Source organism: Nycticebus coucang, chromosome X (assembly GCF_027406575.1).
Source record: "Nycticebus coucang isolate mNycCou1 chromosome X, mNycCou1.pri, whole genome shotgun sequence".
Taxonomy (NCBI): Eukaryota; Metazoa; Chordata; class Mammalia; order Primates; family Lorisidae; genus Nycticebus; species Nycticebus coucang.
Genome location: NC_069804.1, coordinates 10,356,891 through 11,510,323, shown reverse-complemented (window position 1 = coordinate 11,510,323; position 1,153,433 = coordinate 10,356,891). Strand labels below are relative to the sequence as shown.

Genomic DNA, 1,153,433 nt, shown 5'->3' with positions numbered 1-1,153,433 from the left:
TCTGTGCTTACAGGTCTCTTTCCACTTAAGTAGCTCGAGTGAGTGCAGGTGTTCCGGGGCCTACGCTGCCACTGTTGTCAAATTCAGTGCTTTCTTCAGGGGAGCCTTAGTAATGTGCCAAATGAACAATCTGATCATTCCATCTCATGGCACACATCACAGGAATGCTTTAGGCATATGACAGAGGCAGGCCAGCAGCGAACTTGGTGCTCGCCCAATTTGTTCGTTCTCTGGAAAATCACAGGGCTTGTCTACATTTGGAAAAAGTCTTGATACACAGGTACAGGCAGGGAGGGGGGGTTAAGGGTTGGAGAGGATAAAGAGGGGAGAGATGCAACAGCAGCTTCGCAATCAGAGCAGGTGGCTTTGTGGGCCATGGAAACTCTTGTCACAAGTACTAAACTCTGCTGGGTGCAGGTGAAAGCAGCCATCCATAAAGCAAAAATAAATGGGTGTGGCTGCACCCCAATACAACTTTAATTTACAAAAAGAGATGGCTGGTTGGATTTTGCCCACAGGCGATAATTTGCCTACCACTGAACTAGAGGAATAGGTGTCAAAACATGACTTTACCTTTTTAACTGTAGATATCATCATCTGAACTGGGATTTCTTGCCTTCTCAAGACATCGCAGAAAGCAGGTTGCTTTCAATATGCTTTTGTAATAGTTAGGCAGATTTGCACAGATTGAACATACTGATGTAACCAGCAACTAGATTTCAGTTTTTTTTTTTTTTTTTCTGGGGCCAGGCTCGAACCCGCCAACCCCGGTATATGGGGCTGGCGCTCTACTCCTTGAGCCACGGGTGCCACCCTAGATTTTAAATTGGATTTTTCCATTCTATATTGATAATACATCAAGTAGTTTCCAGTTTTTTTCTTTTTAATTTTTATTATTGAGATAGAGTCTCACTCTGTCACCTTGGGTAGAGTGCCATGGCGTCACAGCTTACAGCAACCTCCAAGTCTTGGGCTTGAGCAATCCTCTTGCCTCAGCCTCCCAAATAGCTGGAAATACAGGTGCCTGCCACTACATCCGGCTAGTTGTTTTTTTTTTGTTTGTTTGTTTTTTTAGACAGAGTCTCACTATGTCTTCCTCGATAGAGTGCTGTGGCATCACAGCTCACAGCAACCTCAAACTCTTGAGCTTTAGTGATTCTCTTGCCTCAGTCTCCCAAGTAGGTGGGACTACAGGCACCTGCCACAATGACCGGCTATTTTTAGAGATGGGTGCCTCCTTCTTGCTCAGGCTGGTCTTGAACCTGTGAGCTCAGGCAATCCACCTGTCTTGGCCTCCCAGAGTGCTAGAATTATAGGCGTGAGCCACTGCACCCAGCCAGTTTTTGCTATTTATTACAAATAGTGCTGCCATAAAAACCTGAATCTGTGTCTTTCAGTAAATACATAATAATGGTTTTTATTTATTTATTATTATTATTTTTTTGTAGAGACAGAATCTCACTTTATGGCCCTTGGTAGAGTGCCGTGGCCTCACACAGCTCACAGCAACCTCCAACTCCTGGGTTTAGGCGATTCTCTTGCCTCAGCCTCCCGAGTAGCTGGGACTACAGGCGCCCGCCACAACGCCCGGCTATTTTTTGGTTGCAGTTTGGCCGGGGCCGGGTTTGAACCCACCACCCTTGGTATATGGGGCCGGTGCCTTACCGACTGAGCCATAGGCGCCGCCCAATAATGTTTTTTAATACCAGGGGTATGTTCTGAGAAATGTGTTGTTAGGTGATTTTGTCATTAGAGGAACATCAGAGAACGCACTTACCCAAACCTAGATGGTACAGCCTCCTGCACGAGGAAGCCGTCCAGTACAGCCTGTCACTTCTGGGCTACATGCCTGTATAGCATGCTACTGTACAGAACTCTGTAGGCGATTGGAACACAATGGCAAGTATTTGTGTATCTAAACATCTAAATGTAGAAAAGATACAGTGAAAATATGGTATTGTAATCCTACGGGACTGTCATATTTGAAGTCCATTGTTGACCAAAACATGACTGTATGCACAGTGTTAGGTCCATATCTCAAGGAGGGGTGGCATTGCTGAGACGCTTACAGACTGTTTTCCAAAGTAGCGTGCTACAATGGTATATCCCACCATGCTACTCCAGAGTTTCAGCTTCTCGGTACCTCTGCCATGTGGTGTTTCCTACCTTAGTCATTACAGCCCTTCTGGTGGGTGTGCAGTGGCGTCTCACTGTGGTTTTTATCCTCGTTTCCCTGATAGCTGACACAGCTGAGGAACCTCCATTGTGCTTATTGGTCATTTGGATATTACTGTTTTATAAAGTGTCTCTTTAGGCCTTTCGCCCATTTTCCCTCTTGTGTTTTTTGTCCTTTTCTTAGGATTTTAAGGAGTTTTTTTTCCTGAATTCTACCTGTACTGTTGTGAAAGAGGTTGTTTGCAACTTCATAAATAGCCAAAAATAACAGCAAATACTTATCCTCTCTCACACTTTCTGTGGCTCAGGAATTTGGGAACAGCCGATTGGGCTGGTTCTGGCTCAAGATCTCCCAAGAGACTGTCAGATATCAGCTGGGGCTACAGTCACCTAAGGACTTAACTGGGGCTGGTGGATCCATTTCCCCGGTGGTGCGTTCACGTGGCTTGTAAGTTGACACTGGCTGTTGGTAGCAGGAGGCCTCAAGGGTTGCTTATGTGCCTTCACAACACAGCGGTTGGTTTCCCCGAGAGAGAGAAACCAAAGAGGGCAAGGCAGCTAGCACAATGCCCTTTGTGTACCAGCCTAGGAAGTCAGACCTTTACTTCCACCATATTCTACTGGTCATACAGACCACGCGGACTGAACTGACAACCCGTGAGCCTGAATGCCATGAGGGGAGAATCCTTGGAAGCGAAATTACTCAGAGTTCTCCAGAGGGACAGACCAATAGGAGATATATATATATATATATATAAATTCCCTTTCATATATAGATACATATATGTATGCCTTTCATGTATCATGTATACATACACACACATACATACACATATATATATATATAATACATGAAAGGCAATTTATTAGGGGGAATTGGGCTCATAGGGTCACAAAGGTGAAGTCCCACAATAGGCTGCCTGCAAGCTGGAGAACCAGAGAAGTGGGTAGCATAGGCCAGTCCAAGTTCAAAAGCCTCAGAACCAGAGAAGCCAGCTGCGTAGATCCAAGCCTGAGGCCTGAGAAACCTCCAGAGGCTGCTAGGACAAGTCTCAGAATTCAAAAGGCAAAGAACCTGCAGTCTGATATCCAAGGGCAGAGGAGAAAAAGGCAGCCCAAGAAGGGAAAGAGACAGGTAGCAAGAGCCGTCTCCATAGCCCCCTTCGTCCCCCTGCTTTGTCCTCGCAGGCCCCTACCTCCACTGACTTACATGGCCATCTCCTCTGGAAACCCCCTCACAGGCATACCCAGAAACGGCTTCACCAGCCACCTAGGTAGCCCTCAATTTAGTCAAGCTGACACTTAATGATTAACTATTACAGGGGCAATCTTGGAGGCCGGCTACCTCATGAGTCCTTTGTCACATCAAGTCATTTTGAGAGGGAAAAAAGGGAAGAATGAGGAAGAAATCCTTTGGGGTGTGCCTTCAGTCATGTGCAAACGCCTTCCCCTTCATCCCACGACTTAGCCATTCTTCAAAACTCAGTTCAAGTCCCCAGGCATCACGTTTAAGTACTTAGACGTGTGGGGTGACCTGAGAGCCCCCCAGCGGTTGCTGGTCTCCTGCAGTATTCTGTTTTACTAAATCATGCCTGAAATCCTGCTTTCATGCTTTTTAAAATAAGATTTTAATCCTCTCTTGAAGCAAGCATCTTGGGGAGGGTGTGATGTTATGATTTGCTATGAGTCATTCATCCCTTAGTTATGACAGGGTCATCCAAGAGGTGGTTTTCAGGTTAGGGAGAGAGGCACCAGGCTCCCAAGCTGACCAGATGAGGAATTTCTCAGCTGGATAAAGGGCAACCTGGCATCGGGGCTGAGGCTAAGAAGGGCCAAGGGAGGTGCCTTGGGAGTAAAATTTAAGGAAGCACTTGCTGCAGCGTTGTGTAAGTACAGGGTGGGTGGCTAAGAGGGAGCGCCTCATTATCCTAGGGACCTAGGCCCCACCTCTGTACACATAATCATGGCAACAATGTTAATGAGAACAATTTTAGCTTAAATGACATGCTACTGCCATTTTTCAGCAATTCCATATGGTTCAACTTAATATCATTTACTAATTGTCAGGTACTTTGCTCACAGAATTATTAATCCTCTCAACCACCCGTGCAAAATAGACATGGTCCGTGTGTCATGGCCAAGGAGAGTGAAGCTCGTCAAAGCTACAAACTGGGTCCAAGTTCACACAGCTGGGACGAGGTGAGAAATCCAAAGCAGATTGGCCTAAGTCCCACCTCCAGGCTTTTCCCCTCTCCCCACCCTGTATGTGTCTATAGGAAGATAGAAATTGACAGCTATGGGTGTGGCATATCTTAAGCCCATCTGAGCAGAGGTTTACTCTATGACCTGCGATGACCCATGTTATGCAAACGTATTCATGCCACCTCTTAAGTGAAGCATAAACATTTCAGTGTTTGCAGAAGACAGGCAGAGGCAGAGGGAGCTGATGAGACATTCTCATGAATAAGTAACTGCTGTTGAGAGAGATCTTAATAGATGAGGCAGGGTGGATCTGTGTCCATAGCAAGCTGCAAATCTCTAAATAGAAATTTCTATTTCAGGGCCAGCAAGGTAGTCTAGTTTTTATCTATTTCTTGTGAAAAAAGAAAAACAATTTTTATTTTTATCTTTTTGTATGAGGAAGTGATTTTATTAATAAGCATGGCTAGTGTGAAATTCCTTTTTCGCTGTGGCGCCTGTGGCTCAGTGGGTAGGGTGCCGGCCCCATATACCGAGGGTGGCGGGTTCGAACCTGGCCCCAGCCAAACTGCAACCAAAAAATAGCCGGGTGTTGTGGCGGGCGCCTGTAGTCCCAGCTACTCGGGAGACTGAGGCAAGAGAATCATCTAAGCCCAAGAATTGGAGATTGCTGTGAGCTATGACTCCAATTGGAGATTGCTGTGAGCTATGAGGCCAATAAAGTGAGACTCTGTCTCTAAAAAAAAGAAAGAAATTCGTTTGTCAGTCCCAAGAACCATTGCAAGTTTTAGCCTGCAAGAAAAGAAATGCCTTTTTTTTTTTTCCAGTGGAAGCACCTATCCTTTGCTTTTGGGAATGAATCATATGAAAGTATAAGTCAAAACTGCAACATACCAACAATTTCATATGCTACAAACTAATAACACATGGTTAAGAGCAGGGCCAGAATCTACCCAGAAGGAAAGAAATCCTTTTATCATAAAGACACTTGTACTAGACTGTTTATTGCAGCTCAATTTACAATCGCCAAAATGTGGAAACAGCCTAAATGCCCACCAACCCAGGAATGGATTAACAAGCTGTGGTATATGTATACCATGGAATACTATTCAGCCATTAAAAAAATGGAGACTTTACATCCTTCGTATTGACCTGGACGGAAGTGGAAGACATTATTCTTAGTAAAGCATCACAAGAATGGAGAAGCATGAATCCTATGTACTCAATTTTGATATGAGGACAATTAACGACAATTAAGGTCATGGAGGGGGGAAGGAAAAGCAGAGAGAGGGAAGAAGGGAGAGGGGTGGGGCCTTGGTGTGTGCCACACCTTCTGGGGGCAAGATATGATTGCAAGAGGGACTTTACCTAACAAATGCAATCAGTGTAACCTAGTTTATTGTACCCTCAATGAATCCCCAACAATAAAAAAAAAAAGAGCAGGGCCAGAACTTTTTTTTTTCTGCAAAGGGCCAGATAGTAAACACTGTAGACTCTATCAGCCATCTGGTCTCTGTCACATTATTCAACTCCATGAACGCAACTATAGAAAATACATACATTGGGCGGCGCCTGTGACTCAAAGGAGTAGGGCACCAGTCCCATATGCCGGAGGTGGCGGGTTCAAACCCAGCCCCGGGTGAACTGCAACCAAAAAATAGCTGGGCATTGTGGCGGGCGCCTGTAGTCCCAGCTACTCGGGAGGCTGAGGCAAGAGAATCGCTTAAGCCCAGGAGTTGGAGGTTGCTGTGAGCTGTGTGATGCCATGGCACTCTACCGAGGGCCATAAAGTGAGACTCTGTCTCTACAAAAAAAAAGAAAAAAGAAAAAAAGAAAATATATACATTAACAGGTATAGCTGTGTTCCAATAAAAATTTATTTACAAAAATAGGCACTGAGCTGGATAGGTCCTGCAGACCATAGTTCACAGACCATAGTGCTAACAGTCAAGTGTAATTCAGTTTCTTTCTTTGCTTTTGAATATTTTAATTTTGGGGGGGTTGTTTGTTTTGTGGTTTTGTTGCTTTTCTTTTTTTTGAGACAGAGTCTCACTCAGGCACCCTGGGGCTGAGTGCTATAGCATTATAACTCACAGCAACCTCAAACTCTTGCTTTCAAATCACCTGATACAAGCGCCTGCCACAACGCCCAACTATATTTTTTTCCTTTTTTTTTTTTTTTTTAAGAGATGGGGTCTTGCTTTTGCTCAGGCTGGTATTAAACTCCTGAGCTTAGGCAATTTACCCTCCTCGGCTCCCCAAAGTGCTAGGATTATGGGCATGAGCCACCCCACCTGGCTTTTTCTTTTCTTTTCTAAATGCTAAAGTGAAGTGATGAGGGTAAAAAAAAATCCTAGATAGTGTAAAATTTCTTCGAAGGGCAGAGAAATGGTTTGGCCACAGTGTGCACAATTGATAGATGGAAGAGCCACGCAGTCTCATAACAAGCTCCAGGCTTCAATTTGATATTTCAAAAATAGAACTTGTTGCTGGAACTTCTCTATCTTTAAGCATTTGGATGTGATGTTAAGTAAATATCATGGATGAAAGATGTCATATGTCCGATGCTATTACTAGGTAATACATGAAAACCTTTGATTTATGTGTATAACCTTTGATTTTATATATGCAAATAAGAACACTGTGTATGGGGAGTGAATGCTGAAAGAATAAATAAATGCATGAGTAATATAGCCATACCTGAATGTATTAGATAGAGCAGCAGTCTCCAGCCTTTTTGGCACCAGGAACTGGTTTCACGGAAGACAATTTTTCCATGGACTGGGGATAGTGGGGATGGTTTGGGGATGATTCAAGTACATTATATTTATTGTGCACTTTATTTCTATTATTATTCCATTGTAATATATAATGAAATAATTATACAACTCGGCATAATACAGATTCAGTGGGGAGCCCTGAGCTTGTTTTCTTGCAACTAGGCAATCCCAGTGCTGGCATCACTGTCTCAGCTCCAGCTCAGATCATCAGGCATTAGATTCTCATAAGGACCACAAACCTAGATTCCCCACATGTGCAGATTACAGTACATCTTGAGTTCCTATGAGAGTCTAATGTTGCCGCTGATCTGACGGGAGGTGGAGCTCAGGTGGAGATTCAAGCAATGGGGAGCAGCTATAAATACAGAGGAAGCTTTGTTCACTCACCTGCCACTTACCTCCTGCTGCATGGCCTGGTGCCCAATAGGCCATGGACCACTACCAGTCTGCCACCCACGGGTTGGAGACCACAGTACTAGAGGATACTAGTGTGTGTATATTGTTCCACATTGGCATCACAATGACTGTCACCAAATAGGATTCCTGATCTGGTGTCCCTTTTGAAATTTAGGCCAATCTTTTGGCCCCTATGGTAGTTCATTTCTCATCTATAAGATAGAGAGGTTAGACGAAATCAGAGGGTTGCAAACGTGGATGCCTCCAGGGGCCTGGCTGATAATATAATGACTAAGCATGGTATAAGATAGCAGTTGGTAAGCTGATTGTGCTGCTACATATAATCTGCTTTCTTGTGCTGCCTATTAGAACAAGGTAGAGGATAAATAATAATGCTTGCACGGTTTATCTTTGGCCCGTGGATTAACATCCTGTGATCCTAGGAATTTAAGCAGGATTTGTCCACCTCTATACCATTGACGTTTTAGGCCAGATAATTGTTTGTTTGGGGGACTGTCTTGCACATTACAAGATATTTAGCAGCATCCCTGGCTTCTGCTTGCTAGATGCCAGGAGCATTTACCCCTGCCCTTAAATAGTAGCAATCAGAAATGTCTCTAGACATTGCCAAGTGTTCCCTAGGAGGCAAAACTGCTCCTGGGTGAAAACCACTAATTTGAGGTTACTATGAAACATGGGTTTTGAGGCATGGACTCTATCAGAGCTACTCAAAGTGTGATTCATGGACCTAAAGCCTCAGCATTACCTGGGTGCTTGTTAGAAATGCAAGCGCCTGGGCCCCACCCTGTCCCTACTGATTCAGACTCAAAGGGATGGGGTCAGGAATCAGGGTTTTAGCAAGCCCTCTGGGTGACTGCTGCTCACTGAAGCCTTACTGGCATTAGAGTAGATTCTTTGGGGATCTGTTTAAGTTCTTCCCTCCTGAATGGAAGTAAGGCTATATGGGATGACCAGGATTCTAACTGCAAGGTGGAGAGCAAAAGGTTGGAGAAAGATAAGAAACAGAAGTGCATTTGGTTTTTCATCAGTAAGAAAGAAAAGGGAGTGGAGGCCTATATTTTAGCAATATTTGATGAATGGTCTTTAAGGATTTCAAATAACATGGATTTTCTTTTTTTTTTTTTTGTAGTTTTTGGCCGGGGCTGGGTTTGAACCCGCCACCTCCAGCATGTGGGGCTGGCGCCTACTCCTCTGAGCCACAGGCGCTACCCTAACATGGATTTTCTGATATAAACTTTATTGGCCATCTACCTGTGTACAGTGGTCCCCCCTATCCTTGGGGAATAACTTCCAAGACCCCTAGTGGATGCCTGAAACTGTAGACAGCACTGAACCCTATATATGCTATGGTTTTTAATACATATATGCCTATGATAAAGTTTACACTGTAATACAAGTCATGTGACTTCCGTCTCTCTCACTCTCATTCAAACAATTTTGTGTACTATAGTCACCTATTTTGGGACTGTTGTTGACAATAGGTAATTGACACCATGGAAAGCAAAATCTCCCAGAAGAGAGGATGGCCATATACTATCTAGTCTCTCTTAGTCCATTTGGACCACGGATCTATAGTGAGTAGGTGTAAGCACATATAGTGAGACTAAAATGGAGCCTGTCAGGCTAGGGCAGACGTGACACAGCTGGCCTGGTCAGTTGAGGTCCTGCCTGACCTTCACCCCCTGTCTCCCATTCAGTACTGTCTTTTTTTGTTGTTGTTGCAGTTCAGCGGGGGCCGGGCTTGAACCCGCCACCCTTGGTACATGGGGCCGGCGCCTTACCGACTGAGCCACAGGCACCGCCCTCAGTACTGTCTTGTAAATTTAGCTCCCACCCTAAAGATGCCTATCTTGAGTAGTTTAAGTGGATTGATTCAGGAGATTAACTTTTAAATTAGTGCTTTCAATTGCTTTTGAGTCATGGGTTCTGCTGATTATTGTCTGAGGGTAAACATAGTCTTCACTTTGAACTCAAATGTATAAAACTGTAATTTTGGAAATGAAAGAACAGAACAATCTTGGAGAGGCTACTCTCACTGTTCTCCAGAATCCCGGCCTTTTAACAAATAAAATTTGGTGGACCTGTCCCCACCATCTCTGCATATTGGCTGACGGGGATAGGCGGTGGGACCCTCTTCGTCTGTCAGGCCCCAATCACAGTGGTTGCCACTCCAAAACAAAGCCCCTCCTCCACCTCGTCACTGTGACTCCTCCACCTCTGCTTCTAGTGCCAGAAACTCTTCTCTTCACCCCCTTTACAGTAAAATATGCCTCCATTTTTCCTCCCTCAACCAGGAATGAACGCGTGACTCCAGCCAAACCTGTCAGAATCTTCCTCTGATTGTTCAAACTAGATGTAGTGGACTGGCTAGAAAGAATGACTTCCATGCAGAGAAAAAAGCAGACGGGGAAACCAGGAAAGCTCATGGCATTGGAGGTGGTTCCGGTGCTCCTACATCCTTCCTGTGGTCTGAGCGTGTGAGCCAATAAATGCCTCCTCCTTTTGGTTTGGGTTATTTGAGTCAGTTTTCAGTCTCTTGTAACCACAAAGTCCTGAGTAATACCCAGCTTGGCAACAGTAACCTAGCAAACATGATTGCCTAGTACCTACTAAAGATGGTGACCTGGCTAAGCGCCGGTAGCTCAGCGGCTAGAGTGCCGGCCACATACACGGGAGCTGATGGTTCGAACCCAGCCAGCCCGCCAAACAACAATGACAACTACAACTAAAAAATAGCTGGGCACTGTGGCAGATGCCTGTAGTCTCAGCTACTTGGGAGGCCGAGGCAAGAGAAACGCTTAAGCCCGAGAGTTGGAGGTTGCTGTGAGCTATGATGCCACAGCACTCTACTGAGGGCAACAGAATGAGACTCTGTCTCAAAAAAATAAAAATAAAAATAAAAATAAGGACTGTGACCTGGATTTAAGATTATAAAATACATTATAAAATAATCTAAATCCATTAATTTTCTTTAGATTGACAGACCTTCATGAATATTTATAATGGCACAATGCTAAAAGAGATTTTGAATAATATTATTTTAATTTAATTATGATTTGATTATGAAAAACACTTCTCCTCTATGTTCATCTTCACATTGACCTAGAAAAAATAATTTCCATATTGTTTAGATCTTCTTTGTTTAACAACTAGTCCCCACCAAATCACTGGGGGTGGGAAGAGTTGCTAGATGTGTGCGTGTGTGTGTGCACGTGTGTGTAATAAATATTTATTGAAGGACAGTTGGCAAATCTATAAAGAAAAAAAGAAGAAAACTTGTTTCATAATCCTCCTATTCAAAGATAATCATAATTAATATTTTTTTCTTTTTTTTTTTTTTGTAGAGACAGAGTCTCACTGTACCGCCCTCGGGTACAGTGCCGTGGCGTCACACGGCTCACAGCAACCTCTGACTCTTGGGCTTACCCAATTCTCTTGCCTCAGCCTCCCGAGCAGCTGGGACTACAGGCGCCCGCCACAACACCCGGCTATTTTTTTTGTTGCAGTTTGGCCGGGGCTGGATTTGAACCCTCCACCCTCGGCATATGGGGCCGGCGCCCTACTCACTGAGCCACAGGCGCCGCCCATAATTAATATTTTTCTGTGTCTTTGATTTTCGTGCCTTCTGTATAGAAGTTTTACAGTCTTATGCACTTCTGCTCTAAAAGGCATCAAACATACCAGGATGTGCCTATTAGGCATGTAAAATTCTGGTGGTGAGGCCAGGTGAGGTGGCTCACGCCTATAATCCCAGCACTTGGGAGGCCAAGGTGGGTGGATTGCCCGAGCTCACAGGTTTGAGATCAGCCTGAACAAGAGTGGGACCCCAGGGCAGCGCCTGTGGCTCAATGGAGTAGGGCACCAGCCCCATGCCAGAGGTGGCAGGTTCAAACCCAGCCCCGGCCAAAAACTGGAAAAAAAAAAAAAAAAGAGTGGGACCCCATCTCTAAACAAATAGCTAGGTGTCGTGGCGGGCGCCTATAGTCTTACCTATTTGGGAGGCTGAGGCAAGAGAATTGCTTGAGCCCAAGAGTTTGAGGTGGCTGTGAGCTAAGACACCATGGCACTCTACTAAGGGTGACAAAGTGAGACTCTGTCTCAAAAAAATAAATAAATAAAAATAAAATAAAATTATGGTGAGTTCTTTGCAAAATAACCTACTTGTTCTATAATTTCTAGACACTTATAGTCTAAAAAGGGGTTGCAAACTTTTGCTGTAAAAAGTCAGGAGGTAAATATTTTAGGTTCTGAAGGTCATACCATCCTGTCGCGACTATTTTACTCTTGCTGCTGAAGTGTAAAAGCAGCCATCGACAATATTATAAATAAATGTGTGTGGCAGTGTTCCAATAATACTATTCACAAAAAGGGGCATGCCAACTCGGTTGACAACCCCTAATCTAAACAAAACCAGCAGGTCAGCATTTTAATGGTAACCAATAAAAGAAATCTTTTACATTAAATGACTATCATGTAACTTGGTAAGGAATAAAGAATACTATAATACTCTATAGTATCTTATAATGCCACCATGAAACGAAAAGAGAAATGAATGTTATTTGGAATAAAATCTACATCCTCAAAAGTTCTCGCATCTTTAAGAACATATATGTGCTAGGAAACGATTCCAGGACAGTAAGCCAAGGATTGTCTTAAGGCTCAGATTCATAGCCAAACTAACTAGAACTTGACTTACATACATCTGCCAGTGAGGCCAGCTAGCTGTATTGGTACTCTGTGAGACAAAGGCTCATTTTACTAACATAAATTTCTTTCTGGGAAAACTAAGGACAAAGAACATCAGTGAGGGGAGGCGCCTGTAGCTCAGTGGATAGGGCGCCGGCCACATACACTGAGGGTAGCGGGTTCAAACCTGGCCCAGGCCAGCTAAAACAATGACAACTGCAACAACAACAAAAAACATAGCCGGGTGTTTTGGCAGGTGCCTGTAGTCCCAGCTACTTGGGAGGCTGTGGCAAGAGAATCGCTTAAGCCCAAGGGTTTGAGGTTGCTGTGAGCTGGGACGCCATAGCACTCTACCCAGGGTGAGAGCTTGAGGCTCTGTCTCAAAAAAAAAAAAAACATCACTGAGGCCCGGTGAGGATGAAGCTCCCGGAGGTGACTTTGACAGCACTGGGTGGTCTGTCCCATTTCCCCTGGTTCTAGAGTGACGAAAGTGAATAGGAACAGCCCCACCCTGGATCAATTCTGGAACTCCTTGCCAGTTAAGATTTTTTTTTTTAAACAGGTCACAGAAAGATTGCTATGAGTCACTTGTGCGCTTGTTGCTGGAGTCCAGCTAGCAAGCACTGGGGCAAGGGCAGTTTATCCCTGTGGCTTCTTTCAAAGTGAAGAGATGATCCCCATAAACTTGGCTCCGGGAGCCTTCCTTTTCCCCCATCAGGGCTAACTCATGGGATGTATTGTAGCCAAGACACCCCAAAAGCTAGCTCGAAAAGGGAAGGTTGTAATAATTGCTTCCCAGAGGTAGCAGAAGTTAGCTTGAGATTTAGTCTGGGGAACCTGAGGGCACGCTTTAGGAGTGGGAAGAAAGCTAAAAGCTGAGGCTTCTGGGAAGGGCAGGAGCTGAAAAGATCAGGATTTGGGGTTTGGGACTGAGTTTGAGACCGAGCAGAAAAAGTCTAAATAGTGTATGAGTTTGCTCAGAAGGCTAACCCAGCAGAGATCAATTAAATACCCCCATGGTGAGGGCAGGAGTTTGGGTCTCAAAACTTAAATGTGCATAAGAATCATTTGAGGGCCGGGCAGGCTAGTGTCTCAGGCCTATGATCTTAGCACTCCAGGAGGCCGAGGTGGATGGATTGCTTGAGCTCATGGGTTTGACACCAGCCTGAACAAGAGCGAGACCCCATCTCTACTAAAAATAGAAAAAAAACAAAAAAACAAAACTGAGGCAAGAGGATTGCTTGAGCCCAAGAATTGGAAGTTGCTGTGAGCTGTGATGACATCATGGCACTCTACCCAGGGTCACAGCTTGAGACTCTTCCTTAAAAAAAATCATTTGAGGGTCTTGCTTAAAAACAGACTAATGACCACCACCACCACCCCCCTTCAGGGATTCAGATACAGTAAAAGGTAAGATGGTGCTTGAGGATTTATATTCCAGGTCATTCTGATACCAGGGTACTTGAACCATACTTCTCTTTTTTTTTTTTTTTTTTTGGTGGTTTTTGGCCGAGGCTGGGTTTGAACCCACCACCTCCAGCATATGGGACTGGCGCCCTATCCCTTTGAGCCACAGGTGCCGCCCTTGAACCATACTTCTATGAAGACTGGACATAAAAAGATAAAATTCCGTCTTTCCCCTGTCATACCTATAATTGCCACAGGGATAGCTGGGCCACCAACTTGGGCCTTTTTATTTGGGTTTAGTATAGTAGAACCTCTGTGAGTTGTGTACTCCAAAGACTGTAACAAACTAGTCAATGTCCGGAGGTGGTCACCATAAGGCACCAGGCCTCCTGCACTGCTACGTACATGTGCGTGTCTGGTCTCTGAGAATGAGGTCAACTTAAGGAGGTGGTCTATGTAGGGAGGCGATCAACTATGGGGGGGTCTACTGTATTTTTTTTTTTGTAGAGACAGAGTCTCACTTTATGGCCCTCGATAGAGTGCCGTGGCCTCACACGGCTCACAGCAACCTCCAACTCCTGGGCTTAGGCGATTCTCTTGCCTCAGCCTCCCGAGTAGCTGGGACTACAGGCGCCCGCCACAACACCCAGCTATTTTTTGGTTGCAGTTCAGCCGGGGCCGGGTTTGAACCCGCCACCCTCGGTATATGGGGCTGGCGCCTTACCGACTGAGCCACAGGAACCGCCTCTACTGTATTTTTAATCTTAAAAGAATTAGCTTTGATTTTCTTTCCAATGATGTTCTGAGGTAGGAATTTCTTTTTTTTTTTTTGAGATAGAGCCTCAAGCTGTCGCCCTGGGTAGAGTGCCGTGGCATTACAGCTCACAGCAACATCCAATTCCTGGGCTTCAACGATTCTCTTTCTCAGCCCCCCAAGTAGCTGGGACTACAGGCACCCTCCACAACGCCCGGCTATTTTTTGGTTGTAGCTGTCATTGCTGTTTGGCCGGCCCAGCTGGATTCGAATCCGCCAGCTCAGGTGTATGTGACTGGCGCCTTAGCCGCTTGAGCCACAGGCGCCGAGCCTGAGGTAGGAATTTCTACAATAACTTTAAACTGAGCTTCACAATACTTTATATATGGTAATAAATGTCTGAGCTCATAGCACTTAGATATGTGCCCAGATCATCTGAGCACAATGCCAGTTGCCATTGATTTTGCCCGATTACATCACATACTAGTGCAAAAAGCAAAGATTTATAGAATCTAGCAATCCTACCCAAATCTCCTGGGTCTTTGAGGACCAGAACAACTTAGGACTAGATCAGAAGCCTGTGTGTCTGAAACATAGAATGGATGTGATATTATGGTTCAGCAGCACAGCCCCAAGAAGAGGAGAAATCATTCAAGGTAGGATTAATATGATTTGAAAGCATAGAAGGGACGCCTGTAGTCCCAGCTACTCGGGAGGCTGAGGCAAAAGAATCGCTTAAGCCCAGGAGTTGGAGGTTGCTGTGAGCTGTGTGAGGCCACAGCACTCTACCGAGGGCCATAAAGTGAGACTCTGTCTCTAAAAAAAAAAAAAGAAAAAAGAAAAAGAAAGAATAGAAGGGAAAAAAGATACTATTGAAAAGACTGGGCGGCGCCTGTGGCTCAGTCGGTGCGGCGCCGGCCCCATATACCGGGGGTGGTGCGTTCAAACCCGGCCCCGGTCAAACTGCAACCAAAAAATAGCCGGGCGTTGTGGCGGGCGCCTGTAGTCCCAGCTACTCGGGAGGCTGAGGCAAGAGAATCGCTTAAGCCCAGTAGTTGGAGGTTGCTGTGAGCTGTGTGAGGCCACAGCACTCTACCGAGGGCCATAAAGTGAGACTCTGTCGCTACAAAAAAAAAAAAAAAAAGAAAAAGAAAAAGAAAAGACTAAGGTTTGCACAGCTGCTGGTCCAGCTCACAGAGTTTAGGATCAGAAAAACCAAACTCGGCAAGATTTACACCAGCAGAGAAGATCCAAAAGGGAGCTGCAGCCACTTGAAGGAAGCTTCAAGCAAACTGAGAAGATGTGGTTTTCTTTTTGCTTCACATCACCTAGACCTTGGTCCTTCAGGTTCACAGAGGTTTTAGGGTCTGCAGAAAAAAGTATAGCCTCATCTTCTGGGTAGACATCAAGTAGAATCAGCCATCTCCAACAGGACTCTGGTTTGCCCTCAGAACTTAAGGTAAGGATTGACTTTGATTTTGTCATTATCATTCAGGAACATGGGAAAGGGCCTAGCAATAAGATTCCCATAGCCACACATCTTAGATCTACTTCTGCCTGACATTTTGTTGCTCAAAGTGTGGGCCATTGACCAGTAGCATTAGTATCACCTGGGAGCTCATTAAAAATGCAGAGGGAGGCCAGATGTGGTGGCTCATGTCTGTAATCCTAGCACTTGGGGAGGCTGGAAGGATTGCTTGAGCTCAGGAGTTCATGACCAGCCTGAGCAAGAGCAAGACCCTGTCTCCTCTAAAAATGAAAAATTAGCCAGGCGATGTGTCACACACTTTAGCCCCAGCTACTTGCAAGGCTGAGGAAGAAGATCACTTGAGCCCAGGAGTTTGAGATTGCTGGGAGGGGACCTAGGCTAATGCCAAGGCACTTTGGCCTGGGCAATAGAGTGAGACTTTGTCAAAAAAAAAAAAAAATGCAGAGGGAGCAAGATGGCCAAATAGAAACCTCCCGTAATTATCCCTCTGTGTAAACACTAAATTCAGTGACAATCCACGCAAGCAAGCACCTTCAGAAGAACCCAAAATCAGACAAACAGTTCAAAATATCTGTCCTGAAGAAGCTCAATGAACTTCAAGACAACACTGGGAAGGAATTTAACAAAGACATTTAGCAAAGAAATTGAAATAATTTTTTAAAATCAAGCAGAAATTCTGGAGTTGAATTCCATCGACAACTGAGCAATGCATCAGAGTTTCTCAATAGAATTGACCCAGCAGAAGACAAAATTGGTGAGCTTGAAGGCAGGCTATTTGAAAATACACAGAAGGGAAAAAAGAAAGAATAAAAAAGAATGAAGCATGCCTATGAGATCTAGAAAAGAGCCTCAAAAGGGAAAATTGAAGATTTATTATCTTTAAAGATGAGGTAGAAAGAGATTGAAGAGAGGGAGACAAGATGGCGGACTGAAGCCAGCTTTCAACAGAGGCTCCCGTCCAGAAGGAGAGTTAAGGGACAGGAATTTAGTAAGTATCCTGGTGGACTTGAGCCTCACCAAGAGAGAAGGTTGAAGAACGCACATCAACACCGCTGAGGCAAGCTGTGATCACAAGGACGCAAACAAAAGCTGAGACTTCAAGCCAGAGTAGAAGTTGCAATAGGATGGAACAGAAACCAGCTGAAAACAAGACAGAACCACTTTGCTCCACCACACCAGACAGGGCCCCAGTTTCTCAGGCCACAACACTGTACGGGCCCTCGATAAAACCCCAGGGGAAAAACCAAAGGGAGTAAAATAACCACGGGGCGGAATCAGCGGAAAAACTCTGGTAACATGAATAACCAGAATAGATCAACCCCCCCCCAAGAAAAGATACGGCAGATGTGATTGAAGATCCCATTCATAAACAACTGGCTGAGATGTCAGAAATCGAATTCAGAATTTGGATTGCAGACAAGATTAATAAAATGGAATTAGGAATTCGAGGAGAAATTCAAAAGTTGTCTCAAGAATTTAACGAATTTAAAGACAAAACCACCAAAGACTTAGACACACTGAAGCAAGAACTTACAGCCCTCAAAGATATGAAAAATACAGTAGAATTCCTCAGTAACAGAATGGAGCAAGCAGAAGAAAGGATTTCTGACATTGAAGATAAAGTCTTCGAATGCTCCCAATCTCTCAAAGAGGAAGAGAAATGGAGAGCAAAAACGGATCACTCACTCAGAGAACTCTCAGATAATTCGAAAAAAAGCAATATAAGAATTATAGGGATTTCTGAGAACGATGAAGTGGCCTCCGAGGGCACAGAGGCCCTTCTGCATGAAATTATGAAAGAAAATTTTCCAGACATGCCTAGAGAATCTGAAATTCAGATAGCAGACAGCTTCAGAACCCCAGCACGATTCAACCCCAATAAGTCATCCCCCAGACATATCATAATTAGCTTCACTAAGGTTAACATGAAAGAGAAGATTCTCAAAGCAGCCCGGCGAAAGAAAACTATAACGTACAAAGGTAAGAATATTAGAATAACTGCAAATCTCTCTGCTGAAACTTTTCAAGCCAGAAGAGGCTGGTCATCAACTTTTAATCTCCTAAAGCAAAAACACTTTCAACCCAGGATCTTGTATCCAGCTAAACTGAGTTTCATCTATGATGGAGAAATTAAATACTTCAATGACATTCATATGTTGAAAAAATTTGCCATAAGTAAACCAGCTCTTCAGGATATTCTCAGACCTATCCTCCACAATGACCAACCCAATCCTATACCACAAAAGTAAACTCACTCAGAAACTTCAGATCAAACTCCAACTTCCACACTGGTGAAAGGATTAAAAATGTCCACTGGACCTTTGAAAAACTCGACACCCAAAATTCTACCAGACTTATCAATACTCTCCATCAATGTGAATGGCTTAAACTGTCCTCTAAAGAGGCATAGGTTAGCTGACTGGATACAAAAACTCAAGCCAGATATTTGTTGCATACAAGAGTCACATCTCAACTTAAAAGACAAATACAGACTCAGGGTGAAAGGATGGTCATCCATATTTCAGGCAAATGGTAATCAGAAAAAAGCAGGTGTTGCAATTTTATTTGCAGATACAGTAGGCTTTAAACCATCAAAAGTAAGAAAGGACAAGAATGGTCACTTCATATTTGTTAAGGGTAATACTCAATATGATGAGATCTCAATTATCAATATCTATGCACCCAACCAGAATGCACCTCAATTTATAAGAGAAACTCTAACAGACATGAGTAACTTGATTTCCTCCAGCTCCATAATTGTCGGAGATTTCAACACTCCCTTGGCAGTGTTGGATCGATCCTCCAGAAAGAAGCTGAGCAAAGAAATCTTGGATTTAAACCTAACCATCCAATATTTAGATTTAGCAGACATCTACAGAACATTTCATCCCAACAAAACTGAATACACATACTTCTCATCAGCCCACGGAACTTACTCCAAAATTGACCACATTTTAGGTCACAAGTCTAACCTCAGTAAATTTAAAGGAATAGAAATTATTCCATGCATCTTCTCGGACCATCATGGAATAAAACTTGAATTGAGTAACAACAGGAATCTGCATACCCATACAAAAACATGGAAGTTAAATAACCTTATGCTGAATGATAGCTGGGTCAGAGATGAGATTAAGAAAGAAATCGCCAATTTTTTGGGACAATGAAGACACAAACTATCAGAACCTCTGGGACACCGCAAAGGCAGTTCTAAGAGGGAAATTTATAGCACTGCAAGCCTTCCTTAAGAGAACGGAAAGAGAGGAAGTTAACAACTTAATGGGACATCTCATGCAACTGGAAAAGGAAGAACATTCCAACCCCAAACCCAGTAGAAGAAAAGAAATAACCAAAATTAGAGCAGAATTAAATGAAATTGAAAACAAAAGAATAATACAATAGATCAATAAATCAAAAAGCTGGTTTTTTGAAAAGGTCAATAAAATAGATAAACCTCTGGCCAACCTAATCAGGAAAAAAAGAGTAAAATCTCTAATATCATCAATCAGAAACAACAAAGACGAAATAACAACAGACTCATCAGAAATCCAAAAAATCCTTAATGAATATTACAAGAAACTTTATTCTCAGAAATATGAAAATCTGAAGGAAATTGACCGATACTTGGAAGCACGCCACCTTCCAAGACTTAACCAGAATCAAGTGGAAATGTTGAACAGACCCATATCAAGTTCAGAAATAGCATCAACTATACAAAACCTCCCTAAAAAGAAAAGCCCGGGACCAGATGGTTTCACGTCAGAATTCTACCAAACCTTTAAAGAGGAATTAGTACCTATATTACTCAACCTGTTCCAAAATGTAGAAAAAGAAGGAAGACTACCCAACACGTTCTATGAAGCAAACATCACCCTGATCCCCAAACCAGGAAAAGACCCAACAAGAAAAGAAAATTATAGACCAATATCACTAATGAATATAGATGCAAAAATATTCAACAAGATCCTAACAAACAGAATCCAGCAACACATCAAACAAATTATACATCATGACCAAGTTGGTTTTATCCCAGGGTGTCAAGGCTGGTTCAATATATGTAAATCTATAAATGTAATTCAGCACATAAACAAATTAAAAAACAAAGACCATATGATTCTCTCAATTGATGCAGAAAAAGCTTTTAATAATATCCAGCATCCCTTCATGATCAGAACACTCAAGAAAATTGGTATAGAAGGGACTTTTCTTAAACTGATAGAGGCCATCTACAGCAAACCCACAGCCAATATCATACTGAATGGAGTTAAATTGGAATCATTTCCACTCAGATCAGGAACCAGACAAGGCTGCCCATTGTCTCCATTGCTTTTCAACATTGTAATGGAAGTTTTAGCCACCGCAATTAGGGAAGAAAAGGCGATCAAGGGTATCCATATAGGGTCAGAAGAGATCAAACTTTCGCTCTTCGCAGATGATATGATTGTGTATCTGGAAAACACTAAGGACTCTACTACAAAACTCCTAGAAGTGATCAAGGAATACAGCAGCGTCTCAGGTTACAAAATCAACATCCATAAATCGGTAGCCTTTATATACACCAACAACAGTCAAGTTGAAAAAACAGTTAAGGACTCTATCCCATTCACAGTAGTGCCAAAGAAGATGAAATATTTGGGAATTTACCTAACAAAAGACGTGAAAGATCTCTATAAAGAGAACTATGAAACTCTAAGAAAAGAAATAGCTGAAAATGTTAACAAATGGAAAAACATACCATGCTCATGGCTAGGAAGAATCAACATTATCAAAATGTCCATACTACCCAAAGCAATATATAATTTCAACGCACTCCCCATTAAAGCTCCACTGTCATATTTTAAAGATCTTGAAAAAACATTACTTCGTTTTATATGGAATCAGAAAAAACCTCGAATAGCCAAGACATTACTCAGAAATAAAAACAAAACAGGAGGAATCACACTACCAGACCTCAGACTTTACTACGAATCGATAGTGATCAAAACAGCATGGTATTGGCACAAAAACAGAGAAGTAGATATCTAGAACAGAATAGAGAACCAAGAGATGAATCCAGCTACTTACCGCTATTTGATTTTTGACAAGCCAATTAAAAACATTCAGTGGGGAAAAGATTCCCTATTTAACAAATGGTGCTGGGTGAACTGGCTGGCAACTTGCAGAAGACTGAAATTGGACCCACACCTTTCACCATTAACTAAGATAGACTCTCATTGGATTAAAGATTCAAACTTAAGACACGAAACTATAAAAATACTAGAGGAGAATGCAGGGAAAACCCTTGAAGAAATTGGTCTGGGTGAGTATTTCATGAGGAGAACCCCCCGGGCAATTGAAGCAGCTTCAAAAATACACTACTGGGACTTGATCAAACTAAAAAGCTTCTGCACAGCTAAGAACACAGTAAGCAAAGCAAGCAGACAGCCCTCAGAATGGGAGAAGATATTTGCAGGGTATATCTCTGACAAAGGTTTAATAACCAGAATCCACAGAGAACTCAAACGCATCAGCAAGAAAAAAACAAGGGATCCCATCGCAGGCTGGGCAAGGGATTTGAAGAGAAACTTCTCTGAAGAAGACAGGCGCACGGCCTTCAGACATATGAAAAAATGCTCATCATCTTTAATCATCAGAGAAATGCAAATCAAAACTACTTTGAGATATCATCTAACTCCAATGAGACTAGCCTATATCACAAAATCTCAAGACCAGAGATGTTGGCGTGGATGTGGAGAAAAGGGAACACTTCTGCACTGCTGGTGGGAATGCAAATTAATACATTCCTTTTGGAAAGATATATGGAGAACACTCAGAGATCTAAAAATAGATCTGCCATTCAATCCTGTAATTCCTCTGCTGGGCATATACCCAGAAGACCAAAAATCACAACATAACAAAGATATTTGTACCAGAATGTTTATTGCAGCCCAATTCATAATAGCTAAATCATGGAAAAAGCCCAAGTGCCCATCGATCCACGAATGGATTAATAAATTGTGGTATATGTATACCATGGAATACTATGCAGCCTTAAAGAAAGATGGAGACTTTACCTCTTTCATGTTTACATGGATGGAGCTGGAACATATTCTTCTTAGTAAAGTATCTCAAGAATGGAAGAAAAAGTACCCAATGTACACAGCCCTACTATGAAACTAATTTGGGACTCTCACATGAAAGCTATAACCCAGGGCAGCGCCTGTGGCTCAAAGGAGTAGGGTTCCGGCCCCATATGCCAGAGGTGGTGGGTTCAAGCCCAGCCCTGGTCAAAAACTGCAAAAAATAAATAAATAAAATTTAAAAAAAAAAAAAAAAAAAAAAAAAAAGAAAGCTATAACCCAGCTACAACTTAACAATAGGGGGAAGTGGGAAAGGGGGGGGTAGAGGGAGGGGAATCGGTGGGATCACACCTGTGGTGCATATTACAGGGGTATTTGCGAAACTTGGTAAATGTAGAATGTAAATGTTTTGGCGCAGTAACTGAGATAACGCCGGAAAGGCTATGTTAACCACTGTGATAAAAATGTGTCAAATGGTTTATGAAGCGAGTGTATGATGCCCCATGATCATATCAATGTATACAGTTATGATTTAATAAAAAAAAAAAAGAAAGAGATTGAAGTAGAAACTTTGTTCAAAGATAAAGTAACAGGTAACTTTCCAAATCTAGAGAAAGATATCAATATTTAAGTACACACATGTCCTAGAACACTAAGCAGATTTAACACAAACAAGACTGCTTTCACTTGGGAGTCCTATTAAGATGCCGATTCTGACTCAGCAGGTCTGTAGTGGGGCCCAAGAGTCTCTATTTCTAACAAACTCTCAGGTGACGTCAAAACTACTGTTTCCTGGACCACACTTTGGAAATTAAATATGTAAGGCATCTTTGGCAACTATTCTGCAACACATACAAATGAGTTTCATAAAACTGTTCTCATAAGAGTCCTTTATTATCAAATAAATGTGTAAGGCAGAAGAAAATTCACTAAGTGATCTGGGTGGAGCCCAAACAATGCAGTCGAGCACAAAACTTGCTGATGGAATAGTTTGGTATGAAGGTAAATGTTAAACCATCTGAGAATGGATTTCATTTCTTTTAAGCAATGTTCCAAAAATACATTTCACGTAAATATGTTTTTGATAAGGTTCATAGAGCAGATTTTTCGAGATTAGTATCACTGATGAACACAGTGCTAAACATTTTCTGTTGCCAGATAAGAGGAGATCCATATATTTCAACCATCAAAAAGGACAGGCTAATGCTGGGGTTTGAATATTTGTCTCTTTCAAGACTCGTGTTGAAATTTAATCCTCCTTGTGACAGTATTGAGAGGTGGGGCCTTTAGAGGTGATTGGATAATAAGGGCAGAGCCAATTCATAGATTGATAAGTTAATGGATTAAAGAGTTATCATGGCACTGGGACTGGTGCCTTTATAAGAAGAGGAAGAGAGACCTGAACTGGCACATTCACCCCCTTGCCATGTGGTACCCTGTCCTGCCTTGGGACCAGTGGTAAGAAGGCCCCCACCAGATATGGCCCCTTGACCTTGGATTTCTCAGCCCCCTTGACTATAAGAAATACATTATTTTTCTTTGTGATTTACCCAATTTCAGATATTCTGTTATAAACAATAGAAACCAGGCTTGGTGCTCATAGCTCAATGGTTAGGGCACCGGCCACATACACCAGGGCTGGAGGGTTCGAACTCAGCCTGGGCCTGCTAAACAACAATGACAACTACAACAACAACAAAAATAGCCGGGTGTTGTGGCGGGTGGCTGTAATCCCAGCTACTTGGGAGGCCAAGGCAAGAGAATCGCGTAAGCTCAAGAGTTGGAGGTTGCTGTGAGCTGTGACGCTCAGCACTCTACCGAGGGTGACATAATGAGACTCTGTCTCAAAAAAATAAATAAATAAAAATACAAATGAACAACTGAAAACAAACTGAGAGAGATAGCATTGAAGGCATCTTAGGAAATTTAAAATGCCAATCCAAGACAGGTGTTTGGGTGGCTGGTATCTGCATAGCTGTCACATAGGGTAGGCAAATCAAAAGCACATCCATTGTATTAGTCAAAGTTCTTCAGAGAAACAAAACCAAAAGAATACATTATATATACATATATAAGAGGCGATTTATTATGGGTACTGGCTCACATGATTAGAGAGGCTGAGAAGTCCCACAGACTGCTGTGAGCTGGAGAACCAGAAAAGCCAGTGGTGTGATTTGGTCAACTTTGAAGGCCTAAGAACCAGGGAAGTCAATGGTGTAACTGCCAGTCCAAGGCCAAAGGCCTGAGAACCAGGGGTGGAGTTGGGGGCAGGTAGGAAGTGGCACACTTATGTAAGTCTTAGATCAGAGGGCCTGAGAACCAGGAACACCAATGTCTAAGGGTAGCAGGAGATGATGCTTTAGCTTAAGTCGAACCTTCCTTGGCCTTTGTTTGATCTGAGTCCTCAATAGTTTGGGTGATGCCTACCCACATTGGTGAGTGTGATCTGATCCAAATGCTAATCTCTTCCAGAAACACCCTCATAGACATGCTCAGAAATAATGTTACCAGCTATGTGGTCATCCTTAACTCAGTAGACACATAAATTAAACATTATGCCTATGGAAAGGGTCAATAGCTCCCCTCAGCAAACAGTTTTAGACTATTCCAACCTACAGATAAATTATAATAATAACCGACTTCTCATATATGGGCCACTTCAAGTGCAGAGAAACCCTACAAGATAAGTGTTATCTGCTATGCTAGGGAACATTTTGTGCTGAACTTCACCTTCAAGGTTATAAAACCTTTGTATGGGTAGTCAGTATAACTTAGCACTTAACTGAGTTCCACCCACAGAGGCAAAAACTGAGAAATGACCCAAAGAAGCTACAAACAACTGAATGTTTTTCTTCCTACATTTCTCTAAAAGTGCTAGAGCTATCACAACTGTCAACTACAGGCAGAAATGTCTAAAGCCTGCCTGTTCCCCAGGGAGAATACTGAACTGAGAGACCCAGGCTTCCAATACAAAGGAGGAAATAAGCAAAAAATAAAAAAGGATTATCTAATCAGTGAGAGTAGATCCATAATTAGGGGAGATAAGAGAATTTCACTTTCTAAAACTGGAATGGACTATGGTCTAGGAACCAGGGGTGTCCCACCTGTGACCCACGGTAGCATTCAGATTGTTTGAGGACTGTTTTGCTTATCTATGGTGTATCTATCATGAAAAGTATATGGAGTATCACAAAAAGTATGCATGGACCTTTTTCTGCTACTCGGCTGTTGTTAGTGCTTGTGTATTTGTGTGGCTCGAGATAACTCTTTTTCCAATGTGTAGCAGAAGAGAAAAAAGGTTGGACCCCCTGGTCTAACCAGATGGCAATATACTAGAAAGTAAAATAGACTGGCTACAGCACTCCCTGATGGAATTTATGTAAAAGTAATTCTAAATCTATACCTAGCCTGTAGATAATTCAAAAACTAATGAGGGCAAAGGAAACCAGTGGGGGTAAAGAGAGTGATTGTAGAGACAGGAAAATATCAGAGGGAAAGCAGACTAGGACCAACTTTTAGACAGAATTAGATTCTTAACATTTAAAAAGTTTTATCTGTCATGATTTTAGATTCATTAGTACTTAAAAAACCTTGAAAATTCTTTAGCATGATGAAATGGTGATGTTTCTCATCTAAAATGAGGATGCTCCCATGTTTAGGTAATTAATGAAAAATATGGTTACAAGTTTAACCTAAGGATCAAAGTGGTCTCTATAGGAATGGGCAGCTTCACCAATAGAGGGTCAGTCTGGAGTTTCATGTAGGAATCATGTTCTTTGGGGCTTCCCTCATGACTAGCTTAGATTTCAGCTTTTGGGTCTTTTATGTCTGTTTCTACTCATGAAAGCATTGTCTACCTTCCAAACTGTGATTTGCTATCATCTTTCATCCCAGTCTCTTTCTTATCAATATATATTTTTATTTTTTAATTTTTATTTATTTATTTATTTTTTGAGGCAGAATCTCACTTTGTCACCCTTGGTAGAGTGCGGTGGCATCACAGCTCACAGCAACCTCAAACTCTTGGGCCTATGCAATTCTCTTGCCTCAGCCTCCCAAGTGGCTGGGACTACAGGCGCCCACCACAACGCCCAGCTATTTTTGTTGTTGTTGTTGTTGTTGTTTGGCAGGCGCAGGCTGGTTGGAACCTGCCAGCTCCAGTGTATGTGGCTGGGGCCCTAACTGCTGAGCTACAGGCACCGAGCCCAATATGTACCTTTAAAAAATAATATTTTAACTTCCATCTTAGTAGGATTTTGTGATGAGTAGACATAAATGTGGGTGTTCAATCTACTGTGTTTAACCAGAAGGCTGGTATATCTATTGACTTTTATCTGAACGACTATATTTTTACTTCCTAAGTTTTACTCTATGCGAGTATTAATTGCAGTGTTCTCTCTGTCTCTTAATAGCTGTTGTCTCTGGCGTGGGCTTATGGCATGGCTTAATCACATTCCACTTCAATATGTTTTCCTGTTTTACCATTTGCTTTTGTATTATTCAACAAGTATATATTATTTTTGTATTATAAAAAAAAATTTCTCATCTTGGAAAAATTAATGCGGCAATGGCATTCATTCCTTGTGGCTGTTCAGTGAAGACAAAACAGTTAAGGAAGAAAAGAAAATAGGTAAGAGAAATGAAATGGACTTGTTATAAATGTCAGCATTGGAATTTAGAGTGTCATAAAACAAAAGGAGAGAGGTTTCTTTTGTTAAGATTTTATGTTACTAGGCTAGATTCTGAAGAAAAATAGTGTATGTATATATTTATATATATATTTTTTTCCCACTGGTTTTGAGACAGCGTCTCACTCTGTACCCTGGGTAGAGTGTGGTGGCATCATAGCCCATAGTAACTTCAAACTCCTGGGTCAAGAGATCCTCTTGCCTCAGGCTCCCGAGTAGCTGGGATTACAAGCTCCAACCACTATGTTTGGCTAGTTTTTTTCTATTTTTAGTAGAGACAGGATCTCACTCTTGCTCAGGCTAATCTTGAACTTCTGAGCTCAAGCAATCCACCCACCTCGGGTCTCCCAGAGTGTTAGGATTACTAGTGTGAGCCACCGTGCCTGGCCAGAAAAATAACATGTATTAATTAACAATTCACTGACATTTGACTAAGTGCAGGCACCAAGCGAGGTCCTAATTACCCATAAGAAACCCAGTGTAAATAGCCGGGCATTTTGATGGGTGCCTATAGTCCCAGCTACTTGGGAGGCTGAAGCAAGACAATCGCTTAAACCCAAGAGTTGGAGGTGGCTGTGAGCTGTGACACCACAGAACTCTACCCAGGGTGACAGCTTGAGGCTCTGTCTCAAATAAAAAAAAAAAAAAGAAACCCAGTGTAGTGGAGAAGAGAGACAGGTAGATCATCCATTGCACTGGAGATTTATGAGCACCATGGGGCAGACACAAGCAAGCCTTTGCTCAACATAGAGACAAAATATTAATTCTTGTGGTGTAGGAGAGGGTGGGGGCTGGGTTAAGAAAATCTTCAGAAAAGTGATATATTTGAAGTAAACTTTTTACCAACCCTTTGCCATCTAGTCAGTCTGGGAATGTGCTGGAAATAAAAACAATTTGTTTCATTTTCCTTTTTCTTTGTTTTGATTTTCATTTTCTCTTTTTTTAATTGAAAAATAAAAATATATGATTTTTCTTTTTGAGACAGTCTGACTATGTTGCCCTCGGTAGAGTGCTATGGCATCACAGCTCACAGCAACCTCTAATTCTTGGGCTTAAGCGATTCTCTTGCCTCAGCCTCCCGAGTAGCTGGGACTACAGGCACCTGCCACGACATCCGGCTTTTTTTTTTTTTTTTTTTTTTTGCAGTTGTCATTGTTGGTTAGCTGACCTGGGCCGGATTCGAACCCTCCAGCCTTGGTGCATGTGGCTGGTGCCGTAACCACTGTGCTACAGGCACCGAGTCAATATATGAATTTTTTAAGCATACTTCCAAACACAGAATGGGGGTTGAGGAATGATTTGCTTCTCCATTCTGACATGAATTTCATGGCATTAAGGGTGAATTTACTGGTGTGTTTAACTTTCTGAAGAGTTCATATGCTGGCACAATACAAAACCAAGAAGGTATAATTGTTATACAGTGAAAGTCTCCCTGACATTCCTGTATGCCACATCCTGGTCCCTGCCACCCGATTCTATCCCCAGGTGAGTACTATCCTTGGTTTCATATGCATTTTTTCCTCCGAATTTCAAGAAAACAAATATGAGTGTTGATTCTTATTTCTCCCTTTTTTATACATTATTTCTGACAAATATTAAGTGTGGCCCAACAATATTGATACCACCTGGGATTTAAATTGACAGTAGACTTTTAGTTCAACATCAAAGACTCAACATCCACCTTTATTTCTGATCTTCCCTTAGACCTCCATTAAAATGACAGTAAAAGAAGAAAACAATGTAACTTTATTAAGATATAGAGAACAGAAGAAATGAGATGAGTCAGCATGAAGTACTGTGACAGGTTTTATTATTTGTTTATCACCATTTGTTCCCTGCCTGTACTTGCTCTGCTTCCCTATAGGTAGAATTACTCCTCCACTCCATGTACTTGGGCTATGGCCATTGGGCTGCTTTGGCCAATGGAATGTGAGCAAGTCCTACCTGAGACATGTCTGAGCAGAAGCATTATTGCACTTCTGTCGTTTGGTTCTTCTCATTGTGTTTCTGTCCTTCACCAGGAGAATAAAATTCCCCAAATGGTGTCTGCTCTTAAGCCCAAGTGCCAGAATGCAAAAAGACAGAGCCACGCCCAGCACAGCCTAGCAGAGCCACAGCTCTCACGTAATTTAAACAAAAGATAAATTCTCTCGTAAGCCATGGAGATTTAGGGGGTGTTCATGACTGTAGCAATAGCTCACTAATACAAATTGTGGAGTGGTTACTGGAAAAAGCAAATATCTAATATCTAGAGTTTCACTAACACTAAATCTAACTCCACAAACAATCACCCCACACTCCACGATGCAAGTCAACTGTCATCAAGCTCTACCTCTGCTCACAAAGTTTCTAACTTTATTTTCCATGCTTTAGTCTTAAATATGAACATGCAGACAAGGAAAGTCTGCATCAGGAGTGACAGAAACCAAAACACACAAAGCAAGTTGTAGGAAATGAAGATAAATCAGGAAGAAGGAAAAGTTTAAAGAAATTAAAACTCGGGCGGCGCCTGTGGCTCAGTGAGTAGGGCGCCGGCCCCATATGCCGAGGGTGGCGGGTTCAAACCCAGCCCCGGCCAAACTGCAACAAAAAAAATAGCCGGGCGTTGTGGCGGGCGCCTGTAGTCCCAGCTACTCGGGAGGCTGAGGCAGGAGAATCGCGTAAGCCCAAGAGTTAGAGGTTGCTGTGAGCCGTGTGACGCCACGGCACTCTACCCGAGGCGGTACGGTGAGACTCTGTCTCTACAAAAAAAAAAAAAAAGAAATGAAAACTCATATTCATAGAACCCCAAAAGACAGTGTTTATACATGAAACAAGATCAAGATAGCATATTAAAATAAACAGAAAAATCTTCATATAGCCCAAATGAAAAAAATCCAGTAAAAAGTTTTAGGGGATAAAGTCGAGGTGATCTCTCAGCCACACTGCCCTATTGACAACCCCGTGGGAAACCACTGACATTATCTGGCGCCCCAGGAAGTTGTGCAACACAGTGGTCCAAAGAAGAATAAAACAGAAACAAATGGAAAATGGGAAAGTATAAGAAAAATCTGCTTAGTAGGTCCTATCTAATAAATAGAAGTTCTTCTTAATAGAGACATAGGATGATAGAAGTCAAAGGAGCAATGGCTTAAAATGTTGAAATTATTATTTGAGACAGTCTTGCTCTGTTGCCCCAGCTAGAGTGCAGTGGTATCATCACAGCTCACTGCAATCTCAAACTCCTGGGCTTGAGCAATCCTCCTATTTCAGACTCTGGACTACCTAGGACTAAAGGTGCATGCTATCGTCTCCAGCTAATTTTTCTATTTTTGTAGAGATGGGGGTAGTCTTGCTATGATGTCTAAGCTGGTCTTGAACTCCTGGCTTCAAATAATCCTTCAGCCTTGGCCTCCCAAACTGCTAGGATCACAGGTGTGAGCTACCACACCTGGCCTCAAATAAAAATACTCTAACTGGCCAAAGTATCTATCAAAAGAGTGGTTTAAATAATAGTATCTACAGAAAGAAAAACACTCAATATATTTCTCATATAAATTCTCATATACTTTTCTCAAAAATATGATAAATAGACAGATATGACTGATAGATATGTTATACCAAAATAAGAGAATAAACAAGCAAACAAAAATGACAAAGAAAGGAAGGAATCTGTAATATGTTGGTTCTATATCTCACTATGTAATGGCATGCAAAAACTATTGTGGTGCGGTGGCTCATGCCTATAATCCCAGCACTCTGGGAGGCTGAGGCAGGTGGATGGCTTGAGCTCAGGAGTTGAAGACCAGCCTGAGCAAGAGTGAGTCCCCCGTATCTACTAAAAATAAAAAATACTAGCTGGGCACAGTGGTGCACACCTATAGTCTCAGTTGCTTAGGAGGCTGAGGCAAGAGGATTGCTGGAGCCTAAGAGTTTCAGGTTGCTGTGAGCTATGATGATGCCATGGCACTCTACCCAGGACAAAAAAGTGAGACTCTGTCTCAAAATGTATGTATGTATTATGTGGTCAGGAATCCAAAAGAGGTACAACAAGGATGGCTCTGGTTTCCTCCATATCTGAGGTCTTCCCTGGGATTATTCAAATGACTGGGAGTAACTCAAATGGCTGGAGGCCAGAATAGCTAGAGGCAGATCTACTTGATTCCCCGGTCTGACACCTGGGTCAGCATAGCTGAAGGACAGGCTCGGGCAGAACATCTGCATGAGTTCTATATGTGTTCTTTTCAGCATAGTGGTCTGAGTGGTTCAACTTCCTACATGGGAACTAAGGACTCTTAGAGCAAGTGTTCCCAGTGAACAAGACAGCTTCAAGGCTTTCTATGATCTAGCCTCAGAATTCACATAGCATCACTTCTGCTATTTTCTATTGTTTGATGCTGTCACAAGCCCACCTGATCGAAGGTCAGGAGATGTAGACACCACCATTGATGGAAAGATTGTAACAGAATTTGCAGTCATATTTTGAAATCACTGTATGTGGGATCAGCGGTTTAGGAGACCAAATACACAAATGAAGGAGGAAGAAATCCTAGGAGGATAGTCATGTCTACACTAAATCTTAGAAGAATTAACTTAAATTTTCAATAGTGTTATGACTAAACTAGCAAATCAAATATTTCTCTTCCCCAAAGCCATAACCAATGTAATAGCTTTCTGTTTGGTCCTCGAGTCCAGTTGCCTAATATGCAAAAGGAAAGTGTTTTATTTAATTTCGAATATCCCTTCCTTTCTCCTATTGATGTAATTATAAATCCTATTGGTTTTTTTTTTTTTTTTTTTTTGGCAGTTTTTGGCCATGGCTGGGTTCGAACCCGCCACCTCTGGCATATGGGGCCAGTGCCCCACTCATTGAGCCACAGGCGCTGCCCCCTACTGGGTTTTAAACAGATTTTCAAGTCAGAAGGAGAAGCAAATCTTTCCTAAACCACCCCCTTTTTTTTCTCCTCTCATTCTAGGCTGCTGAGAGGGTGGGAAAGGTGGAAACCGGAATGCAAACTCTGGAGAGTCTCCACTGTCAACTGAAAGGTTAGGTAAAGAGAGGAGAAACATAAGAGCATTTCAGAGGGCAGACTTCCGCTGAGAGCAGGAAGTGGAAGGGTTCAGAAGTTCAATGCAGTAGGACTTCAGAGCAGGCTCCCTGGAAACATTATCACTTTCATCGGGGATGTATTCTTCATAATGAGAAACAGCTGCCCTCTCAGGGTTCTGCCCCAGTGGAAGCCAGAACACACCGTGATACACACAGACGGTCAAAAACTGCTTTTGCCTTTAAAGCGGGACAAGGAAAACTTTGTTTCCCCTGTGAGATTCCAGTGGGATAAAGAAGTCTGCCCGCTGGAGGCTGCCGATTGCTTCAGGCCACGGCCTCACTGATGCCAATGCCCATTGTTCTGTGTTGTCACTTGTCTTCAGTAAAAGTGAAGTTCTCGGTAATTAGAAAGGTGATGATGTCATGGAGGGAAGGGCCAAACTGCAGGCTTTGCACAAAGCCCCAGGCTGCAGCTGCAACCTACATTGTAATTTTAAATTTAAGTCCAAATTACAAGATAGCATAACCCAGCAACAAAGGGGCTTTCTTCTGCCAGGGCCATGCAGTAGCCAAAAGACAGGCTTTGCAATGTTAGAATTCTCCCTTCCTTCAGGAGAGAAATTTTATTTAAACCTGGGAGAGTGGGTGTTTCTGAGAAGGAATTGCATAAACTAGCCAGGCACGACCAGGGCAGGCTTTTGTGTGGCTTGGTTAGCTGATGGAAAGCAGCTCACTCAGAGCAAAAATGGGTAGAAGGGTGTTGATTTCCAGCATCTACCTTGGTTTTCTACCTAGAGTCTTTGACAGCTAAAACTCAAAAGAAAACCCTAAGATTAAATAGACCTGCTCTTCTCCTTTCCTCTCCTTTCCTTTCTTTTTTTTGGCCAGTGCCCTAACCCCCACCCAGCCACAGGTGCTGCCCCCTTTTTTAATTTTTTTGAAACATTCTTTCTTTTTTTTTTTTGAGTCTCATTTTGTCGCCCTCTGTAGAGTGCTGTAGCATCACAGCTCATAGCAACTTCAAACTCTTGGACTCAAGCAATCCTCTTGCCTCAGCCTCCCGAGTAGCTGGGCACAATGCAATTTTTAGAGATGAAGTCTCACTCTGGCTCAGGCTGGTCTCAAACTCATGAACTCAGGCAATCCACCCACTTAGGCCTCCCAGAGTGCTAGAATTACAGGCATGAGCCACCACACCTGGTCTTGAAATAGACTCCTGCTATGTTGCCTGGGCTAGAGTGCCATGGCCTCAGCCAAGCTCAACAGTAGCCTCAAACCCCTGGGTTCACCCAATCCTTTTGCTTCAGTCTCCCAAGTAGCTGGAGCTACAGGTGTGCCACAATACCTGGCTAATTTTTCTATTTTTAGTAGAGACAGGGTCTTCCTTTTGCTCAGGCTGGTCTCCAACTCCTGAGCTCCAGGGATCCCCCAGAATGCTAGGATTACAGGCCTGAGCCACCTCATCTAGCCCATACTTTTTGGCTTTCTGACACATGCTATTTGGGAACAGATAACCTGAACTCTGCGGTAACCCTGTATTTCATCTGGTCTCTGGGCCTCTCTCCTCTCATGGGATAAATCACTCCTAAAGACACACCTCCCAAACCAAGCTACCTGTCACCCTGCACCCCCCCATCCCCAAACTCGCTCCTCCCACTATGTCTAATCTTCTCTAGAAACCTCGAAGTAATGTTAGATACTTTCTTCTTCCCCTTTTCAACGGACTCACCAAATCCTGGTGGAATTATTGCTTGAACTAGTCCCCCCTTCCCATGCTCTTTTTGCATTCCTATCTTCTGTCCCTTGCATTAATTACTGTAATGGCTACTTTTCTGGTAGACTAGTCCTCAAGCTCACAGGCAAAGCAGTCCATGTGATAATTGGCATAAAGTCATTGTCAATAATACATGATAATAACACTATCATGATTACGAATGTATCACCTGAGTCTCACGACCCGATGAGAGAGACGGTACAGCAGCACAGGTTACTATTATTCCCATTTGACAGATTTTTAAAAAACTGTTAATTTATTGATTCAATCAAAAAATTTTTTAAACAACCCCCAATACATGCAGTTCAGGGTTAAGTATAACATTTGTAGCACATTGAGTCTCAACACAAAAATACTCATCACCTGTAAAATCCCATCACATCTTTTCCCAGCCTCTACAATACCCAGCTGGGGGTATTTCCATTAATACATGCACAGAACTCGAAAGCATGGTGTTACCGGTTTTCTTGGTCAGATGCTTCCCTGACACTTCTGCTCCCCCCACCCCACCCTGGGGTTAGTTTTTGAAAGGCAGGACAACATTCAGTCTTAATTTATTAAGCTCACTGACAAACTTTGGTTTCTTGGGTGTTCATGTGGGCCCTGCTTTTGCTTTCAGAAGCGTTTATATTTAAATGCTGTGCCTCTCATCAGTGATTATCATTACCGTAGGAGAGAAGTTTGCTTTCTCCCGTGGGTGCTCACACAGTAACACAGGTTTCTGAATTTATTGTTTGATTTGAACTGGTATGAAAGGAGACTGTTAACCAGGCTCTCTCAGATCTATTTCAATGCACATATAAGAATTCTTCCAGGCCAGGCGCAGTGGCTCACGCCTATAATCCCAGCACTCTGAGAGGCCGAGGAGGGTGGATTGCCTAAGCTTACAGGTTCAAGACCAGCCTGAGCAAGAATGAGACCCCCATCTCTAAAAATAGCCAGGTGTTATGGCGGACTCCTGTAGTCCCAGCTTCTCAGGAGGCTGAGGCAAGAGGATGGCTTGAGCCCAAGAGTGTGAGGTTGCTGTGAGTATCATACCACAACACTTTACCCAGGGCAACAAAGTAAGACTCTGTTTCAAAAAAAAAAATTTTTTTTCCAGTTGTTGCTCACGTCCATCCCAAAGTAGTTGGATAAGCTTCCTTTCTTATCAGTGCAGCACCCAGGAAGACCTAGGTCCTTTCCCTGAGTAGGCGCAGGCTGTGAGACCTAGGGCACCCCTCCTTCTGGGACTCAGCACCTGACTCAACAGCACCACCTCTCAGCCTCACTGGAACCAACCCAGGGGGCAGTGCCCTCCCCAGAGCACGTTCCAAAACATGAACTTGGTGTCCTCTAATTCCATCCCTTCAAGAAGTGTTTCCTCCTCAAGATATACCTTTAGGTCATTTTTCTTACTGGTTCCTTTCACATTTGTTAGATTTTTTTTTTTAGACAAAGTCTCACTACGTCACCCTGGGTAGAATACCATGGTGTCACAGCTCACAGCAACCTCAGACTCAAGCGATTCTCTTGCCTCTGCCTCCCAAGTAGCTGGGACTACAGGCGCCTGCCACAGTGCCCGGCTATTTTTTGGTTGCAGTTGTCATTGTTGTTCGGCAAGCCCGGGCTGGGTTTGAACTCACCAGCTCCGGTGTCTATGGCTGGCTCCCTAACCGCTGAGCTACAGGCGCCGAGCCCATTTGTTAGATTTTGAACCAATTCAGTTCCATAAACATACGCTGAGCATCTTCAATGTGTCGGGTCCAGGGCCGGAGTGGTATCCAAGAGGACGGGACAGGCACAATGCCTGCCCTGCCTCATCTAAAGTAGACATTTACAAGTATTAAACCATTGAGAGATATGTGTGACAGAGGAAAGACAGGGTGCTGCAGACATGTGGGACCCATGGGACACTTGCCTTAGAAATCAGGCTCCCTAGATTGTTAAGAGAAAGAGCACACTACAGACAGAAACCGAAAGGCCCATCTGCGAAATCAGAAACTTTGTTCTGATTGCCAGCTCTGCATGCTGGGAAGTCACGTGATCTGTCTCTCCCACAGTTTCCTCATCTGTGACAGCGACAACAAAAATATTGATTGTGAGGATGAAATAAGTGGGAAACATTTGATAAATGCTACCATTGTTTATGTTGTTATAATTAAGAGCTCTTATCAGAGGCACTCATATTCCTTAACCTCCAGCTGAGCAAAGACTATAGCTAGAATGGCTTCTACAGGGCGGTGCCTGTGGCTCAAAGGAGTAGGGCACCGGCCCCATATGCCAGATGTGGCAGGTTCAAACCCAGCCCTGGCCAAAACTGCAAAAAAAAAAAAAATAGAATGGCTTCTACAAGGAATATTGGGGCTCCGGAAACTAGGTGCATAAATCTTGAGATCCTACCCCTAAATACACTTGAGGACCGCTTTCAGTTTCACATCAGATCAGATTTTTGTTATTCATTAATTGAATAATTATTACCCTGTTTCCCAGAAAATAAGACATCCTCCGAAAATAAGACCTACTTACAGGAAAGATAAGAGGTCCCCTGAAAATAAGACCTAGCGCATCTTTGGGAGCACACCTTAAAATAAGACTTATTTTCGGGGAAACAGGGTAATAGTCTCTCTACAATGTGTGAGTCATGTGCCAAGTCTTATTCAACTCTCATTTCCCTATGATAACAGCACAGTTCCTAGGACATTTTAGAGATAAAAACACATGTTTAACAATTTAAAATATCTTGCTTCAGTCTGTGAAACCAAACAAAATTAAACACAAATGTCACAAACTACAGAAGTTTTTTAAAAAAATACAGCTCATACTTCTCAGAGATTCCTACAGTCCCACCTAAATGTTTCCAAGGCCCTAAAAGGAATTTTCCAGAACATGCTGGGTAACGCATTTTTCCTAGTGGAAGTAGCCTCCTTTGAGTTTGAAATTAAACTAGATCCTAATATCACTAACACCTTCATTCTCCTGTTTTCACATTCTTTAAAGTTTATTATTTTATGATATTTTTAGTAGTGGTATATTTATCATATACAGTGTTTTAGCTTTAAGAGTATAGCAGAGGAATTTTAAGTGATTGGTAAACAAAGTGATGAACTGAGTGATCTTACTAACTAAACAATTAACACATCAAAACAGCTAGTTTCTCAGAGCTAAAAGATATGGTTTGGCTTTATGCCTGCAGCTGTTGTGATTCAAATTAGTTTGACAAGTGATTTCAGGTACTTCCATCCTGGGTAGGCTGAGCAAAGGCTGTAATTTCAAAAACATTTTCACATGAATTGAAGAATAGGCAGAACCTGTCAGTTGACCAGGCAAGGCACTGTAATGCTCTGGTCAACATGCAGAGGTGGTGAACATAAGAAACTAGGCCTACTGGCTTGGCATCCGTTGCACAGTGGGTATGGTGCCAGCCACATGCATCGAAGTTGGCAGGTTTGAATTCGGCCCGGGCCAGCTAACCAACAATAACAACTGCAACAAAAAATAGCCGGGTGCTGTGACAGGTGCCTGTAGTCCCAGCTACTTGGGAAGCTGAGGCAGGAGAATTGCTTGAGCCCAAGAGTCTGAGGTTGCTGTGAGCTGTGATGCCATAGCACTCTACCCAGGGTGACATGTGACACTCTGTCTCAAAAAAAAAGAAACGAGGCCTATTGTACTGATACACACATGTGATGCATGTCCAGTTCATGAACATGACGATAACTTAAGGAGGCAGTCAGTGTAGGGAGGTGATCAACTATGGAGGTTCTACTGTACAGGTGAAAATCAAATGACACCAGTGAGGCCCGGGCTGAATCTTAGGGCTAATTAAACAATGGTTGGTCGGCCATTTTCTCTCAAGGGAGGCTAAGTTGCCAAAGGGATCCAAGAAGAGTTTAAATCTTAGATGTGGTCTAGACCTCAGTTGAGTGGCGTTTCTTGGATTCTTGATGTGGATGAGGAATGGGGAGAAACCCAAGCAAAAGCGAATTACTGGAAAGCAGAGCTAGGAATTTGTGTTTGTCAATCAATCCTTTTAACACATTATATTTATTTTTAGGGTGGCAGTTAATCTTATTGTTGTTTACTGATTACAAGAAAATACGAGAATTTGTAAAGTACAGAGAAGCAAAATTTAGAAAATTAAGGGTGGCGCCTGTGGCTCAGTAGCAGTGCCCCGGCCCCATATACCGATGGTGGTGGGTTCAAACCCAGCCCCAGCCAAAGTACAAAAAAAAAAAAAAAAAATAGCCGGGCATTGTGGCAGGTGCCTGTAGTCCCAGTTACTGGGGAGGCTGAGGCAAGAGAATCAACTAAACCCAGGAGTTGGAGGTTGCTGTGAGCTCTGATGTTATGGCACTCTACCAAGGGTGATAAAGTGAGACTCTGTCTCTAAAAAAAAAAAAAAAGAAAACTAAAATTGCCTGCCACCAGAGATCAACTAGAACAGACATTTGGGCCTATTTCCTTTTCTCCTCCCCCACTTCCTTCTGTCCTTCCCTCCCTGCCCCCCATCCATCTATCCATCATCTGCAAAGCTCTTTGTATCTGGCTATTTAACTATCGTTATATAGCTATACTAATTTGTTATATAAAATTTGCATTGTCACTACTTTTTAAAGATGTTTGACTTTTTTTTTTTTTTTCAGACAGTCTCACTCCATCACCCTGGGGTTGAGTGCCATGGCTTCATCATAACTCACAGCACCTCCAACTCCTGGGCTCACGCCATCCTCCTGCCTCAGTCTCACAAGTAGCTGGGACCACAGGCGCCCGCCATAATGCCCAGCTAGTTTTTCTATTTTTAGTAGAGACGGGGTCTCGCTCTTGCGCAGGCTGATCTCGAATTCCTGAGCTCAAGTGATACAACTGCCTCAGCCTCCTAGAGGGCTAGGGTCACAGGCCTGAGACATTGCGCCTAAGATGTTTGACTCTTAGTTCTTAATTTGCCACCTTTAATCCAGGGGATTTTTTGGCTTTGCTGGGCAGGGTGGCTCATGGGAATTTATGGCCTTTTATTCTCTGTTTAAAAATTTCTTACAATCAAGAATTAAGTGTTTTTCTTTGTTTAACTAGAACAAAAACACAAAGCCATGCACATCTGAAAGGGTTTTCACCAAAGATTTTTTTTTTTTAATTTCTGCCTGCACTATTATGTCCCACAGCCTCCCTTTGCTCACTGTTTGCCTCATATTCTCTCAGATGTGAGCCTCTGGAACCTCCTTAGATCTCTGAAAGATTGTTTTATAGGACAGGATTAGAAATGACTCTGTTAAGATCCCTGTGGAGGCATCTAGAAGGGATGGCTAACTTATAATTAATAAGAACAGGCTTGTAGTCCCAGCTACTTGGGAGGCAGAGGCAGGAGAATCACTTGAGCCCAGGAGTTACAGGGTTGCTGTGAGCTGTGATGCCACGGCAGTCTACCCAGGTGACAGCTTGAGGATCTGTCTCAGAAAAAAAAAAAAAAGAACAGGCTTGGCACCTGTAGCTCAGCAGCTGAGGCGCCAGCCACATACACCATGGCTGGTGGGTTCGAACCCAGCCAGGGCCTGCTAAACAACAATGACAACTGCAAGGAAAAAAATAGCTGGGCGTTGTGGCCAGCGCCTGTAGTCCCAGCTGCTTGGGGGACTGAGGCAAGAGAATTGTGTAAGCTCAGAAGTTGGAGGTTGCTGTGAGCTGTGACGCCATAGCACTCTACCGAGGGTGACATAGTGAGACTCTGTCTCTAAAAAAAAACAAATAAGAACAATAATTAATGGTGGTTAATATCTTGATAAGTGTTTTTTTATTGTTACTGCTTTTTGTTTTTGTTTTTAACATTCATGAACTCAGGGGCGGCGCCTGTGGCTCAGTCAGTAGGGCGCCGGCCCCATATGCCGAGGGTGGCAGGTTCAAGCCCAGCCCCGGCCAAACTGCAAAACCAAAAAATAGCCGGGCGTTGTGGCGGGCGCCTGTAGTCCCAGCTACTTGGGAGGCTGAGGCAAGAGAATCACTTAAGCCCAGGAACTGGAGGTTGCTGTGATCTGTGTGAGGCCACGGCACTCTACCGAGGGCCATAAAGTGAGACTCTGTCTCTACAAAAAAAAAAAAAAACATTCATGAACTCAGCCAGGACTGGTAAAAAGATGGTTTGGATTGTGAGTCAAAGTGCCTTGAGTTCTATTTCTAGTTTTGTCTTAACTATTACCTTTTATAAGTACTTAAATAGTCTGGGCCTCAGTTTTGCCATATATATTAAGGAAAGGGGAGGGGTTGATGAATAGTGAACCAGATGCTTGCCAAAATTCTTTGGAGATCAGCAATCTCATCATGTTATGAAGGTTTTGATGGCCTCACATTGGATGGGCGTGGAGTCATTATTTCCATCAAAATTGAATTTGCCATTGGGAAACCCTTAGATGGAACCCGCCCCATGCTAATTTGGGGCATGGGTGGAAATACAAGATCTGATTTCCCCTGAGCAAAGTCTGCTAATGTTGTTCCTCTATATTTCCTTGGCTAAGATAAGCTGAGTGGAGTACATGTGCACAGATAAGGATAATTTATTACACCAGTATTTCATGGGGCAACTGGCACCGGGTGGTACTGTCTGAGCAGTTCCAGTCAGGACTTTTAGAGGAGGAGGAAACCAGCTCGCACAAATGCCTTCACCCATGTACCAACTAAGGGTCAGCCAGAGTGATTAACTTGTCCAAAATTTGAACATTAATTCCTGGGACTGCAGGGCCAACGCACATTCCAAAGTAACCCACTTTGTCTCACTCTACTGAGTCAGAGGGAGAGAACAAGAAAAGAGAAGAAATTACAGGGAAGGAGGAGAAGCCAGTGAAGTGGAATAAAGGCCTTTCCGCTGCCCGGCCCCATGGCGGAAGTCATCTTACCACAGGTCAACAAGCTCCTTTTCTGTGTCCCTCTGCCACGGTCCATTGCCTTTCTTTTGGGGTTGTCAGGTTTTTCACAGCCTCCAGGCTTCCCTATAAGCCCCCCTGGTACCCCATTCTGGTGAGCAGCCACCAGTGTTGCAGGTTGCAGAATCACCTCTTCCTCTCTCTTGGCTGGTCGAAGCTTCCTTTTCCCTATAGCGCTCCAGCTAAGTGGAAAGTAATCTGATGAAATGGACGCACGCTAACGTGTGAATGCCTGAAAGGTCCCCAGGCTAACACTGGAGCCTTGATAGATGAAAATCGAACAAATGTCATGACAAACAGAGCAATTGAGTGAAACAAACAATTCTGGCTGTTGAAGGAAGGTGAGATATTTGGGGACTGAGAAATGTCAGGAACCGGTAGCGGGTGGATGTTCCAACTGCAATTCCACAGCCATACAGGATCAGAAAGGGAAACTCAGAAGGCCCCTATTAAGTCAGGGGTTCCTATGTAGGAGAGCATAAAATAAGGCTGATCCCACGCGGAAAGACAGAAGCCAATAGAAGTGGTCAGAAACAGCAGGCATGCCTCTGAATTTAGGCCCCCAAAGGCCTCCTGCTGGTGCTCACTCAGAGACCAGGGCCCATGAAGACAATGTCTTTCCTGCTTCCCAGGGCTTGTGGCTCTGGGCCTGGACACTCAGCCACAGCTGTTGGCCCTGCCCCATATTTAGAGTCGGGGTTGGGAGGGAATGGCTTCCTATATTAAGTCCAAGGAAAGAAAACAATTGGACAGTGCCTGTGGCTCAAGGAGTAGAGCGCCAGCCCCATATACCAGGGGGTGGCGGGTTCAAACTGCAAAGAAAAAAGAAAAGAAAAGAAAACAATCATTCCACCTGCAGCCCGAATGGAGGTGTTTCCTCTAGACATCATTGTTACTGACATAACCTGTCCACAATGATTAATTAAGCAAATCTTGAGACATGCTTTCCTGCCTCTTGTTTAAAAGTTATTCAGAATCAGGGTGGCGCCTGTGGCTCAGTGAGCAGGGCGCTGGCCCCATATGCTGAGGGTGGCGGGTTCAAACCCAGCCCCGGCCAAACTGCAACAAAAAAATAGCCGGGCGTTGTGGCAGGCGCCTGTAGTCCCAGCTACTCGGGAGGCTGAGGCAGGAGAATCGCCTAAGCCCAGGAGTTGGAGGTTGCTGTGAGCTGTGTGATGCCACGGCACTCTACCGAGGGCAATAAAGTGAAACTCTGTCTCTACAAAAAAAAAAAAAAAAAGTTATTCAGAATTTATTCCCTACTTCCAGGTGAGTTACCAAGAAAATTTCTTTTTTTGCAGTTTTTGGCCAGGGCTGGGTTTGAACCCACCACCTCTGGCATATGGGGCCGGCGCCCTATTACTCTGAGCCACAGGTGCTACCCTCCCAAAACAGAATGTTGAAGTGACATATCCAAGGCCTGGCCTGATTGACTGGAGGGTACGAGAATCTTCTTTCGTAATATTCTTACTCATCTCTCCATCTGCCCCTTTACAAGTATCTAAAATTTCCAGAATTGAGAGTCATTTCTCCATGTCTTAAAAAGTCCTTTTGTAGGGCGGCGCCTGTGGCTCAAGGAGTAGGGCATCGGCCCCATATGCAGGGGGTGGCGGGTTCAAAGCCAGCTCCAGCCAAAACTGCAAAAAAAAAAGTCCTTCTGGGTGGTGCCTGTGGCTCAAAGGAGTGGGGCACCGGCCCCATATGCTGGAGGTGGCGAGATCAAACCCAGCCCTGGCCACAAACTGCAAATAAATAAATAAATAAATAAAAGTCCTTCTGTAAAAGTCCAAACCTTAGGGCAGGAATAGCAGTTGCAGCTTTTAGCAAACTTTCATGTAGTAGGCTATTCTTCCTCATACCCCCTTTTTATGAGAGGGAGAGTCTCACTCTGTTCCCAGGCTAGAGTACCATGGTGTCATCATAGCTCACAGCAACCTCAAACTCCTGGACTTAAGAGATACTCTTGCTTCAGCCTCCCAAGTAGCTGGGACTGCAGGCACCTACCACAACACACGGCTAGTTTTCTATTTTTTAGTGGAGATGGGGGTCTCACTCTTGCTCAGGCTGGTCTTGAATTGAGCTCGAGGGATCCTCCAGCCTCAGCCTCCCAGAGTGCAGGAGCCACAGCAACTCATGTCCTTTTCTGAGATCATTAGCAGGAAGCCAGGCTTTCAGGGAATAAGGCAGGAAAGAGATGCCTCACCCCATTGCAGGAGGAGAAAGGAAAAGTCTGCAGGTAGGAATTTGCCAAAAACAAACCTCCTTCTTTGAGGCTGGTCTGGCTTCCAGCTGGGTAGAATGGCAGCTTGCAACTTCATTAATTAAGCTTCCTCTTAGGAGTGTGTCTTAAATACCAAGCAATAAAACAGTCTGGGAGTGGACGTGTTAAATGCAGTTGAGGTTTATTTAAACTTATGCACCTTCCTCACTGATTCTTTTACTTCCTCTGTCCCTGAAACATAAGCAGCCCTAAGGACTGGCCCCAGGTCCCCTTTCCTGGGCTTTCAGTGTGGAGCACTCTCACCTTTTCAGCTTTAAGGATGACAATCGCGAGGCCACACTCCCAAATTTCCCTCTAATCCAGGGGTTGGCAAACTTATTATTATTGGGGGGAAGCTAACTTTTCCTGTAAATGTCCAGATAGTAAATATTTTAGGTTTTGTGGGACATATGGTCTCTGCTGAAACTACTCACTTCTGCCTTGGCAGCCAAAGATAATATGTAAATGAATAGGTGTGGCTACGTACCAATAAAACTTTATTTATGAACACAGAAATTTGAAGTTCATGTACTTTTCCCTTGCCACAAATTACTCTTCTTCAAGTTTTTCTCTAACCACTTAAAAATGTATAAACTCTTCTTAGCTGGTGGGATTTAGAAAAGCAGCCCTGTTTACCCCCATTCTGACCACCTTCTTCAAGTTCCAGGTCTCCTGCTGTCAAAAATCCCCTCACACTTGTGGTTGCTAATGTAAAGATTGCCCTGTCTTTATGCACCCTACAAAGTAGCTGTTCTCTTGACTCTCATTTCTCATAGGATACCAGAATTTTCTTTTCTTTTTTTTTTTTTTTTGAGACAGGGTCTCACTCTATTGCCCTAGGGGTAGAGTGCCATGGCATCATAGCTTACAGCAACCCCAAATACTTGGACTCAAGCCATCCTCTTCCCTCAGTCTCCCGAGTAGCTGGGACTACAGGCACCCCCAACCCCCATGCCTGTTTTTTTTTTTTTTTTGAGAGACAGATTCTTGCTCTAGCTCAGGCTGGTCTCCAACTCCTGAGCTCAGGCAATCCACCTGTTTCACTCTCCCAGAGTGCTAGGATTACAGGCATGAGCTACTGCTTCTAGTCCCAATACCAGAATTTTCTTTTCTTTCTTTTTCTTTTTTTTGAGACAGAGTCTCACTATGTCCGCCTGGGTAGAGAGCTGTGGCGTCACAGATCACAGCAACCTCCAACTCTTGGGCTTAGGTGATTCTCTTGCCTCAGCCTCCCACGTAGCTGGACTACAGGCGCCTGCCACAATGCTTGGTTATTTTTTTGTTACAGTTGTCATTGTTGTTTAGCTGGCCTTGGCCAGGCTTGAACCTGCCAGCCTGCCAGTGTTTGTGGCCGGTGCCATAACCACTGTGCTATGGGCACCGAGCCCTGAGAATTTTCTTTTTCTTTTTCTGAGATAGAACCTCAAGCTGTTGTCCTGGGTAGAATGCTGTGGCATCGCAGCTCACAGCAACTTCCAACTCCTGGGCTCAAGTAATTCTCCTGCCTCCACCTCCCAAGTAGCTGGGACTACAGGCACCCGCCACAACGCCCAGCTATTATTATTATTTTTTGGTTGCAGCCGTTATTGTTGTTTGGCGGGCCAGGGCTGGATTCGGACCCGCCAGCTCAGGTGTATGTGGCTGGCGCCTTAGCCACTTGAGCCACAGGCGCCGAGCTTCCAGAATTTTCTTAGAGTCCCAAATTGGAACTCTGAGGGTCACTTGGTTCCCATGTGTCATCCATTCTGCAAAACCAGCATCCACATACAATGCATCCAGCACCTGTCCCTGTCCCCTGCTTCCAAAGTTCTGTATACCCAAGTTAATTCTTGTAAAGCAAGCTTTTCACCAAAGCACCTCCATCATGGTGTCTCCGACGTCTTGCACACACTAACCCGGCCTGCAGCACCCTCCCCTTGCACAGATGCAGGTTTTCCTCTGAGAGGGGTTTCTATTTTCACCTGCACTATCTCCCTACACTGAGTTTCTGTGCAGACCAAAATAACTCACCTTCAACAGGTGAAATTAACATGGCAAGGGGCAGGGAGGAGGCTCCTACCTCTGTGACTTTGCTCCCGGACTTCTCCCCCATGAAATTCTTTCTCTACATCGATGGACCTATAAAAGGGCTCATGACCAACCATACTGAGACACCCCTTTGAAACCACTGTTATAAATTGATGAAAGGGTACAAAGTAAAAACTAAAGGCCTCCCCCCCGCCCTGCAAAGGAGCAGACTTAGCTAAGAGAATGAGAATAGTCAGCCATTGCTTCTCTCATTTGCTTGATAATAATTAGTGTTGCCTCTGTTTGCTTCTTTACCCTGGAGTGGTTTTTGAGATATCTTCCAGGTCCTGCATCCCAGTAAGGGACTCACCCAGACCAAGGAACTGACTCAGCTGGTCTTGGACTCTCCACTCAAGGTTCTGCATTCCGGCATCTCACCTAGGTAGACAGCAGCCCAGACCAAAGGACGAATGGTTCCACCCCTAAACCAGCCAATCAGCAGACCCGGACTGCCTGATCTTCTGCCAACAAAAACTCTGTCACTAAAAACCCTGTCTCCCCAATTGTTGGGGAGGCAGTTTTTTTTTTTTTTTTGTAGAGACAGAGTTTTACTATATCGCCCACAGTAGAGTGCCGTGGTGTCACACAGCTCACAGCAACCTCCAACTCCTGGGCTTAGGCGATTCCCTTGCCTCAGGCTCCCAAGTAGCTGAGACTACAGGCACCCGCCACAACGCCTGGCTATTTTTTTGTTACAGTTTTGCCAGGGCTGGGTTTGAACCTGCCACCCTGGGTATATGGCGCCAGCGCCCTGCCCACTGAGCCACAGGTGCCCCCCAAGGAGGCAGAGTTGAGAGAATTCTCCTGTCTCCCCACCTAGCACTTTCTATGACCCCCTCTGTCTCTGAATAATTGGCTTCCTCTTGGGCAGCAGGCAGAGGAACCTGGCTGGGCAGCAGCACCTTCACAAACACTGGGGTGGCTACCATAAAAACACTCACAGTAACTAGTGTTTGTGACAGGTGCCATGGATCACGCCTGTAATCCTAGCACTCTGGGAGGCTGAGGTGGGAGGATTGCCTGAGCTCAGGAGCTCAAGACCAACCTGAGTAAGAGGGAGACCCTGTCTCTACTAAAAATTAAAAAAAAAAAAATAGCTGGATGTTGTGGCAGGCACCTGTAGTCCCAGCTACTCGGAGGGCTGAAGCAAGAATTGCTTGAGCCCAAGAGTTTGAGGTTGCTGTGAGGTATGATGACACCATGGCACTCCACCCAGATCAACAGTGAGACTCCGTCTCAAAAAACAAACAAACATGGGTGGCGCCTGTGGCTCAGTGAGTAGGGCGCCGGCCCCATATGCCGAGGGTGGCGGGTTCGGACCCAGCCCCGGCCAAACTGCAACAGAAAAATAGCCGGGCGTTGTGGCAGGCGCCTGTAGTCCCAGCTGCTCGGGAGGCTGAGGCAGCAGAATCGTGTAAGCCCAAGAGTTAGAGGTTGCTGTGAGCCGTGTGACGCCACGGCACTCTACCCGAGGGCCGTACAGTGAGACTCTGTCTCTACAAACAAACAAACAAACAAACAAACAAAACAAGTGTTGGTTAGGATGTGGAGAAATTGGAACCCTCCTCCACTGCTGATAAGAATGTAAAAAATGTAAAATAGTGAGCTGCTTTGGAAAACAATCCAGCAGTTTCTCAAAAGGTTAAACACAGAGTTACCAATATCCCAGCAATTCCACTCTAAGATATATACTATAGCAAAATGAAAACATGTCCACACAAAAACCTGTACACAACTGTTAACAGCAGCATTATCCATAACAGCCTAAAAGTAGAAATAGCCCAACAGCTGATGAATGGATAGACAAAATGTGGTCTATCCACAAAATGGAAGATTATTAGGACATAAAATAGAATGAAGTCTGATACATGTGCAGACAGTGTAAGTGGATATTGAAAACATTATGATAAGTAAAAAGTCAGACACAAATTCCCACACATTATATCATTCCATTCATATGTCATGTCCAGAATAGGCAAATCTCTAGAGCTGGAAAGTAGATTAGTGGTTGACTAGGACTGGGATGGGGGTGAAGGGTGCAGAGAAAATAGCAGGTAACTTGCTAGTGGGTTTAATGAATTATCCAAAAATTGATTGAGGTTGGCTTGGTGCCTGTAGCTCAAGCGGCTAGAGTGCCAGCCACATACACCAGAGCTAACCGGTTCCAATCCAGCCCGGGCCTGTCAAATGACAATGACAACTACAACCAAAAAAAAAAAAAAAAATTACCGGGTGTTGTGGTGGGCACCTGTGGTCCCAGGTACTTGGGAGGCCGAGGCAAGAGAATTGCTTAAGCCCAAGAGTTGGAGGTTGCTGTGAGCTGTGACATCACAGCACTCTACCGAGGGTGACACCTTGAGACTCTGTCTCAAAAAAAAAAAATGTGATTGAGGTGATGGCTGTACAACCCTGTGAATACACTAAAAAAAATCATTGAGTTGCCTTTTAAATGAGTGAATTGTACAGTATATGAATTAGATACCAACAAAACTTTTTTTTTTTTTTTGTAGAGACAGAGTCTCACAGTACCACCCTTGGGTAGAGTGCCATGGCGTCACACGGCTCACAGCAACCTCTAACTCTTGCGCTTACGCGATTCTCTTGCCTCAGCCTCCCGAGCAGCTGGGACTACAGGTGCCCGCCACAACACCCGGCTATTTTTCTGTTGCAGTTTGGCCGGGGCTGGGTCCGAACCCGCCACCCTCGGCATATGGGGCTGGCGCCCTACTCACTGAGCCACAGGCGCTGCCCAACAAAACTTTTTTTTTAAAGAAAGGTTTATGGCCAAACCAGATAATTATAATTTGACCTTTAAAGAAGAAGTGAAGTATTTTGTAGCTACATTATAATCTGTTTCATCAGTTGGCATTATAGCCTACCTTGTAATTATTTTCTGCCTGTATTTCAATTACCCAACTACACTGTAAACTCTCATATTTTCAAATGTAAGTGCTCGTGTTTGTTGATTTAATTCAGAACACAATGCTGAGTAATCAAAATAAAGTCAGTAACTTAAGTTTCTGGAAATAGTGGTGATAGGTTATTGAGTGTGGACGTGTCAAACACAGCTCACAAGCTACCGCGCAGATGCGACGTTAATGAGGAAGTGGGAAGGAGAACAATCTGGAGTTTCTTTGGCAAATTGATATGCCTTGCGCTTGCCATTGCTCACCCCTCAGACAGGGATCGCTTGGAGTGGGCTAGCTTTCTAGCCTACTGCAGAACAGAGTGCCTGGAAATTAGGGTATTTAAGTAAATGTAATAAGCAATAAATACCGTGCCAGTGTGGCTGCTAGCTTGCTGCTTACTCAGCATGCGGGTCTCTAAATTCCATTTGCAAGCAGTCTTTTTCTCAAAGTTTGTATTTGGCACATGGTTTCTTGAAAGATGTCAATTAATAAAATGCAAAAGTGTATATTCAACCCATAGTGACTAGCTCAGCAAGAAATTAAGTATTTGGAAACCAATAAAATCCTGTTCATGTTTAGCATGTCCTCTGGAGAGCATCTGTGATCCATCCATAATTATATCCAAATAAATGTTCCCAGCACATGGATTAAAGTATCTTAATAATATTCTAGGGTCCCAAAAGACTTTCTACCCCAATACTATTCAGAGGAAAGATGCAGCAATGTATTACATTACTGTGAGGTTTGACTACAGAGGAATGCAGTGGAAAATCATTTGTCTTTCAAGCATCTCAATTTGAATGACCTAATTCTCAGCAAGTAAAAATGCAAATTCAAAGCTATAGATAGGCAAAGGAGGGCCCTTCAAAGGCCACCTTGCCTCAGACTTGCTTTACAGCCTCATTTTCAAGGTTACTCAGCTCCTGGAGGGCCGCTCAGAGCCTGGGCAAGCTCCCCAAAGCCAGAGCGCCCACCTACAAGCGTGGGGCCATAACTGTAGTTAGTAAAAGCAGCTCCCACTTGCTTGGAGTAGCCTCCTTTTGTTTTGTTCTTTGGGAACCCATAATGGTGGTGACCAGTGATTCAGAACTTGGAATCCTAGCTGATCACATTGGCTTTGCCTTTGAGACTTAGTTTCCTCTTGCTGCTGTAACAAATTACCACACACTCCGTGGCTTATAAAATAATAGCACGCATTTGTTATCTCGTGGTTCTGGAGGTCAAAAGTCAGAAATGGCTTTCACTGGGCTAAAATTAAGGTATCAGCAGGGCCAGTTCCTTGGAAGGTTCTAGGGGAGAACCTTTTTCCGTTTTACAGGCCACCAGTGTTCCTTGGTTTGTGGCCCTTTTCTCCATCTTGAAAGCATATCATCTTCCAACTCCACCTCCCTCTTATAAGGACCCACATTGGGCCCACCAAGGTGATCCAGAATCATCTCTCCATCTCAAGATCCTTAACTGAACCACATCTGCAAAGCCCCTTTCCTTGTGTAAGGTTGCACATTCACAGGGTTCGGGGATTAAGATGTGGACATCTTGGGGGGCCATTACTTTGCCGCAGAGACAACACAAAGAGGAGGAATCCTTGAATCAGGAGCAGCATCACTATCATTATCGTAATCGTGACCATCGCCTTTGAACACCTACCATAGTTCATCATTTCACACCACCTTAAGCTACACTGGAGTTAAGTATTTACAGACGACAATGCTGAAGCTCTGGGAGCCTTACTATCCTGCCAAGTATCCCGCAGCTCTTAACCCAGTCCCTTCCTATTGCAGAGCCCGGGATTTTAAACGCTATCAGTGAATTTCCTGGTCACTGCCACCACTCCTGTCCGGTGCTAGCAAGCACCTTATCCTCACCTTCCCTCCTTCACCTGTCCAGCCTCTTGGTGAAGCTCTGGTATTGCTCCCTGGTCCACTGCCCAACCAATGCCTAATAATTAGCTCAATGGGTAAGGGCAACACAGGATTTGCCTACCTGCCTGCTTCAGTGTATGTGGGGAGGGTCAGTCATGTGATACTTGTTCAGTGCCCACTATGTACCAGGCCCTGGCAACTTGCCAAGTTTACCTGAAACCATTCTGTATATCACTGATACCACATACACAGTAGACTTTTGATTTTAGTAACACAACTTGGGCTATGCTTTATGTTTTAAAACAAGCAGGTTTTTTTTTTGTTTGTTTTGTTTTTTTCAGTTTTTGGCCAGGGCTGGGTTTGAACCCTCCACCTCCGGCATATGAGGCTGGTGCTCTACCCCTTTGAGCCACAGGTGCCGTCCCAAACAAGCAGTTATTCATGACCTGAATTTCATGCATACTTAAAATGAAGACGAAGACAAGTGTAGAAGCTGAAGATTCCGTCACTGTCTTTTCCCTACCCAAGTCAATATTCTCTGATTTTTACCTGGTTTGTTAATTTTATGTAATTATAAGTAAAGATCCTTCTTGATTTCCAAGGGAGAAACTGAGGCACAGAATAGCTATTTGGGCTCGGTGCTGGCGGGTTTGAATCAAGCCCAGGCCAGCTAAAAAACAATGACAACTGCAACAAGAAAATAGCCGGGCGTTGTGGCAGGTACCTGTAGTCCCAGCTACTCAGAAGGCTGAGTTGAGAGAATCACTTTAAGCCCAAGAGTTTAAGGTTGCTGTAAGCTGTGACGCCATGGCATTCTACTAAAGGTACCATAGTGAAACTCTGTCTTAAAAAAAAAAAAAAGAATAGTTTTTTGATCCAGCAAGAGGAAGAAAAATAACTCAGGGAGAATCCAAGTCTGCGGTAGATACTTCTAGAAACCATGAGCCAGCTCTGATAAATGTCCACATTTCATGACTTAGAAATGTCTGGAAAGATGAGCTTGTCCCGTATCTGTGACAGATCACTTGAATTTGCCTGTCTGTTTTATTTGGATTATGCCTAAAAATCCTCACAATACTTAAAAAAAATTCTAAATTGCCACTGTCCTGAGATTGGGTGCATGAGGCTGCTGAGTCAAGACATTGTTTATTTTATAGATGAAAGAGACTTGAGTATGTCTCTCTATTAAGTAGGAGAGACAGAAGAGAGAAAGCAATTAAAAACAGAGGAAAAACAATAGCCACAAATTAGAAACAAGTCTACCATCAGAAAATGGATAAACAGTAAGTGTCACATCCATAAAGCAGAACACAGTTCAGTAATAAAGATGCACAAACACTTCTGCTCACAAAATGGATGACTCTCAAAGTCATTACGAAAGGCCGAGACACAAAGGAGTATGTCCACAGGAGTCCGCTTACATGATACTCTGGAAAATGCAAACTAATTTACAGTGACAGAAAGTAGATCAGTGGTTGCCTAAGGTCAGAAGCAAAGAGGAAAGAATCAACAGCAAAGGAAACTCTCGGGAGGTGACGCAAGTATCGTCTTCATGATTGTGGTGCTGGTTTCATAGGAGTCAAAAAGTCAATAAATCGGGCGGCGCCTGTGGCTCAGTCGGTAAGGCGCCGGCCCCATATACCGAGGGTGGCGGGTTCAAACCCGGCCCCGGCTGAACTGCAACCAAAAAAATAGCCGGGCGTTGTGGCGGGCGCCTGTAGTCCCAGCTACTCGGGAGGCTGAGGCAAGAGAATCGCTTCAGCCCAGGAGTTGGAGGTTGCTGTGAGCTGTGTGAGGCCACGGCACTCTACCCGAGGGCCATAAAGTGAGACTCTGTCTCTACAAAAAAAAAAAAAAAGAACAAAAATAAAAAAAAATAAAGTCAATAAATCATGTACTTTAAACAGATGTTGTTTATTGTAAATTAATTATATTCCAATAAAGTTGATTTCAAAAAGACAGAAGGAAGCTCCTTGGGGTGCCCTGGACTAGATGAGGAAGCTCTCTGTTGGGGGGGCCTAACCCAGCCACACATGAACTCTTTTCCCTCTCCCTCCTCTTCTCCTTAAGACAAAGATGCAAAGGATCTGGCTAGCCCCACCCCCCAGAAGTTCCAGCCAAAAGATCCCAACTTTCCAGGCAAGCTGTGGAATGTGCCCACACACTACAGCCCCACATAAAAGGGGCAGTCTCTAACTACCCCTGAGCCAGACGTCACCTTTGCACTGCCCAGGCAGGTCATCCTCCCCTTTCAATAAACCTGGCCTGAACATCTCTGCTCCAGTCTGGTCTCTGGGCACCGCCACTTACACCCTTCACCCTCTTCCACTGAGAAGGAAGGGAAGGAGGCCAAGGTAGGCATGGTCACAGGTCCATTCACAGATGGGGAGGTGGTGCAGAGAGAAGAGGGTGACCAGCCACCATCTGTTAGAATGCATCTCAAAACCTCCCCTCCCCAGCAGAGTCTCCTGTTGACATAAACATGAATGTAGCTCACCGGAGGAGGTCTTCTCACTCCCAGAGACTCACACTGCCACAACTTAACCCACAACGCGCGTGCTTTCCAGGCAGAGTATCTGCAAGCTCTAGGCTCCTTTTCCCTCTACACGGTGTTCTGTCACATGGAGTCCCTGAGAACTCGGAGGCAAACTGGCTGATGTGTTTTGAATGTTGTCTTCTTTGATTTCTTCTAAGTGGCTTTTTAAAAAATGTCTTTTTGTGTCCCTTTAATCACTGGCAGTTCCAGAAGCCATAAGAAGGTGGGAGGAAAGGCTTATTCAGAAGGCTTCGGGCTGAGAGGAGGGCCTGAAAGACAGGGCTCTGCCAGCAGCACCTCTGTGGTGATGGACTCCTTTATTCACCCACTTACCAGAGTATATCAGACAGAATTTTGCAATAACAAAGACAGAGCCATAGCAACCAGACTACAAAGAGAAGCACAGGCTTCTGGAAAGGGCTCTGAGTCTCTGAAGAGATGTCAGCATTTTACTGCTCCCATTTCTTTCTGTGTTTGTTTCCGTTCTGTAGCCACTGGAGATAGGCTGTATTTTTTTTTTTTTTTACACACCCCAAAGCTAGGGAAATTTTAATTTAGCATAGCTGGGCACATGAGCCTAAGGCTGGAATTCTTCAGCTAATGGAAGTGCTAGATAGAAATTGTTTTTCTAAGTCATGAAAAATATCCTCCTTAGAACATATTTTCTTAGCGGTTATCTAATATCTGGTGCCTTTTTATATTAACAACAACCTTTTTATCCTTCTGAAAGAAAAACAGAAGTTATCAAGGAAAGGAGCCAAAAAAACTTTCTCTAATGTGGTCTAGTTCCCTGAAAATCCTTCGCTAGAAGTGAGTGTCTCGTGGAAATTGAAAACTGGTCTGGGCCAGCATGGTGGCTCCTGCCTGTAATCCTAGCACTTTGGGAGGCCAAGGTGGGAGGATTGCTTTAGGAGTTGGAGACCAGCCTGAGCAAGAGTGAGACCCCATCTCTACTAAAAATAGAAAAATTAGCCAGGTGTTGTGGTCAGCACCTGTAGTCCCAGCTATTTGGGAGGCTGAGGCAGGAAGGTGGTTGAACCCAAGAGTTTGAGGTTGCTGTGAGCTATGACGCCACAGCACACTATCCAGGGTGACAGAGTGAGACTCTATCTCAAAAAAAAAAAAAAGAGAGAGAGAAAAAAAACTGATCTGGGTCCTCGCCCTTGCATCATAGCCCCTGCAATTCCTCCACTGTAGCCATTTGGGTTTTACAAAAGAATAATGATGTGAGACCCTAAAAAAATATGCAAAATGTGGCTATGGCTGTGAAGGTAAGCACACGGGCCTGCAGTGTCCATGTGGGACCTGCCCCTCTGATGAAGTAGGTGCCTACTCTTCCTGACTGACCACCAAAACACTCATACACTCGATGTTTAAAAGTGAACAGGCTACCGAAGGAATTGAAAGCAGGAACACAAATACTTGTACGTGTATGTTCATAGTGGCACTATTCACAAGAGCCAAGGGATGGCAATAACCCAAATGTCCATCGACAGATGAATGGACAAATGTCGTCTACCTATGTGAGGGAAGCTTACTCAGCCATAAAAAGTACTACAGTGCTGATACATGCCCGATAGCCCTCAAAGAATTATGCTCAGTGAAAGAAGCCAGGCACAAAAGGCCACGTGTTGTATGATTTCATTTCTAGGAAATGTCCAGAATAAGCAGATCCCTAGAGACCAAAAGCAGATTGTTGGTCACCCAAGGCTAAGGGCAGAGGGGAGTGAGGAATGACTGCTAAAGTCATATGGTATTTCCTTTCGGGGTGATGACAAAGTTTTGGATCATAGATAGTGGTGATGTGACTCATACACTGGGAAACTTTATGTTATGTGAATTTTACCTCAATTAATAAATATCTGTTTTCTGGCTCGGTACCCGTAGCACAGTGGTTACGGTGCCAGCCACATGCACCAGGGCTGGCAGGTTTGAATCCAGGCCCAAGCCAGCTAAACAACAATGACAACTGCAACAAAAAAATAGCTGGGCATTGTGGTGGGCACCTGTAGTCCCAGCTACTTGGGAGGCTGAGGCAAGAGAATCGCTTAAGCCCAAGAATTTGAGGTTGCTGTGAGCTGTGACGCCACAGCACTCTACTGAGGGTAACATAGTGAGAGTCCATCTACAAAAAAAAAAAAATCTGTTTTCTTAAAAATTGCTGAAAATAGATTTGAAGAATTCTCACCACAGAAAAGAAGTCTGTGAGGTAATGCATATGTTAATTCGCTCAAGATAGCCATTTCACAATGTATACATATTTCAAAACAACATATTGTACATGATAAATATATACAATTTTTATGTGTAAACTTAAATAAATCTAAAAGTCAAAATAATTTTTAAAAAACTTGTAAAAAGATGGGCGGCGCCTGTGGCTCAGCGGGTAGGGCGCCGGTCCCATATGCCAGAGGTGGCGGGTTCAAACCCAGCCCCGGCCAAAAAAAAAAAAAAAAAAAAAAAACTTGTAAAAAGAACTTTCCCTCAAAAATAAAATCTTCTCAAGTCAAAATAGGCAGTAGAACCTCTATAAGTTGACCACCCAAGGGACTGTGACAAACTGGTCAACCTACAGAGGTGGTCAACATAAGGAACTAGGCCTACTGTTCTGATACATATATGTGGTGCATGTCTGGTCTATGAAAATTAGGTCAAGTTAAGGAGGTGGCCAATGTAGGGAAGAGGTCAACTATGGAGGCTCTGCTGTAACGTACTCAATGCAGTAAAGAAAATGACAATAATAAAAGCCGACTGGCAGACAGGTGGATTTAATTCATTCTGTTAATACTAAGTGAGCTTTCTGTCTCCACCAGAGGAGGAAAGACAAGCAAACAAACTTCACTGCTGTGATAAGGACCGGACAGGGCTGGGGCGGTAGGCAAAGTTAGGAGAGCTGCTCCTCCCAGAGCGCCTCTAGCCGCCTCGTAGAAGACAAATATTGACAACATGCCTTGCACTGAGAGGCCACACCCTGCTCCAACTTGAATCTCAAGGAAAAGTTAATTAGAAAGGCATGGCAGAATTTGGTTAGGAACTGAAAAGAGTGATAAAGAACCTAGTAAATATTTACAAGGGCTCAGGAATGGAAAAGTTCTCAGAGGCTGGACTCCATGAGGCTGAAAGCACAGAGGAGGTATAAGTTCTAACTGAGACTCAGGAGTCAGGGTTTCCAGTCTCTGGGTGGCTTACTACTTGCCTGTGAACTTGGCCATGCCATGTGACTTTCTGGGTCATAGCTTTCTTTGCTAAGTGCTTCCCAGACTGAGCTGGCATCACACATGTCTGTGGAACATTTAAAACACAAAGATTGCCTTAGGGCTGCAGAAAAGGCTCCTTAGGGATGAACCAGTGGTTCTCACACTTGTATCCCCTGGGACTTGTTAATCCTCAGAATGCTGGTCCCCACTCCTGAAGTTTCTGATCTACTAGGTCTGAGTGGAGATCTGGAAATTTCCATTTCTAACAAGTTCCTGGTGAGGGTGGTGCTCCTACACACTGGGAACCACTGAGGAGAAATTAAACTAGTCATTACCAAGCCTGGTTGGTCATTAGAATCACATATATATATATATATATATATACATATATATATGTATATATATATATATATATAAAAAACACAGAGCCTCAAGCAGTTGCCCTGGGTAGAGTGCTGTAGTTTCACAGCTGACAACAACCTCCAATTCCTGGGCTCAAGCGATTCTCCTGCCTCCACCTCCCAAGTAGCTGGGACTACAGGCGCCCGCCACAACACCCGGCTATTTCACCTGGAAAATATTTACTAAATAGGTACCAGGGCCCCACTCCATGTCTACTGAACCAGCAGGCGTCCTTTGGCTAAACCCTTCTGTCTAGCTCTGGGTCTTATGATACTTCTGGGAGGTGGCCTGGGGTTGGGCTCTGAGGTGAGTGGGACTTGGCAGCTGGGAGGGAAGGACACTAGAATTCTGCTTGGGCCCAAATGAGCAGGAATGAGCTATAATGATGGTCCCCAGAACTATGACCCAGCTCATCTTAGACGATATTTATTAACCACTCGTTGCACTCATTTAGCACCTAAGAAGTGAGGGAGGGAGATAGAATAAGAAAAGTGGCTTTTGCAAAGAGATGCTCCGGAAAAGCCCGAGGAAATTTCACCAAAAATTCCAGTGTCAGTGCTAGTCTGCCAATGTTTATTCTTGTATTCTTCGTATTTTTTCCTGAACTAAGTCTAAATAATACTAAGAGCTTTTCAAATAAAAATATTGTGGCATAAATTCCTAAGGAATGAAATCCAAAGTACGGAAGTCTCAGCATGGACTGTCCTCAGATGCCATTTCACGAGTACCCGGTAGGAGGATTGCTCAGCGAATATTTGTTGGTGGAAGGGAATGAGGGAGCTGATTCCTTCCCTCTAGTTATGGCTTCGTAATCCAGACATCTTACAGCGCCAACACAGACCTTCATAGCTGATCGTACCTAGAACAACTCGGGCTGATTCTTCAGATGTTTGACTTTGGGGTGTCTGACCTCAGAACATCTGCTAGAACAAAAGCAACAGGCAAGAAGGTCTTGTCCCTTCAGAAAAAAGAAAACAAGCTGGGCCTGGTGGCTCACACCTGTAATCCTAGCACTCTGGGAGGCCGAGGCGGGTGCATCCCTTGAGCTCACAAGTTCGAGACCAGTCTGAGCCAGAGCCAGACCTCGTCTCTAAAAATAGCCGGGCATTGTGGCAGATGCCTGTAGTCCCAGCTACGTGGGAGGCTGAGGAAAAATTGCTTGAGCCCAGGAGTTTGAGGTTGCTGTGAGCCAGGACACCATGGCTAAATAATAAGAAGAGAGAAAGTGAGGGGGCAAAAAAGTGAGACTCTGTATCAAAAAAAAAAAGAACTTTTGTTAAATCAGTAGATTTTAGCTGCTTTTGTCCCCCCCCAATAATTATGTGAGAAGATGGATGATTGATTTGCTTCGCAATAGTAACCATCTCACTATCTACACGTACCCCACAACATCATATTGTAAGCCTTAAATATACACAATAAAACTTATTTTTTAAAAAACAAAGATCTAGGTTTGACTCTTGGCTGGATCTCAGCTGGCAGGGTGACCCCAGACCAATAAGTGAAGCTCTTCCAGCCTTTATTTCTGTATCTGAGGAACGTGAATGAAGATGTCCACCTTAGCCATGTCTTACCTCTCCAACTTTCCTCTACCAGCTTAAAAGCAAAGGCTGCATTTTCCTCTCCAATTTACCTGCTGAGCACCCCAGTATGCTCATGAAATACTTGCAGAACTAGTGTTCTGTGTGTGTGGTTTTTGGCCGGGGCTGGGTTTGAACCCGCCACTTCTGGCATATGGGACTGGCGCCCTGCCCCTTTGAGCCACAGGCGCTGCCCAGAACTAGTGTTAGAAGAAAGAAAAGGACAAAAGAAGACATGACTCTGGAGTTCAGGAGAAATGTACGAATCAGAATTCTTTTATCTCGTGTTCTTCTATTTTGTATTTTGCTGGCCTGAGGACAGAAGACACAGCAATGTTTGTGAGTGTCAGCAGGGAGAATGATGTTTGTGTAAGCTAGTGCGACTCCAGGGAACTTCAGACATCCATTTGCCTGTGAGCCAGCCAGAGAGGCTTGGAGGCTCACGGCCTTGTGTTGTCCATCTTTGAATGCAAAAGGGACACTTGCTGGTGAATTATGTTTTCTGGGTATTAACAAATCCTCCGAAGAATGATGTGATGTGCTAACATGTCAGATGGGATTGTTGTGTTTATTACAGGCCTCTGGAAGGTAATTATGAGAAGACTTCGAATAAATGCCACAGACTAGACCATTTCCCTGCCTTCTCCTGTCAATAGTCCCAGGAGAAAGTTACTATGGCAAACACTCCCTACTGAAACAGTAGTCAAGTCTGCAGCCCTGGAGGTTTCAGTAGCAACGCTATTGTGCTCAGAGACATGGCCTTCTGGGATTGTGTCCAAGCTGTAGAAAGACAGCTTGGTATGGGGGAAAGAGTATTTTATAAACAAAACTAAAAGAACGGGGTGTTCATTTACAGCACTAGGAAATGAATCAACAAGGGCTGTGACTTGGTTGGATCCGCACAACTGACTAACTTTCAAGCTCTGATTTGTTGAAGAATACAGATGTTTCCCAACTTGATGGTTTGACTTACGATTTTTCAACTTTACCATAGCAGATCAGGAAATTATTATCATCATAGTGCATAGAGGCCGTTGTGTTTTTCATTTTCACTGCAGTACGCAATAAATGTCCTGGGTTCTCCTACACTTGATGATAAAATCAGCTTTGTGTCAAACGGGGACCTACCCTTTGTCAGTTGAGGAGCATTGGTTCTCCTACAGAGAAAGTGTCATTTTCGGGTCATTTCTTGGCACTTTGCATGACAAGTAAAATGTATTACAATTACCCAGGATGCAGGTAATATGAGAAGCACCACGGTCATTTTAAAAAACAACATTTCATATAAGAAGAGTGTTTCTAAGAGTGAGCGCAAATGTAAACTGTGAACTTGGAATGATAATGGTGTGTCAGTGTAGGTTGATTGTAACAAACGTGCCTCTCGGGTGAGGAATGTTGATAGCGGGAAGGTTGTGTGCATGTGGTATGTGATATATACGTGATATATGAAAACTTTCTGTGCTTTCTACTTAATTTTTCTGTGACCCTAAAATTGCTCTAAAAATAAAGTTTATTAATTTTTCTTTTTAAAAAGAGAGTGTTTAACCAGAAGATTGAGAACGTACATCTTAGTATAGAAATCACAGAGCTCGGCGGTGACCAGAAGTTTCAAACTTTTGGACTGAGAAATCAAAAACACAAAGCTGAATGGGGCACACCACCAGGATCTCTATTAGTTGCACCCTCAAAGCCACAAATTAGTTAGGGCATAGTCAAGACTAAAACCCATCTCTCAACCTTGACACTGCCTCGTCAAGTTCACTTTTATAATGGTGATACCTACCATTCTGCCATTTTTTGCAAAGCATTTTCAGAGTTGTTATCGCATTTCATGGCAGATAAACAAGGGCAGATATTCGTGTGCCCATTTTATGAAAGAGGACAAGGGGGCTAAGCCGATGATCTGGCCCAAGGCCATATACCTGGAAGCAACATAGTTGTGACTAGAACCTTGTTCTGTGGGACACCACCACCTTTCATAGGTCAGAGAAGGTTTCTTTTCTCTCTCTTTTTTTTTTTTTTTGCAGTTTTTTTGGCCGCCGCTGGGTTTGAACATGCCACCTCTTGTATATGGGGCCAGCGCCCTACTCCTTGAGCCACAGGCGCCGCCCAGAGAAGGTTTCTAACAGTGAGTCACAGTCTAGCCCTTGATGTCTGCTGGGCACAAGCTCATTGTTGGTTTGGTTTTATTCTATGTCCCTCATATGCTTTGACAGGACCTCCATTTGAGCAGGGACTTGCTCAAGGAATATTTAAGTCTTTTGTTATCTACCACCAGTTCCCGTGTGCAGTTTCTAGTTTCCATTTCTAACTTTTAATACCCACTCTTAGCAAATAAGAAAAAAATAGTCTATTTTTATCAAATGACTCAGATGTCTCTGGGAACGTTTACAATGCCTGGAATGTCTTGTTTTAATAATTTCCTGATCTGCATGCAGTAAGGCATTTTAATGTAAGAGTTAATATGTAATTCCTCATCGTTGCGGAGTTTAAATTTGACTTTACACTTTTTTTGCATTTAAATTTAATCATAGTCAATACTCAAGTGAGCTGGATTTTCTATAACTTCCTCAGCTTATTGCTTATTTATAGGGAGCGCTCTTGGCTTATCTCCCACGCCCCCCCACCCCCCCATTCTCTTCAGCCTCAAAACCTTTCTTCTGAGCTAATGGTTTCCTGCACTGGTGTCTGGATATGCAGAGCCTGCTCCAATGTCTGCCATGGAATGTTCTTGTCTTTGATGAGGTCATCTGCACAAGGGCATTCTGGAGTTATGGAGTCAGAAGATATTAGTTCCAGACCACAGTCCCCCTTACATTGGCCTCGTAATCTTGTAGCAAAAAAGAGCGTGGGTGTTTAACAATTTGCATGCCCTTGGACTTAGCAATTCTACTTCTTACATTTATTATAGAGAAAGAATCTGCCCAAAGGTTTGGCTGTAAGGATATTTACCAATGCAAATTTTTACAAGAAAAGAAAGTGTTTAGGGACTCCTCAGTGGACTGAGCGTTTGTGTTTCTCCCCAAATTCATATGCTGAAGCCCTAACCCCCAATATGATGGTATTCAGAGGCAGGGGCCTTTGGGAGATAATTAGATTTAGGTGAGGTCATGAGGGTGAGGCCCTCATGATGGTATTGGTGTTTTTTATAAAAAAAGGAGGAGACCAAAGCTTGCTCGCTCTCTCTCTTTTTCCGTCTGTCTCTCTACTACACGAGGGAGGATACAGCGAGAAGGTGGACATTGGCAAGCCAGGAGGGTGCCCTCACAAGGACCCTTGATCTTGGACTTCCCAGCCTCCAGAATAGCGAGACATAAAGGTCTGTTGTTGAAGCCACCCAGTCAATGGTATTTTGTATAACAGTCAGAGCTAAGACACGTATGATAAAATAGTAATTTAAAAATAATAATTTCACAAACCAGAAGGCTTGTTAAATAAAACACAGATTGCCATGCTCCCTCTACACCCCCTGAATTTCTAATTCAATAGATCTAAGATGGGGTCTGCGAATATGAATATTTCTGCCAGGTTCTAAGGTGATACTGATGCTGCTGAGAGTTGGACCCTATTTTGGGAACCGTTGCTACACAAGTGTACGTAATGACAGTCTTCATATCACTACCCTTAAAAGGCAGTTTGTGGGACAAACAGTACTTTACACCTATTTTTGTATATCAGTAACAGTATTTTAAAAATTGAATGGTGGTTAACGAAGTTATCGTTGAGTAATAAGATTAAGTGGGGGGGGTACGCAGTGTCTCCCCCATCCTCATTTGTTGCATCAATTCAGACCCCACAGACCTGGGTTGAATTCATCCCTAGCTCACATCTAATGCATAAACATGAGCAAATTAGCTAGCCCACAACCACCACAAGGTCTTGGCCGACGCACAGATAGTGACACCTACCTCAAGGGGTGATTTTGCCTATTAAGGGAAAGAATGTAATATTCATTTATTTCATTCACTTAACAAATATCTAAGAGCCCTTGCACCCCTTACTGTGCCCTGGAAAGTAGGCTGGGAATTGGAGGCCAAATGGTGACTACTCAGTGTTTTGACTTCATACAACTTCAAGGTTATCGAGAGGAAAAGACACACAACCCCCTCATCCCCTGTCCCTCAATGAAAGCACATCTTAATCCGAATTTTCCCAGTCACTGGTTTATAGGGGTCTTTTCTGGATTCATTTAAGGAGCCAGTGACTCCAGTAGAATTTGATCTAAACTTCCAAGGAACAGGCTTGCTCAGAGAGACGGAAGAGCCCCTCCTGTTCCTGGGGCCTGCAGGGGGGACCCTGTCTCACCCTTGGTAAAAAGACTATCCCTGCTTTACAGAGGGCTGCAGGGAATTAAAATTTCATGACAGACAGTCCCTAGATTTCCTCATGCAATGCGAGTCTTACTTTTTATTGAATTCTCCATCCACAGCCCCTAAAGTGAGAATCCCACTCCCAAGAATCCCACTCCCAAGAATTCCGCAGTAAATGCCTTCTCTGCCATAAATGACGGCACTTCAGGCACATTTCTTGATATGACCCAATTTAAACAAAAGATCGAGTGCTGGAGATACTCCAGACATGTCTTTGAAAAAGCCACACAGCACAGGAGAGCACAGAGATGTCTTGCTAACAGAGAAAGAGTCGTTGGAGCTGTGGTCACAAGGAAACTGGCCCCCCAGTGGGGAGCAGGGGAGGCCCCAGGATATGGTTTAACACGGGCAGAGCCTCCCCTTCCGGGGCACTGCCCTTCTCGACCTCCCTCAGGGCCTGACCTCTGGCTTTATCTTTTGATGATGCTGGGTTTCCCGACTCGGTGCCTGGGAGGTGAGGTAGCAGGCCGGGGATGTGCTTTTCTGCCCTCACTCCATCTCTAGGCCTCTAACTATACACAGGAAGGAGGAAGGGGAGGAAGCTGGATCGGCCCTTACAAACAAAACCCAAGCCATAAAACTCCAAGAGCAGAAAAAAATGAAATAGTTACTATATTATAGACAGAGATCATTTTTCACTAGGAATCTTAGTCTTTATATTTCCTGGCCTTTCTTGAACTTCCAGAAGAAAGTTGTAAAAATGCTCACCAAATGTCTTTGTGGAAGGAAGGAAACTGTTCATGAGACAAGGGTCAATAAAAACCCAGGTGGCTGTAATACTATGTTGTTTTCATTTCAGGTACTGTTAATATCAAGGGGAAAACTATGGTGAAAAGGGCCCTTGCAAATTTATGAAAGGCAGAGTCAACTTTGCTACAGGACTCTAGTTCTATAGCAAATAATTAAAAAGATAACTAGCCTAAGATAACTAACCCATTTTTTATATTGATGTATAATTCACCTACCATAAAATTCACCCTTTTAAGGCTGAGTGAGGTGGCTCACTCCTATAATCCCAGCACTTTGGGAGCCCAAGGAGGGAGAATCTCTGGAGGTTAGGAATTCAAGACCAGCCTGAGCAAGAGTGAGACCCCCTCTCTATGAAAAATAGAAGAAATTATCTGGGTGTGGTGGCAGGTGCCTATAGTCCCAGTTACTTGGGAGGCCGAGGCAGGAGGATTGCTTATGCCCAGGAGTCTGAGGTTGCTGTGAGCTATGATGCCCCGGCACTCTACCCAGGGGGAAAGAGTGAGACTGTCTCAAAAACAAAACAAGCAAACCAAAATCCACCCCTTTGATATGTACAATTCAACGATTTTTAGGATGTCCATAAAGTTCTACAATGATCACCAGTTTCTAATTTCTGAATATTTTCATCACCCCCCACAAGAAACCCCATTAGCAGTCACTGCCTATTCCCCTTCCCCCTCCCACAAGAGCAATGACGAATTTTAAGGCAGTGAAACTATTCTGTATAATGCTGTAATAGTTGATACATATCATTATATATTTGCCCAAACCCATAAAATGTACAACCCCAAGAGAGAACCCTAATGTAAACTATGAACTTTGGGTGATAACGATGTTTTATTGTAGGTTTATTGATTGTACAAATGTCCTACTCTGGTGGAGGATGACAATAGCAGGGCAGGTTGTGTGTGTGGGAACAGGGGGGACATGGGACATCTCTGTACCTTCCTCTCAATTTTTCTATGAGCCTAAAATAAAGTCCATTTAAACAATTTCTGGTAGAGTCCTGGGCACTAAGAGTGTGCTCATAAATACTTGCTGATCACCAGGCTATTTTCCTCTAACTTTTGGGTCTCCTCCCTGCAAGGCATTTAACCTCAAAATGCCATGTTTATATGTGAGGAATCTAATTAAGGTGTATCAGAACCATTATTTTCGTTCAGAGCCCTGGGATCCAGAGCTCAGTTGCCTCTCACCAGTCTAGAACTTCTCTTCCTCATCTGAGATCGGGGAATTAGCCTAGGTCATCCCTTTCAGCTTTCACAGTCTGCGAGCTGGACGTGGTTCTACACAAGTCAGGTAGGAGGTCAGCCCCCCAAATGTGACCTATCCTCTTCTGTTTCCACCCCAAGAACATGTCATAGCCCAGTAACCTTATTTTTTTTTTTTTTTGGCCGGGGCTGGGTTTGAACCCGCCATCTCCGGCATATGGGACCAGCGCCCTACCCGCTGAGCCACAGGCGCCGCCCAAGTAACCTTATTTTTTAAATCAAAATGGAGGGTTTATGATTAAGAAAGGATTTTTTTGTATTTGAAAAGCTGAATTCCCCAGCATCATCTATATCTGATATAGAAAAATGGGAACATGTAGAAATATATTAGAAAGAAAACTAAAATCTCTATGTATCCTTCTCACTCAAGATAACCACAGAGAACAGTTTTGGTGTGGTTTTCTTTTTAGTCTTTTTTGAAATTTTTGGAGACAGAGTCTCACTCTGTCACCATAGCATCATTGTAGCTCACAGCAACCTCAAACTCTTGGGCTCAAGCGATCCTCCTGCCTCAGCCTCCGAGTTGCTGGGACTACAGGCACCTGCCACAATGCCTGGCTAGTTTTTCTATTTTTTTTTTTTTTTTTTTAGGAGAAACAGGGTCTCACTCTTGCTCGGGCTGGTCTCGAACTCCTGAGCTCAAGCAATCCACAGGCCTCAGGCTCCCAGAGTGCTAGGATTATAGGCGTGAGCCACTGTGCCTGGCCCCGAAATTATTTATTTTCAAGTCTATCTTCTTTCCTAGACTATAAATACCGTATGTTTTACTTTTATTTGTCTTCCTAAAGCCTGGCATTTAGCAGGTGTCCAATAAATGTTTGATGTGATAAATTAATTAAGTTTGCATGGCAGAGTATTTTTGATTCCAAAATATTTCTATAATTTATAGAAATAATAGGGCAAAGTGCTTGGAAACAGTTGCTTCATGTCAAGAACAAATCTTAGTTTGGGAAAATAAACACATGCTTAATCTTGAATAGCTGGGCGTTGGAAGATAATTTTTAAAGAGTTTATTTTGCGTGTAGGGGGGAGGTTATAGAGGCCATTGTGCTCACGCATGAAAAGCCAGAGACCAGAATTGAGAACCCTGGGCTTCCTTGGAGAGGGTGGCATTAGTTGACTCATCAAACTCCAGTAGACACAGCTCTTCATTGCTTCATGCCCATTGTTCAACTGCAAGTAATTGAAAACCCAACTGGAGTGGTTGAAACCTAGATGGGTTTTTTCTCATGTAACAGAAGTTGGGCACTAGGCAGTTGCCAACGTTCAGATGGAAGGGCACTGCCTCGTCGTGGCTGGGCTGGTGCCTCTGCAGTTCTCTTGCCCTTTCCCTCATTCTTAGGGTAACAAGCATCACTTCTGCATTGAAGGCAGGAGGAAAATGGGAGTAGAAGAGGGAAAGGCCACACCAGCTGGCTCAGTCTCTTTTTATCAGAAAAGCAAAAGCTCGGAGATGACGTCTGCTTCGGTCTCATTGCCAAGAATCAGGTCACAAGGCCGCTCCTAGCTACAAGAGGGTTTAGGGAACAACCCGGCATGCTACTTCTGCAAAAAGAATTCAGGCCAGGTTAGCGTGGAAGAAGGAGATGAACAGATCCTGATATGCAGCTAACAGTATTTGTCGAACACTTCCCTGCTGCCCCACAACTGTGTGTCTCTTGGTCTGAGCTGGGAGGTACTGTCTGTAAAGCACCCTTGTCAGCTGGTGTCCAGAGCAGGGAGCTTCCCTAATGATGATAACTACGTTTATTATAACTGGCCTTCTTAGCACGTATTTTTGTTTGGTTTCAAACCAATCCTGTAGAGTAGGTAAGTTAGGTCTCGTCATTCCCACTGTACAGAAGGGAACCAGAGCCTCAGTGCAGGTACGGCCGCAGGTACATGGCGGACACTGTATTTGAACTGAATTCTTGTGCCTTCAAAGCCTGTAGCAAGAGTGGCATTTCTGTTTCTGCCTGCTCCACCAGCCCCGTGTGTTGAACCTTTGCTAAAGTCATATGACTTAAAATGGTAAGAAATCATCAGGGTCAATTAGAGTGGGCAGCCTGCGGAAGACAGTGAGTCTGTGTGTGCTTTCCTCTGCCCAAGCTGGCCTGGGGGCGCTGGGGTTTGTTCCTTACAACATCCTAAAGGGCTTTCTGGCTGCGAGCCTGGGCTAGACTGAGGAGCTGCAGCCAGTCACACCGCTCACGACTTCAGATTACAGTAGAACATTGACGATCCACTGCAGATTGCTGACTTATAATCAAGCGAGGTGCTGGCAGAGAGGGGGCCACCTTTGCTTTGGGTACATAGCAAAAGCTCGCTTTGAAATGGATAAGGACAGATACTGCACTTGAGCTTGGCCAAAAGTCCAAGAAACGGTTTTGCTTTTAGAAAAAACAGTGCTTCAAGATCTCCATTTTGAAATGTTGGCCTCTTCCTTTAGGTTGCTGAAGCTTTGGAGGGAGTTAGAAAGGAATTTCAGTGACCGAGGCCAATAAAACCCCTTCCACTGAACTATAGACAGAAGGCCTTTGTGTGGCCCCAGTTGTAAATAAGTGAAAGGATGACTGCACGTTCTGCAATGTCATGCCGAAGAACTGTCTACCAAGTCCGTCCAAGGGTATGGAGTTCTCTAGGGAAATGCATCTTGGTTTGACTTGGTATTTGCCATTGATTACGATCTGAACTCTATGAAGGCCGATGTTAACTTGTAGTCTGATAAATTCCAAATGATTTTTGTAAAGAAGAGTTGCATACTTTCTGTTTGGTTAAAAAAAAAAAAAAAAGCAAACAACCCAAGAGTTACAGGTTTATTGCCTTGTAGACCATAAAACAGTTGTTTATGTGTGCGATTGTATTTTAACATTTTTTGCCACACTGACTATACAAATAGACAGTCACACACACACGGCAGTCTCTCCTACATGTGGGTTTCCTCACGAATGAATTAAGTATGTCTTTGATATATGTTCACCGTACATTTGTACAAAGGTCATGTTTCTAGCTTTTTGAAGTTTGCTTTGGCAGTGCCTTGGCAATTCTTACAGAGAGAATCAAGTGTAGATTAAGGAGTTTAGCTATGTGAAGATTATAAAGTGCAAAGAGAAAAATCTCACTGGGAGTATATGTGCTATTTAACTTGATCCTTGCCTTCAGCTGTTCATAAACACTGCCTAGAAGCTATTCCTCACAGTGTATTGGTGTTGGACTCCAGAAGAAAATCAAAATAAACAAAACAATGCAAAAAGAGAAAGCCTTATGCAAACAAATAGATGAACACAGGAATTCCAATTTTAGAAATGAAATGGAATCCGGTAGGGGTAGCCACGCAGACAGCATCTTTCTTGCTTCTAAATTATGTCTCGCTGCAGATATTTATTTTTTTACCAAGCCCAGAATCTATTTTCAAGGCCATGTGCATTGGATGAAATTTCTATTGCAAAGAAAAATAAGCTACATCCAGTATATTTCATCCCAGTCTCCACAGCAGTCCTTTCCTCCCCTAAGGCAGAAGACGCGCAGTGTAAAGATCCAGAAGCTAATGACCTCAAATGAATGCCAGCCCCAAGTGGCCTTTGCTTGTCCTATTTGATGCCTCTAGAGAACAAATGGGGACTTGCTTGACTTGTAGGTTCTAGAAGCAGTTGCTTGGGACCTGGTAATAAGGAATCAGAATTGTATTTCTTTCTTTTTTTTTTTTTTTGTAGAGACAGAGTCTCACTTTATGGCCCTCTGTAGAGTGCGGTGGCCTCACACAGCTCACAGCAACCTCCAACTCCTGGGCTTAAGCGATTCTCTTGCCTCAGCCTCCCGAGTAGCTGGGACTACAGGCGCCCGCCACAACGCCCGGCTATTTTTTGGTTGCAGTTTGGCCGGGGCCGGGTTTGAACCCATCACCCTCGGTATATGGGGCCGGCGCCTTACGGACTGAGCCACAGGCGCCGCCCTGTATTTATTTCTTTATTTCAACTATCTTGGTAATGAAGCTGACAGAGTCTGGTGAGGCAGAGGAGTGTTTGAGAAATAAACAAAATATGTCCAGCTATTAATTGTGTGTGTGTGGCGGGGTGTGTGTGTACAAGAGGGCTCCTATTTGAGGCTACCCTGCAGTTTGGGCACTTCCCTTAAACTTAAACAGAGATAATTGAAGATTCATTGCTTTGTTGGTAAATGTGTTATAAGAATAGTAACCACTTAGACCACATGTTCACATGAGTTCCTGCAGTCCCTGACCACATGTTTCCACTGCCAGGCAGTTGCCTGTGGGGAGACTGGGAGTGTCAGGACAGTTGGTTTGTTTAATTCCAGTGGTGTTGTTCTTCCTCGAAAGAACCCCTAACCTACAGGGTTTCCAGGATGGCCCACCAGGTGGGCCACAGGAAAGAGCTCTGGGAATAATCTATGTGGAGCTTCTGTTCCAAATGCTACATACAATTTACAAGTACCTATAAATAGTAAATCCTCAAACGCTGCTGTCTTTTATGCCTGCAATCCATTTACTGTCTCTGTCATCTTCTGGACCCTCAAACAATCTGGCTTTTGTTCAAAGAAAAAGACTATGAACCATGTATATAATCATGAGATTTTTTTTTTAATCATTGGTGTTACCTAACATAAGGCCTTTCGTCTCTCTCATTAAAAATAATATTTTATGTATTACGTTATATTCCTAGACACCAACTGGTAGGGAATCACAGATGCGTCGGGGAATCTTTGAATTGTGTCTGTCTTAAGGCAATGGATTTGCTGTGTTCTCCCCGATGTCCTCAAACCACTGTCACACCAACACATAACTTTATTTTTAAAAGATAGCAGATTGGGGCGGTGCCTATGGCTCAGTGAGTAGGGTGCTGGCCCCATATACCAAGGGTGGTGGGTTCGAACCCAGCCCCAGCCAAACTGCAAACAAAAAAATAGCCGGGCATTGTGGCAGGTGCCTGTAGTCCCAGCTACTCAGGAGGCTGAGACAAGAGAATTGCCTAAGCCCAAGAGCTGGAGGTTGCTGTGAGCTGTGATACCACAGCACTCTACCGAGGGCAACAAAGTGAGACTCTATCTCTAAAAAAGAAAACAACGATATCAGATTGGTCCGACGTTACTGACATTACTCCTTCTACCGAGCCCTCACTTAATTGTGATAACTGCTTTTTCTATTAGGAGTTCTGAAACTAGACCTTTGGTAATCACGTTACACTCTCATCCACTAATATCCAGTCGTCTTCTGGGGCCCATTTCACTCTCTCTGAGTCCTTGGTGGAGGACTAGAGGGCTCAGATTAAGTTTTTTCAGATGCCTCTTATCCAAATAAGGAGACTCAAAAATATTTATAAATATTAGCATTTATATGTTTCGGCAATATTTGAGAAAATCAAACTACTTTCAAGTGTGTCAAATGATTCTCACCAGAACCTAAATGTTCTCATTTGCCTCCAAAGGTAATATTTCCATATGTCTCTGTTGAAAGCTTCCTTCTCTTGTCTATGGACATGAGACTTTCCTTGTTTCTTAGGTTTTTTTAATTGAACTGACTATTGGTTCTTTTGTTTGATTTTCTAATCTAGAATATAATCATTTTGCTCCTAATTTTCTTTTTTTGAGCAATATTTTCTTCTTCTTTTCTTTTTTGTAGAGACAGAAGCTCACTTTATCGCCATCAGTAGAGTGCTGTGGCGTCACAGCTCACAGCAACCTCCAACTCCTGGGCTTAGGTGATTCTCCTGCCTCAGTCTCCTGAGTAGCTGGGACCACAGGTGCCCGCCACAACGCCCGGCTATTTTTTGTTGCAGTTTGTCCGGGGCCGGGTTTGAACCCACCACCCTCAGCCTATGGGACAAGCACCCTACTCACTGAACCACTGGCGCTGCCCAACAATATTTTCTTTAAAAATTGATGGATGGGGGCAGCGCCTGTGGCTCAGTCGGTAAGGCGCCAGCCCCATATACTGAGGGTGGCGGGTTCAAACCCGGCCCCGGCCAAACTGCAACCCAAAAATAGCCGGGCATTGTGGCGGGCGCCTGTAGTCCCAGCTACTCGGGAGGCTGAGGCAGGAGAATCGCTTAAGCCCAGGAGTTGGAGGTTGCTGTGAGCTGTGTGAGGCCACCGCACTCTACAGAGGGCCATAAAGTGAGACTCTGTCTCTACAAAAAAAAAAATTGATGGATGGGATAAGATGGCTTTGGGATTTGCTAGATACCTATAGTATGCTGGAAAATAAAAATCTTGTTTTGAAAAACAGCTTTTAACCATATTTTTCTTAAAATGAGAGAATCAATGATATAATTATTTCTGGCATAACTTCTGACTCCTTTTGCAATATCATTCTTTGTATGACCTAATCAAGGCAAATAATGGTCTACATCCTTTCCCCACAGCCATCCCTCATGCAGCATAAAGTCACCAGGGGCAATTTGATTTAAATGATCCAGGAACCAGACTGTCGGGGGAACTTCCTACCCCCCAAAATCTCCTGGCAGTGTTCTTTCCTTTTCTAGAACAGTAAAATGAAGGGGTAAAAACAAAATGAACTACTTCCCACTCTGGCAGTCGTACTTTTCCAGACTTTTGAAGCACAGGACAGTCACACACGCTGGAATGCAAGCTCCAGGGAGAAAGTGACCCTCCCCTTCTCCCTAGCTCCTAGGCTGCTCATAAAAATGTAGGTGATCAGTAAACAGTAAATGTTCAATTCGAGAGTGATAAGCTGAATGACATTGTTTCATTCCTGCTAATTCTCTCTCTTTTGGAATAAGACTGAGTTGGGACAGGCTTCTTTGAGATGATGGGTATGCTAATTACTCTGATCTGATCACTGAACATCATATGTATTGAAACATCAGTATGTACCCATGAATACGTAAATAATTATTTGCCAATTAAAACATTAAAAAAAGAACGGCTGGTACTTCAGACTGAGTCAAAATGAAAGAAATAAGATTAGTTGTTCCGTGTACCCCCACAATTCCCTCATACAAGAGCACTGGTGGTCAACTGGGAGCCATTTTGTCCCCAAGAAACATTTGGCAATGTCTCAAGACAATTTTAGTTGTTGTCCATGCTCCTGGCATTTAGTGGGGAGAGGCCAGGGACTCTGCGAAACATCCTGCACTGGACAGGCCGGCAGCACCCCTGGCAAAGAATGATCCAGCCCAGGGCATCGATAGTGGCTAGGGTGAAGAAGCCTGCAGGAGAGGAAAGGGCTTTGCACACTCAGCAGCCGAGCACATCTGTCAACTGCTTTCTGTGTTGGTTGAGACGTTATGGGAATGAGGGTCACCACTACAAGAAAAGCAAATGCCTTATTCCTTGGGCATGGTCTTTAGAGGAGAAATTCACAGAAATTCCTGTGGGCATGGCAGCGAGAAGTTACCCAAGCTGCAATGGAACGGTTCTGGGAACTTTGTGGTAGGGTCAACTTCATCAGAAAGGGCGCTCAGGGAATACCCATGCCTCTAAAATTAGTCTAAGCCAAACACCAGAAGACCAGAAGGGTAAATCGGGTGCAGTCAGCACCGTATAACTCATCCTGAACTAAACAGAAAGGACTTTGGTATCATGTATGTCCCTGCCTGCCCCCAGCAGGGCAGCGAGTTGACAGTTAATGGGCCATTTCTCTGTGTTATCGCTCTTGTGGACAGAAATGTGAAGAGCAAAGCTGAAGGGCTTGGAGTTCTGAGCTAGAGTTGCTTACAAGCAAAAACCAAAACCAAAACCAACCACTTGTCTGTATTTTTGAATATGACCGTGTTTCTCTTTCGATCAAAGTATTAATCATTGAAAACAAGCAAAAAGATGCCAGTGGATGCGTCTCTTTATTCTATATGTAGTTTTAAAACTAAAATTATAAAAAAGGTCTACAAATTGGCACAACGACAGACATTAATAGCTCAGCCCTTGTGACATTGCGATTTGCTCACTTGGCATTCTTCGTGCCCTGTCTGTGTTCTTTTCTCCAGAATGTTGTGCTTTTATTGTTAAGCCACCCGGAGATGTCCTTGATCAAGCAGGGTGTTGTGACATAGACTTGAATTCTTAAAAGCACTACCTACCCCTCCAGCCAGGGAAGCGGGGAGGAAGGTCAGGGCAGAGGAAACGCCCAGGCCAGAGATCTGAGGGTTTGTGTGGAGCCATGGCTGTTGCCTCTGCCCTCCCCAACCCTCTTCCTCTTCTGACAAAGCCCTTGTGTCTCATGGTCCCTATTAAAGGAACAAGAGAATTCCATCCCATTTTCCCATCTCTTGAAGGAGCAGAGTATTGGGAGTGGTTCTGAGTCAATGTTATTTTTATGGAGTACAAGGCTGTTCCAAAAGTGAGTATGATTCAGATGTTTCTTACTGACCCGCTCCCAGAATACACTGTTGGGGCAGAAATAAATCAATCTTATGGGATCAAAATAGTTTAGTTTATGGTTAATAAACTTATTCTGTGTATGCAATCTGTCAGGTCAACAATTAGGTGATGGTTTTACAGAAGTCGTAAAACAAGAATCTCAAGTCCAAAAGCCCATGTGCTGTATGTGCCTTGTTTTAAGTTCCTGCTACTAAGGGGAGGGATAATGAATGAGGTGTTTGGACTAAATTGATTTTGTGACTGTGGAGAAATTCCTACGGCTTAGGCTGTAGAGGCTAAGGGGCACATACATGGTGATGGTGAAAAGGAACGTGTGCCTGGTGGGACCAGAAAGATGCAAAGAAAAATAAGTTTAGTACATCTAAAGGAAAGTAGAATAATTATACATAGCTGAAAAGCATACATGCATTGTTGAATATGCACATTAGAAAGATAAATTCTGCATTTAAAACAGTTTCTGGGCTCAACTGTAACTTGAACTTTACCTAACAAACACAAACAATGAAACCTAATCATTGGTACCCCCATATGGATCTGAAGTAAATTTTTTTTTTTTTTTGGCCGGGGCTGGGTTTGAACCCGCCACCTCCGGCATATGGGACCGGCACCCTACTCCTTGAGCCACAGGCACCGCCCCTGAAGTAAATTTTTTAAGAAATGAATGTTCATAGCAGCTTTACTTATAATTACCCAGAAGTGGGAACAATCCAAATTGTCCACTAAGAGGTGAACAGATAAACAAATTGTGAAATATCTGTATGATAGAACTTGAATTAGCAATAAAAAGTGACGAACTATTGAAATTAAAAAAACAAAAGCCGTTTCTGGGCTACCCATGGAATTCACCCATGAAACAAATCCAACTACATTCTTTTTTTTTTTTTTTTTGAGACAGAGTCTCACTATGTCGCCCTGGGTAGAGTGACGTAGTGTCACAGCTCACAGCAACCTCAAACTCTTGGGCTTAAGCGATTCTCTTGCCTCAGCCTCCCGGTAGCTGGGACTACAGGCGCCCGCCACAACGCCCGACTATTTTTTGGTTGTAGTTGTTATTGTTATTTGGCAGGCCCTGGGCAGGGCTTGACCCCACTAGCCCCGGTGTATGTGGCCAGTGCCCTAGCTGCTGAGCTACAGGCGCCAAGCCCTAGCTGCATTCTTGTAGCTACAAAATGAACAAGCCAAAAGGGTAAAGAACTTTGCTGCAAGCCCTTATTAGCATCATTATTACTAGAATAAAAGTTCGTGGTTTAGGACATTTCCGTGAACTGCATTGGTCAGAATATATTTCTTTACAAAAAATTACTACTTATATTTCCAAACACTTGCTATGAATATGGTCTCATTGGGGCTAAAAATAAATAAAGATGAGGGTCCACTAAAGGAATTCAAACAAATGGGAAAACCTCGCTATTTGAAGTTGACGTAGGAGGTTGATGGTTTCACATTTTCACAAACTAAAGCCCTAGGAACTGAGGATATATTATGTACTGAAGGCAAATATAAAAACTCATTTGTAGAATACTAAGAACAATCCCCAGCAAACAGCTTTGGTTTCTTTTAAAGCTGTCATCACAGAGCAGGTACAGTGACTCATGCCTATAATCCTAGCCTTGTGGGAGGCCAAGGCTGGTGGATTCTTGAACTGAGGAGTTCAAGATCAGCCTGAGCACAATTGAGACCCTGTCTCTACTAAAAATAGAAAAATTAGCCAAGGGGGTGGCGCCTGTGGCTCAAAGGAGTAGGGCGCCAGCCCCATATACCGGAGGTGGTGGGTTCAAACCCAGCCCTGGCCAAAAACTGCAAAAAAGAAAAATAAGCCAAGCATGGTGGTGGATATGTATAGTCCCAGCTACTCGGGAGGCTGAGGCAAGAAGACTGCCTGAGCCCAGGAGTTGAGGTTGCTGTGAGCTATGATGACGCCAAGGCACTCTATCCAGGGCAACAGTGTGAGACTATCTCAAAAAAGAAAAATAAAAAATAAAGCTGTCATCACAAACGCAGGAAATCTGGAGTCTATTCGACATTGATTTTTAACAGTAGGCTTTATGAGAACGCTGTATCTGGCTGTGCTCACATTACTCCATACACAGAAAGGTTTACAATCTATGGCCTGCGGGCCAATCCTGGTTTTGTACAGCCTACAAGCAGAGAATGATTTTTATGTTTTTAAATGGTGGGGAGGGGGGAAGGAAAAGGAAAAGAATATGTCATGATACGTGAAAATTCATTGCAGTTTGAAGTCAGTGTTTATGAATAAAGACTATTTGGGACACAGCCACACCCAATTGTTTACAGATTATCTCTGGCCACTTTTGAGAGCAAAGGGCAGAGTTGAGTCATTGTGACAGAGACTGTATGTGGCCTGCAAAGCCAAAAATGTTTTCTGCCTGACCGTTTACAGATAAACTTTGCTGACCTCTACTCTTAATATGCAAAGACCGGCTTAAGCTGAAAGTAAACACACACAAAAATAATATGGAGAAACAAGGGAGAGAGGGGCGTGCTGCTCATGGATTTTGGAGCCTCTGCCACCGGTCTGCACCAGCTCCCCAGGCTGCCTGGGCCACATCAGTTCAAAGAGGACAGCGCCTGCTCTCAGAAATGTCGTTATTTCTGCTGCGTTAGTTGTGCAAAGCTCAGGTGTGCAATTTGATACAGTGATTGAAATTAGTTCTTATTTTAGCTGATTTAGGTTACCTAGGTTACACAACACATCCAAGCTAGCTGGAATATATGTATCCATGAGAAACAAATGTATAGGAGGAGGGAGCAACCAGTTTTCAGAAGAAAGAGACATGTTCTTTTCCTCGTTGGTAATGAGCTCCCGGGTGCTAAGTGAAAGGAAGGAGGGGGTGGGCCTTCTGTGGATCCCAGCAGGCCCTCCAATCAGGCCACAGGGTATAAGCTGCCATTAGCTGTGAGCTTTGGCAAAATTTAGAGTTGCCTGTTTGTACTGATACTTTGAAATCCCATGGGGATTTTGGTACTAAACTCTCATGTAACTTCACAGTAGTGAGAGAATGATAACTTTGGGAGTTACCCCATGATAGCTTTGGTGATTTTTTTTCTGCATCTTTTTCTTGGTTGAACTCTGATGAAGATTCGCTTCAAGGCATCAGCAATGCCACCAGTTAGAGTCCCAATTCCAAGTGGGGTCTGTGGACCAGCAGCACCGCTACCCTCACAGATCTTGTGAAAAATTCAGAATCTCAGGGCCCCCGAGGCTGCTGCATCAGAATCTGCATTCTAACAGGATTCCCTGACTGTCTGAATATACATTTAGTTTTGAGAAGCTTTGGTTGAAGAAAGTGCACCGGACTTGGGGTCTTAGAGATCTTGTTTCAGAATCGATTGACATGAATTCACTGGGGGCCTTGGGCAAACTTCTCACCAGCTCCTTGCCTTGGTCTTCTCACCAAAGGGCTGCCAAACTCACTGCCTTACGTTGGGCTGCTACAACAAAATACCATTGACTGGGGGGCTTAAACCATAAAAATGTATATTTATTTATTTATTTATTTATTCATGTATTTTATATATATTTTTTTGAGACAGCATCTCTGTCACCCTGGGTAGAGTGCCATGGCATCATCATAGCTCACAGCAACCTCAAACTCTTGGGCTCATGAGATCCTCTAGCTTCAGCCTCCCAAGTAGCTAGAACCACAGGCAGCTGCCATGACGCCTGTGTAGTTTTTCTTTCTTTCTTTTTCACTAGAGATGGTGTCTCCCTCTTGCTCAGGCTGGTCTTGAACTCCTGAGCTCTAGCAATCCACCAGTTTCAGCCTCCTAAAGTGCTAGGATTATAGGCGTGAGCTACCATGCAGGCTAAAACTTTATCTTTTGCAGTTCTGAGGCTGGAAGTTTGAAATCAGGGTGCCAGGATGATTGGGTTGTGGTGAGGGCCTTCTGGGCTGCAGATGGCTGACTTCTCCTGGTATCTCCATGTGGTGAAAGGGAGCAAGAAAGCTCTTTAGGGTCCCTTTTACAAGGACTCTGCTCCCACTTATGAGGGCTTTACCTTCAAGACCTATTTTTATCTCAAAGGGCCCACATGCTGACTGCTAATGCCATCAAAGGGCCCATATGCTGACTGCTAATGCCATCACATTGGGAGTTAGGATCCCAGTATATGAATTTGGGGAGAGGGAACATAAACAGTACTTTGTAACCACCTTCCCCAACTTTTTGAACAATACTTTCATTGTCAAAGAAGACAGTGAACATAAAGCTGCTTGAAAAAGTATGACCTAGTAGAATGTAAATGTTTTGGCACAGTAACTGAGATAACGCCGGAAAGGCTATGTTAACCACTGTGATAAAAATGTGTCAAATGGTTTATGAAGCGAGTGTATGATACCCCATGATCATATCAATGTATACAGTTATGATTTAATAAAAAAAAAAAAAAGAAAGAAAAAGTCTGACCTACTCTATGGCTGTGAGAAATCAGAAATGTTAATGGCTAATGTCTATAAACCCTTAACCACGATCCTTGTTCTGTGCTGACTTCTGAAGATGGAGCTTCCCTTTCACTCTGAGACTCTCTGATAGCAGCAGTACTGTCATTCTTCCCTTGCATATGAAGAAACTGAGCTGTAGAAAAATGAAGAGCCTTGCTTAAGGTCACATACCTAGTTAGTTGCAAAAGTGGAATTTGAGCCTCAAAGGCATGTCCTTGTCCCTGCAGTACACTGCTTCTAGAATACAATATTGAAGAGTGACGACAGATGAAGTTAGTATCACAGATGGCAGTCTAGAAATCACTGCAGAGTGAGAATGAAGCCTTGGCATGTTTTAAACTCTTTTAAAAATATATACAAACAGGGAAGAAAACATGAGCAAATAGAAATTTCCTAGAGATTAATAGCCCAGAGCACACGAAGCGACTTGAATGTGTTTATCAAAAATGGCAGCCAACTGGTTTCCATTGTGATTTTGCTTCCAATACTTACGTGTGAACTTAACATACACACGAGAGGCAATGAGATTTCCAGTTTTGTATCTATGAAGCTCATTGTATTTCTTATTTTCTAATATGTATAGTAGAAGTTGCAACTGAAGGAAGGTCTTAAGAGTTGAAACTGACAGAGTTGACTAGGATCTCACAATTCACTTGTAAAGGGTTGAGGGGTATAGAAATGTTTTGTATGTTTTGCAGGGTCTATCTTGATCCCTTTGGCAGCAGAAACATAAGGTTTCCAAATAGTTCTAAACAAATGTGCTCAAATTTGGAGACTTTTTGAAAACCTTGTATTTCTTGGCTTTGAGCTAATGTTTATATCTTGCTTACTTTGTGCTGGGAACTGCTCTAAAACCTTTTCAAATATTAACTCAAATACTAACTCTCTCAATAACAATTTTTGACAGGCATTATTATTATTATAGATTATGAGTTAGATTAATTGGATCATTATTTAGCTGAGGACTCACAGAGAAGTTAAGTAACTTCCCTAACATCACACAGATAACTTATGGTAGAAGTGGATTTTATTTTATTGTACTTTTTTTTTTGAAACAGAGTTTCATTTTATCACCCTCAGTAGAGTGCCACAGTGTCACAGCTCACAGCAACCTCAAACTCTTGGGCTCAAGCAATTGTCTTGCCTCAGCCTTCTGAGTAGCTGGGACTACAGGCACCCGCCACAATGCCCAGCTGTTTTTAGAGACAAGGTCTCGCTCTGGCTCAGGCTGGTCTTGAATCCATAAGCGCGGGCGATCCACCCGCCTCGGCCTCCCAAGTGCTGGTGGAAGTGGATTTTAAACTGGTTTCCCATTCTATGCTCATAACTACTACCCTAAAGAGCCTGCTAGGAAAACTAATTCTCAGGGATACTTTCTTATTAAACTTTGGTTATAATGTGGTTTAAAACGTCTGTTTAAAGAATAATCTGGGATGATGCCTGTGTCTCAGTGGATAGGGCGCCGGCCCCATATACCAAGGGTGGAGGGTTTGACCCCAGCCCTGGCCAAACTGCAAACAAAAAAATAGCCAGGTGTTGTGGCGGGAGCCTGTAGTCCCAGCTACTCAGGAAGCTGAAGCAATAGAATCGCCTAAGCCCAAGAGCTGGAGGTTGCTGTGAGCTGTGACGCAACAGCACTCTACTGAGGGCAACAAAGTGAAACTCTGTCTCTGAAAAAAAAAAAAAAAGAATAATCTGAAGGCTGCATTCGTAAAACATTGGTGCTTTCGTCTAAAAGGTAAAAAGGGGCGGTTATCATAGCTTTAGAGAGTCTGTGTGATTAAAGACTATGTAGACTAAATCATTCAGCCCCCTTCTTAGTATTGTTCTATAGCAATGGTGCTCAAGGTGGGGGCGATTTTGCCCCCCAGGGGGCGTTTGGAGACATTTTTGATTGCAGTGATTTAGGGGAGCAGGGCCGTTGCTACTGGCATCTAGTGGATTGAGGCTAGGGCAGCTGCTAAATGTCCTTCAATGCACAGAATAGCCCTTACCACAGAGAATTATCTGGCCAAATGTCAAAAGAGCTGAGAAAACTTATTCTATGGGTATAAGAGTAGACAGCATTTGTCTACTAGTTAAGAATATACACAAGGGAGGCTGGGCTCAGTGGCTCACACCTGTAATCTTAGCATGATGGGAGGCCAAGGCAGGAGTGGGGTGGGGGGGATTGCTTGAACTCAGAAGTTCAGGACCAACCTGAGCAAGAGTGAGAACCCACCCATCTCTACTAAAAATAGCTGAGTATTGTGGCAAGTGTCTATAGTCCCAGCTACTTGGGAGGCTGAGGCAAGAGGATTGCCTGAGCCCAAGAGTTTGAGGTTGCTGTGAGCTGTGATGCCACAACCACTCTCCCCAAGGCAACAGAGTGAGACTCTGTCTCAAAAAAAAAAAAGCATATACACAAGGATCACAAACTAGAGGAGTGGGTGCTAAATGTTAGAAGAAACAAACAAGTGGACAAATGCAGTAGACCCTCCATAGCTGACCGCTACACTGGCCCCCTGCTTAAGTTGACCTCATTGTCATAGGCCAGACATGCAGCGCGCGTACGTATCAGTGCAGGAGGCCTAGTTCCTTGTGGTGACCACCTCCATATGTCGACCAGCTCATTACAGTCCCTTGGGTGGTCAATTTACAGAGCTTCTACTAGAGTAACAAAAGCATGAGGAATGCACCGGAATGAAGACTGTACAGGGTAGTTAAAAGCACATGGGATGGCCAGGTGCAGTGGCTCACCTGTCATCCTAGCACTCTGGGAGGCTGAGGAGGGTGGATTGCTTAAGCTCAGCAATTCCAGACAAGCCTGAGAAAGAGTGAGATCCCTCGCCTCTACTAAAAAGAGAAAAATTAGCTGGGCATGGTTGCAGGCACCTGTAGTCCCAGCTACTCAGGAGGCTGAGCACAGAGGATCACTGGAGCCCAAGACTTTGCGGTTGCTGTGAGCTATGATGCACAGCACTCTACCCAGGGCAACAGAGAGAGAGACTGCCTCAAAAAGAAAAAGAAAAAAAAAGTATGCAGGATGAGTACAAACTCAGCCCTCATTGTGATGCTAGGGCTGAACATTCCAGGCCGAGGTTCACGAACAGATTAGAGCCTGTTGGGCAGAGGAAGGAGCAGCCTGGGTTTGTTTGGTTTGGGTTCTGTTTTGTTTGGCTGCTAACTCCCAGACATCTTTTGAGCTCCGGCTTGCCTTATTGCCTGCCTTATGTCTCGGCCTTGAAGGCATTCCGTTTTTCACCCTTTAGGATCCCAATGGAAACTTCTGGAAAACCCAAGTTTATTTTATTTTTTTGTTTTTTTTTTGGTTTTTGGCCAAGGCTGGGTTTGAACCTGCCACCTCTGGCATATGGGACCGGCGCCCTACTCCTTGAGCCACAGGCGCTGCCCAAAACCCAAGTTTAAGCTGAACCAGAACTGTGAATTTTTCAATGCAGAAAATCTCTGGGGAGGACAGAAAGACTCAGCAAAATGTGATCAAAAGTAAATGAACTTTTAAACATGTTCAATCCTGCATTAGGACACAGTATTCAGATTGAGAAAAATGATGGCTGATGGAAAAACTGTGCTTTATCTGGGACCATTAAAAGCTTTAAGGAAGCAAAATAGAGCATCAAGGTAAGGAGCTAAATGGTAAAAACCAGAGAAGCTTCTCCATTCTTCCCATCAGTTGTTTGAAAGCAAATGGATGAAAAGATTATTAAATTCTCTGATGCTAAATATTCTCCATGTTCAATTTGTTTTTCAGCCTCCAAAGGGGAGAAGTTAAGCCCAAAGGGTTTTACAGTGTAAGCTACAGATGGAAAATGGATGGGCACGTGGCTAACCCGCCTGTGTGTCGCTGTGATGACCTGTTTGGGTTGTTGTCATACATATAACCTCCTCTTCAGCAGCTGTTTGAATTTCTAGATGGAAGTTTTAGGGTTCCAGGTTTTCTCTGAATGTTTACATTTCACAGGAATAGAGAAAAGGTAATTTGCCACATGAGTCCCCCAAATGGGGGTGATCTTTGAAGCCTTCCTTCCCTGAGTTCAAATTCAAAGTGTGGGAACATGCACCTTTGAGGAAAGTGGGAGTTTGCTCTATGAAGCTATCATTTTAGTGAAACCTTGGGTTCCTCTGGGTTTAGTTGCTTTTTTGAGGATTGGGATGGAAGGGTTTGGTGACAAGGCTAGGAGAGAGAAAGAGTTGTCATCCATTCTTCACCTGACCCCCACGGCTGGGAGTTTTGGTCACTGTTGCTCATTTTCAGAGTGCGCATATAAAGTGCTTTGTGATTGCTAATGGATCCTCTTGGCATTCAAGAAGCATCACTGCATGGAAAACAGCCTCCTCTTCATGGGCAAGACATGCGTCAGAGCCATGAGGCTGACAGCCTTTCTGCTTTTTCCTGGGAATAATTCTGGATCCCTCAGAGAAAAATGGTGGCCTACGAGACTCGAGTCCACTGCATGTAACATTTGCAAAAGACAGTTTCACAAAACAATGGAAATTGGCTCAGAATTTTGCATTATCTCAACTCAGGTTTATAACTTGTCTCTTTTTAGTTTAAGGGAAGTATGAGTAAAAGTTGTTTAAGTGAGATCCTTTTCCTCCTAGAGTGCTATTAAAGTTCTTGGATTTTCTGGAAGTGAGGTGTTAACCCGATAAACACATTCAAAATCCTATAAAGAACTGCCAATGAACTGCTCTCCGGGGCTGGAAAAGAAAGTCAACTCTGCAGAAGACTCTGCATTCCCTGTGCACCCCGGCCTTCCAAGCCCAGGGTTTCCTTTCATGTCTAAATCAAACAGCTCAGGGCTCAACCGCACTTATACAGGAAATCTTGCATCTACCCTAACATTTCGGAGAATTCCCAGTGCCTTACTTCCCTCCTCCTGGAGTTGGCCTGCCTCTCCTTGTCTCCTCCCCACTCCTGCCCAGGCTCAGGCACTGTGAGTCTTCCTCATCCTAGGTCATATCAGGGCTTCTTGACACCTTTGGAGTAGCCAGCTAACACTCAGTTCACACAAAGACATTTAGCTTAGCTCCTCATTTTCTGAGTGAAATCCCCATATTCTTGACCTTAGGAAAAGGAAGGAGAGGAGAGAGGATAACTCAAGGATGTTATTGTCATAGGTGAGTTATAGCCTTTTGTTTCACTGCCTTAATCTCCCTGGTAAGACCACGCCTGAAGGGCTCTATCGGGGCTGAACCATTAGCCACATGAAGTTCTGGGCCAAAATTTTGAGATCACACATTTTCTTTAAGAACTTTAATTGCTTCCTGATGCCAATCACATCCTTATAAAAAGGAAAGGTCTCTCCCACACATGAAAGAAAGAGAGAGAGGGAGAAAAGAAAGAAAGAAAAGAAAAAACTCCCCCCTCCTTTCAGATGAATTCCCAGGGAGCAACAATTAAGCTTTTGAACAAAGAAATTAAAGGTTTTCAGGATAATAGGCCAAACCCAATAGAAGATAAGTTTCCCAAGGATAGGGATCTATCTCAGTCTGATCCATTTAAGTTTGTATCCTCAGCACCTTGAACGTGACTGGCATATAGTTGTACTCAAGCAATATCTGTTCAGTGAGTGACTGAATGAGAAAATAAATGGCCAATGAATATACCGTATTTAAAATTCATTTGTTGGCTGATAATTGAGCTACTAGAACAAGCTGGAATCAACAATATAGACCCTACAAAGGCCTGTCACTTGCTCCTAGTGAGCTTTTAATTGAGTAGGGAAGACACACAGACAAATTTCTTTAGTCAAAGGAAGACCTTGGAGTTGGCATGATATAAGCCTAGACAAGAAATAATGGCAGAGCAGGGTGGAACCAGTGGGGAAGAGGAAGTAACTAGAATCTCTCTCACTAGAGAAGGATTTCCTTTAGGTTACAGAAAAATAACAATCTCTTTGAAACCACATTTTCCTAAGTCATTATCATTTGTCCAAATGGCGCATCCTTTGACTGGTTTTCAATAGATATCAATACTTTAACCATTGTTTCTATACTGGACCTGCAAAAATAAGCTGTACTTTAGCCCACTAAATACTTTTCCCAAAGCGAAAGGCCAACAGACAAGTTCATAACAAAGTGATGACTAGATTGTAACAAGTCTAGTCTTCTATCCAAAGAGAAGCAGCAGCTTTTAAGACATAACCTCTTTTTTCTTGAAGAAAGGAAATTGCTCTGGCTCACCAGGTGAGGAAATAGATGCCCTCTCTTATTACCTTACTGAGCTAACGCTAACGAGCAAAGCATAATTCACAGAAGGGAGGTGCTGACTGCAGGTGACGGGCAACGTAACCCCGTGCAGTCCCATGATGGGCCCCACAGCGTGGGCTTTGAAACATACACAGCTTCCTTCTTGGTTGCTGTTCTGCTCAGAGCTTCAATTGCAGTTCTGTTGTCACCTATGGAGGAGAGTAAAAAAGAGGTCTGGGGACACATTCTCAGGAAACTGTCAACAAAGAAAGAGGCAGAAGTCTTAGAGTTTAATGTAGAGACTTCCAGCGAGTCCTTGTGATGAAGCCTGGCTGAGAGGCAACCAGGTTTTCTGTCAATCAGGTTATCAAAGTCAAAATAAAATATAGAAATAAATCCCAAAATTTAACATTTTATTTTGAGAAGCAAGAATTACAATTCGGGGCATACACAGAGACTGGGTGGTTTTCGTATGTCAGAAGAACAAAGAAAAGGTTGGGAGATTTATGAGAAGGAAAAATGTTATGTATTGTTTGGAAAGAAAGCCCCTTGATGCCACAGACACTTTTGGGGGCTGGCAAGCCCTGACGGGTGAGTGAGGCCGGTGGATAAAATCAGTCTTGGAATTTCAGCAGCTTTTGGGTCAAACTGCTCTTAGGGCCGCTGCAGGCTGTTTGGGCAGCCCTGCCCGAGCAGGCACTATGTGTCCTGGGTGCCTTTTCCCCCAACCCCTTGACTCTTGATTTAGTTGGATGTGACAAAAATGACTCAATTTGTGTAATCAACTTTCACAAAATATCACCCTCCACATGTGGCTACAAACTGGTGGCACGGAGCACCGGACTAACCAGTTGTCTGTCACCATGTCCTAGGGACACCTTTTGTTAGTCTTTCCTGGCTTCAGTGGGTCTGGACATTCACTAAGCAAAGAATAGCACTCTCCTTGCTTTTCTGGTTCTGTTAAACATTCCTTCCAGGTTACAGAAGATTTCCAACAGATAATCCTTCTGCCTTTTATAAGGCTTCCAGCAGGTGACCTTTGATCTCTGTCATAACACAGGCACCACCTCTTCAGGTACATTTTCACCATGCCATAATGGCTTTAAAAGAGGCCGCTTCCCCTAACTTTGTGCTGCCGCCATTTTCCATTTTGGTGGCAGCCCATCTGCTTGCAGATGTTCTTAACACATCTCTGCCATTAACTCTACTCGGCCTGGTTCTTTGTGGAACCTTTCCACCTTTCGACATCTAACCCTTTTCTAAATAGATCTTAGTTCATTTTTAGATGATTATAGCAGCATAAGTCTATTACAAACGTTTTAGAAAATACAAGCATAAAATAGAAAATAAAAATCAGCTATCAATAAAAATCCAGTGTAACCTCTGCTAACTTTTAGTATGTTTTCTTTAATCTTATTCCCAAGCATCTGTTTTGTTTAAAAAAAAGTTGGGGCGGCGCCTGTGGCTCAAGGAGTAGGGCGCCGGTCCCATATGCCGGAGGTGGTGGGTTCAAACCCAGCCCCGGCCAAAAAAAAAAAAAAATTAAAAAAAATAAAAAAATAAAAAATAAAAAAGTTGGGATAGGGCAGCGCCTGTGGCTCAAGGGGTAGGGCGCTGGTCCCATATGCCGGAGGTGGCGGGTTCAAACCCAGCCCCGGCCAAAAACCAAAAAAAAAAAAAAAAAAAAGTTGGGATGGTTTTTTAATGTAGATCCTTATCCTTTTCTTTCCCACTTAGTAATAACATCACTGTTTAAAGGGTGTTTGAGGAATCTGATGACATATATAGAAAGGGAATAGGTGATCAACCACAGGGACAAGCTGATGACTGGAAGTCAGGGGGGACGATTTCCTGGCACCTCCGAGTCCCCGGATAATGCTTAAGCCTCAGGGCACAAAAATGAATGGATTTATGTGAGAGAAGTTTTACCCAACTCACCAGCCAGCCCCCAGGTCCTCTTCCACTGGCTTCCTGATCCAGGCTGCTTCCTAGAAGTCAGCTCACAGCCACACCCTTCCCCATGAACTTCCAGTATACTTCAGAGTGAAACTATCCAAGAAGCCTAAGAGGAGTGGTCAGAAGAATGGATCGAGATGCACTTGGCATATTTATAATTTTTCAAACCTTCCACAAGGACACGTTGCAGATGTTTTCAGAAGTAGTGAGGATGTGAAAAAATTTAAAGAGCTTGAACTCGCTGTTCTGATTTTGTTCCCATCTTATAGTTTAGAATTAATGGACAATTTGAGGTATCAACCAAATCTACTCAAACATGGCCATGCATAAGCAAATCCTTTTTATGTTTAATAATGGAAAATATTAATGTTTAATAATGTTTATTATGCTACAAATTCTTGGGTCACTTATAGCTTCAAATAGCTCCAGAGGTTCCCCCAACTCTCCCTCTTTCTTTTCTTTCTTTTTTCCCCCCTTTTTTTCTTTTTTTTTTTGCCAGTTGGATATTGATTAAGATTTGGCTTCCAAAAGTGTGGATTTGGAGACACTTTTTTCCTGTAGGGTCTTTGCCCTGTATAATGGAACAAGTACAAGGGAGATAATGTGATATATAACGACTTATTATGAGAAAATATTTTACCCAAGTATTACTTTGTTGGGGAGCAGTGAGGATGGAATAAAGCTACAAGAACATGGAACAGAGTCATGAGTACTTTTTTTTTTAGGTTTATTTTTGTTTATTTATTTATTTATTTATTTATTGCAGTTTTGGGGGGTTTTGGGGGTTTGCAGGGCTGGGTTTGAACCCACCACCTCCGGCATATGGTGCTAGCGCCCTACTCCTTTGAGCTACAGGTGCCCCCCCCCCCTTTTTGTTGTTGTTTTTGGCCGGGGCGGGTTTTGAACCCACCACCTCCGGTATATGGGGCCGGCACTCTACTCCTTTGAGCCACAGGTGCTGCCCATGAGTACTTTTTTTTTTTTTTAAATGGAGCTAACACAGTTCAGTGTCTACCATTTTACATGCAATGTTGTCTGAACTCATTTAATCCTCACAGCACTGTAAGATGGATCTTATTATTATACCCAATTTAAAGATGACAAAACTGAGGCACAGAGAGATTTAGTAACTCAGCCACAGTCACAAGTAGACACGGCCAAGATTCAAGACCAAGTTGTTCAATTCTATTATCTCTGCCTCTAACCACTGGGATACACTTGCTTGTTCATAGACTCCTGGGCTATAAAAATGTGAAAAGCATCTCTGTCTGCTTCATTCATCCAGCTACCACTCAAGAAACATTTATTGGATGGGTGCTAGGGCTCTTTCCTATAATCCTAGCACTCTGGGAGGTCGAGGTGGGTGGATTGCTTGAGCTCAGGAGTTTGAGACCACCCTGAGCAAGCATGAGACACCGTCTCCACTAAAAATAGAAAAACTAGCCAGGCATCGTAGTAGGCACCTGTAGTCCCAGTTACTCAGGAGGCTGAGGCAAAAGGATGGCCTAAGCCCAAGAGTTTGAGATTGCTGTGAGCTGTGATGCCACAGCACTCTACCAAGGGAGAGAAAGTGAGACTCTGTCTCAAAAAAAAAAAAAAAAGCAAGCAAGAAAGAAACATTTATTAAGCACTTACTGTTTGCTAGGCATTGTACCAGATCCCCCCAAAATAATAATCTATATAATTTAATGCAATACCTGTCCTCAAAGTTGCATTTCAGTCGGGGAGACACATAAGACAATACCACTTTAACCTTCCAACAGAAAAGGCTCGAGCAACTCTAGGCAGATCAGAATCAACATTATTTCACTTGGGGAGTAAAGTACAGATGCAAAGATACAGACTTTCCTCCACGGAGTGTAGCTGACTACCTGGCCCATCATGAATTAATTGACCCCTGGAGGCAAGTGCTCTTGGGGCCTTTGTGCATCAGGAAGGATTGTGTGAAAATAATTATTCTGTGTCAATTTTAAATAAAAAAGCTTAAAAAATAAAAGCAGCCATGAATTTGAACTGTGGATGTTGAAAGTGGAGGGAAACACAGAAAATCCCTCCCATAAAACTCAACAGAATCATGTACAATAAATGAGCCTGCCTGCCCCTGTTATTTTTAACTTTTTTTCCTTTACATTCAGGCCATGAGCTGTAAAGGGAACCAGGGATGTAGACATATGTCATAAGAAACTTATTGAAAAAACCTTCAAATATGTTCTATTTTTCACCAACACCAAATACTCCCGTCCACTCTTCTTTCCCTGTAAGAGCGAGACCTGCTTTTGGAATCCAACTGCTCTTCCTGATTTAGGTTACACCCCAAATGGCTGCATGATGCCAAATTGATGATTTTTGTTTATGATGTCTCCTTGAAACATGCCACATAATTATGCAATCGCATCACAGCGAATGTGGTTTATTGGGAGGCCTCCCGACAGAACTGTTTGGCTAATCATTCTCCTGGAGGATCTGTCTCCTAGGATACTTCTCATACCCATTTGTAGCAAGGAACAAATACAGAGCCAGCCAGCTTTTCCACCCAACCATTCACTCTCAGTCTTTTGTACATTGTTGTAACTAAGGAAAGGGGGGGAGGGAAAGTGCTCATGGCAGGGTTTCTTTAAAAACATCACAACTGAGCAATTACTAAAGGTTACTCAGAGCCAGCAGATGGAGCAGATACGATGGTCTCCGATGAGCTTTTTGGCTGATGGTGAATCAATGCTGAAGTTAAGACCTGCTTGCTCTTATTTTAGGAAAAACCGAGGCCCTTTTCTCCCCACTTATACTGGGAAGGGCAGGGCAGCATTTGGGCTTATCACTAACTCACTAATTTTTCCTTCAGCCCATGAAGCCTGATCTTTCCTGCAATCAAAACATGATGAAAAGGCTTAGCAGACTATTGGAAAAGTATTTCATTTTCTTTAAAGTTCAACCTGGGAGTGCATTCTACTCCCGATTTTACAGAACTCTGCTAAGCACAGAGGGCATTGCTTGGTTCTACTGAAGGTATAAAAACTAAACACAGCACTTTTTCTTGAAGAGTAGAGGGAATGTATTTGCTATCTGTCCTTTCTTGGGCCCCATTTCCTGCCAGTTCTTTTATCAGGCCAACATTTGTAGACACAGTAAGTTCATTTGTGAAAACTCTGTCTGGCTTTGGTCTGTCATCTGTGTTTTTTTGTTTGTTTGTTTATTTGTTTTTGTTTGTTTTTTTGAGACAGAGTCTCACTTTGTCACCCTCGGTAGAATGCCATGGTGTCATAGCTCACAGCAACCTCCAACTCTTGGGCTCAAGCGATTTTCTTGCTTCAGCCTCCTGAGTAGCTGGGACTACAGGTGCCCACCACAACGCCCAGCTAGTTTTTCTATTTTTCTATAGTAGAGAATGGGTCTTGCTCAGGCTGGTCGTGAAATCCTGAGCTCAAGCAATCCACCAGCCTCAGTTTCCCAGAGTGGCAGCATTACAGACGTGAGCCACTGCGCACGGCCTTGTCTTCTGTGTTTTTAAATATACTTGAGTTATTCTACTGCCATTCTATTTAGTAGCCACCCACATTTGGAGTACTTCCACCTTGAGTGGTAGACATATCTTTTTTTTATCCCCATTTGAGAATTTGTTTTAGAATTTAGAATCCGTGTTTTAGGTTTCAGGACGGGCAGAGATAGACACTATTGATTCCCAATAAAGCAGTCTACATAATTTTCAATGCCTGGTACAATGAAAATGTGTATATATAGAAATGACACTCATCAAAAATCAAGTAGGTGGGAGGGGGGAAGAGGGGCTGGCTAAACCCACACTTAATGGGTTCACTGTACAATGCTCACTATCTGGGTAATGAATGGGCACATCCGTAACTTTGACCCAAATGGTACAAAGACAATGCATGCAATGTATGCAACCAAAATGCTTATATACCTGGAATATTCTGAAATAAAAACAAATAAGGAAATACATAGTATAATAATAAACGAAAATGTGGGGTCTCTTGTTCAAAAGTTGTTGAGATTTTCAAGACAGTGACAACAGAGCGTTAAATCAAGCACAGGGTCCTTCTGAGTGTAGGGCTCTTCTGAGCTCTGGGCCCTGTGACTGCAGAGGTTTCACATGCAGGAAACCAGCCCCAAATCTTCATTATTCACAGGCAATTTGAAGGTTACCTAGGCCCTGTGTTTTCCCTTGTCTGCTTTCCTACTTGCTGGCTTGGAACAAATCTCTGGCCCTTTGGAAACTGCTACATTAATTATGGACTGGGAAAATAAATGATATCAAATGAAATTTATTAATTCGACTACCAGCTAGAACAAAAGGCATTTGATAGGGGGATAGGTAGAGATACTAAATAGAAACTTCTCCATTGCCTGATTAATTCATTTGTGTTCAGTGTGAAATAGGACAAAGTGAATGGAAGGACAGGAAAACCACTAAAATGAAATTCAGATCCTCAAAAGTTGAACATAGAGTCACCATATGACCCAGCAATTCCACACCTAGTTCTATACCGAAAAGAATCGAAAACAGGGACTCAAACAGACTCTTGAATACCAATGTTCACAAACAGCACTGTTTATAATAGTCGAAAAGTGAAAACAGCCCAAATGCTGATCACTGGATGAATGGTCAAATAAACGCTGGTATGTGCTTATTGGGGGAGGAAATGTAATGGCTCCTCAACCTTTATAAGTTCATATTTCGACTGACCCTGTAACAAAAGACGGATTAACCAGAGAAAAACTGGCCATGTGGAGTGGCTCATGCCTGTAATCCCAGCACTCTGGGAGGCCGAGGCAGGTAGATTGTTTGAGCTCAGGAGTTCAAGACCAGCCTGAGCAAGAGCTAGACCTCATCTCTACTAAAAACGGGAAAAAACCAGCGGGACGTTGTGGGGGACACCTGTAATTCCAGCTACTTGGGGAGCTGAGGCAAGAGGATCTTTTGAGCCCAAGAGTTTGAGGTTGCTGTGAGCTGTGATGATGCCACAACACTCTACTGAGGGCAACAGAGTGAGACTCTGTCAAAATAGAAAGAAAGAAGAGAGAGAGAGAAAGAAAAGAAAGAAAGAGAAAGAGAGAGAGAGAAAGAAAGAAAGGCCATTTATTAACTTGTGCAGAGCATGTCATGCAGGAGAAACCTCAACGACAAGTCACTTACAGCAGTGGCTTAGGACTCTGGTTTCTGTAGCATCTTCAACAAAGAACATAAACTCCAGAGAAGTGACAAGACAAGGGAAAGCAGTTTTAGACTTTAAGAAGTCGGAAACTGTGGGAAGGAAAACGGATGGAGGGAAGGCGAGGGAGGAAGGCTCGTTCATAGATTCCTCTGCTACCTCTCCGAGCTGGTAGGAGTTGTCTCCAGTAAAGAATTCCTATCTTGGGCGGCGCCTGTGGCTCAGTGAGTAGGGCCCCGGCCCCATATAACGAGGGTGGCGGGTTCAAACCCAGCCTCGGTCAAACACCATCCAAAAAATAGCCGGGCGTTGTGACAGGCGCCTGTAGTCCCAGCTATTTGGGAGGCTGAGGCAAGAGAATCGCGAAAGCCCAAAAGCTTGGAGGTTGCTGTGAGCTGTGACGCCACAGCACTCTATGGAGGGCGGTAAAGTGAGACTCTGTCTCTACAAAAAAGAAAAGAGAATTCCTATCCTGTCTTTAGGCAGAAAGGGGAGAGAGTTGAAAGTTTTTCCTCCTCCATTTGCTGCTTCCTAGTTGTCTTTAACTCAAAAATACTTATGTCAAAGAGGTGTATTTTGGGCTGACACATTCCGGCTTCCCTCACTTACAAAGGAATCATAAAAAGGAACAAACAGGGCGGCGCCTGTGGCTCAGTCGGTAAGGCGCCGGCCCCATATACCGAGGGTGGCGGGTTCAAACCCGGCCCCGGCCAAACTGCAACCAAAAAATAGCGGGGCGTTGTGGCGGGCACCTGTAGTCCCTCTACTTGGGAGGCTGAGGCAAGAGAATCGCTTAAGCCCAGGAGTTGGAGGTTGCTGTGAGCTGTGTGAGGCCACGGCACTCTATCAAGGGCGATAAAGTGAGACTCTGTCTCTACAACAAAAAAGAAACAAACAACTTGGCACTTGAATAGCATGGGTTTGAACCACATGGAATGTTGTCTTTTTTTTTTTTTTTGAGACAGAGTCTCATTTTGTCGCCCTGGGTAAAGTGCCATGGCGGCATAGCTCACAGCTCACAGCAACCTCAAACTCCTCGGCTCAAGCGATTCTCTTGCCTCAGCCTCCCGAGTAGCTGGAACTACAGGTGCCCCACACAACACCTGGTTATTTTTACAGAGTCTTGCTCTGGCTCAGGCTGGTCCTGAACTCCTGATCTTAGGCAATCCACCTGCCTCAGCCTCCCAGAGTGTTAGGATTACAGGCGTCAGCCACTGCGCCTGGCAAACATTTTTTGAAGAATTGTGACACTTTGAAAAAAACTCACAAACCAACTATCTAGATATATTTCTAGATAGCCTAGAAATTAAAAAATTAAGAAGCTAGGTATGTCATGAATGCATAAAATGCATGTAGATACTGGTTTATTTTATCATTTACTACCATGAAATCTATTATAAAAGTTAAATTTTATCAAAACTTATGCACAAAAACACTTACAGCCCGTGCATGATGCCATTAGCAGTCCAGAGAACATAAGCAACTGTACAGACGCAGTATTCAATCGGAATTTCCTAGAATTCTCTGCAGCACCTACTGTACGGCTGTCATAACTTTGTAGCCACCTCTTGGTGCTGTTACGGTGAGCTCAAGTGCTGTGAGTATCCTCTTAAAACGCTGTGTGACTCGAATAATCCCTGCATGAGCAGTTCATCTCTCCAGTCAATTGTAGATTTACTGTGATCTCTCACAGTTCTGCGTATTTTTCATCCTATTTTGTGCAATACTGTAAACCTTGAATAACACCACAGGACCTGGGTGAAGTGCCACTCGTGATGCTAGCAGGGCTCCCAAGAAGCAGAGAAAAGTCATGGCATTACAAGGAAACGCTGAATTGCTGGAGATACAGCAGATGGAGGTCTGCAGCTGCGCTTGCTACTATTCTATGGTAAATGGATCCAGCATAAGAAATAATGTAAAAGAAAAAAAAAAGAAAAAGAAAAGGACACTGTGAGGCTGGGCTGTGGCTATCCTAGCAATTACAAAACCTCGCACTTTTTGTGAAATTCAAAATATGTGTCAATTGGGCAGCGCCTGTGGCTCAGTCGGTAGGGCACCGGCCCCATATACTGAGGGTGGCGGGTTCAAACCCGGCCCTGGCCGAACCGCAAACCAAAAAAATAGCCGGGCGTTGTGGCGGGCGCCTGTAGTCCCAGCTACTCGGGAGGCTGAGGCAAGAGAATCGCTTAAGCCCAGGAGTTGGAGGTTGCTGTGAGCTGTGTGAGGCCACGGCACTCTACCGAGGGTGATAAAGTGAGACTCTGTCTCTACAAAAAAAAAAAAAAAAAAATATGTGTCAATTGACCGCTTCTGATATTTGTAAGGATTCTGGTTAGCAGCAGGCCATTAGTTGTTAAGTTTTTGGGGAGTCGAAAGTTCTATGTGAGGCCAGGCACACTGGTTCACCTTGTAATCCTTGCACTTTGGGAGGCCGAGGCGGGTGGATTGCTTGAGCTCAGGAGTTCAAGACCAGCCTAAGCAAGAATGAGACCCTGTCTCTAAAAACTAGCCGGGCGTTGTTGCAGGCATCTATAGTCCCAGCTACTTGGGAGGCTGAGGCAAGAGGATTGCTTGAGCCCAAGAGTTGGAGGTTGCTGTGAGCTGGGATGTCACAGCAGTCTCCTGAGGGTGACAAAGTGAGACTCTGTCTCAAAAAAAAAAGTTCTACACAGATTGTTGACCACACAGGAGAGTAGGTGCCTCTAACTCCCTTATTATTCCAGAGTCAACTGTATTGATACCTGCTACATGGATGAGGCCTGAAAACATTATGCTAAGTGAGAAAAGCCAGCCTCAAAAGGTCACATATTCTATGATCTCATTTAATGAAATTTCCAGAATAGACAACTCTGTAGAGACAGAAAGCAGAATGATAGTCGGAGAGGTGGTGGTGGGGGTAGGGAAATGGGTGGCGGTGGGCAATGAGGAGTGATTGCTAATGATTTCCCTTTGGGATGAGGAAGCAGCCATAAGCAATCTGCAAATGATTGTGCCTGGCTGTGTTACAATAAAACTTTATTTTGTGAACAATGGTATTTGAATTTCATATAATTTTCACATGTCATAAAATAACATCTTTTTGTTTTCAGTCCTTTAAAAATCGAAAAACCATTCTTAGCTTGAAGGGGCATATAAACACAGGCAGAGGGTGAGAATTGGCTTGAGACCACAATTTACCGACTCCTGTTCTAGAAGGAAAACCATCAGCTAGGGGAGAAATTGTTGGGAGAAAAAGTAAAGCGTATTTTTTTACTCAAAATTTGGAGTGGAAGATGAGGGGACAAACAGTATTTAATTCCTCTCTCAGGTTTTGTACTGTGAGGGGGAATATTGCAAATTCCCATTTTATGTGGGCTGTGATTATGGATACAGCAAAAGAGGACTTCCACCTAACAGCACTGTGGGACGCTTTTGAAAACACACACAGATGCTACAGTTTATTTAAACAAAAAAGATTATAGACGCCAGCAACAACATAAATACCCTGCAATCTTTTTATTTTAAAAATATAGGGCGGCACCTGTGGCTCAAGGAGTAGGGCGCCGGTCCCATATGCCGGAGGTGGCGGGTTCAAACCCAGCCCCGGCCAAAAAAATCACACACAAAAAAATATATATAATGTAAGTTTAACTATGTTTAAAAGATCTTCAGAGGCTGGGCACTATGGTTTATACCTTAATCCTAGCACCCTGGGAGGCCGAGGTACATGGATCCCTTGAGCTCAGGAGTTTGAGACCAGCTTGAGCAAGAGTGAGACCCTATCTCTACTAAAAATAAAAATTTAGCCGGGCATGGTGACAGGCATCTGTAGTTCCAGCTATTGGGGAGGCTGAGGCAGGAGGATCACTTGAATCCTGGAGTTTGAGGTTGCTGTGAGCTAGGCTGACGCCATGGCACTCTAGCCTGGGCAACAGAGTAAGACACTGTCTCAAAAAATAAATGAACAGGGTGGCACCTGTGGCTCAGTCAGTAAGGCGCCGGCCCCATATACCAAGGGTGGCAGGTTCAAACCCAGCCCCGGCCAAACTGCAACAACAATAATAATAATAAAAAAAAAATAGCTGGGCACTGTGGCAGGTGCCTGTAGTCCCAGCTACTTGGGAGGCTGAGGCAAGAGAATCACCTAAGCCCAGGAGTTGGAGGTTGCTGTGAGCTGTGTGACGCCAGGGTACTCTAATGAGGGCGATAAAGTGAGACTCTGTCTCCACAAAAGAAAAAATAAATAAAAGAACAGGCGGTGCCTATAGCTCAGTGGATAGGGTGCCGGCCACATACACCGAGGCTGATGGGTTCAAACCCAGTTCGGGCCTGCTAAACAACAATGACAAATGCAAACAAACAAAAAAAAAAATAGCTGGGCGTTGTGGCGGGCGCCTGTAGTCCCAGCTGCTTGGGAGGCTGAGGCAAGAGTATGGCTTAAGCCCAAGAGTGTGAGGTTGCTGTGAGCTGTGATGCCACAGAACTCTACCCAGGGTGACATAGTGAGACCTTGTCTCTAAAAAATAAATAAAAATAAATAAATGAATGAACAAACAAATAAATAAATAATAAAGTAAGTAAAGCAAAAGAACTGGAGGAAATACTCTGATAAATTATAGAAACAATTTTATTTATCCATTCATCTGTTGATGGACATGTGGGTTGTTGCTACTTGTTGGCTATTATCGATAATGCTGCTGTGGACATGTGTGTACAAGTTTTCATGTGGACATATGTTTTCATTTCCTCTCTAAGAGGAATTTCTGGGTCATAGGGTGACTCTATGTTTAAACTTTTGAGAACTTGTCAGGCTAAAGCTTCCCAGAGTGGCGGCACCATTTTATACAGTCCCATCAGCAGTTTATAAGAGTTGTGACTTCTCCTCACCCACACCCACACCCACATTTGTTATCGGCTGCCTTTTTGATTACAGCCCCCCCCAGATGTGAAGAAATATCTCATTTGTATTTCCCTAATGACTAATTATGTGCAACATCTTTCCATGTGGGTATTGGCCATTTGAATAGCTTGTCTGTAAACATATCTATTTAGGATTTCGTCACTCTTTATAATGATTTATTTTCCGACCTGCTCACTTGTTTATGACCTACCCCCCACACAGCTCGCTGCTAACTTGTAAGTTCTGTGAGAGCCAGCACCATGAGGCCTCTGTCTGGCGCATGGTAGAAACTCAGTAAATGGGGCTGCTTGCGTGAAGGTCTTCCTTACCGTGCCTGCAGAAATAGTACAGTCCGGTCCCTGCTTTCTAACCAGAGCTCTCCTCTCATCTGAACTCATCAGGTTGTTCTACAACCCGCTCAGACTTTTATGAGATCTGACTTGTGCTTAACACTTGGACCTGTGCCATGCTAGAAAACCTCTTTGTAATCTCCATATCAAAAGATTGGCTTTGCAAGGAATGCTCTGTGTTCTTAGCCCACAGACAGAGCATACTTGCCATTCCTCGTGCTGTTTTGCTTATAGCTTCATAGCCTGATCCCTATGGATTCCTTAGTATGCGAGAGCTGAAGGAAAGTGAGAAGATGAAAAAGATATTCCAAATTTTTCTTCTTTCAGATTAATGCGGCTGTAAAGAGAGGGGCAAGCTTGAATGATAATGTTCTGTTCTTTTCCTGAGCTCCTCTGGGCCACCCAAAGGAGCTCTGAGAAAATATGGGGTGTCCCAAAAGTCACCCATAAAGTTGCCATACATAGGGAAAATGGGAAACTGTAGCTAAATGTGCCTTTATTTACAAAATATTCATTGTGAAATTCTACAAAGAGGTGGCCAATACATAGAGAATATTTTGTAAATATTTTGTATAATATAAACATTGATGTAATTAAGTATTTATCATCAAGTGGAGAATAGAAGACTGCAAAATAGTGTGTATTCTGTCATCCCTTTGTTTCAGAAGTAAGTGGGAAAATGATATGAAAATACATGCAAACTCTTAATGGTGCTTATCTAAGAGCAGTTGAGATAATGGATAGCTCTCACTGTGCTTTCTTCTTACACATCTTCATTTTAACATTTTTCTGCAGTGAAAATATGTCAGTTGTGTAATTTCTTAATGAAATAATCATGATGTTCACCATAGAGAAACCCTGTGTCCAGGGTGAGCCACTGGTAACCTGTGATGGAAGCAGAGAAGCGCCTGATTTCAGCTCAAGTCTCCTCCCTGTCCCGCCCACTTTGGCCTTGATCTGCTTGTGAGTGGTTCTTTGCTCCACTTCCCACCTACCCCAGTCACAAGTGAATTCTCGCTTCCTTGACATAAAGTTGATACTCTAATTGCCAAGGACTGCTGTTTCTCTCTCTACAACAGATCAAAGTCGTTAGTGCAGAAAATTAACTCTGTATTTTGATGACCAGGGCCACTCTTTTCTACTGTGGAGTTACTATGTGCTACTGCACAGATCCAGGCAACTGGTGGAGTTCATGTCTCTTACAGCGCTGCAAACGTGCCTTCTGCACATGCCTGAAAATTCCCCCTGCCCTGGGTAACTGCAGTGGTTTTATAAACTTCCTTAACTTTTGCCATGAGAATGAACACTGTCCAATATGATCTGACCGCAGCAAAGTCCCCTAGTTGCTCTCTTATTGAAAAATCATCCATTGCTTCTCTCCACTCTCCATCACTACTCTTTTGAGGATGTAGAAGTTTAAATTGATCTGTACTTAAATTATTTGAAATAATTTAAATATCCAGCCAAAAAGGAAGAGCTGAGAAGAAGCAGGACAGCCAGATTTTCAGAGCTGGACTCTGATGCCAACGATTCGAGGTTGAAACCCGGATGGCATACCTCAGTTTCCCTATCTGTGAAACAGGAGTAATCATACTACCTATCTCGCAGGTATGTTGTTAGAATGCTCAGAACAGTGGGAGCACAGAGGACGCCTCGTGGCACACAATACAGCCATTACAATGGGTGACACAAAGACACACACTTACAACACACACTTCCAAATTTCTTTTTTATTAATTAATTATTTATTTAGTTAGTGTGTGTGTGTGTGTGTGTGTGTGTGTGGTTTTTGGCCAGGGCTGGGTTTGAACCCACCACCTCCAGCATATGGGATCGGCGCCCTACCACTTTGAGCCACAGGTGCCGCCCCACACTTCCAAATTTCTGTTGCCTTAACGCTGAGTCACAGAAGTAGATTTCAGGATCTCAGGACAGCAGCTATAATGCGATCCCATTGGAAATAGACAAGGATCTCGTACATATGTGCATCTATGGAAGAATATACACTGATATACTGACAGTGGCTTTTACTAGGTGGTAGGTGAGAGGTTGTGGCTCAGAACCGGGGTGAGGGTCCCCAAGAAAGGAGAGGAGGCCAGTCCAGGACAAGGAAAGACTTTAATAGAGGAAAAAGGAAAATGGAGATGCCCAGGTGTCGGCTCAGCTACCACACAGGTGCAAAAGGGTTTTATTAGCCTCATCGGTGTCGCTGGGTTGGGGCAGTGAGCTGGGGGAGGACCTCCTGGGACTCTTCTCGAGTGCTGTCAGGATTATGGGCGTATTCTTACGAGTATGGTCTAGGCTGTGGGTAGGATGTTTCCAGGAAATTGGGCCTTGGCCTTGAGTCACCCCAGGAATCTAGGGAAGGGATTTTTGGTTTCTGACCTGATTTTCTAAAATGGCTGCACTCCTGTCAGGGTCATGAGAATTCCTTTCCCACAGTAGGGTTTTAATTGTTTTTATTAATTAATTGGTCTATTTTTCTTTTCTGTTTTTGCAGTTTTTGGCCGGGGCCGGGTTTGAACCCGCCACCTCTGGTATATGGGGCCGGCACCCTACTCCTTGAGCCACTGGTGCCGTCCAGTCTATTTTTTATTTTATTTTCTAATTCTTGCAAGTTAATTATGCATTGAATAATGTTTTTTTTTTTTTTTGAGACAGAGCCTCAAGCTGTTGCCCTGGATAGAGTGCGGTGGGATTACAGCTCACAGCAACCTCCAACTCCTGGGCTCAAGTGATTCTCCTGCCTCCGCCTCCCAAGTAGCTGGAACCACAGGCACCTGCCAGAACGCCCAGCTATTTTTTGGTTGCAGCCATTATTGTTGTTTGGCTGGTCTGGGCTGGATTCGAACCTGCCAGCTCAGGTGTATGTGGCCTGCGCCTTAGCCGCTTGAGCCACAGGCACTGAGCCTGAATAATGTTCTAAAATAATGAAAATAATTCTCTCTCGCCTCCTTGAATCCTTCTGGGTTTCAGGTCCCCTTTGCGTGGGAAGTACGAAAACACCCATTTTGTTAGGATTGTGTTGTTATGTGTTTGCTTGCCTGTTTGGGGGTGAATTCTATTTACAGAGTGGTTAACCACCTTGGTTTTAGTCCTCTTCCAAATGCCTTAAGTATCTGCACCCATGAAGGATTAAGAAGGCACCCAGACCCCCTACCTCCCAGGCTTCTTTGAGCCACCGCATCTTTGACTAATTACCATCGATCCATTGTGCTTACCAGAGCCAGATGCCCTAATTGCTCGAGAAGATTTGTTAACTAGCTGTGATTTTAAAATAAGTCCACCACAGGATTAAAGTAACAGATTTTTTTATTTAAAATTCTTTCAGTGGAGGGCAGTGCCTGTGGCTGTGAGTAGGGTGCCCGCCCCATATACCGAGGCTGGTGGGTTCAAACCCAGCCCCAGCCAAACAGCAACAACAAAAGAAAACAGCCGGGCGTTGTGGCGGGCGCCTGTAGTCCCAGCTACTCAGGAGGCTGAGGCAGGAGAATCACGTAAGCCCAAGAGCTGGAGGTTGCTGTGAGCCGTGTGACGCCATGGCACTCTACCGAGGGCGGTAAAGTGAGACTCTTTCTCTACCAAAAAAAAAAAATTCTTTCAGTGGAGAAGTACCAACATGTTTGAACAATAACATTTGATTAATTAACATAGACAATCAGGTTAGTCTCACTTGGTTTCTATCTGTTGATAAATCATAAAGGCTGTATTTATTTATGTCAGAATGGTTAGCTTGTCTTATTCAGGAAATGGATGTTTCGTATTACAGAATCCAAATATCTGGATACTTGGCTCAGCGCCTGTGGCTCAGTGGTTAGGGCGCTGGCCACATGCACCGGGCCTGGCAGGTTTGAACCCGGCCAGGGTCTGCTAAACAACAGTGACAACAATAACAAAAAAGTAGCCAGGCATTGTGGCAGGTGCCTGTAGTCCCAGCTACTTGGGAGGCTGAGGCAAGAGAATCACTTAAACCCAAGAGTTTGAGGTTGCTGTGAGCTGTGACGCTACAAAACTCTACAGAGGGCGACATAGTGAGACTCTGTCTCAAAAGAAAAAAATCTGGATACTTGCATTTTGTAGATGTTGGAGCTCGGAGAACAATATATACTCCAAAGTATGGTACTTTAGTATGCTGAGCACTTTTGAATTGGAAGACCTGAGAAGCTGGCTGGGAACCAAGGAGTTTCTAACCTTCCTAGTTTCTCCCTCCAAAGCGCGGTGTGGGGGGATCTCTCTCTGGAAGTTCCCTTATCAGACTGAGGGGAGCTGAAAGAAGCAGAATTCTCTTGACCTCGTTGGGGACCTAAGGCGGCCACACAGGAGCCCTTTCTCCTTCTCCTCCTCCCCCTCTCCTCCTAAGACAAAGACGTAGAGGATCTGGCTAGCCCCACCCCCCAGAAGTTCCAGCCAAAAGCCCCTAACTTTCCAGGCAAGCTGTGGAACGTGCCCACCTCCTACGGCCACCTTCTCACTGCCCAGACCGGGGAAGCTGAACATCTTTCAATGAAGCTGAACATCTCGTCTGCGGCCTCGTCTCTGAGTGCTGTCCTTTACACCTTTCACCTCCTCCCCCAAGGAACTCATCAAATAACCAGGAAAGATTAAACCACCCGAGGAGAGAAAAGACGGTTAAGTCCTTTTTTCGTCTATTCTTCCGAGGGCAGCTCTGCGAGCTTACCTGGGAGACTTCATCTGCATCATAAAACAGCCTCTGTTCACTGAGCACTTCTACTACTCACCTTCCTGAAATTTGTTGCCACCTCCCCTAGAGCTCAGGGGAACTTTGTTCCAGGACATTGTGTGTCCTGGGGGCTCTTTAGATTCTACTGAAAATGGGTTGCTACCCTTCAAAGTTGCTGGCTTTCCCGCTTTCCCCCTCCCCTATGAAGAGTGTGCTATTTAAGCTTTGACCTTCCGGCCCTTCTTTGAGTCTCATACTGTTTGTGGCTCCCAGGTACACGTGCACCTTAATTTGTATCCCTTTTCTCCTGTTAATCTATTGTCCGTTTCTTCAGCAGACTCAAACATTCAGAGGGGGAGGGGAAAATTCCCTTTGCCCCTACACAGTGCTTGGGGGTTTTGTTGCTGCTGCCTGTGTTTTCCTTTTTTGCCAAAAACAGTAATGATCCATAACATTCTTCGTGGATGTGTTTGAAAATAAATCAGAAAAGTTCTTCCTTCGTCCAGAAAATTATTGTTGTAAGAACAAAGACATTCCACACATCCCTGTTGAAGGCCAAGATGACTTCCTGTAGGAACAGTGGACCTGGAAAACAGTGGACCAGAATCCACTGTGGCACACGGCCAGCAGGCTCGACTGTATGACATAAAAAGAAAAGGTTATTATTCAGGTTCAAGGTTAAAATTTGGTTGGTATTTTTTATGTGCCAAAATGTATGTATTTAGTTGTCAGTTACCTTTTCCCTATAGTTTCTATTCAAATAAAACATCACACATGAAAGCCACTTTTAAAAGCTATGTTCCAAAATTAAGACATGCCTATAATAGCAGAGAGAGAAATGGATGAGGGAGAGCCAGGCACAGTGGCTTACGCCTGTAATCCTGGCACTCTGGGAGGCCAAGGCCTGTGGATTGCTTGAGCTCAGCAGTTTGAGACCAGCCTGAGCAAGAGTAAGACACGGTCTCTTAAAAATAGAAGGTGTCGGGCGGCGCCTGTGGCTCAAAGGAGTAGGGCGCCGGCTGCATATGCCACAGGTGGTGGGTTCAAACCCAGCCCCGGCCATAAACTGCAAAAGAAAAAAAAAAAAGAAGAAGATGTTATGGGGGGGGTGCCTATAGTCTCAGCTACTTGGGAGCCAAGAGTTTGAAGTTGCTGTGAGTTGTGAAATCACAGCACTCTACCCAGGGTGACACAGTAAGACTCTCAAAACCCAAACCTCACAGTTTTGGAGGCTGGGACATCCAAGGTGCCAGCAAATCTGGTGTGTGATGAGGGTGAACTTCTTGGCGTTCAGATGGCTGTCTTCTCATTGTATCCTCACGTGGTGGAGAGCAGAAAGCAAGGATGAGCTTCCAAGACTTAATTACCTCCCAAGGGCCACACCTCCTAATACCAACACAGTAAGGGCTGGGATTTCTTTTTTTTGTTGTAGAGACAGAGTCTCACTTTATGGCCCTCGGTAGAGTACCATGGCATCACACAGCTCACAGCAACCTCCGACTCCTGGGCTTAAGCGATTCTCTTGCCTCAGCCTCCCGAGTAGCTGGGACTACAAGCGCCCGCCACAACACCCAGCTATTTTTTGGTTGCAGTTCAGCCTGGGCCGGGTTTGAACCCGCCACCCTCGGTATATGGGGCTGGCGCCTTACCGACTGAGCCACAGGCGCCGCCCCGTAAGGGCTGGGATTTCAACAAATGAATTTGGGGGGAACACAAACATTCAGTACATAACAGATCTTAACCTATAGCCAGAGTGTTATGCATTGGACCAAAAGCCAATGGCACCTCCTATCTCCTAATCCTATTGTCCAAGATAGTGGAGGTGTCAGGAGTGAGGGCAAGAAACAACCCCAATTCTCTCCAAACGAGAGTATGCAATAGGACACTGGAAGAACAAAGAAAAGGGAAGGCAAGATTTAAAAAAAATTACGAATCATATATCTGATAAAGGACTCTTATCCAGAAGTATCTAAAGAACTCTCACATTCTAATAATTAAAACAAACAACTCAATTAAACAATGATCAAAAGGTTTGATCACATACTTCTCTAAAAAGGAGAAGCAGACGGAAAATAAGCACATGATAGATGTTCAACATCATTAATACATACAAACTAAAACCACAATGCGGTGCCCCTACAAACCCATAAGAATGTCTACAATTTATTGTTTCATTTCATTTTATTTTATCTTGTCTTATTTTGTTTTATCTTATTTTATTTTACGTCGTTTTAGAGATGGGGATCTCACTAGCTTGCCCAGGTTGGACTCAAAACTCCTGGGCATGAGCAATCCTTCCACCTCAGCGTACCAGGGTGCATGCATGTGCCACAGCGCCTGTTTAAAACATTTGCAATGTTTTAAACAGCTGACAATACTGCCAAGGGTGCAAAAGAATTAGAAATCTTATAAATTGCTAGTAGAAATGCAGAATGGTTCTGCCTCTTTGGAAAACCATATGGTGGTTTCTTACAAGTTGCTCAGAACACAACATAAAACTCATCATTCCCACCTCTCAGTAAGTTACTCAGGGACAACCCCCTGCTCTATCAATAGGTATAGCCAATGTATAAACAAACTTTGTTTCATCCGTACCATGGAATACTACTCAACCATAAAAAGAAACAAATACTGATAGACACAACACCAATGAATCTCAAGATCATCACGCTGAGTGAACACAGATAGAGACAACAAGCCAGATGTTATATGATTCTATTTATGTAACGTTCTGAAAAAGGCAAAACTAGAGGAACATAGTCATTGTGAATAAAGCTGCCATGAACACCAGTGTATTCTACGGATCTGTGCTTAGTTGCCAGGAATTGAGGGTGGTTAGGAGGGGATTGATTTCAAACAAAACAAAGGTATATAAATCCGCAGTATCTTAATTGTAGTGGTAGTTACATGACTATATTCGTTTCTCAAAACTCGTAGAACTATATGCATAGGCTCGGTGCCTGGAGCTCAAGCGACTAAGGCACCAGCCACATACACCAGAGCTGAGTTCGAATCCAACCCGGGCCTGCCAAACAACAATGACAAATAGAACCAAAAAATAGCCGGGCGCTGTGGCAGATGCCTATAGTCCCAGCTACTTGGGAGGCTGAGGCAAGAGAATCACTTAAGCCCAGGAGTTGGACGTTGCTGTGAGCTGTGATGCCATGGCACTCTACCCAGGGCGACAGCTTGAAGCGCTGTCTCAAAGGAAAAAAAAAGGAACTATATGCATAAGAAGGATGAATTATACTATAGGTAAACTATACCTCATTAACTTGGACACTAGCAACAACAAAAGTCTATGATATAATCTGTGAGTCCAGAAAGGCATTTGCAGTAATATATTCACCATTTCCCAAATCAAAACTTAGTTTTGCTAGGGGAACTAAAATTAGAAAAAAAAGTTTCTATAAAAAGATATATTGTGGGACGAATCCTTTCCCCCACTACTATGGAGGCTTCTGAGGTCCACAATGAGGGGTTCTCCTGACAGGTGCACTGACCTGCATGATAAGGAGGTCTCTGCCAGAGTTCATGGCCATTTCTTCCTAAGCAATCTTTCATGCCCTTTCGAATAAGAAATGAGTTCCAAGTCATGACGGATCCACTAAGTTATACGTTAAAACAATTCATATGGAAGTTGGGCTGCTGGAAAGCAATGTGGGAAATGTAGGGCCAATCGCCAGTCTGTTGTTTACCAACCCCACTGGGAAAGCTAAATTCTGTTGGGCAAACAGTTCATTCAATTGTGTCTCAGAACAAACCGACAAAGAAGATCAAGTAGCAGTGTTTTGTTTTTGTTCAGAAAACAACTATCTGCACGGCAGGAGAGCGGTGGAAAAAGAAATGTTTAAAAACAAAAATAAAATGAGAAAAGAAAGAAAAAGATATTGAATCACCCCTCTGTTTTGGTTTTCTGGTGCCAAATACTAAAACCTGAGTGATTGGCATTTCTTATTTGCCGACTCAGACTGTTTGCCATGAAACAATTTTTTGTCCATGGATGGGAAGGAAGATGCAAAGGACCGTGTGAGGATTTCAGAGAAATCAAGTAAAGGCTGAGACACGGATGGAGCAGAGAGATCCCGATCTGAGAGTGTCGTTTCAGATTCTGTAAGAAAGGACCAGGAATGTATCATCGCACCAAGCTGCCACTCGGTGATCAAAGTTTTAAATAGCAGAAGGGGTGACCTGTCAGTTAATATAAAAACAAACACTATGCACCATTAGAAAAATCGTATGAAACGCTATTTGGGTGAAAAGAATATTACTTGTCGTGAGTAATGGCTGTCATAAAATACACATCGGAGAAAGACAAGCTGGACATTTCTGTCCTTCCTTCAGCATACTGGCCTTTCATGTTGTGCAGAGGTCTTCAAACTTTTTAAACAGGGGGCCAGTTCCCTCAGACCATTGGAGGGCCGGACTATAGTTAAAAAAACAAACAAACTATGAACAAATTCCTATGCACACTGCACGTATCTTATTTTGAAGTAAAAAAACAAAACGGGAACAAATACAATCACGCCGCCTCATGTGGCCCAAGGCCGGCTGCACTTTGAGGACCCCTGCTAGGGCCTTAAAACAGCTTTTGCCTCTCTAGTCACTTTTGCAAAGCTGTTTAGAATTTCAGACTCCGGCAGGCGCCTGTGGCTCAAAGGGGAAGGGCACCGGTCCCATATGCCAGAGGTGGCGGGTTCAAACCCAGCCCCGGCCAAAAACCACACACACACACACACACACACACAATAAATAAAATTAAAAAAAAAGAATTTCAGACTCCAGTGGCGCTCAAGTAAGGAGAAGCTGGTATTCAAGAACTCACTTTTAAAGGGAGCTGGGCAAGGCCTTTCTTTGTACCCAGGCCTCGGGAGAGCTGTGCATTTGCAGGGGAGTCTTCAACTACGAAGAAGACACCAGAGAAGGATCTGATTGCCCTCGTTCTATAGAGTCCACATCCTTCTTGCTGCCTGCAGTTGTCATTTCAACCAGGATTTCATAACACAGCAAATTTTCTCCTTAAAATATTTGTTTTCATAGAGATTCTGTCTGTGTAAGCACCGTGGTCAATCCCAATGGCAGGAAAGTCAGGGTTGCGTGAGTGAGTAGAAAATGTCCATGTGTGTTTGCCCTGTTCTTCACGCCCAATGCCTGCCCCTCAACTTTCTCTATTGCTGATTCAATCAGCCACCTAGGCGCATGCGGTGGAAGGAAGCACTCTATTTCCAAGAAATTAACATAATGGATGGAATTGGGTAAATAAGTACAGAAAGACTGTCATGTCTTAATTTTTTTCTAAAAATCCTTTTTCTCATATCCAAATCAAAAATCTGTTAAGTTAAATAGACACCTCCCCTATGGCCCAGCCATTTTTGCTCCTAGGTACATAACCAAGAGAAATGAAAGCACAGGTCCATAGAATACACTGGTGTTCTCAGCAACTTTATTCACAATGCACCCAAACTGGAATGACCCAAATGCTCATCACCAGAAGAACAGAGAAACGTGGGCGGCCCCTGTGACTCAAGGAGTAGGGCGCTGGTCACATATGCTGGAGGTGGTGAGTTCAAACCCAGCTCTGGCCAAAAACCAAAAAAAAAAAAAAAAAAAAGAACAGAGAAACAAATTGTGGCATATTTTTCAATGGAATAATACACAGCAGTTAAAAAAGAATAAACTGCTGATACACACAACCACCTGGATAAGTGTCAAAACATTATGTTGAGGGCGGCGCCTGTGGCTCAAAGGAGTATGGCGCCGGCCCCATATGCTGGAGGTGGCAGGTTCAAACCCAGCCCCCCTGGCTTGGTGCCTGTGGCTCAAGTGGCTAAGGCGCCAGCCACATACACCTGAGCTGGTGGGTTCGAATCCAGCCCTGGCCCACCAAACAACAATGATGGCTGCAACCAAAAAAACAGCTGGGCGCTGTGGTGGGCACCTGTGGTCCCAGCTACTTGGGAGGCTGAGGCAAGAGACTCGCTTAAGCCTGGGAGTTGGAGGTTGCTGTGAGCTGTGATGCCACAGCACTCTATCCAGGGCGACAGCTTGAGGCTCTGTCTCAAAAAAAAGAAAAAAAAAAACAAACCCAGCCCCCTCCAGAAACTGCAAAAATAAATAAATAAATAAATAAAAATGACATTAAAAAAAATTATGTCGAGAGAAAGAAGCCAGACACGAGACTGCATTCTGTACAATTTCATTTATATGAAGCTCACAAGCAAGCAAACCTAGTTTATAGGAGTAGAAGTCAGAACAGTGGTTCAGTGGGGGTGTTAGGAGCATGGGGGTTAATCGACTGGGAAAGGAGATCAAGGGAACTTTCTGGAGTGATGAAAAGTGTAGATCTTTATCCAGTTGGTGGGTACAAGCAGTATCAAATTTTACCAAATTTTACACAGGTAAAATTTCATCAAGCCAGACACTTAAGATGTGTGCAATTCGCAGTATGTAAATTACACCTCAATTTTGAAACAAGGAACTGAAGGAGCTAAGAAAATTTCACCCCAAAATATGATTCCTTGGTATAAAAAACTATTTTGAATTAAAGGCTATTCATAGTCAGGAAACTCTGAACAAAGACTTTCCTCTATCTACCTAAAATCTTAAAGGGCTGCTAGACTCCTTATCACATGCTAATAGACCAGGCCCTAAGGTCATTTGAAGCACAACTAACCTGTCTCTCAGGTTAGTTTACTAATCAAAGTGTTTCCCTCCGTCTACCCATCCCCCCTTAGCACCCACTTGCTACACGTGTACTTTCCAGTTGCTCTCTCCCCTCCCTTCTAAAAGGCATCTTTAAAAGTCTCTGACCATCACTGAGACTCTGGGAAATCATTCTTGTGGTTCCCCCATGCGCATGGTATTTGGAAATAAACCTTTCTCTTATTAATCTACCATAACTGTGAGTTGATCTTTTCAGCAAACCTAGGGGAAAAGGACAAGTTTCCATGAGACTCCCCTTTAGACTCCCTATCTAGCTGTCATAGGGCTGACAGAATGCGTGAGGATTACTGTTAACAAGCATCAGATTTGCCTTTTTTGAGACACAGGCAATAAAGAGAACTAAGTAATGTTTCTCATAGTCAGGATGGAGGAAGCACACACTAACCGCTGATGGAGACCTACTGTGTGCTTGATACTGTGCTGGGAGCCTTGGGAGATGGAGTCCCTGCTTCCCAGGATCTCAGTCTAGTACTGGATGTAATGCATGTACATAAATGATAAGAATTCAAGGTAGAAAGTGACAGGTGACTCAGATGGGTTTGAACCAAGTGCTGGGAATGTCATATGATTTGCACAACATTTGGTGGAAACCATGGAGGAATAGAGGCAGAGGGGAGCAGGTGCCACACTTCCCCAAGAGAGGTGCTTCAAAGGAGGGGTAGTGAAGGTGAATGTATCAAGGGAGGTACAAAGGAAATTTCTAACCCCCTCTGGTTTTGTCTGTGTGGAAGGGTTTCTCCCTCATCCTCAATGGATCCATTTGGGAATCCATGGAGTGTCAGGATAGTTTCCCATAAATACTGTAATAAATTACCACAGCTTGGTGGCGTAAGACAACAGCTGTTTATTCTCTCACAGTATTGGAGGCCAGGATTTTGAAATCAGTGTCACTGAGCCAAAATCAAGGTGTGGGCAGGGCTGTGCTCTCCAAGGAAGCTGTAAAGGGAGCATCCATTCCTTGCCTTTTCCAGCCTCCAGTGGCTGTCCACATTCCTTGGCTTGTGGTCCCATCCTTCCAATTTCTGCTATTGTTACATGTCCTCCTCCACAGAGCCCGTGTTACATACCCCTCTAACTCCTGACAAAGATATGTTTGATTGCATTTAGGGCCCACGCAGACAATGCAGCATATCTCCCTGTCTCCAGATCCTGAACTTAATCTGCAAAGAGCATCTTTTTTTTTATATAAGGTAACTTTCACAGGCTGCAGAGATTAGGATTGGCTATCTTTGGGGCCATTATTCAGCCTGCTACACAGGGTCTGCGGCATGTCGATCCTGGGGCCTGTAAATGGAGGCAAACACTGACCTCTCTCTTTCAGGAAGAAAGATGCAGTGAATTAAAACCCAACCCGAGGGCGGCGCCTGTGGCTCAGTGAGTAGGGCGCCGGCCCCATATGCCGAGGGTGGCGGGTTCAAACCCAGCCCCAGCCAAACTGCAACAAAAAAATAGCTGGGCGTTGTGGCGGGCGCCTGTAGTCCCAGCTACTCGGGAGGCTGAGGCAAGAGAATCGTGTAAGCCCAGGAGTTGGAGGTTGCTGTGAGCCGTGTGACGCCACGGCACTCTACCCAGGGCCGTACAGTGAGACTCTGTCTCTACAAAAAAAAAAAAAAAAAACCCAACCCGAGTGCACGGCTCCACCTTCTCTCGTTCCCCTTCTGCCTAGTCGAACAGACTGCTGGCTTCCTGGTGGCAGAATGACTCTTTGAAGGAAGTCTCACAGAGCGCTTCCTCCGAGCTCTCTCCAAGGCAGGGTTTCTTACCATAGTGCTGGGGGCATTTGGGGCAGCGCCATTCTCTGTGGTGGGGCATGTGGGGTGCAGAATGTTTGGTGGCCTCTACCCACTTGATGCCAGTAGCACCCGCACCTCCCCAAGCCAGCTGTCACAACCCAAAATGTCTCCAAACATTGGCACATACCCCTGGAGGGCTGAATTACCCCCAGGTGAGCCCCGCTGCTCTCCAGAGTGCAGTGGGGCCTCTCTGTAGTCCCTGGGGAGGCTGGGCTGCCTGGCCGCCACCTCCTTCCTTCTCTGGGCCTCTCCAGTGTTCAGAACACAGAAGGAGCGTGTAGCTGGGTCTCTGGTCTAGCCCCTGCAGAGAGGTTCCCTAAGATGGGAATGAATGGGGTCCTGAGTGAGGGGCTCAGCCGGCGGATCTTAGTTCCCCCCTGAGCAGACAGTCTGGGCATGATCTCCTGGGAGCCACTGGAACTCACCTAGCCCCAGGCCTGGGACAAGCTGGACAACATTTCAATTTCCTTAAGGTCCCGAGAGTCCAGGGCAGTTGGCATTTTAGACATCAGGGACCCTGGGGGCATTCTGTACTACTTCCGGCCTCTGTTCTTGGCAGTTAGCCTAAGAAAATGTCCCAGCAAAGTAGAGTGAAGCGGTGGAGTGTGCACAGCTTTGGCAGCTGACTGCTCAGCGTGGGTTCTTAGGCCTACTCCCTAAAAGCTCAGGCACCTTGGATAAGTTATGTGATCTGTCTCAGTTTCTTCATCTGCAAAATGGGGATAGAACAGAATCTCCATCGTGGGGTTGCGGTGAGAATGAAAAGTAGTCAAGACATAGGGATTTAAAAAGAGAATGAGTTTTATCATATCTGTGTCCTGGCTCCCTACAACATGGGCTCTTCCTCCTCAGGTAAGCCTGAAGCAGCAGCTCTAAACGATGCATTGATTTCCTGGAGTCTCTGAGAAATGAATCTCCTACACATCACTGGGAAAAGATAATGCTACGTGTGGCCTTTTCTATTTTTCTTTTTTTTTTTTTTTGTAGAGCCAGAGTCTCACTGTACCGCCCTCAGGTAGAGTGCCATGGCGTCACACGGCTCACAGCAACCTCTACTCTTGGGCTTATGCGATTCTCTTGCCTCAGCCTCCCCAGCAGCTGGGACTACAGGCGCCCGCCACAACGCCCAGCTATTTTTTTTTTTGTTGTTGTTGCAGTTTGGCCGGGGCTGGGTTTGAACCCGCCACCCTCGGCATATGGGGCCGGCGCCCTACTCACTGAGCCACAGGTGCCGCCCCTTTTCTATTTTTCAATAGCCCCAGGATCTCATAAGCCTCTTCTGTCATTTTTGCACAGGGCAAAACTAGTTGCTGTTTTCTACGTATTTTCATGTAAATGGTACAAAGCCAGAAGCTACAATTGAGTGTTTTTTTTTTTAAGATAAAAGTAAAAATAAGTTTTCTATATTGGCTCCTTTCTTTGTTTTGAAGCTACACTGTAAATTCCCAGGCAGCCTCAAATGTCCAAAGATAAGATTTCTTTTATAACCAGGAAAGAGAAACATTTCTCAAAGCCTTGCTTTTCAAGCACATATATAATACATTTTGTTGGATGAAGCAAGATTACAGCCAAATATGGGCACAATGTTCTGAGAAACCTCCAATGCGATTGGCTCTCAACTTAGCCCCAAAAGAAGAAAATTGTGGTTTAAACTTCACCGCCCCAGGAAGTCTTGAAAACAACTGAAGGGTTTTCAAATTTGTTCTTTATCGTATAAACCAGGCCCAAGCCCGCTGCTATTGGTCGCTGGAGGGGCCGAGCCTGAAGTCGGGGCTAACATTTTCAACCCTCGTTTGACCAAACATAATTAGAGGAGAAGCTGCACCCAGTGTCAGTGACATTTGAGTCTCAAGAGCTTTCAATCCCAGCATTGGATTGAATTTCAGTTTTCTTTTCTTGCCACGCTACCAATTTGTCCTGCTGTAAGCCGACCAGCTTACACACTCTGAAAAGCCAGCTACAGTTCAGCTGCTTTTAAAAGACCCATTGAAAGCCCAGCGCTTGTAAAAGGTTGTGTACGGGTAGCTTCAGCTGTCCCCTCTAAGCGATGGCCTGAGATGATAAAATGCTTTGCAGCTTAAATTTCCACCAAGTGTTTTAAAACATTGGTGTTTGTTTCAGGCCTTGTGTAATGCTTTGTTATCGGCAACACAGGCCTTCTTTTTGCTCTTGTGATCAGATCATGCGTCTCTTGCACAACCAGCCCAGGAGCTCTGTAAAGATGAAGACTATTAACCCTAGCCTTGTTTCACTGGAGACAACCCAAGGCCTCATTAGATAGCATCTAGAAGACACAATCTGGGCCTCCGAGCCCACAGCTGCACTTCCCTATCAATCATTTGCACATGCTGTCAGAATTCCTCTCTTCCCAGCCTTTGATAAACAGGAATTCCACCCCAACCACCCCTTAGAAGCTAACAGATATTATTTCTCCAGTGGAAAAACAGACAATGACCGAGTCAGCTCTGGTCAGAATCAGAAGAGAACCAGGTTTGGGTCACCTTTTGTTGCCTACTGTATGTTGTGCACCCAATGACCTCGAAGATCAACTTCTGCGCTTTCCTTTTTGCAATAACTAAGCACATACGTGTGCACCATCCCCTCATACAAACCTCAAACCCCATTAGGCTGTCACAAACCTTGACTTGAATAGAGAAGTGTAGGTGTGGAGACATAAGGGAAATTTTGGATGAAGTATATGTTTTCTTCATGTTCAAGTTCAATGCATTTTGTGCTGGCATCATTGTTAAAGGTCAGTGGTTTTGCCAACGTGGTCATTTCCTTCTAGAACAACTCTAGGAAAAACCCTCAGCTCTGCGATTGACTACTTTTACTCTTGGATCTTTAAATCCCACATATGGAGCTGGTCTTTGCTTTCCGCTCCGCCTTGACACTACATGGTCACTCCCACTAGTCCTTGGTACCTAGGATTCTATGATAATAAAGGAAGAAAATCTGCTGTGACTATAAATTGGTGTAGCCATTTTGGAGGTCAGTCTGGCAATGTGGGTCAACAGACCTACTGATGGTGAAAAATTTAACTCTAGGATCACATGTTTGGTCCATACTCAGAGATTCAGGCTAACATCTACAGACAGATACATTTATTTCAATATTGTTTACCATGGAAAAAAATTATAGACCTCATAAATATCCCTTAAGAGCAACTTAAGGCTCCGTGCCTGTGGCTCAAGCGGCTAAGGCACCAGCCAGGTACACCTGAGCTGGCGGGTTCGAATCCAGCCTGGGCCCACCAAACAGCAATAGCCGGGCGTTGTGGTGGGCGCCTATAGTCCCAACTACTTGGGAGGCTGAGGCAAGAGAATCGCTTAAGCCCAGGAGTTGGAGGTTGCTGTGAGCTGTGATGCCACAGCACTCTACCCAGGGCGACAGCTTGAAGCTCTGTCTCAAAGAAAAAAAAAAAAGAGCAACTTAAAAAGCTTACCTGGCATGTTCTCACATAGTATAGCTGTTAAAAATCATGTCGTAAGAGACAGGGGCATATAGCTAAAATACCACATAATATAAAAAAAAGATAGGACGCAAAATCAAATATCCAGAATAACCTAAGTTTGTAAAAACTGGGACATGCTTTTGTGAATACATGTAGAGGCAAAGAAAAAAAATATTGGAAGGAAATACACCAAAATGTTAATCCCAATTTGTCTGGCTGAGAATGAAGTTCAGAAGGGTTTTGTGGGGTTTGTTTTTCATCATTGTGCTTTTTTATATTGTTCAAATTCCCTACAATTATTGTTTTTATAATGAAAAAATTCATTTAGGAAGATACCCCACCTGAGTTTGCGAATCTTTAATTAATTGACTAATAACATGAAATGGGGGCAAGAATGACTGTCCTGAGTTCCTCCTGTACTTTCTCCACTCTCCTGCTTATCAGGGGGTCATCACGATTACATCTAATGTGTGCCATACAAAAGCCACCACTTTGCCTCTCGGAGGGCGGCTGGTGTCTGGCTGAGATGCCCTTCTGTTTTCTTCAGTTAACACAGGGGAAGAGAAAACCTTTAGCAAATGCATCCAACTCAGAGCACATTTAAGCCAACTGTGCGCAGAGTGCAAGGACAGGCCCTGGAGGCCCCGCAGAGTACCTATTTTGGGACCTGTGGCCATGGCTATAGTCATCTTCTATCGTCAGGAAACCGCTCACTTGATCAGGGTATTTGACACCATTGGCCACTGGGTGACCAGATGCTGTATTTAACAGTACTGAGTATGTGTTCCTTATCATTTACAAGAAAAGAAGCCTCAGCCATTCCTCAGGGGATACCCTGAGCTATTAGCGAGGTCTGATGTGAACGTGACATGAGACCATAGCCTCCTCCATACTCTCCAATTAGTCTTTGCCTGGTACTGGGGTCAGCAGGACAGGATGCAAGCCTTCTAACCTCACAACCAGCCCACTCATGCTAATCCCATCTGCTCCGTCCTGGAGAATCATCTTGCTATCATCAGTCACCCACGTTCCCCTGTCTTGGACCGATGCTCCCTTGGAAGTCCCCCTGCCAGACCACAGTGCTTTAGCCCTGGAGATGCCCCGACTCCTTCCCAAGGCCTAGCTGGCACAGTCCGATAAGGTCTACGCTGGCTTCTCTCTATTGCCTTAGACCTGCACACCGGTAGAGATTTACAGACGTGAGGTGCTCATGAATACCTTAAGAGACAAACTATAAATCCTCTTTCTTCCTCCTATCTCGGACATAGCACAAAGACACCGAACGCTGTGCGTCGCCTCTCACTCCTTCTCATGAGCCACATGAAACAGGAAGCTCCGGGGGCTTTCTCACAAGCCCGCCATAGATGGTCGTGGTTTCAGTGCAACAGTCAGGTAGATTTTGCAGCTGGAAACATTCACACAAGACATCCTTTGTGGCTTCTCTCCAACTCCAGTGTTAGTCCGATGCAGTCCCTTTTACACTTTGACAAAAGCCATTTGATTTCTGACACTGTATTTATTTTTTCTTTATTGCAGTGTCTGAAGGTACCACTCAAAGGATGACAAACTGCATCCAGCTGAGGAAGGGCCTGGGCGTAGGCCCTTCTCTCAGCGGCTCTTAAAGAATCCCTCAGATGGAGCCATTTTCCCTTGAGTAATAATCCCTCAAGCTTCTAAAGGTGCCATTTAGGGAAGGAAGAGCCTCACTCCACTAACGTAGCTGCGTGATGCCTTCTGGGAAATGAGGCTAAAAGTGCTCTTAGCTGCCTTCTGTTAGTAATCAGGTCTCAGTACGAATCGATGTGATTTCTCACTGCAGAACAGGCATCAATCGTGGAGAATCTGAAAGGACCTGAAGATCACGTCTAAGATGCTCAGACTGTCGGTGCTCTTGGGTCAAGCTTTTCCCTTCCAACGCAGATGAAGTTTCCAGTTCAAAATGCATGTTTACAAGCTTCACAAGCAGGTTCCACTTCCATTATGAAGAAAAAACAGAGACAAAAACCTCTTGCACCATTAATTTAAACTGCAGCCATACTGTAAGACTTCAAGATGACGTTTCTTGCACAAGGGTACCGTAGATAGAGGGGAAGCCTTTGTAAGTATTTATATGTTTCCCCATTGAGAGTTTAAAAAAACTGTTTTTTTTAATTTTGCACTGAGAGTTGGCAAAGGAAGTAGAGCTGGGTCACAGTATCTCAGATGGAGGACTATTTCTCTTACTGTCCTTCCATTTTCTCTATTTCTTATTTTCAAAGTCACTCACCTTAATAAACAATCCAAGAGACACTTTTAAATGGACAATACGCAATTTTTCAAATTTGACTTAAACAGTCCATGTTTGATTACCTAACTACAGTGGCCAGGGTAGCCTGCCTCCTTAAAACTCATTAATACTCTGCCAAACATTTTTGTCATCAAACTAACTTTTCTTGCTAAACTGTTGCTGAGACAAAAATCAATCAACAAATGAATGAATAAATAAAATGGGTCTGGGGTTAATTGCCCTTTGCTTTTACGTTCCATCTAAATTCAAGCCCGAGAAGAGAAGGGGCAAGACAAAGTCCTGAAAAAAGCAAAGCCTGTGAAACCATTTTCAAAATGTCACACACAGCTGCAGAAGGAATAATTTAGACAGTCAAACGCTCTGGAGGGTAGGCAGGCGCGGTGGCTCATGCCTGTAATCCCAGCACTCTGGGAGGCCGAGGCGGGTGGGTTGCCTAGCGCCTGAGTTGAAGACTAGCCTGAAAAACAGAAAAACTAGTGGGCATGGTGGTGGGCACACGCAGTCCCAGCTACTCGGGAGCCTGAGGCAGGAGGATCACTTGAGCCCAAGAGTTTAAGGTTGCTGTCAGGGTGACACAGCGAGACTCTGTCTCAAAAAAAAAGTTCTGGAGGGGAGGGTGTGGGCAGGGGAGTAAGACAGCTTGAGAAAGAAGCAAATCCTGCCTGCCCCCGACCTTCCTTCAGGCATGGTATGGGTGGCAGCCTTCCCTGCCAGCTGGCTGGTCATTCCACGGGTCAGCTGCAGGCAAGTGATTTCCTGTAGAGGAGAAAACCCACAATGGTGGCTTTTGCCCCAGGTCCCTGTGCTTTTGTCCTGTGCTTTCTCCTTTTTTCAGCCGTCAAGTGGCTCTCAGGGAGAGTACACCAGACACTGATACGCCATGCAGTGTAATCTCTTTTGCATATAGATTTGCTTGGAAAATTCTAAATTAATTAACATTAGCATTCAGACTGGCACTAAGAATAGAGGTACTATGGCCTGAGTGGGCTAAATGGCCCAACCTCAACTATTACAGAATAACAAGTAGATGTATCTGGATGCTGGAGAAATCATGAATTCTCCATCCCAGAGTTCCTGGTTTCATTTGTTCTGATGAAGAAAAGAGGGTCTTAATTATTTGCAATCCTGCTCCAGCGGATTCTAGTAAATGTTCTCCTCTCTGGTTTCACAAGCTATCACTTTACTTCTAAATAGGTAAAAATTACTAAATTCAGACTTTTGGCACTTTGGTGGAAATCTCAGGATCAGCCTGTGCTTAACTATTTTTGAGCTATTGTTTCTTTAGTTGAAAGTGACCTTGGAGGTCAGAGCCTTTGTTTTGCAGAGGAGGAAACTGAAGACTGAGGTCATACAGATAAGCAGTGACACCCATTGTCCTACCAGCCCAAATCTTCCAATTACCCCAATTATTGCTCTTTGTACAAAACTCTCCAAGCCAGAGGTAGGACTTTCTGTATTGACCTTCAGTTTTCAATAACACTGATTAAGTTTTCTAACTAGGAAGAACAAGCAAAGTTCGGTTTCCTCTTCTGGCCAACAAATTTAAAGACCAACAAGCTCAGGGCTACTGAAACAGGTAATGCTTTATTGAACTTGAATTTTTCTGTAATTACTGCCCTGCATCAAAAAGACAGTTTTAGCATAAATTCTAGCCTTTTCCCTTAAATCAGAGCAACAAAGAAGCTAATCAAAATAAAGCTTTTTTTAAGCTTTTTTGGGTTTTCCCCTCACCTGTCATTTCAACTTAGCCAAGAGACGTCAATGCAGCTATAAATTTTTGTTATTACAGTGGTTTCAATAGTTTTACTGGGCACATAATAGCTTCCAGAGAACAGCAGAAATTGCAATAAAACATATTTCAGGAGATTGCTTGCAGAATTGTTTTCTTAAAAACGTCATGCTTACATTTATTCAACGATTTTCTGTGGGATGGGAAAGAGGAAGGAGGAAATATTAGTAATTGGGTTGCCTGGGTTTTGTTTTACCAGACTCTTGCTCTGGTTAATTCCATTGGGGACCTTTCCGATGGGTTTATTATTTAGGGCATGAGTTAGGATGAAGCTCTCTCAATCTCGGGACTGGTGACATTTTGGGTTGGACAACTCTGCATTTTCAGGGACTGTCCTGTGCAGGGTTAGTGGCATCACTGGTGTTTACACATTCAACGACAATAGCCCCACCCCTCACCAATCATGGCAACCAAAAATGTCTCTAGACTTTATCAAATGTCCCCCCTGCTAATTTGCCTTCTGGTTAAGAACCACTAGTCTGGAATGATTTGGAGTCTCCTAGACAAGTTTCATGGCACATCATAAAAGCGTTAAAAGGAAACGAGTTATACCTGTCCACTGGTTTTATGTCCCCAAGGACATGTGGAAAGTCCTAATGAGGATGCCTGCCTCACCCTGTCACCAACCCTCCTTCCAACTCTTCTTATGAAAGTATGAATAGAGCCTATCATTTGAGGGGTTCAAGTTAATCATGGAAATCCTTTACATCAACATGCTTTACACTCAAAAGAAGTCATTTTTCTTTCACCATCAGGCAAATGCCTGCCATTTGTTACAAGATGTGGGTGTGCATGCATGGGGCTTCTTAACGCCAGCATCTCATCTTGGCTAATTCCTGAGCTGGCCAGTTCTGCCTCAGAAATGCAATGGTTTCCCCTGTGCTATGAACACTCTGTAGCACAACGGTCACCATCAGTACGTCATGCTAGTTTTGCATTCTCTAAAATTACAGTTGGTACAAAAAAATCCCCCCTTCCCCTCTGCTTCTTGAGGTTTTCTTTCTTCAAATGGAATCCATGTGAGTGTGTGCCCAGGTCAGGTCAGAACAACGGAATGTGTACTCAGGAAGCATTTCCCCAAGCAAACTGACACAGAGAAATTCTTTCTTGTCCAAAGCCGAAACTTTGTGCTCAAAAACTCTCTTATCAGAATTCTGCAGTCAACGTAACATACCTGGTACGTTCTGGTACCGTGATACTCGGCTTCCTCGTGCTTAGGCTAAACAGAAGCACACGGTCAGCTTTTTTCATGCCAACATTGAGAGAAGGGTTATAGCATTTCTTGTTTTTGCATCAAACAGCGTGATCTCCAGCCACAGTGCAGATCCAAATCAATACAGACACCCATTTGCAAAACGCACCACTGTAAGCACATGAGGCTGTTTTCTAATCCTAGAGCTCCTTGTGCAAGGTCTGTGTGTAAGAGTCTGCGGCCTGGCTTTCTGAAAGCAACTTCCTGCTCGTGTACAAAAATATTTCAGGTGGCGAGCTATTTCTAAACTCTTGTCCTTTCTTTTCTCTCTGTTCCTCTTTCTTTTTCTTTGTCAGACTTTCACTCCCCCTTGCAATAGATCCACTTGTCTTGCTTTAAATCCTAGCACAGTATCTGTGTTCTTTGACCCTTTCAGAAGCAACATCAAGGCCTTGCACACATTTGATAAATAAATGCAACTGCAGAAAGAGGTTTTTCCGTTCTCTCCTGCCCCCCTCTCAATAAAGCTGGAGTCACAACCCAAACCGTCCCCAGATAAAAGCAGATCACTCTATTTGTTGAAAGAAATGCCTTCTATCTTCTCTCAGTAGAAAATAGGGGGTTTTTGCTTTGTTTTTTTGAGACAGAGTTTCACTCTGTTACCCAGGCGAGAGAGGCGTCAGCCACAACTCCTGGCTAGTTTTTCCATTTTTAGTAGAGACGAGGTCTCACTTTCGCCTGGGCTGGTCTCAACCTCCTGAGCTCAATCCTCCTGCCTCAGCCACTCAGTAGAAAATGTTTACGCTTCCACCGCCTTCCACAACTAACAACTTCCATCACCAAGTGCCTCCTCCGGGTTCAAAACTCAAGCTGCTTGTGATAAAGGAGAGAAGTTTTAACTTCAGCTTAAATATTTTTATGCCTTCAGAAAATACAAACATCAGCAGAGAATAGAAAGCTGTAAAGGTCCCCTATTGTTATCTGATTTTATAGACATTTAGAAAAAATCGACACAAATTCAGCCCAGAATGCAAAAGCATTAAAGTCCCCTTTTGCGGGGGATCGGGGGGGTGGAGCTACATTCCAATGGCTGAGAATGAGAAGGACTAAGAGAAAAAACAAGGTAAATAAGTAAAAATACACAGTTTGTTACAAAGAAATAAATCAAGAAGAGTTGAATAGAGTGACACTTGGAGGCTGGCATGATTGGAAATAGGATGTTGAGAATGGGTCTCCTTGGGAGGTGACATCTGAGCAAAGACTTAGGGTACCACATGGGTATTGGAGAGAAATGTCTTCCAGGCACAGGGGACAGCCAGTGCAGAGAGGAGTGGGGGCTTGGGAGCATGACTGGCACGTAGGAGGAACTGAGGGGACCAGGGTGCCCAGTGAGGGAGTGGGGCAGTAGGAGGGGTCGAGGCCAGGAGCTAACAGGGCCACTTCCTGTGGGACTTGGCCGGCCTCTGTAAGGATTTCCTTCTACTCTAAGAGAAATAGGGAGCCATTGCAGGCTGTAATTAGCTAATTAGTAGTAGTATTATTATCATTACTGATGTGAATTCACAAAACATAAAATGAACAATTTCAAAGTACAAAATTCACTGGCTTTTGGTATAGTCACAGCGTCGTACAACCACTACCTCTATTTAGTTCCAGAACATTTTCAGCCCCTCAAAGGGAAATTCCCATCCCATTGGCAGTTATTCTTCCTCTCTCCCTCCCCCGGCCTCTGAATTTGTTCATTCTGGACATTTTATATAAATGGGATCATACAATATGTGGCCTTTTGTGACAGGCTTGTTTCATTCAGCATAATATTTTGGAGGTTCATCCACACCGTGCTATGTGTCTGTACCTCATTCCTTGTTATGGCTGAACAATACTCCATCGCATGGGTATACCAGGATTTCGTTACCATTCACCAGTTAATGGTCATTCGGGTTGTTTCTACTTTGGGCTATTGTGACTAGAGCTGTTATCATCATTGTAGGTTTTTAAGTAGTAAAAGGACATGACCTCACTTCCATTTTATACAATACCTACATGGCTGTTTTATGAGTCATCTAGTCACCAAAATTAGTAAATCATTTTAAAATGACAAAATAAATAAGATGATAAATAAATGCTTGTTTAGTTGGGTTCACAGGGGCCATCTCTTTTCCATGAGCGACCATCTGCCTGGCTGCTTAAAATATCCCCTTGTTCCACCAGAACCATTTTTTAAAATTCTGTAATTCTTTTCCCTTCTACTGCTGATTAAAGGCCAATCAACTGTTAAGTATAAAGATATCCTCAGCATCCAAAGAATTCATGCTTCCTGATAGTAATGTAGGGATTTTTAAGAAAAATGGGCAGCAAGAATTAAGAATGAAAAATCTCCAACCAAAAGGGGAAATCATTTTAGGTTAAAAATACAGATGAACTAAATGCATCATGGGGTGCTGAACTGGATCCTGGTCCCTGAGCTTCTGAGGGCAGAGTACCCCTGACTCAAAGCAGGATTCCATCGCTTAGCCTCATTTTCCCTCCTTTACAAAATCATTCAAGGGCCCAAAGCTGTCAGGCAGTGCGGGGTGGCAAAGCTCTAGGAATAATAACACATTCTCTCTTCTGCCACAGGGCAGCCACAAAAACAATATGGGGCCACAGAAGCAAGCCCTTGGTGTCCAGGGAGGCCAATTCCCATGCATCAAAAGTCTCTCCATGAGTTTGAAAAGAGCGCCTGGCTCTCTGGCTTCCCATCACCAGCCAGTTCTGAGTCACAGATATCATGTGGGTAAGGAAAATTAGGGGTCTTCTGGGTGACCCCTTCTTCCCACTCTGTACTGTCTGGTCTGCTTAGAAAGGCTGTAGGAAGGCCAAGCACAGTGACTCACGCCTGTGATCCTAGCACTCTGTGAGATCAAGGCGGGTGGATCACCTGAGCTCAGGAGTTTGAGACTGGCCTGAGCAAGAGCAAGATCCCATCGCTACTAAAAATAGAAAAACTAGTTGGGTGTTGTGGTGGGCACTTATAGTCCCAGCTACTCAGGAGGCTGAGGCAAGAGGATCACTTGAGCCCAAGAGTTTGAGTTGCTGTGAGCTATGACACCATGACTCTCTACCCAGGGTGACAGAGTGAGATTTTGTCTAAAAAAAAAAATAAAATAGAAACAAAGAGCCACAGGAGAAAGAACTCCCTGTGAAAAAGAACTCACTTGACTCACCTGAAAGCTCTTCCATTTTCCAGCAGGGAGCCTTCTCCAGATTTCTCCCCTGCCAATTGTGGCAAAGAAACCGGAGGCTGGAGCAGACAGAATCTGTGGGATTGATGGCCTCAACAGCCCCTCGCCATTAGCTCCAGAGAAGCCGGGCTTCAGGGCTTATCTCTGTGATTCTGGGAATAGCCAGGCGCCCTCTTGGCTGGGTGCAGGCAGAGGGGAGGCTGTGCAAGGGGAGAGATGAGGCCACAGGCTGGCTCCATACCCATACATAAACGCTGGTGAAAAGGGATCTCAGAGGAATTGCAAAGAATCGGGTCCCCTCCCCGATTTCCCCAATTTGGAAGAGAGGAGCTTTTAAAGGAATGAGCTTTTAAAGGTCTTGGCACAGGTTGAAAGTTTGCAAAATAAAGCTGTGAGCGCCATCCCACAATCAGAGCCGCCTGTCCTACCCCTGCACTTGTTGGGTGAAATGTGCCTCTGAGAAGTGCAAATACATGGACTCCACTGAGAAAAAAAAATTCAGCTTTCTTGTGCCCCTCGGCCTCAGCCCGCTGCATCCTGTGCCTGGACAGTGTTCCCTTCCTACACTCCACCCCTGCTCCACTGGCCTGGCCAGTGTTGTTCCAGCAAGCCTCAGCTGTAGTACCAACTACTCAGAGGAATCTCTCTTGCTTTCCGCGGCCCCCGCCAAAACACTCCACTAGGTTAGGCGCCCCTGCTGATCATCCTGTATTGGCTTTCTCAAAACCTCCATCACACTGTACTCTAATGTTATACCTCCACCATTAGCATGGTACCTGGCAAGGAGGGAGCAGATATTCAATAAATGGGTTTGGTTTCTTGAATGAATGAATGGATGGATGGATGGCTAGATAGATGGATACATGAGGGTATAAGTAACAAATGCCTTTTCCATACGTACAATACATATCCCCTTACAAAACATAAAGATGATAGGTAAATATCTGTTTGCAAGTCTCATGGTTCTCCATGGAAAATATTATTTTTTTTTTTGATTTTCGTTTTTTTTTTAGAGACAGAGTCTCACTTTGTCGCCCTCAGTAGAGTGCTGTGGCGTCACAGCTCACAGCAACCTCCAGCTCTTGGGCTTAGGCGATTCTCTTGCCTCAGCCTCCCAGGTAGCTGAGACTACAGGCGCCCGCCACAATGCCTGGCTATTTTTTCTTTGCTGTTTGGCCGGGGCCAGGTTCAAACCACCCTCAGTATATGGGGCTGGCGCCCTACTCACTGAGCCACAGACGCTGCCCCAGAAAATATTATTTCTTTTCATTGTACCACAGTAAAAACAGCTTTACACCTATTAAATGACTTACCCACCAGTGATAAAGTCAGGTTCTAGTCCATGGAGATACTATTATGAGTATTTCCAATTTCCAAGTTCATTTTACTTGAAAGAAATATTAGAATATTAACCTTGGAATCATGAATGTTAATTTTGTGGAGAATATACAATATAAAAATATATAATTTTTTTTTTTGAGACAGAGTCTCACTATGTCACCCTGGGTACAGTGCCGTGGCGTCCCAGCTCACAGCAACCTCAAACTCTTGGGCTAAGCAATTCTCTTGCCTCAATCTCCCAAGTAGCTGGGACTACAGGCGCCCACCACAATACCCGGCTATTTTTTGGTTGTAGTTGGCCTGGGCTGGATTCGAACCCCCCTCAGGTATGTATATGGCTGGCTCCCTAGCCGCTGAGCTACAGGCACTGAGCCAAAAATATAGAATTTTAAAGTTAGAAGAAACTTGCATGCTCATCTATCTGGTCAAACTCTACTATTTTATAAACAAGGAAACTGAAGCGCAAAGTGTTTAAGTGACCTGTCCAAGGTCACCTACCTGCTAATTAAGAGTCAAGATTAAAATCTAGGGTTTTCAGATACTACATTCAGTATCTTTTCTACAATATAACTAAGATGATTGGTTTATAAACAGATGCTTGGAACACAGCATATTTACATTTGGAGACTGCCAGTGTTTGTAAAATCGTTCATGCCCATACTTCCTGGGATTATTCCTGTTGCAAGTAGTCTATGCCATTTTAAGAACATGGGGTCCAGGGTGGTGACAGAATTAAGAGCTAGCTCTGGCTCGGCGCCTGTAGTACAGTGGTTACGGCGCTGGCTACATACCCAGAGGCTGGCAGGTTTGAACTCAGCCCAGACCTGCTAGACAACAATGATGACTGCAACAACAAAAAAATACCCAGGCGCTGTGGCGGACACCTGTAGTCCCAGCTACTTGGGAGGCTGAGGCAAGAGAATCACTTAAGAACAAGAGTTTGAGGTTGCTGTGAGCTGTGACAGCATGGCACTCTACCGAGGGTGACATAGTGAAACTCTGTCTTCAAAAAAAAAAAAAAAAAAAAGAGCTAGCTCTGAGGTCACATTACCTGGGTTCAAATTCTAGCTTCGTGACCTGAGGCAATTCACTGAGCCTCTCTCATGCTTCAATTTGTCATCTACAAAATGAGTACCAGCCACCAATTTACAAACTGCCAACTTATCAACAACTCACACTTATGAATGGAGGCTATTACAGGTAGTAGGTAAATGGACCTGTTTCAGCTTACATACAAATTCAAATTAAGAACAAACCTTCAGAACCTAGCTCGTTCATAACCTGGGGATTTCCTGTATAATAATTCCTACCTCAGAGAGTGGCTATGAGAATGAATTCTTTACTACTCGGAAAGTCATGTGGCGGGTGCCTGACTCATACGAGGTGCTGACAAATGTCAGCTTAAATGGTCTCAGTTTAGAAAACAGGTGATTTCATACATAGGAGATCTTGGTTAGTCCACATGAGTTGATGATAAAAGTGACTAGAAAGAGTCGTGTGGAAGCCTTCTGGGCACTAGTAATTTTGTTTTTCCTGAACTGGTAAGTTACATCGTTATGTGCAGTTTGTAAAATTCCACCAAGTCATCCCATATAATTATCAAGAACTGTGAAGATTCTCAGATTTGACTCTACTAGAAAGCTGATGAGATAGCCTTTTATAGTTTTATGGATGCTGACAGAAGACATAAGAGTCCTGGGTCAGAGACAAAGGACTTGGTTATTCAGAACAGATATGCGCTTCATGTTCATATTAGTGCCCCTTGCGCCCTAAGTTTCTTGGGGGCAATATGAAGAGTCCCAGCTGAATGCTGCACATGCCGTGGGTTCATCTCATAGATGAAGAACTGAAAGTACAGGGAACCCAATTTTTTTTGTTTTTTGTTTTTTGCAAAAGGTCAAAGTTTATTTTTTATTTTTGTTAGAGACAGAGTCTTACTTTGTCAGCCTCGGTAGAGTGCCGTGGCATCACAGCTCACAGCAACCTCCATCTCTTGGGCTTAGGTGATCTCTTGCCTCAGCCTCCCAAGTAGCTGAGACTACAGGTGCCTGCCACAATGCCCGGCTAGAACCCAAATATTTTTAAAATAGGCAGATAAGCCTGCTTAAGCCTTTGCCGTGGAAAGAAACATCTTTATTATGTTGGACTGGCTTTAGTGTACTTTATTATGCTAGACCAGCGGTTCTCAACCTGTGGGTCACGACCCCTTTTTAACAATGAAAACACATTGCGGCATTAGGAAGGTTGAGAATCACTGTACTAGACTGAGTTTTGCTCTGGAGGGGGACCCTATCTCTGTGTTGCAAGGCTATTCACTATGAAAACATTCTTGAGAGTTCAGAACAAATAGAGTCTGTGCTTCTGATTATAACCTGTGCAGGAAGGTGAGTGACCCATGGAAAATGATTCACAACAATATGTGCATTATTGTGACGTATGTCATGTGCCAATAAAAAGCGTTTTAAAAGTACTACATTAAAAAACATGCTGTTCTATAGCCAAATACATTAGGGAAAATTGGCATAAACTTTTTTTTTTTCTTTAACCATTGGACTAACACAACCTTTTGTGTGGTAACATGTACCATGGATCTTCAGGAAAAGGAACACAATTTGCAGTTGTTTCTGAACATTCAGTGCTTCTAGAACCCTTCCAACACATACATAAGAATTACCTAAGGGTCCAGTTAAATGCAGATCTGGATTCAACAAGTCTACAGTGTGACCAGAGATTCTGTGATTCTAACAAGCTCCCAGAAGATCCTGAATTGGCTCATAGACCACTATACTTTAAATAGTACTTCCAGGAAATCCTCCTTTTAAGGAACTTCTCATAAGATGGGGGCTCTACCAAGCATGCTGTGAAATTAAAGTCTCAATCCACCTATCATGTCCAATCTAATATGGGGGAAAACTATATAAAATTCTTTTTAGTTTTTTTAGTCTTTTTAGTTTTTTTGAGATAGTCTCACTGAGCTGCCCTGAGTCGAGTGTCATGGCGTCACCACTGACAGCAAACTCAAACTCTTGGACTCAAGTGATCCTCTTGCCTCAGCCTTCCAAGTAGCTGAGACTACAGATGCCCACCACAACACCCAGTTAGTTTTTCTCTTTAGTAGAGATGGGAGTTTCCGCTTTGCTCAGGCTAGTCTTGAACTCCTTGTAGAACACACTCCTGAGCTCAGGCAATCCACCCACCTCGGCCTCCCAGAGTGCTAGGATTATAGGCATGAACCTCGACACCTGGCCCATCATATTAAAATTCTTAAACAAAAACCTCAATGATTGGGCGGCGCCTGTGGCTCAGTGAGTAGGGCGCCGGTCCCATATGCCGAGGGTGGCGGGTTCAAGCCCAGCCCTGGCCAAACTGCAACAACAACAACAAAAAAACGCTCAATGATTTTTAATTCAGGTCAAAGCTGATTAAACATAAAATGTAAAAATACTGAAGTACTCAGGAAAGTTCCAAAATGATGGAAGTATTTCTTCCAGTATAGACAAAAATCACAAATGAGGGCTGATAACAATGAAATTCTGATTTTACAATAAATGATAACTTAAACCACTAAAATCAATTGAATGTGATTTTGTGAAATAGATGAGGCTGATAAGGCCGTACATCGACAGAGGCTGGAGACTTAAAGTAGCTGGTAGAAGTTTTCCTGAGCTTCATGTAACATAGGTGAATGCCACGAGCAAAAAGCTGGGTCCATGTGGCTTTTACACAGCCCCTAGGCAAGACAGCATCAACAGTGGAGCAGAAGTGACTCAGCTGCACCTAGTTCCATGCTCATCTTCCTTTAAAATCTGTTTCACAGCCCTGGCTACACTTTAGAATCACCTGAGAAGCCTTGGAAACATTCTTGATCCTCTTCCAGACCAGTAGACTCAGAATCTCTTAGGCCGGGATCCACGCATCAGTAGTTGTAAAAAGTCTCCCCAGAAATTCGGATGGGAACTGTTACTCTTAATCCTCTATCGGGCTTCAGTGAAGGAAGTGAAAGCCAAAACCAAGTGTATATTGAGCATAAATCACCCAGATACACCTGCTTTCCTCTCTTCCGCATCTCTGATTCTGCTGCTGCACTAAGCACCACCACTCTGAGAAAAGAGAGCAACAAGAACGTGGTTCATTTCCCTCCAGACCTCGCCCATGTCTTACCTCTCTATCGCTCGTATTGGTGCAAATGACGGATCTCATTTTTAGAAACAAAAGCACAGAAAACTCCCCGTGTAGGACTTTGTAGGAATTTTGACCAGGTGAAATTGATTTTATTTTGCCTTTCCATAACTTGAGCATTGTATTATCTTAATTATTATGACGGATAAAGGAATTCTACAGTATCATAATGTACAGTTAAGATTTCTGGGTTTGGCTCTGCGCCTGTAGCACAGTGGTTACGGTGCCAGCCCCATGCACTGAGGCTGGCAGGTTCGAGCCCAGCCCAGGTCAGCTAAACAACAATGACAACTGCAACAAGTAAATAGCTGGGCCTTGTGGTGGGCACCTGTAGTCCCAGCTACGTGGGAGGCTGAGGTAAGAGAATCGCTTAAGCCCAAGAGTTGGAGGTTGCTGTGAGCTGTGACGCCACAGCACTTTACCAAGGGTGACATAGTGAGACTCTGTCTCAAAAAAAAAAAAAAAATTCTGGGTTTGAGTCACAACTTACTAGTCTGTGTGACCAAGTTAGGTAAGTTACTTCACCCCACTAATTCTAGTTCATTCACACATGAAATGAGGGAATTTGTAAAGTTCAGTACTGGGAGGAACATTAACAGCACGTAATTGGCAAAAATGACTGAACACAGCTTCCCAGCATAACAAGACCTCCATGAATACTAGGTATTTTTATGTTGATTTAGTATAATCCAGTGGATGATCCATAGATGGGTGCTCCTCTGTGGACTCTTTATTACCCATCCTCAGTGAGACATGTAAATTGAGAGCAAATGTTTAGACACTTTTACACTAATTTGATAGAGTAACCATATGTCTATCAAATCTAATAATAAAATTCTTGGGCTTGCATTTTGTATGTATTTATTTTTTGTAATAACTTATTTTATGAGATTATTGGCCCATGGGCTTGTATTTTTTTATGCCTTTTAATTTAGTCTTTCTAATAAATCATTTATGAAAGCATCTTTCCATGATAGATTGGAGATTAAAATACTGGTTCTCCACAGAATTTGAGAATTATTAATTCAAAGATAAATTTATGAATACTGTATCATAGAAATGAATGGAAAACACATTGTAGCTGCTTTCTGTGCTATATAATAAACTACTACAAATGTAGTGGATCAAAATCACACCCATTGGGGCGGTGCCTGTGGCTCAAAGGAGTAGGGCGCCAGCCCCATACACCGGAGGTGGCAGGTTCAAACCCAGCCCTGGTCAAAAACTGCAAAAAAAAAAAAATCACACCCATTTATTATCTCACAGTTTCTGTTAGTCAGGAGTCTGGGCATGACATGGCTGGAGTCTCAGCTCTGGTCTCAAGTGGCTGAAATCAAGGTGTTTGCTGGGCTGAGTTCTCCTCCAAAGCTTGGGGACTTTCTGATCTTATGTGGTTGTTGGTAGAATTCTGTTCCCTGAGGTTATAAGACTGAGGGTCCCTTTTTTCTCACTAGCTGCCAGCTAGGGACCACCTTCAGCTCCTCAAGACAGCCCACAGTTCCTTGTCAAGGGCCCTCTCACAGAATAACAGCTCACTCCTTCAAGACCAGCAAGAGAGGGTCTCTCACTCCGGGCCTCTGAGATAGAATCTTCCATGGTGTAACCAAGGAAGTGACACCCTATCACCTTTGCCATATTCTATTGGCTGGATGCAAGTCAATTTCCAATGGTGCTAAAGGGAAGAGAATTATACAAGGATGCCAGTCACCTGAGGGTGTCTCCACCACAGTCATCTAAAAATAATCTTATTTTAATGGAGCAATTCTTCCAATAGTATGCTGCCAATCACCATAAAAACAAAACTTGGCAGCAAAAAGCATCATCCATTTATGAGGAACAGATTAAAAGAATCAAAGAGAAATTGGATAATTTGACGCTCATATAACATCTGACATAAGTAAGCCAATCTATTCATTAGTCCTATAAAATTTCCATGGCATAATTTTCAAGTAATACACAAAAGGAAAATGTCACTTTTTATTTCTACCTTTTATGTTGCTGAGGCCTCTGAAATCATGGTGTGTATGGCACGTTTTTCTGCAATTATTTTCTGTTAAATGCAAAGTCCAGCACAATTGCCCTTGAAATGAGATATTTAATGATGTGAAAGCTAATGATCATGTTATGGTGTTTCCCAATAAAGATCTACTTATCTCCACAAACTGCCTGAAATAGAATGCAGTGGCAGTGAAAATTGCTTAATAAACCTCTTTTAGACTAGGCTAATTTTTATAGACTATGGGTTAATTTATAGGACCTTTCTCTAAAAGCCCAGCTCTCCACCTAAATGTGAGTGTAAAAGTTCTAAAGGGCCTGGCCTGGTGTCTGTTAGAAGCAGGATTGGCGTGCATGCGGACTGGTTTTCCTTCACTAGAAGCCCTATTTTGACAGCACAATGGTGGAAGAATGTATTTGCATGCATATAAAGAGTCCCTAACAGTTTCAAGAACTTTTAGAAATGAATGAATAAGTGAATGAATGAAAAACGTGTTAGTTACTTCAACAGAGAGAAAGCCTACAATAATAGAGCTCAGGATTTCACGACCAGACGGAGCAAGAGTGAGACCCCGTCTCTACTAAAAATAAAAAATCTAGCTGCGCGTGGTGGCACTTGCTTGTGGTCCCAGTATTTGGGAGGCTGAGGCAAGAGGATGGCTTGAGCCCAGGAGTTGGAGGTTGCTGTGAGCTGTGATGATGCCAAGACACTCTACCCAAGGTGATGGAGTGAGACTCTGTCTCAAAAAAAAAAAAAAAAGAAGAAGAAGAATATTTCCTACAAGTAAGTTGAATATCATCAATCCATCAAAATGTAAAGGTACATTTGTGTATACTTACATACTTAATTATTGAGATACATAAAATATTCAGATGTCCTTAACTTCACAAGCCATGACTGAATTTGAAGCACTGAATCAATAACTCCCATCACAGACTCAGTGTAGTGAGGTAGCAAATATGAATGTTCCCATTTTACAAGTGGAGAATTTGGCACTGTTCTCCCAGGGGTCCACATGGTTTGTGTCCTCCATTCCTTTCTGAATCAGAATTCGGCACCGGAAATGGACCATAATGGTAGAAATCTATAGATAAAATGCACACCCGTCACTAGAATTACTCAACACGAGCAGTCTCTTAACAGCTCACTTCCAACTTACAGAGCTGAGTCATCATCTAGAAATTGAAGTCCACAGAGGCAACTTCATTCTCCAGAAAAAGTCTCCCTCCCTCTCCAAGATATTCCTTTCTGCTCTTCTTTTGAAACCACTGGCCTTATTCAAGAAATACTCATTCAAAAAGTATGTGATGAAACTGGAGAGCATTACCTTAAGGGAAATAACCGAGGCACAGAAGACACATATTGCTTCTTCCCCCTTGTACGTGGAAGCTAAAAAAATGCGAGCAGGGAGGTAGAGAGAATGGAAAAAGAGATAACAGGACGGAGGGCGAATCAGGTGGAGGAGGGAAGATGGACAGAAGTGGGTTAAAAGGTATACACTACATATTATATACCATGTACAAAATGTCCCATGTACCCCATAAATTTGTACAAATTTAAACAATAAAGTGGTTGCAAGGAACAAAAGTGTCTCCAAGTGGTTTAAGATAAAATGAAGAATGTATTGGAAAAAAGTATTCAAGTATTTCACAGAACTTGGGGAGGCTCCTCTGTGGGCCTCTCCACATCAGCACGGTGTGTCTGCATACAGTCAGACTTCTTACTGGCAGCTGGAACAAAATATTCAAAAGTTTTATGGAATGCAAGGGCTGGAACTCGAAGATCGACAGACTCCAAGGATACTCCCCGTGGGCAGCATCGTCCGCATTTTCTCTCCTCTCTCTCCACCCACCTCTTTCTTTTTTCTCTTTCTGTCTGATTTTCTCTCTCTGCTTGCAGTGTCTAATTGGCCACCCAAGTCACAAAGATTGACCAGAATCACTTTGTCCCAATTCTGCCTTCCTGGCAGGGAGGATCTGACTCGCCCAGATGACAATACCTCCCTGCAATTGAACAGCGTGTAGTCACTAAAAATATTCCTAGCACTTTTAATAAAATGCAAAGAGGCATGTCCTACAATGTGATGGGAAATGTGCTAAAAACCAATTGTATTTATCCTATGAGTGTAACTCTGCTAAAAAGGCTTTGAGAAAAGATACTAAGAAAACATTTTAAAATAGAATGGGACATCTCAGTTATCACTTGCTGTTGAATAACAAACCCCAGAAAACTTAGTGTCATAAAACAATAACTATTTATCACTTCTCATGATGCTGTGGACAGACTGGTCTCAGCTGGGTAGTTCTCTGCCTCAGGGAGCATCAGCTGAGGTCACTAATTCTACGGTTATGCCTAGAACTGGCATAGCATCACTCCTGCAGATTTCTAGTGGTCAATGCAAGTCAAGACATCAGCCCAAGTTCAAGAAGAGACAGCCTCCACCTCTCACTGGCTGAACAGCATGTGCTTACCGGGAGACAAGAAATCCATGGCAGCTGTTTACACCACCCAGGGATAAAGACCTTGGTATTTGGAATTCTAAGAAAGGGGAGATTTTTCTTGCTCCTTTTTGTTCTTCTGTGCTTTCAAATTCTTCAATGAGCACCATTTTCCTAACAATAATTTAAAAATGGTGCTGAATTTATAATCCTACTTTGTTAAATGATGCCAAGTTGAATGTCTAGAATAAACAGGTTAAGGGGAAGATGTTTCTATATATTTTAAAATGCGACACTTGCTGGGAAATAATGCCTGCAAGAAATTCTTGGCTCTGCCTTTCTCCAGAGTAATAAAAATAGTCAAATGGTAGGTGAAGAACAAGGGGGAAAGCATGTTTCTTGCTGTTGGCTAAAAATAAACCCCTGCCTCCTTAAGTGCTCCGCTTCCCAGTCACGGGGCTCAGTGTGTGACTGCTGCCCCTTGTTTTGTGTGAGGGTACAGCCTACTACCTGAGAACAGACCGGCTTGGCAGCCCAGTGGCTGTGAGCTTTTCTCTACTTAAGACCTTGCTTCTGCAGAACCCAGCTAGCAGTCACTCCGGGACCAGAAGGCTCCTGAAATGTGATGTCTGTTGACAGCTGCTCAGGAAAAGCACTTTCATGTCACCTGAAAGGCGCTGCGTATTCTTTGCCTGCACCAGCCAGGCAGCCACATCGCTTGCCCTCCAATTGTTTTGAAATTCACAGGGATTGGGATCGAAAGAGCTCCTTTCAGGCAGGCAACTTCTGCTCTCTCTCCTTCCCAGCTCTGTCTCCCACACCAGCCTCTGTGCTATGGAACCTCCAACCCCCTCTACCACCTCCTTCACCCTGCAGGAGAGTCCCCGACCGCAGCTGAAGCTGCTCCCTCTGTCTCAGACCCTTTCTCCAGGAAGTTTCTCTTCATCTTCAGGTCAAAGTTTTCTCCTCCATCCCCACGTTCTCCAGAGTTTTGCTCCATAAGTGTGCCCTCAATGCTGGAACTGCGAAGAAGGCTGATTCTAAATCCCTGCCCTCAGGGAACACACAGCGTGGGGTGGGGACACTCCTGTATATGGAGTCTCTGTTTAGGCTGCTGTGAGAGCCCTGAGGAGGGGGCACTTAGTCCAGCCTGAGCCTCCAGGAAGCCATGAGGGCAGAGTCCAGCACAAGCAAGGGCACAGAGCACAGGGAACCACGCAGACTGTGAGGGCTCCTGAGACTACAGCCCATCACAAGCTGCACGAGGCCAGAACAGAATGTGCTCATGACCTTCACAGCATTCAGGCCCCGCGGAAGGCGGACTCTCCTGTTTGGGGTCCCCTGTGCCAGCCTAGGGCTCACGCAGAGAGGAAGTTAGGTATGCTTCAAGCCATACTCAGGAGGACCCCTGGGGACCACCGAAACACAATTTGCATTCCTCTGTCTCACTCTCTTACAAGCCTACAGTGGAGTTTTCTGGAAGGTACAGGACGTATGTCAAGGGACTGAATACACAGCAGATAGCAAATCCAGCTGTCTTCTGCTAAGTTGGACTTTAAAGAGATTTGCAACAACGGAAGTCATTGCCACTCTTTTCACTACATTTTTTTTTTTTTTTTTGTAGAGACAGAGTCTCACTTTATGGCCCTCGGTAGAGTGCCATGGCGTCACACAGCTCACAGCAACCTCCAAATCCCTGGGCTTACGCGATTCTCTTGCCTCAGCCTCCCGAGTAGCTGGGACTACAGGCACCCGCCACAACACCCAGCTATTTTTTTTGTTGTTGCAGTTTGGCCGGGGCTGGGTTTGAACCCGCCACCCTCGGCATATGGGGCTGGCGCCCTGCCCACTGAGCCACAGGCGCCGCCCTTCACTACATTTTTTTAAGGACTACATTTTTTAAAAACTAAAATTAGGGCTCAGCCTCTGTAGCACAGTGGCTAGGGCACCAGCCACATACACCGGGGCTGGCGGGATCGAACCCAGTCTGGGCCAGCTAAACAACAATGACAACAACAACAAAAAGTAGCCAGGCATTGTGGCAGGCGCCTGTAGTCCCAGCTACTTAGGAGGCTGAGGCAAGAGAATCACTTGAGCCCAAGAGTTTGAGGTTGCTGTGAGCTGCGACGCCATGACACTCTACCCAGGGTGACGGTGAGACTCTGTCTCAAAAAAAAAAAAAAAATACAAATACAAATACAAATAAAATTAGGTCAATATTAAGTCCATGCAGAGGACTTAATATTGTTATGTTTAAATTAACTAATTAACAAATATTTCTAAATTTTCCAAATTTTATTTCTACTGTCATAAATTTTGAGAGATTTAGCTCCTTGAATTGCTCAATTAATGCTAAGAGTATAAATGAGGTGGGAGACCAAAACTTTGGGAATCACTGCTATGGTCAGCTCTTAAGCCAAGTCTCTTTCATGGTTCAAATCCCTGATCTTCTAATTACTTTTTTTTTTTTTTGCAGTTTTTGGCAGGGGCTGAGTTTGAACCCACTACTTCCGGCATATGGGGCCGGCGCCCTGCTCCTTTCAGCCACAGGTGCCACCCTGTTTTTCTAATTAATGAGTGACTTTGGATTAGGTTCCAAGCTTCTCTATGCTTGTTTTCTCATCCATACAACTGGAATAATAATCAGAACTCCGTTGGGAGGATTGAAGGAGTCCTCCAGGTACAAAACTTGGGAAAGGTGCCCACTTACTGTTCCAATTAATTCAGCCAATGAACACTCATAGACCCACCATAGTGCACCAGGCACTGTGCTAGTCTCAGTGATATAAAAATGACTGATTGACAGGCATGTTCCTTAAGGGACCCACAGTGGGGAGGAGGAGACCCAAGGACACAGATCATGTCTGTGTGGATTTGGCCAGGACCTGCAGAACCCCGCAGCCAGGACTCTCAGCAAAGGAATTCAAACATCGTGTTCCAGTAAGATGCCTCTGAGACAAATCCCTCAGTGAGTCCAGAATGTTCTGAACTTGAATATTTGTCAAGAATGTTTATAAACTTGAAAGGGGGGCTGGCTAGGAGTCTGGTTATCGGGGGCACTCCTGTTCTGACTTGCTTTAACAACTCATTCAACAAACAAACATCTGCTATGTTCCTGGCACTCTGCAAGTACAGAGGGACAGCAAGATGGTTAAGGTGCACCCTTGCCTTGAAGGAGCTCCCAAAGCTGAGGCGACATACTCTGACTGTGGCTCTAACCACAGAAAATGGGTAAAAAGAGGTGCTGAAGCCACCCAATTTCTCAGACTCCTCTTCTCCTAGGAAATGAGTATGGTACTATGCAACTGGACACATTTTTTTCCCCCGATCTAACATCCTAGTACTTGATTCAAATGTTACAGATCCTCTTAGAGATGGGTTTGGAATTTGGGAGTCACTGTCATCATCATTAACGTTAAGGAGGTTGTGCTATGGTGAGCAATAATATTTCTACTATGTAAATGAAGAAACTGAGACTCAGGGGAGGTTAGAGCCTTGCCCACAGTGAGGCCTGCCTCAAGAAATATTAGTAGAAGAGTTCAAAAGCAGAGAGGGCTTCAGGCCTCTTCGGAGTTCAGGAGAAAGATGTTTTTCAACATGAATGAATTTTGTAAATTCCTATTTAGGATTTAAAATTTAAGCTCACTTGGCTAGTAATTGCTAATAATTTCCCTAGCTCTTATTACCACATTTTCTCCTTTGTGTTTTCCCCTCTTAAGATAAAATTTGCATAGGTACCCCATGCTATCTAACACAATGTTTTTGCCTTACATATTTAGTTCATTTCTTCAGATAACAATAAACACTAACTTTATTGTTTTAGCATAACCTCAAATATAAGGTTTACACAATTAGGCATAATAGTATTCAAATTTATTTTAGAATTTGGACTTTAACATCCTGTACCTTATAATCGCATCGTTGGAATTGTCTGCAATTAGCTAACATCTATAGAACTATGCCAGAACTTGATTTTATCTGTTCCCTATATGCAGAGAAACATCTGAGCTATCACTTATCCTTGCATAGGGAACATTGATTCTAATTACTTGAGTACTGTATTTCCAGCTTAAATGTCTGTACACCAGTGGGAAGCATTTTGCTAATGTAATGCTTTGATAATCAGCCAAAGCTAAAAGAAATTTAGGTCAGTCAAATGTAAGAGAAGCTAATGTAGGGTTTTAGGCTGTAATTTTCCTTTTATAAAACAAAATCTATAAATTCAGAGACAACTGTTTGGGACTTAATTCCAGCCCCCGCCTCATTACTGACTGAGTCTCATGACCGGGTAAAGCCTTTCTTCACCTTTCATTATCTCTATTTCTCCATCCCAAGTTGCCATTATACTTGACCAACAGTGGCTTACTCTTTTATAAGTACTAGAAGGTTCTTAAGGTAATGTCTTAATGTTAGAAGTGCTTGAGTTTTTCATTCTCACCTACTTAGCTGTCATGATCAGGGAATGATGAGTTCCACATAGGCACCTTTTTCACAACTCTAAGTTCTGTCAATTTTTGCCTCTGTCTCGTGCCTGGGTCTGTATAGCCCCTTGTTCTTGCAAATTGCTTCCGATCAGCTGCTTCCCATTTCCAGTGGCCTGAGTAATCAGATAATCAATCTTCTTGAAATTATTCATAAAATAAGAGTAATCAAGGTCAGAGTAAGTCAGCTTGAAGAGTGCTATAAAGTTTAAGATCTCAAAGGCAGACACTGTATCCAGGGAGATAATAAAAGTGACCAGTCTGGTTATTTCAAGATCAATAAATCATCGGTTTCATTCTGCAAATATTTATTGACCCAAGAGCATGGTTGAACTTAGATAGACTCACAAGATTGTCTCTCTCTATCAACTCAGGCTAGCCAACCTCTTCATCCTCTCCTTGGATGATTCATCTTAAGTTTCCTTCTGAGGCTCAAGATACAACCTCTGGGCCTCAAATAAAACCACTTTCTCCCCTCTCACCCCAAAGCACACGTCAAGATTCTATCTTCATTCCATGTCTTAGAAAGCAAGCTGGATGACACCATGGAGGATGCCTATCTGGGAAGGGAGCCTCCTGGGTGGACGAGACAGAAAGCAGATAAGGATACAAAAAGATTGACTATGGAGGCTGTGGGGTGAAGGTATGAGGCCACACTTCCCCTACTCAGTCTGAATCAGAATCCCTGTTTGCTAGGCCCCACTGTTAGCACAGTGGTTACGGCGCCAGCCACATGCACCGAGGCTGGTGGGTTCGAACCTGGCCCAGGTCAGCTAAACAACAATGACAACTGCAACAAAAAATAGCCGGGCGTTGTGGCAGGTGCCTGTAGTCCCAGCTACTTAGGAGGCTGAGGCAAGAGAATCGCTCCAAGAGTTGGAGGTTGCTGTGAGCTGTGATGTCACGGCACTCTGCTGAGGGTGACAAAATGAGACTCTGTCTAAAAAAAAGAAAAAGCGAGAGAAAAGAAATTCAGATTCAGAAGATCGGGGATTTAACCAGAAACTGCAATTTTAATTCATACTCTGGGGGATTCTGACATAAGAAACTTGAAGACTACTCTGGTTCCAAAGCAGACTGTGCTTGGGCCAGCCTTGCAAGGGAGCGAGGAAGGAGCCCTCGCTCTGATTCCAAGCAGCATTTGTATGAAAGCCAGAATAATTTGCTTGCTGAAAAAGAAAACATCAAAGATTGAATAAAAAGCATGGAAGTATGGAGTACTGTAACCTCATTTGATGAGAAAATTCTGGCACCAAAGAGAGCTACCAGATTCACTTCCAGATTTGAAATGACACCAGAAAGATCAGCATGCCATCTGGGAGAGGGGTTAAAAACAAAGTATCTCACAGGGACAGAGAGTTTGGGAGCCTTTAACACATTTAATAGCACAAGAGACAACTTGAAGGATCATGCCCTCCCTCGGATGGAGCACATTCAATTTAACACAATGACTTTAGGTCAGGCGGTTCCTAGCTCAGAAATAATTCTTAAACAGCATATCTCTCTTTGGGGATCTTCACTCAGGTCCCAGCAGCAGCATCCACTGTCTAGGGCTCAGAGTCCCTCCAGGATCCACCCAGCTGCCACCTGGGGCATAACCCAGATTTCCCCTTGCTCATCCCCCTTCCCCCCCCGCCCATCCCCCTTCCCCCCACCCATAGTCCTGTCCTTTCAGAACTGCTTTGTCAGAGAGCTGTCAGGGAAACAGTATTTGATACATGTCCCCGGAGCTACGTGCTAACTCCCCAAAATGTGAAAAGCAAGTAATTCCTTAGTCTAAAGGAACAGCCTTGATCGCTTTAATTTTTTTTTTTTATAATATGCACTTTTTTTTGAGACAGAGTCTCACTATGCTGCTCTTGGTAAAGTGCTGTGGCGTCACAGCTCACAGCAACCTCAAATGCTTGGGCTTAAGCAATTCTCTTGCCTCAGCCTATCTAGTAGCTGGGACTACAGGCGCCCGCCACAATGACTGGCTATTTTTGTTGTTGTTGTAGTTGTTGTCATTGTTGTTTAGCAGGCCCAGGCCAGGTACAAACCTACCAGCCCCGGTGTATGTGGCCAGCTCCCTAACCACTGAGCTACCAGGGCCAAGCTGCAGTTTTCTTTTTTTTCTGAGACAAAGTCTCACTCAATCGCCCTGGGTAGAGTGCCGTGGCATCATAGCTCACAGCAACCTCAAACTCCTGGGCTCAAGCGATCCCCTTGTCTCAGGCCCCACCCCTGCCCTGAGTAGCTGGAACTACAGGTACCCACCACAATGCCCGGCTAGTTTTTCTATTTTTAGTAGAGATGAGGTCTCACTGTTGCTCAGGCTGATCTTGAACTCCTGAGCTCAGGCAATCCACCCACCTTTCTCAGTGTGTACCTCGATGCCCACGTGGCTAGGAAGGGGGAAACCTGTCCCTAAGCATCAACCCTGAGAGCAGATGGTCAAAATAAAGAGTCTTCTGGCCACCAGGAGGACAAAAGTCTTCCCTACGTCATGGAGCCCAGACTTCAGTTTGGCTAAAGCCGGCCCAGATGACCAGTGAGTAAACAATCATGTTGGTGTGTGCAGAATGGCTCGACCCAGCAAGGCCGGTTAACAGTTCTGTTTAACGATTCGAAACTTAATGTATCTCCAGAATGTTCAAAAAATTCGAGAGCATAAATAGCATTCTACTTCCCCTCTCCTCAGCTACTAATATTTTTTCCAGATCAAGACACTCTGCAAGCTCAGTGTTGGGAGCGGATTTAAAATTGATGCCACTGATGTGTTAAGACAACGTTCTCGCATTTTTTTACTGTAGAGACTTTTGAATATACACAAAAGTGGTCAAGATAATAAAATAAGGCCCCAGTAGCCATCGCCCAGCTCAACAGCCATCAGTCCCTGGCCAATCCTGCCCCACCCACACCCACATTCTTAACCCCCACCCACTACCAGACGCCTTACTAATTGTCATTGGAAAATATGTTAGTTCGCGTGTCTAAAACAGTGCTTTCTCAACTGGGGGTGTTTGGCAACGTCTGGAGATCTGTTTGGTTGTCACAACTGGGGGAGAGGTGCTATTGGCATCTAGTTAGTAGAGACCAGGGCTGCTTTACACATACGATAATGCACAGACAGCCCCTACCCCTGACATAGAATGATCTCAAAATGTCAATCGTGCTGAGATTGAGAAATCCTGTTCTAAAAGATAGAGGCTTTCTAGAAACGTAATTGCAATGCCATTATCACACGTGAAAATAATAAATGCTATGATATTTTAATAAAGTGTGAGTGTCCAGGACAGGAATTGGGTCTGTCACACTTATGATTTTTATTTGAAAGGCAGAAAGCCCTCCATGGGGATATGTATTAGATCTTTTTTTTTTTTTTTTTTTTTGCAGTTTTTGGCCAGGGCTGGGTTTGAACCTGCCACCTCCGGCATATGGGGCCCGCTCCCTACTCCGTTGAGCCACAGGCACTGCCCCAATACGTATCAGATCTTAAAGTAGTTTGCAACAGTTAACTCACAGGGTGTTGGTGAACTCATCTGTCCTCAAGCTTCTTCAAGAATATCATTTAGGGTGGTGCCTGTGGCTTGAGGAGTAGGGCACCGGCCCCATATGCTGGAGGTGGTGGGTTTAAGCCCAGCCCCGGTTAAAACTGCAAAAAAAAAAAAAAAGGAATATCATTTTTAAGACTCTGATTTTCAGATGAAGCCAGTGGGAAAAAAAGAAGTTCTGCTCCATAAAGTTGCTCCAAGTCCCCTCTTCTGCCAGCCCCACTTCCAGTCATACAATCTTTAAAATGTATAGAAGATTACGGTTGGGAAAGAAATCAGAAATTACCCGGCCCCACGTTCAGCTTTCAGATGAGCATTCTGACGTGCAGGGGCTTCTCTACTTTTCTAATATAGCTGGTTTCTCCTACATGTTTACAGAATTAACCAAAGTACTTTTATTTCATCTTTTTTCACAAAAGAAAAATTCATAAAAGAGATGTGAAAATATAAAATGTTAGAAAATGACTTACTATTTGCACATTTCTGGATACTAAGAAATCAAAAATGATACAAATATGAATCTTTTTTTCCCTTCAAAATCCAGTGCTTTCTTTTCATTTAGGGCAGCAGATAAAGCGTGTGCAAAGATCCCGGAGCGAGCAGGAGGGACCCGCTGGCCGGATGCACGATTTGTGGCAGCGAGCAGTGATTTGATGGGCAAGAAAAGGTGGGAGAAGGAGGATCCTGAAATTCAGAAAGAAAAGTTAAGTCTTCCTCCTAATGACGCATACAGAGCTCTGGAATACTGTTGAGGAAGCAAATGGGAATAGCCAGGTTAGGGTTGGGATAGGAGGGGTTTGGGGGAAAAAGTCATGTCCCCAAAAGTTAGCAATGTAGGGAGGAAGCCTTCCCATTACATGGAGGGGGATTGATCACACGTTGTCCAAAAGCATCCAGAGGCAAGCACTGGGGTGACATCTGAGCCTTACTGCCATTGCTGAGAACCTTTAAATATGTTAGTAACAGGAGCTGAGTAGTTAATCTGCTGTTTTTAAGGAGGTGCCTTAAAAAAGAGAGGCATAAATAAATCATAATGTCATTCCAGAAACAGAAGTGGAGACCTCAGGGTGGTGATCAGTTCTCATTTCTCCTCTTTATTTTTGTTGGGGGGTTTTTTAGCTAACAGGCATTGAACTCTCTTTCTTGAGACAACTCCCCAGTGTGTGGGTGTCTGATAGGAGATTCCCCAGGGGGAAAGCCAAAGGACCTCAGATAGTTCCCTGTTCCAGTGTTCCTTAAGGCTGTGGCTTACGCATAAGCCCTCAGCTCAGCCAATCAGAAAGTCCCACCTAGGACTTTCTGCCTTGAGAGACACAGGAATGAGACCCCCTTGGTGGCAGTGGTGAAGGCAGAAGCCTGAGGTGTGAGGAGACCCAGGAGTGGTTGTGCCTGCAGCAAAGCCCTAGCAAGAGCACAGTATGATCTAGCTTTGTTCTTGGTCATCAGATCTACATTCTTATTTTCTGAGCCTGACCTTTTGATTTTCTGATAATTATATAAATTACCTATGTCCTTCCAATCTATTCCTTTTTTTTTTTTTGCTTGAGTTATCCAGAGTTGGATTCTATAATCGATAAATAAATAACAATTCCGATGATCTGTGTCATTGCAGAAAGACCATTCAATGGGCAGATGATACCTGAGTCCTGAAGAATAACAAATAATAATAATAATATAGAGCCAGGCTTCGCATCAGTACCTATAATGCCAGAGACAAGGTTTATTCTTCTACATCGACATGTCAGATAAGCAGATTCACAAAAGTTTTCTAAATAGCAATCTTAAGAATTTGTCTTCTCTTCTCTTATTTTCCTGAAATCATCAAGCTTGTCTTCACAAATCAAAGTGCGGTGTGTATGTGAAGAGCTTCGCACAATCAAGGATGGGGCAAGAATCTAGTATAACCATCACATGCAGTTCGTCACTGAGTGCTATAAATAGAAAACGTCTGCTAATCTGTTCACAGAGACTATAAAAGAAAAAGGGGAAGGCGGGGCAGAGAAAGAAGAGCATGCGCGCAAAAGCTCTATTCCAAATGAACGTAACACCTCCGTTAACACAGGTGCCTCCCCTCCTAGACACTAGCACTGACTTTCATGTGCCATAGGTAAAATACACTGAGACCCCTGGGGGGAGGGCAGCTTAGCAACAGATCATCAGATTTTTAAATAGACTCCAGTTGATCCAGTTCTTTTATTTTTAGGAATCTGAACAACTGAGAGATGATACAAACATACAATGTTTATATCAGCCAAGAAAAAAAAAAACAGAATCAACATAAACAGCCATCAAGAAGGAGCTAGTTAAGATAGAATATCTCATACAATAAAATACCGTACAACCATGAAATGAGGCAGATGTAATAATGTACAAAGAGCCCAAAGTACATCATTAAGTTAAAAGAAAGGCAAGGACAGGTACATCGTATGATCCTATCTTTTGAAAACAAAGAAATCTCAGTTGATCCGCTTCCACTCATGGGGTTGCTGAGGAGGCAACCAACTGATAGCAGTTACATGTTTATAAGTACACAGTAGTCAAAAAATATTTTTTTATGTTTGAAAGTTTATAGAAGGTAGTGTTAACATCCCTTTGAGCAATGGGGCTGAGGAGGAGTGAGCCGTCATTTCCTTATCCGGAGTCCATATAATTTTTGGAATTTTTCTTTTTAAATCAACAGTGCTGTGATTGTTGAAGGTAGAAAAAGTTTTTTGTTTTTTTTCGGCCAGGGCTGGGTTTGAACTGCTACCTCCAGCATATGGGGCCAGTGTCCTACTCCTTTGAGCCACAGGCGCCACCCGGTAGAAAAAGTTGACTTGTGCCTGTAGACTATTCAGAAAAGTCTTCAAGTGAGTAATTATTACTCACAATTAGTGAGATGAATGGATTATACTGACTTAGAAGAATATTGATTTGAAATATAATTACCACAAAAGCTTGATAACTAGGATCTATAGAGAACTCAAATTAATCCACATGAAAAAAGCCAACAATCCTATATATCAATGGGCAAGAGACATGAATAGAACTTTCTCTAAAGATGACAGATGAATGGCTAACAAACACATGAAAAAATGTTCATCATCTCTATATATTAGAGAAATGCAAATCAAAACAACCCTGAGATATCATCTAACCCCAGTGAGAATGGCCCACATCACAAAATCTCAAAACTGCAGATGCTGGCGTGGATGTGGAGAGAAGGGAACACTTTTACACTGCTGGTGGGACTGCAAACTAGTACAACCTTTCTGGAAGGAAGTATGGAGAAACCTCAAAGCACTCAAGCTAGACCTCCCATTTGATCCAGCAATCCCATTACTGGGCATCTATCCAGAAGGAAAAAAATCCTTTTATCATAAGGACACTTGTACTAGACTGTTTATTGCAGCTCAATTTACAATCGCCAAAATGTGGAAACAGCCTAAATGCCCACCAACCCAGGAATGGATTAACAAGCTGTGGTATATGTATACCATGGAATACTATTCAGCCATTAAAAAAAAAGGAGACTTTACATCCTTCGTATTAACCTGGATGGACGTGGAAGACATTATTCTTAGTAAAGCATCACAAGAATGGAGAAGCATGAATCCTATGTACTCAATTTTGATATGAGGACAATTAATGACAATTAAGGTTATGGGGGGGAAGCAGAAAGAGGGATGGAGGGAGGGGGTGGGGCCTTGGTGTGTGTCACACTTTATGGGGGCAAGACATGATTGCAAGAGGGACTTTACCTAACAATTGCAATCAGTATAACCTGGCTTATTGTACCCTCAATGAATCCCCAACAAGAAAGAAAGAAAGAAAGAAAGAAAGAAAGAAAGAAAGAAAGGAAGGAAGGAAGGAAGGAAGGAAGGAAGGAAGGAAGGAAGGAAGGAAGGAAGGAAGGAAGGAAGGAAGGAAGGAAGGAAGGAAGGAAGGAAGGAAGGAAGGAAGGAAGGAAGGAAGGAAGAAAAATATAATTACCATTATATGGGACTAAGTTGTAATCTCTTGATTTTTATGATGTTTTAAGATTATCTTGGGAATTGCTATGGTGAATCTTAATGGCCAAACATTATCTCTGTGTCTTAGTTCCTTCTGTGTTGATGAACCTGATGGATTCAAAGATCAAGTGCATGCATGCATCCTGACCCACTTGAAATCTGAGCAGAATAAACTGGTGATCCACAAATGGTTCAATACTAAATACTAGTAGTGTCTAACTGGCTACTGATCAATTATTTTAACATATAAAGAGGACAGCAAACTTCTATGAATAAAGCACCTTTAGAAAAACATTGCTGGCATGGCCTTAGGTAAATATAGAAAATCTTCTTAACTAAAATATCTTAGGAACCTGCTAGTGATTAACTACATCACTAAGAGGTTGATAGATATTTAGCAAGTTACAATGGGTGTGATCACCGCAACAAGGGCAGGTGTTCCATTTCAGCTCAAGGACTTTCGGAAGATGTTACCAGGTTTCAGAGTTAGCTGGCCCTTCTCTTGAAGTACCGGCTGAACACCTTTTACCTTAAAATAAATAGAAAGCTCTGTTTTTCTCTTGAGGCCACCTGTACGGCATCACAACTCCAGATCAGGTCTCTGAGTTATACAGATCTTGATAGTTAATGTAGACAGGAATGGCCAGGCCAAGAAAATGCTTCTCTCATAGGAGATTCAGGAGTGGCAAATTAAAGAAATGGCACTAGCCTGGCAAAGCTATCTATGGATGTTTGTCCATGGCTGGTGGCTCAAATGTCTTGAATTTAAAAATCAAACAACATGCTCACCAAATCCAAAGTGGAAACCTTTAAGGTACTCTGGGTCTAAAGCCCCCACACCGCATAGAAGTTTGCTATCCTCTTTATGTTTTAAAATAATCGATTACTAGTCACTTAGAGTCTACCAGTATTTAATATTGAACCATGGAGACTCCACTAACTCTTGCCTTCAAGAGTCCAATTTTCAATTTTTTTTTGTGACCAAAGACCAACCACGTTCACTTTAATAATGGCTGAATGAGTCTCAGTCCATGGCTGAGGAGGCAGAAGCCTTGTTTTTGGCAGAAGCCAATTCCATAGTTTTTTTAGAAATCAAATTCACACCAAATGATCTTGGGAGCCTCTCTAGTCAGCAAGTTTTCCATTCCTTCCACGGATGGTCCCCACACATTCTGCACTGAAAGATGCAGTCAAAATCTGCTGTGACCCTCTGAGTTGGCCCAGTAGGCCCACCTTGGAAAGAAACTATCCATCTATCCGTCTTGAACGTTACTTGGAAGAATTTTCAACCACTACAACAAAGCCAAAGTTGTGAGTGCGTATAGCAATAGCATGCTGGGTAGTCCAGGAGTGTGACTTTGGCCTTGGAGCTAATTAGGCCTTTTGCTCTAATTTAAAATAACATAGGGGATTAGGGGATGAACAGGGAAGAATAGGATAAGGGAAGTAGATTATAGCACCAGGAAGAGGCACCTTTTCATGTGCAAGAGGGGCAAATGGGAGGAATTTTGATGCCAAGATGCATAAATATTGGTTGAAAAATCAGTGCAAATCTCTTTCCCTTTCCAAAACTTCTGTTTCACCAACTTTGTGTGTTGCCAGTGATGACCTTAAGAAATACCCTAGTGTTGTGAATCTTTTCTGATTTCTCTATAATTAGTTGCTAGGATCAACAAAGAGGAAATTAGGAAACTTAATTTAATTTTCAGCAGGAATCTTAATGGCATAACAAAAAAAAATAACAGGGGCAAGGAGCAGAGACAAAACAATGGAGGGGGTGCTTTGAGCCCTCAGCATCCAACACTAAAGCAAACAAACGCACTTGGAGCTTGTCTGGCCCTGGAAAACAGCCATGTTTGTCTTTGAAGCCCTCAGTGAGATTGTTGAAATACATCTTCAAAAACAGGAAACTGTGTGATTTTGAGTTTCTGGCAACCTCGCCCTTTCTTGTGAACTACCAACCAGACTATGAGCTATTAACTTTGATTCCCACTAAAATAGGACAGAGGCAGAAATAAAAGTATTTCCTTTTCACTTAAATCTCTAAGTTTGCAGAAACAGCTATGAAGCTAAATCACATCTTAAATCTCTAAGTTTGCAGAAACAGCTATGAAGCTAAATCACATCTCCGCATTAATGTGCCCAACAAACATTCCTGAAATGAGGCCTGCGTGAAGCACAGAGATGCATTTAGCTTTAGTTTGGGGTTTGTAACCAGAGTGGGGAGGAAAAATTCATCTCGGTAAGAGTAGAAAGTGGTGACTGGTTTTGCATTAAAATAGTATAAATAGTACTTAAAATTCAGTGGATGATGATGGATATAATAGATAATTAGCGATTCCAAGTAACCACATCTGTTTTGTCAGACAAGAAAGCAAATGGGCCTAACAATGCAATGGAATGCTTATCTTTATATCAAGGGAGTTGACCTCGAACAGTGGTTGACAACCTTTCTTTATAGAGCCTGATAGTAAATATTTTTGACTTTGCCAGCCAGACAGCCAGCCCGGCGGTGCAAAAGCAGCCATCGACAATACATAAATGAATGGATGTGGCTGTGTTTCAAACGAAACTCTATCTACGAACAGAGGAAACAGTCCTGATTTGGCCCAGGAGCACTAGTTTGCTGACCTCCGATCCAGGGGATTGTACTTCATTCTGTCTGACTATAAAAGTATAATTTTGAGAGACAGAAGAGAAAAAAACCAAAACACTAGCTGTTTGCTCTCTCTCCCTGGCCACTGAATCCTTTTCCTCAGCTTATATTTATTTATTTATTTTTATTTTTTTGCAGTTTTTTTTTTTTGGCTGGGGCTAGGTTTGAACCTGCCACCTCCAGTATATGGGGCCAGCGCCCTACTCCTTTGAGCCACAGGCTTATATTCCTTTTCCTCAGCTTATATTCTTCCCTCTCTGTCTCCATATCTTCTATTCATGGCAATCTGGCTTTTCTCCACGCTGCAAAGACCTAGGGTACCCTCCTTATGGTCAAAGTTTTGGGTGGCCATCCAAGCCTCATCCCGCTTGATCCTTTTGAGGTCTTTGATTTTACTGAATTCTCTGAAACCCTTAAAACTCTGTCTTCTTCTGGTCTCTTGACCTAGTGCTCCAGACTGTCCTCCTCCCTCTGCCTGCTGTGGCAGTCTGTAGTGCTGGCTCCTTTTCCTCCATCTCCGCCAGGGTCAGTGTTGGCCCCTTCCAGGCCCATTCTCCATAAGCACCCCTACTCCCCCAGCAACTCTCTCCTCTCTCATGGTATTTCCTTGAGATCTCTTGAATAACTATACCTTTATCTTCCTGTATTTCTCAAGTTAAGAATCTTAAAGTCATCTTTAAACCCTCACCTGCAAACCATTATATTCCCACTTCACCAATTGCCTCTCACCTTGTCATTAATTGGTTATAAAATGTCCTCACCTACCACTCTCTCTACTGAAGGACCCAGATGGTGTCATTTAGATGATTAAACAAAGCTTTCTAAAAAATTGAAACTACGGTTCAGCGCCCGTAGCACAGTGGTTATGGCACCAGCCACATGTACCGAGTCTGGTGGGTTCCAGCCCAGCCTGGTCCTGCTAAAAAACAACAACGACAACTGCAACAACAACAACAACAAATAGCCAGGCGTTGTGGCGGGCGCCTGTAGTCCCAGCTACTTGGGAGGCTTTGAATTTACTGAATCAATTTTGCAGGCCCTCAAGAGAATCACTTGAGCCCAAGAGTTTGAGGTTGCTGTGAGCTGTGATACCACAGCATTCTATCAAGGGTAATATAGTGAGACTCTGTCTCAAAATAAATAAATGAATAAATAAAAGTTGAAACTAGATGCTAACAGAAAAAAAATCTCTTTATTTGAAAAGAGCAGAGCAGGGCAGCGCCTGTGGCTCGGTGAGTAGGGCGCTGGCCCCATATGCCGAGGGTGGCGGGTTCAAATCCAGCCCCGGCCAAACTGCAACAAAAAAATAGCCAGGCTTGTGGCAGGCGCCTGTAGTCCCAGCTGCTCGGGAGGCTGAGGCAAGAGAATGGCGTAAGCCCAAGAGTTAGAGGTTGCTGTGAGCCATGTGACGCCACGGCACTCTACCGAGGGCAGTAAAGTGAGACTCTGTCTCTACAAAAAAAAAAAAAAGAAAAGAGCAGAGCAGTGAAATGTAGACAGATGATATCCAGGGTTGCTGGACGACTTCTGTGGGCTATAGACACCTTTCCCGTCGTGGGGCCCTTCCTCTATCAAAAAAAAAAAAGTATTAAAATTGTATTTTAGGGTGGCACCTGTGGCTCAAAGGAGTAGGGCGCCGGCCCCATATGCCGGAGGTGGCGGGTTCAAACCCGGCCCTGGCCAAAAACTGAAAAAAATAAATAAATAAAATAAAAATTGTATTTTATAACTCTGTTAGTATGAAGACAAATATAATCCATGTTGGGTTATACTAATTTTTTTTTTTTTTTTTTATAAATTCTACCCTCCATTCCTGGATAAAGCCCTGGGAATTCTTTTTATACTAATTTTTTTCTTTCTGATTTTTAAGAGAAATTGAAATAATTTTGCAGGTCCTCAGCTCTGTGACTAGTGGAAAAGTCGGTCCTGGGGATGTGTGTTAGATGCTGACCAAAGCACCAAAATTCTGTTTGAAAAATCTTATCATGTAAAACATTTTCTGTTGGGGCGGCGCCTGTGGCTCAGTCGGTAAGGCGCCGGCCCCATATACCGAGGGTGGCGGGTTCAAACCCGGCACCGGCCAAACTGCAACCAAAAACTAGCCGGGCGTTGTGTCGGGCGCCTGTAGTCCCAGCTACTCGGGAGGCTGAGGCAAGAGAATCGCTTAAGCCCAGGAGTTGGAGATTGCTGTGAGCTGTGTGAGGCCACGGTACTCTACCGAGGGCCATAAAGTGAGACTCTGTCTCTACAAAAAAAAAAAAAAAAAAAATTTTCTGTTTTAAGCTGTTTATCCTTTCTTTAAAGAAAATTGTAATGTTTACCAACAAGATTAGAAATGTCAGTCTGACTATCAGAATTATATTCATCCATATAATATTTGGTGACACTACTTACTAAAGTAAGAATCAAAAAATATTGATTTGCTCTATTTGTGCTTTGATAACAAAATGAAAGCCAGCTATTACCTCTTTTGGTTACCACTAGGGAAGGCCTCAATCTCAAACAAAAATACTCTAGATCTTTCTTTCTATAAATCCCTTGAATTTGCTGCATCTTATTCCAATTCATTTGATTACTTCATTGGCTCATCTAGCAAGCACTTATGAAATGCAAACCTTATGCTAGGAATTGTGCTAGGTAGGGCAGTACTCTATGTAAGTACAGTTAACTATTTTAATTGTGACATTTAATACTAATTAATAGGCCTATCATTAGCTTATTCAGAAATAGCCGTTCCCATGTGGTCACCTGAATTATCCATGATGACAAAGATAACCTCTGGCTATAATTATGCAAAAGGGACTCACACTTTACCTTAATATTTTATAGATTGCCGGTGGGGTGGGGGAGGGTGCAATTACAAGGAGCACTACCCTGTTTCCCCAAAAATAAGACAGTGTCTTATTTTAAGGTGTGCTCCCAAAGATGCGCTAGGTCTTATTTTCAGGGGACGTCTTATCTTTCCTGTAAGTAGGTCTTATTTTCTGAGGATGTCTTATTTTCGGGGAAACAGGGTAGTATGCCTTGTGAATGATTAGGCTTGTATGGCGTATCAATCCCATTCTGCCAGAATAGGAAGATAAAGAATGTGTTAAGCTCAAGTTTCTCAAACAAGGGGTCTTGAGAAACGTGATGATTTTATTAATTTTATATTAAAGCAATGCAGACCTATTAGGGATCTGAGGCAACTTGTCTCGGGCTCAAACCCTTAATTAAATGTCTAACCTTGTGTAAGGAGTTTAGTTTTCAAATTTAGAATCTCTCTCTTCAAGATGGCAGAGAGGAGCATATGGCCCTGTCTATAAAGTGCCTGGCACTAGGGGGACACTCATTGACGTGCACTCCTCTTTTTCTGGAGCCAATCCAACCTGAACATCAGCAGTTGACTCAGAAATATCCTGGAATAAACTGTTGTGCAGTTGTCTGTCCTATTTGGGGCATGTGCATGGTGCACATGAAAGAAAGATAGCAAACAAATGACCCTGGCTAAGAAAGCCCTAGCTAATCAAATAGTTACCTCAGACCAGTGATTTTTCAACTGGTGTGCTGAGGCACACTGGCGTGCCTTGAGAGGATCTTAGGTGTGCTGTGAAAAATTTTAAAGAACATTAGTTAAATTATTTTCGAAAGAAGTTTAAAGCACAGTAAGTATATTCTTCTTTTACTCTTTGTTTTGATCAACACAATTTAAGTGTGCCGTGGAAGTTAAGCTATAGGTTCAAGTGTGCCATGAGATAAAAAAGGTTGAAAAATACTGCCATAGACCATGGTGTCTAAATCTCAGCACTCTTGACATTGGGGGCCATATTGTTCTTTTTTGTTTTGTTTCGTTTTCAGAGACAGGATCTCCCTGGCTCTATAACCCAGGCTGGAATATAATGGCACAATCACAGCTCACTGTAACCTCGAATTCCTGGGCTCAAGTGATTCTCCCTCCTCAGCCTCCTGAGTAGCTGGAACTAAGCACATTCACTGCCACACATAGCTAATTGTTTTGTGTTTTAATCTTTGTAGAGATGAGGTCTTGCTCTGTTGGCCAGTCTCAGATAATTCTTCCTTCTGGGGGCTGCCCTGTGCATTGCAGGTTGTGTACTAGCATCCCTGGGCCTCTGGAGACCCACTAGATCCCAAAAGCACTCCCACCTAAGATGGAATAAACAAAGATGCCTCCAGATGTTGCCAACTGTCTCCTGGGAGGCAAAGTCACCCCTAGTTGAGAACCACAGATTTAGATGATAAACTTCAGCCCTGGAGACCAACTAGATCAGGGGTCCTCAAACTGCGGCCCGCGGGCCACATGAGGCGGTATGATTGTATTTGTTCCCATTTTGTTTTTTACTTCAAAATAAGATATGTGCAGTGTGCATAGGAATTTGTTCATAGTTTGTTTTTTTTAAACTATAGTCTGGCCCTCCAACAGTCTGAGGGACAGTGAATTGGCCCCCTGTTTAAAAAGTTTCAGGACGCGGGCAGCGCCTGTGGCTCAGTCGGTAAGGCGCCGGCCCCATATACCGAGGGTGGCGGGTTCAAACCCGGCCCCGGCCAAACTGCAACCAAAAAATAGCCAGGCGTTGTGGCGGGCGCCTGTAGTCCCAGCTACTCGGGAGGCTGAGGCAAGAGAATCGCTTAAGCCCAATAGTTGGAGGTTGCTGTGAGCTGTGTGAGGCCACGGCACTCTACCGAGGGTGGTACAGTGAGACTCTGTCTCCACAAAAAAAAAAAAAAAAGTTTCAGGACGCCTGACCTAGATTGTCCTGAGAACAGCATGTGGATGTGCCCAGTCTCTAGCCCAATAATCACATCTTAGATTTCTAGATGTTTTCAAAATGAGCATTTTTTTTCTAACATTATTAAAAATTTCAAACATACAGCATGGTTGAAGGAATTCTATGGAAAACACTAGGCTCTTGGCTTGATGCCTGTAGCACAGTGGTTACGGCGCCAGCCACATACACTGAGGCTGGCGGGTTTGAACCCAGCCCGGGCCAGCTAGAACAACTATGACAACTGCAACAAAAAATAGCCGGGCGTTGTGGCAGGCACCTGTAGTCCTGGCTACTTGGGAAGCTAAGACAAGAGAATCACTTAAGCCCAAGAGTTAAAGGTTGCTGTGAGCTGTGATGCCACGCACTCTACAAGGGCAACATAGTGAGACTCTGTTAAGAAAGAAAGAAAGAAGGAAAGAAGGAAGGAAGGAAGGAAAGGAAGAAAAGAGAGAGAGAGAGAGAGAGAGAGAAAGAGAGAAAGAGAGAAAGAGAGAAAGAAAGAAAGAAAGAAAGAAAGAAAGAAAGAAAGAAAGAAAGAAAGAAAGAAAGAAAGAAAGAAAGAAAGAGAGAGAGAAGGGAAAGAAAAGACAAGACTCATGTTCCCGTAACCTAGATTCTACCACTGAGCTTTGGCTACGCTGAACTTACTTATCCTGTATCTATCCATCCATCTGTTTCTCTGTCTAGTCATCCAAGTGGTGCATTTCTTTCAGTTAGTTCCCAGTGAGAGCAATAAAGGAGTGAATGCTTTTTAAAAATCAGTGTCATTTCTACATTTGTTACCAACCATTATTATTACTTGTTAGCCATGTCACGTAACAGGGTAGAATAGTGTGTACAGCACATGAGCAGGATAGGCCTTCAGTTGTTAGAAAACTAGTCTCCAAATTACTATACTTATCCGAATAACTCTTGAGACATTGCCTTTAAATTTGCTTAAACATTTCCTGTGGTCTTTGTAGATAATCTCTAGAGGAAAAAAAAAATTGTTAAGTGACCACGGTCGCCCTAAAAGCTCTGGTTAGTTCACAAAACCTATGTGAAAAATGCATTTTCAAGTCTTTCTGCTTCCCCAACCCAGAGTTGCTTCAAATAGACTTCCTTCCTTTACAAAAGCTTAACGATTTGTATATCGAGTTGTTCCTTTCTGAGGGACATCTCACAAATACTCCAGCTGTGAAAAGAGATAAATAGCTCCATCTGAAAGTTCAGAAGAAGAATTTCCTTGGGGTTTTGTAACTTGGACACTTGGCGTTCTAAAAAGAATGCCTTGTGCCTGTTCAACATTGCAAAATCCTTTTCAGCTTGGTTCTAGGAGGTTATGCCAAATAAGTAGCTCTGTAATCCTCACTCGTCTTCACCTGACATCAAATCCCACTTTGTGATGGAGAATTGTTGCTTGATTTGACATTGTTTTAAAGAAAAATGAGCCAGCAATGAATTCTTAGCTGAATACCACGAGTTAGTGTGTGTGTGTGCGTGTGTGTGTGTGTTTCCAATTACAAACAGGGCTTGTTATAGTACTTACAGCTGAAACCCTTGATGAAGCATTTGAAAATCATATTTACCCCGATGGGATATAAAATAGTAAGGTTGGCTGCACAAAACCCTCAGCAAGATTTATCTTCTTTCTTAACTGTTACACATTTTAACGTTGAAATAGAGGGAAACCTGAGGTAATTACAGCTTAAAATTGCCCAAGATGTCTCATTGGCTAATTTGAGTACCAAGTGGATTGTGAGGAAATGGGACAGCTGGTGGTGATTAGTGTCTGGAATTAAGGATTCCCTTCAGGTTACTGAGAATTCTCAGATACAAAGGAGGGCTGACCTGTTGGGGGAAGATGACTTCCAACCCAGGGATGGAAATAATCTACCATGATCAATCTTGACTTTAAAGTTGTGGTGGTTGGGCTGTAGGCTGGGGTGGTGACCTCCAGGGTATAACCGCGTCTGTGCTTAACTCGAAACCAGTGTTGGGTGGTGGGAGTTGTTTAGGCTGACAAGGGAGCCAGAGTGATGGGGGAACCTGGTGAAAGAAGCAGGCCCAGGTGTGGACTTGGCTTCCCACACAGAGATGGAGAAAGCGCTGGAGACATGGTCATTCCTGTTGTCTTTGAGGCCAGGACCTTGATGTTTCTGACTCAACAAAGGGAGATTGGGCACTGCACATTTTCACTGGTCCAATGCCCAGTGGAACATGAAAGGCCTGGATAAATTCACTGCCATTCGTAGCTTTGCTGCTCTGGAAGGTGGAAAGGGATTCTGAAGAGTTTGCAGGTAGAGAAAATGGGCCTATGTCTATAGCTAAGGGGCTTTAGGTGGTTATTCCTTCTTTCACGATGTAAGACACAGGGCCTCAGTGGTTGCCAGAGACACTTGGCTGTGTCCTCTGGGCTCCAGGGCACTTCTGGAGACCGGGAAGGTGAAGGTGGGGCCTGTGAAAGAAAAGAGCAGGTGAAGGAGGAGTGGGAAGGGGTGGCATAAGGGTTTCCTGCTTTTGATGGCCCTGATGGTGGTTTCCTGTTCTTTGTTTCTTCCTGAAGTGATGCAGTTCACATGACTGTGAACTCAGTGCCAGAGTAAAGCAAGCCCGAGTTGCAGAAACACATAGAACACATCTTCCAGAACATTCTGCCTGCTTCAGGCCTCTGGCAGCCATTTGCTGGGCAAGTCTTTCACTTCGTTATAGATTCACTACAGAATGCTGCAATGCCAGGTATAAGTGGAGGAGGATGGTGCCAAATTAACTGCCTGGAGGCTGTGGCAGGGTCTCCTCCCTGGTACTCAAGCCCAGAGACTTGCAGGTCATTTCTAAAAATAAAGAATTAATGCATCCTTAAAGATATCTTAAAGCAGCCAGTCCCTACACCACGTGATTGTTCTCATTCATTCTATTGTCACAGTAAATACTCTCAGCCTTCATAACATTTTGACCTTTATTTTAATGAACCTGAACCTCTGGAAATTGTATCCTGTATTACCCTTGGAATATATCTTAGTTTTGTGCAAAGAAAAGCATCTGACATGCAAAACCACCCCACAGAGCAAACTGGAGATCAGACCGAGAGTGAAGCACAGTTCAGAGTGTTAGCAAATCAAGAGAGTCAGTCCCCAGAACACCAAGACTGATATCTGACATAACCCAAAAACTGTAGAAAGGATCCATCCATTGGTCCTGACCAGCTAGCACATGGTCTCAAAGTGAAACATTTCGAACTCTTGAATTTAATATCATGCTAACCACAGGAGCAAAATTTATCCAGAATACTCAAAAAGGACAAAGCAAAATATTAAATGGCTCTTGCTCTCAAGGAATATTATTAAAGAACAAAGAAATATTTTATATCATAGCATAATTTCTGTTACCATTCAAATTTAAAAAGCTTTATCATCTCTGTGTTCTTTTCCTGTCTCAATCTCTTACACGTATGATTTATATTTCAGGTTTATACGTTTACTATGGAGATGAAGAAAGACGCTACTGGTAGTCTACGCTTTGAGAAATATTTTCCAATGACAAATCCTTGAGATTTGAAAAGCTCTTGGTCTCACCTGATCACAGTCTGCGCTGGCTTACTAAATTATTGGCATTATTTAATTCCTTTATAAATTAAGACTGGCTGGCTCACGCTTGTAATCCCAGCACTCTGGGAGGCAGAGGCAGAAGGATCGCTGAGCTCAGGAGCTCAAGACCAGCCTGAGCAAGAGCGAGACCCAGTCTCTGAAAACTAGCCAGGGTTGTGGCTGTGGCACCTGTGGTCCCAGCTACTGGGGAGGCTGAGGCAGGAAGATCGGATGACCCTGGAGGTTTCAGGTTGCTTTGAGCTAAGACGCCCCTGCACTCTATCTAGGGCAACAGAGTGAAACTCTGTCTCCAACAACAACAACAACAAAAAATCAAAACCAAAAACTGTATCCTCCTCTGGAGATTCCTGGGCATGACTGGCTTTGCTCTGCCTTTCACTGGAGGCCCCTTCTTTTCTTTGGCTCACCTTCTGTCGCCCTTCCTTACTTGCAGATCACTATGGGAGGCAAGTTTCCTTTGCATGTCATTAACACTTTGTAATTAACCAGGAAGCCAAAGAGAATACCAAATGTTCCTTTCCTATCACAGGGTGAACAGTGTTGTTTTTTCTCCTGAACCCCAAGCAGGAATTGGCTGGGATATGATGGCCCCACTAATTTGCACAACAGCCACTGAAGCTCTTGACAGGTCACCCTCAGAACTCAGAAAACTTTTCTTTGCAATTCATCTATGGCTAATACCTTTCTGCCACAGAGCTTATTAGGCTGGCAGCTTCCTCCTCAAACATAAACCGTGAAAGGAGCATGGGTTCACAGGGGCAACAGTGAGGCTACCGGGAGGCAGAGTGCAGGAAGTCCCGGGCTTGGGTGCCAGACAGACCCAGATTCATGGATAACATACACTTTTTTAAAAGAGTCACGTTGAAAGTATAATTTACATGTAAAAATTTCCCTGTAAAACCTGGTATTTGGAATTCCACTTTTCTATAATCCATGGAGGAAATTGTGCTGTGCCCAGAGGCAGGAAACACAGATCCTTCCCCCTCTGCCCCGCCATTGTGGCCGAACAGCTCCAAACTCCACCTCAGCTGTGAAATGTGGGAGTTGAATCAGGTGACAGAGAGGACCCCTCTGCATTATAGGAAGTTTATAGTTTTACATTTTAAATAACTGAAAAAAACAAATGAAACAACTTGTCTTCCCTAAAGATTTTCAAGATTTCCTGATTGAAGGTTAACTGTTGAAAGAACTAAGCTTCTACAGCTCACACTGTTGTTTTTACAGTTGCTGCTAGAAGAATTTCTAGGCATGTTGGTATAAACAGTTCCCACCCTCAGTCTCCACTCCTAGACTAAGCCATGTCCTCTGCTCCTCTGCCTCGGTCACCCCAGTCCTCCAGTCGGCCGAGGCAGTGGGAACAGGAAATGAAGTTTCTCAGAAAGTTCAGGCTGCCTTGGACAGGTGCCAGATCACAGTGGCGCAGAAGTGCCAAAGGCCGGCAGGGAGGGATCCTGCTTCTAGGGACAGAAACTCTCCGTTTACCCACCTCTCTCAAACCCACCTAAGCTTAAATGCAAAAACATGGCCACGGAGAGGAAAGTGGCCAACATTCTTTGGTGATGGATTTGAGGCCCTGTGTAATCAGGTTTTGAGTAAAACATCCAGGTCAGGTTTAGCCAAGCTTTCAGTTCGTTCTCCCTCTGGTGTCTCTCCCCCAAACCAAACAAACGAGCGTTGGAATGAGCAAGGCATACCCATTCCTGAGCCCAGGTTTTATCTGGAACTGGGATGTGGCATTCACCAGCGCCACGCGCCCAGCTTCGAGCTGGTGGAGCGCTTTCCCCAGGTCAACCCCTGCGGCCTCATTCCCATGGTCAGGGGAGGAGGGTGTGGCAGCCCTTCAGACAGAAATAACTTGGAAACAGGGTGGAGAGGATGTATCCAGCATCCCTAACTCCTGGCATTTATGGCACCCTCATTTCCTTTTAAGTCTTGTTGGAAGTTGATTTTCATAGGGCCCTTGTGAGTTTGAAAAAATCACAGCATAGCCTGTATTCAATCCAATTTGTGGGGACCAGTGGGAATGTGGGCCGCATCATTAGGATGACATCCGATGGTCCTTTACCCAGTTCTATTATGTCTAAATCACACGTGTCACCGTCTAACATACTATATCGTGTTTGTTTTTATTGTGTGTGTTGTCTGCGTCCTCTCATTAGAATGTAAGGGTATGAGAGCTGGGATTCATGTCTGTTTTTATTTATTTATTTATTTTATTACTGTTTCCCCCAGCACCTAGAATAGTGTCTGGGACCTAGTGAGAGCTTAATAGATATTTGCTGACCAATTTAATGAAGAAATGAATGAACATCCTCTGATAAGAATCCATTTGAAGAGATTTTTGGGAGAGGGGGTTAAATCTCTATGTAAATCAGAAGAAGTATTTATTATTTATTGAGTTTTGTTTGTGAGTCAAACAAAAACAATAAAGCACAAAGACATAGAATTAAGAATGTGTCGATCCACTGATCTATCCAGAGAAGTAATAATTAAGCACCAAAAAATAAGCTGTATGGACTACTAAGGAATACAAAGAAATGAAATATTGACACTTGAAGCACCATGATGACTCAAAATTATGCTAAGTGAACGAGAATAGGCTAAAAGGAAGGTCTACTGGATGATTTTATGTATCTAAAAACATAAGTCTACAAAACATAATCTACAGTAACAGGAAGATGATCAGTGCTTGCCTGGGTACTGGGAATAGAAGGGGAGGGACTGCCAAGGGGGCGTGAGGAAACACAGAGATGATGGATATGTTCATTATGTTGATTGTGGAGAAAATTTCCCAGGTGTGTATAAATAAAAACTCACCATATTGCACATTTTACATATGTGAAATTTATTGTATGTTGAGGACTCCATAAAGCTGCAAAATGCAAAAAAGAATACATTTCAATGCATCAATCGAGAACTGCCCTTTAAGTGCCCAACAGGCAATTGAGCTAATTATTTTGTTTCTCATTTTCCTTTTCTCTACCTCATCAGGATCTCAATAGAATTAATCAAGTGGGCACTCAGTGAATGGGTGAAGGGCAGTTATGCTCATCCTGATGTATCTTAGATTTTTTTTTTTATTAAATCATAACTGTATACAATGATATGATTATGGGGCATCATACACTCACTTCATAAACCATTTGACACATTTTTATCACAGTGGTTAACATAGCTTTTCCGGCGTTATCTCAGTTACTGTGCCAAAACATTTACATTCTACATTATCTTAGATTTTTATTTCAGCAGCAAAAGTATCACAACTATGATTCATGCACCTTTTGCTTCATAACCTGCTTCTCCATCTCTATTTTTTTTCAGAACTACCTTGCATTGTTTTATTATTCATTCAACAGGTATTTATTGTACTTCTTTTTGAATCTTTTTTAATTTCTTCTGATCTTCTTTGAATTCCGATCCTGTCTTCCAAGAGATCAGGTATCTGACTCCCATCCTTGCAACTTTACCCTTCTCTCTTCGTAAGCTTATCTTAGTATCTTGCAAGACAAGTTATTTCTTCCAACATACAAGTCATTGGTAAACTTATGAAGAACACCAGGCCAGAGAAAGAAGACAAGAAAGGATTTCCAAAGCTGTCTCCAAAGAAAGCAACCTCTGTCATTGAAATCCTAAAGGTTTGCTCCAAGCTGGGGTCTCAATCTAAAAAGAATGTCAGCTTCCACTGCACTGGCTTTCCCCTTGTTTTCCATTCAATCAATACATTTGCTCCAGGTCAGGGTGACAGGATTTGTCACAGCCCGAATAATCGTTTAAACTGAGAAGAAACGTGAGATGTTGATCTCTGCTTGACATAAACCCATATGGCTTTTCTGCTTAGCATTCTTTCTGTGTAGGTGTCATCTTTATTCCAGATGGTGCAGTCAATTGTGTTTAGGCCATTCTCATGCACATTGTGGTTTACTAGTTCAAGTTCACGCCCTGGTTGTTTCATCACTTGGCTTGTCTTCTTTTTTAGGTGCACTTGGGCCAGTTTCATCCCCACATCCTTACCTTTTAAAAACATGTAAAAATCATCTCTCTCCAAGGAGCCTAGCTGTTAAGAAGACAGTGGAAGCCCTCCACTCTCTGAGTTCCAAGTCCTAAGTTTGAGTCCTGGCCTTCTGATCTTCTACCCCTCAGGATTGCCAACGACTGTCAGAGCCTCAGTTTCTCTATCTGTAAAAGAGGGCTGATAACACCAACCTGTATTTATTAAAACATAAGATTTAATTGATACCAGCCCACATTTTATTAAAACATCAAAAATGAGTTGTACCCAATACTGCGGAATGTCCGAGCAAGGGGTTCCTTTTGCTCTCCCGGGTAGAACAGAGTTCAGCTATTTGCAGTAAACCCCATTGTGATTAAGATCCTAAGTTCTTAATTGCATCACTAATTCTGTTTGGATTTGGGGGGGTTTTTTGTGTTTTGGGTTTTTCTTCCTGCTTTCCACTTGGATGTGTGACCGAGCCTAAGGGGTCTTGGCCGGAGAGATGTAAATCACTGATGTGGTGTGCTAGAACAACACTGTTATCGATCAAATTATACAAAAGGCCGCTGGGGCCTGGCCTGTGAAGCATTTCATTAATTGTGTTTAATCTAAGACAATGGGGAAGTCTGGTGGTTTCCTTGGAAATACCCGAGTTCAGAGATTTAGGTCATAGATTTTCTGCAGCTTTCTTCAGGGGAATTAAACATGTGTCCAAGCGATTGAAAGTCTTGTGTTCAAGTCAGCTTCTGCATACCTCTAATCACTTACCAGTAACCTAACTAGCACCTTACAGCAGTGAATAATGCAGTCCAGATTGAATTGACTTTGTAGGCAAAATGGCTTTCTGTGTTCATTCCTGTATCAAGAACTCTCTCTCTTCTTTTTATAGAACGGCCTATAGTTGTGATCTGCAGAAGATGGCAAGGGTGACTCTCACGATCTGCTAGACTGTAATCTCTGCATCTTTTCATTTTTAAAAGGAAGGTTCTTAAAGAAGCCAAAGTGAGAGGGTGGAGCCAGCTCCATTTCCTGCCAACCCAGCTTCTCTCCTAAATGTGGCCAATCAAGGGACAGAGGCCACCCTTTCTCCTGGTTGCCAGACCCACTCTCAGTACCTGTGATGTCCTGAGAATCTAGTTTTCCTTTTACACAAACACACGTGCACCATTCTAAATTCTTATCAAGCTCCAATCAACCTTCATAAATGACCATCCACATAGGAGTTGAGAAAGTCTTCTTTTGCAACAGAAGGCAGTAAATCAGCCCACTTTGGGTTCGCAAACACCCACCAGTGGACATGACAGCAGTTCACAGAGATCTGAAGGGGTGGAAAACTCATTAGCTGCCTATTGAATTCAAAGGAAGACAAGCGTTTCCCTCAAATGTACGGGCCTGGGAAATAGGTTCCCTTTCACATGTCCATAGCTACTGGTCATGCTCATTGTAAGACTGAAACCAGGCAGGGGAGGGAAAGAGAACAATTTGGATGAGATGTGGAAAGAGTAAAGAGAAGAGAAAAAAGGAAAGACCCTAATAATGCACTGGATAACGTCCCACACAGAGGAGCGAAGCAGGCTTGGTAAGCAGCTGGCTAAGCCCCCAGAACTGGTGGATTTGAACCTTGGTTTTGTGTAGTTGCCAGCACCATTCAGTGACTCGTGGAGACCCTCAGGGCATTATAAGCCCCTTCCTATAATGCCATGTCCACACTCCTCCTCTGTGAGAGGTGAAGGCCCATTCCTTATCAGCCGTGAGGAGAGGAAGTTTGTCAGGGAGCACAGCAGACTCCCCCTTCCAAGATTCCAGATAGGGCCCCAGGCAGGGAAGCCCGAACACAGGAAAGGAGCGGGAGAGGGCTGGGGGAAGACAGAAATGGTACTACTGGGCTGGTTGAGGCTCTGACTACACAACAAGGCTGGCTAAAAGGGGGAAGATACAATTAAAAGGCTGTCGCTGTCTTTTCTTTTCTTTTCTGAGACAGAGTCTCACTTCTGTGTCCTCAGCTTCCCAAGTAGCTGTGATTTATGTAGGGAGTCACGTCATGGAAAACTGAGGCCCAAACTACTCCAGTACTGCAGTTTGCCTCCTCGGCCACCCGGCGCTCTGTGCCCTCCGACAGATTACATGACTTTTCTGTGCCTCAGTTTCTTCTCTGCAAGATGGGCACAATGATACTGAGACTTCAGGGGGCTTTTATAAGGACTAAACGCAACCAATGGCACAGATGTCACATTCTTCAAAGAGAGCAAGAAGGTCTCCTGGTTATTACATTCAGTCAATAAGAGGACGTGTAAAATCAGAGTCAGAAGATCTGAAACAGACCTTAGATTCCAACCCCTCATTTTAAAGAGTAAGGAAACTGAGGGCGGCACCTGTGGCTCCGTGAGTAAGGCACCGGCCCCTTACACTGAGGGTGGTGGGTCCGAACCCAGCCCCGGCCAAACTGCAATAAAAAAATAGCCGGGCATTGTGGCGGATGCCTGTAGTCCCAGCTACTCGGGAGGCTGAGGCAATTGCCTAAGCCCAAGAGCTGGAGGTTACTGTGAGCTGTGACGCCACAGCACTCTACCGAGAGTGACATAGTGAGACTCTGTCTCTAAAAAAATAATAATAATAAGGAAACTGAGGCCAGAACACATGCATGACACATAGCATTTAGATACTGAGCTGGGTTATCTCTATATAGACTGAACCTTTTATGATGTTTAAAAACATGTTTTCAACTACATATTTTAATGACACCTGCCCTTGCTACCGATTAATTTAGTAACATAAAAGAAATGACTTTGATACGCAGTTTCTCTACCCATTTTCCCAGAAAAATGATACATAATTGAGTGAAAAGACAAGTTGGTATTTTAGTGTTTCTTCTACAGCATTCTAGCTTGTACTTAGACAAAGATGGATAGATTTCAAAAAATAGACCTTTGGAAAAGTCTCATCCAATTGATTATTGCTCTGTGATTATAAGTTGGTAGAGTTTTTTTGGAGTTTTCACTACCAGTTATGTATGACATGTAAAATGATTAAACATTTTGAATGGGCAATTCCATTCCTGGAAATGTATCTTTTTTTTTGAGACAGAGTCTCACTTTATTGCCCTCGGTAGAGTGCCGTGGCATCACAGCTCACAGCAACCTCCAACTCCTGGGCTTAGGTGATTCTCATGCCTCAGCCTCCCCAGTAGCTGGGACCACAGGCGCCCGTCACAACACCCAGCTATTTTTTGTTGTAGTTTGGCTGGGGCTGGTTTGAACCCGCCACCCTCGGTATATGGGGCTGGCACCCTACCCACTGAGCCACAGGCGCCACCCTGGAAACATATCGTGTGGAGTTTCTTGCATAGATGTATGTGATAGCATTCTAAATTCTCCCTAACTTCAAATACACTTCGGTTATCCTATTTTAATATATGCTCAGCATTTCCTTCTGTTTCCCATAACTCATCTGACCAGTGTCTTTTACTTGGGTATTCAGTTTATTTAAAACTTTCTCTTGGCTACTGTGAAAATTCTTATGGGGAATCCTTATATAGGTAGCTTATCTGAAAAGAGAAAAATGGTGAGGTTTTGTATACCTTATACTAGAAAAGCCACAATGTCCCGTGGAGAATAAAAGAAATGCATAACTAGGCGGCGCCTGTGGCTCAGTGAGCAGGGAGCCGGCCCCATATACCAAGGGTGGCGGGTTCAAACCCGGCCCCGGCCAAACTGCAACAAAAAAAATAGCCAGGCGTTGTGGCGGGCGCCTGTAGTGCCAGCTACTCGGGAGGCTGAGGCAAGAGAATTGCCTAAGCCCAGGAGTTGAAGGTTGCTGTGAGCTGTGTGACGCCATGGCACTCTACCGAGGGCGATAAAGTGAAACTCTGTCTCTACAAAAAAAAAAAAAAAAAATGCATAACTAGTAAGTTAATAAAAAGCCCCTGCACATTGCCTGCTGCCCTCCCCTAAAAGAGAGAGTTACTCCAGGGTACCGAAAGGCACTCCTAGCAAATACAGCAATCATCCCAGGATTGGCTGAGTCATTCCAGCTGCTGGCCTGGCAGGAGCTGATTCTGCCATGATTCGTGGAAAGAAAAATGTGCCCCTTGGCTCTGATTTTTAAAATCCCCCAGGGATGAGCACATGAGGAGAGTTTACTGCACAGGAAGCTTCCTATGTTCTTAGCCCAGGGGACAGAAAAAGGAAAAGTAATGTGGCCGAAACAGGGGCAGGGGTAGCGAGAATTGGGGGTAGGGATGTCAGGGGTCGGGTCTGTTGTGGCATTTGTCACACAACATCCCAACTTGGAGATTCTAATGAGACAATTGGCGCTGAAGGTGACAAGTAATAATAAACCTCTCTTTTCCGCACGGAGTTTTGAACATGTTCATGTCCCCAGAATTGAATCCATAAGTAAACCCTGGCAATGGTGTTTCTAGGAACTGACCCATGTAGCAAAATAAATGTAAAATTCATTTTAGGACAGAACTATTGGTTGTAATCCGTAATGTCAAAGTGTGAACTACTTTTGGGGGAAAACAGAAACAGATGGGTCATTTTGGCCTACATTGTGTCAACTGCTCCATAAATTGTGCCATAGGGAGACACACAGCCCACGCAGCCCACTAGGGGGAGAGGATGGAGATTATTGGGAGACACAAGTGTGTGGAAATAGCCAAAATGATTTTTGACATATAGACTCGTTAAGTCGAATTTATCAAGTCAATTAATCAATTCACCCTTTGGATAGATATTTTATATCAACATCTCTCTGCCAGTTAACATAGAGAGAGTGGTAAAAAACCTTTTAAACAAAGGTCATTCTTTATGTTAGTCATAAAAATGAAATTGTGAACAGAATCTATATTATACTAGTTTTTAGCAGAAAGAATTTACGGCTGGCAGCCTTAAGATAGCGTCTCCTTCCTTTTCTTTTTGTTTGGTTGTCATGGGAGGTCTGTGTTTATGAGGACATTCTGAATGTATTTGCTACAAGGAGCTGCTTCTGATTTCTTAGACCAGTGTTCTTCTGAAGCAAAAACAGCTGAGAAGGGATGGGTTTACTAAATGTGCATTAAGCAAAAGCACATTTCAAAAAGATTTTGATTCGATCAGAAAGATGTTTATTGGAGATGTAGCAAACCTCTGTAGGAGGTAGCAGGTGGAACATTTTAATTCTATTCAAATGACTCAGAATTTGAAAGTCTACCTGAAGCTTTATCATGTTGGAGTGTATGCAAAGTCTGACTTCTTGACGCCCTCAGGGAGACTAGGGAGAGATGAAAATATGTGTGAAAATTGTCATCTGATGGCCCAAGAACTCTGAGAGAGAACTGGGTTTCTCAGAAAACTAAGCATACTTTCTAAGCATAGGAAAAGACAAGTGACACAATCCCTAAATCCCACATTGCTAAACCCAGGCAGCGCAGCCAAGAAGCACATGGCTGTGAAGTCAGATGCCCTGACTCCAGTTAATCTTTCTGGCTGTCAGTTTCCTCATCTGTAAAATGGAAGACAAAAATCCCTACCTTAAAGATTGCTGAAAGGATTATGAGATGGAGTATGTGGCCAACTTCAGCCTTGAGATAACTGCTCGGTAGAAGAGGCCTTTTTGTTTCTGTATAACCTCTGCTCCTCTCCAGGTCCAATTTCTGCCAGACCCTAAGTGGCTTTGCCCTGACGCATGGTCAATGAAAAGCTTTGGGGTGCCAGTCAACGTGTGGCCATGAACTATTCCAGTCCACTGCTGCTTGATCAAATCATTCTGACCATTGGTGGGGATGGTAGAAATTCATAGTGATCATTTGCTATTGTAGGTTGTTCCGTTAAGAAAAAGATTATTAATTCAATATGCTATACGTTTTATCGTACACTACCATGCAGAAGGCACTTTGTCAGATGCTAGGGAATACATGAAAAAGTTACATATGGTGAAAAATAGACCAAAAATATTAGACCAGGCATGGTGGCTCATGCCCGTAATCCTAGAACTCTGGGAAGCCAAGGTGGATGGATCACCTGGCTGAGGAATTTGAGACCAGCCTGAGCAACAGTGAGACCCCCATCTCTACTAAAACTAGAAAAACTAGCCAGGTGTTGTGGCGGGTGACTGCAGTCCCAGCTACTCAGGCTGAGATAGGAGGATTGGTTGGAGCTTAAGAGTTTGAGGTTGTTGTGAGCTATGACACCACAGCACTCCACCACGGGTGAAGGAGAGAGACTCTGTCTCAAAAAATAAATAAATAAAAATAATTATACAACTACAACAGGATGTGATTTGGGTCCTAAAATGGAGGGAGAAAGATTAGAATATTGATGGCACGTCCTAATACTGCAAGAATTCACCTGACCAGTTCTTTTTCTTATGTTCCATGAAAGATACTAATGTTATTGACACAATTATATTAATAATAGCTAAATGCATTTAGCACTTACTATGTACCAGACATTGTATTAGGTAGATGCTTTGCATACATGACCTCAATAGTGCTCTCAACAACCCTTTGAGACTAGCATTGTCATTCCCATTTCAGAGATGAGAAAACTGAGCCTTGAAAAGGTGAACTCACACAATCCCTCCCAGTGGAAGCAGGAATACTGCCTCTGGGATTGAAATCTGACTCTGACTCCTACTTTCTTTTCTCTAGTTCATGCCACATCAACAGAAAGGAGATGCTTAGGATGCTGGTACTGGAAGGTACTTGCCATCTGTTCCAATCTCCTCTCTATAAGGCATGGGAGGAAATCCTATTTCTAGGCTGAGAGGGAAGGCAATGAGCGATGGGTGAAAGGCACTCCACAGAGGCCTGCTCATGGTTTTCCCCCTGGAAATGCTGAGAATTGCAGAACATTTCCATGGTACCCGGAATATATCAAAGAACAGTCAATATGAATGATCTTCAAAAGTGATGTTCAATTCCACCGTGAGCTTGTATCAGAGAGAAGCCCCAGAGGTTGAGTCCAGTCTGTGAAAAGCCAGGAAAATACGCAACTAAGTGGGGCAATAGAGTGACCTTTCCCTCAATAAATGGATTATGGATTTCTTTCTTCTTTTCTTTTTAAGACACAGTCTCACTATGTTGCCCTCAGTAGAGTGCTGTGGCGTCACAGCTCACAGCAACCTCAAACTCTTGGGCTTATGATTTCTCTTGCCTCCGCCTCCCAGTAGCTGGGAGTACAGGCACCCACTACAACGCCCGGCTAGGTAGTAGTTGTCATTGTTGTTTGGCAGGCCCGGGATGGGTTCGAACCCACCAGCTCCGGTGTATGTGGCTGGAGCCCTAACCACTGAGCTACAGGCACCAAGCCAACAAATGGATTTCTTCTTTTTTTTTTTTTTTGTAGAGACAGAGTTTCACTTTATTGCCCTCAGTAGAGTGCCGTGGCGTCACACAGCTCACAGAAACCTCCAACTCCTGGGCTTAGGCGATTCTCCTGCCTCAGCCTCCCGAGTAGCTGAGACTACAGGTGCCCGCCACAACGCCCGGCTATTTTTTTTGTTGCAGTTTGGCCGGGGCTGGGTTTGAACCCGCCACCCTCGGCATATGGGACCGGCGCCTTACCCGCTGAGCCACAGGCGCCGCCCCCAACAAATGGATTTCTTAAGTCTTCAGCATGAACTTCATCCAGAAGACATGAAGACACAAGAAGATACACTAATTGCTACCCTAAGTCCCTGCCTGGGCCCTGCACCTCATCATAACAGGTGAGGGTCCTGTCTTCCTTTCATTTCCCAGGAAAGATCCTTAGAGTTGAACTTTGAAACTGTTCTCTTGCAGAAGGAACTCAGACGCCATGTTCCCTGGACACCAGAAAGGAGGCAATACCGAGTAATGTACTGGTCCCAAAAGCCTGCCCCAAACTGTAATCACTCGACCTGAGATGAAAGGGAACAAGGCAGATCTGTTCTCATTTTGCCTTTTTCTTTTTATTTCCTTGCACATCGTGTCCTATCGTGAGAAATGTGCCTATGGTTTCAGTTCCAGTGTGGTCAACAGGCAGAAAGCTAAGGCCTTGGTACTGAGAAAGAACGAAAGTCTGGGGGCAGAGTCCAGAATGACACCCACTTTGATGAAAGCGACAGCATTCACAATAGCGAGGGGCCTCTTCTGAGATTGGCGCACCCATTTGCAGGTGCCTGCAGTGGGGAGGAATCTAGATCATTGCATCAATGCAAATGTTCCTAAGTCTTTATACTGAAGCTTCTCAACAGGACCAAAGACTTGAGATTTGGATTTGAGAGTTAATCTTTGCAAATATAAAGCTAACATCTGATTCCTGCCCTGGAGTACTTAGAATCTAATAGACCCATAAGAATCTAAACCCCAAAGGTCAAGCAACAATGGGAGGAAAACCGGAGTAGCACAGACTTTTACTGCTAGAAGAGTGGTGTCCTCATATTTAGTATGACACAGTGGTCTGTGAATCAAAAACATGGGATTTAATCTACATTTTCCTAGTGCAAAATTGAACAAGTTTGTTAAACCATGCAGCATTTCTGGTTCAGATTGCTTAAATTTATAGCACAGGCAAAATATCTGATATTTCTTCAAATAATTTTTTTTTTTTTTTTGCAGTTTTTGGCTGGTGCTGGACTTGAACCCACCACCTCCGGCATATGAGGCCAGTGCCCTACTCCTTTGAGCCACAGGCACTGCCGTCTTCAAATAATTTTTTTTTTTTTTTTTTTTGCAGTTTTTGTCCCGGGCTGGGCTTGAACCCACCACCTCTGGCATATGGGGCCAGCACCCTACTCCTTTGAGCCACAGGCACCGCCCTCTTCAAATAATTTTTTTTTTTTTTTTTTGCAGTTTTTGTCCCGGGCTAGGCTTGAACCCACCACCTCTGGCATATGGGGCCAGCACCCTACTCCTTTGAGCCACAGGCTCCGCCCCAAATAATTTTTAAAAAAACTAAAAACCTAGCGAATGTCCAGGGAAGGAGATGGGAAGGATCCTGGATGCTGGAGTGGCTGCTGCAGACGCTTCCTGAAGGATTACTGTGGGCAAAAAGGCAGGGAGAGAAACTTCTTCCTTCAGGGGCGCCTGAATGCCAGGTGCAAATGATATCATAGGGGTTGGTGGGCAGTGTTTCCTGGGCTTTCAAGTGCCCCTTTGATGACTGGCCTGTACCTTTTATTCCTCTCTCATGAACTTGCATCCATTCTGTCTCATCAAAACCGTTAAAATGGATAGAGTATTGCATAGTATCAGGGACTGCTCTGGGAGCTTCACATATTGCCTTATTTAACTTTGATGCCAACAATATGGCATAAGCACCGCCACTCAGCCCATTAAAGATGAGAACACTGAGGCACAGAGATGTTAATTAACTGATTCAAGGTTGCACAGTTAGTAAAGGGCCCAACCTGGATTTATTTATTTATTTATTGGAGACAGAATCTCACTCAGTTGCCCTGGGATTGAGTGCCTGGCATCACAGCTCACAGCAACCTCAAACTCTTGGGCTCAAGCGATTCTCTTGCCTCAGCCTCCCGAGTAGCGGGCACTACAGGTGCCTGCCACACCACCCGGCTATTTTTAGAGATGGAGTCTCACTCCTGAACTCCTGAGCTCAAGCAATCCGCCCGCCTCAGCCTCCCAGAGTGCTGGGATTATAGGTGTGAGCGGCCACGCCCGGCCCTCCAACCTGGATTTAAACTCACTCAGTGTGATGAGAAAGTCCAATCTCATCCCCCTAACCTGAAAGACCTCATTACTCAAAAATCTAGGTTTTTGAGTATCTAGCTAGTGAAATATCCACAAATTCTCTAGTTGTTTACTGTGTTTCAGGTGTGTAAAGCTAGCCACAGTCTCCCCCATCCTCGAAAGGAAATAAAGTAGATTATCATGTCTCCTACGAAGCTAAAAATGTTGTTTCTCAATTACTTGCCTGACCTTCTGGAGAAATCTGCTGCGAAGACAGTTTTCATGGCATTTGTGGCAAAGTTAGATGATAAGAAAGACCTGAACCTAGTTCCTTTTCTTAAAGGACTAGGCTGCCTTTTGCAGCCCCTGGCTGTGCGGCGACAAGTCATACAAGCCATAGGCAGTCCCTGGAGAGGACTTTTTCCCTTTAAGCTGTTTTCATCTCCAGACAAATCGAGTATACATGGGAATCGAGACTATGCAGCATGTTCGGTAACATTATATGTGAAAATGTATTCCCGCAATGCAAAGAAAAAAGCCTTTATCACATCTACAAGAGCGTGGGTCGCAGCCTTCTCCTTACATCAATTTCACTGTGCAGCAGAGGTCATTAACTTGTGTAATATGGGGGAACCAAGAAGGCCACTTCCTCATATAGCACAAGAGGCTGCAGCCACCATCTGTTATGAAACAGCACCGAGCTTCACAACAGGAAGTACGATTTGCGGCCAGTAAATAAGCCCTTTCCTTCCCTTTCAGTAGGCCTCCGAACTTCCTTACCCCAGTTCCAAATCCTTTTGCAGATGCTTACTTAGGAATTCAGACTTTTCTCTCCTTCTCTTCTCTCCTTTGGGGGTCAAAGAGTGTGGCTTCCCTCTCGTTTCACGCTGGAAGTAAGTCAAGGGGAAAGCTGTGGTACCTCTGTTCTCAGGGAAACCTTGAAATCACAGGGGGGAAAGGCCCACTTGACCGGACCCATCTTTCTTCTCAAAATATTTTGAGTTAGAATCTATCAACATCACTTTGGCCTTGAGTCAGAACTTCCCTTTTAACCTACCCTTGCACACTCTGTTCAAAACCAAACCAGGGAGCCTGAACCAGGCGACAGTATTTTGTGTAAAAGTCTCTGTGAACATAAGAAGAAGTATGAAAAAGAAGTCTGGGGAGAAAAAAAAAGAGAGAGAGAGAATTATTAGGCTGGTCGTGGTGGCTCACACCTGTAATCCTAGCACTCTGGGGAGGCCAAGCCAGGTGGATTGTTTGAGCTCAGGAGTTCAAGACCAGCCTGAGCTAGAGCGAGACCCTGTCTCTAAAAATAGCCGGGCATTGTGGTGCCTGTAGGCTCAGCTACTTGGGAAGTTGAGGCAAGAGAATTGCTTGAGCCCAAGAGTTTGATGTTGCTGTGAGCTATGACACCATGGCACTCTACCCAGGGCAACAAAGTGAGACTGTCTAAAAAAAAAAGGAAGAGAGAGAATTATTAGCAGTTTGGTATGCATCCTTCCAAATCTTTTTTTTTTTTTTGGCAGTTTCTGGCCGGGGCTGGGTTTGAACCCGCCACCTCCTGCATATGGGGCCGGCGCCCTACTCCTTTGAGCCACAGGTGCCGCCTCTTCCAAATCTTTTTTTTTTTTTTTTAAAGAAGTCTGGGGAAATAGCAGCTCTAGACCAGCAACTACAACCTGTGCCAGACAAATGGAGGGAAAATACTAATTTGTGACTAATGAGAAGAGGAGCGAAGGAGGTTCTTAAAAAAACGGGCAGCTAATAAACATTTCATCCCTACATCCAAGAATGTGCTGTTACCACAGAATTTCTATCGACAGGTATATCAGTTTTCTATTACTGCTGGGAACAAATTACCACACACTAATTGGCTTAAAACAACATACAGCTTTTATCTTACAGTTTTGAAGATCAGAAGTCTGATATGAATTTCACTGGGCTAAGAGCAAGTTGTAGGCAGGGCTACATTCTTTTCTGCGGGCTCTTGGTAAGAATCCATTTCCTTGCTTTTTCCAGCTTCCAGAGGCTTCTGCCTTCCTTGGCTCAGGACTCCCTCCATCTCAAAGCCTGCAATGCCAGACCAAGTTCTTCTCGGGCTGCCATCTGTCCGGTTCTCTCTTCCATTTCCCCATCTTCCATTTTCACTTTTTAAGAACTTTCGTGATTTCCCTGGGCCCACCCAAATACTCTTGGATAGTCACCCTATTTTAAGGTCATCTGCTTAGCAAGCTTAATTCCATCTGTTACCTAAATTCCTCTTTGCCATGTAATATAACAAGTTCACGGGTTCTGAGGTTGTGGACACTGTCCTAAACTGAGGAACCATGGTTTTCTTGACCATGACAAAGAAATATTTCTTTTTTTCTGGTAGCAGAAGGTTTGTTCTCTATGGTGATAAGACTCTTATATTTACTAGAAATTCAAATGCAAGAAAGTACATTTTTATGATACATGAAGTAATATAAACAATAGCCGCAGAGAGAGGGAAGGAGGGAGCAGGGTGGGGCCTTGGTGTGTGCCACACCTTCTGGGGGCAAGACATGATTGCACGAGGGACTTTACCTAACAAACATAATCAGTGTAACCCGGCCTATTGTACCCTCAATGACTCCCCAACAATAAAAAAAGAAAAAAAAAACAATAGCCACCCTTTACTGAGTATTATACCAAGCAATGTACTCAGCATTTGTTTGTTTTTCAAAATCTTTTTTTTTTTAGAGACAGAGTCTTACTTTATCACCCTCGGTAGAGTGCTGCAGCGTCACAGCTCACAGCAACCTCCAACTCCTGGGCTTAGGCGATTCTCTTGCCTCAGCCTCCCGTGTAGCTGGGACTACAGGCACCCGCCACAATGCCTGGCTATTTTTTTTTTGCAGTTTGGCTGGGGCCTGTTGAACTCGGCCACACTCGGTATATGGGACACGTGCCCTACCCACTAGAGCCCTGCAAGTTAGGCAGGGCAGATGAAAATCTTCTCATCTGCAGATGGAAAATCTGAGGCTCCAAACAATGAAGGCTCTCTCCATATTGAAGTCACACTAGCTTCCCCTCAGCTATGAAAGTCACACTTTCTCCCACCTTCTTAACCTACGGGGGGCTACCCTGGGGCTCTTGCCGACTTCTCTTGCCTTTAAGTGAAACCCACCTGCCTCCTGAGGCCTTGAGCTAAATGGCTGGAACACGGAGTCATAGCAGCCCCACTGGGCCCCGCCAAGATGAATAATCGACACATTAAATAAATGACTTTTCTATCTGGGCACTGGCATGCTACAGGGTTTTTTGGTATTTTCTTGAGCTTGAACCTAAGAACAAAGGCACTCTTTGGGGGAACTCTTTGCTGTAAAATCAAATAATTCAACTAGCTGCTACATAGGAAAAGAAAGATCAGGGTTTCTTTCTAATGAGCACCAACTGAAAAGCTCCCCCCATACATATAGGCGCGCACACAATTCTCCCAGTATTATGAGTATTATGGTCCTTCTCTTCATCATTTTTTGGAAACCAAGACATTTCTCTGTTCTAAGCATCTACATCTTAAATGATCAGCTCTGTACCTTGCAGTATTTTCCCTTTTCTTTCTAAGTCAAGTTAAGTAGGACTCTGTTTATCATCTTCCCAGACTTCCCTCTCCAAGCCACTTCCCTACCTAGGAAGGACTTCTGATTCTCCTGGCCTCTTAGCAAATATGTCCACAATGCGGGGCCAGGCAGAGAAAGCTGTGCCTGCTCTTTACTACTTGAGGACATACTCACCTTTAGCTCTCTGAGGCAGTCAGGCCAGAGCCCTACGTGGAACAGGTGCTTGGTAAGACCTGTTAGAGTGTCAACTAGGTCAGCTCAAGTGCAGATTTGTTAGACAAGAGCATGATACTCTTGTAGCATGGATGAGCTCCTGGAATAGAGAAAGCACACTAATGGAAAAACTGGCAAAGTCCAAATAAAGTCTGGAGTTTAGTTAGTAGGACTGCACCAGCGTCAATTTCTTAGTTTTGACAAATGTACAGTGGAAACGTAAGATATTATCATTGGCGGAAGCTGGGTAGATGGGAATTCTCTGAATGATCTTTGCAACTTCTCTGCAAATTGTAATTTATCTCAAAGTAAAATATTTACTCAAATAAAAAGCAAAGCATGCTAGTTTGCTTGAAAGGAATTGCAATGTTTTAAGATAAATATTAACAGTACAGTCAGAAAAATGGATTAAACTTTTCTCTGCCCCTCCCTTCTTCCTCCTCCTTTCTGGGGTCAGCTCATTCCAAGGTGCCATAGAATGGCTCTGTCAGTGACTGTCCACTTACATACACCACATCTGGAAGTAGGGACCATTAAAAGGACAAATGACTTAGCATTCAAAGTGACAGTGGATAAAGGCCATTTGAATTAAAGGTAAAAAGGATTTGTTTTCCTTTCTTTTCCCAGATAATCTCCCTTGGTGTTTGCCAAGGTAAGATCATAGCCTCCTATAGAAACCTTGGGCCAGGAGATAGCTGAGTTGCCCTGGGCATAACCCAAAGGCCCTCGAGCCTATTTGAGGACACACTGCTTGCCAGCAGCACTTGAACCCTAGCAGGCTTATCCTTGAGCCACTGCAGTGAACTCTGAGGTTTGGTGAAGAGGGTGTTTGCCTTCTCTGTTCCCATCTTGGGGGCTATTATCGAGCTGGAGCTGATATTGACTGAGGGAACTAATCTTTGTTCCCTGGAATGGTTTGCAACTTACTGGGGTCATGGAAATCTCTCCAGTAACTGATAAAAGTGTTTGACCTCTGCTTGCCACCTCTTTAGTTCAACGTCAAACAAAAGAGACTGGCGGGAATTCCCAGAGTGGTGCACAAGCTTTTGGGCCACACTGAGTGGTGGTCCAGAGCATTCTATTTGTCCTTCCTAACGGCCCTGGGGAGACTGCAACTGTACCAAGGCAATTGACTGTTTTCCTGAGTGGTGACAAGTCTTGACTATAGAAGGAATAAGGCAGCCTAGACTATTTTGATAAATGCCTGGAAATCCAAAGTCAGAGATCTCCCACCCGTTCACCACCCCGTCCTCGCATCCTCCACCTGGTCTCACTGAGATAAGGCCAAATTGTGCAAAGTCTCAACACATAAGTGTGAAAACTCAGCTATGCCAGAACTGGTTTTGCTTCCACAGGAGTAATGGGAACTGTCACAGCTCTTTGTCCACTTTGGAGATTTTTTTTTTTATTATTATCATTGTCACCATTCTCATTGTCACTATTTTCCTCCAAGAAGAAACTGAGTTTGCAAAAAGACTTGAGCCCAGGTCTCCCAAGCTTAGTTAGATCACAGTGTGGGGGCCTTGCTTTTCCATCCGGAGCTGCCGTGTTGAGTCCCTAGAAGATGCATTGGCGTGGTGCAGTGTCAGTCAAGGCTGTTGACAGTGAGAAGTCCTGGCAAGCTGGCATGTGCACCTGTAAAGAGTGAGACAAGGGAGGTTTTGCACGGAGTGTCAAAGTAGGCCCACACTCTGCAAACTGAACCTGCAATCTGTCCCACTTGTTCACAGAAGTCCATTCTTTTTTTTTTTTTCTTGCAGTTTTGACCGGGGCTGGGTTTGAACCCGCCGCCTCCGGCATATGGGGCCGGCGCCCTACTCCTTTGAGCCACAGGTGCTGCCCCAGAAGTCCATTCTTGAGGACAGCTCAGGCAGAGCCCCTAAACAAGGGACAGTGGCAACCCTTTGCAGAGGAAAACCCTGCATGGCATATGTTATTTGCTATTTTTATTTCACGGCCAAGGTCAAAACCTTTCATTTGCAGACACAGAGCAAGTCACCCTTGTGGCCAAGATTAACGTGCAGGCATGTCGGTTTGCAATCTGGTGGGGAAGGCAGAGCTTCCAAATTTATTTGTGCCCACTTCTCACCTCCTGAGTTATCATGGGTACATTCTTTCTCTTACGCATGCTGTATGGCCTCAACTGTCTCTCAAATCTAGGAACTTTATCCAGCCCTGGCAGGGGGCTGAACTCACTCCCGGCCTCAGACATCTGGTTTTCACCCAGATGATTACATGCCTAACGCTGTAATTCAGGTTTGCACTGGTGTTTCATAATGTTTTCCTTTCTTAAGCTGGATTCTTCCAAGAGAGGGGAGTAGAGCAATGGGAAAATGAAGAAAGAAAAATGCCAGCTTTAACTCAGGCTTCTTTCTCAGTTGTGCTCAGCACACTGGAGCAGAAGCACCTGGTCCTTCCAGACTCCAAGTGTAGTCTGTGCAGCAGTGACCTCAGCATTGCCTGGGAGCACGTTACAAATGCAGACCCTCAGGGCCCACCTAGAGCCCTGGAATCAGAGTGTGCATTTTATCCAGACTACCAGGTGGCTTTTTTTTTTTTTTTCTGAGACAGAATCTCACTATGTCATCCCTAGTAGAGTGCTGTGGCATCACAGCTCACAGCAACCTCAAACTCTTGGGCTCAAGCGATTCTTTTGCCTCAACCTCCCAAGCAGCTAGGACAACAGGTGCCCACCACAATACCCAGCTAGTTTTTTTTTTTTTTTTTTTTTTTTTTGCAGTTGTCATTGTTGTTTAGCTGGCCCAGGCCAGGTTTGAACCCATCAGCCTCGGTGCATGTGGCCGGCGCTATAACCACTGTCCTACAGGCGCTGAGCCTACCAGGTGACATATTAAATTTGGAGGGGTGGTGCCCTAGTCAGGGAGGATAGGGCACCAAGCACAGAGCAGAGGAGCCTGTGTGGCTGGAGGAGTCATCCACTCATAGATTAACCCTTTCTATACCTTAGCAACCATTCCTGCCAGTATGGGAACGGTGTTGCACAATTCATTTCATACTCGTAGAGTATTAACCAATCACAGAGGAGGAAGAAACGTTAGCCTGCCAACTCCGACTGCAGCAAGCCTAGTGTGGCGGTACGAGGCAGAAATAGGGGTCAGCTGAGTTTTATTCCCAGCAGGCCACTAGCCATCTGGGGTCCCTGGGCCAGTCATCGCATTCCTCAGTGCCTCAGTTTCTTCATCTGCACAGAGGGAGAAGGGACACTAAACCGAGCCATCACACGTTCTCTAGCCCTTTTTCTAACTCTCTTTTCACTTCTTCCAACGTGTCTGTCAACACACCTGGTGTCATATTCCCTTTCCTTGCTTATTGCTCTCTGAGAAACAGATGTGCTCCAGGGGACCCAGTATTTAAACAGAAACCCGATTTTTCTTTCCCCCAAAAAAGACCCAAGGAAAGGTTAACAAAGGTACTCATGGGCACATAAATGACATCTTTCAAAAAACTAGATACAGAGACTGCAGGCCTACAAAATGCCTTTTATAGACTCTTTTAAAATTTTTCTTCTTAATTTTTTTGAAAAAATAGAGACAAGTTCTCACTCTGTCACCAGGTGGAGTGCAGTGGCACAATCACAGCTCACTACAGCCTTAAACCCCCGAGCTCAAGTGACCCTCCCTCTTCAGCCTCCTGAGTAGCTGGGACTACAGATGCTCCCCGCCACATCCAGCTAATGCTTTTTCTAGACTCTTTGCTTTTACACGATGCAAAAATCATTACAGGAATAGCTTTAGTAGAATGGTTACACTATTAAAATTCAGGAATGGCCAAAAAGGGGGAAATTCCACTGTAATAATGTCCTATGTTACCTCTTTCATGTTTACATGGATGGAGCTGGAACATATTCTTCTTAGTAAAGTATCTCAAGAATGGAAGAGAAAGTACCCAATGTACACAGCCCTACTATGAGACTAATTTGGGGCTCTCACATGAAAGCTATAACCCAGTTACAACCTAACAATAGGGGGAAGTGGGAAAGGGGAGGGTGGGTAGAGGGAGGGGGATCGGTGGGATCACACCTGTGGTGCATCTTACAGGGGTATTTGCGAAACTTGGTAAATGTAGAGTGTAAATGTTTTGGCACAGTAACTGAGACAACGCCGGAAAGGCTATGTTAACCATTGTGATAAAAATGTGTCAAATGGTCTATGAAGCGAGTGTATGATGCCCCATGATCATATCAATGTATACAGTTATGATTCAATAAAAAAAATAAAAAAATAAAAAAAAAGAAATAATGTCCTATGTTTTTCCTCATTAGTTTCTCCAATTTAAATCCTTAACATTTCTCTCCATCTTCTCTTCATGCTCCCAAGCTGCATTTTAGACGTCTTGGACTTCCTGATTTGTTTTCATATTTCATTTGAGGGCTAGCATGAGAAAGCCTTACAAAAAATCGCACAGATGACATTTGCCTGGAGCCCAGTCAGAGCTTGAATGAATTTCAAAGTTGCAGACACATTTGCAGACAACATGCTCAGAGCCCCTGGCCTTGCTAGGGGCTGTATGAAGCAATGGCAGTGCCCCACGCACTCTCATGTCCAACTGGAGTGCTAGTCATCTTATAGAGCCACTTGGGACACTTCCTTGCACGAAAGCCCCAATAGTTTTTCCTCTTGGTACCGGCTGTTCCAGAAAGCATTGAGATTGGGAACAAACCTCTCTGCTAACAAGGGCTCAGTAAAAACCTCCATCTCAGGAACGACCCTGAGATGCGCAGATGGGGCAGCGGTAGAGGCAGGTGGGTTGGCAGAGGGCCACGTGGATTCACGCGCCACCACCACCTTCTATCTCTCTTTGTTCAATAATGCCTGTCACACACGGTGGGGGTTTCTCTCTCTTTTCTTTCTTTTCTCCTTATTCTTAGTTTTTCTTTTTTGGCAGTTGAGCTTTGATATGCTTTGTTCCAAAAGGGAGTCGCCAACAGAAAGGGGTTGGGCATTCATTGCTCATCCATCCTCATGGCTGTCTTTGTAGGATTCTCCTACTCACTCACTGATTCATATGAGAAGGCATTTAAATTCAAAACTCAGTATGCCAGAACTGAAACTATGTGGGTTTCAGTTCTCCTTACCTATTTGCCCTTCTTTAAGAACTAGGGATCCCTATTTGGAGCTGTGCGTGCATGCCAGGAAAGAGGAATCCGTCCCCAGGGTGCTATGCTAGAAATCATGATGAGGCTCAGTGCCCGTAGCACCCTGGTTATGGTGCCGGCCACATACACTGAGGCTGGCAGGTTTGAACCCAGCACAGGCCAGCTAAACAACAATGACAACTGCATCAAAAAATAGCCAGGCGTTGTGGCGGGCCCCTGTAGTCCCAGTTACTTGGAAGGCTGAGGCAAGAGAATCGCTCGAGCCCAAGAGTTTGTGGTTGCTGTGAGCTGTGACGCCACGGTACTCTACAAAGGGTGACATAGTGAGACTCTGTCTTAAAAAAAAAAATAGAAATCATGATGACATGGTTTACCTATTCATCATAGAACTTTAGAAATGGAAAGGACCAGAAAAAGTCCTGGAAAGAACCTAATCTAATTGCATCATTTTATAAATGAGAAAGTCAAAGGCAAGGAGAATGACCTGCCCAAAGTCACGTGGTTAATTACAAGCCAAGAGTAGACTCACATATCTTAGCTGCATTTGGGTGCAGTTACCATCGTATGTCTAAACTTGGATCTACAGTTCTTCAACCAAGTCAGAGGAACATGCAATAAAGAAACCCTGGAGCAAGTCCCTGAGCCTCCACTTCTTTTCGAAGAGGCAGCATGAATCAGGACATTGACTCAAAGCAGAGTCTTGTTAGTCCTTATGTGGGGTGGCTCAAGTGATTCCCAGCCAATTCTATGCAACCACAGTGATTAACATTCAACATCTGGCAGCCTAAAGAATTGAGGTTGTGATGAGGTTTGAGAGCCAAGTCACTTGGGAAATTTTCACTGTGGAGGTAAGGTTCTGGGGTCATCACCAATTAGATGAAGAAACCCCTTAAAACCAGCTATGAGGAAGATGCCAGTGACTTTACTGAATGAGGACAAGTTCCAATCTCAGGATTTTCAAAACAAGTTCATACCAGTCACATGTAAGAGCAAAGCAATAACCGTGGAGGAATCCAGAGGCTAGCCTCCACACTGAAAACCAAAGGATTCTTTTCAACAATTTTTAGAATAACTTGTTGACAAGATGATTGTAAAAATTATGATGAAAAGATATTAGAAAGAAAAAACAATTTGCAAGCAAGACTGAAACATAGGTAGAAAAGGAGTTACTGGGGCCATCTTTTTTCCCCAGTAGCCAGTGGGTCAGGCCTACACCTTTTTTCCATCCAGCCAAGTGGCCCTAAGATTTCTCTCTTGAGGAAACGGATTTCTGAAGCCTTTATGGTTGAACATCAGGAAACTGAAGGATCCTGCAAAGGTGAGAAAAGTGAAACCAAGTGAGCTTCAAAGAATGAAGTCTACAAAGACAGAAGCAATCCACGAATGTTTAGTCAGGTTCTTATTGAACACAGCACCACATATTTGTTTGAGAGGGCAGTGTAGTGTCTCTTCCCAGGCCAAAGAAAATCAAGTGTCAACCAAGAAATAGATGAATAGCTCGTTTCTGAAGCATTACTGTGTGGCCAGCCCTTTGAGAGATGAATAGATGGCTTAATTCTCATCCTCTAAAACTAAATGCAGTTAGAAAACAAGGCAAGGGAACATCCATCTGGCAGAGTGAAGTTAACCAGAGCTTTGTACCTGTGTGTGGGTCTCAGACTCTTTGGGGCTTCCAAGTTCCAAAAGGTATCAAGAGATTCAGTATCAAAAATGTGTTTTCCCCACCACATGAATGCAGTTCTTTATCTGGAAGATTCTCTCTTTTCCAATAAATTTCTAATTTCTAAAAAATAATTATAGTATCTTGTGGGAGGACATAACAAATGAGGGTATAAAAGAGGGGCTGCTTTTTTTTAAAGTTAAGAATCATTGATATTGATATAAGCAATATAAAGGGATAATTCAAAGCAGGAAAGATTAAGAGATTTTCGTGGACAAGAAAGGCCATAAAAGATTTAACACTTAAACAGGAGGGTCTTTAGCTGATTTCTTTACGGTCTCTTCTGGTCGCAAAGGTTCAGTTGGTTTTATAATGGTGGTTTAGTTAGCAGAACATGTAAATAAAGGTAAAGTTTGGAAGAAGTAAGAATAGTCCAAATCTATACAATGGGTTTTTGTTTCCAGCTCAAATAAGAAGGAAATCCAATTTTTTTTCCTACCGAATTATTTCACCAAATTATACCGAATTTTTTAACCATATAATGAATTTACATGCAGAATTCACAAAGAGAAATATTTTTACAACTTCTAGATCTCAATTTTCCAGTTCTGAGATGAGCAAAACATTGTCACATTCATATTAGAGACCAGAAGTACAGTTTAATTTAATAAATCCCCACATTTTATGAGGTTCTTTGAAATGTTTCTTTCTAATAGGCCTTAGAAATGCAAATGAGTAACAGGAAGTAAGAGAGAACTGCCCTGCCCCTGCCAAGGGAAGGCAGATTTTCTCAATAAATCTCCCGACTCATAGAAAACAGAAAAAGGAAGACCTCAGTGAGGTACAATCTTCTAAACTCTCTCTAATTTGGTCTCAGTAGGGCAAATACAGTCATACAAGGCTTCAGGAGGGGGATGTGTTCTACAAAAGTTATCTTTTTTTAATTTTCAGATTAATATGAGGGTACAAAGAATTAGATTACACTGTGTTTGTCAGTCAAAGTCCAAGTTGTAGTTGAGCCCTTAATGGGGGGTGGGATGTATTCCCTTACATTGTGCTCTTTAGGTGAGAGCTTCCCCTCTCCCCTTTCCCTCCTCCCCACTCTGTGTGACCACCACAGTGTCCTTATGCAAACCTGCCTGGTCTAGCCCCATCTCCTAGGCTACAGATCCATACAGAATGTTACTGTCCCCAATGCTGTAGGCAATTATAACACAATAGTATTTGTATATCTATACACAGAAAAGGTACAGTAAAAATACAGTATAAAAGATCAAAAATGATACGCCACTTACCACAAGTGGCGCTTACAGGACTAGAAGTTGCTCTGGGTGAGCAAGTGGGTGGGTGGTGAGTGAAGGTGAAGGCCTAGCACACTACTGTGCACTATTGCAGACGTTACGAACGCTTCCCTCTTAGCCTACACTAAACTGATTTACAAAAAAATTCTGTCTTCTGGGTGGTGCCGGTGGCTCAAGGAGCAGGGTGCCGGTCCCATATGCTGGAGGTGGCGAGTTCAAACCCAGCCCCGGCCAAAAAAAAAAAAAAATTAATTAAAAAAAAATAAAAACCAAAAAATTTCTGTCTTCAAAAATAAATGAAGCTTAGCTTACTGTAGCTTTTTTACTTTATACATTTTTTAATTTTTCTTAACTTTCGACTCTTTCCTAGGAACAGTTTAAAACACAAACACAACCAGTGTGATGAAAATATGTCAAATGGTCTATAAAACCAGTGTATGGTGCCCCATGATCGCATTATTGTACACAGCTATGATTTAATAATAGAATAAAATAAAAATAAATAAAAAAACAAAAAAAAACAAAATAAATAAAACACAAACACGTATTGCAATGAAAAATATTCTTTCTTGGCAGCGCTTTGGCTCAAGGAGTAGGGCGCCAGCCCCATATGCCGGAGGTGGTGGGTTCGAACCCAGCCCTGGCCAAAAGCTGCAAAAAAAAAAAAATATATATATATATATATATATATATATTTTTTTTTTTTTGTAGAGACAGAGTCTCACTTTATGGCCCTCGGTAGAGTGCCATGGCCTCACACAGCTCACAGCAACCTCCAACTCCTGGGCTTAAGCGATTCTCTTGCCTCAGCCTCCCGAGTAGCTGGGACTACAGGCGCCTGCCATAACGCCCGGCTATTTTTTGGTTGCAGTTCGGCCGGAGCTGGGCTTGAACCTGCCAACCTCGGTATATGGGGCCGGCGCGTTACTGACTGAGCCACAGGAGCCACCCTATTCTTTCTTTATATCCTTATTCTTGAAGCTTTTTTTCTTTTAGCCTTTTAAACCATTTTTTACCTTTTAAATTTTTTTGTTATAAACTAAGACACAAACACACACATTAGCCTAGGCCAGCGGTTCTCAACCTGTGGGTCGCGACCCCTTTGTAACAATGAAAGTACATCTCGGCATTAGGGAAGTTGAAAACCACTGGCCTAGGCCTACGCAGGGTCAGGATCATTACCGTCACTGCCTTCCACCTCTACATCTTGTCCTCCTGGAAGGTCTTCTGGGACAACAACATGCATGGAGCTGTCATCTCCTAAGATAACAATGCCTTCAGGAAAACCTTTAGAAAGAGCTCCCTGAGGCTGTTTTACAGTTAATTTTTTCTTCATAAGTAGTAGAACACTGCAAAATAATGATAAAAGTATAGTATAGTAAATCCATAAACCAGTACCATTGTCGTTTTTACCTTCATCAAGTGTTATGTATTGCCCATAACTGTACCTGCAGAGAGCACTACTGACCCAGGATCTTGTCATTCAAACCTAACATTATCCTAAATAGAAGATGCATCAGTTTAGAATAAGTAGAGTGTGTGTGGGGGAAGCAGAAAGAGGGATGGAGGGAGGGGGGTGGGGCCTTGGTGTGTGTCACACTTTATGGGAGCAAGACATGATTGCAAGAGGGACTTTATCTAACAATTGCAATCAGTGTAACCTGGCTTATTGTACCCTCAATGAATCCCCAACAATAAAAAAAAAAAAAAAGAATAAGTAGAGTGAACAAAAATATTTTTCCTTCATATCCTTATTTTTTAAGGATCAATACATGCTAACTCTACCATTTCTGTTTGTCCAGGACACAAAGAAACGAAATGCAGCTTCAATGACTCTCAGAGCTCACACCTGGCTTAAATTTTAAAATCTTTAAGGTGGGTGGGGCGGTGCCTGTGGCTCAAGGAGTAGGGCGCCGGTCCCATATGCCGGAGGTGGCGGGTTCAAACCCAGCCCTGGCCAAAAAACCACAAAAAAAAAAAAAATCTTTAAGGTGGGGTACTAAAGAAAAGGGGGAAGAAAGCCCTTCAAAACAATGGAATGGAAACCCAAAGGCACTTTATATTTTCTCATTTTAGGTGAGATTTTAAAAATCACTGTATTTTATATTGTCTTTTAAAAGTTTACATGCAGGCATTAATACAGAGGAACTCTAATAACAGAAGTTTGTGTACTTAACCATGCATTCTACTAAAGAGCTGGAACAAATGGCTTTAAGTCAGGGGTATCTGAGCTGAAGCCTTGAAATTTCCTATCTGCCTATCTGGAAATGATTTTTCACTCTTCGGAGCTCTTGGTTTTTATTTGCATGTTTCTGCTCAGCTTGCTGCTGCTGCAGAGGTCAGGAAGAGGAAAGTACCGCATGGCCGGGTCCTCTTCATCTCTTCATCCTGGAGAAATGGCTGAGTCGGCTCCTGGGACGGGCTGCTGCTTCTGAACCATTGTGGGTTTGTCAAGCCAGTCAACTGAGAAACTCAGTGCTGCAGTTTCAAACACCAAATTCAATGTCGTTTTGTTTTGTGTTTTGGCTTTCATTTCATAGCCAAAGAACAGGTCTACTTCTTGCCTGCTATTGGTAACCCTTTCCTAGCCAGCCTTTTCTGCTCTGTCTGGAAAAAACCAGCAATGCAGACCAGCACAAAAGGTTTCACTTCCTTTTGAACCTTTATTGAGCTGAAAGAGCAATTTGAAAATTGCTGTTGCTAGGGAGTTAAGAGTCACTTCCTGGCCACTTTTGTCAAGAAAGCCCCTGTGGCCCAACATGTCTTCAAACAGAATCAAGAAGCACTATTTATTATGCCTTTCATGAAAACATCTAAATAATGTGGGTTTTGATATAACATCCTTTCCCTACCTTTCCAGGGACTCCAGTAGCTGGAAGGGTGATGCAACCTTGATCCAAATGTGTCTCCCTCTAAGGTATTAGGTGTGTTGGGACTCCACCCGTGGGCAAGTTGCTTCCGTGGCTCCAGCCATGCAGAAACGTAAGACTAACATTGCACCAGAGCCCGGGAGTATTCTTCTTAGCAATAATACCGCAGCTGGTACAAAAAAATACATAATAGTTTGGTTATTCGTTCAAGAAAAATGCCACAAATGTTCAGAAGGTGGGGAAAGTGCCCATAAAATAGTATTACAGTAATCAAATGTGAGAAGTTGCTAACACAAGACATTTGCTTTCAGATCTCCTTAGCATAAAGCCATATTCCCTGGCAACACAGACCCCCAGTTACATCCACTTCTCTCCTGGCTTCTGAAAAGATAAATCTTGGGTGTGATGTTGAGCCTCAGATAATAATAAAGGGATTTTATCCTGTTTTGCCACTGATGACTAAAAAGAAAGTAAGATGAATCGAATCGAGAAAAATACAGCTGTTGACCGTGGAATGGGCAAAGCGCCCTTGCAGGAAGTGTGTAGGTGAAACCAAACACGTGGTTCAGAGGTGGAAACTGCCTCTGACTGGCTGCTTGCAGTTTTGCCTTCCTGAGAACAGTTGGACTTGATTGTTTTTTCCTCTATTAGACACGGAAATGATCGTCTAGGTTAGAGAGTTGATTTAACCCCTTAGAAGCCTTTGGTTTGGCTGTTGTTGAACTGGAAGTTAAAGTAACCACATGTGTTGAATTACCAACCAATCTGGTCTCACCCGTGTTCTCTTCTAGAATTAGACAACCAACTTTTCCAGAAGATGAGTGAGGTGTATGCTTAGCAATTCGGCTCTTACAGTCTCTTGGCTAGCGCTGTAAATCTTATATGGCCAGAGCTCGTCAGGGACACACACTGGAAATGCTTCACAAATGAGTGTTGAATGAAAGAAGTATGCTCATGGTTCACCCACCCCCACCTCTCTATATAAACACAATAGAAAAAATGTAGTAGTACCTGGGTAAGTTGAGCACCCATGGGACAGTAACAAACTGGTCAACATACAGAGGTGGTCACCATAAGGAACTAGGCCTACTGTACTGATACGTACATGTGGTGCATGTCCAGTCTATGAAAATGAGGCCACTTAAGGAGGTAGTCAGTGCAGGGAGCTGGTCAACTATGGAGGTTCTACTGTATATATATGTATATATATATAAACAAATAAAAATAAGGACAAATAATGAGGCCCAGTGTGTGTCTACATATATTTCCACAATGTCCAATACCTGGATGTTTGAAAACTTCTGGATGGGGCGGTGCCTGTGGCTCAGTGAGTAGGGTGCCGGCCCCATATACCAAAGGTGGCAAGTTCAAACCCAGCCCCAGCCAAACTGCAATAAAAAAAATAGCCAGGCGTTGTGGCAGGCGCCTGTAGTCCCAGCTACTTGGGAGGCTGAGGCTAGAGAATTGCCTAAGCCCAAGAGCTGGAGATTGCTGTGAGCTGTGATGCCACAGCACTCTACCCAGGGCAACAAAGTGAGACTGTCTTAATAAATAAATAAACTTCTGGATGGTTGCCTCATTTATTCTATTTTCTGCCATTAATGATAAAAGTGGGACGATTATATACAAGGATTCTGAGGGAAAGCAAGACATGACCTACGGACCCTACAGCCTCCTTGTTCTTTAATGCCCTCTAAAAACATTCTGTGAGAATTTTGTGAGAAACTGAGCAAGGTCTGGATCTGTCACTTAAGATGGTTCACCGGTACTTGACGATGAGACCCCGAATGTTGCTGTACATGGGTGCCATTCTCTTACGTGCTCCCCCGCCTCCCCCACACCCCCATATCCCACCTCCACACTCCCACCCCTCCTTTTTCATAAAGCTTTAGAATAGTTAGCTCTTTGATTCATTCTGACAAGGACAGAATAGAGCCCCAAGCAGGAGCCTTTTCAGGAATTCCGGGGCGACCGTGTTACTGGAGCTACTACTGTACAGCCCTTGCTCCCAGGAATTTTCCTTTCCCAGTGTCCCCAGACACCGCCCACTGCCACACCAGTCCCTCTGAAGAGGGTTTCTCAGCAACCGGGCCTTCTGCCCATCACCAAGCAAGAAGCCATTCAGGGGAATGGGATGACAACAACGGGAGACAAAAGCCCGCTCTGTGTGCACTTCTGCCTGCCCCATTGTTGGGAGCACGAGGCAACTTGGGCTTGTGCATTCTCTGCATAGCAGGAAGTCCGCAATCAGGGGAAATTGTTTCTTTTTATTTCCAAAGATATGAGCAAATTTAGAGTGGTGTTTGGGGAAGGATTTCTTGTTTAGGGGGTTTTTTGTGTGTTTTTTCCTCCTCCCCTCTATAGAAAAAATGCTTAATGCAGGCTTTCAACTTGAAGCTAGGAGGTGGATAAGAACCATTTCGCAGTATGGAAACTCCAGGTCCTGGATTTGATATTTGCATTTCTCTTTGCTACATAACACTTGATCAAGATCTTTGGCAAGTGTTCTCCCCTTTGACTTTCTCTATTGGTTTCATATTAACAGACCTTATCTTACAGGGGGGAAGAGGGAGGGGCCACCCGGGCAAACTAAATGTTTGCATATTTAAAAAATCCTGTGGGTAACACTAAAGTGAAAGAAATAATTTTATTAAGCAAATAATTTGAGTTTAGGAAGGTAACAAAGTCACAATCAATACACTAACAATTATTAAGCAAGTACTTCTGCCCCGATTTAAAATCTAACTGATATTTACTGAATGCAAGTTCTGTTACATACAGTACCTCATTTTGTCTTAAAGAGCCATGTACTGAGCTAGCTTGTTATTTTATTTTAAAACAGAGTCTCACTCTGTGCCCTGGGTAGAGTGCCATGGCACCACAGCTCACAGCAACCTCAAACTCTTGGGCTCAAGTGATCCTCCTGCCTCAGCCTCCCAGGTAGCTGGGACTACCGGTACCCGCCACAACGCCTGGCTATTTTTTTGTTGCAATTTGGCCAGGGCCGGGTTTGAACCTGCCACCATCAGTATATGGGGCCGGCACCCTACCCAATGAGCCACAGGTGCTGCCCCAACTTTTGTAAGTATCATCTTATTTGATTCTGTTACTAATCCAAAGTGATGGGTGCTAAAATGCTAGGATGATGTTAGGACGATCTGCAGTTCACAGTGGAAAGCACTAAAGCATAGAGAGGTTAAGTCATTTGTGCAATCACATGGCTCGAAGGTAGGAGAGCTAAGATCCAAAGTTGGCCCTCTCTGATTCTTTTCTTGCCCATAGTGTGATGCCCCCAATTTAAAGATGGTGCCTGTGATTTCAGGCCCTTAGTGGTACGTTCTGATTAGGTTATGTTATTTGACAAAGGTGATAGATTTCACTCCCTTGATTATGGTACATTCTACAGAAAGATTGAAATAATTTTACAAATGTAATTTAGGTTCCAAATGAGTCAACTTTAAGTAATCAAATGGGAAATTATCCTGAGTGGGCCTGACTCAATCAGTTGGACACCCTTTAAAATAGGGCATAGTTAGACTGTGTCTCAAAAAATTTTTTTTTAAAAGATGAACACACAAATATAAACAAAAATGTATTAAGGATTTATAAATGATGTACATGAACTACTATACCAAAAGATATACCAAAATAAAACATTAGATGCATACCTAGACAAATCGAAAATGACAAAGGGTGACCACTGTTCTTAGCCATATCCCTTTCTATTACTGACAATCTACACCCTGCTCTGTGGGTTATAACAAGTATTGAAACTTTAATCTCAATTATCTTCTTCCAGATAGACTAAAATATCTATAAAATTAAGGTTTTATAAGGCAAGCTTTTTGAGAATCTGACCATAGCATTTCTAGGGAGCCATTAGGGAGAGATACATACTCAGCCTTTCATGAGACCCTCAAAGTATGTTTTCTTTGAGTCACTAGACATTCAAAGGTCACTCCCATCACTTCCTACTCAGACTAGAATTGCAGTTAGGTGTCCATCATCCATCAGTCAATCAGTTGATGAGTAAGATTGCCTCCTGGTTGCACAACTGTGTTTGTAGGAAGAGACGCTACCAGTCCAGGAAGGGCACATTTTGGCAAAATGTGAAATACACCTTCAATCTTTGTGCTTGATTCTTCAAACTTCCCTGCTATGCAAAGTTCAGGTTTTTGATCTTTGTTTGGTGCTTAATTTCCAGATTTTTGTTCTCCCTGCTCATGCAAGATGCTCTGTTAGAAATTATATCACGTGAAAAGTTAGATTTATATTCCAAACAAGTCCACTGTGGTAAATTTTATGTGTCTATACATATCACTCTGTGCCTGAGTTTTCATTCTGAAAAATAACTGTCTTTACCAGGAGCAGCAAGCTTTTTATGAAATTGACCACATAGTAAATATTTTCTTCTTCACAGGTGACCTTGGGTCCACTGTGGCTACTCAATTCTGCCATTGTAAGAGGAAAGCAGTCATAAAGAAGCAGTAAATGAATGAACGTGGCTATGTGCCAATAAAACTTTAATTATGGGCGGTGCCTCAGTGGGTAGGGGTGCCGGCCACATACACCTCAGCCCAAGAGTTTAAGGTTGCTGTGAGCTGTGTGTGACACTAGGACACTCTCTACCCAGGGCACAGAGTGAGACTCTGTCTAAAAAAAAAAAAAAAAAAAACTTTATTTATGGAACTTTTGAAACTCTATTTATCAAATTAGAACTTCATATACTTTTTACATGCCAAGAAATAATATTCTTTTAATTTGTTTTCAAGTCATTTAAAAATATAGATACTAACTCTTAGTTATCAGGCCATGGAAAAACAGGCAGCTAACCACGTTTGGCCCTTAGGCCAGATTTCGCTGCTTCCTGATTTATAGAGAGATGTTATTAGAGTTATTGAATTAATCATTGTAAGAGATTGTTCTCTTTTTGGAATAAAAAAAATCTATGGATTAAAAAGTAGTAGTAGGTTAGCCGGGCGTTGTGGCGGGCGCCTGTAGTCCAGCTACTCGGGAGGCTGAGGCAAGAGAAATGTTTAAGCCCAGGAGTTGGAGGTTGCTGTGAGCTGTGTGATGCCATGGCACTCTACCGAGGGCCATAAAGTGAGACTCTGTCTCTACAAAAAAAAAAAAGTAGTAGTAGGCATATAGATATGTATTAAATTAGCAAAAGTGCTCATATGGTGTTCAGATTCACAGATCGTGCCTCCATCTTTGAAGAAGAGATTGGTTTGACTTTTGCCAATGGATTTGGTTCTGTGTGGTCCTTTCACTCAGCACAATAAACTCAATGAACTGGGATGCACCTGTGATTCTTGCAATTGAAGACCCAGGTAATCAAATAAAATTACCACAGAAGTCTTTTATACTATTCTCATTTTATTTATTTAATTATTTAGAAATGGAGTCTCATTGTATTGCCCAGGCTGATCTTGAAGTCCTAGACCCAAGCGACCCTCCCCCCTCAGCTTCCCAAGTAGCTGGGACTGCAGGCACTTGCCACCACACCTTGTCAGTATTATGAAAACTGGGCCATGTGATAGCAGAATCCTTAAATGTGATCAGTGGCAATCAGAAGTGACCCAGCCATATTCACATGACTGTTAAGATAATCATGAGCAACTCAAATGTCTGTTTTTTCCCTCATTTATTGCTTTGTAAAAGTCCTCATTTATTGCTTTGAACACAAATACAGTTTAATCTCTGATACAGATGAGCTTGGCATCCTGCTGACATCATGTTATAAAACAAAACATTCTAACTTTAAAAGACCTAAAGATTGGATTACCAGGGTTTGCATATTCTTACCAAGACATCCCCGTAGCCAATGGGAAACACAGCAAGTAGCAATTCCATTTCTCAGAGTCCAAATTCTTAGGCACTAAATTATTATATGTATAATTTTACCTTTTGCAAATATCAAAAGGAAGAGAAAAGAAAGAAAAAGAGAGAAAGATGTAGATCATTTTTCTAGAACTAGATAGAAAAATGGTGTCATCATTTTGTGTTGCCCTAATGGACTGTTAGGGCTTTGTTTGGTTGGTGCTTGGCCACACCATTTTTATGCCTCTGTACCTATTATGGTGCAACATATTGATGGATAATGTAAAATCAGGGGTATCCACTTGGGTGGTCTGGCAAGAATTCAGTTTAAAATAAATATAAGTTCTCTGGAAATATCTACTCTGAGAAATGAGCTTTTTAAAGCTCATTGTTTGTTTTAATCCAATGGAAAAAAGAGATAAAAACTGAGGAGTAAGATCTATACGAGAGGAAAAATATTAAGACCATCAAATGGAAAAAGACAGACTGGAAATGAACTAAAGGTCAACTTAAGACTTTCAGATTGTCCTGGCAAAAGTCCCCTTAAAGTGAAGGATTAACGCTCAAGTAAGGCTCAAGTAAGGCTTACTCAGTAAGGCTCAAGGAGAAATCTATTAGTATATGTCTTAATTGTGTTTTCAAATACGATTTTTTATTTTATTTTTCATTGTATTAAAGGGATAGATGATTATATACGTATGTGTGTGTATGAATACACATGAGTATGTATGTCTCTATATAGATAAGTATACATACTCATTTGGAAAAATCAAGTCCAAAGAAGAATATACAAACTATTAATAACCAAACTCACCACCCAAAGATAACTGATGCCTTCTATTTTTAAGAAGAGGTGGTGTTAGGGAGTGTTATTTTCATTGTTACAATAAACACTTCAACCTTTTTTAACTGGATGAGTCAAATAAGGTTAATAACTCAACATCTACCTAGGCAGATTTGGAAACCCTATTCTAGAAAGGTTATGACCTGACTTAGACCACCCAAATTCTCACGTATCCAGTTAGGATAAGAAATCAGTCTTCTAACTCATAGACCAATTCATAAAGGGCAAAAGATTTCAGGCAACAACCATAAGCAAGAACCAACATTTGTACTCAGCCCTGAAAGGACTGCAATTTACAAAATACCAGCTTCCAGGCAAAAGGAGACCTTGACGCCGAAAAGAATTAGTGTTCCTTAAGTTTTGTAGCTCTCTAATTACAGAGAGGATTTTTAGACTTGCCCCTAGAGGTTTTAATATTGCTACCTTAATTTATAGCTGTTCTTTACTTTTAATAGTCAAATGAAAGGTTTAATTATAATCAAGCAAGTCTTCATCCAGGAAGATAGCCTTGCTGGCGCACCTTCAAGAGAACATGTGCTTTCAGTTAGTGTCTGGGAGGCTGGGGCAGGGAGGACAGTGAGCATTTTCCCACCCTGACTCGAATGGTGTACATTTGCACGCAGTCTCTAGACAAAGCTAGAGCTGAGACTTTGACTATGAAATCAAACAGAATTAACAAACCTATGTCAAACCTATAGTTTTGATTTTTAGCTGCATTATACCACCTACACTAAACACCCGGCCATATCTTTTTACAAACGGAAAACAGGTCTTTACTCTGTTTTCGCAATAATAGGACACCAGGAGTAACGAATTATCTAAACAAATCTATGTTGACTACTCGGTATCCCATTGAAAGATGTTATCCTTTTGTTGTTGTTTAGGTTCATTAAATAAACTTGATATGGGAGTAATTTTATATTTACAGAAAATTTGGAAAAGTAGGACAGAGTTCTGTCCATTGATTCCCTCATCCAATTTCCCCCATTGTTGACATCTTTCATCAGCAGAGTACATTTGTCACAAGTAAGAAACCCACAGTGGTATGTTGCCATCAACAGAACTCAAGACCTTATATCCCAATTAACAAGTTTTTGTTCAATGTCCTCTTTAAATATCCTCTTTGTGTTTCAGAGGCCCCACCTCTCAATATTGCCACATTGTTTTGGAGGGGACAAACATTCAAACCACAGCATCAATAGAGGTGTAAAGTCTTCAAGAGGGGTTAGGACAAGATGACCAACAGACATCACTTCATAGTATTCCCACCATCCACATAGGTATTTGTTATTTATCATCACATGTCAGATGCAATTCGCCCCTAAAGCACAGACAATAGTAAGATGTAGTAAAACAATTAGGCAGTGATGAGTTTTGAGTATTTACTACCTTTACTTTTTTTTTTGGCAGTTTTTGGCGGGGGCTGGGTTTGAGCCCTCCACCTCCGGTATATGGGGCCAGCGCCCTATTCCTTTGAGCCACAGGTGCCGCCCTACATTTACTTTTAATGTAATTTATTTCACCATAAATTTATATGATTTAACTTTTTAATAGTGACTGTGTTTAATAACCAGTTCTCAAATTTCCAAAAAATTTCACGAACCCCTCTTACTACTGATGCCATTAATAGAAAACATCTGGAATGATTCATATAAAACTGTTAACGGTTGCCACCTCTGGAAAATGTGTCGGAGGTTACAGAAACTTACCCTTTTTCTCAGTCCATTCCATATTATTTGACTTATTTTAAATAAACAAATATATGTATATTCTGATAATAATTTGCAAATTGAAGACTACTATGTTAGAAAGATGACTTATAGTACCAACTGTATAATGGGATGGGAGATTAAAGCTATACACTTGTTTTTGCATGTATATTAGAGGCTAAACAAGAAAATAATAATTTTAAAAATTACCCAAAGAAAGCATGGGAAATACGTCAAATAGGTATATACAGGGTGGCCATAAAGTTCACGTTCAATTTTAAATTGCACACTATTTTAAAGTGCACAGGAACTTTATGGACACCCTGTAATTTTCATGCCACGTGCGGTGGCTCACTCTGGGAGGCCTACATGGAAGTATCACTTGAGCCCAGGAGTTCAAGACCAGCCCTAGCAAGAGGAAGATCCTGTCTATACTAAAAATAGAAAAACTAGCTTGTCATTGTAGCCGGCACCGGTAGTCCCAGCTACTTAGGAGGCTGAAGCAGGGAAGATTGCTTGAGCCCAAGAGCTTGAGGTTGCCGTCAGCTAAGCTGATGCCACGGCACTCTGGGCAGCAGAGACTCTGTCTTTAAAAAAAAAAATATATACATATGGGGGGGCACCTGTGGCTCAAGGGAGTAGGGCGCCGGCCCCATATGCCGGAGGTGGCAGGTTCAAACCAGGCCCCAGTCAAAAACTGCAAAAAAAAGAAAAAAAAACACTTTAAAAAGATTACCTACTACCCTCCCCCTCCCCGAAAAACAAAGAAAGTTTTTCTTATTTATTATTACATATTGGAGAGTCTTTGCCCTTCTACTTCAAGGGAGAATAAGTCCCCTTGAAATCATAGGCTTTTTCCTTGTTTTCATAACAAACTCATGGCTGGAGTGTCTTTAAAATGACTTTGTGGGTGAGTCATTGTTCCAGTATGTGGCTGTGTTAGCACTGGCATCAAGACCCAGATAATCTAGGAGCACAATTGTTATAAGCAAATAACAGTACTTGGATGAAGATATTTTTTCCAGGTAGAAAATGGAAAAGGGCCAGATATCCTTGAAGCTGTCTCCCTTTTCATGCCTCTCTCTCACTAGCGCTAGGAAGGTGTGTTTGACAAGCAGAACCGTGGTGTTTGCTTAAGGCTTACTGAAACGCAGTCACCTGACCGAAGTCAGACTCACAATTCTGAAGCCACGTCTTGATCCTCAGAAAAAGAGCAGAGACTTCTCCCTGGGGTGCAGTTGCAGAAATGACATGCTAAAGGCCACGCCCAATTACCCCAGTTGTGTTTAGTTTTCCTTCAAAAAGCAAATGTTCCTTATGTAGCAGGAAACTGAAAAGGTTCCACCTCTACCTTCCCAACAACACCTCAAGCCTTTATTGTAACCATGTAGAAGTAATGACGGTAATTTCTCTACCAGATCACGGGAATTGAATAATACTTGTGGTCGATCAAAGTTAATGTTATTAAAGATCTACTTTGAACTGAATGTGACTGTAATTTATACATACGTATCTCTATTCTTTTTTAAAATCACAGCCATAATGTGAGAATGTTGGCTGCAAATAGGCTCTAAGGTGACTCCTAAAGATTGAAATGACAGCACAAGTTTGCCTCAGCCACAGCTAGGATTCCACTGAACCCCAGCTTGGGTGACAGAGCAAGAACCTATCTCTTAAAAAAAAAGTCTTTGAAAGTATTCCTTGTAACATGGCACCTCTATAATGTTGAGTCCGATCTAGGAGAACAAGCCCGGAAGCTATTTTTATTTTTATTATTGTTGACATAAAGATTTTCAAATTGTGTTTTCATTAGTTCGTGCATACAAGGTGGAACATAAGAAAATGATAAGCCGGGCGGCGCCTGTGGCTCAGTCGGTAGGGCGCCGGCCCCATATACCGAGGGTGGCGGGTTCAAACCTGGCCCCGGCTGAACTGCAACCAAAAAATAGCCGGGCGTTGTGGCGGGCGCCTGTAGTCCCAGCTACTCAGGAGGCTGAGGCAAGAGAATCGCTTGGGCCCAGGAGTTGGAGGTTGCTGTGAGCTGGGTGAGGCCATGGCACTCTACCAAGGGCCATAAAGTGAGACTCTGTCTCTACAAAAAAAAAAAAGAAAATGATAAGCCATGTTAGAAGAAATGATAGAGTTAAAAATTCACCATTTTTGCTGACATCAGAAATAATTGATTCAGGCAAAAATCATCAGTAAATGCCAAAACTAGTAAAAGTTTGAGAAAGACCAGGAGACTTGAGCCTCAAAGCATCACTCCACAATTTACTTACTAATTACAAAGGGAAAAGTGATGGCTCTACAAAGCAGAAACCTGGTGGCAATCACTTAGAGAAGTGATCAAAGTTCTCATCAGTGAATGGGGCAAATTGACAGGATGTGTCTCCTGACGTGAGGCACAGGAAGGACACAACACCCATAACTGGTTTTCCTACCCCAAATCATCTAACTCTAACCATGAAAAAACCGGGCAAACCAAACTCAGAGACATTCTACAAACCAGTTGATTTATATTCTTCAGAAATGAGAATGCCTTAAAAGACAAAAAACAGTGAGGGATTGTTCTGGATTAAAGAAACATGCCAACTAAACGCAGTGCATTGATCCTGGATGGGATCCCAGATGAGGGGGGAAAGTTCTGTAAAACACAATGGAACAACTGGCACAATTCAAATATGGGATTTATATTAAATAATAATCCCCCTGTAGTTTTTTTTTGACACAGAGTCTCACTATGTCACCCTCAGTAGAGTGCTGTGGCATCACAGCTCACAGCAACCTCAAACTCCTGGGCTTAAGCGATTCTCTTGCCTCAGCCTCCCAAGTAGCTGGGAGGACAGGCGCCCACTACAATACCTGGCTGTTTTTTTTTATTATTGTTGCAGTTGTCATTGTTGTTTAGCAGGCCCTGGCTGGGTTCGAATCCACCTGCCTTGGTATATGTGGCCGGCGCCCTAACCACTGAGCTACGGGTGTTGAGGCAATCCTCCTGTATTTATGTTAAAATTCTTAAATTTGATCATTGCACTGTGTGGTTATGTAGAAGAACGTCCTTGTTCTTAGGAAATAAAAGCTGGGGTACTTTTAAAGTTTCAGAAAATGGTTCCAAAATTATGAAAAGAAAGGACGCAGAGAGAGAGAGATTGTGCAAGTCTGATAAAATCTGTGAAGCTGGGGAAAAGATGTAGGGAATTCCTTTAACTATTCCTGCAACTCTTCTGTAAGTTTATAAATGTTTTTTAAAGTTAATAAAATGAAAGACATGAAGACTTCTTGGGAGAGGATGTGAGTAGGACCGTATTGTATGTCTATGTTGAGACGCTGGCCTCTCTGGGGGGCCTGGATTGCAGGGACAAGAGGGGTGAAGGTTAGAAACTGAAGAATTCACCTCCAGTCTGTAGGGTGAAGACAGATACCAAAGGAGGTCAACAAAAGACCGAGCCTGGGGGAAGAGAGACAAGGCGATGAGAGAGGCTCATGGGACAAAACAGTCAGAGATCAGAGACCACAAATGTGGTGAGAGAGGAGAAGGATTCAGAAAGCAGAGTGTGGCCTGCGCCATCAGAATCTATCAGGAGTTGGAGTAAAGTGAGAAATGACAGTACATTGATTGGCAAGTGAAGAGGCTGTTGCAATGCTACAGAAGAGCAGATATGGAGCACCATGATGTCTGCGGTTCCTTCCACCCACACAGCATCCTCCTGCATTAGGCCATCCCCTCCCCCTCTTGGCAGGTGAGAAAAGTGAAGCTCATAGAAGTTTGAAGTTCATGCAAAGTGGCAGGCCTAATAGTGCCAACTTTAGAGGTGACAGCATTGTGAAGTGTATCATTTTCATCTGCTAGCACTCGGGAACCTGGGGGAAGGAATAGAAAATAGCCTCGTGGGGTGGATTCAGGACTGGGGTGGGTAGGACAACCTCAGTAGGGCATAGGAGGAGAGGGTTCAAAAGCAACCAGGATGGACAGATTGATTTGGAGTGGCAGCTGGACAGAGGGAAGAGAGGAACTGAGGCTATGATCAGGCAAATGTGAGTGACTCGTACATCACAGGCCAGTACACATGCACACTCACGCGCATACACTCATAAATAACTCAAATAGAAATTTGAGCTTTCCAGTTGGGCGCTGAGTGGTTTTTCAGATCACATCTGGTGGCTCTGCGGATTATAACAGAGAACATGGCAGCCCCGAGGGAATGGACCCCGATGGTGTCATCAAGAGCATCTGGAATGAGATTGTTGATAACTTTGATGATACGAATTTAAAGGAGTCTCTTCTTTGGGGCATCTATGCTTACGGTTTTGAGAAGCCTTCCGCTATTCTGCAGAGAGCTATTATTCCTTGTATTAAAGATCCAAAAGGTAATTCTGGCACTTGGAGACTATCTGGGAGCAACTTGTCATGCTTGCATTGGTGGAACGAATGTTCGAAATGAAATGCCAAAACTTCAGGCTGAAGCACCACATATTGTAGTTGGTACACCAGGAAGAGTGTTTGATATGTTAAACAGAAGATACCTCTCTCCAAAATGGATCAAAATGTTTGTTTTGGATGAAGCAGATGAAATGTTAAGTCAAGGGTTTAAGGATCAAATCTATGAGATTTTCCAAAAATTAAATACAAGTATTCAGGTTGTGTTGCTTTCTGCCACAATGCCAACTGATGTGTTGGAAGTGACCAAAAAAATTCATGAGGGATCCAATTCGAATTCTGGTGAAAAAGGAAGAACTGACCCTCGAAGGAATCAAACAGTTTCATATTAATGTTGAAAGAGAGGAATGGAAGTTGGACACACTTTGTGACTTGTATGAGACACTGACCATTACGCAGGCTGTTATTTTTCTCAATACAGGGTGCAAGGTGGACTGGCTCACTGAGAAAATGCATGCCAGGGACTTCACAGTGTCTGCTCTGCATGGTGATGTTGTGCCCAGATCTTGAAATCCCCAACAAAGACCACCAGGGAGCCAAGTCCAGTGCAAAAAGAAAAGGGCCGTTTACTGCAAGTTCGAACTTGGGCTCCCAGGGTCTCCGCTACAACGGATCCGAGCCAGGAGCCCCGAGCTCTGGAGCAGGGGGTTTTTATGGTCCCGTGCAGTGGGTGGGCGTGCACAGCTTGAAACAAAGGGGGCGCTTCTGGATTGGTCAGGTGGGGGGGTCCCTGATTGGTGGGCAGTTGCCTTATGATTTCGGGGAATTGCCTGGGCTTACCTGGAAAGTTAAACTTACTGAGTCAAATGGTGGGGGGGAGCGAAACTTAACTCTTAAGATGGCGCTGGTCTGGTTCTTTGAGTGACATGGACCAGAAGGAAAGAGATGTCATCATGAGGGAGTTCCGGTCAGGGTCAAGCCGTGTTCTGATCACTACTGACTTCTTGGCTCGTGGGACTGATGTGCAACAAGTGTCTTTGGTTATAAACTATGACCTACCTACCAGTCGTGAAAACTATATTCACAGGAGTTGATAGCATCAGTTGATGGTGAGATGGCACTCAGAAACGGCGTTGACGTAATTTAGGATGTGGAATCATAAGCGAAACAGCACACTGTTTGAATAAAGAGCAAGTCGAACTGGCAGAGGGGGTCGATTTGGGAGGAAAGGTGCAGCTATAAACTTTGTTACCGAAGAAGACAAGAGGATTCTTCGTGACACTGAGACTTTCTACAATACTACAATGGAGGAAATGCCCATGAATGTGGCTGACCTTATTTAATTCCTGGGATGAGATGGTTTTGAATGCAGTGCTCACTGTTGCTGAATAGGTGATCACAACGTGCATTGTGCTTCTTTGGGAATATTTGAATCTTGTCTCAATGTTCATAATGGATCAGAAATACAGATTTTGATAGCAAAGCAACATTGGTCATGAGCTCTTGTGAGGAAAGTCATTGGCTTTATCATCTTTAGAGTTAGACTGCTGGGGTGGGTATAAAAGATGGGGTCTGTAAAATCTTTCTTTCTTAGAAATTTATTTCCTAGTTATGTAGAAATGGTTGTATTAGATGTTCTCTATCATTTCATAATATACTTGTGGACTAAAAGATGTAAGTGCTGTATAAAATCAGCCAATTATGTTAAACTAGCATATAGGCCTTTATTGTGTTTGTCATTAGCCTGAATAGAAAGGCCTTTAAAACTGATTTTTTTTAGAAAGCATTTGAATGCATTTTGTTTGGTATTGTATTCATTCAATAAAGTATGGGTGATGCCTGTGGCTCAAGGAGTAGGGCGCCCGTCCCATATGCTGGAGGTGGCGGGTTCAAACCTAGCCCCAGCCAAAAACCAAAAAAAAATAATAATAAAGTAATTAGTGCTAAGTGTGAACTGGACCCTGTTGCTAAGCCCCAGCAAGCAGTCATATCCTAGGTAGGGTTAAATCCCCAGTAAAATTGCCATATTGCACATGTCTTAATTAAGTTTGAATGTTAAATAAATTGTATATTTACTTTAAAAAAACCAAATAGAAATTTGATTAAACAATACTGTTATCATGCAGGGAAGTCTGGTAATTCCTATCTCTTTTTTTGGTGATTTGTTTTGCCGTGTTTGGTTTTGGGGTTTTTTTTTTTGTCATTATTATTATTTGTTTGTTTTTAATGCTGGCAAGAATCAACTGAATTGATTTCCTGAGACATGGCCTGTGGTTTGAAAAACACACTCTAGGGTGTGGCAGCGCTGGAGCAGGGAGTAGAGGTTAGAGAGGAAGCCAGCCGTCCGGTTCAGATTGGCTACATCTACCTCTGCCCTCCTTGGCTAAGCCTGGGTCCCTCACAGTTTCCCTTCACCTGGTCCTGTGATGTCTAACTCACCCTCGTAAATGAGACCCTACTTGGAAGCACCTGTGACACAAAGAAAGGTGGCAGAAAGCCAAGTCACAACTGGCCTTGGCCAAGCCAAATGCCCAAGACATTCTAGACAGGCACAAACATCAACATGAAGAAGTGTCAGCTTCCCGGAGAGGAGAGAGAAAATAAACCCCAGCTGTTTCAAAAGAACGTGGCCACAAGTATGGAGAAGCGTTCTTTGGGACAAGTGGTTCTTAATGTCTAGGTCCTTTTCTTTTTTTTGGCCGGGGCTGGGTTTGAACCTGCCACCTCTGGTATATGGGGCGGACGCCCTACCAGCTGAGCCACAGGCACCACCCTGTCTAGGTCCCTTTCAATTGACCTCACTAGTTTCTAATCTGAAGACTTTGTTCTTTGAACCGTGGGTTGAGGACCTAAGTCAGTGGTTCTCAACCTTCCTAATGCCGCAACCCTTTAATACAGTTCCTCATCTTCCCCGGCTCACCACAACATGAGGAACTAACTGTATTAAAGGGTCGCGGCATTAGGAAGGTTGAGAACCACTGACCTAAGTGGGCTTTTTTTTTTTTTTTTTGCAGTTTTTGGCCGGGGCTGGGTTTGAACCTGCTACCTTCTGTATATGGGGCCTGTGCCCTACTCCTTTGAGCCACAGGCACCGCCTTTTTTTTTTTTTTTTCTTTCTTTCTTTTGGTATCCATCTCTCCTTTTAGGAAACTTCATGAAAAGAAGCCCTAATAGGGTGAAGGCTCCAAACATTAGTTGCCAGTATTTTTTTTTTTTTTTTAGATGTCTCAAGCAGTTGTCCTGGCTAGAGTGCTGTGGCGTTCTAGCTCATAGCAACCTCCAACTCTTGGGCTCAAGCAAACCTCTTGCCTCAGTTTTTCTCTCAGTTTCGCTCAGTGTGGTCTCGAACTCGTTAACTCAAGCACTCCACCCGTCTCGGCCTCCCAGAGTGCTAGGATTATAGGAGTGAACCACTGAGCCCAGCTAATATGTTTATTCTTGATGTATCTGCATATGTGTTTATGCATCTCTGTTATAACATGGAACTTACACAGAGAAAGTCAGTGGAAGCTTAGGGGAATACCTTAGGCATACACATGTGACTTCGGGAGACTACATTTGTAACACACTGGAACTCACAATGTTTTCACCGTCTTAGCTCAAGTTAGAAATTTGAAACTCGTTCAGGGTTCTGTATTAGAATCCTTTAAAAAAAAAAAATCCAGTTTAGGGTGGTGCCTATGGCTCAAAGGAGTAGGGCACCAGCCCCATATGCCAGAGGTGGCAGGTTTAAGCCCAGCCCCGGCCAAAAACTGAAAAAAAAAAAATCCAGTTTAGGCTCGGCACCCATAGCACAGTGGTTACCACGCTGGCCACATGCACTGAGGGTGGTGGGTTCAAACCCAGCCCAGGCCAGCTAAACAACAATGACAACTACAACAACATTAAAAAATAGCCAGGCATTGTGGTGGGTGCCTGCAGTCCCAGCTACTTGGGAGACTGAGCCAAGAGAATTGCTTAAGCCCAAGAGTTTGAGGTTGCTGTGAGCTGTGACGCCACAGCACTCTACCCAGGGCAACATAGTGAGACTCCGTCTCACAAAAAAAAAAAAAAATCCAGTTTATAGCCGGGTGTGGTGGCTGACGCCTATAATCCCAGCACTTGGGAGGCCAAGGCTGGTGGATTGCCTGAGCTCACAGGTTCGAGACCAGCCTGAGCCAGAGTGAGACCCGTCTCTAAAAATAGCTGGGCATTATGGCAGCTGCCTGTTGTCCCAGTTACTTGGGAGGCTGAAGCAAGACAATCACTCAGCTCAGGAGTTGGAAGTTGCTATGAGTTGTGACGCCACGGCACTCTACCAAGGGTGACAAAGTGAGGCTCTGTCTCAAAAAAAAAATCCAGTTTATGTTCTTTTTTTTTTTTTTTTTTTTTTTTGTAGAGACAGAGTCTCACTTTATGGCCCTCGGTAGAGTGCCATGGCCTCACACAGCTCACAGCAACCTCCAACTCCTGGGCTCAAGCTATTCTCTTGCCTCAGCCTCCCGAGTAGCTGGGACTACAGGCGCCCGCCACAACGCCCGGCTATTTTTTGGTTGCAGTTTGGCCGGGGCCGGGCTTGAACCCGCGACCCTCGGTATATGGGGCCGGCGCCCTACTGACTGAGCCACAGGCGCCGCCCCAGTTTATGTTCTTTTTTACTTCATTTTCTTTTCTTTCTTTCTTTCTTTTTTTTTTTTTTTTTGCAGTTTTTGGCCCGGGCTGGGTTTGAACCCGCCACCTCTGGCATATGGGGCCGGCGCCCTACCCCTTTGAGCCACAGGCACCGCCCCTTTGTTTTCTTTTAATATCGGGACTGGCCTCTCCAACTGCTTACACTAGTATATATACTTCCTTTCCCAGATGGTATTTTCTACTTGCCTTGAGGACGCTTCAAATTGCTATCCCAGCACAATTGTTTTCTTCTCTGGCCACCTGTGTCATTCATCTCTGTAATCACAGGAAATATGTAAGCAATTGCAAACATTGGCTGTTCCTTCCATTCCATGCCTCTTTGTCTCCACGCACAGCTCCCATAAGTTTTTCCATATTACTTCTTAAATCATGGAGTAATCGTCTGATTAATATAAAAAAAAAAACAAAACTTCAGGCTGGGCGCAGTGGCTCACGCCTGTAATCCCAGCACTCTGGGAGGCTGAGGTGGGTGGATTGCTTGAGCTCATGAGTTCAAGACCAGCCTGAGCAAAAGCAAGACCCCTTTCTCTACTAAAAAATAGAAAAACTGAGGCAAAAGGATCACTTGAACCTGAGTTGGAGGTTGCTGTGAGCTATGATGCCATGGCACTCTACCCAGGGTGACAATTTGATACACTGTCTCAAAAAAAGAAAAACTTCAATGATCCTCTGTCCTCCCACAAACCCACTTGTTCGGTAAAATGTCCCTGCCCACAGCGCTGATGGCCTGACTACCTCAAGCAATGCTTCTGCTAGAAGACCTATTGATGACAATTAGTAGTGGGTTGAAATAGGCCCCAAAGATCTGCCCCTATCAAGTCCTTGGAACTTGTGAATGTTAATATTTGGAAAAGGGCTTTTGCAGATGTAATGATGTTAAGGATCTTGAGATGAGATCATCCTGGATTACCCAAGTGAGACCTGAACCCAATGAGAAATACCCTTATAAGAGACAGACATAGAAGGCCAAGTGAAGCTGGAGGTACACTCTGAATTATGCAGCCACAAGCCAAGGGACTCCTGGAGCCACCAGAAGCTAAAAACTGGAAGCACAGATTCTGCTGAAAGTCGTTGGCACAGCTCTGCCAACACCTTGCCATCAGGCATCTGGCCTCCAGAACTGGGAAAGCATAAATTTCTGTTGTGTTAAGCTTCTAAGTTTGCAAGAATTTGTTACAGCAGCCTCAGGACCTCACACGTGATTGAAGTCCAGCTTTTAATGTATAAATCCTAATACAAAGTGCTGCAAACCTCAGAGATCACACACACACAAATGTAATCTTAACCATTTTGAATCTATTAATCCTCTTTCCACTCCAGTATAAAAACTGGTACCAAGTGATTATGAGAAGTGTCGGGATGTGGAGGTGCTGCAAGCCCTCTTGCTGAAATGGGGACTGAGAAATAGCGATACCAGTCAGATTTCTTACCTTCTCATACTATGTTGCTGTAACACTGATGGTCTTAATCTGCTTTTCCAACGACAAGAATGGCCAGTTTCTTCTTTGCCCCACCTTCCCTATAGCTGCATTTCTGAATAGAAAGAGTCTACAAGCTGCCTTCTGTGAATGAAATGATTTTACTTCTAAAATCTCCGAGTTGCCTAAGGGTCACTTTCAAATGTCTTAGCCAGTCACAGGGGCCCTTCACAAGCTGGTTCCACTTTATGTTCGCTGAAGTATCTTACCTGGAAAAAACAGAAGCTGGGGGAATTATTGTTGGGTAAAGGAAGACATGGGGCTCATCTCATATGGCTATTCACTCACAAGAGTCTGCTTCTCCCTTTAGACAAGACCAGGCCTAGGCCTTGTTCATCTTCCCATTTCCAGCAACTAGGAAACAGCCAGGCACACAGTAGGTGCTTGATAAATGCTTGTTGAGTAAAGAGGGACTCTTTGTACCCTCAAAACAAGACATTATTTCAGGTAGAAATAATCACATGGCATTGTGTGTGTGTATAGCTCACAGCAATCTCAAACTCCTGGTTCAAGTGATCCTCTTGCCTCAGCCTCCTGAGTAGCTGGGACTATAGGTGCCCACCATTATGCCTAAGTTTTTTTTTTTTTTATTTTTAGTAGATATGGGGTCTTGCTCCTGCTCAGGCTGGTCTTGAACTCCTGAGCTCAAGTGATCCTCTCGCCTTGGTCCTAGAGTGCTGGGATTATAGGCATGAGGCACCATGCCTAGCTGATAATATATATTTTTTGATCTTATGAAGTATGTTTGTTTCTATATTGAGGAAACACTATGACAAAGTCTCTGTGTAGTCAAAGGTACTCATCACTTACAGAACTCATGTGGTAACAAAGAAAGGCATAATTTTCTGTGGTTTGACAATAATGTGACAGAAATAGCTCCAACTGCTTTGAATAGATCATGAACATAACTTGTCCCTCTTGTTGAAGCTCCAAGCTGTGTGATCCTACTATACAAATGGGACCCAGTCCTTAGCCAACCAAGTGCTATACACGGGTATCCTCATGCGCTCATCATGTTGCTAGCCTCTCTGAGGGATTTCAAAATTCGAGGGGTCATTTCTGTCTCCAAAAATCTTACAGTTGAATTGGAGAGAGAAGGCCAGCAGGGGAATGGGAAGGATTTAGCAATGAGAAGTGTTGCCAGGCTTTGTGGAGGGCGCCTGTAGTCCCAGCTACTTGAGAGGCTGAGGCAAGAGAATCACTTGAGCCCAAGAGTTTGAGGCTGCTGTGAACTGTGACGCTATGGCACTCTACTGAGGGCCACAAAATGAGAGTTTGTCTCAAAAAAAAAAAAAAAAAAGAATAAAGAAAGAAAAAAGGCAACACTAAAGCAAAGAGTAGGCCTTTAGCTTTATTTAGAAATTCAAAGCCCTGGCTCTGCTCCTGTAGCTCAAGTGGCTAAGGCGCCAGCCACATGCACCAGAGCTGGCAGGTTCGAATCCAGCCTGAGCTTGCCAAACAACAATGACAGCTACAACAAAAAAATAGCCGGGCGTTGTGGCAGGCACCTATTGTCCCAGCTACTTGCGAGGCTGAGGCAAGAGAATTGCTTAAGCCAGGAGTTGGAGGTTGCTGTCAGCTGTGATGCCACAGCACTTTACCCAGGGCTACAGCTTGAGGCTCTGTCTCAAATAAATAAATAAATAAAATAAAGGCCTGAATACCAACTTCTAAAGAAAAGGAAAGAAAGAGGGCGGCGCCTGTGGCTCAAGGGGTAGGGCGCCGGTCCCATATGCTGGAGGTGGTGGGTTCAAACCCAGCCCTGGCCAAAAACCAAAAAAAAAAGAAAAGGAAAGAAAGAAAAGAAATTCAAAGTCCCTAGGTTCATCATGTGCTCTAAAAAAGGAACAGAATAATTTTAGAGTTAGACGGAAAGGGCATCTTGTAACTAATGGGGGACACAGAAAGGCAGGGGCTACTCAGTTATGATTGTATCTCTGGGGCAAATGAAATACCTGGCATGTTCTGAGCAATCGATATCAGTGAACTAATGAGCCAGTGCTCTGGCTTCATAATATGGAGTTGGCTATAAGTATTGATTGAAATCAGCACAACCAAAGAGAGTGGAAAAGTTAATGTTCAAAGCTCTTTAAATATATTTTTTAAATGGTGTATTTAAGATTGTGCTATCTGGCATGACATTCGCACGTTCAAAGGGACTCTGAGGCAAACATGTTAAGTGAAGGATCCATCAATTAAAGGGAGAAAGTGTATATTAACAGCCTAATATGTGTCCATGACTATGCAAGGCCCTTCTGCACCGGAAGGAAGTATGCACAATGTATGCACACAGGGAATGCAGCATTAGCATGCATGCACCTTGCCCACAAAAGCCAGGAGATGGTACTAGCACGACAATGTGACTAGAGAGAGAAAAGTTTATTCAAGTGTTCAACCAGCTGAAAAATGTAGAAAAAAAATATATATATATATATATTTTTGCAGTTTTTGGCCAGGGTTGGGTTTGAACCCACCGCCTCCGGCATGTGGGGCCGCCGCCTACTCCTTTGAGCCACAGCCGCCGCCCTAGAAAAATATTTTTATTATAAAATTATTAGAAAAATATTTTCTTCTTAGCTTATTTCCTTATATATCTGTGCCTTACATTTGCAATTTGTCCCTTTCTCATTACATGCAAATAATAATCTAGTTGAACCCCGTTTTGGTATGTTTAATTCTCTTAAATTGCAGTGCAAGCCACTCTTGAAAGTGGAATCTAAAAGAGAATTTGGAGGTGATGATGGGGAGAGTATTCTTATTATTCACTGCCAGGCAGTGAAGCCTACAAGGGTAAATGAATCGTCAAAGGCTGGCAACGTTATTAAACAATGTTTGAAGTTCACATGCTTGAACTAAGAAAGACTTGAGGTTTTTTTACTTGTATTTGTTGGGTATAATGTTGCTTCCAAAACGCACTGCTCCTTCTAATAAGCACGAGATTGGCCCTGTACGCTTAGAAGTAATACAAAATTATTTTATGTTTATGTCCTGAGGAATTAGATGTTTCTTGGGGAGAAATGAATAGATCTTTCTTGTGCATTTTCAAGGAGGCAGTATCTAATTCTGTTTATTTATTTATTTTTATTGTTGCAGTTTGGCCAGGGTTGGGTCGGAACTCACCACCCTCGGTATATGGGGCAGACACTCTACTCACTAAGCCACAGGCACCATCCACAGTATCTAATTCTGATTACAATGCATGTGAGAAGCCCCACACAGCCGAGATGCTCAATGTTTGTTAAGATTCTGCACGCACCCTTCGCATCCCCATCCACACTCAATCCTTGCACACACAGCCCCAAAGCTGTGTTGTTCTCCTGCAAAAATAAAATAGCTTTAAAATTCCATCCATTGGAAGATAAGAAATGTGGCTGTAACGGCTGAGAAATTTGCAAGGTTTTAAAATGTAGCCGGCTCAGTCCCCACGGTTCTTTAGTGAGCCTCTCTTTATTTTCTGTTTGTGCTTTGCCTTGATCAATTCAAAATTTTGCAGAAGTCCTGGACAAAACCGTGTGACCCTCAGCACTTAAGTTCCCTTGGCCTGCTTCCTCCTGGGAGGTAGGGAGATGGGGAGGGACACAGTCAAAAATGTCACTGCTATGGTCTCCTTCAGTCTAATGGTAAACCTCACATCCCCTTTGTATTTGTGAAAAACACTGCCTTCAAACCCCTACATAGCAGGAGCATAAGTTCCCACAGTAATTCATAAATACCCCCAATCCTTCTGGGAAGATTCTCTCTTGGGAAAAATAAAGAATTCCCCCATCAAATAAAAAAAAAAATGTAGCTTCTCCCATCCCATGCAGCAGCCAAGTGTACAGAGTGTGACATGGGCCGAAGCTTCTGAGTTTTCCCAGCCCACACAGCAAGCAGCCCCAATGCAATCATCACCAGATTTTCAACTTCTTTTCTTTCTTTCTTTCTTTTTTTGGCTACGTTTTAGCTTTGTCCTCTCAGGAGAAAGGTCTTCTATCACTTGATCTCATGAAACATCCCTCCTTAAATGCTCCTTTTTGAACTCAGAACACTGGAGTTGTGTTCATTTCTTAAAATCCTCTTTCATCTTAGCATTGTTTGAAAAAGGTACACAGTTTAAAAAAACAAACAAACAAACGACGTGGCACTTGTTTCCCTGTCTGCCTAGGGCATTTTCGCGGTGCCCACGCCCTTCCTTGCAGGCAAGAAAAAAAACTGCTGGGCTCCAACACTAGACGGCTCGGCTCGCAGAACCTTTCGTGCTCTCTCGGGTCTTCGCCGCCTCAGGTTGTGCGGCAGCCTCGGTCGCAGCCAGAACACGCCCCCTCCCTCGCAAAGCAGAGCAAGGCTTCTAGCTGATTGTCTAAAGCACAGGTAAATGGTTTCCTGTGCATTTCTCGAAATAGTGTTGAGCAAAGGAAATGAAATCAACCTGTTTACTAATCAACAATTCTCACTCCCCTACCTCTTCACTTATTGAGTTTTTAGGGAAATAGGTTTAACCTCTTGCACATCCCCATTGCAAATATTAGCTTTGCAGAGATATTGGGAGAATAGTACTCTTAAATCCTGTTCTTTGTTTCAGCTTAATAAAACTGGTGCTTATTTTTAAAAAAACTATGTGCGCCTTTCCTTACAGAACTGAGGAATTCATTAAGGACCTTGGCTAAGGTGAATCTTTCCCTTTAAAAATTGCTGTTATTCCCATCTCTTCCCGCACACCAAGTGGCCAAAATTACGGACTTTGCTTTTAACCACCAGTGAAAATTAAGTATTTCGAATGATTGTGGTGTTGTCAAAGACGTAAGACAGGAAGACCTGCATGTGAGCCAATGAATTCCCGCTGGATTTAAACTTAATACAAATTTCACCTGCCAGTGTGCCTTAAAACCAAAGGATCTAGGAAGTATCCCTTTAATTCAAAGGCTGCTCATAGAAATGAATTCATTAAATTTAAACCTATTAATGGTAAATGCATTTATCATTTGATAAAAGCGACTTCAAATATCAAATTGTAGATCAGCCATTAGACAGTAAGTACAAGCCCTAAATTCTTTTAAAGCAGCTGTTTAAATGTAGATTTTACTTTTACTAGACTGCTTACTACTTGTCAATACTAATTGGCTAATTAAGTTGATTGTGAAACAAGATACTATAAATTATCAACCTTCATTTTCCTAAGCATTTGCAATAAATCCAGGGTTGGCTTATCAGAACTCTTTAAGAACCGCAAATATATTTTTAGTAAAGCTTTTCATACAACACACTAGGGATTCAATCAGCCTAAAAGAATGATCTCCCAATTACCCAGTATTTTACCAAGCTGGGTGAAACCCACTTCAGTGCCCTTAGGGGATTTACCAAATCACCAGATGTCTGTTACTTATTGCTTGCTCCCCAGTGGACCAAGAGTAAGGCTCTTCCTCGGTGCTCCTTCCAAATACCAAACAAATGACACCAGCGAGGTTTTAAAACTTTTTATTTGCATTAATAAAAAAATTGTGCATTCCAATAATTAAAATCATTTGAACGAAAAAAAAAAAATGGCACTCAGATTAAACTGCATTTTACAGCCTGCAAGAAACCCTGGGGCCAGCTTAGTTTTAACTTTAGATTTCACTGTCGTCCCACCCCAATTCTTTCTTCACCAACATGCAAGTTCTTTTCCTTCCCTGCCAGCCAGACAGGCAGATGGTAGAGGCAGGCGTGGCCTTCGTTGTCAGTAGTTCTGGATACTTTGATGTGAAAGGGGCAGCACAGTCATTTAAACTTGATCCAACCACTCTGCATCTTACAAAGTTAAACAGCTAAAAGAAGTAAAATAAGAAGGCAATGCTTGTGGAATGTACAGTGCATATCGGCGGCGCTCGCCTCATTACGACTCGCCTGCTTGCTTCTCCTGTTCGATCGCTGTGACAGGAAAAAAAGGAAAAAAAGATGGTGGGGCTAAGTACAGCCTAGCATAAGGTTGAAAGAGCTTTCTTTTAAAACATCTTTTCAAGTCATAAACATTCTCCAAGTGCATCTAGGCATTCCGTAATGAAATCAAATATACTGAATGTTAAATAGACAAATGTTTGTACATTAAGATTGCATGTTATTTAAATTTCCTATGACTGAATTACCAAAGCCCCGTGTTAGTTGGCCGCAAAACAATTTTTAATTAACCTTTCCAAGCCACATTCATCACCAACTGTCGGCTCCTCCCCCGCACCCCCTCCCGCGGCTCGTCGCTCGCGTCCGGCCTTTTTAAAGATGGGGGGTGGGTCGGAGCTTACTTTCTTTGGAAGGCAGTGGATTCTTCTCTTGCGTTTCCGTCTTCTTCAATTTCGACTTATCGAATTTCTCGATCTCAGCCATATCGGGTTTGTCAGACATGGTCGCGGAGGAAGCTGCAGGGTACAAAGCCAAGGGTGAGTGAGAACGCGCCACCCGCCCCCGCCTCTCCATCTCCAGCCTCAACAGCCCGCGCCTCCTTCCACACGCATTCGGGGCTTAAGATCTTACTTTTCCTACAGGAAAAAAAAAGGCGCCCCCTCCCCTGAATATTTCAAAACGCTGGGGACCAAAGAGCGAAGATCCCTCAAACCGAATCTTTTGGAATAAGAAAATCGACCGTTACGGGTTGTTAATTGCAGTGTTTCACAATTAAAATCTGGCTAGAACGAAAGATTAGCAAGTCACCTCCAAGTTTAAGTGGGGAAAATCGGATAAAAATCCTTAAAACGGAGCCGAGGTCGCAAAAAGCGTTTCCCTGCTCTAGATGAGGTCCCTCCCCAAAGCTGCGAGCCCGTCCTGCCTCCCCTCCTCACAAAGGCGGCAGCTGCCACCGGGAGCTTCCGACCACCGCCCTGGCGCTTCCTCCCGGTCCCTCAACAATGCAGCCGGCGGCGCACAAAGCTGCGTCCGCGCGCCGCGCAAATCAATCCTCATCTGCACGTGGGGGCGACCGGAAGCCTCTGCCCCCACCCACCCGCAAGGACTTCAGCGACCCTGAACCTGGACAGATCCAGCCCTCCAAACCTCCGGGGGCCGGGGGAAGCGCCGGGCTCGGCGGGATGTGCGCCAGAACAAAGGAGCTTTTCTGTTCTGATTAATCACAGCCTCAGAAGCAATGTAAAATGCTTCCGCGGGGTGAAAAATGAGAGAGAAAATGTCCCCTCTTCGCTGCACGGCAAAACGCCAGTTTGGGTTTTGTTCTAGGACTTTTTTGTCATTAAATCCCTAACCCCGTTACCCAGCGTCTGGAGGGTTTAGCATCCCTGTTCCCCAAGGAAGCTTCCCTGGGAGAACTGTTCGGGCTCAGCTTTTAGGCTGCCGTGACAGGAATGCGGATACCGCAGGGGCGAGCACAGGTACGCGACGAACTGGGAACTGGAGGTAGGAGGCAGGGGCCCTGGGGGCTCACCGGAGCGCGATGCGAGAGCTAGGAGAGTCCGATCTGCGCAGAGGCAACCGCCGAATGCCGGGCGGGGCGCAGCGAGAGCCGTTATATGTGCGCGCTGCTATGTAAATGAGGTGATGTCACCCGCAGTCCCGCTTAACTCCTTCGCGCCGCGTCGGGGGATGGGCTACCAGAGGCCCGCCGGGCGTTTGGGGCGCCCTGCCCCCACCCCCAGCGGGCGCAGCATTGCTCCCTAACCACAGCGATGGCGAAAAAAAGAAAACGGGCCAAAGCCCGCCCTCCAGCACTTCCTACATAAGGCATTTTCCTCTTTTGTTTATTTCATTATAAAGAATTTTTGTAATAGCAGCGCAAACCTACTTTTGGGAACCAGAACGTGATAACTGAGGGTCCAGGTGGCACCTAGAGAACAGGCATTCCTTTACTGCGAAACTGGCTTTGTCTACTGCAGACATCCCAGTGCAAGGGCGCGGTGTCCCTCCCTGGAGGGCCGTTCCCACTGCAGGGCGCGATTCCTGTGACTCAGCTTTCCACCAGCGGAGGGCACGCACCCCACCCTGGTCCTCTTTGTCTTTCTCGCGGCTTTCACCTTGACTTGGCGGGTGGGCAGGCACCAATACCGGATTATTAAAAACACTTTCATCACTGTGACATCCAGATTTTTTTATCGCTGTAATTTTTGCAACTAGTCCAGTCGAATAACCATGCTGGGTGTAGGGTAATTTATCTGGAATAGATAGAGTACAATGCCTTCTTCTTAGCAAAATAAGTAAGTTCAAGCTCTGCTATGGACTTCCTGGCTGGCAATGAGGAAGTTCTTTTCTTTGCTGTTCCTTATTTTTGTACATTATAAAAGTGATTGCTAAGGAGGCCTGTGCCGAATTCCAAAGACTACAATCTCGCTATCTCTAATATCTTAAGATTAAACTGAAAAATCAAACTCCATCTTTTGAAGGGAACGTTTTCAGTACTAGGACGTCCCGGAAGTGTATCTGGAAGTACGGGAGATTCAGGTAGAAAGGAGTGGTTTCCAAATGGCACCTAGCTCTGTGAGTACCAGTGACCCACTTGCTACCGAGACTTACAAACACCATGCCTTGCGCCTGCAAATGGTATGTGAAAGGCAAGAGACCCACCGGTTAGAAAGAAACCTAGTTAGGATTATTTCTAAGAAACGCAAAGCAAAATATTCCTTCTCCTGCTCTGCTTCCAGAGAAACGTTTGCATGAACCCCTCGCTAATCATTTTCATGGCCGAGGCTTTTGTCTCACTGAGGATTGGAGTCAACAGTTGTCTAGACCCGAATATATACCACTGCTGGGCACATTCAGCTCGGACTTCCCTGTTTCTTCATCTGCTTGACTTCCTTATTCCTGGGGAAGAAAGGGCCGGGGGTAGGCAAGTTCAAGTGACCTTCTGGGCCCCAGTTAGTGTTCTGCTGGGTGACTGACTTCCTGCCCTCACAATGGGGCACAGGACTTGCTGGTGCATGCAGTGGATGTCACCTATCTGGTAACAACACATGCCCCTCGCCCCTGCCCTGTGTTGACTCTCCTGGGACTCCACTTTATTGATGAAACACAGGAAAGATCTTGCAGGGTGATTTTCCGCCCATTCCGCTGGCAGCTGCAGTGGCGCGGACACCTTTTCTATCAGTTCTGCCATTCCCCTGCCCCTCATTTGGCTGTTGTGAAAAATCCTTTCTTTCTTCCCAATGGCTCCTGATGACAAAAGAATGCCACTATCGTCTCATTTCTTCTTCTCCCAAGAGCTTTTCCTTAGAAAAGGTTAGGCCTTACAGAAGCAGCGTCTCCAAAGGCGATGGAGGAGTGGAAATTTGTAAACGTCTGGAGTTGTTTGGTAGCAAGCACCTTCCTCTCTGCTGAGGTATTGGTAGGGACAGGCAGGAGGGTAGACAGGGAGGAAGAGAAAGAGAGGGAGGTGACTTGCAGGTCACCCGCTGGTCAGGAGAACTACAGAGAATGGAAAGAGTAGAGTGAAGTAGATACAAGGAAATGAAAACAACAGGAATGTTCTTAAAGATTGTGTGATTCTGGTGGTGTGAGTTAATCTTCCTGTGCTCTAGTTTTCACATCTGTAAAATGGGTTCATTGCAGTACTTAACCTCACAGAGTTGTTGGGAGAATAAAATGCTTGGGAAAGTACATGACAATTAGTAAGCTCTTTGTCTTATTAGTATTATTTAGGATGGAATATTGAGAAAAAAACAAAATAATAAATATTTTAGTGTTTGGAACTAATTTAAAAATTTAGATGTCTTGATACTATTTCTCTTATGAAGATAAATTTATATATTTTTATTGTGTGTTATTTCTTTATAATTAACATAGATGCCTATATATTATTTTATTTTTTCTCTTATAAAGTATTGTTTTTATTTCAGGTTGATGTGAGGGTACAAACGTTTAGGTTACACTGTTCTCATTTCTCAGGTAAAGTTCAAGCTGTAGTTGAGCCCAATGTATACTCTTACAGGTCTACTTTTTTTTATTGTTGGGGATTCATGGACGGTACAAGAAACCAGGTTATACTGATTGCATATGTCAGGTAAAGTCCCTCTTACAATTGTGTCTTAACCTTAAAAGGTGTGTCTGTGTCACACACCGAGACCCACCCTTATAGGTCTACTTTTTTTTTTTTTTTGTAGAGACAGAGTGTCACTTTATGGCCCTCAGTAGAGTGCTGTGGCCTCACACAGCTCACAGCAACCTCCAACTCCTGGGCTTAGGCGATTCTCCTGCCTCAGCCTCCCGAGTAGCTGGGACTACAGGCGCCTGCCACAACGCCCGGCTATTTTTATAGGTCTACTTTTAATTCTTTGAGAATTCTCCTTACTTCTTTCCATAGAGGTTGTATTAGTTCACAATGCCACCAGCTGTTCAAAATTGTTCCCTTCTCTCCACATCCACGCCAGCATCTGCAGCTTCAGGATTTGCTGGGGTTAGGTAATATTTCAGAATGGTTTTGATTTGCATTTCTCTGATGATTAGGGATGATGAATTTTTTTTTTTGCAGTTTTTTGGGGGGCTGGGTTTGAACCCGCCACCTCTGGCATATGGGGCCAGCGCCCTACTTCTTTGAGCCACAGGCACCACCCTGGATGATGAGCATTTTTCTTGTGTTTGTTGGCCATTCATCTGTCTTCAGAGAAGTTTCTGTTCAAGTCTCTTGCCCACTTCAAATGGGATTATTTGCTCTTTTCTTGTTTAATTTGAGTTCTCTGTAGATCCTAGTTATCTGTTATAAAGTATTGATACAGATGAGATCCTTTGGTAGTTTTGCAGTAAATAAAAATAACAACTGTTGTTTCATACTTTCTAAGAGCTTTACTTTTTTTGGTGGTGGGGGGGACAGCCTCAAGCTGCCACCCTGGGTAGAGTGCTGTAGCATCACAGCTCACAGCAACCTCCAACTCCTGGGCTCAAGCGATTCTCGTACCTCCACCTCCCAAGTAGCTGGGACTACAGGCGCCGACCGCAACACCCGGCTATTTTTTGGTTGCAACCATCATTGTTGTTTGGTGGCCCGGGCTAGATTTGAACCTGCCAGCTCAGGTATATGTGGCTGGCGCCTTAGCCGTTTGAGCCACAGGTGCCAAGCCCTAAGAGCTTTACTTTTGTTTTCTCCTTTTATTTCCACTGGCTCTCCTTGAGGAGAGGTTTACATCTGGGGAAACTGAGGCCTAGAGATCTATCACTGGGATAACTCAGCTGGTAGCCACTCTGTTATACATGCTAAGAGGCACAAAATGTCATCACTTCATCTGCTTACTCTGCCTAGAATCACCAGGAAGACTGTGAGGAGCAGGCTGCTTTGCTTTCCTCAATGTGCCTGGTAAGTAGTAGTTGCTCAATAAATAGTTCTCACACTGCATTAACTTGACTTTCTAAAGTGAGGGATGTACTTGAACTTAGCACTTGAACCTGTGACTCCAATTACCTTGCTTTCTTTTTCTTTTTTTTATTTTTTTAGAGACAGGGTCTCACTTTATTGTAGAGTGCTGTAACATCACAGCTTACAGCAACCTCCAACTCCTGGTCTTAGGCGATTCTCTTGCCTCAGCCTCCCAAGTAGCTGGGACTACAGATGCCCACCACAACACCTGGCTTTTTTTTTCTCGCAGTTTGGCCAGGGCCGGGTTCAAACCTGCCGCCCTCAGTATATGGGGCCAGCACCCTACTCACTGAGCTACAGGCACCACCCAATCACCTTGCTTTCTTCTCCAGATAATTAAATCCTTGTAGCATTAATGTACCAGATGTCAGAATGTTCTGGAATAATTTCCACCCTAGAGAAGCTATCGCTTATAAGTGGGTTAGCATGTGCTGTGCATGACGACTGTTGAGGTAGGAATTTTCAATCTCAATTTAAAAGACAGAGGCGTGGAGGGGCAAATGAACTGCCCACAAAAGGCCCTGGACAACTCCAGCATGCCTGGTGCACTCTGCCGCAGGGCTCTCCAGCGAACGGCGAGTACAGAACCTGTGTGGCACCTGCCCTGCCCCCCTCATGTCACGGACCATAGCTGCCCATGAAAAAGTGCCAATATAGCCTTCACTGAAGGGTGGTCCCCTTCCAAGCCTGTGCCCAATAGAACCAGGAGAAAGTGCCAATGGATACTGTGTTTTATTTTGCTTTCCAGGGTGGGCCTGGGCTAGAGTTGTGTGCCTATTTTCTAACCATGGGGAATAGTTGCTGAACTCTGAGCTCCTGAAAAGCATTATTTTTAACCTATTTAATTTTGTGCAGAGGACTTAACAGAAGAAGAGAAGGTAGAGGATGGGACACAGAACAGGGACAACAGTGAGGCTCCCAACTCTGCCTGCACCAGCCCCTGCCCGCCTGTCTGGGTTTCAGGGCCTCCTCCCTTCTGCCCCTCCTGCCTGCAGCCACGTTCCCCTTTGGCCCCTGCAATCTCCACCTCTCCATCCTGACTCCCTCCCAGCAGAGCCCTCCTTCCACTGATTAGAATCTAAATTCCCTTAAAGACACTGCCGAGACCCTTGATGACAAGGAGAGGAAAGGAGCAAGGAGGGAAAGGATATTTACTGGACTAGCTCTATGTTGTACTCTCGGTTAAGCCCTTTATTATGACACCTGACTCAAGTCTCACCCTATTAGTTCCCACCTATATAGTGGGTACTAATATCCCCATTTTACTGCTGAAGAAACTGAGGTATGGAGGAGAATGCAAGCGACCTGCTGGAAATCAGACTCCTGGGTATCTCTATCAAGTCCTTCCATCAGGCCCATCTCAGCCTGCTGTTTAGCTGACATGCGTCTTTCTCCAGGACTCCCACCCGTGGCAGCCCCACGTGGTGCTCAGTGCAATGGAACAGAAGCCCCCCAGCAGGGGGGGAAGAGGGTAGAAGTTAACAGGAAAGCAAAAAGGACAGGAAGAAACCCTGGCACACAGTGAGTGCCACACTGCCGATCAGCTTGTTCACTCGTGGATCTGAAGGAAACAAAGAGCTAAGAAACGTAAAAAGGGATCCCCTTCAAGGCAAGCTCCCTGCTGTGGCGCGAATTCTCCTCTACAACATCCCCTCCAAGTGGTTACTCAGCCTCCACACAGCCAGGGGAACACAGGAAGGCCGAGTTACCCGTGGGCAGTGAGCAGCTTAGTGTGGCTGGTGCTTGCATGGAATGAGAGAACATGCCAAGAAATAACGTAAGACAGGCAGGGGCCAGGTTGCAGAATAATGACAATAGCAACAACCATGGCTGTAATCCTAGTGATAAAATAACAGCAAGCGTTTCCTCAGTGTTTTCCAGGCACAGCTTTCCCCAGCACATCTCCATAATCCTCACACAGCCCTGCGACAGAGGCACCAGGGGGTTCCTTATTTTGCAAATGAGGGAATCCTAGAGCAATTAATTAACTCACCCAAGAACTTACAGTGAAAGCCAGAGGCAGGGTTTGAGCTTAGACTGGCTGGCTCAGAAGCCACATTTAAACACAGATATTCTAATAATTTTTCATATACATTAAAAATTTGCCTGCCTCAATTTTCAAATTGTTTCATGACAGAAATTCCGTCTTCTTTTTGGCCTCCTCCTATAGAGCCAATGCACTGGCAAAAAAAAGGAATTCTGTATCCTGAATGCTGGTAGTTTTCCTCAGATTTTCACTAGTTTATTTTATTTTTTGAGACAGAGTCTCACTCTGTCGCCCTAGATGCAGTGCCATGGTCTCATAGCTCACAGCAACCTCAAACTCTTGGGCTCAAGTGATCCTCCTGCCTCAGCCTCCCCAGTAGCTGGGACTACAGGCACCCACCATAACACTTGGCTAGTTTTTCTGTTTTTAGTAGAGATACGGTCTCATTCTTGCTCAGGCTGGTCTCAAACTCCTGAGCTCAAGCTATCTAGTCACCTTGGCCTCCCAGAGTGCTAGGATTACAGGTGAGTCACTGCACCTGGCTGATTTTCACTATTTTAATATTTTTCCCAGTAGTCATTCATATTAGAGTAGTTGAAAAAAATTAGTAGGTTAAATAACATTTTTTTTTTTTGTAGAGACAGAGTCTCACTTTATGGCCCTGGGTAGAGTGCCGTGGCCTCACACAGCTCACAGCAACCTCCAACTCCTGGGCTTAAGCGATTCTCTTGCCTCAGCCTCCCAAGTAGCTGGGACTACAGGCGCCAGCCACAACGCCCGGCTATTTTTTGGTTGCAGTTTGGCCGGGGCTGGGTTTGAACCCATCACCCTCGGTATATGGGGCTGGCGCCTTACTGACTGAGCCACAGGCACCGCCAGGTTAAATAACATATTGAAAGGGAGAGGCGGCTTGGCGCCTGTGGCTCAAGCGGCTAAGGCACCAGCCACATGTACCTGAGCTGGCAGGTTCGAATCCAGCCTGGACCCGCCAAACAACAATGATGGCTGCAACCAAAAAATAGCCAAGCGTTGTGGTGGGCACCTGTAGACCCAGCTACTTGGGAGGCAGAGGCAGGGGAATCGTTTGAGCCCAGGAGTTGAAGGTTGCTGTGAGCTGTGATGCCATAGCACTCTACCCAGGGTGACAGCTTGAGGCTGTCTCAAAAAAAAAAGAAAGGGAGAGGCTCGGCGCCTGTGGCTCAAGCGGCTAAGGCGCCAGCCACATACACGTGAGCTGGCAGGATCGAATCCAGCCCGGGCCCGCCAAACAACAATGACGGCTGCAACCAAAAAATAGCGGGTGTTGTGGCGGGTGCCTGTAGTCCCAGCTACTTGGGAGGCTGAGGCAGGAGAATCGCTTGAGCCCAGGAGTTGGAGGTTGCTGTGAGCTGTGATGCCACAGCACTCTACTCAGGGCAACTGCTTGAGGCTCTGTCTCAAAGAAAACAAAAGGGAGGTATTACGTATTCCCAATGGTGTTCTGTATTAAAAGTTATAAACCTTTTATTCCATTGGGAAGCAGAAATATCATTAGCAACAATATGCGTATATACTTTAATGTGCTGCTTCTAGGGTATGGAAGCTTTTGTATAAAATATAGTCCCCAGATTGTCAGCAGAAGATGGTCAATGGCTCTATGGTAAGAACAATGAAGTACTGGTAATAGACAACTGGCTTAAATTTGAGGGGAAAGCCCAGGCAGGCCAAGGTCAACCTCCTTGTCTGGCCCTGACCCTTCGGCCTCTCCTGGGCAGCTGCCCCGGGCCTGCATTCGGAGGAGCCTTGTGCTTCTCTTCATGCTCTGCTGCCACCATTTTGAATTTTTTTTTTTTTTAGATTTACCTTTTATTTCATTTTTATTGATATATAATGGCTGTGCATATATTTTTTTTAATTGTTGGGGATTCATTGAGGGTACAAAGAACCAGGTTACACTGATTGCATTTGTTAGGTAGATTCCCTCACATAATTGTGTCCCGCCCCCAAGAGGTGTGTCATACACCATGACCCCCATCACCCATTCTCCTTCCCTCTCCTCACTTCCCCATTTCTCCACGCCCCCCCACCATGTGCTAAGTCATCAATTGTCCTCCTATGAGAATTGAGTATATTGGATTCTTGCTTCTCCATTCTTGTGATGCTTTACTGAGAAGAATGCTTTCCATCTCTATTTTGAAATTCTTAATAATTTTGAACAAGGGACTGATAACAGGACAAGTGGCATGTGGCATCCCAGCTAGCTGGGTGGAGCTGAGGGGGGCAGATCGGCCACCTCCACCTTGGCGGTGTTGGTGCGGTGGCAGTGAGCAGAGGAACCAGTGGGCTGGAGGGTAGGCAGGGCCCCCCACCCCCGGCAGGAGGCTCCAGTAGCTGGAGGGGACAGACAACTGCTGGGGAGACACCAGCACCTTAGGTTTCCCTCCCCTTGCACTTATGGCTGAACAGGGAGCCCCCCCTTTCCTAGGCCTGGTCAATTTCATGTAAATTTCCTAGGCCTGGGAATGAAAGGGATTGTAGCCATTCATTTGTGACCCAGATATGTTCCAGACATGTTGTCCCAGACATGCTAAATGTAACTACTAAGGGTCCCGAACGCACTGTCCAGACACGCTAAATGTAACTACAGAGAGTCCCAGACGCACTAAATGTAACTACAGAGGGTCCCAGACACGCTAAATGTAACTACAGAGAGTCCCAGAGGCACTAAATGTAACTACAGAGGGTCCCAGACACGCTAAATGTAACTACAGAGAGTCCCAGACGCACTAAATGTAACTACAGAGGGTCCCAGACATGCTAAATGTAACTACCGAGCCCCACCAGACACGCTAAATGTAACTACTGAGCCCTGCTAAATGCAACTACAGAGGGCCCCATGCCCCATGCAAGCGTATTTTACCACTAGATAAGGAGCCCAGGGAGAGAGAGAGAGCACGAGCTTTTCTCTCTCTCTCCCGACCTGGGTTTTCTCTCCCTGCGGGGAGCTTTGGGGTCTTTGTATTCTTTTCTCTAAATAAATCCTGTCTTACCGCTGATCTGTGCTCCGTGGATTTATTCTTCGAATCACCGAGACCAAGAACCTGCTGAAGACGAAATTCCGGTATCAGGACCCTCCATTTTCATTTTGCACTGTCCCTGAAGTGATGGAGCCAGCCCTTCTCCTCTCAGACTCTCATTTCCTGGGTGCTTCCAGTGCCACTGTCTTTCCCTGGGGGCAGGATGGGCCCATGTCCTCATGTGCTCCTTCCGGGCCTAGAGTCCCTTCCCAGACTATGCCTACCAAGACTTCCCTGGTATGGAAACTTCCCATTTATTTTGGTGCAGTTGAGAAACGGGTAGCAATTTTCAAAAGGACTTTTTATTAGGAAACTAGAGGAAAATAAATTTTCAAGCACAAAAACAGATGGGCTTTTTTGTCACATAGAGTCTAAACGTGGAGCAACTTGACCAGTACAGCTTTGGAGGCTGCAGGGCCTTGGTTCCCTCACCCAGCCCAGCGCCCCCAGGAGGAGGTGTGCACACCACACCAAGCTTCCCAGACCCCTGGCTCCAGTACAGCCAGTGGTACCAATGCCATCGCTGAAGGAATTCTTTTCTCCCTCAGTTTTCCAGCCAATCAAGGGCCATCCTTTTGCCCCGGGCTGAGCCGTGTTTGTACACAGACATCTCTAACTTCTGTGAGAAAGGAACTTCTCTACGGAACCCCAGTGGCTCCTTTTTGGGGTCCTTGGCTGTCTTGTCCTGACTTTGCAGCTAAGATTTTCAGCACTCTTGGACGTTTCTCAGGCTCTACCCACTTCTGTGTGCTGGCATATCAGCCAGAGTGTCCACTCGGGGGGGTTCGGCCTCTTCCCCTGCAAAGCTTCTGTCTGAGCCTCCTTGCCATTGGAGCTGGTGATGTGGGGCTGTCGCCACCTTTTACTAGGTCCCATGGGAGGTGCACACACCAGTTCTCTTCCTTCCTTTTGTCTGAGGAAGGCCTACAGCCCTCAGCTTGTGCATTGAATTGAAGGGTATGTACCAAGTACCAGCACCTCCACCTGCTTCCCCAATTCTCTCTGACGCCTGCACTCACAGGAGTCTTGGCTGGGAAGAATTCCACCCCGAGTCATTTCACCCTTATATTTACTTTGCACCAAAGGTAAACATTAAAGACACAATTTTTAGCAAGGCAAGAAAAGGAAGATATCATCCCTCTCACACAATCGCAAACACAGGGCAAATGAAAGCAGGGAAAGAACACTCGAATTTCAGTTTTAACTGTGCAATTAATAACAATTGATTATCTGAGTCGGTAAAGACAATCTGAACCACTGAGATGAATAATTCCCAAATCGCACATCGGCTAATTGATTCACCTGCAGATTTTAGAGTTAATCATAGTCTTCAAAAAGTTAAACATTGCCTCACCAGATGACCCAGCAATTCCACTCCTAGATATATACTGAAAAGAATTGAAGGCAAGTATTCAAACAGCATTGTTCACAATAGCCAAAAAGTGGAAACAACCAAACATCCATTGATGGCTGGGTGGATAAATGAAATGTGATCTATCCATGCAATGAAAAACTCTTCAGCCACAAGAAGGAATGAAGCACTGATACATGCCTGGCACGGAAGAACCCCCAAAGCATGATGCTAGGTGAAAGAAGCCAATTGCAAAAGATCGTAGGTTGCATGATTCCATTCATGTGAAAACATCCAGAATAGGTAAAGGCATAAGTCAGGCGCTCGGGCTCCCACCTGTATTCCTAACACTCTGAGAGGCTGAGGCGGGTGGATTGCGTGAGCTCAAGGGTTTGAGACCAGCCTGAGCAAGAGCGAGACCCCCTCACCCCTGTCTCTAAAAATAGCCAGGCATTGTGGCCGGCACCTGTAGTCCCAGTTATTCGGGAGGCTGAAGCAAGAGGATCTGCTTGAGCCCAGGAGTTTGAGGTTGCTGTGAGCTATGAGACCAGAGCACTCTACCCCATAGAGTGACTCTGTCTCAAAAAAAAAAAAAGGTAAATGCATAGAAAGTAGATCAGTAGTTTCTGGGAGCTAGAGGGTGTGAGGAATGGGGAGGGAGTGATTAATGGGCACAAAGTTTACTTTGGGGGTAGTGAAAATGTCTTAGAACTAGATAGATGTAGTGGTTGTACAACACTGTGAATGTACTAAATGACACTGAATTTTATCCTTTAAAATGGTTCGTTCAGGCAGCGCCTGTGGCTCAGTGAGTAGGGTGCGGGCCCTATATACCGAGGGTGGTGGGTTCAAACCCAGCCTCTGCCAAACTGCAACAAAAAATAGCCGGGCATTGTGGTGGCCTCCTGTAGTCCCAGCTACTGGGGAGGCTGAGGCAAGAGTATCGCCTAAGCCCAAGAGCTGGAGGTTGCTGTGAGCTGTGATGCCACAGCACTCACCGAGGGCAACAGAGTGAGACCCTGTCCCTAAAAAATAATAATAATAAACTAAAATAAAATAAAATATAATAGTTTGTTCTATTTTTTTTTTTTTTTTTTTTGGTTTTTGGCCGGGGCTAGGTTTGAGCCCACCACCTCCGGCATATGGGACCGGCGCCCTACTCCTTGAGCCACAGGCGCCGCCCCAAGTTTGTTCTATTTTATGTGAATTTCACCTCCATAAAAAACAAACAGAAAGAAAAGATAGCTATAGTCCCATTTCCTCACTCCCAGTATCTAATTATGAGGAGTGGGGTGAGGGGAGTCAGGAGTAGAGTGAGATTCAGGGGTACTTAACCCTTTTTGTGCCATGGTACCCTTTGGCAGTTTGATGAAACCTTTATACCCTAAAAAAATAGGTAAATGCATAAAATAAGAAACCTGGGGTCACAAATGAAAACAGTTATGTTTGCGATGCAGTTACCAGAGGTTTTTAAAAATGATGACGTAGCTGGCTCGGCACCTGTGGCTCAAGCTGCTAAGGAGCCAGCCACATACAACTGAGCTGGCAGGTTCGAATCCAGCCCGGGCCCCCCAAACAACAATGAGGGCTGCAACCAAAAAATAGCCGGGCGTTGTGGCGGGCGCCTGTAGTCCCAGCTACTTGGGAGGCGGAGGCAGAGAATCGCTTAAGCTGAGGAGTTGGAGGTTGCTGTGAGCTGTGATGCCACAGCACTCTACCCAGGGCAACAGCTTGAGGCTCTGTCTTAAAAAAAAGAAAATCGTGATGTAGTAATATATATGCTTCCTTGTGTGTTAAATAATACCATCTAGTAATCAGTCTCCTATCCACCGTAAGTTCAGAATAGCTATCAGCATTTGATATATACATATTACCAGATATAAACATATCTGTGGTTTCTATGGTTGATACAAACAGCGGAACTGCTAAGATTACAGTGGTTCCTTGACTACATGCATACTTGAAAAAATGCTAACATTTAGTTAGAGGTTAATGAAAATAAAGACGTGATTGATTTTTTTTCTCTCTAAGTTCCCTGGATTCTCACCAAAGATCTCTTGGCTGTCTGTAGACCCCAGACTAAGGGAATCGTCTTTTAAGCTAGAGAAAGTCACCAACACAGTTCCTCAGAGAAAAAATGGAGGAGATGGTATGGTTGTTAGTGAACCCAGCAAACCACTGAATAACTAATTTACCATTTTTACCTTTGCATGCTCCCGTCCTGGCCTAAATCCCACAGTCTATAAGGATCTGTGCACCAGCTCAGAGGAACTAGTAAGTTGGACAAGAGTTGAGGAAAAAAAAAAAAAAAGATCGGCTTACAGGTGTCACCTTACATGTTGGCACTTAGTAATTACTTACATAATACAACTCAGATTTATCTAGCATTTGTGAACTTTGCCAAAACATTTTCTCATATTTTCGTGTCACTTCATCCTTAAAGTACCTTTATGCAGATAAAGGGGCTGGGTCTTGGTTTCGGTATTTTGCAGAGGATGAAACTCAACACAGAGAGGTTAAGCGACCTGCACAAGGGTTTTCAGCTGGTTAGCTGAGCCAAGACCACAAACCAGAACTCCTTGCTTTCAACTGTGGGGCCATGGTCCCCTCAGCAGGATTTAGGGTGCTAGAGCTCACAGGGTCCACACTTCAGGAGGAAGGGTATCTATCTAGGATAAAATGGAGCCAAATTCAGTCATTTATGAAACTCAGTCATCTCAGGGCAATATTTTACCCAAATGTAGAATGGTTTATGGATTCTAGTGAAACTGCCCATATAGACTGATGACGGGGTACAAGGTGAGAACTAGAGGAAGGGCCCCAAAACTCTGTGAAGGAACAGATCTAGCTAAAATAATGATAAAAGTAATCAAACCCTGTGAAGGAATAAGCTTAGCTGAAACAATGATAATAATCAGCTACTGTCCCCTCGTTTGCTTGATAACAGTCACTGTCCCCTTGTTGGCTTCTCTATAATTGCTACTCCAGAGGGCACAGGTAGCTGTAAAGATTTTTAACTTTTCTCTGTAAATAACATTACCTGTTCGGAACCCAGGGGTAGTTTTTGAGGTATCTTCCAGGCCCTGCATTCCAGTGGATTGGACTGATCCACCCAAGTAGATGCTGGGGAGCTGTTCCAGGGAGAGGTCAGTGCCAATTCCAAGGCCAGTACAGCTGAAGCAGGAAGTGCAGCAATGATCCATAGAAGCCAAAGGGATAGAATAGCCTCAATGTCACACTGAGTAGAGTGCTCTGGCATCATAGCTCACAGCAACCTCAACTCTTAGGTTCAAGCGATCCTACTGCCTCAGCCTCCTGAGTGGCTGGGACTACAGGAGGCAGCCACAATGCCCAGCTAGTTTTAGAGACGGGGTCTCGCTCTTGCTCAGGCTGGTCTTGCATTCCGGAGCTCAAGTAATCCACCCGCCTTGGCTTCCTGGAGTGCTAGGATTATAGGCCTGAGCCAATGCACCTGGCAGACCTTTTGTTTTTGCATAAACTAGGAAGCCACTGGTAGTTTGCAATCCGAGAAATCCCGGAACCTGATTTAGGTATGAATGGGAGCACTGCGCCCGCTGGGCTGAGAATAGCAGGGAGACTCCTTGGGCTGCCATTGTAATTCAGGTGGAGGCGGGACCAGGAAAGGACAGCGGGATGATGAGTGGCAGGTGCTGGATATACTTTGACGGTAGGGGCAATAGGTTTGCAGCAACTTGGATGGAACTGGAGACCACTGTCCTAAGAGAACTCTCTCAGGAATGGACACCCAAGCACCACATGCTCTCACTAATAAGTAGGAGCTAAACAAAGGTTACACAGAGGCACAAAGCCATCTAAAGGACTGAGAAACCAAGAAAGGGGCTGCATAGGGTGTGTGTGAGAAAAACTTACCTACTGGCTACAACGAACACTGTTCTGGTGAGAACGCGCTAAAAGCCCTCTACAAAGGATGCATGGAACGAAAACACTTGTACCCCCCTTCATCAATATTTTGAAATTAAAAAAAAAAGAAGGCAAACCCAATAGCATGTGATGATCTATAGGATGTGGAGGGGGAGAGAAAGTGAGGAGTCGAGGTTGAGAGCTAAGATTTTGGTCTGAGCAATCAGAAAGATGGAGGGGCCCTCCACTGAGGTGGAGAAGACTGGGCAAGACGGCCAGGTTCTCAGATGAGACATAAGACATTTGATTGGCCTGGTAGAGTCCAAGTGTCAGGAGACATTAAAAAAAAAAATGTTTCTCTCTCTTCCTTTCTTTCCGTCTTCCTTGCCTCCTTCACCGAGAGGACACCATAGGATACAGCTTTCTATGATCTTGACTTCCAGTGAGAAAGAGAGGCTGCTGGGAAATGAATGGGCTGTGGGTCATTGCTTGGCACCTACGGGGGTAGGTGGGGGTACCTTATGCAAGTCAGTTGGGTGAAAGAGATTTAAATTTTGTACTAACGGGAATTAGAAAAACCAAAATAAATTATTGTTCTGTATACACGAATGTTAGAGCTTCCAAGAGAGAAGAAGATGGGCATGAAAGTGGAAAATAAAAGAACAGAATTAAAGTGCTCTGTGTTCGGAGACAAGTGTTGTTTGGGGTTTTACATTTCTGCAACTTTACGGTTTTGATTCCTTTATTAATTAGGGCCCATTTATTATTTAGTTTATAGCATGCACCACGATTGGAGTCACCAGAATGTTTTAAACTTTCACTTTACAATCATTTCAAACAGAGAAAAGCTGCAAAATACAGTGAAGAAGTCCTGTATACCTTTCACTTGGATTCACCAATTGCTAGTAATCTGCCACATTTGTTTTATTACGTCTATTTACCTACTTACCTATTTTTTCAAAATCATCTGAGAATAAGTTGTGAATGTGACACCTTTTTACCCTCAAATACTAGGTGTGCATTTCCTAAGAATAAGGTCAATCCTCCAAATAGCCACAGCACCATTATCAGTAGCAGGAAATGCCACATTGCTACAACACTGTCATCTTATTTACAGACCCTATTCAAATTGTGTCTATTAGCCTGATAATATTCTTATAACAATTTTTTTTCCATCAAGGTTCCAACCTGGCATTTAGTTGTCATGTCTCATTAGTGCCTTTTAATTTAGAACTTTCTCAGCCTCTCTCACTATTCCATGACACTAATATTTTTTATTATTATTTTATTTATTTATTTTTGTAGAGACAGAGTCTCACTTTATGGCCCTCTGTAGAGTGCCGTAGCCTCACACAGCTCACAGCAACCTCCAACTCCTGGGCTTAAGCGATTCTCTTGCCTCAGCCTCCCGAGCAGCTGGGACTACAGGCGCCCGCCACAACGCCCAGCTATATGACACTAATATTTTTTAATACAAAATTATCCACTCTGTCATCATTCAAATATATGGAGATTGTGGCTTTTTTTTTTTTTTTTTTTGAGACAGAGCCTCAAGATGTCACCCTGGGTAGAGTGCGTGGCATCACAGCTCACAGCAACCTCCAACTCCTGGGCTCAAGTGATTCTCTTGCCTCAGCCTCCCAAGTAGCTGGGACTAAAGGCATCCACCACAATGCCCAGCTATTTTTTGGTTGCAGCCATCATTGTTGTTTGGCAGGCCCAGGCTGGATTCGAACCCACCAGCTCAGGTGTATGTGGCTGGCGCCTTAGCTACTTGAGCCACAAGCCCCGAGCCGTTGCTTTTTTTTTTTTTTTTAACACTTTTAGTCATGTCTTTTTTTCTAGAGTTAACAGTATATTTTATGAGATATCTTAGATTTATACATTGCAAATATGATTTTTTGCTTTTGCTTTGTTTTTTACAGAGATAGATTCCTGCTCTGTTGCCCAGGCTGTAGTGCAGTGGCCCAGTCATGGCTCACAGCAACCTCAAGCACCTGGTTCAAGTGATCCTTCCTCCTCAGCCTCCTGAGTAGCTGGGACTATCAGCATGGGTTCAACCACTCAGCCAACCAAATTTTTTTTGCCAACCAATTTTTTCTTTTTTTTTTTTTTAGAGACAGAGTTTCACTTTATCACCCTCGGTAGAGTGCTGTGGCATCACAGCTCACAGCAACCTCCAATTCCTGGGTTTAGGCAATTCTCTTGCCTCAGCCTCTCGAGTAGCTGGGACTACAGGTTCCTGCCACAAAGCCCAGCTACTTTTTTGTTGCAGTTTGGCCGGGGCTGGGTTTGAACTCACCACCCTCGTTATATGGGGCCGGCACCCTAATCACTGAGCCACAGGTGCCACCAATTTTTAAAAACTTTTTTTGTAGAGACAAGGCCTTGACATGACACTCATTTTTTTTTGTTGTTGTTGTTGTTTTGTTTTTGCAGTTTTTGGCGGGGGCTGGGTTTGAACCTGCCACCTCCAGCATATGGAGCCAGCGCCCTACTCCTTTGAGCCACAGGCGCTGCCCAACACTAGTATTTTTGAAGAAGACAAGCCAGTTGTTTTATGGAATTTCCCTTGATTTTAGTTTATTTATTTATTTATTTTTATTGTTGGGGATTCATTGAGGGTACAATAAGCCAGGTTACACTGATTGCAATTGTTAGGTAAAGTCCCTCTTGCAATCATATCTTGCCCCCATAAAGTGTAACACACACACTTTTGTTTTGTTTTGAGACAGAGTCTCACTTTGTGGCCCTCAGTAGAGTGCTGTGGCTTGACAGCTCATAGCAACCTCAAACTCTTGGGCTTAAGCAATTCTCTTGCCTCAGCCTCCCGTGTAGCTGGGACTACAGGCACCCACAACAATGCCCAGCTGTTTTTAGAGCCAGGGTCTCATCTCAAACCTGTGAGCTAAGTCAATCCACATGCCTTGTCCTCCCAGAGCGCTAGGACTACAGCTTAGGCCAGCGCACCTGGCCCAGTGAATGTTGATTATAGCAAACTGAAGAAAGCTGCTTAGAATAAAGATCTCCCAGAAGCCACAATTTTCCACTTACCCAGGAAATATTTCTCCTCTAAATGCATAAAATTGTGCTGTTATATTGTGTCAGGCATTATACTGATTAATAAATACCTGAAACTTTAAAAAAAGATACAATTTTTCCCACAAAGTAGACTCATGATAACTTACCCTGCCCCAAGAGGGACTTTTTTAAATGCTAGAGAATGGGGCTGGTCCCCACTGGTGAGAATAAAACCCAGCAGGGGGTGGTTGCTCAACCTGCTTGCTGGGCAGAGCAGGATCTAATTGCATCTCAAAGAGTGGACCAGAAAGTGGGGGATACCCTCCTGCCACACCCGCTGGCACCTAGCAGGTGTTTGATAAACATCCGTTAGTTGAGGGGACTATGCTTTCCACCCATCCTGCCAGGGAAATGGCCTGAGCAGTATCGGGGACCACAGCTAAGATGAACAACACCGGGGATCTCTACTGAGCATTTGTCAGAGCTGGGTGCCACCAAAGCGAGTGCCTTTCAGTCCCTCTCACAGCCTGGCTGGGTAGGTATAGTCAACACCCCATTTTACAAAGAAAGGAACTGGGGCTCTGAGTAAGCCCAAGGTCACTGAGCTAGTAAGACCAACCATTTAATGGACAGCTTTATTTTTCAGCACTTTTTTTGGTATTTTTCTCCCTCAAGCACTGGCAGCAAGCAAGGAGAAGGTGAGACGGCATTTACTGTAGAAGCTGTTAATCTGCCATTGAACAGGGAGGTTGGAAAAACATGGGTGTTTACAGTCACGTGCTGTATAACAACTTTGTTTGTCAATGACAGACCACATAAAAGATGGTGATCCCATAGAATATAATGCTGTATTTTTACTGTATCTTTTCTGTGTTTAGGTATGTTTAAAATACTTACCATTATGTTCCAGTTGCTTACAGTTTTTGGTACAGTAACACGCAGCACAGGGGTGTAGCCCAGGAGCAATGGGCTACATACTACCTAGCCCCGGTGTGCAGTGGGGTATGCCATCCAGGTTTAAGTGCACCCTGGGATGTTTGCACAGTGGTAAAATTGCCTAGAACACATCTCCATTGTTAAGCGATGCGTAACTATATAGATTACATATACATACACATATATTTTGCTTTGATGAGAAACACACTAACATTTGTAGTGATGGCCATTGTGCATTGCTTTTTTTTTTTTTTGTAGTTTCTGGCCAGGGCTGGGCCTGAACCCGCCACCTCCGGCATATGGGGCCGGCGCCCTACTCCTTTGAGCCACAGGCGCCGCCCTGTGCATTGCTTTTTTGCATATTCTCAGTAACCCCCATGAACTTAGTCTTTGGGTGCTCATTGTACAGATGGAAAAACTGAGGCTCCAGAGGTCACAGTTGGCAAGTGGCTGAGTTGGCATTGTATCCAGTTCTATCTGGTTCAAAGGCCTCTAAGACCCTCCCTCCTCACTGAGCCAGGATTCAAGCAGGAAGATGGCCCTGTGGAGCAGGCTTTCAAATGCAAATTAAACAATGAGGACCTTTTTGCTTCTTTCAGACTGACAAAAATGAAAAGGTTGAGTAATGCCTCCAGTTGGCCAAAAGCAGGGAGGGAAACACGAAGGCAGCTCTCATTTACCCTTGTTGGAAGGGTAAATTGGTAAAGACTTTTCAGAGGTACCAGTGGCTCTCACAATTAAAGCAGCATTTCCACTTTAACCCAGCGCTGCCAGCGTCAGGATTGTTTTTCTACAGCCATACTTGGACACTTACACAAAGCTATGTTATGCACACATACCTACACATACACAAACATCTATCTTTTCTCCCATACCATTGCAAATAAGAGCAAAAGCTAGAATGAACGAAGTGTATGTTAATTAGGAGATCGGATACATGACAGACTACCCGCACGATGGGAAACTTTGCGGGCCAGAGAAAGATGGAGGCGGATTTATTCATGATGTTATGGAAGGATGTCCAAAGTACCCTCTTCAATGGAAAAAAGAGAACCTCATGAATATGGATGATTCCTTTTGTGTGATTAAAAGGAAGCTGAGGTGTACAGAGACAATTTCCAGAAGGAATTTTAAGAACTATTAACAGAGCTTACCTCTGGGAAAAATGGAGAATGCTCTACCATTTACATTTTTCCCAGCAGCATGTACCACTTTTAGAGTTTAAAATGCGTTAAGTATTATGTTTTACTTTCATCTTTTGTATATTTAAAAAATATATTATTTTTACATTTTCCGGCTCAAGAAGCGTTTCACAAAACCAACACAAAGGCAGTTGAGTCTGCCTTTGAAAGGAACAGAATGTGACCCTGGGCTTGGGGTTTCTTTAGTAAGAAAACACCTCTGAAAGGAAGTGAAACACACCACAGACGGGCTGGGCGGAGTGGGGGGGCTTCCTGCTTATCTGCAAGTGAAGGAACTTGTATTCTTAAAGGTACAGGACAGTTATTTTTCAAGTCTATGGCTCTTAAAATTCTAACTCAAATTGACTGCAGACTGGTCTGCACCAGACTCCATTCTAGAACACAACTGAATCAATCCATGGGCCCCGCTGAGAGCCAGCCTCACTTAGGGGGGCTGTCCCTTGCACAGTTTCCTGTGGAATGTGAGCTGGACATTACATTTTGGTGAACTGGATCATATTTTCAGTGAGGTAGGGAAGCTGCTGACAGGGGGTTTCTTTAAGTAGAGTCACTGTGGCCAGATTGAGCCACTGTAAAAACATACATTTGTGCGGGTCCTTGGCTTTTTAATTTTGCCACTGCTTTGTGCCGGCTATCCCATTCTGGCCTGTGAGGGTGTGATAGGGCAGCCAGCATCCCATCTGTAATGAAGAAACCGGGCACATGGTAAGTGACCTGCCCACAGTCTCTGGGCAGGAAGCAAGGCCCGAAGTGGGTCCCAACCCTGGCAGGTTGGCTTCTGTCCTGCTGCTCCAGCAGGGGAGGAACCAGGGTTTCCTGGGGTTTCATCATCCTTCTGTCTGAATGTTTTTGTGGAAGTAACTTTCCACTGACTGCTCCTAGGCCTCCCTCAAGAGCAAAATGCCAGTGGGGTGCTGAAGAGGGGCTTCCCCAAAGGAGGGGTCATTGTGGGCAACACAGAGCTTCTGGCCTCTCAACCAACCATGCCCACAGTCCCTGTGCCCTCTCACTTCCCTGCCTGTGCAGCTTCCTTGCATGGAGATGAGATGGAGTTGCACAGAGAAGGGTCACACAGAGGGGACATCTGCACCTGCCAACTGCCTGTTCCCCACAGGAATTGCTGGCCAAGCAGGTCCCCAGAAGCATAGCAGAGGCGCCTCACACACCTTCAATCCCCCGAGGCCCGGGCTGGGGAAGAGGAATGTGGAGGCCAAACCCTTGCCCCTGGGTCCCTGGAGGCCCCCGCAGGGCTGCAGGGCTTTGAGGCTTCAGGGGTGGTGTGTCCTGTCCCCTTCCCTGCATTCCCCAGCACACCCTGAGGGAGAGCTGCCTGAATGTGACAGGTAAATAATAAATAGCTTTCTGGTGTGATGTATCCCATGCAATATTTGAACATATTTACACTACAAACATCATTTTCTTTCTCTGAAATTCTAAAAACTGTCCATCCAGACCACCCCCCACACTCTGCTCAGCAAGTCTCAGGCCTCTAAGTTCTTCTAGGGACTTCTGTCAGCCTTGTCCCAGGTGGGTCCTTGGACTTACGAGAATGGGGAGAATGGGGGGGGACAGTGGGAGGGATGCGGTGGGGAGAGGGGAAAGGAAAGCGAATTTCCGAAGAGAGCAGCAGTGGAGGAGGCAAATGAGGGCTCAAGCTAGGGGATAATGTGGACCCCAAGGGCAGATGGGAGCCACCAACATGACAACCGGCCTGTGCCCATCACAAGCCTTTGTTCAGACAAAGTGAGCAAAAGCAAGACCTCCCTGAACTCCCTGAGGCCTCTCTGGCTTCGCTGAGTCCCTTCCTGTGCATCCTCCCTGGTGGCAGTGGCTGCAGCCCTGTCTTCTCCCTGTGGCCCCTCAAAGGCAGGACTGAGCACCAGGAGCAGGATGGAGCCAGCCTCTGGAGCGCAGAAAGCACAGGCGCTTCCTTGGCACTCAGCGCCATCAGCAGAGAACTCCTGAGCCCTCCCAGTGCTAACATGACCACGTGGAACCTACCCCCTCCCTGCTTTACAATCAACTTGATTGAGGTACAATTTACATAAAATGCATTCGTTTTAGGTGTACTTTCAATGACTGTTGATAGCCACATGCGCCTACTATCACCCCAGAAAATGTCCCTGTCTCCCAGCCAGCTTAGAGACTGGTACTTAAATGGTAGCCCACTATGTGGAGCTTGTCGCCCTGAGGCAGAATGCAATCTTCACACCCCCACACCTTGGAAAGTGTCTTGGTGTGACATTTGTCCTGACATTCATGTGTTCCTGCTCTCCCCATCAGGGTGGGTCTCCTTGATGGTGGGCCTGGGTCTTATTTCTCTTTGTGTCACCAGATCTGAGTAACGGTAGCCCAGTAAATAATGCTTGTTGAATGGTTGAGGAGCACACTGGTGCGGCAGGGTCTGAGTCATGGAAAGTGGGGACAGTGTTATTAATCTCTTCCAAACAGGTGCAGGCTTAGAGGTCCGCTTCCTCTCTCCCTCATAGCCTTGCTCACCTTGGGATAGGTTGCACTATTCTGGCAGAGACCCTGTTTGTCACCAAGTAGGAGGAAAGGCCCAGGAGCCCTTCTTTCCAGGTCACTAGGGCAGTCAGAAAGCTTGACCCAACATCATAACTGGTGTCAATGGCCAGTATTTTCATTCCCATTGGGAATAAGTATGTAACACTGACGATAATAATGGTCATTTTATATAGATGTTTCTGATCTTAAATGTCATTCAGGATCATTGTAGAAAATCTGGAATGTATGACAACTGACACTTGTGACCTGCTCAACGCATGTAGGGGATTAGTCTAAGCATTTCTCATTTGAATGAGACTCATTCATTTTTTCTTTCTTTTTTTTTTTTTTTTGCAGTTTTGGCCGAGGCTGGGTTTGAACCCGCAACCTCTGGCATATGGGGCCAGCGCCCTACTCCTTTGAGCCACAGGCGCTGCCCTCTTTCGGCTCTTACTAAGCTTGAGAGCTGAATCCGGGAGAGGTTTGGAAGATTTATTTTCTTCACCTTCTGGTTTTTGTTTTGTTTTAATTGCACTGTTTGTTTCCTCCAGCGCGTACAGTGATTATTACTGTGTGATATAATTATGTGCAAGGAACACAATCAGAGAACTGATTATGCCTCTGAAAATTGGAAGGGACTATTTGGGGGCAGAAACCCAAATTGAGAAATGACTGAGTTTATAGGCAGTAGCAGCTGTTCTTTTTAGGAAGTTAAGTCCATTTCTTTTATTCAAAGAGTTTCTACTTCCTGAAGAAAAAAAGCTGTTTGCTGTGTACTCAAAGGCAAAGCCTGTGTATGTGATGACCCCCCTCAGAGGCCTGCCGGGGTGGGCCTATCAGATGCTCTCTAACAAAGACCCCAACAGATGCTCTCGGGTTTCAGGGATGGAGGTGGGGTGGAAGGCCACCCCCAAACAAAAGACCAGGCCAGCAGGCCCAGAAGCTTTTCCTTTTCTCCCTGCCTCACTTTTCTGGACTGTAGCCCAAACTTACCATTTCAACTTACCTAGAAGTCATTCACTTCTCCCCCACATCCCTGCGGGGGGCGGGGGGCAGAGTGCTGTAGTAATAGCCTTCCCTGGGGTGCCTGCTCTAGTCTGCTCTGTCACACACTGCCCCTAGGGCCAGCACTGACTGTGACCATGTCGCCCCTGCTTTCCAAGCCTTCTAGCTTCTCCTCGCCACCAGCAGTGCAAAGGGCAAGGGCCTGGGGTTGGCCTTCAGGGAGGGTCACAGTCTGCAGCCAGCACTCCCACCAGCACACTTCACCTTCCTCCCAGCAACCAGAGCTGTAGCCACAGGGCTTATCATTCCTTCCTTCCATTCCTCTACGTGCCTGATGGTCATTCTCCTCTTCCCTCTGCCAGGAATGCCCTAGTCTCATTTCCAACCTCACAATTACTTTAAGACACAGCCATGGTAGCATACATGTTAAGACAGAAAGGTCTGGAATCGGAATGCAAGATTTTTATACTAGTTCTGCCTGGGGTGTGCAGCCTGCACAGTCACACGGGGCTGGGTTTAGGGGCCCCAGGCTTAGGAGGGCCCCGGGCTTACTTGAATGCTCTGCTACAGCCATCTGGAAATTCTCTATTTTGAATAAAGGCACTGGGTTTGCAAATCTCGTAGCCTGCTCTGATTCTGACACCGACTAGTTGTGTAACTATAACATAAGGATGACGATGAAGGGCTGAGGATAGGGCCAGGCACCTTGGATAGGGAGCTGTCACTGTCGCCGTCTCACACAGGAGGAAGCGCAGGCTCAGTGAGCCGATCCACACCCACAGCGGTCACATGACAGAAACGGTGACGTGGCTTACTTTCACTTCCCATGAGAATGTGAACTTTCCTACGTAGCCCAGCCACGTGGTCACGTCTGTTCTCACTGTGTTATGTGGCAATATTCAAAGGTTGCTCTTACCTCTTTTTTAAAAAAACAGAAGTCTTGGAACTAAGTAGAGCATAGAGCGAGTCCACGTACTCCTCAAACGTGAGACGTGAGAACAGGAAATAAGTGACTGGCTTAAAGGCCCAGATCCAACTGGGAGCTTTGCGGAGACAAAGATGCCGGCAGCAGAGCCTGGGGCCTCCCGGAGCCACACATTCTGTACGCCTGCCTCTCTTTTGTCTGCAGTCGAACGCTCCTTCCTCTGCCAAGAACAAAGACCCTAACAGATGCTCTCGGGTTTCAGAGGTGGGGGTGGGGTGGAAGCCCCTGCTGGGAGCTGGTGGGAAGGCGGGCAGCCCGGCTCTTTCCCGAAGCTCCCAGACTGCGCCCGCCGCAGGAAGCCGGATAGGGAGCCAGAGGTGCTCTCACGGTTCCTCAGCAGCACCATAATCTCAGCGTCATCATTATGCCAGTCACTGCCGGTCCCATTGTACCAGTTCCCTCTTGCTGCTGTAACAGATGATGACAAATTTAGCAGCTTCAACAACATTCATTTGCACATTTCATTTTAGAGTTCTAGCGGTCAGAAGTCTCGCTAGGCCAAAATCAAGGTGTTGGGAGGGGGACATATCTTTGCCTTGAGGCTCCAGGGCAGAATCTTCCTTCTTGCCTTTCCAGCCTCCAGAGGCCATCCAGATTCTGTGGCTTGGGGCCCCTCCTTCTACCTCCAAAGTCAGCAGTGACACATCTGACCATTCTTGCCTAGTAGTAGCGTTTCTCTCTGACTCTCCTCTTCTGCCTTCCTCTTCCATTTCTAAGGACCTACGTGACCACCCTGGGCCACCTGGATAACCCGGGACACTCCCCTATTTTAAGGCAAGCTGATTAGCGATCTTAATTCCACCTGCAATCTAAATGCCCTCTGCTGTCTAACTGAACATACTCACGGGGTCCAGAGATTAGGATGCAGGTATGACGGGGAGGCTGTTACTCTGTCCACCACACCCATTTTATAGCCTACTTGCAGGGTGCCCTTGAGCAATTTGCTCCAATCTCTCTAAGCCTGAGGCTTCTCATCTGTAAAACAGAAATAATACCCATTCTGCCCGTCACAGAGTTGTCCTGAAAATGTGACAAGATAGTACATGTAAAAATGTTTTACAAATGGCAAAGTTCTATGTGAACACAGATGTTCCTATGGGGGAAGGGCAGGGGATGTCATCTTTTGTGAGTGTCTGCTACAGCCTGGGTAGGTACTGTAAGATGGTTTAACCCAGGTGGTGTACATCTCTTCCCAATTTCACATTCAGTGATGTCACATTGGTGTCTTGAGATCAGCCATGGTGGGAGTATCGACATCATGGAAATTGGCAAACACTACAAATCAGGGTTTCCCCCTCCTCTGAGAACCAGTTGTTAAACATTTACCAGCACACGACAGGTGTATTTCATTTATTTAACAAAAACCACCTGAAATGGATTTTATTCCTTTACAGTAGAAGTGGGCAAAGTGAAGCTCAGAGCCAGCGATAAGCCCACCTAAGCCTGCACAGCTGGTGAATGTTGTTGCCAGCTTGTCACACTCCACCACACCACCAAAGCCATTCTACACTTCCAACTCTGCCTGTCCTGGAGAGGTATGGTTAGTTTAAGTGTCCAAGAGAATCATGGGACTTAACAACATGTTCAAAATTGTAACCACCATGCCTAAGGTGGCAGATGGCCATTTTGGGGGGCTGTGGAAATGTGGTTCTGTGGCTTACCTGATTCACTGCCAATGTGACCTAAATTCTGCTTGAAGCCTTCCATTCCAGCGCTGGGGCAGCTATGAAAACAGTGAAGTCACCATTGTCAACTCCAGAGGCTTAAATGGATTGTAACTGAAGAAATGGGCTGAAAAATAACAAACTTGCTTTCTGTCTCTAAAACTCTTTTTGGAAACTGAGACCTGCATTCTGGCCTGGGCAGTGGTCAGGAGGGGCAGGGCAGGGATGTCTTTTGTTCTTTGGAGGACAGAAGATGGGCCTGGGGGCTGATGCCTGGCTAGCTGAGGTAATGAGGTTCAACAGAGATGGGACACAGATGGTAGGATAAGAATCATTAACTGTAGTGGAATGAAAAATAGGCCTTCTCTTTTTAAAAGCACTGTGTTTCTGCATATGGGCAGGAAAAATTGGTATTTGAGACAAATAATCTGCCATTTTTCCTCGGTTGCTGGCAAAGTTATAAATTTCCCGTTCCTTCTTCTCAAAAACCACTTGTTCTTGGGTTTTTCTGATGTGGCCTTGTGAACAGGTAAGTACCGAACTTTTGGTAACAGGATTTGGTGTAAACAAATCACTAGCTCATGCAAAGGTCAAAGTGCCACATGGCTTCCTCTTAGAAGTCCTGGAAGTGCTTGAAGACACAAGTGCTTCATTCCCGATGGTTCAAGTAGGTAGCAGGCTAGCACTGTTGACCTCTGGGAGCAGAGTTAATGGTGCCAATTAAAACTTCCCTCTGCTTTATGCTTAATTTTCATCCGGTTCCTCTTTCTGTAACTGTGGGCTAACTTTTTCTTATTAGATTTTGGGTTTTATTTTACCTTGTGCCTAAGGCATAAGGAATCTAAAGCAGTGGGTGTGAGGATTTAATTAACCAAGGAGCAAAGACCACCCATCCGACCACAGTTCTCAGCCGTGGCAGCACACTGGAAGCGCCCAGGCACCTTTCAAAACTCCATCTGCCCAGGTTGTGAAGTTTACTTTCCTTATTTCCCACTATGTATTTCTATTTCTTGGGTTTTCCTTTGTTTCTAAGTGGTTTGTTTGGGGAAAGGGTGGATTCGGTTACAAACGGAGGCCCTGGCTCCACAGAAGGTGAAAGGCCTCAGGGCGTTTCCTGGTGGGGGTTTCAGAGAATAAAGAATCCCCAACCTAGAAAACCAGTTCTCCCAGGCTCGCCAGAGAGCCACGTCATCAGCAGCCAGTAAGAAACTGCCAAGTGCGGCTTGAGTTTACAGGTTAAGGTCTCAATTGATTAAACCTAGAATTGCTGGACAAATAGACAAACTGTTGCGTTAGGTTCACCCAAACCACCCTTTGTGTGGCAGCCCTTCCTCCGTAGATCCAGTGTCTTTCCTGTTCTCTTCGTTTCAACACATTTGCTCGGTGGCCGTTGTAGGACTGGGTGATAGATTTGAGTCCACAGGCAGGACAGAAGGCAGGCTTCAGGGAAAACAATGCCGATTCCATACCCTGAGTGCCTCGGGTCTAAAACCGAAGCCCGAACCTGTGGGCAGACTGTTGCTGCCACCTATTGGCAGAGATGGGTGTGGACGCGTCCCCTGGTGTAAATCCCCGTGGGCCCCACCCCAGGCTATTGGCCGCAACTCACTGGACACCTCTTCGAATATGTCAGATGCGGGTGACGACAACAGGGGGCTCCATTCTTCTAGTAGTTTACTTTCTCTTTGGACCACGCTCGTGGGAATTTTAAATGTGCCTTCCTTTTGTGATCTTTCATAAGTCTGTGGTCAGAAAATTATGATTGTGCATTCAGGTTTGTGCCTAAGTTGAAACTTCTGGTCCCTGGAGGCTGAGAAGGTTTGCAGAGGGTCCCGATAAGTCACAGGGGCAGGAAGACCAGAAGCCAACCTGTGGTGGTTTAAGAGCCTTTTGGCAGGTCTTTGCTGAAACTATGGTCCCTCAACAGGCCTGGTACATTTGGCGCTCTAATGGATGTCGTTAGAAATATATCAATCTGGTTTTAAGATATTGTCCTCAGTAAATAAACCATGTAGACCTCTGGAAAGATTAATGTGCCCATCATTTATCTAATACACGTGTTTATCAGATCACTTTCCCGAATCTTACTCCACAGACATCTATTAAACCGCTGCTGAGGAATCCACACTGTGCTCGGGGCTCTGGGGACGCATGCAGGAGTAAACTGTGGTACTTCAGGAATTCACAATCTTCAGCTGCTACAGAGCTTACAGAGGAGAGCGATCAAGCTACTGACTACAACAAAGACAGAACAAAGCAGTGCCGGATACGGGAGCGAGGTGCTAGCAAATGTGGAGGTGGCAATCATTGATTTTGAGCAGAGTACTTGGGGGAATGTTTAGACCAGTGGTTCTCAAAGTGTGTTCCAAACCAGCAGCACTGGCACCAGCCGTCTGGGATAAACTTGTCCAGTATGCCCCAAACTGTGTTTTTTTTTTTTGCAGTTTTGGCCGGGGCTGGGCTTGAACCAGCCACCCCTGGTATACGGGCTGGCGCCCTACTCCTTGAGCCACAGGTACCACCCCCCCAGACTGTTTTGACGAGCCCTTCACATGCTGCCCTCCAAAGTTTGAGAGCCACTGCTTTGAAGGAGCTAAGAAAATTTCACCCCAAAATATGATTCCTTGGTGTAAATATTATTTTGAATTAAAGGCTATTCATAATCAGGAAACTCTGAACAAAGACTTTCCTCTATCTACCTAAAAAAAGGGAGCTGCTAGACTCCTTATCACATGCTAATAGACTTGGCCCTAAGGTCATTTGAAGCACAATACCTGTCTCTCAGGTTAATTGACTAATCAATCTGTTTCCCTCCATCTACCCATCCCCCCCTTAGCAACCACTTGCTGCACAGGTACTTTCCCCACTCTCCCCCCTCCCTTCTAAAAGGCATCTTTAAAAGCCACCGACTATCGCTGAAACTTTGGGAAATCCTTCTTGTGGTTCCCCCCATGTGCGTGGTGTTTGGAAATAAACCTTTCTCTTATTAATCTACCAATAACTGTGAGTTGATCTTTTCAGCGAACCAACGTAGGGGAAAAGGGCAAGTTTCCCTGAGACTCCCCTTCAGCTTCAAAGAGAAGATGATGTGACATGTGACATAGAGGCCTGGAAGGCCAAGAAGGGTGGTAGGGGCGTTTACACCACTTCTCCCTTACATCTGTGTGGTCATTTACACCCTGTTATCTCATTTGACCTTTACAACAACAGGACATGAGATAGAAGTGGATCAAGTTTAGGTTTGGAAGCAAATACGGACTGGGTACCCATCCTTACTCTAGGGAGGAGCTAGCGGAGTTCAAAGCTGTGTGAGCCTGGGGAAGACCTTTAGCCTCTCAGAACCTGCCTTCTCATCTGTAAATCCTACCAGTCATATTCACTGTACGGATTTGGGGTAAGAATTCCATATAATACGGAGACTTGGTGCTTGTTAAACGGCTACTATTTCTCTATATTATTTTTTATTTTTGTGAACTCCTAGTGCCCATGAGAAAACCCAGGCTCCATGGTAGAGCTGAGGCTGCGGCATGGGTTCCGGACCCTCAGGCCGGGCTGACTTCCTCACTTCCTAGTTTTCACCGTGGAGGAAGCCTTTACTAAAGCCTGCCTGCTTCTCCTCAAGTTGTTTGCATGTCTGGCATTAGCATACCTGGGACTGGAGGATTCCACTGGTTTTGTGCAATGGCAGCCATCAAGAACTAGAATAGAAGTAAATATGTGTCTTGAAGTATAGAGAAGGCGGAGTCACAGGAAAGCACCAGTGAGCATCTGATTTTCTTCCCTAGCCACTTTGGGGGATAAATATACATAAGTCCTCTCGTGTTCTTCCCAAGTTTAAGGACAAAAGTGGGCAACCTTTTATAACTTGTGGCCACTGAGAATTTAGTAGGTTTTTTCCTTTCCATGTCCAGCACGTGTGCTGCAGGATGTGCTACTGGCATGGAGCCGGTGGAAGCCATGGACCCTGCTAAACAGCCCAACATACGCCTCAGCCTCCTAGTCCCCAGGAGAGAACAACCTAGTCCAAAACCTTAGTTATGCCAAGGCTGAGAAGCCCTCGCCACTGCCTCAAAGTCAACATGATGAAACTCAAGGCCAGGTCTCCTGGGTTTGTCTGGTTCTATAATTGATTCCTCAATGTTCTCCCAACTCTTTCAACTCAAAGCCTTTAGCATTACCTAGAACCTTCCCTGAGCTTTGCTCCATAAATCCATCCAGTCTCCAAGGTGTGTGAGTCTCTGCCCCATAATGTATTCCCGATTCCTGCCTTCCTTCCCATTCCCACCCGTCTACTCAAGGACTACTCCTGTCATAGCGCATCATCTCCACGAGATCTGTACTCCTCAAGCTCGGGAAACTTGCATTTTCCTCTTCCAGTCCTGCGCGTCCAGCCACGTGCCTAGTGAGTAAAATATACACGGAGAAATATATAGGAATATACAGCAAGGAAGATTTCTAGCTCCTTATAAACACAAATTTCTAACACTTCAACACAAATGTTTACATAAGACCTGTCTCTTAGGCAGCGCCCGTTGCTCAGTGGCTAGGGCACCGCCCACGTACAGCAAGGCAGGCGGGTTCGAACCTGGCCTGGGCCAGCTAAACAACAATGACAACCACAACAAAAAAATAGCTGGGCATTGTGGTGGGCCTGTAGTCCCAGCTACTTGGGAGGCTGAGGCAAGAGAATCACCTAAGCCCAACAGTTAGAGGTTGCTGTGAGCTGTGATGCCACTGCACTCTACTGAGGGCGACAAAGTAAGACTCTATCTGAAAAAAAAAAAAAAGATCTGTCTTTTAATGAATATGTTATTATGGCAAAGAGTTAAACATAGCTCATTAAAGAAGGAGCAATAGGATCACAAATTTTAAGCTTTCTTCTGTAAGTTCCACTCTGTTATCGCCTCCTCTATCTCTTAATCTGCTTATGTTTCACTCAAACAATAAGTCCTAGAGACAGAGTAGGTAATTTGTGGGTTCTGACAGCCAACGGACTGCTCCTATCTGCAGCTTTCCCCAGTCATGGCCTTGTTTCTTCTCTGCCCCGTGAGCACACTCACACCCCTCCCCACTTCCCTTTCCCCCACCTGACGTCAAACCACAGCTCCTAGACCTGCTTACAGTTAGCTGCTGATGTGCTGAGCTGAGAGAAGCAATACCTCTAAGGGAATCACCCAGATTTTCTCTTAATTGTGCTTTTTTGGTGTGATGATGCTTTTTGGTGACTCCACGATTGTGTTGCCGCCCAGTCAGGTTCATCTGCCAGCTGCCCAAGAGGAAACCAATACCAGGAGACAGCAGGGTTCCCAGCAGGGAAGGAGTTGATTCTGCACAGCACTAAGATGGGAGGAGTTTCTCAAATCTGCCTCCCCCAGAATCTGGGAGACATGGGCCGCGCCTGTGGCTCAAAGGAGTAGGGCACCAGCCCCATATGCTGGAGGGTGGGGGTTCAAACCCAGCCCCAGCCAAAAACTGCAAAAAAAAAGAATCTGGGAGTCAGGGTTTTTAAGGATAATTTGACAGGCAGGGGGTAAGGTAATTAGGTTTGCTGATTGGCTAAGTTTGGGGCAAAATTACAGGAATCTGAAACTCATCTTCTTGTGTTGCATCAGCTCCTGGGGTCACAATTCCAGTGGAGGAGTTGGTTTCTTGGCCCAGGGCCACTGGTGTGGGCAGATCAGCCAATCCGCTGGAATGTAGGGCCTGGAAGGTGTCTCTGGAGAAAAGTTAAGAATCTTTACAACTAACAGCTTTGCAGAGAAAGTTAAGAATCTTGTGCTAAGAATCTATCAGCTGTGCTACTCCAGAGCACCCATTATAGAGAAGCAAACAAGGGGACAGTGACTGACAATTAGGGAACAGCGGCTAATTACCATTATTTTTAGCTAGTTCTCACCTTGCACCCCTTCACCAGTTTGTAGGGGTGGGTTCAATTATAAATTGGATGTTAGGAAAAAACCCTTAAACAGCAATAGAGAAATTATTGTGCTACCATTTTCCTTATTTCCTTATTTTGAGGACTCTGTCTGTATAAAGACACTTCTCCACAGGTATCTATATGTGTACGTTATATACACATGTACACATTTCATATTGGCTTCCAGTGTAAACAATATCATCTCTAGAGTATGCAACCTTGGTAAGATCTGGTTTGCTGATTCAAAGGTGGAAATTGTTTCAAAGTCAGAGACTAATTGCTTTAGTCATTCCCAGTGGATTTAATATCTTTGAAGGTATAATACTCCCTAATAAGTCACGAGAGAGCTCATTCAGCCACAGCAAAAGTTAGCCTGGGCAATGGAAGTAGTATGTCTGTTTTCAGTTTATGTCAAGTGCTGCAATTAGCCTCTCTATGTGGCTAATGAAGCTGTAGCAATGACTATTAACTTCTTCACCTTGTATCAGTTTCATTATTCACTGCTTTGGAATGATGATCTGCTTTGTTATCACACTGTTCTTCAGGAGGACTAATGTCCTGGTAGAACCAGTTCAAGGAGCTCATCAGCTGGGTATAAAGGCCTCCAGGGGTGTGGCCTGGATATTGTTTTCTGTTTTTTGCTTTTAAAACACAATAATCCATCTCAGAATAGTGACTGTCAGCATACACTGGGGACTCACCAAGCTGGGTAAGTCTCTCTCAGACCTTCAAATCAGAGAGAGAGAGAGAGACAGAGAGAGAAACAGAGAGAGAGAGAGAGAGAGAGAGAGAGAGAGAGAGCCCACGCGCATTAGTTCTCAGAGATATCCTGCAAAAAAAGAAAAAGAAAAAGAAAGAATGGAATCCATGGCCAAATAAGTTTGGGGCACAGTGCAATACAGTTCCCTTTTGGAGATCACAAGGCATATTAGAAATATTGTAGTAGCCAAGAAGTTCCCAACCTGTTTGGGCTCAGGAGCACTTTTCAGGGAGTACTTACTAACATGGTGTGGAATTAGCTTGTGGAAATTCTGCTCTGAACGGTGCCATAGAACCTGGCAAATGATCACATGCTGACAGAGCCACACCAGTCTTCCATGGCCCCAATTCAGACCCCTGTTGTACCATATCTGTTTTGGTCCATCCCATGATCTCTACCCAGATGTGCTGAATTCAGCCACTTACTTCATGACACCCTCCCTTGTTCTTCTTGGTCTATGCACTGCTTGCTTGCTTGCTTGCTTTTTTTTTGAGACAGAGCCTCAAGCTGTCATCCTGGGTAAAGTGCCATGACATCACAGCTCACAGCAACCTCCAACTCTTGGGCTCAAGCGATTCTCCTGCCTCCACCTCCCATGTAGCTGGGACCACAGGCACCTGCCACAACGCCCGGCTATTTTTTGGTTGCAGCTGTCATTGTTGTTTGGTGGGCCCAGGCTGGATTCGAACGTGCCAGCTCAGGTGTGCGTGGCTGGCGCCTTAGCCACCTGAGCCACAGGCACCGAGCCTATGCCCTGCTTTCTCTGAACCACGGCCCAACATTGTATGAGAAGGCAAATAATTCTTGCCCAGGCTCAGAGTCCCGTGGAACCAGCAGTGTGGCACCCAAGATCATTAGTGTTCTGTAGTATCCAAGGGACAGCCAGCATGCTTGTCCTGGGAGAGGGGAAGGGGCAAATGGAGTGAAGAAAGCCCGCCCTTATGCATAGGTCCTGCCGTGTAACATTTGACACTGTGACCCACTCATGTTGCATCTGTCCTAGGGTGCAGCTGGAGAAGCCTACCTCAATGTTCATTTATTTCTTCCTTCATTGTCTGGAAAAGTATTTACTGAGAGTCTTCACTGTGTATCAGGCATGGCACCGAGTACTGGGGACAGAGTGACAGAATAAAAGGCACCTTCCCCTACAGACTAATGGATGACACCTATTGTAGCCGCTCTATTAATTTTTCTATCATTTCTGCAATAAAATTTGCAATAGATGCCTCGATCCGTAAAGATGTGGTCTGCTGAGCTTCTCTGGGAGGTTTCCTTGAACCCTGGCCTCAGTCCAACAAGCCTCCTCTGTGTCCTCCCAGCACCCTCAGTACATAAAACCATTTCTTCACTAGACCATCCAGCCCTCGGGAAAGAGCAATGCAGGTGTCAGTTGTCTTTTCTAAAAAGACCCTGGTTAAGTGTCTGACAAAGACATGAAGGAGGAGGAGAGGTCAGTGTCCACTTCCTCGGAGGTATATCAGCTCACAGGCCATGAAAAGCAATGACTCAGAAGTTATATGAGGGCAGGTGCCATGGCTTTTGATCCCTGTTGTATCCCCAGGGATTGGTACTCAATAAACACAGTATTTCTAAAGAAGATAATTAATGAGTGAGTGATGAGCGTGAGACATACTTATGAAATGTGAAAACAAATCAGCAAGACCTACAACAGCCACAAAAAAAAAACCCTCAAAAAAAATTGCAATAGATGCTAAGAAGATAGTAAAGGGGGCAGCTGAGTGAGATTTAGAGGTTAGAAGAAAGCTGCTTTCAGGCACATTTCACCTCTCTCTGCAGGTTGAGCAGGAATCAGCTAAGTAATATTTGGAGAAAGAGGCGCCTTGGGCCAGTAGCATGTGGACAGGTGTGAGGCCCAGTTTGGAGTTTGGTGTGTTCTCAGCAGGAACAGAAGACAAGGGGTGAGGGGTGAGAGGTCAGGCTGGAAGGGTATGCAAATGGGAGGTCAGAGAGGGCCTGTAGGTCTTGTTCAGGAGCTGAGATCTTCAACTTAATTCAGAAACCACTCTTTTTTTTTTTTTTTTTTGTAGAGACAAGAGTCTCACTTTATAGCCCTCGGTAGAGTGCCGTGGCATCACACAGCTCACAGCAACCTCCTGGGCCTTCTGGAAAGTTCTTCACACACACAGACAGTGGTTGACAGCTGTCACACAGATCCTCCCGTCCACATCCCCTAGTTCCTTTCCCTCTCTTACCCCACAGAAACAGGCTCCCCGAAAGGCCTGGTTTTGAGAACAATGAAGAGGGGAAAAGAGACAGGTCACCCATGAGCCACCGGCTTCTCTGAGGGCAGTCATTTGACTCACTGCCAACTGGTGCATGCAATAGGTGCTCAGTTGATTTTTGTTGATGAACAGTGCAGAGTGTCTGAGTAGGAATAAGCTGCATCAAAGGAACGGAGAGTTCCTCTACGAGTCTCTACTTGCAGGAAGCCCTTGATTCAGCTGGTAGTTCTAAAATGGAGGTAGAGTTCAGTACAAAGAAATTCTAGCATTCACATAAGAAGATGTTAGACAGATTTCTAATATCTGTGAAGCTTATTTCCCTAGCTTTATGAAACTGGGTCCTACATCCATCCTTCTTCCACGGCAGAGATCATAGTGGTAAAAAACAAACGCGTGAAGAAGCAATGACACGCACATCTGTCCCAGGCCACATGTCAGGTCTTTCTTGGGCTTCTCACTTCTCGCTGCTGAGTAACACCCCCTGTCCCATCATTACCCAATTGATTAATCTCATCAAATTAAGTAAGGCTTATATCAGGGATTCTCAACCCATGCCTCCTCACGGGGTCTCTCACTCTTCATTCTGTGGCCCTCCACCAGTCAGTTAGAGCTTAGGAAATTTTGCCTTGGTAGTTTGTATTATAAAAGCAATGAATATGCCAACGAGGCCTTCCTAACCCAGTCTCCTTCTTCCTAGCAAACGCCCACGGTGCCAGGAGAACACTAGACATTTACTCCCCACTTGTTCTTACAGCATGTTTGGACTGGCAGGCCGAATCTTTGCCAACGTGTTCATTTCTTCTAATTCCTCGAGAAGGAACCTCAAGATGGAATCCTGAGATGGACGCAAGGGCAACGATGGACTTTTTTCTTGACTCTAATCCTTCAAATCCTTGAAATCAAGATGTCAGTTAAAAACAGTAAAAAGAAAAAGAGCCACCACTTCTCAGGACAGTTTGGGAGTATCTATAAATTTTTGTGTTATTGTTATTGAGACAGAGTCTCACTCTATTGCCCAAACTAGAGTGCTGTGGCATCAGCCCAGCTCACAGCAACCTCAAACTCCTGGGTTTACACAATTCTCCCGCCTTGGCCTCCTGAGTAGCTGGCACTACAGGTGCCCACCACAACACCTGGCTAAATTTTCAATTTTTTTTTTTTCCTGAGACAGAGTCTCAATTTGTCACCCTTAGTGGAGTGCTGTGGCTTCATAGCTCACAGCAACCTCAAACTTTGGGCTCAAGCGATTCTCTTGCCTTAGCCTCCCTAGTAGCTGGACTACAGGTGCCCGCCACAACGCCCGGCTAATCAATTTTTTTTAGTAGAGACAGGGTCTCACTCTTGCTCAGACTGGTCTTGAACTCCTGAGCTTAAGGGATCTTCCTGCCTCGGCCTCCCAGATCCCAGAGTGCTAGAATAACAGGCATGAATCACCACGCCTGGCCTAGGCCTAGTGTTAGCATCTTTTAAAGGAAGTATTATTTTAAAATGACAATAGAAAACAGAACAATGTTGACTTTCTCATGGGCAAGCCATAGGTCTGAGTTTCTCCAACTAGTATCTTAAATGAGGAATAAATGAGTTTCAGAAACAAGCGTTTTTACTAACCACTGATTTTACTGTCTTCCCTTTATGAAGACATTTGCTGAAAAAGTAAAGCTGTTTGTGACTTTTGTTAACTTTTGATTCTGTCAATAGAACACCACTAAAGTGCATGGGCTTAAAGGATTTTTAATTACTCATGCTACTGAAAAATATTCATTTTCATTTTACCAAAACAATCAGGAGACATACGAATGAACTTCTGCCAGACAACAATTAATGTGGTCTGCACAGAGATGTTGCGGATGTAATGTGTATGTCCCTCCTAAATTCATATATTGAAAGCCTAACTCCCAATGTTGATGGTATTCAGAGGAGGGGTTTTGGGAGATGATTAGGTCATGAGGGTGGAGCCCTCATGAATGGGATTAGCGCCTTCATAAAAGAGACCCCAGGGAGCTCTCTCATCCTCTTCCCACCATGTGAGTACAAAAGGGGAAGTCAGCAGTCTGCAAGATGGTTAGAGGGTCCTCATCAGAACCCAAGCATGCATGAGCTCTGATCTCAGTCTTCCAGCATCCAGAACTTGGAGAAAACAATTTCTATTGTTTGTGAGCCACCTTGTCTGGTGCTTTTTTAGAGCAGCTGACACTGACTAAGACAGGGATGAGCTGCAACTGCCTCACTTTTCTTTTAGGGTGTCCCCTCATGGAATGAGCTTGCTTTTAGATATTTGTTACTATGCCTCAATAAGTGTTGTGCCCAGATCTCGAAATCCCCCACAAAGACCGCCAGGGAGCAGAGTCCGATGCAAAAGCAAAAGGGCCTTTTATTGCAAGTTTGAACTTGGGCTCCCAGGGACTCCCCTGCAACGGATCCGAGCCAGGAGCCCCAAGCTCTGGAGCAGGGGGTTCTTATGGTCCCTCGCAGTGGGTGGGCGTGCACAGCTTGAAACAAAGGGGTGCTTCTGGATTGGTTAGGTGGGGTGGTCCCTGATTGGTGGGCAGTCGTCTCATGATTTCGAGGAATTGCCTGGGCTTGTACTGAGTGAAATGGCAGGGAAAGTGAAACTTAACTCTTAAGATGGCGCTGGTCTGGTTCTTTCATAAGCACAAGCATAAATATCTTTCTATAAACTCGCCATGGTCCCAAAACAGGGTTCAATGTGACAAAACTAAGTTGTCCTTGGCAACTTGTGCTGCTCTCCACTTTGTCCATGGTAAATCACACTATGACACCCCATTTTGGTCAGTTCTTCAAAAACACATATTTAAAGATAACTCATCCTGCAAGGTTAACTAAGAGGCTGTGCTTCAGGAAGGATGGTGATTGTAGGTTTTTCTTCTTTGCATTCTGAAGGGACTTTCTTTTCTGTTTTTTTTTTTTTTGTTTGTTTTTTTGTAGAGACAGAGTCTTACTTTATCGCCCTCGGTAGAGTGCCATGGCATCACACAGCTCACAGCAACCTCCAACTCCTGGGCTTAAGCAATTCTCTTGCCTCAGCCTCCCGAGTAGCTGGGACTACAGGCGCCCGCCACAACGCCCGGCTATTTTTTGGTTTGCAGTTCAGCTGGGGCCGGGTTTGAACCCGCCACCCTCGGTATATGGGGCCGGCGCCTTACCGACTGAGCCATAGGCGCTGCCCGGGGACTTTATTTTCTTATGTTCGAATAATTTCTAACTATTCTCAGGTAGGTTTCACAAGATTCCTCAAGATTCATACCTATACTGGGGACAGAATACTATGGATGTATACAGATGAACCATGAGAGTGGTAGAGGGAGTGTCAAAGTTATTTCATTTGGGAATCTTGCATAAAGGGTACTGACAGGGACCAGGTGTGGTGGCTCAGGCCTATAATCTCAGCACTTGGGAGGCTGAGGTGGGTGGATTGCCTGAGCTCACAGGTTTGAGACCAGCCTGAGCCAGCGCGAGACCCTGTCTTTAAAAAATAGCCAGGTGTTGTGGCAGGTGCCTGTAGTCCTAGCTACTCAGGAGGCTGAGGCAAGAGGATCACTTGAACCCAAGAGTTTGAGGTTGCTATGAGCTAAGATGCCACGGCACTCTACCCAGGGTAACTAAGTGAGACTCTGTCTCAAAAAAATAAATAAATAAAGGAGGGTACTGACAGCTACCCTGTTTCTCCGAAAATAAGACGGTGTCTTATTTTGGGGTGTGCTCCCAAAGACGCGCTAGGTCTTATTTTCAGGGGACGTCTTATCGGTCCTGTAAGTAGGTCTTATTTTCGGAGGATGTCTTATTTTCAGGGAAACAGAGTAGGTATCCTGACTTCATGTTTTTTTTTTTGTTTGTTTGTTTGAGTCAGAGTCTCAAGCTGTCACCCTGGGTAGAATGCCATAGCATCTTAGCTCATAGCAACCTCCAACTTTTGGGCTCAAGCAATCCTCTTACCTTAGTTTTTCTGTTTTTTGTAGAGATGGTGGTCTTGGTTTTGCTCAGTCTGGTGTTGAACTCGTGAGCTCAAGCTATCCACTTGCTTTGGCCTCCCAGAGTATGACTTTATGTTTTCTGAGCAGGAAACCAAGGTAGAATTAATTTCTCTATTAGCAATTATTTTAATTTCACAGCTTCTTGAAAATTGCTTCCTCTTTTAGTTCTAATGAAGATTAAACAAATATTCTCAAAACCCCCAGCATACTCACCTAATAGGCACAATGTAAGGGTATATGCCCCAGCACATCTACAACAGAGATCTTACCTAAAAAGCACAAACATTGTAACCTAATTGTTTGTACTCTCATATTAATCTGAAAATTTAAAAAACCCAGCATAGATGGTAATTACTTTTACACTATGGATCTGTTTCTCTACTATATATTTATCATACACTCATCATGTAAAATGAGACATTTTTATTTATTTATTTTAAGATTTACAGCAATGGCATTTAACAAATACTCTAAAAGCTTCTGATTTAGCTGCATACTTTAAAAAAAAGATCAAGAAGTAAGACACTTAAAACACTATTTGTCTCAGCCTTTAAATGACATCTAAACCTTAAAAGTCAAATATTATAGCCAATATTTGTACAAGTAAATGTAAAAAAGGCTAATGCAACAACAGCATGCTATAACCATGTCACCACAGATTGATGATAAATCTAAACACCAGCTTAATATTAGAACCACTACTTACAGTGGCAAAACTTCTTAAATATTGAAAAGAAGGTGTTCCTCTTAGGCCAGGTATTAAGATGGTTCATGATGATCCCCACCTCCCGATATTCACACTCCATAATCAAGATGGCAGTCTGTTCTTGATAGCAGTTCAGGGAAAATGGTTGATGACCAACTGACGCAATCACAGTCCACCATCTTGGTCTTCATCTGTTTTCCCTGACTGAGATGGCCACTCCCATGGAGCTGGCAGGCCCTGTGGTTTACTTCTAACAAATAGAATATCTTTACTTCTTCTTTTTTTTTTTTTTTGTAGAGACAGAGTTTCACCTCATGGCCCTCGGTAGAGTGCCATGGCATCATACAGCTCACAGCAACCTCCAACTCCTGGGCTTAAGCGATTCTCTTGCCTCAGCCTCTCGAGCAGCTGGGACTACAGGCGCCCGCCACAACGCCCGGCTATTTTTTGGTTGCAGTTCAGCTGGGGCCGGGTTTGAACCCGCCACCCTCGGTATATGGGGCCGGCACCCTACCGACTGAGCCACAGGTGCCGCCCAGAATATCTTTACTTCTAATGAATAGAACACCAAATGATGGGCTATCACGTCTCTGATTATATGACAAATGATTGTGACCTCATCTTGCTAGCAGCCTCTCTTTCTTGCTGGCTCTGATGAAGGAAGCTGCCTCGTGGGAGAGGTCTACATTGGCAGGGAACTGAGAACAGCCTTTGGCCAACAGCCCAGGAGGAACTGAATCCTGAAACCAACCACCTGGGTGTGAACTTGGAAGTAGACCTAACCCCAGAGATGCCTGTGGCCCTGGCCAACACCTAAATTGCAGCTTCGGAGAGACCCGGAAGCAGAGGACCCAGTTGTGTTGTGTCTGGACTGTAGACCCATGCAAACTGTGAGCTAGCAAATGTGTGTTGTGTTAAGCCACTAAATTTGGGGGCAATTTGTCACATAGCGATAGCTAACTTAGAAAGGTCATTACTTCACATTTTTATTACAGTGTGAAACCATGACTAAATTAACAGCAATTAGTATTGGTTAATGGAATCAACATACAAATTATTATACCGGGAATCATTTTCGGTTAAGACCACATTTTTCAGACTTTGCCAAAACAAGCCTTCTGCCTTGGGGTTGTCAGGCCACCGGAGGATGGAGCTCTTACAGATCCGCTGCCGCAGCCTCAGGTACTGACAGTGCTGCAAGACGGGCTCCAGCAGGATAAATACGATCACGTCCATGTTCTCATCCATTAGCCTCTGCAAGGCCAAGTAGAAAGCTGTTTTAAAGTTCCAGCTTTGGGCAAATTGTTTGGTTAAAATAAATATTGTTTTCTTGCTTTGGTTGATGCTCTGCATGAGGTTATCAATGATGGCCAATCCTGGGTCCCAGTCCCTCTCCTCTAAACAAAGGAGAACGTTCTTTTCTTTGCTCTCTTCGAGGTGGTAACGCAGCTCGTTGATCACCCAGTCGGTAACAGAGGCATCTTTGGTGTCATAAGAAATGTAAGCATCGTAGAAAGTTTGGGATGTGGAAAGAGACCTATAGCCTTTTACTTTAGCTAAACACATGTGATAGATAAACCAAACATCCCAGCAAAACAAATGGTGAGCCAGGGCACCCAACATAACCGTGGTGGTGATAAAGAACGACAAGAAAAATAACACCACCGCTGTGGTGTCTGAAACACAAGTTGTTAGCTCCAGACTCACAATACTCGCCCCTCTCTGATCCCCGGGACTGACACAGATGACATCTGTCAATTTAGGAATGTTCACGTGCAGATTTTCATCCATCCACATTCGAAAATCTCCAATGTCACAGGTACAGTCAAAAGGGTTTCCATGGAGTTCTAAAAGAGTTAAATTGGTGGTGGTCTTTGTCTGCAGTGCGGATTTGTTGATCATCTTTAGGGAGTTGAAACTTAAGTCGAGGTGCATCACACTGCTGACTTCGGAGAAAAAGCCGAAGGGGAGGTAGGAAATCCTGTTGTGACTCAGCAGCAGTGTCTGGAGGCAAGGTGGAAACTCAGACAGGCTGTTAGATAAAGAGAATAGCTTGTTGCCATGTAAGTCAAGCAACTTGAGATAACGAAAATGCCAGAGTAATGTCCAGTTAAAGAACTTCAACATATTATTATTTATACGCAGTTCAGTGAGATTCCTGGGAAACATGTTGAATGCATCATGTCGGATAGTTGTAAGTTTATTGAATGATATATCAAGCCGTGTCAGATTTTTGAGGTTTCGAAAGATGGAGAGGTACCTTTCATCTTCAGCATTCCACAAAATGTCGAGGCGATTTCCACTGAAAACTAATTCTTCCAGGGAATTGCTTTGCAGTGTATAATTTTCTGTTAAAGTATAAATGCTGTTGTGGCTCAAGTTTAAAACTTTGAGGTTTTTTAACTTTTCAATAAATTCTAGACGATGTGTTACCCCTGCTATTCTGAAGTAGTGTGAATTATAGCTGAGATCTAGAACTTCTAAGCTGTCTGATAACTCGCTGAGAGCATTCACGTTATCGAAGTCCAGTCCATTGTTCGTCAAATCCAAGTATTTGACTCGACGTACGTCTGAAAATTCAGTTCCATTTAACACTTGAGCATTGTTGTTTGAAGACAGATTTAAGCAGGCGATGTCACCAAAACCTTCAAACTGCCTTTTCCCAATAAAGAAAATACTGTTCAAGCTTAAATCCAAGGCTCTGCCATATCTTGTACATTGTGGCTTTATTAAAGGTTCGGTTCTATGATAAAAATTTAAATGTGGGTCAAACCGAGTATGAATCGAACGTGGTTTGAGGACGTGACTTTGGAAAGAGGACCTGTTTGCATAATTCTGCCTGAAATCATTCACAAGGGGTAAAATTCTGTTTTCTGACAAGTAAATAATGTTCAGTTTGGAGAAATTTTGGAAAAGAGTAAAATCAACTTGCTTAATAAAGTTGACACCCAAATTAATAGTTGTTAAGTTTGGAAGGCCCATCAGTGGCTGGAAATCTTCTCTCCTCAGTTCCTGGAATACATAACCTCTTAAATGCAATGCCTGGAGAGATGAAAGTTTAGAGAAATTGTTGGAAAGATTAATGTAGTGTGCATATTCGGTCTTTACATAGTTATAAGATAAATCAAGTATCTCTAAATGGGGCAGCTTCATTAAAAATTCCCCAGAGGCTATTTCTGTCACTAAGTAATTGAATTCAAGATGCAGCACTCTTAGATCAGGCATATTTTCAAACCAGATTGCAGGAATCTTAGTGAGGGAAGTGCTAGAGAGGTTTAGGTATTGAAGTTTAGTCAGGTTTTGAAAAGCAGAGTCGTTTATCTTAATTGAAACATCTCCTGCACAAGGCACGCACGGGAACGGCGCGTTGAAACACCTCGGACAGTTCCCGCTTAAATCCAGCACTGTTAAATTGATCAGGCCCTTGAAGTCTTCTGGTTGGATGGTTTTGATCTGGGTGTTGCTCAGGTAAAGCTCCTTGAGGGAAGTCGGCAACTTTGCTGGTACGTAGAAAAGAGGATTGAAAGATAATGACAGGATCTGCAAATTTGTCAGGTTTTCAAATGTTCCGTCTTCTATGTCAAACTTTTTATTACAAATGTTAAAATAGCAGTTCCAGCCCAGGTAGAGTCTTTCTAAGCGCTCAAGTCCTGTAGTATGACTTTTATTTATATTGTTTATATTGTTCTGAACTAGACTAAGTTCTCTCAAAGACCCTGGCAAATGAGTGGGCATTTTGGATAACTGCACATCTTCAAGCAACAGCACTGTTAGGTGTGTGAGACTGGAAAGTGCCCCATCTGTAATACTCATGCCATTTTTATTCATGCCACGATTTTCGTACTGATACTGGACATCGGGGTTGTGGTTCAGATTTATTTTAGTGAGACTTTGTAGCCCTTGAAATGATTCATTCGTTATGCATTTGATGAAATTGTAAGATAGGTCTAGTTCCGTGACATTTTTGTCCACTGTTTGGGGAACTTCTTGCAGTCGACGACTGCTGCAATCTGCAAACACAGAGTCATTTTGCCTTTTCTCATCACAAGGATAGCTTCTAGAATAATTTGCGTCAGCGAAGAACTCCCAGGAACCAGAGATTAGCAGGAAAAGGCAGGTCAGAATTGAAGACTTGAGGGACATGTTTTCCTAAGGAAAATCAAAAGCAGAAGCACAGTATTAGAGAAGAAGTATTTGCCAGGTGTTTGATGATGACATTAACAATGCACCCCACACTTGTATGGATTGTGAGGTGCTAATTCTCTTAACAATTTTAAATAAATTGCATCGAAGTAGGTTCAGAATTTTACTTCTTTACTGGGTTCAGCTTAATAGTGCCCAAAGAAGTTGAAGATGAAGCTATCTGCAATTGTGATGATGAGAAACATTTTGTAGATTTGGGAAACTTTTGTATCATCCAAGATCTTCAAGGTAGAGTCATGTCTACCTTCTATACAACCATATCTCTCACCGGTATTTCCCACAATGTTTCTAGATTTCTATGGTGATGTATGTGGTGCTCTCTTATTTCCTTACGTGGGAGGCAAGCACCTGGAAAGTGGGTTCTTGATGCTGGCAATAATAACACACCGTCAGCTTCATACTAAGTGCTTCAGAAATATTTCCTTACCTGAGGCAAGAGAATCGCTTAAGCCCCCAAGAGTTTGAGGTTGCTGTGAGCTGTGATGGCACAGCACTCTATTGAGGGTGACATAATAAGACTCTGTCTCAAAAATAAAATAAAAATAAAAATAAATATTTTCGTACCCACACTAATCCTCACAGCGACACAGTGCCGTAGGTTCTATTATTATTCCTATTTTGCAGATGACAAAGTCAACTTGGTAACTTTCAAAAGGATGGTACATCGTAGTGCTGGGGCTTAAACCAATCTGGTTTCAAAATCATCTTTTGAACCACTAATTCCCATGCTACACAATCTCCTTTGGAAATTCTGTGCCAGAGCAGCGTCTAAAACGTAGACAACACTCAAAATACTGTTTGTTGAATGACAACTATACCTGTGTCCCTTATCGTACAAACATCACCATTTGTAGCTATTGGTTTGCTAATTTTGAAACTTCTGTAAGGAAAACATGGTGCTTTCGTAGCGTACCTGTTTCTCAACAAACAGAGGGCTGCAAGTCATATTTCTGGTAACCAGGCAATGCAAGAAACAGAGTAACATGGCTGGCTTCATCAAAAGTTGTGATTAAGAAAATTCTCAAGGGTGGTGCCTGTGGCTCAAGGAGTAGGGCACTGGTCCCATATACTGGAGGTGGCGGGTTCAAACCCCGCCCCGGCCAAAACTGAAAAAAAAAAAAAAAAGAAAATTCTCAAAATCTTATTTCATGGGATATGGAGCAAAACCTTTTCTAAACTAGATTTTTTACTCTATCCCACATGTGTATTTATTGTGAGTCAACTCACATAAGTGCCTTCTTTTTAAATTCTACGATTAAGGGCTGGTGAAATGCCCCCCTTATATATCACACCCTTACTATGTTATAAAAGATTTTTATGTGGATGTTGATTATTCTGAGGACCAATAATTATTGCCCATTTGTAACAGCTAAGGAAAAACCAGCTCCTTGCCTGATGAAAATTAAAGTAGAGCAGAGTTCCCAAGCATTTTCAATTCCTTATAGTTATTTTCAAATACAACACTTAATGTTTAACTTATTCTAAAAGAAGGCCCTGTTAGCTCACACCTGTAATCCCAGCACTCTGAGAGGTTACTGTGGGTGGATTGCCTGAAATCAGGAGTTTGAGACCAGTTTGAGCAAGAGTGAGATCCTGTCTCTAAAACTAGCCAGGTGTTGTGGCAGGCACCTGTAGCCCCAGCTACTAGGGAGGCTGAGGCAAGAGGACTGCTCGAGCCCAAGAGTTGAGGTTGCTGTGAGCTAGGATGCCACAGCACTCTACTGAGAGTGACAAAGTGAGACTCTGTTTCAAAAAATAAAAAATAAAAGAAGGCCCTGCTTTACCTGGTGTGGTAGGTAGCATTTTAAGATGGCCTCCATAAATTTTGTCCTGTATTACTCCTGTGATTGCATTATATTATATGGAAAATGAGAGATTACTAGGATGGGCCTAACCTAGTTTTATGAACCTTTAAAAGTAGAGTTTTTTTTATTTTTTATTTTTTTCCTGGCTAGTGGCAGTAGGAAAGCCAGAGAGATAGGAAGCATGAGAAAAATTTGATGCATTATTGCTGACTTGAATATGGAGGGACTCCATGACAAGGAATGCAGGCAACCTTCAGCAGCTGGGAGGGGGTTTTGCTGGCTGCTAGCAAGGAAATAGGGGAGGGAGGGGGTCGGGGGTGTCAGTCCTCACAAAAACTGCAAGGAAATGAAGTCACCTGACAACCTGAACAAACTTGGAAATGGATTTTTACCCAGATCCCAACTTGGTTGACACCTGGATTTTAGCTTTACGAGACCTGGAGCTGAGAACTCAGGCAGGCCTGCCTTGATTCTAACCTACAGAAATTTAAGCTAATAAATGGATATTGTCTGAAGCCTCCAAATTTGGGGCTATTTGTTATGCAGCAATAGAAAACTAATATGTCTAGAAAATATGTGTTATAAGATCATGGCTTGAAAACACACAGCTCCTGTGAAGGAAGCCATGGGTCTTCAGGGTCAACATCTATTTGCACTGGAAAACACAGGTACACCAAGGGGACACAGACGCTCATGCCTGCGATGAGAGTCAGAGGTGGGAAGTTGCCGCAAGCAATGTTATCTTTGCTCAGGTACCTGAGCAAATCCAATCTTACGCGATTTCCAAGTCTGAACATAGCTAGATTTGAAAGTCACTTCCATACTCTTCCATACCTTGATTAGCTAATGGGCGGTCTGGGGAGTCCATTTGGCCACCCTTATAATTTATGGATTTGCTCCTAGACTAGTGGGCAAAACAGACATGACTTAAACACAGCAACATTAGAAGATTTCAAAAAGAGGTATATGATATTGTAAGAATCTAAAAAGAGAGGGATTTGATCTATTTGTGGAGGCTGGGGGAAGACGCCCCTGAAGGCATGAAACCTGAGCTGTGGTTCAAGGTTGAATAGGCAAGTGTAAGACACAACTAAGATGTCAAAGGAATGTTCCAGGCAAATGGAGCAGCATGTGCAAAGGCCCTGAGTCCATTCCTCTGAGTTTCCCAGGCTGTGCCTTCAAAGAAGCCCTGGGACAGGAATCCAGAGAGATTGGTGTGGGCCTGAGACAAGGCACTTCAGGTTCAAGTTCTCCAAGCTGGTTGAAGCCTTTCCAGAACTGCTTGCAGTGGCAAAGCCCAGAGTAAGAGATAGGGCCAAGAAGATTGAAATGGCACATAAGAGGTGATGGATAAACATGTCACTGAAGTTCTTATCTCCATGTTGCCACATTCAGTGGACATTTTTCAGTCTTCATCTTATTGAACACATAAACATAGGGGACTAACTGAAAGCCAAGGACTTAAGAAAAAAATATTTATTTAAATTGCCAACTAAAATGTGTATGTACTTACAGTGCACAGCACGCTATTTTGTAATATGTATTATGTATATTACATAATATTAGTTATATTAGTATAACTTCACATACTTACATGTATAGAGAGCACTTAACGTTGACTCTCTTGCCAATTTTCAAGTGTACAATACCTTGTTATTAACTATAGTTATTAGGATGTACAATAGTTCTCTTAAATTCATTCCTCCTGTCTCACTGAAACTTTGTGTCCTTTGGCCAACATCTCCCCAATTTCCCTTCTCCACAAGAGTAGATTTCTATCTTTATCTGAGTTTGAAGGTTTTAAGCAGGGTAGCACCATGCTTCGATTGATTCTGCAGTGGTCATTGGCAAGAAGGCACAGAACTCTAGAGGGGATGGGAGCTTGAACTAGGCTGATGGCAATGGAGAAAGAGAGAAATGGAGTCAAGAGGTACTTAGGAGGTTCATTCACAGGACATAGCTATGGGTGTATAAATGGTCATGGGGTTTGTGAGGAAGAGGAATGCATTCAGAGTAACTTCCAGGGTCCTGATCCTAGATAGATGGGTGACATTGACTGAGAAAGAAGATTGGTTGTGGGGGGAGGATACTGGCAATTAAATTTGACGTGTTGATTTTGAGTTGAGTTTGTGATATTCAAGTGTAGATGTCCAGTAGGCAGTTGTGTATATAGGTCTGAATCTCAGAGGAGAGTTCTGATAGCAGAATGAATTTGGGAGTCACGGTCATTAAAGTCATGGCTATGAATGAGATCATTCAAGGCAGTGTGAGGCATAAAGGATCTTCCACACTTAAGTTTTAATAATTTTATTATTTTATTTTCTTACACTGAAAGATCTTATCCCACTAGAATTGTTTTGGCATAAAATGTGAGATGTAGACCAACATTGTTTTTTCTAGATGGAGATTTGGTTGTCCCTGCAATATATATTGAATAATCTCTTGCTCACTGAATTGATAAACTCCCTGTATATCATATACTAACTTTTCTGTGTATTTGCATCTATTTCTAGACTCTTTGCTCTGTTTCATCAGTATGTTATTATTTACTACTTACCATAAGTATGTAATGTGTATATGCATATTAAATATTACACATTTAATATGTAATGATTTTTCTGTATTAATGAGAAAAAATAACCCAATAGAAAATAGACAAAAATATATTAATAGACCATTCACATAAAAAGGAAACATAAATAGCTCTTAAACATAGGAAAAGATATTCAAACTCTATTAAAAAAATTATGCTGCAATACCCTTTTTCCACTGATTCTATTGTGTAGGTGAGGATATGGGGAAATGGGTCCTCTCATATTTTGCTGGTAAGAGTCTACATTATTATAGTGTCACCTCTAAGATAGAGAACAATATATAATATCAATCAAAATTGGAAACGTATACTTGAGGTCAACACTTTCAATTCTGGAAGTAGAGCCCAAAGACATACTCTCACATATGTAACTAGCAATGTACAAGGATGTTGAATGTAGGGCTGTTAGCAATAGCAAAAGATTGGACATAATCTAAATGCCTACGAGTAGTCATCTGGTTAAATTAATTGTTATATTCACACAATGAAATACTATGTTGCAATTAAAAGGATAAGGCAATTCTATATTCATTCATTAAATATTTATTGAGCAGATATTTTATTTCAGGAACTGTTTTCAAGTTGCAGATACAGCAATGAAAAAACATTAAAATAAGTGCCCATTTTGAACCTACTTCAAAGATAGGATGTCAGAGGGTAAAAAGTACTATGGAGAAAAACATAGACTAGAAGGGGGATAGTTATGTAGAATGGCCCTCAACTAGGACTTGTCTGATGTGTTTTGTCATGATTAGATTGGCCTTGTGGCTTTGGGGAAGGAAGACCACAGAAGTGAAGTGCCATTCATACCAAGGGTACATGCTATCAACATGACTTTCACTGTTAATAGAGACTTTGATCGTCTGGCTGAGGTAGTGTTTATCAGATCTCTATTACAGTTTTTTTTTTCCTTGAGACAGAGTCTCACTTGGTTGCCCTTGATAGAGTGCTGTGGCATCACAGCTCACAGCAACTTCAAACTCTTGGGCTTAAGTGATTCTCTTGCCTTTGCCTCACAAGTAGCTGGGACTACAGGTGCCCACCACAACGCCCGGCTATTTTTTTTTTTGTAGAGACAGAGTTTCACTTTATTGCCATCGGTAGAGTGCCGTGGCGTCACACAGCTCACAGCAACCTCCAACTCCTGGGCTTAGGCGATTCTCCAGCTTCAGCCTCCCGAGTAGCTGGGACTATAGGCGCCCGCCACAACGCCCGGCTATTTTTTTTTTTTTTTTTTGTAGAGACAGAGTCTCACTGTACTGCCCTCGGTAGAGTGCCGTGGCGTCACACGGCTCACAGCAACCTCTAACTCTTGGGCTTACGTGATTCTCTTGCCTCAGCCTCCCAAGTAGCTGGGACTACAGGCGCCCGCCACAACGCACGCCCAGCTACTTTTTTGTTGCAGTTTGGCCGGGGCTGGGTTTGAACTGCCACCCTGGGTATATAGGGCCGGCGCCCTGCTCACTGAGCCACAGGCGCCGCCCTATTCTTTTTTTTTTAGAGATGAGGTCTCGCTGTGGCTCACTCTGGTTTCCAACTCGTGAGCTCAGGCAATCCATCTGCCTTGGCCTCCCAAATGCTGGGATTACAGGCATGACCCACCGCGTCTGTCTTTTTTTTTTTTTTTTCTTTTGAGATAGAATGTTACCTAGGTTGGAGTGCCATGGTGTCAGCCTAGTTCACAGCAACCTCAAACTCCTGGGTCGAAGTGATCCTCCTGCCTCAGTCTCCTGAGTAGCTGGAACTATAGGTGCTTTTCACACACCTGACTTCTTTTTCTATTTTTAATAGAGACAGGGTCTTGCTCTTGCTCAAGCTACACTCAAACTCCTAAGCTCAAGGGATTCTCCTGCCTCAGCCTCCCAGAGTGCTAGGATTACAGGTGTGAGGTACTGCACCCGACCCTCTGTTACAATTTTTAACTATATATTAATAAATATTAATTTTTAAAAAGGTCTGTGAGGAATATGTCAGGGTGAGGCCAGATTCCATTGCCTTCCCTTCTAGTGCTAAACAGAGTGCTGTTGGTAGGTGAGACGTCTTTAGGTGGATACTTGAGCGGGTCCAGAGAGTAGGGGCTGTCTGTGTTGACTTGATAGTCTCAAATTAAGGCCTCAACATTTAATCTCAAAGGCAACTCTCCAGCTCAGACAAAGCAGAGCAATTAAGGAGATAAGCCTCTAGGGGCCGCTAGAGACCAGGAGAGGAGCCTTTTGAAATTCAGAATGAAAATGGCATCCGGGAGTCTAAGGCAACTTAAAATGAATTATGGGCCATGAAAAATTCCTGAACACGAGTTGACAAATTCCAAACAATCTGAATTTGTCATAGGAGGAGAAGGAAATGGTGAGTAGGTAGCTAGCAAGGAAGTTGAGGAGAAAACTCTAATTGTTCAACCTTCTGTAATCCATGTAGGACCTCCCAGAATTTGAATGCATTGCTAATGCTAATGTGCCAGCAGAGGGAACCTCAGCCCCCACCATCCACCTGGATCTTAAAGAGAGGGCAGAGTACAAAAGCAACAGCTGCACATCCTCAGCCAAATTCTTCCTTTCAGCCACACCCATAACTCAGACTATCAAAAGTTGTGGTTCCAAAAGGATATCAAAGAGACTCTGATCCCAGATGAAGTGAGAAGGGTACCAAGGAGAAGTCAGCCCCATGATGGCAGAACCAATGACTAAAAGTTATCCACGCCAGCTGCAGTGGCTCACCCTGTAAACCCAGCACTTTGGGAGGCCAAGACAGGAGGATTACTGAGGCTGGGAGTTTGAGACCAGCTTGGGAAACATAGTGAGAGACTCCCACCTTTACAAACGATAGAAAAATCAGCTAGGCATGGTGGCACGGGCCTGTGGTCCCAGCCACTTGGAAGGCTAAGGCAGAAGGATGGCTTGAGCCCAGGAGTTCAAAGACAAAGTGTGCCACTGTGCTCCAACCTGAGATGACAGGGTAAGGTCCTATGTCTTTAAAAAGAGAGAGAAACAAATATGCAAATAAAATAGAGAAATGGCAACTCTGCAAATAACTCAGGGAAATGGCAACTCTGCAAATAAAATAGAGGAAAAAAAGTGCAACTATGCAAATAAAATAGAAAGTGTGTGTGTGTGTGTGTGTGTGTGTGTGTGTGTGAAAGAGAGTGTGAGTGACTTATGTTTGTTGACCCTGACAACTGAGTGCTGCCATTAAAGCAATTGTAAAGGAATAGAACCTTAAGAGGCCAAAAAAGGCATAAGAGGAGACACGAGCAAACAAGAGATATCTACAAAGTCTAGAAGACAGAAAGCAGGTGGATGAGCACGCGTTACTACAACAGAGCAGACGTAAGGCCAGTCAGAGAAAAGTCCATTAGTACCACAGAACCTGGGAAGGACGCAGGAACCAGAGGCAGCAGGCACCTCAGAAGGTGCCTGGATGGCAGATCGACTGAGAGTCTGCATGAGAAGTAAGACCCTGCCTCACCTCCTCCTGAGATTTATTATTTTGAAAGGTGGAATCTGAGAGCCTTGGGCCCGAGCAGAAGCAGGGGTGACTGCCCTACAGAAAACACAGAGGTTAAGGCCAGTCTTGGCTGGACACAATGGCTAGCGCCTGTAATCCCAGCAGTTAGGGAGGCTGAGGAGGGAGGATCACCTGAGTCTGGGATTTTGAGGCTGCAGTGAGCTGTGAGACTTCCCTACAGCCTGGGCGACAGACGGAGATCCTGTCTCAAAAAAAAAAAAGTCTGTTTGTATAGGGACGGACTCCACCCTCTTCTCTGCCTCAACTCTGGGAACTGAGGGACACCCAGCTTAAAACGTCCTCGGGGCACTGGCTGGTCTAGGTCTAGGACACAGAGTCCGTGGCAGCAGGGTGGGGCCGGGTGAAGCAAGGGAGGTGCCAGCTGCTTGTGAAACATTTGAGTGGGCACGGAAAAAGTTAGTCATCAAGATGACCACTATTCTAACACATTAAAAGCCATGATGAACCAAAGATCAGTATTTTAAATAAAAGCAAGATACCGCTTCACCTGCCTCCCCCCCATCCCGGTTCTGGAGCCAATAGAACTTTATTTGCTGGAACAGGCAACTAGCCTGCAGACTATAGTTTCCCAACCTGATTTTTAGAAATATTATTTATCTTGATTACTGAGCTTTTGTTTTATTTATTTATTTATTTATTTTTGAGACAGAGTCTCATTTTGTCAGCCTCAGTAGAGTACTGAGCTCACAGCAACCTCAAACTCTTAGGCTCAAGCAATTCTCTTGCCTCAGCCTCCAGAGTAGTTGGGACTACAGGTGCCCGCCACAACGCCCGGCTATTTTTAAAGATGAGGTCTTGCTCTGGTTCAGGTTGGTCTTGAGCTTGTGAGCTCAGGCGATCCACCCACCTCGGCCTCCCAGAGGGTTAGGATTATAGGTGTGAACCACTGCGACCAGCCTTGATTACTGAGGTTTTGGATGCCCCTTGCCCTTCTTTAAACTTGGCACCCAGATGGAGTGCCTCACTCAACGCTGCAGGACAGAGAAGGTGTCCAGATTACAGTGGACACAGGCAGCCCCTCAGTCCAGGCCAGGCCCTTCGGCTTCAGCCCTGCCCCTGCAGTTTGAGCTTCTAAGCAGCTCTTTGGTGACTCACCCTTGAGATTGAACAGCCAGCACTGGTCGCCTAAGGAATTCATCCAACATAAAAAATGGAGATGGGAACGAGCGGAAGGGGATGGGAGAGGAGGGGAGGAAAAAAAAAGAAAAGAATAGAAAAGAAAAGAAAGAAGAAAAAAGAAAAATCAGAGACGCAGTAACCGATAGAATCAGGCCTTTTGGCTCCCAGGAGAATGGCTTATGGTTTATTGTTTTAATGCCAGTCCTGTCTCAATCCCCTCTGCAATTTTAAAATCCCAAAAGGGCTGAGCAGCAAAAGATTTGGTGTATTTGTGTTTTTCGGCAGCAAAACCTGATCCGAACTGACCTACGGCTACTGCAACCTTTATTTATCCACTTAGCATGAACCTTCTTGTTCCAGTGAAGAAATATGCAGGTGGGTGATAGCTAATTTGTGTTGCCCCGCAGCCACGGGAGTGTTCTGTAATATAGCATATATGTACCATATTATCTTGCTGAAATATGAACTCTGAACTTTGGCTCAATCTGGCCTATGGGTTTCAGATAAGGGATTGTGGATCGATACTTAAATCTCCCCCACTGGGGACGCATCAGCAATTTCTGAATTTGCCTTTGTATATCCACTAAATCAGAAAATAGAACATAATTGTCAACAGGGCCAAGTTATGACTTTAATGGGCCAGAGGCACGTTGACCTTCATGGGCCCTATCCTCCATAAAAAAGTAGTAAAATTTTATTTTACAACTACATTGGTGTAAAGATGAATATAATCCAGACTGGATTGTAGTCATTATTTTCTTGGTTTTAAAAGAAATTAAAAACTTTGCTTAAAGTGTCATGGTCCCTAGGCCTTGAGCCTTCTGTGAGAAGAGAAGCCAACCTGGTTGCCGATGTGATCTGATGGAGCTCAGGTCAGGCTCCAGGCGACTAGTTCAGACAAGAAGGAGATACTTTGGAAGGAGGGTAAGTATTAGACTGGGAGCTGAGGAAGTGAAGGACCAGGATTAAGTGGAAGTTGCAGAATAGAGGATTAAAAAAAAAGAGAGGTTGCAGGTTAAATTGTGTCCCACCAAAAGGTTAACAGAAGCCCTAACCCTTGGTACCTATGAATGTGACCTTGTTTGGACTTTGCAGATGCAATCGAGTTAAAATGAGGTCGTGCTGAAATTAAAGTGGGCCCTAATCCACTGACTAGTCTTCTTATGAGCAAAGGGGAATTTGGACACAGACATACTGGAAAGAAGACCACGTGAGGACACAGGCGGAGATTAGGAAGCAGCAGCGTTACGCTAAGGAACACCACCAATCGCTAGGAGAGGGGCGTGAAACAGATTTTCGTTCTGACTTCCCAGAAGGAACCAACTCTGCCTACAACACCTTGATACTCAAATTCTGATTTCTGGAACTGTGAGAGAATAAATTTCTGCTGTTTGCATCCACCAAGTTCATGGTACTTTGTGATAGCAGCCCTAGCAAGGCAATAGAGGAAGAGCAGAGAACAGGCTATTGAGAGCTGTTGTTCAGTGGAACCCACTGCAGGGCAAGTTCAAGCTGCCCAGAAAACCCCTTTGCCTGATACACTCACGTGCTCACTGTTAGGAACACCCCGATGATGAGGATACCTGGGTCTCACTGCTCCAGCTTTCTTACTGGGGGCTGCCTGGGAGCACCTGGAGAAACACAGAACCCATGGGTTTAAACAAAGAGTATGAATCGTGAAACAAAAGAGATCCACCTAACTTCTCTCCTGTCAAATACAGCTGTCACTACCGAGGAAGCCGGTATTTCTATTTTCCCTGCTTAATCCATTCTTTGGTTGGGTCCATGATGCAGAGCCCTCCAATTCTCCCTTCCAGGTTCTGAGGAACCAAAGGGCACACCAAAAACAACCTTTCTCAGTCCTCACCCCAATCTTCCCTCTGAAATTCGACCCCTATGGACACCAAACTCACATTTTCAAAAGACCAGTGCACTTTATTTTACAAAAAAATTTTTTTATAGAGACAGAGTCTGATTTTGTTGCCCTCGGTAGAGTGCTGTGATGTCATGGCTCACAGCAATCTCCCGCTCCTGGGCTTAGGTGATTCTCTTGCCTCAGCCTCCCGAGTAGCTGGGACTACAGGTGCCCGCCACAACACCTGGCTATTTTTTGTCACAGTTTGGCTGGGGTTGGGTTTGAACCGGCTACCCTTAGGTATTTGGGGCTGGAGCCCTACCCACTGAGCCACAGGCGCCGCCAGACCAGTGCCTTTTAAAGAATAGCTTAGAAAGTTCGTGCTTGCTGAGGACTCACTGAGAGTTGGCCAGCCAAGGAGCAGAGCACCCTCAGAGCTCCCCACGGGGGAGGGCTGTAGGCAAAGCAGAGATTGGTTGTGTGTGGGCACAAAGGCAGTGATGCCACCAGGTGAGGCTAAAGAAAACACACACAGTGGGCAGTGAAGGTGTCTGGGGAGGCCTGCCCTGCCTTCCAGGAGGAAACAGCTTTTTCATATTTTCAGACCCCTTTCCTAGGCTGCAGGCAGCTGTGTGCAGACATGACCCTCGTCAAAGGCTTCCTCCAAGGTCTCCTGGGATGTTTTCTGCTGCTGCTCCTAACGCGGAGTGTCAAGAAAGCCTATCGATTATAAAACGCAATCAATCCCCTGGTTTAATGACTCAGTGGTTTGTGCACCGTGCGGGACTTGACCAGAACTGAATTTTTGCCCAACTGGAAATATTTCTGATTTTTAATGGATTGTGATTCATTTGCAGTTGACAAAATTTACCACTGATTCATGATGAAAGGAGATTAGTTAAGAAATGGTTATGAAGATGAGATTGGTTACTTTAGATGAAATTTACAATTAATAATAGATACTTTATTTTCCTCGCTCAAAATTTGATGTGTTCACTAACGGTTTTGCAAGACACAAGAAAACACAACCAGATAGAATACATCTATTGGTGAAGAGATGGGTTCTGATTTAATAGACACAAGCATATAAAATATTATGCTCTCTGGATCCAGGAATATATGGCATGGAGCATTTGTTTAATCATCATAAAAATCAATGAAGTGAGTGTTGTCATAGGCTCCCACTTTGCAGACATGAGATCTGAGGCTCCAAGGGGTGAATCTCCCCAGGGTCACTCAGATAGGTGGCAGAGCTGAAGCTGAGCCTAAATTTATTGACTCAAGCAGTCAACAAATTATGTGGACTGAAGCCAGGGGCTAGTTGGCTGTGATCTGGTTTCAGCCGAGACCTCGTAGCCATATCTGAAACCTGCAGGATGTAAATGCCGATGGTGAATTTTCTACCTTGCCTTTCTGCATCAATTAGGCTACGGCAGAGAACCTCCAGATTCTCTGTCATTCCATAGAACCATAGGGAATCCATTGATTTGAGATGCCTGCACCAGCTAGCAGCTCTTTGAAGCTCCTGTGACATCAGCGCAGCTTGTGTTTGCTAATGCCGATCCAGAACCACGGGTCTTGCATCTCAATTGACTATAGGTGTATAACCCTGAATAGTCATAAACTGGGCCTAATTGTTTGAAAATAACAAATCCCTCAATGACATTTACTATCTCAGTTGAAGTCAAAAGATGCCCATGGGGATGATGTTCCCTTCCTTCTTCAATGGACCCTGGAGGACACACTAAAATGCACTTACAAATGACATCCGACCGACTTGCAAAGACTAACCATGGTTAAGGATATCCTTTAAGACACACACTGATACTCCATGGAAGTCTGGAGTATCAGTTTTTCAGATAATATATACTTGGAACTTTTATTTTTCTTTCTGAAATCAAACCAACGTGGCCCATGAATAAGCTCCAGGGCTTCCCAGAGTCTTCCTACTGCTCTAAAGAGCAACTGTGCTCTTTAATGAAAGGACAAAGTAACAGTTAATGTTCTAAGTCACTGGGTCTTAACTTTGGCTGCACATTGGAGACAACTGGGAATTTTAAAAGCTACAAATGCCCAGGCACACGCCCAGAGATTCTGATTTCATTGGTCTGGGGTTCGGCCTGAGCAGTAGGACTTTTTAAATATTCCCCCTATGATTCTAACGGGTAGGCAAAGCTAAGAGCTTCTTCCTGAGGCGAGAAGTCAGCTAAAGCCTTGACCTCTATTGGCCACTGATGGGAACAAGGAAGGCATTTTTCCAAGTTTAATTTGATTTTATTATTAGTCTATTTTCCACATTCTTCTAGTACAATTATACTACATATTGGCTATCAAAGCGGTTTTCAAATATCAGGTAGAAACATCATGTAGAAATATGATAACCTGATAATTGTATGTACAATTCCACGTGTGTCGATCAGTTGACCCAATTCTATATGGGCCACTGTAGTCATTTGTGAAGCATCATAAAATTTTAGTGCAGAGTTAATTTGCCTTCAAGATTTATAATGAACATTAAGTGGTGTAAAAAAAATTAACTTCAAAAAACTTAAATATACATTATTGTCTAAAATGACTCCCAGGACATTAATAAGCACTAAATGAGTGTGGGGAAAAATGGAAAGTAAATTTTGGATGAGACTCTCTTGAAATCAAACTTTTCAACTGGTCCATAATCCTCATCAAATTTTCTAGAAAACATACCATGTAACAAGAATTGTAAAGTTTATTTGTTTTTCAAACTGACAGTTTTTGACAACACCAAACACAGGTCACCTGCTATATCTAGACGCTGTAGAATGTAATTATAGAAAGAGTAACGTTACTTTAAAACTCTGAACAAGAAAAGTAGCAACTACTATTGACCTTTAAGCTTCTAGTAGTATGTTAAGCTCAAGCTTCACTGGTTCTTGCCTCTGACCCAGTATGTGAGGGAGGAGAGTTTGTCTTTTCCCACAGAAATAGCAAAGCAATGACATTTCCCTCCCATTTTATCTCCAACCTTGTTTCTGGCAGGGTCTGAAAGTAATATTCCAGTTCAATGTCTGACTTGGAATTTTCATGTTTACCAGTTCAAATGAATAAGTTCATCACCACGTTTGATTTTCTTTCTTTTTTTTATTTTTATTAAATCATAGCTGTGTACATTAATATGATCATGGGGCACCATACACTTGGTTCATAGATCGTTTGACACATTTTCATCACACTAGTTAACATAGCTTTCATAGCATTTTCTTAGTTATTTTGCTAAGACCTTTACATTCCACATTTACTAGGATTCACATATACCCTTGTAAGATGCACCGCAGGTGTAATCCCATTAATCCCCCTCCCTCCACCTCCCTCCCCCCTCCCTCCCCTCCCTTTCCCCACGTTTGATTTTCAAAATCTACTCTCATTCCTTGATGCTAATGTACACACACATTGCAGATCACACTAGGCTACTTTACGTGCATTTAGAGTTGTTTCAATACTAAGTTTTAGACTTACTTGCCTGTTTATTACTATCTTTCTTTCTTTTTTTTTTTTTTTGTGGTTTTTGGCCGGGGCTGGGTTTGAACCTGCCACCTCCAGCATATGGGACCAGCACCCTACTCCTTGAGCCACAGGCGCCGCCCTATTATTATCTTTCTTTACAGCATTTACTACCAACCCAGATTTGGGGGCCAGAAATCATTTATTTTGTTGGAAAGCTTTAATAAAACAAAAGGAGTGGCTTACCACTTTTCTGTTGGTGTCCTTTCTAATTTCTCATTCCATAACTCACAGCAGCCTCGAGTGGTACCCTCCGTGCAGGAGGTGGCTGAGAAGAGAAACTGGCTAACTTCCTGAAATAGGTCACTTTACCAGCAGCAGAACCTAGCATGTGGTTTGCAGAAGTTTATGTGGAAAGAAGGGAACTTGTGATTTCTTAACTGTTGCCAAATCATTTATTGACTGTGCTTTAAAATCGCGAGAAAGTTAGTTACAAAATGATTTGTCTATAACCCAATCCAGATGTATACGGTGTGTTTTTGTGAATTTGAGCTGATCTGTGGGGTAGGGGGAAGAAAATGGGGACATTTTCCCTTTTATTGAGCAAACTTTAGTGTATTCTTAAAAAAAACAACTTTAACACAAATTTGTACTCAATTTAAGATTTCCCAAACTCATTTTTTGTGTATAGTTCACAGATGTGGGCAAATAACGCAGGCGTTGTCTCATCTCCATTGTACATGTTTCCAAGATAACGCATGACTCAGGTAGGTGTGAGTCTCCCTCCAGGCTGTGGCTGCAAAGTAGGTGTCTTTCTCCTGGGTGTCCCTGCATTTCACCCGGCACCTGGCATGCAGTACAGGCTCAATAAGTGTTCAGTGAATAGGTGATGTGCATTCATGAAGCTGGAAAATTTAATTTTCCTGACTTGATCTGCTAAGTGAATTAGATTCCAAATTCTTAGAGTGAGGGCCTTAAAAGAATTAGCCAAGAGCAAAGGTCAACAGACTGCAGCCTTAAAACCAAATCTGGACAGGAAGCGATAAAGAACAGATGTGCAATGTATTTTGATGATATTGGAATTTGATGATATTGGAATACTAGCTCTAAACTCCAATTATGTAAAACGTTACCACCTCCACAAATGATTCCATTTTTCTCATTATTAGACTGCAAAATGTTATTACCACCACAAACAATTTCATTTTTCTCATTTTAGACCCTTATTACAAAAAACTACCCTCAATTATTGTATTTTTAATTTTATCAGTTAAATAATTGTGGGAATGTATTTTTCCCTTACTATGTAAGTGCCTACATAATACCTCATATTGGCTCTTGGCCTATAAAACCCAGAATATTTACTGTCTGGCTTAATTTTTTTTTTTTTGAGACAGAGCCTCAAGCTGTCACCCTGGGTAGAGTGCTGTGACATCATAGCTCACAGCAACCTCCAGCTCCTGGGCTCAAGCAATTCTCTTGCCTCTGCCTCCCAAGTAGCTGGGACTACAGGCACCCGCAACAACGCCTGGCTATTTTTTGGTTTCGGCCATCATTGTTTGGCGGGCCCGGGCTGGATTCGAACCTGCCAGCTCAGGTGTATGTGGCTGGCGACTTAGCCGCTTGAGCCATAGGTGCTGAGCCTACTGTCTGGCCTTTTACAGAAAAAGTTTGCTGGGCGGGCTCACACCTGTAATCCAAGCACTCTGAGAGGCTGAGGCGGGTAGATGGCTTGAGCTCAGGAGTTTGAGACCAGCCTGAGCAAGAGGGAGGCCCTATCTCCAAAAATAGCCTGGTGTTGTGGCAGGTGCCTGTAATCCTAGCTACTCGGGAGAGAATCACTTGACCCCAAGAATCTGAGGTTGCTGTGGGCTATGACTCTATGGCATTCTACCAAGGGCGACAGAGTAAGACTCTGTCTCAAAAAAAAAAAAAAAAAGGGTGGTGCCTGTGGCTCAAAGGAGTAGGGCGCCGGCCCCATATGTCAGAGGTGGCGGGTCCAAACCCAGCCCCAGCCAGAAACTGCAAAAAAAAAAAAAAAAAAAAAAAAGATAGCCAGTGTTGTGGTGGGCGCCTGTAGTCCCAGCTATTCGGGAGGCTGAGGCAAGAGAATCGCCTAAGCCCAGGAGCTGGAAGTTGCTGTGAGCTGTGTGAGACCATGGCACTCTACCGAGGGCGACAAAGTGAGACTCTGTCTCTAAAAAAAAAGAGAGAGAGAGAGGGAGACGTAATGCATTTTATCTTGCCTTACACCCCTAGGATGGGAGGAAATAACATTGGGGATAGGGTGGGTAGGGGCGACATTTATATATGTACAGACTGTGGAACACTTTGTTGGGAAGGATAGCCTATCAACAGTCACAGAGTGGCTCTTGTAGCCATTCTTGTGTTGACCTCTAACAACCAGTCCTTAAGGCAATTCAAGACGAGATGTAAGGTTTGGGAAATGATTCCCATGCCATCGGAGTGCAGCCCCCGCCTTTGCGGGAGAAGCATCACCATCATGAGTTCAAAGACCTCAGCCCGTGGCCTCCCAGTTTCGGGGTTTCCCTTGAAACATTTGCTCAGAAATAAAGTAAAGAAAATAAGGAAAAATGACCTCCAATGTAGACTAAATGATGCTCCTTGGGACAGGAGAGTTTATCAGCCTTCCCAGAAAAGCCAGACTTAGGTGGTCTGACTGCTGTGCCACAGTGTCAGCCAACTACAGACCAGCCATTTGGGATCACTTAAAGCATGCTTGTGTGTGTACATATATGTCATCATATGTATGTTATATATAGTGTTGTGTACGTGTGTGCGTGTGTACATAGACACATACAGTCTAAGGCAGTGACTTTCAACCTCTGCGCCATGGCATTTTAACTCCAGGCAAGTCAGCTCTGTGCGTGCCTCAGGGGGGCCCAGGTCCCTTAAGCCTCTGTAGGAATAGCAAGCCATTTTAAACTCACACTGAGTTCACTTTGTGTGCTTGATGTAGGCTATGTTTATTTCTAAATATTATCCTACATAGGTGTGCTGCGAAAAAATTTAAAAATCATTAATTAAACTATTTTCAAAAGAAATTCAAAGTCCAATGGGCATAGTCTTGTTTTTACTCTTTTTTTTGGTCAACATAATTTAAACATGCCGAGGAAGTTTAACTATTAGGTTCAAGGGTGCTGTGAGATTAAAAAAAAAAAAAAAAAAAAACGCTGTAAAACACTGGACTAATGTCTATGCTGGCAAACTCATAAAAAAGGGCTATGTATCACATCAAATGAGACGTCTCAGTTTTTCCCACACAACCAGTATCATAAAAGATGAAATGAAAGTGGAATCGGGTTGGGAAGGTCGCTGTGAGCTGCAAGCTCCTCCCACGTGAAAGGTGGCCGGGTGATCCTGCCTCTGTCCAAGCCCAGAAGCAGGCCGTGGTGGCCAGGTCTGTTCCCCTGGCCTGTCCTGCACTGCCCTGCCAGGCCCAAAGTCCCAGGTAATCTCCTAGACTAATTTGTCCTTGTCCTTCCCACTACCATCCATGCTGACACAGATCTTTTTTTTTTGTAGTTTCTGGCCTGGGCTGGATTTGAACCTGCCACCTCCAGCATGTGGGGCTGGCGCTTTACTCCTTTGAGCCACAGGCACCGCCCCATGCTGACACAGATCTTTATAATCAAAACGGAGATCTGTCTGCTGGGAGTGGTGGCTCCCACCTGTAATCCTAGCACTCTGGGAGGCCGAGGCCCATGGATCGCTTGAGCTCAGCAGTTTGAGACCAGCCTGAGCAAGAGTGAGATATTATCTCTACTAAAAACAGAAAAACTAGCTGGGTGTTGTGGCAGGTGCCTGTAATCCCAGCCCCTCAGGAAGCTGAGGCAGGAGGATTGCTTGAACCCAGGAGTTTGAGCTTGCCCGGGCTTTCTACTCAGGACAACAGAGTGAAACTCAACTCTCTCTCTCAAAAAAAAAAAGGAGATCTGTCATTAATGGCTCCTGTCAGGCAAGTCTGCCAGTCAACCAGCAACGTGCACACCCCAGACACACTAATCACTGGCAGATGAACCTCTCCGAGCCTCAGTTGTTTTTTATATGATGGTTTACAGGATTAAATGTGATCACACTTGTGCAACTTAAGCACCTGGCACAAAGTAAGTGACAGGTGGCTTCACTAAGAACCTATCTAACAGAAGAGAGTAAACCATCAAACAGAAAGTGAGAGAAATGAAGTCACGGCACATAATTACCCCCCTGAAGGGAAAACTCACAATACAACTGGCCCCTTTGTTTTATTTAATTAAAACTCCTGGGCCGGGCGTGGTGGCTCATGCCTGTAATCCTAGCACTCTGGGAGGCCGAGGCAGGTGAATTGCTTGAGTCATGAGTTCGAGACCAGCATGAGCAAGAGCGAGACTCCATCCATAAAACAATAGCTGGGCATCATGGCAGGCGTCTGTAGTCCCAGGTACTTCAGAACCTGAGGCAGGAAGATCGCTTGAGCCCAAGAGTCTGAGGTTGCTGTGAGCTATGACTCCACAGCACTCTACCCAGGGCGACAGGGTGAGACTCTGTCTCAAGGAAAGAAAAAAGAAAAGAAAAGAGCAACAACAAAAATCCTTCTGTGGCCTAACTTGTTATCTCTAAGAGTTCTTTCTCAGCCTGTAAGAGCGCTACGCAGGGGTGTGAGCTCCCTGCTCTAACCCTCTGCCTCAGTTCTCTCCAGCACCAGATTCCAAGGACTCAGACAAGCCGGAAAGAGCACCTGCAATGTTTCACTTCGGCTTCTGTATCAGTCTCCTGAAGCAGAGAGAGAGAAAAAAAAAAGAAGCCATATTAATCCTTGTAAACACCAGCTGCTTTCCCTCAACTGCCCAGCACTTCTTTCTCTGTGCCATGTGGCCTTTCTCTCTCTCTCTCCGCCCCCAACTCCTATTTCTTTCCTGGGAAAATAAACTTTGTCTTCTTTCTGTCCTAATTACTGTGTGAGAATTCGTTCTCCAACCTGCCATGAATACCTAGTAAATTTTCACCCTAACAATAAGCATTGATTAACAGAGCTGATATTGTCATTACTACTATCATTGGCTTTTTTTTCTTTTTAAATTTTTCTTTTCTTTTCTTTTTTTTTTTTAGACAAAGTCTCACTCCCTTCCCCAGGCTAGAGTGCTGTGGTGTCACAGCCCACAGCAACCTCAAACTCCTGGGCTCAAGTGATCCTCCTGCCTCAGCCTCCCCAGTAACTGGGACTACAGGTGCACACCGAATGCCAAGCTATTTTCTTCTATTTTTAGTAGAGATTATGTCTTGATCTTGTGCAGGCTGGTCTTGAACTCCTAAGCTCAAGTGATCCTCCCGCCTTGGCCTCCCAGAGTCTAGGATCACAGGTGTGAGTCACGGAGCCTAGTCTACCCTTGCTGAGACTTCACTCATTCTTGGACTGTTGCCCACAGTAGGCCAGGAAAACCACTTTCTGGGGCTATACCCAGCCCTGGACACAGCCCTTTCTTCTCAAGTCAATGACCACCAGAGATTTCATAAGGCAGCAAATGGCTTCCCCATGTCTGGGCTGTCACAAGGTGCCACATAAGGAAATAATGTGGAACTCTGGAGAAGGCTGAAGGCCTGGGAAAACACCAAGGGCCTGGAATCAGTCATTTATCATGAAAAAAAGTGAAATCAGTGCTAAATACAGAAAAGCATAAAGTGGAAGGACTCATATAAGAAAATCAGATAAAATAAAATTTTTACATTTTTACATTTCTAATTATGATGGGTACATAATAGCTGTGTGTATTGATGGGGGTCATGTGATGTTTCCAATACAGGCAAACAATGTGTGAGGATGAAATCGGAGTAACTAGGGTACCCATCACCCCAAGCATCATTTAGCATTTCTTTTCTTTTTAAACCACACCAACCACTTGCACAAGATCATTTCTTTGTGTTAGGAACATTCCAATGCCACTCCTAGTTATTTTAAAACATATAATAAGTTATTGTTAACTATAGTCACTCTCTGTATAAAGAGCTAAAGAACTCAATAGGAAAAATCTGATTTAAAAATGGACAAAAAAATTGAATAGATGTTTCTCAAAAAATAGGACACACAAATGGCGAACAGGCACATGACAGAATGCTCCACATCACTAATTACCAGAGAACTGCAAATCAAAATCATTAGGAGACATCATTTCACCCCGGTTAAAATGGCTTTATCAAGAAGGCAGGCAATAGCGGATGCTGACGGGGATGTGGGGAAAGCGGAACCCTCATACGCTGTTAGTGGGCGCGTAGATTAGCGCGAGTACCATGGAGAACAGTACGGAGCTTCCTCAAAAACTAAAAATAGAACTACCACATGACCCAGCAATCCCACTACTGCTTATCTACCCCAAAGAAAGGAAGTCAGCATGTTAAAGAGATAGCTGCACTCCCGTGTTTATTGCACCACTAGTTCACAATAGCCAAGAGAGACAGCAACCTAAGTGTGTCCACCAACAGATGAATGGACAGAGAAACTGTGTTACATAGACACAATGGAATATTATGCGAAAAGAAAGAAATCCTGTCATTTGAAATAGCATGGATTGAACTAGAGGTTAGTACATTAAGTGGAAAAAAACAACAGGCATAGAAAGACAAATTTTACACATTTTTACTTGTGAGAACTTAAAAAAGAAAAAAAAAATTAGGCCAGGTGCAGTGGCTCACATCTGTAGTCCCAGCATTTTGGGAGGCTGAAGCCAGAGGATTCCTTGAGTCCAGGAGTTTGAGGCTAACCTGGGCAGTATAGTGAGACCCTTCTGTACCAAAAAATTTAAAAGATCAGTTAGGCATGGTGGTGCATGCAAGTAGTCGCAGCAACTTGAGAGGCCGAGGCAAGAGGATCACTTGAGCCCAGAAGATGGAGGTTACAGTGAGCCACGATGATGCGGCTGAGCTCTAGCCTGGGCAACAGAGCTAGACCTTGTCTCAAAAAAAAAAAAAAAAGTTGAACTCATAGGGATAGGGTTTCTATCAGAGGGTGGGAAGGAAGGGGAGGCTAAAATGGGAGTGGCTAACAGGTGCAAACATACAGTTAGATAGAATGAATAAGAACTAGTATTCAGTAGCACAGTATGGTGACTACAGTAGTTAAGAAGAAACCTTTTTTTAAGTAAAGGACTTGGATGAAGAAATGCACAAGAGGTTTCCTTTACACAAGGCAAATCTGATGCCGTCCGTTCTGGTTTTGAATTGAGATAGACAGTTCCTGAGGAGACAGGCACTGTGGACTCATGTCCAGGAGCCACACTGTGGCCTTCCTTGCCCTGGCCAGCACAGACACAGGGAACGGGGCCACAGGTGCTTCCTGGCCTCCGCCTCCTCCTGCCTCCACTTGATTGTAGCCCCGGAAATCTCGGGAGCTTGCACTTGTGATCTTTGGGGTGCTCCTGACCATTAGCATTTGGAGCACAGCCTGTAGGTGTCCTGTCCATCTCAACTGGCACCCACTTTGCCACGCTCGTCCCCACATGCCTCTTGATCATCCGCAGCTCAGATCCGGTGGAGTCTTCTGTACCAGACACCCGGCTAAGGCCCCACCCACTCAGAACTCCCATTCTTCTCTGCTGTGAATGACAATCCCCATTTCCAGAGGAGGAAACAGGCTTGCAAAGGCTCAGTAATTTGCCCAAATTTGGCAGCCGAGCTGGGATTTGAACTGAAAGCTCTGCGGCACCTGTCACATTCTGCTTGGGATATTTCAGTGGTTCCACCTTACATTCTCTACCAGACTGTAAACTCTTCAAGCCCATGGGCTGTTCTATGCATCCAGCCCAGTTTTCTGCACATGTCAGTTGACAAATGTTGGTGAAAATGAAAGGGAGACACGGAAGATGATATTGGTAACATTAAGAGAAGTTTTGTTATTTAATTTTTTTCTGATTGTAATATTATTATGTGGTCCAAAACGTTCAAGTACAGAAATGTATAACATATGAGATAAATCCCACTCCTCTGAGATAACCACTATTCACAGTTTGAAGTATGTTCTTTGAGATTTTCCCCTTGTATATAGCCAAATCAAATTACGTATGGGATTCTTTTGTAAAAATGGGATCGTATGACATGTGCTATTCTGTACCATTTGTCCCACCTAGGACTCTGTTCTGTGTAGGTAGATCTGTCCTCTTCCCCCTTTACAATTTATTTTTATTTGTCTATATTCATGAGGTACAAGTATTTTTGCCACATTGTTTTATTGCATCGTGGGGAAGTCAGAGCCTTCAGTGCGTTCCTCATTGGAGCTATTCCCTGAGGGACGGCAACCAAGGCGGACAGAGTCTCCATGGGGGAAGAATCAACGCGGTTTTTGTGAGATGGTGAGGTTATTTTGATGTAGAAAGGAGGGAATGTGAGGATGCGCCCATAGTGGGCCTCAGATTTCTTCAGGGCAGGGGAGGTTAGGCTGTGTGTTGGGGTTGGGGCATCTGGTGGAGAGGTCGGTCCCAGAGGCTGAAAATGTGGGCGAAGATTTTGAGGACAACCACTTGATCCAAATACATGAATGAGGGCTCTCTGAAAAGCAAAACAACAGGGCTCGGCATGGAGGTGCAGGTTCCTGAAGACATTCCTCTCATTTAGGCTGCTTCTTCATGAAGCCTCTGATTGGATTCCTCACAATTTCTAGGACCCCTTCCACCTTTCCTCCCAGTGTTCGCTCATCTTTCCTTCTTTTTTGGGGGGGGACAGCATCTCACTATGTTGCCCTCCGTAGAGTGCTGTGGCGTCCCAGCTCACAGCAACCTCCAACTCTTGGGCTTATGCGAGTCTCTTGCCTCCGCCTCCCAAGCAGCTGGGACTACAGGCGCCTGCTACAATGCCCAGCTATTTTTTTTGTTGCAGTTGTCATTGTTGTTTAGCAGGCCCAGGCTGGGTTCGAACCGCCAGCCCTGGTATATGTGGCCAGTGCCCTACCCACTGAGCTACGAGTGCGAACCTTTTCTTTCCTTCTAATTTTCTTTTTCTCAAGTCTAAGTCTGCATATCTCGAGAAGCAGTTCTTTTAGCATTCTAGAAAATGATTTTGTTTCTTTCTTCCTGCATCTGTACCCCAGAGGACTTCAGAAACACCCTCATGTGTCAGCAGTGACTTGAAGATCCTCCCCAGAAGCAAAGGAAATAGTAACGTGCTGCCACCAGATGGCGCTCACCGCTCAATATTTCAGACTTCCTGATCAGGCAGGTAGGTAAGTTTTGTGGGCTAATGCATAAGATAAAATGAGCATACAATTTTAAGCTTTTGTATAAGTTAATAAAATGTCTAAAAGTTGGCAGCGCCCATATCTCAGTAGGTAGGGAGCTGGCCACATACACCAAGAATGGCGGGTTCGAACCTAGCCTGGGACAGCTAAACAACAATGACAATCGCAACAAAAAATAGCTGCACATTGTGGCGGGCACCTGTAGTCCCAGCTACTCAGGAGGCTGAGGCAAGAGAATTGCTTAAGCCCAAGTGTGTAGTCCCAGCTACTTGGGAGGCTGAGGCAAGAGAATCACTTAAGCCCCAGTGTTTGAGGTTGCTGTGAGCTGTGACGCCACAGCACTATACTGAGGGCGACATAGTGAGACTCTGTCTCAAAAAAAAAAATGTCTAAAAGTTTTTGGCAGTTTGAGGCAAGGAAACTCGTTTCCAAATAAAAACAACTTTTATTCACAATTTGCCCTACAGGTATCAAAGTGCTTAAGATTTAAGAAGAGCAAGCACCATGAAACACTAAGTTCCAAGGTAGAGAGGAGTCAATTTCATAAATGATGAATGATGTAAAGTCAAGCAGGGCCTAGAAATCTGTAGGTGGATCCTGTTGGCCAGTGAAGCTTGAGAACAACAGAGCAAGTAGCACCAGCTTCACCTGGGCCTGGCTCCTTAGAGATGCAAATTTGCAAGCCCCAGTTCCAGACCTATTTAATTAGAAAGCCCCTCAGGTGATTCTGATGCTTGCTCAAACTTGAGAACAGTTGCAATAGAGCAATGATTCTGGAGTAGTGGTTCTCATCTTGGCCTGCATATTGGAATCACCCATGAGCTTTATGAGATTCTTTTTTTTTTTTTTTTTTGGCTGGGGCTGGGTTTGAACGCGCTACCTCCAGCATATGGGGCCAGCGCTCTACTCCTTTGAGCCACAGGTGCCGCCCCACCCCTGAGCTTTAAAATGTAAAAATTCTGGCTACAGCCCAGACCAAAGAAATTAGAATCTCCATAGTGGGGCCCAGGCATGGGCCTTTTTAAAGCTTCTCAGGTAATTTCAAGGGGCAGCGAAGCATCACTGTAACAGGTCGGGGAGTTGATATCTAAATCACCAGGACTGTCTCACAATAAATACTGTATATACTCCCTGTAGGACTTCCTGGTGTTATCCTCACCTTGAAAATCTCTGCAGTTATAACCCTTGGTATTAATGGGATAAGGCTGTCTTCCACCTGCGTGGCTGATAGTATGGGTCTGAGGTGGAGCCTGAGATGCTGAGCCTGAATTTCTAATGAACTCCTAGGGGGTGCAGAAGTTGCTGGGCCAGGGACCACAGTTTGAGTAGCCAAGTCCTTGCTTAACGTGTCCATTGCCAAATAAGTCTTCAACCTCGTGTCTCCTGTTCAGCTGTCTTCCTTGAGCTCCACAGATGGTGGACACCAGCTGACAAAACCTCTCCAATGAGGTATTGGAAGGCTCCCAAGTTCAATGTAACTAAGATGCACTCATTGTCTCCCACCTTCAAAGATGATCATCTTTCAGTGGCGTCTTGTTCAATTAACACATTGGTCATATCTTACATGAGTGACCTTCCTCAGGGAAGCCTGCTGCCTCCACCTCCCCCCAGCCTGACTTGGCTCTCTGAGGTATCACATGAAAATTATATAATTTTACACAAACCTCTTCCTTCCTTCATCACACTTGAATCTCCTTCAGTGCAATAAGCTGATTAATGGGTTTCTGAATAAGCTCTGGGAGAACAAGGACAATCTCTACTTTTGCTCACCAGTTGTGTCCTCACCCCCCAGCACTGTGTTCCCCTAGTGGTCATACAATAAATAGTTATTGACTGAGTAAATATAATCGGCAGCTTCTGAACGGGCCATCTACACATCGCAGAATACACATTCCATGGTTACACCAGACCATCTCAGACATGCCTATGTTATAGAACCCAATCTGTAATAGTGAGTCTTAGAAATTTTATCTTCAGCCCCCTGAAGGTAGGGACTCTATCTTCTGTAAGGTAGCGACACAACGAGGGGACACTTGTAAACTTGTAAACACTTGTAAACTCTATTCTATAGAGAAGAGTCTTCCTCAGCTCGCGACAAGCATGACGTTGTGTTTTCCAGAGCTCATGTATCTGGATAGACAATTTAGTTGAGAACTTGCTAATTTGTTGTTGATTCAGAAGGGTCCTTTAGAGGGACTTTCCCCCTACATTTCAACATCCCTGCCTGAAATGGGGAAGGACGGGGTCCCGTCCTTCTTCCTCTTTCCCCTTCCCAGTGTGGCTCATGAGAGACGGAGTGAGCTGTGGGGTTGGCAGCAATGGGAAACGGTCCCGACTCCTGCTGGCTCTCATTCTCGGGGACAGCCCGTCACCAGCAGAATGCACCTTTTCTTTGCTTCTGCTGCCCTGAGGTGAGCTCTCTTTGCCAGAGAGCCCTCGCTCTGGCTTGCAGGCTGCCTACGTATTCTTTTTCCCTGTGATTGAGGGGCGGGGTGGGCGAGTCGCAGGACCACAGGGCCCAGCCAAGGCCACGTGACTCAGTCCATGCTGGTCTTAACTGCACCTGGGTCCAGGGGGAAATCACTCAGCTGGAGGGCAGAGCAAGTAACTGGCTCCCTTGAATCCCAACAATTCTGACAACTCCACCCTTCTAACTGGAATTCTGAGTTTCATGAAGGCTGGACTTGGCACGACTTTGGGGGCCGGTGCCTCTGATGAGGGGACAAACCCTGTCAGCACATTCTCAGAGGAAACCACTTCATACTTTTGTATCAATATATAAACCAGTGTTTTTCAATCCTTTTTATCTCATGCACACTTGAACCTATAGTTAAACTTCTGTAGCACACTTAAATTATGTTGATTAAAAAAATTTAAAAATAGGGTGGCGCCTGTGGCTCAGTCAGTAAGGTGCCAGCCCCATATACGGAGGGTGGCGGGTTCAAACCCGGCCCTGGCCAAACTGCAACAAAAAAATAGCTGGGTGTTGTGGCGGGCCCCTATAGTCCCAGCTATTTGGGAGGCTGAGGCAAGAGAATCGCTTAAGCCCAGGAGTTGGAGGTTGCTGTGAGCTGTGTGAGGCCACGGCACTCTACCCGAGGGCCATAAAGTGAGACTCTGTCTCTACAAAAAAAAAAAAAAAAAAAAAAAATTAAAAATAACCCACACTGTCTCTGAACTTCTTTCAAAAATAATTAATGATCTTTAAAATTTCTCACAGCACACATGAGATCCTCTCATGGCACACGAGTGTCCCATGGCACACGGGTTGAAAATCACTGATACAAACCTTGATATGGTCTCCCTCAACAGGACTTTTTAAACGGATTTTTATGAAAACAGGTTTCATGTGGAGGAATTCAAACTCACATGTGACAGTGGAAAGCAGTTACACCCAGAGTCAGGGGGACACTGGGAGAAGGGGAGCCTGGCACCAGAAGAACTTCGGGGTGATTCTTAGAGGTGAGGGAGGGCTGCAGGGTTTTGTGCAGACCCGCCTTTGGCAACCCTTTAGCCTTTTGGACTTTCTTCTTCTCCTTCTCACGGGATCACAGAAAAAAGCAGAGCTGGGGAAATCTGGGAACTCGGACCAACGAGAAGGGGCTTTCTTTAGATAAGTTTTAAGCAGGACGTGGTCAGTGTTTTTATGGTAGAAAGGAGATCATGAAAAATGAAAAATTATATTTGAAAAATCCTACAGAGATGAGCTTTGAGGATCTGGGACATTTCTGACATATCCATAGACTTAACTTCATAGAAAACAGGAGTAGAAAAGAAATGGTGGAGAATATGTAATGAATGGAAGATCTAAAAAAATAAATGTTGCCTTTTATTTTTATTTATTTTTTTTTTTTGTAGAGACAGAGTCTCACTTTATGGCCCTTGGTAGAGTGCCGTGGCATCACACAGCTCACAGCAACCTCCAGCTCCTGGGCTGAAGCGATTCTCTTGCCTCAGCCTCCCGAGTAGCTGGGACTACAGGTGCCCGCCACAGCACCCGGCTATTTTTTTGTTGCAGTTTGGCCGGGGCTGGGTTTGAACCCACCACCCTCGGCATATGGGGCCGGCGCCCTACTCACTGAGCCACAGGCGCCGCCCTGCCTTTTATTTTTTGAGATGGAATCTAGACTGCTGTGCATCAGTCTAGCTCACAGCAACCTCAAACTCCCCAGCTCGAGATCCTCCTGCCTCAGCCTCCCAAAGTGCTGAGATTACAGATGTGAGCCGCTGTGCTCGGCTCCAGTGTTGCCCTTTAAATAAATGCAATCAGTGTAACCTGGCTTATTGTACCCTCAATGAATCCCCAACAATAAAAAAAAAAAGTACACAGGGGGTGGGGGGCAGGGCGGCACCTGTGGCTCAAAGGAGTAGGGTGCCGGCCCCATATGCCAGAGGTGCCCATATGCCAGAGGTGGTGGGTTCAAACCCAGCCCCAGCCAGAAACTGCAAAATAAATAAATAAATAAAGTACACGTGAATATAGAACATGAAATGTTGACTATCAACTTTATACATAGCAATAATGTTTTTATTTATTTTATTTTTATTGTTATTATTTTTTTATTAAATCATAGCTGTGTACATTAATGCGATCATGGGGCACCATACACTGGTTTTATAGACCGTTTGACATATTTTCATCACACTGGTTAACATAGCCTTCCTGGCATTTTCTTAGTTATTGTGTTAACACAATCATATTCTGCATTCACTAAGTTTCACATGTACCCTTGTAAGATGCACCCCAGGTGTAATCCCACCAATCACCCTTCCTCCACCCAACCTCCCCCCTCCCTCCCCTCTCTCTCCCCCTTCCCCATATTCTTAGGTTATAACTGGGTTATAGCTTTCCTATGAAAGCCATAAATCAGTTTCATAGTAGGGCTGAGTACATTGGATACCTTTTCTTCCATTCTTGAGATACTTTACTAGGAAGAATGTGTTCCAGCTCCATCCATGTAAACATGAAAGAGGTAAAGTCTCCATCTTTCTTTAGAGCTGCGTAATATTCCATGATGTACATATACCACAATTTATTAATCCATTCGTGGATCGATGGGCACTTGGACTTTTTCCATGACTTAGCAATTATGAATTGGGCTGCAATAAACATTCTGGTACAAATATCTTTGTTATAATGTGATTTTTGGTCTTCTGGGTATATGCCTAGTAGAGGAATTATAGGATTGAATGGCAGATCTATTTTTAGATCTCTAAGTGTTCTCCAAACATCTTTCCAAAAGAAATGTATTAATTTGCATTCCCACTAGCAGTGTAGAAGTGTTCCCTTTTCTCCACATCCACGCCAACATCTCTGGTCTTGGGATTTTGTGATATGGGCTAATCTTACTGGAGTTAGATGATATCTCAAAGTAGTTTTGATTTGCATTTCTCTGATGATTAAAGATGATGAGCATTTTTTCATATGTCTGTAGGCTGTGCACCTGTCTTCTTCAGAGAAGTTTCTCTTCAAGTCCCTTGCCCACCCCGAGATGGGATCACTTGTTCTTTTCCTGCTTATACGTTTGAGTTCTCTGTGGATTCTGGTTATTAAACTTTGTCGGAGACATAACATGCAAATATCTTCTCCCATTCTGATGGATGTTTGCTTGCTTGACTTACTGTGTTCTTGGCTGTGAGGAAGCTTTTTCGTTTGATCAGGTCCCAGCAGTGTATTTTTGAAGCTGCTTCAATTGCCCGGGGGGATCCTCCTCATAAAATACTCGCCCAGACGGATTTCTTCAAGGGTTTTCCCTGCACTCTCTTCTAGTATTTTTATAGTTTCGTGCCTTAAGTTTAAATCTTTAATCTAGTGAGGGTCTATCTTAGTTAATGGCGAAAGATGTGGGTCCAGTTTCAGTCTTCTACAGGTTGCCAGCCAGTTCACCCAGCACCATTTGTTAAATAGGGAATCTTTCCCCCACTGAATGTTTTTAATTGGCTTGTCAAAGATCAAATAACGGTAAGTAGCTGAGTTCATCTCTTGGTTCTCTATTCTGTTCCAGACATCTGCTTCTCTGTTTTTGTGCCAGTACCATGCTGTTTTGATCACTATCGATTTATAGTATAGTCTGAGGTCTGGTAGCATGATTCCTCCTGCTTTGTTTTTATTTCTGAGTAATGTCTTGGCTATTCGAGGTTTTTTCTGATTGCATATAAAAGAAAATATTATTTTTTCAAGATCTTTAAAGTATGACAGTGGAGCTTTAATAGAGATTGCATTAAAATTGTATATTGCTTTGGGTAGTATGGACATTTTAACAATGTTGATTCTTCCCAGCCATGAGCATGATATGTTTTTCCATTTGTTAACATTTTCAGCTATTCCTTTTCTTAGAGTTTCATAGTTCTCTTAGCAAAAGTGTTTTTAAAAAAATTCCCAGGGCGGCACCTATGCTCAGTGAGTAGGGTGCAGGCCCATATACCGAGGGTGGCAGGTTCAAACCTGGCCCCGGCCAAAATGCAACAAAAAATAGCCGGGCATTGTGGTGGGCGCTTGTAGTCCCAACTACTTGGGAGGCTGAGGCAAGAGAATCACCTAAGTCCAAGAGCTGGAGGTTGCTGTTAGCTGTGACACCACAGCACTCTACTGAGGGTGACAAAGTGAGACTCTGTTTCTAAAAAAAAAAAAAATACTAAAAGAAAAGGATTTCAAATATTCACCATATGAGGAATACCATGTATAGAATCAGTCTTTTGAGATGATATAGTTTATTACATGTCTAAAGCAAGAAAAAGAATATAAACTAATATATATATATATATATATATTTTTTTTTTTTTTTTGGCCAGGGCTGGGTTTGAACCTGCCACCTCCGGCATATGGGGCCGGCACCCTACCCACTTGACCACAGGTGCCACCCATATATATATATATATATATATAAACTAATATTTACAGAGCACTTGGTAGATGCCAGACCCTATGCTCAGTACTTTTTATGGATTATATGACTTGGATTTATAACTAAATTATGCAGGACGTGGCCATAGACTTATCAGCGATTCAAACACACACACACACACACACACACACTTGCATGTATGTATGCATTTATACACAAACATACATGGACAGATACTTGGTGCTATATAGAATATGTATGTGGGGCCAGGCACCGTGGCTCATGCCTGTAATCCCAGCACTCTGGGAGGCCAAGTCAGGTGGATTGCTTGAGCTCAGGAGTTTGAGACCAGCCTGAGCAAGTGCAAGACCTCGTCTCTATTAAAAATAGATACATATGTGTGCATATGTGTGTGCCTATGTATAGATCAGCAAGTGAGCACTCCACCGTCTCTGAATTAATCAACCTTGTCTGTGGGAAGTGGGCTTAAAACACCCACGCTTCCAGCTTATCCAGTAACAGTTTTCACGAATTGACAGCCAAGCAGGATGAAAATGGTTGGTAACCCTCAAACTATGTATTAAGTTACAGCAGGCTTCAAAGATGCCACTTAGGAGCCGGAGAGGGGCTGGGGGGCAGGGCGAGGGAATGGTCTGTGGCTGGGTGGTTGAGAGAGGGCTACTGGTTGCCATTGACACACAGTTTAACAGTAGGGGCCATGTTCTGCGGGAAGAGGAAGTGTGTTGTGGGGAAAAGAGAGTTCCTAACGCCGGATTCTTTTTTGAGACAGAGGCTCACTATGTTGCCCTCGGTAGAGTGCTGTGGCATCACAGTTCACAGCAACCTCAAACTCTTGGGCTTAAGTGATTCTCTTGCCTCAGTCTCCCAAGTAGCTGGGACTATGGGTGCCACCCTAACCTGGGGTTCTTCACCTCCATCTGCAAGGGAAATACATGACCAGCCCCATCTTCAGAGATCAAACCAAAGCAATGGAAATAAGCGATAGAAACCAAGATTCAATAGTCTGTAGTCATGAACTTACCTTTATGTTGCCCTCTTGTCAGTAAACAACATTTAACATAACAACCCAACATATGTCTGTATTAATCCCCTGGGTATATGATAAAAATAGCCACAAGCATACTTTCTAAGAAATGATTATCTCTGTTCATACATTTTCTTCCCACATTCCACTTTGGACACCCAGCTAAGTTTCTCAGAAGTAGAACAGCAGCACCCAGGAGGGACCTCCCGCTCCGACAGGTAGCTCTCAGCACCATGTACGGGGAACCGCAGTCACTGTCCACGGATCCAGGGAGATATTAGGGAAATTATTAGTAAAGACACCCTTTTACCCAGAAATGCAAGCAGCACCTCTATTTATCCGGACTCTTGTGACAGTGATTCCATTGGCCACCTGCCCCTGTCTCAACCTAAATCTGGCCCAGTGTTCTTGCCCAAATTATCTTCACATCTTAGCCCTGAACAGAACTTCCAGTCCTAAATAGTTAACTTACATCCCTCAAAAAAAAAAAAAAAAAGTGCCCAATGGGAAACAATTTGAGTTCAAGTGCATTTCTATTTCTGAAAGTGGGTTGAGAGTGCCAATTTATATGCAAAAGGAGAAAGAGAAATTTAGCGGGGGTGGGGGGTGGGGTGGGGACAGCAGGGGTGAAGGGAGGGGCTCAGGTTTTCCTTGCTGGATTGATCCTTGTATTAACAGTCCCTGGTGTCACAAAGGAACATGTGGTGCTCCCTAAACTGCTGTGCTTTAGATGTATTACAGAAATGCAGATTCCTGGCTCCCAGAGATTGGGATCTCTGGTGTGGGGTCTGGAATTCACTGCTTTCCAAGCTCCTTAGGTGATTCCATTCCCCAGTTAAATTGGAGAACCAATAGACCACTGGGACAGAGCTAAATCAGTTTTGGGTGGGATCAGTTACTTCCTCTGTGACCTTGAGCATTTGACTTAACCTCTCTGATCCCACTTCACATCTGAGTTAATCCATCATCTTTAAGATGGAGCCACTATTAACAATACCAGCCTCATAGAGGTGATGCAAAGATTTAAGGGAATAAACGAAGCATTTAATTTGTATTTGCTGCTCAGTGAATGACTTCTTTTCTCCTCCTCCACCCTTGGGTCAATGACATTGTCAGGATACCACTGACTCTGTCTGGGGCCCTTCTTCCTGCCGTCCTCCTCACTTTCTGCTTGCCTGTCATTTCCAGTGTGGGCCTGCCCTTGTGAGTAGGAGCACAAGTTGGGATTACTTTAAAATTCATCCTCTCCATTTAGAATGTGCTTCCTATGTTCTGTTTTCTTAAGTGGCCTGGAGAGTTGATCATCTCACAGATGAATCCATCCTGACGTGTTAACGGATGGGAGTAATGTGTTAGAAGGATCCAATAGGGTTATAAGTTAACCAAGGATTTCAGTTACGATGTTTCAGTCCAAAGGCAACTGAATCAATGGTGGGAAACGCAGGTGTAGAAGAGGGACAAGAGGTACTTAGTGCATGTCACCTGCTACTAAGTCCTGCTTGGTAGGACTACATTTGGATCTGGTCCACAGATGTTGCCATCATCCCAGGGACAGTGGAAGGACAATAGCTTAGTTTTGGGGTAGGGTCAACTCCTCCCAAAACAGCCCGAGGTAATCTTCTTGGCAGTGTGGTTCCCCTCATCAATGGGCCTCAGATACGGGTTTGTAGAGATATTATTAATACAAACTTTTTTTGGTCAAGACATCAACTCATGCTATTTGTTGTTAGAAAACCCCCTGGAATCTACGTCCCACAGCATCGCCTTGGCCAGTGAGAAGTCAAGCAGTGTCATAATATGTCACCAAGAGCAAAGTGGTGTCCTATTTGGTTGTCTCTGTCTAGCCTTAGCCCTGGGAGTTGCCACCAGCCAGAAGAACATTGAGAGCAGTTTTTCTGTAGAATCCACTGCCTGCCTCATCTTTGCTCTAGGCATGTCCGAAAACTGTCACAAGGCCTAGGACTTCCTCTTTCTCTCAGGAGCCTACCAGACTATGTCTGGAGGGTGTTTGTTGTGAGACACTGCAACTCAAACCTTCTCAGTGATTTTAAGTTTGAGCTTTTTAAAAATGTTTAATGAATATACATCCCCAAGAGGGGACAAGGGTAAGCACAGAAAGACATGCAACCTCTGAAATAGCATGACAAGTACAATAGAAATGAATCTCAAGCCAAGATTAGGGGAATCTCAAAGGCAAAGCAATGGGCCCTATCTAGTTTCTTTTCTTTCTTTCTTTCTTTTCTTTCTTTCTTTTTTTTTTTTTTTTATAGAGACAGAGTCTCACTTTGTCGCCCTCGGTAGAGTGCTGTGGCATCACAGCTCACAGCAACCTCCAACTCCTGGGCTTAGGTGATTCTCTTGCCTCAGCCTCCCGAGTAGCTGGGACTACAGGCACCTGCCGCCCCACTTGGCTATTTTTTTAATTGCAGTTTGGCCAGGGCTGGGTTCAAACCCGCCACCCTCCATATAGGGGGCTGGTGCCCTAGTCACTGAGCCACAGGCGCCGCCCCCCATCTAGTTTCTAGTCAACTCCCATGCCTGAAAGTTGAGATAAGTAGAAAGAACATGCATTTGAATGTGGCAGAGAGTCCAGCCAGTGTCATCCAGGGAAGGTTTCACTGAGCCAGTTGTAGAAGGCCATGTTCACCGAAGCAGGTGGGGGTTTACTTGGTGTATCAGAGGGAGATAGGTTTTAAACCAAGAGCGCAGACAAAACCACCAGTGCCAAACAGCAGGCTGCATCTGCAACAGCGCTGCCTCCTTTGATCCTTCCTGTGGGTGTTTAGACCAGAAAGGAAACTGGGGGGAGAGGGAGGCAGAAGAAGAAAGGTGGGGAAGAAGAGCTGGAGCAGTGGGAACCTGCCCTGCCGTGATTTCCTTCTCGCCAGCATGGGTGGCCCTGGCCAGCAGGGCCCTTTCCACGCAATCTCACCATGGCCTTGGGACTTTTTCTCCTTTTTTTAAAATTTAATTTAATTAATTAATTAATTTATTTATTTTGTGTGTGTGTGTGTGTGTGGTTTTTGGCCAGGGCTGGGTTTGAACCTGCCACCTCCAGCATATGGGTCTGGTGCCCTTCCCCTTTGAGCCACAGGCGCCACCCAGACTTTCTCTTTTTAACCCTCCTCCTCCCCTTCGCTATGTTGGTCCATGGGGCAGTGCTCTTGTTCCCCTTTATGACCAAGAAGGAGATCCTTGGTCATAAAGGATGGGAAGGGATCTCTTGATCCCTCATGAAATGGATACAGTTTCTGTCTTGGTATTCTGTAAAGCGCATCTCTTTTTGAGAGTCCTCAATCGTGTTCCTTGGTGGTGTCCCTCCCACATGGCTACTGTCTTCAGATGGTAAGAATACAGAAACTGCCCCAAAAAAATGTATCCACATTTCCCGCAAGGGAAAAACTGTATTAAAATTGTAATACTCCAGTCACAACTGACTTCTGCAATGACAAGGGATACAAGATACCATACACAAGGTAACAAATGTCATCCGTATCTATTGAGTAGTACAATTTTAACACAGGTTTTTCCTTTCCTAAAATGTGTATAGATTTTTTGGCAGCCTTGGTAGTTCCCAGTGTTTCTTAGGGTCAAGGGCTCCATCTTACAGCAGATGCCACCGGCAGCGTGTGCCATGGCTAACTACTCCTGCGGCATGGCACTCCGAAGCTCCAAAGAGAGGTGCACGTCCATGGTTCCCATGACCAGTGTTCCCACTCACTGAGCATGTGCAGAAGGGGAGGAAACCGACTAACTTCAGCTGCATTTTTAAATTGGGCCATAAATAACTAATGGGATGTGAAACTTGGTTCTCATTCGCCCAGGTTAGGATGAGAAGAAGGAAGGAAATAAAAAGTCTGTTTTATGGTAGGGGAGAAGGTGTCATAAAATAAAGTGCGTGCCCCCAATCACACACTCCTTGCTACCCCCATCACAGCTTCCTGTCACGTGCTCTGTATTCCCTGGCTGCCTGTAAGACCCCGTCTGGACCTAAAGGGGCGTCCAGACACACAGAGCTGGAAATAGATGCCGGGATGGAGCAGAGGGAGCCCGATTCAGGGATGGGCTGTAATCAGACTCGTTCTCTGTCCCCTCAAAAAGGCTGCAGAGACTAGTTTTCCCTTTGGCTCAGCCATAACCTTTGCCTTTCCCAGCGCCTCCCTTGGCTTAGATCCTAAAAATGCCCCAGTCTTGCTGAGGTGCTGTATCTGAGAAGGAAGGACGCACCCTCATCAGGTCCAAGGTTGAAAGGGGCTGGGAGACCAGCCTAGCTGGTGGAGCAGGTTTCATGGAGAATCTGGGAGTCCCTCCTGGGACAGTGCCCACCAGAGGCTGGTCAGCAGAAAAGACCTACCTTCACAACATTGTGGGCACCTCAAAGTTCCAGTCTCCTGGTAGCCTGGGGTGGTGGCTTTTGATCTGAGCCATCTACAAACAGCTTGAGTCCTACAAAACTCCACCAAAGACCCTCAGAAAGACAAAAGAGTAACTTGGCAAGATGATAGAGAAATTAAAAAAAAAAACAAACGCAGCTGTTGGTACGACCTTGGTTATTTTTCTACTACCAACCACTATACTTAACCTCATGTCGAAATACTCTGGGGTTTCTGAGTTGCCTTGTTTTCATTTTCCCTTCCTCTTAATCAATTTCAGAAGATGTTTGTTGTCTTCAAGTGATTCGTGGTTTTATAAATCACCAAAACAGCTCAAATTTTATGTATTTCTGTGTTTTAATAGAAGAAACTTTACGGTGGCCAAGTGCTGATTTATTATGACATTATCTTTGTCTTCAATAAAGAGGGAACCTATTAAGTACAACAAAGTTTACAAATGTGAAATAGTTGACTCCGGAAACTTAATTACCTCTCTATGCATTCTAGGGATTAATTTGTGAATTCATGGCCCTTATTAATTGATTAAATGTCCTTTGGAAATAATTTATATGGTGTATTCATGGCCATACTTAAAGAAAAACCTTTGGCATTTCCACATATGACAGAAATACAGTGTCTCCAAGCTAATGCTTTAGGATCTGAACCCATGCACACCACCTGCTATCCCCCAAACTGCCTCTACAGTCACCATATGTAGGACAAATGGGAAATTGTGGCTAAGCGTATCTTTATTTACAAAATATTCATTACAAAAATTTTACAAAGAGGTGAGAATATTTTGTAAATATGTTGTAAATGAATATCGTGTAAATGAAGGTACGTTTAGCTACATTTCCCCCTTTTCCCTATGTATGGCAACTTTAGGGGAGAGCTTTGGGGAACCCTGTATTTTACAGATGGCACAGACACATTTGCAGATAATTTCTTTCATGAAATAAAGCAAATTGGTCAGGTTTCTAATGTTGAACTTACATGAATGTATACCCATTTGAAAGTATGTGTGTCTTAAGAATGTCATTATCTTTTCTGTTGTTTTTGAATATGAAAGCTGAAGGTCAAAACTGAAGCTTTGTCGATATTAAGGCCTGTAACCTCAGTTTCTCCCCACCTCAAAAAAAGGGAAAGGAATCCACATACTTGTCTTTCAAATAATTGTCATACCTGATAAAATTGTAACTAATAAGTACATGTTCTTGGCGTCCACCTTCAGGGCTTGCCATGAAAACCATCTATGTTGGTGCATCAAGGTTGTAGATATTTAACATTTATGGCATTACTCAACAAAACATCGAAAGATCATTGGATGAGGGAACTTTACTTTGGTTATAATACTTTGCAGTGCAAAAAGAAACATGTAGCAGGCAAATTACCATCAAAGGGGAAGAGGGTCGCTTTGTATAAAGGCAGATCATTTAAATGTTTCTCCATTTGTAAGTGGACCATATCTATTGATGATAAACTTGGTCCTCGCTGTTTTCCTATGGAACCCAACAGTAAGCCCAAAGGAAAAGAGCCAGAGGCACCACCAACACTTGGTCTGCACAGAAGGGGGCGCTAGATGATACGGAAATAATTGTTTGAGTAGTTAACTTGTTTATTTTTATTTTATTAGTATTTTTTTTTTTTTGAGACAGAGTCTCACTGTCACCCTGGGTAGAGTGTCATGGCATCATCATAGCTCATGGCAACCTCAAACTTTTGGGCTCAAGCGATCCTCTTGCTTCAGCCTCCCAAGTAGCTGCAACTACAGGCATGTACCACCACACCCGGCTAGTTTTTCTATTTTTTTAAAGTGGAAATGGGTTCTGCCTCTTGCTCAGGCTGGCCTTGAACTCCTAAGCTCAAGTAATCCACCCACCTCGGCCTCCCAGAGTGTTAGGATTACAGGCACAAGCCACTGCACCTGGCAAGTTAGCTGGGTTTTTATTTCACTAAACTAACTCTGGTACATTTTGGTGCCATGCAGATAGAGCTTGAGCATTTTTTACCCTATTTCTGAACATACCAGTACTTCTTCAGGGTAGAAGAGTGGTTCTTCTCAATTTCATAATCGTGTGTATATTTAATTACCCAATTACAGGCGAATCAGAGCCCCAGGTTTTCTGCTTGTACCTTTCTCCCATTTTATATGTGATCTGAAGGGAGAGACCCAAGTGCAAATGGAGACAGAGAGAGATGAGAAAGAAGACCCAATGCATCATATAAATCCTATCTTTCTAACTTCTTTGTCAGGCACTGGTGACTCCCTTGTAATATGGGCAATCCCAGCTCTTTGGAGAATTTGAAAACACTCTTTTGGTGAGACATTTATGAGCAAATCTAGGCAGCCAGGCATATCCTCTGTAAGCTAGGCAGTCCCTCTTGCCAAGAACGGCTAGGCTGTCTCCTTGAACACATGACTATACACCACATGATTGTCCGTGGCCAGGGCATTTTTCAGACACTGCCAGAAGTACGGGTGAGCCTGTGGGTTTGTTGGCCACTCAAGGACAGAACTCCCACAGAGCCTCTTCCGGAGCTGGAGGAACTTGGACTTCTGAAGGGGCTTCTCAAGGAATATCAATATAATCACATCTACTTTTTCATCCATGAGCCTCTGATGAGACAAGTAAAATGCTATCTTAAAATTCTCAGTCTTTGCATACTTGTCTGTCATCACAAACACTGTCTTTTTGCTAAGCTGTATGCTCTGGCTAAGGTTTTCCAGGACCGGCTGCCCTGGTAACCAGTCCCTTTCTTCAAGACATAAGTTAAAATGTTTTTCTCTTGGATCTTCCAATTTGGCCACCAGCTCGTCCAAAACCCAGTCTGTCACAGCTGGGTCTTTAGTGTCGTACACGATAAAAGCATCATAGCAAGAGTCTGGTGATGTCAGACGCTGATACCCCTTTATCTTGGCCTTACAAAAATGGTAACTGTACCATACATCCCAGAAATAGAGGTGACTTGCTGTTGTAACCACCATGAGAAAAAGAGCTGCAGATACAGAAAATGAGAACAGAATCAGGTTAGTCAGATCTAATTCACAGGTATACAGATCCAGAGAGACGACACTCTGGCCCTTGTGTGCTCCTGGCCCCACACAAGTCACTTCTGTGGCCAGGTAAGGAATAGTCACCTCTGTATGGTTAACCCACCAGACAAACCACACAGCATCACAGGTGCATAGAAATGGATTATTATGCAAAAGCAACATCTCCAGGTTGTTGAGGACATTTTCTGGGAAGCTACTCTTTTGGATAACTTGGATTTTATTTGAACTGAGGTCCAGATGTCGTAACTCAAAAGCATCCTGTAGAAAATGCTTAGTCAGATTCCTGATTTGATTATGCTTAAGAATAAGTTTCTTGAGGCTTCTGGAACAGTTGGATAATCTCTCAGGGACAGTCGTCAGGTGGTTGTGGCTAAGGTCCAAAGTTTCCAGTGTCTTCAGAAAATGGAGATTTCCCCAATTGAAGGATTTTAGCTCATTGTGGGCCAAGGAGAGATTCTTTAGCTTTGGGGGCATGCTATCAAAAACTCCAGGAGGAAAGAAGCTCAGAGAATTTTTAGAGATGTCCAATTTCTCTAATTTTACCAGATTCTTGAAGAATTTTAAGTATCTGTTATCACCATCTCGCCATAAAATATCCAAGTGATTTCCTCTGAATTCCAGAGTTATAAGCGATTCACTCTCCATGGTCCTGCTGGTGGAGGTAGAGATGTCATTGTCATTCATCATCAGTTTCTTCAGAAACTTTAGGTTCTTGGTAAAGTTTAGCATGTGAGTAATTCCTTCTGATTGAAAATAATGGCTGTTACTACTTATATCTAGGACTTCCAGTTTGTGAAGCTCCTCAAATGCTGTTGAGTAGAGTAAATCCAGCCGGTTGTTAGAGAAGTCCAAATATCTCAGCTCTTTTAAAGGCTTGAATTCACTGCCATTGAGAGTTTGGCCAATGGTATTTCCCGACAAGTTTAGGCATCTGAGGAAAATAAGATTGTCAAAATCAGAGGCCTTGACAAAAAAGATATTATTTCTACTTAGGTCCAAGGTCGGCCCATACTGGTGGCACTCGTCATCAAAAGGCATGATAGAAGGAGTCTCTTTGTTTTTGAACCTGCAGCTCCTTGCATACTCATCATATCTGAAATAATGTAATGATTCAAAGACACGGAATCTAGGACTGTCTGCAGAAGTTCTGGTGTTAGAGCTGAAGCAAACTTCACTTGAATCTCCTGAAGGTGATATTTTATTCATTGAAAGATCTATGACTTTCAGTCTGTCAAACTGTTTAAATATGCTGAGGTTAGCAATTTTTATAAAGTTAGTGCCAAGATCAATAACTTCAAGATTTGGAAGATTTTGTAATGGGGAGAGGTTCAGGCTTTTCAGCTCTTTAAAGACATATCCTTTGATCCGCAAAATTCTCAGGTTTTTCAGTAAAGAAAATGTATCTGACAGATTCATAAATGCACGATAGACCTGAAGCTCATAATTGAAAGATAGATCCAATTGGACCAGATTGGGAAGAAAATGCAAAAATTGGGCCTCTCCCATTTCTCTGGCCAAGAAATTTTGGGAAAGATCTAGTTCCTTAAGGTTTTTAATGTTCTTAAACCATTTTGGGGGCACATACTGAAGAGAGTTACTGTGTAGACGTAAAACTCTTAATTCTGTCAATGCATCAAAAGCATTTAGATGGATCTTTAGGGCAGAACTGTTTTCACAGGGTGTGCAAGGAAATGGGACATTATAACAACGAGGGCAATTTCCACTTAGGTCAAGAATTTGCAATTGTCCGAGGTTACTAAAATCATCTTTTTGGATATTTGTAATGATGTTGTTGTAAAGATAGAGTTCTGTTAAAGTAGATGGCAAGACGGTGGGAACAGCTGTCACATTGTTGTCTTTCAGGGAGAGAACTTTTAACTTCGTCAGGTTTAGGAAGGCATCTTTTTCGATTGAGTATGAAACATTACAAGGATTTCGATAATAACAATTTTGGCCCAGGTAGAGTATTTCTATGTTAGCCAATCCTGTTAGATTGTCTCTCATGATGGAAAAGATACTGTTGGCCTCAAGGCTCAGAAGTTGTAAGCTAGGTGGAAGGTCCTCAGGTATCTCTAGAAGCTGGTTTCCATCCAGGTAAAGGGATTTTAAAGAAGTGAGTCCACTAAAGCTTCTGGGTTTAATCTCCAGCCTCCTGGTACATATGTTGTTTTTTGACCCCAGTCGAATAGGTATACAGTTGCACCTGAAATCGATCTCTACCAGATGGTCTAGTCCGCGGAAGGAGGCCGGGGAGATGTTTGGTATGTGGTTAATGGTGAGGGTGATGTTTGTGGTATTGGCAGGAATACCTCCAGGAATTTCCATCAAATTCTTATCTGTGCAGTCCACAATCACATGTGGAGAATCCACATTGACAGTACAGGGCAGAGTCTTAGGAAACCATCTAGCCCCAAGGAATTTGGAAATGATGATTATGTTAAACAGGATAAGAAATTGTCTCTTCAATGTCCGCATTGAAAACACCTGAAATTACAAGAAAGAACAGATTATTGCTCTGAAATATACCAAGAATCGGAATAGAAAATGCCTATTTGCTGCCTCTTTGTCTATGTTTTTAAAATATGCAATTCTCAACTGTCTAAACAGCACCCCCATCACTATATTTGCCAGTTATTTGTGATAATTTAACTGCATATTTAGCATTTAGCATCTTAGCTTTTTAGCAAAATAACTTCTAAGATGGTAGAAGCAGCATCTTCCTATTTGTTGTTATATAGAACACAATGGTAGAGCCATTGATTAGCTGCCAAAGTCTGAAATTTGGACAGTGAAGGAATGTTAAAATGCAGACACACCTAGGAAGAACAACACGTTAAGACTTTAGTGCAATTAATGTTTACTTGGTAAGCCTGCCGTGGTACAAATTATAAGAGTTTTTTAAAAATAATATTTGAGCCTCAAAATAGTCTAAGTAGGGAAATAAAGGAGATCCATTATTCCCATTTTACAAATGAAGACATAGCTCAGCGATATCAACTGATTTGCTCAAGGTCACTCAACTAGTACAAGGCATTTGACTATCAAACATCACTGCTGCCATTCTGGCTCTGACCTTCTGTAATCTGGCTGTCTTCTTGGATTGTTTTTGGAAACCATCTTGGAAAAATCGTGAAGAGGATTTTCGGATGAGCATTTGCTTTACGCGTCGGGTTTACCTTACATAAACTTAGAGAGAGAGAGAGTAGCAGAGTCAGGGCCCTGCCTGTGTGATGCAGAATCACAGGGACCATATCATCGGTGAGCAGGGTGCTTACGAGCGTGAAGGGGAGGCTGTTGCTGATTATGCCACGAGTCTCTCAGGCAAACTGGGGTGTATAGGAACCTGCCCATACAGGTGATACTTGGGCATCCAGGTTTAGCATGACAGACCCTGGGACCTTGAGGCAAAGACCTTAAAAGGGAATATGAGAAGCACCAAAGAGCTTTGATAATCACCATATGACCTTCAACTGGCTCTGCCTTAGAGAGTGATTTCACCATGGACTTGCTCTCAAGTTTCAAGATTGCTATTAATATTTTATTCCAGAACACTCGTTTCAGTTTAATTAGTACGTATACATGGAATGGTCCAGTCTGGGTCTCTACCATGGGCTTCTTTAGCTCAACTAATGCTTTTGTCCTCCCAGTGACTGGATCAGCCAATCATATTGATATCTAAGAAACCAAACGCCTACTGCCCTCAATTCCTCTAATGGGAGATAAATAAGCAATTTTCCCTCAGCTTTCTTTTTTCCAATGCAAGATAGCTCAGAAGCATCTCAAAAGGCTTTTCCAGCTATGTTTACATGCTTAAAGTTTGTTGGAGTTAGAGGTACAAAGTCATCTCCCCCCCCCCTTTTTTTTTTTTTTTGAGACAGAGCCTCAAGCTATTGCCCTGGGTAGAATGCTGTGGCGTCACAGCTCACAGCAACCTCCAAATCCTGGGCTTAAGCGATTCTCTTGCTTCAGCCCCCCAAGTAGCTGGGACTACAGGTGCCCGCCACAACACCCGGCTATTTTTTGGTTGTAGTTGTCATTGTTGTTTGGCGGGCCTGGGCTGGATTTGAACCCACCAGCTCTGCTGTATGTCTCTGGTATATGTGGCTGGCACTTTAGCTGCTTGAGCTACAGGCACCAAACCTTTTTTTCCCTTTCGTCACCCTGTCTCTTCCTTACCATCTTTGAAACTATCCACTGAGTCCCACTTACCTCCTTTGTTCTTTGCAGCATTCCCCTTGCTCTGCCGTTTTAGCTGACGCAGCATCAACTGAGATTTCCTCCACCCTTGGTCCACTACCAAGCCTCATCCTTGTCCCAGGTTCTCACCCTCCTAATCCACTCTGTTCCCAAACCTTAATTGATCGCTATCTTATTCCGAAATCCTTAAAATGATTTTCTTTTCTTTTTTTTTTTTTTTGGCCGGGGCTGGGTTTGAACCCGCCACCTCCAGCATATGGGACCGGAGCCCTACTCCTTGAGCCACAGGCGCCGCCCGATTTTCTTTTTTTAATTCTATTTTTTACAGCATGAGCTCAAGCTTTTTATCATGCCTTGCAAAGTCTTCCAACCATTTGTACAGTCCCTGATAATAGGATTTGAGACCCTGACCCCCACATCTGTAAGACATGGCGGATTCATGGATCTCACAATTAGAAGATAATAGGTAATAGGCTAAGAGTGATGTTGCAGAAGAGGGAAGTGAGTTGTATTCCAGAGGGGGCTGAATGGGTAAAGGCCAATCATGAACCAGGTACTCTCTTCCCATCCCATTCCCATGAACTCAGATGAGACCCTGGAAAGAAGTGAGAGGATCCTTGAATCACCTGAGTTAAACACATGAAGTGATTGAAACAGCAGTCATCAAACTGAGTTTCCCCAGGATGTGCCTCATTCAAGTATTTTTGCAATAAGGGAAAGCAGAGGCTCTAAAATGAAGGAAGTTTAGTTGAAGAAAAATAAAGCCATCTTAACCAGTGGTGTGCTCATAAATGTTTAATGATAGGCTTTTCCTCTCATCCCCCAAAGCTCCCTGATTTGTCAAGTCCTGTAGTATTCGTCAATTTCTGTAGTGCAAATATTCCCAGCATGGCCCATTTTGAGCTACTAGCATGACATCACTGGTTACAGAGTTGCTCCTGCAAGACTGCAAGAACTGGGGCCAGCACATCACTGCCTAAACAACTGAGATAATGATTATGAAATTCTTAGCATCGACACACTGACATCAGTTAGAATGTCAAATTCAGCAGAAAATTTTTTTCCTGCTTAGTTTTCAACTTTTTCCCCTTCACTTGTCTGCTTTTTTCCCCATCTCCTACCATCTCCCTACTCCGGTTAGTTGTTATGTCTCACCAGGACCATGCAATGGAGTCCAAATCTGTCTCCCTGCCGCCCTTTCTCCTCTACAATTTGTTCATACAACAGCATCAGATCATTCTTTATAAACCTGAATCGAATCAGCTACAACTTCCCATCACACTTCGAATGAAATTCAAAGTCTTTACCATTGTAAATATCACACATGTTCTGACTCCAGTCCTATCCCTCTGACCTTGAACCCTCTTTCCCCTTTTTTACATCAGCCATCTGGCCTGTTTTCTGTTCTGCATTCGAGTCAGACTTGTAACCACCTCAGTCTTGGCACTTGCTGTTTCCTCTTCCTAAATTCATCTTTCTTGTCCTTTTCCCATGGCCAGCTCATTACCACCCCTTAGTTCTCTGCTCAGGTGACACATCCTCCAGAGAGGCCTTCCCTGACCAACTTATCTAAATACCCTCCCACGTAAGAATAGTGACAATGACAGCGGTAGTAGTTAACTCAAGTAGCACTTGCCATATGCCCAGCACCATTTTAAGTGCTTTACCTACAAGGTCAGAAAATTAAGCGCAAGAACTCATCCTAGAAAAAGTGCTACGTACTTCATTGCTGAATACCACTACCGTCACTTTTGAGGTGCACCATTTGTCAGTGCCTGGTCCACCCTTCAAAGCAATTTTGGAACTCTTTTTCTGGAATGGCCATCAGAGCTGTCATTATACAACACACAAAAACATGCAACAATAACGAACGCCACTCAGCAAGACACCGCCACGCATCAACACAAACGTAGCTGCGAGACACTCATGTACCGAAGGTACGAAGCCTTACAGAGTCCTTTGGACTGTGCTGCCCATGTAAGCACAAGGTGGCAAGTTCCCGAACTTAATTGTCATACTCTGTGGGTCATTTCAGAAAAAGAGTTACAAAATCTCGTTAAAGGGTTGGCATTGGCATCGGTGCACAGCTGAGTTTCCCCAGGATGTGCCTCATTCAAGTATTTTTGCAATAAGGGAAAGCAGAGGCTCTAAAATGAAGGAAGTTTAGTTGAAGAAAAATAAAGCCATCGGTGCACAGCTTCCCAAGGGGAGTACAAGGAAGTTGACCAAGGTGATATTCAGCAATGAGGTTCTAGCCCTTTTTCTAGGATGAGTTTGCAAACTTAATTGTTAGACCTCATATATAAACTCGTTTAATCCTCACCATACCCTCATGAGAGGGGTACTATAGACCTGCAATCCTTTATCCAAAATCTTTGGGGCTAGATGTGTTTTGGAATTCAGAAATTTTCGGATTTTAGAAGGTCATATGATGCTTGTACCTTATGTTATATATATAATACCTATCAGGGCCTGGGGCAGCATCCCATAGTCAAAACACAAACATTTCTGAATATATAGGATTGTCCACTCTCAGTGGGATTAAAAAAAGAATAAATAACTCATTCAGCTCAGGTCAAGATTCACCTCCAAATGCATTGCCATCATATCATGTTTGCAATCAATTGAGTTAGGACAAAGCTTTCAGTTTGGGGTTTGGGAAATTGTTTGTTGTCTCCATTTCACAGATTAATCAGCTGAGCCCCAGAGAAGTGTATGCATCCGGCATTAGACTACCCTGTTTTATTTCCTTCATAGCCCTTAGCACAATCAGAAACTCTCTTGCTAATTTATATACTTATTTAATGTCTATTGCATGAGAATGTATGCTCCTTGACAGCACCATTTTGTGTGTCCTGTGTAAAACAATGGCTGGTACTTAATTAGAATTCCATTACGTTTGCTAGATAATGAATGAAAGAACGCATGCATGCATGTGTGAATGGTGAGTAAAGCAAACTATTCTAAAGCAAGTTCTCCTTAAGAGTAGGTTCCTTTGGACTATACCCCCAGACGCAACAGGGGTCACATTTCTATCTATTCTATCTGACCAGGGATGCCTTGGTGGCGGGTAGGTGGTTTGTGGGTAGGGTTTAAGATGCTCTGTTTTTTTAATGCCCAGTTCAAATCCACCCTCTCCAAAAAAATCTTCTGGGATCAAAGCAGACAGAAGTAATTGCTCCCTCCTCTCATCTCTCATTGCACTAATTACACATGAGGTAGTAAAAAGAACTCTGGGTTTAAGGGTTGGAAGAACAGGGTCCTAGTCCTGGCATGGTAGAGCACCACACATGTACCCCTCTGAGGCAGGCTCTGTGACTAGGAGAAGACTATGCCAGAGAGTGATGGCCACATGGCTCATGCCTATAATCCTGGCATTTCAGGAGGCTGAGGCAGAAGAATTACTTGAGGCCAAGAGTTCAAGACCAGCCTGGGCAATGTAGCAAGACCCATCCCTACAAAACAAAAAATAGCTGGTCATGACACCTCGTGCCTGTACTCCCAGCTACTTGGGAAGCTGAGACAGGAGGATCACCTGAGCCCAGGAGTTGGAGGCTGCAGTGAGCTATGATTGTGCCACTGGACTCCAGCCTGGGCAACAGAATGAGATCCTGTTTCTTTAAAAAAAAAAAAAAAGACAGACATTGAACAACAATATGGCACACATCAAAGAGCCAGATAACCCTCTTTGACCAAGATAATGGGTCTGGAACAGACAACTCCCCAACAATTCCTTAGCTAGGAATTATACCAAGGATCCCACTGACTCATGTTCATTCTTTCATTTGACAGATATGTATTGGACACCTACTAGGACCAGGAGATACGTAGTCTCTGAAAAACCATTAGGTCTTTCCAGACAAGATACTGACACTTGTATACGTGTTGCTTAACTGTACGTTGCTCTTATTCCATAGGGTATTTTCTGATACTTCCAGTTAATTCTTTTCATATCCTAATAGAGACTGATATATTTCTCCCAACATCTTTTCCCCCTTTCTCTCATCTCATGGTACTAGAACCTCCATTTGTAGTTGGGCATATGCCACTCTAAAAAAAATTCTATTTCCCGGACTCCCCTGCATCTAAGCATGGCTGTATAACTAAGATATAGCCAATGGGCTGGGAGGGGAAGTGAGGCATGCAATTTCTGGGACACGTCCTTAAATGGTGGGGTTGTTCCTCTTTGTCCTGTCAACTTCCATCTGGCTTCTCATAATGTTAATGATGTAGCCAAACATCATGGATGATGCAAGTGAGGAAAATGTGCTAGGATGGTGGAGCAACAATCCAGATCCTTCCTTTTATTACAGAGCAGAGCAGAGATAATAACTCTGAACTGCTGACTTTCAGGAGTTTACAAGAAATCAGAAAATTGTTATTCTAAGCCAGTGTTAATTGGATTTTTTATTGCACAACTGCAAAAGTGATTTTAACCAGTATAGAATCTGGAAGTAAGCCAGGTGCAATGACTTACACCCATAAATCCAGCACTTTGGGAGCCCAGGATGGGAGGATTGCTTGAGGCTAGGAGTTTGAAACCAGCCTGGACAACATAGCAAGACCCCATCTCTAAAAAAAATTTAAAAATTAGCTGGGTGTGGTGCACATGCCTGTAGTTCCAACAATTCTGGAGGCCAAGACAGAGGATCACTTGAGCACAGGAGTTGGAGGCTACAATGAGCTATCATCATGCCAGTACACTCCAGCTCAGGCGACAGAGTGAGGCCTTGTCTCAAAATAAAAAGGAATTTGGAAAGAAATTTCTGACCATGAGAGAATCTAAAATATGTGATGCTAATGTCACCAGGCTAGGGGCAAGAAAGATATCAGAGGTTGGCAAGCTGATGGCTCATGTCATGCCACATAAGATATTTGATAAAACTGTCACCTATGCTATCTTGGAGGCCAGAACTCCTGCCAGCTATGACTTTACTCTTAGGGAAAAAGGCTGGGCAATGTTCATAATGGTGATGCGTGTTGGTGGCATCTTACTGTTTTTAGCAGTCTTATGAGAGATATGATATAGGGCTGAAGGTAGCCAGTTCACAAGCAGGGATGCAAGGAAATAGAGCTTTGCTGAGAGAGGTTTTCTCTGCCTGTAGCCCTGAATTCTAAGTTGAACAAGACTTTCTTGCAGAGTTGAGAAAGCCAACTACTATACTTCATTCCAAACTAAAGCAGATGTAATGGAGTGAGCCAAAGAAGCAGCCCTAGAAGAAGTAAGTGTGCGCCCGCATGCATTTTCAAGCACTTTCCATGAAGCATTTCTGGCAGACAAGGAAAGCCGGTCCAGGCCAGGGCAGAAATCTGGTTGAGAATGTTGCCTTCCCCTTGATTCATGCAGCCTCAGGGTAGCTGATTAGATCGAGAGATGGGAGCATTGACAGAACACAGAATATTTAGACTTAAAATTGTCTAGAGCTGCTCTAATGGGATAGCCACCAGTCACATGCAGTTTTTAAAATTTAAATTAATTTAAATTTAATACAATTTTAAAATTCAATCTTCCCATCACACTAGCTATATCTCAAGGGCTCAAAATGCCGCATTAGGTTCCTGTGTTCAAGGGTACAGACGTAGAACATTTTCATCATCACAAAAAGTTCCATTAGGTTCGGCGCCCGCAACTCAGTGATTAGGGCGCTGGCCGCATGCACCAGGGCTGGTGGGTTCGAACCTGACCCGGGCCTGCTAAACAGCAGTGACCACAACAACAACAACAACAACAACAAAAAACTAGCCAGGCATTGTGGTGGGGGCCTGTAGTCCCAGCTACTTGGGAAGATGAGGCAAGAGAATCACTTCAGCCCAGGAGTTTGAAGTTGCTGTGAGCTGTGATGCCACATCACTCTACTGAGGGTGATGTAGTATCTCTTTAAAAAAAAGATACTCATGTTCAAAGGTGCAGAGCTGCTGAGAAAAAGGATTATGAATGGTCTAGAGACCAAAGGTTGGCAAACTTTCTGTAAAGGGCCAGATGGTAAATATTTGGGGCCAAATTGAGGATATTACATAGGTACGTAACCATTTAGATTGTAACTAACTAGAATGCAGAAACTCATTTTCAAGGAGGAAAGGGAAGTGCAGGCGTGATGGAACTTGCCTGGGGTGAGACCCGGGGGACTGAGGTACAGAGCTTGCACTCTTAGCCTCTTGAGAAGTCAACTCAGCCACCTCCCCCCACAGGTAGCGAACACTCTGAGGTCTGAAAACCTTGTCTTTATGTGCACTCCATCATTATAGTGCCTGGCAGAGAGTGAGAGCAAGATGAATACTTGCTGAGTAAATCAAGACTTTGAACTTCAAATCCCCTAGGAGACTCATATTAAACTATTGTAACCAGAGAGGCTTTTTCCCCCTGAGGATCCGATTGTGATAAGGGGATGAGGAGACACCAGGAAAGGCTGGGACCTTTAAAGGCAAAGTGGGAGTGGTGAAAGTGCCACAGAAGAAAGGGAAATGGTATTGCTGGAAGGGCACAGGAAGAGGGGCTGCAGAAGGAGTCATTCATCATCCTTGTTCTCGGCAGCTCTGCACCTCTGAACATGAAACCGTAATGAAAGCACAGAGCTCATTTGTCTCTCCTGGGAACAGACACAGCCATGACGGGGCTATCCTTGTCCTTTGCTCAATAGATGAGCCCAAGTCCCAATGGCCTTTGGAATGCTCTATGCCGAGCAAGATGTCTCTTGGCTGTCCACGCCGGCTATACAGGAAGCCCGGAACTCAGAGATACCAGCAAGTTTGCATTCCAAGATCCATGCCAGAAGGAAGAGAAGCTGCAGTGATAAAGTTGGGCTCTGCTCAAGGGCAGAAGGGGAAATAAATGAACTCAATGAAAAAGCCTTTCTCGGGCGGCGCCTGTGGCTCAGTGAGCAGGGCGCCGGCCCCATATACCGAGGGTGGCGGGTTCAAACCCGGCCCCGGCCAAACTGCAACCAAAAAATAGCCAGGCGTTGTGGCGGGCGCCTGTAGTCCCAGCTGCTTGGGAGGCTGAGGCAAGAGAATCGCTTAAGCCCAGGAGTTGGAGGTTGCTGTGAGCTGTGTGAGGCCACGGCACTCTACTGAGGGCCATAAAGTGAGACTCTGTCTCTACAAAAAAAAAAAAAAAGAAAAAAACCTTTCTAAATGTGTCATTTAAAAAGAAAGTATACCTTTTAGGCTCCCCAACTTAAAAGATATTTTTTTTTCTTAAAAGGTATTTTTGAGAGGATGGCTTAAAAATGAGAAATCTTCCTTCATTCCAATGGAAATTTACTTAAGTGTGGAAAGGAAATTTCCCCCTTTCAAACCATTAGGAAGTAACTGCTTCAGACTTAAGCTGTGACTTTATCTTTAACTAATGTTATTTTAAAATGTAAGAGCTAAGCATTAAGCCAGGTCTGTTTTTTCACCTGATATAAACAATCCACGTTGTTTTGTTTTGCTTGATTTTTGGCAATGATTGCCTGAAGACATGCTTATTTCAGTAATTTGATGTGTACACCATGCCAAAGGCCTGGCTTTGGTAATGAATCATAGCTAATTACACATGCAAATATACTGGGTAAATTTGGATATGCAATTAGCAAACTAATTATGGTAAAAATGGGAATGTGTGATTTTTGTATGCACAGGTGTTTCTATTCTCTCAGTAAATCACCTCTTTAGTTAAAATGGAAAATGTGGAATTCAGATTAAGTAGCCATTCGACGATCATTTTTTAAAATAAGGACTGCCTTTTATTACTTATCGTGTGTCAGATGCTAAGGCAAACACAGGAATACACCAATGATCCCTCACACTGAAGTCATATGATCAAGGCCATTGCCATAGTACTGATGAGGAAGCTGAGATCAGAGATGCAATTTCAAACTAAGATTTGAATTTAATTTTGGCCAATCATCTTCAAGTTGCCTCACAGTCACAGCAAATGCACTTGGTATAATATGTGCCTGCATTTTGGTTCATTTCTTTTTCAATTAAAAGGCTCTTACTTACCACTAGAATATTTCTATTTTGTGTTATTGAGGGTTTGGGGGGGAAGGGAGATTTGTTGGTTGTTTTCATAAGAAAAAGTTACAAGTATTTAAAAAAGGTATGTTTTGAGTGGGACCAGTTTTAGGGATGATATATTTCTTATGAATTGCATCCAATGTCCAGCAATGCTACATTAAGGCAGTTTGTGAGTTTATAGATTTTAAGGCGCATGGAGCTTTACCTTCATAATAAAGAATTATATGCTCACACAGTCATTCAACAAACATTATTGAGAATCTACTCTGTACAACGTATTGTGCTAGACAAAGTAGGGGAATGATGATGAGTCGGACACCATTCCTTCCCCTTTAGGATCCCAATAGTTCCGCTGCCTCATCATCAGAAACTTTGCACATATCTCTTGAGCAAAGATTCTCTCTGCTGTCAGGAAAATCCATAGTGAGAAAAATAAGAGATTGTGGGGTGAGACCTAAGTCAGGCCTAAAGGTAGCACTGCTTGCCTACCCTTCAAATAAAAGCGTAAACATCTCTTCAAGGTGGGAAAATCTATCCCTTTGGATGCATTATTTTGATGGCGGGGCACAAGCATATATTCAAAATTGAATTCTTCTGATTGTAAATCAGTACTAGATTCCCACCAGAATGTTTACAGTTGCAGAGATACGATTACTAGTAGGAAAAAAGTATTTACTAAGCTGTCCCTAATTTCACACTTTGCAAGTAGCCTTTTTATCTTCAGTACTTTGCAAACTTGTAAAAAAATATCTGGTTACACGTGGAGGAGTGAAAAGCATGGGTATTGAAACAGGAAATACTCAACAGCAGAAATGAGGAAGTGAGGGGAAGCTGTTTGTGTTTGCAACAAGTTAGACTCAGGAAGACCAGGGTTCGTCTGACTTCTCCGATTACTTATTGTGGAGGTTTGCATCTTGTGAACTGAACATCAGACCGGGATTCAGCTTCTCGGTCTACTACTGAATGAATTCTCCTAAACCTTGACTTTCCAATTTACAAACTGATGTTGAGCTAACTGACCTCAGTGCTCCTTTTCTCTTGCCCTTACCCTAGGGAAACTCTAGGGAGTTTCAGACTCCCCTGAAACTCATCTGCTGGGATCTGTCTTCAGCTGGGAGTCTTCCCAGGACCCCAGAACTTTGGGCTGCTGCTGTTTCAAAATGGTGTAAGCAAAGCTTCAAAGCACCAGAAACCTAAGGAGTCTACCCAGGGAGGGAAAAAACGAGTGCATCTTTTTATGCCGTGCATATATATCTTCAGACAAGACTATTTTATGAGTTTGATTCAGCTCTCTGAAATAGTAAGAATAAGAAGAACTAGATGACAATCCATCAATTTGGGAATGGTTAGAAAATGGAAAACCACCAGTAGTGGAAGGGCAAGTATTCCTTAAAAGAATGTGGTAGAGACATAGGGGCTGACATGAAAAGCTGTGCACAATCTACTATTAATTGATAAAAAATAAAGGGGATTGTTAAAGTAGTACCAAAATAACACATAGCATACGGTGCTGTATGATGAATATATATGTGCATAAAATTGCACACAAACGTTATAGCCACCTTGTATTTGTATTTGTAGAGAAAGGTGGGGAAGAATCCATGAGAACCCTTTGACAGCAATTTCTTCTGGGCAGGGGTACCAAGGGAACTTCAGTGGGGAGAGGAGAGCTCTTGCTTTGATGCTAATCTTTCTCTACTCTTCTGTACAAAAATAGGTATTGTTGTTTTTTTTTTTTTTTTTTGTAGAGACAGAGTCTCACTTTATGGCCCTCGGTAGAGTGCCGTGGCCTCACACAGCTCACAGCAACCTCCAACTCCTGGGCTTAAGCGATTCTCTTACCTCAGCCTCCCGAGTAGCTGGGACTACAGGCGCCCGCCACAGCACCCAGCTATTTTTTGGTTGCAGCTCAGCCGAGGCCGGGTTTGAACCCGCCACCCTCAGTATATGGGGCCGGCGCCTTACCGACTGAGCCACAGGTGCCGCCCAAAATAGGTATTGTTTTTATTGAAACATTGACAAAAATCAAATTGTGGGGCAGCGCCTGTGGCTGAAGGAGTAGGGCACCAGCCCCACATACCGGAGGTGATGGGTTCAAACCCGGCCCTGGCCAAAAACTGCAAAAAAAAAAAAAAATCAAATTGTAGAGGAAATAACACCTCATCATGCCAACACGAAAGGAAATTGTGGAAAAGGAAAAATTCCACAAGTATTTATTGATTCCTGCTACACCCACAGGGACTCTTCCCCGACTTGAGACATCAGTGAACAAATCCCTGCTCTTTCAGAGTTTACGTTTTCCAAAGAATAAACACAAACATGTAAAACTACTATAAATGCTATCAGATGTTAGGTGACCAGGGGGCAGAAGATAAGGAATGCGGGGTGGGGTTAATTAGGGCGGTCAGAACAGGCAGAATTGTTCACAAAAGGAAATTCATCTTGCCAGGAGAGTATGTGAGGCCCGCGGAGCACTTTTATTTTTATTTTAACAGTGAGTTAAGAGAGAATTTGCTCCTTTTTTTTGCCTCCATTCTTTTACTTAGCCAACCGGTCAGAAAGTGGCGCACGGGGTACCCCCTTGGGCTCTGACACGTGGCCTTCGGAGAAAGACAGTCCCAGCCCTTAGCTGCTCCTTCCATCAACTTTCCAGACTACAAAGCCGAAAAAGCCAAGTTGCAGAAGTTTCAAAGGAAATGTCAGAATTTGCATTTCTGGGGCAGGGAACGCCTGGACCAGAGCCGTGGAAGCCGGGCTGGGGGAGCCCTCTGCCTGGCTGCCCAACACGGAGGCAGGGAAGAAGTAAGGAACTGGGAAGGGGGTGGAGACTGCTGGAAACTCTTGAATTTGAATTTACCGACCGGTGGCCCTGTTGATAGACAGCGATTGTTTTGGTAACTAGACTTGTGTTGTGCCCTCTCCCTAGGCTGGCAAGGCACTGTTGTCATTAAGGGAAGTTGCCTAAGTGCTGTTTGTTTCTTGGACCGAGCCTCTGGTAGGAATTTCCCCAATAGATTTATGACCCACTTTTTGTGAATTTTGAAATATTTCTAATTATAGGCTAATCTCTGTAAAGTGTAAATCCCATGAACATCAAAGTTGCATTTATATAATAACAATTCAAGTACAAGGATGCAAACCACTTACATTTTCTGAAAAAGGAGAGACTTGTCATTTCCTTCCTATTATTTTAGCCCCACAGATTTAGTTTTCAAACCAAAAGAATAAAATGATATAAAGTACTGTAACATAAATTAGGAACTCAACAGCTATTCTGCATCACAACAGTCACCCCAAACCATAGGTATTCCATCTTATTCGTCCTTATACACTCTATCTCCTTGTTTTTGTAAACTATGGATTGACGGCTCGGCGCCTGTGGCTCAAGCGGCTAAGGCGCCAACCACATACACCCGAGCTAGCAGGTTTGAACCCAGCCCAGCCCTGCCAAACAACAATGACGGCTGCAACCAAAAAATAGCCAGGTGTTGTGGCGGGTGCCTGTAGTCCCAGCTACTTGGGAGGCTGAGGCAGGAGAATCGCTTGAGCTCAGGAGTTGGAGGTTGCTGTGAGCTGTGAAGCCACAGCACTCTATCCAGGGCAACAGCTTGAGGCTCTGTCTCAAAAACAACAATAACAACAACAACAACTATGGATTGACATCCTTTTCCTATAAAGATTTCTCTTTTTTTTTTGAGATAAGAGTCTCACTTTGTCACCCTCAGTAGAGTGCCATGGCTCATAGGAACCTCACACTCTTGGGCTCAAGCAATTCTCTTGCCTCAGCCTCCTGAGTAGCTGGGACTACAGGTGCTTTCCACAATGCCCAGCCATTTTTAGAGATGGGATCTCACTCTGGCTCAGGCTAGTCTTGAACTCCTGACCTCGGGCGATCTACCTGCCTTGGCCTCCCAGAGTGCTAGGATTACAAGTGTTAGCCACCCCATAAATACTTTAGGCTTTGCAAGCCATATAGGCTCTGTCACAATACACAACTCTTTGAGTACTTTGCCATGATGGTGCAAAAGCACTTAGAGACAATATGTAAACAAACACTTAAACAATAAGACAATCTATGAACATTGAAATTTTGAATTTAATGTAACTTGTAGATGCCATGAAATAGTAATTTTGCTCTGATACTTTTTCAACCATTTAAAAATATAAACCAATCAGCTTGTGGACCATACAAAAACAGGTGGCAGACTGGATATGGCCCATGTTTGCTAACCACAGCTCTAAACTTTCATAAGCTTCTGAGATACAAATTATTTGGGGTACAAAGGGACTGGCTGGTTAATTCACAATGATGGTTTTTAATTCTAGCACAGCCTTCCAAATTTTTAAGTAATTTTTTTCCAAATTTTTAAATAATTTGACTAGGTTAATGTAACAAATGGATTCTTTAATAACCCTTTATTTAGCCATGAAGAAACTTGTTATATTTAAGAGCAGAATGATGTCTCTACTTTTAAAATTGCTTAACTGCTATTAACACTGTGGCACGTTCCCTTCTAGTACTAATCTCCCATCCCTGCGTCTATTTCACACAGCGAGCAGCTTTTTAGGAATAATCTGGGCTTTTCAGTAGAAAGATCTGATTTTCAATTCTTTTTCTCTGGGTCGGGTGAGATGTCTCACACATGTAACCCCAGCACTTTGGGAGGCCACGGCAAGAGGACTGCTTGGGGCCAGGAGTTTGAGACCAGCCTGAGTAACACAGAGCAACCCCATCTCTACAAAAGTAAATTTAAAAATGTATCTGGGCACTGTGGCATGTGCCTGTAGTCCCAGGTACTTGGGAGGCTGAGGCTGGAGGATCGCTTGAGCCCAGGAGTTCGAGCCTGCAGTGAGCTGTGATCATCACACTGCACTCCCTTGTTCTGTCACACTAGATGAAGCTCTCTGACTTCCGTAAATCACTTTACCTCCTGAGCCTCTGATTTCCTAATGGTAGAATGGTTATAATGCAGAGCTGTTTTGTAAAATTGACATACGTAACATGCTCATGTAAGCCATCATCACAGATCATCCAACATTTAATAAGCATCTAGCACTTGTCTAGAATGTGCATTAAAAACATCGGGAATATATGACATTTACCAATTTGTAACTTGCTTTTTACATTATACCATGAGTACTTTCTTATGTTACTCAGTATTCTTTGTAAAAAAAAAAAAAAGAAAAGAAAAGAAAACATGATTTGATGGCTATGTAGCACTCCATGCAATGGGTATAGCACAATCAATTCGCCCCTCCCCAGCATGGGGCATGTGATATTTTCTTTGCCCTGCTGCGCAGACTATGTTGGTAAATAGTTTGCCATGTCCATGGTCATTTCTTTAAGAAGAATTCCTAGAAGTGGAACTTCTAGACCAAAGGTATCTGACATATGATTATTAATATGGTTGAGTATTTTTCCTGTGCTTTTTGGCCATTTGTATTTCTTCTCTTTAAAAATGTTTTCATGGGTTTTCTTAGAAAAGATACACCCATTTCGGGCGGCGCCTGTGGCTCAGTGAGTAGGGCGCTGGCCCCATATGCTGAGGGTGGCAGGTTCAAACCCAGCCCCGGCCAAACTGCAACAAAAAAATAGCCGGGCTTTGTGGCGGGCGCCTGTAGTCCCAGCTACTCGGGAGGCTGAGGCAAGAGAATCGCGTAAGCCCAAGAGTTAGAGGTTGCTGTGAGCCGTGTGACGCCACGGCACTCTACCCGAGGGCGGTACAGTGAGACTCTGTCTCTACAAAAAAAAAAAGATACACCCATTTCCCCTCTGTGCTTGAGTAGTAAGTGATCATAGCCCAAGCCCACCTTTATTGCTCATCTGTTGAGTAATGGCGTGTGCTCAGGGGTCCCAAGCACATTTTCTGGAGCCAGGCTGCCCGTATCCACTCAAGCTCCTTAACCTCTCAAAGCCCCAGTTTTCTGATTATTACCTAACAGGCTACTTTGAGGCTGAAGTAGAAGCGTGTGTTTCAAGCCCTCAGCGTGATGCTTAACTGGTAGTATGTGGTCAAGAAATGTGAGCTCTTTCTCATTCCCACCATGCCATCCTACAACGGGCAAGGACAGATGTGGGCATGTGTTTGTATTAAAACAGACATCTGGGTTTCTAGGAAATGAAACTGTTAGCGGCTGTTTCCTTTGCTGCAGCCCCACGCTTAACGCTTCATTAGACCTTAGACACGAAATAAGCCTGGTGGCCAACATTCAGATCTAGAAAGTGTCTGATTTAGGTGACAAAATAGTCGCAGAAAGAGGCCACTGATGCTGGTTTCTGATTAAGTTTTGGCATACCTCATAACTCACACATCAAATCACGTCCAAAGCACTTGAAAAATATTCTGTCATTTGAGCCTTATAATGTAATGGCACTAGAAGGCACTTGGGGAGGTATCCTAATGCTCCTTTTACAGTCAGAGAAATTGAGTTTCAGAGGGCTCAGATGACAGGCACACAGTCCGTCTCCCCCACCCACGGGTGACTGGGAGAACCAGCCCTGACAAAGACTCTCTGGACTGAACTTCAGTTGGGCTCTCTTAAGCTGCTGGGCCTCAGCCGCTGGGCCTCATAAGGTTCATCTTTGCATTGCCTAATTTGTGCAGGAATCCTGCTAAGTCATTTTATCGAGAATTGCCCCCTGTTGGTATGTGATCAAATTTCCCATGCCCCACCACCCTGCAGGTGGCATCTCATCACCCTGGCCTGCCTTCAGCAAGAATCCTTCTGGGTCAGTTCAGCTAGAATCCCCCTCAGCCCTGATGTTTCTTCTCAGTCATTTTCCATCACTGACTGCCCCCACCCCCCCCACCGCCCCTTGGTCTGTAAATCCCCACTGGTCCTTGCTATATTGGGAGTTGAGCCCCGTGCTGCTCTGAAGTCTCGTTCCTCCTTGTGATGGTCCTGACAGCAGCGCTTTAACTACTGTCCAGCTCTGGTTCTCTTGGACATCACTCCAGTCCAGGCTTTCCCCACCCCACCCCCAGAGCATGTCATATGCTAGAAAAGCACAAGTAGCTTCAGCAATTCAGTGATTCGTTACGGCTTTAAAGCCAGAAATGTGGGATGAAGAAGTGCGATCCCTGTCAGCTCTGTCCCCAATTCAAACATCTGCTCCTCCTCCCTACAGCACGTATTTAGCTCTTATAGAATGCCCCATTGATGAATCTTGATTATAAAATATGAAGCAATTTCCCCCTAGCAAATAACCTCAGTACAGATTCTTTAACATGACGTTTGCTGGCTGGTTTGAGTTCTTCCAACAAAAATTAAAGATAACGCTTTTTAGGGATCTCTTAGCTGTTCTTACCATTTTTAGTCTTCTTCCAAACTGGAATATAGAGGACTGATTGAAGACAGCAGAGGATGAGAAGTGCCAAGATCAGCTTGAGATGGGCCCAGTAGCCTCAACTAAGATAAAGAGAACACATCAAGCTTTACATTTCAAAGACAGCAAAATACTGGAGTGTAAAGCCATGCTGGGAACATTGCTTGAAAATGTGTTTGAAGCATCTATTTATAATATTTACTTCTTCAAAGTTAGATAGACTAGAGATATACTCCACAAATTTTTCTAATGTTACTGAAAGTCTAACTCTATCTTCGAAGAAAAGTGACATTTTAGACTACCACATTTTTTCTTGATATTCTAAAAATTTTTTCTTTTTTGCATATGATTTGGGTTTCCACTCCTCTCTTTCCCACTCCCTTATGACGGCACATAGATCTACTTACTTAAATTATCCAGCTCGTTCCAATGTTTAAAATACCTTTCTCGATGGCATGGAGTGAGCCTGTATCTGGAGGCCTCTGAGATGAAGAGATAGGCAGCGGGAAGTGTAGTCACAGAGACTCCAGGCTGCCAGCTCTGGAGTTTCCAAGTACAATGACAAGGTGGGGGAAGGGGGAGGAGCGTGACTTTTTAAGCCACCCCAGATATGGAGTTTGCAGAAACACCAGGTTCCTCTTATTTCTACCACTGGGGCAATTTCTGGTCTAAATCCCAACACCCTAATAGATCATTCTTCCCTTTTTTATAGCAGAGTTTCTCAATCTCAGCACTTTGTTATGGCGTAGACTGTTTGGCAACATCCCTGCCCTGTACCTACTGGATGACAGTAGCACTGCCCCCTTTTTTGTTGTGACAATCACAGATGTCTCTAGACATTGCAAACTATCCCTTGAGAGGCAAAAACATCCCAGGGTGAGAATCATGGTCCTATGTCTAGTCTAGAGACAGTCTCCATTTACCTGATTTTGTCTTACTTCCAGCTGGAAGGGACTCCGGCTTTTCAGCAGTGACGAAACTACCAGTTGTTCCCCTCACTTTAGTTAAAAAGGGTCAGCTGCACTTGCAGTCTAGTGCAGTATGAAGCCTGGCTTCTCAAAGCTTGGGCCCCAGAGTGTTGTTCCTTCCTTAACTGAGTATCGGGCATTTTGTAGGTAGACTCAAAAATTTGGAAAACGCAGACTTCGGCATGAGGAAATCTGCAGATAACAATCAGGGTTACTATATAGTGCATTGAAAAGTCGATGGTGCCCAAAATCAGCCCAAAACTACTAGGTATAATAAAAAGTAACATTTACTGAGGGTTTGTTATGAGCCAGATACTGTTTTAACTGCTTTATACCTATGATCTCATTAAATAATAAAAAAATGAAGTAGCTATCTTATTACCCATTTTTTACACATGCCAGAATTGATACATAAAAAATATTGGGCTTGCCCCAAATCCCGTAGCAAGTGACAACCAAACAGGCAGTAAAAATCAAATCCCTCTTTACTAAATCACTCTGCTATGTAAACAATACATAAAAATCAATAGCTGTCTCACATATAAACAATTACTGATCTAAATTGGTAACGGAAGGAGAGAGCTCATTCAAAACAGGGAAATCAGAAATGCATGGGACAAAAATTGACAGGGAATTTGGACCCAATAAACTCGACTTATAAAGATGGCAAAGAGGATGTGGGCTATAATGTTTCACCTAGCAAGCTAAAAGCTTTTGCTTTGCCCCACTAGATCCATTCTCCCAGACTTTTTTTTTAAGAGACAGAGTCTCACTCTGTTGTTAATTTCCAGGCAAGGCCTTCCATTGGTCAAACCCAACCACAAACTAGAGACCAGTGGGCTGTGGATGAAGCTCATATAGCTCAGCCTCCAGGCATGCAGAGTGGGATAAAAGGGCTGAGAGAATCCAGACACTGCGATACGTATCTACAGTCCCAGCAACTTGGGAGGCTGAGGCAGGAGGATCACTTGAGCCTAGGAATTTGACGCTGCACTGAGCTATTATAACACCACTCTTCTCCAGCTTGGGTGACAGAGCAAGACCCTATCTCAAAAAAAAAAAAAACCTCTGGAAGAAACCATAGATAATTTTTATAATCTTGAAATGGAAAAGTTGTTCAAAGTATGACAAGAACAGCAAGCAAACAGGAAACCAATGACAACAACCCCAGAATCTTAAAGAAAACATTAACAAGTTTTACTATATAAAAAGAACTCTGCTTACTCATCTGTAAAGTGAAGGATCAGTAAAGGTAAATCCAGGTCTTACATGGTAAGATCCTGAGAGATTATATGATGCGTTTAGCATATCAATTATGATTTCTTGCATTGTCATCCATCTTTGATTCATATCTCCCAGTTCCTCAATGATATTACAGACCACTTGAGTCAAGAACATGTCATTCTCAGTGATCATAGTAAGTGCTAAAGAAACTGTTCTTTTTTTTTTGAGACAGAGTCTCACTATGTCACCCTCGGTAGAGTGCTGTGGTATCACAGCTCACAGCAACCTCAAACTCTTGGGCTCAAGCGATTCTCTTGCCTCAGCCTCCCAAGTAGCTGGGACTACAGGCACCCGCCACAACGCCCGGCTATTTTTTGTTGTTGTTGTTGCAGTTGTCATTGCTGTTTAGCTGGCCCAAGCTGGGTTCGAACCTGCCACCCTCAGTGTATGTGGCTGGCGCCATAACTACTGTGCTACAGGCAGCGAGCCAAGACATTGTTCTTTATAATGATGAAAATGAAAGTGATCATGAAAATAAGAACAATTCAATTAATTAGGTCAATTTTGAGAGGAAAATTGTTAGGCAGATTAATCAATTGAAGGGACCAGACATCTGATTGGATTCATTAGCTGTTTGAATTAACCTAGGAATTTAGTCAAGTGCAACTTGGCTAGCAGTCAAGCATCAATAAAGCCTGTGTTTTCTTATTAAAAAGATACTTAAGGCTCAGTGCCTGTAGCTCAGTGGTTATGGCACTGGCCACATGCACTGGGGCTGGCAGGTTCAAACCCTGCCAGGGCTTGCTAAACAATGACAACAATAACAAAAAAATAACCAGGCGTTGTGGTGGGCGCCTGTAGTCCCAGCTACTGGGAGGCTGAGGCAAGAGAATAGCTTAAGCCCAAGAGTTGGAGGTTGCTGTGGGCTGTGACATCATGGCACTCTACCAAGGGCACCATAGTAAGACTCTGTCTAAAGAAAAAAAAAGATACTTAATTCAATATGGTAGAGTCAATAGCAGAGTAGTTATTGATTTCCAAACAACTAATATTATATCATTCTACTTTAATTCAATTATATTTTTATACTAGTTTTTAAAATAAAATATTTTTCCCATTTTTTTTGAGACAGAGTCTCAGTCTCACTTTGTTGCCCTGGGTAGAGTGCCATGGCATCACAGCAACCTCTAACTCTTGGACTCAAGTAATTCTCTTGCCTCAGCCTCCTGAGTAGCTGTGACTATAGGCACCCACCACAATGCTATTTTTAGAGGTGGGGTCTCGTTCTGGCTAAGGTTGATCTCGAACCTGTGAACTTAGGCAATCCACCTGCCTTGGTCTCCCAGGATGCTGGGATCACAGGCATGAGCCACTGCTCCTGGCCACAATATATATATTTTTTAATCTAAAACAATTTCAGACATGGGCGGCACCTGTGGCTCAAGGAGTAGGGCGCCGGTCCCATATGCCGGAGGTGGCGGGTTCAAACCCAGCCCTGGCCAAAAACCAAAAAAAAAAAAAAAGAAAAAAAAAAAACAATTTCAGACATAAGAAAAGTTGAAAGATTTGCACAGTGCAACCTGTATCCTAGCTAAGGTCAGCAATTATTAACAGGGAGACACATTGGTTTTACCTCTTTGTCTATGTGTGTGAGCATATATATACATATATATGAATATATTATTCATTAATCCTTGGAAAGTTAGAGACAATATGACATTTTACTCCTAAATACCTAAGCCTCCATCTCCTAAAATAAGAATGACACTTGAGAGAGTTAATAATTCATCTCATATAAATTCTGTATTTAAATTTCCCCAATTTGTCCTTAAGCAGATCTATCTTATGCTAGCAGTCTCAGGGCTGCTACGTTAACCCTTTTCTGCTCAGATACACACACACACACACACACGTACGTACATATGTGCATAGGTGGATATGGAGTAAAAGTTTTCCCCTCTCCTTATAGACCATCCACACAATCGCACCCTCGTCCCCACTCCCAGCCCCATAAGAAACCATTGTTAGTAGTTCCTTGCTTATCTTTCCAGAGTTTAGGCATACTAGCAAATAAAAGCATATTCTTATCCCTCCCTGCTGCCCCACAGAGGGTTCTTAGCGTATTCTCTGTCCTCTCTTGCTTTTCCCATTTGGAGTTCTTTCTAGAGCTTTATCTAGGGAGCATCTGCATTCTTTTCTCACAGGTAGAAAATATTCCATTTCTGGATGTCCCACAATTTACTTACCCATCTCTTTATTAGGGACATTTGGGCTGTTTCTAACCTTTGGTATTACAAGCGCTATGTAATGAATAACCTTGGACCTCTAAAATACCTTCCTTTCAAGAATTAGTTGTGGCTCTAGTGAACTATCTTGGTCTGAGTGATAACAGAAAATTCTACATAGTTGCTCAAGTGCCCTGTAGGTAAGTTAGCTGGAGAGAAATCACCCAATGGAGAGGCTAGAATTCTTTAATTAACGTGTGAAAACAGACTTCTCATTGGTTGGGGCACCTTATACTTTGTTTTCTAAGTCTCATTATGTTTCTTCTTTCCTGTTAGATGGAAATTAAGGGATCAGGAACAGCCCTTGGGTAGGTAAGATTTAGTGTAGGGTTGCTAAATTTTAGCAAATTGGGACATGCTTCTACTACAACATTATTCGCGGTTTATCTGAAATTCAAATTTAATCGGATGCCCTAGCTCTGCCATCCAACTCAGACAGACATGAAAGTAGTTCAGTAGAAACTTAGGATCATACATACTCTCCCAAAGCTGAAAAAACACCTTTTTACTGATGGGAACATAAATAAATCTCTCGAACAAATTGCTCGAACAAATTCCTCTTAATGCTGTGTTCCTGGGAGGTGGAAGTATAAAGTCTCAAGTTTCTTTTCTTTTTTTTTTTTTTTTTTTCCGCAGTTACCCCCAGTATATGGGACCGGCACCCTACTCCTTGAGCCACAGGCGCCGCCCAAGTCTCAGGTTTCTTTATTCTAGCTGCTTGCTTTGAGTGAACACGTATCAAGCCCACTGTCTCCCCAGTTCCTGCTGGCTGTTTCTGCTCTCAGACGCTGTAAGTCACTGTCTGCTTGATGAAACGAAGGGAGAACTTCAATGACAAGCATCACAGTATCTTTATAACAAGTCCAAAAGTTTTAACCTCTTCGGTTTGGATATAACCATGGACATTTTTCACATACTTGATCTTAGTCAAAAGGCTGAGAAGCAATCAAATGATAATTTTTTATTAGAAATTTGCAGATACCTTGAGCTTGATCTTTGTAAATGACATATGGAAAAGAACACAGCCTACATTCTCCTTTGTATATGGTATATTTTTAGCATTGTAAAGCCCCAGAGTCACAATTAACCTTGTCTTTTGTTTCTCATTCCCCTTTTAAAGTGAAATATGAAGCACTTCACTGCTTAGTTCTTCTCTAAGTTTCATTTTACCATGAAATGAAAGTGTTCTAAAGATATTCTTGACAGGATATGCAAATTAACATAACAAAAACCTGCTTTCGTGTGAAGCCCCATTCCAAGTACAGATGAGTCCAAAGGATGAGATGCTTCGAGGAAGGCCCTCAATGCAAATACTGGAGTAAGTGACAGAGTTCAAAAGAGGAAAGGCTATTTACGGATATATTGGTCTCCAAATGGTTCTGCCTGCCGTCTTGGAAACTCAGAAGCAGTTTTCCGGAGGTGGGCATTACAATCTAGCTCGCCATCTGGTCTCCATAGACCTGTAAGGATTCCTTAGTAGTGAAGTAGAGTGGTAAAGCACTCTTCTGGGATTCAAGAGACATGGCTAGCCAATAAGAATGTTCACTCCCACCTGTCCATGCCTTCATTCTGTTTATAATTTCAAGGAGTTAGAAGAGCCCTCACTCATAATGTTTAAGAATAAAATACCTTCGAAGCAGCTGTTTTTAAAACCTAATTTGCCCATAAGAAATCGGATGCTCAAGGAAGTCATAAATCAAGTAATAAGTAAAACTGCGCTATAACTCATGTCATGATGCCACTGCCCACATTCTTTCTGTAGGTCATTTAAGCAGCCAGGACCTCAGCAATTTGACCAGATAAACACAAAAAGCTCTTGAGTTTGTGATTCAAAGGATTTCTTTTCCACATTTAATGCAACTATTCGTGTTAGCTGCTGTTGTGTTTCACTCACCTAATGCTGTGTAACTAACCAGCCCCAAATTTATCTGCTTAAAACAGCAACCTTGCTCGTGATTCTGTGGTTTAGCTTGGGCTTTGCTGGGCAGTTCCTGTTGGTCTCCCACGAGGTAGCAATCAGATGGCTTTGCTCACGTGTCCGGTGCCCAGGTGGAGAAAAGTGGGACGCTGTGACCTTTTTCTTTTTTCCTTTCCACATGGCTGGCTTGGGCTTTTTTCTTTTTTTTTTTTTTGTAGAGACAGAGTCTCACTGTACTGTCCTCGGGGTAGAGTGCCGTGGCGTCACACAGCTCACAGCAACCTCTAACTCCTGGGCTTAAGCGATTCTCTTGCCTCAGCCTCCCGAGTAGCTGGGACTACAGGCGCCCGCCACAACGCCCAGCTATTTTTTTGTTGCAGTTTGGCCGGGGCTGGGTTTGAACCCGCCACCCTCAGCATATGGGGCCGGCGCCCTACTCACTGAGCCACAGGCGCCGCCCATGGCTTGGGCTTTTTTCATTGTCATTAGATTCTAAGAGAGAGCATTTCAAGAGAGACAAGCTCCAATGACCCATGCTCATCATATCTTTGCTTCTATCATTCTTGCTAATATTCTATTTATTGGCAGACAAGCTCCAATGACCCATGCTCATCATGTCTTTGCTTCTATCATTCTTGCTAATATTCTATTTATTGGCCAAGCCCAAAATCAATATGGAAGGGCACTCTACTAGGGTGTGAATACTGGAAGGCATGATTCACTGGAAACCAGCAAAGTAACAATCCACAACTTGTGGAAAAAACAAAAGCAAAGAAAAAAAGAGAGAGAGAGAGAGAAACCATTTTACCACTTGCAGTATATACAACAGAAATGTAAAGGAAATATTATTTAAGCCAAGATCTTATTGTTTCAGATTCTTTAAACACTATTGGATTTCAGACATATTATGGAAAGCCTCTGAAAGTCACGTATTTGAATATTAAATGACATGGAAAAATGATGTTGTAAATGCTAAGTGTAAACAAAGTTGTTTTAAAACAAATGATTGTTTGGAAATACACCTCATTTTTCACCCTTGTTATTGCTGGTTATTTTCATTTCTTGCCCTTACATTTATCAAAATTCTGTCAGTGGACACATACTATTTTATAATCAATAAGGTACTTTTGTAATGGAAAAGAATCTAAAAATAGTATTATAAGAATAGGTGCTAGGCGGCGCCTGTGGCTCAGTGAGTAGGGCGCCGGCCCCATATGCCGAGGGTGGCGGGTTCAAATCCAGCCCCGGCCAAACTGCAACAAAAAAAATAGCCGGGCGTTGTGGCGGGCGCCTGTAGTCCCAGCTGCTCGGGAGGCTGAGGCAGGAGAATCGCCTAAGCCCAGGAGTTGGAGGTTGCTGTGAGCCGTGTGACGCCACGGCACTCTACCGAGGGCGGTACAGTGAAACTCTGTCTCTACAAAAAAAGAATAGGTGCTAGGGGGCAGCGCCTGTGGCTCAGCGGGTAGGGCGCTGGTCCCATATGCCGGAGGTGGTGGGTTCAAACCCAGCCCCGGCCAAATTAAAAACAAACAAACAAACAAAAAAAAGAATAGGTGCTAGGGTAACAAGGTTTGAGTATATCTCTACAATATTATTTATATTTCTATATTGCTTTATAGATTCTATAAAGTAAAATATTTGCAGTTCAAATAATAAAGCTCTTACAGAAATGCAAATAAAACAACACCCCAGAGTTATTAAATTATCAGATTGAAAAAAGGAAAAAGATTATCAATTCATAGTTCTGGCCAGGAATTAGGAGGTGAGAATGCAAACTGATACAACATTTCTAGCAAGAATTGAAATAGATCAGGCTTTAAAATGGGCATTGCTCTGATGAAGAAATTCTGCTTGTAGAAATTCTAAGAAGAATTTTTTTTTAATTCTCCAAAATGTAGGTATTGACTTGTACTGATTTGCAGAATTAATGGTGGTGTTTGTTTCTTTATATACTTCCCACCATTCTTTACACTTTCTTTCTTTCTTTTTTTTTTAGAGCCAGAGTCTTACTTTGTCAACCTCAGTAGAGTGCCGTGGTATCACAGCTCACAGCAACCTCCAGCTCTCGGGCTTAGGCGATTCTCTTGCCTCAGCCTCCCAAGTAGCTGGGACTACAGGTGCCCGCCACAAAGCCCAGCAATTTTTTTGTTGTTGCAGTTTGGCCAAGGCCGGGTTTGAACCCGCCACCCTTGATATATGGGGCCGGCACCCTACTCACTGAGCCACAGGTGATTCTCAACCTGTGGGTCACGACCCATAGGAACTGTATTAAGGGGCTGCGGCATTAGGAAGGTTGAGACCACTGTTCTAAATGTAGTATACCCAAACTGATATACTTTAATGTTTAGTGGAATCAGCAGAACTTGAATTTCATGGCCATGACTTCTGTTTTTTTTTTTTTGAGTCTCTCTTTGTCATCTTGGGTAGAGAGTGCTGTAGCATCATAGCTCACAGCAACCTCAAACTCTCTTGGGCTCAAGTGATCCTCTTGCCTCAGCCTCCTGAGTGGAGCTATAGGCACCTGCCACCGTGCCCAGCTAATTTTTTTTTCTATTTTTAGTAGAGACAGGGTCTTGAACTCCTGAGCTCAAGCAATCCACCCACCTCGGCCTCCCAGAGTGCTAGGATTACAGGCCTGAGCTACGTCACCCAGCCCCATGGCCATGACTTTAAACTGAAGATTCTCAATCTCATTTATATGTTGGAACAGAATCATTACAGAGTTCCTGATGCCTGACACTCAAAGATTCTGATTTAACTGCTCCGGGGTGTTGCTTGGGTATTTGAAATTTTCAACACTGTGCATTAATTCCAACTGACAGCCAAATTTGAGACCTACAGGCATAGGCAAAGCTCTCTTTGCTGACCTGAGTTAAATTCTGACTGGTTAACCTGAATTCCCTTTTCCTTCCGCAAAAAAATTTGTCTAATTTCCAGGACCTATTTTAGTCTCTCAAAATGGTTGCCTGCTAATACATATGTTCTTTTGCTTCCACCAGTTGAGTTAGTTGAATTTGTTTCTAAACCTTTTACATCAACTGTATATTTTCTTTTTTTTGTCATTAGCATTTATTTTATTTTATTTTTTTTATTTTTTATTGTTGGGGATTCATTGAGGGTACAATTCATTTATTAGGTAAAGTCCCTCTTACAATTGTGTCCTGCCCCCATAAGGTATGTCACACACCGAGACCCCACCCCTCCCTCCTTCCCTCTCTCTGTTCTTCCTTTCCCCCAAACTGTATATTTTTCATTGAAAAGAAGAGACAGAGTTGAATGTTTTGGAAAGCAGCCAAGGTCAGTTGCTTTAGAAAACAAAGACTATTAGGATAGTTAATTTTATATGTCAACGTGGATAGGCAGTTGTTTTGTTAGACATTAGTCTAGATGACGCTATGAAGATGTTTTGTAGACATGATTAACATTTACAATCAGTTGGCTTTTAGTTACTCATGATGATGTGAGTGGGCCTCAATCAATCAGTTGAAGGCCTTAAGAGCAAACATTGAAGTCTGCCTTTCAGAGAAAAAGTAATTCTACCTCGGGTAGCACCTGTGGCTCCAAGGGGTAGGGCGCCGGCCCCATGTGCCGGAGGTGGCAGGTTCAAACCCAGTCCTGGCCAAAAAAAAAAAAAAAAATGTAATTCTACCTCAACATAGAAATCCTACTTGAGTTTCTAGTCTGCCGCTCTACCCTACCCATTTCAGACTCAAGATTTCATCAACCTTTGTAGCCTGTTCTGCAGATTTCGGACTTGCCAGCCCCCATAACTCTTTAAAATAAATATATATCTATACCTCTAGCTATATCTATCTCTTCTATTGGTTCTGTATTTCTGGAGAATAGACTGATAGAGCTACCAAACGATGTATGGGTGAGATAATTATAAAGGGAGAAATATCTGGAAGGATTCTGTAACTCAGATTATTGTGTCTATGTTTTTAAGTTCTCACTCTCCTTTTTTTAAAAAAAGAAGATACAGGTAAATAATAGCCAATATATTCCAGGTGTGGTTTATGGAAGACAAGTAATCAGCATACCCTTATTCAAGGGATCTTGGCTCTACATTAAAACAATTGGTAAACATAAGTTGTAATTGCCAAGAACTATGAAAGCTTTGAGATTTGACCCCTACTTATAAGCTAACAAGTTAATTTGCACAGTTTCCTGGAAGCTGGTAGAATATGAGACTCCTGGGTCAGAGACAAATGACTTTAGTATTTATGGCACAGCAAGCATCGGTTCCCATCCCATGGAGTGGCCAAGGCAGATTCTGTGTACATAATGGATTTGCATCACAGCTGGAAAACCTGAGCTTAGAGAATGCAAACCTCTTATAATGGGCTGCAAGCAAACCTCCCTAAACTTGGCCCAGAGGAAAACGTTATCTTTATTATACTGGACAATAAACAGATTTGCCACCTGCTCCGGGGGTAGATACTGTCTCTGTCTTCCAGCACTATCCACTATTTTCTGTTCACTATACAAACATCCTTCAAAGGAAATGCAGGAGACCCATGTGGAAATGTCTCCCCCAAATAAGTCCATTTATATAATTCAAGTTGAAACAAAATGCGTAAGCTGTATATAGATCCTTTTCTTTTTTTTTTTAATTTGATTCATAATATGTATCTTTCTTTTTTTTAAATTTTTTATTGTTGGGGAGTCATTGTAGATCCTTTTCTAAAAATGACTCCCTGATTTAACTGACTTTGTTGTTTAACTGACCAATGGTGTTGAAAGAATGTTGTTAAATAAAAGGGCTTCTATTTTATATTTTCTCTTGATTCCAACTTCTTTCCTAAAGATATTACTGTTTAAAGGTGATTCTACCTCACTAAAATCATTGGAAGCTATTTAAACATTAAGAAGTATTTGTTGAGCTCCTTATTATAAGTGATTTAAGTGCTTTTAATTTTAATAATATTGTTTGACAATAACTATATTTTCATCAATGGAATATTAACAATATAGGTGAATTACCTTATACTTTCTGTGCCAAGAAAACTAGCATTGTCTTTTTCTTTCTATAAAACTGAAGCATTAGGGGCAGCGCCTGTGGCTCAGTCGGTAAGGCGCCAGCCCCATATACCGAGGGTGGCGGGTTCAAACCTGGCCCCAGCCAAACTGCAACCAAAAAATAGCCGGGCGGTGTGGCGGGCGCCTGTAGTCCCAGCTGCTCGGGAGGCTGAGGCAAGGGAATCGCTTAAGCCCAGGAGTTGGAGGTTGCTGTGAGCTGTGTGAGGCCATGGCACTCTACCGAGGGCCATAAAGTAAGACTCTGTCTCTACAAAAAAAAAAAAAAAAAAAACTGAAGCATTAGTAACAACTGAAATATCCCAAGCAACCACAATAGTACCTGGCCATTATGGTTGTTGGGTAAGTGAATACAAGTATTAAAAACTTTTATTCCAGGTACATTTGAATCTTCAGATACTTTAGAAGCTGGTACTCTGGTGCATCTTACAAGGGTATATGTGAAACTTAGTAAATGTAGAATGTAAATGTCTTAACACAATAACTAAGAAAATGCCATGAAGGCTATGTTAACCAGTTTGATGAAAATATTTCAAATTGTAAATAAAACCAGTGCATGGTGCTCCATGATCGCATTAATGTACACAGCTATGATTTAATAATAAATTAAAAAAAAGAAGCTGGTACTCTAGATGGCCACCAAGTTGGAATAACTCTTCAGTGGATTTACAAGATTTAAGCATAATCAAATTTGAATGTAACTTACCAAAGTAAGAACAATTTTTATCAGAGAAAGAAAAGATCTTCTCCTACACAATGGACAGGGATCATTATCTTAGCACCTAGCATGGATTGAACCATCCAGGGTTACCAGATTCTCCTGATTTGGTAATGCAGGTGCTGCTAATCTAGGGCCGCACTTTATGAACCGCTACCTTACAGATTACCATTATTTTAAAAATCTCTATTACTATTGTTACTTTGGATCTCAGATTGACATGACTATCTGGAAAAGGACAGGACAAATGCAGTGAGAACAATGAGGTCCTTTTTTTTTTTTGGAAGAAGGAAGAGGACAAGCAAATTAGCAGAAGCCAGTATTCCGGGTTCTGATGGAAGGTACTGTGTTGTATTTTGTGCTTTTCCTTACCGCTCTGAGGTTTAAGGATAAACTTCTTCACTGTTATTTGTTGGTGATGAGAGTCTTCAGAGGTGACCTGGGTTAGAGGAAACATCTCTGCTTAAAGAATTAAGAAGCTGGCCAGTCACAGTGGCTCATGCCTATAATCCTAGCACTCTGAGAGGCTGAGATGGGAGAATCACTTGAGCTCAGGAGTTCAAGACCAGCCTGAGGACTAGGAAGACCTTGTCTCTACTAAAAATAGAAAAACTAGCTGGGCGTTGTGTTGGGTGCCGTGGTCAGGAGGCTGAGGTAGGAGAATCTCTTGAGCACAGGACTTTGAGGTTGCTGTGAGCTAGGCTGATGCCACGGCACTCTAGCCCAGGCAACAGCGTGAAACTTTGTCTCAAAAAACAAACAAAAAAAGAATAAAGAAGCCCCATTTTCTAACCTCAGCGTTTCCTCTAAGGAACAGTTTGACCTTACTAAGCCAGTCACTTTGTCTCTTTGTGTCTTAATTTCCTCATCTGTAAAATGAGATGGGAATCATTCAGCCAGGAAAGTTCCATCTAACTCTGAAAGCTTATCAATTTCATGACCTTTAACAGGAGACAGAATGGACTCTGTGATTTGACCACAGATGACTCTTGCCATTTTAGCATGTAAGAGTGAAATTACTTTTCGCATAATGATTTATCTTTCTTCTGGCCTCTAGCAGCAGGATGAAAAATAGCTAAAGGGCCAGGTAAACCGTGGCCTGCACAGTGCATCAAAAGATCTCTCACGATCACAGTTGAAGTCAGTCTGAGCCTCAATCACCTCTTTCAAGGTGCTGTTAGTATATCCATTTCCTGATTTCAAAAAATCAAAAAAACATCGTGACCCATTCTAAGGTTGGAACTGTGCCTAGAGGAAATTGAAGGAAAAATAATGACTGACTCAAAATCCCACTCCCAGGTCATAGCAGATGCAACGGTTGGTGCTTGTGGTCCTGCATAGAAAGGGTAATGCGATTATTTTGGCAGATGGAACCGGGTGTGTTCAGGGTGGGATGGCCGTAGACAATGAGATTATTGTAGAATAAACCTTATGTCATACCAAAAAACCGGTGTGGAATTTTTTAAAGTGAGGTATGATTGCTGTTGTCTTATCCACTCTGTTGTAAAATACTTTTCTACTTGTGTTTGGGCCAGGGTCTGGGATGAATCGACTCTGTAATTCTGGCCTAAATCTTCAGGAAATAGGATTTAGGAAGAATATCCCGGTTAAGATAAATCCATCCAGGGGTGATTTTGACCCCAGGGAACACTGGCAATATTTGGAGATTCTTTTGGTTGTCACAAAGTGGGGTGGGGCGTAGGGTTACTACTGGCTTATAGTGGGTAGAGGCCAAGGATGTTGCTCAACATCCCACAGTGCACAGGAACACCCCCCTCGCCCCCGCAAAGAATGATCCAATGAAAATGTCAGTAGTGCTGAGACTAAGCAACCCTGAAATATTCCAGCAGGTGGAAGCAAATACCCAGAGGGACAAAGGGATGGGAGCAGAGGGAATCTATCCCTGGGTATCTGACCCTAGGGAAAACCAGCTTGGGCTGGTTCATTCAATCTCCCTCCCTACTCTCCTCCTGTTCAGCTTCATGTCTGTCTCCCAGTCTCCCTCCCCAGCCACCATTCTGAATTTCCTCCATCATGGATCTTGGGGAGTTTATTGGGGGATAAAATTGGCTCAGAGGATAATACATAAGAAACTAATAAATGTAGGGGAAAATGTTCAACAGCAGAAGTACACCAGAAAGGGGAAGAAAACTATGGGGTATTTTGAAGGAAGCTTTCCATCTGCCATGGAAGAAAGCATCAAAGTAGTTCAGAGGACTACACATATAAATGTTGCATTTGATACATCTCTGATCCAAAACGTTCATATGATTCAAAAAACAAAGAAGCAAGCGGGAGTTTTCTGATATATTCAGGTTCCTAACTTAAGCACACGTAGCAAAACATCTCCAACCCACAAGGGTTGAAACTGTGTTCACGGCTGCACCAAGGCAGAGCAGTGAGAAATTATTGACTCATCTAAAACTACTCCTGTGCCAATTGGTATTTCTGTGAATGATTTTTAATTCATAGAACTTTTTCTGTGAATTTTGTATTGTTAAAGAAAAAAATTATTCCTCACATTTGTTAAAGACACTAAAGAAGACTTGATTCAAGGGAGTGTCTTGTGAAGAATGTGGGGACCCCAGACTGTGGTCGGGTCTTACAGTGGGGAGAGAGATTAGGCTCATCTTGAACAAGGACCAGTGGGGATTAGTAACTGAGGAACAGGGTGGGGGTCAGTGGATGGAAAATTACTAAAGGGAAACATCAGGGGTGAGAGGGATTCTTGCTACATCAACTCAGAATTCTTGCTGAAGGCAGGCCAGGGTGATAAGATAGTGAGGGTGGCCAGACACCAAGAGAGGGACACTTTCCATAAACTGACATAGCAAGATTCTTTTAAAAAAATTAACTAACTAATTAATTTGAGGCAAGTCTCACTCTGTTGCCCAGGCTGGAGTGCAGTGGTATGATCATAGCTCATGGTAGCCCTAAACTCCTGGGCCCAAGAGATCCTCCTGCCTCAGCCTCCTGAGAAATTGGCACTATAGGTGCGTGCCATCACTCTGGACTAATTTTTCATAGAGAAAAGAGTCTCACTGTGTTGCCCAGGCTGGTCTCAAACTCCTGAGCTCAAGCAATCTACCCACCTCAGCCTCCCAAGAATGCTAGGATTATAGGCGTGAGCCACTGTGGCCTTTTTAGTCTTATTTTTGATCAACATAATTTATGCTGTGAAAGTTTAACTATAGGTTCAAGTGTGCTGGGAGATAAAAAAGGTTGAAAAACACTGTTATAGAGTGACGCTAATTTAGTTTTAGCTCTCAAAATGTTTCCATAATTCATAGTCAGTCTTAGCTCTGTTGCAAGAAAATACATTTAATACTCCTTATCTAGGGAAAATCAGAGAATCATGTCCTGAGACACAGATGGCCAAGCCCTCACAGATGTCAGAATCTCTCCATGCATAGAGGGACGATGTTATCAGGGAACGTTCTGGATCCTCCACCTTCTGCCTGGACTGTCCCTGGGGTCTCTGACAAAGGAAGCTGTGCCAAAGGACTGGCAAGCAAGCCAGGTATTGAAGGTACTTTCTAAAAGCACCCCCCTTTCTTCCTTTCTTATTTTGTGACTATGGCTCTTCAGTTTCTATAGTTAGATGAACGTAGATGTTAAAAGACCCGTGGAGCTGCAGGTCCCCCGCACGTTGGCTGGGTTTGCCACACAGCCTGCTGGTTTTTTTCTTTTGCAATTCCTCACCAAGGTGGATCCAGAACTATCCACCTTAGAAGAGAGAACAAGGATGACCAAATGTCCTGGTTTGCCCAGGACTGAGGGATTTCCTGGGATGTAGGACTTCCAGTGCTAAAGTCGAGGAAAGTCCCAGGCAAAGCAAAAGGAGCTGGCCGCCTGGTGGGGGAGCAGCCATCTTGCCTCATGGGAACCACAGCTTTCAGCTAGAACTCTTCCAGCTGATTATCGTATAGAAGCCCCAGCCTGTTAGGACTGCTGAGGACTTCAGCAGTCATCTTCCCTCTCATTTTTGCAGAGAGATGCTCAGACTCAGGTGTAGACATTTGTTCCAGGCCACACTATTTGCTAGTAGCATATCAGGAACCAGAATCTAGGTCACCATGCTGCCAGTTTAGGGAACTTCCTGCTGCACTACATTTTCCACTTGCTCATCTTCTTTTTTATCATCTTCTTAAAACATAAAATTAGCTCAGCTGGTTTTTCTTTTGGCCACGGAACTCAGTTGTTGGAAGAGTGTTCTTCCCGTTTATATGGGCCACCACTTCTGCTTGTCTTTGTGAGGGGATGGTGAGTGAGGGCTAGGATGGAATCAGGTTGCTGTCAACCAACGGCCTCAGTGGATCCCAGGCTCTACAGTCACGTGACAGTTGCTTGTACTTGTTTCTACAGTCCTTTGGATTTTTTTTTTTTGCAGTTTTTGGCCGGGCCGGGCTTGAATCCGCCATACTTGGTATATGGGGCCGGCACGCTACTCCTTGAGCCACAGGCGCCGCCTTGGAAGTATTTTTTTAAGAGGCAGGGTCTTGCTTGTTGCCCAGGCTGGTTTTGAACTCCTGGGCTCAAGTGATCCTCCTGCCTCAGTCTCCAAGTAGCTGGGACTACAGGTACCACCACTACACCAAGCTCGAAATCTTTTCAACATGCGACTATTTCTAAATGCTAAACAATGCACCTCTTCTAAAGTGGCAGGCAAGGGATTATGTTCCCCTCTAGGCAGAATACCTAGAAAATATGTGTCATCTTGCTTTTTCATAACATACCTTTTTTTAATGATACAAAAGTCACAGGAAAAAGTTCTATGAATTCTTCCAAAGGGAAGACTCAAGAAGCTTGCTCTAAAAGTCAAAGTTAACGTATAAACCCATCAACTCTAAGCACTTGATAGATACCATTTCTCTCAGTCCTCCTTACACTCCCGTGAGAGGTAATATTATCCCCATTTTATACACAGGGAAACTGAGGTACAGAGGGGCTAAGCAACAACCAAAGTGGTTCTTGATTTTTTAACTCTGGTGACAGTGTGTCCTTGAGCATCCTGCTCTTTCAGAAGAGAAAATAGAGCTCAAAGCCTGCGATAAAGCAGCCCCGCTGAATGTGGTCTCGGAAAGCAAGGGCAGGAGACAGGAGGAATGTTTTCCGGAGGACAGGGACAGGAGTCGATGACTATTTGTTGTGAAAGGAGGGACCCTAGAGACTTCTGCAAGTGGTTTTTCTTGTTTCTTGGGTGGTTTTGTAGAGGCAGGCCTTGCTATGTTGACCAGGCTAGGCTCAAACTCCTGGCCTCAAGTGAACCTCCCACCTTGGCCTCCCAAAGTGCTGGGATTGTGGCACGAGTCACTGCACCTGCAGTTTAGTTCCATGCAGTTTAGACAAAAAGATGTGGTGATGGGTCTCAGCCATAGCTCCCGTCTTCACTCGGTGTCCGGGTGCAAATACATCACGCACCCTCTGCAGTCTGTGCTGGAACACAGCCCTGGGCTTCTGGGAAATTCTGCCATGAAGTACCATCTAGTGATGGTGGTCCCTGCACCAAGCCCTGTCTGACTAGACCCTCTGCATGCGTGCCTCTGCACCTCCTGGGCTGCCCTTGGAGGTAACCAGTGGATTAGGTAGGATTTGAAAAGGAGACCAAACACTTCTGAAGAGGCGTGACAGCATTATTCAGTGCAATGGTAAAGCTGGTGAAGTGTTTTGGGGTTCCACCTCTCCTTCACTTCCCCTCTGCTTTTCTAGTACTTTCTACCGTATTCTCACACCATAATCCAAACATTTCCTTTGACAGAAACCTGGTTGTAGTTCTTCAGATTTCACTGTGACTTTTAAGGTATATTACCACCCTCACTGCTATCCATACTTTAAAGCTGAGCTTCACTGGTGGAATATGATTATGAATTTACTTTGTTCCCCACAGGAGTGAAGCCAAGTATTCTATAGGGGCCAGGAATCTTTCTAGGTGCTTCTGAAATCAAAGCACATGAGCAACTTTTCTGCAGCCTACATTTCAGTTTGGTCTGCTCCAACAGATGGACATCGAACGTGGCTACTTGGATGTGTAAATACACCATGCAACCTTTGATTTTACAGGAAACACCTAGAATTAACAACTTGGATGCCTTATGTGGCCCAGCTGTTGTGCTTTGGGGACAGGAGATTGCTAGTAAGTCTTTCCAAAAGAAATACCTTCCAAATGGAGAAGAACTGACTTCAGCTAACGCCTGACTTTTCTGTAATTTTGCATGCTGGGTTATAATCGTAAAGTAGCAAACATTTTCAGGGACTGCATCAACACATCACTCCGTCAACACATCCACAGTGAGGACACAAACTGTGAAAGGAAGTTGTCAGCAGGATTTTATTGAAATGTTTTAGTACAATGTTGGAGGATCTTAAAATCCTATACCTAAATCAATACAAGCACTGCAAATGGTATATTCCTGAATCTAGTTGACATCGTATTTAACAAAGAAAAGTTATCATCTATTAGTAGACTAATATAAGTTGGAGGCTAAACAACTTTGGTATATTCATCTCTCTGGCTTCCCTTTCTAGCTACATATATGCCAAGCTCACCCTCCTTCAGTAGAGTTCAGCAAGACTGATGTATTTGGTAGCCTCAGGTTTTCACCCTGGAGCAGCAAGGAACGAGAGAGTTCTGGAACGCCACTGCTCACAAGGCAGGGTTCATCAGCTTTGTTGAACTCCCCTTTTATGGCTAATTCCAGTGTAATTAGTTCATAAAAGCATTCAGAAGTATTTTAAAATACAAAAGTAGGGCTAAAGACTGATAGAAACCATTGGTTCTTAATTCAGAGGATGCCAATGCAAAGTTCTGTATCTTTTTTCTATCTGAAAATCATTATTATAAAACTAGCTCTATACATTCCTAGACATTAAACATCTTAGATAAAAATCATTACCTTTTACTAAATCAACTGGCTTTAGTCCCGTCCACATATGCAACTTTACAACCACACCTTTATTGCGTATAAGCATAGAAATCCCGAGAAATACAGACATCATACAATTATCAAAAATAAAAGTTACATCACATCAAAATACACTCTTTACACATCTCAAGTCAACTCTTTTTAGATAGTCAATCTGTATTGCACAGCTGACTTTACTAAGCTACACTATCATTCTTTCTCAGAAGCCACTTTTAGATACAGCAAAATGTTAGTTTCTGCAACAACCAAAACAACATTATCTAACTTCAACCTCTGCCAGAGTGAAGTTTAAAACCCGAATGACTGCTGTTTAAGTTTGTTAATGACCTATATAGATTCGATTTTTCCCCCTACAGAATTTAGATCAGAGAAATGATTCTCTATCACTTTTAAGATTCAGTAGAAGGGAGAGAGTGTTGTTGATTATTCCCAGGCTTTGCCTATGAAGGCAAATCCTCTTCTTCCAGGGCTGAAGAATTTAGCTTATTGTCCACCAATGTGCATATAATAAAATCCACAAAGAGCTGATCCTTGACTTCTGCCACAGAGGAAGGATGTTGTGAGGGTCACCTTATGGAGAATGCAATCTTCAGGGAGTCTGCCCTCCATGGACCCTTCTGAGCCACTTTTTAAACATTATCCTACTGGAAAAACTAATGTTTCAATGTACTCATTTGTCTTTTTTTCCCACAGGCTAAATATGGTGGGAAAACCCATCTTTTTCACAGAACAGCTTTAGTTAAAATAATCAGTTGCCAGAGACTTGCTACTTTCGAATAGAAAGAGGAACACCGGATCAAAACTAATAAAATAATGTTTAAGAATGCGCTCATAAAAGTCTCTATTTATTTATGTCAAAAGCAAGATAAAAATTAGAATAGGAAATGTGAGGGGATATAAGGAAGTCTTATTTCAGTGGATATCTACGACTGAAATTACTGGGAAAAATGTAAAGTAAAAGTTGTAGCTAAAAACATGATGTGTAAAAGAACACATTAGGAGATGAGGCTCAGTCTAAAGAATGGTCCACTGGCATGGACAGCAGAGAGCATTAACATGACCAGGAGCTCAGAGACTATATCCCAAAAGTTTCCAGATGACAGCAATTGCTGAATATAAATTTTGGAATTTCAGGTCACGACATTTTGGGTAAGTGATGGTTATAACCTGCTGCAGAGTGGTAATTAAAAACAAAAAGATACAGAACTGCATTGCCTCTGCTATACCTATTGTTTACCAGAAAATAAATGTATCAGTGGCCATATTAAGCTAAATAAAATTTGGTCCAAATTAAGCACAATAACCAAGATGGTTGCAAAAAAGAAAAATTCAAAATTCACGGTATTATAAATTTTCTATGGTTTACTCCAAAGTAAAGGGCTAATTCTACCCAGGGTTTTACCCAAATGTCCATAGGCATTATCATTATAGTTAATATATTTACACAGAAGGCTTTCATCTGAAGTCACCTTTGGTAACCTCGGAATAGCAATGAAATTATATATTTGAAAGTTGTTGCCTCAAAGTACTGAGAGAACAAAGGAAAAGATCACTTGTTAGAACAAGTGAGGATGTCAAAAACGTTTTTTATTTAAGATAGTTCACTTAAAGACCAAATAACCACCACCTTCCCCAAAACACTGGAAAGAAATGATCTTGAGCTTTAAAAGAGGAAACAATGAATCTGAGAGTATACGAAGATCTAATGCTTTTGCCAGTGATTATCCTGTCATTGCTGAGCCCTAAAGCTAAAAAATCAGACAAACAAAAACAAATCAGAAGTCAGCGTGGGCTTGCTGGACACTTCCCGTTCTGGATTTATAGTGGGACATGGCTGAACAGGTAGGACACGGATTCCCCGTTGTGTGTCCTTCGGATCGCCTCTGCTAAGATCATGGAAATGTCAATGACCTAAAAGCCAACAAGAAAAACAGAAGGGAGGGAAAAAGTGAGATATTTAGAGTTCTTTAAAAACTGAAAAGTTGGTTTGGCGCCTATAAACTCAGCGGCTAGGGTGCCAGCCACATACCCCAGAGCTGGCGGGTTTGAATCCAGCCTGGGCCTGCCAAACAATGACAACTACAACCAAAAAATAGCCGGGTGTTGTAGTGGACGCCTGTAGTGCCAGCTACTTGGGAGGCTGAGGCAAGAGAATCACTTAAGTCCAAGAGTTTGAGGTTGCTGTGAGCTATGACGCCACAGCACTCTACCCAGGGTGACAGCTTGAGAGGCTGTCTCAAAAACAAAAAACAAAAAGTCTGAAAGCCGAGAAGCAATTTCTCCAGCACACAGGATGTATTACTATCAAAACCTCTCAAGCCCTTTTCTTTTGAGGGCAGACAGTGTTGGGGTCTGTCTTCAAATTACAACCCGTTGAACCAAAGCCATATGGGATCTAGGAAGCGAAATTTTCAGTGCAGAGACTCAAAGGCTTTTTGGAGTATTAACCAGAGACAATTTTTTTCCTAGGGGCATTTATTGTTTTTAATTAATTTTACTCAATCATTATATGTAAAGTTTTTCTGTTTCTGAAAAAAAGGTGACTGTGTCATTTGAGAGCACAACTCAGGGTCAGCTACTTTTGTATAAAGAACAGATAGTTAATACAGTACAGCCTCTGTAAGTTGATCACAGAAGGGACTGTAGGAAAGAGGTCAACATGTAGAGGTGGTCACATAAGGAAGTAGGCCTACTGTACTGCTAAGTACATATGGTGCATGTCCAATCTATGAGAATTAGGTCAACTTAAGGAGGTGGTTAACTATGGAGGGGCTCCTGGAGTTTTGGCTTCCTGGGCCAGATAGTCTCTATCACAGATACTCAACTCTGCTACTGTAGCCTGAATGTAGTCACAGGCCACACATAAATGAATGGGTGTGGCTGTGCTCCAATAAAACTATAGTCACAAAAACAGATGATGGGCTGGATTTGGTCTGTGAGCTGTAATGTATCAACTCCCAACCTAAACTACTGCTACTCAGGCATGAGAATATAACTTCCAGCTCTCTGTGACCTGTGGACATCCAGTCAAAAGGAACAGGAAGGAAGGCTACTTCCCCATCCTCCCCTTTTCTTATTGTGCTAAAACAGACAATATAAAAATTTGCCATTTGAACCATTTTTAAGCATACAACCCAGTGACATCAATTATACCCCCAATGTTGTGTAATAATCACTATTATCTATTTCCAAAACTTTTTCCTCATCCCAAGCAAAAACTGTACCCATTAAATAACTCCCCCTTCCCCCACCCCAAGTCCCTAGTCACTGCCATTCTACTTTATCTGTATGAATTTTCCTATCCTGGTACCTCATGTAAGTGGAGGCACAATATTCTTTTTTTTGTGTCTGGCTTTTTTCTACTTAGCATGTTTTCCACATTCATTCATGCTATAGCATGTGATAGAATTTCCTTCCTTTAAAAGGCTAAGTGATATGCCATGGTGGCAACAGAGCACACTTTAGTTGTCTATCCATCTGTGATGGACATTTGGGTGTGTCTACCTTTTGGCTATCTGAAGAGTGCTATTATGAACACTCATGTACAAGTTTTTTATTTTTGGTTGCCCTAGGCAAGGGTGCCTTGGCCTTAGCCTAGCTCACAGCAACCTCAAACTCCTAGGGTCAAGTGATCCTCCTGCCTCAGTCTCCTGAGTAGCTGGGACTACAGGCGCCCACCATAATGCCTGGCTAATGTTTCTGTTTTTAATAGAAACGGGGTCTTGCTCTTGCTCAGGCTGGTCTCGAACTCCTGAGCTCAAGGGATCCTCTTGCTTTAGCCTCCTATAGTGCTAGGATTACAGGTTGAGCCACCTTACCTGGCCCACGTACAACTTTTGTTTGATGTGTTTCCAGATTTGGAGAGGATATACCTAGGGGTGGAATTGTTGGGGCATATGGTAATTCCATATTTAGCTTTAGTGCAGCCTGTTCTGACTATTTTTCTATTGTGATTTTATCCACTCACTATTTCTAAGGAGGAATCACTGACCTCTGCGGCCCTGGCCTTTCTCAGACATCTGACGTGGTTTATATACTGTTGTCATGAGAAGCTGAAACCTCTGCCAGCATCTGCCTTAGCAAGAAGCCCCCCACATAGAAGATTCCACACTATTCTTAAAGATCTAAAGTAGGTGCCTCACTGCAGCACAGACGGTACCTGAATCTTGGCGCAGTGTTTCATTTTGTCCTCTTGTGGAATTGTGTTTGTGACAACAACAGCCTCAAAAGCAGCATTATTTATTCTAGAAATAGCTGGCCCAGAAAAGATCCCATGAGTAAGGATAGCATAAACTTTGGTGGCTCCAGCTGAGAGTAACCTATAAAATAGCAGAAGATAGTAAATTGTAAGCGCCGTGAATTCTTGAAATACTCTCCTCTAGTACGTATGGTAAAAGCAAAAGTGGGTTCCCTAAAGGAGAAGGCAAAACAAATTGCACTCATATATATTAGCCTAAAATAGGATCTTTTAAGATCTACTTTAGCAAAACACTTTGTATCCCATTAAATAAGGGATTTTCAATCTTGGCATTTGAGCCCAGATAATTATTTGGTATGTGGGCTGTCTTGTTCATCATAGGAAAATTCAGCAGCATCCCTGGCCCCATAGCAACACCCATTCCCTCAATTATGACAAGTAAAAATGTCTCTAGATGGTGCCCAATGTCCCTCTGGGAGCAAAACTGCCCCTGGTTGAGAACCACTGGTTTAAACCAATATAGTCAAAGTAACATCATTGTGGCATGTAACCAATATAAAACTTTATTAATAAGACGTTTTACACTCTTTGTTTCATACTGAGTTTTAGAAACATGGTGTCCATTTTACATTGGTCACATTCCAAGAGCTCCACAGCCATGCTCCCATAAAGGACAGTGCAACTCCATATCCTTCAGAAACCCATGTGGCCAAGACAGTTGGCATGAAGACCAAGCAGAAGGAAGGAAGGGCCCAAAGAAGCCGCAAGACTCTTTCCTTCTGTGCTCAGTGTCAAGGAAAGCAGCTCCTCTGACCCTTTCTGAAATACTCTGTAAGCTGAACTTGGAAAATAAAAAGCCCATGATTTCCTTTCTACCCAGAAATGAATGGTAAAGATGAATAAATGGCTTAGAATCTCCTTCGATCTAAAACTCCACTGCCAAGCAACCAGTGATAATTAGGAAAGACAGGTCCAACTTCTAAAAGTAGACACGTTTCCCTGTCCAAGCAAAAGGTCCCAGCGCTTTCCCCACTGCCCACATACTTGTCCGCAGCATGGCAGATGGTGCCACACGTGTCAGCCATGTCGTCCACAAGGATGGCCACACGGCCCTTCACATCACCCACCAAAACCATCCGGTCCACTTCATTCGCCTTCTTCCTCTCTTTGTGGATCAAAGCGAATTCCACGTTCAACCTGTCTGCAATTGACGTGACCCTGGCAAAGACGCAAATGAACATGTTCATACAGTCAATGAAAAAAATCTTTCAAATCAATTCTTTAAAATTATATTTCGGGGATGTAGCAAGCAACCACACTCAAGACAGTGAGAAAATCAGGTCTTACTTGCTCAGCTACACATGGTCTGGGGCAGGCTCTAAGTGACCCAGAGAGAGAAATATGCTAGTAAGGGCCTTGCATTTGTGGTTGCTGGAAATGAATGTCAGCACATCCTGGCTAAATTACTGGCTAAGAAATAGACATTTAATTTGTTAGTATTTGTGAGTACTTTTAAAAATCCCAGGCATCACTTAAAGCATGGTAGTTATAAACTACTTGCTTGGTTTGTAGAAAATAAAGGGGACAAAAGTCCTGGTTAACACCCCCACGCAATCTGTAGGCTTGTGAGAATGGGCTTCACTAGGCTGGAGGCCTCAGGAGACTCTGGAAGCCTTGAACAGCTCCTCTGCCCAACTAAGGCGAATGCTCAAAAGTCATTGATACAGACACAGGGGTACACATCAGTCCTTCCAGCTACTCAAGAGGTTGAGGCTGGAGGAGTGCTTGAGCCAGGAGTTTGAATCCAGCCTGAGCAACACAGCAAAACCCCATCTCTAAACAAAAGAAAAAAAATCATTGGCTCAGGAGGGTCTGAGCTGGCAACAGGGAGAGAAGGTGGGCAGGCGGGACTTGTTGGTGAGCTCTAAGAATCTTGGATTGTCCGGTGAAGAGTGCATTGATAAATTGATTGACTGATTGAGACAGAGTCTCACTTTGTCACCCTCGGTAGACTGCTTTGGCATCATAGCTCACAGTGACCTCAAACTCTTAACCTCAAATGATCCTCTTGCCTTAGCCTCCCGAGTAGCTGGGAGGACTTACCGGTGCCCGCCACAAGCCCGGCTAGTTTTTCTATGTTTAGTAGAGAAGGGGTCTGGCTCTCGCTCAGGCTAGTTTCTAACTCCTGAGCTCAAGTGATCCACCTGTCTCCGCTTCCTAGAGTATTAGAATTACAGGCATGAGCCATCATGCTCAGCGTAAGAGTAGATTTAAATGGCAAAAATTATTTCAAAAATAATGCTGTAGATATAATGTGACATTAAGATTTTCCTATTCCTGGCTGGGCACGGTGACTCATGTCTGTAGTCCTAGCACTTTGGGAGGATTTCTTGAGGCTAGGTGTTCAAGACCAACATGGGCAACTTAGACCTTGCCTCTACAAAATACACAAAAATTAGCTGAGTGTGGTAGCGTGTACCTGTAGTCCCAGCTACTCCGGAGGCTAAGCAAGGAGGGTTGATCACTTGAGCCCAGCAGTTCACGGCTGCCATGCACTATGATCATACCCTGTACTTTAGTCTGGAGTAGAAACAAGTAGGACCTTGTTTCTACCAAAAAAAAAAAAAAAAAAAAAAAAGCTGAGTATGGTGACATGTGAATGTGAATGTAGTCCCAGCTACTTGGGAGGCTGAGCCAAGAGGATTGCTTGGGTCTGGGGATTGGAAGCTGCCATGAGCTAGACCACAACACTGTACTCCAATCTGGGCAACAGAGCAAGACCCTGCCTCACCCCTCTATTCTCCCCCAACAAAAGGTTTTCCTATTTCAGTTTTCAAAATAACAATCATCATTATGCAATTTAGATGAAAAAGCGTTTGAGGAACCCATATATACACAGCCTATTTAAGATGCAATGCATGGAATATACAACCTCCATACATTATTTTTTAAAGTCCTGGTCCTATGCGCTGTGTCATCCCCGTATGGTGATCAGGAGTGGTGCTTCCAGTGTGTTCTAATCAAGGACAGAGGGGGCAAGTCTCTGGGAGGAATCTACTCCTCCCAGAAGGGAAGGGGACTGGTGCTCCAGGCTACCCTTCCCTATTTCTGAAAACTTCCAACATAGCCTATATATATATTTTTCAACTGTGGAAAAATATATATGGAATAAAATTATCTTCTGAATCACTTTGAAGTGTACAGATCAATGGCATTAAGTACAAGCCCAATGGTGTACAACTATTACTTGTATCTAGTTCCAGAACATTTCATTATACCAAAAGGAAACCCTACACCCACTAAAAAGTCCCTCCCCGTCTCCGCTCTTCCCACGCCCTGCCAAGCACTCATCTACTTTTTGTCTCTATGGATTTGCCTATTCTGGACTTTTCACATCAATGGAACCATACAGTAAGTGACCCTTTTTGTCTGGCTTCTTTCACTTAGCCTAAAGTTTTCAAGGTTCCTCCATGTTCCAGCATGTATCTGTACTTCATTCCTTTTCAAGGCTGAGTAACAGGCCGTTGAGTGGATACGGCACATTTTGTTTATCTGTTCATCTGTTGATGGACACATGGGTTGTTTCTACCTTTTGTAAGATGAACAGTGCTGCTGTCAACATTGGCGTGCAAATATCTGTTTGAGTTTTGAAATATTTGAGCAAGTGTCTGTCTTGAAGACTTTTGGGCAGGCTCCTCAGAGAGGAATTCCTGGGTCATACAGTAACTCTGTGTATAACTTATTCAGCTAACATTTTAACGGCTTCAGCTACCTTCTTTTGAAGTCTTAATGTTCTTTTTCTACATTAGAATTAGCAAAGACATTTGCTATCTCAAGCAAGAGACATACAGGAAAATGAGACCTAAGGGAAAGCCAACTTTATTCCGCACAGACGGAGCTCCGCTTCCAGATGACATTTCTTTGAGTTCTTTGGTGCTCTGGCAGACTAGGCAGCCTGATCATCCTTCACCATAGAAAAACTGCATTGCTAGATTACCCTATCAGGGAGCTGTCTCTACAAACATATCACCAAGGTGGAATGATAGCAGGGATCGTCAGAGGCAGAGGATGTAGAATGGGGTTGTTCTGAGAAGCTGATACGCAACGGAGTGCTTGCTCTGTGGGTTTCTGAGGACCCCTGATGATTACAAGCTTCTATTTTGTTGGTAGAGACATGGGGGATGAGAAAGCAAGCCTAGGGCCCAGCTGACACAGGGACACCAAAGGTTCTTCCTTCAGAGCAACAAGGAATGAAAAATAAACCTGCTGCCCACATGGGAGCAGGATGGCTGCTTACCTGTCACAAACTCGATGCTGAGTGGAAGGGGTTAGTTCTCTCTCGAGAGTTCAAAACCACATCTTGGCTCTCCTGAGGGTTGTTCGTCCAAATTCCTATTACGTGTGTGATGAAAACCCTCAAGTGGAGAGTTTAATTTATAAGGGATACTTTGGATTAGCACTCCAACGTAGCTGGCAATGACAAATGCAAATTCTCTCGGAAGGATTATAATGATAAAATTCTAATGAATTTGAGGATTTCACAGAAGAGAATCACAAGGCTCCAAGGCACCAGAAGTGACAGCCACCAGAAACAATGTAACCAAATCATAATAGCAAAGAAGGAGATGCTGGAATTAGCTAAAAAGGAGCCGAAAGTGATTGAAAATGCCTGAAGAGCGAACAGTATATTTAGAAGACAGAGATAAAGACACTGTCCAGGACCCAGCCCAGAAAACAAGAGAAAGGTACTAATCTTCCGATTTAATACCCAAGCAATTGAAAGAAACTGCAGAAGACCAAGAAGTCTTACAAGAGGCAAAGGATAAAGACACAAAGACGTATTTCCTAGAAAGGAATAGCAATCAGACTGATGGCCAACTCCCCCAGCAGAAGCCAAAAGTTAGTGGGATAGTATCTTCAATGTGATAAGAGAAAATAACTGTCAGGAGGGCAAAATAAAGATGTTTTCGGCCGAAGTATACAACCAGAGAATTAATTTCTAACATACAACTTAAGTAAAGGAAAATGCAACTTAAGTAAAAGGAAAATGATAGCAGATATATCGAGATGTGGGAGGAGGAGAAGGTGAACGATGATGTTGGCTAATATGTGGAACAATCTGAATAAACTGTTGATTGTATAAAACCATAATACTAATGATAATGTCCGGTTGGTGTAGGAAAAAAAAAAACTATACTTGGCCATGGTTTTTTTTTTTTGTGGTTTTTGGCCAGGGCTGGGTTTGAACCCGCCACCTCTGGCATATGGGACCGGCGCCCTACTCCTTGAGCCACAAGCGCCGCCCATTGGCCATGGTTTTAAAGCACACAATAAGATAGTGGTAATAAATCCAAATATGTCAACAATCAGGATAACAGGAAAGGGACCAAACTTAAAGACTGTTAGGTAAGAGAACAAGACACAGATTTCAGATGTCCAAATGTCCTTGGAAGCAAAGAGAAGTGTTATTCTGATGACAGCTATGTTTCTCCTAATCTTAAAAAAAAATCATCCTTTAGGTGGAATAAAAACCATGGTAGCCCTAGCAGATACCCTTCATTTCCAAAGTTGTCTAGCTATCAACTTCCCTTACATAAGGATTTAATTGAGAAAAAATTAATTTGAAGGCTGATCTAAAAGTTTGCCCCAGAATAATCTTAAAACATATACAGTACTACTATTTTACATGCCAATTTCATAAAAAGATAAGCCATTTAAACGCCAATTAAAGAAAGCTAATTTCACAAATGGTACTGACATATCACACTGAAATCTTAGGCAGAAAAAGCTAGAACAGAATAAGATTTTATATATATATATATATATATACACACACACACACGGTTTGGTTTTTTCTTTTTTTCTTTTTTTTTTCCTTAATCAGGCCCAGGCGAGGTTCAAACTCACTACCCCTGATCTGCAGGGCCAGCGCTCTAACCACTGAACTACAGTGCCCAGATTATACAGTTTGATTTTAATTTCTTATAGCACATTATTTAGATTCTTTTTTCTTTTTCTTTGAGACAGAGTCTCAAGCTGTCGCCCTGGGTAGTGCTGTGGCATCATAGCTCACAGCAACCTTAAACTCTTGGGCTTAAGCAATTCTCTTACCTCAGCCTCCCAAGTAGCTGGGGCTACAAGTGCCTGCCACAACGCCCAGCTATTTTTTTTGTTGCAGTTGCCATTGTTGTTTTAGCTGGCCCAGCTGGGTTTGAACCCGCCAGCCTACGGGTGCCGCCGAGATTCTTTTTTCCTTGTGTGTGCTGTGCATGTAGGTACTCTCCCAGAAGGGACAGATATACAATATACCCAATTATTCATAGTGGTATCATTGAGAGACAGAAAAGATAGTTAAAATTTTCTTCTTCCTGGCTTGGCGCCCATAGCTGGCCACATACATTGAGGCTGGTGGGTTCGAACCCGGCCTGGGCCAGCTGAACAACAATGACAACTGTAACAACAACAACAACAACAAAATAGCTGGGCCTTGTGGCCGGTGCCTGTAGTCCCAGCTACAAAGGAGGCTGAGGCAAAAGAATCGCCTAAGCCCAAGAGTTTGAGATTGCCGTGAGCTATGACGCCATAGCACTCTACCAAGGGTGACATAGTGAAACTGTCTCAAAAAAATTTTTTTTCTTCTTTTTAACTTTCCAAATTTTCTATAGAGCATATCTATAGATCATACAATCAGGGGAAAAAAAGATAAATCTGAATTATGCAGTCTCACCCACTGCCCATTCTACTTTTAGGCTGGTATTTGCTATCTCAGCAGTGGTAGGTATGTTTTCCTCGCAGCTTCATTTTCTTTCTTTCTTTTGTATTAATATTAAATCATAGCTATGTACATTAATGCGATCATCTTCATTTTCAATTAGCAGTCAACTCAATCAAGCTTCAAAGACAACCCAAGAGTGACCTCCTGTGGTGATATTAAGTTTTACCTGGAATGACTCAAGCCTTGAAGCTTTATTTTTTTTAAAGCAATAAGCTCCAATTTGTCAAGATATTTATAGTACTTTCTTTGACAAAATATGACTTTTTGTACCAAAGAAGCTGCAGACGACACTGTTGAGTACATGTACTATGTATTATTACCTGCAGGCTGTTCTGAGATGGATTGTCAGTTGGGGAACACCCCACCCTAGAATGCCAGGATAATGATACAGAGCAGAAATGCTGGGAAAAACGAAAGGTGGCAAAAATTCCACCATGTACCCCCAGCCCCCCCAAAGCTTGACTTTCCTGGCAGAGGAAGAGGTGGGCTGAGTGAGGACTACTTTGCAGGGGGTCTGAACAAACCATCTCCAGTCTGGCCATTCACTCTGGTGAGTTTATTATGTATTTTTTAAAAGTAGGAGCCGGCAAACAGCTGTCTATTTGGAACTGGGAACTCAATATATCATCAGAGATGTCATTTCAAATCAATAGGAAAGAAGTCAATTATGTGATAGAGTTCTGGAACAACACGACGTGGGGGGGAGTGGATTCTTATTTCAGTCTTTATTACAAAGTAAATTTCAGATAGAAGAAAAATGAGAACATTGAGAAAGAAAAAGGCAACCATAAAAACCACCGGAGAAGCATTTTAAGAGAAGGTCGAATCCTTTATAAACCCAGAAGCCATAATGCGAAAAGACAAATATGACTACATAAGAAGGTTTTAAAAGTTCTGCAGAGAATAAAAATATAAAAAGGGCGAAAGAAAGGAAACACCTGGAGAAATACTTGCAACATACCCAAGAAACCATGACTACGCAGAACTCCTGACAATGCAGAGGAAAGGCCTGCAGCCCACAGAACAGGTGAAAGGGATGAACAGACCTCTGGGGGAAATCAGCGCTCCCAAAGGGCACTGCGGCCGCCTGAAGTAACAGGGGGCGATCCCCGCAGATCACTCACCTGCTTCATAGAGTCAAACTGCCTGACAACCCACTGTGTGAGCGAGACTGTGGACAAAGTCACTGGCGTCTGTACCTGATGGAACGTCAACTGGTATATCTTTTTGGAAAAACCACATTTTGTCACTGTCCATCAAAACTAAAATGGCTTGTGCTCTTTTACTTGGCAATGCTACTTCTGGGAACGGATCCTACCTGCACGTGTGTACAAAAGGTCAAAGCAAGTACGCTGCTGGAGAGCTGCATTTAGGAGCGCAAACCATAGTATGCACAGGTGGGCACCAGCACTGTTATTAACAGGAATTACAATATATGCACACAAGGGGACATTACACATTTATAAAAAAAAACATACAGCAACTCCACTGCACAGCCAAGGAATCGTTGTTGACATAGAGCAAATAAGTTTTTTTTCTTTCTAACCTAATAAGTCCCACAAGTTTTCGATGAAGGGTGGACAGCACATTACCATTTGTCTAAAATAAATACAAGAATATGTGTTTAAATAACATAATTCTGATACTGGAAAGAACAGTAGTGTCTAAGGAAGCAAACTGGGGACAGTTCCCTTTTGTGCTGCTTGAACGTCTGCTAAGGGCAGGTATGGTATTTTTAGACTATGTATATAAAAAGTAGGGTTGGTGTAGGAAAACACCATACAAGTTGGTGGAGTCTACTATTCTTGGGCTGATTAGCTGCCAAAGTAACATTTTCTAGTTAAAAAAGGAAACATGTGAGACACGAAGGCCACGTATGATGGATTGATAGACAAAGTCTCAAAAAGGCAGTTCTGTAGGGACAGAAGGTAGATTTGTGGCTGCCAGGGGACAGGGCAGGGGGCAGTAATGGGGAGTGACTGCTCATGGGTACAGGGTTTCTTTTGGGGGTGATGAAAATGTTCTGGAATTAAATAGTGGTGATGGTTGCACAACCCTGTGAATGCAGTAGAACCTCTCTGTAAGTTGACCACCAAGGGGACTGTGTCAAACTGCTCAACCTATACAGGTGGCCAACGTGCAACCTACTGTACTGATATGTACACATAGTGCATGTCTGGTCTATGAAAATTAGCTCAACTTAAGGAGGTTGTCAGTGTAGGGAGGTGGTTAGCTATGGAGGTTCTACTGCATACAAAAAACCCACTGAGCTCAGCAATTTAAATGGGTGAATTTTAGGGATCTGCATTATAGCTCAACAAAGCTATTACTACAAACCTTTAACCCCTTGGCCAACCTCTAACCTTCCATTGGGCCACTGCACTTGCCACATTTGAATGTAGATTCCACCATGTGACTTATGGAAGTTTCCAAATACGATGTAGGCATTACTAGTAGAAATGACTCCAAAATGTTGCTCACATTTTTAAGCAGACAACACTCAGTGTGACGAAACCGCAATGTCCCGGCCATGCTCTCCACCCCATGGCTGCCCATCTGGAGTCTTTACAAGATAACTTTCCTGCTCCTGTCTTTTATTCATTTTTATCTCCTTGTAGTCCACGGCCCTGTCCAACTGCTGCCAGAGGCCCACCTCCAGCTGCATGGCCCATTCTCCCCCGTCCTCTGTCCCAAGCAGCCACTGGATGGCAGCTCAGAGCAGAATGGATAGGACCCTTCTGAGAATTGGGACCCGTACTTCCCCAAATGGGCATTTGGACCACTTTCTGGGCTACTCCTAAGCTTCCAGGTTTGATTCAGGTTGTTGGCTGGGCTTTAGGCAGATGAGGGCTAAATGAGGGAAAGCTTTTGATTTTCAAGTCATCCCAAAGCTTGATAGCTGCTTGTCACCCTCATCGCACGTGTATTTGCACACATTTTTGAGCTCCCTTCCTTTCTCACTGGGCTGGAGTGCAGCGGCCTCTCCTACTTCTCCCTTCCTTATAGAGGCCCCTTCCTGGGCAGTAAAACTCGAGTCCTCCTTTTGTTCCTTCCCAGATACCATCTGCAAAACTCTACAAGGTCACTGAGGCAGCAGGCCTCGGCTTGCAGCAAACACGGAGGAGCAGATCAGTATCCTCTTACCGTTGCCAACTCTGCTCCTGAACACCACATGCCCTGACTGCTCGTCCAGTCCTGGAGCCTATTTTCCAGGAGCTTTAGACCGGCTGCCCAGCACTTCTGCGCTGAGTGTGCCACCACCACTGCGCTGTTCCTACCTAGTTTCCTTTTAAACTTGCCGATTTCCTGTCTTAGCGCTTGTGCTATTATCCCACGGTATTGGCTGCCGCCCTGCTGTATGTACATGCTGGTTCCGCGTGGAGTGTGCCCTCTTGGTTCTCTACTGTTGGTCATCAGGCACCAGGTCATGCTCTGCAGAGGCTCTGCAGCCTGGGACCAGCTTTCATGTTAATTTTCTAGCAGAGGGACCACTACCCCAGAGGGAGAATGCATCTGTTCCCCTGCTGGCTAGAGGTCTGCCTTTCAGCTCCCTTCACGGAGGCCCCCACGTGGGCATTCAACCCAAGCCAGCAGACTCTTCCAGGATCTGCTGGGCCACCAGGGCACGGCCTTCAGCCCCTTCTTCATTTCTTGGCCTCAGAGATCTCCATTTCCTGGTATTGTAAGCACAGAGATTACCTTTTTAAAAATTTTACTCTATTTTGGCTACCATTTCCAAGTATTTGTAGTAGGAAGGCCTAGCTCAGTCAACTGTGCTATTAATTAAAAGGCCTGCACAGTTCACCTCATTACTTTTATAACCAGAAAACATTAACTTCAAAAAAGCCCATAAAACATGTCTATTCTTTGCTGAAAATAAAAAATTATACATATGGTGTGTACGTTTTAAGGATGACAGGTTTCTACTCTGGAAGTGAGGCCTCTAACTCTTACTTGCTCCTTAGCAAAATCAAAGTGGTAAGTCCTTTAAGGAATGCTTCCTTATCTAACGCCCAGGGAAAAGAAAAGCCAATCGGCACACATAGGAATCTGCACAGAGCAGCTGTGTGATACCTTTTGGCTCCGCCCGCATCAGGTGAAACGATGATACAGTTCCTCCACTCCACGATATTTTCCCGAATCCACTGCAGGACAGCTGGCTCCGCGTACAAATTATCCACAGGAATATCGAAGAATCCCTAAGGGAGACACGAGTATCATGGTGCAAGGTTTTATTTTATTTTACTTTTTTTTCTTTTTAAAATGACACTCACTAGGGCATATGGTTTAAAAATCAATAATCAACACTACATTAAAGAATGTTTGAATTTTTGATTCCAAAGAAGCCATTATAACAGACTCCCTTTTGTTAATTTTAATAGAATTAAATGAAAAGACAGGCTACGGGGCATATTTCAGTTTAATCCACCTTTGGGGGCAGGTTCTATTATCTTGTGATGGCCTATATTCTGAGGAATAGGGCACTGAGGGAAAGGTTTGTTGTTCCTTAAGCATCTATTACAAACCAAGTACAGCAGCACCTCTATACTCGATCACTTCTGGATCACCTCCTTAAGTTGACCTAATTTTCATAGACCAGAAATGCATCAGATGTACGTTTCAGTGCAGGAGGCCTAGCTCCTTATGCTGACCATCTCTGTGTGTTGACCAGTTTGGTACAGTCCCTTGGGTAGTCATCTCACAGAGGGTCTACTATACTTCATGTTCATTACATATCACAAAGTGGGCCTGGTAGAACTTGGTCTGTTTTAGTGACAAAGGAACTAAGTTATGAAGAGGCTGAAAAATGTATATCACGACTCCGCCATTGTAATTATTTTCCAGAAGTTGAGATAAAATTACATACTGTTTACTATCAAGAAGCCATTCTGATTTCTTCAAGACTGATTGGAAGCCAAGTGGTGGTAGAGACAGGAGGTATTAATCGTTACTTCCAAGTTCAGTAAAGACAAAAAGTCAAGAGGAGCCACGTATGAACTCAAACACAAGTGATGTTACCTCCTTCTAAAATTATTTCACAGAACAGAGAGTTAAGACTTAAGCATCTGCAGAGGATGCTGACACCTGTATCTGAGAGGCATGCAGGTCCATGGTGATGATGTGATCCGCCCCAGCCACCGAGAGCATATTGGCCACAAGTTTTGCAGAAATTGGAGCACGACTCTGAAAAATACAGACACAGAATAGGGAAAGATGGATACTGTTAGATTCCTGCCATGAAGATGTACATGACATAGAGAAATCACAGGAGGAATCAACGAAGCATAAGGACGAGAATTCCTCATGCTGCAACAAAGGTATTTTCATTCCATTTTGTTCGGCAAACATTTGTTGTTTCTATCGCAAAACGATGTGCTTGACACTAAGTACACAGAACAATATCAAAGAACCAAACAGACATTTGTATGTAACATCGTAATTTGTATAATTAAAATCAGGGTAAATGTGTAGAAATAAAAAGTACTGACAGAGAGGTGATAGCAGAAAAGACAAACTTTAAAGAGGATGGTTGTGAAAAGCCCCTCTAAGGAAACTGCTTTCAAGGTGAGGCCAGCAAAGGCAGGGAGAAGAGTGTTCTAGAAGGATGGAGGTACGAGATCACCAAGACTGCAAGACCCTCACGTAGCCAGAAGCTCAAAGAAATCTAGCTATTAAAGGAGAATTCATACACTGACCTTTGGAAGCTAGTGCAATCAGAAATTAAACAAAAAGCAGGTTGGGGCAGGTGCAATGGCTCACACCTATAATCCCAGCATTTGGGGAGGTGGCTGAGGTGGGAGGATCACTTGAGGCCAGAAGTTCAAGACTAGCCTGGGTGACAGAGCGAGCCCCACCATCTCTACAAAAAAAATAGAAAAATTCGGTGGGCATAGTGGCATGAGCCTGTGGTATCAGCTATTCAGGGGGCTGAGGCAGGAGGATCACTTGAGCCCAGGAGTCTGAGGGTGTAGTGAGTTATGACTGGGCCACACCTAGGCCACAGAGGCTTTGTCCCAAAAATAAACAAACAAAACCACCAGGTTGAAGAAAAGATACTTTAAGGGGACAGATAATTTAACATGTAGAAGCACTGTCATTTACTGATACTAGATCCTTCTAAACATTTCCAAAATTCTCTATAGCTTTAGGTACCACATCATATAATACAGATAATAAAACAGGTCCACATCAAAGAGATCCAAGAGACTACAGACCTACGATTACACCTAGATAGATTTCAGCATTTTGCTGTAAATAACAAATAGCCACAAAAAAGGAAAGGCAAGGTTAAAAAAAGATTCCATTCAAAATATCAACAAATAATGATCCTCCTACCCCCCCAGAGTGTATATTCATGTAAAAACACATAGGAAGGAACTCCATCAAAATGTTAACAGATTATTTGTATTTTCTCTAATATACCATTCTTTTTGTTAAAGGAATATGTATTACTTTATAATAAAGAATATGTACATAAATATATATATATATATTTAAAAACAAAGAAAAGAATGAGAGGAAATACTCCAAAATCTTAAGAGATATTTCTACACAATGAGATTATTGGGGACATATACATCTTTCTTTCTTTCCTTTCCCTCCCTCCCTGACTTCTTACTTTTTCAATCTTCTCTACTTATAGAGCATAACTCATGTTTTTATCTTTTTTCTTTTAATTTTTTTGAGATAGAGTCTCATTATGTTGCCCTCGGTAGAGTGCCATGGCATCACAGCTCACAGCAACTTCCAACTCTTGGCTTAAGCAATTCTCTTGCTTCAGCCTCCCAAGTAGCGGGGACTATGGGCGCCCGCCATAATGCCTGGCTGTATTTTGTTTGTTTGTTTGTTTGTTTGTTTAGCAGGCTGGGGCTGGGTTTGAACCCACCAGCCCCGGTGCATGTGGCTGGCACCCTAACCGCTGAGCTATGGGCACCAAGCCAACTCATGTTTTTATCATTTAACTTCCCCATACTATGTTCCACATTGACTTTGGGATAAAATCAAATTTTCTTTGCTTTCCAAAACCCTCTGGCCAGCCTGGCTGTAGCCTGCTGAGTATTGCTGCTCTCCCACGTCTTGGCTACAGGATTCTTCCCTGTGGTTGGATTGGGCCTGCTCTCCCTCCTCTAGAGAACATTTTAAGCCTGGCCATTTCACCCACATGCCCTCCTTGTCCCCATTCCATCTCCGCCTCTGCCGTACCAATGCCCTTGATTCTCCAGATGTTTCAATCTCCCAGTTTTAAGGTACTCTGAGAACTACAGAAATAATCTCCTTTCTAAAGGGACAGAGAATTGGTTAAGCACTTGGCCCCTACCATTTGAGATCACCTTGTGGCTCCTGCCGAAAGACTGACATTAGGAGGTATTATCTGTACAGATGTCACAGTTCATAGCTAGACTGTATGTCCCTCAAGAGCAAATACCAGTTTTGGAGATTTTTCACATCATCTGTAGCACATGGCTCTGCACCTTGCATACAAAGGGTCTTCAATAAATATTTAATAACAGAGTCTCTATAACACCAAATTTCCAAGGTTTAGTCATTAGCCTCATTGATTGAGAGAATTATTTCATCTGACAAAGTTCCAGGATAATAAAAAAAACAAATTGGTCACTGCAACTTCGGTGTAATAGAATCTGACTTGCGACACTATCAATTTGAGGCTCATTCTATAATTTTATAACCAGCTGGTAAGGTTTGAATGTGGTCCCTCTAAAATCCAGGAGTTGCTGGTATGACAACATAAAGGGGGTGGGGGGCCTGCAAGAGGTGATTAGGCCGTGAAGGCTCCTCCCTCGTGAACAGGATGAAGACTCTTCTAGAAGACTGTCGGCAGCACTCTGCAAGCTTGCCCTTCTGCCTTCTGTTGTGGAAGGACAACATCCTCCCCTCCAGAGGATGCAGCACTCCCAGACATCAAATGCCAGAGCCTTGGTCTTGCACTTCCAGCCTCCAGAACTGTGAGAAAAGAAATTTCTGTTCTTTATAAATTACCCCATCTGCGGTATTGTGTTAGAGCACCACAAACAGACTAAGACACCTGCCAAAAAATCCTTTGTTCTCCTCTCTCCGGTGGCACCAAACATTTCTTACTTCTGGGTTCCAAACCACAGGGGTCACTTCTAAACCCACGCTTTCTGATTTCCATCTTCAAACCTTGTTTACAAATTCGTTTTTTGTACTGGGTTTCAGAGTTTGGCTCGTTCCCAACTGAATCTCGCAGGGGGGATGATTTATAAGTTACCTGACTTTATAGAGGAAAATTAGTAGAGCATTTAAACAAAGGTAGACTTAAGGTACAATAGCTAACAATGAAACTTCCAGCTCTCCTAGTGAAAAATATATATAAGTCAAATGTTTTGCAAGTCAACTCATTCATGACAAAAGATACTCAGGATATTCCAGACCTTTTCAATGCATCAAATGCCACCTTATTAAAAGCGTAAATTTGACAAGCATTATCAAAAACTATAAGGTCATAGAAATTCATGTCAGAAAAAATAATTGTTAATTTCTCTGGTTCAGAAAAAAAAGAAGTAACTTTATTGAAGAACATGACCTTGAAAATGATTCTGAAAGAAAACAAAAAATCCCAAAGCTACAAGTCCTCTACCACCTGCAGATGTAATTATTTCACAACCTACTGTTTTCACCAGGAAAGGGAACTAGCAATTACTGAGTATCTACCACAGCAGGGGCCAGCAAATTACAGCCCACGGGCCAAACTCAGTCCTCGGCCTACTCTGTACAACATAGCCACACCCATTCATTTATATACTGGCTATCGCTGCTTTCACACTGCAGTGGGAGAACTGGATGGGCAAGGTGGCTCCTACCTGTAATCTAACACTTTGGGAGGCTGAGAGGATCACTTGACACCAAGACATATGGAGACTCTGTCTCCATCAAAAATAAAATTAAAAAAATTTACCAGGCACAGTGGCTCACACCTGTAGTCCCAGCTATTTGGGAGGCCAAGGTCAGAGGATTGCTTGGGACCTGGATGCAGTGAACTCTAGTTGCACCACTGCACTTCAGCCTGGAAGACAGTGTGAGACCCTGTCTCTAAAACATTAAAAATTAAAAAATAAAAATAAAATGGGAAAATTGAGCTGCTACAACTGAGACCACTGGCCCACAAAGCCCAAAATACTCAACACCTAGATCTTTTCAGAAAAAGTTTGTCCACTCATATATTATTATATCCTTGGAGACTTCATCAATAGTAGCTAATACCATCTTTAATTTAAAAATGAGAAAACTAAAGACAGAGCATTTCAGTAACTTTTACAAAGGATAAAATGAGTAAATAATGGTGCTGAAATTCAACCCTGAGCCCACTTCATTCCAAAGTTGTAACTCCAGAGCTCAGAGCACTTTGCACCATGTCTGTCGGAAATCAGTCTCACTTTTCCATGTTAATGTCACATTTCATTGATGTATCATAAGGAAACATTCCTTCATTGTCACAACTTGTCCCCTGTTTCTTGTACATACAAATACCCCCCCCCCCATGAAATTTTCCATTTGTGCAGAGCTTGCTTGAAAAGCAGCACAAGGTATAAAATAAAGGAAACAAGCTTTGAATATGGGTAAAAGGCTCTAGAGTTTTTGGGCTTCTGGGCAGGTAATTCTACGTAGAGCAATTACACAGAATTCCATTGTGTCATTAGAAGTCAGAGGCAATACAGTTCTAAGGAAAGGAAAAAGGCCAACAGGAAGTCTGGGAGGACTGCCCAGAATACTTCCTCTGGCCCTGGAGGAAAATTTCTTTCTGGGACCAGAGATCAAGTGTAGGCCATGGCTTCCTATCACATTGAAATACCACATGGCCTTCTGTCTGCCTAAGTGTATCCCCCCCACCCCCGCCCCAACCCAATCATGCTTGGTCTCCTCATCATTCACCGGTACCAACAAATGGTGGCGTTTGTCCAGAGCCTTGTCCAGGGCAAATGTCTAAGGTGCTTATGTGACCTGCACCTAAGCATGGTTCAAAGCCAAGCCACTTGATCGAAGGGAAGAAATGAATAGCTAAAAAATTAATATCAGCAATCTAAAAAAATACAAAGGCATACCTCAAATGATAGATAAAATTAAGAACTCTTTTAACAGGTTTGGGGAAAAAATGTAATTGTCTTCTTACTATAATAGACGTCACACTAACTACACAGACATGTCAGAAATAATGGTACCAGAACAATCTATGTGTCTTGGTCACTTCCAAGGCTGGTCTAGAGGCTGTACAGACCTATATGAACAGGGTGGTCACGTCAGACTCACCCAGACTTCACAAGGTAGACCCTTGTTTCCTGTCCCAATTATTCATAAAGCCCCCTTTCAAACCGCAATGTACCCTGGCTTAGATAATAAATAATATGACAGCAATAATATCTCAAAGCTTGAGCTGTCCTCAAAAGATTCATTTCTTAACACATCAATGACTTCCTTTAAGGCTCCTGCAGTTGGCTGGATGGTGGCCTCAAAGATTATCAGAGCCCAGTCCCTGGAACCTGTGCATTTTACCTTATTTGGAAAGAAGAGTTTTTACAGCGGTGGTTAAGCTAAGGGTGCCGAGATGGAGAGATTTCCCTGGATTACGCAGGTGGGCCCCAGATGCTATCATGTGTGTCTTTTAAAGACAGAGATTTGACAGAGACAAAAGAGCAGACAGCCACGTGAAGATTCAGGCAGGGAATGGAGTGATAGGCCACCGGGAGCCAGCGGAGGCAAGGAAGGACCCGCCCCTAGAGCCCCCAGAGGGAGCACCATTCTGCCAATCGCTTGATTTTAGACTTCCAGCCTCGAGAACTGTAAGAGAACATATTTCTGCTGTTTTTAAGCTCCCCAGTTTGTGGTAATGTGTTGCAGCATCCCTAAGGAACGAACCCACCCCAGTGTAATTCCTTTTCTGTCCATGTCCTCTAACAATAGGCCACGCAGCCTCCTGGCCCGCCACCCGTGCCCTCTCTCTGGTATCAGCTCTCTCACCTCTGCGTGCTGCCGATAAAAAGCCTTACCTCTTCCAACAACAGTTAAGCTCAGAAAGTCATGGAATTAACCGTCTGATTGGGGGAAAAAACTAAAAGCAGTTACCATGTTGCTACCAAGAAACATACTTTACAGCGATCTAAAAAAGGGTGGAAGGAAGAAAAGAAATGTGTTCACAAAGGGCCGAAGCGAAAAGCACACCTAAGGGTCTAAGGATAGGAAAACTGGTAATAGCCAGTTAGACAATGCAGTTCCACAAAACAGCTAAAGCTGCCAGGGTTTTCAGAAATCTGTGGGGCTCTTCTTCTTAGCACAGTAGCTGGGGACACTGCTGGCAACTAAGGGACAGAAGCCCACCACACCCTCTGCAATGCCAGGAGCGGGGACAGACACTCCTCTTTCTCTATATTCCAAAGGCATCACTATGAATAAAAGTAAGAAAAACTGTTCCAGCTCCATCCATGTAAACATGAAAGAGATAAAGTCTCCGAAACTTAGTAAATGTAGAATATAAATGTCTTAACACAAAAACTAAGAAAATGCCAGGAAGGCTATGTTAACCAGTGTGATGAAAATGTGTCAAAACGGTCTATGAAACCAGTGTATGGTGCCCCATGATCGCATTAATGTACACAGCTATGATTTAATAATAAAATAAAAAAATAATAAAAAAAATTGAAACTACAATTTTTTGGGGAAAGTCACTGCAAATTGGTATGTGTGCACAAAAAACGTAGGGGTCTCAGTATTTATATCAGTTCAAGAGGAACTTGGGGTGACAAATCACTTAATGGTGGGGAAGGGACCATGTAACGATTAAAAAAACAATTTACTAATGAAGATCCAATCTATCAAATCTCTTAGAGCTAAAAACAAAAAGCAAAACCTACTGGAAGTCAAATAACTTCATAAGCCTGGGCACAGTGGCTCACTCCTGTAATCCCAGCATGCTGGGAGGCTGAGGTGGGAGGATTACTTGAGCTCAGGAGTTCAAGACCAGCCTGACCAAGAGTGAGTCTTCCATCTCGACTGAAAACACAAAATTACCCTGGGGATGGTGGCAGCACCTATAGTCCCAGCTACTCGGGAGGCTGAGGCAGGAGGACTGTTTGAGCCCAGGAGTTTGAGATTGCTGTGAGCTAGGCTGATGCCACGCACTCTAGACTGGGTGACAGAGTAAGACTCTATCTCAGAAAAAAAAAGGAGAAATAACTTTATTAAAAATATGGCTATGGTGAGAATTTATTAAACCTCTTGTCATATGCAAGAGAAATAGTGACAGAAAATTAGCTCCTTTATGACATGGACAAAGAGGAAGATGCTAAATGATCCTGTGGAAACACACACATGGGAGGAGTAGCTTTGACAACAGATTTCGCTGATAGGACAAAATTTTAAACATTGAAATTTAGCAGCTAAAAATACACATAAAACTTTAGAATCAAGTTTAAAATAAAAGAAGTTGTATAAATAACAAGTGGAAGGACATGGCTCCACAGTGACATATGTAATTTCAGGTTTTGGCGGCACAAGCTCAAGTTGAAGTCACAAGGTCACACACACACACACACACACACACAGACTCCAATGCAGGGGTCAGCAAACTGTGTGCCAGGGGCCAAATCTGGCCAGCTACTTGTTTGAGTACTACTTGGGAGCTAATAGTGGCTTTTACATGTTTAAATGGTTGAAAAAAGTCAAAAGAATAACTTTTCATGGCACATGAAAATCATATGAAATTCACATTTCAGGGTCCATAAATCAAGTTCGTGGGAATACAGCCATACCCACTGATTGTCTGTTGCTGCTTTACCTATTTCTATATTTAGAAATATTAACATTAGGGTCAGGTACAACCAAGTTGAGTACTTGCAACAGAGGCTGGACATCCATGTACAGAAAAAATATGCTGACTCTTCTAACATAGGCCAAATCATAAGTGCTGGCTGGTGTTGTGGAGATCAGATTTTAAGTGAAAAATTAGCTGACTAGCCATCATCAGCACAGGTGAATGGAAATAACACCAGAAGAGGCTGAGGTTAAAATTCAGGGGGACCTTGCTCTATAAATTCAAATTTATGAGATTTTTTTCAGGTATTAGGGGGCCATGATGTTTCAGAAATCTGCATTGTTTCAAAAACAAATCACAGAGCTCAATGGCACTGTGTTAGAGAAAACTTTTCTCACAGTTTCCAAATGCCAAAACAGCAGTGTGTCTTTGAAACTAGCAGGATTCACATGGAGCCTGACTGACCATCTACTCATAAGATGCAGAGTAGACAACAACTCAGAGTGGAGCCCTGTAGTGGGTCAAAAGGTATTCCCTTAAAACTCATGTCCACCAACAACTTTAGCATATGACCACATTTGGGAAACAGGGTCTTTGCAGATATAACCAAGGTGAAGACCAAGATGAAATCATTGTGCATTAGGGCAGGCCCGAAATGCAATGATGGTATCTTTATAAAAGACAGAGGGAAGAGGCCACGTGACGACAGAGGCAGAGACTGGAGTAATGCAGCCACAAGCCAAGGGACATCAGAAGACACCCGCAGCTGGAAGAGGTGGGACGCACCCTCTCAAGATCCTTCAGAGAGAGTGTGGCCCTTTCAACCCTTTTTTTGAGACTTTTGACCTCCAGGGCTGTGAGGGAATAAATTTCTGCTCTTTGAAGCCACGCAGTTTATGTAACTTGTTAGAGCAGCCCTAGAAAATTTCCTTTAACTTTGCCCCAAACTCCAACTTCTCTGATGCACCTGCAAGGCAGAGATCACCATATTCTCCTCAATTTCTTCTGGAGACTCATAGAGCCTCTTCCAATGCTAGTGTTGCTAGAAAAATAACAATGTTAACTCAGTTCTTTTTGATATGCTAAAAGGCTCTATAATGGCATGTTTTTTTTTTTTTCCGTAGAGACAGAGTCTCACTTTACTGCCCTCGGTAGAGTGCTGTGACATCACACAGCTCACAGCAACCTCCAGCTCTTGGGCTTACGTGATTCTCTTGCCTCAGCCTCCCGAGCAGCTGGGACTATAGGCGCCCACCACAACGCCCGGCTATTTTTTGGTTGCAGTTTGGCCGGGGCCGGGTTTGAACCCACCACCCTTGGTATATGGGGCCGGCGCCCTACCCACTGAACCACAGGTGCCGCCCAATGGCATGTTTTTTTAATTAAACTTTTTATTTTGGGAGAATTGTAGATTCACACCCAACTGTAAGGCACGATGCAGGAGATTCTGTGGACCAAAGACTCAGTGAGTCCCTACGGTAACATCTTGCAAAACTATAGCATAATATCACCACCAGGACACTGGCACGGACTGACACAGTCCAGTGATCTGAATCAGATGTTCCCCAGTTGATTTGTCCTCATTGAGAGCACATACATGTACATTGAGAGAGTGTGTGTGTGTGTATGTGTGTGTGGTGTGTATATATTTAGTTCTATCCACCAGAGCAAAGACACACAACAATTCCTTCACAAGAAGGGCAATGAGAGTATTTTGATAACCCATATATTTTACCTATTTCTATATTTATAAATATTAGCCTTAAGGTCAGTTCAAAGACAAACCTTTAAAAAAAAACACAAGGTAAGGCAGTATATTCATTCCATCATTAAAAGAAAAACCTAGCATGTTCTAGATAGTCTATTCCAAAGGATAGGAGAGGGGAAAAAGTTGATAGTGACCAGAGCAGGTTTCGAAAGTAGGACACACCTCTCCTACCTTGTCCTTTTTATCTTGTCGAGCATATGGAAAACACGGGATCACAGCAGTCACCCTGGATGATGACGCAATCTTGCAGGCGTTGATCATGATGAGGAGTTCCATCAGGTTGTCATTAATTTCTCCACAACCGCTCTGGATAATGTAGACATCTTCCCCCCTCACACTCTCACCAATCTCCACGCTAGGAAATGAAAAAGGCCGCTGATTACAATTAGAGCATATGTGATCCTAGGGGCCCCTGAGACCACTCCAGGTTCAATGATCGCCAAGACGACTCACAGGACTCAGCACACAGCTGCTGTCGTGGCTGTGAGTTATTGCAGGGAATGGACAGAAAGCAAAATCACCTAAGGGAAAAGGTGGTTGGGGCCAACTTCGGGGAAACCAGGCAGAAGCTTCTAAGAGTCCTCTCCTCGGGGTGACTGAGGTCAAGTTTAATGGCCCCAGCAGTGAGCTGTGACGTGTGTGAAGTGCTGTCCACTAGGGAAGCTCCTTAGAGACTCAGCAACTGCAGGTTTTATTGGGAGCTTATTGCATAGGCACTCACTGTACAGGGATGTCCAACCTGCCACCCACCGGCCACATGCAGCTTACTGGAGGTCTATTCTGCTTATCTGTAGTGTTCAGATCACAAAAGGTATACACAGACCTTTTCTTTTACTTATCAGCTTTCATTAGTATTTGTGTATGCAATGTGTGGCCCTAGACACTCGTATTCTTCCAGTATACAGCAGATAATAGGGTGATACCACATCCCAAAATTCCAGACTTGTAGGCATTCGGCATAAACCACATTATCAATTATTCAACAGAATGTGGACGTACACGGGAACCATTCTTACCAGGGAATCATGCGTGGGAACTCTTACACAATCTAAGTTCTCCGAGACAAGCCAAAGGCCAACCTTGCAAGCAGGCCTTTCTAAATCTCAGGCCTGCTATGTGAATTCTTCTGCAAAATACTGTATTTAATCTTACTTTTTAATTTTTTTTAAAATTATATGTGCACATTGCTTAAAAAAATTCATTCTGTAAGGCTTATAACAGATAACACAGCTCAGAGGCAACTAATTTCAACTCTTGACATGGCTTTTAGGTATTTTTCTAGCTCAGTTTTTTTTTTCTTCTTCTAAGACAGAGTCTCTGTTGCTCTGGGTGGAGTGCTATGGGGTCATAGCTGACAGCAACCTCAAACTCTTGGGCTCAAGTGATCCTCTTGACTCAGTCTCCTGAGTAGCTGGGACTTACATATGCCCACCACAATGCCTTGCTTGTTTTTCTATTTTTTTTATTTTTTGAGACAGAGCCTCAAGCTGTCATCCTGGGTAGTGCCATGGCATCACAGCTCACAGCAACCTCCAACTCCTGGGCTCAAGCGATTCTCTTGCCTCAGCCTCCCAAGTAGCTGGGACTACAGGTGTCCACCACAACACCCAGCCATTTTTTTGGTTGTAGCTGTCATTGTTGCCTGGCAGGCCCAGGCTGAATTTGAACCCACCAGCTCTGGTGTATGTGGCTGATGCCTTAGCTGCTTGAGCTACAGGTGCCGAGCTGTTTTTCTATTTTTTTTTTTTTTTAAACAGAGATTGGGTCTCACTCTTGCTCCTGCTGCTCTTGAACTCCTGCGCTCAAGCAATCTACCGCCTCAGCCTCCTAGATTGCTGGGATTACAGGTATGAGCCATTGCACCGGGCAGCTCAGTGGTTTTCAACCTTTTTTGAACCTATAGTTAAACTTCCACAGCACACTTAAAATTACGGTGACCAAAAAATAAAAAAAAAAAGAGTAAAAATAAGAATGTACTTATTGTGCTTTGAACATCTTTCAAAAATAATTTAATTAATGATCTTTAAAATTTTTCATGGCACACCTAAGGTCCTCTCATGGCACGCCAGTTGAGAATCCCCGCTCTAGCTCATATGAATGCATTGCTGCATCTTGAGTCTTCATTTTAGGCACTACATATTGACTTCTCACTATGGAAGGTGCGAATTTAACTCCATTTCCTCTGGGTCCCATCACTTTTGTGCTCCCTTCCCATCTCACCATCATCCCAATATAGAACAACATTCACACTCAGGACTGACTGCCTCATCCGAACTATAAATGCCGCTCAGAGCTCAGCCGCGTGGTAAACTTCAACCAGTGTTTACATTTTCCTGTATGTACAACTTTTCTTTTGTTGTCCCTGGAGGTAATTATCTCACCTTTTTTTATCTACTGAGTTTTCCAAGTACTGAATCCAGATTCCACCCTAAGCACTTCACTAACAATCTAAATCCCACAAGGTCAGAGGACACTCCATTGTCCAGCAGATGTCCCTTCCAGGGCTGGGTGGCTGGCCTGGGTGATCTTTCTGCCTGTGCACAGCTGCGGCGCGGGGGATTCCCTGCACCCCTCTCCTGCACTTGAATTCCCATTTTCTGTATCCTCTTTCTTGGTACACTTCCTTGTTTGGCTGGTTGGCATCCTTTTGTAGCTTCTAAAGAAACAGTAAATAAGAGCTAATTTTTTGAAAATTCCATGTCTGAAATTTTCTGCATTTCTAGCTATAGAATTCAGGATGTTCCCCAGGAGAGAGCCAGCCCATCCCTGGCATATGCCCTGCACGGGAAGAGAAGAAAAACAGTGTGCACAAGCAGGTCCTTCAAGAGCTGTGTCAGAACCAACAACATGGCTAGTTCTACTTGGGCTGGTTTCAAAAAGGCAAATTTGTTTCAATGGTTGATATCTGGAACAAGTTGAGTATAACAGGGATTTGGTGTTTTCTTATGCATGGCTCTTATCCTGAGATGTAAATGTGGAAAACTGCACTGCACTCAGCTAAATGAAGCCTCGTAGAACTACACGGACATACAAAGGTGTACACCTCCTGAGGGCAGTGAGCCACCCATTCATATTTGGTGTCACGACTTTGTATCACCTCATAGTCACTCAAAAGCTGCAACCCCCAAGAACCCCTTTCCACAAGCGAACTGCAGGTATTTTTCACTGCAAAGTGCCTTATTTGTTGCAGTATTTATGTAGTTTTTAAAAACATACAAAACATAGTGAAGTGTTTTACCATTTTTACAGGTTGTGTATCCCTAATCCAAAAATCTGAAATGGTTCCAAATTTGGAAAGATTTTGAATGCCAACATTTTTCATTTGAATGCTCAAAGGAAATGCTCATTGGAGCATTTTGTATTTCAGATTTTTGGATTTGGAATGCTCGAGAAGTAAATACAATGCAAATATTCCCAAATCCAAAGAAATCTGAAATTCAAAATACTTCTAGTCCCAACCATTTCTGATAAGGGATACTCAACCTACATCATACTAGCTTGTTTTAATGTATGTTTGAATGTTGTGCCCAACTCCATTTTCCTCATAAGCCCCGTTTTTTAATTGCACAATTTTGCACAGCATGGTAATTTTTAGGAATATGTTTGTTATATTATAGCAGAGTTGGCTGTAAATGTACTCATCCAAAAGTGAAATACAATGAATCCTATTTTAAAATTACAAGTGAGACACACGAATGATCACCCTTCTCTATCAGATACCCAATAAAATTGTTTTATTAAAAGAGCCACTTATGGGCGGCGCCTGTGGCTCAACGTGTAGGGCGCCGGTCCCATATGCCGGAGGTGGCGGGTTCAAGCCCAGCCCCGGCCAAAAAAAAAAAAAAAAAAAAAAAGAGCCACTTATAGCTAAGGAAAGTTTAAAAACATATCAACATTTAAGATACCCACATGGTAGTCTCTCTGAATCAACAGCAGCTTATTCCCAACTTCAGATAGACTAATCAGAAGACACCAAAGTTTTTCCAAGTTGGCATATTCTGAAAATGAGCTTTGATAACATTCAGTCATGCTTTTACCTACTCTCTACTATGGATGAAAATGGTACAACATCAGCCTCTCAGGATGAGAACCAGAAAGAGTTCTATTTGCCCTCTCCATTTCAAGTTCTAAGGCACTAAATGTAACTCCTTTGTGAACACAACATCAACTGTGGGATGGATTTAATTTGGGAACTGCTGTGGTTTGAACTTGTCCCCCAAAGTTCACGTGCTGGAAACTTAATTCCCAATGTAACAGTGTTGAGAGGTAAGACCTTAAGAAGTGATTAGGTCATGCAGGCTCTGTCCTCATGGATGGATTAATACTGTTATTGTGGGAAAGGGTTTGGTATATAAGCAAGCCTGGCCTTCTCTTGCTCTCTCAATTGTGCTCTTTTGCCCTTCCACTCTTCTGCCATGGGATAACTGCAGCAAGAAATCTCTCGCCAAATGACAGCTTCCCAATCTTGGACTTCCCAGCCTCCAGAGCTATGAAAAATAAATTTCTGTTGTTCCTGAATGACCTAGTCTCAGCACAATATGGACTAAGACAGAAATAAAGTACAGTATTATACAGTATAGGAGTCAACAAATACAGGGCACAGCCTGTTTTCATACAGCCTGTGAGCTAGTAAGAATGACGTGATTGGCAGAATGCCTCCTAACAATGGCTAAGCCCCAATCCTTTGAATATGTTAGTTTATACACCAAAGGGGAAGTAAGTTTGTAGGTGAAAGTAAGGTTGGTAATCAGATATCCTTAACAGGAAGATTGTCCTGGATTATTTAAATTTGACCCAATGTAATCACAGGGTCCTTAAAAATGAAAGGAGACAAGAGGTAAGAGCCAGAGAAAAAGATGTGATGACTGAAGGGGCGTGGGTCAGAGAGAAACTTTGTTGCTGGTGTTGAAGGTGGAATAAGGGGCCAATGGTGAAGGGATGTGGGGCTGTCTCTGCAGACTGAAGAAGGCAAGGAGGTAGATTCTCCTCTGGAGCCTCAGGAGGAAATGCAGCCCTTCCACTCTATGACAGACTTCTAACCTGCAGAACTGTAAGACACAGCAACAGCACAGCCTACATGTGGCCAGCAATGCCTCAAATATTTATGATCTGGCCCGTCAGAGAAAAACTTTGCCAACTCCTGGTCTTATGACTGTTTATCCCACAAGATAGATTCTTTGGCCTGTTTTTCCTCAGGAGCCTCAATCCTCATGTGACTAGCAAGTCTAGGGGAGGACAGAATACCATCACCATGGCAACATTTTTTCCAAAACTAGCCCTGCTTTTGCTCAAAAAGATAGTCATGACTATCTTTGGTCTAGGTTTAAAAACAAACAAACAAAAAAAAACACCTGTAGATAGAAGGCAGCATCCATTTTGCTGTTCAGCCAGAGGATCTTTACTGACCTCCAAATAAGAAGGCCGAAGAGTATAACTGACTTAATAATAAATGGGTATAGTAATTAAAAGATGGTCCCAGATTCCCTTTAATACTTTTCTCATCAAGAAGCAGGATCTAGTCCCCTGTCCTGGAATCTGAGAGGGTTCTGTGCTTGACCAATAGAATGTGACAGAAGTGATAATGTGCCAACTTCCAAGCCTAGGCCTTAATAAACTGGAAGCTTCCACTTCTTGTCTTTTGGAACACTTGCTCTTAGAACTCAGCTTCCATGATGTAAGGAAGCTCAAGTAGCCCCAGGGTGAGGTCCAGGGGGAAAAGCAGCTAAGGTTCTCAGCCAAGTTCTCAGGCAAAAGCTAGTATCAACTTACCAGCCATGTGAGTAAGCCATCTTCAAAGTGGATCCTCCAGCCCCCCTTGAGCCATGGCAGCTACCAGGACATGAGGTATAAATGAGCTTCCCTGCTGAGCCCTGCCCAGACTGCAGATAAGTGAGCCAAATAAATAATTATTGTTTCAAGCCACTTAGTTCCAGGGCAATTTGTTAACACAATAGATAACCAGAACCCTGAGTCTCATAGTACAGCTAACGATTCTGCCAGCAGGTTAACCAACCAGAGTAAATTGTTCAACAGACCTGACAGCATCATCAATGTTGTCCTAAGATATCACCATGGAATTTCCATGGTCAATAGTAAAGATGAAGAAGACCTCTCCCTGTGTATCTGAAATGATTTAGAGATGAAAAGCTAAAATCAGGAGGCTGTATGTCTGATTAAGTACCTGTAGTGTATAAAAAGTATAAAATGAGAGGACCTACAACCAGGAGACCACAAACTAGGTTTCTGCTCCTGGCTCAGCAAAAGATTCAGAAAGGGTCCCTTACATGGATTGAATCGATTTTCTCTTCCTTTTGCTGTTCAGTTTCTCATCTCTAGGACCACGAAGTAAAAACTGGATTACTAGTGCAGTATCTGATATAGAGAGGACTGCCTATAAAAGAAACCAACCACTATACCTATACAGTTCACAGAAAAGAAAAAAGCTAAAAAGTTAACCTTTTATATTCTCCATACTAAAAACATAAAATATAGCTATATAAGCATTTCCCAGACTTTATGCTGAGTGGGTTTTGAGATCTCATGATTTCTAATTACCAAGTGATGGTTCTAATACTCAAAACCAAATAAAAATGAGTGTGCTTTAAAACAAATTATACACAATCATACTGCAATGTCTGAGTGAGTTTTGCCTAACAGCAAATACAAGGATTTTTAGCAGAAAAATAACACTGACTTAGAAATAGACTGCTTTAGATTAACCCATGCTCTTTAGCAAAGGATCGTGCTTCACTAAGAACCCAGAAGGGCAACACACTTGCTTTCCAAATCCACTTTACCAGAAATTTCTCCTTATATGACAATATTTTCTTAACAAAAACTATTGTTCTTCTCATGTTCTTAAAGCCAGGGAAACCTGAACAGGACTGGCAGAAAATTGCAACATTCAAACCTGGCTCTATCCTTCCCCAGAGCCCTGGCCCACCCTCCCAGACTGATAAAACTCTGAAGCTGAAGTTCTCTCGGCAGGAATACCACCTGCCACTCGTTCACGTTTCTTCACTTCTATTATCATTAGTCATGTAACTGGAATTTGCCACCTGGAAGAAATCACACAGGAGTCATACACATAAATCCTCTGACTCACCAAGAAATAGTATCTTGGCCATCAACATTAATATTAACTCCTCGCTAAGAAATTTTTGTCTAACCAAATAAAATCATCAAGACTTCCTCCTATGTTTTCTTTCTTTCTTTTTTTGTAGAGACAGAGTCTCACTTTATGGCCCTCGGTAGAGTGCCGTGGCCTCACACAGCTCACGGCAACCTCCAACTCCTGGGCTTAAGCGATTCTCTTGCCTCAGCCTCCCGAGCAGCTGGGACCACAGGCGCCCGCCACAACGCCCGGCTATTTTTTGGTTGCAGTTCGGCCGGGCCCGGGTTTGAACCCGCCACCCTCGGTATATGGGGCCGGCGCCTTACCGACTGAGCCACAGGCGCCGCCCCCTCCTATGTTTTCTTTTAGAAATTTTAGTTTTCAATTTTACATCTAGGCTTATGATCCATTTCAAGTTAATTTTTGTAAATGGTGGAAAGTACGGATGGAAGTTTATCTTTTTGCATATGCTATTGTTCCAATAGCATTTTTTGAAAATGTTGGTTGAATTGGATCTTCGCCAAAGATTAAAAAACTATTATCCTCGTTTAAAAAAAAAACTATTATCTTAGTAACTGTAGATAGTTAACTGTACAGACATTTGAGGAAGAGCGGAGAAAAAAACGAGACCAACTTGAAATCAAAAAGCTTCAAGGACCCAGGCAGGTGGAGAAAGAAGCCCCCAGCTTAGCTTGTTAGAAAGGCCACTACCTGACCACATCCAGCACAGACGACCACTTCTGGACTTCGGAAACAGGTGTAAGTTACACTCGAATCATGGCCTTGCTGCTAGACACAGCAGTCACAGAACCACCTAGACGGAAAAGCCATCACCTTTGAAACAGCTAAAGTAGAGGAAACACAGGGGAGCCCAGCACGTGCGCCCTGTAGTTCTCAAACTCTTTCGAACCTTTGCAAAACCGCACACTCTGTAAAACGCAGTGGATGCATCCTGGCTGCTCAGGAGAGTCACCTGGAGAGCTGTAAAAAAGCTGATCCTCAGCCGGTTGGATTAGACCTTCTGGGGACAGGCCCGGGAAGCAGCGTATGAACCTTTCCCAGGTACAGCTGGTGCGCAGCAGGGCTGGGGACGTGGGCGGAACCTTTGGCTCCACCGACCGGCCCGGGGTTCAGCCTGGCAGGGACGCGGAACTGGGACCAGCAGACCCAGGGGCGGCCCTCTACCGCGCGTGGCACGGATGAGGTTCCCGCCAGTTGCGCCCACTCTTCCCGACGGTGTGTGACCTCCCAAATACCGCCCTTCCGGGCTGGGGACGCCAGATCAGGTGGCGCCGCGGGGAGGCCCGGAGCTCCTTGGGGCTGCCGGGTCGCTGCGGTCACAGAGCGGGAGGTCCTGGCGCCGGGGGTACAGCGGACGTGCACACCAGACGCGCGGGCGCCCCTCCTCGGCTCCCCCCCCCACCCGCGCGAGCGCGGTGGCGCTGAGGCCGCGTTGCTGCCGTCCCGCCCCGGAAGGGGGAGCGCGGTGGCCACCGAGGTAGCCCGGGCAGACACGGTCCCTGGCCCGGCCGCCGCGCACCCAACGCCCTTCCCCGCCCTCTACCAGCGCGGCCCCACCTGGTCTCCTGGTTGCTGAACTTCTTGGTAACCACTTTGCCCAGCTCCAGGCCCAGCCGGTCAGCCACGCGCTGGGACAGGTCCTGGTGCGAGCTGCCGCTGAAGAGCACGATGTTGGGCATGGCTGGGCGCTGGGCTCCGAGGGGCGCGCGGCGGAGGCAAGGCGGCGGCAGAGGCGACGGGGACAGAGACGGCAGCTAGCGCTGGAGCGGGAAAGTACGGCGGCTAAACCTAGGCAAGGGGCGGAGCGCCGAGGAGAAGCCGGGGGAGGAGCCGGGGAGGAGCGCGCTGGGGGCGGGGGGGTGCTGCCCGCGCAGCCGGGGCTGTAGCCCGGGAAGCCCTGGAAGCCCTGGGTGGTCCCGCAGCCTTGAAGAGTCCTAGCTCCTTGGGAGAGCGCCAAGCACTATTCTTGACCTTTTGACCTGCGTGGCAGGGGAGGACCAATGAACCAAAACTAACTGCGAACAGAAGGAGAGTGCAGGAAGGGGTGATGGAGGCGCCTCTCAGTCGGGAGTGACCCCCCACAACCCGGAACATCCCAAACCCAGTGCAGACTGGTGTTCAACTACAGGAAGGGTTTGCCAACTATGGCCTGGCCCGAGGGCCAGGTCGGCAGAGCTGTATTATGAACGTTTGCGTTTAATGTGATGGTAGCGTACACCACCCTTGAACCCCAGTTAAACATCACCGTTGAACCCCAGCGAAAAGAAATCCCCCCCAAAATTCCTTTTCTGTCATTGGTAGATGTGTTACAAATAACTGTACTGAAATATTTCGGATTATGTCTATAAGAACATGGTGAAAATAAGTTTTCTCTCCTGGTATGTTAAGTGCAAGAGAGAAACAATGTCTTCCCTTTTGCCTCTTGCCTGCAAAGCCTAAAATATTGACCATCTGGCCCTTAACAGAATTTGCTGATCCCTGAACTACAGAGTATACTGTGTTCTTGAAAAATCCAGCAATGCCAGCCACTGAGTCCTGGTCACAGGTAGAGGAGAAGTGTTGCCTGTTGGATCAAGCCAACTCTCCCCAGATCCCTCATTTTTAGGTAGATGTGGTGGTCATTGGGCCAGCTTCACAACCTCCCACCTTTCTTAAGGGCCTGCCTGATCCCAGAAACACAAATCACCCCAGACAGTCCCCCAGGTTCAGTCACTTCATATTCTTGGAGTCAGGTCCCCTTTCTCTACCTCTTGAGCTAGAAACCAGCAAAAAGGTTTTTGCAAGAAACTAAGAGACACAAATGGCTGGGTTTTACTAACATTTGCCAAGAATTGCCTCTTCTTCAACAGCAAAGCCCACTTGCAGTTGAATTGCAGCCTACCCTAATCTGACTTCGTATTATTGGTATTTGGTAGGTTATTGGGATTATTCATATCATTGGGAATTTCCATCTGGGTCCTTGCACTTTGTGAATTAGGTTACCTTGCACATCAGGTGTTTCTTTTCTTTTCTTTTTTGAGACAGAGTCTCACTATGTTGCCCTCAGTAGAGTGCTATGGTGTCACAGCTCACAGCATCCTCAAACTCTTAGGCTCAAGCTATTCTCTTGCCTCAGCCTCCCGAGTAGCTGGGACTACAGGCGCCCGCCACAATACCTGGCTATTTTTTTGTTGCAGTTGTCATTGTTGTTTAGCTGGCCCAGGTTGGGTTTGAACCTGCCAGCCTTGGTGCATGTGGCCGGTGCTGTAACCACTATGTTACGGGCACCAAGCCCAAGTGTTTCTTTAACTCTCATATCTGCCTGCCTACCCAAAAGTTGTTCAAAGCAACAATTTCAGCAGCATTTCTGGCCCTTTTTCATTCTGCCTAGAGAATATGTATATGCCCTACTACGTAAGAAAACAAACAAAGGCTCGGCACCTGTAGCTCAGTGGTTAGGGCACTGGCCATATGCACTGGGGCTGGTGGATTCTAACCTTGGCTGGGGCCTGCTAAAATAACAATGACAACAATAACAACACCAAAAAATATAGCTGGGCACTGTGGCAGCTCCTGTAGTCCCAGCTACTTGGGAGGCTGAGGCAAGAGAATTGTTTAAGCCCAAGGGGTTGGTTGTGAGGTTGCTGTGAGTTGTGATGCTACGGCACTCTACTGAGGGCAACATAGAGAGACTCTGTCTCAAAAAAGAAAAAAAGAAAACAAACAAAAAATCTCTATCTGCAATGGTTTATTATCTATGTATTTCACTGTTAATTACTGTAGCAATGAGATTTATACTCAATAGTATGTCTAAAATTTTTATTGAAAAAGTCTGCTGATGCAACTATATTTAAACTCTCCTAATAAAATTTACTATCGGCATTATTACTGTAATTCTTATGTCCTTAAAATTTCTCTCGTAGATAAAATTGACTGATAACGGACTTCCTCTAAATAGAAACATTCTTCTCAAAAGCAAAGTGGCTTCCTCTTAGCATGCTGGGGCCATGGATTCTTTAATAACAAGGCTGATGGACTATAAAACAGTATGAGTTTAAAGCCCCTGGGCTCCGGATGGGTCAATGGATGGTGATTTGGAAACTAGGATTAAATTGTGACAAACCATGACCTTGATAGCACTGCAGAGAAAAAGCATCTAGGTTGGGGCAACTAATACAATAGCAGTTGGTTCAACAGTTGATGAATCACTTTGCTTACATGCTGAGTGTAATATGCCATTGGGATGGATGAGAATATTAGTGGGAATCATTAAAAGTCATCATGAGCAGCAGACTGGTCAGAAAGCTGTCACTGGTAAATGTACAGGCTTAAAAGAGCAGCTACAGATTATTTTATTTAAGTGTGAATTTCTCTCCCGAGCCCCTTTATCCTTGCTCCATAGGAGCCAGGTTGTGAGGAAACCTTGGTCTAGAGCAGGTTTCTCAACCTCAGTATAGGTGACATTTGACCTGGGTAAATCTTTGTTGTGAGATTGGCCTATACATCATAGGATATTTAGCAGCCTCCCTGGACTCTACCTACTAGATGCCAGTAACACTTATCCACCAGTTGTGACAACCAAAGGTGCCTCCACATATCATCAAATGCCCCCCAAAGGCCCAAATCACCCTGGGTTGAAAATCATTTGTTTGAATGAACCCCTGGTCCTTTTCTCTTCCATGTGGGACTTTCCTTGTGGCTGCTTGGGCTCCCTAACAGTATGGCTGCAGGATTCTATGAAGGAGTGTTGCAAGAAGATAAGCTTCAATGAGTAAGTGCTTACTTATCAAGGCTCTGCTTGTACTCTATCTGGCTTGCTAATGTCACATTGGCCAAAGCAAGTTACATGGCCAAGATCACCATGGCAGGGGACAACAGAAGGGCATGAATACTAGTTTTGCCAACAGTCTACCACAGTGCACTACTTCTTAAATGAAATGTGAAGTTAGAGGAGCCTCCAGGAAAATGGAACACATGTTCAAAGAGTCAAGATTCAGAATAGCTCTGATCTCGGAACTACTATAAAATACCTATTTTTTTTATCTTAAAATATTTATTTTAAGATAAAATTTTAATGAAAAAATAAAACCGATGAGATAATTTCCATTATTGACTTCTATTTTCATTAACTGATGGATGAAGATGAAATAGAAAAACCATAGTTTGAATTTGTGGAAAGTTTCACATCTTGTATTTCCCACACCATCTAGCCAAGTTCTTGGTATATAGTACAAGCTATAAATATTTGCTGAATGAATTTATTCCTAACTATTCTAGGGCTGAGAAATGGAAGAAATGGCCCAAAGTCACATGGCTAGAGGAAAGCAGCAAAGGAATTAGAATGTGGGTTTTCTAGCCACATCATCTTCTCTGAGAATGGTGCTGTCCAAAAAAAATATAATGCAAGCCATATATGCAATTTGTATTTTACTAGACATACTTTTAAAAAGTATAAAGAAACAAGTAAAGGTAATTTTAATAATACACTTTTTAAAATCTAATATATCCAGAATATTATCACTCTAATATCACATAAAATATTAATGAGATATTTTACATCTTTTTGTACTAAGTCTTCAAAATTCAATGTATAGTTGATACCTACAGCACATCTCAATTTGGACTCACTATACCTGAAGTGTTCAATGCTCACATGCGGCTGGTAGTTGCTGTAATAGAGCAAGATGTTCTAGAACAGAGGTTCTCAACCTGTGGGTCACGACCCGAACGACCCTTTCACAGGGGTCGCCTAATATCAGTTATTTATATTACGATTTATAACAAGTAGCAAAAATTAGTTATGAAGTAGCAACAAAAATAATTTTATGGTTGGGGGTCACAACATGAGGAACTGTATTAAATGGTTGCGGCATTAAGAAGGTTGAGAGCCACTGCTCTAGAAGACTGTTTTTTTCGGGGGGAGAGAGTCTCACTTTGTCACTCTCAGTAGAGTGCCATGGTGACATCATAGCTCACAGCAATCTCCGTCTCGTGGGCCCAAGTGATCCTCTGCCTCAGCCTCCTGAGCAGCTGGGACTACACGCGCCCACCACAATGCCCGGCTATTTTTAGAGATGGAGGTCTTGCTCTGACTCAGGCTTGTCTCGAACTCAAGAGCTGAAGCAATCCACCCAATTCTGACTCCCAGAGTGCTAGGATTACAGAAGCGAGCCACTGTGCTGTCCAAGACTGGTTCTTAGCAGCAACACCAAGACACCCTGATGCATCCATTCTCTTGTACATTTTTATTACAGGTGTGAAAAAATAATTTAGAAGTCATTCCAAAATGCTAATTGTTATAAACGCTTTACATTAAAAATAAGTCTAGATGGATTCAACTTTATTCCTCTCTTAGAGATATTTCCACTCCCAATCAAGTATTTTTTTCTGATTTTTATTTCTATACTTTTACCTTTTACTTTCTATTATTTAAAGAAAATTCAGAAACAGAGAGGAGATTATAATGAATACCCATGTACTCATCACTTAGATTTTGCAGCTGTCAAAGTTTTCCCTTATTTGCTTCACCTTTTTTACTGAAGTGTTTTAAGGTAAACTACAGGTATGATATATTCACCTCTAAATTCTTTAGTCTATTTCTATAAAAAGATAAGGACATCACACCAGGTACAAAAATTAACTTAAAATTGATCAAAGACCTAAATGTAAGAGATAAAACTATAAAACTCTCAGGAGAAAACAGTATAAATCTTCCTAACCTTCGATTAAGTGAAGACTTTTAAAATATGGTATCAAAAGCACAAGCAACAATAAATGTGTATCAACCGGACATCAACAGAAAAAAATTTTGCGCTTCAAAAATGCCAAGGAAGTAAATGATAGGCAGATGCAGTGGCTTATGCCTTTAATCCCAGCACTTTGGAAGGCTGATGCAGGAAGATCTCTTGAGTCTAGGAGTTCAAGAACCTGGGCAATATAGTGAGACTGTATCTCTACAAAAAAAAATTTTTTTTTAATTAGCCAGGAATTATGGTGTGTGCCTGTAGTCCCAGCTACTTGGGCAGCTGAGGCAGGAGGATTGCTTGAGCCCAGAAGTTTGAGGCTACATTGAGCCGTGATCACACTACTGTACTTGAGCCTGGGACAACAGAACAAGACACTTTCTCTAAAGGAAGAAAGAAAGACAACTCCCAAACTGGGAAAAGATATTTATAAACCATGTATCTGATGAGGAACTTATATCTAGAATATATAAAAAATGACCACAACTCAATAATAAAAAGACAATCCAACTTTATTATTTTTTAGTTTTTTATTTTGAGACAGAGTCTCACTATGTTGCCCTCAGTAGAGTGCTGTTGCATCACAGCTCACAGCAACCTTAAACTCTTGGGCTTAACCAATTCTCTTGCCTCAGCCTCCCAAGTAGCTGGGAGTATAGGCACCCGCTACACGCCCGGCTATTTTTTGGTTGTAGTTGTCGTTGTTTGGGAGGCCCAGGCTGGGTTTGAACCTGCCAGCTCCGGTGTACATGGCTGGCACCCTAGCCGCTTGAGCTACAGGCGGCGAGCCCAACCCAACTTTAAAACAGGCAAAGGAGTAGCCTGGACATAGATGTTTTTAGCAGCCTTATTCGTAATTGTTAAAACTTGGAAGCAATCAAGATGTCCTTCAGCAGGTGAACAGGTAAATGAACTGTGACACATCCAGACGACAGAATACTACTCAGCACTAAAAAGAAATAAGCTATCAAGCCATGAAAAGACAGAGAGGAAACTTAAATACATGTTACTAAGTGAAAGAAGCCAATCGGGAAAGGCTTCATATTATGCGATTCCAACTGTATGCCGTTGTGGAAAAGGCAACGGTCCAGAGACAGTAAGAAGAGAAGTGGTTGTCAGTGGGGAGAAGCGAAGGAGAGAGGAACAGGTGGAGTGCAGAGACTTTTAGGACAGAGAACCATGCGGAATGATACTATTAAGGAGGATCCGTGGCATCATATACATGTCAAAACCTACAGAATGTACAACACCAAGAGGGAACCTTAGTGTAAACTTGGACTTTGGGTAATAACGACGTATCAGTATAGGTTCATTGATGTAACGGATGTGCCACTCTAATGGGACAATATTGATAGTGGGGGAGGTTGTGTGAGTGTAGGGCAGGGGGTACATGGGAGCTCTCTGTATTTTCCATCCAATTTTGCTGTGAACCTATATTTGTTCTAAAAAGGTAAATCTATTAAAAAATGAAAAAAGGTGGATAAAGGATATGAATAGAACTTTCTCCAAAAAAGATATACATGGGCTAATAAACACATGCAAATGCAAATGCAAACCACAAGGAGATATCACTTTACACCCACTGGGATGGCTGTAATCACAAAGACAAGTAATCACAAATGTCACTGAGAACGTGGAGAACTTGGACCTATCAGACACTGCGGGTGGGAAGGGAAAATGAGGCAGCTGCTTTGGAAAACAGTGAGCAGTTACTCAAACAGTTAAACGTAGAGTAACCATGTGACAGCAGCTCCTCTCCTGGGTACTTACCCCAAAGAACTGAAAATAGGTTCTCAAATAGCCAACACGAATGTTCTCGGGATCACTATTTGCAACAGCCAAAAGATAAAAACAACCCAGATGTCCATCAACTGATGAGTGGATATCCATGCAATGGAATATTGCTCAGCCTTAAAAAGGAATGAAATTCTGATACATGCTACATGAAGAAGCCTCGAAGGAAGGCAGACACAAAAGACCACCTGGGGCAAGATTCCATTTATACAAAATGTTCAGAATAGGCAAATCTATAGACAGAAAGGAAGTTGAGGATTGCCTAGGTTTGGTGGGGAGGGGAGGGGAGGATCAGGGGATGGAGAGTTGACAACTAAAGGGGTGAGGGTGTATCTTTGGAGGCATAATGAGAATGTTCTAAAATTGATTGTGGTGATGGATGCACAACTCTTTGTATATACTAAAAGCCTTTGAATTGAACACTTTAAATGTGTGGATTGTATCTTAATAAACCTGTTAAAAAAAGAGATGGACGTTTTTCTGTATGACTCCAATGCCATGATGGCATTTCTTTTTTTTAAGATAGAGTCTCACTTTGTTGCCCTCAGTAGCGTGCCCTGGTGTCTTAGCTCACAGCAACCTCAAACACTTGGGCTCAAGTGATTCTCTTGCCTCAGCCTCCTAAGTAGCTGGGACTACAGGTGCCCACCACAATGGCTGGCTATTTTTAGAAATGGGGTCTTGCTCTACTCAGGCCGGTCTCGAACTTGTGAACTCAGGCAATCTGCCCACCTCACCATGATGGCATTTAACATATTAACATGTCAGGTTATCCTGCTATTAGGTGATGTTGACATTGATCACTGATTTAAGGTGCTGACAGCCTTATTCCTCCATTATAAGGCTGCTTTTTACCCCTGCAAAATGCAAACTTCTATCTATCTTTCATGTTTACAGATATTAGCTGGAATTCTTCAGTCAAGAAGAGCTTCTCTTTATCTTCTGGGGCTATTTGGTTACCCTAAAATATAATTTGTACTAGGAAAGCGAGACAAAAGTTTCATTTTCTTCCTTTTCTTTACCAGTTTTCAGAGTAAGGAGCCTGGTTTATAAAGACTATTTCCCATGGAAAGGAACTGGGGATCCTTGGTGACTTGGCCAATTCCAGGTCTGAGGCAGGAACAGACATTGTGACCAAGATATCTTGCCTCAGGTATATCAAAGATGAGAATGAATATGTCAGAAAGATAAGGGTACTAGTTTAAAGCAATTATTGATCAAAGGTAGGACAGCCTGAACATTAACTATTAATGCAACAGGCTGGGCACAGTGAACCACACCTGTAATCCTACCACTTTGGGAGGCTAAGGCAGGAGGATCACTTGAGGCCAAGAGTAGGAGACCAGCCTGAGAACACACTGAGATCCTGTTTCTACAAAAAATACAAAAATTAGCCAGATGTGGTGGCACATGCCTGTAGTGCCAGTCACTTGAGTGGCTGAGGCAGGAAGATCATTTGAACTTGGGAGTTCAAGGTTGTAGTGAGCTATGACGATGCCACTGCACACTGGCCCAGGCAACAAAGCAAGACTCTGTCTCAGAAAACCAAACCAAAACAAAACAAAAAAATCAATTCAACAATAATTGCTTGAAGTGTACCAAATATATAAAAATCAATGAGTTCATAATGATACTCCATAAAATGAAAACCTGAACAAAAGTAAACCTCACTTGAATTCAATGAATATGAATATTAAACTCACTGCTTTCCCAGAAAATTGGTCACTAAAGACCAAGCTTTCTTGAGAGATCAGCCAAAGGTGGAATTATATCTATTTCTCTTGGTAATTCCATGTAATCTAGTGTTGTCAAGGGGGGATCCTGTTCATGTGAGTTATGGCAGTCACTTTTAGAAATAAGATCAAAGAAAGTCTGGTGGCCTCAGTCAGCCTCAGATAGCAGGAAGTGGCATACATAATTCAAACAGAGGACGAGTCAAGGCAGGATAAGTGGCACAGGAATTCATAGTGAGGATACAGACACAAGGAAGTTTTATGACGATAGACATAGAAAGTTCTGAAAAGGGGTAGAGGATTTGCATTGTCGGGGAGGAGGCAAGGTAATTTCTTTGTATTTATTTATTTTGTTCAGATTAATATGAAGGTGCAGACTATTAGGTTACAATGTTTGTATTTATTAGGTAAAGTTGTAATTGTGCCCTGTACCCAGGAGGTGTGCCATGTATCCTTACATTGTGCCCAGTAGGTGGGAGTACAGCAATGCCCTTCCCTCCTCCCCTCTCCAGGGTAATTTGTGACAGGAGGAGTAACATAAAGTCATTGACATTGGATTGAGCTTCACTTTAGTGTGAGCCAAACCCATAGAGAAGGGGAGGATCTTATCAAGTGAGGACCAATAACAGCAAGTTGCCTCAAATCCTTTTTGGAATAAGGCAGTAATTAAGAGAAGGGGTAGTAACATTGTACACGTACTAATATTGCACCTACTGTATACAACAGGCCTTCACAACAGCCCTGGGAGGTCAGTCTTATTACTCTCATCCATCTTTCATAGGTAGAGAATCTAAGCAAAAGAGAGGTTGGGTAACCTGCCCAGGGTCACACAGTCAACTCTTAACTGCTGTTCTTTCTTGCCTCCCACTTCGCTCTCTCCTGTAAGCGCAAGCAGTTTAAGAAGGCTTTCAATGTTAGGTCAACATGGTGTAGAAAGAGTCCTTCTTCCTTACAATTATGTTTTCTGCTTCTAAATAATCCCAGTAACACAATTTTGATAAGGATTATTCCACCTGGCCAAGAAATGTTGGAATGCCTCCAACATGGCACGATCCTGGGCTTTCTTATTTTTATTCCTTTTACAAGCTCTCCTTGATATCATCCAAGCCCAAGACTTAATCCTGATGATTTTTATGTTTATGTCTCCAGCTCAGACCTCTCTCCTGAGGGTACAACTTTAACATCCAACTCTACAGACACAAGTTGGCAAACTATGGCCCACAGCCTGTTTATGTAAATAAAGTCTTACATATTTACATACTTATTTACATATTATCTGTAGCTATTCTTTCTTCTGGGGTAGAGTTTAGGGACTGTGGTAAAGATGCCCTGACCTTGGAAGCCTATATACAGGCAGTCCCTGCGTTACAAACATCCAACTGATGTACAACTCACACTTATGAACGGAGGCTATTACAGGTAATAGGTAAATGTATCTTTTCCAACTTACATAAAAATTCAACTTAAGAACAAACCTACAGAACTTATCTCATTTGAACCAGGGATTGCCTTATTGACTATTCAGCTCGTTAGAGAAAACACTGGCCTTCTCCAATAGGAAGGCTCCTCCTCCCAGCCACCCACCCTTCCCCAAGTACATTGTGCCTCTGACCATCCAGCTGATGAAGTTCAGTATGTGTGAATCACCCTTGACTCTGTCTTTCCTGTCACCCTCGTGTCCCCATCCCATCCTGAGGCTGTTGGTTTGGTTTGCCAAATCTGGATCTCAAGCCTGCCCACTTCTCTCCATTACCGTGGCCACCAGCCAGCCCCTGCATCAGCTTCCTCATGGGTATTCTTCTCTAGGTCTTTGCTCCCCTCCAATCCCTTTCCACACTGCAGTCAGAATGATTCTTTAAATCAAAGCTAATGAATCACTCACTCTCTTGCTTAAAAGCTATCAGTGGCTTCCTCTGATTCTTGAAAATCAGGCCTTTTTAACCCTCCCACTTCATGTGATCTTCCCCCACTGACTTTTAGCTTCTCCTTTTTAAGGTACATGAAACCTTTCTGGCCACAGGACCTTTGTACATGTGCCTTCAATTCTCGGGAAGCTCAGGATGACTCCTCCAACACAGTCTTGGCTCCTTTGATCTTTTAGTCTCAGTTTATAAAGGTCATTTCTTTAACCTCCCTCCATACAACAATTCTCTGTCCTCCCTCCATCCTCAACCCAGTTTGTTTTGATCTCATGGCTCCAAGCCTTGACTGCCTTTATAGCGTTTATCTTCGTCTGTAAGTATCCATTTGTTGATTTTGGTTGCATGTTGACTACCTTTTCCATTGGAGATTAGAATGTAAAGCAACACTAAGGTCAAGGATAAATCCATCTTGGATGCAGCTTTATTTTCACAGTCTGGCATGGGGTTAGCCAGACAGTAAATTTGATTGGCAGATTTTAGGACCTCTGTTACCACTACTGGAGCATGCAGTTGTAGCACAAGTAAATGAATGAATGCAGTGTGTTCCAATACAATTTTATTTATGGACTCTGGAATTTAAATTTCATTTAATTTTAATGTGCCATGAAATAGTATTATTCTTTTGGAGTTTTTAAACCATTAAAAAATTAAAAAGCCATTCTTATCTCCAAAGCTGTACAGAAATAGAGCAGGTAGGATTTGGCCAGTAGGCCATAAGTAGTTTGCCAACTCCTCATCTAGCATATTGCTTGGCAGATTTTCACAAAATTATTATGTTTTTGAAATAAAGAATCCATGCAGGCAAGAAATTAAAAATTAAAAATGGTCTCTAACTGAGTCTCTTTAAATTTGTTTTCAGAGAGGACACAGCGAATGGGTAAAGGAAAATATGATTATTTTTGCAATTGACGCGATCAGTGCAGATAGCAACCAAAAGTCCGTTAACATTTGGCATCTTCCTAAACACCCACTTCTCTTTATGCTGTGCAGACATAGCCACCCTCATTAATATATTAGCTATAAAATAGGAATTAGAATTCAGTGACCCCAGTAACATTTTAGAGCAATGAGAGGTAATTCCAACAAAGCATGCCTTTCTGGTCATTGCATAATAAGGCATGTGCACGCACACACAACTTTTTCTAATTTTACCACTATTTTTTGTTTCTTTGGATTCTGAATTGTCTCGATCTTTTTCTTCTCTTCTCCCGGAATATTGAGGCACTTTTCCTAGAAGGAAGTGGTAGTGAACCAGAATTGCACCCAGTTTAACAGTGTATGTGTTCTTAGTTGTTTTGTTCTTGACTTAGACCTTAACCACTATTCTCTTTGCCCACCATTATCAGGTCTTTGGAGCTGCGATTGTAACATTATTTCTTTTTACTCTCCCATGTTCAATACCTTTTGCTTCTCAGGGATCAGAGATGCCAGCTTAAAAAAATATAAACTGTGTATCCTACCTAACTAATTTAGGAAAGGTAGTGAGAAATGCTGAAATCAATATTTTCTCGGTATTTTTTAAAAATACCGCTTATTTCCAAAAATAGTGTTTATTTGAAAAAGAGAAAATGAATAATTTTTGAAGACTTTTTTCTTTTTTAAAATTGATCTCTAAAGGAGGTGAAAGTCCTGCAGCATGTACTTTCGGAAGGTTTATCATATATAAGAATCTGATTGATGACTACAGTTTTTTAACAAAAAATGTTCTTTTCCCTGAACACTAACTTATGATAACAGCTATCTACATATCAATGCTTTAAAACATAATGTGATTTTCTTGATCTTTTGAAAGAAGAATAATGTGACCTTATTCAGGCTTGATAAAGTCTCAGCTCAAGTGTCTTTGAGGAAAAAGCCATGCTTAGTAAATGATTAACTACGTTGGCACTCCTTCAAGGTCACATTGTCATAGGTAAGAGAAGGACTGAGCCAGCCAGCATCAGGAATTTTATTTTAAGCACACTCCTCCCTACTGTGTAGACCCTCAATTCCAAATGTGTCAAAGACAGTCAATAAAATAGATTTAATAAATACCAATATTGTGTGAAATATAAATAAGTTAAATCAAATCAGTTTAACATTTTAAAAAGGTGGTTCATTAATTCATTCATTGATAGGACCCTGAGAAAGAAGCATGAATCGTTACTATCTGCCAAGCTCCTTGTAAAGTTACATTTAATCCTTACAACAAGCCTATTGGATATTGCAAGAAATAAGTGGTGGGTAACAATTTGAATTCTCTTCTCTGTTTCTGAATTTTGATTGTTTTTATATTGAAACAAAGAGGATGGTCTAGGCCAGTGGTTCTCAATCTTTCTAATGCGGTGATGTATTTTTATTGTTACAAAGGGGTCGCGACCCACAGGTTGAGAACCGCTGGTCTAGGCAAAGAATTTATACACTTGATCTTAGCCAAAAGGCCGAGAAGCGATTAGGCAAAGAATTTATGACTAAGACCCCAATGGCAATTATAGCAAAAACAAAAATAAATGGTACTTGATTAAATTAAAAAACTTCTGCATAGCTGAGGAAATAATCCATAGGGCAAATAGACAATGTACAGAGTAGGAGAAAATATTTGGAAACTTTACATCTGATAAAGAACCAAAATCCAAAATCTACCAAGAACTCAAACAAATCAGCAAGAAGAAAATGAACAACGCTATAAAAAAGTGGACAATGGGGGGCGGCGCCTGTGGCTCAGTGAGTAGAGTGCCGGCCCCATATGCCGAGGGTGGCGGGTTCAAACCCAGCCCCGGCCAAACTGCAACAAAAAAAATAGCCGGGCGTTGTGGCGGGCTCCTGTAGTCCCAGCTACTCGGGAGGCTGAGGCAGGAGAATCCCCTAAGCCCAGGAGTTGGAGGTTGCTGTGAGCTGTGCTGTGAGCTGTGTGATGCCACGGCACTCTACCCAGGGCCATAAAGTGAGACTCTGTCTCTACAAAAAAAAAAAAAAAAAAAGTGGACAAAAGACACAAAGCAAAGTTTTTCAAAAGAAGACAGTCAAATGGCCAACAAACATATGAAAAAAATGCTCAATATCACTAATCATCAGGGAAATACAAATAAAAGCAGAATGAGATATCATCTTACTCCTGTTAGAATGGCTTTTATTAAAAAGTCCAAAAACAATACATGCTGGCACAGATGCAGAGAGAAAGGAATGCTTATCCACTGTTGATGGGACTGCAAATTAGTATAACCCCAATGGAAAACAATATGGAGATTTCTCAAAGAACTAAGAGTAGACCTACCCTTGGATCCAGCAATCCCACTATGGAGTATCCAACCAAAGGAAAATAAGTCATTTTATCAAAAAGATACCTGCATTTGAATGTTTACTGTAGCACAATTTACAATTGCAAAGATGTGGAATCAACCCAAGTACCCATCAATTCATGAATGGAGCCATTTGGAAGGAATTGAAGGCCATTATCCTAAGTGAAGTACCTCAAGAATGGAAAAACAAATGCCACATATACTCTCTAATAAATTGGAGCTAACTGATGGGCACACAAGTATACAGAGGGAAGTAAAAGTCATTGAAAATCAAGTAGAGGAGAGAGGTGAGAAGGGGAGGGACAGAAACCCACCTAACAAGTACAGTGAACACTATTTGGGTGATGGGTACATGTATAGCCCTGACTTAAGGCATGTAACAAAAACATTTGTACCCCCTTAATATTTTGAAATTTTAAAAAAAAGCATAGAAGATAATTGCTCACTCTTTAATATTGGATAGGGCGTGCTATGTCCAGGGCACCAGTGGGATTCTAGACATCTGATGATGTCTGTGGGTGATAAATATATTAACAATGAGAATGGGTATAAAATTAATATAAAAATCAATACATATGTAAAATTATAAATGTGCTTCTTTTTATTCTCTATACTAAGGTATACCAATCCAAAACTGCTTGTCAAGTAATATAAATTGTTGCATATTGCTTACTGAATATTCTAATAATTTCCAAATCATTTCTTCATTTTTAGAAATTGTTGGTGCTATGTTTTGTTGGACATAGCTATGACCAGCTAAATGATGCTTCTGTCTGAGCCATGATTTGCCACAAGATGCCACAGCCAACTCACCCACTGATATGCCCCTTATCATTATTAGGGCCCCGATGTCAGCTTTTGGATTTGTTGTTTTCCAGGGCCACCAGGTAGAATGCCCAGATCTCAGGTGGTTGAGCCTTCTGATACAAGTCTATGTGGCATGGACTCAAGAACTAGGGCTCTGCAAACCATGGGCCAACAATGATCCCTGCTCCACACTTCTGGGTACCCTATTCAATGCCCATACTAGGTACCCTACAACAGCACTGCCCTCACATCCCATGGCCCACCTTTGAAGCTGTCAGAAGGCCATTTTGTCTTCTTATCTAATCAGCAGAGAATTCATGTTATTTAATAATAGCAACACTATTTCAGTTTCTGATGAACCAAAAGCAAATTAATAAAAAAATTTCCAGCCACTTTTCTAGCAGAGATGCTAATATATTTAATATCTCTATAGTTTCTGAGTCATACAGTCACCAGCATACCATAAATCAATTGGTCATCATGTCATTCAATGACTTGGCGATTACCTTGAGCTAACAAGTTTATACAGAATGCAAATTATTAATTATTTTTAGCACTAATAACAGTTATATTTTACTGTGTACTCCTTAGTATCAGAGTAGATAAATTTCAAGTTGAAATGTAGGCAATCACTAGTAGCCATTTTTGACCTTTAAAAATAGCAGTTTCACATGGTTCCACTAGGTAGTTCTAACAACTTGGCAGCCACTATGTCTGTGAAATATACTCCCTGATTTATATAATTACTCTACATTTTTATCTCAGCCAGTGGTGATTTTGTCCCCTAAGGGACATGCGACAGTGTCTGAAGACATTTCTGTTTGTCACAACTTGGGAGTGCTAGTGGCATCTAGTGGGAAGAGGCCAGAGTACTCCCTTTAATGGACAGGACAGCTCTCATAACAAAGAATGATCCAGCCCCAAATGCCAGTAGCACTAAGAACCCTGCTATAGGCAAATTTTATAGACTAAACGGCCACGTGTGTATATGTGTTGTCATGGCTTAGGTTGTTCTCCCTTTTATTTGTGCTTAACTTTGCTTGGAAACATTTTCTATTTTGTTAACTTGGTGGAGAAAAAAAAAAAAAAGAATTGAAAATCAGAAGGTGGGAATTTGGCAAACCACAGACTATAAAGAAGCCTTACTGTGATTATACAATATTGAAGTAAAGAGGACATAAATGAGTAATGGCATTGTCCACTCTCTGTCTCTCCATGAAATTCCGGTCTGTGACAGTTTGCTCTCCTTAAAGATTTTCGCCTCAATCCTACCTTCCCAGACTCTCAGACCTGTTCACATTGGTTCAACAATTGTCCTAAGAGATGTTATTCTTCCTGGCGTTTTTACCCCCCACCCCCGTGCCTGAACCCAGTTGCGCATTCTCCCTTAGTTACTACCAGCCCATTAAAGTCATGTTCTTGGAGAGCTAGCTCAATGTGTGTTTTATGATTTAATTGATGGGATATATTTCACATCTATTATTTTATATAGTTTATTTTCAGTAAACCTTTTTAGTATGGAGTCATTTTAGATGGACAGAAAAGTTGCAGAGATGGTAGAGAGAGTTCCCACACAGCCTTCACTCAGTCTCCCCTGACATTAACATCGTCCATAACCCCAAGACCTTCATCCAAACCTGAAATGAACATTGGTTTGACACTATTAACTACACTCTAGACTTGATTTGAATTTCACTACTCTACCACTGTGGTCTTTTTTTGTTCCAGGATCCACTGCAGGATACCACATTGCACCTAGTATATATGTTGACTTCTTTAGTGTTTCTCTTAGAGAAGAGTGTTTGAAAGACTGGCCTTTGTCTTGATTTATGTTTCAGGTAGAAATGCAGCCCCGAAGAAAACTTTATGTATTCTAAGCCACAATAAGGAAACCAACGTCTTGCAGTTCTGTCTTCTTTGGTCTGAGTGGTGATGTTGTGTTATTGCCTTTAATTTGTATGTGTTGTTAACTGCGAAAACACTGCGTTGAGAATTTCATATGAATACCACATATTTGACTTCTCTTGAAAAATCTGGCAAAACTGATCCTACCTGCAAATCTAGCCACAATATCTGCTCCCTTTGCCTGGGGCAGCCCTCTCCTCTGCCATCGGCTCCAACTGGCTCTAATTTATCCACCTGGAATACAAAGGTCCACTGTCATTTTTCATCAGCACTGTAATAGAGTTTGCTGTTAGGCCCTGCCCTAATCACACTTTTCCATTGTTCTGTGCGTCTTGCCAGCTCTGATTTTGCTTGTATGTCTCTCAGCCTTAGAACTTGTTTAAATTAGAGGCCAAATAGCTGCCTGTCTCCAATTACCCTGGGCCTATAATGCAGCTCAAGACATGCATGGGGCTGGAGAAATTAATTATCTTCCTGGAGAGGGAGTGTGCTTTTACTGTTGAAGCAAAATCAAATGGCATATCAAATAGTTTTGGATACATGTTGCCTTAATATGGAGGCTATGTTTTGTTTTTTTTGAGACAGGCTCTTATTATGTTGCTCAGGCTGGAGTGTAGTGGACAGACCATAGAGTGCTGAAGCCTTGAACTCTTGGTTTCAAGCAATCTTCAAGCCTCAGCCTGCAGTCTGGACTACAGGCATTGGAAGCTATTCTGAACTAGCTTCAACAGAGCCTTACAGACAGGGTTGAGGTGGGGGATAGAGACCCATATGTCAAAGGATTTGTGCTGTTCTTCGTGTCAAAGGATCTGCTTTCTTCCTTGTATTTTCAGAGAACTAAATTAAACAAAACTCCAACTTAACAATGAATAATGCATCCCTAAGCAAACAGCTAACAGTGGAATTGTCTAAATCTAGATGTATGCTTCAGATACTGTTGTTGGCAATTTCCATACGAATTGTACCCACATGTGGCTTGAGTTTGAAGGTTTAGCTTAACTTCCCCAATAATACTTACTTTAGAAACATGTTTATACTGTGTTTTCATTTTCTTCCGGAGAAAGGCTTTTATTGTATCATCATTGTTTGGGGTATAATTTAAATTTTTATTGTGTATTTTCTCTACAATTTAGACAAATTAAAATATGGAAAGTTTATGGGTCTCGTGGTAAAGTATTTAGAAGGGAAATAACTAGAACTCACTATTTTAACTTTCTAAAATAGAGCAACTTCCAGAGAACTTGTCTTTCCTTAAGTTAAGGAAATTTAAAAATATATTGTCTCTTGGTTAATGTATCAAAAGTATGTTGAGATCATGTCTTGTTCATTTTTATTTTTGGATAACAACTGGCTTGATAAATTAGTGTGTGAGGGCAGTTACATTTCAAAGACAAAAGTTTCCAAAAGCAAAAAGGAAAACTGGGGAAACTTTTAAAGATAGAAATAGATTTTTCCTATAAATTCATCTTTTCATAGTCCCTAAACCGTTTAATCAAGGAGAGCAATTTGCATGTGCCTGTTATTTACAATGATGAATTATAAAATTGTTTCTCAGCTTTCTTCTAGAAAAAAAAAATCATAAAACCATGATTGGTTCTAATGTGTATTGCACCTACATTATGCATTCTCCAAGCACTGAGCTAAGTGTTTGCATTCCTTATTTCAATTAATCCTTACAAAAGCCAGAGAGATAAGAATTACTATCCCCATTTTACAGATGACTACACTGAAGGGCAGAGAGAATAAGCAACTTGATTAGCTGGTGAGTGGGAGAGCTGAGATTTGAACTCAGAATGCATGATCTCCCAAGCCTGTCACCTGAACTGCACACATTGTCCCAGCTAATTGCTATGGCTTTATGTCCTGTGACTCCTATGTGATAAAAAAATAGGACAGCAAAACTGTCTTTCTGCCTCTGGCTACCCCTACCATTGACGTGAGCAGGAAGCAGGATAAGGGCTCTCTTGGCCCCGGCACCAAGGTTCTGATCAGCTCTCAAAGGCTTGGAATTGGAATTGTATAATTTCCAGTTTGTGTGACTATTTCTCTTTGCCCTTCCAAAGAAAATTGGGCCCAGCTTGAAGATAAAAAGCAATGAAATGATCAAACTGAACATACTAACAGAAGGTTAAAATAACCAGGTAGATTTGGAAGAATTACATTAGAAATCCAGGTGCAAAAGCATATTCCAACCCCCAAACAAATCTGAGCTTCCAGGCAGCAAAAGGAGGCCAAGAAGCGAAAAGTAGTCTTTAGGATCCTGGATGTTGGTTGGGTGCGGATGGGGGGAACCCCATTTGAAAGATGGCTTTTGGCATTTGCTGAAGATCAGTTGCAGTAAAAAAACAAAAGAACCTCTGGCCATGATGCGTTTAGCACCTCCATTCTTAAGACGTGAACAGTTCTCTGTTCTATAGCAGGACAAGCAATCTGAGCAAGCTTCCCTGCCGGGGTGAAGACCCCTTCCCTCCCAGGAGCTGCGCGTGATCCCCAGCTGAGGGGAGGCTTGCATGCACCAGTAAATGCACTTCAAAGGCCATTTGAAACACAAAACTGATCATACATGGTCTGACAACTAAGTTTGGGAACTTGCATTTAGTTGGCAGCACTGTACAAACCGCTCTGTAAGGTTTCATAACGTTGGTATATCACTGTTTCACAGCTGTGTTCATGTCGCCATGTGATGGTGTCTAGCCGAGTGGCGTTCATTATTGTGGGGGTGTGCTTTTGTGTGTCCTTGTGAGAATGCTGGCTCTTGAATTAGAGCAGCAACAAATATTTGTAAATTTCTTGTTAAAGTTGGCAAGAGTGGAAGTGAAACTAGGGACATATTAGTCCAGGTTTATGGGGATAATGCCATGAAGAAAATGGCGGTGTACACATGGATTACATGTTTTTCCGAGGGGAGAAAAAGCATCACCGATGAAGAAAGGTCAGGGTGGCTGGTATCAAATGAGCAGAACTGATGAAAAGATTGCAAAAATTCATTGAATTGTGCATCAAAATCATTGGCTGACTGTGAGAAGCATAGCAGATCAAGGAAACATCAATAGAGAAATAGGAAAATCTTAACTGAAAATCTTGGCCAAAAACTCATGGTTCTTTCATCACTACAATGCACCAGCTCACACAGCACTGTGAGATAGTTTATAGTCAGTAAACAAATAACTGTATGGAACACCCTCCCTACTCCCCTGATCTGGCTCCCAGTGACTTTTTTCTTTACCCAGAGATAAAGGAAATATTGAAAGGAATACATTTTGATGACATTCAAGTACATCCAAGGGTAATACAACGAAGGCTGTAATGGCCATGCCAGAAAAAGAATTCCAAAATTGCTTTGAAAGGCAGACTAGGTACTGGCGTCTGTGCAGAGCTTCCCAAGGGGAGTACTTCTAAGGTGACCACAGCGATATTCAGCAATGAGGTATGTAGCACTTTTTCTAGAATGAATTCACAAACTTAATTGTTAGACTTCGTATATTTGAGAAGAGGTCAAACGTGTATTTGAATATGAGGGAAATTAGTGTTTGCTCAGAAGCATAAAGGCAAGTATGACATTGAAGGTTCATAAAGGCTCCTGATGTGTGTTCAGAGGATTAAACAGTCTGTTCTTTCCATTAGCTGCACTTTCTTGTGTTTAGGGCACAAGGCGTGAAGTTCTCTTGAATATGGATGAGCTGGAACAAATCTTTTTAAAGAATGTTCTCAGAGAAATTATTTTTAAAAAGAAAAGAAAGATGTTCTTCATATGATTGGGGGAATTACCTAGAACCAGCATGAAGCCATCCCAGGAGAAATAGCACTGGCTTTGAAGTGAAAACCATTACGTTTGGCTTTGGGGTCCTTCAAAACAGAACTGGTGGGTGACCAGCCCTCAAGTTCAAAACACAACGAAGGCAGGCATCTCTATTTCTTCTGAAACACCTAGTATCAGGGCAGCCGCTCTTTGTCTCACAAACGAGGGGCTACAATTCACGTCACTGTCCACATGGACAGTGGTGTGTGCCACTGGAGTTGTGCAGTGCACAACCTGTGTGCCCACACATGGCAGCCCCAAGGCAGGGGAATCTCAATGGATTTTGCAAAGTTTCTCTTTCTGTTTTATTGTCTGCTGGATGGACAAGTATAAAAATATAGAAGCAATGACTTGGACAAATATTTCAGTGTGCTTGGCTTTAACCCAAAAACAATTGCCAAAAAAGATAAATATAGAATTGGATTTTTAAATTGAATAACTTAAAACATAGAAAGCGAGTTGGTATCTTAAGAAGTCCTGTGGGGAAGTTTTTCATAAAGAGAGGAAGCCTTTCACAAAGTAAATAATCATCTCATATAATTAGAAGCATTTAGATTTTTCCACATTTCATTTGCTTCAAATGGAGAACACCGCGGTGCATGGATCCCAGCTCTGAGTAGAAAGCAAACAAGAAAGCTCTTTTCTGCTCTAGCCTGCAGCGTCTGCAAGGTACTACTGTGCTGCCTCTGTTTCCTCCCTTAGAAAGTGAGATAATCGGTCAGCAGCGACACTGTGTGGGAGAGGATGTGGCCTCCATGCTCTTTATCGACTTCTCTACACTGGTTGCCTCAAATAACCATCTAACCTAGGGAAGAGGGCAGGCTTGCTATGCGGACTTAGCTTCCAGCCAACTACCCAAGCCTTCTAGCCCCTTGCCACCCCCACACCCTACCAGGTAGAAATTTAGGAGCCACCAGGCCGATGATTGTACTTTTTGCACAGAAGTTATGCTTACTGCACAAGGATCAGATGAGATAACCTCTGCCAAAATGCTCTCGGATATTTCTTTATTTTTTCTTAATTTTTATTAAATCATAACTGCATACATTTATGGGGTCCAATGTGATGATTTGATTTACAATGTGGAATGCTTACATTTAACTGATTAACATAACCATCACTTATTTTTGTGGTTAAGACATTTATAATATATTCTTAGTGTTTTGAAACGTACCCTTGCATTGTGTACAATAGGTGAGATCCCACCAAATACCCTCCCTCCACTCGGTTTCTCCCTCCCCTCGCCCTCCTCTCCTCTCTTTTTGTCTGGACTATCTTTGTGTTTTATCATTTGTATGAATGTGTGATTATATATTGATTTCATAGTAGTATTGAGTACATTGGATACTTCCCCCCCCATTCTCGAGATACTTTACTGAGAAGAATATGTTTCAGCTCCATCCAGGTAAACATAAAAGATGTAAAGTCTCCCTCTTTTTTATGGCTGCATAGTATTCCATGGTATATATATATACCACAATTTGTTTATCCATTCATGGGTTGATGGACATTTAGGCTGCTTCCACGACTTGGCTATTGTGAATTGGGCTGCAATAAACATTCTGGTGCAAATGACTTTGTTGTAAAATGATTTTTGTTCATCTGGGTAGATACCTAGTAATGGTATTGCGGGGTCAAACGGTAGGTCAGCTTTTAGTTCTTTGAGAATTCTCCATACTTTCTTTCCAAAGGGGCTGCATTAGTTCTCAGTCCCACCAGCAGTGTAGAAGTGCTCCTTTCTCTCCACATCCACGCCAACATCTGCAGTTTTGGGATTTTGTGATGTAGGCCAATCTTACTGGAGTTAGGTGATGTCTCAAAGTTGTTTTGATTATTTGCATTTCTCTGATGATTAAAGATGATGAGCATTATTTTCATGTGTTTCTAGGCCATGTGCCTGTCATCTTCAGAGAAGTTCCTATTCAAGTCTCTTGCCAGCAAAGAAATAGGGTTGTTGGCTTGGCACCCATAGCACAGTGGTGGCATCAGCCACATGCACCAAAGCTGGCGGGTTCGAGCCCAGCCTAGGCCAGCTAAACAACAATGACAACTGCAACAAAAAAATAGCCAGGTGTTGTGGCGGGTGCTTGTAGTCCCAGCTACTTTGGAGGTTAAGGCAAGAGAATCGCTTAAGCCCAAGAGTTTGAGGTTGCTGTGAGCTGTGATGCTACAGCACTCTACTGAGGGTGACATAGTGAGACTCTGTCTCAAAAAAAAAAATAGGGTTGTTTCTTCTTTTCTTATTGATTAATTTGAGTTCTTTGTGGATTCTAGTTATCAGACCTTTGCCAGAAACATATCCTGAAAAAATCTTCTCCCATTCTGAAGGCTGTTTGCTTTACTTGCAGTGCCCTTAGCTGTGCAGAAGATTTTTAGCTTGATCAGATCCTAGTAATACATTTTTGGTTTTGCTTTAATTGCCGGGGCAGGGGTCCTCCTCATAAAATATTTTCCCAGGCCAATATCTTAAGGTGTTTTCCCTGCACTCTCTTCTAGTTTAAATCTTTTATCCAGTGAGAATCAACTTTTGTTAGTGGTGAAAAGTGAGAGTCCAGTTTCAGTCTTCTACAGGTTGCTAGTCAGTTCTCCCAGCACCATTTATTAAATAGGGAATCTTTTCCCCAGTGTATGTTATTGTTAGGCTGATCAAAGATCAAATGACGATATGTGCTTGGGTTCATCTCTAGGTTCACTATTATATTCCACATATCTACATCTTTATTTTTGTGCCAGTACCATGCTGTTTTGATCACTATAGATTTATAGTATAGTCTGAAGTCTGGTAATGTGATGTCTGCTGATTTTTTTTATCTCTAAGTAATGTATTGTCTATTCGAGTTTTTTTCTGATTTCATATAAAATGAAGTACTATTTTTTCAAGTTCTTTAAAGTATGACATTAGGGCTTTGATAGGGATCGCATTACATCTGTAGATTGCTTTGGGTAGTATGGGCATTTTAACAATGTTGATTCTTCCCAGCCATGAGCATGGTACGTTTTTCCATTTGTTAGCGTCTGCAACTATTTCTTTTCTCAGGGTTACATAGTTCTCATTATAGACATGTTTCACTTCCTTTGTTAGATAAATTCCCAGATATTTTATCTTCATTGGCACTACTGTAAAAGGAATAGAGCCCTTGACTATAATTTTCAGCTTGACTATTGTTGGCATATGTAAAAGTTACTGATTTATAAGTATTGATTTTGTATCCTGAGACACTGCTATGTTCCTTGATCACTTCTAAGAGCTTTGTAGTTGAGTCCCTGGGATTTTCCACGTATAAAATCATGTCATCTGTGAAGAGTGAGAGTTTGACCTCCTCTGACCCCATTTGAATACCTCGATCCCCTTCTCTTGCCTAATTATGATGGCTAGGACTTCCATTACTATGTTGAATAGCAGTGGTGATAATTGGCATCCTTGTATAGTTCCAAATCTGAGTGGAAATGTTTTCAATTTTACCCTATTCAATATGATATTGGCTGTGGGTTTGCTGTAGATGGCCTCTATCAGTTTAGTATATTTATTTTTAAAAATTATTTCCCCCAGGATCTGTATGTTGCAAGAAAATGCTCTTGTAAACTGTGAAGTGCCATGCTCACGTATGATACCATTGCATGGACGTAAACACAGATCCCCATACATGAATGTCCATTAGAATCATCTGGGAGCTACAAAAGTGCTCATGCCTGGGCCACTGCCAGGGATTGTGATTTAATTGGTTTAAAATGTGGCCTTGGCTTTGGAAGCTTTAAAAGATCCCCAGGTGATTATAATATGTAGAAAAATTTTGGGACCACTGCTGTAGGCCATTTTGCCTCCTTTCTGGTATTGGTCCCTTTTGTCTGTGTGATGATGATGATGATGATGAAGATAATGAATGTACTTAGAATAATTCATGATAGTTGTCCTTCTATGAGTTCTCTTAGAAGAGATTCTTATTGATTATAACACACTGATGAAAGAGCTTAGCCATGAATATTATAGGATGTCTGTTTTCTTTCATTTCCTTGTGTGCGTCACATGCCATATCTCGAAACTTTTAGTTGAAGTAAATTTTACTTTTGCATCAAATATTTTCGAATATCTGCTCTGCATAGGCACTTTTAAGAAAATTCACATCGCAAGAATCAAGTATTTGAGTCCTGGGCAAATATTGGTACAAAGGAGAAGCTGTGTTCTTAATTTGGCCACTAGATGGCAGGAATTTTTATATCAAAATGAACCCAAATCCAATAAATCAAAGCATTTTTACTATAAAAATAAATGAATGGCTCCTAGGTGAAGATGGGGTAGGCTTAGGTAGTATTTTAGGAGAAATGGCTGTAGAGTTCCCTTTTCCCCTAACTGCTTGGGAGGCTCTAGGGCCATCAGGACCCCAGACTCCTGGGGTCTCCATCTCTCCAAGTGATCAGGAAAGGCAGGACCCAAACCAAATGGCAGACCACTTGGATTACACCAATTCCAGGCCAATTTACGTGACACTGGGGAGAATGAGTTTTGCCCTTCCCCCAATCCATAGTTTCTTCCAGGCAATAATGCAACTAGTAAAACCAGAAAGGAAATGTGGGTATGCTGCTGCAGGATTTATGACCCAATCAGTGGAGGGAGTAAGAGAGCTGTGGAACTCTAGGCGAGGAGGTGCATCAGCTCAGGTGTACAGACTGCATCAGCTGGGATTAGAATCGTCTTCGGGTTTAAATTGTTACAGACATATGGCTTCTTGACTTTTTCTACATTTTTTTTTAGCCTCGGGACAGGTAGGCCCTCTCCCTAAGCCTCAGTACTGGGGGAGACTGTGCCTATTTTAGGCCTCAACTAAAATGCCCACCCCCAGATTTTTAGCCCACTAAGTTATAGACTGAAACTGTTCTTCAATAGAAATGCTTCACACTTTGAAAGGCTTCAGTGGGAGGATTACTTGAGATCAGGAGTTCGAGACCAGCCTGGACAGCATGGTGAGACCTCCCCTTTACCCCACCCTGTCTCTACAAAAAACAAAACACAAAAATTAGCTGGCATGGTGGCACACACCTGTAGTCCTAGAAACTTGGGCATCTAAGGCAGGAGGATCGCCTGAGCCAAGGAGTTTGAGGTTACAGTGAGCTATGATGATGCCATCATCATCATCATCATCATTGTAGAAATGGGATCTTGCTATGTTGCCCAGGCTGGTCTTGAGCTCCTGGCCTCAAGTGAGCCTCCTGCCTTGGCCTCCCAAAGTGCTGAGGTTATAGGTGTGAGGCACTGCACCCCGCCTCAATCTCTGTTTTAAACCATCAGTGTTTAACTGGTAAAAATAAAAACTAAGTTTAAAAAAAAGCAAACAAGAAAAAAATGACTATAGAATCATAAAATGTTAGATCTGGAAGAGATCCCTTCCAACTGCATTGTTTTACAGGTGGGAAGACTGAGTTTCAGAGAGGTGACATAGCTTGTCCCAGGCCTGGAGGTAGTGGGAAATGTGGGAGTATGACCCCGGCCCCTGATCCCGCTCAGTTCTTTGTCTACTGCTAGCTGTTAGCTCTTTCTAATCTGTCACTTTTATCTAGGTGACTCATGAAACATTAACTTACTTTAGTAAAGTAAGATAGATATTTATAAATTAAAATTCTCATGTGACTAGGGTTAACACTTCCCAAATTGTGTTATTACTGTATATTTTCACCTCCCCTATTTCTTTGCCTGTGAGTTTATGCCTTAAAAATACATCCCAATACTTTGCTTGAAGGAGATTTTGAATGGGGCAAAAACAAGCACTATTTGAATGGGCCATCTTAACCTGGAAGTCCTTGTAAATTAAATTGGTATTTGTTTTGACAGATACCAAAAGAAACTGAAAATTTGAAAACCTGATTTTTCAAAACTTACATGGAGCCCTTTGAAAATGAGTTGAATTAGCTATAGTATTCCATCTTCTTTAAATATTTTAATAAATCTACTAGAAGATTTTTGAATTAGCACAAAAATCTCTGTATTTGAATGATTTTTTGTTGAGATCTATGTAGCAAATGATGGAAAGGATTGGTGATAATTATCTGGCAAGAAAGTGTTGGAATGTTTTAACTTTCATTTAAACAACCAATTCATTGAGCCCAGGAGAAATGTATTTTCCATTTAGTTCATTCTCACAAGCCCATCGCAATGATGGTTTTCATAAATCTAGAATGTTCTTAGAGGCAACACTGAGGTTCTTTGATGGACTAAGTGATGAGGAGGAAATAGGTATTGCTAATGATTTTCAGCCAACATAGGATCTCTTTGGACCTTGTACATTTTTCAAAAACATCCCAAGTTCTTGGCTGGGAAAAAAAAATACTGTTCCTCCTGTAACAGGCCCCACTATTTCTCGTACTTTTTTGTGAGGAAATCGGTAGTCCATCTAGTTGAAAATAAACCTGACTCTGAGTCTTTCTCAGATGTATGTGTGCATTCTACAGTGCCCTCTCCCTCCCAGATTTCACAGCTGAAGCTTGTGACACACTTAAGGCCACACTTTTGAATACCTGCTTTTACAGTAGCGGTTCTTAATGTGTAATCCCTGGACTAGTAGTATCAGTATCGCTGGGGAACTTATTAGAAATGTAAATTCTCGAGCTTCCCCCAGATATAGTGAATCAGAAACTCTCAAGAAGGGGCCCAGTGTTTTAACGGGCTCTCCAAGGGATTGTGTTGCACACCCACATGGGAGAAGTACAATCTTTGAGGACTCAGGGATAAATCGACTGCTATTTTAGCACCTGGTATAGTGTCTGACATATGGAAGATACTCAATAAATTTTTCAGAGATGGAACCTAAGAAAGACTCACTTAAGACCCACAATATTGGAAAAGACAGCCTAATGGGCATAGTATATCTTTCACCTTTATGAGGGATCAAGAGAAGAATCCATCATACAGACAGCTGGTGACTCTTCCATAACTGTAGTTAAAGGTGTTGCATGACTTTTCGGCCAAGTGTCTTTTATTCAGTGTTGTGTTGTGATAAACGAGCTTAGTTTGGGAAGAAGTCTGTCTCTGCAGATAAATGAAAAAAAAAATTTCATAACCCAAGGTTTGCCATTTTGGCTTCACTGTCAGGAAATTTAGAGCTGTGGAATAATTCTCTTCTGCCCTTGTCCCCTTCACATGGCTCTCTTTATTCCCTAATTACCCCCACTGCACCTTTTGCTTGATCATGTGAGTAGCTTCAAAGCCTGTGGACATAGACAGGGTATAGATTTTAGATGAAAAGGTGCATGAAGGGCCTCAGGCAGCTTGGAAGCCAGGCCCAGCTAGTAGAAGCTATGGCTGCAAAAGTGACCTTTGATCATTCAGCTTGTCTCTCCAGCTAGGGGGGCGACTGGGCCCCTTCTATGGGTAGATCGTGCCTGTGTCCTTCACATCCTATGTTAAAGGAACTTGAATGAATCCCTGGCCTGGGACTCTTAGAACCTTTTGAACAATTATATCCTTGTCCTGTTGTGACAGCCGAGCAGTAGTTTAAAACAAAAATTGCTGAGACGTGGTGGCTTCAAAACATGTCTGGAAATTCTTTCTTTGCCTTGCTTCCCATCAAGAGCCATTGAATATTGGGAGCCTTCATCACCTCCTTCTGATGAGCGTGCAGCTGGAGGTGATGCTTTGTGAAAACACAACTGGGCCCTGGCTCTCATCTTGGATCACACACCCTGATGCAGTCATGGGGAAGAGAACATGGGGAAAGACCACAAGGGGTTAGAGAGTGATGCTTGAGGATGCTCAGCTTCTCCAGCCTCCAGCTCTTTGAAGCTTCTCGGCCCAAGCACCAGACATGGGAGTGAGGAAGCCTTTGAGATGACTTCAGCCTCAGCCACCATCTGACTGTAGTCACATGAGGAGCCTGAGCAAGAACCATCTGGCTTACCGGGTCAGTTCCCCAAACCATGGGAGAGCATAATAACAAATGAGCGTTGTTTTAAGGCACAAGGTTTGGGGTGGTTTGGTATGTAGCAATAGATAACTGTCAGAGGAGCTGAACCTTTTCTGTCCCTTGGCTTCCATGATCACACTGCCCAGGCTTCCCTCCCAATCTGTGGCTCCTCTTCTAGACATCTGCTTGGGTTCGTCTTTCTCTGCCAGTCCCTCAGATAGCTTGCTTCCTCAAGGGCCTTTCCTCTTCTCTTTGCATTCTTTGCCCTTTCTTTGGATCGCATGACTCCTATTACTCCTATGACTCCCATCATCTCAATCAGGGCAAAGCACGGTGGCAAACAGTCAGTGCTGTGGACAGAACACTGACTTGTTCAGGTGGCAACCCCTGATCCCAAGGTTGGTGGGCTTTTGCCTCAGTACCAGGAGCTGACTTGTGAGTAGTCTAAATTACTATAGTCACCCAACCCTTTGGATATTAGTTGGTTTGGGGATGGGCATTTCTTCACATTCTGACTAATGAGATGAAAGGGGAAGTTTGCATGGAAGTTTCCCTTTCCATATAAAGAGTTTTAAAAAATTTAAAAGCTTTGGCAGAGAAGACTTCTTTTTTTTTAAATTAAGTCATAAACACATAGATCATGTATACATGGATGCCTTTATGGGGTACAATGTGCTGATTTTATATACAATTGGGAATGCTTACATCAAACTAGTTAATATAGCCTTCACCTCATTTACTTAATTATTAAGATATTTATACTCTATACGTAATAGATTTGACATGTACCCTTACTTCTTGACTGTCATTTATCTGCACTTGTTCCTATACCTGAAGGTTGAACAGTAGCTCAACTCCTAAAGCAAAAACCCAGCATATTAAAAATGGAGGAGCTTCAAGATAGAAGGAACTTAGTTTCTTGATAGCATTATCACCCCATTCTAACTCTTCCAACTTCTTTCCTCTGTTTTTTTTTTTTGTTGTTGTTATGGGAGAAAAATAAACTTCATAGGGGCACTGCAGTGTTCTGTCCAAATTTCCTTGGTGACTTCTCCAGTTTTGGTGCATGTTGCTTCTAACTGTTCATGCCTGTGACCTTCTTTTGAGATCTGCCAAAAGGCTACTGCCACCACGGCAACTAGACAAGACACATCACAGCATCTATCCTCCTTGAACAGCTGCAGCTACTAGCTGGTGGGGACAGAAGTAGGAAATCCTGGCTCCTGTCCCTCAAAGCAGAGCAATCGCTAAGGTAAAATTAACACCCCGGAGCTCCCCAAGATTACAAAAGCAACTGGAAAGGGAGTTGGAACGCTGGCAATCTGTCTCCAAAATGGACACTCTTTTCTTTTTGAACTCTTGATGACAGACCATGTATTGAAATAACAGAAAACCAAGAATAAAATTGCTTGCAGATTGACCAAGATCGAATTCACATTTTTGTATGTCCCATCACTTTCAAACTCTTGTCAATACATACATTCAATTTTTATATATTTGCAGTAAAATATTTTACAGCATTTTATGTGTCATATATGCTATGTAACTTACGCTATGTATTTCCTTCCATCTACTGGTCTTCTACCCCAACCCGGCCCCTCCACCACCCCCATCACAACCCTGCAAACTATCTATTCCCTGACCTATCTCCACTCTTCATAAAGGAAACTAATTTTAGGAATGGTAGAATGGTATAAGAGCATGAACACCAAAATATGAATTTTGGCTTTGCTACTTCTAAGCTGTGCAATTGCTTAATTTCTTAAGCAACTTAATTTCTCTGTGTCTCAGTTTCCTCGTCTGTAATGTTGGAATCATAATAAAGGCATTTATCTCATAGGATTGTTGTGAGGTTGAAATGAATATTCTTTATACTGCCCATGGCAGAGTGCCTAGAACATAGTAAGTGCACAATATGCTTACTATGAGTAGTACGTTTTACTCTGATAGGTCAATGTCAACTCAACTGGATATTAGGCTCTTCCTCTATAGTTCTTTTCTCTTAGTGGTTTATGGGTTTTATTCCACTTCCTTCCATTCTAGTATTGTTTATGAGATGTTTGATGCTTGTCTGATTCTTCTGCCTTGGTAAGTAATGTGTTAGTCTGTATAATAGTTATAATATTTTCTCTGTACCTTTGAAGCTCAGGAATATTATCAACGTGCTGCATGGATGGAGTTGGAAAATATTCTTCTTAGTAAAGTATCTCAAGAGAGGAAGAAAAAGTGTCTAATGTACTCAATACTTTTATGAAACCAATTTATAATTACTCACACTTTTTTATGAAAGATAGATCATAACTATAGTCCAGGATGAAGGAGAGAAGTAGAGGGGGATGGAAGGGGCGGGGGGGGAGGTTCGATAGAGGGAGGGTAAATGGTGGGACCACACCTATGGAGGATGTTGTAAGTCAAATCTACCAAGTATAGAACATAAATGTCTTAACACAATATTTAAGTAAATGAGGTGAAAGCTATGTTAATTAGTTTGATGTAACCATTTCAAATTGTATAAAAAAATCAACGCATCGTATCCCACGAAAGCATAAATGTGTTCATGATCTATGTGTATACGACTTAATAAAAGGAAAAAAAATAAAATTAAATAAAAAAAACCATGCTGCTAGGTAAGTGCCTTTGATTTTCATTAATCCTCTCTGGACCTCAATGAGCCCCTTCCTGTAGATTTGTCTTTCTTCATACTGGGAAAATCAGTCTTTAATTATTTCTTTAATTGTTCACCTCCTTTGAGTCCTTTTCCTCCTTCCTCTTGAACTCTTGTAACTTACATGTTAGATTTTTTTCCATCTCTTTGTGTATCTTATCTTGTTCCTCATAAATTCTCTTTTGGCATCTTTTCTCCAGAACTTTTTCATCTTCATAAACTGAAACTCTGCACCCATTAAACAATTTACCTCTTTACATAGGCACCATTCTACCTTCTATCTCTGTAAATTTGATTACTTTGGGTATCTCATATAAGTGGAATAATACAGTATTTGGCCTTTTGAGTCTTGTTTATTTCATTGAATGATGTCTTCAAAGTTCATCCACATCATAGCACATGTCAAAATTTCATTCCTTTTTAAGGCTGAACAATATTTCATTGTTTGTATATTTCACACTTTTCGTTTATCCATTTGTCTGTTGATGGACATTTGAGTTGGTTCTACTTTATGATAATTATTTGAAAATGCTTCTATGAGCATTAATATACATGTAATCTGATCAATTTCTGCCTCCAGTTCTTTCAGGCATATACCTAGAAGAGAAATTGCTGGGTTATATGGTAATTCTATGTTTAGTTTTTTGAGGAACCATCATACTGTTTTCCAAAGTGGGTGAATCATTTAATATTCTCACCAACAATGCATAAGGATTTCTCCTCATCCTCACCAGCAAAATTGTTATTTTCTGGGTTTTGTTGTTGTCTGTCTTGTTTTTATGGATAACGGCCATCCTAATAACTGTGAAGTGGTATCTCACTTTAATTTTGACTCATGTTTCCTTAAGTGTTTGGCATCTTTAGTCCACTTATACAGAGGCCACTGATTCTGTTCTAATTGGTTCCCAATCCCCTCTTCTGTCTATTGAATTTTATTCATTTAGCCATTGAATATCTGTGTGCTTACTATGTATAATGAACAGGGATATCAATCAGTGAACAAAACCCACGTATCTTTTTTCTAACAATCAGGAAACACTTGTTTTGTTTGGTTTTAGTTCCAGAATATTTTTTTCTAATGCTAAGTTTGAATGTCTTTAAGTCTTCTCTTTCATCTTCTATTTTTGGTTGGTGGTCATCTGTCTCTTCTATTATTGTTCACTAGAGCTGCCTGTGCTAAGTTTTCTGTTTGGTCCCTCTCCCTAGTTACCGCAGTGGTCCATTCTCTGAGCGTTCGCTTTTTCCAGTCAGGTGAGCTGTTGGTGTCCCTCTAGGGATAGCAAAACTCAGTCTCCATTACTATGGGGTAAACTTGACCCTTCGGTAGGCTTTTGGGAGAGAAATCCCTTCTCCTTTCAGCTCTTCCCAGTTGCAGCTGTTAAGGTCATTCTGCTTATTGTTTCTTTGGTTTTCTCTCCTAAGGAATAGGAATGACTAGGCCCACCTGAGCAGCCAGAGCTCACTAGTTCTTTGGGAGAAGAGTGAGCCGTTGTCCTTCTAGGTTAAGGCACATAGAGGCAGCTAACACATTCCCCAGGGGGATTCACGTACCAGCAACTTAGAACATTTAGTTATTTTTATTACTACTACAGTCTTTATTAGAACATATTGTAAGCACTCTGTTCCTGATAAAGAAAATGTGCCTGAAACATTTGCGAAGCTTGCCCTAAAATGGAAACTTGGTGATTTGAAAATTTAACCCATCGTTTATATGTATAAGTTCTCTCTAGTCTCACTTTTCAGTGAGAGGGAGTGAGCCTTCAACTGTGGCCATATGTGGTGCAGAAAAAGGGCGAAACTAACAATGGCAGGAGAAGCAATTAAAAATGGCTAGTGTAGGGCGGCTCCTGTGGCTCAGTGAGTAGGGCGCCGGCCCCATATGCCGAGGGTGGCGGGTTCAAGCCCAGCCCCGGCCAAACTGCAACCAAAAAATAGCCGGGCGTTGTGGCGGGCGCCTGTAGTCCCAGCTGCTCGGGAGGCTGAGGCAAGAGAATCACGTGAGCCCAAGAGTTAAGAGGTTGCTGTGAGCCGTGTGCTGCCACGGCACTCTACCCGAGGGCGGTACAGTGAGACTCTGTCTCTACAAAAAAAAAAAAAAAAAAAAAAAATGGCTAGTGTAGAAGTTTTAATTTTGTGTCTGGGAATAGAAGTGATGTAACTGAAAGTGACATAATCAGAAAGGACTCCACAGGAAGGGGTTAGTACATTTTTGTAGTGCCCTAGTATGTATCAACTTTGTTGGGCCATAAGATGCCCAGACATTTGGCTAAATATTATTCTGGGGATCTGGGACTTGCCAGCCTCCATAATCACAATAGCTAATTACTTACAATACACCTCCTTCTATATATACACACATCCTATTGGTTCTGTTTCTCTAGAAAACCCTAATACACACTCTCTCTAGAGATAGCTAGAGTCTGGTCTTCAGCCAGCTGACCCCATCTTTTGTCTCTTGGTTCACTGGAGAAGAAAATCCTATGCCCGTTATTTCCTCTAGGACAGCAGAATCTATTTTCCTTGGTTTAAAAAGAAAGAAGCTTGTAGCTGGGCACAGTGGTACACATCTGTAATCCTAGCACTTTGGGAGACTGAAGAAGGATTGCTTGAGGCCTGGAGTTCAAGACAAGCCTGAACAATATAATGAGACCTTGTCTCTATGAAAAAATGGAAAAGTCAGGTGGGTGTGGCAGGACACACCTATACTCCCAGCTTATTAGGAGACTGAGACAGGAGGTGGGCTTGAGCCCAGGAATTTGTGGTTTGTGGTTGTAGTGAGCTATGATGATGCCACTACACCCTAGCCTAAGTGAAAGATCCTGTCTCAAAAAAAAAAAAAAAAGAAAGAAAGAAAAAGATTGACCATCACTCCCAAATAAATAAATAAGTACATTTAATTATAAATTATATACATGTACTACTTCATTAATAAATCAAATACAGTAGAACATCTATAAGTTGCCCACCCAAGGGACTGTAACCAACTGGTCAATATATGGAGGTGATCAACATAAGGAATTAGGCCTAGTGCACTGATACGTGCATGTGGTGCATGTCTGGTCTATGAGAATGAGGTCAACTTAAGGAGGTGGTCAGCTATAGAGGTTCTACTGTATATTACATATATTTACCTACAAAGTAAATAAATGGACCACTTTTCATTTATACGGCAAATGCATTATAGAAAGAGGAAAAATATATAAATACAGTTTTCTTCTTCCATTCCAGTCTTGTATAACTCCTGGGAAGCTTGCATCCCATTTTATAGACAGCTAGCTTAGAGATTCTTTTTTTTTGAGACAGAGTCACTGTGTTGCCCTCGGTAGAGTGCTGTGGTGTCACAGCTCACAGCAACCTCAAACTCTTGGCCTTAAGCTATTCTGTTGCCTCAGCCTCCCAAGTAGCTGGGACCACAGGTGCCCACCACAACACCTGGCCATTTCTTGTTGCACTTGTCATTGCTGTTTTAGCTGGCCTGCGCTGGGTTCGAACCTGCCAACTTTGGTGTATGTGGCTGGTGCCGTAACCATTGTGCTACAGGCACCAAGCCTAGCTTAGAGATTCTTACCCAATCTGAGGCTTTGGATGCTTCCAGGCTCTGTTAGCAAGTCCAGAGCTCTAGCGAGGAAATGAAATGGGAATTAGGCGAGGAAGGAGCTCAGGGTCTCTGACCGACACCGCCATTGTATCTCTTTACATTTTATCCATTAGAGACCAGTGGATCCCAAACCTAGCCAAAGTAAGAAGCTTGGGCATATATATTTCTTTCTTTGTTTTTTTCAAAATAATTTTCCAAGTCATTATGGTATTTAGCCATGTTGGAAAACTGCTGGGCTAGACTAGGCTTTTTTCTGTTGACTTGTGAATGGCCACAGCTTGACAGGAACGACAACTCAAATGCATTTTTACAGCAAGAATAAATAATAAAACCAGGAACAAACGTTGATCTATGCCCAAAAAAGTTTAAGAAGAAATAATTTTATGATAGATACATAATTGTGTGTGATCTCGATTTTTCTTTCTTCTATAAATCTCTATAATATCTCTATAAATCTCTTAAATTTGACTGAGATTGAGTTTTTTAATACTTTCTTAGCTGCTCAAGGAAGAGATGAATACAACTTCAATTTCATTGTCACGCTTGAGCATAGCAGTATGTGTGTATGTAACACAGGCAGTACCCGGGTTATGAACAAGGTGTGTTCATAGTTCTGTTCTTAAGTTGAATTTGTATGTAAGTTGGCACAGGTGTATCTACCTATTGCCTGTAGTAGCCTCCATTCTTAAGTAGAAGTTGTATGTAAGATGGACGTTTGTAACTCAGGGACTGCTTATATGTATTTTCCTACTTTGAATATCTAGGCATTGCCACTAAAACTCAACATTTTTATCTATAATTTATTTCTTTCTTTTTCTTTTTTTTTTTTTTTTGTAGAGACAGAGTCTCACATACCACCCTCAGGTAGAGTGCCGTGGCATCACACAGCTCACAGCAACCTCTAACTCTTGGGCTTACGCGATTCTCTTGCCTCAGCCTCCCGAGCAGCTGGGACTACAGGCGCCTGCCACAACGCTCGGCTATTTTTTTGTTGCAATTTGGCCGGGGCTGGGTTTGAACCCGCCACCCTCGGCATATGGGGCCGACGCCCTATTATTTATTTATTTATTTTTTTAAATTAAATCATAGCTGTGTACATTAGTATGATCATGGGGCACCATACACTTGGTTCATAGACCGTTTGACACATTTTCATCACACTAGTTAACATAGCCTTCCTGGCATTTTCTTAGTTATTTTGCTAAGACCTTTACATTCCACATTTACTAAGATTCACATATACCCTATAATTTATAAGGTAGATATAATTAATTTGTATATTTATTAGGACAATTTCCTAGCTGACAATAATAAATTGCTTTGTCCTAAAAAATAACTCAGTGTATTTCAGAGAATTTTCAACACATCAAGTCAAGTATCTTGAGGAAGAGGCACCATTTTTTAAAATTTGCGCGAAGGTGTTATCTAATGGCAACTCTAGTGGTGACACGGTTAATGATGTAGTTGTACTTTAGCTACTTCTGCTACCAAGTTCCAAGCTCTTGGCCCTGGAACATCTCCCAAATACAGTATTCTCTCTAAGGAGTGTGGTCACAAGCCCCATTCATTTATTTGACAACAATTTATTGAGACTCTCCTATGGGGCCAGCTCATTGTTCTACTAGATTGGCCTTGTGATCGTCTGGAAGGCAAGGCCACACATGCTCCTGCAGGGCTCGGGAGCAAACTCAGGGAGACCCACCTTGGACTGAGCAGAGAACCCCACCAGATGTCTTCCTTTTCCTTCTTTGCAGTTATTCAATCTCAAGGAAATCAAAACGATGAAGCCCAGTAACAGCGGCACAATAGTGAGAGAGATGTGTGGCTCTCTCACACGCACCTCCTGCGTTTTGTCATCATGATAATGTTGGCACATAGTCATTTTGGTCTCCATTTTAAATGTAAGGAAGTGGAGGCTCAGAGTGCTTAAGTGGCTTCTTGAAGATAGCATAACTGGGATTTGACCCTAGGTTTCTCTGGCTCTCAAGATCCCAATTCCAAGGTTCATTAGTCCCTCACAAGGAATAACTCTCTCTCTCTAAAGTTTCTGTCAATTGAGGGGTCTGGCTTCTTCTCACAGTTGATTAAGGAGCAGAAGTGGTTTTAGGTCACTGCAGGGTTCTTTTATTCATTAACCACCATTCATACACAGCCTTTGAAGGCATTCGGAGACTGGGGGAAAATTATTGCTCTTAAATGCAGAATGACACTGCCAAGTAAAACTTAATTAATGTGTTCAATTAAACGGCTGCAAGATTTAGTATGCCAGCTCTATGCATTGCTAAATTTGGAAAACATAAATTTGGTGTCTAATAATTCACGAATCTTACAGAAACTTCTGTATATTTAAACACAATTTATAAATCAAAATTTGTTCTTCCTGAAATCCTTGAGTGTTCAGAAGAACTAAGAAATTATGGCCAAAGGCTAAATAAAGGAATGATTACACATAACTAAATAGTTTCAAAAGGAAATTATAAAAACTATTATAAAATATAAATGTATGTTTAATGTGGGAATATGAGTGATTTTAAAAATATTTTACTTTGCAATATTTTTGCTATAAAAATTTATAAACATATGACATAGTTGAAAAATTAGTGCTATGATCACCCATATATACATCAGGTAGACTCAATAATTGATATTTTTCATATGTGCCATAAACAAAAATCAAAATCTCGGCGGCGCCCATAGCTCAGTGGGTAGGGTGCCGGCCACATGCACCAGGGCTGGTGGGTTTGAACCCAGCCTGGGCCTGCTAAACAACAATGACAACTGCAACAACAACAACAAAAATAGCTGGGCAATGTAGCGGGCACCTGTAGTCCCAGCTACTTGGGAGGCTGAGGCAAGAGAATCACTTGCAAGAGGGACTTTACCTAACAGTTGCAATCAGTGTAACCTGGCTTATTGTACCCTAGATGAATCCCCAACAATAAAAAAAAAAGAAAAAAAGAAAAAAAAAAACTTTAACAGACAAAAAGGTAAAAAATAAAAAACCCAAGAGTTTGAGGTTGCTTTAAGCTGTGATGCCACAGCACTCTACCCAGAGTGACAGCTTGAGACTCTGTCTCAAAAAAAAAAAATCAAAATTTCAGAACCCTTTCCCCGCAACTTCTTATACAAAAGAGAAAGAAAAGGCCTCAGGCACCTGTGAAGAACAAGTCTCATAGGTCCCATTCACTAGGAAAATTTCTTGCTGGCCTCCCATGAGCAAGGACATGCAAACTGTAACTTTAGATCTGCAGGCTACTTCTAGCTCTTAAAACTAAAGTCTATTTTGATTTCATGCTAATAATGAATTATAAGCTTTCTTTATAAGCACAGAATAGAGATAAGACAGGATCAGAGATTCTTCCACTCACCCAGTGACATTTACATAATTGATGCTTCTTTGACTCCTTTTTTCTCCCCTAACTTATCCCTCTAACTTAAAATGGGGGATCTTTTCTTATCCTATGTAAAAGGTAGATTTTCCTGGGTCTTACAGGAGTGTAACCATTTTGTCTCACTAATCTCTGTCCATTTTTTCTATACACCTTTTAAAAGATGTTTATTTTTCTTTATTTTTTTTAAAAGAGGGGGGTCTCACTCTGTTGCTCAGGTTGGAGTACAGTGGCTTGATCATAGCTCACTGCAAATTCAAACACCTTCCTGCCTCAGCCTCTCAAGTAGCTGGGGCTATAGGCACATACTACCATGCCCAGCTAATTTTTCAAGTTTTTATAGAGACAGGGTCTTGCTGTGTTGCCCAGACTGATCTCAAATTCCTGGCCTCAAGAAATCCTCCTGCTTCAGCCTCTCAAAGTGGTAGGGTTACGGATATGTGCCACCATGCTCAGCCTCCGGATGCCTTTAAGTGCTAAAACTTCTAAATTTCCCTTTGGAAAAACAGCCACAGGTTTGTGTATGGTTCAAGTTTTCCCCAAGTATGATCAAAACTTTGGCTTAATAAACCTCCATAGACTGATATTTTTGCCTCAGTCACTTATTTTGGGTCAAGAAATGGTGACCACATGAATGGACACCTCAGAATAGAGCCATTTTTGACTTGTAGCAATTTTTCCCATTGGGGCTAAGGTACTAGCTAGAAATTTAACCAATAGCGAGTTTTGCCAAGATCTAAAGGTGGCTCTGTTGCCACCCAATCAGGTTCATTGCCCAGTGCCCAAGAGGAAGCCAATATCCAGAGACAGCAGAGTTTACAGCAGAGAAAGAGTTTATTTCACATAGTGCTAAGTGAGGAGATGGGGGAATTTCTCAAATTTCCTTCCCTAAGAATTTGGGAGACAGTGTTTTGAAAGACAGTTTTGTGATTAGAGGGTTAGGTAATCAGGGTCTCCTAACTGGCTGGTTTGGGGGTGGAGCCATCAGTCCTTTGGTTTGGGCCACTGCCTGTGTGGGCCATCCAATCCCCTGGAACGCAGGACCTAAAAGATATCTCAAAACTACCCCTAGGTTCCAGATGGTGTTATCTATAAAGAAAAGTTACGAATCTTTACATCTTTACAACCGACAACTATGGATAGAAGGCTAGGACTCTTTATAACCACGGCTATGCGTGACTCCAGGGTAAAGGAGGGAACAGTGATTATTATCCAGCAAATGAGGGGACAGTGGCTGATTAGAATCATCATTTTAGCTAAGCCTGTTCCTTCACAGAGTTTTGGGGCCCTTCCTCAATTTGTAAGGACCAATTTATACCTGTGGTTTCAGCTCCCTCCTGAGGTTCCTGGATCTCCCAAAATCTTTGGTTTGAGAACCAAGGTTGATTTTGCTGGGGAATTGCTCTAAGGAGTTTTTCTCAATTCCAAGAAAGAAGGCAAACTCCCTGCTTCAATGACAATGGAGAGCAGGATTAGCTTGGGGCCCAACTCCAAGTGAGGAGCTGGTGTGCGGTTTCATTTTAGAATCTAATAGGTGAAGGTGAAGGTTTACTGTCAGCTGGCTGTAACTTCTCCTATGCTTAGGGATCGCAGCAATACACTAATTCTGATTTTGATTTTCATCTGTCTTACGTTAGATTTGACCAGCTCTTGGTCAAAACTGACAGAAGTTCTAAATTATGAGGAAGGAGGTCTTTAAAAGTGACTAAAACCCATACAGTTGCAGTATACCAGCTGGTTAAAAGAAATACAAATATTTTACCCCCAAATATATTTCTTTGACATATTCCGAGATGGCTGCCACAGAAAAAATGCTACAAACCCGTCTTTTGTGCGGTAAATTTACATCTGTAGAGAATCTCCATTAATTCAGCCAGGACTTACTTTTCCCGGTCAAGGAAAGATTAACTGCGAGTCCAACACCTGAAAAGGTTTCAAAAGTAACATGTACCGTTCTCTCTGAGGACCACTCCCGATGTGGCTTTTATCAGCATAACGAGACCACCTCTGCTCCCTCCTTTTTCTCCTTCCCAGACCTGTTTGTTACTTTTAAACCCTGATTCCTCAAAAACCTCTGTACCTCACCGAGTTTTCATCCTATATGCTCCTGTGAATACATGTTAAAAATTATTTTCAATGTTTTTCTTCAATTAATCAATCTGTCTCAGGTCAGGGATTTTCCGGTGAACCTTTAGGGGAAAAGAGCCTTGCTTTCTACAGTTTGAAGCTGCTGCTGTTCTTCTAAAAGACTGCAGTAGAGGAAACCCAGGAAGCTGATAGGCTGGGAGAAAGGGTAAGACTTTCTTAGCAGTCAGGCTCCTGGCTTTCCTCTCTGTACAATCTGGTTGAACAGAAGGTAAAGATCACTGTTTACAAGGTTTTGATTAATGGGAGAAAAAGGATTGCGTGACTGGTCTTGGTACAGTGACTCTGGTATACTTTGATACCTTATGTGGTGATTTCATCTCATTTGATGCCTTTTCTCCCAGAAATGGCCATCTTTTTTGTCTTTGTCTTTCTGTGTTGTTCCCTCTTGTTTTTTTTTTTTTTTTTTTTTTGTCTGGAAGAGTTCGTTTTGTGACCATGTGGGAGCCCTCCCTCTTGGTCTCCATCCACCATCTGGAGGCTACAATTTGCAGGTTCTCTGGCCAGCATAAAAATGGCTGTGGACCTGAGATTTTTTTTTTTGTTGTTGTTGTTGTTGTTCTAAACATGGCTAGCTTTCAGGCGTGTTTATCATAAGAAATCTCATTCATAAGGCGCTTTTGTTGTCTTAAATGTTGTTGCTCTCTTAGACTATTTCTAGGAGAATGAGAGAATCTTTGGGATTGCTTCTTCTTTGGACACTTAGGAATAAGTATATCATCAAAAATTAATGGTCAAAAGATGGGTCCTTTAGACTCCTAAATGTTGGGGGGACCTAACGCAACCCTACATGAACCCTTCCTTCCTCTCCTAAGACTAAGGACCCAAAGGACCTAGTTAGCCCCACCCCAAACTCCCCGAAGCACTCTGAGCAAGTCGTGGAATTTGCCCATCCCCAACAATCCATATAAAAGGGGTTTCTAACTGCCCCTGGGTGCAGATGACATCTTTGCACTGGCCACCAGGTCACTGCCCCGTTTCAATAAACTTGACCTAAACTTCTCCAATCCCTCCCAGTCTCCTCTGTGGGTGCCACTGTTTACACCTCTCACTACATTTTTGAAAATGAATTTTAGGGATCCAGTATTCTAAATAGTTGCCTGATACAGTTGCCACACAACTACGTTCATCTGCCCCCTTTCCAAGACAAAGCAATATTCAGAAACTGCAGGGTTTACAGCAGAGAAAGAGTTTATTCAGCATAGTACTAAGTAAGGGGTGGGAGATTTCTCTCAAATCCACTTCCTGAGGAATTGGGCGGGGACAGGGTTTTTAAAAAAAGTTTGGGGGGCAGAGATGTGGGCAGTCAGGGTCTGCTGATTGGCTGGTTTCAGGGCAGAATCATCAGTCCTTTGGTATGGGCTGCTGTCTCCATGGGTCAGCTATGGGAATGCGGAGCCTTGGGTGAAGGGTCCAAGATCAGATGAGTCAGTTCTTTGGTCTGAGTGGGTCATTCAATGTACTGGAATGTGGATCTCAAAAACTGCCCCTGGGTTTCCAACAGGTGATGTTATTTATGGGAAGAGTTAAGAATCTCTACCCATAAATGGCTACCACGTGTGCCCTCTAGCATAGCAATTACAGAGAGGCAAACAAGGGGACAGTGACTATTATCAAGCACATGAGAGGACAGTGGACGATTATTGTCATTGTGCCGGCCCAGCAGGGTTCTCTTCCTTCACAGAATTTGATTATTATCATTATCTTAGCTCAACCTGCTCCTTCCCAGCATTTTGGGGCCCTTAGCCTGTTTCTCACCTTGCTACCCCTCCATCAGTTGTAAGGGTGGTTTTATTTTTATTAACAGAGGAGTTAGATTAAAGGAAAGACACATAATAATGTGGTGGCTAGGTTTAAAAATTCTCTTGGCAAAATTAAAGTCCCAAATCTGACCTAAAACATGAAAGTCCTTTGTATGCTTCCCTGGTGGGAAGAGATGCCCTGTGGGAATAACAACAAAAGCCAGTTAATTTTGTGGCTCAGGGATTAAGATTCTGCGTGTGGACCCTAGCAGCCTGGGTTCGTGGATTCCTAGCCAGAGAATAAGTCTGCTTTGGTTTGATATTGTGTGATCCTTCTATTGATTGATCCTTTCATTTCTGGAGATAGCCTTTAATTTCCTGTTTCCTTCTACCCAGGGTAGGCACACGAGGCTTTTGGGCTTTTGTACATAGATGGCAGCTGATAATCTGGGACCCTAGAAAATATGGCTGGCCAGAAATGTGTGTTGTACATCATTGGTGGCTAGCAAAACTTTCCTTTCTTTGAGCTGTCTTTGGGGCAGTTCTAGATACTATAAAACTGTTTCCACCTCTTTGGAGACGCTGCTTGCTTCCTTGATTAAGTTATAACCTTGATTAAGGCTTATTGGTTTCACTTGGAAGGGCACCTTTAGTTAAAACATTGAAAAGCAAAAAATACCAGGTTATCTGTCCCAGCTGAGGTCTGTTTCCACCCACTTTTACTCCTCCCTATTTCTCCTTCCTCTTGGCAGTCATTCGGTGGTGCCATGTAACGAGGAACCTGGGATGAACGTCTAATGACGCAGGCCCCTTAAAGAATTCAGAAAAACGGTGCCACTTACGTCCGTTTTGGAGGTTTTCTGTTTTACTCTTGGAGCCTGAAGAGTTGTGAATAGATTCCTGTCAGGTATGAAACTCTGCTTTTTTTGATACCATGTTATCTGATCGCTTTGGCTATAGGGAAACCAGAAATTATTTTGTATTGAGAAAAAGTTTGACCTTGGTGAGTGTCATGGCTAAAACCTGCATCCCTGTCTCAGGCCAGTGGTCAGGAGGAACAGGGAATGTCTCTTGTTCTTTGTGATACAAGAGATAGCTTAAGTGAAATGTCTGGGTGGCGTTCACAAGATCTTCTTAGCTGAAGATGGGATTAATCCAGGTGGAGGGCATGGGACTGGTTTAGCTGGAGATGGGATGAATCTAGGCATTGATTTTGTATCCTGAGACTCTGCTAAACTTATTTGTCTATTTTGGGAGGTTCTTGGCAGACTCTTTGTGGTTTGCTAGATGTCAGATCATATCGTCAGCAAAGACTGATGGCTTGACGTTTTTTGTTCTCATTTGGATACCCCTGGTTTCCTTCTCTTGTCTGATTGCTCTGGCTGGGACTCCCAGAACTATGTTGAGTGGAAAAGATGATGATGGGCAACATTGTTTGGCTCTGGGTCTAGGCAGGAATGCTTTTAATTTTTCCCCCGTCCAGTATTGATGTTGGCTTTTGTAGTTTTGAAGTATGTTCCATCTAAGCCCATTTTGTTGAGAGTTCTTATGAAAGGGTACAAAGCTTGGGTGCTTTCTCTGTGTCTAATGAGATGATCGTGTGGTCTTCGTTTTTGCTTCTGTTTGTATAGTGGGTCACATTTGTGGATTTGTGTGTGTTGGACCTGGGGTGGAGCCTATTTGGTCAACAGTGGATTGGTCTGCTGGTGTGCTGCTGAATTCAGTTTGCTAGAATTTTGTTGAGAGTTTTTGCATCTGTTTGGGGAATATTGGCCTGCAGTTTTCATTGTATCCTTTTCTGGCTTTTGGTATCCAGTTTATGAGCATAGCGTTTTTGCAGGATTCAGGGATAATGTTTTGTGTTTCTGTGGTACCAGTTGTAACATCTCCTTTTCCATTTCTGATTGAGCTTATTGGTGTCCTTTTCTGTTTTTGGTTAATGTAGCAGGAGGTCTGTCACTTTTTTTTATCTTTTGGTGGATTCAAATAAGATGTATTACTCAATACTTGAATTTTTCTGTTCTGTACGTAATATGTCCATGACTTGCCATGTGACATGGGGTGGGCCTTGGGCTCTGAGTTGAAGATCAGAGTCTCTCTTCTGCTTCCTTTTCATAGGCTCCTAAGCTGATCAACCTTTTTGACCCTTTAGAGTTCATTTCCTCATATGTGAAGTGGGGATAACCACAGAATTGTTTGGAGGATTTAAATCGAGGGTAATTGAGAATCCCCTTTGTAAATGAAAACATTATAAGCATTGTGAATCATTAAGATAATCAATTAAGACAAAATAACAAGACCTGGAAATGCACTCTGTCCTCTCTGAAGCTGTGGACAAAATGAGTGACCTATCCCTTTGTATGTGTTCGTGGGAGAACTACCTGAACAAGACCCTTGCCTGGCTTGTGATCTGGGTGGGAGCAAATATCGCCTCTGTTTCTGGTTAAAAGCCTGCATGTCCCTGCAAATGTGTTCATTTTACTCTAAAAATAGTACTTTATTTTATTAGAGCTTAGTGCATGGCAGACATCCTTCTAAAGATGTCAACTCACGTGTGTCATATGAAAAGTACAATGGAGGAACTGTTTTATCCCTGTCTTACAGGTGCCTCACCCCAAATAGCTGATGGAATGTGGTAGAGCTTGGAAAAGGAGGAGAAATGGGGTTTATTATTCCATTAACCAACAAAGTGATTTTTAATACAAAAATTTTAAAATCTAACAAACAAATACCTAAACACAAAGTTTTCTTTTGTCAATGAAAAACTGGGTCTTTTATCACTGTAAACTTTATTTATGAAAGTAAGGCCCTATAAGAACATGAGGGCATGATAAAGAGCAGCAGTAAAACTACTTACCTGCAAAAATAATTCCGCCTGTCACTAAATCTGAAAATTGAAACAAAACCCATCTCTATCTCATCCTAATCGCATATTCTTCTCCAGAGAGTCCCATTAAGCATTGAATTATGCATCTTTCATTCCCAGTGCTGCTTGGTGGGGTGCTGTATTCTAACGACACTTCAAAGCAGCTAAAATTAGCAAATTAGCATAAATCCAGGTCCTAAAGGGGTATTTGGAGCTCAAGGTTTATTACTTTTATTCATTCAACAGTAAACATTTAATGAGTACCTGCTATTTGCCAGGGGTATCTCTAGTTGTTTGACAATAAATATAATTAAAACCCATCTCTGTCCTCAGGGAATGCATGCAGTGTGTGGTTGCCAGGGTACCAAGCTACATTGCTCTGCTTAAGAGTAAAGGTCTAGTGAGGTGGGAGGTCAGAATTGCAAGAGTGGGGAGCGCTCTGGTAGGTCAGCAGAGCAGGGGCTGCTTCAGTTGAGTCTTTAAAGTATAGCTGTTTTATAGAAGGAGATATCAAAGCTTGAGAGGTTTGGTCATTTCCCAGTGGGTTCGAGACCCAGAATCAGAAGCCAGGTCTTCCTACCTGGAAGATACAGTGTTCTTTCCTCAATAATGTATGGAGGCATCATTTAATATAATGGGCCACCAACTTACTCTCACATGACAATTCCAAGCTGCTCCAATTTGTTCACTTAATATGACCTTTGCAAGTGGTAGGACTCTGACAATTATGGATAAATGAGACACTGATTATAGTGGTTTCTGAGTAACTCTCAGAGCAAAATGTAGTCCCTGCACCAGGAGTATCAGCCTCACCAAGGGACTTGCTAGAAATACAGATTCCCTGGCCCCACCCCAGGGACACTGAATTAGGAACACTTGGCATGGATCCCGCCCACTGTGCTCTCCAGGTGATTCTGATGGAATTAAAGTTTGACAATTGCTATCTCACTTTCACGTGTGTCTGCTTGTTGACCAGTTGTCCAAATGTTGCAGCTATAATTCATGCATTTATCTGATGGGCATGGGGGACTGGGCTCTTGTTATTTTATGTGTGTGTGGACCAGAAGCGTCACATGACCTAGGTGTTTCTTAGAAATACAGGATCTAGTCAGGTGCAGTGGCAGGCACCCATAGTCTTAGCTACTAGGGAGGCTGAGGCAGGCGGATCATTGCGGTCAGGAGTTTGAGGCTGCAGTCAGCTATGACAATACCACTGCACTCCAGCCTGGGTGACAGAGTAAGACCCTGTCTCTTAAAAGAAAATTAAAAAAAAAAAAGGAAATGCAGAATCTCAAGCTTGCCCCCAGACCTCCCAGATCAGAGTCTTCACTTTAATAAATACTCAAGTGATTCATAAGCACATTAAAGCCGGAGAGGCGCTGGGCTAGATAACATTCATTTCCAAAGTCCAGGTTGTATAACTATGAGTTTGAACATGGTCACAGATCAAAGTGGATGAAAAGTTAAATAACCCCCTGGCTATAGCTATTTCATCACTATGTGAATATAGAAAGAAAGCTGTTGGCATTTCAGCACAATTTTTTATAAAAAGAATCAAAACACAAAAAACAACCCCATTTATTTTGGTGTCAGCTGCTCATCAGGTATTATTTTTATTTATTTATTTTTTTTGAGACAGATTCACTCTGTCATTGTGCCGTGGCATCATCACCACTCACGGCAACCTCTGTCTCTTGAACTCAGGTGATCCTCTTGCCTCAGGCTCTGAGTAGCTGGAACTATAGGTGCCCACTACGACTCCCCATTAGTTTTTCTATTTTTTTTTAATTTATTTTTATTAAACCATAGCTGTATACATTAGTATGATCGTGGGGCACCATACACTTGGTTCATAGATCGTTTGACACATTTTCATCACATTAGTTAACATAGCTTTTGTAGCATTTTCTTAGTTATTTTGCTAAGACCTTTACATTCCACATTTACTAGGATTCACAGATGGGATCTCACTCTTGCTCATGCTGGTCTCAAACTTGTGAGCTCAAGCCATCCATCTGCCTTGGCCTCCCAGAGTGCTAGGATTATAGCCAGTGAGCCACCACACCCGGCCCTTCCCGGTATTGTTCTAAGCACCAAGAATACAAATGCCTGTGAGATGCAGGTATTCTGCTAAGCAGAACAGACTAAAAACCAAAACTAAACTCTAATACTGGAACAGAAACATTGATAAGACACACGGAGCTCAGAGGAGAAACTATCGCTCGGGAGTGCAGTTGGAGGGGCAATCATGGAGGGCTGCCTGGGGAAGTGACCTCTGAGGTGTGATTTGAAAAGCACAGGACTTCCATAGTTAAGCAAAGAGGAGGAATGACAGCCCAGACAGAGGGATTCCTTTGATCAAAAGTACAGAGACACGAAACAGGTTGGAGTGTTCACGGGAATGAGAAGAGTTTTAAGCAGAGGGAATTTGCATTTCAGAAAGATCGCTCTGAGGCAGTGGCATCACCCTTAAAATCCGGGGGCCCTTGCAAAGTGTAAATGATTCCTTGTTAACAGAAGGGGCAGCCGTTTTTTCTCTGGAGATGAGAGCTTTAGGCCTAGAAAAAGGGAAGAAAGAAGAGAGGAGGGAATTGTTTTTGTTTTGGTGAAAACAAAACCTATACATGGATGGGTTTAAAAAAAAAACAAACGTAGCTTTATTTCACATGCTGTACGATTCTCCCAATTAAAGTATCCAATTTAATGGATTTTGTGTGTATTCATAGTGTTATACAGCCACCACTACAATCATTTGTAGACTATTTTACTCTAAAAAGAAAGCCCAAACTCCCCAGGTGTCTGTCACTCCCATCACGACAGCCCTGGGCACCCACTGATCTACTTCCTGTCTGTATAGGTTTTTCTATTCTGACATTTCACATAAGTAGAATCGGGCAGTATGTGACATTCCGTGTCTGGCTTCCTTCACTTAGCGGGTTTTCTAGGCTCCGTCATGTTGTCGCACGCATCAGAACTCTTTTGATTTATGGATGAATAATAACATCCTGTATCATGGGGCAGATTGATCAATAGGAGAAAAGGCTTACAAACATATTTAATGTGTATCGGGGGCCTTCAGAATGAAGACCCAACCTTCACCTTGAGGTTACAGAAAGAATGGGGGCCCAGAGCATGGCCCGAAACAGGTTAAGGTGGCAAACCAGATTTTAGTGGCCAGACAGGTCGTGGGAGGGAGAAAGAGGCTTGGGAGCAAAGGCAGTCTCCTTATGTAGTTGAAGCCTCACAGGTAGCAGTCCTTGGGAAGAATAGATGGTATTGGTCTCTTTTCAGACTCCAAAAGGTGTCAGACTCTCGATCTTTCCTAGATTCAGACAGGGAGGCTCTCAGAGATTTTCTGCACAGATGCAAATCTCCTCCACAAAAGATAGGTTTTCAGCTATTTTTATATTTCCAGCCCTTCTGAATACACATCTTGAAATGTGTCAAAGGAGGTGTATTTTAAGGGAAACTATTTTGGTTTCAGAAGAATGGTAAGAAGGATCTGCCCATAAGCTGTAGGCAAGGTCTTTGGACACTACAAAGCAACTGGTTTTGTTTCTTTTAGGGGAAAACATCCTCAGCGGTGGCTATTCAGCCATTACTGTTACTTCATTTACAACAATAGCACATTCATGGGAAAGTTTCCATCCAATTCCTAATTGCATCACTAAAATAGCATGCAAGTGCAACAGATTGTGAAGTATGTGTGTGTATAATATGTATACATTGGTCAGGTGCAGTGGCTCATGCCTGCAATCCTAGCACTTGGGGAGGCTGAGGTGGGTGAATTGCTTGAGCTCAGGAGTTCATGACCAGCCTGAGCAAGAGCGAGACCCTGTCTCTACTAAAAATAGAAAAATTAGCCAGACATTATGGCGGGCGCCTGTAGTCCCAGCTACTTGGGAAGCTGAGGGAAAAGGATCTCTTGAGCCCAAGACTTTGAGGTTGCTGTGAGCTATGATGACATCATGGCACTCTACCCAGGGTGACAGAATGAGACTCTGTCTCAAAACAAGTATACATTGTCTTCTAGAAAAGATATCTATAGATCTTGGCATGGCTTAAATTCCTTAGAGAGTCTCAGATTGCTAATCTCATTTGTATGCATGAAAAAGAAAGTAATTATATGTCGAGTGTTAAGGGGGAGTGGTTTGGACCTGTAAAGGAATCTAGCTAAGGGGTTTTTCAATGTCAGTACTACTGAAATTTGGGGCTAGATAATTTTTCTGCTGGGTGGCACTGTCCCGTGCATTTTATAATTTTTTAGCAGCATTCCTGGCCTCTACTCACTAGACTTGCCTTCTATTACTTTCCTCCTCGCTTTATAAAGTGTTGGGGTTGCTGTGAACATTTTTGGGAAATGGTTAAGTGAAGCTAACTCAGGAATACATTTAGCCTGGGCATAGTGGGATATATTTATGTGATTCCTAGTCGCTTTTGTGTGCAATTAAGTTATCGCTTGTCATCCTGGTGTGGGAATAGCTTCTAAGAATACTGCTATCACCCACTCACTGAGTTGACTCACCTGGTGATGTGACACGAAATGGTAGGAGCAAAAGTTCTATCTCAACATACACTACACCTGGAATCAAAGTATGTAATTAGTCAAGGAGAAATAAAACATGGAATGTGGAAAGCCAGAAGCTGGTCTGTGGGAAATCCTTCCAATTATTTAAATATGGAAAGTCGGAAGGATATTTTGTCCCTACTTTCAGCGACTCAAAATGGAAATTCTCCCCGTTGGAAATAAACTATACACTGTACAATTTTTTTTCTAAATGATTTGACACAAAATATGGACAAAGAAAGCATAAAATTTATGCTGCACCAATGAAGCCATCTACAAGTAACTGGTTAATGAGTGCTGTCATCTCAAAGAACATTTGAGATTAGTTACTGCACAAAAACCCTTGAAAGGCCCTCAAATTTTATAGCTTACATAGAAAAAACTTGATAGAAATTTTCCAAATTTGACAATTCTAAAATTATACACAATCTTACTGGTAATGAGTTGTACAACTGAAAGACATTTTTTTCCTAAGGCATCAACGGGCAATTAAAACACAAAAGGCTACAAGATTGCAGACAAAAATGGCATTATGGCGGTCTTCCAGGCAGTTAATTAATAAAAATCTGTTTTACAAATGATATTTACGGTACCAACTTTATTGAACTATCGAACTTTGTCATGATTTATTTCTCATTCTAAATAAATACATTTGCACCTACTTTGTATTTTCAATTTGTATTATACTTTTTCATAAGGATGCATCAGTTGTATAAGCTTCAGGTCCCACAAAACTGAAACTGCCATTGACCAGACCCCTGAAGCTTTTGCCAGTCCAGTCACTGAGGAAGAATGTCGGAGGATGGGTTCTCTTAGCTCCAGCCTGGCAAAGACCAAAGATCCAAGGGCTTTTACAGAGCTACCAGGATCTGTGTTGGAGCTCTCCCAGCATCCCCTGCTGCCTGAGCCCTACCTCGGCTCCCTCCCTGCTCGCGTGACCTTCTAGTCCTTGACCAAGTCATGCTAGGTAAATGCTCACACCGCTCAAGAGAATGGCTGAATCAGTTGACCAATCTGACCAAGATGCCCTGTTGGAAGTAGTAAGAAGGACATCTAGAAAGGTCAGTAGGGGCCAAATGGTAGAAAACATTGGAGACTTTGTACTGTGGCCTGAAAGTAATGGAGAACCACTGTAAGGTTTTGAGTAGAAATGACCATACACAGATATGAAATATTTCAGTGGAAGTGTTTTGATTATGCCAAATTGTTAATAGTAATTATTACCTAATATTACCTAAAGTGGTGGGATTATACATTAATTTTTCCTATATTAAAATTTTTAGAACTTTCTGGATTATGATACATCTGTATTTAGTTGTATAAGATTTTTAAATTAAGTCATCTTGACCCAGGTTACTAGGGAACTTGTTTTATTAACTGTGCTACTGTTCCTTAATAGTTTTCACATTTGGTTGATCAGATTAATAGATAAAATGACCCAAGGGATTATAAGAGCATCAGTTGTAGCAAAATGTACACCTACATCAAGTTAAATCTGAAAAATTAAGTTTGTTTTCTTTTCTTTTTTGAGACATATCCTCAAGCTGTCGCCCTGGGTGGAGTGCTGTGACATTACAGCTCACAGCAACCTTCAACTCCTGGGCTCAAGCGATTCTCCTCCCTCCACCTCCCAAGTGGCTGGGAGTACAGGTGCCCGCTACAATGCCCAGCTAGTTTTTGGTTGCAGCCGTCATTGTTTGGTGGGCCGGGGCTGGATTCGAACCCACCAGCTCAGGGGTATGTGGCTGGTACCTTAGCTGTTTGAGCCACAGACTCTGAGCCTGAAAATTAAGTTTTGCAAGACTAAATCTGATTTATTTTTAAGTGAATGTGTTCTGGATACAAGGAGTGATACAAGGAACTTTCTGAGGAATTTGGCAATTTTGCTCAAAAACAGTCACTTCAATTGTAATTAGAAATTCCATGCCTGGTGAGGTGGCTCACACCTGTAATCCTAGCACTCTGGGAGGCTGAGGCAGGTGGATTGTCTGAGTTCAGGGGTTTTGAGACCAACCTGAGCAAGAGTGAGACCCTATCTCTAAAAAAAAAAGGCTGAGCGTTGTGGTGGGCGCCTGTAGTCCCAGGTACTCGGGAGGCTGAGGCAAGAGAATCGCTTGAGCCCTAAGACTTTGAGGTTGCTGTGAGTTATGACACCTTGGCACTGTACCCCATGGCAACTGAGTGAGACTCTGCCTCAAAAAAAAGAAATACTAGAAGTATTTATCAAATATCAACCATCATTACATCTTTTATTCCTGTGTTGCCTCAGTCACTTGTGAACACCACTCCGCCTTCTGCTCTCCACTCTCAACGACTGATCAAAATATCTTTCTGGATTCAGTTAGTCTTTCCACTCTACTATTTTACTTAGGATACTTACAGGCATGATTTAGAGATATTTTTATATGATTAAATATTATAATTATAATGTCTTATTTCATATCCATTTGCTTTAACAGTATGAATACTACATAATAGAAAAATAATTCTAAAATACAGAGGAATCCTTCACCCCTAACAACATGAATGGGTGAAACATACAGGCTTGGTTTCAAGAGTAAAAATTCTTTGTTCAAACTATAATTTAGTTCTCCAAATGTAATTCTCATTTAATAAATCTGAAAATAAAATGGTAGGTTTATTCCCTTACACGTTAGAAAATGCAGTTGACATGTATTGTTCTGTTTCCTTTGACCCCATCTGCTCTGTGGTTATAGAAGGAATCAACTTCATAGTAATTAACCATACGTTGGCTGCCCTTGTGTCTAGGTAGTAATGTGAGACTTTTCTTTCTCATTAATATCTCACTTACTTTTCCCTGGGAGTTCTTTTTTTTTCTTTTTTTAATTATCTTTTTTTTTTCATTAAATCATAGCTGTGTACATTGTCCCTGGGAGTTCTTGATGATGTCTCACATGAGTTCATCAACAGTTTTGCCCAGAATGTGTGATATCCGCATTTTCTTCTGCCTCAGTTCATCCATGTAGCGATCTATTCCTTAAAATAAGCTGATGGAGAGAGCCTCAACCTTTTCCCCATGTCCACATCACCACAGTGGAATCTGTGTTGTGACCAAGGGCACGTCTTCCAGAGAGTCCCAATGGACCACAAGCCAAATGTATAGAACTTAGAAGTGATGGAAATTGCCACCTTCACTCTCTGCCACCCTTGGCCATCTAGGCCTCAGGGTGTGCTGCTTGTCCTGCAGGATCTGACCAGACATTTGATGTTGAAGGAATTGTCTACACCTATGGAGAAAAATAAAAGTGGATTCTTATCTGACTTCATATAAAGTGTATGTCAGATGGATTGAAGACCTAAATATGAATGGTGAGAGTAAATAGAAAAGTATGTGGGAGAACATATTTTCACAAAGAATTGATGAAAAAATTTAAACCAAACCTTAGTATGGAAATAATCAAAACCAACAATTTTTAACCTTATGATTTATTGTTGTTATTTTCATACTCAGGCTTTCTGTTTTATGAGAGAAAGTAAGACCAAGTTTACAAATGATGGATTGAGACACTTAGATCATGACTGGGGCACCTCTACATATTCCAGTGGCCACATCGTAACTCAAATTGTAAAAATGTCTAAGTAGGGCTCTGTGTGCACTATTGAGGATTCTGTGAAAGCAACGTAGTTGGTATCCATGAAAATACGTAACTATGTAACTAATTATTTGATCTATTTCATGGAACTACTAGATAATGGTTATAGGGAAATGGAGGGAAAAATGATAGAAAATAATGCAACACGAGGGAAGATAGGAGCCCCCAGAAGGAAAAGATCCACTAAATTCCAGTCAGAATGAATGAAAGAAAATGCCAGACTTAGAGACAATCTTGTGAAATTGAGACAGCAAGTAAACGGAAGAAATGAGTCTCCGTGAGAGAGAAGAACCCCTTAGAGCAGTGTTTTTCAACCTTTTTAATCTCATAGCACACTTGAACCTATAGTTAAACTTCCATGACACACAAATTATGCCAATAAAAAAAAAATTAAGGAAAGGCTATATTTACTGTGTTTTGAAATTCTTTTGAAAACAATTTAACTAATGGTCTTTAAAAATGTTTGTGGCACACCTAAGATCCTCTCATGGCACAGCCGTTGAAAAATCACTGCTTTGGAGAAACAAGAAAAACTTAATAAACTGATGCAAAAAGATGATGGGGCAATGACATCCAGGTCTTCAAGGGATGCAGTTTTAAGCCTGGAATCCTATACACAGTCAGATTATCAATTAGGCATATGGACAAGTAAAGGTATCTTTAAACATATAAGAACTCAAAAAGGTTATATTCTACATAATCTTTAGGAGGAAATTCCTCTATGCAATATTGGGTACAGGAAACTGTAGGGTTTATTCTAGGCTGGAAAGGAAAATTCTAGGATGGTGTTTATGGAGGTAAAAAGAGGTTCGTAGTAGAAAAGGAAGTCAAAAGGCTTTGGCAGGGAGGCATGTGCCAGGAAGAGCTGTTTTCATGGAAAAGCTCACATGACTAAGATGCTGGATCACATTGAGGCTTTGGTGAAAGCACATGTGACCAATTAACGATGGGTTGCAGATTTTTTGTGACACCTGCAATTGAGAGGTGGCGTCTAGTTTTCCTTTTCTAGTCTGGTCAGGTGACTCAGTTGACCAATAAAGTGTCACGGAGCGACTTTCCAGACTAGGTCGTAAGAGAGAAAAAATTGTTCTTTAAGTACCTTTCTTTTGGGGTGGTTTTTAATACAGCAGCAAATATACACAACTGCATGTTTTAGAAAGAAAAAAAAGCTATAGAAACTCTAGGAAATTAAAAAAAAAAACAACCTAGGAATTTTGGCATAAATACAAAGGAATCAAAATGTAGGTGATTTTGAAAAAATTATAGCATATGTGAGGGTCTGGCGATTAAGTTTACACACTTGCACGTGCTTATGTTGACAGCACTGTACAATTTGGCAGGGTTTCATAACTTTGGTCTATCTGTCTCACAGCTGAGCTGTGTTCATGTTGATGTGTGGTAGCAGTATCTTGCTGAGTGGTGTTCATTATTGTTGCACGTTTTTGTGCGCTGGACAACAGCTCTGATTGTTGTTCCAGAAAGAGTTCCAAAATGGCTTTGAAGGGTGGACTAGGTGCTGGTGTTGGTGCACGGCTTCTCAAGGAGAGTCCTTCAAAGGTGACCATAGTGATATTCAGCAAGGAGGGATGTAAAACTTTTTCTAGAATCAGTTTGGGAACTTAATTGTCAGGCATTGTACTTTCTTTTGTCTTATGAAACTTCTTCCTTGATGTTTCATGATGCTGACGGTCTAATCTGGTAAGAGCTCTCTTAAATATGTCTGCAGTCTGCAATCATCTGTTTTGAATTATTAATCATAACCTCTCTATAGATTTCATTTTTTAGGGCAAGTTTAGCAATTTCATTTGCAGGGTTAGAACAGAAAACAGTCATGGTTCTTTAATTGTATGTGTTGTTAATTAACACGGTGATTCTCAAGCTTGAGAATGCTTTGAAATCACCTAGATGACTTGTTAAATCCAGATTGCTGGACTCCACCTCCAGAGTATCTGATTTATTATTTCTGGGGTGGAGCCCAGGAAATTGCATTTCTAACAAGTTCTTAGGTTACACTAATGCTGTTGGTTCAGGGTCCACACTTGGTGAAACACCACTCTAAGATAGAATGAATTTGCAGTAAACTCAGTCTTCATTCTTTCCTTCTGTGCATAGATTTTTTTGTTGTTGTTGTTTATTTCACTCTCTAGAAGAGCTCTAGACAATTATGGGTTTTGAGAAACCAGTTTACTCTGCTGTTTTTCTAGGCTGCAGATTACAAAATTTTAATCCCTAAACACCATAGAGAATGTTACTTTTTTTTTTTTTTTCTTTTTCAGACAGAGTCTCACTATGTCACCCTGGGTAGAGTGCTGTGGTGTCACAGCTCACAGCAACCTCAAACTCTTGGGCTTAAGAGATTGTCTTGCCTCAGCCTCCCAAGTAGCTGGGAGTACAGGTGCTTGCCACAACAACCAGCTATTTTTTTTGTTGCAGTTGTCATTGCTGTTTAGCTGGCCCAGGCTAGGTTTGAACCTGCCAGCCTAGGTGTATGTGGCTGGTGCCCTACCTACTGAGCTATGGGCGCCACCTGAGAACATTACTTTTAATAACAATGTAAATGCAAAGGTACTAGAGGCCCGAGAGAGGAGGAGAAAGTGTAGTAGTTGGGGGAGGGGGTAGGGGTGGAGGGAAAGTAAAATGGAGTGGGGGGAGCCGGTGCAGAGAGTTTTGTTCCATAAAGGGGGGGAGTCATGGAGATTGTCTAAAGATAATTGAACTAGAAGCAGAGATGTAATTAACATTTAAAGCTAAATAAATAATCATAAATAGAACTTAATACCCCTGTCAAACACTGGTTAAGGAAAGAGAAGGAGAGGTAAGGGTGACATAAGTTAGTAAATTCCTTATTTTTCAAGAAGGCAGTCCATAAAAATCATCTTAAATCGGTAAATCAAGAAATTAGATTATTTAGAACTCTGGAGAAAACACCAGAAAAACTAAAAACAGAAATTGATGAAATGGGTTTTCTCTTGGAACTGGGACTGAGAGGAGGAAATGGAGACAGAGACCGTTGCCTTTTGTTGTAAGTTCTTTGGTAGAATGTAACTTTAAAAAAGATGTCAATGGAAAAGAGCCCAACTCTAAAATAATTTGAAGAGGTTTATTCTGAGCCAAGTATGAGTGACCATGACCCAGAGTTATGCCCAAGAGGCCTTGAGCAAGTGGTCTTGCAGTGGTTGGGTTACAGTTTGGCTTTATACATTTCAGTGAGACAGGAATTACACATAGTCATAAATCAATATATGGAAGGCATTCATTGGTTTGGCCCAAAAAGGCAGAACATCTCACAGTGGGGGATTATAGGTTATAGGTGGGTTTAAAGATTCTTTCATTTGTAATTGGTTAAAGAAATGAAGCTTTGTTTAAAGGCTTGGAAAGTTTTAAGGAAGTCTGCTGGTCACAGACAAGCCACAGGATATATATCAAGACTCTAGTGATCTGTTAAGTAAATTGAGGACCTGCAGGTGGGTTTAAACTTTGTCTTGCATAGCCTTAGGCATGTTAATGACTACAAATGTTATCTTCAAAAAGAGAAGGAGGCATTAAGAGGCATGTCTGATCGCCCTTCACATGGCCAGCAACTCATCTTTAGGGTATTTCTGGAGGCCTTTTGGACAAGAAGGGGTCCATTCAGTCAACTGGGGCTCAAGATTTTATTTTATTTTAGTTCACAAATACATGCTGATATTTCTCTGATTAAAAACAGTTAAGCCAGCTACTTGGCTAAAAACTACTGAACAAAACTGCAATGCTTGATTCTGACTACCATACATGATTTAGGGCAAGTTATTCGGACTCTCTGATCTCAATTTCTTAAAAATTGTGAAGATGGAGTGGCTCCTGTGGCTCAAAGGGGTAGGGCACCAGCCCCATATGCCAGAGGTGGCAGGTTCAAACCCAGCCCCGGCCAAAAACTGCAAAAAAAAAAAAAAATTGTGAAGATAATTTCTTGCAGGTTATTCTCAGAAATGGATGCAGAAATTATGTAGGAAAAGCATTTAGTGCATTATCTGGCACATTGTGCCTGAATAAATATTAGCTATTATTATCATTAATGTCATTATGACCATCCTGACAACAGACTGGAGACTGTACGTACAGGAGTGCAGAGTAAAGGCAGACTACAGAGAGGACAGCCAAATCTCCTCCCTGTAGGTATTTCCGGGTGATGTGCTACACGACATTAATTTTGGTGATGTGCAAGTATGTGTTTGCCTTGTTCCTTTCTCAGAAATCAAAGGCGTATATAGAAGGAGTGCTTCAGTAAAGTCCGATTCAACGATTTAGCTTTTTATAGCTTTAGAAAACAAAGAGAATAAAAGATCTTGGAATCTAGAAAGAAATCAGTCCTGTTCCATGCTTATCTTTTCTGGAGCCAGTGTAAAGCAAACAGTATTGTTTCAGAGTACTCTGGCCGGGAGTTCCAAGTGGGACATGTTAGGAAGCTGAATTTGAATGCATGGGCTCTGCTTCTAGTTGAATCACTTGGGAGCAAGCAGCCTGATCTGACCTCATCCTCCTGCGCCATAAATACTTGAAAAAGGCGTGGCTGTGCTAGTTAAAGTTTAGCATCTTTAAAAATTCATCGGCCAGTTGAATTATTTGATCTAAACTGATTCCTAAGTCATAACTTGACTCTAAAATGAGTGTAATGAAGAAAGTCACATTGCCAGAAAAAGTTCACCTATGGACTTAGCACTAATAAAATTCTGACCTGCATGGGTCAGTACATCATAATTATTGGAGTTTCCATCCCTGGTGGAATGGAACAGGCACATTAACATAGAGATATTAATATGTCTGGAGCAGTCATCCTCAAACTTTTTAAAAAGGGAGCCAGTTCACTGTCCCTCAGACCATTGGAGGGCTGGACTATAGTTTAAAAAAAAAAAAAACTGAACAAATTCCTATGCACACTGCACATATCTTATTTTGAAGTGAAAAACAAAACGGGAACAAATACAATTCACACTGCTTCATGTGGCCCACGGGCCGCAGTTTGAGGACACCTGGTCTAGAGAATGGGCCCGGGCCAGGGCAGAGAAGGCTGAGGGCTTCCCATGTAGCATTTAATGACTCGTGTTACGGCTGTAGATCCTGAAAGCTTTTCAAATCTATATTTCAATGGCTATCCTATTTTGCCTCTCCAGAGAAATACGTGATCTAGTGAGTCTGTAGCTAAGGGAAGGGCCTTGGTGGGCACAGCAGTTAGTCCCTAAGGTGGGTACCCCATCCCCTGTGATTCCTTCCCCCTGGTGTTCATGCCCTGTACAGCTCTCTCTCCCTTGGAGTGCAGGCAGGCATGGCCTGTGACCTGCTTCTAGCCCGTAGCATACGGCAAAGGTGAGGTAATTTTGAAGATGCACTTAAGGCCCCCCATAAATTAATTTTTAGGTAATCAAAAGGGAGATTATCCTGGATGGGCCTGACTTGATCAGGTGAAAACCCTTAAAGAAAGGATTCTCTATGCAGGATTGATAAAATAAGCACTGTTGGAGATGCCCAGTGGCAATGAACTGTGGGCAGCCTCCAACATTTGAGGGTAGCAAAATGCCAGGACCTCAGTCACACAGCCACAAGAAAATGTACTATTCCAATAATCTGAATAAGCCTGGAAGCAGACTCATGCCCAGATAAATAAGCCTTCAGATGAGAATGCAGCCCAGCGGAAACCTTTATTGCAACCTTGTGAGACCAGTTAGGCTGTGCCCAGACTCTCGACCCACAGAAACTGAGATCATAAGTGCTTGTTGTAAGTCACTAATTTTGTGTCAATTTGTCATATAGCAATAAAAACTAATATGGAGGGATGGGTTAGGGAAGTGCCAAAATTATAGAGGGGAAAGAAGACAGGAAATAATGGGTAGTGGAGACAATTTAAATTCGTTTTCATAAAACTCTGGGCTCATCTCTTCCTTAATTCCTTTCTACTCTCTACAGTATATATCTATTTATCTAATCAATCTAATCTTTCATCTATTGGTCATCTATCTATATTTAATCAATCTATCACCTCTATTGATCATCTATATATCTAATCTATCGGGATGCAGAATGTGTTGGGCCACATCTGAGCAGACTTGAGCACAAGGAGGACATTGAGACCAAGAATAGGTAGAAAGAGAAAAAGCAGAGGAAAGCTCAGGCTTTGGGCTGAGGGCTGGTGTGGGTCAGACTGTGAGGAAGGACGTGTTTTAGGGAACAACTGCTATGATTGTTGTTAGGTCAGTACTTGCCACAACACTTCCCATTTCTTAACACCTTTGTCTATAATTCATAAACTAATGGGTAGCCAAAATTCTATGGCAAGTTTTCAAATCTTGGGGAAAAAATATTTATCCATGCAAATCACGTATCATCATATAAGGTATCCAAAGGCTAAGGACAAGTGAATGTATTTGAGTCTCTTTCTTTCTTTCTTTCTCTCTCTCTGTGTGTTTTTACATTTTTGAGGAGGTACTTATTTGTTTTTTGACCTAGCACATATGCAAGGCCGATTGTGCCAATCCTACATACGTCCACTACCAAAGCTAATTCTGTCTATGGTTGTGAATGATGATGTCAAACAGAATTGTGGCCCAGACTGTAGGGTAGAAAATGAGAATTAATGGAAGAATGATTAACCGCCCCCAAAAGAACTCAATGTTTTGAAATTAATGTGTAACAGAAAATTGAGATGCAATTATAAATATGCAGGAAAGATAAGAGAAAGTTCAATGGAAAGCAACAGGTTAATTTGAAGTTAATAGTGAAATAAGCTACTTTGAATAATTGATTATTTCAGTAATGTACAATATTAAGTCATTCCATTTTGTGTAACAACAATATTTGATAAAGACAGATTATTCTTCCATGGATTTCTTATCTATAGGCTTTGAAATGAAAAACTGAGATGGGTAGGCCAGGGAATAGGAGGAACAACCAAAAAGTAACCAATTTAATGATGTTCAAGTTGATATGAATAAAAATTCAGTTCAAAAGGTGAGATTCCTACTTTTTGATCTTCTATAGCTGAGAAGCTATTGGTGTAACCTGATAAGTAAAATGTTATAAATTCTTTTTCATAGTTTTGTACTGGCAGCGGGGAAACTAGCAGTGACATCCATAGAGTCAAACTGAGAGCTAGTTTCACAGACAAACACTCACATATCCCTATCTACTCAACTCCACACCTCTGTGTGTCCATGCATACACACACACAAATAAAAATTGACCACTTTTAAATCAAAGACAAAATCAAGTTAAGCACAAACAATGTAATATTCATGTGACAAACTAGTCAACATACAGAGGCTATCAACATAAGGAACTAGGCCTACTGTACTGGTGTGTGCACGTCTGGTCTATCAGAATTAAGGAGGTGCTCAATGTAGGGAGGTGGTCAGCTGTAGAGGTTCTACTGTATTTTGATCCTCCTGAAGATTTCTGAATGTTTGAAAGAGATAAGGAATTACCTAAACAAAGCTAATTTGCTGGTTTTCAGTTTCAAAAACAGTTAACATCACACCTATGGTGCATCTTACAAGGGTACATGTGAAATTTACTAAATGTCAAATACAAATGTCTAAACACAATAACTAAGAAAATGCCATGAAGACTATTTTAACCAGTTTGATGAAATTTTTTTCAAATGGTATATAAAACCAGCACATCGTACCCCATGATTGCATTACTGTATACCGCTATGATTTAATAAAATAAATAAAAAAAGTTAACACAATTATGAAAGGTGATAGCAAATTGCCCCATTGCCAAATCAAGGGTAATCCAGGCAGGACAAATCAAAGCAACATCCTGAGTATCTCAGAAGTAATATTCAAAGAGTTAATAATTGGCACTTAGAAATATATGAAACTGGGACACAAACAGATGAAGCTGTCTTTCCTAGGACAACTCCTAATGAAAGATGAAATTCGTAGCAAAAGGCATTCAGCCAGTGTGGTGGTTGCTATAGGTGGTGATTTCAGTATTTATTGTCAGGCTTTCTTTTCGAGAAAATAATTTCTTTTGTGATTAGATTAATTCCTGATGTGCCTGGAATCAGTCAAGTCTGTGTTAATTTTAATATCTGAGCAATTATATTAGTTGTTGGAGTTTTTTAGAAGCCCAATGCTGTAGTGGTTGTTTATCTGAGCATTCTTTTTTTTTTATTAAACCATAGCTGTGTACATTAGTATAGTCATGGGGCACCATACACTTGGTTCATAGATCGTTTGACACATTTTCATCACATTAGTTAACATAGCTTTTGTAGCATTTTCTTAGTTATTTTGCTAAGACCTTTACATAGCATTCTTTTTTTCTGAGCAATTGCGTAAGTTGTTGGATTTTTCTTTTCTTTCTTCCTTTTTTTATTTTTTATTAAATCACAGCTGTGTACATTAATGCGATCATGGGGCACCAGACACTGGTTTTATAGACCATTTGACATATTTTCATCATACTGGTTAACATAGCCTTCCTGGCATTTTCTTAGTTATTGTGTTGAGCCATTTATACTCTACATCCAGTAAGTTTCACGTGTTCCCTTGTAAGATGCACCGTAGGTGTGATTTTTTTTTTTTTTTTTTTTTTTAAGACAGAGTCTCAGTATGTCGCCCTCAGTAGAGTAATATGGCATCACAGCTCACAGGAACCTCAAACTCTTGTGCTTAAGTGAGTCTCTTGCCTCAGCCTCCTCAGTAGCTGGGACTACAGGCACCTGCCACAATGCTCAGCTATTTTTTTGTTGTAGTTGTCACTGTTGTTTAGCAGGCCTGCACCGGGTTCGAACCCGCCAGCCCTGGTGTATGTGGCCGGCGCCCTAACCACTGAGTTACAGGCATCGAGCCAGTTGTTGGATTTTTCTAGAAGCCCAATGCTGTAGTGGTTGTTTATCTGAGCATTCTTCCTTTCCATATCAATCGTAACTTTTCTGACAATCCCCTAATATGAAATATGATAGAACTGGGACCAGACCAACTTTCTGAGCCAAAAGAAAAATTCATAAACAGATACAGTAACATTCGTATATATAGAGTAAAAGAAAATGCTCTGACTTGTGGACAATGATTGTCTTTTGGGGTTGAGTTTATAGGGGAATTTCAGGTTTGCCATAATTTATTTCTGTAATGTTAAGGAATTACTAATTTTTAAAATGTGCAAATGGCATTATTATGTTTAAAAGTTCTTATAGGATATTCTTACTGAAACGTCTATGGATAAAATACTATGATGTTTGGGATTTGCTTGTAAAGCATACGGTGTGGAAGGATGTGGCTAAAAATATAGAAAGTAAGATTGGACATGAACTGGTGTGTCACAAGTCCACACTGATTCATTACTTTTGTATTTGTTTTTAATGGAAGATTAATAAAAATGGTAGGAATAAACTTGGAAAAGTAGGCTGGTGACTAAATGTAAAGGACCTTGGGTGTCTCTATCTTGTACAGTGCTCTCCAACCTTATTGAACGCAACCCTACCTGAGACAATATTTTTGCATGCATGTACCAGGCATATACTTACTTGTTTGTTCATTCATTTATTTATTTAAAATTATGTACATGTACCACTGTACTATTATGCCATTATAAAACATACACAACATAAAAAAAGCTAGGTAAAAATATGCACAAATACCATTTTAATATATTTTTTCTACACTCTAGTGGACCTGGACCCCAGTTAGGAGCCCCATGCTTAGTGAATGCAAGGGCCCCTTGAGTAGCAAAGAATTTATAAGAAACAGAAACTTACTGGCGCAGCCACAGGTAATGGGAGATGAATTAGAAAGACCCAGAGCTATTTCCCCGAGGCTTCTCAAAGAACGCAAATGGACCGAGAAGTTGTTCTAACTAGATACGTGATTTGAACAAGGATTATCACTTCCTTGTACACTTTTATATATATATGAAATACACATAATGTGTTCTACATACAGAGTCAGGATACAATATGCATATAAAATAAACATCCCCCACATATTATCTTGGGCAATATATTTAACATCATAATTATGATGATAATAATATCTAACATTAATTCAGTACTTACTCTCTGCCGGGTATCACGGTAAGAAGTTTACACACATAATTTTACTCAAAAATTCATGACAACCTCATGGAAATAGATCTATTGATTTCCATTTTAGTACAAGGAAATTGAAACTTTGAAAACAGCTTTTCTAAGATGAAAGGGCTAGAAAATGGCAGAGTCAAAACTTAAATCAAGATGTTTTGGACTCTAAACCTCATATCTTTACTCAACGACATTGCTTCTGGAGGAAATTAAGAACAGTGTCCAAACCAGCAGAAAGTTGTGATGATTAAATGAGATAATATAGATGATATGTTAAGCACAGTGACATAGGGCACACATCCTATTAATAGGTCAGGAATTTTGTACACAGAATGATATTTACTAAGATTTTCCACAGTAAAGACCACTAATATCTCTCAATATTGAAACACCAATATTTATAATTGTAATGAAATAATGTTTTATTATTTAATTAAACATTATTTATAATAACACACACTTCTTCCCTTTGCTGCCATCTGTTAACACGTGGGTTTTGTTGTTTAGTCTCTGTGGAACGGGTGATTAGAGAGAGATTGCAATTGTGGACTGTGTTACACCTCCTGCCCAGTAGTTTACAAAAATGGAAACATTTGTACCTGGTGTACTCCTGTCATATTCTAAAGAGCCCTCAACATAAGTAGGAACATGTGTAGCATGAGCACTGAATGACCCAGGAAATACATATGTATACAATGACTTTATTTTATCATTACAGGATATTTTTGGAGAGATGACACTGCTGAAAACTTCTTTGCATTCCATCAGTTTCACTGGAACTGATGAAACTTACCACTTCTGTTTTCTTTTTCCGATTTCATATTTTTAATCAGCAAATCCAGATAAGTATATACTTAAACACTTTACTGTTTATCAAATCATGACTTCCAGTATGAGTAACCATCTCTCCTTGATTTCCTGTAACATCCCAGATTTTAGATTTTGTCCTCATTTCAGGCTGTAATTCCAAATTTGATTGGCAGCCCTGGCCCCTGTAGAGGTGGTGAAACATGAAGCTCTCTGCTGAGGGCTGCGATCTGAGATGTGACTCACAGGTGCTGGTGTGTGGTCTGGTCTACATTACTGGGTCTGCACTTAATTATGATGATCTAATAGTAAATGTTCCTTTTTGTAAGTTTGCAAACACTTCGCTAAGTGTCTGTCATTCTATAGGGAATGTTAAGTTTCATGGTTGAGTTGGCATGGAGGAAAAATAATGTCTTTGGTTCATAGATTTTGACATTTAGTCAAAGCAGATCTCTCTATAAAAGAATTAATTTGGGTATTATTCCATACGTTTTATGTAATGAGATAATCTATAATTCTAGGTATGACCTAGGAACCTGCCCGTCATTCCCTCTGTTTTTCTATTTGGGAGGTATTTAAATTCTAGAAACATTGTGAAGAGCGTTTGTGTTGACACAGAATCCATCCCCCCACACATTTGTAGACCAATAGCATAAACTCAAATTAAACATATGGGATTCTTGGAAGAAAGCAGGCAATAACCAAACTCTATGAGCAAAAAATTAATTTATTATAGATATATTCTCTAGTAATTCATAATAGCTGCTTGGATTTTAAATGTCTTTTTAACCTACTTCCAATGCTTAAAAATCATAATTTTAAAACATAAGTACTGTTTTATATACATTGTGATTTCTTTTACCTTTTTTTTTTTTTTTAACTTCTAAATATGAACGATATGGTCTCCAAGTATTTGCTTGGAAAGAAAGGGGAAAGGATTCATTGTTTTGCTCTAACATGGTAGAATTTAAAATTTTACGTCATATACCTGGAATTTTGGCTATATGAAAAATAGCCATATGTCATCACTTTCTTGGATATTTCTTTTATGTCTAAATATGCATAATATAAACAGAATACATTTGAGTAGTACGTTTCAACATTTCATCAATGTGACTTTTATCTTCTATTTTATATAAAATAACAAAATATACAGAGAGAAGAAAGGAGACATCTGTTCATCGTACACGTAAAGTAAATAAAAGTTCATGTATGGCTTTGCAAAGGTAGATTATGACGTGACTTTCATATTTATTTATTTAAAAGCCTCTTGAGAGAACGTGTTAGTGTGCTTACGAGAGTGGCCATGGTGGTTGAATGTCGCGCGGAGAGTCCAACATTAGGGTCCCCAGTCTTTCCAGTGGCTGCCTCAGCAGCTTTTAGGAGACAAATGTAGTTTATGACCACTTCATCGATCTTCCCTACAATTTCCTGCTGCTGTGTCTCTGAGTTGACGACTTTAACTAATCGCATGCAAGCTTCTGTTAAGCAACAGAGCACTTGAAAGCTGGAAGTCATAGCTAGGAGCATCTCCTCTGGGCTTTTCTCGGCCATCGCCATTTTCCTACAGGCACTTCCCAACTGTCTGGACTCGATGGATAATAGTTGCTTGTACTGAGAAAGTGTAAGGTCGTACGCCTCGGGGCGTGACTCCTCTCTCCTCCCCTTGGTTGCCCTGACCAGGCAGAGCAGCTCATTGGCATCATTTTGGGCTGCGAGGAACCCATCAGGCATTGCATATGTGCTCTCTTTTAGGGCATTTATTCTTGCAATCTGGGCATCAAAAGCCAGGTTGCTGAAGTCCAAGTCATCTGGGCCACTCAGGTCTTCTGCCCAGACCTTCAGCCCTGGACCCGTGGACAGCTCCCCTCCTTGATTCTGAATCCCAACAGCCGGGGAGAGGCTGGCTGATTCTGGTATGGCCTGAGTCATTCGGGGTCGATAGAGGCAAGAGACCTGGTGGGTGGCCTCTCCCTCCTCTTTCTCTTCATCAACATCTTCATCCTGCCCTCGGTTGAGGAAGCAGTAGCTGAAGGGCCCCCGGCATCTCCAATTGCTGCCCTCCAGCTTCCGCAAGGGTAATGTCCTATACAGCTTGGAGTCTTTATGAGCCACTGGGGATCTTTTGTGAAACTTCCCCTCAGAGCTCAAGTGCATCGAGCTTTGGGAAAAACTTTTGGTGAGCTTCTTCCCCAGGGGGAGCTCTGCTTGCCTTTCCGAACTGGCCTCCTGTGCTTCTGTGATGCCTGGACACTTTAAGCTGACTGCACCCCTGGTTCTCTCTCGGAAGGTCTCCAAACCTACAGATCCTAAGAGGATACTGCTTCTATGTTTCAGAGCTCTCTGGCTTGGGGGTGTCCTGAGGCTCCCCCCTCTCAGATCTGGTGGCCGCCAGCTCACAGCCTCTCCATATGCTTGGTTTGCTTGAGAGAAATCATTAGGGTCTTGATTTGGAATTGGCACCTTTGATTCCGAGTGAATGTTTGATGGTAGCAGGATGGGATCAGCTTCAGGATGTTGAGACCAAGCTGAAGGCATGCCTCCTCGTCTCTCCTTCCCAGGCTCTGTCAAAGCTACACTAGGGGTAGTAGAAAAACAGAATCATTAAGCATCTTCTGGGAGGCCTTTTACTACATCTCTGCATGATCTACATCCCCAGACGCATTCTAGAAGGGCTGCCATATGCCAGGGTCACCTTGCTTTTAAAGGCTGCCTCCTGATAGGGTATAACACATTTCCATTTCAAAGTATATAAGAAATACTGGGGTGGCACCCGTAGCTCAGTGTGTAGGTGCAGGCCACATACACCAAGGCTGGCAGGTTCAAATTCGGCCTGGGTCAGCTAAAACAACGACAACTGCAACAAAAATGTAGCCAGCTGTCGTGGCAGGCGCCTGTAGTCCCAGCTTCTTGGGAGGCTGAGACAAGAGAATTGCTTAAACCCAAGAGTTGGAGGTTGCTGTGAGCTCTACCCAGGGCAACAGCTTAAGACTCTCTCATCAAAAACAAACAAACAAAAAAAATAAAAATAAAAAAAATAAAAGAAATACTGGAATCTATTATTCCCGGTACTGATTCATTTGGAATTATCTAGAAATCCCAAACATTTTTCAGGGAGACAATAGTATTTCATGAATTGCCTTGCTTCCAACATTTACCTACTAAAGCTTAGACACATAAAAAACACACATCCTACATTCAGATTATTCAAATATATTGAAGATATTTAAGTTTCATTTCAAGGGAGTTAGGTTAATCCTGGCATCAGTTACCTATTTTTTTTAAAAGTGGCCTAATTTAATTAATACAAATGAAATACGTTAACCTTTTTAAGAGGCCAGCATAAGATTTGCCTGGTACATGATCCAAGGCTGAGACACTAAGCCAGTTGCTAAACTTTTCTTAGAAAAGTTGTCATGTGAAAAATATTCACCTGAGAATTTATATGAGGAGCCCAAGGTGACTTAAGTGAAAGCTCTTGGTAAACCATGAAGAATTAAAGAGTGTGATTTAACTAGTTGGGAGGTAAAGATGTAGGTGGGTGATGAGTTAGGTAACATTCACAGATGGTTTGAAGCTAGTGGTAGGTTTTGAGAAGGTAGAAAATCTTAAAAGGACAGTGGTAGAAGTGAACTAATATCAGATCTCACTAACATCTATTGACCTATCTGGAAAAGACACTATCACTGATGTCATCTGAAACGCGGAAGTATGAGAGCATCTGCTTTTGCCAGCTGGGTGAATGAAGGTGGGGAACAGAAGGTGACTGTGTTCTTTCTACCTGTGTCTATATTTTATTATTTCAGGGAAAATCAGCTAATGATACATAACCCCAAATCTTCCCGATACTGGTGTATGCCGGGCATTTCAAAACATTCTTTTAGTGCAGCCTTATAGAGTAGGAAAGACTCTGTGTGATTGCTGAAAGCAAAATGATCCCTCCAAACTCCTGCAGCCTCCTTGACGCCCTGCTCTCGTATTTTTCCTCCTGTCAGTAACGAAATGGCAAAACTAGAAATCAGGTGTCTTGGAGAGGAAATCAAACTATTATGTGAGTCTAAGCCGTACTGCCTTATAACTAAAAGTCACACTGGGTACTGCTAAAAGTTTGCATTTAGAATTTAGAAAAAAAATGTTGCTCCATCAAATTGTAAAAGCAAGCACAAAGTTTTAAAGAGCAAATGCTATTTTCACCATTGTTCCAGATCTAGAAACTGCAGTATTTTTTAAACCTCAGGGGATCAGTAATTGCTACTTAACAATTCTGTGGCCTTTTACAATTCTAACTCTTACTTTTCTTTGGGACTCTGTGGTTTGGAGTTTGTTGTAAGTTTGGTTTATATGTTCCTGGCATGTCATGCAAAGCACCGAATCCATCATTGCTGTACCTGTGGTTTCCTTAATCTTGGGGAGCCGATGGCATCCATCTCTCAAAGTGCCAAACAGGGGTTCGGAATTAATGGCTGAGTGCAGAGCAGGCACTGTCATCCGTGGACACATCCCTTCCGTCTGTGGGTGGAGGTCCTTAAAGGTGGCTGCATGGCCGGGAAGGCCCGGAGCTCGCTCCTCTGAAGGAACGTAACTCACGCCTTTCCCAGAAGCGTCAGGGATTAGGTGCTTCCCCATGGAGGGGCAGAGTGGTGACTCCACGGGAGTGGCGCAGGCACTGCCACTGCTGCCAGTGCCGCAGCCCGCATCCACTGAAGAGCCTTGGGAGCTCTGCAGAGAAAAGTGGCCCTCACTTTGCAGTGACGACATCCGCTTGGCCAAGTGGTAGTCACAGAGGCGGGCCACATTTTCTTCTGCCTCGGGAAGCTTGGAGGGATGGTCGCAGGTGGATGAATCGGCATCCTCTGGGTTACCCAAGTCTTTCGGCGAAGATGCACAGGTCACATCAGTTAAGCAGCGGTCCCCTTGGCCAAGTCCCGAAACATCAGTGGCTTCTCCATCAGGAGCCCCTTCCTGCTTCCCTTCAGCCTCCCTTGGCCCGAGACCAGAAGCTCGTGGGAAGGTTTTGCCCGTGGCTGCCTCCAAGCCACTTTTGTCAGCCCCCCCGCCTTCCGTGGCCACATACCACCTTTGGCTGTCCTTGCGAAAGGCAGTTCTCTCCAGGTTAAAAGTGCTTAGGTGTTGACTGTCCCTCGAAGATACGGTACCAAATTTACCGCTGGCCGCCTCCTCCAGCTCAGCTGTTCTGGTCCCCTGCTGTTTGTTTCCGGCCATGTTCCCGTTAGGGGGCGCTTTCCCCTCCCCGTCGGCCAGCTTGCTTTTCCTTTTGCTGGTGCAGGAATACGCCACGGACCCCATGTGCAGTTTGCTAAAATAGTCAGTGACCGACTTGGTCTCCATGGTTTCGGGCTCCATCTCCATGTGGTCTGAGTGAAGTATCTGCTTGGAAGGCACAACTTTGGGTGGGAGGTCGGTCGCGGGCCGAGCAGCCAGGGCATGGGAGGACTTCGGAGGCAAGGCCCCAGCGGGGGGTTTGGAAGTGGGGAATTCCGTCTGCTCTTCTGCAAGAGGGTGGTAGCCTTCGTGAGTGGCCAAGAACATGCGAGAGAGGCTTTCTGACTGCTTTTGTGCTGTGGCTAGTTCAGAACTCTCAGTCATTTCAGAAGAGTTAGTTTCATTGCCCGAGTCTGACGAAGACTCAGGACTATAAGCCCGCAAGATGGCCACACCTGCATGCCGTGAAAAACAAGAAGGGGTTAATGCAGGCATCAGAGGCACTCGGAGACATGTAAGAAAATGGGGCTCATTATTATAAAAACAAAAACCAAGTTTTTCCCTTTTCAGTAAGGACTCTGAGTTTATTGCAACGTTGTTCCAGAAATGGGGGTGGGGGAGGGTCATATGCCATACTTAAAACAACAAAAAGGAAATCATAACTAAAAAAATAAAACACCTCAGGATGGTAGTTTCAGCACATTTATGAAATGGAACATGAGTGAAATGGACAACTGCACGTAACAGGACTCCAAGGGCAAATGGCTTGAAAAGATGAAATGACATGGGTTATCAGTGAATAAATGTAACAATGGTGAAAGAACCTGAATTGTCACTGGTCTGCTGTTCTTCCGACACAGATAGAGCTTCTAGAGCTTCCAGCGTGGAGACCACGGCACTCTCCAGTCCCTTCTCACACTTGCCCTCGGTGCTGGTGGGCACAGCGTCAATGAGGGACACGGGGATCTCGTCATTTTGCAGGCCGTTGCCTTGCTCCTTGCCCTCGCGGAAGGAAGCTCCCTGGCTCTGAGAGTCCTCTTCATCCGAGCTATCTCTGAAGCCAGGTGGAGGGGCGGCGATGGCCATGTTCAAGGAACGCAAGAGGAAGTCATCCTCATTGTCATCACCTTCCGGAGGGGGCAGAGACGTGAGGTCAATGATGTCATCGCTTGAGCCAGACAGGCTGAGGATGGCCGGCTGGTTCATCTCCCCCACCACGAGGTCTTCCTCACAGCTCACCTCGTCCTCATCCTCCACGTCATCGGTGTTCTCTGCGTAGCAGATGTCATGCAAGAGGGGCTCCTCGATCCCCTCGGTGGCCTGGAAGTTCTTCACATCGCCTATGTTTGCGTAAACAGAATTTGCCACAAATTGGATGCCCTCTGCGTCGGGAGCCAGACCCAGGCCCTTCATGTCGTTGGCACTGCTGATGCAGAGGTTCCTCTGCTTCTCCAGCATTTCTGGACTCTCGTCTAACAGGGTTTCATAGCCGAGAGTTGGGGGACTCATGCTGTCATCCAACGCAAGGTCTCCAAAAATAAAGGACACTTTGGCTCCTCTGGGAGATTCCTGTGCTTTCTTCAGAGTTTCTGGTCCTGAGAGAGTCAGCAGGGACCGCTGTGCTAGACTTCTGTAGTCTGCCTCACAGGGGGCTTCCCCAGGCTGCACCAGTGGCTGGCCAAGTTCATCTGCGTTATAGGTGCTGCCCATGAACAAGTGCCGGTGCTCTTTTGGACACATGGCGCTATCTGTGATCTCAACCGTCTTCTGTTTGGAATCTATGTATGTTATCTGGGCTTCTTGTTCCCCTTCGCCAATAAAGGTGGTCATTTGGGGTATGCAGTTCCAATCTGGGCCGAGGAGGTTATGCTTTCCTTTATTTTCAGTTCCTAAACAGAAAGAATCATACAAAGACATGTTACTGTGCTGTTGTGTTTTTTTTTTGGGGGGGGAGGGAGAGGTGTCATGTCTGTTTCTTAGTTTCATGGCTTATAGAACCGCTTGTGCAAATATGTTTATTCAACTTTCCAAATATGGCAAAGGTCCATTTAGGCTTTAGGAGTAAGGATTCCTTGGTTAGGAGCATTGACCTTAACAAAATGAATACTGCATAAAATATAGTTGCTGTTTGATGAAATCTAATACTATCTAAGAGTAGGAAACTATCCCATCTGAATTATTAAAAGACCTCATTTACATCTAACAATGTGAATATAAAGTATGCTTTTTACATACCTTAAAGGTGAGATTGCAAGAAGCTGCTATCCCAGAAAATATATTACCCTTTTCCTTGTAAAGTGAGGTCTAACATTTCCCACTTTGTAGGGGAAAACATTTGACTTTATTCTCATCGAATTAAGAGAAGATCAAGGATATTTATACTTCTCCCATATTTTTTAGGAAATTAAAATAAATATTGTAATGATTGCACAAACACCCTATCTTTATATCCTAGTGGGTATTAATATATTCATGTCTAAACATCAGCCTACATGGCTAAGTATGTTCATGTGTATATAAAATGCATAAGGTGGTGTGCTCACAGGTAACGTACTTCTGTTTCTAAGCATAATTAACATTTAGACTAACTTCAATTTTTGTTTGTATCATGGAAACTCCCAAAGAGTTGTTAGATGTTCCTCATTGATTTAAAATTGCAAAACTCTAATTTAAATATTTTTTGCTTGCTCTTCAACAGTCTTTTAATATGGAATTTTGATGTAGAGATTTGCTCTGATATTTAACGAGACAGGAAACTGGGTCACTCTGTAAATATTGCCTTGCAGATTTCAGAGGCAATATTTTGAAGAAATTTCAGTGCCATGTTATTCTTCGATACGTTCCCTTAAATTGCCCTCATCACAAATTTGGATACATGATACTGACATCAGATGTGTAAGGTACATGGAAGGAAAAAATCAGTTTTGCCAAACAGGTTTTTGCTCCCCCCAATTACATAATGGACTTAATGCTAAAAATGTTCAATATCCTTTTAAGAAATTCATATATTTTCATGAACAGTAAGTAAAAGATTTAATTTTGAAGACAATTATATACTGGTCATATTTGTATCTTACCTTATAATAAATAGACCTTGTAGGGGTTTAGTATTGTTTTATTAACAACAATTTAGATTGTGACTGGATGAGTATGTTATGTGCGTGAGCAAGAGAGAGAGATTGAGTGTGGATTGTTGCAGGGAAGCAGAATGGTTCAGCCAAGTTGTAGCAGAAGTTTAGAACAGGGGTTGGTAAACATTTTCTCTAAAGGGAGGGCCAGATAATACTTTACTCATCTTCGCTGTCATAACATGAATGTGGCCATAGATGATACATAAACAAATGGTGCATAGGTTAAATAGTGGCCCCCACAAGATGTGTCCATGCTGTAAATGTGACCTTTGAAAAGAGTCTTGCAAATTTAATTAAGTTCAGGATCTTGAGATGCTATCATTCTGAATTATCTGCACAGGCCCTAAACTGTTGGTTTAGACCAACAAGAAAACTGAGTAAGTTGATAGGCTAAAAACAAGTTAATGGATACTTACTCAGACCCTCCTAAAACAGAGATATATAAATGTGGGGTCATGGATTTCAAAAGTGCATGAAGGCTAATTTTTCAAGACAGAGAAGCAGAAATGGGGGCTTATTAGTCTTTGTTTGAGATCTCAACTAAGATCTATGATCAGTTTGAGGTGAGAAGAAAATACAGCTCAATCTTGGTTTCCTTCCAGAAGGGTACACTGATTTAGCTTCCTAGAATGATTTTAGAGACATAGAAGGATGTAGATTGGGAACTGGAATCTATTTTATGGTCCAATCTCTCACAGAGTGGGAGGAAAGAGTGGACTAGAGATGGACTAGCCTAATCAGACTTCACTCTTTCTATTTCTTGGGTCTTAGAGGTTCTTAGTGGGAGTTTCTCAGAAGATAGTACCTTCTGCCATTAGAGGATGCTCAACCTAAGTCTACCAGGTTCTTTATTGGAGTGGATCATGCTCTTTCCCCCTTGGCCCTACACCCCACCCTGCCCTCTCTGAGAGTGGGGTGAGGTATCTGGAACACATAACCGTCATCCTCATTCTTGCTTCAGAACTGGGAGAAATTACTGAGGTTGAAGTTCCATTCTTTCCCCCCAGTAATAATACTTTTTTTGTAGCTAAGTTTTTGCCTCTTGAAGTTTTATTAAACATTACATTGTGGGTCCCTACAAATTGGACAGAATGGAGAACCTTATTACTGTAACCATTTTTAGAATGGTAGGTTAGGTTTTCTTCATACTCCTGTCTAATCTTTACAGTCTATGGGGAAAAGGATTTATTTGCAAGACAAACTTTAGGATTTGAAAATAAAAAGATGAAACCTGGGTTTCCAATGAGAAAGGATTGTGTCAAATTGCTGAACTGCTCTTCGGAATTTCAAAGGTCAGTGTTAGATTGCTGTAAATATCCTAGCTCCATGAAAACAGGCAGTCATAAAAATGTTTACCACCAAACCCAGTGCACACTTACCACCTCCCTTTTGCCCTTTTCCTTTCTTTACTTATTTTAAAACGTTTGTGCCTCTTGGAGACTTTCTTTGCCTCTGGTTCTTTTCCTTTCTGTGTTTCCATCACTTAGATTCTCAATTTTTCATCTACTGTTTTTTTTTCCACTGCCAATTATATTTTTAATTTTTCCATTTTTAAATATACCCATATAACCAAAGTATGAATTGAAGTACCGAGTGTCATTTTAGGTGGTGTACATTACAGAGTTTGCTACTCTTACCTTGCAAACTAGCTTTTTAATTCCAGTCTTATAAATGAGGAAACCTAAGCTTAGAGAAACTAAAAACCCAGACACCTCAGGACGGGGCTGGGTTAAAGCTCAGACTTATCTGACTCGAAAGTCAAAGTTGCCTTCTAACACGCTTTGTCCCTCTCTTCCGTGCTGTCTTACCTGTGGGTAAGTCCCTGTGCAGCATGTGTATCTATGTATTATCATGTATTTATGGAATAAAGACTTACGGTTTCTACTCAGTTTAAAAGTGAGAGGATTTTCCTTCCATTCCCCCCTCCCCCAGTTTTCTCTTAGAAACAGCAACAATGCTGAGCACAGTGGCTCATGCCTATAATCCTAGCACTCTGGGAGGCCGAGGCAGGTGGATCGTCTGAGTTCAGGAGTTCGAGACCAGCCTGAGAAAGAGTGAGATCCTGTCTCTAAAAATAGGTGGGGGCCTGTAGTCCCAGCTACTCCAGAGGGAGGCTGAGGCAAGAGGATTACTTGAGGCCAACAGTTTGAGGTTGCTGTGAGCTATGATGCCACGGCATTCTACTAAGGGTGACAAAGTGAGACTCTGTCTTAAAAAAAAAAAAGGCAATAATATTGGTTCTAAAGAGTTCCCCTTTCTTTTAAAAGAAACCCTAATTATGGAGCCTCTGAGTACTTTTGTTTCATGGGTCAGTGGCTCCGCCTGAAATAGTGGTGTCCATCAGCCATATTTACTAAGCATCCACTAAAGATGGAGGAAAATGCTCAAATAACTAGAGGAAAATGTCCTAAAACAAATGAAAACCACCTGTTGTTAAAGAAATAGTCAATATTTGCAGCCCTCTTTGTCTTTTAGGGGTATTCTGTGCTATTACATGGCTGAATTATTTGACGTCTTTGCCACGTCAGTGCTTGTATTTTGGATCTAAGATGACTGCTGGGCTAGAATAATTCTCTTCCAGAACCTCCAAGTCCAAGTGCCAGGCAGTTCTCATGTTCTCTCTTGGTAAAGTTCCCAGGGTCCCGGGGCTAAGTCTGACTGTAAGGGAGGAGGCTCCCAGGCACCTGGCCTAGGACGCTCTAAGGCAGGGGTTCTCAACCTTCCTAATGCTGTGACCCTTTAATACAGTTCCTCATGTTGTGGTGACCTCAACCATAAAGTTATTTTCGTTGCTACTTCATGTTGTGGGGACCCCCAACCATAGCATTATTTTTGTTGCTACTTCGTGAATAATTTTATGGCTGGGGGTCACCACAACATGAGGAACTGTATTAAAGGGTTGCGGCATTAGGAAGGTTGAGAACCCCTGCCTTAAGGAGACACCAGCCCTAGAGCAGGGCCTCACAGCCTCTACTTGGACATTCCATCATTAGTTCTCTGCATCTTGACCTCTGTGAGAGTGAGGCAATAAAAACCCAGCCATAAAGACTTTCACAATAACACAACCACTGTCTAATGTCGTGACAAACCAGTATTTTCGTTTTTCATTAGACTACATCAGAAATATATTATGCAGCCTTAAAGAAAGAAGGAGACTTTACCTCTTTCATGTTTACATGGATGGAGCTGGAACACATTCTTCTTAGTAAAGTGTCTCAAGAATGGAAGAAAAAGTACCCAATGTACTCACCCTTATTATGAAACTAATGTAGGACCGTCACATGAAAGCTATAACCCAGTTACAACCTAAGAATAGGGAGAAGGGGGAAAGGGAGGGGAGGGAGGGGGGAGGTAGGTGGAGGGAGGGGGATTAATGGGATCACACCTGCGGTGCATCTTACAAGGGTATACGTGAATCTTAGTAAATGTGGAATGTAAAGGTCTTAGCAAAAACTAAGAAAATGTCAGGAAAGCTATGTTAACTAGTGTGATGAAAATGTGTCAAATGGTCTATGAACCAAGTGTATGGTGCCCCATGATCATACTAATGTACACAGCTATGATCTAATAAAAAAAATAAATATCTGAAGGCTTTTGGTGTTAAACTTGGTTATTAGATTTATTTTGTAGGTACAATTTTAACTTTTAAAGAAACATCCTTGTTACTATTATCAAGTAGAGTGGGTGTAGGGGGTCAGGGCTTAATGAGTTTAGGCACAGAATACCTGTTTCTTGGGTTGCTGTGTTTTTCTTGTTGGCCATGTTAAATATGGACCTTCTGGAGTCTACAAGCAGCCTGTAGTATCCAGCAGTGAGGCAGGCCAGGTTCATGGCATCTGAGGACTCCATCAGGAGCGTGATAGGCTACAAAAAAAGAGAATGTTTTGGTTAAGTCCATCCATTCTTAATAGTCTCTCGGAGTGTGAATAGCTAAATATATGCTCATGAAATATAAACAAAGGAAGTTATCTAGCAAACATTTTGTCAGAGAAACACAAATGGGGAGGGAAAAAATCAAGGACCACACAGAGCGTCTGACTGAAAAACATTTAGGACATACCACCTAAAAAGCCTGGGTATTTTGGATCTCTTTCAAGCCATATTGAATTGAAAAAAAAAAAAATAATGACATTGGTTTTGTTCCCAGATTGTTAACATTTTAAAAAGTGATAGTTAAATGACCAGTTTTTTCAGTTACCAGCACCAGCAGCAAACTGACAATCTGAAAATTTACAGGAAGATTTTAGGTTTTGGGTTCATGGTGAAAATTACTATTAAAGAAAGGTAAAAATCAAGTAGAGATTACTGCTATGACTGAAGGAAAAGTGTCAAAGAAATTCAAGAAAAGGATGCCTCTTAAAGAAATTAAATTCACAGAAGGGTAAAACAGAGATGGGAGTTGCGAATAGACCTTGTTACAGCTTTCTGGAAACAATGAGGTCATCACATGATCAGACATGGATCTTGGGCGCAAAGAGAAGAAAGTATTTAATGAAGTAACTTTTCTCATTGAGTTAAGAAGGGTGTATTCTTGTCGAAAGAGAAATAAGGGAGCAATAAAGGGCAGACATTAAGAGAGGCACAAAGACAGCAAGATGGCAGACCTCTTGCTTTCACTCTCAGGTATAGGATACTGACCAAGTTCAAAGTTCTTGGCTGCCGGAATATTACTTCCCATTCAAAGCCCCTAACTACTTGTCAAACTGCCTTTCTTTCTGCTTCAGTGGAAGTCCTCCCACAGCTTCCAAGCCACCCACCATTGTCTTATATAGGTGGGACACCAGCAGCAGGGGCTTGCCACCCATTTCTGTTTGGGACAGATTATTTCTTGTCATCAGGTCTAGAACGACTGAACACACTTCATCCTTTCTTCTGCCCTTTTCCCATGATGGGCTATTTTTCCCAGCATCTTTGGTCATGGACCAGGCCAGGCATTACAAGTCAAATTCCACACTTTCAGCTTGTTGTGAAGCCAGATGGAACCCTCTAGATCCAGCCCACAAAGTCCTATGGGCCACAGCCAACATGTCTGAGCTCCATGTTCTCCTTCCTGATCATCTGTTTCCACTGCAGAGATCACCGAGTACTCTGATCTGCTCTGTAGAAAGAAACCTTTCCCCATCTTCTCAATTACTCTTTATCCACTCCTCTCACACTCCCTTCCCCCGTGTGAGTGGTGGTGGGGCTGGGTCCTCTGTGGCTGTTCTCAGAGCACCCCTCCTGGAAGATGCTATCTCCTTTGCAGGGTTACTGTCTCCCTTAGGTCCAGGGTCTTTTCTTCACAGACACATTAGGCATATTAACATAACCCAAATCCAGTGATTCATCTTTACTGGGAAAAGAAGGTGGGGACTGGAGACCTGGATGGTGTCAACTTCTGGTTTGGATGCAGAGTTTAGACCTTTGTGTGCAATCTCAGATTGTTGTTCTAAATGAAAAGGCCACGACATTCATAGGGACCAGATGTTCAGTTAGTACCAATTGCTGTAGCACGAGAAGACAAATCAACTATAAAATGCCCAGCTTTTCCAAAAGAATGAACACAAATGGGCCCAAACTAACCAAAGGGAAGGAGAATTCTAAAGAAGGTTTGGAAAAATCTCCCTCTAAGAGTCATATATTCTAGAAATTTAGTTCAGAAAAATCTCCCCTCCTCTCTACAATTCACGTAGTCTAAAGTCAGAAGGACCTAGAAACCCTGCCGTGTGCTTTCTTGGGTGTAGAAGGAAATATGGAGCCGAGAGAAGCTTGGTGACTTGTTCCCAGATCACACAGCAATTTAGGGAGGACGGGACTCCTCAGGCCTGAGTTGGATGGATTATTTTCTGTACCAAGTGTCATCTGTCATACCCTACACATACTAACTTTTGCCTGCTTTGTCAACACCAGCAGTGTTATCAGAAATTAGCTGTTCAAAAGACTTGCCTTCACGTCTAGGACGTGCAGCTCCACCCTCACTGAACTCTCCTCCTCAGGAAACATTTCGATTCTGTTGACATGGCTGAAGTCAGCTAAAAGGGCCACCAGATTGGTTTTGGTGTTTATGACATGGCTGATCCCATACCGGGGTCCGACCAGGAGAGTCACTTCTGAGCGCTTTTCTGCCTGCTGAGAAACAGATAGTAACAAAATATATATATATAAACCCTGCACCTCTGAAGCACCATGCGAAGTTGAGCCTAAGAGCCTGTTTTCAGAAGACCATATTTTCTTTAGAAAGTGTTTTGGGGTCATATTGTTCTAAATCATCCAATTAGAAGAACCAGATATATGACTGCATCAAAGCTCTGATAAATTATGAGTAATGTAGAAAGTAAATGTTTTCCTAGAATGGTACACTCATCATCATAAGATGCTTTTAGAAATGAAGTTTTCTCTTTCTTTCTTTCCTTTTTTTTTTTAGTGTGAAAGCAACTTCTGACTCGACAATTTAAAAGAAGACCGTGGTTAGAACCCTTGATTCTTCTCCTCATTTCTTTTTCTAAGGCATTCTGGAGTGGTGTTATCAACATTTCTTATATTTTCAGACTGATGAAGTCGGTTAGAAATGAAGGCTGGAGAGGATTCACAGCTGATTTTCTTTTGTCAACAGAGCAAGCTCATTCAAGACAGCCTAGATGGTGACATTTTGTAAGCCTCCATGGCTCCCAAGAAAAAGCAAAAAAAGAGAAATTACCACTAATGTTGCCTTGAACACACGGCCGCCATACAATCGCAGGTCACTGAGGAACTTGAGATAATGGACCTTGGCTTGCAGTGCAGAAAGCTGAGGAGAGAAAAGAAACCTAAGGTGTTAACTCCATCAGGTGTGACTTCATTGTAGCTGGAGACCAGCTGAATAAGGGCAAAAATAGAAGGATGATTTTTATTGTTGAAGAGATGGGGTGTGACAAAGAGTCATCATTAGGCATGGAAATAAATTGCTACATATTTGGTTTCCTATACTTGATCTTAGTCAAAAGGCCAAGAAGCCATATATTTGGTTTCTGATGAAAGACTGCAACTTGACATCAAGATTCAAATCTCATTAATTTGGGGGGTAATGTATGGGGGATTCATGCACGTGGAAATGCTAGGCCAGGGCACACAACAAGTGAGAGCAAGACCATAAAATGTTCCATTGAAACATATGCTCACTGGTAGCCCTCATGAGGTGGGTGGTGCTTTCCACTTGCAATCAGGGACAAAGGCGAGTTGTCTATAAATTCTCCATAGCACCAGAGATTCACCTGAATGTAGAGCTTGTGGGAGCTGTTTTGGAATTTTCTCCAGGTAAAATTTATCTTTGTAAAGACTTTAAAGTGTAGATTGCCGTATCTCTAGAAAGTATTTGATTTAAAAAGCCCATGTTTCAAACTGAATATGCCAGGGATGTTTATTAAGGGTGAAGTTTTCTGACAAAGGTATAGATCATCATTAAGTAGCAATGACTGAAAAATTCTGTTTTCATCACAGATGGCTTGCCAACTCATTTCTGAACCACCTAAAGGTACTGCTCTTTGTGTGATTGTTATTTAGCTCCATTTGTCTATCCTACCTCTTTTGGAATAGCCAAAGCACGTTGCAAATTGTTTGGAAAGTAAACCACTCGCTCTTGGCTAGAAAAACCAACTTTATGGAAGGATAGTTATAGATAGATCAGTCAAATAGATGGCACAGCAGTTATCCAAATTATTGCAAGACCAATGGACCAGGCTTAAAAAAAAAACCATATCAAGTTATTTCATAGAAATGAACTTCAAGTGAATCAGAAATGAAATCAAAGGAAATCTTGATCTAGAACGTCTTGATATATTTCTGTAAGTTGAATGCTCACTGTGCTCAGAGGCACCCTCCCCATGAAACTGGCAAGTAAGTCAAAGGTATTCACAGTGTGTTGAACTTGATTATATATATATTTTAAAAAGTCATGAGGTGAGGAGGGAGTGAGCCTTACCCAGTAAAAATGACTTAAAATCAGATACTAAAAGTATTATCCATGTAAACAAGTGATTTGTATTAGAGTCACCCAAGTTTCTCTAGCGAATACCAATTATTAACAGTGTTCTTGGGTTGCTGAACTGCTTCCAATTTTATAGGTCCAATATTTTGAGGCTCCTTTCTGGTTCCTAGAATCTTTTGCTTTTTATTACCTATAAACCATACCTCTTTCCTGACCAGTAGTAACGTTTTTCAATGTCCTTTGTGGTTTTCCTACTTAATGAGAACAAAAACAAAAGTGAAAAAGATTCTAACACTAATGATGGTGAGTGTTTATCTTCTCTCCAAAAGTAGGAGTTAATCCAGTTGATCGTTAATAGGGGTGACTTGCCTCCCCAGAGCTTGTTTGGCAATGTCTGGAGATGTTTTTGTTTGTCACAGGCAGTGGTGGGTGCTACGGCATGGCATCTGGTGGAATGCCAGTCACACCCAACCAGGGATAGGGCTAAGCATCCTACAGTGCACAGGATAATCCCGCCCCCCAGTAAAGAAGGATCTGTTCCCAAATGTCAGCAGTGCCACAGTAGAGAAACTCTGGTTTGATTAATGCGGCATCTGGCCTGCAGGGCTCTTTCTTGGCTGCTGTGCAAATATTTAAGCTGGTGTGCGGGATAAGCAGGAAGGGGATGGAAATGTAGACTTGTGTCACAGTTCTGCCCTGGCTCACACGGTCTCAGCAGTTATGCAAGGTTCTCCTGCATGGGCACGTGAACACACACCTCCTCCTGCAATCGGGAGGCTGTAACTTGTGAGAAATAAATAGATTTCCATTCCAATACTTACTTTTCATTAGACTTAGAAACATGTTAATAGTTAAAAAGTTATACAGTGTTACTGCTTCTGAAAATATGGTGCGGAGTATTTTATTCACAAGCTAATTTTAAAACATTTTTAAAAATGCATGCAAGCCTTTTTCTTCATAATTTTCTATTAAGATGCAAATGCGATACCTTTTTACCCGGTGGTACCAAGTTTTGATTTGCTTTGACAAGGTGTGAAAGTGCTTTCTTTATGTTCTTCTCTTTCATGCTTTGCAGCACAGCAGAGGGTAGAAAAGTCTCTAATCCCCATTCTTTTCTGCAATAAAGAACATGTCTTTAATTTCACATCCTTGTGATGATTTGTTATCTAAGGTAAAATGGCGCTCTGATGTTTATTGGAACAAATGAACCCTTGCTAAGGCAGGGAATGGAGACAAGTCCCCAATTAGGGAAGTAACTTTTAATTTACAATCAGGAAACACACTATTTGATCATTAATGCATATGTTTGCATTTAAAAAGAAACATTTCTTACTCTCTTGAGAAAAAGCTAAGGAGGCATTTGGGGCCAGTGGAAACTGAGGAGACACTTTGTCCAATCCATTTGTGAGTGTCTTAAAATTCACTCATACATTTGAGTGTCTAATTTTCAATACCAGTTTCTCTCCATCCCTTTGATTCCCATTCTATCTCCCTGTCTGCTCACACTCCATCTTTCTCTCTTCTCGAAGGATGGATGACACTCCTTCGTGCCACTGAACCCTCCTTCCTGTCCCTCCTTCTCCCTGACGGCTGTTTCTCTAAGCAAACACAGTTCTCTTTTGCCCCAGCTAGTTCATGTCTAACTCCATCAACAGGTCTTGGTTGGGGAGTGAGGTGCTGCTGGTGTGGACTGTGAGTCTGGGGGGGAGTCTGGCCTCCTCTAAGTGTGTCTGGCATTGATGGGGAGATGTAGACACCACTCATGGGTGTGCAGATACAAGAAAACAACAAGTGGAACTAGGTTAATATATTTTTGCCAAGAGCCCGTTTCCTTAGCAATGACTATAACCCTATTCTAAGAAACTTCCATATTTTGAATTCTAGAAAATCCACCCTAGAATAGAAAACCTATCCTAGAAAGCTATCCTTGGTTACATGCCCAACTGGTATCTTCTAAATTATGTGAAGACCTTCAAGAAGATTCTGGTTATTTCTCCTGCTGCAGGTCCTCTCTACAGAAGAGTAGGAAGACAACGTCCCTTTACTTAACTGTTGAGATTCTTCACTAGTGAAGACGGTGCTTCCCGGGCTCACTGTGTTCTCTTCTCCTTCCTCAACTCACACTCACTGTCTTTACCCATGGTCTGGCACGCCTGATGGGCTACCTTGTATTCTTTACATCCTATCTTTACAATCACAACACAGGATTATAATTTATACGTTAGCATTTTCTACTGGCCCAACATGGATACTATATAAAATGCTCAATGAATATTTGAGGGGAGAAGGAATTTGCAATATTCTTAGTCAAGTTAGTTATCTCAGGTTATTAATTATACAGTGTTCAGCTTGGTAAATTGTGGACACAGATAGTAGGGAAAGAAATACATTTTAATTGCCCGAAAGTCCTCTCCAGTGGTGCAGGCCACCTTTTCAAATGGCAGCCGGTTTCACTTGCCCCTAAGAGCTGCAAAAAGGGAGAGGGTGTGAATGCGTCCAGATGAGCACGAGATCTCGGAGTTGAATCTCTTAGGCTATAGGCACTGCACGTGTGTGCCAAGAGAAAAAGAGAGAAGCTATCTCAGAGGAGTGGACCGAGACTCAGAGGTCTGTGGTTCTTAAATTGCGTGTGAGGGTTTGTCCCTAGGCATCGACAGGTGAACTCAGAGTTGCCAGAACAGTGGCACTGAAGTCAGCAAGTTGGAACTCAAATCTTCCCCAACACAGGCTCACGGCGCTGTTAGGAAAAGTCATTTTGCCCCCTGGTGGGTCAACCTGGTACTGTGGAATTTAGGAAGGCTTAATAGGCAGCCCATGGGAAGCATCTTTGGAAGGTGAGGTTTTAATTAGTTGTACATGGGAAGGGACCCACGGCATTATGTGTGTTTCCAAACACGGGCCTCAGCCCATCACTCAAACTACAGCACAATGGGGCGTCCTGCCACCTAGGCTTGAATCTTGAGTCCCCTAGTTAATAGCTATGCCACTTGAGCAGGCTACTTCATCATCATGTGCCTCAGTTTGCTTGTCAAGTGAGTCCAAATCCTACTAATCTCATGGATGTTGTAAGAATTAAGTTAATATGGAAAGAGCGCTGATATTAGAGCTGGCTGCACACAAGGACCTTCAGGAACCCTTAAATGTCCACTTCATTTTAATTATGAGCCCCATTTAAACTACACTGCTCTAAAGATGGCTTATGTAAGAAATGGATCTCTTCTATCAGAAAGGAACATGATACTCATACATTTTGCCTTTCGTTAGTGAATGCTCTGCCACAAACAAGAACAACTGTGAAAATAGAGACAAAAATCAAAAATATACCCGGGCGTTAAAGAGGCAGCATCTCTGTCTCCGAAATGGCACGGAAGTCAACACTTACTCGATGTATTTGAGGGAGATTTTCTGCGTTTGCTTGGTGGTGACGGTGGCGATGTACATTTGCAAGGCCGCCAGCCGCAGGGCTATGTCATATTTCAGCTCTGGCCCAAATCGCTCCTGAACGACATCGTTACAGCTCTGAGGAGAGACCAGCAGGGGGCGTAGCTTGTCAAAGAATGAGAGGAACAGGTGCTAGGCATTTCCCCCAAGTGCTGCAACCTTCGCTTCGCAGGCAAGGAGGCTAAATGTGGAAACGTTTCCACCGCGCTGCTTGGAACCGAGTCAGTATTTAATCGCACGCACAAACACAGAGACCACACAAAGCATTTAACATTCATCGACGAGCTGCTATTTAAATATTTAGCTTTTTGTAAAAATAATTAGGAATTTAGGTATGAAATTTCCAAACACAGGTGCCGCCGTCTAACACACACAAGTATTGACAGCATAATGTGGCTTCTGGAGGGAGGCTGCCAGGGTGGAGTCCTGGCTTCAAAACTCATTCCTTCACTTCAAAGGGGGTGTGGCCACAGGCAAGTTCCTTAACTGTGCCTCAGTTTCCTTTTCTGTAAATAGAAGATAAGGTTGTTCCCTGTTCACAGGGAGTGGGGAGGGTCAAATGAGCATACAATGTAAAGCCCTTAGCACTCTCCTGGTAAGGTGTGACACTCTCGCATGTTAACTACTGGCATCATCCAGCATCACTCTTCTCCTTGTCGCCATCAGAGCAGCTTCAAGGAAGCAGCGTAAGTAAGCAAGGCACTTGAGGCCAGCAGCTCTGCACTCACCCACTGCACTGGTGTCCTGGATTTGCCGATGGCCCCCTGTGTACATAACTCTAGATCATTTAACTCTTGCAGCCTTAGTTTACTCATCTGTGCAATGGGGATTCATGCTAATTACCTCAATGGAGTGGTTCAAAGATCAGATGAGATACATAGTGAGCACTTTGTGACAGTGCACTGGTATACTGGTAAAGGTAGCCAGCTCCCGGTTCATTTCCATGGCAAATGCGTTGTTGAACTAATGCATGAGTTGTGGGAGTCATTCCACCACTCTCAGGCTTAGTTTGTACAGAGGTCCTCAAACTTTTTAAACAGGGGGCCAATTCACTGTCCCTCAGACCGTTGGAGGGCCAGACTATAGTTTAAAAAAAGAACTATGAACAAATTCCTATGCACACTGCACATATCTTATTTAGAAGTAAAAAAACAAAACGGGAACAAATACAATCACACTGTCGCATGTGGCCCGCAGGCCGTAGTTTGAGGACCCCTGAATGGGGACTATGATCCCGCAGTGTTTGCTGTGAGGATCACATTAAAGAGTGGCTGAGAGTGTTATCAAGTGTGAAGCCCTGCTTAAGCCCAGAGATCTCTGTAGAGCAGTGTCCCCACTCACCGGTCAGGAGAGCCGCTGGAAAACACTGCATTGCTTAGGCGTATTTGACATGTGAGTTTACTTATTTTTGTTATGGGAAGCTGGATTCTTAGGCTGGAGAATGAGATTTAGCCCCTTTCTTCTTTTCTTTATTCTTTGCCTTGTCCCAGGAAGATTTCAAATGAAAAACTATGTCAGGGTTTGTTTGCTTCCTTTCCAAGAGAAGCACCTTTCTATTGCTTCCTATATTGATTTGACTAACACTGGAACATGTACCCCTGGATGCCTTCTGTATACGACGTTTGCACTGTGAACATTTACACAAGCTGTGTCCATGTCTCAGCCCATCCCTTCACTGCCAAGGGTAAAGTCACATTCTCTCTTGCATCCATCCCTAATATTGCCTTCCACCTTTGCTGCTTCTCCTTAAAATCTTAAACCTATCTGTATTACATAGCACCCCTTGCTGGACATGGGTCTTTCAGGAGGCAAGAGACTGGGTGGTCTGAGTTAGGGCAGCCTCCTAGAACCATTCCAGGCTGCCATTTTGTTTAGCTAGTCTTGGGTTTGCCAGTTATTTCTGAAGGAAATGAAATTATATTTTATCCCAAAATATACGGACATATTTTGAGATGGTTGTCACAGAGCCAGTAAATAGAAGTAGTCCTGTAAAGTTGTCTTTTATGGAAAAAGTTGGATCTGCAGAAAATCTGTATTGAAGTCAGTTCTTTCTCTGTTCAGATCTAGGACAGATTAAGTGACAGTCTGACAGCTTTAAAGGTCTAAACAAAACATTTATTCCTGTTCGCTCTGAGGGCTAGTATACATGAGGTTTCATCTACATAATGAGACCACCTTTGCCAGCCAAGTGTTCTCTGCCCTCCCTCCCATAACTTGTCTTGCCACTCAACCCAGTTTAACAGTACAACCTCATTTTCGCCGTGCTCTGAGCCCCCATTCTTTCTGGAATCTCAAGATGGTATTTAAGCTTCTGTACCCCATTGAGGGCTCCCAGGCACATGTTAATAATTTTGTATGCCTTTTCCCAATTATTTTGCCTTTTGTGAGTTGATTTCTCAGCATATTTCCAAGGGCAAAGGGGCAGCTTCCCCCTCAACTCTATATTTCCAAGTGCTCAGATTGTCCGTATGGGCTCCAACGGGTTGAGAAGTGGGGGTGAGGAAGCCATTGGCATAGTGTCACGTGCAGGCACTTGAAGAATCAATTTTCTGAAAAATCATTTTGGTAACTTTCTTCAGTACTGTTGCATGATGGATTGAAGTAGGATTTTAGCACAGAATTTAGAGGCAAAAGCTCCAGGTTTGATGCTAGGCTCTGTCAACTACTAATAAAATGACTTTGGATATGGCATTCCATCTCCCGAGTCTGTTTGCTTTGAAAAATGGGTTAACTTGCAATGGCAACTAACTTTAGACTTAACAGCAAACACACGGGCCATGATGCCTGTAAGTACATTTTATAAAATGGAATGTACTTCATAAAAATGAGCCCTCCCTATTACTCCTCCTAAGAGTTATAGCTGGGACTGTAGTTCCTATCTCTGCTTTACCCTGTATTTAACTAGACTTCTGGGTGAATTTTTTGACAAGGTGATTAGTTACTTAATTACATTATATAATTAGTTTAGACTGATCTTGGAGAATAAGTTTTTTATATCTATACACAGTATTTGGTACTGTTTATTACTCTTAACTACATTACTTCAAATACAGCTTTACACAAGCAAATGGCAGTTACTGTTTTGCTAAATACAGGTCCCAACAGGCTCCACTTTAATCCCACAAAAAAGTTCATTTACAGTGAACATATTAGATGCTCAAAAGGAAACCAATACTAGTAAAGTATCCGAGAACATTTTGGAGCCTCTTGGGTCTTATTCTGTTTACTAATTGGCATAACAATCTTTTTCTTAATAGCCAGTGCACAGGTAAATGTCCAAATAGCCCATTGTAATTATGAATTACAGCAGTCTGGATTATTAGAGCTTACTGTTAATATAGATGCTAAGATCTGTGAAATACCTCACGGCCCATTAGGGATGAGGAGATGAATGGATATCAACATGATTGAAACCTGTTTTCATCATCATGGTTCATCTGGTCATTGGCGACTCTGCTTGTTAGGAACCCACTAAGTTAAACTGACTTTGTCTTTGTGAAGTGATACATCTGCTTACTCTTTTGTTCTCTAGGCTAATTTTATTGCATTTTGTTTTAGGATCATAAAGTCAACATGGGCATACAGGTCCCATTTGCAGATCTATTGGTTTATATTAGATATGTTATTCTGGATACACAGCACTGGACATTCTGGGATACAAGAAATTTCCAAGTAGGGAGTCTGAGGCAAAGAAACCCCCATTTGCTATTTCGGTGGAGGATGTATAAGATGACAGTGGCTTTATTTTGGTCTCTATCACCCACCATACATGGCTTTCCATCTTTCTCCTCTGGCCACTCTTGGAAGAGGTGGCTAATCCACCACCCAGGCAACACCTGAGGCAGGAAAGCAGAAACAAGATCAGTGTTTTCCTTCTAGTCCTTGGGCAAGATTTCCAGACAAGTTTTCATGTTCTGAGGACAATCTCACAGGTATAAAAGTGTGTCTTTGACTAAGAAAGTTCTCCCTAAAGTGTGCTACATTAGAGAAAAGTCACTTTAAGCAGAACTGTATTTAGCATCACTACTTGTCTACTTGAAAGGTCTCCCCTACCCAAGACAAATGCAACCACGTTGTTCTTTTTTAGACGCAACATGCTTGTGATGTTTAACCAGAAGCAGAGTAAATGGGTTTAAAGAAGCACCATTACTGGGGTGAGTGTGCCGCCACGGACTACACCTCAGCATCCACCGCCACGGACTGACTAGCACCTGTAACTATTTATTCACAACTAACAATTATTGCACACAGCTGTAGTGGCAAAGCCCTGGGTTGGTCTCCGCACCAATGTGGAGAAGATGCAGTAAAGGACCAGCTGAGAACCAGGGTCCTTGTTGAATGCAGTCCTATGGGGCTTACTTGGCCTGTTGGGGACCAGGAGATATTGTTGATAAGTGAAGGTCCGGGTGACCAAATTTTAACATTAAAAAGGCCAAAACATGACAGATTTACCGTTTGGGATGGAAAACTTCATTGAACACAGTTATATTTCTATACTCGATAAACAGGGGATAACAAGCAGGATTTGGCTTTCCCCAGGGGCATAGTGTAGGGTTCTCTTTGTGAACATCTATTCTTTTGCTGAGCTGTAAAACACCAGTCTCCTCCAAAGACCATCAAGGTGAGGAAGGTTTAAGTGGCCTCATCCTGAGTGCCCTCATCTTCTAGAATATTCTAGTATGTTCTGCTTCTTTCCTCTCTGACTTCATTTCTGATCTCCAAAGCTTATTGCAACTTTAATTTACATCACCATTCCTAACCTTTGGGATCTATCTTATCTACAGCTCTCTTTTATCTTCTATTTAGTTTTTTTAACCCAAATTTTAAAGATTAAAAAGCTTTGACATATATAAGGAAGTACTGAGAATAGTAAAACAAATACTAGTGTTATCAACTACCCGGAGTGAACAAATGTTTATTGTCTTTTTCCTACTTCCTGGCTTTTAATATTTTATATATGGCTCCAGCAAATCTTTGCCATATACAGGTATCCCAGGCCAAAGAGAACATGCTTTTTTCCCTCCTCACCTTTGTCTTTTTCTGCATTTTTCAGGGAGAGAGGTTGCATTCAGGTTTACAGCCTCTTTGAGTATTTCTACTGCTAGATGCCTAAGCAATTCATGTAAGTGGGTTCTTACTATTTAATATGATTATATTGGAAATTTAAGTGACACTAAGAGTAAGTAATTATATAAAAATATAGGCCATCTCCTAAACATCAAATTGGATAAATTCCTTTCAGGAAAACCTGCTCCAGATCCTCATTCCTGGAAGCTTTGTCTGGAAATTATATTCCACAATGAAATATGAGGTACAGACAATCTAGACAAAGATACTATTCTCTTAAAGTTTTATCATCTTGAAATTAATAATTCCACTATAATGAATATCATAATTTTCAGAACAATTTAAGCACCAAATAAATTAATGAGTAAAGTAAATAAAGAAGGGAAAAATACTTCCTTTATAGTATCATGCCAATTAATGTTATAAAATAAAAAGAAATAATGAAATTAGAAAAATATTTTTCCAACCATTATAATAAAAATAGATTCAAGTGAGACTCATCAGTCAGTACTAAAACTAGTGGGTGAAAGTTTGGAGAGGTCCAAGATTATAAGACAGTTAATTGGGCAGCGCCTGTGGCTCAAGGGGTAGGGCGCTGGTCCCATATGCTGGAGGTGGTGGGTTCAAATCCAGCCCCGGCCAAAAACCAAAAAAAAAAAAAAAAAAAAAAAATACCAGTTTTGGGGCGGCGCCTGTGGCTCAGTCGGTAAGGCGCCGGCCCCATATACCGAGGGTGGCGGGTTCAAGCCCGGCCCCGGCCAAACTGCAACCAAAGAATAGACGGGCGTTGTGGTGGGCGCCTGTGATCCCAGCTACTCGGGAGGCTGAGGCAAGAGAATCGCTTAGGCCCAGGAGTTGGAGGTTGCTGTGAGCTGTGTGAGGCCACGGCACTCTACCGAGGGCCATAAAGTGAGACTCTGTCTCTAAAAAAAAAAAAAAAAGAGAGTTAATTTGTGGAAAGTTACTCTCCACAAATTACTGATTGATCCTTGGCTAAGGCCAAGTCTTCCAAATTTATCCATCCAAATGCTACTACTTTTCCTTTTGTAATCCAAGTTTACCTTGTCATAAAGGGGACAAACTGATATCATGTGCCTTTGATGTGATACACTGAGGACATAAAGGCACTCATGTTGTTCTTTTCAAAATGTGCGACCTCAATCTAATCCTGAGAAGACATCAGAGAAACGCAACGTGAGAAAGCCATTTCTACAAAACAATCGGTCATTACTCCTCAAAATGCTAAAGGTTAAGTCAAAGGCTGAGGAAAGTTCTACATTTAAGAAGACTAAAGAGACAGGACAACTAAATGCAAAGAGGAGTCCCGCGGTGGATTTTGTTCCAGAAAAAAAAAATCATAACCGATATAAAGGACATTTTAGGGACAATAGGCATACTTTGGATATGGACTACAGATGAGATAATGTCACTGTATCAATGTTAAATTCCCTAATTTTGTTAATTATACAGTAATCATGTAAGAAAATGTCTTTTTGTTAGAAAATGTGTACTGAAGTTTTTTTTTTTTTTTTTTTTTTTAATGGGGAGACTCTTGTCTCTCTTTCTTTCTTTTTTTTTTTTTTTTTTTTTTTTTGCAGATTTTGGCCTGGGCTTGAACCCGCCACCTCTGGTATATGGGGCCAGTGCCCTACTCCTTTGAGCCACAGGCGCTGCACTGCCCTAGGACAGTATTAGGAAGCCTTACAATAAGACAGCACTAGGAAGTATTTAGGAGTGAATCAGAATGATTTTAGTTTAGTTGACCATATCGTTTAGAAAAAAATTATAAACGTGTGTGTATTTGCATGGAGAGGGAGAGCAAACACGTACACACACTAAAGATAAAGTAAATGTTAACAATTGGTGAATCCGTGTGAAGGGCATCGACAGCTACTCTTGCAACTTTTTTGGAAGTGTGAAATTATTTCAAAATCAAATGTAAAAATAAAAAGAGCACCAGAGAACCATTTCATAGTTCACTGAGCTTGGGGTGGGGAACAAAGAGAAGATTCCAAATGAAAGAAGTCAGAAAAAAACCCCAAAGTTAATGTATCCCCCAATATTAATATAAAACATGCCCATATGTTCACATACCTGAACATAGAGATACTCAAAAGCAACTGGATCTCTCCTTAAAAGGTCAATTGGATCCTTTGGGACGAAGCTAATTCGGAAAAGACACCTCATCTTATGGGAGCTGGGCCTCTGCGTCACCTAGAAGAGCAGACCAGTCACACAAGATTCTATCAGTGCTACCTGAGGAATGGCTGAGGAACAGTGAAGCAAAGTCAACTTTCTTTGGACACCAAGGCGAGAAGCAGTGGAAGTTCTTGAGCATTTATAATAGATACTCATCCTTGAAAATGGCACATAACCTTGGAACTTAGGTTGGGCTCCCTAGGAGCAGACCTGAGATGAGGGTTCGTGAGCTAGGGACTTATTAGGGAAGAGCTCCCAGGAAAGGCCAGCAAGTGGTTGGGAGAAGCAGGTCAGGGAAGGAGAGGAAGGTAAGCAAGGGTACCATCCCAGAGAAGCCCAGCAGAGGGTTGTCACAGCCTGATCCTGCAGGCGACCCTGGAGCGTCAGTTACACCACGGAGTTGACACTGAGCCAAAGGAGCAATGACAAGTCATTGGTTTAGGGCTGTCCCAGGGAACATGAATTTCCCGATGTGGACATGGCCAGCTTTAGTGGTCTGAGCGTGGTCCTTGGAAGAAGCTCTGTAGACTGGCTACTGCTAGTGACAGCAACCAAATCTAGGCTGGCGAGTACAACAGCGGATCCAAACAGGGAGCAGAGAGGTGTCCACTACCGTTTATTGATGCATATCATGGCTGTGCCTTTTTTTTTTTTTTTTTTTTGCAAATTAGACTCCAGACTGTAGCAATGAAAGCATAATGGTGTCAACCTTGGAGGATAGCGCATCGGAAAACAGGAAGAAGTTTTGGCCCCCACACTACGTCTGGATTCTACAAGTGTCTAAGCTATCCCAGATGTCTCCTAGCGGGACACTGTTCAAAGTGTCCATAGTTGCTTAGAATATACCACAGGTTCTTCAGTGTTGGGGACCATGGATCATATTGGTTTTTCTTTTTATCCAGCCTACTATGTATCAATGACTAGACGTTAGTTTCTTAATTCCTTTTGCAACAAAAGGGAATCAAAAAGTAATAATAATAGTAGCTACTTTATAAACAGTTGAATGAATGAAAGACATAGGGGACTCCACTAAAGAAGGCAAAGGTTATTGATTTCTCATAGAGGAGTCAACCAAAAAAAAAAAACAAAACAAACAAAAAAAAAAAACTAAAACCATGCAGCATGTACCTACATAGTTCAGTTTAACTACTTTTATGCAGGGAACAAATCTGGCAAAATAACAGTATTTGTGAGCTGTAATTTAAAAATTCAAAATAAGAAATAGTTTTATTGACTCTCATGGGGTATGTGTGTAGATATTTACAGTTTACATTGCTAACTTTGTTGAATAGAATACCAAAGGGAAAAGACACCCTAGTTTTAAATAACTGGGCATACTGAAAAGCAGTCACGCCAGCTTCCTGGCCAGGGTCATCGCTGCAAGGTGGAGCGGACTTGTGACCCTTGGGGCTCTGGGCTGCTTATCACTGACTGATAGGGAAATAAACCAGATCAACCAGGAAGAAGGAAATGGGAACCTGAGGCCTGCAGTGCTGTGTTTCACACTGACTTCATGGGCTATTTTGCCAGAATGAGTGCTAAAAGTCAGGAATCATAGGCTCTCCCACTCCTGTTATTGGTTAAAATCTTTCTTGGATTTTTTTATAAGCCGCCTTGGTTCTACTTTTATTTGAATAAGACTCTCTAAAACCAATTTCTTTTCTTTCTTAAACAGAATCTCACTTTGTCCCCCTCTGTAGAGTGCCATGGCATCACAGCTCACAGCCACTTCAAACTCTTGGGCTCAAGCAATCCTCTTACCTCAGCCTCCCAAGTAGCTGGGACTACAGGTGCCTGCCACAATGCCTGGCAATTTTTAGAGACGAGGTCTCGCTCTGGCTCAGGCAATCCACCCGTGTTGGCCTCCCAGTGTGCTAGGATTATAGGTATGAGCCACCACACCCAACCACCAAAACTAGTAATTTCTTAAAAGCTTTAAGTACAATGTAAATAGTGATATTTTCTAGACATACATTCAGTATCAAACTACCAGAAATTCAGGTAGTTGCTTAAAAGTGCCTATGGGGGTTTTCATCAAAATTAAACGCTTTAAAATAATTTTTAGTTATTGTACATATTATAAAGTTCTCATACTTCTTCCCCCTTTCATCATACCTATAAATATTATGTAATTGATTTTTCATGGACATTGATTTCAAAGGCATATAGCTGGTTTGTTTCGGGATACTTAAATCAATCTTTTCTAGAGATAATACTTGGGTTTTAGCACTTGACTTTTAGCTCTGTTTGTAATAATAAGATAAGGCAAGAATCACTCTTAGAAGTTTTTGCTTCCTTCACGCATTGCAGGAGAAATTTAGAAATTAGAACGCGTTTAGGTTACCTAGAATCAGAAGAGACTTTTAAAGACTCTTTGTCCACTTAAATCAGCATAAAGCTTTAGATAAAAGTTTAGAGAGTATAACTGGAAAGATCTAAAAGCTGTGTATGGGGGGGGTTGTTAGACTCATAGTAATTGGCTGTAGGCCCATATGCCCTTGGCACTGACTGCTACAAGCTGAAGGCTATTTACTGCAAATACCGGTGACCCTCTGACAGCACAAGGCTCACACCCTGAATAACCAGGGAGCTGCCCATCTACCATAACAGACAGTGTGTTGGTGGACAGACGCCCCAGCTCCCTCCCCATTAGTAGGACACCTCTGTGACTGGTCTACAAAGCCCTACCAAGCTCTGTCCACAGTGGAAACTGGCTTGATGACACATTCTTCACTGGCCTCCCAATTTTCCCCTTCTCCTTTTCCCATTCCTCTGCCAGTATGTCCTGAGATCTCATCCCAAATAAACCACATGCATCCAAATCCTTAAGTTCTGCTTCTGGGGGCAAGTCAGACCCAGACACTGACCTTTCACATCAGAGATTCTGTATAACAGGGGCTGTTCCCCTGTAATGAAGCATAAAATAAGTCATCTTGTTCCAAGAGTGTTTTGGCACAGGTTAAAATAAACAATCAGTAGAAATGATTGAAAATATCTGTAGGCGGATGTAAACTTGATAGAAATGATAGGTCAAATTTAGATAGAGGAATATAAACCAACACAGCAAACTGCTAATTAATTACTTCGAGTTGGACTGAATTAAGAGGATCGGAGATCTCTGCAGGACCCGATGTGTGGGACACCAGCTTTTAATTATACAACAACCAAGAATTGCTTTAGTGTGACAACACTTTCTGCCACTCTCTCCAGCTGGCGGCATCTTGACACTTCTCCTGGTGTCCCCTCATGCCCTTTTCCCTGAAGTTTTCTCATCCCTGAAGATTCCTCTCCTATGGAAGAGGAATTTGTTGAAATCTCTTAAACATTCAACAGAAAAATTCAGGGTGTTGCTCTGAATTCAGCAGCCGAGCAGCCTGTTTGTCTCCCCCAAGGAACAGATGGGGGCGGCATCTTGGTAACCAAGAACTGGGATACATTGGTGGATCACATATTTATAGTGAGCAGGACTGGGGCAGGGATTTCAGGCTTCCAAAAATAGTTTTAAGTCTGTACCCTGAATTTCAAACAACTAAATATGATTTCAGATTAATTTTAATAATCTCAGTAACTATTTCTTTTTAATGGTTTCAAGAGATCAGTGGCCCAGGCAGGTGAAGAAGTCATTGCAATTAAAGTATAATTCTACAGAGCTCCATTCCCAGTGAGTAGCTGCCGAGTCTGTGAATGACAAATCTGGTTGTGAGACCAATGGACAATCTGTGAAAGACTGGCAGAAAGGGAAACATCGCCTTGAGGTGTCAAATCCGTTCTGAAGGCCAGCAGTCCCTTTTGTAAGGATACAATCGATACATTTAAAGTATTAGAGCGAGGGAGAAGTCTGGAACTGGGCAACCTCTGCTCTTACCAGCAACCCCCACGCTTGAGGGTGTAATTTCACAGACCTGAGTTAGAGTCTCCTGTTCGTGAAGCAACAGTAGCTTCGTTCCAGCCCCTTCCGTCCTCTGCTCCAGCATGAGGGAGAAGTGTTCGATGCCTTTGATGGAGAGCTTCTCTTGAAGGGTTAAGATGACATCCTTACAGAGGGAACAGTGACATGATGAGATCAAAACTGAGGCTACCCTCTTGTGGAGTCTACCATGGTCAGAAAAATAGAACACGTGTAGGCTTCAGATCTGGAAATTTTGGAGCTTCGCTTGATTCTAAAATGTAATCCTCCATAGGTCCAAAAAGATATAGAAATAAGGCCTGCCTTCTCTTGCCCTCCTCCTGGCTTTCTCAACCACCCCAAAGTTTTATGGAGTTCAAAACAGAGAGTTAACTTGGTAAGTAGCTGGAGGAGGAACTTACTTACCACGTAAGTTCTTAGAAAAGAAAGGTTATCAGTAGATTGTATAATGTACTCAGTTCAATTCTTTCTTCTGAATGGACTGTTACTTAAACCATCTGTGAAAGTGGTCTACTCCAAGGGTTGGCAAAATATGGCCGGCATGCCAGATCTAGTTCACCCTCTGTTTTTGAAAATAAAGTTTTACTGGGGCATGGTCATGGCCCTTTATTTATCTACAGTCTACCAGCTGCTTGTGTGCTGCAGAGTTGAGTGGTTGACAACAGAGGCTACGTGGCTCATAAAGCCTAGAATATTTGCTCTCTGCCTTTTATAAAAGGTGTTCGCTGAGCCTCGTTCTACCTTCCTGAAAGAGTAGTGTGGGAGCGGTGAGGAATGGGGGCTCCAAAAGCAGTCTGGCTTCTAATTCCAACCCCACTGCTAATTAGCTGTGCAGCCTTGGTCAAATCTTTAAATCTCTAAGTACCTTAATTTCTCTCTGTGTAAACTTGGGATAATAACGCATGTCTTGGAATGGATATAAGGATTAAATGAGTTCATACGTAGAAAACATTTATTACAGCACACAGAGCGGTGTTGGTGCAGAATTAGAGCCCTGCAACAGTATGCATACATTAGCTTTCATTCCACATCTTTAGGGAAGGTGGAAAGAGCAAGCTTTGTCAGCAATCTCTTATAGGATTAAGCATCTATGATCAGAAAAGTATTCCATAGACAGACACACAGATTTACTGCAAAACACAAAACGAATTCTTCAACCTTTTACTTTGTCCATGTACTTGAAAACTAGTAAAGGATACCTCTTTGAGATAATTTACACTCAGATGCTAAAAATCCAGTAGAGCAGTGGTTCTTAACCTGGGGGAATTTTCCCCATGACAACATTTGGAAATTTCTGGAGGCATTTTTGGTTGTTGCAGTGGAGTTGGGAATGCTACTGGCGTGAAGTGTATAGTAGGGATACTGCTAAACATCTTGCCATGCACAGAATAGCCTCACAGCAGAGAATAATCTGGTCCCCAAATCTCACAAATGCCAAGAAAGAGAAACCCTGCCATACACAGAGTTTTCTTTCACCGACTTTTCTGATGTTTTGGTCCTTCTCTGCGGTCCTTTGTCAGTTTCTTCAGGCCCCATTAAATCAAAGATCCCCATATCTACCTGCTCCCCCCTTATTAGTCAATAGAAATGCTGTGACTATGTTGAATTTCGGAAAAAGATTCTCTGCATTATTTTCACTCAAGGCTCAGGAAAGAGAAAACAAGCCTTTGTGTGGCAACGTGTACGTTATAGACTATTTTCCCTAACCTTCTGGGAGGACGCTGGAAAGTCAATAGCAATAGTTTTCTCTATTGTAATTCGGTAGCAAGAATTTTGGCCATTTTTATCAAACAGTGTGTTATACCATTTCTATTTTACACCCACCAGCGAGTGTCTATTGTAATAATGGGGCTGTTAGGTACAAGATAAGATAACTTGGATTTGATGTGAACTCTTTATCACCTGAAATCCTCAAGGAGATCAAACTTAATCTCATGCAGATCCCTATAGTAAAGAGGCCAGAGGGAATTAACAGGGATTTCTTCAATTTATTTTTAAGAAACATATTCAAGTCTTTACCTGTATCTTTCAGTAGGGTATGTTGTCCAGTGACAAGGAGCTGACCAGTTGGTAACACAGAACAAGGCCACAGTGTCAAAGTTATAATCATGTAGCTGTCTGGGTTAGTTCAGGGGGCTCCGACTGCGAGCTGGAGGTCCAGCCTGCCCTGCCCATTTGCTTACATCTTGTCTACGCAGTAACAAATGAACCCTGCCTCCAGAAAGATCTGGCCCTTCGCTTCCACTCTTGGGATGTAACCTCTAAGCCAGAGATTTTTTAACCAGGGTGCTGTCTCACGCTGGTGTGCTGTGAGACGATCTTAGGTGGGCTGCAAAAATTTTTAAAGATCATTAATTGTTTTTGAAGGAAGTTCAAAGCACAGTATATTCTTTTTTTAACTTTTTTTTTTTTTTGATCAACATAATTTAAGTGTGCTGAGGAAGTTTAACTAGAGGTTCAAGTGTGCTGTGAGATAAAAAATGGTTGAAAAACACTGCTCTAAGTCCTTGGAATATCACTCCTGCTAGGAGTGGTTTTGTTTACTTGGGAGCCTTGGGCCAGGCCAGATAGTCTATGCTAACAATTAACATACGATGGGAACCTTGGGCCATATGGTTCAGCTCCAACTCTGGCGGGGGGCTGGAGACTTAAGGGCAGCCATGCAGGTGGTCACTGGTGTCGATATGGCAACCCCCCAATAAAAGCTGTGGACACCAAGACTCAGGTGAACCTTCCTGGCTGGCAGTGCTGTGTGTATAAGGTTGCATGTCAGTTCTGGGAGAATTAAGCACAAATCCTGGGTCCGCCTGTGTGCCTTCTGCCCCTGCTGCTTCCATTCTGTATCCTTGGGCTATAACATGCTGCAACTATAACAAATGGCTGACTTCTGTGAGTTCTGCAAGTGAATTCCTGAACTTGAGAGTTGTCTTAAGGACTTCCCCAACTCCTTCCTCTATAGCTGCTTTCGTGATGCTGTGTCAGAGTTGTAACAGGTCGAATAGCCCCCAAAGCCTAAATATTTACGATTTCACTCATGCCACAAAAAGCTGGCTTATCTCTGGGTTAGACGGTCAATAATTACACTAACATCTTACCAGAAATTGATATTCAATAGGAAAAAGAGGAAAAGGACTTTTCCGGTCATCACCATTTAAAATTCACAGTCTTCTACAAAGAAAGTTAATATTTCATCTAGAATGATTTAAGGAGGATTTAATGCTCCAGGATCAATCTACTAAAAAAATACTGTCTGTCCTTTGACCCACTAAATTACCACGTACTTGTAGCAATTCAAAACAAGCTGCTTGCTGGTATCATGACAGTAGAATACAGAGCAGGCCTTTGCAGAAACACTTCTGTATGTGAGGCCTCTGCTGATTAATTAAAAAGTAAGAATTAGGGCTGTCTACTAATAGACATTTTTAACACAGACTTGATACTCTTTTGATAGAGTATCGTACAGATCATGACTAGGTACTTTTTTTTTTTTTTTACCTCCATAAAATCTTTTTTATTGTGCCATTTGAAGAAAGCCTATTTTAGGCTGATGAAGCTTTAGGGAGCAATCAATTTCTGAACACACTTTTGTCCAATAAAAAAGAGACTCTGCACTTTTCTTTTCCAGGAAGGAAGCATGGGAGGGGACCATATGCCTTGCTATAATACCTATTATGTAAAACTCACCTGTGGCTCTGAAAGAATTGAATGCTTGCTGATTCTTCCTCTTCACCCCTCCTAAGAAGCATACCTCATTTCTGCCTTCTGATGCGTCATTTCTATGAAATTGGTGGCAGCAATTCAAAGTAAATGTTACCTTTACAAGATTCTACCCTCTGTTTTTGCTGGAGACCAAAGTAGCAGATATTCAATTAAAAGCTAACATCTTAATCTTCTGGGCGCCTGACATTGCTGAGAAATCATGCTGGCTTTGGGCAGGGTGCCAAGCGTTGGTGACAGTCACACCATTTAAATTAATCTATCTGCAGATGCATTAAAATGACTAGCCCTAATGTTTCTTCATTGCTAGCATTTTGCAACGCTAAGGGGGAAATAACTAGCAGAATTTCTTTTAGAAGTTTTTTTGTTTTGGTTTGTTTTTAAGTATTCACACACTACCTTCGATGGAAGCAACCAATAAAAGGCTAGTTCTGAAAGGAGGGGCTGCTACAAAATGGCTCAAAGTGTGTCTTGCCATATGTGGCAGTGTCCAGGGACAGAGTGTAGAAGGTCATCCTACCTTTATGGAGGTGCTGCAGTCAAAGCGAAATGATTTGGTCTGTCCATTTTCCAGATAGACTTTCAAAACATTTGGCATAAACAGAAGTGAGTTGTCCTTAACAGTTTCCTGTTTAACAACAACAAAAAGGATGTGGGGATATCAGTCAGTCAAATTAGAATTCTTCTCTTTGAAGTAGAAGCACATGTCTATTCTAATCACAACTTAAAAACAACTGAACTCTCTAAAGACAACCAAGGTGTTCCTTTGGTGATATCTGAGTTAAGTTGCTCAGGGAAAAATTCTTTTCCCGCTACAAAAGACTCATTCAAGTAAAAGGCATTTTATCATCAAAAAATCAGATGCCCTTTTATTTATATATATAAAAAAACCCCTCAAGAGTCCCCATCCAAAAACATGATTACAGGAATCATTCCTTTGTAATTAAGCTTCAGTGTTTGGAACCTAAAAGCCCAGAGTTTAGCAAAGCAGGACATCGTGAGCAGAACCAAGAGCAACAATGATGCTGTTTGATGCAATGCTGTTGGCACTTGGCACTGGTCATGACCGTGATCCACCAGCATCACTAAGCTTCAGGTGCAAAGTTATGTTGTGAACCTCTTTTTAGCCCACTTACAAATGGCCTTCAAACTCAAAGAGACAATATGAAGACTGGCTTAGCATGTTAAAAGCATAAAAACATTAAGTATATAGTGATCAAATTACAACTTAGAAATGACTCAAAAGATGCAAGCTTGAAGCATGACCGAAAGTAAACAATATTCCTTCGAAGTTTTTCTTTAATTGGAGGTAGTGAGTAATGAGGGAAGGGAGGGGGGAGGAAGAGGGCATGTCTGAATGAATTTCATGAGTCCTGGGAGTGAACTGAGTTATTCACATGTAGTTGGTCACAAAAGGCTCAGGAGTTGAGTGCAACTCAGCAATCAGGAAAGCAGACATCTCTTGTTTTAGAGATGACAGAACTGAAGATGGAATGTTCTGGAATTTGCCAGTGTCGTTCAGTTAGTCTGAGAGAATTCCATCCCGAAGTATTTCCATGATGGACTCCCTGCCCATCACTTCCTCTTTCTTTCCTGAATTTCCTGCCCCACCTTTCTGCATGGACTTCTCACATAGCTTTCCCATCACCTTATTCATTGAATAAGTGTAGATCTGAGTCCAGAAGGAATGGTGCCAGTAAATGAAGATGGTCACAAAAGCTGAAGGGCATACACATGACTGAACGTCCCTTCCACCCACGGGCCTGTGGTGAGGCAGAGAGGCTGCAGGAGATGCCTAGGCCTCAGAGTAGTCCTCACATGTCATCTGCCTCACAGGAGCCCTGCTCTATCCAGGGACAAACTGACACTGCTATAGCAGCTTCTGGAATCATAGTTTTCTCTAAAAATACACAAACTGCCTGACTGTCCGTATCTCATACTTGGAAGCTACAAGGCAGAAAAGGTAAGTTTCAGATGACTTTCTGTGACATGTTGATTTCTCTGTGCGTGGAACCATTTACCTTTCAACTGGGACAGTCTTGTGCTAATCACTAATGTACAGTAACCCTTATTCTGCATGATGAGTACCCACTGAAGTGAGAAGAGCAGACCATGTTCACAGGCCAGCACTGTGACAGCCATCGGCCCTTTCCCATGGGCAACGCAATACTTAGATCAGCCACACAACTACCTGGACCCCATGTGGGCCAGCCCTAAGGAAGTAGATTTTGATTAGACAATACTTGGGCTATGAGAGCCTGGCCCAGGATGTATAGGCCTACATCTTCACCTTCAGGTCCAGGATCAACCTAGAGAAGAGTTTGTGACCAACAACCAACACACCATGGATGAGATTTTACCCTAGTCAAGTTATTTAAACATCACCAGCAATACCAAACCTTAATGATAAATTGCGGCATTCCAAAGGTCCAAACAAATTTAGAGCCCTGGATGACAGCTTTCTAAAAATGAAAAATGCTCCACTAGACTTTTTTTTTTTTTTTTAAAAAGTTGAAAATAAAACATCCTTTTGATGTTTTGCATTATTCATATTGAAGATCAATTAAATGCCTGAGCAATCATGATTTCTGTCAAGACCTATCTATGGAGATCCAGGTGCTATTTCTTCAGTTCTGGTTACACTCACAAAACCTTTCCATCATTTGAATTTTTTGCCATTTCCATTAGCTGAAAGATTGTTTTTTGCATAAGGAAAAACTCAGGGGAAACAGTAAGTTTCTCAAAATACATAAAGGGCTATTTTACAGAAGAATGCTTTGTTGGTAGAATGGAAAGGACTAGGTGAAAGGTTCAAAGAGACCTATTTTGCTCAGTATGAATGAGGCAATGTCAGTGATCCCAAATCAAATGAACTACTTTGCAAAGCAGTGAGGTCTCTAATCCTGGAAGCATTCTGGGAAATACTGGGCTGTCACACATTCTGGCCACGTTAGAGGGTATTTGGCCACAATCTGATGATCTCTCAAGCCCTTTACCGTCCTGATGTTCAACACTTTTGCAAACACCAACAACCAACTCTGGATTGGCCATTGCAGTGGGGCTCTGTCACAAAACACGTGATTGAAAACTCACCGACACTTGGCCGTTGATGATGACTTCCTCAGAGAAGCGCACTTTGACTGGATTGGACTTTAATCTTGCCTTTTTTGCAGCACTAATAAATGCTGATTTGGGAGACTAGAAGAAAAGAAAATTTTATCTGATTACTGGCAACATAATGCAAACCTTGTAACAGCTGTTTTCCATCTTTATCCTCCCAGATATGCAATATTTTTGCTAATTCAAGGATGGAATGCAAATTATGGACATAGTCAAAAGCCTGTTATGACCATAAATTAATGAGTTTGATTTAGTCACCAGACCAGAACTACCAACTCTGTGTTCTTACTGAGCACATTTCCAGGGAATCTTTTAAAAGGCTGGCCATCAAAGCACATAAACCTCGTTGTTAATACAGAGCTTTGAGCACAGTATGGAAGATGAAGTGGTGGTCAAATCAAATGTCAGGTCTATGATGAGTTCATCAATTATCTATTTTAATAAGGTGAAGAAAAGCCATTGACAGTTCTAAAATGATCAATAATACCATTGCTGTTCACATTAAAGGCACGTGGGCATGTGAACAGGCAAGTGTGCACGCGCACACACTACTCTCCTATGTCCCTACAACCTGAGTTTCAGCTTCTTGTTGGGAACCTGTGATCTGACTGGGCAGGGTAGAGATGAGACCTTGGCTTAAGATAAAATTTTGACTTTATCATCTGCCTCATCTTATAGGTTCTTTATAATGTAGGATCCTCTGCCTTCTTTTATCAGAAAGGGAGCCATGGGACACAGTTCTGCAGAAATTAGAAGTGAGATGGAGAACCTGTTTAGAAAGGTACTGGGATCTAGAGGCATCCTTCGCCACATGATCTTGGTAAAGTTCCTTCATCTGAGAATTATCCCTGTTGCCTAATTTTAATGAAACATAAGGCTAAGGGAACTCACATCTAATAGATGTCCACTATGACCCAAGCATCATTTTTTTATTTTTAAAAAGTTACATTCGCTATTGAGCCCAATGCAGAAGTAAATATTAGCTTCAATCATACAATTGCTATTGTATGGACTAAAATAGCCACATATTGGCAATTGTCTATTGTTGAAACCAATGTTTTCCATGGTATATAGTCCTAAGACATTGAGGCTGTTGCATAAAGAAGTTGAGTAATTGATTCAAGAATCAACATAGAGGCCTAGCCTTCTATTATTGTATTAATGTCAAGGCACAAAAGTCAAATAGAGCGACCCATACTTTAGTTTTCTTTTCTTTTTCTTTCTTTCTTTCTTTTTTTTTTTTTTTTTTTTTTTGAGATAGTTTCACTCTGTCCACCTGGGTAGAGTGCCATGGCATTATAGCTCACAGCAACCTCAAATTCTTGAGCTCCAGAGCTTCTCTTGCCTCAGCCTCCCAAGTATCTGGGACTACAGGTGCCTGCCACAACACTTAGCTAGTTTTTCTATTTTTAGTAGAGATGGGTCTCACTGTTGCTCAGGCTGGTCTTGAACTCCTGAGCCCAGGCAATCCACCCACCTTGGCCTCCCAGAGTGCTAGGATTACAGGCATGAGCCACTGTGCCTGGCCCCTACTTTGGTTGTCAAATACAATGACCAAAATTGTTTTCATCCTTGTTAAATAAAAATGTACTTGAGATTATTTAAATCAAAAACCATCATGATAGAATAGATTACTCTATTAAATATGGTCCCTTGATTCAGTAAAGTGTGATTTAACTATAAAAAGGAATGAAGTTCTGATTCATGCTACTGCATGGATGGACCTGGCAAACATTATGCTCCGTGAAAGAAGCCAGACACAAAAGGTCACCTGTTATATGATTCCATTTATACAAAAGGCCCCCAAAAGGTAAATCTACAGGGACAGAGAGTGGACGAGTAGTTCAGGGGCTGGGGAGGGGAGGATGGGAGAATGAAGAGTGACTGCTTAAACCATATAGGATTTTCTTTTTATTTTATTTATTTTTTTAAAATTTATTTATTATTAAATCATAGCTGTATACCTTAATGCGATCAATATAGGATTTTCTTTTCTTTCTCTCTCTCTCTCTTTTTTTTTTTTTTTGTTATAGTTGTCATTGTTGTTTTTGCAGGCCCGGGCTGGGTTCGAATCTGCTGGCGCGCTAACCACTGAGCTATGGGCACCGAGCCCTATGGTATTTTTTTTTTTTTTTTGATTGATGACAAAGTTGTGGAACTAGAACAGTGGCAATGGTTGTAGAATGCTGCGCATGAACTTTATGCCAAGAATTGTACATTTTAAATTCTTAAAATGGTAAATTTTGTTGTGTATTTTGCTATATTAAAGGCGCCTGTGGCTCAATCGGTAAGGCGCCGGTCTCATATACCGAGGGTGGCGGGTTCAAACCCAGCCCCGGCTGAACTGCAACCAAAAAATAGCCGGGCATTGTGGCGGGCGCCTGTAGTCCCAGCTACTCGGGAGGCTGAGGCAAGAGAATCGCTTAAGCCCAAGAGTTGGAGGTTGCTGTGAGCTGTGTGAGGCCACGGCACTCTACCGAGGGCCAGAAAGTGAAACTCTGTCTCTACAAAAAAAAAAAAAGAATCACTATTTTAAAAATATGTTAAAACGAATGTGTGTGTGTGTGTGTGTGTGTACTCTTGGGTGGAGTTTTTGTCTTAATACCAGGGGGATCCTGTTTTTTCCAAAGTGCTTCTCCATACTATCTCATCCTTTGCTATGAGCTGTGTGTTAGAAAACATGGCTGGGTGATTTGTCCCCCAGAGCTTGAGTTCATCCATTTATGTAAGATGTTTTAAGAGAATGGCTACCCTCTTAACAAAACAAAGCAAAACCTAAAAAGAACTCCAAACGGCTGTTCCTCCAAAAAGAATAGTTTTCAACATGCTCTGCCCGTGGGGTTCAGGCTGGGCTGCAGAGCTGAAGTGATGTGACAGCAAGGGTCTCATCAGCATCTTTGTAATTAAAGGCCAAGTTTAGTGAAGATCAACGGGCAAATCATACAGTGGTGAATTCATTTGCTTTCGATATGTCATTTCTTCACTGAAGGGAAAACATTATTCTCACGTAATGAGTCTGAGCAGGCGCTATTTACATTGGCACAATGAGTCGAGCACAAGTGAAGCGGCTGTAATAAAGCCACCCAGAACGGACACTTCTAATTAGTGAGGTGTTTCCATGCAGCAGCACCCCACTTCCCCAGCACTGTTCGGGAAGGAGGTATTTCACACGTGTTCAGTGTGCCAGATACTACGGTCTAGTCTTCTGTGTATCTCAAATTTTAAATGTAATATTTTACCATATTTTTCTAAAGTGTTCTACATAATTCCTTGCCTCGATAAAACGTGTATTTAATAGAACTTAGTTTTTTGGATGCACATCATTTGGTATAATCTTAGAAAGTAATGATGTTCTCAGGGGTCACAGAAGCACATAGGATTATTTGTCCCCAAAGTAAATAGCCCCATATCCTGGAACTTGGCATGCGGGGGAGACCTGTCCCTTCTCTGTCTAGTTCCAGCATGCCACTTTCTGTGGCTTCATCCCTGTGCTCACTTACCATGCCTTTATGACAAAAATAGTAATCTAGGAGGAAAGGGCAACTAGATAGCCAAGGTTGTTAAGTAAATATTTTTTATATAAAATGTGAAGTCAACAGACTTGGGAGAAACTTCCTTTTTTCATTTGTATTTTAGGGACACCCCGATATGTTACCTCAAGTGATCGTCCTGCCTCAGCCTCCCAAAGCTGTAGTATTACAGGCGGGAGCCACCACACTCAGCCCAGGAGAAAGTAATAACCCATGACAAGTGTATGTTTCTTATCTGGGTTTGTGACGGTTTCATGTAATGAACATATATTTGTATTTATTTTATTTTATTATAATTTATAGAGACAGAGTCTCACTTTGTTGCCCTCAGTAGAGTACTGTGCCGTTCCAGCTCACAGCAACCTCAAACTCTTAGGCTTAAGTGATTCTCTTGCCTCAGCCTCCCAAGTAGCTGGGATTACAGATGCCCACCATAACATCTGTTATTTTCAGAGATGAGGTCTCCCTCTGACTCAGGCTGCTCTCGAACTCATGAACTCAGGCAATCCACCTGCCTTGGCCTCCCTGAGTGCTAGGATTATAGGTATGAGCCACGGTGTCCAGCTGGACATATATTTTTTAAATTATTATTTTTTTGAAACAGAGTCTCACTATGTGGCCCTTGGTAGTGTGCCATGGCGTCACATCTCACAGCAACCTCAAATTCTTCAGCTTAAGCAGTTCTCTTGCCTCAGCCTCCCAGTAGCTGGGGCTACAGGCACCTGCCACAACCCCTGGCTATTTTTTTTTGCAGTTGTTTAGCCGGTCCAGGCTGGGTTTGAACCTGCCACCCTTGCTGTATGTAGCTGGCACTGTAACCACTGTGCTACGGGGGCTGATCCTTAAATTAATTTTTGATAATAAAAACATAAGCTCTCCAAGTCTGAGGCCTACTTAATGAGAAACAACAAAGTCATGGCTTATTCCGCATGGGGTAGCATTAACCAGTCCTAACTATAGCTTTAACTCCCATATCTCCTTGCTGCTCAAAAAATATATAATGTGCACCACTCAAAAGCCTGGTGCATTAATTCTTAGTGACCTGTAGCTGCTGATCACAAGCACTTCATATCCTGTGGTGGAAATGACAAATAATTACCATTTAGAATAATCAGATTCTCTTGATGTTAATTAATTTTAAAATTAGCAGGCCCATAATCAACCCCTGTACCTCTTTCCAACTTTGCTGTTGCTTGAGTGGCAACAATAGAACGTGGTGTGCTCTTGATGCTTTTAGATGCTCTTAGAAGTTACTGGGACATAGTTTGAAAAAAATTCCATAAATGAGACTAATTTCTGAAACTGAAGTGTAAGGTTTTGAACTTGTAATTCTCACAGCTCTACATTACTACTTGCATGGCAGACATGGTGGAAATGTTTGAGGGCTAGCCTAACAAATAGCAGGCCTGAGACAGGGAGTCACAGGCAGCTAGCTGGTTTGGGAGGTGCTCCCAGGAATCCCAGGGAGAGAGGAGGAGGGAGTCAGCCAACAAAGCCTTCCCTCTCAAAGCATCACTATAGGCAACTGGAGCTCAGGAAGCCACTCCTGCTGGGAACTCTGGGACACAAGGAAGACCTCCGAATTTTCCTGCGTGAGGGAGAGGCAGTTGGGCTATTTATCCCCCCAGCTCTTGTTGGTCACAGCTGGAGGGGCTGCTTGTATTGTAAATGTGAAAGCTTCATATTTTCCTGCTGCTTCACCATCCCCACACACAGGCAGTGAGCGCCTCACCCAGGTGATCTGGTGTACCAGTGTGACCAGGCCGGCCTCTGCCATAAGTTCCCTTTCCCACCTTCCCTTGACCTTGACCTACTGACATTTAGACACATCAGTGAAATCCTCTCACACCCTTTTGTGTGTGTGTGTTGCACCTGCCCCGGACTTTCTCTCTCTCTCTCTCTCTCTGCTGCCCACCTGACTGGTTGAGTCTGCTCCTTTGTGGCTCCTGCCCAGGTGACACCTCCTCACGCCCTTGGCATGCAGTTTCCCTAGGACAGGCATCCTCAAACTTTTTAAACAGGGGGCCAGTTCACTGTCCCTCAGACCACTGGACTATAGTTTTTAAAAAAAAAGTATGAACAAATTCCTATGCACACTGCACGTATCTTATTTTTTTTTTTTTTTTGTAGAGACAGAGTCTCACTTTATGGCCCTCGGTAGAGTGCCGTGGCCTCACACAGCTCACAGCAACCTCCAACTCCTGGGCTTAAGCGATTCTCTTGCCTCAGCCTCCCGAGTAGCTGGGACTACAGGCGCCCGCCACAACGCCCGGCTATTTTCTGGTTGTGCACGTATCTTATTTTGAAGCAAAAAAACAAAATGGGAACAAATACAATCACACCGCCTCATGTGGCCCGCGGGCCGTAGTTTGAGGACCCCCTGCCCGAGGACCCGTGAGCACAACCAATGTTTTTATCCTGCACCTCTCCTGTCCCTTCTTGTGGCCACACCTGACTGATCATCACCTAAGAGAACACAAAACGCTGCCCCCCTGGGAGTGACAATCCCTCAGCGCTTGTGGCTTGCTCTAAGTGCATACTCCTGGGGCTGGAAAGAGCCCGCAGGCGAAGAGTCACCTGTGATCTCCATGGGAAAGTGGGCCAGTAGTCTCAGGATGACCCATGCAGGAGAGCATGATCTAGGCTCTGACAGCAGTCGCTACACTGGGGTTTCCATGAGGAGGTGTGTAGCCTCCTGCAGGTATGTAACATGCAGCAAAGGCAGTTAGGAAGTGGTGGCAGGAAAGCCATTTCCTTGGCTCTTTGGACTAGAAATAACTGAAGGAAATGTGAATTATGGTAGCTCAGGGACATCAGAACCGAGAGAATGACTTCACCCATGACTTAACCCATGTCCTTAACCCTTGTATGAAGGGAGGTTGTAGAGACTTTTTGAATACTGTCTCAGGTAAGATTAGCTGGGAAGTTTTGGAAGTTCTGGACTTGGAAACTGTACAAGGCAGAGTGAAAGGAAAGAAAGATGAAGCTGGCCAAGAAAGATCTATACTTAAAAAAGAAGATAACAGGACATGGAAAGCAAATGGTTTATTAGAACCAAATAAAATCCACAAGTAACCCAGAAATTCTCCTAAAATTCTGTCCTGGGTAATACTACTGAATACCGATACAGAGTTATACACAAAGATGTTCTTTGCGGAATTATTTATAACAGGAAAATGTTAAAGACAGTGTGAAGGGCCTGATGATAGGGCGTTGGGTAAGTCAATCTTGGTTGAATATAATGTTTTGTAGCCATTTAAATGATGTATATAAGGGATTTTGGATAACATAGGAAAATGCTTATGATATATTTAGTGAAAGAAACAGAATAAAATTGTGTATACAATATGCTCTTGATGAAGGCATTAAAAAAAAAGACTGGAAAGAAATAGTTTAAAATGTTCATCTTGGTTGTCTCTAAGGAGAAGGTTTCTGCTGACCCATACTTTACTTGGCATGTATTTCCTTCTGTACTTTGCACAAGAAGTAAAAATGATGGGGGGAGCTCCATGATACTCAAAATGAGGCAGCAACCTGTTAAGAAATGCTTCTTATCAAAGAATTTCAGGGATCCCAAGACTTTTGTCCTGGGTGCTCTTGATCTCGGCCTCACTGAAGATTGATTTCTGTGGTTGGGTCACATTGGGCGTCCTGGGCACATGTGGAGTATGGCAGGAAGGTGTCACTATTACCTCTAAGTCTGTCTTAGCCTGTGTCATGCAGAGCTGGTGCAATGTGAAAAGCGCTGGCCAGAAAGTTGCAACAGAAATTTAAATGCTAATTTTTATTATCTGTAATAAATGCAGAATTTATGAACTTTCTTTTGATTTGCTGGGTCATCTGTTTCTGCATGACAATCTTGATTGCCAAGATACTTAGCAAACAAATGAAAGCCAATTAATTTTTTTTTTTTTTTTTTTACAAAAAGCAATTTGCTTGTAGAAAAATCCAAAAATAAAAATATAAGTAAAAACTGCAGTCTCTTCTTCGGTCTGCTCTCCTCTGCCTGTCAGTCAGTGTGTCTATTTAAGTAACTTTGGGGCTTTTCATTCCTTTATATCAACTTCCATAATTCAGAGGATAAAAAGCCACTCTGCACTGGAACAGTACAGGAAGGACAGTGGTCCTCATATAGGGGCAATTTTGCTCTGAAGGGACATTTGGCAATGTCTAGAGACATTTTGGTTTGTCACAACTTGGAGGGAGGGTGTTGTTGGCATCGAATGGGTCCAAAGATGCTGCTAAGTGTCCTACAATGCAGGATGTCCCCACAACAGAGGCCAAATGTCAATGATACTAAGGTTGAAAAACCCCAGTGTAGCATTTAGAATTTGGGTTAAAACGTGAAAGGTCAAAGAAACCGATTTGGCTAAGCCAAGGAGGTGGTGGCAATAGAGGATCCAGTGGTCATTTCAGAAAGAAGTGTTGGTCAAAGGAGAGGAAGGATGAGAATTTATCTGCAATGAGCAGGCGGGGGCAGAGTGACCAGAAGCAGAGGCGCAGCTGTTGGCCACAAGAACAAGCAACACTTGCTCTTAAATGCGTGGCTAAATGTTGCCTTTCGATATAGCACAAGTGACAGCCACTCAAACACCTAGAAAATTGTAGATTATCTGTTCAAAATAACTCCCATGATTCACTGAGATTTATGAATATTCAAATGAATAACAAGTTACACAGTAATTGAATGGCTGAAAGAGCAGGTAAAGGCATAAGACACAGCCTTAAACTTTAATGCAAAACTCTCTAAGCTTACTTACTGCATAGGGGGAAACAGCACCCCACATTGCAAAAATAACTCGGTTAGAATCAAATGGTTCTTTTGCATTTCTAATAGGTTATAAAAGTGGGGAGAGAGAATTCAGGAAAGATGATGTCAATGTGAAATTCTAAAAGGAATATATAGTTGCTGGAGCACACACTTATTATAGACATTTACGTTGGGCTTACCAAATTTTTTGTCCACTGCAAACAAATCAAGCAAGTGTGGATGGATTAGAAGTAGGTGAGAATGACAATTTAGTTAACTAAAACTATCTAAAAACAGCCCAGCTGTACTTTCTATCAAAGCACATGGAAGGAATCACAGATTCATGGGATGGTGGCGTGGGAAGGCCCTCGGACGAGATGTGATCTCATCCTTATACGGATAAGGAGACCTCAGCTGTTTCTGCACAGCTAAGGTGTCACCCATCACAGTGCTAGGAGCAGACCTCAAATTTTGGTTCTCTTACATCCTGGGGCCTCCTTTAGTTGTCAAGTCTAAATATGTGTATGTAAATTCTGTTCAAGAAATGGGACTAAAAAGTAACAGTCAAGATTAAACTGAGCTTTTAATACACATATTTATATCCTGTATGGCCTAATTTATTATTGTCTTAGTTACTTCTATTTGTAGTCTTACTGGAATCCTGAATATGTACTCTTTCCCACCTAAAATGCCTGGCCCCCAGTGCTTAGGAGAAAAATTCTGGGACAGGGAACATAAAGAATTTGGTCAGAACACGGAGATTGCCAAATGCCAGAGAGAGCCTTTTAACTGCTGTAGAAATGTTCCAGTTCTACCGGGAAGAAAACGCACAGTTGAGCCGTTGGAATCTGTGCCACTCCATATGAAGGCCAGACTGACAGTAACCATTTTGGGAAAAATTTGAAGAAATTTGCCTCAATATTTTTTAGTTCAACTGACAATGTATGAAATTCACAAGCAGTGGCAAGTCTATGGAATAGAAAGTAAATTGGAGGGTGGGAACAGGGGATCTTACTGGGGTGATGGAAATGTGCTAATGTTGCACACCTCAGTGCATTTTATGAAGACCATCTATTGAACTGTATAGTTAAAACGGGTGAGTTTTACAGTAGGCCAGTTATACCCTGATAAAGTTGTTTTTTTTTTTTTAAATCATGGGAACTGAAGTCAGAAGTCAGTCCAATTTTTTAAATCACTTTCCACCCTCTTAACCAGAGTGGTTGAAATCACCTGACAGCTGTAATGTCTACCTTTGAAGAGGGCTTTGCTAAACTATCAAGTTCTTCACCAAATTGTTTCAATGAGGATAAGAATAACAATTGGGCTTCTACGTCTTAGAGTTCGATATTCCCACAAGATTTCTGATTCTTAAGCTGGAAACCAGAAGAGAGTCTTGAGTTTGGTGTGATTTCCAGATGTGAAAGTTGTATAGGACTGAATCCCTGATTGTCTTTCAAGATATTTAGGAAATGCCTTACTTTCCTTTCTGATAATGGCTTTGCTTGCTCCCATGGAGTTTAAAGTGCACTAATTAAGATTTTGAAGGCTGTGTTGTGAATGCACGTTAGTTTTCTCTGCTGTGATTCATCCTCCTGGTTTTCCTGGATTGGGCAGAGGAGACTCGAGGCTGAGATCATTCAGCGGCACTTTTACTCACTGAATACTTACAGGGTAAGGCTGAATGACAGTCAGGAGTATCGATTCTTTGCAGCTTCTGTAAGAGAGAAAAACGAACATTTATGAATCGTACAGAGCCTGGACTCTAAACAGTGACTGTTTTCTTTCAAAATGAAACGTATGATGCGTTGGCAAATGTTGCTTTGACTCCCAGGGCAGAGTAAATCAAACAGCTCCAAAGTGGGCTTTCAGACCACATAAAAAACCAAAATCAAGTGTTTCCCAAGTGTAACAAACTGCCCAATTGAAAGCTTCCTAGGCGGTTTACGTTGGGTGATATTATCTGAGCTGCCAAACAGCAGGGCCCTCAAATCAAATTCTGCGAGGGAAGAACAGTTTTAGAAACATCAGCTCAGTTGCTCTCTACATTTTCCACTGCTCGCAAAATTGATTCTCCCCTTCTGACTTTCCTTTCGCCTCCTTTTCTTTGTTGCTTAAAAATGTCTCTAGTTTTCTGTCAGGGCAAGAGATTTTAAAAAATTCTCTCAATTTGTGGAACATCATTATCTTCTTAGGCTCAGGATCACCAAAGAAAAATGTCACTGTAGGTTTCTTATGTAAAAACAGCATCCTGGCGAACATCACCTCCCTACACTATGTGGCTTAGTAAGCTCCTGGTAATAATGCTCAGGACCCTAGGCTGATAAATATATTTCAGACACGCACTGATTGGAAGTATTGCTCACAACAGGGAACACTTCACAGCTAAAAGCAGAACAATGTAGTGTAATGGTTTATTTCATTTCCTCCAAGTAACCAAAACCTTTCAAAGCACTCATACCCTTGTGGGAAAATCATATTATGGGTTATAATAGCTTTTCCTCCTCCTTTTCTTTGTTCCTTTTTTAAAAATCGTGAGTAGGAGAAAGGTCAGTTGCCATTTTGTCGAAGACTAGCTGACTTTTTCTACTTTAGGTTGTAATTAATGACCTCCTTTTGTGATTAATTTCTCGAATGAGTAAGATGAAGGGGATCTGCTGCAAGGTTGCTCCCTCGAAGAAGCCACTAGAATTGCATTTCTAGAATGTACTAATCTGTGGCTGCCCTACTTGCTCTGGCTGGACTGGACTGTGTGGTAGGGAATGGGGTAGGGAAAGAGAAAACTCAACAGGGCAGGCCAGAAGGACACTCAGAGAGGACAGGAGAGGTGGACTATAACTGTGACTCCATGAAGACTCAGAACACTTGAGCTGATGATGCTGCTGTGGGCAGGAGGGTAGCACACAGGAAGCCACAAATCCCCCACTCACAAGGGACAGAGTGTGCCTTAATTATCTTTCATCGCTAGAGGAAACCAAAGCTGGATTATATTGGTGCCAATCAAGTGAGATCTTCCCTGCTTTTTACTTCATTGCTTATTTCAATCTGGAAGGACCTAATGTTAAAGCAGAATGCTGGGGCAATTAGAAGACTGATAATGTCCTGCAACCTACTCCAGGCTTCCCAGGCCTGAAAGGGGCAAAGGAGAAGTTTTGTGGAGTCGAGAGTTTTGACAATTTTACGATAACATTTTAACTGTAAATTATAAATTACAAATTGCTGCCATTACAAGTATACAAGTGACTGGAGAATTTTTCTGAACCTGTTTGCGTATTTATGGGACCTGCCTGAGTTTTTGTTGAGGACGAAGGAGGAACTGGCTCTGGGGAGCTGTTATCAATGGGCAACGGGGAAAAAGAACATAGTCACCTTATGATTGCATCCTCTGACATCTGCTCGCTACATTAATTCCCAATTTCTCTTAATTTCAACTGACTTGAATGGATCATACTTTTTGAGTTCAAACAATCATTGACTAAGACAGAGAGTAATAGAGGCTTAAGAAGAACTAATACAAAGGCAAACACAAGAATGGGGGATGAGTATCAGAGCAAAAACATGAGGTAGTGGGGAGGGTGGGAGAATGGGCAGGACCCCATGAGGCTGTGAGACAAATGCTAAATTTCTCTAGAGCAATGCTCAGTGGCACAATTATTTGTGCATTTATGGAAAGTGAACCATATTTTATTATTTAGAAGGTTTTTAAGGGAAAGAAATACACAAAACTACAAATAAAAGGGGATAGCAATCATTGGGTTCCATCTTATATTCTGTCTGTTACACTAATAGAGACTTATGATCTCGTTATCTATAAGCATCTCAAAAGTCATTTCCACCCATGATGTCCCCAACGTAGAATATTACTTTTCTGTCAAGAAGTTGAGGAAGAAACATTGCTCAGCACACCTTGTTAATTTGAAAATAGGAACTGATTTTCAAAATATATCCATTATCTTTGAAGTCCTTGTGTCTCATGGTAGTGCTCTGTAAATTTCAAGAAACATTCCCTAGATTAACTTTTTTTTTTTTTTTTTTGAGACAGAATATCACTCATTTGCCCACGCTAGAGTGCCATGGTGTCAGCCTAGCTCACAGCAACCTCAAACTCCTGGGCTCAGGCAGTCCTCCTGCCTCAGCCTCCGAGTAGCTGAGACTACAAGCACTACCATGACACCTGGCTAATAACCTAGGCTAACATTAATCTTACTGTTTAATGAATAAATGAAGTTATCTGAATTTAAATAAAATATTCCAATAAGTTACTTGTCATCAACACTGGAGACATGCCTTTTCCCCTCATTATACTTATTTTATTATAATCTGCAAGATAAGAAAAATCCACAATGTTTTTTGCTCCCTTAGAATTATTAACCCTAAGATCCTAAGGCGGAAAAAAAAAGATCTAAGCCATTTTCAAATAGCTTTAATAGAATGATTAGAATCAAGAACAAAAGATGCCATTATCTCAGTATTCAGGTAACATCTTTGTAGAAAGACCTAAAACAGCTACAGATCTTTTAAAATAGAAGCATATTTACAAAAGAATTAGTTCATAATAAATTACATGTAAATTTCCTACTTTTGAAGACTAATTTCAAATTGCAATATCAATATTTTTTAACTGGTTGAGTTTGTTATAAACATCATTTTAATCTCTGAGGGATAATGTAGTCTAAACTGCTCCTGTCAAATTTGCCTTCAATTCCTCTCTTTATAATTCTTTGACAAAAGTCTCTTATCTTCTTACCCTTTTTATAAAAAAAAATTTTTTTTTTTTTTTTAAGATAGCATCTTGCCATGTTGCCCAGGCTGGCCTTGAACGTCTAGGTTCTAGAAGTCCTTCCATCCCAGCCTCCCCAGTATGTCACCAGACCTGGGTGTTATCTCTTTCGATGGAGAGTCCCTTGAAACATGTTTGAGAGACTCCGCATCAGGGGTTGTAGGACACACGTTAGCATCACATCCAATTTTATAATTTCATTGCATATAAGTATATTGCAGTAAGCAAAGCTATATGAGTACCCCAGATCCGAATGAGGTTGTGTTTCAGTATTAAAATCCCCCTGAACAAGGAAGCTAAAGCTGGTGTTCTCTATTTCTTATGGTAGTATAGTTTAGCACCTTTCTTTAACTGCTTTTCTCATTTTATATTTACATCATTTTGAAATTGCAATATATTCATATTGGCATGTACTATTGTATATTTCCCTTCTAGACCAAATGGATAGATCCCTGAATCAATTCAGAGATCAATACTAATTTAACAGAGTTATGAAGGGCATTGAGATTTCTCAGAGACTGGGAAAACAAAAAAAAAAAAATCAAATAATGAAAATATATCGGAAGGTATTTTATGTCAAAATTCAAGAGTCTTGCTTTAAACACATGAAGGCCAAACAAGTTAAACTACATGATTTTAAACTTCAAAAGTGGAAGTAAGTAAGCAATCTGTGAAGGCTGAAAAGTTAGGCTTTTGAAAGGCAAATGAAGAAGTAATTTAGGACTGTATATGAACGAAGTTTGTAAACCATCAAATGATATTCTAACTTCAACTCCATGGATTGATGTGCAGCATTTTTATTTGGAAAGAAAGGATTAAGGCCAGGTGAAAGGGCATGGAACTCTCACTTCTAAGGTAAATGCAGGCACACAGGACTCTTTCTTCTTCCTGCACTTCACAGTTTTGAATAGAGATTAAAAACTACTCTTTCTGCTAGTGCGTCTAGCCCAGCCCTTAAATTCTCTGCTTGTGGGCAGCTACTGTTGACGGGAATAAGAACTGATTAGCAGCAATTCTTCAATGACTCACGACTCAGAAGGGCCTTTCCTCAATCCTAGGGTACTTTGCGATAAAACCACTTCATTGACTTCCATTTTCTTGTCCCATCTGAACTCAGAGATGTGAAAAGAACACTAAGATTTTTCTGATTTGATAACCAGTCATAATGTAGTGTCAGCCTAGTTGATTGTTTGCAAAACTGAGGGGAGCGGCTTTTTCAGAAAAGTTGTCACAAGACTATATTTGGAATGGGGGGTTAATGCTTCATCTAGTTGACCTTTGCAACACTCTGAATAGAGATTATAATTATCCACTGAATCAATCCCTAACAGCACTGAAGCCATTAGCTGCAAGGAATGGAAATGTCCAGATGACCAAGCATTCAGAAAAGGTCAAAATATTATGGTTAAGTGTTCTCTGTCACAGACTATATGAAGCATTTACACTTTGCCCATTGCTGATGAAGCTTACAAAGAAGAGGAAAGGGCTAATTTGTTGTCTCTAAATTATGCTCAGGGGGTGCTATGAAAGAAAAGAGGCATAATGCAGCCACTGGGGTCATCAGGGCAACAGAGACATAAAGAAAATTGATTAAAAAGTCTACCTGTCCAGTAACATTGGCTTAGCTTCTACCAATTCTACAGACAATGTGTCTCTTGCTACCATTTTACTCTTGAGGGGTTATATTGCTGATCAAAAAGGCCACCAGTTTGATAGCCAAAGGGAAAGCAAAGAGAATTTAAGAAAATATATATTATTAAGCAATATGTGTTTATCCTAAAACCTGGAGAATCATATCACTCATCTTTTCCCATCTGCAGAATGAGGGCCTCAAAGATGGCTCTCAATTAACCATACTTCCTTGTATTCATACCTTCATGTAGTCTCCTCCCCTTGAATCTGGACTATTCCTGTGATTTACTTTTGACAAATAGGATATTGTACAACTGGCACTGCATGACACATGGACCTCATGGATATCTTGGAACGCTCACTTTGAGGGAAGCCAGCTGCCATGTAAGAAATCCAACAACCTGTGACCACTATGTTATACACAAGCTAGCTATGTGGAAAAGCAGTGTGGAGAGCGGGAGAGAGGGATGCCTGGCTAGCCCCAGACATGTCAGCTGTCCAAGGCCCACAACAACATATGAGTGAAGGAGCCATCTTGGATGTCCAGGCCAATTAAACCTTTAGGTGGCTCTAGTCATGGCTGTCATTTAACTGAAGCTACATGAGAGACTCCAATGATTACCATCTGGATGAATTCAGTCTACCCACAAAACCATAAGAGATAATTATTTTATTAAGCTATTGCATATGTTAGGCAGCAATAGATAACTACAATACCATCTTCCCATAAAAAGTTTGAAAACTGTGTTTTTAAAATAGGCACTCAAGGGGGTGCAAACAGCTGTAAAACTGAACACATATCCCTTATCAAGGAAAGGAAGTATCCAAGCTGATGGTTCCCCACTATGCTGCAACCTGCATTAAAACAAATAAAACAACTGTCTTACATAAACGTGCTGAAGTAAGGGAAAGGATGCTCTTAATGCTAGGACTGTGATTAGCATATTTGTAATGTTAATTATGGACTTTTTTTGAGTCAGAGTCTCACTTTGTCACCCTGGGTAGAGTGGTGTCACAGCTCACAGCAACCTTGAACTCTTGGGCTCAAGTGATTCTCTTGTCTCAGCTTCCCAAGTGGCTGGACCTATAAGCATATGCCACAACACCCAACTATTTTCAGAGATGGCGTCTTGCTCTTCCTCAGGTCTTGAACTCCTGAGCTCAGGCGATCCACTGGCCTCAGCCTCCCAGAGTGCTAGGGTTACAGACGTGAGCCACCGTGCTTGGCAATTAGACTTTTGAAGACTGAGGTGGAAGGGAAAAGAATAAACTTAGGGGAGAAGCAGAACCAATCAATGTGTTGGAATAAAAATGCTTCACTATAAGGGATAATTTGGAGGGCACAATTGGTATTGCATTATGGTGTATATATCTAAATTTTGCAGAGAAAGGATTAAAGTACATTGTAATTTTAGGTTTAGAATTAAATAGCTTACATACAAACCAATGACTTGAATATGAACCTAGGGAGAAACCAGAATTCTTTGCAAGTCTAATTCTCATTTTACTGAAAGTATTTAAGGCTTAAGCTGTGATTTTCTTTGTGACGAATATTAGGTTGTTATGGTTAAAATCCATGTAATTGATACAATTATTATAAAAATTAGCATCTTGATAAAATTGTATCATTACAAACTTTCGATTTTACTCCACTTTGTAAACCTTTGCAATAAAATTTCAGGTTTGGCACTCTGAATTTGGAAAACCAAAACAGATACACATGCAGCTAAAACTCTCTTAGCTTAACAAATGCAAACAATGCAACCTAAGCTAAAAGTATTTTATTTGCAATGTGTATCTGTTTTGGTTTGACCTAATTTTGGGCCCATTAATTCATTGTTTGCCCAATGAATGCTGTCTTTGGCCTTTGAACTACTTATTTGACTAATGGATGAAAGTGGTCCTTATATTTAAGATTGATAAAAGGCAGCAAGATCTCACAAGGTAAAGGTTAAATTATTTTATATGCACGTGTGATATTAAATAGTTCTTCATTCATTTCTTCAGGACATACTGAGTATCCACCTGGGGCCTGGCATTTGGGATACATTAGTGATTCTCAATGGGGAGTGATTTTTACCCTTCAGGGCAGTTGGCAAGGTCTAGAGACACTTATGATTGTCACACCTAGAAGTGCTAACGAGTTAGAGCCAAGGGATGCTGTTAAAGATCCTACAAGGCACTCGCCACAGCACAGAATTATCCAGCACAAAATAGTGCCAAGATTGAGAAACTCTGAGCTACCTCAGACGATCAGACCTGGCAGAGCTCACCTTCTATAGAGGGAAGGCATTCAATAAAAAATAAACAACAAATGTACTGAGTATGTAAAATATAGCATGCCGATGATGACATGGAGGGAAAGGGACCATTGCAAGTGTTGGGCTGCTGTGCCATTTTGAAAAGGGTGGACAGGTTAAGTCTCATTGAGAAGTGACATCTGAGCAACCAGCTGTCGACCATGTGTAGCTGTCTAGGGGAAGACCTTCACAGGCACAGGGGTTGCCAGTGCAAAGCCCCTAAGGTGGAACCTGCCATGGATGTCTGAGGAAGAACCAAGAGTCCTGGGGGTCTGCTATGGAGTAGGGAAGATTTCTAGAGCTTAGAGGTCAGAGGGGCAAGAACCTGACAGGCCATTTAAAGAGTCAGGCTTTACCTGTGAATTTGGAGCAGAGGAATGTCAAAATACGTGTTTTTAAAAGGTCACTCTGGCCACTGAGCTGGGAATGGATGGCAGGAGGGCAAGGTGAAAGCAAGAGTCCAGTAAGGGACAGCAGTGCAGGCAAGGAGGTAGTTATTACCAACAGCTGAGCAATCACTAAGTAGAAGGTTCTTCAGCAGGCCCTCTACGTGATTCTTAAGAGCTATTCTTACAAAATAACATTGAAAGGAAACTGACATAATAAACTGAAAGTACAAAGAATGTTGAAAAAACTAGGGTAGATATTTTCCTTAAACGCATTTCCACGGATGAATGAGACAGACACCAAGAGAAAGCGGGTCAAGGCATTGTGTGCTCCACTGATAAGTGATCCAGCCATGGTTTAGATCAAGTGACAGAGAAAAGTTGTGTACTTGTTGAGAAGAAACCAAAAGGCTTCTTTTATAGTGAGAAACAGAGTTTTAACTGGCCAGGTCCTTTACTAACATTTCTCAAGCCTTTTTAGAATTGTTATTTTACTGTAATCACCTAGGACAAGACTTCCCTGGTTTAGTCCCTTCTTTCCTCTCGATGCATGTTCACAGTCCCCAGCACAGATCCTTAAAAGTAAAGATAAGCAAGTGGCTAGAAATGGGCCAACTCTGAAATCTGGGACAATGTATAGCATATTTAGGATTTTGGCCCATAGCGATTGTTCTGATGTTTGCCCAAGGAACTTTCATGTTCTGTTCCCATTTTAACATGCATCATTACTGCAGGGTGGTTTTAAATAATACACCTTACCTTCTTCACCATCTCAGAAGCTTCCCTGCTTTGACTAAATATGACCATAGGTCATCGCCTGTAACTCAGTGGCTAGGGCACCAGCCACATACACCGGAGCTGGCGGGTTCGAATCCAGCCCAGGTCTGTCAAACAATGATACCTACAACCAAAAAATAGCCAGGCATTGTGGCGGGCACCTGGAGTCCCAGTTACTTGGGAGGCTGAGGCAAGAGAATTGCTTAAGCTCAAGAGTTTGAGGTTGCTGTGAGCTGTGATGCCATAGCACTCTACTGAGGGCGACATAGTGAGACTCTGTCTCAAAAAAAAAAAAAAAATGACTGTGGGATTGGTCACAGGAAGCCCAGGACTTGACTCTGTTATGGCAGTATACTTCCCCTTTCCATGACAAAAACACCAGGCCTCATGCTCATCTAATCAGAAAGAACCCTTCAGTCTTTTAGGATTCATAGATTTTCAGAGGCAATTGTGACCACAGGTATCTACTGTGATGGTATACTGAGGAGAGGGGCAAAGACCGAGAAAAGTCACAATTTGCCCAGCTTGGCAGAGGTGGGCTAGAAAAAGGTGTTCAGTTTCTAGAGGCCAGACTTTTTAAATTTCAGAACCTCCAGTTTGGTAAAGTCTGTTTGAAGGCTGCAGGTCTCTTTTGTGAGATCCTATTAATCATTCATCCACACTTTCTGAGTACACAATACAGAAAAACACATGTCTTGAGTGTACAGCTTGTTAAATTTTACATATTAAACACACATGCCATAGGCAGCCACCAAAATGGTTCCAATGATCACCCTTTGGAACTCAGACCATGTATATCCCCTCCCTTTGAGTGCAGGGCACACTGACACTGTTGCTCACTTGGTCTGAGGGAAACCAAATACCAGGTTGTGAACTGCCCTTTGGAGAGGCCAACATAGCAAGGAATCAAGGGAGGTCCTGGCCAGCAGTCATTAAGAAACTGAGGCCGGTAGACACACAGAGGGGCGGAGCAAGATGGCAGCCGAGTAACAGCTTCCTTGCATCTGGGCACCGTGAGTCTGGGGAGATAGGACTCCAGGCATCTCTGGCTGGTGGGAACTGCCTATCATCACTCCTATGAGGATACAGGGAGTCAGCGAGAGACTTCTGGACCCCAAGAGGAGGACTAAAACAGTGGAAAACCGGCAAGTGGTCGCGTGTGTTCAACCCGTCTAAACCCGCCCACAACTTCCACAGGCACAAGAACTTAAAGAGCAAGAGGAAGTGAAAGGAAAATTAGGGCAAGGAAACAGATAAAAGAAATCACTCATGAGGAAGAATCAGCAGAAAACTCCAGGCAACATGAAGAACCAGTCCAGAACAACCCCACCAAGGGACCATGAGGTAGCTACTGCAGAGGATTCCACCTATACAGAAATGTTAGGAATGACAGAAAGGGAATTTAGAATACACATGTTGAAAACAATGAAAGAAATGATGGAAACAATGAAGGAAACTGCTAATAAAGTGGAAAATAACCAAAAGGAAATCCAAAAACAGAATCAAATCAGAGATGAACGATATGAAGAATATAAAAAGGATATAGCAGAGCTGAAGGAAATGAAACAGTCAATCAGGGAACTTAAAGATGCAATGGAAAGTATCAGCAACAGGTTAGACCATGCAGAAGAAAGAATTTCAGAGGTAGAAGACAAAGTTTTTGAGATAACTCAGATAGTAAAAGAGGCAGAAAAGAAGAGAGAGAAAGCAGAACGTTCACTGTCAGAATTATGGGACTTTATGAAACGTTCCAACATACGAGTTATAGGAATTCCAGAAGGGGAAGAAGAATGCCCCAGAGGAACGGAAGCCATACTAGAGAATATTATAAAAGAAAATTTCCCAAACATCACCAAAGATTCTGACACACTGCTTTCAGAGGGCTATCGGACCCCAGGTCGCCTCAACTCTAACCGAGCTTCTCCAAGACACATTGTGATGAACCTGTCCAAAGTCAAGACAAAAGAAAAGATTCTGCAAGCTGCCAGGAGTAAGTGCCAGTTGACCTACAGGGGCAAATCCATCAGAGTGACCTCAGACTTCTCTAATGAAACTTTCCAAGCAAGAAGACAATGGTCATCTACCTTTAATCTACTTAAACAGAACAATTTTCAGCCCAGAATTCTGTACCCTGCTAAGCTAAGCTTCAAAATTGATGGAGAAATCAAATCATTTACGGATATACAAACATTGAGGAAATTCACCACAACAAGACCAGCTCTACAGGGAATACTTCAACCTGTTCTGCACACTGACCACCACAATCGATCAGCAGCAAAGTAAGAACTCAGAAATCAAAGGACAGAACCTAACCTCCACACTGATGCAAAAGATAAAACTAAGCAATGGACTCTCACCAAATAAGACGAATAGAATACTACCACACTTATCAATTATCTCCATAAATGTTAATGGCTTGAATTCCCCACTGAAGAGACATAGATTGGCTGACTGGATTAAAAAACACAAGCCATCCATTTGCTGTCTGCAAGAAACACACCTGGCTTCAAAAGACAAATTAAAGCTCCGAGTCAAGGGTTGGAAGACAATTTTTCAGGCAAATGGAATTCAGAAGAAAAGAGGAGTTGCAATCTTATTTTCAGATACATGTGGATTTAAAGCAACTAAAGTCAAAAAAGACAAAGATGGTCACTTTATATTGGTCAAGGGAAAACTACAACAAGAAGACATTTCAATTCTAAATATCTATGCACCAAATTTAAATGCTCCCAGATTCTTGAAACAGACCTTACTCAGTCTGAGCAATATGATATCTGATAATACCATCATAACAGGGGACTTTAACACACCTCTTACAGAGCTGGACAGATCCTCTAAACAGAAATTAAACAAAGATATAAGAGATTTAAATGAGACCCTAGAACAATTATGCTTGATAGACGCATATAGAACACTCCACCCCAAAGATAAAGAATATACATTCTTCTCATCACCCCATGGAACATTCTCCAAAATTGATCATATCCTGGGACACAAAACAAATATCAACAGAATCAAAAGAATTGAAATTTTACCTTGTATCTTTTCAGACCATAAGGCACTAAAGGTGGAACTCAACTCTAACAAAAATGCTCGACCCCATCCAAAGGCATGGAAATTAAACAATCTTCTGTTGAATAACAGATGGGTGCAGGAAGAAATCAAACAGGAAATCACTAACTTCCTTAAGCATAACAACAATGAAGACACAAGCTACCAAAACCTGTGGGATACTGCAAAAGCAGTTTTGAGAGGAAAATTCATCGCTTTAGATGCCTACATTCGAAAAACAGACAGAGAGCACATCAACAATCTCACAAGAGACCTTATGGAATTGGAAAAAGAAGAACAATCTAAGCCTAAACTCAGTAGAAGAAAAGAAATCTCCAAAATCAAATCAGAGATCAATGAAATTGAAAACAAAAGAATCATTCAGAATATTAATGAAACAAGGAGTTGGTTTTTTGAAAAAATAAATAAAATAGATAAACCATTGGCCAGACTAACTAGAAATAGAAAAGTAAAATCTCTAGTAACCTCAATCAGAAATGATAAAGGGGAAATAACAACTGATCCCACAGAGATACAAGAGATCATCTCTGAATACTACCAGAAACTGTATGCCCAGAAATTTGACAATGTGAAGGAAATGGATCAATATTTGGAATCACACCCTCTCCCTAGACTTGGCCAGGAAGAAACAGACCTCCTCAACAGACCAATTTCAAGCACTGAGATCAAAGAAACAATAAAAAAGCTTCCAACTAAAAAATGCCCTGGTCCAGATGGCTTCACTCCAGAATTCTATCAAACCTTCAAGGAAGAGCTTATTCCTGTACTGCAGAAATTATTCCAAAAAATTGAGGAAGAAGGAATCTTCCCCAACACATTCTATGAAGCAAACATCACCCTGATACCAAAACCAGGAAAAGACCCAAACAAAAAGGAGAATTTCAGACCAATCTCACTCATGAATATAGATGGAAAAATTCTCAACAAAATCCTAGCCAATAGATTACAGCTTATCATCAAAAAAGTCATTCATCATGATCAAGCAGGCTTCATCCCTGGGATGCAAGGCTGGTTCAACATACGCAAGTCCATAAACGTTATCCACCATATTAACAGAGGCAAAAATAAAGATCACATGATCCTCTCAATAGATGCAGAAAAAGCATTTGATAAAATCCAGCATCCTTTTCTAATTAGAACACTGAAGAGTATAGGCATAGGTGGCACATTTCTAAAACTGATTGAAGCTATCTATGACAAACCCACAGCCAATATTTTACTGAATGGAGTAAAACTCAAAGCTTTTCCTCTTAGAACTGGAACCAGACAAGGTTGTCCTCTGTCACCTTTACTATTCAACATAGTGCTGGAAGTTCTAGCCAATACAATTAGGCAAGACAAGGAAATAAAGGGAATCCAAATGGGAGCAGAGGAGGTCAAACTCTCCCTCTTTGCTGACGACATGATCTTATACTTAGAGAACCCCAAAGACTCAACCACAAGACTCCTAGAAGTCATCAAAAAATACAGTAATGTTTCAGGATATAAAATCAATGTCCACAAGTCAGTAGCCTTTGTATACACCAATAACAGTCAAGAGGAGAAGCTAATTAAGGACACAACTCCCTTCACCATAGTTTCAAAGAAAATGAAATACCTAGGAATATACCTAACGAAGGAGGTGAAGGACCTCTATAAAGAAAACTATGAACTCCTCAGAAAGGAAATAGCAGAGGATATTAACAAATGGAAGAACATACCATGCTCATGGATGGGAAGAATCAACATTGTTAAAATGTCTATACTTCCCAAAGCAATCTACCTATTCAATGCCATTCCTATCAAAGTACCTACATCGTACTTTCAAGATTTGGAAAAAATGATTCTGCGTTTTGTATGGAACCGGAAAAAACCCCGTATAGCTAAGGCAGTTCTTAGTAACAAAAATAAAGCTGGGGGCATCAGCATACCAGATTTTAGTCTGTACTACAAAGCCATAGTGCTCAAGACAGCATGGTACTGGCACAAAAACAGAGACATAGACACGTGGAATCGAATTGAAAACCAAGAAATGAAACTAACATCTTACAACCACCTAATCTTCGATAAACCAAACAAGAACTTACCTTGGGGGAAAGACTCCCTATTCAATAAATGGTGTTGGGAGAATTGGATGTCTGCGTGTAAAAGACTGAAACTGGACCCACATCTTTCCCCACTCACAAAAATTGAGTCAAGATGGATAAAGGACTTAAATTTAAGGCACGAAACAATAAAAATCCTCAAAGAAAGCATAGGAAAAACACTGGAAGATATTGGCCTGGGGGAAGACTTCATGAAGAAGACTGCCATGGCAATTGCAACAACAACAAAAATAAACAAATGGGACTTCATTAAACTGAAAAGCTTCTGTACAGCTAAGGTGACGATAACCAAAGCAAAGAGACAACCCACACAATGGGAAAGGATATTTGCATATTTTCAATCAGACAAAAGCTTGATAACCAGGATCTATAGAGAACTCAAATTAATCCACATGAAAAAAGCCAACAATCCCTTATATCAATGGGCAAGTGACATGAATAGAACTTTCTCTAAAGACGACAGACGAATGGCTAACAAACACATGAAAAAATGTTCATCATCTCTATATATTAGAGAAATGCAAATCAAAACATCCCTGAGATATCATCTAAGCCCAGAGAGAATGGCCCACATCACAAAATCTCAAAACTGCAGATGCTGGCGTGGATGTGGAGAGAAGGGAACACTTTTACACTGCTGGTGGGACTGCAAACTAGTACAACCTTTCTGGAAGGAAGTATGGAGAAACCTCAAAGCACTCAACCTAGACCTCCCATTTGATCCTGCAATCCCATTACTGGGCATCTACCCAGAAGGAAAAAAATCCTTTTATCATAAGGACACTTGTACTAGACTGTTTATTGCAGCTCAATTTACAATCGCCAAAATGTGGAAACAGCCTAAATGCCCACCAACCCAGGAATGGATTAACAAGCTGTGGTATATGTATACCATGGAATACTATTCAGCCATTAAAAAAAATGGAGACTTTACATCCTTCGTATTAACCTGGATGGAAGTGGAAGACATTATTCTTAGTAAAGCATCACAAGAATGGAGAAGCATGAATCCTATGTACTCAATCTTGATATGAGGACAATTAATGACAATTAAGGTTATGGGGGGGGGAAGCAGAAAGAGAGAGGGAGGGAGGGGGGTGGGGCCTTAGTGTGTGTCACACTTTATGGGGGCAAGACATGATTGCAAGAGGGACTTTACCTAACAATTGCAATCAGTGTAACTGGCTTATTGTACCCTCAATGAATCCCCAACAATAAAAAAAAAGAAAAAAAAAAAAAAAAAAAAAAAAGAAACTGAGGCCCTTGGCCAGGAGCAGTGGCTTATGCCTGTAATCCATTACTCTGGGAGGCCGAGGTCAGTAGATTACCTGAGCTCAGGAGTTTAAGACCAGCTGAGCAAGAGCAAGACTCCATGACTATTAAAAATAGAGAAATTAGCTGGGCATGGTGGTAACATGCCTGTAGTCCCAACTATTCGTGAGGCTGAGGAAGGAGGATTGCTCCAGCCCAAGAGTTTGAGGTTGCTGTGAGCTATGACACCACAGTATTCTACCCAGGGCAACTGAGTCAGACTCTGTCTGTCTCAAAAAAAAAGAAAAAAAGGTCCTCAGTCCAGCAGCCTCTGAGAAACGAAATGTATGAGTGAGTATAGAAGCAAATCCCCCTCCCAGTTGAGACCATACCCCCAGACAATAACTTGATTGCTGCCTTGTGAGAGATCTTGAGCCAAAGGTACCCAGATAAGATGAACCCAGTTTCCTGATCCATAGGAAACATGAGATAATGTATGTTTCTTGTTTTAAGCTGTTAAGTTTTGAGGTAATTAATTGCATACCAATAGAGAATTAGAAGCAGGATCCAGATAAAGAAACAGAACATTGCCCATATCCCAGAAGCCGTCTTTTCTCCCTTCCAGATATAAACCCCAAGGATAACCACTATTCTAATCTCTAATGCAGGGGTCCTCAAACTGCGGCCCACAGGCCACACGGGGCAGTGTGATTGTATTTGTTCCCATTTTGTTTATTTTTTAATTTTGTTTCAAAATAAGATATGTGCAGTGTGCATAGGAATTTGTTCATAGTTTTTTTTTTTTTTTAAAACTATAGTCCGGCCCTCCAATGATCTGAGGGACAGTGAATTGACCCCCTGTTTAAAAAGTTTGAGGACCCCTGCTCTAATGCCATAGAATAGTATGACTTCATTTGGAATGTTGCATAAGTGTAATTGTAAAGCCTGAATGAACTATGTTTTTCTTCTTTCACTCACAATTCTTTTGCGATTCGTCCAAGTTGTCATGTGCAGTTGTAGATCATTTATTCTCATTGATATGTAGCAGCCATTGTGTGAATGTACCACAATTTATTTATTGATTCTAACACTGAGGGACATTTGAGTAGTTTCCAATTTGGGGTTATTAGATAACAATGCTGCTAATAATATTCTTACATATGTCTTTTAATGACTATACATATGCCTTTCTGCTTGATATATACCTATGAGTACTTTTAGGTCATAGGGTATTCAGATGCTCAGCCAATGCCCCTGTTCCATTTGGCTATATCATTCCTTGCCAATCCTGTGACATGTGCATCTCTAATTCCGCAAACTCTAATAGCCTTCTTTTATCCTACTCTTTACTCTGAGTTGAGAGTATCTGATTGAGTTCCTTCAACCCTGCTGTCTACTGGAATAAGTTGTCCATCAGTACATGCTGTCATGTAAACACATATTCTTGAGCATGTGGAGGTAAATGTTGTTATGACTGAAAGATGTCATGTTCAACAAGTGAACAATTGATGTTTCACCAAGGAGGGTTTGGAGAGGAACATCTTACAGTTATGTAAAAAGGAGTTAAAGCTTTGTCATCTGAGTGAGGGGTGCTAAGAAGGTATGAGCACGCCACATTCAACTCATTCAGATTAAGTAGCACAAACTATATGAGAATTATTAGGAGCCCCAAAGTCCTGGTGAGGAGTTGGTAATAGTCCATGCTCATCATGAAGAGTTGGGGGAAAAGATGGATAATTCACATCCTTTCATTCATTTCTGGCTTCTTTGACATGCTTCCAGTATGAAAGATTTCTTTTCATGGTCTTCTCGCCTGTGTATATCATCATGAGGCTACCATATTCCATCATGGCAGAATGATCTGCTGGCCAGAGGTGCTCAGCTAGAAGTATTTTCCAAAGAAATAAAAAGATGCTCCTTTCCCAAAATGTTAGCCTCTTCTCTACCTTGTTTTAAAGGGGGACAGTTCTGCCATTTAGGTCAGATTGTTGGAGTGCACAGAGGGAGAGAGATGGTATTCAGGGACAGGAAACCACACTGAATAAGTCTCACAGGAGCCCATTCTCTTACAAAAAAAATATTTTAATAGTTTCTCCCTAAGATTAAGAAATATTATACTTTCTTAAAAATAATATGATTTCTAAAGATTTCAAGTACTGCTGTTTTATTGTTTTCCCAAATGTATTTCCCCATGCCTGAGTGAACAGAAAACTGAGAAAAACTTTGAACCACAGTAATAACCACAGAAATAAGAACAAGATTAAGAGCTAATGTGTTCTAAATGCTTACAAGGCACCATATATTGCACTACACGTGTTACTTTTGTTACCTAATTCAAGCTTCTGGCTATTCTAGTAAAGAAAGTAATGTTGGCCTTATTTGAAGATGAGAAAACTGAGGTTCAGATAGATAAATTCAATGATCTCAGTGCACAGTGCAGTAACTGGCATAAACCTGTGCTTTTCTTGCTTTTTATGAATCCAGAGTCTGTGTTCTTAATTATTAAGTTGTTCTGTAGAATTCAGAAATGGGTCTAGAAGCACAGAACTTAGACAGTACGAGGGTGACATTTTGACAGTCCCACTAACACTCTCAAGGTGACGAACATTATTAATTCTTAAAAGGAGCTCTATTTCTCATATACATGCATGCTTGCAACAACCTTGTAAAGCAGCTATTCTTAGCCTGATTTTACTCAGAAGACGTTGAACTCACAGATGCTGAGGAATTTGTCCAAAGCCCTAGAGATAGTAAGTGGTACAGTTTCAACTTCTACGTCATGACCCTCTAATACACTATATTAAGCGTCCGGTTCAGAAAATGGGGCGTATGTGTATACACACATATGTGAATAGATCTATGTAAACAAGTACCTCTATATGAGAGCAAATATACACGTTCATGTATTTTCTGTATCTACTCACATACGAGTGTCTACCGTGTATACTTTTCCATTCCTTTCTTCTCCTTTTATGTTGATAGAGATGGACATTCTTTCACCATATCATATTTGTGTTCTTCAGATGGGTATCATGGTACTAAACGTGAGTGTTAACCACCAAGTGTAATACATCAGAATAAAGGACAAACTGAGAATGAAGAGGGGGGTATTAATACAATTAGGCAGAAGAGGTTGCCATTTACCAATAAACTATTGAAAGTTCACAATGTCAGCATGGTAAGGAAAAGGAGTTAGGAAGAGAATTTCTACTCTCCTCTCCTCATTGGCATATTTAATTAGTTGTGTGATTTGGGGGCAAATCGTATCACCCAAGTGGGCTACATTTTTTTCATCTGAAAGAAGGAGGTTGGACTAAACTATTGGTTTTCAAATTGTGCTTCATGCAACCCTTCTGAGACAGGGACTCACGCCACTAGGTGCAACCTGGAGATGCCCACATCTTTCAACCAGAACCCGTCCCCTATTTTGTGTCCTGAGACTATGGGGTAGGTTTCTGTTGAGGAAAGAATTCTATTCCTCAAAGGAAATGTGAAAATAAATGAATGAAATGATTGCTATAGTAGCTCTTCAAATACCTCTGATAGTCCTTAGTCTGCAATTCTAAACCCCTTTCTGAATTTTCATGGTTTTCATCATCCTCTTCTAATGTAATCTTTTCATCAATGAAAATCAAAGTTAAAAAAGTTTTATTGGCTTTGATTGCTTTTCTATTACCCTCTAAGAATGACAATAACCTTGGCTTGTTATTTTTCTATTGTTAATGCCGAGCATTTCAGCAATAACCACAGCACCCTGTGAAATAGGCAATATTATTATCCCCATTTTACTGAGAAGGAAACAAGGTTCAGAAAGGTTAAAGCACTTTTAATTAAGCTTCATAGCCCAAAAGTCATAGAGCACAATCCATCCAACTCCAGAACTTACATGTTAACCATGTAGGACATAGTCCTAGATCTTAAACCTTCTCCATATCCATGTAATTTTGTGTAGCTTTGCAATATCCCACTAAATGTGGAGTTTACTTGGCTAACCCTAGACTTGGGTTTGGCCAGCGACTCGCTTTGGCCAATGGAAAAGGTATGGAAGTGACAGTGTATGGATTCAGAGCCTCGTCTTTTATAGGCCTTGTGCGTTCCTGTTCGCCCAGGTTCTGCATTGCATGCGCAACTCTCTGGTCCAAAGAGGATGAGAGACATGTGAAATAGACCTGAAGCTAATCTGCTGTTTCCAGATTGGTTGCAAGCCCAGCCAAGATCAGCAGAGCTCTGCCACCCAATTTATAGATGTAGGAGAAAGAAACACTTATCTCCAGAAAGGTGCATAGTATATTCATGTATCTCAGCTACTCAGGAGGCTGAGGCAGGCAGATCACGAGTTTGAGCCCAGCGTGGGCCAAATAGCAAGACCCTTTCTTAAAAGGGGGGAGAAAAAGAGAAAGAAAAAACCCATTAACTCAAACAAAAAGGAAAAATGTTATATGACTCTACTTGTGTGAAATATCTAGAATAGGCAGATTAATAGAGACAAAAAGTAGATTAGAAATTACCAGGGGCTTAGAGAAGGGGAGAGTGGGGAGTGATTGCTTAATGGGTACAGAGTTTGTCTGCAGTATTGAAATTTACTGTATAGTAATAATGGTTGCACAATATTGTGAGTATAATTAATGCCACTGAATTATACATTTTAAATTGTTAAAATGTCAAATTTTATGTTATATATATCTTTTACCACAATGAGAAAAAAAAAAGAAATGCTCAGTAAATCACAGATCTTGTGGTTATTTGTTAAGAAGCAATAGCTGGCACAGCCCTATCTAATAGCAGGTAGCTATTATGTAGAGAGAAGAATGGGAATTTCCTGTAACTCTGTAAACGAGTAGGAGAGGAAGAGGGGAAAACATAAGACTCAACATCTGGTTTGCCGAATGAAATCTGTCCATGTTAAAAACAAATTAGGTAGTGGGCCAAGAGAGGAACTGGTTGCTGAGGCAATTAAAAGAGACCATTTGCAAGTGGCTATGTCAGGGTTATTCCCATGGGAGGCCCTGTTGTCACAGGATAGGATATGAGAGATGACAAGAGGAATTCAGCAAGCTGGAAACATTTTTGAGACATTAAAAATTTTGAAGCCAATACAAATTTGGAATTTGAAAGACTAGAAGAGTTTAGAGAGAGACAGGTAGTGTCATCTGCCAAGTTGAAGCTGTTAGATAGAATAGTTCATATCCCGAGTCAATTCTTTAAAAAAAAAAAAAAAATCACATTCTTATGCAATTCAAATCAATTTGCCTTGACAGTTGCCTTCCATTTCCCTTTTAGTTCGGAAGATGTTTGTGTTTCATTCTGTTCTCTTCAGCACTCACTTTACCTTCTGTTCAGCGGTCTTGCAGTGCTCTCACAATACAGGAATTTAATATATTTTTAAATGAAAATTAATCAGAGGGCAGGAAACTGTAATGGAATATATGGCATAATCACAAATGGGAGGTGGCAGTTGAAGCCTTTTTTATAGATATGCTGAGGGGCTTAAATTATTCAAGAAACGAGGCGTTAGCTAAAAGTCTCAGCAGCAAGCAATGTGACTACAAAATGGAAATAATAATAATGTTAATAATAATAATAGGCCTGTTCAAAGGATTGTTGTGAGGACAAATTATAGATGGGTGAACTGCTTTTAGTATCTTGAAAGGAAGGTATTATGCAAATTCCAGTTCTTTTTCTTTTTATTATTTTTCCTTGAAGATTGCCCAAAAAAAAAAAAAAAAAAAATCCTAGTGGGTGGATAAGAGCAGAGAATTTGAGGGAGGAAAGGGAAAGAAAATAATTCAAGGAAGGAAGAAATAGCTCATTTAAGTACTTCTTGGCCATTACATTTGCTTCAATAAACTTCATCTACCCAGACACCCAGCTATGTAGGATACGGAGTGCTTGCAAAGTTATTTTCTGCTCTAATGCTTGTCCAGGAGTATCTAGACTAGAGCTTACAGCCATTTTGCACCTTGTTGACATGGCTATTACCACCACTTCCATCACTGTGTTCTATATTTTTAGCAAGAACTGAGAATACTTTACCCAGGCAACTATAAATGTCTGGTTGCAAGGGCAGGCACTGATGCTGCAGGCTCTAAGAGAGTTAGCATGCAAAGGCCTGTCTGTGCAACTATTGTTTTAAAACTGAGCATTTCAAAAGGCAAGGCTGAATGTCAGCTTGTTGCAATTTATAGTCAGAGAAGTTAAATTCTTATCTTTGACTCTATGGGTATGTTCAACTTTGTCAGGTGAGGCATGATAAGAAGCTATGACTTTCCACGACAACCAATACATAAATTGTTTTCAGATTAACTAATTCAATAACCATATTTGGGGAAAATAACTTTTTAGTGCAAACTGGAAGACTTCCTCTCTCATTTCTCTCTGGTCTATTTGGAAACAATTTTAATTATCCTACTGAGGTTTTATTAATGTATTGATCATGTCACTTCCCTTCTCCAAATGCTCTGATGATTTCCAAATGCATTTTGGATTTAAATAAGATTTCCTAATCATTCTTCTAAGTAGGAGACACACCTAGTAACTCTCCATTCTTCTCCTCTTATTTTAACTTATACTTCAACTTTAAAGATCATTGTAATTCATTAAAAAATATTTAACAAGCCCTTACTCTGCATCAAAGACTCTTGTAGACAGCGGATATAACAAAATGGAAAATAATCCCTGCCTGTCTGGGGTAACCATTCTATGGAATGACCTAGGACTTGGGCACTAGAGTGGAGGATGCCCCAAGATGGTTGGGAGTAAGCCTAGACAAACCCCTTACACCTCCAGCCATTTGTATTCTCACTTAGAAGATACAGAAACTGGACCTTAAATCACACAGGTTTCTCTGAGAAGCCCAAAGCTTCCTATCCTTCCAGTTGGTGAGTTGCTTATATCACTTTTTGTGTTTTGTGTGATATTATTCATCTAAGAACTTCCTGCTACCTTTTCTTCAGCAGATAATCTCACCCACTTTTTTCAGAACATTGTCTAGGGACTACCCACTGGTGTCCATGGCAACCCTTTAGTCCTAGGGCTCTACAGGGGCAGGTGAGAGGAAAGGCTCTGCCTCTCCTTAAGGAAAAGAGAGAATGAATTGAGAGGAGAGAGAAACAGGTTGCTTGGCTACCTGGGGTCACACAGCTTGGGCCATTTTCAACAGAAGACTGCTCTGCACAAGGTTTCAATGCAGAGAGGAATGAGAGATGAGGGAAGGTCTGGATTTACATAGGGCCAACCAGGAGCATTGTCAGAGGAGCTACCAGGATAAGCCATCACTTACCCCCATGTCTACTGCATGCTAGGCACTGTGTAAACTACTTCATATCCAATATTTCTCATGAACTCCAAGTAGGCCTAGGACTTAGATATTATTATTTCCACTTAGAGAAAGATCCTCTGAAGATACAGAGGATCTGGAAATTAAAACACTTTGAATCCAGGTGCCAAAAGTGCAAAAAAATCCTCCTTTACCACTCCTGCTACACTTGGAGGGTCCTTGCTCCAGCCCCAGTCATGGGCTCAAGGCTGTGGTGAACTTTGGGTGAGGAGGGGCAGGATTATGTAGGTTAGCATATGGGAGGTACATTATATGCAGCCCTGAACCATGTCTTCATAAGTGGTGGTGCCTGCTGTTGTTATTAAACCATTACTAATTATTAGTAATTAGTAATTATTACCACCAATTCCTGTCCCTGGAGCCCTGAGAACATTCTAGAAGGCACAGCAGAGCGTCTAACCCACTGAGGGAGTTGGCTTATTTCACTGCCACATAAAGAACTGCTCTCCCTGTCCCAATGAATGCTGAATATTCTCAAAGATTTTTTTATGGTTCCATCATCCCTGAGGGTCCAAGACTAACTTCTGAAGAAGTAGATATGATGCTCTAGACTACTTGGTGGAGATCAGAGAACCCTGGGGATCAGCAGGTTTGTGAAGCAGATTTCCAAACCAGGAGCCTGACACTTGTCCAGGTTGACAGCGCAGCCCCCTGAGATGGAATTCCTTCTGAAAGGTCTGACAATCACTCTCAGGCCTTGTCAAGTCACATAATACTGCCTGTTACCCAAGGTGTGTGCCCCAACCTTACTGGTCTGGGTGGAAGGCGATAAGGAAATAATACAAACTCAAATGGCTTCCAATACCAGAGCTATGTCAGCTTCCATTTATTACTCATCACCGGCTGGGCCTCCCAAGGGTCAGGCTGCTTAGGCCTCATCATGTCTAACCTTGGCAATAACTGCAAAGTAGGCTCCATTTTTTCCACTTTCCATATGAGAAAACATGCTTTCTTCAAAGAGATTAAGCATCTTATTCAAGGCCACACAGCTCATTTCAGGTAGAGCCAGGAATCCAACGTAGACCACGTGCACCAATGTTCTTTCCTTCTATCCCTGGTAAAGTCATCATCCATACTCAAAGTCCCCACACAAGGTTTTGGCTTTCTCTATTGTTTCCTTATAGCTGCCTAATAAAGGTACAAGTTGTGTTCATCTTTATGGGCTCTGAAGCATGTTCATATATTGCTGCTTTTAATCTCCATAGTGACACTGACAGATAACTACCACTCTGTTTGGTAGTTGATTACACTGAGGCACAGAGAGACTAAGGAACTTTCCTGTTCCACCTGGCAGGGCAGGATCTGACACTTGCACAGTAGAGCTATTAGTACTTGGAAACACAGATAGGTAAACAGTGACTTCAACATGCAGGCTATAGGAGGGGAACTGGTGTAGAAGCACAGAGAAGGCCATGTTTGAGCTGGATCTTGATGGGTAGATTAAGAGATTGACAAGGGGGCGGCGCCTGTGGCTCAAGGAGTAGGGCGCCAGTCCCATATGCCATAGGTGGCGGGTTCAAACCCAGTCCCGGCCAAAAAACAAAACAAAACAAAAAAAAAAGAGATTGACAAGGAATAAGAGAGCTGGATCTTGATGGGTAGATTAAGAGATTGACAAGGAATAAGGTTTCCAAGAGCAGTGTAGGTGAAAACAGGACTACAGGCAGGAATGTGTGGGGTCTGCTGAGGGAAAAGAATACTCCTGAGTGTGAGAAAGAGAGAAGGCTATAAAGGAAGAGTTGGGGAAGATGCTGTTGGTGCAAATAATTCTGGTGAGAACCACTCTTTAGTAGTGAAGTCATTAAAAAGTTGAGATATGGGGAATCTAAGGTATTAGAGGAGGTTCAGTTCTGAGTGTCAAAAAGGTTGGGGATGTGGAGATGGGAGTGTTTGGCTGAAATGAAATGGTAGAGAAGGTGGCTACGGTTGGCAAGACGGATAAACTGAGTAAGTTCATTCATGGGGATATTTGAAGGTTGACAGTCATTCAGAGTATGGCGGGGTAATTTGAAAGGTACAAAAAATCTTTAATACACGTAGAGCATGCCCTGACATTGATCTGAGGCGGTTTGTTGGAGGGCATAAGTAGTAAAAGAAGAGCAAATTTTGCACTAGGATAAAAGAAAAATGGTCTGTAAGTTAATCATGAGAAGCCATTATAATGCTAATACTACCTCTTGACATGTGGAGGATTAAACCTCCTTCCAAGATTGTTGCAAGAAAAGGGTCAGGTCTCAGAAAATGGTAAAGAGGTTAAATGTTAAGGTCCTTAATATGCACAGAGTAAGGGTTCCAGAGGGGGCAGTGGAAATGGTTAAAAGGTATAACAGCTTACAAGGGTACATGTGAAATTTACTAAGTGTAGAATATAAATGTCTTGACACAATAACTAAGAAAATGCTGTGAAGGCTATGTTAACCAGTTTGAGGAAAATATTTCAAATTGTATATAAAACCAGCACATTGTACCCCATGATTACATTAATGTACACAGCTATGATTTAATAAAAAAAAAAAAAGTATAACAATTGGGGTGCTCTTGCCACCTCCACCTGCCTGAGAACTCTTTCTGGCTTCTAATGTCTATCCTGCTCATACACAGTCATCTGGAAGTTCTAAGGAATTACCCCATAGAGCATCCCTCAGTCAATACCTGACAATAGTTGGAGAATAAATACACCAACTTCCCCACCCTTCAGCTGAATAACTCCAAGGCATGTGGCCCGCACTGATCCCGGAATTCCCAAAGGGGATGAAGCCCCAGTTGTGCACACTGGTGACTAGTTTGATAACTGACCCTTGATTGGCTGTCTTACATCTCAGTCTCACTTCCCCATCCCATGACTGATGTTTGCTGAGGTCACCTCCCAAATCAACTATATATGTGCCAATCCATGTCTGCCAGTTGGTTTGTGGGAGAACCAAAACTAAGACAGAGTGGTCACAGGGAAAGTGTTAAGTCATAGAGAAGGAAGGACAAGGAGGCGCAATGAAGCAGGTGCTAGAGGAAATCTGTGTCCAAAGGGCCCACATTTTATTTTTCTTTGCAGTTTTTGGCTGGGGCTGGGTTTGAACTCACCACCTCCGGCATATGGGGCTGGCACCCTACCCCTTTGAGCCACAGGCGCCACCCCAAAGGGCCCACATTTTGAGTGGTTTAAGAACAAAAAGGTGAGAGGTCCAAGTGGAATTAACTAAGGTGAACCTATCTATGATATTGTTCTGGAGCCAGAAGTAGCTGGGGCTCCCACGTATTACTAAGGGTTAACATCATAGCCACTACCTCCCAATCTACACGTAGCAGAATTGGAACAATGTGGAGCTTTATTGGGATGGAACTTGCACTTGAATATTAACAATAAGGCAATAGTGAAGTTTGTAAACTCGCTCCAATTGGCAACTTTCATACGCATGTTAGGGGACAGGACAAGTGTAAACAGAGAAATACTATTTTTAATGTTGGCAAGGAATAGAGCTGATGTCTTTGAAGAAGCCTCAAGTCAAAGATGGCATATGCCCAGATTACTTACAAACAACTACAGGACAAAATATATCTTCTTACCAGGAGGAAAAATTAGGTCAAAAAAGCATAGTTCATTGTTCCAACACAGCTATTCTGAAATGACACCCCAAATCTCAGAAAACCTAGCAAGACCTTAATCCCTTCTGAGAGTTGACAGATTTTCACTCACCCATGATAATATTTTCACTGAGGGAACGAGGTTGTGGGATTTATACTAAATTTCTGGAATGTGCCTTCCATGTTTGAATTTAGCCTCAACCTAGAAAAACTATTTATAAATTGATCAATAACTATACTTTCTCTATGGCAAGGTGGAGAGAAATTTTGTTTACCTATTTATTGGAAATACTGCTTTGACATTGACCTTGGGCCATACTAACCCTGCAGCTGAATTCTAAGACCTTTCTGTTTTACATTAATAAAGTTTAATTGGGCTGACTCTATGAAAAAGGAAAGTGTTTCAATAAAGTTACCCAATTACGACATGAAAAATAATATAAATATTACTTTTCAAAAGTCGATATCCACTGGGGTCAAAAACAAAGAAAAAGCAAGTAAAATAAACCAAAGTAGTAGAATAGCTTCCTTCCTCTAGAACCTGAAAGCATAGCTTAGACTATTTCCATATATACCCCCTAAATTAATAATAGATTAGAGTTTTAATAGTACCATTAACTTTTACTCTTTCCACTTTTAAGGCTATAAAGAACAAGAAAGGTGGAGATTATTAATGATCTTATGTTTTTCATTTCTGCCACTAAATGGAAGCTTAACATCATGTCCAGAACCAGAGTGAATTTTTAAAAGTGCAAACTATAATGAATGCACTAACTTTTTAAAAAATATGTATAATTTTTTGCCTCTTATACTATTATTTTTCTTGAGTTTCTTTAATTTATAAGGATCAGTTTTCAACTAGTTAAAAAGAGGAAAAAAAATTGTCCTTTAGGGCAGTAAAAGTATAAGAAAAGGTAAATATAAAAATTGAAAGAGTAAAAGTTTAAGAAATTTATTTGATGTATACTACAAAATACTATTTGTGAAAATCGGTATGAAATAAAATGTAACAAGGCCTGAATAAGACATAATATGTTAGGAACAATGGTAAGGGATTAGCAGGTACTATTAAATGGTTAGGAGATGATTACTATGCAAATGTTATTTTGATCATATTGTAAGTCTCGTTCTTCATATTTGATAAACAGCAACATTAAAAGTAACATGAAACATACATGATTATAAAAACAGACATTAGGAGTTCTTTAAAAAATTTTCTTTGCTCAAATAAGACCTCGATGACCTCTTTGAAACTCCTGTAATGTACGGCCTAAATATGTTGTTAAGCATAGCCCTATGAAACTGTTAGGAAAGAGGTAGTCAATGTGCTTGGTTACGATAATTCATTCTTCACGTGCTTTGCTATTATTCATATGCAGTTTTTTCATGTGGATGAATTGCCATTCATATAAAGAAGGGGAAATAAAAGCCTTCCAGATCTCTAGAAAATAACTAAACGTGAGTGGTACTTGAGCTTGAATTTGAAATGTGACTAGTTGGGTTGTTCTTCAGCTTCCACATTGTGGCGGATTCCAGTTGGGGCTGGATCTGCTTCTTAAGGAGATTTATGTTTAAGTGGCTTGGGGCTTGAGAGTCTATTCAGCCAGGACAGAGTGGTAGGGTCACCAGAAAAAGCCTCTTTGTGCCCTCTCAGCTACCTAACTGGGAAGCTGAACCAGAAGTGGGAGGTCTTATTTAGGTTTGAGGCCCTCAGAGCCACTCCCATCTAGTCTATGGCTAAGCACAGTTCTACAATCTCCTTTTTTCAAAGTAGGACCTGAGAAATGTTGAGTTTTCAGAGACAAAATAAACGCCATAGTGACAAGAGTGCAACTATTTTGAGCTCCCCAAAGATGCTTCTCTGTGCACAAAGAATGTAGATACAGATTTAATTTACATGTGAAAGATTTTAATCAATGGTCTGAATTTTTTTTTATTTAAAAAGTGAAGCTCAAAATTAGCTTTAGGCATAATACAAATTACATATAAATGCTGAAAAATGTAAAGACAAGGCTACATAATTATAGGCATATCTGCCTAAAACAGACCCACTTTGTGGCCTCATTATAGAACTGCTGGAAATATTGGCAGTAAAAAAAATTCAGTGTTGATGATTTTGTGTCAATTGAGAGTTAAGACTCTGAGACGGTTCTGGTGAAAGGCCATGGAGTTCAATGGAAAAGCATAAAGATTTGGTCTCCAGTGCAGGCTCTAAGACTTAATAACAGAGAACTTTGATACTTAACTTATTCACCCACCTAAGTTACTTCCACCCACTCTCCTTGGCTCATCTCATTGACTGGCACCATCATTCCACTGAGGGTTCAGGCTAGCAATTCGGGAGTCATACTCCATTTCTCCCTCTCAATCCCAGCATCACTACGTCCTACTGATTCACTGTTGACACACGGCTTTTCTCTGTCCCCAGAATCACTGTTCAGGGTCAGTCCTCTAGCTACTATTTCTCACTGGGACTCTTTCAAGAACTTCCAATGGCTTCTCGCTTCCACCCTTGTCTCTTAGATTCTATTTTCCGTGTACTGCAGCCAGAGAGATACGCAGTATTTTTAAAATGTTAGATTATTTGACTCTGTTGCGTAAAATGTTCCAAGGGCTCCTTCTCTTTCCTGGATAAAATCCAGACTTCTTTATATGGCTTAGGCCAGGGGTCAGTATACTTTTTCTATAAAGATCTGGACAGTAAATACCTAAGGTTTTATGGGCCAGATGCTTTGTTGCAAGTACTATACTCTGTAGTTGTCATAGAACAGCCGTTCTCAACCTGTGGGTCGTGACCCACAGGAACTGTATTAAAGGTCTGCAGCATTAGGAAGGTTGAGAAACACTGTCATAGAGCAAAAGTAGCCACAGTATGTGAGTGGACTGGCACAGCTATGTTCCAATAAAAGTTGATTTATAAACACAGGCAGTAGGCCATATTTGGCCTGTGGGCCACAATTTGCCAACTCCAACTCTAGAAGGCTCTCCATCACTATGTTCTTCTTTCTCTAATCTTTTCATATCACTTTCCCCCTGGAAAAAGGATGGACATAGAACTTTTCTTTTACTCCCCTAAATATTCTAGGCTCTTTCTCTCCCTCCACTCTTTGCCTGGTTGGCTTTTCCCATTGCCTAGGTCAGGGGTCCTCAAACTCCACATGAGATGGTGTGATTGTATTTGTTCCCATTTTGCTTTTTTACTTTAAAATAAGATATGTACAGTGTGCTTACGAATTTGTTCATGTTTTTTAAACTATAGTCCAGCTCTCCAATGGTCTGAGGGACAGTGAACTGGCCCCCAGTTTAAAAAGTTTGAGGACCTCTGACCTAGGTCATAATAAGTGTCACCCCCTCATTGAGGGTTTCCTTGAGTCTTTTACTCCTATGCCATCATTATGACCTACATTATTGTCTCTTTTCCTTCCTGGAATTTACCATGTATTTGCTTGTTTCACCTTTTTTTTTTTTTTTTTTGTAGAGACAGAGTCTCACTTTATGGCCCTCGGTAGAGTGCCAGGGCATTACACAGCTCACAGCAACCTCCAACTCTTGGCCTTAAGCGATTCTCTTGCCTCAGCCTCCCGAGTAGCTGGGACTACAAGTGCCCACCACAACGCCCAGCTATTTTTTTGTTGTTGCAGTTCAGCGGGGGCTGGGTCCGAACCCGCCACCCTAGGTATATGGGACCGGCACCTTACCAACTGAGCCATAGGTGCCACCCTGCTTGTTTCACCTTTTACTGTCTATGTTCTTTACTAGGCCATGTGTAAGGAAAGAGGGGACAAGGTCCGTTTTGTTTTTCCCTCTATTACCAGTGCCTCACACCATGATGATGCCTATTAAGAACACAGTAGATGATGCCTAATAAGAACATGTTGGATGAGTACATGTCTTCTCTTTGAACCTTAGTTTCCCCACCTTTAAAACAGAATAACAGTACTTGCCTTAAAGGATTGCTGTGATGATTAAATATGCCATGCATGGGGGTGGGGGAAGTGTCTGAGACTCAGACATTTTCCCTGGGTTTGGTTCTCTTCTGCATAGTTACAGTCTTAACAGACAGGATCATTTCTTAAAAACACTGTCTATTCTTTCAAATGGCATTTGAGTGGCTGGTGATCCATCACCCCAGTCAGAACATTCTGGCTACTTTGGTTGCATATTTATAATCCAAGTTAAAGATTAAAAAGCATAGTTTTCTTTTATAGCAATTATCTTTTTTCTAGGTAAATTAATTCACTCCCCAATCCGTTCTCTAGAGATAATTGTCAGTGAATGTGGAATGTTGGTCTAGAAACAAATATAGGACTTAGGTCTCTGGTTTTCGATTTGGTAAATTTCTAGAAAACATAACAGAACTTGAACTTCTTAGGCATTTTTTTCTGGTAAAGATGTCCTTTGGGAACTAGAAGATGTACTGGTGTCAGTGGGAGGATAAAGCACCAGAAGCAGTCAGCAGCCAGCACCTGTATTCAGCCCCAGCTCTTTTGCTCTTATCCTCTTGTATTTGGAATGACTCTTTGGGCAATATCCTAAGGCTACTGAATCTGCACTGCCTGAGAGCGTGGAGGGGAGGGGGCTCCACAGCCCAGTGGGCAGTCCCTATCCAGTGACTATCCTGTGGTAGGGAATGGGTATAACCACTCTATCCCACTGCCTTTGGCGGGACAACTGTTAGATGTGACCTACTGGAACTCTCCTGTGGACTGAGCCAAAGTCACCATTCTGGGACTTGGCCTGATACCACATCTTTGGCCTCCTGTTCTTCTAGGTCCCACTTCTTACCTCCCTACTTATTTTTCCTGGCAACTCTCACTATTAAAGTCATTTACTCATGAATCCTCATCTCAGGGTCAGCTTTTGGGAGCTAAACCTCAGAAAGTGAACAAGTGCCTACTGATGAAAAATTGGTATTCTCTCCATAAATTATTGTTTCAATCTCACCTTTAAAAATTTTTCTTTTTAATTTTTTTTATCAGCAAGAGTAATAGCCAACCACTTTTTAAAAAAAATTTAAAGATAGGGTCTCGTTATGTTGCCCAGGCTGACTCCTAGGCTGAAGTGAATCTCCCACTTTAGTATCCTGAGTATCTGGGGCGACAGGTGTGTACTGCTGCACCCACTCAATCCCACCCTTTAATGGTCATACTTTGGGTAAACATTTTACAAAAGGTAGACATGGACTTGTTGGTAAACAAGTCCAGCTTATTTGAAAAATTTAGATAAATCTCATTCAACAATTTTTGCACTAGAAAGAGTAGGGGAAGAAAACTCTAAGAAGCTTTTGGAACTTGTAAGTAAATAAGAAATAGACCAGCTTAAAGTATAATCTCTTATATCAAGACCACACTGGGACCCTTTTCCCTCTATGAAAACATACTGAAATAATCATCATAATAAGGATCATTCTATTAGAAGGATGACTGGAAATGTTCTTTTAAACTGAAGAAATGCCAATCTGTATTAGTCTTACATAAAGATTTCTCTGAGCAAAGAGGTAATTACAGCTTGACAGATGCCTAAAATAGCCTTGATTCCATGTTTCTTTTTCAATCTAGAGGTGGGCAGATATCACCCTGGTGCCTCGCTGAAGTACAGATTATAAAACTTGGAAAAAAAATTTAAATCTATTGAATTGCAATGCTGAGAGTATATAAGCCTCTCAACTACCTTTTCCTTCCCCCATCTCTCCTTACTATCCTTTAAACAAATGAAAAGCTAAGGGTTCTTCTTCAGTGGGAAGGGTTAGGAACCCTTCTGTTGAAAGTATGGCTGCATGGCTTTCACAGGCTCTGTTGTCTCCCTTGGCATCTGCATTTGACCTTGGGCTCTGCCATTTACTGGCTGTATAACTTTGGAAAAATACTACACCTCTTTAAGCCTCTGCATCCTCAATAATAGAACAAAGATGACCTTTTTGTAAGCCTTCTATTTTGTAAAGGTCAATGGTGCTCTTTACTCACATATAATAATCGTGTAAGAACATATAGCATGAAAATAATAGTGGCAGAGATAATGTCTTCAATGGATTAAATATTTACAAATTTAGGCTTTGTAATTCTCAATATTTAAAAATGTACATAGCAAATTACATGAGTGTCATAAAAGTGGTCTACTATTCACTTCCAAGGGAAAAAAAACCCAAATGTTTTGTTTTTAGTATAACAGTTACATTTTATTTTTCCATAATAGATGATTAATTCTTTATTGAAAAAAAAAAAAAAAAAAAAGGAGAATTACCACTGGCTTACATTTACCTGCCAGGAATGCAGGATTGAGTTTAGTCAAATTAAAGTGCTATCTATTTATAAATAATTCTTCAAAGTCCAAAATTTTTGATAAATTCTATGGCCATTGGAGGATTATGGGAAATTGGAAAAAAAGATTTTGAATCTCCTCAAGTTCTCCCATCAAAAGAAAGAGACTCAAATAGCAAAGCCAAGACCCCATGGACATCACCAACCAAACTAGGTGGTGAGGTACTCCCATGAAGGCCAAAGTCTGAGCCGGTGGAGATAAATCAGCACCAGCACAAATGTGGGAGGAAATGGAGGGGAGGGAAGGGAAAGGGGCTTCTGATGACTCAGAGACCAGAAAAACCCTGGAATTGCCTACATGTCCTCACAAGAGTGGAAGAGTCCTCATCCAGAAGCTCTACAAAAGAACGAGCTGCAGACATCCAAAACAGCCAGCGTGGTGGCCACCGAAGCAGAGTGGAGGTTCAACACATACTTACCTGTACCACCACGACTCTGCTGCTGTCTGGGAGGTAGCCCCCACATTAGTTCTATTCTGACAATTTGGGGGAGAAAAAGGAACGTTTATGAAGGGCAGAATCAGGCAGCTGCTTGCCTTAGAGGTAATATTAATCGGCAGCAGAAAGAGACTAGTTCAAGTCAAATGTTCAGGGAGAGAGCAAAAATAGCTCAGAGGAGATTATTAAGCTAATTTCAATAATGTTTATAGTAGGAGACAAATAGGTGATAGCCAGAGAACAAAAGGTGAGCAGAAATGTGTGTGTGGTGGTAGGGGCTAAGCTATCATACAGTAATAAAGTTCATGTGTAGTTGCACATGAACTTTATGGCCACTCTGTATAAAGGCATTAGTCTAATCATGGCCCCTAGCATAAAAATATACATCATCCTAATTTCTTTTCTTCCCCTAGCTGTAACGGAATTTTTTTGGTTTGATTTTTATGTTTCTATACCACTTAATTATTTTTTTATTTCAGATTAATATGAAGGAACAAATATTTAAGTTACATTGTTTTCATTTCTAAGGTAGGTAAAGTTCAAGTTGTAGTTGAGCCCTCCCTTTTCCCCCTCCTCTCCCTTGCTAAATTATACTTGTGTTTTTCTTTTGCATGGGTGTGTAGTTCTTTATATATTGGTTTCCTACTAGCATTGAGTACATTGTATATTTGCTTTTCCATTCTTGAGATACTTTACTAAGGAGAATGTGTTTCAGCTCCATCCAGGTAAACACAAAAGATGTGAAGTCTCCACCTTTTCTTATGGCTGAATAGTACTCCATGGTGTACACAGACCACAATTGAAGGGCACTTGGGTTGTTTCCATGTCTGGCAATTGTGAACTGATCTTCCTGATTTCTAAAACTTTCGCACATATATCTACATACCGTTTTTTTTTCATGTGTATGTGTGAGAGAGAAAACATAATGCAAGGAGCACTAAAATACATAGTTATGTGAAAATAGCAAAGTGAATAAACGCGTGTCTAGTAATGCCACTGTTTATAATAATGGAGAAGGATCAGAGTAAGTGTTTATATTAAACAATGATGAATGAATGACAGAATAAAATAGAAAAATAAGTGTTACCCACAGGGACAGGGTCAAAAGAACAAGGACAGAATTCATACTTTAAAAATATATTTTGTAGGCGTCACTTAGAAATCACAAATATTATTCATAATTATAAAACTCAGTTAAAATTTAAAAAGCAATTCCTAAACATTGCATATAAAATGAAATGGAGAACTTGTGTATCCAGTTGGTGGCATGATTATAGTTATACATAATTTTAAAACAAAGTTAAAGAGCCATCCCTAAAAATTAGACAGTGGCAGAATGACAAAGAGGGAAACCATCCCAAGTGATTTTAAAAGTCATTTGATATTTTTGTGGGATAGACCATAAAGATAAATAGAACTGCTATAAAAATATCTTCAAATGTTATTTGGGGTAGTGATGCTGTTGTTCTGAGACTGTCGTATGTTTAGTGTGGGATAAAACTGAGATTCTGACAGTGTCACTGAGAATTGGGATTTATAGTTTAAGGGAAAGGAGATAAAGACTTAAGATAGATAAGGTTACATATGAACCTTTTGTCCTGATTTTGAATTGGCCATATCATGAACTCATGATGCATTTTATCTCCTAAAATGTACACCCATTTCTTAGTTCTGTTCTTATCAATGAGCACACTAGCAGAAATCATGGCTCCTTGGAGAAATTACTGATTCCAGATCTGGAGCAACAAATACAAGTTGAACCTTGAGCATCGTGACATATCAGAAAGGCAAGACGTGAACAAAAGCTATTAGGGTTATGTTGAGAGGACGCCAAACTCACTTGACTAGGCTCCCACTTATCAAAGATGATACACGTTGCACTTCAACGAGAATAACAACATCAACAGACTTAAATCCGTCCAATATACTTAAATCCAGGAGTTTATTATAATGGTGGCTTTCTAAAAAATACAATATTTTTTCTCATTTGGGAATGCCAGCGAAACAAGTTATTGTTTTGGGAAACTGTTAAATAAAGGCACAGCATCAAGTATTTGTTCTGTTTCTGGACTCTAGAATCTAGAGGTATTCAGCCAATAATTGAAAGAGAAATAATGGAATTAGAGCATCACCTTTTGCAATCATTAATGATTCAAAGATTATCAATAGCTTCTTACATCACGAAGAGAGCAACGTAAACTTCTGGAGGAAGAAAGTGCACAGCATCCTTCATAAGGGAGTGAAGCAGAGTCTTAACAGGAGGACAAAAAAATCATGTGGAATACCGCCCAGAGATGCAATCAGCAAAATCTGGGCTCTGGGCATCTCAACAGGAAAAATAACAAAACAAAGAAACTATAAATACGTTGTTTGAAAACACAATAAAAAAGAGAGATGCAAGGAGAAACTATAGATTACAAGCTTCTTAAATGAATCAGAATACATGAACTGTGTGGATCTTGATCCAAATACACTACAGTATAATAAGAAATTATCTTCTGAAACCATGGAAGACATTTGAATACTGGCTAGATAACTGATAATATTAAGAAAACAGTGTTAATTTTTATGATGACGGTATTGTGGGTTTTCATTTTTTAACAAAGAATGCTTATCCTTTAGAGACACATAGTGAGTAATTATAGATGAAATAATGTGATGTCTGGGGTTTGCTTCAATATCATCTAAGTGTGGGGAAGTGCCCTGGCATGTGGAGTACGCACGGACTATGGCCATGAGTTCATGACCCTTGAATTGGGTGATAGGAAAATGGGTTGACCATACTATTCTCTAACTCATGATTCTGTTCATAACTTTCCATAATAAACTGTTTTTAAAATAACCTGTAGCCACGAATGACCAGTTGTAATGACAGTTCTTTCTTTCACTCTTTAGTAATGGCTCTCAGTTTCCTTTGTGGAAATAATCTCTCCCACTCTCATCTGCTGAAAATTCAGGTGGGGCTCACCCCATCCCTTCTTCACAGAGACAGGCACAGGACCCAAACCTGGCCCCTTCCAGCATATTCCACCCCCGCTAAGTGGCAGTGATTCCTTTAGAGGTAGGCAGTCACCACACTGGGCCAGTGAAAGCTCTGTTTGAGATATCTGGTTGGATTTATTGGGAAATGATGGTCTTCCACCTCCCTGGGTGTTAAGTTGTTAGGTTGTAAACCTAGAGCTCTTGCACAATCTTAATGGTATTTGGAGAAAGCTCTCCTGAGAAATAAGCCAACACAGGAAAGTAGGCTGACCCAAGAGATGGAAGATGAAGAATTCTTGGTCCCATAGTCTCAACACCCCACTCCTCGTGTGTCTGGCCAGCTCCACCGCACACCCTTTGAGTTCTGCTAATCAGTAAATTGTCTTTTTTTTCCTGAAAGCCATTTTGAACTGTATTTTTTCTCTTCTGTCTGAAGGGCTCTTATTAATGACAGCTACACTACTTTTAAGACATATTATATATTTGAGAGCCCAAGGAGAGGGACTTCCTGGAGAAAAGAAAACAAATTATAAGGGAAGGATACTTTTAAGGGTCTCCCACATATTGTATTACTTTGCCAAATAATGGAAACTGGTAGCTCACTGTGCTTAAAAAATATAATACATGCAGGGCATTAAAGGGGCAAGAAATGTTTTTTTTTTTTTTTTAAATTTCATACTTCTACGCGCTTTCTCCAAACTTGGTATTTTTAATCAAAAACCCCAATAGAGGTTGTCTTTGTTATTGTGTTTAGTTATTCAGTTTTACCCAGATACCCTGATGTGCTCTACCAGAAAGAACATTCCAAATGTTATTTCTGGAGTTCAAAGTGAGCTGATACTATTGATTACATTCAATGAAGACTAGTCTGTTCCACCTCTAATATCCTTGATTTAACAATAAGTATGAATGGAAACCCCCTGGGGTAGACTTTCAGAGTATGATGAATTCAGCTCTGACATGCTTCTTGTAAAAATCCATGAATGCCCACAAAGCAATCCTGTTTATTAGGCACAGAGATGTAGACGATTTCGTTCATAAAAATAGAACAGAAGCGAGGAACTAAAAGGGAAAGAAGGATGTTTAACAGTGATAAGTGTTTACTTGGGGAAAACCTTTTGTCTTTGGAGTCCTTTACTATTGGACCTATGGGATTGGCAGCAGATTTTGCCTCAGTTTAAGTTTGAAATACCTGGAATACAAAAAAACTTTAAAAAAGCAAAGATGTTGATATAAACGTGAAATCTTATTTGGAATAATTTTTTATTACAATTGCTTCTGTCTCATGACAAGATTTACAATTTTTTGAACCATTCTAACATATTTACCACATGGAAGAAATGAGTATCTTTTACCTTTTAAGTTGTGATCAAATGGCTTATCACCTGCTTTTTAATGTCTATTACACGGTGTACATAATAAACAGTGATTTAAAATATGCAGAATACTAATAAGCAAAGATACTGAAACAAAAGTGAAGTCATTTGGAATAAGAGAGATTTGACAGACCTGAGTGCCTATTTTAGGATGAGGAATCAAAACATTTCAGTGGCAAAAGGGTACTAAGGAAAAGTCCTTACTTTTCATACTTCTGCATTTTGTTTGTTTTTTATTAAATCATAGCTGTGTACATTAATGTGATCATGGGACACCACACACTGGTTTTATAGACCGTTTGACACATTTTCATCACACTGGTTAACATAGCCTTCCTGGCATTTTCTTAGTTACTGTGTTAAGACATTTACATTCTACATGTACTAAGTTTCACATGTACCCTTGTAACATGCACCACAGGTGTAATCCCACCAATCACCCTCCCTCCACCCATCCTCCCCCCTCCCTCCCCTCCCTGTCCCCCTTCCTCATATTCTGCGGTTATAACTGGGTTATAGCTTTCATATGAAAGCCATAAATTAGTTTCATAGTAGGGCTGAGTACATTGGATACTTTTTCTTCCATTCTTGAGATACTTTACTAAGAAGAATATGTTCCAGCTCCATCCATGTAAACATGAATGAGGTAAAGTCTCCATCTTTCTTTAAGGCTGCATAATATTCCATGGTGTACATATACCACAATTTATTAATCCATTCGTGGATCGATGGGCACTTGGGCTTCTTCCATGACTTAGCAATTATGAATTGGGCTGCAATAAACATTCTGGTACAAATATCTTTGTTATGATGTGATTTTTGGTCTTTTGGGTATATACCTAGTAGAGGAATTATAGGATTGAATGGCAGATCTATTTTTAGATCTGTAAGTGTTCTCCAAACATCTTTCCAAAAGGAATGTATTAATTTGCATTCCCACCAGCAGCGTAGAAGTGCTCCTTTTCTCCACATCCACGCCAACATCTCTGGTCTTGGGATTTTGTGATATGGGCTAATCTTACTGGAGTTAGATGATGTCTCAAAGAAGTGTTGATTTTCATTTCTCTGATGATTAAGGATGATGAGAATTTTTTCATATGTCTGTAGGCCGTGCGCTTGTCTTCTTCAGAGAAGTTTCTCTTCAAGTCCAAGCTCAGCCTGAGATGGGATCAATTGTTCTTTTCTTGAGTTCTCTGTGGATTCTGGTTATTAAACCTTTGTCGGAGACATAACCTGCAAATATCTTCTCCCATTCTGAGGGCTGTCTGCTTGCTTTACTTAATGTGTTCTTGGCTGTGCAGAAGCTTTTTAGTTTGATCAGGTCCCAGTAGTGTATTTTTGAAGCTGCTTCAATTGCCCGGGGGGTCCTCCTCATAAAATACTCGCCCAGACCGATTTCTTCAAGGCTTTTCTCTGCACTCTCTTCAAGTATTTTTATAGTTTCATGTCTTAAGTTTAAATCTTTAATCCAATGAGAGTCTATCTTAGTTAATGGTGAAAGGTGTAGGTCCAGTTTCAGTTTTCTCCAGGTTGCCAGCCAGTTCACCCAGCACCATTTGTTAAATAGGGAATCTTTTCCCCACTGAATGTTTTTAATTGGCTTGTCAAAAATCAAATAGTGGTAAGTAGCTGGGTTCATCTCTTGGTTCTCTATTCTGTTCCAGACATCTACCTCTCTGTTTTTGTGCCAGTACCATGCTGTTTTGATCAGTATTGATTTATAGTATAGTCTGAGGTCTGGTAGTGTGATTCCTCCTGCTTTGTTTTTATTTCTGAGTAATGTCTTGGCTGTTCCAGCTTTTCTCTGATTCCATATAAAATGAAGTATTGTTTTTTGAAGATCTTCAAAGTATGACAGTGGAGTTTAATAGGGATTGCATTAAAATCTCATATTGCTTTGGGTAGTATGGACATTTTAACAATGTTGATTCTTCCCAGCCATGAGCATGGTATGTTTTTCCATTTGTTAACATTTTCAGCTATTTCTTTTCTTAGAGTTTCGGAGTTCTCTTTATAGAGATTTTTCACATCCTTTGTTAGATAAACACCCAGATATTTCATCATCTTTGGCACTACTGTGAATGGAACAGAGTCCTTAACTGTTTTTTCAGCTTGACTATTGTTGGTATATATAAAGGCTACCGATTTATGAATGTTGATTTTGTAACCTGAGACACTGCTGTATTCCTTGATCACTTCAAAGAATTTTGTAGTAGAATCCCTGGTGTTTTCCAGATATACAATCATATCATCTGCGAAGAGCAAACATTTGATGTCTTCTGACCCTATATGGATACCCTTGATCACCTTTTCTTCCCTGATTGCAATGGCTGAAACTTCCATTACAATGTTAAAGAGCAGTGGAGACAATGGGCAGCCTTGTCTGGTTCCTGATCTGAGTGGAAATGATTTCAATTTAACTCCATTCAATATGATATTGGCTGTGGGTTTGCTATAGATGGCCTCTATCAGTTTAAGAAATGACCCTTCTATATAAATTTTCTTAAGTGTTCTGATCCTGAAGGGATGCTGGATATTATCAAAAGCTTTTTCTGCATCAATTGAGAGAATCATATGGTCTTTGTTTTTTAATTTATGTGCTGAATTATACTTATAGATTTACGGATATCGAACCACCTTGAGACCCTGGGATAAAACTGACTTGGTTATGATGTATAATTTGTTTGATGTGTTGCTGGATTCTGTTTGTTAGGATCTTGTTAAATATTTTTGCATCTATATTAATCAGTGATATTGGTCTATAATTTTCTTTTCTTGTTGGGTCTTTTCCTGGTTTGGGGATCAGGGTGATGTTTGCTTCATAGAACGTGTTGGGTAGTCTTCCTTCTTTTTCTACCTTTTGGAACAGGTTGAGTAATACAGGTACCAGTTCCTCTTTAAAGGTTTGGTAGCATTCTGACATGAAGCCATCTGCCCGGACTTTTCTTCTTAGGGAGATTTTGTATGGCTGATGCTATTTCAGAACTTGATATTGGCCTGTTTAACATTTCCACTTGATTCTGGCTAAGTGTTGGAAGGTGACGTGCTTCCAAGTATTGGTCAATTTCCTTCAGATTTTCATATTTCTGAGAATAAAGTTTCTTGTAAAATTCATTAAGGATTTTTTGAATTTCTGAGGAGTCTGTTGTTATTTTGTCTTTGTCATTTCTGAGTGATGAGATTAGAGATCTTAACTCCTTTTTTACTGGTTAGGTTAGCCAAAGGTTTATCTATTTTATTGACCTTTTCAAAAAACCAATTTTTTGATTTATTGATCTGTTCTATAATTCTTTTGTTTTCAATTTCATTTCATTCTGCTCTAATTCTGGTTATTTCTTTTCTTCTAGTGGGTTTGTGGTTGGAATGTTCTTCCTTTTCCAGTTGCTTGAGATTAATTTGTTAACTTCTTCTCTTTCTGTTCTCTTGAGGAAGGCTTGCAGTGCTATAAATTTCCCTCTTAGGACTGCCTTTGCAGTATCCCTGAGGTTCTGATAATTCATTTCTTCATTGTTGTTTTGTTCCAAAAATTTGGCAGTTTCATTGTTAATTTCATCTCTGACCCAGCTATCATTCAGCATAAGGTTATTTAACTTCCATGTTTGTTATGAGTATGCAGATTCCTGTTGTTACTGAGTTCAACTTTTATTCTATGCTGGTCCGATAAGATGCAAGGAATAATTTGTATTCCTTTAAATTTACCGAGGTTAGACTTGTGACCTAAGATGTGATTGATTTTGGAGTATGTTCTGTGGGCTGATGAGAAGTATGTGTATTCAGTTTTGTTGGGATGAAATGTTCTGTAGATGTCTGCTAAATCCAAATGCTGGATGATTAGGTTTAAATCTAAAATTTCTTTGCTCAGCTTCTTATTGGAGGATCTATCCAACACTGCCAAAGGAGTGTTGAAATCTCCGACTTATGGAGCTGGAGGAAATCAAGTTGCTCATGTCTGTTAGAGTTTCTCTTATAAATTGAGGTGCATTCTTGTTGGGTGCATAAATATTCATAATTGAAATCTCATCATATTGAGTATTACCCTTAACAAATATAAAGCGACCATTCTTATCCTTCCTTACTTTTGTTGGTTTAAAGCCTATTATGTCTGCAAATAGAATTGCTACATCTGCTTTTTTCTGATTACCATTTGCCTGAAATATGGACGACCATCCTTTCACCCTGAGTCTGTATTTATCTTTTAAGGTAAGATGTAACTCTTGTATGCAGCAAATATCTGGCCCGAGTTTTTGTATCCAGTCAGCTAACCTGTGCCTCTTTAGAGGATAGTTTAAGCCATTCACATCAATGGAGAATATTGATAAGTCAGGTAAAATTTTGGGTATCGAGTTTTTCAAAAGTCCAGTGGACATTTTTAATCCTTTTGCCACTGTGGAAGTTGGAGTTTGATCAAAAGTTTCTAAGTGAGTTTACTTTTGCAGTAGTGGATTGGGCTGGTCATTATGGAGGATAGGTCTGAGAATATCCTGAAGACCTGGTTTGGTTATGGCAAGTTTCTTCAACATATGAATGTCATTAAAGTATTTAAAGTTATTTTGCTTTAGGAGATGAAAAGTTGATGACCACCCTCTTCTGGCATGAAAAGTTTCAGCAGAGAGATCTGCAGTCATTCTAATATTCTTCCCTTTGTAGGTAATGGATTTCTTACATCTGGCTGCTTTCAGAATTTTCTCCTTCATATTAACTTTAGTGAAGTTAAATGATATGCCTGGGGGATGTCTTATTCAGATTGAGTCGTGCTGGGGTTCTGAAACTGTCTGCTATCTGAATTTCAGAATGTCTTGGCATGTCTGGAAAATTCTCTTTCATAATTTCATGGAGAAGGGCCACTGTGCCTTGTGAGGCCACTTCATCACTTTCAGGTATTCCAATGAGGGGGATATCAGCCTTTTTTGAATCATGCCCGAGCTCTCTGAGAGTATGATCCATTTTTGCTCTCCATTTCTCTTCCTCTTTGAGAGTTTGGGAAGCATTCAAAAGCTTTGTCTTCAATGTCAGAAATCCTTTCTTCTGCTTGCTCCACTCTTGTTACTGAGGGATTCTACTGTATTTTTCAGATCTTTGAGGGCTGCAAATTCTTGCTTCAATGCATCAAAATCTTTGGTGGTTTTGTCTTTAAATTCATCAAATTCTTGAGACAACTTTTGAATTTCTCCTCGAATTTCTTTCTTTCTTTCTTTTTTTTGTAGAGACAGAGTTTCACTTTATTGCCCTTGGTAGAGTGCTGTGGCATCACACAGCTCACAGCAACCTCCAACTCCTGGGCTTAGGCGATTCTCCTGCCTCAGCCTCCCGAGTAGCTGGGACTACAGGCGCCCACCACAATGCCCGGCTATTTTTTTTGTTGTTGTCGTTGTTGTTGCAGTTTGGCCGGGTCTGGGTTTGAACCCACCACCCTCGGCACATGGGGCCGGCGCCCTGCTCACTGAGCCACAGGCGCCGCCCTTCTCCTCGAATTTCTAATTCCAAATTTTCCTCCATTCTGTTAATGCTGTTTGCAATCCAAATTCTGCATTTGATTTCTGACATCTCAGCCAGCTGTTTATGAATGGGATCTTCAGTTACATCTGCCATATCTTTCCTTGGGTGGGTTGATCTATTCTGGTTATTCATGTACCAGAGTTTTTCTGCTGATTCCACCCCATGATTATTTTATACCATTTAACTTTTCCCCTGGAGCTTTTTCGACGACCCGTGCAGTGCTATGGCCTGAGAAACTGGGGACCTGTTTGGTGTGGTGGGGCTAAGTGGTTCTGTCTTGTTTTCAGCTGGTCTCTGTCCAACCCTAGTGAAGCAGTTACTCTGGGTTGAAGTCTCAGCTGTGGAGAAATACCTGCAATTAAGTCACCCTGCCCCCCCACAGGTAACAATTGGAAAAGGAAAATCAAACCTTCCTACAGCCACACACCCAGGGCACCACTTGGATAGTCCTCGGGCGATTGGCTCAGTTCAAAAGGTCCAAGTCAATTATCTCAGTCAGCACCTGTCTCAGGTTGGACATTTTAAAAGGTCTCTGGCAACTAGATCGCAGGGGTCTGCTGACAACTCAAGTATGACTTGCTCAGGTGCTCCGTGAAGTCAGGAGGACCCACCCAGGAAATAGATTAGTCTGGGAAGGTTGATGCCTCCTTCCCCACCTTGCACCTTTGTCACACCCAGTCACTGACAGCCCTGCAGGGCTGTGACACAGTTGCCTCCAACGAGCTGATACTCCAGGGGCTTGCACCTGCCTGAATCACAAGGAAATCTATATCTGCTCAGCCAGGCCACTGCTCTCTGCCTCTATCCAGCAGGGGGAGGTGAGGCCTGACAACCTTGTGCGCTTGATGGAGGCTGGGGTGTGTTCACTCAGTTCCAGCCCTGCCCCTGATTGATGTTAGTGACCGGACAGAACAACTTTGCGGAATTTGTTTCTGTCCCGGGTAAATTCCCCTATGAAGGAGAAGCTGTTTTGAGTTCACAGGACCTGTGCTGCAAAGGTTTGTATTAGCAGCTCGGTTAGCTGTCAGTTCTAGCCTCCTGTACTCCTTTTGTAGGCTGATGATCCCCTGAGGGCTGGGTGCATCTTAGGCTAAGTAAAGCAGTCCTCTGGATCAGCCCCACCCTGGGAGTCAGCCAGCACTGCGCGTGTGTTTTCTAGTCCCGGTGCTCCACCTAGGCCAGTACCGCCTCAGGCAAACCCTTTACTCATGGGGCCTGTGTTTCCCTCCCAGATCTGTTCTGTGGTGATTGCCACCTGAGAAGATGTCTGGCCGCCTCTGGTTGCCCAGAGCAACAGGGGGTGTGGCTTTGGAATATCCAGGGGTGAGCCCTATTTTTGCCAAAAATGGCTGCTGCTCTGCACCTTGGGGTACTGCTGCTCTGGTGTGGTTCCCTCTCATCCGATCGTCCTCTCTTCACTCCCGTGTAGCAGAAACAGCAGTAGACCAGCTGTAGTCCAGACCCTGTCCACACCCCTCAAGAAATCACCCAAGAATCTAGACTCCTGGGGGACAGTCCTCCAGACCTCAGAGTGAGAGTGGAGGGGAGTGCTGGGAGCTCACAATTGCAGGTAGAGAATATATACAGTTTTATACAGTTTTATGCCTGGCAGGAGAACACCATGGTGCCCAATATGGTGCCCTAGTATGCCCTAGTTTTTAGAGGGTCTCTTCCATGGAGTGTAGTGGGAGGACTTTTGAACTCTGCTCGTTTGTTTGTGGGGCACTCTGAGCTGTTCTTATGGGGGAACTTGGTGATGGATTTTATACCTTTTGTTTGTATCCTTGTGGTTGCAGCTCACCACAGCGGGGTTGATGTGCTTTCTTCAACCTTCTCTCTTGGTGCAGCTCTAATCCACCAGGTTACTTGCTAAATTTCTGTCCTTTAACTCTCCTTCTGGATGGGAGCCTCTGTGGAAAGCTGGCTTCAGTCAGCCATCTTGTCTCCATCCCTACTTCTGCATTTTGACTAGCATTTAAAAAAACTATGTAATATGCACAATTTTTTCCCTCCCTAACACTAGTTGTAAGACATATTTCTTAAGTTTTCCTACTTTGAGCTCCTGCCCAACTGGCTGATGGGAAATGTATTCCTACGCTGTGTCTTGAGAGATTCGCCCCTCACTTGGGTCATGCATGGTTGCTGGGGAAGTTACTCCGTTGTCACCATGCAGATAGGGTCCTTTGGTGGTTAATCCATACCAGCCACTACATACCTGGCGTGTACTGAGACTGGCAATGTGCTCGGCCACACTGGTGCCTCTGCTGTCTGGCCACACAGCCAGATTAGGCTCAGCTTCCTGTGCAGCTAGGTTTGTCCCTGTGGCTGGCTTCCTGCCAAAGGAAGGCGAGTGGAAGTGCTATACACCTCTTCCATAAAACCTTTCCAGGTGCCTCTTCCCCTTCTGGCAGTTTGGAAGGGACACCAAAGCCACAAAATGGAAAGGGTTTGTGCTGGGTCTCTGAATTACCTCCTAAAAAAGAGGTGTCCACTGATCAGGAGCACCCATTCTGGACTTTATATGATTGACAAATAAACACCTATGGTGACCAAACCTGTATCATTTTGAGTTTGTTACAGCATCTACCAGTGCTACCCTAACATTGGTCCTTATCATTAAGAAGCACATAGAATGATGACAAAGAGAAGTTTGCAAGTCATGATAACATTGTGTTGTACAGATTATAAAAAGGTGTATGTACCTTTCAGTGGGTAAAGATATGGGTTCAATTAACTTTGCAAGGTGGATTAGGGAGGATCATAAAAAGTTTGTGATGTTTGTCTATTTGTTTGCTTGCTTATTAAATTTCTCCATATCTCCACTTTCCAAAAAGGACTTTAGGTGGCCAGAGGGTTCATAATATTTATCTTCATTATTATTTTCAGCAAAAAGCATCTGCTTCATTTCTCTGCCTCTATGCCCTCTTATCTTCAGGTTGGTCTCTTTAAGCTTCATTGGTTCAGGTCAGAAGTCAGCAAACAAAGCCTGGGTGCTAAATCTGTCCCTCCTGCTGCCTCTCCCGCCCCCACTTCTGTAAATAGTGTTTTACTGGAACACAGCCACAGCCACTTGCTTTGTATCATCTGTAGCTGCGTGCTACAATGGCAGAATTGAGTTGTTGTGAAAAAGACCGTTATATCCTACAAAGCCTAAAATATTTACTATCTGGTTCACACAGAGAAAAGTTTGTTGATCTCTGATTTAAGTCATTCCTAAAGTAATGTCAAGCCCAGCAGGACATATACCAATAGCCCCTGAATGTTTCCACACCCACCTTTACCTATATAACAGAAAAATGCTTGCACATCTATGTGGTACTCAACATCAAGTTCACTGCCAAACTCTGGAATCCACGGCCCTTGGGAGGAGGTACTCCCTGGTTTCTTTTGAAAAACTCTCAGTCTCAGGGCTTAGGAATGGTTCTTCAAGTTATCTTCATCTTGAAAGACTAGCCTTCTGTCCCATTCTCTCTTTGGTTTTAGTTGGATACCCTGGCCTGTGTTCTAATTTCTTATTCCTAATTTGAAAAGCGGTAATGATAGCCTCTGACACAATGACCTAACTGATTACAAGTCACAGAGTGCTCTCACATACACTATCTCTTCAATCCCGAGACAAAAGGTTTAGGGAGTGCAAATTCTTAGCCACATTTATGACCCAGACACTGAGACCCTGAGATTTAAGCCATTTGCTCCTGATCATTCAGCTGTGGTGATCCTGCCAAAGACAACCTTGACGAGAACAACACAGACTTATGAAGCACTAATTATGTGCTCTGACTCTGCTAAAAGCTTTACTCACTGCATTTTATCTGATTCTTACAACTGACAATTATAGAAATGAAGTTCCTTGCCCAAGTTCATACACAGCTAGTACATTGCACAGGTAGGATTCAAATTCAGATTTTTCTGATTTCTAACCTACATGTGTTTTCATTGGGTAGCAGAAGAATATTTTGACATATTCACCAAAGTTCCCCTGCCAACACCAGACCCTTTATTTTTTCTTTCTTTCTTTGCGCATTTGGTCAGCCAGACCATGCAATGCTTATTGCCCCAGGAAAGGGTTATAGAAGAAAGTAAAGAAACATCTAGGTTCTAGAAATTAAGGGTAAAAACTATAGGCTAGGAAGGATGTTTAATAAATCAGACTAAAGCTTCCTCTTCCCTAGAACAGGGACTAGTCTAAGGATGGAAAAAATAGGGTGAAGCGTGGGGTAAGCAAGAGGCCCAGACTTCTGGGTCCCTATGAAAAAGCATCATGTTCTTCGTCTTTTCTAAAGCTGATTCTCCAGGAAGACCCAATTGGGAAGCCCCAGATAGCCTTGTGGAGTTAAAGAAGGCAGCCACCTGTGCCTTCTTTCCTAGTCAGAACCCTGGGAGAGAGGAGGGTGATAAGATCTTGGAAGGAATTAACCTCAGAGATTTTTCTGTGTCCCATCATGGCTCAGCAGTGGCAAGTGTACCCAAGGTGATAGGGAAGTGGCAAACAACAGATGACACAGTGGCTCCCTTCCTACACAAGTGATCAAAAATAGGCCAGATGGACACTAAGATATCTCAGCAAATGCTGGTGAGATGGAGTAGTGGTGGACACAGTTCCTGTTTCCCAACCCTTCCTCCCATTAAACCAACCCCTCTAAACATAGCCTCAGCACTGGGGATGATGGGATGAACAGACCATATGCTAGAATGGGGATTTGAAATAAATATTAGATCATTATAGATGAATAATAATATACTTCTGACACAGTTGGGGCTTTGGCCTGAGATTATTGACCACCACACTTGCCCATTTGTTCTGTATAGAAGTAGGGTAGGCTGTGAGCTCCTGAGACCCTCCTCCTAAACATCTCTAGGGAATGAAGCTTATACTTTGGTTCTGGGCCTGTTCTGGCCAGAGGGAAAACGTAGAGCTCCAGTAAAATGATTCTTTTTGTCTTTCCAGCTATTTATAGAAAGGGAAGGCAATTGCTTATAAATTTGTAGCTCCAAAGGATTAACAGAACATGGCACAGATTCAATAATTGTCTCCGTTTTTTTTCTTAATATAAGTAAAATGTTAAGACATTCGGTAATTTCAACCATATGAGATTACTGAAAACATGGCCTAGTTTAAAATTTATTCTGGTTCTTCAATCTTCAACATTCATTTTCCATACATGAGTTGCATAAAAGCATCTATAGTCATGGAGAGATTTAATGAATGAGTGGGAGAGGGCCATTAATAAGATCTAAGGACATTAAAATAATCTGGGTAAAGCCATTTTTCTTATTAATTTTCATCATTACATGTCATTATAACTTTTATAAACTATACAACCAAATCCTTTCTACTTTGTCCTTATTAGAATGTTTTCCCACGATTTCCATTTTTGAAGAATCGCTGACCTCTTTCTCCCAGGCTCTGTAATTTGCAATTTTCAGGAAACGTGTACCCTGCAAGTGTGTATGGGATGAGACCACAATTTGTAGTGTCAGCATAGCATGGGGTTGTTTCTTTTGTGTTTTCTCTGAAATTGCTCGCTGGTCTTACTATACTAAAGCCTTGTTATATTACACATCACCACGCATATTTTATATGCCAGATGCTCAGTAGATGTTCGTTGCTTTATTTTACTAAGCAGGGCTGTGATGCACCTAACTCCAGCTAAAATTAGGCAGAAAGGTAACCTTCCTAATGTATTCTTCTGCAGAAACAGTGGCCACGGAACATGGTCTGATTTGACATTTCACTATAATTCTGATGAGGATGGACTGATAAAAAGACGCATATGCTGATGTCTAAGTTTTAGATGGAGCTCTTCTAAATGGTCTATTTTGCTTTTAGTAATCTTGCCAATCTCTCAGCTACTGCAACGAGCAGCTACCCCTGATCACTTCTTACTAAAAATCATGGCAATTGCTTTGCAAAACTGGGATGGAGGAGGTAGGGTGTTTGTGTTTAATCCAAAACTGGAGTGTGCCTAAGGGGCATATGGGATAAGACCCACGAGCTGTAATCTGGAGCCCAATTACAGCTCTCTCATTTGCTGGGCCCCCCAACTCAGGAAGACTTGATATGCCAGATAGTTGTCAAGCTTGGTACATTCATTCTTCCACTCCCGTCATTCGTACATTCTTTCTTCCACTCCCACTGCACACCTTCCTCCTTGCCCTGACCACGAGCAGCTGCTTCAAGCTCTCCAAGCCCCAGTTTCCACCCTGTAATGTGGGTACATTAAACATGCTCAAAGAGCTGTTTTGATGAATATACACAATGAGGATGCTAAAGGAGTTCACTCAGGAGCAGTGAGTTTCACTCCACTTCCTAGCCATACCCCTTAATCCTTTTTAGTCTCTTAATTCATCTTGATTTTTTTCAAAATATTAAGGGGGTATCAAATTTTTTTTGTTACATGAATATACTCTATTACTGAAGTCAGGGCTTTCAGCATACATGCCACTAGGAATAGTATTCATTGTACTTAACAGGTAAGTTTTTATCCCTTATTCCCTCCCATCCTCTCTTCTACTTAGTTTCTAACATCCTTTACATCTTTTTGTACCCATATCCACCCATCATTTATCTCTCATGTGTTAGTGAGAAACATGTGGTGTTTTTTTTTTCTTCCATCCTTGAGATAGATTTTTGCTTTGTGGTTACCATGAAGCTTTCAAAAATCATCTTATAGTAATTTATTTTCAGGTGATAACTTCCTTTTGATTGCAATCAAAGACTAGATTTTAACCCTGCTTTCCAAAAATTTGAATATTTGATGTCATAATTTAAATTATTTTATATTGTATATGCTTAAAAGTTATTGCAATAATTATTTTTATTTATTTTTTGAAACAGCATCTCATTGCTCACCCTCCGTAGAATGCTGTGGCGTCACAGCTCACATCAACTTCAAACTCTTGGGCTTAAGTGATTCTCTTTCCTCAGCCTCCTGCCACAATGCCTGGCTATTTCTTGGTTGCAGTTGTCATTGTTGTTTAGCAGCCCCGGGCTGGGCTTGAACCTGCCACCTTTGGTGTATGTGGCTGGCACCCTACTCACTGAGCCACAGGCATCAAGCCATAGTTTTGTTTCTTAACCTAAAGGCATGCTATTTACATACCATCATTAAGGTATCGGAGTATACTAAATTTGACTGTGTACTTTTACTAGTGATTTTTATTCTTTAAAATATTTTCAGGTTACTCATTAACATCTTTTTCTTTCAGCTTGAAGAATTCCCTTTAGTATTTTTTGTAAGACAGGTCTGGCAGTGAAGAACTCCCTCAACTTTTGTTTGTGTGGAAAAAACTTTATCCCTCCTTCATTTGTGAAAGACAGATTTGATGGACATAGTATTCTTGGTTAGAACTTTACTCGAATACTTAGCATATATTATCCCACTCTTTCTTGGCATATAGAATTTCTGCTGAAAAATAGGCTGATAGTCATATTGACACTCCTTTTTATGTGATGAGTTTCTTATCTCTTAGCTTTCAGAATTTTTTGTTTTTTGATGGTTTGATTATTACATGTCTTGGTGTATACTTCCCTTTAGGTGGAATTTGATTGGTGACCTCTGTGCTACATCTACCTGGGTGTTGCCATTGATTCCCAGATAAAGGAAGTTTAAGCCAGCATTATTACTTCAATAAACATTTTTAAAATTATACATAACATATGGATATATTTTCAGGTTATATATGGTATTTTGACACATTCATATAATGTGTAATGATCAAATAATGGGATACGTATAACCTTAAACATTTATCTTTTTTAATGCTGGAAATATTCACATTATTCTCTTCTATTTTGAAATGTACACTAGATTATTAACTATAGTTACCCTACCAATCTACTGAACACTAGATCTTATTTCTTCTATCAAACCATAGTTTGGTATACATTAATCAACCTCTCGTCATCCCTTACTCCCTCTCTCCCTGCTTCTGGTGACCACCAATCTGCTCTCTATTTTCATGAAATTGACTTTTTCAGCTCTGACACGAGTGAGAATGGGCAATATTTGTCTCTGTGCCTGGCTTATTTCACTTAACATAATGACCTTCAGTTCCTTCCATATTGCTGCATATGACAAGATCTTGTCCTTTTTTGTTATGATGAAATAATATGCCTTTGTATATATCTATCATCTCTTCTTTATACATGTATCAATAGATGAACACTTAGGTTGATTCTATATCTTGGCTATTGTGAATACTGCTACAATAAACATGGGAGTGCAGCTATATTTTTGATACATTAATTTCTCTTCTTATGGATCCCTACCTAGGAATGGGATGGTTGGATAATATAATTAATTCTACTTTAATGTTTCTGAGGAGCCTCTATCCTGCTTTCCATAGTGACTGTACTAATTTACATTTTCACCAATAGTGTATGAGAGTTCCCTTTCTCCATATCCTCACCAGCATCCATTATTTCCTATCTTTTTGATAATAAGCCATTTTAACCAGGGTGTGATTTTGATTTGCATTTCTGTGATGATAGTGATAATAAGAATTTTTTTTTCAGATACCTATTGGCCATGTATATATCTTTTGCCCATTTTTAAATCAGATTATTTGGGTTTTTTTGCTGTTTTTTTTTTTTTTTGAGATTACTCTGTTTATTAATACTTTCTTGGATAAATAGTTTGCAAATATTTTCTCCCATTCTGTGGGCTATCTCTTCACCATGTTTGTTTCCTTCACTGTACAGAAGCTTTTTTCCTTGATGTAATTTCATTGTACAGCCATTATTTTTAAAAATATGCTTTCTGACCCTTTTCCTCATTCTTACCCTTCTGCAACTCCTATTATAAAAAGGATTTGTCTCTTGATGGTGTCTCATAATTTCTGTAAGCTTTCTTTACTTTTTTTCCTGTTACTCATCAGGGTGGATAATTTCAAATGTTCTGTCTTCCAGTTCACTGATTCTTTCTTCTGCTTCATTATGCTGTTAAAGCTTTCTATTGAAATTTTCAGTTCAGTCTTTGCATTTTTATCTCTAGGAGTTCTATATTTTTATTGTTTCAGTTCTTTTTTCATATATTATTGTCCAAATTTTGGACAAAATTATTGACCAAATTTTTAATCTATATATTCTTGTGGTTCATTACAGTTCTTTATGCATATTATTCTGAGTCAGTCATTTCATAGATCTTCATTTCTTTCAGGTCCATTATTGGAACTTTCTTGGAGATGTCATGATTGTGACATCATTGTGTCCTTATGTTATCTGTACATTTGAGGAGCAATCTTCTTCTGCACTTCATAGGTATTCTTTGACAGGTATAAAGCGTCACTATTTAGGAAGGGCCAACTGTTGACAACCCTAGTGAGGTAGAGCTTACTGTTAATTCTTTAGGAGGCTGGGCTGCTGCATTTTCTCTGTTACTGAATGGGGGTACAAGCTAGATTCCACTGAATTATACAACCACTGGCCTATACCTGGGGATATGGATTAGCATGCCTCCAGCTGGGTTCCTGAGTGGGAAGGAATGCCCCCAGATCGTGGTTGAACAGGGCTGGAGGTAGGCCACAGGACTGCTTCAAGATCTGTAGTTGGACCAACGTTGGTAGGCCTGTGTGTGGTACCACAATTGGGTGTTATTCAGCAAGTTTGGGCAGGAGGCAGGACTGCTCTAAGATTGCAGATGAGAGTAATTGGAATCAAATTTTAGGGATGCTTCAGGATGTCTAGTTAGGCCCAAGGTTGGTGGGCCTGCTTCTGGGGGCACAAAGGAGCCTGTTCCCTTCTGGGTCCCTGGGCAGCCAGGACCATGCCCTGACCAAGGCTGAGAGGAGCAGAAGCTAAGTTATGAACCCACTTCAAGATCCATATTCAGAGGGAGGTCAACAGGCCTGTGCAAGGGGTACAGATGGATGTGCATTCCAGAGGGTCACTGGGTGGGCAGGACTGCTCCTGGACTGTGTCTGAGGAGGGCAAGAATCCAGATACAGGACCGTTTCATTATCTGTGAGGCCAAGCTCACCAGACAAACCTGTAAGGGGTATGGACTGGCCTGCCTCCCAGCAGGTGCCTGGGCAGGCAGGACTGCTTTCAGACCATGGCTGAGAGAGGCTGAAGCTAGGTCACAGGTCACTTCAGGGACCACACTGATGACCAAGTTTGGCAGGTCTGTTACCCAGCACACAGACAGGCATGATTCTTTCTGGGTCTCTTGAGAGATGGTGCTGGTGGTAGGACCAAGGAGAAACAGTACTGTCCACAGGGAGATGTGGCTATTTCTTGGTCTGTAGGTGGGACCATAGTCAGTGGACTTGTCACTTAGCCTGGTGGATCTACCTTTCCAAAATGGCCTTCCTCAGTCTTGTGCTCTATCAGTTTTGCAACTTCCTACCTGGATCTGAAAACTCCCATACAGACACTTCAGTTTATGGAAATTATAGTAGCAGTGGAGGATTCAGTAGGGAATCTCTTATTTTGCTACCTTACTGATGTTACTCCACTATCATTTATTCTTATTTCTTTTCTTAAATTTCAGATTGATAGGAGGGCACAAATGTTTAGGTTACATTGTTTTCATTTCTAAGGTAAAGTTCAAGTTGTAGTTGAGCCCTTCACCTGGGGGCGTGCTGAACACCCTCACATTGTGCACATAAGGTGAGATCCTGCCAATCACCCTCCCTCTTCCCCTTCCTTTCCTTTTGCTAGATTATATTTGTGTTTTTCTTTTGTGTGGACTTGTAGTTGTTTATATATTGGTTTCATATTAGTATTGAGTGCATTGCTAAGAAGCAGGTGTAAGAACTATATCCAGGTAAACAGAAAAGATAGAAAGTCTCCCCTCTTTTTCTTATGGATGCATTTATTCTTTTTCTTAATACAGTTACTTGTTGGAAGAAGCCTCCTGCTGCCCAGGAGAGCTCTCCACTTAGGCAACATATTTTCTGAATATGCAGGTTGGAAAGCTTTTCCTAGGGTATTAGTATAGGAGCAGTGACGTATCTGATAGATGTAAGCAACCTTCTGTCAATAAATGCACATAGCTGTAGCACTGCTCATCAATTAAATCAGCAGGAATAATCAACTTGGGTAGTGGGAGAAGGCAGATGGAGGGACAGATAGCTGTCCTATTACAGAGGGTGATAGAAGAGGATATTAGTCTCCAGCTCAATCTTTGTACTTTCTCATTATGGGATGGACAACTCTCTATTTCCACTGCTGTGATAGAAAAGGATAAGGCTGAGTTGTTTATGTGATTGGCCCTTCAGTGTCAGCTTCTGGTACTAAGGAAGGGGGAGGCAGGGAGACGACATTTTCAGAGTCTGCTGTCAGGGCTTTAAAGAATCAAGAAATATTCTGTTATTATATGCAGAATTTTGTACACATAGATTTTTCTAGGTAAAGGAAGAAGGCCATTTATCAGATTCTCAAATGGGTCTCTAATGCAAAAGAGTAGTACAATGTTGCTGCCTTGTAGGAGCAAATTTTGAGGTTATGTTTCAGGATAGCCACTTAGGCAACAGATTTTTATATATATGCAGGTTGGAAGGCTTTTTCTCCATTTCTTCCATCAGGATGGTCTGGGATTGATGAGGACAAAGGAAAGATCTATTTTACCATCCTCTTCCCCATGCAATGCATAAACATGCCTTTCCACTCTTCATTGATGGCTATTCTTTACCACCATTACTAGTATCTCTTAATCCACCTGTCTTCACAGAACATGCATATCAAATACTATCTTAACAGCCATCCCCAGTCATAAATATAGTGCAATTAATTAGATGTCTCCTCCTGAGAGCAGGAATCATTCCTACATTTATATAAATGCCCAGTGTCTTACATAATGTTTATTAAAGTCAAATGAATTTAATTGGGTTGGCTACTTGGGTGGGTGAGGCAAGATTCATAATGTTTCTACAAGCAGTAATACTCCTTACTAAACTTTGAAGACTGCTTTAAGTTAATTTCTCTAATTATGAGAAGTCAAAGAGAATTATCCTTGCATACTTTAAAAGAAGAAATATAGTAATTTGCAAAGGGCATGGATTCTTCAAACATTATGAACTATGAGTTAGAGTTAACAACTTAGAAAACTATGAAATGAACAGAACTCATCTAATTTCAGTGCAGCAATTATAGCTTTTTGAGACTACATGAAAAAACCAAAATGTGGTTACTATAGCAGTAAATTGGTCTCTAAGAAACTCTTTTATTTTCTGAAGGAAAAAAATAAATTTCTATAATAGAGTAACCAAATGATAAGGAAAACAATCCACAAAGAAACACAAATGTATCTGGAAACAACAAAAAATGATCCATTAGCAAATACTGCAGTGAGGGGAAAAAAGAACAAAATAAGAGTAAACCACTAAAGCAAGCAAATGGATGCCAGTTTTTAAAGAGAGAATGTTATAATGTTATTAAAATTGTGAGTGTTTTTCCAAGTTACCTTAGCGGCTAGGAAAATGGAATATTTTTTATTATATAAGGAAGGAATTAATCTTGTGTAAGATACAGACATTAAAACACATGTCAGCTAAGGAGCCCAGTAAAAAGGAGATTATTTTTCAAGAATGACTAAACTTATGAGAAAGCATAGGACAATTTTCTAATGCATGATCATTTTCATTAGTGAGAAATACATTCTTTCAAAATTCTGGCTTAATGAGAGTGAAAAGGTTTCAATCCATTTAAAACACCACAATCTCTTCATCAAGCATGTGGGAGTAATGCAGTGAAATTCTCTATATTATGTAGAGTTTTTGTCTAAATATGGCATAATCAAATGTAAATTGGTTACCGTGATAGCTCTTAAAACAGCGGTGATGGTTATTAAATGTTTTCTAAAAAGGGCCAGTCAGTATTTCTGACTTTGTCAGCTAGATAGTTTTTGTTGCAACTACTCAACTTTGCTATTGTAGCAGAAAAGCAGATATAGACAATATGCAAATATTTACTATTTATGGATACTGAAATTTGAATTTCATATGATTTTCACATGTCACAAAATGTTTTATATCTTTCTCTCAACTCTTTAGAAATGTTAAAAAAAAAACAACCTTTCTTAGCTGACACGCTTTGCAAAAAACACGTGGTGGCAAGTTGGATTCGGACTTCACGCTATTGCTTGCCACCCCCACTTTTAACTGGTTCATTTATTCTGTTACATACAAAGTACTATAGAGAGTGCTTTGTTTACAGAGATGCCATTTTCTTCCACAATGTGTTAAGCCAGAAGGAAAAAAAAACCTTCCTTGGAATTTTTTTTTTTTTTTTTTTTTTTTGAAATGCCCCCGGAAGGATTGCTGGGAAAAGATGACACTTTTAAATAGCCTTTTCTCTGTCCTGCAACAGGCCATTCAATCACTGCAAACCCAAACACAGATATTTTATTTCTCCTATCATCCTCCAGGCACAGAAATCAATAGGACTGATCACAGAGGCGTGTGCCTAGGGGAAAACAAAATATTCACAGGACTTCTGCCATCAGGTCCAAACACGGCACTCCGGGTTGCAAGCTGATATAAAACTCAGAACCTGCCTAGATGAGGTATGTCCTTGCTGGCATCCACACATATCTTGATTCCAAATGGCAAAAAATACAGAACAGAGTCTTTCCCTATTCTTGCATTCCTGGTCCACAGGACGATCAGCAGTGTTCCCAGGTCTTGTTCCTGATACATGGCAACTATGACAACAAGTCTTACTGCCTGCTGAGTGTTAAGACTTCCCTGGGGAAAATGACTTTGCCAGCTAGCTTGGAAGGCTCCATTATTTTAGGCACAGACTAAAGTAGAGCGACTATCTTGATCCATTTGGATTGCTATAACAAAGTATCTTTGCATGGAAGGCTCCATTATTTTAGGCACAGACTAAAGTAGAGTGACTATCTTGATCCATTTGGATTGCTATGACAAAGTATCTTTGCATTAGATACTCTTGCAAAGTATCTACTAGACATGTATTTCTCACAGTTTTAGAGGTTGGGAAGTCCATGATCAAGGCACCAGCAGGTTCAGTATCTGGTGAAGGCTCCTCATAGATAGCACTTTCTTACTATATCCTCATATGGTAGAGGGGGCAAGGGCGCTACCTTCACCCTCTTTTGTAAGGGCCCTGATCTGATTCAGGAAGGCAGAGCTCTCATGGCTTAATCCCTACCCCAAAGGCCTAACCATCACATTGGGTATTAGGTTTCAACATACGAATTTTGAGGAGACATCGGCACTCCGACTGTAGCAGTGGCCAACCCTTCCAGGACTAAGGAAGTTTCCCTGGGACACAGGCCTCTTACGTGCTAAAACTGGCATGGCTGGTCACCCTAAAAATAAGTCTCCTGTCTTTCTATTGTTTTGTGTGCCTAATTCTTCCAAGAATGCTTCACCATCCAGAACTTCTTTGTGAAGCAAAATCTGAACTAGCTATGGGAAAAAAGCTCTGGAAGACCCCAGAAATATTCTACTCAATGCTTTTCCCAAAGTACAGGTATATTTTTGTTATGAGTGAGCAAAAATGTTAGGAGATCCCCTTCTCAGTTACAAGTGTTCTGATAGCCTCAGGTTCTGTTTCAATCTTTTATAAGAGACAAATTCCATATCTCCTTATTCCTCAACATCCCTGTAGCATGAGTACATCTGTTTAGCTTCATATGAGAAACTTCTAAAGACCCCATTTTGCCCTAGATTCACTGAAGAAGGGTAACTCCAGTGGGACTTTAAGGGGATTCTTAACAAGTATTTTAACATAACATAAAATACATTTTCTGGTGTCCTATTAAGAATATCCCGCAACAGGGCGCCACCTGTGGCTCAAAGGGGTAGGGCGCCGGCCCCATATGCCAGAGGTGGTGGGTTCAAACCCAGCCCTGGCCAAAAACTGCAAAGAAAAGAAAAAAGAATATCCCACAACAAACGATTTACCCGTATAATAAAACTAAACCAATCAACCCAGTTTGTTAGCTGTCCTAGCTTTGACCTAATTATCCTCTTGCCTCCACTGATAATCTCAAAATTCCGTAATGAATTACACAGTCGAACATGAAAAATCAGTGAACTGTATGTTTGTATATCCATGGGATTATGTATATATAATAACTCATCACTTACATTAAATTGCATTTTGAGCTCCCTGATTATGGAAAATCAATGTGTTAGTAATTCTGGAAGGAAAAACAATGTCACCTTTGGACCTAGGAGTCATAAAAATTTTGAGCTGAACCATGTGCACCCTCAATGTCAACACTGAGTGATCATTGAGGCATTTGCGTTTATGGAGCATGTATTTTTACATCAGAGGTCAGTGTCAGTATTTGCAATGATGTGAATGTTTAAGGTTGTCCCTCACGAAGCTCTTCCTCTGCCAGACAGGTTTCAAAACTGTGTAGCTGCCTCCAAGGCAGGACAGGGCACAAACGAATAAGTCACCCACCTGACCAGGTCGATGACCCGCTCCCTGGGTGCAGCACTGACCGGCTCATCATTAATCATTACAATCTGATCTCCTGGGATCAGCTTGCCTTCCGACGGGCCACCTGGAGACAAAGGAGGATGAAGTACAGTGAGAAGATCATTGGTACCCCATCAGAAGTCTCCTTTCCCGATCTTGATTCATTATGCGCAAATGGAGCGATCAACGGAAACAAAACTTAACCATGCCTGCCTGTTCTTTGGACAGGTTTGAGGCCCAGGCTGCACCCTTCCTGATTAAAACGTCACACTCTGTAGCCTAGAAGCACATGCATATGGATCGCCTGGGGTGAGGTAATGCACTTCTCATGAGCTCGTATGGGATGCTGCTGCTGTTGGTTGACAGACCATACTTTGTGTGACGAGGCTCCTGGAAGAAGGTAGTCTTCCAACAGGTAGGCAATCAGTTGTGTTGATACCATGCAGCCAAAGCTGCAACCACCTGGGCACAGCTGGATTTGAATAAAGTTACATTTATGTACCCATTACAAGAAAGGAGGTAGCATACCGTGGGCAACTGTAAGACATCTCAATGAGAAGGTATTAGGAAGGGCTTCTTATAAGACTTGCCCTTGTGGTAATAGGTGCTTTGGGGGCAGGTTCAAGGAAGTGGGGGTTTTCAGTGGATTAAATGCCGACAGGAAGTGGGGTAATTCGATCCTGAGCACCTTAATGACTGCCTAGAAGGTTAGAGGAAGGAAGCAGAGCAACATGTGAGTGATAAGTCACTCATATCAGTGGGAAGGAGGTGTGCTGGGATGTTTGCATCTGTGCTCACAAGTGCTAATAGGAGAGTCTTGTCTAAATACATCATGGTCACAAAGTGGCCTTGTCTGCTATTGATATGTGGTGATTGTTCATGTTCAAAGGGACATCCAGACCCAGCTGTGAACAGCTGTTTTTATCTTTGAGTAGTGTTTTCAGGGAGGGAGTACAAAACTATTTGGTGAGCATTTATGGTGCACCAGGCAATGGGCTGAATGCTTTGCCTAGTAACCTCACTAACAACTATACTCCCTTCCGTATGAGATAACTGAGGCTCACACAGGTTGAAGAATTGGCTTGAAGGTAGAACTAGATTTCAGCTTGGATTCTTCCAAGTTCAGAATGGCCAACACGTGTTTTGCACTTGCCCCCATAATTTAAAACCTAATCACTGCCAGGTCTTTTGACATATAAATTGTGTGAAGCATACATCTATAGTCAAATAAAATCTATAAGCCAATTACCTGGGTTGTGCTCTAGATATGTGCAATTACCTCCCAGATATTCATATGGGACTATAATATTATTCTCTACTCACTCACATACTTGGCTTTGTCTTCTGGGGAAAAACCTTAACACATCCCCATATTAGTGATAGAAACTACTCATTTCACAGATATAGGAACAGAGATACAGTGTTTGAACACATAAGGAATTCAGAAAAATCACTTGGGAAACTTACTGTAATTATTGAATTATGTGCAAGCAATCACTCAAATTCACCCAAACAAATGGTTAGAAGTCAAGTGCTGTTCAACTACAGAAAACATTTCAAAGTAATTGTTTGGAGGATGTCAACTATAATTGTTTAACATTGTAACTATCTTATAAGAAAATCACTGTCAGATTAACAGAACATATTCTTACATTTGATCTATGCTTTTTGAACGAATAAAAATTGATTAAAATATTTTGATTAATTATTGTTTAATCAAGAGTTCTAGAAGAAGCAATACACAGTCCCTTCCAAAATATGAAACAGTGCCATATTTTAGAGAATTGTCTTGTGTTTTTTACTGTGAAGACTGGATTGTCTATTATAGAAAATCTGATCATGCCACTGAAACCCCTTGGGACTTCAGTAGAGTCACTTTTATGATAGACACAGTTTATTTGACCAATCTTTTCACTCATAAAAATAACTGGAAATAGTCGTCTTTGACCTCAGCGTTCACTTTTTTCCCCACTCGTCTCAAAATGGTCTAACAGTAGGTGTTAGTGTCTTTGAAGCTAAGGAGAATTGAGGGAAAGAAGGGAAGAGGTCAATAGAACAGTGAGATGTATAAGTAAATGAAAAATAACACTTGAATTTCCAGTCAGCTCCTGGGAGGATGTGCACTTTGGAGAATCTCATAATTACAGACGTTAAAATATCCCAATATTATAAAACAGCATGCCAAATATGACTCCATTTTTGAAAAAATGTCTCTACCCACATAGATAGTACATTATAGATGTTGTGTATGCAAAATTATATGTCCACTACACATACTCTGTTTAGGTGATTTTTTTGACTTTTTCCTCTATACTATCCACATTGTTTATATTTTTAACAAAGCATTTGTTATCACAAAGGCAACAAATCTATTTTGAGAATAAAATTCTCAATTGTGTCAAGCTCAACAATCCCACATAGAACACAAATACAATCTACATTTAATGAAACAAAAAGTTCAGCTAACAGAGTAAGAAGTTGCACAGTAGGACAACGGTGGGGATGAAAAAGACAAGTTCTTCTCAGCACAAGTCTAAAACGGTTCATTATGATGAACTCAACTGGCCAGATATGTTGAGTTTAATAATAATACCAGTGAACATCTATGAAGTGAGCAGGACACGTCCGGCCCTCTTCTAACTTATGCATCCTCTCTGCAGGCTTATAAGGCAGATGCTGCTCTGCTCCCCTTTACATGGAGGATATAGAGAGTGACATGCAGCGGACATACAAGAGAGTTAACATGGAAGCTACAGCCTCTAACAAGGGGCAGACGCAGGATTCAAACTCAGTCTGAGTCCAGAGTCTGTGCTCTTAAGTGCCTACTTTACTACTAAATGCTGTTATTCCTTTGCAAAATCCTGGAAAGAAACTGCATTTTGTCTGCAAATCAACCTAATACAAGTAAGTATATAAATATATAGAATAGATGATATAATGTACATTTCTGGGAAAGCAAAGACAGCCCACTCCAGGTGATTCCCTTGTAGTCTACTATTGTATTTAACTGTGTTGCTAGTGAAACATCTGTATGTTCTAATATGTTAATTATCTGGTCAGAGTGTAGAATTTAAGCAATTTGACAAGTACTGGATCAGTCTGAGTTTGCTGTGTAACAAGCCATACCCAAACTCAGTATGGTGATCAATGATCATTTCTTCTCATGCTTATGGATCTTCAGGGTGACCGTGAACTGGCTGAGTTAGGCCAGGCTCAGGGGGCAGTTCTGCTTCAAACTGTGGATCGGCTGTGCTCAGCTCCCAGCTGCCGCCTTGCTGCTGCATGTGTTCACGCTGGAGCTCAGGTGGAAGGGCTAGCAGCCGCTTAGGAAAAACTCTGTTCTATGGCCATAGCAGAAACCCAGGAAACAAACTCAGCTGCACAGGCTCATCTTCGCTAATATGCCATTGGCCAAAGTCAGTCAGGTAGTCTGGCCCAACAGTACTGGGGTAGGGAAACGTACTCTCCCCTAGTGGGAGGGAAGTGCACATTGTGAAAATAACCCAACCACCCTGATGACTAAATCCTACTGTAACTTAACACTACTTCCTGCTCTTCTTCCTTAAGGAATTCTTCACGAGCTTATTGTAATACAGCACAGTGCCTGCCTCTTATGGTTTGCATTCAGATGTTAAGAAGTGGGTCATTTCCATGGTTACAAATCATGGCTCAGTATTTCTTGAGTCAAGCGATATGATGGATTTGGCAGTTGAAAACCCCGTCTGAGGGGCCATGTCTGTCTCTCTGGGGGTCTGACTCTATCCAGGAGTTACAAAAACTCAGCTAGCCTTAGCAGCCTGGGCACTTTAGGAAACTGAACAACAGCCGAACTTCTGGCAGGGTGTGGCAGGCAGTCCCCCAAGACCAAGGACTGGGGTTGGGTGCTTGCTTACCTGGTGTTACTGAGCGAACGACCACTGGCTTTTCACTCCCTGCCACAAAACCAAATCCCAGCACTGGGTCCCTCCTCATTTCCACCTTCCGAGGAGCCGGAGGGATGATTTGGCAGCTCTCAAACCGAGGGTCGTCGAATGGGATTGCTTGTGTCATGTGACTGTGGAAAAAGCACACACCAGAGAAACGAGGCATCAATGAATGGATTGGGCACTGGCCTGGCAATCACATTCTCTCCAGTTTCAAGCCTATTCTCAGGTAGAGAGTGGGAAGGATCTAGGGGAGACCCATAATCATGCTTCTGCTTTAAGCCTCTGCACTGCCTGTTCCTCCAACCCAGAATGCTTATCCTGCAGATATCTGCATGGCTCACCCTCCCCTCTCTCAAGGTTTTGACCACCTTAAAGAGGACTATCCTGGCCACATATCTAAAAATTGCAACCCTGCTCCCCCACACTCCCATCCCCTTTACCCTTGTCTCCTTTTATTAACCTATAGCACTAATCGCCTGCTCCTCTGCCTACTCAACTGGAAGACAAGAAGGATGAAGACCTTTATGACGATCCACTTCCACTTAATGAAAAGTAAATACATCTTCTCTTCCTTATAATCTTCCAATAATTTTTTATTTTCTCTGGTTATTGTCAGAATACAGCCTACTAATAGGCTATTAGGAAGGCTATTCATAGCCTTCTGGGGGTGTCAAGTCATATACAGATTTATGATCATGTTAGTGGTTAGTACCCCAAATTCTTGTGCTGTTCAGGGGTCAGTTGTATACTTATTTATCTCAGGTACCTAGGAATAGTCTCTGGTATATAGTATAGTCTTAATTAGAGAAAAAGACATTTCTTTGTGGAAAACTGTCAAGTTATAACTGATACACTGAGAAGTAGCCTCAGAAGGTTGAACATTTAGGGCTTCTAGCCCCCATCTAAGTTGAAATAGATTATTTTGGTGCCAAATACATCCCCCTTTCCAAAGAAGTTGAAAACTTAGCTCTTGGCATTTATTTTCTGGAAATATTTTCAAATAATTTAAATGAATCTTTTCGTTCATACCTAAACTTCAGAAGTCTTATCAATCCCAACTTGAAATTTGTAAAATGCTTCCAAAACATATCTCATTTGATCCAAAAATGCTGTTGAGAATGAGAGCACATTGCTGGTATTATTATCTGAATTTTCCCAGTAAGGAAACTGAGATTAAAACAGCGGCTTATAGGCACTTGGGTTCTGTGGGGTATGCCAGAGGGCCAGGCAGACACCCCCTCCCTCTCCTAGGCAGCCTCCTTTTGGGAAGGAGTCTGAGCACTAGAAATCTCTTTAAAGTAATACAAGCTAAGATTATTTCAAGGACATGAGTTTAATTCAATTTTTTATCTCTCTAATCTTTGGTAAGTAAAGAAGATCATTTTAAAATACCTTGGAAGATGCTACTCCATATGGACAACATATTGTTCAAATGTAATAAAGGAAGAGAAAGAAGGAATTCAATTGTCCCGTGTAATTAATAAGAGTTAGGTAAGATCAATAGAACCCCTCTAGGATCTGTTCTTTAAGCATAACTCACTGTCGAGAAAAAGAAAAGTTTACAATCCTTTTTAAACAGAAAGGAAGTGTCTTTTTCATTTAGCTGCTGTGATCTGGAACACTAGGAACTACCATGTTGTGTGTCCTGTGCTAACACTCAACTGTCACCGTATTTTATTCTTAAAATCTCCTTATGATGGAGGCAGTTTGACCCCAGCTACCCGCTATTTGCAAATGCTGGGAGAGGAAAAACAACTGGGCCAAGGTCACACTCTTCTTAGGTATAAGCCACGTGCAATCCATGCCGGGTCTTCTGATTTTAAGTGTGCTGCACAAGCCAGCTACCTAATTTGTAGTGATAATGCAAAAGGAAAATGGGGGGCCTCTCATTCAAATATGATTAAGAATTTCAAGATGGCAGAACATTAAATTCAGCTGAGGTCCCTGTGTCACTGCCTGGTCACATGCCCACCCCAATGCCCCACCACCATTCTAGAAAATTCTAGGCTGAGGGTGGTGGTAGTTGTAGGGTCAAAGGGGGAGGGCATGTTTTATGTGAAGTTGCAGGTGTTCGTCTTGACCCAGAGATCATGGTTTGGCACATGGTTGGGATGGATGAAGAGAGGTAGGCAGAACTCAGATACACAGGAGATCACAGGAAGCGGCCTGGCCATCACATGACAGAATTCAAGACCCTGAGTGAACCAGCAAAATCACTACAGAGTAAGCCCCATGGAGTGGAGCAGGGCAGGAGCCTCAGGGAGGGTCAGAGACAGAGGTCGGGGAAGCCAGGGCTGAAAACTAGGATCTCAGTAGGACCTCTGATACTCCCACAGTGGTCCCCATTGGACAGGAACTTGACTTCCTGACATCGATCCCTCCTACACCTGAAATAGGTATGGCTGAGCCTACCTAGGCATTGGACTCTGTTTGGTTCCCTGGTCTCCTAAGAGATCACCATTTCAGAGCAGGCCACTGTTGGTTCTTGAGCCACATCTGTGAACAGTTCCCTCCTTTTATCTCCAGATGAAGTAATGGGAAGAAAGGGCAGAGGATAAAGGAAGGACAGAAGGGACGGAGAGGGAAAACAGAATCCACATTTTTGAAGCCTGGACCTTAAGTTCTGAGTTTTCACCATCTTACACAGCAGACATACCAATGAGAAAGGTAAAACTTATTGAAGCTAAGTGACTTGCTAATGGTCACACATGTTACAGAACCGAGGTTGACTTAACTCTCAATTCCAAGCACAGAGAGGGGCTGAGGAAGGCTTTTCATCCTGCTGTTGCCAGTTGTGCGAAAAGCCCAAGGCAGTAATTCCCAAACTTCACTGCACATTAAAATCACCTGGGGAGCTATAAAAACAACCTAATGCCTGGGTTACACCGCAGACCAATCAGATTGGTAAACCTCAGCAAGGTTGGACAATCACTTATCTGTACAGAGAAGGGTGGGGTACAGCGTGCTTTCTAGACAATAGACAAAGAGGACACGCAGATGTCCCTGATCGTCTCCTCTGCCACCCGTTACAAATGTACATTAAAATACTTCAAATCTGTATAGCTTGATCATCCTCCTTCCACTACATGATGAAGTAATGGTATCTAATTTTTCAATGCTTCATTCAATAACTATCATATTATTATTTTATTAGTACCTGACACTTATTAAACACTAATTTCATGCTAAGCTTTGTTTGTTGTAAATGGCTCCCATATGCTAGTTCACTTAATGCTCTGAAACTACTCCGTAATGCACTCATTTGTTCATTTGGTCAATTTGTTAAACACCCACTGGATTCTCGGTTCTGGGACTACAACAGGGAAGAAAGTAGACAAAAAATAAAGTGTTCACTCTAGTGTTCAGAGGCAGAGAATCACTAAGAAATTAGTAAAATAAATTGAATATCAGGTCATTATCAAGACTAACTGAGAAAATAATGCAGGGAGGAAGGGTTGAGGGGGAATACATCCAACACAGGAGCCACCGATGCAAAGGTCCTGGGGCAGGAACATCCCGGAGGCTGGTGGGGCAGGGGTTAGAAGCAGGGAGGGGGTAATAAAGAAGTGATGGGGAGGGTGAAGATCACACCGGCTCTCGGAAAGACTTTGTCTTTTGTCCTGAGTGGAACAGGCAGCTGTTGGAAGGCGCTGAATGGAAGCAATGGGAACATCCGAGGAGGGGGACGTGTAGAAGCAGGGCCCACTGGAGGAAGGACAAGCCGGACAGAAAATTGTGATGGCCTGGACCAGGGTGAGGGTGGCAGATGTCACAGAAATTGTTGGGCTTTTAATATATTTGGAAGCTGCTTTGACAGAGCGGGGTGGGACTCTTACTCTGGAGCCTTCTTCCTGCACATATCAGATGTTCCTGGTGAGGACGGACCTCTGAGCATGTTTCCTGACACAGCCCCACGTCCTGATGTATCCACGCAACAGCGTTTTCCCTTCAAAAAGATCATACTCTCTGGTTTCTACAAGAAACAAATTCTGAGGCACAGCGTGAATGTGATAAGTGATGGAGTTGTCTAATATGAGACTTTGGAGCCAGACTGTGTGTATTTGAGACCCAGGCACCCTGTCCCCCCGCCACTTCCTAGTGATGTGACCTGTGCACATTACTTCATTATCACTCCGTGCTTCTGTTTCTTCATCTGTAAAATGATGATCACGATAGTAACAACTTTATAAGATAGTTATGAAAACTGAGTGATTAAATGCAAAGCACTTAGCAAAATGTTTGACACGTAGTAAGCACTTGGAAGTATTAGCTGTTATTTTCATCTCTGGAGATCAATGAATAGACAGGAATAGATTTCAGACATTATGAACTCATTCTATCTTAAAATACAAAACTAGGCCAGCTTGATAGCTCACACCTGTCATTCTAGGACACTGGGAGGGCAAGGTAGGAGGATTACCTGAGCTCAGGAGTTCAAGACCAGCCTGAGAAAGAGCGAGACCCCCGTCTGTACTAAAAATAGGAAAAAATAGCTGGTGGTGTGGCGGGTGCCTGTAGTCCTGGCTACTCAGGAGGCTGAGGCTGAAGGATCCCTTGAGTCCAGGAGTTTGAAGTTGCTGTGAGCTATGCTAATGCCATGTCACTCTACCCAGGGCAACAGAGTGAGACTCTGTTCCCCGCCAAAAAAAATACAAAATAAAGTCAATAACGTTTTAAATACCTGGAGCCAAGCGTTGTTGGCAAAAGGTATTACAAAGCCTAGGTAAGCTCTGAGGCCTTCAATTTGAAAAATCCTGGCAAATGTAATGACCCGATAAATACAAACACACACTGATATACACAAGGCAATATTGTACCAGAACACAAAAGAATAAAAGAGGGTAGGAGAAAATCCAGGCGCTCTACTGACTGAACCACTGTTAATAAGTTTTCCTCGGTCGTGTTTTTAGACCATTAAGTGAACACTGAGTACAGGGCTGGGGAGAAAACCTGAGTCTTGAGGAAAATGAGAAGCACCTAATAATTGTGTTCCACAGGTAGGAATGAGCCAGACAGAGGCCCTTTCACCTCAGATGCTGCCACCCTGTGTCAACAGAAAGTCTTACATTGGTTCTTACCACGTCATTGTTGTGTCCCCTCCTAAATAAGGTTTGAAACACAACCAATGTTCTTTTGTGGTCTCTACTTGTTTTAGCATTTTCATCTGTGTTAATGACTTTTTGGATTATTTGTGTTTTGCTTGCACATTGAGGATAATCTACCAATGTCATTATCAGCTTCTTGCTCAACAAGTTGTGTTTTCAGAATAAATTGTCTAAAAATAACCAACCCCTGCCTCTTTGCCAGTAAAAATGGATCCATACTAGAATGTTCCCCCCAGGAAACATTTGGTTTTACATATTAAGGCAAGGAGTTTTGGCCCTGTACTTGCAATATTTTTTTATAGAGATGTTATGTCCTTTTATAATGAGCTGAAAAAGCAACATCTTTTTTATCAGCTGAACATGCTTCAGTGAATTCTGATTGCTGAGACTAGAAGAATACAACTGATAAACTACACAAACCTCTGTCTCCTGCCCTCAACATTCTCCAACAAATTCACAGAGAGGCCAGGAATCTATGACCTGAAATTATACCTAGAGTATATTAATTGAGATGAAAAATGTGTTTATCAAGATAAAGCGAGCAATCTTCCTATTTCTAACAGATTTCATTTCAAAAGAAATGATGGCAACCCTGCTGCCTAACTCCCCATAACAAAAGGAAAGGGCTTTCCTTGAACTCTCGGAGCCTTTCTTCCTCAGCAGAAATAAAAGCCTGATACATCCCATGTATCACAAAGAATTGCTTTGACTGGTAGAAAGCACCCTGTAGGAAAACCTAAAGTCATTCCAGTCTTTGATGCACTCATTAAAGCCAGCAAGGTCCTTTTTGGAATATGTGCTAAGTGGAAAGACGGTGGAAGGAAGAACCAAATTTAGAAGCCATTATCTTTGGTGTGGAAGTTAAAGAATCTGGGAAGGTAATGGCAGGTGGGCCACCTGGGTAGTTAAGACCGGAACAAAAATAGGTATAAATACTTACGGAATATAAATAAACACATGTGCCCAAGTTATACTTGAGAAGGTCACTGTTGGTGTTACCCTTCAGGGATGGCCAGCTGTGAGTACATGAGAGCATCAAGAATCAGCGTATGTGTTCTTATCTTGGTAGCCCTGGTCTGTGTGCTAGACTGACTTAGTCTTCATTTACCCCCTAGGACAGGATTTGCTACCAGATGCCACATTCCTTTCCAGCACCTTCCCATTGTCCAGAGTGCATGTTTCTCCACCCCTCAACTCTGCTAACATTCCATTGCCCAAAGAATGTCCCATCACGAAGCCCAGAAGTGACAAATGAAAAACACTTGTGCATCTGGGCACATGCTCTTACTGCTTGTCATCTCCATGAAAAGACCTTCTCAAGGTGGCTGCTGCCCCTTTGGCCTGGATTCTAGAATGGGCAAGTGTAGGCCAGATCAGAGCCGCCCAGCCCCGCAGGCTAGATCAGCCAGCTGCAAGAGGTGTAACACATAATGATATTTTTATGACACCGAAAGGGGGGTGTTCGTTATGCACCAAAAGCTCATGCATCCAATTTGTAAATAGGGCTTTCAATGGTATTTAAATACCCTGAAGTTTCACACCCCAAAATGATTTTCTCCACCAACCTCATTCCCCACATCAATCATAATTAAATATGTTACATTGGACCAATAGCACAGACACTTCCAAAGGAAACTTGTCTCATTATCCTTTGCTGACATGGCAGCCACAGGAATCTCATGGTCTCTATTCTTCATGACCTTCCCACATCCCTGACTGGACTTGGGTAGTAGGAACTCCCAACACAAGAATCAATAATTCAAAGCCCTATTGTGGCCTGTGAAGTGGCCTAAACAAACGGCTTTGACCAAAAGTGCTAATCTAGGCAAACCAGAGTTTCCCAGAACAAGAATTTAAGTTGGAAGGGAAAAAAGAAAGCCAAGTATGAATTGTTCAAGTTGATAGGTTACCACCGAGAGAAGCCATGAAATAGACGCCATGATAATGCGTGTCACAAATAATACACTGAAAAACTTTTTTTTTTTTTTTTTTTGCTTTGTTCTCATTTTTAGCTTCTCTTTCTCTCAGGTCTAATAAGGTAGATAGGTCTTTTGCAGATCCTTACCTTGGGGAAGATGCATTTACCAGGGCTCAAAGCAAAAGTTGACTACAACATAACTCTTTTCTGACTTTTGTTTCCTGAAAGTCTGAACAAGTTGGGTGAGGAAGCCAAGGTAGAAGATCCCCGTGAGGCAGGCAGAAGCTTCAGGAGAGATGGCTGGTTTGTATGTCTAGTAAGGCACCAAGACTCATAGGCTGAGCCTAAAGAAATGGCAGTCCGAGGAATCAGAGGACCTGACAGAGTCACTTGGACCAGGGTATCTGAGGAGCAGGTAACATGGAGGAAAGCATAAAGGCCTGGCTCTGATTTCTGTCACGCATGAGCCAACGTGATTACGTCTGAATTGCCAGCCAGCAGGAATGTACTGTGATGGTACTCGCACGCAAGTTTAGGGCTAAGATTTATATGTGTTACAGGAGAAAACAGAAAGAGAACCTTTGAGGGAAAGAAAACGTGAGTTAAAAGAGAAGTTGCTCAACTTAGCATTCTGTGAAGTGACATCATGAAAGAAAAGCCAGGAACCCTGGGCAGTGCCTGTGGCTCAAAGGAGTAGGGTGCTGGCCCCATAATGCCAGAGGTGGCAGGTTCAAACCCGGCCCCACCCAAAACTGCAAAAAAAAAAAAAGAAGCCAGGAACCCTTGCTAAGGAGGATCCTCAACCTTCCCGGTCTGCACGTGCTGCTGCTCCCCCTGAAGCCAGGAGGCTTGGCCACTCTACATTTTCATTCTCATATGTCACAGGAGTCTACCTCTCTTATGATAGACATATTTAAAAATTCAACTCATTTCTTGAGCAAGTCCAGGCACGCCTCTATCCTTTGGGATCAAAATAACCAAACCAAATCCCTCCGCTAGAAATGCGTTAAATTTTATATGAACATACTTAACTGCATATAATGTGTTTTCAGCTCACATAACAGTGAGTTGAATGCTTTTTGCCTTCATAAATATGCATATTGTGAGTTCAGAAGAACTTAACCTTCACTGATCAATTCCACAGGCCACTGTCAGTCAATTCCCACAACACGTCAGGAGCATTTAAAGATTTAGAACTGTTTAGTCAAGCTTGCAAACTTACATTGTACTTGAAAAGCCAAGAGAATCCAAAAAGATTCAACTTAAAATCACAAAATGTTTAAAAGAATCTTGTTGGAGAATTTCAGGAGGCTTCACAACCAATGAGGTTTCTCTTTAATGAGCAGACTAAACATAAACATTTCAGTTCTCTCCAAATTATTTCATGGATTTAATGCTGTCTCAATAGTCCACTGAAAAGAATTCAACAAAAATAATTCTAAATTTTATATGACACTGTAAAATAACACTCTAAACAAGAAAAAAATTCTGGCTGTCTAGCTCTACAAGAGACCCAAACTCATTATAAAATAACAATTCATAGAATGTTATGATACTGGCACAAATATCACAAAGCATACAATGGAGTAGCAGCTTTGCCTAGAACAAAACGAGGCTTCTAGAGCCTTCTAGAGATGCCTGTTCTTTTAAAAGAATTCAATGTAAGCTATGGTAGCAAAGAAAATGAAATACTTTAGCATGTGAACAATGTGGTTATTTTTGAAACAAAACCATTAGAATCGAGTGGCTATGAAAATCTTTTGTCCTACACAGGAGTGGTTGGCTCCCTGGTGAAAATAAACTACAAGAGTTGTCTTTTTCGGGTAAAGGAAGTATGATAATGAGTGTGAAAGCACCTTTTTTTTTTTTTTTTTTTTCAAATAAACTTGGATTGTGGTAAGAACGTAGGGAAACAAATGTTTGGACAAAACAACAGGGATGTGCTCATGTTTTTGAAAATTATGCAAATATGTAGATAAAACTGCAGTCTTTGAAAACTTGGAAATGGATTTGTCTAACCTGTTTAAAAATCTTCCAAATGAAGCATTTCAGTGGTCGGTGAACTCATTTGTTAAATAGAAAAAAATGCAACATCTTCCATTTGATTTGTAAGAACGGTTGGCAGACATCAAAGAAGACAAACTTCCCAAGTGAATTTTGAAAAATAGTATTATGTGATCTAGTAAACAAATTGGTGCCATTACTTCGTCCATTCGCCTCTGCATAGGTTTCTGCAGGGTTTTTTCCCTCCACTGACAATGACTAAAACCAAGTAAAGAAGTAAGCTGAACTTACAAAGAGAGCTTGAAATTTTATTCAATGAAGTGATAAACCAAGATGTTTAAAAATAAGCAAGCATCCTCAATCACTTTGTTATTAAAAATATTAAATAATTTTTAATGCAGCAGTGATATTTAATATTTAAACTAAATGTATTGATATATTTTACCTTCCTTTCATCTTATTTTTAACAGCTCATGTTAACATCCTTTTCATATCTTTTTTACGCATGCTTATACTCCATATTATTTACAGTTGCACATATATATCAGTTATGAGGAAATTAGTACATATTTAGGGTAGTACATGTTCAAAACTTTTTTACTAATGGGAGTACAAAAGTCAGAAATGCAGAGATCCTTGTTCTGCATAATCCAGAGGGTTCCTGACTTGGGATGTGAGCCCAACACATATTTTAAATATTGAAACGTGACAGAGACATTGACATTACAAAGCTCACTGCAGCTCTTGAAAAGTGCAGCTCTTGAAAAGTCCAGCTCTCCCATTCAGAAGTATACAGTGGCAATTTTACAAACCTAAACGTGAAGATAGAGTGCTGACGGGAAATGGTGTATTTTCGTCCTGCTTCTCTAATCCTGTCCCAGCAAGTGGGATGAAACAGAGTGGCCTCAGGGTAGCAGGTTTCAGTGACTGAGATGCACACTGATTGATGGTTCTTACACGGGTCTTGCTTTGGGCTCCAATAGATAGAACCCTTTGAGGGTTGGAAATCTAACTACCCTAAACCTTTCTAAGGGGTTGACATCCGTGGCTTACAGAGCAGCATAATTATTGTATGGCTGGGCAAACTTTTCCTTCTTGATTTATTACCCTTATGTTTTTTGGACCTACAAGAAAATAACTCTTTCAACAAAAGACTTGAGCACAATGAGCAGAGCTTTTCTCAAATAAGGTAATATTATTTTGGGTCTGAGAGTTTATCTCCAACAAATTGGATTTATCCATATTTTAGGGCAGTGGGTGGGGAGGAAGGTTGAAGACAAAGGATTGTCCCTTCCCCATCCCAAGGGGCCATAACGTGAGGGCTGTCTAGCAAGTATCCAGCCATGCCATGTGAAAAATAGTATTGATGATGGCTACATACTTTCTGAACAGCCCTCATATGTCCTCCCTAGGCTACATGTATTCTTTGAAAATTTATATTACAACTTTATACTGGGAAAGTGAAAACCCCCCACATAAAAACTCTAAGAGTATGTGTTACAGAAATCCAGATCTAAGACACAAGGCAATAACAGGAATTGATTTTTTTGTAAAAGAGATGTTTTTAGAGAATTGATTTGCCACACTTTATAAATTTCATAATTTTATAATCATTACACAAAGGATTTTTAAAAAGTGATTACATAGTGAAGGCTTACTTTAATGACTGAAAACTTCTGATGGACGTTAAAAGGGCTGGTAAGGAAATCACAGAATCAAAGGTTTGAGCTAACAGTTCTGTTTTAATTAAGAATTTGTGATCTCTTAATCTTTTCTGCAATAAAATTTTTCCTAGGCCTTACCTAGAGAATTTAGTTTCCTTAGACATAGAACTATATTACTACCCAACTTCACACATCTTTTTTGTTTGGAATTCTATTTGTGCAAGTTTCTCCCATTCTAAGACTTGTGCTGTTGAACTGAAGCTCACTTCCCGTACCCAGCACCACCCCTGCCCCAGATCCATCGCCCAGTGCCTTGTCAGCTTCATCCCTCTGAATGACATTAGATTGGTCCCTTGCCCTCTGGCTTCCTTCCAGCACCACAACAGGAGGTGCTGGCAGGAGAGAGAGATTGAGATTAGTTTTTCTTCCGCCACCACCTTGTTTTGTTCCCTTTCTTTGCCTTTTGAAGCCTAGCTGTGCTAAGGGGTCACAGCTGCTGCTTGTCCCTGGTGCGCCTCAGTGTGACTTGCTGGTTTCCTTATCTGTGCCCACAGACATCTGTTTTCTGCCAGAACTCTCAATCACACACCATGCCTCTTTCTTCCACGGTACAACCTACTAGGTCCCATGAAACAACCACCCCCCTTGAATGGCACTGATTGAGAATCTCCTTGTTGTGGCTTCCAATGAAAAATGTCACTCTAGCGCCTTTTCTGATTTTTATCTAAGAACTTTTTGAGAGCAGCACTGAGATAAATTATTCAACTAATAGTTATTTATAATCTATCAACCGTATTTATATAGGGAGGGCGCCAAAAAATGCATACATATTTTAAGAAAGAAAAAAACTGCATTAAATTGTAAAGCTCATTATATATTGACAAAGAATGCAAGTCACATTTGAATACCTCTTATGATTGCAGAAGTCAAATGTGATTTGTGTATTACAATTTAATATAGTTTTTTCTTTCTTACAATGTGTATACATTTTTTTTGGCACCCTGCATATTTGTGTGTGTGTACCAAAAGTTCTCACAAAAACCAAAACCAGAAACATACATCTATTAAATAAATATTCCTTTCTGTTTTTTTTTTCACATATAGGCCTTGAAATAAAATGAAAATGTTGGGTTGATACATTGACGGCTATAGAATACGTTTCTATTTGCTGAATTTAAATGAAATGAGATCTCTTTTATCTCAAGTAAGGCAATCTCTTTGTTACTCTGTTAAAGTGTTCACAGTTAACGTTTATCTTTGGTCAACATTACCCATGTAGCAAACTTAACAGACCTATAGTAAAATTTATATGTGAGAGAACGCATCACTGGATTTGAGGACTGGATGGGACCTTGGCGAATGCCTTCATGTTTTAGAAGAGTTGATATGCTCATTTGAAGATTTTGTCTACTGTTTCTTTCCACTTGGCAGAAATTGAATTTTCAAATTCAATCAAAATAGATTTGTTATTTATGTAGTATCAAATTCAGCCACCCTTTATTCAACAACTATTTAATAAAAGCTTCTTAATGTGCCAGTGCCTGAGACATGGCTGTGATTCAGATCTCCAAGCTTGTATTCTAGAGCAGGGGTCAGCAAATTACAGCCCGTGGGCCTAATCTGATCTCACCTGCCTTTGTAAATAAAGTTTCATTGGAACACAGCCACGCTCATTTATTTATGTGCTGCAGCTGCTTTCACACTACCATGGTGGAGCTTAGTAGTCGTGACAGAGACTCTGTGGCCCCTGAAACCTAAAATATTTACTATCTGGCCCTTAACAGAAAAAACAATTGCCAACCCATATTCTAGTGGAGGACTGAGACAATAAAAATCAAACACAAACTATCACATATTATCAAGGGCTGATAATTTTTATAAAGAAAAATACAGCAGTGTACAGAGTGTGGGGGTGGAGTGTTTTAACAAATGGGAGTGGAGGCCTCTCTGAGATGCCTGAATGGAGATCTGCACGTAGTGAGGGATTGAGCTGGGGGATATCCCTGGGGAAAATATCCCAGGCAAAGAGAATGTATGGATAAAGGACTTGTAAGAATATTTCCCAAGCCATTGTTTTATTCATGCATTCATTCCTTCATACAAGAAAGCCTTAATAAATGTCAATATACTGTCCCTTGGTTTTGTGAACACAGTGACACATTACATAGATTCCCTGCTCCAGTTTGCAGTTTAGTAGGGGAGTCAGAAACATAAGCATCTGAGGACAAACGATTGGTAGAGGAGCAAGTGATAGAAGGATGCCCCCATACTGTGGGGGTACCATTCATGAGGGTGGTCAATCCAACCCAAAGGCAGTGAATGGGGGGCCCAGGAAGTCTGTGCTCTCAAGGTGAATCTTGGGAAATGAGGTGGTAACTACCATGTGGATGAGGAAGGGAAGGCATTCCAATCCAAGGGAACACAAGCACAGCCATAGAGGCATCAAAGAAATGGGTATTTGGGACAAATATAAATGCTGCTTATTGGGTACTGAGCCCAGGGTTGTTACGAGGAGAGAGGAGAAATGACGTAAGAGAGGGAAACTATAAGCCATCTTAGACGTCTGTCCAACATCAGCCATATACCCTTTATGTAAGCAAGAGCACATCCTTACCAGAAAGCTCAGATGCTAAAATCTATCACTTGTTTAGGATGCAGTATGCAATGAGTCAAGAAAATAAAAATCATGAAATGTTCTCTCTCCGATAGAGGAGACAAAAGGAGGGTATCTTAGAAAATCAGGCTAATGAAATTTTTAAATATTAAATCGAATGCATATATGTTATTAATGAATCAGAGTATTATTCATTTTGAGGGTTACAGTTCAAAGGACCAGGGGGTTTATACAGAACCCAGACTAATACATTTTTTCAGTCATGCTTTCAGCTTTAAAAAATGAGATGCAGTAAACCAAGGATCTATTAGGGCTTGTACAAATTAACATCCAAGATAGATTCCATTAATTCATGATTGAATTTATCCTTTAAGGACTCCATTATATTTGTCAATACTACTACTGAAAACCATTTCCACAATTAGTCTTTTATCAATGGGCAGTTCATCCACCCAGAGAGATTTTTATTATCATTAAAGATGATAAATTTAGAGCCTGCAAAATGCTTATTGACTATGCCTCGTGAATCTAATTGGAGGATCTAAAAGGGCAAGATGTTTGTCAGTTTCCCCAAAGCTGCAAAATCCCTACAGCTAGGCTGGTAATCAATTCTGTTAATTGAGTTCAGTTCAATGTGTTTAAGAGATGACTTTTATGTTAATGACACTCTAATGTGTCAGGGGCAATCATAATCAAGTCACATCCGTGGGTTGAGAAAGATGCTGAGGCAGAGCTGGTGGCTCTCAGACTCCACTCAAACCACCAACCACAGAAAGGCATTACTACCTAGATACACCCAAGATCAGATTGAGACATATTGATGATTAGAAATTAAAAAGACAAGTCATTTAGACAACAACAAATGCCTACAACTATATGCTTTGCTTGGTAATAATCTGTATGAACAGGGTGATATCTATGTGAGTGTGAATTGAATTCTAGGGGAGGTTAGAAAACATGTCAAATGCCACTATCAAAATCTATTCCTGTAGAATAAATCGGTATAACCACATTAGAAAATGATTTCATAGTAAGCCCAAGCTTATATTCTCAACCCCGACTTCTGAGCTGTGTGACCCAGGAGCAGGAGTCTTCGCATTACATCCCTGTTCCTTCCACGACGTTTGGTGGTAGTCCTGTGCTTTCAAGAGTGCACTCATCCTAGAAGTTAGAGGTGCTAGAGAGCAAGGTCAACCTCAGGGGAGAGTTGAATGGGAGGAAGCCAGAGGACTTAGTTGTTGAGACCCAATCAAGCATTCAAGCCTTCTGTTTCAGTAGGAAGATGAAAATAGTCACTGGGTGTAGAATGGTCAGTATCTCCCAAGATGATGAATTTCCTACCACATGTCTCCATTTCCAAATAAAAGTATGAAAATAATTAAAGCGCAACAGTATTTTCCCCAATACCTATTTTGACTATTTAAGCTATTTGCTTAAAAATATTTTATTTCCAGTCACAATTTAGCTAAAAACCTAAATCATACTTAAATTCTCCCCATCAGTCAGGAATCTGTGTCTTTTTTTTTTTTTTAGTAAGAGCCAAGTTCTTGCTATGTTGCCCAGGCTGGAGTGCAATGACTATTTATAGGCACAATGCCGCTACTAATCAACACAGGAGTCTTGACCTGTTCCATATCTGATCCGGGCTAGTTTACCCTTCCTTAGGCAAGCTGATGATTCCCTGCTCCCAAAAGGTCACCATATAGATGCCAAACTTATGTGGACACCCAAACAGCATAGTGCAGTATGGCTCAGAACTCCTGGGCTCAAGTGATCCTCCCGCTTCAGCCTCTCCAAGTAGCTGGGACTATAGGCCCATGCTATGGTGCCTACAGCTGGGAATCTTTATTTTTAATAAGCATTCCAAGTGATTCTGGTGTAGGGTTCAGGATCATACTTTGAAAAGCACTGGCTCAGTGAGAGACATCCCAGGAAAGAGCTCAAGAGATGAAATAGAAGGCCAACTGGCATATAGGCTGTAATTTGCAGCCACTCTCACTACACAGCTGGTTGGAATGTCAGCCTCTGTTATATCTTCTTGATTCTCTGGTGACTTTCTTGAGAAACTGGGTTCCCAGATGGGAAAGCATTTATGGGAGGCAATGGTACTTCTTTATGATAAACAATCTGATGACTTGAATTAACATTTGCCACTACATTAGCACAAATCAAAACCACTGCCAAGGATTGAAAAGCATGTAAATTAGAGGCATACATTTCATAACTTTTTCTTACGTTTCAATGTTAAGAATTGACGTACCATCATCTCACAAACGAAACAGCTATTCATTGTTTTACTTTGTTGAGCTACTTCAACACAGACTGAAGCTGCTGAGACTCTGGAACATTCCTACCTGAACATCTGGAGTTCAAACCAAGTTTACTTTATAGACCCCTCACTGTAGTAATTTGTGTTTGTCTTTTGTCTTACTAACTTTAAGAAATTTTTTATTTCATGTTATATTGTTAGATTCATATGGATAAGCTCAAAATAGCTCAAGCTTTCAGAGCTCATGCATGCTTAATAGCATATTGAAAGTTTTAGAGAGCCCAATTATTTTCCAGAATAATTAACATGTGTCAGCAGTATCCATTTTACTAGATGCAGATTTCTTATGATCATAATTGCTGTTTAACAAAATATAGAACATAGGCATTTTCAATGACATATATTTAGCAATTTTATGGATGTCTAATTAACTTGTCACAATAATATTCATTTAATTCAATTTAAGGGCTGAAAACTAATTTCAACCTTTATTAGCATAACACATTTTCTGGCCACATAAGGCATGGGGGAAACAAATCAAAGACCCAGGATAAAACTCTAGGAGATTTTATCCCTATCCACTTTTTAAAAAATCCATTACAATTTTATGTACCAGTCTTCCTCAGAAGTGGTTTTCCATTCTCTTGAATAAAGACATTCATATTATTTAACCTTTAAGTCAGATTTGCTAGGCCTTGAAGAAAAGAACTGTCACCTTATCAGCAGCAGTTGCTACTGACATTTACTGAACTTTCCAAGCACTGCTGTCAATTGTTTATATGTATCGTCACATTCATTTTCACAACAGATCTTCTAGGTGGGTATTATCCTTATCGTTACTTTGAGGGCAGTGAGGAACAGAGCAGTAATCAGACTTTGGACAGTTAATAAGTGGTAGTGAAGAGAATCCCCACTGAATCATTACATTATGGAACAATACACTCTCTAAAAGAAACTGATAAATAGTGCAATGGAACAGAAATGGCCCAGAAGTAAAGCATGAGGATAATTCAAATCCCAGGGAAAGAATACACTATTGTTTAAAATGACGTTAAAACAGTATCTGTTTGGAAAGACAGTAAGCTAGATCACCATACATACCATACACAAAATTTCCCACATATAATAGATGTAAAACATTAAAGTTATGAAGTACTAGAAGAAAATACTACTAAAAAATACATTTAGAGTCTTGGGGTAGGAAGGGTGTTTGTAAGCATTACATGAAACCCAGAAACCACAGAGAAGAAGACAAACAGGTTCAACTACATAGTAATTTAAAATGATAAAAGCATAAACAAAGTTAAAAGACAAATAACACATTGGAAGAGAATATTTGCAACATACAGAATAGACAGATATGGAATACACAAAGTAAAGAGCTTATATAATCCAAAAAGAAAAGGCAACTCAATTTAAAAAATGAAGTGTATGAATAGGCACATAGATAAAAATACAAATGGCAAAGTTCTGAAAGACACTAATTCTTACTAATAAATGCAAAGTAAAAATATTGACATATCACCTTTTATCCCTCTAGAAGTAGAAATGCAAGTGGGTGCAACCTGTTTCTGAAGAGCCACTGTAAGCTTTCAGACTTTAAATGCATACAGTATATGTCTCAGCAAACTCATTTCTAGGCCTGAATCCTATAAGATAACTGGATAGAGCTGTGCCTTAGGATGGGCACTACAGCAGTGTATTGGGAAAAAAAATTAGAAAGAAACATAAGAATGAGGAAATACTCTTAGAAATTAAACATTTAATTTCACATTGCATTCAATAGAAAGCTTAAAGGATAATTTTTTAAAAAATATTCCAGAAAGTTGAGTAAAAAGACCAAGTGTTAGAAATATGAGAGAAAAGAAAAACATTACAGATGATCAATTCAGAAGACCTAATACCCCATTAATAGGAATTTCTTAAACAGAAAAGAGAAAACAATAGGGAAAAAAGAATTAACAAAAAGATGAATCTGAAAAGTGCTTGAGATGAGTGACCTGAGAACTCAGGCTGAGAGCCTTTACCCTGCCTATGAAAGCACCTTCACACCTGGAAGCATCATAATGAAATTTTAATACACTAAGGATAAAGAAATTATCTTTAAAGCTATAGAGAGCAAAGGTATGTTTAGGATAAAGGAATGAGAATCAGATCATTATCTGACTGCAGGACCTGGAGGCCTGAAGGCAATCTAGCTTGCTTTTTAAAACTACTGGGGAAAAATCATTTTCAATCTAGATTTCTATGTTAAGTGAGAGGTCAGAATAAAGACATTTCCAGACCCACAAAGACTTAGAAAGTTTACTACCCATGCATCTTTTTGAAGTAAAAGATCTTCAAAAATCAGCAAAATCAAGAAAAGAGATAGGCCTGGGGTCAAAGACAGAATGGATCCAACACAGGGGGAGAAGGAAGCATTCTTGTAAGAGGCAGAGGAAGCCATCAACTCAGGTTAGAGTAACGGGAAGACCTGAGAAGAGAGGGGCTTGGGAGAGGAGGTGGTTTGAGAGATTTGATTGTGCTCTTGAGAAGGACAAAGCATTTAAAACAGGACATACAAGGGGTTAGGGGAGTAAAAAAACAGTCAGAGACTGCTAAATAACAACAAAAAACTACAAGAGTGCCAATGTAAATAGCAATAATTAGCTATATAAAGAGTAATATGTTCTTTCTACTAAAAATAAAAACCTTCTAGTGTGTTTTAAAATTTACAATCAATATATATATAGATAAGGTATAAAAGACTTAGTAACAGTTACAGAATAATAGTGTTTTCAACCTTTGTATTATTAAAGGCAAAATGTAAAGCCTGGCACAGTGGCTCCCACCTATAAACCTAATTACATGGGTGGCGGAGTTGGGAGGCTGACTCCAGATCGGGAGTTTGAGACTACCCTGGGTGACATAGTGAGACCCTATCTCAGGAAAAAAAAAAAAGCCCAAATGTGGAAAATGGAAAAAAGGTTAAAGAGAAGTAAGCAGGAAGTATACGTAAGTCACGTTTTCATCTTACAAAGTGGAATTACTAATATCAGGACATGGTGTTTATGGCAGAAGGAAAAAGGAAATAAAAGTATAATCTATTATTTAACATTGCAAAGATCACTGGCAGTTATAGAACCACTCTAAGGAAAGGGCAGTGGGCCGGGGCAATAAGGTATGATACCTTTCCTCATCCATCAATAAGAGTCACGGTCAACATTTCTGTAACAAAAGACAGGTTTATAGGAAAAAAACGTAACAATTGGTCTAACCAAAGATGTACATAACATGGGAGCCTTCAGACATGAACACCCAAAGACTCAGGAAAAACTGTCCATTTTTATGCTCAGGTTTGATGGAGGACAGCTGGGTAGAAATGGAACTGGACAAAAGGGCAAGACCTAATGGGAAAAGGCTGAGGGGGAAATACAGTAAAGCCTGTGAGTTCAGATTCTTTTTGGCCTCTCTATGCAGCATTCCTTCCTCTACCCACCCCAGGTATGGGGCAGGACCTCTCTGGAATGAGGGTCTTCAAGAGAGAAGGGAGAGGGTGACTTTTCTAAGTTTTATGGCTTGTGAGACAACCTGTCCTTTCCTTCCTCCTCCTCAGTCTATTCAAGGTGGAAACAATGAGGATGAAAATCTTTATGATGATCCACTTCCATGTAATGAACAGTAAATATATTTTTTCTTCTTTATGGTTTTCTCATTAACATTTTGTTTCTCTAGCTTTATTATGAGAATATAGTATATACTACAAGTAACAGAAAATACGTGTTGCTTATGTTATTGGTAAAGCTTCTGGTCAGCAGTAGGCTATTAGTAAAGTTTTAGGGGAGTCCAAGATACATACAAATTTTTGACTGTGTGGAGGATTGGGACCCCTAACATCCACACTGCTCAAGGGTCAAGTGTATATGTAAAGTCACATTTACAAAAACGACAGAGTAGGATTTTTCAAAGTATCATTAGGGAGATGTTAAAGATTAATACATAAACTTCCTCCTTCATTTGGCTCCTAGGAAGAATCTTCTCTTTTGATTCTCAAAGTCATATCAAAAGCACAAACGTTCCAGTAAGATTAAACACTGGTGGTCTTTTCCCAATATCTGGGACGGGGAATGCCAATGGATAAACTGTACTTAAATTGAGGATTTACTCCAGCATTTGTCCCAGTGAATCACTGATAGAGGCAGCCGTGGCAGTTTTTAGGATGGAATACTACTAGATTCTGAACTCTTTGAAGGTGGTATAATATTCATCTCTGTATTTTCAGTCTCTGACAGTGTTTGGCATATAGTTGGGGTGCAAAGAATACTTAGTCAATGCAAATGTAATTTGGCCAAATTTACCTACTCAGTTTTTAAAGGTCAACTTAATGATATTTCACTGGGTTTCACAAAGAATCCCAGAAATGATATGCCCCCCCTTGAATAAATTTTAGAACCACTGTTTTCATTTTAAACTTGGCATAGTCAACTTTATCTAGTTAAAAGAAATGGAAAGCCTACAAATCAAGATTATGAGTCAAGGTTAGAAACTGTTACAAAGCTCATTTCAGGCTTCTGAATTGCATAATGAATAACAAGTCTTTTTGTAGAGGTATTTGAAAAGCTATCCTAAAAGCTTTTAAAAGTATTTTTAAAGGAAAACTTAAAATGCAATGTTGATAATTAGCACTTTTTAAAGCTTGTGAGCAGTATTTATTAACCTTGAAGAGAGAATCATATTGAAGTCTCCAGTTATTCTTCAAGAAATCACCTTTTCTCCTGAAATCGAGGAAAAAAAAAGCATTCCTATGGGAGACTTAAACACTTTTGGAAATAAATTGCTTGTTTGTATTTCCCCCCTACAAACACCAGATGAAAGTTAGAGCAGAGAAATAAACCTTTGTGGTTCAGTTCACATAAAGCCTGTCTACACACTGGAGCATAACTGCATTTCATCATTTAATTATAGATAGTCTCACACGCTAATTATGCAAAGTAGACTTTCATTATGTCTCAAATTGAGGCCTGAAAACTGTGGATTCGGTAGGTGGAAGGAATCAGTTGATGAATTTCTGCGATGGAGCTTTGCGCTGTTAATCACAACAATGAAATGGGAATGGAGGTAAGGGGGAAAAAAAAAGTCGAAACATCTGGAAATAAATCTAACTCTCCTTTTCTGAGAAGGCCTGCCTTGAAATGTTACGCCTATAAGTATTATTTTATTGACATTATAAAACCATGCACAATTAAGAAGCAAATTAAGCATGGAAAGGCCACAATTCACCTTTCATAGGCATGTCCCAGAATGTGCTTAATATGTTAAAAGTGCATGAAAAGGGAGGTTGGCTAGACAGAGAGTTTAAGCAGATATCAGATTTATTATCCTCTGCAGATATCAAATTTAGGGGTTTATAGATAATAATAATATAATGCTAATACTTTTTATCTGACGTATGCTACATGAAAAGATAAACCTTTTCTGAGTGTGACTATTATTGCTAAACAGAATGTAACACTTTCTATACTCATTTTCAGATATATTAAAATCTGAGAATTGTTAGTGACTTCATGAACAGTAGGCATAATGGCATTTCCACTTCCTGAATATTATCATTAGACAATAAAAGCTCCAAATGAAACACCTGGTTTTGGCCTCAAGGCAAAAAAATCAAGTTAGGTATTAGCCTAATTTAAAACCAATTGGATAACTTTTTTTCCCCCAAAGATTCTAAGATACAAGCCCAGCAAATATCAGTGACCCTAAAATGCCTATGTCTACATTATAAAAATAACCTGACAATACTCAAAGTAATCTAAATAATTTTAATAGGAAATTCTTCATTCTATAAAAACTGAAGGCAAATAATGATTCGCAAACACTGTTAACAGAATTCATAGGCGAATTAGTGTCAGTATGTTTTAAAAGTGTCATTTGATTCTTCTTTAAAATGTAGGTGTATGCAAATGTGTGTATACACACACATATGAAACAGGTGGAAAAATATTTTAAATTAAGAGGCATTTGAAATACATTGCTAATACTGTTTTGAGCAAATTGGTATTAATTGTGAGGTGGGAGATTTCATTACAAAATAAGTACATTGAATTGGAAATAAATTGACTTGTCTACATCATGCAAAAATCATGTGGTTTATTTTTAGGTAGAAGAGAAAATGAAATATGAAATATTTTTGGAAAGGCTTATTATCTCTGTTGCTAAGTTCAAACCTATGTTGTCGTTGCAAAATACTCCAAAGTATTTTATATATCCCACTCTTCAGATTCTAGTCATGGTGTTAACTTTGTTGATTTACATTGTGAACATAAAAATACTTTCATTTTTAATTCAGATCTTCACAGACATGGACCACCCATCCTGATCATTAACCAATAGCATCATGGGCACTCTGAAAGGCTGAGGCAGCTGGATTGCTTGAGCGCAGGAGTTGGAAACCAGCCTGTGGAAGAGGGAGACCCCGTCTCTAATAAAAACAGAAAAAAACCCCAGCTGGGTGGTATGGCGGGTGCCTGTAGTCCCAGCTATTTGGGAGGCTGAGGTAAAAGGATTGCTTAAGCCCAAGATTTTGAGGTTGCTGTGAGCTGTGATGATGCCCTGGCACTCTACCCAGGGCGACTAAGATTCTGTCTCAAAAAACAAGAACAAAAAAAAATAGCATCACGCGGTATGTTAATGCAGTACTTAGTTTTTTTCTTTACACCCAAAGGCAAGAAACTCTGGGCCCTGGCATTTTGAACTTCACATACTTCATGAATATTCCTTCATCATTTCAGTTAACAATTCTCTTAATTACCTTTTTTTCTCCATCGCTGAACTCACACTAAAGACATAACAATTCTACAGATTGAGCCAGAATCTTTTTTAAAAATGTGTTAAGTTTGGAAGTTCCTTAAGAATAAGTTAAACATTGAGTTACTATCTAACCCAGCAATTCCAGTCCTAAGGACTGTAGACAGATAAGAGAATTGAAAATAGGTGTCTAAACAAAAAATTGTACAGGAATGTTTACAGCAATAATATTCATGAGAGTCAAAAGGTGGAAACAAATCCAAATGTTTATTAATGGATGAATAAACAAATTGATAGTTAAATATTATTCAGCCATAAAAGGTGAAGAGCTGATACATGCTACGACCTCCGTGAATCTTAAAAACACGATATCAAGTGACAGAAGTCACACAAAAGGAAGCATGTTGTAACATTCCATTTCTATGAAACATCCAGAAGAGGCAAATTCATAAGGATGGAAAGTAGATTCGTGGTTTCCAGAGGCTGGGGTGGGGGGAGAAAATGGGGAGTGTAATAACTCTGTGTAATAATTACAGAGTTTCCTTTGAGGGTAATGAAAATGTTCTACAACTAGATAGTGACGATGGTTGCAAAACATTGTTTTTCACCACACAAAAAAGCATGATTTTCCTTTGAGGGCTAATTTTCTTCCTGAATCTCCCTCATTTTCTTTTATCCTTCTAGGGGGCATTGCAGGTGAGTAAATTCAAATCTTAGGAAGAAAACTTAAACTCACTTGCAAAGTATAATTATCAAATGTCCTGAACCATTATTCTCATGATCTTTTCCAAGGAAAGGAGTGGGAAGAGGAAATATAAGGGAAGAAGCTGAGAGAAAGGAAGACGCAATTTATCCTACCTGCTAGTGGAAGGTCTTGCAGTAACGTTCTGAGCAGGTTTCTGGTGTGATAAATTGTGTTTGTGGTTCTGGGCAGGAGACTGCTTGCTACAGGATTAACTATTGGTCCTCAGACTTTTGTGTATCAGTGAGCAAACAAGTGACAGCTAAAGCTTATGTCCACATGGTCTGCTTAATAATTTCACTAGCTAAATAAAAGATGGGAGACTTTACATCTTTTCTATTAACCTGGATGGAATCAAAGCATGTTCTTAGTGAAGTATCACAAGAATGGAATAGTATCCAATGTACTCAATATTAATATGAAACCAACAGACAAACATGCCCACATAAGAGATAAACACAATGAAATTCAAATGGAGGGAGGAGGAGGAGGAGGGGAAGAGGGAAGGTGATTGGTAGCTCTCCCCTAATGCGCACAAAGTAAGGGTATACAGCGCAGCCCTTGGGTGAAGGGCTCAACTACAACTTAAACGTTACCTAAGAAACACAAACAGTGTAACTGAATCGTTTATACTCTCATTTTAATCTGAAATTTACCAAATCAAACCTTGCAGCAAGTGACTAACCATGATGAACGTTCAACTCCACAATAAATAATAATACCTTATTAAGAGAAACCACAATGCAAACATCAGATATTAAATCTGTCACTTTCTGTAAGGACCACTAGTTACAATCTCCTTGGCATTGGATCCACACACTGTTTAATGATAGCAAAGAACAAGGTTGAAGAGTGGCTGAGGCTGAAAATGGACTATCCTGGAACCAGGTGCTTGGTGGAGGTCCGAAGTGATTAGACATAGCTTCCATGTGCGTTTTCACTCTTTTGGTATCTGGCCAAAGCCAGTTGTTCACTATTTAATTGGCTCTGGTAACACAGAGGAGTGGAAAGGGTACAGCATGCAATGTGAAGAGACTTAGCTTTGCCATTAACTAGCATCTGGAACATTTCTCTTTCCACAACGCAGCAAATATTTCGTGAATGCCTCCAAAATATAAGACACTGTACTAGGCTCTTCCTGAAGTTGATGCCAATATATAAATCATCTATTTTGAACCTTCTATGAACCAGACCCATTTATTATTCTTAATCTTCGTTAGACTTAGACTTAGAGATGTCATTATTCTCAATTTTCAGCAGACATAGCTGTCTGTAGTTCAAAGAATGAAATATCATTCTTTTATCCTTGAGAAGTTACGGTTTGGTGAGGACTGATAAATGTATTGCTTTGGATATTGTAAGTCACGGAATCAGAGAATGTTTGCCCTAGAACGATTTGAGTGATCAGAATGCAAACTCCTGACAGATGAGTATATGGAACACAGTGACTTGTTCAAGGACAAAGAGCAGTTTAGTGAGAGAGGTTGGGGGAAGATCCCAAGGTCAAGAACATAATGAGGATTCAGGGGAAAGAAGGTGCCATGGGCTTCAGAGACCTAGGGAAAGCTTGATCAAGGGGGGAGCATTGGAAATCAATCTTACAGGATCAGCAGGGACGGTGGGAGAGGCAGGGCAGGTATGGTGCAAGCGAAGGCACAGAGGAATTGCAGGCAGGGACTCTGGCTACCAGAGCGTAGTAAGAATCGAGCTAAAAAGGCAGCAGATGCTGTCAGTTTTCCGTGCGTGCCCAGATTCCCATAATCCCCACACGGTTTCCTTACGTGCTGCCTTTTGGGGCTTTTACTCCCAACACGCAGTGCTGGTCTCTCTCTCTCTCTTTTTTTTTTTTATTTTTGCAGTTTTGGCTGGGGCAGGGCTTGAACCCACCACCCCTGGTATATGGGGCCGGCACCCTACTCCTTGAGCCACAGGTGCTGCCCAGCACTGGGCTCCCAGAACCTGCTTTGCCCATGTGCACAGACCGCTAGAAAAAATTCACAGTCAAGGGGAAGGAGTCCACAAGGTGCGGTAGGATCCCTCCAGCTTTTTGTCCCTAGTGCTGGAGACAACTGCGAGGGGAGACCTGCCCTGTGCACAGCACTTTGCTGCAGGGCCAAGCAGACATTTTCACTGTGGTACTTTCTGGGTGTCACACCCTTGCTTGGTCACCATGCCTTCTCTGTCCTACCTCCCACTCCCACAGGGAGGTTTGCCCGGGCAGCTTCGTAATAAAGTACTTTGCCAAATATCCTCGTCATGGCTTCTGCTTCAGGAGATGCAACCTAAGACAAAGGTGACATCACAGAGCTTAGATGATAGGACTTGGGGCACATTCTTAATAGAGGAGGCCGTGAAAGTTCTCAAGCCTTGCAGAATGAAGCGGCTGTTGACACGGAGGGACTAAAGAAAACTGGAAGACTATTTTTGTCCGGTGATTATTATTCACTCACCAGGATGGGCTGGTCTAATTCCATTATATTTTCTGTCTCAAAAAGAAAGCAAAGCAGAGAGAAAGCAATGCTATCTTCAGGGATCTACAGTGATGTGTACAGGTCTGTGTGCAGGGCCTACAGTGGAAACACGGCAGCTCATGATGGTAACACATGATACTGTTGGACAGCAGATTGTTTATTCTATTCAGCATGCATTAAATAAACATTATTGATAAGTTAGTATGTGCTAGGCACTGTTCTAGAGACTGTGGAGACAGCAGAGGAAAAGCATACACATGTCCCTGTGTTCATGGGAGCTTACATTCTACAGAGACACAACAAAATATACATGGAGTCAGAGGTCAGCAAGTGGTATGTTGAAAAATAACACGGGGAATGAATAAAGAAGTGTCAGAAGGCAGGGCAGGGGTGGAGGCAGGAAAGGCCTCTTGGAGAAAATGGCATTTGAGCAAGAATCTGGAGGAGGAGAGGGAGCGAGTCACGTGGACACCTAAGGGAAGGGCATTCTAGGCAGAGGGAACTGCAAATGCCAAGGCCGCAGGCTGGAGAGTGCCTGGTGTGTCCACAGTATCACAAACCAGCAGGGCTGGAGGGGAATGAGCCAGGGGAGAGTAGCAGGAGAGGAGAGGAGGGGAGAGAAGCAGGCCGCGGCAGATGACAGCGGGCCTGCTAAGGCATTTGATTCATTCAAACAGGCACCAAGTACCCTGCTACTTGCCAAGCGCCCTGCTCAGCACAGGGTGCTCTTCTCCTGCCTGTGTAGAGCGCAGTGCCTGCATGCAGCCTGACTTCATTGCAGAGCACCTTTCTCCCTCCTCTGCATGGCTAACTCGTCCTTATCTTTCAGTTCTCAGTTGTCACTTTTATTAGGAAACCTTATGACCTCCTACCTCCCAGGCTGAATCAGGTGACCATCCTCATTTTGGATTGCTGTTCATCCTGAGCTCACTTCCAATGAAGTCTACATGGCCCTGTATTGGCCTGCTTACCCTATTGTCATTGTCTTCCACGAGACTTTAAGATACTTCAGGGGAGGGGTGACAAGTTTAATCTCAGAAGCTGTAGCATTTGTTACAGGTCCTAGCACATAGTAGGTGCTTAGTAAATATTTCTAGAATGAATAAATGCTAACATTCTTTATGCCCACTTATTTGACAAACTCTGATTTAAAAGGGACTGTTATCGCCTCCCCTTCTTATTTTGGGTTCCACACCAGTATCTTAATCTTGCAAGTTGGTCCTATAATTATTGCCTTATGGGAAATAGGAGTCTGTTTTCAGGCTAGGTAAAGATAGGGATTTAGAACTAGAAATGTTCGTTTTTGTGTCTGCCCTGTCTATAGCTCTTTCTAGGGTACGTCATTCTGTCTAAATTCTTTGAACCATATTATCCTTACTCTACCTCTGGGCCACATTTAACTGTACAAGAGGGAACATCTGACCTGAGAGAATCCCATTCACAGGCTAGCCAGTGGCCCTGCAATATGACCCAACACCAAAAGATGACCTGGGCTAATCAGCGTTTCTGATGGCAACAGAAACTGGGAAGAACAGTCTCCTCCCAAGAAAACTAGATCCACTTATGACCGAGTATCTCATTTCTAGAGGCAGAAGAGAACTACTATATTCCTCTTTAGTCAATGCTATGGGATTATTGGCTAACAAAAGGTCATTAAATTAAGCCTTATTTTATATATTAATGAAAGACAGGAAGAAAATAACCTGCTGTAGCATAATAAGGATGCATACATATAGTCATGTAAATTTTTATTCTGTTCAGAAACTATAACTTAGACATAAGAGAGATCCAGTTTGTCTCCATTCTCTATTAAAAAAGATTTACCAAACACTTTAATAAACAAAAAAGATTACACAGTACCCTTTCAACCTTTCTTAAAACTTCAGATGCCACTTTGGTATGATTCATTTGCTTACAATTTATAACCAGGTTACAAATGATTATTGGTGATTACCTTAAGCAGGACCTGACTATTTAATGAGCACTAGTGTATACTGTTATATGGATGTTAAAGTAATTATGCTATCCTTACTTTCCAGATATATATTTTTTTTAGTTCTAGAATTTCTATTTTTCAAATAATCCCTACTTTGCTGAAATTTCCTTCTTTTCATTTATTACACATATATTTTCTTTTAGGTCATCAAGCATGGTTTTGCTCACCACATCATCACTGCTGCTCTCTACTGATAGTATGTTCCCTTGATTAATGGGAAGTAATGTATATGTCAAGTAAGTTTGAATTATATCCTATACATTCTAATGTCATATTTTGGGGACTGTATTCTGTTATGTTTCTCTGAAAAGTGTTTATTTCAGTCAGTTAACTTAGTTAGACTCAAACTGCATGGTTGGTTAGGCATCAACTAAAATTTCAGTTTGGATTACTCATTCTTAGCTAGACTGCTTCTAGTTTGCTTGCACATGTGTGGGTCAGGAGTCAGCTGAGGTCTGAGCAGAGTTCACTCATATACCGTAGTCCCTTCTTATCCACTCTTCCAATTTCCATGGCATCGGTTACCTGCAGTCAACTGCGGTCCAAAAATATTAAATAGAAAATTCTAGAAATAAACAATTCCTAAGTTTTAACTTGCATGTCATTCTGAGTACCTGATGAAATCCTGGACCGTCCTGCTGTGGCCTGCCCAGGACATGGATCATCCCTCTGTGCAACATATTCCCACTGTACACACTAAATACTCCATGCCCATTAATCATGGACATCATCTGCTCTTGACATCCAATCATCACATTGTCATGGCTAAATGATCCAGGATCACTGGAAGCAGATGATCCTCTTCCTCATGTATTATTAAAAGATCAATAGTAGCCAATGCTATGTCACAATGTCTGCATCATTCACCTCATTTTATCTTATCACATAGGCATTTTATCATTGCATACCATCACAAAAAGAGGAAGAGTAAATACAGTATAATAAGCTATATTGAGAGACCACAGTCACATAAATTTTATTATAGTACATTATAATTATTCTATTTCATTATTATTAATCTCTTACTTCGCCTAATTTATAAATTAAACTTTATTATAGATATGTATGTATAGGAAAAACAGTATATACAAGGTTCAGTACTATCTGTGGTTTCAGGCCTCCACTGGGGTTCTGGAATGTGCACTCTGCAGATAAAGGGGGACTACTGTACAGAGTATGAAGGATAAATCTTCTTTGCCTTTCTCCTTTCTATCTTCAAGCAGCTGTGGTTGTCCCAACCTCTGTCCCCTTGTTTTCTAGGCCAGAAAGACAACAGGCTTACTGGTGGAGTTTAGCCACTTAATGCAGGGCCAACTGTGATGTGCCTTTAGACTAAAAGCCAAGAAACTGGTACATTTATCTCTTGCCATTCCTTTCTTCCAGTGTCACCTCCCCTCACAGATCTCCCTGTTTTTGTTCATTTTCCAATGCCTTGTGGCATTTCAATATTTTTTATCCTGTCCAGAGTTTATAGTTATTTCATGCAAAAGGATCAGTCTAGTAGCTTCTTTGGCTATGTTGGAAGTGGAAATGCATTTTTATTTTTAAACAAATATGCACTTTGAATTTTTTTTTTTATCTATTTCAATAGGTTTCCCTCTAATCTAGTAGAATTTTATTTTCCAAAGACATTTTGTCTCCTAGTTTTAACATTTCCTTTCCTTTCAACTTTCTCTTTATCTGAAGCTGTAAGAAAGCATTTTGAGTTTGCTTTTCTTTTGTTTGTTGGTGATATCTTTGAACTATAATAAAGCATTCATGAAGGAAACTGGATTTAGCTTGGTGTCCAGTAAGAATTCAGAGAAGGCACCAACTCAGTAATCAGCGCCTCATGGATCAAATACTCATTTTCTTTTGTCTATAAAATCTGTGGGTTTTGAAAAATAAAATAGCAAAAGCATTATTATATGACAGTGAAGATTCAGAGTAAAGAATCTACTCCAAGCTGAGCAGAATTTGCCCACTACACAGGGCCTTGGCTGGTGACCACAAGGATTTGGAGACAAGGTCAAACAAAAATTACCCCTGGAGCTGAAACTACTCAAAATACATAATGGATCTGCTGAAGTAACTCTCCTTAGTAGATGGGTTTGAAATGTGTCCCTGGTGAGACTAGAGTCTGCAGTCTGATCTAATTAAGAAAACTAAAATGTTCTCAAGGGCGTTAAGCTATTCAATTGCATCATAACCAATCTGAAACAATTGTTGTATTATCATAAAAATTACAGGGATGGTCTGAAGTATGTCTAAAAAAAAAACAGAATGGAAAAAACAGATCATGAAATTTTATTTAGCACTGCCAAAGAGACAGCAATATTTTATCTATTAGAAAGTTAGAAATATTCTCCATGACTATCTAATTTATTTTCTTTTGACTCAATGCTCATTTTTTTAATTATTGTCAAGTACTTCAATATTCCTGATACCTGGATAGAAGACAGACAGGGATATTTATTCCTTTGAAAAGTGACACTTTCCACAGAGAATAAATAACATCGGATTTGGCTACCTCTTTTATGCAGTAAGGCAACATGCTCATGCATAGACAGCATGCATTTTCAACAGGGACCATACCACTCCTAAGAGGGGGGAACAAAAATCTTACTCTTTTCATATATAAAGCATAGATAGACATACTATGTATAAACTTATATGCAGTATATCTGTGGTATTAAAATGTCAAGGAGAGATAATTAGGAAAACATTTCTAAAAAGTTTCCTTTTGTTGGTGGTAGGGATGATGAAAAAAGGTTAAGAAACATATAAACACACATACATGTACAATATACATGGTGTCCATAAAGTTCATGTGCAATTTAAAATAGTGTGCAAATTTAAATTGCACATGATCTTTATGGACACCCTGTATATCAGCATATATATTAGGTATAGACATATTTATAAACATACCATAGATAGATACAGCTTTTATAGCTGTATTTATATCCATTTCGGGTTTTCGGTCAGTCTGTCAATTCGATAACATGATCACCTTAAAAAGCTGTGTAAAAGACTGAAACTGGACCCACACCTTTCCCCACTCACAAAAATGGATTCAAGATGGATAAAGGACTTAAACTTAAGGCATGAAACAATAAAAATCCTCAAAGAAAGCATAGGAAAAACACTGGAAGATATTGGCCTAGGGAAAGACTTCATGAAGAAGACTGCCATGGCAATTGCAACAAAAACAAAAATAAACACATGAGACTTCATTAAACTGAAAAGCTTTTGTACAGCCAAGGAAACAATAACCAAAGCAAAGAGACAACCTACACAATGGGAAAGGATATTTGCATATTTTGAATCAAACAAAAGCTTGATAACTAGGATCTATAGAGAACTCAAATTAATCCACATGAAAAAAGCCAACAACAATCCCATATATCAATGGGCAAGAGACATGAATAGAACCTTCTCTAAAGATGACAAATGGCTAACAAACATATGAAAAAATGTTCATCATCCCTGTATATTAGAGAAATACATATCAAAACCACCCTGAGATACCATCTAACCCCAGTGAGAATGGCCCACATCACAAAATCTCAAAACTGCAGATGCTGGCGTGGATGTGGAGAGAAGGGAACACTTTTACACTGCTGGTGGGACTGCAAACTAGTACAACCTTTCTGGAAGGAAGTATGGAGAAACCTCAAAGCACTCAAGCTAGACCTCCCATTTGATCCTGCAATCCCATTACTGGGCATCTACCCAGAAGGAAAAAATCCTTTTATCATAAGGACACTTGTACTAGACTGTTTATTGCAGCTCAATTTACAATCGCCAAAATGTGGAAACAGCCTAAATGCCCACCAACCCAGGAATGGATTAACAAGCTGTGGTATATGTATACCATGGAATACTATTCAGCCATTAAAAAAAATGGAGACTTTACATCCTTCGTATTAACCTGGATGGAAGTGGAAGACATTATTCTTGGTAAAGCATCACAAGAATGGAGAAGCATGAATCCTATATACTCAATTTTGATATGAGGACAATTAATGACAATTAAGGTCATGGTGGGAGGGGAGGAAAAGCAGAGAGAGGGATGGAGGGAGAGGGGTGGGGCCTTGGTGTGTGCCACACCTTCTGGGGCAAGACATGATTGCAAGAGGGACTTTACCTAACAAATGCAATTAGTGTAACCTGGCTTATTGTACCCTCAATGAATCACCAACAATGAAAAAAAAAAAAAAAAAGCTGTGTCCTAACTTAGATCTGGTAATTCCTCACTGCACTCAGGTGGATAAAATTACAAAACTCATCCCTAAGGCACATCCTAGGAAAATGTGTGTGCAATCTTATCTTACCAGCAACAGCAAAGGATAGTCAGTGTTATGCATTTTTGTCACTGAGGCTAGAGTTGGGTCCTGCCAGGGATAATCCTCTGACACAGTGCTGTGGACTGAATTGTGTTTCCCAAAATTCCTATGTTGAAGCCCCAATCACCAATGTGATAGTATTTGGAGATAGGGCCTTTGGGAGATAAGGCTAGAAGAGGTCTTGAGGGTGGGGCCCTCATGATAAGATTAGTACACTTACAGGAAGGGACAACAGAGGGCTTGCTTTCTCTCTCTCTCCACTTGTGAAGATACAGCAAAAAAACAGCCACCTGCAGGCCCAGAAGAGAGCCCTTACCAAAAATGACGAGGCTGGCAAACTGATCTTAGACTTCCAGCCTCCAGAACTATGGGAAAGCTGGTCAATCTGTGGTATTTTCTTTCTTTTCTTAAGATGACTAAGACACTTTCCATTATACCAACAGGTCATGTGCAGCCTCTAGGGTGGGCAGATATAGAACCTTCTTTTCTTTCTTTTTTTTTTTTTATGTATAAACTGGGACTTTACTTTAGAATCTTTTCAATGGCCCTGAAACTCTTGCATTCAGGTCAAGCCAATATTCAGACTTTTTTTTTTTCTGGTTCCCTAATGTCCCAAGCCCTGCCTTCTCAGGTACCTTTCTTCAATTCCCTATCAGCTATGGGCTCTTGCCCTGGGCCCTGGCTCCCATCCAGGTAGCTCTCTGAAGTACTGGGTTAAAATAACTAATAATCCATTCTTCTCTCCCATCCTAGCACCTCAGCTTTAGCCAAGCTTGCCAGCTTTCAGTCTCTGCATGCTGTCAACTCCTTGTCCTATACTATCCTTTTCTTGTGGAATGTCTCTTCTTCCATCTTCATCTGAAAAAAGACCAACAGAGTACCTATATCCACTCAAACACAGTCTCTTCCTGAAAGCCACCTCGCTCTAGAAACAGCACCTAACACAATAGTTGGAATTAGTAAACAGCTGTGGATTAAAACTAAAGTGTCACCTCTTCTGAATAACTAACAAACATTTACTAAGCACCCACCATATGTGAGGCTTTTACTTCCAGGGGAATAAAAGGATGATAAATAAGACATAATTCTTTCCCTGAAGGGGCTTAGAATTCACGTCCATAGCTTTGTAATTTAACAGGAATCAGAGGCTTAAAGTGACAGCTATAATGAAATTCAGGCATCCTTGGTCCCTCAAATACCTCTGGTCAGCCCAGGTGATACCACAGCTCATTAAACTGTCCTCAGAGCAAATGTCCACTCCTACACATTCCTTATGAAAGAACCAGACCAGCACCATCTTAGGAGTTAAATTTGGCCGCCCCCCCCCCAACCCCCTTACTATTTCACTCAGTAAGTTTAACTTTCCAGGCAAGCCCAGGCAATTCCCCGAACTCATGAGACAACGGCCCACCAATCAGGGACCCCCCCCCACCTGACCAATCCAGAAGTGCCCCCTTTGTTTCAAGCTGTGCACGCCCACCCACTGTATGGGACCATAAGAACCCCCTGCTCCAGAGCTCGGGGCTCCTGGTTTGGATCCATTGTAGCGGAGACCCTGGGAGCCCAAGCTTTAGCTTGCAATAAAAGGCCCTTTTGCTTTTTGCATCGGACTCGGCTCCTTGGTGGTCTTTGTGGGGGATTTTAAGATCTGGGCACAACACTTACTGTAGAAGGAAAATGCCTAGAAATGGTGAATATTCTAGATTTAATGTTTTCTTTGTTTCCCTTTTGGTTTCTAAACAACATTCTGAAGATGATTTATAAGCTTTTAGAGATTCTGATGTAGTGGATTACCATGGAGTATGGAAACAGGCCCATGTGGGTACCCCAGGGTCCCATCAGGAAGGTGTCTTCTGTGTGATACCATTCACTTGATCTTGCCATTACTATTAGCTTGCCTCCTGCAACCCTGGCAAAGGACTTGTTTTTCCTGCTGAATCCCTACAGAAGAGTGCCTAAGGGTGCTGTCCTAAAAGAAAAGACTGACAGGTTTCTTGTTTCACAAATGGAGCCTGCAGGCCTTAAGCAGCTGAGGATTCAGTATGGTATAAACATAAATTCCCCTGGACAGATGACTTGTTTGTGTGTTCTCACAGATACAAACATATCTCCAGTCTCTGCATTAATATAGCCTCTGTTCAGAGCAAGAATTAATTTTTTTTTCTTTCTAATCCAGCATGATTAATTACAAGTCTGGATTAAGCCTCTTTTTCTTATTTTAATTTTATTAACAGAATTTTATCCAACTTGAAGTTGAAATCCTCATTCTTATTAGAGAGCGTCTAACTATAGCCCATTTTAACTCTGAACTGGACTATAAGAAAATAAACGCTTTACTTTTAGACACACAGAGCTTTGGTGACCAGAAGTCAAAGGGTATGGGTTGTACCGCCATCCACCAAATGAGAGTTTGGAACATAACATGGAACTTTAGTCTGTGGTCAGTTATCCCTGGCATTATATACAAAGTTGGGCATGTATGCATGGGTATGCATTGCATTAGTTTCCCACTGTTGCTGTGACAAATTACCATAATTATAGTGGCTTAAACAACACAAATTTATTATTTTACAGCTGTGAAAGTCAAAAGTCTTAAATGGGTCTTACTAGGCTAAAATCAAAGCATGGGCAGGTCTGGTTCCTTTCCTTTCTAGAGGAGAATCTGTTTCCTTGTCTTCTCCAGCTTCCAGAGGCTGCCCATATTCTTTGACTTACAGGTCCCTTCCATTTTCAAAGCCAGCAATGGCCAGGCAAGTCTTCTTTACCTCACATCACTCTGCTGCTGACTTTTCTGCTTCTTTCTGGAATATTTAAAGGCCCTTGTGACTACATTGAACCTACATGGATGATTTAAAATAATCTCTATATTTCAAGGTCAGTTTATGAATAACCTTTATTTCATCTGTAACCAGAACTCCTCTTTGCCATGTAATGTAACATATTCAGAAGTTGTGGAGATTAGAGTGTGACATCCTTGGCAGGCCATTACTCTGCCTACCACATGCATCTTCCTGGGTTTTTTTTAAGGCTGTCAACAGATTCTCATAGGAGAATTCAAAACCATTGGATTCAATGTTAAAAGGCTCCTTGAAGCTCTAACATGGCTTGATTCTAGAAATGTTATTGACCAGCTGTGTGCTCCAAGGCAAAGAACTTAGGCTCATCCACTGGGCTTCAACTTTATTAGGAATGAGGGTCACAAGAGAGACGAGAGAGTTAGTTTACTTTTTTTATATAACCTACTTAACAAATGAGAAAGATAAGAAGATAACGACCAGATAAGGTCTATGAAAAGACTGGTAATTAATTACTAAGTTACAGGATAAAGTACACTTTACATTTCCTTTACATTTATGAACATCAAATAGGTTCTGTATGAATGGTATCACTTGAAGGACCTCCTTGACTTGTCATTTTCAGCAGCGAAGGATGGATCTGACGGGGGAGGATAGCCAGAAAGTCAAGGGACTGCCAGGTAGACCCTCTCCTGAAAATCAGGTGTTCTCTTTATGAGCTAATAGAAGGGGAAGACTGATACAAAGCCTGTCAAGCAGGGAGACTCATCTCCATACATATTCTTATTTAATGAGTAACCTCAGGAGATAGGAGAGTGTCAGAAGACAAGCCTAATTATTGAGGCATTTTATTCGGTTGAAGATGTTAATGAATCGCAGCCTTGAGACTTGTATTTACCTTTAAATACATATTTAAAATACTTCTCCATGCTAAATACTCCAGTGAGTTGATTCTAATCCTTCCCTTTCCATGCACACCCAGAATATTCTCATCCTTCAGCACAGCACTACTAAACTCTTCTTCTCAGAACCCCTTGATGTGATTAAGCATTATTGAAGACCTCAAAGAACTTTTGTTCATGTAAATTATATCTATTGATATTTCCCATGTTGGAAGTTAAAACAGAAAATTAAAAAAATATTAATAGATTAAAATAAAAATCTATTTTAACATAAGTAACACATTTGAATGTAAACCAAAATAAAATACTAAGTCTGGTGCCCTCACTGGATCACCTCCTGGCTAAACCTTAAAACTCAGTTTCTAGCCATGACGGGAAGAAAGATCAGACACACCTCACTAAACCCCCCTCCCTTTTGGAGTTTAGATACAACAATTGTCCAGCATTAATGTTAAAACAAAGACTGTAAAACTAACACAACAGACTCTTTGTGGCAAAAAGTACTAAATTATTAACAGGACCTAAGGCCACTCAAGCAAAGGTTAAATCAACTGCAGGCCACTGATTTGCTTAACAAATTCCTTGAGTCAGTGTATTGCGGCTTGTCTCTGATTAACAGACTTTCTTAACTTAAAATATTCTAAACTTTTAGATAAAACTTTATTTAACGGATTACAAATCAAAAAGAAAATCTCTGAACCCACCTATACCCTGGAAACCCCTGCCCACTTGGAGATATTCCACCCTTTAAGGCTAAATGAATGTATACCCTCCATATATTGATACATGATTTTACCTGCAATTCTTATCTCCCTAAAATGTAGAAAATCAACCTGTAACCCAGCTCCCTCAAGACCACTTGCTAACGGCTTCTTGGATATGGCTCCCAGGTCCATTGGTTACTCATATTCAGTTCAGAATAAACTGCTTTAAATTATTTTACAGAGTTTGGTTTTTTTTTTTCCCAATTAGCAATAAAGTTTACCTATCTGTTCCAAAGTAAAAAACCAAAACTTAGGGAGGCGGAGCAAGATGGCGGCCGAGTAACAGCTTCCTTGCATCTGGGCACTGTGAGTCTGGGGAGATAGGACTCCAGGCATCTCTGGCTGGTGGGATCTGCCTATCATCACTCCTATGAGGATACAGGGAGTCAGCGAGAGACTTCTGGACCCCAAGAGGAGGACTAAAACAGTGGAAAACCGGCAAGTGGTCGCGTGTGTTCAATCCGCCTAAACCCGCCCACAACTGTAAGTTCAGTAGCAGCGAGACTGCAAACCAGAAAGGCCTTACCTGTGAACTGTTTTGATGTCCTTGGACTTGGCACTGAGTTGAACTGCCTTGGGGAAGGCCTGAGCGGGAGTGCGGAGAACTTTGGCCATTGTCTAGGGCCCCAGTCTGAGCCGCTGAGCCAGACGGAGCTAATAGTGTTTGGCGGTGGGTCACACGGAACCATTGTCAGTGATCTGCCCCGGCAAGCTCTGCCCTCAGGGTCGCAGAGCTAGAAATGGGTGGGAGCTGGTAACCCAGCAACCAAGTAGCCTAAGGGTGGGGTCTGAGCCACCTTGCAGCCCTAACCCTCAGGGGCAGAGTGAGACTGGTTTTGGCACACTGGGTAAGTGGATAGCCACTTCAGCAGTGATTCCAGCGAGAAAGCTGGGAAAGCTTCTGCTCAGCAAGTTTACAAGTTCAAAGTGCCTTTTAAATGGGCTGAAGAGAGATTTAGGGTGTCTACCTGCTGGGGTTTGAGAAATCAGCAGCCTCCAGTCGTATCAGAACTGTGATTAACATCTCATACCCCAGAAGACCACGTGTTGCCCAGACAATATTCAATAACATATACAAACTGCTTTGCTTTTGGTTGTGTATTTTTTTCTTTTTTTTTTGTTTGGTTGGGTTTTTTTTGTTTATTTTGATGTTGTTGATGTTCTTTTGTTTTTTAATTTCAATCTTTTCCATACAGATCCCTTTTTCTTTCTCAATTTTTCTAGTTTAATTATAATTTCCCATTGCTGCCTTTTTTAAATAACTAGAACTTCATTTTTGCTAGTGTTTCTACCGCTATCATTTGGTTTTTCACCCAATTTTATCCCCGTAAAGTTTTCTGTTTGCTTGTTTTGGTTTGATTTATAGCATTTTTGTCTTTCCTCTCTACTTGGTGGAGGTGGGGTACTGTGTCTGATCAGGTTAGCAAAGAGCTGCTGATCTCAAGGGAACCACCCAACTGGGCACCCCCAGAAGGTGGGGTTTTTCAAGGTTGTGTCAAAGTACCCTACTGTACACCTATATTGCCCTGTCTCCCTCTTTCTGTGCCTCTCTTCTTTTTGTCAATATTCCTTTTACCCACCCCCTCTCCTTTCTCTATCTTTCTTTTTTTTCTTATCACTCGGTCCTCCTTTCTTTCATCCCTTTTTTGCTCTTCAACCTTCTCACCCTTCTGGTCCTGTAACTCTTAGTCCACAGGCACAAGAACTTAAAGAGCAAGAGGAAGTGAAAGGAAAATTAGGGCAAGGAAACAGAGAAAAGAAATCACCCATGAGGAAGAATCAGCAGAAAACTCCAGGCAACATGAAGAACCAGTCCAGAACAACCCCGCCAAGGGACCATGAGGTAGCTACTGCAGAGGATTCCACCTATACAGAAATGTTAGGAATGACAGAAAGGGAATTTAGAATACACATGTTGAAAACAATGAAAGAAATGATGGAAACAATGAAGGAAACTCCTAATAAAGTAGAAAATAACCAAAAGGAAATCCAAAAACAGAATCAAATAAGAGATGAACGATATGAAGAATATAAAAAGGATATAGCAGACCTGAAGGAACTGAAACAGTCAATTAGGGAACTTAAAGATGCAATGGAAAGTATCAACAACAGGTTAGAACATGCAGAAGAAAGAATTTCAGAGGTGGAAGACAACGTTCTTGAGATAACTCAGATAGTAAAAGAGGCAGAAAAGAAGAGAGAGAAAGCAGAACGTTCACTGTCAGAATTATGGGACTTTATGAAGCGTTCCAACATACGAGTTATAGGAATTCCAGAAGGGGAAGAAGAATGCCCCAGAGGAATGGAAGCCATACTAGAGAATATTATAAAAGAAAATTTCCCAAACATCACCAAAGATTCTGACACACTGCTTTCAGAGGGCTATCGGACCCAGGTCGCCTCAACTCTAACCGAGCTTCTCCAAGACACATTGTGATGAACCTGTCCAAAGTCAAGACAAGAAAAGATTCTGCAAGCTGCCAGGAGTAAGCGCCAGTTGACCTACAGGGGCAAATCCATCAGAGTGACCGCAGACTTCTCTAATGAAACTTTCCAAGCAAGAAGACAATGGTCATCTACCTTTAATCTACTTAAACAGAACAATTTTCAACCCACAATTCTGTACCCCGCAAAGCTAAGCTTCAAAATTGACGGAGAAATCAAATCATTTACGGATATACAAACATTGAGGAAATTCGCCACAACAAGACCAGCTCTACAGGAAATACTTCGACCTGTTCTGCACACTGACCACCACAATGAATCAGCAGCAAAGTAAGAACTCAGAAATCAAAGGACAGAACCTAACCTCCACACTGATGCAAAAGATAAAACTAAGCAATGGACTCTTACCAACTAAGACGAATAGAATACTACCACACTTATCAATTATCTCAATAAATGTTAATGGCTTGAATTCCCCACTGAAGAGACATAGATTGGCTGACTGGATTAAAAAACACAAGCCATCCATTTGCTGTCTGCAAGAAACACATCTGGCTTCAAAAGACAAATTAAAGCTCCGAGTCAAGGGTTGGAAGACAATTTTTCAGGCAAATGGAATTCAGAAGAAAAGAGGAGTTGCAAACTTATTTTCAGATACATGTGGATTTAAAGCAACTAAAGTCAAAAAAGACAAAGATGGTCACTTTATATTGGTCAAGGGAAAACTACAACAAGAAGACATTTCAATTCTAAATATTTATGCACCCAATTTAAATGCTCCCAGATTCTTGAAGCAGACCTTACTCAGTCTGAGCAATATGATATCTGATAATACCATCATAACAGGGGACTTTAACACTCCTCTTACAGAGCTGGACAGATCCTCTAAACAGAAATTAAACAAAGATATAAGAGATTTAAATGAGACCCCAGAACAACTATGCTTGATAGACGCATATAGAACACTCCACCCCAAAGATAAAGAATATACATTCTTCTCATCACCCCATGGAACATTCTCCAAAATTGATCCTATCCTGGGACACAAAAAAAATATCAACAGAATCAAAAGAATTGAAATTTTACCTTGTATCTTTTCAGACCATAAGGCACTAAAGGTGGAACTCAACTCTAACAAAAATGCTCGACCCCACCGAAAGGCATGGAAATTAAACAATCTTCTGTTGAATAACAGATGGGTGAAGGAAGAAATAAAACAGGAAATCATTAACTTCCTTGAGCATAACAACAATGAAGACACAAGCTACCAAAACCTGTGGGATACTGCAAAAGCAGTTTTGAGAGGAAAATTCATCGCTTTAGATGCCTACATTCGAAAAACAGAAAGAGAGCGCATCAACAATCTCACAAGAGATCTTATGGAATTGGAAAAAGAAGAACAATCTAAGCCTAAACTCAGTAGAAGAAAAGAAATATCCAAACTCAAATCAGAGATCAATGAAATTGAAAACAAAAGAATCATTCAGAAAATTAATGAAACAAGGACTTGGTTTTTTGAAAAAATAAATAAAATAGATAAACCATTGGCCAGACTAACTAGAAATAGAAAAGTAAAATCTCTAGTAACCTCAATCAGAAACGATAAAGGGGAAATAACAACTGATCCCACAGAGATACAAGAGATCATCTCTGAATACTACCAGAAACTCTATGCCCAGAAATTTGACAATGTGAAGGAAATGGATCAATATTTGGAATCACACCCTCTCCCTAGACTTAGCCAGGAAGAAATAGACCTCCTGAACAGACCAATTTCAAGCACTGAGATCAAAGAAACAATAAAAAAGCTTCCAACTAAAAAATGCCCTGGTCCAGATGGCTTCACTCCAGAATTCTATCAAACCTTCAAGGAAGAGCTTATTCCTGTACTGCAGAAATTATTATTCCAAAAAACTGAGGAAGAAGGAATCTTCCCCAACACATTCTATGAAGCAAACATCACCCTGATACCAAAACCAGGAAAAGACCCAAACAAAAAGGAGAATTTCAGACCAATCTCACTCATGAATATAGATGGAAAAATTCTCAACAAAATCCTAGCCAATAGATTACAGCTTATCATCAAAAAAGTCATTCATCATGATCAAGTAGGCTTCATCCCAGGGATGCAAGGCTGGTTTAACATACGCAAGTCCATAAACGTTATCCACCATATTAACAGAGGCAAAAATAAAGATCACATGATCCTCTCAATAGATGCAGAAAAAGCATTTGATAAAATCCAGCATCCTTTTCTAATTAGAACACTGAAGAGTATAGGCATAGGTGGCACATTTCTAAAACTGATTGAAGCTATCTATGACAAACCCACAGCCAATATTTGACTGAATGGAGTAAAACTGAAAGCTTTTCCTCTTAGAACTGGAACCAGACAAGGTTGTCCTCTGTCACCTTTACTATTCAACATAGTGCTGGAAGTTCTAGCCAATACAATTAGGCAAGACAAGGAAATAAAGGGAATCCAAATGGGAGCAGAGGAGGTCAAACTCTCCCTCTTTGCTGATGACATGATCTTATACTTAGAGAACCCCAAAGACTCAACCACAAGACTCCTAGAAGTCATCAAAAAATACAGTAATGTTTCAGGATATAAAATCAATGTCTACAAGTCAGTAGCCTTTGTATACACCAATAACAGTCAAGATGAGAAGCTAATTAAGGACACAACTCCCTTCACCATAGTCTCAAAGAAAATGAAATACCTAGGAATATACCTAACAAAGGAGGTGAAGGACCTCTATAAAGAAAACTATGAAATCCTCAGAAAGGAAATAGCAGAGAATATTAACAAATGGAAGAACATACCATGCTCATGGATGGGAAGAATCAACATTGTTAAAATGTCTATACTTCCCAAAGCAATCTGCCTATTCAATGCCATTCCTATCAAAGTACCTACATCGTACTTTCAAGATTTGGAAAAAATGATTCTGCGTTTTGTATGGAATCGGAAAAAACCCCGTATAGCTAAGGCAGTTCTCTGTAACAAAAATAAAGCTGGGGGCATCAGCATACCAGATTTTAGTCTGTACTACAAAGCCATAGTGCTCAAGACAGCATGGTACTGGCACAAAAACAGAGACATAGACACTTGGAATCGAATTGAAAACCAAGAAATGAAACTAACATTTTACAACCACCTAATCTTCGATAAACCAAACAAGAACATACCTTGGGGGAAAGACTCCCTATTCAATAAATGGTGTTGGGAGAACTGGATGTCTACATGTAAAAGACTGAAACTGGACCCACACCTATCCCCACTCACAAAAATTGATTCAAGATGGATAAAGGACTTAAATTTAAGGCATGAAACAATAAAAATCCTCCAAGAAAGCATAGGAAAAACACTGGAAGATATTGGCCTGGGGAAAGACTTCATGAAGAAGACTGCCATGGCAATTGCAACAACAACAAAAATAAACAAATGGGACTTCATTAAACTGAAAAGCTTCTGTACAGCTAAGGAGACAATAACCAAAGCAAAGAGACAACCTACACAATGGGAAAGGATATTTGCATATTTTCAATCAGACAAAAGCTTGATAACTAGGATCTATAGAGAACTCAAATTAATCCACATGAAAAAAGCCAACAATCCCTTATATCAATGGGCAAGAGACATGAATAGAACCTTCTCTAAAGACGACAGACGAATGGCTAACAAACACATGAAAAAATGTTCATCATCTCTATATATTAGAGAAATGCAAATCAAAACAACCCTGAGATATCATCTAACCCCAGTGAGAATGGCCCACATCACAAAATCTCAAAACTGCAGATGCTGGCGTGGATGTGGAGAGAAGGGAACACTTTTACACTGCTGGTGGGACTGCAAACTAGTACAGCCTTTCTGGAAGGAAGTATGGAGAAACCTCAAAGCACTCAAGCTAGACCTCCCATTTGATCCTGCAATCCCATTACTGGGCATCTACCCAGAAGGAAAGAAATCCTTTTATCATAAGGACACTTGTACTAGACTGTTTATTGCAGCTCAATTTACAATCGCCAAAATGTGGAAACAGCCTAAATGCCCACCAACCCAGGAATGGATTAACAAGCTGTGGTATATGTATACCATGGAATACTATTCAGCTATTAAAAAAAAATGGAGACTTTACATCCTTCGTATTAACCTGGATGGATGTGGAAGACATTATTCTTAGTAAAGCATCACAAGAATGGAGAAGCATGAATCCTATGTACTCAATTTTGATATGAGGACAATTAATGACAATTATGTTTATGGGGGGGGGAACAGAAAGAGGGAAGAAGGGAGGTGGGTGGGGCCTTGGTGTGTGTCACACTTTATGGGGGCAAGACATGATTGCAAGAGGGACTTTACCTAACAATTGCAATCAGTGTAACCTGGCTTATTGTACCCTCAATGAATCCCCAACAATAAAAAAAAAAATAAAAAAACCAAAACTTAGTGGAAAGAGTGGCATCACTTTAGATTTCTAAAAATCTCTTTAATGTCTGGCTTAATAGAAGCAGCTGGATTTTATATCTGCATTTGCCTTTCTTCCCTCGTGACAGCATACAGAAAATGCCATTGTACATGTCTTTTTGTGACAGAATGAGAGTGAAGAGGGCAACTAACACCTCAGGATTATTGTAAAAATAGTTTTGACATCATGGCCCCCCTGAATAGTCTGCAGTACTCTGAGGGGTCTCTAGCTCACACGCTGAGGACTGTTGCTCTTGTATGTTTCTTACCAGGAAGTTAGTACTATATGTATGGACCCCTGTTAAATGACAAACTTATTGACTCCATAGAATAGGTACTAAGGCTGGAGTTAAAGAAAATCTGTCTTAAAAAGGGAAATTTTATTCCATGATTCCATATTAGCACTGTAAAGGAATTTACTCTTTAAAATGGTAAGAAGCAAGGATAGTTTGGGGGGCCCAGTCTCCTGGGCAGACCCTGGCAGGCTGCTTGACACAGATCGAGTATTTGGCTCCTCCAAATCTCATGTTGAAATTTGATCCCCAGCGTTGGAGGTGAGGCTCAGTGGGAGGTGTTTGAGTCATGGGGGCAGATCCCTCAAGAATGGCTAGGGTGGGGGAACTCCCCAGGACAATAAGTGAGTTCTCTGTTAGTCCTGAGAGCTATTTGAAACAGCCCAGCACCACCGCCTCCCTCTCCTGGTCTCTCTCTCATCAAATGGCATGCCCGTTCCCCCTTAACCTTTTCTGCCTTGATTAGAAACTTCCGGAACATCTCTCCCAGAGGAAAAGCTGGCACGGAGTTTGTACAGCCTGCAGAACTACAAGCCAAATAAACCTCTTATCTTTATAAATTACCCAGCTTCAGGTAGGTATTCCTTTAGAGCAAGGAAAAACACATGGAGTAACACATTGGTCTACCTCTTTTCTCTAAGATTCCTTCTACATAGGTCCGGCCTACTTTTTTAATCCTTTATTTTATTCTAAGAGTTTTCAAACTAGAAGAGTTGTTGAGCAGCTAATAACCAATGAACTAAGAATAAAAGTCAAATTTCCTTTTGAAGTCCTTTTTAATAAGTAAAACAGGCAGAGCTTTATTGTGCTTTCAAGAAACAAAGCCTAAGCACTTGATCAGTGTTCTCTTTGAATATTTCTTAGACTTGCCTCTCAGTTACAGCAAGGATTGTTGGGGTTCAGGATATACCACCTCAAAATATGACTACAGGAGTCCGGAAATGCTACCTCAAATTATATTTCTTTGGCATATTTTGAGCTGGCCATTCTGAGAAAATGTAAGACACAGGAGTAGCTCAGAAAAGATGCCCTTTAATTTCCTGAGACTGCTTATTTACATAACAAGGCAACCTTCATTCACCATACATTTCCTCCCCTTGCCTGGCCATCACTCATCCATCCTACCCTAGATGACCCAAGCCTGTATTCCTTTCTGTAGCTCATGATGCTACGGAAGTAGCAATCATCTGGCCCTTCCTAAATTAGCATATTTTGTGGGAATCCTATGGGTAGGTATGGAATTAAACATGGTTTTTCTCCTGTTAATCAGTTTTGTGTCAATTTAATTCATAGCCCAGCCAAAGAACCTAGAAGAGTGGAAGGAAGCCATTGTGGTTAAGACCCAACCTTCTGGACAAAAAGCACTGGCCTCAAATGTCAATAGGGCCATGGTTGAGAAACCCAGTTATCAAGAATGACTTGAATTTGCATCTTGGAACATTAGCATGTCCTTTTCTAAGGGCAGCATTTATTCCGCTTTCTTAAACAGGAATGTAATCACTTCTCCTTTAATCATGCATTTTAAGGAATTTTTAGAATCCTAACATTGTTATCTTAATAAGAATAAAAATGGTTGGGTGAATTACAAGTACAGTTCAATAGATATAACATGAAAACAGGATCTTATAGTTATTTGGGAAATGATGGGTTAATCTAAATTTTAAAAAGTTAGAAGTAACCCAAATACAGTTTGTTGTTGTTGCAGGAATCATTAGGGGGGTTAAATGTCTAGAAGACAATGCAAACCTCCAAAAGGGATATACAACATAGCATTTTGGGAAGAGGGACTCCTTTCTTTAGGGAATCCTTTGGGTGGGACTATTTTGAGTAACACACTGAGAGAAATTCTGTCTTTTCAAGACAAGGGAAGTCACTTCAGAATTGTATATGCTAAGTGTAAACCCAATAAATTTTATTTTTTCTTGCTATTTTCTTCAATTTAGAAAATATTTCCTTTGTTTAAAAGAAATCAAAATGAAATTACTATTATTTTATACCAATGTTCACTGCTGACCACACAAAATGACTCTTTTTGAAGCTAATTAAAGCTTTGGTGACCCCATGATTAACAGACCACAGCTTTAGAGCTGGGAAATTTTCAATCAAGTGACAAATAGTACAATAGTAATTAGTATACTCCTTTTCAAAGTCTTCCAAAGTTAGGAATATTTATCATATCATGTAACTATAGACATAATTGTTCAGATGGAGATGAATCAAGAATAGATGCTGTGCTGAAAGGAGAAGAAAGAGGAGGCCATAGGCCTCTAATTGAGCACTCCAGAAAAACTAGAATATGGCCTGATTATTGCCAATTACAGAGTGGAATTAAAATTTATCATCGACAATTATGGGACAGAATTACTGTTCTGAGCTGTAAGTTCCAATTACTAAGACACAGTTAGTATAGTAGTGTGCCCTTATAGAAAGCCTGAAATGGCTCCCTAGGAGGAAGGGGAAACAGGCAGGAAGAGGAGGGGAAACTCTACTCTTTGTTTGGCTCCCATTAAGGCATTGTCATGTTGCAGGTCATGTAAATTCACAGTTAACCAAAAAGCACAAGCAGCCCACGTGCCAAATGTTTAAAAATTAAAAAAAAGAATTGCTGCCATGGTAACACCTATCTGCAAATACCATAATACGTTTTATATGTGAGTTAATAAGGGTTTTCTTGTTGTGATCATTTGTGTAGCTTTTACTTAATTATTTCACAGGCATGCCTGGCTGAAAGTAAATTATTCATTGTGGGAGAAAAGAGCTCAGTGGTTCAGTAAATACAGATCAGGCTTAATGATTGGGTAGAGAATCTTGACTTCAAAGTTTAGGTTTGGCTGCAGATTAAAGACATGTAAAACAAAAATAACATTTATTTTTATTTATAGTAGTCTGCTCTTATCCACGGTTTTGCTCTTCATGGTTTCAGTTACCCACAGGTAACCAAGGTCTGAAAATATTAAATGGAAAATTCCAGAAAGTAGACAATTCCCAAGTTTTAAATTGCATGCCACTTCAAGAGGCATGATAAAATCTTGCTAAGTCCCTACCAGTGGGAATGAATTGCATCTCTGTACAGTGGATCTGTATACACTCTTTGCCTCTTGTCACTTGCCTTCTCCATTATTGGATTGAAAAAGCATAGTACCTACAGGGTTCCCCTATGGTCTGCCATTTCAGGCAACCACTGAGGGTCTTGAAATATATCTCCCATGGGGGAGGTAGAAGCGGGGGGGTGTGTGCTACTGTACTGACATAACGGCATTTCTGTGTTTTGTACTGTGGTGCAGGAAAAAAATATGTGTAAAGCTCAGAGAGAGCTGAGTTCTATCTTCTCAGGGAGATTAGGAGCCGAATGCTGCCCGGAGGCTGGCACTGCAGAGGAAAGGGCAGGGGAATGGGGAGATGCCCTGGGCTACACTTCTAACCTTGCCTTAGGCAAGTGGCTTTAACTCTTGGAAACTGTTGGGAAATTTACATGTACCCATATGAGGTAACAATGTAAAAGTGATTGACCAACTTACAAAGTGCTATTCAATTTTATAGAGCTACACAGAATTTAAGTATAAAAGAAGAATATAAGGCAAACACTCAGAGGGTAAGTAAAACCACTTAAATTTATGTGATGCATAATTTGACCTGCTTTTAAAAAGATACCTTCTGATTTGAACCTAAGGTAGCTGGAAGAGGGAGGCACGGCCACAGAACTATACAGCAGTTGCTGGATTTGGATTACCAAAGAGTACGGAGAAGAGAGAGATATTATTTTATGTCATTTAGGAGGAGGAATTCTTTCTCTCCCCTGAGGTTGGTGGGGGTATCTCCATGACCCAGTCTGCTGTGCCCCCAGCAGATGGATGGAACCTCTGTGCTATCTTTTACTGTCTTTTCCACTGGAGATAGGGAAGAGAGGGAATCGACTGCAAAGAAGAGTCCCAGTGAGGGCAAAGAGAGGTATTGGAGGGCATAGGATATTGGGAGGTGGCCCTCAAGTCCAAGATAGGTGGAGGAAAAAGGGGCTGTAGCCAGGCCTCTTGAAATTTTAGTACCCCAGCATTTTAATGATCCACGCAATGAGTTAAATAAAATATTTGGCACAGGTTCATTGTCATGAATTTATCTGGTTTTAAAAATTATCTTGTAACAAACATTTATTAAGTACCAATTAAGGGCCTAATGTGACATCAGGTACTGCTGTAGATACATGAATACGTTATATTAGTTCTTGAACTAAAGGCATTTACCTCCAGAGTGAACCACCCAAAGTACCACAATTTTCTGAAGTGAGCACATTTACTAATGCTTGATTCTTTCCATTCATACTTCTTTTGTTTTTAAACTAAATTTCTGTGTCAGTAGACCACTCAGGTGCTGTGAGAGGATCATAGGTGTGCCACAAAAAATTTTAAAGACCATTATTTTTGAAAGCAGTTCAAAGCACAGTAAGTTATATTCATTTTTTTCTTTTTTTGATCAACATAATTGAAATATGCTGTGGAGGTTTAACTATAGGTTCAAGTGAGCCATGAGATAAAAAAGGATGAAAAACATTGCACTAGACCCAGAGGAAAAAAATCTGAATTAAATTACATATTATTTTACAAATACAAAGTCTAGGTAGAAACTAACAATAATAAACAGAAAATTAGGAGTTTATTTTATTAAAACTCTTTTTTAAAGTTTCCAGCTGCATTTCTTATAGACTTTGAACAGTGGGTAAAATGCTCTCCCATTGACAGGGGTGAATAGAATCATTTCCATTTTGCTGATTGATAAACTGAGCCATAGAGAGGAGAAGAAATTATCTTAATGCCTAACAATCAAGAGAAAACTTTTGAACTTTAGTCTCCTTTTAGCTTAAAAGCACTTTAATATTCACTATAATTGCATTAGCATAACTAGTTTTCTTTATCAAAATTTAATTTACAGATTTTGACTTGAAATATTCTGAAATTTCACTTTCTAGTAACTTCTTAGGTATTGGAAAATGTCTTCATCTATTTTATGTTACTATAACAGAATACCACACAGTGGGTAATTTGTAACAAACAAAATTATTTGCTCCTGGTTCTAGAGGCTGGGAAGTTTAAGAGCATGTAGGTACCATGGGACAAGGGCCTTCCTGCTGCATCATCCCATGATGAAAGGTAGAAGGGCAAGAGACCTAGAAAGTGAGCTAGCAAGAAAGAGTGGAACTCACCTTACAGTAATTGACTCTTAATAACAAACCCACTCCCAAGATAATGACATTGATTTATTCATGAAGGTGGAGCCTTCTTGGCTTCATCATCCTTTAATAGTCCCATCTCTTAATCCCATAGTGACTATTAAATTGTAACACAAATCCTATTAGATGTGATTTTATAGACCATGGAACTCTGAACTGTTTATCTTTTTTGCAGATGAACCATATTGAATAGTCTCATTTATAGACTAGAAATCAAATAATTGTTTTCACTGCTCACTTATAATCCTAGATCAGCTTTCTAAAATTACAGAAGTAAAACATGCTTTGAGGAGAAAATTTCAAATAATATAGAAAGCTATAAAATGGGACTTGTCCCAGGTCCCCAAATCCAAAGTCCCAGGTCTTGTCCCAGGTCTTGCCCCAAAGTCTATTGCCCAGAACATATGAGTGCTAAACAATTTCTGGTGGATCCATAAATAAATATTTTAATGATTTACAAAGTTTATATTTACTTATGATTTAAAAGTCATTTAATAATCATATACAATGAAATTCTACGCAGCATTTAGAAAGAATGAGAGAGGGAGAGAGCAGCTCTAGGTATGCTGATAAGGAATTTTCTTCAAGATTTACTAACATAATAAAGCAAGAAATTCAGCCTTTTGTTAGTCATATGTATTGAAATACTTTCCCAGTTGGCCTTTTGAATTTCAGGTATTTGGGCTTTAGTCTATTCAAAGTTTGAAACAATTATTGTTAATCACAGTAGTTATCATCAGCTTAAGGTCTATAAAATGCAAGGAGTCTCTTAGATAAAGCACCCTAGAAAACTATTTGAACTATTAACTAAAAGTTAAAAGACTTTGAAATGTAAGAGAATATTGATAGCACATAGTACCTGTCTGTATCTGTCATTCTACATGCTGTACATTAATGTTGTTATCTTAAACTTTTCTTACTGGTAATATTTTATGCCAAACAAAATGAGATGTGAATGTGCAGATTCAAGGCTGATACTATTTTAAAAGCACTGAGCCCTGAAAACCTCTTGGGGGGCATCAAAGAGACCTTTCTATTTTGTGACTGTCATTAGATCATTTTTATGCAATAAACTTTCCTAGAAATGTTGATAACTCTTTAAATACACATAATTAGGTTATTTTTGAACCAGTCAAGTTATGCAGATGTTACCAAAACTTGAGACCGTCCATGTAATATCCTTGGTTAAAAACCTCTGTTGGTTCAAAATGCATTTAGTCCAGGGTCTTTTGGTAGCATATAAGGTTCTTTAGAACCTGTTCCGAACTGTTTTCTCCACTGTCATCCTGCATAGTCCCTCACTAGGATCCAGGGTCACCAACCCTAGCACAGGGAACATGTAAGACCTGTCACAGGTCTGGTCATCCCTGCTGTTCCCTCTTTCCCCAAAGTCCTTAGCTCATCTACAGAGTGAACTGTTCTCCCATTTAAGTATCATCCCATCTACTCAACAGTCTCCATTCTTGCTCACTGCTCTAGTTCAGCATTGGTCATGTTGCATTTACACTTATCTTCTGGTATGGTCCCCTCCATGAAGATAGTAATCTATTCAGTGTAGGGCCCACTGGTTCATTCATTTTTTAATCCTAACACCTAGCACCTTGTGGTTCCTGAGTGTTTTAGAAATAGATGAATGCATATATGCAAAAATGAGTGAATGGTTACAGAAAACTAAAATTTTTAGGTTTTATTTTCTTAGAAAATTAATTCCATGTCACAGAGACAAAACAAAGTGACACAGGTATTTTATTTCAAACTTATCTTAAATCCAAATGCCTCAGGGACAACTCGCAGTGGAGGGCTCTTGGAAAATGAATCTTATATAAATATGTTGACTTTGAAGCCTTAGGTAGCAGAAACCCATAGCAATAGGAATATAATTATTATTTATTATAATAACTGAGACAATGGAAATCAACAGTTCAGAATGTTGCTGAATATGTGGCTAACCAGTTCTCCCAGCACCATTTGTTAAATAGGGATTCTTCTCCCTAGTGTGTGCTTTTGTTTGGATCAGATGGTAATATGTAGCTGGGTTCATCTCTAGGTTCTCTGTTTTGTTCCATAGATCTATATCTCTATAGTATTTCATTTCTTGTGGAGCCAGGAGAAAACACAAATAGCCAATACAATTTCAAGAAATAAAAATAAATCTGGAAGTATCACGTTACCAGACTTCAGATTATATTGCAAGTCTATAGTGATCAAAACAGCATGGTACGGCACAAAGGTGGTTTACTTATCTCTATGAGCTGAGTTTTGAGGGTCAGTTTGGCGTACGATCTTGGGGATATAATATTTTTTACTGCTTTCTAAATGATCTCCAAATATTGCACTCTAGCGTGGACAACACGCTCTCTTAAAAAGAAAAAATAAAAGAATTTTTGATACAAAAGTAAGTGGGCAAACTTTGCATGTAATGAAAGTACGAATGGCACATTTTATGATAGAAATTTTGTTATTCCTTATTATAATATAGTTAAAATGATACATTAGGTTTGGCTCAATTTCAAGCCAGATTCAATGTAATCCAGTATTTTAATAGGATTCCAGAACCTTATTCCCTGAAATTTCTCAGTGGAACCAATAGCTTTTGAGTATTCTGTATAAAAGCATACTTGATTTGACCTGGGGTTAGTTTTTCAGCTAAGAGTAGGTACTTTGAGTGTGTGAATAGGTGATAGGTGTGAATTGGGACCCATATCTCCCCAGAGCAGGGTCTTTGTGACTGCCACTCGCATACATTTTCCTTTCTGGTCTAGACTCAAAGTACCTACTCTTAACCGAAAAACTAACCCCAGGTCTGCCTCAAAGTACCTACTCTTCCCTCTCTCCCCCTGGTTGGATTTTGGTGGTAAAAGGTTAGTTATCTACTGCAAAGTTTTAGGCAACAGGAGGTTCTTCTGAATCTATCAGTTTAAATTAGCTGCACCATATTTTTGCAATATATCTCAATTTGAGGTTCAATTATATTAAAAGGGGTGATATTCATTCTATTGGACTTATATATCCAAGCTTGAAAATATATATAAAACAATAAGGAAGTCTCCAGACATCCATAAGAGCATAAAACCCAATCTAAAGAAAAAAAGTAGAGAAAAAAGAACTTTTGAGCTGTGTAGACTGATAAATACCGTGGAAAATACACAGGGGCCAGAAATCCACCCTGACACTATGTGACTCACCAGTTATGCAGCAGCTGAAGGTGAGGTGGAGGCTCATGGACAGGAGGAAAGCGTTATAGAATCATCTCTTTTTTTGCCCCAGATTAAGAATTCAAGAGTCACGAGACACAATTTTAAAAAGAAAGAGAGAATGTAATGAGAAGAGGAGGAAGGTGGATATTCTGGGTGTAGCTTCTGTGTGGAAAGGAGACCAGGGGCCCCCGGGAGATGAAGCAGCATGCCCTAGTCATGGAGTGGTGTGAATTGGGACCCATATCTCCCCAGAGCAGGGTCTTTGTGACTGCCGCTCGCATACATTTTCCTCTCTGGTCTAGTGTGAACACATACATCTATATTAACTTTGAGTGAAACAAAAGTTTTCCAAAACAACTTTCTACTACACACAATGCACTCTATTTTCTACTTTAATCTAGGTCATATTTTATTTATTTATTTATTTTTAGGTCATATTTTAAATGCTAGTTTGTGCCTTACTGAACTGATTTCATAAGTCACTAATAGTTCACTGCTACAGTTTGAAAAACAGTGACCCAGACAGTTTTGGAAGGCACAGTCTTTGGAAGTCCCTCTGCATAAGAACCACCATCATCTGCATTTCAGTAGTTCTTGAATGTATTATTGGACCACCTTTTGGGGATCTCTCCAAGCACCTAGCAAAACTCCCCTCCATAGCATACCTAATTGGCAATGATGTTGGATAGTAAAATTATGTTTGTATAAAACAAAAGTTTCTATGAAACAACACTACACATAGGCATGTTTTCCAAGATTACATCCTTGATATGAAAGTAAACACAAATTAAAACATAAGATTAATATAAATATACATACATGTACATGAAATAATTTCTCTCCCACAAGCAATACACTCTTTAAAGCATACCTAACTGCTCATCATTTCTAAAGTCTGTTTTTATGTCTTTTACTATGTCTTTTGGTTTAAAAATATAAAAACACAAGTATACACTCACAATAAAGGAAAAATGCAAAATACATATAACCCTTTCTGTTGTTTTTGTTCCTGAGATACAAACTTAGAAAGTAGGGCTCCACCTTTTATAGCTCAAATTTTCCCGTTTAAAATCTTTGATCTCACAGCTTCTTGAATCAGATCACCATTTGTTTCCAGGAATTAACTCAAAATGTCATCCTTGTAGAGATATGCACTTTACAGAATATTGGAAAGCTGCAGTTGGAAACATTTTTTGAAGGACATTGATGTTTGTATCCTCGTAAATGGAACAACATGGAAGGCTTGCATATGTCCTGGATACAAAATGGCTACCCTGCAACAAGACTTGAACTTACGGAACTAGAATGATTTGATCTTTAAAAAACAAACACAAAACAAAAACAAAATTAATGTCCACCATAATGTCAATTGTTTAAGAAAATATAAGGGACAACACAACCATATAATTTTATATGCTTGCTATGTGGGGGTCATAAAGTAGGCACTAAACTTTCTTGAAGCCAATGCAGAGAAAAAATTCCAGGCATGGACAGTTCACATTGTCTATAAGATGAACTCAGAGCCTTTATTTGGATACTAAAATAGCACAGCTATTTTGGATACTAAAATGATGTCTAAGTTTCTTTTGAAGTTCCTTTTCACGAGGAAGCTGGGCAAAACAATGGACACAGGTAAGCCTGTGGTGCTCTCTTTTTTAAAAAAAATTCTTTATTAAATCATAACTGTGTACATTAATGCATTTATGGGGTACAATGTGCTGATTTGATATACAATGTGGAAGGCTTACATCTAACTGATTAACATAACCGTCTCCTCACTTGCTTACTTATTGTGGTAAAACATTCATACTCTATTCTGAATAGTTTACAAATGTATCATTGCATCTGAAGCTAGTCTTTTAAGCTATCTAGCAAGACCTGGGCCTGTGTGGACAGTGCCACCTACAGCTTGTTGTAAGGACCTGGTGTCCTGGGTAAGTGCCAGCGAGTTGAAGGGGAGGAAGCTGGAGAAAAGAGGCAAAATCCTACCCGGAGCATGTTGTTGTAGTTCAAATTAAGGACTAGATGTATATATTGGAATACGAATAGATCTCATAAAATTAGTGCTCCACAGCACTGTATATAGTAGCACAAGATGAGAAACAACCCAAATGTCCATCAGTATTCTCTGCAGCAGTGAAGCAGAGTGAGGACCACTATATACCTCTGGGAAGTGATGTCTAGAATACATCGTGAAGTGAAAACCAAGGTGGCACAAAGCATACTTTGTATGCTGTTTATTTTCCGAAGGAAATATATACACAGACATATATACATACATGATTAGAAATAATGGGATAGAATCCAAATAAAAAATAAAATAGGACAAAATATGACCTATGGGAGAGAGACTGAACAAGGTAGAGAGGACAGGGATGAAAGTTAGCTTTCTCTGAACAAATATCTCTGAACAAATATCACTTTTTAGATTTCACTTTGGAGTCAGGTAAGTGTGTTAAAGAATTACAGAGCAAGATTAAATTTTGAAAGGAAATTTTTATCAGTACAAATTAAAATCAAAGTGAAAGGAAAGAAGCTCTAAATTAAGCTGGTGATATAAATGTAAAGAAGGAACACATTTCAAGTGAATTTAAAGTCCGGCAATTTGACTATACATCCTTAGCGGCATAAATCCTAAGGACAAAAGAACTGAAAAATACTTTTAATCATTTTTAGTATGTATTGTCATTGATGGTGTTGATATGATTACTTTGGGACTGTGTATGATTTATGAGATGAAGCCAAACAATGCTGACATGAGTGCTGTAAGAGAGATAGTGAGGACATAGATACCCAGATAAGATCAGGGAGGTTACATAAAAATCCTACAGTCCTGAATTTGAATTGGAAGCATAAAATCATGATGCATTTTATTTTAAAAAAGTGTATTTTCTCACACTGCTTACTGATAAGCTCTCAATTAACAATGACCAACCCGGTAGTTATTAACATACCCAGATCCCAGATTTTGGATTTAAATACCATTTTCTCTAAAAAGCAACTAGGACTTTGGGGAAGAAATGGTTAATCCCGTGTCTGTGATAGGAAGTGCACAAATGATCCTGGAACATCTTGTTATATCAGAAGGCAAATTCACAATGACATAAGAAAACATCTTTGGTTGCCTTTGGAGGATGCTAGGGAACCAATTCATTTTGAAAACAGGTGAATAAAACAAAAGACTCAAGAATTTATTCTATCTGTCATACAAATTGTAATCAATATAAAAAAGAGTTGACAAGGGGAAGATTTTCCTTATGAAAATGCTCCAGTTAGTAAATAAAGATGGAATGATAGAATTAGAATATAACCATTTCCCATCATCTGGTCAATTAATATTTAAGCAATGAGCATCAATGGCTGCTAACACTGCACACGCAGACACATCTGTGCCTCCAAATGGAAGTACTTGAAGCCGCCAACAAAATATTCTCCCCCCTGAAAGTAAAAATTAACTGAAGCTTAATAAAATCTCTAGATATAACTACTAATTTCCAGAAAATATAAGACAAGAGGAACACGTGAAATACCACCATGGGTATAAGAGAGACAAAATCCAGATAATAGGCAAACCTGCAGAACGAATCAAATCGTTTTTTTCACCATACATTTACATGTGGAAAGAAAATTAAAAACTAGAGATCAAAAGAGATTTGAGAGACATATCAACCAACTGCTATGTATGGCTCTAATTTGGATACTGATTTCCAAAATGAACAAGGAAAATTCCATGAGACCATTGGGAGAAATTGGAATATAGACTGGACATTTGGTTATTATCTTTTTGGGGTATGATAATCATAACATAATAATACATTTTGGAGCTATGTATTTAAAGACTTGAAAAAATGGTATGATATCTGGGCTTTGCTTCAAGTAATCTAGGTGGGAGAGCAGTGTGTGGGAGCATAGATAAAATAAGATTGGCCATGAGTTAGTAAATGTTGCAACTGCATGACGGGCATATGGGAGTTCAGTATATGCTTCTCTCGTGGCATACTTAGTTCATGACTGCAATTTTTCAAAGCAAAAAGTTATTTCTAAAATTACAATATTCAAGGAAAAAATAAGAAACACAATTATATATGTAAGCATATAATTCTTAATTTACATAATTACAAAAATATGCTCACAAACTATACATATTTATTAAGAAAGTATATAAACAAAAGAATATGCATGAAATATATTTTCCCCAGGAAAGAAAACAATGGAATATGCATATGTATATTCACATAAATTCATATGCATGACATATACATGCATGCATATATATTCATATACATTTACAAGTATGCACAGTATAAAAGGGAACATATTTATGTATGCATGTATGTGAATATATGTTCTATTAATATATACTTATAGACATTCTATACTTGGATCTTAGCTAAAAGGCTGAGAAGCAATTTTGATACACATTCTAAAAGAAAGAATACACACAGACATACATAGACGTATATTCCTGTGTATCAGGAGTGAGCCTCATGAGGAAAAAGATGATTATGTTGTATATATTGAGGAGTATTATTAAATCAATCTTTTGCACCCAAGATCCAGAACCAAAAAAAAGTACTGTGTGTATACAGAGAGCAATGTTTTTTTGCTGTATCATTTGGCTCAGAAAATGAATACTCTTTAATAATCAGGTTGGAAAAGTGCTTTCAAAGTTGAAGCTGCAAATATAGTACAAAGGGTCTTGCTCTTGGCACGCTATTCTGACACGTTCAATACAGTACACCTCGGTGAAGCCAAAATAAATCATTCCACTCTTTTTTATGAAAAATATCAGATCTAATGTTCTTGGTGTTTTTAAAATTTCCATATGAGTTTTATTCTTCAAAGACAATCTTAACATCTTTTTTTCCTTTTTCCTTTCACTTCGTCACAAACCAATGGAGATGTTAACACCTTTAAGGTAATTGTGAATCCGTCAGTCCGGGGATACTTTTTACATTTTGGCTTGGTTATTTTCCATATCTAACATAGAACTCTAGAAAATTAATAGAAATTACTGTCTATCAATTTTATATATTTTAATTATAGTTTAGAAAATCCACGTTTCCGAAGCCTCTACACACCTGCCACTTTCCAATGTATAATTATACCTAATGACTTACTTTCCCATTAGAAAAGTATTTTCCCACGTCCTAATGTATCTATTTAAGCAAGATATGATTTCCTTTGATTCTAACTAAAATGACCCTGTCATGTACATATTTAAGCAAGGATAACAAAACATCATAAGTTCTCAGATGATGAGATAAATCTCACCAACTTTGTGTATTAGTCTCCTCAAGGATAAGCCTGTCAACTGACTACTTCTATAAATATTTTACTGTAAATAGTGGATCATGATAACTACTACTAAGACAAAAGTGTTCTGTTGTCCAGGCATTTGGAAAATGCTGGACTGAGAGCATGAAAAAGGTTTTTTTACTCAGGCATATAATGCTAATGGGCATTGTGATTCTCCAGAGAAGGTAGAAAGTAAGGCTGAGTTTTCCATACTTACCTTCCTTGGAACAATTTCCTATCAGAGAGCTTTTTGTTGATTAGTGTTCATTAAAACACAGTTTGGGAAACACTGGTCTATTGGTGCTTGCATACTGCCAACAACAGCAGCATGAAGCTCATTAAATCTTCTTGTAGCCCTCATTCAGAACTTCTATTTCCTGAACCAGATGCAAAAGTTGGCAAATTTACACGAAAAAAAAAAATCCATCCATCTAGACAGATACACTATGAGCTTTTGTATTAAAGAGATCTTACGTAAAAGAAAAATTTGTTTTGAGAATTAGTCCAGAAAAGGTACATTAATTTCAGCTATAGAATATCAACAAAAAGTGATCTCTAATTTGGACAATTTTATGGGAGAGTAAGAATAGTCAAATATCAATATAGGAAATAGAGAGTAGTTGAGTATGCACATTTTAGGAGTCTGATTTGGGAAATAAATGATGATTTTTCTTCTCAAGAACTTGTAAAGAAGAGTCTGGGTTGTCGCTGACTACTTCTGAGCTGGCCCAGGAGAGAAGAGTTCTGGGGAGACAATAACTAGATTTTTTCCTCATCGACACAAACCAATCTGATGGAATCGGACACACTTCTGCTGGAAGTGATGACTTTTCTATCTAATAATCTGGGAAATCTTATGCATATAGACATTTTCAGAAGAAAGTTTATTTTGCTAGTCACAGCTTCATTTTGCCAGTGCTGTACGTGAGATCCCTGAGGAGAGAGAACAGGAAGTTTTCCAAAGAAATGGTTTTCCAAAAAGAAAAAAAAAAAAGAAAAAGAAAAAATATCGACCTGGGCCTCTGAGGGAACCAGGTACTTTCAGACACATTTATACTCCTGGGAACTGTCTGCAGTGCTGAGCTGTCTCTGCGAGCAACTGATAATGACGGATCAAGCCCCACTAGGCAGCTGGGCCCTCTTTGTTTCCGTCACCAGCCTAGATTTCGCCTCCCTCTACAGGCTGAGCTAGAGCTATGCATGGCCTGACGTGATTCAAACCTACACCTGCCTACTGCCCCTTCAGTTGTTGACTGCTGTGCTCTCAACTAGCTGCCCAGTTCCCTACCGGTTCCAAGTAGACGAATTCCCATTCAATCAGTCCCCAGAAAGGTGAGAACAACATTCGAAAGGGGTGCCATGCCTTATGATATCTTTTAGTGAGAACCAAAGAACAGTAGAGGGTGGAATTCTGAACCGGACAGCATCGTGTTGGGACATTGCCGGGCAATTGAGACACATGGTGTCAGCAGAACTAGATACAATGCCAGACTCTAGAGCAGCGGGTCTCAACCTATGGGTCACGACCCCTTTGTAACAATGAAAACACATCACGGCATTAGGAAGGTTGAGAACCACTGCCTAGAACTTAGCAGCCATAGAACTTCAGGCAAGTATATGTTTGTGAGCTTCAGAGCTTAAGGCATTAGGTTACCATAAGGTGTAAAAGCCCAAAGTAAAGGGCTGGAATAGTACACTGGTAAAATAAGTCTCTTCCTATAACCCTTCTAAGGATTATAAAATCCATTATAAAATCTTTGTCATCTAAGCTCACTTTTTCCCTTCCTACAGTGCCTAGATATCAACAAGACTACTTTATCTTTAGTTAAGATAACTTTTTTGACATCTTACACTTCAGTAACATAGTAGGGCGATACAACCCATGGGGCAAAATCTCGTTAGGATACTTGCATTAAGAAACTAACTAATGATGCAACAAAATCTTAAGGTCTGTATTTTCCCCTATTTTAGAATTAATAAGGTTTTTATACATATATATATGTGAAATAAAGATGCTTCAGAGTATATGCACCCATATTATAAGTGTGTTTTCTACAATTCTTGGAATGTATCTTTGATCATTTTTAAATACTCAAGAGTGATTTACAGCCAGAAGTCATCAATGTGGACATAATGCAGCTAGAAACTCTGATGCTAGAGTCTTTCATTAAATGCCTATTTTTGTCCTTTAGATACCCTTCTATTCTTTGGCAAATTAACCTATCCTGTGCCAACTCATTTAATTTTTACAGTTTCTTTTTATTATTGCAAAATAGAGAAATATGTTTTTTTTTTAAATCACTCATTTTCCTATAACCCACTGCCCATTGTTTAAGTATTTTTTTTTTCAGTTTAAACATTTTGTATAGATTAGTAAAGTCACACTTTTTATATATTTCTTATCCCCTGCCATGAGGTCATAGTTTGTCATGATGTTTGTGGCCTAAGAGCAGTTATAGACATGGATAAGTATGGCCATGTTGCAATGGAACTTTATTTGTGAATTTTGAAATGTCATATTATTACATGCCATGAAATATTTTCTTCTTTCCCTGCCAACCCCCTAAAGTTCGTAAAACCATTCTTAGCTTTTGGGTTACACAATAACAGGGCTGTCATTTACTGACGTCTGTACTATGGTGACTGAGAACATGGCTTCTGGAACCAGACCATTTGCGTTTGAATTGGTTTAGCTTTGTTAGCTGTGTGACCTTGGGAAAGTTACTTGACATTTCTGTGCCTTGGTTCCTCATCTGTGAAATGGGCAAGCACCACTTTTTAGGAGTTGAAGGGGTGATTTGATCAGTGAAGGGCATCTCATGTGTATTTAATAAATATAAACTGTTTTGTAATATTGGCCTTGTCTTATTTACCCCACAATGGGCTATAAAGGCCAGGTACCAGTGTTTTAATGAAGAAGGATACGGTAACCAGCAGGTAAGGGCTCAGCTGGACCTCCATGATGTCTGCTGGGTGGACTCACCTGTCATTGGTGTTCCTTGGGTAAAAAGATTGAGAGTAATGGATCACAATATATTGCCACATAGCAAAAATGAATGGAAAAAAGAATTCTCTGTATTCCCAACTACAGCTAAATCACATGTTAACCAGGTACCTCTTGTGGGCTGGTCTGAAAGTCTGCCATCACTTCAACATTATTTCTATGGAAAAGTGTATTCCCTGTTTCAATTTCTGGCTAAAAAAAATAATTGGAAAACATTCAGGTCCTAAGAATAGACTGCAACAGAACTACCTGTGGGATACTAGGAACACAGGAGTAAAGGTAGGTGGCAAGAAATAAAGTTCTCACAATCTGGGGTGTAATAGATTTCACTAAATGATGGCTATCATAAAACGAAAATTCACTGGAACGTGATACGCCCAGACTTAGACAACTCTTCCATCGACATATTGAAACTGCAGCTCCAAATGATGGTTTTAAGTGACACTGTGCTCCAGCCACTTTCTCTCTCAGCTGTTACCAGCAGTGGCTAACTGATAATTAGATGGTTTTCATTTCTGCTTCCTAGACGAGCCACTGGTTGGGACTTGTGCTTAGTTTTCCAAATTTCCCTCAAGCTGTAGGGCCCTAAACTGGAAAGAATATTTCAATATAGAGTTGGCTCATGTCTTGAAGTATGAAAAGATGACTTCATGCCATCTGCCCTTGCTCCCTGCCTGTTTCCTTGTAGTTTACCATTAAACATCATTTTCTGGTTCTTCCTAAAATAAGCTGAAGTATGGGAGGCTGTAGCTTAAACCACAGTCTGTGGGCTTATTAAAATAGCACACAGAGCCCATCCCCTTGGCCTGTCAACATGTGCTACAGAATTTCTAAGAATTATGCCAATGTGAATTCATTTGGAAATTGTCTGGAGTTTTTTCCTTTTTGTATTTGACGCACAGTGACTGTCCTAGGGTACCCACCATCCAGGAAGACTTTGATGCATCTCACACTGTGGTCTGATGACAGGCAGACATAAATGAGAAAAGCACTTGCTCTACAGCTGAGCTTGAAGGAGCTATGGAAAACATCTCTAGAATCAACACAATTCTGTGATGTGGTATGCGAATAGAAGAGCCTTATGAGTTGTGGTGACAGCCTAGACAGCCAGCTAGAGAACTCAACACAATAAGACATAGATCTCCACGAACATGGTGGGTTCTGAAAACTTGAAAGAAGCAATATTCTACATGTTTAAAGATCTTAAAATTTCACAGAAAGGGCATTTACACTGATATAGAGACAAAACTATGCAAAATTCAACCAAATGATTAGCCTGGGTGAGGCCTGTAGTCTTTTTTGTAGAAGAAAGAATAGGTATTATATATAACTCACCTCCAAAAAGGTGGGCTACATGTCTGTACCCCTGTAAAGCCATGGGTTTACCAATAGCAGCTAGCCATATAGGGTTAGAATAACCCATTCATATTCCTGAGAAAGACCAGGTAAATTCCTGTCTAAAATCACTAGTTGTTCAAAATCTCCAGCGTGCTGAGAAGGCAAACCTCAAATTTTCATGGGATAAGTGACAGTTAATTGGTGTGAGAAGAATCACCTTGGACGAATCACCTTGGACGTCTACCATTCCAAGTCTCAGCACTCAGTTGAAATCTCAGCACTCAGTTGAAATCTCTACTTAAAAGTCATCTCAATTAAGATTGCCCTTAATTTCCTCAGGGGCTAAGCATCTTTCAACCCTGGGAAGCTTTAACAATGAGAACTGTAAGACTCTCATAACCACTGTATTAATATTTCTTGGTTAAGGCATCTACACAAACTTGGGGTTGAATGTGTTTGAATCATAGTTAAGAGAATCATGGCCTGTTAAGACGATAGCTTGTGGCTCCCAGATAAAGCACATAATTGAACGACTTAGTCCTTTCATTTTAAGTAGAAATCTAAATGAATTTATGTACACATTAGGAATATTCAGCAATGAGATATGCAGCCCTTTTTCTACGATAAGCTTGTGAACTTAACTGTCCGATCTCACATACACATCCACTTCATTAAAATGTTTTGAATTTTTGAAGGTATATAAATAATGATGTGTATAAATTGGACCAATGTTATTTAAAGGTTCCTTAAAACAGATTGATAAAATAGTCTGGGCTCCACTTAGAAACGGAACTTAAAAGCCAGTGAGGAATTAACTTAGAGTAAATAATTTTAATGCATCAAGTGATAACTATTTTAACAAAACAGCTTCCTGAAGGTTATTTTTCTGTGAATAATAGCTGCTGTTTAGGACACAGAGACCTTATATCAACATGTGAAAGGTGATAACAATCCTGTAAGGTGGCTCAGCCTGGGGAGAGTCCTTCTGAAAGAAACATATTTTTATTATAATTACTTCCTATCAGCATGGATGTATGGACCAGGGCCAGGAATGGAAGGAGGGGAATGAGGCCCTTCCCTTGGGTACAAAATTTAAGCGTGTGTCAGAAAGCTCAGTAATCTAGATGAATAATATGTAATGGAATATTTTATAAAATAAAAATCAATGCAAACAATCTAAGGTGAACAAAATATCAACATTTTAAGATTGGATCTGTTTCTGTACTTACGTGACTCACCTAATTTGCCTCACCCTAATCCTGGGCCTGGTATTGCTTTTTTTTTGTTTTTTTAATTTATGTTCCTAACAAGTTTACAGAGGAATAAAGGCCTATTGATTCTTTAGTTATCATAACTGTCAAATTCACAAACATTCTGTCTTATGCTCAGATAGCAAATTCTCTCCTCTTAAATGATCCTCCTTTCTAAAACATACAGAGCTATTCTGTTGTGTTAAATGCATTCACTAGCCAAAACATAGATACTTTTATATTCCAGAAATATTTTATTTACTATACCATCTAAACCAATTATTTTTTATTTTAGTCAAGGAGGTTTAAGTGGTGGTGGGAGGACAAAGACAGCCCAAATATTCTTAAAAGTTATTTTTTCCCTTAGTTTCAATTACTGTTTTAAACCCCAAACTATATCTATAAACTCTACGTAAATAATTTTTCTGAACATTTGTATCAATATCAAAATCTTTTGTCTACTGAGAAACAAATGGACTTTTTTTTTGAAAACAGATGTTACACAACTTTTCGCATTTTCCTTTTTACCTCGGCTGCCTAGAAGCTCAATATTGAGCATAAAATTCAGTTACAGTCACTATACTAACCTTGTACCATACTTACCTTCTGGAGACAATTAGGAGATTTTATCCAATCCATTGCTATTTGTTTGGAAGTTATCTTAAGTCCTCGGATAAGTGCAAGTTATAATCATACTTAAATTTATGATAGGCTCATTTATACTTCTTCAGAATTTATCTATAAACCAGTTACATTATTCCTCATAGATTTTCTGACTTTTGGATTCTACTCTAGTTCAAAGACATTGTACACTGTGGACCTGAACAATGTTGTCTTTCCACAATTGTCTCTCTGCCTTAAAAGAGACTGCACTTACTTAAAGTTTATTCAGCTAAATCTTTATATACCTTGCGTCTCTTTATCCTCACAGCTATACTCCAAGTCAGGGGTCAGCAAGCTTTTTCTGTAAGGGGCCAGAAAGTAAATATTTTGGGCTTTGTGACCATAAGCATATGGTCTATGTTGTAACCAAACTCTGCAACTGTAATACAAAAGCAAACATGGACAATATGTAAACAAATGGTGTTGCTGTGTTCCAATAAAACCTTGTTGACAAAAAAAAGCTGCAAGCTGGATTTGGCCTGTGAGCTATAGTTTGCTGACGCTTGCTCTAAGCGGAGGACAATTTTATCCATCTGGCTTATGAGAAAATTAATTCTAAGAAAAGTTAAATTCAGTTAAAGTTCTATAAATGTCAACACAGAACTTACACTTGAACCTTGGTATTTGAATCTTGTCTGCTCTTTCTATTGTTTCATGCTGCCTTCAGGGTTCAAGTATTTGAGCTTCAGTTTCCCGGTTCACAAACAAAAATAGCTGAATTCTGATGGCTCCTTCTATCTCCTCACTCAAGGCTTTTTAACATCCTTTGTGCTACAGGTCTCTTTGATCGTCTAGCAAGGCCATGGGACCATTCTAAGGACAAAGTTTATAAACGCAGAAAATAAAATGTGAAGGATTACAAAGGAAATTAGTTATCCTAAATTATCACTATCAAAATAATATTTTTTAAAATTAATTTATTTTTATTGTTGAATCATAGCTGTGTACATTAGTGCAATCAAAGGGTACAATGTGCTGGTTTCATATACAATCTGAAATATTCTCATCAAACTGTTCAACGTAGCCTTCATGGCATTTTCTTAGTTATTGTATGTAGACATTTGTATTCTGCATTTAATAAGTTTCGCCTGTACCCATTCTAAGATGCACCGTAGGTGTGGCCCCACCCACTACCTTCCCTCCACCTTAACCTCCCCCCTCCCTTCCCCTTCCTTAGCCCTTTCCCCATAGTCTTGTGCTATAGTTGGGTTATAGCGTTCATGTGAAAGCTATACTTTAGCTTCATAGTAGAGCTGAGTACATTGGATACTTTTTCTTCCATTCCTGAGATACTTTGCTAAGAAGAATATGTTCCAGCTCCATCCATGTAAACATGAAAGAGGTAAAGTCTCCATCTTTCTTTAAGGCTGCATAATATTCCATGGTATACATGTACCACAATTTGCTAGTCCATTCGTGGGTCGATGGGCACTTGGGCTTCTTCCATGACTAGCAATTATGAATTGGGCTGCAATGAACATTCTGGTACAGATGTCTTTGTTATGTTGTGACTTTTGGTCTTCTGGGTATAAACCTAGTAAAGGAATTATAGGATCGAATGGCAGGTCTATTTTTAGCTAAGTACCCTGTTTTCCCGAAAATAAGACATTCTCCGAAAATAAGACCTACTTACAGGAAAGATAAGATATCCCCTGAAAATAAGACCTACAGCATCTTTGGGACCACACGTTAAAATAAGACACTGTCTTATTTTCGGGGAAACAGGGTATTCTCCAAACATCCTTCCAGAAGGAACGTATTAGTGTGCATTCCCACCAGCAGTGTAGAAGTGTGCCCTTTTCTCCACATCCATGCCAACATCTCTGGTTTGGGGATTTTGTTATGTGGGCTACTCTTGCTGGGGTTAGGTGATATCTCAAAGTAGTTTTGATTTGCATTTCTCTGATGAATAAGGATGATGAGCTTTTTTTCATGTGTATGTAGATCGTGCATCTGTCTTCTTTAGAGAAGTTTCTCTTCAAGTTCCTTGCCCACCCTGAGATGGGGTCACGTGTTCTTTTCTTGCTAATACGTTTGAGTTCTCTGTGGATTCTGGTTATTAGACATTTATCGGAAGTATAACCTGCAAATATTTTCTCCCATTCTGAGGGCTGTCTGCTTGCTTTACTTACTATGTTCTTGGCTGTGCAGAAGCTTTTTAGTTTGATCAGGTCCCAGTAGTGTATTTTTGATATTGCTTCAATTGCCTGGGGAGTCCTCCTCATAAAATATTCACCCAGGCGGATTCCTTCAAGAGTTTTCCCTGCACTTTCTTCAAGTATTTTTATAGTTTCATGTCTTAAGTTTAAATCTTTTATCCAGTGAGAGTCTATCTTAGTTAATGGTGAAAGGTGTGGGTCCAGTTTCAGTCTTCTACAGGTTGCCAGCCAGTTGACCCAGCACCATTTGTTAAATAGGGAATCTTTTCCCCAATGGATGTTTTTAATTGGCTTGTCAAAGATCAAATAACGGTAAGTAGCCGGTTTCATCTCTTGGTTCTCTATTCTGTTCTAGACATCTACTTCTCTGTTTTTGTGCCAGTACCATGCTATTTTGATCACTATCAATTTATAGTACAGTCTGAGGTCTGGTAGTGTGATTCCTCCTGCTTTGTTTTTATTGCTGAGTAATGTTTTGGCTATTCGAGGTTTTTTTCTGATTCCATATAAAACAAAGTATTATTTTTTCAAAATCTTTAAAATATGACAATGGAGCTTTAATAGGAATTGCATTAAAATTATATATTGCTTTGGGTAGTATGGACATTTTAACTATGTTGATTCTTCCCAGCCATGAGCATGGTATGTTTTTCCATTTGTTAATATCTTCAGCTATTTCTTTTCTTAAAGTTTCATAGTTCTCTTTGTAGAGGTCTTTCACGTTCTTTGTTAGGTATACTCTCAAATATTTCATCTTCTTTGGCACTACTGTGAAAGGAATAGAGTCCTTGACTGTTTTTTCAGCTCGGTTATTGTTGGTATATATAAAGGCTACAGATTTATGGGTGTTGATTTTGTAGCTTGAGACATTGCTGTATTCTCTGATCACTTCTAAAAGTTTTGTAGTAGAATCCCTAGTGTTTTCCAGATATACAATCATATCATCTGCAAAGAGTGAAAGTTTGATCTCTCCTGACCCTATGTGGATACCCTTGATCACCTTTTCTTCCCTAGTTGCGATGGTTAAAACTTCCATTACAATGTTAAAGAGCAATGGAGACAATGGGCAACCTTGCCTGGTTCCTGATCTAAGTGGAAATGATTTCAATTTAACTCCATTCAATACGATATTGGCTGTGGGTTTGCTGTAGATGGCCTCTATTAGTTTAAGAAATGTCCCTTCTATACCAATTTTCTTAAGTGTTCTGATCATGAAGGGATGCTGAATATTATCAAAACCTTTTTCTGCATCAATTGAAAGAATCATGTGGTCCTTATTTTTTAGTTTGTTTATGTGCTGAATTACATTTATAGATTTATGTATATTGAATCAGTCTTGAGACCCTGGGATAAATCCCACTTGGTCATGGTGTATAATTTTTTTGATGTGTTGTTGGATTCTGTTTGTTAGGATTTTATTGAGTATTTTTGCATCAATATTCATTAGTGATATTGGTCTATAATTTTCTTTTCTTGTTGGATCTTTCCCTGGTTTGGGGATCAAGGTGATGTTTGCTTCATAGAATGTGCTGGGTAATATTCCTTCTTTTTCTATATTTTGGAAGAGGCTTAGTAGTATAGGTACTAGTTCTTCTTTAAAGGTTTGGTAGAATTCTGACGTAAAGCCATCTGGTCCTGGGTTTTTCTTTTTAGGGAGATTTTGTATAGTTGATGCTATTTCAGAACTTGATATAGGCCTGTTCAACATTTTCACTTCATTCTGGCTAAGTCTGGGTAGGTGGCGTACTTCCAGGTATTGGTCGATTTCTTTCAGATTTTCATATTTCTGAGAGTAGAGTTTCTTGTAGTGTTCATTAAAGATTTTTTGAATTTCTAAGGGGTCTGTTGTTATTTCATTGTTACCATTTCTGATTGATGAAATTAGAGATTTTACTCTTTCTTTTCCTGGTTAGGTTGGCCAAAGGTTTATGTATTTTATTGATCTTCTCACAAAACCAACTTTTGGATTTATTGATCTGTTGTATAGTTCTTTGGTTTTCAATTTTATTTAGTTCTGCTCTGATTTTGGTTATTTCTTTCCTTCTGCTGGGTTTGGGGTTGGAGTGTTCTTCCTTGTCCAGTTGCTTGAGATGTCCCATTAAGTTATTAACTTCCTCTCTTTCTGTTTTCTTGAGGAAGGCTTGCAGTGCTATAAATTTCCCTCTTAGGACTACCTTTGCAGTATCCCATAGGTTCTGGTAATTCGTGTCTTGATTATTGTTTTGTTCCAAAAACTTGGTGATTTCCTTCTTAATCTCATCTATAACCCATCTATCATTCAGCATAAGGTTATTTAGCTTCCATGTTCTTGTATGGGTATGCAGGTTCCTGTTGTTATTTAGTTCAACTTTTATTCCATGATGCTCTGAGAAGATGCAAGCAATAAGTTCTATTTTTTTAAATTTGCTGAGGTTAGATTTGTATCCTAGGATGTGGTCGATTTGGACTATGTTCCGTGGGCTGATGAGAAGAATGTGTATTCAGTTTTGTTGGGATGAAATGTTGTGTGGATGTCTGTTAAGTCCAGATGTTGAATGGTTGAGTTTAAATCGAAAATTTCTTTGCTTAGCTTCTTTTTGGAGCATCTATCCAGCACTGCTAAAGGGGTGTTAAAATCTCCAACTACTATGGAACTGGAGGAAATTGAGTTGCTCATGTCTGTTAGAGTTTCTCTCATAAATTGAGGTGTGTTCTGGTTGGGTGCATAAACATTAATAATTGAGATCTCATCATATCGAGTATTACCTTTAACAAATATGAAGTGTCCATCCTTATCCTTTCTTATTTTGGTTGGTTTAAAGCCTATTGCGTCTGTGAACAGGATTGCAATGCCTGCTTGTTTCTGCTTTCCATTTGCCTGAAATATAGATGACCATTCCTTCACCTTGAGTGTATATTTGTCTTTTAATGTAAGATGCGATTCTTGTATGCAGCAGATATCTGGCTTGAGTTTTTGTATCCAGTCAGCCAACCTGTGCCTCTTCAGAGGACAGTTTAAACCATTCACATTAATTGAGAATATTGATAAGCCTTTCAAGAGTCCGGTGGACATTTTTAATCCTTTTGTGACCGTGGAAGTTGGAATTTGATCAACATTTTCTGGGTGGGTTTACTTTTGTGGTGGAGGATTACGCTGGTCTTTATGGAGGATAGGTCTGAGAATATCCTGGAGAGCTGGTTTAGGTATGGCAAATTTCTTCAACATGTGAATGTCATTGAAGTATTTAATTTCTCCATCATAGATGAAACTCAGTTTAGCTGGGTACAGGATCCTGGGTTGAAAGTTATTTTGTTTTAGGAGATTAAAAGTCGATGACCATCCTCTTGTAGCTTGAAAGGTTTCAGCAGAGAGATCTGTAGTTATTCTAATATTCTTCCCCTTGTCAGTAATGGTTTTCTTTCGTCTGGCAGCTTTCATAATTTTCTCCTTCATATTAACTTTAGTGAAATGGATTATGATGTGTGTGGGGGATGTCTTATTTGGGTTGAGTCGTGCTGGAGTTCCGAAACTGTCTGCTATCTGAATTTCAGAACTTCTTGGCATGTCTGGAAAGTTCTCCTTCATAATCTCATGGAGAAGAGACTCTGTGCCTTGTGAAGCCACTTTGTTGCTTTCAGGGATCCCTGTAAGACGAATATTGGTTTTCTTTGAATAATCCCAGAGCTCTCTGAGAGAGTGGTCTGTTTTTGCCCTCCATTTCTCTTCCTCTTTGAGAGTTTGGGAGCATTTGAAAGCTTTGTCTTCAATGTCAGAAATCCTTTCTTCTGCTTGCTTCATTCTGTTACTGAGGGATTCTACTGTGTTTCTCAGATCTTTGAGGGCTGCAACTTCTTGTCTCAATGTGTCAAAATCTTTGGTCATTTGGTCTTTGAATTCATTGAATTCGTTGAATTTTTGAGTTATTGCTTGGAATTCTAATTGGATCTTATTTGCTATCCAGATTCTGAATTCCATTTCTGACATCTCAGCTATTTGTTTATGCATGGGATCTTGTGCTGTGTCTGCCCCATTGATCCTTGGGAGAGTTGATCTACTCTGATTATTCATATTGCCAGAGTTTTTCTGTTGATTTTGCCTCATGATTGTTTTTCACTGTTGCCTCTGGCCGTCCTCAGAGTTGGGGAGGTGACTCTCCAAAATTAGTCCTCAGCGGGATCACTCTATTGTTGTTGGATCTTTATAGGGAGTCACCCTGTGTAGTTCCTCTGGGGCTGCCCCAGCCAGGGAGTTCTGGTTGTGGAAGCAGCTCCGGCGTGTGACACACCCAGATCCAGCAACAGGACGGGAGGTGGTGCGTCAGTTCTGGGAGTGCCTGGCGCCCAGTGACTTTGGCACAGAGAGCCCAAGGCTCTAGCAGTCTCTGGCCAGGAGAAGGGCTCTGTACAGAGGCAGGGAGGGCTCTAGAGGGCACGTGGCTAGCAGTATCCCTGGCCACATGAGCGGGCCAGTGTGGAGGCGGGGACGAAACAGGAGGGAGGTCGCGGGGTTGCGAGGCACTCGCAGTTCCTGGTCAGGACATGTGGAAGCCTGGCGGGCGCGGGTCAGTGGTTGCGGTGCAGCTCTTATGGAGGTCTGGGTGGTGCCAAGCCCGGAAGTTTGAGGTTGCTATGAGCTGTGACGCCATGGCACTCTACCCAGGGCAACAGCCCGAGGCTCCAGTGTGCCAAAACTGGTCTCACTGTGCTCCTAAGGGTTAAGGCTGTAAGGCAGCTCAGTCCCCACCTTTAGGCTGCTCAGTCACTAGGTTAGTAGCTCCCGCCTGATCCTTGCTGTGGGACCCTGAGGGCGGAGCTTGCCAGGGCAGTTCTCTCACAATGGCTCCCTGCAGCCCAGCTCAGCAGCTCAGTCTGGGGACCTAGACAATGCCCAAAGTTCTCTGCACTCTGCTCAAGCTCTCCCCAAGGCAGTTCAACTGAGTGCCAAGTCCAAAAACACTGAAACAGTTCACAGGTAAGGCCTTTCTGGTTTGCAGTCTCACTGCTGCTTGTACTTACGGTTGCCGGTGGGATTAGGTCGATCAAACACACTCATCCACTTGCCAGTTTTCCACTGCTTTTGTCCTCCTCTTGGGGTCCAGAAGTCCCTTGCTGACTCCCTGTATCCTCAAAGGGATAATTATAGGAAGATCCCACCAGCCAGAGATGCCTTGAGTTTTATCTCCCCAGACTCACTGTGCCCAGTTGCAGGGAAGCTGTTACTCGGCCGCCATCTTGCTCCACTCCAAAATAATATTTTTTAAGGCAATAGGTTCCTCAACCTGGGAAATACTGACATTTTGGATTGGATAATTCTTGCTTGTGGTGGGCTGTCCTGTGCATGGTAAAATGTTTAGTAGCATCTTTGTCCTCTCTTGCTAGATGCCAATAGGCTTCCTTCTCCAATTATAAAAACCAAAAAATGTCAGAAGTACCCTGTGGGGCAAAATCTCTCCTTACTGACTGCCACTGGGCTATAATAATTGACATACTGCTTCATTAGCATACTCAATGAGAAGATGTGGTAAAAAGTGTAATAAGCACTGAAACTTTGCAGTAGTGTGAGCATCAGTGACATTTGGTATCTACACAAACTATAATGGGATATAATATATATGTGTGGGTTTATTGGTAATCAAGTCAGAAGCAAATACTACTCTGATCTGTTGCTGTGTTCTTTATTGAAGAAATTGCTCGCTGTCAGAGGTCAGTGACAGTAAGAATAAAATCCATCTCCCATCCTAATTCATGGACTGTCTCAATTTTACCCACAGGATTCTTGGCAATCCGTGAGACTCATGTTAGGAACCTCTCTTCTAGTTGAAACATATAATGAAGATATGAGGCTAAGTTGGTCCCTACATAATTAATTTTAACAGACTACAGAGATCATCTAAATTTAATGTACTATTTTATAGCTACTAAAATGTTGGCTCAGGTAGGGTAAGTGATTTCCTCAAGGTCACGCAATTGTTCAGCAGGAGCATTGAGACTTGAGCTGTCCTGTTTCCAGAGCAGACATCATTCTTTTCCCAGCGACTCACACTGATTGCTTTTCTCATTTGTTTTTCTTATACACATTGCTGACCTCTCAAACACTGTAAGTTACTGGATCCCAAATTCCTACTCAAAAAGTGGACTTTATCCCTGATCTCTGAACTTTAAATGATTGTGAATGTGTGAAGACTTTGAGAAACAAGAAACTGAAGACTAAATGTAAGGACTGTAAATAAAGCATTAAGCTAAGAAATGGTGAGGGAAAACAGAAGGGAGTGGTGAGAAGGTCCTGTGTGACAGCTTCATTAGGGATCTGGAGGAGGGAATGACAGCATGCTGGAGCTACCCCCGCATATTATTATTAAGTTGGAGGAGCTGGGAGCGTAAGAAAAGGGATAGCTAATATAAAATCACTCAGGAACGCTGTGAACAAGGGCAGGAGGTAAATGAAGTTTTGGATTGAAAGGTGGCTGACGGCCCAACTGTGTCAACAATAGTGATGCTATCCAAGTCACCAATACTGAATAATACCTTATAATAGTCACCAGAGTTCAGCCCATAGATCAGCAGCATCTGTATTGCCTGGAAAGTTGTTAGAAATACAGAATCTAGGCTTAGCACCCATAGCTCATTGGTTAGGGCGCTGGCCACATACGCCCAGGCTGGCAGGTTTGAACCCAGCCTGGGCCTGTTAAACAACAACTACAACAAAAAATAATAGCCAGGCATTGTGGTGGGTGCCTGTCGTCACAGCTACTTGGGAGGCTGAGGCAAGAGAATTGCTTGAGCCCAAGAGTTTGAGGTTGCTGTGAGCTGTGATGCCACAGAACTCTACTGAGGGTGACATAGTAAGACTCTGTCCCTCCCTCCAAAAAAACCACAACAACAAAAGAAATACAGAATCTCAAGTCCCACCTATACCTCAATCCATACCTCAACATCAGAATCTACACTACCTCAGAAAATGCCATGTTCAAAAAACCTGAGAAGTGCCACTATATATGGTTTTGCCATTGGTAGAAAGTAAAAGATAAGGTTAGTATAGGGTATGAAAGAACGGACCTTTTCATTTGAGTTTCTGGGGGGACAATCAACTTTCTCATGTCCCTTACTGGAAGGGATGCTCAATGGCTTCAGTGGCCAGACTGGTGGTTACTTTATATAACGTTATATAGTTCTTTCCACTGTCACCTTAGCCATCTGAGGATCTTATTATTTCCTCTATCCATTCTCTCCTCTGTTCCCCAAACTGATTTCCCTTCTGCAGTGCCTTGGATGATTGACAACATTGTTCATACATCCATTTGCTTACCCATCCATCCATCCATCTGTTCATTCATCTATTCATCTATCTATCCATCCACCTGCCAATCCATCAAATACCAACTAATTCCCAGTACAATTGAAATGTTGAGATTCTGAAGTCAACTGTGACATGATTCTTCTTTTAAGAGACTTTATTCTCCTGAGATGGAAATTTCAGAGAAATCCTTAGTCCTTCCACATGCCTCCCTCATTTCTCATAAGTCTTCTCTGGATCTAATAATCCGGTTTCAGCCCTGAAACAGCTCCTGATTTTGAACTCTCCATTTCCACGACCTTCTAAAAATCTATATCTTATTTAACATCGTTATCATTGTACTTGAAACATTACCTTGGCCACCTATAAAGTGCCTCCAGTAAATTTTTTACCCTTGCTTCTGTAGTTCCTTTTTAAGGCATGCTTTTCATATTATACTACTAATCAGAGATCTTCAGTGGCTCTCTACTTCCTATATGACAAAGCCCAAGCTCCTTGGCAAAGGATTCACATTCCTTTTTCTAATGACTCCAATTCATCTTTCTAGACTTGTTTCCTACCATAACAATTCCCCATCCCTGACCACATCCCCAGTAGTGTAGTCATTTTGTTATTCCATCGATTCCTCGCATGTGTCACATTGTATCACTTCTCTACACCTTTCATTTTGTTGTGTTTTTCATGAGAAGCCATCTTACTTACTTGATTTCTTAAAAGCCATCTTTAACATTATGTCCTTTAGGAGTATGGTTGAAGAACAAAAAGAGTGTCAAAGAGGAAGTGCTATTATAGTCCAACTGTCTGTGACCCCCTAAAATCCGTATGTTGAAATCCTAACACTCAAAGTGATGGTATTAAGCAGTGGGGTCATTGGGAGGCAATTAGGTCATAAGGGCTCCACCCTCATAGGATTAATGCCCTTATAAAAGAGTCCCCAGAGAGCTAATTTTTCCCCTCCACCCTGAGAAGACATAGCCAGAAGTTGCTGTCAATAATCCAGGAAATGGTACCCCAACCAATACTGAATTTGCTGGTGTCTTGATCTTGAACTTTACAGCTTCCAGAACTGTGTAAAATAAATTTTTAATGTTTATAAGCTACTCCGTTTATTTATTTTTTTTTGTTATACAAACGTGAACAGGTGAGGATACATTGTTTGTTTTTATTAAATCATAGCCATGTATATTAATGCAATCATGGGTACAATGTACTGGTTTTATATACAATTTGAAATATTTTCATCAAGGATACATTGTTTTTAACTGTGAAATGGCATTCCAGTCAGGGGATCCTTCATGAGAAAAGGCATCCCTCTTTTCCCATTCTCACTGGATTTTGAATCTGCCTCTACTGGAAAATTTTGCTCGTTAGAGTTAGATATTGGTATACTCATGTTCTCAAGCAGACTGTGAGCACCTCAGGACAAAGGCCACTCATTAATTATAGTTATGCTCTAGTGACTATCATGTTGAATGACTGACAAATGTTTGCTGAACAAAATGATTGTACATCTGGAAGGCAGTTCCTGAGATGGCCCTAATGATCCCCATCTCTTGATATTCACTGCCACATATATTCTCCTTCCTTTGAATAACTTGCAAGTAATAGAATATGGAAATATTGAGGAGATATAACTTCCATGATTAGGTTGCAGAAAATATTATTTTCACCTTGCTAACAGACTCTTATGTCCTTCTCAGCTTGCATGTTATGGCTATGCTGGAGAGGCTCGCATGGCCCCAAACTGAGGGAAACTTCAGACCAACTGCCAATGAGAAACTGAGATCCTCAGCCCAACAACTCTGGAGGAACTGGATCTTGCCAATAACCACTGGATGAGCTTAGAAACATATGCTTCCCCAGTCAAATTTTCAAATGAGATTCCCAGCCCCAGTCAACCTTTTGATTGTAGCCTTATGCAAGCACCCTGGGGCAGAGAACTTACTTAGCCTTCCCCAAATTCTTTTTCTAAGTTCCTCTTTGAATTCTGGTATATGCCAAAATTCTCGACCCATAGAAACTGTGAGATAATAAATGTATATTGTTTTAAGCCATTATGTTTGGGGGTAATTTGTTATGCAGCAGTAGATAACTAATACAATAGGAGAATCAATCTGGGTGGATGGATAAATGGGTGACTTGAGCATAGCTCTGGATAATCCTGGACACCAGCTTAAATGTCAGTATGAAAAAGAAGCTTTTTAAGGTGAGATTTATTGAAGACTCTTGATTCTGGAGTTTTACACATAGTGCGTCTATGCTGTAAATAATACTCCCTTCGAACAAAGGTTAAAATGCTTCAAAGAGGAGTCTTCCACTTAGCAATGCTGCTATTTTTCTTTTCAACTTGGCAAGTGTTTCTAATATGCCAAGCCCAGCGCAGGCTGGGTTAGGCTATGGACGCTTTGCAACCACGTCAGAAGTAGAAGAATTTACCAGAAGACTGACTACTATGAGGAATATGAGATATCTTAGCCCTGCCAGCTGCTTCCTCTTAGGGGCTTTGTCTTCTCTATAATCTCCTGCTACATAGCTCTTAGATATTTATGCTGTGTTTATTCTGCCTTCATTAGATTATGTGCCTGGAACACAGTAGCTACCTGGTAAACATTGGTTGAATAAATGGATGAATAAACAAACAGATGAACAAATTATTTAAGCTCCTTGAAACCAGGCCCATATTTTGGATTTTTTTTCAACTTCTCATGGCACCTAACACATGATTTGGCATATGGCAATTAACCAATAAATTCTTGTTCATAGTTTCATGGGTAATAATAAAAAAGATTTTAAATGCCAGAAGTTATTGCATGAGAGAACATTTTGATTTCCCCACTAAGCAAAAAAGACTTCTTAAGGTTTAAAATTTCCTTGGAATGAAAATTTGAGAAGTCTTGTCTAACATCTTAGGAAAAATGCCAACCATGGCATCTTAGCTCTGAAAGGAAGTTTAACTAGTAGATTACAACATATAAAAATAGCACATGCATTGTGGTGGTTGAGTACCAGATAGTGAGGAATTAACCTTTACTTCAGTATTTTCAAGTATATTGACCCAGTGCAGATTACACTTTTGTCTACATCTGGTTGCCATGCAGATGTCTAAAATGAGAAAAGGCTATTAAACCTGAATGGAGGAGTTCTCAGAAATACAAAGGAAAATCAACCAACCAACTAACCAACCCACCCAGATTCCAAAACATGACGATTTGCTTATATTTTACAAAGAAGGAAGACAAAAAACCAAACTGTAATTCAGATCTCAGATGTTGGGTAAGGGTCAATTAATTTTGTAAGGCTTAAACCCAAATGGGTAACAAGGATCATTTATAGTAACAGAAGCAGTACCAATAAAATAAATAGAAATATAAATTAATGGAGGAAGAAATGAGGCTAAATATCAGGTAACATGAGTGGAAACATCTCTACTGAGTTCTTTAGGTGAGGGCTCACCAGAAAGATCCCCTAGCATGGCATTCTCCAGCAATCCAAGAATCAGTAACAGCTTTAATTAAGTCCTGTGAGGAATGCAGGGCCTCCACAGTCACTCAACTCGTATTTGTTGCTCAAGAAATGTACCGATTATGCATTTATAATTTCAAAGTCAAAATGATCAATTAAGGTCATTATTTTCTTCAGGGATTGCCTGACTATTTTTTTATAGCTTTCCAAAATTTGATCTTGGTTATATGATAACTCATGAAACTGTCTGGATATAGCAGATGAAGACAGAAAGAAAAAGCACTCTTTCATTTTTTGACTTCTAATTCTAGGGCTGAGACTCCCGGGAATTATCAGGAGCAGCACTTACAACCAAATGTGTTCTGAAAGATGGAGAATTTAATAAGTGCCACCTGTGAGTAATTTCTCTTGATGATATGTACACTGGTATACATGATGACAATATTTTAAAGCATAAGAAATATTTTTGGCTTAGTGGAAAACTGAACTGTTTTTTCACATGATAATTTCTGGAAATTAAAAACCTTTCTCTTGTCACCTATCAGTTACTGGAAACACAGGCACTTCCTGGAATTACAATTTCCACCATGTCATCAAAGGCACTTTTAATGCCTACTTGACCACCAGATGGCTGCAGATGATGCAAGAGGAAGATTCAGAGAATGCTTTACAAAGGCTGGCACTGGAGGGCAAAAGGAAAAGGATGGGGTAGCATGTGACGAGTGGGACTGACATCAGGATTTCTCTAAAGTCCATTAGAAGTGGACTTCTCTTGAGTCAGCAATTTCTGCACTCTGTCAACTGCTAACAACACCTCTTGCCCCAAGGAGCTGTTTGTGACTGGAGAGGCAAACCTATGCATGTATTAAGAATAATACCATAGGAAAGAATCTCATTATAGGCTCCTGTCACTTACTCTAGCTGCTCTAGATTTCAGGAGAGAACATCAGTGCTAGGTGCTTAAAATTAAAATTCAGGGCGGATGACGGCTAATGTCAGACTGCACCCAGCTCTTGCTGTTGGGAGAGTGACCTGACAGAGTATACTTTGATGAATTGGACACACCAACGGAACTAACCCACCAGGGGCTCCTGCAGAGGGCTATATGCTTGTAGGAATTGCTAATCAGTACTGCGCCAGAGAGGAGACACTTCTCAGAGGTCCTCAAACTTCAAATTATCTCCCTTATAGCACCCTCAAACTGAGAAAAAACTTACCATAAAATATTTCAGGAAATAGAGATATTTTATCCAGGACATATAAAGAACTCTTACACCTTATTAATAAGAAGATAAATGACCCAATTTAAAATTAGACACAAGACCTGATTGCTATTTTCTCCAGAAAAGATATACAAATGGTCCATAGGCATATGAAAAGATCCTCAACATCATTAGCCATGAGGGAAACGCAAAATCAAAATCAAAACTACCGAGGGGCAGAGACAAGATGGCTGACTGAAGCCAGCTTTCCACAGAGGGTCCCGTCCAGAAGGAGAGTTAAAGGACAGAAATTTAGCAAGTAACCGGGTGGATTTGAGCTGCACCAAGAGAGAAGGTTGAAGAACGCACATCACTCCCACTGAGGTGAGCTACGACCCCAAGGATACAAACAAAAGGTACAAAATCCATCACCGAGTGGACAGGAATCCCCACCCCCATGAGAACGGCTCGGAGTGCCCCACAAACAAACAAGCAGAGTTCAAAGGTCCTCCCACTACACTCCACGGGAGAGACCCTCTAAAAACTGGACCTACTTCCCCTACTAGGGTGCTATGGCATTCTCCTGCCAGGCATAAAACTGTATATATTCTCTACCTGCAACTCTGAGCTCCCAGCACTCCCCTCCACTCTCTGAGGTCTGGAGGCCTGTCCCCCAGGAGTCCAGATTCTTGGGTGATTTCTTGAGGGGTGTGGACAGGGCCTAAACTGCAGCTGGTCAGTGCTGACTCTGAGGCACGGAAGTGAGGAGAGGACAGGCAGCTGAGAGGGAACCACACCCAAGCAGCAGTGCCCCCAGGTGCAGAGCAGCAGCCATCTTTTAGAAACAATAGGGCTCACTCTCGGATATTCTGAAGCCACACCCCCTGTCTCCCTGGACAACCAGAAGAGGCCAGGCATCTACTCAGGTGGTAACCACCACGGAACAGATCTGGGATGGAAACGCAGGCCCCATGAGTAAAGGGTTTGCCTGAGGCAGTACCGGCCAGGGTGGAGCGCGGGGACTAGAAACCCATGCACAGAGCCGGGAAGTTTCCAGGGTGGGGCTGACCCAGAGGACCACTTTACTGAGCCTACAATGCACCTGGCCCTCAGGGGATCGTCAGCCTATAGACAAAGGAAGACAGGAGGCTAGAACTGACGGTAACTGAATACAAACCTACAGGAGCAAAGACAGGGCCTGAGGCGCAGGCTCTGGGAACTCAAAACAGCTTCTATTCTGCAAGGTACTTTAGCAGGGACAGAAACAAATTCCCGCAAAGTTGTTCTGTTCTGTTCTGTCAGTAACATCAATCAGGGTCAGGGCTGGAACTGAGTAAACACCCCCCCAGCCTCCATCAAGCACACAAGGTTGTCAGGCCTCACCTCCCCCTCCTAGACAGAGGCAGAGTGCAGCGCCCTGGCTGAGCAGAAATAGATTTCCTTGTGATTCAGGCAGGTGCAAACCCCTGGAGTATCTATTCACTGCAGACAACTAGGTCAAAGCCCTGCAGGACTATCACTGACTGGGTGTGACAGAGGTGCAAGGTGGGGAAGGAGGCATCAACCTTCCCACACAGATCTATTTGCTGGGTGGCTCCTCCTGAATCCACAGAGCACTGGAGCAAGCCATATCAGAGTAGTCACCAGACCCCTGTGATCCAGTTGCCAGAGAACTTTGAAACTCTCCCACCTGAGACAGGTGCTGACTGAGACCATTGATCTGGACCTTTTGAACTGAGCCAATCGCCCAAGGACTACTGAGGTGGTGCCCTGGGTATGTGGTTGTAGGAAGGTTTGATTTTCCTTTTCCAATTGTTGCCCGTGGCAGGGTGGGGTGACTTAATTGCTGGCATTTCTCCACAGCTGAGACTTCAACCCAAAGTAACTGTTTCATTAGGGTTGAACAGAGACCAGCTGAAAACAAGACAAAACCACTTAGCCCCACCACACCAAACAGGTCCCCAGTTTCTCAGGCCATAGCACTGTACGGGTCCTCGACAAAGCTCCAAGGGAAAAATCAAATGGTGTAAAACAATCATGTGGCGGAATCAGTGGAAAAACTCTGGTAACATGAATAACCAGAATAGATCAACCCCCCCAAGGAAAGATATGGCAGATATAACTGAATATCCCATTCATAAACAGCTGGCCGAAATGTCAGAAATCGAATTCAGAATTTGGATTGCAAACAAGATTAATAAAATGGAGGAAAATTTGGAATTAGAAATTCGAGCAGCGATTCAAAAGTTGGAATTAGAAATTCGAGGAGAAATTAAAAAGTTATCTCAATCACACCTGTGGTGCATATTACAGGGGTATTTGCGAAACTTGGTAAATGTAGAATGTAAATGTTTTGGCACAGTAACTGAGATAACGCCGGAAAGGCTATGTTAACCACTGTAATAAAAATGTGTCAAATGGTTTATGAAGCGAGTGTATGATGCCCCATAATCATATCAATGTATACAGTTATGATTTAATAAAAAGAATGGAAGTAAAAAAAAAAAAAAAGAATTTAACAAATTTAAAGACAAAACCACCAAAGATTTTGATGCACGGAAGCAAGAATTTGCAGCCCTCAAAGATCTGAAAAATACAGTAGAATCCATCAGTAACAGAGTAGAGCAAGCAGAAGAAAGGATTTCTGACATTGAAGGCAAAGCCTTTAAAGGCTCCCAAACTCTCAAAGAGGAAGAGAAATGGAGAGCAAAAACAGATCATTCTCACAGACAGCTCAGAGATAATTCGAAGAAGGCTAATATCTGCCTCATTGGAATCCCTGAAAGTGATGAAGTGGCCTCGCTAGGCACAGAGGCCCTTACCCATGAAATTATGAAAGAGAATTTTCCAGACATGCCAAGAGATTCTGAAATTCAAATAGCAGACAGTTTCAGAACCCCAGCGTGACTCAATCCAATAAGACAACCCCCAGGCATATCATAATTAACGTCACTAAAGTTAATATGAAAGAGAAAATTCTGAAAGCAGCCAGATGTAAGAAATCCATTACCTACAAAGGGAAGAATATTAGAATGACTACAGATCTCTCTGCTGAAACTTTTCAAGCCAGAAGAGGGTGGTCATCCACTTTTAATCTCCTAAAACAAAGTAACTTTCAACCCCGGATCCTGTATCCAGCTAAACTGACTTTCATTTATGATGGAGTAATTAAATACTTTAATGACATTCATATGTTGAAGAGATGTGCCATAACCAAACCAGCTCTTCAGGATATTCTCAGACCTATCCTCCATAATGACTAGCCCAATCCTCTACCACAAAAGTAAACTCACTCAGATACTTTTGATCAAACTCCAACTTCCATAGTGGCGAAAGGATTAAAAATGTTCACTGGACTTTCAAAAATCTCGATACCCAAAATTTTACCAGACTTATCAATATTCTTCATTAATGTGAATGGCTTAAACTGTCCTCTAAAGAGGCACAGGTTAGCTGACTGGATACAAAAACTCAGGCCACATATTTGCTGCATACAAGAGTCACATCTTACCTTAAAAGACAAATACAGACTCAGGGTGAAAGGATGGTCATCCATATTTCAAGCAAATGGTAATCAGAAAAAAGCAGGTGCTGCAATTTTATTTGCAGATACAGTAGGCTTTAAACCAACAAAAGTAAGGAAGGATAAGAATGGTCACTTCATATCTGTTAAGGATAATACTCAATATGATGAGATTTCAATTATTAATAACTATGCACCCAACCAGAATGCACTTCAATTTATAAGAGAAACTCTAACAGACATGAGCAACTTGATTTCCTCTAGTTGCATAATAGTTGGAGATTTCAACACTCCTTTGGCAGTGTTGGATCTATCCTCCAATAAGAAGCTGAGCAAAGAAATGTTAGATTTAAACCTAACCATCCAACATTTGGATTTAGCAGACATCTACAGAACATTTCATCCCAACAAAACTGAATACACATACTTCTCATCAGCCCACGGAACTTACTCCAAAATCGATCACATCTTAGGTCACAAGTCTAACCTCAGTAAATTTAAAGGAATAGAAATTATTTCTTGCATCTTCTCGGACCACCATGGAATAAAAGTTGAGCTCAGTAACAACAGGAATCTGCATACTCATACAAAAACATGGAAGTTAAATAACCTTATGCTGAATGATAGCTGGGTCAGAGATGAGATCAATAAGTAAACTGCCAAATTTTTGGAACAAAACAACAATGAAGACATGAATTATCAGAACCTCTGGGTTACCGCAAAGGCAGTCCTAAGAGGGAAATTTATAGCACTGCAAGCCTTCCTCAAGAGAATGGAAAGAGAGGAAGTTGACAAATTAATGGGACATCTCAAGCAACTGGAAAAGGAAGAACATTCCAACTCCAAACCCACTTGAAGAAAAGAAATATCTGGAAAATTCTCTTTCATAATTTCATGCAGAAGGGCCTCTGTGCCCAGTGAGGCCACTTCATCTGTTTCAGGAATTCCTATGAGTCGGGTATTTGCCTTCTTCAAGTTATCCCAGAGCTCTCTGAGAGAATGATCCGTTTTTGCTCTCCATTTCTCTTCCTCTTTGAGAGTTTGGGAGCGTTCAAAGGCTTTATCTTCAATGTCGGAAATCCTTTCTTCTGCTTGATCCATTCTGTTGCTAAGGGATTCTACTGTATTTTTCATATCTTTGAGGGCTGCAAATACCATGGAATATTATGCAGACTTAAAGAAAGATGGAGACTTTACCTCTTTCATATTAACATGGATGGAACTGGAACATATTCTTCTTAAAGTATCTCAGGAATGGAAGAAAAAGTATCCAATGTACTCAGCCCTACTATGAAACTAAATTATAGCTTTCACATGAAGGCTATAACCCAACTATAGCGCAAGACTATGAGGAAAGGGACAAGGAAGGGGAAGGGAGGGGGGAGGTTAGGCTAGAGAGAGGGTAATGGGTGGGGCCACACCTATGGTGCATCTTAGAATAGGTACAGGCAAAACTTACTAAAGGCAGAATACAAATGTCTACATACAATAACTAAGAAAATGCCATGAAGGCTATGTTGAACAGTTTGATGAGAATATTTCAGATTATATATGAAACCAGCACACTGTACCCCTTGATTGCACTAATGTACACAGCTATGATTTAACAATAAAAAATAAAAAAAAGAAAAGAAATAACCAAAATTAGAGCAGAATTAAATGAAATTGAAAACAAAAGAATTCTACAACAGATCAATAAATCAAAAAGTTAGTTTTTTGAAAAGGTCAATAAAATAGATAAACCTTTGGCTAACCTAACCAGGAAAAAAAGAGTAAAATCTCTAATCTCATTAATCAGAAACGACAAAAACGAAATAACGGACTCCTCAGAAATTCAAAAAATCCTTAATGAATATTACAAGAAATTTTATTCTCAGAAATATGAAAATCTGAAGGCAATTGACCAATACTTGGAAGCACGTCACCTTCCAAGACTCAGCCAGAATCAAGTGGAAATGTTGAAAAGACCCATATCAAGTTGTAAAGTAGCATCAACCATACAAAACGTCCCTAAAAAGAAAAGCCTGGGACCAGATGGCTTCACGTCAGAATTCTACCAAACCTTTAAAGAGGAACTAGTACCTATATTACTCAACCTGTTCCAAAATGTAGAAAAAGAAGGAAGACTACCCAACATGTTCTACCAAGGAAACACCACCCTGATCCCCAAACCAGGGAAAGACCCAACAAGAAAAGAAAATTATAGACCAATATCACTGATAATATAGATGCAAAAATATTCAACAAGATCCTAACAAACAGAATCTAGCAAACAAATCAAACAAATTATACATCATGACCAAGTCGGTTTTATCCCATGGTCTCAAGGCTGGTTCAATATCCATAAATCTGTAAGTATAATTCAGCACATAAACAAATTAAAAAACAAAGACCATATGATTCTCTCAATTGATGCAGAAAAAGCTTTTGATAATATCCAGCATCCCTTCATGATCAGAACACTTAAGAAAATTGGTATAGAAGGGACATTTCTTAAACTGATAGAGACCATCTACAGCAAACCCACAGCCAATATCGCATTGAATGGAGTTAAATTGAAATAATTTCCACTCAGATCAGGAACCAGACAAGGCTGACCATTGTCTCCACTGCTCTTTAACATTGTAATGAAAATTTTAGCCACCGCAATTAGGGAAGAAAATGTGATCAAGGGTATCCATATAGTGTCAGAAGAGATCAAACTTTCGCTCTTCACAGATGATATGATTGTATATCTGGAAAACACCTGGGGATTCTACTACAAAAATCTTAGAAGTGATCAAGGAATACAGCAGTGTCTCAGGTTACAAAATCAACATTCATAAATTGGTAGCCTCCATATATACCAACAATAGTTAAGCTGGAAAAAACCAGTTAAGGACTCCATTCCATTCATAGTAGTGCCAAAGAAGATGGACTATTTTGGAGTTTATCTAACAAAGGATGTGAAAGATCTCTATAAAGAGAACTATGAAACTCTAAGAAAAGAAATAGCTGAAAATGTTAACAAATGGAAAAATATACCATGCTTATGGCTGGGAAGAATTGACATTGTTAAAATGTCCATACTACCCAAAGCAATATACAATTTTAATGCAATCCCTATTAAAGCTCCACTGTCACACTTTAAAGATCTTGAAAAAATAATACTTTATTTCATATGGAATCAGAAAAAACCTCGAATAGCCAAGACATTACTCAGAAATAAAAACAAAGCAGGAGGAATCACGCTACCAGACCTCAGACTATACTATAAATTGATAGTGATCAAAACAGCATGGTACTGGCACAAAAACAGAGAAATAGATGTCTGGAACAGAATAGAGAACCAAGAGATGAAACCAGCTACTTACCGTTATTTGATCTTTGAAAAGCCAATTAAAAACATTCAGTTTTTTTTTTTTTTCAGACTCTCACTGGATTAAAGATTTAAACTTAAGACATGAAACTATAAAAATACTAGAAAAGAGTGCAGGGAAAACCCTTGAAGAAATTGGTCTGGGTGAGTATTTTATGAGGAGGACCCCCCGGGCAATTGAAGCAGCTTGAAAAATACACTACTGGGACCTGATCAAACGAAAAAGCTTTTGCACAGCCAAGAACACAGTCAGTAAAGCAAGCAAACAACCATCAGAATGGGAGAAGATATTTGCAGGTTATGTTTCTGACAAAGGTTTAATAACCAGAATTCACAGAGAACTCAAAACGTATAAGCAAGAAAAGAACAAGTGATCCCATGTCAGGCTGGGCAAGGGACTTGAAGAGAAACTTCTCTGAAGAAGACAGGTGCATGGCCTACAGACATATGGAAAAATGCTTATCATCTTTAATCATCAGAGAAATGCAAATCAAAACTACTTTGAGATACCATCTAACTCCAGTAAGATTAGCCCATATCAAAAAATCCCAAGACCGGAGATGTTGGCATGGATGTGGACAAAAGGGAACACTTCTATACTGCTGGTGGGAATGCAAATTAACACATTCCTTTTGGAAAGATGTTTGGAGAACACTTAGAGATCTAAAAATAGATCTGCCATTCAATCCTATAATTCCTCTACTAGGCATATACCTAGAAGACCAAAAATCATATCATAACAGAAATATTTGTACCAGAATTTTTATTGTAGCCCAATTCATAATTGGTAAGTCATGGAAAAAGCCCAAGTGCCCAATGACCCACGAATGGATTAATAAATTGTGGTATATGTACACCATGGAATATGATGCAGCCTTAAAGAAAGATGGAGACTTTACCTCTTTCGTGTTTACATGGATGGAGCTGGAACATATTCTTTTTAGTAAAGTATTTCAAGAATGGAAGAAAATGTATCCAATGTACTCAGCCCTACTATGAAACTAATTTATGGCTTTCACATGAAAGCTGTAACTCAGTTATAACCTAAAAATAGGGGGAAGGGGGAAAGGGCGGGGAGGGAGGGGGGATGTGGGCAGAGGGAGGGTGATTGGTAGAACCACACCTGAAGTGCATCTTACAAAGGTGTATGTGAAACTTAGTAAATGTAGAATGTAAATGTCTTAACACAATAACTAAGGAACTGCCAGGAAGGCTATGTTAACCAGTGTGATGAAAATGTGTCAAATGGTCTATAAAACCAGTGTATGTTGCCCCATGATCGCATTAATGTACACAGCTATGATTTAATAAAAAAAAAAAATCAAAGCTACCATCAGATACCACTTTATTCCCATTAGAATTGATACAATCAAAAAGACAGATAACCACAAATATTGGTAAGGATGTGGGGAAAATGGAATACTTATATATTGCTGGTAGAAATGTCAAATGGAAAATGATTGGCAGTTTCTTTCTTTTTTTTTTTTTATTGGAGACAGAGTCTCACTTTGTCACCCTTGGTAGAGTGCTGTGGTGTGACGGCTCACAGCAACCTCCGACTCCTGGGCTTAGGTGATTCTCTTGCCTCAGCCTCCCAAGTAGCTGGGACTACAGGCGCCCACCACAACACCCGGCTATTTTGTTGTTGTTGTTGTTGTTGCAGTTTGGCTGGGGCTGGGTTTGAACCTGCCACCTTGGGTATATGGGGCCGGCGCCCCACTCACTGAGCCACAGGCACCGCTCCGGCAGTTTCTTTTAAAACTTAAACATAGAGCTACCATATGATTCAGCAATCCCACTCCTATTTATCTACCCAAGAGAAATAAAAGCAGATGTCTATACAGAAAGACTCATATATGAATGTTTATGCAATATAAACAGCCCAAATGCCCATTATCTGATTAATGGATAAACAAAATGTGATCTATCCATATGGTAGAATATTATTCAGCCATAAAATGATGTCCCGACACATGCTATGACACGGACAAACTTTGAAAACACTGTGCTGAGTAAAAGAAACCAGTCACAAAAGACCACACATGATATGATTCTGTTTATATCAGTGGTTCTGAATCTGTGGGTTGCACACACAGGAACTATATTAAAGGGTTGCGGCATTAGGAAGGTTGAGAACCACTGGTTTATATGAAATATCCAGAAAGGGCAAATCTACATAGTCAGACAGAAGATTAGTGGATGACTAATTGGGGGTAAGAACACCGAGTGGGTGCAAATGGGCACAAGATTTATTTTGGACACAATAAAAATGTTCTAAAGTTAGATTGTGGTAACATTTGCACAACTGTAAATTTATTAAAATGCTATATTCACAAAACAACTGAATGTTATAGTAGAGGTAATAAACCAAACTTCTACCATCTAACTACAGAATTAATAATCTACAACAACCTAAATTTTTATCTGGATGCTTATTATTCTTCTGAATATTCTAAGACATCCATTATTGGTATATATATCCATACTCAATATGTATCTTACATATTTTTAAACGTTGTAAGATGGCATCAAATCACATTCTTTGTAAAGTTAATTTTCCATTCAACATTATATTTATGAGATTTACCAATGTTGAAATTCAGTCATTTATACCTCTAAAATATTCACTGTCACATCCACATGGGACCCACTGTTACAACAATTTCCATATCCTGTTTTAACTTCCCAGTAAAAAGTCATTTCCAAATGTCCATTTACATTTAGCACCCTGGTGAAGGCAGTCCATTGGGGAAGTTGTGGTAGGTCAGGCTCTAGTGAGTTGAGTAGTGAAGGGTGATATAGAGATGGAGACAGAATAAAAGGACCATGATTCCAAGATTTTGAGAAGGCAGGTCACATGAATAGAGCATGTTGTAAGGACAAAGGGGTTGTCATTTTATTCTATTGTCTATTTCTTAAGCTAGTAACCATTTTCCATGTTTAAATACTGATGTGAAAGTGCTGGATCATGGAGATACTGAAGATACAGCAAAGAGAGGGCATGATGGAGTAAATGAGGTCCCTCCTGAAGGAGTTGGCAGGGTTTCCGTCTGGGAATTGAGGATCCATTGGTTCAGACAAAACAGGGCCTCCTCTTTTACCATGAAGAGACCAAAGCGGACAACCAGAGGTAAGAATGCATATGTGTTTATAGGAATGCAGGTTGGTAAGGGACAGAAAAGTGGCAGAGGGAGCCACTGTACCTGGGAAGAGGAGTTCACAGGCTCCTCAGTCAGACTCTAGTGTGATTTGTTCTATCAGATCCTCTCCCCAATGAAGGTTCTAATTGAAGAAGAATGGGGGCACCAAGGAGGTGACGCTATAGGGAAGAGGGACTAAAAGAGGAAGCAGAAAAACTATCAAGGTCGAACATGGTAAGGTTAAAATTTAATCCATGGCTGCCATATCCAGAAGTTTGTATATTTCAAAGTGACAAGTATCATAAAGGAGAGTATATATCATCTGTTCTAAGATACCAGTCCTGATGTTATTTAACTCGAAGTCTGTTTGGAGAGCCTGCTTCCTTACTTGTTCTCTTCTTTCTAATAATAATAATAATAATAATGTTGCTGATAAAAGTAACATTTCTGTACTTTCTATTCTTATTACTTCATATGAGCAAGTCATTTAACCCTTATTAAACAAAAATCATGGGAGGCCATTGTTTTGGACTAGGCCCCAGTAGATCAGACCAAACCAAAATGGAGTCACTTGTGCTAAAGGTCACATAATCAAACTGAAACTTTAAGGAGGGAGATAGATCCCAATAATCCAGTTTCTCCTAAAAATAGGAGATTCTAGTTTACCTGAATCAATTTAATAAGGAAGTCCTCTGTGCTTTAATACTTACCAGAAAAGTAACTTGAAACTGACCAATCAGGTTTTTTTTTCAATAGTTCTGTTTCCTTGTTCTCACCTTACAAAACTCACTGCTCTGCCATCACCCAATGGGAGCTCTCATGCTATTTTGTAGAATGGAGGCTGTCCACATTCATGAATTGCAAATGAAAGTCAATTAGATCTATAACTAATTTTTTTGTAGCTTTGTCTCTTGACACCGTCTTGCAATTCAGTGAGTAGATGCAATTATTATGCTCATTTTACAGACAAGTAAAGCAAACTACAGAAAGGCTAGGCAGCTTACCCCCTCTAATATGAGTGGGAAGTGGTACATGCAACTCAACCCCTGGACACCTCACTTCAGATCTCATGCCCCTAACAACTAGGCTTTCCTGCAGTTTAGCTTTTATTGCACAGATAACAAATGCAACCATCTCTGACACAAAAGTCACCATTTGAAAGGATATGGAAAATTGAAAACAAAAGAGTATTTGAGGTACTCAAAGGAGGTAGAGTAGTCAACCTGAGCACCAAACTTCAGGCTCATTTATTTCATGAGAGCTTATGAAGCCCTAGTTTAGAGCCTATTATCTCATACATAATTCTAACAACTCCAGTCAACTGGCTCCCTGGTCATTAGCAAATTAAAAACTATAACTTAGAAAGGAATCAGGCAGGAGGATATTTTCAAAAGGGGCTGCTATTTGAAGGCAAATTTAAAGCCAAAACCTATGTCAGGGACAGAGTTTCCCATAAAGGAGTCTTAAGTTTTAGAAAATGAAATAAAAAGGAAACAACAATGAAATCCCTAGAGAAAAACAGGTGAACAGAAAAAGCATCATGGAACCACTCAGAGGAAGGGCCAAGCTAACTCTTCCCTTCTAACCTTGAGTGTGTCTCATAATGGTGGCTTTAAGAGAGCACAGAAGGAATTGTCACTAGGCATTAGGAAATCTTGACACTAAAGCAACAGCTGTAATAAAATTCTGAGGTTTATAAATTGTAATCTGCCAGAATTAGGACAATTTAGTTTTATAAGGAGCTGGGAAAGTGAGCACTTTATTTATATGTCAGTGCAGGTGAATTCTACCTGGTCCTTCATAGCCCTGTCCCCTAAATGGCTTTTGACCTTATTTGGAAAGTTTATCTGAGGACTGCAACTGAAATGCACTACCACCCAATCAAGATATGTCTTTCATCATGAACCACCTGAGACCAGGCCAATGTAAATGGCTACCCAAGGGGGCCTGGCCAAGGAGCCAACTAGGGGATGAAATCTAGTCCTTTCAAAGAACCCTGAAACATAGCAGAAAGATGCTATTGACTTGGATACAATGGCTCAAAGGGTAAAAACCTTTTGTAATTCACATAAAGACACTACAGGCTAGTTCTCAGACTTTTTTTGTTTTTAAAGAAGTAAGTAGATGGGTCCTAAACAATGAAAGAATAAAGCAAAGTCATTATATCTGCTAAAGGTATTTGGACTAAGATCCAAAGGCTGCAAAAATACATTTGACCAAATAATTCCACTTTTCCATTTTCATTTTAAAACAGATCATTGTACCTCTACAGCCTCATGCCATTCCAGTGAATTTTACTGTTTCCCAAACCACCTTTCTTTTCATTTTCCTCCAGGGATCCCGGTCGAACCTGTTTCTTATAGGAATTTAAAAACTTCTTTGACTTTATATCCTTCCTCCTCTTATTGTTCAGTTCTATCTCCTATCTCTCTCTCCCCAGGGTCACCCTCTGACCCTGAAGATCTTTAAACTCACATTTTGAATACTTACTTCATTCATCTGCATAATAGCACTCTGTCCACTAACTGGAAAATAAAGACTTTAAGAAATATATCATTCTGCAGACGGTTCCAGTCTACTAAATATTTAAGCTAGGAAAAAAGTCATTGGTAAAAGTGAACAAAAATAGAAGAACAATGGCTTAGCCACAAGACAGTTTTAACTCTGTAAGTTGTACCTGCAGAGTTGAAGGTATGTTTTTAATTTCCAAAAATGGTGGAGGGGAAGAATAATTATCTTAAATATTTGACTCTGCTCCTGTACTTCCCAAGTGTTCTATGGAAACCAAGATATTACGACAATTCAGTACACACAGGGAAAGAAGTGATTGCATGACCTTCCAAATGCCTTGTTGCACGATATTGAGGATGTTAGGCAAACACATCAACTGACGGTCATCTCATTACAGGTTTTACAGAAAGAAGGAATGACGATGACCCAGGCAAAATTATAAAGATCACTGAGCTAAAAAGACATTTGGAGAGATTATCTAGAACAGAGGGCTACAAGCTACAGGCTGCGGGCCAAATCCTACTAGCCACCTGTGAGCTAAAAATGGCTTTTACAATTTTTAATGGTTAAAAAAATCTATATATTTTAAAATACATGAAAATCATATGTAATTAAAACTTCAGTGTCAGTACAGTTTTATTGAAATACAGCCATGCTCATTCATGGGAAAGTTTGTTGACTCCTCCTGGTCCTATTAGGAAACCATTTCTCTCCAAAGTGGTTTGCCTGGGTGGGACTGATTGCATTCCTACTTTAAGGGCAGGCTCTTTTTGGCTTGAGCCAGTGGTTCTCAACCTTCCTAATGCTGCGAACCTTTAATACAGTCCAAAGGGGTCACGACTCACAGGTTGAGAACCGCTGGCTTAAGCAAATCTCTAGCTCCCATGCCCTAGCAATTGGTTCAGCTGTAGGTGGATGGCTTCCACTCGTCTAATCAGTGAGAAACATTGTTGATTCTAAAAATGCTGGGACACAGGTTCTCCTTCTCTTCTGGATGGTGAGTGTGAAGAGGGGAAGGTATGCAGCCATCAGGGATGAAACTAAAGGAGAGACAGAGAGTGGAGAGGGCCCAGAGTGATGGCCCTAACCATTCCAGAGCACACTTTAAACTTCTGAAGCTTTTGTGTCTATTTTTTACTCTAATAAGAAACATATCATGAAATTGGCCATCTTAACCATTTTAAAGTGTAAAAGTTCAGGAGTGTTATGGGCATTTACATTATTATTACAGACCTTTATCACCTTGCAGAACTGATATTTTGTACCCATTACACAACTGCCCTTTGTCTCCTTTTAGCTAGTGATAACCGCCATTCTGTAGTCTTTATCTTTTTGCCCCTGGCTTGTTTTATTTAGCATAATGTCCTCAAGGTTCACCCATGTTGTAGCATATTACAGAATTTCCTTCCTTTTTCAGACTGCATAGTATTCCATTGTATTATAGACCACATTTGTTTATCCACTCATCTGTCCATGGATATCAGGGTTGCTTCTAACTCTTGGTTAGTGTGAATAATGCTGGTATGAACAAGAGTGTGCAAATACCTCTTTGAAACCTTGCTTTCAATTATTTTAAACGCATACCCAGTAGTGGGATTGTTGAATCATATAGTAGCTATACTTTTAAATTTTTTTGAAGAACTGTCATACTGTTTTTTCCATAGTAGTTATACCATTTTACCTTGCCAACAACAGTGCATGAGGGTTCTGATACAGTTTGGATGTTTGGCCCCTCCAAAGCTCATGTTGAAATCGTATCCCAAGTATGTGAAGTGAATGCAGAGCCTGGTGGGATGTGCCATGAGGGCAGATGCCTCAGGAATAGCTTGGTGCCAACCCCATGATCGTAAGAGTTCTTGCTCTATTACTTCAGTGAGAGCTAGGGTTGTTTAAAGGAGCCTGGCACCTCCTCCTTTCTCTCTTGCCAGGCTACATGCCTGCTCCCTTTTCACCTTCCACTTTGACTAGAAGATCTCTTAATCCCTCACCAGAAGCAGATGATGGCACCATGCGTGTGTAGTCTACAGAACCGTGAGCCAAATAAACCTCTTTTCTTTATAAATTATCAAGCCTTAAGTATTTCCTATAATTCATAGCAATGCAAATGGGCTAATACAGGTTCCAATTTTTCTATATTCTTGCCAAGACTTGTTACTTCCTCTTTTTTTTTTTTTTTTTGATAACAGCCATCCTAATGGGTGTGAGGTGATATCTTATTGTGGTTTTGATTTGAATTTCTGTGATGATTAGTGACATTTAGCCTCCTTTCATATACTTACTGGCCATTTGTTTACCATCCTTTATAGCAGTGGTTCTCAACCTTCCTAATGCCGCAGCCCTTTAATACAGTTTCTGTGGGTGGCGACCCACAGGTTGAGAACCCCGGCTTTAGAGAAATGTCTATTCAAGTCTCTTGTACATTTTTTAATCAAGTTATTTGACTTTTTGCTGTTAGGTTCTAGGAATTCTTTATATATTCTGGAGAATTTATTTTTGGAAATCCATAATACGCAAACGTTTTTCCCATTTTGTAGGTTGCCTGATTTTCACTGTTGATAGTTTTTTTTTTTGATATATAAAAGTTCTAAAGTTTGATGTAGTCCCATTTGTCTAGTTTTTCCTTTGTTGCCAGTGTTTTTGGTATCATATCCAAGAAATCATTGTCAAATTCAATGTCATAAAGCTTTCCTCCTATGTTTGCTTTTAAGAGTTTCACAATTTGGGGTCTTAACATTTAGGACTTTAATCCATTTTGAGTTAATTTTTGTAACAAGAAGATACAATATAAGAGTCTAACTTTATTCTTTTGCATACGGATATCTAGTTTTCCCAACACCATCTGAGAGACTGATTTTTCCTACTGAGGTCTTGGCGGTCTTGTCAAAGATCATTATCATTTCAACGTATATGTGAGAATTTATTTCTGGAAATCTATTCTACCAGCATTGGACTATGTACCTGTCTGTAGGTTCCCACCACACTGTTTTGATTACCACAGATTTCAATGTTTTGAAATCAAGAAATATGAATTCTCCAATTTTGTTCATCTTTTAAAAAATTGATTTTGCTACTCAAGATCATTTGAGGTTCCATATGAATTTTAGGATTTTTTTCCTATAAAAAATACTATTGGGATTTTGATAGGGATTGTGTTGATTTTATAGCTTGCTTTAGGTAGTATCAACATTTTAACAATAGTAAGTCTTCCAATCCATGAACATGGGATGTTTTTTCATTTACTTCTGTCTTTAATTTCTTTCAGAAATATTTTACAGTTTTCGGTGTACTATTTTCAGTGTACAGTTTTCATTTACCTGATTAGGTTTATTCCTAAGTAAGTTACTCTTTTTGTGCTACTGTAAATAATTTTCTTATTTCCTTTTTAGATTGTTCATTCTTAGTGCATACAAATGCAGCTGAGCTTTTCTGTGATTTTGTATCCTATATATAGCTTTGCTCAATTTATTCACTATTTCTAGTAATTGTGTGTGTATATTCAATCTTTAGTGCTTTCTACCTATAAGCTTATGTCAACTGAAAATATATGTAGGGCCAGTGGGAGACAAGATGGCGGACTGAAGCCAGCTTTCAACAAAGGCTCCCGTCCAGAAGGAGAGTTAAGGGACAGGAATTTAGTAAGTATCCTGGTGGACTTGAGCCTCACCAAGAGAGAAGGCTGAAGAACGCACATCAACACCGCTGAGGCAAGTTGTGATCACAAGGACGCAAACAAAAGAACGCTCACTTCTGGATATTCTGAGGCCACACCCCCTGTCTCCCTGAGCAACCAGAGGAGGCCACCGGTGACACGGCTCACAAACCCGGAAGCCTCCAGGGCGGGGCCGACCCAGAGAGGTGTTCAGACGCAATTCTCCAGCAGCAAAGACGTTTGAACTCAAAACAGCCCGTCTCCTGTAGGCGACGACAGGAACAGAGACAGAACCTCACAAAGTTGTCTGTTCTGTTCTGTTCTGTTAGCAGCATGCATCAGGGACGGGGCTAAGCCTGAGTGAACACCTCCTTCCCATCACCTGCATCAAACACTCAAAGATGTCAGGCCCCATCTCCTCCTGCTAGATAGCGGCAGTCTGCGGGGGCCTGGCAGACTTCCTTGCGATTCAGGCAGGTGCAAACCCCTGGAGTGTCTGTTCACTGCAGGCAACTGGGTTAGCCATCTGCAGAGATACCAGTGACTGGGACCAACGGAGGGGCAAAGTGGGGAAGGAGACGTCAACCTTCCCAGACTGCTCTGTTTGCTGGGTGGCTCCTCCTGACTCCACACTGCACTGGGGTGAGCTGTGTCAGAGTCACCACCAGGCCCCTGTGATCCAGTTCCCAGAGACCTCTTGAACCCTTCCACCCGAGACAAGTGCCGATTGAGACAGTTGATTCGGACCTTTTGAACTGGGCTAATAGACTGAGGACTCTTCAGGCGGTGCCCTGGGTGTGCGATTGTAGGAAGGTTTGATTCTCCTTTTCCAACTGGGGCCAGAGGTGGGCAGGCGGGGTAACTTAATTGCTGATTTTTCCACACAGCTGAGACTTCAAGCCAGAGTAGAAGTTGCAATAGGATCGAACAGAAACCAGCTGAAAACAAGACAGAACCACTTTGCTCCACCACACGAGACAGGGCCCCAGTTTCTCAGGCCACAACACTGTACGGGCCCTCGATAAAACCCCAGGGGAAAAACCAAAGGGAGTAAACCATGGGGCGGAATCAGCGGAAAAACTCTGGTAACATGAATAACCAGAATAGATCAACGCCCCCAAGAAAAGATACGGCAGATGTGATTGAAGATCCCATTCATAAACAACTGGCTGAGATGTCAGAAGTCGAATTCAGAATTTGGTTTGCAGACAAGATTAATAAAATGGAATTAGGAATTCGAGGAGAAATTCAAAAATTGTCTCAAGAATTTAACGAATTTAAAGACAAAACCACCAAAGACTTAGACACACTGAAACAAGAACTTACAGCACTCAAAGATATGAAAAATACAGTAGAATCCCTCAGTAACAGAATGGAGCAAGCAGAAGAAAGGATTTCTGACATTGAAGATAAAGTCTTCGAACGCTCCCAATCTCTCAAAGAGGAAGAGAAATGGAGAGCAAAAACGGATCACTCACTCAGAGAGCTCTCAGATAATTCGAAAAAAAACAACGTAAGGGTTATAGGAATTTCGGAGAATGATGAAGTGGCTGCCAAGGACACAGAGGCCCTTCTACATGAAATTATGAAAGAAAATTTTCCAGACATGCCTAGAGAATCTGAAATTCAGATAGCAGACAGCTTCAGAACCCCAGCACGATTCAACCCCAATAAGCCATCTCCCAGACATATCATAATTAGCTTCACTAAAGTTAACATGAAAGAGAAGATTCTCAAAGCAGCCCGGCGAAAGAAAACTATAACGTACAAAGGTAAGAATATTAGAATAACTGCAGATCTCTCTGCTGAAACTTTTCAAGCAAGAAGAGGCTGGTCATCAACTTTTAATCTCCTAAAGCAAAAAAACTTTCAACCCAGGATCTTGTATCCAGCTAAACTGAGTTTCATCTATGATGGAGAAATTAAATACTTCAATGACATTCATATGTTGAAAAAATTTGCCATAAGTAAACCAGCTCTTCAGGATGTTCTCAGACCTATCCTCCACAATGACCAACCCAATCCTATACCACAAAAGTAAACTCACTCAGAAACTTCGGATCAAACTCCAACTTCCACACTGGCGAAAGGATTAAAAATGTCCACTGGACCTTTGAAAAACTCGATACCCAAAATTCCACCAGACTTATCAATACTCTCCATCAATGTGAATGGCTTAAACTGTCCTCTAAAGAGGCATAGGTTAGCTGACTGGATACAAAAACTCAAGCCAGATATTTGTTGCATACAAGAGTCACATCTCAACTCAAAAGACAAATACAGACTCAGGGTGAAAGGATGGTCATCCATATTTCAGGCAAATGGTAATCAGAAAAAAGCAGGTGTTGCAATTTTATTTGCAGATACAGTAGGCTTTAAACCATCAAAAGTAAGGAAGGACAAGAATGATCACTTCATATTTGTTAAGGGTAATACTCAATATGACGAGATCTCAATTATTAATATCTATGCACCCAACCAGAATGCACCTCAATTTATAAGAGAAACTCTAACAGACATGAGTAACTTGATTTCCTCCAGCTCCATAATCGTTGGAGATTTCAACACTCCCTTGGCAGTGTTGGATCGATCCTCCAGAAAGAAGCTGAGCAAAGAAATGTTAGATTTAAACCTAACCATCCAATATTTAGATTTAGCAGACATCTACAGAACATTTCATCCCAACAAAACTGAATACACATACTTCTCATCAGCCCACGGAACTTACTCCAAAATTGATCACATTTTAGGTCACAAGTCTAACCTCAGTAAATTTAAAGGAATAGAAATTATTCCATGCATCTTCTCGGACCATCATGGAATAAAACTTGAATTGAGTAACAACAGGAATCTGCACACCCATACAAAAACATGGAAGTTAAATAACCTTATGCTGAATGATAGCTGGGTCAGAGATGAGATTAAGAAAGAAATCACCAATTTTTTGGAACAAAATGACAATGAAGACACAAGCTATCAGAACCTCTGGGACACTGCAAAGGCAGTTCTAAGAGGTAAATTTATAGCACTGCAAGCCTTCCTCAAGAGAACGGAAAGAGAGGAAGTTAACAACTTAATGGGACATCTCACGCAACTGGAAAAGGAAGAACATTCCAACCCCAAACCCAGTAGAAGAAAAGAAATAACCAAAATTAGAGCAGAATTAAATGAAATTGAAAACAAAAGAATAATACAACAGATCAATAAATCAAAAAGCTGGTTTTTTGAAAAGGTCAATAAAATAGATAAACCTCTGGCCAACCTAATCAGGAAAAAAAGAGTAAAATCTCTAATATCATCAATCAGAAACAACAAAGACGAAATAACCACAGACTCATCAGAAATCCAAAAAATCCTTAATGAATATTACAAGAAACTTTATTCTCAGAAATATGAAAATCTGAAGGAAATAGACCGATACTTGGAAGCACGCCACCTTCCAAGACTTAACCAGAATCAAGTGGAAATGTTGAACAGACCCATATCAAGTTCAGAAATAGCATCAACTATACAAAACCTCCCTAAAAAGAAAAGCCCGGGACCAGATGGTTTCACGTCAGAATTCTACCAAACCTTTAAAGAGGAATTAGTACCTATATTACTCAACCTGTTCCAAAATGTAGAAAAAGAAGGAAGACTACCCAACACTTTCTATGAAGCAAATATCACCCTGATCCCCAAACCAGGAAAAGACCCAACAAGAAAAGAAAATTATAGACCAATATCACTAATGAATATAGATGCAAAAATATTCAACAAGATCCTAACAAACAGAATCCAACAACACATCAAACAAATTATACATCATGACCAAGTTGGTTTTATCCCAGGGTCTCAAGGCTGGTTCAATATACGTAAATCTATAAATGTAATTCAGCACATAAACAAATTAAAAAACAAAGACCATATGATTCTCTCAATTGATGCAGAAAAAGCTTTTGATAATATCCAGCATCCCTTCATGATCAGAACACTCAAGAAAATTGGTCTAGAAGGGACTTTTCTTAAACTGATAGAGGCTATCTACAGCAAACCCACAGCCAATATCATATTGAATGGAGTTAAATTGGAATCATTTCCACTCAGATCAGGAACCAGACAAGGCTGCCCATTGTCTCCATTGCTTTTCATCATTGTAATGGAAGTTTTAGCCACCGCAATTAGGGAAGAAAAGGCGATCAAGGGTATCCATATAGGGTCAGAAGAGATCAAACTCTCGCTCTTCGCAGATGATATGATTGTGTATCTGGAAAACACTAGGGACTCTACTACAAAACTCCTAGAAGTGATCAAGGAATACAGCAGCGTCTCAGGTTACAAAATCAACATTCATAAATCGGTAGCCTTTATATACACCAACAACAGTCAAATTGAAAAAGCAGTTAAGGACTCTATCCCATTCACAGTAGTGCCAAAGAAGATGAAATATTTGGGAATTTACCTAACAAAAGACGTGAAAGATCTCTATAAAGAGAACTATGAAACTCTAAGAAAAGAAATAGCTGAAAATGTTAACAAATGGAAAAACATACCATGCTCATGGCTAGGAAGAATCAACATTATCAAAATGTCCATACTACCCAAAGCAATATATAATTTCAACGCACTCCCTATTAAAGCTCCACTGTCATATTTTAAAGATCTTGAAAAAACATTACTTCGTTTTATATGGAATCAGAAAAAACCTCGAATAGCCAAGACATTACTCAGAAATAAAAACAAAACAGGAGGAATCACACTACCAGACCTCAGACTTTACTACAAATCGATAGTGATCAAAACAGCATGGTATTGGCACAAAAACAGAGAAGTAGATATCTGGAACAGAATAGAGAACCAAGAGATGAATCCAGCTACTTACCGCTATTTGATTTTTGACAAGCCAATTAAAAACATTCAGTGGGGAAAAGATTCCCTATTTAACAAATGGTGCTGGGTGAACTGGCTGGCAACCTGCAGAAGACTGAAATTGGACCCACACCTTTCACCATTAACTAAGATAGACTCTCATTGGATTAAAGATTTAAACTTAAGACATGAAACTATAAAAATACTAGAGGAGAATGCAGGGAAAACCCTTGAAGAAATTGGTTTGGGTGAGTATTTCATGAGGAGAACCCCCCGGGCAATTGAAGCAGCTTCAAAAATACACTACTGGGACTTGATCAAACTAAAACTTCTGCACAGCTAAGAACACAGTAAGCAGAGCAAGCAGACAGCCCTCAGAATGGGAGAAGATATTTGCAGGGTATAACTCTGACAAAGGTTTAATAACCAGAATCCACAGAGAACTCAAACGCATCAGCAAGAAAAAAACAAGGGATCCCATCGCAGGCTGGGCAAGGGATTTGAAGAGAAACTTCTCTGAAGAAGACAGGTGCACGGTCTTCAGACATATGAAAAAATGCTCATCATCTTTAATCATCAGAGAAATGCAAATCAAAACTACTTTGAGATATCATCTAACTCCAATGAGACTAGCCTATATCACAAAATCTCAAGACCAGAGATGTTGGCGTGGATGCGGAGAAAAGGGAACACTTCTGCACTGCTGGTGGGAATGCAAATTAATACATTCCTTTTGGAAAGATATATGGAGAACACTCAGAGATCTAAAAATAGATCTGCCATTCAATCCTGTAATTCCTCTGCTGGGCATATACCCAGAAGACCAAAAATCACAACATAACAAAGATATTTGTACCAGAATGTTTATTGCAGCCCAATTCATAATAGCTAAGTCATGGAAAAAGCCCAAGTGCCCATCGATCCACGAATGGATTAATAAATTGTGGTATATGTATACCATGGAAAACTATGCAGCCTTAAAGAAAGATGGAGACTTTACCTCTTTCATGTTTACATGGATGGAGCTGGAACATATTCTTCTTAGTAAAGTATCCCAAGAATGGAAGAAAAAATACCCAATGTACACAGCCCTACTATGAAACTAATTTGGGACTCTCACATGAAAGCTATAACCCAGCTACAACTTAACAATAGGGGGAAGTGGGAAAGGGGGGGGTGGGTAGAGGGAGGGGAATCGGTGGGATCACACCTGTGGTGCATATTACAGGGGTATTTGCGAAACTTGGTAAATGTAGAATGTAAATGTTTTGGCACAGTAACTGAGATAACGCCGGAAAGGCTATGCTAACCACTGTGATAAAAATGTGTCAAATGGTTTATGAAGTGAGTGTATGATGCCCCATGATCATATCATTGTATACAGTTATGATTTAATAAAAAAATTAAAAAAAAGAAAATATATGTAATTTTAGCTCTATTTTTCATTTTTTCTTGCTTAATTGTTCTGTTCCAGATGTATGTTGAATAGAAGTGATAATAGCAGGTGTCAATGCCACCTTAATCTTAGAAGAAAAGCTTTAAGTCTTTGAGCCTTCAGTATGATGTTAGCTGTGGGTTTTTCATAGATAGCCTTTATTATTTTGAGATAGTTTCCTTCTATTCTTAGTTTTCTGAGTGTTTTTATCATGAAAGTTTGTTGAATCTTCTTAAATGCTTTTTCTGCATTAATTCAGGTAATCACGTGTTTTGTCTTTCATTCTCTTCTGTCGTGTATTATATTAACTGAATTCCGTATGCTAAGCTAGTCTTACGTTTCTGGAATAAAGCCTACTTGGTCATGGTATATAATCTCTTTAATGAGCTGTTGTATTTGGAATTTACATATTTACATCAATGTTTATTAGAGATATTGGTCTGTAGTTTTGTTTTCTAGTGTCCCTGAATGGCTTTGGTACCAGGGTAATGCAGGCCTCATAGAATGAGCTTGGAAATGCTCCCTCCTTTTCAATTTTTTGGAAGACTTTGAGGTGAATTGGTGTTAATGCTCCTTTAAGTGTTTGGCAGAACTAGTAAATGATCTCTTCCTGAGCTGCTCTTTGCTAGGTTTTCGACTGCTGATTTAAACTTCATAATAGTTATTAATCTCTTCAGATTTTCTATTTTCCCATTATTTAGTCTTACAGGTTATGTGTTGCTATGCATTTCCTCTAGGTTATTCAGTGTGTTGGCATAAAGTTGTTCATAATATTCTCTGACCCTTTTTATTTCTGTGGCATCAGTTGTTATGCTCCCTCTTTAATTTTTGATTTTATTATTGGAGTCTCTTCTCTCTTTTTTAATTAAGCTAGCTAAGGATTTGTCAATTTTATCAATCAGTTCAAAAGACTATTATTGTTGATTTTTTCTATTGTTTTTCTATTCTCTATTTCATTACGAGATACTATGCTCTTTATTATTTCCTTCCATCTGTTAGCTTTAAGTTTAGTTTGTTTTTTATTCTAGTTCCTAGAGGTATAAAGTCAAGTTGTCGATTTGACATCTTTTTTTTTTTTTTTTTTGTAGAGACAGAGTCTCACTGTACCGCCCTCGGGTAGAATGCCGTGGCGTCACACGGCTCACAGCAACCTCCAACTCCTGGGCTTAAGCGATTCTCTTGCCTCAGCCTCCCGAGCAGCTGGGACTACAGGCGCCCGCCACAACGCCCGGCTATTTTTTGGTTGCAGTTTGGCCGGGGCTGGGTTTGAACCCGCCACCCTCGGCATATGGGGCCGGCGCCCTACTCACTGAGCCACAGGTGCTGCCCTTGATTTGAGATCTTACTTTTTTAATGTATAAATTTACAACTATGAACTTCCATCTTAGCACCGCTTTTGTTATATTCCCTAAGTTTTGTTATGTTGTGTTTTCATTTTCACTTCAAAGTATTTTATAATTTCCTTTGTAACTTTTTTTGACACATTGGTCATTTAAAAGCGTGTTGGTTTAATTTCCACTTACTTGTGGATTTCCTAGTTTTTCTTCTGCTGTTGAGTTCTAGTTCATTCCATTATGATGAAAAAAGATAATTTGTATAATTTAAACCTTTTCTGTGCTCCAACGTATGTTCTATCCCAGAGAATGTTATGCATGCACTTGAGAAGAATATATACTTTCTATTGTTGGAGTAGTCTGTATAGGTGTACCTCAGACATATTGTAGGTTCAGTTCCAGACCACTGCAACAAACTTAATAGCATAATAAAGTCAGTCATATAAATTTCTTCTTAGTCACATCTTCAGGTTCCACTTCTCATTCTAGTTCTCTTGCTATTTCTGTCACATCTGCAGTTACTTGAAATACAGTCCTCTATTGAAACCCCTTAGTGAGTTTTTTTTCAGTTCAGTTACTGTATTTTTTACCTCCAGAATTTCTATGTAGTTCTTTATGTAGTTTATATTTCTTTGTTGACATTTTCATTTTGTTCATGTATCATTTTCCTGAATTCGTTTGTGTATCTGGGTTTCATTTTGGCTCATGAGCATCTTTAGTACAGTTGTTTTATTTTATTTTATTTTATTTTTGAGACAAAATCTCACTATGTCACCCTCAGTAGAGTGCTATGGCATCATAGCTCACAGCAACCTCAAACTCTTGGGCTTAAGCGATTCTCTTGCCTCAGACTCCCAAGTAGCTGGGACCACAAGTGCCCACCACAATGCCTGGCTACTTTTTGTTGCAGTTGTCACTGTTGTTTAGTAGGCCCAGGCCAGGTTCGAACCCACCAGCCTCAGTGTATGTGGCTGGTGCCCTAACCACTGAGCTATGGGCACTGAGTCAGTACAGTTATTTAAAATTCTTTGTGAGGAAGCTCATAGATCTATGCTTCTTTAGGTTCAGGGTATAGAGTTTTATTTCAGTCCTTTGGGCCATATTTCCCTCTTTCTTTGTGTGCCTTGGGATTTGTTGTTGTTAAGACTTGGGCATTTGAAAAAAAATAACGGCCTTTCCCAGTCTTTACATGCTAACTTTGTGCAAGGGAAAACCTTTAGTGATCAGTTCAGCTATAAATTCTAGGACCTTCCCCAATTTCTTTCTAAAGATGTCTTTTCTGGGCTTATGTGTATTCTTTTAGTTATCTCTTAAACAGCTTGTTCCTGTTTCTTCTCAGAAGTCTGTGATCCTTGCACCTCCTGGTGTTTGCCTTTGGAACCAAAGATCTTGTGTGCCATGGCAATCATGTTTTTTGTTTGCAGCAATTTTCAAACAAGGCCATTAGTGCTTAACCACATCTCATCAGTGCTTAAGCAAGATGAAATAAAAACCAGTCCCTCAGAGCAGCATCCAGGCTCACCATAATGCTGGATGTTTGATCTCATCTTTGGTTTCTGGCCCAGGAGAAGATTCCTAGTGTGAAAGATTTCCTGTTGGTTGTATTATGGTAGGTCAGATAGGGAGAGGAGCATGGACAGGTATGTAAAACTTTCCTATCCTTTTTTTTTTTTTTGCTGAAAAACCCTGTAAAACCCGCTTGGGTTTTACATTGGTCTAGGACAGGTAATCATGTTCTCAACCTGTGGGTCTCGACCCTTTTGTAACAATGAAAATACATCCTGCATATCAGATATTTACATTATGATTCATAACAGTAGCAAAATTACCGTTATGAAGTAGCAACGAAAATAATTTTATGGTTGGGGGTCACCACAACATGAGGAACTGTATTAAAGGGTTGCGCCATTAGGAGGCATTAGGAAGGTTGAGAACCACTGGTTTAGGTGCTTTAATGTTTCAACTAGTCTCTGGAATTCTCACAGAGTTATTCAGGTCAACGTATTGTTATTAACTATGTTCCTCTGTGGGACAGTAAGGGCCTGAGGCTTCATGGTCTGCCATCTTGCTGACATCACATTTTGTATATTTTTTTATGTATAAACTTTAGAACAGTTTTAGATTTACAGAAAAATAACAAAGATAGTACAAAAAATTCCTGTATATCTGGCACAAAGTTTGCCCTATTGTTAACATCTTATATTAATGTAACACATTTGTCACCATTAATGAACCAATATTGATACATTATTACTGAAGTCCATATTGTATTCAGATTTCTTTCAGTTTTGCCTAATGTCCTTTATCTCTTTCAAAATTCTATCCAGGATATTATACCACATTGAGTTGTCATGTGTTCTTACGGTCCTTTTGGCTGTGGCAGTTTTTTTTTTTTTTTTTTGCAGTTTTTGGCCAGAGTTGGGTTTGAACCCACCACCTCTGGTATATGGGGCGGGCGCCCTACTCCTTTGAGCCACAGGTGCTGCCCTGACTGTGAAAGTTTTATCACTTACTTTTTTTAGGTATATAAAGAAATAAATTCTTTTAATCTTTTAGGCTAAATTGATTAAGAATTTTCTGTTGCATGTATTTCACAGGATTCTCAACTGATACAGTTTTCTAGTCCAAAGACATCATAGTACAATGAGAAAAGCCCATGATGTCCAAATAATTATACAGCCAATACTGAATGAGCTAGAATTTTTAGCTCAAGTGTTTGAACTCTAATCTCTGTGTTTTATTATTCTATGCCACTTGTTGCTGGAATACACTGTAATTAAACAATCTTGAGAAAGTTATCTTTATCACATTCTAAATTTTGAGAGCTGATAAAGAACCACACTAAGATACAAATTGGTGACAAGGCTTTGATAAACCTGTAGGGTGTAATTATGAAATACAGTCTTCATCTAAATGCTTACACACTAGTAAAATTCCTACATCAGTAAGTTAAAAACAGATAATTTTCACTCACTGATTTATGTATCAGCATTTGCTCTAATGACTCACTGAATATAATGCTTAAGAAACATTTATCTATCTATATCTAAATATCCATTCTATAAATATTTATTGACTCTGTGCTATTGCCAAGACAATATTCTAGAGAGTGAAACCAATTTTTGTAAACTTTTACAAGAGAATAGTCTTGAGCCTCCAGTAATCTTTGGACCCAAACCAAATGGAATCAACATATTTAAATTCATTAATCCTTTTTCTGTTTTTGTGGCTTTTAAATAGAAATGTAGGCTTGATAACATGGGAAAGTGCTGTTTAAATGGTGAGCTAACAAAGAAGAATCAGCTGAGAAGACACAAGAAGGAACCTTCCATGAGCTTAGAGCAACAAAAAGGGAGATGTTACCATGAAAGGTGCAAGAATAATCTAGAATATCACCAAAAGTGAGTTGAGGACCTATATACAGAAGCTTTATAAAATTCCACAAGGATAGTAAGCAGAATTTCTTCAAAACAGTATGAACAATTAACTTTTGGAAAGTACAATGGGACTGTTTTCTCTGTAGACCATTAGTAAAATCAAGTTGCTACGTAGTTTTGACCTTCCTAATAATTATTTGCACTTCCATTTGCCATTCCATTGTGACCTGGCTACCTCATTGCTATCAGTTCCTGTCCTTAATATCCCTCTCACAAAGGTGTTGGTTGCAGGTGCAAACCCTGTGATCAATAGACCTTCTCCCCGTGAGCACCCACTAAAAGGAAAGGAGAACTTTCACATTAAAAGTTGTATTTCTCTGGTGGATTTTGATGTTGTTGTTCCTAGAACAACCTTTAGAGGTAGGTCATAGGTGTCAGAGATATATAAGAACTGCATACTGACAGAAGACACATCATAGAGCTTTCTGGCAACAAGTAGGATAAACTAGGGCTAGGAGGTCCCTTTTTAGCTCTCTGCAACCTCAGAAAAGTTATTTTATGAATCTCTGCCCTAGTTTAAGTATAAAACATGTGCCAGCTCCTGATTTCATGGGAAGGTTTTGAAAATTTATCAATTAGTGAAATAAAAATATGAGAATGAACTCAAATCCATGAAGCTTTAGAGCAGGGGCTGGCAAACTGCTATAGTCCATGGGTCACATATGGCTCCCAATCTGTTTTTGTAAATAAAGTTTTATTGGGACACAATCATATCCATTCATTTATATTTTTCCTATGATAGCTTGATAACTACCATGGCAGAGTTGCATTGTGCTGAGTCACAACTGAAAAACCACGTGGTCTCCAAAGCCTAAAATATTTGCTATGTGACCATTTACAGAAAAGGCTGTTGACCTGGCCTACAGAGGTAAGGTTGGAGGGGGAAAAGTATGTATCTTTTGGTGAGAAAACCCATCTTTGACAGAGCATAAAGATTGCTTTCTGAGTGAGTCAACAGCTAGAAGCAATGATTCCTTTTTGATATATGTTTATTGAGAAAGGCATATGAAAAATGATTTTTAAAAAGAGCCAAGAGATGAGGTTGGGGGTGAAGGCTGAAGGATAAACAGTTTTTAACTGATGCATGCTTCTAAGAAACACAATTGACAAAGGAACCCTCTCATATCCTTTTTCACTCTTGTTACTTCCCTATATTTGCCAACTTATACTAAGAGTGATGACATGGAAGGGAAGCAAAGGAAAAGAAAGATAGGGCAACCTAGAGTTCCTTTTCCTTCAGTTCTTCCTTACTCAGCAGCAAGCCAAAAGGAAGGAATGTTGGTAGAAAGTGTGCATTATCAAGAAGTAAAACTAAAGCACTTGAGTTCGTTTTGTGCAGCATTTCCACAGTTCTGGCTAAAATGAAAGACATATGCATACATGAATTATGGAATACAAACTGTCATTTTAGTGATTCTGCAGACAAGTTAAATGATCTTGTATTTGCATCTAAAATGTACAGTGTACAATATAAGGATGATCCGTAAACTTCATGCTAATAATTCGGAATTAAATTTTTCTTTACTTAGAATAACACTATATAACAAATAATAATAAAAAAAAAACCTCTATGACATGTAGACAGAGACCAAAGAAGAAGGGGCAAATCTTTACATTTTAGGACCTTTATCACAACTTTGACAAATATAGACTTGCAGATAGCTTGCTTTTTGAACAATGGATCTGCATTTTCATTTTGCAACGGGTCCTGAAATTTATGTAGCCAGATCTGTGCACTCAGTAACATCCTTTGAAATCAAACAGCCTTCTTTGAGAGTCTTTTCTAGCCTTCTCAATGTGAACTGCCATCGCCATATCTGTGATCCTGGAGCAGCTAGCTGATTGGCACATTCCATGCAAAAACTGTGACATGGCTACTCTTTGACTCTACTGACACAAAAAGTACCACCTTCTCTTATTACCCTTGCAATTAAAAAGGCTCTTTGTGAGAAATTGGCCATTGATAAGAAGGCTTTATTTAAGTTTTTAGAGAAGTTACAGGATAGGGACTTAGCAGGAACTGCTGTTTCCCTGGACCACAGTACGGCGTTTCTGTCACCAGCCATCCTGTCCTGGTGTCCTTCTGTTTTTGTGCTGGAGTACCGACCGCAATGAAAAGACACCCGCCACAAAGGTAATTTCATGTCCTCTTAAGCTCAGCCAATTTACTTGGCAGCAACACCTACACCCCCCAAGTGGCATTTGGCATAGGCCAGAATTTCTACCTGTGTCCCAGCCTTAGGCAGTGACATCAAAATTGCTCTCTGCAAGGGTTGGCTCAATCCAGAAAGGAGAGGTCCAGAGGCCACTCAAAATAATCAAGGGTGGCAGGCAGCCTCAAGCTAGCATTTCAATTACAGGCTGTGATGGAAACCTGGTCCTCCAGGTGCTTCTCCTGTGATACTGAATGGACTCTGTGACCCACCTCATGTACATCCCTAGGGGCTACCTGCAGCACCAGAGAAGAAAGAGCTGACCCAGTGCACTAGCTAACCTGCTGCCCACGGCTTGGCCCCAATGTGCACACCTTAACTCTGTGGTAGTCAAGTGGCCCAAGGAACTTCAGATAATTACAATTCCTTCAGATGCTTTGGCATGCTGGACAAATAAGCCAAGTGTTTCAGGGATTTGTCCTAGAGTGAAGGCCAGATTAAGTAAACCAGCAAAGTTTCAAGAAGAAATACACAGGGAAAATTAAACAGCCTCCGATACAGAAGTTTGTCCAACACAGCTTTTTGCACCATATGCCAAATTAGATCTGGAATGATAGTGTCATTTCAGAACCTTCCTGTTAAAAGCCCTTCCATCAACTCTGCAAACTTACCTTCCAGCTGGGAGCAGTGATTATTAACTTACCAGATAGGTGCTTTGTCAGATTCGAAAGAAAACAAATCTGCTCCAATGAAGGGAATGAACAGCCCCTAATGTTCATCCTGGGAAGCATTTGCATTGACATGACACAATTACCTTTTGTTTCATGTAATGATACAATCATGTTGACTTTGTTCCTCCATTCCAAAATGATAATATACCTCCCTTGCCATGGCTGGATGCTTGAGATCCTGAGGAACTTGTTGAACAAAATGGCATTTGCTCTTGCCATGAGGCAATTATTTGCTTTTTATGCAGAACTCATCAAATGTGCTCAATTTTTATTAAGAAATTTTCAGCAAAAATGCACAAAAAAGAGGCAAACTGCTTCTTCTGTAACATAATGGTAGTCCTTAACTCTTTGGATATTTAAAACCTCAAAATACGAGAGGACTCCTTCAGCAATAGATCTCTTTTATTTCCTTCATGGGCATAATCTTAATTTCCACAAAGATCTCTGACATTTTATTACCAGAAACAAAGAGTAAGAACTCATGTAATCTCTCAGATCCATTTCTTCTTTGTTGAGTGTGTATTAAAAGATAGGCTTGGTAAAGTAGGAAATTGATGTCTCCTTCAAATACAAAAATATCAAAGGGGATGGTGGGCACAGCCAGAATATCCACATTCTAACTTTAAAACTTAACTCTTGATTTTTTTTTCATTTGTAGGGAAGAGAAAGTTTAAGGGAATTCATCATGGAATAATATATAAGAGGACTCATTCACAGAATAACAGAGTTTTATGAAATCTTGAGTTAAAAAGTCAAGAAAAGAATTGGAAGAATAGCCCAAGAACTACCAAATGATGTTTAAAGATAATCAAGTACTTTTCTTCCTTTTTGGGATATTTGAATTAGATCAAGTCAAGATGTAGAGGGAATACTTTGGGATTCACATGAAAGGATGAGGTAAGGCTTTTCTAGTGCTCATTTCCATGGTGACAGAATCCTATCGTGTTGATTTGATTGTCTTCTGCTGTGGTTAATAAAAAAGGCGGGAAGGAACTTGTATTTACAAACTACTTGTATTTATTCAGATTATTCGTTTCTGGAGTTAGGGAGCCAAAAATACGTTTTGCATTGACTGCTGAATAAATTGGCAGATGAGAATGGCTAAACTACTCACAAGTTGGGCCAAGTTCATCCTGGAGAACCAAGTAGAAGTTTCCACATCTCATTACTAATCTCTACTCTCTTTGGGTTTTAAGAGTTCAATCCTTCTGCATTAAGGAGATAGTGAGTCAGTGTAATTGCCCACCATGGAACTGCTGGTAGAATACAAAGGTGTATCCCGTCTAATACACGCACAGGGCCATTGTTTGTGTACATAGGGTGAAGGTGGCCAGAAAACCAGCAAGCCAAAAGGAAGAAAGGGCCGTAAAATTAAGAACTTGAAAAATCAGGCCATGTGTTCTGCAATTGATACTCTAATCTCTTCTCTCAACCTCTATCTCCATCCCCAGACTCCAATTTTGTTCATCATAATCATCTATTTTGCCAGATAGTGTTTTAATATTTATTTTGATGTTTTAATTTTGTCTTTTAATTTACAAAAACCAAAGTTTCAGATTTATTAATCATGCTACTTGTGGATAAACTCTCCCTACAACCACAGTCAAACAAGCATGTTCTTACTCCATTTAACTAAAAAATGGGGGTTGGGGAATGCGGCGCCTGTGGCTCAGAGGAGTAGGGTGCCAGTCTCACATACCGGAGGTGGTGGGCTCAAACCTGGTCCTGGCCAAAAACTGAAAAAAAAAAGGGGGGGGGGGAGTAACACATGGTGCTCCCTATACTCTTTTAAATATAGAATGTGTCTCTCAAAAGGGTGAAACAGACATTGCTCAGTTGAGAAAGATGGTGAACTCTCTGTTGTGTCAGGCCCATGGCAATGACCTTCATTTCCCCCACCCTCAAACAGATTGGATTAATTCCCCCTGGGGGCCTCCACTATATTTAAAGCATAGTCTATTATTTTACGTATCATTCTCCCATATCATGAAATCCCTGAAGATAGGAACTTGCCTTGCTCATCTCAGATCTTCAGCATTTAGTGATGTTCAATAAATGCTGCGTGGATGGATGTTGGGTATGGCCAGGGAGAACTTTCGAAGGAAGTCCATGACAAGATAGGCAGGCTTAGGTCTGAGGGTCTGAGTCCAAAAGGTGTGGCAGGGACAGGCAGAGGTGAGCTGAGCACACTTCAGCAGGGCTGGGTAACCTCACCATAGCATATAGGGGGATTAATTTGGATTAAACTCCATGACAAAGAAAGAAGAACCAAGGCCTTACAGTCTAAAGATACGGAAGCAACATTGGTTCGATGAGCTTATGGTGTGGACATCCCAGTCTCTGTGAACCTCAGCTTTATCTTCAAGAGGAAGAGTCTGCTGTGTGCCTTGACCACCTCATAGGACAGTTATCAAGATTAAATAAAATCTTATGCTTTACAAGAATTTTCTAAACTTTGACAGTGGTGATATGATATATAAATTACCTTATTTTGTGTTATGCAAACCAGAACACCTTGAGAGCAAAAGGAAGTGCTGTCTGTAACTATTTAGAACCATACCCATAATTCAGGACTCTCCTAGGCAAATGTAGTTGTATGACCACTCATCTATAATTTATATCTACATATAATCATCTATATCCATACCTATATTAGCTATATTATATACCCATCTGTATCTATGACCATATAAATGTACCTGTGTCTGTATCAATGTCTATGTCAATAGCTGTAGTCTATATCAATTTATATGTACATATACATCTATAATTATATTAATACTTATATTCATCTCCACCTCCACCTAAACTTATTATTTCTTGATGCTCTAATTATACCAATCCTCTCAGAGTATCTCACTTTCTGTTTTTCTCTTCACTTGTCTGTCCCTCACTGTCTTATTCATTTCTCACCAGGATACTGTTTCTTGGGACTTTTTCTTTTCCCTATAGTTCGTCTCTTCCCATCCGTCTCCCTCTCTTTCTCTGCTCTATTCTCTAGGGAACGGAGACATTTTTATTTTGTATTTGTTATGTTTCTTAGATTATACTCACTGTTCCTCAAACAACTGTATTTCATATTTCTCTAAGAATACCAACAAAAGTTGTTCTTTTTAAATGGGGAATCTGGTGTAGGTGAACAAGAAATAGAGTGTGACTTGGCCCACATGTGTCACCAGGAGAGCCACTTGATTAATATAAGTCTCAGTTGTATGATCTGGAAAATGGAGACAAGCATCCCTTTGTTGAAGCCAAATAAATGAGATCATGTGCAGGAAAGTACTGTAAAGCAGCAGTCATAGCTGTTCATTAGAATCAGCTGGGGAGCTTCTGCAACCTCTCTACTCCCTGGTTCCACACCAAACCCAGGCATCTGGATTTTTTTTACTGATTCTTAGTCCATTCCAATGTGAGAACCACTAGTTTACAGACTGTATAACACTACACAAATGTACGTTAGAGTGCATTGGCATTCTTAATTTTTTTAAACCTATGGGCCAGTGACTCTGAAGAAAATATGTTACCTATCCCTACCCTAAATCATTGGTGATGGAAGAGAGAAGGTGAAAGTTGAACATATTGTGAATTATCTTGGGCCATGTTCTGAAAGACTCATAATGGTAGAATTATCTTATAATTTATCTATTAAACTAACTTTCAACACATGAAGACTGCTTCCTCCCATAGCTTTGTCCATCACTCGGAAATAGTTGTACCTTCATCAAGAACAATTGTCTGATGTGGGTTATTATTTACTTCCTAAGATGAGATTTGAAAAAAGAAAACATTTAATGTCTTTCAAAAAGAATATGTAAGAGAGTGAAAAATTAAATGCAAAGGTGCTAATTACTAACCACAGATTAATTTTCAAATTGTCCCTTTAACTTCTAAAATTAATGAGTACAGAAATAGTCCATACTGCAAACATAGGCTCCCAGAAACTCTGATAATTAAAGAACCTCTTTGTAATGGACATTACTCAGCAAGTTAAAAAAAAGAATAAATCTCATTATTTATAAAAACTCATTAGTGACAAAGAAAAATAAACACCTTACAAAGTACTGTTCTTGACATCTTAAAACTTTCTCCAAGAGGACTGTGGAAACTTACTTTTCTTTCCTTCTTTTGTTTTTTCTTTGTTTTTTGTTTAGTAGGCCTGGGCCAGGTTCGAAGCCGCCTGCCCTGGTGCATGAGGTCAGTGCTCTAACCATTGACCTATGGGTGCCCAGCCAAAACTTACTTTTCAAATAAAAAGAAATCCCACAAATTTTGAAAAATGACACTGTGACTTTGGTTTCAAAACCTGCCATTTAGTAATCAGTGCAGGTTTCTTTATTAAGTTCCTGATTTGCTCTTACACGTTTTAATAGCTGGCATTAGGCCAGTGTAAATGTTAAAATGACACTCAGTCTGGCCCTTAAAAATGTCAGTGGTGCTAATGATAATGCAGGAAGGCAGAGCTAGCTGGTGTTCCCAGACCCTCTAAACCAGATGACCTCACTTTGGGTTTCTACCTATTGATCGAATGGCCTGGCATATATGGGAACCCACAACCAAGCAGGGGAAAAGAAAACTATTTTAATCAGAGGAGTCTGAGACATATCTTCATAAATAAATAATCCATGTCTTTAAAAATTACATTTCTTCAGCAGAAAATGTGTATCGAGTCAGATCATCTAGGTCACTATGAGCCAATTGCATAAATTCATAGCTGTGTTAGAAAATAGATGACACAATACCTCAAAAAAATGCTGTCTTTCTAGCAACATGAGAAACTTAGGCAAACTATGAAATTAATAATTCAAAATCTGGGTGTGAGCAAAACTACTGGCCTTTCTTCCAGTTTCTGAGTTTTCTGGGAGTTTCTGCTCCAGCTGCCATTTCTATTACAGTTTCTCTGTGAGCACATCTTTAGGAAAGCATTGGAGAGGGGGGCCACTTTCCAGTCATGTTCAAGGGCGTCTTGGATCTTCCCGGAATGGATCCAGGGGGCAAGCCCCTTAGTAACAAACTATGCTGTAAATGGGGATCCTATCCCCTCTGTAGCATTTCTGGGGAAGGGGAGAGATTTAGGCCTCAGAGACTGGGCATCAGGCCACAATGATCAAACAATCTTAGCAGGTATTTTTATAAAAATGATCCCCCCCCCCATCTCCTGGTAGTCCTGTGACCCTATGTTTACTAATCAGGACATATTCAGCTTGGCTGGAACAAAGAATGCAGCCTATGGTTGTTAGAGATTTTTCTCCTCCTGGCCACCAATCTCTGCTCAGTTATACTTTAGCTAGACCCATGAATACTTCCTGATTTCAAATCGATTTCATTAATTTCTTGTAATTAATAGTATTTCACTTAGATTTGAGAAAAAAGCAGGGCGGATCTTTGCTGTTTTGAGAAACACAATGTAAGTGCCTTTCTCACAAAAACTGCAAAAAACCAGAGCACTGAAGCCTTTCTAAAAAGCAATTTAATGGTTCCTCAAAAAGTTAGATGTAAAATTTAATTTCGAATTCTAGATTTCCTTTGACACAGCAATTCCACTCCTACGTATATGCCCCAAAGTAGTGAAAGCAGGGAAAGTACACTAATGGTCACAACAGTATCGGTTACCTTCTACAAAAGGTGGAAACAACCCAAATGTCCAAAATGTGGTCTACCATACAATGTAAGATTATTCAGCCTTCAAAAAGAATGAAATTCTAGTATCCAATATACTCAGTACCATCATGAAACCAACATATAATCACCCACACTTTCATATGAAAGATAAAACACAACTATAGCCCAGAAAGAAGGAGAGAAAAGGAGGGTGAGGGCGGGGACGGGTAGAGGGAGGGTAATCAGTGGGACCTCACCTATGGTGCATATCGCCAGGGTACATGTCAAATCTATTAAGAGTATAAACGTATTAACACAATAAGTAAGTGAGGTGAAGCCTATGGTAACAGTTTGATGTAAGCATTCTTAATTGTATATAAAATCAGCACATTGTAACCCCCCCAAAAAGGATGACATTTTGACACATGCTATGACATGGATAAACCTTAAAAACATGTTCAGTGAAATAAGCCAGACACAAAAAGATACAGTATATTGTATGACTGCTTATATGAGGTGCCTGGAACAGGCAAATTCATATGGATAGAAAGTACAATAGAAGCTACCGGGGGTGGGGTGGCGGAGGGAGGAGGCGGGAGGACTTGGCTGTCACTGTTCAATGGATACAAAAGTTTCTGTGGCGATGATGAAAATTTTCTTGAAAAGGATAGTGGTAAATGGTTGCGCAACACTGTGAACGTACTGAATGCCACTGTATTGTATACCTAAAAATGGTTAAAATAGTAAGTTTTATGTGAGATACATATACACACACAGACACATCACAATTTTAAAAAAAGAACACAGAAATACAAAACCTAAGCCAATACTAGTGTGAGAAGTTTGATAAAAACTATAATGTACGTGATCCTTTTGGTTACAGATAAGACAGGAACATTCCTTTCTAAATGATACTCTTTCACATCAAACATTAGTCTCAGACAATGAATAAAACTGGCCGGGTATTTAGGAATAGAAACTTTTGTTCTGAGCCAGGATCACCATGTTCTGTGGTGAATTGTCACTTGAAGATAACAGCTGCTCAACAACAAAGCAACCCAAAGCAGCAAGATATAGAAGGTTGAGGAGATCGAGCTGCTTGAGTAATGGTCTCCAAATGCCTACGAGAACCTAATTTAGGTAGGTTCAGTCTCCTAAGCAAATACAAACTAGAGAAGTCCATTACCTGATGAAGTAGTCTCGCCCATCTCGGTTCGCCGTCATCTCCCATCCATAGGGCGGCACCTGGTTCAAGCCCCAGGTTCCTGAGGGAGGTGGCCAGCCTGAAGACTTCGTCCTGTGGCTGAAAAAGGAAAAAGAGAAAGAGCATCATTATACCTGACTCCCGGACATTTCAGAGACAAACTCCACGTGGGCTACATGACTTGCTCCTCTAAATTGTGGGCTGTGCCCTCAGTTGATTGATGAATAATTATAAAGAACATTTTTGTGTGAGTTACTGTGCTAGGCCTTTTCCCATGTATTACCTCACTTCTTCTCCACAGAAGTTCCAGAAGGCAAGTATACATTTCACAGGCAAGGAAACAATGCATTGCTCAGTAAGATTAAGGAACTTCTCTAAGGACCCACAAGCCAGACGTTCTACACACTTTCAATCACAGTAGTCATTCCTGAGCCCAGACGTTAGGACACAAACGTGGATTCAAACCATAATGTAAATACACGTGAAAATACATTACCATCCTTATGGCTCTTAAGCAAAGTATCTGAAGGCTCTGCTCCCTGGACTCACATGATCAAAATACAAAATTCAGACTCATAGAAACTGCATTCTGGTCAAGGTGAGGCAGAAAACCTTCGACAGACCCCCAATTGCAATTGCAAAGCAAAATCCACACATTATCTTTCACAATTTCTAATTCAGAACTGAAATCCGACTTATCGAGATTGAACTCTGTTTTACTCTTTCCCCCTTCTCACTAGTACCCTCCACTAGTCTTCTGAAAAAGAATTTCATTCATTAGTAAGACAAAAGAGTAGGTTAAGGAGAATTTTCTAGAAGGCTGCCTTTCCAAAAGCAAGAGGAAAAGGGAAGTAACCCCACCTAGCAAGCAGTTGTGACCTGCTGACGTAGCGAGGCACAGGCCGGAGCCGGGGCCGGACCGAGTTGCTGAAGATCCATCGAATCCTGCCTAAGTCTCTTCGGCCCCAGGACCTGAAGACATTACTTCTTTCCCCCATGACTGCCCAAGACTTCTTCAGAGCTTAACTATGTGTCAGTGAAAGAAAAAAAAGCTGGCTTTTCAAATAATGAAAGTGAATTTCTCTCAGCCTCCCCCAGGATGACTGTGTTCCTGTTAGCCTCCAAGCAGGGTTTCAGCCCGGGATTTATATATTAGGTGGTGGGGGTTCTGCGTGTGCTCAGAAGTTACATTGGAGCAAAATCTCCCCCAAAGTTTAGGTGTGAGAGTACATCTGGTGAGAGATTATAAAGGCACAAGCATTAATTCTGTCACACATTATCTTCAGTACAAGAAGAGTCAAGGGCTAGGATCACTGACTTTATCTTTAAAAAAAAAAAAATACAGCGATTCGAGCTGGGCTCTAACCTGCTTGCATCTTGGGGCACTCTTCCAGAGGGCTGTGCCCAGTCGCCGAGTCAAGGGCTTTGGGAAATTCTGCTGAGCAGGAGGAACGCGGTTTCTTACGTTTGCTACTTTGTTTCATAGGCACTTTGGAAAGAAGAAAGAGATGCCCTTTTAGGACTGATCATCATTCCTAATTACTCCGGCCTTTCCCTCCAGGTGAAGTTACCGCCTAGCCTGTAAGAGCCTCTGGGTGGTTCGGAAGCAGGCAAGGGGGGTGGTGCATGAGGAAGCTGCGATCACCTTTTCAGGGACTTACAGTTGGTGTCTCAATAGCTACCTAAGAATCCTTTTCTATGAGATGAGAAAGAAGTGCTCCCTTGTAGTCAGGTGAAGGACAGAGGTGCGTCTCCCCCACCCAGGCCTGCTACCTGGCTACTGAGTGTGACAGGGGATTTTACTGCATCGCCACCCTCCTCCTTGGCTGGGCACTTTTACATCATGCACAACCTCTACAGCCTTGTGCGGTGGCCCTTCTGTAGTACACATACGAAGCAGGGCTCTCTATCTTTCTGTGAGGAAGGAAAACTTTTAATTCCCCCAAATACCAGGCAACTCATCCCTCCCCTACCCACCCTCCCAGCACCCACACCTCTGACCATGACCTAACAACTCTCAAGTGAAATAAGGCCATTTCCGGTAAGTTTTCTGCAGAGGAACTATTCTGTATCATTTTAACTACCTCTTGTTACTTTTCTTTAACTTCGTTTCAGTTTTTCTACATTCTTTATGAACACTTTTTTTGTGTGAAAAAGTGTTTTGTTCTCATAAGAAAAAGTGCTCATAAATTTAATACAGATCTGGCAAATGTAGAATGTCCCCATAGGATTATTTCTTGCCCATTGACTATTAAAAGAAGAGGCATGGCAACTGTTTCCTTCCTCTTTGCACAAAAGTCAGCAGTGGCAATTTCCTCTGGTGATTTTTTAAAAAATGTGTTGTTTCCCTGCAGTGAGAGAACATATGAATTTGCCACCCTGAGGTACTATTAAAAAAAAACAAAACTCAAACACCAATTTCTATACACTAGCAGAGAACCCATCGGGACTGCTTTCTAAGGTGGTACCAAGAAAACAAGCTCCTAGGGGTATAAACGCAGTCTATTCTAGCACTAAAACCTTTCCAAAAGCAATCGTACAGTAAGAAATGACATACAGAATACTCTTGTGAGTGAAAGAAGGGCTATGTAAGAACATGACAATTAGATTATTAAATTATGTACTGTATCAGAAACTTAATCTTTCCCAGAGGGGGCTGATTTATTGAAAACAATTAAACTTTTTCCTTTTCTTTCATTCTCCCCTTCTTCCCTCCCCCCCCAGAAATCCTAATCACTGCAGGAAAGAGACAAGCCTCCTGATATAATTGACATGTCTACCACAGCATTTTAATACCAAGCTAGAGGAAGCCTGAATTTTATTATGAGCTACATTCTGTCCTGTACAGTATGTTCAGGAAGTAGGAAACAGCAGTTCAGCAAGATGTTTTCAAATAAAGCCTTATGTCATAAAACACCACATGAAGTGCTAATACTGGAAAACTCTACAAATACAAATTGAGTGAATCTAGGTCAAGGAGCCTCAGCTGATACAAAACAAATAATTGAATAATTAAGATCAGACATGACTACAAGGCTTACTTTTAATATGTAAACATAAAATGTATGTGTCTGAACAAGGCATTAGAATTTAGCCAATTAAAAGTCTGAAAAAAAAAACCAGCCCTTTCAAAGTATTTATCCATAATAGTCTTGAGAAAAATTAAGGATGGAAGTAATAATTGCAGAGGGATTTGGCGCCAGCTTCAGTGCAGTATGACGACTACATGTCTGACCCTGACAATGGTCAGGGTTAGAAATTGATGGTTTCCTCTCTGCTTACTGGGGAGATGTTCCCAGGACTTCCTTTCCTCACTTCCACCTTGCAGGTGCACTAAATTCTCCACTATTCTCAAATGCCCATCGCATCACTGCTGAAAGATATAATCTTTTCTACCCAGAATGCAAAGAGGTGGCCCCTTGCAGAAGAGCAGCAAGGACAGTGCATATAAAAGTAGAGTTCCTGGATACTTTAGAGTCCCCTCTGATACAGAACTTATTACCAGTCCCCTACGATGGACAAGCTGCTGCTATGATAACTCTATTCTGTGCAGAATTCGTCATTTTTAACAATTATGCCGAGTCTACTTCCCTCCATTTCAGAAAGTGTCCATTCTGAGTTTCTAGGTATTCTTCCTAGAGGCTGGGACCTTTTAAACATTTCACCTGTTTGAAGGCGGTCTCATTTTCTTGTCCAATGACCTATCAGCTTTAAGAGTCCTCTTGACTGCCTCTGCCCAACTCAAAGACTCTCATCTAAGGAGGACTCTGGTAATTCTGCTCAGCTGCCCAGTGTTGCTGAGCATGGTATGCAGCTTGGCCCCCCTGAGATCATTTGTAAGGATGTTGTCCTGCCTAGAGTTGTCAGATTTAGCAACAATAGATATAGGCCACCCTGTTAAATTAGATTTCCCCCTAAACAAGAATATTTTTTCATATAGCTCATATGAAATTTGGGGATACTTATATTAGAACATTTATGCATAATTTATCTGAAATTCAAGTTTAACTGGGCATCCTGTACTTTCATCTGCAAATTCCAGCCCTTTTATTAAATGAACACTCTGATTCTCTGAGAGTATAAAAGGGGAGAGCTTCTTTACAGGGCTAAAATATGCCAACGCAGAATCATTAAGGTTTGCCTTCATCTTACTAGTAGGACCAAATAATACTTCCTCTGAGTCTAAAACATAAGAAGCACCCCCAGCTCCCTGACTAGACTCAAATCAAACTACAGCCTTCTAATGTACCTAGTGGAGAGGTAAATATTACCTAATATGAAACCAATATATAAATAATGACATGCTCATGTGAACAATAAAACACACATATAGTCTCGTGCAGGGGGAGGAGGGAGAAGGCAGGTGGGAGGTGGGAAGATATTGACAGAAGGAGAGAGGGCTTTTGGCAGGATCTCACTGAATGGGCACAATGCCTGAGTGTATACCCTGCCCCCTGGGCGAGGGGCTCTTTTACAACTGGAATATTACCTTGGAAGTAAGAACAATGTCACCTAAAAATCTGTACCCTTATATTAATTTGAAAAAAAAAAAGAGATGTAAGTATTACAGGTGGTCATAATCGGAAATCCAATTTGGGGTTTATGTATTTCCCAAATTGAGCATGTCTGGCTTCAGACCAGGAGCCCACAAGCATGTGTGCTTGTGTTGAGACAAGTAACTCAAATAATTCTTCAGGTAGGGTTGTCAGATTTAGCACACAACAGAACATGATTACCCATTTAAACTGAAATTCAAATAAACAATGGATAATTTTTAGGATAAGTGTGTCCCATGCAATATTTAGGATATGCTAATATATTAATACTTTAAAAAATGTTGTTTGTTGATAATTCAAACTGAACTAGGTATCCTGCGTCTTTTAACTAGAAGCCGTAGGGTTTCAGAAATGCTAGTTCTGGCTATTCCAAATTTGGCCTGAGGTCCAGCAGGAAGGGTACCATCTGGGGTTTTGTTAGAAAGGCAGAATCTGCATTTTCTTGAGAGCCTCAGGTGGTTCAGATACCCTGCAAAGTTTGCTAGGCGCTGCCCAAATTGGTGGTTCTCAATGTGAAGCCTCCTGCACAGTGGAGTCCCATGGGGGAACTTGTAAGCTACGGACGCCTGGAGCCTGAACCAATGCCAAGCTATTGAGTCAGAATACCTGGGGATGGGGACTAGGCATCAGTATTTCACAGTGCCCAGGCCAGCCAGGGTGGCAGCCCACTGCTCAGGATAACTCCTCATTGTCCTCAGCTGACAGGGCAGGAGCAGCAGAACGTGGTGATCAAGAGCACCTGTGGCAAGCTCCAAAGTTTGCTTCTAGGACTGGTGGCACCAGCAGTGCTTAGGGATTTGTTAGACACGCAAATCTGGGAAACAAACCCAAGACTCCCTGTAGGGTAATGGGGGTGACCCAGCAATCTGTGTTTAACAGCTTCCAGGCAACACTGGTGCCCACTCAAGTTGGAGAACTGCTAGGTTAAAACCACACTGTCTTCAATTCAGGCTCTGCCATTTATTTTCCATGACTTTGAGCCAGTTACTGAAGCTCTCTACTCCCCTCAGTCCCAGTTACTCTTTGGTCAAATGGTGGTAACAGGAGCCGTGTCTTTGGGAGAATATTCAATGAGCTTTGTAAAGCACTCAGTGTGCTGCCTGGCACCTGGTGGAGGACATGCCCTACAGTCGTCACTAAGTATCCACCTGTCCCTTGAAACAATGTAGGGCTTTGGTGGTTGTGCAAGTGTAAGTGGCCTTAATCCATCCTCAAAACAGAAAAGAGGGGAAAAGGCTCAGTCTTCTATTCTTTTCCAATCTGGCAAGAACAGAGCAAGAAGGGGTTGAACCAAGCAATCACTCCTTCCTAGGTCAGAAGTTGATGAACTTAGCCATGGTAAAGACAGAAGGAAATATCAGAAACGTTTTTGTCTCCCTTCCCCCAGGAAACCAGGAATCCCAACTGTGTAACCTGGGTGCAGACGGGCCATTTCCACCTGTCTCAGGCAACCGAGACTCCTTGCAACTCCAACGTCCTGTGACTTCTGAGAGGACGGCTGTGTGAACCACTTTCAAACACTTAGCTCAGCCTTAAAAATAGCGACCTACATTGGCAGGGCTATTTAAGTCACTTCAGAAACTCCCAGTGACTGACTGAACTGGTTTGCACTTTGTGCTTCACCCATGTATTGTTTGCAACAGATCGAACCCTCCTGGACAAAAAAGCTCTTCATACTTTATCTGAACTGAGTGCAGCTATGAATGATACGGCAAAACTCCAGAACTATATTATTGAGACCACTGGTGGAAGTAACCCGCGGCTGCCTTCTGTGTGCCTGCCTCTAAGCTCTGGACCAAATTCTGGTGGCCAATCCACCCTAGGAGAAGGCAAGCTCTTAGCATCCCCCTGCACCCCTCCATGGTGGTCTGAGTTTCCTTAGGGACATCTGAGCATTAGAAAAAGCATGGGAGAAGAAATGTGAGGTCAGGCTCCTAAAAGCCCAGAGACAGATTCTAATTCGGCCACGTATTATATTTTTGACCTGTGCAATTTCCTCTAAAGTCTCTGTACCTTATTTTCAGCACCTGTACAGTAGAATTATTCTAACACATTTAGGGGTGCTTTTGCCCCCAAGGGACAGTCGACAGATGTCTAGACTCTGGTCACAACTAGGAGGGGAGGTGCTTCTAGCATGTACTGGGCAAACACCAATGTTGTTAAACATCCTACAATGCACAGGACAGCCCCTCGCTATAAAGAATGATTGCCACAGTGGCAACAGACAGAGGTAAAAGATCCCCGCTTCGCTCATAGGACTGCCGTGAACAGGTGAGGTGACAAATGTACAGTTCTTAGCACAGTCCCTGCCATACAGTAAGGGCCTCAAAAACCTTTCACTGAGAAAAAGAAAAAAAAGCCTTCTCCATGTTTCCTCCTAATTATGATAAGTAATCCCAGAGAATGAGTTCAAGCCCTCAGTCTGCCACTGACTAGCTTGGCTTTTTAGGGTGTTAGTTGTATGTGTAAGATGGATATGAAATCCAGCTCCCCATGAAGTATGCAGAGAAACGAGATATGGAAAGCCCTATAGCACCCGGCTGACGTACAATAGTCTCATCATACGGCTACGTTGTGTTGTAAGTGGTAGTTGTAAGGGCAACGAGAGTCACTTTCCGCATTTTCCACATACATCACTGTGTTATTCACAGACCTGTCTCGGTGTGCAACAGCGGGCCTGCTAAGGCAGTATTGTTTCTCGGTTAAAGAAGAAGAAACTGAGACTTAAAGCATGTCTAACTTACCCAGCAGGAAAAGCAACCTACTTGGAAAAGGAACCGCATCTTTTGGCAGGCACCGTGTCTTACGTAGATGGTACTAGGCATGGAAATGGGGAGGCTAGAGCTTTGAGCTTGCCCCAAACTCACCATAGGCAAAGCTCCTGCTAGGGTTACACAACCCATTAGAAGAGTGTCTAGGACTGAGCCCTTAGGCTTCTTACTGCAAACTCCACATTACTCACACTGTGCCACGATAAAGTATGACACCAATGTGTAGTCTTCCTTATATATCTGATCGGGACAGGCAGCCAGGATTAGGCTGCGTTCTTTGAAACCTGATATTGGGAAAGGAATTATCATGTTCATTTCAGATATGGGAAAACCAAAGCTACATCTATTTAGTCATCTCATCCATGACACTAAATGACACCATATAAATCCAACAAAATAAAATGTGATCCAGAATCTGATCATTCTTATCTATTTGAACATACAAGATTATTTTCAGAATAACCCAAGGTTACTGTGTTCTCATTCACTTTGCTGTAAATGGTGGTTGGGTTACAGTACTCAAAACCCTGCAGATACCTCAAGTACTTGACATTCTCAAGCAGATGGCATCCAAAATACCTTCTGGGTTTACATGCAATGTGCGTTAAGGTAAAGGAAGTAGAGAAGAATGAGGAAAATGAACAATACAATAGGGTTCTAGAGGAATTGAGAAGATTCAAGTTTTGTTTCTTTTGGGCCCAGCCTCGTGTGCCCCCTTGGAGTTAGTAAGGGGGTACTTGGCATGACTCTCAGGGAGGCCTGTTCTGCAGAGCTTCTTGCTCCCATGAATCAGGAAGGAACTAAGTCTTTTTGTCCTAGTTAATCACACTGTTGACACACAGACATGTCCTGAATTAGACTTCATTCTCTTTTCTCCCTCAGGACATAACTTTTCCATTAAATCAAGCTTCTGTACAGTAGTCAAAGTATTTTGATCTCATACAATAGTTAACGCTTTCCATCCTCTTGCTTTGTCTTAGCGAGTATGGGCGCAGGTGAGGAAAGCAATGGTAATAGGGTGAACATAACTTCAAAGCCATACAGACAGAAATAAGCATCATCCCACCAACTATTTTTAAGATGTCACTTTTGTTATGACAAGGAGGATAGGAAAATACAGTAAAGGAGGAAAAAAGGCAGTGAAAAACTGTATAAATATTAATGCCAAGCCTCATGAAAGCACACACTCAAAAATATATGTTACAAAATCATTTTAGTCAAGGAGAAATGTATCATTAATTAAGAGTTTCGCTATGGTAAAAGACATTTGAATGTATATTTTAACAACCACATTGAGGCATTTTTATGATTATTTTCATCTGCTTCATTACATGATTTACCAACCTACACAATGTAATTAATTATGTAGTTACACATTCGAGGTTTAGTACGAGCTTCTTACAGCTTATTGTATTAGTTCTGTTTCTTAATTAGGTGTGGGGAGAATTACTAGGAGAATTAAATCGGGTTAATTGGTTCTCCTTTCGAAAGTTTGTACATACAACGATAGCCTTGCTCTGTGAACAATCCTGAGATAGACTCCAGATGTCTCAAGAGTCTGAGGCCTTGTATCTGGAGCCCCCAGTCATCAAATGCAAGAGGTGCCATTAAAGTCAGAGGCAGTCCCTCCTTGAATTAGACTTTTGACTTTTGTACCGTATAATTGCACCTCTCAGTTCACTGAATTCTCCAACTGTACATCTGGAAGGACAATTATAATGAGCCTTGTATTGTTAAGGACAAAACATGTAGAACAGCCAGGTTTCCTTGCTCAGAGAGGCATTACAGAGCCAAATGTGTGAACAGTTGACAGGTCAAGTCTTGAGCTCCTTTGGGTAGAATACTGTTGTATCTGCTCATGAGTTTGTAGTTATACTTCCCAAGTAAGCATTGGATGCCCAGTGGCCATCCTAAGCTGGGAACATACCTTTGAGGGCAGTGACCATATCTTCATCTTTCTACCACTGTTATTCAGACTAGTGCCAGACACATGACAAATGTTCAAATATGAATTGAATTAATGAATGAAGCCAAGGTACATGATGATATTGGAACAGACTATTAGGCATGAGGAGGGTGGGTATAAGAGTATGTATGTGTGGGAATTCTATTTGTTTAATAACTTAAGAAAGCACCATTCTAGGTACATTCATAGACTATTTATTTTCACTCCTTAAAAAAGCTCACCAAGAGGGGTTGTTTGACAGCATGTTGGCTCATCCAAGAAGGCAGTACCAGTTGGCTGGCCATTAAGCCAAAGTTGTAGATGAAGACTGACTGCCACATGACATAGTTAAATGAACAAAATTGGTTACAAAGAATGTGTATGATATGATTCCCTTTGTAAAAATAAAAAAATTATCTGGGTACACAGTTATAGAAAAAAGTCTGGACAGGTGGGTCCACAGTGGTTATCTCTGGGTTATGAGTTTGAGGTGTTTTTTTTTTTTAGTTGTTTGGGTTTATGTCTTTTTATTTTTTGTAATGAATGTGTATTATTTTTGTAATGAAGATCTTATTTTAAACAAAAGAAACTTGAAAAGGGACATAATTCCATGTGGATTTTTGGTGGAATCACTGGAGAAATTGTGGAGTGGAAATGCTGAAAGTTTGAAAACTCAGTGTTGGTGCAGCTGCAGGGAAACGCGTATTGACCTAATTGTCAGAGTGCATTTTGACAATCCCTGCTGGAGGGCAATTTAGCTATGTCTATCCAAACTTCAAATGAGCATATATTTTGACCTAAACCTCCATTAGTATGGGATAGATCAAATAAAATACAGTACAGCCACATGTTGTAATACTGCATAGCTGTAAAAAAAGGAGGAAATTCTTTATATAGTGATTTGAGAAGACTCTGAAGATATATTAAGTTTTTAAAAGAGATACAGTATAAGATGTACAGCCTGTTACTATTTGTGTAAAAGTAAGGGAAGAATAAAGAACATAAGAGGCCATCCCATGAGGTCTTGATTCAGATGGAACTGCTTTGGAACACTGGCTGCACCTCCAGGCATCCTTGTGAACTTGGGCACAGTCCTTATCCTCACCAAAATATCAGCTTTCTCCTGTGAGGTAGAGACTGTTGCAGGACTACATGAAGTATGTGATCAAGAGCTGCTATCAGTTTTTGTGCACATTCATTAAACACTTACCAAATATTGATTCAGAGCCTAGTTTGTACCACATGCTGTTCTAGGTGCTTAGAATCCATCAATGAACAAAATAGACAAAGAAAACCAGAATTACTGATGCAGAAAGAATAAACAGCAATGATCATCTCACTCAGACTTTCTTTTCTAGAGTAGCATTGGCTATGATTTGAGCATGTCCCCCAAAGTTCATGTATCAGGAACTTGATCCCCAACATAGTAATATTGGGACATGGTAGGGGCATTTAAGACGTGTTTAAATCATGAAGGCTCTACCCTCGGGAAAGGATTAAAGCTATTATCATAGGAGTGGGTGTGTTATAATAGGGGTAGTTCGGCCCCTTTTCTCTCTCTTGCTCATGTGATGCCTTTCTCTACCTGATAATGCAGCAAGAAGGCCCTTACCAGATGCAGCCTCTGGAACTTGGGCTCCCAGCCTCCAGAACTCTGAGAAGTAAATTTTGCAAGGTTCTATTGTCTGCTCTGCATAGTATATAGCAATTCTACACTATCCAGTTCCTGCTCTGTGGGCCATAATGTAGTCCGTGAGCTCTTTTTCTCTCTTCCAAGCACCTACTACCTTCACGACATTATAGTCACTCATTCAAAATATTTTATTAAGGACTTTTATGCCAGTCATTGTGCAGGACGAAAGCTGTGACAAGCAAATAGGGTTCTTGTCCTAATGGAACTTATTGTCGGGGAAGGCAGGTATCATGCCTCACCCAGCCTGGACATTGTCCTGGCTTTGGGTTGTTTCCTGGACCCTGAGCTTTAATTGAAACTTCTCAGGGATTCCATGCTCAGAAATTCAAGTATCAGGAAACAAGAAATCTTCCTCACACCCCTCAAATCATCCCACACAGACAACTATTTAACTTATACCAATCATTAGATGCCTTTTCCTGCTTCATTTAAGTCTCACTCTTTTGCCTTTAGCTATAATATGGAACCTAAATATGCTCTCAGGACCCACCGAATGCATCATGTCATCGAACTTGACAGTGATTACAGGATTAATGAAACATAGCATTGGTTGAATCTGCCAAATGACCCAATCTAATTTTCAAATGTGTTGTTAAAACACTTTTGCAAACACTCATCATTTTGAGAGATAACATTCATCTTCATGTTTCACTTATTTATAGATGACTCATAACCTAATATTGCTACTCATCAAGCTCAGCCAAATTCATTTGGCTTTCCAGTGAACATGTATATGAAATATTCAAACATTTTCTGATTTGACTATTATGAAAATTATATTTTTACTGTTGGTTGGGGACGTGCATATATATTTTAATCATTTTTGTATTTCTATGGATTAATATATAAACAGACTTTAGTTTACTTAACCTTCTTAGCCTTGCTTAATGACATTTAGAATTCTAAGATAAAATATCTCTGATAGTTATATCCCATTCTACCCAGTTCATTTTAAATTTATGAGTAAGACAATCAAGATATTACTTAAAAATTATCCTCAGGTACAAACTGGAATAAAAGGGGAGGGATTATTAAAAAGAAGAAAGTAGAGAGGAAGGGACTGATAGAACTATATATACTACTATATAATGCACATACCTGTTGTGAACTAAGAGTAAAAAAGAATAGAGATGAAATAACACTGGCCTGGATGCAAGAGGCCAAGTTCTAAGTCTACCATCGATAGTAGGATCAGTAAACATTTTCTATAAAGAGCCAGAGAGTAAATATATCCAGATTCCCAAGTCAGATAGTCTTTATTGTAACTACTCAACTCCACCATTGAATCAAAAGTAGCCATAGACAATATGTAAACTAATGGACGTGGTTGTGTTCTAATAAAATTATTTATATAAACAAACCCATATTTGGCCTTCCAGCCAAAGTGTTCTGATCCCTGATTTATAGTGTCATCTTGGGAAAGTCGCTTATGTTTGTGCTCCTCAATTTTCTTATTCATAAATTGAAGGGGTTAGACTACGTGATTTCTTAAGTCCCTTCAAGCTCCTTCACCTTCATCAACTCAAGAGGTTTCTTTCTCTAGGCCTAATGTTTAACAGGTTTGGAAGAGACCCAGATACACAAATTCTGCAAAACTGTTTTTCCACTGAGGTAACAGTTCACCACTCAGGACAACGAATAAAATTCCTATTTTCCATAGGATTTGATTCAAAGATGGAACATTACAGTTCAACCCAACACAAACCTGAATATTTATGGGGAGTTTTTTTTTTTTTTTTTGCAGTTTTTGGCCAGGGCTGGTTTTGAACCTGCCACCTCCGGCATATGGGGCTGGTGCCCTACTCCTTTGAGCCACAGGCACCGCCCTATGGGGAGTTTTAAATCTCTGAACTATTGATCTTGTCTTGTAAATAGGGCCACTATTTGGATGAATGCTATTTCAGATATGCAATATGTAGGCAGTCCAAAGTCATAATGGAAAAACTTTCTCTGGTGGCTGCTTTCCAAAATTTAAATCAAGATGCTTCGGGGCTTGTAGAAATAGTATTACAAGCTGATATTTAAAGGTTTTCAAATATGATATTATAAGATGGTTTTATTATCAAGAGATATGATGCCTAATAATGCCCACCGTTGTTTTAGCCTTATTCACATTTTTTGAACTACCAAAGGCTGGTCATTTTCCAAGCTAAAATGTGTCTATTTTCTATCAAAAACATGTCTGAGTTTGGTTTACTAGCTCAGAGCCTGCTGGAGACTCTTGACTGCTGAAGTATAATCCCTAAAGAACAGGTGTTTATAGTAAGCCCGCTGATGTCATTAACAAGGTAAGATGGAGAGTTACAGCCCACTTAGGCACACCTAAACGCACTAGTGCTCAAATGTGTTGTCTGCCTTCATTTCTCAGAGTTAGAGTGCATTTGTGGTATTTTTAATGGGATATTTATGACATAAACCAAACACATAAACCTACCGTGCTTTATTTTTATCTAATTCCAGGAAGATTTCTGGTGGCTTTTCACTTAGAGCTGTTTCATTCGGAGACTCACAGCTTTGTTCCTGCATTAACTTACATGACTGTTGCCTCTCCCCATCACAACCCTGAATTGATCACACAGTTCCATGGCATCCCATAATTTTCTGAAGCTATTAATATAGAAGAAACAAATGGGTACTTGATGCTAGGTGTAGAAGTTACAATGATTTTGTAATATTCCCAACCTGGATATCAAAGAGAAATACCTGATTTCACTAGAGTTCTCAGTATCTGCTCATCTCCCAGGTCATCCAGATTGTGTAAGAATAGAGAGTACATGAAGCCTCACAGGGGATATAAATATACATGCTCGAAAATTGGTATCACTCAGGCACTTTTCACTATTCTCTTCCTCCTTTTTTGTTTTGAAATAACTGTGAAGGTTGAAGGAAGAAAAGCTATTCTAAGGATAATGTGGGAACTTACCAATAGTGATGGAAGTAGATTGGCAGATACATTTAACCCTGCACTTATTGTTTTGTTCATTTAGAAACACTTTTAGTGAGCATGATTTTAAGAGTAGAACAGATAAACAAAGATGATAAGCTTCTACCTTTAAAGACTGAACAACCTAGTACAAAACAGAGGAAGGAAGAGGCGATGCTGATTGTGAGCTGAAAATATGAGCAGCAGGCCCCCTTGCTCCACATTGGGACAGCAGAATTACGGTTTATGTCTTTAGAAAATCTCTTAAGAGTTGGAGTTCACTTTAAACTCTGGAGGTGAAAGCGAAGGCTTAGATTCTTGTATAATTTTCATAGTTTCCCATCTGGGCTGACATCTCTATGACAATTTTGATAACAATTATACTGATCATGACATTTATGATAAAAACTACAGAAGATAAATGATGCTGTTCGGAACAGTATCAGGGTTCCTTAGTTTTCATCCATCTTCCTCGGTTTCCATTTGGAGTTTTTTCATATTTTTTTGTTCTACCTGCTTCAAAGATAGGCACGTTATCTCTGAACACAGAGAAAGAGCCAGAAATTTCTTGTCCTGGCTCAAGTAATAGCCTTGAGTAAGCTCTGCTACCTTTTTATGTCCAAACATACTCATTTTATAAGTCAGGACAAAAAGCATCATGTAGTTTTCTAAGATGCATCATAGAGACTTGAAATGAGCTGAAAACACCAGGAAGACAATAAGCTCTCAATACTTCTACATCACAGAGTAATTATTTCCACAGCAAGAAGATTTTTATTTAAAGTGCAGACTTATAAATTGTGGGAAAGAGCTATATTGTAACCATGTATGATATGCTAAGTTTTTATTAGACAAGCTCTAAAAATCTCCTCCTCTAAGTTTCAATGATAATACATCTACGACTGTGAAGGTTTCCAGGAAAGAGATTTTAGCGACTAGCTGATGCATTTATTAGAAAAGGGCTGAAAGCCTTTTCTACTGAAAAGTGCCTCTTACAGCAGGGCCTTTCCAACCTCAGTATGCGTAGGAATCAATTGAGCCCCTTGTTAAAATTTATCAGGGCTAGGGTGGAACTCCAGGGTCTGCATTTCTAGTGAGCACTCGGTTGGTCCAGGGAACACCATCTGAGTCACAGGCCATAACATGTTCCTGAAACAGGATCCAAACAAGTGCCGCTGGAGGTTTTGACTTGGGGCTCATGGCCTGGCATAGATTTGCCAAAATGGACGTCAGCACCCACTCGTTTCCTGATACTGATCCAGGTCAAGGCAAAAGAGTCCATGAGAACTGATGTGACCAGAGAAAACAACACAAAACAAAATATGTCTCCTGACCACTAGTGGCACTTCACACTCATGGTCATCTCACATTTCTAACATATGAGCATGGGTAGGTTCCTGGGTTAAGTATCCCTTCCCTGGGTAGGATCCCGGGTTAAGCATCTATTTCCAAAGCTCTATCAGTGACTGAAGCTCAAAATGTGGTGCTCGAGATATGGTTTGTCCTTAATCTACAGCTGTGGCTTCAGTTCTTTAGCAAAACAGATCGAAAGCTCTGAAAACCTTGCCTCAAACCCCCATCTTACCCTTCTCCAAAAGGTTTTATTGAGCACATATCATATTTGGGGACTCAACTTTCTAAGAATGCAAAATGATCACCTGGCCCCTCGATAGTCAAAGAACACGTATAAAAGCTGATAGGAAACTATATAGTTTCTAAATCACACAAAATAATTTAAGAACAATCAAGAATAAACCAGATTGAAAATAGCTATCGTACAGGTACAGGTTTCACATCCTGTTAGGACTGTTTCTCAAGCTACCTCCCTCCCAAAAGCTTGACTTTTATATCCAATACTGGCATCTCCTCCCTCTACTCTCCACATCCATGGTCAGTGAACCATAGCTCATGGCCTTGGCCCAACTCCTGTGGTTGGGACGTGGCCATGCCCATTTGTTTAAGTATTGTCTATGGTTGCCTTTGCACAAAAATGGCAGAGTCAAGTCCTATGAGAGACTATATGGCTTGCAGGGTCTAAAATGTTCATCACCTGGACCTTTACAGAAAATGTTTGCCAACCACCCCTGTAGAGTAATGGGTATCTTCCTCGCCACACTTCGATTGCATCTTATATTGCAGTCCACTGCAGATGGGTCGATAGGTAGGTGGACTGATACATCTCCCAGAGTGACAGTTGCTCAACTCCAAGTGGCATCCTTTACTTTGTGTTATAAGTGACCCTAGTACTCTTCTGAAGTTCTGAGCCACCTTACTCATCTAAATCTCATGCCACTAGCATAGGTGTTTGCCTAAACTTGGAGCTCAGTGAACAGAGTTGAATCAAACTGAACTCTGGAGGTTTTTCTAGGGCACAGCTGAAGCTGTGATATTTAGGACGGTGAAATTACCAAGAGCAATAAGCAAACATCTGATTATACCTGTAACTAAATTAGCAAAAACCAAATGGTCCTTTTGGCAGCAAAATGAAAGTGGCTCTGACAGCCATTTTGTTTGACAGGAATTTCACAAGAGGCTCTATTATGAATTGCAGCCATAAAATACTTGACATTAGGACTACCAATCCTTGGTGAATCTTTACTTCCAAAGTCTTAGCAGAGATAAAGAGCTCACTCCCTGCCCTTTCCAATGCACACAGTCCAAAGGCACAGCAATTGGCATGCTGGTTTACGGGTTGTATACTTCTCCCTCTGTTCCCGCAACCCCATTCATCTGATATTTTACAGTGTGAGCTGGGCTCCAAAGACCCAGTAGGAAAAAGCAGCAGTAATTGCATTTTTTAAGCAATTAACTTTTTTTCTTTTAGAATGTCCTCCTTCATATTCATCAGTTTTTAAGAATGGGACAAAAATATACACTTTCTTTCATGGTCCCTGGAAAGGAGACTAAGCAGAATCCTTTCCTAGTTATCATACTCATCACTGCGTATTCTCATGCCCAGCACTTCATTCATTTACCATTATTATTCTACCAGCCCCACAATTTCCATACTTTTGCAACCTAGAAGCCCACCCAAGTCCTACCAGTTGCTCAGACCATAGAAGAAATATTAATTTTTACAGATACAGTATTTTTTTATTTTTAGTGTTTTTTTTTTTAATTCCAGAATATTACACACATTCTGGGGGGTATGCACATTTTGGTTACATAGTTTATTTTTGCATATTTCTTTTTTTTTCCCCTTTTTTTTTATTGTTGGGGATTCATTGAGGGTACAATAAGCCAGGTTACACTGATTGCAATTGTTAGGTAAAGTCCCTCTTGCAATCATGTCTTGCCCCCATAAAGTGTGACACACACCAAGGCCCCACCCACCTCCCTCCTTCCCTCTTTCTGTCCCCCCATAACCATAATTGTCATTAATTGTCCTCATATCAAAATTGAGTACATAGGATTCATGCTTCTCCATTCTTGTGATGCTTTACTAAGAATAATGTCTTCCACATCCATCCAGGTTAATACGAAGGATGTAAAGTCTCCATTTTTTTTAATGGCTGAATAGTATTCCATGGTATACATATACCACAGCTTGTTAATCCATTCCTGGGTTGGTGGGCATTTAGGCTGTTTCCACATTTTGGCATTGTAAATTGAGCTGCAATAAACAGTCTAGTACAAGTGTCCTTATGATAAAAGGATTTCTTTCCTTCTGGGTAGATGCCCAGTAATGGGATTGCAGGATGAAATGGGAGGTCTAGCTTGAGTGCTTTGAGGTTTCTCCATACTTCCTTCCAGAAAGGCTGTACTAGTTTGCAGTCCCACCAGCAGTGTAAAAGTGTTCCCTTCTCTCCACATCCACGCCAGCATCTGCAGTTTTGAGATTTTGTGATGTGGGCCATTCTCACTGGGGTTAGATGATATCTCAGGGTTGTTTTGATTTGCATTTCTCTAATATATAGAGATGATGAACATTTTTTCATGTGTTTGTTAGCCATTCGTCTGTCATCTTTAGAGAAAGTTCTATTCATGTCTCTTGCCCATTGATATAAGGGATTGTTGGCTTTTTTCATGTGCATTAATTTGAGTTCTCTATAGATCCTAGTTATCAAGCTTTTGTCTGATTGAAAATATGCAAATATTCTTTCCCATTGTGTAGGTTGTCTCTTTGCTTTGGTTATTGTCTCCTTAGCTGTACAGAAGCTTTTCAGTTTAATGAAGTCCCATTTGTTTATTTTTGTTGTTGTTGCAATTGCCATGGCAGTCTTCTTCATGAAGTCTTTCCCCAGGCCAATATCTTCCAGTGTTTTTCCTATGCTTTCTTGGAGGATTTTTATTGTTTCATGCCTTAAGTTTAAGTCCTTTATCCATCTTGAATCAATTTTTGTGAGTGGGGAAAGGTGTGGGTCCAGTTTCAGTCTTTTACATGTAGACAACCAGTTCTCCCAACACCATTTATTGAATAGGGAGTCTTTCCCCCAAGGTATGTTCTTGTTTGGTTTATCAAAGATTAGGTGGTTGTAAAATGTTAGTTTCTTTTCTTGGTTTTCAATTTGATTCCAAGTGTCTATGTCTCTGTTTTTGTGCCAGTACCATGCTGTCTTGAGCACTATGGCTTTGTAGTACAGACTAAAATCTGGGATGCTGATGCCCCCAGCTTTATTTTTGTTACAGAGAACTGCCTTAGCTATATGGGGTTTTTTCTGGTTCCATACAAAACGCAGAATCATTTTTTCCAAATCTTGAAAGTACGATGTTGGTATTTTGATAGGAATGGCATTGAATAGGTAGATTGCTTTGGGAAGTATAGACATTTTAACAATGTTGATTCTTCCCATCCATGAGCATGGTATGTTCTTCCATTTGTTAATATTCTCTGCTATTTCCTTTCTGAGGATTTCATAGTTTTCTTTATAGAGGTCCTTCACCTCCTTCGTTAGGTATACGCCTAGGTATTTCATTTTCTTTGAAACTATGGTGAAGGGAGTTGTGTCCTTAATTAGCTTCTCATCTTGACTGTTATTGGTGTATACAAAGGCTATTGACTTGTGGACATTGATTTTATATCCTGAAACATTACTGTATTTTTTGATGACTTCTAGGAGTCTTGTGGTTGAGTCTTTGGGGTTCTCTAAGTATAAGATCATGTCGTCAGCAAAGAGGGAGAGTTTGACCTCCTCTGCTCCCATTTGGATTCCCTTTATTTCCTTGTCTTGCCTAATTGTATTGGCTAGAACTTCCAGCACTATGTTGAATAGTAAAGGTGACAGAGGACAACCTTGTCTGGTTCCAGTTCTAAGAGGAAAAGCTTTCAGTTTTACTCCATTCAGTAAAATATTGGCTGTGGGTTTGTCATAGATAGCTTCAATCAGTTTTAGAAATGTGCCACCTATGCCTATACTCTTCAGTGTTCTAATTAGAAAAGGATGCTGGATTTTATCAAATGCTTTTTCTGCATCTATTGAGAGGACCATGTGATCTTTATTTTTGCCTCTGTTAATATGGTGGATAACGTTTATAGACTTGCGTATGTTAAACCAGCCTTGCATCCCTGCGATGAAGCCTACTTGATCATGATGAATGACTTTTTTGATGATAAGCTGTAATCTATTGGCTAGGATTTTGTTGAGAATTTTTGCATCTATGTTCATGAGTGAGATTGGTCTGAAATTCTCCTTTTTGTTCGGGTCTTTTCCTGGTTTTGGTATCAGGGTGATGTTTGCTTCATAGAATGTGTTGGGAATCGGTGGGATCACACCTGTGGTGCATATTACAGGGGTATTTGCGAAACTTGGTAAATGTAGAATGTAAATGTTTTGGCACAGTAACTGAGATAACGCCGGAAAGGCTATGTTAACCACTGTGATAAAAATGTGTCAAATGGTTTATGAAGGGAGTATATGATGCCCCATAATCATATCATTGTATACAGTTATGATTTAATAAAAAAATTAAAAAAAAAATAAATAAATAAAAAAAAAAAGAATGTGTTGGGGAAGATTCCTTCTTCCTCAATTTTTTGGAATAATTTCTGCAGTACAGGAATAAGCTCTTCCTTGAAGGTTTGATAGAATTCTGGAGTGAAGCCATCTGGACCAGGGCATTTTTTGGTTGGAAGCTTTTTTATTGTTTCTTTGATCTCAGTGCTTGAAAATGGTCTGTTCAGGAGCTCTATTTCTTCCTGGCTGAGTCTAGGGAGAGGGTGTGATTCCAAATATTTCTCCATTTCTTTCACATTGTCAAATTTCTGGGCATAGAGTTTCTGGTAGTATTCAGAGATGATCTCTTGTATCTCTGTGGGATCAGTTGTTATTTCCCCTTTATCGTTTCTGATTGAGGTTACTAGAGATTTTACTTTTCTATTCCTTGTTAGTCTGGCCAACGGTTCATCTATTTTATTTATTTTTTCAAAAAACCAAGTCCTTGTTTCATTAATTTTCTGAATGATTCTTTTGTTTTCAATTTCATTGATCTCTGATTTGATTTTGGATATTTCTTTTCTTCTACTGAGTTTAGGCTTAGATTGTTCTTCTTTTTCCAATTCCATAAGATCTCTTGTGAGATTGTTGATGCGCTCTCTTTCTGTTTTTCGAATGTAGGCATCTAAAGCGATGAATTTTCCTCTCAAAACTGCTTTTACAGTATCCCACAGGTTTTGGTAGCTTGTGTCTTCATTGTTGTTATGCTCAAGGAAGTTAATGATTTCCTGTTTTATTTCTTCCTGCACGCATCTGTCATTCAACAGAAGATTGTTTAGTTTCCATGCCTTTGGGTGGGGTCGAGCATTTTTTGTTAGAGTGGAGTTCCACCTTTAGTGCCTTATGGTCTGAGAAGATACAAGGTAAAATTTCAATTCTTTTGATTCTGTTGATAATTGTTTTGTGTCCCAGGATATGATCAATTTTGGAGAATGTTCCATGGGGTGATGAGAAGAATGTATATTCTTTATCTTTGGGACGGAGTGTTCTATATGCGTCTATCAAGCACAATTGTTCTAGGGTCTCATTAAGTCTCTTATATCCTTGTTTAATTTCTGTTTAGAGGATCCGTCCAGCTCTGTAAGAGGAGTGTTAAGGTCTCCTGTTATTATGGTATTATCAGATATCATATTGCTCAGACTGAGTAAGGTCTGTTTCAAGAATCTGGGAGCATTTAAATTGGGTGCATAGATATTTAGAATTGAAATGTCTTCTTGTTGTATTTTTCTCTTGACCAATATAAAGTGACCATCTTTGTCTTTTTTGACTTTAGTTGCTTTAAATCCACATGTATCTGAAAATAATATTGCAACTCCTCTTTTCTTCTGAATTCCATTCGCCTGAAAAATTGTCTTCCAACCCTTGACTCGGAGCTTTAATTTGTCTTTTGAAGCCAGGTGTGTTTCTTGCAGACAGCAAAGGGATGGCTTGTGTTTTTTAATCCAGTCAACCAATCTATGTCTCTTCAGTGGGGAATTCAAGCCATTAACATTTATTGAGATAATTGATAAGTGTGGTAGTATTCTATTCGTCTTATTTGGTGAGAGTCCATTGCTTAGTTCTATCTTTTGCATCAGTGTGGAGGTTTGGTTCTGTCCTTTAATTTCTGAATTCTTACTTTGCTGCTGATCCATTGTGGTGGTCAGTGTGCAGAACAGGTTGAAGTATTTCCTGTAGAGCTGGTCTTGTTGTGGCGAATTTCCTCAATGTTTGTATATCCATAAATGATTTGATTTCTCTGTCAATTTTGAAGCTTAGCTTAGCCGGGTACAGAATTCTGGGCTGGAAATTGTTCTGTTTAAGTAGATTAAAGGTAGACGACCATTGTCTTCTTGCTTGGAAAGTTTCATTAGAGAAGTCTGCGGTCACTCTGATGGATTTGCCCCTGTAGGTCAACTGGCACTTACTCCTGGCAGCTTGCAGAATCTTTTCTTTTGTCTTGACTTTGGACAGGTTCATCACAATGTGTCTTGGAGAAGCTCGGTTAGAGTTGAGGTGACCCGGGGTCCGATATCCCTCTGAAAGCAGTGTGTCAGAATCTTTGGTGATGTTTGGGAAATTTTCTTTTATAATATTCTCTAGTATGGCTTCCATTCCTCTGGGGCATTCTTCTTTCCCTTCTGGGATTCCTATAACTCGTATGTTGGAATGCTTCATAAAGTCCCATAATTCTGATAGTGAACGTTCTGCTTTCTCTTCTTGTCTGCCTCTTTTACTATCTGAGTTATCTCAAGAACTTTGTCTTCTACCTCTGAAATTCTTTCTTCTGCATGGTCTAACCTGTTGCTGATACTTTCCATTGCATCTTTAAGTTCCCTGATTGACTGTTTCATTTCCTTCAGCTCTGCTATATCCTTTTTATATTCTTCATATCGTTCATCTCTGATTTGATTCTGTTTTTGGATTTCCTTTTGGTTATTTTCCACTTTATTAGCAGTTTCCTTCATTGTTTCCATCATTTCTTTCATTGTTTTCAACATGTGTATTCTAAATTCCCTTTCTGTCATTCCTAACATTTCTGTATAGGTGGAATCCTCTGCAGTAGCTACCTCATGGTCCCTTGGCGGGGCTGTTCTGGACTGGTTCTTCATGTTGCCTGGAGTTTTCTGCTGATTCTTCCTCATGGGTGATTTCTTTTATCTGTTTCCTTGCCCTAATTTTCCTTTCACTTCCTCTTGCTCTTTAAGTTCTCGTGCCTGTGAACTGTTTTGGTGTCCTTGGACTTGGCACTGAGTTGAACTGCCTTGGGGAGGGCCTGAGCGGGAGTGCGGAGAACTTTGGCCATTGTCTAGGGACCCAGTCTGAGCCGCTGAGCCAGACGGAGCTAATAGTGTCACAGATACAGTATTTTCTTTCATTTATTTTCCCCCACTAAAAAATCTAAGATTTTAAACCTTTTCCATATCCAGATGCTGTATCAGAAGTTGTATAGAAATTTAGAGGATGTTTCAAAAACTTGGGAATAATTTGGATAAAAGACTAATACATGTGATGCTTAAATTTACTTGACTTACATATGGATTATAAAATTTTACAGTAAGAATTATTTGCATTTTGTAAATGATCTTTCCTAATAACAGCCCCAAATTCATAAAATCTCTCTAAAGCACACAGAAATCCTTGACTTCATGAAGGAATAATAATAAAACATGTGTGTACTATATCCAAATGCCACTCTACCATAGATGACAAGAAACTCTATTTTGTGTATAGAAGACAATGAGGTGTGAATGGTAGGTACAGGCTAACTTGGTGTCCATGAACTTTTGGCGATTTTAATAATTTAACTCTGTTGTGGCTGTTCCTTTGTGTGGAGCAGAAAACATTGAGACCTCCAACCCAATATAACCTGCACCCCGTATAAGGAAAATGACACAGCTAATGACCCTTTAAAATGCTGGTTAAACTCTCACCTCCCTTCCAAAGCTTCTGTGCCATAGTCCAAATCACACTGGGGTGTCCCAGTTCCTGTAGTTCTTACCACCTCATGCCTCTACTTGCTTGTCCACAAGCACCTCAAATACAACACACCGAAAACTGAACGCATGTTCATTCCCATTAACCTACTCCTCTGCCTAACTCTCCATTCCCATAAGCGGCCAACCTGTACCAGTGAATTCCACATATTTCTGGAAGATACTCCTTTTATCCAATAGCCTTTGGTTATTTCTTTTTTCTTAAATTTCAGATTAATATGAGGGTACAAATGATTAGGTTATATTGTTTGCATTTCTAAGGTAAAGTTCAAGTTTTGGTGAGCCCTCCCCCAGAGGGTGTGCTGTATACCCTTATGTTGTGCACATCAAGTGACAGTTTACCACTCCTACTCTCTCCTCCCCTTTCTCTTTCCTCTCCTCTCCACTCCCTCCCTCCCACTTGAATATACTCGGGTTTTTCTCTCATGTGGGTGTGTAGTTGTTTCCCATTGGTTTCATATTAGTATTAAGTACATTGAATACTTAACACTTTCATTCTTGTGACTCTACTAAGAAAAATGTGGAATGCAGTAATAAATTGTGGCATATGTATAACATGGAATACTATTCAGCCTTTGAGTATTTGAACTTGCTGGTCTCTCAAGCCTAGGAGATTTCCCCAGGTCACTCAACCAAGTTCTTGTTCTTCTAGCTTGATCATTCTCCAAGAAACTTTCTCTCAACCTGCTCTGCACAACATGGAAATAATTCATTCACCACACGTACTTATTGAGCACTAGACATGGGGCAAATCTGAATTGAGATGTGTTACCAGCATCAAATATATACCAGGTTTCCAAGACTTAATAGAAAGAACATGAAATGTTTCAATAATTGTTCATAAATTGACTACGTGTTGAAATGATGATATTTCGGATATATTGGTGAAACAAAATATACTAAAGGTAAATTTTACCAGCTTATTTTTAAAACACGGCTACCAGAAAACTTGAAATAATGTATGTGGTTGACATTACCATTTTATCAGACTGTGCTACTCTATATACCCTGGGACAGGGTTAGTCCTCCTAACACAGATTTCTTTATAATCCTCCTTCTTTTTGTTAATTTAGCTGGTGACCTGACTCTGGTCTGTTAGCTGCCTGAAGCAGGGCATTTTTGATCTTGTTCAGGATCACACCCATAATGGACACACAGTAGGCTCTCACATATGTTTGCCAAATGCACACAAGAACTGAGAGCCAGGAACATACCTCTCCTCCCCAAACTGGAGTAAAGATGGGGGTTAAACTAGGCTGTCTCTAGTTTCATTGTCTGCAAATGCATAATAAGAATGTTTAAATGAGTCTCTTCTTCCTTATCAGGTTTTCAGTTCTTTCAAGGTGAAAACATGTCTTATGTTTTCCTTGTCAGCTTCAGGACTCTGTAAATACAGTTAGCCCTTGAATGACATGGCTTTGCACTGGGTGGGTCCACTTACATGTGGATTCCACCTGTCCTACCTGAGCCAGCAAGACCAATCTCTCCTCTTCTTCCTCCTCAGCCTGCTCAATATGAAGACCATGAGGATGAAGACTTTTATGGTGATCTTCTTCCACTTAATGAATAGTAAATATATATTCCCTTCCTTATGATTTTCCAATAATTTTTTTCTCTAGTACTTTATTGTAAGAATATAGTATATATTAGGCATACCATACAAAATGTGAGTTAATTAAAACTTCCAGTAAACAATTCACTATTATTAGTTGAGTTTTGGGATATCAAAGCCATACATGGATTTTTGACTGTGTACGTATCCAGCACTCCTAACCCCCCACTCCGGAGCATGGTTCAAGGGTCAATTGTACCTTAAAAGTTATGAGCAATTCAACTAGTAGTAAGCTAAAAATACTTGATTACAAGTTTTATAGGGTGGGCCTGATGTGGGAGGATCAGTATTTGATTTAGACTTTTCTTAAAATAGGAACAAATGTGGAAACTCTTTCCTCGGGGGGGGGGGCGCTAAGACCCGCGGTGGGGGCCTAGTGGGGGAGTGGGGCAAGTAGAGGGAGTGGTGCCTGTGAATCCTAACAGTAGAAAAGCTGGCTACAACAGGGCCGGCGAGCTCCCTAAAGTAACTGCGAAAATTTCTCACATGCCACATCACAGGGAAGCTTCCAATGGAGCCAGGATGCAGGAGTGGCTGTTCCTAGGGATACCGCCTCTCTTTCTTCCTTCAGGCTAAGGAGCAAGAAGGACTACCACAAAGGTACTGGGTATTATTACCCAATTGGGTTTGATCATCGAGCTTCTTCACAGTGTCTCAAGATGCCCAAGTCACCTGTTCTATGGATCTCAAGATGCCTCTGATAGAAAAACACAATGTTAATTTTCACCTACAATAAGGAAGCACACAACTGGTCAAATGCTAAGTTTATGTAGTGAAAACATCCACACCAGAGCAGTGTTGGTTGCTAGGCTTTTTTTAAACTTAAAAATAATCTTAAACAGCATGCAATTGTTTCCTCTGAGTACCTGAAACTTGGCTGTCCCATCCATCAACATTTGCAGGCTGATGGTCTCTGCGAGCTCTACTGTGTGAGAAATGTTTCCGTGGACTCTTGAAGTCATTAAGACCGCTACCTTACTGGCAGAAAGCATGCCATTCCGCGGTCAGGACACAAAAGACAACATGGTCGGGGCTAATCTCCTTTTAGTGAAGAAGAGGAGCATGCTGAAAGTAACTTCGCCTGGAGCACTGGGGAATGAGTTGAAAATGAAGCGCACTGCTTATAAGCAGCATGACAGACTTCTTGTGCAGTCTGCAAATGCCTTAATTACTATTTATACTCCCTGTGTCTTTCTCCCAGTGATATCCAGATATCTTACTTATGTCTGAAAAATCTCTTCTGGGAGAGTCAAAAATGCAAAGACCCATTGGAAATTTTGCTTTTCCTTTTTTCTGTCTTTTCTCTTTTTTAATGTAGCGCCTGCCTGAAGCTTCTATTCTGGAACCCCTCTGATCACCCCTGAAGAATTCAACATTCTAACTCTCAAAGGTTTTTGTTGTGTTTTACTTCTTACCCACCACCAGCCTTCCTCTGATTCTGGGACTTTGGCCATGTGTCCTTGAAGCCAATCTCTGTTTATATAATTGTTCTAATTTTTTTTCATACAATTACTTTTCTTTTTTTCCTTTTTAAAAAATCTCACCCTCATTCCATTTCTTTTTCATCTCACTCCCTAGGAAAATGTGGCTTTCTGGCAGGCTCCTCTTGTTCTCTTTGGCAGTATTTCACAGAGACACAAATAGTCATAATGATCAAATGTGCATTTGTGGAGGGAGCCTTCATCTCCCAGGGAGATTAAGCTACTCTGCAGGCATCATCTCATCTATCTCCCTTAACCTCTGCAAAAGAGGGACCCACTTCTCAGCAGAGACACCAGAGGCTAAAGACAGTTGCTTTCTGAGTCTTCAAAGAACTAGGAACTGACTATCACTCATTTACATCACAAGAGGCCCAGCCGCTCAGAATTTTCCTTTGCTCCCATCCCTTCCTTCCGGGCTTCATCCTTAATTTTTACCAAACGCAAAAGGATGACGTATCTCTTAAGATTAATTCCTTTCTATAAATAGAGTCTTAAATTTGCAGCTGCCCCACGTAGAAGAGACATGAAAGGGAAGAAACATACATTTGATTTATGCTTTATTTTCAAGGTTAGTCTTGGCATACGCTTTCTTGGCAGAACTCTGTTTCGCTTCTTCCACTACCGTATTATTAATAGTGTTACTGAGATCTTGTTGATAACTTTTTAAGTGAAAGAGATTGGGGCCACACCTCTCTCATCCCCTGCCCCTGATTCTGGAAAATTTCCTTATGTAAACAAGCTAGCTGAGTGTCCATAGGAACCTTATTAAGCTAGGTCTTCTGACTTCTCAGTCTACAGGGGTTTTCCTCCTAGAGAACTTTATAGTAATTGTCACATTTAATGATCTAAACAACCAGATATGTTCATTCATCATTCCTACTCCTATTTCAGAGATGAAGAAACCGGTAAACCCCAAAGTAATCTAGCTGGTAAGTAGATGCAGACAGCATTTGAACTTCACTTTGTCTAATTCAAAGCCTGTGTCTGCACTTTTTCAAAACTTCTCTCTCAACACACCAAAGAAAAAAAGGACTGAATCCCCATCCTCACCACACACACCCCTCACCCTGGGTTTCTTAGACCCTGTGCTCCCCTGTGAACACCAGACTTTGCAACACTCCCTCCAACGAAACCAATATCACAACCTACTCCGGACACTTCCTCCTTCCCAAGAGCAGGAAGTGCCTGCTGAGGCCAATGCCATGCACATCATTTTGTTTCAAACTTAAGATACATGTTTCCAGGAGGGATGATGATGTTGCCAGCTTATTTCCTCTGGGTGAGGGGTTGCCAAGGGCACAGCAGAAGCTGAGAGCCCGGGGACACTTTCCCTGCCATGGGCTCAGTGCTTCAACTTTTCAGGGAGTTCCCTAGGCAGGAACCCTAAAACTATTTTAAAATTCTGCTGGGGATCCAAATGTGCAGTTCTTTACATTTCTGCTTATAGATAAGAAAAGCAAAAGAAAACATTTCAAGTTCCTCAAGATCATGTTTGGCCCTTTTAATGTATAAACTAGTATAGTATTCAAGAACTTTTGTAGATAGTTCATTAAATAAACATAATGTGAATACCTATATACACACATTATAAAATTACACTAGTAATGAGCACACGACAAATATTTGTCAACAAATGGCTAAAATCCCAACTCATCTGTTACTAATTATGAGTTGTTCTTAATAATCCCACTATCTAGCCCATGGTCCCTTATCTCAAGAAGTCTTTAATATTTATAATTTGCCTTTGTATTCAGTGTGGCAGCTGGAAATACCCAGCTGAAAAAGGCTGATGTCCGCCCAATAATTCTTCCCACACTCTCAGCATGGAGAGGCTTTCAAGTAATTTATAGCTAAAGCTACAGTTCCTTAAATTCTATAATGGAAGACCCCAGGATAAGCCTGCACCTAACTTTGTTCCATGACCAGAGTTCACAGGCTCCATGCTGTCCTCACAACAGGATGTTTCACTTGAGACGAGTCTTCTTTTAAGAGCACTTCCAAGTTATAATCATTAGGTTCAGGGGGAAGAAAGGTGATTGTCTTAAGAATTTTGAATTGTACAATCTAGCTTTCATACTGGGTTCTCTTATATAGTTTTGAGTGAGGCTAAAATGACTTTTCACAAACCTGGCTTCTCACCATAAGTGATGGCAAACAGATTAAACCAGACATCACTGGACTTCTAAGATGCATCGTGACAAACACAGGGTTTGTGGGCAACTTATCTGGGCAGCTTACCAATGGCCACTAGCAAATATTTGTTTAATATTGAAGAATATAGGAATTTTTATTTTCTATTGTATCTTTTTTTTTGGTCTCTGTTTTGAAGCTCAAATTGTGCCTAGTACAGCTTTAACGGACTGTGCAATTCTGTAGGTAGTCTGGCTAACTTGTGCACTAGGGGGCTGCAATAGATTGAGTTATTGTTTCTAATTTTTACTGCCTCAGTAGTTTCATTGCCTCTCCACTTTTTTGCCATAGCCTCACGGTGGACAGAGTGAATTTCCCTAACCCTTAACTTGGTCCTATGACTTGGTTAGCTAGTGAATACTGGCAGACATGATATGAGACCCTTGAAATGTACTTGAATGGTGGGACTTTCTCACCTGTGTGTCTACCTTCACTACCTAAGGCCATGCCTTGGGTAACTGCTGCATCAAAGAGGACAGAAATGTGGCACAGACCGTAACCTAATTCGCAGCTTGGAGCCAAGCTCAGCTGACTCCAGCTTAGATAAGTCAACTGAAGCTGTACGGTCAGCTACACTACAGAAATGTCAATGAGAAATAAACACTTACTGTTATTGTAAAACACTGAAATTCCAAGGTTCCTTGTTCATGCAATATTATGCAAGCTTAGCTGTCTGATACAGTCTAGCAAAACTGCCAACAGAACCAGCAACTCTGGATCACCGCTGTCACCCTAGTAGTAGAAAGTAGCTTTCTCATTTTTTATCTACGATAGTTCTTCATCTGAGTCTGATCTCAGACAGTATGGTTTTTCAAAAGGCCTGCCTTGGTCTCCTTCTTGCCTTGTCATTGTTCTCTGGGAGTTGTGTTGTTGAGGCAACTACATTTTGGCATGGGGGGTGAGGACCAAGCTCTTTGCAGGACATCAGATGCCCCATGTAAAGACATACTCCTATATATATATATACACACGCAGGGATACTGGAGTGTCAGCCTTGCAAAATACAGGTATAAAGACAAATGGGGCCTCACTCATACCCACACGCTAGGGAGGAAAGGCCATGCTCTGCCTGGGTTTGAACATTGGCTCTAACACTCACTGAATGAACTCAAGGCGTGCTTTGTGCAAGGTACCTCACCTCCCTGTGCCTCAGTTTCCTCATCTATAAAATGAAGGATAATAGGAGGATAATAATCCCTACCACATTGGGCTGTTAGGAATATGCTATGAGTAAACACACGAAAAGTGCTGAGAAGAGAGCTTGATGTAGAAAACACAGAAGGCAACTGATCTAAGGAACACCCGGATGAACTGGCTGCATGCCAAAGACAGCCAAATATCCCAAAGGCAGCACCAAATTTAAGACCCTGAATTTCTGTATCAAATTCAGGTCCTAATTTTATTACTTGGACCAGTAATGACACTTCTTAGTGATGCTACTTTTCCCATTCTAAAGACGGGTAAATAAGTACTTCTGAAGTCATGGTGAGGTTATAGTTAAGGATTGGGCAACCAGTGTTTAGGGAATAAATATTTAAATAAACAGAATCATAGGTCAGAAAAAAGTGGGCCTCCATGGATAGTTAATGCCTACTAAAGAAGGCGGCATATTTATTTCTAAATCGAGTTCTACTAAATCTCACCGATAAAGAATGTTATATAATTTAGCCTCAAAGAAAGAAACATGTCTTTGAAAATTTTTATATAAATTTTTATTCTCTTACTTTCAAAGTTCTCAACTAGGAATGATTTTACTCTCTCAAGCCCCATCTTGGGGACATTTGGCAATTTTTGGAGACATTTTTTGGTTGTCACAGATGAGCGGTGGGGATTGCTTTTGGCATCCAGTATAAAGGCCAGGGAGACTGCTCAACACCCCACAGGACAACCCCTTACAACAATTATCCGGCCTCCACTGTCAAAGTGCTAAGGTGGAGCAATCCTATTGTAAAGACAGAACCTGGAAAAGTGGACCCGAGGTTGAGTCCTGGCTCTCCTTTGGGCATGTAATTAAGCTTTTGTTTCCTGTTGCAAAATGAAAAATACCTTCTCCTTCAATTGTGGGTGAATTAGATGAGCTAACAAATGCCAAGTCTAGGGATCAGCATCTTTCCTCTCACCTACAGGGTGAACTACCCCAGTTGCGTGCAACGTGATCAGTGACACCTCCAGCAGTGAGTCCTCAGTGATGCACTGCTACCTACAACCTGCCACCAAGATGCTGGGATTTACAAATAAGGGATGGTGAGCGTCACAAAACTGGCCTTCTCAAATCACTAGCAAGGCAAATCTGCTACTCACGTGTGCTTCTGATTTAGCTTCAATTCTCCCCCGCCCCCCCCGCTTTAGGAACTGCCAAATCAAACTTCCCCTTGCTGCTTCCAAACCCTGCGTGCTTTACCCCCCCTCCTCCACTGCTGCTAAGTCTCGCTGGGTTTCTTGTCTCCAGCCACCCAGCTTCATGGGAGAATCCATGCTGTGTGCTTTCCTGAAGGTCTTTAAAACTGTAGTAGTTTCACTTTATATAGTATCTGTGAATCCAGTTTTCACGCCATTAGTTATAAGCGCTTTCAAAATGGGCATCATGTTTCTTAATTCTTGAGCATCTTTCCTTAGGGTGGAAAGCAGATGGTGACAGAGAGGGGCTTCTGCCCCAGTGCTGACATGTCCATTTCTGTGAAGCACCTCTTCTTGGAGTTAGAAAGGGCAGACTCCGATGGGGTCCTGAAATCCTCACAGAAACAGGTAAAGATATATTACAGAGAAGGTTTGCGAAGGTCCAGGTGCTGGTTTGGGTGCCGGAAGTTGGGAGAATGGCAGCTTCCTTAGTGGGAAATGCAGGAGAAAAAGTTTCCATGAACCAAATATCAATAGGACAAGCAGGGCGTGTACTATGCTTTTGGAAGGAGCTAGCAGATGACATTAGGGAATAAATATTACTCACATGAATGGATGGAGGAATGGATGGATGGATAAATGAGCACACATGAGAGGAATAATCGATGAATGAAGGGCTTAGAAGCCTGAAGATAGGTTTCTGAGTTTGTTTTCAGTAGTAATAAGGACCTACAGAAAGAGTTTGCTGAGGAAGAAGACCTTTCTAACGTGACAGTTTTAGAACATACACTTCGTAGCTTCAGGGAGGATGTCTGAGTAGGAAACCTTATTAGCTCAATTTGATCTTCTCATACTTGGTCTCAGGAAAATACATTTTCCCAAAGGAATTCTGGAGATAATTTTCTATTCCATTGGTTCCTAATATATCTGAGATGAACACAAATGATAGCACTAGAATTAAAATAAACGGTGTTTATGTTCAGTCACAAATGTAACTAATTCTTGTTTAGTGTGAGCTTAACCCAAAACACTTCAGGCCATTCATCCTTTTTGCTGAAAGAAAAACATCATAGTTATTGTAGTCAATTGACAATGTTAATAAATAATTTACCCTTTTCCCTATACAAGTGCAATTCAATGAATAGGGTGATACAGAGGTAAGAATACTCCTGAAAATGGGTTTGTCAATGGCTATTATGAAAACACTGGCATTTCATTATCATGTAGCTGGTTATTACCTGAGAGAAAAACAAACACTGAATATGTGGATGTTACCAGTTTCCAGTCATGTTTAAAGAGAAATATAGGCTGAGCATCCTACCTTCTCAGAGAGAATGATTTTTGCTAGCCGTTCAGAGATTCCAAAGAGAGGGCTTTATTCTCACCCATACACGGATTTTAATTGTGGCTGCAGCCTGATTAGCTCCTCATTGAATTTTGCAATAATGATGTCTTATAATACTGACATCTGGGATCACAGCTTTCCCTTTACAAAGTGTTTTTCACACCTGTCATTTCATCTGATCCACTCATTGGACTAAGGACAAGAAATTAGTATTTCCATTTCAGAGATGATGAACTGACTGGTCCCAGGTGAAGTAGCTTAGAGATGTTTGTCTCCAAGTTCAGCAGTATCCCCATTACTCCATGTCAACTCTCTGAGGGACTGATCTCCTGAAAGCAGGTGAGACACTTTGGATGTTCTTATCTAATAGGTGACTTCATACTTCTCTACACAGGTTGTCCAATTATAAGCCAACTATGGATAATTCATTTGAAATAATAACTTCAAAGATTTTCTTCTCATTAGCCTTATTTTAATGTTGCCTTGTAATACTCATCACCTGGCTTCATCTTGAGTATTTGCCAGTGCTTAGTTTTGAGAAGTTAATTATAAAATCAGTGTACCTCAACCTGAAAAATCATGACCTTCAGGGAATAAGATTATTTTCCTGTAGAGATACAGTTTGCCAAGATAATTAAAAAAGGAAGGAAGGAAAAAAGGAAAAATAAATCCATGTTAGTCTCATATATCCACACTACTAAGCTCTACTTTCGGATTTCTCAGGGATGACCAACACCAGAAACCCTGTGCCCAACATTCAAGACACTCTGTGATTCAATTGCTTTTTTAAAAATTTTTTATTTATTTATTTATTTTTATTGTTGGGGATTCATTGAGGGTACAAGAAACCAGGTTACATGGATCATTTGTTAGGTAAAGACCCTCTTTCAATCGTGTCTTGCCTCCTACAGGTGTGGTACACACCAAGGCCCCACTCCCCTCCCTCCTTCCCTCTCTCTCCTCTTCCTTTCCCCACCCCTCCCTCCTTCTTTCTCTCCCTGCTCTCCCCTTCCCCCACCGTGTCCTTAATTGTTATTAACTGTCCTCATATCAAAATTGAATACATAGTATTCATGCTTCTCCATTCTTGTGATGCTTTACTAAGAATAATGTCTTCCACTTCCATCCAGGTTGATTCAAAGGATGTAAAGTCTCCATTTTTTTAATGGCTGAATAGTATTCCATGGTATACATATACCACAGCTTGTTAATCCATTCCTGGGTTGATGAGAATTTAGGCTGTTTCCCAATTGCATTTTTTAAATAATCACTTTCCCCTGGGTGCGGTGGCTCACGCCTGTAATCCTAGCACTCTGGAAGGCCGAGGTGGGTGGATCACCTGAGCTCAGGGGTCCGAGACCAACCTGACCAAGAGTGAGGCCCTGTCTCAAAAAAAAAAAAAAATAGCCAGGTGTCAGGAGGCTGAGGCAAAAGGATTACTTGAGCTTAGGAGTTTGAGGTGGCTGTGAGTTATGATGCCATGATACTCTACCAAGTGTAACAAAGTGAGACTCTGTCTCAAAAACAAAAATCACTTTCAAAACGGCCCATTTTTAGAGAATCAAAGCATTCTAATTTTTTCCCAATTTGTGTTGCAGTTTGCTTACACCCAACTTGTCATGCGCAGACAGTGTGAAGCCAGCACAATGACATATTTTATTTACAATACTCCTTTCTGGGTGAGGTCAACAAGTGCTTTTAGGACATTTCACTCCCTATGAACATCTTCCCCCAAATTTCTGTGGCTCATGCTTGAGATCCCAGAGTAAGGGGGTGATGATGTGGCTAGAATATTCTCTCCACTTGGTTCCATTTTAGGTATGTCTGTCATTGATAAACCTCAAGTCATGCATGCGTCACAACAGACAAGTTGTTCCTGAAAATAATTTCACTGAACAAATGTTTCCTTTCTGCAAGGACTTATCTTCCTTGTCCCATGTAGGGCCTCAGTATGAACACATAATAGACTTGGTGCGTCAGGTACCTCATCTTCCCATCAGCACAGCCATAATGATGGTGATATCAACTTGGAATATGACACCTCCCAACATATTCCTTTGTTAAATTTCCATCTTATGCAATCTTGCTGATAGTTTCCTGCCTTTGCATGGTACCTCTCTGTGCTCTGTTCAAAAATACATCCCTTATGAAAGCATAATTTGTTCGAACTCTTTGATATGAACTCAAGTAGATGCAGCTGGATCCAAACCATTTATTTATTCCTGACAAAAAATTTATACACATTTGCTGAAAATAAAGCAAGGCAAATCTGCCTTTAATTCATTCAATACACTCAGATGAAATTCACACACATCACGTGATGTGTGGGCTAACTCACGTAAATGAGATTTCACACTAATTCACAAAAATTCACTAATGCTCAAAAATTCACTGACATATCTACTTATTTGATTTTGGCTATGCAATTTTCAAATTTGATTATCAGTTGTCACTCTACGCCCTGCACAAAATGGAGCTTTTCATGAAGAGATGTGAAAAGTGCCCAGAAATCAGTATCTTGTGATCATAATGAAAACCAGGGGCTTCTCTGTTTTACTTTTGATCTTATTTCTGGGGGGAAGGACCTCTGATTTAGTGCCAATTGAAACCCTTCATTCACTGTACAATCAAGTTCCTCAATGAGATATTACTTATAGAGAGGATCTTATGCACAATAGCATGCATGTTTTCCTTCCTCCATATTTGCATTAAATTGGAACAGATTAACTTAATGTTGCATGAAAATAAGTGAAGTGTCATCTTAATTAAGAGATAGTTGTGTTATATTCATTGGCTGAGACTTGGAAAGCACTTTCCATTTCTTGAAAGTAAAATGAATAATTTTTCCTGATGGTTCATAAGCTAGAATTTAATCTTAATCTTTTTTGATATGTCAGACTGAGCACATTTGTGCTGTGGACCATCATGTTGAGAATGAAGCCACAACATTTTGACAATTTCCCTACACTGAGAGGCTTGTCCAACAGGAACAGGCAGTTAAAATGTCACTGTGGTCCTCTCCTACTAAAATGACAAGAAACACTTGTCAGGAAATGAATACTTTCTTTAGTAGACTATGACCCAAAACTGTGCTTTGGGCCTTCCATCTTGAGGTGAAAAGTAATCTCCAGCTTTAAAGAGCAGCCATGTTGGAAATCTGATGAACAGCTCTATTGCATAGCATGATAGACTTGGTACAATCTACCACATGTCGGAGGTAAAGCTGTCTTGTAGCTACTTGAACTAGCCAAAATCTGTGATCATAAACTGCTTTTTTAATAAACAGAATACACTAATACACTAATAGTAAGTCTAGGAAGTCATGACAAAATACAGTTGTTTGTTCACTGATTATTTCCAACAACTGCCTTAGGGCTGCAAAATTACTATTCTGAGCAAGCAAGCAAGCGTCCATATACCAGGCACACAAGAAAGATTCTGTAGCAGCACACACACATAATTCTCCCAATGGTCGAGATTAATACAGCCATAAATTCTAGAACAGAGAGAAGGTGGAACTGACCAGAACTCTTCAAACACAAGCTGGTTCAAACATATCAACACTGATTAAACCAAAAACTTTCGATGCTCCTTAAATTGATTCTACCTCTCCCAATATGTCAATTGAGATACCACTTGCTCAGATCTAGCCCTTCTTTTCCTTGCTATTTTTTTAGAAGGAGGAACTAGCTTGTGAATTGACTTAGTATATTCCATCAAGCATGGTCTTCGGGCAGTTGCAAGAGACTATATTTTCTATGCCTCTCCCTAACAGAAGTTCCTGCCCTCTCTTCTCTCTTTTTTTCTCTGTGATTCGAAGACTGCAGGCATTCAAAACTGGATGCTCTTTTGACTCTTGTTAACTTCTAAAGAAACCAATGTATTTTCAGAGATCACAGAAGAGAACGGTAAGGACAGATCATACGGAAAAAAACTTTGGGGACAGATGGAAACCAAAAGGAAACATAGGAAAATCTGTCAGGCCTGCCGAGTGAAGATTATGGATGTACTCAGGGAGGCAAAAGAGGCTCTTAATCACATGGTGTAAAAGTATGATCCTTCTCACTTTTGTTTTTCCTTCCAGACATTTCCAAGGGGAACAAAAGCACCACCGGAAAATATATTAGCTCTGGTTTTTCTTGGCATAACATTTTGTGTGCCTGTTTATTCTCACAGGCATTTCTGAGAACATAAACCAAAAGGCTTATTCTCAGAAAAAGGGTCCTATTGCCAGTTCTAATGCTTCATCTGTATTAATGAGATTTATATTGATAAATCCAAAATTACTCAGACTGCAAATATACTTTCATTAGTCCCACTTCCCTCCCTTCCCACCTCTTCCAACTGGGGCCTCTGTTTCTTTTGGGAATAAAAAGTCAAAAAAACAGTCCTAAGGAGAATTTAACTTCAACAAGTTTTATAGACATTCAAAGCCTGTTAGGAAGAAAATTCCGCTGTGCCCTGCAGCAGACTTCATGAAGACATGGAACAGGGCCGTTGATGGTTCCACCCAGACATGGAACCCAGGGTCCCAGCCTCATAGCAAAAGTTATCCACACCCTCTACCCTTTTCATATTTCCAAACAGATGTGGCAGGTTATATTAAGAAGAATTGTGTTGCCAAAAGTTATTCTTTACATTAAACTTTACTTTCCTTATTCTTCCCTGTTCTCAAAAATAACAACCTGCAATAATCATGCATTCGAGGCACCACATTCATTGCTGAATCTATCATTCGTTTAATTTTAAAGCATACAACTCTCCCAAGCAAATATTTTTAAAACTTAGGCCTTCAAATACTAAAAGTGTTGCATCAAAGACAATTCAATTGAATTTGTGAAACCTCATTTGAAACACAACAGAGCACTTGTTTTGAGGCACAAGGGGCAGTGAAATGCTGAGTGTTTTCTAAGCACAGGACACATTCATTACAGAGTTTGGGTCTATTCTGGACTATTTTTTGATAAAAATCTAGCCTTGCTTATATTGTGCGTCACCTAGACATTTGGCCCCAATGCTACAGAGCTGTGAGCCAAACAGCCATCTGTATACTAACATATAAAGCAAAATCAAGAACCCTCTTACTAGAACTGTCTCTTTAATCAGAAATTCTGTGAGTGGAAACCCTTCCCAGTTTGGGATTATATAATTTTTCCAAATCAATGACATTTTGCTCCTCTTAAGCAGTAGTCATGGAGATTCTGACAATGAAATAGGTACCTTAGCCATCCTGATCAACCAGACATGGTGTAGACAGGGTTCCTGCCTTAGAAGGAAAGTTCAGGTGTGTAACAATGTCCCTTCCCATTCTGGATTCCTCAGGTTCTAACCTCTGTTTTTCAGAGGCAATCATGTGAAAGAAATGCTATCCATATTGATTCAAAATACTATTAAACTATGAGGAATATTTAGTACACTTAACGAAATAAGTAGCTATTACCCACAGTAGAGGATGTAAGGAAGAGATTATCGGCCTTAAACTCTCATTTGGGGTAATTTTAAAGGAGGGTCTCCATTGCCTGAATCTCATTTTCTCTTTTTCATTTTGGCTTCGTTGTGTTTTTGCCTACTCTAAAGGATCACTTCTATTTCTAGTCCTAACGTAGCACCTAACTCACATGTCATCCTTACATAACCCAATTTCAAAGTATCTCTTAATTGGATTATGAAAATAGTTGTAGTTATGTGCATAATTACTGATAATGAGTATCTAAAGCAACATCAAATGGCAAATTGTTCTTCAAGGAAATGTTAAAGTTCCATATAGCCTGCCCTTGCAGTCATGCATATAACATGATTTAGGAGACCTTGGTTAGAATGAGGCCCCATCAGCCCTGTCCCTTAGTCTGTGGCTATGAATAGATGTTTTTACTTGGGTAAACTGTCAATTTTAGTTTGCAAAATTAACTTCAAAGAAAATCTCTTATTGTGTGCATGCACACATGCATATATACACCAAACATTCAAAACTCTTAATAACAGAGGTCTAGGATAGCCAGAACTTTCTGGATGATAGCAAAGAGACTACAGCAAAGCCTTCCTGTTGGTCAAAGAAAAAGAAATATCAGTGGGTGAGAAGAGGCCAACTCTTACGGGATATTGGTACTGTAGTGGCTGCCTTAATGCCTCCTTATTGGCCAACTGTGCTAGTTGTGGGGCCTGGGTGGGTGGTCTCCCCACTTTTCTGTTTCAGAGCTTTCTCTTAAGTTGCTTTTATGCAGCCCATGTGCTCCTGAGAAAACACTTTGACCTATGGGAGGAGGTCAGGGAACAAATACTTCAGTTTTCATCCATCAGGAACACAAGTCCTAAGCAAGTGCTACACTAGGGGTCAGCAAACATTTTCAGTAATGGCCCAGATTATTCTATTTTTTTTTTTTTTCAGATACTTTTAGACATTTCGTGCCATGTGGTCTCTGCTACAACTATTCATCTCTGCTGCTATACCACAAAATCAGCCATAGTCAACATGTAAACAAATGGGTAGAGCTGTGTGCCAATAAAACTTTATTTACAAAACCGGCCAGCTTTGACCTGCAGGACATCATTTAGTGATTTCTGTTCTACATAATTTCTTAGAAATTTCTCAGGGTGCTGAGGCCCAGATATTCATACTGCTAACCTATATACTTCTTATTTTGCTTTTCTTCTCTCCCTTTTCCTACTTTCTTACTCCTGCTTCTTGGAATAACCTCCCATATAAACTATCTGCCCTCACATTCTTATCATGCTCTGGTAAAAACAAATGATATGTAGCAGGCACAGGTACCTACTCAAGGTCTGCTGACAGAAGCCATGAAGGAAGCACACGTTATAAAGTGTGATCCATTGTATATTGGCCTGGGTACCCCGGTAGAAATGAATGCTTCCTAGAAGATGACATGATAAAGTGGCAACCTCAGGACCTTGGTTCATCCTAGCATTAAAATAAATTGCACAACCTTTATATTCTGCATTCTAAATCATTATTTAAGAATAAAAGTATGGCAAAGAATGTATCTGGCTCATGAAGCCCTACAGACCAGGGAGGTAAGTGTTGGTAAAGTAGCCCTGAGCTGATGCCAAGCCATGTGCTTGGCAATTCCTTCTAGAGGTCTTTGCTAAGAGATGATCTATAGATACCCTCAGATTTGGTGAACAGTGACACCTGGGGGCAGCCCTGTTCAAAACAAGGGAGCCACGAGATGGCACCTTCAGAGGAAGCCTCTTAATGGCCTCTCCAATCTTTTTCCTCAGTTCATCAAATTCTTAGATTTTTTTTTGGTCTGATATTCATGGATAGAGGGTGCTCTGGAGTTTGACTCTACCCACTATCTCCCAGTTTACAACATAATAATACGGTAAAAAATTACATATCATTTTTCCTTTGATAACTGTTAGATATGCCCTTAACAGCTTTTTGATTTTCCAATAGATGCATACTTAAACTAAATGCTTCACTCACCAAAACATAGATGTGACAGTGGACCAGGCAAACTCCATATTTAAAAGAGTGCCATTGTCTTTTTAGGTTTATTGAATGATGGGAATATAGAAAGTGGTCAAATATTTGACTATTTTCTCTAAGGGCATTAAAGGATCTGTAACTGTATAAAGTTGGTAATGATGAGTTACTAATCCTACGGTCAAATATGAGGATCTCAACCAGAGCAGAGTCCATAAATTTCCTAAAAGTTCAATATTTAAGTTTCCACATGAAAAATAAACAAACAGAAAAAGGTATCCATTCTGTTCTGTTCTTCTCTATGAAAACAATCACCTGATTCCAATTTGATGGCCAATGGGATTATATTGTTTTGTGTTTGCTTATAATTCTTATTTTTCTTCCCTACATTCTATTAATTCATTCATTTACAAAATAGAATATTATCTACAAAACATGAGAGGTAATTTGGAACACTGCATTCATTATCCCTCCCTATGGGAAGATTTACTGCCTCACTAGATTTGAATCGGGCTTGGACATGTGACATGCTTTGGCCAGTAAAATAGAGGTGGAAGTAAAAATATTTCCTAGTAAAAACTTGTAAGCATAATTAATAGTTCTACCTCCCTTGTGTTTTCTTTTAGGTGATTCCCAAAGTGAAGACCATATGGTAGAAAGCCACAGAAGATCCACAGTGGCTTTGGTAAGAATGAGAAACAAATCTGTTACCGTAAGCCACTGAGATATTTGGGGTTGTTACCATGGCATTATTTAGCCAAGGCTCATAGTCTATAGGGGTTTCAAAGATGAAACAAACACTTATCTTGTACTCAAATAGGTTTAGGAAAAATTCTACAATAAAAAGATCTCACGTATATGGTGTGGGTTGCTAGTGTGGATAGTGTTTAAAGGTACATGTTTCAGAGTCAGCCTGGGTTCAAAACTCCCATTCTCATTTAAGTTTGGCTAACTCACACAGGTCATTTATCTTCTCTCACCATTACAAATACAGTTCTTAATTTGTTGGGTTGGCCGGAGAAGTACCTGAAATAATATTACCATGTGTACAATACAAAATACTTTGCAAGGAAGTAGTGCTCCATCCAAATAATGAAGAATTCAAAGCTATTTAAGGGAACCCACCATGACATTGATAGCCTCATGTACTTTCATTAGATATGTTTTACCTCTTTCTCCTTTATCTTTGTACCAACAGATACAAAGACTGAGAAAATTTTAAGCGGAAAATAATGTTCAGTATATTGAATTGTAACTCCCTAGACTGCCACAGGGAACTTATCTTATAAATGAATAATTCTAAGGTTCTTTTTTCTCTTGAAAATTTTATATTTCACAAGGCATCATTTTCTCTAAATAAAAAATGAAAACTATGTTAATTACACATATATCTCACGTATCTCACTGTGGAGAAAATAACTAGAGAGGACCTGAAGGACCAGGCTTTGGGGTCTGCATATCATGTTGACTAGCCATGTGACCTTGGACCAGTAACTTAATCCAGTAAATTTCTTGAACCAGCAATTTGTTTTTAATTATGGATCATGCCCTGAGCTGCTTTTACCTCTGCCAAATAATAATTTTGAACAAAAAACTTTACTATGAATTACCATTATTTTTATAAAGGAAAGAGTATTTTTATATGCAAACAGTATGAAGAACCCAATGAGAATAAAGGATAGTTTCTATCAAGAAGGTAAATGACAAACTTCTATAAACGTATAGCACAGAAGAGAAAAATATTAAAATGCAAAAATATTAGAGTATAAAATCTTATTGTATGTATTTCAATTTAGTAATGTTTCTATAAATACAAATTATTTTCTGTATTCTCATTTTGAGGACCTACATTCAACAGTAAAAATCAGAAAAAAATTATGATATGTACCTTTACATTAAAAAACTCAATATATTACTGGCAAAAAACAAATCCACTTTGACATTTAGGTATATCGACAAGAAGGGTAATAGCTCTTTCAAACAATTGAGGATATTGGATAGTCTAGGAGAAACACAAATACAATAGCAATTCTTTAGCTGCCTCAAATGCCATGAGAACTACACGGTCAATTGATTTTAAACAAAAGATATACCCAGTTGGAACACCTGAATATCTGTACATGGAAAAAAATGAATCTCTCTAGACTCTCACTATACACAAAAAATAACCTGAATTAAATTAAATACCTAAACATAAGAACATCTAAAAGCATTAAATTTCTAGAAGAAAGCAGTGGATAAGGTTTATGTGACATTGGGTTAAGTCAAGATTTCTTTTTTTTTTTTTTATTGTTGGGGATTCATTGAGGGTACAATAAGCCAGGTTACAAGTCAAGATTTCTTAAGTGAGATGTCAAATACATGAACCATAAAAGAAAAATATTGATAAATTGGACCTTATCAATGTTAAAAACTGTGCTTTTCAGAAAATGCATTTAAGAACTCAAAAGGCAAGCCACAGACTGGGAGAAAATATATGCAGAGGATATATAGAGCCAAGTGCTTACTCCACAACATGTAAAAACTTCATGAAGACAAGTCAATTTTAAATAGTGAAAATATTTGAGCAAACTCTATAAAAGAAGATATACAAGTGACTAACATGCACAAGAAATGATGTTTAACATCACTAAATGTCAGGGAGATGGAAAGTTGAAACCACAATGCGATCTCATTACATATCCACCAGAATGGCTAAAATTAAAAAAAAAAAAAAACCCTGACAATATTGAGTATTGGTGAGACTATGGATCAACTGGACTCTCATACATTTTTGGTGGGAATGGAAATGGTACAGTCACTTTGGGAAACATTTTGGCGATATCTCATGAAGTTAAATGTGTATTTACCATATGATCCAGGAATATCACTTTCATATATTTACCCAAGAAAAATGAAAACAAGTTTCTACACAAATACTTGTCCATGAGAGTTCATAGCAGCATTATATGTAATAACCAAAACTGGAAACAACCCAAATGTCTACTAGCTCTGAATGGACAAATTGTGCTGTATCTATATAGTATGGAATACCCTTCTACAGTGAAAAGGAACAAAATATAACACATGCAGAAAAATAGCTAAATCTCAAAGTGTTAAGCGGAGTACATCAGACAAAGAAACCATACAATGTGGTTCTGTTTATATGAAATTGTAGGAATCCCTAATTAGTAGAAACCAAATTAGTGCGTGTCTAGAGCCAGGGCATAGGGGAGCAGATTCACTGTAAAATGGCTTGAGGAAACTTTGTGGGTGAATGAAGAGTGTTCTATAACTTCATTTTAGTGGTGTTTACATGACAATAAACAATTACCAAAATTCAGCAATTATACTTAATTGGTGAATTTTCTTATGTGTAAATTATATCTCAATAATGTGGGGTATGGCAGAGAAAGCCACTGCCCTTGATAATTTCACCATTTTATTAAAAGCCTAAAGAAATATCTACAAATTTTAACTTAAAAACAGAAAACTATGAGGATCCTGGGACAAATCTAGGAAGCAAGAATACACTCCTGACAGATTACCATGATTGAGGCTATTCCCTGAGAACTTAATGTCAAAGAGGCAGAAATTTATCTCAAAAGAAGTACTTTCTCTTTCTGAATGGATAAAACATTACCCCTGTGATAAATCTTTTCCAAAGACAGTTACCAACAATCCTCCCAATCTGTGTGCTTTTAACATTCCTTCCATCAAAGAAGTGGAGACTGGCACTGACTTTCCTTCACCAGTGGAAATCATAGGCCCAGGCCTTATGAGTCCTAGAAACTTCTGTTTTCACCTTCTTGGAACTTTAAGACCACCATGCTGTGGAAAGATCATGAAGGAACCAAGATAGCCTGTCCATCAAACAGCTCTAGCCCAGCCACCAGCCAAATGTAGCCAAGAGTGATTCCAGACAAGATTGACAGAACTGCCCAGTCAACCTACCAAATTAACAGAAACAATGCATCATGGCCATTTTGAATCATTAAGTTTTGATATGATTTGTTACCCAATGACAGATTGACTTAAACTCTGTGAATCCCAGTGAGTCGAGGGTCTTCAAGACGTCCTCCACATTTGGTGATTAACTAAAAGGACTCATTGGTCTCAACACACAGTAATACTCATGGCTGAGATTTATTACAGCAATATTCTAGAGGATAATTTTGGAGAAATCCATGTACAAGCTTCCCCTATGCACCCTCCATCTCATGAAAAAGTCACACAGTGCATTTTCCTTTTAGCAACAACAATGCAGAAATATGTGTGTGTGATGTTTTTGCCCAAGGAAGTCCATTAAAGACTCAATATGCAAGGTGTTTATTGAGTGTTGATCATGTGAACACCCTCTGCCTACCAACTTCCAAAATTCTTGACTCCCAAAAGCAAAGCAGGTGTTCAACATTAATCACATTGTTTGTACAAATAGCTTAGGCATAGTGAACAAGACTTATCACTTAGTAACAGAGGGACTATTTTAAGAGTCAATTTTCTATGCACCAGGCAAGGGCCAACCTTTAAAGCAGGCCTTTCAAAAGGAAGCAATTTCAGGCTTGCTGTCTTAGCTCTTCACCGAACCTCCAGTTTCTTTGAAAATCTTATAGATATGCTCTGAGGATTAAAAGAGATGGTGATGGTGAAGGGCTTTGCCTTGCCACCTGTAAAATGTATAGAATCCCCATGCTCTGAAATCACTACCACAATTACTGCATTTTGCAGAGTTCTTTAATACAGTACTTCACAAGAATCAACACTTATGCGATGCCTTATCATTTGCAGAAAGGAGCTAGAGTGCAATGGTAAAATATATTCCCCAGGAAGTTAAATCCTAGTTCTACCACTGAGCCACAGTCTTGCCAAGTTATTTAAGCTCTCTTTGCCTACAATGACTCACCTCTAGTATGAAGATAATAATAGTATCTATACCATATGTAGTAATCATGAAGATTAAATGAGAGGTAATTCAACAAAGTGCTAGCACAGTGCCTGGCAGATAGTAAATCCCTTGTACTATTTCTTAACTGAGCACTCCTCTCATTGCCAAACACTTCTATTTTGGATGTTTTTCTTCATGGCCCAGTTGAGTGAGACCTGTGAGGACCAATGCATCAACAATCATTATGAGAGGGTCAGTAGTCTAATGATACTGGATCATTCTTCTCTGTTGTGTGCCAACTGTCTACCCTCTTTCCAGCTCCCCTGTAGACTCCTACTAGAAAATAAATGTTCTTCAGGATGGTGTCAGCATCTCCTGTAGACTCAGGGAACAATCAGAACATGTTTGTTTTGTCAAAAACCAGCTGCCAAACCAACTAGGCTGTGATTGCAAACAGTGGAAGAGTTTACTGACAGTCTATAGGATTTAGACGGATTCTTCTCTGAGTGGCTGTGAGTTTTATTTCTGAAGCTCATAAAATTTAGTATAGTTCAAGGATTCTTTCATTGAAGCTAAACATCTGGAAAATCACACAGGGAGTCAAAATCTAGCACCTGCAGAACTGACCTGAAAGGAATCTGGTCAATAACAATTTTTCATCACGCATACAAGGTGGAGAGGCAACCTTGGAAATGATCAAATCCTTTTCATTTGAAAGACAATCTAAAAAATAGGAAGCTTTGGTTCAAACTGCAAAGCATAAATAAAAACTGCTCTGGAGGTAGATGATATCTGTATTTGTTTATTACCATGGCAAAGTTAAACCTGTTTGTAGAATGCAAATATTACAGAAGAAAGCATCCAAAATTATTTAATTATCTTACAACAAATTATTTCCATCTTCCATCTGTCTTTTTATTTTCGTCTGATAATTTTAAAGGATAATTCTTATTTAAGATAAACTCTTTGGATTCAAAATTAAGATGGAATCGTGGTGATTCTTGTCTGAGTTTATTTCCCTCTGAGAGAGAGGAAGTAAGAAGGAAGACTGGGGAGGTCAAGCCAGCAGTGCTATGCTGATAAACTGAATAAAAGGAAAACAACCTGATTTGTAGTGTCTCCTTATTTCCATGGTGTAAATATTTCCACTATGGCCAATTTTGTGCTATTAAGAATTTATCGTTTCCCCCAAAGTGGTAGGAGCTGGCACCAGTACCACTAAATGAAGGTGGAAAGAGAAGGAAGAAAGGGAGAGAAGGGAGACACAGGAGGAGAGAAAAGCAAAAAGAAAGGAAGAGGACAGAGGGAGAGAGACAGGGAGGGAGAGAGGGAGAGAGGGAGAGAGGGTGGGAGAGAGGAGGAGGGGGAGGGGGAGAGGACGAGGGAGGGGGAGAGGAGGGGAGAGGAATAGGGAGGGGGAGAGGAGGGGAGGGGGAGAGGGAGGGAGGGAGGGAGAAGACTTGGGTAGTCACACCGGCCAGTATTTTTTGAGTGCTATGTGGTTGGCACTCACAATGATTATTTTAATTTATTTACCCTAGAGCTCTATAATGTAGGTATATTGTTCTATTATCCTTATGTCTATTTGAAAATGAGGGAACCCAGGCACATGTAAGTTAACTAAAATGCTTGAAGGCATATGACCAGTTTGTGGTAGAACAAAAAGGAGGCAGTTAGACTTTAGTCCTTACCTCTCAATCAAGACATTCACCCTCAGCACATCAAGATCAAATTTAGACACCTCGAGGGAAGCTCATATTCCTCACCCACATAACTTGACTTGGTCCAATGATGTCCTAGGTCACTGCTCATTTTTCTTCTATCCCTGTAATTGCAATTACTATGCACCTAGACACTCAGAAATTGCTCCTGTATTCCAAGAAGGAGCCGTTTACAAACCTTGTATATGTATAAGAAGCCCAGGGTCCTTTGTGGAATCTAGAAAATGATTTATTATAGACAGGCAGCACAGATGCAAATAGAATTAATGATGGGGTCTTAACATACTGGGCAGTAGGACTCCATAATAAAGAGCCTCCCATTTTATGCTCCATGAAAGATTGTCATTATTTTAATTAAACCGTAAGTATTTAATTGGTTCTGCAAAACATTCTATTTCCAGTCCTAACTTTTTGCTAGAAGTACAAAACGAAGTTATTTCAGATATGCATGGCAGAGATGGAAGGATCCTAACCCTGACACTTTAGGAATGTGCCTAACTTGTCCGACGGACATTCTGCTAGTGGAAAAAGCTCAGGAACAGTGGGCACTTTGTTTTTAAATAATTTTTTTATTTTGGAACAATTTTAGGTTGCAGAAAAGTTTCCAGGATAGTACCAATAGTTCCTATATACCCTTCACCCAGTTTCCCTTAGTACATTTGTCAAAACTGAACGATTACCTTTGCTATATTATTAGTAACTTATCATAACTCTGAACTTTATTCTAATTTTGCTAATGATCTTACAGTAACAATACAATAACCATATAATGTTGTTGTACAGAGTTTATAAACTGTTTTTACTTCATAAGCTTCCCTTTCAGGCTGTGAGACAGGTAGGTTAGTAATACCTCCCGGAAAAGATGAGGAAGCTGTAGCTTCTTGAAGTTTAGTCTAAAAGGTAGAACTGTAGAAGAAAAGAAATAACCAAAATTAGAGCAGAATTAAATGAAATTGAAAACAAAAGAATAATACAACAGATCAATAAATCAAAAAGCTGGTTTTTTGAAAAGGTCAATAAAATAGATAAACCTCTGGCCAACCTAATCAGGAAAAAAAGAGTAAAATCTCTAATATCATCAATCAGAAACAACAAAGACAAAATAACCACAGACTCATCAGAAATCCAAAAAATCCTTAATGAATATTACAAGAAACTTTATTCTCAGAAATATGAAAATCTGAAGGAAATAGACCGATACTTGGAAGCACGCCACCTTCCAAGACTTAACCAGAATCAAGTGGAAATGTTGAACAGACCCATATCAAGTTCAGAAATAGCATCAACTATACAAAACCTCCCTAAAAAGAAAAGCCCGGGACCAGACGGTTTCACGTCAGAATTCTACCAAACCTTTAAAGAGGAATTAGTACCTATATTACTCAACCTGTTCCAAAATGTAGAAAAAGAAGGAAGACTACCCAACACGTTCTATGAAGCAAATATCACCCTGATCCCCAAACCAGGAAAAGACCCAACAAGAAAAGAAAATTATAGACCAATATCACTAATGAATATAGATGCAAAAATATTCAACAAGATCCTAACAAACAGAATCCAACAACACATCTAACAAATTATACATCATGACCAAGTTGGTTTTATCCCAGGTTCTCAAGGCTGGTTCAATATACGTAAATCTATAAATGTAATTCAGCACATAAACAAATTAAAAAACAAAGACCATATGATTCTCTCAATTGATGCAGAAAAAGCTTTTGATAATATCCAGCATCCCTTCATGATCAGAACACTCAAGAAAATTGGTCTAGAAGGGACTTTTCTTAAACTGATAGAGGCTATCTACAGCAAACCCACAGCCAATATCATATTGAATGGAGTTAAATTGGAATCATTTCCACTCCGATCAGGAACCAGACAAGGCTGCCCATTGTCTCCATTGCTTCTCAACATTGTAATGGAAGTTTTAGCCACCGCAATTAGGGAAGAAAAGGCGATCAAGGGTATCCATATAGGGTCAGAAGAGATCAAACTCTCGCTCTTCGCAGATGATATGATTGTGTATCTGGAAAACACTAGGGACTCTACTACAAAACTCCTAGAAGTGATCAAGGAATACAGCAGCGTCTCAGGTTACAAAATCAACATTCATAAATCGGTAGCCTTTATATACACCAACAACAGTCAAATTGAAAAAGCAGTTAAGGACTCTATCCCATTCACAGTAGTGCCAAAGAAGATGAAATATTTGGGAATTTACCTAACAAAAGACGTGAAAGATCTCTATAAAGAGAACTATGAAACTCTAAGAAAAGAAATAGCTGAAAATGTTAACAAATGGAAAAACATACCATGCTCATGGCTAGGAAGAATCAACATTATCAAAATGTCCATACTACCCAAAGCAATATATAATTTCAACGCACTCCCTATTAAAGCTCCACTGTCATATTTTAAAGATCTTGAAAAAACATTACTTCGTTTTATATGGAATCAGAAAAAACCTCGAATAGCCAAGACATTACTCAGAAATAAAAACAAAACAGGAGGAATCACACTACCAGACCTCAGACTTTACTACAAATCGATAGTGATCAAAACAGCATGGTATTGGCACAAAAACAGAGAAGTAGATATCTGGAATAGAATAGAGAACCAAGAGATGAATCCAGCTACTTACCGCTATTTGATTTTTGACAAGCCAATTAAAAACATTCAGTGGGGAAAAGATTCCCTATTTAACAAATGGTGCTGGGTGAACTGGCTGGCAACCTGCAGAAGATTGAAATTGGACCCACACCTTTCACCATTAACTAAGATAGACTCTCATTGGATTAAAGATTTAAACTTAAGACATGAAACTATAAAAATACTAGAGGAGAATGCAGGGAAAACCCTTGAAGAAATTGGTCTGGGTGAGTATTTCATGAGGAGAACCCCCTGGGCAATTGAAGCAGCTTCAAAAATACACTACTGGGACTTGATCAAACTAAAAAGCTTCTGCACAGCTAAGAACACAGTAAGCAGAGCAAGCAGACAGCCCTCAGAATGGGAGAAGATATTTGCAGGGTATAACTCTGACAAAGGTTTAATAACCAGAATCCACAGAGAACTCAAACGCATCAGCAAGAAAAAAACAAGGGATCCCATCGCAGGCTGGGCAAGGGATTTGAAGAGAAACTTCTCTGAAGAAGACAGGCGCACGGCCTTCAGACATATGAAAAAATGCTCATCATCTTTAATCATCAGAGAAATGCAAATCAAAACTACTTTGAGATATCATCTAACTCCAATGAGACTAGCCTATATCACAAAATCTCAAGACCAGAGATGTTGGCGTGGATGCGGAGAAAAGGGAACACTTCTGCACTGCTGGTGGGAATGCAAATTAATACATTCCTTTTGGAAAGATATATGGAGAACACTCAGAGATCTAAAAATAGATCTGCCATTCAATCCTGTAATTCCTCTGCTGGGCATATACCCAGAAGACCAAAAATCACAACATAACAAAGATATTTGTACCAGAATGTTTATTGCAGCCCAATTCATAATAGCTAAGTCATGGAAAAAGCCCAAGTGCCCATCGATCCATGAATGGATTAATAAATTGTGGTATATGTATACCATGGAATACTATGCAGCCTTAAAGAAAGATGGAGACTTTACCTCTTTCATGTTTACATGGATGGAGCTGGAACATATTCTTAGTAAAGTATCCCAAGAATGGAAGAAAAAATACCCAATGTACACAGCCCTACTATGAAACTAATTTGGGACTCTCACATGAAAGCTATAACCCAGCTACAACTTAACAATAGGGGGAAGTGGGAAAGGGGGGGATGGGTAGAGGGAGGGGAATCGGTGGGATCACACCTGTGGTGCATATTACAGGGGTATTTGCGAAACTTGGTAAATGTAGAATATAAATGTTTTGGCACAGTAACTGAGATAACGCCGGAAAGTCTATGTTAACCACTGTGATAAAAATGTGTCAAATGGTTTATGAAGTGAGTGTATGATGCCCCATAATCATATCATTGTATACAGTTATGATTTAATAAAAAAATAAAAAAAAAAATAAAAGGTAGAACTACAAAAACGTGACTTCCTAACTCCAAGTCCCATGCTTTATTTCATCCCACTGAACCTACTGTCTCTGAAAAGAAAAAGAGGTTTCCTATTATATTGGAGGAATTAATACAGAGTTAGGGAAGAGAATCTGAAGTGAAGCTCAACATCTAACTTACTCTTTTGGGGGGAACCCATCCCTGATATGTCCAGAAAATAACTCCTCACATGGGCTTGCTTCTCTCTTTTTACTATATACCTATATTGGTGGAACTTGTCTTGATCATTTTCCTTTGCAAAAAATGCCCTGCAGCAATTATTTGATATTCAATATTCTCTGCAGTCCAAGATCATGTGGTTATTTTTAATTGCATTGTGGAATTTTGCAGTATTATAGAGTTCTTCCAGAAATTGTCGTCTTAGAATTCATCATGCAGACATTTTCTTTCTTTCTTTTTTTTTTTTTTTTTTGAGACAGAGTCTCACTTTATCACCCTAGGTAGAGTGATATGGCATCACAGCTCACAGCAACTTCCAACTCCTGGGCTTAGGCGATTGTCTTGCCTCAGTCTCCCGAGTAGCTGGGATCACAGGCACACCCCCACCATGCCTGGCTATTTTTTGGTTGTAGTTCTCATTGTTTGGCAGGCCTGGCCCGGATTTGAACTGCCAGCTCTGGTGCATGTGGCTGTTGCCTTAGCCACTTGAGCTCCAGGCACTGAGCCCATGCAGACCTTTTCTAAGTACTTTCTTTAGAAATATTTTATCTTCCCAAATCTCCAGGGTTATCACTGGATTCTAAAAAATCAAAAATTATAGACCCATAACTGAGATTTTAGGAAAAAGACAAACCCATCGACTGATTTATGTTTGGAAGCAGAACTCATTTAGAATGTTAACATTCACAAAGAAACTTAGGTACCTGGAGATCAACTTTTAGAGAAGCCAATGCTAATAATGTACACTTTGAGTATTCTAAGAAGACATAACAAAGATCAGGATTTCTCTGCTTTTTGTTAACTTCCCTTGACAAGTAGCAAATCTGTTTACAAACAAATCATTCCTGTGCCATATTTATTTCATATGCATTTATGAAGAACACATAGAAATAACAACTAAGCTTTCACAATAACACAGAGGAATACAATTTGAATAGCAATCTATTGGGTGAGTATGCTAAATGTTAGCTTGAGGAGCTATGGAACATTAAAATAAAAGTCCAGGGTTCACTGTTGTATAAATAAAATCGTGATCCATGTTGATCATTAAAATGCTCATTTTGTACGAGAAATCAAAATTGTGAATTTTCAGATGCTCAACAATTCACGTTTTGTACTTTCTTCTGGCATTTCTCTTGCTTAATCTGTGGTGGTATAAATGCATGAATGAACGAGAGGACCCAGGGCTGAGTGCTGCCTCATGAGAAACCCTAACTTTCCGTACCCTGCTCTATGCTCCTTGACATCAAAATCACCCAGAATTGATTCTGAATGGACAATACTTAAACAAGAGAACTTCATTGTTGCCTTTTTGTCCCCACCAATAAAAATCAAGAAATACTTTCTCAGAATTACCAGAACACATTTTGCTGCTTTTAACAAGACATCAAAATAGCCCTTTTATTTTTCCTTAACTACCTTCACTAAATTATTCACTTCAAAAGTAAACAAATAAAAACAACAAATCCCAAACCAAACCAAAACAACCTTGCCATGCCATTATTTTTTTTAATCTAACCATTCCACTATTAACACGGACCTCCTGTAGCTACTTTGCTTTAAAAATACATGTACTTTTTAAGAAGCACAACATACTGTTTGGACAGATGCCAAGGCCTAATTCTCTCCTTTGTTTGCTGCCTTTGTTCTACCCACCAAAAATAGTTTTGAAAAACACATGAGATAAACACAAGGCCTTAAAATGGATAGAAAAACTCAAAATAACCACTGACAGTCTGTTTCTGTTACTACTTGCCTGTAAGTAACAAGGCAAAAAGGTGTGTTCTTTTGCTTTTGAATATTGAGAATCACGTTATATAATTACTCTTTTTGGATATTCTACTCTACCTTCTGTAGTCAAAATCAAAATAGAGATAATTACGTCCATGCTGAGCTAGAAGCCTGGCCTTGCCATTTGAAGCTCCAGGACAGCAGCCATCAAGCATTCATCATGTCTGACCAGACAGTCAGGACAACTTGTAAGGCAGTTTCGAGGTGGTAATTCACTGAACTACAGGAAGTCTGCACAGCAGTGCGTTTTTAGAAGTAGCAATTTTAGCCTCATCAGTGGTAATTTACAAGTGATTTAATGGTACTGAATCATGGACCTGCTTCAACATTTATGAGAGGACATAAAAAGTTATGACAATTTCACAGTACAAAATGAATATTAATATTAAAAACAGGCTTGCTTTTAACTGATATGCAATTTGTGAGATGTTCGATAATTTTTGTAGGAGGGCATACTCCTCCCTTAAAAGGTAGGCCTTGGTGGAGAGACATGACAATGGCTGAGAGAGAACACAGACCCTGACAGCACAGATTACTGCCATGTTGGGAAAATGGCATTGGCCAGTTATCCCAGCTGTTTCCTGATCATGGGAAAACTTCTTAATTACTTTTCCTGGCTTTCCTCATCTACTTGTTTTTTTTAAAAAAAGATGCCAACATTATACTCATAGCCATGAATATGTTGCAGATATTAAATAACAATTATTCCATAAATTATAATGTAATGACGAAGTAGATACACAGGACCTGGCAGAAGTAATGGCCTTTGTGCTTGAGGGTGATATTGTTATCTTACAGAATTGCATGCTTATAATTTTGTACTAAAAGATTGGCATTGATTATCAGCTCATCAAAAGGGGGGTTGGTTATCTGTGCTATAATTCCGTAACAACAATATCACACTCAAGCACAAAAGAGTGTTATTTCTGCAGAACCCTCTATGTCCAGCTCCATCTGTACATCACATTTTGATTGTGAGTTATATAAAATTATTTGCAAAAAACTGTTAAAATTGCCACTAATTGAAAATGACAATTTAAATGGGAGATTCAAAGGGAAGAAAAAAGCTATGTGCATTTATTCCGTAAAGACAAAACCCTTTCCTGGTTGGGTCGTCCTCTCACATATGGCAGCCCTTGCTGATCTCAGGTTTGCAACTTGGGGCTAGTTGTAGTTGATATAATTAGCTCTGGGTAGACAGAGGCAAAAGGACACAGCAGAATAGATAACATTCTACTAAAAGAAGAGGTCAGACAATTAAATTCCTGAACTCTTCCTAGAAAAAGTGCTACCCTGTTTCCCGAAAAGAAGACATCCTCCGAAAATAAGACCTACTTACAGGAAAGATAAGACGTCCCCTAAAAATAAGACCTAGCACATCTTTGGGAGCACACCTTAAAATAAGACACTGTCTTATTTTTGGGGAAACAGGGTATATACCTCATTGCTGAATATCACTATCATCACCTTCAAAGTACTCCCTCTGGCCATCAGGTGACCATGTGAACTATATGAAAACTTTAAAGACAAGGAAAAATAAAGATATTACATAATTTAAGACCTTTTCCTTGTTTTTGTCCTGTGGGCATATTTGTACAGACATCAGTCAAAACTGATGATATATATGCTGTCTTTATTCCTTTTTTTCAAGACCATATCCTCTAAAAATTCCCCTCTCCTTTTACTCCCTTCTCAATTAAATAGGTAGAAAACGTATCTCATAGAAAATTCGAGAACCCATAAAAGACAAAAGGAGGTTCTTCAACCATTTTCCAAACACAACTGGATGTCATCTAAAACAGAGGAAAGTGTCATTATTTATCCTTTTACCATTTTGAAGGGGGTGAGGGTTCTACAGTTCTAAATAGTCTGAAAAAAATAGGGCAGAACTCCCAGTCTCTTTGAATCAGGTAGATGCCATTAAGAGTAGGGAATTTGAGCAAAGATCTGAAGGAAGAGGAGGGAAGAGCCATGCACATGCATGGCTAGTTGGCCTGAAGTGCAATGAGCAGTAGAAACGATTTCAGGGAGATAACAAGCACCATCCTGGAGGGCCTTGTTGACCATTCATTGTAAGGACTTTGGCTTTTTGTCCAAGTGAGATCTAGCTTAAGCTTTCTGTACCTTTCATATTTTACAACATCCATTTACTTGGATAAATTGCATAATATTGAATCCAAAACAGATACTTTCATTGATTTAGTGGTAATTATTCTGAGTAAAAAAGATATTCATCAAACACTATCTCAATTTTATAGATGGTTACTTTTTTATTTGGGGGAAATACAGCAGATTCTATTAGTTGCTACCTAATAGTCATCTCTTCTTTAGTAAAATATTCCCTATTTTATTCAAAGTATCAGCATGTGCAGTCAAAAGGCTACATTTCAGCATTGGAGCCCAGTGAAGACACGTGATTGAGTTCTGGCTAATGACAATGAAATAAAAGTGCTGAATGGGATGTTTATAGAATTTGCTTAAAGTTGAGAAAACTGTTCTTTCTTATTCTTCTCTCTATCCTTCTTTTCCTACTCTTTGGAAAGAGATTTCATAGGCCATCTTGGAACAAGATAAATTTAAGATTGAAACCATTTCACTACAATGACAGAAAACTCCCTTGGTGATACAAAGTGTCCATCCAAACTTTGTCTACCCAACTTCAGACTTCTTTTACAGATGAGGTAAATGTCTACCTTTTAATACAAGTATTTATTACTATTATTACTTATTTTCTCTTACATGTAATAGAATCTAATCCTAAAAGAAAGAGTTAGGATGTTTTATTCTTTTTTTTAATTATTAAATCATAGCTGTGTACATTAATGCAATCATGGGGCACCATACACTGGTTTTATAGACCATTTGACATGTTTTCGTCACACTGATTAACACAGCCTTCCTGGCATTTTCTTAGTTATTGTGTTAAGACATTTACATTCTACATTTACTAAGTTTCACATGTACCCTTGTAAGATGCACCGCAGGTGTAATCCCACCAATCACCCTCCCTCCCCTCCCTTTCCCTCTTCCCCCTATTCTTAGGTTATAACTGGGTTATAGCTTTCATGTGAAAGCCATAAACTAGTTTCATAGTAGGGCTGAGTACATTGGATACTTTTTCTTCCATTCTTGAGATACTTTACTAAGAAGAATATGTTCCAGCTCCATCCACGTAAACATGAACGAGGTAAAGTCTCCATCTTTCTTTAAGGCTGCATCATATTCCATGGTGTACATATGCCACAATTTCTTAATCCATTCTTGGATTGATGGGCACTTGGGCTTTTTCCATGACTTAGCAATTATGAATTGGGCTGCAATAAACATACTGGTACAAATATCTTTGTTATGATGTGATTTTTGGTCTTCTGGGTATATACCGAGTAGAGGAATTATAGGATTGAATGGCAGATCTATTTTTAGATCTCTAAGTGTTCTCCAAACATCTTTCCAAAAGGAATGTATTAATTTGCATTCCCACCAGCAGTGTAGAAGTGTTCCCTTTTCTCCACATCCACGCCAACATCTCTGGTCTTGGGATTTTGTGATATGGGCTAATCTTACTGGAGTTAGATGATATCTCAAAAGGATGTTTTATTCTTATATCTTTTCATCCTGTAGCTTTCATGTTTTAAAAATATCACACCTATGTGTTTTACATAATACATCCCTGTCCCCCAATATCAGTACTATGAATTTAAAAAATCTCTTTATAGGTTACAAAGAGTGTGATAAACTAGTTGAAAGGAACACTACTGCCTATAAGTAAGAATATCATGAATTGTGAACCATGAAACAGAATCCAAGAAGATCAGAGACTAACAGCTGAACTATTCGTAGACAGAGGGCGACAATCTTTGTCTTGTACATAGGGTACCTGCAGGATAGCTATAAAAATGACTGGCAAAATTAATACACTATGTAGAATGAGAAATTCTCATGTGAGAAAACCACTATGTATTTCACCAAGTTAATAGCAAATTATTTGCTGAAAAATTCCTCCTGTTTCCCCACCACTTAGAACATAAGCAAATGGCTTCACATTTCAGAACTCATCTAATCTGTACACCTTCTATTTCATTAGTCAAAACAGATTGATAAAAGCTCCTGATTATTCCACAGGGCTGTGGAGAATTAGGGCAAATAACAGGTATGGAAGCTCTGGAAATAAATGAAAGGCATCATTATCAGCAGTGGCATGTTTTGTATCAGTGTTTTTTTTTTGCATTATTTCATTATTTTAATAAAAATATTTCTAGTTTATTCTCTAAGTCCAGTCATTCTGATAATCCAAATTCAATTACTAAAAAAGGTATTATGTTATATTTTGAGTGCACCTAAACCACTTCTAAAGCAATTTGAGATGTGTTACTGTCTCAAATACTCACAACAATATTGGGATATAGCATAGTTAAAATAGTTACTCTTAATAACACTTGAGGACAGTGAGGATTAAGAACTTTGAACAATTTGTCCAGAGATGCCCAATTTGTCCAGAATTTTTCATCAAATAATTTGCTATTAACTTGGTCCTGGGAGGTGAAGAAGGAAATTTTAGAAGTGACTTTTCTGATTGCTAAGTCCTAGTATTTATTTATCCCATCCTTTTTTTTTCCCCAAAGAATTTCTCAAAGAATAAGATGTTGACCACAATCAATTTGGTTACAAGAGGTATTGTGGGGCGGTGCCTGTGGCTCAAACGACTAGGGCGCCAGCCCCATATGCCAGAGGTGGCAGGTTCAAACCCAGCCCTGGCCAAAAATTGCAAAAAAAGAGGTATTGTGAAATTTCTTAACGCAGAATTTCAAACAGCACGGTCCATTTGTGAATCTCCGCACGTATGAACAGATCATCCAGGTATGTGAAACAGAGAATTCATTCCTTTTAGTCTTGTAGTGAAGGTGCCATCAGAGAGACAGTTTTCTGAGCAGAGGTGGGATGTTCAGGTAGGGTCTAAAGCACCCTTAAGTACCAACCAGAGGAGACACTACCTCTGTGCCTGCTCAACATGGAGAGAGTGGTAGGGTATATTCTGGACCAGTAGCATTATTACTCAGTGGGAAAAGACTGGCATGAGATCATATGTGTCTTTCCATGCTCCTTTAATAAAAGAATGTTTAATCTTCAACATACCGCTTAACTTAAAACCAAATGTTTAAATGTTGAAAGCGTGAAATAGAAGTATCTTCACTTCAATACAAAGTGACCTATGATCCCTCTACTTCCATGAAGATAGCAATAATTCCGATTAGTCTTCCTTGAATAAAAAAACCCCAAGCCAGCCCATTTGCCTGGATAATTTAATATGTCCTAGGCATATGCCAGAAACATTATTTTTTTCATTTGAAGATTTCTTTCTTTCTTTCTTTTTTTTTTTTTCTTTTTGCAGTTTTTGGCTGGGGCTGGGTTTGAACCTGCCACCTCTGGCATATGGCACCGGTGTCCTGCTCCTTTGAGCCACAGGTGCTGCCCCATCTGAAGATTTCTTTGACTCAATCAATAGAAAAAATTATAAAATCCACAGGGACCAAAACTGTACTTACTGGTCTTGAATTTGCCTAGTCCATATTGGATAGCTTAGCAATTTTTATTTAAAGGAGAGGAGTTCATTTTATTTATTGAAGTGATGTGGGGCCAGAAATTAAATAGGTAGCTGTTTTTTTAGTCAAATATTACAATCCTCTTTTGACTAATAACATCAATTCAAAATTTCTATTCTTCTCAGCTCTAAATGTAGTTACCAGTAAAATAGAGCACAAAATTCTAACAAATGTATAGATCATTTATTTTGCCAGGAACAGTGACTCTTAATAAATTTTGAGAGGCTTATTCTGTTTAGAAACAGCAAAATGCTTTCACTTTGGTTAACTGAGTACACAAACATTCCATCATTTCCTAAACATGCACAGTCAGAGGCTTCTAAGGAGATTCAAGCAATACGTGCTACATACAATTAATTGCCATTCTACAAATATCATCTTTGTTTACCAGGACAGTCCTTTTACAAGGACAGTTGCCACCCATGACACCTAAATCTAAATCATGTTTCCCAGAAAAATTGAAAATAGGATTAATGTTGAAAGGACAGCTCTATACTGTGAAAACAGTCATTTGAAGGCAACATTTAATTTGATGAGATAAAACAGTTAAGAAACAGAGTGAAAATTAAGGGAACTTAACAGAAGGATGATGTCTATTTTTATATGTTGTTTGGATAATAACTGCAAATATGCAATGGCCCCATGTGTCATACCTTGTCTTTGTTCAAACAGGATTTTACCAGGATCCTGTGAAGACTATAATTTATATATTTATTTTACATGTGACTAAACAGAACAAAACCCTGGGTCCATGATGGAGTTAGGCTGTAAAATGATTATCTAACCATTTGCAATCCAGGGAAACATGAGAAGTATAAGAAGTATTATTACCCCACCACATTGTAAAAGACCATAAAACACTGATGCATTGCATTGATGCAATCTAACTGCGAAAAGTTGCAGGAGGGGGAAGACATGTTCTAGGCATTCTGCCTGGGAGGTGTCTGTTATTTCTTGAAATTCACTGCAGATATTGTCTGGGGCTTTCTTCATTACTTCAGACTAGTAGTTCTCAACTAGGGTGACTTTGCCTCTTAGGGTACACTTGGCAAGATCTGGAAATATTTCTGGTTATCATAATGAGAATACAGGGAACAGTGCTCCTAACATCTATCATTAAGGCACAGGGCATCTCCTTAGTATAAAATTTATCTGGCTCGAAATGTCACTAGTGTTGAGGTTGAGAAACCTTACCTTGGTCATTCAAGCTGCTACCCTGCTGGCTTGCCTTCCATCACTGATGTAGGAATGAGGTGTTAATTTAGTAATTGGAAACCATAGGCACCAAACCCCGAGACTCCCTCAGATCTAGCAATTGGCTGTTAGGACTCCAAAGGACCAGATTGGCTTGGTGGCAAAGAGCTCCTTCATTTCTCCATTGGAGAGCTACTGGGATACTGGCCAGAAAAAGCTGTGCTGTGCTGGAATACCCTATGCTCCTCATCACAGTTAGCATTCCTTTCCCCTGACTGCCAAATGCCAATAGCACTCCCTGTCACTGTGACAGCCGCATCATGCTCATAGGCGCTTCACATATGGGAACCTACTGAACAGCTCCTTACTACCTCACTCACATTGTGAGGTTCAGTAACCCAGGCCAAGGGCTATGGGAGCCTGAACCCACTCTTTCCTGTCTTGTTCGGCTCCTCTGATTATCTTGTTCCCACTAGAGAAATATTTATTCCCTATTCCAGGCACTTGAGGCACCTCAGATTGTCCCAAAGTATGTGCTGTAGATAATACTTTTCAACATTTCAGTATTTTCACTATTGTACATTGCTACTGATGAGTGAAATGGAAAATCACTATGGTGGGTGGTAGCTAACATTAAAACAATTAAACAGACTAAAATAGCAAATATCAGCACTCATCATGCATACAAACTACAAATATTGTTTTATTATTAATTGTTTACAAGAATATGTCTATGTCTTGAAGTGTATTTTAAAATGTATTTCTAATTGTGGGTCTTGATAAAAAGACTAAAGCTTTGGTCTAGATAGCCATTCCCTTTTCCTATCCAGTACCTGAGAATAACAGAGTTTAAAATTCACATGTAGGTGCTGTTTCTCTCTCTTTTTTGCTCTCTGCTGTCATGCTGGAGCTCACAGAATCAAGTCATGTTAGTAATAAGCAACTAAATCTATTGAACAACCTTTGTGATAAAGCATCTGTCATTTTAATTTTGCAAACAAGACCTGTCACAAGAACACATGAGATCTGTACATACATGGGCTCTGTGCTACAATTTGAACATCCCTTCCACAAGTCTAACAGATACTATTAAAAACTTGCTAGTGCCTAGAGCTAGAGCATCTTTTAAAAGAAAACGGGAAATTCTATGCTGGCCATCAAACACTTTCCATAATAAAAAGGAGTGGATAACAATACTAATCACCCCACTCACCAACAGCTCAATATTAATAACTTTATCCTCTCTAGGGTAAGTGAACAGATCTGGCTTCAACTCCTGTTTTCAATGCTGCCTCCTATTATCTGTTGACATTAGGTGTATTACTTAACCTTTTTCAGTATACTTTTGTCTGCCATAAAATAGGGATATAAATGTATAAATACCTTTCAGATTTGTTGTTAGGGCTAGAGAGAACGTATGTAAAAGATGCTAGAAGATTGCCTTTGCACATTGCAGATATTCTACAAATGATCTGATTATTATTCCCAAATATGTTTTGCATATCTTTACTTCTACTAGAACTTTTTTCAACTTGAGATTTAACATTATTTCTATTCCTATTTATTTAAAACCCCTCAAGTGAAGTAGGAGATAACAAACATCAATGTAGTATAAAATGCTCGACATCAGCATTGTTAAACTTTAGCATGCATTACAATCATCTAGAGGGCTCATTAAACCATATTTTCTGATTCAGTAGATCTGTGGAGAGATCTACAGTTCTTCATTTCTATCAAGTTCCTAGGTGATTCTGTTCATGGTCAACCATGGAAGACTCTTTGAGAAACACTACTCTACATGGAATTTTATAATAACTAATGCAGTGGCCACTGCAGGAAGAAATATAGCCAACCACACTCCATCCATCATGAAAGACCCTGGAGCCAGCCAGAGGAAGCTTCTAAGACATATATAATCAGCGAGCTCCCAAAGGATAAAAAACAGAAACTCTGTTGCCATAACTTTCTCAATTCAAACTCAGGTCATTATGGTTGCTCCTAGAATGAGTAAAATACATACTTGAGTTCTGTAGTTTAAATGTGTGTTGGAAGCTTAATTCCCAATGTAACTGTGTTGTAAGGTGGGGCCTAAAAAGAGGTGATTAGGTCATGAGGGTATAGCTATCATGAGATTAATTGTTGTTATCATGGAAATGGGTAAGTTATCTCAAGAGTGGACTTGTTATAAAAGGAAATTTAGCCCCCTCTTGCTTTCTCATGCTTTATTGCTCTTCTGCCTTCTCCTGTGAAATAACACAGGAAGGAGACTCTCACCAGATGCTAGTGCCATGCTTTTGGACTTCCCAACCCCCAGAACTGTGAACCTAACAAATTTCTATCATTTATAAGTTACCCAGTCTTTGGTAATCTGTTATAGCAACACAAAATAGACTAACACATGGAGGAGAGGAATAAGATAAAACTCTGTCCTCAAGTCCAAAGAACTTCACTGCCTAGCAGGAAAACAAAAAATATAAACACCATGTCTCCACTTTTGGCGTAACAAAGATAGTTCTCTCATCCTCATAAGAAAATTTCTTCATAGGTGTTGTTTCTGGTTTTCTTTGCACAGAGCTTACCACCCCCTTTGTTCTCAATTGTCAATGCAAACACAGATTCACCAAAATTAATGAGGGACATAACTCTGCTTTTGGTTAGGCAAGAAATTTCCTTCAGAACCTCTTATTTTCCCTGTTCCTTACAAAAAATATCAGCTCTAGAAAAGAGATACTTATTTCCCCACAGATTATTTTTGCCTTTTCTGTGCTTCATGAATAACCTCCAAATCTACCCACAGGATAGTGTAAACCCTACATCTCCCTGGAATTAGGAAAATGGGAAGAATAATATAGAAAGAAATAACATAGAAAGAGTTAAGATGTATTTTATAGCAGAAAAAAGTCAGAAAACAACAAGCTATTTTGTCGTGATATGAAGGAACCAAAACCATCAGATAAATAGGAAATAAGAACTTGAAAAATTAGGGGTTTTAAAGGTAAGTTAGAAGTGCTGAAATGAGCATTAGGCTGGTTTTTACAACATAGAGAAATGATGCAAATGATATGTGTCGAAGTTCTGCAAAGAACACTAATTCACCATGTGGCCTGGACACACTTATCTCAGAGGTCAAAATATGAATGGTGAATGGGTTCAGTTAGCAGCTGTGTGTTTGCTTTTTTCCTCAAAAAGCAAAAACATCTGTGTCCCACATTTACTTTGGCAGCATAACCAATAGTGCTAGAAGGTATGAACAAGCCAGCCCTAGAATAATCAAAACATAATGAAACCATGCTTTCATTTCTTTCCACTTCCACTAAATTTATTCAAAAGCTTAGGTCATTATATTCTTCAGATGTAGCCTTATTACATACCATAAACCCAGAAGCTAGCAGCTGTTAATAATGCACACTGTCTATTATGGTAGCCACTAGTCCCATGTGGTATTTGAGTCCTTCAAACATGTCTAGTCTGTATGGGTTTGTGCTGTTAGTGTAAAAATACACTGAATTTTTAAGACTTACTACAATAAAAAGAGAATATATTTCACTAATTAAAAATTACATACTAAAATATTTTCAATGTATTAGGTTAAATACATGCATTATTAAAAGTATATACACCTATTTCTATTCACCTATCTTAAGGTGCCTGCTAGAAAATTCATAATCATATATGTGGATTGAATTATATTTTTTAATTATAGATTTATTGATTTATAGTTTACATACCATACTATTCAGCCTTTTAAAGTTTACAACTCAGTGGTTTTTAGTATATTCACTGAATTTCAGCCATCACCATTTGCTATCTTTGGAACATTTTAATTAAACCAAAAAATAATCCTTTACCCATTATCAGTCATTCCCCACTCTCCCTTCTGTGTAGCCTTTTGGAAAGTACTCATCTGACTTCTGTCTCTATGAATTTGTCTATTCTAGATATTTTTGAGAAATAGAATCATGCAATATGTAGTCTTCCACAATTGGTTTATGTCACTTTCCATGATGGCTTTCTAGGTTCATCTATGTTGTTCCATGTACCAGTACTTTATTTTTCACGGTCAAGTAATTTTCCATTGCATGGATATATCATTTTTGTTTATTAATATCTGTGCTGTTTCCACTTTTTGTCTAACATGAATAATGTTGCTATGAACATTCATGTATAAGTTTTTGTGTGGTCGTATCTTTTCTTATCACTAGGGTATAAACCTCCAAGTGAAATTGTTAGGTCATATAATAATTCTATGTGTAACATTTTCAGACAGCCAGCTAGACTGTTCTTCAAGATGGCTTTAACATTTTATATTCCAACCAGCAGTGAATGAAGGTTATAATTCTCCCACACCCTCACCACCACCTGTTATTTTCTTACTTTTTTTTCTACTATGAATCTGTAAACTAAAAATAAAATCCTAAACAAAATAACTTTCAACCCCAGATCCTGTATCCAGCTAAACTGAATTTCATTTATGATGGAGAAATTAAATACTTTAATGACATTCATATGTTGAAGAAATTTGCCATAACCAAACCAGCTCTTCAGGATATTCTCAGACCTATCCTCCATAAAGACCAGCCCAATCCTCTACCACAAAAATAAACTCACTCAGAAACTTTTGATCAAACTCCAACTTCAACAGTGCTGAAAGGATTAAAAATGTCCACTGGACTTTTGAAAAACTCGATACCCAAAATTTTACCAGACTTATCAATATTCTCCATTAATGTGAATGGCTTAAACTGTCCTCTAAAGAGGCACAGGTTAGCTGACTGGATACAAAAACTCAGGCCAGATAGTTGCTGCATACAAGAGTCACATCTAATCTAAAAACATAAATACAGACTCAGGGTGAAAGGATGGTCATCCATATTTCAGGCAAATGGTCATCAGAAAAAAGCAGGTGTTGCAATGCTATTTGCAGACACAATAGGCTTTAAACCAACAAAAGTAAGGAAAGATAAGAATGGTCGCTTTGTATTTGTTAAGGGTAATACTCAATATGATGAGATTTCAATTATGAATATTTATGCACCCAACCAGAATGCACCTCAAATTTATAAGAGAAACTCTAACAGACATGAGCAACTTGATTTCCTCCAGCTCCATAATAGTCGGAGATTTCAACACTCCCTTGGCAGTGTTGGATAGATCCTCAATAAGAAGCTGAGCAAAGAAATGTTAGATTTAAACCTAACCATCCAACATTTGGATTTAGCAGACATCTACAAAACATTTCATCCCAACAAAACTGAATACGCATACTTCTCAACAGCCCACGAAACCTACTCCAAAATCGATCACATCTTAGGTCACAAGTCTAACCTCAGTAAATTTAAAGAAATAGAAATTATTCCTTGCATCTTCTCAGACCACCATGGAATAAAAGTTGAACTCAGTAACAACAGGAATCTGCATACTCATACAAAAACATGGAAGTTAAATAACCTTAAGCCGAATGATAGCTGGGTCAGAGATGAGATCGAGAAGGAAATCGCCAAATTTTTGAAACAAAACGACAATGAAGACACAAATTATCAGAACCTCTGGGATACCGCAAAGGCAGTCCTAAGAGGGAAATTTATAGCACTGCAAGCCTTCCTCAAGAGAACGGAAAGAGAGGAAGTTAACAACTTAATGGGACATCTCAAGCAACTGGAAAAGGAATAACATTCTAAACCCAAACCCACTAGAAGAAAAGAAATAACCAAAATCAGAGCAGAATTAAATGAAATTGAAAACAAAAGAATTATACAACACATCAATAAATCAAAAAGTTGATTTTTTGAAAAGATCAATAAAATAGATAAACCTTTGGCTAACCTAACCAGGAAAAAAAGAGTAAAATCTCTAATCTCATTAATCAGAAACGACAAAGACGAAATAACAACAGACACCTCAGACATTCAGAAAATCCTTAATGAATATTACAAGAAACTTTATTCTCAGAAATATGAAATCTGAAGGAAAACGACCAATACTTGGAAGCACATCACCTTCCAAGACAGCCAGAATTAAGTGGAAATGTTGAACAGGCCAATATCAAGTTCTGAAATAGCATCAACTATACAAAATCTCCCTAAAAAGGAAAGCCCAGGACCAGATGGCTTTACGTCAGAATTCTACCAAACCTTTAAAGAGGAACTAGTACGTATATTACTCAACCTGTTCCAAAATGTAGAAAAAGAAGGAAGACTACCCAACACGTTCTATGAAGCAAACATCACCCTGATCCCCAAACCAGGAAAAGACCCAACAAGAAAAGAACATCATAGACCAATATCACTAATGAATATAGATGCAAAAAGATTCAACAAGACCCTAACAAACAGAATCCAGCAACATATCAAACAAATTATACATCATGACCAAGTCGGTTTTATCCCAGGGTCTCAAGGCTGGTTTAAGATCTGTAAATCTATAAGTATAATTCAGCACATAAACAAATTAAAAAACAAAGACCATATGATTCTCTCAATTGATGTAGAAAAAGCTTTTGATAATATCCAGTATCCCTTCATGATCAGAACACTTAAGAAAATTGGTATAGAAGGGACATTTCCTAAACTGACAGAGGCCATCTACAGTAAACCCACAGCCAATATTGTATTGAATGGAGTTAAACTGAAATCATTTCCACTCAGATCAGGAACCAGACAAGGCTGCCTATTGTCTCCACTGCTCTTTAACATTGTAATGGAAGTTTTAGCCACCGCAATTAGGGAAGAAAAGGCGATCAAGGGTATCCATATAGGGTCAGAAGAGACCAAACTTTCGCTCTTCGCAGATGATATGATTGTATATCTGGAAAACACCTGGGATTCTACTACAAAACTCTTAAAAGTGATCAAGGAATACAGCAGCGTCTCAGGTTACAAAATCAACATTCATAAATTGGTAGCCTTTATATATACCAACAATAGTCAAGCTGAAAAAACAGTTAAGGACTCTGTTCCGTTCACAGTAGTGCCAAAGATGATGAAATATTTGGGAGTTTATCTAACAAAGGACGTGAAAGATCTCTATAAAGAGAACTATGAAACTCTAAGAAAAGAAATAGCTGAAAATGTTAACAAATGGAAAAACACACCATGCTCATGGCTGGGAAGAATCAACATTGTTAAAACGTCCATACTACCCAAAGCAATATACAATTTTAATGCAATCCCTATTAAAGGTCCACTGTCATACTTTAAAGATCTTGAAAAAATAATGCTTCATTTTACATGGAATCAGAAAAAACCTCGAATAGCCAAGACATTACTCAGAAATAAAAACAAAGCAGGAACAATAAAAAAAAAAAAAAAAAAAAAAAAACAAAGCAGGAGGAATCACGCTACCAGACCTGAGACTGTACTATACATCAATGGTGATCAAAACAGCATGGTACTGGCACAAAAACAGAGAAGTAGATGTCTGGAACAGAATAGAGAAGCAAGAGATGAATCCAGCTATTTACCGTTATTTGATCTTTGACAAGCCCATTAAAAACATTCAGTGGGGAAAAGATTCCCTATTTAACAAATGGTGCTGGGTGAACCGGCTGGCAACCTTTAGAAGACTGAAACTGGACACCTTTCCCCATTAACTAAGATAGACTCTCACTGGATTAAAGATTTAAACTTAAGACATGAAACTATAAAAATGCTAGAGGAGAGTGCAGGGAAAACCCTTGAAGAAATCAGACTGGGTGAGTATTTTTATAAGGAGGACTCCCTGGGCAATTGAAGCAGCTTCAAAAATACACTACTGGGACCTGATCAAACTAAAAAGCTTCTGCACAGCCAAGAACACACTAAGTAAAGCAAGCAGACAGCCCTCAGAATGGGAGAAGATTTGCAGGTTATGTTTCTGACAAAGGTTTAATAACCAGAATCCACAGAGAACTCAAACGTATAAGCAAGAAAAAAACAAGTAACCCCATCACAGGCTGGGCAAGGAACTTAAAGAGAAACTTCTCTGAAGAAGACAGGCGCACGGCCTACAGACATATGAAAAAATGCTCAGCATCTTTAATCATCAGAGAAATGCAAATCAATACTACTTTGAGATATCATCTAACTCTTGTAAGATTAGCCCATATCACAAAATCCCAAGACCAGAGATGTTGGCGTGAATGTGGAGAAAAGAGAACACTTCTACACTGCTGGTGGGAATGCAAATTAATATATTCCTTTTGGAAAGATGTTTGGAGAACACTTACAGGTCTAAAAATAGGTCTGCCATTCAATCCTATAATTCCTCTACTAGGCATATACCCAGAAGACCAAAAAGCACATTATAACAAAGATATTTGTACCAGTATGTTTACTGCAGCCCAATTCATAATTGCTAAGTCATGAAAAAGCCCAAGTGCCCATCAATCCAAGAATGGATTAAGAAATTGTGGTATATGTACACCATGGAATATTATGCAGCCTTAAAGAAAGATGGAGACTTTACCTCGTTCATGTTTACGTGGATGGAGCTGGAACATATTCTTCTTAGTAAAGTATCTCAAGAATGGAAGAAAAAGTATCCAATGTACTCAGCCCTACTATGAAACTAGTTTGTGGCTTTCACATGAAAGCTATAACCCAGTTATAACCTAAGAATAGGGGGAAGAGGAAAAGGGAGGGGAGGGAGGGTGATTGGTGGGATTACACCTGCGGTGCATCTTACAAGGGTACATGTGAAACTTAGTAAATGTAGAATATAAATGTCTTAACACAATAACTAAGAAAATGCGAGGAAGACTATGTTAACCAGTGTGATGAAAATGTGTCAAACGGTCTATAAAAGCAGTGTATGGTGCCCAATGATCGCATTAATGTACACAGCTATGATTTAATAAAAAAAAAATAATGGTAGAAAAAGTATCCAATGTACTCAGCCCTACTATGAAACTAATTTATGGCTTTCATATGAAAGCTATAACCCAGTTATAACCTAAGAATATGGGGAAGCGGGAGAGGGATGGGGAGGGGGGTGGATGGGCAGAGGGAGGGTGACTGGTGGGATTATACCTGCGGTGCATCTTACAAGGGTACATGTGAAACTTCGTAAATGTAGAACATAAATGTCTTAACACAATAACTAAGAAAATGCCCGGAAGGCTATGTTAACCAGTGTGATGAAAATGTGTCAAATGGTCTATAAAACCAGTGTATGGTGCCCCATGATCTCATTGATGTACACAGCTATGATTTAATATTAATAAAAAAAATAAAAAATAAAAATAAAAATAAAATCCTAAGACCACTACTGACTGAACAGATCCCCTCTTGGCAAAGGGAAACCTAGAAAAATCTTAAAACCGAGTTCCTGAACATGAAGGGAAGGGAGCTCAAACACATCTCCTTATACTCCCTCCTTGTTGGAATTTAGACTAATGGTAAACTGGACCAAAGGCCATGCAAGTCAAATGTTATGTCATACCAGCAGGCCACTGGTTTGCTTAAGAGATCAAATTGAGTGTATTGTGGCTTGCTCTCTTATTAATAGACCCCTTTATCTTATCTCAAGCATTCCTTTCTAGTGACTCCAAGTCTTTAAATAAAGCTTTATTTCTTTAACCAATTACAAATCAAAGAATCTCTGAGCCCACCTATAACCTGAAAGCCCCTACTTTGAGATGTTGTGCCTTTTCTGGGCAAATAAATATATACCTTCCATGTATTGATTTGTGATTTTTACCCACTATTTTTGTCTTCCTAAAATATATAAAACCAAATCGTAATCCGACTGCGTCGGGCTGTACTCAAGACTTTTTAGGTATGTATCCCTGGGAAATGGTCTTTCATATTGGCTCAGAATAAACTTGTAATTCAAATTATTTTACAGCATTTTTTTCTATTAACAAATCTTAAAATTGCGAAGTGTTATCTTATTATGTTTTTGGTTACATTATATTTTTATGGGCCATTGTGAATTATATGATCTTTACAGAGGAGATACAAGTACTTCAATTTGTCAAATTCATAGGGAAAATTTGGCTGCGTTATTTGCACAGTAGATGTTAATTTTTTTTTTTGTTTCCTCTCCCATCGAAAGTCCCACCTGTCTCCATGACAGTGTTCATAGTATCCTGCACCCAGTGAACAAAGTCTCCTTTGTTCAGGACAGGGTACAACACATGCCAAGGAAAGCAAATAATATTTGTGTAGTAGACTAAAAAAATGGATGAGACTGTTCATAGTTTGAGACAAATGGCCCTGTGACTCTAGCCATCCTGAAGACTAGGGAGATAAAAATCTTGGCTCCCATAGAGCCATACATTTTATCACTCAAATTTATCATCCAATCTGGGACAATGTTTCTGGTGAAAAGAAGCACTATTAATAACTTTGCTGGGACTATAGACACAAACTGAAACTGTCCCAGCAAACTGTAACATATGGTTACCCTGCCTATATGCATTTGTGGCGTACTGGTTGGGAAGTTCTGCTCTAGAAAACTGCCTCTCTGAAAGGAGCTCATTACACTGTGCTTAGAAACATCCCAACTGCCAAAATTCTTGTGGCCAAAGGCACTAAAGTGCTATGCCTTCCCAAGCTATTTTCATGAGAAATGTTATCTATTGATCAGTTTCAATATCCATGGTTCCATTAAAGCAATAATTTCCTCTGATGGAACTTCTTGGAGGGGAGGTTTCAACAGTTAAAGGCACATTGGCATCATTATCACAGTGATAGCATTAGTAGCTGACAGAAGTAGGCCTCCATTGAGTTGAGAGGCCTCCTCCTATGCTTTGTTCCTGTAACATTCATTTTTTTCCCTAATGCTCAGTTCTCAAAAACAAATCCTCCCATGTGTCTTGCCAGAGACTCTTTTCCTCTTTCCCCAGCTTCTCAGTTTGCTCCTTTTTGCCTCTAAATAATGCACAAGGCAGTGGCAAAATGCCCTGGCTGGTCTACCTATCATTTTGCATCCTGGGAGTCTCACACACGAATGATGGAGCGAGTGTGATACTAGAGGATCCTTTTGTCATGGAGGTATTATTTGAGGGAGAGAGAAGGGCAAAAAAACAAACACACAAATGAAATAAATGATGATTTCAATAGACACGTTCTTTTCCAGTCATTTAGCAATTTTTAATTTTAATATTTAGAATTGTACAGGCCAAGCAGCACATACAGCCTCCTGGGGAGACTGCCTCTAAATTAGAGAGTTTTTAAAATGTGCAATTTGGGCATCAGTTTAAGGCCCAAATTCTCACCATGATTTTTTAGACAAAGCCATGCAGCACTTTATGGAATTCCAAATTACTGCCCCTGGTTTCCCCAGGAGATGCCCTGCAAGGGCTGAGGATTGTATGTTTATATTTGCCTCCAGCTGGGCTTTCAAAGAGGAGGCTGTAAGGGCTGCCTTCTCTCTGGATTCAAGAAAAAGTCATTTTATTCACAGATACATGGAAACAAAACCAGAGAGGAGGTATTACCCAACCTCGTAAATGAGTCAGAATCTAGTAAAGAACTAGAAAAGAATTATGACATTTATCATTTGGGGGAGTGGGTCCACTATGTCTTTGGTTTCTTCACTGAGAGCCTGTCTCCCACTGCCTCTCAATCTGTTATGACCAAATCATACGTAGTCCTCTGTAGAGCAGTGTAGCAAATACAGCCCGTGCTCCTCCCAGCTTTCCCCAGATCCCTCCCTTTTCATTTCTGTTGCTGCCTTCCCATCCACTACCCCAACCTCCTAATGCTTTTGTTTCCAATGATCTGTATCTGCAGATCTTCTTTGGAGGGCTGCCTTAGGGCTCTTAGATCTGCTCTGCCAATTACTGGAAAACGCCAGAAGTATCTATCCTTTAACCCTGCAGTCCCCAGTCCCTGGGCTGCAGACCAGCACCAGTTCATGGCCTGTTTAAGAGACAGGATGCACAGCAGGAGGTGAGCAGTGAGCCAGTGAAGCTTTATCTGTATTTACAGCTACTCCCCATCCCCTCCCCACTGTCTGAGCTCTGCCTCCTGTCAGGTAAGCAGAGGCATTCGATTCTCAGAACACTACAGACCCTGCTGTAAACTGTGCAAGCAAGGAATCCAGGTCGTGTACTCTTTATGAGAAGCTAACGCCTGATGATCTGAGGCAGAGATGTGACATGTTTGAATCATCCCCAAATCATGTCCCCTCTCCTGGTCTGTGGAAAAACTGTCTTCCATGATACCAGTCTCTGGTGCCAAAAAGGTTGGGGACTGCTGCCTTAACCAATAACTGAGAGGCACAAGGAATATCAAAGCAACCACCTCGGGTTGAGACATATCTGCAGGGCAGCTCACATTCCAGAGCCCCTTGTGGGATCAGGCTGCAGCTCTGTTCTGCAGGAGTGCCCTGAAGCTGAGTTTTGTTTGATTTCCTCCTCCCCTCCCCTGTTCTGGTCTCCCTACACCCTTACGGTCACCATCATGCCCAGCAGCAGTTCCTTAGTAAACCATTTGAGTAGAAATGCTCAAATCAGGGTTATAGGACACCCACTTAAATTTAAATTTTAGACACACAACTGATGATTTAGTATAAGTATGTTACATGAAATGTTTGGTATGTATACTAAGTCAGTATCTGTTTCACATCCGATATACACCTATAACTGGATATGGAGTATTTTTATTTTCTAAATCTGGCAGCCTTATCTATAAGACCCTCACAGTAATCCATTGAGGTAATTATTTCCATTTATAGCTCCAAAAAGAAAAAACCTATAGCTTGGAGAAATCTAGAGACTTTTAAAATGTCTTACAGGGAGTTTTGTGAGTCACACTTGGGATTTGGGAACTTTTTACTGTTGTTTTGTTTGTTTTGCTTTTTTTCAATTTTGTCTCATTTTCTTAGAACTATGCACTTTTCAACCCCCCCTTTGGAAAAGGCAAGTTATCAAATGGATTCAAACTCAAGTTCCAATATGGCCAACAACCTCTTGGTATGTTGAACAAGTCAAAATATGGTGCTTTACCAAACAATGCCTGAATAGGAAAGAATAGGGAAATGTGAATTGTTCACAGTGGAAATACCTCATCTCCTGATAGGTGACCTTCTCCTGCCCCTCAAACAATAGAAGTAACCCATTTCCTTTGCCTTTGAACAAGGCTGGATATCATTTCAAGGTTTATAAAAGAGAAGAAAATGAAATGAGCTTTGGACTTCATCAGTTCACCAGGTAATAATAAAGCAGTTCCAGTTATACCATGACACATGGGAAATAGTACAGAGTAGAGTTTGGGAGCTCTGGCTTTGAGATCTGTCACACAGGGATTCAAACCGCAATACTTAATAAGCTAGATGATTTAGAAATCTCTGAGATTTGACCCTACTTGCATGCTAACACGTCACTGTGTCATAGGTTCATGCATGTTTGCAGAAGACACGAGACTCCTAGGTCAGAGATTTATTATTTACAGCAGTAGCTATAGCTGGAGTATTAGCATTTGTGCCATTTCCAGAACTCTAATTCCCATCGGGAGAGACAAAGAAGGTCAGGTACTGCTCACTCACACTGGGTTCCATGACAGGAACCAGAGCTTACAGAACCTGAATTTTCCTAATGGACAGTGAACCTGCCTGGAAGGAGACATTATCTTTATTCTACTGGGCAATAAACAACTTTGCCTTTGTTCTGTCATCCAAGTGTGTTTACTCTACAAACATCCTTGTAAAGATAGTTCTGAAGGAAGGTAGTGCCACTGCTTACGAGACACGTGAAAAGGTAAGAGATGCCAGAGAATTGTCTCCTGGCACTAAGTCTCAATTTCCTTGACCCTGAAATGGGTATAATAGTTTCTACCTCATGGTGCTCCTCTTCACCTGCTGTTTAGAGAAATTCTTTTATTTTTTCCTATTTCTGTTTCTTGCCTCATCTACAATGATCGCACGATTTCGTACAAAGGCAGCTGTGGAAGTAGAAAGTGCCCTGGGTGTGGCATCAGAATCCTGGTGTTTGTCATCCCTTCATTAAGTGAATATGCATTAAGCACTCAGCGCCCACACGCCTCCTTGCAATGCCTAGAGCAAGCCCAGGCTGGCTGGCTAAATCTAACTTCCCTTCCTTGAGAGGGATCTTGAATCTCTCCAAGTCTTCCTTCTTTCTAAAATAAGAATAGCAATACTTTCTCTATGTCTTTACTAGGAATGATGAGGTAATGAATGAGAAACCACTTTTAAAATTATAAAGTGATATATTCATTCAATTTTTCCCAACACTATCTTTTCAGTAAGAGCTTGGCATGTAATCCTACCAATCTAATATTGCCCCAATTTTATTAATGGACTAGAGTATTTAATAACCAAGGAGGTAGAACAATTTTATACCCAATCCCAAGTTGCATAAAGGATGAAAGGCAAATTAAGGTCACTTCATTGATATTCTGCTCTTAGTTTCTAATTTCGCAAAGACTTTGTGTGCTGTGTCTGCTTAAACTGACTTTTTAGAACTTTACTAAAATAGTAGGAATAGTTCCCTTTATAAGGTCATCTGAAAAACTTTGAGTTGGTTTGCTGAAACATTCACTCAGTTGTTAAATAATATACTTGTGTACAATCCAAATAGTTTTAAATTATTTTTTAGGGAAGGAAAATCATAAAATGGTATAAAATGGTAAATCTCTAAAGGTCAGACACAGTGTTAATTTATCTATTCCTCTCCCCCATTTTCTAGGTTTAGGTGAAAATGGGATGGAGAAAACATCACATCATTTTTTCATCAGTAAATTTTGATACTTATTCCTAAACCAGTGGTTCTCAACTTTCCTAATGTTGTGACCCTTTAATACAGTTCCTCATGTTGCGGTGACTTCCAACCATAAAATTATTTTCGTTGTTACTTCATAACTGTAATTTTGCTACTGTTATGAATCGTAATGTAAATATCCGATATGCAGGATGTATTTTCATTGTTACAAAGGGGTCACGACCCACAGGTTGAGAACCGCTGCCCTAAACAGAACCCCCCAAACACATTTTTATCCTATTTTGAAATTACAACTGGCCAAGGAACTATGAATGCATAATATGACTAGTTTCTCAGTAAATCCTTAGAGAAGACTAAAAGCTTATAAATTAATGGGAAAGATTCACTTGAGTCTCAACACTTTCCCAGCAAAGCTTCAGAAAATCAAGTGTAATGGTAGCATCATGAGAGGGAAAGAGGCAAAGGCAAATTACCCATAAGACACAGATGTAGAGGGATTAATAGCAGATTTCTCATCACAGAAGTAAATTCCAGAAGGGCTGAGGACAACTGAGAAAGTTCTGAGGGGAAAAAAACGTAGAACCCCAAATCATCCTTCAAGAGTTAAAACGAAATAAAGACATGTTCAAACACACTAGAACTCAGAAAGTCTGCCATTGCTAGACCACAACTGGGGAGAGTGGGAGTTAGTACTGATTTCAGACTAACTGAAAGGAACAAAGGAAACAGAGAAATGCATAATAGGCAGGTAAAAGATAGAAAAATAAAATATATTGCTAAATCTAAATAAATGTCTGGAAAAAAGTGTGCATGTGTATAATAATAAATTGGAATAAAAACTCCAGATTCCGAGAAATACTATCTTGGGAGTTGGGGATAGGTTCTAGGTTGGGATGACGTAGGGAAGCTAAAGTGTCTTGTTTAGGAGGGAAACTGCTAATTGACTTTAGATTTGCTAGATATTTATTAATAGTGTGCTTGCCAATAATAAGGAAGGAAAAAAATGGAATGTCTAACTTCCAAGCTGCAAAAAAGGAACAAACCAAATTCAAACAACCCAACAAATCAGAAAAAAATCTACAAATTAAAAAGAGAAAGAAGATATAAGAAATCAGTACAAATATTTCAATGTTTGAATCAACTGATCAGTAAATTATTAATCCGTTTAACTCATCCACTAAAAGATAGATTTTTAGTTTTTCTGAAATCATCTAGGTATTAGGGCAAAAATTCTCTCTTGGTTTTAAAGATCTAATTTCATGTACACTATAATCAATCATCACAAATAAGCAAAAAATAAAGATAAATATTTAAGTTGATAGATATCTGAATTATACTGATTTTATCTTTATAAATTATATGAATGCATTAAATTATCACATGTACCCTGAAAACACAGGGTGTCCCAGAAGTTGAATGGTTATACACAGGGCAAATGAAAAATTATACCTAAATGTACCTTTATTCACAAAATATTACAAAATTTTACAAAGAGGTGGCCAACATGTTAGAGAATATTTTGTAAATATTTTATAAAATTTTGTAATGAATATTTTGTGCCTAAAAGTACACTTAGCTATAATTTCCCATTTTCCCTAGGTATAACCATTCGACTTCTGGGACACCCTGCATATACATCTATTGCATAGCAATGAAAAAAGAAATAAGCAAAAAGACTCCAAATACCAAATATTTGAAAACTAAAATAGATATCTAAATAATTAATGGTTAAAGAAGAAAAATATTATGAAATATTAATGTTTTATTAAAGCCAGTCCATATCAAAATGAGTAGGATGAATTTAAATACTTATTTTTTGTTTAAAAATAGAAAAAGGAACTAAAAATAAATTAACTCAGTGGTCAACTTATAAAGCTAGGAAATGCTAAATGTAGAGGAAGAAAATATAAAAAGCTAAAATGGAAAATAAAAAAACAACCAACCAAACCCTTATACCGTGGCTCAATAAAGGTAATGTTGGCTTTATGAAAGTCTCTGTAATGGAATAAATAAACTGAGAGAGAAGACAAAAATAAATAACATTAAAAATAAAAGACATAACCAGAGATGCCGTAGTGATTTCAGAAAGAAGAGATCATTATACATACTTTTAAGGTAATAAACATAAAGCCCAGGAAATACATTTTTACAAAGAAATAAATAACTGAAAGCCTGAATGGACCAAAATACTTGAATGGACCAAAATACTTGAATAGACTAAAAGCAAGTAGGCCACTAGTCTAAGCTCCTACAAAACTCCCAGTAGCTCTAGTGATTTTACTAGGATTTCAACTACATTTCAAGCAAAATGATTTCTGTCTTATAATAATAGTTTTACATTCACAAAAGAGGTCCACCCTGCTAATTTGTTTTAAGAAACTAGTGTAATCATGAAGACAACACCAAAGTAAAATATGGGAAAATAGAAGACCAAATTTATTTTTGAATTTGGAGGTACAAACAATCCTAATAATGGCAGAGAAAGCATTTACTACTGTTTAACATTTATTCGTGATAAAAATGTATAGCAAATTAGGAAAGGAGACTTCCTAAATCCTGGTGCTGGGGGCAATACCCAAAGTGCACAGCAGCTGCACAGGGCAGAAGGCACGGAATGGCTTACTCCAGACAACAACCTATTTACATGCATTTAAGGCATTCCAGTGTAAATCTAGAAATAGCTAAAAAAAAAAAAACCCAAAAAAAACAACCCTGCTCTCAGCATATATTCACTAGATATTTAGCAGTGTACTAGAGATTCCAGCTAACAGAGTGATTTAAGAAATAATAATAAAAGATTATAGGTTTGTAAAGGAAGGGACAATATTTTTATTATTTGAGGTTGATGTACTAGTCAAAATAATCAATGCACAACTTAATCTATATGCGAATTCAGCAAGTGGCTATGACAATATTAATATGTAACAATCAGTAAGACCCTAAATGCCACATTCTAACCAGTTAGAATATGTAATAGAAATATAGGTCCCATTTACAATAGTATGAAAAATTATAAAACCTTAGCTTGAATCTAATAAAATGTATCTTATGAGAGAATACATGAAGAACCAAATATAAAGAAAAGTCTAAAATGTCATTAACGGAAATAAAAGACCTGAATAACTACCACATAGTAGCAACATACTATGTTCCAGCGTGAGAAGGTTCAACTCTGTAAAGGGTCAATTCTTCTCAAAGTGATTTTGACCAAAATCCCAATCAAAATCTGGAAAAAAAATTTGTTGCCACTTGGCTAAAAGATCCTAAAATTAACTTGGGTGAGTAAATACAAGGATGGCAATGGCAGTTTTGAAAAAGGAAACTTTGTATACGAAATTCCCTATTTGTAAATTTTGGTATATGTACACCATGGAATACTATGCAGCCTTAAAGAAAGATGGAGACTTCACCTCTTTCACGTTTACATGGATGGAGCTGGAACATATTCTTCTTAGTAAAGTACCTCAAGAATGGAAGAAAAAGTATCCAATGTACTCAGCCCTACTATGAAACTAATTTAGGGCTTTCACATGAAAGCTGTAACTCAGTTATAACCTAAGAATAGGGGGAAGGGGGATAGAGAGGGGAGGGAGGTGAGGTGGGCAGAGGGAGGGGGATTGGTGGGATTATATCTGCGCTGCATTTTACAAGGGTATATGTGAAACTTAGAAAATGTGGAATGTGATGTGAAACCTGGTAAATGGTCTGTGAAGCTAGTGAGTGATGCCCCATGATCATATCAATGTACACAGCTATGATTTAATAAAAAAAATAAAAACAGCAAAAAAAAAAAAGAAAATCAAACCTCTAAATAAATCTCAAAAGATCCTTTCCATGAGGTGCTTAAATCTAAAAAATAAAAAAAAAAAAAAAAAGAAAATGTGGAATGTAAATGTCTTAGCACAATAACTAAGAAAATGCCAGGAAGACTATGTTAACCAGTGTGATGAACATGTGTCAAATGGTCTATGAAACCAGGGTATGGTGCCCCATGATCACATTAATGTACACAGCTATGATTTAATTAAAAAAAATTCCATATTTGTACCCAAATCAAAGCATGAATGCCTGAACCTTGTGGGTTTCCCTCAACATGCATTCCATGGCTTCTGACCTGTGCAGCTGCTGTGCACTCTGGGTATTCCTACACAACACCAGGACTGGCTCTGATTCGTCTAAACCAGTCAAGTTTCTCTCATCACTCCTGTTCACATGTGGTTTCAGAAGCCAAGTCTCAGCCGAACAGGGCATAGCATTTCCAAGTCTACAGAGGCTGGTTCAGGAAAGGAAATATGATGTAATTGAGGCCAAGGAGATTGAAGGGTAAGTTTCCTGAGTGCTTCTAGAAGAATCTCACTGCCTGCAGTGCTTCAGGCAAAGATGCATTCTCTTCCTTTGGTGTTTTGTGGCATGAACATGTGGAACAAATGGTGTTTCCATCTTGCTATCAGAGTGAGGATAAAGCCTGCCCTACACTAAGAGATGACCAGAGCCAACACCATCACAGGGAGACAGTGTTAACCTCTCAACCACTTAGTTAAACTAATCCTTTACCCTTTATATTAATTTATGAAATGTATAATTTGCCAAAGTTCTCTTCAGTGATACAATGAGAGTTACGTATTCACCACAGAGTTTCCCTAAACAGCAATTTCTCATAGGACATTTACAACAGGATTCAATTTATACAAATTAATTTACATGCATCAAAGGAACATGCTCATGTATGAAAGAGTCAATATTTGTGTAGAGACCTACTATGAACTTCAGAGATTCTCTGCTGGCCATACCCTTCAACTGTTCTCCTACATTCTCTTTCTCCTCTATACCTGAGGACTCTCTGCTCCTAAACACTTTGTATTTTCTCACTTAAAAGCTTTTTTGATAATCTAACAGGCGTCCTCAAACTTTTTAAACAGGGGGGCAATTCACTGTCCCTTGGACTGTTGGAGGGCTGGACTATAGTTAAAAGAAAAAACAAACTATGAACAAATTCCTATGCACACTGCACATATCTTATTTTGAAGTAAAAAAACAAAACGGGAACAAATACAATCACACCGCCTCACGTGGCCCGCGGGCTGCAGTTTGAGGACCCCTGAACACTACTCACCTGACCAAGAAGACCCCCACTTATTCTTCTGTGTATGAAGTCACGCTCATCTTGAAAACCTAGTTGAGATTTCACCCTGCTTACAATTATTTCCCTGATTTTTCCGGGTTCTTGATTTCCTCTCTCTGAACCCCTATTTAAGGCTGATATCACTTAGTTGGCAATTGAAAATGTATTTCCAGGTAGTCGCTCTTCTGGTGTTGCTGAAATCTTTTATTGCTGCTTACCTCTCATAAATTTATCTTCTTTCTAAACAGACTATAAGTGATTTGGGGACATGAAGTCATACCTGTATGGTCCCTTATACACTGAACATAGTAAATTCTCAGAAAATACCATTGATTGAACTGGGTTTCTTGATCATTCTTCTTGAATCATCTGCATTCTGATGAGATTTTTCTTCCTATTAATACCTTCAGCCCTGGTTCCACCCCTGGCTACCTTTAACTTGTTTCCAAACTTTACAACCTGCTCATTCTTCTTTCATCAGTAAACTGAGAAGATGGAACTGTGGATTTTGGTCACCCTTTGGAGAGTAATATCTCCCTAGAAGTAAGAGGCCAATTCAATCTCCACATTTTCAGATCCTTGGGAATCATTTGTAACCTGGGGCACTGTTGTGTCCATGGAGGAAAAGAGATGACAATCTCAAGGCTGTATTTATAGCTTAATCCTATTCATCTTCTTTCCATGTCAGCAGAAATAGATTGCTTTTTGCTCTGTACTTTCTGGTCTGCCTATGACTTTATTTACAAAAGCCAGCTTCAAAATAATAAACTCTTTCTCTGTTCCTGAAAGCATAGCTAGCTGTTCACACTGGTTTTAAGACTGACAACTTAAGATAGCGCAAAAGTTGACTCATAAAATGTTAAAGGAGTATTTAAGGTACCAAAGTATACTCATAATTCAGTTGCTTACCAGGCGTGATGGCTCATGCCTGTAATCTCAACACTTTGGGAGGCTGAAATAGGAGGATCACTTGAGGCCAGGAATTTGAGACTAGCCTGGGGAACACAGCGATACCTCTGTTTCTAACAGAAATAAATAAAAATTAAAAAATCAGCTCATCCACAACAAAGAAATTCAAGGAGACTGAATGATTTAAAAGACTACTTTAAAGTTTCCTTTACCAAATTTCTACATCTTACACTAAAATGTGCTTTATCAAGTAAATTGGTATTTGGTTATATTTTTTACTAAACATTCACAAACCTTCTACTGTAGGGAACAAAAGGGATGAACATGGAGCCTTATATTTCTAAAAGAAAGTTCCTGTTTAGAGAGAAAGTATTCATTAGAAACTGATGAAAATTATTTGTCTTCTTTTTCCTATAATAAAGAGAATTCCTCTCAATCTCCATTCCACCGCATCCTTCTCCTTATTGTCCTTTATTCTCACCTATTGCTCTAAGACATTGGTTCTCAACTGGGGACTATTCCCCTTACCAGGGACATTTGTGAATGTTTGGAGACATTTTTGGTTGTCATGATTGGAGTAAAAGGCTGTAACTTACATTTACTGTGTAGGCTGAGATGGAGCTAAACAGTCCACAATGCACAGGACAGCCATCCACCCAACAGAGTTGGCTGGTTCAAATGTCAATAGTGCCAAGGTTGAGATATCCCACTTGGCACCTAAGAGTAAATAAAATCCCACCTAATGTAAAACATTTAATTTAAAATATATATTCAAGATCAAAAGCTAAGTATTTAAGTAGGAGAAGATATTACAAGGTACAGATTAATGTCTTTATGTGAAAATTGAAGTAGTGTATTATAACAGTAGTATATTATAAAGTAGTGTATTATTTATAACAATGAAAATTATCAAAAGACATGTGACAAACTGGGATAAACTATTTGGAACACATTTGAAGATATTGAACTGATTACATAATATACAAGGAGTGTTTGTAAATCAATATGAAAAAGTTTCACACTCAAACTAAAAAGGATAAAGATGAACAGTTAATTCACAAAACAAAGAAATACAAATAGCTCAAACTGTTTTAAAGCAATTCGACTTCACTAGGAATCAAATGCATTGCTGCAGGTGTAATATTGTTTTTCAATTATCAAACTGGAAAACCTCATGAGGATGATACTTAATGCTGGATCAAGAACCATAAGTGAGATAGTGGGAGGTCAGGTAAATATAATTTTTCTGCCTAGCAATTTTCCAATACATCTTAAGAACTTTTAAAATATATAAATCCTTTCACTCTGAAGATTGTTTCAAAGAAAACATTATAAAAGGATAATCAAAGATATGGTAAAGATTTCTAATAATTAATATTTATAAAGTAAATGCTTGAGAACAATGAATTGATCCCAAAAAGTTGGCTAAAAATTTATTCTAGTACTTACAACATTTCATGCATCTAGAAGATTTTTTTTTCAAAGAGTATGTAATAGTTTAGGAAGATATGATGTCAAATGTAAAAAAATGCAAAAGCATACAGAGGGTGCATTCTCAACATTTTCTCTCCCACTCACTCGCTCACACACACACACTCACCCTCATGTGGAGGAGCAATGACTGAAAACGTAGAGCTCCCTGCTGATCCACCATCTTTAGTGGAGTGGCCAGCCAATAAGATCTTCTCAATTTGCCCCTCTCAAAGGCAGATTAGTTTTACTCATGTCTTGTTTTTTAGACATGAACTGACGACTACAGAACAAACACTCAGGAAAAGCCCATGACATTAAAGATAAAGTCCAAGACAAAGAAAAACAGAAACAGGCAATTCAGATGAATTAAATATGAAATAATTGATATTCCTCAGATAATTTGGAAAAAAATCTATAAGAACATAATGATATGAAATCATAAGAAACAAACAGTTGTTAGAAAAAAATGTCAGTAACAAAAAATTTAACAGATAAATTTGATGATAAAATCAAAGAAAGTTGCTATGAAAATGGAATAAAAAATAAAGAGATATTCAATAGGGGGCAATAATTTTTAAAAATCAGACAATACGGAAGTTTCGTATCCAACTAATAAGGGTCTCAGAATAAAAGAGGAAAGTAAATGTCAGGAATGGAATGATCAACTAGAAATGAAGTGAAGGTCAGGCAATTTCAGAATGAAATGACCAATTAACAAATGAAAATGTCTAGAGTCATCACTGCCAAATTTCAGAATATATATGTTAAACAGAAGGCCCTGAAGATAAAGCATGAAAATATGACTGGCATCAGACTTCCCATCAAGAAAAATGGTATAAAATGCCTTTAGGATCCTAAACAAAAGTCACTTTCAACCTACAATTCCATAATCAATTAAGCTCTCAACCAGATATCAGGCAAAGGATATCAACATAAGGATTCAAGAAATTTCCATCTTATTCACTTTTTTAAATAAAGTTACTTGAGAATGTACTTTAGCAAACCTAGGGAGTAAACACCAAAAAAAAAAAAAAAAAAAAAAAAAAAAAAAGTAAAAACATGGTCCCAAACAAGGACACTAAGGAAGAGGATTTCCAAGACAGCTGTGTCTTGGGCTTGCAAAAGACGTGATGTAGACGGAAGCAAGATAAAGGAGGAGTTGAGTAAGATGCATCCAGGGAAAACTAGTTGAATTAATATCCTTGTATTACTGGCAAACATCCAGAAATACTCTATTAGTTTATGGAACAAGAAACAATGGATTAAACATACTATTTAAAGTTTCAAATAACCAATAAAGGAATCAAGGATAGGCTTCTAACTACATTAGAAAGAAAAGAATTTTGCTAGAGGGAATTCATGTGTGAAGGCTCGGAAATGAGACTGTCCATGAAGTAGGAACTGAATAAAGTTCCATATGACCAGTGCTTAGAATGAAAGAGAGGATATTATTTTAAAAAACAAAAAAAGCCATAGTGGTTACTAATAAGCATCCACTCGTTAAGGACTAGGGATGGAATTTTCCAGCGTGAAAACCAAGGAAAATTATATTCACATTTATTTCAAAAGTTCCATTCTTTTATGAAATGCAAACATTCAACAAATAGTTGTTGGATGTGTACTACATTTTAGGCACTCAGGAGATTCAGCAGTGAACAAAACAAGCAGTGTTTAGTTCTTGAGTTTATATTTTGGATATGGGAAATAAAGTAATAATGACAGTATATGGTATTTAATGCACATCCTTCTAATCTGGTTTTCAATGATCTCCACTTCCAATAAGATAACAATTCGTTTCCTTCTGTAATCCACAGTCCTTGAGTGTGGACTGATGTAGTGACTTGTTTCTAATAATAGAATTCAACAGAACTGATGGAATTTCATTTCTGAGGTAAGGTTTTAAAAGACTGTGGCTTCCACCTTGCTGACACTCTCTTCCTGCATCTTGCCTGTGCATTTTCATGAAGCCAGATGCCATGTTCTAGGCTTCCCTACCAAGAGGCTGATGGAGCAAGGAACAGAAAGAAGCCTCTGGCCCACAGCCATAGAAGAAATGAGGCCTTCCGTCCAATAGCCCTCAAGGAATTGAATCCTGCCAGCAGCCATCTGAGTGATTTTGGAAGCACAGCCTGCTACACTTTAACCTTGAGATGACTCTGGCCCTGGTCAACACCTTGATTATAGCCTTGTGTGAGATCCTAAGCCAGAAAGCCACACTAAGCTGTGCCCAGATTATTGACTCAGAGAGACTGTTCAATGATACATGTTTGTTCTTTCAAGTCACTAAGATTTAGGGTGATTTGTTACACAGCAACGGATGACTAAGATGTGCTGTTTTGGCTGTTAAGTACTATGGAGAAATGACTAAAGAGGATAAGGAGTTTAATAGGAGCTTGAGTAGAAGTAGAGGCTTCAATTTTTTAGGATAGTCAGTAAAGGCCTCTCTGAGAAGGTGACACTTGAGGACAGAGCTGAGAAGAATGTAGGCAGAAGCCATGCTAATATCTGGAGGAAGTGTGCTCTGAGAAGACAGAACAGCAAGTGCAAAGGCCTGTGGCAGATACGGGCTCGAAATGTTTAGTTCTGCCAAAGATCAGTCTAAAAGAAACTTAGAGCCCTGAGTCATGGAGGACAGGGGGCAGCACTCCAGCTCCGCTCAGCCTGGATCTCTAAGTGGACCATGTGCTGGTTCTGCCTCATTCAGCTGGAGGTGAACAGTTTCTCCCTGGCAGAATGTGAGTCCTCAATAAAGAGAATGTGGTAAAGCACATAAGGCACAGAGTACACATTCTTAAAGGTACAGATTTTTGTGTTTCAAATGAACTGATGTGAACCTGAGTAAGTAAAAGTTGCTTCTGAACAGGAAATACATTTAGTATATGAGGCAAAAACATCATGGCATCAAAATGATCAACTTTGGAGTTTATTATAAATGATTTTGTATATAACAACCTTGCACAGCAATTCATAAACATTCCTAAAACAGAAGAACTACTAAGTGAAAAGAAAATGGTGTCTATACTCCAATTACTGGGCAGGCCTTTTAGATAACCACCAAATCTCATGGGAATGGAACTGCATAGAAAAATCTCAACTATTTCCCTACTGGGTTTACACTGTTCTATTTTGATTAAACATCACTGCAACATTAATGCACATTACTATTTTTATGAGATGCGTGTTAAACATTGAACACCTCACCTAGTATATAGGAGGTAGCCAATAAATATCTGATGGGTCTGAATCTAAGTCTTGCTTGAATAGACTCACATTCATGCTGTTATTCAAAAAGTTGTTGAGAATAACATAACCACCCTTTTCCCCTATTTATTGAAGCCCTGTCATCAATGAGATGCTCGTGCCCTTTGGCACTGGTCTCATAAACTATATATATTCTTATGAGGTGCATGGTATTTTGCTTGTACCAATGTCTCTGCATTTGCTTTGCTCCTCCTAGATTCCTTGAGAGCAGGTAACACATCTTATTCATATACGCATTCCTAAAGCCCCCTTCCCCCAAATTGCTTGGCATACAGTAGGCTTTCATTCAATGTTGGCATAAATGCATGAGTAAATGGTTGAAGATACATTCCTAAAAGCCAAAATTAAAAGCTACGTATCTCTTAAATATAACACTTAAGATTTGATTTGTAAATAAAGGAGAAGACTGAATTTCTTTGTTCAAGTGGAATACAAATATTCCTCTGAACCCTGAGTGTTACTGAAATTACAGTTTAGAAAACTAATAGCTGCAGTCAAATGCTTTAGAAAATGTTTTTCATCTTAAAAAGGACTTTAATACTGTCATTTTTTCTAAAGACAAAGTTACATATTTGTGAGTGATGTTAGAAAATAATGCTTAAAGAATTTAAAGATCAGAAAGATGAAATGTAAATACATTGGTCATAAAATAAAAATGTGAAACTCAAAAGGGTAATTCATTAATCAGAAAGAGGGTTCAGCAACAACTTATCTCTCACCTTGTCATTTAAAACCATCAATTTCCAGGGGGGTGCCTGTGGCTCAAAGGAGTAGGGCACCAGCCTCATATGCCAGAGGTGGCGGGTTCAAACCCAGCCCTGGCCAAAAATTGCAACTCCCTCCCCCACAACAACAACAACAACAACAAAAACAACAAAAAACCTCATCAATTTCCAGCTGCTGGTAAAACTGAACCTGGCACTAGAAGAAGAGGCAAAACTAAGCAAAGATAAAAACGGTCTCTGTCTTTTAAAGGACTATTATCCAAAAGAAATGTATCCATCTATTCATTGAACATATATTAACTGAGCACCTACTATGAGAGCAAGGAACTATGATGTCATCAAGAATTCACAGACAGGTGCGATGGCTCACACCTGTAATCCTAGCACTCGGGGGGATTGAGGCCAGTGGATTGCTTGAACTCATCAGTTCAAGACCAGCCTGAACAGAAGCAAGATCCCATCTTTAAAAATAGCCAGGCATTGTGGCAGACACCCATAGTCCCAGCTACTTAGGAGGCTGAGGCAAGAGGATCGCTTGAGCCTAAGAGTTTGAGGTTACTGTGAGCTGTGACACCATGGCACTCTACCCAGGGCGACAGAGTGAGACTATCTCAAAAAAAAAAAAAAAAAGGAATTAACAGATAAATAAGATGATATCTTTGATTTCTTTTCCTCAAGGCTTTCCTATTTGCTTTGGGAGATGGATGTGTAAACAAATCAATGATGGCATTAAAGAAAAGGTAGAGCTAATTGCCAAGAGTTAACTCTACTCAGAACTCTACTCATGAATCTTGGCAGTTGTGTATCTTTTCCTAAATGTGACATCGAGTAAAGTTTTCACAGAGCTGTGAAAGGGCATGGCAAGTTTTGGGAATGGCAAATGATTTGATATGAAAGAGATACAGAATTAATTATGATGGATTATGGGAAGTGAGATTGTAAAAACAACCTGTAGCTTTATTGCATTTCCCTCCACTCTGGTAATTTATCCCTATTAGGCAGGTACAAGAAAAACTATTAGCGATTGTCTTAGACTGTTTTGTGTTGCTGTAACAGAGTATCTGAGACTGGGTAATTTATAAAGAATAGAAAGTCATTTCTCATAGATCCAGAGGTCAAGAATCCCACAATAAAGGTGCTGGCAGGTATCTCTGCTTCCAACATGGCACTTCGAATTCCTTGTCCTCTGGAAGGAGGAAACACTATGTCCTCACATGGCAGAAGAGTAAAAAAAACTGCCTGGAGCTTCTTTTATAAGGTCTTTAATCCCATTCACCAGGAAGGGGGCCTCATGGCCTAATCACATCTTAACGGCCCCATCTCTTAAGACATCTTGGTAACACCTACTTTGGAGGGTACATATTCAAGTCATAGCACCAACTTAGAATTACAGGACATAAAAGGGGCATCTGAGTCATACTTTTAAGATATAAAATGTAAAAACAATAAGAAGAAACAGGAAACTCTTCATCAACTTTGGGGCAATTATACCCCAAACTATAGAAATGAAATGAAAGAAAGCCAAATGAACTTACCAGAGAGGAAAAAGCTCCAACTAGGTGCATTAATTAAGGAGGTGGGGTGCTACATGGTAGCAGCAAACATTTGACCTCTACAGAACTCTAGGAAGTTTTAGCAATCAGAGGCACCAATTACAGTGGGGGCAGAAGGCTGGAAAGAGGGACTTTGAAAAGTAGAAAAGAGCTTTATATAGTTTGGTCTGTACCTCCATTGACTGTGGTCAAATAACCACCCTTCCCCAACCAATGGACATCCCAGGAAGTCTTCCATAGAAGACATTGAAACTGAAGCAGAGAGGCTGCGGACACCTTAGATGGAGGAGCCATAGGGCACTGAAAACGAGAGGCTCATGGGGAAGTCTGTACACTAAATTATGAATTCTCAGCCTTCTTACTCAGCCCCAGAAGGGGCTTATTATCACTCCCTCCCCTGACACAGGCAGATGTCTAATTCCCTAGAGAAACAGAAATGCTTCTGAGAAAGAGCTACCAGTAGTAACGTTTGGGGTCGCCAATGAAATGGTTGGCTGTCTCTCCAATTACTTGACTTTATGAAAGTCCATTAATCCACAAACCCTAGTCTTGTTCATAGAGCACACAACCAGTTTCTTCCTACGTCGGTTTCAGTATGAATAAACAGTCAAGGGCCACATGACATCTGAGGAAGAACTCCAAATTAAACTATGGAAATGAACCAAATACACACAGAGAAAACAAAGAAAATTAAGAAAAAAGTGAAAGGAATCAGAGGAAATCAAAGGAAATAGAGACAAGGGAGCAGAAGACAACCTCAAAGGGACTATAACTAATCCTCCAAGAGAAGAGATTCGAGCCATGCACTCCTCCTTAGCACAGCACTGGAGGATGTGCTCCTTCAAAAAGAGAGGGGCAAACCTAAGCAGATGATGACATGGGATTCGGGAAAAACAGCTTCCAGCACTCATAAAAGAAACAGGAAATGTCTAGGATGATGGCTGTCTGCAAATGAGAGCCTCAGAGCGGCCTAAAGAAAAGATGCTCAGGACTGCATTGGAGTAAGAGGTTGAAAGAAATCTGGGAAAAAAAAAAAAATATATATATATATATATATACAAATTGATCAATTTTTATGATCTGCTGGATGCTGGAGAAAACTGTATGGAGAGGTATTTTAAGGAATTGTTGGGGTTGTATGTAGGCTTTTCCAGATGGTCAAAAACCAAACATAATAAACACAAAGTAATTATGAAACCAAAACAGTTGCATAAGAAAGGAAATGCAATCATAGTGTGTGATACCTGGTTTGTCAGAAAAGAACATTTACATCATCAAAATAATAAAAACACTCTGTGGCTTTTTAAAAAGTTAAATGTGATTAAAATGGGAAAATGAATTAAAATCCTTATCTGCCATAATAAAAAGTCAATAGATAATGTCTAAATTTAGATGCATTATTTTTAAAAATATGCTTCTAAAAACAGAATAAATTAGCTATCAGAGTTAAATGTGTTTGCCCTCCAGGGAGCAGGGCAAGATGCCAGGGGTGGGGGAGGTGGGGGTGGGAGGTGGGGAAGGAGCTAACAGACTTTGGTCATAAGCTTTTTAGACTTTTAAAACGATTTGCAAGTAAATATTTGATTAAAAGAAAGAAGAAGAAAAAATTAGATATCACCCTGTTCCAGACAGGGATTCGTGTAAACCATCTTTTTGGCATGCTTTATAACCTCAGGTGGTGGTTAGAGACAGCACCTGGGTCTATAGCAGCTTCACCATGTAGGGATCCCTTGGCATTGTCCCAAAAGACTAGTGTCATTATTCTGTGTTTTTTTTTTTTTTTTGTATCTTCCCCAGCAGAGCCCAATCCACATCTCGATTCCTTTTATTCTTGCACTGTCCTACTCCTTTCCTAACTTGTCTCCATCCCTCTATTTTCATCACCATGCACCTACGCACCGAGTACTCTTAGTGCGAGGTGTTTATATAGTACTGGCCTACCCAAGGAGGCAATAGGTATGCACTGGTCTGCACCTTGATTTCAGCTAGCCAGGTTCTGATTGCTTGACTGTTTTTTCTCTAAGAAATAGAGAGCTGAAGATAAAACCAGAAAAGGAAAAAAACTCATTATGTAAATAAAATTCTGTATTAAAGAGATGGAACATTAAATATGCAGTGATGAAGTACGGGAAGAGGGATTTCAGCAACCGATTAATTACCCTTTGCATTGAAATGGAATTTAGTTCTAAGGTGTTTAAGTTAATGTTCATTGTATACACATTGTAATAACTAATGGGTTACATTGTGCTTACAATGTACCAGACATTGTTGAAGCACTTCATATGTGGTAATTTAGCTAATGATCACCATCCCATCTACAATGTAAGGACTATTATTATACCCAGTCTCAGAGAGATTAGGCCAGAAGGGTCGGGCAATTTGTCTGAGGTCACAAAGCTTGTGACAAAGATAGATAGGATTCTAACCTAGTTTAAAAAAACACAACACAACAAAAACAAAAACACTAAACTCTATAGTCAGAAGTCTCAAGAAACAGCGATCAGATTGAGGGCATTTTATTTCCAGGCCATGATTGGAAAGTACACTAGAGGAGCAGAGCCTGCGCACTGGCTTCTGGAGGGGGTTTAATCACAGTCAGACTGACAGGAGTGCTCTTCACTGCAAGCGATACTCTGGGATCTTGGGAAGGTGGACTGGGCTACTTTATCAATCCTTTGATTTTCCCTGCTCTGTGGTATTTTTGTTTCTTTGTTTTTGTTGTCTTAAAGGGCAGCCTAAGGTCTACCAAGGGTAAAGGAAGGTGGGTGGTGCACAGAGGGCCTTTAGGTGAGCAGCTCTGGTCAGAAAGAAGAAAAGGCTTTATGCAAAATGAGGCTGTACACATCAGCTCAGATTATGTCATTGATTTCAGGACCCAGCATTCTCTTTGTATAGTCTGTTTCCCAAGGTCAACTGCCACCTGTCATCTTGAAGGTGAGGGGGCTGCTCCCAGCCGTCTCACAGGCCCTCAGGCTCTAATGGTTGGAGATTTTGGAACTATTACTGGTACAGAGATTAGCCATCAATCCAGAGCAAACGGGATCATCACAATTCAAGAGGTGTTATTATCTTGATTTCTATAATGTGTCCTTCCTGATGTCATATTAGCATACTCTGACAGAAAATTTAACTCCATATTCCTTCCAGAAAGAGTGACCAATCCCTCTAGTCTGGGGACTCCAGTCTTTAAGAGACAGTTACTGTCAATGTGTTTTAAAATAAATGTGCCCAAGTGAGAGTCATAAGACATTCATGATTTGAAAAATAATTTGCTAGTCCAGAAAGAAAAAGGGAAGAAGAGCGGGAGGGGCAGGGAGCGGGGAGGCCGGGAGGAAGGAGGGTATTTGGTGGGACTACATCTATTGTACATAATGCAATGGTACATTTTAAAACTATTAAGACTATTATAAATGTATTACCACAACAAATAAGTGAGATGTTAGTTATGTTAACAAGTTTGATGTAAGCTCTCCACATTGTATATCAAATTAGCACATTGTACTCCATAAATGCATTAATGTACAAGGTTATGATTTAATAAAAAATAAAAAAATTTGTAGGAGTTTAATATACAGAAAAATCACCTGCTGTTGAAAACATAAAAAATTATCAGTCACAAAGTAGATCAAACCTTTATAAGAGAATCTCACTGCATTACCTAAGAGTTTTCATGTATACATTGCTCACTACTCTAATAGGAATTACATGGGTAAATTCCTCATGTATCAAAACAAAATCCAATGGAATTTTCAAGTACTATGGATGGGAGGCGGGCAACACTGTACTGAGTAACAGTAGACCAAGGTTTCTTACCCTTGTCACTCTTGACATTTGGGACTGGACAATCCTCTCCTGTGGGGAGTTGTACTATGCACTATAGGATGTTTAGTAATATCTCTGGCCTTAATCCACAGGATGCCCCCACCCACCCTAAACTGTGACAACCAAAATGTCTCCAGTGATCGTGAATTGCCCCCAACTTGGAATGATTGCAGGAGACATAAAGAATATGCCAGCTGCTATCAGGGGACTCTTAAATTCTAACTTTTATTTCTATAAAGCAAATTTACCTGATAACTATGTAACGTTCACAGACTCCTTCAATAATGACAGGAAACAAGGTTTCACAGGGCTTGAGCACTGGGAAAACCTGAGACAGGGACTTTTTACATGTAATTTCTGTTTGTTTTGTTTTCACTGACAATGAAGAGAAGGGACAAGAAATACAACTTTGGTTGGTTGGCTATTTCTTATAAATTGCAGAATTGCTCTGACAAGTAGATGGAAGAACATCACGGAACACAAAGTAAAAAGACAAAACAGGAAGAAGGTGGCATTTCAATGAGGAAGGTGGTCTGTCTAATGAAATAGAAGCATAGAAAAAAATTCCCCATAAATACAAGCTCAGTAGACATGTGTGTCAAGTGAAGAAGGTGATACTCTAGTTTTTATTTCTCTTTGGTTCCTAAATCATGGCATAACAAGTGACTAATTAGCTATATATCATTAAAGCTGTTTAGGAATTTTTTTGAAAGGACTTCACATATTCAACCTATAGAAAACACCCTTAGGAAAAAATTACAACTGAATTACTGAGGCATTCGTCATAAGGCTTGTCTTAGAGGAAGCGAAAGCATTATAGAAGTAGCACTGCCTCAAACCCAGCACAGAGGAATCTGAAATTATAATTTTTAATCATAATTCATATAGCACTTATAATCAGAGATGCTCAGAAAACTTAGAGATAATTAAAAATTTGTTGGGAGCTTTCATATATTCTCATGATGTGATGAATAACATAATTATTTCCCACATGGAGAGACCAGGGCATTCGGGGGATACATAAGCAGTGGGTACATATGCAGTAAGTCTGACTTGAAGTCTGAACTTCAGCTAGGACTTGAACCTCACTACTCACAGTGTGGTCCCTGGACCAGCAGTATCAGCATCAGCACCACCTAGGAGTTGGGGAGAAGCAGCAGCTCAGTCCTTGCCCCACACCTATGTGATCAGAATCTACATTTTAACAAGATCCCCAGGTGATCATCATGCTGATTAAAGTCTGAGAAGCAGTGCTCTAAAGGGTTCAATTTTATCATTTAAGATCTTATTTTATAGACTGGTGGTAACCAAGAAAAACACTTTTTAAACATATCCTTTCTAGAGCTTCTTGGAAAATATGAACAGTATCTTTTAAAATGAAGCTCTGATATTCCAGGAATAGTGCATTATATACAAAAAGTGACAACAGAAAACAAAATAAATAAAACTAGAATAACAATAAGTAAGTCAGCGGTTCTCAACCTTCCTAATGCCATGGCCTTTTAATACAGGTCCTGTGGGTCACGACCCACTGGTTGAGAGCCACTGAACTAAGTGAAGCCTTCATTGTGGATGTTCTTTAAAGGAAGGGTATTTCTAGTTGGATGATTAATATGGAGTAGAGAAATCTACCTGACACGAAATGACAAGGGCCATACTGCAAGCTCTCTGTGACAAGTTACCATTGCCAAGGTAGATACTGCTCATAATTTCTTTTCAGTGACAAGTTTCAGTTCTTTCATGCAAATATACAAAAATGCTATGCTAGTATCAACAAGTAATCAAAACTAAGATGGCCCCTTAAAACAAAAAGGGCACCATACATTTTATTTTAAAAGCTTCTATTTCTTTCCTATTTTTGTTTCCTTTTTCCTCTTAAGAGTTTAAGACAATGTGGTATTTGTTAGTATCTGTTGATAAGCCTATGTGGTCTAGTAGGATGTGATTTGAGACTATTGGGCATGGGAAGATTATTGGGCCTTATCAGCAGTGCCCAGAAGCCACCACCCCTGCTTGAAATGTCTCTTATTTTAAAATAATGAGTCAAAGTTCAATGCTCCAGGTTAAAAAGCATCAGTAACTAGCATGCAATTAGGTCTATACATTAAAAATAATTCTGTGTAATTAAAAGACAATTGCGTGAATCTTTAGAAAATACAATAAAAATAAACCTAGTATTTTAAATGCAATAAAAACTGAGTCACTGAATTGCAGAGAAAAGCATTTCAGTTACATTGATGGGTTATTTTTCCCTTGCAGACTTTTTAATTCTTCTACTAGGACAACAATAATACAGTAACAGGAAATATATCAAAAAAGTTGAAGCTTAGGAGCTTACAGCTCATAATCCTTGTGATGGCAGCCAAAAACATAATTAAGGAAAAATACTTATTTAAATTTCCCTTCCCTTTTAAACCTAATCCCATGTTTTTTTTGAAGAACTTAGAGAAGAACTACAATTTCAGGTCAAATTTTGAATAATGCTAGGTTATTGCTAACTGGACCCCATGACCTTATTCAAAATGAAATCATGTACCGACAGATTTCAGGAGGAGGAATTTTTAAAAGGTGTTTTTCTCTCCCAGAGCCAGGAAATAATCCTCTCACACAAGGACATCAGGAACACTGGATTATTGTTGCTAAACTTTGCTTTCAGGAACCTACTGAGTTTCCACTGGCAGGATATGAAATACCCAACAATCAAGAAAATCCTTTTCCCTTAAAATCTCAGGTCACTTTGAACAAAGTTGACGTACATAGGTCTATTACTGTTTCCTCCCTCCAGTGGACATCCATTTTCTCCAAAAGTCACAGCCTTCCCATTTCTGGATCTCTTCTGCTTTTTAAAAGGTACATGCAGGAAGAACAAAAAGAAAACCAAACAAAGAAACAAAACAAAAAAGAAACCTGTCAGTTGTTTGCTCAAGTCTCTTTACAGTTAATCCCTTTCATCAATAATAGACCAAACCCAAAGCAAGAATGCTACTTTCAGAGTGAAATTGGCATAACTATTTAACTATTTCCCACTTGTATAAAAATGTATTCCCTCATTTGTTTCTCTGTTATCTATGTATTTGTCTTCTTACAAAAATGTTAAGACCTCTTTCTAACCCACTCTGGAATCCAGGGAGTGGGGGTCTTCCCTTATCCTCTGCAATCTTGCTTAGATAGTTCTAAAAGCCATGATTTACCCAATTTCTATACTGTGTAGCAGGCATTGAACTGGGTACTTTATTTGCATTGCCTCATTTAATTCATAAAGCTGCCCTGAAAAATAGGTATTGTTTTCTCCATTTTTCAGATGAATAAACTGGGATTTAAGAAAATGAATGTAATAAGGTTCTATTCAGGTTTTATGCCCGACATGTCAAAGCCTGCAGTCTGTCCCTAGCATCCTACACAATGCCTTCTAGAACTGACTTAGAAGCCATGGTCTTTTTTTGGCCAGATGATAACTTACAAGTTCTTTGAGGAAAGTGCACCAGACTAGATACAGGAGCTAGGGGCCAAGTGCACTTTTCAAAAGACACATGTCCCCAAAGCCATATTTACTTATACATTCCACGATTGAACACTTTAAAGGTAACACCAGAAAGGAGATGCTTTACGTACACATGCTGAGTTTGAGGATTAAAAAATGTTACCTTAACTTCCCAAGTGTGTATGGGAATGAAGGTCTGGTGAGAGCAGAAAGAGGGAAAAACATGAAGGAAGCAAGAGTAGACAGTGCACAGTCAGAGCTGGGACAGCTCTGTGACATCACCTAGGTTTACATCCCATTGCTCGCCATTTGTGAGGCACTGGAAATTCATCCTTTTAATGAAAAAGATGGCAAAAAGCCATTTATCTCTATTGCCAACCTTTTACTTTTAAGATACTCAAGGTTAGCATGGGTGCCTTTTCCCACATTACTGCCTAACCTAGCAGATCATATTTGATTAGAACATATGTGCTGTGATAAATTCTGTAGTTTCATTTGCTCACTGATGTGACTAAACAGTTACAAAGAAAGACCATTTTTATAATTAGGGTTTTTATAAGTAAAAGTCACCTTCGGAAATAAAAGAAAAACCAATGTAATCACTTTTGGTGATGTATTCATCTTTAGACAATGTTTCTATTAGATCTCCATTCTCCACACCCCACCCTCCTCATATTTAGATAGGAGTTTTTAACCTGGTCAATGTGTTGCCAACTTCCATTGCCACCCAGGACATAGATGTTCTTTCTTATGTCTTTCTTGCAGGCAGAGATGAAATTATATTCTGGTTTCAGAGCAACTATACATGCTATATTTTTGTAAGCACTGAAATCACTGCTATTCTGTGCTCAAGCCATTCTGTGATTGTTCGACAAAGGAAAATCAGTGAAATCTGTTCACCTTTAAAGTAAAACATAAATTGAAGAAAAGTATAAACCTCGTCATTCAAATAATAGGCACTGAGAGATTATGGTTGAGTGATGGAGCTAGAAGATGCTTTGAGGATTCCACAGCAAATAAGACAGACAAGGCTGCTGCCCTCTGAAGGCAGTGTGAAATGTGTGGATTGACAAATGCCATCACAGAGCATACAGAAGGTCAGACGTGGGGCAGAAGGTGGGTGAGATGGAAGATGGTGGTTAGGAGAAGCTTCCCTGGGGAAGAGAAATCTAACCTGGAGTATGTGTGTAAACACCTAGTGGGAGTAAGCCAGCACTGCCTGTGCTTGAGGTGGGAAGATAGAGGTGGGGCAGGGATGGTGGCCCGGGATGAAGGATGAAGGCTTTGCCTGAGGGAGGGTCAAGAGAAGGAAGCACAATGCAGTGTGGAAGCCCTGTAGCCAACACAGAGTGCCAAGGGAGAGCATGTGATGAGAGGTGCAGCAGGGGCAGGGAAGAGGTCAGGTGTTTTAGGTGTTCTAGGGCCTTGGAGAAATAATGAACTGACGATTCACACCTTAGAAGGATGACTATGGTCATCCTTGGTGGCACTATGGAGAAGAGATTAGCGAAGAGATTAGCAAAGAGCTGGTGAGGAGACTGCCATAGTCAGACAGAAGAGCGACAATGGGGGTCCAGGTGGGACAGTGTTAGAAGTTACAGAAGAGTAGGTTATTTTGAGGATTCAGGGGGTCAGTGACACTTGAGATTTCTTAAATATTACAAGGGACAGTGAAGGGTTAAGAAAAGGAAAGGGTCAAGAACAGGTCCCAAACTTCTGGTTTGGACAACTAGACAGAGGATGGGCCAAGGAAGGAAAGATGAAGGAGGAGGCAAAGTAGTGACACCATAAGTCCAGGTGAGAACATGTTAAATTGTAGGTGGTGGTTGAATACACAAGTAGAGGTGCCCTAGTAAGCTGCTCAACATTTATGTACAAATATTGGTGGAAAGATCTGGGCCGAACATAGCTGTCACCAACCTAAGGATGGCAACAGAAGACAAAGAAGCAATAAGATTGCCTAGGGAGAATGTGAGGAGGCAAGGTCCCAAAGGTCACTAACCTTAAAGGGTGGACAGAGGAAGGAAAGTTTATGAAGGAGATGTACCAGCAATGTACATGGTGCTCCTCTCTCAATTTCTAGAAGTCAATGGAAATGTATTTCTAGAATAATGGTCAACAATAATGTGGAATGATTTCCAGAGGTCTATGAAGGATTTGCTCTTGAATTTGGTGACCTTGTAGCAAACAGACTCAGTGAATTGATGTGAGTGGAACACAGATTTGGCTGGGTTGATGAGTGAAAGCAAAGTAAAAAGGTACATTCAATAAGCCTAGATCAGCACTCCTGAAATGTTTTGCCCTCAAGATTCTTACATCTGAAACATTATGAGAACCTCAAAGAAATTTTGCTCATGTTGGTTATATCTACTGATAGATAAAGCTCTAGAAATTAAAACTGAGAAATTATTAAAACATTGTAAGTTTATTTAAAAATATTAACTCTAGATCATAAATTATTATTTTTATAAAACATAACCATATTTTTCAAACCAAAACTTTCAGTGAGAGGCATCTTTTTACACATTTGCTGATAGGTTTCTTTAATACACTGCTCAGTAGATGCCAGTGAGTACCTCCTATCTGCTTCTGGATTCAGTCTGTTGTAACACTGTAGGAGACAGGATACTTTTCCCCAGGCAGGAAAAATGACTTATCTTGCGCTGGAACAAAGGGAAGGAGACAACGCATGGTGTGGATATGAATAAATGATGCAGGGGGCTAAGGATAACATCCAACAGAGTTTACTTGTGGCAAGATAGGATCATGAGGGATGGGCAATTTTCAAAGCATAGGGACTATTTGAGTATAAATAATGAAGTCATCCTTTCTTAAGAAATCCAAGGAAGAAAGTCTTAGATAATTCTACCTCATGACATGAAATATCAAGAAAAGTATCTGTGATGTTAGAGAAATTATAAGGGCCTTCTGGGAAACTAAAATTCACGCAGACGTATTTAAGAAGCAACAAGAATAAATGTAAAATGAATTTAACATCTTTGGCCTTTCTGGAGAAATGCTGAAGAAATGGTGGCTATTTTCAGCTATCTGTATGCTAGCAATGATGGTATCATCGTAAGATGAAACAAGATTAGCATGATTATGTCTGGGTTCATAGCAGTTTTCTCTCTGCATATTTCAACCTTGTCACATAGAAACAAGTATTATAATATTTACAAATTGAAATACTGATAGATGCTCAAATCCATGAATCATCCACTGGGCTTATGACAGATTGGAGTCACCCAATTTCTGTTCTTTCCTGCAGCAGCCAGAAGCTTCTCCATGGCGATGATAAGGGACTCATAGTCAATGACTACAAGAGCACCACAGTGAAGGAGGTTTAAAATCATCCCCTCAAACCTCTTTGCAGTGTTGCTGAATTTTATAACATATTACTCCTCCGGCAGGAGTTTTACCCTTTCAGTGCCACAAGCCCCTTCGGCGTGAAGCCTACGGACCCCTTCTCAGGTTCTAAGCGAATCAAAGTACATAGAATTACAAAGAAAACACTAATTACTCTGATAGATAAAAATAAAAATAATAATAAATAACTGGTAATAAACTTATCAACAAATTTTTAAAGCCAAATTTGTGACATAGAAATGTGTGTGCTTCTTGGTTAATATACTAAGTAGAAAGCTCTAGCAATATTCTGAAGTGCTACTGTATACCATGTGTCCAGCATGATGGTATCTGATGGTGATACCAAAGGTAGCTTGTAGGCTAATGGAAAGGCAGACCAGTAAAGAGATGACCAAGTGCACTGAAGAAATTTGAAAGTAGAGTGTGCACTTATGCCTAGGAGCACCGAGGAGAGTCTTCTAGCCTGGAAATGGCCTCCCGGAAGAGATGCTATCTCAGTCGAGCCTTTGAGTCTTGATGGTATTATCCTTATCTGTAAATTAATTTTTTTCAATTAAGTAAGGATAGTCTCTGGATGACTAAGAAAAAAGATTAAGCACAAATGAGAGAACATCGCCTACAATTTGTTTTCTGGCATTCCCCAAGTAAAGATTTTAAAGAAAGACAAATTGTATGGTACGACTTCCTTGGTAAAATGGCTAAAGGAAAAGTCCAACATAACAAAAACATAGGGCAACTACTTTTCCTTTTTAACAAGCCAGATAACTGCTTATCAGGCTTCTGGTCCACAAGACGGACAAACCAACTTTTATCATACGTCTCATCTGCAAAGAAGCAAATAGGTAAATAGAGTCATAAGATATCAGTTAAAATACTCTCCAATCACATGGATCCTATTCTTGAAAATCAGAACTTAGAACTGAGTCCCATGAACATTTATCTTAGAAAAGATGCCAAAACCATTAAGGTAAAATGATCTAATGTAAATATAAAAGGTACTGATTATCAATGCTACAAACTAGAGAATAATAGGGCTGTGTTCCCTGGCTCCAGAAGCTACATCATACCAAGTTAGCAGGGCCTTCTCACAACTCCAGCACAAGTAGAAACTGAAAGTCAGGAAGACAAGGCGAAGATATGCGCATTAGAAAATCCATCATCACTCCTCCACAAGGAACTTTCCCTTAAGGGATTTAAGGAGGAGAGGGAATTGTGTTGTGATTCTCACTCAATCATCATTTGTATCCAGAAAAGAGAGAGGGGAGGAGGGAGGGAGAAAGGGGAGAAATGAGGAGGAAGAGGCAGAAGGGGAGAGAGAGAGAGACAGAAGAAACATGAAAGAAAGAAAGAGAGAGAGACAGAGTGTGCAAGAAAGAAAGAGAAGGGAGGGAGGAAGGAAGGGAGAGAACCATTCATAACGCAATAGCTTACTCAGTAAACATTAGCATTTCCTTAATAGTCTTCTCATTTTGCAGGAAGTAGACTAGTTTTTTCTCTTTAAAATTTCACTCCACTTTGTACAAATAATCAACACATTGAATCCCATAATGGCATAAATGTATTTATGATCTATGTACAAATCATTTAATAAAAAAAGGAAAAAAAAATTATGTATGCTGCCCAAAAGTCTCAATGTTTTCATGAAGAATTCTAAATAATCAGCAAATTTCCTGAAATCTTAGCATTTGCCAACACTTGTGAACAATGCAAACACACATGGTCTTGAAATGATCAGGATCACCAGTAAACAGTAGGGTTAGAAACACACTTCACAGTGACAGTATAGACTATTCTCATGAGATAATGATGAACGTTCCTCTAAATCCTGAATGGGAAATAGCAAGTTTTGTTATATGAGCAATAAACCAGGAAGACTCTGAATACATTCATGTATATAATCAAATATAACAGAAGAGTTAATCTCAAGTATGCACTAATATTCATAATCATAATATGTAAATAGCAGTTGGGTGTTAAGTCATACCCTTTCAGTCCTGGTGAGGGCCTTATTCTCTATTATTCTTGTTAAAACAAAAACAGCAAAGGAGATAAAAATCCTAAAGGAGTGTTGGGAGATGAATGCTGGTATAAAATCCTTTAGACTTTTTTCCAAATGTATTAATTTAATCAGATTGCTTTCTTCATATTCAGAAGGAACTGAGATTTTTTTTTTTCCAATTGAGGAAGAGAAGGTAGATGGTAGGAGGTGAAGCTTGCAGGGCTCAGGACTGTCTTTCTGAAAACATTTATTGCCCAGCAATATTATTCTGATGCACCTTCAGCCACCACCGTAGATGTTTGGTAGGCTGGCTGTACTTATAAGGAAGATGCCCTTATTCCCAGGATTCACAAAGGGCGACACACCACGGAACATCAGTCCAGTGTTAAGATAAAACCTGGGTAAATGATGGGTTAAGTGTGTTATGCGGAATGGCTCACATTGAACAACGTTCACCAACTAAAGCAAGAGCCTAGCAAAAGGCTCACATTTAAACAATTTCCTCAAAGGCATCATCAGAAAGATGACCCATTCCCATGCCAGAAAAACTCTAGCATTGAGTCTTTCAATCCAATCTGGTACTCAAGTGTACAAGCAGAACTACAGAGTCATGGAGTCAGACAGACTTGAGTTTAAAGAACTCAAAAGCCTTACTAGTGTTATAACCAACGTGGGGAAGTGAATCAATCTCTTGCTGGTTTGGGGAGAAGACGCAGTGATATGTAAAAGCACCACCGTAGGTTCAGAACAGAAGGCATTCTCAATATATGTTAGGTCCTCTCTGCTTTACTGGAGTTTCTCCATCATTATTTTTGGGCTCCCTCTCCTCTAAAATCCCAATCTGTGATGAAGGCTTCCAAGCCCTGTGTCTACTGATGGCTGAAAAATAAAACCTAAACTTCTGCTTAATTAAAACCCAAGATAAGCAGAACCTCAGGTTCTGGAATTCCCCAGTGCTTTCTGTAATAGGAGAATACAAATGTGTGTCCCAAGGATCTCAATAGTGACACAAATCATTTTCAAGATGATATTTTTATTGAATTGAGACTTCATTAGTTTTGTGTGAACCTTGGCATCAAAGAATATAACAAAATGATTCGATTGGGGCTAAGAAACAACAAATTTTTCACTTCATCAAAGGCTTTTTAAGTAATTCAAATGTAGAAAGGAGATAACCCCCAAATTGAAAATGGGCAGATCAAAGTAACACCGATAGGAATCTGTTGATGAATCACAGCGTGTTGCGTGGACAGGATTAACAAGGACCTATCTGACTTACTGCGTGGGTATGTTAACATGGAACGTAGAAGGAATGCATATTAAATTGTCACTAAGTGTTTCTGAAAGAATGTTTTTGTGGCAATAACATTTAAATTCCTTTCACTTAGCCAAGAGATAGTCATAAAAAACTGCCAAAACCCTATTTATAGTCACACAGACCAACATTGGTTTAACACAGGCGGCCACTATCTCACAAACAGCAAATCCACAGCCCTATGGGCTTTCATTGAAATGTATTTATCACTCAGACACTAAATAAATTTGAAGGAAAGAGAAGACTCAAATGTTGCCTTTTAGAGTGCTGACAACTCTGGAAGGTTGTTCGCTCAGAGGGCTGAATATCCCCCAAATAGCACCAGATTTAAAAACTACTCTCCAAGAGGTTTAAGTGGTGGGTGTGCCAGGTCCTCACAAATACAAATTTCCATGTTTAAAGGCTGCTGTGGTGTTCCAGGGACCAAGCCATGAGTGCAATAGTCCATATAATACACTCTTTGCACATCTGACCTGACATTTTTGTTTTGGAAACTAAATCTACAGACCACTAGGCAGCCTTTGCTCTACCAGAGCAGAGTCTCCACTTGATAAGAAAATTCCTTACTCTTCTTTGCTTAGCTTTTGTAGCATTTATTTGGCATAGCTGGAGTGCAGAGTCTGAAAACCAGGCTCACCATGTGGGTTTGACCCCTGCTGCTGCCAGTTCCTTTCCCTGTGTTTCAGTTTCCTTGTCTGCGAAATAAATGTAATGATTGAATCCGCTTCATAGGGTTGATACAAATATTGGTCTTAGTTTGGGTTTCCCTAGAAGCAGGCCCCAAGACAAAGATTCTAGTTCAGGGGTGAGGAAACTGTACTAGGAAGAGAAAGCGGTCAGTGGAGAATGCATTATCCAGCCAGCTACCACGGTGGGTGGCTGGAGCTTAATCCTGCCAGGAAACTACGGGAATGGTGTAAAACTCACAGCTCTGAAATAGCCTGAGAAGCAAGGGAACTGGGGTATTTATATATCAATTTATATCAATCATTTTTAAAGTTCTCCCAGACAAAAGCATAGCAGCCTTAATTAGTTCCAGAAAAATCCTTCAGCAATGCAGACACTGGTTGCTGAAAGTCATCTACTGCACAATGACGTGGTATGGTCAAAAGGATGGTCAAGACTGAACAAATTAACGTCCATAAAGTGCACAGAGCAGTGTGTGGCACATAGGAAAAAGTTCCATCAATGTTATTTACTACTACTATCAGTATTATTACTTTCACGACCCATGAGGCATTGGCCAACGCGATTAGGTATTTATGTCTGTGTCCTGCTGCCAGGACCCTTATCGCTGTTCCCCCCAAACAGCTATTCCATAGCGTTTGCTGATCATGCTTACGAGGATTCAGATTCAACTAGAAAGGCTCAGACTGAGAAATCGGCAATTATTTGCCTTTGCACACTACGTTCCTGCGAGATGAAGTGCACACTATCCCCAATCCAAACACAAATTCCTCTCCCAGGAACCACCAAGTCTTTATGCTCAGAAAAATCATGCCTCTGTCTCTGCTGCCATTATCAAACACGGCCCTGAGACTCTCACAATAGGCTGTGGCTGAGTTTCCCTCATCTGAATGCTGTAGAAGGGCCTTACCCAGAAGCGATAATCTTAGGAACTCAGTTAAGAAATACCAGACGCCTTCCCCCCAAAGTATCCTGATGCTTGCCACAATGTGGATTAAGAGTTTCTCAAAGGAGATAAGCAAACTCTAAAACGTCCTCTTCTCAAGCGGCTGCATTTATGAAATTCCTTATGGACCCCAAAAGGGAACCTCAGGCACAGTTCAGCTGGGAGAAGCAATCATCTATTGAGGCAGAAGCAAATGACATCAAATCCATACATAAAACAATTATTGTGTGCTAGATAATTCAGACAATGGACAAGGGGGTAAGTGGTAGACTGGGAGAAGTGACTAAGATTTACAGGACTAACCCGCCTCAAGGAATCTGTAGACTCATTGGGGAAAAGTGACTTAGTCACATTAAATATCAATTATTACAGACTTGTGCTTTTGAATCACATATAATGATAAGAGCAAAATGTAAACTCTATCACCTATTACACAATGAGTCATCACATGACTGTAATTAGGCCGAAGTGGCCTGTGAATCAGGTTGCACATGAATTGAACCTTCAAAAAGGTGTGATGATGAGACTCTTAGTTGATTACCCAGTAGACATTCTTCCCTTTTTTCCTAATAACACTCAGATTTTTTTTTCCCCAGGGGACAAACTTGCCCAGGTAAAAGATCACAGTCTTAATATTTCCTACCTCCCTTTCGAAGTTAGTTGGTATCCAATGAGTTGCAAGTCCCTTATCTTTTTTCCTTTCTAAATTCCTTCCTTTCTGCCTGGGCATAATGGCTGGAGATTACTAGGTCATCTTGGACCATACATTGACCTTGATAATGGCAGCCATGTTCTAAAGATGCAATTGCAGAGTAGAGAAGTAGCTCAGGTCTCTTGGATGGACTATGAAGCCACCATATTGAATCATTAAATGTTAATCTTTAAAATTAGGATGAGTCTTATAATTGACAGTGTTTTAAATCACTCTCTACAAATCAACAGTTTGCCTTGCACAAGTGGGAAGAATATACTCATTGATATTTATACGGTCTTCACCTCAACTGAGTTATATCTAATGTTAACACTACAGACCTGTTAGGCTTAAATCCCATTTAAAATGTCTTCCAAAAGATTACACAATGATTCAATATTTAAATGGAAAGTTACTTGTATGAAAGCAGAGCAGTGGGGTTGTGAATTTCATATCCGGAAAACAAATATTCCTCATCAAGGACGTGAACACATTTTCCAGCAAATGGAGAAATGCTCTTGGGACCCCAAAGAGAAAAATATCCACACACATAGATGAAGCTGTGTTATATTATGCCGAGATACAAAAGTATTGCCTATACTGGGCCAAGCAAGAAAAATCTCAGAGTCAAAATCTGCAGAGTGGGTGTCGGTAATTTGGAAGACAATCTCAGAGACAATAGTGGAGATTCCTAAGAAATGCTGTATCACCAATGCTGTTGATGGCACAGTTGTATGAACAGGTGTGTTAACAACTGTTGTATGATCAAACGTGGGCATCAGTGATTCAGAGTCAGGGTAGCATTCAGTAGGGGTTCTAAATGTGATGAAGTTTATGAATACCTTCACCCAATCATTTTCTTTTCTTTTTTATTTTTTTGGCCGGGGCTGGGTTTGAACCCGCCACCTCTGGCATATGGGACCGGCGCCCTACCCGCTGAGCCACAGGTGCCGCCCCACCCAATCATTTTCAACTGGTGTGCCCCGGGAGGATCTTAGGTGTGCTGCGAAAAGTTTTAAACATAATTATTTTGAAAAGAAGTTCAAAGCACAGTAAATATATTCTTTTTTTTTTTTTTTTTTACTTTTTTGAATCAACATAATTTGCACTGTGGAAGTTTAACTATAGGTTCAGTGTGCCATGAGATAAAAAAGGTTGAAAAACACTGCCTTAACCTATCTACCATTTTTATATATTGTCAGGAGTGATACGTAATTTTTAAAAATCTCTCTAAATAAGTCTAAAAGAACTTAGGCTCTAAGTCAGTGTAAAAGAGACCAGGAAGACAGAGAGGACAATGCAGAAATCACTTCTTTAAGTCAGTACGAAGATGAAAAGGGTCTGATGAAGACGATAAGGAAGGAAAGGCAACTACTTATACCTTGATATTAAAAGTGGTACTTGGTGGAGATAACCGCCTCAGCAAAATTATCAGCTAAATAGCCTTCTCCAAGAGTTGGGGGGTTAAGAAAAGAGATTTTTCTTTCAGCGGGGTTAAAAGTAAGGACATTTTAGAGGATTGTGGGAAAGATCGATTTTGAGGGACCTGAAATTGGCATTTTAGCTGTTGTTCACAGCTAGTAGCTTTTTCTTTCATTATACTTTTATGACTCCATCATAAAAGGAGCAAAGGCAGAGCTGCAAGTTCCTGGTGCAAAGTGGTTCTCTCTCAGAAACCAAGTTTGCTGCACGCCACGGAGCATGAGGTGGCGGGTGGAAAAAAACAGATTGGAAGTACACAGAGCAACGGGGATGGATAGGAACATCCCGAGGCTCAGAAAGAATACACATGATGCAACATGGAGCCCAAGAAAATTTATGCAAATTAAAATGAGTGCATATGAAACAATAAAACTCCTTGGCAAAAATAAACACATAAGGAAATATCCATACCAGATTCAGTAGAATAACTCCCTGGGGGTGGAATAGGGGATAAAAGGGAATGAATGAGTTACTCACTTAACCACTGAGGAAGTCTTTAATGATCAGTGTTGATAAAGTGTCAGCAATGGATAAAATAATGAACTCAACCTGATACCCACCTCACTTCACGAAAAAAGTTTCAGCTTAAACTGGAGATGCAAATTGGCACTGATGTAAAGCCTCACGGAGATGTTTTAATGACCTGTTTTTCTAAAATTCAAGACAGAAAAAAATGTGACATTCACATATTGTAGAACCATCGTACACTTGAGGTAAAAGGGAAGAAAAATGTTCAGCTAATACCGACAAACTTAAGCACTTTTTAGAATTAATCAAATTTGCTATAACACAAAGGCAATGTTACTTAGTATCTTTTCCCCTCCAGAAAATAGTAACAGAAAAATCATACTGAATGATTTTTGCTAACTATAGTTTTCATTTCATGGACCGATTCCTTTAGTAAAATTGAAAAATGTAAAACTGATTAAACTGAATTTATTTTGAAATCTTTTCTATTTGACCATTAAAATATTCCTTTACATTTCATTAATATGCGTATACTCAAATTTCATTTCTTCTGCTAATTTATTTTTAGCAAGTTAGATTCTGGGATAATCTCATAGGGGTCAATTTCAGAAATGTGTCCTGGTTCCTCTTCCCTGCATCATTCTCTTCTAATTTCAACTTCAGAACCTCCTCAGTTTTGTTGTCTTCAATGAAGGAACAGACTCACAGGCCTCTCATTTCCATCAAAGTTGAGTAAGTCATTAAGAGTGTGGGGCACACAGAGAGAAATAGATTAGCAACTTGAAAAAGCACATTCCTTTTGGCTGAAGAAAAATGAAAACTGCAACACAACAAATTTCCCTCTACTTTGCTATATCTCAGAGTTTCACTTGGCACTACTGATATTTTGAACAGGATGATACTTTGTTGTAGGGGGATGTCCTGTGCATTATGGGTTAGATGACAGTTGCAACCCACCCCCAACAATGTCTTCAGGAAGAGAGCAGAACCACCTGGTTGTGAACTGCTGCTACACAGGAAAACAGTGTATACTGAAATCTGCTAGAGAGCGGTGGCTTGAACGTTCACTCCATGCTTTGTATTGTGGGAAGTACTTTTTATGTTATCTCATTGCAAACATGCTTAACCACAACTAATTATCAACAGCTTATAGCCCCGCCTCTACCCCCTTTTTCTAGTAAGAGTCTCCCAGTTTTTTTGCCTTGGAGACAAACTCTTCTCCGTCAGTCACAGCGAGGGTGAGGTTTGACAAGTAAGGTGTTTCACTCTCTACTAGCCACGGTGTGGGTATACTCTCTGATCGAACAAAAGAAAGGTAAAGACCAGATGTCATTCATTCCTCTAAGAATCCATCCAAAGCTCTCCTGAGTTGCTGCTTCTCAGTCCTTGCAAGCGGCCCTTGTTTTTGTCTTCCATCTATGAATTCTTTGAGTACCTTTGTATCTTTCCAAAAATTTCTTATTTTGGCCAAATTAGCTAATTTGGGTCTTTGTTCTTTGCAATCAAAGGACTCCCAAATGACTGACCACCATTTGCTACGTTGCCATAGGGACTGGGCACTAAGCTGATGGCATGTTGCACATTCACTTACTCTTTCATACTCAGAAGACTGACAGTGCCCAGAGTGAGGTGGGCTGTTTTCGTTCTGGAAAACAGAAGCAAGGTTGTGGAGCACACATTCTTCACCCAGATTGCCATGAGCATCTGGAGAGTTTTTGCAGATCAAATGCTAGCCAGGCCTCACTCCAGAGATTTTCATACATTGGAGGTGGGGTAAGGCCAGGTGTTATTACCTTTTTCTTTCAACATAGTGCATTTGAAAACTTACTATGTATAAAGCAGTGTCTTTGGGCATTTAATCTGAAATCAGGAATGGAAAAATAATGCTATTTTTAATTAAAAGTGACAATTAGATGTAATAGTATTATAATTTTCTAAAAGCTCTGTATGGGATAGCAAAATGTAGCCAAGGTTGATAATCACTATTCTAGAGTAGAGACTAGCAAACTATGGCCTGTGCATACTCGATCTGCCCTACTGTCTATTTATAAATAATGTTTTATGGAAATGCAGCAACAGCTGTTTATTTACATATTATCTATAGTGATTTTTGTGGTATGACAGCAAAATTAAAGAGTTGTGACAGAAAATGCATGGCTTGCAAAGCAGAAATACTTACTGTGGCCCTTTATAGAAAAAGTCTGCTGACCCCTGAATTCTACTGTATAATCATCACAATGGCCTTGTGAGTGGCAATAGTCATAGCTAACGTATATTGAACAATTATTGTGTCAGACGTTGTGTTTCCTGCCTTAAAAGTACCTGATTTCATTAACAGCTCTTAACAATCACCCTCATATGGTGGTGTTACTGAAATGCCCATTTTGTAGATAGAGAAACTGAGGCAAAGTGAAGTAACTTTATCATGTACATACAGTTTGCAGTTGGTAGAGACAGTACTAGAACTCAAGTATTTTGACTCTAGAGCTCAGGCTCTGTGGCACGGTGCATGATTCTCTGTGTAATAGAATAACATATGTGACCAATTCCAGAGTCAAGCTCAACCGATTCTATATTTGGCTACTTTCAAGCTATGATCAGCAGAGCAATAGCCTCCAAAGATACTCACTTCCTAATCCTCAAACTTGTAAACATGGCACATTACAAGGCAACAGGGACTCCGCAGATATAACAAAGTCAAGGCTCTTCAGATGGGTAGAATATCCCGTAGTATATGGGTGGGCTCAATGTCATCACAAGATCCTGACAGGTCAAAGAGAAAGACAGAGTCAGAGAAGGAGATGTGCAAGGACAGAGTGATTTGCAGCTACAAGACAAGGAATGTTGGTAGGGTCTAAGTGCTGGAAAAGGTGAGAAAAAGTATTCTCCCCTACAGCCTCCAGAAAGAAATGGTCCCACTGACACCTTAAATTTTAGTGCAGTGAAATCTACTTGGGACTTCCGACCTCTGGAACAATAAGATAGTAAATTTGTGTAGTTTTAAGCCAGTAAGTTTGTGGTGGTTTGTTACAGCAGCTACAGGAAGCTAATACACAGGCCTTATATTACTTACTTGGGCCACAGTTGAGTACACACAAACTTGCAGCAACAGAGGTTGCTCATGGTTAGCTGGAGCTTCAGGGAGCACTACAATGCATAGATAGGTGGGACTTGAATTGAGAAATAGCCTCTGAGCCAAGTAACTACTTGGACACCTGAGAAGAAGAATTCTGATATTGATTGCCCATATCAATTGCACTAGACTCATCATCTCTTCCCTGAAGGCAGATACTAGCTTATTTTGCTTGGTTGGGCTGAGAAGGGGTTGCATTGCCCAAGGGCTAGAGATTATGGCGAGAACTTTTTTCTTTTTCTTTTTCTTTTTCTTTTTTTTTTTTTTGTAATAAGAACAGGGCTTCCTCTTATTTGACTTTCCCCCTCTAGCATCCAAAAGTTAATTTTAAGATTTCTGGATCCATTAATGCCACCACCATTGACACTTTGTTAAAAGATACCTTTGTGATTTCAGAGATTGTTAAAAACTTGACCTATGGGGATAATTATAAGTACTCCTTAAAATACAACACAAAACATTTCCTGAAAATCTGCATGTGTCTGAACATATTGGCATAATCCAGGGTTTCTCAACTTCAGTGCTGTTGACATTTGGGGCCAGATCATTCTTCTTTATGTGTAGGGCTGTCCTGTGCATGGTAGTATATTTAGCATCCTCGGTCTCTACCTAGGTTTCAGTTCCAGCTCCCACTCTAGTTGTGACAACCAAAAAATGTCTGCAGACATTACCAGATGTTCTACGGAGAGGTGGGAAGTCAAATTGCTAGTATAATCAAAGATAAATCTTATTTTTTACTTCCATCATGATGTTTTATCTCTCTACCCCCATCATCACTCCCCAGATTCCCACCCCCTCCCTGTACAAAATAAAGAACCAGTGGTGTTGGGGAAATAATATTGTGAGAGTAGATTCCAGGCAAGTGTATGGAGCCCACTCTACTGTCTCTGCATTGTTCCTTAGGTCTCAGATTGTTATTTTCAGTTCCTTAAAAAAAAAACTAACATTTAAGTAAATAAAACTTAATTATTCATTTGCCTTCAGTCACTGATAATATTAATTCCAGAAAAGTAAGATAATGATTCAGTGCTAATAAACAAAGGCTACTGGGTGCAGGTTCTAATTCTTCATTATGCTCCTAATTTCACATTAATGAGAGAGGCAGAACTTGGCAGAAATTTTGTTAGCAAAGGATTGTGCCTGATGGTTCCACACCCTTTGGAAAAAAAAAAATGTTCTAGTAGAAAGAATGTTCAGAATTCAAGGAATGGCTACAATATTGCTCTCTGGGGAAACTTTTCTGACTGGCACTCCAACCCCCAGCCCTCTTTCTAAGGGTTCCCCCTTGTTCTTCTACAATAATTATTTCACTCTTTTATTAGATTTAATTGTTCACACACTCACCTACCTCACATTGGGAAAGCCTTGCCTCTAGAGATGATAACTCGCTTTAAACCAGGGGCTTTCAACCATAGCCACACATCAGAACTGCTCAGAGAGCTTTACAAAATATCAACACTAGGGCCTCATCTGCAGATGTGGTGATTTAATTGGTTTGGGGTGGGGCTTGGGCAGCAGTATTTTTTAAAACTACCTAGGAATACTAATCATCTGGGCTGAATAACATTGTTTAAACCAGCCATCTGCATACTCCAATCTGCAGACTGAATCCAAATAAAGTTTTATTGGAACACAGCCACACTCTTTTGTTTCCATAGTATCTGTGGCTGCCATCATGGTACAATGGCACAGTCAGGTAGTTCCAACTGCCTGGCTATCAAAGCAGAAGACATTGTCTGTCTCGTTCCATACAGAACATTCACTGACCCCTGCTTTAAACCACTGAGGCTAACAGAGGAATAAGTTTGAAAAATTATATTTATTCCATAGATTACTTGCTGGTAGTCAGAAGATGCACCAAGATTACAATGGAAGAATCAAGCTTTTATCACCTGAACCCAATGGTGGAGCAAAGAGAAATTATGTTCATCCAGATGTGATACCCAACTTCATGCCTGAGGGAAACTTTCCTAAAAGGTTTATTTGGATTTCATTCATACTTTTTTTTTTTTTTGAGACTGAGTCTCAAGCTGTTACCCTGCGTAGAGTGCCGTGGTGTCATGGCTCACAGCAACCTCCAATTCCTGAGCACAAAGAATCCTCTTGCCTCAGTTTTTCTATTTTTTTTTTTTTTTTAGTAGAGATGGGGTCTCACTCTTGCTCAGGCTGGTCCTGAACTCCTGAGCTCACGTTATCCACCTACCTCAGCCTCCCAGAGTGCTAGAAGTACAGACAGGCTTAAGCCACCATGCCTGGCCCCAGACTTTTAATTCTAGCTTCCAGTAACAAAAATGGTAGTGATAAAAGAAAGAAAATTGAAAAGACTCCAACAAAGCAATTAGACAAATTTAGAAGTTGAGATATTCCACAAGACATGACTTCTTCAACAAGTCATTGGCATTAAATAAAAGGAAGGCGGGGCGGTGCCTGTGGCTCAGTGAGTAGGGCGCCGGCCCCATATGCTGAGGGTGGCGGGTTCAAACCCAGCCCCAGCCAAACTGCAACAAAAAAATAGCCGGGCATTGTGGCGGGCGCCTGTAGTCCCAGCTGCTCGGGAGGCTGAGGCAAGAGAATCACGTAGGCCCAAGAGTTAGAGGTTGCTGTGAGCCGTGTGATGCCACAGCACTCTACCTGAGGGCGGTACAGTGAGACTCTGTCTCTACAAAAAAAAATAAATAAATAAAAGGAAGGTGGCTATTCTAGATTAAGAGAGACCCCCCCAAACATAATAACCAATGTGAATGTGGGCCATCTGGGGTAAGTACTTTGGAGACAGTTAGGAAAGTTCAAATACAGATTGGGCATTACATGATGCGAAGGTATTATTAATTTAGGTAGGTATGAGAATATTGTGGATATGTAAGAAAATGTCTTTATTATTTGACGTTGCATGTTAAAGTATTTAGGGCATATAGTCATCATCATTACTGTAATTGTTTTTCAGAGCAGATATGAGAAAACCTTAATGATTATAAATTTAAGTATATGTTATTGGCATATAGGTGTTGTTACAGTATTTTGTTTTCCTTTTTTATATTTGAAAATGTTCATAATAAAAGTTCTATAAAAGTTTACACTTGGCCATACCAGCAGTATAAACAGTATCAGGCTGAGGTCAGAGGCTGGTACAAACTTCCTAAGTCACTAATGGAGAACTTAGCAGAGAAACACAGCCAAGAATGGGTCAAGGTCACAAACCAACTGAAGGGAGTATATGTTAAGGCAGAAGCAGGAGGAAGCTTAATGCTTCCAGAAAGTCAAGGCAGAAGAATGGCCATGGGAGAGCACAAGACAGCTATGTGATTGTGGTGCTACTAGTGGATTCTGACCCCGCAGAAAAGTCTTGGCTGAAAAGTCCAAGATCAAAGTGTCAGCAGATTCAGTCCCTAGTGAGGTCTGCTCTCTACTTCCAAGATGACGCCTTGCTGCTGCACCCTCCAAAGGGGACGAAGGTTGTGCCCTTAGGTGACGGAAGGCAGAAGGGCAAAAGAAGGTGGCCTAAAATGGTTCCTCTGAGCCCTTTTATAAAGCACTACTTCATTCACAGGGGTGGAGATCTCATGATTTTGTCACTTTCCAAGAGGATCTACCTCTTCATTTTATTTTTTTATTATTATTTCAGGTTAAAATGTCTGTTCTATCCAAAGTAATCTATAGATTCAATGAAATCTCTTTAAAATACCAACATTACACTTTGAAGAACTGGTAAAAATAGCACTTCGTTTTTATGGAACCAGAAAAAAATAAAAAAACCATATAGCCAAGGCTATTCTTAGTAATAAAAACAAAGCCAGAGGCATCTCTCTACCAGACTTCAGGCTGTATTACAAGTCCACGGTGATCAAACAGCACAGTATCGGCACAAAAATAGAGACAGACATATGGAACAGAATAGAAAACCAAGAGATGAAACCAGTCTCTAGTTGTCATGTGATCTTTGATAAACCAAACAAAAGCATACAGTGGGGAAAAGAATCCCTATTCAACAAATGATGCTGGGGAGAACTGGATAACCACACGTAAAAGACTGAAACTGGGCCCATACCTTTCACCACTTACAAAAATTGACTCAAGATGGATAAAAGATTTAAATCTAAGTTATGAAACAATAAAAATCTTACAAGAACATGTGAGAAAAACTCTTGATGATGTTGGACTGGGGAAAGATTTTATGATGAATACTTTAGTAGCAATCTCTCTCTCTTTTTTGAGAGATGAGGGTCTCACTCCATTGCCCAAGCCAGAGTGCAGTGATAGGATCATAGTCACTGCAATTTTGAGCTCCTGAGCTTGATTTTCCTGCCTCAGTCTCCAGAGTAGTTGAGACTACAGGCACATGCTATCATGACTGGCTAATTTTTTTCTTTTAGAGATAGGGTCTCGCTATGTTGCCCAGGCTAGTCTTGAACTCTTGACTCTAAACAATCCTCCTGCCTTAGCCTCCTGAGTCACTGGGGATTACAGGCATGAGCCACCAGCCCAGCTGTCATGAGCCCACCTTTTAATACCACTATAATGGTGATTAGATTTTAACACATGAATTTTGGGAAACATTCAAACCATAAGGGAGACCTTGATTACTAATGGTATTAATTAAATAAAAAGGGCTGATTCCAGAATCTTGTTAATGGACGGAATGTCAGGAAGATACAAGGGAGAGAGAGGAAGGAAGTCTAATTCCTTGGAGTTTGGCCTGAGTATCTGGAGTGCTACAAGTTACTGACATAGGGAAGTCCTCTTGGTCTTATCAACAGGGTGTTTTCTTCTGGAACTTACGGAGCTCATTCCTGACTCAAAGGCTTTGGACCTCTTCTGTTCCCCCCTTTCTTGAATGTTTCTTCCCTCAGATCTCATTAGGCAAGTCTCATCCGCAATGCCACTTGCACAGAGAATTCTGTACTGATTACTCTGTTTTTAAGGGGTGGTGCAGAGTTATAGCCAGCTTTATTAGAGAAGACCAGGATTATAAAAGACTTAAAAAGGTAGCATTGGGGCCATTTTTGCCAAAGGGGCCAGCAAGTCTCTTCCTTCTTTTCCATCTTTTCTTCTTGTTCCTTTTCTTCTTGGCCACCTTGAAAGTCTGACCTCTCACTCTTCCAGCACAGGACAGAGGGCATGGGTTTTACCTCCAAGCATGTAGCCAGCTACTTGCACAGTTGTCAGGTCTTCACTCCACTGGCCCAGGATAACCTCATCCTCCAGGGGCCATGCATGCTAAAGGCATGATTTGACCTTCTCTTACAAACTGTAAATCTGTGGTCAACTTTACACTTGTTCTTGAGCAACTTGGGGACAAAAGCTTCATCAGTATCTAGTGCAGTACTTTGTAAATAAAAAAACACATCTTTGCAAATGGACTATTGGTGGAATTGATGACTTTATAAATATTGGAACCATAAGCCCTCGGATTTATTATGGTATCACATGGATCATTATTATGCCTAAGAAATATCCATATGATAACATATCTAAAGACCAACGGACTTTCTTTATAAAACTAATATCTTTAATCATTATCTGTCCCAATTTAACAAACAGATTCTACTTATGTTAGATATTTATTCCTCTTTTCTTGTTTCCACATTTATCTCTGGCACATTTGGTCCTCCCAAATACAGGGAGAGTGTTTGGAGATAAGAATAACAAGGAAAATCTGGAACATGACGAAGACCAAAAATGGGGTACAACACAAGCCAAAAACTATTAGAAGCAACTGTCCTCACTCAACCTTCAATGAGCTGCCAAAATAAACCAGCATCTGCATGGAGAATTATATTCTCTATCTATGAGAGAGGGGAGGGGATAGGGAAGGAAGGAGGAAGAGAAGGAGATGGCAGGAGAGGAGGAAATGGGGAAGGGGAGAGGAAATGAGGGAAGAGAGAAAGAGAAAGGGAAAAAGGGGGAAGGACAGGAGAGAGAGGGGAAGAGCACTTACGAGAGTTCAAGAGCAAGAACACACTTAACTCTCAAGTCTCATCAAGATTGAAGGACATATGTACATAATATCAACCAATGAACTAATTTCAACTACATTTAAATTGTCCATTTTCTCTTAAAAATTAACTGAACATGTGACTTGAACATTAGACTTGCTTTTAATGACAGCTTTTCTTCAGCAAAGAGCTGTCTTAAGCTAAAGGACATGCAATTTAGTCTTTATATTTTTATTACATTTCTCTAAGAAAAGATGACAATTAACTTGTTTTATGACTCTTTCTAAAAACAGAATTTTGAGATCTTGAGTGTCAGGAATATGTGTGGTTGTTTGGTTATGACATCAGTTCCAAGTGTTGTCTCCAAATCAGTGTCATCACAAGATCTTTTGTAATCTTAGACTATTAAAACAGAAACAGTAATAAAGCTAACTCTAATTAAATGAAACTATTTTGTGAACTTGATATTTGGCCTGAACTTGCTTGAAAGCCAAACATTACATCAAATTGAATGAGCATAAAAGTCATATAAATTAAAGTGGTAGCTTGGCATCCATCTGAGGTCGAAAGGGGCACTAAAAATCCCAAGAGTAGGAGTGAAAAATGTAAGAAGTAACTCAAAATCATACTATATAGTTGTGAAATGACAGTTGTTAATGTGATTTGCCTATAAACCAAGTGAACTTGATTCACATATGACATGGTGCTTGCTACATTCAAACATGTAGTGACATCAAATGGGGGAGCCATTAAAATTAACACTCATCCCATAATTTTAGGCATAGAGCTGTGCCAGTTGGCATTTTCTCTCTGCTTTAGGCAGATTGCCCAAAAGACAGTGGTTGCCCATTTTCTAATCAAAAATCCATCCCAGTAAATTAAATTTGACAAATATGAAGAAGCCGATGGTTCAACTTACTTTCTATAAGTCTCCTTGAAGGTTAATCTTGCTAATTATTTTATATGGCCTCCATATCTCCTCTATATGGGGGCAGAGCAGTAGCCCTCTCAAGAAAATGGGTTTATTAACTGACGGAATAAGGTAGTATGCCTGTGTCCCTTTCTCCCATCCAAGGAATCAGAAGCAAATGCAAACATTTGCATGGAGTTTGTCTGAAGGAAAAATGCCAAAGAATACCTTCTAGGTGAAGACTGGAGAATCTGCAGTGGGACATTATTATTACAGGTACAGAATAGCTGGGAGAGCTGCGTGGGCAAACCCAATTGTAAAACACACATCCCCTGGCCAAACGCCACCACTTTCCATAAAGTTTCAGTGTCCATATGGTTTTCACATTCTGTGGCCTTGAGGAACTTGTAAGATGCTTTCATTAAAAAGAATTGTACAGTCGACCTCTGAACATGGGTTTGAACTGCTTGGGTCTACTTACATGTGAGTCCACTTATCCAGGATTTTCTTGTAACTCTGCCCCCTTGAGATGGCAAGACTAACCCTCATTTCGTCTTCCTCCTCAGCCTGCTCAGCATGAACACGAGGATGAAGACCTTTATGATGCTCCACTACCACTTGATGAATAGTAAATATATTTTCTGTTTATGATTTTTCTTAATAACACTTTCTTTTCTCTAGCTTACTTTATTGTAAGAATTCAGCATATATGCAGGTCGCTAGGAAAGTTCTGAGACTGATTGTGTTATGGTCTATTATTTCCCTTCCAAGAACACAGTTGACAGTGTTCTTTCTGGTTCACCTGTGCAAGTTTCAACTTGGTTGGCTTATTGGTGTTTGGGGAGGGCTTCATTTGTTTCTGTCCATGCAGATTTATGTTTCTTAATTTTTGTGTATCTCAAAACTTTCATAATAACAGAAGTACTACATATAACATGCAAAATATGCATTAATCAACTGTTTATGTTATCCATAAGGCTCAATAGTAGGCTATTAAGTCTGAGTCAAAAGTTATACATGGATTGTCTACTACATAGGGTTCAGTATCTCCAACCCCTTTTTGATACACAGTTGTTCAAATACAAAACACAGTTCAACAAATGAGGTACACATAACCTAGCACTTCCAGAGTTCACTGCCCATAGGGCGACACAACAAGCACATGGCATAGTGAGCACTAAAGCAAAGGCATGAACAAGACATTGGAGACTCACAAGGATCAGCTAAACCAGGCTTTGGCCCTAAGGGAAGACACAGGTGAGGCTAGATGCTCTCTGTGCTGAGATGTGGAGGCTGAAGAGCAGTCAGCCAAGTTAAGGGAAGCTGAGGAATGGGATCTTCTGAGAGGTAGGGCCTTGCTGCCAGCAGGCCTGCTGGTTCCTGCTCATTCCACTGCCTGCCTATGGAAGAGGAAGCATGAACTTGGTACTGATACAACTTTAAAGGAAGGCCACAGAAACATTTGAACTGACCCTCAAGAAGACTGAAAAACAGAACATTCATGCACAATACATGAAGAGAGTATCAGAGTGATGCCATATACAATAATTCCAGTTTAAACATTTCCTTGCGAAGCAGTTATTACAAGCAGGCGAAGCTAACTTTGGGGGATGGATTTTTATTTTATCCTTTGTTCGGACATAGTTCTCTCCCCTTGATAATTTCTTATAAACAAAGTAGGCTTTCTGAACTTTGAAAATAAGAAAAATAAAGGAGCTGATGTTTTAAGACAGTCTGATATAATGACCATACGACCCCACAATTTTGATGCTCACCATGTCCTCCAAATGAACACTGGCACTTCTCTAAGTCCAGGAAGCACAAAAGTTATCATTTTAGTATGTGAAACTCCCAGCCCACAGCCTAGAATCATGCAACATATGAAAGCTAATTATTATCCTTGCTGCGTCCCTCTATGCCAACACACACTTCCTTTCTTTCCCTGGAATTTAGGGGAAAGACAATGAATGACTTTTTTAGTTCACGTGAAATTCTTCCTCAGTGGACTTGTGGTTGATACAACATCAGATGCATCTAAGTCTCTTTATAGCAATTGCTAGTATTTTGAGAAGATGTTCTAAATTAATTTTGGAACACAAAGTATAATCAGAAAAAAAAATCTCACATTCACTACAATCTTCTTGGTTACTAAAGCATGACAGAGGTAAACATACAACGCAACTTCTCTTAGGTTTTAATTTTGAGAAATTCAGTTTGAGAATTGATACCCACTTGGTATGTTAATTAAAATGAGACTAGTGTTCAAAAGTGGTCAAATCAAACGTGCGCTACCCAAGGTTACCTAACTTCTAAGGAGAAAGAACTCCCAGTGACTGAAAAACAGTCGATGAATGATTTTGTGGGCTCTTGTCTCTTACTGCTATCCTCTGTTAAGAAGAAAATATGTCTGTTAGGCCACTACCTGTACATATTTATGTTAATTTGTTTCACAAATATGTATGGACCTTGGTAATCATCTAGTTACTGGGGATATAGCAGAGAATAAAAGAATCTTTTGCCCTTGTAGAGTTTACATCTTACTATGTTATTGACATGAATAGCAACTATGCTGTTGGCCATTTATATAGGAGTTGGTACTTTTCTAGAAAATTCACATTATCCAGTCTGCATTACAGGGACACTGCAGAATGACCACAAAGCCAAGGGGCAGAAAAGAGGAGAGAGGCTGAGGTCTGCAATTGCCCCCTATTTGTCTATGGCCACCTAAGTCAGCCTGCCAAGAGATGACCAGAGTCCTTAGGTTTAAAGACATTCAAAGACACCAACAAAAGCATCCATCATACTGAGATAAGACTTTCTTCATAATCTTGCTATAATAAAAACATGACCTCTGTATCCATTTTCCAAAATTGTATACTTGAAAGAACTAAAATCTACTCTTGCGTTATAATTTGGAATCAATTTATCATGCTCATCACTTGATAGCTCCAGTTGATTTTCTTCCTTTACTCATATTGCCTTAATAGCACTAATACTTCAGTTGACTATTATTATGCAGAGTGCCTTTCCCAAACATGTTCCACAGAAGGCCAGTTCTGAGGGATGTGAATATGTTTATAAACTTGTATGTTTTTTAAATAAAAAGGTTCTAAAAATCATTGGTTATCCTTCGCTCTTGGCGTTCTAGGTTTGGAGAGCTGTTATGCAAGTCTGAGGGCCTTGGAACATATGATCAAGTCCTGTCCCTTCTTTGAGATACTGAGTTTGGCTGTGTCAGGGTAAAGAACTAAGAGACAACCCATCTCTCAAAACCAAGAGGGTTCAGGAGAATGCTTAGTAAGGCTGTCCTTCTCCAGCTCTTTACTGTATATGTGCCCATGAACTCCTGAGAGCCAGGGTTGTACCAGCCTCCTCAATCCCTGAGAAATAGCTTTTGGTCATTTTATAAAGATTATCACAAATTTGACTGAGGATAATTTAAGAAGAAAGAAATCACCAAATGTAAAGATTATTCTTATTACTGGTAGTAAAAGAAATATGGATTTCAATGAGACAATTTTCTTTTTAAATTAGAAAGGATAGAAAAAATTCATTGTTAAAAAAAGAAAAAAGGATGGTGCCTGTGGCTCAAAGGAGTAGGGCGCCAGCCCCATATGCCAGAGGTGGCGGGTTCAAACCCAGCCCCGGTCAAAACTGCAAAAAAAAAAAAAAAAAGAAAGAAAGAAAAAGAAAAAAGAAAAAAAAAATCATTGTTGTTTAGGAGGCCTTAAAATTTTTCTTACAAATGATTTTGATGGTGCAAGTATGGAAACCTTCTACAAAGTAACTTGAACACACACACACACACGTTATATGTCTATGATGTCTATGTATCTATGTACATCCTAAACATATTTATAGAGTTTTGATTTAGTGCCATTTCAAGGAATTTTTCACCCTCCAAAACATTTAATTGTATACACAGATATATCTAAGTATTTTATGCCCAGGTGTGGTGGCTCCTGCCTATAATCTCAGCACTTTGGAAGGCCAAGACAGGAGGATCGCTTGAGGCCAGGAATTGGAAGCCAGGAGTTTGAGATCAGCTTGAGAAATAGTGAGACCCTGTCTTTACAAAAAATAATTTCAAAGATTAGATGGATGAGGTGGTACATGCCTGTAGTACCAGCTACTCAGCAGGCTGAGGCAGGAAATCACTGGAGCCTGGGAATTGGGGGTGCAATGAGCTATAATGACACCAATATACTCCAGCCTGAGTGACAGAGTGGGGCTCTGTCTGAAACAAAACAAAATCCGAGTATTCTATATAAGAGCAAAAATTTAGAAGAAACATAAATATCTGATTATAGGTTAATGATTAAGCAAAATATGGAACATTCATTAATGGAATAAGTAAAACTCATTACAAAATGTGCTTTCAAAAAGAATACAGTGACATGAACATGCTTATAATCAAATGTTAACTTTAAAAACAGAAAAAAGTTATATTTATGGTTTGAGGATAATTAAAAAAATCCTCCCAACTTACGTAGAAAAAGAAAGGTAGGGAATATACCAAAACACAAACAACAGTGATTATGCTTGGACAATGGGACTTGTGGATTAATGGTTTTTTTCATTCCTTTTCTCTGCTTTTCTATGACTTTGTAACTTCTTTCATGAGTACAAGTTACTTTCCTGGTTAATAATAAGCACATATATATTTTTCAGCTTTTTCATTCCATCAGCCAGGTATATGTGCTGTTACCAGTTATCTCAGAGCAGATCCCTAGGAAGACCTGTAACCAGAATAGCCCATGCTACCGAACAAGGAAACATAGGTGCCTAACAGGTCAGTAGCACAAACAGATTTTGTTAACCATTTTCTACAAAGACACTGTCTACCAAAAATTCATGTCCTCCTTTTCTGGTGTAGAGTTGTTGGGACATAGCTGTCCAGCCAGGGCCTATGCTTCCCAGCTCCCTTTGTATCTAGGGAAGACATGTGACAGCATCCTATAATGAAATGTGGATGGAATATGCGTGGCCCCTAACACTTCCTGCTGAATCTCCATGCTTTCTCTTTCTCCATCTGTCAGCTGACTCTCAAAACCCAGGAATATTCTAGGAACCACATATTTTGAAGGTGGAAGAGCCTTAATCAGCCTTGGAGCTTGAATGGCTGCACAGAGCAAAGTCTTAACATCCCACTGGTCAGACTTTATGTTTTTGAGACATAAGTGTCTATTGCTTTAAGCTACTGGTATTTAGAAGCATGTCTGTCACAGCTGACATTACCTTAAATAATATCCCATTCATCTATTTTAAAAAGTTGCCATTCAATTCTGCTGTTTCCATAGTAGCATATTATGACTATTGAACATCATTCTGATATGTGAACATTTCGACATACATGAAATAGACAAAAGTTAGAAACATTGCTTAACTTCAAAGAGCTCTCATCTTCTCTGCCTCAGTCTAATCTCTCAAATTTTGTATTCGCACAAAAGCACAGTCATCACTGCTCTGGGTTTAAACCAATATTAAATTGTATGTAGACGTTCAGTAAAATATACAGCCAAGCCAAATAAAGGGCTTGAGAGCCTCAAAATAACTCTCAAGGAAAATTATGTCAAAGAAGAGTGAATAAAGATTTGAAAATTTTCCAGATAATGTGAATGAAACACCTATTAACAATATCCATACGATCACTGTAAAAATAATCAAATTCATCCTTCATTGGATGAGTAACTGGAAACAAATTTGCCCATTAATTTTGTGAAAACATTGCTCATTGTGATAGTTCCTATCTTTGCAGATAGTTCATATCATGTTTTCAGTAAAAATAATAAACAAAAAAATGTAAGGGACCAACTTAATGGCTTTCAAATCCTCAAAGAAATTTTCTTTTGCTCTCCAAGTTGAGCCAGTACTATGAGAAAGGTTTTATGGGAGGCCTACCTGTGTTACCCTTCACAATCCTCCAGTCCCCCAGAGAAACCTCCTGAGACTAATTTGTCAGTGTGCTTGGGACTAGAGCTTAACTGATTCTACATTATCCCTCACACAAGCAGATGCAGGCTGTAATTGTTATTGGTCAGTGCCCAACACCTACGCCAACAGATGTCTGTTAAATTTGTCAACACAGCCAGATAAGTTGGAAATTTCATGCATCACATGTGGTAAGCTGGATCCAGCCTTCTCTGAGGCCTAGGAAATGCCAACCAGCAATGTGCTGGGAGCACATGGCCTGCACGACAATCTCAGTCATCTTTACCCCAGAACGTGTCACCCAAATGCAAATTCTGTGTGTAACATTACTCACCCACCCAAACATTTTTAATGGAGTACTGTACACTGTATATCCAAAAGAGATCAGCATGTTCGGTCAGAACACAAATAAATACAAACAGGGATGAAAACAACAAATGCACTGCAGCTCTTCCAGGCTGTTCCACGTATAGTTGATCAATAAAGCAAATGACTTTTTCACTGGCAGGAAGGAGGTAGCAAAGAAGGAAAAAAGCGAGTGAGGGACGGAGGGAGGGAGGAAAGGGCAGGAGAGAGGGGGGCAAGGAAGGTGGGAAGGAGAGAGGGAGGGAAACAGAGGAAGGGAGGGAGGGAAGGAGAGAGGGAGGTCAAGGAAGAGCAACTAACATCTTTTTTAAATTTTTTATTAAATCACAGCTGTGTACATTAATGCAATTATGGGGTATAATGTGCTGGTGTTATAAAACTTGAAGTACTTTCATCACACTGGTTAACATAGCCTTCACTGCATTTTCTTAGTTATTGTGTTAAGACATTTATATTCTACACTTAGTAGATTTAACATGTTAGAAAGTATTTTTAAATTTTGATTTGAAATGCAGCTAAAAGATTACCTCAATAAGAAAAGTTCATGAGGGGGGGAAATGGTTATAGGGCAAAGGCCAAGACAGATTTCATTTGGCTATAAAGAAGGGCCACCATTGTTTTTCATTATCCTACTTATTTAAATTTCATTTCACTATCTCTCAGCATCAGCATAGAGATATATGGTCTCTTCTAACTCAGAAATTCTAGGATTCCACTGTGATTCTTTCTTCTTTAAAAGGTTGTTACCATGACTCAAGCATTATAAAAGGAATCCATGTAACCCAAAATATTTTTACTCTCATATTTTGAAACTAAAACAAAATAAAGTTGGTGCTTTTAATTGTGACAGCCATCCCCCAGTGATGGCAAAATAAGTAAACCATAATATTGCCATATCGACGTCAACGCTATTGCCAATTTTTATAACATATATATGGCAATTTAACCTCAAGTTTTACAGAATGGCAGTTTCTATCTTTCACAAATGTCTAAGATTTTCTTCAAAAGCTCTGCTTTTTAAAACTGCATCTGATAGACTCTGTACAGAAATATTTTATTACCTTATACTCCCTTGGGGGCGAAAATGCTATCCTGACAAATGGATTCCTTGAGAATAAATTATGTACAAATTCTTAATCTTTTGGGAGACAGACATTTGTCAAAAGACAATGGCTCCATCAGTCATTTTCCTCAAAAGCCAGGTATATTTGTTCTAAAAATAGCAGCAAGACCAAAAATATTCTTGCTTTAAAAAGAAAAACAGATCAATGGTTTGGTTATTTAAAACTAAGGACTTTGTGCACATAACCCATTTAGAATGAACATTAGTGGAATATAATCACTCTTTACAAATTCACAGTTCTTTACACTTCAGTTCAGTATCTACTTAATTGTTTTCCAACCCAGAGGGCAAGATAAGCCAAGCCTATCTTAATTTAGATTAATAATGTATCATCTTTTAAAAAACTACCTCTATGGTCAAGAAAATTCTATTAGAGACATACAAATGAAAAACAAAAGATGATGAAACTGTGTCTCAATTTTTTTTTTCTGGTATTCTTTTTTCTCCTTGAAGCAACAGAAAGAAGTTATAGAAAGAAGTTAAAGAAGTAGAATGGCTGTTTTAAGAACATATTACTGGAGTAACCCGATAAAAGAGGCGGCTCTGTCTTAGATGGCAGCCATTACTTACATGTTTACATTTAAATTAAAATTAAGATTAAGTAAACTTTGGTTCCTTGGTGATTTTAAGCACTCAGCAGACACACATGGTGAAAAGTTTTATTGGACAGAGTTGGCCTAGAGTTTCCTAAGATCCTACTTAGGACAGAGTCGTACAATGCCACGCAGCTGGGCCAGGACTCCCCAAGTCTCAGCATGATATTCCTCTTGGCCAGGCCAGCATTCTTGTTCTGCACCTCTATAGTGGGTAGAGCCCCTGTGTTCCCACTCTATCTGGAAGTTCTTCAGCCCTGAGTTGTTCACTTAGATGGCTGTAGATAGAGATTTTTAGCATGTGGCAAGGTTACCTTAGGGAGGACACAGCCCTGGTACCAAAGTAGAGACCTCGGCTTCCCAGTGACCTCTGCACAAGCTAGTCAGTTACTTCACTTCTTTGTACTTGGTCTTTGTCTTTCTAAAATGAGGACCAGATACTGGAGGATTTCTGCAGGTTCTTCTGCCTCTCAAGGGCTATGCTTCTATGAGGAACTGTATTAACAGACTGGAGTGCCAGCGAGCTGTGAGCAAATCTGGATCATCACTAGAAACACCCCTCCCCTAATTTGCTTCCAGTCCTCACTGAAAGCCAGTGAGCTCTGAAAGGGCAATGCATCACTCTGTGGATTCATTCTTCATAGACTGTCTGTGGGTAGCAATAACTCCTGTCCAGGACATTGCCCCTGGAGAAGCCACTTCTCTCTTTTTTGATAACAAAGGGACCTTAAATGTCAAGAACCTGATTTGTGTTATTCTCCTCTCCCCTTCCCCATTTCAATCATGTGAATAAGGAGGATGGGTAGCAAGGATTCTTTTTTAAAATTATTCTCCAGTTATTTTTCCTTATTAAAAGAATTAGAAACTTTTCTCCTAAGCAGTAGTGTGTGAGAAGTTTATGATTCTATGGGTCTCCGATCTAAGACAAGGGGCTTGGATTGTGCATATTTTATAGGACTGAGTCTATGAAATACAAATACTTCTTTCCATGCTGATCTGGAAACCTCAGAGATTACTGAACCTTAATGAAGTTGTTGAGACATAAGGGGGAATGAATTTAATAGGTGATTTCCATCAACACTCTCTTGATTACATTTTAAAGCACCTCTTAAACCAACTACACTGAAATCAAAAATGTGTGAGCAAAAAGAAAATTAGGGTAGGATTTCTGAAAGATATAGAACACTCAGTGGCCCCTAAAAATTCACCATGTAATTGGAGTGATGTCACAGATCCAGAAAAAAACATGATAAACATCATAAGGTAATGTCAGATTTAGTGTCATTACTCCTGAGCAAGTAGCCACAAAGTACTGTGCCTTTGGGGGCACAACTTTTCAGCCTTCTTTGTAATGACGAGGTCCCAAATCAGATTGCTTAGGACTCAGTCTCATTGTACTATTGTGCTGTCGTAGCAAAAACGATTCTTATAGTGAAGTTTACATATTTTGCTGTACTAAGTGCATCAAGCATTGTGGAGAACACGAGCAATGCAGGTTATTAAACAGCAAAAATCTGTATTTTTGCTTGAACAAATACTTGGTATAAACTGAAGCTTTTGAGAAACCCACACAAAGGTAAAAATGGACTATGACCAAATAAATACAAAAAATTTGTATCTTGAATCCTTACAAATTATTTAATTTCATAGAATTTTTCTTTTTGGTGGGGGGAGGATGGGGGTCTACCTCTGTTGCCCAGGCTGGAGTGCAGTGGCCCAATCATAGTTCACTACAGTCTTCAACTCCTGGGCTCAAGCAATCCTCCTGCCTCAGTTTCCTGAGTAGCTAGGACTACAGGTACATACCATTGTGCCTGGTTTTCATTATTTTTTGTAGGGATGGGGTCCCACTATGTTGCCCAGGCTGGCCTCAAATTTCTGGGCTCAGTGATTCTCCTGTCTTGGCCTCCCAAGGCCAATTACAGGTGTAAGCCATCATGCCCAGATGAATTTCTCTCTCCTTTTTAAAATTCATAATCTTTTATGCCATTAATAGGCTCAGTCTTCAGACTGAAAGAAAGAAAACCACAATAGCCGTGACTTTTGCAAACCTGCTTTTAATTCCCTGTATGACTTTATTCCTTTATCACAAAGCTGACATTTAACATTGCAGTCTAGTGCTCACGTTAACTGCATTAGAACTCCTCTAGAAAGACTAGAAACCACAACAATCAAAGCTTAATTTGACTTCACTGCAGTCACAACTTAATTAGCTCCCGTCATGGAACTGGAGTCAGATGAATCTTAGTAGCTACAGAACATTGAACAATGAACTGTTCTTGTTCCTTGAATCTATAAAATGGGAATGAGGCTCCATGAGAACTAAATGAGGAAACATATGGGGCAGTACCCAGGACACGTACAATATTTAGTAAGGGTCTCTGTTACCATTGTTAATTATACAAAATATTAGTATGTTCACAATTCAAAGACCTTCTTTGCATAAAAGTAAACTCTTCTCTATCTTCACTAGAATGTTTCTTTTTTAATTTTTTATGTTATTATAAATTGATAATTTTATAATTGTATATATCTATGGGGTACAAGACAATGTTCCAATTTATGAATACAATGTAGGATAATTAAAAAAATCAAAGTAATTAACATACCCACTACTTCGAATACTTATTTTTGTGGTGAGAACATTTTAGATTTACTCTTTTAGTAATTTTGAAATGTCTAACACACTATTAACTATATTCACCGTATTGTGCAATAGATCTCACACTAAAAGTGCTCTTCCTGTTTAACTGAGACTTTGTCTTTGCCTATCATCTCCCTATTTCTCCCACCCCCAACCTCTACTGCCACCACCATACTCTCTGCTTCTATGACCGAGATTGTTTTTGATTCCATGTGTAAGTGAAAACATGTGGTATTTGTTTTTCTGTGCCTGCTTTATTTCATTTAGAATAATGTTCTCCAATTCTACCCATGTCGTCAAAAATGTCAAGCTTTTTTTCTTTAAGGCTGAATAGTACTCCATTGTGTATATATGCCTAGCACATTTTCTTTACCCATTCATCTGTTGATGGACACATAAATTCCATAACTTATTTTTATTTATTTTTTTGTAGAGACAGAGTCTCACTTTATGGCCCTCGGTAGAGTGCCGTGGCATCACACAGCTCACAGCAATCTCCAACTCCTGGACTTAGGCGATTCTCTTGCCTCAGCCTCCCAAGGAGCTGGGACTACGGGCACCCGCCACAACGCTTGGCTATTTTTTTGTTGCAGTTTGGCAGGGGCCGGGTTTGAACCCGCCACCCTCGGTATATGGGGCCAGCGCCCTACCCACTGAGCCACAGGCGCCACCCCCATAACTTAATGATTTGTGTTATTCTTCTCTCCCCTTCCCCAATTCAATCATGCAAATAAAGAGGATGGGTAGCAATGACTGTTTAAGAAAGAAGAATTGGCTATTGTGAATAGTGCTGCAGTGGACATGGGAGTGCATGTCTTCAACAAATTGATTTTAAATCTTCACCCAGAAGTGAAATGGTGCTGAATCACATGGTAATTGTCTCTTTGTTTTGTTTTTAAGAATGTATCTTGCATCTAAAGATGTGAATAGGTTTTTAAAACTTTCTTATTGAAGTTTAACACGTATTAAAGTATACATAAATCTTAAGTGTATAGCTGGGTTTTTATATACATATAGGCTCTTATAACCAACACCCTTGCCAAGGTATAGAACATACCCAGTACCCAGAAGTTTTCCTCATCTGCCTTCCTAGTCAATACCCAACTAGCCCCCAGAAATAACCATCATTCTGACTTCTATCACCATACATCAATTGTGCCTGTTCTTAATCTTCATGTAAATGGAATCATGCAGTGCAGTGTGCATAATTACAGGGTGGCCATAAAGTTCATGGGCAGTTTAAAATAGTTGACTAAAATACTTGACTATTTTGAACTGCCCATGAACTTTATGGCCATCCTGTACACACACACAAACACACACACATTTATCTGGCTTCTTTCACTCACACATTGTGTCCATATGACAGTAATTCATTCTTTGCATTGCAGTATGACATTTCATATAACTATACTAGTAATACTTTTAAGATTCCTATATCCCAGAGGTAACCAGAGGTAATAAATATAAGGCTAACAAAGGAAAAAAGTTGTCACAGTGACAACTTACGTGGTCAATGGACAGTTATCCCACCAGCAGACACGGACACTGGCTATCACATGTACTTCACCCAAAACCAAGACAAATCGATTGTATGCATGAAGAATAACGGAAGGGGAGAGAAGGGTAGAAAATACTTTCTGATCTCAGAATTTCTTTTTTATCCTACCATCCTGCTCATCTAGCCCTCAGAGACTCACAAGAAAAAAAGTTTCTGAAATGATACAAGTACATCAAATTAGAAACAGTAACATTATTAATGGAATTTTTATATCTCATAAATAAGAGGTATTTCCAACAAGATGTTGATCCATGATTAATTCATTTTAATTAGTTTTACTTATTTACTTGATTTAAACTTTTTTCAATCGTGACATTATTAAAAAGCTTTCTTCCTCGACATAACTTTCCTTCCTGCCTCTACAATCAATAAGACTTGTGTTGCATTGAACATCTTTCAAGCAGTTACTTTCACATTATTTAATCTGTCTTAGAATTTCTTAGAGGCTTAAATTAAATGCCATAAAAGAGAAATACACAGTCTTTAATCACTAGGTCTGTCTGAAATTGTGTGAAGCCAAGTTTAACATACCTGAGCTGCCAAGGATATTGGTCAGATCCCAAACAGTGAAAAGCATCAACATTACATTTGCACATTTTGTTACTAAGAAGCTTGCAAATATCCTTAGACACTCGTCTCAGACAAAGACAGGATGGCTTCCCTATGTGTTTTATGATTGTCTTAACTTGGTAATTAAAAGAACAGAGGAACCCAGGAACACAAAGTTAAAAACTAAATACAGTACAGAAAAACTCTTCAATAAAATACAAAAACCTTTCCTTTATGTCTTTTTGCTGAAAATTATATCTTTTGATTCCTTTCTAGTATAACTAACTGCTCAGCAAATGTTTTTGCTTCTAATATGGATAATTAGAACAAAACAAAATGTTCAGAATGATTTAGGGATTAGCTTCCCCTCCACCTGTAAGAATAGGTAGAGCTCTTTCCTTGTCCTTTCACTTACTTATCACTGTATCCATTTATTACTCTTGATCAAAAGCCTTTGTCCTTTGAGCACTTCTATTCGCCCATGTCAGCCCCTTTGTAGCCAGTGAGCTATTCAGTAAATATACAAGAGTTGCCGAGGCATTTTCATGCAAAGATGAGTCGGCTACAGTTAAACAAGCAGAGAAGCAGATAATTCATTCTAGTTCTTTTTATTTCCTGAAAGCAAACTGAATAGGAAAAGGGTATGCCAATTGAACAAGCAGTCAGCCATGATGTACAAACTCTGACAGGGTCATATGGACCCCCAAAATGCTTTGAGGAGCCCATCTACCAAACTCAAGGCTGAAGCACAAGAATTAGAAAAAGTCCCTCCTAATCAATCCATCTGCACACTTTCCTCCTTGGCTGTTAATAAATATCCCTCCATTCACCCTTGACTCTGTATTTGGGGGCAAACTCTACCAAGTTTTTCTTCCTCATGTAATTTTCCACAGAAATGGGTTGTTGCTTTGTACCTCATAATTTGAGAGCATCATTTCATTTGGTGGTGATTTCAGCTGCACTGAGCTCCCTCCAGATGTTATGTGATTTACCTTTGAAAGCTTCTGTACTCTGAAGGGCTCAGATTTGTTTCCAATTATGAGGCAAGATACCAATGTTCTTTATGTGATTTCCTAAATAGGGTTTTGATCCTGGCGAACTTGAAAATCATCAAGTTCAATGAAGAGAACCAAGAGATGGGTCATCTCAAAGCTGACCTGAAGGTAGAGTTCTACTTATTTTTGAACATTGCAGTATCGGAAAGGGCTGTCAAAGAAATGACCTTAAAGACTTTGGGTTGCAATTAGGGGGAAATTTATTATGAGAAAAACAGGATGCTATTTTTGACTCCTTTTGGACAGTTTTTTCAAACATTCCCTTTTTCTTTGGACTGCTCTATCTATAAATTAAGGTGCAGTGTTTTATCTATCATTTGACCCAGGGCCAAACTGGTTTATTCTTAGAACCTCTTTAATTCTCTTTTTCACTGTTGTTAATTATATGTTAATATACGTTCCTAGAAATTCATCAAAGTCTCTTGCTATACACATAGGTATGAAATATGCACTTTTTGGTTGGTATACTCCAGTTTCTAATACTTAATGTGTAAAGGACAACCTTTTGTTAGTGAGTGTTTCCACTAAGGAATGACTTTATTATAAATTCGAGTCAATTTAAATATTGACCTTTATGTAGTCAATATTTGTGATAATTATAAAAAGTAATTGAAAGACTGACCGCATCCCTTGGTGTTACTGAGTAAGGTCTGTGTTGTCAGCGTCTTGGGAGCATCAGGCAGCACATCAGAAAATAACTTGACCTCCCTCCACCAAGCTGCTTGAAGGTTCTATGCCATAGACATAGTGTGTTCTTTAAACTGCCTGGTCCCACAGTCTCATCAGATCCCATTGAAATTCTGTGCGTAAGGCCCTTCAGGTCTTGTCCAATTTCATTGATAACCAATAGGTATTGGTGGACTTGCCAAAGCACCTTCCTCTGACTTCCAGCCCAGTGTCTTTCTCCTTTACTGTGCTGCTATGCCAATTTCTGTAAGACTGGTCACAGGAATGACTCTGAAACTTTGAGTAGCAATTGAGAAACTTACAAGAAACAAAACATACCAATTCAAATTCCTCTGGACAGTTTTCTCAAAAAGATGTGGGGGAGGGGAAAGACATGATCCATCCAAGTCTAAAAGTCCCTCTGAAAACTAAGTGTGCTTGCTCCTTAATTTCTATCCATTACATAAACTACAACAAGTGGTACAGCAGTTTTTCATAAGGTCTATTCTGAGGAACACTGGCATGTATTACAAATGATCTCCTAATTAATATGTTTTAAAGGAGTCATGTACTGTATCTTCCTCGTATAGTGATACATAATATGTGGAAAACTCTGAGATGTCCTTTGGCAAACATACCTGCTCCTTTTTGTTTACCCTTGCATTTTCTAAATTTATCTGATAGGGTAACCTTGTTTTCCTGCAATATCCTTTGTAACTAATTTTAGGAAACACATTGTGAAGACGACAGGATAGAGAGTTCTAGCACCCTTTTTCTGTGACACTGAATAAAGCTGATTACTGATGCCCTCTTTCCTCCTTCTTTAGAATACAAAGGTTTACCAGATGGTTACCAAGATTGCTTCCAGGTCTAACATTCTATTATTCTAAATTGTTACTGATGGTAATGCCTAGCATATTAGTTCAAGGTCAAATTCTACAATACTGTAAAGACATCATTGTTTTGTGCTAAATGCAATACTACATTGGGAGTGGTACCTCATGTAATAATCTGTTGTGCTAATTTTTGTGGGTCTGATACAATGGAGACAGCTTAGCATGATAAAAACATGCCAAAACTATGATTTAGCAACAATTCTACTTCCAGTTCTGCCATTGAACTGTGAGACCTTAGGTGAGTCTTTCAACTTCCCTGGGTTTCAAAATGCCTTATCTGTAATTAAACTAAATGATCCCTCAGGTCCCCTTCAGTGCTGATAGTCGATGAGGTCCAGTAGACTTAATAACAATAACAAAAATGTGTGGCTGCTGTGTCTCTGCTTCTGCAACTTGTCTTTGACCCTATTGATTACTTAATGTCAAGGCCTTGATTAGAAATGCAGTTTCTAAATATATTGTTGTTCCAAAGAGGATACCAAAGTGCCTTTTAGGCATCATTAACATTAATTCATTCATCAATTCAGCCATCATTTATTAAAAACCTAATGTATGCCAGGTGTTATGCTGAACTTGGGAGGTACAAACATGAGTAAGACAGACCAAGAAGCACAGAGTTCAATGGAAAATAAAGGCCAATAATAAAAATCATTCTAAAATAGTGTGATAAGGGTTTATTTTAAATCAGGGTTTCTCAGGCTCAGCATTATTGAAATTTGAAGCCAGATGTTTCTCTGTGGTGGGGGCTGTCCTGTGGCACGGTAGGTTTACAGCATCTGTGGCTGTTAGTCACTAGATGCCAGTTTCAGCCCCCCCCCACCCCACAGTAGATGTAACAACAAAAAATGTCTCTAGACATTTCTGAAGTATCTATTCCCAGGAGAGGAGAGAATCACTAGTTTAAATATCTCCTCTTATTGTTAAAGAGAATTTTCTGTCTATGTGCTATGCCCTCAGTGACTCTGACTAAAAATTTTAAGGATGGTTATCATGCTCTATATTTTGGGGAATAATTTCAATTTTGTAAATATTTACGAAGTATCTCCATAGGTTTAAGGAACTATTCTACTCATTGAACATCTTACAAAATTAATGTGACAAATTGGCTACCCCTGTTGGAGGAGGGGTAAAGCACAGAACACAGGTAATGCCAGTTCTTTGGGAAAAGTTCCAGAGAAGGACTTTGAACAAGATAAATTAGGAGCAAGCCTTTCATTCAAACAGATCCTGACTCTCTATTATGTGCATGGTGCCACTGTTTGGGGATCTGGGGAGGAAGCAGTGAATGAGATAATTACTACCAAGATGCTTCCAAGCTCATGCTTAACAAATAGATAAAACGTGTAGTAGTACTTCTGATTAAGACAAAGCAGGGGGAGAAAGACAGGGGATGCTGGGGTCAATGGGTGGGCAGTTTTAAAGCTGAGTGTAAGGGACAAGTCATTTCCCACATTCCCCAGTAGTTCTGAGAACAGCCTTACACAGGAGGATGAGCCATCACTTGTAAACAGCACCAAGCAGAAAGTTTGAACAATTTTTGCATGCTATGCTATCAGAGGTGAGTCACGGAAAGCAGGTGAGGAAAGCCTCCTCCAGCTTGCCTGAGTCAGAGGCCCAGGCACACACTCATACTAGATACTCATGGTTTAGACCTTCCCTAGTCTCCTCTGAGAGCTCTCCACTTTCCAACCCTCCCAACTTCACAAACCTCCTCTCAGTCTTTGTGTCCTTGCCTCTCTTGCTGGGTCACTCCATCTTCCCTGCCCTGTTTAGAGCTAAGTTACTTTTCTCAGCACCTGAGTCATGGAAAAGAGGTTCCTCCCTCTCTTACCCATTTTCCTTTTTGTAGCTTTTCTCACAGCCTTTAAACCTCATGTATTAGGGGCCTTTATGTTCTGCTCACAGGATTCCTTTGTCTTACATGAGCCTTTCCACGGGGGGTACAGAGAGCTACCTTCCCTTCCAGGCTTCATGTTTCTGTCCCTGATTCTCAGCACCAGTGACTGTACGGATTCTTTGGGTTCCTTCAGTCTCTACCAGGTCCTCTTGCTCTTCCCCAGTTCTTTGGTCCTTCAGCCTTCTCTTAAAGCCTGGAGCCTGTTCACTGTCCCCATAGGCCACCTCCCTCTGAACTTGCTTCCCCACCATTCAGATTCAGGTGCAGCAGCACTGTCAGAACACCATGGGCACCAGGCCGTGAGCTAAGACCTTCTTAGGAATTACTGGAGCTCATCCCCTGGCAGAGTGACTCCATTCTGAGAACTCCCTTCCAGGATCCATCTGCCCCACTCTACTTCTGGATTACTATGTCATTACTGAATTTACAATTTTTTTTTTTTTGAGACAGATTCTATGTCGCCCTGGGTAGAGTGCCTTGGCGTCACAGCTCACAGCAACCTCAAACTCTTGGGCTTAAGCGATTCTCTTGCCTCAGCCTCCCAAGTAGCTGGGACTACAGGTGCCCGCCACAACACCCGGCTATTTTTTGTTGTTGCAGATCTCATTGTTGTTTTTTGTTTGTTTCTTTGAGCAGGCCCCAGGCTGAACCTCAGTGTATGGGGCCGGCACCCTAACCACTGGGCTATAGGCTCCAAGCCTGCATTTACAATTTGACCACAGCCAGAATAGTCTCAATTTGTAATGGTCTTCTAGAAGGTTCCTGTCTTGCCATTAAACTGCCTATGAACCTAAATAAGATGCTAACTTGCAATTACTTTGGTGTGTATTTGCTAACTTTTATGTATGTGAAATCATTTTCTTATCTTGTAATGAGACATTTTTTTTTTAATTAGCCCTAATGAAGCAGAGGAAAGGGAACGAGCAAGTCTTCATGGGTGTATAAAAATTTTGCTAATTTCTTAATTTTAATTCAACTTTGAGTAGCCTTGGCCTGCCTTAATAACTATGAACTAAAACACTAAAGGAAGTTTGTCTCCTGTCAGTTTTTTGGTTCCTGTGTCAAAGGTGAGAAAGCATCGCAACCCTTTCCTCTCCAGTTAACAGGCTTCTAAAGAGCGTTCAGTGGTTTTTGAATCTAAACCTTGGGAAGTCATAGGCCCTGTTGCTCTCTCTATTGGCTGTGAAGACTTCAAGTGACATTTGCTGATTCTGTGGCCCCGGATCTACAGCCTACAGGCATGTCCTTGTTTGCTTTCATTCCAGTTGACCACTGCAGATGTCAGACAGGACATTGGAATCCTAGAACCACAAATTGTTGGGATGAGATCCTTGAAGTCCAAAAAGAACAAATTCCTCTTGGGTTGGGGACTTCAGGGGCACACTGAGAGTCCACTGGGTCTTAGAGACAAACGTTCCCAGACTTACCCGTGGAGCTCACCTTGGCTCATTTCCTGGCTGTGTATCAGCTTTTTTCTGAGCCATCTTGGGTAAATTGCTTTACCTGTCATGGAGTGCAGATAGTATGAGCTATTTCCTATGTTGTTCTGATAATTAGATAATGTTCAAAAAACACCCTAAGCTCTTCACAAAGGCTGCTCTATAAACATAAGATATCACAATTGCTTTGATAAATCCTATTAGGAAATAAATCAGGCACAGCTGTTCCTGGTCCTGTAACTCTTCTCAGCTGCTTTGACTGGGAAGGCAAGGTTGGGCACTCACAGAAATGATTCTTGCAGCAACTTTCAGTTCCAGTGGGGCTCTGGACATCTTTCATGAGGGGGCCAGATAATTGCTTTAGTTCAACTTAAATAGTTCATGACAAAAACCTTCGACTGCTCATCTAGCGTAGCTGAAACACAGATCCAGCTTATCTCCCCTCTCTCTACCGTTTTGCAGCTGTACATACTCTCACTAAAGAAACTAAAATTTCAGCTTCAATTGAAAATGAAGGAAATCTGGCATTAACCCTATGCTTTGCTTTCAGCTTGCCCTTCTCTAAACTGAGTTCTCATTCTGCAAAACTGTATTTCTGAAAATTTAGTAACACATTTTTATTTAGTTGATTTTTCTGTTGACATTTTGCTATAAAATATCCCATAAAACTGTATCTTTTTACCTTTAAAAAACTAAGAAATTATTCCTTGGAAAAACATGATACCTTAAACAAGAAATGAAATAGACAAACCAAAGAGAGGGCTAAAGATACACAAGAAATGAAGAAGGTGTTATCATTCAAAATTGTTTTTTCCTACTAAGTCATCAAGTTACTAGTTTATTTCTAGTGCCAGCAGAGAATCCATCAGAAGCTACTACTTCTGATACCTATTTTCCCCAAAGACCATGCGTCTCTCCCCTAAATTTTTGTCCCATTCCCATCCTTCTCATCCTTAGATCAGATGCAGTTTCCGGAGCTGAAATAATCTACATGTCATGCCACAATGAATGCCTGAATTTTTTCTCAAGTGAAATACCATTCAATCATGCATATTTGAATATCCTTCCTTTTGCGAACCAGTATTTATATGCCAAGCGTGCTTTATTCTAAGTCTTGTTAACTCGGCTGCTGACAAATTGTATTGCTCCCAATTTAACCTTTTGAACAAAGTCTACTGGAAGATACACACACACGGGAATGGATCAATAAATAAAATAGGTCTATATAAATATACATAATGGTATATACCAGATGTTTTTATAAAAATTTATGTGTCTATTCAACTTGTGTTAATGGAAATAGATATTCAATGGATTCAGTTGTGTAGGTCTAAAGAGCATCAGAATTATTTTTAATTTATATGAATAATCTACTAGAAACAATGGACTCACACTGTCCACATGCCCACATAACTGCATTTCAGCTCCCTGAGGGCAAAGCCAATACACAGTTTAATTAAAAACCTATCTTTCTATTTTTAATGCAGTTTGTAAAAGAGCTCAAAGAGCTGGACACGAGATTCACTAGGCACAAGTTTATAGTCACGAAACTTTGCATGGAACACACATTGCCAAAATACACCGCTTACTTCAAAGCGTCTTCATTTAAACCCAACACACGTAAAAATGATTTACAAAAGATGGCACTAAATTTCATTAAGCAGCTGACATGCTTTAACTTAGAACTACTCCCTCGCTTCAAGATTATCCCCTAAGGGATGCTGGTAACACTATGTCTTTAGAAATGAATCTAAAGCACAAGTCACATTTCCCAGGGTTTTCATGTCTCTAAAAGCCATTTCTTACTAGATTTTGGAGAAGCAAACAAACAAAATGACTACTTCAAAATCCCAAATGCATTCTCAAGATGAGATTTCACCTGCAAGAAGACAGAGGCAGCAAAGACTGGATTAGTTCATTTCTGTGGTCAAAACTTTTCACTAAGATTCCCATTGAGAGCATGTTTACTTCAAGGAGAGAAGTACAAAGTTCAGAGTACTTAGGAACAAGACGATATCCTCAGGCGTGAAAGTAACCTCTGGACTATTATTCAAAGCAAGTTGAAATCTCTCCTTTTCTTCTGATCCATTGGCCCCCCCCCAAAAAAAATTTAAGAAATACATCATTCCTAAAAAAGTGAAACAGAACTCCCTCTCCCCTCAGCTTACATGTCCTACACACAGCACACACTTCACGGTTTACCTTTTAATTACTGGATTCTGTCAAGGGTCCTTCCTAATATATCCAGCAGGAATGCAAGATGATGAGTGCTCTTCACCTCCAAGTGGCATTTGACTCCACTCCATGCAATCACTCAATGCAGTATGGATGAATAGGCCAAGTTCAGGTTCACTGCCCTACAGAGTCTTTATTCCTCATAGCACATGACTAGAGAGCAAGCGAGCACTGCTGCTGATGCTCCGCTCCTGCTGAAACTAATTGAAAAAGCATGTTGCAGAAAGCGCTCTATAGGCTGGCTCTCCTCACCCTTGCTGTGACAAAGTTAAAGCTGCAGCCTTGAAAAAGAAGAACAAAAGAAAAATACAATACAAACTGCCTCTCCGGAGGAGCTTTCTCTTCCAGCAAAACATTATCCACGGCAAGCTTGGGAACAGCAGGTGAAGCCACAAACGAAGGCTTGAACTTTATTGGCCAAGAGAGCCCAGGCAAAATTGCAGGGGTGCCACGCAGGCATCAGTCGCCCCATCTGTGCCTCTTTGCAAGGGACCTTGGGTGCACACCGAGGCCAGTAAATAAACATCTGATAAACAGCAGAGAACGCGCCTGACAGCTTAACCTTGCTCCTGCCTTCAAAGATGCCAGACTGTGCTGTTTGCTCAGGACTCTCCTTTTACCAACATTCAATTTGAATGAGCCGGTGCAAATGCACTGCTCGTCTGCTCCCGAGAAGAGGATGCATTTATGTGAAACACGAGGAGAAGGCCTAATGCCTACTGCTGAGGCATCCTCTGCATTCCCAGGAGCTTTTATTACAGGGCTAGCTTACATTTCACTGCCAGCACCTGCTGCACTTCTGCGAGCGTTGTGCTGCACTTCAAGCCAACATCTCGTCCACACGCTCACACACACCTGAAATGTGATTGTCTTGTGTTAAGAGAAGTGCCTTTTGTGACCTCCTATCTACACCCAGGGATACTCTGGGTGGCTGGGACATTGGGTGAGCTGATGGCCATACTTCTCGTTTCTCTTTCAATCAGCAACTTTCAAGACTGGGAAAAATGACCACGAGACGCACTGTGGTGTGTCAGCATTATACTGAGTTGTAACTGCTCTGTGGTCCTTCATGAGAAATGAAACCAGGAAAACGGGCACTGTGGCTTTAATTCATCTTTGATCTATGACATTAAATACAACCTTAACAAAACCCACCATCCAAAAAGGATGTGATGCTATGTAATGTAATAAGGTGTGGCTACCAGGCCACTGCCAACACCCCATCTGATTAAAATAACCTGTTACAAGCAGTGAGTGAACAGGTCTCCTAATACATTTCATTTTACATTTTCCCCTCACATGAGGTTCACATTTGACAAAGCTGCAAAGACAACATTGTTACGGTGGTTCCTCCCTGCCCCTTAAAATTGCCCCCACTGTCTAGCATGCTTTGGGAATTGAATTTGTATGGCCATGATGCGCTTTGTGCTTTTGTGTTTAGACATGCAGGACAGAATCTTGATGCTTCCGGGGAGGGCCTTATCTTCATCTTTTTTAAAAGCCTGTGACTTTTGGTACTATGCATTTGGATACAGCAGAAGGATTTTCCTGAGATCTTTGTTACAGGAAGATGACCGAGGTCAGGGACTCTAGGTGGCGCACAAGTGCCCCATTAGGAGGAAGTAACTGGGAGCTTTGGCGGAAATATTTCTTTGGGAAATACAGTCTGTCATGACTTGGGTCCAAGGAGTTCTACCCTGTTCTGCAGGTCAAATAACTCGGTCTAGTCACTGACCCATGGCTTAGGCAGATCTCTGGAAAGTCACACTAAGCATACACACGAGAGAATTACATGAAAGCCAAATTACAATTTATAAATTCTAATTCACCCAATAAATATATGACAAAGGAAATATCTATCAAATGACCAGAATTTCACATCTACCAACTGAACTTGACATGACTCTCCATTTTTTCTTGGAATTAGGTACTCAGGGAGTGGCTTATTTTTATTTCAGTTATACAGAATGACATTAAAGAAAATAGAAAAAAATCTAATATAAAACCAAGCATCAAATCACTGGGTAATATTACCTTCTATGAGCTTCTCTTTGAAATTGTAGCCAAATTTTTCCCCATGAACTAAGAAAATTAGTATGCGAGTGTATATGTGTGTATATGGTATGGATGGTATAGAAATAAATATTGAGTTATATAAATTTTGTAGGAGTCAAAGGGAAATAAAAAATCAGTTAAGAGATTTCACAAATAGTAAATCAAGTTAAAAAAATAAAATCGAGTAGATTCTTAAACTCAACACCAGACGTACATATACAATGTGAGTTTCTAATCATAGCACAGACATGTGAAGCCATTAGTGTAAACTGGTGAAATATGAGTGGTGATAGGGAAGGAGGAACAGATGTACGTGTTAGCACCAATGATTAGGACAGAGAAATTTCAGGGAAATGTTCCACCCAGCTTTCTCAGAAGGGAAGCAAGGAGTTATGATATGATTGCCCACAGAGAGCCTGGGCAAGCTGATGGTGCCGCCCAGCATTTGGGAGAATATAGAGACAGCTGGTAGGAAATCGTTGACTATAAATATCACTTCAAAAACTCCTAATAAAAGATGCTAAGGATGTATTTTTTTGTTGTTGTTATTTTAAGATTTATTTTCCAGGAGCATAGATCGTAGTTGCACTCAATATACACTCCTTCTAGGGTGTCCCTGGTCAGACATTCTGTGCAAGATCAAGGAAGGAGAAAAATACAATTAATTTTAGTGTAAAAGAAATCATCATTTTTAGGAAATGCACAAAGGAATAATGATAATTTTTTGTGTAGTGGTACATCGGTAGGTTTAAGTCAATATCATAACCGAAGGCCTGATGAGATTTCCACATGGCAGAATCATGCCTGCCTGTTTTGGTACACTCACATGGGCTGTCATCTGACATCAGCATCACCTGTGGGAAGGCAGTGCGTCTGGATTCTTGGAATGAGCACACACCCAGCCTTGGGGTGGTGTCTTACCCAAATTCCATCCTCAGGCAGCACCACCAGCTAATGTAACTGTACGCCTTTTTATCTGTGCTTGAAAATCAAAATTAAAAATTTTTCATCAAAACACACTGTTAAATAATTGAAAAAGCAAGCTACAGACTACATTCACAGTACATGCATCTGACAAAAGACTAGCCATTTGATCTCGGGCAAATCTCTTCATGAGTGAATGGCAGTGGCCTCATGTGTGAACTGTGATGATATCTGTGCATCATTGTGAAGTTTGAAATGAGGACATAAAGAACTTGCTGAGAGCCTGTCCTCCAGCACTCCAGTAACGATCGACTGTTGCTTTTTTTTTTGCCAGATAGACTATTAGAAAGTGTAATCTCTTTTATTAAAAGGTGTACTTTGGGACGGTGCTTGTAGCTCAGTGGATAGGGTGCCGGCCCCATATACCAAGGGTGGCGGGCTCAGACCCAGCCCCGGCCAAACTGCAACAAAAAATAGCCGGGCGTTGTGGCGGGCACCTGTAGTCCCAGCTACTCGGGAGGCTGAAGCAAGAGAATCGCCTGGACCCAGGAGCTGGAGGTTGCTGTGGGCTGTGTGATGCTGCGGCACTCTATTGAGGGTGATAGAGTGAGACTCTGTGCTAAGGAAGTATTGATTCATTTTCCATTTATTTATTCCAATAAGCATTTCCAGAGGACCCCCACGGGTCATGCTTTGTTCTGCCCATGGGGGATGTGGGAATGAATAATAGATCACACCAGTGGACCAGACAGGGCTCATAGTCTTAGCACTCAGGATGCCGTTCCTCATCTCCCAAAGAAATTTTTTTCTGGAATTCCAAAGTCCCAGATAAAGACAAGGTGGGATTCCTCAAGAGGGATTTCAGACCCATCAGGAATAGCCCCGTGGTTCTAAACAGCTGACTCCCATCCTCCCACATGCCTTGGGAAGTGTCAAGGATGGGTGAGCCCCGAAGTGCCAGCAGGGACTGCAAATGACTGGCTCCTCCATGCTGATGGCTTCAGACTTGCCAGCTGCAGCAGACACAACTTTGGCCTCCACAACCTTTACTTTCTGGTGTCATGCCTGTGGTTGTGTTAGATGGCAAAAGAGACTTTTCAGGTGTAATTAAGGTTACTAATCAGCTGACCTTGAAATAGGGAGACGATCTTGGATTACTTGGGTGGCCCAGTGTAATCACATGAACTCTTACAGGCAGAAAAAGTAATGTACAAGAGGAAGTCAGAAAGACTCCAATCATGACAAGGATCAAACATGCCCTTGTCAGCTTGAAGATGAAGGGAGCAAATGCCGTGAGAAGTGGGACCTCAGTCATACAAATGCAAGGAACTAAATTCTGCCCACAGTTTGGAAGAGCACCCAAGCTCCAGAATGGTGTTTTTCAAACTTTTTTAATCTCACAGTACACTTGAACCTATAGTTAAACAACCAGAGCACATTTAAATTATGTTGATCAAGAAAAGAGTAAAAACAAGTATAAACTTACTGTGCTTTGAACTGCTTTAGAAAATAATTTCATTAACAATTTAAAAAATTTTTGTGGTACACCTAATATCCTCTCATGGCACACCACAGGTGCAAATCACTGCTCTAGAAGCGGAGAACCACAGGCCTACCGAATACCAGATCTCAACCTGGTAGAACCCTAAGCGGAGAATCCAGCCATACTTCTAACTTTGGAAAACTATGCCATGATAGATGTGAAATTAGTGCTATCTATTGCGCAGTAATAATAAGCCAGCCACACCTATAGCCCACGTGGCTGATCTTATCCAACCCAATCGTCCTGCTTTGCAGACTGCTTCCATTTGTGGCCCATCTGTGGGGAGGGTAACTCCTGCCAGTGCCACAGATGTCACTGGGAATGAACACACCAAGCCTGACCTAGTGAGGTCAGGATGCAGATACTCAGAGGCAGGAAAGATGATTCTAAGACTGATGGAACAGACAGGGAGGCATATGAGAAGTCAGCGCCAGACACTGTGCTGGGCTCTGGGCATTCAGAGACAGGTACGGCAAGATCCTCCTCCCCAAGGGCCTTGGAGTAAAATGGGGGAGACAGGCCAACTAACTAGCAGGCAAAGTGGAACTGAGATGCCAGGAGCTCAGCATAAAGCCATTCTTTTCATTTGGAGCCACAGGTGGAGTGAATATCAAAGCTGCTATGCACATCATCCCCGTGAAAACTACCGCCCATCAACTATCCAAATATCCAAGTTTTGCATAAAGACTGGATCTGACCTTGCACTTGCATAACTCTGCCATATTCATCTTACTAGGCCTAGTCAGCCCTGTTAGATCGTGCCCATATTTAAAATGGTGAGATTTAGTTCATCTTGGACTTTCTTACATTCATTCCTCTTTTTAAAAGTATTGCCTTACAATATTATTTCTCTCGGCCACAGTGTATTTGGCACCGCCTTAAATTTTGCCTCTCAGGTGAGTTCTCACTCGCCTCACCCCAGTGAGAAAGGAACAGAGATGGCCAGGGAGGGAGGGGTCGGGCAAGGTCAGGGCGTGAGTCCAAATTGAACATTGATTCTGGCATGGATCATACAGGCTTCAGGAAAATGGTTTGTGATTTTCATTTATGCTAAATTGGGGGTTCAATGGAAGTTTCAGTTCTTTCTAGTCTCAAAATTCAGAGTCTAAAATTTTACATGTAATGTTGTATCCTTTTGAATAGGTATCCTGACTCCTAACCTTATCAATAGTTCCTAGTTGTGTAAAGTTTTATACATGCTCAGTTTTATTTTATTTGCCCATCCAAAATATTCATCTACCTATTCACATCAACTTTATTGTTAAGTTAGAATAATTTCACTGAGGAAAATCTACAAAGCTCCACCAACACATCTATAAAGAAAGGCAAACTGAGTTTAAGGCTTGCAATCCAAGGAGAGCTAAGTCAGAGTTAGGACAGAAGTTTCCTGTAATCTTAGTGTGATGACGTCAAGCTAATTCCTCAAATTCATGCAGCTGGCGATGCTGCTGCTTTCCCCAAATCTCTGACCAACACGTGGGATGAAAGTAGCTGAGCCATCCCAGAACCCCCTGTTCTTCCTTTGAAAGGTAGCCACCTTTGTGGGGTTCATTTTCTACTTTAATAAAAAGAACGCTGGTTTCAAAAATAGTGCACAAAGAAACTGCTGAGTTTCCTGGTGGCCCACTGCATGTTTAATTGAATCATTTTTACAATAAGGAGGATTCATTTCCCCTCAAGTTCTAAAAATAGCAGGAAACCCTGCAGTTTTAGCTTAGGGTTATTGACAGAACGATCTGTCCCATTGGCTTTTTTGCTTTGTTTAGCTGGGAGATATTATTCCATTGTCAGGCTGATGCTGGTTCCTTCTAGCTGTGAGTGGGTTTAACAAAAAAGGTATTCTCAGGACCAATTTAGACCAGCAGGTAGAAATTGTTACACATCTGAATCAAAACAGAGGAAAAGTATATGCCATTTGCTTTGATAAACTCCCACCATTTATTATCTGGGACTGAGGTTTCTAAGAGCAAACACTTGGTAGAGTTTAAGCAATCAGCATCTGATTATTACTTAATAACTGAACCTTAAGGCTCCATAATAATTAAAATGCACAAAAGGGAACACAATGACATATGAGACTTTGAATTTTTTAACAACCAGGTTAAGGCATGGGAAATGTAACATTCTCTCTGCAAAATGAATTATTTCCCTTCCACTAAGCAGTTAGAACTCCAGTAATCATCAGAACACACAGAGCAAAGTGGGTGAGTCAACCGGCTCTCTGACAACATTAAGTCATACAGATTGTGATTATCCACTTGACTTTACAAATCTAGGGCTAAATCATGCAAAGTTTTTCTACTTCATACCTGATGAAGGCCAAAATATAAGGACACTGTCCTCTAACTGTAGATTATCTGGTGAGGCATCAAGAAGAGAGGACTCAGTAGAGCTGTTCCCCAAAGTTCTGCTTCATCATGGCTCAAGGAGTTAGTCCATGAACTCTCTGCCTCTCCTGGGGACTGGTCCAGGAAAGATGGTGTCAGACCCTGTGGTATTTCAGGCCTGATGTCTTTACTCAGATGCAGGTGCTTCCATAACTCACACCTCACTCTCCATCTCTAAGTGCCTCAAACCAGGTTGAGAGGGAAGCCGGCTCCATCAGCACATGACACAAAGGGAAAAGGAATGTCATCTTCCTAGGATCCTTCTAGAAACCTAATTAAGGTACAGAACCTAGAGCAAAAAGCAATAGCCTAAACAGACTGTGCTGGAAGGACCCTCTGCAACTTTATTCAAGAATCAGACTGTGCTACTTCAGAAGATGAGGACTTACTGATGGCAGGGATGGCAAGAGGCGGAACAGAGCACGAGGGGGCACACACCAGCAGGGGCTGGGAGGGGCAGCCATTACTGTGCTTCGGCCCAGGCATCCAAGGGCCAGTAAGCTGAGGCCATGGCTCTCATCCCAGGTGGTACAGGTGATATATTGGGATCCAACGAGAAGCACTGCAAATACTCATGTCTGGTCTCACTCCTGACATTCTGATGTCATTGCTCTGGGGTTTGATCCCGGCATCAGGATCTTGAAAAGATCCCTGGGTAATGCTAACATTCAGTCAATGTTGGGATACACCAGAATAAGCCTAACAGGTTTCTATCAGCTTCCAGAAGTTAGTAAAGGGCAAACACCAGGAAGCTGCTGGTGGCTAAAGTTAATCTAACTACAGAGACAGGAAGTTTGAATCAAATCAAGAAACACTGATGGAACCCCGGTTTGTTCCAGATAAGCATAGGAGACGGTGAGTGTATGTCTTCACAGAGAAGCAGGTTGGTTTCCTGGAAGCAGGTCGGTGTTTATCACAAGCTGCCATTCCACGCGTACTCATTCCTATTGGGTGTTGCTTGATAAAACATAGGATGCCCAGTTAAATGTGAATTTCAGATAAATATTACATGTTTTAGTATAGGTATAACTCAACTATTGCATGTGATAATAATTTTCCTAATAAGTATATCCCAAATATTGCATCACATAATATTTTTTAGTCTAAGTATGGACCCAACAATATTTGGGACCATACTGATACCAAAAGTTATCTGTTGGTTTTCTGAAATTCAAATTGAACTGTGCACCCTGTGTTTTGTTTTGTTTTCTTTGCTACGTGTGGCCACTCTGTTCATATTCATTCTTCACTGTCACCATGGGTGTATTTATTGATCTCATATAGCAGCCACTGTCCTGTAACTATTTAGCATATTGTAGCACATTTAATATTCCCAGAAACTACCATTGTACAGATCTGGAGATCACCTGGTGCATAATAAAGACTCCTTAAATGACTGCAAACATTATTGTCACCACATTCTAACATGTTGATCGCAAGGAAGCCTTTGCAATATTCATATTAAAATGAAGCCAACAGAAACTTTGTGTAGGAATTTCAGGCTCAGCTCTTTAAGCTACAAGTAAATCAGTTTATAAGGTAAGGGTTAATGGGGGAAATCTTCCCTGCAGCCCCATGCTCTCTCTTCCTCTCTTCTTGTCATTCCACCTGCTTCTGAAGCACCTTGGCTCACCATAATGTAGACTTAATGACCATCAGATGATCTGGCTGGGCTAGGTCACAGCAGGAGGTATTCCTCAGGCTATATGATATGGGTAGCCAATTCCTTATTAAGATTTTTGGGAAAATATATATGTTACTTGTCTGCCTTATATTAAGAAATACAGATACTACAAAACTGCTAAAACAGTTCTACGAAATTCAAATAGAAAAGGGAGTGAGATAGTTTTACAAGAAAATGTAGGCTGAAGGTAGCTAGTGCTGGGCAATTTAGTGTAAAACAAAACAGCTGAGGCAAAATGGGCAACTATTTCTGGGCTCCTGGGGTAATAACAGGAAGCACAGCTGATAGGGAGAGATGAATGTCTCCTGGCAATGAGATTAATAGATTAATACACGCAGATCACCTTGCTTGTTAATTAATATGGTGCCCCAGCCAACATGGTAGACTTGGTCTATTTTTATGCCTCACTAAAGATATGGAAGCATTCTGGGTTCTAAGTATTCTCAAGGATTGAAGTCCCTGAACCCAAAGCAGTTGAGAAGCAGATACTTAAAACATGTTTAAGGAAGAAGGCTTGGATTCCAGCAATTTTGAAAAAGGCCAAGTGTCCGCTGTCTGAAACTTTAAGAACTACAATTACTGCCCATGGTTCACCAGAATCTTTCCTTCTTCTCACCTACTTTCTTGTTCTTCCAAAGACTTGTGTAATATTCTGTAAGCACCCACCGAACTCCCTGCCTTTCTCTGCGAGCAGATTTTCACAGCACCAGCGGGACCTGGGGCTATGTGCAGCTGAAGGCAGCCCTACACGTGGCTTGTTCTACTGCCCCCAGTAGGGTTTTCTCCACATGGCCAAGGCCAAAGACAGAGGGGCACATCTTTTCTCTGAGAGTATTGATGTGAGCCTCCTGGGTGAAACAGCTAGAACAACTCACAACCCATTTGGCTTTTGCTTTTTGCTACCTTTCTTTATCTGCTTTCCCAGATTGAAAACTTTAAATGATGGATCTGAAGCAAGTTCCCTGTGGACATTCTCTTTGTGAGTTATATTAGTTATCCAGCAGCATAGATTATTTTTGAAAATAAGAAAATTATGATGAATGAAAGAATTCAGGCCAGTCAAAAATAGAGCCATAATATTAAGTATTGGAGAAGAGGCAAAGATAATATGAGATATGTTTGATACATAAAATACGTTGTCCATATTTTTATATAACAGGAGAAAAACATCAATACTCTGAATTGATGATTCAGAGTACTACCTATGACTAAGTCCAAAGTTTTTGGCATAGGAACTAGACCTGTTTGAACTTGACCTCAGCCTCCTTTACTGATCTCTAGTCATACCCTACATCAAACTATATTCCTCAATTCTATCATACATTTTATACTCTAGGGCCCTTCTTTATAATAGCAGTTTCCACTGACAATGAGTCTTTCACTATTTCTCTCTAGCTATTGAACTCCTACTTATCTTTCAAGAACCAGATTAAACACCACCTCCTCCATGAAGCCTCCTCAGAATGCCCCAGGCATGGTCATTAGGCACCATGGAATTTGACACAGACCTATAACAATTCTCACTTTGTATAGTTATGCATTTGAATCTTGGAATTATGAATTATGCATTTGCATTTCCCATTATAGACTATACATCTCCCAATCTGATGTTTTCCTCTTTGTGTCTCCGGTGTTGAGACAGTAGACCAAATCCCAAATAAATACGTGTTGAATTGAATCTGCAATCAATTCAGACAAAAATCAAGCCTGAGTTACTTAAATGATATAACTCATACTCTAAAATAGGGTTTCTTAAATTTATTTTGGGACAAATGCACACATTATAATCCCTTGCATGGTGTCATAAACTATTAAAGAATAAGTTTGAGTTTCTTTCAATTAAAAAAGCCTTTACATAGACTAAAGACTTCCCCTTGGTACCGGGCTACAAAGTTCTATTTTCTGAGGACTCCGGAAATTGAGAGAGAGAGGAGAGAAGGGAGAGGATGGAGAGGAGCAGGAAGAGAAGCAGCCGAAAGAATTTGGTGTTACCTTGTAGCTTTTATTACATGTCATGTTGTTTTTAGATAATAGGTCACGTTTAAATGTTTTGAATCTATTGACTGGCAAAAAAATAGCACAGAGCAGGGAATGAAAACCATGTTCCCTCGCCAGGTAGTAATCTGCAAACCATTAATTTGACTCCTTTATTCCCTTCTCAAGTCAGCACTGGGCTTCACTTTATTGGAAAGAATATGATGCAAATAATTTCTACTAACTGGTTTTTCTAACTTGGATGGGCCGCTGTATTCTGCCTCTTTCTTTCTCCCTGGTGATGTGAGGTGTGGTACACTCTCTCCCCTTTAGCCACCTGACGTGGTAAAGGCCAAAGGTTTGGGCTGCAGAGTTTCTGCTTCAGATATTTCCTCTCCCTTAGTGTTGTAGGAGGAAACTAAGGCAGAGATATAGCCACTTGCTCAAGCCCAGTCTGCCCGAGGCTGCCAGAAGGAGAGAGCTTCTGGAGGAGACGGGCGGAGCATTTATGGCCATTGCCTTAGAGGTGTCAACTCCAAAGCTGCCGAAACCACTCAGGAGGATCAATGAGACAGAGAGTGAGAACAGGGACCCTCCCTCCAGGATCTGTAACAAACTGTCTTTTCAATGGCAATCATCTCTTGGTCTGTCGGCCTTACTATACCTTAACTTGTCTTCTATATTTTGGAAGTACACATGTGTGTGGCTGTGGCCGTGGAGGATCTGATCTCCAGTTACCTTCAGAAAAACTAGAGCTTTCTTTTTTCCTCTGGTATGGAAACGTAAAAAGTGTCCAACACCTAATGGATTCTAAACATAAACAAATTAAGTTTCTTCGGGGTTGTAATGAACTTGCAGCATAGATGGGACTTAAATGAGAGCTGACCTCATTCCGAAGTACTCTCTGCCACCTGATGTGCTCTCCTATTTCTAACTGCACAGTCTGGATGCCAGGGGCATCACCTGCCTCTCTATTTGCAAGACACCACTCTCTGGCTTGTCATGCTGGCAACTTGTCACTGCACTCCCTAAAGAGCTGTCAAATTCTTTTTTAGAATGCACACACACTATAAAAATGGAACAAACAGTGACTCAAAGGTAGGGGGGTGCCTGAGTTGTTTTGTGTGCCAAATAACAGCAATGACAGATAGCCACAGCTGCATTTAGCTGGCACTCTGGCTTGTGGAATACTATGCACCCATCAAAGCCCTGGCACATGGGCCATGCAAATGAAGGGTAGCTGGCCTGGTCTCTGGTGAGGGGACCTCATTTACTCCTCATCTGGGTTTCACTCTTCTTCCCCTTTCTCCCACTGCTGCAAGGGAGCACTGGGGAATTTTCTGGCCTCCCTCCACATCGTGTCAGTTCATAACCGAGTTATTGGGACTTACACTGAGTTAGTTACTGGGTCTGAGCTGCGGCCGCTGCTGATTTCTATGCCCTTGAACCCCTGCTTATCCCAGGACTCAGAGAAATGTAAACATTTAGCTAACACTTGACATATTGTCCTTGGAACTGTATCATCAGGGAGGCAAATGTTTTGAAAGAATAAAATACCAGTAGGAATATAATTTAGAAATGTGAGTTACTAATGGGTAGGATAAAGAAAGTTCCTGGCTGACAGACTTTCTTTCCTAATATTTTTAGAGATCCAAAAAAGATTAAGATTGCCTACATGAGCTGGAAGGAAAGAAAGGGATATATTTCTACTAACTACTAATTCCATTGAGTCTCCTTTGCTGTCTGTAGTGGGTTGAATCTTGGATTGTCTGGCTGGGCCCTAAGTCTAGTGACAAAAAGAGGAGAAGACAGAGACAAAAACAACCAACCAAACAAACAACAACAACAACAACAAAAACCCACAGGCAAAAGCCATGTAAAGCCAGGCAGAGATGGGAGTGATACTGCCATAAGCCAAGAAATGCCTGGAACACCCCAAACCTGGAACAGGCACAGGAAGATGCTCCCCTAGAGCCTGCGGAGAGAGCCCAATTGATTTTGGACTTCTGACCTCCAGAACTGTGAGAGAATTCCTTTGTGTTTTTAAGCCTCCCAGTTTGTTATAGCAGCCCTAGGATACTAATACACGCATAATACATGTATACCATCAAATGAACACTCCAAGTCCAAAAAGGCACACACAATGCAAAAATGGGCCATTGTCCCAAAATGCTTGAAAATCATTGTGTTCAACTTGCACCCAACAAGTTGTGTCTAGCTCTTTCCCCTGCGAGCAGTAAGAAGCTAACTGATCAAATCATATGGGACACCAAAAGGAAAGACATGATTGGTGCTCCCAGCAAAGCCCAGCAAAGCAGCTTCCTCCGTCTGCTCTTCTGTATTAAGGCGAGCCTGCTCCTGTGATTTCTAAATTATCACAGAGAGGTGATGTCAAGTTCAGCCTGGAACCTTTCTAAAGTCGGCAAACCCATTATTCTCGTTGACAATTTTATTGCTTATGTGTTCTTACGGAGAAGATTCCCTTAATACACTAACTGAAATTTCATTGCTCTGGCTATTTATAAAAGCCATCTTTTAGCCAATACATAAGTATTCTTCAAAATGTATCTTACATGTTAGATTCAGAAAACTGCAATGTCAGGATTGCACAGTTTGACATAGCTCAACAAAGAGCTGGTTTGTATTATTTTGTAAGACAAGACCATTAAACCCAACTATTATACTGCATTGATTCATTTTTTTTTTTTAGTGAAATGTCATCTTCCTTTACTGACTCTGAGCTGACAAAACAAAAATGATATTGAGTGACTTCTGTGATCATTTTCCAAAGGCTCATTGCTCCATTTAGGTCTACAGAATTCAAAATACTTGTTTATTCTTTTCACAACTGGAGATTTTAGTGAAACAGCTGCAAAATACAAGAAGCCACAGATGTCTCTGAGTTTCTCTTAAATAATTAGAGAATATATGAACACATAAAGTAAAAGTATATCTATCATGAAACTACATTAAGCACAAAATAATTCTTAAATATATTCATTGCTTGAAATAGTTTTTCAAAGATGTAGTCATCTTTCTATGGAGAAACTCACTGCAGGAACTGAGTATTTGGCAACCAGCTAGTTTTTAACCAGTAAAGAAATGTCAGGAATTAACCAGAACATGATGATATTCTGGTACATGTCCCTATTTAATTTGAGAGAGGGTGAAAAGTTTTATCAGTTACCCTGCATGACTACTCAACATGTCAGAATATTGATGACCAATGGTGATTCAGATTTGTTCATCACTGGAATTTGAGTAAAAGAAAGATGACACAGAAATCTTTTTTTTTCCTACACGGTTAGTTCTGGTATAGGAAAAGAAGCTGAAAACATCAGGCTTGCCAATGTACAAACATGGGTGGCTGCCCTCCAGTAAATCATCCCCATATGTTGCCAATGAACTATATATTTTTTAGCTCAATTGACTAAGTGGGCCAATCTTTTGCAAAACTTAACTGGAATTTGGTCTTAACATCTCCTAACCAACAAGATTCAAAATAGAATCAGATCAACTAATTCATACTGAAGCATACATGGCTGATATTTAATTGGGTCCATACCTAAACTATCCAGCTCCTTTAAAGATCAAGTGGTACAATATATGCAAGACTTGGACTACTATGTTTGCAACATTCAACCTGACATGCTTCCGGGAAAATAAATATAAAGCATAAACAAACCTTAAACAATCAAAGCATACTATTTAAATATAGAAAAGGAGCACTAAATCTGAACTTAAATCTCAGAAGGGGCAGCTTGACCATGTGTGGTTGAGAGGCGTGACCAAATCCCTGGCCTGGCCCTCAATGTCTATTGTAGTCATCACTAGATAAACCGGAGGCTTGATGTCACGTATGAGACACTGAGTATCTGCCACCTTGTCCCCAACAGAAGAACTATAACTGAATGCACAGGTATGAGAAGGGAAAGAGGAAAACTGCCCCCTCCTGCCACACCCTGCCTCCCAACAGAATGATGGCACTTCATCGAGAACACAGCAATGGTTCCTTAAGAATAAATAAAATGGCAGAAAGGTGAGAGTGGGTGACTCTACAAGATTTCCTATTTCCAACCAGATTAACTTGAAATAATATTTGCATTCTGAAAGGATTTACACAGGAAATGTTAATTATAGGTATATTTCTGTACCTCCTACCCAAAATTAATATTCATAAAGAAAAATAGTTAAGTAGAGAATATGCCCTAGGTTTCTATTAGTTCATTTTATTCATTTATATTTTTATAGTTTTTTTAATTTAATAAATCCAAAGTCAAAAAGCAACCCTGGGCTATTAATAGCTCTACCAGCAATGACATTTGCAGCATCACGGAAACAGATATCACATTCTTTCCATCGAGCATTGATGATAGCTTCCAGCATTCTGTACCCTTGTTAAAAAAAAAAAAAAAAAAAAGACAATGGTTCCCTTCAGGGCAAGCGTTGTAGCAATTTTACACTGTTGTTGTAGCTACAGAAGTAATGTCTATTTGGAAAACCAGTTAGAAATCATGAGGAATGCCACATTGGGTGAGGCAAAAATCAAATTATAAGGAACTGAACGAGGGGTAGCTCCATTCTGAAGGCTTGCAGAGAGGTTCCCCCATTCGTTCTTACAGACATCCAGCACGGAATTTTTGAAGCCATCCCTTTTCTGTTTCATGAACTAAAATTAAATTTTCTTCTTTCATTTAAATCATGGTGAGTAAAGACTTTTCTCAGAGACTCCCAGGGACCAAACAGTAAAATTACTTATCAGAGAAAGATTTAAAAGGATGATTTTAAATCTGAATGTAATTTTAAGATTTTAATTTTAATCTTTAAAATGAAAAAAAGATTTTAAGAACTGACTTTGAGGGGTCTTCAGGTAAAACTAGAAAGTCCAAGTAAATGACATGTCACAAAGCTTGTGATGTGAGAGGCTTTACTGTGCAACCCTGTAATTTGGAGAGATGAAGCCACCAAGGTGTGAACTACCATACTTCCTCTGTCACCAAGTAGCATACAACAATGTACAACATAAAACAGGCACCACTCCAAATACATAAACCCTTGAACTAAAGCATCCAAGATGCTTGGACAATGGCTCAAAAGTTCTTTCCTCAAGGCAGGACATGTCTCTGCTGGCCTTGGCTTCTCAACTTTTTCCTTGTCTACACATAGGAGTTGAGGGGGGCAGAGAGGGAAAGGAGTTGATTGCATAATCTGGGAAAGCAGGAGTATGTTTTTAAAAATCATCATAACAGCATTATTCCAAATGGCCAAAAAGCAGAAACAACTCACATGCTGATAAACTGCAGCAGGAATCCACAACCATGGGATATCCATTCAAGGGAGTACAATGCAGCAATAAAAAGGCATGAACTGCTGATAGGTGTCATAGCATGAATGAACCTTGAGAACATTATGCTTAAATGAAAGAAGGCAGACATAAAAGAGCACATTCCATATGACTGATTCCAAATAAAGTATTCAGGAAAAACACATCTACAGAGACAGAAAGTAGAGGAGCGGTTGCTAGAGGCTAGATATGGTAACAGAAACTAACTGTAACTAAGAACAAGGGATCTTAATCTGGATTATGGTGATGCTTGCACAACTCTGTAATTTACTAAAAACCATTGATGTATATATTTAATATGGGTGTATGGTATGCAAATTTATACCTTAATAAAGTTGTTTAGAAAAACCAAAGAGCAAAGCTCTAAAGACCCCAAAGGCATAATAGAAGCCAAATGTGCCTCTAGAAAGTGTCTTCTTTCACACATGGCCTTTGGGATTCGGGTCACTCATGTCTGGTTTTTTCATTCTATGTTTTCAATTTAGAGAGACAGTTTAAAGACCCAAGTCAATTGCCAAGACATGTATCCACCCACGAAACGGAATAATCTACAATGTCATTAGGTTTGCTGTATCCAACAATGTGTCCCATTCAATACCAAGTCCTGATGTCCTGGCTGTGGGTAAACTGGATCCCCATCTGATTTCAACAAAGTTGGGGTTCAGATTACAGAGAGTAATGATTATGTTCTAGTTATACAGTTCATAACTGTATAACTGTTATGAGTTATACAGTTATAACTCACATAAGATGAGGATAATAGTACCTACCTCATAGAGTTGTGAGGATGAAATGAATGACCACATAGAGAGTTCTTAGTAAGACCTGGCACATAGATCACATTTGGTGTGTTAGCTATTGATTTTTTTCCCCTTCAGTATAAAGAATTTAAAATATTTAGAAACTAAGTCTCTACATGAAAATATTAATAATTTGTGCCAATGAATACAGTGTTCTAAAAGTCTATTACTAGAAAAGATATCTACTGATTTACATTAGGTAACATTAGAATTCCTTAGTACTATTTAAATATTTTAAAAAATGAGCGAAAGTGTAGAAAAATCAAATTTAAAATCTGTTTCATACATGGTATGCTAGTAAATGAGTGAAGAACTGCATATTAATTCAGTTATGTTAAAACTTCTTAGTTAAATGAGTTGTTTAAATGAACAGACTATATTTTAGAGGTCTTAGGTATACAGTAAAATTGACCAAAAAATACAAAGTTCTCTCTCTCACACACACACCCCCCTGACCACTTCATATATACACATACACACTTGCACGGCCTCCCTATGATCAACATCTGGCACCACAGCAGTGTATTTGTTACAATCCATGAACCGACATTGACGCATCATTTTCAACCAATGTTCAAGGTTTCCATTAGAGGTCATTCTTTGTGTTACACGTCCTATGGGTCCTGACAGACATATAATGACAGGTAACCACTTTTATAGTACCACACAGAATAGTTTCACTGCCCTCAAAATCCTCTGTGCGCTTCCATCTCATTCCTCCCTCCCCCCAAACCACTGGCAACAACTGATTTTTTTAATCTTTCCATAGTTTTGGTTTTTCCAGAATGTCATATAGTTGGAATCATATGTTATGTAGCTTTTTCAGATTGGCTCCTTTTTTTACTAATATGCTTTTATGTTTCCTCTATGTCTTTTCATGGCTCAAAGTTTTTAAATGTATTTTAACAATGTTTCTTTGGGGGGGAAAGGAAGATGAATTAATGTTTCTTTATAATAAGGTAATTTATAATCTTTAAAGATATTAAAATCATATATATTTTTTAAATGAATAAATAATAATGAAGAAGGCGATATTAACCGACAGGTATGTTTAATTATGTGACCAATGGAGACCTGAAGAGGCAGCCAACTCAGTGTTCTCTTTATCTCACCAGAGCTGCTGCATAGACCATCACAACTCCATTTCAACATAAGTGACTGGCTCCGGTGTGAAAGAACCAGAATACAGCCAAAGCCTCAGAAGCAGTCACATAAACCTAGCTCTGAACAAAAGGTGGCAGACATTTAAATCATTACAGTGTTCCTTTGTCAAATTTAAATACAATGCATGTGTCATTTACTGGGATGAGGTTAGTTGCCTCCAACATCAATATCCAATGCTTCCAAGGACATTTAGAAAATAAGAAGAGCCAGAATTGGAGCAATGGATAATAGGTAAAAGAACTAACGTCTTTCCCCGAGAGCTTTCTGGAAGAATTTTATTAGAGCTGAAATGAGCCTTAAAGATGATTTCAAAACAATTGTTTCAACAAATGTACATGCTTGGCTGTAAAGTCCACAGGGAACTGTGGTGAGAAGAGGGAAAGAATATTCTGAGAATCTATTATCTGCAGATTTTTTTTTCTTTCTTGAGCAGCACTGTTCAATACAACCTAATGAGATGATGGAAATATTCTATATATGTGCTTTTCAGTACAGTAGCCACTAGCCACATGCGGCTATGTTTTTTCTATTGCACAATGGCATGTATGCAATGAAAATCACACTTGCATACAATATAACCACATATATTTTACAGTTACATGCATTTTTATAAAACAGTTCATTGTCATATAATTTAAAAAGCAATTTTTGAATTCAATTAGGGTTATAATTCAGTGGTTTTTGTTATATTTACATGTGTCCTTACACAGCAAAACGAGTGCAAGTTTTGCTGAGTTCCTCTAACAAGGGCACTAGTACCATTCCTGAGGGCTCCATCCTCATAACCTAGTTACCTACCAAAGGCCCCACCTACTAATTCCATTACATTGGGATTAGGGTTATAACATACGAATGCTGGGGGTTACAAACATTTCATGCATTGACCATACATAGCTCATACTCAAATGTAAATGACCCTCACAGCAAGGAATGTCCTCTCATGCTACTTTTTTTTTCAATAGTGATTTTGATTTTGCTACTGAAGGAAATCAAAATATTTTACCCCCAAATATCCTTCTTTGACTTGTTTTGAGATGGTTGTTCAGAGGGCCGAAAACAGAAGGAACCCCACTAAGCTGTCTTTTGTGGAGGAGATTTGTATCTGTAGAAGAAATTTAAATTGGTGAAGCCAGGTTTTCTCAATGACCTCCCTAGTCTAGATCTAGGAAAGATTGACCAACAGTCTGACACCTTGCAAGGTCTGAAAGAAACATGCCCCATCTATTCTCTCCGAAAGCTGCTACCTGGGAGGTTTCATCTACATAACGGAACTACCTTTGCTAGCCGGGCCTCTTCTTCCCTTCCTTTAAAGTGTTTTACCATGATCCAAGCCCCTATTTTTTCTGTAACTTCAAGATGGTCTATGTACAAGCTTTTGAACCCCACTGGGGGAAGGGGTGTTGGAGTAACCACTGTTTGGTTCTCCCCCTTGTGCACATTACTATATTTATATGCCATTTCTCCTACATAACTCCTTTTGTGAGCTGGTTTTTCAGTGAATCATCAGAGGGTAAAGGGGAAGTTTACCCTTGGCCCTAACACTCCCTAAAATACTGAAAGCACAGAATATGAAAGTTGCAAATTCCTCTCCAAGGGAGGGAAATCAAAGCTTTATTCCAAATGAAAACTGGAGAAGAAGAACCTGATAGTTTATCTACCCATACTCATCTTGAAAATCTCTCCTTCTGCGGGAAGGCTTCACTCATTTATTCCACTTTGCCCCATGCATCTATATAATAAAAATTGCCATTCGCCACACTTTTCTTAAAACTTTGAGAGCTATAGAGCTGATGGAGCTCAGGACACAGTACCCCCAGAAACTAGAATTCCTCTTCCAAAGAAAGGTTGTGAAAGCCAGAACCCTTTTTCTGAAAGTCACTTGTAAAACCTCAAATTATTCTGGGTAAAAATATGGCCATAAAGAAATTCTCTGAGCTACCTTGTATGACTGTAGGTCATGGGATCCCCTTTCAGCGAAGGCCTACCCTACACGCAGAAGGAAGGATGCTGCTTAGAGAGGCCAAGAAGAATCTACACAGACAGGCCTTGCTGGGTCTCCCTACTTACTCTGTTACATAATCATGGCCTTTCTGTCGAATATGGATTGCATGTCCATTCACATTTCTAGACATGTGTCCTTATTTTGTTGAATTTAAGCATAAAAATGGAAAATCTCCCCTGTATCTTCGGGTTTTCATTCTGAAGGTACCAGTGTGTATACACTAAATAAATGTGTATGTCTTTTATTAATCAATCTGTTTTATGTCAGTGATTTTTCAGCACAACTTTATGGGGCCAGGAGGTTAGTCCCTATAGAATATACATTAAACATATATAGCAGTGCTTGAAGGCATATTTAAAGTAGTGTCTTCCTAATATTAGAACATTTGCAAATACAAACTTCAATGCAGAAAACCTACCTATAATGTGCTGGATAGATAATGAATTACCAAGAAGGAAAAACCATTCCATTACTTTTCCCATAGAGGAAAAATGTCATACTATCCTATAAGTTTTCAATACTATAAGTTTTCCAAATGGCTCTTACATTAAATTTGAGAGTGCTATACCAAGAAAAAACCAAACTTATAAGCCCATTGCATGTAGAAATTTTACACACTAACATGAGATTTGGTAATATTCTCCCCAACCACCTTTAATTGCACCACATTTTAGTCCCTGTTCCTTCAGTGGGAGGAAAAAGGCAATGATATCTTATTCTGTCACTTGACATTAGTGGATAGATTTTATAGTTCTGGGCAGAATTCTTTTGCCTTCCTTAACGTGGTCTTCAGCAGAAGGATCTATATTAGCGATTATAGAGCTACTTGAAAAAAAGTAATCATACTGCACTAAATTTTCAAAAGACCTAAAGTGCTAGGAGCAGTATCTAGGGTCTAAAAAGCCAGGAACATTTTTCATTAAGTAGCAAAGGAATGACATTTTGGCCCAAGCCCAAAGCTCAAGATTAACTGTAGAGTGTCCAGTGCTATGAGATCTTTGTGAGAAGTGAATAAAGTGGGGAAGGCAATCGAAACCATGGAAATGACCTCAGCTTGGGTCAGGTCTTTGTGCAGCCAGTCCTTTCATGCTCGTCAAGATGTGCAAGCAGAGTATGGCACTGACACTGCATTAAGCTGTAAGCCAAGGTCCCACTCCTGGGGGTGGGGGACCCTGAAACCAAGGTGGGCAGGTTCTCCTGCTCAGCTGTTCTTCGTTCTTGTCCTCTACATGAAAAGGGAAACATACTGGCTTTTTGGGAAGGGTCCTCAGAAGACATGGTATGAATGAGATAAACGGGTTAGACACAATTCTTTCCCACAAAGAACACACCTGTTAGGTAAATGAAAAGTTAATAATGCGGATACTTGTGAGTTTGTACTAAGTTATGTTTTAAGTTCATTCGAGATAGGAAATCATATAAACATTTAAGTAGGTTATTATTAGTAAAAACAAAGTACCTTGGCTCTGCCATTTTCTAGAAATATGACCTTGGCAAATTTCTTTAACTCCTCTGACATTTCCTTCCCTCCTGTGAAAAGTAAGGATAATACAGTAATAGTGTCTTGCTCCTAGGAGTGTCTGTCATGAATGTTAAATGAAACCTGTTGAGACTAGCACCTGGGGCATAATGAACACTCAGCGAATAGCAAACACCACTCTCATTAACTAAAACATACTTTACATCTAATTGTAGTGTTCTGCCACAAAGAGCTGTTAATCTATTTGATTTCCAAATTCTCTCAAAGACAAATAAATAAAATCAGTCACATAAAATGACAGACATAGAAAGCCAGGTCTTCTGGGACCTGTAGTTTATACAATTTGGGGTGAGACCTTTTTAAGAGCACAAATATAAAATTATGAATGCAAAATTAAATTAGATATGTGTTCTTGTAAGGAGCCATTGCAAGTGAAAAGTTCCAAAGCTTAAGGATCATTAACTTCACAGTAAATTTGTCTCTGCAAAACTTTCTGATGAGCAAGCTGAATATTTTGAGCTTCAACTAGTCAGTTGAGCATGACTGATTTCCAGCCCTCCACGAGGCAGAAGTCACTCTTCTGGGAAGAATGTCTAGTGGGTAGATGGTAACAGGATGGTAAAGGGGCTGCTCAGCGATGAGTTAAGATGGGTCACACTATGTAGAGAGAGAAAGGTTTTGAATGACGAAACACAGCCTCTAGAATCATCTTGAACTGTTGTTGCTAAAATTAGCTCTGTGGACTTCCATTGGTGAATGGTGGACACTTTACCAGTGGGAGCTTTCCTCTGAGATATCTGTGGTGGTGGGTTCAGGTAGGCCCCAAATCTTCTCTGCGAGCTCATGCAAAGACAAGCATTCCCAGAGAAGGTCCTGTCCTCTGGTCCTGCCTAGCCTGCCAATCCTCACTGTCTCCCTGGCCCTGCAAGAATCCTCAGTCACATGAGCTGGCTTCTCTTAGACTAACCAGAATATTCTATTCCAGATTTAGAGAATCAGTCTATAACTATTCATCCCAGTTTCAAGTACGAATGTTAATAACAAGAGAAACACCAGAGTGCCCAGTCTCCATTTGCTGGGTTTATTTTGAACTAGATAACAACAACAACAACATTTCAAAGACACAGAGTAGCTCTGGTATGTCAAGAAAACAACTAAGATCCAGGTCATAAGGTAAAAGGAAAATTTTATGTTGTCACTTTTTCAGCATTCTTATTTTCAATGTGTATGTATAAAAATTTACAGGTCAACACACATTGCCAAATTGTTCTCTTTGCTAAGAGACTGTATCTTTTTTTTTTTTGCATTTATGCTTTCTAATTTTGCTGTTTAAATGTTCCATCCTCGGAAATGCAACTAAAAACCATCATGGGATACCGCCGGGCACCAATCAGAACAGCTACAGTGAAAAAGATAAGCAATGACAAACGCTGAGGAAAGGTGGAAAGGCAGCCAGAATTCTCACACACCACTGGTGAGAGTATAAACTGGTACAAATTCGCTGGAAAACTGCAAGTCAGTACTAAAGCTGAGCCTATGAAAATATACCTTTTGGCCTACAACTATAGTCCTAGATGTCCCCAATACAGATATATGCATCAAATGGCATGTAGTAGATCACTCATATTAGCACCATTTGTAACATATCATAATTGGAAATGTAACCTGAGGTATATTCATTCAATGAAATTCTATAGCATTGAGAATGAATGAACTATAACTACATACCACTACATGAAGGAAACTCACAAACACAATGTTGAAGGCAAGAAACTAAATACCCAAAAAACGGCATGCTGTATAATTCCATTAAAATAAAGTTTGAAAGTGACAACATTAATCTGTGGTGTGGAACAGACATTAGCCCTGTCTGGGCGGTAGCTCCAAGGGGGTCGGATGGGCTTCAGTGGGGCTTGTAATGTTCTGTCTCTCTCGTTCTGGGATGTAACTGCAGCATGTGTGTGCTTACCCGATGCAAAGTCCTTGAGTTGTCCACTTATGACTTGTGCAGCCTTCTGTCTGTATGATATACCTTAACAAAAGGTTACTTTAAAATGTTCCTTTCTTTTTTGAAATGATGGAGATTGTCACTATGGTAGTCCCCCAATTAAAAGAAAAATGTTCAAGACCGTGAAATCCTCAAGTCTGGGAACTGCCTATCTGCAGGCTGCTGAGAAACTTGAGCATAAAGAACCACGTCACATATTCCTCTGTTTTTAAGGAGGGGTCTATGCCAATGGGGCAATGAAATAAGTCACCGGACATGTGGCTTTAGAAATAGCAGCAAGAGGGCGGCGCCTGTGGCTCAAAGGGGTAGGGTGCCGGCCCCATATGCTGGAGGTGGTGGGTTCAAACCCAGCCCCGGCCAAAAACAGCAAAAAAAAAAAAAAAAGGAAATAGTAACAAGACGTACAAATTTCAGAGGACTCTCCTTTACACAATGCTCTCTAGAAAGAGACACATTATGTAGAGACAAACGCATTTTGTCTGAATGCATTTTTTCTAATTTCTTCCCCTCTTCGACTTTGCGACATCTTCCTCTGGCACAATGTACCCTTTCTCAAGGGTTTCATCAACAGAGTGAGAACACACATTCTAAAATAACTTTCCATGATTTTTTTCTACTTAGAGATTTTCCTTGCTCACCTCTAGTTTTCATTTCCTGTCTCATGACCTGTTTTTAATGTATTACAAAGTTAATTTGAAATGTCTAACCTGTTTCAACATGTAGTTCATATCAGGGTACTTTTAATCACAAACATTTTGAAAATTTAATTAAATATGCGACAGTTTATCCTTGCCCACTATTGTGATTCCAAAACAACTTTCCTTTTCAATAAAGATGGGGTCACAATGACTATGGCAGATGTGAGACCTCTATGAACAATTCTTATACTTGAATCTGGTGGAAATCCAGCAAAGAAAACAGGCCAGAAGTTTTACACTTAAAGACCACCACACCCATTAAAGCAAATCTAGAATTGGAAGATTGAAAAAAACATTCTCTATTCATGTTTTTAAGTATGAAAATGAAACAGGCTGATGGTATAAAAAATAAAATGGAAAATCAAATCCCACAGAACAAAGGAAATAAGAAACAAAAGGAAAAGTGTTTCTCTCTCCCCTTGTTCCATACTTAAGTCATAGAGCTTTATGGTCTGTTTTCTTTGTGTTTTGCTGCTGATAATTTGGACATACTCCAGTCACATTTTGGATCTCCTATTGGTTACCTTTTCATGGATTACTAATTTTAAACAGGGTCTATTAACTACCTACTCTAAGAGAAATCAATGTATAGACTTCTTCCTAACTCCCCTCGCTGTTCTATTGTCCATTTTGAGTTGTTATGTTTTATGTTCCTCTACTGGTCATCTATGGACTTTTAAACACTGCATTTATAATATATTTTAAGCCTCTATTGCTTAGCATATTTGTTTTAGGCAGTATCCTTTTACTCCTGGCTATGAAACTTGACGAAATCCACATTCCTAAATGTCTCCCACGTCCTCTCCCGCCATGAATTTTTGTTAATTATGTTATATAAATTCAAGTATTAATGACCCATTAGGAAGACATACAATATTTGCATTCTCTTCTATAACCCTAATTCCCACAATTGCTTAGGCTTTTATATTGAAATCGACATAACACTCATTTTAGCTTTTCTATTAATTTCTGCTTGAAAAAAATGTCAGAATCAAGTTTTCCTTTGTTTCAGAAGACCTCGAAAATGTCATACTCACTTACATGTTCAACAATGTCTTTCTTTCGCCTTTCTACCTGAATGGTAAGTTGGCTAAGCATAAGAGCCTTGGCTTTCACTGTTGTCTTTCCCTGGCATTGAAGCCGTTGGGCTACTCAGGACTGAGCTTAGCTATGGAGAATTCTAGAAGCAGCCTCACCGTCATTCTCCCTACCTCTCTGTTGATAACTTGCTTTTGATCACACGGTAGCTCATAGGATTCTTTACTCTCCTCACCATTTCAGTGCAAACAGAAGGTCTGCATATGGCTTGTGGCAAAGTCTTGCAAGTCATAAGATTTGCACATGTATTCTGTCATTTCATATTTTTTAAATTATTTCTCTCTCTTTGGCTGAGATAAGCTGCCCCAGAACTGACCACCACCCACTACCTTCCGCCATGCAGCCACTCTGCCAGCCAGCCTGCTCTTCTGTGAACATGGCAAGTCTGAATGACTCCTCCTTCAGCTCTCCCTCCTCATGGTGCTCTGGTGGGAACCTGCTCTTTCGGGGCCTTTCCACCTGCCTTCCCCATTTATGGAGCTCTCCCTCCCTTGAGGGCCCCATCAGTTTAGGCTAAATCCCACCAATTGTGGTGATTCTGTGTTGTGGTTGGTAGTTTGTTTTTTGTTTGACAAGCTTTCATAGCGCCTTCCTCTGGTTTCACCAAAGATGGAGTTTTCTGTTTTGCATTCTTTGTGGTGGTGTTATAAGAGAAGAATAGGGTCAGACTCTAACTCTGACATACATAAGCACAATTTCCCCAGTATTCAATTTAGAAAAGCATTTAGGTTCAGTAAAGTAGGATCACAAAGTTAGTTTATGATGAAAGCCTATTTTTACATGCCCTTCTTTACATCTTCTGGACAGCGAAGGCCTTCTCCCAGGTCCACGTTTTTTTCCTCTAGAAGCATTTCCTTTAGCATTTGCTTATGGGGAACGGGAAACCCAGGACAAGTATCTTTAGTTCTCCCTCCAGGAGGACATGAGAAATCACTCGAGTCCTCCTCTTCCCCCTACCTTTGGGCATGGCTGAAATTCCCAGGGAGCTCCTATTTCATCTCTCCCTCCTGCTTTGAGAAATATAATGACAAAGCAGCCTCATTCTCTGCCTTCCTCCCTTACAGCAATTTAACAGACAATGGCTCCTTCTCTTCTAGTTGCTCTTCCTTCTGGGCAAGGTAAACTCAGTGGTTGCCTTCAGTGAATGGAGAGTCCTTCCGGAGTGTCTAAATAGGGTCATCAGCTGATTGAAATGCAAACTTCATCAATGTAAAATCTGCAATTTCATTTCCAACCTTGGTTAACAGTTGTTACAATAAATTGTTGCTTGCATAGTATAAGGGTTTCTAAATGTTTCTAAATAAAGAAATAACTTTATGTTATCAGCCCTCATGAATTTGAGTGAAACCTATAAAACTTTGAGTGTTGCCTCTAAATAATTGTTCATAAGTTAGATTTCCCTAGTAGAAAAAAATGTCAAATATGTATTATACATGCACACAAATGTTTACTTATGAAATACTGCTTTAAATGAAAATTGATGATTTAATTAATGGATTAATTCAAATCACATAATTCTGCTTGGAAAAATTTGCAATAACTATGATGTATCTGCATACATTATAATACAAAACAAAATTTACATAAACTGAAAATCAAAATTAAGATTAGGCACAATTCACTATACTAACAGGCGATTGCACTAACGTACACAGCTATGATTTAACAATAAAAAAAGAAGATAAAAAAATAAAATAACTATTTTCGCATTAATAAGCATTTACATAATAATAATTTAAATAAATCCACCGTAGATTACAGAGTACAATTTAATGTTGCACAACTCCTATGAAATAATTAGAAAGAACATTTAACTTAACTTACTATTACCTACTATTTATTAATATTTCATCTCAAAAATTATCACCTATATTTTCACATGCATAATGAAACTACTCCTGGGGTGAGAATTTTATATCAATTTCATGAGGTACTTTAAAAAATTCTAGATTTTAAAAGATGATAAATACTGCCAGAATTCTTATAACAAATGGCCATGTAAAAGATTAAATTTCTAAAATATTAAAGACATATTTTTAAGAGAGGGGGATTATATTCTAGACAGAATATCAAATTTATTCAGCCTGAATTCCTGTGCCCAAATCCAGAGAAGCAGTTTTCCTCAATCAGATTATATGATTAAGCAGAACACTCCTAACCAGGCTGAATCACAACATTATCACAACTATCCCAATTATGCACATGAAAAGAGAACTATACAACCACTTTTCTGGCAGTGAAAAATATTACTCTTGTTAACTACGTGTCTCAGAATATTGGATAATAGATACCATATCATTTAATATCCTATTTGTAAATGCCAATTCTGCTGATATGAATTAATGAAAATGTCTTTTAACATTTAAGATAATTTGTTAAGAGCAGGGGATATTATTATTATATTATTCAGAGAAATAACAAAGCATTAATGAATCACTAAAAATTACAATTTTTAAAAACAATCTCTAAACAAAAAAAAAGAAAAATACCAAGGAATTGGTACCCTCCATCAACAAAGAAAGGGGTAAAACAAGAAGGCAAATGGAGAATAAAATGCACACTCCATTTTTGGCAAAACTAGGAAACAGACTCCAAAGTATTTGTAAGGGGTATTAAGAGCAGCTGGAAATATGCTGGGGAAAGGGTGGATATACTTATGTCATTACTAATGATCTACATAGCAGTTCTCTGAAGTGGGTATTATTTTACCAATTTTATAGATATGACAATCTAAGTGAAGAAATCAAATAAATTTGTCAAGAGATTTCAGCAAGAATAAATGAGAGACCTTGAATTTGGACCCAGGACTTTCCCTAAGCCCACCACATTCAGAGCCTTGTCTAAACTCAGCAACATCCCCTGCCCTTTACGACAATTTCAGACTGGGCTCTGCCTCCCTCTCCTTTATTTGCATAATCCCAACGTAACCTAATATTTTTCTTGAAAAACAGTATCATCCCTGGTGAATCATAATGCTATTTCATTAATGATGACTTGCAATTATCCATCAGTTTGCCATCCCAGCAACATATCACATTTTTGTTTGCTTATTTGGTTTTGTTTTATAGCTGGCTTCAAAATGTCAGGGAGTTCAAGTCAATTACACCAATCTTTCTTGAACATTTACCTTTACCATATACATTTTTTTTTAAAATTTGGATGCTTAAAAATTCTCATGGAAAATTTCAAAGGCAAAATTATATCCCAAAGTTTAAGAGAACAGTAAAGAGGCTTCCCTTCTTTTTTACCTAGAAATTTCTTGTTCCTAAAGTAGCTTAACTAATGCTTTTTATAAATTCAGAGGAAAAGTTATTCTTGGGCCCCTTGTCAAGCTTCTCAGCTTTAAGAACACCTAATGTGCACAATGTGAGGGTGTTCAGCATACATCCTGAGTGAAGGTCTCAACTGCAAATTGAACTTTACCTTAGAATTGAAAACAATGTAACCTACAAATTTGTACCTTCATATTAATTTCAAATAAAAAAACTCAAAAAAGAATACCACACATTGTTGTCTTTTAAAGAGCTCGAGAGGTTAATAATGCTTTATGAGATGTGAATAGATTTAGTGTCCAATAAAGTACAGAATTAACAGGATTGAACCACATTGGCTCAATTAGTAACAAATGAGATTTGCTGCCTTCCCTCTCCATCTCCCTATATCCACAAATCATGTGTCCATATCACAAAACGTAGGCTTATCCACTGAGAAATCGGCAGTGGGTAATAAAAATTAGCAACATGAGGTATTGTGAGGGTTCCTCAATTCTCCAGGTACTCACTATCACTAGCTCTAGTCTACAGATCACGTTTCTCTAGACGGAAGTCTGGCCCCCCTGGGTCATTGGGACAGTTACTCAGCCTTCCCGAATTTGCTTGGGAAAAGGTTTGAGGTGCAATTGCTAGGAGAAAATAAGTGTCTTGACAGACACTGTGACACACAACAATGTGTCACATAATATGAGAATTATATATTTTTAATATATAAAGAACTTATATATATTCTTGGATATATAAAGAACTTCTGCACATTAATTATAAATTTCTTAACAGAAAAATGAGGAGAATTCATGAACAGAATATTCACAAAAAAAAGGAATACCACACTTTGCCAATAAAAACTAATAGTTTTCACATACCATATTAAGAAGGTTTAAAAGCTCAACTAAACACAGTGTTGGCAGGGCTATGGGGATATGGAAGATCTAATGCACTGTTTATATTGGCTCAATTTCAAAGGTTGGCTTGGCAATCTATATAAATGTAAAATACCTTCTATGACCTAGCAATTTCACTAAGAATTTATTCTAAAACAATAAATGCAAAAGCTAAAAGATGTATAAACAAGGAAATTCATTAATATTTATAGCAGCAAAGCTTTTGAAGCCAATGGACTGACGAGGTCAATTGGGATGTATCATTTTAATCAATTACTTTGTACACATTAAAGATAATATAGACCCACATTTTTGATACTTAAATACATCCATAAATACAATTTAATGTAAGAGGTAGGTTACAAAGCAGCATAATTCAATGTCTAAACTTGTCTATGTAGTTTTGTACATCTGTGTGCATATATAAGCATATGAAATATATAGAAAATATTTCACCAACATGTTAATTATAGGTGGACGGATTTTGGATTTCCTTTTAAAAAAATCTGTGCTTTTATTTATATTTATAGTACGAATAATAAAAGCATTTATGATTTTTAAAAAACTGACACTAAAATAGATCTGAAGTATAAGATCACACACATCCATAACCAGGCCATAAGCACCCATACCCTTTCACACATTCCACATACCAATCAATCTATCCATCCATCCACCCAATGAGCACCCAACTGGGATGATACCTGGGAATTTCTTACATTCATTTGCAACCAAATTTAACTCATATCTTTAAACAAACAAGCAAAAAAACCTTGAAGGAATTTTGATTACTATTATTTCCCTGCTTTGTATGTGGTTATGGAGAAGTGGGTGACGGCACAAAAAGAATTTCAATTTGATTTACCTTCTTTCCCCACTACCGTGGATATGGAGAGGTCTGACAAATATTTAGATACATTTAGCATAAGCTATCTAACAAAGGGTACAAAAAATAAAAAATAAAAATAACCACCCATTAAAAGCCAGAAACAGACTCCAAATGAAGTCAATACCACTGACCTGCAAAGTTCTATAACATCCCACTAAAGTCCAAAAAGATATATGCTCTTTGGTTAGGAATCTGCTAACCATGATTTATTGAATGAGGTTCAGCTCTGTTTCAATAATTAGCATATGAAAGCAATATTTTTAAAATCTTCCCTTCCTAATTATGGTGACTAATAAGGAAAATGAGTTAGTTTGGACCAGGACTGCAAATGGGGATTCCAGTGAGGCCATGGGGAAGAGGTAAAGTATGATATCAAAAGATTTTTTTTGCCACTTTCAAATTTAATTTTTTTTTTTTTTTTTTTTTTTGTAGAGACAGAGTCTCACTTTATGGCCCTCGGTACAGTGCCGTGGTCTCACACAGCTCACAGCAACCTCCAACTCCTGGGCTTAAGCGATTCTCTTACCTTAGCCTCCCGAGTAGCTAGGACTACAGGCGCCCGCCACAACGCCCGCCTATTTTTTGGTTGCAGTTTGGCCAGCGCCGGGTTTGAACTCATCACCCTCAGTATATGGGGCCGGCGCCTTACTGACTGAGCCACAGGCGCCGCCCTCAAATTTCATTTTTAATTAAAATGATAACTGTATACATTTATGGGGTGCAATGTGATGATTTGATATACAATGTGGAATGCCTAAACCAAATGAGTTGATGGATATATCAAAAGATTTTTAAAAGTGGAGCAATGTGTAGTGTCTGGGAGACAGAGAGAGAGGAGAGAAGAAAAGGTGAAATTTGAGCAGTTACTAAAGGGAGTGGGATATGGTGGAAAGAGGAAGTTTAATGAGAATGGGGTGGGGGGAGAGTTCTGCAGTGAGATGTTATATCCCCACATCCCACACATATACATGCACAGCCAGTGTCAAGACCTTCAGTAAGGATCTATTCTGATTTTGCAAGGCTTCCTTGGATTGTGTTTGTGGGTTTTTTTCCTTTCTTGAATGGTGGAGCCTGCTGAGGTTAGCCCTAAGGCAAGAGCAAGCAGTTTAGGCAGACACCGAGGATGTGTACTAAGGGACTTCAGAGTGAAAAACAAAGCAGGCACTGACAGAAGCCAATTCAAAGCCCATTTGGGGCAATCTCTCTTCCAAATAACTGTAGGTCACACACTATATTTTCCAATTCCAAATTAAATTAAGGTAACAAATGCATTAATAAAACACCAAATAACAGCACCATAATTTCTCCGGCAACATATACTGCTGCTTAAGAAAGAAAATGATGACTTTGGGACATCAACAATGAAGGAAAACCTGCTTTCATGTTCTGTATATGAACACAGTAACTATGAGACTACTGTTGAGGTCATGCAGTGGATGTAATTTTATCCAAAGAAGCAGCAAATGTGGAGACCAATAAATAAGCATCATCAACTCACAACCTCAAGCTCATGCTGAATTGTGCATAGGTCAAAGACACTGATGTAAGAAGGGAGGTAAGAAAAAGCTTCACATATCAAAAAATATATTAACTAGGGAACAATGGATGTAGACAAATGGAATATGTTCCTAGTAATCTGGTCAATCCTGCCTGGTTCCCAGGAGGACACAGAAGGAGGTGGATGGAGGTTTTTCATCAGCCCAATTCTTTCTGCTTTTCTTCCTGGTTGACATCCCCCTTAGCAAATTTAACTCTCATATCCCTGGAGGTGACTCCGAAGTATGTTTATAGCCCTGACCTCTTTCCTCAGCTCTAGACCCAGATTTTCAACTGACCTGCTGGGCCCAGCCAGATGGATGGCCTGATGACACCTCATAATCAGCAAGGCCAAAATAGAATTCTTTCTCCTGGTGTCTATTGCACTTTCTCCCTTTGTGAATGAGAAAACCAAAGCACAGCCCAAGGTCACTCAGCAACCCCTAAATGACAGGGTCAGAGTTGAACCCTAAGCTCCTACTTCCAAGCCTCATGCCTATCTCATTCACCCCTCTCACCTCACATTCCTTTTCACTTCTACCCTCTTGCCATCAGCATTGACTATCTCTCACATGGAGCACCATGGCAACCTCAGCTGACCTCTCTTCCTCCAGTCATAAGTCTTTCTTTTCCTTCCTTTCATCACTCATGGGTCCTTATCTCTGATCACATCACTCCACTTCCAAATTATATGGCAGCACAGCAGTTCCCATCATGGCCTCTGGAACCCCAGCTCTATCTCTTACTAGCGATGTGATGTTGGGCAAGTTAATCTTTCTGTATACTTGGTTCCCCAATCTGTGGAAAGGAAATGATTATATGACATATCACATTACCATGAGGAATAATTGAATTAATACGTGTAAAGTGGGCATGTAGCCCAAATAATGTAAAGGTATGCTAAATGAATTTCTTTGCTCAGTTTGGCCTTTGAGGCCCTCTATAAACTCACGGTCACCTACCCTTTAACCACATCATGTTGTACACAAGACATTCCTACGGGTTCCGACATTGATCTATAAACATTTTCTTTCTACTTTCCTGTCTCTGTTGTTTATTCAACTACTTCTTAAGCTTGGAGTGGCCTTCCCAGCCCCCATTCCCAGGGCCTGGATGGCAAATGGCAAATTGTCATTCATCACTAGGCTCCAATGTCGTCTTCTCCATGACATATCTCTGCTAGAGTTGACTAACCCTAATGACCCTACTGAGAGCACAAGTTTTGGGTCATGCTACCTAGATTTGAAGTTCTTGCTTTTTTACTAATAGTTGTGACCCTGAGAAAGTCACTTAACTTCCCTATACCTCCATTTTTTAATAAGGATTAAAACAGCAACTCTTTATAGGGCCCCGATCACCAAATGAGGCAGTATGTGTACAGGACTTTGAAGAATACTTGGCTCAGAGAAACACACAGTAAGTACTAGCAATTGCTTATAGAAATATGGCCACTTGCTTTCATATATGTCTTCCCCTTTTAGATTATGAAACCCTGGAAGACAAATGCTATTTTATTCCATTTACATGTCTTGTTTAGTAAGTAGCTCCAGGTAGATACTACCAAAAACTAAGTGTTTGCTGAGTGAATGATATTAGTCAACCCACTTGCCTTAGTTTTTGGAGCACAGAAAATATGCAGCTCAGGTTCATAAATCCGAACATCTATTCTATTGAATATCAATTCTAAAAGATACAAGAGATTCACCAAAATCCACAGGCAGAAATCAGTAATTTAGTAATGAATTACTTTTTTTCCATTTAGCCTTTTTCCCCCTATAGGATTAGAGCAGAAAGCAATTCCTTACGCACTTCCAGTTCTGATTAATTCCAGTGATCCTGGACTTTTAGAATTTTACTTTTGAGAACCATTAAAATACTGAAAAGGGATAATTTAAAAAATTTCTTTGAATCAAGAATTGCTTACGAACGTTGTTGGAAGATATCAAATAACATAAAACTGTGTGGAAGAGTCATAGTAATAGTCAACCAGCAAATGTAATAGAATATTAAGAGCTCAAGGTTTAGAGTCAGAGTTCAAATCTTGGATCTGTCACTTACCAGCTGTGTGACCTCATGCCACTGAACTGCTTTGTGCCTCAGTTTCCTTAACTGTAAGTGGGGACACTAATGCCTGTCTCATAAAACAGCAGAGTGCCTGAAAAATAACAAACACTCAGTAAATGGTGTATGTTAATACAAAAACAATGGCAACAATAATAATAGTTTGGGAAAACAAATTTGACCTTTCCTTTAATGTCAGTAATCAAGACACAAAAGTCCCCTTGAATTAGAGAGCAATTATAGCTTGAGTTCTAAGAGAATTGGTAACTTAGAGTCCATAAAGAAAAAAGACAAATGGTTCAAAATTGGGCAATATTTCATCAGGCTTCCCTCCTATCCATCACTGCCTTCTGATCAATGTTTTAGATTTATTTCCTAAAATGATACACTTCTGAGATTATTATATCATGCTTTGAAGATAAAGAGAAATTCTTTGTGAGGCAAATCTTTATGAAGAACAGCCATAACTGCAGAATTTAAGCCTAACAGAACTTGAAATATCATGGTCTCAAACTCAATCATTTTACAGATTAACAAAATGCTGCCTTGAAAAAAAAAAACGGAAAAAAAATAAAAACTAATTGCTCAAAGGGCTAATAACTAGAATCTACAAAGAACTCAAGCAAGTCAACAAGAAACAAGAAGGGAGCAAACGATCCATTCTGTCACTGGGCAAGAGACATGAATGGAAAGTTTTTCCAAAAAGACAGATGAATGGCCAACAAACATGAAAAAATGTTCATTGTCCCTAATCAACAGAGAAATGCAAATCAAAACTACTTTGAGATATCACCTAACCCCAGTGAGAATAGCCCACATCATAAGATCACAAGGTCCCAAAGCTGTGGATACTGGTGTGGGTGCAGAGAGAAGGGAACACTTATACACTGTTGGTGGGACTGCAAACTAAGTCTTTTTGGAAAGAAGTATGGAGAATTCTCAAAGAACTAAAAGTAGACCTCCCATTTGATCCCATAGAAGAAAAAAGATCATCTTACCATAGGACATTTGCACTAGCATGTTTATAGAAGCTCAATTTGCAATCACAAAGATGTAAAAACAACCCAAGTGCCCATCAACACATGAATGGATGAATAAACTGTGGTATATGTATACCATGGAATACTCTGCAGCCAGAAAAAGATGGAGACTTTGCATCTGTTGTATTTACCTGGATAAAGTTGAAGAACATTCTCCTAAGTAAATTATCTCAAGAATGGAAAGGTAAGCATCCCATGTACTCAGTACAAAGCTGAAACTAGGAGATGAACTAAAGGCCCATACAAGAGAAAAACAATTAAATTCAAGAAAGAGGAAGGGGGAAGAGAGAAGGAAGAAAGAGTTCGGTAAGTTCCCATCTAATGGGTATAATGTAGGGGTATATGGAACACTTGCTGGTTGAAGGACTCAATTATAAATCAGAGATGAAGAATGAATCAAGTAAAGAGTCATGTCAGCATACTAACAGCAGAAAGTGCTGGACAGCTCACCTAACATGATTGGAATGCCGTTTACCTTGAGTGTAGTAATGGGAAAGCAAAGAACTGAAAAGTCACCTCATTGAAACAGGTCCCTTAGATAGACCACTCATTACAGAGATGCACGTTTACAAAATGTGGAGCAACTAACACAGGTGAGGAAGATTTGGAGCCCACTGAAAATTCATGTAGATGTCAAAATCAAAACCCTTAAATGCATAAAATAACCCAAAACTAAGATCCACAAACTACATTTAAATAATTTTTTAAAAAACTGTATAATGTGAGCAATTATAAGGAGAGAAATTGTACAGATCTCACCTTATTAAGTTATGGGACACTGGCCCACTTAGCACAGAGACAACCTGTCATGTATACATTTCAGCTAAGATCTCGCAGTTTTCCCCAGATCCTTCCTAACTTCCTACTTTGACCTCTTTCCTAGTCAACTAATCAGTTTCCCCCTAAGATGTGAACCAACATTTAATGTTCCTAGACTGGTTTTTCCCTCTCTCTTCTCTCTTAGAAAGCCAGTTTTTGTCTTCTTTATTCCTTGACAATAGTCAATAGACCATTTTCCTCATAGCTAAATGTACATGCAAATTATTTAATATATCTGAAAAATGTTAAGTACTGAAATGTTCTATTTACTTTCACTTTAAGACATGATATTTATGCAGTGGTTAATACCTTTCATGATACAGTCAACACTATGTTGGTGTAACATGGTTTGGCAATCTGAGAACCCAGCTTTTGAGTGCCACTAATGGGAAACCTGACATAGATATCATAGGAAGTACCATGTACCTGCACTCTTTTGGGAAAAACAATTCTAAGAAAGGTTGGAATTAACTCCTAGAACCAATTAGAAAAGGTAAAGGGAAAATCCCATTTACCATTAAGTGACTTGATTGCTATTCAAAAATTTGCTTGTAAACTTTTTCCAGTGATACTGTGGTATGTCAGTAAGAAGTTAATCTTTTATTTCATATGCTCCTGGGAATGCTGAGAGAATGAAATATGCTTCAAATTAATGAGCTTGCAAATTATGGACCTGCACATGAACAGAGATTTGACATAGTTAGCCAGGACTAATACAAATGTCATCGGTTGGGTTATAGAAAGCAAAGAACACACAATGATGTAAAGCATCAAGACCTAAACGCAAGAACAAAGGAAGAGAAACAAAAACCAATCTCTTGCAAACCATGGTCCATACATAGAAGCCTGGTATCTACAAATGATCATATGCATACTGCCCTAATATGAGAAATCTCTCTTGGAACATTCTAAAACCATGACTTGGGGCTCACTAAAATAATCTATGTTGAAACCACATCAAAAAAAAAAAAATCTCTTGAAGAAAGCCTCTCAAAAATCTGGGTAAACTGAAATGATCTGGTTCCAGATAGGTGTTCAGCCTGGACCACAGTACTTAATTCTTTATGGATGATCAATTTGCTCTCAAGGTTGTTCCTTCCTCCTGCCCTTCCCTTAAAATTCTTTAGCCCCGATTCAACAATTTTCTGGCATTTAAGGGCCTTACCACATGCTCTCTTCTCAGGATGAAACTACTTTTCCCCTATTCACTAACTGGTGAGCTCATAGTTACCTTTTAAGTTCCAACATGGAGTACAGGCAAGACAGGCTATAGAGTGAAGTGGAGTGAGACTTACTCTATCTCTCTTTGAACATTTGCCCTGGTACAAAATGCTTTACCTCTAGAAGCTTCTGTTTCCTTATTTATGAAAAGGCAATAATGATGCTATCTGATGATTGTTATAAAACAAAAGTACTAACAGCCACTGCCTGGCCAAAAGTCCTCTAGGTATATACACTATATTCCATAGCTGTGACTTCCCTTCCAATGGCTTGACTTAACTTAGGCAACATTAGGCAACCATTCCTAAATTTCTAAAATGTTTTATATCCATTTCTAACACATATCAATTTATATATTTAAAAATCATGTCTGTATCCATCAATAGTGTGAAAATTCTTTCAGATAAGAGACTGCTTTATCCATCTGTTTATATGCATTATACCAAACACACTGATTGGCACATGGTAAGTGTTCAATCAATGCCTAAATGGATGTTCCATAAATGTTTATTGAATGAATGGATGGTTGAATGATTTGTTTCAGCTTATAAACCATAGGCAGATACATAAGGATGATGTGATAACCCCCTTTTCAAGCTATCTTTCTTCTGCACTTTCCATGGGACCATGTGCTGTAGAGGACACATATACAACTAGGCACACTACTGCCCATGAGCTCTACTACAGTCTGCATTCACCCCTCCAAAATTCATGTTGAAATCTAATCCCCTTGTATGCTATTAACAGGTGGGGCCTTTTGGGACCTTTATAAAAGAAGTTGAAGGAAATTCCCCAGCCCCTTCCGCTGAGCGAGAACACAGCAATCCCTACTCCTACCACATGAAAGCACAGCAAAAAGGCAACATCTTTGAAGCAGAGCAAGCCCTCACCAGACACTGAATATACTGACACCTTGATTTAGGACTTCCCAGCCTCCAGAACTGTAAGCAATTAAGTTCCTACTGTTTATAAATTAACGTATTTTGTTACAGCAGCCTGAAAGGGGTAAATATATACCTTTTTAATGTTTGGAAGTCAAACCAAACCAAATGCTGAATGATATATTATTATTCTTTCTAAAGCCTTCTTCATCATGGAAGTAGGATCTGACATCAGAACATCAGAAATTAACGGTAAAGCAATCTAACCATATCAAAAACTAGTTTCTCCAATTACATTTTTTCTAATGGTAAATCTTTGTCAAGGTTCATTCTACAAAGCTACAGTTGACCTCTTAACCCACTCTAAGTAGAGAGTATAAATCACTGCTGCAAAGTACCTACATAGTCATTACGCTCAAGGGCAGACTTGGTTTTTGGAACACCGAGGCAGGGGAAAAAAAAGCCCCTGAGAATTCCTTACCTTACTTAATCTAGATAGTTAATAATAGTGTACTTCATTACCTTAATACCCTATCCCAGGGTGGCACCTGTGGCTCAGGGAGTAGGGCGCCGGTCCCATATGCCGGAGGTGGCAGGTTCAAACCCAGCCCTGGCCAAAAACCACACACACACAATACCCTATCCCAGACACATTTCATAAACCAGACACTAAAAATATTATACAGTGTACTCCTAGAATAGGCATGCATTCCTGAGGATTCTAACTGTAGCTTTTCCAGTGAGGTACATATGATTTTTCTCTGAATCCTCAGTTTACAACTCTGTGTAGCCCAATATTCCTGAACAATGGCACTAATGATCATTTTTTAATTTTATTTTTGAGTTAAAAAATTGAGCTAATAAATAAACATATCAGAAAAGTCCCTTACGGAATACTTGCCTACAAAAAAATTATCTTTCATTTTAGCATTAATCATGAGGCCTGGGATGTATACCTCAGGAATGGAATGATAATTTAGAATTATTTGTGTTTGAATTGCTTTAATTGCTTCCTCGTTGGTCAAAGTACCTCTATATTTTCACCCCTTCAGTTTGTTCTGTACATCCTAACCTTTTGCAACTCTCCCTTCTCTGCATCACCCACTTGTGTTGTCCTAACACACACAGACATGCACCACTGTCCCACGTTCAGTCTCACTCAAGCCCAGCCAGCATAATTCCCATTAGCTCACAACCAGACCTGCTACTCTGCTAGTTATTTGTCTTCTTGGTTCTCTCCACTGCTCTTCCCCCTCAAGAACTCTGAGCTGTCATGCACACTGCTCCCCTTTTCAAATCCCCTGATCCTCTCCTTGCAGCGAAAGAAAAGCTTGGCTTTGAAGTTGGATATTTTTCCTGTACCAGCTGTGTGACCTTTCAGGCTCAGCATGGGATTAGTTTGTGCAGTTAAATCCAAAACATAGTTTTTAAAAGTCCATAAAAGATGTTCTGGAGAAAGATCCTTTGGCCTTTCTCCCAAGATAAGCCTGCCTGTGTGAGATGTCACAGTTCTCTGCAAAGTATCTGTGATGCTCACTGATGTGGCGCAATACATGCCTCAGCCCTGTGCCAGGAGCTACTTTACGCTCCTATTTAAGAAAAAATGTGTCTGTCTTACTCTACTCAGAAAATATCTCTGCTTCTTGGGAGTGGGTATCTAGGACAGCAAAGGCAGCATTCATGTTTTTTCCCTTTAGGATGCAAAAAATGTCTTGGAGAGGTGGAAGTTAATTTCCCATGACTAGATACCTCACAGGGAAATAACAGCTTTGTATTTAGATCCCCAACCAGGCAAAGACTCAGTCACCAAAAATGGACATTAAAATAACTCCATGGGTTTCTTTAAACAGGTGCTATCAGTGCCTTTGTGCAAATGAGTCACAAGTGAGGTTACTGAGGGGAAAAAATGATATTGTCAAAGCGGACTGCATTGGAGGCTGATTACTCTAAGATAGGTAAGTTCCTCCTTTCAAGAGAGGTACTTTCTGTTTGGGGAAAGGCCTAAGTGGAATTTGTGATTATGCAGAAGTCGGCCATAGGGCTAGTGCAATAGAGTCTGAGAAAGAGAGAAAATCAATATGCTCTGCCAGAGGAGGTACCCAGTATACTCATTCTCCTGGGAGAAACTGAGGTGTGAGTGACCTAGAATTTGGAGAAGAGAGTTGATAGCCAAAGTGTCTCAGTGTGGAGAGAAATGGGCTGAAAAAATGGGAGTAAACTAGATCCCGAGTCTAAAGGGAAAGAGCCTCATAATATATCCCTTGTGTTCAGGGAGAGGCAATGTTTTACTTTAAAAGAAATAATCAGATAATCCAAAAAGCTTTAAAAGAAGGTCTACAAGTTAAGAAAGATGCACAATCCTAACACAGAGCTCTGAATCTAACAGAAATGCAGAACCAACAACTCCTTGAATAAGTGAAGCAGGTATGGAACTCTATGACTTTCAAAAAGTCATTGACCCTCAATTGTATCATTTATAGAATGGAGTAATGATCGTCATAGTGTTTGTGTGAAGATAAAATGAGATAATAAATGTCAAGGGCTCAGAACAGTCGCTGGGATTTATTAAAAGAGGCACTCTAGCAGGTAAGTACCAGTCATTGCATGAGATGGACCAGAGCGATCCTTGTGTCTCTTGGTAGTCTGTGAGTTCCCTGGGGGCAGGCGTTGGTTTCTTTCAGCCTCATGGTACAGCTAGCATATAACAAGTGCACAATAAACATTTGCTAAATTTAACTGAAAGAATTAGATCTCTCAGTTAATAACCACAGGAGCCAAACAACCTCTTCTGACTACTTACCTGTAAGTTGGCTTATTTACCAATGAAGAGTGTTCTGAAAATACCATGCCTATTTACACAGAAGAGCAGAGAGAGGCTTAGTAACTTAGAAGATGCAGAAACTTACCTCATCTCCCTAGAATGTATGCATTTATATAAAGTACACACTTAGAAGGAGTTTGCATAGCAACTCTTTGCCCTTGTACTTACTGGGTACTGCCCATGTTAGGAAACACTGCACCACCACTGAGAAAGGGAGTGGGAGATGATTTTCTAGCACCACATAGATGGCCTGGCTCTGACATGAATCTGAGAAAGAAAAAAAAGGGAGGGCTGGAAGCAATTCCATCTGCATGCAAATTAAGTAACTAGGTTGGAGTCACTCATACCTCATACATTTAAACCATTTTAATACAGAACTCGTTCTCTCCCTGAAAGAAGACAATTTGACCAAAGATGAGGATAGAGCTTACTGTCAAACTTAACTTTCTACTGTAAGGCAGATAGTGATACTACAGTAATGTTTTATGATTTACAAGTTACAGGAGGTGAAGGTCCTTTCCATAATCTCCCAATAAAAGTACATGATTACAGAGTATAGAAAAGGGACCTTTTAATGGGAAAGGATAATGTAGAAGCACAGGTCTGTCAAACATCAGAAAAGCCTACCCACTAAGAAAGTTTCTTATCATCTCCACCAAATGCACGGATGTCCTAGAAAGTGGACATTGCTATGGTTTTCTGCCAAAATCTAAATAAATTTGGAGGTAACCACTCCACAAAAGGTTGCATATATGCATATGTTTCTTTCAGCCAGGAGCATATACACCTTTTATATAAATTATGTGGAATGTCAGAAAGTTTCCCCACTTAATTAAATTTTACTCCTAAACAAACTTTGGTTGGCTGGCTTGTTAAACCATAGAAAAAGACAATTATCCTCCAGAAGAGCTGCACCAGGACCCACTATCGGCACCCTCCCGGACCTCTGGAAGAGCTGTGCTGTGACCCGTGATCCACACCCTCCTGGACCTCCAGAAGAGCTATGCCGTGACCCGTGATCCACACCCTCCAGGACCTCCATAAGAGCTGTGCCTGCCCTGACCCTGGTAAGAGCTGTACCAGGAACCACTACCCTGCCCACCGGCCCTTCCCACACCCTGACCAGGAACTCTGGGAACCGCACAACCGTGTCCTCCCTCCTGTACCCTCCCTGCCTCCACACCGCCCACTAGTCTGGCCAGGGACTCTGGTAGCTGCATGCCCTCCAGAGCCCTCCCTACCTCTGCACGGAGCCCTTCTCCTGGGCAGAGACTACTGGAGCCTTGAGCCCTCTGTGCCAAAGTCACTGCAAGCCAGGCACTCCCAGAACGGTGTGCACCACCCCCAGCCCTGTTGCTGGATCCGGGGGTGTCACACTCTGGAGCTGCTCCCAAAACCAGAACTCCCTGGCTGGGGCTGCCCCAGAAGAGCTACACAGGGTCAATCCCTACAAAGATCCAGCAACAATAGAGTGATACCCCCGGGGTCTAATCTCAGAGAGACACCACACCAACTCTGAGGACAGCCAGAGGCAACTGTGAAAAACAATCACAAGATGAAATCAAAGGAAAAACCTTGGCAATATGAATAATCCCAGTAGATCAACTCCCCCAAGGAACAATGGGGCAGACACAGCACAAGATCCCATGCACAAACAAATAGCTGAGATGTCAGAAATCGAATTCAGAATCTGGATAGCAAATAAGATCGAATTAGAATTCCAAGAAGTACCCCAAAAGATGTCTCAAGAATTCAATGAATTCAAAGACCAAATGACCAAAGATTTTGACACATTGAGACGAGAAGTTGCAGCCCTCAAAGATCTGAGAAACACAGTAGAATCCCTCAGTCAAAGGAAAAACCTTGGCAATATGAATAATCAGAGTAGATCAACTCCCCCAAGGAACAATGGGGCAGACACAGCACAAGATCCCACGCACAAACAAATAGCTGAGAAGTCAGAAATCGAATTCAGAATCTGGATAGCAAATAAGATCGAATTAGAATTCCAAGAAGTACCCCAAAAGATTCTCAAGAATTCAATGAATTCAAAGACCAAATGACACATTGAGGCAAGAAGTTGCAGCCCTCAAAGATCTGAGAAACACAGTAGAATCCCTCAGTAACAGAATGGAGCAAGCAGAAGAAAGGATTTAAGACATTGAAGACAAAGCTTTCGAATGCTTCCAAACTCTCAAAGATGAAGAGAAATGGAGGGCATAAACAGATCACTCTCTCAGAGAGCTCTGGGATAATTCCAAGAAAATCAATATGCGTCTTATAGGGATCCCCGAAAGCGATGAAATGGATTCACAAGGCACAGAGTCTCTTCTCTATGAGATTATGAAGGAGAACTTTCAAGACATGCCAAGAGATTCTGAAATTCAGATAGCAGACAGTGTCAGAACTCCGGCATGACTCAACCCAAATAAGACATCCCCCAGACACATCATAATCAATTTCACTAAAGTTAATATGAAGGAGAAAATTCTGAAAGCAGCCAGACGAAAGAAAACCATCACCCACAAGGGGAAGAATATTAGAATAACTGCAGATCTCTCTGCTGAAACCTTTCAAGCTAGAAGAGGATGGTCATCAACTTTTAATCTCCTAAAACAAAATAACTTTCAACCCAGGATCCTGTACCCAGCTAACCTGAGTTTCATTTCTTTTTTTTGTAGAGACAGAGTCTCACTGTACTGCCCTCGGGTAGAGTGCCGTGGCGTCACATGGCTCACAGCAACCTCTAACTCTTGGGCTTACGCGATTCTCTTGCCTCAGCCTCCCGAGCAGCTGGGACTACAGGCGCGCGCCACAACACCCGGCTATTTTTTTTTGTTGTTGCAGTTTGGCCGGGGCTGGGCTTGAACCCGCCACCCTCGGCATATGGGGCCGGCGCCCTACTCACTGAGCCACAGGCGCCGCCCAACTGAGTTTCATTTCTGACAGAGAAATGAAATACTTCAATGACATTCACATGTTGAAGAAATTTGCCATAACTAAACCAGCTCTCCAGGATATTCTCAGACCTATCCTCCATAAAGACCAGCGTAATCCTCCACCACAAAAGTAAACCAACCCAGAAAATTTTGATCAAATTCCAACTTCCACAGTCGCAAAAGGATTAAAAATGTCCACTGGACTCTCGAAAGGCTTATCAATATTCTCAATTAATGTGAATGGTTTAAATTGTCCTCTAACGAGGCACAGGTTGGCTGACTGGATACAAAAACTCAAGCCAGATATCTGCTGCATACAAGAATTTCATCTTACATTAAAAGACAAATATAGACTCAAGGTGAAGGGATGGTCATCTATACTCCAGGGAAATGGAAAGCAGAAAAAAGCAGGCATTAAAATCCTATTCGTAGATGCAATAGGCTTTAAACCAACCAAAATAAGGAAGGATAAGGATGGACACTTCATATTTGTTAAAGGTAACACTCAATATGATGAGATTTCAATTATTAATATTTACACACCCAACCAGAACGCACCTCAATTGATAAGAGAAACAGACATGAGCAACTTGATTTCCTCTGGTTCCATAGTAGTTGGAGATTTTAACACCCCTTTAGCAGTGCTGGATAGATCCTCCAAAAAGAAGCTAAGCAAAGAAACTTAAACATTCAACATCGGGACATAAAAGATATCTACAGAACATTTCATCCCAACAAATCTGAATACACATTCTTCTCATCAGCCCACGGAACATACTCCAAAATCGACGACATCCTGGGCCACAAATCTAACCTCAGCAAATTAAAAAAAAAAAAAATTAGAAATTAATCCTTGCATCTTCTCAGGCCATCCTGGAATAAAAGTTGAACTCAATAACAACAGGAATTTGCATACCCATACAAGAACATGGAAGCTAAATAACCTTATGCTGAACGATAGATGGGTTATAGACGAGCTTAAGAAGGAAATCACCAAGTTTTTGGAACAAAACAACAAAGAAGACACAAATTATCAGAACCTCTCGGATACTGGAAAGGCAGTCCTAAGAGGGAAATTTATAGCACTGCAAGCCTTCCTCAAGAAAATGGAAAGAAAGGAAGTTAATGACTTAATGGGACATCTCAAGCAACTGGAGAAGGAAAAACACTCCAACCCAAAATCCAGCAGAAGAAAAGAAATAACCAAAATCAGAGCAGAATTAAATGAAATTGAAAACAAAAGAATTATACAACAGATCAATAAATCCAAAAGTTGGTTTTTTTGAAAAGGTGAATAAAATAGATAAACCTTTGGCCAACCTAACCAGGAAAAAAAGAATAAAATCTCTATTTTCATCAATCAGAAATGGTAAAGATGAAATAACAACAGACCCCTCAGAAATTAAAAAAATCCTTAATGAATGTTACAATAAACGTTACTCTCAGAAATATGAAAATCTGAAAGAAATCGATCAGTACTTAGAAGTACGCCACCTACCAAGACTTAGCCAGAACGATGTGGAAATGTTGAACAGGCCTATATCAAGTTCTAAAATAGCATCAACTATACAAAATCTCCCCCCAAAAAAAGCCCAGGATCAAATGGCTTTACGTCACAATTCTACCAAACCTTTAAAGAAGAACTAGTAACTATATTACTAAACCTCTTCCAAAATATAGAAACAGAAGGAATACTACCCAACACATTCTATGAAGCAAACATCACCTTGATCCCTAAACCAGGGAAAGACCCAACAAGAAAAGAAAATTATAGACCAATATCACTAATGAATATTGATGCAAAAATACTCAATAAGATCCTAACAAACAGAATCCAACAACACATCAAAAAAATTATACCCCATGACCAAGTGGGATTTATCCCAGGCTCTCAAGGCTGGTTCAATATCCATAAAACTATAAATGTAATTCAGCACATAAACAAACTAAAAAATAAAGACCATATGACTCTCTCAATTGATGCAGAAAAAGCTTTTGATAATATCCAGCATCCCTTCATGATCAGAACACTTAAGAAAATTGGTATAGAAGGGATATTTCTTAAACAAACAGCGGCCATCTACAGCAAGCCCACAGCCAATATCGTATTGAATGGAGTTAAATTGAAATCATTTCCACTTAGATCAGGAACCAGGCAAGGTTGCCCACTGTCTCCATTGCTCTTTAACAATGTAACGGAAGTTTTAGCCACTGCAATTAGGGAAGAAAAGGCAATCAAGGGTATCCACATAGGGTCAGAAGAGATCAAACTTTCACTCTTCGCAGATGACATGATCGTATATCTGGAAAACAATAGGGATTCTACTATAAAACTTTTAGAAGTGATCAGGGAATACAGCAATGTCTCAGGCTACAAAATCAACACCCATAAATTTGTAGCCTTTATATATACCAACAATAGCCAAGCCGAACAAACAGTCAAGGACTCTATTCCTTTCACAGTAGTGCCAAATAATTAGAAATATTTGGGAGTTTATCTGACAAAGGACGTGAAAGATCTCTATAAAGAGAACTATGAAACTTTAAGAAAAGAAATAGCTGAAGATGTTAACAAGTGGAAAAACATACCATGCTCATGGCTGGGAAGAATCAACATTGTTAAAATGTCTATACTACCCAAAGCAATATAAATTTTAATGCAATTCCTATTAAAGCTCCATTGTCATATTTTAAAGATCTTGAAAAAATAATACTTCGTTTTATATGGAATCAGAAAAAACCTCAAATAGCCAAAACATTACTCAGAAATAAAAACAAAGCAGGAGGAATCATGCTCCCAGACCTGAGACTGTACTATAAGTCAATAGTGTACAAAACAGCATGGTACTGGCACAAAAACAGAGAAGTAGATGTCTGGAACAGAATAGAGAACCAAGAGATGAATCCAGCTACTTACTATTATTCAATCTTTGACAAGCCAATTAAAAACATTCAGTGGGGAAAAGATTCCCTATTTAACAAATGGTGCTGGGTGAACTGGCTGGCGATCTGTAAAATACTGAAACTGGACGCACACCTTTCACCATTAACTAAGATAGACTCACTGGATAAAAGATTTAAACTTAAGACATGAAACTATAAAAATACTTGAAGAAAGTGCAGGGAAAACTCTTGAAGGAATCGGCCTGGGTGAATATTTTATGAGGAGGACTCCCAAGGCAATTGAAGCTGTATCAAAAATACACTACTGGGACCTGATCAAACTAAAAAGCTTCTGCACAGCCAAGAACATAGTAAGTAACACAAGCTGATAGCCCTCAGAATGGGAGAAATATTTGCAGGTAATACCTCTGATAAAGGTCTAATAACCAGAATTCACAGAGAACTCAAATGTATTAGCAAAAAAAGAACAAGTGATCCCATCTCAGGGTGGGCAAAGAACTTGAAGAGAAACTTCTCTAAAGAAGACAGATGCACGATCTACAGACACATGAATAAAAGCTCATCATCCTTAATCATCAGAGAAATGCAAATCAAAACTACTTTGAGATATCACCTAACCCCAGTAAGAGTAGCCCACATAACAAAATTGCAAAACCAAAGATGTTGGCGTGGATGTGGAGAAAAGGGCACACTTCTACACTGCTGGTGGGAATGCACACTAATACGGTCCTTTTAGACGGATGTTTGGAGAATACTTAGAGATCTAAAAATAGACCTGCCATTCCATCCTATAATTCCTTTACTAGGTACATACGCAGAAGACCAAAAATCACAACATAACAAAGACATCTGTACCAGAATGTTTATTGCAGCCCAATTCATAATTGCTAAGTCATGGAAGAAGCCCAAGTGCCCATCGACCCACGAATGGACTAGCAAATTGTGGTACATGTATACCATGGAATATTATGCAGCCTTAAAGAAAGATGGAGACTTTACCTCGTTCATGTTTACATGGATGGAGCTGAAACATATTCTTCTTAGCAAAGTATCTCAAGAATGGGAGAAAAAGTATCCAATGTACTCAGCCCTACTATGAAGCTAATTTATAGCTTTCATATGAAAGCTATAACCCAACTATAGCAGAAGAATATGGGGAAAGGGCCAAGGGAGGGGAAGGGAGGGGGGAAGTCAGGGTGGAGGAAAGGTAATGGTTGGGGCCATACCTACGGTGCATCTTAGAATGGGTACAGACGAAACCTACTAAATGCAGAATACAAATGTCTACAAACACTAAGAAAATGCCATGAAGGCTACGTTGAACAGTTTGATGAGAATATTTCAGATTGTATATGAAACCAGCACATTGTACCCCTTGATTGCACAAATGTACACAGCTATGATTTAATAATAAAAAAATAAACTCAAAAAAAGAAAAAGACGATTATGATTCTAATCTTTCTTTTGCTGAAAATGCTTTAAGTTTAATATGCTCTACATCATAGATCACAAGATCATAAAAGGTAAACCCAAATTTTGCAGAAATTATGAAGTATAATGATAGCCATTTGTAGTCCATATTTTAATTTTCAGACGAGGGCACACCCAAATTATACACCATCCTCTGAAACATCTATTTTCCTGGTTAACTTAAAGGAATGAAGATTCATTTTGTTAGCACTGTTACTTCTCAAGCAATCTTTTCTGAGGATCATAATTCCTGTTTCATAAACTTAGGCTAATTTCAGTTATCTTTTATCTTGGCCATACCTCTGTAACTATTAGTGCAAAAAAGAACATGCCCTAGTGGTTGCCTTCTTACAAAGAGATTTAAATGCAAAAATGCTCAATGTGGCTTAGGAAATGATTCATATATGACTGTGAAATTTCACACACATAATTGCCTGTCCATAATAAATTTTGAAAATTAGCCCATTTCTAGAGTTTGTGCATATGGACCATAAAATGTCACTTTTTGTATGATTCAGAGATTTCATTCCAATGTTAAAGCAAACAGATGTTTATCTTTAAACAAGGTAGAAAATATAGTGCTTTAAAATCTTTTGGTACATTTATTGTGGTTAAAAATGGCAAACATCTGTAGTTAGAAAAAAAATATGCTATACTGCCTTAGTCCTATGGGAAACCACAAATTAGGGGTTGACAAGTTGTCGGTGTTTAACATGCATGGCTGTATTGCCAGTTCATATAACACAGGGAGCTTAATCTGGCTTATATTTCCTCTGTCCATATGTTGCTTTCAGACTACAAGGGCACCTTAACTTGATGTAGTATTTTAAGAGTGAACTCTTCAGGCGGCGCCTGTGGCTCAGTGAGTAGGGTGCCGGCCCCATATGCCGAGGGTGGCGGGTTCAAACCCAGCCCCGGCCAAACTGCAACAAAAAAATAGCCGGGCGTTGTGGCGGGCACCTGTAGTCCCAGCTGCTCGGAAGGCTGAGGCAGGAGAATCGCGTAAGCCCAAGGATTGGAGGTTGCTGTGAGCCGTGTGACCCCACGGCACTCTACCCGAGGGCATTACAGTGAGACTCTGTCTCTACAGAAAAAAAAAAAAAAAAGAGTGAACTCTTCAAGAAGAAATAATAAACAACACGGAGGGACTATTACTGGCTTTTATTTTTTACTTTCTAAATGTTAGATTATGTTGTTAAGCAATCCTCAAGTTCTATTTTTTAAAAATTGCCATGAAAATACTATTTTCAGGATTCTCAATTAACTCCTGAACCCAACATCCTACGTTTTCATATTAGTACCAGTTCAAGTCGGGGTGAAAATGAGTCAATTACTATTTATCTACCTATTCCCTAAAATAAATTAATTTGGACATAAATATTAAAGTGACCTGAAAACACTATGCATTTAATCATATTTTTCAGTGAGTATTTGAATTTTATCTATGATGTACCCAATGAACACACTTGATCAACTCTCTCGTTTCCTTAGCTTTAATGAGGCTACAGTTTCTATATCTTAACTGCTCTGAAAAGCAAGAACATGAAATTATAGCATAAAGCATTTAAATCTTTTCCCCAGTAAAACTTTTCTTTTAACTGTCAAAATGTCAACCCTCCCAGGACATTTCAGGCCTTTTCTTTACTTTTTGTCAAATAGTATTCATTACCTTGAGTCCATGGCTGAATTTTTTTAAAAAAGTGTTAATGCATTTTGAAAAGGATAATGAAGAGAGATGAGTTTTATTGTTGCTTCCAATTCTAGTAGCCTTGCATTTGAGGACACTTCTACAGGTATTCAAGTTTCAAAAATGCCTTTTGCTCTCTGTATCAGAGATCTAATCCAGATATGAACTTTCATTTAAGTTTCCAACATTCTCATTTTGAGAGGCTTGCTAGCTTCCCAACTAGAATGAATACAATCTTTAATACCTGGAAAAGTCATTCTTTGGACTACTGTTATTTTCTGAAACATGTCTCCCTCATGGCTACTTTGTTGAAAATTAACTTTAATGTCTTTATAGTGTTATGGCATTTTTAAGTGAAAAATGAACAAGAGTTTCCTGCTTAAGGTTTAAAAGATCCTGAGAACACTTGGGTTGGTTCCACATCTTGGCAATTTTGAATTGAGCTGTGATAAACACCTAATGGGCACAATATAAGGGTATATGGCACATCTCCTGGGTGAAGGGCTCAACTACAACTTGGACTTTACGTAACAAATGCAAACAATGTAATTTAATCATTTGTACCCTCATATTAATCAGAAATTTAAAAAAATCCTGAAAATACTCTGTTGCCCATCCCTAACAAACCTATGTATTTGATTTCTGCTAACCCAAGGGTCAGCAAACTACAGCTTGAGGGCCAAAACACATTGCCCTCCCTTTCTAAATAAAATTGTATTGGAATGCAAATATGCCTATTAATTTACATATTGTCTATGGTTGGTTTGGTGCTATAGTCAATGGCAGAGCTGAGTAGTAATGACAGAAGAAAAATCTTAAATACTTACTATCTGACCCTTTACAAAAAAGAAATTGCCAACCTCTGCTGTAAATGATTACTTCTGCAGGGAGTAGTGAGCTTGAGCTCACTGTCTAGTCCTGGCAACTGGTTGCAAAGCAAAGAGGACAGGAGAGTAGAGATGTCAGAAGAGAAACACCTCAGCAGAACCATGGGAATTAAGGCATTAGGAGTGTCACCAGGACATCAAGGTTGTTTCAGAGGTGAAGTCCAGTGTCAGTTAAGAAGGGTATAATGGCGAATCAAGTTTGTCATTCACTCCTATCTTGGGTGTTAAGGTTTCCATTAGTCCACTGACCACCCGTGTGGTCCCACCATCAAAGTGATCTTAAAAAGATTATTCCCTGTGATCCCCAGACTTCCAATGTCAAAACTTTCTTACACCTCTTCTCAATAGCTTTTTCTAAATCTAGAGCCTTCATCAGTTAACCTGATTTCTGAACTTACTTACTAGATTGTCCATGTCATTATGCACTCCACTCTTGGAATTAGGAATAAATAGTCATTTTTCTAGCTTTTTCACCTACTAAATGCTAATCATAATAGCATCTGCGTGACCTAATGATAACAAATGAGGAAACTGAGGCCCAGATGGCTGAAGTGTTCCATTTGAGATCCATGGCTCAAATCGGGTTCCTGAGTGCTGAGTGAGTGCTCTTCATTTAAATACTAACAATAGCAGATTTTTTGAGTATTTACTAAGTTCCAGACATGGATAGTAAGTATTCTGCTTTAATTACCTAACACAATCCTCATAACAATCCTATGAAAAGGTCTATAATTAGCTGCATTTCACAAATAAGAAAACTGAGGCTGTGCAGATGGAATTGATTTTTCAGTTGGATGGGAAAAAGCTCTATCTTTATCTCTGAGAATGCTGGAGATTTGGTTTTTGACTCTTGGCCAAGATAAGGGCAGTGAGATTTGAGAGTTATTTCTTTTTCTTTTTTGTGGTTACAAACTCTCTTGGCAATGCTTGGTCAGCTTCTTTACTACAAGTTTGCAACTGCTCTAACTGGTTGGACAACTCTGGTTTGATTCTGACCAAAGGGATTTACAAGTGTTTTGCACTGAGAATTTCTCTGAACTGTCCCTAAACTAAGATTCCTTCGATCTCAGTGTTCAAGCCAATGACTCAGCCTGGTCCCTTGTGCTCAAAGGAAAAGGCTCTGCATCATTGGAACGTCTCTCAGACTCCTGACACTTACCCTCATTTGTCTTCTCTTGCTGTACCATATCCTTCGTCTTTAAACAAGAGCCTCATAAGAGTATACTCTATGGTGTCTAATGAGTCCATTCTAATACCTGAACTTGGGAAAGTAATATACAGACTTATGGAGATGAGGTCCTTCTGAAGATCACACAGCTTCTAAATGGCTGTGCCTAGGGTGGAAGGTAGCAACCTGGTTCTAGGTATCATGGCTTCCAGTTGTGAAAGCTGTAGCCTCACATAAGAACACATAAGGCATAGAGTAATGTCAGAATAAGAGGGGCTGTTACCTAACTCATCCACCTGAAGAGGTGCCTTTTTCCAATTCTCATTGTTTTTCTTAGCTTTGTCATATGATAAATCATCCTGAAATTTAATGGGTTAAAACAACTATGTATTACTTCTCTTTATTGAACTCATGACTCTTCAGGTTGGCAGTTGGACAGGGCTCAGCTGGACAGTTCTTCTAGTCATAGCTGGGCTTACTCACACATCTGCAGTCAAATGCTAGGTTGGCTAGGACTGGTGCTCTGGTGTGGCCTCAGGTGGTATGGCTCTTCTCTGACCCACATGGACTATCATTTTCCAAAGGTTAAGCCCTGGTTTAATCTCATAGGAAGTATCTCTAAGACAAAGAGAAAAGAAGTATGCAGGTCCTCTCAAGGACTCCAGCTGTTTATGGGAGAAGCTAAAATGTCAGAATGCAAAAGTGGACAAAGGCAAAGATGGAAAAATGAGGCCACTTTTGTAAATAATCTCCAATACTCACAAAGGCACAGTGGGTACTAGAAGGCACAGGGGCTAGATGGAATCCTTTTTTCCTCTCTAGAAAACGATGAAATATCCAAAAGAAACTATAAATCAGATTTGTTCTGCAGTACCTTCCTCTCAGGAGGTAAGATTACCAAGATGATTCTCTGGGTGATCTAGACTTACCCCTTCTGGGAATTGTTATTATAGTCAATTGAATAAACTGAAAATTTGCATACCAAAAAATTCTGGAAATAACTAAATGGAAAATACAGCCTAATATTTGAAAACTTAACATTTGAATCCCTGCATAACGTAAAGTGAATTTTTTAACAAGAGTAGGTTTGGAAAGATTTTTGAGGGCCGTCATATTCAAACAAAACTAAATAAATGCCAGCTTTCTTCCTCACAAAGAATAGTCAGTCATATTACCAACCCTCATTTCTGATGAGCTAGTTATGGAATCAGCTACAAAAATTTACTGGGTGATGATTTTTAAAAATATGCCATGTACCAAATAATTAACACCAAGCAATAGCAAAATATTACTTTCAAAGATTTCTGAATCACAAAGACCAATTTGTTTCTCTCTCCTCGGCAGGGGTCCTCAAACTTTTTAAACAGGGGGCCAGTTCACTGGCCCTCAGACCATTGGAGGGCCGGACTATAGTTGAAAAAAAAAAACTATGAACAAATTCCTATGCACACTGCACATATCTTATTTTGAAGTAAAAAAAACGAAATGGGAACAAATACAATCACACCGCCTCATGTGGCCCGTGGGCTGTAGTTTGAGGACCCCTGCTTTAGAGGATATTTTGATAGAAATTTCAGTTCAAAAAGCCACATAGATATAATACGTATTCATTTTTGTACCATAAGAAATGGTTTAAAATGATACTAAAGAAAAAATAAAATCAGAACTGATAAAGAGAAAATAGGAAGAGGATGGGTTGGTGGCTGAGGAAAGGCCAAGAGTGTTGGCAGGATGCAGAGCTCAAGGAGTGGCAGGGCCCAGGGAGGCCAATGTCCTAGATGTCTAGCTTTCTAGAGATCAGCTGGGAGGCACTGATTTCTCAGCATTGCTGGGACTCAGTGGTTCTCACCTGTGGGCAAAGAATTATCTGGCCCCAAATGTCAATAATGGTGAGGCCAAGAAACTTTGTTGTGGTCCAACCCATTGGTGGCCCACCATTGAGTTTCAACACAAAGTCTAGAAAGCTTAGGTATGTTCAGAGGGGTCTACAACAGAGGGGACAGTTGATCTGACTTGAAGAGTGACAAGTTTGCACTTCTACCAATGGTGCATGAATGTTCACTTCTCTCTGCACTCCCAATAGCATCTATTGTTTTGGGATGTTATGATGTAGGCCATTCTCACCAGGGTCAAGTGGTATCTCAAAGTGGTTTTGATTTGCATTTTTCTAGTAATTAGAGATAATGAGCTTTTAAAAAAATGAGTTTGTTGGCCATTAGCCTGTCCTCATGAGAAAAGTTTCTGTTCATGTCTCTTGCCCAGATTTTAAAGGGCTTGTTTGATCTTTTCTTGTTGTTTCCTTGAGTTCTTTGTAAATTCTTGTTATTAGCCTTTTGTTAGATTCATAGCATACAAATATCTCCTCCCATTGTGAAGGTCACCTCTTTGATTTGTTGATTGTGTCCTTAGCTGTGCAGAAACCTTTTAATTCGATCAGGTCCCATTTGTTCATTTTTGTTGTTGCTGTGATTGCCTTTGGGGTCTATTTCATAAATTCTTTCCTAAAACTAATATTTTTCAGTTTTAATATCTAAGAGTTTTTCCCACACATTCTTCTAGAGCAGTGGTTCTCGACCTTCCTAATGCCATGGCTCTTTAATACAGTTCCTGTGGGTCGCAGTCCACAGGTTGAGAACTGCTGTTTTAGAGTTTTGTACCTTGGGTTCAAATCTTTTATCTATCGTGAGTTAATTTTTGTAAGTGGTAAGAGGGTGGGTCCAATTTTAGCCTTTTACATGTGCTGTGGTTCTCCCAGTACCATTTATTAAATAGAGACCCTTTTACCCAATGCATGCTTTTGTTTGCTTTATCAAAGATCAGATGGTGATATGGCGTGGGTTTCATCTCTAGGTTCTCTGGTCTTTTCCACAAATCTATGTCTCTATTTTTATGCCAATACCATGCTGTTTCAATCATTATAGACTTATCCTCAAAGAACTAAAAGTAGACCTTCCATTTGGTCCTGCAATCCCATTACTAGGTATCTACCCCCCCAAAAAAAAGTCATTTTACCATAAGAGCATATGCATTTGAATGTTTATAACAGCCCAATTTACAATTGCAACGATGTGGAAATAACCCAAGTGCCCTTCAACACATGAATGGATTAATAAACTGTGGTATATGTACACCATGGAATACAATTCAGCCATTAAAAAGATGGAGATTTTTTATCCTTTATTTTAACTAGAATGGATCTGGAGAACATTCTCCTAACTAAAGTCTCACAAGAATGGAAAGACAGGCATCACATGTAGGTCAGTTATACTAATTTAAAACTTGTAGGTTAACACAAGCATACTCACATGAGAACAACACAATTAAATTCAAGAAGGGTGGAGGTGGAAAGGGGAATCAGTGGCTTCCTATCCAGCAGGAACAATGTGCAGGTATATGGCACACTTGCTGTGTGAAAGGATACAGCTACAACTTAGACTTTACCTTATAAAGGCAAGCAATGTAGACCAATTGCATATACCCTCATATTAACCTGAAATAAATAAATAAATACCTTTTTCTCCAAGAATACATTGCACTTGACAGAAATCACAACAGCCATTTCTCAGTAAATGTGAAAAATCAAAGGAGAAGTGACAGCAACACAGATGGCAGCCAACCACAGTCATGGAAAATCTATGGAAATCAAATATAACATCTTCAAAATTGAATGTGGACATGAAGTACATTCTTTGTAAGAAGCACCCCCATTGCATCTATTTCAAAAATAGTGTGAACTAGTTAATAGATCTAATGTTTTGGTAAAAGAAATAACAAAAAGTCTGGGACTTAGAAATGCCAGAACAAAACTGGGTGGCACAAGCCATACACAGAAAATGGAAGGAATATTTACACACCTGTATAGGAAGTAACTCACCCCACCCATTCCCTCATGCTTTATACACAGCCAGTATTTTCCAGAGCAAGAAATTAGGAGATTCTTCTCTAAAGAAATGGAATACATCATCTGAGAAGACCAAAAAAAGCGGATATTATTGGTGGCTCAAATGAAGATCTCCATAGTCTAGCATTTAGAAGTCCATGGTGAAACAGTGCACTCTTTCCCTGATAAGTCTAACGCTAAGCCTGAATACTTATTTGCTTCACAAAGCTTCGTGGGAAATACTTGTTACTTCACTTTGACAAGTAGCTCAGGCCAATGGTCTTCTAAATTTAAGAAGCATATGAATCTCCTAGGGATCTTGTTAAAATGTAGATTCTAACTTAGAAGGGCTGGGCCTGGGACTCTGCATCTCTATGGTGCCCCAGGGAATGCTGATGTTCTCAGCTGGGAGTAAGTTTCATTGTGGTGTTTTATAATGTATATAGCATATTCAGATAGTAGGACATGTTGTCTATGGCTGCTTTCCCGCTACAGAGACAGAGTTAAATAGCTGCAACAAAGACCATGTGGTCCAAAAAGCTGAAAGTATTTACTTTCTGTCCTTTTAGAGGTAAAGGTTGCTGGCCCTGGCAGTTTCATATGGCAACAGTGACAAGAAGTGACCTGATCTGTCTTTACATGCAAGCAATATTTTTCAGAATGCCTAAAAGTACTGGTTGTCACATATAGTTGCACGTTGCAATCACCTGGGGAGTTTTTGAAAATACTAATGCCTGCACCCACCTCCATGCATTCTGATGTAATTAGTGTAGAGTGGGGCCTGGACCCTAGGTTATTTAAAAGCTGCTCAGCTAGTTCTCTCTTTATAGTCGAGTGTGAGAAGCATCACCTTATGATGCTGGATGCTCTCATTTGGGAAGACAGTTACTCTCTGTAGGCTGGAGCTGTCCCCAAATAGCACTGAAAGAACCATTCTTGCTTACAAGTTGTAGTTAAATAATGCTTGAGGTGGACTGTCCCCAGACTTGGTGGAAAGACAACAGTCTTGGGAACAGCAGCCCATCAAACCTTAAACTTCTTAAGGTTTCTCAGGGCTGTGGCAAGAAGTGAGATCACCACTGTAAAATGCCTTGATTCTCTAGACTTAAGATGAAATACAAAACCCAAGGGCTTCTATTGTCTATGTGTTCAGTACTTTGCTTGGCTCTCTGGTGCCTATTTTTATCACTGAACAATGAAAATCTATTGGCAACGTTCCTAGTAGTTATCTTCCATTCAGATGTCAATGGAAAATTATCTGAAGTTCTAGAAGCGTGGCAATGGTCAATTTCTTTTCCTGCAATGGTTTGGAACCAAGGATTATTTCAGTAATAACCCTATTTCTGAAAACCTGCCACAGAATGTTATTTTGCAGCTCTGTGCATGGCTGTTGTTGTAAACACTGTTTATAGAACCTTTATCAGCATTTGCCTTTGGAATTTATAAAACACTTAGTATAATTTGCTGTGAAACCACTGGTGTTGCTTTAGCTTAATAGAGGTGGCACATATGGAGTATTCAGAAGATAGCAGTTTACATCCTATAAAATGACTTTCGAGTCTAAAGCACTTTTATCTCAGACATTTAAAATGATTGATTAGTTAATTCACATGGCCAGGTACTATTCTTCTCATTTTACAAATGAGGGAAATGAGGACAGGGGACTTCTTCAAGGCCAAGCAGCAAGATGGGGGCAATTGAAACTAGAACTCTCCAGGCTGAATTTTCCTATGTAATACTTTCTTCTATGGCAGAATAGTAGCAACCTGAGTCTCTAACTGCCCATTGGTTTGCATCCTCCATGAATGCAAAGCACCCCCAGAGGATGCTTATAGTAAAACACATGGCCAATCGCTGCTCCTTCCTTGAGGAAAACTTTAAATGTTATTATTATATTTTGCTGGAAATGGCATAAATGCAAATAGTTCTATTGAGAAACAGCTGTTTTGCTTTTTAAAATTAAACTGGGACTCCAGGTAGACAGGATCATCAATAAGAAGTTAGGAATTAATTTCACCGATGTTCTATAGGGCCAGGTGATTGTAAACAGTGGCATGCTTTCTTCATGGCGGGGGTTACCATGTGATTACTTCGTTTATTTAATTCAGAAGGCTTTTTAAAAGAGGTACCGTAAAACCTTGACTACTCAGAACATAAGGACAACAGAAATGTACCCAATTTTATCAGTTCTATCTGGAAAGAATAAGTCAAATTTTGGAAAAAAATTCCTTGTTAGGGGTTTATTCGAGATTTTAATTGCCAGACTAAGAAAGATAGCCTTGCTCTGTAGAGTGTAATCATGTTGAATATTCATGACAATGTCTCTGAGGCAAAGCAAGAGACTCAATTATCAAACAAGATTCACTTTTCTCCATATACTTTGTAAGGCAGTAGAATAATATTCCATAACCACAGCTAAACCATGTCTATTCAGGATCATTTGATGTCAGGAGTTCAAGACCAGCCTGGGCAACACAGAGTAACCTTATCTCTAAAAAAGGAAAGTCAATTAGCTGGGAGCTCAAGGCTGCAGTGGGCTATTGTGCCACTACACTCCAGCCTGTGCGACAGAGTGAGACTCTGTCTCAAGAAAAAAAAATTTTCAACTAAGTGAGTTTATTGTTTTGGTGCTTTAAATATAAGAATTTGTTTTAGATAACGAATGTGTCCAACAAGGACAATATGTCTTGGAGGAAAAAAGTTTGTAAAATGAGACATTTTAACCCATTTATTAGATGGCTGTTTTCTATACCAGGATTATACCCAGATAAAGAAATGAATTGTATAATTTCTAAATTATAAACCTAGTGAATAGAGGTATTCAGATAGTCTCCGACTTAGGATGGTTTGACTTAAGATTTTTTGACTGGAGTCCCTGAGTGTTGGTTTGGGTTTACATGAATCTGATCTGTATAAATCTGAGTAAAATTCTTCTTAGAGCAAGGTTAAGCCTCTGGGTAGGATCACTTGGTCTAAGGAAGAGCAGGGATGTCGTGCTTGAATCCTGGTGTGGCTTACACCACCTCACTTCTTGAGAGGTTAAAATAACTGATGAACATACCCAAGACCATGGGTGGGCTACACCAATAAATAGAAGGAAAACATAAGAATCCGAGGGTCATGGCTTCAAAGTAAAGCTCTACATTCCTTCTCTCTCCAAGTTCTCTCTAGTGAAAACTTACCTTCATTTCTCCAATGGAGACAGAAAGGAAACAGACCTATCTTTTCAGTATTGAAGCTGGGCTATAACCCCAATTTTCAAACTTCACCTTTTCCCAAAGAACTCAATTTAGTTATATCATCATTTGCCAACATGCATTCCAAAGTATGTTTGTTTTTTTTTTAGACGGAGTCTCAAGCTGTCACCCTGGATAGAATGCCATGGTGTCATAACTCACAGCAATCTACAACTCTTGAGCTCAAGCAATCCTCTTGCCTCAGTTTTCCTATTTTTAGTAGAGATGGGGTCTCGCTTTTGCTCAGGCTGGTCTCAAACTTGTGAGCTCAAGCAATCCACCCACCTCAGCCTCTCAGCGTGCTAGGATTACAAGCAGGAGCCACTGGTGCCTGGCCCACAATATGCTCTTATTGTCAGCAGATTACAGCTAAAATTAATCAAATCACTGAAGTCTTGTAAATTAACATGTAATAATTTGTTCTTTACCTAATTCTTTCTTTTTTTTTTTTTTTTTTTTGTAGAGACAGAGTCTCACTGTACCGCCCTCAGGTAGAGTGCCGTGGCGTCACACGGCTCACAGCAACCTCTTAACTCTTGGGCTTACGCGATTCTCTTGCCTCAGCCTCCCGAACCTAATTCTTTCTTCAAACCATAGCTTCTGCCCTTCTTCAGCTTGACAGAGTAATGCATGTCACTTATTTATTGTGTTCGAGGATAACCATTAGAATCTTTAAATATCATTTTAATATACTAGGGCTAGCATCTGTCAATTAACTAAAAAGAAATCTGAGAATAAACATGCTACAAATTTTTCTGATTTTCTCATTTTTTTGCTTATCTATGACAAATTGAGGGTTTTATGTTCTCAATATTAAGTTCCCAGCTTAGTTAACTTACATTTTTACTGACACAAGACTATATTCATAAATACATATGTTGATGCATCCAAATTAATTATATTCTCTCCAGTCAATATGCTTAAAAAGTAATTGCTATTACTAATATATTTTCTTATTAAGTAAGACAATGAGTGTGGATTTTTAAAATGCAAATAACAGACTTTAACGAAGCACAAGCTGGTATTTTATGGTCTTTGAATATTTGTGTGACAAGAAAAATTCTACCAATTCAAATTTTGTGAAGATAGAAAACAATTTTGTCTGATGCTTTGTCCAAGCTGTAAATGCTTTAATGTAATCGTCACTGGGTTTATTTTTTATCTCTATGATGTTTTCCTTACTGAAAGTGCAAATTAAAATATACTAGAAGGGGAAGGTATTTTATTTTATTTTATTTTATTTTTTTAATTTTTTTATTAAATCATAAGTGTATACAATGATATGATTATGGGGCATCATACACTCACTTCATAAACCATTTGACACATTTTTATCCCAGTGGTTAACATAGCCTTTCCGGCGTTATCTCAGTTACTGTGCCAAAACATTTATATTCTACATTTACCAAGTTTCGCAAATACCCCTGTAATATGCACCACAGGTGTGATCCCACCGATTCCCCTCCCTCTACCCACCCCCCCCTTTCCCACTTCCCCCTATTGTTAAGTTGTAGCTGGGTTATAGCTTTCATGTGAGAATCCCAAATTAGTTTCATAGTAGGGCTGTGTACATTGGATATTTTTTCTTCCATTCTTGGGATACTTTACTAAGAAGAATATGTTCCAGCTCCATCCATGTAAACATGAAAGAGGTAAAGTCTCCATCTTTCTTTAAGGCTGCATAGTATTCCATGGTATACATATACCACAATTTATTAATCCATTCGTGGATCGATGGGCACTTCGGCTTTTTCCATGACTTAGCAATTATGAATTGGGCTGCAATAAACATTCTGGTACAAATATCTTTGTTATGTTGTGATTTTTGGTCTTCTGGGTATATGCCCAGCAGAGGAATTACAGGATTGAATGGCAGATCTATTTTTAGATCTCTGAGTGTTCTCCATATATCCCTCCAAAAGGAATGTATTAATTTGCATTCCCACCAGCAGTGCAGAAGTGTTCCCTTTTCTCCGCATCCACGCCAACATCTCTGGTCTTGAGATTTTGTGATATAGGCTAGTCTCACTGGAGTTAGATGATATCTCAAAGTAGTTTTGATTTGCATTTCTCTGATGACTAAAGATGATGAGCATTTTTTCATATGTCTGAAGGCCGTGCGCCTGTCTTCTTCAGAGAAGTTTCTCTTCAAATCCCTTGCCCAGCCTGCGATGGGATCCCTTGTTTTTTTCTTGCTGATGCGTTTGAGTTCACTGTGGATTCTGGTTATTAAACCTTTGTCAGAGTTATACCCTGCAAATATCTTCTCCCATTCTGAGGGCTGTCTGCTTGCTCTGCTTACTGTGTTCTTAGCTGTGCAGAAGCTTTTTAGTTTGATCAAGTCCCAGTAGTGTATTTTTGAAGCTGCTTCAATTGCCCGGGGGGTTCTCCTCATGAAATACTCACCCAGACCTATTTCTTCAAGGGTTTTCCCTGCATTCTCCTCTAGTATTTTTATAGTTTCATGTCTTAAGTTTAAATCTTTAATCCAATGAGAGTCTATCTTAGTTAATGGTGAAAGGTGTGGGTCTAATTTCAGTCTTCTGCAGGTTGCCAGCCAGTTCACCCAGCACCATTTGTTAAATAGGGAATCTTTTCCCCACTGAATGTTTTTAATTGGCTTGTCAAAAATCAAATAGCGGTAAGTAGCTGGATTCATCTCTTGGTTCTCTATTCTATTCCAGATATCTACTTCTCTGTTTTTGTGCCAATACCATGCTGTTTTGATCACTATCGATTTGTAGTAAAGTCTGAGGTCTGGTAGTGTGATTCCTCCTGTTTTGTTTTTATTTCTGAGTAATGTCTTGGCTATTCGAGGTTTTTTCTGATTCCATATAAAACGAAGTAATGTTTTTTCAAGATCTTTAAAATATGACAGTGGAGCTTTAATAGGGAGTGCGTTGAAAGTATATATTGCTTTGGGTAGTATGGACATTTTGATAATGTTGATTCTTCCTAGCCATGAGCATGGTATGTTTTTCCATTTGTTAACATTTTCAGCTATTTCTTTTCTTAGAGTTTCATAGTTCTCTTTATAGAGATCTTTCACGTCTTTTGTTAGGTAAATTCCCAAATATTTCATCTTCTTTGGCACTACTGTGAATGGGATAGAGTCCTTAACTGCTTTTTCAATTTGACTGTTGTTGGTGTATATAAAGGCTACCGATTTATGAATGTTGATTTTGTAACCTGAGACGCTGCTGTATTCCTTGATCACTTCTAGGAGTTTTGTAGTAGAGTCCCTAGTGTTTTCCAGATACACAATCATATCATCTGCGAAGAGCGAGAGTTTGATCTCTTCTGACCCTATATGGATACCCTTGATCGCCTTTTCTTCTCTAATTGCGGTGGCTAAAACTTCCATTACAATGTTGAAAAGCAATGGAGACAATGGGCAGCCTTGTCTGGTTCCTGATCTGAGTGGAAATGATTCCAATTTAACTCCATTCAATATGATATTGGCTGTGGGTTTGCTGTAGATAGCCTCTATCAGTTTAAGAAAAGTCCCTTCTAGACCAATTTTCTTGAGTGTTCTGATCATGAAGGGATGCTGGATATTATCAAAAGCTTTTTCTGCATCAATTGAGAGAATCATATGGTCTTTGTTTTTTAATTTGTTTATGTGCTGAATTACATTTATAGATTTACGTATATTGAACCAGCCTTGAGACCCTGGGATAAAACCGACTTGGTCATGATGTATAATTTGTTTGATGTGTTGCTGAATTCTGTTTGTTAGGATCTTGTTGAATATTTTTGCATCTATATTCATTAGTGATATTGGTCTATAATTTTCTTTTCTTGTTGGGTCTTTTCCTGGTTTGGGGATCAGGGTGATGTTTGCTTCATAGAACGTGTTGGGTAGTCTTCCTTCTTTTTCTACATTTTGGAACAGGTTGAGTAATATAGGTACTAATTCCTCTTTAAAGGTTTGGTAGAATTCTGACGTGAAACCATCTGGTCCCGGGCTTTTCTTTTTAGGGAGGTTTTGTATAGTTGATGCTATTTCTGAACTTGATATGGGTCTGTTCAACATTTCCACTTGATTCTGGTTAAGTCTTGGAAGGTGGCGTGCTTCCAAGTATCGGTCTATTTCCTTCAGATTTTCATATTTCTGAGAATAAAGTTTCTTGTAATATTCATTAAGGATTTTTTGGATTTCTGATGAGTCTGTGGTTATTTTGTCTTTGTTGTTTCTGATTGATGATATTAGAGATTTTACTCTTTTTTTCCTGATTAGGTTGGCCAGAGGTTTATCTATTTTATTGACCTTTTCAAAAAACCAGCTTTTTGATTTATTGATCTGTTGTATTATTCTTTTGTTTTCAATTTCATTTAATTCTGCTCTAATTTTGGTTATTTCTTTTCTTCTACTGGGTTTGGGGTTGGAATGTTCTTCCTTTTCCAGTTGCGTGAGATGTCCCATTAAGTTGTTAACTTCCTCTCTTTCCGTTCTCTTGAGGAAGGCTTGCAGTGCTATAAATTTCCCTCTTAGAACTGCCTTTGCAGTGTCCCAGAGGTTCTGATAGCTTGTGTCTTCATTGTCATTTTGTTCCAAAAAATTGGTGATTTCTTTCTTAATCTCATCTCTGACCCAGCTATCATTCAGCATAAGGTTATTTAACTTCCATGTTTTTGTATGGGTATGCAGATTCCTGTTGTTACTCAATTCAAGTTTTATTCCATGATGGTCCGAGAAGATGCATGGAATAATTTCTATTCCTTTAAATTGACTGAGGTTAGACTTGTGACCTAAAATGTGATCAATTTTGGAGTAAGTTCCGTGGGCTGATGAGAAGTATGTGTATTCAGTTTTGTTGGGATGAAATGTTCTGTAGATGTCTGCTAAATCTAAATACTGGATGGTTAGGTTTAAATCTAAGATTTCTTTGCTCAGCTTCTTTCTGGAGGATCGATCCAACACTGCCAAGGGAGTGTTGAAATCTCCAACGATTATGGAGCTGGAGGAAATCAAGTTACTCATGTCTGTTAGAGTTTCTCTTATAAATTGAGGTGCATTCTGGTTGGGTGCATAGATATTAATAATTGAGATCTCGTCATATTGAGTATTACCCTTAACAAATATGAAGTGACCATTCTTGTCCTTCCTTACTTTTGATGGTTTAAAGCCTACTGTATCTGCAAATAAAATTGCAACACCTGCTTTTTTCTGATTACCATTTGCCTGAAATATGGATGACCATCCTTTCACCCTGAGTCTGTATTTGTCTTTTAAGTTGAGATGTGACTCTTGTATGCAACAAATATCTGGCTTAAGTTTTTGTATCCAGTCAGCTAACCTATGCCTCTTTAGAGGACAGTTTAAGCCATTCACATTGATGGAGAGTAAGGATAAGTCTGGTGGAATTTTGGGTATCGAGTTTTTCAAAGGTCCAGTGGACATTTTTAATCCTTTCGCCAGTGTGGAAGTTGGAGTTTGATCCGAAGTTTCTGAGTGAGTTTACTTTTGTGGTATAGGATTGGGTTGGTCATTGTGGAGGATAGGTCTGAGAACATCCTGAAGAGCTGGTTTACTTATGGCAAATTTTTTCAACATATGAATGTCATTGAAGTATTTAATTTCTCCATCATAGATGAAACTCAGTTTAGCTGGATACAAGATCCTGGGTTGAAAGTTTTTTTGCTTTAGGAGATTAAAAGTTGATGACCAGCCTCTTCTTGCTTGAAAAGTTTCAGCAGAGAGATCTGCAGTTATTCTAATATTCTTACCTTTGTACGTTATAGTTTTCTTTCGCCGGGCTGCTTTGAGAATCTTCTCTTTCATGTTAACTTTAGTGAAGGGGGAAGGTATTTTAAATGAATCTAACCTGTTTTCCTTTTTCTATTCTTGAAAAATATTATTTGCTGTAAAATAATATATGAAAAAGCTTCATATACTAGTCTTTACATTAGATTCATATGTAATACATCTTTAAAAAATGATGTTGAATGACTAATGAAGATACAGAGTCTACGTTTTCTAATTTGGGCGGCTTAAAACCTATGTAAGCTGAATAACTTAATTTTACTTGGAGGCAGTTTTTTTTTAATTTTATTTTTTATTTCAGATTAATATAAGGGTACATGCAATTAGGTTCCATTGTTTGTGTTTATTAGGAAAAGTCCAGAGTTGTATTTAAGTCCTTCACCCAGGAGGTCAGCCTTATACCCAGACATTATAACCATTAGGTGGGGGCTTACTGAGCCTCTTCCCCTCTTCTCCCTCTCCTCCTTCTTGAGTTTAATTGTGAGGCACTTTTAACTTGGAAGGGAATGCTGACTGAGAGTGTGCGGCATGAAAACCCAAATGAATTTGCTGTCTGCCCTTCCAGAAAATGTAATCCCATGATTAGAATTATTTGAGCACTTATTAGATTCATGGAAAGTAGTCATTAAGATCAAAAGTTTGGCATTACCACACTAGGATTGTAGCACTTGGAAATATTGCATTTGCAGGACATACTGTCTCAGTCACAATTACTGAACTCTGCCTTTTAGCATGAAAGCAGCCATAGACAATATATAAATAAATGTCAATAAAACTTTATTTACAAAAACAGGATCAGGCTGAATTTGGCCCACCAGTAACTTGGCAGCTCCTTCAAGCCTTTGATATTCAAAGAATAGCAGACTAACTCAAAAAGATAATTCAAATTGGATGAAATAAATATATCTCTATGTGTTTTATCATTAATAGTATTCTTCTGTGGAACCATTATTAATATTTTGTTAGAATGAGCAATTGTTTTAATATGTTTAATTAATTTTGAACATCTTAATTTTATACTCTATGATAAGGCAATCTGAAAGTCTGGCACCAATTTCATTGCAAAACTTAGGTCAGTAGCTCTCAGAAGGAAAGAAAAACTTGACAGAAATATGTTGACCCACATGTTGACTGGTTGAATTTTCTTTTTTTTTTTTTTTATAAAAAATATACTTCTTTTAAAGGTCGGGGTGGGTGGATGGAAAGGAAGAGTTCTCCTCATGCTGCCCAGACTGGTCTCAAACTCCTGACCTCGAGTGATCCTCTCACCTCAGCCTCCTGAGCCACCATGCTTGTCTAAATTTCCAACTCATGAATCTGTTTTCAAGCTACGCCTACCAAAAATCATTTTTGGTTCTGAACCACTGACAATAAATGTCCATCTTCCCGAGCAACAATCAGTTGTCCTGGAAACTGATCAGAATGTGTTAATTTTCATATTTTTAATACATGATTTCAGAGCCCACTAAAATCCTAAAGCAGGAAGCTTTTTAAATAGGTTATAAAATTTGGTTTCTAAGAATTTTAATTATGTAGTTATGACAGTTTTGACTGGCATTACCTTTCATTTTCAACAACAATATATTTATTTCAGAATATATAGCAATGGAAACACTAACATCCATTTGAAAAATGGTCCAGAATTTTAAAATATGTATATCTCTTGAAAAGCAGTTAATTGCTTATGTATTGTTTAAAGTTTTACCTTGAAATAACAGATAAGTTATGTCTGTCTCAAAATGATGTGCTGGATAGTATGCTATGAACACCCTCTTTTGACGTCAGAAAGGAATTTTTGTAAAATAAAAGTAGTATTTTTAATTTTGATGATACTTTTAAGAAGTATTTTGCCATAAAATAAGGAGAAAGCTTCTGCATAAAATAATTCTTGACCATGCCCCATCTCGTTACAAAATATAGTGAAATTCTGCTATTTAAAGTTTTAATTAAACTAGGCACAATATTGATACACTACAGGATGTAAATTACAACATTCTAAAACATTACAAGAAAAAAAAAGAGCTAGAATATCATTGACAACCCCTCCACATTACAAAACTTTCATACGTGCCTCTGCATATATTATGATCCAACATGAAATGCGAATATGTAACTCACATAACATAGCCATAAAATGAGTCTTGCAACCTCAATCTGTATATGTTTACAAAGTTTGATTTTTTTTCTCTTCTTTTTTTACAATAAAAAGCAAATATAAAGCCCTATACTGAAGCAACATGTTGTATCCTCAGCTTTGGGGTTCACTACTCTAGAAGGCAGAGTTAAAGGGCCTAGTGAAGATGGCAAATCCAGCACCCACACAGGAAGCCTACAGACACCCCCCACATCCTCCTTTCTCTGCCTGTAGCAGAATGGCCAATGAATGAAAATGCTTCTCAGCCTCTAGGACTCCAAGGCAACAGCCACCAATTGGTCAGAGTCAGTGTCAGAGACACAAGATAAAATTCACTTCCCATTTTGCCCCTGCTCTAACTTATAGGCACAGTTTAGACTTTGGAGAAACGTCCATCAATATTTGGAAAGCTAACTGAACAAACATGATCGCTGCGTTCTCATCCCAAACAACTCAGACTTTTCCAGAAAAGAAACACAAAAATCACGACTTTCAAGTTGTCTGTCATTTCATCTACACATTCCTGACAGTGTCCCATTTATCATGTTTTCTTTTGAAATGGTATGGTTATGTCATCGTTGCACATATTTACGTACGTGTGATATTTTGATAACATGCATACAATATGCAATGATCAAATCTGAGTAACTGGCATATTCATCACTTCAAGCCTTTATCGTTTCTTTATTTTGGAAACATTCCGAACTTTTCCTCTAGCTATTTTAAAATGCACAATAAATTATTAACTCTAGTCACTCTAATCAAGCACTAGATCTTATTCCTTCTAACTGTATTTTACAATACAGTACAAATACATTTTTACTTCTTTACCACTAACCAACTTCTCTTCACCTCCTTTTCTCACTATACTTTCTAGGCACTGGTAACCAGTATTCCACTCTAGACCTCCATAAGATCAAATGTTTTAGTTCCCACATATGAGTGACAACATGTGATATTTGTCTTTCTGTGCCTGGCTTATTACACTTAGCATAATATTATTTATTTCCATCCATGTTGCTGCAAATGACAGGATTTCATTCTTTTTTTAAGGCTGAATAATACCCCATTGTATATATGATCTGTGGTCTGTGTATTGTACACATACACACATACACACACACAGACACCCCACATTTTCTTTATCCATTCATCTGTTGATGGACACTTAGGTTGATTCCGCATCTTGAGTACTGTGAATAATGCTGTGCAAGTGCAGGTATCGCTAGGGATGTACTGATTTCCTTTTGGATAAATACTGGGTAGTGGGATTACTGGATCATATACTAGTTTTATTTTTAGTTTTTTGAGTAACCTCCATACTGTTTTCCATAGTGACTGTACTAATTTACATTTCCACCAACAGTGTACTAGCATTCCTCTTTCTCTGTATCCTTATTAGCATTTGTTATTTTCTTTCTTTTTGATACTAGCCATTTTAACGGGGGTTAATTTTATTTTACATTTCCCTGATTATTAGTGATGTTGAACATTTTCTCCCATATTTGTATGTCCTTTCTTTGAGAAATGTCTACACAAAGATTTTACTCAGTTTTTAATCCTTTTTTTTTTTGCCATTGAGTTGTCTGAGTTCCTTATGTATTCTGTTTATTAATTACTTGGACGAATAGTTTGCAAATGTTTTCTCGCATTCTGTAGGTTTTCTTTTCACTTTGTGCATTGCCTCTTTTGCTGTGCAGGTTTGTAGCTTGATTTAGTCCCATTTGTCAATGTTTGCTTTGGGTGCCTGTGTTTTTGAGGTCTTACTCAAGAAATCTTTGCCCAGACCAATGTCCTGAAGCAGTTCCCCAACGTTTTCTTTAGTTTTTTAGAGTTTCAGGTCTTACATTCAAATCTTTCATCCATTTTGATTTGATTTTTGTATATGGTGAGAGATAAGGTTTCATTCTTCTACATATGGATATCCAGTTTTCCCAGCACCATTCATTTATTGAAGAGACTGCCCTTTTCTGTATGTTCTTATCAGAACAAAAGAGAACAAAGAGAATCTGTTTCCTAATAGTGACAAGATAGCATGTATTTTTGCCGTTTACTTGAAATCCAATGTATGCAGTTATCAAAGACCTTAAAATCCAAATGGCTTCAGTATTCAGATCTTAAAATGGCAATAGGAAGTTCATTAGTTCAGAACTAAGCATTTTCCACTGAACATAAATTTTAACGATTTTAGTAACATTAAAAATGCTAAACTGTGCGTGCCATTTTCAATGATGATCACTATAACTGTAAAAGATTTTTACTTCTAAACTAAATAGTGTGATCAGTGCATTGTAGCAGCTATGTGCTTGGCTTTAAACCAACATTTGTAATATAAAACTGAAGAATGCCATAGGACCCTGGAGGCTTTTTTATGGTACTCTTTATAATGCTAAAAGAAAGCGTACCACAGGGTGGATTTACCTGGATATTCTACTTCTGAAATGGATCTAAAATAATGAGAAAAAAAGTAAAATGGGAAAAGCACTATAAAAAAAATCAAATTTGATAAAATATAAATATAAGCAAGTTTCAGTTGAATTTAATAAAAACTATTATGGTTATATAATTGTCAAACACATAATGGTTGACAATACTTTTAATTTCACATTTCTTTTTTTTTATTATTTTTTTTTAATTTCACATTTCTTTTGGGAATATAGATCATTCAATTGCCACTTAGGGTGGGTTTTTCTTTGTTGTTAACTTTTACTCATCTTTGATTTGCTTAGAATTCAAGAAACAAAGATGGGAAGAAGGACATAAATATGTTCACAAAGGGTAGAGATTTTCATTTTTTTAATTTATGTATTTCAAGTACTGATAGATGATTGTGTTATACAATAGATGCTCAACAAATATTTGTTGAATGAACATTTTAGTTTTTTTTTTTTAAGAAATTTGGAAATGAACATAAATTGTAACAATTCATCCAGCTTACTAAATCTAACAGGTTTCAGCTGAGGTCTATGCAGACACCCAATACCATCTTTGCCTTAACTTAGCCTCTGGGCTAAGGAGAGTATTTTCTTACTCTCAGCATGATTGCCATTTTGGGCTAGATAATTCTCTGTTGTGGGACTGTTCCATGCAATATAAGATGTTTAGTAGCATCCCTGGCCTCTGCTCACTAGATGCCAGCTGCATACTACCTATCTCCAGTTGTGACAACAAAAATGTCTTCACACATTGCCAAACGTCCCCTAAGACATAAAAATCCCCCCTGCCCCCAATTGAGAAACTTTAGATTTTTGTCTACTCTGGATTTAGGTCTACCACAGGTACAAATCTTTGGCCAATTCAAGTATCAATATCAAGCTCACATGACAACATTTTGTTTGTTGGTGACCAGTTCCCATTATCATCTGTCCATCATGCATTGTGCCTTGAGCCTTGTTCCAGCTTCTGGGAATGAGGTCATTGATAATGTCTTTCCTACTTTATGCCTGAGAATCATCATATTTTTAATCCATTCCTTATCCATCTCCTTCTCAGGCAGCTATGTATCTCCTAACATTACCAACTGGCTTTCTCAGGCTGGTCACTGGCTCAGAGCTTTGTTATGTCCCCTCCTGCAAACCTACCAAATTCAATATATGACATTACACTAGACTACCATGGGAATGCATCCTTTAATTCATATTTGGACAGATACTGAGGCACAAGTGGTCAATGAATAATTATTATGATGCTCATCTCAAGATAACAAAATGGAGAATTAACCCAATGCTCTTTTTCACAACAACAACAACAAAAACCCATTTGTTTGGAATTTCAAAATGAAATGGAATTTCCACATTTCTGTTTGAAAGGAAAATGAAATTCATTTTAACTGTCTTTAGCCAAATTTTCTGGCAAGTGAACTCAAAACTTAATCATACAAGACATTAAATAGTATATTAGTCACTTGGCACAAGTTAAATTTCTAACTGTTAAATCTAGAAAGCCATAATCAAGGAAACTACTGAACTTCTCAAGTATAAGTAGTAATACCATCTAATAAATATGACATGTAAAATGATAGCTATAGAAATTGCTGATCCGTGGTATTTGCTCAAATGCCTACACATTAAAGATAAAACTTTTTCTCTCCCTTTAAGAATGCATTAATTGTGGTGCATTTACGTTTCTGTAGGCAACCCAGCAGCTGTGGTTCCAAACATGAGCCTTTGAGAAATACATTTAAATGAATATTTATAAACTTTTCTCTAGCAATTATATTTAGCAACTGTAGCAGATGCCTCCACTTTCGCAGTGTTAGCTATGTCGCTAATTAGAGACCCTCTTCATCATGCTGTCCTCCAGTCACTTTCCTCTTAAGTGGACCACCAACACATTCAGGAGGGAGAGACACACAGGTCTAAGGGGTCTATTACCAAGTTAAAAAAAGTCATAAAAACATACATAAACCATAAGCACTCAATGCTCATAACCTCTATTTTCCCAAAGCAACCATAGGCTAATTTGAAATTGAGATTTTTATGTTCTGAGCATCTCAATGGGATATCATCTCGATTACTGCTGAATAATTTCCATGCATCCATTAAAGCCAGTGGCTCAGTATAGGGTCTGTAACAACTAGACCACCCACATAGAATCCTTAGCTTCACTGCTAAAACTGACTTAGAAGCTCTGAGAGGATGGGCCTTGAAATACATATTATGTACAAGCTCCCCAGGTGATTCTTAGGAACCCTAAAGTTTGCAAACCACAATGTTAAGACGATTTAGGCCCACCTCTTTTAGAAAGCCTGCTTAATAACAGCAAACTGGCTTAAATGTCCTCTTTGTATTTCCAAGGTACCCTGAGTAAGAACCCTATAGTGAAATTGACTTAGTAGTTTCGTCTCTTCACTCTGAACTACTTAAAGAAAATGTCTTAGATTTACACATTTCTGTATACCTAATACTTATAAGGCAATCAGTAATTAATTGATTGAATAAACAGTTTTCAGATTGAGAATTATGTAAGTTTCTTTTTTGGCTGGGGCCAGGTTTTTGAATCTGCTACCTCTGGTATATGGGGCTGATGCCCTACTCCTTTGAGCCAAAGGTGCCGCCCCAAGAACTATATAAGTCTTAATGTCTTGTGTTTTGCCCTGGATTTGAGAAATATTCACCAAATTTGAAACCTTGAGCAGCTTTAACACTGCTTACAGATACAATATTTAAGACACCTTTCATTCCTTGGTCATGATTTCCATTTTCTAGTTTAATACATTTACATTAAATTAAATTTTGGAAAAGGTCCATTTTAACTCTTAAAGTCTGACAATGTTAAAAAATTCATGGGGATAGGGCAGTCAGCTCCATTGAGAGATAAAAACAGAAAAGAAAAATAGCAATAAAAATGAAACTATTCACATCCCAGGAAATCCAAGAAGTTAGTTATAAAGATAAAAGCAATGGGGGGAAAGAACCCACAAAACCTTATCCTTTCAAATGGTTGGGGTTTTTCATCTTTCTGGATATTCACATTACAAAGAGAAAAAGATCTATGAAACTTTGGTCACGAGCTTTCTAAAAATTCCTTCTTGTAGTTGCTCTTCCTAACAAATGCAAACATTGTAATCTAATAGTCTGTACCTTCACAGAAATCTGAAATAAAATAAAAAATGTATTCTAAAAAAATAAAATAAAAATTCAAAGTTCTCATAGATTTATTCATTCTCTCTTCTATCCTGTCTATCTAGTGCCTCAGAGCAACTTCCAACTCCTTGAAAGCTGATTTTTCTACCAGCTTTCCAGATCCCATCTTCTTGAGAACCATTCTTATTGATTAGCCGCTTTCCTAATTTGACTGTCATTCCTCTCTTCTAACTGGCCAAAAACTTGCTTCTCTGTACTATTGAAAATAAACAAGCAAAACTTGGTTCATCAGTTAGTTCAGGGGTCAGCAAACATTCTCTGAGAAGGGCCAGATAGTAAATATTTTCAAATATTCGCTTTGCATATCATATAGTCTCTGTCTTAACTACCCAACTTTTCCATAGATAGTAAGTCTAAAAATTGGCATGGTTGCATTAACCATAAAACTTTATTTACAAAACAGGCAATGAGTTGGATTTGGCCTGTAGGCCAGAGTTTGTCAAAACCTGTACCATCTCTTCAAAGTGCTACCCCATGGCTCCACCTCTTACACTATAAACCCATAATTTTGTCACTACCCCAACCCTGAGAGGGCTGACTTCTACCTACCACTACTGAAATTGTTCTCTCAAAGATCACTACTGACCACCAAATTGCCTGATCATATTATTTGCTTCAGTGTTTATCTTCTTGAGTTTGAAACTGGCCCCTTTACAGTTCTCAGGATGTAGAACTCTAATGTCCTTCTGTTCTTTAACTATTATAATACTTCTCAGTCTCCTTTTCAGCCCTTCTTTCTCTACTTCCCTTATGAAATATAAGCATTTTTAGGACTTACTTTTTCTTCTTTTGGGCCTTGTTTACAGTGTGATCTTGTTCACTCTCCACCCATCACTGCCCCATAGAGCCTTCCTTGGAATCCCTTGCCAAGGCTTTCTCCTTTTGTTCATCCATGGTTCAGACTCAGTTAATACTGATGGTTTCTTGGCCTGTTATTTCTACCTTGTAGTAAAGGTAGGGACAATGGCCCTCTGCAGATAAAGCTCACCATAAGAAAACAGCCTCTTAAAAGAGGTCACTTATAATTGCAGAGGGTCTGTGATTAGGCCGGTGAAATCAAGGACTTAGGATACTGTCTTCCAAAAAGAAGTGAATACATAAAACAAGGACATCCGGTTTCTAGTAATAAGAATTTTAATTATTTCTGATAGTACTCTGAGTAAAAACAAGTGAGCAAGTGAAAACAAATAAAAATATCATCTTAAAACTCCAAAAAACAGGAAACTACAAAAAGTAATAGATCGTATTTAAAGAAAAACTAGGACTTATTTAAACAAAATATACAAACTAAATTTACAAACACACACACAAGAACACAATGGACAGTTTTAGCAGAAAATCAGACAGAGCCAAAGAAAGTATTAGTGAACTAGATGATAAAACAAAGGAAATTATTCGGAGTATAGGACAGAGAAACAACATGTTGGTACAGTGAGGGTAAAAGAGAGGATCCAGTATTCAGTATTCAATAAGAATATTTAACCTACATTTAGTAAAGATTGAACAGAGGCAATATTTGGAGAGATAATATCTGAGAATATTTTACCCTGGTAAAATATATTAATCTACAGTTTCGAGAAGTCAAAACAAATTACCAAAGAATAAAGAGTACAAATGAAAGACTATACCTAAGAGTATAAGTGAAATACATACCTGGAAATGTATATATTCTTAAAATGAGCCAGAGTAAAAATATATCATCTTCAAAGGAATTACAGTTAGACTTAAAGCTGACTTCTCAACAATAGCAACGGAAGTTACAAGGTAGAGGAATAATATCCTTAATGTGCTAGGAGAAAATAATTGCCAACCTAGAAACATGTAACCAACAAAAATATCTTTCAAGAATAAAAGCAACATTAATACATTTTTAGACAAGTTAAAATAGAAAGAGTTCATTACAAACAGAGGCACTTGAAATGAAATTCTAAACCATATACATCAACCAAGTAAAAAAAGGAGGGGATTGGGGAGGAAGGAGGAAAAGAGGGAGGGAGGGAAGAAGGAAGGAGCCAGAAGAAATTTTTAAGATGCAAGAAGGAAAGAAGCACAAAGAAATCAGTAAATATGTATGGATAACTCTAAACCAACACTGACTGTTTCAAGCAAAATTCATCTCATTTTGTGGGAGAAATTAAAATATACAATACCAATAAGAGCATATATAGCAATTTTATGGGAGCGGGGTAAATGGAGTTTAAATATATATTTTTTTTATTCTATGGGAGGATAAAAGTTCTGTGTAGCTTTAGACTTTGACAGCTGACAACTCATGTTTCGTTTTCTATGGTAACCAGCAAAAGGAGAGAAATCTGCCTAATCATCCCTGAAAATAGATAGCACTTGAGTGTCATACCCATGCCCCACCATCAGTGGCAGCAGATGCATAAGACAGATAGAAGCAGAAATATCTCTGCTTTGGGGCGCCCAGCTTTCCCCTACCCCCACCTCCAAGAAATATAAAGCAACTGAAAATAGACAAGGAACATGGAATCACTAGAAGAAATACAAAACACAAAATAAGATGGGAGATATAAATCTATGTATACTAATATCTATAATTACACTAAAGGTAAATACTACATAAAGTTAGAAAATAAAATCAGACTAATTTTTTTGAATTCCAACTTTGTGCTGTTTGTCTGAGACATACAAAAAATGTAAAGCTATAGAAAAAAGTTAAAAGATAAATAAGCATAAGAAAATCTAGAGAGGAACAGCTAAAGGAAAATTTAAAGTAATCATTGATCTTCTTGCCTATTGAGCAAAGATTTCTGAATACATTAAGGTACTGCCTGAGTTGAAAACAGTTACCCATTATGATCAACTTCTCAAATTAACTTAACTTGGCTGCACTTGGTTGGGGGATAATAGAGCTTTATAAGAAGTTGCTCCCTTTTTGCTCTCTATGAATACTATTTTATGTTGGATACCTCAAGGAAAACTACTGATTTCAATTTGTGACAATGATACTTATTCGTTGGAGGAAAGGGGAGAAACTGGGCTAGTAATGATTCCTGGATTTTATTTTGTTGGTTTCATTTCATTTTCACTGAGAGGAGGTTGGAAGGGAAGTGCTTAGAACACAAATGAGAAGAATCCGATCAATAAGGACCAGTTAGCTTTGTCTTTTCTGATCCAGTCAGCAACTTTCAGACCAGCGGTTCTCAATCTGTGGGTCGTGATCCCTTTGGGGGGGTCTCCTGCATATCAGATATTTACATTACAATTCGTAACAGTAGCAAAATTATAGTTGTGAAGTAGTAACAAAATTAATTCTATGGTTGGGGGTCACCACAACATGGGGAACTGTATTAAAGGGTCGTGGCATTAGGAAGGTTGAGAACCACTGTTTCAGACAAAGGGATTGGCAGGACTGTCAACAGAACAGAGCAAATCTGGAATACTGGGACACAACGGACGGATGCCCTGCTTGAAGATCGGTCCAGGCGTCATCCAGGATCCAATGCCAGCATGTCTGTGCACTGGGAGTATACCACAGCAATTTGTTTCCAAAATAGATATTCCCAGATATCAGGCTATCATATCCGCATGCTCCATTCCTTCATTCATTCAACAGATAGTTATTGTGCACCTATGACTAGGAATTAGGTACAGAATCGTTTTAGCCAAAAATATAGCCTTTACCATCAAGATGTATAACTAGCTTATTTTTATATACCAATTTCTCACCCCATAAAAACTCTATGTACTCTTAAGTAGTGCAAACAAAGGTTCAAATGTTTTTAAGTAACTTGGTAACACTTTTTTAAGAGGCAAGAAAACCTTAATCCATAAGACTTTCTAGGCCTTAAATGTTGATAATTTTCCATCAATGGTTTAACTTGTAACTTCTAATGACAATTACTTTCTAGGTTTCTCTCAGAGATAACGCCATGTAGACAAAGTCCGCAAAAACAAAGGGAACTTGGTTCTGAGCATTCAAGGTCCTCCAGAGCAAGGGTTGGCAAACTGGCCCATGGGCAAAATTCCACAGCCATCTGTTGGTGAATAAAATTTGATTGGAACACAGCCATGCTCATTAGTTTATGTACTGTCTACGGCATATGTCGTGGTACAACAGCAGAGCTGAGTAGCTGCCACAGGGATCATATAGCCTGCAAAGCCAGACACATTTACTCTGTGGTCCTTTCCAGAAAAAAAAAGTTTCTTCTAGAGGAAATCCAGAGAGGGATCATCTGAGCCATAAGTGAAAATGGTTCTATCTTCTATACACAGACAAATGTTGAACCACTGGTGTGGAAAAGCCAGCCCTTTCAGCATTTGATGCATGTTGAACTGACTCCCTGGAGTTGGCTAGGCAGTTATTTGATAAAGATTTTATCTTCCGGGCGGCGCCTGTGGCTCAGTGAGCAGGGCGCCGGCCCCATATGCCGAGGGTGGAGGGTTCAAACCCAGCCCCGGCCAAACTGCAACAACAACAACAACAAAAAATAGCTAGGCGTTGTAGCGGGCGCCTGTAGTCCCAGCTACTCGGGAGGCTGAGGCAGGAGAATCGCCTAAGCCCAGGAGTTGGAGGTTGCTGTGAGCTGTGTGACGCCACGGCACTCTACCGAGGGCCATAAAGTGAAACTCTGTCTCTACAAAAAAAAAAAAAAAAAGATTTTATCTTCCTTTAATTAAACCACAAAACATTTATTTTCTTATAATTAAACCACCTCAACTTTCCCTCCTTAGCAAATACCAGTATGGCTCTGGGGCTGCCTTCACTGTCTTGGGTGAGGGAGGAACAGGGACAGCCTGCTGCCTTCCTGTGAAGCCCTGGTTTCTGTCATACACCCCTCTGTAGTGTCTGTCCTGACACAGTTCATCAGGAAGCTCCAAACTACTGCCAGTGCAGCTACTCCTTCGAAAACTCACAATTCAGTTCAAATGCACAGCCCTTGCTTGTGCACAGCAGAGAGGCCCTGTGGGAAGCATGAAGCCCATTTCTCCAGGGCCCACCTGTGCACAGAGATAAAAAGACTGACACTAGAAACACATCTTCATAACCTCATTGTGTGGTTGCAGTATCAGACTCCAAATATCCTTTGAAAATTAGCTACCAAGCATTAAATTTGTTTGTCATAATGGCCCTGAAAAGACAAAAAGAAGTTTCCTAATGACTGTGACTGCAGAATCTTCCGGATACAGGATGGTTTCTGTGTAAGCTTGGCAATGACCTTGTAACTTTCTCAGAGTGAAGAGTGGATCTGTATAGGCTGTAAGGTGGATGTTAATGAGATACAGAGATCATGGAATGGAAAGAACAGACGGTGAGTTCTTGTATTTCTGTAGGCATGAACAAAGAGAGCAGAAGCGAGAATGTGCTAGGACCTCATAACTGAAATAACTCTGCAAAGGCTGTGATGTCCCTGAAAATCAAATAGTCATCCTAGCTATCTGGTACTTCAATACACTGTGATAGTTTCATCCCTTTAGTTACTACAGCTACACACACAAACATACACCCCCCTACACAGCCCCTAATATTTACCAGTACTGGCCATCTCACAGCCCTCTCTAACTCCTCTCTCTCCTCTGACCCCTCATGCAATCCTTTGTCAAACCCTGGACACAGTTACATTTGTCTCCTGCTTATTCTCGCTGGTCTCCAGTACAACCCTTTCCTACCACAAAACTACTATAATGGCTTTTTTGCTTTCATGTTTTTTATTCTTATTTTTTTTAACTGCAGTACAACATACTGCAGCAAAGTACACCAAACTTATGTGTGCAGTTCAATGAATTTTTACATGTAGATACACCCACGTATACAGACTATTTCCAGCACCTCGGGAGGCCACCGGGGCTTTTTCTCAGTCAATACTCTCCCTACTGCCCCCACAGAGTAACTACCAGTCTGATAACTAACATTAGACTAATTTTTGCTGTTTTTGAACTTCATACAAATGGCATGATTCATATTGGACTTCCTTTGTTCAGTGTTGGTCTGTGAGATTCATCCAAGTTTCTGCCCCGAGAGATGATGCATTCTTTTTTCATTGAGCTATTCACACAGTGGAATACTATACAACAATACATTTGCCTATTTTACTGCAGATGGATAGTTAACTTGTTTGCAGCTTGGGGCTATGACGGATAAAGACTGACGTGGCCTTTTATTGGTCTCTGACTTCCAGTCTCTCCCTCATTATTTCTCCTTGCACAAGTCACCAAATTAATCCAAATTAATATTTCTACAGCAAAGCTCCCATGATATGCCACCACAGCATATATAATTCCAATGGCTTCTCACTGGTTTTCTGAATAAAACTACTCTCCCTGTTCCAACATGCAAGAGTTTCCACTATTGCATTTGAGTCACCGTCTGACATTTACCACCCATTTCTCCTCTCAAAGTTTGTGTTCATTTAGCCAAATCAGATCTCTCCTCACTGGTCAACCATCCCCCACTCACTGTCCCACTTGGGAGCCTCTGTTTTTGCAGTGGCTTGGGCCCAGGAAGCATCTGCTTAATACATTCTCATTTCTGCCTCTGGAAAACATCCACTGCCTGGGCTCATCTAAAAATGCCAGCTCCTCTCGGAAGTCTTAAGAAAGTATCCTATTTCTCGTCTTTGAAGCCCATTACCTTGAAAGATTCTGCCACTACTTCTGGTGGCACCATAGTACTGACCCCAGTGACTTCATAATAATTACCTGGAGAACTGAATGGAACAAAGGGTCAGCTGCTATTCTCAATTGAACTTCCAATGCTACTTGTACCATGTTACTCAGAATATCCTTTTTTGGGGGGGTTACTGGAATTCCATTTGGAAAGTAAACACTCACTTTGATTAATCGTTTAATCGCTTAAACAGTGGGAGAATCTGGCAAATCAAGAAGAAGTAAATTAGTTGGATGAAGTTCAGGGTTTTGTTAATTTTAATAAAACAGTACTTTAAAAGACATTGACTTTTGTGAGCTTAATAAGAAGAAATTGGGTGCATTCAGGGTGATATGGTCATAGACTTTCAGCTTAATAAGGAAAAGAAAAGAATTAATAGGAAAAGGTCACTGGTTACATTCAGCCTGGATTCTCACAATACATTTTCATTCTTAGTTTTTTCCTAAATATCGGTCATTGCGAGGTCCGATACTAACAGCTGTGTGGGGTATAAATCTTGCTCTCAAGGCTCTCAGTCTATTGGAGAAAATAAGAAAAGAAAAGAATAGAATAATCAGTATAAATTCTGCTTGAGAAACATCAGGCAAGTTTTTCTGACTGATTAAAGGAAAAGTTTCTATAAAAATAAGCTCTGTCAATTTAGAAACCATAGTGACACATTATAAGGTAATAGCTGCCTTGGGGGGATTTTTTAAAGTGCCATGTAATTTTGTAAAACTAATGACCAAAATTTCCTGTAAAAGTAGAAAGTGAAGATGCAGCTTAGGGTCTTAAGTTTACATCTAGCCACTGTTGGAATCTCTTGAAAGTGCCCATGAAATACAATTGTCACTATTTTGTATAGTAATCAATCCTATTCAGGAATTTATATGCTTTCAAAAGAATTGTGCAAAGATTTGAATCATTAAATCAGCTAAGTGTTTTGCTGCTTAGGAAACTTCAGCACGTTTATGAGGATTTCTACATCCGACTTTTGGCTGTCATCACTGTTGCCCTCTGGGGACAATTTTAAGATTCTTTTCAACTCTTCCCTGGTCAGTATGTCTCTGAGGACACTTTCCTGTCACCTGAGAATGTATTTCACGTCTCTGTCAAGGATGGAGAAGCTTCTACTGTCATTCAAGTAGTCTTTCCAGGGGCTTTGCCAACTTGCAAGAATATTTTGAGTTTGCCTCCTCCCTGCCTGTGGGCACGGGCTAATTGTGTAGAGAGCTGGGTGGTATGACCCCTGGGACTATGCTCCTCACCCATCCTTCACCTCTACCTACCTGACCACTCACTACATAGAGTTGAATCTGGGAGGATATGATGCTACTTTTGTGCATAAGTCAAAGAAAAATCCTTATAAGAACTGTTTTCCTATTGAGGAGTTATATTTAATTTGGGATACACAAAGACTATTTTCCCATCAATCAAGATTCCTAATTTCTAATTTACCCTACCCTAAATTTTGCAGTGGGATGCCACAAATTAGGGAAATGGCAGAGTAAGATCTGCAACATTCATGGTTTTTAATAGCCACCCATTTAACGAGGTTCTCTGTGGCATATTGTTCTACAATAGATTGTATCACATCTTCATCATGAATAATTTACTTCATATGACACACATCAAGTCAAAATTCAAAATCATGCACTGAATATCTACACTTTATATGTAATTGGAAAATAAAAATTTTCCCAAGATGGCTTCTGCCTCAAGTGAGTGAATGAGTGATGAGAAGGGCTGCCTTAAATGGTTCCACTGGGCAGAAGCAGGCAATGGGGCTGCCCTGTCTCTACCAATAATGAGCAAGGACAGGAAATCCACACCTCCCTGCCCTGCTACTGACTTATTTTCTTATAATATCTGGACACCAAAAGGAAGACGTGGGTTGTATTATTACAGGCTTACTATAAAGCAGTGGTTCTCAGCTATGAGTGATTTTACTTACAGGGGACATTTGGCCACGTCTGCAGACATTTTTAATTGGGGGTGGGGGGTAATGGTATCTAGTACATAGAAGTCAGGGATGCTGCTACACATCATACAATGTATAGGACAGACATTCCCTAACAACAAAGAGTTACCAAGCCCCCAATGTCAATAGTGCTCAGGCTGAGAGACCTTATTTTAACCTAAAGTTGCCACTTTAACTGTTCAAGGATTTTGGGTAATGGGCCATAAATTACTCTTTATATTAGAGTAGCAACTTGGAACTTATTCCATTAGAGAGTACATTTAGTACTGATGCCTTGGTAAACTGACATCATTACTTTTATTGTTTACATGTATAAATAAACGAGTCATATGTCATATTCTGAGGAAAACTTCCCAGCTGTAGGTGTAGTGTGTTTCTCTGCATCTGCTTAGGTGACAATGATCAATCAAGTTCAGTCTTGACTGCTGTGTAGGATTTTCTTGTCTCAGGACTATATGGGCCACCTTGAAGAGCTTTCAACTTGAACATGTCTTATATTGAAAGGAGTATGAAGAGTTTGTCTGCAACCTTTTATATACACTGCTTTTGCCAAATGAAGTTTTACTTTGATTTGAGTCTTTTCTCTTTCTAAAAAATCTATTTTCCTGTATAGTTGGCACAGCATTTTGGCTGTTCGAGGCTCTATATGTACGGAAGTTTCCTCTCATATTGCCACTATCAGCCTTATGCATCAATTCATAAATTTCTTCTCTTTTTTTTTTCTTTTTAAATTCCTGTTTTATTTGGGGTTATTTCCATTAATCCAAGTGATAGAAAGAAAATACCGATTAAAGGCTTAAATAATGTTTCTCTTGAGATTGTGATTTAAGACACCCCTGGGATATTCCTTATAAGGAGAGATCAGTCAAATATATAGAAACACAGTCATCAAATAAGCTAATAATTTATTAGTTGCTCTGACTTTACTGTTATAATAAACACATTTATCTTCTAATTAAGAAGACTCATGAAAAAGAATAAACCAAACCTGTAATCTTTATCTCTAGTTCAATCTCAATTAATGTCATCATTATTATAACTGATTAATTTTACCTCCATCTACATTATCTCATCTGCCTAAAATCAAAATTTCATTTTCTTTCTCTATTTCAAGCTTGTGAGAAAAGATCTTGCTTCGATTTTTAAAGTAAATGGTATGTCCATATTTTATTCCCTTTAAAGATTCTTTTTGAATGAGTATTTTAACGATAGCATTGACTAACAAGATTGAAGATCTTTACAAAAAGAGTTGATTTGTTTGTGGCATCTTAGAACTAGTGAGCTGAATACAACAAATGCTGTTTGGAGAAGAAGGCTTAAGTAGTGCCTGACACACAGTAGGTAGTTAATAAATGCTAGTTAATAATAATAATAATAATAATAATAAATTATCTGGTACCTAATAAATCATCTAGTTTGAGGGAAAAAATATAATGGAGCAAGTGTTAGTGAGTGGTGGAGTACAAAGGCAGGCCAGTGAAAGTGACGTTTCCCATCCGCATGTAAAGGAGGAGGCAGGGCACTCTGGGCTACAGGGCTCATCTGGGCTGTTTGCTTTGTCTTTTTTTCCAGGTCCTTCAAGTACGGTTTCTTCTGTAAGGGTGGGGAGCTACTCACAATGCAAGAAATACTCCCCTGCACCTGGGGGCGTCTAGGGACTCCGACGACATACCAGTAAACGCGGACAGGCTTCTTCTCGGGTAAACCATCGCGATGACGCTGACTCCTTCACTGTCCCACTTGACGTTTCACTCCAGGGTCAAAAGGTTGGCGCCCAGCCTCCCTTATCAAGTCCCTGACCTGGAGTCTTGTGCTTGCTAGGCTATCACACACAGCAGCTGAATTTGATCTTAAACACCTAGTGTCTACCGAGGGGTCAGCACCATTGTAGCCGGGGCACAAGTGTCCTTGAGAAGCCGGCTGGCTGTATGAAACTCAGAAATAAGTAGAATACTGTGTTTTGTTTTTTCACCTTCTGGGGGCAAGACATAATTGCAAGAGGGACTTTACCTAACAAATGCAATCAGTGTAACCTGGCTTATTGTACCCTCAATGAATCCCCAACAATAATAAAAAAAAAATCCACCGAGTGCCAAAAGAACACAGAGGACGCCGCGATTACGCTGTTTTCTGGAGCCCTGGTGAGAGTTTCTGCGGGAAGTGATGTTCCGAGTGGCTCTTCCGTGAAAGACCGGGTGGGAGACGGGAAAGGCGACCCTCACCAGAGCCTTGACGCGGGCGCCGAGCAGAAGGTCCGACGGGGGTTGGGGCCGGGCAGGCTGCGCCCAGGGGTCTGGAGAAGCTGGAGAAGCGGGTCGACCCCAGACGGGGACAGCTTTCACAGGCCCAGCCAAGGAGTTGGGACTCCATCTGGAGACCGGCGACAAGCCAGTCAGATTTTAAGTGAAGACACTCGGGTTTGCTTGTGGGACCCGGACAGTGCATGGGTGGGAGACATGCCAAGATACCAGCCGTGACCAGGTGTAGGGAGTCAGGGAGGACACCGGTGCCTTCGTCGTGGCAGTGGCAGGTGGCGGAGGGAGGTCAGACTCGAGGAACCCTCAGGAGGCAGAACCCTCGGGGCTTCCCCGCCGCGGATCGCCGAGCGTGAGGAAGAGGGAGCAGGGAAGGCCCCCGAGGCTGCCAGCCCCGGGAAACCCAGGGGCCCGAGACGCTCCTGCTCTGGCGACGGGCTGCAGGACCGGGCCAGGAGCGCAAGGACCGTGCCCGGCTCAGCTGGGCACACAGGGACCTGCGGGACCGGGCGGGGGCAGCCGAGCTGCTCACTGCTGCCCGGGGCCCCTCCCGCTCATCTGCTCCGTGTCAGGCGTGTCCCAGGGTCCCCTGGGTTCAGACCCGCGGACCTCATCTCCTGCCACTTCCACGGCCCCTTCTCAGCCCCACGCTAAGGACGCTGCCTGTCTCGGCGCCTTTCCGTCGTCTCACTTTGAGGCTTTCTTTCCCTCCCAACCCTCTGGCACCCGTCACCACAGGACCTGGTTTTCGGGTGCCGCCCACCCACCCCACGCCCCCTTGCATTCTTTTCTCGCGTCTGCTCGCCATTTGAAACACCACAGAGCAGCGAATGACTAGTAAACCTGAAGGAAATCTAGCACGCCCTTCAGTCCAGGGCGCCATTTTGCAGGAGGAGACAACTGAGGCCAGAAGGGGCAGCATGGAGTCCACGTCATCCCCGGCGCCCGACTCTTCCTTCCAGGCCCCCTCCAGCTTTCATTCATTCGTTTTAGGAATCCTCGGCCCCTTGGCGGCTCCAGAGCCTTCCCGGCCCTCCCCTGGTAGGTCGAGGCCCACATGGCCTGCAAGTCCGATAGCCCTAGATCAGGAAGAACAGGACACGGGAAACTCACTGTCACCGATGCCCTTCCTGCCTCCCATGATCCGTCTGCTTGTGATTTACACCAAAGCCGTTTCCACGTTGAAGTCCTCATTAGTGCCCCCCACCCCCAGGGCCAATGTCAGAGAATCCAAACTCTGTCCTGTCACATCTGAACCTGACTTGGCTTCTCAGATGTAGCGACACTGACACTTTCTCCCTCTTTCCCACTGAGCCATTTCTGCTGCCAGTCCCTGCAGTCACCGTGTCCTTCCTCTGTCCTTTGTGTTTGTATTCCTGTGATGTCCTGAACTTGAATCCTGTGAGCTTTCCTGTTTTACCTTTAAACATCTTCGCCATTATCCCAGGTCTATCTTGATTGTTGCCTCCTTTGAGAATCTTCCTTTCTTTAGTTTTTGTTGGAGACTTTTATAATTGACTTGTCGAATCCACTTACTTTTGATTCTCAGCTTTGTCTGTGTTCCCATAGCATTTTGTACACATTCTTACAAGCATCTATTGCCAATATGACTTACTTTTGTGGAGGGCAGGGACAATATTTGGTTCATTTTTGTATTTCTCATAGTCTGTGAACATTTGATTGTTGCATAAAACTTAAATGACTAATTCTAATTACAAACTGGGGTTCTAATATACCCTGGGGTACATTACATTTTTTAGAAATTATGTGTTTTTCTTAGGACTTATCAGAAACAAGGAAATCTGGGCTTTGGAATATTTTTTTCTTCACCTTTGTAGGAAAATCTTATGAAATTGGGATATAGTATAAAGAGCTCAAATTTTCTTATAAACATCAGAAACTTTAGTTTTTACAGGGAATTTTTTCCTTTAAAGTTAATCATTACTACTTGGAAACAAAAATTAGATAAACTAAGTGATGCAATTTTGCCATGGTTATATTCCTGAAGGATGAATTTCAGGACAGTTTCTTAAACAGAATGCATGTGTGTCTGCTCCTGTGAATGAAGACAAATATGTCATAATGTCCCATAGAGTAGAAACAAGACTATATAGAGTCTTCTGACATTTTTATCTAGATGTTTGTTTCCATTCATGCTCGGGTGTTCTACTGGGAATTTTCTCCTGGTCTTGGCAGTTCATCAGTTTTTCTATGTTAAAATTATTTCAACCAGGCTCTACAGAATAAGATATTCAGTCCCTAATCACCCATTTGGCTTCTAGTTGATGGTCTCCCAGAGGTGTTTAGCCCCACAGGCAGGTACTTCTTGCACCAACTTCTACAAATAGATCGAAGGGCCATTAGGCCATGTACCTTTTAGGTTAGATGCTCCCATTTTCACAACAGAACCTTAACCTACCTTCCTCCTGGTTTATATTCAAAGCAGATAATTTAATCAACATCTCAGAGTTTCTACTCTTAAGTTTTGACCACTAGCAATGATTTTTTTTTAACTTTTATTATTTTTTATTAAATCATAACTGTGTACATTGATGCATGTATGGGGTTAAGTATACTGATTTAATGTACAATGTGAAATGCTTACATTGAACTGATTGACACATCCATCATAATTATATTCTTTTCTTAATAGTTTTTAAACGTACCATTGCATCATGCACATTAGGTGAGGTCCCCCCAAATACCCTCATTCCTCCCGCCTCCCCTCCCTTCTCTCTCCTCTTCCCTTCTATTTTCTGGACTATAGTTATGTTTTACCATTTGTATGAATGTATAGGTGCTTATATATTGATTTCATAGTAGTATTGAGTACATTGGATACTTTTTTTTCCATTCTTGAGATACTTTGCTAAGAAGAATATGTTCCAGCTCCATCCAGGTAAATATAAAAGATGTGAAGTCTCCATCTTTTTTATAGCTGCATAGTATTCCATGGTGTACATATACCACAATTTGTTAATCCATTCATGGGTCAATAGGCACGTGGGCTGTTTCCATGTCTTGGCTATTATGAATTGGGCTGCAATAAACATTCTGGTGCAAATGTCTTTGTTATAAAATGATTTTGGGGGATGGCTCCTGTGGCTCACTGAGTACAGCGCCGGCCCCATATACCAAGAGTGGTGGGTTTGAACCTGGCCCCAGCCAAACTGCAACAAAAAATAGCTGGGTGTTGTGGCAAGTGCCTGTAGTCTCAGCTGCTTGGGCAGCTTAGGCAAGAGAATTGTCTAAGCCCAAGACCTGGAGGTTGCTGTGAGCTGTGATGCCATGGCACTCTACTGAGAGTGACAAAGTGAGACTCTGTCTCTAAAAAAAAAAAAAAAAAACCTAAATAAATAAAAACAAAATGATTTTTGATCATCTGGGTATATACCTAGTAGAGGAATTGCAGGATTGAACAGTAGATCTATTTTTAGTTCCTTGAGTATTCTCCCAACTTCTTTCCAAAAGGGTCGTATTAGCTTACATTCCCACCAGCAGTGTGGAAAAACTATGGAATGCTTCACGAATTTGCATGTCATCCATGCACAGGGGCCATGCTAATCTTCTCTGTATTGCTCCAATTTTAGTATATGTGCTGCCGAAGCAAGCACAGCAATGTCTTTGAATCTTTTCCTCTCTAATATTTAGCAAAAGCCCTGTAATGAGAAATATTTTTGGAGGACTGCCTAAAAGACCTGCATACAAAACCTTAATCCCTACAAACCCTTCCTGCACCCATGACAAACACTGCTACTCACAGAACATTTTCTTCTGAGCCTGAACTCACCTATAGAACTTCCCAACATAGTTATTGGGGCAACTACTATGAACGGATCAGAGCGGACATGTCAGTGGAAACTTACTTGCCATTCTGGGAACACTGATGTAAATGGTTTTAGCCAGAACATTGAGCACTTGGATACTTAGTTGAACAGAAGATTGGGTGGTTCACAGAATTGGTTTAACACATTCTGCTTTGTGACAGGGGCCGCAGTTTATACAGAGGGTATCTGAGTGTAATTCTATACCACACTGATTTTCCCTTAGCTCACAAAATCATCTTTATGAGCAACTGAGATTTCTCTCAGGATTAAAACCCACGAAATCCTGTGGTTTTCAAAAACAAAGAAGCAAACAAACAACAACATAAACCCTGGTTAGTTCTCATTTTATAAACGTGGAAAAACCTTAGAGTCTAATCTCTGGTCTACCTTTAACAAGGGAACTTCCATCTGTTTTTAAAAGGAAAAAGTCCAGGATCCTATGGCATGCATACTTAATTGTTAATATTACCATTGGCTATATTTTTTGTTCCCTTAAGTTCCCTTTTCCCCCAGTATCTTTAACTATTTCTTTTATCCAGCATTGTTTATATTTTGTTAAGCAGCCTCAAATCATTTGTGGAAAGAGGTAAGATATGTAGCATGGCCCAATGTGAGGGGTGCATCTGTCAGAAGGATGGATGCCAGTGGGCCAATTCCTTTTCTCCCTGACAGTATTTCATCACTCCCACCATTCTTTGTTTTTATTTACAATCTTCCATTGTTTCCCAGAATGCTCCCTTGTACTCATAATTCTCAGTTCTTGTCTCTGGGAGACAATACAGGGGTGAACACCACTCATGGGCACTCTTTTGTTCTGAAGCCATCAGGGGTGATCAGGCCTCTCGGGGGACATTTGGCAATGTCTAGAAATATTTTTGGTTGTCACAATGGGGAGGGGGACATACTACTGGCATCTAGTGGATAGAGACCAAGGATGCTGCTAAATATTCAGTAATGCACAGGATAGTCTCCTACAACAAAGAATTCTTCAGCTGCAAAAGTAAACCAGCCCAGCTCTAAAGGAAAGGTTTTTAACTGCTACAGTTATTTCACCCTATATTTACTGAGTGTCTACCATGTGTCAGCACTGCATCAGACGCTGGGTACCGTCAGCTTTCTCCACTGCATGACGAAGATTGCTGCCCAGCCAGATGCTAAAGCAAGGTTCTCCACCATCCTCAAAACCTTGAAAATGAGGAACATAACATTGACATTTGCCAACTAAACTTTAAAACATGTAAACCATGAGTTAGATCAAAGAAATACAAACTTTCCTCAAAGAGGCAAAAAATGAGGATTCCTAGACTGAAGAGAAAGAGTTAAAAAGATGTCAAGAAGACAAGATCTACCTGCAGAACAAGAAGGTATCTTTTACAAGAAAGGTTAGTCATTCAAGGTAGAGGTAAAAGTAAAATGATGAACAAGGAAAAGACCGACAAAAGGAAGGGAAAGAGAAAGAATAATAAATATACCTTATTTAAATAATAGATATTTATCAAATTCTCAGTAAAGTACCATACAGAGGATATATCATTTGGTCCTCACAAAAATTCTACGAGATTGATACTATTGTGAGAAACAGCTGTTTGTCAAAGGCAGACCCCACCACAGTCCATGCATACACAGGCTGGAAGAGACGGGCTCACTTCAGGCAAACTGAATAACCATTTCATGATGGTTATATATGAAACCATCAAAACCTGATTCAATAAAACAGCCAATTGATATTCTTTTTTTTTTTTTTTTTTTGATTTTGGCCAGGACTAGGTTTGAACCCACCACCTCTGGCATATGGGACCGGCACCCTACTCCTGGAGCCACAGGCGCCGCCCGCCAATCGATATTCTTAATACCCCTTGTTCTGATTCCAGTCTCAAAAAAAGTCTTTTGATAATTTGGTTCCTCCTGTAGATTCTGAGCAAGGAAACAGTGGGCAGAGGTCAAGCTGGCATGAACCTCCAAGTGACTAGAGTAGTGTCATGATACTTTGACAAGCTGAAAGTCTGACTATAATTTGGCTTATCACATATATTGCCTATAGGAAAAGAATATATTGATACAACAAAGTGAACATTCTGGCCTGTTTAAGGACTGTATTTATCCTGGTAGACTCATTCTTGGACATTTCAATAGAACCTATATAAGTAATCCCTATGCATTTACATAAATAAATAGATATGTAAATTTATACTTCAATTCCATGAACTTGATTAATAGGACTCCATACTCAGGATGCCAATTTTTGCTTAGTCTGAGAACAAAATCTGATTCCCACCTTATGCCTTTGAAGACCAGTCTCTTGATCAGGGCTATCACTTGGCCTTCTGTATACACTTATTCATCAAATAGATATTTATCTGGGACTGCAACTGGGGAGAGGGAATACAGCAATAACTAGGGTGACATAGTACCTCCTCTAGTGGTAAAGCCCCCTCCATATTATCACTGACTCTTTGCAAATTAGATCAAAGATATCTCAAGAAAGAATTCACTCTCCAGTAAAATCCCCATGACAGATATATATCCTAAATGGGGTGACATCCCATTCAAATACATTTCATTTAACTGCTATATACTGAACATAAGAAAAACCCATTACACAGCTGTGTGAACGTGTGTGTGTATTTATAGCTAAGTTTTTCTAAACATTTTACACAATGTTTCAAACACTGTCTTTGATGCACAAATTGAATTGCTTAGATCTCTTATTTATTGTGTAACTCCTGCTGGGCTCAGTGTTTCTGTTCCCCAAGGGTGTGCATCTTTTTTGCTGCCGTAAAATGCTATTAGCTTTTCAAAAGGGCATCTGATTTGATCTTGTGGAGCAATGGCCTTCACCCCTTACTCTAAGAGACCTCAGAGTTCTAGAGTCCTCAACCCCTGATATGCCTGCCTCCTGGCACCACAGCAGTTAGATAATAGCTTATTTGAATAACAGATTCCAGGGCCTGGAAGGAAGAAGAGAGGGAGAAGATTTACAAAACGCTGTGGTACAGGATTAATGTACACAGCTGTGATTTAATATTAATAATCATAATAAAAACTTGTACAGTTCAAAGGACCACGTGTCCTGCTCTGTTTCAGCACTCAGTCACCACCTTAGATCAGTAAGTGCCTAATAAATACTTCTGATTTATCAGTCTTTTCTTTCCATAAGCATAATGCATTACTCTAAGGGCTATTCTATTATTCTTAGTCAAAGACAGCTTTAATGGAAATGAAATTTATTGACAAATACACAAAATGTTTAATCAGCTTTACATATGGAAACAAACTAGGTTTATAAAACATCCCCTATGTTTTGTGATACATGGCACAATAGCATTTAACTGAAAGACAGACAAAAGTAGAAATATTTAATTTAGAGCACAATTAATACTAAAATGGTACATAAACTTTAAAAGCACCATCACATGAATCTTTAAAGTGAAAATACTTAAAAAGCAGCAAAAACAGTTGAATTGCACTAAATTCAAGCAAAATGATCTAACATTAATTCTACAGTCAGCAGCCTCGACTTATGAAATACAAGACAGTCAATCTTAATTTATTAGTCTTTCTTGTTGTACAACACTGGCCACCCACTACAAGAATCATTTAAATAAAGGTAAAGGAGAAATTAAATGTAGAAAGAGTCCTGTGTTCCTGCGAGTATTAAAAAGGAGAATGACACCACAAGTGAATTAAGCTATAATTCTGTTTTGCTATTTCAAAGAACGGAACAATTTGCATATTTATTCTCCGCTGTCCAAGACAAGTTGGATTTCAAATAGTTCCCCTTCTGCAGGCAGTAATTTGCAGTGGATACCAATTGCAAGACAGCAAATGGACTCCCCTGAAGTAAATTTATTTGCCAGATATATTTCTGCTACATAATTCTTAGTATTCTTTCCCTCAGCCATGTTTCCACACCCCTATATTCTTATTATTGCAAGCTGCTTGCTTAGCCATCTAGCTGCAAAGTTCTGGAAGTACACACTTAAATCAGTCAAAAATATAGTTGAAATTTTCATAACACAGACCACAGTCACTCAGCAGTAACAACCTGCCAGGTGGTCGATAGGGAAAAAATGCAGCCACGGTCACTCCCCAACTTTCATTTTAAAAACCCGTATTCTATATTCCATGGAAGTATGTTAGGATGCATATATATATGCACATCGAAGTCCTTTATCCTCAGCCTGGATCCACTAGAGAGATTCAACACTTAGCTCAATTTTCCTAGTTATACTCCAATATCCTAAAATGACTGACATCATTCAATATTTTACCTAATGTATGTCAACAGACTTCACAACCAGGGAAGCATGGTTTGTACACAACAATGCACATGAAAAAGATCTCAAGTAAACTGGCATCATCAATTTGCAAAACACCAGACGAGGTACAAGAGGACCCTGGTCCGAGTCTCTCACTTCAATTTGTTAATTATGTGCCCACGAAGAGACTAGCTAATGACTCTACACTTGATTCCTCCATGAATGAACTCAGAATAAAAAGAATTACCTTGTACTGCTGCCACGAATCTAAGTCAAATATTGAATGCACAAATACTCGACATGAAATATACAATTATAAAATGTTTATTCTATCACCATTTTATGACTCAAGCACTGAAATCATTATTGAAACTTTAGAAATAAAGCAATAATAATGACAAACAACACCACCCATAATAATAATAGATAGTACTTATTCATTATTTACCATGTCCCAGGCAATGTTCTAAGCATGTAGTATATATTAATCCCCACAACACTACTCTTTAGTTGGTATTACTATTGTTCCCATTTTACAGATAAGCAAAATGAGGTAGATTAAAGGTTAAGTAGTTTGCTCAAAGTTATATAGCTACCAACTTTTCCACTGGGAGAGTTCATAATATAGTGAGTGAAACAAATGTATTTCAGTGCTTGGTAGGAATACACTCAATTTTGCACATTTCAGACAGAAATATAGGAGTGAGAATGAATGGAAGTTTTCTGAAAAAACCAAAGTCAGAAAGGCAAAATTTCATGGCCTGATGAAGAAAACTGTGAGAGTAGGTGGGTGTGGTGGCTCACGCCTATAATCTGGCATTCTGGAAGGCTGAGGTGGGCAGATCACTTAAGCTCATGAGTTCGAGACCAGCCTGAGCAAGAGTGAGACCCTGTCTCTACTAAAAATGAAAAACTGAGCCAAAAGGATCACTTGAGCCCAATAGTTCAAGGTTGCTATGAGCTATGATCCCATGGCACTCTACCCAGGGTGACAGAGTGAAACTCCGTCTCAAAAAAAAAAAAAAAAAAGAAAAGAAAATTGTAAGACTTCTAGTATGGTTAAAATATAGGATGCAAAGCAGGGAAAAAATTGGAAAAGAGTTGGGAAGAGTATGCTAGAGATAAAGTAGAAGGCTAGAGGATTCCTCTGGAACCAACTGGCCACGTGTAAGAAGAGGAAAGCCACCCCCACTATTTGGGAGTAGGCAGCCCTTTCTCACAGCTGGGCCTGTCTGTTCTCCTGTTGAACATGAACCATTTCAGTTAGCGTCAACATCAGACAAGGCCACTCTGTTTCCACAGCAGAGAAGGACAAAAACAAGACCTCTCTGCAGTCATGTCTCACCACAGAATAAAACAAGAACATTGTCCAAACTATAAAAATGCCCAAACGTCACTCTAGCCTGGCTAACATAAGTGACTTCTTTACTAACTTTAGTCCCAATTTCTTTTTTAGATTTATAGATACAATTTGTTAATCCCATCTATAATCATAGAATTGCCTCTACTTAATAAAGCCCCCCAGGGTGTGCTCTTCCTCAGTGCAACTGGCAATAAACCAAACTGTAGGTGTGATCTTACTTATTATTGTCTGGAAAGCATTGAAAACCATTTTTTGTTTTTTTTTTTGCCAAGCAAAGGCCTATGAATTTTTAATCTCTAGCCAACAGATAACAAAAAGAGGTTTGCAGCCAGAGAAGTGGAATAACAAGTGGTGTTGTTTAGCAAAATAGCTCTTATAAGTAAGGTGGTAATGAACCAAAGTAAGAAGAAGTGGATGGTATTAAGACGGTGGGAAGTAACAGCCCCTAGCAGAGGGCTTGTGGGTAAAGATTAAAACTGTGTGAGCTACTGAAAGGACGGGAGATCAGATTTCAGACACATGTTCAAGGTAGAACTAACGAATGATTCGAGACTGAAAGAGGGGGGCAGGCTTGGCAATGAGAATGATAGTGATGCCCACTGAGGAAAACGGGTGAAATGTGCTACCACTGGCAGAGTTCAGAACGGCAAGAAACAAGAAGCAGTTTGGGAGAAAAGATCATTAACAAAAATAGGCAATTATAAATTTCATATTGCTGTAGGATATCTATGTAGAAAACGCCCCATATTTGGAAGCATAGATATGGAGAAGGGGGAAGAATACATTGCCAAGGATGTGAGAGTAATTAGCATATAAATGACATCTGAAGCCAGGAGGATGGATAAGATCGTCCCGGGATAGAATGTACTATGAGTCCTTAAATGGAGCCAAGAACAATCCTTGAGGAATCATAACATTTGATGGAAATGGAACATCCAGCAAAGAATGATAAGAAGCGTCAAAAAAGTAGAAGGAGAATGAAGATAAAGTGAGGAACTAGAAACCAAAAGGAGAGAAAAGATTCAGAAACAAAAGTGGTATTGACAAATGTTACAAGGAAGATGAAGATTAAACGTTGGCCTTTGGACTTGACAGTGACAGTCTCCTAGGGAAACCATTCAGGAGAGAGAGAGAGAGAGATATGGGGCAGCAGGAAGGTGGGGGTGTGTAAAGGCATTTTTATTTATTTATTTTTAACCCAAGGGGGGATTTAAGCATGCTAATTGACCGCTGGGATGCAGCCAGGAAATAAGAAAGACTGAATATTTGAGAAGGGATGTGATAATTAAATTCACAAGTCAGAGGGGAAGGAAGCCAAGGCATCAGAGGGGTTAGCATTGTAAGAAAGAGGCTCTCTCTTCTTCCCAAACAAACCATAACAAAGAGTCCATGTTGATGTATTTAGGGAAACTTTTTGCCTATTACCTTTATTTCTCTGTAACATATAAAGTCATTTATATGTAGGCACATCTGTAGGGTGTGACGGAAATTAGGGGTGTCAAGAAGAGATTTCATTAACAAAAGCAACATAAGGCACATACACATCTTGCTACTTCTACCATTTAAATGTTTTCAAGTAACCTTGATCAATGGAAGTAACTAATAGACATATACCATATATATACAGGACATCAAGGAAAATATATGTGTGCTTCTCATTATTGCCCTTTCCAAAAGTGCCAGAAATGTGAAATATTTTAGTGCTCCTAAAAGGAAAACGCATCAATATATGGATGTGTTTGGCTTTCCCATTAATTTGAAAAGCAATGGCAAAGTAGCACACCACCAATACCACATTCAGTACTTTATATATTTAGCCATTTTTAAAAGACTTTTAAAGTTTCAATCCCAAGTTGCAGAGTAGAAAACTGAGGCTCAGCAAATTTAAACAATGGCAATGCTCCTAAAGTAATGAAGCCAGAAATTGAACACATAGTTCCTAATTTCAAAACCCAACCTCTTTATCCTACCTTTGGGTACCCTAAACAAATTAAGTCTTGAGTCATTACCTGAATCCCTTTAGGAATGAAGCTCAGACTAAATCAGTCAGTAAATCCTTCATCACTTCTGCTCCTGTACAGCATAAAGCGAGTATTTGATATCTGTCTTGCTAAAGCTCACACAGAAATCCACTTACTTTCTCTGGGGGAAGAAGTACTCTTTTAACTGTCACAGGCAACTTCCACATCTGGGCACTTCCCGGGCTACTATGAGGGAGTGCAGCCCTGAACTCCTGGGATAGTGGCTTTGCAAGATGATTGCCTCTGGGGAAAGTTCCTTCTCCCTTTAAAAAGGGAATCGCCCCAAAATGTGTCCCAACCTTTTCTCCGGCCTCCTCACCCTGCACTACCAAAGCTAATAACAGGGCTTCCTTACCAAGGTCTGGATGTGCAGATTGCTTTTAGTTTCCTCTCTGAGTGTCACGGCTGGGTTTTGGCCTAAGGCTCCCACACCTGCAGGAGGCCATGGGCGTGCTCAGTTTTTGCTTGAACCTTCTCATGTGCTGATGGTTTTCTTCTCTTTTGCACAAACATTCGATCCCATGAACTGGAGGTTTGGAAGTTATGGTGGATCAGGTTAGAAACAGCCGTTTACCTCTTCAAGTCCTCATCTGAAGAGACACAGACCCCCTCACTGCCTTGTACCCTATACACCCTGAGCATTCCAAAAGAATTTAAAAAGGCAAGACTGGCGAGCATGTAGAGCGGTACTCTCTACCAGAACTTTCAGCAAGGAGAGAAATGTTCTATGTGCATTGCCCATTATGCTCTGTGTGCATCTTGAGCATTGTGATGTCGCTAGTGTGACCGAGGAACTGGATTTTAAATATCACTTAGTGTTGTTAATTTTGTTTCAGTAGCTATATGTAGGTTAATGACTACTGAATTGGACAACACAGGTCTAGAGATCAGAATACAATGTAAACAGAAAAAGAACCAATTCCAATTACATATAGGAGAAGAAATACAAGGTGAATGGGAAATAAGTCGGAAACCCAAGGGAAAATAACAATATTAACCTATTTCAAGCCTTTCCTGGTGAGGCTGGTGTTTAAAAGCCAGATTAAAAGTAGAGGAATGAAGTGAGATAAAGGTAAGACTAATCCAAATGATAGAAACCCTATGACTGTGAGGTGTGGAGGGGAAGAAAGACCCAGAACAGAGGGAGAGACAACAGACAATGAAGTGCAAACCACTGATTCTGTCCAACCCAATTTATAGATTCAGAAAAATTAAGGAAATAAATAGATAATAAAAATATTCATGATTTTCAGAGCTCCTCCTAGCACTGTGCTAAAGCAGCTCCTCCCAACACACCTGTGAGGCAGAACTTGTGACTAGCTCGGTTGGCTACATAGACAGAGACACTGGTCTCTTGACATCACAGTCAGAAGCCATATGCTGTATTGGTCCACATGCATGTTCCTGTGCCATCCCCAAGATTCAGAGTTAGCCAAATTCTAACAAATTGGCTGACTAAAATTATTTAATAAATTATAGAACACATTATCAAATCACTCTTTTTAAATGGAGGGACAAATAGTGTCCATTACTCAATACTGTTTGACATCAACTCTTTCCCAAGTCAAATGATGAAATAGAACATATTTTACCTAGAGATTATGTCTCATTCATCACCAAGAGAAGTTTGCTTCCCAGTCAGTCTGGGAAAAACTGAAGATGCTACATCTTGACAGAGAAAAATCATAAAGAAAAAGGGCAGGGAAATTCTGTACACATTGACATGATAAGATGAATTTGGAAAATAGGAAATCCATAATTTTTCCAGGAGAGTGGAACTTTCTTATTTCTTCCTTTGGGTACCAGGGAACTTAAATTGTAAATCTCTCTAATATCATAGTCATCTAAGATAGACACACTGAAAATTTGGCCCACACATTAGTGTTACAATAAAGAATATTTTGGTGGAAATATTTTCTGTTTTTGAGAGGAATAGGAAAAATTTCCCCTGGGGTTTTAGTAGTAGCTCCATTTTAAGCCACTTCCACTTTTCTGGTTGGGAGTCATATTGTATCACCTTGCCATAGCCAGGTTCCTTTTCATCTCTGTTATCAGGACCTGGACTTTGTTCAGGATTTGAATGGCATTATACCCAAGGCACGTATCCCAATTGGTCTAAAGCAGTCATAGAAATATCATTCTCATCATATTGAGTACACCATGGAATATTATGCAGCCTTAAAGAAAGATGGAGACTTTACCTCTTTCATGTTTACATGGATGGAGCTGGAACATATCCTTCTTAGTAAAGTATCTCAAGAATGGAAGAAAAAGTATCCAATGTATTCAGTCCTACTATGAAACTAATTTAGGGCTTTCACATGAAAGCTATAACCCAGTTACAACCTAAGAATAGGGGGAGGGGGGAAAGGGAGGGGAGGGGGGAGGGGGGTAGAGGAAGGGAGATTGATGGGATTACACCTACGGTGCATCTTACAAGGGTGTATGTGAAACTTAGTAAATGTGGAATGTAAATATCTTAGCACAATAACTGAGAAAATGCCAGGAAGGCTATGTCAACGATTGTGATGAAAGTGTGTCAAACGCTCTGTGAAACTAGTGTATGATGCCCCATGATCATATCAATGTACACAGCTATGATTTAATAAAAAATAAAAAAAAAGAAATATCATTCTTTCTGTTGTGAATATGTGATTTCATATGCACATATTAGAAGAAATCTTAAGAGAAATGAAGATTAAACTCAGAACAGAGGGGTAAATGAGGGGAAACCCATCCCTTCTACCTGACATTGGATGTTATCACAGGAAAGCCTGCTCTTTGTTTGGGTGGCAGCCATCTTGCACTCCCAAGACATAACTAAAACAGACCACTGAGGAGCCAGAGCCCTGACATCTATCACTGAGCAACACCATGACCAACATCCAAATATTTGAAATAATAAAGGCCTTTCACATTTAGCCACTGTTAATTGGGCACTCTTCGCTAGCATCCAAACCATCCTAAATGATGCAATATTTAGCATTATTTAGCAGTAAAATGCTATCGTTAACTCTTTATCCAAACCTATGTCTTGAATCTACCTTTCTGGTCTCCTGATTCCCACATCATTGACATATCTGGCCCAGATGACTGCAACAACTCAACACTTGGTCTCAACGCTAGTTACTTATCATTGGTCTCAACTCAACATTCAGCCAGTCACAAAATGGCAATATAATACATGAAGCTTACTCAAAAGCCCAAGTGCATGCTTCATGAATTACCTTAAAGCATTACAATAATCATAGAATTCAAAGGGATCTTTCAGATTTTTTAATTCTATGCCTCATTTTTGAGGCAGATTGCATATTGGCCAAAGCCATTCACATCAAAATAGAGGCACCATTCATATTACAGATGAGAAAATTGGGTTTCATGTGCTATGAGTATCTTCATACATCTTGGTAGAGTCATGATTAAAAGGAAAATGATAACAAGATTTTCTCACAAAACCCAGAACTCTTCAAATATGCAACAAATCACCCCAAAATATATCTTCCAGAGACAGTTGGATGTCTGAATATAGATGTCTGTGTATGTGTGTGGTATCCTGATAATACATCTTTGTCTTCTTTAGTAGGCATTTACATGTACATAAAATGGATTTTGGTCATCCAAAGAAATGAAAAGAACCATCAATGAAGAAGTGGGGTTATTGTTCCCTGCTAATGGTCAGTTAGTAGAAGTGGAATGTGTCACAATGTGCTTGGCTAATAGTGAAATTTCATATGTCCTTATCTATTTATATCACTATTGAGTATTAAAGCCAAACCAGGAAATCTCCTGTGTCAGACTTGTTTGTCCACAGAATTGTCCTAAATGTAAGGACAAATGATGGTCTGCATGAAGATTATCTTTTGATATGTGCAGCTGACGTATTTTTAGTCCTCAGATACAGCTGGCATTTTGGCTGCTAAATGCTGGACTTCTATAAGAAGCATGTCAGAGGAAAATGCCCTAGAGAAGAGAAATAAAAAGGAAGGGAATATTCAAATGCACTTCCATAATCTATCTCCAGAGTTTGATTAGAAGATTCCTTGCTTAAAACATTTCGGTTATCCACAGCCTAAAGAACCTTCTGAGCTTAGCTCCTTCCACACCCTCCAATGTGCCCATCCTTTCCCTGCCTCGAGGAAACACCTAAGCTACACACACACACACACACACACACACACACACACACCTGCCTAAGTTTCCCCAGCATATCATAAACATTCCTATGTATTTGCTCATCTCATTCTTTCTGCCTCTTAATCTCTCCACTACATCTCAAACATAAAATGATAAAATAACAGAGCAGTCTGAAGATCTCCCTAGATGATTCACATACCCAGCCCTGTACCACACCACAACACAGGTCTGAAATTTATAGAGTTGAGGTTGGTCTTTCTTAGCAAATATTACATTTGAAAAAAATCCTCTTTGGGAACAGGATGGAGTGATGTGTGTTTGAAGAAGTATGGTGAGATGATTTCTATCTAAATAAATGGCCATGCTTCTAAAGTGCTGTACAATGAATAGGTCTCCATCACTGGGATAGACTCACCAGTGGCACACCATTCGATATTTCCATTAATTATTTGGTTGGAGATGTAGACAGAAACCTGATCAAATTTAGAGAGGGGACAAAGGTGGAAGAGTTGAGTAATACATTTATGAAAGGTCAAGCTTGAAATAATGTCAGTGCCCTAAATGATCACTTATTCTAAGCCCAGCTTCCCAATGCTTTATATAAATCAGCTCATGTGGTCCTTTGAATACCCCTATGAGACAAGTCATGTCATTTCCTCCACTTTGCAGATAAGAAAATTGAGGCACAGAGAAATTTCAAAATTTGCCAAATTTGCCAAATTAGAAAACAGGCTGCCTAGAGAGATCATTCCCTAAGTTGCCTTTAACGATTCTGACAGCTGGGAAGATTAGACTAAATTTAGCAAAATAAAATATAACACCAATAGATGCAGGTAACATTCTGCATCTAGATGCAGGAACACACCTTTACATGTGTTTGCAAGAGGGTCGGTGTGAGGATGGGAAGGTAGCAGATGTCTTTTGACTATCAAGGTGAACATGAAGTGATGGGCTTTACCCTGGAAGCTTCAGATTCTAGGTTACAGAGTATGTGATCATTTGCACTTTCCTACCTCTGCCTGTAAACACTCTGGGAAAGCATGTCTTTGTCTGCAGTCCAGGTCTTAACCGCTACAATGACACCTCTCCTGTGCAATAGTCAAGTTGCAAAAGGAATTTCTCTTGCCACAAGGAGATGACTGAACCATTCACTATTCAGGAAACACCAGGGGCATGAGAGCGCAGAAGCAGTGAGGGGTGAGAGCCAGGGGAATGGGGCAGTAAGGGGATTAGTCTTTCATCCAGGCTACACTGCCGAAGGAATGATTTATATAAAAACGAAGATTCCAAGTTGCGGGCTCTTATTTCAGAGGGCATAAGTAAGCACAGGGCATAAGTAAGCAGTAATAAACTCAGTTTATTAGTTTCTACTGAGGCCCATAATTGATTTCCCCCAAGTTTTAGGAAATAACACCAACAGACTGCTTAATGATAATAGCTATTCACCAAAACAAGCCAACCCACAACAAACAAAAAACTCTAAAGAGGGGTGATATGAAACAAAAATAAAATGTGACAAGTGCTGAATAAGACCATCTTCAACAGATTTATTTACTGAATTATTTACCAGAACCTTTGTTTGGCTCAAGTGCAGTGTTTACCATATTACTTCTCCATGGAATATTTTTTTCTCTGAACATCTGTTCTCATAGCTCATGAAACCCTAGGTAGGCTACCACAGAACACAACTTGGGAAAATGTATGGAACTTCAAGAGAGAGTTCCTGAGGTGTTTATAGAATAAAGGTTACATTAATAATCTGTTTCCAGGGTGGCACCTGTGGCTCAGTGGGTAGGGCGCTGGCCCCAAATACCCAGGGTGGCGGGTTTGAACCTGGCCCCGGCCAAAGTGCTGCAGCAGCAGCAGCACCAGCAACAACAACAACAACAACAACAACAACAACAACAAACAGCCGGGTGTTGTGGCGGGCGCCTGTAGTCCCAGCTACTCGGGAGGCTGAGGCAAGAGGAGTTAAGCCCAGGAGTTGGAGGTTGCTGTGAGCTGTAACGTCATGGCACTCTACCCAGGGCAATAAAGTGAGACTCTGTCTCTTAAAAATATAATAATAATAATAATAATAATAATAATGATGATAATAATCCGTTTCCATCCAAACAAAATTTTCAGAACTTCTTGTATTTATGTTAAGGAAATAACAGGAAGAAAAGTTAGAACATAAATGTTATATGTGACTTTTGGGCCTGCCTAATGTGTTTTTCATCATTTCTTTATGCCAGCCTGATGAATTAATGGAAAGATTCATATTAGCAAAGAAAATGGTTCACATAGTTATAGAGAAATACAATGTCTCTTATACGATAATTAGTCGCTTAGGCGATTCAAACTCTGAAAATGCAACTAAAACAAAATGTTTATTAGAGAAAAATGATAGTTAAACGAAAAGCTTATTAATTAAAAGCCCACCAATTTAGCGTGTCACCATTTGACCTCGCCCAAGCTGAAATGTACCTCTGCATTATAAAGAGTGTACTCATCAGTTTCACGGCGCAAACAAGATTTCTGAAGACATGCTTCATTTGCCCACAAGAACAAACAGATCTTAAGGACTTGAAAACACTCACTTAGAAACAACAGTGTAACTAATTGCGAATCACTTTTCCCTTTTCCTTAACGCAGGCCCACCCACTTGCTTCTCCCACTTGGTTCTCCACTTGGCTTTTTCCCTAAACACTCTGTCCTTACAACACCAGATGGAACTTTGTAAGGGCAGCTTTGACACTAGCAGAAACAAGATTTGGAAACCCTAGCATTCTTCTCCAACGGGTCCGTAACTTGAGATTTTGCTCCTAGGAAACCACAAAACCAATAATCCAAAATAAGTGTTTAAGACAGTACAGACCAGTGCTGTCCAATGGAACTTTGTACAGTGACGGCTACGGGGCACTTGAAATACGGTTAGTGTAGCTGAGGAACTGAGTTTTGAATTACGTTCACTTTTAATTAAGCTAAATTTAAATTCAATACCACCTGTGGCTAATGGTTATGAAGTGAACAATGCAAGGATAGATACTGACCCGCCTGGAAATTTCTGGGCCTCCTCACTGTGGACTTGTCCTGATGTTAGGCACCGATTTGCCGCAGTACCTAAGCACAGTTAGTGGGGTTAGCTGGTGAAGTTGACAGCAAGCTGACATAGAGCCTGGAGGTAGCTCTAACATGAGAGATGGTTCTCGGTCTTTCACGGGGCAGGCTGGTGCCCTTATCCTATCACTGCCTGGGTGTTACCTTCAACTTCTCCAAGCCCAGCCTTAGGGCAGTTCAAATGGGCACAAGAACTCAACATCATAAAACTGGGTTTGTTTGAAGCTAGATGTTACTTCAGCGTTTGGTGTGAGTTGCCACATGATACCTAACGTGGGTCGAGGCACTTTTACCTTCATACACCCCTTCATCCATTAAAAAGTATTCCAAGTTACATTTTATAACTGCATTGGTATAAAGATGACAAATACATTAATAGTATGTAGAAAAACTTTTACCAAAAAGTTCAGTTTTTTTCTTCAAGATTTAAAAGCATTAAATGGGGCTGGGCCTTCAGCCCCGTGCCTGATGGAGAAGGTAGAGCTGGCTTCCCGCTCAGACCCCCTCACCTGGGCCAGCCTGAAGTCTTCTATGATCTGAGATAGACCGTGGGCCCTTTAGCAGGCAGGATGGAGGGTTCATGGGTCAGGAAAAGGGTGAGGGGCTTCACGGGAGAAACTTGAGGCAAAGAGACACTTAGCCCGGGGAATACATTTTAAGTTGGTAACTGAGTACATTTCCTTTAAAAATACTTAGCATCACAATGAATTGGATCCTTTAACTTAATTCACGATCATATCTGTATCGATAGTTCATTAAGATCTGCTTCCTAGGAAATGGGAGGCACATGAATCAAACTATAGAATTTGCAGATGCATACAAGGGAGATACAGAGAGAAAGTCTGCCTTAGAGCATGAGCTTTGGGATTCCAAACTCAGATTCAGATCTTAGTTCTATCATTAATAAACTCCATGACTCTAGGAATGTTGCTGAACATCTTAAACCTCAATTTTCAAATAACTAACTTAAATAATACCTACCTCACAAGATTATGATGATAATTTAATAAGCCAATGTCTACAAAGCATGGTGTCTTTCATGGAGTGAATCTCATCACTAATATTAACAGTAACAACAATAACAAAAGGTTGTTGGACTGGAAGATACTTTTTTTTTAAAGGAAGTTTCAACTGGCTTGGAATTATTAGCTTTAAAACTGTAACTTCTGATTATGGCAGATTCTGTATTCTTTTGTATAGTTCCTTGGTTTTGGAAATGAAATTCCAGAAGAAAGATGGTTGAATTTTACTTTAACTTTATGTGGAACTTTCTGGAGAGAATGGGAAGCCAGCCTCCCAACACTCAAAGCTCCCTGCCACTTGGGATGAGTGATAAGCAACTGAACACTGAATGCAAGGGAGCCATGGGTATTTTTTTCATTGTTTTGTTTCCCTTTTTCCCTAATAATAGTAGGGTCTTTGCCCCCTTCCCAAGAGGGAAGGGTATGAAAATAGAAAAGATTGGTATAGCTGAGATAAAGCATTCTGAGAGAGTCAAGAGTTGGGCTGGGAGTCAGTCTGGTTCTGTCCAGAGGCTGTGCTTTTGGTAGCTGTATGCTTCTGCACAATACGCAATCCTACCAGAAGAAGTAACACACTGCTCTACCCGGGAACCTTTTAGAGCAGAGTCATGAGGATATGTGACTCCCCGGGATATTGAGATTGAAACAGTGAAATCCCTGGGAATGCTGGACCAGCCTTGGGCTGACGTGGGACATCATGTGGAAGAGAACAGGGTTGAGATACAGAACACAGCCTGAATGACAAGGGAGATGCAAGGCAAAGTCCCCTGTCTTAGTCCCAAGGGAACCTGCCTCAATTGGCTTGAAAGGAATCTTCTAGGTATGATTAACAAAAGCCCAATAGGCGGTCTCTAGGAGAGAGACACCAAGATCACTTTCTTCGAAAGCTAAAAATTACTGTGCTACCTGGAAGCCTTCTACCTACCTATGAAAGAGGGCAGCTGAGGTGCCTGAGATTGCCAGTTAGGTGGCAAGGTAGAAAGCGTTGCCTTGCCTTGAGCTGAGGTGGCAGAGATGGCAGCAGAGTGGGAGCTGCACAAATGATGAGCGAGGAAATGGTGGGGCCCAGCCCTTGGTACTGCCAGGCAGAGAAAAGCCTCTGGACTCTCAATATTACACTGAGGTCACTATAGCCCAATACCATGTCATTACCATCACAATGCTTACAAACACAAGTGGCTTCTCAGCACTGCTGGAAGGGGCGGAGTCTCAGGCTGGGTTCACCAGAGGCAGAGCCTGATGCGAAGATTTGAGTGAAGACAGTTTATCTGGCAGATGATCCAGGGAGCTCTGACAGGTTCTGACAGAGGAATGAGACGGGGAGAAAGGCAATGTTTATGGGCAAGTGACTGCTATGGGCCACGTGGTGTGGGCCTGCTGGAGACCTCTAGGAGACTCTGAAGATCAGAATATGCTTTGCAGTTGTGGTTTGTACTCTCCACCTCCCTTGGTCATTAGCTGAGGGCTGCTACCAAGGATGCCAACCCCACAGCACTTTTGGCCTCCCTCGTGGGAGAACGCTGTTCTCTGGGTCCCAGGTGTATACAATAAAGGGTCCTCAGCATGTTACAGCAAGTGACAGGGTTTTTGTGCAGAGGCCCCAAAGCACCTGCTACACCAATCATTGGAGTAATAAAAAGCCCAGACTATCTTAGAGCCCTTTCCTACCCTTGCCTTCTCTCCCATCTCAGCTCCATCCACAGTCAGGCATCTTTCCTTCGTCTTTGTTTTCCTTGAAGGTGTCAATATGCAGGCTGGACCCATTAATGAGATTTTTTAGGTATTAGAATTTGATTCAAAAAAGATGCCCGTGACTTTATTTGGCTGGTTGGATGAGGACAAAACTTTCAGACTGAATGGGATTAATAAATGAGTGTATGGAATGTGTGATGGCTGGAATCTGCTTTTCCCAATATCAAAACAAATGGAGAAGCCAGTTGGGGGAAAGAATATATTCAGAGAACAAGTGGCTAAGAGCGTCTGTGACTAAAAGAAGCAGCTGAAATGGGTGAAAATCAAACGGGGCTGGGAAAAAAAAAAATCATTCCCTGGCATTTCCTGTCAAAGAACAGGCTTAGTACTTCTTCAGACATTTTTGTTAATATGTATCGAACCCTGAATTTTAGAGGGAAAAAAATATATATTTTTTTGAGACAGAGTCTCCCTATGTCGCTCTCAGTAGAGTGCTGTGGCGTCATAGCTCACAGCAACCTCTAACTTTTGGGCTCAAGCGATTCTCTTGCCTCAGCCTCCCAAGTAGCTGGGACTACAGGTGCCTGCCACGATGCCCGGCTATTTTTTGGTGGTAGTTGTCATTGTTTTTTGGCAGGCCTGGGCTGGATTCAAACCTGCCATCTCTGGTGTATGTGGCTGGTGCCTTAGCCGCTTGACCTGCAGGTAAAAAATATTTTGAGAAAGCCTATTCACCACCTTCTTGAAATAATGGACACTTCTGAGAACCAGTAAACCAAGGGAAAGAATGGCCGTGGACTTGAGATCTATGCATAGCCTTCACCTAGTTCTCTAATTAGAGAATAAAAAGTGAGAATCTATGTTTCATACAGAGGTCTGACTTTGGGGATTATTTATTCAGTTATTTCTTACAATTCCTGATATTAGCTAGATCAGAGATAGGTGAAACAAATTAGTATATGAAATGCCATACAAGAAATTCAGAAATCTCCTTCTTTTAAACCTTACTTTAAACAAAACTTTATACCCGTGTTGCCCAATATGGTAGCCACCAGCCCCATGTGGCTACCAAGTTCTTATAATGTGTTGAGTTGGAATAGAGATGTGCTATAATTATAAAATTATGAAGACATAGTAAAAACAAAGTAAAATATCTGAATGAAATTTCTCATATTCATTACGAAGGGTGACAGAATACTCCACTTTGGCATAAGGATTACTTTGAGCTAAAGGCATTTACAACAGCTTCAAGAAGGGTGCTCTGCTGATCCCTTTTTCTTCCTAAAAGCAGAAGATAAAACGCCCATATGAGAGATGTCCTCCCTGTACCACAAGGAAAGTAACATTCTTATCACCAGAGACTGGAAGTTTAGGCTGAGACCAATCTGTACAAACAAATCTTATTAAACTAACCTTTATCTTCCTAATTAATTTTCCACAGTGGACCACCCTAGCCCAAGCCCCTTTGTGTTGTCACATTTTTATAATTTATTATTCTTTGTTCAATTCATTATAGAAACTTCAACTCTAATTGCTTCTTTGGATCTTCATTTCCTTATGAGGGCTCCTGTGTCCTATAAAACTTATATTAAATAAATTTGCATGTTTTTTCTTGTTAATCTGTCTTTTGTTACAAGGGCCCCAGCTGAGAAGTTATAAGGGGAAAAGGAAAAGGACTTTTTCTTCCCCTGCAATTGTATGTTGAATGATAATGCTTTGGATCTATTGAGTTAAATAAAATATGTTATTAAAATTAATTTAACCTCTTTGAAGCTTTTTTAATGTGGCTACTAGAGTGGTTTAAATTTGTTATGTGTCTCACATTTATATCGGACAGTGCCTCTTCATATGTGCCTTTCAGAGGACTTGAAAATTGATGTTTGCAGTCACATAAACATCCAATAATTGAGCGGATCATCAAACAGTTTTTTATCTTACTCCTTCCCACCTCATGGATATAGAAAGGAACAACATTTTTGTGAACTAAGTTATAGGGCTGGAGATTGATCCTGACCTATGATGTCTTGGTGGCAACAAAGGAACATTGCCCATCTAGAGACCTAAGTTGACTCCCCCTCCCCCCACCTTGTGCTGTGGTCTTGATAAGCTACTACCTCTTCTGGGCCCATTTTTATTCATCTGTAAAGTGAGAGGTTGAGCTAAAATGATCTTAAGATCACCCTAATATGGTCCATTAATCCTTCTCAAAGGTCCTATCACTCCCAACTCAAAATTCTTGTTGGATTGCCCATTCAATAAAAAGGTCGAATGTACCTAGCCCTACTGGTGTACATGGCAGAGACTCCTTTCCCACTTGTACTCTCTTGGAGTGCTACCCTGATACCCAGCCCTCTTCCACGATTTGCACAAAGCCCTCTGCTTGAAATCCTATTTCACTGCATCCCCATACCTTCAAATGTCACCCATCAATCAAAGTAAGACTGAAATGTTACCTTTCCTATGAAAACTCATATTTCCTCAGCTGGCAGTAATCTTACCTTTACTGAGTTTCTTTAACATCAAGTTTTGCCACCTCCTAAAAAGGAAATTCTTATCTTGGGCTATAGTTATTTATGTATATGTCTCATCTCCTGAACTTGCTCCTGAAAAGCTGGACCCATCCTCATGTCCCAAATGGAATAAGCACAATGCTCCATACTGCAGGCAGAAGGACCACAGACTGGACCCTTTTCCCTCCTCATTCCCTTCTTTTAAAGTCTCTCCAGAAACAAATCCTAGGGCAGGAAAATATGAAACAAAAGCTGCATTCAATGGATTCCTTGGCTGCTTGTGTAAACTGTGAGCCTCAATCATGTTGTTTCTTTGCTTTATTGTTCTAACAGCACTATCTCTTTTTTACAGAACGTGGGAACGAACATGTATTTGTTCAGAGTAAAATGCTCTGTTTTTATTCCAAAGTGCATTGCCTGTCAGGCTAAAGACATTTCTGTTTAAGAACTCTAATCGCAAGGCTCCTTCTGAGGTTCTGGGTGAAGCTGTGGTGATTTGTATTCACGGTTTTGTACTCTTCCCAGAGAGGGCTTCTCATAATGTCAAAGTTTCTGACTCCATAAAATTGGGATCTGTACCTGATGTTAGTTTTGTTTTCATTTTTAATTAGAAACAGTAGATACCTAAGTCTATTTTTTTCAATCTTTAAAAAACATCTTAGAAGCCACAGAGTAGCCCCCAAGCCCATGCGAAAGGGCTAATTCCATACCCTGCATCCTTTGTAGGTGCCCCCTTCTGCGCACGAACACCCCATAAAACTTAGGGCATTTACTTATGAATGAAATTCTGTAATTTCAAAGTATTCCACAATGAGGAAACTGGAGCTTTTACAAAAATGGCATAGCAGCACGGAAACACTGTCACTTCCGTGAGGGAAGCAAAGTGACGGTGGTCACACAATAAGGAAACATTTCAGTCAAGGAGGCAAATTAAATCATACACGTTTTTGATATGTAGAGATGCGAACTCAGCAGAAAGAGGAAAGTCTTCCCAATGGAATTCCCTGTACATGGAGCATAAAAGAGTTGCAGACAGATTTTTCTGTTCTCAGCAGGGCACAGGCACTTTAAAGCAAAACATGAAAAGTATCCTAATAACCAGAACATTATATATTCTAATGTGCTTTGACTAAGATATCACCCCCACTAATGAGGCTGAAGCTGTAAGCAACCAGAAGCTTCTATAAACCAAGAGGGCGCTATCATCTTGGCAGATCATATGATACACGCTGCATTCACATAAAACATTATTTATGTCATTTTTTTTTATTCCTGGAATAATCTGTATTTGGAAAATAATGTGTCAACTTTTATGTTTGAAAAATTTCTGGTGTCTCTGAATGTGTCTCATTTGAAAGCCAAATTACTCTAAGTGCTTAGAAAAAGTCATACTGCACTTTGGCAGAAAATATAAAATGCAGGCAAATTGAGTAAAATGGACAGCAACCTTCTTAACGACTTTAGATATTAACACTTCCAAAACTCCCTGCATGTTGGCATTTCTCAGTGCTTTTTAAGAAGTTCATTTTGTAAAACAAAAACAAACAAAATTACTTACTATCCTATAAAGTCATCTGTATCTAGAATAACAAGACTAAAATTGATAGGAGGTAGACGCTGTTGTATCCTAAATGACTAAGTGGGTATGCCAGGAGCAGTGGTAACTAACATGACCACATTTTTTTCTTTTTATTATACTGGGGTTTCACACAAATGGTATCCAAAAAACTATATCTGGGGTGTAGTATGTATTTTCAATCTTGACTTATTTCCCCACAAGCTAGCTAATAATTACTAGTTAAGAACTATTATAGTCTTTAAGTAGGCCAAGGCTCAAATGTTAAGCTTTTGAGATCACTTTATAAGTAAAGAGAAGTTGACTTAATAAAAAGTCATCCAAACTGACCCTTCCACAACTCATCCTCGGCCCAACAACCATAGTCATTTCATGAGGTCTTGCTCAGAGATCAACAACCTGCACTCTGACATCACTTCAGTGACTCCAATCACTGCCACCCTGTCATTTATTTGATTCCAGGTTCTGCAGCAGAGTAGCCTTCAGTATCAATGACTTTAGGATTCTCACCCAAATGCCAACACCAGCACTTTATTTTCAATACTTCTTCCAGAAATAAATGAACACCTACCTAGGAGGCCACATGACTGCAGTTTTGATGCCAATGATAGACAAAGTATTTCCAAATGCCCAAATCACCGAATAATAATGAGTGTTTATCGAGTATTGACTTGCAGACATGTTCAAAGCACTCTGCATGCACTGCATGGTTTAACCCTCTCAAAACCCTACAATTATTTTCCCCATTTGATAGATGTATAAACTGAAAGAAAGGGGGGTGGAAATTCTTCAAAGTCCACAGGCATATGGGAGAACCAAGATTTGAATCTGGGTACTCTAGCCCCATAGTCCCTGCTGTCAACCAACATACACCACTGTCCTGGTGATTAGACAATGTCTACATCAGTGCCACTCAAAATAGGGCCCTTTTGATATTAACAGCATCAGCAGAAGCAAGAGCTTAGCAGAAATGCACAATCTGTGAACTGTAGACCTACTGCATGAGAATCTGCATTATAATTAGATTGTCAGGGGGAGTCTATTGCTCCCAAAGTTTGAGATGCACTTGCCTATGGAACTCATTAATGACAAAAGGTATAATAATGACTATTTAATCACCAGCCAAAAAAGCTCTCACTTTCATCTGAATAAAATATGTGACTTTTATCTTGTAATGACAAAGCCAAGGTCAGAAATTTTAAAGTTACAAAACTATAGAAAATCTGCCCTGTTTAGTTTAGCTCACCTGGGACAGGTGAGTATCAAAGAAAAGAGCTCAATTGTGTGAGGATAGAAGCCTCTGGGGTGGCGAAGTATGCAACCTTTGTAGGTGCTGATCCTACACTTTCTCCTGGCAGAAAACATGAGGCATTTTGCTAAAGTTAGAAACAGGCGAAGCTAATCTTTAGTACCAGAAGTCAGAATATCTCTGACCTTGGTAGAGGTAGGGCTCCATTAGGGACTGGAAAAGGTACCAGTTGGGGGTTGGGAATGATGGCTCTGGGTGTTGGTCATATTCTGGTTCCTGATCTGGGTGCTGGTTACGTGAGTGTTTATTTTGTGAGCATTCACTAGCTGTAGACTTGTGGCATTATTTTGCAAACATATGATATGTTGACAAAAGCTTACATAAAATAAATTACTATTTCTATAAAACAGTCTCATTAATTAACATGTAATACATTAATAGTTTTATAGCTGACTGGTGGGAATTGCATAGTGTATATGGGAGTACTATGAAATTTTCCAACAAAAATGTAGGGTATACTTTCTTTCACAGGAGGACTATTTATGTTGATATTACTGTTGAAAGCAGGAAGATCGGTCTGCTTGTTTTTTATTAATATTTTATTTTAGAGTCACAACAAATTACAAAACAGAGACTTCCCATGTAACCTTTCACCCAGGTTCTTTAAATGCTAACTCAATCTTCCGTAATTGTAGTATAGTGTCAAAACCAGGAAGATGACATTGGCACAACACCATTAACTAAACCATAGCCTCTACTGAGATCTCACCAATAGGAATACTCTATTTGCTTCAACTTCATACCATGCAGTCCTCTTCATAGATTTGCCAAAGAAACAATAACGTATAAGTGGATACAATAGAAATCTGTTGATTAGTTTTTAACTATAGACCTTATTTTCTTTCTCTATGTCACATATAAATACATATGTGAAGATACGTACACATACAAATGTAGATACACAAGATATACATGTGTATATATATGTGTATTTCTATATATGCATATCTGAAAATGAAGAGTAAAACAATCTTTAGGTAAACGCCTATTCATGAGATTGTCACAGGACTTGATTATAATCACTTAGTCCTACTAGTTAACCTAATTGCAATGTCAAAGCTGCCCTGTATCTTCTCCTCTTTTGAAATTCTTTAAGGGAAATTAACACACTGATTTCAGTTTTCAGGAGCTATGAATCAACCAGATGGTGAGAAAGTTTTAAGAGAATAGAAAATTATTTGACACATGGCTCAATCATGCACTTCATCCAAGACAAACTAAAGAAAGTATTTTAGAAGCATTTTTTTTTAAGACAATGGCATGCTAAATAATATTCCTCATCAGAATGTCAGGATAAAGAATTACTTGGGGAAAAAAATTAAGTAACAAAACCGAAGCAAAAAAAGAAATTCTAAATATGGTCTATAGCCAGTAGAGGATATTACATATTGCACGTACATGGGTACTTTTGCATCTGGAAATTCTTTCTGAAGGACCCAGAAATCAGTAATTTCACCAGAGAGAACTTTTCACCCATCCATTTAAAGTTGGGGAACTAAATGCCACCAAATCTAAGTCCATGCTTTTTAGGACCACCTTCTCATTCTGCATATTTCTTACTCCCCTCATCTATGCCAAACTCTAAGTCAAACATGGTTCAAATATCTATTTCTCTCTGAAAATGCATCTTGTTACGCTGGTGCCGCAGAGTTAGAGAATCTGAGTCTCTGCCTCTGTCTCTGAAGCAGTTTCTCAGCCTCAGAAGTATTAAGTACTAACATTTGGGTCTGGATAACTTTTGACTGATGGGGCACTGTGGGCTGTGTTAGCAGCACCCCTCATATCTGCTCACGAGATGCCAGTTGTGTTCCTCATACCTCCTTTGTGACAACAAAAATTGTCTCCAGACACTACCAAATGTCTGCTGAGGCCAGATGTTCAAAATCACTACCACTATAATGGCATTATTTAGATGCACTTTCAAAGGAAAACTTGGTTCTTTTAAGAGTAAACTACAGCTAGAAAGCGTATGCACCAATGATGTGAGTGGACTCAAAATGTGTCGTAAGTTTTCCATTCCTACTTTAAAAAACTGTAAAACCTTGCCAGTCACTTGATGTCTAGAATATAGCCTGTAGCTAGAAGACTTCTAAAGGACCTTCCAAGATTACTTTTAGTTTTATTAATGAAAAACCTAGGGTCCTCTGAGGAGGTAAACGTTATTCTACCATCACCCAGTAAGACAAGATGTGTGGTTTCTAGTGCAGGGCTGCATCCATTACTCCAAGTGGCCTCCTGGGCTTCTCCCAAACTCTTATTCACATAATTCAAGATGTTATAATTGGATTGATAGGCTGAGATTACCTAGTTATGTGACACAAAGCCACAATCCCAGCCTTTCACACTGGTAAACAACAGAAGAAAAAATATGGAAAAAAAATATGGAAATGGCAACAGAACCAAAAGGAACAGTCCAATTTCACCTCCCACTCCCCATTCTATCCAAATAGCTATATTCAAATGAGGAAATCCAATCAGACGATTCAAGTATAAGCAGCCAAGGACATTTAGAATCATCTTTTCAGGATGTTATTTATTTTAATTCATTTCCAATGTACCATTTTATGACTTATGGAAAGTATATCATCTAAATGCAGGTTATGGCCAAACTTCCAGTGCAGGTAACAACTGTGGATATTTTTTTTAAAAGAAAAGTAGGAATCTTGAAGACTATTCTCAGTAAGATGGTAAATGTTTAAATGATATTTTTATCAAAACTTCCTGGGCCTCCAAATTAGAAACATAACTCCCTGTAGAAGGCTGTGCACACTAAGAAACTAATGACATACTACCCTTGTCAATGAAATGAAATGCTTAATATTTGACAAAAGAATCACAGAGAGACCATTTCAGGGTATGCCTCGCACTGCACAAGAGATGGTAGAGTACAACAAAATGATGATACCTCCAAAGTAATTTTCCAACCATTAGTCCATTTGATCCTTAAAAATTACCCAAAGAGGTTAATACCCTCATTTTTATTGGTGAAGACATGAGGGATGAATTCCTAAGCATTCATAAGTACAGAGTTGGGACTAGAACCCAGACTCCCTGCTGCGCAAGTCCACTGCTCTTTGTTCTACAGCTCAGCTACCCCTCCAGGTAGAGTAAGAGCCTCCTGCCTAGTGTGTATTTACAATAAAATTGCAATCTTTGAATTTTCCTGTCTGCAGTTATGGCAGGGCCTGCTACCACTCATAGGTATTCATGCTCTCCTCCTCTTCCTAGGCAAACAGGCTATGTTTTTCTGACTTATAGTCAGCCATGGCTGTGTGATGAACCATAGCCAATGCAATGTGAAAAGTGCTGTTTCCAAGCCTAGGCAATTAAAGGTCTCCCAAACACTCTTTTTCCCCAATCTGCTAGCTAATTGGAGATGACTACAGATCTAGAGGCAGGTAGATCCATCAGATGGAAGGAGCCTGGATCCCTGAATGACTAGGTGAAGTTGGGCACCCTCCATCAAAACCGCACAGGTCAGGAATGTGAGCAAGAAATAAAACTTATATTGTGTTAAATTACTGTGATTTGGTGTAATTACCTTAACAACTACTGTTGCTTTTGTCAAAAACAGCAAGAACAGCAATATATTCTGGAGGAGAAAGACTAGCAGGGAACTTCAGGAGGCTCAGAAACTCCCTGGTAGATTTCTAAAGACAGTCTTCAACTTGTGTAAGGAAACCCAGTAGGGTGGTATGCATTATCCCAGAGCCCTTTCCACCTCATCTCGGGGATTTTACTTTCCATGGATTTGACCCCTAGTCCCCTCTTCAGCAAAATTCCTAGAGATAGCTGCTTTAAGGAAATGAATACTGGCTTCTCTTCACAAAACCATGGGAGATCTCATAATATTCAAGTGACTCTCTCCTCCCAAACACTTTCCATATAGAAGAATATGTGTAAATCAATAAGACAAATAATAGCTTAACACTGTTTTGCCGATAGTCAGTAACCAAAAAGTGAACCAATAATTGTTATGGAATTTATTAAGACTAACACTAATAACCACGCTTCAAGATTTCATTTTCAAGTATTCAATCTGTCTTAGAAAAAAGAGGAATATATTTGGAGCACTAAACAGTTTTTATATTATAAAGGTAGGGGAATTTGCTGTCATAATAACCAAGCTTATTTAAATGACCAGTGTTTAGTATTATAGAAGAAATCTGGAGAAATGACAAGGTACTTTGAAGTCATTCTTAAAATATATTTTCCCATCTAAATAGATATACCTACAGTGTAGAGAAAGAGGGCATTTCTTTCTCCCTTTTGATTATATAGATGGTATCAGTCTTTTTTTTTTTTTTTTTTTTTAGAGACAGAGTCTCACTTTATGGCCCTCGGTAGAGTGCCGTGGCATCACACAGCTCACACCAACCTCCAACTCCTGGGCTTAAGCGATTCTCTTGCCTCAGCCTCCCGAGTAGCTGGGACTACAGGCGCCCGCCACAACGCCCGGCTATTTTTTGGTTGTAGTTTGGCCGGGGCCGGGTTTGAACCCGCCACCCTCGGTATATGGTGCCAGCGCCTTACCGACTGAGCCACAGGCGCCGCCCAGTATCAGTCTTATAAATAGTTTGACTTAAGATTTTCAACTGTATGATGATGTGGAAGTGATATACATTCAATATAAACTATATTTCAAATTTTGATCTTTCCTTGGGCTAGTGGTATGCACTATGATGCTCTCTCAAACCACTCCTAGTCAGCCCTCTGATCACAAGGATAAACAACCAATACCCCACAATACATTGCATAGCCAGCATTTTTTGGATACGATTTGTCCACTTGTAGGCTAGTATATGTGTTCTGAGTACACTGAAGGTAGGCTAGATAGGCTGAGCTATGATGTTCAGTAGCTTAGGTATATTAAATGCATTTTTGACTTAATGGTATTTTCAACTTATGATAGATTTATTGTGATATAAGCCCATCATAAATCAAGGAACATCTGTATAGACATCTAATTCAGTCTCCAAAATCTGCTATAGGCTATTCTGAAAATGTAATCACAGTAGATACATACTATACATTATTTCCAGAGGAAAGGATTCAAACCTGAAAGCATACATGAATCATACCTACTTTATTGCAAAGTTTTCCTTATGTTCCTTTTAAACATAAGGAAAAGCCATGATCAACTAGTATGATAGATTTTAACAATGGTCTCAGGAAGGTGACTTTGTTGTGCTCCCCCATGTGAAGGTATGACCCAACCCACTTTGTAATTCTGGGCGTGGTCCAGTGACTGCTTTCACCAATAGAATAAAGAAGAAGTGCTACCATGTCACTTCTAAGCCTATACTTCAAGGGGCCTTTTGTATTTCCATTTGCTCTTTTGTGCTTCCATCACTATGATAAGAAGGGCATGTCCATGCTAACACACTAGTGTCAGCAAGAGGACGAGAATCATATAGAGGAGAGCCAACCTACAGGCACCTGAGTGAGGCCAATTGAGGTCCAACTGATCTTAGCCTACATCAGCTGAGCCCTGCAGACTCATGGGAAATGTTTAATATGTATGCCACTGAGTTTGGGGGTGGTTTATTACACAGCCAAAGCTAACTGATACAACTAGTCAGACACATATTTTACTGCCTATAAATGATATTTTCTCCTAGTATTGGCTATTCATATTTTTAGTTATAGATTTCCAAATTCAATTATCTTAATGGATAGATTATTAACATTTTAATTCATATGAAATTTTGAGAGATTCCTAACTCAGATTCAATCACACAAGGTTAAGACTATATTGTAATCATCAAGGGCTATTGTATTATTTACATGAAATGTTTATTTATATTGCTGATGTGAATCAGAGAAAAAAAATATAGCAGAAACTGATGAAATAAGAGGAATTTAGAAAAATAAAGTTTAGAAAATTTCCCCAAGGGGCAGTGTCTACGAATCAAAATGTCATTTCAACAAATATATAGGGCTGATAAGGAACCAAAAATGTTCTCATTATTTGATTAATTTACTGTAAAAAATCTTCACTGTTGAATGAACTAGCAAACTTAGTATCAGAATCTGTTTTATATTATGATTTCTCAGATTTAGCTGCACAATAAAATCACCTTCAGACTTTTCAAAATCCTGATGTCCAGGTCACACTATAGACCAATTACATCACAATCTTTGGGAGTGGGACCCAGGCTCTCTAGATGATTTCAGCGTTCAAAGTTGAGAACCACTTTGTCTTTGATTACTCTACAGGCTGAAACCAAAACACAGGTGACTCTTTTCCATTAATGCAAAGTCAAGGTAACTTTTTCTTCTGCTGTCATATATTAGCAATGGTAATGCACAACATTAGGCCTTAATTTTCCTTCACTGAAAATTGGCACATTTTACAGTACTGCTTTTAACCCTAAGCCTTATTTAGGAGATGGAGGAAAGAGAACAACTGATTTCACTAGTGTATTTCAAAGTGGATTTCACTAGGCTTAATGCAACCCAACTCCATATATTTTATCTTGAAAGGCAAAAACAATTCAGGATAACACAAAATAACTTTGTCATTTGAAAATTAGTTTAAAAAAACTCTTTTTAAATCAACCAAACAGTAGCTTTAGTCATTCTTCAAGAACATAATATTACACGATCAAATATCTCCTGATATTCAAAAATTTGTTACGTTAAACTAATAGACAAACTCATTAAAGTCTTGTGGGAAAACAAACATACGGTAGCCTACACTTATATCTCAAGTTCAATCAACACCTGTTATGAAGATATGGAATTATCATCACACTGTATTTTTAGACATAATTAATATAGGACAAAATTATAATAAAATGTTTGTGGAAAGCAGCTGCAATGTGAAATGCCAACCTCCAGGATGAAGTGAGGAAATAGAGAGTGTCTTGGCCTCATAATGAACAACACCCAGCATTCTCATCTCTCTGAACTCCAAACTTGTAAATTTAACGGCCCATGGAATAGTTCTGTTTGCATATCTAACATGTATCTCAAACTCAATTCTTGATTCCCCTTGAAATAGCTATTCTTCTCAGTCTCAGGAAATGGCAACACCCTATCACTGACTCAGGACAAAAACTCCAGAGTCACCCCTGGTTCTTTTATTCTTTCACTCTGCCATTGTTTGAATGTGGCCTCACAAAAAGCACATATTGGAAACTTAATCCCCAATGCAACAATGTTGAGTGATAGGGCCTAATGGGGGGACGGTGTTAACGTGTCCCCCTCACGAATGGATTAATGCTGAGTGTAAAAGGATTTAAGGCTGTGAGTTCAATCTCTACTCTCCCTCACTTTCTCTTTGCCTTTCCACCATGGCTGACACACCGAAAAAGCCCTCACCAGATGCTGGCATCTCAATTATTAGGCTTCCCCATCTCCAGAACTGTGAGAAATAAATTTCCTCTTCTTCCTTTTTTTAATAAATTACCCAGTCTGTAGTATTCTGTTGTTGTAGCAGCACAAGACAAACTAACATACACTCCATGTCCACTCCATATCCACTCTGTCAGAGAATTGTTCACCCTACCCTTACCAGACATCCAGAAGCCTACCACTTCTCACTTCCACAGCTGCTCTGACTTTGGCCTGAGCCACTATCTTCTAGCACTTGGGTCACTATGGTAGCTCCTAAGTAGTTTCCCTGCTGCTGCCTTCTTGACTCTCAAAATAGAAACCAGCATGGGCCTTTGATAAGAGACATTAGCTCATGTCACTATGATGCTAACTCTCCACTGGCTTTCTATTTTATTCCAAGCAAAGCTAATCCTCAAAATGCTTGGCATGGTTCTACATAACTAACATCCCTACATCACCACTGACCTCATCATTTGTCATTTCCCCCAACACTCACTTCACTCCAAGCACACGTGCCTGCTTGCTGATGCTCTTGAATTCTAGGCACACTCTCATCTCTCTTAATGTGACCAACCATTCTGGTTTACTAGGGGGATTTAGGAGTTTCCCGAGATTTAGGACCTTCAATCCTAAAACCCAGTAAGTGCTGGGTAAACCAAAGTGAGTTGATCACCTTACTTCCTCCTCTGCCTGGAACACTTATCCCACCCCCCAGATACCTTCACTGGCATGGCTCCCCTCTCAGCTTAGGTGTTTGCACTTTACAGTTCTAGTTTTAATAGTGAATGTGTATATATCAGTCTTAGGACCTGAAGATTGTTTAAGGAGACACTTGCTTTTGCAAAAATCAAAACAAAATAAAACAAAACAAGGCTCCTAAATTCTCAAAGCTGAGACCTATCCTCTAGACTGCAACAAATTATCCCCATGGGGCTTTTGAGTACCTGTCCACCAGATTTTTATAAGGAATTATATGCCCGGCAACTTTCAAGCAAAGAATACCTGAAAAAACACACTAATAACAGTAGCCCCTATTTCACAAATGCATTCCATGTCCCAAGGCCTTGTCATCTTTATTACTTTGAAAAATCTCACAAGGAAGGGACAATTATTTCCCTATTATAGATATAGAAACGTGTCTGGCCAGAATAACGTTTCCTCAAGACTCTAAGTGACATAGCTGCAATTTGAAGTCCACTGGTTTATTTGACTACAACACTGCTGCTACCATTACCAATAATATTGATAATGATAATAATGATAATAAAGCTAAATACTAGTGCTTATTATGTGCCGCTCTTCAAATTTTTCAAGTATTTCACATATATTAACTCTTTTGAGCCTCAAAACAACCCTATGAGTTAGACTTGACTTTCATTCCTATTTACAGGTATTAAATAATCTCAGAGAAATTAAGTGACTCATCCAACACCATATGGATGATTAGAGAAAGCTCATATCCTAAACCAGTGTTTTTCAACCTTTTTAAAAATCTCACAGCATACTTGAACCTATAAACTTCCCTGGAACACTTAAATTATGTTGAACTCCCCCTGCCAAAAAAAAAAGAGTATAAAGTGTGTCCATAAAGTTCATTTGCAATTATAACATCTGTATTTACTGTGCTTTGAACATCTTTCAAAAATAATTTAATTAATGATCTTTAAAGATTTTCACAGCACACCTAAGATTCTCTCATGGCACGTTGGTTGAAAATCACTGCTCTACACCTAACAGCCAGATAAACAATGTTTTATGCTATGCAGGTCAAATAGGCTGCCAACTCTGCCAATGTAGCCCAAGAACAGCTATGAATGGGTATGGCTGCATTCTAATAAAACTTTATTTTCAAAAACAGGCAGTGGAATGGATTTGTCAGTGGGCTACAATGTGCTTGCTCCTGTCCTAAACCACTACACTAAAGTGCTTCTGGAAACGATTTCGAACTGGAAATAATATAATTTACAGGAGCAATGATTAATTATTTTTGTTGATTTTTTGCCACATTTTATTAAGTAAACTAGGCAAAGAATAAGTTATTTTAAAGCAATAAAAACAAGCAATACAAATCTAATATTTCATATTTATAATGTTAGTAATTTCATGATGGAAAATTTTTAACATACGAGGTTGAACAATTAAGTTCGCAAATTTATTCTAGAAAAAGCTCTACATACCTCATTGCTGAATATCACTATGGTCATCTTTGAGGTTCTCCCCTTGGGAAGCTATGCACTGATGTCAGTAGCTAATCAACCGTTCAAAGCAATTTTGGAACTCTTTTCTGGAGTGGCCATCACAGCTGCTCTCGTACCATCTGACAATTAAGTTTGCAAACTCATCCTAGGAAAAGTGCTACATATCTCACTGATGAATATCATTGTGGTCACCAGATGGCCAAGGGGAGTACTTCAAAAGCAATCTACCTATTCAATGCCATTCCTATCAAAATACCAACATCGTACTTTCAAGATTCGGAAAAAATGGTTCTGCGTTTTGTATGGAACCGGAAAAAACCCCGTATAGCTAAGGCAGTTCTCTGTAACAAAAATAAAGCTGGGGGCATCAGCATACCAGATTTTAGTCTGTACTACAAAGCCATAGTGCTCAAGACAGCATGGTACTGGCACAAAAACAGAGACATAGACACTTGGAATCGAATTGAAAACCAAGAAATGAAACTAACATTTTACAACCACCTAATCTTTGATAAACCAAACAAGAACATACCTTGGGGGAAAGACTCCCTATTCAATAAATGGTGTTGGGAGAACTGGATGTCTACATGTAAAAGACTGAAACTGGACCCACACCTTTCCCCACTCACAAAAATTGATTCAAGATGGATAAAGGACTTAAACTTAAGGCATGAAACAATAAAAATCCTCCAAGAAAGCATAGGAAAAACACTGGAAGATATTGGCCTGGGGAAAGACTTCATGAAGAAGACTGCCATGGCAATTGCAACAACAACAAAAATAAACAAATGGGACTTCATTAAACTGAAAAGCTTCTGTACAGCTAAGGAGACAATAACCAAAGCAAAGACACAACCTACACAATGGGAAAGGATATTTGCATATTTTCAATCAGACAAAAGCTTGATAACTAGGATCTATAGAGAACTCAAATTAATCCACATGAAAAAAGCCAACAATCCCTTATATCAATGGGCAAGAGACATGAATAGAACTTTCTCTAAAGATGACAGACGAATGGCTAACAAACACATGAAAAAATGTTCATCATCTCTATATATTAGAGAAATGCAAATCAAAACAACCCTGAGATATCATCTAACCCCAGTGAGAATGGTCCACATCACAAAATCTCAAAACTGCAGATGCTGGCGTGGATGTGGAGAGAAGGGAACACTTTTACACTGCTGGTGGGACTGCAAACTAGTACAACCTTTCTGGAAGGAAGTATGGAGAAACCTCAAAGCACTCAAGCTAGACCTCCCATTTGATCCTGCAATCCCATTACTGGGCACCTACCCAGAAGGAAAGAAATCCTTTTATCATAAGGACACTTGTACTAGACTGTTTATTGCAGCTCAACTTACAATCGCCAAAATGTGGAAACAGCCTAAATGCCCACCAACCCAGGAATGGATTAACAAGCTGTGGTATATGTATACCATGGAATACTATTCAGCCATTAAAAAAAATGGAGACTTTACATCCTTCGTATTAACCTGGATGGACGCGGAAGACATTATTCTTAGTAAAGCATCACAAGAATGGAGAAGCATGAATCCTATGTATTCAATTTTGATATGAGGACAATTAATGACAATTATGGTTATGGGGGGGGAACAGAAAGAGGGACGGAGGGAGGTGGGTGGGGCCTTGGTGTGTGTCACACTTTATGGGGGCAAGACATGATTGCAAGAGGGACTTTACCTAACAATTGCAATCAGTGTAACCTGGCTTATTGTACCCTCAATGAATCCCCAACAATAAAAAAAAAAAAAAGTGACTTTAATACTACTATATATATTCACTAATGAGGTATGTAGCACTTTTTCTAGGATGAGTTTGTAAATTTAATTGTCAGACCTCCCACAATGATAGCACTAACGGTCATTCCAGGAAAAGAGGTCCAATTTGCTTTGAAGGGTAAACTAGGTGCTGGCATCAGTGCACAGCTTCCTAAGTGGAGAACCTCAAAGGTGACTATAGTGATATTCAGCAATGAGGTATGTAGTACTTTTTCGAGGATGGGTTTGCAACCTTAATTATCCAAGCTGTAAGGTATATTGGCCTTGTTCTTTTGAATATATGAAACCAAAGCCATAAGTTTAAGTCAAAAGAATAAAGTATGGGGAGTTTGAGTGTAGAGATGACTCATAAGTGGCAGAATATTGATAACTGGTGAAACCGGATGATGTGAAGGGTTATTTCACAATCCCATTTACTTCATGTATGTATGAAACTTTCATAATACAGAGTTTAAAACCCAAAGGCCTTGCTTATTGTGAAGGAAGTGCACATGATACCATAGGTTCCTAGGTGAACTCTAACTCTGTTTTTCTCCTGACTTCTTGTGGGATGAAGCTATTTGTAGGTCTTTATCACCAAAATAATGTTTGCTAGTCCTTTGGCTTCTGTAGCCTCTCCCTAAATGTCAAGTCCTGGTGGTATTCACGTGGCCAGGAGAGAGGCACTGATAGCATGTTAAGAGGATAATGCAAATCATCAGCTTTTGAAGTCAGAGGTTCCAGGAAGCATCGAAACATTATAGATTTTTGTTTTCTTTTAGGATATAAAAGTCAAAGCTTATTTTATATTAAAGAACGGAAACAGAGTGGGGGTAAGAGATGAGAACAAGAGAGAGAAGGGAGCAGAGAGGAGGGAGCGAGAGAAGGGAAAATCATTGCTGTTTATTTTTTCCTTAAAACAATAAATCAGACAAAATTCAGGGCTTTGTATATTTTATATTCTATTTTTGACAGCTTTAATGATTCTCAAATGTAATTTTCACAGATTTTTTATGTAGTGTCTTGTCTCCTTCTGGGTATGGAGGTGATGAGCTATCATCTATGTTCATCTTAAGACTCTGAAATCTCTGTCCAGGTCATTATGTCCTCTGCAAGAAGCTCAACTCAATCAAGCATCTACTAAGCTCCAGAAACTACTGTGCTAGATACTGGGACAAGCTTCCCTGCCCCCAGGGAACATGCTCATGGGAGGGGACACGTCAATAAGGATTTCTGCATCTACTCTGCAGAAGAGACGAAGTCACCAGGGAGAGGAACCAGCTTAAGTAAAAGTATGGAGGACTGAAACAGCACGCTGTATTGGGAGAACCAAAACAGTACATTACTACAAGAACAAAATTCACTGTGGAAAAGATGACAGTGTGAGGCTGAAGAAGAAAGAGGTATGAAGACAAAGGCCATTAATGGCTTTCTATGCCAGGCTAAGGTACCTGGATCGGTATACAAACAGGAGTCATTGAAGAGTGAACAGGGAACATCTGCAGACAACCAGCATCTCAAATAGAACATTCTGGTACCAGTATGGATAATGGATTTGAAGGAGGCAAAATTATTAAATGAGATCATCCAGAGAAACTGAAATAGAATTCAGGGAAGAATAATGAGACAGTAGATGGTTGGAAGCTGAGGGAGGTAGTTCAAAGTTATACCTACAAGATTACATTGGTAAAAAGCCAGAAGAATTGATGGCTACCACTAGTTTTCTGATTTGGGTGACTGGGTGGTGTCACTTGCCATGAGAATATAAAAGGAAGATAATTTTTAGAATACAATTAGAAAAGTACCTTTTAGAAGAGTACCTGACTTTCAGGTACTGCAGAATATATGCAGTAGGTATATGTGGATATGTCATTCTGAAGTTCAGGTAAAAGATTAGGTATAGAGACTTAGATGTTGGAGTCATCAACATACAGATGCAGGTAAAGTCTCAAAAGGAGAATGAAGCCACCAAGGGAAATCATGTTGATTAGGAAGAACAAAAGGCCAAGTACACAACCAGAGAACACCTAAGCCTAAGATGTGCTTATGAGAAGACCTACAAGAGTGACGAAAGAGGCCGGGTGCGGTGGCTCTTGCCTGTAATCCTAGCCCTCTGGGAGGCTGAGGCAGGTGGATTGCCTGAGCTCACGGGTTCAAGACCAGCCTGAGCAGAGTGAGATCCTGTCTCTAAAAATATCCGGGCGTTGTGGCGGACTGCTGTCCCAGATACTCAGGAGGCTGAGGCAAGAGGATCACTCGAGCCCAAGAGTTTGAGGTCGCTGTAAGCTATGATGCTAACGCACTCTACAGAGAGTGACAAAGTAAGATTCTGCCTCAACAAAACAAAACAAAATAAAACAAAAAGAGTGACAAAAGAACAATAATCAAAGAGATGGTATCTAAAAGAATTATGTGGGGGTCACAGAAATAAAATGGAGTGAGCTGCCAGGAAAGTGCCTTTTGAGAAAGGAGAGCAAGCACTCAATACCGGGTCACTACCACCCTCCACTTCCTTATCAACATCCAGTATGGACCACAGTGTCAGATGCAGCAGAAGATGACTAAATATGTTTGGTCACATAGAGGGGTGGCAGAGAGTGTTGGCTGGTCACTCAGACCCATATTCTTTTTTTCTGCCTAGACACACAGCTAGATTATACTTGCCTGGTTGCTTTGTTGTTGAGTGTGCTCATGGCACTGATTTTTGACCAATTCAAGGTGAAGACTAGTGATGTATACCATTTTAGGTTTAGCTGTATTTTAATTTTCTAGAACTGTATCATAACTGGATAGCCAGAAGCAACAGAAATTAATTGTCTCACAGTTCTGGAGGCTAGAAGTCTAAAACCTAGGTTTCAGCAGGCCATGTTGCTTGAAGGCTCTCAAGGTGGAGGGTGGTCCTTCCTCACCTCTCCCTAGCTTCTGATGGTTGCTGGCAATCCTTAGAGTTCCTTAGTTTACAGCTGCATCACTCCAGTCTCCAACTTCCTTGCTCCATGGTATTCTCCCTATGTAGCTATTTCTCTGTGTCCAAATTTCCTTCTTCTCATAAAGACAGACATCCGTCATGGTAGTTTTAGAGCCCACACTTCCCATTACATGATTCTCCCCGTTCTTTTCTACTTCTGGATGGCTAGAATTGAGACACCCCCCTCTAGGGAACCATATGTTGAAGAAGGCAGAGTCAAAGAGTAAAATAAAGAATTTGGTTCCCTATATCAGTAATTGGAGAACTTCTTGGCCAGATCAAAACTTAACTATTAGATGAATAAGAAATACACTTTTATTCAATTAAGCCATTGAACTAAAGATTGTATCTCTTTCAACATTGACCTTTACTTTAAAAAATACAAGAGATCTCATGGAAGTAGAGAGTACAATGCTGGTTGCCAGAGGTTCTAGAAAGGGTAGGGAGGAGGGGAGATGAAGAAAAGTTGGTCAATGAGAACAAAAACACAGAAGGGTTAATGGTGGGACCACGCCTATGGAGCATATGGCAAGGGTACAAGTCAAATGTATCAAGTATTGAACACAAATGTCTTAACACTGTGATGAAGTAAATGAGGTGAAAACTATGTTAACTAGGAGGATGTAAGCACTCCAATTTGTACAAATAATCAACACATTGAATCCCACAAAGGCATAAATGTATTCATTATCTATGTATATATGATTTAATAAAAACACACACAGGTAGGAGGAATAAGTTCTAATATTTGGTAGTACAGTAGAAAGATTATGTTTGATAAAACTTTATTGTATATTTCAAAATAGCTAGAATTAGAATATTTCCAAAACAAAGATAAATGTTTGAGGTGATAGATATCTCAGTTACCCTGACTTGATCATTACACACTGTATACATGTATCAAAATATCACATGTACCACTAAAATTTATACAACTATTATATCTCAATAAATAATAATTTAAAAATGAATTAGAAAAAATATCTCTAGTGATGTGTGCCCTGGCATTTTCTACTTGAATAAAGGCCAAGTAGTGGCGGTGTCTTAGGTCATATTTTGCTGTTCTGACCAAATACTTAAGACTTTGAGACTAGGTAATTTATAAAGAACTGATATTAATTTCTTACAGTTCTAGTGGCTGAGAAGTCCAAGATTGGGGGTCTACATCTGGTGAGAGCCTTCACCCTGCATCATAACACGGCAGAAGGCACCCCACAGTGAGACAGTGCGCACAAGGGGGGAAGAAAGGGGGAGCAACGCATCCTTTTAACAGGATCTCCTGTGACCCACTCCTAAGACAGAGCCCTCATGACCTAAACTCCTCTTAAACATCCTACCTCTTAACACTATTGCACTGGGGATTAAGTTCCCAACCCATGAACATTGGAGGACACATTTAAAACATAACAGGTGGACTTTGACCAGAATGAGAAGTAAAAAAAAAAAAAAAAAAGATAAAACAAAGATGGAAGACGTTATAAAAAGCATTTAGTTGAAGATCAGAGATGAGGAGGATTTGGAGTAAAATTTGGAGACCGGAGTAAAACAAGGAATGAGAGAAAGAACAAGTACCGATAGGATGAGAGAGAATCTGGACCAGTATTACGGGCTGAAGGCAGGTGGCGGGGAGAGAGAGCGCGAAGCTGTAGGACAAGAGAATAGAGTAGGCGCAGAGCCCGAGGAAGGTGAGAGGCAACAGGGTCCAGAAGGCAGGTGGAGGGGAAACTTCTGAAAAAGATGGGCCACCTCATCCCCTGAAACTGGAGGGGAGCACATATGGATGTTCTGTAAGTAGAAAACCTTACAAGAGCATAAGTAACACTTATAGACACCTACTATGTCCCTGGCATAGTGCCCGAGAGTTATAAATGCTTTCTCATGAACTCCTTAAAATAGTTCTCCAAGGTGCGTAAAGTGAGCATTAGGATTTTCACTTTTTTGAGTGAGGAAATGACTCAGAGAATAAGCTGTTTCCCAAGGTCACTCGCTTAACAGAATCGAGATTGGAATCCAGGTTTGTTTAACCAAAGAAAAGGAAAAAGAATTCCGTGTTCTTTCCAACACCCTGTCAGATTGGAGGGGTCTCTCACCTAATCTTGTTTACCACGCCACTTACCATGCTTCGATGGGCAAAATCAGAAAAGGGAAAATGAAATCAAAACAAATGAAAGATTTATTTCGACTTCTAGGAAACTGGAAATGACAAGATAATAAAATAACAAGGAAAGTCTTTGGCCTTCAGCATCAATACATAGAAAATGAGTCAAGAATCAAAGTATGACTGCATGTATTTCTGTGTGTGTTTATCAGAAGGCAGAGGAACGAGCAAATTGCATGCCTAGAATTTGTAAGGTGGTGAGAAAGAAACACACACACACACACACACACACACACACACATACAGACACCACAAGTGTGATAAAACCTAAGGTAACATTTTTTTCAAGAGACTCTCCTTATGCACACACATGGGCCTTTTGGCTTTGCAAGGAAAGATCAGAAAGCCAAATATTGGTGAAACAGAATGACTTGTTAGCACCAAACAATTACAGATTATAGCACAAAGAAAATGAAAATGTTGGCAAGAAACACTATGCCAGTAAAACCAAATAAAAAACATTAACTCTGAAGAGTCATTTTAACTAGTATGATAATTAAAATTTACATGAGAAGCCAAATGGTATTTTCTAATGCTTGGCAATGAACACCTCTTCCGGAAAATATTTTTACAGAGTTACTACACCTTGGTCATTAAATAAATGAGAATGTGGAGATAATAAGTTTATTTTATCAATGGCAGTGGAATGAACAAGGGATTAGGAAGATTTGTAGAATTGTATAATGCCTAAGTACAATGCTGTGCATGAATGAGGCTTAAGTCGGTGGAAATATATATCCAGAGATATTTACCTAAAGTTTCATAGCCATGTATTTAAACAGAGGTAGTAGCCTGGCATCGTTGGGTCCTCTAAAGGTTTTTAACATTTACTAGATTCTGTATTTGTCATGACATGAAAAGGTTGGGACACACTGAGGCACACACAAATATAGAAGCTGCCACTGCAAATAAAGAGGATTTTTATGAAGAGCCCACTATTCTAGGGCCCACCTACGACTGTTCCTGGTTGTAGTCCTTTGTGATCATCCCAACCTCAAAGTTAAATAAGAAAACCCTGCTATGAGGACTCAAGGGTTACACTCACTCACTCACACTTGGCCAGGTTCAAGCCCTGCCTTAGTCTCCCATGGGGTAGTTAGCACAGATCTTAGCTATCTTAGCTGTCAGCTTAGAGGTTTAACTAGTTTTTAGGAAGTTCTCACTATATTCTTAGGGCATAGGCTCCAGTTGTGCCTGCCTGGTGACATATAGTCCCTGCCTATCATCTTTGGTTCTCCTATCTTCTATTCGTGGGGAAGGGGAATGGCTAAGGCAGGGACATCTCTGGATGAAACATGAGAACATCTGAGATTCGTGCTGCCAACATCCCCGTGGAGCTTGTCAGGGGCAAACTAGAGGACTGGGTGAGAAATTTGCAGAGGCCAATCACCCAAGAAATGTCACATTTACTGCATGCCTATTTTCTACCCTCTCGGGGCCTCCCAAGACAGTGACTGATAGTCAAGCACATGTAATTGGACATGGCCACCTGCCCTTGATGTGGCTCTCTAGGTCTATTCTGTGCACCTGGTGATGTCAGCTGGGGCTAGAGACCCAATGTTGGATGGAATAAAAGTTACCTAAGAGGGACGGTGCCTGTGGCTCAAAGGAGTGGGGGGCCGGCCCCATATGCTGGAGGTGGCGGGTTCAAGCCCAGCCCTGGCCAAAAACTGCAAAAAAAAAAAGGTACCTAAGAGCAAAACTATTGCTACTTCTGCCATGTTTTATTTACAAAGAAAATTAAATGCTTTTCTGTTCCACTGTAGGAAGGAAAAGGCTGACATGTCACTGCCTCTGAAAGTTCTGGGCTGCTGAAAGGTGGGGCCTGGGCCTCCGTGCCGGAGGAGATCTTTGTGATACTAGGGAAAAGTGAAAGTGAGCATGGAGCAAAGTGGACACTAGGAAGGTGTCAAGGTCTGTGCTACGTAGGGTGAGGGGGACTGACTTTCCCAGGACAGCCTGCAGGAAGGATCCAGAAAACAGTAAAAGAAAGCCTTGTGAAAAAGGAAAAAGATGACTGAACAGTATTTGGCAAAGCTGAAAAACAAGGATGCTGGAAAACAACCACTCTAATGTTAACCCCTCTAGTTCCCCAGAACTTCAGATTGGGGAAATAAAGGCCGTGTCGTAAATAATCATTGTTGTTGATGTTGTTACCAACAAAATGGGGCTCTTTTCTATACTTATGACAATGTAGAAGAAAAGACAGCATATGAGGACAAGGAGACAATTGGTTTACTGAACAGACTCAATGGAAGCAGAAAGTCCAACTGAGATGAGAAGAAAACAATCCACACGCCCGCCTCTCTACCACCTGCCCTGCCATCAGGAATCCCCGGGGACTGGGAGGGCTGTGGGCTCCTACTCTGTGTTGATTAGGGTTCCAATCTTTTTTTTTTTTTTTTTGGAATCCCGAAGCAAGTTTCCTCAGCTGCTTACTATGTTATACCAATATATTCAACTACCTACTTGACATCTTCAACCTGGATGGTTCCAAGACTTTTTTTTATCATCCCTCTGGAAATAAACTAGTGGTTTTGTCCCCAAGTCTGACTGTTTCCTATCTTGGGATAAGGCCCTGACATCTACCCAGAGGTTTTTGCTGCATCCTGGCTAGCCTTTACTCCTCACAGCTCCTTAACCACCAAGTGCTGTCAGTTCTAACGATTGCTTCTGTATTTACTCAACTTCTCTCCCTGTAATGTCAAAATCACTGCAGTAACCTACAAACTGGCTATCTAGAGTCACATTTGCCCTGAATCCATTTTGTTTTCCAAGAAACAATGCACCGCCATATTTTCTATAAAACATGTATATTCTGACTCTGGGCCCCATATCACTGAACTGATGGGGAATCTGGACTTATTTCTTCTTGGTGATCTTTCCTTTTTGGAGAAAGAGAAAAGAAAAAAAAAAACATTGTTTTTATTTCATGCTCTCCTGATAATATTTCCCTTCTTCCTGGAGTATATTCGTTAGTAGTTACCTTAGTAGAAAATCTCATGCATTTGGTTTATTGGAAAATAAATTTTATTTCAAACTATTTTTTGAAATGATTTTTCTGGATATTTAATTATTGGTGGGGAGTACCCCATCATTCACTGCCTCCCACCATCCATCCTTCCCTTCTCTTTCTCTCTCAGCACTTTGAAAATATTATACCACACACATATTATCCACTTACTTTAACTAAAAATACACTCGGAATAGTTTTGTCCATTTGAAAAATATAATTTTCATTTTTATGTGATAACTAGCATTAATAACTCATATCCATTGGTTTGGGTTGAGGGCAATGACATTAGGTGTGGTATACACAACTTTAAGATACAGCTTCTTAACTAGATTCACCCAGATTACCAGGGTATAAAACTCATCACACTTTAAGAATATCTGCCTCCTCCTCCTCTCCCAACTTGGGAGCAGGCTTGAGTCTAAGCCAGGCACCCACACCTGTTAACAACAACAATAAAAAATCTTAAGAACATTAATTATTCTTAAATGATAAAGACTGCAAATTGTTATGAAAATTAAAATGAAATATTCACAGTGCTAGGGGAGAGTCAGACTTATCTGAAGCTTTCTACATCATCTTGGATTAAGTAGAAACCAACTTTAATGATAGACAACTCACTCACTGTCTCCAGCTGAGCTGGTTATCTGTAGCTTTCCTCCTCTAAGTTTGGTTCTACCTTTCAGAAGCACTGGCAAGAAGTCTACATCATCCAGAGCACAAGCTTCCCAGCATTCAAAGAAAATTTCTGCCCTCCTGCATGTCTTGCTTAGATTTGCTCCTTGCCTCGAGCAAACAAAAAATGAAAGACCCCTTGCTTATATGACATTATTTTGCCTTTCCTGCTGCATCTGTTCTGTCTTCTGGATGTTCTCATGCATAGCTAAAGTCTCTCACACCTGGTAGTCTCAAGCCCTCCAGGCCACTCAAATATAATTTAAATTCCTTTATATATTATTCAAAGACCTACTTCTAAATGGATTTCTTACCCTTGACCTTCCTATCTAAGCTAGTGAAATACACTCCCTTTTATTTTGTTACAAATTAAAGACTCAATTCACACCCGCCCCCCTAACATCAGTCTGACCAGGTTAGCATCCTGTGCTTTGATATATTGAACACACCTGAGTTTTTTCCTCCCAGTACATATGGTTTTCCATATGTTAGATCTTCATTTCTTTGGAAGTAATTACACACATGAATGTAATCATATGTAGATATATGCACATGACCTTCACATTTTTCATATGATATTTCCAAATTCACAGATTCGAGAGCTTCTGAGAACACTAGCATCTAAAATCTCTTTCATTTCCTCTAGGTAAGGTAGAAGAACCAATACCAGAGATTGGAATCACTTGCAATGAAGAATTGCACTTAATAAAATATTGTTTGTGGTATTCAAAGAATGGTTAGAGGACTGACTCTTACTGTGTTCTTCCTTTTTTATCTTACATCTTTCTTTAATAATACACTATTTCTGATCTTTAAACCTTAGGTCCATTTTCATACTTGGAGTTCAATGTGCCCACTGGTATAAGCAAACATATTCCCCAAATGTCAGACCATTAGATACTAAGAGGATGTGAGTACTCTGGATAATGAAATATCTTGCTAGTGCCGGGCGCTGGGTCCTCATCACAGATCACAACAAGCCATATGACTTAATACTCAGTCATTTAACCCGTCTGAGCCTATCTACTTCCCCGCAAAATGGGCACACCTCTAGCTGCTATATTGCTTAAGGCTTTTTTTGAGTTGTGCTATATAGAATTAGCTAAACATATGTACTCCTTTGAAACTTAGAAGAAGAATCGCCTGTAAAGCTAACATTTATTGATGATTTAGTATTTGCCACGAATAGCTCGTTTTGCGCATTGTTTCTTTTAAGCTTCATAACAATCTAATGAGTTTGGTTCCATTTGTCTGCCACTTTGCAGGAGAATGAAGCTTAGAAGGGTTGGTCTTTTTTCCTAATGTTCCAGAGGAAAAGGTGAGCCTAGAGCCAAGGTTTCTCCGAGCCTAGAGTTCTATTCCTAACCAGTGGGCAGCACAGCCATATGCAACCTGGGGTGTTGGTGTCAGTGCTTGTTAGTACCTCTGTCTTCCTAAACACATGCTCTGATCCATTGTCTTAGTTCAGGTTCTCCAGAAGCAGACACTTAAAGGAGAGTTTGTGTGCAAAAGATCATGAAGGCAGCACTCCCCAGGAACACGGGGAGGGAAGAAGAGAAATAGTTCAGGGATAAGAGAAGCCAACAAGAAGAGAATCTCAGGAAAAGTCTCAAAGCAGTAGCTTTGGCCTGAGCCCACAAGGTACTGTGGAATATGAATGATACTTCAGAGTTATCTTGGCCTGAGCCAAAGGATTTGGGTCTTTGTCTTCTAGCACTAGCCAGTCATAAGTCAAAAGCTATGTGTTTGTGTGTACAGGGTGGTGACATAGCCTCCCAGATACTCCCAGCCTTCTAGTCAGGGAAGCAAAGTAGATTCAAAATGGGTTCCAGCAGTTAAGGGAAATCACCAAGAAAGAAACAGAAGACCAAAATTAAATCAAATGAGGACAGGAAGGCACAGAAACAGTAAAATGCATATGAAGGAATCCAGGCCAGAAGCTGACATTGGCTGCCCTACCTGGGAACCACAGACCATCTGCTGGACATTTTTGTGGAAGACACTTGCTCTTTGCTCTTTGATTCATTGGTCCTTGCCTTGGTCTCCAAGTCAACTGTCTGAGACTATATCTCAGAAAAGCATATTTCTGAACATCAGGCAAGTTACCCACATTTTATATTCCATTTGTAATGTTTAGAATTGTTATTGCTTTCATGGGGAATCAGAACTCGGAGTGAGATTAGTTTCAAACAGAGGAACAAAACTCAGCTGGGTGCTCTGGTATCCTGGCCAGAAGACGTGGAAGGGCAGGCCCTGAGCCTGGCTGGACCCTTCACAAACAAAGGCCTCTCTTCCAGCAGAGATCAACTGGAGCAAGGTAACAGAGGCATAAAGGCGTAAAGTTCAAAGGGCTCTTGGCCGAGGGAGCTCTAAGTGAGGATATTTGACCTGAAACATCAACTAGAGACAGGCAGAACTTTCTGGGCCTTGCTCTGCAGTTCCACAAACTCTTCATAAGGGGTGCACTTCACATTTAGCCTTGGCCTACGGTTCAGTGAAATCTTTATTTTCTTCCCTCAGGGAGTCTATTTGACTGAGATAAGGACACTGTCCACCTAAGAGATTTCTATATTATTATTACATGAAATTAATTATGTAATATGTACCAAAATCCCCAAAGTTATATTCCCCTCACAATGTGTATCAGCAGCGAATCTTGCCAAAGAAATACAGAGGTTGCCAAAAACATGCATACATATTTTAGGAAAGGAAAAAAGACTGTATTAAAATTGTAGTACTCAAGTCACATTTGACTTCCACAATTACAAAAGATACAAGATACAATATACAAGATAACAAATGTTATCAGTATATACTGAGTATTACAATTTTAATGCCTTTTTTCTTTCTTAAAATGTGTATACATTTTTTGGCACCCTCTGTATTCAGTCAAATCTAAAAATTCTGGTTTTATAGTTGAGTATTTGCAGATGGTATTCTAAAGAAAAGTCACTTAAAAACTCAGAAGGTGTTATAACTCACTCAGGAGAAGTTTAGATAAGTTTAATGACAGCATTTATCTATTTTGCTTTCAAAATAATCATTGTGAAATGAAAATCTTTAAAAAAAAATTCTCAAACTGCATTTAGGTATGGCAGAGGACACTGTTAAATTCTCAGTTATAACTTGTTCCATGAAAAGGTAGTTTCCAGTGTGTTTCTAAATCACTAAGCTAACCTCCCTTGCAGAGTAATAACAGAAAGAACCTTTAGCACACCAAAAAATCCTCTTATGCCTTTTGCACTTAGTTTTTCAGATTTTGAGCAGGAGATACACAGACATAGATAGCATCAAAATCAATCATTAAGCCCAACACAAAATAAGTTCAAACATGTATACTCTGTCTAGTAGACGTTATATTCTAAACTAAGTCTTACAAAATGAGCACATGGATTATGCAAGGGGCTCTTAATATGGCTACCTATTATGCACATAAATGCAAAATACAGCTTGACTAGGTGGGGTGTTTTATTTTATTTATTTATTTATTTATTTGGTCCTAAAACTAACATATCAGTTAAAACCAGCATTATATAACTCATTAAAACGTTTTTTTTTTTTTTTTTTTTTTTTTGCCTTGTGATAATTTAGAATATTTTTTGAGGGAATGATTTTAATGGCTTAAGTCTCTATAAAAACTGCTCAAAGGTCTTCCTTGTCTTTCAGTATACTTTCAGTGACTAAGAATTTTCAAATGCATCCCACTTCCCTTAGAGGCCTGCTGAACAGAGCAAACAGTCAATGGATATACGTTGGAGATGATAATGATGGTGTTTCTTGCCCTGGAATATAAACTTCTCTGCCCTTTATTCTTCATCTCAGGTACCACCATCCAGCTGATCCAAGGCAACCATACCTAGTCATGACCCCAGCAAACAGCAACTCATCTCCCTGTGTTATCCTTCTTCCTCCTCCACTGCCAGCCAGCTCTGCCCACACTCTTCCCCAGCCAGTCCACGCTGCCCTACTAAATATGCCTGGTGACGTTAATACTACCTTTTCTCTATAGAATCTGCTCCGACTGGTGACTGTCACAAAAACAAAATCCAGGCATTCGTCTTTCCATCTCTCTTCACAATTTAATGCCACAAGAGACCTACAGCATGCCCCCAAAATGGCTTTTATGGCTTTTCTGCCTATTACAGTAAAGATTTTGAACAGAAGGATATATTCAAATATACACAGCATTATGATACAACATACAATGGAGCTTAGGCAGGCATCAAAACTAAATATATAATTATTCTAGAAAATATCCATAATCTTGTATGCTTAAAAACCCTGACTACTATGATTCCAATGTGTTTGTTTCCTTAATGTATGCATATGATTAGAAAACAAAAAACCCCTAAAAGAACAGACATCATAATGTCACCAAGGGTTATGACACAGCAGTGGGACTATGGATAATTTGCTTTATACTTTGTGGTTTTACATCATTTCTAAACTCGATACAGCATAAGTATAAAAAGTATAAAAAAGTATAAAAAGAACAGCGTAAGCATAAAAAGAAATAATTTCATAGCTGTTAAATACGAAGTACATATGATTCTTAAGAACTTCTAGTATTTGGAAGTTTGCTAACATGTTATAGAATCCCTTAATGTTTCCCTGGGATACTAAGAAATCAGTTATCATGTTAATTGCTTGGACTCTACAAAGACTGTAAGAATTAACTTTTGTGAAAATTTCTAAGGTAAAAGCATATCTGGGATGAATATGTTGTTACCCTATAGGACAAATATGAAGAAGAGTCTTGTTCTTGCTTTCATTTGCAATAAGTGAGACTTAAGACTGGAAAGGGATGCCTAAATAGAAAATTACTGAGTGTTGAACTATAATTATTATGTTTTTCACAAAAATTTTCAAGAAACAATACATGGTAGAAAAGAATATTGCAACCTACGACAGGTGGGAGATAGAGAAGGAAGAAATTTCTTATTTTTTACTGATTATAATCCAGTTTAACAATTTCCTCATTTAAAATGTATATATGCTGCCTGATGCCATAAGACACAACTGCACCAGTGTCAACTACTTTAAACAAATCACACCCTTCCTTTGTGACAGTCATGCCTTAGTGGAGTAAGAGCAATGCTTTTGGACCAAAGGTACTCCAGAAGAAGGCACTTGGGGGATGAGTGTCAGTGCAACACAGTGCAAATTAATAACACCCACTCAGTCAATTTTCACTGAACTGAAGGAACAGGGGAGGCCAACACCAGCGAGCACTCTGCATGGAAAGACAAGGGTGCGACCCCCTTCACTGGCTTTTATTGATGTCTCAGGCATGAGAAAAATACAGCACTACAGAAAGCTTCAAAGAGAGAATAAAGGTTAAAAAATAAGTAGCTTAGCGTTAGCTGCATGATTGAACTCTTAACACATTCTGTTTACTGCACTTCGGTCTTGCCTTAATATCACCACTGCTAATATACAACTTAGGGTTGGGACAGTATGCTGTATTTAGTGAGTATTGTTTTCTGTACTCATGGTCATCAGTAATTCTTGGCTTTTTCCCAGACTATCCTGTCCCTAGTGCCTAGCACTTTTCACCCTATGCTATGTCCTACAGATGGGTTACTGGAATGATGAGTCCAGAACTCTAGAAGATAGCATGAAAAATCCAGCAACTGTCGGAAAGGTGGCTCAGAGCATAGGTTCTCAATCAAGCAGTGATTTTTGCTTCTCTCGACAAGGGGACATTTGGCAATGTCTGGAGACATTTTTGGTGGTCACAACTGAGGGAGGGGTTGCTGCTGACATCAAGTGGGTAGAAGACAGGGATGCTGTGAACATTCTACAATGTACAACAGCCAACCCTCTCATCCTAACAATAAAGAGCTAGCCTGTCCAAAATGTGAATTGTGCTAAGGCTGAGAATCCTTGCTGTAGAAACAAGGAAATGGAAGAAGGAGACAAGAAAATCCAAGATAAATTTCACCTACTCTGTGAATCCCCTTAAGAGTCCAGCTGGCACCAACTGCTGATTTATTAAATCAAAATACCTTCTCCTAGGCATATTAGTTGCCAACACTTCTAGTTTTAAATCATAGATAGACTTAGGTGGCTAGAAATCTGGTTTCTGAATTTTTCATCACTTTCTTTTTAAATTACAAGAACCTTGACTTGGCAGATGTAATGACACTCTGTGGTCATCACATTAATGGAAAGAGAGACCTTAATTTTAAGGTGTCCAGGAAAGATTAGACTAAAATGTGCTAAAAAATGCTAAACTGGTTCAGGAATGTCATGCAATATGTATCTGCTTTTGTCTGTATTATTTCTCATCAGTAGAAGAATAGAAATTACCATAAGAATTATGCAAAGAAAAAACATGACTTTTCCTATGACTCTAAGCGGCTCAACAGCATTATCAGAGAATGTGAAAATTATATCCTTAAAAATAATCTCATAGTATTATTCCAGTTTCAAGGAATGAACACCAAAATGTCCAGGAAAATTAATGGGCTCGTACTAGAATTCACAGTGGCTTCATAGCAGGTCACCATACCCTGCACTATCAATGAAGCAATGATGCTAAGGGCGGAATAATTCCTTAAGTATTTTTCTACCATTGTAGTATTTTTGTCCACTAAGAGCACCCAGAGGTAACCCTTACATACCAGAAGATGGTGGGAAATTGAAACTCTATTGCACTGAAGCGAATGAACAGTCAACTTTTAGAAACAGGAGGATGGATCTCATTTTCATGCAATGTGAACCAAAAACTTCTTTGATTTCTAACGGAGCAGCAATCCAACTGTGAAGCAGTCTTTTGCAGAAACCCTATGGGGTCTGGGGTTCAGTCAGGCCAAGAAAAAGAATTGCAGGAAGCAGTGGCTAGCTGTCAAAACATGTCTGTAAAGCCCAATGTGGGAAGAAAACTACTGGCACCCCTGCTTGGATCAGAAGATGCAGGGAACATAACTTCAGGGAGGTAACTCTGATGCAACTAGCCATGGTGATCATATCTGGACAGTGCCTTAGTCTATTTTGCTATAACAAGAATACCATAGACTGGGTAATTTGTAATGAAAAGAAATTTATTTTTTACAATTCTGAAGGCTGGGAAGTCCAAGGTCAAGAGGTCTATATTTGGCAAGGACCTTTTTGCTTCGCCATTCCATGGCCCAAAGAATAAGAGAGTACAAGAGAAAGTTAAAAACAAGAAGGGCACTAGGCAAGAGAAACTTAGCTGAGCTGAAGGCAACATCCTCTGAGCAGGGCAGTACTCTGAATGACAGCCCACCCTGCGGTTTCTAGGTATACTTTCTCTTTGGAAGAAGGAATGTACCTTTAAGGGAAGGGAAGGGAAGAGAAGGGAAGGGAAGGGAAGAATGAAAAAAAAAAAAAAGAAAGGAAAAGAAGAAAAAAGTAACAGGTTCTTTAAGATGGTGTGCCTCAGGGCCCAGGTAATGCCAGCATGAGGCATGCAGGTCCAGGATGGCCACACAGCTACTGGAATAAATGCTTACCATGCTTCACCTTCTTACACAGCCACAGAGAAAAGCTTCCATCAACAAGAAAGCCTAGGCTTGTTTTCTTCACCCAAAGAAACTTCAGTATGCTATATGATACATAATGAAAAGAAAATCTCCCATTTTGTGAATAAAAGTAACCTTATAGAGGTGCTCCTGATACTTTACTCACCTTCCAAATATCTGCTATCAGAATTTGCAAGCTCTGTGTACTCCAAATTCCCTAACTGAACTGAAAGCCTACCCTAATTAATGTGCAGATGTAAGCCAGTGAACATGTTCAAAGTGTGCGTCAGTCTATAAGAGAGGATGTGGACTCTGCTCCGTCTTCCCGCAATGGAACATAGCCTGCTTGAGTTGTTTAAATATCTTCTGCATAAGCACAACAGTCTTCCCCATATTATTAATTAAAAATGCCTTTTAAGGAAGTGAAAACTTCTGGGCGGCACCTGTGGCTCAAGGAGTAGGGCGCTGGCCCCATATACCAGTGGTGGTAGGTTCAAACCCGGCCCTAGCCAAAAACTGCAAAAAAAAAAAAGGAAGAAAGAAAGTAGAAACTTCCATGAACAAAGCAAGAGAGCTAGGAGACCTATAAAATCCCCTGTGTTAAAACATGAGACGGAAATGATAAGCATATAAAAACAGGTGAACACAAAGAACACCCAGCCGGGCCATTCTCACGTCCCCATACACCTTGTGTACATGTCAATCCAATGTTTATTGGCACCAGGGTGTATGTTGCAGTAGAACAGGGAGATGTAATTTGCACTTAATATTATGCAGCATCATTACATGCTGCACATAAACCCACTAACACATTTGTTAAATGTTCAACAATTTCACAAATTTTGAAGTGTGTCAAATGGTCTGTGAAGCTAGTGAATGATGCCCCATGATCATATCAATGTACACAGCTATGATTTAATAAAAAAAAATTCACAAATTTTGTTCTACATGCTTTGATGTAGAAGTTCACTATGGATTGTTACAGAGTAGTTTAGTGATATTGAGGGGAAATTGGAATTTTAGATAGACTTAAAATGTATTATGATTTGTATTATGATGCAGAAGTTCACTATGGATTGTTACAGAGTAGTTTAGTGATATTGAGGGGAAATTGTTTGGAATTTTAGATAGACTTAAAATGTATTATGATTTGTCCTTTTATAAATAAAGTAAACATAGACTTCTTGTACCTAAACTCACAATCCAATACATTTTTACATAGGCCAGTTTGGAAAGGATGCTGTGAATGATGGTACAAATTTAGTGAGTAGAGATGACCATTAATTTTATTAGAAATGTATAGTTTTTTGGAGAACAGTGAGTTGGCGGGTCATGTGGGCCAGTACATTGAATCGTCTTACTTACAAGCTAAAAAATAATAATTTCTTTAAAATATACATATATTCACATTCAACTTTGGTCACAATCGCAAAGCCAGGTAATAGCCTTAAAGTAGATGAAGTACCTAGCAAAAGTTCATAGCAGTGATTTTCAACCAGTGTGCTATGAGAGGACCTTAGGTGGGCCGCAAAAAAATTTATTTTTATTTTTACATATACATGTGTTTATTAGGTTTCCATTTTTTTGCCTTCATGAAATTTAAAAGGCTTAAAATTTAATAACAATAACAATGTTTAAGATAAGGACTAGAAACAAAAACCTCGTAAAGAACTGACGAACATAAATACTTTCAGAAAAGGAATCAGACAATTGCTACATCAAAATATTAAGCAATAATAATAATAATAATGCGAAGAAAGTAATTCACATTGTCAAGTAACAGTATATCTATTATAGAATGCTTTGACTCTGAGATTCAGTATGGAGTCAGTTAACTTCTTAAAAATAAGTTATTATTATTTTTTTTGTTTGTTTTTGTTTTTTTTGTAGAGACAGAGTCTCACTGTACCGCCCTCGGGTAGAGTGCCGTGGCATCACACGGCTCACAGCAACCTCCAACTCTTGGGCTTACGCGATTCTCTTGCCTCAGCCTCCCGAGCAGCTGGGACTACAGGTGCCCGCCACAACACCCGGCTATTTTTTTTTGTTGTTGTTGCAGTTTGGCTGGGGCTGGGTTTGAACCCACCACCCTCGGCATATGGGGCCGGTGCCCTACTCACTGAGCCACAGGCGCCACCCTGGTTCTTATTTTTTTTAAGTATCAAAAAATAGACAACTAATATTTATAAATTAAAGTAAAATATAATTTCGAAAAACAGATATGCCAAATCTTATAGATAATAGAAAAAGAAGAAATACTTCAAAATCATACTACTTGATCTGGGTACATCTGATATTAAAATTAGAGAAAATATATTATTATAAAGGGGAAATTACAAACGCATGTCATTTATAAATGAGGATGCAATATCCTAAACAACATTTTAACAAGTTGAATTAAAAATGAATGTTTAAGTAATGTACTTTGGTCAAATTTAAATCCAATTTATGTGAGAATTAGTCACTATTTTCTTTTCTTGTTTTTTTTCTTTTTCTTCTTTTCCTTTCCCTTGCTCCTTCCCTCCTTCTCTGTCTGCTCTCCCTTTCCCCCATGCCCTACCATGTCATTGTCATTAATTGTCCTCATATCAAAATTGAATGCATAGGATTCATACTTCTCCATTCCTGGGATGCTTCACTAAGAATAATGTGTTCTACCTCCATCCAGGTTAGTACAAATGCTGAAAAATCTCCATTTTTTTAAATGGCTGAATAATATTCCATGGTAGACATATACCACAGCTTACTGATCCATTCCTGGGTTTAAAGATCATCAATTAAATTATTCTTGAAAGAAGTTCGAAGCACAGTAAATATATCCTTTTTTTTAACTCCTTTTTTTGATCAACATAATTTAAGTGTGCTGAGGAAGTTTAACTACAGATTCAAGTGTGTCAGGAGATAAAAAAGGTTGAAAAACACCAATTTAGAGAAAAGGAAATGCTGCATGAAGAGGCCTCAGAGTGCCAACAGAGGCCTGGCAACTTCTTACTTTTTCTTTCTCTATATCTGTTATCCTCTGAGGAACAATTCTGAATCTACCCTGAGATGTCTGACGTTCACCCGAGTAGCAGCCCTGGTCAAGGGTCAGGTTACTGATGACAGGAGAGAGATAATAGCTCTGTTTAAAAATTGGAAGTGTGCTTTTAACCACAAAATCTCAAATACTGGGCTTTGGCAGAATCATTTTGATATATGTAAATTACAAAGCTGAAAATTACAAACAAGGTACAGTTAACACTTTGTCACTTCCCATTTTCCATGCAAGTGTGACTTTTCCAAGGCCAAGAATTCTTGTAGAGCCAATGGATGTAACCCACTTGGACAAGGTCTGAGTCAGTTCTGTCCCAATTCTAGGAAAAACAGATAAATCTTTGGAATGTAATGAGTCAAACACCAATTTTGTACACTGCCTTCGGTGGGCTGATAAATGTTTGTAATTTCTCTTGTTGCCAGCATTTTAAAAGTTATTACTTATGTTGGAAATTCCCATGAACCCAAAGAAAGTAAGGAACCGACTGGATTTGATTATGAAGGGCCTCCCATTAGTAATGTAAAAATCTCTCATCACCGTATTCTTGTTATTTATCTCTTTTTTCCATCTTGAAGAAAATATCTGGCTGATCACAACCTTTGAATTTGTATACAGGAGTTTCTACTCTCACATGAATTGTATACTCCAATGAAACATTACCCTTTGGGAAGGTGCCCATGTGACAAATAAATCACAAACATCAGCAGGTGCAATCGGACCAAAAAGAAGGACAACAGGATCCAGAAAAATAAAACCTTGCTTTGTTCGATATTTCAAACACCTATTGCATGACTAGCTCTGTAAATACACAAATGAGTCTGTCAAATCCAACACAATTACTGGACACCCCTGCTGTTTTCACCACATTGCTTATCTTGATCTAAGAAAAGTCCGAGACCCCAAACCAAATAGCCTGTCTTTCATTGTATGACTCCGCACATTAAGGAAATAAAGTGTGAAAAGCTGAAATAATGACAGCTTGGGAGGGAGAATGAAAGAGCTCATGTATTTATGGAACTTAAAATCAGAGGAAGTCACAGTCGAAAGCAGGGCTCAAAGGTGAGTCCAGAAAAGTAAATTTCTCCTGTAAATCAGCAGTCTGTGAGCATTGTTCACTGCTATCTGCGCTCTCCCATCTGCAGCCCTTTGCTAGACTGCATTTGCCAGCTTTCTGTACAGGCACTGAGGATACATGTTTGACTTCTAGCCAATTGTGTAGGCAGAGCCACATGCTGCATTAGTATTGCCCTTAAAACCTCTTGATAAATCCACCAAGTTCAAACCCTAGAGCAGAGGTTGCCAAATTTTTCCGGTAAAGGGAAAGTATTTAGACTCTGTAAACCACATGGTGCCCGTCGCAAACACTCAGCTCTGCCATTATAGCACAAAAGCAGTCATGAACAGTAAGTACACAAATGATCATGGCTGTATTCCAGTAAAACTTTGGATGGTAAATGAAGGGATTTGAATTGCATATAATTATCATGTGTTGTGAATTTTTTTATCATTTAAACGATTTAAAATATAAAACCCATGTGCTTATAGACTGGATGTTTGTGTCCCCATCCCAAGTTCATATGTTGAATACTAATCCCCAGCATGATCTTAGGAGATGGGGCCTTTGGGAGGTGATGAGGCCATGAGGGTGGAGCTCTCATGTCCTTATGAAAGAAACCGCAGTCAGCTCTATCATGTCCCCTCTACCCTGCGAGGACACAGCAAGAAGATGGCCATCTATAAGCCAGGAATTGGGCTCTCATCAGAATCCGACAATGCTGGCACTTCCAGCTTCCAGAACTAGGAGAAATAAACATTTGTGGTTTATAAGCCACATAGTCTATGGTATTCTGTTATAGCAGCCTAAATGAAAATACTCTGCTCAGCCCACTGGCCACAGTCTGATGCTCCCTATACCGGAAAATTCCAAGTCACAGTGTGGCTGTGTGGAGAAGCCTCTCCTCTCTTCCCCTGGACAATGACATGAATAAGAAATAATTTTTATTGTGTTAAGTCACAGCATTTGCTACAGAAGTGGAATACCCTAATATAAAAGTAACTGCATAATCTTGACCATCAAGAACAGAACAGATACCATCCAAACTGCTTCAGAAATGGAGAGTTGCCTTGGAGAAAGGCTAATGCTCCCATCTGGGTCTTTGTGACAAGCTTCAGCATCCAGATTTCCCTGAAGTTAAATGCTTATTTATAATTTTTAAGCAAGCAGAGTTTATTTTTTTCTCCCTGGCTCTCATCCCCTTTAAACATTTGCCAAGAATAATCTGATGGGACGACTCTGTATTTTAGAGACAGATCCTGCCAATGATCAATTTCTAAATGATGGGTACCTGAGAATAGAAGTGCTACTTGTCTTAAATAAGGTACAATTTCATTCTGGAAAATGGCCTCTTAATGTGATCAGCTGATAGCATATACACATAATTCCTACACAGTGACATGTACAAATAGGTCATTTTCTCAACTACTGCTGATCAAACCACAAAAAGAGACTATTTCATGTAACTGAGCAAATACTGTTCCTGAAGTGTGATTATTCTACCACCTAAAGAATGATTTGAACAGACACTGTAATTAAGCCCTCTAACATTCTTGGCTTTACAGATTTTATAACTGCACTGCTAATTTTAAAAAGGGAGTATTTAAGGACAGTAGAACTGTGTAGAAAGGATTAATTGATGCAAATATTTATAGTCAATTTGAGGTTTATTAGCCCATATTATCTGAGAGAATATGCAATTTTTCAAGAGGAAATCATGTTTTAAAAATTTCAATGCCTTTTTATTATATGGAATTGTCAATATGTAAACTTTTTATATTTGAGATGTAAAGAGATGTGAAACTAAATTTAGGATGTTAAAGTCCTAGTATATCATAATCAAATAGTGATTATACATTTTAATTTTATATTATGACAGATAATACTGATATAACCCTTTTAAGAAAAATTTTATCAACAGTCTATAGAAAATTATAGATTGCATTCTTAAAGATCTACGCTCATGCTGGTCGGGATGGCTAGTTTTTTTTTTTTTTTAAAGGGCCACACAGTAAACATTTTTGGCTTTGTGGCTGTGGTACAGCAAAAGCAGCCATAGACAAGACATAAATGAGTACCTGTGGTTGTGATTCAATAAAACTTTATTTATAAAAACAGGCCACAGCCCTGACTATAGTTTGTCAACTCTTGTTATAGTGATTCCTAATGGTAACCTAAAAGAGCTTATTTTAAAAAGTAGATGCCTCCTCTCTTAAACCACTGGTTTATATATTTAGAAAGAAAATTCTAAGGGTTGCAATTATTTGGAAATACATATGATATACTTTAATTTTCTGACCAGTTTCTGGAAATGGGTCAAGCCCTTACCCCTATCCAAAAATGGACTTTCAAAAAGACTTTTTTTTTTTTTGAGACAGAGTCTCATTTTATCGCCTTCTATAGAGTACTGTGCCGTCACAGCTCACAGCACCCTCAAGCTCTTGGGCTCAAGAGTTTCTCTTGCCTCAGCCTCCCAAGGAGCTGTGACTACAGGTGCCTGCCACAACACCCTATTTTTAGAGATGGGGTCTTGCCCTTGCTCAGGTTGGTCTTGAACCCATGAGCTCAGGCAATCCACCTGCCTTGGCCTCCCAGAGTGCTGAGAGTACAGGCATGAGACAACCACCCAGCCTTTCAAAAAGATTTAAAAAACATAAAGCTTATTGAAAATGAACCAGCTCAGGGTAGCTAAAAATCTAGGAACAAATATCACTGAGAAAGGAATAGTAGGAAATATTTTAAATGAGAATTTTTCCAGAAATCCTCAGGTTCATATCTAAATATATCTTCTTTTTCTAAATGTGTGGTCAAGTATAAAAGTCACACAATAAAGGAGTAAATAGAATATGTCAGCACCAAGCATAACGATGAATTTAATTGAGAATATTTTAATAAATCTTCCTTCCTATGAATATGGGAGATTTTTATTCAAAATGTTAAGAGCCCTAAAACAGAACAAGTCTGATTGCCAACATGAAATCTAGTATAAAATGAGCCTTCTCTGGCAGATATTTCATTTATGATCAGGATGAACGGAACATGTCTGACATGAAAAATCATCTATTTTGTGATCTAGCTATAAAACAAATACCAAAAAAAAGCATATTTGGATTTTTGCTATACTTGGATGTATACAATACAAAAAGAACACAGAAATATATTTCTTAAATGTAAAGATATACTTTCAAAAATGATTTTTACTCTATCAAATTCATTCTATATTATCGGAAGAAAAACTATGCCTAAGAAACATCTTCATATAGGCATACTTAGAAAAGAAATTTAAACCCTTTTTTATGCTATCGTATAGATCAGGGCTTCTCAAATTTGGCACAGCTGCCCAAATCTTTGCTGTGGGGACCATCCCGTGTATTGTAGGATGGTTAGTGGTATCCTTTACCTTCTAGATGCCAGTAGCAATCCTCCTTATCAATTGTGACATCCAAATATATCTCAGATGTGGTCAAATTCCCCTGGAGGCTAACTCACCCCTGGTTAAATAAAATGACTGGTGTAAACTCATGTTCTAATATCCAAGAGAAATTAATATCCATCAAAACTTTAATATGTTAGGAGCTATAGGCATACAGAATCCAGTGATAGTTCTAAAGTCTTGAACAAGAAAAGACATTGGCCTTCGGATTCCTAATTTATACCTAAGCTTATTGTCAAACATTATTTCTGGTTAGATACTTGGTACATATTTAATTTGGAGGCTATTATTGCCATAAAAATCTCCTTCAATATTTGACAATACAATCATTGAACATATATAAATTTCCTAATTTTTCCAATATATAAATTAATTTGCCTTTCCTTTTCATTAAAGATCTATGAAATGTACCGATTTACAGTGTGAGCAGTAAGGATTCAAAGATAAATAGGACTGAATCCCTACAACTAAAGAGCTTTTAATGTGATCCCTATCTCTCCCAACTAGAATGTCAATTCCAGGAGAGCATCCTTGGAGCTAAGAACAGTGAGCGTTGCATAGTAGGTTCTTAATGAAACTTTTGTGCAAACTTTCCCCTTTTATGATGATTGACAGTTTTCAAAGTCTTTCCACGCACAATGTCCTTTGAGTCTTCTCGGATAAAACGATATGGGTTGATAATGCCCATTTTACAGATGAAGAAATGGAAATTCAGAGTAGCCAAGTGGCTTACCCAAGATGAAATAGTTTGCAAATGTCAAGTTGTGAAAAACACAGGATGTGTCAACCCTAGTTAATCACTTGTTCTGTTACAACCAGCATCAATAATTTCAAAACCACAGAGATAATCTGATGGCTCTCTTTACAGTCTATTTTACTGCTTGAAAAGCACCTACTTAATGTGATCGGCTGAGAGCATATACAAATAATTCATACACAGTGACATATACAAACAGGTGGAAGGAAGGAGCAGAATAGGTGTAAGGAGAAGGGCCAGGGCCAGCAAATAAACAAACAAATGGTCAATGGCTGGGACGTGGCCAACATTTACGAAACTCTTGCCATGTGCCAAGAGCTATGTATAGGCCACCAAACACCGAACTTCCCAGCAACCCTATGATGTTGGTACTATTATCTCCATTTACAGGGGAAAACATTAGGCTCAGAGAGGCAAAGTAACTTGTGTACGTGAGTCAGTGGTAGTGCTGGGATTGACACTTGGGTCTTTTTCTGATTAAAAAAAAAAAGAAAACCCAGATTCTTTCTATAACTGTAATTGTCCTTTCAAAGATATGTGTTGAGAAATGGCTAGATGAAGGTTCAACACTGGATAGAAAGCCCAATAGTGAATAGAGGATGTGGACTGAACTCTGCCCTTTAATATATAGTTACTTTCATAATTACTGATGTTTAATCTTCTAAAGAAGCTTGAAAGTACTCAATGCACCATTAGTGATACATGTAAACAAACTAATATTTTAATTTATTCAGATATTAAGAAAGCACACATTTTCATATCTAAAAAACTATCTTAGTTATCTGATGGTCAAGTTGTATTACAGGAAGGAATAAAATTACCCCAAATGTTCAATAACTCTAGCCCCCTGATATCCAGAGTGTGGAAGGCCTCTCTTCTCATAAGAAAGGCAATGAACTACTATGAACAACAATTAAATTTAGGTTTGTAAAAAGGGAGAACATTTTATCCTCTGTCCTCTCCTTGCTTTACCCTAATTTGTCCTTGAGGTCGGCACATACTATTTCATGCGCAAAGCCATTACCGTCTGCATCTCTCCCAGAGGGGATGTGCAGCTCACAATGGTTGCCATTTGATAAGCTTACTCAGTTCCTCCTGCTGATATTGTACCCCCTTCCTAGCTCCTGGGACAGGTCAGGACAGCGTTTGTAGACAGGATGGCAATATGCAAGCATTAAAAGAACCCACAACAGCCAATCCTGTGTGTTAACAAGCTCAGCACTTAGCACAGAGCTAGCACATAAAATGAACACTGGGTGAATGAATGGATGAATCATAAGCAAACACATAAACAAATGGTCAAAATTAGAATCCACAAGGGCAGGTCACTCTGCTGCTGCTAGTACATCTTCAGATGAATTCCTAAGAGTTTGATTAAAGCTAAATTTAGAGAGCGTTTTCACTCCTGGTCTCTACCTCCTCCCAGCAGTGTCCAATCCCTCCCCAAGTCCTTAGCACATTTTCTTCTTTTCCAACTTTGCAATTTGTAACATCACTGCCCCACTGCTTTGCCTGATTTTCTAACACCCAGTCCCACTGCTCCTAAAAGTGTTATATGGAATATAATTGAATTTTAAATGAAAGTGAATTTATTTTAATTTTGTTTTGGATATTTCTTAACACCCCTGGAGGTGGCTGGCATCATTCCTGGAGGCTGCAAATCAGAGTCATCACAAAGTGCGCTAGAAGAAACCCAAGAGTGCTGCTTAGTATAATTATCTCTCCCTGGCTTTATACACCTCTCTGCTCCAGCCACAGAAATGCTTGACGGCCTGCTGCATCACTGGTCTTGAAGACCAATTCATTTCTCACCTTCAGGATGGACTTTGGCTCATTTTTAAATTAATCTGTACACTGGAGGTTCTAATAAAAGTTTCTATTGTAAAATGCCAACATAACGATCTATCCTTAACAAAGTGCTCACACTCCCTTCTCTATCACTCTCACAACTCTAACTCTCTCTCTCCCCACTACACTTGATCCTAAAGTTAAAAGGAAGTCCTCTGCCCAGCTTGACTGACCATACAGTCTCCCAGTCCATTCTTGCTCCCTGTGGTTCCTTTGCGGAACCCCATGGGTCCATCTACAAACTTAAAGAAGGGAAGCATTTTATGCAGCAGCTAGCTAAGAAATGCATTAGAAGTAAATAAATCACTCCTCGATGGAGGATGCAGAAGGAAAAAGTAGACAATATCCTCTTGAACGAGGCAATTTAATTCACCAAAGATTTGAACAGTTCTAATGTGCAAAGACTGCTGTAAGACCTGTGGGAATACAAAAGAAGCAAAGCCCAAGTCCCGCCTTCAACAAGCTTCTCTACCTCCTTTACACAGCCGGTGGTTGTCTGCCTCCATTTCCAGATCCCCTTCTGCTCCTCAGCCCACTCCACCCAGCTTTCCAGCCACTGACGGCCTTCTACTGAAGCTACAGAAAAACCACAGAGCTCAGAGTGACTTCCCACCTCCACACCTGCACCTGGACGGCCCACTCTGCAACCTCGCTGTGCACTCCCACTCACTGTGGTGACCTATACACCCCACGTCCTAAACTGCAGCAGGTTTAATTACTGCCTTAGGAAAGAAAGTAATCTCATGGTTGAGCATAATTAGGCTAAGGTTATTAAAAAAAATGTAAGACCTAATAGTAGAGTTCCAGAAAGTTCTTAATTCAAACTTAACTCCCCCAGATTCACAGGGTTGCCAGATAAAATATAGGACTTCCACTTACATTTGAATTTCAGATAAACAATAAATACTTTCTTTAGTATAAGTATGTCCCAAATAGTGCATGGGACATACTTATACTAAAAACAGTAATGTTTGTTGTTGAACTGAAATTCAAATTTAACTTGGCATTTTATATTTTAGTTGTTAAATCTGGCAACCCTACAAACATATCATTTTGATATTTCTTTAGGATAAAGTATCTCATGTTTGAATTAAAAATACGCCAGGGGAGCACTGCATCCTCATGTCAATTGTTTTAAACAGTCCTCACCCACCATTAATGGCTTCAGAAAATTGGATTTGTGAGAAGGGAACAACAGTATACAGTGGAAGAATTTATAATTTAAAGCTTAAAGAATTTATATCTTTGTAGTGGGTAAGGCTACATAGAATTTAGGACTATAAACTACATTCAGAAATTAAAAATGGGCCACCAAAAGTCGGGTAGCATAAGTTACTACATTACTTCTTGGTGAAGGAAATCTGTATTTAGCCTCACACAGTATTTGAATGGCCTGCACACTTGTCTATACTTCCTACCATGCTGTTAGCTCCCTGAAGGCAAGGGATCTCTTATTTATCCTTGTGTCTCAGAGCCCAGTTCATCCCTGATTACGTGCGGGCAAGCATGGTTATTTGCTACCTCTAATGGATGAATGATTTGATGTATCCAGATTTAATTAAACGGTTGCACAATGCAGCACAAGTTAGTTCACAGATCAGTATAAAATTGTCCCTTCCTTTCCCCAACCTGACCCAACACTGATGCTTGCCAATCTAACATCTCTAGGTGAGATCAATGGGTTTCACTGGGTAGCAAATAGAGCATCAGGGAGAAGGAAGAGACAGAAGCAGAGAGAAGATAAAGCATAGCAGATCTATTCCCATGTGACCTCTGTAAATGGGTTCTCCTCCTCCTCTCCTCTCTCCTTTTTGACTTAGGTCAGATTCTTATGGGTGACCATACACCCCATTTTGTTTGGGAAAGTTCTGATTTGTGTTTGTTGTCCCAAAGTACTTATTAGTAGGCCCCTTTTGACTCTTAGAAGCACTCTGATTGACATGGTCATCCCATTCATAGGACAGTCAGGAATTCATTTGAAATAGGAAGGAGGTGTGGGAATACCCAATAGAATACACAAATGTTCTTGCACAGACTGGCCATGATAAAGACATTCACCCCAGTTAATCAGTGTTTCTCTTCTCTATTTAAAAACTGGAAACTATAATAACAGACTCGCAAAGTGGGAAATATTAGAATTTTTAATCTTATCTGTTGGTTTCTATTTGTGAGGAAAAGACCAGCTGCACACAAGGATCACCTAGGTCCTAGCAGGCTTCAGTAACACAGAATCATGGCACTCCCTTTTCGTTCCTGGGAGGTTCTCACCTAACAAATCTGAGTAGGGCCAGGAAATCTGTATTTTTTTAAAGTACACCCAAGTGAGTCTTCTGTATGAGTATCTGTCAACTACTTATCTATCTTATCTAATCACTTAAACTTCGGCTGTAAGAGCTGAGATGTTTAGACGGTGGTCCACAGAGGACTCAGTTTCAGCCCAGCAGACTATCCACCAATGCTTCCTTGGAGAAAAGGAACAACTACAGTAAGAGGAGAAACATCCTACTAGGGGAATAGCCAGGCCACGGGCTAACTGTTTTACAAGCACTGCATCATTCAATCCTTTTAAAATGAGGAGGCTGACAGTAAATTTATCAACTTACTCAAAGTCATACATCTAGTGTAAGTGATCAGATCTAAACTCAGGCTGACTTCAGAGCCTGAATTTACCCCTTATACTCTATACATACAAAATAGTTAACTAATTTTTTTTTTTTTTTTTTGCAGTTTTTGGCTGGGGCCAGGTTTGAACCTGCCACCTCTGGTATATGGGGCCTGCACCCTACTCCTTTGAGCCACAGGCGCCGCCCTTAACTAAAATATTTTTAATGGTACTTTGGAGTTAGGCCTATAATAAAACAAAAATAAAAATAGAGGGGACACTAAAGGAGTTGGGGAAATTCTTTGAATCAATAACTCTATGTAGGCTGGTAAAAGTTAACTACAAATTCCTTTTAAATAACAGAATACAGTTGGTATGGATGTGGAGAAAAGGGAACACTTCCTCACTGCTGGTGGGAATGCAAACTAATACGCTCCTTTTGGAAAGGTGTTTGGAGATCACTTAGGGGTCTAAAAATAGACCTGCCATTCGATCCTTCAATTCCTTCTGGATATGTATTAGGTATATATCCAGAGGACCAAAAATCACTTTATAACAAAGATATTTGCACCAGAATGTTTATTGCAGCCCAATTCATAATTGCTAAGTCATGGAAGAAGCCCAAGTGTCCATCAACCCATGAATGAATTAATAAATTGTGATATATGTACACCATGGAATATTATGCATCCTTAAAACAAGATGGAGACTTTACCTCTTTCATGTTTACATGGATGGAGCTGGAACATATTCTTCTTAGCAAAGTATCTCAAGAATGGGAGAAAAAGTATCCAATGTACTCAGCCCTACTATGAAACCAATTTATAAGCATCCACACTTCCATATGAAAGCTATAACCCAACTATAGCCCAAGATGAAGGGGAAAGAGGATAAGGAGGGGAAGGGGGAGAGGGGGGTGGAGGCAGGGTAATTGATGGGACCACACCTACGGTGCCTTTTACAAGGGTACATGTTAAATCTACTAAGGGTAGAATATAAATATCTTAACACAATAACTAACAAAATGTGGTGAAGGCTATGTTAACCAGTTTGATGAAAGTATTTCAAATTGTATATAAAACCAGCACATTGTACCCCATAATTGCGTTAATGTACACAGCTATGATTTAATTTAAAAAAATAACAGAATACAAATAGGAATGAAAAACTCTTTGGTTCACAGCCTGACTTCATCCATTCACCATGTGGGCCTATCCCTGGGGCCAGTCAGTCCCTTTGAAAGTATACCTCCCATCATCTTGTCTCACTATTCCTGGTCGTCTTCCTTAGTAAGACAGTGGGGCCCTCCACACCTCTATTCAAAAAGGTTCACTTTGCTATACGTGACATACAATGGGTCAGTGGTGGGATGGCTACATCTGATTTCCAAGACTTGTTGCTGATCTGGCTTAAAAACAAGGTGAAAATCCCATGACAATATTGGCATGCCTCCTGCTTATGTGTCCAAAGGCAGCCTGAATAAATTTGGTCTCAATTTGCCAGGGACCAGCTCCTTATTCACTTATGCACATGATGACTGGAATGATCACGTTAGAAAACATGAATGCCAGGAGGGTAATGGCAGTGCCCAAACTTTACTCACAGCCAATCTGGTTGGAAAGGCTCACTTCCCCATGGGACACCCCTCAAGTGATAATGATGGACATATAGAGGAAGACAGTTGGTCAGATTCATCCACAGACATAATTTCATCCTGCCGAACTTCAGTGCATGGGACCCAGCTAACAGTCCAAGGACTGCCTTTGGGTAAAGAAGGCAGCAAGGGGAGGAAGAAGGCATAGAGCAGCTGACAGAGCAATAGTAGTCCGAAAGGGAGCAAAAGAACTTTGATGATACATTGTCAGTGGAAGGCAGAGGACACATTCAGAAGTGGGGGGGGGGGGGTCAAAAGAACCACCCACAGTAGAAAGGTCTAGAAAAATGATGACCAAGGGAAGTCAATAAACTCTGCAAAAGGATTTCTTAGTGACCTTCAGTATACTGAAACAGCAGACTGTAGGGCAGATGCTGAGGATTAAGACAGGATTAACAAGCAAAAGAAGTGCACAGAACCGAGACCTTTTCAAGATGGGTGAGACCAACTTAGGACGGAAACCTGGGAGAAAGGTCAGTAGAGAAGGAGAGAGTGAAGCTAAGCACTGAGGCAATGGAAAAGAAGACAAAAAATATTCAATTAAGGAAGAGGGAAAAAAGAAATGTGCAGGAACAGGGTCTTGGTGGAGACACACATGGAGCTGAGTCAAGGGGTAGCAGGGGAAAGCTTTTCAATGTGGAGAAGAGAAGGGACGCAAGATTAAGAGGTCCATAGAGAGGACCTTGGTCCATACACCAAGAGCCGAATGCTCCATAGCTGGCATTTCATTTAATGCACCTAACACTCCAGGACATCAGCATATTCCTCTTTCCAATAGAGGAAACTGTGGCTCACAGTAATTAAGTAAATTCCCACAGTGGATCCAGAATTAAAGCATAAATGTTCCTGATCTCCCTGACTTGAATATGTGATGAAACAGAAAAAGGAAAGAAGAGACGTGACAGGAAAAACAACCAACCTTTGCCCATATCACAATTTTAGCCACTGTGAAATTTATCACAAAATCAATGTGAATATGTGATCATTCCTGCCAGAATACGTCCTACCAATTCCACCAACTTGGTCTTATCTCACTTCTTGTTTTTTTAAGCGGTAAGTCCAAGAGGAGAAGCTTTCATGTATAAAATTTGATATATGATCTGTGCAAACAAAAGATAAAAACTAATTTATCTTCCATTTAACATAATGAAAAACACCCAATAAATCCTCCAATTGATAGAGCCTTCTGAAGCTGAAAACCAAGGCTGCTATCCAATCTTAAACGTATTCCTAGTATTTTACCAGGCAACAATGAGAAAGTAATAAAGACCCCACATGGTCTGAACCCCAGCAGGGCATACCACATGGGCTCAAGCGTGTTTAATTCTTCATTTGTTATTCCTCTCACTTAGTTAATTATACTAGCCCTCATTGTTAACAACTATAAATTTGTGAAATGCTATAAATTGCTAGAAAACACATTCCAAGGGAGAGCAAGACTCTCCTTGGCCAAGTGCCTTCAGGTCACACGACTCCAGAAAATCCTACCCGTTGCAACGGTCTAGCTTGGTTTGAAATGAGTAGAGGAGTAATCACAAAACTCACCCCCTGAGTAGCTCTGTCTAATGTGTGTGGTTTTAAAAATTTGTTCCATTTTCAGTTAAGCTAGGGAAATCAAAAGGGAGGAGGGCAGGAAAACACTTTCAATTCATGCTTGGATTACATTAGGATTTTAGAGCACTCAGAATCCTTAGAGAAAGTTGCTATTGATTAAGCATTAGCTTCACTCTGTCATATAAAGCCTCACCAGGATGGCCATCTATCTTTCTTTAGGTTTGGTTAAGCAACATCAGACCGATTTATGATGAATGGTGAAACAGTTCTGCCCTTATCTTATTTGCTGTAATCTCTCCTTCTATTTCCTCTTCCCTTGGGCACATTAGCGTTCACTTATATACACAACCTTGTTGTTAATAAAAAAAGATTATGTGCAAGTAAGATTTTATTCCTTCCATCAAATGTTTATTTAAGAAGGTTTTATTGCATAAAGTATCATCCTTACTTAATGCACAAGTAGATTTAACTTTTAAAAATTCATTTCCTATCATTTCATACTTCAAATCTTAGTCTGTCATGGGGATTTTATTTCGTGGAGGAATTTTGACTTAGCATATTGTTTGTTTCATATATATAGGATTTTTGCAAATGGAGAATTGTTAGACTATTGCTATTAGAAGCTTAGAAACTGGCGTAGCTGCTTCTCAGGTTATGTAGACAAAATGGTTTATTCAAAGGCTATCTTTGATACAACCGAACCTATACAAATTGGAAATGGACAGTTCCTAACTGATACATATTTGGAAAACAAAGAGGTGATACATATTAAAAATTCATTTTAAAGTATTCATCTTTATCCCAGTAATATTATTCATAGACATTCATCGCAGAAAAATAATTCAAAACAAAATGAAAACTATATGAATAGAAGAGCACACTGAAAGATTAGACTTAAAAGCACAAAATCAGAGCCCAACTTAGGGTCTCACAAAAGGCATGTGCAGGCCTTCTGCTTACCAAGACACACTTGTGGATAAAGGCCAGAAGAAAACATAAGAAAGGAAAAACAGTGCTACTAAGATGGTAGGAAAACAGGATATAATTCTTGCCTTTAACTCTAGCATTGAAAAATTATCTTAGCAGTAAAACTTCTTATAAAAAAAGGAAATTCTTCATCTGAAATGCTCCCTCTTCTTTCTACCTTTCTAAATTCTGTTCATTTAAAGTACCCAAGTTAAGTCCACTTTTACTACCAACCCTTGACCTTAACATCTTTTGAATCCATGAAGATTTGCTAAATCATTGGTTTTTAACTAGGGATAATTTTTTTTCCCCCAAGTAACACCTGGCAATATCTGGAAGAATTTTTGGTTGTCATGACAGAAAACATGCTACTGTCTTCCACTAGACACAGGCCAGGGCTAGTGCTCTATATCCTACAATACACAGGATAGCCCTTCATAACCAAGAATGGACCAAAATATGAAAATGTCGATATTGCCAAGGTTGATAAGCCCTACAGTAAACCATAGAATTATGTAATGTTTTAAAAGCCTTTGCCAAAGAAATAAAAATAGGCAAAAGATTTGAAAAGATATTTGACCAAAGAAGGTATGTGAATGTCAAATAAGCATGTGAAAAGATGCTCATCATCATTAGTCACGAGGGAAATGCAAATTATGCCACAACCACAATGAAATACCATTTACTACCCACTACAATGGCTGTAATCATAAAGACAGATACTGACAAGTGTTGTCAAGGACATAGAGAAACTGGAACTCTCATACAGAGCTGACAGAAATGTAGAATGATGCAGCCACTGTGGACTGTGGAAAATAGGTTTTCATTTTCTTAAAACATTAAAGGCATCATTCCTATATGATCCAGCAATTCTACTTCTAGTTATTTATCCAAGTAATAGAAAAATCTATTTCCACACAAAGATTCCTATGTGCATGTACACAGCAACTTTATTCATAATAGCTAATCACTGGAAACATTCCAAATGTCCACTATCTGGTGAGTGGATAAACAAAATGCGGTATGTATCTACAACAGAATACCATTAAGCAGTTAAAAGGAACAAACTAGTGAGAGGTGAGACAACTTAAGTGAACATCAAGAGCAATATACCAAGTGAAAGAGGCCAAACACAAAAGACCACATCTGATCGTATTCCATGGATGAAAAATTTTATGACAAAACAAAATTACAGGGATAGAAAGCAGAACAGTGGTTGGATGGATTTAGGTGTGGGAGTGGATACTGAAAGCATGCAAGAACTCTTTGACATGATGGGAGTTATTCTAAAACTGGATAGTTATACAACCATATAAATTTATTTTATTTATTTATTTTTTTGGCCGGGGCTGGATATGAACCCGCCACCTCTGGCATATGGGACCGGCGCCCTACTCCTTGAGCCATAGGCGCCACCCTACAACCATATAAATTTAATGAAACTCATCAAACTGTACAATTAAAATGCTGAATTTTATTACTGGCAACAATATGCCCCAATAAAAATGCTAAAATATTTTGGAGTGCTATCATCCAATTAATACACTGTTATTTAACTATTCATGGGATGCCTGTGTTTCTTCTCCACTAGCATACAAATAACCTGAATCGTATTTGCTTATTTTTCAGTTTGTGTAGTTTTTTATACACAATAAACAAATACTTTGGATTATTATTTAATTTTTAATGCAAAAGGTAATATATGCTTATCACAAAGAACTGGAAAACCACCAGAATTTTTGCACTTTAAGAAATCATTCTAAATATTTCAATATATTTGTTTTTGGTCTCCTTTATATTCCTAGCATATTTTTCATACTGTTGTGTCAATGCTATATAAATACATGCATATCTTTATTTCTACCTATCAGCTAAACTTTACATTAAATAAGCTCTTAATAAATGTCATCTTAAATGATACTTTATAGTCTATCATGTGGATCTGCTACAATTCCCTTAACCATTCCTACTATGACTATTAGATTATCTGTATATTCTTACATTCACAGGCATCTCCACCTGGCATTCAGGGTTCACTAAATTGAGGCCACATCTAAATTAATCTCCTAATGTGCTCAAAGTTCATATTTCCTCTGTATGGAGGATAGTTCTGCTTTTCTCCATATTGGATGTGCTCTTTTTTAACAAGAAGTTTTTGCATGTCACCTCCCTCCCTACACCTGGCATGTCCTTATTCACTGACTCCAATCTGACAAAATCTACCTATCTTTCAAGATTTCACCAAGTTCCAATTTTATCCATCCTTCCTCTGTTTTAGCCCATAGTACCCAAAGTAGTCACCTCTCCTGAATTCCTTCAGCATGTTATTAATATGAACATCCAGTTATAGCTGACAATTTAATTTTCCTTCGTTTTGTGTCTTGGGAACAACTAGATTATAAGCCTGTGGTAGGCAGCAAGCTTATATTTCAGTTTTCTCTATTTTTGTATTTCCTTCCTTGATAAGCAGTACTGCATTTGTTAATACTGAATATCATGGGTGATTGTTATTGTTGTTGTACTTTAGTCACTGAATAGTGTGAAGATGATGATGAGAGCCTTAAAATCAGAAGCATATGTAAATGTATAGCCTTGCTTCCAAAAGAATATCAACACAGAAGTGTTTAATGAGTAAGCTTAAGTGTTTCACAAAAATTGGAAAGACAAGTACCAATCTCAAATGTCAAAGAGCTATAGTTAGAAAGAAAAGTAAAGTAGACAAATTGGTCTTGTGATTTGAAGAAAGGAACGTGTAGCGCATACTTGGACAATCTTCAGGGACCCAGAACCTAGAGAGATTAATGTTTATTCCCATGAATTGATATAGTGTTCAGGAAATGTTTGAAAAAAAATTGTCCCCAAAAGTTCACATTTCTTTTTTAATCTTGTTCTAAATTACCTGCTATCCACAACTACATATAATATTCAAGTAATCATTAATATTAATATAAACAGATAGCTATCTGTGAATAAATTTACTTTCTATAGAAAAGAATGACATTGGATGACATTGGAAATTAAGTAAATTTTAATTTAATCTATCACACTCATAGAAAAGCATAGAAAGTATCATTATTTGGATCATGAGATTACATTCTAAGTTATAATCTAGTAACTATAATAGAGAAAATATTATATGTTAACCACACTGTTTCATTTTCCTGGGAACATGGGAAGATTTCCCAGAGTCCCTTGCAGTTAGGCTGGGGTCCATATGTATGTGTTTTGGCCAATGGGATGTGGTAGGAAGAGGTTTAAGCCACTTCTGGGCTCAAAACAATCCTCCCTGTTGGTTCCACTTACTTGGACGGATATAGGTAAATACTGGGAAGGGATTTTATACGGGTTTTTATATGATTTGTTTCTTGATCCGGATGCTGGGTATAAGAGTGTGCTCAGTTATAATAATTCATTAAGCTGCACACTCATAGTGGTGCATATTTCTGTATGTTTGTTATTTCAGTAACAAGTTATTAAGCATGACTTTATAGCCCTCTTCCCTTTCCATAGTCACTTTGGACACCACACGTTTCCATTAACAGAGATGTGAGACAGTAGCAGTCCCCAGAGAATGCCAAAAATGGAGTTGGTTTGTCACTACAGCATGGCCTAACTTCCTTTATATATTAACTTCCTTTATTTTGTAGTTTGGCTCAATAGAGGGCATGGTACCAAAGAGTAACTAATATTGTCTGTACTAGAAGCTTTCAAGATCCAACTGTAAAGTTTTAAGACCATATTTTTCAAAATACGATATGTGGACCATTGTATCAGCAACACTTAGGATATCTGATTAAAATGCAGATGTTCCACACCAGAATGTCTAGGAAGGATAACTGGGAAGCTGAAATTTTTAAATGTGTTCTTCAGGTGATGCTTATCCATACTAAAATTGAAGAACTACTATTAGAGCATGTTGAAAAAAATCACAATAGCTAGCAAATCCTGAACTCTTATTGCATTAAAAATACAAAAGTTTGCTCTGGGTTGCAGTAGATTCATGCAGGGGAGTTTGTTCTTCCTCATAGAATCATTAAAAAAAGCTCTTGACTGAGACATAGGAGACCTAGATTCTAATTCTAGCTCTACTGTCATTCAATGTATGATCCAAGCCAAGTCATCCAAATTATGATAACTTCAGTCTCCTCACCTGCAAAATATGAAGAATTAGCCTAGAGTCTATGGTTTTGAAACATTTTACTAAAAACCTATCATAAACCAAATCTTATTTATAAGACAATACATAGAAAGCAAAAGCATAGCTGTTATGTTTGGAAAGAGGGAGGGATCATACAACAAACCACCTCCTAGGCCTCCAACTGCAATGGTTCCTGAGGGTATACAACCTTTAGAGTTAGACCCTGGAGCAGAGGAGGGTTTTTAGGAGGGAGGAAATCCAACCTAATGTACATAATGCAGTGATACATTTCTATACTATTAAGAATAGAGTATGAATGAATGTTTTTACCACAACACATAAGTAAGCAAGGGGACGGTTATGTCAATCAGTTAGATGTAAGCATTACATATTATATATCAAATCTGCACATTGTACCCCATAAATGCATTGATGTATATAGTTATGATTTAATAAAGAATTAAAAAATAAAATAAATAAAACTCTGGTCTAGCTGATCTCTTAGGCTTCTTATACTTTCTTGAAATTTTGACAGTCATGATTATCACCTTTGAAAGCCTTTAATTGAAGCAGTGCTACCATTTTGCTATTTTTAGAGCCGACCTACTTCCTCTGCTTCTTTTGGGGAAGGGGGGTGTTATAACTAGTAGAAAAAAACAAATTAAACAGAGATCTATAAACCCTAATTATGTATGATATAAATTATCATAACTAAATTCTCAGGAAACTTTGTAGTCTTTGACTAGATACATTTCTCCCCTTTTCTGAGTTCAGTTTGAGAAACTGTACTTTGCACAGCAGTTCATATGCGACGGTCACCCAACCATCCCCACCACCTCCAGGCTCAAGTGGAAACTCCTATCCTCACTGCCTGCAGATCTCAACACTACAGCGTATTATGTTATTATTGCCAAGGAGTTTCACTGTGGCAACAATTTTTGAAAATCATTGGAAATCTTTCACAAATTTCTATTAAACCTAATATCATTGTACGTTAATTAACAGAATGTTATTAATCTTCATTTCTTCTTCCAAAGACTCCATCTCATAGATTCATAAATTCTTGTCTCAATCTCTTATTTTTTCTCATTAATTCTTTTTAGATGTTAAAAAAGGAAAATGTTAATGAGCACTTATGATCAAAATCCTTTTTTTGAAAGTTTATTTCTTAAGTCCAATAGTACAGATACCAAAATTAAGAAGTAGTTTGGTTTCTCCTGACACCTTTATATTGACAAAATACATAATTCAGTGTAAAGCTAAATATATCCCTACTAAAATTTGTCATGTGACTCACTGTATTATCTGACATTTAAATGGAAAAAATCTAACAAGTAGTTTAAATGGTAACATATGCTTTGGGTCACCAAACTTTTCTATAAAAGTCCAGATAGTAAATACATTGCCTTTGTATACCATGTGATCTCTCTCACAAACAGTCTTGCCATTCCCGTGCAAAAACACTCACATACAACACATTAATGAATAGGCATGACTGAGTTCCAATAAAACTTTATTTACAAAAACACATGAAGAGCTAGATATAGCCTGCAGGCCATAGTTTTACTAACCCCTGACCTGGGTGGAAATTTTATGGGGGATAGAAGAGACACAAGCAAAATATTATTTCTGAGATGAACTGTAATGAAAATCCCATTTGCTAGTTAAGATTATCAAGCTTCTCAAGTATGAAAGTGGTAGAACATAAAAAGTATATCCTTGCTTTCATGCTTTTCTTTAAAGAAATGAATTTATTTAAATTTATATGAAAAATTCTTTTTCTTTTGCTCACTATTATTGGCAGGCTTGGATTGAAGACAATCAAATGGCGTTTATGATCTACTTTCTAACTTTCATTTCAACTTTCCCTTTCTTTTGATAAATCTCAAAGCAACCCTGCAGAGCTTACTTTCCCAAAACAACAGACAATTATACCCGGCAAAAAGTAGAGTCCAGAAATTACAAAGTCAGTGGCAGAACCAAGGGGAAAACATAAAGATATCAACCCAAACACCCTCAACTTTTTAATAATGTCCACTGACCTTTGTAGTTGTGCATGAAATATTTTTATATATGCACCTTCAAGACGGCCCCCTGGGCCTCTCCTTTCACACACGCTTTTCAAATCAAACCAGACTGCACCTGAATCTCTTTCACATAGAATTTCTGCGGACTCCAGGGAGGAGTAATAAATAAAGATTTTTTAAAACTGAACAGAACAGAGCCCTTGCTTAGGCATAGGGAGGAAAGGAAGCCACTTCTGGATTTTAAGGTTTGTTTCTGGCTCAGAAAAACAAACAAGCAAACACACACGTTTATAATAATGCCTATAAAAGTAACAGAGCTTGAGGCTGAGAGTAATCCTCAGGGTTTAGATTACAAATTTGATGTTTTCTACTAACAGAAGGTGAGGGAACAGTGAGATGAATATGCCTTCTAGACACAAAGATCAGCAAATATTTCAGAGACGACATGGTACATGGCAGAATACTTTCTAGCCGAGAGCACAGTGAGTTCCCAGTTCCCGTCTTAGAAGATGGGAAGTTGTCTAGAGTTAAAGACAGGTGGGTGGACAGGGATGGTAGATTTTATGTGCCAAAGATAGTCACAGCAATATATATTCCATCCCACATAGTCTTCTTATCATGTGACATGGACACCCTTCCATGGGGAGGTGGGGCCTGTGTTCCTTCTGACTGAACCTAGAAGGATTTTTGTTACTGCCTTTATACACAGAACAGAGAGCAGCAGCCCTGCGTAACCTCTGGGGCCACTCAAAAAAGATGGAACAGCTTCCCTGTGGCTCTCTGTCTTGGGATATGCATACTGAGAAGCTGAGCCTACCTCATAAGTCTAGATGCTGCCATGCTGAGGAGAGCATGTGGGGAGATACTAAAAATGACGGAGTGATCCCCGGGGATCCCTGGCTGTTCTATCCCCCAGCTGGTTGAGTATTTTCAGCCCAGGTATGAAGAAGAAATGCTGTGCCCTATTTGAATTTCCAACCCATAAAATTCATGAGCATGATAAATGTTGTTTTACACCACTAAGATTTGGGGTGATTAGTTGCATAGCTGTAGCAACTGGAACTGTTAGAAACAGAAACTGTATTCTAGGGCAGGAGATAGAAAACTTTTCTTTACAGGGTCAGATAGTAAATATTTGAGGCTACTCAACTGTGCTGCTGTACCAGAAAAGTTGTCATAGACAACACGCAAATGAATTGGTGTAGCTATACCCTAACAGGGGTCCTCAAACTTTTTAAACAGGGGGCCAGTTCACTGTCCCTCAGACTGCTGGAGGGCTGGACTATAGTTAAAAAAAAAAACTATGAACAAATTCCTATGCACACTGCACATACCTTATTTTGAAGTAAAAAAAAAATACGGGAACAAATACCATCACACCGCCTCATGTGGCCCGCGGGCCGCAGTTTGAGGACCCCTGCCTAGTTACAAAAACAGGTAGAGGTGGGGAAGGACAGGTTTGGGCCCATAGGATGCAGTTTGATGACCCCTATTCTAGCCAAAGGAAGAGCCCTTTTAAGCCTAGAGCAGAAATGTGGCTGCTTATTCTAAAAATAAAAGAGAGACTCAGCCGTGGGGCAGCCGGTCCAGAACAGAGGAAGAGATAACATCAAGATGCCCAAGAGTGAGGAAACTGTACTCCAAAATGATCCCAATGAAGCAAAGTGTGGAGCCCATAATTCTGAAACATCAGAGAAGAACCAAGAAGAGGAAGACTTCTGTTTAGATAACTACTCTCCTCGTCTAATAGAAACAATTAACGAAGTTTCCAGGATGAGCATTGCTCATGAAATCATGGTAAACCAAGATTTCTACATGGAAGAGAATGTTTTATCTCCAAACAGTCTGGAAGACAGGTTCATGGAGACATTGTACAATGTTTTTTGGGACCATTTAAGAGAACAACTCTTGAGTAATCCTCCCGAATTCACTTGTGCTCTTGAACTTATGACAGAAGTTAAGGAGGTTTTGCTATCACTGCTATTACCATGCCACATCCGCCTAAAAAATGAGATTAAAGAAGTTGTGGACATGGATCTCCTCAAGCAAGAAGCAGAACATGGAGCCCTAGACGTCTCTCGTCTCTCTAGCTACATTCTTAGTTTGATGACCCTGCTATGTGCACCAGTTCGAGATGAAGCAGTAAAGAAACTACAGAGCATAACAGATCCAGCACAGTTACTGAGGGGCAGCTTCCATGTTCTGGGCCTAATGAAAATGGACATGGCGAACTATACCATCCAGAGCATTCGACCCTACCTGCAGGAATATTCCGTCCAGTATGAAAGAGCTAAATTCCAGGAACTCCTTGACAAACAACCCAATCTCCTTGATTACACCAAGAAATGGCTAACCAAAGCAGCCACAGACCTCATTACACCATGTCTGAATTCTCCTGACATGCCCAGCTCCTCCAGCATGGCCTGTTCACCTCCAGACAAGGCAGCTAAGAGTTCAGATCCTCCCAATCCCATAATGGTGCTATACCAGGGCTACCTGGATCTCCTCCTCTGGGATCCTGAAAATGAAGAATTCCCTGAGACTCTGCTGATGGACAGAATCCGGGTCCAGGAAATGGGGTCCCATTTGCGCCACTTGACTATATTGGCCTCAGTCTTACTAGTGGCTAGAAGTTTCTCTGGTTCAATTTTATTCAACTCACCTGGATTTGTGGATAAACCGAAATGCATAACCAAGGCTGTGACTGAGGAATTTAACTCTAAGCCTGAAGAAGCTATGTTGAATGTGAGTGAACAGGTGTCTCAGGAAATTCATTGTGGCCTCAAGGACCTGGGCTCTACTGCCCTAAGCAGTGAAAACACAGTATGTCTTATAGGACAACTCCAGAACATCACCAAGAAAGAAAACCGTGTCTGTAGTATCGTTGATCAGCGCCTCCTTTTGTTTCTCAATGCTGTTTGGTTCGTGGCATGCAGGAGTCTCTGCTACACTTCCCTGAAGGCCTTAATCACATGGAAGGAGAGTTGACAGAACTAGGCCGGAAGTTTGTCAAACTGATGCATCATAATCAGCAGGTATTTGGCCCATACTATGCTGAGATCCTAAAAAATGTCGATACTCTAGTTCAAGCACAAGAAACAGAAGTGGAACCTATCTGATAGTGCTGGACTCCAGCCATGGCAACAGGGACCCAGGAGAGAGGGCTCAGCATATTCCTGAGATGATATCACCTGTGGCCAGCAGAGAAGCCAGCCGTCTTCCTCACTACAGCCGGGATACAGGGCTGCAGGGGTCAGCATGTAAACACCAGCTGACCCAACCCCCTTCATTAATAAACTTCTGAGCTGCAAGAAAAAAAATAAATAAAAAATAAAAATAAAAGAGACCACTCTGGAGGCAAAATAAAGTGCCTACAGAGCAGTATGGTTTGGTACTTAAGTTTATAGCCTATAGATCTAGATTACTTCTTGGGTAGGCCTCTCAACCTCTATGTGCCTCAGTTTCCATCTTAAAATGGAGGGTAATAAGATTAAGTTTCAAGTCACCGTGAGGATTAAATGACATGTACAGGGCTGAGACCAGTGCCTGACAGAGTAAGTATGATTTAAATGCCTTCTATTTTTACTGTGGTTAACTAGGGGAGTAACAAAGAGAGGGAAGGAGACAAATACGAGAAATATGACAGAGGAGAGGGCTCTGTCACAGCTGGACACAAGAGGCCAGAGGTGAAGAAGGCGTCAGGGTGTTGTTGGGGAGAATACTAACTCAGCACCTGGAATGGGAAGATGACAGTGTCAGGGGAGGGAGAAGAGCAGTGGCTACCACCCTTTAGGCTCTTTTTAACAACTTTCTTGGAAGTTTCTTCCGGATTATAAACATAAAAAGGGCACTTCATAAAACCTTGGAGCAGAACGTAAAGGAAGTATAACCACTTTGAGAAAAATCTGCAGTCTCACAACGCAGTCAACCCAGAAATGACTATTAAATGAAAGGCTAAAATGTCAATAATTTTAAACGGTTCAACTTAAACCAGCAGTTCTCAACCTGTGGGTTGCGACCAATGAAAATACATCTTGTATATCAGATATTTACATTACGATTCATAACAGTAGCAAAATTACAGTTATGAAGTAGCAACGAAAATAATTTTATGGTTGGGGGTCACCACAACATAGGGAACTGTATTAAAGGGTCACGGCATTAGGAAGGTTGAGAACCACTGATTTAAACAGAGTGATGCAAGATTTCTCTTCTGATATAATGGGCATATATATATACAAGTATACAAACACACACACACATATATAATATATATATATCAAAAGGGAAAATATTTCTCTATAAAATATTAATTTACATAATTTATATATAATTATAATTTAAATAGTTCATATTTTACTATGACATGTTATAATAATTACTATATAAAAGGAAGACTAAAATATAAGTATTTAACAAAATCATATATATCACAAATTACTTTTTTATTAAATCATAGCTGTGTACATTAGTGCAATTATGGGGTATAATGTGCTGGTTTTATATACAATTTGAAATACTTTCATCAAACTGGTTAACATAGCCTTCACCCCATTTTCTTATTGTTTTAAGATTTATATTCTACACTTAGATTTAACCTGTACCCTTGTAAAACGTACCATAGGTGTGGTCCCACCAATTACCCTTCCTCCACCCATCCTCCTCCTCCCCTCCCCCTCCTGTATATCACAAATTTACAGATTTATCAATGTCATAGAACATGATCTGTTGAGCAGTTTCTTACAGAATTAGGATTGTTTTTATAAGAACTTTTCAAGGACCCTTAATATTCTATCTCCTCATTATTGCAGGAGGTATATGTTACTATATACAACCCAATGGCATCCACATAAAGAAGCAGCCATCAGTTCACATTGAGTTTAAGAGGGATATCTACCATGACGTAATGCTTTACTGAACGGTGGTAATAGAATAGTGTCATTTGTGTTATAGACTCCCAACTTTTTCAAAATTACTCTTTGTCCTGAGGATTCTTTTTTGAAATTTACTTGGATTTCTTACAAACAGTAAATTTTATATTGTATTTTTTTGCCATGACTCATTAGTAAGTATTAAGCTGATATACAACATGGTATAAATCATAACAGACAAAAAAATGTATAAATGGACTGACTATGCCAAACTAAGTGCCAACTCTCTCTCGTCTAGGAACTTGGCTTCTGGGTAAGCGAAGTGAGACAAGATTTTAAAAGGAGAATGCCACGTTTATTCAATGGCAAGAGAATATCTTACAGCATTAAGCTTGTACTTTTAGGCAAGTTTATTTGGCATTTTTAAAAGTCAGTAATCAGGAATGAACTACTTCAACAGTGTCAGTCACCAAGAAAAATACACACAGAGAAAAAACTTCAACTGTTCATATTGCTAAAGAGATTTGATTTTTAAGAAACTATGATTATTATGTTATTCAAATTAATATGAGGGTACAATATTTAGGTGACACTGTTCTCACTTCCAGGGTAAAGTTCCATTTGTAGAAGAGCCCCTCGCCCAGGCGGTGTGTTATACACCCTCACAATGTGCACAGTGGGTGAGATCCTGCCTCATGTCTTCTCTCCTTCTGCCAATTATCCTCCCCTTCCCCCTTCCTGCTTTCCCCTACCCCTGAGCTGGACTATATTAGTGTTGTATTGTTCTTATGTGCATGTAATTTTTTATATATTGATTTCAGATTAGTATGGAGTATATTGGATACTTATTTTTGCATTCTTGTGATACTTTACTAAGAAGAATGTATTTCAACTCCACCCAGGTAAAAGAAATTAATTATTAAGTTCATATAACATGACATTAGAGGAAAACTTAAATGTGTTATAATATTCTCTGACATTTCAATATTCCTAAATTAAATGGCTGTCTATTCTTAAGAAATATTTCTGAGTCCATGAAATTTAGAAAAGATGTGGACCAAAGGCAAGTCAAATAAATGTACCAAGAGAAATGCACCCTTTAATATACACTTAACGGTAAGAATTTTAAGGAAAACAGATGAAACAAATAATAGGCTGAATACATAAGACATTTCCAGGTTCGTAAATAATACAAGAAGTGTCACCGTAGCAGAATTTGGTTAAACTAAACCTTTTTACCATTTCTCATTTTATGCAAAGTAAACTATCCAAAAATTATATGTAAAAAGCATAAATTTCAGATGTTTTCAGCCCATTCTTCAACTTTTATAAAGAAGGAACTAACTTAAACTGGAAAAATACATTAATAGTTTATAATTTTATTTTTAAGGCCAGCATGAAGTGGTGTCACCAAAAGTTATGCCTTCATTATATAGTTTTCAAAAGCATTAGGGACAAGAGAATTAGCTTTTAGTAAGTCTCTACTATATTTAAAATATATAAAATATTTAAAATATTTCATCTTAAAGGAAACCTTATTACATATGGGACAAAGACTTGAGGATAGATTCCATTCTGGAAGGAGACTGGCAAACAAAAGTCACAGCTCTAAAAACTGAGAACTTAAAGCAAGGTATCAAAACTAAGCTCAGAATCAGGGCCAAGAAAAAAAACACAGCTCTAGCAATGGCTATAACAGTTGGACACTGACTCTCAGGAAGAAGATAATGAGGGAACACTAGGGGTGGAGTTCCAATGTCCTTTATGCTTCAGGTCACAAATTACATACGGGGAACTAAGGGTCCTATGTCCTCATACGTACACAGCCCTGCCTTCTTAGGCGAACGCAATCAAACAACCAACACACAAAACAAGGCACCAAAACAATGTCAGTAGGCTTCCTAACAAACTATGAAGAGAATTTAAAAATCCAGTGGAATAGCATTGGAATTTATTTAGACCTGGGTAAAGGGTACAGGATTTTATCACCAAAATAAAGAGAAGTAGAAAGTATTCCTAAAGAATTGATAAGGATATGGTAGTTACGAATTTTTGACCCACTAACCTGAAGTATTAAAATCTGTCCCCTTAGAAAGTAGAATAATTAAGAAACATATTTAGCTTCAAGTTTCAGTGATTTAAGACAGAAGTTTATTCTTCTCTTTTCAAAGTCTAGGCTGGTATGTCAACACTGTTCCACCAGGTTGTCAGAAGCTATGGAGTTCTGCAGTGCCATGGATCCCAGCCTCCTTTGAGCTTGTTGCTCTGCCATCCCTCTGGTGCTGTCCCCGAGTACAGACACTATACCATTAGGTCTGCATTCCATTCAGAAGGAAAGATAACAGAATAAGGTATATGGCTGCCTAGCTATAAGAGAATCTAGGAAATGTGCCCAGCTAAAAAAAAAAACTGAAGAATTTTCCAATTCTAAAACAAGGGTCAACAAACTATAGCTCACAGGCCAAATTCAGCCCACTGACTGTTTTTGTATGGCCAGAGGGTTATAAATGTTTTTCACATTTTTAAATGTTGTTTTTTAAAACAGCAAATATGCAATAGAGAGTGTATGTGACCCAAAAAACCTAAAATATTTACTGTTTGGCCTTTTACAGAAAAAGGCTGCCAATGCCTCTTTTAGAGGAAGGGAAGAATGGATACAGGGGAGGAACTGAAAGTGACATATATCCACACACACAGGGAATGTTTAGAATTAAGTCAACAATCGAAATAGCATAAACTCGTAAAATCAGTATTTTTGAATTCATTTCATGAACAATATATGTTACATAAGTGACTTAAGAAACTACATATTAGCCTTGTCATTTTTTTTTTTAGCCTTGTCATTTTAAGATGAAAGAACTAAGAACATTGATTTTATTCTTAAACAGAATCAGATCATTTCACAACGCATGTTTGCTTTGTAAGTTTAATTTATTATATTTATAAGCGTAGTGTAAAATGCTTGGAAAGCTTTCATTGTTTGCATATCATGTTGCCCTATCAGGTCGCAGGAAGCACTTTAAAGGAAAACATACCACATTTAAATGTATAATTGCAGTGTAACATATTTAAGAGTTTAGGTACCTTTGAAAAGGGGTCTAATTATTGAAGTATAATTTGTTTGACTTGAATTAATTAAATATTAGTCAAAGAAAACATGAAGGTGATTGTACTTATTTTACTAGATTTTAAAGGAGAATAATAAGATTTATGCACTAAATTTCAAAACACAAGAAAAACTAGGATTTTTGCAAAGGTAACTCTAACAAGCTAAATGTGAAGATATGTTACTGTAAAGAATCCTCGCCATCTGCAGAGGTTTCCCTCGGACATCAAACAGCTCAGTGGCTGATAAACAGATCTGTAAGCCAAGCAGAGCAATAGGGAGGGGAGGATTTGGCAACTCAACGAGGAGAAGCAGGAGACACATCCAAGTCTGGAGAAGATACAAGCTGTTTTGCCCAAACTCACATACCAACACTTCTTGCCAAAACTCATCATTGTGTTGCTTATCAAGGAAAACTCGGGTAACGAGAGGCTCAAGCAACCAGCACTATCCAAACCTTGGTGGATTCCATTCTGTTAATGAGAACTACAAGAACACCAATCAGCCCAGCTCTGTCTATTACATGGAACTGATCTCTCCCAGGTCTTTACGGAGAACGGGAAAAAATGCCAGAGCAATGAACAATCACCCACTGGATTCAAACACTGTTGGATTTTAACAAGTGCACCTTTCAGAGAAATCTTCTATTTAATTTTGTCACTTTGAAATTATATTTGCAGGTTTTTTTAAAATGTCTAGTTTTGACATTTTAAAACCCTCATATTTCGGAAAGTTTAACATTTCGGTGTTTGATATTTTAAAATATAACTTACCATTCAATGTTGCTTCTTTAAATTTGGCGAATGTTAAGGCTGTCACTTTTTCTCATACATCTAAATTCAAAGTGTAGGTTGTCTGGTTTTATTTTTCCCTTTTTTAAGTGTGTTGGGGGGGCGGGGCAATTTCCAGTCTTAACACATGATGATTGCTTGCGGAGGCTCCAAAGTATCAGACTTGCTCACTGGGAGCACTGCCAAGCTATTTTCAGATGTATGTCAAATGTATGTCATGTCTTTTTGCAAGACGAGGACACCCTTGTCATCCTTTCTGCCTGGCCAGCCCCTGCAGAAAGCCTTCCTTTTAAGTCCCCATCTCACCCTCCAAATCAGATGAGATGCCTTTGAGGGCAGATTCCCAGGGTATACTACTTTCCAAGCTGTATGTTATTGTGGACTCTTTAAGAAGACTGTCAACTTCCTCAGAGGCTACCTTTCGCACCATGCAGTGGCTCCAGTTCCCAGCAGAAAACATGGTACAAATAAGGGGTCAGGAAATGTTTATAGAAGGAAGAAAGGGAAGGCAGAAGGGAGAAAGCTACCAAGGAGGAGGTGGAGGAAAGTGGCAGCACAGGGTGAGACACACGCCTGGTAATCAGAAAGAAGCAAGCAGGGGTGCTCCTTTGCTCTCTGTCCCAGGTGCTCTCCATGAGAAAAGAAGAAAGACCACTCCACCAGGTACAAGATTTTGGCTTACGCGAATTCATGTAGGCCTGTGCCCATTCAAGGTTGCTTCTGCTGATTCAAGCTAGTTTGGTTGACCTGTATTCTCTCCTACTCCAACTCAACTAACTTTTCCTTTTGTACTGACTACTAGGAAGATTGGACCCAATTTTAAATAGTGTGTCTTGCAAAAGTAGCAGCTTGAGACACGTTTTATACACTAACACTTGGCTTCATATCCTCTTTCCTTCTGGTTTGCCTTTCCTGTTTACTTGCTTGTATAACTTAAGTTACATATTATCTTATTGTTTAGTGCATGAATGCAGGAGTTTTAAATCTTTTTCTTGAATGAAGTGGGCTATACATATATTGATAGGCTCAAAGTGCCTTGGCAAATAATGATTCACAAAGGCACTACCACAGAAAGAAAACCAAACAACCGTCATGTGAGTAGAAGTTATGGAAATATGGCAGTGGCTTTCATATTTTACAATAGCAACATCTGGTACTGAAAAGACTCATCTCATTTCTTAAGAGTGAAATGATTCTAAGAAATGACCAAATGAATATCCTTTTAAACTAGTTTCCCTTGTCAGTTATTAAAAACTGAAAGCACTGAGGCAATTGAGGAGATAACATTGTCAAAAAATGAAAAAGACTATTAGTAAGGATTTTTATCATTTTGGGAATTAAGGACACAAATGATAATCATCTGAAAGTTAGAAACCCTCTTCCCAGAAAAGTACCAATGTAAACAGATAGTTTTTTTTTTCTTGCAAACACTTTAAAGAGACTAACAGACCTACCCACCCCCACCAATCAGGCCCTTACTCTACACTGAAGGCCATCACACTACAGCAGGGGGTTTGAAATGATAATCTGAAGATTTAAATTAAGTGAAGAGGTGTTAACCATTCTTCAGTGAACAAAACTGAAGTCTGTGATGTATATAAGCAGATGTGGCTTTAAATACCTACAGTTCTTACAGAAGATTCCAGTTTCTCTTGATATCTTGGTTATCTGAATTAATTTTTGGTTTCGTAAAGTCACTTCTCTGATGAAGTGAAGATAACACCTGGAACTGTTTTTTTATTTTGCTCTTTCCAAAATAAAACTGGCAAAAAATAAGTGTCAATTAAAAAAATCCTGTTTAATGCGTTACTACTCTATAAAATACAAAAAATAGGGGAATATCTGCTTTTAGTTTTGTGAGCCATAAATTAAAAATCCCTTTGTTATGTTGTAAATATATAAAGAAAGTATATTATGACTGGAAATAATTCATATATTGATTCAAGATAGACCATACAGATTCATAAGAGAACTGAAAAAATGGTATCTAAGCAACTATATCCATTTAAGAAGACAAATACAAATACTAGGGATTAATGGAGAGGTGTTGGGTAATGTGCTCATTTATCTCACAAATCATTTTTACATTCAATAATTAAAATCAACAAATTAAACACTTTACTGAAAACCAACTTACTTTGGTTAGATCATTCCAAATAGGCAAAATGATTGTAATAATTGTAGTTGCTTTCAATTCATAATTTTGCCAAAGAATTCCTAAATAGAATTTTTCCATAATTTTACTCTTTTCACCATAAATATAGGTGTGAATGAAGTGTGTGCCTGTATTTAATTGGAGGTAGAGTGGCTAAATTGAAAGAATTCATTCAACTGTGTTGAAAAATTACTAAGGTTCATTATTACTTTAATTTACGGTAAACATTTTGTTATAGTATATTGAGGTATTACCTGCCTATTTTATATAATTTAAATGAGGAAATCTAAATGTATGGATTTTTTAAAAGTTACCTTTCAATAATAATTAGTTATGCAAAAACAATTCTATTTGGTATAAAGACATTAAAAAATATAAAAGTGAATAGGATACTGGAAAAAAGTGAATAGGATACTAAAGAAATAATATTAATTTTTCTGTTGTAGGATTTCTATTTTTGATTTTTTGGGGGATCCCTTCTCTCTCCTGTTGTTTTCCATCTTTGCACCTATTACATCCAACCTTTTCTACAAACTTTTATAATAGTTTTTTAAAAGCCCTTATATGCTAATACCAAAATCTGGATGACATATGGTCTTCAGGTATTGACTTTTTCACTTTATTATGGGTTACATATTACCCTGCCTCTTGTATATCTAGCAATTTGTGGTTATATGCTGGGAATTACTGATGATACGTTGTATAGAATCTGGATTCTGTTATGTTTGTCTGAAGAGTCTTTAGTCTTGGTAGGCCATACTATCACTGGAGAATCACCTTAATTCTGTGGATGCTTAGTTTTCAGGTATTTTAGGGTGGGTCTATTTCAGTTTTGTCCTTATTTCAAAGGCATAGTCTTCATTCCTGAGACATGGCCCCTTACTCCTAAGGTGTGGCTACTCTACAGCTCCAAAGAAAACCCTGAATCATTTCCCAAACTCTTAGAACTTGGCAGGATTTGAATTCTCATCTCTGTCTTCCTTGCACCAGGCAGTTGAAAAAATCTCTGTTTGGATCTTTAACTTCCCAATTCTTACATTCTGTATGTTCCTTGGAGTCACACCTGCTTATTCATGATTTAGGAGTCAACCAGAGATTTGTATGTAGATTCTGGGGTTCTCCATTGCCAGGATTCTTTTTCTCAATTTCTAGGTGTTTTGGCAACTCTGAACTCTAACTAACCTCTGAATTAATCCTGTACTTAGTAGGAATATCACACTGTGCTTGAGCCTCTGTATCCCACACGAACTGAAAAACACCTGCAGGGGAGAGGGGGGACAGTTAAATGTGGCTCTTACCTAATGTATTCCTTTTCTTTCAAGGGACATATCTCCTGTATTTCTGGTTGGCACTTGCTATTCTCCAATCAGCTTTCAAACAATTATTTTTATAGTTTATAATTTTGAGTTTGTAATTATTATCAGCAAGATGGTGAGTTCAATGGTTAGTACAATACAAGCTATGCCGCTAATACTGGAATGATAATTGCAGAAATTTGTTTTTGATTGAATGATTCTTTCTCAAAAAAATTAAAAGGACACTGTTTCTATTTCACACCCTTGGTTAAAATATTGAGAATTGTCTATCTAAAGCAAAGAGATTTGGGGCATAATAGTCAGGTTTGAAAATAGAATATTAATAAAGAATAATGAGATTTTTTTCATGCCAAAAACAGAAAGTCTAAATTATTTTCTCTCTGCATATGGCATCATAGGTTTTGGCAGTCCTACAAGGTATATCTTTCTCCCTGTCATGCAGATCTAGCATCAAGAAAATGGTAACTCTGTTATGCTATTATTTTTCTCATAATAAATGACTTGTGACAGTAAAGAACACACGGAAAGGTTCAAAAACAAAATAAAATGCAAACCAATTGAAAAGGTCTATTTCATACAGAAGAGAACAATAGCCTTTCCTTTTTTGATAGCATATAAAACATCACTGTATAACCAAACAAGATCATTGTGATATCTACAACAGTATTTTTATAAGTCAGAAGTTCAAATTGTGAGCAACACAAATAGAATGTGGATAAGCTCAAAAGAGATTAATTAAAGCATATTTAGTTGTTCATAAACACCATAAAATCCAGGGTTGGAGGCAATGCACTCAAGGTCAACATTTCAAATGGCATCACAGAACAGGATAGTAGAGACACCACAGCTGCCACTACTGAGGACAGACACTGAAACCTGCACCATGGATACCACTGGGGCTAGACTTGAACTACTGTTGCTAGAACTGTAGCAACTGAGGCTTCTAAGACTAGGTATGGTGGCTGCTGCTGCTGCCAATGTGACTTGTCATCAGAATGAATTCTAGGTGGCCTCTGCTTCACCAAATCATGAGCTACCCATTCAAGGACAGCTGGTATTATGTGTCTGGTGGCCATATACCCCACTGCTAGCTGCAAGGCAAGCTGCAAAGGTGAGTTGGCTCTGCTAACTGTACTAAAGAACCCCCAAATATAAACAGATAATTTTGAAGTTGGGACCTCCCATCAAAAAGAATAAATAAAAATCTCTTATAATATCTTTGAATCATCAAATATAGAAGACAAAAACAACATTGATTAAGTACTTACCCAGTGCTAGGCCTTTTGCTTAGTGCTTTTAAACCACGTTAGTTATCAAATTTAATTTAGTTCAATCTAATTTAATTTAATTTAATCACCGCAGTAATATTTAAGGCAGATGTGATTTCTTTCCATTTGCAAGGGTAGATTCTGAGGCTCAGAAAGATCACACAGTGATAAAGCCCAGATTTGTCACCAGGTTTATCTTGGTTTGAAGCCACGTGTTCTTGCAGAAGGCAGAGAAGCATTCTTATTAGAAAGTTATGTACCAAATGTTTCCCATTGTATCTTGCACAAACTGCTATCACGGAGCCCTTTCCGGAACGTCCTTATTTACATGTCTAAATTCTATGCTCAACTCTAAAGCCCCTTGCAGCTCAAGACAGCATCTTCTTCTTTGAATCTATAATTAGCCTACATGGTGCCTGAGCACACGAAAGAGGCTCAATCCTTATTTGCTGAAGAAACTGCACAAATCTGGAAAATTCATTCTGCAATGAAAGGGGTAATGCTGAGGTAGACAGAACTGCTGTGTGAAGTTGCATAATTTAACAGCTGCCCTGTAGGAAGTTATGAAGGAAACAATACAATGCACCATTTCAATACACAGGAGAGATGATTCCTTTAAAGAAATAAACACCCCAATATATGTCATCTTAAAAGAGCTCTCAGCATTAGAAGTCAGCTGTGCAGTACCAACCTGAGAGTAGACAGAAAGAATGAAACTCTTTTGCTTCCCCCACACAATCTATCGTCTTTTTAAGCTACTCATTTATCCTGAATTCCAATCCCCTTGCCAAAAGCTCTGGCTTAGCAATTTCTTCAGATAAAAATAAGAATCCTCTTAACTTCAAGGGGAATCGTACTATATAAATTTCTTATATATAAAGAAAATCTTGAGTCATATTTCAAAATTTATTACTTTATATTTTTATACAATGTTGATCCCTTTAAGAGACAGTCAATTTAGATTAGAAACAGCATTTAATAACAGGGGAGTTAACAGTTTCCGCTCTGGAAATCTCTGAAAAGGGGCTAGATCTTCGTCTGTCTTGGATGATCAGGGTGTGCCGAGGTGCACTGGGAATTGGCTTTGTAGGCTTTCCAGATTCTGAATTTTTACCATCACTTTCATCATTCAAAAGCCTTTCTTCAGCACCGGGGGTTTTGTGTCTAGGTTGGTGGAGGAGTCCTATGGTGGCCTTGTTTTTTTTCCTCTAAGAATTTATAGTCAGTGGGAACCCACGGAGTTAACTCCTTTTGCATTAAGCAACCAGACACAGAAAGATAATCCTTAGCCTAATTCCTGAATGGGGCAATTCCCAGCAGGTACAAATGCAGGGTAAGTTCTCTGGGAAAAGAGGTCTGGGGGAGTGCTTGTGAATGATCGGGCTGGGATCTGGGGAGAAGAGCAGACTTCTATGCCACCAGCTTTTTCCCAGTGAATCTAGGAAGGTGATATAGAGAAAGCTAATAACATTTAAAATGTCAAGATACAGAGTAGTTGGCAAAGGGGGAGGTGAAGCAGAGAGTGACAAAGGGAAGAGGAGAGCACAGGCCTTCTAGACATGTAACAAGACTCTGGACAAGGAACTTAAGAGGACTGTGGGCAAGCCGACACGTGGGCTGTTCTCAGACAGTAGGAAGAAGGTGGCTTTGAAAGCGAAGGTATCTCAGAGTGGAACAAACCCAAAAAAAGAGTTAAAAGGGAGGGCACACACTGCCAGCACCTTGGTTCTGAACTAGTAAGTGGGCACAGACCCGTGGCCTCACTTTTTGGCAAGGTACCTCCCAGGACAGTGGAGAAGTTAAAGCAGCAGACATCAAAGAGTACCTGAGAGCAGGTAGTCCCACCAGTCCAGGATCAAGACAGAAGAGACGTGGTTTAGAAAAGGGCCACAGTAATAAAAATCTACCTCACCTTTTTACTCCAGCCCCATGTAGCAGACTTTCTCAACTGTGGGACTAGTGACATTTGGGGCTGGGTAATTCTTTCCTGTGGTGGGCTGCCCTGTGCATTACAGAATGTTCAGCAGCATTCCTGACCTCAACCCGCTTTATGCCATAGCATTGCCCCACCTTAATTATGATGACCAAAACAAATGTCTGCAGACATTACAAAACATCCGGAGAGCATGAGGGGGACATCAAGATTGCCCCATTGAAAACTACTAGTAACAGAGAATTGAAAAGAACATGCCTTTGTTAACCAGAATGAATCTGTCTCTCATTTATGTATTCGTATAAAAAGAAAAGATTAACAAAACCAAATATTTCTGTGGATACAAAGAGAAGTCCAGATAGATTAAAATCCTGAAGAGCAAAAATTTCTACCTAAAATTTCTTCATTATCTCTGAGGACTCTTCAGTAAACACTATTGTTAGTGAGTCCTTGCTCTGACCAAGTGTCAATAAAATGGATTCACTTATTTGAATTAAATTTTGACCTTGTACAAGTACGACTAATCCTAGGAGAAGAAAAAAAAACATATTTTATGTTATCGTTTGTCCATAAATATATCAACAGAATCTTTCTGAGAAGTACTTTTGCTTTGAGAGAAAAAAGAAGAAAAAAAGCTGAGTAAGCAGGGTGTCATCTCTCATATTCATTTCTGTCCCTGCCCTTCCAAACTCTCCCCAGTATCACTCAGGCTAAAGCCTTGAAACATTTCCCAACTCCCCTCCATGGTGAGATTCCCGTTCATACTCTACCAATGGCAGTCCTAGACAGAGACCTAGTAGGGGAAAAAAAGAGAAGACATTACTCAGAGTCAGGTGTTTGGGCATGAGCAGACATACACAGGGGTTTCGTTGGCGTCTTCCAAGTATCTTCCTGAGAATGACCTCATTAAGTGATCCAGGTGCCTAAGATATTGGGTAATAGTTTCTTACCTGCCCTACACTTCTTGCCTTCTTAATATTAGAAAGAGTATCCCTGACCTTTGCTCCCTAATGTCTCCAACAGAGTGCGAGCAGACCATCCTCTATATTCAGTCCCTTCCTGTGCAGCAGTGGTTTCTGCTTCCTTTACTCAACCTTGACTAATAATTGAATAATGCTGAAGATAAGGGTGTAGGATGCCAGAGAAATGAGAGACACTAAGGAAGAAAGGGCAGCATCACCATGGAGTGGGGGAACATTACATTTATTTCCTAGGACTGCCATAACGAACGACCACAAATTGAGTGGCTTAAAACAAAATGTGATTTCTCACAGTCTGAAACCAGACATTTGAAATCAAGCTACCAGCAAGGCCATATTTCCTCTGAAGGCTCTAGAGAGAAATTCTAGATCAGTAATTCTTTCTTGCCTCTTCCTACCATCTGACAGTTGTTGGCAATACTTGCTATTCCTTGGCTTGCTGTTAACATTACTTTCATCTCTGGCTTTGTTGTTAGGTGGAGTCCTTCCCTCTGTCAGTCTGCCTAGGTCTTCACATACTCTTCAGATAAGGATACCAGTCATTGGCTTAAGGTCTACATTTAATCCAATATGACCTCATCTTAACTTGACTACATCTGCAAAGACTCTCTTTCCAAATAAGGTCACATTCATAAGAATCAGGTGGGTGATGGAGTTTTGGCTGATACCATTTAACCTAGTACAGATATCAAACACAAAATTTGCCTCCTGCTTCCTTTCTCCCATAGCCAGTCCTCTCCTGAGGCTTGTGCCCCGGGCATGGTGGGGAGGATGCCCAGAATTGCCACAGATGAACTAAACCTTCAAATTAAATATGGATACTGGCCTCCCAAATGGTTCTTACAGGTGAAGTTATTCCTTCTGAAGGCAGAAGGCTTACATAACCATATACACCAATACTCCAGAAAGGCGATACATAGTTTGATATAAACATTGTTTAGTCCATTCATTCAACAAAAACATTTTGGCATCAGCATGCACAACAGTTCTGAGCTAATCTAAAGAAGAACAAGACAATATTGTTTAATTATTGATGCTATCATAATCATTTTGAGACAATAGGCTATAAATATAAGCTTCAAGGATTATCTAAAATATTCCTTGTACGTGATCAAATAAGATGCGTAACTACGTTGCATGTGTGGACTAAGTGCTCTGCAAATCTCTTATCAGTCAGGATAAGGATTTCAAGAAAAATGTGGCACTAAAAAGGAGCTGTAGTTTGGCAGGATGTGAGGAAATAGGAATTATACTGGAGGTACAATGGTATAAGAGGAGAAAAAATGAAAAAAGAAGGGTGGTGCCTGTGGCTCAAAGGAGTAGGGTGGCGGCCCCATATGCTGGAGGTGCTGGGTTCAAACCCAGCCCCAGCCAAAAACTGCAAAAAAAAAAAAAAAAAAAAGAAAAGAAAACAAACAAAACAAAACACCCAGAGCAAAGAAAGACGACAAGTCTCTAGGCCAGGGGTTCTCAAACTACGGCCCACGGGCCACATGAGGCGGTGTGATTGTATTTGTTCCCATTTTGTTTTTTTACTTCAAAATAAGATATGTGCAGTGTGCATAGGAATTTGTTCATAGTTTTTTTTTTTTTTAAACTACAGTCCAGCCCTCTAATGGTCTGAAGGACAGTGAATTGGCCCCCTGTTGAAAAAGTTTGAGGACCCCTGCTAGGCAATACCTGATACCTAGGAAAATAATTCTGGAATAATACAGGCCATCAGCATGTTTATTATCTCTTTACAACTCTAAAATCGAAGACAGAAACAGCTCTGTTTAATTTTCAAATCAGTTCTATAAATAAGTACATTAACCAGAGGGGGGTAGCAGGAACTCTAAAACATCTACCCATTAATAATGTTCATACACAAAGAGGCAAAGCATCTTCCCTGTGACACACCATGCACAGCCACCGTCCTTCTCCCCTTTGCCACCCACAAGTCGCTCGTTAATAAAAAGGGTTTTTCCTGACTCAACTTAAAAGGCACAAAATATTAGGAATTTCTTGGCACTTCATTTATTGAGTGTTAAAGCTAAAAGCACTTCTGATGTGCTAATGCACCTGGGTTTTATCACATCTTTTATAAGTGGGAATATTTTAGGCCTGAACACAAAGCAATCAATTGGACAACCCACCAGAAATAGCAAGTTAGCATGGAGGATATTATTGCTCATGGGACATTCTCTGGCCCCCATTGTCATCCTATTAACCACAATAGCCTACAGGCAGCAGGTATATAACATATTCTTTGTGCCTGTTTTTTTAAAATTGTCGTCATTGTAGTATTTACTAAAAACATGAGGACGTGATTTACAATTGTTTTTAAATATAGAAGTAAGGCTTTTCTTATTTGATTATAAAAAATAATATATGCTCTTTTTATAAATCCAGTGTACAGAAACATTGACAAAAGACAAAAATAAAATAAAATCTTACATTCATAGATAATGTGTAATTTTTCTGTTTTCATTCCAGACTCTTATATGTACATGTAGGGCAAATTTGTGCTTCGAGAAAATTCGTGCATTGTTTAGGCTCTAAACTTGAGAATACACCTTCCCAAGTGATCTAACTTTGACTGTATGGGTCTGTGAAGCCAGTTTTGCAACGATTTGCAAATTCATTTCAAGATTCCTGATCCATAATGTGTCTGTTCTTTGGATTCTCCCTTGAACTGTTGTTAACACCTTACCAGCTCCCTCATTAGTAATGAGTTAAATAAAAATCTTTAACACATGTTCATTTTCTATCTGTATGAGAGTCAGCATTTTACCTTGTTTGATAATTTTCAACATGTTATTTTTTAGTAATGGAATTCTGCCATAACTAATTCTTTATAGCCTGCTTTATTCTTTGAACGCTACTCATGTAGCTCCAATCCATGATGATTAACAGAGATTTATAATGATCACACAGTGTTCCAACAGCACAAGTGATCCATACTCATGGATATGTAGATGGTTTCTAATACCTTGCTGTTGTGAGTGATGTCACAATGAACATTCTTGAACAAATTGCACAGCTATCCAAGTAATTATTTGGACAGATTTCTAGAAATGGAATTGCTTGGTCAAAATACCTGCATGGGCTGTACGCAGGTCCACCCCTGTGAACACTAGATGGGAGGATCCAGTTCTAGCAAAGCAACAAACTTAACTGCCTTCAGGACTAGGAAGGTAACAGAGCCTTTTGTAAGATCATAGCAGAGGAAGGAAACAGAAGTTCATTGCTCACGCCTTGCTCTCAGGCTCACAACATTAGTAGCATTCAAACAAGGAAAAAATACGAACACATACATTTTTTTCCCTAAAATTTAAATTGCTTACTTCATTGAATAAAGGAATGTGAGAAATATGGCCTGGAATTAGCTACTCTAAGTAACAAGATCACATATGCTATGAAGGCCCTTGCTTCTCAGATTATTCGACAGGAAAAATGTTGCAGCTAGTTGTATTTCCTGACAATATGGATGGATGGGGAGGGGAGGAGAGGCATAGCTGTTAAGTTTACAACAACAACCGAAAAACCCTGCATCTGTATTAGCACATTCAATTAATACAAAGTATCTGGAAACAGTCTAAAAAGCCATTTAGACACAGGAACCACCAACTTTTTAAAATACTGTTGTCTTATATTTATAAAACTTCATGTTCATTCATCCAAGTTCAAACTGTCAGTCTGGAAAGTATCCACGTCCTTTCTAATTTTTTTCCCCAGAGAAATATTTCTATGCATTTTTTCCTTTCAATGAGCTAGTGATTTTAATCTCCAAGAGTTCTTTTAATTGTGTGACCACAGCGACACAAAGTCAGGAGAGTATGCAGAGTCTAATAGAAATGACATTTGAATGTCTTAAGAGAGTCAAAGAAATGCAAAAGTAATCAAACTGTGAAGGAAGTGAAATATCTCATCTAGGAGTAGATGGAAGAATTATGTAAAATGCCACTTGAATCTAAGGCTTTGATACTCAAGTGTGGTCACTGGCCCGGAACGTAGGCATCCGCCTGGGAGCTTGTGAAAAATACAGACCCACAACCCCCCCCCACTCGACTGAATCCAAACCTTCATTTCAACAAGACTCCCAGGTGATTCATGCGCACATTAAAAGTTGAGAAGCACTGGGATATTAACGGCAACCAGTATTTCTCATCAGAGTCACAACTTTGAATAAAGACCAGGCCAATTTCTCTCGACCTCAGTGTTTTTCAACCTTTTTTATCTCATGGCACACTTGAACCTATAGTTAATCTTCCACAGCACACTTAAATTATGTCAGTAAAAAAAAAAAAAAAAGAGTAAAAAAATATATATGCTTACTATGCTTTGAACTTCTTTCAAAAATAATCTAATCAATGATCTTTAAAATTTTTCACAGGTGTGACCTAAGATCCTCTCACAGCACACCAGTGTGCCGCCTCACACCTGTTGAAAATCACTGCTCGACCTGAATTAAAAACTGGCTGAAGCAGGATGGGTAAGAATGATATTTTTATTTTCTTGTGGGATGTCTTTTAATCTCAGAAAGGTTTAGAATTAAGTATAGAAATGGAGTAAACCAATCCCATGGTATTAATATTTTTGTATTAAGCTTAATTGGTGTATATTTGATATTATTAAGTGCTTTATCTTATTTAAGGAAATAAGGTTTGGAGAAAACTGAAGAGGTTAAGATTTGAAATTCCAATTTAAAATGTGTGCTTGAATAACCGGTTTAGATTTGGGTTCATACCTTAAAAGAAAGTTTGTAAATGGGACCAAAACACTTCAGAGAACAAAATACATCAATATATTTATAACATTACCTTTATGAAGGCTTTAGAAGGGTTTGTTGGACAATTGAAGGACACTAAAAGAAATATAGAAGTGCCATTTAGATGTTGTAAGTCAATTATGTCCTCTTAAAAATGACTATAAAATTTTCTTAGATTTATAAATATTTTTAAAAATAAGGAAGCAATAGGATTTTTTTTGACTTTTTTTCCCTCTTTGAATATTTGTGTTTTTTTTTTCTTTTTTATTAAATCATAGCTGTGTACATTGATATGATCATGGGGCATCATACACTCGATTCATGGACCATTTGACACATTTTCATCACAATGGTTAACATAGCCTTCCTTTGAATGTATAACTTGAAAACACTTGAGATCCCATTGTTCCACAAAAATGCCCCTAAATAATCTTTTCTGTGTATGAAAGTCACTTTCAACACACAGACATGAAAGTCACATTTACAACCAGTTATTGCAGCAAGGTCTTTGAGTGAACCTGGAAGTGTCATTATCCACATTTACCCTTTTCTGGTTTCTTCTTTTAGCTTCAAGTCACAAGATATGCCCATTTCTCTTTTCTGCCTTCTCCCAACATTTTCTGTCTCTGTGTGGAAAGCAATCAGGGAAACTGAGCAAAATTCCAAAAGCAGATATATTTATGAGGTTTCCAAACATCTAAGTGCTAGTGCTGTGACAATAGCAGTAACCCCACACATTGTATTACTATTTTATAGTTGGTAAATGAGTTGTCCAATTGGGCCTGTATCACACCATTTCATGGTTGGGAAAACAAAGGTTTAAAGTGTCCTGACTTGGCTCATGCTGGGGTCAGGGTCACCCCTGGACTTCCAGAGTCCACATGTGGTCATTTTGCTGGTTCCCCAGGCCCAGGTGGGCAAAATAGTGCAGATATGCATACGAATTAAACATATGCATTTGAAGAGATACTAGCATATGACACACACATGCTAACTTGTGAAACTGTAATATGTGATAAACGAGATAATCCATTTCTGATAGGGCTTAGCAACATTTCCTATACATCTGTAAAGACAGTTTAGAGAAGGTTAAAGAAGCTCCTAACATCCATAGTGATTCGATTCAATTCAATTGTGTGTTTATATTACATACTGACATTCTTTGAAATTATTATAAATTCAAAAGTGAAAGAAATACACCGAAATGCCTGCAATTTTCTGTTCAGAAGCTCTGTTTCATACACACTCTGTCCTCTAGCCTTACCTGGCCACATGTACTTTCACAATCCTATATAGATACCTATATTGATAGATGCATATTTTAAACATATATAGGTATATATTTAAGCTTTATATATATATCGATCCTTTTTATAACAAATGTTTTCTTCTTCAGGTTGAGTTCAACAGCATCAATCACCCTTTAATGGGTTCTTTTAAGATGTCTACTAAGGTTAAATTGATGAGAAGTCTCAACTAAACCTGACTCAGACTCCTAAAAACAATGCCAAATGTCAACTGGCCCAGATGCGGTGGCTGAACAGCCATCTTCTCTTCTTCATCCCTGATATTATTACTGTGATATTCTGCCCAGAGTATAAACTCTGTCTCACGTTCTTCATCATCTCCATCCTAAACCCGAATGAGAATGCAATGCCAGTGGGAACTGGAGCGGGTCAGGGTTCTGCCAATGACCGATGAGAATACAGGGTGGCTAAATTAGCATTCCTGAATGGCCACACCACACTTATCCTTGCAGATTTTATCTGATTATGGTTGCACAACTGATTCAGAACTTGGAAACTATACAAGACAGGAAGTATTTAGTAGTAAGCTTAGACAACCTAGAAATGAGGGCATTTTCAGATTATTATGGCCAGGCTGCTAGAATTCTGTTCAGAAAATTTGAATTTTGTCATCTATTAACTATATCTACAGTTAAATTATAATACAACACACATCTAACTTCTAATTCACACACAAGACTAAAATTCTTCTTCCCACTGATGGATTCAGTCATTCCAGAAATATTCATTGGGTTTCCCTGCAGGTCCACCTGTCACTGCAGGGGCTAGAGAAACCGATGAACAGCCTGTGACTTCTGCCCTCAAGGAGCTGATGGTCTAACATATTTATTCACATGCAAATTATTATATGAAAGATACTGAAATAGCACTAAAAAAGCATACCACTTTGCAGGAAAGTGTTAACCTAGAAGGCCTGAGCTCAGTCCTTATCTTTAGAAAGGTCAGTTTGCAGGGATGGCCCTGGGAACTCAGCTTCTAAAAAGTTCCCTACACTATAGGTTTGTTTTGTCCATTCAGGGCACTAAATACCTGCTTTCCTTCTGGAAGTTGAACTTTAGTAATTGTGGCTGGTCATTCTGACTTTGTGACCAGATACCAATAACAACCCTAGGCTCTGTGTCTCAGATGGGCTTCCGTGTTGCTTCCTTTTTCCCTCTCAGGAGAAAGAGCATTTTTGTGGTCTCATTCAGGAACAACACAGCAAGCCTGCACAAAGATTCCTCTATACTCAGCCCATGCCTTTTTCTCTTACTGATCTGTGCTCTGTAGCTGAAAGAAAGTGGGGGGGGGGAGAGAAAGAGAGAGGGAAACAGAGAGAATGAAAGAGAGAAAGAAAGAAGTATCATGGTATGCTGAGTCCCCTGGTCCTTCTAGAAAATTACCAAATATAGAGGTGGTCTTTGTGGCCCCCAAATGGTTCCATTTTCCCAATAGTCGTAACATTTGGATTGGTATCTACTCATTAGTGCCCTCCCAGCGAATTTGAAAGTTTGGGGGAGGGGGGAGTTTAAAACAAAATTTTAAATTCAGTGAGATAAATTTCCAAGTTCATTTTAGTTTTGATACATTTGTCTGTATAAGTCAGTATTTAAAAAAAAACCCAATCTACACAGTATTTAAAGCATAAGACAGACACACACACGCAGATGTGTATGTGTGCCATGTCTCTGAATTTAAAAGTTTGAGCTAAACATCAAATGATATAAAAAGAAAGGACAGAATTAAGCCCAGAGCAACATGGCTTCTATTAACCTTTCAGCCTCAATCCTTCACTCAAGTTATTTGTCAAATTAAGTGATCTTGGATTAAAAGGAAAAGCCAGCATTTTAAGGTCCATTTCATGTTGGCATTGTTTTCAATAATGAAATGCAGGGCTTGCTATCAGCATTACCCATGGGTTGTGCTAGGAATAGAGAAGTGGGAAAAGAAATAGTATTTCCCCGGAAAAAGATCTATCTGGCTTCTTCAGCATGCCTTTGCTCTTGTTAGCATGTTTTGCTTCAAAGATTCTAAAATCTTGGGTCTTCAAGATGGAATCAGAAAATGTTACAATCATTTCTATAACATTTTCTTAACTACTAACCTAAATCGCACATGAGACACCCAAGTTTCATATAACAGTACCTCAGTGAACTATAACAGCCCTCAAACTTCCTCCTTCACCTCCAACACCAGTAGCACTTGCATGTGATAATGAGGCAGTGCCCCCAATGTCTTAAATGCCACTGTGACCAACATAAAGGACCTTACACTTCCCCTCTGCTAGCTTCTCGCATAACTAGAACAAACCAGTGACATGTATGTGGATACAGAGAGTTAATTTTCATTCATATCCTAGAGATAATTAGGTCATATTTAAAGACCCCAATCAGAAATCCACACTTGAGAGGCCGCCGAGTCAAGTACCTCAAATGTGTTATCTAAATCTATGCCAGAGGGTTTATTAATTAGTGAAAAGGTGTCAGAAATCATTTTTTATTGATGAAATGAGTAGCATTCCAGAAATGTGGTAACTAGGAAGATTCCACCGCTCTCGCGTAAGCCAAACAACCAAGAGTCATACTTCGATTTCTAGTGGTCCATTTGGTCTTGCTCACAATCCTTCAGCTTCACTCACTTAAAAGAGGACTCTGTGTCTGATCCAGCTAGATGCCTGAGACCATGTCCATTTCAAAGAGAACTCTGCTGGCAGGTACTACTCAGATCATTCACTGACCTCACAAGAGTAGGCAGCAGATCTGTTCCTTTTTCTTTTCTTTTGGCTGGCTCACTAATTATTTATACAAACTTTGATCTAAGACTTGTTTTCACTACAACAGTGGAGAATAATAGTCACGTGCCAGTATACGGAGAAAAAAATAAGGATGTCACCTAAGTTTACTTGTCAGATTTTCTTCCAAAGAAACATCCAATTTTGAAATTATCTAATTAGCTTATGTTTCTTTGTGGCTACTCTTTTCACCTGTCATCTCACACTGATCTGGGCTCTGTGTGGTCTAAAAGGCAGAAATGTCTGTTTAGGTAACTGAAGGCTTAGAACCTAGATATCTTTGACATTAAATGAACATTTGATAATATTCTGGAAGAAGAAGAAGAATTAATTACCAACGATTTAAGATGGGCATCAAGCTGTATACAGAAAATGACAAAGCTTTCAAAGTTAACAGATTTATTTTAGCAGTTTATGATATGTTGCATATAAAGCTGGCAGACAGCACATTTTAGAAAACCATCTAGCAAATTCTGAGATGGACAAATAGGTATAAAAACATAAGAACTGATTTGGAACTAGGCTGTAAAAATTTCCATTTTTCTTACGTACCATTGCTTTCCACCTCTTACCTGCTCTTAGCTCTCATTTTATAACATTTTTGCCAATGCCTTAAAAGGAAGTCACACACTCTGTTTTCTTTACTCTGGAATACTATGCTTTTTTGAGACAATTTTTTAAGCAATCTATCCATTAAAACAACAAAAACAGTTGGAAAAACAGATGATGCTTTCTGATGGCATAACACCTTCCACTAAGTTATTCCTCTATAATCTATGTGGACGTTCTCCTACAGCAGGGGTTCTCAAAGTGTGGTCCCTGGATCAGCAGCATCAGCATCATTTAAAAACTTCTTTAAAATACCAACCTCAGGCCCCATCCCAGACCTAAGAAATGAGAAATTCAGGGATTGGGCCTAGTGAACTACAAGAATCCCTCCAGGAGATTCTGATAGACACTAACATTTAGGAATCACTGTTTTTCAACATTTGGCACACAGTTAAACTTGGAAACCCTGACTACAGATGTACCCAAGCTGTCATCTGTAGAGGTAGGGAAGCAGATGGCAAGGAGGTTAATCCTTCTGTCATGCTTGACTGGCAAGGTGAAGGAGAAGTGATCATGCAAAGCTCACAAAACCCTTGCTACCTCCCCTTCAGACCTCACTCCAATGTCAAGGCAGCTGCCATCTTCACACATGCTCTTGAGTTATCAGATGCTATTCTATAGTTCTCTCTGGGAAAGTGTCATAACACCTATTGGTAGTTAAAGAATACCACATCCTAAATACCACTACAGGAATAGCAAAAGTGAGTTAATGCAATTGTCATAGATCTCCATGTCACAAGGTGTCAGTGGCATAGGGAACAGTCACAGCAGTGCCACCACAGGGCTCATAGCCCCAGTTTGAAAAAAATGTGCCCAGAAATCATGGTTATGTTTGAAAAATGTAATACAGTTGCTTCCATCTGCAGAGGAGAAGTACAAGTCATTCAAACGAGAACCAAACCCATGGCAAGCTAATGGTTAAGGGGAAAGCCCCTAGAAAGGAAAGATTAATTCATAATTATTTGATATATTTAGTTTAATAATTTTTTAATTGACTTTGTTACTTAGAGCAGTTTTAGGTTGACAGTAAAATTAAGCAGAAGTTATAGAATTTCACATATGTTCCTTGCCCCCACTATCAAAATCCCATACTAGACTGGTACATTTATCAAAATCACTGAACCTATACTCACACATCATTATCATCCAAATTCCATAGTTTACATTGCAGTTCACTATTAGTATTGTACATTTCATAAGTTTGGACAAAAATATGATAACATGCATCCAACCATATAGTTTCATACATATCATAAAGAGTAGTTTCACTGCCCCCCAAATCCTCTGGGTTCCTCCTGCTCATCCCTTTCTCCCTCTCTACAAACCCCTGTAATCACTGATCCTTATACTGGTCCAAAAATTTTGCCTTTTTAAGGATGATGTATAGTGGAATCATACAGTATGATAACCTTTTCAGATTGGTTTCTTTCATTTAGTGATGTGCATTTAAGATTGTTCTGTGCATATTCATATATTTCATTCTGATTTATTTTTAGCATCAAGGAATATTCCACTGTTTGGATGTAACACAGTTTATCCATTCATCTACTGAAGAACTTTTTGGTTGTTTTGAAGTTCTGGCATTCATAAAGTTGCTATAAACATATGTATGCAGGTTTTTGTGTAGACATGTTTTCATCTCCTTTGAGTAAATACCAAGGTATGCAATTGTTGGATTGTATGGTAAGAGTATGTTTAGTTTTATAAGAAACTTCCAAACTGTCTTCCAAAATAGTTGTACCATTTTGCATTTCTACCAGCAATGAATGGGAGTTTCTGTTGCTCCACATTCTCATCAACATTTGGCATCATCTGTGTTCCAGATTTTGGCCATTACAATAGATGTGTAGTGGTATCTATTTTTCTCATTGTTTTAATTTTCATTTCCCTGATGCTATAATAGATGACATTATTTGGTTTTCAAATGTTGAACCAGCCCTGTATACCCGGAATAAATACCACCTGGTTGTGGTGTATAATTTTCATACATCGTTAGATTCGATTTGCTACTGTTTTGTTGAGGATTTTTGCATCTATGTTCATCTATGAGAGTTATTAGTTTGTAGATTTATTTTTTCTAATGTCTTTGATACTAGCATAATGCTAGTTGCATAGAATGAGTTAAAAAGTATTCCTTCTGTAGAGAATTGGTATAATTTCTTCCTTAAATGTTTGCTAGAATTCACTAGTGAACCCATCCGGGCCTGGTGCTGTTTTAAAAGGTTATTAATTATCGATTCAGTGTCTTTAATAGATATAAGCCTATTCATATTGTCCATTTCTTCTTGTGTGAGTTTTCGCAGATTGCGCCTTTCAAGGAATTGTTCCATTTCATCTAGGTTTTCAAATCTGTGAGCATAGAGTTCTTCATAATATTCCTTTATTATCCTTTTAGTCTCCATGGGATCTGTAGTAAGGTCACCACTTTCATATTTGATATTAGCAATTTGTGACTTTTTAATTTATATTTAGCCTTGCTAGAGGCTTATCAATTTTATTGATCTTTTCAAAGAACTGCTTTTGAGGTTTTTAAAAAATTTTCTCTATTGATTTTCTGTTTTCAATTTCACTGTTATCTGGTCTGTTATTATTTCTTTTTTCCTATGTAATCATTTCATTTTAACTAAAGAAGAACAAAGGTGACAATGCCAGGCTCTTTGCATAAGACTGGGTGTAAGAAAATTATTTTCTTGAATGCTAGGATTTGATGGATCACCTACCAGTGTTACTTGTTCATGATGCTTTTACCATTGCTAGTTAGGGCTATGTCTACACACCAGCAAAGAAACATCTGGCAAAACATAAGCTGGAAAAAAAGCGATGGCACTGTGTTTATTTGGTGAGTGTCCAGCAAAGATTTCATTGAAATAAATTGTGGTTTATAAGCTCATTTATACTTTGAAGCTAGGTTTCATATCAAAATGCTTGCCATCCTGTACTCAGTTAAAATGTTTGTTTGATGCCATATTCCTTGAAAATGTCTTTGAAAATGGACTAGTATTCCTGAAATCCTTATAGGATACTGACAAGATGTTCTTTAGTGCCAAACATATACAATAACAACAACAGCAGTGATTTATACAGTGTTGACTGTGGGCCAGATAGAACTCTAAATACTTCTGCTAATTCTTTTAATCCTCTTTCAGCAATGCTATGGGGTAGATGCTATTATTCTCTCCATTTTACAGATGAAAGTACAGTGCAGAGAAGGAAAATATACTGCCCATGGTGACCCACCTAGTAAATGGCTAAAGATAAATAACTGATATATATTACATGATAACAGTAGGCACTTATTGTACTGTACACATATCAGAATCATCTCATTTATTCCCCACAAAGAACTAGGAGAAATGTGCTGCTTTTAGAAATAATGAAACAAGACTCAGATATATTGATTTGCCCAAACCCATTATGCCGGTAGTTTCCAGTCTAGGTCCGCTGACTCTAGAACTCATGCAGTTAACTAATACTACAATGCTAGGTGACTATGGCTTGGCTGATACAGACTCAATATACAAAAATAACTCAGGCTCTTCCTCACAACTGACTGGCACTTCTTAATGTGCCAGAATGTAGTTTTGAGGGTCTGCACTATGGGATACCAATAACCGCATGTTTGAGAGCATTTTCTCACGTGCACTCTCAATGTGCTTAGGTTCCTATGATCTTAGAATAGCATCCTTCTTTGTCTGTGACTCACAAAAATAAAAAATCTTAAATTTCAACCCAGTAGACATAAATATACGCGCATACCTATACAAACATCTGAATATACACACATAAATATTTATGTAGGTATGTATACGTGTATAAATAGCAATAAGAATTTCATCAAATGACAGTTCCTTATATAAAACAATACTTAGACTATATTTTTACTATGAGTGATAGGTTCAGATATTTTCTAATATTTTTCTATTCCATTTCACCACAAAATGCTGGTTGCAACCCGCTTCAGTTAACTTCGTAACTCACTAATAAACCAGGAACCGTATTTTGAAAGCAAAATGGGTCAATTTTACCAAGTAAATATCTTCAAAGATTTTTATTGTTCTAAAAAAACAATTTTCAGTCTTAAATTTGGACAGCCATTCAACAAACACTGCTGACTTGTGCTACCAAGTTACTGTGGCAATAAAAGTAGATTTGATTCAGTTCTGCTGGAAAGAAATTCATACTTATGTAGAAAAGACAGTCTTGGAAAGAACTAAAATGTCATTCACTATGGTTGATAATGTATTTATGAAAGCCTACTAGAAAGCACATGTGAGGAGGAAAGAGTTGGGGAAGGCTCCATCAAAAACAAGAGGACCCTGGAATGCCATTGGAAAGTACCCATACGAATAGGGGTGGATGAAAAGGGCATTCAAGGCATAAGGACCTGGGCATATTTGTTGTTTATTATTGGGTGGGCAGCATCTTCTAAAATAGTCTCTCCAAAAATAATATTATTTGCATTGCTGCTACCTTTTCTACTTAATGTTTTTTCAACAGAGCAGAGAAAATTATGCCATATTTCATATACAGGTAAGACAAATTCACGTATTCCATATACTCCTCAGTTTAGCTTTCTATAAGCCCCGCTGCACTTAGTCGTTGATGAAATATAAAGGAAAAGATCAGGGAAAACAAGAAGATGGGAACCCTTTATGGATATATCTTTCTTCTAAAAGTCAGGGGGAAAAGGGATTGTGTGACAGTGTGACTGGGGGGAAAGGGGAATCCTCACAAAAAGACAGTCATAACATCTATCGTTTTTGTTTCCTTTCCAGAATTCATAGCCCAGTTCTGTCTAAATGGGAGTATTATTATTTATTTTCCTTTTAATGAAATTCTCTATTTACCACCTTGCCATGTGCTGAAGACGAATGTGAGCCTCAGCTTTATTTAAGACTGTTGCCAGTCTTGAATGGGCAAGGTGCCAAAATATACTGATGCTGTCATGATAAAAATGATTTCTGTTCTCTCTTAGGAATAGTATTTTATTATTACATAACATATAATAAGTAAAACAGAAACAGCTAACAAGCACTTTGGTAGATTCCATAGGAAACCAATTAAATAATTACATGGAGCCACTATTTAAACCAAAATATCCCAACCACTTTCATACTACGAAGGAAAGACAATGGAAAGAATTAAGTGTCTCTGGTTCTTCGTTTGCCATTATGCTGTGCTTTCTGACAGGAAGGCATTCTAGTGAGAAGTCTGAGTTTTATGATTTTATGAATGAGTTCTATGGTCATGGTGTATATGAGTGGTGAGATTTGTATTTATTATGTATTTATTTTAGAGGGGTCTTTCCCTGTTGCCCAGGCTGAAATGCAGTGGCACCATGACAGCTCACTACAGCCTTGAACTCCCGTGCTCAAGTGATCCTCCTGCCTCAGCCTCCTAAGTAACTGAGACTATAGGCACACCACCATGCCTAGCTACTAGTGAGATTTTTAAAAGGTATTTTACATAAAGTAGAGAGCTGAAACACCTTGGGGGTAGAGGCAATTTGAGGAACTTCATTCAAACAATAAAATACATAAAAAATACTGATTTTCCCCTTTTAAAATTATTTATGATGTGGGGCCCTGTAACTGAGTCTATGGATTTCCTTCCTAATAACTTAATCGTCTTTCATTTGTGAAGTAATGGGCAGCCAAAAACATCACCTCCAAGATTGCAGATCATCTGTCATTCACTTTAATCAGACTCTACTTGACAGCAGTGATTTCTTATTAGAGAGAACTTTATGACCCCTGGTAATGGGATTCCAAAACGACCAAAATGTAATGATTTCTGGTGAATATGCAATAAAGTTATAGTGATATTTGATGAACGGAGCCCCTGGGAGTAAATGAAGTTCTCACCCACCACTATTAGCACTCCATCTTTTCCTTTGTTACTTACGTGAAGCCGAAACTGCTTACATTTGCAATGACATTTTAAAATGACTCCATGAACAGTTTGTCCATTTGAAGTGTTTTCTATTCCAGGAATTGTGAGGGTAAAGCAATGAAAAAAGAAAGATGGGAATGGAGAAGATGGGTGATTTGGGGTGCCGTGAGACCCTTGGGAGAATCAGCCCTAACATTAGGTTAATGGTGCAGGAAAAGGTTCTAGGTTTCATCTTGCTCCACTCGCTTTTAATGGTATTCACTTGTAAGGTGTTATCTTTCTGCCCATACTAGAGTACTGTCCTTAGAATTCGGGCTCAGTGGATGCGGGAAGGGGGGTGGGACTGGGCATCAGTACTCTAAAATCTCCACAAGCGAGTCATCTGCACACCTGTGGTCAATAACCACTTCTCTGGTGAACATACACACCATTTATCTCAACACGTCAGTGAATTCTTCCAAGTCGGAGCCGAGGAGTTGCCTCACTTACGTTTAGCCACAGAATATTCTTACATGATGGAAATCTTAGGTTTTTCAATCAGCACTTACTGGGGTACATGTGCAATATTGGTGCATTCTTCAGCTCATGAAGGAAAAGATACATTGGCATTTTAACAGCTATGGGTGAAGGCTTAGATTGCCATTTGTCTCAACACTGAACGTGTAGGAGGGGTTTTTAATCCTTTCAGCATGGGTGTGAGAAGGGCCACCTAAGACAATGATGTGAACTTTGAAATCAAACTCAGTGGTTGTCCACCATGCAATGGAGGTCTGTCCAGGAATTCCCAGGTGGCTCAGTGCTTTCTCTGTATATCTAGGCAGGCAAATATTTCTCAAAAGGCTTCCTCCAAACATTCATTTGTTTGGTGTTTAGGATTTTTATTTCTATTCCCTAAAGCTGTAGTGTATTTTAAATCAACATATTTCTGGTAAATGGCAAGGCAGGTTCGGAGTTTTAAAAAATCCAACTGTGTTGCAGAATACTAGTGACTACGGTCACATATACCCTGTTCTTTTTTCTTTCTTTCATCTATTTCCTTTATCTAACAAGGTGATAAGCTCTATTTTCAATATGCAGGCCTAGTAAAGAATAATTAAAAATCAATGGAAAATTGTGCCCCTCTGATTTTCAGGGAATTTTAAAGAGAACATGTCTTTGATTTGTCCCAGGAGACCTGCCATTTCAAAGAAAACACCGCAAGACTTAATGAGCCAAAGACAGGCACCTCAGCTCAACTTTAATTTCTAACTTGGTTCAGGGAAGTCAATTTAGAGAGCTCCCAGAGTATTTTCAATGATTCTATTTATATTCTGAAGAACCATAGACTGGTGCGTTTGTCTTAAAAAGCCATGGACTATGATTGCCTATGGGTGGGAAGACATGATAAAGCCATAGAAGAAGCAGGGAAGGCGCAAGCCCATGCATTCCACAGTTTATATTAAAAGGCTTCAAGACCGACCAAAGCTAAGTGCAAATCTGTAAACTGGCAAAACCCAGATATCTGGGGGAGGGTGGATACTTTGCTGTTATTATTCAACCAGATTCCAATCTCTGGATGAAAGATCAGAAAATAAAGTTTCTTCCTTGAAATAGCTCTTGCTTTTCCAAAATCTTCACGACTTTTTCATCATAGTGTGGACCTCTGTTTGAGACAGGAAAAGGAGGTAAATGGAATTACTGGAAATTTATACTTTGTGGATTTGTGGAGGAGGAGGAGCCTTGCTAGTGAAGAATGGATTGGGGGTGCAACTTAACTAGTAAATATGTATGCCAGTGCGGTGTAGGTAAGCATATTAATAACTTGTTTATAGTAAGAGGAAGTCAGGGCATCCCTGTGTCATTTTCTATTCCTGCATCCTGATTGAACGACCCAGAAAAAGTACCCTGGGTATCTTGACAGGTGTGGTGGACCTAGGGAGGTGGGCAATTTTTATTGTTTTCGTGGTGCTGGCTTATACATAGATAGCCATAATGATATTTTACAGATGAGGAAAAAGAGCCCAAGGCCAAGAGAGGCAAGTAGCCCAAGGTAATATAGCTGGTGAACAGCAGAACAAGTCTTTAAATCCCAGAAGTCCAGCTCCAGACACTTTGTGCTTAACTTCTGCCTCAGTGTAGCAGACTTCAGGACAGGGTTCCCGAGAGCTACATGGAATCATGCCAGAGGTTGATTAATCAAGTGCTCCCTGCCTCCCCTGATAAACTGGCTAAAATAAAATTGTCAGCTGATTCAGTTTACCAAAAGCATCAGATTTGACAGGAAAGACAAGGTCAGATTTCACTGGATTTGAACGAAAAACTTAGCTGAACTGATCTGTGTGGGTGGCAAATCCCCATTAGAAATTCTACACAGTCCTGGTGCTACCTGGCTCGCTTTGCCTTTCCAGGCATTTGACCCATGATTTTGCCAAAAAGTCAACTGTTGAGCAGAACTCATTAAACAATGTGCCGGTTCAGAAGCAGGACTGCTCAAAACAGAAAATGATAAGTAACATTTATGTCTATCTTCCCCCTAAGAGACTGAACAAAGTTTTAGACTTAATATAGGCCTGAGAAAGATAACTAGGTTCCAGGCAAAATTCCTCATTGCATTAAAATAATTTCCAGGCAGGCAGTAAGTGTTGTATCTCAGAATCTTGACAGATAGTTTTTAAGTAGCTCATGCTAAGAATACAAATGTTATACAGAATACACATGACACAGCAAAGATTTTGCTTGCTTAACCTGCAAAAAAAGTTTAAAATTTTAGCAAACTCTTTAGGGTAAAAATAACCTGTTAATTGGTTGGTAAGGACTCTGAATTTAGACTTTTTCTTACCTTGGGTCACTTCTTCATATTGCTCATAATTATTGTTTGCTTAACAGAGTAGACATTTATGATTGGACCACCTGCTCTACTCCCCTTTCTTCAGGTAACTGCACCCAGTTTTTCATTTCGGAAATACCTCTTTCCCTCTTGATCCTTATGCTTTGAGTAAAGCTGACTCTACTCTTAGCTCCAGGATGGACATGTCACCCACATCTGCCACCACATCATTGGGGTCAGAGTTGAGAAAAGTCTATCAGAAATGATTTGGTATCATTTGCTGGTGTCACCAGGGGAGTGGAACACTATTTTGCAGTTATAAAGATAAAGCCAACCTAGGAAAAAATAGAAGGGAGAGGCAGAGATAGAGACCAAGACCCAGACAGGGCTGTTTTCAGTGGCATGCAAACTGTGTAGTTTCATAGGGCCTTGCACTGTGAAGGACCCACACTCAGTTCAATACTATGCTATCATCATCTGAAAATTCTTAATTTTTGAATAAGGGACTCCACATTTTCATTTTTCATTAGAGCCTAAAGTTATGTAGCCAGTCCTGCCTAAATACTATGGATCCAGTCACACCTAAAACTGGAATCCTATCCCAGAACCTTTCAGTAGGGTGAGCCAACAGATTCCCTTTTTTGTTTAAGCTAGTTTGTGTTGAGGTTTCTCTACATGTAACCTAGTTCTGATCTCATACTATAACCAAATTAATTATCTTTCCAACCTCTCATCCTTCTGAACAAACTCTTCAACCAGCTCAAACATGATTATCCATCCTTTTTTTTCTTTTTTTGCAGTTTTTTGCCGGGGCTAGGTTTGAACCTGGCACCTCCAGCATATGGGGCCAGCGCCCCACTCCTTTCAGCCACAGGCACCGCCCTATCCATCCTTTTTCTAAAAACCTTCAATTGTGGAAAACTTACTACTTTATCAGGTAGCCCATTTTGAAACAAGTATGTTTTCAAATTCTCCATTTATAAACTTGTACCGCTTCATTCTATTTCTAATCTCTAGAATTAGTCAGATAAATCACACCTTCTTCCACATGACAGGCCTTCAAAAACTTGAAGACAGCTGTATTCACATCTCTCAACACTTCTCCACTGTAACATTAGACCACAGTTCCTTCCATTCTCCTTTTACTTAATTTCCAAATCTTTGAATATCCCATGTAGTGTCCCCCTCATCAATATCCAGATTGAGGGCAAACCCCCACTGTAACCGATGATGGAATTTTTCTATCCGTGGCTTTGCATGGAACATGTCTATAGAAACAAAGTAAAATGGCATTAACTTAAGACAACCTGCCAGCCAAATAAAGACTTCTGCAACAGTGTTAGGCACTGTCATCAGGCCAAGCTGCCTGATTTTAAACCGGGTTAACAATTTATGCCAGGGATCAGCAAATCAAATCTATCCCACCACCATTTTATTTGCAAATAAAGTTTTATTGGAACATAACCACCCCCTCTTTTTAAATATAATATCTATAGCTAATTTCACAGTACAATGACAGAGTTGGGTACTTACAACAGAGACTGGCATGCACAATCAATAATATTTACTATTTAGATATTTCAGGGAAAGTTGTCAACCTAATTTAAACCAACAATATAAATATTTGCATTTATCCTTGTTAGATTTTATTTTGTTACCTGAGCTTTTCATTCTAGCTTGGTACGATCTTCTTTAATTCCTTCATTATATGCATGTATAATCTATATCTAGTTCACAGACGGTCTCTTAAACATCATTGTATTCCCTATCCCCAATCTCCTCTTAAAATTTCTTTTAATTGATCCATGATGCATTATGACAGGCATTTTGGGTCACAGAGGAAATTATCTCTCACTCTTAATTCAATATTTGACATGGAGATCTAAAACTGGCAATACCAGTTTTATTACCAATTAGACAATAAATGTCAAAGCAATGTGGAACTTTCCATATTGAAGGAGATGTTCTACATCTGCACTGTCCAAGATGGTTAGCCATGAGCAGCTATTGAGCACTTGAAATACAACTCGTTCAACTGAGGAATTGTATTTTAAATTTTATGCAAGTCAATATATTTTGAATTAAATACAAATATGTACAGGTGGCTAGTGGTTACTGGCTACCATTTTGGATAGAACAATGTTAGACGGTTAATTAAGAAATAGTAAAGTCTCCATGCGTTTTAAGCAATATATATATTTTTCTTTTTGTTCAAGGCTCTTCTAAGGTTCTGCTTTAACTGACTCAAAAGAGTTTCATTTCTTTCTCCCGTGTCTAATATCAACAGATAACTAGCAGGCTGAAGTCCATCTTGTTCATGACAGTTAATGGCCAATAAGGGCTTTGAACTCAGTTCATGTTTGAAAGAATTCTGGGAAAGAAACAAATATACCATTAAAGAAAAAGCTAGGATAATGAGACAGCATGCAAACTAGAACACAACAGAAGCTATATGGGAATTCATCAAGCTGTAATTTTATTACAAATGCTTTATTGAACATAATAAATCCCTGTGTGGGCACTAAACTTTGTAGTTAAGATTAGGGATGAAAGCCGATTTGTTGACCTAGTTTCTATGAAATCACTTTAGGAAGTGAGGTTGGACTCTTCACTCCTTGGAGTGTGTCAGTATCATCTCTCCGTGAAGCAGAGTTCTCCTACCCAACATTTTGGGCCATCTCTTTCTTGCATGATTCATTGCCATTTTGCATGTAGAACATATGGGAAATCTCCACTGTTTTCCATATCCTGATGTGCAGCCAGGATTTGCAAGCCTCTAATCTACATAAACTTCCAAATCTCTATTGTCCAAATTACTCTCTTGAGATTCAGATACATCTATACAACTATGGTAGTTTATAAAATATTGCCATAGACTCTTCTCATCGTGTGTACCAGGGCTCTTTGCAAGGTGATTTTGTTTCTCCTCCTGTTAAAAGGGTGAGCCTGTTTCCCCATCCCTCAGACCTGGGCTAGCCACATGAATTACTTGGTCAAAAGAATATAGCTGAAATAATGTATCTTCCAAAGTTGGCCATGAAGAGCCCTTATCACATTTGCATCCACCTTGGTATGCTCCCCAGAGACCACCATGTAAAGAAGGAAGCAAATCTATCATCTTGGAGGATCAGACACCGACAGCAAGAGTCACTGCCAAATAAGCCCACATGACTTTCTCTTAGATCTTCTAGCCTGGGTGCATCCTGAATGAATGGTAGCTAGATGAGCCAGCCCCAGCAAAATCAGCACTCAAACTGTCCAGAAAACTGAATTGTGATAAATAATAAATTTTTGTTATTCTAAGCCATTAAGTTTTAGGGTGGTTTGATATGCAATCGTAGATGCTGGGAAGTCCACCTCTCTCTAGTATGCCTCCACTTGTATACCTCAGATGCACATCAAAATTTACTTCACAAAAAGAAGCATCCACAACCTCTTTCAGGATTCTACAAGGCTTCCTTGGTCACTACCCACCCCAGCCCCAGCTTGCATGAGATGCTCTTGAAAATGTTCCTCCACTTAACATACAGCACTACTAACTCTTATATCTTAGCTCTCAGGGCATACACCATATTTCTGTTGTATACCCTGTATCCACAACTACTAGAATAACACTTGGCATATAGAAGATACTTAATAACTGTTATTTAAATGCCAAATGAATGAATCATGCATCAAGAGACCTCAGCTATTGAGAAACACAGAAACACAAAAGTAATGGGGGGGGGCAGCAAAGCAAGAGTTACATAACCAGCAACTTAAGAATGTACTCAAAATCTGGTGTGTCTTATTTTATACACATTATAAAAAACTTAGTAATCATATCATGCAGATCAGAGTAGAAATGAAATAAATGCTAGGCAAGAACACCAAAATCAATTTGTTTCAATCGCTCATGATAGGAATCTTAGTCCATCCAGGCTGCTGTAACAAAATCTTTACCTTACACATACATAAATTACCTTTATGTTGTGTAATTTATAAACAAAAGAAATTTATTGCTCACAGGTCTGGGGGCTGGGAAGTACAAGATCAAGGTGCCAGCAGATTCAGTATCAGGTGAAGATTTGATCTGTGCTTCAAAGATGGTGCCTTCTTGCTGTATCCTCACATGGAAGAATTGGTAAACAAGTACCATTAGGCCTCTTTTGTAAAGGTACTAATCCTATTTATGAGAAAGCTCTACTTTTTTGATCTAATCACCTCCCAGAGGCCCCACCTCTTAATACCATCACTGTAAGGGTTAGGTTTCAACATCTGAATTTGAGGGGGACATGTACATTCAGAGCACAGAAGCAGGCAAAACAAGAAGTAACAAAACAATGCAAAAACAATAAAATGAATGAAATTAACTGCAAAGAACAAACAGGAAAGCCAGAAAAAGTATAAGACTCTGAGCTATTTGGTGTCTCTTCTTACTCAAAGTGCTCGCTGTAACCCACACTAAACATTTCAATAACCAGTAGGATGGATATAAGTCCTAGAAGGGCAAGGATTCTTATCTCCTTTGTTCCTGCTGTGCCACCAGTTCCTGGCCCATCATCACATGCAGTAAATTCAGTCAATGTTTGCTGATCAAATCAATAACCTTCAAGGTAATCACTGTAGACAACACTGATGAGACTGATATCTAAATTAAGAATGAATCTGAGTTATCAGGAAAAGGTTAAAAAATATGTTCATTACACCAAATCTAAGAACACAGGGTAAGAGGTAAAATTTTGGAAATACTTCTACTAAAATTGCTTCTCCAAGTTTGGACACATGTAAGCAGTAACCTTCATTCAGCTCAACAACTGATGAATAGGGACTTCTAGATAAGTCCATAAAAAAAGTGTCTATTTTTCCTTGCATTTCAAGAACTAGAATGATCTCTTCTATATTCTCCACACTGCCTAGCACACCAGGTATAAACAATACAACTATAATGAATATTTTAAAATGTTTCTATGGAAAATTACAAACATACATAAAAATAGAAAAGTTGAATGATCTCCCTTCAGTGATCATCCACTCTTGGTCAACCTTGTTTCATGAAAACAACATCCTCTTTCCCTCATCCCATACTAAATGAATATTTCAGAATGAATAACTGGTTTAAGACCCACTTAATCACTATCACCTATAATCTAGTAGGTGAAGTTTCGAGATTTATTTGTATTTAATGGACATTAATTACTAGTATCTTTTCATTAAGTGATGATTTTATCTAAGTATATAAAAAACAACCTACTCATAGTGGCTTTTTATTTTTCCTCCATAGGAAATCAAATGTCATACTAGAATAAATGATTCTTTCTTATTTTAATCAATTTTATATTTGTTCCTCTTATTAAGCTATTCCTCTTCCTGAAGATCTGAGAAATTGCATTTTCCTGACATGACTATGGCAAGCCATGTAAAAGAAAGTCCCCTAATGGTTTATCTTTTTCATTAGTACTAGATTTTTCAAAATGCCACATTTCTTAGTATTTTTTTTTGCCTTGTAGCCAAACTATACATACCAACTGTAGTTTATTATAATGTTCAGAATACAAAACACGCACTGTTTTGCTTAAGTTGAGATAACAATTAAATGTTTAGAATATTTGAGACCAATTTTAAATCATCTATAACAGTAATCATTGTCTTGAAATAAGCTTGGATAGTGAGGAAGAATCTCATCTCAAACATAGTATTTTATGCTCTAAAACTTGGACTTAAATTATTGAATGTACACTTGGTTTGATCTTAATTATACAAATTTTAATATCACATTTAGTCTTATATTTGCATAAAACTTTTTTTGAAAAGAAAATTTGAGGAACATAGCCCCCATAAAATTCATACATGACTTCCCTACAGAACACATTTTGTCACTGCCGAAGTACAGAGGATATTAAATCAAAGGAACAGGAAGTATCTTGCCTATAGCTGGGTGGGAGGAATTATAGTCAGTAATACATTTATTTCACCTTTGCTCCCCATTGAAATCGCCTAGGAGATTCCTAAAAATTCCTGATGCCCAGGTCACAACCTGGCTCAAGTAATCTGGATCTCTGGGGATGGAACTAATATGGACTGAAGCTGACTTGGCACTTGCAAGCTTACAAGACCTGATAGTCCACATAGTCTTCTGAACTCTGTTCAGTGACATCAATGTGAGCAGCTTGAAACTGGCAATTGTGGGAGTATTTACACCAAAGAAATGGGCAAATATTATAAATTAGGGCTCTTTACTTTCCAAGAAGTTAACTTTTAAATGTTACCAGCACTTCACCATGTGGTACACAGGCATATATATTTTTTAAAACTTCCCAGATGGTTTCAATGCGAAGCTAAGTATAAGAACCGTGGTCTACACAGTGGTTCTTAAATTTGAGAGCTCATCAGAAACACTTGGAGGACTTATGAAACCACTTAATGAGTTTCCGATTCAGTGGATCTGGATCTCTAGCTCTGGGTGGGGCGCAGGAAAATGCATCTCTAACAGGTGATCCTGATGAAACTTGTCCAGGGACTACATTTTGAGAATGACTAGTTCAGGGCACTGAGTAAGTGTGAATTAACAAACAGACAATTTAGAACTAAGAAAAGAGAAGAGGGAAAACAAACACAAATAGATTCCTGCTGACAATAAAAGCTGAAGAATAAGATCTAACTACTAGAAAGAATAGAAACAAATACTATTTATAGAGGCCTCTCATTCCTTATCACTCGCCCTCAATTCTCTGGGTGGACATATTAATTCACTTCTACCACCATCTTTTATTCAGTCTACATTTTGTTTTTTCAGGAAGGCATAAAACAACATATTGATACCAGTGGGTCTCAAATTCTGTTGGGCATTGAAATCACTTAAACTTGGTAAAAATATAAAGGTTCAGGTCCTCTTTGGGAAGCCTGTGTTCTTCATTGGCTCTCCAGATGATTCTGATATACACTAAAGTTTGCAAACCACTGACTCACAGACTCCTGACCAGATGTGATTTGCTGGAATACACAAAGGATCCCAGAGGGGAAGGACAAACTGGAGTAGAGAGGAGGAAAGGGCCAGACTGCAAAGGAGGATTTGAAATTATGTTTAAAAATGAGCAAAAATTTGAGGAATCATTTTTATCTTCTCCTGGCCACTGAGACCTCCATTGCCCCTAAAGAGAGTGGAGAATAAGAAGCCTTGGTTTCCTCAACCAGGGGTCAGCAAAACACAGTCCAGGGGCCAAATCTGGACTTCCACCTATTTTAGTACTATCCACAAGCAAAAAATACGATATTTCATGACACACGAAAGTTATATAAAATTCAAATTTCGGTGTCTATAAAAAAAAGTTTTACTGGAACACAGCCCCACACTCATTCATTTACAAATTAGGGCTGCTTTCACGCTACATGGGCAGAGTGGAATACTTACAAAAGAGACCATATGGCCCACAAAACTGAAAATATGTACTATCTGGCCCTTTGCAGAAAGAGTTTGCTGAGCTCCATTCTAAAACCTAAGCCTATGATGGTGTAGAGGTGAAGAAGTTTCTAAAGCAGTGTTTTTCAGCTTAAACACAGCACAGTTAAACCTATAGTTAAACTTCCACAGTACACTTAAATTATGTTGATCAAAAAAAAAAAGAGTAAAAGAAAGAATATATTTACTGTGCTTTGAACTTCTTTTGAAAATAATTTAATAATCTATAAAAAAATTTATGGGACATTTTCTCATAGCATGCCGGTTGAAAAATCACTGCTCTAAAGACTAAGGGAGAAGGGAAGGATCTAGTCCCAGGAAAAATGACAGTCCCAAGCCTGGCATAGCAGCTGGTGGGCTCCATGTACAGGGGAGTCCTGGAGGCCTGCTCTCAGCCCCAGAGATAGCAGGTGTTTTGTGTGACCATCTAAGTGGTAGCTTAGAGAAGAGCCACCAGTATCTGGGGCTGTGCATGTTACAGGGAAGGTGGAGAGGTGATGCTTATCAGGAAGGAGAGCAGGCCATGAACAGAGGAAGCCACCTTCTAAAGCCAACTTGGACCATGAGCACGTCAGCAGCAGTGATGATGAAATGAATACCAGTGGGCCCACATTAATGTACCCAGCCTACTTAATCCCCAGAACTACTAAATGACCCTACAGGTAGAAGCTGTGACCTTCTCCCAGCTGGTGGCTAAGCCAGGTTGAATTTGATTTAGTGAGAGAGAAAAATGTAACATTTCCTGATACATTTTCATTTTCCAACACTCTGTTCATACATCAGATGACCTTCTTTTCGGTTGGCAATCCTTGAATTTGAACATTAAAGCCATTTTTCTTTCTGGCCTCAGTGATACACAGCCACAGGCGAAAGCTGATAATCCCTGGAGCAAGATGTATCAGCACACCTGTGGGCTGCACCTCACACTGCACCCCACTGCAGTTGGTTGCAAGGAGACAGTGATGCTATGCCCCAAATATATCTTCTGGAGAACAGCCTGGATTTAATTTTCTATAATCTGGGTGCAAGATCTGTTAATATCTTCCACTTTACCTGCCTCATACAGCCATAGCTATTTTAAGCAGAAGTTACTTAAGTCTTCCTCATTATAGAAAATCTTCCTATTTCCAGAGACTTCTGCTCCGAGAAAAAGGTACAAAGACCTTGACCTTGGGCTTGGCCCAAAGCATAAATCTGATATCTTTTGAACCAAGAGCTGTAGCAGTTTGGGGTTCTTCTGGGTAGAAAGTGAATATACACTTTTGGACAGAGAATTACTTTATTTGGCAAAAGCTACATGAATGGACCATTTAGTTATGCAAATATAAAATGGAGACTATAATTAGCAAAGGGGATGTTTGAAATGCTAAAACTGCTATAGTGGCGAATGAGCAAGTAGTTGTAGGCAGAGTCGCATCCTTGCAGATAACGTTTCCCTTACAGAAAGGTTTCTTTTCTGTGATGAATTTGGCTGTCCTTTGTCCACAGCTTCTAGATTCAGCTTCCCTGGCTCATTGCCCCCTTCAAAACCAGCCACAGTAGCTGCATCTCTGTCACTTTCAAATGTTTGCCTCTTCTTCCTCCAGCTCCTTCTGTTCTTGCTCTCTTCTCTTGTTCTTGGTTCTCAAAATATGGTTCTTGGAACACCAGCCTCAGCATTTCCTGTGAACTTCTGCAAATTCTCAGGCCCCACTTTAGACCTACTAAATCAGAAACCCTAGGGTGAGCTCCGCTGTGTTTTAACAAGCTCTCCAAGGTGATTCTGAGGCACACACAGAAAGAGACCTTCTTCAAGCAGTTTCCAAGGGGAAAGCAAGAATGAAGATACTTAGGGAAGGACTTGAGATCTGCACTTCACTTCACACTGGAAAAAAGGCCTACACTATTCTGCAGACATTCTAGGCATTGGTTAAGACATGAGCTTAAGCCTGAGCTTCAAGCATGTACCAATATCAGGTAACAATGACCTGATATGGCAGCTCTCTATTCCAGCAGAAATTCAAGAGAAGAGAGCAACATTATAAGGGCATAACCGGTGAAAGTCTGTAGGGCTCATGGGAGTGGGTAACTGGTAATCGGGATGTGTGGTATTACCAAGGAGCCTAACAGAAAGGGAACCTCTGGGGCCATCCTCTTGAACTCTGAGAATGGCACTGGATGATAGCCAGATTGGGTTTCACTGTTGTTCATCTCTTTTTTCATCCCCATGTCTCTGGTAACTATAGGCATGAACTTCCTTTTGTTTTTTTTCACAAGTTAATGAATCCCCAAAACTTCTGGGTTAGCCTTAAGTCACAGTGACTGAATGGTATTAAGTCCCATGCTTACTGGCTTACATGAACAACAGCTCAACCAGGTTTTGGCTTCTGAGTCTACAATGGCTTTGCTTTGTTTGGTTTTGAGTCTGAAAAACTGAATCTGTAACTACCACAAGCGTGGCTTTTATCTGCAGCATTTTGCCAAGTTGTAAGGTAGCTCTTCAACTTGAACGAGTTAGAGGCACACACATCAAGCTTGACTCTGAAGTGCAATCAATTGATTTCTGTTTTGTTTTTTTTTTTTTTTTGCTGTGTCAAAACAGCCTAAGCTATTTAAAAGGCCTCTAGGATCTCACAAAAGCAAAGAACGAGAGTATCAAAAGCTTTATGTCTCATTTTGAAAGCTGCTTATATAACCATATCTGTCACAAAGCGAAAAATAAAAATAAATAGAACTTGCATGCCAAACTGGGATGTGCAATCAGTAGAAAGGCTGTCATCGGCCCCTAGTCCTTACCTGATAGATTTCAAAGAGGGCTGCTCTTACAAGGCTGCTCTGCCTGCTTGAATCCTTTGCCTTTTCACTTTGTAGGGTCCCATCCATGAAGAGAGTACTGGAAATTAGCAGCCTCTCCCCCACTGCATTTGGGGTTACATGGTTTTATGTCTTCAACTGCCGGGAGGTTTTTAGACCCCCAAACTTGCAGTGCCCCGAGACAGTAAAGAACAGCTATGCCTAACAGACCCTCAGATGCTTTCTGACAACCATTTCCCTGTGGGAAACCTCTCTGCAGTTCAGTGGTATCAACAAGAAACCTGAGAACAAGTGGGAACACCTGCTCATTAGGCACACCTCTTTCTAACCACACTAGTGAATGGAAAGCTACTCAAAGGAGGATCTATCGTGTTAACCCAACAAGGGGTTTCTAGCTTTTCACATGACATTTATGCTACATACAGGGAAGAGGAGAAAAATTAGTTAAGTCTCAGAGTTCACATGGGATCCTGTGGCAGCTGGAGCCGTGAGAGTAGACCTCCTCTGATATCACCAAGCACACTGCAATTACCCTGGGACCCCAAGGAGGGTGGAATAGCTGAAAATCAAGAGACTTCTGAAAAATGTTTCCATTAGGTTTTATTTTGAGCCTCAGTAAGTCTATTCAGCTTAATAAAGCAAAGCAAAGAGGAAAGAGAACATTTAGTAATGGCTGGCTTACCAAAGACCTGCAGGAACATGTACGTGAATGGACTCTTCCTTCCTTCCCTCCCCTCAGTAACACCAGAACTCAAACCATTCCCCGTCTGCTGGGCAACAAGCTACTATATTTCATGGGTGCTAAGGTATACATGTCTTTTGCACTTTTAGAGTCTCCAGATTCAACTTAAAATGGATGGCATTTGTGACTCTCTGCCTACTTGAAGCAAGCATAATTGATTGGTTATTCTTGGGGTCATGATTGACAACCATAACTCCTCTCCATTTCAGGCAACAAACTATTTAAATATCATTTGAGAAAAGAATAGGAGAGACTGGATTGCCACTGAAAAAAATGCTGTAGAAAAATTTCTGGAAAGATAAAGAAATTATCTACGTTAAAGCATGCAGAATGGGCTTCAGCAGCTTGGAAGAAAATGTTGGAGGCAATTACAGAGTATGCATTCAAGAAATGCTGCATCATTGATGCTTTTCATGACACTGAGGCAAATATTTTATGGAAAATCATGGTTTAGATTTCAGACGTGAATATTCATTGAAAAGTGATTTACATGGGTCAATTTCTATATGTTACATGTTTAAAAGCTTGAGGAACACCTTAGCTAAGTTGTTTGCTTATGTTTCACTTTTTTGAATGTTCAAAAGGATTTTATAATTAAATTGTATGCCTAAATTAACATTAGCTTAAGAAGTATAAAAGATGAAGGGTTTGGCCAACTTTTTCTGTAAAGGGCCATAGGGTAAATATTCTAGGCTTTATAGACCATACAATTTTTTTCACAACTATTTAACTCTGCATTATAGCAGAAAAGTAGCCATAGAAATACATACATGAACAAGTGTGGCTGTGTTCCAATAAAAATTTATTTATAAAGACAGGCAGTGAAGGCAGCGCCTGTGTCTCAAAGGAGTAGGGTGCCAGGCCTATATGCTGGAGGTGGCGGGTTCAAACTGAGCCCCGGCCAAAAACTGCAAAAAATAGACAGGCAGTGGGCCAGATTCGACATGCAGGCCAATTTTCCAACCTATGATGTAAGTAATAAACAGTATGTCTTAATGGTACACACCATAAGATATCTAGCAATTGATGACCTCTACGAGTCCATGAAATTTGGTATATATGCCATCAGCAAGGATTATTAGCTAGTCAAGAAAAATAAACCAACATCTTTGTTTCCCATCACCTCTATTTTTCCTTTTTAAGGAGATCATATATATATAGAAAATGTTCCCCTTTCTTCTAGATTTTACTAATCACTGCTTACTCCATGCTACCTCAAATAATCTTCTTTTAATGTATACATATTTCTAGCCTCTTATTATCTCCTAAAATTTTTGTCTAGTGGCATTAAAACGCTACATTCACATGAGTCAAAATATGAGCCCTATCATGACTTATGATAATAGCTTTATTATGGATGTTCTACATTAAAGAAGATGAAAGAAACACTTTGAAGTAAAGTAAGACCTAATAAAGAGTTAGTGTCTTTACTCCCTAAAAATCTCAAAAAGGTAGAAAATAATTTTCAGAAACATGCACTAACCTATTCTCTAATAAAATCTGTTTCCCTTGCTTCAAACCTGAGCATTTTAAGAGCTTCCTAAGTTATATTCTCTTACTGTTTGGAGTTTATAGCATTACAACAAGGTTGTATGCCATTCATTTAAGTTGCATGGATGTGGAATTCTGATCACACTGCAGGTTAGAGAGATGTATTGTTTCAAATTTGGCTTTGAATCTCTATTAGCAGGAGAAGTTATTTGACATAACAAAACAACTTCAAAGTATCAGTGGCTTAACTCAGTCAAATATTATTTTTCACTATCCCAGTCCTGTGAAAATATGGGCAGTCTTTGGGGAGGGCATGCTTTGCTCCATGCAGTTATTCAGGGTCCCAGACACCTTCCATCCATGGCTTCTGCCTCCTCTAAACCTTTAGACAGAGTTTATCAAGATCAGCAGTGATGACTTTTGGGGCCAGATCATTCTTTCCTGGTGGAGAGCTATTCTGCACATTGTAGGGTACATAGCAGCAGCCTTGGCCTCTACCCACTGGATACCAGTAGTAGCCTACCACCCAGCTGTGACAACCAAAAATGATATTTCCCAAGACTGTCAAATGACCTTGGGGGCACGCAATAGTCCTCCCTGCCTCCCACATTGAGAGCCACTAACTTACTCAAAAACATTATTATCACCCACCACAGATGATGTGTTCTATTTATTCTTGGAAGACTAACTTCCTTTTTACTTTAGAAGATACATACACATCAAGTTACCTTTGTTCATGTTGAACGCAACATAGCACATGATCCCAATAGCTATTGGAAACAAGGTGCTTCAGCTGGAAAGTCCTTTATATCATCTTCCCATAAGATGCAAGCCCCCTGTTTTCCTGACTTAAATTAGTCCCCAGCACTTCAGAACCATTCCATTGGCCATGGGAACAACTTCTATGCTTGAATTGTGTAAGAAGTCTTCAAAAGCCTCAGTAAAATGGGTTTCCTTGGGAATTTCTCCAGATCTCAGTAACTGCCACTTGATATTCATTTTCTCTCATTAAAATTCCACCATCTTACCAGCTTCTCTCAAATGGGAGGCAATAGTGAATACACAAAATTACTTCTGCAAATGAGACCAAATCCCGTGAGACTGTAAAAGTGGCTCTTATAAGCCAAACGTTGGGACCTCTGATAATTATATGATCTTAATTCCCTTGAAATATTATTACTTCTCATTCTTGCTAATGAAAAAATAATCAAAGGCAGGCCAGTGTCTTTTGCACATTTCTGTCAACATTTAGTGCTTGCTCAGGAAAAAGTAGTATCATTAATACAGATGGTGTTTTCCCCAAAATCGGTGCATGCTGGAGCTCATGAAGTCATTCTTTAGCTATTTCTATCCTTGGAGACAAAAAGGAGAGCACACTGGCAAGTGTAAACACTGTCTGGCATTGAACTAAAACCCTAAGGACTATAACTCACCTAGGTGAGGGGACTTAGAAGGAAGGCTACCATCAAAACCAAACTTTAAAACCTCAAGGTCTTATGTACTACTTTTTTTTTTTTTTCAAAGATGTAACTGGAACCAAGAAATTCATTGGGAAAAATTATGACTATCAAAAAAAAAAAAAAAAAACAAATGATAATGGGTTTATAAGGGGGAAAAAGCTAGGCCTAAAGAGTAAGAAACTTGGAGAGAAATACAAGTCCATAGAAGGAAAAAGAATAATTGTAATAATTTACCTTACACAAACTCCTGGTAAATATCTCACCAACAAATATCATTAGCTCTTGGATATCTCTGTGGCAGGCTACGCATACTGGTGAGGTTCAAGTCCCTAAATGGAACCTAATGGCTCCATTTATCATTTGGAAACCATCTTCTGACAACCATCTATTTCATTTTCATCTGTACACAAAAAATTGTGCCCTTCCTTCCTTCCTTCCTCCTTTTTTTCTTGATGTGCAATAAGGAGGAAGAATCAAAAGAATGTAATAGTGAGATATTTACTTTACACAGTGAATCAGGACGTTTTAGTAGTGGAGAGATTCACAAAGGTAAAGACTGTAGCTGGATGAGTTCTCTGACCCATTATGACACTTGAAATTAGAGGGAAAAGAAATATATCACATTTCACTGTTTTACAACATAAGCAGATTGTATGTTAGTTCAAGAAGGAATCTCCCTGACCTGAAAATGCCATGTTCACCATAGGAAAGGGGACATGCCACCTGCTAGAGGTAGAAGCGGAGGAGTCTTCCCAGATTTACCCAGGACTAAATCCCAGATGCTGCTGTCAGGATGGCTGTGATGGGCAGTAAATCTGAAAGCATATGGGATCACCACTGTGACTCACTGCTACATAGTCTAACTCTCCCTAGCACTTGTGGTCCTGGGTTTCAAGGGCACTAATTGTAAATGTCATGGAAAACGATAAACAGGAAGCGAGCCACAAAATAAAAGTGCATCTGCTTATCACAGTCTGGATCCAATTTACTACTGCATTCCAAGTGGGGAATCTGGTCTCCCAACTAACATGCCTCATGCAACCACATCTGTTCCAAGGAGAAAGTGCTGCAGTGAGTTTAAATCCTCTGTTTCTCTAAGGCTCTTCATCTAGTTCTTAGAAAGCACCAGCAAGTTTCTTGGACTTGCTATTGTGTGACAGTCCCAAATCGACCTCACAAGCCCACTGCCATTAACTTTGAGTTGTACATTGTTACCAATGGGATAAACATTGTTAAATATGAAAAACCTGTTCCTGCCCTACTGTTACTTATACATGCTACTGAAAATTATTAATCAGACCCACCAACAATTATTCCAGAAGGAAACTAAGTAGTTTTAACTGTAATTTAAGATTAAGTTCCACAAACTCCTGAGCTCAAGCAATTCTCCCTCCTCAGCCTCCCACAGTGCTGGGATTACAGGCGTGAGCCACCGCGCCCGGCTGAGCGACAGTGAGACCCCGACTCGTGAAAAAAATGGAAAAACCCAGCCGGGCACCGCGGGAGCGCCTGTAATCCCAGCGGCTTCCGGAGGCTGAGGCAGCGCGGGGTGCCCGCAGCCCGAGTCTGAGGTTGTGGTGAGCTACCACGCCCACTGCACTCTGCTCAGGGGCATAGGGTGGGACCCTGTCTCAACAACAACAAAAAAAAAAAAAAAAAAAACATTTTCTGACATCTCATGACAGCCATTTTTTTAGTAGATCACATCCATTTAATTTAGAAACAGACGTACAAAGGCAATATGAGTCCAAAAGAAAGAAGGCAATATGAAATGGGATGGTTATGTAGAAAAGGACGACTGAGGATTTGTGGAATGCCTAATTGCCCTATTTCCTTTGTTAGTGATGATAAAAATCAGGGAGGTGAGGGAGGGGGGAAGATGGGCGCAGGGAGGGTGATTGGTGGGATCACACCTGTGCTACATCTTACAAGGGTACATGAGAAACTCAGTAAATGTAGAATATAAATGTCTTAACACAATAACTAAGAAAATGCCAGGAAGGCTATGTTAACCAGTGTGATGAAAATGTGTCAAACGGTCTATAAAACCAGTGTATGGTGCCCCATGATCGCATTAATTTACACAGCTATGATTTAATGATAAAAAAAAAGAGAAGAAAGAAACTGCTTTCATCAACACCCACATTGTTGGAAATGAGACTATTTGTGTTTGGTTGTATAGAGCTGGAACTAGGTAAAATACAACTAAGGATATAAATATTCTCCTTGCCAGAAGAGATGGCATTATTATTTTAAAAGGCAGTTCCACGTGATCATAGGAGGCAAATAGTGACAGCACATCACGGTGGCATTCGTTTCTGCTGTATAGTGGTTAGTATAGTGGTCAATGAGTAGGGACTCTGAAGCCATGGTCAGGTCCTAAGTCTCCTTCTGCCTTGGATAAGTAAGTCAGTCACTTATCTCCTCTGACCCTCAGTGTCCTTTTCCTCTGTAAAGTGGGACTAACAATACAGCCTGTTTCACCGGTTTGTTGTGAAGATTAAATACCTGAACTATCGTTTATAAAATGCTTATCAAAGTACCTGGGACACAGTAAGCCCTCAATACATTTTAGGTGGTCGTGGTAATAGAAACGGCTGCAGGACGGCCGCAGGAGGAGTACTGGTAGTGGTAAGTAGTACAAATTCTAGAAGTGCTAAAAACTTAGTAATATAAATAGCAGGAAGTGGTGATAGTAAAATTGTAGATTAAATAACAATATTAGTACTAATAGTAATAACATTAGTAATACTCTTGATAATATGAACATTAACATTTCTAGTATCATTAGCAATGAGCAATACAAAGAGCTTTGCTACGAGCAGTGCTCATAACCACACTAATATTCTAGAGCCTGAGCATCATTGCATAGTCAATCGGAATAATGCAATATAAAACTAGTATATTTTATACCAGAAATTATCACTTATTTTGGACACAGGGGTATTCTAAGAAGTGTGATACTCTTCTGCCTTCCTGTCAAAGAAGATAACCGTATCTGAGCAGTATTAGAAAAACAGAAAATAAACTTCTAGAAAGGACTGAAAGCCACAGAGGAACCACTGAATTAAGGACTATTTGTGAGTTATGTCGATTACCAAGGAAGAGAAAATGTCCCATTGGAAAGAATACAGAGGAACTCACCCGAAACAAAGTGAAACCAGAATATTCCTCCAGCAACAGTATTTCCCAAACAACAGTCAGTTCTTAATTACCTATAAGTAGATTATGGTTTGAGAATAATGGTGGTCAAAATAGGATGTCAAGATATCTGTATAGAAGAAGGTATTTAATGATTGGAACTTTATCGCAATGGATAGACGCCCCTAGGCACACCTAGTTACCTACTTAGAACCACCTGTACGACCCTGGTACAATCAGTTATGTTATAACATTTGTTTTGTAAATATGGATTTGTTTCAATGGAATTAATATGTGTACATTAGGGAACAATCTGAATACAATGCAAATGTTCTGTTTGCTTATGCACAATTGCATCTGGGAGCAACCCTATGAACTCGGAAAACAGCATAGAGTGCACAAACGCATGTGCGCACACGCCCCTCAACACATACTCCATTCCCAGCAGGTGTCGGGGCCACACCCATGCCCATCTGGTCTCACAAATTCCTCTCTGGTTGTAGAGAACCCCCACCCACCCTGTCACACAGCCACTCACAAGCTACAACTCTTCCTGGACCGCTTCTACCAGGAAACCTCAGGGCTTTTCAAGAGAAAGTGCCACAGCTACTGCAGTACTGTGTATTTCTTAACCATTCAAGTCTTGTGAAACTGTGCTCCTTTTTATTAGCTTCTTACCTTTTCATAAATGTGTCACTGACAAAGTCTGCGAGTACCTGAAGTAGCGTGCCCCTCACCCATTGTCCCCCAAAGCCTGTTTTTTTTTAATCACACACTTTTGCAGAGTGCTATAATTTTAAGAATGCACATGTCACATTCTCTCAGAATTGAATGTCTCTATCTCCTAAATCTTAGCGACATAAAAGAGATATATTGTCCTGCCAGCTTTCTACAAAAGAATATGGAACCTAAGAGACACATGGCAGGGGACTCAGGCAACTGCTGGAAGGAGATGGCAATAGTTCTGCAGACCAGACTTTGCCCACCACGCTCAGGGGAGGCAGCTAGCTTGCAGATGACAGGAAGAGAAAGCTTTGGGAACTCCAGGGAGATCTCTGTGGCAGAGGCTGGTCAGCTGGTCACCATACCAGGTCCTCTTATTCATGACACCCACGATGATGATTCCCAGCCTCTTGTGGTTAGATCTGGCCTCCGAGCAGGTTCTCGCGAAGGGATGTAAGTAGACATTGTTTGTGTCCTTTGCATCTGCTCCCTTCCAAAATCAGCCTGCCTCATGCAGACAAGCATGTCTTGGAAACTGTACACTGAACATGATGGATCCGCAAAAGGATTTGAGGCCCCTAAAATCTGTTATCAGAGACATTACACACATTGGGGTGGTTTGTGTAGAGCAGTTTAATTGTAACTCACTAAGTCAGATGCCAAACAGAGCCGACTCGAGCACTTGCATACTACTCCAGTTCTAATGTTAAAGGTTTAATGTAAGAGCATATTCAGGGCTGTCTAAGAAGGTTGCGCACTTCCTATGCAATACCTTCTCTGCTAAGGGCAGGGGCTAGATAATGGTGAATGTGCACACCAAGGAAGAAAGAGAGAAAACAGGAGTAACTGATGATAAAAGACAGTTACAGAGCCAGCAATTCTCCTAGAAATATGCACAGTAGAAAGAAATACACATGATCACCCAAAGACAGGCACAAGAATGACCAGAGCAAGTCTGCTCAATGTGAAAAGTGGAAAGTCCCAAAAGAGCCAGCAATAGTAGGACAGATAAATAAATTGAGGATCTTCATACAATGGAATACAATGCAGCAATGAGAATAAGTGAACTACAATTGCACACAAACGGGGATGGGCGTCATAAACATTATCCGAGTGAAAGAAACCAGACACATCCATGTGACGTCATTGATATTATGTTCAAAGACAGGTCATAGACGTCAGGATAATGGTCAGCTTTGGTTAAGGACTCCAAGGAGGGCCACTAGAGTTCAAGTTATGTTCTAGTTCCCAAACTGAGTGGTTGTGTCATGGATATGTTTAGTTTGTGAAAATCCATTCAGTTTACCCTTATAATCAAGGATTTAATTGTACAGGACTAGTATGTCACTATACAGTCTTTAAAAAATAACAAGAGTTACTCATGGTAGGACGGAAGTTTGGATGGGGTACATTAGGCAAATTGGAGACTCAAAGATCCACTGTGTCTACAGTGTCAACTACACTCATTTAGGCAAGTGGGAGACAAAGTTGTTTTTTTCTGGTGAGATGTTTACAACTACTAGAAGCTTCTACCTACATCTTCGTCTTGCATGCCAATCTGATAATCTCTAATTCAAATAATAAATTCTTTATTTACAATCAAAGTGTACAATTTCAAGTCTTAGAAGTCACATCTCTGCAGATACTAAAAAGTGTACAAGCAGAATTATGGAGGAAAGAAATTGTTTCACTATTGGTAACATCAATTTTTTAAAATAAATATCTCCCTATCTATTCTCCCTCATTTTTCCTTCATTTTTCCTCATTTGTGTCCCCTCACTCTCTACATATACGCAAATGCACACATGAACACATACAGTAGGTTTATCTTCTGTAAGCTTCCGATGCATTCATACCTCTTGCCTCACGGAGTTAAACAATGGCTGTAGAGTTCACAAAGCCTAGGCTACTCTGAATATAAGAAAAGATTCTTTGATAACCAAGTTCTGTCTCAGAAACAATACATGACCATCTCCAAGGCTCACCATTTCTGTACTGATAAATGCATATTACCTCAAGCCCTTTCAAGACAGAAACCATATAGAATAGATTAAGAAAAAATGAAGTACCGGCCTATACAAGTCAACCCACCAAGATATACTGGCCTCTGACAGGGCTGGATCCAGAGCCCTGATGATAACAGGGTCCTTTCACCCAACCTCTTACTAAATGCTGGCTCAGGCTCTTAAGCAGAGATCCCCTGAAACGATGCCTATGGCTACAAAGGACTCTGGACTTAACATTCCTAAAAGCTTGTCACCATAGAGAAACAAAACCCTTCTTTCTCAGCTCAAGTTCAAAAAACTGTGGGCAAGAGCTGTCACTGGCTGAGCCTGAGTCCCAAGGTCTGATGATCAGCAGCTACTGGGGTATATTATGCGTGGCTGACATGGAGAAGGAAAAGTTCCAGAAGGAAAAGAAATAATGTGCCAAGAAGAAGATAAAAGAGTTCCCAGGAGGGGAAAAAAGCACACATCTATAACCCCGGTGTTTGTCAAACATGGGCTGCACCTTACTGGAGGAGGGGGTCATGAAACCACCTCAGTGGGCTACAGTCCGCAGAATTAAAAACGTGAAAGAGGATAAGATGAAACAGAATCAGATTGTATTGGAATCAATATTATTTTGTGAAATCTGTGTTTTAATTGTGTGTGTGTATAAATGCACACATGTGGTATATGTGTGTATTGGGTAACAGTGGAAAACAGATTTCTTACTGTGTGTCTTGGTAAAATAAATTAGAGTATGACAGTCATCAAACATCACATTTCTTTAACACGCAAGCATCTACAACTACCCATTTGGGAAAATACTCAATATACAGTTCATACCTATCCTCACACCTTCATTTAATGTGGTTATGGTTGTAGATATGGGAAAAGGTAAAGCTGAGACATGTTTATCATGAACTATTGCACCTTATTCAATCAATGAGAAAATGCTTAGGAGAAGAAATACATGATTGTACATTTCTTTTCAATATGAGACCCAAACAACAAAGTTGTCTTAAAATTTAAATAGTTTTATCATAAATTCCAAGGAAAGTATTTTTAATTACTTGTTTATAATCTTTTATTTTTATTTATTTGATTTTTGGAAACAGGGTCTTGGTCTTGCTTTGTTGACTGGGGATGAGGGCAGTGGCATGGTCATAGCTCACTGCTACCTCAACCTCCTGGGCTTAAGTGATCTTCCTGCCTCAGACTCCTAAGTAGCTGGAACCACAGATGTGTACCACCACACCTAGCTCATTTTTTTATTTTTTGTAGCAATGGCGTCTCACTATGTGGCTCAGGCTGGTCTTGAACTCCTGGCCTCAAGCAATCCTCCCATCTTTGCCTCTCAAAGTACTGGGATTACAGGTGTGAACTACCACACTTGGCCCTTGTTTATGGTCTTTTAAAACTTTCAATCACGTGATTAATACATGTTTGCTGGAGATAATTTGTTCATTACAGAAAACTATGAAAGAAAAGACCTGTTCAGTTCTTGTAAACCCAAATTCTGCAGTATATGGAACATGGGAAGCACATTTCCCAGTCACATAAAACTCCAGCATTATGAGCTGTTCCCAATCAGGGCAACCACTGTCATCAGATGATGAGTCAGTCCCTAATTATCAGGTACACATGTAACCATTCCTTTCTGAATATCAATTTAGCAAATGCTCTCTGCTCTATAAAGCCAACACTCCCAGTTGCTCAATGAACAGCCGTTTACTCTCCTCCTCTTTTTCACCAGAGTTTCAATTTTGCAAAAGGATCAAATGGCCATGTTCTAGGCTAATAGTCGAATATGGATAGGGGGAGCTGAGGCCATCTAATGCACTAGAAATGGACTTTTAATTAATATAAGCTAGTGTTTGTCATTGTGAGGGACCACTGCTATTTTTGATGGGTCAACTCCTCATTATATAGGACTGTTTTATTCATCTTAGGATGCTTTGAATCCCTTATCCTTTCCTACTATGTGGCCATAAGACCGTCACCCCATCATTATAAACAGCTTCCCAACATCTGCACCCCAGTTGAGAATCACTAGGACTCTAAAGCAGAGGTTGACAAACTTTTTCTGTAAAGGACCAGATAGTAAATAGTTTACGCTTTGTGGACCTCATTGTCTCTGTGGCAACTACTTACCTCAGTAATTTTATTGCAAAAGCAGCTATATGTAAATGAATGGTCATGGCTGTATTCTAATAAAACTTTATTTACAAAAACAAGTAGTGTTTGTATATAACTTGAGTTATAATGGAAGGAATACCTAAACAAAAAAATCGTTAATAAAAATTTTGCAATATATACAGACGTGTCTTTTTATATTTTCAATAAAAAGAAGTTCTCTATGTAGAAATACTATATATTTCTGAAGAATTATTTCTACGTATTTCATATTTTGTGTTGTCATGTTAACTTTAATTTTCTAATTGTTAATAGTATACAGTGGGTATTTGTATATTGAACTTAAAAAATAGAATAATGGTAAACATTTAAAAAAAAACAAATTTTAAAAAAAAGTGATGGGCTGGAAATGTTCCACAGATCACAATTTGCTGATCTCTTCAAGTCTAAGCCAGTCATGGCAATTCCTCTCACCAGGTAGAGTTAGGAAGACAAGAAATATGGTGACAATTCTGGACAATGCATGATGAAAAAATTCTGCCATGAGGTTTATGGGAAAATTTTTCACACTCTCAAAAAAGAGGCATGGAAATAACATACCCTGCTCCCTTCTCCTCACTTGTGGTTTTGAGTGTGTGTCTGTGTGAAGATATGATACCTGGAACTATTTCAGCCATTCTAAAACCATAAGAGGTGTGGTCACTATGCCGAAATGACATATCAAAAAGATGTCAATACCTAGAAACTGTAAATCCAGTTAACCAACCCCCAAATGGCTCTACCTCTAGATTTTTTATGTGAGATAATAAATTGTCCTCATCTTTAAGCAATTTTTTGTTATGTTCTCTGTTACTTGCTGCTGATAGCATCCTAATGAATACACATTCAATTTGGCCATAAAGCAATAACAACAATGTATTTCTACCAGAAAATGAGTATGACATTGAGATGGATGTGTTTTTTCTGCAATCAATAGCCTTGTTGTTGTTCTCCAAGAACATCTCTGAATAAAAGGGAAACTGTTAAAGAGAAAGAGCATGTTAATTGCTTTTTTTTTAAACTCCTTTTCCTTTCTTTTTCCATGCTACCAGAACACTGATTTTGAGAGTTTGGGTCTCTGGAAAGGTGAACCAGAAATGAGCGTCCCATTGCCCTTTGTTAGGTGTGATCACGGGACTACATTTTAGTCAATGAGACTAAAGGAAAACCCTCACCTATTTCTGAAAAAGATGGTTTGTTGGTTGGTCAGTCGGTTGGTTAGTTGGTTGGGTTGGTTAACTGGATTCAAAAAAGATGGTCCTCCATGATGTAAAGAAAGAACCACACAAAGAGACTGATCACAGTTCTCTGGCCACCCACTGCTTCCTGCCACTAAACCTAGTCATATGATAACATGATGCCTGGAGCTATGGCAACCCATAGCTTTGACATCCACGAGGTGATCCAAGGTGTGGATCCTTGTTGACCTGCCCAGTTACTAAATCCCATTCCAGGAACCATCTACCTTTAAGAATATTTTGTTTAAGCCACTGTTAGTCAAGCACTCCCCTTTTCTTACAGCTAAAATACCCTAACTGATAAACTCAAAATATGAAAGCATATTAGGATGATATTTTTCACATTAAAACATAGTAGCTATTTAGGGTACACATGTTCTACTATGCATAGGTATCTCTAAATAAACTACCCACACCTGCACTGTAGTACGGTGTTAACATCCATTCCTAAGGAAGCAGATAGCAGCTGGATAGCTTCAGAGGGTGGGGCTGGGGTCCACACCCTCTTCTGTTTCATCTCTCTGCTTTTCCAGTGTGGTTTTCACACTTCCCTTCAAACCAACCACCTTTCTCATCAAAGCAACCAGTAGACATGGGGGAACCAGTTTCTCTGCATTTTGCTTTTAATCCTTTGGTACATAACATGTGTGGGTTATTACATCACGTTGTGGGAAAGAAAACAAGCATGGCAGGAAAATATAAACATTTAAAACACGATTCCTATTCAAGATGTTTAAAGTCTATTTGGAGAGAGAAAAAAACCTTTCATAGTAGAAACAGTTATACAGAGAAAAATATATAAGTGCAAAGTAACATCATCTAAAATTCTATTTATGCATAACATCAAAACCCAGAAAGGTAAAAATATTTTTATATCTAAATCTATATCTACATATAAAATATCTAGATATTTTATATCTAAATCTATATCTTCCCTTCCTAACAAGAACCACTTGATAATGTTTAATGTTTGATGAGATAGGACCTAGGTCTAGGGGCAGCAAACTTACTGCAATGGGGCCGACAGTTCAGGTTTTGTGGGCCACATGGTCTTTGAAGCTAATACTCAACTCTGCTCTTTTAGCCACAGCCAACACCCAAATGAATGGTCTTGGCTATGTTCCATAAAAACTTTATTTGTGGATACTGAAATTTGAATTTGTTATCTTCTTGTGTTCAGATGATGTTTTAAAAAATGTTAACATGTGTACCTATAACAGCCTATTTAACACATCACTATGTTCTTGATAAATGGAAGTTTACAGAGTTTACGTGGCCACATCAGCACAAAAGGGAGATAAAGTAAAGGATTAACCAGTGGAGAAGGATTAGACGCTTTATTGCCTCCTCTATGTGTTTCATCAACTTAGTTAAATAGCACTCTATTCTTCAGCCTGTCAACATGATCTCAACCGGAAAGCCAAATTATGAACTAATGGCAGCATAATCAAATTACAGTCCTAAAGGAAACATCCATCAATGCATCCCCAGACTGTGGTTCTCCAAAAAACCCCAAGTTGGCCCCTTTGGTGAATAGCAGATTACCAGATGATAAGACTTTTAAGACGGTTGTCAAAAATTAATAAAATTTAAAATATGCATAAACTTTCCTCGTTGGGGGTAGGGAACAAAAAGATTTTCTATATATAATCCCTTCAAAGAAGAGCTTAGCTAGATATTTAAAATGAAGCTATTTTGCTTCAGGGTATTCAACTCTATACAAAAGAGTTCATTCTTATAATGATATGATCTTCCAGCTTTATCTTAATTTGCCAATAAAAATTATCATTAACATTTTATAGGTCTAAAATTTCTATCACACTTTTTTGATAGATAGCCTTAATATATTAAACCATCTCCTCCATTTTATTCATTTGAAATAGAGTAAACTAAGAAATTATAGGTTAGAACTGAGTTAGCAGTTCATATTTTCATCCAGAGTGGATTTTTCAACATTTTGGGAGATCACATTTACCTATTTTCTTTTACTTAGATTTCTTTCTCCCTATACACTCCCAATTCTAATTACACTCATACTAGTTTACTATGTATCCTTTCAGTATTTTTATGTAAATATATGCATATTTGCTGTTATACACCTTACTGCTTTCACTTAATAATACATTTTGCAAACCATTCTATATCATTGCATAGAATGTGCCCTTGTTCTTTGTATTTACAGCTACACAGTGTTCATGCTACTTCAAGTTCTCATAGATGAATTTCTTTGAATCTGTTCATTCCAGGGTAAAAAGATAGAATACTTGAAACAGAATTAAATTTAGAGAGAATATCACATAATGTTCCCATTTTACAAATAAGGAAACAAAGATCCAACTTGCTCAAGTCCACCTGAAGTTCCAACTGCCATTAATCAACTTTTTTCCCATCACCAACTACTTCAAGTCTTGTCAGTAGGTTAACTTCTATGACAAATGCTGCTTGTCAACTTTAATACCTTTAGGGACCTGGAATGCCCACAATTTTAGCATAAAATTTAAATATCATTTTAATGGCATCTCAAACTACCTTCTGTCTTCTATGAATTTTGAAATGCTCAGTATGTTATTACTAATGTCATAAAAAAAAAATCTGCTCATGAAATCCAAGGACTTGGCTATAAAGATATTTATCACATTATTATCCAAAGCAAAACAATCTAAATGTTAATAAAGTAGGAAATTGTTAAGTAAATTGCTGTATGTGTAGCTGTTCATTTTATATTCATAAAGAATGTTTCATGATATGGGAAATAATATTTCATTAAAACTTAGATACAGCACTGTGTCTTAATATTAACTATGTAAAATAGATACAAACCTTAAAGAGAATAGAGGGATAATTGATATAATAGGTTGGCAGAATTTCAAGTATTTATATCTTTCTTTTATACTGTATTTTCAAAACTCTTTACAATAACTGTATCTTACTTTTATAATCAGAAAAACATATGAAGAACCTGTTGGTATTGTTTGGACTCTTGAATTTATGTGTGTATCCTATTAGCATTTTTGAAATTTATTAATGAGTAATGTATTACTAGGGTTCAAAATCAAAATAAAATAAAAATGTAAAGTATAGATGGGGACATGGAGACCCATCACAAATCACCCACTGCACCAATGCTTTGCTTTACCAAGTTAAGTACTGTCATTAGTTTTTGGAATATTTTTCCAGTCATTTCTTTGCAAACACTACGAAAAAATGGTTTTCACACAACAGTAAATATATTCAGCGATTTTTCTATATCACTGCATAAAGCATTTCCTTCAGTTTCTCGCTCCTGTTGATATATTTCATGTTAACTTCTAAGCAAAGTTCTCATAGGTCCATTTCTTAAAATTTTCTCCTTCAGAGTGATATTTTACAAGAGCAATAAGATAATTAACTTTAAGTCAAATACACGTATTTTAGCAATGTCTTTCATTTCCCATAGTGACTATTTCACTTTTGAGGTCTCACTTTCCCAATGTGTTATATGCAAAAGACCCTAATAATAGGTTCTTTAACATCACATTTAAGTATATACAACTCTCATTATCAAATCTTTAAGTATTTTATAAGCATTATCTACAATTCTTTTCTGGCAGTAGAGATACAAGGTATATAATCCAAGATCAGGATTCTCCAGACCAGAGGAAGGGAAGAAAACCAACATGAAAATGAGAGGATATGGGGATGTGAGGCTGGGTCCCAAGCTGTAGGGGCAGGCAGCATTTCCCTGCCAAGTGTAAAATGGCTACACTAAACAAGCACTGATAGCAGAACCTAAAAATCAGGAGTCATCCAATTCATTGAAGTACAGAAGCAGTCATATCTGGGATAATCAATATTTAGCATCAAGTAGAATGCAGTTGGTTCTACTCTGATTCATTCATAATTCACCAGATACTTACAACATGCATACTTTGGAAATATTGTTTGGTTCCAGACCACTGCAATAAAGTGAAATTGCAATAAAGCAAGTCACACAAGTTTTTTGGTTTCCCAGTGAGTATATAAAAAAAAGTTAAGTTCATACTACACTGTAGTCTATTAAGTATGCAATATATTATGTCTAAAAAAATGTACATACCTTAATTTAAAATACTTCATTGCTAAAACATGCTAATGATCCCCTGAGCCTTCAGCGAATCTTAATCTTTTTACTAGTGGAGAGAATTGCCTCAATGCAGATGGCTGCGAACTGATCAGTGTGGTGGTTGCTGAAGGCTGGGATAGCTGTAGCAATTTCTTATAAATCAGACAACAATGAAGTATGTCACATCCATTGACTCTTCCTTTCATGAAAGATTTCTCTGCAAAATGTGATGCTGTTTGATAGCATTTTACCCACAGCAGAACTTCTTTCCAAATCGGAGTCAAGCCTCTCAAACCTTGCTACTGTTTTGTCAACAAAGTGTATTTTATAGTCTAAATCCACTGTTGTTATTTCAAAAATGTTCAGAGTATCTTCACCAGGAGTAGATTCCATCTGAAGAAATCACTCTCTTTGTCCATAAGAAGCAACTCTCGTGGGCGGACGGAGGGTGATTGGTGGGATTACACCTGCAGTGCATCTTACAAGGGTTAACATGTGAAACTTAGTAAATGTAGAATGTAAATGTCTTAACACAATAACTAAGAAAATGCCAGGAAGGCTATGTTAACCAGTGTGATGAAAATGTGTCAAACAGTCTATAAAACCAGTGTATGGTACCCCATGATTGCATTAATGTACACAGCTATGATTTAATAAAAAATAAATAAATAAATATAAGAAGCAACTCTCATCCATTCAAGTTTTGTTACAGGATCGCAGCTATTCAATCCTACCTCCAGGCTCCACTTCTAATTCTAGTTTGCTTGCTATTTCTACGGTATCTAGTTACTTCCTCCACTGAGGTCTTGAAACCCTCAAAGTAATTAATGAAAGCTAGACTCTATTTCTTTCAAACTCCTATTAATACTGCTTATTTGACGTCCTCCCATGAATCACGAATATATATATTTTTTTCAAAATGCATCACTTTATTTTCCTTACAAGGGAGCCACACATTAAGCAGGTGACAATCACATGATTTCTTCGGTAAGCCCCAACGCATCCATGAGTGTTGCTGGAGCTCATAGCCAAAGGAGTCCTGAGGTTTCAGATAGTAAAGCTTTCCCCACAGCCACAAGTTCCTTTGATGTTTGGGTTATTAAACACAAACTCACTGGATAATTTGTCTTCCACATAGTCCATTTCTATTCCTAGCTGTGCTTTCTTTTCAATGAATACTCTCACTCCATCTTGAGCAACTTCTTCATCAGAATCTCCTTTTTTTTGTATATTCTAGAGTGTAAGAAAGGCCATTACACCCTCTGGTTCAGACACCGACTCTCACGCCTACGTGTTCAGGCTTGTCTTTAAGAAGTTGTTTTATCTTGTTCACTGCTGAACTGTCAGGGTGAGGGTGGCCCGGGTGGGCTGCAGCTTCCGCTTGCTCACAGCCCAGACAGTGGCCTGGACTAAGGAAGCCGACATCTTCGCCGCCCCGGTGCCTCTGGCCGGAGCTCGGCGACCTGAACCTCTCTCCATGGACAGGGCTGGCGCATTCTAAACTATGGTTTAATTTATAAGGACAAGTTTTAAAATTCTGGGGTTGACCTGAGAGTTAGAAAACACTAACTCTCAGGTCAACCCCAGAATATTTTGCTATGAAATTTTCAAAATTAAAGAGCACAATTACAATATTTAATTTTAATTTTCTTCTCTGTTGCCAGATACTTTTCTGATATAATTATTGAAATGTGGAGGGGGAAGATTGGGGCTTAACTGCCAGCAGCTTCAGCTCTGAGAAGCTGATTCTATAGTCTTCAGCAAGGGGAATCCCTCCCCATCCCTCTGAGTCTTCTGTTTTGAAAAGAAGTGTACCTACATGGTTGGGCAATTAATTTCTCAAACTCATCCTAGAAAAATTGCTACATACCTCACTGCTGAATATCGCTATGGTCACTTTTGAAGTACTCAGCATGGGGACACTATGCATTGATGCCAGAGCCTAGTCCATCCTTCTTTTTTTTTTTTTAATTAAATCATAGCTGTGTACATTAGTACAATCAAGGGGTACAATGTGCTGCTTTCATATACAATCTGAAATATTTTCTTTTTTTTTTATTGTTGGAGAATCATTGAGGGTACAATAAGCCAGGTTACACTGATTGCAATTGTTAGGTAAAGTCCCTCTTGCAATCATGTCTTGCCCCCATAAAGTGTGACACACACTAAGGCCCCACCCTCCTCCCTCCTTCCCTCTTTCTGCTTTTCCTCCCCCCCATAACCTTAATTGTCATTAATTGTCCTCATATCAAAATTGAGTACATAGGATTCATGCTTCTCCATTCTTGTGATGCTTTACTAAGAATAATGTCTTCCACTTCCATCCAGGTTAATATGAAGGATGTAAAGTTTCCATTTTTTTTAATAGCTGAATAGTATTCCATGGTATACATATACCACAGCTTGTTAATCCATTCCTGGGTTGGTGGGCATTTAGGCTGTTTCCACATTTTGGTGATTGTAAATTGAGCTGCAATAAACAGTCTAGTACAAGTGTCCTTAGGATAAAAGGATTTCTTTCCTTCTGGGTAGATGCTCAGTAATAGGATTGCAGGATCAAATGGGAGGTCTAGCTTGAGTGCTTTGAGGTTTCTCCATACTTCCTTCCAGAAAGGTTGTACTAGTTTGCAGTCACACCAGCAGTGTAAAAGTGTTCCCTTCTCTCCACATCCACGCCAGCATCTGCAGTTTTGAGATTTTGTGATGTGGGCCATTCTCACTGGGGTTAGATGATATCTCAGGGTTGTTTTGATTTGCATTTCTCTAATATATAGAGATGATGAACATTTTTTCATGTGTCTGTTAGCCATTCGTCTGTCATCTTTAGAGAAGGTTCTATTCATGTCTCTTGCCCATTAATATAAGGGATTGTTTGGCTTTTTTCATGTGGATTGAGTTCTCTATAGATCCTAGTTATCAAGCTTTTGTCTGATTGAAAATATGCAAATATCCTTTCCCATTGTGTAGGTTGTCTCTTTGCTTTGGTTATTGTGTCCTTAGCTGTACAGAAGCTTTTCAGTTTAATGAAGTCCCATTTGTTTATTTTTGTTGTTGTTGCAATTGCCATGGCAGTCTTCTTCATGAAGTCTTTCCCCAGGCCAATATCTTCCAGTGTTTTTCTTATGCTTTCTTGGAGGATTTTTATTGTTTCATGCCTTCAATTTAAGTCCTTTATCCATTTTGAATCAATTTTTGTGAGTGGGGAAAAGGTATGGGTCCAGTTTCAGTCTTTTACATGTAGACATCCAGTTCTCCCAACACCATTTATTGAATAGGGAGTCTTTCCCCCAAGGTATGTTCTTGTTTGGTTTATCGAAGATTAGGTGGTTGTAAGATGTTAGTTTCATTTCTTGGTTTTCAATTCGATTCCAAGTGTCTATGTCTCTGTTTTTGTGCCAGTACCATGCTGTCTTGACCACTATGGCTTTGTAGTACAGACTAAAATCTGGTGTGCTGATGTCCCCAGCTTTATTTTTATTACTAAGAACTGCCTTAGCTACACAGGGTTTTTTCCGGTTCCATACAAAACGCAGAATCATTTTTTCCAAATCTTGAAAGTACGATGTTGGTATTTTGACAGGAATGGCATTGAATAGGTAGATTGCTTTGGGAAGTATAGACATTTTAACAATGTTGATTATTACCATCAGCATGGTAAGTCCTTTTCAACAGGACTACAAGTTACTTTGCCCAGATATATCAAAGGAATCACTATATAAGATAATGCTTATAAAGTATGGCAGCTATGGCCTTACAAAGTATAGTTATTTTTGTTTTCTAAAGACAAATCAAGTGTAATAGTGAGAAGGAAGAGGAAAGAGTAGAATAAAGAAATTGATCTACAACTGAATGTGAACAATTAAGATAATTCACTACTTTCACACAGGCCAAATTTCTTAAATAATATGACCTTAAAGTCAAAATTATTCCTTGTTCCACGGGCTACAGAATGGATGCTGTGTTAGAAGGCATGAAAACAATAATCATCTCCTTTACATCTCCATCAGAGCTTTTGAGTTACCAGGTAGTAGTCAATGAGCAGTAATATTTTGAAAGGAATCTTTTTTTTTCTGAGCAGTAAGTCTCAATAGTGGGCTTAAAATATTCAGTACCATACCGTAAAGCAAATTCCACCTAGGCTTTGTTGTTCCATTTATAGAGCATAGCAGAGTATATTTTGCATAATTCTTAAAGGCCCTACGACTTTTGGAATGGTCAATAAACATTGGCTTCAACTTCAAGTCACTACCCTGTTTCCCCGAAAATAAGACAGTGTCTTATTTTAAGGTGTGTTCCCAAAGGTGCGCTAGGTCTTATTTTCAGGGGACGTCTTATCTTTCCTGTAAGTAGGTCTTATTTTCAGAGGATGTCTTATTTTTGAGGAAGCAGGGTAGCTGCATTAGCCCATAATAAAATAGTCAACATGCCTTCTGAACCTTTGAAGCCAGGCAGTGACTTGACTTTTAGTATCTAATAAAGTCCTAAATGACATCTTTTTCCAGTAGAAGGCTTTTTTATCTACACTGAAAATCTGTTGTTTAGTATAGCCACCTTAATCAATTATCTTAGCTAGGTCTTCTATATAACTTGTATCAGCTACTTCACTTTGCACTTTTATGCTATAGAGATAGATAGCTTCTTTCCTTAAACCTAATGACCAAGCCTCTACTAGCTTCTGTTTTTCTGTAGCTCTCTTACCTCTCTCAGCCTTTATAGAATGGAAGAAAGTTGGGGCCTTGCTTTGGATTAGGCTTTTGCTTAAGGCATTGTTATACAGTTGGTTTGATCTTCTAACCAGCCCGCTAAAACTTTCTCCATATCAGCAATAAGGTTGCTTCACTTTCTTATCATCCATGTGTTCACTAGAGCAGCAATTTTAATTTCCTTTAAGAACTTTTCCTTTGAATTCACAACTTGGCTAACTGCTTGATGTCAGAGGCCCAGTTCTCAGCAGGTCTCAGCTTCTGGCATCCCTTCTTCACTAAGCTTAGTCATTTCTAGCTTTGATTTAAAGTAAGAGACATGTGACTCTTCCTTTTGCTTGAATACATAGAGGCCATTGTGGGGTTATTTATTGATCTTATTTCAATATTGTTGTGTCTCAGGTAATAGAGAGACACCCCCCCCCCAAGAAAAAGGGAGACAGGAAGGGGAATGAGTGAGGGAGCAGTCAGAACACACACAACATTGATTAAGTTCACTGCCTTATATGGATATGGTTTGTGTTGCCCCACATAATCACATTAGTAATATCAAAGATCACTGATCACAGATCACCATAATGTATATAATAACTTCAAAGTTTGAAATGTTTTGAGAATTACAAAAATGTAATGCAGAGACACAAAGTAAGCACATGCTGCTGGAAAAATGGCACCCATAGACTTGCTAGACGGTAGATTGTCACAAATCTTCAGTTTGTGAAAAATACAAGGTCTACAAAGCATGATAAAGTGAAGTGCAATAAAACAAAATAGGACTGTATCTACTATGAACTAAAGAGGTTTAAAACAAAGGGGTTTTGCCCTTTGAGAGTTGCTAAACAAGACACAATGCAAAACTGGACTCAGTTATAACACAATCTCTACCAGTCAACCATTGCCACAATAATGCTCCTTAACACAGTGTATACAACAATAAACAACTGTTTTCAAGCTCATACGTTTGCAGGATGGTGGTACTCCATCTCAATCTACCTTCTGGGATCAACAAGCTAAACCAAGCAGTTCTTCACACAGCAATGTTAGAAGCAATAAAGGAAAGTGCAATGCCTCAAAGGCATTTTTCTACCAAACCAATACTCTATGACTCCTATCCCTGTTCCATTGACCAAAGCAAGTCACTTGACCAAACCCAATAGCAATGTGGCAGGGAAGTCACTCCACTCTGTAGCAGGTAGAGCTTTAATGTCACATAGAAAAGGCTTGGATTCAGGGAATGCTTAAAAACTGGAATCAAAGTGCAATCTACTACATAATGGATAAATGTTATGAAAAGGGTAGGGCACAAGATGTCCAGCAAGTGCAGGGTAAAGCTACACTAAACTTCCCAGCCTCCCTCACAGACACAGCCAGAGTTCTGGTTAATAAAATGAGGGCAGACTGATGTACTATTAATATAATTCTGGGCATGGACCTTTAAAATCTTCCACTTAACTTTTCACCATTTATTTCCCCTTATCTGTCAGTACTTTGGCTGTCACATTGAAGATGAGAGGGCCTCTGTTTTCCAGGTTCTCTGAATGACAGTGTATACTAGCAAAACTCTTCTACTCCATCAGGAACATCTGCTTGGTGCATCATACAAGCAAGAAATGAGTCACTAAAAATTGAGGGGTTAATCTGTTAGAACAGTTAAATTATTTTAACTAATGAATGATACTGGTCAAGTTATTTAACTCAGGATTGAGAGGTTAAAGAAGCCAACATGAAACAAACCCAGATTAAAAATTGAGACATAGGCTCGGTGCCCTTAGCACAGTAGTTATGGTGCCAGCCACATGCATTGAGGGTGGTGGGTTTGAACCCGGCCCAGGCCAGCTAATCAACAATGACAACTGCAACAACAACAAAATAGCTAGCATTATAGCAGGTGCCTGTAGACCCAGCTACTTGGGAAGCTGAAGCAAGAGAATCGCTTAAGCTCAAGAGTTTGAGGTTGCTGTGAGCTGTGATGCTACAGCACTGTACCAAGGGCTACGTAGTGAGAGTGCGTCTCAAAAAAAAACCCCCCAAAACAAAAACCTGAGACATAAATTCAAATAACAGTTTTCAAGGTGAAAATCAGGCAAACTGAAGATTATTCTAGACAAAATGAAGAGTCTATGGAAAGGCTCAGAGATGTGGCAACTTTTAGAGACTTCTTAAGAAGTTCAACATGGTTAGAGGTAGACATGTGTTTGTACACATACACATGTATGTTTGGTGTTGAATAGGAAGTTAAGGCTGAGAAGGAGAAATAACAAGGGTCCAGAAATATTGTACCCAAAGGAAACACAGGAAACGGGGGCCAAACCTGAAAGAGGGAAGATAAAAAATGTGGATTTCACCCTCAAAACCAAGTAGACAGAGGAGGCAGAGAGGATCCCACGTGCACTTTAGAAAGCTTCCAAATTAACCTACAAGCGGAATAGTGAATCCTGATAGTGCAAGATCCCTGGAGAGGGGACTGGCAGGCTGATTCCACCCAGTCATATCCACTTTTCTCCCTCTCAGTAAAGCATGCTGATGTCCAGGTCATGGCTCCAGATCCAAAGGAGAATTGAAGTACGGGGCAAGAGGACAGGGAAGAACAGGAACATATGTTTGTATGTGGTCTCTGCTATGATGATTCGACTCTCTCAAGAGCAGCTACAGATGATACAGAAACAAATGGGCATAACCACATCCCAAAAAACCTTCATTTACAAAAACAGGCAGTAAAGCTATTATAAAATGAGTAAAATTTGATGGGACCTCACCTAATGTGCATAATGCAATGGTACATTTCAAAACTATTAACAAAAGAGTATCACTGTCTTTCCACAACAATTAAGTAAGCAAAGTGATGGATGTGTTAATCAGGTCGATGTAAGCATTTCACATTATATATCAAATCAGTACACTGAAGCCCATAAATGCATCAGTGTACACAGTTATGATTTAATGAAGAAAAAAAATTAGAGAAATAAAAATAAATAAATAAACAAATCAGGTAGGCTATATTTTGCCAGTCCAGGCCCTATGCTATAGAGGGGCCATATTCCTGAGGCACAATTCAGTTGAGCATGTTTGGGACTTGGGCCAAAAGAAATTCTAGGATCTACCCATTGTATACCAATCACTGCTAATGGCTCCAGTCCTGGGGTTCAGATTGCTGACCTCAGTCATACCTGTGAATTTCATATACGATAAACACTCAGGACTCCACTTAGAGAAACCATTGTAAAATCACCATGGTCAGGTGGGTGATCCAATATAGAATCAACACAATGGTCCCCACAACCAGTCCCTGACCAGTCCAGTAAGCACGCCAATTAACAGATAAATTTGCTCACACCTACTTTGACTGGGAAAATTTTAATAATTTTATGACTGTTCACCTTTTATAAGCTCATTTTTGTCAGATAATCATCATGTTCTTATTTTCAATTAGGCAAATCTCACTAAACTTATGCAACATACTAAAAAAATAATAAAAATTAAAACCCTACAGTAAGTTGTTAACTATGGAGAAATTACTTTTCAGTTTTAAACTATAGAAATGCTTCTTTCATAAAAATTATTGTTTTCCTACCAAAGAGGATTTCCAAAAATAAAAATGTACATCTGTAAAAACCCGTTTTAATATCATCATAACTTTGCTTGTTGAGTTTATAGCAAGAAAACATAGATTTCTTAGAAGTAGGAGTTGATGACTTTTTAAACGTCAGTGATCACAAACAATATGCTTGGAAAGTCAACAGAAATAAAAATTTGTTCTCTGAGACTGAGTCCAAGAGCAAGCTATTTATTTTTAACATGTATACTCCTCTACATTCAAAAGGTACCGATCATGGTAATTGTTCAGCTAAACAAATAAGACAATTTGTTTTCAACAAGTATTAGAATGAATTGTTTATGATTTCACTCACTAATTATTTAGTATAGAGTATTCATCATGTGCCAAATGCTGTAAACCATACTTAAAAATATATTTCTGAAATAATAGTTCATGCAGGAAACCCTTCTCATCTCTTTGCCAGGAAAAAATGGGAATGCTAACTTTGTTATCTAAAACTAAGGCTCAGATTTCTTCAAGATAATTTTCAGAGCTTAAGCACATAATGACCTAAATTACTCAGAGGAAAGGCAGCATACTTTTGATATTTTTTTCCTGTAAAAAACTAAAAGTAGTCCACAGTTTTACATTACAATGTGCTCAGTCAAATCATAAGAAAGTTAGCTTAAACTCAACTCCAAATTGATACAGCCTACCTCCATTCCTCTGCCTACAACTAAATCCACTTATCTAGTTTTCTTTCCATTTGGAAACAGATTAGTGAAGGTCATTAACAATTAGGACCAGATGGCTCAAGTATACTGTAAGGAAATACTAGGCATTCTCCCGTTGACTTGATTATCAGTTCACCAGCACACATTGGTTGAAGCTTTCCAAGTAGTACTGCACATTCTTTCTCCATCAATGTTGAACTAGAAGTTTAAAGCCCTATGGTAGGCAGGTATGACCCTAACAAGTAACTCTCCATGCTCCGACCTGCAAACAAGTAAAGTTAGTGACCAAAGAATAAGCACGCATGATTTTCCCAAGTGCAAAAAATACTAGTAGGACAATTATGTTTACTTCTAATGGTAGGTTTCCAATAGTTAAATAAATAATTTAAGATCAGAAGTTTCTCTAAAGATAAGATCTATATTAATTGGGAAGGTGAATTAGTGAATTTGAGCACAAAATATGCTCAATTGGATGTGTGTATTTGGGTATACATGTGCCTACACGTGTGCTGATAATGATAAAGAAAATAAGAAAAGGCTCTGTTTAACTCAAGAGTCAGTAAACTTTTTCTACAAAGAGCTGGACAGGAAATATTTTAGGCTCTGCATACCATAAGTTTTTTGTGGCATCAATGCAACTTAGCTATTGTTGAGCAAATAGGGCTGTAGACAGTACATAAATGAATGAGCATGGGTGTGCTCCAATAAAACTTTATTAATGGATACTAAAAATTATAATTTCATATTATTCATCTTCTGATTTTTTTGAACCATTTAAGAATAAAGAAACCATTCTTAGCTTACAAACTGTACGGCCAGATTTGGCCCATAGGCCATAGCTTGCCAACCCCTGGTTAAATCTATTCATGATTTTCATTTCTTGCTATGATTAGCTTTCATGGCTCAAGATCATTTGATGGTAAGGGTGGCAAATTTCAGGACTGTGTCTTTCAACAAACTCAAGAAAAATGGCCTCAATTTTTCTTATTGCACCAAGCCTGAAGTCACTGGTTTCAAACCCATTCCTTAAAGATACATTTCTAGTGCACCAGTAATATATATTCCCTCACAGCTAAACTTCCCCAGTAAAGCCCAAGTGGAATAATAAAGTAATAAAGTTGAACAGTGCTCATGTGTGTAAAGGGAGAAAATGAACAGCTGGAAGGGCCATAAACAGAAAGTGAGAATTTCCAGGTCATGCATTGCAAGTACGAGTGAGTTTCATTGCAGCTGACAGTCTGTACCAAATTCTGATAGTAAGAAGGTGAAATTCACTTGCCCCGGAGAATGAGAGAGGGGCGGGGGGAGAAAGAGAGAGACAGAGAGAGGCTGAAAACGGTACGAAGTCTGAACCAGTGCCTTCTTCCCACAACTGCCAGAGACTAGAAGACTTGCACAGCTGCAAACTACCAACCCTTGGGAAAGTAGAGTTAAATATTACTAAAACAGGAATCTAGTTCTGTTATGAAACTGTTCATCATTTCACCTCCTGACAGCCATAAAACTCAGCAGAACTCAGAAAGGACTCAGAAGATGAGCAAGTAGCATTTTTAATAAAATTCGAATCCAGTCTTTGGGGGTTTTTCATTGCTAGCCTCCAGAGCTCATGATTATCAGCAATATTAATTCAATTATTCAGTAAAAATAGTAGATATGGGAAAACTCTGACCCTTTACGTTTCTTTTTTAACTTCTCCTTTTCCCTGAGAAATATTTAATTCTGAATAAGGTAGAGGTAAGGAACAGAAGTTTAGTAATATCTAAATAGATTTTACATTAAAATGTAAGAAAACTATAAAGACTTTTGTTTTGTTTTTCCTCAAATATAAAATGCTAGTAATGAAATTAGCATACTTTGCTATGGCAGATATTAATCACTTCTTATGCCACAAAATAAGCTATGCAACTATCAGAAAATGCAAAATAAAGCATACCCTAAATTTATCTACTACTGTAAGTAATAATCTTTATATCAACAATTGGTACTCAATCATTACCTCAAAGTCTGCTATCTTGCTTAAAGGAAAAAAAATTGAAGTCAAGCACTCAATCCATGGATACATTGCTCAGTTTAATAACACCCCTATGAGTTTTGGGTTTCAAATCGCCTCCCTCAGGCACAGGGGACATAATCATATGTTTTTCTACTGGACTGTATTCTTCTATAAACATTTGGAAAAGTGTATCTGCTTTACGAATGAAATAGTCAATACAAAGAACAGTAACAATAAAAATATATGCTTGCTTTTATACTATTACTGGTTTATAAAGCAATCATCTGTAATGCTCTCATCTACAAGGATGGAAAATGATATAGAACTGTTACCAAGGAAACGGTGAAGTAAAACTGCATGTAAACTATCAAGCAGTTTAATAAGCAGAAAATTAGAAGAATAGGAAAAAACATCTCCGGATAGAACCATGACACAGTGTGCCACCCGTGATGGATGCAATTGAGGGTCATAACTCAAATAGATGATATAAAGGGTCCCAACTATGGTGCCAGCTATTCCAACACTTGGCAGCTTTTTTTAAATGATGATCATATGAGAGTACTGGTTTCTAGAGGGACAATTTGAAGTCTGATTTTTCACATGATTCCCAGGACACTGATTCTGGGAACAACTGGTTAAATGTAAGAACTTTGAAAAGTCAAAAAATAAAATTTATTAATTCCAGTGTGGATTAATATTCTCTTGGAATTCTCTGTCATTACCACTGTCTACTCACAGATAGGACATTTAGCAAATATCAGTTACAGCAAATGCTTTCTGAATTAACATTTGGAAACTCAAGTTTGTAAAACCAAAGGCAAAGCAAAGACCTGGGGTAACTGTGTGTCCTTGCCTCTAAACCAAGAGAATTTTAAGCACTCAAGCAACGACGCTGATCAAAGCTAAATCCTTTAGGAAGATTATCCATTCTGAAATCAGGGAAATCCTGCAGTGTAAGCACTTTTATACTTCACCTTTGAGAAAAGAACTTGATTTCTGTAACAGTGTTTAAAACACATTTCTTCCTGCAAGGGCAAAAACAAACAGCTACAAACACGTGTTTGCCTTCTGATGACCAGCTAAAAGAACCCGGGGACCATCCCCCGTGCTCACACTGAGGAAAAAGAAGAACTTCTTTGGATAGGAGATTTCTTAATCGACACATCAGCTCAGAATATGTGCACCTTCTCTCTTTAGAATAAACACTCTATTGGATCACATTAAGGATAGAAAGTGAAAATCACACTCATTTACTAAATTTTAAACTATGTTTAAAATAAGATACAAATCCCCCCACATCCTGGCTTGGGGTGTGAATATCACGTAGGCATCCCAGAATTTAGTGAAATGAGTCTAAAGCATCTTTTCACTGACACATAGCACTGTTATCTCCAAAGCTCCAAAGTTTAAGGACTAAATTGAGGCTCCAGATATTTTGTTAATCCTTTTGGCTTTAACGTTTGAGGCTGCTGAAACTATCTTGGTTACTTGAAGCTATGCTGTTGGTCGAAGTTCTCTTTCCCTTTAGCAATGTCTCTATCCATCACACAGAGGGCACCATGCAACCTCTAAAGTCATCCACAGCTGTTTCCCAACCATGGTTCATTATTTGACAGCTGTTTATAAACTAGCCATAGGCAGAAGCAGGCAGGAAGTTAATAGAATAGTGGTGTCAAGTCATGGCCCTCTATGAGAACAGTATGAAAGCAAACATTCTGCCACATTGCAATTATCTACTACTTAACACATCAGTCTTCCGACCTGCAGGGCAACACCTCTTTGTAGTCTGCTCTAAAACAGAGATATTTACTCACTGATTGTATATTTCTGGTCTGCGCAGACTAGTTCTAAGTTACACTGGTCCCTTTCCCTGGGGAAATCTGCTTGTGACATGAAGAATAGCCCATGTGAGTCGTGAGAGGAGGTGGAGACGGGCAGGAAGAATAAACAAAGACCTGTGGATGTTGGAGAGGATGACAACGTCCAAACGGACCATTTCTGAAGTGGCCCAAATGTTTAGCAAAGCAAAGTCGACATACATTTCTGCTTCAGGCTACTCATCCTTGCCTGATGCAATCAACACATCTTACTCTGACACTAAGGACTGAAAGAAAACCTAGAATTATCCTCTCCATACTGCAAGTGAGTCTATCAGCTGCATCCTGGAAAAATCCAACTGTCCACCTCATAGGTCCAGAGCTCCAGGGGCAGAAGATTGGGCATGGTGTTCTAAAACCTCTCCTCTCTGGCTCTTCCTAGTTAATGACACACTGCAAAAGGCACAGACCTTACTTCCTGGGTTCAAAGAAGACTTTGGAAGCTTAAGCAGGCAGAAGAATCGGCAATGCTCCGACCAGGTAACACCTAGGTGGTCCAAAAGTAGAAATGGGCCTCCTCTATCAGCACTGCCCAAGGAGTCTGCCTGAACTGACGATTTTTAGTTTTAACAGCTACTTGGAAGCAAATATCTAAATCTTTCAAGGCTTAAGAATGTATATAGTTACCCTAAGAATTCTTCCTTTTTAATGCCCATGACTTCACCAACTAGGTCACAGCTGAGAACACCTGGGTCAACCTAGAAGCTGAGTTGCCAGGGGTGTGGAGGTCTAATTCATGGTGGGGTGAGGGGGAGGAAGCGTGCATCCAAGTTCTAAGCACTTTTGGCTTTCCCTAGCGATAACAATTACAACCATCCTCTCTTAGTTCTGAATTATACACTTGACCCCAAGCACCACTGGAGTTTTTCCTTAGGGAAAACAAATTGTCATGAATATTGGTGCGTTCGTGAGGGTGTGTGTCTACTCCTTCCGTGTGGTCTACACCCGTGGATACATAAACCCCACAAGCCAGTGAGAAATAAAGTTGAATGAGGCAGCCCCCAGCCACCTTGCTCCCATCTTACGCACCGCTGCTCTCTCCAGCTTTTGCTTTTCCCCAACCTCCCCCCAAATAAGGTACCAAGTTGCCCACGGCAGCAGCCCTGGGTGCCAATAGAACCCAAGCAGCCCCTACCTTGAGAGCTTTGCAATCTTCACAAAGCTGAAGACATCCATGCAGGCAGCGGGGGACCCTGAGAGCGGCAATTCTGTCGCCCCTTCTCACGCCAGCAACTGCAGCCCCATGGCCAGAACCTCAGCGCGCCTGGGGCTCGAGTGGCAGTGACAGCGGGTGGCAGCAGCAGCAGAGCCTGCACCTGGAGGTGGCGGCTGCTACCCCCCTCCGGCCGAGAGCTGCGTGTGCATCCCTGAGCAGGACCATTGATGGGCACCCTCGGCAGCAAAACTCAATGGAAAGGGAGACAGGCAGGGCTTAAGCAGTAGGAGCGGGAGCACAGCCCGGGTCTTGCACCCCACCCGTGCACTCTGGACCCAGGGCAGCCGGGTGCCCACGGGAAGCGAGGCCTGGGCCACGGGCGCTGCTCCGGCTCCGACCCTCCGGCCCCTGTGCCCCGAGCACTGAGCGCAGACGGAGTGGGGAGGCGGCGGGCACACGCGCACGCACCCCTTGCAGCACTGCAGCTGCCTCCCAGCCGCCTTCCCCAAGCAGAGTCCCTGCTCCTCTCCCCACCCCCACCCACGGGGAGGGGGGGAGGAGGCACTTTCCTGTCACCCGTCGCTTGTGCCTCCGGATCTGTGCCTCCAGATCGGAAAGATCGGGTCTAACAGCCTACTGCACACTGGAAGACCATGAACGCTATCCCCTCCCTCCCCAAACCGAAGGAGAGCCCAGCCACTGCAGGTTGCCCAAAGCCCTGGTTGGTTCTGTAAACAAACCTAGGATGGGGAAGGAGCAGGGATGACTGAGACTGGCTCGTTTAGGGGAAGGGAAGGGAGATGCCCAGCGCAGCGGGCTCATTTGGAGAGCGCAGAGTTGCCCCTGCTTCTCCACACCACTGGGGTGAAACGTGACTGGCTGGTTGGGAAGGTGTGTCTCTGGACAGCAGCATCTAGGCGAGAATGGGGGGAGGCAGACTGGGGGACCGCACAGCCGCTCCTTCCCAGAGGGGACTGGAGCGGAGGGTCCCAGGAGCCAGTGGCGCCGAGGCGAATTTGAACCTGGCGGGGAAGCCAAGAGAAGAGATGGGATGAGAATGGGGACCGGCAGGCAGAGAGAGCTGCTTTGGCAACTGAGCAGCAGTGAAGAAGGCAAAGAAAAAATAAAAACAAAATCTTGCCAGAGAAACAAAAACACAGGAACATAAACGCTCACCTTAGGCAGAGTAAACTCCAAGTTGCAGCCATTTAGAACTCCTAGTCTTCTCTTTTACATAATTACCTTGGATAATCACCCTCGTTCATTAACTCAGTTCTATCTCCTGGGAGGCTTGGGCTTCTTTGAGCCCCCTTTTCTTCTTTCTCCTGGAGTCTCAAGGCCTCTTCTCCAAAATCCTTTAAAATTTTCCCCCCGACTCTGTGAAGGTCAGCTGGCCACACAAAGTGTGTGCTCTCTCACCCAGCAGCGTTCACCTGGTAGCAGGGCCACCGCAAAGAACAGACATCACCCCCGAAAGGTTGGAGGATTTAGCCAGTGCTCCAGTCTAGCTCTCCGAGGGGACTAAGGAAAAGGAAATAGGTTTAAAGTTCCCACACTTCTCCCCTAATCCTGATCTGTTGTTATATTTAAAGTGTTCAGTATTCATGCCTAGTACTAACATGTTAAAAAAACACACACACACACACACACACACACATTTCTTTCCAAAACTAAACATAAAGTAGCCATCTGCAAAATCTAAATGATTTAAAACTCAAACATAAAATTACATTTTTTGAATAAACAGAATCAATTTTCTTTTAGCTTCTAGAGACAGAGTAGCTTAATTGAACAAACATGGCTACTACCCATGGACCAGGGGAGGCAAGAGGGACCTTGGTTTTGAACCCCCTATTCTTTGTGTGAAATAATTGTAGTTTGGGTTTGCATTGTGCTTTATGATTTTTAAGGCATTTTTGCATTTGAGTCTCATAGCAACCCTGTCATATAAGGCAACATGTTTAAAAAAGAGAAATCTTTTCATTTTGTGCCATAATCTATTCTCAATGTACCAGACAAAGGGATTTTTTTTTTAACGTGAGTCAGATAAGGTTACTTGTCTGATTCAAACTCTGCAAAAAGTCTCCGTTCTCTTTCAAGCTAGAGTCCCATTCCTACCATGACCAAGACGGCCTGACCTAATCTATTCCTGTGCACCTCCCGGCCCCCATTTCTTCCCCCACCCAACTCACTTAAGAAAGTGCACACTGGGTGGGCTCAGCAACACTGCAGGTATCTTCCGCACTGCAGGCTCTTTGCATAGTTGTTCCCTCAGCCTCCAATGTGCTTCCTTCAGACCTCTGCATGACCAGCTCTTTCCCCCTGTCAAAGTCTATGCACAAATACCACTTCCAAAAATGATACCTCTGAAAGGCCTATTTACAATTGTAGGGCTCTCAGGCCCTGGACTCCGAGTCCCTATTAACTGTTGTTAATGCACTAGCACTCTATATAATTTATTCTTATCTTTAGTGTTTCTTGTCTGAATCCTTTGCTGGAATGAAAGCTCCCCACGGGCTGGGATCTTCCTTTTATTTTTGTTTTTCACTGATGGATCCCAAATACCTAGAACAGTTTCCTGAATGTACAAGGACCTTCATAAACACTTGTTGAATGGATAAATTTGATATCCATCGTGTTTATAGCCAAAGCAAAGCTGGACAAGCATCCCCATGAGTACTGATTCCTCTGTGACTTCATGGCTGACATTTGTCCTCCTCCTTCCCCAGTATCTTTTATCCTCCTTTGGATTCCTAATGATGGTAACGAAGGCCTCTCCCATGTCTAGTCCAGTGATTTTCAACTGGTGTGCCATGAGAAGAGCTAAGGTGTGCCGTGAAAAATGTTAAGGATTATTCATTATTTTCGAAAGAAGTTCAAAGGAAAGTATATTCCTTTTTGTACTCTTCCTTTTGATCAACATAATGTCAGTGTACCTCCCAAGTTTAACTGTAGGTTCAAGTGTGCTACAAGATAAAAGAAAAAGGTTGAAAAACACTGGTCTAGTCATTTTTCCCCTTCTCCCTTGCTACCTTCCCCAAGACAGTGGCCACCAGACTCAGTCCCTCACCTCTGAGTCAACATCTGGCAGCCCAAGACCACCTCATAATTGGGAAAAGGGGATAAAACAATACTTTGGGAGAATGTGTTTGGAAAAGCTGCTTCCTTTGGAGCATAGTTGAGATGTTCCTTTTAAAAGGACTAGCCTATTAATCAAGAATTATTCCAGATACCAAATAGCTAGTTATTCAACAGGGAAAGTGAAGGGAAAATAGGCATTGTGTTTACTTGGTGAGAGACAGCCTCCCTTCAAGACATCTGGACTACCTGAAATAGCATGCTGTGGGGCTCTACCCTGTGCCAATCTGTGTACTACAGTTATGAATGGTGCAGATGCCAACTCTCCACGGCATAATAGCCACCAGGGAAAATGAATGGCCTCTGCAGGTCCTTATGTACCTCTGATATAGTAATTATCTAGGATGTTTTCTAATGGACTGATAGGATTTTCTAAAGCATAGAGATTCTTCCTCTCCTCCTTTGTTTTTCATGCATGTAAAAATAGAAGAATCTTCTCCCTTGAAATATGCTAACATAACCGGTTTATTTATTTATTTATTTTTTCAGAATATGACAGGGGTACAAATGTTGAGGTTACATGGGGGATGTTTGCATTGCTTGAGACAAAGAAACAAATGTGCCCATCACCAGACACTGTACACTGTACACACTGGGTACACCACCCCTCTGCTCCTTCCCCTCCCTTGTCCCACTTGTTTTCAGTTTTACTTCTATCTGTGCCCATGAGTGCTGTTCAGTTAGTGCCAATTTAATAGTGAGCGCATGTGGTGTTTGGCACGTCTTTCCCTTCTTGCTATACTCCGCTAAGGAGAATGGTCTCCAGTTTCATCAAGATTGATACAAAAGGAATTAATGCCCTTTTTTAATGGCTGAATAGAACTCCACGGTGTGTGTGAGTGTGTGTGCATGTATACATACCACATCTTATTAGTCTACTCATGAATTGATGGACACTTGGATTTATTCCACATTTTTGCGATTGTGAACTGTGAACACAGCCAGTTGATATCTTTAAGCTGTTTCAGCAGAAGAGACAGAGATTTGAATAGCTGGGCCTTGGTTCTATCCCCTCTGTGTGCCACATGTGTGTTGCTGAGGTGGGGATAGGTTTCTGTCTAGCATGAAATGGATCTGCCTAAAAGAAAAAAAAACAAAGAGTGGCATCTTGAGTACATATGTGATTTTCTAAAGCTTTATCTTCGGCTGGTATAATTTCTGAGGCCCCTTCTAGATCTTCAAGGGATTTACTAATTGGAAATGATATTAGTCAGCCTTAAGAATCTACTTAATTTGCTTTACTTAGATTTAAGTGACATTCAGTGGTTTCTGAAAACTGGACACACTTTCAAACACTTGAAGGCACTCACGAATGAGAGTAGGTCTTGATCAAGGTCATCAGATCCAGATCAAATCCTTTAACTTCTTTGAGACTCATTTTCCCCACTTGCAAAATGTAAATGATAATACATCCCTACCTTACATAGAGTGAGCACTTGAAGTTGGATGCCAATTCAGAGTTTGCTACATGTGAGTTGAGGCACAGGATGTTAACTCTAGAAGGATTTCCACAACTTTCTGAAGCCTTGGCAGTACAGTTAGGAAAAGTTTCAGCCTCTGAGGTCACTATTTTGAAGGTGAAAACATTTGCTTAGATTGATTAGAGGTAGGCATTTTTGCCTAAAAATCAAACACATTGTTGCCTGGTCAGTCACCAAAGCCCTAAGCTGTGGTATCTTTCATACCCTAGCAGCTTCTCAGGTGAAAGACAAGGAATTTCTTTCTCACTATTAAGCCCTTATCTAAAGCTGGCATTAGGAATCTGCTATTGAACCAGATGTTCCATAGAAGATAGCAGCTAAGGGCTGTTTTGCAGCAAATGACAGCAGAGAGAGCACCATGCATTTCTCAGTTGGACTGCAGCATCTAGACCATCTGGTCTCAGTCCTGAAAACAGAAGTAAACAAAAGCAAGATATACGTGCAATCAATAAATATTTATGGAATGTCTCCCATGCACCAGGCGCTGTTCTAGGCATTAGGAAATACAGTGGGCAATAAGGCAAATTTCTGCTCTCATAGAACTTACATTTTAATAGGAGAGGTAGATTATACACAACAAAATAAGAAAATCAGTAAGAAAGAAAACAGCAGATGGTGATATGCAAAGACTTAAAGTCATTTTGATTTAAAAAAAAAAAGTGATGAGGTGGCTATTTAAGATCCAGTGGTTAAGGAACATCTCTTTAAAGAGGTGACATTTAAACTGAGATATGAAGAACAGGAAAAAGTCTGCCACTGGAAATTCAGGTGGAAGAACATTCTACACAGAAGGAACAGCAAGGACAAAATAAGGATGGAATCCTTGAAGCGGGAACAGTGGTTTAAAGACTGGGAAGGCAGCCAGTGCTTCTAAAGGCTACTATGTTAAATGAAATATGAGCGGTTGAATTTGCGTGGGGTTCCTGGCCAGTCTCAGCTGTCTGCCTCTCATTACGGGATGGGGAATCACATGAGGATTTTTAGCATGGAAGTGACAAATTTGATTTATATTTTGAATGACCACTCTTGAGGGAAGTGAGTGCAGGGGCAGGGAAATGACTTAACCTGTTGCAATAATCCAGGCACTAGATGACAGTGGGTCCAAAAGGAACATGGCAAGACAGTGGTGGAAAGTAGCCAGGTTCGGGATATATGTTAAGTAAGATGGATGTGGGAGGTTAGGAAAGAAAAGAAGAAAGGAAAACACAGCCAGGGTGCAGTGGCTCACATCTGCAATTCTAGCACTTAGTGGGGCCAGTGGGAGGGTCATTTGCATCTAAGGGCTCAAGATCAGCCTGAGCAATATGGCAAGACCCTGCCTCTGTAAAAAAAATAGAGAAATTAGCCAGGCATGGTGGTGTACGCCCATAGTACTTGGGAGGCTGAGGCAGGAGAATCCCTTGAGCCCAGGAGTTTGAGGTTGCAGCAAGCTGTCATGACACCATTGTACTCCAGCCTGGGTGACAGAGTGAGACCCTGTCTCAAATAAAATAAAATAAAATGGAAAACTCATCGATTTATGTTATTTAAGAAGTGCCCTAGATCCCTTCTCCGGCACAGAAGCTGTAAGAAGCAGAAGGCTTTCCCTAGCCCTGTGCTTATGCACCTGCCTCCCCTCTCGTTCCTCTGCATGAGCTCTCCCACTCTGCAGGCCACTCTTCTCTTATCTGCTCAGTGCTCTCGTGCCAGCACTTTCTTTTTCTCCTCTAGCATCAGTTGGTCCTGAACTGTTGGATCATTCCCATGTACATTCAAATATGCCGGTCTTCATCTAATCTTTAACAAAATCTCTTAAGCCCCACAATCATTGTCCCTTCAGCTAAATCCCATTTTTTGCTGGCCTTTATGGCAAAACTTCTCCCAAACGACCCCCATTTGCTGGCTCCCACAGCATCTTGAATCTGTTCCATGCATGTTTTCTTTTTATTAGATCACAACTGTATATGTACATTACTGCATTTATGGGGTACAATGTGCTGACCACCCTTACGCTCACCACTCCATTGAAACTGTCCCTGTTCAGTGTAACCAGGGGCAGCCACGTAGCTAAATCCAATGGCCAATCCCCTGTCCTTACTCGCCCAGCTGATAACTCTCCCTGCAGAACATTTTCTTCACTTGGTTTCGGGGGCACCACCCTCTCCTGCTTTTGTCCTTCCTGCTTGCTCATGCCTACTCAATATCTTTGTTACTCTTTTGTCAGTGTATCCCATCTTGCCAACCTCTGAACATTACAGTGTCCCAGGGTTCAATCCTAGACCTTCCTCTCTCTTCTTAGGTGATGACATTGAGTTTTATGATACTTAACATCATCTATATGCTGACAACTCCCACATTTCCATCCTTCAATTCCAGACCACCTGCTTAAGGTCTCCATCTGATATCTAATGGGCACCTTGAACTGAACACAGCAGAAAACTAATTCCCACAGAGGAGACTTCTCCCTTCACAGTCTTCCACCTCTGTTAATGTCAACTCCACTGTTAATGTCAACTCCATTCTTCTAGTTGCTTAGTTTCAAAATCCAGAAGCCACCTTTGACTTTGACTTTTTTTACCCTCCTAAACCTCACCTCAAACAATCAGCAAATTTTTCAGTTCTGCCTCCAAAATAGATACACACTATTTATACATCTCTCCAAAGCCACCACAGTCTCCTATGTCCAAGCTTCCTTCATCTCTCCCCTGGATAACTGCAGTGGCCTAGTAACCACTCTCCCTGCCTCCCACATCTACCCTTCCTTTCTTCTCATCTTGCACTCATATCTCAATATTCTATAAAACTAGGAGAGGGACCAGGAATTGTAAAGCAAGATAAGCTGCTTTTAAAGATTGTTTTATCAGTATTAAATAAGGAGATGAATTATTACTGTACATTTGTAATTTTGAATTTTCCATGCTTTTATTCCTTGAGTCCTGGAAACAACCCTATAAGTTATACAAGAAAGGAATTATTGTCCCATTTTAGGGATGACAAAAGGTGAGACTAGAAAAGCTAAGTGATGACAATAATTCTACGTATGAAGATTTTTATAAGGAGCATTGTTTCTTGGGGATATATCTAACATCATAAGGGGAGCTTTTAAATACAGAATTGTGGAATAAAAATACCTTAAGTGCTATCACTATAGTTCAATTTTTCCTCTCATATTTGATTATCCTGAGGGAGACTCAAAAATTTTAAATGTCACATGGGGCATTAGAGAGAACATCAGACAAGGCACCACAATTTTTTTGTTCCATTCTTAAATCTGTAAATGGAAGTGACCCTTAAGATGTTACTAAACTTTTCTTAGTGTTGACCCCTTCAGCTATAAATTTTATGGGCTAAATAAATTTGCATACTTCCATTCTCCTCCCCTTCTCATGCAATATAGATACACAAGTGAATCTTCCCAAAGAGATGTATGAAATTTTGAGATGCCATCTACTTTGGTGATTCTGTAATCAAGAAGGTTAGGTTCTACAGGAACAAATGTTAAGATCAAAAACTTTTACCTGTCAGCAGTAAATCTATAAAATAGAAAATGACTGCTCATCGCTCTGACAGCTGACTTTTATTCAAGGTTAAGAACCATATTTGCTATATGTACTTTCTACTAGGCCTTATTAGACCACTTAATTTCCTTTATTTCTTTATTCCCACCCTCTCCCACCTATTTTGCTCAGGCACATACCAAATGTCTGCCAATGTAGGATTATAATTACTACTTTCCCACTGAAACTCCTCTTGTCTGATGAGACATGGAAAGGCAAGGGGGAGGAGGTCATTTAAAAGATTCTGCCAGTGTATAATTTTCAGAATATGAATTCTTAAGATGACATACCCTGTAACAATATTTTGAATTCTTACGCAACATTAAAAAAGTAAAACAGAAAGCCCCATATTTGTCTGAGGCACATTTTAATATTTCAAACTCATTTTAAACCTCTCAGATCCAGACTCACTTTTATGCTGTCTTTTGGACATAATGTTCCTGCACCTTGGCCCCCGACTAGACAAAAACTAATCAAATCATTTTGAATAACAGCACTTCTGCTTGATGGATAAATTGCTCGAGTCTTAAAGACTATTATGAGGGTGAACTTTAAGGAAGATGTATGTACAAAAATGTCTGACTTCAGACCAGCTATCAGGTTTGTGAACTTTCATTCATGTATTAATTTATTATTTTACTTATTAACTCATTCAATTAATATTTATTGAGCATCAACCACATACCATCCACTAGGCAGTAAGTGCTGTGGAGAGGAAATCAAGATGAAGATGACCTGAGTCCTGTCATCAAGGGCTGTAGCAGACACTGTCTGGGGTCTACTCAACAGGCATGCTCTCTCTCTTTTCATGTGGAAATAAAGTTCCTTTTCAAGGCCACTGAGGACCCACCTCTCCACATTCCTCGTCTCTGAATGAAGTCATTAAGCCATAAACTGTGACTATCATCTTGCAACCATGAGGCAACAGGCATGAAAACTAAAAGTCCAGATGTTCACGATAGTGGGGTAGAAACCAGAAGCAGCTTAGACCTGGAAGATATTGTTGAGTTACAGGACCAACCTGGCCTATTGCTCTTGAAATTTCCATTTTATGAGACAATTAAATCTCTTTTTTTTCTTCTGCTTAAGCCAGTAATAATCAGGTTACCTGTAGCTGAATGCATACCTAATTGATACAGGGGACTATGGGAGGATGGAAAAAAACTATTCTCAAATAACTATAGTAAAAGAGATGTAATAAGGCAACTATATAAAAAATAGAATATAAGATAGAAAATCATTATGATACTCCACATTGGCTTAATGCTTTACAGTTTAGAAAGAGCTCTACATGTCATCTCATGCTTTACAATAATCCTATGAGGCAGGGATTATTACCACCAATTCATTAATTATTATGCTGAGGTCCTAGTAGGTTAAGTGATGCAGAGATCACACTGCAAGTAAACTGTAAGGAGTGGTCCTCAGATAGACGTCTCCTAATTTCTAACTTACTGACAGAGTTACCTCAGTCAGCATAATATCCATGGACCTGACAAACCATAGGAGGTGAAGATAAGAGGTAGGGAGTGGTGAGCAATATTCAGAGGAAGGAAATATATGGGTCAGGGAAGCAGGAGAAGACTCCTGAAGAAGAGGGAAATTCTAAGCTGGACCTTAAGAGATGGGTGGGAATTTAGAAAAAGGTCAGAGCAAAGATAACTTCAGATAAAGAGAATGTCATGGAGGGAAAAAAAACCCAGGAAGATGCACTGAACAAGTATTTCAATTGGAGTACAAGTTCTGAGTTAGAGAAAAATTAAGGATAGAACGGAAAAAAAGTATTCTGAAATCAGGTACTCAATTGCCCACTAAGGATATCATTTTAGTAGGTTACGAGGCCCCATCAGCAACTTGAGAACAGAGACTGGAGGAGCAATTACAATATGAAGTTGGGCTTTATCAATAGAGCTCTGGGCGGATGAAGGAAGGGAAGAGAACCAGGTACACAGAAACCAGTAAGGGGTTATTTGCTGTGGTCAGTCCAGGTGAGAGAGCATGTGACAGTGACCTAAACTAAGGCTGGGGCACCCAAAATGCAAGACCTAGGATGAAGTTGGGATGGATGGCTAGACTTGCATATTGTATATGAGAGACCGTGTGGAAGAGTGGAACCAAATGAAACTTCGAGGAATTCAGTAAAAGAAGCAGGTTTTGGAGAAGGACAGAGATGATGGGTCTACTTGTTCCCTGGCACCTTAAGAAGAATGCTTTAATTTAACTAAATCCAACTCCTTCCTCCCCTCGGAAGCACTCAGTGGGCTCTTTAGTGAGGCAATGGACCAGTATGTTTGCTACATGGGACCTCTCTCTCACCCCTCCTGAAGACACACCAAAATTATAGCTCCATCCTTAGCTATATGCCTGGCTTTGTAAGACACTAAAATCCACCTCTCATGTGTTATCCCACAGAGCAGGATGATGGAGGGAGATCCATGATCTCTTTCTTCCCAAAGAACCAGCCTTGTCTGTGAGTAATGTGGTCTTCTCTATATGGCTTTTGGCTGTTATTGTATTATTCATTCTGGCTTTCCTTGGGATTCTCGCCATCAATCAGCAGACAGATGTCCTTCTCTATGGTTCTTCCTGTGTCCTGCTGTGTCACTGGCTAGTGACAAGCTGTGGCTAAGTTGTCAGCTCCCTAATTACAGGACAGTGTAATTACAGACATGTTACACTGTTGCAAGGTATTATTACTGAGGCTGTGTCTGCCATCAACCAGAAGTAATCTAGCAAAGCGTTATCTCAGTTGTTAGGGGACTGATATATGGAGTGATATAAATTCTCTCATGCATTCTTTGTCTCTAAGATGCCCCTGGACTCTGGGGAAGGGTCAATTGAGCAGGCCCTGTTGAGTGGGCTACAATAAAACACTAGGTAAGATGGGAGAAAGCAGAAGGGACGAGAGCATGGGTAATAGAAAAGGGCCCCTAAGTTGGATTCTTCAGGGCCATTCAGTGTGGCAGAGTTTCTTCTTTCTTTCCATTCGATCCTTACCCTCCTCAACCTGGGAGAATAGGGTTTTGTGTTGGTTGCGCAAGCTAATAACATATGAACTTGTTATGAGGGACTATCAATGTTAGCAAGTGAAAAGCTTGTGTTAAGACTGTTCATTCTACCCTGAAGAAACTGAAGGATATAAATCTATTCCCAGGAGGACTTTACCTGTCTGGAGGGATGCACTTGATTCTTTCCAGAACAGCGCTGGGAAAGAGAGCCTTTGCTCACCTGATCACAATGTGCTTACAGAAAGGCTCCAGATAGGGACGAGGGATGAAACAAAATTTAAGAAGGAGGCAAGGGAGGAGGAAACTCCCAATTGTCTGTTAGAGGCTGACTGTCAAGATAGAAAGATTATTTAGTGACAAAAGTACAGTTGGGCACAGTCTTCTGGGTTTCTTGCTCAAAATGAGCAAGAAATTCTCATCTTTCACAAAATGATTTGAGATCATTTATCAAAATGATGAAATTACCATCTCACTGATAACACCTCCAGAAAGACTTTCAGATGTGGTTTCCTTCCAGTTCTGTAAAACCTAAGGGATGTGGGTGCCTGTTATCTCAGGATGTTTAGGTTTCAGGAGAATATTCTAGAAAACTAACACAACCTACACTGGCTCACAAATGACAGGTACAGCCATATCAGAGCACATTGGTGGGCAGCGCCTGTGGCTCAAGGAGTAGGGCGCCAGTCCCATATGCTGGAGGTGGCGGGTTCAAACCCAGCCCCAGCCAAAAACCAGAGCACATTGGTATATCAGAGAATTTTGGACCCTCAATGTGTAATTTTAGGAAGAGCTTACAGCTTTTAGAGAGCCTCTGGAACTCCAAACATTCTTTCAAGATTGCCAACGCATCACTTGCACAGCAACTTATGAACCCAGCCATGGAACTGCCCTCAAAGGTCACTGTGTCTCAACAGAAATGAGGTTGAAAAAGTTGCCAGCTGTTTTGTAGGCTGGAAAATATACTATGCAAAGCAGAAATCAATTGAGCAGTGAGCTGTGGCAGGGAAGCACATTCATTGATGCACTGATTCACTCATGCTTTCATTCAACAAATGTTTATTGAACATTTGTTATGTGCAAGGTATCGTGCAAGATGCTATGGCTACAACTGTGAGCCAAACAGATACACCTTCTAGCACCTACTTCCACACTTCGGGGACACTCTGCTACCATCACCCCCTCCGCATTATGTCATACATATTAAAATGTATACTTATCACACATTAAATATACTTTGTAGCTACAAAATATTTGAAAGATTTTTTAAAACATAATTTTGAATTTTATTCTGAATAAAATATTTAGTTTTGTGATTTAATTTTATGTGTATATATATATTACTTAAGAATTAAGTTTCAGTCAACTAGTTGCCATATTGTAATATCATTAAGTTTTTTAAACATTTCATTATACATTTGTTATTTTTAATTTTACAGCTTACTTTCATATTTTGGAGGCCAATATTTTCTACCTCAGGTCCCAAACTATGAAATATACCCTTAAAAATTTCCATGGACTCTCGCATTCCATCCATCTGTGTAAGGGATACAGCAACCACAATTGGCCCTCCCATTGTGGAACTCACCTTTTAGTGTGGGAGAAGGGATAATTTATTAAATTATCCAAAAGTGTATATATTCTTAATTATGATAAGAGCTAATAAGAAAATGCACGGAAGGGCAGCACCTGTGGCTCAAGGAGTAGGGTGCCAGCCCCATATACTGGGGGTGGCAGGTTCAAACCCAGCCCTGGCCAAAAAAAAAAGGAAAAGAAAAAGAAAATGCACAGAATGTTCTGTTAGCATCTAACTGAGGACCTAACCTGAACTTGGAGAAGCATGGTGTTATGGGAAGTTTTCCTGAAGTAAGCAATAAGCTGTCAGAACTAGAAGTTAAAACTACAGTTTTTTCTTTCATACTAAGTTCAAGGAAAGGTGAGAGATGCTAGAGTATATGGGACAAATGGAAGGAATCAGAAAGTAGAACATTTAAGGAAAAGTAAACTATAACTCACATATGCTCTCCAGGTACATTACAGCAAGATGATTGGGAACCTGAGCTAAAACTGTAAGGTCTAAAGGGGTGGGGAGTTCAGCTATTTTAAACTCAGGTCTTCCTTATACAGTTGTGCAGAATATGCACTGCACAATTTCGGAGAACATCATTCACATAATATTAACTGTAGATTTGTCTATTTGCTCAGAAAATTTCCTGAAACATAGCACTGAAGTGTTTTAGGAAGATAAAATCTTTTTCTAATTTTCACTCAAATGTTCTATGAGTTGCTTAGAGTTAACTATCATTTTAACGTGTTAACTATCATTTTAAGTGTTTTGATAGTTAACCCTAGGCCCATACATACTTATATTTGTGGAACTAGACCTTGGAGATCTCATTATGTGTGAGGAACATAGAATTATTGGTAAACCTTCTAAAGTATCAGGGGGGCCTATAAGCTCAGACCCTGGCAATATTTCTGGACTTTCTAGCTTATCAATTAACATAAAACACTCTTCAGATAGTGCATAAAAAATGCTCAACTCATTCCCTTTTCTATATGGGCAGTTAGACTACATTTCCCAGCATCCTTCACAGTTGTGTGTAGCCACGAGTTATTTGAGGAGGTGAAATATAGATGAAATGCTGGCTTGGCCCATAAAATGCCCCTATGCATACTTTACCATTCTCTTTTTCCCTATCTGCACAGACAGAAGACTTCCAAGGGCCTATAGAATGACTGAGACACAATATAGAAGGAGTATGGGGCTCAGAGTGACCTGTATGGAGCCCTCACCAATACACTTTGCACTGGAACACAAAAGAACAATCTTTGTGTTAATCTTGCATAAACTGTTGTTTGGCACAGCAGTTAGCCTGTCCTTCCTAGCACCTTGCTAAGGGGGAAATTATAGTCATCAAGTCTATACAGAGAGTGATGTAATACAGTGCTTAGTGCCACGGCACTTCGAGCCACAAAACCCATGTTTGCATCTTATTCTTCCTACTTTTTAGCTGGGAGAACATAGGCAAATTTACGTAAAGGTGTGCCTCAGTTTCCTCAGATATAAAATTGAAATAATTATACTGAACTCATAAGTGTGTGGTGAGATTCAGTACACATACATTTTCTTTACCACTGTCTCACAAATCATGAGCCTTCATTACAGCTATTCTGAGGCTGATACTTGAGCTCTCTGACCATGCAGATGCTGAGAGACTTAGAGAAGAAATTTGCTAATGATATGGCACCAGGCTTGGTAACCAGGCCAAGATATTCCTCAAGACCCTTCCTTCAGAAAGTGCATTGAGTTGTGAGAAGAGAACAAGCTACCCTTGCTCCCATGTGGGTGCCATCCAAATATGGGAAGACGAGGCTAGGTCTTAAATGCTAGAGGCTGGAGGAGAATCCATTCTAATTAGAACTGAATGCTGTGGAGACAGCCCAAGATTCTCCTGGGGAAGGACACCTGAGCCATCAGGAACCTCGAGAACTTTCTGGTGCTAAGGTACTGTCAGGACAGTTAATTATAGAAATTGAGGGTGGAACCTGGCTTATTGTACCCTCAATGAATCCCCAACAATAAAAAAAAAAATAGAAATTGAGGGTAAAGACAAGATGGCTGACTGAAGCCAGCTTTCCACAGAGGCTCCCGTCCAGAAGGAGAGTTAAAGGACAGAAATTTAGCAAGTAACCTGGTGGATTAGAGCTGCACCAAGAGAGAAGGTTGAAGAATGCACATCAACACCACTGAGGCGAGCTGCGACCCCAAGGATACAAACAAAAGGTACAAAATCCATCACCAAGTGGACGGGCTCGGAGTTCCCCACAAACAAACGAGCAGAGTTCAAAGGTCCTCCTACTACACTCCACAGGAGAGACCCACTAAAATCTGGACCTACCTCCCCTACTAGGGTGCCACGGCATCCTCCTGCCAGGCATAAAACTGTATAGAACTGTATATATTTTCTACCTGCAATTCTGAGCTCCCAGCACTCCCCTCCACTCTCACTCTGAGGTCTGGAGGCCTGTCTCCCAGGAGTCCAGATTCTTAGGTGATTTCTCAAGGGGTGTGGACAGGGTACAGACTGCAGCTGGTCAATGCTGATTCTATGGCACAGGAGTTAGGAGAAGACGGTCGGCTGAGAGGGAACCACACGGGAGCAGGGATGCCCCGAGGCGCACAGCAGCAGCCTTTTTTTTGCAACAATAGGGCTCACTCACAGATATTTCGAAGTCACACTCCCTGTCTCCCCGGGCAACCAGAGGAGGCCGGACAAATTCTCAGGTGGCAACCACTGCAGAACAGATCTGGGACGGAAACGCAGGCCCTCAGAGACTTCAACCCAGAGTAACTCTTTCACTAGGGTCAAACAGAGACCAGCTGAAAAGAAGACAGAACCACATTAGCCCCACCACACCAAACAGGTCCCCACTTTCTCAAGCCATAGCACTGTACAGGTCCTCAACAAAGCTCCAGGGGAAAAATCAAACAGTGTAAAACAATCATGGGGTGGAATCAGTGGAAAAACTCTGGTAACATGAATAACCAGAATAAATCAACCCCCCAAGGAAAGATATGGCAGATATAACTGAAGATCTCGTTCATAAACAGCTGGACGAGATGTCAGAAGTCAAATTCAGAATTTAAATTGCAAACAAGATTAATAGAAAGGAGGACAATTTGGAATTAGAAATTTGAGGAGCAAATCAAAGGTCGGAATTAGAAATTTGAGGAGAAATTCTAAACTTCTCTAAACAACTTAATGAATTTAAAGACAAAAACACCAAAGATTTTGATGCACTGAAGCAAGAATTTGCAGCCCTCAAAGATCTGAAAAATACAGTAGAATCTCTAAGTAACAGAGTGGAGCAAGCAGAAGAAAGTATTTCTGACATCGAAGACAAAGCTTTGGAACGTTCCCAAACTCTCAAAGAGGAAGAGAAATGGAGAGCAAAAACAGATCATTCTCTCAGAGAGCTCTGGGATAATTTGAAGAAGGGTAATATCCACCTCATTGGAATTCCTGAAAGTGATGCCGTGGCCTCGCAAGGCACAGAGGCCCTTCTCCATGAAATTATAAAAGAGAATTTTCCAGACATGCCAAGACATTCTAAAATTCAGATAGCAGACACTTTCAGAAACCCAGCATGACTCAATCCGAATAAGACATCCCCCAGGCATATCATAATTAACTTCACAAAAGTTAATATCAAGGAGAAAATTCTGAAGCAGCCAGACGTAAGAAATCCATTACCTACAAAGGGAAGAATATTAGAATGACTGCAGATATCTCTGCTGAAACTTTTCACAGCAGAAGAGGGTGGTAATCAACTTTTAATCTCCTAAAACAAAATAACTTTCAACCCTGGATCCTGTATCCAACTAAACTGAGTTTCATTTATGATGGAGAAATTAAATACTTTAATGAAATTCATACGTTGAAGAAATTGGCCATAACCAAAGCAGCTCTTCAGGACATTCTCAGACCTATCTTCCATAATGACCAGCCCAATCCTCTACCACAAAAGTAAACTCACTCACAAAATTTTGATAAAACTCAAACTTTCACAGTGGCAAAACGATTAAAAATGTCTACTGGATTTTCGAAAAACTCGATACCCAAAATTTTACCAGACTTATCAATATTCTCCATTAATGTGAACGGCTTAAACTATCCTCTATAGAGGCACAGGTTAGCTGACTGGATACAAAAACTCAGGCCAGATAGTTGCTCCATACAAGAGTCACATCTTACCTTAAAAGATAAATATAGACTCAGGGTGAAAGGATGGTCGTCCCTATTTCAGGCAAAAGGTAATCAGAAAAAAGCAGGTGTTGCAATTCTATTTGCAGACACAATAGGCTTTAAACCAATGAAAGTAAGGAAGGATAAGAATGGTCACTTCGTATTTGTTAAGGGTAATACTCAATATGATGAGATTTCAATTATAAATATCTATGCACCCAACCAGAAATGCACCTCAATTTATAAGAGAAACTCTAACAGACCTGAGTAACTTAATTTCCTCCAGCTCCATAATAGTTGGAGATTTCAACACTCCTTTGGCAGGACTGGATAGATCTTCCAATAAGAAGCTGAGCAAAGAAATTTTAGATTTAAACCTAACCATCCAACATATGGATTTAGCAGACATCTACAGAACATTTCACCCCAACAAAACTGAATACACATACTTCTCATCAGCCCACAGAACATACTCCAAAATCAATCACATCTTAGGTCACAAGTCTAACTTCAGTAAATTTAAAGAAATAGAAATTATTCCCTGCATCTTCTCGGACCAACATGGACTAAAAGTTGAACTCAGTAACAACAGGAATCTTCATACTCATACAAAAACACGGAAGTTAAATAACCTTATGCTGAATGATAGCTGGGTCAGAGATGAGATTAAGAAGGAAACTACCGAATGTGGAGCAAGATGGCAGCCGAGTAACAGCTTCCTTACATCTAGGCACTGTGAGTCTGGGGATATAGGAATCCAGGCATCTCTGGCTGGTGGTATCTGCCTATCATCACCCCTGAGAGGATACAGGGAGTCAGCGAGAGACTTCTGGACCCCAAGAGGAGGACTAAAACAGTGGAAAACTGGCAAGTGGTCGCGTGTGTTCAATCCGTCTGAACCCGCCCGCAAATGTAAGTTCAGTAGCAGCGAGACTGCAAACCAGAAAGGCCTTACCTGTGAACTGTTTTGGTGTCTTTGGACTTGGCACTCAGCTGAACAGCCTTGGGGAGAGCCTGAGCGGGAGTGCGGAGAACTTTGGCTTTTGTCTAGGGCCCCAGTCTGAGCCGCTGAGCCAGACGGAGCTAATAGTGTTTGGCTCTGGATCACAGGCAGACATTGTGAGCGATCTGCCCCGGCAAGCTCCACACTCAGGGTCATAGAGCTGGAATTGGGTGGGAGCAGGTAACCCAGCGACCAAGTAGCCTAAGGGCGGGGTCTGAGCCGCCTTGCAGCCCTAACCCTTGGGGGCAGAGGGAGACCAGTTTTGACACACAGGGTAAGTGGATAGCCACTTCAGCAGTGATTCCAGCGACAAGCACTTCCCTGAGAAAGCTTCTGCTCAGTAAGTGAACAAGTTCAAAGTGCCTTTTAAGTGGGCTGAAGAGAGATTTAGGGTGTCTACCTGCTGGGGTTTGAGAAACTAGCAGCCTCCAGTCGTATCAGAACTGTGATTAACATCTCATACCCCAGAAGACCACGTGTTGCCCAGACAATATTCAATAACATATACATACTGCTTTGTTTTTGGTTGGGTTTTTTTTTTTTTTGGTTTGGTTGGTTTTTTTTTGTTTATTTTGATGTTGTGGATTGTTGTTTTGTTTTTCAAGTTCAACCTTTTCCATACAGATCCTTTTTCTTTCTCAATTTTTCTAGTTTAATTATAATTTCCCATTGCTGCCTATTTCAATAATTAGAACTTCATTTTTGTTAGTGTTTCTACCGCTATTACTTGGTTTTTCCAGCCAATTTTATCCCATAAAGTTTTCTGTTTGCTTGTTTTGGTTTGATTTATAGCACTTTTGTCCTTCCTCTCTACTTGGTGGAGGTGGGGTACTGTGTCTGATCAGGTTAGCAAAGAACTGCTGACCTCAAGGGAACCACCCAACTGGGCACCCCCAGAAGGTGTTTTTTTTTTTAAGGTTGTATCAAAGTACCCTACTGTACACCTATATTGCTCTGTCTCCCTCTTTCTGTGCCTCTCTTCTTTTGTCAATATTCCTTTTACCCACCCCCTCTCCTTTCTCTATTTTTCTTTTTTTTCCTTATCACTCGGTCCTCCTTTCTTTCATCCCTTTTTGGCTCTTAAACCTTCTCACCCTTCTGGTCCTGTAACCCTTAGTCCACAGGCACGAGAACTTAAAGAGCAAGAGGAAGTGAAAGGAAAATTAGGGCAAGGAAACAGATAAAAGAAATCACCCATGAGGAAGAATCAGCAGAAAACTCCAGGCAACATGAAGAACCAGTCCAGAACAACCCCGCCAAGGGACCATGAGGTAGCTACTGCAGAGGATTCCACCTGTAAAGAAATGATAGGAATGACAGAAAGGGAATTTAGAATAGACATGTTGAAAACAATGAAAGAAATGATGGAAACAATGAAGGAAACTGCTAATAAAGTGGAAAATAACCAAAAGGAAATCCAAAAACAGAATCAAATCAGAGATGAACAACATGAAGAATATAAAAAGGATATAGCAGAGCTGAAGGAAATGAAACAGTCAATCAGGGAACTTAAAGATGCAATAGAAAGTATTAGCAACAGGTTAGACCATGCAGAAGAAAGAATTTCAGAGGTAGAAGGCAAAGTTCTTGAGATAACTCAGATAGTCAAAGAGGCAGAAAAGAAGAGAGAGAAAGCAGAACGTTCACTGTCAGAATTATGGGACTTTATGAAGCGTTCCAACATACGAGTTATAGGAATTCCAGAAGGGGAAGAAGAATGCCCCAGAGGAATGGAAGCCATACTAGAGAATATTATAAAAGAAAATTTCCCAAATATCACCAAAGATTCTGACACACTGCTTTCAGAGGGCTATCGGACCCCAGGTCGCCTCAACTCTAACCGAGCTTCTCCAAGACACATTGTGATGAACCTGTCCAAAGTCAAGACAAAAGAAAAGATTCTGCAAGCTGCCAGGAGTAAGCGCCAGTTGACCTACAGGGGCAAATCCATCAGAGTGACCGCAGACTTCTCTAATGAAACTTTCCAAGCAAGAAGATAATGGTCATCTACCTTTAATCTATTTAAACAGAACAATTTCGAGCCCAGAATTCTGTACCCTGCTAAGCTAAGCTTCAAAATTGACAGAGAAATCAAATCATTTACGGATATACAAACATTGAGGAAATTTGCCACAACAAGACCAGCTCTACAGGAAATACTTCAACCTGTTCTGCACACTGACCACCACAATGGATCAGCAGCAAAGTAAGAACTCAGAAATTAAAGGACAGAACCTAACCTCCACACTGATGCAAAAGATAAAACTAAGCAATGGACTCTCACAAAATAAGACGAATAGAATACTACCACACTTATCAATTATCTCAATAAATGTTCATGGCTTGAATTCCCCACTGAAGAGACAAAGATTGGTTGACTGGATTAAAAAACACAAGAAATCCATTTGCTGTCTGCAAGAAACACACCTGGCTTCAAAAGACAAATTAAAGCTCCGAGTCAAGGGTTGGAAGACAATTTTTCAGGCAAATGGAATTCAGAAGAAAAGAGGAGTTGCAATCTTATTTTCAGATTCATGTGGATTTAAAGCAACTAAAGTCAAAAAAGACAAAGATGGTCACTTTATATTGGTCAAGGGAAAAATACAACAAGAAGACATTTCAATTCTAAATATCTATGCACCCAATTTAAATGCTCCCAGATTCTTGAAACAGACCTTACTCAGTCTGAGCAATATGATATCTGATAATACCATAATAACAGGGGACCTCAACACTCCTCTTACAGAGCTGGACAGATCCTCTAAACAGAAATCAAACAAGGATATAAGAGACTTAAATGAGACCGTAGAACAATTGTGCTTGATAGACGCATATAGAACACTCCATCCCAAAGATAAAGAATATACATTCTTCTCATCACCCCATGGAACATTCTCCAAAATTGATCCTATCCTGGGACACAAAACAAATATCAACAGAATCAAAAGAATTGAAATTTTACCTTGTATCTTCTCAGACCATAAGGCACTAAAGGTGGAACTCAACTCTAACAAAAATGCTCGACCCCACCGAAAGGCATGGAAACTAAACAATCTTCTGTTGAATAACAGATGGGTGAAGGAAGAAATAAAACAGGAAATCATTAACTTCCTTGAGCATAACAACAATGAAGACACAAGCTACCAAAACCTGTGGGATACTGCAAAAGCAGTTTTGAGAGGAAAATTCATCGCTTTAGATGCCTACATTCGAAAAACAGAAAGAGAGCGCATCAACAATCTCACAAGAGATCTTATGGAATTGGAAAAAGAAGAACAATCTAAGCCTAAACTCAGTAGAAGAAAAGAAATATCCAAAATCAAATCAGAGATCAATGAAATTGAAAACAAAAGAATCATTCAGAAAATTAATGAAACAAGGAGTTGGTTTTTTGAAAAAATAAATAAAATAGATAAACCATTGGCCAGACTAACGAAGAATAGAAAAGTAAAATCTCTAGTAACCTCAATCAGAAATGATAAAGGGGAAATAACAACTGATCCCACACAGATACAAGAGATCATCTCTGAATACTACCAGAAACTCTATGCCCAGAAATTTGACAATGTGAAAGAAATGGAGAAATATTTGGAATCACACCCTCTCCCTAGACTCAGCCAGGAAGAAATAGAGCTCCTGAACAGACCAATTTCAAGCACTGAGATCAAAGAAACAATAAAAAAGCTTCCAACCAAAAAGTGCCCTGGTCCAGATGGCTTCACTCCAGAATTCTATCAAACCTTCAAGGAAGAGCTTATTCCTGTACTGCAGAAATTATTCCAAAAAATTGAGGAAGAAGGAATCTTCCCCAACACATTCTATGAAGCAAACATCACCCTGATACCAAAACCAGGAAAAGACCCAAACAAAAAGGAGAATTTCAGACCAATCTCACTCATGAACATAGACGCAAAAGTTCTCAACAAAATCCTAGCCAACAGATTACAGCTTATCATCAAAAAAGTCATTCATCATGATCAAGTAGGCTCCATCCCAGGGATGCAAGGTTGGTTTAACATACGCAAGGCTATAAACGTTATCCACCATATTAACAGAGGCAAAAATAAAGATCACATGATCCTCTCAATAGATGCAGAAAAAGCATTTGATAAAATCCAGCATCCTTTTCTAATTAGAACACTGAAGAATATAGGCGTAGGTGGCACATTTCTAAAACTGATTGAAGCTATCTATGACAAACCCACAGCTAACATTTTACTGAATGGAGTAAAACTGAAAGCTTTTCCTCTTAGAACTGGAACCAGACAAGGTTGTCCTCTGTCACCTTTACTATTCAACGTAGTGCTGGAAGTTCTAGCCAATACAATTAGGCAAGACAAGGAAATAAAGGGAATCCAAATGGGAGCAGAGGAGGTCAAACTCACCCTCTTTGCTGATGACATGATCTTATACTTAGAGAACCCCAAAGACTCAACCACAAGACTCCTAGAAGTCATCCAAAAATACAGTAATGTTTCAGGATATAAAATCAATGTCCACAAGTCAGTAGCCTTTGTGTACACCAATAACAGTCAAGATGAGAAGCTAATTAAGGACACAACTCCCTTCACCATGGTCTCAAAGAAAATGAAATACCTAGGAATATACCTAGCGAAGGAGGTGAAGGACCTCTATAAAGAAAACTATGAAATCCTCAGAAAGGAAATAGCAGAGGATATTAACAAATGGAAGAACATACCATGCTCATGGATGGGAAGAATCAACATTGTTAAAATGTCTATACTTCCCAAAGCAATCTACCTATTCAATGCCATTCCTATCAAAATACCAACATCGTACTTTCAAGATTTGGAAAAAATGATTCTGCGTTTTGTATGGAACCGGAAAAAACCCCGTATAGCTAAGGCAGTTCTCTGTAACAAAAATAAAGCTGGGGGCATCAGCATACCAGATTTTAGTCTGTACTACAAAGCCATAGTGGTCAAGACAGCATGGTACTGGCACAAAAACAGAGACATAGACACTTGGAATCGAATTGAAAACCAAGAAATGAAACTAACATTTTACAACCACCTAATCTTTGATAAACCAAACAAGAACATACCTTGGGGGAAAGACTCCCTATTCAATAAATGGTGTTGGGAGAACTGGATGTCTACATGTAAAAGACTGAAACTGGACCCAGACCTTTCCCCACTCACAGAAATTGATTCAAGATGGATAAAGGAGTTAAACTTAAGGCATGAAACAATAAAAATCCTCTAAGAAAGCATAGGAAAAACACTGGAAGATATTGGCCTGGGGAAAGACTTCATGAAGAAGATTGCCATGGCAATTGCAACAACAACAAAAATAAACAAATGGGACTTCATTAAACTGAAAAGATTCTGTATAGCTAAGGACACAATAACCAAAGCAAAGAGACAACCTACACAATGGGAAAGGATATTTGCATATTTTCAATCAGACAAAAGCTTGATAACTAGGATCTATAGAGAACTCAAATTAATCCACATGAAAAAAGCCAACAATCCCTTATATCAATGGGCAAGAGATATGAATAGAACTTTCTCTAAAGACGACAGAAGAATGGTTAACAAACACATGAAAAAATGTTCATCATCTCTATATATTAGAGAAATGCAAATCAAAACAACCCTGAGATATCATCTAACCCCAGTGAGAATGGCCCACATCACAAAATCTCAAAACTGCAGATGCTGGCGTGGATGTGGAGAGAAGGGAACACTTTTACACTGCTGGTGGGACTGCAAACTAGTACAACCTTTCTGGAAGGAAGTATGGAGAAACCGCAAAGCACTCAAGCTAGACCTCCCATTTCATCCTGCAATCCCATTACTGGGCATCTACCCAGAAGGAAAGAAATCCTTTTATCATAAGGACACTTGTACTAGACTGTTTATTGCAGCTCAATTTACAATCAACAAAATGTGGAAACAGCCTAAATGCCCACCAACCCAGGAATGGATTAACAAGCTGTGGTATATGTATAGCATGGAATACTATTCAGCCATTAAAAAAAATGGAGACTTTACATCCTTCGTATTAACCTGGATGGACGTGGAAGACATTATTCTTAGTAAAGCATCACAAGAATGGAGAAGCATGAATCCTATTTACTCAATTTTGATATGAGGACAATTAATGACAATTATGGTTATAAGTGGGGAAACAGAAAGAGGGAAGGAGGGAGGTGGGTGGGGCCTTGGTGTGTGTCACACTTTATGGGGGCAAGACATGATTGCAAGAGGGACTTTACCTAACAATTGCAATGAGTGTAACCTGGCTTATTGTACCCTCAATGAATCTCCAACAATAAAAAGAAAAAAAAAAAAAGAAGGAAACTACCAAATTTTTGGAACAAAACGACAATGAAGACACGAATTACCAGAACCACTGGGATACCGCAAAGGCAGTCCTAAGAGGGAAATTTATAGCATTGCAAGCCTTCCTCAAGAGAATGGAAAGAGAGGAACTTAACAATTTAATGGGACATCTCAAGCAACTGGAAAAGGAAGAACATTCCAACCCCGTGCCCAGTAGAAGAAAAGAAATAACCAAAATTAGAGCAGAATTAAATGAAATGAAAAACAAAAGAATTATACAACAGATCAATAAATCAAAAAGTTGGTTTTTTGAAAAGGTCAATAAAATAGATAAGCCTTTGGCTAACCTAACCAGGAAAAAAAGAGTAAAATCTCTAATCACATTAATCAGAAACGACAAAGACGAAAGAACAGAAATTTCATACTCCTCAGAAATTCAAAAAATCCTTAATGAATATGACAAGAAACTTTATTCTCAGAAATATGAAAATCTGAAGGAAATTGACCAATACTTGGAAATAGGTCACCTTCCAAGACTTAGCCAGAATCAAGTGGAAATGTTGAACAGGCCATATCAAGTTCTGAAATAGCATCAACCATACAAAATCTCCCTAAAAAGAAAAGCCCGGGACCAGATGGCTTCACATCAGAATTCTACCAAACCTTTAAAGAGGCACTAGTACATATATTACTCAACCTGTTCCAAAATGTAGAAAAAGAAGGAAGACTACCCAACACATTCTATGAAGCAAACATTACGCTGATCCCCAAACCAGGAAAAGACCCAACAAGAAAAGAAAATTATAGAGCAATACCACTAATGAATATAGATGCAAAAATATTCAACAAGATCCTAACAAACAGAATCCAGCAACACATCAAACAAATTATACATCATGACCAAGTTGGTTTTATCCCAGGGTCTCACGGCTGGTTCAATATACCTAAATCTGTAAGTATAATTCAGTACATAAACAAATTAAAAAACAAAGACCATATAATTCTCTCAATTGATGCAGAAAAAGTTTTCGATAATATACAGCATCCCTCCGTGATCAGAACACTTAAGAAAATGGGTATAGAAGGGACATTTCTCAAACTGATAGAGGCCATTTTATGCAAACCCACAGTCAATATCGTATTGAATGGAGTTAAATTGAAATCATTTCCACTCAGATCGGGAACCAGACAAGGCTGCCCGTTGTCTCTACAGCTCTTTAACATTGTAATGGAAGTTTTAGCCATCGCAATTAGGGAAGAAAAGGCAATCAAGGGTATCCATATAGGGTCAGAAGAGATCAAACTTTCACTCTTCACAGATGATATGATTGTATACCTGGAAAACACCAGGGATTCTACTACAAAACTCTTACAAGTAATCAAGGAATACAGCAGCATCTCAGGTTACAAAATCAACATTCATAAATCAGTAGCCTTTATATATACCAACAATAGTCAAGCTGAAAAAAAACAGGCACCTGTGGCTCAGTCGGTAAGGCGCCGGCCCCATATACCAAGGGTGGCAGGTTCAAACCCGGCCCCGGCCAAACTGCAACAAAAAAATAGCCGGGCGTTGTGGTGGGCGCCTGTAGTCCCAGCTACTCGGGAGGCTGAGGCAAGAGAATCACTTAAGCCCAGGAGTTGGAGGTTGCTGTGAGCTGTGTGAGGCCACGGCACTCTACTGAGGGCCATAAAGTGAGACTCTGTCTCTACAAAAAAAAAAAACTCTATTCCATTTACAGTAGTGCCAAAGAAGATGAAATATTTAGGAGTTTATCTAACAAAGGACGTGAAAGATCTCTATAAAGAGAACTCTGAAACTCTTAAGAACAGAAATAGCTGAAAATGTTAACAAATGGAAAAACATACCATGCTCATGGCTGGGAAGAATCAACATTGTTAAAGTGTCCATACTACCCAAAGCAATATGCAATTTCAATGCAATCCCTATTAAAGCTCCACTGTCATACTTTAAAAATCTTGAAAAAATAATACTTCGTTTTATATGGAATCAGAAAAAGCCTCGAATACCCAAGACATTACTCAGAAATAAAATAAAGGTAGGAATCACGCTACCAGTCCTTAGACTATACTACAAATTGATAGTGATCAAAACAGCATGGTACTGGCACAAAAACAGAGAGGTAGATATATGGAACAGAATAGAGAACCAAGAGATGAACCCAGCTACTTACCGTTATCTGATCTTTGAGAAGCCAATTAAAAATATTCAGTGGGGAAAAGATTCCCTATTTAACAAATGGTGCTGGGTGAACTAGCTGGCAACCTGTAGAAGACTGAAACTGGACCTACACCTTTCACCATTAACTAAGACTCTCACTGGACTAAAGATTTAAGGTGAAGACATGAAACTATAAAAATACTAGAAGAGAGTGCATGGAAAACCCTTGAAGAAATCGGTCTGGGCGAGTATTTTACGAGAAGGACCTCCCGGGCAATTGAAGCAGCTTCAAAAATACACTACTGCGACTTGATCAAACTAAAAAGCTTCTGCACAGCCAAGAACACAGTAAGTAAAGCAAGCAAACAGCACTCAGAATGGGAGAAGATATTTGCAGGTTATGTCTCCGACAAAGGTTTAATAACCAGAATCCACAGAGAACTCAGACGTATAAGCAAGAAAGGAACAAGTGATCTCATCGCAGGCTGGGCAAGAGACTTGAAGAGAAACTTCTCTGAAGAAGACAGGTGCACTGCCTACAGACATATGAAAAAATGCTCATCATCTTTAATCATCAGAGAAATGCAAATCAAAACTACTTTGAGGTATCATCTAACTCCAGTCAGATTAGCCCATATCAAAAAATCCCAAGACCAGAGATGTTGGCGTGGATGTGGAGAAAAGGGAACACTTCTACACTGCTGGTGGGAATGCAAATTAATACATTCCTTTTGGAAAGATGTTTGGAGAATACTTAGAGATCTAAAAATATTTCTTCCATTCAATCCTATAATTCCTCTACTAGGTATATACCCACAAGACCAAAAATCACATCATAACAAAGATATTTGTACCAGAATGTTTATTATAGCCCAATTCACAATTGCTAAGTCATGGAAAAAGCCCAAGTGCCCATCGATCCACGAATGGATTAATAAATTGTGGTATATGTACACCATGGAATATTATGCAGCCTTAAAGAAAGATGGAGACTTTACCTCTTTCATGTTTACATGGATGGAGCTGGAACATATTCTTCTTAGTAAAGTATCTCAAGAATGGAAGAGAAAGTACCCAATGTACTCAGCCCTACTATGAGACTAATTTAGAGTTTTCACATGAAAGCTATAACCCAGTTACAACCTAAGAATAGGGGGAAGGGGGAAAGGGAGGGGAGGGAGGGGGGAGGTGGGTAGAGGGAAGGGGATTGGTGGGATTACACCAGCGGTGCATCTTACAAGGGTATATGTGAAACTTGGTAAACGGTCTGTGAAGCTAGTGAATGATGCCCCATGATCATATCAATGTACACAACTATGATTTAATAAAAATAAATAAATTGTGGTATATGCACACCATGGAATATTATGCAGCCTTAAAGAAAGATGGAGACTTTACCTCTTTCATGTTTACATGGATGGAGCTGGAACATACTCTTCTTAGTGAAGTATCTCAAGAATGGAAGAAAAAGTATCCGATGTACTCAGCCCTACTATGAAACTAATTTATGGCTTTCACATGAAAGCTATAACCCAGTTATAACTGAAGCATATGGGGAATGGGGAGAGGGAGGGGAGGGAGCAGGGAGGATGGGTGGAGGGAGGGTGATTGGTGGGATTATACCTGCAGTGCATCTTACAAGGGTACATGTGAATCTTAGTAAATGTAGAATATAAATGTGTTAAGACAATAACTAAGAAAATGCCCGGAAGGCTATGTTAACCAGTATGATGAAAATGTGTCAAATGGTCTATAAAACCAGTGTATGGTGCCCCATGATCACATTAATTTACACAGCTATGATTTAATAATAAAAAAATAAAAAAATAAATTAATAAAAAAGGACCCTTCCTTTAGCCTAAATTGTCATTAATCCCTCCAGCATATGAATGGGATGTGTTGTGAGGCCGGGATGTGATGGCATTGCCTAGGGAAGCAAGCACATAGGTCAGCTTCACTCTGTGTTAGTTTGAGATATGCTTTCTATAAGAGCTTGTCCACAAGGGTCGTCCCACCCATCATAAGACCATGGAAGAAGCTGGAAAAGTTAGACTATGTGCAGATCACCCTATGCAAAGTCATATTGCCAAGGTGAAGTAGTAGACTAGTGTTCTCAAATAATTTCATTTCAGGACCCCCATTATACTCTTAAAAATAATGAAGACCCTCTAAAATCTTTTAAGATATCTCTCTCTCTCTCTCTCTCTCTCTCTCTCTCTATATATATATATATATATATATATATATATATATATATCACTCAATATTCACTGTGGAATAAATTAAAACCAAAAAATAATTAAATATTTATTAATACCTTAAAAATAATAAATTACATTTAAATGACATTTTTAATTAAAAATAACTATATTTCACCCCCCAAAATAGTGAGATGACACCATTTTACATTTTTACAAATCTGTTTTAAATCTGGCTTAAAGACAGCTGGATGCTCGGATCTGCTTATGCATTCATTCTGTTGAGTAGCGCACATCTTGTAGCCTCCGGAAAACTTCATGAAGAATTAATGAAATAATGAGATTGAAAAGAGAAAATAAAGTCATAGTAGTATTAGAAAAGTACTTCGGACCTCATGGCTCCTGTAAAAGAGTTTTGAGGTCCCCCAGGATGCTGAGACCACATTTGAAGGATTGCAGGAAGCAGCAGGCCATACCACAGTGTCCCGTACTCATTTCTCAGTTCTTCTCACTATTAGGTGGTATGATTTTTGATACCATATGCCGCCTGTTTTAACTGGTCATACATTATTATATCCCCAGGTGGATGAATATACACATTATCCACACTTGAAGAAGAAATTAAGGCAAAAAAATTAATTATCTGTCTCTGGAATCCCAGTCTTTGGTTTTCTTCCACCCAGTCAAAATTCTCACTTAGTCCTGCTATTCTCACAAAATGTCTACTTAGTCCACTGTTAGTACATTTAATCAGATACAGGTACTCTGAATATACATAGCACACCTTCCTTAAGCTTTTGTTCAATCTCACTTTGAGGCTATATTTATCATTTTATATGTGTCCTTACAGAGATTAAACTCCATGACCCAATAACCATAAATGAGTATTTTCTGATGATTGCATCAAGAAATCTTCAGGGAAAGATGTGGATAAAGATGACTCACACCACACACTATTTACAAGCAAGTCTGTCAATTTCTGTAATTGAACATTCCACCATCCTTTCCTCAATTCCAGCAACCCCATCTTTTCTTCCCTTTTTCTCTTACAATTACTCATAATCCTACTTTATTGTGGAAGGATAATTCATAATTCCCATTTTACAAAAGAAAAATCAATGATCAGTGACTATTGCTGCTTCTGTGAATGCCCTTTGGAGAACACAATTCATTCAGCCACACCTATGATGATAAATGATTCATTAAGAAAAAACTATTATAAAATTTCTTAACTTCTGCCTTATGTTTCTACTAAGTATTGCCTCACAGAGCTTGTGGAAATAACAATGAAGTCCTCTAATTTATACTCCTGTGACTATATCACATTCTACTCCCATAGATATAGTTATACATCTTTTACTTCAGACACTGTGAATTTCTCCACATATAGTATCATGGCCTGCAAACTTGAGTTTATGGCATCACTAAACTCTATATTCTGTTATATATTATTTTAAGACAATAAAGATGAACTCAATATATCCCTGCTTAACCTTCATATATTTGAGGAAATTCTTATATCATTATTCTGTCTTCTCTTCTCCAGGCTAAATAAGCCTATCATCTTCCTTAATTTGAAACTTGCATTTTGTTTTGTTTGCTTTTTATCATTTGCTTAGCTTTCCATGGACCTCCCTCCAATCCCTCCATATACTCCTTTAAATCTGTAGTCCCAAATCATACCCAGCCTCTAATAAGATTTTTTAAACCATGTTAACATATAGTATATATGACTATAAGAATTAAGTCACAATTGTTCATATTGATGATATATCAACAACATGTTAATTTTAAAATTAAAATAACAAGTATTCTTCTACATGATGGTGAACTGGCTATTCAATTTGGAAGAAAGCGAAGAAACTTCTATAGAGTGTTAAACTTAAATTCTTCATCTTCCATATTACTCAATGATGCATCCCAAATACACACAGCACATCGAACCTTTCACAGTGGAAGCTTTTGGACCTATGTGTGACTCTACTCAAAGCTGCCTTGAAAGGAAAAGACCAAGTTTTGGTTGTTATAAAATGTAGCCCTGATCCTGGACACAGTGCTATAGACTACAAATAAACACTTGGCCTATGTTCAAGCACCACTGTCAAACCAGAGATTAGCCAAAATGTCTCTCTTGGGAATTTGAACTTGGAGTCATAGAAAGTGCAGTCAGTGAATGGTAGGGGATGGAGTTCTAAGGTCATGTAGTTGGGGGACCTTGAGAACCCTTTACAAGGGGCCAAAATTATTGGAGGAGACACTACGAGATGCAGAAGGAAGAGAGGTCCTGTAGTTACTAGCAAACAAAGAGATGAAGAGAGAAAGGAAAAGAGCTTTCAGCCCAAGTGTCTTCCCTTCTGCTATTCTCATGAAGCTTGGCCACAATTTGATTCACTCCCTTCTTTACATCAGCTAGTCTGAGCAGATTTCTAACTCTTTCTAACCAAAAGATTCCCAGCCAAGACCATCTTCACCACCAGATGACACAGGCGCAGGAGGCAGGATGCTTCAAGTCTGCATGACCCTGGACATCCAAGACAAGCCTGACCCACCCCCACCCTTTAGTGGCAGAAGGCATTCTCATTGAGTTCCCGCAGACACACACACAGGAGGCCTTTCTGCTTCCATTGACAAGACAATGTGCCAACAGTGACTTGGAAATGGTTTTGTTCATTACTAGATTTGTTCATAGCCAGCAGTGACCTGCTGTGGACTTTCTTTTTTTTTTTTTTCAATACAAAGTATTGTATTTAGCAATTTAATATAAAAATAAAAGAAAGCAAGGTAAGAATACTTCTAAGCACTTTTTAGAAATGTCTGGCTTCTTTGCCATCCACTTAAGTGCACACTTAACAGATTAATAAATGGCTCTTGATGAAGAGAGTTCCAGTAGATAATTCCACTTACTAGTAAGCAGACAGGCAATAATGGAGAGTAACAATTGAAATTAGAAAAGGTTGAGTATTTAGGTCAAAAAAGTCAAGTAGGCTTTTTGGAGGAGGTAGATTTTGATGTGATCCTAAAGGATCAAAAAAATTTTTGATATAATTCATCCCTTGCATATTTTTCCTAATCATTGTATGTGTGTTATATTAAAAGTATTTTAAACATAAAAAAGAATTACCCAGATGAAATGGAATGTGGGAAACAAGGAAAGAACATGAGGCAGAAAAAGCAGACACAGACACTGCTTAAAATGCTCAGGAAGCAAAATGATTGGAACGTGGATATTGGGCAGAACATTTGGTTAAATCTAGCATATACATTTTGAAAAGAAGTCAGTAATGTAGGTAGCAGGGAGGGAGGGTGGTCTGTGAAGCACAAGTAAAAGAATGGCCACAGGAAAGTGACAGTCCCCATCTGAGCAGAGTGAAAAAACATGCTGGACTGAGAAAATGGGGCCAAAGCATGCGGGGCCTTGCATGCCAGGCTCATGAGTTTTAACTTCATCTGAAAGCCACTTGAGATGATATTTGGAATTAAAATGACAACGTGCCCTCTTATTTGGGGAAAAATGATCTGAGTTCTGTATTGTTGAAGGGGGGAAAAAGAAATAACTGGCAACATTAGGCACTGAGGGCAGGGATGCGGACTGAGATGCTAGACACCTCATAAGGATGGTGGCGGTGGAAGGAGAGACTCTGATCTACGCTGTAAATAAAGATTAAGGGGTGCGGTGACCAATTTGCCAACGGGAAAAAGAAAACATGGAGAAATCTCAAAGGTTATTCATCCAATTATTCAACAAACACATATAGCAGCAAATATATATTTCCTGATGCTATTATATCAGAGAGGGTCTTATTTGCTAGCGACCAAAACTGAATCTAGTTACCTTGCAAACAAAGAGAATTTATCATAATAATACAAGGTGCTCCCAGCATCAGTGAAGACTTTGATGGTCAAACTTACAAAGTTGACAGATTCAAAAATGTCCTGTAGCAGAGTCCCTAATCTGAATCCCATGGGAACCTTAAGCTCCACCTCCCCATAGCTTGCATTACACATAATGACTTCGCTCCTCTCCAATGCATCGAAAACGGCACTAGTTATGTGCTATCTCAGGCAGAATTGTTAAAATTGTCACTCAAATCATTTTCAGTTTCTGTACTTCAAATGAGGTTCCCCAACAGAAAAAGGCTATTTGGGGGCAGGAGCAGAAGGCACCACACATTCTCGGCCACACATTACTCACCACCTTTGTTCCCATATTATTGCTTCACTTGCTCAAGATTAAAAGCCTCAGGAACCAGGGGAGAGTTCGAGTACCTGGGAAATCTTTAAAATGAAATGTTTTAAAATGGATCTTGAAAAGATCAGTGAGGGCTTGTAAGTCCAGCAAAAAAAAAAAAAAAAAAAAAAAGTCATGTGCAAAGATAGAAGACAGAAGGTTGAACAGAATTGGTATTTTGGGAAATAGTGCAAAGCATGACGGGGTTAGGGATAGTGAGAAGAGGGGCTGATGTTAGAGAATGAAGTAGGAAATGGGAACCGGCTGTGAGTGGCCTAGAATGTTCTAACAAAGACATGAGACAATAACCTCTAGATCCCAGAAAGTTAATGAAGCCAGTTTAAAGTTTGAGAGTGACATGACCACATTTGTCACAAACGGAAGACTGATGGGGTACGAATTATGAGCAGGAAAGACAATAAGAGTAAGGAAAGTACTATATACATGAGATGTTGAGGCAATAGAACATGAGCCTATGTACATAAATCAAAACTTGAAAATGTTTCAGTGACTAGCATAGAGAGGCATAGCTTGCAAGAAAGAGGGAGGATTGAAACAACCAGGAAGCAAGAACAGCATCCAGGAATGAATTTACATCATTCAGGTGACAAATGATAAGGTCTTGCACAAAGGGAGTGGCACACCATGGGAGGAAAAGACATTGCAGAAATAATAATAAAGCTAAGGGAAAGGACGTGTGTTAATCTCAGATCTACAGAATTGTCTGGATATGTGTGACATGAAGTCACAGCCTGAAGTGAGTGAAAAAGAGGAAGAAGAAGCCAGCACTGAGGACAGGAGCCAATGGAAGGGAAAAGGCACCAAGGAGAGAGGGTCAAGGGGGTGATATCATGTGGAGTCACACTGAAGAAAGGAACAATCAGGAAAGCAAAAGTAGTCACAAAGACGGAACTATGGATTCTAAAGATATACGTCTCATTTCTTTCCCTAAACATCTCTCAGATCTTAGTCGCATTGAAAAAACAAACAAAAAACCCAAATGCTCTCCTTCAAATCTTTTTCATATGACATAGAATGACTTCATCGCCTTGCTTGCTTCCATCAAAACCTTATTTGTGCTTGAGGTATTTTATTTTGATAGCACTAAAGTATAATAGAGATAAGTAATTATGACCATATTGCTCGGTGTGGTCTACCACTGTTAGGAATCTATCCTAAGGAATTACTTAAAATTGTATTCAAGACTGGCTTTAGCCTTATCACTCACAGTATGAACAAACATGGTAGAACAAGCAAGAAAAGCAGGATATGGGTACATATACAATGCTATAGCAATATTCTGCATTGTAGATAAAGTAAATATGTGAAAACATTTACATGAATTAAGGAAAAAGAAAAAAATAAACCCCATATGTACCAGAACAAGAACTAGAAGGGGTCATAGAATCTTACAGATAATTATGATTACATCTAAAAAGTTACTTTGTCGGGCGGCACCTGTGGCTCAAAGTGGTAGGGCGCCAATCCTATATGCTGGAGGTGGTGGGTTCAAACCCAGCCCTGGCCAAAAACCACACACACACTAAATACATAAATAAATAATCAATTAAAAAAATAATAAAAAAAATAAAAAGTTACTTTGTAATTTTTTCCCTGTTACATAGCTATATGTTTATTTTAAAGATGGTTACAAGGTAAATAAAAATAAAATATGACAGTTATTTCTGCCAAACTAGTACAATGAGAAAAGAATTTTCATTTCCTGCGTTAAATTGCCATAGATAAAGTTTACATTTAAATACCATTGAGTAAATAAGGAACTTATACAATGTATTCCCATGAGCAAAACAGGAAAAATGGCCTGTTAAAATCATACTTCAATTTTTAAAAAATGAGACTGAAATATGGATGAGTACTTAAAGAGTAAAAGTATGATTTTATAAGCTTTTGAAAAAAGTAATATAGAGCTATACTGTTTATATATAAACAGCAAAGAATAAGAACAACTCTGGAAGAAAGATTAATTAATTTATTTATTGCGAAATGGCAATTCATGTTTATTTGATTCTAGTCATCAGAATTATCACAAAACATTCTCTAGAACAACAGGAGCACACATTGTTTTAAAAAGCTTTGAGACTATTTGCCATCCTAAAGACAAATAGAAAAAAAGATTCATGGAAACAGTAAATGATGGAAAAGAGCTCAAATTTAAGACAGGAACAGATGAATATTCTGGAAAATGAGAAGAGTAACAGTCCAGAAGAAAGAAAAAAAATGAATAACAGGAGAAAATATTAATATATTGCCAAAAGAATTTGTAGCATAACACAGGCTATAGGAAGCAAGATATTTTAAAGGTGAACTTGAATGAGAACAAGAGTATGTGGAAGCAAGTTCCCAATTGGTAGTACAACAGAAATGAAGAAGATATTTTTAAAAGATACAAAGAGATTAAGGGATAGGAAAATATTAGAGTCATTTAAAATTATATATATATATATATAATTTAATGTTCTCAGTACAATTTTTTCATCTTAACAAAAGACAAAAATGATTTACAACTCCAGACATATGCATGTGTACAAAATGTCCTTTTTTCATCATAATTTTCAAATTGCTCCATTATTTCATTGTCTTTAATATAATGTTTTCTAAGACTCTTGGTTGAAAATGACAATATTCCAACTTAGACTAGCCTAAACCAAAAAAGAATAAATTTGCTCAGTGTGGTAAGCAGAATAATCCCCTATACCCCAAGAGATCCATGTTCTAATCCCCAGAACCTGAGAATATGTTTCCAGGACTTCTGCTGTTCTGATTAAGTTGAGGATTTGAGATGGGTTGATTATTTTGGAGTATACAGGTAGGCTCAATTTAATCACAAGGGGATTTATAAGGGAATAGAGAGAGGCAGAGTCAGAAAAAAGATGTGATTACAGAAGCAGAGGTCAGAGTGATGGGGACCCATGAGCGAAAGAATGTAGGTAACCCCTAGAAGCTGGAGAAGGAAAGGAAAAGGATTTTTCCTGAGAGCTTCTAGAAGCAATGCAGCCCTGCAGACCCATTTTAGACATCTTATCTCCAAAATACACGATAATTAATACATGTAGCAATTTGTTACAGCAGCAGTAGGGAACTAATACATTCATGTGACCAAGAATGTCATAATTAGGGAACTAATACATTCATGTAACCAAAAATTTCACGATACAGCCACTTCTAAGCAATGTGTTCTGCTGTGCTGGTCTCATTTTCAAGCAGGTCCTCTCCACATCATAGAAAAGATGAGCTGATCACAGGTAGTTCAAGGCATCTTGTCCTTGATGAGTAGGAATCATTTGAGCTACACTGTGTGGCAGACCTGTTTAATAATAGAAGAAAAGCAAGAGTATTTTTTTGCCAAAACTCCAGAAAAGGCCAAAGTGGAATCTAATTGACTTGACACAGACCACACCCTTTCCTTGAACTAACCATTTAGCTGGGGGGATGCAGTACTTTGCTTGACCAGGTCTTGATCATCCCACCCTTGTGGTTGAGGTAGGGTAGGGAAAAGCCAGCCCCATAGAAACCACATGGACGTGTGGCCACACAAGAAAGATGGGTGCTGTTATCAGAAGAGGGAAAAGGAAAGGACGTTGAGTAAATAAGAATCATAGCTACTTCTGGGTCAAAACACAGTGTACTATTTAAAAGTATATATTCCATACTTAATAAAAACATTCAAAACTGATGCTAAAAGTTCCTTTGAATATTGATTATATAATTTTAAGATTATTGTGAAATGAAAACAGTACCCAAGATTTCTATTACATTTCTGGTTTCATTAATGCCCTTAACAGTCATCCTAACCCCCCTTATAGGTAAAATAATTGACCTATCTTATATCAACAAATGAATGTGGCAGTTTAACAGTGGGAAGGACAATTATTACCTTAAGAACAAGCAAAACAATTATAAAATGCAATAAGTCATATTGTTTTCAACCCAAGGCAAGGTTGCCTTCACAAGGACATGATCAGTGTTCAAAAGGGGCTTGGGATCCTAGGGTAGCAGAGCTCCAAAGAGTTGATACTATGTAGATGGTAGAATCTAACAGCAGAGCATGAGGACTCTGTTAGGGGAGTCAATCTCCTTCTTCATTTATTGATCTGTTATCATAGGGCCCTCTCTTTCTTCTTTGAGGAGCCTGTCATGCCAAAGGAAAAGTAGTAGTGGTGGTAAAGGTTTCATGAAAGGTGGTAGAGCCCAAGAAGCTGAAGTGACCTTCAGGGTGTAGCTCTCAGAGAAGTGACTTATAAAATAATTACAATATGTTCACTCTTTTCAAGGTGTCTTCTAAAATCTCAAGTGAATGAGACTAACTCTCACATGAATATTAGAGAGGTAAAGATTTTAATTTCCTTTAAAGACATACTGTACTAGGTAGCAGGAAAGTTCATCTAGTCCCTGTAGTACCATCATCATCTTACTCATCCTACTACAGGTCCTAGCACTTAAGAGGAGCTTAATAAATAAATACTGAATGAATGAACATTGCTGCCCTTCCTCACTCCTTGAATATAAATTGAACTTTAAGGGTATACAAAAAAGACAAAGTTGCTTTTTTTTTTTGTCATTTGGGCCTGTATTTTTATCATCATCAACATGCATTTGAATGTTTGCTGTTTGCAGATATTAAACTCTTGTTAAGGGTATGAAGTAGGGGTGAAGTGAATGATTAAGGAGTTACAGGCAGCAATGATTCTGACCTTACTACAACTGAAAACAAACACAGATGAGTGCACACATGTGTGCACACAGAGAGGATATTCAAGTTAATGCAAATTCTAAATGTCTAAGATAATACCTATTGGAATGTGGCCAGCTAAAATGTCATTCTCTGCCTTAATGGGAAGATTAATAAATCAAAACCATGAATTATATATGAAGTTTCACCCAGGATCTCAGTTATTTTTAGCACAAGAGAGTAACATGAGGCTGCAGGTACGGTTTGTGCCAATGCCATAACCTGAGGAGTAAGTGCCAAGGAAAGCAGGGCTAGGATGTCTCAATCAACAAAAGCAGAGACAAAAACTCAGCATCTCCCAGAAGACAGGGACAGCTTTGCTCATGTGCAAAATTGAATGGAAAATAGGACGGAAGGAGTCACAAGTGTGACTTCTCCAGCATACTGATAACTATGCAAATAACGGAACTTGGTCTTAAGTGCATCTGTGCTAGGATTTTAACTTCTCCCACACTGAAGAAGGCCACCATCAGGGGTGGCGCCTGTGGCTCAAAGGAGTAGGGCACCAGCCCCATATGCTGGAGGTGGTGGGTTCAAACCCAGCCCTGGCCAAAAACTGCAAAAAAAAAAAAAAAAAAAAATGAAGGGAGATAATTAGCACTTGACATAGCCATATCATATATGCTGACTTCAGTTCAAATCCCAGGTCTGCCACTTACTCTGTGTTGTCTTAGACAAGTAACTTAGCATCCAGAAGACTCTGCTTACTTCGTTTTTAAAATTCAAACAATTACATCTGTTCCATAAGATTTTGAGTACAATTCAATGAAATGACATGTGTATTTACCATGATGTCTACTGTATAACAAGCACTCAAAAGTTAGTGATTCTCAGAGAGATTATAAGTATGACAAAAACAAAGAGAAAGGCATGTGTGTACCTCACATTAGCTTTTGGAATTATTAAGCCACTTAACTATTTTATGTGTGCATATACTATTAAACTTACGGAATAAAACAGATGGGATATATATTAAAAGGTTTTAGGATATACGTTTAGCATATAAATGATATATGTTTAGGACCCATAGATATTAAGTAGTTTTGAAGCAACTAGCATGACAATCACTTAAGGAAGCATGCTAGGTAATAAAGAAAGACAACAACTCTGAAAAGAGTAAGATCCTACGTTTAGACAGTAACCCTGCCTACTAAATACTGCAATTAAACCTTAACACTAAGAATCTTTTATGATTGGAATGTTTTTTCCAAAATTCATGTTGAAATGTAACTGTCATTGTAAGTGTTAAGTGCTGAGACCTGATTTAAGAGGTTATTACGTGGAGCCCTCCTGAATGGATTAATGTCATTAGTGCACCAGTAGATCAGTTATCTCTGGAATGGACTCCTGATAAAAGGATGAAGTTTGGCCCCCAATTTTCTATCTCACTTGCCCTTCTGGTTTCTGCCAGGTGATGATGTAGCTCAAAGGCTCTTACCAGGTGCTGGCTCCATGGTCTTTACCTTCCCAGCCTCCAGAACTGTGAGAAATACATGTCTTTTCTTTATAAATTAGTCAGTCTGTGGTAGTGTATTTCAGCAGCATAAAATGGACTAAGGGAGAAGCCAATCAAAAATAAGCCAGGCTTGCAGAGATTTACAACCAGAACAGATTAAGACAATATTTCTGAGGAAAGAATATTCATTGAATGTTTATTAACTCTGGTTTTCCCTCATAGTTAAAGGCAAGGTTTTTTTGTAACTTTTTTTTTGTTTATCTGTAATTTCTAAATTTTCTATAATTTATATACGAGGTCAGACAATTAAGTTCACAAACTCATACTCGAAAAAGTGCTACATGCCTCACTGCTGAATATCACCATGGTTACCTTTGATGTATTCTCTGTGGGAAGCTATATACTGACACCAGTGCCTAATCCACTAGTTTTGGAACTCTTTTTCTAGAATGGCCATCAGAGGTGTTGACATATGAGATATGACAATTAAGTTCATGAACTCATCTTAGAAAAAGTGCTTTGAATGGTGAACTGGGCATCAGTATTGGTGCATAGCTCCCCAAAGAGAATACTTTGAAGGTGACCATAGTGATACTCAGCAATGAGGTATGTAGCAGTTTTTCAAGGATGAGTTTGTGAACTTGTCTCTCTCTCTCTCTCTCACACACACACACACACACATTACTTTTGCATTAAGAAACAAGACACATATCTTAAGAGAAAGGGAGAATCAGGAACCTGCAAACTAAAGTATGACCACCCCATTTTTATAAATAACGTTTTATTGTAACAGCCATACCCCTTTGTTTACATATAGTCTATGGTTGCTCTGGTGTCATAATGGCAGAGTTGAGTAGTGGCAACAGATATCCTATTCTCACAAAGCCTAAAATATTTATTATTTGGCCTTTTACAGAAAAATCTCAAGCATGACCTGCCCCTTACAAAATACTTATTTTATTATAAGTGGGCCATTCTCTACCTGGGATGGCCTGGACAAGTCATTTAACTCTTGAGCTGGCTAATTTGTTAAAATGAACAATAAGAAAAATAATAATGTTCATGGAGGATTTACTGTGCACTAGGTACTTATCTACATGCTTTACATTATTAACTAATTTAGTTCCCATAATTTAGCCCGAAACATAGGCTCTATCATCATTGTTGTATTATATATGGGGAAACTGAGGTAGTGTGATTTGTAGGGTTTCAGCCAGCAATAAAATCCATGAAATCTGAGGTGCAGTCCTGTACTCTTAATCATGAAACTAAACTGTTGAGCAAAGGGTGTCCCCAGCGCATGAGCTCTAGAATATCTTGGTCTTCTAAATTTGGGGATTTCATGTTGTAGCAGTTTATCTTGAAAAATAAGCCATGCCTCAGTTTTCCTTAAGGCAGAAGTTGCTACTCCCTGGCCCACTTGCAGTGGCTCTCTATTGCTATGTGCGTAGGCCATGTAGTGTTTGAGAAAAAGAAGAGGTTCAATTCCTCCAAGCGAGCATGCCCTCCTCAGTAGGCATAGACCCCTCTCCCCTGTGAGGAGACATCCTGCTGCCACTCGCCTTTCCCTCTGTATCTGGTCCAGAAAGGCATCTAAGCCCTCAGAGTCTTTGGAAGAGGAAGATGATTGATGAGTACTTGTGCTGTCTGCTATTGTGGCAGGGTTCCCTGCTCATGTGAGACCAGGAGACCACTCTCCAACCCAGGCAGAGGGACTAGGAAGGAGAGCTTGGCAGGAAAGGCTGGAGGTGGGCATAATGGTTTGACTTTGAAGTTTTGGTGCTCTGGGCAAGCTTAGAAACTTCTGTGAAGGAGAAAAGTAAAGGGAGAAAAACAAAGAGTGGAAGGAGCGAGGACAAGAAGACAGAGGGAAGAAGATGTGGGGGTAGGGCATGATATGGCGGACAGAAAAGAAAGAGCTGGGAGAGGGGAAGGGGGAGGGGTACTTAGCAATAACGGGGAAAAAGATTTTGCTGGATGTTAGAAGCACATTCTCCCATATAAACTGATAAGGAAAAATGCCACCCACCTTGAAAGTTTAAGGCATTCTTAAAATACTCCTTTATATTAGCCATCGTTTTACCATGATGATGGGATCACTCTGAGAAAACCAACTAAACTTTTTCAGGAACATTTTCCTAAGTTACTTTTTAGACCAATCATCAAGGGCCAGTAGAAAATCTAGTAAGGACCTTATCTCTAGGGGTGGGAGTGCTCTAACAAAAATATGTATTTGATTTCTAGGGATTCATAGAGTACCTCCCCATAAAATGTCCTTTGACTCTTAGGCATTCATGAATCCTAGATTTGAGAACTCTTGTTTTAATTAAAACACATGTGCTGATGAGATTTCCTACTTACTTAGAGCACACAGAATGACTGGGAATCCAAAATTCATTGCAATGCAGCAGATAAACCTTACTACTAAAATTTCCCCCAAAGCTGACATTTATATGCACAAAACAGAAAAAGTCAACATCTAAAGTATAGCTTATCGCCTTGAAAGGAATAGATACTGAGGAGGAACAGAGCAGAAAATGATTGAAAATGGGGTGGTAATACCTATTTGAATTACTTCTTACTGCTCGTACAAAGGTACACACACACACACAAATCAGGAGACAACTTGAGTCAAACACACTGACAGCTTTCCTTTTGGATGACTTGAATCTGGTATGTTTTATAGCTTATATGCATAAGTCATCAGATTTGCAAATGGTTAAAGGTGCTCAGATGCCAAGGACAAATTTGATTTGTCAACTAAGAAAACTAAGTTGATTTTAAGACCTGTATTTACATGCAGAAGAATGAAAGCAGAGACATAGGACAAAGCTAAGGTGAGCCTTACTGTGCTCCGCCTTGCTCGGTTCTGTTTGGAGCCTTGTGATGGCTTCTGTCAGTCACATATTCAAAAGGGCACAGAACAGTTTTCATGTATCTGTATGATAAAGTGAAATGTAGTTAAGAATAATATTTATGGTAGTGCGCATGGTAGCTTACACCGGTAATCCTAGCACTAGCTCTTTGGGAGGCCAAGGTAGGAGGATCACTTGAGGCCAGGACTTTGAGACCAGGCTGAGCACCATAATGAGATCCCATCTCTACAAGAAAATGCAAATTTTAGCTGGGCATGGTGGTGGGCACCTCACTTGAGCCCAGGAGTTTGAGGTTGCAGTGAGCTATGATGCTGCCTGTGCATTCTAGCCTGGGAGACAGTACGAGACTCTATCTCAGGAGGGGAAAAGAGAATAAAATATGTGAATACTATTTACTGTGAGGGAAAGTGCATGTGCTAGGAATAAATACAAATTCAAGCTATAAAGCTTCATGTAGTTGGATCTCTCCCAGTATATAAAGAAACAGCTATAGGGCGGCACCTGTGGCTCAAGGAGTAGGGCTCCGGTCCCATATGCCGGAGGTGGCGGGTTCAAACCCAGCCCCGGCCAAAAACCACAAAAGAAAAAAAAAAAAAAGAAACAGCTATAGATGGAGATATAGATGAGTGGATATGTAAATAAACATTTATTCACTCACATACACAAAGACTGGAAAATAAGGACCAAAGACTTAAAATGTTTACTGGATAATAGGATAATGGATGATTTGTTTTTTTCTTTCTCCCTCCCTTCCTTCATTTCTTCCTTTCCTCCTTTTCCTTTCATTATTTTGGAATTATATACTGTCCAAAGTTCTTTTTTATAATGAACATTCATCATTCATTACTTTTGAAATCAGAAAAGAAGTTATACTTAGAAAAGAAAGACATTGACATAGTAGAATGGATCAATATAAGTATCCCCAGGATAATAAAGAATTGGGATCTTGTCTTATGAGAAACATTTGAAAGACTGTGCAATTTTTAATATGGAAAAAATGAAGGCTTTGGAGGATGAGATAAGACTTGTCACGTGCTCTGAAGAGCACCCGTGTGGAAGAGAGATTAGACAGTATTCCAGGTAGCTTCAGAGAGTGGAACTAGATAAGTAAAGGGAGTTACACTGACATTCAATAGAGGAAAAAATACTTTCCCACAATGAAGGTGTGCTAAAGAGAGAAATAGGACTCCTCCTCTGTGGAAGCGCAACCCCACATGATCATCAACAGAAACACATCCCCAGATGCTAGAAGACCCTCTGTGGAAACACACATCTAAACGCCAGATGCCCATCTGTAGATATGCATATGCAGGTCCTCCATGGCAATCTATAGAAACACACCCCAGATGCCAGAAGACCATCTATGGAAAGACAGCCCCCAGATGTCAGATGATAATCTGTAGAAACACATCCCAGATGCCAGGAGACCATCTATGGAAATACACCCCCATATGCTGGACAACCATACATGGAAGTATACATCCAGATGGCAATGACCATACAGAGTCATACATCCTGATGCTGGATGTCCCGCCTGCCCACAGGCTGCCATAAGAAGTGACTACGAAGTTGGTTTTCCATCCTTAAAAATATTCCTCAGTGCTGGGAGATATGCCTAAAATAATAAGCCACAAAGCAGGGGCCTGTCTTTAGGGGCCACCGTGTTTCAGGAGTTTGAGGACTACCTTGGAATCAACAGCATCAGTGACAACTAGCTTCAGAAGAGTTGCACGGGAATGATCTGTTCCGTTCAACCACCTGCTTTGTGGCTTCCTAGATGCAGGGGATACTCATTACCCTTCCTTACAAAATGCTCTCATTAATAAAGAAGGGAGGGAGCTTGAGAATGGAAGGAGAGATGCACATGACTAAGAGGAAAAATGAAGGATGATGAAAGTAGGAAACAAGGAAGACAGCAACAAATTAACACAAACATTAAAGCTTTTAGAAAATAATCAGCAGCAAATATTCAAAATCGATTTATACTCCAGCCTTTGAGGTGTATTCACCTGTTTAAACAGTCAGCTACTTTTTATTTAGAAACTTCAAAAACTGCTGCAAAAGGTCAGAGTTGTTAAATAGGAGGAAAAAGAAAAACCGAAACAGCTGTGGTATTTATATTTTTATTACCAACTGTCCTAATTAGCTATGTGACACTGAGGATGTTAATCTCTTCAACTCTGCTCTTCACATACAAAATAAAATAATTATACCTACCTAGGCTGTTGTGAAAATTAAATATCTTCTAATGTGTAGGTTCCTACTCATTAGATGTTGAACAAATCCTGGTTTAACACTGCTGTTGTTAAGAATAATCTGTTACGTTGAGAAAAGAGTGGGTACTAATATTTTCTGACATTTTATCTGAGATGAGATTTATCTATACGACCTCTAAGTCCCACAAGATCTTTGAATTAGAGCTGCCATTGCCAAATTTTGTCTGTAAGGGGCCAGACCGTAAACATCGTAGGCTTTGCAGACGCACAGCCTCTGTCACAATGCCTCAATTCTGCTGCGGTAGTGCAAAAGCAACTGCAGGTGACATGAAAATGAATGGGCACGGCTATCTCTCAATGAAACTTTATTTACAAAAACAGACAGCAGGCCAGATTTGGCTCCTGGGCAGTGGTTTGTTGACCTCTGAACTAGCCAGTATTCCCAAATTATAATGAAGAAACTATTTCTCAGAGTCTTTAAGCAACTTGCCTTGGGTCACACAGCTCATAAGGGATTTCAGCCGACGACCATCTGTCCCAGAACTCATGTTCTTTCCTCTGTGCTGAGTTGTGTTAATTAGCACAATACCTTATGTAGTCATTTAAAAACAGGATTTATGGTTCAGAAGAGAGATTCTGCTCAACTAAATACACAGTTGCTCCATAGCCCGAATGGTGTCCAAATAGCTCAAGTAGAATATAGCAAGATTTCAGTGGCCATGCTCATTATGAAATTTATAGTCTCAAAAGGGTTTGCTGGTATTATTCCAGCAAGAAGTTGGGCTTGCCAAAATCAAGTGCAGAATTATTACGTGAAGGTCAAAAAATAATTTTATCTTGAATTTCCTGGAAAACACCAGTAGACATTTTCTTATTTGGGCTTCAGTAACCCAGAAGTTTGCCCCAAATGTCCAATGCACTGTCATAAAGGGAGGAACTGAATTATCCATTACAGAATGAGAAATGGGAATAGGAAAATATCCATTCTTCCACTTATCTATAGTAAACATTAATTTCCTTTAAGATGGACCACAGGTATTATGAAATCTTGGCAGGGGTGTCCAACCTACAGCCTGTGGGCCACATGTAGATTATTACAGTACTGTTTTGCTTATCTGTTGTGTTGAATATCACAAAAATTATGCACAGAACTTTTTTTTTTTTGCTCATCAGCTTTCATTAGTGTTTGTATATTTAATGTGTGGCCCAAGACAACACCTCTTCTAATGCATGGCAGAGAAAAAAAAAGGTTGGACATTGGACACCCATGATGGAGCAATAGTTTTGATTGAGTTAGAGAATGGAGAAAGAAAGAGTAACATAGTTAACCAGAGATTTTTACCACAAACACATAGTCCATGCTTCACTCCCATACCCCAAGACTAAAAAATCCCCTAAACAGGGAGAATGACTTGGCATCTGAACTTAGGAAGCAAAACAAGGGTAAAAACGCCTCAAGTGATTCTAATTATTCCACTTTCAGAAGCACGAGTTAAGGAAGTATTTTTCAAACTTTTTAAATCTCACGGCACACTTGAACCTATAGGTAAACTTCTGTGACACACTTAAATTATGCTGAGCAAAACAAAGTGTAAAAAAAAGAATAAATTAGTGTGCTTTGAACTTCTTTTGAAAATTATTTAATTAATGATATTTAAATTTTTTCATGATACACCTAAGCTCCTCTCGTGGGACACCAGTGTGCTGTGGCGCACCGGTTGAAAATCGCTGGTTAAGGCAAGGTTTCTCCACTTCAGCACTCCTCACACTTGGACTGGGTAAATCTTTGTTCTGGGAGCTCCTCTGTGGATCATAGCATGTAACATCCCCGACCTCTATCCACTAGATGCCAGTTGCATCCTGCCCTCAATCATGACCACAAAAAATGTCTCCCGACATAACTGACTGTTCCTTTGGGGAACAAAATTGCCCTGAGTGAGAAGCACTGGGTGAGAACATAACCCAGCAGATACTGGCTTTATCCTAACTTTCAGTCCACAGAACAAAACTAGACAACAACAAGAAAAGAACCTGGAGACACCAAGTCTATGGGACACCTAGTTCTCTTCAGCTTTATTGAAGGACCACAAGCTCACCCATAACTCCACCTTTATGTCAACGTGTAGTCATTTTATTTTGTAGCTTTGAATTCATTAAAAATCTTAAGTGTGCACTAATATGCTTTCTTGACACGTTTTTATAGTACTAGATATCATTTGTCATTCACTATAATAGGTTTTATGTCAACACTAATGCTTTAGGGATCAACATTTTCCCTAATTTTTTTTTTAATTTTTTATTCTTTTTTTTATGCCTTTTAAATGATGGGAGAATTTGCGATAACAATCTTTGAAAACTTCTGTTACCTTTCACCTTCTCTAACTAAAATTCAATTATCTGAAATCTGTAATAAAAAGTAACCAGTCCTCAAATAAATATCATTCTAGTGTCAATTAAAATATTGCAGGGGTCCTCAAACTACGGCCCGCGGGCCACATGAGGCGGTGTGATTGTATTTGTTCCCGTTTTGTTTTTTTTTACTTCAAAATAAGATATGTGCAGTGTGCATAGGAATTTGTTCATAGTTGTGTTTTTTTAAACTATAGTCCAGCCCTCCAATGGTCTGAGGGATAGTGAATTGGCCCCCTGTTTAAAAAGTTTGAGGACCCCTGAAATATCGGCTAATATATGGAGAAATTGAAGCTGTCATAAAATGCTGGTGGATGGCAAAATGGTGTAGCCGCTTTGTAAAACAGATTGGCAGTTTCTAAAAAGTTAATCATAATTTATCATAAGACCCAGAAATTCTAATCTTAGGTATCTACCCAAGAGAAATGAAAACATATGCTCACACAAAGACTTGTACCCAACTGTTCATAACAGCACTATTCATAATAACCAAAAAAGAGATACAACCCAAATGTCCATTAACTAGTGAATAAATAAACAAAGTGTGATATATTTATACAATAGAACACCATTCAGCAATAAAAAAAGGCATGAAGTAGTAAAACATGCTACTGCATGGGTAAACCTTGAAAACGTTATGCTGAAAGAAGCCAGACACTAAAGGCCATTGCATTATTCCACTTACATAAATTATTCAGAATAGGCAAATCTAGAGACAGAAAGTAGCTTAAAGCTGACTGTGTGTAGGGGGTGAGGCAGGAGTATAGCTCCTAATATGCATTGAGTTTTTTATGCAGATGATAAAAATATTCTAAAATCAAATCATAATGATGGCTGCGCAATTCTGTAAATTCTGCAGCTAGTTTCTGGCGGATTGAGGAGCATTTCATTTCCTTACACTGCAATGCCCTCCCCTTTCCCTTATGCTTCCAATTCCTTTCTTTTCTTTTGCATTAAGCATTGATTCTAATAGTTCCTATCTAATATATACAAAGATTTTTTTTTTTGATTAATGGATTTTAATCAAGCCGGGGTGAAGATTCCACTGGCTTCCCACAGGACTATGTTGTTACCAACATTACTGAAGACATAGACTCCCCATTTGACTTCTTAGTAAATCAATTATGAGAGAGCAAAAAAATACACCAGATAATAAAGTTAAAATTTAAAAATATCTTGAAGCCAGTGAAATAGCTCAGACCTGTAATCCTAGCACTCTGGGAGGCTGAGGTGGGAGGAAGGCACTTGAGCTCAAGAGTTTGAGACCAACCTTAGCAAAAGCGAGACCCTATCTCTACTGAAAATAGAAAAAATAGCTGGGTGTGGCACATACCTGTAGTCCCATCTACTTGGGAGGCTGAGGCAAGAGGATTACTTAAGCCCAAGAGTTAGAGGTTGCTGTGAGCTATGACACCATGGCATTCTACCTAGGTTGACAGAGTAAGACTCTGTCTAATTATAATTAAAATAAAATAAAGTATAAAAATAAAGTTATATCTGGATAAGTTGGAACTAAGCGCTGAAACAAATAAAAGTAAATTAAATAAGAATAGATATAAACATTCAATGAACACATTTCACATGAACAGAATGAAGGAAACCCAGCTTCACCATCACTAATCTAAAAGAAGTCTATGGATTTTATATGCCAAAAATGTTCCCATGAATTAGATATGTATTTATTAAAAGAGTATTATGGTTAGGTACAGCAGTATTAAAGTTCAAATACAGTTGACATTTGGAGTATTACACCCATTTCTGATATAATGTTGTAAGAGATACCTTCCACATCACTCAATGACCTTCAACAAATACTTGAGCTTCCAGTACCAGACATGGTGCTGGGATTACAGGAAAAAAATAAGGAAATAAAATTCTTGCTCTTGTGAAGCTTATAAGATGCTCAGGGAAGGCAGGCCTTGAGTCAGTCATTACCCACCTGGTGAGTTTTACAGAGGGAGAGGACAGAAATCATAAGAGCAGATAAGGGCAGACCAAGTCTAGACCTCCTTTCACAGGAAAGCAACCTGGATGGAGAAAGGTCTTGAAACAGTAAGGCACAGTTGAGTTCCTGGGAATAGATAATCTAGACAGGAGAGAATTGATGGGGTGTGGTTGAAGTGTTGCTATACCCCATATTTGTTGTTCCAGAAAAAAATAAATAGTAGCAATAGGGAGACATCAGAAGGAGGCAGACTTTCTGTATGATATTTGGGAGGACTTCCTCGGACAACACAAGATGTGGCTTAATAAAGTAATGAGCTCATCAGTGCAAAAAGAATTCAAACAGATGACCTTTTTGGTGGCTTAGATCAGGAGTCAGAAAACTTTTTCTATAAAGGAACAGAGAGCAAACATTTTAGGCTTTGTGGGTAACATAATCTCTGAAACAACTGCTCCACTCTGCCATTGTATCAAAAAAACTGCCACAGATAATGTGTAAATAAATGAACATGGGTTGAGTTCCTATAAAAATACATTTAGGGACCCTGAGATTTGAATGGCACATAATGTTCATATGTCACAAAATATTATCCTTCCTTTGATTTTTTTTTTCTCAACAAATTTTGGCTCATGAACTGTTAAAATACAGGCAGTAGGCTAGATTTAGCCCATAATCCCATAATTCTAATCCTTGGACTAGATGACAGAGTTTGCTTCAAGTTCTGGTACTCTGAGTTAGAGTGAAACCTGAGACACGTGACTTGTCCTTTTAAACCCATCACATTGTTGCCAGGAATTATAACCATAGGTAACATGAATTGAGGCTAAAGTATACAGAATGCTTCACAGCAACAAAGTGATGAACTGGGATTTCAACCCAGAATCACTTTTCCCTGTATTTTTTAAGTCAATCTATTTAACAAACCCAGAAGGTGGGCTTTCTGGTTGTACCTGTGCTGTGAGTGAGAATACTGAAGCACAACACAATTAAGTCACTTATCTACACTCACAGGAGTATTAAGTACTGGGACCAGAGTACCAACGCAGGCAGTCTGGCCCAGAAACCATACAATGGATCATATCCCACTGCTTGCCATGAAGTTAGTTTAACAGACAAGTTGGGCACAGCCATAGTTAAGAAAAAGCCTGGTAACTCATTAACTGTAAGTCTGGGATATCGTGTGGGCATAGCATTGAGCCTCTGGAACTAGTGATAAAGGGTGAATGAGAAAAGGCAAGAAGACAAAATAAAAAAAGGGATCTAGCAAAGCAAAAAAAGAAAAAGATCCACACTGCCTGTTCCACAATTTCATCAAGGGGAGAGCCCTACTTTAATTTCTCTTCTGTACAAGAAAAGATAATATTAATACCTATCAGTCTTACCTAAGGGGGTTGAATAAGTTAATTACTGGCAATAAACTGCTTGAGGTTTTTATATGGGAACAAAAAAGTCAAGAACAAGTACAACAGAGTACCTGATTGTATTTATTGTGGTGTTTATTAAATTATTACCCTCCTGGTCTTTGGGAGGCTTTATGAATAAAGAACAGTGCATTAATTATTCTCAGAACTATTGATACTCTGAGAAAACCAAGCCTAAATCCCAAGAGAGAATGGCCACTGCAGCTGAGATTTGGAAAGCCAAGAAATTACAGTCTTTGATGTGTCTTTTCTATTAATATTTCTGTCAGCCTATAACTCTGTCACAGAAATGATGGGACTAATTTCAGCCTGTGTAATCTTCTTACTTTCTAAATAATTGGAGCACAAACTTCCTGCACGTAGGAGTTCTTTTTGCATGACGGTCACCTTCTGCTTCCTAGAACGTAACATGTTATAGAAAAAAGAGAGCTGGAGAGGTGAAGCAGGACAGCTGGTCAGTCTGAAGCCCCAGGCCAGAATTCAAAGGGGATACTGATTTTCTGTCACCTCATCCAAGAGGCCTTCCTTGATCTCCAGGCTGAGCTGGATGTCTCTCCTCTGAACTTCAGTAGTTCCCAACACATTTCTATCATACTTTTTGAAATTGTTGATTTGCTCCTCTGGTAGACCGGACATGCCTCAAAGCTTTTTTGTCTTGGTTTTGTCTGCAACTACTACAAAGCTCAGCAGACCATGGGCTCCTAATAAACATTAAATAACAATAAAAAATAAACTGCTTTGGGGTTGATCATCAGTAAAATGAAAAACCAGGATGAGATAGTCAATAATGCCTCTTCTAGTATTGAGACTAGGGTAAAGACAATTCTTCTAACTCTCAAGTAGACTCTCATACATGTGGTTATTCTCTGGCTTAGGGGAAAAGAAGGAGAGGGTCTCAAAAGATAAAGAAATTTATATGCCCAGACCCCTTTCTTTCTATAGAATGATCATTCTCTTCTTAACTCTCCATCCAGAGAGAGCCCTTTGCAAACAGTACAGCTCTTCCCATTCCTCTGCTTATAACTCTCCACATGATCCCCATCTGAACCAGGATAAAAGTCACAATCCTCCATGGTGTACAGACACTATGCCAATCTGGACATTTTCCTACTCACCTCTCCTACCTCTATCCTTGGCTGACTGTGGTTCGGCCATACAAGTCTCCTTACCACTCCTCCAATTTACCACATACCACGTATACCCTTGTGGTTCCCTGCTAGAACTTTCTCCCCAGATATCCTGATGACTTTCTCTCTCACCTCTTTCAAATCTGCCACAGGTCACCTTAACAGGCAGATCTATTCTAACCACCTTGTTGACAATTTGGAATTTCCCTTCCAGCACTCCCCATTCATTCCCTTTGCTGATTGATTTTTTTCCATAGTGCCTGTTACCTTTCCACCTACCAGAGATGTTACTTTTACTTTACAGGCTCTTTGAGCCAGGGCTTTTGTCTGTCCTGATTACTGCTGTGTCCCAGCACCTACAAGACTGACAGGAATTCAGCCTGGGCTTCAGAGAATGCTTGCTGGGTGAATGAACACAACTAAGGCAGCACGATGAGAATAGGAATGAGGCTCCCTCATGAGCCTCAAGCTCAGCTGCTTTTCCTGGCTGGCTTTTGGGCTGCTGCTCTCATCTCACACTCATGGCCTCCTCCAGAGTCCACATTTATTCTGCTCTTCTAGTTCTCTTTGCCTTTCAACCTCTGTCCACAGGTTACTCCCTTTCAGGACAGTGGGGCTCCATCCCAAGGCAAATTAAACAGAAGACAAAGTGATGGAAAGGGGGAAATATCTGCATGTACTAATGGAAGGCAAAAACTATTATCAACAGGAAAGGCATGGGGTTGACCATTGACCTTATTTCCTGATGTGGTAAAAAGGAGGCAAACATCAAATTTTCAATCCCGTACTCTCACAAAAGCTATTTTGGGGCTAATGATAGTTAGAAAAGCAACTTCTCAAATAAAACTTGAATACATAAGTCTAGTAATCTCTCTTAGCCTAGCTGGGATTTGTGGAGGCTGTCTAGATCTTGAAGTCTTATAATGTCTAATGATAATGGAAAGAAGGACCAGAGAAGCATGGGAAGATCCAGGTTTGAGATAAATGCACTTATATTTCTTCACATGAAGAAGCAAAATTATAATACCTACTTTATGAATGTATTTTGGAATGAAACAGGATATTTTAAGAGCAGGATACTACATATTATATGTGTAATAATCCAGTCCATAATGGGTACTCAGTAGATGTCAGCCACCACTACCACCATCATCATCACCATCATCACCATCATTCCTGTTGTTATTATTTGAAAGTGTTGATCTTCCTAGGAGTACAATCATGCCGAGAAAAATAAAGAAGGGTCACTGTACAGATTGAAAATGAATCTGATTCAACTTATTCAAGATGTCTCAAACTTGAGACAATTAACATTTGGGTCCATATAATTATTTACTGTGGTGGGCTACCCTGAACATAATAGGAGGTTTAACACCCTTCAAGGCTTCTAGACATCAGATGTGGTAGCAATCCTCTCAATTGTGAAAAACAAAACATGTCTCTAGGCACTTCCAAATGTCCGCAGAAAGGTACAGTCTCTTGATTGAGATTGAGAACCACTAAAGTCTGACCAGGAAACAGGAAATAGAAAGTAGTAAAAACCAAGCCTTACTTAAATCCTTTGTGTACATAAGAGACAATATATCATTCTGGTTTAGATAAGGGTAGGCAAACTACGGCTCATAGGTCAAATCTAGCCCATCACTTGTTTATGTAAATAAAGTTTTATCCAAATACAGACATGTTCATTCATTTACATATTATGTATGGCTGCTTACTACAGTGGCAGAGTTAAGTAGCTGTGATACATGGTCCAAGAAGGGTAAAAATATTTACTATCTGGCCCTTTGCAAACAAAGTTCATTGCTCCTTGGTTTATGGTATAGACAGAATCTAGAGACAGACTGCTTGCTTTCAAATCCTAGTTCAGCTACTTATTACAGATAGAATTTTTAGCAATATCCTAGAGTGTCCTGGTGCCTCAGATTTTCAATCTGTCAATGGGAATGATATTCATGGTGCCAAATTCATAGGGTCATTGTGAGTACTGAATGAATAAAAATATGTGATATGCTCAGAATAGTTCCTGGAATGTCACAGGGACTCAATAAATGTTTACCATTATAATACTCTTCAGGAAGAAATAAAGAAAACATGATGCTCTTGTCTTTTAGGGAGCTGATTTATATAGCTAAATAAATCTACCCAGAGAAAAATAAGTTCTTTCATGTTCAATGAAACTCATTAATCTGTCTCCTACAATTATCTCTCACTAATACTTGATGGGTTAATTTCAAAGAAAGAAAGGAAGAATATAATACCTTTGAAAAATATGATTTTAAAGTTTCTGATGAAAACGCCAAGAGGAGAAATGTAAATTTGCAGTGAAACTGATATGGGCTTTATATACTTTCTGGCTATTTCAGACCAAGCTTTCTATTTCATTGCCCCCTTCTTTGTATTATTTATAAAATCTTAGAAAGGAAGGGCTTCCAGGGAACAATGTACATTTACGAGCACTTGGCTATGCAGACATCCTCATCACAAATTCCCAGCCCTGACTAGCCCAGGAGCCTCACTGTGCAGGAGCAAGTTACACTCTTGCCTGCCCCCTAGCATTTACTCAGCTGTTTCTGCTTCTCCTGTTCTATCTATTCTCTAGGTATCAGCTCAAGCACTTTTCCTTTCCCTGCGGCCCTTGGCATGCTCTCCTGACTACTTCTTCAAATTCCAGTAGTGCTCAGAAGCCTTCACCTCTCAATAAGGGACTTCATCCCACGGTTGCCTGCTACTGTCACTCAACTACTACTTGTGTGGCTATCTGGGTTTCCAACCAAATTGCAAAAGACTTATGGGAATGACCTTAACTTACACTCCCTGCATGTATCTCCTATCACACTATGTCTAAAGAGGGGAGCTCTTACTAAACACTTACCACATCCATTAATTAAAAATCATATTGGTTGTCACCATACAAGTATCCGATGAAAGATACACAGAGACAAATAGATATATACTTTCACTTTAGTGAAAAAGGAAATAATCTCATAGTTAAATGGAAGAAAAACTTAAGCAGACAGTCCACAAAAGTTTATCCAAATGGCCTGCAAACATGTACATTACTCAACTACATTAGTTATCAGGGCAATGCAAATTAAAACCTAGTGTTGATATCAGTATACACCCACCAGAATGACTGAAATGAAGATGTAGAGCAAGGGGACAAACAACTGGAACTCTGACACACAACTGGAGGACCACAGATCAATAGAACCATTTTGGAAAATTGATTAGCAGTATCTATAAATTCTCCACATAAGCATATTCTGTGACTCAGAAATTCTACCCCTTGGTTTATTCTTCACAGAAATGCATATGTATGTTCACTAAAAAACAGATATCAGGCCAGGAGCAATGGCTCACACCTGTAATCCTAGCACTTTGGGAGGCTGAGATAGGAGGATTGCTTGAGGCCAGGAGTTCAAGATCAGCCTGAGCAATATAGCAAGACCCTCTCCCTATAAAAAACAGAAAAATTAGCATGATTGAGTGGCAAGCACCTATAGTTCCAGCTACTCAGAAGAGTGAGGCAGGAGAATCGCTTGAGTGCAAAAGTTTATGGTTTTAATCAGCTATGACGACACCCCTGAACTCCATCTTGAGTAAGACAGCAAGACCCTGTCTTTAAAAAAAAAAAAGGCAGATATTAGCATCTTCATGACAACATTCATAAATAGGCCAAATTTGGACTCACCTAAATGCTGATTGACAGTAAAATAAAGAAATTCATTTAATGAAATATGATACTAAAATGAAAGTGATCACAATTTATTCTTATCAAGATTAATGAATTTCACAAACATAAGGTTGAGTTAAAGAAGCCAGAAAGAAAAGGGTACATGTAATCCCATTTACACACAGTACAAAACCTTGCGAAACAAACCTGTGAGAAGTTAAAAAAAAAAAAATGATTCCTGTGAAGAAGAATATGAGGGTCTTCTTCAGGAAAAACTGTTAATATTTTTTTTTCAATTTCAGGTTAGTATGAGGGTATGTATAATTAGGTTAGATCATTTGCATTTGTAAGGTAGAGTTCAAAGTCTGAATTATAGTTGAGTCCTTCACCCAGGAAGAGTGCCATATACCCCTATATTGTACCAAATAGATGGAAACTCACTGAACACCCCCCCTTCTTGAATTTAATTGTCTTTTTCTCTCATGTGGGCCTATAGTTTCTGATCTACTATTTTCAGATTAGTACTGAGTATATGGAATTCTTGCTTTTTCCATTCTTGAGATACTTAGGATTATGTTCTCCAAATCCATCCAGGTAAATATAAAATATGAAAAGTCTCCATCTTTTTTATGGCTGAATAGTATTCCGTGGTATACATATACCACAGTTTATTAATCCACTCATGGGTTGATAGGCACTTGAGTTATCTCTACATCTTTGCAAATGTGAATTGACCTGCTATAAAATAGCCCACTTTACAAAGGTCTCAAAGTTTTAGATGCTGCTATGGGTGTGGAGAGAACAATATACTTATGCAATGTTGGTAGAATCTCAAACGAGTGCAGCCTGTTTGGAAAGCAGTATAGAGAATCCTTAAGGAACTAAAAGTAGGCCTCCCATTTGATCCCACAATCCCATTACTAGGTATCTACTCAGAAGAGAAAAATTAATTTTATCATAAGGACATTTTAACTTGAATGTTTAATTTAATTTAATTTATTGTTGTAGAATCATTGAGGGTACAATGAACCAGGTTATACTACTTGTATTTGTCAAATGTTTAATTTTAAAATTTAAAATTTGAGTGTTAGTCTACAGCCATACCACCCCGAATGCGCACAATCTCGTCTGATCTCAGAAGCTAAAATTTGAGTGTTAGTTATAAGAATATTTTCCTTGATGAAAATATTTCAAATTATATATAAAACGAGCACATTGTGCCCCATGATTGCATTGATGTACACATCTATGATTTAATTTAAAAATGCTAAATAAAAAAGAATATTTTCCAGTTGTAAAAATTCATTGAGTCATGCAATTAAAATAGTGCCCTTTTCTATATATATTTTTCAATGTAAAGTTAAAATGATTTTGGTTGACTTAAATGAAATGAAAAAAGGAGAAAATTAGCAATATCCTCCTTTATTTTCAGGTAGTACTTTCTGCCTTGAACACAGTATGTAGGTAACGAGTCACCAGTCCCTGGAGAGAGAAATCTATAATGAAAGAACAGCTGTTCTGCTCAGACTGTCACAAAAACCCTTCAATTCTCCAGCACCAGTTCACCACCTCCAGTCTTTTGCTAAACACACTGGAATATGTCATTCTTTACACAGAGTTCAGAGCACTTGAGAACTGCAAAGAACTTCATTTTATAGGCAAGAAAACCGACTCTAAAAGTCAAGTTGCTGGTCTGAGACCACACAGCCAATTCGCAGTTGAGGTATGCAGTGGAATGAATGTTTATACCACCTTCCTCTCCATATGTTGAAATCCTAACTCCTAAGAATTGAGAGATGATTAGGTGATGAAGGCTCTGCCTTCATTGATGGGATTGGTGCCTTTGTAAAGGAGATCCCAGAGAGCTTGTTTGCCCCTTCCACCATATGAAGACACAGGAAGAAGTTGCCATCTATGAACCATGAAGCAAGTTCTCACCAGACACTGAATCTACTGGTGCCTTGACCTTGGACTTCCCAGTCTCCAGAACTGTGAGAAAAAAAAAAATTTGCTGTTGGTAAGCCGCCAGTTTAGTTTACAAGGTATTGTATGATAGAAGCTTAAACAGAATAAGAGAAGGTGGGAACAAGGGCTCAGGACCCATGACTCCCAGCTGTATTCTTGCCATCTCTGCCTGCAAGGAATTAGCAAAGCTCCATCCATGGAACGGGTCCACTGTTTACACTCTTCTAGAGCTGCTAACCATCTCTGTAACATAATGAAAGATGCAGACCTGCAGCAAAGGCACCAAAAATTCTCCATCAACACACTTGTCTATGAAATCTTGACAGGAATCTAATAGGAAAGAACACATTTATTAATTTTCTTTGGGACCAGTTGTTTCCTTCAGACTATACCTACCTGCTAATTTCTACAACTGAACAGCAGAATCACAACCTGGTACTTGGTTAGTAATTATATAGAACATCGTATTGTACAATTGTTACATGCTTTGGGGAGGTGGGAAGAAAAATATTACAAGTACCAATTCTTTGCCTTGTCATTTTGAAGGCAAAAAAAAATCTATATTTGTATTCAGGGAAAACAGGTTTAATGATGTGGGTATTTTTTGTTTCTCCTTGAACAAGACTTTTGTACCTCTTCTCTGCTTAGTGCATACTGATGCCAGAAAGAGGTGAAGCTACAAAAGAGGCCAAAGTATTACATAACCCAGCCTGGGTAAACAGACCTGCCTACCTGGGAAGCTTCCTGAATTTCGATGCTGACTCTGGGTGATATCAATGATGAGCAAGGAATTGTAATAGGGCATCGAGTGCAGAAGCTTGTATGTCAACTACAGGCTGCAGAGCAGGGAGTGATGGAGCCCGACTATGAAACAGTGAAAGTCAGCTGGAAAAGGCTGTTGCCTCCCCATGAGTTACAGCATTCTATGATCCCTTTCCCTTGATTGTGAGTGAAACCTGTGACTTGCTTCTAACACACAGAACAAGGAAAAGGTGGTGAAATGTGATGTCAGATTCCATATTAGCAGGTAGAGTGAGAGATTCTCCCCTTGGGACCTTTAAGAAGTGAGCTGTCCCATTGTGAGAGGACATTTGAGGGGACTGTAAGAGGACCATATGGCAAGGAATGCAGGTGGCCTCTAGGAATAATAGTAGCCCCAGCTGACAAGTCAGCAGGAAATGTGGGTACCTCAGTCCTACAGCACCAAGAAACAGCTCTGCCTACAACCATGTGAATTTGGGCAAGGACCCCAGAAAAGGGACATAGCTGCCACCTTGATTGTAGCCACATGAGCAGAGGACACAATTCAGCCATATCTGGACTCCTGACCCATGGAAACTGGAAGATGATAAATGTGTGTTGTTTAAGCTGCTGTGTTTGTGGTAACTTGTTAGGCAGCAAGAGAAAATGAATACAGTGCTGTCAGGACCAGCCTGACCTTGTAGGCCCCACCCAGACCTTCCCACCTTTGAAAGAGGGGCACTCACATTACCCTGTTCCTCAAATATCTAACTTCTCTCATTTCTTTAGAACCTTAAAGAGAACTCTTTAATCTCTGGTAGATTAATAGTTAAACACTAATGACCCAGTCATACATCCATTCCTGTGATATAAACATTTTAATAGAAAAACCTCAATATTTATCTACATCTTCCCTGAGTTACTAGTTGTTACAGAGAAAAGAACAAAAGAATTAGAGTCAAATGTGTTTGGGAAGTGGTGAGTAAAGCAAAATTAAGCAAGTTCCTTTACTGTAGGAGTTTGAGGGCCCTTCACACTCCAAAGAAGTTTGCGCATGCACAACAGGAAGGTAAGTACACCGCACTTCAGCAACATTCAAGTACACAAAAATTTCCTTCCTCCCTCTCCTTTTTTTTGTGTGTGCTTTTGTGTGCATGTGGAATCTCACAGAGTACATCCCCAAGACTGCAGGCACACAAACACATATATATGAAAATGAGAAGATACTCAAATATAATAATGCCCACAAAGAATAGTAGTTATATCTATAGTTATTAGATAACAATGGATTTAAGGATGTTTTTCCTCTATAATTTTTGTTGTTTGCAAATAATTTTTAAAAGATAAAACAGCATTGAGAACAGCCAGCATGTACTCATCTAAACCCAGAAATTATTTTTAAAAAATCATGAAGGGGTAATTATTCATAATACAATCAACTCAATTACCTTTTTTCAGTATTCAGAAGATGCACACAGGTTTCTATAAAACATTAGCCCCTCCAGACATTAAATTATATCTCAACTTTTAAAAACTGAAATACACATATTTAGCACAGTAATGGCCATATGGTAGATTCACATGAAGACTTTGTTTAATAGAACTCTTTCAAGTCAAATTTACTGGGTAAAATTTGCCATCTGGTGGTCTAAGTGCTATTATGAGGCATTGGCAAATATCGTTGTCAGAATTAATTATTTAACTGAGAATACTATCTATTTGATAATTTCTATTACCCCTAGCATGAAATATCTGGGTTCAAAATAAATAAATAAATAACCTAGGTTAAGACTATCAGGCATTTTATCCATGCTGGTTTTTATTTCCTGTTCTACCGTTATCTGCGATCCCTTAATGACATCCAAACAACTCCCTTTTCCCAATAGTTTTCAGGCTCTACTAAAATTTGTAATGTCAGATTTAAGTTTGTCTTAAGGGTTTAATGTTTTCAATGTGCATAGTCTTCTATCCAAATCCATGTACCATCAAATCTTCCACACATAGGAGGTCTCGCCCTTAAGTCACTGGTCTTTACAAAGTGTCTACCCAATGTGGTTTCTTTCTTTTGACACATTCCTATATCAGAAGATTCTTTGAAGTATCTATTAGACTATTCTACTTTTATTCACAGTAGAACAGACATTTGAATATGTATTGCTTATTTGTCATCCCAATATGTTGTAAATTGTTCATTATTTTAAATAATGAGCCACCAAAATATTTAGCTTCCTTCTGATGATCAGGAATAAGACTTTAAGTATTAACATCCAAATTTCCCCATCAGTCCTCCACAGTACCAAAATTATCTGAATATTTTATTATCATTTCATTTTGTTAAAATCTCATCTTGCTTTGCCAATTAATTGGTCTCCTGTAGAAAATGATTTGTGTTTGATTCCTGAATGGGAAAAAAAATCTAAAAATATCATCAATGGGGCTACATCAGATAATTTCAAAAGTATAATTCACCAACTGTCTGAATAATGTCACAGTCAGAAGGAAGAATATTTATGGTGACTCTTTCTTCGCATCATAAATTTCATAGGAACGAGGAAATTTGTTTCAAATACAGCAGAGAATACTGATGAAATTTTCTAAGGTGAGAGCTGTCAATTCTGTTGACATTAGGGGATTTCAAATGTAATAAAAAAATGAAAGGTACAATTCCTAAAAGAGTCAACAATCATATATTTCTCCCTTTCCATTAGAATCTTAAATTATACCCAAAGAATTAAATAGGAGGAACTAGCATTCTAGCAGCAGCAATCTAGTATCGTCAGGGGTTGGAAAGGTTTTAGGGAGCTTTGTTATTCCTTCTCTGCCTGCTATGGAGCTATAAACCTCCTTCCTCTCTGTTAAGTACTTAGCGTATGTAAGAAAATAGTCAAAGTCATGGCTGAGAGGGAAGCCATGGAAAAGAGAAATATCAGGTCATGACAAGTTCACCACTGATAAAACCATGACCTAAAGATTGCCAAAGACTGTTGTGCTAGTATTAAATTGTAAGTAAATATATTTGCAGTCTCCCTGCAGTGTAGCTTTTGGGAAAATGTGAGTTGAAAAAAGAAAGATACTATTAGCCTGGAGGAAAGGAAAATGTTGTCAGCATTAACCTCAACCCAGTTATAACACACAGGTTGTGTCTACAAGCAAGATAAAAATAAATGCAACAAAGGGAAGCTTATTCTTTCTCTGTGGTCTTAGCTGTTAAGGGGCCAGGGTTTCGCACCTGGCAGCAAGGCTGTAGTAAACCGGAACAACTTAATCTTTTGGTCATGAGCTCTGTACAAGGTGATTTAGCTCATGAAAAAAGTCAATGCGTGAAAGCAAGGGAAGATCTGTCTTGATCAAGTTTCCTGTGGGTCGCTTTAAATAAGCAACCATTTAAGTAGGAAGAAAGACAAACAAATAAGTAAATAATTTACAGGAGTTAAGTCTGACATATGTTTGGAAGGCAATAAAATGTAATATTGATGCCTTGTAAAGAAATAATTCACTTTTTGCATTGTTTAGCTGGGTTGTACAAGCATTGACCTACAAAAGGAGCTGAAATCACTACTGAATGGGACATACTCATAAATTCTCTCTGAATTATAATTATAATTCCCAAATAATCACACCATGAATAATTTCTAGAATTCTAGAGGCTTCCTCTTATTTTTCTCTTACCAATGACTACCTTCCATTCCTCTGCAGGCTCTGATATTTTCTTGGGGTTTCAGAGTAGATGGTGCTTTTAATTTTTGCTTCAAAGTTTCAGTTCTACTGAGAGCTTTGTGTCTAACGTCTTCTCAAAGCTATCCATGGGTTAGCTTTTCCTCCCCTCTTTTACTTAAAAATCTGCCCCGAGAATAAAACTACCTCTAGCTAAGAGTTATAAGCCAGAAACAAGAGCACTCCCTGGTGGACATCTAATGGTGATACCACTTAAAAACATGCACTGCTTTTCTCCAGACTGTCAAGAAACATGATTAGGAAAAAGAGGACCATATATGCTATCATCTAACCAGAATGCTTTTGAAATTTATAACACCAGAAAAACAGATGCAAACCAGGACTGTTCACGATGTCTGATACTTTCTAAATATTAAAGTTAGAAATAGTGAATCTGTCCCTGAGAAATTAAAGTAAGAAATAGAATTTCTAACTTATAGTGGGGACAGTAGAGAGCCGCAGAGTTGGTAAATAATATTATTATTCTCTCTTCATGGGGGATGATGTCCCAATTCTATCTATACATTACTGATTGGAAGAATATGGTGCTTGATCTCTGAGAGTTTCCAAAAACAATTGAATCAGCAATAATTTTCAACATGTAAGAACTTAATTTCTATACAAATATGTCAATGATTCACACAGCACACAGATATATCTTTGCTTTTACTTTTATTTAGAGCCTGGAATGTAAAGACATATTCATATTTCTATCCAATTTGTATCATAGCAGGCCCTATTTTAAGACCAAGGTTACAGAATATATTCCAATTAATGCTGCCAATAACAGAATGACCTCAAGAGGTGGGTTCAGGACTGCAGATGTTTACAAAATAAATGAAATCATCAGGTTATGACTATAGAACTGGCACAGCTTAATACTATCTTGGCTTGAACAAAAACTATTACATAATAAAACAAAATAAATGGAAATAATTATTCATGAGTGACCAATAGGTTAGATTTATGGGGTCATCTATACAAATTGCAATTTGTAATGGATTGCCAAACATGTGTCAGAGGACTTTCATTTCTACTCATGTACATTTTATCACCATTGGAAGAGCTAGAAAACTAAAGTCTTAAAATGCAAAAATGGAGGCATAAACAAATCTTTGGAAAATGGTTCATATGTAGAAATTTGTTAAGCAAACTGCATCTTTCAAAGGAGTTTTTATTAATGTTTAATTATATAAGTTTCAAAATTTCATTCTCTCTTCTGCTAAAAGGAAGATCCTAAGACTATTAATGGTAAATATAGATTTTTCAAACATTATGTATGTTTTAGGTGGTGGGGGAGAAATTTCATGAATGCAGAGAAGTTTTCAAATCCAAGCACTGTTTCTGTGATCATAATACCATTATACAGTGTGAAAAACATACCTATTTTATAGATGAAGTGACCTGGGCAAATAGGAGTTACAATCCAAAATAGAACTGGAGCCCCTAATAGACTGCCAGATAGGAGCTTTAACTCTCTCATTACCTTAGATTAGTGTTTTTCAACCTTTTTTTTTTATCTCATAGCACACTTGAACCTGTAGTTAAACTTCTACAGCACATTTAAATTATGCTGATCAAAAAAAAAAGGAGAGAAAAGAATATACTTACTGCACTTTGAACTTCTCTAAGAAATAATTTAAATAATGGTCTTTAAAAATTTTTGCAAGCACACCTAAGATGCTCTCACAGCACACCAGTGTGCCACAGAACAACAGTTGAAAATCACCGCTTTAGATCATCCGTTCCAATGCAGTTAGATAGACTCACAGCTGTTTCATACCATTTCCACCCTAATTATGCTTCCATGAAATTACACTGCATGGATTTTATTGCAATCAAGAGGTGCCCACTGTCTCCTTAATGGAAACCTGGGGAAAGACCCTAGCTCAGAGGATCTCAATTGAGGTTGATTATAAACCCCACCTCCCCTTGAGGGACACTTCCTAGCATTTGGAGACATTTTTTTTGTTGATAGAACCAGAAGGTAAGAAGTGCTATTGGCATCTGGTGGGTAGAGGCTAGAGGTGTTGGTAAACATCCTACAATGCACAGGACAACTCCCCACTGCCACAAATTTCAATAGTGTTGAGATTGAGCAATGCTGTATAGACATTAGCACTGTATTTCCAAGTGATTTCCTAGGACTGAGTCCACTATTAGATAATTAAACCTCCCCAATTTATTAATGCCTATAGGCTATAAAATCAGATACCTTTACAATTACTTTCTTGATTGTGGAAATATACTGCATCTGGAGCTTGATGCTCCCCATTCAGAGGGCTATGGAGTCTGTAGAAGGTATTTCTGGTACAGGAAGAGAGAGAAGAAATTCTGAGTGGCTTTGCTAAGAAGAAATCGCTAGCCTCTCATTCTTCATAGTCCATGATGATCTCCAATGAATATATTCTTATAAAATCCCTTCCCTTGAGTGTGGATGGAAACTGACTTTCTTCTAAGCAGTAGATAATGGAAAAGTTGATGGGATATTATTGTCATTGATTATATTATAGAAGACTTTGTCTTAGAACTTTGGAATGAGAAATTCTACTGTTGGCCATGAAAATGTGAGCTTCCATGTTGTAAGTTGCCTATGGAGTGAGCCACATATCAGGAAATCATGGGAGACCTCCAGGATCTGAAGGCAGCCTCCATCTAACAGCCAGGAAGAAACCAGGGATCTCAGTCCTACAACCTCAAGAAGATAACTTCTGTCAATAATCTGAGTGAGCCTGGAGAAGGTTTTTCCCCAATAAATCTCCAGATTATACCACAGCTCTGGCTGACACCAGCAGCCTTAAACAGAGGACCTAGCAAAGCAGTGCTCAAACATGCCCCACAAAAACTGTGGGATGATGTGTATTGTTTAAAGCTACTAAATTAGGATAATTTATTATGAGTCAACACCCAAGGGAAGAACAGTGTTTGTAGCGTTAAGAAAAAGTGTGGAGTCATGTAATACTCTTCTTTATTGGGTCTTCTTCCTGAGAAAGAGAGAGAGAGAAAAGTCTGGGGGGTGATGCTTGGGATTTGGAATAGTATAAAATGGCATCTAGAGGTCAGTTGGCAGCAGCGCATCAAAGAGAACTATATATAGAAAATTCCACACTGTTTAATCAAACAAAAGTCTGGGAAGCCTCCAAATTTCATCCTCACCCACTTTCTTTGCCAAGTAGGTAGATAACTACTTAGTAGGAAGAAATGTGTGAGATTTTTTTCTGTAAGAAATGGCATCCCTTGGCTTGACACAACCTATAAAAGTGTCATCAGATGAGGAAGGAAATTTCAAGAACATGACTTTCTTAGTTTCCAGCTGCAAATCCCCACACTTCTCTTCTTGGGCCTTTAGGAAACTGAGGGACTAAATATAGACTAAAAGGCAATAATGCCCAGTGCTGCATCTAAGGTTCCAAGAGGGAGATTCAAATAGAGCTCAGATAAAACCAAGAAGAGTCCATCAGTGCTACTTACCAGAAAGACAAGGTGATGGCATGCAAAAGGCAGGTGCAAGAGGAACTGCCCCAATTCAAAGCACAGAAAACGTGAATGTGGGGTCTGACTAAAAATGTTTCTAGCCAGAAAGAATAAATTTGGGATAGACAAAGCAGATGATGTAAATAATCAGGGAAAGATTTATTCAAGTACACAAAAGAACATTTTCAGTGACTCAAACTCTGATGGAAATAAAAAGAAACAAGAGCTCTACACAATCATAAGAAAATGAATTAATGAAAAACAGAATGAAAGGGAAATAGTGTTGGCAGAGCTGAGGAAATAAACTGAGGGAAAAAATGATATACCGTGCGACTAAAAAGAAAGAATTGGAGACTGGGGTAGTGTTAGGAAAGTGTGCTGAAATGACAAACCTGAGGTGACAGGAACTTATCCAGGCTGGAGGCCATGGGAGGGAAAAAGGCCAAGTGCAAATTTAGGGGAGAAAGAAGAGAGTACAGAAAAGGGGCTATTCAGAGAAGTGGGGAGAAGATAAAAATAGAACCGTTTTTGTGGAATTTGAGCAAGTGGCTTCTAGAAGCAAAGGTAGTCAGTGTCAAGTACTAAGGAAAGGTCATCGATACGTAGACGAAGTGGGAGAAAACCTCCCTGCTGAGGAGGGAAAATCAGAGCCCTTCGATTTTGGTTCCTTGAGGGTCCTTGATCTCTATGGACTGCCAAGGGGAAATCAGAACTTTGCAGATCAAAGTGAGAATAGCAGGTGTCTATTTGATCATCTGCAGTTTTCATCTAGGACTCTTAAGCTGCTTCTCCATCCACCCTTGCTTCTGATGAGTGGACTTTGATCTGAAGCTAATTTTTAAACTCTTTTAGATAAAATTTCTGTCTTGAGACACTGCGCTGTCTTGTAAACCCTGGCAACAGGTCAGGATACTCCCCCTCCCACCATCTCTCTCTCTCTCTCTCTCTCTCTTTCTCTCTCTCCCCCTACCATCCCTCATTTCAGCTGCAGTTAATGCTTTCCCCAGTATCAGTCCATCTAAGGGCTACTAACTTGCCAATGGGAAACACTAATTGGTGCTACTCTGTAGAGGGTAAAAGGGTCAGTGAAGACATTACTCTACCTTAGGGACCAAATGCTTTATTCATGCATTTGATATGCTTCAGCCAACTTTCAAAAAAACTGAGAAATGTTCTTAATTCTCTACCCCAAGTGTCAATTCTTCATTCAGGGCAGGGAAGAAAGCAATGGAAAAATATTCCTTATGGCTATGTTTCAAAAAACAAAAACAAAGGCAAGCAACAGTTTCAAAAATAACTCACAGAATAATTTTCTGAAATATTTATTAGGAGGCAGAATCCAGAATTTAGGGCTAAAACACACTAGAATGGAGTAGAGGAAAAAAGAGGACTTGCCAAATGAGAAATGTCTTGTTTTGTAAATCTACATTCAACCTCCCAGTGTTCTTTGCAATCAAGACCCAGGGGAAGCTCAGTTCAGTCCAGTCAAACTAATTCAGCAACCACTGTGGTCACTGGCTGTTTTGCTGCTAATTTGCTATTATAAATAAAGATTGGAAAGTCACTTGCTGCTCCATAATTATCATTTAGTTCTGGCCAAGAAAGCTAACCTTCCCACAAAGCTGGATCAGCTGGCAGCCCTGAGGGAGACCCAGGGCACCTACTGCAGCTGCCATGTTGACTCCAGCACTAGGGACCAGGTTGTAAGGACCCAATCGTGATGTTTGCTTTATCACAAACGCATGTGTGAAAATGAATACATGTTCTTTTATTATTATTGATAATGTAGTCTCTTTTTGATTTTCTTTCTTCTCTTAAGAATAGTTTTAGGTTTATAGCAAAATTGAGCAAAAGATACAGAGATTTCCCATACACACTCTTCCACCCTGTAGGCCTAGCCTCCCCCATTATTGATATCCCCTACCAGAATGGCATATTTGTTAATATTGGTGAGCCCACGTTGATACAACATTATCATCCAGATTTCACAGTTTACATTAGGGTTCTCTCCTGGTATTGTATATTCAGTGGGTTTGGACAAATTTATGATGACATGGATCCACCACTGTAGTATCACCTGGAGCATTTTCACTGCCCTAAAAATACTCTGTGCTTCACCGATTCATCTGTCCCCTCTCCTCAGAATTATTATTATTATTATTATTTTTTGGTGGTTTTTGGCCGGGGCTGGGTTTGAACCCACCACCTACGGCATATGGGACTGGTGCCCTACTCCTTGAGCCACAGGCGCCACCTGCCTCTCCTCAGAATTATTTGTAAGATTCCCAAAACCCATCACAGGAATTACGGCATTTTAATACAGTTAGATAGGAGCTGGGCTATTAGAGACAGACTAGGATCAATCCATGACTCTGACAATTACTAGCTGTGTTTCTTTAGGCAAATCTCCTAAAATGACTAAGCCTCCCTTTCCTTGACTTTTGAAAACAAAGAACATAAGATGAATGAAGGAGGAAAAAAAGAGGTACTATTTATTGCATTTACTTTAAAGCCTTGTAAAGATTTTTTTTCCTTGTAAGGATTAAACACACTTTAAGTACAGAGCTTAACACAGTTGTTGACAGATTATCAGTACTTTATAAATATTGCTGTTCCTTCCTTATAGATTTTATCATGAATTATTATTAATAATTTCTTATATCGACTGTGACATTGAGATTGAATTTTAAATAAAAGAAAATCACCAGAGCTTTCAATGTATCTTCCTAACCTGGCTAATTTTATCAATGGTGGGGTCTATGAAGAAAGGACCACTTTATATTTGGTTATGTACTATGGAGGTGAGGAGCAATTTGGAACAAAGGGGTGAGGAAAATTTTAGGAGTGAAGCCCAACAGCAGCTCCTATCACAGCTCTTGTCCCTTTGAGCTATACTAACGTTTCCTTACCTATCTTCTCTTCTAGACCATGAGCTCATGGAGGTCAGGGACATATTTTGTTTTTCTCTCCTAGTTTTTTAACAATGTCTCATCGGATAGATTGGATGGGAAGAAAGCATAAATTTACTGAAGTGCTGTCCAGTCTGCATTTTAAAATCACATCTAATCCTAATACTGATGTTGAGTATCCCTTTGATGACATCCCCAGGTCACTAATATAGGACATGTGAGTGTTGGGAGGCACAGCCGTTCATTATTAAACTCTCAGCATGGCCAGCACTAGATTTTCTCAGTAGCGGCTAAGGTGTTGCCTGTTGCATTTTGGGAGTTATCTTTACCATCACCACTATGAAAATGATAAAGACATTAAGCCTATAGAAGGCTAAAGGTTTCCATTTTTGTGTCTCTAAGTTGTAACATCTACTCCAAGGAGAAGTCTCCTTCCCCCAGGTCCCCATGGAGAGTTTTTAATACTCTGTTCAGACCCTACAATCCAGGCAACTCAGTGGAGTGTGCTTCTCTCCTTCCCTTCGAGGACTCAGGCTGGAAGTCTTGGCACATTCATTCCTGATGTTGCCTGGTGGTATTTGAACAAAGAAGACTGACTCAAAAGAAGATAAAAAATCTGTTTACATCTATGTTTTTTCCAGACATCCTTCTTCTCTCTACTCTGTAATCTTGAGTTGCATCGTTGTTCTTTCCTCACAGGCAGGATGAAAATTCCTTTCAGAGTTCCCTTAAGTGTCTTTGATTTCTTCCCCTAGCTCCCCATCACCATTCCTGTTCTCTTTCCAAAGCCTCCAGGTGGCAGCCTCTGAGTTGCTCTGCTGCCCTCGGTGCCTCCCCAAACTGAGCAGCACTGACGTAGAGTTGGCCCAATGTTCTTCCTCTCCAGAATTCCCTCTGTTTTGACTTCTGGTCTAGGCATTGAATGAACCAGCTGATGCTTCACTTGGCTCTTTCTTCTTTTAAATTAGAAATTATTACTTTTATTTTGCCTGTGTTCATCAAGCATGTGAGAAATGGCCAGAGATCAAAACAGAGAGAAAGAACAGCCCACAAGGAAGGAACAAAGATTCAATCCAGGACTACATAAACCCTAGGCAAAGCCATGGACTGCCTCCAGGTCACATCCACTCTCAGTCACTGAGCTCGAGGGTGGTTCAAATCACAGTCTGCACAGGCATCAGAGCACTCACTCGGGGGGGTTTCTGACATGATCTGGCGCAGTAAATTGCCCTCTGCCGCCTGCGAGCTTGTTGCTCTTCGGCTTCTTTATCACTGATTACAGCCTTCTTCCCACACAGGCTGCAAGATCCTTCTTGCTTTTACAAACACTGCACTTGTCTTTTGAAAGACCATAATTTAAAGCATTTGGGGAAGAATATCTCTGAATGTTGTTATAAGAATTATAGGATAAAAGAGATTATCTTAATTATGTCACTCGACACGATGCAAGACCCATACAGAGCAAACGTATTTTCAATCCCTTGTTGCTGGAGAAAAGCTCGCAAAGCATGTAATACATTTTAGGAACACTTACACATTCTTATCATCTCAAATTTCATTAACAGAATATAAGAATCATATGCTGAATCAATAATATGTTGTGTTGAAGGAATAATCCCACTTATAGTGCAATGATACGGCAGATCATGGTAGTCCAACTGGCTTGATTTCACAGAGTCAAGAGAATTCTCTCTTTTTTTACGATGATACGGAAAATTTTACTTCAATCAATTATTCCTTTAGATTAAGACACTGATCTCTTTGTATGGAAAAATCTCTAAGCAAGCATCAGGCATTTTCATCTAAGTGGAAACCTGGGAGCAGGATTTAATAGAACACACAAGAAAAAAACACAAAAGAATGAGAGGGAAGGGTAATGCAGGAAGATGGGGGCTGGCGGGAAACCCCACCCTGGGAAGGTCAGAAGATGGCCTTACAAGAGGTGAGCGTCCGCTCCTGCTCAACTATGGAATGGGCACTGTGAAAATGGTAGTGCTCTTTTAAAACAGGTAGCAATGGGCTCAGCACCTGTAGCACAGTGGTTACGGTGCCAGCCACATACACTGAAGCTGGCAGGTTTGAGCCCAGCCTGGGCCTGCTGAAAAACAATGACAACTGCAACCAAAAAAAAAGAGATAGCCGGGCATCATGGCAGGCACCTGTAGTCTCCGCTACTCCAGAGGCTGAGGCAAGAGAATTGCTTAAGCCCATGAATTGGAGGTTGCTGTGAGCTATGGCGCTACAGCACTCTACTGAGGGTGACGTAGTGAGACTCTGTTTCAAAAAAAGAAATAGGTAGCAATGGTTTTAGAGCAAGTAATCCAATCTGGAAGTTTATTTTACAAAAACCTACATGTATTCACAAAATACAGGTGAATTTTGACATAAACTATTCCAGTACAACAAACACATGCCACAAACCTAAGACACATACAATGTAGTATTTCTATCCACCAAAAAGATTAGTATCCAGATTATATAAAGAACCCTACAAATTAGTAAGAAAAAAGGCAAATGACGCAGTAGAAAACTTGAAAAAGAAATAAGAAAACCAATAGTAGGGTAAAATCTAGGAGCTAATGAACATATGGAATATTCTCTGCTAAGCCTGAAAAAAAGGAAACGTGACAACACCAGTTTGCAGAAAAATGCCTATTAAAACAAAAAATGAGATCACACGCATCAGATTGGCAATACATAAAAAAATCTGTTTATATAAAATATAGGTAAGGCTATTGAAAAATGTAGGCAGGACAAGAAAGATAAGTTATTACATTTATTTTGGAGAATGGTCTGGCCCTCTCTAAAGGTGGAGTTGCGTAAACCATTTGGTACAATAACGCCACAACTAGGTATATATACCCTTTGAGCAAGGGTCAGCAAATTATGCCCCATGGGATGAATGAATCAGGCCTGCTGACTGTTTTTAGTGTGGCTCATGAACTAGAAATGCTTGTTTTAACATTTTTAAATATCTAAAAATATCAAAAGAACAATAATGGTATGAAATTGAAATGTCAGCATTCGTAAATACAATTTTATGGGCACACAGCCATGTCTATTGTTTACATATTTTAATGGTTCTTTACATGCTGCAACTGCAGGATTCAGTGGTAGCTGTGACAGTGGCCATCCAGTCTGCAAAGGTGAATATACTTTCTGCCTGGCCCTTTACAGAAGAAGTTTACAGACTCTGGCCCTGGTGAAGCTCTCATACCTGTGTACAAGAAGTATGTACAAGCATGTTCACCGCAATTTTGTTTGTATTAAAAAAACCTAAAAGCAATACAAATGTCCATTAAGAAGTAACTGCAAAAACAAACTAGAACTACGTGTACTGACTTGGATAAACCTCAAACTCAACGTTGAATGGGGAAAAAAGTATAAAGTATGTTGCAAAAAGACACTACAGTAAATTACTTATACATTCTGAGAAATACCTTAAATACATGGTATATGAATATAAGCATAGAATATAAAGTATGAACATATGAATAGGGAAAATACCACCCTCCAGATGTCAGTTATTTCTGCAAAAGAGGAGAGGAGAATAGGATGAGGACCTTTACATGCATCTATAATGTTCTATTGCTTTAAACAGAAATACTTGCAAGAAATAAAAAAGAAACTTTATTTAATTTGGGTATATACGTGTTTTTATTGCAATGTTCTCTCTATATTTGAAATGCATGAAAGTTTTTCACAATAAAAAATATTCCAGAATTACAAAATCACTCCAATAGCTATTATTCAGCTGGCCACCACCTTTTTTGCAAATGCCCTTTGAATTATGTAATACTTGGGGAAAGAAATCAGGCAGGAGGTTTGGCTAGTGTCACCCTGCATTGTTGGGTGCTAGGAAGTACACGCAACCGGGCATGATTAATTATATAGTCCATAAAGCCATGTTACTTGACTATGCACCTAATTACAGAGAGCACTAGAGGGTATGGGTGACAAAATAATTGCTGTAGCTCAAGACAAATGCTTTATGAATTTTAGAACAGAGATGGAAATGGGAAAGAACTCAGTAGCAATATATCACATGCGGAGTAAGGCAACTCCCAATCTTCTCCTAATAAAGAGTGTACATTTTCCAGATACAATGAATTAAAAACAGCTTCATTTCCAATAGCAACATCAAGAAAAGAAATAGAAATGTGCTGTTCCCAGCTATGCAATGAGAGGGATATTGCTATACAGCATGATTAAATACCAATGAGAGTGATGTCAGATGTGGTAGGGAACTTACATCATCTAGCTAAATGTTTGAGGTTTCCTGGTGCCAGAAAGCATTCACGAAAACTCACTTCCTTGAATTATCATTCATTGCTGGATCATCCTGCCTGACCAATCCTGGTCATTCCTTTTGCTAGTAAAGATGGAAGCAGAACACTGGGAAAATTTTGACCACCCTCTAAGGTAGAAAAAGGACATGTAGTAGACACGGATGGCCTGTCAGGCTATATCACTCTCACCATTGTGTCTGTTGGCCTTCACTCACAAGGAGGCAGGCAGAAGCAGAGATTATGCACATAAAGGCAAAAGTCTTGGAGTCCCACAACCCAGATTTCATTATCAGCTTGGTATCTGTGCAACCCTGAGTAAACTCCTTGTTTCTTGGAGACAAAATTCAGGAAACTGTAAACTAATAAGAGTAAATATCTATCTCTAGATTGTTGAATTTTTTAAAAGAAAATTTGTGCCAAAAATGCTTTATAAAGGGTTACGTTCTGCAAAGTTATTAGCTGTTCTACCAGATGTTTTGATTTGTGTAATGTGCAACTTAGTGAGACTGTTTCTGCTGATCTGTGCAGTAAATGCTGTTGTGCATGTAATTTACAAATGGAAAGGGAAGGGGGAGGGGGAGGAAAGCCTGTAGGAGGAAGGGGGAGAAAGGAGGAAAAAGAAAAGCGGGGAGAAGAGAGAGGGGGAAGGAGAGAGAGAGGCAAGGAGGGAAAGGGAAGAGGGAAGGGGGCAAAAAGGGAGGAGGAAGGGGGGAAGGGACAGGGAGAGGGGGAGAGGGGGAGAAAGGGATGGGGAGAGGAGAGAGAGGGAAAGAGGAAGAGGGGGAGGAGGAAAGGGGGAGAGAGGGGGAAGGAAATGGGGAGGGGGGAAGCCAGTCTACCACTCCCAGAGGAAGATCTTGAGCAGGTCTACTCAGTAGTCACAGACCTATTCTATTAGCACTATTATGGACACTGGGCAAATAACTCAATTCATCTTGTTATGATTTTTTTTATTAAGTCATAAACACATAGAACATGTGTATATTAATGCATTTATGGGGTACAATGTGCTGATTTTGCATACAATTTGGAATGCTTATATCGAACTAGTTACTACATCCTTCACCTCATTTACTTAATTATTGTGTTGAGACATTTATACTCTATACTTAATAGATTAGAAATGTACCCTTGTATTATACACCTAGATGTATTCCCACCATTTCATCTTGTTATTGTCATCTGCAACATGTGGCTGATCTAATGAGTCTTTCATAAATGCTGTGAAGTAACTTTCTAAGACAAAAACGTAACTCTTCAAAGTAAGTCCAAAGGGCATATTTGCCTTGAAAAGCTCTTAATGCCCAATGTAACCAGTGAGTTGCTACGATGAAACACAGTGGTATGCGGTGCAAATGTCCAAGAGCTTGAAGACTTACACTTTAAATGATTTACTTCAACTGGAGCTCATCTCTGACAAGGCTGGTTCATTACACTGACAATATCAGTTCCACTATATATGTATATACACTTTAAGAAAGAAAAAACTGTATTAAAATTGTCATATGCAAGTCATGTTTGACTTCTGCAATTACAAGAGATAACAAGATACAATATGCAAGATAACACATGTTATCAGTATACATTGAATATTATGATTTTAATATAGTATTTCCTTTCTTAAAATGTGTATGTATTTTTGGCACCCTCTGTGTGTGTATACACGCATGCCAATGCACACACACTCGTCCCAAAGGGCCATCTTTTATATGAGATGATGCTGACACACTGTCACTGGAACCATTTGTACCCAGTAGTGGGGAGAGCCCTACAGTAAATTAGACCCATATGCTCATTCTCCTTCAACCTTTACTTCTTGGGCTCTTTTTTGTGGTATAGTCCATGATTGTACAGCAATTACTTATCTGTTTACAGTCCATGGAACTACACTAGATTGGAGACTTGAACAATAGCCTCAATGGAACATTCTAACAAATGATTTAAAACAGCTATAATAGCTACCACTCCACTAGATAGTTGTCTATATATATGGGTTTTCTGTGAAAGTCCAGATTTTTAAAAATGTTGTCTTGGTTGTTTTTTTGTTTTTGGTGATAAGGTCTTGCTCTGTTGCCCCAGGTAGAGTGCAGTGGCATTATCATAGCAACCTCAAATTCCTGGGCTCAACTGATCCTCCTGCCTACGGCTTCTAAGTAGCTGGGACTATGGGTGTGTGCCATTGCACCTGGCTGATTTTTGTTGCTTTTTTGTACAGGTGGGGTCTTACTTGTTGCCTAGGCTGGTCTCAAACTCTTGGCCTTAAGTGTTCCTCCCATCTTGGCCTCCCAAAGTGCTGAGAATGCAGGTGTGAGCCACCACACCCAGCAAAAGTGTTCTATCCTGTTGTCCCCACTAAACCATAAAATTTCTATTTTTTTCTTTTTTTACATTAAAGCCATATATGTTGAAATGCCTCTCACATTAAGAAGTACCACAAAAATCTTTTGTTAAAATACATTCCTGTCAATTGCTTTGAACACATGTGAACTGTCCACTCACAACTTGCAAGGCCAAACTTTCCACCAGACTGCAAGACCCCCTCCCTCCTCTTGACCACTCAATCTCATCATTTTAGCAACTATCTCCTACCTCTTTTGTACCCTCAATTTCCCCTGCTCATATCCCATGTCTCACGTCCAATCCATGAGAAAAATCCCATTGGCAATTCCTCAGGATGGTATTCACAACATGGTGACTTCTCAGCACCTCTGCTATGGCAATCTGCCTTGACTCCCTTTCTCTCCTCTTACATTGTTACCATCTATAGTCTGATCTCCACAAAGCAGACAGGGTGATACTTTTAAACTATTAGATATGTTGCTTCATGAAGCATCCCATAATATTCAAGGTAAAAGGCAAGTCCTAACTGTACCCCAATAATGTACCTCTGATCTCCCTGCCACCAGTCTTCCCCTCATTTGCAGGGCTTCTCTCTGCAAACATTTCTTTGTATCTTATTGTACTTGCCAAGAATCCTCCTGGCCCAGGGCCCTTGTTCTTAGCTGAGAAAGTGGTGTTGCTCACGTCCTCATTTTCAGCATGTTCTACTCAAATGTCACCTTATTGGACTGGTCTTCCCATCCTTCCTACATAAATAATGCCAACCTAATATTCTTCATCCCATATGCTCTTTATTCTTCTTCAAAGCACTGATGCTAGGGAGAGTATATATTTACTTGTTTTACTTAATTGTTTATTGTCAATGTATCCCCTCCAGATGTCAGCATCTCAGGGGCAAGGACGTTATTACTTTTTATACATTGTCTAGAATTGAATCTGACATAGACACTCAGCCAAAATTGATTAAACATTACATTTTACTCTTAATGAATATTTATATAGAGTATTCTGTTTTAATAGCATTCAATCCATTAATCTACTAAACAATAGGTTAAGCAATTATTGATTGTGAACCTGCTGTATATCAAGAATTTTGGTAAAAGTCAGGAATGAAACAAAAGGAAACAAAGCTCTGAGAGTTCAGAGTGAAGAAGGAAAGTTAGAAAATAAGTAGAGTAGTTCCACAGTTTAATTAAAACACACTCTATCATAGGGTATTTGTTAGGTTTCAACAGTAAGAAAGCAGAGGGAGGGGAAGGGTTTGAGTATAAGGAGGTCCCAACACAGACTGGTTGGCAATAGGACTGTTGTGTTCCCTGAGTGGTGGTTTTCTTCCTCCCTCTATATTTTTTCACAAAGCAAAAATTTTTTAAAAATATGAGCTTGTTACTACAATCAGAAATAAAAGGTACTTTCCATTTTGAAAAAAAAAAGTTGTCACTGACTTAGTTTCCTATTGCTGCTATAACAAATTATCACAGACTTAATGTTTTAAAGCAATAGTATTTTCTTACAGTTCTGAAGGCCAGAAGTTCAAAATGGTTCTCACCAGGCTAAAGTCAAGGAGTCAGTGGCACTGTGTTTCTTCTGAACTCTCTAGGAGAGAATTTGTTTCATTGCCTTTTCCAGCTTTTAGAGACCCCTTACAATCCTCAGCTCAGGGCCCCTTCCTCCATCTTCAAAGCCAGCAGCATAGCATATTCAAACACTTCTTTTCCCTCTCTCACTTTTGCTTCTGTCTTTCTCTGACACTGACCTCCCTGCCTCCTTCGTATAAGGACCCTTTTAATGACATTTTTTCCCACCCAGATAATCCAGGATAATCCCCCCATCTCAAGATATTTAATTCAATCCCATCTGCAGAGTGCTTTTGGCATGTGAGGTAACATATCCACAGGTTCCAGAATTAGGATATGAACATCTTTCCGGAGCCATTACTCTGCCTATGCAACACTCAACTACAGTGAGAACTAGAGGAAAAGATGCGTAATACTAAGTCATTGGGTCAATAACTTGGGCATGTCACAACTGTAACAGAACTTGAGAAAACACAAATTATTTTTTGAGACACAGGATCTATCTTTACTGCCCAGGCTGGAGTGCAGTGGCATGATCATAGCTCACTATAGCCTGGAACTCCTGGGCTCAAGCAATCCTCTTGTCTCAACCTCCCCAGTAGCTAATTCTACAGGCATGCACCATCATACCCAGCTTAAATTACTGACAGCAAAAATATCTCCACTTGGCTTTGCATGACTTGAGGCCAGATGAGTGAACACTGGCAGCCCTGAATAGTCATAGGCATTTCTGGAAACTGGATACTGTCTCCAAGGTAATGGAAGAGAGGGTAAATGGTGTGATGATCTTCTGACTTTCTCATATGAAAGGCAATCACCAAACTAAACCCATCATGGAGTTCAGTGCTTCTTTAAAACCTTGGAGCTCTTGTTCTGTTTGTTTTATTTTGCTAGTTTTTTTTTTTTTTTAAAGATATTTAGAGTATAAACTATAGGAACTAGAGTTCAAGTTTTTTTTTTTTAAAGATACATATGCTTTTATTTATTTATTTTTTAATCATTGTATTCATTTATTTTCTCTTTGTTCTTTGTTTGATTGTTAAATCATAGCTGTGTACATTAGTGCAATCAAGGGGTACAATGTGCTGGTTTAATACACAATCTGAAATAGTCTCATCAAATTGTTCAACGTAGCCTTAATGGCATTTTCTTAGTTATTGTATGTAGACATTTGTATGCTGCCTTTAGTAAGTTTCTCCTGTACCCATTCTAAGACGCACCGTAGATGTGGCCCAACACATTACACTCTCTCCACCAAAACCTCCCCCCTCCCTTCCCCTTCCTTGGCCCTTTGCCCATAGTCTTGTGCTATAGTTGGATTATAGCCTTCATGTGAAAGCTATAATTTAGCTTCATAGTAGGGCTGAGTACATTGGATACTTTTTCTTTTTCCTTTTTTTTTAAATTTATTTATTTTTATTAAACCATAGCTGTGTGCACCATACACTTGGTTAGAGTTTAAGTTTGATAATAAGCCCCCCTCAAAAAAAAATAAAAAGCCTACAATATGCCGTTTCTCTAAAAATTTATCATCTAGAATTTTTCTAGAAATCTATAATTAAACATTATTTCAAAATCTTAGGTGGTCTATAATATTTGAATTCCATATACTTTATTGCTCATAAAATATCTCAAACATTCAAAAACTTAAAATGTTTTATAATTAAATTCTTCTGCATGAATGTGCCTCAAGTAGTTACATTTGTTAAAGGGCAAACAGAACTCAAGTTGGTTAAAGGGCAAAAAGCAGAAGAGAAATGCTGACTATCACATCAAATGTATTTGCTCCATTGATCCTTTCAGTTGTTTCTGTGCAAACCATGCTCTCAAAAAGATGTATTTCTGGGAAGTTAAATTTCAAGGGTTCATCTCCAATCATGAAAGATTACAGAAAACACAGTCTTAGAATTTAATTTGTTTCCTAGGTAACACCCCTTCAAATCTGGTATCAGTGCCTCATCATTTTGCTCCTACACATGGATAAAAATCCTGAAAGTATATCACATAAATTTTGGGAAACAGAAAATAACTTGAGCAGACATCCTAAAATAAGGGTCTGGAGTAGGGATTATTTTTGGAAGAAAATTTAATTTAAGTTAATACAAATTGCAAGTGAAAGAAACAAAATTGAAAACTTGCTAAAACTTAATTAACTGCAGGATATTGTTAATCTAGCAGGTTAATCTTAGGCCCCAACCAAATGATTTTTGTTTCTGAAACGCATGAAATATCTCATAGTTTCTACACAATGGCTGCAACATGATATAGTTCCCAGGGGAGGAATAGAGTTCGATGTAAATGTTTGAACAATCGTGGCTGAATTCTGAACCTTAATAATGGATAAGACTAGAGATACAGCACAAACATATTTATATAGACTGAAAAATTGAATAATCTCTCACATAATCCCAAGGTACAAATTTAGATTACTAAACATACAAACATTTAAAATTACTTTGACTTAAAAAGAGCCTTCATTCAAGGTACAAGAATCAAGGACAAACCATAGGTGTGTCTATGTCCCCATCTACTGCTCAGATATGTATATTCAGGGAATGTTTTGTTCAAAACAATCATTGAAGGTAGCCTTGAACCACCAAGTCCAACACAGAAACGCAGATTGCTGCAGTAATACACAAAGCAAAAAGAGATACTCACATTCTGGATGCAGTCTCAAGGGATGATATGGGAGTGGAAAGCAAGAAAGGAAGAATACAGCCATCAGGCCGCCAGGCCTGATCCATCTAGTCAGCCTGCCCGCCTGCGCCTTTCCCATGGAACTGTCCTAGGTTCTGAAATAGGCATCTGAATAAGCCTCCGTTCCCCTGATGACAATATGAAATTGTCAACAGTCACTGTTTGGCATTGGCTGAAGACATACTCTCCTTTTCTTCCCTTCCTCTACTGTGAGTCACTGTGCATTCCAGCTACCTGCTTCTCACAATGGCTCAGACCTAAACCTGGCCAGGAATAGCTCATTTTGAAAGGGATAAATCGGAATACCTGGAGCTCATATAGAAATCTGTTTAAAGGTTTAATGATTTATTTCTGTCTAGTTTTCACTGGCTTCTTAAAAGTCACAACACCTACCTAATTTGCCAACTTAATGACTGAAAATTCAGTAGTATTTGCAAATAGGAATTTTTATGTCCTTTAACAAATTACAGAAGCCTAATTACTCTATTTTCACATTAATTGCCTCCTCTTCCTTTAGTAAATGGATAGGTTAATTATGCACATTGACATTTAAAAATCTTATGGATTCTATGTACTTATTACTAACTTAAAGGGTTCAGATCATATTCTTTCCTCCACAAATTAGACTATTATTGTTAAACAAGACAGAAACATTTTAGTAATTTATATTAAAAAGTGACATTAATCCCCAGAAATCAACATTTTTCAATTATTTGGGGGCTCAACTAATTCTTATATTAAGGTAATCCTAGAACACATTTTTTCTAGGATTTAGTGTCAGGGATTCTCACAATCCATTTCTTTTTTGAGCAACAGAGAAATCACCTAATAATATGGTGGATCATGGATAAGTAAATTATTTTTAAATAAATTTTTTAAAGTAAATATCCTTATCATCACATTTATTATTACTATAATAGCCGACATTTCATTTGAGTTTCCAAGTAAAATATTACATGCTTTGGGGGATCATAAATTAAACATGACTTTCTTGTTGGTTTTTGTTTGCTTGTATTTTTCTCCCAATTGTAGGACCCCATTTGGCCACTCATCTCTATATCTTTCTAAGTGATGAACTTCATCTCTAAATTTTTCACTTTCATCATCTCTCCAATGGTTATTCCAGGAGACCAGAATATGCCACCTCCAAATATGCCTCTTTTGCATAAGGATTATTTTGAGCTGATTATTTTGAGAAACTGAAGACAGAGAAGCTCTGAAAACAGTAGAAGTTACCCTGTTGTAAGGGACATTTACATTTATCAAGGAAATATATATTTGTAAGGGTATCTCCCTCTCTGTACTGGGGAAGAGAAGGACCATTAAATCACTAGCAGCTCACCCACCGAAATTTGCATAACAAACTTAACTCTTATTCACTGTGTTTTTTCTGGTCACCTTCCCACACCTTGCCTCCCCGCAGCCTTTTTTGTTCTCCTTGACAATGCTATAAAAGCCAAGTTCTAAGACATCGCCTTGATATTTATTCATTCCCCCTTGGTATCTCCCAGTATATGTGAGATAGACACCTTGATAAACTTCTGTTTCTCTCTTGTGAATCTGTCTTTTGGCATTGGAGCCCCAACCAACAACTTAGAAGAGTAGAGGGAAAATTATTTTCTCCTCCCCTACAGTGTCATAATCTCACAAACCACACAGGAAGACTTAATGAAGCACATAGAATACATTATGCACTAAATTATTCCTAAGCAGCATGGAATCAGAGAAAATGTTGCAACACCAAATTCTGACACGCAGCTCATTAAATTACGTATATGGCCTTGACTCCTTACATGTAAACACAAAATACATATAATAACTATGTAGGAATGTCGTGACTACAAAGTATGCAATTTTAAAATAGATTCTAGACAAACAGAGAGAAGGGGGTATACCCACTAGGTGAAGAAGATGAGATGATGAAGAAGAAGCCAAGAGACTTCATGAATTTGCTCTTGCATTCAAAGCGAATTATCTATTCAACACCAACTTTTATATAAAATAATGTTCTTTGCTTAATCATACAGACATAGGGGAGGTAGTCTAATCCTTTAAAGATGTATGTATTATAGACACAGCTATGAAAATACGTAGTTGAGAATTGTTCCTACAGTATTTGAAATCATACTTAAAATAGGTTTGGAGACTACTTTGTTCACTTAGTGATAATTTTCTCAACCCCATCAACCATTGACTATAGGACTGGAAAATTCTTTGTTATGGGAGACTATTTTGTTCATTGCAGGATATTTAGCGGCATCCTTGGCCTCTACTCACTAGGTGTCAGTAGCAACCCTCCCCCCACCCTTAGTAGGACAAAAATGTCTCAAACATTGCCAAATGTCTCTAGGGGGGTGGGGTTGTGCAAAATGACCCCCAGATGAAAAGTAACTGACTTAGTGAAATGATGAACATTCTCCCTTACCATGAAATAGTCTCTAAATGAATCTTTCGATGATTTCTAAATATTATAACACAACTTAAAATTATGTGCAATTAGGTATTTTAGTTTCATCACCTTTTAATTCATGACAAATGAGAAATACTTATACAGTTGTGTGTATATACGGAGAACACATCATGGTACAAGATGTTTATTTATGGGCATTTACTTTCCTATTCATACTTCAATAATCTTAAAGACATTTTATTTGGTCATTGAGTCTCAGTGGGGCTCAGAAACCTAAATTCCAAAATATGACACTTTGACATGCTGGACTCAAGAAGCAGACTCAAGATTTCTCTGATATCTCCCCACCCCTCCCACATCTCTCAATCCTCTGGTGCTGCCCTAGCACAGAATGAAGTTGTTCCCTGAAGTTTCTTTATCTGCCAGGGTCCTGACTTGCCAAAGAAGAAAACAGCTACCTCTGGTCCTTTCCTTGAGTTTTTATAACTGAACTCATACTGCAGGCAGAATGACTGAAGCCTGGACAGATTTTTGTTGTAAACCACTGTCTGCTCTACAGGCCAACAGACTTTGTCCCAAGCTATTGTATGTTTCTTATAGTACATTTATTTTCACCTAAAAATCATTTACTATCCCCCATATTACCATATTTCTCTCATCTCCCCTCCCCTATGAAAAAGAGTGCATAAGTATTTACACCCCTTTGGGCTACTGAATAATCATTCTTCTGTGATTCTCCCATGTAATGCATGTTAAAATTCTGCCAGAGGTAGGCTGGTCTTGAACTCCTGGGCTCCAGTTATCCTCCCACCTCAGCCACCCAAGTAGCTGGGAAGGCTGTAGACTTTCTCCTACTAATTTGGCTTTTGCCAGTTGATTTTTTTAAACCTTCAGAGAGTGAAAGGCAAGCATTCCCTTGGCCCCTACAATTTTATATAAAATATAATCCTGCTGTTTTATAATAATATTTCTTGAAGAAATTTCTGCTTGTGAATGATGGGTGACACCCTCTGTGTAGTTTTGTTTCACCAGCCCTGAACCCATTGGTAATAAAGATTTAAAATGGTGAGAGGAAAATAACTTAAAGGTTTATAGAAATATGGTAAGAGGAAGCAGGCATTCTAAGGTTTTGAAAGCTCTTTTTTTGTTAGCCCCAGAACAAGAATTTCTTATCTAGTGATTGGATGTCTAGTAAACTCGGGCCTCTGGAAACCAACTCTAAAGCAAAGATTAAAGGGCAGAGGCAGAAGAACTGATTGTTACCATAACTCAAGAGCTGGCACAGAATTATTCTCTATGTCTGTGCTCCCCACCCCCTAGGCCACAGCTGTGTATTGACTGATAGACTGTTAGTAACTGGGCTACACATCAGGAGGTGAGCAACAAACTTTAAATATGAAGTTTATAGTTTATGTTTGTAGTTTGTTATAGTATTGAAGGCAGTGAAGCTTCATCTGTATTGAAAGCCACTGCCCATTGTTCATGTCACAACCTGAGCTCTGCCTCCTGTCAGATCAGTGACATTAGATTCTCCTAGGAGCCTGAACTCCACTATAAGCTGTGCATGTGAGGGATCTAGTTTTTGCTCCTTATGAGAATCTAATGCCTGATGATCTGAGGTGGAGTTGACGTAATGATGCTAGCACTGGGGAGCAGCTGCAAATACAGATTATTATTATCAGAGGCTCGACTACATAGAGACTAAAATAAATCAATTGCTTGCAGACTCGTATAACCAACCCTACGTCCCCCTACTCTACAATCCATGGAAAAATTGTCCTCCATGAAACCAGTCTCTGGTGCCCAAAAGATTAGGGACTGCTGCTCTATGTAACGGGAAAGTACAGGAATGTATATTCATAATATGGTTTCTGTACTTTTAAATATAGTCTATTTGAAAAAGGTAGGCATAGGGGCAGTGCCTGTGGCTCAAAGGAGTATGGCACCAGCCCCATATACTGGAGGTGGTGGGTTCAAACCTGGCCTTGGCCAAAAACAGCAAAAAAAAAAAAAAAAAGGATAGGCATGGAAAGAGAATTCTAGGGTGGCTCCCAGCATCACCACCCTCTTAGTGGCAGCCTGGTGAGACCCTGATCAGAGAACCCAACTAACCAGTGTTTGCACGCCTGACCTATGCAAACTAGGATAATAAGCATGTATTGTTTTAAGCTGTCCTTTGTTGTTACTCAAAATAAAAAACTAATACTGTAGGAGTTGACTAATATTGGTTTAGGATCACTTCCCTTAAAATGGTGAAAATACTTTAGCCCTTGAAAAAGAAAACCTCAATTTGCTATGTGTGGGATTGCATTCTCCTATATCTCAGGCCTCATCAGGACTTGATGAGAAGCAGATAATTTTCTGTATGTCACCATTTCTTAACAAATATCATTAATACATAACACGATTCCAAATTTGCAATACACAGGACAGCAGACCCAATCTAAATTCATGATCTAAATATTTAAATAGATTTCATTTACGCCAAAAGAAAGAAATGACACAAGAGAAATAACTAAAAATAGTAATTGTGATTTTGATTCTTTTCAGTGATGCTGATGAGACTAAATTATGCTCTGTTCAAAAACACCATCATTAGTAATGTAACTAATTGACAAATGAAAGCAGAAGGGACATCTGCCAAAATTTGGGTAATTAAAATAAATGCCTGTCTTCATTATGTACACATTAAATTTATCACACAATTACTGTATGGCAGTTTTATTCTTATGCTTTGAATCATTTTTCAGTATTAAGATTTGTTAAAATAAACATAGAAATAGAACTTAGTAGGAAAAAAAACACCATAATTTACTCTCAAATAAGCTTCTTAGTATTTTAAAGTAGACCATGTTTTGTAAGTCCTTTGAGTAGACATAATTGCATAATTGCTAAAAATATGAAGATGATTATTATAGCATTATCTGTTATAATAAAACATAGAAACTTTCATCATACCCATCAGTATAGCAAGTATAAAATAAATATTGGTATATTCCTACAATCAAATGTTATGTAGTCATTAAAAAGTTTGTCAGAATGTATTGACATAGATATATTCATAATATTTTACTAAATGAAAAAGTCATAACTCAATACATAGTTCTATGACATCTTTAAAATATTATGTGCACATCTGTGTTTTAGGTTTAAGAACAAAAATAAATATAAAATTTGTAAAAATGTTTTAAAAGATATAAAAGCTAAACTGCTGAGAGAAAATAATATTTGGGGAGAAGAAAGGACTTGGGAAATTTCACTTTTATTTTATTTATTCTAACTCCTAAGAATTCTGTACCCTATCCACAAGGCCCAAACAAACAGAATACTAATTGTTTTAGATGTCTCATTTTTCATTTGTCTAATTTCTAAAATGTCTAATTACCCAACAGTAAACATTAAATCTGATTGATATTCTCCCCCTACTTCCAGAACCATGAATCATATCCCCCCCACCGTCCTCTCCTATCTGCCATGCTTCTTCCTGCTCTGTGGCCTTTCAAGAACTAAAAGGGAGATGAAGCCCATTTCACTGAGTCTCTCCCTACTTCAGATCCTCAAGCCTCAGCTTCCTCTACCCATTCTCTGGCTCATTCTAAAACCCTTCAGAAACTGACACAAGGCAGGCAAAATCTTCTCTTCGTTGAGTCAGATCAGAGAGACTAGAAACATACATTTAAAAAAACATTTTCCTTCCAGCTTTATTATTTGACAAAAAATACACATTTACAGTTTACAACTTGATGTTTTGATATATGTATACATTAGGAAATGATTAAATCAAGCTAAATAACGTATGTCTCACCTCACATACCATTGGCAACACCTATACATTAATAAAGTGACTTATCACATCATACTTCTACAATAATTAATAACATAGCTAACATATTTTACTTAGGCTACCTAAAAATGTTTTGTTTTTTTTTTATATGTACTTTTCTCCCCCATTTGCTTCTCAGGAATAAAATTTGTTCCAGATAAAACCATTCTATTTTTTTCTGGTCAGAGTTAATTAAGTCTAACTCAACAAACATTTTCTGACCAGTTATTTACCAAAATGAAGACAGCGACCAGATAAAGATTGATGCCCTCCAGGAGATTACATTCTACAAAGAAGAGGCAAAGGCTTAAATGATAAACATAATAAATCAGTAAATTATATTAAGGAGGGAAAATAGAGGAGTATAACGAGAATGGGAGTTTGGGGATTATGAATAGGACATTTAAAAAAACTAAATACAGCTGTGAGGAGCGAGGATGACTCGAAGGCCAACTACAATACCAAGGTCACATCCAAGCAGCAGAGTGAGGGTACTAGCCTGCATGAGATCTCTATCTACCACCCTTTCCCCCCGCCTGTCCTTTAAACTACTGCTTGTAGATCAACAAGTGATGACAGGCACCTCACCCTGAGGCCCACAATTTGAAATGAGTGGTTATTATAGTTCAGGACATGCTACCTCAAAATATTTTAAGATGGAGGAATTTGAGAAAAACCACAGAAGCAGGAAGATCACTCTGACCACCACACCCCAACCACCCTTTTCCCATAAAGCAGGTCATGAAACCGTCATGAGACCCTTGTATGAGAGGTGCCTCCCTATACCCAGCAGAAAAGAGAATCCTTATCCTTGCCAGTTCCCCCCAGTTTACTGTCACAGAACATATCCTCTTTATCTAATTATATATCTCCACTTCTCATCAAACCTAGCCCCCAAACTTATGTTTCACTATTTCTTTTGGTCTTTCTTTCCTGATAAAGGCTCCTGTGTCACATAAAATTTCTATTACATAAATGTGTATACTTTTCTTTTGTTGATCTGTCCAGCCATGAGCCTAGGATGGAGAGGGAATCCTTTCTTCCAGTGGCTATTTATCTTTGTTTCTCAAATGCCATCACTGAGTTTTTGGACGGGCTTATAATTAAGAACCAGCTACAGTTAGCTTGTTCACCTAAATGTTTTCTTTTCCCTTTTCCATTTCTGATGTGTAGGTTTTAATTGAATTTACATCAACATGAAACTGTTTCCCACCTGAAATGGTAGCTTTGGTTCAATTGTTAAGAGTTCTACCGTAATCCCCAATCTTGTAATATATCACAAGTTTATTTAGAGAAGGAATGATCTAAGTTTAGAATATCTTTACGTTGACAGTGAAGCAGAGGCAGAGCGGCTCCACAAGCTCCTCTCCACTTTCCCACAGAGAAACCCTGACTGGCTGCTGAGTGTGAGCCACACAATCCCTCACACCCAGAGGTCACTATCATATGACAAAGGCTTTGCCGCAGTTCATTGTCCTCTCTGAGTACTTTCCATTTGCCTTCTTGGGTTAAACGCATGGAGTAGAATTTCTAACAAATTGAACAGTATCTAAAGTATATTTAATAATTATTAAAGGTAAAACTGAATGCTGAAGAATATCTCTTTGGTGGGAGGAGAGCAAGATGGCGGCCGAGTAACAGCTTCCTTGCATCTGGGCACCGTAAGTCCAGGGAGATAGGACTCCAGGCATCTCTAGCTGGTGGGATCTGCCTATCATCACCCCTGTGAGGATACAGAGAGTCAGCGAGAGACTTCTGGACCCCAAGAGGAGGACTAAAACAGTGGAAAAACGGCAAGTGGTCACGTGTGTTCAATCTGTCTAAACCCACCCGCAACTATAAGTTCAGTAGCAGTGAGACCGCAAACCGGAAAGGCCTTACCTGTGAACTATTTGGTATCTTTGGACTTAGCGCTCAGTTGAACTGCCTTGGGGAGAGCCTGAGCGGGAATGCGGAGAACTTTGTTCGTTGTCTAGAGCCCCAGTCTGAGCCGCTGAGCCAGACGGAGCTAACAGTGTTTGGCTGTGGGCCACAGGGAGCCACTGTGAGCGATCTGCCCTGGCAAGCTCCGCCCTCAGGGTCGCAGAGCTAGAATCCAGTGGGAGCTGGTAACCCAGCAACCAAGCAGCCTAAGGGTGGGGTATGAGCTGCCTTGCAGCCCTAACCCTCAGGGGCACAGTGAGACCGGTTTTGGCACACTGGGTAAGTGGATAGCCACTTCAGCAGTGATTCCAGAGACAAGCACTTTCCTGGGAAAGCTTCTGCTCAGCAAGTTTACAAGTTCAAAGTGACTTTTAAGTGGGCTGCAGAGAGATTTAAGGTGTCTATCTGCTGGGGTTTGAGAAATCAGCAGCCTCCAGTCGTATCAGAACTGTGATTAACATCTCATACCCTAGAAGACCACATGTTGCCCAGACAATATTCAACAACATATACATACTGCTTTGTTTTTTTTGTTTTTTTTTTGGATTGCTTCGGTTGCTTTTTTGTTTATTTTGATGTTGTTGATGTTGTTTTGTTTTTTAATTTCAACCTTTTCCGTACAGATCTTTTTTCTTTCTCAATTTTTCTAGTTTAATTATAATTTCCCATTGCTGCCTTTTTTAATAACTAGAACTTCTTTTTTTTTTTTCTTGTGGTTTTTGGCCGGGGCTGGGTTTGAACCCGCCACCTCCGGCATATGGGACTGGCACCCTACTCCTTGAGCCACAGGCGCCGCCCCTAGAACTTCATTTTTGCTAGTTGTTTCCACTGCTTTTATTTGGTTTTTCACCCAAATTTATCCCGTAAAGTTTTCTGTTTCCTTGTTTTGGTTTCATTTATAGCATTTTTGTCTTTCCTCTCTACTTGGTGGAGGTGGGGTACTGTGTCTGATCAGGTTAGCAAAGAGCTGCTGACCTCAAGGGACCCACCAAACTGGGCACCCCCAGAAGGTGGTTTTTTTTAAAGGTTGTGTCAAAGTACCCTACTGTATACCTATATTGTTCTCTCTCCCTCTTTCTGTGCCTCTCTTCTTTTTGTCAATATTTCTTTTACCCACCCCCTCTCCTTTCTCTCTTTTTTTTTCTTTTCACTCGGTCCTCCTTTCTTTCATCCCTTTCTTGCTCTTCAACCTTCTCACCCTTCTGGTCCTGTACCAAAAGGACTCATCGAACCCTTAGTCCACAGGCACGAGAACTTAAAGAGCAAGAGGAAGTGAAAGGAAAATTAGGGCAAGGAAACAGATAAAAGAAATCACCCATGAGGAAGAATCAGCAGAAAACTCCAGGCAAGATGAAGAACCAGTCCAGAACAACGCCACCAAGGGACCATGAGGTAGCTACTGCAGAGGATTCCACCTATAAAGAAATGTTAGGAATGACAGAAAGGGAATTTAGAATACACATGTTGAAAACAATGAAAGAAATGAAGGAAAATGCTAATGAAGTGGAAAATAACCAAAAGGAAATCCAAAAACAGAATCAAATAAGAGATTAATGATATGAAGAATATAAAAAGGATATAGCAGAGCTGAAGGAACTGCAACAGTCAATTAGGGAACTTAAAGATGCAATGGAAAGTATCAGCAACAGGTTAGACCATGCAGAAGAAAGAATTTCAGAGGTAGAAGACAAAGTTCTTGAGATAACTCAGATAGTAAAAGAGGCAGACAAGAAGAGAGAGAAAGCAGATCGTTCACTGTCAGAATTATGGGACTTTATGAAGCGTTCCAACATACGAGTTATAGGAATCCCAGAAGGGGAAGAAGAATGCCCCAGAGGAATGGAAGCCATACTAGAGAATATTATAAAAGAAAATTTCCCAAATATCACCAAAGATTCTGACACACTGCTTTCAGAGGGCTATCGGACCCCAGGTCGCCTCAACTCTAACCGAGCTACTCCAAGACACATTGTGATGAACCTGTCCAAAGTCAAGACAAAAGAAAAGATTCTGCAAGCTGCCAGGAGTAAGCGCCAGTTGACCTACAGGGGCAAATCCATCAGAGTGACCGCAGACTTCTCTAATGAAACTTTCCAAGCAAGAAGACAATGGTCATCTACCTTTAATCTACTTAAACAGAACAATTTCCAGCCCAGAATTCTGTACCCTGCTAAGCTAAGCTTCAAAATTGACGGAGAAATCAAATCATTTACGGATATACAAACATTGAGGAAATTCACCACAACAAGACCAGCTCTACAGGAAATACTTCAACCTGTTCTGCACACTGACCACCACAATGGATCAGCAGCAAAGTAAAAACTCAGAAATTAAAGGACAGAACCTAACCTCCACACTGATGCAAAAGATAAAACTAAGCAATGGACTCTCACAAAATAAGACGAATAGAATACTACCACACTTATCAATTATCTCAATAAATGTTAATGGCTTGAATTCCCCACTGAAGAGACATAGATTGGCTGACTGGATTAAAAAACACAAGCCATCCATTTGCTGTCTGCAAGAAACACACCTGGCTTCAAAAGACAAATTAAAGCTCCGAGTCAAGGGTTGGAAGACAATTTTTCAGACAAATGGCATTCAGAAGAAAAGAGGAGTTACAATCTTATTTTCAGATTCATGTGGCTTTAAAGCAACTAAAGTCAAAAAAGACAAAGATGGTCACTATATATTGGTCAAGGGAAAAATACAACAAGAAGATGTTTCAATTCTAAATATTTATGCACCCAATTTAAATGCTCAAAGTTTCTTGAGACCTTATTCAGTCTGAGCAATATGATATCTGATAATACCATAATAACAGGGGACCTTAACACTCCTCTTACAGAGCTGGACAGATCCTCTAAACAGAAATTAAACAAAGATATAAGAGATTTAAATGAGACCCTAGAACAACTGTGCTTGATAGACGCATATAGAACACTCCACCCCAAAGATAAAGAATATACATTCTTCTCATCACCCTATGGAACATTCTCCAAAACTGATCATATCCTGGGACACAAAACAAATATCAACAGAATCAAAAGAATTGAAAATTTACCTTGTATCTTTTCAGACCATAAGGCACTAAAGGTGGAACTCAACTCTTAATGAAAATGCTCAACCCCACACAAAGGCATGGAAATTAAACAATCTTCTGCTGAATAACAGATGGGTGAAGGAAGAAATAAAACAGGAAATCATTAACTTCCTTGAGCATAACAACAATGAAGAAACAAGCTACCAAACCCTGTGGGATACTGCAAAAGCAGTTTTGAGAGGAAAATTCATCGCTTTAGATGCCTACATTCGAAAAACAAAAAGAGAGCGCATCAACAATCTCACAAGCCATCTTATGGAATTGGAAAAAGAAGAACAATCTAAGCCTAAACTCAGTAGAAGAAAAGAAATATCCAAAATCAAATCAGAGATCAATGAAATTGAAAACAAAAGAATCATTCAGAAAATTAATGAAACAAGGAGTTGGTTTTTTGAAAAAATAAATAAAATAGATAAACCAATGGCCAGACTAACGAGAAATAGAAAAGTAAAATCTCTAGTAACCTCAATCAGAAATGATAAAGGGGAAATAACAACTGATCCCACACAGATACAAGAGATCATCTCTGAATACTACCAGAAACTCTATGCCCAGAAATTTGACAATGTGAAGGAAATGGATCAAAATTTGGAATCACACCCTCTCCCTAGACGTACCCAAGAAGAAACAGAATTCCTAAACAGACCAATTTCAAGCACTGAGATCAAAGAAACAATAAAAAATCTTCCAACCAAAAAATGCCCTGGTCCAGATGGCTTCACACCAGAGTTCTATCAAACCTTCAAGGAAGAGCTTATTCCTGTACTGCAGAAATTATTCCAAAAAATTGAGGAAGAAGGAATCCTCCCGGACACATTCTATGAAGCAAACATTACCCTGATACCAAAACCAGGAAAAGACCCAAACAAAAGGGAGAATTTCAGACCAATATCACTCATGAATATAGATGCAAAAATTCTCAACAAAATCCTAGCCAATAGATTACAGCTTATCATCAAAAAAGTCATTCATCATGATCAAGTAGGCTTCATCCCAGGGATGCAAGGCTGGTTTAACATACGCAAGTCCATAAACGTTATCCACCATATTAACAGAGGCAAAAATAAAGATCACATGATCCTCTCAATAGATGCAGAAAAAGCATTTGATAAAATCCAGCATCCTTTTCTAATTAGAACACTGAAGAGTATAGGCGTAGGTGGCACATTTCTAAAACTGATTGAAGCTATCTATGACAAACGCACAGCTAACATTTTACTGAATGGAGTAAAACTCAAAGCTTTTCCTCTTAGAACTGGAACCAGACAAGGTTGGCCTCTGTCACCTTTACTATTCAACATAGTGCTGGAAGTTCTAGCCAGTACAATTAGGCAAGACAAGGAAATAAAGGGAATCCAAATGGGAGCAGAGGAGGTCAAACTCTCCCTCTTTGCTGACGACATGATCTTATACTTAGAGAACCCCAAAGACTCAACCACAAGACTCCTAGAAGTCATCAAAAAATACAGTAATGTTTCAGGATATAAAATCAATGTCCACAAGTCAGTAGCCTTTGTATACACCAATAACAGTCAAGATGAGAAGCTAATTAAGGACACAACTCCCTTCACCATAGTCTCAAAGAAAATGAAATACCTAGGAATATACCTAACGAAGGAGGTGAAGGACCTCTATAAAGAAAACTATGAAATCCTCAGAAAGGAAATAGCAGAGGATATTAACAAATGGAAGAACATACCATGCTCATGGATGGGAAGAATCAACATTGTTAAAATGTCTATACTTCCCAAAGCAATCTACCTATTCAATGCCATTCCTATCAAAATACCAACATCGTACTCTCAAGATTTGGAGAAAATGATTCCGCGTTTTGTATGGAACCAGAAAAAACCCCTATAGCTAAGGCAGTTCTTAGTACTAAAAATAAAGCTGGGGGCATCAGCATACCAGATTTTAGTCTGTACTACAAAGCCATAGTGCTCAAGACAGCATGGTACTGGCACAAAAACAGAGACATAGACACTTGGAATTGAATGGAAAACCAAGAAACGAAACTAACATCTTACAACCACCTAATCTTTGATAAACCAAACAAGAACATACCTTGGGGGAAAGACTCCCTATTCAATAAATGGTGTTGGGAGAACTGGATGTCTACATGTAAAAGACTGAAACTGGACCCACGCCTTTCCCCACTCACAAAAATTGATTCAAAATGGATAAAGGACTTAAATTTAAGGCATGAAACAATAAAAGTCCTCAAAGAAGGGCAGTGTCTGTGGCTCACTCGGTAAGGCGCCGGCCCCATATACCGAGGGTGGCGGGTTCAAACCCGGCCCCAGCTGAACCGCAACCAAAAAATAGCTGGGCCTTGTGGTGGGCACCTGTAGTTCCAGCTACTTGGTAGGCTGAGGCAAGAGAATCGCTTAAGCCCAGGAGTTGGAGGTTGCTGTGAGCTGTGTGATGCCATGGCACTCTACCGAGGGCCATAAAGTGAAACTCTGTCTCTACAAAAAAAAAAAAAAAAAAATCTTCAAAGAAAGCATAGGAAAAACACTGGAAGATATTGGCCTGGGGAAAGACTTCATGAAGAAGACTGCCATGGCAATTGCAACAACAACAAAAATAAACAAATGGGACTTCATTAAACTGAAAAGCTTCTGTACAACTAAGGAGACAATAACCAAAGCAAAGAGACAACCTACACAATGGGAAAGGATATTTGCATATTTTCAATCAGACAAAAGCTTGATAACTAGGATCTATAGAGAACTCAAATTAATCCACATGAAAAAAGCCAACAATCCCTTATATCAATGGGCAAGAGACATGAATAGAACCTTCTCTAAAGATGACAGACGAATGGCTAACAAGCACATGAAAAAATGTTCATCATCTCTTTATATTAGAGAAACGCAAATCAAAACAACCCTGAGATATCATCTAACCCCAGTGAGAATGGCTCACATCACAAAATCTCAAAACTGCAGATGCTGGCGTGGATGTGGAGAGAAGGGAACACTTTTACACTGCTGGTGGGACTGCAAACTAGTACAACCTTTCTGGAAGGAAGTATGGAGAAACCTCAAAGCACTCAAGCTAGACCTCCCATTTGATCCTGCAATCCCATTACTGGGCATCTACCCAGAAGGAAAAAAATCCTTTTATCATAAGGACACTTGTACTAGACTGTTTATTGCAGCTCAATTTACAATCGCCAAAATGTGGAAATAGCCTAAATGCCCACCAACCCAGGAATGGATTAACAAGCTGTGGTATATGTACACCATGGAATACTATTCAGCTATTAAAAAAAATGGAGACTTCACATCCTTCGTATTAACCTGGATGGAAGTGGAAGACATTATTCTTAGTACAGCATCACAAGAATGGAAAAGCATGAATCCTACGTACTCAATTTTGATATGAGGACAATTAATGACAATTAAGGTTATGGGGGAGGGGAGGAAAAGCAGAAAGAGGGACTGAGGGAGGGGGATGGGGCCTTGGTGTGTGTCACACTTTATGGGGGCAAGACACGACTGCAAGAGGGACTTTACCTAACAATTGCAATCAGTGTAACCTGGCTTATTGTACCCTCAATGAATCCCCAACAATAAAAAAAAAAAAAGAATATCTTTACGTTGAATACTCTCTTAGACTAACCTTATAATTTTCCTTAAACACGCCTCAACCTTACTCAATATCTTGATTCTTGGCCTTATGTATTGCATAGTAGGTTGGTAATATTAGGAAATTATTATTAAATTATTATAGGTCCCTTCTTGTTGGTGTTGGTTGTTCAAAATAAAGCACTTTAGAAAATGTCTTCTAAATGAAAGACTTAGAAAGGAGTCAACTATAAGTCAATAATCAAACTTTCTTCCAACACAAAATATTGGGGGAAAACTCTGCTTGTGTAGCAATTGAATGGCTGTGGAATAAAGCAGACAGAGACCTAGATACTTAATGACTACTTTGGAAGGACTTACTGATCTGCTCAATGTCACTGAAGTGAAAGAACAAATAAGATGGCAGAGTTCATGTCTCCTTGGTCTTCAATCCAGGGCTTTTCTACTATACCTATTTTGGTATGGGAATCAAAGTAAATATTCTCTTGCCCACACATACAAACATCAAGCATTTTGTATGTGAGAATATTCCAGAGACACTATTTGAGTACTTCGATGCCTTCTTTTCCCCACTCCCTTCGACTCTCTCACTGAGTAAGATCACAGCTACAAACCCCATAAATTTCTTTGACATCTTTGGCTAGACTATCAATATAGCAAGCTCTAGGCAGAAGAGAAAGGGCATTTAATGACCACAAGAAACATTTTACTAGCTTCCCTTCTCTATAAATCTGACACAGTGATTTACAAAGAACTTATTTGACTTCCTCTTACTAGCAAAAATAACCTCAAGAATAAGGAATCTGGTAAAATCTAGGTATCCTTATTTAACACCATACATCTAAATGGCATAATGCCACTGAATCTTATTGCCATATTTATTCAACATATCCAAAATGGTTAAAAAAGTAATTAATATCTTTGAGTTACACTGCAAAACACATCTAAATGATTAATAGCATTGCTTGCTCCATTTAATGAAAAGAAATGTTTTATTAAGCTCTATATTCAACACAGCTGAAAAGTGTCCCCACTGATCAAGTTATTACTTTCCTCTTCTGTGTTTCTCAAACATTTGGAATACATCTCTATGCATACATGTACAGTGATGTAACTGTTTAGTTGCCTATATTCTTTTCTTCTAGACTTGGAGGAAAGCAACCAGAGTTTATTCTTTATCATGTTACCTATCCCAGTGAATGGCATAACACTGGGCATTTACTGGGTTCATGGACAGATGGATGGATGGTGGGTGAATGATTAGGTGGTCATGACATCTATACAAGGAGTGGGTGAGAAAATTGGATTAAGTGATCTCTAAAGTCATTAAAATTCTAAACAACTCTATTTTTCAAAATTCAAATGCAGTGCAAAGAAAAAGAAACAGTAATAAAAATTTAACCTTATAAATATTATCTAATTTTATACTCCTCTGAGTAAAAATCTTCAAAGAAGTTCAAGTTAATAGAGATAAAGTTGAAGTTTATGAAGTTGAAATATAAGGAATTCGGACTAATTCATTATATTTTTACACTTTATGCCTAATAAAACAATAAAAACTTATCGTTACCTCTGAAATACCAACATTTCCCTACTACCACCATCACTTAAGATTTTATATGAAAGTTCTTTTAAATTAGCATATTTTATTAAGACTTCCTTTATTACCTTGTCTACCAAAAAAGTATGATATGTACTATAAAATATTTATATACCCATCACTCATCTGGATAAAATATTACAAATATATTTAAAGTTTTCTGTGTGTACTTCTCCCTATACTTCTCAAAGTTTGCATTATTCTGAATTTGTTATCATTCCCATGTGCACCTTTATACTTTTTGACTATGTAGACACATATCCTGAAAAAATAGGCAGTAATATTTTGTATGATTTTAAACTTTACATAAGATGATATTATCCTGTGTACATCTTTATGCAATGTACTTTTTGTCACTCACCATGAGATTTATCCATATTAATACATGTATTCTACATCATTCATTTTTCCTGTTGTGCAGTATTCCACTGTAGTAATATACCAAAATTTATTTATCCATTCTCCTTTGGAAAGATATTTATGCTGTTTCTAATATGTGTCTCTTACACTATTAATGTAAACATCTTATACAAGCCATCTTGTACTTGTGCACAAGTATGAACTATGTTTACATAGGACTGGAACTACCAGGCCATAGGATATGATAGCAATATCTTCTTCAGGAAGAACTCCTAAAGGACCTGTCTGGGGCTGTTTCACAGTCAACTTTTCAAATATGTAGTAAAAGGAGTGCATTCTATGATGATGGTAAAACTATAGTAAAGTAAATACTAGGTAATAGAAATTTTTCAGCTCCATCACAATTTGGAGGAACAACCATTGTATATATGGTCTGTCATTGACTGAAATGCTGTTACATGGCACATGACTATTTATACATATAAATATATAGTATTTAGGTTTATTTTTATTAATGTAATAATTTATTTTTAATTTATTTTTTATTAAATCATAGCTGTGTACATTAATGCGATCATGGGGCACCATACATTGGTTTTATAGACCGTTTGACACATTTTTATCACACTGGTTAACATAGCCTTCATGGCATTTTCTTAGTTATTGTGTTAAGACGTTTATATTCTACATTTACTAAGTTTCTCCAAGAACTACTTTAGCTACATTCCACAAGTTCTCAAATATAGTATTGTTTTATCATTATTTAATTACAAATGTTCTCTCATTCTATTATCATATATATATTATATATATCCCAGTCATACCTGGTGCAAGGACCTTACCCAGAGTCATAGCTCAGGGAGCACAGTGAGGAGGTGATGAGCTGGATATAGTGTATGATCCTGAACAGTGGACATTTGATGAATTAGGCAAATGATTGCCACTGGCCGGGATTGGTTAGCCCCTAACAAAGGTCCTGGAATGGAAGGAAGCCTTTCTGGAGTTTTCAGTTGTTGGGGAACCTGTGCATTGAGTGGAAAGCATGGAAGAGTGGGCGGACTTGAACAGTATATAGCAACCAGATTTGAATGCTGGCTGGAGTGGATTTGCGATAAGTTTGGTGGCTGGCAAGGCAGCCATACTGAGAAGGTCTGCCATTGTGGGAAGGTCATGAGAAGGTCTTATCACTGGCCTAAAGTATGGCCATCTTAATTCTGCCTTCTAGGATCAGAACTCCACTCTTGAGACAGGTCTGGGACTCTTGCAACCCAAGGGAACTGGAGTCAGGAAGCACTGTGAGACATGCCCCTGAAGGATTCTTATAAGCTTTAAGATCCCAACACAGCAGGGTCTGAATGCTGAGGAAACAATCAGGCAATCCCTGAAGGCAACTAAGTTTGGAATAAGGACCCTAGAGGTTGCTGGATGTGCTCTCTGTCTCCTAAAAAAACACGGCACTACCTGGTGTCCCAGTGACATACTGCAACATACTGTCATCAAGAGCAAGGACTTCTGTTTGAAACAAAGGAGGCAGTAAGAAGAAAAAAGGAGGACAAGGAAGTGAACAAGAAGAAAGAACACATGAGGAGGAACCAACAGAAAAATTCAGGCAACATGAATAACCAAAACAGAGAAACTCCCCCAAAAGACCATGAGGGAGCTAATGCAGAAGAGTCCACCTATAAAGAATTAATGGACTTGACAAAAAGGGAATTTAAAATATGGATGATAAAGACAATAAAAGGAATGGATGAGAAAATGGAAAGATCAGACCAAAAGTTGGATGAGAGATATGTAGACTATAGAAAGGATATGGCAAAGATTAAGAAAATGAAGGAGACAATCAGGGAATGCAAAGATGCAGTAGAAAGTATCAAACATAGGTTAGACCATGGAGAAGAAAGACCCTCAGAGCTAGAGGATAAAGTTTTTTAGTTAACCCAGGTAGTTAAAGAGGCAGAAAAGAGAAAAAGCAGTACAGGTGCTTAGAGAACTACAAGTCTCCATGAAGTGTTCAAACATACAAATAATAGGGATTCCTGAAGGGGAAGAAGATTATCCCGAAGCAATGGAAGCCCTATTGGAGACTATTCATAAATAAAAACTTCCCAAGTTTTACTAAAGACCCTGACACACTCCTTTCAGATGAATATCAAACCCCAGATCATCTCAACTCAAACAGAACTTCTTCAAGACACATTGTAATGAACTTGTCAAAAATCAAGATGAAAGAAAAAGTCTGCAAGCAGCCAGGAGCAAGTGCCAACTGACCTACAGAGGCAGAGGCATTAGGATGACAGCAGACTTTTCAACTGAAATCTTCCAAGCCAGAAGAGCATGCTCATCCACCCTCAACATTCATAAACAAAATAATTTTCAACCCAGATTTGTGTAACCTGCTAAACTAAGCTTCAAAATTTATGGAGAAATCAAATCTTTTGTGGATATACAAGCACTGAGAAAATTTGCCACAAGGCCATCTTTACAGGAGATACTTAGACCTATTCTCAAAACTGACCACCACAATCAACCACCAGCAAAGTCAACACCCAGAAGCTAAAGGTCAAAATTTAGCTTCCACAATGGTACAAAGGATAAAACTACACAATGGACTTCCACAAAATAAGATGAACAGAACTCCACCATACTTATCAATTCTTTCAATAAATGTCAATGGACTGAATTTACCACTGAAGGGGCACAGACTGGCTGATTGGATAAAAAAGCACAAGCCATTCCTATGTGTCTTCAGGAGACAAACCAAGCCATGAAGGAAAAAATCAAGATTCAGGGTTATGGGATGGAAAACAGCATTTCAAGCAAATTAAATAAGAAGAAAGTCGGAATTTATTTCTAATTTTCAGATATAAGCAGATTTAAAGCATCTAAAGTTAAGAAAGACAAAGATGGATAATTTATACTAGTCCAAGGAACAATACAACAAGAAGACATTTCAATTTTAATTATTTATGAACCCAAACGCAATGCTCCCAGTTTTGTGAAACAGATCTTGATGGGTCTGAGCAATATGATTTGCCCTAACACCATAATAGTTTGGGGACTTTAACACTCCTCTTATAGAATTGGACTGATCCTCTACACAGAAATTAACTAAGATACAAAGGACTTAAATGTGACCCTAGAACAAATGAGATTAATAGACATATACAGAACACACCATCCCAAACCTAAGGAATGTATATTATTCTCATCAAACCATGGTAGGTACTCCAAAATCAACCACATTCTAAGATACAAATCAAACCTCAGAAAAATTAAATAATAGAAATTATACTTTATATCTTCTCAGACCACAAGGCAATAAAGGTGGAACTCAACTCCAACAAAAATGTTCATCTCCACACAAAAACATGGACATTGGGTGGTGCCTGTGGCTCAGTGAGTAGGGCACCAGCCCCAGATACTGAGGGTGGTAGGTTCAAACCCGGCTCTGGCCAAACTACAAAAAAAAAGCCAGGCATTGTGGCAGGCACCTGTAGTCCCAGCTATTCGGGAGGCTGAGGCAAGAGAATCACCTAAACCCAAGAACTGGAGGTTGGTATGAGCTGTGATGGCATGGCACTCTAGTGAGGGTAACAAAGTGAGACTCTGTCTCAAAAAAAAAAACAAAAACATAGACATTAAACAACCTTATGCTGAATGATAGTTGGGTTCAGGAAAAGATAAAAAAGGAAATCACTAAATTCCTCCAATATAACAACAATGAAGACACAAGTTACCAAAACCTGTGGGATACAACAAAAGCAGTGTTAAGAGAGAAATTTACCACATTAGTTGCCTACATTCGAAAAACAGGAAGAGAGCACATCAACAAACTCATGAACCATCTTATGGAATTAGAAAAAGAACAATCTAATCCTAAACCCAGTAGAAGAAAAGAAATAACCAAACATAAATGAGAGATTAATGAAATTAAAAACAAAAAAATCATTCAGAAAATTAACAAAGCAAAAAGTTGTTTTTTCAAAAAAATAAATAAAATCAATAAACCTTTGGCCAGATTAACAAGAAACAGAAAAGTAAAATCTCTATCAACCTCAATCAGAAATGATAAAGGGGAAATAACAGATACCACTGAGATACAAGAGATCATCTCTGAATTCTATAAGAAACTCTATGCCCAGAAATTTGATGATGTGGAGGAAACAAATCAATACCTGTAATCACACCCTCTCCCTAGACTTAATCAACAATAAACAGACTTGATCAAGTCTGTTTCTGTAAACATCTGTAATCCTGTAATCACATCCTCTCCCTACACTTAATAAAGAAGAAATAGATCTCTTGAACAGACTGATATCAAGAACTGAGATCGAAGAAACAATAAAAAATCTCCCCCCCCCCAAAAAAAAAAAGCCCTGGTCCAGATGGCTTAACACCAGAAATCTATCAACCTTCAAAGAAGATCTTATATTCATATTGCAGAAATTATTCAAAAAATTTGAGAAGGAAGAAATCTTCCCCCAAACATTCTACAAAGCAAACATCACCCTGATAACAAATTCAGGAAAAGACCCAACTAAAAAGTAGAATTTCAGAGCAATTTCAGTAATGAATATAGATGCAAAAATTCTCAATAAAATCTTAGACAATAGATTACAGCAAGACATTAAAAAAAATCATTCATCATGATCAAGTTTCACTCCAGGGATGCAAGGCTTGTTTAACATACACAAGTCCACAAACATAATTTACCATATTAGCAAAAGCCAAAACAAAGACCATATGCTCCTCTCAATAGATGTGAAAAAGCATTCAGCAAAATTCAGCATCCTTTTCTAACTAGAACACTTAAGAATTTAGGCATAGGTGGTACACTTCTGAATATGAATGAAGCCACATGAGACAAACCCACAGCTAATATTATACTGAATGGAGTAAAACTGAAAGCTTTTCTACTTAGAACTGGAACCAGACAAGGTTGTCCTAGTCTATCACCACTACTATTCAACATAGTGCTAGAAGTTCTAGAGAGTACAATCAGGCAAAAGAAGGCAGCACCCATAGCTCAGTGGGTAGGGCACCAGCCACATACACCCAGGCTGGGCCAGCTAAACAATAATGGGGGGTTCAAACCCAGCCTGGGCCAGCTAAACAATAATGACAACTGCAATAACAACAACAAAAATAGCTGGGAATTGGGGCAGGTGTCTGTAATCCCAGCTATTTGGGAGGTTGAAGCAAGAGAATCGCTTAAACCCAAGAGTTTGCTGTGAGCTGTGATGCCATAGCACTCTACCACGGGCAACATAGTGAGACTCTGTCTCAAAAAAAAAAAATCAGGCAAAAGAAGGAAATAAAGGGTATCCAAATAGGTACAGAGGAGGTCAAATTCTAGCTCTTTGCCAATTATAGGATCTTATACTTAGAGAACCCCAAATACTCAACCATGATACTCCTGGAAGTGATAAAAAAAAATACAGCAATGTCTCAGGATATAAAATCAACATCCACAAATCAGTAGCCTTTGTATATGCCAATAATAGTCACGATGAAAAGCTAAGCAAGGACATAATTCCCTTCACAGTAGCTTTAAAAAAAAAGAAAGAAATACCTAAGAATATACATCACAAAAGAGGTGAAGGAACTCTACAAAAAAAAAAAAATACATATCTAAAACCTTAAGAAAAGAAATAGCAGAAGTATTAACAAATGGAAGAACATACCATGCTTATGGCTGGGAAGAATCAACATTGTGAAAATATCTATACCACCCAAAGCAATCTACAGATTTAATGCAATCCACATTAAAATACCATCATCATACTTTCAAGATTTAGAAAAAATAATTCTTTGTTTTGTATGGAACCAGAAGAAACCTCATATAGCCAAGGAAATTCTTAGTAATAAAAACAAAGCTGGGGCAGCACCTGTGGCTCAAAGGAGTAGGGCGCTGACCCCATATTCTGGAGGTGGCGGGTTCAAACCCAGCCCTGGCCAAAAACTGGAAAAAAAAAAAAAAAAGCTGGGGGTATCACCCTACCAGACTTTCATTTATATTACAAGGCCATAGTGATCAAAACATCATGGTATTGGCACAAAAATAGAGACATTAACATTTGGAACTGAATAGAAAACCATGAGATAAAACTAACCTCTTACAGCCACCTGATCTTTGATAAACCAAAGAAGAACATACATTGGGAAAAGAATTCCTATTCTTTAGCCGGGCGTTGTGGCGGGCGCCTGTAGTCCCAGTTGCTCAGGAGGCTGAGGCAAGAGAATCGCGTAAGCCCAAGAGTTAGAGGTTGCTGTGAGCCGTGTGACACCACGGCACTCTACCCGAGGGTGGTACAGTGAGACTCTGTCTCTACAAAAAAAAAAAAAAAAAAAAGAATTCCTATTCTTCAAATGGTGCTGGGAGAAGTGGATAACCACATGTAAAAGACTGAAACTGGACCTGTACCTGTTACCACTTACAAACATTGATTCAAGATGGATAAAAGGTTATCCATGATTTCCAAGGCATGAAACAATAAAAATCCTTGAAGAAAATGTGGGGAAAACACTTGCAGCCTGGGCAAAGATTTTATGAAGAAGACTTCCGTGGCAATTGCAACAACAATAAAAATAAACAAATGGGACTTAATTACATTGAAAAGCTTCTGCACTAAGGAAACAACAACCAAAACAAACAACCTTCAGAATGGGAAAAGATATTTGCATATTATGAATCAGACAAAAACTTGATAACTAGGGTCTACAAAGCACTCAAATTAATCAACGAAAATGACCCAATGGGCAAGAAAGATGAATAGAACCTTCTCTAAAGAAAACAAATGGCTAACAAACATGAAAAATGCTCCTTGTCCCTAATCATCAGAGAAATGCAAATCAAAACCACCCTAAGGTATTACCTAACCCCAGTGACAATGGCCCACATCACAAAGTATCAAAGCTGCAGATGCTGCCATGGATGTGGAGAGAAGGGAACACTTTTACACTGCTGGCGGGACTGCAAATTAATACAACCATTTTGGAAAATACTCAAAGAACTCAAATTAGACCTCCCATTTGATCCTGTAATTCCATTAATAGCCACCTACCCAAAAGACAAAAAAAAAAAAATCCTTTTATCATAAAGACATTTGCACTAAACTGTTTATTGCAGCTCAATTTACAATCACCAAAATATGGAAATAGCCTAAATGCCCACCAACCCAGGAAAGGATTAACAAGCTATGGTACATGTATACCATGGAATACTATGCAGCCACTAAAAAGATGGAGACTTTATATCCTTTGTATTAACCTGGATGGTGGAACACATTATTCTTAGTAAAGCATTATAAGAATGAAGAACCAAGAATCTAATGTACTCTATTCTAATATGAAGGCAGTAGATGAACTAATACAAGGGGTGGGTAGGGGAATGAGCAAGTGGGGAGAGGGGATGAGATAGGGAGATGGAGGGTCACGGTGTATGGCATACTTCTTGAGGGTGGGACACAATTATATGAGGGACTTTAACTCAAAATACAATCAGTATAACCTAATTCTTTGTACCCTCAATGAATCCTAAATAATAAAAAAAATGCAAACAATTATAATAGGTTAGTTATAAACGGGCTTTTCAATTTCCAAGTGTACAGGGATGTTTGTTACATGTTTGTTATTTATTTCTAATTTTAATGCATCATAGTTGAAGAATGTGGTTAAAATGAAACCAGCAGAAATTTGTTGAGACTCATTTCTTGGTCAATTTTGTAAATGCTCCGTTTACCAAGAGTGTGTATTAAGACTTCCCACTGTGAATTTGTTGGTTTCTCCTTTCTCACTCTAAATAATGCTTTTCATATATTTAAGATAATTTTCTTGCTTTATTATAAAGGTTTAATGTGTGTACCTTTAAGTTGACATATATCTTTTTTCATTGTGCAGTGGCCCTCTGTATCCCTAATAGGATTTCTGACCTAAAATATATTTGTCCCAAACCAACAGACATGCTTAATTCTTTCAAGCACTACAAGAACCTTAGAGTAATTTAACTCTGCAAAGAACCCCATCTGTTTTGTGTCACTGATGCTCATTAATTTATTTCCTTCTTGCTTTTTTTGCTCCTAAAATTTCAACAATAACATTGTCTCACATAGCTAAAACATTTAGTTTTATTCACTGGTTCAGTGATTTCTTGTTCCCCTTATTCTCCCTTCTTAAATATCAATTTTCTTCTTGATAAGGACCATTGAAAGGCTACACACCTCAGCGAAAGGAGCTGGAAAAGAAATCCCCACACTAGTCCCTCCCCCCAAAAAAACATAAGGTACTGTGTCCATTTCAATATGGACTCTTATGAGGAAAAATGGAAATTTTCCTCTAGAATTTAAAATCACAGATCATTTCCCAAATGGGTTTTGGGTTCAGATGTTCAATACTGATATTACCCAGGAACCTCCAAGTCAAGGAATAAATGAATAATTAAAAGTTGTTCCTTATCACTAATGCCCCTGGATCCAAAGAAGAAACATCTTTGGAAACCCCAAGTCCAAGAAATAAATAATAAAAGGTGGTTAATCATTGGTAGTAATACTAGGAGTACACACAGAACATAACTAGAGAGAAATATCTCCAACCTAGACCTCAAAAAGATTTCTTATTATGTAGGGTTGGCAAAGTTTTTCTATAAAGGACTAGATGTTAAAAATTCAGGCTTTGTAGACCATATGATCTTTGTTGAAACTACTCAGTTCTGCTTTTATAGGGGGAAAGCAGCCACAGATAATGTTGGTTAAAATTGAGTCTTTTAAATTAAATAGATACAGCTTCACAAAATTCGTGTTAAATTGTTACTTTTTTAAAATTGTGCCACATATTAGAGAAAAAATGTTCATAGGCCCCAACTACCTCAATAATCCATAGTCCGGTATTTGGGGATATTCCAATAAACATTTATTTAAGGACACTGAAATTTGAAATTTGTATAATTTCCAAATGCAAATAAATATTCTTACTCCTTTTTCAAGATTTAAAAGTGGAAAAAGCATCCTTAGCTTGGAGGGCATCATAAACAGGAAGTGAGTCAGATTTGCTCCTTGGGCAAAAGGTTGCTGCCCCTAGTTCAGAACATAGTAAATGATGTCTGTATTTGCTATTACTAAACAGAATTAATAATCACTAAGTTAAAAATAGTATGCTTGTTTCCATAGTAATTTTTTTAGTAGACAAACTGGCAAAAAGAAGCTCTTATCACACCATTTAAGGTGAACTGAGAGAGCTCGTGACACTGAGATCCCAGCTTTTTAAGTATGACTGATGTAATAAAATAGTTGGGTCTGCACTGATCTAGAAGAGCAGAACCTTAGATCTAGGACTTAGTTGGTATTTGAAATGTTTGAAGTGACTTGAGTGGTGTCTGACACAAGGAGACTGGCATAGAAAACTGTACTCATCATTCAACATTAGGTCAAATTGGTCACCTCCTTGCAGATGCCTCCCTTGAACTACCCAGCATTAATGTTCCTGTCCTCTGAATTGACCTGATCCTTTACACATATGCCCTGGTAGCACTTCCCAGTGCATTGCAAACTTTTGCTTTCTCTATTGTTTGAATGTGGCATATTTACCTTCTTATTTCTCACATATGGACCAATGAAGCGGACAACTGGAAATTACTCATTTATAGATTACTAGTAAGCAAATGTGGTTCCCATAGAGCAGAGTTCATGCATTTCCAGGATACTGGACCAACTGACAGTAAGAACAAGCTGGTTGCTTATCATATGATACAAGAAGAACGACATATAAATCCCTTGCACACTCATCTTTAGAATGAAGGGTTAAGACTATAAATTATCATAAATATGATTCTGAACTTCTGATTAATAAATCATTACAAATATGATTCAGAACAGAAAGATTTAAGAACTATGCATGATTTTTCCCCAGTATAATAAGGTTTTATCATTCAGAAAATTGGTAAAAAAATTAACTCAAATAGCTAAATTACACAGAAGGTAAAGCAGTAATTCATTTTTCCTGTCAGTGATATAAAAAGCCTTTCTCATGAAGAACAAACTATATTCCATTATTGTAAAATGATATTTTATCCCCTTTAAAAAAACTGTCTAACTGAGTAAAAATTGAGAAAAGCATTTAACTTCTCAGGACTGCAATAAAACTCCAAAATCCTACAGAATAAAATGCAATGGAAAATATTTAACTTTAGCAAATAAGAATATGATATGGATGTTCTTCCATTACAAGCATTCTGCAGAATAGAGAGGCATTTTAATACCAAGATGTAGGAAGAAAATATTTTGTTGCTTAATGCAGTCCTTTAAATTGAATAGTATACCTTTACAGGAAGCATGTGAAATTGTTACTGTTTTCTTTTTTTCTTTAATTGTGCTACAGATTAGAGAAAAAATGTTCGGAGGTCCCACTATCCCAATAATCTCTATCCTAGTGTTCAGAAATCACTCGATGAAATATCTGAGGTATCGTCTAGCTCTGATTTTTAAAAAATAATTAAATTCTGATTATGCATCATTGTACAGTATATGATGTCTCATCCCCTTTATAGCAATCCTCACCAAACATCACCAAAGGATTTTTTGAGAAGCCTCTTAACTATTTTCTTAAACGTGATGCTAAATTTACTTTCTAATTTAAATGTTTATCAGTTTCGGTTATCTTCTTGCTTGATTTACAGGCACTTTCATCTTTAGCTCCCTAAATTAGCTGTATATCATTCCTTTCGCTACCAAAGGTCATATATTTTTTCTTTTAAAATACTTATGATTAGCAGGACTTCCATCTATGACAAATCTTTCCCCCACAAACATGCACATAGCTATACAAAATGGTCACAAACAACCATTTCAGAGCTCCACAAAGTGACCAGAGGCAAACAAATAGTGAAGCACTTATTTACGAAAAGCTCCCAACATTTCATGCAAGAACCGTGAGAGTCTTCAACCTTCTTGCTTGGAGATTCTCCCATCCCCATTTGCCTGATTCCGTAGATTAGATGGTTGCTATAAGGGTATATGTCTAGACTAAAACCCAGCAGCTTCACTGCCAGAAAGGACTGACTTGATCTGAACCAAAGCTGAAAACCCAGGCTCAGCAGTATTATCAGTAAAAATAGCAAACTCAGTAGAAAACAAAAGGGGGAACCACAGCCCTACTAGCCTTAGGTTCCATGCCAAATGGGAAGCCAACCAGAAACTAAATAGGTGGTTAATTAAGTAGGTGGTTCTGGAAATGAGAGCATTTTAGAAGTGCAAGAAAAGTTCTTTACACATTTTTCTCTGACAGGGGAAATGCATGCATGGGCAAGGAGAAACGACAGGGCCTAGTGGGAAAAAAAAGGCTAAATACACTTTAAATTACCTGAACTTCAAATGTGCTCCTAACTCACACACAATTTCACTGGCATTATGTGAGAGTCAAATAGCTCTATGTGTCGTCAATACAACCTCTACCCAATCCCTGCCTGAGTGCTAAGCTATGCAGATAAAGCATCTATAAATGCAGGATAAAAATTTAAATTAGGAAAAAAATTGAGCAGAGAGACCAGTGACCACATACCATACCACATATCACAGGAGAGCCATATTCTAGGATTAAGTCTAGGCAAGTTAATGAAGAAAACAAACAAAAACAAACCCCTAAGGAATAAAAAGCAGGACCCAAAGTTGCTATAATACATTATCTAAAATGTCCAATTTCCAACAAAGATTCATGAGACATAAAAAAGAATGGAAAGTGTTTCCCATCCTCTAGGGAAAAAAAGTGTCAAAAGAAAATGATTTTGAATGGGTGCTAATGCAGACAAAGACTTCAAAGGTACTAATATGTGTGTGTGTGTGTGTTTAAAAACAAATAGAAACCATGTTTAAAAAATTATAAGGAAAATGTATGACAATAATTCAATAAATAAGGATGAAGAAATCTCTATCAATGAAGAAATAGGTACTATAATAAATAACAAATGGAAATTCTAGAGAACAAATGTCCAATAAGCAAAATGAAAAATTCACAAGATAAATTCAACAGCATGTATGTATTTCAGAAGGGAGAAGAAGCAAAAAATTTCAGACACATCAACAGAAATTGGAGAAATTGTCCAATTTAAAAAAATAGAAAAAAAAAGAAGAAAAGTAGTCTCCAAGATGCAATGGACATTCTCATGAATAACAAACATATATCTAATGAGAATTTAAGAATAGAGAACAAGAAGTACAATGGAACAGAAAGAGCAAGGGAAGAAATTATGGCTGTTAATGTCTCGAGTTTGATGAAACACCTTATTTACAGATCCAAGAAACCCAATCAACCCTAGGTAAGATAAATGCAGAGATCCAAATGTACACATATTGTAGTCAAACTGCCAAAACGCAAAGAGAAAATATTGTAAGCAGAAAGAGAAAAATAACTCATCACACACAGGGAAACAATACAACTAACAGCTGACTTCAAATCAGAAATCTGGCAATTGAAGCAGCTTCAAAACTACACTACTGGGACCTGATCGAAATAAACAGCTCCTGCACAGCCAAGAACACAGTAAGCAAAGCAAGCAAACAGCCCTCAGAATGGGAGAAGATATTTGCAGGTTATGTCTCCAACAAAGGTTTAATAAGCAGAATCCACAGAGAACTCAAAAGTATAAGCAAGAAAAGAACAAGTGATCCCATCGCAGGTTGGGCAAGGGACTTGAAGAGAAACTTCTCTGAAGAAGACAGGCACACGGCCTACAGACATATGAAAAGTTGCTCATCATCTTTAATCATCAGAGAAATGCAAATCAAAACTACTTTGAGATATCATCTAACTCCAGTAAGATTAGCCCATAATCACAAAATCCCAAGACCAGAGATGTTGGCGTGGATGTGGAGAAAAGGGAACATTTCTACACTGCTGGTGGGAATGCAAATTAATACATTCCTTTTGGAAAGATGTTTGGAGAACACTTAGAGATCTAAAAGTAGATCTGCCATTCAATCCTATAATTCCTCTACTACGTATATATCCAGAAGACCAAAAATCACATTATAACAAAGATATTTGTACCAGAATGTTTATTGCAGCCCAATTCATAATTGGTAAGTCATGGAAAAAGCCCAAGTGCCCATCGATCCACGAATGGATTAATAAATTGTGGTATATGTACACCATGGAATATTATGCAGCCTTAAAGAAAGATGGAGACTTTACCTCTTTCATGTTTACATGGATGGAGCTGGAACATATTCTTCTTAGTAAAGTATCTCAAGAATGGAAGAAAAAGTACCCAATGCACTCAGCCCTACTATGAAACTAATTTATGGCTTTCACATGAAAGCTATAACCCAGTTATAACCTAAGCATATGGGGAAGGGGGAGAGGGAGGGCAGGGAGCGGGGAGGATGGGCGGAGGGAGGGTGACTGGTGGGATTACACCTACGGTGTACCTTACAAGGGTACATGTAAAACTTAGTAAATGTAGAATATAAATGTCTTAAAACAATGACTCATAAAATGCCAGGAAGGCTATGTTAACCAGTGTGATGAAAATATGTCAAATGGTCTATAAAACCAGTCTGTGGTGCCCCATGATTGCATTAATGTACACAGCTATGATTTAATAAAAATATAAATAAATAAAAATTTTAAAAAGCGAAGGTGAAATAACATCATTGTGATGTATACAGAGGCTTAAAACATGTGTTGTTAAATGCATCTTAAAAGATATGCTAAATAAACCTTTCAGGCTGAAAGGAGTGATACCAGACAGGATGTCAAATCCATGGGAAGAAAGGAAGAGCACTGAGATCAAACATAAGTCTACAAATGCAAAAGACTCAACTATATTTTTCTCATTTCTTAATTTCTTTTACAAACATTGTATAAAGCAACAATTATAGCATTGTATTTCTGGGCTTTTAACATGTATATAATTTGTAGCACTACAGTAACACAAAAGGCAGGAGGAAAAAACAGAGCTGCATTGAAGGAAAGTGTATATAGTTTGCTAGAATTAAGTCAGTATTGATTGGGAATAGAATGTGGTAATTTAAGGTGCATGTAGTGATCCCTAGAGTAACCATTAAGGCTGAGACAGGAGGATCCCTTGAGCCCAACAGTTTGAGGTTGCTGTGAGCTACGATGACACCATGGCACTTGACTCAAGATAACAAAGTGAGACTGACTCAAAACAATTTAAAAAAAGAAAAAATATGAGATAATGGAAATATTCTTCACCTGCATCCAGTGTGAGGACTTGTAATGTAGCTTTTGCAACTGAGAAAATAACATGTTAATTAATTTAATTTAGATTGTTTAGCTACATGTTGCTTCTGGATCCCACATTGGATAACACAACTACAGAGCACAGCCAATCTATTGCCAACTATGTGAATATTTATTTTTGTTTTTACTACATAAATTAAGTAAAGAAATTATTTTCCATCTGATTTTTAGAATAAATGTTTTACTCAACAGGTTTTATTAGTTTTATCAGATATGACTCTTTGAAGCTTCTGCCATGGTATGATTTCTTTTGAAGCCATGTGCTTTTTACCAAGTCCACTTTTTCCTAGTACAAATTTTAAAATCTAAAAAAAAAGAAGTAAAACAGAACACTAAAATACATTAAATACAAAAGAAATAAGTAAAGGAGTAACAGAGGCACAAAAAGAATCAAGAGACAGGTAGAAAATGAATGAAATGGCAGGCATAAATCCAATCATATCAATAATGACATTAAAATAAGAGAATTAAAATTTATAATCAAAAAGGAGAGGCTACCAGATTGAATGAAAATCATTATGCTTTTATATGATGTTTACTAGAGAAACACACATGTTGAAAGTAATGTGACGGAAAATGATAAACCAGACAAACAGTAACTATAGAAGCTAGAGTGGCTATATTACTAGTAGAAACAAATAGTCTTCAGATATAAAATGTTACTAGATACAAAGAGGAACATTTCCTAATGATGAAAGGGTCAGCGTGTGAGGGAGGTAGAACAATTATATATACCCCTACAAACAGAGCATTATAGTACTGTATATCAGCGGTTCTCCACACTATTAAAGGGCCGTAGCATTATGAACTCTGAGAACCACTGCTGCATATGAAGACAAAAATGACAATCAATAGAAAAAATATATAATATTTCATGTTAGAGATTGTAATATGTTGCTCTCAATACTTGATAGAACAAGACAGTAAATCAATAAAGATGTAAAAGATTTAGACAACCCTATCTACCAACTTAACCTAATTAACATTTACAGAATATTGCACTGAAAAGCAACAGAATACACATTTTTCCTAGGCATATACAAAACATTACTCATAATAAATCACATTCCGGCCCACAAAAGTCATCTCAATAAATTTAAACTTATTTAATGTTTTTAAGTATGTTCTCCAACCACAGTAGAATTAAATTAGACTGGGAAAATAATTAGGAAATAAAATATTTGGCAATTAAACCATACTTTTATGAATACTATATGAGTAAAGAAGAAATAAAAAACAAAAATCACATATATTAAAATTTATTAGCCAGCAATCCCTTATTTCCCTGGGTAAGAGAGATGAATAGAACCTTCTTTAAAGAAGACAGACAAATGGCTAACAAGCATATGGAAAAATGCTCATCGTCCCTAATTATCAGAGAAATGCAAATCAAAACCACCCTGAGATATCATCTAACCCCAGTGAGAATGGCCCACATCACAAATTATCAAAGCTGCAGATGCTGCCATGGATGTGGAGAGAAGGGAACACTTTTACACTGCTGGTGGGAGTGCAAATTAATACAACTGTTTTTGAAGGAAGTATGGAGAATTCTCAAAGAACTCAAATTAGACGTCCCATTTGATCCACTATCCCATTACTAGGCATCTACCCAGAAGGAAAACGATCCTTTCATCATAAGGACATCTGCACTAGACCATTTATTGCAGCTCAATTTACAATCGCTAAATTGTGGAAACAACTTAAATGCCCACAATCCAGGGATGGATTAACAAGCTGTAGTATATGTATACCATGGAATACTGTTCAATCATTAAAAGAAATGGAGACTTTACATCTTTTGTATTAACCTGGATGGAGGTGGAACTTATTCTTCTTAGTAAAGCATCACAAGACTGGAGAAGCAAGAATCCAGTGTAATCAATTCTGATATAAGAATAATTGATAACTTAGTACATGATGGAGGGTGGGAGAATGGGGTAATGGGGGAGTGGGGAGAGGGATGGAGGGAGGAGGGTCGGAGGTCACAGTGTGTGACACACCTATTGGGGGTGGGACACAATTATAAGAGGGACTTCACCTAACAAATGCAATCAGTGTAACAAATGCAGGGTACAAATCGGGTTCTTTGTACCCTCAATGAATCCCCAACATTATTATAAATATGTCTGTAATTATTCATTTATTTCTTGACTTGGAAGTTCCTAGGTAATATCAGTATTGAACATCTGAACCCAAAATCCATTTGAGAACTGTGATTATTAGATGTAGCCAAGCTAGTACTTAAAGAATAGTTTATATCTCTAAAGATCTATATTAGAAAAAAGAAAGGTCTCAAACTAGTATTAAGTTTCCACCTTAAGAAATTAGAAAAAAAATAAGATATAAAGCAAAAAGGAAGGAAATCACAAAGATCAGAGGGGAAAATTGATCCAGTAGAAAACAGAAAAACAATAGAGAAAAATCCTTCAGTGAAGTTGATAAATTTCTACACAATACGACCAAAAGAGAAGTAAATGATCAAAACAAACAATGGAAGAGTGGACATCACTATCAACTTCAGGAACGTTAAATGGATTTTAAGCAAATGTTATGAACAAATTTATGCCAACAAATTATGCAAATTAGTTGAGAGTGACAAATTATTAGGAAGAATTACAACTCAAATCAGCCAATAAAGGCTGGGCGTAGGCTGGGTACAGTGGCTAAGGCCTGTAATCATAGCACTCTGGGAGGGTGAGGCAGGTGGATTGTCCTGAGCTCATTGGTTGGTGACCAGCCTGAGCCAGAGCTAGACTCAGTCTATAAAAATAGACAGGCGTTGTGGGGTCAGCTACTTGGGAGGCTGAGCCAAGGGAATCGCTTGAGCCTAAGAGTTTGAGGTTGCTATGAGCTGTGCCGCCTCGGCCCTCGGGGGTGATGAAATGAGACTGTCTCAAAAAACAAAGGCTGAGCGCAGCGCCTCAGCCTGTAATCCCTGCGCTCTGGGAGGAGGAGGCAGGCAGATCGCTTGAGCTCAGGAATTCCAGAGCAGCCTGACCAAACGAGACCCCGGCTCATAAAATTAGCTGGGCATTGTGGTGAGTGCCTAGCCTGTAGTCCCAGCTATTCAGGAGGCTGAGGCAGAAGGATTGCTTGGGCCCAAGAGTTTGGGGTTGCTGTGAGTTGTGACGCCACAGCACTCTACCAAAGGCCACAACGTGAGACTGTCTAAAAAAAAATCATCCAGTAAAAGAACATTCTGATAGAAAATTAAAATCACAATGTTATATCACTACATATCTCCTACAATGGCTAAAATGAAGTAGACAGAATATATCAAGTACTAGTATGAATACGGAGCAATGGAAATCTTATACGTTGTTAATGGGAATACAAGGTGGTGTAGCCACTTTGGAAAACACTTTAGCATGTCTTAAAGACTTCAGCATAACCATTAAATATCCATCCCAGAAGCCCAACTCTTGATGATTACCTAAGAGAAATAAAATCACACGTCAAAAGACTGGCATATGAGTGTTTATTTTTTGCCTCGGGATTAAGTTTAATGCACATAGATATTTGTAACAGTTTTAAAGAGAAACAGGTCCTGTTTGTGCAGTCCCATTAATAACAACAAATAGGCATTGGTATTGAAGTGTTCATAAATTCTCCCGTACAGTTGTTCCGAAAGTAGAGTTCACTTGCAATCTTAAAAATGTCCCGCATACCTTAAAATGTGCTTTGATTCAAACGTGGACTGGAATTACTTGGTGTTGATGTGTGGCAACTGCTCTTTGCCATTTATAATGAGGGATTTTAACTGTCCATCTTCTTCCACTTGCACTCTCTCTTGGCCGTTCTCAATGATTCTCTTGGTGGTGATTATTTTGCCATCAACTATTTCTGTGGAAGTCGACACCGTCTTGGCGCGGCCCGTCGCACCCAAACCACCACCAGAGGGCACGAAGGAAGAAGGGCCCTCATTTCCCAGGGATTCAAAGGGATCGAAAGACAAACCACTTCCGAAGGCTGGAAAATCATTGAAGGTGGAGAAAAGGGGTGCGGAATCTCTGATTGGGCTTCCTCGGGAGCTACTCTCACCGCCAAAAATGTTCTCAAGCGGGTCTGCAAAGAAATCAAATGAAAATGCTTCCTGGCTGACGAATAATTCCCTGAAGATGTCAGCTGGATCACAGAAGGAGAAGAAAAATTCGAACGGGTCCTCAAAGGTTGTCCCACTCGCCTCAGCATCCTCCACGTCATCCTTGCCACAGCGGTCGTAAATGTCGCGTTTCTTGGTGTCAGACAACACCTCGTAGGCCTTGGCCACCTGTTTGAATTTCAGCTCCGCTTCTTCCTTGTTCTCGGGATTTTTGTCGGGGTGCCACTTGAGCGCCAGCTTGTGGTATGCCTTCCTGATGACTTCGGAGGAGGCCTGGCGGGGCACGCCCAGCACCTCGTAGTAGTCCACCATGTTGGGGCCGCACGGCCGGTGGGCCACAGGGAGGCGAGGTGAGCGGATGGCAGCCCAAGGGGGAACTGGCCCCGCTGGAGCATTCAGCCACTGGGAGTGCCTCCCCCTTTGTGACGTGGCCACATCTCATTGGTCAAGGCCCTGCGGCTCCATATCCCAGGATGCAGTGCCAGTATATTTTTATTAGTAGTCAAAACTGGAAATGTACACACCACATCAGTCAGTAAATGAATAAACAAATCAAAATGCAGTCGCATGAGATATCATCAAAGCAGGAAAAAGGAACAAAGTACTGATACACACAAGACATGGTTGAATCTCAAAAGCATCATACTAAGTCAGAATGTAAAAGCCACATAATGTACAAGTCCCTTTATATCATACACCGAAACTACAAACCTACAAGGATACAAATTAGATCGGGCACAAGGGTGATAAGTAAAAACCATGGGTAAAGGAGCCGGAGCATTTTTTTGGTATGATGGAAACACTTTATATGTTTTGGTGGTGGCTACATGACTGCATACATTTGGCATAATGCTTAATAAGATGTTCAAATGTGGTGGGAGGACATTATTGACAAATATGATCCTCATAAGAAAACACAGGGGTAAAAGCAGATCTCCTAGACCAGGTGTGGTGGTTCACACCTATAATCCTAGCACTCTGGTAGGCCGAGGCAGGAGGACTGCTCAAAACCAGGAATTTGAGGCTCAGCACCTGTGGCTCAAGCAGCTAAGGCGCCAGCCACATACACCTGAGCTGGAGAGTTCAAATCGAGCCCCGGGCCCGCCAAACAACAATGACGGCTACAAACAAAAAATAGCCGGGCATTGTGGAGGGCGCCTGTAGTCCCAGCTACTTGGGAGGCTGAGGCAAGAGAATCGCTTAAGCCTAGGAGTTGGAGGTTTCTGTGAGGTAAGATGCCACAGCACTCTACCCAGGGTGACAGCTTAAGGCTTTGTCTCAAAAAAAAAAAAATAGGAATTTGAGACCAGCCTGAGCAATAGCAAGACCTAATGTCTATAAAAAATAAAAAAATTAGACTCAGTGCCTGTAGCTCAGCTGCCAGGGTGCCAGCCACATACACCGGACCTGGCGGGTTCAAACCCAGCCTGGGCCTGCCAAACAAAAGTGACAACTACACCCCCCAAATAGCCGGGCATTGTGGTGGGCACTTGTAGTCTCAGCTACTTGGGAGGCTGAGGCAAGAGAATCACTTAAGCCCAAGAGTTGGAGGTGGCTGTGAGCTGTGACAACACAGCACTCTACTGAGTGTGACAAAGTGTGACTCTGTCTAAAAAAAAGAAAGAAAGAAAAATTAGCCTGTAGTTTCAGTACATGTGAAGCTGAAACAGGAGGATTGCTTGAACTCAGGAGTTTGAGATTGGAGTTTGAGTTTGAGATTGCATTAGCTATGCTGATGTTACTGCACCGTAGCTGGGGTGACAGAGCAAGACCCTGTCACACAAAAAGTAGATCTCCCCATCCTCTCATGCTAAAACTCTAAATATTTACCTATCATCCATCTGAGAACCCTGGAGAACTGCCTAAAAGCTCCCAGAGTGAATGCAATGCCTTTGTTAGGAAAAAGACGTGGTGCAATTTTTCTGTATAGTTCCAGTACCCAGAAAAGGGTTCCTCAATCTCACAGCTACTCAATAAATATTTGTATCAACAAATGAACAGATAAATGTATTCTAACAAAGATACAGAACCAAGCTCAGATACTCTTCCAAATGTAGAGGTGGAATAGTAAATGATGAAATATGAAAACAGAGACTCTCAGAAATTAATCTAATTCTAGATTAGAAGGTGTCAGAAGGGCTGTTTCAGACCCTTTGTATCTAATATTGCAAATCAGTAAACAACAACAACAACAAAAGCAAAATAAAGAAAATTTACCCAATCTTAAAAATCTGTTTCTATACTAAACTTTCACTTGAAATAGGCAAGATTTCTTATTTCTATTGCCTTTTTAAATAATGAAGTAAACTCAAAGGGTTCTCTGCAATTAATTTCTTAGCTCTAGAATGTTTTCAATTCAAATCCAGTTCTCACAGCACCATTTACTGAATAGGGATTCTTTCCCCCAGTGAATGTTCTTGTTTGGTTTATCAAAGATAAGGTGGCTGTAAAATTTTAGTTTTATCTCATGCTGTTCTATTTGATTCCAGATGTCTATGTCTCTAATTTTGAAACTAGACCTGCACCTTTCTCTACTCACTAAAATTGATTCAAGATGGATAAATGATCTAAATCTAAGGCATGAATCAATAAAAATCCTTAAAGAAAGTGTGGAGAAAACACTTGAAGGTATCAGCCTTAGGAAAGAGTGTATGAAGAAGACTTCCATGGCAATTGCAACAACAACAAAAATAAACAAGATGTCTGGAGAATACTTAGAGATCTAAAAATAGACCTGCCATTCAATCCTACAATTCCTCTACTAGGTATATATCCAGAAGACCAAAAATCACATTATAACAAACATATTTGTACCAGAATGTTTATTGCAGCCCAATTCATAATTGCTAAGTCATGGAAGAAGCCAAAGTGCCCACCGACCCACAAAATCATCAATAAATTGTGGAATATGTACACCATGGAATATTATGCAGCCTTAAAGAAAGATGGAGACTTTACCTCTTTCGTGTTTACATGGATGGAGCTGGAAAATTTTCTTCTTAGCAAAGTATCTCAAGAATGGAAGAAAAAGTATCCAATGTACTCAGCCCTACTAATGAAACTAATTTATAGCTTTCATATGAAAGCTATAACCCTATTACAGCACAAGAATATGGGGAAAGGAGCAAGGTAGGGAAGGGGAGGGGAGAGAGGGGGAAGGATGGGTGGAGGGAGAGTAATTGGTGGGACCATACCTACGGTGCATCTTAGAAGGGTACAGGTGAATCTTACTAAATGCAGAATATAAATGTCTAAACACAATAACTATGAAAATGCCATGAAGGCTATGTTAACCAGTTCGATGAAAATATTTGTACCTCATGATTGCATTAATGTACACAGATATTATTTAATACAAAAGTAAATAAACAAATGGAACTTAATTAAACTGAAAAGTTTCTGTACAGCTAAGGAGACAACAACCAAAGCAAATAGACAACCATCAGAATGGGGAAAGATATTTGCATATTATGAATCAGACAAAGCTTGATAACTGGAATTTACAGAGAACTTAAATTAAGCAACAAAAAAAGGTCAACAATCCCCTATAATTCAGGGGTCCTGAAACTGCGGTCCGTGGGCCACATGAGGCGGTGTGATTGTATTTGCTCCCGTTTTGTTTTTTCACTTCAAAATAAGATAAGTGCAGTGTGCATAGGAATTTGTTTATAATTGTTTTTTTTTAAACTATAATCCGGCCCTCCAACAGTCTGAAGGACAGTGAACTGGCCCCTTTTTAAAAAGTTTGAGGATGCCTGTCCTATATCATTGGCCAAGCAAGACGAAAAGAACCTTCTCTAAAGAAGACAGACTAATGGCTAACAAGGATATGAAAAAATGCTCATCATCCCTAATTATGAGAGAAATGTAAATCAGAACCACCCTGTGATATCACCCCAGTGAGAATGGCCCACATCGCAAAGACTCAAAACTGTAAATGCTGGCATGGATGTGGAGAGAAGGGAACACTTTTACACTAATGGTGGGAGTGCAAACTAATACAACCCTTTTGGAAGAAAGTATGGAGAACCCTCAAAGAACTCAAACTAGACCTCCCATTTGATCCTGCAATCCCATTACTGGGCATCTACCCAGAAGAAAAAAAATATCCTTTTATTATAATGACATTTGCACTAGACTGTTTATCACAGCTCAATTTACAATTGCCAAATTGTGGAAACAACCTAAATGCCCCCCAATCCAGGAATGGATTAACAAGCTGTGGTATATGTATACCATGGAATACTATACAGCCACTAAAAGGATGGTGACTTTACATCTTTTGTATTAATTTGTATGGAGTTAAAATACATTCTTCTTAGTAAAGCATCACAAGAATGGAGAAGTAAGATCCAATGTCCTCTGATATGAGGACAATTGATGCTAGTACATGGTGGGGGGATGGGGAATGGGAGTAGGGAGAGAAGAAAGGAGGGAGTGGGGGAGGTGGAGCCATGGTGTGCAACATACCTCTTGAGGGCAGGACCTATTAACAGAGGGACTTCACCCAGCAAATACAAGCAGTATAACCTGGCTCATTATACCCTCAACGATTCCCCAACAATAAGAAAAACAACATTCAAATCAATTCAAATTACAATAGACCCCCTGTAAATTGACCACCCAAGGGACTGTAACAAACTGCTCACCATATGGAGGTGGGTAACATAAGGAACTAGGCCTACTCTACTGATATGTACATGTGGTACATGTCCAGTCTATGAGAATTAGGTCAACTTAAAGAAGTGGTCAGCTACAGAGATTCTACTGTACTTCTAAAGAAGTATCAAAATGTTCCCAGTTTTTCACGAAGATATTGCTTCTTTCTTGCTCAACTTATTATTTCGCAAGTTTTCCTAATGATGTCCTTTATAATGATTTGGTTTTTTTGATCTAGATGTAACTCATTGCGTTTACTTGTCATGTTTCTTCAGACTCTTTCAATTTAGAGTAGTTCTTCTGCCTTTCTTTGTCTTTCATGACACTGCCATTTTGAAGGGTAGCTCCAGTATCATCAATCTGGGTTTGTCTTATGTTTCTCATGATTAGGTCATGGTTAAGCATTTTAGGTAGGTATACCATAGATGTGATATTGTGCCCTTCCAGCTAGACTATATCAGCAGGTACCTGAAATTCATCGGACCTATTACTGGAGATGTTAGACTGGATCGTTTGGTTTAGAATCAGGGGTCCTCAAACTTTTTAAACAGGGGGTCAATTCACTGTCCTTCAGACTATTGGAGGGCCGGACTATAGTTTAAAAAACAAAAAACAAAAAACTATGAACAAATTCCTATGCACACTGCACATATATATCTTATTTTGAAGTAAAAAAACAAAACGGGAACAAATACAATCACACCGCCTCATGTGGCCTGCAGGCCATAGTTTGAGGACCTCTGGTTTAGATGATGTTAGATTTTTCTGTGGTAAAGGATTTTTATCCCTTTTAATAAAAATCCATGTAAAAACTACTTTGATAGCTCATGATTTAGTTATGTAATTCCATTGTATATATTTTAATATTAGATTATAACATTGTAAAATATAATACTTTTGTACGTAAATGCATCTAATCATTAATCAACTCATTAGATATAGCGTTAGAATAGAAATACACATTTATTATGTAGATTTCCAGAGGCTATCATAGGTGCAACACATAGATTTAAGAAGTTGACAGTAGGGCTCTTCAAAAATTGTTTATTTTTTTTCCCTATACCAACACAAGACTTGTTTATGCTTTCTGTCCACAGCCCTGTTGGACAATCATTTCCTCTGTTTAAAATTCAAGAGATGTGCTCTTCATTCTAGAGAAAACAAAATGCTTTTCCAATGTACTGACAAATGCACCATCTCACTAAATATCAAGAAACCCAAAAGGCCAGCCTGGATCAATAAACTTCCAGCCCCTGGCCATTCCATTCCAGCTCCAATGATATAGTTCCCTTTATAAAGCATTAACCTTAAAATATAGCTTGAGATCAAGTTGAACACACTTTATTACAATACAAACTGGTAACATACTGGAAACTTCACATACTCGAAGTTAGCATGTTGTAATAGAGAGATCTTTACAGTCTAAGACAACCAGTATTTTTTAGCTTAACTCCATCACTTAAGCCAGTCTTTCATAATTCATTTTTACCTTCTAAAAATTGTTTACTCATCTTTAAAACAGTATCAGCCTTGTGGGGTTGTATAAGCAATAAATCATATCCTACATGAAAGAGCTTTGTAAGCCAGAAAGCATTTACAAATGGTAAACAGGGAGAAATGCCCTGCAAAATACAATTATACTGTTATTTTCTACATGGAGAATCACTACTTGGACATTATGCTAAATAAAAACTATTTATTAAAGAATTTTCAATACTTTGAATGTCAAAAATGGAGCATCCTGATTGTGCAAATGAAGCAACACTGAATATAACAGAATTTTAATGATGCCAAGAACCAGGCAGGAACTGCTCAAGAGACCGATTGCTTTCTATGCTGACTTCATGGAGCGAAATGGTTTTAAGAGGAACAGCTGCCAACTTGAGTTGCCAGCCCATTTCATACCTTTTACAGTGATGCTCAAACTGCGTACACACAGGGTTACAGGAAATACTCCAACTATTGGTTGCTTTTATCAGTCATGTGTGCACATGCACACATATACATGGGCACATATACACATAAGGGTTCTGACAAAGAAACAAATCACTCAACCAAAGTGTAGATCCCTTCAAGTAATGCTTACATGATATTTCATGTGTTCATCTAATCCAATTCTTGACTGATTAGACTATAGGGATGGTGGCTGAGTGTACCTTCCCAGTGAAAGAACCAGAAAGAATGCAATGAAATGGTCCAGCTGTATTGTAATTTCTGCCCTACTCACAAGTACTGAAATATGCAATGGTGAAGCTAGAGACTTCACTGGAAACTTCATGTAAAACAACAATGGACCAGATGAAAACCTTTTGGCTCAGTCAGCTCCCCGATGAAGTAAGCAGAAGGAGGCCACAGTTAGATGGACTAGGGTTCATAATGAGGGATCTGCAAAAGAAGCAGGCCTGTGATTATGATGGTTTGGAACTGACATTTGAGATTAGCAAAATAAACTGACTACATGAATATTGATTTTGTTTGTATCCACCTCCCTCTCCATCCTGACCATCACAGCCCTAGATCAAAGACTGTATTCTTTTTTATTTGAGTTATCTTCCCACTCTGACAAATTCCCACCCCATCTCCAATGTGATCTCTTTAAATGTGTTGACAGCGATTGCTCAAAATTTTGCAATTATGGCTGATATTTTTTTCTTATTCTCTCCCATATGTTCCTTCAAAGATCTCTCAAATGAAATCTACATAGTCTCCTCATCTTATAAATAGTATGGTTGGAAAACAAATTTATGACCCTATAGGGCTACTTATGAAGAACATCTATTCAAATCATTGGTTTGAAATCTCTAAGCATTCTCATTTGACAATGATAAATGTGAGACTCAGAGATGTTAGGTCTAGAAATGAGTATACAGAATGTAATCCTCTCTCCTTATGTGTAAACATGACCTGTTTCTGTGATCAGAGAGTCATTTTCATGATTAAGTTACATTATATAGCAAGGATGAAGGCATTTTGTAGATATAATTAAAGGCCCTAGTTAGATTGCCTGTGTGGGCCTGACCTAAAGACGTCTATGCAAAAAAAAAGAAAAAGTATATTTATATATGTATATGTATATTATGTGTGTATATATATATATACACACAGAGAGAGAGAGAGAGAGACATCGATCTTATATCCTTTGGAAAAATCAATTCAAAATAGATCATAGATCTAAATGTAAAATGCAAAACTAAAAAATCAGGAGATAATGTAGGAGAAATTCTAGGAGACCTTGGGCTTCATTTGACTTTTTAGGTACGACACTAAAGGAATGATCCATGAAAGAAAGAACTGATAAGCTGGGCTTCATTAAAATGAAAAATGTCTTCTCTGTAAAAGACGCTGTCAAGAGAATGCAAAAACAAGCTCTCACTGGCAGAAAATATTTGCAAAAGATATATCTGCTAAAGAACTGCTATCTCAAATACAAAAAAAACCCTCTTAAAATAATAAACATACAAATAACCCAATTTTTTTTTTTTTTTTTTTTTTGTAGAGACAGAGTTTCACTTTATTGCCCTCGGTAGAGTGCCGTGGCCTCACACAGCTCATAGCAACCTCCAACTCCTGGGCTTAGGCGATTCTCCTGCCTCAGCCTCCCGAGTAGCTGGGACTACAGGCGCCCGCCACAACGCCCAGCTATTTTTTTGTTGCAGTTTGGCTGGGGCTGGGTTTGAACCCACCACCCTCGGTATATGGGGCCGGCGCCCTACTCACTGAGCCACAGGCGCCACCCACAAATAACCCAATTTTTAAAATGGGCCAAAGAAATTACCAGACACTTCACCAAAGAAGATATACAAATGGTAAATAAGCATACGAAAAGATGTTCCAATAGGCGGGCATTATGGCGGGCACCTATAGTCCCAGCTACTTAGGAGGCTGAGGCAGGAGAATCACTTAGGCCCAAGAGTTGGAGGTTGCTGTGAGCTGTGATGCCACAGCACTCTACCCAGGGCAATAGCTTGAGACTCTGTCTCAAAAAAAAAAAAAGATGTTCCATATCATGTTTTCAGGGAAATGCAAATTAAAACATTAATGATATACTACTATATACCTATTAGAGTACAGAACACTATTGACATCAAATGTTAACAAGGATGTTTGGTAACAAGAACTCCCGTTCGCTGCTAGTGGGAATATGAAAGGATACAGCCACTTTGGAAGACAGTTTGGCAGTTTCTTACAAAGTTGAACATGCTCTTACCCTACAATCTAGTAATTGTATTTCTTGGTACTTACTCAAAGGAGTTGAAAACTTATAACCACATAAAAACCAGCATGCAGATGTTTATCACAATCTTATTCATAGTTGCCAAAACCTGGAAGTAACCAAGATGATATCGTTCAGTAGATGAATTAATAAACTGTGGTGCGTTCAGACAATGAAGTATTATTTAGCACTGAAAAGTAATGAGCTGTCAAGCCAAGAAAAGTCACGGAGGGAACTTAAATGTCGATTACTAAGTCAAAGAAGCCAATAGGGAAAGGCTACATCCTGTATGATTCCAACTATATGCCATTCTAGAAAAGTCATAAGTATGGACGTAGTAAAAAGATCAGTGGTTGTCAGGAGTTAGGGGAAGGAAGGATGAATAGGTATAACACAGAGGAATTTTAGTGAAGTGAAACTTCTTTTTATGATACTTTAGTGATAGATACATGTTATTACACACTTGTCTAAACCCATAAAATATACAACACCAAGAATGATCCCTGATGTAAATCATAGTCTTTGGGTGATAATGATGTAGGTTCATCAGTTGTTACAAATGTGCCAGGTGGGTGAGGGTACTGATGATAAGGAAGGCTGTGCACCTGTAGGGGCAGGAAGTATATGGTCAACTTCTCACTTTCCTCTCAATTTTTCTATAAACCAGAAGACTGCAATTAAAACATATTATGTCTATTTAAACATCAATATGTGATCTAAACATCACACATTTCAGGAAAAAATGTTTTTCCCCCCTTAGGTATAATGTTATCTTGCCAATTTGCTCAAACTTGTTGATGGTGAAGAGGTGAAAAACACCCATACACAGTTTCTGGTATTTGAGACCCCACATCTAGTGATTCATATATGTGAGAGTAATTAAGGGAAAAAATGAAAAATTCAGTTATAATGACACATGTGTACTTTATCAAATACCACTTTCTGCACAATGTTGGAAAATTCTGCCTTAGAAAAACAAGTTTTTCTTTCTTGGGATCAAGAAAGATAGTCAGTATCACTTTTCTTGAGAAATCATTAGTATATTGGGCAGCAATATGAAATAATCTCATTCTCATAGAGCCAGCTATCTGTTTAGAGAATTTTCGCATTTTCAGTAAGTTTAATTAATATATACCATTTTCATTTTATTACAAAAATCCATAATTCAGGAAACATGTTAAGTTTTATCACCATCCCCAGTACTTAAAAAGGAAATGTGTTAAATATGTGAATAAATTGATAAGGAAAATAAAAGGCAGGAGGATAAAACATTTTTATCTCCTAAGGGTCCTGACTAAAGAAACTTTATCTCTTCCTCAAGGCAGGAGATGCTGATGGCTTGACCCAGTGTATGTTAGTGGAGATGGAGAAAGAGATACTTATATTTTTGGGATAGGAGCTACAAGATTTTCAAATGGGTTTCAGTGAAGAATGAGGAGGAGGGATGAGTCAAGAAAAACTCTAGGCAATCTCAACCTAGGTATCAACCCAGAAGTAAAAAAAGCCATCTTACCACAAGGAAGTTTGCACTAGAATGTTTACAGCAGCTCAATTCACAATTGTCAGGATGTGGATACAACCAAAGCTCATCAACCCATGACTAGATTAACAAACTGTGGTATATGTATACAATGGAATACTATTTGGCCATAAACAGGTGGAGACTTTACATCTTTTGTATTAACCTAGATGGAGCTGAAACATTCTTCTTAGTAAAGTAGCACAAGAATACAAAAGCAAGTATCCAACGTATTCAATACTAGCATGAAGCCAGTAGATGATCTAATACACGTACATGTAAGAGAAAAATGCAATCCGATTCAATCTGGGGAGAGAGGAAGGAGGGGAGGGGGAGGAGGGGAGGGAGATTGGTGTGCTGCCACTTAATGGGAACAATGTAAGGGTATATGGCACACCTCTTGGGTGTGAGACACAACTATAAGAAGGACTCCACCTAACAAATGTAAACATTGTAACCTAGTTGTTTGTACCCTCACATTAACCTGAAATTAAAAAAAAAGTTATAAGCACTGGTAACTGAGATAAACAAAGCAGATGAGCACTTTGGGGAGACTTGGACATTAAAAACCCAGTGATCAGGGATGAATTCATTGATAAGATGCCACGTGCTGTGTGTGAGAATTTGAGTCCAGGAGGTGAGAGATGACCAAGAAGTCTGAACTTACGACTCCTTGTGTGTCTTAGACTGTTTGGGCTACTATAACAGAATAGTACCATAGTATTTTTAGGCCACAGGGTGACCTATAAACAGAAATATATATCTCACAGCTCTGGAGGAGGGGAAGTCTAAGGTCAAGGTATTGGCAGATTCAGGTCTGGTGAGGGGCTGCTTCCTGCTTCCTAATCAGCTGTCTTTTTATTGTTACCAAATAAGGTGGAAGGCAATGGTAATCTTTGGGGTCTCTTTTTGTAAGGCCATTAATCCCTTCCATGAAGGTTCTACTCTCATGATCTCATCACCTCTCAAAGGCCATTCTTTCTAATCCTATCACCTTGAGAATTAGGAAATCAATATTTGAATGTTGGGAGGTCACAAACATTCAGTTTACAATATAGTGCAAATTGGGATAAAGGACAAGGTGATGTTTTTCCTGATGGTTTTGAGTCACACCGACAGTAGCAGCAAGGCTGTGAGTATGGGTAGAGAGGGAGGGAGGATGGTGGAGAGTGAAGTAGAGTGATCCAGCCAGCTGCACACAAAGCCCCAGGGCTCTTTCTTAACTCTGATTTGTTCTTATCAGGACTTTAAGTTGAATATCCTTCCGAAAGCTGAGGCTGAACTGATAGAAGAAACACATTGTTGGTACCTGACTCTGCTTGAATTGGGGCAGACTGTAAAGGATGCTGTGATTAGAGACTTCAGCACAGAAGAAAGTCTGCATCCTAAGGGAGATGAGGAAGGAGACATGTAGACCTGGGCTTTCAGAGTCATAATTAATGATGTTGATGATGTCTTGAACATGACTGAGAAGGCTGCAGGCATTAGGTCCCAGCCTGGCTTCATGCTGATTTAATATAGATTGGGAAGCAAGCAAGGGAGAAGAGAAGTACTGAGTGAATGCCCAAGTATTTCATCTTTATGTCCATTTCTGAAGGAATCCCCAGTATTGAAAATCTCTGATGCAAGTCTTTTTAGCAAGGAATGAGTGGACCTACCTAACAAGGAAGGTTCAATTTAGCAACTTTCTTGTACTAGCAAATGGGTTCAAGGTGTGTACGCATGTTACCAGCAGTTCTCATGAATGCAGATGGCCTTTTAGTTAAAATACTAGCAAATAATTGCACAGGGCTTATACTGCACCAGACATTTCATAAAGTGCTTTGTGTGTATTGGGTTATCTTATTTCTTTTTCATTTAAACATTAATATTACACCAAGTACAGATTGGGCATTATGCCAATTTCTAGGGACACAAAGGACTGACATACTTCTTCAAGGCCTGGAGCAGGAGATCTTGGAGATTTTCTAATCTAACCTTTTGATATTTTCAGGAGGAAACTGACACCAAGTCAAAGTCTTACTTGCCCATCGTGACATGGTGACTTGCCCAGCAAGTTAGCACCAGAGGAAGAGCTGCCACCCAGGCCTTCTAGCTCTCACTCTGTGCTCATTCAGATATACTGAAGGTCTTGCCCAGAATCGTGGTGCTACTCTGGGACAGAGTCCAATATGTCACCAGGCAAGTTAGTAAACTCAAAAGACTTTGAGGTTCCAAAAATAATAACAGTATATATGGTTTATGTGAAAATGAAACCTCCTCTGACTAGTAATCTAGTAATGTCCCAGGAACTAGCTAAGCCTAAACCCTAGAATCAAACTTATCCACTAGATAGGTAAGTTAAGTGTTCAGAAAATAATCTTGCCAAGGACCAATGGATTTCTTAATACATATTTGGGGACAAGACAGAAATAGGAAGGGAGGATTTTTCTAATACAATGTCTACTTTCATAGGTCATGAAGAACTGCAAGGAACTAGAACAATAACTTTGAAATTGTTCCTGTGTTTCATGTTTGACCTTGTTCCTTTAAATTATATTAATAGATCAGACCTAAATGAATGTTTTTTAATCTTGTGAAAGTAATTATAGATTCAATTCTATAAATCAGCCATAAAAACCAATAATGGTACATTTTTTAAAGTAAGAAAACCATTCAGTCCCCTGCTAGCCTTATACAGCCTTACAGTATATAGAGAGAAGAAAGCACACAAGTGTTTTTACAAATCATTTGAACATTGCTCCTCTAACATTTCTCATTTGGGAAAGAAAAAGAAATGTGTTAAAAAGGCAAATTTGCTATTACTTTCAGCTGATGAATTATTGTTTAGATTTGAGGTGAGAGGAAGGAAAAAAAAAAAAAAAACAGACTCAGCCAAGCAGTTCTCCACCTCAGGGGATTTTGGTTTTAGGTAAACTAATACATTGACTCATGGGCATGTCTACATGGGATTTTTTAATTAATGGACAAATAGTCCCTTATAGTCACATCTGAGAAGACAGATGAGATCAAAGGATTCCTGAACAGCACAGCTCACTAGGCGAGGCCTTTGCAAAAGCACTTTACTTCAATATAGATTAGAAAGCTGATTAGATGTACATGTTTGTGGGGAACTGATAAAAATAGGGTACATAACCAGATTTTACTAAGACTTTTGACATACATTTTCCCACTATCCCAAGAATAAGGAGGAGAAACATGGTCTTCATGATTTGGTTTGGGGCATTTTGTGAATGGTAGAAAGACTGTACTCAAAATGAGTTGACGAATTCATTGAAACCCTCTCTATGGCATACATTCACTATCTACTTGTGCTCGTGCTATTTGCTGTTTCCTTTTCCTCCTGGACACATAAATATGTAACTCAATTACATTTTTCAGTCTCCCTTGCAGCTCAATGTGGCCAGATGACCAAGCCCTGGCCAGTGGAATAATGTACACCATTAATAGGCCTGGCCATGCAAATTTTCCATTCACAGTCCCTCATATACTAATTGCTTATTGTCTGGCTGGAAGGAAGACAAGCCTGAGGTAATCTTCAAAGTAAGGTGATGAAAACAGAGTCACAAGATGAAAGAAACCAGGCCCCTAAATTTTCCCTGGGAGAAGAGCCACCCAACCAGAAACACCTATAATGACTGACACGGTGAACAAGAAATTAACTTTACTATGGTTAAGCCATGAAGATTTCAGACTTAATCTAGTATCACAGGTTTTATCACCTTAAAGAGTAAATAAATTCTTGCTATGTACAAAGTACTAGGGGCTAAGGAGGATACACAGATAAAAATCCAGACAACTTTTCAAATTAAAGAGCTAGTATCTAGATGGGGAGATAGATGCTGATATTTCTAACCTGAGAATAATGAATGATATAATGATGAATGGTACAATGAAAGGTATGGTGGTTAAATACATAAGCTCTAGACACTACATATTCAAATTCCACATCTGCCACTAACCCATTCTGTGACATTGGAAGAGTTACTTAATTTCTCTGAACCTCAGCTCCTACATATGTAAAATAGGGCTGCAAAGAGGACTTACAGAAATCAATACATGCAAAGCATTGTGAACACTGCCTAGCATATAGTAAGTGCTTAAAAATGTTATCGTCATCATTATTTTGGGGCAAGGAAAAGAAATGAGGCTGCATCCAACTGAAAGAATCAAAGAAGGCTTGTCATTTAAACTTGGCTCTGACAAATGGGTAGAATTTGGATACTTAGAAGTCACGGCTTAGCGGCCATCTCTCCTAAGCAGAGGGGAAAGAAGCATATATACTATGAGGACACTCTGGTAAGTGATTAAAGAACAAAAGTAAGCAGTCCAGCTGTGTTTTCACTCAGGGATTTTTGCAGGGAAGAAGGCAGCCTGGTTGGTAGCAGCACTGAATGAGAAGTATGGTACTGTCTCTTCTATGAGAAGCATGGTACTTCCTCAGTATATCATGAGGACTGATAGATGGTATCTGATCAGGGGACTGGCTTAGTCAGAACTGTGTGACAGTAAGATCAATCTAGTGGCAGAGTGCAAGCAGAACTGAACAAGAGGGAAGAAAAACAAAGCTAGGAAGACTGGTTAGGAAGTCACGAATATGTGAAAGCAAGAGACCGTTAGGAAGGAACCTAGCATGGTGGTTTAGTTATGAATTGATGAGGACCACATATAGAATATGAAGAAGAAAATAATCTGAGACAAAGATTTTCATGGTAATGCCATTCAAGTTAGTATAATATTCCTCTACAATCCATTATCTGCTATTCTGACATCAAAAAAGTACCACTCAGCAGTTCTCAACCTGTGGGTCATGACCCCTTTTTAACAATGAAAATAACTGTGGAATTAGGAAGGTTGAGAACCACTGTACTAAACTGAAAGTTAAGTTGAAACTCATTTGGCAGTAAAATGTGTTCTGAACAGATGAAATCATATCAGTTGTCTTTCTTTACTTATCGCACTTAGTGTGGATATTATTGTGTTTTCTGTAAAATAAATACAGTATTTGAACAGTAAAATGTGTTCTGAACAGATGAAATCATATCGGTTGTCTTTCTTTACTTATCTCACTTAGTGTGGATATTATTGTGTTTTCTGTAAAATAAATACAGTATTTGAACACATGGTGCTGCTCTAGAACCTTCTGGAACTAAAACCCAGTAGGTGCCATACAATATGTACTGTACTACCTTTCCACATACCATCTGAAAAGCTCTGAATTCCAAAAGACCTCTGGCTAAAGAAGTTTGGGTAAGAGATTGGTGTGTGTTATGGGTTGAACTGAGCCTCCCAAGAAGACACGCTAAAGTCCCAATTCTCAGTACTTGTGATGGTGGCATTATTTGGAACTACATGGGGTATTTGCAGATGTAATCAAATTGAGTCATTAGAGTGGGCTCAAATCCAATGTAACTGGTGTCCTTATAATCAAGGGACATTTGCATACAGAGGCAGACACACACACACACACACACACACACACACACACACACACACACACACACACAGAAGAAAGCCCTGTGAAGATGGAGGCAGAGTTGGGAGTTATGCAGCTGCAAGCCAAGGAACACCCAGGATTGCTGGCAAACACAGAAGTTCAGAGAAAAGCATGGAACCAACTTTTCCCTGGATTTTTCTAAGAGAACATGACCTTGCCAATATCTTGATTTTAGATTTCTAGCCTTCAGAGGGCTCTGAGAGAATAAGTTTCTGTTGTTTCATGCCACCAAAGTTTGTAGTACTTTGCTACAGTAACCCTAGGAAACTAAAATGTATAACTTGTATGGCGTTTTGAATTTATAATTAACACTTTTATTATCTTAATTACAAAACTCCTGGTGGAAGAGCAGACACCAAGCTTCAAATTTCTCTTCTACTAAATGGAAATGAAAAGACTAGGAAAATGCCACCCAGCTAGATGTCATTGTAGTCAGCATTCAATTCGATAAATACTTCTCAAATGTCTACCATGTTCCAGTTACCAAGATAGAGTGTAGGTTAAATGATGAAAATAACTCTTTTGCCCATTTCAATCTAGAGAAACAAAGGGCTATGACTGTATATTGCAGACCCTTTTACATGGCTTCATCCTTTAAGACAGGATAAGAACTCCAAGAGTTAAATTTGAACTACCAAAGAGAATCACATAATCCTTACTTATAATCAGAAACAAATTGTTTAAAAAAAAAAAAAAAGAAAGAAAACTTAATAGTTTTATACCTTACCATAAGCCTTACTTGTTTTTGAACAGGTTGTGTTTGATGTCCCTTTTTTAAAAAAGTGTTTTTTTTTTTAAATGCTAGTTAAGGACTTGAAATATGGACATCTAAATTGAACCTGCTCATAAAATCAGATTCCACGGACTAACCAGTTCTTGACTTGCTGAGAGAGGGATGCTATCAACATGGCCACAGGCAGGAATTCTGGCTTCTAGTTTGAGTGTGAAACATGTGCAAGTCATATCCTTATATAAATTTCCCACTGAATAATCCTGTCTCTTTGTGCTTCTCTGTGCTTAACCCTTATGAAATAATTCAACGAGTTGCAAGGACCCAGTCAAGGAACCAAGAAAGCAGAGGCAGAGTGTTATTGGTTAAGCAAGTATTAGAAGTCATAGCAACCAATGGATCAGAATCTATAAGACAAGCCAAAAAGGAAGTATACACAAACTATCCAAGATCAGGGCAAGTAAGGAATCTAAGCTAGGTCAATCAGCCAGAAGCAGGAGGATATAAATAGTACACATATATGGGGCAAGCACTATTTTAAGGCAAACAATAGCCTAGTGAATGGGGAAAAGAAAGGAATAGTTGTAAAG

The 1,153,433-nt window shown here is 40.4% G+C and overlaps 6 protein-coding genes, 1 long non-coding RNA gene, 1 other non-coding gene and 2 pseudogenes across 12 annotated transcripts; 3 read left to right on the top strand and 7 right to left on the bottom strand.

Annotated features, from left to right (window-relative positions):
• Window positions 1-193,904: 193,904 nt before the first annotated feature.
• LOC128578011 (eukaryotic initiation factor 4A-II-like) lies at window positions 193,905-194,680 on the top strand (annotated as a pseudogene).
• Window positions 194,681-205,700: 11,020 nt separating this feature from the next.
• Window positions 205,701-207,755, bottom strand: TMSB4X (thymosin beta 4 X-linked). The gene is made up of 3 exons (XM_053579780.1): window positions 207,644-207,755; window positions 206,514-206,627; window positions 205,701-206,145 (listed from the first exon to the last, which is right to left on the bottom strand). The coding sequence occupies exons 2-3, from the start codon at window positions 206,611-206,613 to the stop codon at window positions 206,111-206,113; spliced, it is 135 nt and encodes a 44-aa protein (XP_053435755.1). The 5' UTR covers window positions 206,614-206,627; window positions 207,644-207,755; the 3' UTR covers window positions 205,701-206,110.
• Window positions 207,756-231,516: 23,761 nt separating this feature from the next.
• Window positions 231,517-236,186, top strand: LOC128577544 (uncharacterized). Its single transcript, XR_008377587.1, has 3 exons — window positions 231,517-231,689; window positions 232,880-233,020; window positions 235,245-236,186. It is a non-coding gene; the product is annotated as an uncharacterized LOC128577544 (long non-coding RNA).
• A 10,301-nt stretch (window positions 236,187-246,487) lies between these two features.
• On the bottom strand, window positions 246,488-265,644 carry TLR8 (toll like receptor 8). Of its 2 annotated transcripts, none has more exons than XM_053581080.1 (3): window positions 265,588-265,644; window positions 261,556-261,640; window positions 246,488-250,916 (listed from the first exon to the last, which is right to left on the bottom strand). In XM_053581080.1, the coding sequence occupies exon 3, from the start codon at window positions 250,908-250,910 to the stop codon at window positions 247,791-247,793; it is 3,120 nt and encodes a 1,039-aa protein (XP_053437055.1). In that variant the 5' UTR covers window positions 250,911-250,916; window positions 261,556-261,640; window positions 265,588-265,644; the 3' UTR covers window positions 246,488-247,790. The 2 variants fall into 2 exon arrangements, with proteins under 2 accessions (XP_053437055.1, XP_053437054.1); XM_053581079.1 differs by lacking the exon at window positions 265,588-265,644 and adding an exon at window positions 251,884-252,076 and having other exon boundaries at window positions 261,556-261,613.
• Window positions 265,645-288,930: 23,286 nt separating this feature from the next.
• TLR7 (toll like receptor 7) lies at window positions 288,931-309,884 on the bottom strand. Its single transcript, XM_053580944.1, has 3 exons — window positions 309,809-309,884; window positions 309,384-309,484; window positions 288,931-292,363 (listed from the first exon to the last, which is right to left on the bottom strand). The coding sequence occupies exons 2-3, from the start codon at window positions 309,384-309,386 to the stop codon at window positions 289,220-289,222; spliced, it is 3,147 nt and encodes a 1,048-aa protein (XP_053436919.1). The 5' UTR covers window positions 309,387-309,484; window positions 309,809-309,884; the 3' UTR covers window positions 288,931-289,219.
• Window positions 309,885-327,861: 17,977 nt separating this feature from the next.
• PRPS2 (phosphoribosyl pyrophosphate synthetase 2) lies at window positions 327,862-362,941 on the bottom strand. Of its 4 annotated transcripts, none has more exons than XM_053579916.1 (7): window positions 362,689-362,941; window positions 354,159-354,351; window positions 344,533-344,631; window positions 343,522-343,646; window positions 333,717-333,890; window positions 332,634-332,793; window positions 327,862-330,385 (listed from the first exon to the last, which is right to left on the bottom strand). In XM_053579916.1, the coding sequence occupies exons 1-7, from the start codon at window positions 362,808-362,810 to the stop codon at window positions 330,293-330,295; spliced, it is 966 nt and encodes a 321-aa protein (XP_053435891.1). In that variant the 5' UTR covers window positions 362,811-362,941; the 3' UTR covers window positions 327,862-330,292. The 4 variants fall into 4 exon arrangements, with proteins under 4 accessions (XP_053435891.1, XP_053435892.1, XP_053435893.1 ...); XM_053579917.1 differs by having other exon boundaries at window positions 354,168-354,351; window positions 362,689-362,935; XM_053579918.1 differs by lacking the exon at window positions 362,689-362,941 and adding an exon at window positions 362,084-362,422.
• Window positions 362,942-425,077: 62,136 nt separating this feature from the next.
• FRMPD4 (FERM and PDZ domain containing 4) lies at window positions 425,078-1,022,955 on the bottom strand. Its single transcript, XM_053580630.1, has 17 exons — window positions 1,022,618-1,022,955; window positions 650,129-650,245; window positions 535,559-535,719; window positions 531,648-531,750; window positions 474,129-474,174; window positions 464,154-464,258; window positions 461,581-461,688; window positions 457,339-457,470; window positions 453,332-453,451; window positions 446,112-446,248; window positions 443,718-443,844; window positions 441,464-441,553; window positions 440,713-440,895; window positions 438,513-438,651; window positions 432,481-433,545; window positions 430,822-432,111; window positions 425,078-429,006 (listed from the first exon to the last, which is right to left on the bottom strand). Exons 1-17 carry the CDS (start codon window positions 1,022,656-1,022,658, stop codon window positions 427,685-427,687), a joined length of 5,286 nt encoding a protein of 1,761 aa, XP_053436605.1. The 5' UTR covers window positions 1,022,659-1,022,955; the 3' UTR covers window positions 425,078-427,684.
• LOC128578685 (U6 spliceosomal RNA) lies at window positions 872,821-872,927 on the bottom strand. The gene has a single exon (XR_008377825.1). It is a non-coding gene; the product is annotated as a U6 spliceosomal RNA (small nuclear RNA).
• Window positions 948,434-949,938, top strand: LOC128577885 (T-complex protein 11 X-linked protein 2-like; annotated as a pseudogene).
• Window positions 1,022,956-1,135,620: 112,665 nt separating the features above from the next.
• LOC128578147 (dnaJ homolog subfamily B member 3-like) lies at window positions 1,135,621-1,136,556 on the bottom strand. The gene has a single exon (XM_053580629.1). It carries the CDS (start codon window positions 1,136,535-1,136,537, stop codon window positions 1,135,827-1,135,829), a length of 711 nt encoding a protein of 236 aa, XP_053436604.1. The 5' UTR covers window positions 1,136,538-1,136,556; the 3' UTR covers window positions 1,135,621-1,135,826.
• Window positions 1,136,557-1,153,433: the final 16,877 nt, after the last annotated feature.

What these genes read in the sequence shown, in the direction of transcription:
- TMSB4X (XM_053579780.1), bottom strand. Translation starts at nt 206,613, where the DNA reads ATGTCTGACAAACCCGATATGGCTGAGATCGAGAAATTCGATAAGTCG. An exon ending in TCCACTGCCTTCCAAAGAAA is followed by an intron (nt 206,146 to 206,513) that starts GTAAGCTCCGAC and finishes TTCCTGTCACAG; the next exon opens with CGATCGAACAGGAGAAGCAA.
- TLR8 (XM_053581079.1), bottom strand. Translation starts at nt 251,967, where the DNA reads ATGAAGCCAGCCATGTTACTCTGTTTCTTGCATTGCCTGGTTACCAGA. An exon ending in CTCTGTTTGTTGAGAAACAG is followed by an intron (nt 250,917 to 251,883) that starts GTACGCTACGAA and finishes GATTTTCCTTAG; the next exon opens with GAAAACATGTCCCTCAAGTC.
- PRPS2 (XM_053579916.1), bottom strand. Translation starts at nt 362,810, where the DNA reads ATGCCCAACATCGTGCTCTTCAGCGGCAGCTCGCACCAGGACCTGTCC. An exon ending in TGCATGCCTCTCAGATACAG is followed by an intron (nt 343,647 to 344,532) that starts GTGTCAGCATCC and finishes TGTCTCCCTTAG; the next exon opens with GGATTCTTCGATATTCCTGT. An exon ending in AACACTGCGCCAAGATTCAG is followed by an intron (nt 330,386 to 332,633) that starts GTACCGTCTGTG and finishes GTTGGCTTTTAG; the next exon opens with GTCATTGACATTTCCATGAT.
- FRMPD4 (XM_053580630.1), bottom strand. Translation starts at nt 1,022,658, where the DNA reads ATGGATGTCTTCAGCTTTGTGAAGATTGCAAAGCTCTCAAG. An exon ending in CGTTCGCTCAGTAACACCAG is followed by an intron (nt 531,751 to 535,558) that starts GTAAGCAAGCAC and finishes CTTTGTCTCCAG; the next exon opens with GTGGCCCGTCGGAAGGCAAG. An exon ending in ATCTCCCTCAAATACATCGA is followed by an intron (nt 443,845 to 446,111) that starts GTAAGTGTTGAC and finishes TCTTTATTGCAG; the next exon opens with AAAAGAATGGGGATTAGAGA.
- LOC128578147 (XM_053580629.1), bottom strand. Translation starts at nt 1,136,537, where the DNA reads ATGGTGGACTACTACGAGGTGCTGGGCGTGCCCCGCCAGGCCTCCTCC.